Source organism: Gorilla gorilla, chromosome 6 (genome assembly GCF_029281585.2).
Source record: "Gorilla gorilla gorilla isolate KB3781 chromosome 6, NHGRI_mGorGor1-v2.1_pri, whole genome shotgun sequence".
Classification (NCBI taxonomy): Eukaryota; Metazoa; Chordata; class Mammalia; order Primates; family Hominidae; genus Gorilla; species Gorilla gorilla.
The window spans coordinates 142258998-143412430 of NC_073230.2; the positions used below are offsets into that span (position 1 = coordinate 142258998).

At 38.9% G+C, this 1153433-nt stretch overlaps 3 protein-coding genes, 3 long non-coding RNA genes and 1 pseudogene across 14 annotated transcripts; 3 read left to right on the forward strand and 4 right to left on the reverse strand.

The window, feature by feature from the left end:
• Positions 1-1340: 1340 nt before the first annotated feature.
• On the reverse strand, positions 1341-2472 carry LOC101138965 (hsc70-interacting protein-like; annotated as a pseudogene).
• Positions 2473-30464: 27992 nt separating this feature from the next.
• On the forward strand, positions 30465-56552 carry LOC129523801 (uncharacterized). The gene is made up of 3 exons (XR_008667425.2): positions 30465-30510; positions 49018-49069; positions 56467-56552. It is a non-coding gene; the product is annotated as an uncharacterized lncRNA (long non-coding RNA).
• Positions 56553-78814: 22262 nt separating this feature from the next.
• Positions 78815-883529, forward strand: EXOC4 (exocyst complex component 4). 2 transcript variants are annotated; one of them, XM_019031456.4, is made up of 18 exons: positions 78815-78955; positions 100765-100954; positions 113661-113855; positions 130629-130813; positions 142049-142155; positions 180501-180744; positions 199003-199177; positions 298905-299050; positions 303616-303704; positions 453248-453344; positions 640579-640798; positions 712544-712680; positions 734891-735046; positions 755185-755363; positions 815213-815354; positions 822642-822820; positions 825413-825572; positions 882054-883529. In XM_019031456.4, the coding sequence occupies exons 1-18, from the start codon at positions 78870-78872 to the stop codon at positions 882289-882291; spliced, it is 2925 nt and encodes a 974-aa protein (XP_018887001.1). In that variant the 5' UTR covers positions 78815-78869; the 3' UTR covers positions 882292-883529. The 2 variants fall into 2 exon arrangements, with proteins under 2 accessions (XP_018887001.1, XP_063564843.1); XM_063708773.1 differs by lacking the exons at positions 734891-735046; positions 755185-755363; positions 815213-815354; ... (1 more) ...; positions 825413-825572; positions 882054-883529 and adding an exon at positions 718885-719809 and having other exon boundaries at positions 78835-78955.
• LOC109027805 (uncharacterized) lies at positions 623702-648065 on the reverse strand. The gene is made up of 4 exons (XR_002006881.3): positions 647662-648065; positions 646723-646916; positions 645423-645644; positions 623702-624271 (listed from the first exon to the last, which is right to left on the reverse strand). It is a non-coding gene; the product is annotated as an uncharacterized lncRNA (long non-coding RNA).
• A 6296-nt stretch (positions 883530-889825) lies between the features above and the next one.
• On the reverse strand, positions 889826-893701 carry LOC129523706 (uncharacterized). Of its 3 annotated transcripts, XR_010134766.1 has the most exons (4): positions 893576-893701; positions 893205-893258; positions 890144-890295; positions 889826-890047 (listed from the first exon to the last, which is right to left on the reverse strand). It is a non-coding gene; the product is annotated as an uncharacterized lncRNA (long non-coding RNA). The 3 variants fall into 3 exon arrangements; XR_010134765.1 differs by lacking the exon at positions 893205-893258; XR_008667281.2 differs by lacking the exon at positions 889826-890047 and having other exon boundaries at positions 890070-890295.
• Positions 893702-936689: 42988 nt separating this feature from the next.
• On the forward strand, positions 936690-1074118 carry LRGUK (leucine rich repeats and guanylate kinase domain containing). 2 transcript variants are annotated; one of them, XM_031013095.3, is made up of 20 exons: positions 936701-937270; positions 946692-946799; positions 949104-949185; positions 952722-952822; positions 957900-957981; positions 967680-967804; positions 972971-973114; positions 984120-984200; positions 986546-986632; positions 988074-988180; positions 993293-993412; positions 1001219-1001315; positions 1006551-1006664; positions 1008815-1009016; positions 1011044-1011139; positions 1031372-1031511; positions 1057055-1057143; positions 1058443-1058568; positions 1067759-1067907; positions 1073369-1074118. In XM_031013095.3, exons 1-20 carry the CDS (start codon positions 936974-936976, stop codon positions 1073497-1073499), a joined length of 2478 nt encoding a protein of 825 aa, XP_030868955.2. In that variant the 5' UTR covers positions 936701-936973; the 3' UTR covers positions 1073500-1074118. The 2 variants fall into 2 exon arrangements, with proteins under 2 accessions (XP_030868953.2, XP_030868955.2); XM_031013093.3 differs by lacking the exons at positions 1031372-1031511; positions 1057055-1057143; positions 1058443-1058568; positions 1067759-1067907; positions 1073369-1074118 and adding an exon at positions 1018282-1023397 and having other exon boundaries at positions 936690-937270.
• A 24662-nt stretch (positions 1074119-1098780) lies between these two features.
• SLC35B4 (solute carrier family 35 member B4) lies at positions 1098781-1126619 on the reverse strand. Of its 5 annotated transcripts, none has more exons than XR_008667282.2 (11): positions 1126192-1126592; positions 1118867-1118980; positions 1116178-1116280; positions 1114270-1114319; positions 1111485-1111566; positions 1111217-1111277; positions 1109605-1109714; positions 1108976-1109051; positions 1105717-1105915; positions 1104528-1104949; positions 1098781-1104409 (listed from the first exon to the last, which is right to left on the reverse strand). XR_008667282.2 is itself a non-coding variant. In XM_055347152.2 (10 exons), exons 1-9 carry the CDS (start codon positions 1126266-1126268, stop codon positions 1105761-1105763), a joined length of 828 nt encoding a protein of 275 aa, XP_055203127.1. In that variant the 5' UTR covers positions 1126269-1126592; the 3' UTR covers positions 1098781-1104949; positions 1105717-1105760. The 5 variants fall into 5 exon arrangements, 3 of the variants coding, with proteins under 3 accessions (XP_055203127.1, XP_018887166.1, XP_055203128.1); XR_008667283.2 differs by having other exon boundaries at positions 1104528-1104678; positions 1126192-1126569; XM_055347152.2 differs by having other exon boundaries at positions 1098781-1104949.
• Between the last annotated feature and the right edge of the window lie 26814 nt (positions 1126620-1153433).

Here is a 1153433-nt window from a genome sequence, read left to right on the forward strand (position 1 = left end):
AAAGCAAGCAGAGGTGGGGATATGGTTACACTATTTAAGAGCTGAATACAAAGACAATGAGTCTTTCATAGTCTCAACAACTCCACAATGAATAACTGTGGATTATCTCATTTAAAATTTACATTGGATAAAAAAAATTGGTTCCCTTCTGTGTGTATCAATTTAATTCAAACCTTATCTTCAGAATACAAAGATGAATACTACAAGATAAACTAACTGCAATAGGTATTTTCTAAGTAGAAGAGCAAACACCAAAGGGAATCCCTCTTTCCAATGTCTTCTGATATGGCAAGATTTTGCCAGAATGGAAGTCTAACACTTAAATAAGCATTCTCTTGGCCAAGTAAGAAACTACAGTTGTTGTGGGTATTACCCTACAATTACCGTATGTATTACATATTAAATTAAACTCAGCATTAAATATGCTTGTATAATTATGTTGTTAATGATGATAGCAGTGATGATGCTGGTGGAAAAAGCCTGTCTTTCGCCCATGAAAAGTAAGGGAGAAAAATGTAACAAGCAGAAAGCAAACACAGAGTTGGGCAATTTTTGATTAGGAAAGAGAATTTTAAGCATAGAAATATAAAAAGAAAAGTACTCCCTTATTTCCCTTACATGGAAATAATATGAAACACTTATTAGATATACTGGACAACAAGAGAACTAAGTACTCCAACTCTACTGCAGCATTACAAAAAATATCATCCCTTCACCACAGTGTAAGATTTAAGGGCAACCTGCCCAAGGATGCATGTTATATCAAACACAGCAAGATTGCTGCTGCCCTGCCAAGTACTCCCAATCCCTACCCAGGTCCTACTGAAATATGGGTGGTCCCAGTTAGTTTTACTGAAATAAATCTTTAAAGAAAAAGATAAAGCATTTAAAAAGACAAGTCAAAATGCATCAGGAACCACATATCCAACACAAACTTTATCCTCAAATGAGTTATGTTTGCCTCGCACTAATAACTTTTATTTCACTCAAATTAGAGCAGTAATCTTCCATACGTAAGTATATTCCCTGCCCAATAATTCAAAGAAAAAAAATCCAAAATGATTAGTAAGGAAAAATATAAGAATTAACAGACCCTTTAAATTTGTTTTAAATATTTTGAAGTTTTAAAAAGTGTTTAAAGTTTGTAATTCCTAGTAGGAAAACATTATCTGAATGAATACCATAATGGCAAACCACTATAAAATGCTTCAGCTGCATTTGGGGGAGAGGGGTAGGGATTATCTTCAAAGCACCCCAGCTCTCGATGAGAAGGTCGGAGGTACACTGGTTTGTATTATTGCGACATCCATAAGGTGATCTAGGTTGCTTTTCCTTCAGCAAGGGCTTTATTTATCAAAAGGGCATGACGCTTGACCTCCAAATTTGGCTGACAATTTACTGATGAGATTCATAACCTTTGGGTTGCTCTAGTATTTTGACATATTTGCTGGGTTCTGAGCCACATCCTGGAAGGCCACCATAACTTCTGGATCCTGCATGGCTGCAAGAACCTCTGGATCACTAAGAATTTCATTGAGTCCAGGCATTCCGGCCATTCCAGGCATGCCCCCTCCCATTCCAGGCATTCCTCTGGGAAAATTACCAGGCACTCCCCCAGGAAAGCCACCTGGAAAAGAGCCACACTGAGCTCCTGACTGTCATCTGGCTTCTTCCTCCCTCTGGGCTCTCTCATGCTCTTCTCGAGCCTTCTTAACTCGTTCTATTCTTTCTTTGATCTCTCACTCTTCACATTTTCGCTCATACTTTCTCCGATGTTCTGCAATTTTCTATGCCCTATGTCGAACTTCTTTCAGCATTGCACTAGCATCTTCATCATAATCCAATTTACAGGCAAGGGCAAGATCATGGGCTGCTTCTTCCCAGTGGCCTAGAAGTCTGTGTGCTTTCCCCTGCCACTTGTGAGGCTGAGCTGAATCAGGATTTATTTCAATGGCTCTGTCACAGTCTCGGATGGCAGCATTTGGCTTCTGTAATTTGACGAAGACACTGGCCCTCTAGGCATACAAAATGGCCAAGCGAGGATTCAGCTTGATGGCATCTGTGAATAATTCAATGGCTTTCTGGAGTTCACCATCATTTAGGTCTCCAATAGCAGCCACTTTTTATCATTTGCCTGATCCATCATCTCCTCCGTTATCTCCGCATTTTCATCTCCCATTTCTTGAGGAGCATCAGTGTCTGGTTCAATCACACCTTCTTTATCAATTTCTAGATCACTTTCCTCACTTGATGTTTCGTATGGCTTTAAGTCTTCCTCCACCTTCTTATTATCAGGTTTTTCTTCTTTGGTATTTTCTTCTGATTTAGCTTTCTGAGTAGCAGGTGGTACTTTACCTCCCATGTTGTCCACCCACTCCCTCAGAAGCACATTTCCTCGGTGTGCAGAACGCTTGGATCCTGCTTACACATCTTCACAAAGGCCTGAAGCTCGTTCACTTTGCAGGGGTCCATGGTTGGGAGGTGGTGGGCAAAGCTGGGGAGCTGCGGCCTGGTTCCAGGCCCAGGCGCTGGCTCGGTGTGACTGCGCAGAAGGGGCTGAAATTTTTTTTTAAATGAGACAATTGGCCAGGCACAGTGGCTCATGCCCGTAATCCCAGCACTTTGGGAGGCCGAGGTGGGTGGATCACCTGAGGTCAGGAGTTCGAGACCAGCCTGGCCACCATGGTGAAACCCCATCTCTACTAAAAATACAAAAAAGTAGCTGGGTGTGGTGGCAGGCCCCTGTAATCTCAGCTACTCAGGAGGCTGAGGCAGGGGAATCTCTTGAACCCGGGAGGTGGAGGTTGCAGTGAGCTGAGATCACGCCACTGCACTCCAGCCTGGGCGACAAGAGCTAAACTCAGTCTCAAAAAAAAAAAGAGAGAGAGAGAGAGACAATCTTACAGGTATGGACATAGAAATATCTTTAAGACATATTAAGTGAAAAAAAAAGTGACAGAAGAATAGGCTCAGTATAACCCCATTTATGAAAACAACATTAAACAAAATAAAACTACACATTTTATATAAACTCTTATGAACACATAGGCCCTTCAGACTCTAGTCCTACACTTTTCCCTTGCCTCACCCCCTCCGATATTCCCACCTCGATGTTGCACTTCAGGTCAGCAACTACATTATGCACTTGCTGAATTAGAGTAGGTGCTCAATGCTTGTGGGATAAATGAATGAATTACAATTTTCAGACATGTCCTTTACTTTCAAGACTCCCTGTTCGTGTTTGTCCCTACTGTTCCAACAGCTTAAAATGCTGTTAACCCTTCCCTCAGCAATTGTGATTTAGTTAGTAGTCCTCTAGCATCCACTAAATTCCACTTTATTTGCAAAGTCTTCCCAAACCACTTAAACTAGAATTTTCTGGCCCTCTTCTGCTTTTCTAGAGCAATTTATAACTTCACCTGAGCACTCAGAACACCTTGCTTTGCAATCAAATCCAGTTTCCCCTATAAGATTCTAAGATCCTGGGGGAGCTTTGGCAATTTTGTATTCCCCATACTCAGCATAATATCTCACACACAGTAGTCACTCGGTGTGTTACCTTTAATTAAATCTAATTGACTGTTAGGGTCCCAGGGGCCAGGTACACCAGACCAGGTAGAGTAGAATACGTACAATGCCTATTGTAGGTTATTAATTGAATGTCTCCAAACAAAGTAAATTGATTAATTTAATCATGATTGCATGCCATCCTACTTTAAATAATTTACTCTAAAACTTCAGGCAATTTAAATCTAAGATGGAAAGCAGGTGGAGAGTATAAGAGCCTATATAAGACAAATTTTTCTTTGTTGGGTATCAAAGGGCCTCAAGGAATGATCTGGCCTGCCAATGTGGGAATGGGCAAGAGAGAAGTACATAGCTGAACAACCTTCTCTCTCTTCTCTTCCGAGGAACAAGCATATTTTCCCGTCAACTTTAGTAGCAGTTGCCCCCTGTGGATTTCCCAATGAATCAGAAGCTGCCTCCGCACAGACTCCTAATCCACAACTTGTATTTCTCAAATCTAATTTATTAAAAACTCATTTATTTTCGACAACACCAGATTTCTGATTAACTCCCAGCACCATGGGTTATTTAATGCAGTGGGTTTCACTGTCATTTCTGATTTCCCTAAGTGCTTGATTGATAGAAGCTATCATGGGCTTAGTCTGTCAGTGTATTGTTCCTTTGTCAAGTGACAACAAAAAACTTTATTAATGAAATTGCTGGTGTCTCCTAAATAAGCTAGAAACCCAGTATGGCATTGGAGACCCACAGGTGTTAGCTTTCACTAGGGCAACTAAAAATCATGCCTGGAAGCTTCACTGAGATACAAGGCAGATATCCCTACCTATGCTCCACCTGGAAAAGTCTGGCAGAGTCCAGAGTTGTGTTTTCTCATTTGGTGTCAAGGAAGAAAGAGGTGTATTTTCATTTTGCCTTTTGATAAGGGTGATGAAATGCACTGAAGTAGGTTCAGAATGATAAATCAACTTTAAATGCGAACAGCCTTATCTTTTGTTTGTTTTTATAATTTTTCAGACCCATTTAAATCTTTGAGGAGAGTAACCCTTAGAATACAAGATAGAGTTGTTAAGCTTCTAAAATAAAATATGATGGGGAGCGGTGGCTCATGCCTGCAATCCCAGCACTTTGGGAGGCTGAGATGGGAGGATCTCTTGAGCCCAAGAGTTCGGGACCAACCTGGGCAATATAATGAGACTTCATCTCTAAAACAATAATAATAAAATAAAATAAAGTAAAACAAAAGCAAGAGCTGTTGCCATGCTGTTTGTGTAGCTAATCCCTTAACCTGTCTTCTGGACTGAGATTGCTTCCTCAACCCAACGATAGCCTTGAGCTACCCACAGATGTGAATTAGGTGGAAAAGCTGCCGCAAAAATGTCGGTAACGGGGAAAGAAGCAGGAGCAGGTCTGCCATATATTAGCAAAATGTCTTCACAATTTAGTGTTCTCAGTTTGCTGAAATATAGCAGATTTCCCTTATAAACCTTCCACTGGTGTCTTTGGTGCTTTATCTTCCTAGCTAGACAAGGACCCTGGATGGAGGAGAATTGGTCATTCAGTGGAAAGTCCAATCGCCTCTCATTTCTCAAACATGAGAACAGATAACTTCCTAATCAGTTCTTCCCTTATGAATATCTCCTTCCACAACCCTCTGTGACTGTAGCCCAGAGATTTGGATTAATTTTTCCCTTTAGCGTTGCGTCTGACAGCTGAGATGTTGTGATGTTTATGAACTGTTCAGTCAAAGAGATTATATAGCACCTTGAACAGCTTAGAGGACACATACTGTGTAAATCTAAGCACTAAGAAGTCAGGAACCTGAGAAGAAAGCATAATTCAGGATAAGTCTCCCAATACCTTCCCATCACCTCTACTTGTCTCCCTGGGTGAAAACTCCAAGAGGGCAAACTAGAGAATAAGGCACAGAATCCAAAGTTCTTGAGATTTCACTTCCCTGGGCCATTTTGTTGAATATGAACAAGCCCACTCATGGGCAATCTCTTACATATAAATACTACTATTCTGACACTGTAAGAAAGGTGAGCCCTTTGAGATATTTCCCAAGAGGTATCTACAGTAATTTATCTACTAACATTTGTATGCAAAGACGTGTATTTACTGAACGACTACATTTAGGATTAATGGGATCTTAGCACCGTTTACAAAAGCTGTACTTAAAATTATGCTACCCCCATTTTTCCCTAAGATTGATGAAATTTAAAAGCTAATAATTAAGATGGTTAAGACATGGGGAGTGCATGCCTTTTTACATTGTTATACATAAGTTGGTGCAAACTCTATGGAGGGCAGTATGAGAACATTTGTCAAAATTAAGATGTGCAAGCTGGGCACAGTGGCTCAGGCCTGTAATCCTAGAACTTTGGGAAGCCAAGCTGGGGGGATCACCTGAGGTCAGGAATTCAAGACCAGCCTGGCTAACATGGTGAAATCCTGTCTCTACTAAAAATATAAAAATCAGCCAGGTTTTGTGGTGGGTGCCTGTAATCCTAGCTGCTTAGAAGGCTGAGGTAGGATAATCGCTTGAATCTGGGAGGCAGTGGTTGCAGTAAGCAAAGATCATGCCGCTGCACTCCAGCCTGGGTGACAGAGTGAGACTCCATCTCTAAAATAAAATAAAATAATAAAATATAAAATAAAATAAAATAATAAAATAAAATAAAATAAAATGTGCAATCAGAGATTTTTCCATTTTAAGATGGTAGTGAAAAGATTTTTTTCTGCCCCTGCTCCTTTTAGGAAATTACCCCAAACCAACAAGGATGATGAGAGAAAACCTGCAAATTTCATAATCCATGAAATTAGGAAATATTTATATGAAAATAAATAAAAGAGTTTAAAAAATGATGTAGCAGAGTGGAGGTAGCTTGTATTGTTAATTACTGACAGGATTTTTCTTTTTCTTTTTTTTTGAGACAGAGTCTCATTCTGTCACCCAGGCTGGATTGCAGTGGCACAATCACAGCTCACTGCAGCCTTGACCTCCCAGGCTCAGGTGATCCTCCCACTTCTGTCTCCCAGGAGGCTGGGACTACAGGCACATGCCACCATGCCTGGCTAATTTTTGTATTTTTTTGTAGAGACAGGGTTACACCGAGTTGCCCAGGCTGGGCTTAGACTCCTGGGCTCAAGTGATCCACCTGCATCAGCCTGCCAAAGTACTGGAATTATAAGCATGAGCTACTGCATCCAACCAATGACAGGATTTGGGGGTTTTTTTTGAGACGGAATCTTGCTCTTTTCCCCAGGCTGGAGTGCAGTAGCACAATTTCGGCTCACTGCCACCTCTACCTCCCAGATTCAAGCAATTCTTCTACCTCAGCCTCCCAAGTAGCTGGGATTACAGGTGCACGCCACCATGCCCGGCTGATTTTTGTGTTTTTAGAAGAGACAGGGTTTTACCATGTTGCCCAGGCTAGTCTTGAACTCCTGAACTCAGGTGATCCGCCTGGCTCAGCCTCCCAAAGTGCTGGGATTACAGGCATAAGCCACTGTGCCCGGCCAATGACAGGATTTTTAAGACACTAAATGCCACAGGAAGTGAGGGTTAAGAAAAGGGCTAAAAGTTGAGAGATTTATTAGAAGTCTATATGAGGAGCAGAGAATACCCAACCCTCTCCTGAGCGGCCAGGTGACTACCCCTCACATAATCCATACCAAGAAGAATTAAACCAGTGTAGCTCCAGACTCGGGAACCCCAACCCAGTGAAAGGCAGGTAATAGGCACAAGGCTAAAAAAGATCAAGTGTAAAGTGAATAGTGAGACCCTCCCTGCATGCTCAGCTTCCAGAACACTGGGAACCAGCCTTATCACCATGGCCACCTCCTTTTCCCACCACCCTCTACCCAAAGAGAGCAAATTGTAGAATTCTTCTCCAGAATAACTGAATATCCAAGAGAAATACCTAGAGATACAGATAGTTGTGAACTCTACCAATAAAAATCAAGCAGCCTGCTACTCCACTCATCTACAATGAAACCAACAAGCTCAACCGTACAAATGGAATTTTCAATCAGCTCTTTGATGGCTCCTTTTTAAATATGAACTGACAACCAGGGATCACTTGACATTTAAGAAAAAATTTTCCAATATAAAAGACTCTAAAACACACACAAATGTGTGCATATGTATGCACACACAGAAAAAAAGGAACTAGGAAGAAACAAAGACAAGGTAGGTAGCAAAAAAAATTTTCAAAAATTAAATCTAATTGATACTCTTAGAAATAATGAAAATATTAGCTCAATAGGAAAAGATCGGGAACTATATAAAGAATAATAAGAGAAATGGAGCTCTTAAAAATTACAGATATGGGTGCGGTGGCTCACAACTGTAATCCCAACACTTTGGGAGGTTGAGGCAGGAGGATTGCTGGAGCCCAGGAGTTCAAGACCAGCCTGGGCAACATAGGGACACCTTATCTCTACAAAAATTTTTTAAAAGTTAGCTGGGTATGGTGGTGCATGTCTCTGGTTCCAGGTTCTTGGGAGGCTGAGGCAGGAGGATTGCTTGAGCCCAGGAGGTCAAGACTGCAGTGATCTGTGATTGTACCACTGCACTCCAGCCTGGGCAGCAGAACGAGACCCTGTCTCAAAAAAATTTTTTAAATATTAAAACAAAAACTTTTAAATGTTTTTTCAATGAAGGGGTAGAAGAAAGAGTTTAGGAAATCTCCCACACTGGCTGGGTCCAAGATCCTGTAATACATGGCTCATGCCTATAATCCCAGCTCTTTAGGAGGCCAAGGCAGGGGGATCCCTAGAGCTCAGGAGTTCAAGACTAGCCTGGGCAACATGGTGAGACCCCATCTCTACTTAAAAAAAAAAAAAAAAAAAAAAGCCTGGCATGGTGGTGTGCACCTGTGGTCCCAGCTACCCTGGAGACTGAGACGGGAGTATCACTTGATCCCAGGAAGCAGAGGTTGCAGTGAGATGAGATCACGCCACTGCACTCCAGCCTAGGTGACTGACAGAGCGAGACCCTGTCTCCAAAAAAAAAAAAAAAAAGAAAGAAAGAAAGAAAAGAAAAGAAATCTCCCACAGAGTATAACAAAGAAACAAGGAGATAAACCTTAGGAGAAACTTAGAGGTTCGAACCAAGAGATTCAACATCTGATTAATGAATATTCCAGAGAGAACAAGGAAAGTAAGTCATGGAGGGGAAATTATCAAAGAAATAATTCAAGAAAAGTGTAGAACATGAGTCTCCAGATTAAAAGAGCCCTAAAATGTTGGTACAAAGAATAAAAAGCACCCCCACCAACGGACATCATTGTAACATTCCAGTACATCAGAAAGAAAGACCTTGTGCAGCTCTCCCTCTCCCTCTCCCTCTCCCTCTCTCTCCCCACGGTCTCCCTCTCCCTCTCTTTCCACGGTCTCCCTCTGATGCTGAGCCAAAGCTGGACTGTGCTGCTGCCATCTCGGCTCACTGCAACCTCCCTGCCTGATTCTCCTGCCTCAGCCTGCCCAGTGCCTGCGATTGCAGGCACGCGCCGCCACGCCTGACTAGTTTTCGTATTTTTTTGGTGGAGACGGGGTTTCACTGTGTTGGCCGGGCTGGTCTCCAGCTCCTAACCACGAGTGATCCGCCAGCCTCGGCCTCCCGAGGTGCCGGGATTGCAGACGGAGTCTCGTTCACTCAGGGCTCAATGGTGCCCAGGCTGGAGTGCAGTGGCGTGATCTCGGCTCGCTACAACCTCCACCTCCCAGCCGCCTGCCTTGGCCCCCCGAAGTGCCGAGATTGCAGCCTCTGCCCGGCGGCCACCCCGTCTGGGAAGTGAGGAGCGTCTCTGCCTGGCCGCCCATCGTCTGGGACGTGAGGAGCCCCTCTGCCTGGCTGCCCAGTCTGGAAAGTGAGGAGCGTCTCTGCCCGGCCGCCATCCCATCTAGGAAGTGAGGAGCACCTCTTCCCGGCCGCCATCCCATCTAGGAAGTGAGGAGCGTCTCTGCCCGGCAGCCCATCGTCTGAGATGTGGGGAGCACCTCTGCCCAGCCGCGACCCCATCTGGGAGGTGAGGAGCGTCTCTGCCCGGCCGCCCAGTCTGAGAAGTGAGGAGCCCCTCCGCCCGGCAGCAGCCCCGTCTGAGAAGTGAGGAGCCCCTCCGCCTGGCAGCCACCCCGTCTGGGAAGTGAGGAGCATCTCCGCCCGGCAGCCGCCCCGTCCGGGAGGGAGGTGGGGGGGTCAGCCCCCCACCCGGCCAGCCGCCCCATCCGGGAGGGAGGTGGGGGGGTCAGCCCCCCGCCCGGCCAGCCGCCCCTTCCGGGAGGGAGGTGGGGGGGGTCAGCCTCCCACCCGGCCAGCCGCCCCATCCGGGAGGGAGGTTGGGGGTCAGCCCCCCGCCTGGCCAGCCGCCCCATCCGGGAGGTGAGGGGCGCCTCTGCCCGGCCGCCCCTACTGGGAAGTGAGGAGCCCCTCTGCCCGGCCACCACCCCGTCTGGGAGGTGTACCCAACAGCTCATTGAGAATGGGCCATGATGACAATGGTGGTTTTGTGGGATAGAAAAGGGGGAAAGGTGGGGAAAAGATTGAGAAATCAGACGGTTGCTATGTCTGTGTAGAAAGAAGTAGACATGGGAGACCTTTCATTTTGTTCTGTACTAAGAAAAATTCTTCTGCCTTGGGATCCTGTTGATCTATGACCTTACCCCCAACCCTGTGCTCTCTGAAACATGTGCTGTGTCCACTCAGGGTTAAATGGATTAAGGGCGGTGCAAGATGTGCTTTGTTAAACAGATGCTTGAAGGCAGCATGCCGTTAAGAGTCATCACCACTCCCTAATCTCAAGTACCCAGGGACACAAACACTGCCGAAGGCTGCAGGGTCCTCTGCCTAGGAAAACCAGAGACCTTTGTTCACTTGTTTATCTGCTGACCTTCCCTCCACTATTGTCCTATGACCCTGCCAAATCCGCCTCTGCGAGAAACACCCAAGAATGATCAATAAAAAAAAATAAAATAAAATCATAAATAAATAAATAATTTAAAAAAAATAAATAAATAAAAAGAAAGACCTTGTGCAGATCAGAATGGCATCAGTGGTCAGAATGGAACTGGACTTCTTAAAAGCATTATTGGAAATTAAAAGATAGGTGGGAAAATGTCTTTACAATTCTAAGGAAAACCATAATCTACCTATATCAAGCCAAACTACCAACGATGAGAGTAAAATAAAGACATTTGCCTGTAGAAAAGAACCTACACATATTACTCCTCATTACCATTTTCAGGAAGCTACTATAAAATGTACTCCACAGAAAGGATTAAAACAAGAACAAAAAAAAAGATAGGGAACAGGAAATTGGGGGTCAAACAGAGGAGAGAGAGAGATAAAGAGAATTATTAGAATGATGGCAAAGGCCAGGTAGCCCAGAGAGCAGCAAGTCCAGACAGCAACTGTCAAGTTGGAGCAAGAGAATGGGAGGTTCAAGGGGAAAGAATAAACTGATTGATTATCTGATGAGTGTTATGGCATGAAAAACAGCATAGAAAACTGGATTGAAAGGTTGTTGGAAGAAAAATTGGATATTTAGCCCCCCCCCCACCAAAAAAAATAAAAACAGAAAATGAAAAATATAAGGCAATCATTAACACCAGGGGAATAAAATGTCCAAGAAAGGAAACAACCATAGTATACTACTTGGCAGATGAATGAACAAACTTTGCACAGTCATAATAATGTAATGTAAATACAAATGTACATTCAACCTTAAACTGTGGTTCAACCATACTGGGAGTCTGGAGGGAGGGGGAAGAGGTATGTAAGAAACCTAGATATTTTCACATAATATGAAATCAATAGAAAATATCAGAATGGATAAACTGAACATTAACGGTAGGAGCACATGATGTAGAAATGTGGAAACCAGAAGAAACAAATAAAAGGGTTGAAAGTGAAGGAGCTGGCATGTGGGAAATCAAGAAATAGTGGGACAGGGGACTGTGTTTTTTAGTTATAAGGTTTATAGCCCTGTTTGATTTTTAAAAATTGTCTACCTGTGATAATTTGATGAAAGCACTCATTTAAAAATAATAACGGGATTATATGATATGATCTTTAAATATTTTTCTTAGCTATAAAAGACACTATTGGCTGGGTGCAGTGTCTCACACCTACAATCCTAGCACTTTGGGAGGCTGAGGCAAGAGGATGACTTGAGTTCAGGAGCTTGAGAACAACCTGGGCAACATGGCGAGACCCCATTTCTACTAAAAATACGAAGAAAAATTAGCTGAACATGGTGGTGCACACCTGTGGTCCCAGCTACTCAGGAGGCTGAAGTGGGAGGATTGCTTGAGCCCAGGAGGTGGAGGTTGCAGTGAGCCAAGATCACACTACTGCACTGCAGCCTGAGTGACACAGCAAGACCCTGTCTCCTATAAAAAATAAAAACTTTGTTCTAAAAAAAAAGGGCACTATTGAAAATTTCAAAGGAAAGAAACCTCTTGAAATAGGGAAGTATGAAAAGTAACTAACAGGTTAAAGAAATAAATGCTTTTTTCTGCATATGCTTCTTTTCTTCTGCTCTTATGCTAATTCCATAAGCTTTGGACTAGAGAAGGAAATGTGTGTACAGTAGCTGTAGACTGGAAAAGAAAATGTTTGTGTGATTAGAACCTACATCTGAACTTGGCCTAGGTTAACTTCCTGAAGAGTCATTTGAAAGAACACAAACAGAAGAACTACTCGGCAATAAAAGGGAACACATTTCTGATACCTGCCACAACATGGATGAATCTTCAATGAATTAGGCTAAGGGAAAGAAGCCAGCTCCATAAGCCTGTATAATGCGTGATTCTATTTATATGACATTCTAGAAAAGGCAAAACTATAGGGATAGGAAACAGATCAGTGGTTGCCAGGGACTGGAGGTAGAGTATGGGGTTGACTCTGAAGGGGCTCTGGAAACATTTTTTGAGGTGATGGAATAAGTCTATTTCTCAGTTGTGCTGGGGGTGGAACAACTATACATTTGTCAACCTATGGAACTGTATGCTAAAAGGGATGAATTTTATTTTATGTACATTTATCTCTCAGAGAGAGAGAGAAAGGAAGGATATGGTTTCCAAAGTAGTTTTAGCTTTACAGATTGTCAAATGAAACTAAAAAATATCCCACATCCTTGGGCCTCTTCTCACTGTACTGGGTGTATCATGAAGACCCCATAAGACCTTCTTTACCAGATGTACCAGTTAGGATAGGAAGCCCCAAAGTGTTGTACACTAGTCTATATTAGCTTCATGATCAACACAGTTTTTCTCAGAATTTTCTAAAAGCCAAATGTTAAACAATAAAAAATCTCTATGGTAGATTTTGAAAACAGCTGTAATCATTCCTCTCCTTGAACCCACATTACTTTGCAGTATGCTTTTGCAGCTCCTTCCCTCAAGAGGAAGAGTCTAGCTCTCCACCCCTTGACTTCAGACTGACTTTGTGAATTGTATTACCAGCCAAATATGGTGGAGGTAACTTTGGGCCAGTTCTGAGCATAGGCCTCGAGAGACCTTGTGGGCTTTCATGAGTTCACTTAGAGCCCAGACTAGCTACCATGTGAAAGATCCCAAGCTGGTCTCTATGAGAGAAGTCTGGCCCAGTCACCCTTGTCACCACAGCTAATAGCTTGCCAACTTCTAGACATGTGAGTGAAGCCATCCTACACCAGGAACCTCCAGCAAATCCACTGGCTGACCACGGACACATTAGCACCCAGTCAAGTTCAGCCAAGCTTGAGCCAGATGAGCTGAGTTATCCAGCTGATCCATAGAAACAGAAACAATAATAAATGGTTGTTGTTTTAAGTCACTAAGTTTTGAAGTACTTTGTCATGCAGCAGAATCTAAGTGATACAACATAAAAAAGAACACACTTTTGTAAAAACATAAAAGGGGGGGCGGGAAACAGCTCACCTAGGTGTCTTTCTACTACTAGATATTTTTGACCAGGGATAAGTCATAAAATAATGACTTCTTAAAGTTGCATAAAATAGCATATTGCATTGTGAAAAAATATCAATTTTGCTTGCAGGAATTTACTCTGTAGGTATACTCACATCGGTGTGCATATTATTAACTAAGTGAGCCCTGATCAGCCTAAATAAAGTTTTATTGGAACACAGCCTCAGCTATTCATGTACATATTCTCTACAACTGCTTTCACACTACCATGGTAGACTTTAATAATCTTGACAGAGTATGTGTGGTGTGCAACGCCTAAAAGAGTTACTATCTGGTCCTTTACAGAAAAAGTTTGCTGAGCCCCTCGTCTCAGCCAGTGGATCTGGAACTTTAGCGTGCATCAGAACTACTTGAAGGACCTGTTAAGACACAGATTGCTGCCATCTACCTTCAGGGTTTCTGATTCAGTTGGTCTGGATAGGGTTGAAAATTATGCTTTTCTACTTCGGTCTCATGACCCTCAAATTGCCCTGTGGAGGCAACTGCCTGTTCTATGACCTCTGTAAGCTGGTTACACAGGCTCCTCAATCCACACCTAAGTGCAATTTAGAGAACAGTTCAAAACAGCATTGCTGTGCCTTCCATGCCCTGAGCATTCTGCTGAGCTGTAGGGTTGAGCTCACAGCTCCCACTTTGTCTTTTAAGTGAGACATTTCATCTTTCCTCCCAGGCATTTGGAGGGAGAGCCACAGAACCTGGAAAAGAATGTTAAGAACTGGATTCAAGTTTCTACTGCACTGTGTGCTTGTGTAAGTCAGTTTACCCCTGATACTATGAAGATAATGAAATACCCTTCCAGGCCAGGCACGGTGGCTCACGCCTGTAATCCCAGCACTTTGGGAGGCCGAGCTGGGCGGATCACCTGAGGTCGGGCGTTCGAGACCAGCCTGACCAACATGGTGAAACCTCGTCTCTACTAAAAATACAAAATTAGCCGGGCGTGGTGGCACATGCCTGTAATCCCAGCTACTCAGGAGGCTGAGGCAGGAGAATCACTTGAACCGGGGAGGCAGAGGTTGTGGTGAGCTGAGATCGTGCCACTGCACTCCAGCCTGGGCAACAAGAACGAAACTCTGTCTCAAAAAAAAAAAAAAACTCTTCTCTACTTTCCATGGCTATTGTGAGAATTAAATAGGAAATTTTATGCAAACTACTTCATCTGTGTTAACATTTCATAAAGTTAAATTATGTATTATCATTAGTAGTCTATTGTATTGTTGTAACATTGCTATTATCGGTAACCCCAGTAGTTCCAAGTGGAAGTTGCTATCAGCAGAGAAAAAGGCTTTGCCCAGAAAGAATAAACATTAATGAAATCCATCCCTGATTAAAAGGAAGGCCTTTCACACATTATGTAGCTTCAGACATTATTCTGCATTCAAAGGTAAATATTTATCTTCATCCTTGGCAGAAGAGAAGAGTGTTCAGGACATGTGGGTGGTGTTGATGGATCCGAGTTGTCCGTCCTGGGAGCTCAAAGCACACCCTTCCTGTATCCCCGTCCAGAGCATCTCCTCAATCTTTGGGTTCCATTTTCAGCCTCCAAAGCCATGCCAGCCTCCGAGCACCTCCAGGTGCTCCAGTGATGTCTGCTGAATTGCCCCAAGAGGACTCAAGGCACCAACGCCTGCCCACACAGTAATGCTCAGGAAATGCCTGCCAGCCAGCTCCAGGCTACAAAAAGTCATTAGCCGCTCGTGACCCCTGGCATGGCTGCCACAGGCTGGATTGAAAGTTGATGCAGATTGTAGCAACCCGGCATTACGGTCCCCGCTAGCCGCCCAGCTCCCCAGACATGCCTGAGCTGACGTTTGCTGGCTGGCTGATCTCCTGAATGTCTTTGCTGCAACCTCAGCTCCGTGCTTCTCGGGGAGGTTAGTCAGAGGTGGAGGCCTGCCTATTTGCTTCATGTTTGCTCTTTAGCTGTTATTTCAAGGTCATCTTAACTCACTGGCAGCCAGGTCCCAGATTACCCATCAGCCTGGCGTATGCATCTGGTGTCCTGATTTGAAGCATAGTGCCTATAACTGCTTTCCCTTGCCACACTCCCCAATTTACTAATTCCAGTGTTTGTGGCCTCCCAGCAATTCCTTATGCCCAGCTCACTCAGAACTCAGGTGAACCTCCATGAGAGCTCTGGGCTGGTGCCAAGAAATTCAAATCCCAACAACACATGGCAAGAAGGCTCAGAGCCCACCAGCGCTGTTAGGTAGCCTTAGGGGAACAGCTGTTGTCTAGTCCACAGGGAGGTGGAGGCTCCTGATCCAGCCTTCTTAGGAAGTTCTGTGCCTCCAGAAGTTAGACTGCAAATGGCTTCACCCTTAGAGGCACTAACAAGTTTGTACTGATGATGCCAGAGCACTCAGTCAGCTTCTGATTGATAGTGTGTGATCTTCCCTTGGAATGAGGGAGTCAGAGGGCTGGATCTGGTCTTTCTTCTGCCACCAGTTTACTCTGGGGTCTCCCATAAGTCACATCACCTCTCTCTAGATCTTGGTTGCTTTCTCTAAAAAAAATGAAGGAGGAATTTGCATTAAGATTTCTAAGACTTCTTTGAGTACCAAGCTTTTATGTTTCCCTTGAACTCTAGGGATGCCATTTCTACCCCCTCCCCCAAATATATACACACTCATAAAGAATGCAAACAATTTTTAATATGAATACAAGCAAAATGTAATAAAGAAGGCAAATTTGCTGCCCCAAATTTGCATAATGTATTCTCAAGCCAAGCAGAAATGGCATTTGAGTTGTGTGCTGTTTTGAATTATCTGCACCACTGCACCCCTGCATTTGTGCAGATAATTGGAAGGTGGCTATATATGGGGCAGATATACAGTTTTCCCATATGGGTCACATCACAATAGCATTTCTCAGAGTTGGGGTTAATGTGATTAACTCAGTTGGTGGAGTCCAAGGAAGACCATGAGTCAGATCTCTGCGGTTTTATATACAGAAAATTCTCTTTTCAGATGTCCATAAATATACCCCTGATTATAAAAGGAATAAAGAGGGTAAGAAAACGCATGTGTTAACTAAATTCTGAATCAGTAGACTCTTGCATCCGTAAATTTTGGTTTGTGATCAAAGTAACTCCAAAGGCAGGTAACATAATTTGTCACTTTATTGAGGCATGAGCTTGAATCACCTGTGGTAGGTGACAGGTGACAAGAAAAAGAGTTACAGATGGTGATGACACCAACCCAGTTTCAAGATAGTCATGCAGCAACTCAGCCTTGTCCTCATAGACAGCAACACATGCAAACACTGTAAAGAAGTGTTTCACTTGGACACTTTAATAAAGCTTAAAACGCTATAAGCTTGTCTATGAAGATATGCAAAGGAAATACGTGATTTGGAATGCAACTCTGAAGAAAGCTTGGACTCTGTACAAATGCTCCCATCCACTTGAATTCAGAAATGTGAACAGTTTCTCGTGGTGAAGGTCTCAGGGACTACAGAGGTAGACAAAATAAGCTGTCTTAGGAGCTTGAAAGGGGTGGTTTTAGGACAAATACAACAAATTACTACTCGACAAAGCAGGTAGTAAAGAAATGAAACATGTTGCCCCTGCAGGCAATACAGGCTGAAAATAGAAATAGGTTCAAAAATTGCTTTGGATAAATTCAAGACCTATAAATCTACAACAGAGGTTTCCTTTGTAATAGGAAAGCTAGGTCTATTTGACACTTGACAGAATAGCTGTGCTTGATACAAATCGTCCTTTTTGCCACTCTCAGAACCATGGCTGCTACTACTGCCCTTTGCTTTTTGAGTGCAACGGACTTCCTAAGAACTGTACGTGCATTCTCTTGTTTAATCCTCACAGGTACACTGTATCAGATATGATGGTTCCCATTTCAGAAAAGAAGAATTTGAGTATTGCACAAAGCTCCTGGGTTGACTGCTCAGCTCTCACAGTCTCTCCCCCATGCCACCACATCTGGATCTTGTGATCCTGCTCTCCTCCCCCCATTGCCAACTGATACATGGACAAACCCCTGACCCAACCCAAGGTGAGTCAGTCACATTCTGTCTCCAAGAAATGTGAAGTGAGAGTGCACAGATGTGGGGCTGTGCCCACTGATGGCAGAAATCCAGATGAAGAACATGTCCCTGGAGAAACTGTAACCCTCGTACCTTGATGGTGGGAATGGGAAATGGTGCAGCCACTGTGGCAAACAATTTGCTGGTTCTTGAAAAAGCTAAACACAGAACTACCACATGACCCAGCCATTCCACTACTATGTATGCACCCAAAATAACGGAAAAGAAGGACTTAGACACTTACACACTAACGTTCATGACAGCATTATTTACAATAGCCCAAAGCTGGAAACAAGCCAAGTATCCACCAACAGATGAATACATGAATAAATGTGGCCTATCTAGACAATGGAATATTATTTAGCTATGAAAAGGAATGAAATTCTGACACATGCTACAACATGGATGAACCTTTAAAACATTATACTAAGTGAAATCAGCTAGACACAAAAAGATAGGTAATGTATGATTCCACTTATGTGAAATATCTAGAATAGGCAAATTCATAGAGACAGAAAGTAGGTTAGAAATTACCAGGGAGTGGGAGAAAAGAAGGAATATGGGAAATTATTGCTTAATGGTGACAGAGTTTCTGTTTAGGATGATTTTTAAAGTTTTAGGGAAAGATGGTGGTGATGGTTACACAACATTGTAAATGTAATTCATGCCACTGAATTGTACACTTACAAGTGGTTACATTGGCAACATTTTATGTTATGTTTACCCCATTAAAAATGTAAACAAAGACAAAGCGTTCTACTGCTAGCTCCCCAGTGCAGCCCTGCCTGCCTAGGCTCTTCACTTGGCTGTTTAATTGAAATGACTCAGTATTATGAGAATAAGTTTCCTTCTGTTATTTAACTAGCCAGACTCAGTGATGTTACTGGTGACCACTAAACTGAAATCATATATGAAGGTTTCAGGTTTCAGAAGGAACTTGCCTAAAGTCTCACAGCTTCAGAGTATCAGAACTGGGATATAAGCCCACAAGCCCGTAAATGTCTGGCCTCAGACAGATCTCAGAGCCATGACTTTAACCACAGTGTCACTGCACAGTGTCAGAAAACTGATGTTGGACTGTGTAGGATCTGCAAGCATTCACTCATGCCATCTTCATCTTCCAGAATGCAAATATCCCAAGAGCATGAAAAATGAATTCATTCATTCATCCATCAAGCCAGTTTCCCAGACAACCAGTCAATGGCTAAGTATTTGCTGGGTATTTAACAGTGCACAGAATATTCAAAGAGAGAGAGAGAAGGAGGAGGAGGAGGAGGAGAGGAAGATGAAGAGGAAGAGTGAGAAGAAGGAGGAGGAGGAAAAAGGAAGGAAGGAAAAGAAAGGGAACCCCACACTCTATAACCTTGTGATCCATTTGGGGGCCAAGTGCCACATGGGTTAAATACCTAAACAATTAGGCCATGTGATCAAGCCTCGCACTTCAAAGCCTCTGAGGGGAAGGAGATTGAATAAAAAGAAAAGAAAAATCTGTATGTTGTGAATTGGCTTCAGCAATAAAAGAAGTTCTTCTGGTGGACAGTCTGGGCCTGACAGAGATAATGATTTCCAATTGGTTTAGCAACTCAACAACCTTAATTACAGTCCCCAAATCCACTACCAAGATTTAACCCCTAGGCTGGGCACAGTGACTCACGACTATAATCCCAGCACTTTGGGAGGATGAGGTGGGCAGATCACTTAAGGCCAGGAGTTTGAGACCAGCGTGGCCAATGTGGTGAAACCCAATCTCTACTTTAAAAATACAAAAATTAGCCAGGCATGGTGGTGCACCTCTGTAGTCCCAGCTACTCGGGAGGCTGAGACATAAGAATCTCTTGAACCCAGGAGGCGGACGTTGCGGTGAGCTGGGATCACGCCATTGCACTCCAGCCTGGGCAACAGAGCAGACTCTGTCTCCAAAAAAAAAAAAAATTTCACCATTTAACCCTTTATGTTATTCCTCAAAAGCCACCAGACACTCCTCTGTTTCATCGTTTTTGATGTTACTCCTCATGTCACTGGTTCACTAGATTTTATTGTGAAATGTTTGCCCAGTTAGGATTTGGGGGAGGGGTGTTCAGTGTTCAAATCAAGAATAGGCCTGCCTTTACTTAGGCACAAACTTCTTTTATAGTCAGAAATCTGACTAGTCACAAATGTTTTTAAGAAGAGTAGTCCTGCATTTCATTGTTCATTTAATCAAAGGAAAATCTCACAAAATTCCTATCACTGTGAACCACCTTCAAACCCAGTCTCCTCTCTGACTTAACACTTTGGCTGAGCCTGATTTATCAGGTCAGGCAGTGTAGCAATTAGCCATGTTAATCACAAAAGCGTGTCTTAAATTTAATCTGATATGTTCTACCCATGAATACACACAAGGAAACACCCTTATATATGGATCTAGGAAGAAGTAACAACAATTACACCTGACTTGCTAATGTATCTCCTTTGGCCTGTGTGGCAGACACTATTGATAGATTATGCAGACACCTTTCTCAAACATCTCTTCCTTGACCCCTCCCACTATACAGGGCCCTCTTGCAACTAAGAGGGGCCTCATGATCCAGTCTGGGTCTTTGAGATGTAAATGAAAGACTGTTGGGTTAGGGTGAGGGGAAATTCTAAAAAAGAGCTTGCTTTCCTGATAAAAAGGGACACGGCCCCTTCCTCATGCCATGAAGGTGAACATGATTGGGAGTATGGTCATAGCCACATGCAGTGAAAGGCTTAAGGATGAAAGCCAATAACCGAAGGTTGTAGAACACAGATATTTAAAGAACTGGGACCTGAGTCAATACCAGATCCATTGCTTTTGGACTTCTTCCTCTTCCTTTTAAATATTTTTACTGAACTAAAATATGCATGCAGAAAAGACGCCTACCATAAATGCACAGCTCAATGAAATCTCACAAACTGCACACACCAAGGTAAGCAGAACTCAGATCAAGAAAGAGAATATGGCCAACACCCCAGTGTCCCCCTAATGTGGTCTCTTGCAGTCTTTACCTCCACAAGGACAGCCCCTTCCTGCTTCTAAAATCATTGATGAGTTTGGCCTGATTTTTGTGCTTTATATAAGTGGAAGTGTAGGGTGTGTATTTTTGTGTGTCTGGCTTTATTTGCTCAATACAATGCTTGTGAGATTCTTCCATACTGGTGTAGATAGTTGTGGTTTATTCATTGTCTTTACTTTATCCCATATGTAACCCATGTGTGTATATATCACAATTTGCTTATCCATTCTACCTGTGATGAGCATTTGTGTGTTATCCAGTTTTTGGTTATCAATAGACATTCTTTTTTTTTTTTTTTTTTTGAGATGGAGTCTTGCTCTGTCACCCAGGCTGGAGTGCAGTGGCGTGATCTCTGCTCACCTCAAGCTCCGCCTCCCAGGTTTATGCCATTCTCCTGCCTCAGCCTCCCGAGTAGCTGAGACTACAGGCACCCGCCACCATGCCCAGCTTTTTTTTGTATTTTCAGTAGAGACAGTGTTTCACCATGTTAGCCAGGATGGTCTTGATCTCCTGACCTCGTGATCTGCCCACCTCGGCCTCCCAAAGTGCTGGTATTACAAGCATGAGCCACTGTGCCCGGCCCAATAGACATTCTTAAACAGTCTGATGATAAACACATGTGCACTTTTCTGTTGAGTATATACCTAGGAGTGGGATTACTGGGTCATACGATATGCACTGCCAAGCAGTTTTCCAAAGTGGTTATGTCAGAAATCTCTTTATGCAAAAAATATTTAAAAAAATATATATTATATATATTTGTTTAAGCCACTGTAAGGTAGGTTTTCAATAACTTGAAGCTGAATGCATTCCTAACCAATATACCCTTCTTGGTGATTTAATTTTTTTTTTCAATTAGCTCAAACACATACAATCAGGGAACTTAACATGAAAAAGTGCATTTCTAGCTTATCCTGAAATATTAGAAGAGCTTACAAGATAGCACACATTCCTGGATGAAAACAATTGTCTGAATTTAGAAATAATAATTGCCAGCATTTATACCATTCCTACCATGTGCCAGAAACCATTCTGGATGTTTTATATATATTGACCCATTTAGTACTCACAATAACCTTAGAAGGCAGGTGCTAGTGATGAGCCCATTTTACAGATGGGAGGCCGAGGTGCAAAGAGATCACATATTTAGACCATGATCACACAGTGAGAAATAGCAGAAGCAGGATTTGAACTCATTCTGTCTGGTTCCAGGATCTGTGCTGTTAGCCACTGCACACCACCAGTAGCAGGGCCATGCATGCTCCTGTTCACCACAGTCTCCATCAATCTCCATCGTCTGCCACCTAGTGCTGTCCTCATTTATGTCAACCCGCTAGGTTTCTGTAGTCATCCAAATTTGCAACCTCAGCATTACATATTTAATGAGGGAAAGAAAGCCCAGCATATAAATTTAGGATTTTTGCCATAATCTCCCAGGATACTTTTCATGCCACCAAATTGCTGACCCCTGGAACTCAAAGCAAATTCCATACATTTATCCATGTGCAAGAATTTTGTAATTCTTACTATCACCCATCACAGTAAATTTCCCACCTCCCAACTTCCTGTGGATTTTTTAAAAAACTGTTTATTTGACGGCAGTAGTTTCACAAGTAATTTGTGTTTTCATATGTTGAAGTCAGCAATGTTTTGCAGGTTAGAGGCCCTGTAGGCCTGTTAGCTCAAAGATGCTTGTAGAATAGTGCAAAGGGAAGCATTAAGAGACATGGGAGGCCAGGTGAGGTTGCTCACACCTGTAATCCCAGCACTTTGGGAGGCCAAGGTGGAAGGATCACTTGAGCCCAGGAGTTCGAGATTAGCCTGGGCAATATAGTGAGACCCTGTCTCTACATAATAATAAATTTAAAAATTATCTGGGTGTGGTTATGTACACCCGAGGTCCTAGCTACTTGAAGGAATACTGAGGTGCAAGGATTCTTCAGTCCTGGAGGTCCGAGGCTACAGTGAGCCATGTTCATGCCGCTGTACTTCAGCCTGGGCAACAGTGCAAGATCCTATCTCAAAAGAAGAGAGAGAGATACAGGAATGGGCAGCAGAATGGTGCAGAATGCTGTGATGTAAGTGAAGGAAAGTAGAAGTAACCAGAATCTGAGAAAATGAACTGAGCAGACCCCAGAAGCATCTTGAAAGCAGGAAACCAATGTTGAAGGGAATATTTTCACTTAGGTCAGAAGCTCTGAGCAGAGAAAGGAGGGCAGGGAATGAGGAGCACACCATTTAGATTGACAAGCAACTGAGAAACTCATTTTCCAATTGAAACTGTAGGTAAGAGAAGTTGTTCCTGAAAAGCAGAGACAAGGGCCTTAAGTTTCTAGGGATGCAGAGAAAGGAAAAAAAAAAAAAAAAAAAAAGAGGAGAAAGGCTATGTGGTGGACATTGATTGCTTTTGCTTACCCAGGACTTATTTCCCCGTCTTGGTTATAACACTACTCCCAGTCAGTGTTATTCTGAGAGAACTGACCCCACCCATGGCTCCAGAAATTGGTATGTGGCCCAAGCATGGCCAGTCAGAAGATTCCATTCTGCTGGCTACACTGATTGGTTGGGAGTGCGATCTAAGCCAGGTGATATAATTCAGTCCTGTGATTTGCACTGGAATTACTAGGACAGGTAAACTCTTGCAGATATTTCTAGCTATTAATAAAAGAATGGTAGATGCTTGAAGCTGCTGGGAGCTCCTATAAGGAGAACAACTTGAAAATGACGCTAATACAGATGAGAGAGAAGAAAATGGAATTCTATTTATTTGACATGGTTCAAGCCTCTGGACCCAGCCATACCCAAAACTCTGGACTTTTCCATCGTGAGAACCAATAGGTTTCTTTTTGTGCTAAACTCAGTTTGAGTTAGAGTTCTGTTGCTTGCAACAACAAAAAATATCTTTATTTGTTCATTTATACTTAGATTGTAATCTAAAACTGTAAGGCTAAGCCATGATAAAATATAAGCTCTTAAAAATTAAGAGAGAAAGAAAAAGAGAGAGACATAGCTAGTACAGAAAAAAAAGGAGAGAGGGCATGTCTAAGTATGTGTACCCCAGAACTGTCCAGAGAAAAGTGGAATTGGGAAAGAAAACTAGAAGGGCTGCTGGTACCTTGTTGGTATGTGAAAGCAGGTTGGGCTAGATGAGCCATGGTGTTTGCACCCTGCTCATGTCCCCATACTGGAGGGCCGAGTCTGTGTGATTTGGAAAATGTGTCTGAGAAAGAGCACCAGGGAGAGTGAATGCAAATGGCTCTGGACGTAAGATCTCATGCTTTAGACACAAGAGCTTTGCATCTCTGGAAGATAGTGAACACATTTCTGTTGGTTTCAGGCCAGCAATCTTCTGGATTTGGGGAGGTGGCGGATGGGGATTGGGCCTTCCATGGCTGCCAGAAGTCACAGGTGGACTCCAAGTTGAGCTGATTTACCAGTTGCTGCTAGTAGAAGTCCAGTCAGTGGGAGAATGCTGGGGCTGGGGCTCAGTTATGCAATCAATTAGCTGGCATAACAGAAACTTTATTCCCATTGAACAACTTCCCATTTCCACATTCCCCCAGCCCCAGGCAATCATAATTCTACTCTCCGTTTCCATGTGTTTGATTATTTTAGATATGTTATGTAAGTGGAATCACATGGTAAATGCCCTTCTGTGACTGGCTTATTTCACTTAGTATAACGTCCTCCAGATGTATCCATGTTGTCACATACGGCAGGATTTCCTTCTTTTTTATGCTCGGGCCCATTTAGCCAATGACTTTTCTTCGGATTTCTTTTACTTTTCTATCATTTTTCTCTTCTCACCTTCTCCTTCCTTTGAGCTGAATTTCTTCCTACTCCATTTTTCTTTTTACATTTTTTCAATCTTCTCTTCCTTGAGAGTTCAAAATAACTTCAGATTGTCATTAATCATTTGTTATTTAATTGGGTTTTCACTAATATCTGTGGATTAAGCCCACATCCCTCTCTTGGAATTTCTGGTAGAGTAGTGAAAGTGTATGTAATTCTACTGTTTCCATGTGTTTGATTATTTTAGACATGTTGTCACAGGATCCTTGGGGAATCACTTGGCCAGCTGGAAACCTCTGTTGCTGGTGGCACCTTTGCCCAAGTTTTGCTTGGGCAATTCTAACCTGAGCCCCAAACTAAAATTCTGTGGACTAGGACAGATTACCTGTCAACATTTTGTTAATGTCCAGCTCCTAAATCATAAGATAAGTTTCTCAAGTGTTACAGATAGTGTTAATTTCATCACCAGGGCTATCCTTAAGTGGGCACTGATTTCCACGACTGAATCATTTTTTTTTAATTGTGATAAAAACACTAAACATGAGATTTACTATCTTAAATTTTTAAGACAGTATAGCACCGGTTTTAAACTATAGGCAAAATGTTATACAGCAGATCTCTTAGAACTTAATCAGTTTGCATAACTGAAACTATTCCCATTGAACGACTCCCCATCTTCCCATCGCCCCAGCATCTGGCAACCACAATTCTACTGTTTCCATGTGTTTGATTATTTTAGACATGTTCTCACAGGATCCTTGGGGAATCACTTGGCCAGCTGGAAACCTCTGTGGCTGGTGGCACCTTTGCCCAAGTTTTGCTTGGGCCCACTGGGCTTGTTCTGCCCAGTAGGCCTAGCAGGCAGCTCTCAGCTTGCACTACCAGCCTGGATCTCATACCTGCCAAGGGTGAGCCAGGGGCAGAGTGGCGAGGAGTGTGTGAGCAAGCAAGCACAGGGTCCAGCCACTGTGCACAACAAGGCACACCTGCTGCCACTGGGTGGACAGCTCCAGGTGCCAGCATGGGTGATGGCTCCCTGCAAGGCTGCTGCTGGACCAGGTATACTGCAAGCAGCTTCCACTGCAGGCATTCCAGAAGCTTGGAGATGCCAGGAACTACAGAGCCCCAAAGAGGGTGTCACAGCCCTGGCTCATGGAGCTCCTACATCTGGACTCCCTGAAGAGCCACAGCTCTTCTTGCTTTCTGTCTTCTCTCTTCTCTCTTTCTCATCACTCACAACATGGTGAGTCAGGGGGCATGTTTCAGTCATGTTTATGTTACAGCCCTTTCAGTCCTGCCATTTGGTAGTTCTCAAGTTCTTGTCCTGTGTCCAGGAAGAATGAAGTATGAATGGGTCTTCCTGGACAACTGGAGGGTGAGCAAGGTGAAGAGGTGCTTTACTGAGAGACAGTACAGCTCTCAGGAGACCCGAAGTGCATAGCTCCTTTCCACAGGCAGGTTGTCCCAGTGAGTGCAGCTCTCAGGGGAGAGAAGACCAGGAATTGGTAACTTCTATCCACAGGCAGGTCATCCTGTCATCTGAACCCTCAGAAGAGAGGTGACCCAGAGTGGGTAGCTCTTATCTGCAGGCAAGTTGTCCCATTGTCTGCCCAAGTCTGGCTGAGTCTGGGGGTTTTATGGGTTTTGGAGTGGAGGAAGTGCCTGCTGACTGTTCTGTGGGCAGCCAAGGGCGGGCCAAGAAAAAGCACTGTAAGTTCTCACTGCAGTCTGTGGAACTAGCAGCCCAGCCCCCATGCTTCAGTCCATCCTGGCTTGAAGGTGGAGTTTCACCAGGGACTGCTCCTTGCCACCCAGGAGCCTGTCTGCCTCCTGCCACCAACAACCTGCCATCCATGGTGCCCACAGCGCCCAGGCTGTTTGTGCCAAGGGATGCCTGCAGGCTTGTGCCAACCTACCCTCAGCACCCCCTCGGGGTCCCTCCCATGCTTGTCAGCACCCAAACTCCAGAGGAGGCCAAGGTGGCAGGGAGCTGGCATGTTAGCACCGCCCTGAGTCGGTGCACAGCCAGCCGTGTTGCAGCAGCACCCAGGCTCTGCCACAACTTTGCTCCAAAGTTGGGGTGGGTGCTGGAAGTGGGGAGAGGCCAGGCAGTAGGAGCAGACACTTCTGAGCCTGTTGGGGGAGAGGAAGTTCCCGGGTTCCCAAAAACCCAGGAATGCCTGGGCCACAGCCACAGCTGGGTGGCTGCAGCTGCACCTGGGAGGGTGGGGCAGGAGCCCTGCCAACTCAAAAGAGGGAAGGGCTCCCACCTGTTCCTGGCTCCTGCAGGCTTTATGGAGCCACAGCCCTGGCTGGGCCTCCCCTGCTGCAGCCAGTATTTTCACAGTGGCTGCTCCAGTTGGGTCACTGCTGCCATCAATGTCATGTAAGTGGAATCGCATGGTCATTACCTTTCTGTGACCAGCTTATTTCTCTTAGCATAATGTCCTCAGGTTTATCCATGTTGTTGCATATGGCAGGATTTTCTTCTTTTTTATGGCTGAATAATATTCCATTGTGTGTATGTGATGGTTAATATTAAGTGTTAACTTGACTGGATTGAGGGATGCCTAGGTGGCTGGTAAAGTATTGTTTCTGGGCATGAGGGTATTGCCAGAGGAGATTGAGATTTGAATCAGTGAACTGGAAGAGGAAGACTCATCCTCAATGTGTGTGCACCATCCAATTGGCTGCCAGTGCAGCTGAAACGAAGCCAGTAACGGAAAGGGGAATAGGCTTGCTCACTGAGTCTTCTATCTCTCTCTTTTTTCCCATGCCAGATGCTTGCTTCTTCTCCTCCTGCCCTTGGACACCAGACTACAAGTATTTTGGCCTTTGAACTCTGGGACTTAAACCAGCAGCTTCTCAAGGGCTCTTAGGCCTTCAGCAGCAGACTGACAGCCGCATTGTAGCTTTCATCTGCTGCATCGTAGCTTCCCTGGTTTAAGTTTTGGAACTTGGACTACTGGCTTCTCTCTCTCTCCAGCTTGCAGATGGCCTATCTGTGCGAGCCAATTCTCTGTAATAAACTCTCTTTCATATACACATATATCCTACTGGTTCTGTCCCTCTGGAGAACGCTGACTAATACATTATGTATACCACATTTTCTTTATCGGTTCATCTGTCAATGGACATTTAGGTTGTTTCCACATCTAGCTGTTGTGACTAGTGCTGCAATGGACATGGAGGTGCAAATATCCTTTGAGATCCTTTCAGATATGTGTGTATATATATGTGTGTGTATATATATATATATATATACACACACACACACACATACATATAAAAAGAGGTTGAGAATATGGGGTGCCATTTTTTTCTCATTTTAATCCAAAAGTTTCAGGAGAACACTTTTCCTTGTATGCTTTTTCTTTACCTGACTCAGGTAAACCTTATTAATTCCATTTTTGATTGGTGCTCATTATCACAACTGAAGGCAATATTAGGAGACTCCTTCTACTCTAGTAAAACATTTAAGGATCCTCTTGATAGTTATATGTCAGTGTAACTATTGACACACCAAAAGTGTTTGGAAGCAATTAAAAGATGTTTCCAACATATACACATTAAGTTATCTATTCTCCATTTTCACTGGCTTCCTCAAAAATCATAGCTAAATTTGAGTCAGCTATTTCTTTTGAGGTCTCTTCCTCCTCCCTCCCTCCCTCATTCTCTTAGCCTCTCTCTTTCTTTTTCTTTCAACATTTATTGAAGGTGCATTGTGTGTCAGTATTGTCGATTCTGAAGTGACACTAAAATGTCCCTTACAGTTAAGTTACAGCCACTCTTGTTCCCTTTTAATTTAATACACTGAGAGAATAGTTTTTAATTTCATTGCTGGAAATTTCCTTAGCTTCTGATTTCCCCAGGGGATTGGTGTTAAGCAAGAAAAAAAAAATTACTCCTTTTTTCCTTCATCTTAGTGAGTTTGAGGGCTGATATACATCATTGAAGTTTGCTATTAACATTAAGTTAGTTAATTATGGCAAGCACATACTCAACATGCTGTGATGATGGAAGAGAAACAGAATAGTCCATCAGTCAGAGGAGCCTCTAAACGATTTTGCCATAATCTAGGGATATTGAAATTGATAGGTCTGAGCCCATCAACCAACCAAATATAGAACCCAGCTCTTATTGAGGGACAGGATCTGGAGTTTTAGGCATGTTAAAATCCACAGGCTCCATCAACCAACGAAACATAGAACACAGCTCTTATTGAGGGACAGGATCTGGAATTTTAGGCATGTTAAAATCCACAGGCTCCATCAACCAACGAAATATAGAACCCAGCTCTTACCGAGGGACAGGGTCTGGAGTTTTAGGCATGTTAAAATCCATAGGCTCTGGGGTTGGTTGCCACATGTCACACTTGAACACAGAATTATTTCCATATCCCTCTCTTGTACCTCCCATGCATGTCATGGAACAAACTTCCCCATATTCACTACACCAGTGGTCCCCAACCTTTTTGGCACCAGGGACCAGTTTCATGGAAGACAACTTTTCCACAGACTTGGGGGGGATGGTTTCGGGATGATTCAAGCACGTTACATTTATTGCGCACTTTATTTCTATTATTATTATATTGTCATATATAATGAAATAATTATACAACTCACCATAATGTAGAATCAGTGGGAAACCTGAGCTTGTTTTCCTGCAACTAGACAGCCCCATCTGGGGTAATGGGAAACAGTGACAGGTCATCAAGCGTCATCAAGTGACAGGTCATTCTCATAAGAAGCGTGCAACCTAGATCCTCGCATGCGCAGTTCACAATAGGGTTCACACTCCTATGAGAATCTAATGCCGCTGCTGATCTGACAGGGGGCAGAGCTCAGGCCGTAATGAGCCTTGGGGAGTGGCTGTAAAAACACCACCTGCTGTGCAGCCTCGTTCCTTATAGAGCACGAACAGGTTGGGGACCCCTGCACTACATGGCCTATTCTTGTGTCTTCTGTCTTTTCTGACTATTCCCTTGTTAAGAGACACATCTGGCTTTGTCCCTGAAACTTGTGACTTTGCCACCTGAGTTATGAGTGGTCCTGATTGGGTATGTGCCAGTGTTCCAGTCTTTGCCTCCACCCACAAGCCACAAGATGAACCCACCCGTTATAAATCTTGAGACAACAGAAAATGTAAGAGTAGGGACTCCTGCTGTCCCTGCTGCGAGCCACGTCACTCTCCTATGGGTAGAACACACCCACTTTTCCTGGTAACTGGGAACCGGGGCAGAACTTGACAACTGAGATCCGGAGCTGCTTTGAATTGTTAATCATGGCTATCAGCAAACAGTTGGAAGACATTTTAGAAGCTGATGAAAAACCCACTCCTATAGGCCTTCTCAATCACCAGTTCCCTTCTTCTCCCCTCTTTCTCCTGTTACTTCTTTCTCCTTGATTCATGCAAATGAGTATGTATGGAACTTCCTTAATTGCACAGGGAGTCCTGGACTAAACTCAATGCTGCTGGGAAGAGAGATTTATAACCCCATCACGTCTGCAGGTCAGCACGATGGAAGCCTCATAATGGTCATTTTCCAAACAGAAAAGGTTTTTAGAGTCTCTATACCAACCTTCTCTAAGCATTCCCCTCCACCTCGAAGCACGTCTCTGTCTTCATCTGCATACACTTTTTCTCCTTAATAAGAACTTCAGCAGCCTTGAGCAGTTCATTTTTCCAGCCTGACCTCTTCTAGCAATAGCTCTCCCTTAAAATTACTATGTATCATTTTCTCTGATGAAGCTGAATATTAAAGAAGAACACAGAGAGAGGCTTTAGACCACACAGGATGACAGTATTTCATCCTCAGAGACAGAGGGTGTTAAAATGTTCTACAGTTGTGCACTGAGGAAATTTCTTTACCCTCACACCTCCGTGAAGCCCAGAGCTGTGTCTAACAGACTTTCAGGGCCACATTTAGCACATATTTAAATTCTCACAGCTCCTAGATGGGCATCTAATCTCGTTTCTAAGCAAAGTCAGCTGGATTGGACCACCTTATCAGTCTGAACCTATTAAATCTTATTTATTTCCCAGCTGCTAGAGATTCAGGTAATGGTTATTTATGTAGGAATTTGGCAAATGTCAGACAAACCCAGTGATGCTTGTCTAGAGTCCTGTTTGCAAAGGATGGCAGCCAATGGGTTATGTGAGTATTTCATAACCTTTTCTCCTAAGACTACTCCCCATTTGAGGTTTTAGACAACAAGGCCATGCAAAGTCTAATCAGGAATGAGATGGTGAGAGTGACTGTCTTATTGAATGCTGAATGCTTCCAGAAGTAGAACATGATTTATATCAATAGTATAAACTGTTTATTACACAAACTCATGGTGCAAATATGTTCACCATTCTTTTGCTTTTCTCATTATTGTTTGCCTTACAGCAAAACTTTCCCAAGCACCTATTGGCAGAAAGCCCAGGATTTCTCTGCTGAGGTCCACCCCAATACCTTGAATTGTTACTAGATGCTAAAGGCTTAATTTCTAGGGAGGGTGTATTGGGGATGGTGGTGATGGTTCTTCCAGAGAGCCAGTTTACCAGCCCACCATTACCCAGGAGTGAGGTCTGATGGTGTTTCCAGTCTTTCATTGTGTTAGAGCCAGTCCTTCTTCCACAGTCCTTTCTGTTCCTCCTCTACCCTTTCCTAGGTGTTTCCCTTTTAGGGCAGTCTTGTGTCTCTGTCAGTTGGTCCGCCCTTTCCTCAGAGACCAGCATTTATTTATTTATTTGTTTATTTATGACACAGAGTTTCACTCTGTCACCCAGGCTGGAGTGCAGTGGTGCGATCTCAGCTCACTGCAACCCCCACCTCCCAGGTTCAAGTGATTCTCCTGCCTCAGCTTCCTGAGTAGCTGGAATTACAGGCATGCACCACTATGGCCAACTAATTTTTGTATTTTTAGTAGAGACAGGGTTTTGCCATATTGGCCAGGCTGGTCTCGAACTCCTGACCTCAGGTGATCCACCTGCTTGGGCCTCCCAATGTGTTGGGATTACAGGTGTGAGCCACTGCACTCTGCTGAGACCAGCATTTATACTAAAATGTACTGACAGTGAGTGGCCTTGCACACTGCCTCACAGCTACAGGTGGCCCCTTTCTTACATTTGCAGGTGGTCAGCTCAAGTGACTCTTCCTTGATAAGACAAGGATAGTCTCCCAGGGAAAGGTGTCATTTGAAGCACCACTGTCAATGGACACTCTCTAATCTCTATCTTGCTAGGCACACTGTTCCCAGAACATCCCTTATACATGGCCATCTTTGTTTTGTTTTTTAATATTTTCAAGACAGGGCCTTGCTCTGTCACCCAGGCTGGAGTGCAGTGGCACCGTCATGGTTCACTGAAGCCTCAGCCTCCTGGGCTCAAGTGATCTTCCTGCTTTGGCCTCCTGGGTAGCTGGGGCTACAGGTGCACACCACCATGCCCTGCTAATTTGTGTGTGTGTGGAGATGGGGTCTCACTGTATTTCCCAGATTGGTCTCGAACTCCTGGCCTCAAGAGATTCTTCTGCCTCGGCCTCTTAAAGCACTGGGATTATATGTATGAGCCAACTCGCCTCGCCACGTGGTCATTTCTTTGTTCTTGAAGCAAACGGAGGACTGAAAAGCTCCCTAAAGTAATCTAGATATCCATAGCCCGCAAGCTTATGGCAAAAACCAAGGCGTTCACATTACCCCAGATTACCATCCCCTTGACCCCCACTCACCAGAACTCCTCAAGTTCTCCCTGGTTCCTCCTGGGAGTCCCCTTCACTGCTTGCCAGCTGCCCCCAGCAGGAGAGAGACAACTCAGATGTCCTTGAGGCCAGCCAGCCACCCTGCAGCAATGAGATCTGCTGGGCCTCCTGCTGGCCTGGAGTCCCCACCCCAAGCCTCTGCCATCAGTCCAAATGGAATGTCAGGCAGTGGCAGTCAGCCACACAACTGCCTGGTCTCAGAGGGGTACAGCTCTTTGAGTTGACAGCCATTTTTACCATGGAGGTCTCACAGCGCTGGCAAGGCTGAGTGAGAAGTTTTAATCCATGGGCTGTGTCCCAAACCAGCAGTTGTTTTCTGACAGCCAAGCTGCTCAGGCTAAGTCCAGGCCACCAGCCCAGATTTTGTCCTCTTTTGTGGTGGTCTCTTCTCCGGGACCTGTATGTTCTGTTCTGCAATCTGGCCTTAGGCTGGAGTGCTGGTCTATCATAATACTTGTATGTCTTTCACACTCAGAGGAAAAGGGATAGGGTCTAATATATGTTCCCTAGGTGGCCCTTCTGCCTCTTATTTCCGAGTGCAAATTGATGAAGACTGAAGTGGGAAATTACCTTTCTACCTGGAAATAGCCAAGACCCACACCTACTCCTCCCACCCCCACAACAGCTCAGCCTTGATTCTTGCCAAGCCAAGCCTAAAATGGTCTTTTTTATTTCTGTTTTTATTTTTTTGAGACAGAGTTTCGCTCTTGTCACCCAGGCTAGAGCGCAATGGCGCGATCTCAGCTCACTGCAACCTCCGCCTCCCGGGTTCAAGCAATTATCCTGCTTCAGCCTCCCGAGTAGCTGGGATATCAGGCATGTGCCACCACACCCAGCTAATTTTTTGTATCTTCAGTAGAGACCAGGTTTCACCATGTTGGCCAGGCCGGTCTCAAACTCCTGACCTCAGGTGATCCATCCACCTCGGCCTCCCCAAGGGCCAAGATTACATGTGTGAGCCACTGCTCCCAGCCCTAAAATGGTCTTTTATAGCCACATATGATGATAGTGATAGATCTCATTTACATGGCCCTTTGTATTAGTTTCACATTGCTGTTGTAATAAATTACCACCACCAAGAACTTAGAACTTAGAACAAGAACTTAGGATTTATTATCTTATAGTTCTGTAGGCCAGCAGTCCAAAGTCTCACTGGGCTAAAGCCAACATGTCTACAGAGCTGGTTGCTTCTGGAGACTGTGAGGGGTGAAGTTTCCTTATCTTTTTCAGCTTCTAGAGGCTTCCTGTACCCTTTGTCTCATGATGTCCTCTTCACATCACTCTAACCTCTTGTCCCCATCACCACATCTCCAACTAATCACTGCAATCTCATGCCTCCAGAGCTCTTAAAAAGACACTTGTAGCCAGACATGGTGGCTCATGCCTGTAATCCCAGCACTTTGGGAGGCCGAGGCAGGTGCATCATGAGGTCAGGAGTTCGAGACCAGTCTGGCCAACATAGTGAAACCCGGTCTCTACTAAAAATACAAATATTAGCCAGGCATGATGGTGTGCACCTGTAATCCCAGCTACTCAGGAGGCTGAGGCAGGAGAATTGTGTGAACCTGAGAGGCAGGGGTTGCAGTGAGCAGAGATCGTGCCATTGCACTCCAGCCCAGGTGATTGTGCAAAACTCCATCTCACAAAAAAAAAAAAAAAAAAGACACTTGTGATTACATCAGGCCCACTCAGATAATCCAAAATAATCTCCCTATCTCAAGATCCTGAGCTTCATCACATCTTCAAAGGCCCCTTTACCATTTAAGGTAACATATGTGCAGGCTGCAGGAATTCGGATGCAGACATCTGAGTGGGGAGAGTCATCTATTGTTCAGCCTACCTCACCCATTATGCTTTTCAACAATGTTTTTAGATAAATTATCCCATGTAATATTTCAGACAACCTTGGGAGGCAGGTTATGGCAATTTCTATTTTACTGCATAGGAAATTACATAGGCTAAAGCTATGCCGTCCAATATAGTAGCCACTAGCCACACATGGCTTTTATCACTTGAAGTGTGGCTAGTTCAGGTTGAATTATGCAGTAAGTTTAAAATTCACAATGGATTTTAATGATTTCTTACAAAAGGAATGTAAAATATCTCATTAATAATTTTTAAAATATAGATTACATGTTGAGACAATATTTTGCATATATCAGAGTAAATAATTTTAACTGTTTCTCTAAAAATGTGACTACTAGAAAATTTTAAATTACACATGCAGCCCACATTCTATTTTTATTGTGCAACGCTGAGCTAAGATCGTACATTTAGTAATGGCCAGCCTGTCTTCTAACCCCGCTGTTAGTGTCCTGTGTCCTACAGCCCACAGAATAGTAGGAAAATGATGGGCTTTGGATTCTAAGAGACCTGGCTTTGAATTCTGACCCTCTCACTTAAGGTAAATGTTTATTAATATTTCTGAGCTTCAATTTTAGAATCTGAAAAAGAGGCTAATAAGACCCACATTATAGGATTGTTTTAAATATTCAGTGGATGACCTACATAGAAGATCTAGCATAGAAACTGGAATTGGTGAGAAATTATAGTTACTCTCCCCATCCTGTCTCTTCTCTATAAAACAGCCACCATATGCAAACAGACAGATAATAATTTTAAAGGTCATCAATTACAGGAAAATATCACAAGTATAAAAAACTTTTTCTCATCTACATTAAACCAGAGAAATCTAGTTTTTATAACAAATTTTTTATAATTTTAACTCCGGGTACCTATTGTATGGTAGCTGTCTACAATGCCTGCATCTCCACCAGCAGAGTAGTTTCTTCCATAGATGCAGAAGGAACAGGGCCTGTAGACATCAAGAAAGAAGCCAGACCCTTCTGGGACCAATTGTACCAATAAGAAAAAAAAAATTAACTGGTGTGCACTTATCTTAATTTGTCAGAAGTTTGCCTTGAGTGAAGTATGGCAAACTCATGAAGATAAAGTCCTTTGCCCATGGATTCTCCATTCGTAACATAAGCATAAAGCTGTTACGTAGTACTCTGCATAGAAACATGGGCAGCATTTCATTTATTGCTCTGTTTACCAAAGTGAGTTTAGTAGGAAATTAATAAATGTCACATGAAAAGAATACCCTGGTGAAACAAGTTCAGAAAACTAGGTTGAACAAAATATGCTGTTCTGCCTATGCTAATGTACATCGTGACTCACCAGGAATCAGGAGGCAGTATGTAGATTCCCAAACTTATTTGACTAAGGAAACCCCTTTTTCTTTTTGCTAAATATGGAACTGCTAGGGAACTAGTATGGAGTTCATATTCTGGGGAAATAATTCAGGGAATGTTGATCTATTTAAATGGAATTTTTGTTTTCTCTCTGTGTGTGTGTGTGTGTGTGTGTGTGTGTGTGTGTGTATGTGTTTGTGTGTGTATGTGTCTCAAAATCAGTTCTCAAGTTATGACCCAGACATGTTGTTGTTGCTGTTGTTGTTGCTGTTGTTTATTTGAACCTCAGGTCCAAGTAATTTTATTATCATACTTCTCTGTTCATGGCACACTGTCAACATCAGTTAGATTTGTTTTCCAAATCTTAAAACTCAAGAGTGGGTGCAGTGGCTCAGGCCTGTAATCCTAGCACTTCGGGAGGCCAAGAGTTTGAGAGCAGCCTGTGAAATATAGTGAGATCTCACCTGTACAAAAAGAAAATTTTTTTTTTTAATTAGCTGGGGAAGGTGGCTCTAGTCTTAGCTACTTGAGAGACTGAGGTGGGAGGATCATTTGAGCCCAGGAGTTGGAGGCTTCAGTGAGCTATGATTGCACCACTGCACTACAGCCTGGCCAACAGAGCAAGACTCTTTCTCTATAACGAAAAAGAAAAAAACCTCAAAAAAGTGCTTTCATTACTTTATTCTTCTTAGGACATCCTTTTATTTATCGATTTACAAGACAGTCAAATTACCAGAGGAGAAATAACTCCCAAAGGAGTTCTTTTAAAGACTAACTCTTTAAGGATAAGGTACTTGAGTGGACTTTGAATGTAAAGGAAATCATTTTACTTTAATAATATGGAAAACTGTAATGCAAATTTCCTCTTGCTTTAACAACTATGCTGACATTATCAATCTTTTGCTTCTCGTAGCTTGTACCATGTCCCCTTTTGTCCTTACTGAAATGAATAATGTAAATCTGATCCTACTCTAACTTCATCAGCCCACTTAAATGAAAGTCCTGAGGAGCAGAAATCAGAGATCCTGTGTGCTCTTTGTAGCAACTTTGTAACTTCCTCACCATTGCCTGGAACTCATACCAAATATATTGGTACAACTTTTAGATAAGCTGGATGCATTCTGTCTTTCCAGACAAACAAATAGATAAGCGTTCTTTTCTTTAATGATGGCATAGTCTTATCTTTTTTTTTTTTTTTTTTTTGAGACAGTCTCTCTCCATTGCCCAGGCTGGAGTGCAGCAGCCCACGATCTTGGCTCACTGCAACCTCCGCCTCCTGGGTTCAAACGATTCTCCTGCCTCAGCCTCCCGAGTAGCTGGGATTACAGTTGTGTGCCACCATGCCCAGCTAATTTTTGTATTTTTAGTAGAGATGGGGTTTTACCACGTTGGCCAGGCTGGTCTTGAATTCCTGACCTCAAGTGATCCACCTGCCTCGGCCTCCCAAAGTGCTAGGACTACAGGCAGGAGCCACTGCACCTGACCATAGTCTGACTTTCATTAGCAATCATTCTAAAAAGCAAATAATCTCATTGACAAACACCCATCAAAAAGGAAAGCCTGGCTGGGCGTGGTCGCTCATGCCTATAATCTCAGCATTTTGGGAGGCCAAGGCGCCTCCCAAACCTCCAGGGCTCAAGAGATCCTCCCACCTCAGCCTCGTGAGTAGCTGGGACTACAGGCCTGTGCCAACACACCCAGCTAACTTTTGTATTTTTTGTAGAGATGGGGTTTCGCCATGTTGCCCAGGCTGGTATGAAACTTCTGGGCTCAAGCCATCCGCCCCTCTTGGCTTCCCAAAGTGCTGGGATTACAGGTGTGAGCGACAGCGCCTGGCTAGCACATGAATTTCCTATCAACAATGTGGAAGATCTATGCTCTAGGTCTCAAATTACCTGCTATTTATTTTCTGTTAATTACTCACCTGAGACCACTGATTAAGAATTTTTTAAAAAGCATGGCCAAAATTCTCCTCTAGCCAAAGTTCTATCCTCATGCCAAGTCATAAAAACTAGCAAATAACACACCTGTGATAGACTTCTTTAAGCTACCTATGAGAAAACCTCAACAAATCATGGCTTAACCGTCTTCCTTTGGCACTTTTCAAGGCTATATTTGAGAAATTTTCATATAAAAGTGTTCCGATATCTCGAAATTAAATATAATAAATCTACTATATTAGTTGAATATCTATGACAGATAAATTCAGTTTAGAATTTAATAATAGGAAAGGCATTTTTAAAGTCGGTATATTTAATTTCACAGGTAATAAAGCCTAGCTCAGTTATTATATTTTCTCTTTTTTATCCTGGCTTCCAGGGTACTCAGGACTATGTTTTGGGATCAGTTGCAGTAGTTTTGCTAAACCTAAGTTTTATGACACAGCTATAATCCACCTATTGGTTGGCTCATATTCTTTTGCTATCTTTTAGTGGTTATCCAGCATTTTAGTCTTTATTGTAAGTCATTTCAAATCCCCTTAAGCTGTAGATAAAATCAAAATAAGGCTGGGCACGGTGGCTCATGCCTGTAATCCCAGCACTTTGGGAGGCCAAGGTGGGTGGATCACCTGAGGTCAGGAATTCGAGACCAGCCTGGCCAACATGGTGAAACCCCATCTCTACTAAAATTACAAAAATTAGCTGGGTGTGGTGGCAGGTGCCTACAATCCCAGCTACTTGGGAGGCTGAGGCAGGAAAATCACCTGAACCTGGGAGGTAGAGGTTGCAGTGAGCTGAGATCGTGCCACTGCACACCCCAGCCTGGGTGACAGTGTGAAACTCTGTCTCAAAAAAAAAAAAGGAAATAATCACATGTACTTTTTATACCATTATTCTAGGAACCTGGTAGAGTGTAGTTAGTGGTGGTGAGAAAATGAACTGCCACAGAAAAGGGGAAAGCACAGATAGAGAGTAAAGGAAACTTCTGTTTTAGAGGAAAAGTGGGAAGAACTAATCTGACCTATGCAGCCCACTTATTTCCTGAAATGGATTCGGGTTTGTACCCTCTCTGGATACTGAGCAGATCTACTGCCCCTTTGGACAAACTGTTAGTAACCTTTCAACAGAAAGAGAGGGAGATAAGATGTGATTCATTTTAATTTAAGAAGAATAAAAAATTAAGGCTACCTCTGTACATGAAACTTTTTTTTTTTTTTGAGAAAGGGTTTTACTCTGTCACCCAAGCTGGAATGCAGTGGCATGATCATGGCTTACTGCAGCCTCAACCTCCCCGGGCTCAGGTGATCCTCCCGCCTCAGCCTCCCAAGTAGCTGGGACTGCAGGCACGCACCACAATGCCCGGCTAATTTTCGTAGACATGGGCCTTTGCCAGTTGCCTAGGCTGGTCTCAAACTCCTGGGCTCAAGTGATTCACGTCCCTCGGCCTCCCAAAGTGCTGGGATTACAGGCATGAGCTACCATGCCTGGCCTGTACACGAAACTTTTAATGGTGTATGTTTGTTGCTTGCCTGCTTCTTTGGGGGAAATGTTTTTCTTTTCTCTTTCTTCCTTTCATTCCATGGTTTGTTCCTAGGCTTGTCATTTCCAAGTACTCTAGAGATCACGAGCTCAGATGTGTTCAGCAGAGACCCCCCTCATCAACCCATCAGTCCCCTGCACTTCCTTCTGTGCTAAAACTCCTCTCTCTGTCTTATGATTCCCAGGTCAGAGTGAATTGGCTGGGTGGCAAGTGTCTCTGATGTCCCTTCAACAACTTCAGCTGCAGGGCTGGGCTCTTGCCAGTCAACAAACAGGGTGTCAGGGTCAGCTGTTTAAGCTGAAGAGATTGATCCTGTTTAAATAAAATCTGATGGGGTGACTAGCACAAGACTTTCAGGTGCTCTGACAGGGAAGGGTCACACCAGGAGAGAAAAATCAGATCACAGTCTGAAGGGAAAGTTATATGCTGGCAGCTTTAGACCTCACTGACTACAGAAAGGGATCTCAAACACAAGTTTAGGGGCTGGGCACAGTGGCTCACACCTATAATCCCAGCACTTTGGGAGGCCGAGGTGGGCAGATCACTTGAGGTCAGGAGTTTGAGATCAGCCTGGCCGATATGGTGAAACCCCGTCTCTACTAAAAGTACAAAAAATTAACCCAGCATGGTTGCGCACTCCTGTAGTTCCAGCTACTCCAGAGGCTGAGGCATGAGAATTGGTTGAACCTAGGAGACAGAGGCTGCAGTGAGCCAAGATCGTGCCGTTGCACTCCAGCCTCAGCGACAGAGCAAGAATGTATCTCAAAAACAAAACAAAAACAAAAAAAAAAACCACACACATACAAGTTTAAGGGAAATATTACAACAAAAATTTTTAAAATTTTGGCTAACAAACCAGCTTTGTAGTATGATCATAATATCATATAACTGTAAAGATACCCACAGTAATCAAATTCAGGTTATATTAAGTGACAGTTAATGAAACTTTTAAAAACTGAATGCAACATTGCATGGGTATGTGCAAATGTTCATCCTCCTGGAAAATGGAGTTATATTTTCATCATCACATTTTCAGAGGTCAACAATCTAAAAATGGTCCAGAACCTCTCACTGATTTGATCCAATGCCCTAATTTCCTAGCGACCATCCAATCAAAACTAACTCAAGCAGAGCTGCCAGGTGAGGGATTAGGAAAGATCAATTGCAGGAAAGAAACTTTTCTAATGAGGTTTTTGTTTGTTTGTTTGTTTTTTAAGTTCTATAGCTTGCAAGGCTAAAAGCATTGTATAAGGACAGAGAAGGCCTCAAGTCTCCACTCTTCAACCTCACCACTGCCCCCTACATTTCAACAGATGACGTTATCTCTTACTCTACAAAGAAAATAAAGGTCATCAGACTGAACATTTAGCAACTTCCTGCATCTGCACTGAGTTTTCCTCCTTCCATTCTGGTTCAGTTGGTTGAAAGTAAAGCTTGGAGTCACAAAGAAAACGAGCACACAAACAAAAGATTTCTTAGCAAGGCAAATTTACTTCTGTGGAAGGGTGCTTCTCACAGGACTGGTTCCCATGAGAGCATGCCAAACAAAAGAGGGAAAGGGTTTTTTTTTATTCCTAATGCATCTTGTCCCTACGACTGTGTCCTGTCTCTGTTGGCTGGAGTTGGACTGCATAATCTAAACTGAACCCGACTGGCTAACTTGAAAGACAGTTTTGGCAGGAAGAGCTGTCACAGTGGGAGGGGTAAATTACAGAGTGAGTAGCAGATGTGGGCTCTATAGAAAAGGACCAGTGGGAGAGTTGTTTACTGGAACTAGGAGCAGGGAGGCACAAAGGATAAGGAAGTTGGACCTTGAAAGTAGAGAGCAAAGAAACTTAACAAACTAAACCTTTGAAGAGGAACTTCTCTTGGATCTGACAAGCTGAAAAGAGGCTTCTCCTTTGTGCGAGGCTACTTTCTCCTTCTTTCTTCTGGGTCTCATTCCCTCCAGCATCCTTGGGGAACCTCACTCCAATTACTATTCTTTCTCTTCCAGCAGCGTCAATCTCTCCTGCTCTACTTACTCCTTAACACAATTCTCTAATCTTTGAGAAAATTCTCTACTTCAGACTTGGCAGTAATCATCTTAACCAAGTGGTCAAGCTTGGCATCCCCCAAAGTGGGATGGCCTGATATGATGTGCCTCCTAGGGTAATATAATTGGAGAAACATAGGCTCACTTTTGTGGAGTTCTTACAAGACATACGTGACCCAAAATTTATGGCAAGGAAACAGATAAACACAGATTGTGGGATATTCCATTGAACAACTAGTCTAGACCCTTCAAAGGATTCAATGAGATGAAAAATAGAGGGAGCATTGGTGAAAACTAAAGAGGCATAACTGCCAAATGCAAGGTGTGAATCTTGATTGGATTCTGGATAAAAAATAAATACTAGGCCAGGTGCATGTCTCAATAGTTAACTCCTTTATGTTGCTGAGTAGTGTGCCATTGTATAGATACACTACAATGTGTCTAATTACTCATCTGTTGACGAACATTTGGGTTGTTTCCAGCTTGAGACTGTGACAAATAAGTCTGCTATCTACATGTATCTACAAGTATTTGGATCAACATACATTTCCATTTTTTAAAAATAAATAATTAGCAACCAATGGCTGGGTCACATGATAGATGAATTTAACTTTTGTAAAAACTGCCAAACTGTCTTCCAAGGGAGTTGTACCATTTTACATTCCCACCAGTAGTGTATGTAATATATGAAAGTGCCAGTTACTTCACATGCTCTCCAACATGTGGGATGATTAGTCTCTTAATTTTAGCCATTATAATAGGAGTGCAGTGGCATCTCACTCTTGTTTTAACCTGCATTTCCCTAATGACTGATAATAAGCATTTTTATGTAATTATTTGCCATGTAAATATTTTCTTTGGTGAAGAGACTTCTCAAATCTCTTTTTCCTGTTTTTAAATACAATTGTTAATTTTCTTATTGACTTTTGAGAATTTTTTATATATTGTATATTTAAATTCTTTACCAGATAAGTGATTTTAAAATATTTTTTCCCAGTCTGTGGTTTGTCTTTTAAGTTTCTTAACAACGTCTAAGTTCTTAATTTTGATGAAATCCAATGTATTCATTTTATCTAGTTATGCTTTGTGTTTTGGGTATTTTTCATAGGAAATCTTTATGTAAAGTCACACATGTTTTCTTCTATGCTTACTTCTAGAAGTTTTACAGTTAGGTCTAAAATCCATTTTGAGTTAGTTTTTCATATGGTATAAGGTATGGATCAAAGTTTATTTTTTTGCATATTGTTGTCCAATTTTTTCAATATTTTGTTGAAAAGACTATCTCTATTCCATTGAATTGCTTTTTACCTTGGTGGAAAATCAATTGGCCACATATGTGTGCATATATTTCTGGACTCTCTAATCTGTTTCATTGATCTATTTTTCTATTTTTATTGCCAATATCACACTGTCTTGATTACTGTATCTTTATAGTAAGTCTTGAAATTAGGTGCGGTATAAGTTCAAAAGTGAACATATTATCTTTTTAGTCTTATTCCTGTCTTTATCTCAATGAATGGTGGTGCCATTCATTCATGCCAGAAGCCCAGCATCATCTTGAACTTCTTCACCTCCTACATTTCATCAATAACCAGTACTTACTTTTCTCCACCCTTATTGTAACTACTCTGAGCTACTTTTTTATTACACATTCAATCTCTCTCTCTCTCTCTTTCTCTCTCTCTCTCCCTCACCAAGCTTTCATGGGGCTCAATAAATGTTGGTTGAGTGAACTAGTTAATTAGTTAACTTATCACCTGGATTTCTGCCACATGTACAAGTAAGTCTTTTAACTGGTTTTCTCCAGTCTTGGATAATCCAGTACATTCTCCACAATACAGCTGGAATAATTTTTCTAAGCAAATCTGACCAAATGCATTTCCTTTTAAAACCCCTTCAATGTGGTTGCAATTCTGGTCTCTGATAAAACATACTTTAAACCAACAAAGAGACAAAGAAGGCCATTACATATTGGTAAAGGGATCAATTCAACAAGAAGAGCTAACTATCCTAAACATATATGCACCCAATACAGGAGCACCCAGATTCATAAAGCAAGTTCTTAGAGATCTACAAAGGGACTTAGACTCCCACACAATAACAATGGGAGACTTTAACACCCCACTGTCAATATTAGACAGATCAACGAGACAGAAAATTAACAAGGATATCCAGGACTTGAACTCCGCTCTGGACCAAGCAGACCTAATAGATATTCACAGAACTCTCCACCACAAATCAACAGAATATACATTCTTCTCAGCACCACATCGCACTTGCTCTGAAATCAACCATGTAATTGGAAGTAAAACACTCCTCAGCAAATGTAAAAGAACAGAAATCACAACAAACTGTCTCTCGGACCACAGTGCGATCAAATTAGAACTCAGGATTAAGAATCTCACTCAAAACTGCCCAACTACATGGAAACTGAACAAACGGCTCCTGAATGACAACTGGGTAAATAACAAAATGAAGGCGGAAATAAAGATGTTCTTTGAAACCAATGAGAACAAAGATATGACGTACCAGAATCTCTGGGACACATTTAAAGCAGTGTGTAGAGGGAAATTTATAGCACTAAATGCCAAAAGAGAAAGCAGGAGAGATCTAAAATCGACACCCTAACATCACAATTAAAAGAACTAGAGAAGCAAGAGCAAACACATTCAAAAGCTAGCAGAAGACAAGAAATAACTAAGATCAGAGCAGAACTGAAGGAAATAGAGACATAAAAAATCCTTCAAAAAATCAATGAATCCAGGAGCTTGTTTTTGGAAAAGATCAACAGAATAGATAGACCACTAGCCATACTAATAAAGAAGAAAAGGAGAAGAATCAAATAGACACAATAAAAAGTGATAAAGGGGATATCACCACCGATCCCACAGAAATACAAACTACCATCAGAGAATACTATAAACACCTCTATGCAAATAAACTAGAAAATCTAGAAGAAATGGACAAATTCTTGGACACATACACCCTCCCAAGACTAAACCAGGAAGAAGCTGAATCTCTGAATAGACCAATAAAAGGTTCTGAAATTGAGGCAATAAATAATAGCCTACCAACCAAAAAAAGTTCAGGACCAGATGGATTCACAGCCAAATTCTACCAGAGGTACAAAGAGGAGCTGGTGCCATTCCTTCTGAAACTATTCCAATCAATAGAAAAAGAGGGGATCCTCCCTAACTCATTTTATGAGGCCAGCATCATCCTGATGCCAAAGCCTGGCAGAGACACAACACAAAAAAGAGAATTTTAGGCCAATATCTCTGATGAACATCGATGCGAAAATCCTCAATAAAATACTGGCAAACCAAATCCAGCAGCACATCAAAAAGCTTATCCACCACCATCAAGTCAGTTTCATCCCTGGGATGCAAGGCTGGTTCAACATATGCAAATCAATAAACGTAATCCATCACACAAACAGAACCAACGACAAAAACCACATGATTATCTCAATAGATGCAGAAAAGGCCATCGACAAAATTCGACAACACTTCATGCTAAAAACTCTCAATAAACTAGGTATCAATGGAATGTATCTCAACATAATAAGAGTTATTTATGACAAATCCACAGCCAATATCATACTGAATGGGCAAAAACTGGAAGCATTCCCTTTGAAAACCAGCACAAGAAAACGATGCCCTCTCTCACCACTCCTATTCAACATACTATTGGAAGTTCTGGCCAGGGCACTTAGGCAAGATAAAGTAATACAGGATACTCAAATAGGAAGAGAGGAAGTCAAATTGTCTCTGTTTGCAGATGACATGAATGTATATTTAGAAAACCCCATCGTCTCAGCCCCAAATCACCGTTAAGCTGATAAGCAACTTTAGCAAAGTCTTAGGATACAAAATCAATGTGCAAAAATCACAGGCATTCCTATACACCAATAACAGACAGAGAGACAAATCATGAGGGAACTCCCATTCACAATTGCTTCAAAGAGAATAAAATACTTAGGAATACAACTTACAAAGGATGTGAAGGACCTCTTCAAGGAGAACTACAGACCACTCCTCAAGGAAAGAAGAGAGGACACAAACAAACAGAAAAACATTCCATGCTCATGGATAGGAAGAATCAATATCGTGAAAATGGCCATACTGCCCAAAGTAATTTACAGATTCAATGCTATCCCCGTCAAGCTACCATTGACTTTCTTCACAGAATTGGAAAAAAACTACTTTAAATTTCATATGGAACCAAAAAAGAGCCTGCATAGCTAAGACAATCCTAAGCAAAAAGAACAAAGCTGGAGGCATCACACTACCTGACTTCAAATTATACTACAAGGCTACAGTAACCAAAACAACATGGTACTGGTAACAAAACAGATATACAGAAGAACGGAACAGAACAGAAGCCTCAGAAATAACACCACACATCTACAACCATCTGATCTTTCACAAATCTGACAAAAACAAGAAATGGGGAAAGGATTCCTTATTTAATAAATGGTGTTGGGAATACTGGCTAGCCATATGCAGAAAACTGAAACTGGACCCCTTCCTTACACCTTATACAAAAATCAACTCAAGATGGATCAAAGACTTAAATGTAAGACCTAGGACCATAAAAATCCTAAAAGAAAACCTGGGCAATACCATTCAGGACATAGGCATGGGCAAAGACTTCATCACTAAAACACCAAAAGCAATGGCAACAAAAGCCAAAATTGACAAATGGGATCTAATGAAACTAAAGAGCTTCTGCACAGCAAAATAAACTAGCAGCAGAGTGAACGGGCAGCCTACAGAATGGGAGAAAATTTTTACAATCTATCCATCTGACAAAGGGCTAATATCCAGAATCTACAAATAACTTATACAAATTTACAAGAAAAAAGCAAACAACCCCATCAAAAAATGGGCAAAGGACATGAGCAGATACTTCTCAAAAGAAGACATTTATGCAGCCAACAGACAAATGAAAAAATGCTCATCATCACTGGTCATTAGAGAAATGCAAATCAAAACCACAATGAGATACCATCTCATGCCAGTTAGAATGGCAATCATTAAAAAGTCATGCAAAAAAAGATGCTGGAGAGGTTGTGGAAAAATAGGAACACTTTTACATTGTTGGTAGGAATGTAAATTTGTTCAACCATTGTGGAATACAGTGTGGTGATTCCTCAAGGATCTAGCACTAGAAATACCATTTGACCCAGCAATCCCATTAATGGGTATATACCCAAAGGATTATAAATCATTCTATGATAAAGACACACGCACATGTATGTTTATTGTGGCACTATTCACAATAGCAAAGACTTGGAACCAACCCAAATGTCCATCAATGATAGACTGGATTAAGAAAATATGGCACATATACACCATGGAATACTATGCAGCCATGAAAAAGGATGAGTTCATGTCCTTTGCAGGGACATGGATGAAGCTGGAAACCATCATTCTCAGCAAACTATCACAAGATCAGAAAACCAAACACCACATGTTCTCACTCATAAGTGGGAGTTGAACAGTGAGAACACATGGACACATGGAGGGGATCATCACACACCGGGGCCTGTGGGGGGGTCGGGGGCTAGGGAAGGGATAACATTAGGAGAAGTAGGCCAGGCACGGTGGCTCACACCTGTAATCCTAGCACTTTGGGAGGCCAAGGCGGGCAGATCATGAGGTCAGGAGATCAAGACCATCCTGGCTAACATGGTGAAACCCCGTCTCTACTAAACATACAAAAAATTAGCCGGGCGTGGTAGCGGGCGCCTGTAGTCCCAGCCACTCGGGAGGCTGAGGCAGGAGAATAGCATGAACCTGGGAGGTGGAGCTTGCAGTGAGCCGAGATTGCACCACTGCACTCCAGCCTGGGTGACAGAGCGAGACTCCGTCTCAAAAAAAAAAAACATTAGGAGAAATACCTAATGTAGGTGATGGGTTGATGGGTGCAGCAAACCACCATGGCACGTGTATACCTATGTAACAAACCTGCACGTTCTGCACATGTAACCCAGAACTTAAAGTATAATTAAAAAAAAAAGAAAACCTTAAAATTTAAAAATAAATAAATAGATAGATAAAATAAAACCCCTTCTATGGCTCCTCATGACCCTGAAGATAGTATCCAAATTTCTTAGATTGATTTTCACCGCTCTTTTGACCTGGCCCATACTTAGTTCCTTAGCCCCAATTTTCATCACATCCATCTTTAACCTGACGTTCCATATCCTCTTTCACCTTTTGATCTTCGCTCATAGTGTTTGCTTACTTGTACCAATGTTTTACTCTACCTATCTCCTCTTCCTTTCCATCAAGTTAATGCCTACTCATCCTCATGTTTCAGCTGAGATGTCTTCCCTGAATTCACTACACCTGTGTTAAATGTTTTTCACAGTCGTGCTCAGAGAGCCAGGTATTTCCACCTATCACAACATATTATAGGTATCCATATCCATAGAGGGCTCTGTAGCAGCGGGGAATGCTACTATCTTGATCCTTGTATCTACAGCAGTTCCTGGCACCTAGTGGGGTGGGTGCTTAACAAATATCTGTTGAATAAATTTTGCATACTCTGACCCTCATGATTCCAACTATGTATATATTTGAAGGATTCACATTATTTCAAATGTATTTTTCAGTATTAACAGATTTACAACTCTTGAACTGTCCAACTTAAGGCCTTTGAAAATGGTTTTTGTTGTTGTTGTTGTTTTGGGTTTTTTTTTTTTGAGACAGAGTTTCGATCTTGTTGCCCAGGCTGGAGTGCAACGGTGTGGTCTCAGCTCAATGAAACCTCCGCCTCTGGGGTTCAAGCGATTCCCCTGCCTCAGCCTCCCAAGTAGCTGGGATTACAAGTACCCACCACCATGCCTAGCTAATTTTTGTATTTTATTTAGTAGAGATGGGGTTTCACCATTTGGCCAGGCTAGTCTCCAACTCCCGACCTCAGGTAATCCACCCGCCTCGGCCTTCCAAAGTGATGGATTACAGGCATGAGCCACCACACCTGGCCGAAAATGTTTAATTTTGATATACATGAAGTACTTTTAAGGAAATCAAAATCAAAGCCAGTACTTCTTACATTTTGGTGTGCACAGAATCACATGGAGAACTTCTGAGAATTCCAGATTCCTGGATGCTGTTCCTGGAGTTTCTGCTTCAGCCTGCCTGGGAATGGGGCAAGAAGCCTACACTTTTAGTAAGCATTGTATTAATCAAGTTGTCCTGGTTGCCATAACAACACTGGTCCCCCTAACCTCAGATGGTGAACACAATAAAAGTTTCATTTCTTGCTTATATCCCAATCCAAATGGATTGGCAGCCTTCCATGCAGAAGTTCAGGGACCTAGGCTTCTCACATTTTAAGGTTATGTCATTTTCTCGGGACTTGAAGTACTACATGGAAAAACTCTGTCTCCAACCAAAAAATGAAGGAAGATTGAGAATGTGATGTATATGCTATGTGAGAGGCTTGAGAGTTCTTTTGTTTTGTTTTGCTTTTTTGGTTTTGTTTTGTTTTGTTTTGTTTTTTGTTGAGACACAGTCTCACTCTGTCACCCAGGCGGCTGGAGTGCAGTGGCGTGAACTCGGCTCACTGCAACCTCCGCCTCCCAGGTTCAAGCGATTCTCCTGCCTCAGTCTCCCGAGTAGCTGGGACTACAGGCGCGTGCCACCACGACTGGCTAATTTTTTGTATTTTTAGTAGAGACAGGGTTTCACTGAGAGGTTTTATAGGCTATCATGGTAGTGGCCATATTATGTCCAGAGCTGAACTCCATCAGGAGATCACATCTAGGTATACATTGAGAAGGGGAATATAATCTCATGATATGTTCAGGTAGAACAGAAAAGGCTTGGACATTGGTGAGCACTGCATTCCATGTCTCTTGTGTCCTTTATTTCAGATGCACTAATCCATTGTCAATAGTTGGAAAACATCCTGGTATGTGGTAAACCACAGTTCATTTCTTACAAATTCTGAACATTATCATTCATAGCGTGATATATCTTCCCAAGACGTGATTCAAAAATGTCTTTGTAATTTCTCTTTAAGTCTTATTTTAAAGTCAGATAACACGTCAGATGGGCTCTGTAGTCTGCCTTGGGGTGAAAAGTTGTTTTCGTAGCTTCCATCAACTATTGGCTATTGCTTTAACTTAAAGAATCGTTTCAGTGACTCCCTTTCTTCACAGCTTCTGCTGAAGTAGTTTCTCTTAAGTTTCAGGTCTGATCATCGATTCTTCCCACACAGCAGGAAAGGAGGCGATTATGACCAGGTAAGGCATTTCAGCCCTTCAGCAGAAACCTCTTGGTAATTAATTCTATTTCTAGGTCCCTCTTCACTTGAGTGCTTTTACATCTTTGCGTTTTATTTTTCTTTTATGTGAGAGCTCACTCCAAGTTATAACCATTTGATCAATATTTTATTTTGCACATAAATGATTTTCCTCAGTAACATCTCAGCAACTTACAACTTTTATAAACTGCCTTCTTAAGTAAACTGCTTTCTGAGAAAGATTACATAAGAAAATAGTTTGTAAAGATTATAAGTTGTAAAAGAGTGCTAATAAAAATTATTATGAGCAAATTGTGTTTTTGCTTGCAGAATTCATATTTGGAATAGCATTTTAGCACCAAAACAAACCTGTTTAAAGGAGATTTTAAATGTTTTTCAGGATTCAATGGCTGCAGTAATTATATGAATTATTTGGATGATTGGAAGTGGGGGTGTAGGGGAGAGAAAGTGTTTCTTCAGCTTTAAACATGCAGAGTCCATCTTCACCTCCATTTTCTGCATTGGGGAAAGAGAGTTATAGGTGAAACCTAGGAGATCATTATTCTGAGATGCTGAAGAATCACTGAGGGGAAGAAGGGGAAAACAATTTGGAAGCCTCTGGCTGAGTTTCTAATCAATTCATTATGCCATCATGAGTTTTCAAATTGCTCTTCTTACAATCTTGAATATCTTTGATTCCGTCACTCCCCTACTTCCTGCCTCAGTTTTGCCACTTTATGGGCCAAAATGTCCTGCACTAATCTACGAACTTAGAGAATCATAGATCAGAGAAATTATGCCAGATCTGAACGTCTCCTTGAATTCTGTTTTTTAAAATAGTAAAATGAAAGATTGATAAAAATATTGTTGGCGAGACGAGGCTCTGTCTCCATTTACTAAAGGCATCATTCTCACTCCTAGACCTTTCTCAAATGGCCAGGGAGAAGGGTCGAGAAGAGACTCAGCCTCCTTCCAAATAAGTAAATGTTAGCTCTTCTAATGCAATCTAAAGTTCAAAGGATAAGCAAGGAGAACACATCTGGGACACAGTGGCAAGGGCTCTGTACACATTTCCAGGAATGAAATTCCCTTAAGCCTTGAGAGAGGCAGAGCCTGATGAGCAGTGGCCTTTCTCTCTCACTGCCCGGCTTCTCTCTCACTGCCATTCTAAACACTGGCAGATGCAAGTTTTGATAATGTTTCAGTTTAATATTTCCCAAGCTCTGACTCTGTGGACCTCACTGGGACTGGGTGACACGGTCTCAGTATTTTGATCCTGGCTATGTGAATTCTGGAAGGAGCTTAGTTAGGATGGTGGAAATAGCCCTAATCTAAAAAGTTCTACATCATCCTGCATCACTGATCCTAAGTTCTAGGAGCTTAACTTCCTTCTGCCTCTACTTTCACATTGAAAAACTTAGGGCTGGGCACGGTGGTTCACGCCTGTAATCCCAGCACTTTGGGAAGCTGAGGTGGGTGGATCACGAGGTCAAGAGATCAAAACCATCCTGGCCAACATGGTGAAATCCCATCTCTACTAAAAATACAGAAAATTAGCCGAGTGTGGTGGTGCGCGCCTGTAGTCCCAGCTACTCAGGAGGCTGAGGCAGGAGAATCGCTTGAACCTGGCAGGCGAAGTTTACAGTGAGCCGAGATCGCACCACTGCACTCCAGCCTGGTGACAGGGCGAGACTCCATCTCAAAAAACAAAAAAAAAAAGAAAAAAGAAAAACTTAGATGGTGCTGTCTGCACTAAGGTTGTGTCAAAAGATGACAAGAGGACAAGAAGCTTTGAGTATCTTATAGGAAGAATTTCCTATGGCTTATATGCCATGCCAGACATATCACGAAGTTTAGATTACTTTTTTAAAAAGATAATTTCAACTTTTATTTTAGATTTGGGGGTATATGAGCAGGTTTGTTACATGGGAATAGTGCATGACGCTGAGGTTTGAAGTACGATTCATGCCATCACCCAGGTAGTGAGCATAGTACCCAGTAGTTAGATTTTTCAAACTTTGCCCCACTTCCTCCCTCCTCCCTCTAGTAGTTCCTAGCGTCTATTGTTCCCATCTTTATGTCTCTGAGTAGCCAATGTTTAGCTCTCACTTATAAGTGAGAACATGCGGTATTTGGTTTTCTGTTCCTACATTAATTCACGTAGGATAATGGCCTCCAGCTGCAATCCATGTTGCTGCAAATTACATAATTTTATTCTTTTTTATGGCTGCACTTAGATTACACATCTAATACAGATCTGTATTAGATCAAATACAGAAAGTAGCTAATATTAATGCTATATCTCATATAAACTTCAGGGGTTAATTAACTGTGGCAAATACTGTATCTTTCATTAGAATTAGCATAATTACAGTCCCTCTTAAAATGTGTTTAATTGAATTTTTTAAAAATACCCTTTTCAATAATTTTTCTTTTCTTTCTTTTTTTTTTTTTTGCTTTAAGACAATACCAGTTTATTATCTTTCAGTTCTGGGGGTTGGAAGTCCAAAGTGGGTCTTACTGGGCTACAGTCCTATGCTCCTTCTGGAGGCTCTAGGGGAGAATCTGTTGCCCTGTCTTATCCAGCTTCTAGAGGCCACCATATTTGTGGGCTCAGGCCCCTTTTCTTCATCTCCAAAGTCAGCAATGTCAAGCCAAATCCTTCTGACACTGCCATCTCTCTTGTTCTCTCTTCTGCCTCCCTCTTCCACTTACAAAGACCTTTCAAGGTTTGAATGTTTGCCTCCTCCAAAACTCATGTTGGAACTTGATCTTCTATGTACAGTATTATAACATGGGGCCTCTAGGAAGCAATTGGATCATGAGGGCTCTTTCTTCATGAATGGATTAGTCCATTCACGAATTAATGGATTCATTGGTTATCATAGGTGTGGATTAGTTAGTTATAAGAGTGAGTCTATTATGAAAAATAGCTTGGTTCTCGGTGCACACCCTCACTTTGTGACGCCTTCTGCCATGTTATGACAGAGCACAAGGCTCTTACTAAAAGGTGATGAGATTCAACTGCCCAGTCTTGGACTTTCCAGTCTCCAGAACTGTCAGACATGAACCTCTTTTCTTTATAAATTACCCAGTCTCAGGTATTCTAATGCAGCAACAGAATATGGACTAAGACAGGACCCTTGCAATTACATTGGGCCCACCCAGATAATCCATCTATCTTTTTTAAATTAAAAACTTAAAAAATTGTGGTAAAATACACATAACATAAAATTCAGCATCTTTCTTAAGCTACGGGTGGTGACATGTGCCTGCAGTCCCGGTTACTTGAGAGTCTGAGGTGGGAGGATTGCTTCAGCACAGGAATTTGAGACCAGCCTGGGCAACACAGCCAGAACCTGTCTCTAAAACAAAACAAAAATCTTAACCATTTTTAAGTGTACAGTTTAGTAGTGTTAAGTACATTGTTATGCCTTTTAGATAATTATTGATAATTATTGAAATGGATATTACCTCATAAAAGGATCCCAATTCTTATCCTTACAGTCACTATCCTGCTTACTTTGAATATCCATTTCAATCTGTTTCAATCTGTTTTAGTACTAACTGATGAATGTAGACTTGTTTAATCATAAATATGACACTCAAAATTCAATTAATAAGTGCTTATTCAGGGCCCACCATCTTCCACAAACTGGGCTGGGCTCCTGGGAATACAGGCTGGAGTAGATGAGATTTGAGTGGGGACACAGCCAAACCATATCAGTTGTGTTTAATAGGTAGATTTTAAAAATTCCTGAAAATTTAATAGTCAGTGCTCATAAGCCTGTAGGGGCACGTTCTAGCACAGCACTGACTCTCATCTAGTGGTTGTCTAACTTTTTTATTTGCATACACCTATCAGTAACAATTGCTTGAGCATATAATTGCAAAAGATTTGTGGTTAGCTTTATATTATATACACACACTACTCTAGTAATATGGTTATAATATTTTTGAGGGGAAAATAAACTATATATATATATATATTTTTTTTTTTTTTTTTTTTTTTAATAGATGGAGTCTCGCTCTGTCGCCCAGGCTGGAGTGCAGCAGCACAATCTTGGCTCACTGCAAGCTCCGCCTCCCGGGTTCACGTCATTCTCCTGCCTCAGCCTCCCGAGTAGCTGGGACTACAGGCGCCCGCCACCACGCCCAGCTAATTTTTGTATTTTTAGTAGAGACAGGGTTTCATCATGTTAGCCAGGATGGTCTCGATCTCCTGACCTTGTGATCCACCTGCCTCGGCCTGCCAAAGTGCTGGAATTACTGGTGTCAGCCACTGCACCCGGCCCAATAAACAATATTTTAAAATACATTTTATTTCATTTATTTGTGATATAAACCTTTTCATTTTTAATGGGAACGAACTTTTCATAAGCAAGAGAAATGTGTCAGCTCTATTACTTCACCACTGTTTTCACCTGTAATGTGCCTGAATGAGAGCTCATGCCAGAAGGAGAAAAAGTTATCAGCTCTGCCAATTTCTTGTTGTTTCCTTTTGCTTGTGTTATTAAAACTCAATTCAATTCATGCTCTCTCTGCAGGAATATTTTAAAACTAAATAACCTAATCTGTAAAACCATGTAACTTTTTACATGCAAACAGCAATATTTCACAATTCTAGGAAATAGAATGAATGAGAATGGGGGAGTCTGTGTTGCCACAAAGGAGTATCTGAGGCTGGCTAATTTATAAAGAAAAGAGGTTTGCTTGGCTCACAGTTCTGCAGGCTGTACAAGAAACATGGCCCCAGCATCTGCTTGGCTTCTGGTGAGGTCCTCATGCTGCTTCCACAAACAGGGAAAGTCAAGGGGAACCCGTGTGTGCAGAGATCAGATGGTGAGAGCAAATCAAGAGAGCCAGATGGGGGAGGTACCAGGCTCTTTTTAATAAGCAGTTCTCGGCTGGGCGTGGTGGCTCGCACCTGTAATCCCAGCACTTTGGGAGGCCGAGGTGGGCGAATCATGAGGTCAAGAGATTGAGACCAACCTAGCGAACATGGTGAAACCCCATCTCTACTAAAAATGCAAAAATTAGCTGGGTGTGGTGATGCACACCTGTAGTCCCAGCTACTCAGGAGGCTGAGGTGGGAGAATCGCTTGAACCCAGGAGGCGGAGGTTGCCATGAGCCGAGATTGTGCCACTGCACTCCAGCCTGGAGACAGAGCAAAACTCCATCTGAAAAAATAAAAATAAAATAAAAAATAACTAGTTCTCCTGGGAACGAAAAGTGAGAATTCACTTACTGCACCTACTCACCCTACAGGGAGGGCATTAATCTCTTCATGAGGGATCCACTCCCATGACCCAAACACTTCCCATTAAGCCCCAACTCCAACATTAGGAGCAAATCACAACATGAGATTTGGAGGAGTCAAACATCCAAATTATAGCAGGGGTCATTGTCAATCCCAACTCACTATGGAATTCTCACTCTTCCTAGGACACTTGGCATGCCAGTGAGGTTGTCTTTGTGTATCCATACAGTAAATATTAAAGTTGAACTCCTTTCACTTTTAAGAGAAACAGATAACTGTTTTATTATTTTTTCCTCATACACCAGTAGATCATTTTACCCAAACCCTGGAACATCACATTCAGGAATGAGGAGGAATATCTCACCCCCACCTCCCCCTTTAGAGACCTGTGGTCTAATCCTTTGCCGGAAACTATTGCTGACAAATGGTGTTAAATGACCACATAAGACCTCCCATAAGGGCTCCTGAAAGGTACATCCCCTTTGGTAAGTGGTAGGGAATCACTGTACCTTGGGTTTACAAAACTGGATTGAATGCAGGGGATGTAAGTACACAAGGGAAATAAGTTTGGAAATGCTTAGCTATCTCTGGAGCTGGAAAGACGAGAGCACAAGAAGAATGCGTAAAAAACAAACAAACAAAAAATAGCAGCAGACACCTAACATGGGTGATAAATATAACAGTCAGAGCTACGGTGTTTTGTTGAAAGCAAAAGTCTAGAAAAGCAAGTAAGATAAACTCATCACAAGCATCTTTTGAGTCCCTAAAGTTTCCTTTCCTGGGAAGATTTAATAGAAGAATATGGCAGTCACCCATCCTCTGGCATAACATCTATAAATGTGTTATTCCTCCATCCCCCACCCAAAACTCTTTCAAGGTGATCATTCAAATGCACACTTTTCTGCATATTATAAAGTAATTTTTCACTTCTTTTGTGTTTTGATAGATGTTTCCTGGTATTTAGCTTCAGAATGTTTCCTTTTATGCATCTGAAACATTGTCATTTCTTGGAGACTCTAATGTGGCTTTAAAAAGAGAGGATCACTCTGTCCCCAACTGTTACCTGCTCTCCAAGGGAGAGCTCAACCCCAGGAAATTGGAAAGTACTGATTATTTAGCCTACCTTAGTTCAGCTTCGTTATCACTGTTATAACACCTTTGACTAGTTGCTGGGGTTGGAGTGATGGCAAAGAATATATATTGACAATATTTCTTTTTAAGAGATCAAAGCCTGTATTAGTTATAGTATTCCAAAAGGAAAAAACACATAATAAATTAATTGTTATAACCATAGCCTTTAACATCTTACAAAGTACTTGTACATCCTTTTCTCATTGAAGCCTACCTGCAGTTCTAGGTTGAGATTATTTTTATTTACCATTGAAAAAAACTGTGGTCATGTGGCTTACCCAATTTACACAAACCTTGTTTCTAAGGTAAATATCACAGACACAGCAGGTCTCCTGTTCTGTGACATATGACAAAAAGAGACAAATAAAACATGTTTTTCCTTCCTTTTACTTCATGTTTTCACTACCTCCCTAACTCCATCTGGTCCAGGTTGAAGTAAGCTGACAGTCTTCATTTACTTTCTGTTTGTTTTGAGAAGACTCTTGAACAAAATTAAACCTCAGGGGCAGGATAAGAAAATTGGGAGAAGGAGACAGGTTCATTGGAAGACATAAACCATGAAGATGATTGCCAATATGGGGACAGACAAGGTTAACTAGAAATCTGTTTGGCTATAAAGCAGGAAAGATAGAGCCAGTATAGGAAGATCAGAAAAAAGACAGGAATCAGGAAAACTCCCTAATTTTCAGACCACAATTTCACCTTTTCATAGCATATTAGGATGAAATGAACAGAAATCCTGTTTCAGTATGTTAGACTGTGTAAACTAGATGAGCCACATGTATTCTCTGGGACTGTTTCTCTCTCTCCTAAACACACACACAATTTAGGATGGCCAAATAAAATACCAGATACCCAGTTAAATATGGATATCATACTAAAAGATAAATGCTTTTTTAACCTAAGTATGCCCAAGTTTCGTATGAAGTATATGAAATCTACTAAAAAATTGGTTTCTTTATCTGAAATTCAAATTAATTTGGTGCCCTGTATTTTTATTTACTAGATCTGGCAACCGAAACCTAATGAAACTTGAGATCAACTTGCTGCCACTGAATAGAACCCTATGGAGCTGAGGAAATCACTACTGCCCCCTGTTGGACTCGGTTGGATCAGTCATTTTCTTGTTTTGAGACGTGCATATTAGTTGCAAATAATTCTTAGTTTCTGTCTGTAGTTACTCAAAGTTTGTGCTTTAAGTGCAGTTTCCACTCTGCACTCTGTTGATGCTGAAACAAGTTTTTCAAGCAGATCTGGTTTGGAATTTGTTCTCTCCTTCCCCAAGTTCCAGTGATGCTCAACCCCTTCCACTATCACCAAGATAACTTCCTTTGCCAAACTAGCAAACATGTCCAGTTAAATCATAAATTGAACTTAACGTCAACCTCCCATGGACGCATTACACGTTACACATTACAGATGCCATTAATGTGCACATATTACACATTACTTCCTTTGCCAAACTAGCAAACACGTCCAGTTAATGATAAATTGAACTTAATGTTGACCTCCCACGGACACATTGCAAAGACGTAATAATCAATGTCACAATTTTCCCTACAAATCCTACTCGTTGGGTGTGAGATCTATCACAAAAAGTTTGTAGAACCTCCCTTCCTGGGAGTTGGTTAATTTGAGAGAGATCATCTCAAATGGATCAAATTCAGGTGTATCAAATGGCAGGGAGGAAGAAATAGACGACTCCTCAGACTCCATCAATTACATTTTTATTTGTTATATCTCATTCTCTACTTTGCCAGGGAGAACATATGAAATTGGACTTGCAAAGACGGCGAACCATCTCTTCCAAAGAGTGTAGAGCGATACTCCCATCCCTGCATCTGACCATGAACCTGACCCTTTTTATAGCCCCCACAGTAAAAGCCAAAATAAAGTAAGATTGCTTTGTGTGCCCTTGAGGTGGTTTTGGTGCACAGAAAAAAACCATTCAGCAGTCTAAATATTCCTATTGAATGTATTAAATGTTAACTATGAAAATATAAATCTCATCTTAAGTCTTTTCTTGAAGTGAAATTCACTTAAGATTAGGCATTTTAAAGTGGACAATGTAGTGGCATTTAGTCCCAAACATTTCCATTGCTCCAAAGTAAAACTCCCTTCCCGTTAAACAGTCATTCCTCATTCCCACCTTCCCCCTCAACCTTGGCAATCACTAAGCTGCTTGCTATCTCTATAAATTTGCCTATTCAGATATTTCACATAAATTGAATCATATACTATGTGGCCTCTTGTGGCTGGCTTCTTTCATGTAGCATAATATTTTGGAGGTTCATCCACGTTGTAGCATGTATCAGTACTTCATTTCTTTTATGGCTGAATGACATTTTCCTTAAGTTTTTTAGTTCAGCTTACAAAACATTATTCTATTTCATGGAATTAGCAAATTTTGAATGATAGCTTTTAAACTGACTGATTAATATTTAGTCCATTGACATAGTTAATTAAAACCCTTTAAAATTTCAAATAGTATATATACATTTAACATGTTCAATTTTCTTTAATAGACTTTTTAATTGAAGTATAACAGACATATAGAAAAGTACACAATTCCTCAGTGTGCAGTTGCATGCATTTTCACAAAATGAACATGCCTGTGTAGCTGCCAACCAGACTAAGCGGAAGAACATGACCAGCATTGCGGAGAGTCCCCCTGCCCCTTTGCCTTTTCCTGTGAAAGAACCATCTTTAAGTCCTGAATCCGTATGCTTTTTTGTGGAAGAAATACTTAACAAATTATTTGCTAGCCGCTTGTCTACCTTAACAGAAATGGCTGCAGGCTGCCAAAGACACGATTCAGAAAGAAGCTCCCTGTTGGTCTTGTGGCTTTTGGCATCCCCTAACCCCCCCTCAGAACCCTCTGCCTGCAGATCCATCCCTTTGTGCTGAGTAGGTGGCACACATTGCCCTTTAGTGTGAAGGAATTGGAAATAGAAGAGAATGACACTATCTCAATTATAACTGGGTTTATGCTGAAGATCCACTGCTAGCTGCTGTATATACATTTCCTACAGTTTTATGGGCAATTATTCCTTGTTTTTTTTTTTTTTTTTTTTTTTGAGACGGAGTTTCACTCTTGTTGCCCAAGCTTGAGTGCAATGGCGCGATCTCAGCTCACCGCAACCTCCGCCACCCCAGGTTCAAGCGATTCTCCTGCCTCAGCCTCCCAAATAGCTGGGATTACAGGGATATGCCACCACACCTTGCTAATTTTGTATTTTTAGTAGAGACAGGGTTTCTCCATGTTGATCAGGCTGGTCTCAAACTCCCAACCTCAGGTGATACACCTGCCTTGGCTTCTCAGAGAATCCTTTTTTTTTTTTTATTTAAAAAAAAATTTTTTTTGAGACGGAGTTTTGCCCTTGTTGCCCAGGCTGGAGTGCAATGGTGCGATCTTGGCTCACTGCAACCTCCGCCTCCCAGGTTCAAGTGATCCTCCTGCCTCAGCTGCCCGAGTAGCTGGAATTACAGGCGCCTGCCACCACACCCGGCTAATTTTTTGTATTTTTAGTAGAGATGGGGTTTCGCCATGTTGGCCAGCCTGTTCTTGAACTCCTGGCCTCAGGTGATCCACCCTCCTTGATCTCCCAAAGTGCTGGGGTTACAGCCGTGAGCCACCTCGCTCTGCCTAATTAATCCTTTTGTTATGAAAACCCTTTAGGTATTTCCAGATGTAGACAGGGAAACTCAACGGACTTTAATGGCACATGCTCTCAAGGGTTCCCGTGGCCAGACCAGGTAAATAGCCCACTCTTAGAAAAGACGCCTTGAGAAGAATTATTTCTAGCCAGAACAGACTTTAATAGCATCAGCTAGATGAACAGAAAGCCCAGAGCTAAGGTAAATGCAGAAAGTAGTTAAGAGTTCTGGTGAGGAAAATAGTCTGGGGCCATACAGTACAGAGCTTCAAAAGCTAGGGCAGGAATGTGTTGTGAGGCAATCAGGAATCACTGGAGGTTTGTGAAGGGAAACCCATCACGGTCGAATCACCCTCCTCTCCTATATCATTTTTATGTTCAGAGGGGCCTTCTGACATAAAGAGTAGGACTGATGAGTGAGTTTTCACACCTGTGACTTCTTGGGAGCGATGAATCTGTTCACAGAGACCTTTTATCCGCCTTTGTCCTCACCATGGAGTTGACCACCTACCTGGCCTTGTACTTCTTGAGTGATGATGGGCATGTGATCCATAGCAACCATAATAATAGGTAACAGTATTTATAATGTGTCTGTCACTGTTCTAAGTAGTTTTTAATCTTTTTTATCTTCACAGCAACCCTCAAAGTCAGTATTATCATTATCCCGATTTTACAAATGAAGAAACTGAAGCATAGAGAGGTCAAGCAGTTCACCCAACGTCACCACTAGCCAGTAAGTGGCAGAAAAAGGATTCACAGCTAAGTGGCCTGACTCTAGAGCCTATATTCTTACCTTAATCTACTCTAGACTACTCTCAACCTTAAGATATTTTATCTACATCAAAGCTGCATTTAATGCTCAATTGTTTTTGCACATCTGTAGGCTGCTGTTGCAAATGTGGGATGAGGTTTTGTTTTTTTTCTGTCCCTTCTCATCTGGGACCTGGGCAATTGCTTAGAGGTAGAGCTGGTAGCGTTGTCTTCTGCTGCTCCTCACCTGTGCTCCAGAGGACAAAAATAGGGCAGCCTGCATCATTTCTTGCCCAGTTATTCAACACTTATTGATTGCCCGTCTCAGGCAAAGCACTGAAAGGATTGAAGCTACACATGACATAACCCTTGGCCTGGAGGCTCTTACACCTCATCTGGATCCAGGGGCATTTACAGGAGAAGAAGATGGACAGGCCAGGAGACCATTAAAAACAGGAATACTCGACCAGGCATGGTGGCTCACGTCTGTAATCTCAGCACTTTGGGAAGCCAAGGTGAGTGGATCACCTGAGGTCAGGAGTTCGAGACCAGTCTGACCAACATGAAGAAACCCCATCTCTACTAAAAATACAAAAAATTAGCCAGGCGTGGTGGCACATGCCTGTAATCCCAGCTACTCTGGAGGCTGAGGCAGGAGAATCGCTTGAACCCGGGAGGCGGAGGTTGCGGTGAGCTGAGATCGCACCATTGCACTCCAGCCTGAGCAACAAGAGCGAAACTCCATCTCAAAAACAAAACAACAACAACAACAACAAAACAAAACAAAAACAGGAATACTCACCTCCAGCCCTGTTTGGCTACATGCTTCATTTCTCTTACTCTATCCCTGAATCACTGGAGTGCTAGGAAAAGTGACCACCTTCATGCATCTCCTTTTCTACCTAAAAAATGTAGCTTCCTTGATTTTTTTGGGGGGGGAGGGGGGATTGTTTGTTAGCGTGAAAGTGGTTTAAGATCTAAGGCAAAATAACAAAGTGTTATTATCTGAGTACACAGCACACACTGCCCTTTCAAAACTATTGCCTGTAGACTTACTGCACAGAGCAAAGCCCTCTGGGAACAAGCACTTACAATGAAAAATGGTTTATTATCATAATGGAGTATTCAATTACTTCCTCTGATGAGAGGTGGAGGGGTTTCTAAATTCATTGTATTAATTTAGACTTTGGGGGAGGGAAATAATTAAAAATGTAGGCCACCTATGGGTGCTACATAATGTGGATGATATAGTGTTGTTATAATGGGAATGTGATACATTTTATTTATACAGTCTCTAGCTACAAAGAGTGTATTAGGTATTTTGCAGTGGGGCTTGGAAGCCTAAAACAAACAAGATTAAAATCAGCAATAAAGCAGATCGGGAGAAGCCAGTGAAATTCAGCAATAAATTTGATGCAAAGCCAATGTGATATGCCAAAGGCCTTTTAGAATTTGCTGCGGGCTGATGATTATGTTTTCTTAGTTCAGTGATATGGGAGGATATAGAAGGTAGGGTTGATGACTGTGAAGGAGAGGTCAGCCAGGGAGCACTTCCTATTGCAGGAAGAACAATTCCAACTTTGTGGAGGAGAATAGAATGTTCATGGCCTAAAGGTTTTTGTGAAAACTGTGTGTGTGTGTGTGTGTGTGTGTTTAACTCGCCACAGTCACTCATTCCTGTGTGATTCATAAGTCTTATAGTTAGGAAATCCTTTCTCCATAACCCCATATCATTTTGTGGGGTTTCCCACTCATGTTCTCTTTTATTTCTTCCAGTCCCATGCTCAGCCTTCAATCTTTTAAAACCTCCAGACTCCTGTAACAATTACTCCTGGTATTCCTCATGTTAATATAGCAGAGCATACTAGACAGAAATAAGGCCCAGGAGAGGAGAATGCAGACTTAACAGTCATATGGGGTTCACTGGGTCCAATCTCAGTGTAATAACACTTAGCAAAATTTCTCGGAATTCTATGAAAATGGCAGCAAAGATTTGCTGAGAAAGGCTGCATGTACTGTCTATTTTTCTCCATGCACTTACATTAAACATACCCTAAAGCATATGTTCTAATGCCCTGGCAAAAACCCTTAACCCATGTGTTGACGAGAACGGTTCTGGTCTAGCTTGTGCCCCCCTTTATGTGTCCCATGTTGTTCTTGCTGCAAATGTAGATGCATTTGTCTGTCAAAGCATCAGTTCAAAGGACTGAATATTATGTATTTTCTTTTTCTTTCCTTTTCTTTTTTTTTTAGAGACAGAGTCTTGCTCTGTTGCCCAGGCTGGAGTGCAGTGGCACCATCTCAGCTCCTTGCAGCTTCCACCTCCCAGGTTCATGCAGTGAACCTCAGACTCCCGAGTAGCTGGGACTACAGGCACATGCTACCATGCCCGGCTAACTTTTGTACTTTTAGTAGAGATGGAGTTTCACCATGTTGGCCAGGCTGGTCTCGGACTCCTGACCTCAAGTGATCTGTCCGCCTTGGCTTCCCAAAGTGCTGGGATTATAGGTGTGAGACACCACGCCCAGCCATATTATGTATTTTCTGTGGGAGATTTGCCTATGTGCTATGGATTCTAAGAATTAGTTGCTAGTTGCCTGCTCTACTTGTTAACATGAATGGGTACATTGTGAGAAAGAAAGCTCCCCTCTCAGGGTCCTCAGAGCACACTGCGTCCTTGGTCTCTTTAGCCTCTGTTCTTGCTCTGGCACAATTCGTGTTCTCTGTGTAGTGCAATCCCAGGGCTGGTTAATCCTCTTTAGTGGGAAGTATTGCTCCCTGCCTGGCAGCTACACTAAAAGGTTGTACGTTGAGCTACACCATTGCAATTTCTGGGTAACAGCATTAAGTATTCTCTTCCCCTCTATGCCAGTGACTCTAGGTGTTATTATTTAAACGCTTCATTTCTAAAACTGCATAGTAACATCAGACTATAATCATGTACAATGCAGTTATTTGTTCCCATCTTGCTGGTGTGTTTCTACAGGGTGGACACTACTTTCACATTTTCTTAATTTTTCTCCATGTCTCCATATATATATATATATATATATATATATATGGCAATGAACCACATATATATATATATATGGCAATGAACCACATATATATTGTCATATATATGTATATGTGTGTATATATATACACACATATATAGAGAGAGAGAGGGAGAGAGAGAGAGCAATGAGCCAGACATGGAGAAAAAAGTATATTTATTGAATAGCTTATATAAATAATATATATATAAAGAGAATATTTATTGGGCATTTTCTATATATATATATACACCATTTATATTTTTTCATTTTCTCATGTTTTCAGAAAGTTTTGAGACATAATTGTACATCTTTATGGGGTTACAGAGTGTTATTTCGCTACATGTATACAATGTGTAATGTTATTTCGATATATGTATACAGAGTGTTATTTTGATACATGTATACAATGTGTAATGATCAGATTAGGGTAACTAGCATATCTATCACATCGAGCAGTGATCATTTCTTTGTGTTTGGAACATTCAAAATTCCCTCCTTTAGCTATTTGAAAATATACAATAGGCCAGGTTCAGTGGCTAACACTTGAAATCCCAGAATTTTGGGAGGTCGAGGTGGGAAGATCACTTGAAGCTGGAATTGAAGACCAACCTGGGCAACATAGCAAGACCCCATCTCTACAAAAATTAGAAAACATTAGCCAGGTGTGGTGGCATGTGGCTGTAGACCCAACTACTCAGGAGGCTGAGGTGGGAGAATTGCTTGAACCCTGGAGGTTAAGGCTGCAGTGAGCCATGATTGTGCCACTGTACTCCAGCCTGGGTGACAGCTGGGTGACAGAGCAAGACCCTGTCTCAAAAAAAAAAAAAAAAAATTAGCCAGGCATGGTGGCACATGCCTGTAGTCCCAGCTACTCAGGAGGCTGAGGTGGAAGAATTGCTTGAGCCCAGGAGTTCCAAGCTTCAGAGAACTATGATCATATCACTGCACTCCAGCCTGTACAACAGAGTGAGACTCTATGTCTCTTAAAAAAATTAACAAAAACTAAACAATAAATTAATAACTATAATCACTCTGCAGTGCTATAGAACACTGCAAGTCATTCGTCCTATCTAGCTTTAATTATGTATCTGTTAACCAACCTTTCCCTATCCACCTCTCCCCACTCCCCTTCCCAGACTGTAGTAACCACAGTTCTACTCTCTACTTCTATGAGCTCAACTTTCTTAGCTTCCACATATGAGTGAGAACATGGGGTATTTGTCTTTCTGTGCCTGACTTATTTCATTCACTTAACATAATGTCCTGCAGGTTAATCCATCAACATCTTATTATGAAAATGCTCAAAGCTACTTACAGAAAAGTTGGAAGAGTAGAACAGAGAAAAGTGGTATATGTTTACCTAGACGTAGCAGTTGTTAATATTTGGCCACATTTGCTTTGTCTGTTCATATATACCTTAGTTTTTTTCTAAAATATTTGAAAATAAGCTGCAGAAAACATGACATTTCATTTGTAAATATTGCAACACATATTTCCTAAAGATAAAACAAAAAATATATATAACCACAATATTGTAATGACACCTAAGAAAAAAATATAGTTCATATTTTAAATTCCATAATAACTAAGGAGGCTGGTAAGAGGATTGCTTCAGGGCTGGGCATGGCAGCTCACGCCTGTAATCCCAGCACTTTGGGAGGTCGAGGTGGGGGATCACGAGGTCAGGAGATCGAGACCATCCTGGCTAACACAGTGAAACGCCGTCTCCACTAAATATACAAAAAATTAGCCGGGCAAGGTGGTGAGCACCTGTAGTCCCAGCTACTTGGGAGGCTGAGGCAGGAGAATGGCATGAACCCAGGAGGCACAGCTTGCAGTGAGCTGAGGTCACGCCACTGCACTCCAGCGTGGGCGACAGAGCGAGACTCCGTCCTCCCCGCCCCCCCCCCCCCCACAAAAAAAGAGGATTGCTTCAGGCCAGGAGTTTGAGACTAGCCTGGGCAACGTAGTGAGACCTTGTCTCAAAATAAATAAATAAATAAAAATTCCATAGTCATCTCAAACATTTTAAAGAAATAGTTGTTGGTATTATCGCTTTTATAAAAATATAGGACTTTATAAATATTCATGAATTGCATGCTGGCAATTATTATTTCTAAATTCAGACAATTGTTTTCATCCAGGAATGTGTGCTATCTTGTAAGATCTTCTAATATTTCAGGATAAGCTAGAAGTGCAGTTTTTCATGTTAAGTAACTTTGAACAAATGTGGAAGAGTCATTCATTTACTGTTTCTGTCCCACAGTTCTTCTTGGTAGAATCTGTGATGATTATTGCTACCTACAAAGATGAGAGAGGGACTAGAGATAACAAGAATAGAACATATAGAACAGGATGTAGTCAACATATCAGACACTTGTTACTGGGAATAGCTAGGATTAGAACAAGGCTGACATTCTGGTGATATGCACTCATATAATTGCATGATTGTTAATATCAAAATCCTATGTACTCTTGGCACACTATGGCATCAAAGCCTTAATTCCTGGCACCCCAGATGACCTCCAGGACCACGACTGAGATGTCTGTTCTAATTGGTCAGTATCTGTGTCATATTCTTAATTTTTTAATTTTAAAAATATCCCTCCTGGATGAAAAAAAATGAAAACCTTGAATAGACACATTCAAGAGTACTCTGCCTGTTTCAGTTCTCCTGTCTATTAACAGGGATTGTGGTTTTTAAAAATGGTTTTAGAATTTATATTTTACCAAGTCACTCATAGATTTAGGATTAAACAGTTTTTATTATTTAAGGTGTTAGGTCTTTCTGTTACTCATAATTTTCTGCATTTTCCACATTTTCCTTTTCATTATACTCATATGAATCTATCATATATAAAAATTTCAGACATATCTATGTATAAATGTCACATTTCCCCAAGGTAGAGCACATTTTCTACATGTTTACTCCAGCCAAAGAACCCAGCATTCGGTGTTCAAATAAAAACCATATTTATTATTTTATAAATGTTGGCACTGAACAGATAACAGGTGGTAGTGACTGTTTCTTAAGAATTGTGTGCATATCTGAGCATTTATTAACTTAATATTTTTGAAATTAAGCATAAAAATTTCATAAACCTGTAAAGCTAAACAAATGTCATCTATTTTGCATTTACTCAGTACATACAAGTGTTTACAGAAGCGGTGTTTCTGAGCAGTTATTTACATAATCAAAGAATTTGATGAGATTTGGAGCAATAATTTCATTAAAGTTTAAAAAGTTTTAGAATGTGTAAAAGTGACTGAATGGTTAGGTATGAATTCTGGGAACCTGCATCAGAAATGCCAGTGAGACACTGGAAGAGTTTTCTCTTTTTTTTTTTTTTTTTGAAACTGACATGGGACATAGAATGCTGAAGAAAGAGAATGACTGGAAACGAAAAGAGAGGTTAACAAGCTGTCATCACCTTAGAACACAAATGTGAGCCCTGTGCAATTCAGGATATTAAGTGCCAAAAGGAAAACACCTTAAGTAAAGCAAGAATATTGAAACTATTAGGTTCTGTCAGAACAATGCACGTTATACTACATAAATCTTGCTGTAATAACGTATTTATTATTTTTTGAGCAAATGCTAATTTATATGTTTCAAAATGTAAGAAAATGCACCCCTGGCCGGGCGGGGTGGCTCATGCCTGTAATCCCAGCACTTTGGGAGGCCAAGGCTGGCGGATCACCTGAGGTCGAGAGGTCGAGACCAGCCTGACCAACGGGGAGAAACCCCATCTCTACTAAAAATGCAAAATTTTAGGGTGTGGTGGCACATGCCTGTAGTCCCAGCTACTTGGGAGGCTGAGGCAAGAGAATCCCTTGAAGCCTGGAGGCGGAGGTTGCAGTGAGCCGAGATTGCGCCATTGCACTCAAGCCTGGGCAACAAGAGTGAAACTCCATCTCAAAAAAAAAAAAAGAAAATGCACCCCTATCCCTCAGCCATGTGTTTTTTCCCAAGAGGCGAAAAAGATTATCATCTTATCTATTTCTTATATTCTTACAAGAATATATAAATCATATAATGTATATACCTGTAATACATCTAATACATAATATATTCGGTGTATATATTCACATTCAGAAAAGTGAACAATATATTTGGCAATATATTGTTGTCAACTACAGAAAAGTTAGCAAAATAAAATATGACCCCCACAAAGCACAAAATATAAAACACAAAAATAAATAAAGCAAAGTTAATATCTATGTAACCAGCACCTAATCAAGAAAGAGAACATTACCAGCACTCCCCAGTTTTTACCCTGTCTCTCCTACCTGGAAAGTAACCATTATGTTGATATATAACAATATATTTTGCCTGTTTTTTTAATTTTATATAGATGAAATTGTACAGTACACATGCTTTTGTGTATTTGTTCATTCCATTTTATTTTATTTTGTTTTGTTTATTTCATTTTTGAGACACTGACTTGCTGTGTCACCCAGGCTGGAGTGCTATAGTGTGAACACAGCTCACTGCAGCCTCAACCTTCTGGGCTCAAGCTATCCTCCCACCTCAGCCTCCCAAGTAGCTGGGACCACAGGCATATGCCACCACACCTGACTAATTTTTTTAAAAATGTTTTTGTAGAGACAAGGTCTTGCCATGTTGCCCAGGCTGGTCTCAAACTCCTGGGCTCAAGCAATCCTTCCGCCTCAACCTCCCTAAGTGTTGGGATTATAGGTGTGAGCCACCATACCCGACCTCATTTTATATTTTTGAGATTCATTCATGTTGTTTTCTGCAACAAAAGTTGGTTTCTTGTTCATTGCTCTAGTATTTTCTATTGTATGACTGTGGTACTGTTTATACATCCTACTGTTTTGGGGCATTTCTCTTGCAATACCCAGCAATACTGCAAATATCTTTTTTTTTTTTTTTTTGAGATGGAATCTCACTCTGTTGCCCAGGCTGGTGTGCAGTGGCACTGTCTCAGCTCACTGCAGCCTCCACCTCCTGGGTTCAAGTGATTCTTGTGCCTCAGCCTCCCAAGTAGTTGGGATTACAGTGATGGGTCACCATGCCTGGCTAAGGTTTGTATTTTTAGTAGAGACGGGTTTTCGCCATGTTACCCAGGCTGATATCGAACTCCTGCCCTTAAGTGATCTGCCTGCCTCAGCCTCCCAAAGTCCTGGGATTACAGGTGTGCACCATGGTGCCCTGCCACAAATGTCTTTTTTATGTTCCTTTGTGTACATGTACCCATATATCTAGAGAAGAAGCATGCACACACACACACATACATATGTGTGTAAAATGTAAACAAGTTTTAATGTGTTATCACTCCCTCCACACACAATGGCTTTTCTTCACAAGGGCTTTTATTTTGTGAAGGACTAATAGAGGCAAATTGGTTTTGGGGAGCTCATTAAATTTTGGGGTAGCTGTTTTTCAACTATATGGATAGCTGTTTTTCAACTATAAGCTAAACCAACTCACCTTCATAATCTCTGTTCAATGGATGTTCATTTTAGTACTCTTCACACGATTTTTAAAAAGCACAAAATACTAAAATGTCCAAAAGTAGGAGGTTGGTAAAATAATGACATACCTGTTCAAAGCTATATTATTCAGCTATTTAAAAAAACACAATTAGTAGTAGATTATGTAATGATACAGAAAGCTGTTTACTGCTTAAAATAAAGCAAGTAACAAGATAATACGTATTGGCATATACATAAATGAAATCTTAGAATACAAAAAAATGTTAATAGTGGTTATGTCTGAGTAACAGGTAGTAGAATTATATGGGGTTATTTCATTCATTTTGTTGCTCCATGTTATATTTTTTCTATAATGAGCATTACTTTCATATTATTTTAAAAGTTACTCAGAAAAATGGAGGCAGAGGCTCAATGATTTGTTGACTTGGACAGTGATGAATATCTGGGGAATTCGTGGTGCTATACCCCTTGCTGCCATGAGTATCTTTAATTTTCCCTCTCTGTATGACTCTCTAATGACTTTCTGGAATCTCACTTGATTTTTCTTTAATATCCTCCCATGTTCTCTCTCTCTCTCTCTCTCTCTCTCCCCCCCCCCCCCCCCTTCGTTCCTTGTCTGTCCTGGGTACTAAGGGAGCTAGGCGACTTTGCTGAGCAGCCATTGCTACAGGAGATATTCTGCATATCATGAGTCCACCAATTGATCCACCAATCCATGCAGAGCAGTTGAAATCATCTGCTAACTGGATTTCCCCTGTGATACCTCCCTAACCTCTGGATATCTACGACATTTGTTATAATAAATAAACTGATCTCTGTGGATGGCTGAAAATCCTCTCAGAGGAGTTAAATAGAAATGGTGGTCATGCTGTTGAAGCTAGTACACGTTGCAATGTGAACTGTGATTTTAGCATAATTGAACTTCTTGATGTCTGGTACAACCTTGTTGGGTTTTTTGTTTTGTTTTGTTTTGGTATCACTGATGAGTCAATTAAGGACGAAAATAGGCATCAAATAAGTATTAAGAGGCAGGCAGATCATGAGGTCAGGAGTTTGAGACCAGCTTGGCCAACATGGTGAAACCCCTGTCTCTACTAAAAATATAAAAATTAACCAGGCATGGTGGCATGTGCCTATAATCCCAATTACTCAGGAGGCTGAAGCAGGAAAATTGCTTGAATCTCGGAAGCAGAGGTTGCAGTGAGCCTAAATCATGCCACTGCCCTCTAGCCTGGGTAGCAGAGCAAGACTCCGTCTCCAAAAATAAAAATAAATAAACAAAAATAAATAAATTTCAAAAGCTTTTGTATTTTGGATAGTGTTTCATTCCACACTAAGTGTCTATAAGTATTTTTACAGAATAAGTATATGGATTTTTGTATCATCTACAGTTTTATTCATATGTGGGAAAAACGTAAACATAACAGATGATTTTACTCCAGAGAGTATGAGAAATTTTGGATATGAAATTATGTTGCTGATTCTGTTTTAATATTCCTCCCAGTTTTATGTATTAAAATAAGTTATGATCTATGAATCAGTCAAAAATGATTTCTATTTTTGTTATTGTTCCCAAAAGACAGCTTAAGTTTGCATTCATTCATCTAAACAGTGAAGTTTTTAAAAAATGTGTAAAGGAAATACTGTGTTTAAGTCACTTACCATTAGTTTGACAACTGTGGTGACTTTTACCAGCCTCTGCGGTGTAATTTTCCTTAAAATGAAATGTTCCTTTTTGTTTTTTGTTTTTTTTTTGAGACTGTCTCGCTCTGTCACCCAGGCTAGAGTGCAGTGGCGCAGAGTCAGCTCACTGCAACATCTGTCTCCTGGGTTCAAGTGATTCTCCTGCCTCAGCCTCCTGAGTGGCTGGGACCATAGGCACCCACCGCCACCCCTGGCTAATTTTTGTATTTTTAGTAGAAATGGGGTTTCACCCTATTGGCCAGGCTGGTCTTAAACTCCTAACCTTCTAATCTGCCCGCCTTGGCCCCCCAAGTGCTGGGATTACAGGCATGAGCCACCGTGCCTGGCCTAAAATGAAGTATTTTTGAAAGGTTCAGTCTTGGCCCCATTAGATATTAAAGTAGGATAGAAGATGTTACAATTCGACAAACACTGACAGCCCTGCTCCATTGAAAGTATTGAGAGTATGAAAATGAATACAACAATGATTTTGTGTTCAAGTTTACAAATGAACTCGACTAAAGGGAACAAACACATCCTCTATAACAGTCATAACTATCTTTTTTTTTTTTTTTAAATAGACTGAGTGTCTCTCTGTTGCACAAGCTGGAGTGCAGTGGCACGATCTTGGCTCACCGCAACCTCCACCTCCCGGGTTCAAGTGATTCTCATGCCTCAGGCACTCCATTAGCTGGGATTACAGGTGTGTGCCACCACCCCTGGCTAATTTTTGTATTTTTAGTTGCGCCTGAGTTTTGCTATGTTGACCAGGCTGGTCTCGAACTCCTGATCTCAGATGATCCACTTGCCCTGGCCTCCCACAATGCTGGGATTGCAGGCGTGAGCCACTGCATCCAGCCAACAGTCATATTATGTTGTCATACCAGTACTAATCAAGAATTAAAAGAGTTGTGGTGTGTAAATGTGTGTGACTGCTTAGGTGAGCTACTGAAATTTGGCCTTGAAGAATAAACAAAATTTTAACTGGATGAATTGAAAGAAACTTTTCTTAAAAATGAACCCAATGCTGAGTATCCTATGTACATATCTTATTTTCTCCAAGTCTGTCAACAACGCTGAAGATAGGTAGCCACATTTTAACAGATGCATAATCCGGGGCTCAGAGACATTTTAGGTTGAGCAAAAGTATGTAGGAAGAAGGGAAATATAAGAATCCTGGCCCACTTGGCACATGTTTTAGAGACTGGGGTACAATGGCAGAGTAATCAATAAAGAAGCTGAAAAGGTAGTTTGGAGCTGGTTCTCTAGTGAACAGTTTGTGAAACAATTATATGGGAAGTGGAGTCCTTGGAATTTTTTAAAGCTGGGCTAGAAGGATCAGATTCATGCTTCACTATATTCAGGAAGAAGTGTGGTGGGTAGATTGGAATGAGAACCAATCTCTTTTTTATATAAGAAAAAGGGGTAACAACTGAGAAACCATTGCAACAGTTGATGGAAGAGAAGATGAGGCCTAGTCAAGGCAATAGGAGTGGGAATGTGGAGAAGAAGATGAATTTAAGAACCACTGGCTAGGTGCAGTGGCTTATGCCTATAATCCCAGCACTTTGGGAGGCCGAGGCGGGTAGATCACCTGATGTCAGGAGTTCGAGACCAGCCTGGCCAACATGGTGAAACCCCATCTCTACTAAAAATACAAAATTAGTTGGGCGTGATTGTCAGCACCTGTAATCCCAGCTACTCGGGAGGCTGGGGCAGGAGAATTGCTTGAACCCAGGAGGCGGAGGTTGCAGTGAGCCGAGATCACACCACTGTACTCCAGCCTGGGCAACAAAAGCAAAACTCCGTCTCAAAAAAAAAAAAAAACCACTGTAAAAGTCAAACTGATGGAACTTGGTGACCAATTGAAAGATGACTTAATGGCCAGGCGCGGTGGCTCACGCCTGTAATCCCAGCACTTTGGGAGGCTGAGGCGGGCAAATCATGAGGTCAGGAGATTGAGACCATCCTGGCTAACATGGTGAAACCCCACCTCTACTAAAAATACAAAAACATTAGCCGGGCGTGGTGGCGGGCTCCTGTAGTCCCAGCTACTCAGGAGGCTGAGGCAGGAGAATGGCGTGAACCCGGGAGGTGGAGCTTGCAGTGAGCCGAGATCGCGCCACTGCACTCCAGCCTGGGCGACAGAGCGAGACTCCGTCTCAAAAAAAAAAAAAAAAAAAAAAAAAAGATGACTTAATGGATCCTATCTTGGGGACTCAAAAGATTTTTCTTTTTAGGTAGACTTTATAACATGAAAGAAACCATTTGAAAATATACAATTTGGTGACATTTAATACATTCACAATGGTATGCAACCATCAACTCTATTTAGTTCCAGAACATTTTCATCTTGTGCACTCTATGCATTCAGTGTTTACTGAATGACGGAATTTGGGAGAGAAACTGGGGGGCCATTGCAGCCTGAGCTCAACAGCAATCAGGCTTGCATCCCACAGAAATAAAAAACATTCCTCTTTCAATGAAGCTATCCTTTATTATGGAAAATAATATCCTTGACCAATTTCCTAAAACACTCAGAAACTCAAATGCAACATGAAAATTACATCACAATTCCCCCATTAGACAACATAGGCTGAACCAGGTATTGGGAATATGGACAAGAAAATTAACAGCCTATTGTAATCTACTTATAACATTTTCCTCCAAATAGAATATACTATGTGTATATGTTTAACTAAGCTTATATTTATTTAATTCAATGTAATTGAAAAAGCGAACTAAAATTTAATTCCTGAATAAAATAAAACAGTTGCTTTTTCTATGATGACAGAGTCATTGACTTTTCCCTTCAGTTTATAATCTGTATCCTATACCTTGATTTACTCAGACTTGGCTAAAGCACATTTTTAATATCTTAGCTGAGCTGACTTGTAAGCAGGCAATATTGATGGGGTCAGGGAAATAGCCCCTTTCCAGGGTTCTGGCCACATGGCTGATATTATGAGACACTTCATATTTTTTGTTTGTTTGTTTTCAAATCTCCTATGTCTGTGTTGGGTGTTTTATAGACACCCAAACCTGGGCAGTTTTTATGAATCTCAGGGAGCCACTCTGCTGCTGAGCTAGCCTCATTCACACATTTCATTTATCCACAATAATAAGAATATCAATACCTTGGATTTATATAGAGCCATTCATCCAAAGAGGTCAAAGCATTTTAATTTAATTGGATGCTCCCGTGGCTTTAAGAGCCCCTAGGTATATTTACAAATGTAGTATTAGGAAACGGTCTGCCCTGGTTTAGAAAACATAAAACAAGACCTGCATATATACTGGTTTTAGCCAGGCATGGTGGCATGTGCCTGTAATTGCAGCTACTCAGGAGGCTGAGGCAGGAGAATCACTCGAACTTGGGAGGTGAAGGTTGCAGTGAGTCGAGATCGCGTCACTCCAGCCTGGGCAACAAGAGCAGAACTCCGTCTGAAAAAAATAAAATAAAATAAATTAATTAATTTGGGTGTGCTAATTTATTTATCACTTAATTGTATTTCCATTTTGTGATGAAAGTAGGCCATTGTTTCTGACACTTATCCAATTCTCCTTTAAAGGAAGTACTTTTGTGTATTTCTGCTTATAAAAAGCAACACCTGGAAACTTTTTTTTTTTTTTTTTAGATGGAGTCTCCTTCTGTCACCCAGGCTGGAGTGCAGTGGCACAATCTTGGCTGACTGCAACCTCCGCCTCCCTGGTTCAAGCAATTCTCCTGCCTCAGCCCCCAGAGCAGCTGGGATTACAGGAGCTTGCCAACACGCCCCGCTAGTTTTTATGTTTTTAGTAGAGACGGGGTTTTGCCATGTTGGCCAGGCTGGTCTCGAACTCCTAACCTCAGGTGATCCACCTGCCTCGGCCTCCCAAAGTGCTGGGATTACAGGCATGAGCCACTGTGCCCATCCTGGAAACTTTGTAACACACAGAAAAGTGTAAAAAAAAAAAAAAAAATTACCCATGTTATTGACGCTCAAAACAACTTTGCAATAACCCCAGAGATGTATTTTCAACAAAATTAGTACCATACTTTAGTAATAATAGCTGATATTTACCAAGTGCTGATAATGTATATCTCACATATTCTTACAATAACTCTCTATGTGAAGTACAATGATCACCTGCTTTACAGATAAAGAAACTGAGGCAGAGTAAAGTTAAGTAACTTGTCCTAGGTAATCTAGCCAGGAAGTGGAAAGCTGGGATTGAATCTAGGCCATCCTGCTACACAAACTGCATTTTTTTTTAAGGTGTGGTGAAAAACACATAACATAAAATTTATGACTTTTGACTACTTTAAAGTTTATAATTTACTGACCTTTAATACATTCACAAGCTATGCAACCATTGACTGTAGTTCCAGAACATTTCATCACTCCAAAATGAAACTCTGTATCCATTGAGCAGTCATTCCTCATTTCTTCCTGCCCTGCAGCCCTTGGCAACCACTGATCTGCTTTCTGTCTCTATGAATTTGCCTGTTCTGGATATTTCAGATAAATGAGGTTATACACAATATGGCCTTTTGTGTCTGGCTTTTTTCTGTTAGCATGATTTCAAGATTTATCAATATTGTAGCATATATCAGTACTTTTTTCATTTTTATGTGTGAATAATATTACATTGTATGGATATAGCACATTTTGTTTATACCACACTGATACAGTCATATTGTTGCAGTTCATTGATTGTTAAACATTTGGACTGCTTCCACCTTTAGGCTATTTTGAATGGTGCTTTTATGAATGTTTGTGTACAAGTTATTTTCCGAACACTTGTTTTCAATTCTCTTGTGCATATACCTATGAGCGGAATTGCTGGGTCATATGGTAACTTTATGTTTAGTTTTTTAAGGAACCACCAAATTGTTTTCTGCAATGGCTGATCCATTTCACATTCCCAAAATAAATGTACGAGGGTTCCAGTTTCTCCACATACTTGCCAACATTTATTTTCCATTAAAAAAATTGTAACCAACCTAGTGGGTGTGAAGTGGTATCTCATTATGGTTTTGCATTTTCCTATAATGATTAATGATGTCGAGTGTCTTTTTATGTGCTTTTTGGCCATTTGTGTATCTTCTTTGGAGAAATGTCTATTCACATCCATTGCCTAGGTTTTAATTTTTATTTCCTTTTGTGTTGAGTTGTAAGAGTTCTTCACATAGTCTAGATACAGAACTCTTACCAGATACTGTATGTGATTTGCTTTTATTCTCTCCCATCCTGTGCCTGTCTTTTCACTTTCTTGAAAAGTGTACTTTGATGTATGAGGGTTTTTAATTTTAATAAAGCCCAATATACCTATTTTTTCTTTTGTTGCTTATGCTTTTGATGTCATAGCTAAGAATCATGAAAATTTACCCTTGTGTTTTGTTCTAAGAGTTTTATCTCATATTTAGGTCTTTGATCCACTTTTAGTTAATTTTTGCATATTGTATGAGGTAGGGTCCATCTTCACTTTTTTGCTTATGCTTATCCAGTTTTCAACACCATCTATTGAGGAGACTATTCTTTCCTTATTGAATGGTACTGTCAGCTTTGTTGAAAATCAATTGACTGTTTGGGTGCGGTGGGTCATGCCTGTAATCCCAGCACTTTGGGAGGCTGAGGTGGGCAGATCACCTGAGGTCAGGAGTTCAAGAACAGCCTGGCCAACATGGCAAAACCCCGTGTCTACTACTTGGAAGGCTGAGGCACAAGAATTGCTTGAACCTGGGAGTCAGAGGTTACAGTGAGCTGAGATTGAGCCACTGCACTCCAGCCTGGGTGACAGAAAGAGACTTCTTCTAAAAAAAAAAAAAAAAAAGAAAATCAATTGATCATAGATGAATAGGCTTATTTCTGTATGGCTTATTCTACTATATTTATCTATGTGTTTATTTTTATGCAAGTACCATGCTATTTTGATTACTGCAGATTTTTAGTAAGTTTTGAAATCAGGAAGTGTGAGACCTCCACATTGATTTTTTTTTTTTTTTTCCAAGATTGCTTTGGCTATTTGGGGCTCTTTTAATTTCCATATGAATTTCAGGATCAGTTTTTCTGTTTCTGCACAAAAAGCCTAGTGAATTTTTATCGGAATTACATTGAATTTGTAGATAGCTTTGGGAGTTTGGCCATCTTAACAATATTGAGTTTTCCAACCCATGAACATGGATGTCTTTCCATTTATTTGAGTCTTCTTGTATTTCTTGCAGCAATGTTTTGTAGCTTTCAGTGTAGCAGTCTTTCACTCTCATGGCTAAGTTTATTCGTAGGCATTTTATTCTTTTTGCTGCTATTGGAAATGGAATTGTTGTGTAAATTTCCTTTTTGGATAGTTTATTGCCAGTTTACAGAAATACCACTGATTTTCTGTTGCTATTGATTTTGTATTCTGCAACTTTGCTTAATATTTTATTAGCTCTAATAGTTTTTTGTGTGTATTCTCTAGGATATTCTATATATAAGATCATATCATCCAAAAATAGATATTGTTTTATTTCTTCCTTTCCAATCTGGATGACTTATTCATGTTCTTGCCTCATTGCTCTGGCTATAACTTGCAGTACTTTGTTGAACAGAAGTGGCAAAAAAATGGTTATCCTTTTTTTGTGTCTAATATTAGTGGGAAGGCTTTCAGTTTTTCATCGACTATGATGATTGCTGTGGGTTGTTCATAAGTACCCTTTATAGCCTATAAGAAGTTCCCTTTTATCCCTAGTTTTCTGAGTGTTTTTATTGTGAGAGTGTTTTGGATTTTGACAAAGCTTTTTTCTGCAACAGTTGAGATGATCACACTTTTTATCCTATGTCCTGCATTTTTTTTTTTTTTTTTTTTTTTTTTTTTTTTTGAGACAGAGTCTTGCTCTGTCGCCCAGGCTGGAGTGCAGTGGCGCGATCTCGACTCACTGCAAGCTCCACCTCCCGGGTTCACGCCATTCTCCTGACTCAGGCTCCCGAGTAGCTGGGACTACAGGCGCCCGCCAGCACGCCCGGCTAATTTTTTGTATTTTTTTTTAGTAGATACAGGGTTTCACCGTGTTAGCCAGGATGGTCTTGATCTCCTGACCTCGTGATCCGCCCGCCTCGGCCTCCCAAAGTGCTGGGATTACAGGCATGAGCCACCCGGCGCCCGGCCTGTCCTGCATTCTTAACCACTAGACCCAACTGCCTCTCCCTTTCTCTATGAATTACTTAATTTTATAGCCCAGTTTTTGTACTTATACCATAAAAATCTTTTTTTTTTTTTTTGAGACAGAGTTTCCCTCTGTTGCCCAGGCTGGCGTGCAGTGTGCAGTGGAACGATCTTGGCTCACTGCAACCTCCGCCTTCTAGGTTCAAGCAATTCTCATGCCTCAGCCTCCCAAGCAGCTGGGATTACAGGCACACACCACCACGGTCCGGCTAACTTTTGCATTTTTAGTAGAGACGGAATTTCACCATATTGGCCAGGCTTGTCTTAAACTCCTGGCCTCAAGTGGTCTGCTCGGCTCTGCCTCTCAAAGTGTTGGGATTACAGGTGTAAGCCATCACACTTGGCCCAAAAATCTTATTTTCTTTAAAAGCCATTAAAATTATGATTTCCAGAAGCTATATGTTATTTCCTCATTTGAATGTTACATAATTTATTTAATTCTCTGTGTTATTTAAAAAATGTCAATACTCTATATTTCTTTAGGAACAAAGTCCCTAGAACTGGAATTATTGGGCCAAAGGTTATGAATACTTTTAAGTTATCGTGTGTGTGTGTGTTATCTTCAACTAATTTTTAAAAATGTGAACTTCTACCAGCTCGATGTCTATTTAATAAAAGTAGTTGATGTGTTCTGAGCTTGCTGCTCCACAACTCCATGACCTCTGAGTTAGTTTGCCTTCTATTCCTTTAAGTTCTTCAATCTTTATTGCTACTGAGCAGGCCACCTCCTTCCTTACTTTTAAATTATTATTATTCTTGTTCCTCAGTCTAACCACTTTCCACGCACATTCTGGTCTTGTTTGTTTTGTTTTGTTCGTTTGGTCTTATGAATTAATGACTAAGCCAACGGAACCAAATGCAGGAAATACTAAAAACTTACCGGTAAAAGTATTAACACAAATGTGCATTACTACTAAGTATTTCATTTAGCTTGAAAAAAAAAAAAGGAATCTGCAGTGTGGTCTGTTTGTTTTTCGCTTATACTGTCTTTTCTTCATCAATATTCATTTATTCCTGTGCGTGTGGTTTTAGAACTATCTGGAAATATAGGAACATTGGGAAAAATTGAACTCCACATAAACCTAATGTAGAAACATTAGTTTTACAGAATACTAAAGAAAAGAATTTCTTCTTATATTCATTTTCGTATTTTATTGGATTTTTTAAAAAATCACTTGCACTTAAGGCAAAAACTTCGCACGTAGACATCCGGCGAGAACCCCTCTTTCATTTAAATACAAACCCTAACACATTTTGGCATCATCAGATAAATTTGATTTAAAGCCTGACAAAATTCTAAAAGCAAGGAAACCGAAAAAAGCTGGAAGTCAGAATAAAAGATAAATGAAGACACTCATTACAAGGCTTATGAAGTTGCAGCTGGTTTAGCTTTCCTGCGCGCCCAGGAGACAGAGAAAGAAAACTACGACTCCCAGAGTGCTTAGAGAGAACACGAGCGTCGTGGCCTCAAAACTTGCTCCCTTAGTCCCGCCTCCCCACTTCAGTGATTGGATTTTCCACTTCCGCGCCTCTGGAATTCTCTTCACCCATTGGTGGAGACTCCTGCTGGGTCAAATACAGAATTTACGCACCCTTGGCTTCCTTGGAGCCTAGCGGCTCTCCCCGCGTCCAAGATGGCGGCAGAAGCAGCTGGTGGGAAATACAGAAGCACAGTCAGCAAAAGCAAAGACCCCTCGGGGCTGCTCATCTCTGTGATCAGGTGAGGGAGGCAGGAGGCAGGGTCTGGGGACTGGGGGCAGCGGCTCGACCTCCGCTTTGGAAGGGAGAAGGGTTAGCTGGGTCCCACCCTGCTCTCCCTTCCCTTTCCTCCTTGCCTCCCGCAGCCCCTCCCCAGGGCTCTAACCCCTCCCCAGGGCCCCAGCAATTTCCCCCCCACCTTTTTTTTTTCTGGGGTTAGCTATAGAGAGAGGAGCCCCGCCTCAGTCTTTTCTTTAGGGGCAGCACCTTCTATTACAGTCCCGGGACCCCAAAGCACGCTATTTGGGTTTGGTAGAGAAAACCAGGTGTAAAGGTGTGTTTATTGATTCCTAAAATGCTTATTTATTGTTTGCCTGTAGCAGCACTCACTGAGAAAGGCGTCTTGTTTCCTGGACTTTGGGGTGTAAGGCCTTGGAGTCCGGAGATTCCTGTCACGAGTTGCAGATTTGTGTTTTCACACTCTGGATACTTTCAACCACCTGTGCGTGGCCACAGCCACAAATACAAGAATCTGCAGTGAGCTGTTAGGAGGACTGGGTTTGAAGGCACGCATCGGTTTTCAATTTTTTGCTCTGCCTCCGCATTCTGGTCCATTCCTTAAAAAACAGAACCAAACCAATTTCAAATTATCCTCCATGTACTGCCCCTCTGCACCTCCCAGAAGATTAGGGTGGGGGTGGAGTGGGAGTGGTGGATCTTTTAGGAGTTTTTTTTTTTTTAAAAGCGAAATATATTGAGGATGGGGGAACCCTTTCAATAATCTTGGATATGATGCAGGTACTGACTAAAACCAATCTAAATAAAATTTATTATGGCACGTTTTTTACGTTGTTGGCATTTGAATTTCAACTCGTTTATTTTTCATAAACAAACACTCTTTATTTTTCCCCACCTATGCTAAACTTTTGTTTGAGTTCTTGCAAGGCTCCTGGAATGTGTTGATCATCTTTTCAAAACCCAGGGCCCAACATTATCTGGTAGGTACTAAGCACTTCAATGAATGCATGTATCAAACCATTAGAACAGCGTACCACTCACTGACAAAGACACATCTTATGGGTCTTATTTAGGAGGCTTTAAGATTATGGCCTATTAAATCATTAATTTTCTTTTGGGCTTAAGAGAAAAACATCTCTGTGTGGAAATGCTTAATATACTTGGTAGGCCATACAGAGGAAGTGCTGTTGTACTGTGAATCTATAGGCCCACATTCTCGCTGTGACAATACGCAGGTAGTGTAGATGTATCTCATGATACTAAAATTCCAATAAGAATGTTTGTTGTTTCCCATCTGAATTTCCTGTGGAATTAGAATACCAGGACATTATTTGGATCCTTTTTTGAACTTGTTTGTTTTTTCTACCTTATAGTCAACATTTATTTAAACAATAGGTATTTAGTGCCAGTTGACAGTATGGCGTCTGGCACGTAGTACATATTTAATAATATTTGTTGACTGAATGAGTAAATGCCCTGAGTTTTGCAAAGATGAAGCAGGCACGGTGCTACCCTTGAGGAGAGTATAGTTTACTTGGGGGATAAAACATGTCAGTAAAAATGATGACATAAGACTACGAGAGAGACATGAAATGTTACGGAAATCCAGGAGGAGTGGCTGTTTCTAATGAAAGTGAAATGTGTCATCTCATCTGTGTACTTTTGATTCTCCAGGCTGTTCCCATTTCTTTTATGCTATTTGTATTTTCCTCAGGGCCAGTTGAATTTACTCTAAATGTCATATTTTTGAAAACAGCATGAGAGCCAACCTAAAGCTTTTTTTACTAATGCTAATTCAGAACATACATTGCCTTTGCTTGACCATTCCTTAATATTCTCCAGGAGGAACCCCCTACTGCTTGATGGCTAAGATTTTGTGGTTATCCATCCATCTCTTATGCCAGTTTATTAATATATGACCTTCATTTTATCACTGTAATTTAGGCCTAGGCATTTTTTACTTTGATCTCTGTTGTGCATTATATTGCTTTTCTTTTCTTTTCTTTTCTTTTTTTTTTTTTTGAGACAGAGTCTTGCTCTGTCCCCAGGCTGGAGTGCACTGGCGCGATCTCGGCTCACTGCAACCTCCGCCTCCCAGGTTCAAGCGATTCTTCTGCTTCAGCTTCCCGCATAGCTGGGATTATAGACGTGTGCCACCACACCCACCTAATTTTTGTATTTTTGGTAGATACAGGGTTTCACCATATTGGCCAGGATGGTCTCGATCGCTTGACCTTGTTGTCTGCCTGCCTTGGCCTCCTAAAGTGCTGGGATTACAGGCATGAACCACCGTGCCCAGCCCTCATTTTTCTGCTTTATCCTTGACCACCTCAGATCACTGAATAACACTTTTGTGATATAGTTTTTACAAGCATGGTGTAAGGGAATGTCTAGACCTAGTATCCTGGGCAAGTTTAGTAAGGCTTGGGATGCATTGTTATATATGACCTTAAGACCGAATGGTGTTGGTGTTTGTATTTCAACATTTCTTTGAGTCACAGGGAGATTTTGGTGTTGGAGTGAGGATGTTGGTAGCTATAACTTCCTGTTATTTCCTTCCTAATATGCTTTTGAACATACCCAGTGGTTTAAATTTTATAAACAGTGGTAGTGAATGAGAGGACAATGGAAGTATTACTTTGGTGTTTGGGATGGGGAATGGGGGGAGAGAGTCCTGCGGGTAAGAGAACCAGGAATGTATGTTCCTTGTTAGTAAATTGTGCTGTCACTTGGAAGTTGCTTCTTGTATTTCTGTTCAATTTATGTCCTTTGTGTTTCCCTTCTTGCAACATTGTATTCATTATTCCTTTTTTTTTTTTTTTGAGACGTAGTCTTGGAGTCTCTCTCTGTCGCCCAGGCTGGAGTGCAGTGGCGCAATCTCGGCTCACTGCAAGCTCTGCCTTCCGGGTTCACGCCATTCTCCTGCCTCAACCTCCCGAGTAGCTGGGACTACAGGCATGCGCCATGATACCCGACTAATGTTTTGTATTTTTAGTAGAGGCAGGGTTTCACCATGTTATCCAGGATGGTTTTGATCTCCTGACCTCGTGATCCGCCTGCCTCGGCTTCCCAAAGTGCTGGGATTACAGGCGTGAGCCACCGCGCCCGGTCTGCATTCATTTTTCTTAATTCCTCATACAAAACTTTGATTATCTCCTCCTATCTTTAACGTTGCTTTCAAATTCTCTCCCAAAGACTGTAGTTTTCCTGGTTGCTTTGGCAACAGCCACAAAAAGGAAAACCCATGTTAGGCTCGTGTTTATAAGGTCTGAGCATTCCTAACATGTACCGGGTACCTGCTAGCTCCTTTCATGTTTCCATGGACTTATTCTGTCACAAAATAAATTACCGACAGTTAGAGAGTCTACTGTCTTTTGAAAAGTTTGATCAGTTTAGCTTTTTAAAAAATATCTTTTTGTATCACTGAGTGGTAGTTTTTCTTTTTTGAATAGTGAATGTTAAAAATGCTTCTTTAATTCTCTTGCTCACATGTGTAAAAATGTCATTTCTGTACTACATTATGTATCATAAAATTTTGTATTTTTTCAATGCTTTTCCTAACAGTTGGGGTAGCATTTATTGTTAGTCATTTTTAATATTGTATTCAAAAAACTACAGGTGGATAAGGGTTTGACTTAAGGACAGAGTAGGTGTAGACATGGGGAATATCCAAATCTCATCGCTATTTCCAGCCCTTGTACTAAATAGTTAAATAATGACTCTATTTTGCTGGTATAAAGTATTTAAACTTTAAAGCATTTAAAAGCCAAAAATAAAGATGAAGTATAGTGTAATTGTAATGCAAGTATTATATGATTTTTTAAGTGCTTTGAGACTCAAATAAAAATGCTTAATTCTTTAAAAATTATCGAATAAAAATATTTCAGGGCAGTCAGATGTTTCAAAGGGTGGACTTCCAGGGCTTTACAGAAGAGGCCCTTAGGCCTGTGAGGTGGGGTTTAGGTGAGGGGACAGATAGTGGTTGGGATTGTTTGTCGGAGGCTACTGCCCACTGCAGCTTTTGGTTTTAAGTCTTGCCACTGGCCCTTTAAAATGGAACTAACTGGGGGGACAGAATCCTGATTACGTGCTGATGTGTGATGTATGATTTGGACAGTTTTACACACACACGTCTGTTTTACACACACACACCTACTTTTCTGTTGACCTGCTGATGTACGATTTGGATGTTTTACACACACACACGCGCACACACGTGCACACACACGTGCACACACACATACAATTTTTCTACTTTTCTGTTGATTTCCTTTGCCAACCTTTTGTTTGGTGGGAAGTCAGAGGAGGCAGCCTCTCTAGATGGGAAATAAGAAAGATGGCATTTTGGAGATATTTTATTTCTGTGAGTTCTTGCCAGATTTTTAATTGGGAAATGTGTCTGCCACTTACTGTTAGGTGATTTGCTTTCCAATTAAATGTTGTGTCGCTTTATAACTTGGCCTGTAATAACCAGTTTAATTGGGAAGACAAACTTTGGTTGTGACTTCAGGAGACCTTATTGAAACCTTGGAGCAGAGCTTTTGAAGACACACTCTGGTTACAGATGTCAAGAAGGTTTGAAGGCAGTGGAAGGCTCACATTTTCATCAACTTTTATGTCTTCACAGAAGTTGAAATTTCAAAAACTTAGAAAATCCTTCATTGTAGACACCTGTTAAATTCCCTTCCTCCTTGGAGAGTATTTTGGTCAGCCCTGTGTTTAATTCAAAGTAAACTTTGTTGAAGGGGTCCAGGCTTTGACCAGGGCTTTGAACAAACAGCTTTGAGGTTCGTGACACAGTTTGTGGCAGGAAAGGAAAGTAGTCACTCTGTTCTGAGCCGAGTCTTGGAAGTTGGGTGAGGTGTTAATGTTCTTTCCATCACCATCTCTTCTTTTCATTTGAGCCCATCGCATAATGGTGTTTGGTTTCTAGCTCTCTTTGTACCCTGGGACATCTTGGCCCTACTGATGCTGTGTTGTTTGACAATTACTACTAGAATACCCAGAAACAGTGCTTTCAGGAAGTCCTGGGATGTCTGGCAGCATATGTGAATGTAAGGGGCAACACAGTTACCATACTCTGGCTCAGAATTAGTGTCGTGGACCCATGTCTTGGTGTACCTCGTGTAACTGTTAACATTGGGATTTCCTGAAGGCTTTGAGGCCTGTAGTATTGATGGTGGTGGTATGGTCAGGTGTTTTCAAGCCATTGTTTGTACATAGATGTGGTCACAGCCTGTGGTGAGAATTGCTGTGGTTGTGTGTTGTAGTTGAAACTTGCTGTATTACCTGTGTAACCTTGGAACAGTTACTTAAAACCACCGCGTCTTAGTTTCCTCATTTGGAAAGTGGGCTAATACAATCTGTGTTTTTCTGGAACATCACATGAGATGAGAGTATATAAAAGTGCCTAGCACAGTTTGGCACACGGTAGGCACTCATATGTTCATTTCCTCCTTTCTAGGATCTGTAGCCTCTTTTGTTAAGAAGATTCTTTTGATATTAATAAATTTGCCAGATAGCAACCAGGCTATAATGTTAATTTTCCACCAGAAATAACCTTGACGCGTTGACTAGAGTGATTCCATTTGTCAGGATGTTGTCTTTGTAACCAGGAAATCTTGTACAGCTGAATTAAGATAGTAATTATTTGGTAATTTGAGAGTCAGCTGAAGAAGCTAGATTTAAATGTATGTATCGTTATGTGTGTATGTAAAACATGTAAAATATAAACACACATAAAATATAAAACATTTATTAGATTAAAAGACTGAAAAGACTATAAACAAGCAAATCAAGGGGCCCAATACTCTGTTGAGATAATTCTTGTTGTCCTTTATAAAAAGGACAACAATGTTGTGTATTGTACAGATTTGTAAAGACGAGTCATAGGAACATTGTCCAGCAATCTCATTTCCCAAAATATTACCTGTTTTTCAGGTTTTCGTATGGATCTTGTCCATGTATATACATTTTTTAAAATATTGCTATACAGTCTTCATAGTTATATACGTTTTTTAAGTGGAGGAATTAAACATATACAGAACAGTAGGGAAGAAAAAATCACCCATAGTTTAATTTCTTTTTTTTTTTTTTTTGAGGCAGAGTCTTGCTTTGTCACCTAGGCTGGAGTGCAGTGGCGCCATCTCAGCTCTCTGCAGCCTCCGCCTCCTGAGTTCAAGCGATTCTCCTGCCTCAGCCTCCTGAGTAGCTGGGATTACAGGCACCATGCCCAGCTAATTGAATGTATTTTTAGTAGAGACAGGGTTTCACCATGTTGGCCAGGCTGGTCTCAAAATCCTGACCTCAGGTGATTGGCCTGCCTCGGCCTCCCAAAGTGTTGGGATTACAGACGTGAGCCACCGTCCCCGGCCCACTTGTATTTTCTTCACCAGCATTATCCACTATTAATACTTTTGCTTCCAGTTTAAGAAAAAAAAATCACTCTATTGTTTTAAAAATAGTACTCTCATGATAAATAATTCAAACAATTAAAATGCAGAAAACCGTGAAGATGAAAGTAAGAAAAATTATTTCAGATTTTATCCTCTAAAAGTTATTATCATTGATATGAGATGAACCTAATTCCAGACCCCTCCCTTTTCTATGTGAATGTATGTGTGTATATGAAATGTTGATGGCAAGAAATAATTTTTTATTAAATATGGGATCTTACTCTATATACTAATTTTATTTGTCCTCCTTTTTGAGGTATACATGTATATGCTAGAGTGCACAAATCTTAAGTATATGGCTTGATGAATTTTTACCTGTGTAACCACTGTCCAGCTGGAGATACAGAACACTTCCAGTATCCCAGCTGGAGATACAGAACACTTCCAGCATCCTAGAATGATCCTTCTCTACCAGTTTTTTCCAGTACTTTTTTTGTGTGTGTGTAAGGATATCCATTTCCAACACCACTTGTTAAAAAGACTATCCTTTCTGTATTTGCTTTCTTTTGCAACTTTGTCAAAAACCAATTTACTTTGTATGTGTGGGTTTATTTCTTGACTTTCTAGTCTGTTCCATTCATGTTTATATTGATAACAATACTGCACTGTCTTGATTACTGCTTTTTAAAGTTATGAAGACATAGTGTAAGCCCTTTAACTGTTTTTTTGTTTGTTTGTTTTTTTCTTTTTTTTGAGACAGTCTTGCTCTGTCGCCCAGGCTGGAGTGCAATGGCACAATCTCGGCTCACTGCAACCTCTGACTCCCGGGTTCAAACGATTCTCCTGCTTCAGCCTCCTGAGTAGCTGGGATTATAAGCGTGTGCCACCACACCCGGCTAATTTTTGTATTTTTGGTAGAGACAGGAGTTCACCATGTTGGTCAGGCTGGTCTTGAACTCCTGACCTCAAGTGACCCCCTTGCCTTGGCCTCCCAAAGTGCAGGGATTACAGGTGTGAGGCACTGCACCTGGCCCCTTTAACTTTATTCTACTTTTTCAAAGTAGTTTTGGGTCTTCTAGGTTGTTTGCATTTTCTTACAAATTTTAGAATAAGCTAGTCAGTTTCTGCAATAAAACCTGCTGGGATTTTGATTGGGATTAATATATATGGAATTGACATCTTAATATTGAGTCTTCTGATCCATGGATGGAGGGTATGTGTCTCCATTTAATTCTTCTTCAATTTATCTCAGCAATTGTGTGTGTGTGTGTGTGTATAGATTTTAGTGTCTAGGTTTATATGTCTTTGGTCAGATTTCTATTTTAGGCCACTTCAAGTTGTGCTACAGTTCATGGAATGTTGATGTTCATTAAAAAATGCATTCTTTTTCTCTTGGTGTTTTGTTTTATGTAGTTTGTGTTGCTATGCTGGTTCACTAGTCTTTTCTGCTATTCCTAATCTCTTGTTAATCCTATCTAATATTATTTTTATCTTAGATTATACTTTTCAATCTAAGATACAGAAGCTTATCTTCTTTATCTGGAAGTTTGCTTTGGGTCTTTTTCATGTCTCTGCTTACATGTTTTAACTTTTCCTGTAGCTTTGTGAACAGATGGAATATAGGTATTATAACAGTTTTAATGTCCTTGTGTACTAATTTTATCATCTGTGTCATTTCTGGGTTTCCATTGATTAATTTTTTTTCCCTCTTCCTTTACATGCCTTGTAGTTTTTTTTTTTTTTCTTTTTGAGACAGAGTCTAGCTCTCTTGCCCAGGCTGGAGCACAGCAGTGTGATCTCTGCTCACTGCAACCTCCGCCTCCCAGGCTCAGGTGATCCTCCTGGCTTAGCCTCCCAAGTAGCTGAGACTATAGTTGTGTGCCACTGCGCCCAGCTAATTTTCATATATATTTTTAGGTTTTGCTATGTTGCTCAGGCTGGTCTTGAATTCCTGGCCTCAAGCAATCCGCAGGCCTCAGCCTGTGAGCCACCACACCCGGGCACCTTGTAGTTTTTGAGTTGATGCTAGACATTGTCACTTTTATCTTGATAGTGGTTGGTTTTGGATATTTTTGTATTCCACTATTCTTGAGCTTTGTTCTGAGATGTGGTTAAGTTACTTGGAAGCAATTTGGTCTTCTCAGGCCTTGTTTTATGTTTTGCTAGTTAGGAGCAGAGCAACATTTAGTCTAGGGCTAAGTTTGTCTCACTACTGTGACAAAATTCTTTTGAGTATTCCACTCAGTACCCTAAGAATTATGAAATTTTTTCACTCTGGCCTGGGGGATGGGCACTATTTCCAGCCCTGTGTGAGTTCAGATCATTATTTCCTCTAATCCTTTCAGGTTGTTATTTTCCTGGCCTTGGGTAGTTACCTGTCACACGTGTGCTGATCAATACCCAGCTGATGACCCTCTACAGATCTGCAGACTTCCGTGTGCTGCAGCTCTTTGCCATCTCCATTACTGCCCTGCAGATTCTAACCACCTTAATATGCAGTGTTTTGAAACCGGGTTTGTTTATTTGTTTGTTCGTTACTTTGTTAGTCCCTGTTGTTTCTTCTGGGCCTAAAGTAGAAGTCCATCAGTACTTCTTATTTTAAAAAAAATCTATAAAGGTACTGTTTTGGATTGCATCTTCTCAGAGAGGAAGAATAAGATATTCAAATGTGCTGTTTAAAGCGATGGCAGCTGGGTGCAGTGATATGTGCCTGTAGTCCCAACTACTCTAGAGGCTGAGGTGGGAGGATTGCTTGAGCTCAGGAGTTCAAGTCCCATTGGGGCAGCATAGTAAGCCATGAAATAAGTTATGACCTTGGTCCTTATAGTGGCCAGTTTTGTTTTTTTTTTACGTGCTAGGGGTTTAGCTTTGAAAAACATAGGTGTGTACAGTTTAACAGGAAGTAATAAGGGAAAATTCTTGTATTACATTTGACACTGTTGGTAAGAAAATATTTCAAGATTCTTAGGAGACCCTTTTCTGACTTTTATTTATTCTTTTAAAAGTATAAAGTCTTTGTCAAAATAAAATAGAATATAATTAAAAAGTGTTTTTTCATTTAAAACCTATTCATTGTGCTGAATATTATGGGAGAATTATACTAAAAATATCACTTGAGAGCTTGTTAGAAATGCAGAATCTCAGGTCCTACCTGACCTACCTGAGCTGAATCTGCATTTAAACAAGATTCCCAGGTGATTTGAAAGCACAATAAAGTTGAGGTAGCCCTTAGAACAAGAAACCCCAGGCTTGAAATGTTCTCAACATATAGAAATGATAAATGTTAGTGACGATGAATGTCCTGAATACCCTGATGGTTTGGCTGTGTCCTCACCCAAATCTCATCTTGAATTGTAGCTCCCATAATTCCCATGTGTCATGGGAGGGACCTGGTGGGAGGTAATTTAATCATGGGGGCAGGTCTTTCCTGTGCTGTTCTCATGATAGTGAATAAGTCTCATGAGATCTGATGGTTTTATAAATGAGAGTTCCCCTGCACAAGCTCTCTCTTGCCTGCTGCCATGTAAATGTGACTTTGCTCCTCATTCGCCTTCTGCCATGATTGTGAGGCCTTCTCAGCCATGCTGAACTGTAAGTCAGTTAAACCTCTTCCCTTTATAAATTACCTAGTCTCAGGTATGTCTTTATTGGCATCTTGAGAACAGACTAATACACCTGACTTGATCATTACACAGTCTGTGAATATTACAAAATCACATGTGTGCCATGAATATGTACAAATATTTTGCATTAATTAAAAGAGATACAAGAAGCCAATTGCAACTGTTAAAATTTTTTTTTCTGAGATAAACATTATATAGATATGTTTTTTAAAAAACCATTCTTTTTTTTTTTTTTTGAGACAGGGTCTCACTCTGTCACCCAAGCTGGAGTGCAGTGGTGTGATCTCAGCTCACTTCATCCTCTGCCTCCCAAGCTCAAGCAATTCTTGTGCCTCAGCCTCCTGAGTAGCGGGGACTACAGGTGTGTGCCACCATGCCCAGCTAGTTTTTGTATTTTTTGTAGACAGGGAGTTTCACCATGTTGGCCAGGCTGGTCTCAAACTCCTGGCCTCAAGCAATCTGCCTGCCTTGGCCTCCCAAAGTGCTGGGATTACATGAGCCACTGTGCCTGGCCTATTTGACAGATCTTTTAATTTTTGTACGTGGTTGAAAATAACATAAAAATTTATATGTGTGTGTGTGTTTACATATGTATATGTTGGGGGGAGGGAAGATGGTGGGAAACAAGGTTGATTGATTGATGTTTTAATAGATTAGTATATTACAGAAGCGCTATATATTCTTTATATCCTCTTCCCTCTCCCCTAGACACTTTAACAATAACATATTAAAGTGTCCCTGATTTCTGCATTTAAGAAATCTGCTTCAATTTATATAACCCAGAATTTCCAAAATTTGACCGCATAACACCTCTTAATTTTTTGTAAAACATTGTTTCTGAGGAACTCACCAGAAAAGAAGATCACTGTGGACAATGCTTGGAGAAGGATGTGGGGCTGCAATAGAAGTAGAAAAAGAGGTAGAGTTGGGTGAAGTAAGAGTAGGGGGTAGATTTTAAGTTGACTTTGTCAACCTTGGGCTCAGTTTTATGCCTTAGTGGGGTGATTTTACTTAATATTAGATAATGACCTTTGTTGCCTAAGAGATTTATAGCTTTTGGTCCCCAGAAGTGTTCTATAACTGAGTTAATTGAACTATTGAAAAACTGTATGTGTTGGGTGTAGTAATTGGCCGTAAGTGCTGTCTGAAGCAAGACACCAATGAATTTTCAATTGACTTTAAAGCAAAAATTGTTTACTGTCACTTGATACTAAATACATCTCTGTATTGTTAGGGGGTGTTGTTTTTATGCATCAGAAAACTTTTTCAGAGGGACTTGTCATTGTGAATTGCTATCAATTGGGATGGGATTATCTTGTAGTTTGTGTGCTCTAATAAGACATAATTAAGAAATAAGCAATCACAATGTATAATTGAATATAATAAAATCCGATTTAAAAGTGTAATGTAGGTTTGGTTATGCTTTGAGGGAAGCCATATCTTATGTGATTATATAGTGATACACATCTTGGACATTTCTTTAATGTGTAATTTTTTACACATTAAACTCATAATTCTGAGTAACTCAGAATTATGAGGGTCTCTTCTTTTCATAATTCACTGGAAGCATTTATAGACTATTTGTCATATACAAAATGTTCTGCTTAGAATAATAGGCTTGGAAAACTTATTTCTTAACTTGTTTCTTTTGTGTTTATATTCTTAACTATCTCTTTTCCTCTTCAGTTTGTGCTTTCACTCTATTCATACTTAGGACAGGCTTTTGTTTCCCTGATGACATAATAGGTATATGATACTGTCAGCCATTTCTCAGATTGGCCCTTTAGTATTTTAAAGGCAAAGAGAAACTGACTGTCCTACTGTGAAATTAGGGCTGAATAGATATAATAACTTAATCTAATGTCTTCTGGTTAAAAGCAGTTTGGGAAAGAAAACAGGATTTATGTTGTAAAGAATCACATCAGCTCTAGACTCTTTTTTTCTTGCATTGGGATCAGTAGCAACAGGAATATTATGTTCTGGAAAGATCAGTAAGCTAATAATTACCTTTTTTTCCATCTCGGAGTGAGGTTCTGAAACTAGTGAACTCTTCAGCATTTGTTGAGAGTTTATGCTTAGTTTTTGCCTTATGATAATGTGTTTGAATATTTTGTAACTAAATCAGGATAACTCCTTCTCTATCTAGTACTCTTTCCATTATGCAGTTTAAGAAATTTCATTGGGGCCAAGATCGCGCCACTGCACTCCAGCCTGAGTGACAGAGCTAGACTCTGTCTAAAAAAAAAAAAAAATTTCACTGGAATTGTCCCAACAAGAGAGAAGGTAGCACTGATTGGGTGGTTTAGGTGCTTGATGAGTAGAAAAGGCAGGGATTCGGTGACATAGTTTATCCACTTAGGGGCCCATTTTGAGTACTTTTAAGAGGGGTCACTGAGATTTGATTCTTATTGTAGATTGTACTCTGTAGAGCTGTTGCTTCCTGATAAGTGATTTTTGGATATGTGAAGCTCTACTTGTAATTAGTTTTTCTGAGTTGCTTGAAGGGATTTCCATTCATTGTTTTGTTCATCTTTATTATTCCTGGAGGAGAAGTCACTGGATGCCAACGAGGAATGTCTTTAGAAAATTATTAAGCCGATTAACTGTTTTCAGAAAGCATGACTTAATGCTAACTATTCTGCAGGTGTCGCCAAAATTCAGGTGTATTACATTAAATATTTCTTATAGTCAGTTAATTAGTTTAGTTATCTGGGGCTGTATTAGGCAGCTAATTCTTGTGGATTTGCCAAGAATGTGTGTTGCTTCTGACTAAGGAGAGTGACTGATAACATCTATCTTGAAAAATTAACCAACCAAAATGACACTGCCTGTGTTTTAAAGTGTGGTGTATTAGTCTGCTTGGGCTGCCATAACAAAACACCAAAGACTAGGTGGCTAAAGCAATAGAAATGTATTTTCTCACAGTTCTGGAGGCTACAAGTTCAAGATCAACCCACCAGGGCTGGTTTCTAGAGAAGCCTCTCACTCTGCTTGTAAATGGCTCCCTTGCTCTGCTGTCACATGGCCTTTGCTGTGTAAATGTGTGGAGAGGGCCGCTCCTTCCTTTTCCTTTCTTCTAAGCACATCAGTCCTTTTGGATTAAGGCCCACCCTTATAACCTCACTTAACCTTTATTACCTTCTTTGTAGGCTGTGTATCCAAATACAGTAACAGTGAGAGTCAGAGATTCAACATTTGAATTTGGGAGGGACACAGTTCAATTTGTAATAGGTGGTACCCTGGGCACTCTTATTATTTTGATAAAAATATCCTAAACTGCTTCTAGAGTGACAATTTCTCATCACCTACAGATAGTCTTGAGGCTCGGGCAAGAGCCCTGGTCAAGCTGTTAATTTTTCACAATTGTTTGTCAATCTTACTGCATGCTTTTCTGGCTTATATTAAAATTAATAAAACATAATTTGATCTATTTAGTCCTGTAAGTTCCTGAAATTCTAGACTTAAATTAAGATGAATTGTTGGAAAACTTTGTACCTGGGCTATATTCAGATCTTTCAAAATCTCTAGGCCTGAATTGAGTTTTAATGTTATGTTCTTGAAGGAACTTACAAGAAATGGCCATGTAAGATTTGTGACTTTGTCTGTTTTCAGAAGATTGTTAAGGACATCTTTTACTATATTAGGTCTTCCATGTTTTTTAAGTGAAAGATTTCTTTTATAATTTAGGACTAGTTCAAAATTTGCTTCCTTAAAGGAACTGAAGTCCATATTTTTTGAGAATGAGAATTATATCATGTGATGTGTCTCCTTTTGCCTGGGCTGCTAGGAAGCTCAGATTTAGTTTGGGGGCTCACTTCATATTAACTTTGCTTGCCCATGTGATCTGCATAGTTGTCTTTTACATTTATTTGGTGGTGTTTAGCCCTGCATCTCTTTAGTCCCACTTTCTCATTTGTATTTTACTTTTTATTGTTTATATTCTTGCGCAAGCCATCTCACATCTTTTTTGGGAAGAGGCGGGATATAATTAAAATGAAACTTGAATGTAGATATTGTTACTCAGTTTCACCATTAAATACTGGTTGAAAGGTTATCAGGCTTTGGCTGGGTGCTCTTCCCCGAGTAGTTTCATAGAACACTCAGAGTAAAAGCTCACACACTTGGGCCTGGTCTGGCTCCCAGTTTTCTCCTTGATTCATTTCCTGTCACTGTCACTCTTTCTCAAGTCTCTAAAGCCACATTGACCTCCTTGCCACTCCATGTTCCTTAAGCAGGCTAAACACACCCTGTTTCAGGGTCTGTTCTCTCTGGAATCAGCTTCCCAGATAGTGCCCTTTCTCTCTCACTTTCTAGTAAGCTGTATTCAAATGCCATCTTTATCCGAGAGGCCCTCCCTGGGCTCCTTATATGAAGTAGCGTCCTTCCTCCTTGCCTGTCTTGGCTTTTGCGTAGCTGTTACCTCCCAGCTCCCCTCACTAGAACATAAGCTTCATGAGGGAGGGATTGGTTTTGTTCATTGCGGTATGTATCTCTAGGCCCTTAGAACTGTGCCTGGTAAGTAATAGATACTTAGTGAATATTTGTTGAATGAATAAGTGAATTAAATAGGGTCACGAGCAACTATTTGTTCTTTTCTACAGATTTTTGAGCATGCATTTCATGTGAGACAGTTTAGTTGCAATTGTTTCTTAAGGCTGGGAACTGTCCTCCATGACCTCTCTAGATCCTGCATCGCACTGCTGCTCATTACTTAGCTTTTACTAAGCACTTAATGTACCAGGCACTGTAAGAATATAGAGAAAAGGTCTGATCTCAGTTCAGAAATAGATATCCTCAGGAACTTTAGAAAGGGATAGGCTTTAGGGGATTTGGGCTAACAATGTTGTGATTCATAGATTATTTATTTTGCTCCCAATAATATATCAGCCAACACTTCTGTCACACTTTATATTTTCAAAGCACATTCACACATTTCTCCAGTCCTAACAATATCCTGGCAAGGCAGGTATTCTTATTGTCTTACCTGTTTTACAAAGAAAAAAACAGACCCGGAAAAGTTAAGTCACTTACCGAAGGTCAAGCAACTTGAAAGTTGCAGAGCTGCGTTTGAATCTGGGTGTTTTAAAATTCCAGAGCCTGTGTTCCTTTAATGTGTATGTGGATGGCTCTTGTTTGATAGAGTTGATGAGGTGGTAAGAGACTTTCTTGGTGTATTCCTAATGGTAGTATTCTAGATTTGGGTTTTTCTTTTTGCATCCTTTTATTCCACTTGAGTGATGAATCACTTTTGGTGACTGACCTTATTTTCACAGGTGTGCTTTTTCCTTTATTTGATCTTTCTTTTGTCTTTAAGAACAATACTGACTTTTATGTATTTTCTCCTGTCTGGACTTCATTACTCTATTAAGACCAAAGTGAAAGCAAAATTGCTCCACAGAAGGAACCAGTGATGGTGACTGGTTATTTTCCTTTCAAAACATTTGATCGGCTACACTGAAATACAGAGGCTAGTATGAAAATGGGAAACAGACAAATTCAGTTTTAGATCTCCAGTTATTTACCCTGGGTTTTAATGCTTGTTTATGGGACTCACTTGGAGCTCATGGTTGTGAATCCACACATATTTGTTCCTACTAGATGTTGTTAACAGTAGCTTTACATGTGTACCGTGGTCCTTTTAGCCCTTTAGGTAAATAAATTCCTTCCTGGGGATTAATTAGTCATGGTTAAGATGTAATTCATCATGCAAAATATCAGAGCTGTCTTAATGAAAAATTCTTAATGATCCAGAAATGTCTTTGTGTCCAGCTTAACTGGAATCTAGTTTATTCTTTTATGTTCCTCCATGAACTTGACAATAATTTATAAGTCATAATCGTTTTGAGAATAGGAATGGAAAAAAAAAATCTAGAGTGATTCAATAACTTGAATACATCTTGGGTTGGCAACTTTATGCCATTTGTCCTTTGATCATGTCTTTTATTTAGCTCATGCTTTTAAATCTTGCCCAGATTCAAGACTGTTATTACTAAAAAAGCTGCTTGGTGCTCTCTTTCCATCCCTAACTGTCTGCTGTTCTCTTTACATATGAACTGTGGCTTGATGAGAGTGTGTGTCCTGCAGCTCAGGAGTTGAAGGCAGGAAAGATAGGATTTTGTAACATGTATAGTAGAAAGAGCATGGATTTTGGAGTCAAATATACTTAGCTTTAATTTCAACTCTGATATTAACTATGTGCATGTGTATATTTTACTTTACCTCTGTGAGCCTCTGATTCCTTATCTGTAAAAAGGCTGGTGATAATATTTTATTATACTAGACTGCTTTGAGGATTGTCTTAGATTAGGTATGCAAAATAACCACTGTATTGCCTGGTGTGTTATAGATGCTCAGTAGTTTGTATCCTGTGTCTCACTTTCACTTTCCTTTCCAAACATGTAGAACACAGGGATGCATGTAAATTTCTGCATTTAGTTTTAAAATTTCACAAGTGGAGGATGAGTGAGAGTTGACTTGTCAGCACTTACTGTCAAAGGGATCTTGGATAATTTTTGGACTATATTTTTAAAAATGGAATGTAGTTTTAGGCTATATTGTTAGAAATATAGTGTTCATGTTGTGGGATATAAAACCTCTTTCCGTTTAGAATTATGTTGTGTTCACTTCTCAGCACATCTGAGAGGCAGGTTAGTGAAGCCATTAAGAGCCATATGGCCCAGGTTTGAGGTCAGACTCTGCTCCTTAAAGACTGTGCCTTGAATAAAAAACTCCATCTCTTTATCTCTACAAAGAGGGATAAGTATGGTACTGATATGGTTTGGCTGTGTCCCCATCCACATCTCATCTTGAATTTTAACTCCCACAATTCCCACGTGTCGTGGGAGCAACTCAGTAGGAGGTGATTGAATTATGGGGGTGGGTCTCTCCTGCGCTGCACTGTTCTCGTGATAGTGAATGAGTTTCACCAGATCTGATGGTTTTAGACAGGGTAGTCCCTGCACAAGCTCTATTTTCTTGTCTGCTGCCACGTGAGATGTGCCTTTCACCTTCTGCCATGATTATGAGGCCTCCCCAGCCACGTGGAATTGTAAGTCCAGTAAACCTCTTTCTTTTGTAAATTGCCCAGTCTTGGGTATGTTTTTATTGGCAGCATGAAAATGGATTAATACAGGTACCTACCTCATAAGGATGTTTTTGCAATAAATTAATTATTATATGTAAGCCACTTAGATTAATGCCTGGCACATAGTAAGTTCTATGTGAGTGTTACCTGTTTTTGAGGGGACTTCAGATGAAAGCAAAAAGGATGGTGGGCTGCTGGAAGTCATGGTGTGGAAGAAACAGTTGAAGAAACTGGAGGTGTTTAACCCAAGAAAGAACTATTGAAAGTCCTTTACCATTTAAAAGGAAATTTTATGGAAGAAGGAATAGACATTTTTTTGTGTTACAGAAAAAGATGAGACTAGGATCAATGGGTAGAAATTATAAAGAGGCTGATTTTATTTTATTTTAATGGAAGGCTTTATAATAAGTAAAGCTGTTCAAAATTGCAGTGAATTGCTTTGTCAGCTGGTAGAGCTCTGCATTGCACAGAGGCTTAGAAGGCTGAAGAGAGGTTCATGACCTGGCTGGTGGGGTGAGCTCAATGACAAGTGTTCTCTTCTGCACTGCTATTTGTTCAGGTTAAGGGACTAGTGATAATCCCACACTGAAATTTGCTGGGATTTGCTAGCGTGCATGAGAACTTTCTCCCTGGAATTAGTCAGCTCTTTCATGCTTTGCTTTTTTTTTTTTTTTTTTGAGATGGAGTCTCTGTCTGTTGCCCAGGCTGAAGTGCAGTGGCACGATCTCGGCTCACTGCAACCTCTGCCTCCTGGGTTCAAGTGATTCTCCTGCCTCAGCCTCCCGAATAACTGGGACAACAGGCATGCGCCATTGCGCATGGCTAATTTTTTATATTTTTAGTAGAGACAGGGTTTCACCATATTGGCCAGGCTGGTCTCGAACTCCTGACCTTGTGATCTGCCCACCCCGGCCTCCCAAAATGCTGGGATTACAGGTATGAACCACTGCGCCTGGCCTCTTTCATGCTTTTATGGTCTATCATTTATTAATTTTTATCAAATATTTATCTCAGACAAATATTTATTGTCTGAGACATTGTATTTCTGGTCTCATATTGCAGAAAAGAAAACAGAGCTTGGAAATAAATGTTCACCGCCTACTATTGCTTGGCATCATGCATTCAATCCTTGAAGGAACCCAGTGACTTAGATTTTATTATTGTTGGGAGACCATTCTCCTCAGGGCTCTTGTGTTTCTGAAGTTCTTGTGAGCCAAGCACTGATTGCCCTAAGTTTTAGATTATTTTGCCAAGGATGTTTGTTTAGCAAACAGCGTTGGAAGATAGAGATGGTCTCTCACTCCAGAGCAAGGGGCAGATGTGTTTCCAGTCCAGTCTCTGAGCTTAGATTCGGTTTTCGGAGCTCGGAGTTCTTCTCCAGGAGCTGCCTATGTGGGCAGGCTTCTCTTTGGGCCCATCTGCCTAACCCTTGTGGGACCTGGGGGCAAGGGGAACTGATGTGAACATGCTGCACTTATGCCGCTTGCTGTGCTGTGAGTGTGATCAAGTCTTTTGGACTTGAGGAGCTCTAGGAGTTTTGTGTCTTCTGCCAGCACCTGTGAAACTGTGGCTAACCTCTTAGCTTTCGAGTAGAATAAAATCTCAGCCTTCACCATTCTTGACATTAAGGAGGAATAAAGTGACAATCAGAGAGTTTAAACCTAATGCCCAGAGTTAAGTGATCTAGTATTTGGGGGCGGTGGGATTTTAACTTTTGTCTTCAGAGGGTGTACTTTTTATTATGTTATGGAAAAACGCTACTGCCTTTGCTGCTGCCATTACTACTGTTATTACTAGAACAATAATAGCTAACGACAACAACCAACATTTGTTGAGTGCTAATGACATACCAGGCCTTGTTTGATCTCATTTAATTCTCACTAACAACCCTATGTGGAAGGTATGTTAGTATTTTCACTTTATAGATGAGCAAAATGAGATGCCATTACTAAGGTCATGAGTAGTCAGTAGGGTGGAGCCACAATTCTAACCCAGGCAGCTTTACTCTGCCTGAAGAGACCCCACTCTGTAGCTGTTAGGAGTGCAATCTGAAAGCAGACCAATCTGAGTTTTAAATCCCCGTACTATTCCTAACCTTCATTGTGTGAGGTGGTGTAAATTAATTCAACATCTTTAAATCTCAGCTGTTTCATCTGTAAAAAGAGGGGAGGGAATAATAATAGGACCTACTCCAAAGGCCTGTTATGAGGATTAAACATACATTCTATAAAATGTGCAACACAGCTGGCTCCTGGCAGCTAGTAAGCCTCTCTAAATATTAGGGGCTATTATTATTTTTATTATCCTTGCTGCCTTCCTTTTCTTTAATTAAAAAAAAAAGCTTTAATGGTTTTGCACTGAGTTCTATAATGTAAATATTTTTCACTAAAGACAAAATATTCATCCTAGTTTACATCAAGAGGATACATTTTAAATATGGGGCAAAGCTGGCACAGGGTATTTCTTACATAAATATTTTCTTGAAAAAGGAAAATAGGAGGCAGAACCCCCAGTAGGCCCAATTTACTCTCTAATCTTCATTTTAGTAACCCTTTCTATTCCCTAAATAACTCCTAATGATCCAGTAATGTGTTAACAGTGACAGCTGATGCCAGAAAAGGTGTTCTCTCTGGGCCTGACATTTTCCTTAATGGTAATTCTAACTAGTTAAGGTAAACAATGTGAAATGTTTGGCATATTTTTTCCACAAATGGTAGTGGAGCGGAAATCATGAAAAGCCTTGTAAAGATGGCAAACCGATCTAGTGTAGCTTTGACAATTCTGTGAACTGCTGTTACAAGGGGAAATAATAGAGTTAAACATGTAGGAACCCTTACCTTTGGGACAGTTGATAACTTGAAGGCATTTTCTGATTGTGCTTTGCTTTAGATTAACAGCCTGGAAGTTTTCAGATTTAAAGAGCAAAGTTGTGTATCATTAAAACAAGAAGAAGACATGATACATGCTAAGCTGCTCTGTACCCAAATATTGCAAGTAATCTCGGTAGCTCTATCTTTGAAGCCCAGTTTCGTTTACATTCTCCACTCTGATTTACTTTAATAGTCAAACAAATGGGTGGTATTCTCTACCTGCAAGAAACCTTGGAAGTAGTCTGGTTTAGGGTCACCAGTTTACAGATGAGGAAACAGGATCTCTCATGTAAAGGCTTTAAATCAAGTCTTGTGGTTCCCAGTAGTGTTCCTTTCCTGAGCATCCCACGCTGTCCTGAGTGGCTTTTGCCCTTCACTTCATTGCCTTTGTTCCTGCCATCCCCCTACCCGTATTCATGATATAGCTGATCTTTTGGCATTCCTAACACCTAACAAAAAGAATTGTAAAATTCTTTTTGGAGGTTATATTGAAGTCAAAGACTGGCCTGAATTTGCCTATAAATTGGAAAAGAAGTTTTATATATTGTGTGGCTCATGAATTAAGATCCTTTGCTCTAAATGACAGTTCAGAGCAGACTATTGTACAGTATTTTGCTTGCAAATATCTAGAAGTGGATATGTGATTAATTTGCTGACAGACCATCTCTGAAAGCAGTTCTAATGATGGACTTATAATTGATGGCATCCATCATTGAGAACCTCAAATATCCCCCTCCCTAAATTAAAAAAGATAAATAAACTAGGCTGAATGTATAAGCTGACAAATCTGAGGGAATTTAATGAAACTCTAAATTACCACAGCCAACAGATAAGAGGAAAAGGTTCCTTTGTTACTGATTATAATACTAAATTAAAAAAAATTATCCGAGAAAGATAGTAGGGGAAACAAAGATCTGTGGTCCATGTATCAAACGAAGTTATTGAAATATTTTTAATAAGTATATCTATCTCATTCCCTGGTTATTGTTGATTCATATCAATCTTGTTAGTGCTGTTCGAAGACTAGTAAATGTGGGAACCGTCCTGTAGGATAGCTTAGATGACTGCTGTTGTAAGAGATTTTAGAATTAATATGACCTTATTTCCAGACTGCTGGGGGCTCCATTCCAAATTCAGGTCATTCAAATGAGCTTTTCGGAAGGTGGTTCCTCAGTGTATAAGTAATTGTATCAGTTACTGTGCTTTCAGCTATGTATGAAAAAGACCAACTGAAAGTGACTTAAACAATGGATATTTATTATCTCCCCTAACAAGAAGTCCTGAAGTAAGGCAGCTGCAGGGCTGGCTGCTTTGGTGGCCAAGGACATAGTGGTAGCTTGGCATTCCTCCTTGTTTTTCCTTCCATGGAAGGAAACATGGCTGAAGTGTCTAAGTATCTTATCTTTGTACAGTGATACCTAGGGTTGGGAAAGGCACCTTTTCTTATTATTCTTGCAGAAAATTGTTCCTAGTACTTCCTTAGTTTTGTCTCATTGACCAGACTTGTCACTGATAAGGAGAATGGAACAGTTCACTCAAATCAAGAGTTACCCAGTCTCTTGAACAGTTCATGCCTGCCTGCTATCTGATTAAAATCAGTTCTAATGCCAATGACAGAAGAGAAGGGCCCCTTGGATAGGCAACTACAAATCCACTTAGATGGGCTATTGAAATTTACTGTGAAGGAAGTTTTGTGTTTTCTGTTTGTAACTTATTTCATTTCCTAGTTAATAAGATGAATGTGCTTCACTTTCCTTTTGCATTTTACTTTCTGCTTCACCTTTCTTTTGCATTTTACTTTCAAGTTTTACTCAGCTTGATATACTCTCTGCCTTCACCAGGACTCTGTCTACTAGTGACGATGTCGAAGACAGGGAAAATGAAAAGGGTCGCCTTGAAGAAGCCTACGAGAAATGTGACCGTGACCTGGATGAATTGATTGTACAGCACTACACAGAATTGACGACAGCCATTCGCACATACCAGAGCATCACAGAGCGCATCACTAACTCCCGAAATAAAATAAAACAGGTATTCCTCCCTTCTGGTCTGATGGTGGCAGCACTTCCCGTCAGTATAGGTGTTGCAGCTTGGAGAGGAGCCATGGTAGTGGCTAATGGTCCTTAACAAAGTGATTCAAAATGCCACTTTTCAGGAGTTCTGCAGGTGTCTGGAAAGGCTGGCTGGGAAAGATCACAGAAGGCATCCTTGGCTGATTTCTCCCCTCCCCTGTGTCTTATCCTTGGTTCTGCCATTATTTCTCACTGCAGTGTGGAATGAGACAAGCAAGATGGCCTCCATTTGCTTGTGTCTTACGATCCATCCCTAACAAACCAGAAGGCATACTGGCCCTTGTATTCTCCATTCTCATTCTAGCAGTTATTCTTGTATTTCACACATCTAAACAATAAAGCCTAATATTCTGACTGTTGATTCAATGCCTATTCTGAATCTCAGTGGCTGACCTATTTACACTTACATGAATTGGAGGGCAGCCAGTCGAATACCCTTTTATCTGAATCCAAACCACAGAAGAGAGAATGTCTCCTACATTGAAGTTGGTTGTGACTTGCCTGCATTTATTGTGCATTCTTGGTATTTTTTGTGAAGTGAAGAAAATTTAACCTACAAATTATTTAAACATAAAATGAAATGTTTATGAAAACAATTTTTTTCTTTTTTTTTTTTTTTTTAGAGTTGGAGCCTTGCTCTGTTGCCTAGGCTAGAATGCAGTGGTGCATCACTGAAACCTTGAATTCCTGGGCTCAAGCAATCCTCCTGCCTGAGTCTCCCAAAGTGCTGGGATTATAGGTGTGACCCACCATGCCTGGCAAAAAACCAAAATTCTTGAATATCATGCTTTAATTGTGACTAATGTGTATTAATTTTTATTTTGTAGTTTTCCTTTCATGTTTTGAACAGTTTTTCTTTTATTTGTTATTTTTCTCCCTTTTTCTCTTCCTTCCTTTCTTCCTTCCCCCACGTTCTTTCTCCCTGTCTCTCTCTTCTCCTACCCCTCCTTTCTCCCCTACTTTCTTCCTTTTGCTGTAGGTCCTTGAGAAAACTCTTGGTTCTTGGGTCTGTGCCTTTAGTACCTAAAGGATAAAATGGGTTTGTAAGGAGTGTTTTCATAATTGGCCAAAGGATGAACTGATCAAATAAGGGTTATGTAGTATAACATTATAGTTAAGGGTCAAAGCTCTTTTCAAAAGAGCCTTTAATAATTGATTAATGGGAAAATAAAAGTGTTGGGGGAGAATGAAAATGAATTTGTTTTTGACAATTTTGTACCATGACAGTCCATTTCTTGTCACCAAGGAAACACTGATGTTTTCTCACTAATCTTTTCCTGTCATTTTTGGCTTTTTTTTTTTTTTTTTTTTTGAGACGGAGTCTCGCTCTGTCACCCAGCCTGGAGTGCAGTGGCGCGATCTCCGCTCACTGCAAGCTCCGCCTCCCGGGTTCACGCCATTCTCCTGCCTCAGCCTCCCGAGTAGCTGGGACTGCAGGCGCCCGCCACCACGCCCGGCTAATGTTTTTGTATTTTTAGCAGAGACGGGGTTTCACCATGTTAGCCAGGACGGTCTCGATCTCCTGACCTCGTGATCTGCCCGCCTCGGCCTCCCAAAGTGCTGGGATTACAGGCGTGAGCCACCGCGCCCGGCCTCATTTTTGGCTTTTAATTGCACTTTGGATTATATATGAAATATAGGTGTGTATTTTTTTAAAGTGAAAACATGGATGATTCAGTAATGATTAGGCTATGTTATCTCAGAGCCAAGCAAAATGTTGAGAATGTGTAGATCTGAGTTGAAATTTTCTTTCTGTTCTCTGCCAAAAGAATAAGGATTCATGCAGCAAGTATCTGTTGAGTGCCCGCTATGTTGCTGATTGTGTTTTAGGTGCTAGGGCTGCACAAATGGGAAACACCAGTTCCTGTCCTCATGGAGCTTATGTGCAAATGAGAGGATAGAAAACTAACAAATAGATAACGTTGAACAACATTTATGTAGTCTCTATGTATCGAGTGTCTGCTTTGTGCTGAGGATTGTTCTAGATTTTCAGGTGTAGAAGTGAAGAAAACATAAAACGTTTCTGTCCTTGTGGAGTTAAATTCTAATCAGGGGAGACAGACTACAGACTATAAGTGAATATATAAGTAAAGTGTGGTATAGCAGATGGTAAGAAGTGCCACACACACTCCCACCCACTCACCAAGGAGGGGAGACTAGGGACTTGCTGTTTTAGCTGGGCTGGCCAGAAAGGGCTTCACTGAGGGCCTATATGAGCCAACACCTGAAGGAGGTTAGGAAGAGTGTCAGGAAGAGCATTCCAGGAAGAAAGGAAGCAGGTGCCCAGATCCTAAGTCAGGGGCATGATTGGCGGTTTGGAGCAGCAGCAAGGTGGTTGGTGAGGCTAAAGCAAAATGAGGCATCGGGAGAGTGGCAGGAGAGAGATGAGAGAGCTAGGGCATGTGGTGTGGTGGGTGGGTGTAGGGAAGTCACATAGGGTCTTGTAGGTCACTGGAAAGACATTGATTTTAACTATCAGTATAATGGGAGAAATGATTGTAATGCTTTGAGCACAGGAATAACATGATGTGGCTAACATCTTTTTTTTTTTTACTATTATTATACTTTAAGTTTTAAGGTACATGTGCACAACGTGCAGGTTTGTTACATATGTATACATGTGCCATGTTGGCGTGCTGCACCCATTAACTCGTCATTTAGCATTAGGTATATCTCCTAATGCTATCCCTCCCGGCTCCCCCAACCCCACAACAGTCCCCAGTGTGTGATGTTCCCCTTCCTGTGTCCATGTGTTCTCATTGTTCAATTCCCACCTATGAGTGAGAACATGTGGTGTTTTGTTTTTTGTCCTTGCGATAGTTTGCTGAGAATGATGGTTTCCAGCTTCATCCATGTCCCTACAAAGGACATGAACTCATCATTTTTTATGGCTGCATAGTATTCCCTGGTATATATGTGCCACATTTTCTTAATCCAGTCTATCATTGTTGGACATTTGGGTTGGTTCCAAGTCTTTGCTATTGTGAATAGTGCCGCAATAAACATACGTGTGCATGTGTCTTTATAGCAGCATGATTTATAATCCTTTGGGTATATACCCAGTAATGGGATGGCTGGTGGGTCAAATGGTATTTCTAGTTCTAGATCCCTGAGGAATCATGATGTGGCTAACATCTTAAAAGGCCCACTCTAGCTGCTGTGCTGGGAATAGATTTCATTGGAGACCAAGGCAGATGAAGATGTTCATATTTGTGCATTGTCACCTTTTAAAGCTTGAGACCACAGAACTGTTTATGCTTCCCATTTGAGAGAGGGTCTCTCTCCATCACCCGGGCTGGAGTGCAGTAGCACTATCATGAATCGCCATAGCCTTGACCTCCCACACTCAGGTGATCCTCTTGCCTCAGCCTCCTGAGTAGTTGGGACCATAGGTACATTCCACCATGCCTGGCTAATATTTGATTTTTTTGCAGAGACTGGGTCTCCCTATGTTGCCCAGGATGGTCTCAAACTCCTGGCCTCAAGTGATCCTCCTGCCTTGGTCTCCTAAAGTGCTGGGATTATAGGTGTGAGCCGCTGTGCCTGGCCTACATGTCTCATTTTTTGACATTACTTTCATATATTGATTTACATTATACTGGTAGATTCTATGTTTTTGAGGATAAAAGTGAGCTGACAGATGGATTTAACTTTCTTCCCTGATGGTCCAAGCTTTTTTTAAAAAAATTAATTATTGATTTATTTTAGAGATAGGGTTTCACTCTGTTGTCCAGGCTGGAGTGCAGTGGTGCCATCATAGCTCACTGCAGCCTCAAACTCCTGGGCTCAAGGGATCCTCCTGCCTCAGCCTCTTGAGTAGGTGGTATTACAGGCACTCACAACCATGCCTAGCTAATTTTAAAAATTTTTTTGTAGAGACGAGGTCTCAACAGAAGGCTCATAGGCTCAGCCTTGATACCATGTACAATTGATCAGGTCAAGTAATGTGGACAATAAGCAAAATAACTGGGCAGTTCTATTACTTTTGAATGCATTGTACAATTGCTCAAAATGAGATGTTATTGCATTGGTAAACCTCCAATTCCATAGGTTCTGCCAGTGTCTCTCGTAATAACAACTGATGGGCTTATTGTAGCAGCAGCACCAAAAGAAATGGATACGAGTTGATACAAATTGGGCAGTTGGGCCAAATGAATTGGTATGTTTCTCTGTGGTGTACTAGGTGAATGAGATGACCTCAGATTTCTTTAAAGTTACAAAGTAGTCTAATGCTTATCACTGGAGCAGGGTAGGTTGAAGGGAGATACTTGGCTTTGTTGAGATGTGCACACAAACACTTAACATTTCATCCCAATTTTGACCACCCTATTGGTGCTAGATCAAGCTCTGAATCTCATTTTTCTTGCCTATAATGAGAAATAACTGTACACTATTATTCAAGTGAAGTTGTTAGGGCTTAATCATTGAGTAATGAAACATTCGTTATTTGGTAGATACCTAAAATAATTCTGGCTTTTAAATGCGGTTATACCTTGAAAGGTAGAATTAGAACGAGGAATAACCTTAATATAAAAAAATGTCCTAGTAGAACAACATGGTTTGCTAGGAAGTTATTTACAGCCCAAATATAAGATGCTGCTTGTATGAGAAAGGGAAGAAGGCCTTTGGTTTCTAGAAATGGACATGCTAAACAGTGGGTAATAATGAGATATAATTTTAAATGCGTGCAGCACTCTAGAGCACATTAATGCAGTTGCTGGAACCATGAGGTGATCTTTCCATTAAGTTCAGGTGTGTGTGTATTTGTGTAAAGGAAGGTATTGGAAAGCATTGAGGGGAGCCTCTCAGAATTTCAGAACTTAGAGTGGCAGCTGAAAAAACCCGGGGAAAGAAAGCACAGACAGTACAAGTTTGAAGGTAATTTAAAGATGATCTGTAGTTCTAAAAGGCTTTTAAACAGAACAATGAGTGGTATTTCCGAGGTTCGTTCTTTCCAGGTGCTTTCTAACTAACCTGCACAATGTGCACATGTACCCTAAAACTTAAAGTATAATAATAAAAAAAATAAATAAATAAAAAGAAAATTCAATAAAATACATAATAAACATGTATCATTAAAAGTCCAGAAAAAAAAAAAAAGACTCCATGGAAAAAATTGGGTTGGTCTCTTACGGCAGGAGAAAACCTATGATAGTACTTATATGTAGATTTACTTTTGTCAACAAAATTCAACAAAAACAAGACATCTCAGTATTTTATACTTTTAAAATTAAGAATAATGTCAACACATTAATTTTCATTTACTATCCTTGACTCATAGATAACTTTTTAGGATATTTCTAGTCTGTAGTTTCAATGAGTTGTTTGCACATTGTTGTATTTTATTAAAGATAATATGCATACTCAGAGGCATTCCCTCCCTTCTTTATCTTTTCCTTGATCCAAATTCAGTACTTTTCTTTTCTATTTTTTTTTTTTTTTGGAAAGAGTCTCGCTCTGTTGCCCAAGCTGGAGGGCAATGATATGATCTCGGCTTACTGCAACCTCCACCTCCCAGGTTCAAGTGATTCTCCTGCCTCACCCTCCCAAGTAGCTAGGATTATAGGCACCCACCACCACACCTGGCTAATATTTCTATTTTTTAGTAGAGATGGGGTTTCACCATGTTGGCCAGGCTAGTCTTGAACTCCTGACTTCAGGTAATCTGCCCAACTTGGCCTCCCAAAGTTCTGGGATTACAGGCGAGAGTGATCACGCCCAGACAAATTCAGTACTTTTCTGATTTTATGACTTAAAAGTTATGGTCTTCCCCAGGCCTGTGTCCATAAGCCCCTCTCACTATATAGATCTCTGGTCTTCCTCTCGCAAATGCTAAGGCAGTTTTATTCAAAGCCCCACTTAGCTTTTCTCACCCCTTTATCTTTTCCAAAAGAGGGCTGCAAAAATCTCAACTTCTCTGCCGTCTGTATCATCTCACATTTCTATTCACAATAGCCTCTTGGGCCCTGTTTTCCTTCTTTTCTCTTTTTCTAATAGCCTCTAGTTAGGGTGACTTGCAGATTTTGTGAAATTGTAGCTATTGCTGAATAGGTGATTATGAGCAACTGTGCAGTTACTAAAACTCTGAGAAAGCAAAGGAAATTTGTCTCTGACTTGATATCGTGGTTTGAACAACCTTTTCACCCATTTGTTTTAGGAAGAAACAGAGTAACATAAATTTTCGATCTTAATTATACTTATAAATTAAATAGAATGAAATGAAAATATTGTCATCACATTTATAAAAGTAGAACAGAGTTTTGAGAAATAAATGTTTCAGTGTAATTTGGTACTTTTCTAACATTTGAATGTTATTCATTGATGGGTATAGCCCTGTTCCTATTAAAAAACCTTTTTTTTTAATTTTTAAAAATTGACAAATAAAAATTACATATATTTGTAGTAGAGAGCATGATGTTTTGAAATATGTATACACTGTGGAATGAATAAACCAAGCTAATTAACATATACTTCACCTCACATGCTTATCAGTTATTTTTGGTGAGAATACTTAGAATCTACCTTTTCATCAATTTTCAGGCATACAATACATTGTTATTAACTGTAGTCACCATGTTGTACAATGGGTTTCTTGAACTTACTTCTCTTGTCTAGCTGAAGTATTGTATCCTTTGACCAACATCTTCTCAACCCGTCCTTTCACCCCGAGCCCCTGGTAACTACTGCTCTACTTTATGCTTCTGTGAGTTTGACTTTCTTAGATTCTACATGTAAGGAAGATGATGCCAATATTCATCTTTCTGTGTCTGGCTGATTTCACTTAACATAATGTCCTCCAGGTTCATATGTGTTGTTGCAAATGACAAGAGTTCTTTTGTTTTTGAGACAGGGTCGCACTCTGTTGTCCAGGCTGGAGTAAATGGTGCAATCTCAGCTCACTGTAGCCTCAACTTACTGAGCTCAGGTGATCCTCCCACCTCAGTCCCTCTGCTATCTGGGACCACAGTCCTTGTGCTATCTGGGACCACAGATACTTTTTTGTGGAGATGGGTTTTCACCAGGTTGCCCAGGCTGGTTTCAAACCCCTGGGCTCAAGTGATCTCCCCACCTCAGGCTCCCAAAGTGGTGGGATTACAGGTGTGAGCCACCATGCCGAAACAGATTTTCTTCTTTTTAAATGCTGAATGGTATTCCATTGTGCTTATACCACATTTTCTTTATCCATTCGTCTGTTGATGGACACTTACGCTGCAGTCATCATGGGAGTGCAGATATCTTTTTGACATACTGACTTCAATTCCTTTTGATATAGACCCTGTAGTGAGATTGTTGGATCATATGGTAGTTCTGTTTTTTAATTTTTTGAGGAAACTCCATACTATTTTCCACAGTGGCTGTATTTTCCATCTTTATTGAGGTATAGTTTACGTACAGTAAAATGCCATATTTTCAGAGTGCAGTGCAATGAGTTTTGGCAAAGGTATATATCACTGAATGTGTTACCATCACCCCAGATCTCTCTCCTGCCTTTTTGCGGTCAGTTCTCTCTCACATCCTGCTCCAAGCAACTACTGATTTGAATTCTGGCACTACTGATTAGTTTTGCCTATTCCGGAACTTCGTACATTATTCCCTCTTTTGTGTCTAGCTTTTTTTGCTTGGCATGTTTTTGAGATTCTTCATTGTTTCTTCCTTTTTGTGGCTGACTGACCCCATCCCCCAAGTTCTAAAAGAACATTTTTCATGACTGTGACTTTCTAATCATAAAGCAGAAGGCTCAGGGCAATTTAGTATTAAAAGTTCCTGTAGTTTCTTTGGTCTGTAGCTTTGTTACCTCGGTTTAGAGAATTTTGGCGTGGTCATTTTCTACACAGCCTGATGCTAATTTTTTATCTGCCACAAATTCTATTTCACTTTTCCTTCCATGTAGTAAGCAAAAGTGAGAAGTGAGCTGATTACATTGCACATATCCTAGTGTGAAGTGACACAATTGTCTTTTTCCAATCAGGTAGGAGTTTGCCAAGCTTTACTGACACCCTGTAAGTTTGTCCCTGACTCTTGATCAGGAGCCTAGTTGGGTGTTGTATAACATAAGATTTATTTTTAACTGTTTCCATAGTAACCGTTACACATAGAGGAAAAAGCTGAGAACTGTAGTAGCAAGGTGATATAAGTAGGATATCAGAAATCAGATTCTAACAGATTTGAACTAAGATTTAAAATGGAATGATTTAATAGCTGGAGTCCTTAACTCAGAGACTAAGAACTCCAGTGGAATTTAGGAATGGCTTTGAGAGATATGTTTTATTTTACTTTATATTTTTTTGTGAGATGGAGTCTCGCTCTGTCGCCCAGGCTGGAGTGCAGTGGTGCGATCTTGGCTCACTGCAAGCTCCGCCTCCTGGATTCATGCCATTCTCCTGCCTCAGCCTCCCAAGTAGCTGGGACTACAGGTGCCTGCCACCATGCCTGGCTAATTTTATTTTTGTATTTTTAGTAGAGACGGGGTTTCACTGTGTTAGCCAGGATGGTCTTGATCTCCTGACCTCGTGTTCTGCCCGCCTTGGCCTCCCGAGGTGCTGGGATTACAGGCGTGAGCCACCGTGCCTGGCCTGAGAGATATGTTTAAAAGTCAAATAAAGCCACAAATGATGATAAAAGACTGGACTCTCCTACCTCATCCTACCCCAGTCCCAGTTCCAACATCTCAGAGATGCTGACTTTTGCTCTTCTAGTTTTTCTTTTTTAGGTATTTCTATTTCTAATAGTATGCTTGTGCTGTGTTTTTTATTTTAAATGTTATATATTAACTTCCAACTATGGAAGATGAGGACTTAGCCCCCTTCCCAATCTCTCCCCATCCCACTACATCCTCTTCCTTCATCCTCTCTATATAGTTGTATTCTAGTTTTGGTTAAATAGATGATCAGTGCTTACCTTTTTATAACTACACTAATATGTACATCTAAGCCATACAGCATACTGTGATTATGTTTTGTGCCATTGCGTTGTTGTTTTCCTGGAGTTACTGATTGGATAGTCCTGTTGCCTTTCTTCTGTATTGTATTTCCTGGATCCCTTGTTTCTTCTCTTCTGTTTTCTCTTGTAGTGGTGGAACACATTCTTCAGTAGTTTGCTGAGATATGGTGCATATAAAATTGAGTTTTTGAGAGCTTGCAAACCTGAAAATGTCTTTATCCTTTCCTCATACTTGATTGATAGTTCTTCTGGGAAATACTTCTCTCTTAAAATTTTGAAGGTATATCATTCCTTTGTCTTGTAGCTTTTAATGTTGCTGCTGAGAGAAATCCGATGTCATTCTGATTCACAAGCCTTTGTATAGGTCCTGTTTTTTCCTTTTTTTCTTTGACAGCTTTTATGATTGTCTCTTTATCCCTTGTGTTCTTACATGTCAGAATAGTGTGTCTTGGCTTGGGTCTTTTTGACTTCCATTTTCTTGAGCACTTGGTGTGCTTTTTCAATCTGAAAACTCATGTTTTGGCATGTTCTGGCCTTTTTTTTCTTTCTTCTTCTTTTTTGTTTCTTTTTCAAAAGAGCTGGAGTCTTGCTTTTGTTGTCCAGGCTGGATGCAGTGGCACGATCATGCCTTTCTGCAGTCTCAACCTCCTGGGCTCCAGTGATCCTACTGACTCAGCTTCTTGAATAGCTGGGACTACAGGCATGTGCCACTATACCTGGCTGATTTTTTAATTTATGGTGGAGACAGCGTCTCCCTGTGTTGCCAAGGTTGGTCTTGAACTCCTGAGCTCCAGCAGCCCTCCACCTTGGCCGCCCAAAGTACTAGGATTATAGTAAGACACTGCACTGAGCAGGCAGTTTTTTAAAAAAATTATTTAATTATTTTTTAACTATTTTTCTCTACTCCATTTGTTTCACTTTTCCTTCCTTGGAACTCCTATCTGGTAAGTAGTGTTGGACCTTTTGGATCAATCCTCTTGTTTTGTTTTACCTCCTATCTCATTTTTTGGTGTTTTCCTGTTTGGAGATTTCCTCAAGGATACCTTCTAACCTTTCTATTGGAGTTTTAAAATTTCTATTTTAATTTCTAATAGTTGTTTTTCATTTCTTGAAAATGTTTATATCGTCCTGTCCTTGGTTAATTGATGTAATAGCTTCTGTTATTTTTCCTAAGGATGTTAATTATAGTTTAACAAAATTCTGTTTCCTGCATAGTTTCTGTTCCCTCGTGTCCTGCTTCAGTAATTTTCTCTGTTTTGATGCCTGCCATTCCATTCTGCAGGCTTTCTGTGCATGTCTGATGATCCTTGGCTAACCATTTGTGTGTAAGAGGCAGGCACTACAAACCTGATTGGAAGCTCAGCACATGTTATGGAGCTTGTCCATAATGATTGGGTAGGGACTCAGCAGTTTCTTCAGTGAAACCTCAAATGTCACTATCTGTGTAGGTCTTCACTTGGACCAGTTCACTTTCCCAAGGGAGAAGCCATATGTCTCCTGTGTTGGGGTGAAAAGTCAAGCTGTCAGTGTTTTGGAGCCTAACTATTGACGGAGACCGAGGGTCCATGGGGGCTGAGGATCATACTGTTTAATATGTCCCACTTTGACTTCATCCTCCTGTTTTCTGTGCAGTGTCTGATGCCTCCCTCTCAACCATGCCTGGCATTTCCTTGTCTAGATCCTGTCCAATTCAGTTGCTCCCAATTTGGCCAATGCTGTGGGGGAGGAAATTACCCATGTGTGTGGCTTGATGGGGATTTGGGGCTCAAAATACTCCTATAGAAACTTTTAACTCAGTACCCCTGCCATTAGTATACTTGGTGCCTCCTTTTTGGTGTTAGTAAATCCTACTCCAGGCTAAGGTTTTCAGATTTCTCTGGCCTGCTAATTTAGTTGCCTACTGTCCGTCTTCTTGTTAGCTTCCACAGTTTTGTTACCATCCCTTATTTGCTGTTCTTCCTCTCCGTTCTCTCTTTATGCTTCAAAAAATTTCTTTGGTATTACCTTGGTGGGATTGCAGGAAGGAGTAGAAATAATTGGAATCATCTTCATCAGATTTACAAAGAGGTCTATGACCCCCCAAATTAATAATCAGTCTATTATACTTTTTTTTTTTTTTTTTTTGAGATGGAGTCTTGCTCTGTGGCCCAGGCTGGAGTGCAGTGGCGCGATCTCAGCTCACTGCAAGCTCTGCTTCCCAGGTTCATGCCATTCCTCTGCCTTAGCCTCCCAAGTAGCTGGGACTACAGGCACCCGCCACCATGCCCAGCTAATTTTCTGTGTTTTATTTAGTAGAGACAGGGTTTCACTGTGTTAGCCAGAATGGTCTCTATCTCCTGACCTCGTGATCCACCTGCCTTGGCCTCCCAAAGTGCTGGGATTACAGGCATGAGCCACTGCGCCTGGCCTACTATACTTATTAAGAGAGGTTACAAGGTCTTCTTATTAAAGACTTTTTTTTTTTTTTAACATGGGAGAGTTTCATAGAAGCATGATTTAGGTGTTGTCATGAAGTCGTAGGAAGGGATTAGATGCTTTCTCAAGAAACCTTTTAATCTTAGCATTTTGTCCTCATATTTTCCGTACTTGTTGGATGAATGTTGAAATTTAGTTTTGTAATCACCGGAGGCATAGTGTCAGTGAATATTTTCATCACCACACCAAGTCTTGTAGAAGAACGATACAGATTTTCAGTTACCAAAAATATGGTAGACTCTTTGCACTGATGGACATGTCCCATGTATTGATGAAGGTTTGGATTATACAGGTGTGCGCATTTGCCAAAACTTACCACGTGGTACACTTGAGATGCATTCATGGGTAAATTTTACCTCAAACAGAAGCCAGAAACAAAACTGTAAAGAAATATTAAACTCAAATTTAAATAAAAATACATGTGAGGACTATCAAAAATATATGAAAGTAGTTCTGTGAATTTTGAAAGATCATGGTTTTTAAAATTTTTCCATGTTGAAAAAATGGAAAATTTTCAATTAGGGGAGCAAATAAAAACTTATTCCTATCACGTGCATCACAGCTACCTCCTCCATTCCTCTCCTCTCCCTTTTATTTTGTCATGTTTTGCCTATGCTAGTCACTATACTATGCAGATCTACAGGTGGTGGAGATTGTCTTATTTAATATCTAATATTCAGAATGCAAGGCAAAAAAAAGCCTTGGTATATCCTTTTATTTTCAGATTATCTCTGGATGTGCCTACTTTCTTTTGGAAGCTGGGGTTACTTTTATTTTAGTTAGGTTGAGCACCCTGTTTCTTGGTTTTAAACTTTAGCTGGAGTTCTAGAGCTAGAAGCTTGGACCAAGTGACCTATCAGCTGGATAGGAAATTTGCAAGCATTGGGGAAGGTATAATAGCATGGACTCTCACATTGATCATTCTCCTTTTAGATATATTAATATTTATGAGGTACTTCATATTTTCAGAGTGCTTTCTCTTTAGTAATGTTTTCTAGATTCACTCAAAGGTAGGTTGGGAGTAGTTTTCTCATTTCATGGGAGTGAAATTAGAGAGAGGTGGAGATGTGCCCAAGTGAGTCTATGTCAGAACCAGGATTAGAATTTTGGAGGCAGACCAAGGAGAATAAGTGGCAGTGGGAATTAGGAACTGCTGCATACAGTAGTACCAGTGAAGACTACTAACCAGATTATAGGTTTAGACTGGCAAGACTTTGGACTGACCCAAGACTGAATCTGTTTTATTGTAGGTAAAAGAGAACCTACTTTCATGCAAGATGCTGCTGCACTGCAAACGGGATGAGCTTCGGAAACTATGGATTGAAGGAATTGAGCATAAGCATGTCCTGAACTTGTTGGATGAAATTGAGAATATCAAGCAAGTGCCTCAAAAGCTGGAACAGTGCATGGCCAGCAAGCACTATCTCAGTGCCACTGACATGCTGGTAAGAGAACAGCCTGTGCTAAGGGTCATTTTTGTTAAGATGTAAAAGCACTCTCTTTTATTCTCTCCGAATCCTGTAATGCATGTAGCACATTACAAACTGCCCTCTTGGGATTCATGAGCCCTTGAAGGTGAAGCCTGGCTATTTCTCTAATTCCAGTGTTTGAAATGGTAGGTGATTATTATTTATGTATTATCTGTCTTTGTAACAATGGCAAGAAATATAATAGTAAGAAACCAGTACTTAAATCAGGTTAGAATGGTAATGAGAGGTGTTTTTTAGCTTCAGAGGAAGACAGTTAATGAATCCCATTTTAAACAATGAAATCTACATGAGACAGAACTTCTGAAGATTTATAGACTAGTGTTCCACACATTTTTTGAAGGAATTTTTACATTAGGGCTTTGTTCTTTTCCTTGAAATTGATAAGAAATAAAATTTTGGGAGACTAATACTGGAAGCAACTTTATTGACCAAGAGTCCTCCACAATCTAGCCTTTAGCCTCCATCGTAGTCCATTGTGTATGCTCCTTTTTGAATTGCTGAAAGTTCCCAGAAGGATGCAATTGGTGGTTCATGTGGCTGAGCGTCAAGATGAATAAAAAGTAGAAATACAGAGTTTGCTCCCTAATAATCCTAACTTTCCCAAGGCCTGTGGCTCTTAGAGAGGGCTGCTCTTTCTCCCTTCCCTTTTACCCAACCAGTCCCACTTCCATCTCATTCGGAGTTGGTTAAGGAAGCTCTCTATAGGAGCTCTCAGCAGCAGATGGGCTGTATTTGAATTGTTGTTTTTTCCTTCCCCACAGTAGGTGAAAGTCCTTTACCTTTGTTTCACCAAATTAGATTGGCTTTAACACTGGAAAAAACACTGAGGGGAATTGGTAGGGACACAGATTAAATGCTCTAAGTGGTTCTAATTCATTCAGACTTCCAAGAAGAATTTTGCTAAAAGTCCTTCATAAGAAGCTTTTTAAAGGAAATTTGGTAACCAAGGAGTGAGAAGTGCCATGATATTCTATCAGATATTAAAACCTGGTTATGTGATAAGACTGAATGGTCAATTTCCACAGTGGAAGGAGATTAATAATGGTTGGCCCTTGGCTGGGAGTTTAAGGCTGCAGTGAGTCATGATCATGTCACTGTACTCCAGCCTGGGCGATAGAGCAAGACTCTGTCTCAAAAAGAACCCCAATAAACAACAAAAAAAGATTGACTCTTGGGAATGACAAAAGAATTGGTTATTTTCAGCATCTTATTCAAAGTGGCAGCTTCTTTAATAATAATGACTGTAGGGTGTCTGATAGAAAAAAATTACTTTTCACCTTTAGTGTTGATTTATGTATTATGAATGCATACTTGTCCTATATTCTCAAGATTCAGCAATCAGAATAGATAAGCAAGTATACATTTGTGTAGCAAATATACATCTATTTGAATCACGATTTTTTGGAGTGGGCTTGCTTTTAAGTAAGTGCCACAGATTAAAATAGGTTGTTAGAATTTATTTCTGTGTTAATTATGTTCATATTAGGATTTCAGATTTTTGTGTTATGGTCTTTGTTCTTAAGGGCTAATTTATTTACTTAAGGGCTAATGAGTAATGAATACTGTCCCTTTTCTTCTGACATATTTTCCTCAAGACTCATTAAATAACTTCTTTAAATTCTTGGTTGTAAGTTACAGAAATTCAACTCTAGCTAGCTTAAGTAAAAATAATTGTTTGACTCATGTAACCAGTCTGCCAAAGGAATAGGCATGTATGTGGAATGTCACCTGTGTGTTTTCTCTGCATGCCCTCTTCATTGTTCTGCTGAAGACTGGTCTCTTCATGTGTGAGGGAGGAGGTTGGGTATTGAGGGAAAACAGGGGGCATAGGCTATGTCAACATCTTTCCACCTTTACAGAAGAAAATAATCTTTTTTTTTTTCATAATTCAGAAATCTAGGGTTAGGAGCTAGATTGAGCCAGGTTGGGTATGATAATCATCAATAAAACTATCTGGTTGGGGCAGGGGGCGTGGTGTAGGGAGGAAGAACAGTCATGTCCAGAAAAGAGTGAGTTTGTAAGACACATTTTCCGGAGGTTTTGTTTCGTTTTCTGTTTGGTTGTTTATATATTCTAGATATTAATTCTTCTTGTCTGTTAGATATCTTCTCCCAATTGGGGATTTGTCTTTTTCCTTTGTTTATAGTGTCTTTGTTATAAAGAAATTAAAAAATTGTAATGCAAAACAATTTCTCAATTTCTCAGTATTTTTTGTTATGTGATTTTTTTTTTTTTTTTTTTTTTTGAGACAGTCTCACTCTGTTGTCCAGGCTGGAGTGCAGTGGTGTGATCTCAGCTCACCACAACCTTTGCCTCCTAGGTTCAAGTGAGTCTCCTGCCTCAGCCTCCCAAGTACCTGGGATTACAGGTGTGTGCCACCACACCTGGCTAATTTTTGCATTTTTAGTAGAGATGGGTTTTCACCATGTTGGGTCAGTCAGGCTGGTCTGGAATTCCTGACCTCAAGTGATCTGCCTGCCTTGGCCTCCCAAAGTGCTGGGATTACAGCCGTGAGCCACTCTGCCTGGCCTGTTATGTGATTTTTGATGCAAGAAAATTTTTTTCCATCCCAGTGTTCTAAGAGAATCTCCTATGTTTTCTTCTTTAACCCATCGAAAGTCCATTTTTATATATGGTATCAACTGAGGATCTAATTTTATCTTCTATATAGTCAGTTGGCTCAGGCTGTTTATTGAATCCTTTTTCTACTGATTCATTATGCTATTTTGGTCACACAGCAACTTATCACATATGCATGGATCTGTTTCTGAGCTCTTTATTTTGTTTAATGGTGTTATTTGTACCTGCACCCAAACCATGCTGTTTTAACTCCTGTAACTTTATAATACATCTTGATAGGAGGTGAAGAGACTCTCTCATCTTGCTATTCAAAATTGTCTTTGTGGCCAGGCATGGTGGCCCACGCCTGTAATCCCAGCACTTTGGGAGGCTGAGGTGGGCAGATCACGTGAGGTCAGGAGATTGACACCATCCTGGCCAACATGGTGAAACTCCATCTCTACTAAAAATACAAAATTAGATGGGTGTGGTGGTACATGCCTGTAATCCCAGCTAGCTCGGAGGCTGAGGCTGGAGAATCACTTGAACCTTCAATAGCTAATTGATTGAATTTAAGAGAATTATCTTTGCAATGTTGTGTTCTTATCTGTGAACCTAATATTCCTTTCATTTATTAAAATCTTCATTTGTGTCCTTTGATAATGCTTAGCAATATATATAGTCCTTAGAGGTATCATATGTATTTTGTTAGATTTATTTCTGGGTATTTCATTTTTTTGTTGTTGTCTTTTAAAACAGTAGCTATTTATTTATTAAGGTTTCTAGTTACTGGTTGCTGGTGCATAAGGATGTGATGTATTTTTCTTTTTTAATTGACCTTGTATTTCCCTGAACTGATTCCCAATACTGTCTGCCTGGAAAGTGATGACTTCTTTTTTAAGACCTGGCTCAAATTTCATCAACTCTCTGAATGTCCCAGATATTCAGATAGCTAAGTGCTTTTCTTTATGTTTCCATAAGCTCATATGTTTCATTTTAATATAATTCCTTTTGTTTGTGTGGTAGGTCATTGAGGATAGTGGTTGTGTCTTACCTATTTTTGTCTGCCCTGTTCCCAGCATAGTGTAGCTCATACAGTCAGAGTTCACAAATCATTAGCTAAATGGGTGACTATGTGGAAGACTGTAATACCACTACAGAGAGAAAAAGGTATTTCTTTTGTGGGAGCTTTGTTCTGTTTTTTCTTCTCTGGTTATTTATTTGTTTATTTATTTCTTAATGGCAAGGTTCTCTAGTGTCTAACCTTCCCTTTTCATAGTAATTAAATGAATGACAATGATAACAATAGCTAATATGTATTGAGCACTTACTATGTCCTGGTACTATTTGAAATATGTTACATTTGTTAGCTTATTTCTTTCAACAACTCCACTTCTGATATTACCATTTTATAACTTTGCATGTTCTGAGGAGTTGGCATATCCCAATAAACAATGATTTTTATATCCCAATGTGCAAAAATTTCGTGGAGGTAGGATTTAAAGTGCACTTAAAAGGTTGGAGATATCTTCAACTTGGTCTTTTGTATATAAGATTGAGTAGTAAGCTCTATAATTGCTCTTTCATTGGACTTCACATGAAAAACAATCACATTTTCTTTCTCCATGGTTATGTACTGTTAGAAGTAAAATCTACTTAAGGCATCTGAAGGGTGCAAATCGAAATCTTTGCTAAAAGACATCAGAGGAAAGTGAAGACAAAACAATCTAGTCCTTCAAAACCCCCTGATTTCCTTGGATTTGTTTGTCAGAAGATTTTGCATTTCTATTTTAAGGCAGATGCAGATGCTTAGTAATTTAATCCCTACCAGAATAGATTAATAAATCCAGAGTAAATAACTCTATGGTGACCCATTGCTCTTGGCAGCTCCTGCTATTCCTACTGCACCATCAGACTGGTCTGGTAGCTATAGGCTTGGCTTTTAGGTGAGATATTTGTTTCTTCTTTTGATATGATAACCGAGTATTGCATAAAATAATTAAATTGTCATGACAGGGAATGTCTGCAAATAGGTCTGGCCTTTTGTTTCTTTCTTCAAGGTAAACAGCTGCTGTTGGCTTATGAAAAGCTAAAAGTGATCCAACAAGAAGCCTGTATCCATCACATTGAAATCAGAGACTTGATTAATATTGTAGCCTGTAGCTTTGTGATATGTACGGTTTAAATTAGACCTTTGCAGTCATTGTGCTGGGTTGATGCAAGCACATTAATGACATAATTTCTGGTTGCAGCATCACATTTCTGCAGTCTGTCCTTTGTATTCCACTCACATTAATTGAAGTAATTTTGCCAGTGAAGCGTGTTTCAAACCTCTGCATTTAAATTGAAATTTTAATTCCCTTATTGTCTTGAAAAGACGACTGAAGATGCCTTGTTACAGGTTTCATTATCACTCAAAACACTCCAGCTGCTGGTTCTAATGTACAAAGAGTGATTAATTCTGGGAAGAATTATTAATATAAGAATAGCAGCTTCTTCCCAGTGGCATGAGCCAACCAGGAAGGTATTTCATGATAGTTAATATTTTCATAAACTTTTTTTAAGGGAAAATGTGTGTAGAAGTCTGCATCAAACTAAAATTGCACAGATGAGCTTTGAAAACCACTTACACAAGTTCTGATTTATCATCCCATAGAAGTCAATTCATAATTGCATTCAATCAGTGGAAACCAAGCCAGTGCGAATAGTTTTGAAGCACTTTAGCTGACAGTCACAAGGCTTGTGACTAAAATAATTTTTTCATTTCTAAGCCTTCCTGAGATTGTAGAGATTTTGAATGTCTCTTAATCATTTTGTCTGTCTTTATTTATATGTCTTTTAAAAAGAATCCATAGCTGTATAGTCAGATAAGGATTATTATGATAATTATAATAACAACTTATATTTACATATCTGCCTTCTTCCCAGAGGATCCCAGAGTGCTTTGCTGAGAGAATGGTGTAATGGAATTATTTCACTTACACTGTGTAAATGTGGCCATATCTGGGATAAAGAGATTAGGGCAGCTATTTAATTGAATAGTTTTCTAAGATCTTATGTAATAAAATAAATATATTTGTAGTATTTTTAGTTAACAAGATCCTTTGGAATTGGATAACATGGTGGGTTGTGAATGTCAGCATGGGTCTTAATTTGGGTTAGGTCGTCTGATGCTTGAATCCCAGCTTTGACTCTTAGTAGCTGGATAACTTATGGTTAGTAATTTATCTTTGCTGAAAGCTGGAGTTAAGAATAATATGTATCTCCAAGGGTTGTCGAATGGATTAAGTGAGATATTAAACTGTGTACATAAAGTATATGCAGTATAAAGTTTTTGAAATGTTATTTATAATCGATAAATTTTACTGATATTGTAGGAAATGATATGATGATTGCTTCCATGTTATAATCTCAAAAACTGCCTTCGAGGTGGACTTCTTTTGAGCTAGTAAAAGTTGAAGTAGGGTTGGATTAAGCAGTTTTGATTCCTTTTCTTCTTGGCCTAACATGGATGTACCTAAATGAAAAACCAGCCCACCTTTTTTAAAGGTAAAGGAACTCTTGTGGGCGGATAGGGTTTTTCTCAGAAAGCAATTCTAGTCTTCTCTGACAATTCTGTGTTACATTTCTAGGATTTGGCATGGACAAATTTCACATTCTGTGTTATCAATTACTTACTCGGCTTACATTAAAAATATGTTCATAGGGTACCCATTGATTGTATAATTCTGAGCAATGTAATTTGTTAGTAAAGTATCCAAGATGAGCTTGTAAAATCTACTTTTAGGTAAGTAAATATGTTAATCCACTGGGTATCATCACTAGATAAAAGCCAGGTCAGTACTGGAAGGTGTTTGTCATCAGAACATTTTAGTGTTAGAAGAGTTGGTGTTAAGCTGTTGTTTCTGTGAGTGCTTAGATAGCAGGACCAGTGGACCAGTGAGGTTGCTTCTATTTGTGTCAGTAAAACTGTGTCATTAGCAAATAGACTGATCTTATTTTCTCTTCTTTATGCGCAAGGAATGGGTGATCATGCATCCACTGCGAAATGATTAATGTGCAAGCAAGAAAAAAGGGAGCCAAAACATACATACATCCCTTTTATCTGGCTTGAAAGTTTCTGAGATCTCACAGAACTGTTTTTTCTTATTACTCTGGGAAAAGTATTGATGTGAAAGCTCTGTAGATAACAGGAGCTGGAATATTCTAGTGAGCTTATTGGACTAAACCTGAAAGTGGTTTGGTGACTGTAAAACAATGTTCCAGTATTCCGTATGGATTTTCCACAACATGATAAAAATATATCAGTGATCAATAATGAAATCGCCATTACTAAAGCCCATCTGTTCCTAGTGTAGAAGAGCAGCTTGAAAGACTGAGGCCAATATTCTATGCTAATAATTTATCAGGAAAGAATCTGGCACATATTTTGATAAAGAGACAAATGATTGGGTCTTTAACATGTGGTAATGCCATTGTTGATAACTTCTGTTGTTTGTATGTGTATGTGTGAAGGTGGCCTTAACCTTGGAAGATATTACTTGCTAGTGGGAAGAGACAGATGGTGAACAAATAGTGTCTCTCATATTATGTTAAGTACTATGGAGAAAAATACAATAAGACAGGGAGACTGCGAGTATTGGGATTTGGGGTAGGATAGTGTGGTTTGCTATTTAAATAGGGGTGGTCAGCTGTAGCTGCTTTTAGCCGCATTTGGGACCCCCCTTCATTCTTCTCTTGCCTTCAAAAAGATTTAGGAAAAGCTGAAAACAAAATGAGTAATTTTGTTTTTTTATATCTACAATTAAGTGAGTAGGTTTGTGACAGCTTTATTTTTCTCTTATAGAGTAGAAGTGCAGGGCTTTGTGGTAGCTGTTTTTCATGCTGCTCAAGGCCCTTTTTATTTATATTTGTTTTTGAAGGCTGGGGTTTTTAGAAACTAGATTGTTTGATAGGCACCTGGTTATTGTATTAGTTTTCCTTTTTTTTCAAATTTTGCTTTTTTATCTGCTATTCATTTGCCTCTTTTATTTTAAAGCCAATGGAAATTCTGTTTTATTGCACTAAAGCCTACGAGGTTCAGCAATTTCCATTTGGCTTGCTTGGCTATGGGGCAGTGATTCCCACACTGCACATTAGGGGATCTTGCAAGAATTCTAAATTCAGGTCACATCCCAGACCAGTTAAATAAAAGTCTCTAGGGGTGGGCCACTGACTTCAGTTATTGACATTCTCCAGGTAATGCCAATATGCAGGCGAAATTGGAACTATTGGTGTAGGGTATAGCTTGTTCTGTGGAATTCAGCAAAACTTATTGTCCTTGTCTTCATTTAGCAACAGTTGTAAGTAGTTGGAAACCAAGTATTTATGTAAGACACACATCACATGGTGATACTCACATTTATGTAGAAGTTTATTGTTTGAAGTTGCTTTGTTGCCATACTTTATTGTAGTTTTGGGATAGAGCTAATGAGTATTTGGCTTTTATTCTGATTTTATAGTCTGATTATTTGGTCAAATCGGTTTAGTAGTTAAATGAGATGATTTAGTAGTTAACTCACTTAGTTTTTAAATGAGATGATTCTCCATGTTTGGACTGACTTGCAGTCTTTAGAACTGTCATTTTGATGCTCTGATTTGTGCATCTTTGCTGTGGGTCCTGATATGACCTACTGCAGGGATTTAATGGGTTGAAATTAGAGAATATGTTTATTAATTTACAAGTGGTGACTATGTATAGTGTGTCATAGTGGAAACAAAGTGGATTTAAAAGCAAGAAGTTCTTAATTCTAGTCCTGATTCAACAACTTACCAGTTCCTTGAGCTTAGATAAATAAATTACATTATCTCTCTGTTTTAGTATCCTTATCTGTAGAACAGATAAACAGATACTTACCTGTCTACTTTATAGAATGGTTATGAGAATAAAAGTGAAATATATTACAGGAAAAGTGCTTTGTAGAATATAAAGCAGTATAAAAATTTAAAATGGTGTAGGTATCATCGTCGTCATTTCGCCATGCCAGGTAAAAAGAAAATGCAGGAGTCTGGGCTTGTTTACACTGAGCAGCATTTCTATTCTGGTGCTACCATCATTAATGCATACCTGTTTTAATCAGATAAACCAAGTGTGACTGTGTTTGCACACTTGAGTCTACAGGAAGAATGCTCTAAGTCAAGAATAATACCTAAGTCGTTTGCTGCCATCCTCCATCATATTTCTGGTTTCAGCCTCACATACGACCTTTCTTGAACAGATTTTTGATTGGGCAGTCTGTGGCCAGATGGGAACTAGATATTTGTGTAAATTGCAGCTGATGACAACCCATGTTGTTGATAGGGGACTTCAGTCTCAACTTGATGATGGTGTGAGAATGCTAATCAGTAGCTTTTGCTTGGCTTGACAAGATAGGAGGAGCTTGTTAAAGAAGTCTATTTTCTCTGAGATTCATCCCAATACTAATTACTTGTGGTTGCCTAGCTCTTGAAATGAAAAAAGCCATATTCCTCTATCATTCCTTTGTGGGATTTTAATAGTTCACGTTAGTAAAGAGCTGTGTAAGTGCTGAGCATTTCTAATGGATTTGGGGCTCTTGCAGAGTGTGGGTGAAATTGTCTTGATTGAAGTGCGAGCCTGAAGTGATTCTGAGACCTCCTTTGCCAACTCTTAAAAAGAGAGTTGTTCTGTAACTTTTTCTTGTCCCAGAGTAACAAATAACATGACATGGTGAGTGACTTTAGGACGCTTGTTAAAAGAGAATGGCTTTTCTAGTGGTCTCTTGTATTGGATTTTGTAGTAGAAACCTAGGTTTTAATGCTCTCTTACAGAGCACTGATGAGAACTGGGAATTGAAGGGACCATGAGGTTAGGAACAAAAGAGGTTTTTTTTCTAAGCTTTCCTATGAGCAGTTTACAATTATCTTTCTCTTACCGTGTTAAGTATAGTTTAATTTCATCAGGAAGGTAATTGTGAACAGATCTGTTACAAGGCCTTTTAGAAGAAATAAGGCTCTCAATGTGGAATTATGCATCAGAACCCCTAGAACTATACATAGCTTAGGACTTGAGATCTACTTCTAGAATTTTATTTTAAAGAAAGAATTAAGAATTATAACTGTTTTGTGTTACAAATATGTATACAAGGATACTTATCACAGTAAGATCTATGAAAGTAAAAAGATTAGCAATGACTTAAATATGGGGAATTGGTTTAAGTCATTGTATAGTCATACTCATGGACTAGTATGAAAATACTAAATATAATGTTTAGGGATAGGCACATGCTCCCAGTGTATTGCCAAATGGAAAAAACATGTTTAAAAACAAGTATTTTTGCAAACACTTTGCATGGAAAAATGATTGGAAAGAACTAGGTTAAAATATTATATATTATTGCATCAGATGAGTGACAATATGATGATCTTTTTCTTTTGTAATTTTCTGTGTTTTTCAAGTTTTCTTGGTTGAGTAGGTATTATTTTTGTAATTTGGGAGAAATGCCAAGCTTAAGAAAAAAATACCATTCTAGGCCTGACTTTTTTTTAATCTGTGAAATTAGGGTGGGACCCCAGTCTTGAAAACCTTTAAAGGTCTCTTTCAATAGAAAGTTCTTAGTTTTCATCTCTCAGATACTGCCGTTCTGTGAGGCTCAGGCTCATAGGGTATGTTAGAAGACTTGGCTGTCGCTACTTTAGGAGGGGAAAAAAAAGATTACTTTCGCTTTAATAAAATATGGGAATTATCTGTGGCAGAATGCCCTGATGTTTAAGGGGGAAAAACAAAAAACCAACAACAAAACAGGGAACCCCGAAGAATGCTTAAGAATAGCTTAATAAAATGGTATGCTTTTAGAACAAGTCCGCATTTCATGGTAGTAATAGGGTGAGATCTTTCATGAAGGAAGAAGTCACATTTGATCCTGTTTTCAAGTTTTGTTTTCCGAGATAGATCTGAAGATACTTTAAAGGATAAATTCACAAGTAAAGGGCCTTTTCTTTGACAGCACTTTATCTTGCAGGCCCCCCTCCCTTCATTCACTTATCAATAACTTCATCTAATTTGCCTTATCCTGTAAATTCCATTATCTCCCTGGCAGTCTATTGCATTAAGCCCTTAGTACCTAATATCGCCTCATTTACATTGACATATGCTTGACCTCAGTCCTTCTCCTCTTTGTTAATGCACCAACAAGCACTGATATCTCTCTGGAGCATTATCATTTGCTGTTAGCTCAACTAATAACAACCCTTCATTTGAGCTGATGAAGGTTTATTAAATAAAAACATGCAGTAACCCTGGCAGTAATGAAGGGAGAAGGGAGGTAGACAACATCCTTTTTTTAATGGTGAGAGTACACCAAGTCTGCTTTATAGGTATTGGGTTTCCTAAGGGAGATAGGGCACCTGAATGGGTCTGATCGATATTATTTTATCAGGGTGATTTAAGAATGGGCATTTTTGATTGTCTTACTTGATCACTGTTGATTAGCATATAGGCTGAGGAGTTAGGAGAAAAAAGTATTCTTGCTCCAGGCACTTGGCCTTGCTCCTGATGCAGCTGTCTTTGGAACTCTGTCTTCAGTACCAGACTGTCAATAACCCTGCGGCTTTCAGGCAGTGGCAAAGCTTGGCCAGAGGGAGTCAGACACATCACCTTAGTCTTCTCCAGTGAAACTGAAATCAGAGGTTGTTTTTCCCATAGATCCCGCAAGAGTCCCTGAAATCTTCACGATAGCCCTGACCCTTGAATGAATGCCCTTTATTTTCCCTTTCATGTCCCACACTCTTATTCCCCCTGACCACCATTTGTACATGAAGTCCGGTCTACTGGTGTCATGCTGTAAACAAAAGTTACGTGGATGCTGTTATCAGGTTTGTATTAACAGTTGGGAATTTTGGGTTCACTTGCTTGCACATTTATGTCACATACATATATATTGTGGTATATTCTACTAGTAAAATTGTTCCTAGTTTATCTGATGCAGTTAAATACATAGAGTTCTATAAAGGCTACAATGTACTGCAAAGAGTGCTGTGATGTCCCAGATCTATCAAAGCTTTCGGACTTGCTGCTATAGCTGTTAGGTTGGACCATAGGAAATAACCAATATTTGATCATTTTTAACTTGTAAAAACAGTATTTTCTTATGGTTCAAGTTAATAATGTGATAGATACCATGTTTTTTTTTTTTTTTCCTAAGCTTCATTGTTTGTTTTACTAGTTTCTGTCTGATAAAGATAAAAATTTCCGACTTGGGAAAAATAAGATGTAGCAATGTAGAAATAGTTGGTGAGTGAATGATCTGGGATTCTTGGCTCCTGTGTGATAAATATCTTCGCTGCTTGCTCAGACGTGAGTCGGAATCATTCCACATTCACTGGGAGACCTGGAGGCTTCTTGTGCCCACCCAGGACTCCCTGATCCTGAAGGTGGACACTTGAGGGTGGAGGGCCCTCTAGGGGAGCAGGCCCTAAAACCACTGGAGTTTGCCTTCCAGCAGTGCAGGGGCAGGCAGCGGCAGGTGGGTGACCTGGGCACTAAGTAAATCTAGGCTTCAGGGCATGTTTCTTTTGTTCATACAGAGATTTTGTGATGTTCTTATTTATTGAATAGTTGAGACTGCTCAAAAAGTTTGTTTAACTGTGTCTTATGTATATGTAGGAAGGGGGAAGGTATCAATTCTCTGGAGTAGCCTAATTTCATATCTTTTTACTGCAACTCCAAGGTAGACCATGGCAACATTTTCAGAATGGTTATGTTGTCTTGCTAGAAAAATGCTTCCTTAAGGGAGATTTACTGACCTAGTGAAAAGTGATAAAACATTTTAGAACCATATAATTTTCAGAGTCCTCAAAGAAGTATTTGTTTTGGATTCAACAATGGCAATACATTTGCTTTCCTTAGGGAACAGTGTTGCCAAAATAAGCATTTTCATTAGCTACCAGATGGTTTAGTTATCAGTTTTGTTTTTTGTTTATACACCAGTTTTTCTTATTTTTTTGGCTTGAACCTTATTTCTATTCACAAACAGTTACTGATGTCGTTTATCTTTGTGTGTCTTACTCACCTCAACTAGAAAAATAAAAAGATCAATAGTTTCTTTTACAACATTTCTTCAACAAGGCAGCTGCTGAGAATGGCGAAGTTTAGTGTTCCTCCAAAATATTTACAGTGGTTCATGTCAGAACACAAAACTAGATCTTTTTACGTGATAAGCGTGATTAAGATTAGCTAAAGACAAGCATTAACTAGGAAATAATTGTTCGTATTTTACACTAAAATGAAGTTGAGAAATAGACATTGGGAAAGAAAATTTAAGGGTATGGTGGTTCCTAATTGCAAAGATTTTCCTTTGTTGTAGACTTATATCTCAACTCAGGCAAATTTTTTTGAATTCTTGATTATATATATTTTAACTGTGTGTTTGAGCTATTCTTTTAGTTATAGAAACATTTTTTAGAATTTTTGTTTTCTTACATGGATAGGTTTCTAATAGCAAAACATGCTTTCCTGTTCAATATCATGTGATAAAACATTTGGAAAATGTTTGCTTATCTTCATAATCCTAAAGGAAATATTTATTTTCAATTCTAAAACAGATTTCTATTGTCTATCTGAGCAGTTTCCAACCATGTTGACTAGAACATTAATATTCTATTAGATGGTAATAGGTGTTCTGTGAAAAAATTCACTGGTAGTGATATCTTTTTTCCTCCAAAATGCATTTAAAAATACTTATATCTATCTATATATATGAAGAATTCTAAATACATTTAGGTGACTCATTATTATATCGTAATCTAACTTAAAGAAACTGTGAGATATACCTGATAATTCTAGGAGGTCATATTAGAGATCATTTGGCACATGAATGCATGGTGTTTGATTTGTGAATAGGGGAATAGACAGCATTTACCAATTCACTGTACCGTGGATGTTGTCTGTTTAGTCTTTCGTCTGCTATGTTTTATCCTGTAATTTTAATATATATTTGTGACATTATTCAGTGTTGCGTGTCACACTTATGAACCTGTTTTTTTTTATAATTTCTTATAGCAGCTACCTACCCTGTGAGACTGTCTTGTTGCTGTCTACATTAATCCAACTGTGTCTCTTTAATTTCTGTTAATCTTTCATCAGTGTGTTATTTAAAAGGTACTCTGTAGTCATTACATTTGGAAAAGTGCAGTAATTTATACAATGACCACTTCCCATACATTAAAACAATCTTTTTATCATTAATTATGCACATTCCTAAATATAGATGATTATTTTATTATTTCTAGTAAATCTCAAATCTTAGTAAATACCTGGAAACCGCACCTCCCCAGTACAACAGAATTGACAGTCAGTGGTAGTCTGTTGGGTTGACTGCTGCCTCACTAACTTTTCCTTTGTGTGTAAACTTTATGTTTCAAACTCCTTAAAACCAGATAAGATTAATGTTAGGGCTGGGCGCAGTGGCTCGTGCCTGTAATCCCAGCACTTTGAGAGGCCAAGGTGGGTGGATCACAAGGTCAGGAGTTGGAGACCAGCCTGGCCAACATGGTGAAACTCTGTCTTTACTAAAGATACAAAAAATTAGCTGGGCATGGGGGCAGGCATCTGTAATCCCAGCTCCTCAGGAGGCTGAGGCAGGAGAATCGCTTGAACTTAGGAGATGGAGGTTGCAGTGAGCCATGATTGTGCCATTGCACTGTAGCCTGGGCAACACGGCAAGACTCCATCTCAAAAAAACAAAAAAAAGATAAATGTTAGGTTTCTAAACATATATTCTAGAGAGCAAATGTTGCATTGACAACTATTTTCTTTAAATTTGTTTGAGTACCACTTAGTATGGTTAGAGTAAGGGAAGACAGTGGCCTTGTTCAGCTTCCATAATTATAGCTTTATAAATAGACTATTAATAAGTGAAGGCCAGAAAATAAAACACAGTGTTTTCTTATAGAAATAAGAGACTATTCTCTTTTCTCTTTTGTGGTAAGATTTTCAAATTCTTGAAGTTCTGAGACTACCTTTGATAATATATGTTATTATGTTATCTTGTATTTTGGGTCAAGGAAATATATTCAAAGTTTTCATTTAAACAGTTACAATGGCTCAAAGAAGGAAGGAACACTTACTGAAATTGCTTCACTAAAACATGTTGGGAATACTCTCTGAGGTTTCTTTACTCATGGAATAAATAGGTACTGTTAAAAATAATTTCAGTGAGCACTCAGGAGCTGCCAGGCACTGCGCTAAGTGTTTTACCTGAATTTTTACTTTTAATTTAATTAGGTGACTTTGAAAGTTGACACTTGTCATAAAATTCTGTATTTGGAACATGTACTGTTTGGGTTAAAAATCTTCATGTACATTCCTACAAACAAATCAAGTGTGGATGTGCAGTGGGTGGTTTTTAAGCTTAAATATCTCAGCTGGATTTAATTACCTTAAGGGATAAGGCTACGTGATGGGCCAGTGGTTTACCAAATTATTTTTCATTTTCTGGATCTCAGTGTCACTGAAAGTTAATGCATCCTCTTTCTCTGCTAGAGACCCGAGTTAAAATCCATTTTAGGGCATAAGTATAAATGAATTTGTTGTTGTTTTTTCCTCCTTGGGGACACTGTGGTCATTTTGTGAGGCTGCCTTTCCATTTGGAATTGCTGGCAGCTTGCTCTGGGCCCAGGGGCTCTTATAGCAGGGGCAATTGCAAGTCAGCGTGAAAATGAACTGGTAGGCTTCAGAGGGCAGAGCTGGCCCAGGGCTTGTCACTCTCCCATTCCTTGATTCTTTCTTGGTTAACTTAAGGAAACTTATTTGCTACTGACATTTGATTATAGCACATCACAAAACAAGTGATGTGGTTGTGGATAAGCCATCACATTTTCTTTACCATTTCAGGCTGGTTTATATTTGGCAGCTACAAAGGTTTCTCTGTTCACTGTCCACAGACTCCTAGATGACTCCTTAGACTGCTGTAGTTGTGTCATCAACATTTTTGATCACCAATGTGTTTCATGGCTTTAATTACCTATTGTTTTAGTGTAAATGGTTCATTCTTTAGGAGCGTGTTTGTATCCATAATTACATTTAAGGGTTTTACCCTGAAGTATTATTAGTTATTTCCTTTATCTGTACCTATTAGGAATATTTAGTATAACCTAAGCAGGGAATAATACACATAGCATTTCATCCCTGAGGGAGCTCACTTGTGTTCTTTCCCTCTAAGCTCATCCTGTCATTTCTATTTTCTCTCAAAGAATAGCACCTACAGTATGCTCTTTTTCTTTGAAAAGATACAAGATCTTTATACATAAAAACAAACATAATTTTGTGTACATGAATAAATGGGATCATATCATGCATGCTGTCTTTTTTTTTTTTTTCCCTTTGCAGATGTCACTTTGAGTTTCAAAGTGAGTTGGTTGCTCCAGGTTCCCTGAATCCTTCATGTTCTCCATTTATTGTAGGCATTCCTATACCAGTTTGATTTATCCAGTCCTTTTGTCTTGAAAATCTCCCAAACCACTTTGCACCGGGAGTATCTTCCTCTTCATGTTTTGTCTTCCAGTCACCATTCATATCCCGTTTCTTCTATCAAACTGAATCAGGACAAGGAGAGGTGATGACTACTATTGTCCATTTGTAGCATTCATGTAAAAAAATGTATTTACCTCTGTGTGATGTGTATTTGAAAAAGAGTGAGAGAGAGCCCGACTCTTGGTAAGCACAAAGAGTCATGATTGCTGTGAGAACAAGTTCTTTTTAAAACATTTAAATAGTGTGCTTTTTTTTAAAGCCTTAGTTTAAAAAAGCTAACTTTGAGTAAAAGTTGATTAAACCATTAGTACATGGGATTCTTGTGAGAATGTGAATGATAGTATCATTTAAATAGGGAGGTCTTTTTACACGTGTCCATTGACAGACGTGTGTGGGCATAAATAGTTTGCTATGGTGGTGTGTATGCTTTCACGTTTATCTTTGTCTAGATTGTTTTATCATTACCTAAGGTGAGAAAAACTCTCCCCTAGCCACATTATACTCTACAAAGTCTTTTATATGCTGATAAAGTTCTTGTAAGCTCCCTTTTGTTAGTATCTTTTTAAGACGTCTTTCTTATTTATAATATTGCCAGGTTATTAAGTTGTACTTAATTGTCTTTCGTTTTTTTCTCTTTTCAGGTGTCAGCAGTTGAGTCTTTGGAGGGCCCCCTGCTCCAGGTGGAAGGACTGAGTGACCTTCGACTAGAGCTTCACAGCAAGAAGATGAACCTCCACTTGGTTCTCATAGATGAACTACACCGGCACCTGTACATCAAATCGACTAGCCGAGTTGTGCAGCGTAACAAGGAAAAAGGGAAAATCAGGTTAAAGAGGCTCTTTGCTATAAGTGTCTTGTGGCAGTGCAGGATTGGAAGGAATATTTTTTGTTTCCCAGAATGTTGTTGTAGTTTATTTTACTTTTCCTTTAATGGACTGTCTCTGAAACTTGAATATGGTTTTATAATAGCAAATACTCCGTGTTCTGAGAGGCTGACATTTGAAGTTTGTTCATTCATTCATTCTACATTTATTATGGTCCTTTTCTGTAAGGATATATAAGAAGCATTTACTGTGGGTCTCATATTCTGGATCAGAGACATTGGTACATCTCAGAAGGAAGTAGAAAAATTCTTAATTTGGACTGTGAAGTCAGCCTAATTAAGAAATGTAGATATATTGGCTGGGTGCAGTGGCTTATGCTTGTAATCCCAGCACTATGAGAGGCTGAGGTGGAAGGATTGCATGAGCCCAAGAGTTCAAGACCAGCATGGACAACAGAGCAAGACTCTGTCTCTACAAAAAAAGGGCCAAAATTAGCTGGGTATAGTGGTGTGCACCTGTAATCTCAACTACTCCAGAGGCTGAGATGACAGGATGGCTTGAGCCCAGGAGTTTGAGCTTCAGTGAGCTATGATTTCTCCACTGTACTCTAGCCTGAGCAACAGCGAGGAGACCTGGTCTCTTAAAAAAAAAAAGACAAAAAGAAATATAGATGTATTGACTGAATGATAAGATTCTTTATTACTTAGAGTTATGTTCAGCTTTAGGTTGTCCTTTTTCTGGAATAGTTTAGGAAAGGTTCAGAGAGAACACTTTTATTCCTTGGTTGGTTGTAGCATAGCCCTATATTTAATGGCCTGGGTAGTCTCAAGAAATTCATTAGGTTAGTAGAGGCCTGGTAGGGAATAAGACTAGATCTTAAGATGGTAGAATATTGGAATTTTAACATATGTTAGATAGCTGTGCATAGTACATGTCCTTCCAATATTCCTTTAGAATAGACAGATCTTTTCAGAGGGTATTTCAGCACTATCTACTGAAATATACATGTTCATGCTTCTTCATTCAGATATAGACAAGAAGAGCACTGGAAGCAGTGCACGCTGGGAATGAAGTCTTTCAAGTCTCATCCTGTTTGAACAAAAAATGCCAAATTTGCTTGTGATGCTTCAGTTTAATCAGAGATCCTGACAGAGAAAGAGACGTTTCTACCTCTTTTCAGCAGATGGGCACTAGAAAAACTTCTGCCAGGCACACAGATTTGATATGTACCTGAGACATAACTTCAAGACTAGCTCTGAATAGGGTATCTGTCAGTACCTCAGCAGAGAGTGAAGTGGTGAATAGGGGAAGTGCTAAGGAATTCTTTCGACAATGCCTGGTGATAAATAGCAGATCTGAAGAGATTTCTTCCCATACAAGGTTAAGTAATAAAATCACTATGGTCCTGTGAAAATATTCTGTATTATAAGGGAAAATGAGCATTACTTTGAGGTCTCAGAGGAAGAACATTTATTTTAAAAAAATTTATGTAAAGCAAGCAAGAAACATTTAAGAGACTTAAGCTCAAGGTTTCTCAAAAAATACAAGAAACACGATGTAGTAGATTATTCAGAATAATCACTCATTTCCCCTCTACTTTTGTGGGAGAGGAGTATTTCCTACCCTTTTTGTTGGGGCCTTGGCTTTTGCCATCATTAGGGTACATGACACAAGCAGGGGCTTCAAACGTGCTTATGCTGTTGAGTGTGGCCTTTCGTGCCACTGCCATTGCCTTGCTGTCGGTCCCAGGAGAAGGGTAAGAGACACATGGAACTGACTGAAGATCAGCAGACCTGCCTAGCCTGCATCAACCAACCACCAAAATGTATGCTTATTGTTGAACATTATTGAGATTTTGTGGTTGTATGCAGTAAGCGCATAGCTTCTATGAAAACAGTGACCGGGAGCTACAAGAACAGAGTGAGGAGAGATGCTAACAGAGCTAACTAAAACATGAATAAAATGTAAGGAAACCAAAATGAAGTAGGGAAATTTAAGTCTTTAAAGCTTCAGAGAGAAGATCTGAATCACTGATGTGGAGGGAAAAACTTTTCTTGATGAAGAGGAAAAAGACAAAATGCCAAAAGGAAGAGGATAAATATGAAAGATGAACAGTGGTCAATCCAGTGATTTTAGGGTTTCCAGAGAATCACACTAAAATGATAGTGTTTGGGGCTGAATTATGTTCCCCCTAAAATTCATATATTGAAACCCTAATCCCCAGTACCTCAGAATATGACTGTATTTGGAAATAGGGTCTTTTAGAAAGTAACTAAGTTGAAATGAGGTCATTTGTGTGGGCTCTAATCCAGTAGGACTGATGTCCTTATAAAAAGGAAATTTGACACACTTGGAGGGAAGACCATGTGAAGACACAGGGAGAAGATGGTCACCTACAAGCGAAGGAGAGAGGCCTCAGAAGAAACCAACTACACCCACACCTTGATCACAGACTTCCAGCCTGCAGAACTGTGAGAAAGTAAATTTCTGTTGTCTAAGCTATCCAGTCTGTGTTACTTTATTATGGCAGTGGGAGGGAACTCAGACAGAGGGGATCAGAAGCAATAATTAGAGTATAAATAAGAAAACCTACTTAAAGAGGAAAACAAGACCTTGGTCTGCAAGTTGAAAGAATTTAAGGTAAAATTAATAAAAAAAGTTACTCTTAGATATAATCTGGAAATTTTTATGATTTTCAAAAATAAATTTTATAAATACCAGGAAGAAATATTATGTGATCTGAAGTGATAGAGATAATTATTTGCCCACCCAATATCCATTCTTCTCTTCATTTTTAATGACAATCTTTATTTCGTTCCTGGTGGCTATAGGCCCAGCTAAAAGGCTGCATTTTCCATCTTCCCATATAGCTAGAGGGTGTTTAGTGGGACTTCATTTTGCAAGCTGTTGAATGGGGAGGTCATTAATTTTTCAAAGATACCAATTAAACTGGTATGCTCACTCTTTTACCCTTCATTTGCCTTTCTTTACTTTCTATATGGGACATAGATTGGTGCCATCAAGCCATCCTAGACACAAGGTGACCTTGAGGATAGAAGCCACATCTGAAACTCCATGATCACCTTGAACTACTTTTCTAGCCCTGGGTGGGGTGCCTCTTTAATATGATAGGAAGTCTTTGTTTTACTCGGACCACTATTATTTGGTCTTCTTTTTATACACTTAAAACCAGTTCAGTTACACAGAAAGGGGCAAAAATCAGGCTCACCAGGATTTGCTGAATACTAAATGCCAGAAGACAATAGAACAAAATCTATAAAGTTGAATGGAGAAGAGTTGGGACCAAAGACTTTTCTAGCCAGCCAAGGGGACATTGATATGCATAGGTGGCCAAGAGATAGTCTCAGATATGAATTTATAATAAAAAAAATTAGTATTCTTTTTCCGAGCAAAATTCTCAGAGATAAACTGTAAGACATACAACCAGAGAACAATAAAGTTGTAGGTAGTTTGAAACAACTTTGAGGGCCACATACCATTAAATAGGTACATGTATATATATGTAAGTAACTGACAAATATGTTTTTACAAGATTGAGAATATCAACTAAAAATCATTGTGGAAAAAAAGGTCAGCTGGGCGTGGAGGCTCACGCCTGTAATCCCAGCACTTTGGGAAGCCGAGGCGGGAGGATCATTTGAGGTCAGGAGTTTGAGACCAGCCTGGTCAACATGGTAAAACCCCATCTCTACTGAAAGTGTAAAAGTTAGCCAGGCATGGTGGTACGTGCCTGTAGTCCCAGCTACTCAGGAGGCTGTGGCAGGACTCACTTGAACCCAGGAAGTGGAAGTTGCAGTGAGCCGAGATCACACCACTGCATTCCAGCCTGGGTGACAGAACAAGACTCCATCTCAAAAAACAAACAAACAAAAAAAGTCTATGTAGTCAAGGAGTACTCTCTAACAGTAAACGGAATTTATATCCCTTTTTACTCAGTTAATAGTGACTAGGAAATTTGGATAGGTAGGAGAAAGGAATGCTGAATTCTTGCTTAAGATGAGTGTGAAGTTTTGTTTTCGACTTTAATAATTAGAGAAAATGTTTAATTTTGTTTTTACTAATCTAGATATGTATATTTAAAGATTTTTATATTTAAAAATCAATAGAGAAGACAAAAATATTCTCTATTACAAAGGATATTGTACTGCAGCCCTCCTTTGTCAGCAGGGGATATGTTCCAAGACCCACAGTAGGTACCTGAAACTGCAGATAGTGCTGAACCCTGAATCTACCTGCACAGTAAATCCTCACTTAATGCCCTCAATAGGCACTTGGAAACTGTGACTTTAAGTGAAATGAAGCTGTAACTTTAAGTGAAATGACGTACAGAAGGTCCTAGAATAACATTGTGTCCTTCAAGGTCCTCTGCTGATGAGAGAAAAAAAAAATCGTTTCATTATATGCCAAGATTCTTGATTGCAAATAGAGGAAATCAGTCTGGGTAACTAAAACAGGAAAAGAATTTATTGGAAAGTTATCAGGTTGTTAACAGAATCTATGGGAAGTCTGTATAATCAGGCTCTAAAGCCCAGTAGGAACCAACGGAGATTAAGCAGCTGAGCACACACAGTCTTAGACAAGCCACAGGAAGGGTCTGTTTGGGTTGCTATTTTTGCTGGCACCATGCCCACAATAGCTGGATTTTAAACTCCTCTGTAAATGATCTCTAAATGTCCCTGCATCTTTCCTTTATCTCTTCAAGATTCAAACTTCTGGACTCAGGCATCCAGTTTGCTGAGCCTGGGTAATGCCTGGACTCCTTCAGCTTCCATAGTAGGAAGTGGGGCCTTCTTTTTGCTTTGATGCAGTCAGTGGGGATGGACTGTTCAGATGTTTGGTACCCAAGACAAACACCCAACAAATTTCTACTGCAAGAGAAAACAAAGGAAATCACATGAAGGCACTTACGTATAAAGAAGACCAGATGTTTTTGAAGTAGAAGATAGGCAGTAGAATTGACAAATGAAAGAAAGGTACATGCTCACATACAAAAAATAATAAAAATTTTATTTGGAGGAAATGAAACAAATAAATGGTGAGACTGTCCTTGTTCTTAGCTCATGAAGATGTCAGTTCCAGCTGAAAATTTTGAAACTGTCAAATGAAATCTAAAGTTCACATGGATGAATACATGCGTAAGAATTGTTTAAAAGAATTGTGAAGGGAGGTTATGAGGGGGGCATTTCTTATGTGATATCAAAGCATATTGTAAAGCTGTTTTAGTCAAAACAGTACAGACATGCAAAAATAATTTTTTTAAAGAAAACAGCGCAGACATGAAGTAGAAAATCAGATGGGTGAGACAAAATAGAGTTGAGAAATAGACCCCAGGATCTATAGACTTTAGTATTTTGAACAATAGTTCAGTTGGGGGGTAATGAAGGCTATTTAATATATAGTGTTCAGACAATTGACTGTTGATTTGAAGAAAATAAATTTAGGTGTCTACCTCTTACGTACAAATGATTCAGCCAGATTTAAAAATCACATAGCACTGTATTAGCATTAGGAAAACGTGTAGGAGGATATGTGTGGAGGAGCCTTTTTCAAGCATATCAGAAGACATAAAGAAATATATTAAATGGTTTAACCATTAAACAACCCAAAACTTATCTTCAGTAAAACGGAGTCAAAGGAGAAACTATACTCTGAGGAAATATATGTATGTCATATAACGCTTTAATATCTAAAGCATGCAGATATTTGTAAGCTTAGTAAAGCGGGATATAGACTGTTCATAGATTAAAAATACAAATGGCTAATAAATATAAGATTGTTCAATATCATGAGTAGTCAGAGAAATACACATTTGAAAAATTAAATGCAGTTTTTTGTTCATAAGATGATCAAAATCAAAGACATTGATAGCATGTTATGATGGCAAAGATGGCGGAAATGCGTAGCTTTCTCTTGATGGTGGAATAACCAATATGCCTTTTTGGAAAATAAATTTGCATATTCTTTGTCCAGAGAATTTTGTTTCTAGGTCTACATCCTACAAAAACAGTACCAGTTCATAAAAATATATGTAACAAGATATTCATTGTGACATTGTTGGTAAGAAGAACAAAAATATGCAGCTTAAATGTTCATCAAGAGGAGTATGGTATATTGGTACCATGTAATTACAGAATTTCAGTGATAATGATCTCTATGTGCTGATATGGATAGGTTTCTAAGGTGCATTTTTGGGTCCCAAAAGCAAGTTGAAAAATAGCATAGATAGTATAAACCTATTTGTGAAAGATTGAAAGGATAGAAACTTAAATATGTATACTTTATATATTGGTATAAATATTTGTATGTGTATAGAAAATGTCAGACAGATAATGTCAAAACACTGATAAAAGGAATTACTTGTGAGAAATGGAAATGTGAGGTGGGGAATAGGGAGGTAGAAATTCTTTTATTTCCTGTGTACATCATGAGCATGTTTTTTAAAAATAATAATACAATTACTGATGATCCTTTTGAAGATTTTTAAAAATGAAATGGCAAAATGTTTAGATTATACCCTTGAAGGGAAAAACTAGAATTCAGATCTATGCAGGATGATCAAAGAATGTTGAAAAAGGAGCATGTGTGCCATTTTTGTGGTGTGTGACGTGGGGGGGGTGGATGGACAGACACTCATTTTTAAATTTTTTTTTCAAGCAGTCCTTGTACCTCAGCCTCCTAAGTAACTGGCATACCACTGTGCTTGGCCTTGATGCTCCTTTCTGTAAGATGTTTTGGAAGGCAGTATACCAAAATGATGTGAATGGATTATTTTTTTAAAAAATATTTTCAAGAAAGAATTTACACCTTTATAATCGGATAAAATTAGTAAAAAGTTGTTTAAAAATAATTCTTTTATTTATTGCATGATCCTGGATAATACTCGGTTTAACCTTGCTTCCTCAGCCATCCTGGGACATCGTCTAGCTCATGGAAGAGAAAATTTGGTGTCCATATTTGTCTCTGGGCATGTAAAGAATGTTCTTCACTGCATTGTATTCATTCCCTAACTATTTTGTCTTTTAAAGATTTTTTTTCTGTTTACATATGTTGGTTTTCTTTTTATCTTTCAGTTCTTGTTTTTTTCTTTTTTCCCTCTTTGCTTAGATTTTAAATTTTTAGCCTCACTTTATTTTCTGTTACCATGTCTTCACCCTTGGTCTGTCATTTGAAACGATGGCTCTTTTTTACTTTTATACCCTTTAAATCATTCTTATTCTTTCTGAGTGTTCCAACAGATCTTAGAACTATTGAGAATTACTATGCCAGCCATTCCTGTTTCATTATTTGGTGAAATCTTACTAAGGGCACATTATCTTTGACAGATATTTCTTAGCTCAGTTTGATTTAGCAAAATTTTATGAGCACTTGCTCTTTGACAAGTACTGTGCCAGCTGTTCTGGCTATATAAGTGACTATATCAGTTATTCGATTTACAACTTAAAGTTCAACTCACCTCTGTCAGTTTTTAGTTTCACAAAATCAGCCAAATGAGTTGCAGTTGTAAATTTTGGACATAGTTGAACCCATTTATTGTGAAGTGAAGGAACAGAAATATGTTATAATTAAAAAGTAGATGTTTAATAAGCTGTCAGCACTTCTAACCCCTCTTAAAAAACTGTTTTCGTATCATGAAATCTTGAAATCTAACATTTAGAAGCAGAGCTTTACTAGTTGGATGTTGGTTAATGGCCAGGAAGTCCTTGAGGTTACAGTGGCAGTGGTTGTTGCTTGTTTTGGGTTTAATTTGTTGTATACTTTTACTGTCCTCTACCATGTTGCTATTAATTGGCAAAATGCATTCAGTCACAATATATAATTGGTAATTTTGGGGGGACCGTTTTATACTAGCAGGGATTACTGTACATCAGCTGTCTTTTGATCTCAGCTATGAATGATTCTGAATGGATTTAAAATAAAAATTTGTAATCATGTATTTAAAATGAAAAATAACTGTCAGTATTTCCAAAATAACATTATAATTTTTATTTTATTTTTTGTTTTCAAAAAATGCTTTCTCTGAGGGATTAAAAATCTGTTGAAGGTATTAATTAATTAATCCCTTCTCAGCTTTATCTCTGATATGTGGTGAGAAGAGGTCTTTTTTTCCGTTGTGAAATGGAAACTGAGGTCCATACTACTTAATGTGATATTCTACAATAGCACCTACCTTATGCTGAGCTTCATTCATGTCTGTAGTCACAAAGTGAGTGGGTGTGCCCCCTTTCTCTGCAACTTTTGAGACTAAGTCCTTTCATAAAACAGCAGGAGAAAAACTAAAGTCATTTCCAGAGTTACTTGCCTTTGGGTTAGTGCTCACAAAGGAGAAAATTGAAGCTTAAGGGAAAATTTTAGAGAGAGAGATGAGTGTATGAAAATAGTTTTGCAGTAAATTGACTTTCTAAAAGTTTATTGATGGAGTTTGAGGGCCCTTCTGGCTCTGATAATATAATCAGCAGGTTATGTTTTTCAGAGTTGAAATGGCAAGCTGTTTATCACCCTAAATTTAACTGAAATATGTTTTTAGGTTAAAACTGAGAAAATAATTGTAGGATTTAATCTAGAGTGATGTGCATGTACATCTGTGTTCATAGAAGTATGTACTATGATAAATACACATATAAAAATATCAGTGTGCACACACATAGTAACAACTGTTTCATCATTAGGTGTGGCAGGCAGTATTCCAGCTATATAATTGAATTTTCCTGCTGATTGATACCTTAATTTATCTGTACTTTAAAAGTAATTCCTCCACTTTGTTCTAGAAATATTTAAATATTTAGACAATGTATTATATTTTTCCTGTCATTTAAAGTTGAAGTTTTTTTTACTCTGTAGCAGTACCATAAACCTGTCTTTTTTTATAATTAAAACATTTTTATTTTACTTTATTCATTTGTCCATTGAAGCATTTTATTTGTAAATATGTATTACGTCCATAGATGAAGAACCCCAGGATTTTTCTGTCCTGTGTGTTTTTGTGTTGCTTCTTCATGGTCCATGATGTGAGCTGAGTCAGTACAATGAAACCAAACTGGTGGGATGGGAGCAGATTAGTCTGTGATTTTTCTAGATTTTTCTAGATCTTTGAGTTGGACATCAAATCTGGGGCTGATCACACTTGCTCACAACAACTTGTTCACACTGTGAGGTTCCCAATAATTTTCCCAGCTCTGTGATCATCAGTGATTTCAAATTCGCTCATGTGCCCATGCTTTGTCATCACAGTTGATGAAGACACCAGACAGTGACTTTGGAGCAAGGTCTAATAAGAACCAGGTGTTTGCCTCTCTTTTCGGTATTGTCGATGCTCTGGAAAGCAGCAAACAGGACATTTATGCACACCATTAGGGTGGCACAGAAAGATGGTGGAAAGAGCTCTTTGTGTCTTTGGGCATCTGTATCCAGGGCCTAGGGGGACCTGTAAAGTGTTTTGTAATTGTGAGTAAAATGCAGGTGGAAGAGGATGATGTCATTGAGAGGAAAAAAATGAGAAGACAAAAGAAGTCATAAAACATGAAACAATGGACAAATCTATTATCTAATTTATTTTATAAATAGATAAACCATTATGAAAAGTTATTGGATTTGAGGACTGTTGGATTTTCTTAAGATAGTTTAGGCTAGGAACTTACAGGTTTATATTGGTGGAAAAGAGTTGTTGGGAGGATGCCAGTTCAATTCCTGGTAAATGCTTTCTGTTACTTTAATATCTTATACTCCACTTTTCACATTAGCCTGTGAGTGATTTTAGCAATTGGAAATTTGCTGTTTGGTTTAGTTCATATCTTAGTCATACTCACATTCTCAGCACTGAGCACAGTGCCAAGCACATAATGGATGCTGAAGAATTGTTCGAGTAATGATTCCCTGTTTCCCTGTAACAAGTCAAAAGGGAGAAGTTAATGACTGTCATAGTGATCCTCAAGGCCTAGGACAGTGGCTCCTACATTATTTGTATTCAGTGAAAAGAATAAAACCTTAAGTGATAATTTCACTCTTTAACACAGTGCGAAATTATCACTTGAACCCGAATTATCACTTAACAAACTTTATTTTTCAAAGATCTCTGAAAAAACATGTTTGTTTTTCATTGGATTATAAATACACACATACCTAGCACATTTGTTCCAAAAGGAGTGTGTGAAGGAGATGGGGATATATTGCTGTGGTGGGGGCAGATGTTGTTCCCAATTGCACACATCCTTCCTTCCTTCCATTTGAAGAAATCTTTCCTATGGGCGTGGTCTCTTCCCTGCTTCCCCTTTGCCTGCTCTAGCCACTGCTACTGATGATGTATTTCAGTACTAAAAAGTGAGAATTATGGCTTCCACTTCCCTACCCTTGGATTTGGCTTCGAGGGGCTCTTCTGTTGTAGATAGTGTGCGAGATGATTCCATTTCTTGAGAGCGGGGCATAGGGTTTAGTTGGCTTGGCATAGCCTGCATTCTTTCACTTAACAGGTATTTTGAGATGGGAATTAATTGGAAATTTTGTTTTTTATAGTTTTCGTGATTTAAAATTAATGTGTTTATTTTGAAGGAAGTTGATTTATGCGTTTATTTAAAGTTTATTAGTTTATTTAAAGTTAATCATTAAGATGAGGGGCTTGGCCTTCTTAGGAAAGGTGAAATGGGTAAATACTGAATTAACCCGTTTGAGATCCTTAAATCATTTTAATTGTTGTGATTGTCCACGTCATGAAATTTATGAGTCTCTTTTAAAGAAAACTGAATGTGGTAAACTTCCGGCATATGTCAAAAACTATAGCCTGAAAAACACAAGTAAACACTAGTTAAACCTTTATTCAGTATCATGGCGTGTTGTCATTTGATCTTTCTTTGTTGATAAATTAATATTTAATACAGATACAAAGGAGGACAGTGAAATTGCCTGGCATAGTGTTATTACAAGGTGGTTATCCAGTTGATCCAGAATACGCTACACTAATTTTTTAAACAGCATTGAATGAAATGACAAAATAAAAATTTAAGTACTTGGAACCCTTACAATACATTTTTATACCCCTGTCTGTGACAGTCACGTCTTTATTGGAAATATACTGGGGAGATCCAGTATAGTATATACTGGGGAGATCCAGTTCCAGTGTAAAGAGGGCTCATGACAAAAACAAAAGTGGTAAGGGTGGGGCTGTAGTGGGAGGACTTTAGTTGGTTTTGAAGAAAGTGGTAACTAGTGCTTCTTTTCCCGTTCAGCTCCCTTGTGAAAGATGCTTCTGTTCCTCTGATTGATGTTACAAACCTCCCTACTCCTCGAAAATTCCTTGATACCTCTCGCTATTCTACTGCTGGAAGCTCAAGTGGTAAGTATTTAATTCTTCAGCCACTAAGCTTTTTAGTATGCCTTAGTTCCTAGGTAGAGATCTGGAGGAGCTTTTTGGGGGCTGAGCTAGGTTGGGCTGGGCTAGTTGGGCCTGAGCTAAGTGTGTTGGAACCTGTGATGAGCCCTTTGCAACCTTCAGAGCAAATAAGATGTACAGTGATTTGTTGGGCTGTTGAATTATCAGGGTTGAAAAGTGGCAGCTGAACCTGGCCTGCCTGCTGAATCCAGCTGCATCTGTGTTTTGTTTGACCAGCACTGTTTTTCTTTCTTTCTTTCTTTTTTTTTTTTTGAGATGGAGTCTCGCTCTGTTGCCCAGGCTGGAGTGTAGTGGCACGATTTTGGCTCTCTGCAACCTCTGCCTCCTGGGTTCAAGGGATTCTCCTGCCTTGGCCTCAAGAGAAGCTGGGATTACAGGTGCCTGCCACCATGCCCAGCTAATTTTTGTATTTTTAGTAGAGACAGGGGTTCACCATGTTGGCCAGGCTGGTCTCAAACTCCTGACCTCCCGAAGTGCTGGCATTACAGGCATGAGCCACCACACCTGGGCGACCAGCACTGTTTTTCTAAAGTTGAGTTTGGATGCTTTTTGATAGAGCATATGCTTTCCGTTGTGCTATAATCTTTACTACTCCTAGTAGCTTTTACTCATTTATCTCATGTATTACATTCAATGTCTGGTCCTGGGAGCTTTTGAGTGTGTGGTCTCTGTCCTATGCCCTCTCCACTCCTAAATGTGCATGCATCCACGTGTGCACTCATAGTCATACCTGTAACACACTTTGAGGAAATATCTACAAACTTATCTTTTCTTCTTTGGAGATATCCAATATTCTATTGAATAAGACAAAGCCATTTTGGGGTTATGTTTAAGGTTGAGGGCAGGAGGGTATACTTTGGATGCAAAGATTTAGGGGAATCTTGTGGATTGCCTTAGGCTTGCCTTTGCAGAGGGTTCAGCTCAACTGGGCTTGGAGAGCTTCTGGGCCTCTGCAGAGAGTTTCTCTGCTATTGTAACTGGGTTGGGGAAGAAGACTGGATGTCTTTTGTGGGATGCCTCGCAGGTGCCTTCTTGTGGCAGCCAAAATCTTCATTGCCTTTTAACGAAATTGTAATGTTTATTATCATTGTCTTTTCAGATAAAAATTAGTTCTTATAGTTCTTATTAGTGCTGTAGAGCTTGAAATGAAAAGGTAGAAAAAATAGAAAAACAATTTGGATTCAATCAGTACATTTTGTGTAACTAATTGGAAATGTTTCTGTTGAGAGCTTAATATATTGTTGGGGCATATTTTGTTACCTTAAAATGCCACTTAAAATTGTTTTAGGATTATTTAGGCTTGGAATCTTCAAGTTTATTATTTTAACTACAGGAAAGTATAGAATTTGATAATATATTTTCCTTTGTTTAATTAGTAGCCAAGTTTTAAAAAATTGCAATCATTTATTTTTATTATGATACTTTACAATAGTTTGTACTCCAGCCTCTTCTTGGAGCTAGAAAGGTTTTGTTTTCTCCCTCTTTCTGATGTAATGTTGCTTTTGAGTTTTAACACTGCTCTGAGGGGTTGTGGACTGTGGAATTATGAAACAAAATATATTTGTACCTTTGATATGTATTTTATCTCTGCCTTTTATGGAAATTACCAGTTGTTACATCTTTGCTTTTTTGTAATGTGAATCATTACTGCTTAGCCTGGTTATATTAATTTATGTAAATGTTGCCAAGTCAGTGGCCAAGTGAAATAAAAAATTTAATTATTTATGAAGAAATGACAGGGCAGGCTTTGCAAGTGTTGTATAAATATAAAATAAGCTGAAATATGCCAGTTATGGCAAATTTCAGTGGAAGCTAATTTTGCTACATCTATTATTCTTACTAGGATAGGCCTTACTTTTTGATAGGCACTTTATCTGTCAGCTTCTGGAGTTTGCATTCATTACTTAGTGGAGTTCATGGTGACACTCTGATTTTGGTATTATTAGGAATTACTGTTGAAGAACTGCTTGGTAGTTGACTGGGGCTAGGAGCATTATGGAGACTGCTTGTAGAGATATGTATAAACCTTTTATTTATTTATTTATTTGAGACGGTGTTTCACTCTTGTGGCCCGAGCTGGAGTGCAGTGGTGCGATCTCGGCCCACTGCAACCTCCTCCTTCTGGGCTCATGCGATTCTCCTGCCTCAGCCTCCCAAGTAGCTGGGATTACAGGCATGCACCACCACACCCAGCTAATTTTTGTAGAAACAGGGTTTCACTATGTCAGCCGGGCTGGTCTCAAACTCCTGACCTCAGGTAATTGTCCGCCGTGGCCTCCCAAAGTGTTTGGATTACAGTCATGAGCTACTGTGCCTGGCCAGACGTTTCTTTTTAGATGGGTTCATTTCCTTGACTATTTTGAAGACTCGATCGTGTGCTTTTTTTTTTTTTCTGTGCGTGACCAAAAAAGAAGGTAAAAATATTATTGATTAAAGTCAATAATAGCAGAGGTTAATATGTGTTTAGTGCCTACCATATATATGGTAAAGCAATGTCTTAAGTGCTTTACATGAATTAACTCATTTAGTCCTTCAACAATTTTATAACAATTTATTATCAGTCCCATTTTGCAGATGAGAAAACTGAGGCACAGGGAGGTTAATAATTGATAAAAGTTTACACAGTTGACAAGTGGTTGTGATTTCAGCTCAGAGCCAGGTTCGACTATGCTCTTCTAACCAGTTTGTTTTGCTGAAAACAAGCTAGGTGTCCTCTTTGTGTTAATTTTCTACTCACACAAACTTAGTGGCTTAAACAACATAAATTTATTATCTTACAGTTTTGTAGGTGAGAAGTCTAACACAAATCTGATCGCAGTAAAATCAAGGTGTTGGCAGGGCTGTGTTCCTTTTTGGAGGCTCTAGGGGAAAATCTGTTTTCTTGCCTTTCTGGCTCCTGGAGGCCACCATATTCCTTGGTTCATTCATGGTTTCCTTCCTCCATCTTCAAAACCAGCAATGGTGGGTCACATTCTTCTCACGTTGCCTCTCTCTGACCCACTGTTCTGTGCCTCTTTCCTCTTTTTAAGGACTCATGTGATTAGATTGATTCCACCTGGATAATTCTGGCTAATCTTCCTATCTCAAGGTCCTTAACTTTAATTACATCTGCAGTCTCCTTTGCCATGTGACTAATCACAGGTTCTAGGGATTAGGACATGAATATCTTTGGGCAACCGTAATTCTGCTTACCACACTCTATGCTGCCCATTTTGTGACTTAAGTTATCTTTAGGAGCAAGTGTAAAAAATTTGACTTTCTTCAAATTATGTAGCGAAATCTTTTTAAGTCATTGCAGTGTAGTCTTTAGGACTCTATTAATCTGGATCACATTATTAAAGGGAATTGTATAAATGAGGAAGATGGACTCTATTAATCTGGATCACATTATTAAAGGGAATTGTATAAATGAGGAAGATGTAAATTATGTAGAGAACTGCACAAAATGTTACTAAGTACATATAAAAGTATGGGGCTGATGAAATATACTATAATAAAAAGCGGGAATTTTGTCTTATTCTTAATAATAAACTGGAAGTCCTAAGAGTCTATTTCTGAAGTGCTCTGCAAGTCAGCCTAGAAAGTAATAGTCATTTTCAGCTGGGAATTTAACATAGGCTCTTAAAGCTTCTCTCTCATTTTGTGAAACAGTAAGATTGAGGGTGTAATCCATTAGAATTGACACTTTTATAGAGGAAGTTCCAGTAGGGAATCCCTGGGTATCCCATTGGGATACCATAAATTAAGATTGGAGGTGATTCCTGAGAACTTTCAGGTTATTATTAATTAAATAAGAATTTTGATTGCTTTTAAACAAGTTGTTTTTCACATGTCCTATTTTGAGGTAGAGTTGTGGGTGACTTTTTTTTTTTAAATTATACTTTAAGTTCTGTGGTACATGTGCAGAATGTATAGTTTTGTTACATAGGTATACACGTGCCATGCTGGTTTGCTGCACCCATAAACGCATCATCTATATTAGGTATTTATCCTAATGCTATCCCTCCCCTAGCCCCGCCCCGACCGAAAGGCCTGGGTGTGTGATGTTCCTCTCCTGTGTCCATATGTTCTCATTGTTCAACTCCCACTTATGAGTGAGAACATGAGGTGTTTGGTTTTCTGTTCATGTGTTAGAGGACGTGAACTCATCCTTTTTTATGGCTGCATAGTATTCCATGGTGTATATGTGCCGCATTTTCTTTATCCAGTCTATCATTGATGGACATTTGGGTTGGTTCCAAGTCTTTGCTATTGTGTATAGTGCCATAATAAACATACGTGTGCATGTGCTTTATAGTAAAATGATTTGTAATCTTTGGGTATATACCCGGTAATGGGATTGCAGGGTCAAACAGTATTTTTGGTCCCAGATCCTTGAGGAATTGCCACACTGTCTTCCACAATGGTTGAACTAATTTACACTCCCACCAACAGTGTAAAAGGATTCCTATTTCTCCACATCCTCTCCAGCATCTGTCGTTTCCTGACTTTTTAATGATCACCATTCTAACTGGTGTGAGATGGTATCTCATTGTGGTTTTGATTTGCATTTCTCTGATGACCAGTGATGATGAGCATTTTCATTATGTTGGCTGCATAAATGTCTTCTTTTGAGAAGTGTCTGTTCATATCCTTCACCCACTTTTTGATGGGGTTGTTTGTTTTTTTCTTGTACATTTGTTTAAGTTCTTTGTAGATTCTGGATATTAGCCCTTTGTCAGATGGATAGATTGCAAAAATTGTCTCCCATTCTGTAGGTTGCATGTTCACTCTGTTGATAGTTTCTTTTGCTGTGCAGAAGCTCTTTAGTTTCATTAGATCCCATTTGTCAATTTTGGCTTTTGTTGCCATTGCTTTTGGTGTTTTAGACAAAGTCTTTGCCCATTCCTATGTCCTGAATGGTATTACCCAGGTTTTCTTCTAGGGTTTTTATGGTTTTAGGTCTTATGTTTAAGTCTTTAATCCACCTTGAGTTAATTTTTATATAAGGTGTAAGGAAGGGGTCCAGTTTCAGTTTTCTGCATATGGCTAGCGAGTTTTCCCAACACCATTTATTAAATAGGGAATCCTTTCCCCATTGCTTGTTTTTGTCAGATCTGTGAAAGGTCAGATGGTTGTAGATATGTGGTGTTATTTCTGAGGCTTCTGTTCTGTTCCGTTCTTCTGTATATCTGTTTTGTTACCAATACCATGCTGTTTTGGTTACTGTAGCCTTCTAGTATAGTTTGAAGTCAGGTAGTGTGATGCCTCCAGCTTTGTTCTTTTTGCTTAGGATTATCTTGGCTCTGCAGGCTCTTTTTTGGTTCCATATGAAATTTAAAGCAGTTTTTTTCCAATTCTGTGAAGAAAGTCAATGGTAGCTTGATGGGGATAGCATCGAATCTGTAAATTACTTTGGGCAGTATGGCCATTTTCACGATATTGATTCTTCCTATCCATGAGCATGGAATGTTTTTCCGTTTGTGTCCTCTCTTATTTCCTTGAGCAGTGGTCTGTAGTTCTCCTTGAAGAGGTCCTTCACATCCTTTGTAAGTTGTATCCCTAAGTATTTTATTCTCTTTGTAGCAATTGTGAATGGGAGTTCACTCATGATTTGGCTCTCTGTCTGTTATTGGTGTATAGGAATGCTTGTGATTTTTGCACATTGATTTTGTATCCTGAGACTTTGCTGAAGTTGCTTATCAGCTTAAGGAAATCTTGGGCTGAGACAGTGGGGTTTTCTAAATATACAATCATGTCATCTGCAAACAGAGACAATTTGACTTCCTCTTTTCCTAATTGAATACCCTTTATTTCCTTCTCTTGCCTGATTGCCCTGGCCAGAACTTCCAATAGTATGTTGAATAGGAGTGATGAGAGAGTACATCCTTGTCTTGTGCTGGTTTTCAAAGGGAATGCTTCCAGTTTTTGCCCATTCAGTATGATATTGGCTGTGGGTTTGTCATAAATAGCTCTTACTATTTTGAGATATGTTCCATCAATACCTAGTTTATTGAGAGTTTTTAGCGAAAAGGGGTGTTGAATTTTGTCAAAGGCCTTTCTGCATCTATTGAGATAATCATGTGGTTTTTGTCTTTGGTTCTGTTTATATGCTGGATTATGTTTATTGATTTGTGTATGTTGAACCAGCCTTGCATCCCAGGGATGAAGCCCACTTGATTATGGTGGATAAGCTTTTTGATGTGCTGCTGGATTTGGTTTGCCAATATTTTATTGAGGATTTTTGCATCAAGTTCATCAGGGATATTGGTCTAAAATTCTCTTTTTTTGTTGTGCCTCTGTCAGGCTTTGGTATCAGGATGATGCTGGCCTCATAAAATGAGTTAGGGAGGATTCCCTCTTTTTCTGTTGATTGGAATAGTTTCAGAAGGAATGGTACCAGCTCCTCCTTGTACCTCTGGTAGAATTCGGCTGTGAATCCATTTGATCCTGGACTTTTTTTTCGTTGGTAAACTATTAATTATTGCCTCAATTTCAGAGCCTGTTATTAGTCTATTCAGAGATTCAACTTCTTCCTGGTTTAGTCTTGGGATGGTGTATGTGTCAAGGAATTTATCCATTTCTTCTAGATTTTCTAGTTTATTTGCATAGAGGTGTTTATAGTATTCTCTGGTGGTAGTTTGTATTTCTGTGGGATCAGTGGTGATATCCCCTTTGTCATTTTTTATTGCGTCTGTTTGATTCTTCTCTCTTTTTTTCTTTATTAGTCTTGCTAGTGGTCTATCAATTTTGTTGGTCTTTTCAAAAAACCAGCTCCTGGATTCATTGATTTTTGAAGGGTTTTTTGTGTCTCTGTTTCCTTCAGTTCTGCTCTGATCTTAGTTATTTCTTGCCTTCTGCTAGCTTTTGAATGTGTTTGTTCTTGCTTCTCTAGTTCTTTTAATTGTGATGTTAGGGTGTCAATTTTAGATCTTTCCTGCTTTCTCTTGTGGGCATTTAGTGCTATAAATTTCCCTCTACACACTGCTTTAAATGTGTCCCAGATATTCTGGTATGTTGTGTCTTTGTTCTCATTGGTTTTGAAGAACATCTTTATTTCTGCCTTCATTTTGTTATGTACCCAGTAGTATTCAGGAGCAGGTTGTTCAGTTTCCATGTAGTTGTGTGATTTTGAGTGAGTTTCTTAATCCTGAGTTCTAATTTGATTGCACTGTTGTCTGAGAGACAGTTTGTTGTGATTTCTGTTCTTTTAGAATTGCTGAGGAGTGCTTTACTTCCAACTATGTGGTCAATTTTGGAAGAAGTGTGATGTGGTGCTGAGAAGAATGTATATTCTGTTGATTTGTGGTGGAGAGTTCTGTAGATGTCTATTAGGTCTGCTTGGTGCAGAGCTGAGTTCAATTCCTGTATATCCTTGTTAACTTTGTGTCTTGTTGATCTGTCTAATGTTGACAGTGGGGTGTTAAAGTCTCCCATTATTATTGTGTGGGAGTCTAAGCCTCTTTGTAGGTCTCTAAGGACTTGCTTTATGAATCTGGGTGCTCCTGTATTGGGTGCCTATATGTTTAGGATAGTTAGCTCTTCTTGTTGAATTGATCCCTTTACCATTATGTAATGGCCTTCTTTGTCTCTTTTGGTCTTTGTTGGTTTAAAGTCTGTTTTATCAGAGACTAGGATTGCAACCCCTGCCTTTTTTTGTTTTCCATTTGCTTGGTAGATCTTCCTCCATGCCTTTATTTTGAGCCTATGTGTGTCTCTGCACATGAGATGGGTCTCCTGAATACAGCACACTGATGGGTCTTGACTCTTCATCCAATTTGTCAGTCTGTGTCTTTTAATTGGAGCATTTAGCCTATTTACATTCAAGGGTGATATTGTTATGTGTGAATTTGATCCTGTCATTATGATGTTAGCTGGTTATTTTGCTTGTTAGTTGATGCAGTTGCTTCCTAGCATTGATGGTCTTTACAGTTTGGCATGTTTTTGCAGCAGCTGGTACTGGTTGTTCCTTTCCATGTTTAGTGCTTCCTTCAGGAGCTCTTGTAAGGCAGGCCTGGTGGTGACAGAATCTCTCAGCATTTGCTTGTCTGTAAAGGATTTTATTTCTCCTTCACTTTTGAAGCTTAGTTTGGCTGGATATGAAATTCTGGGCTGAAAATTCTTTTCTTTAAGAATGTTGTATATTGGCCCCCACTCTCTTCTGGCTTGTAGAGTTTCTGCAGAGAGATCCGCTGTTAGTCTGATGGGCTTCCCTTTGTGGGTAACCCGACCTTTCTCTCTGGCTGCCCTTAATATTTTTTCCCTTCATTTCAACTTTGGTGAATCTGACAATTATGTGCCTTGGAGTGGCTCTTCTTGAGGATTATCTTTGTGGCATTCTCTGTATTTCCTGAATTTGAATGTTGGCCTGCCTTGCTAGGTTGGGGAAGTTCTCCTGTATAATATCCTGCAGAGTGTTTTCCAACTTGGTTCCATTCTCCCTGTCACTTTCAGGTACACCAATCAGACATAGATTTGGTCTTTTCACATAGTGCCATATTTCTTGGAGGCTTTGTTCATTTCTTTTTACTCTTTTTTCTCTAAACTTCTATTCTCACTTCATTTCATTCATTTGATCTTCAATCACTGATACCCCTTCTTCCTGTTGATCAAATCGGCTACTGAAGCTTGTGCATTCGTCACGTAGTTCTCATGCCATGTTTTTCAGCTCCATCAGGTCATTTAAGGACTTCTCTACATTGGTTATTCTAGTTAGCCATTTGTCTAATCTTTTTTTAAGGTTTTTAACTTCTTTGCGATGGGTTCGAACTTCCTCCTTTAGCTCAGAGAAGTTTGATCGTCTGAAGCCTTCTCTAAACTTGTCAAAGTCATTCTGCATCCAGCTTTGTTCCGTTGCTGGTGAGGAGCTGCGTTCCTTTGGAGTGGGAGAGGCGCTCTGATTTTTAGTATTTTCAGCTTTTCTGCTCTGTTTTTTCCCCATCTCTGTGGTTTTATCTGCCTTTGGTCTTTGATGATGGTGACATACAGATGGGGTTTTGGTGTGGATGTCTTTTCTGTTTGTTAGTTTTCCTTCTAAGAGTCAGGACCCTGAGCTGCAGGTCTGTTGGAGTTTGCCGGAGGTCTACTCCAGACCCTGTTTGCCTGGGTATCAGCAGCAGAGGGTGCAGAACAGCGAATATTGCTGAACAGCAAATGTTGCTGCCTTATCGTTCCTCTGGAAGCTTCGTCTCAGAGGGGTAGCCGGCTGTGTGAGGTGTCATTCTGCCCCTACTGGATGGTGCCTCCCAGTTAGGCTACTCGGGGGTCAGGAACCCACTTGAGGTGGCAGTCTGTCCGTTCTCAGATCTCAAACTCTGTGCTGGGAGAACCACTACAAACTTCAAAGCTGTCAGACAGGGACATTTAAGTCTGCAGAGGTTTCTGCTGCCTTTCGTTCGGCTATGCCCTGCCCCCAGAGGTGGAGTCTACAAAGGCAGGCAGGCCTCCTTGAGCTGTGGTGGGCTCCACCCAGTTCGAGCTTCCTGGCCCCTTTGTTTACCTACTCAAGGCTCAGCAATGGCAGGCGCCCCTTCCCCAGCCTTGCTGCCGCCTTGCAGGTCAATGTCAGACTGCTGTGCTAGCAATGAGTGAGGCTCCATGGGCGTGGGACTCTCCAAGCCAGGCATGGGATATAATCTCCCGGTGTGCCGTTTGCTAAGATTGTTGGAAAAGTGCAGTATTAGGGTGGGAGTGTCCTGATTTTCCAGGTGCCATCCATCACTGCTTCCCTTGGCTAGGAAAGGGAATTCTCTGACCCCTTGTGCTTCCCGAGTGAGGCGATGCTTCGCCCTGCTTCAGCTCATGCTCAGTGGGCTGCGCACCCACTGTCCTGCCCCCACTGTCCGACAAGCCCCAGTGAGATGAACCCAGTACCTCAGTTGGAAATGCAGAAATCACCCGTCTTCTGCGTCACTCATGCTGTGGGCTGTAGACTGGAGCTGTTCTTATTCGGCCATCTTGGAACCACCCCTATTTTGTTAAACTTTTCCAAAAACCAGCTCCTGGATTCATTGATTTTTTTGAAGGGTTTTTTGTGCCTGTATCTCCTTCATTTCTGCTCTGATCTTAGTTATTTCTTGTCTTCTGCTAGCTTTTGAATTTGTTTGCTCTTGCTTCTCTTGTTCTTTCAATTGTGATGTTAGAGTGTCAGTTTTAGATCTTTCCTGCTTTCTCTTGTGGGCATTTAGTGCTATAAATTTCCCTCCAAACACTGCTTTAAATGTGTCCCAGAGATTCTGTTGCATTGTGTCTTTGTTCTCATTGGTTTCAAGGAACATCTTTATTTCTGCCTTCATTTTGTTATTTACCCAATAGTTATTCAGGAGCAGGTTGTTCAGTTTCCATGTAGTTGTGTGATTTTGAGTGAGTTTCTTAATCCTGAGTTCTAATTTGATTGCACTGTGGTCTGAGATACTGTTTGTTATGATTTCCGTTCTTTTGCATTTGCTGAGGAGTGTTTACTTCCAATTGTGTGGTCACTTTTAGAATAAGTGCTATGAGGTGCTGAGAAGAATGTATATTCTGTTGATTTGTGGTGGAGAGTTCTGTAGAGGTCTATTAGGTCTGCTTGTTCCAGAGCTGAGTTCAAGTCCTGAATATCCTTGTTAATTTTCTGTCTCGTTGATCTGTCTAATTTTTACAGTGGGGTGTTAAAAAGTCTCCAACTATTATTGTGTGGGAGTCTAAGTCTCTTCGTAAGAACTTGCTTTATGAATCTGAGTGCTTCTGTATTGGGTCCGTATATATTTAGGATAGTTAGCTCTTCTTGTTGAGTTGATCCCTTTACCAATATGTACTGGCCTTGTCTCTTTTCATCTTTGTTGGTTTAAAGTCTGTTTTATCTGAGACTAGGATTGCAACCCCTGTTTTTTTTGCTTTCCATTTGCTTGATAAATATTCCTGCATCCTTTTATTTGAGCCTATGTGTGTCTTTGCACGTGAGATGGGTTTCCTGAATACAGCACACTGCTGGGTCTTGACTTTTTATCCAATTTGCCAGTTTGTGCCTTTTAATTGGGGCATTTAGCCTGTTTAAATTTAAGGTTAATATTGTTATGTGTAAATTTGATCCTGTCATTAGTATGCTAGTTGGTTATTTTGCCTGTTGATGCAGTTTCTTCATAGTGTCGATGGTCTTTATAGTTTGGTATGTTTTTGCAGTGGTTGGTACTGGTTATTCCTTTCCATTTTAGTGCTTCCTCTGGACTTTTTGTAAGGCAGGCCTGGTGGTGACAGAATCTCTCAGCATTTGCTTGTGTGTAAAGGATTTTATTTCTCCTTCGTTTATGAAACTTAGTTTGGCTGGATATGAAATCCTAGGTTGAAAATTCTTTTCTTTAAGAATGTTGAATATTGGCCCTCACTGTCTTCTTGCTTATAGGGTTTTGCAGAGATCTGCTGTTAGTTTGATGGGCTTCCCATTGTGGGTAACCCAGCCTTTCTTTCAGGCTGCCCATAACATTTTTTCTTTAATTTCAGCCTTGGTGAATCTGACGGTTATATGTCTTGGGGTTGCTCTTCTTGAGGAGTATTTTTGTGGTGTTCTTTGTATTTCCTGAATTTGAATGTTGGCCTGTCTTGCTAGGTTGGGGAAGTTCTCCTGGATAATATCCTGAAGAATGTTTTCTAACTTGGTTCCATTCTCCCTGTCACTTTCAGGTACGCCAATCAAATGTAGATTTGGTCTTTTCACATGGTTCCATATTTCTTGGAGGCTTTGTTCATTTCTTTTCACTCTTTTTCCTCCAATCTTGTCTTCTTGCTTTATTTCATTAATTTGATCTTCAATCACTGATATCCTTTCTTCCACTTGATCGAATCAGCTATTGAAGCTTGTGTATGCTTCACGAAGTTCTTGTACTGTGGTTTTCAGCTCCATCAGGTCATTTAAGCTCTTCTCTATACTGGTTCTTCTAGTTAGCCATTTGTCTAACCCTTTTTCAAGGCTTTTAGCTTCCTTGTGATGGGTTAGAACATGTTCCTTTAACTTGGAGAAGTTTGTTATTACCGACCTTCTGAAGCCTACTTTTGTCAACTCATTCATCAAACTCATTTTCCATCCAGTTTTGTTCCCTTGCTGCTGAGGAGTTGTGATCCTTAGGAGAAGAGGCATTCTAGTTTTTGGAATTTTCAGCCATTTTGCACTGGTTTCACCCCATCTTCGTGGATTTATCTACCTTTTGTCTTTGAAGTCGGTGACCTTCAGATGGGGTCTCTGAGTGGCCATCCTTTTTGTTGATGTTGATACTATTTCTTTCTATGTGTTAGTTTTCCTTCTAACAGTCAGGACCCTCTGCTGTAGGTCTGCTGGAGTTTGCTGGAGGTCCACTCCAGATTCTGTTTGCCTGGGTATCACCAGCAGAGGCTACAGAACAGCAAAGATTGCTGCCTGTTCCTTCCTCTGGAAGCTTCATCTCAGAGGGGCACCAGCCAGATGCCAGCCAGAGCTCTCCTGTATGAGGTGTCTGTCGGCCCCTACTGGGAGGTGTCTCCTAGTCAGGAGGCATGGGGGTCAGGGACCCACTTGAGGAGGCAATCTGACCCTTAGCAGAGCTCAAATGCTGTGCTGGGAGATCTGTTGCTCTCTTCAGAGCCGTCAGACAGGGACGTTTAAGTCTGCTGAAGCTGTGCCCACAGCTGCCCCTTCCCCTAGGTGCTCTGTTACAGGGAGGTGGGGGTTTCATCTGTAAGCCCCTGACTGGGGCTGCTGCCTTTTTTCAGAGATGCCCTGCCCAGAGAGGAGGAATCTAGAGAGGCAATCTGGCCACAGCGGCCTTGCTGAGCTGTGGTGCACTCTGCCCAGTTGGAACTTTGCAGTGGCATTGTTTACTCTGTGAGGGTAAAACCTCCTACTCAAGCCTCAGCAATGGCGGACGCCCCTCCCCCCACCAAGCTCAAGTGTCCCAGGTCAATCTCAGACTGCTGCTATGCTGGCACCGAGAATTTCAAACCACTAGATCTTAAGTTACCTATGCTCCGTGGGGGTGGGACCCACTGAGCCAGACCACTTCGCTCCCTGGCTTCAGCACCCCTTTCCAGGGGAGTGAACGGTTCTGTCTTGCTGGTGTTCCAAGCATCCCTGGGGTTTGGAAATAAAAACTGCAGCTAGCTCAGTGTCTGCCCAAATGGTTGCCCAGTTTTGTGCTTGAAATCCAGGGCCCTGGTGGTGTAGGCACTGGAGGGAATCTCCTGGTCTGTGGGTTGCAAAGACTGTGAGAAAAGTTCAGTATCTAGTCCGGAGTGCACTGTTCCTCACGGCACGGCACAGTCCCTCACAGTCCCTCACAGCTACTCTTGGGTAGGGGGAGAGAATTCCTTGTGCTTCCTGGGTGAGGCAACATCCCATCTTGCTTTGGCTTGCCCTCGGTGGGCTGCACCCACTCTCCAACAAGTCCCAGTGAGATGAACCGGGTACCTCAGTTGGAAATGCAGAAATCCCCCTTCTTCTGCGTCGATCTCACTGGGAGCTGCAAACCGGAGCTGTTTCTATTCGGCCATCTTGCCAGCAATCTGTGGGTGACTTTTCTGTGGGAGGTTTTTTTTTTTTTTAAATAATAGTTTATAAGTTATTGTTTGCAAAATATATCATTTAAATGATGCAACAGGCCTATGACGTAGTTAGGGCAGGTACTATGTGATTACTATTACAATTATTATATTTAGATCATTAAATTTAAGTGTGCGATCAGATATAAAACATTTACTTATAAAATGCAAAGTCAAGGCACAGGTTGGCAAAAGCAAGAATCCATTAAAAGAAAAATTATTAGCATCCGCTTAGCTTTCCTACGTATTAATGAAGAAAAGAAATGACATAATAAAGAACTGAGCAAATAATTTGCAATTCACAGACAAGTCCCTGTCCATGGAAAAATTGGCATTTATCTGATGGAGATTAAGTATCTAGAATATGTAAAGAATCTCTATAAATCAATAAAACAAGCTAATAGAGTAATAGGCAAAATTATGAACAGTTTGCATAAGGGGAATCCAATGCTAAGAAATATATGAAAAACTACTTATATTCTAGTTAATCAGGTATTATCTTTACAATCACTTTACAGATACGGAAGCTGAATGCAGGAAGGTTGAGTGGTTGGTCCAGGTTCAACCAAGATGATAATTGTTGGAGCCTGGCCTCGTGCTGTTCCCAGTCTAAATATGTAGGGCATGTATTTTGCAAGCGTTTCTCTTATTCTCCTCAGTCACAGTATTTTGTAATGCACAGAGAAACTAATGTCTAATTTAGATGTAGTAGTTCAACTATAACTTAGGTAGAAGGATGGGAGAAGTGTGGAGAAAAGCCAATAATTGTAGTAAAATGTTGGTTTAAGCTTTTGGACTCCCAGTATGTCTTTTCATTTGGCAAACTGCCTTTGGAACATTTTGACTGAGTAGTTACTCCCAGGGAACACAGGCATTTCATTTGTGGCCTCTTTATTCATTTTGTTCATGCTTCTGCTGGGATTTTGTGAATATGACTATAATGAAACTGGACTTCTTAGTTCTTTTCTTTTGGGTACAAGCATAGGTTAAGCAATAAAAACCTAAAGAGAACACAAATTAAATGATTTTTATGCTGCTATTTTCTTGATGTGCATTTTATTCCATAAAGTGTTGCTCTGAGACTTTATATATATCTTAAGAATTTGGAGGCCGGGCACAGTGGCTCATGCCTGTAATCCCAGCACTTTGAGAGGCCAAGGTGGGCAGATCACGAGGTCAGGAGATTGAGACCATCCTGGCCAACGTGGTGACCAAAATACAAAAATTAGCTGGGCATGGTGGTGCGTGCCTGTAATTCCTGCTACTCAGGAGGCTGAGGCAGGAGAATCCCTTGAACCTGGGAGGCAGAGGTTGCAGTGAGGTGAGATCTTGTATCTACCAATTTTGTTGCATTATTTTCAAAATTCTAATAGAATATTTGAAAAGATATATTTGTATATTTTCCTTGATTTTGTATGTAAACAGTCAGTGTCTGCAGTTAAGGCAGTGTTGTCTCCTTTTTGTAAAGATTCAACAGTTATTTGCCCTCTTTTCGTTTATTTGTTTTTAATTTTTGCATAGCTGGGAACCTATCATATAACTTGAATGGTAGAGGCAATAGTGTGAGTCTTTCCCTTAATGGAAATGGTTCTAAAATGTCATCAAGTATGATATTTCCTTTTCATTTTTGACTGGTTATTTACCCTTCTGGGTGGGAAGCTATAGATTATATTTTTGTTCTTTTAGATTTTAACCTTAATTTTTAGCACCTACTTTGCTACAGAGCTATTTTATCAATGTTATCAAATGTCTATTTTTCTTTAATATTTCAAGTGCAGTACACATTCCAAGGTATGATTATTATTCTTGCCTATAGCAATTATCAGGTGTTGGCCAAATCATGATTTTCTTTTTCTGTCATTCTTTTTTCATTTACTAATAGAATTCTACTGTGATGAAGAGCTATGTCTTCTTCATGTATTTCTATATTCATTAATTGTTTAAATTAGTAAAAATTTATGGATATTTACTTTGTTCTATGACTTGTAATCAGGTACTGTCATTATTTATCTTATTGCTCAAATTGTCCCAAATTTGGCCACTGGTAGCTCCTTCAGGTTAGTTCCTAGGTTGTTTCAACATGCCCCCATCCATTGTTGAAAACTTCCTTACATTCTGGTACCACAAGACATTTCAGACTCATCTTGTACTTCCCCTCCCTTTGCCTTGGAATTAACCATTTCTCTAAGGAGATCTGGTTTTTTTTATTGGAGAGTGATATTTTGAAACCTAGATTTGTATTCTAGTTGAACACATTGCTGCTGGTGTAACGTTGCTGTAGTCCCTCTTAGCTAACAGAGCTAGGAGATATGTATGTGCATGCTTATGTATATTACATGTGTATATGTGTGTACACCATACACATGTATAGACAGAAACATATACATCTGTATGTATCTATTTCTGTATGTATTTCTACATAGATCTGTATCTATTTATTTCTGTATCTGTTTATTTCTAACCATGTGTATATATGAGTAAAACATGAGTTCAACTCCAAATCCATGTCAACCACTGCAGTTCAACTGAGCCTTCTTTCCTTATTTCTAGCTCTTTTCAATAGTGAGAAACCTGGTTCTTGTAACAAGCAACTCATTTTTGTAATCCTAGTATACACATGAAATCATTTTACAATTGCTAACCAATGAAAAACAATTCACAGCAGTGAAAAACAAATCTATAAACTTGAGTACAATGTTTGCATGCAGTTCAATTTGCATATTTGAAGGCTTATAATATTTAGTCAAAATAGTCAAAATCCAGTTACTTAGGTTAGTTCTTTTCGACCCCAACCCACTCACTTATGGTTATGTTATTTATTTGCAATACATTTAGGTTCATTTGTTACTGTTTTTATTTCATTTGAGTTCTCCTAGATCTCAGTTGATTTTAATTATTTATTGTGGGGGTACATCGGAAGCATTATCATGTTGTAAGCATCTGAACTATAACACAAAGCACTCAGGCAGTGTCACTTTTCCATCCCTATCTTTTATCCTATTCCCAGTTTCCTTCCTATTTTTTCCATCTATCCCTATAGGTCATCAATCACATTCATTTCTGCTTTATCCTTCCTGTAATTCTTTTTGCAAAAGCAAGGAGTTAAATGTATCTTTTCTTAAATCCTTTCTCTCTTCCATGAAGGGTAAGGATACTATAGATACTCCTTTATACTTTGCTGTTTCACTCTACAATATATCCTGGAAATCATTCTGTATTAGTTCATAGAGATTCTGCTTATTCTTCAATGTTCTTTTTATATCTGCATAGTACTCTGTTGGGTTGATTTATCATAGGTCAACCACTCTCTGTTGTTGCTCTTTTTTATACTTTAAGTTCAGGGATACATGTGCAGGTTTGTTACATAGGTAAATGTGTGTCATGGGGGTTTGTTGTATAGATTATTTCATTACTCAGGTATTGAGCCTAGTACCCACTAGTTATTTTTTCTGATTCTCTCCCTCCTCCCACCCTCCACCCTCCACCCTCCAATGGGCCCCAGTGTGCATTGTTCCCCTCTATGTGTCCATGTGTTCTCATCATTTAGTTCCTACTCATTAGGTGAGAACATGCGTTATTTGATTTTCTGTTCCTGCGTTAGTTTGCTATGGATAATGGCCTCCAGCTCCATCCATGTCCCTGCAAAAGGACATGATCTCGTTCTTTTTCAGTGATGTAGTATTCATGTTATACATGTACTACATTTTCTTTATCTGGTCTGTCATCGTTGGGAATTTAGGTTGATTTCATGTCTTTGCTATTGTAACCACTCTCTTTTGTGTGAGTATTTAGATTGTTTTCAGTATTTTGCCATCAAGCAATGGTGGAATAAATAACATGCACGTGCATTTTCATGTTGTTGGAGGTGTATCATTAAATTTCTAGAAGAGGGATAGCTCAATCAAAAGGTAAGCCCATATGTATGGGATCTTTTTGTTTATAGCTTAAAAATTTTTTTTAATGTTTTAAAAAATCTCATAAAATTTACTGTGTCAACCATTTCTAAGTAGACAGTTCAGTGGTGTTAAGTATATTCACATTGTTGTGCAGCCAATCTCCAGAAATACCTCATCTTGCAAAGCTGGAACTGTGTGCCCATTAAACAACTCCTCTTTGTCCACCTCCACCAACCCCTGGCGGCCCCCATTCTACTTTCTGTTTCTATTAATTTGACTACTGTGGATACCTCATATAAGTGGAATCATATAGTATTTGTCTTTTGTGACTAGTTATTTCACTTAGCGTAATATTTTCAGCATTCGTCCATGTTGTACCCTATATCAGAATTTCCTTCCTTTTCAAGGCTGAATAATACTCCATTGTATATATACTATATTTTGTTTATCCATTCATGTGTCGATGGACATTTGGCTATTGTGATAGTGGTGCTGTGAACATGAGTGTGCCGATATTTCCTTGAGATCCTGCTTTCAATTCTTCTTAATATATACCTAGAATTGAAATTGCTAGATCATATGGTAATTCTATATTTAATTTTCTGGGGATCTGCCATGCTGTTTTCACAGCAGGTATACCATTTTATATTCTCACCAACAGTGTGTAAGGGTTCTACTTCTCTATATCCTCATCAACACTTGCCATTTTCTGTATTTTTTTTCTTTTGATAGTAGCTATCCTAATGGGTATGAGGATATATCTGATTATTGTTTTGATTTGCATTTCTGTAATGATTAGTGATGCTGGACATCTTTTCATGTGCTTGTTGCTCATTTTTAGGTCATCTTTGGAGAAATACCTACTCAAGTCCTTTGCCCATTTCAAAATTGGATTATTTGTTTTTGTTTCCGTTGAGTGGCAGAGGCTCTTTATATATTCTGTATATTAACACATTTTCAGATGTGTGATTTTCAAATATTTTCTTCCATTTCATAGGTTGCCTTTTAGCTCTGTTGACTATGTCCATTGATACACAGACGTTTTGAATTTTCGTGTAGTCTAGTTTTACTTTTGTTGTCTGTGCTTTTTATGTCATATCCTGGAAATCCTTGGCAAATCCAATGTTATGAGGCCTACCCCTCTGTGTTTTCTTCTGAGAGTTTTATAGTTTTAGGCCTTATGTTTAGGTCTTGATCCATTTTGGGTTACTTTTTGTGTATGGTATAAGGTCAGGGTCTATGCTCATATATAGTTTTATTACATCTTGCCAAATTCTCCCCCCAAAGAGAAAGTAGTACCAGTCTGCATTCCCACCACCAGTACATCACAGTGCCTGTTTCCCCACAGCCTTCCCAACAGAATGTGTTTTCATTTTACAATTCTTGCCAATCTGAGAAGTAAAAAATGTTATCAGTGTTGTTTAATTTTCATTTCTATAATTATTTATAAAATTTGAACAATTTCTTGTATGTTTAAGGTTTATTTTTAGTTATTTTGGTGAATTATGTATTTTTTTCAATTTTTCTGTTTTGTTCATTTTTATTTTATTTTATTTAATTTTATTTTATTTTATTTTATTTTATTTTATTTTATTTATTTTATTTTATTTTACTTAGAGATGGAGTCTTGCTCTGTTGCCAGGCTGGAGTGCAGTGGCACCATCTTGGCTCACTGCAACCTCCGCCTCCTGGGTTCAAGCGATTCTCCAGCCTCAGCCTCCAGAGTAGCTGGGACTACAGGCACACGCCAGCATGCCTAGCTAATTTTTGTATTTTTTAGTAGAGACAGGGTTTCACTATGTTGGCCAGGATTGTCTTGATCTCCTGACCTCGTGATCCACCCTCCTCAGCCTCCCAAAGTGTTGGGATTACAGGTGTGAGCCACCACTCCTGGCCATGTTTTATTTTTAAATGTATCAATATGCTATATTAATAGATTTCTTAGTATTTAGACAATTTTTCACTCTTGAAATAAATCTCTCTTGACTGTGTTGTATTGTTTTGTCAATGTTGTGTTGAATTCTATTTGTTAATATTTTATTTAGTATTTTTGCATTGATGTTTACAAGTGATATTATATGAATGATATTGTGTAGTCTAAACCTTACCACATTTTGGTTTCAGTGTAATAATTTGCTTTATAAAAGCAAGTAGAAAGTTTCCTTCATTTTCAAGACTTGGAACAATTTATGGAGCATTGGGACTATTTGGAGTCTGGGAATTTTTCTGTGAAACCATTTGTGTTTGGTACTGTTCAACATTTTCACTTTTTTTCTTATAATTTTTTCTGTGTTTTTTCCTATACAAAATTGGTCTTTTTAAGCATTTTTGTCTCTAGTGAGATGTAATTAACATCTGTATTTCCTTAGGAAATTACTCATTCCATCTAATTTTTCAATTTTATTTATATAGAGATCTACAAAGCATTTTCTTATGGCTTTAAAATTTTTCTTGTATTTCCTTTTTGTTATTTCTTATTTTATTTTCCTTCCTTCCTTCCCCCCCTTTTTTTTTTTCTGGAGTCTTGCTCTGTCGCCCAGGCTGGAGTACAGTGGCGCGATCTTGGCTCACTGCAGTCTCAACCTTCCAGGCTTAGTTGATCCTCCCACCTCAGCCTCCCAAGTAGCTGGGACTAGGTATGTGCCATCATGCTTGGCTAATTTTTGCATTTTTTATAGAAACAGGGTCTCGTTATATTTCCTAGGCTGGTCTCAAACTCCTGGATTCAAGTAATCCACCTGCCTTGGCTTCCCAAAGTGCTGGGTTTACAGCATTGAGCCACCATGCTGAGCCCATTTCTTATTTTCTATGTTTGTATTATCTCTCTTTGTGAAAGTAGCTAGCAGTTTGTCTATTTTGTTAGGTTTTCTCTTTTTTTTTTTTTAAGGAAATAACTAGGATTTTGATTTATTGATTAGTTCTACTAGTTTTGTGTTCTCTGTCTCATTACTTTCTGCTTTTATCATTATTTCCGTCTTTATGCTTTCTTTTGGTTTGTTACTCTTAAAAAATTTCGAGCTAGATATTTAAATCATGTATTTAATTCTTTCATTTTACTGGTAAAAATGTTTAGTGATACAAAGTTTTCATTCATCACTGCTTTGAATATACCTCATACACACTAATATGTAGTTTTCATTATCATTTTATTTTTATTTTTTTCTTTTTTAAAATTTTTTATTTCATTAGTTTTTGGGGAACAGGTGGTGTTTGATTACATGTATAAATTTTTTAGTGGTGATTTCTGAGATTTTGGTGCACCCACAGGAGCAGTATACATGGTACCCAATGGTGTAGTCTTTTTTTTTTTTTTTTTTTTTTTCAGACAGAGTTTTGCTCTCGTTGCCCAGGCTGGAGTGCAATGGGGCGATCTCAGCTCACTGCAACCTCTGCTTCCCGGTTCAAGTGATTCTCCTGCCTCAGCCTCCTGAGTATCTGGGATTACAGGCATGCACTACCATGCCTGGCTAATTTTGTATTTTTATTAGGGACTGGGTTTCTCCATGTTGGTCAGGCTGGTCTCGAACTCCAGACCTCAGGTCATCCGCCCGCCTTGCCCTCCCAAAGTGCTGGGATTACAGGCATGAGCCACTGTGCCCAGCCCATTATATCATTCTTATGCTTTTACATCTTTATAGCTTAGCTCCCACTTATAAGTGAGAACATATGATGTTTGGTTTTCCATTCTTGTGTTACTTCACTTAGAATAATGGATCCCAACTCCATCCAGGTTGCTGTGAATGCCATTATTTTGTTCCTTTTTATGGCTGATTAGTATTCCATGGTTTTGTGTGTGTGTGTGTTGTTGAATAGGGTGTCCTTTCTCTGCTTTATGTTTTTGTTTGCTTTGTCAAATATCAGTTGGTTGTAAGTATTTGGGTTTATTTCTGGGTTCTCTAGTCTGTTCCATTGGTCAATGTGCCTGTTTTTATATCAGTACCATGCTGTTTTGGTGACTATGGCTTTACAGTATAGTTTGAAATCAGGTAATGTAATGCCTCCAGATTTGTTCTTTTTGTATAGTATTGCTTTGGCTATGTGGGTTCCATTTTTGGTGCCACATGAATTTTAAGATTGTTTTTTCTAGTTCTGTGAAGAACGATGGTGGTATTTTGATGGGAATTGCATTGAATTTGTAGATCACTTTTGCCATATGGTCATTTTCACAATATTGATTCTGCTTATCCATGAGCGTGGGATGTGTTTCCATTTGTTTGTGTTGCCTATGACTTCTTTCAGCAGTGTTTTGTAGTTTTCCTTGTAGAGGTCTTTCACCTCCTTGGTTAGGTATATTTCTAAGCATTTTATTTTATTTTTGCAGTTATTGTAAAACAGGTTGAGTTCTTGATTTGATTGTCAGCTTGGTCACAGTTGGCATATAGCAGTGCTACTGATTTGTGTACGTTGATTTTGTACCCTGAAACTTCACTGAATTTATCAGATATAGGAGCTTTTTGGATGAATCTTTGGGGTTTTCTAGGTATGTGATCATCATATCATTGGTGAACATGGACAGTTTGACTTCCTCTTTACTAATTTGGATGCCCTTTATTTCTTTTTCTTGTCTAATTGCTCTGGCTAGGACTTCCAGGAGTATGTTGAACAGAAGAGGTGAAACTGGATATCCTTGTCTTGTTCCAGTTCTCAGGGGGAGTGCTTTCAACTTTTTCCCATTCAGAATTATGTTGGCTGTGGGTTTGTCATAGATGGCTTTTATTACATTAAGGCATTTCCTTTGTATGCTGATTTTGCAGAGAGTTTTAATCATAAAGTGATGCTGGATTTCGTCCAATGTTTTTTCTGCATCTATTGAAATGATCCTGTGATTTTTGTTTTTAATTCTGTTCATGTGGTGTATCACATTTATTGTCTTTTGGATGTTAAACTATCCAAGCATCCCTTCTGTGAAGCCCACTTGATCACGCTGGATTATCTTTTTGATATGCTGTTGGAATTCAGTTAGCTAGTATTTTTCTTTTCTTTTTTTTTTTTTTTTTTGAGGATTTTTGTATCTGTGTTCATTGGGGATATTGGTATGTACTTTTCTTTTTCTGTTAGGCCCTTTCCTGGTTTTGGTAATAGGGTGATACTGGCTTCATAGAATGATTTAGGGAGGATTCTCTCTTTTTCTATCTTGTGGATTAGTGTCAATAGGATTGGTACCAATTCTTCTTTGAATGTCTGATAGAATTCAGCTGTGAATCTGTCTAGTCCTGGACTTTTTTTTGTTGGCAATTTTTAAATTACCATTTCAGTCTCACTGCTTGTTATTGGTTTGTTGTGAGTTTTCATTTCTTTCTGGTTTAATCTAGGAGGGTTGTATATTTCCAGGAACTTATCCATCTCCTGTAGGTTTTCTAGTTAATGCTCATAAAGGTGTTCATAGCCTTGAATGATCTTTTGTATTTCTTTGGTATTGGTTGTAATATCTCCCATTTCGTGTCTAATTCAGTTTATTTGGATCTTCTTTTCTTGATTAATCTTGCTAATGTTCTATAAATTTTATCTATCTTTTCAAATAACCAGCTTTTTGTTTTATTAATTTTTTTGTATTTTATTTATTTTTGTTGTTGTTTGTTTCAATTTTATTTAGTTCTGCACTGATCTTGGTTGTTTTCTGCGGCTGGGTTTGGGTTTGGTTTGTTCTTGATTCACTGGTTCCTTAAGGTGTGACCTTAGATTGTCTATTTGTGCTCTTTCAGACTTTTCGATGTAGGTGTTCAACGCTATGAACTTTGCTCTTAGCACCACTTTTGCTATATCGCAGAAGTTTTGATAGGTTGTATCACTGTCACTGTTCAGTTCAAAGAATTTTCGGATTTCCATCTTGATTTCCTTGTTGATGCAAAGACCATTCAGGAGCAGGTTATTTAATTTCCATGTATTTGTAGTGTTTTGAGGGTTCCTTTTGGAGTTGATTTCCAGTTTTATTCCACTGTGGTCTGAGAGAGTACTTGATATAATTTCGATTTTCTTAAACTTGTTGAGGCTTGTTTTGTGGCCTATCATAAGGTCTGTCTTGGAGAATTTTCCACGTACCGGTGAATAGAATGTATATTCTACAGTTGTTGGATAGAATGAGGACATAAATATCTGTTATGTCCGTTTGTTCTATGGTATGGTTAAGTCCATTGTTTCTTTGTTGAGTTTCTGTCTTGATGACCTGTCTAGTGCTGTCAGTGGAGTATTGAAGTCCACCACTACTATCATGTTGCTGTCTATCTCATTTCTTAAGTCTGGAAGTAAATATTTTATAAATTTGGGAGCTCCAGGGTTAGGTACATATAATTTAGGATTGTGGTATTTTCCTGTTGGATTAGTCCTTTTATCATTATCTAATGTCCCTCTTTGTCTGTTTTAGCTGCTGTTGCTTTAAAGTTTGTTTTGTCTGATATAAAAATAGCTATTCTTGCTCACATTTCCTGTCCACATGCATGGAATATTTTTTTCTACCCCTTTACCTTAGGTTTATGTGAGTTCTTAGGTGAGTCTCTTGAAGACGACAGATACTTGGTTGATGAGTTCTTACCCATTCTGCCATTCTGTATCTTTTACTTGGAGCGTTTAGGCCATTTACATTCAACATTAGTATTGAGATGTGAAGTACTGTTCTATTCATCATGCTATTTGTTGCCTGAATACCTTGGTTTTTTTTTTTCATTGTGTTATTGTTTTATAGGCCCTGTGAAATTTATGATTTAAGGAGGTTCTGTTTTGTTGTATTTTCAGTATTTGTTTCAAGATTGAGAGCTCCTTTTAGCAGTTCTTGTGGTGGCTTAGTAGTGGCGAATTCTCTTAGGATTTGTTTGTCTGAAAAAGACTGTATCTTTCCTTCATTTATGAAGCTTAGTTTTGCTGGATACGAAATTGTTGGCTGATAATTGTTTTGTTTAAGGAGGCTAAATATAGTACCTCAATCCCTTCTAGCTTGTAGGTTTCTGTTTAGAAATCTCCTGTTAATCTGATAGGTTACCTGATGCTTTTGCCTCACAGCTGTTAAGATTCTTTCCTTCGTCTTGACTTTAGATAACCTAATGACTATATGCCCAAGTGGTGATCTCTTTGCTATGAGTTTACTGTGTGTTCTTTGAGCTTCTTTTATTTGGATGTCTAGATCTCTAGCAAGGCCAGGGAAGTTTTCCTTGATTATTCCCTCAAGTAAGTTTTCCAAACTTTTAGATTTTTCTTCTTCCTCAGGAACACCAATTAATTTTAGGTTTGGTTGTTTAACGTAATTCCAAATCTCTTGGAAGCTTTGTTCATTTTTTTTTGATTCTTTGTCTTTGTCAGATTGGGTTAATTTGAAAGCCTTGTCTTTGAGCTCTGAAGTTCTTTCTTCTACTTGTTTATTTCTATTGTTGAAACTTTCCAGTGTATTTTGCATATCTCTGAGTGTGTCTTTTATTTCCAGAGGTTGTGATTGATTGATTTTTATTTGTGGTATCTATTTCTCTCAAGATTTTTCCATCCATAGCTTGTATTAATTTTTAAATTTAAGTTGTTTTTCACCTTTCGCTGGTGCCTCCTTGAGTAGCTTAATAATTGACCTTCTGTATTCTTTTTCTGTCAATTCAGTGATTTCTGCTTGGTTTGGATCCATTGCTAGTGAGCTACTGTGATCTTTTGGGGTGTTACAGAACCTTGTTTTGTCATATTACCAGAATTGTTTTTCTGGTTTCTTCTCATTTGGATAGACTATGTCAGAGAAAGGATCTGGGACTCAAGGGCTGCTGTTTAGATTTTTTCTGGCCCCCAGCATGATCCCTTGATGTGGTGCTCTCCCCATTCCCCTATGGTTGGGGCTTCCTGAGAGCTGGACTGCTGTGATTGTTATTGCTCTTCTGGGTCTGGCCACCCAGCAGAGCTACTAGGCTATGGGCTGGTACTTGGGGGTGTCTGCAAAGAGTCTTGGGATGTGATCTGTCTTCAGGTCTCTCAGCTGGTCTCTCAGCCAGCACTTGCTCCAGTTACCACCACCACACCTGGCTAATTTTTGTATTTTTTGTAGAAATGGGGTCTCCCTATGTTGCCTAAGCTGAATTTGACCTCCTGGGCTCAAGCGATCATCCCACCTCAGCCTCCCAATGTGACGGGATTACAGACATGAGCCACGCACTCGACTTAATCTTGTCTTTTACTTCCGTTTTTTTTTTTTCTGAGTTTCATCACTTTCTTCTCACTCGTTCATGTTTTTTGTCCGTGTCTTTTCTTAGTTTTGGAATTTCTGGCTCAAGGTGGCTTTTCACATCCCTCATCCTGCCTATTTCTTTATCTGTATTTTATTCTGTATTTTGGTGTCTTGTATTTCCTCAGTGCTTCCTATGAACTATTCATTTGAGCCCCTCTCTTGGGCATTTAATAATTTATTATTTATCTTTGAGATTTTTTTTTTTTTTTTTTTTTTTTTTTTTGGTTACCCAGGCTGGAGAGCAGTGGTGCAATCATACCTCTCTGCAGCCTTGAACCCTAGGCTCAAAGGGATCCTGCTGCCTCAGCCTCCCAGATAGCACTACAGACGTGAGCAACCACATTCGGCCAACTTTTTTATTTTTGTTTTTTTGTAGAGATGGGGTCTCACTATGTTGCCCAGAATGGTCTCAAACTCCTGGCTTCAAGAAGTTCTCCTATTTTGGCCTCCCGATATACTGGGATTACAGGCATGAGCCAGAGCACCTGGCCTAATTTTGTCATTTTCTTCCATTTCTTTTCTGAGGGTCATCATTTTCTCTTCACACTTTCCTGTTTTTTGTCCATATCTTTTCTTAGTTTTTGAATTTCTGGCTCAAGGTAGCTTTTCCTATCCCAAATTCTTGTTTGAGTATATTGGTTCCATCTGGAATGTTGCCTTCTAGTTTTCTTGTGCTTCATGGTTGTTTTGTTGAAGGGAATTTACCTCTGTTGCTGTGTGTTGGATATTCTGTCTTTTTAAAATAATACTTCAGTATGAGTCTGTTCATCATTTTTTTGTTTGTTTTTATGATATTGGGGTGTTTTATAGGATTTTTAGCTCATTGGCTCCCTCTTCTGTCACTACAGATCTTTGTTTTGGTAGCATCGGAAGGTTTGTGGTCTCTGAATTTTAGCTCTCTTGTCATCGGGTAGGATTCCAAATTTTCCCTTTTTTCCTGTTTCTCTTTTAGCCATCCAATAGCCAAAGGGCATTTCTCTCTACTTTTTGTTTTCTTATTTATTTCCCAGAAGGTACGTGTTTCAAAAACTGGTCGTTAAGATTGTGTCTGCTTTTACATCCCATCCCTATAGTCAGCTCTCTGATCTGTCTGGATACCTTTTTAGTATTTTGAAACTTAGGGTTGACTTTGTCTTTCCTCTGATGGTTTTAGATCAACCTTAAGTTCATCACTAATTCCCTTCTCTCTTTGTTATAGTTTTTCACATTCTACCTTTGTTTGCAATAAAGCCTTCTGGCAGATCAGGGACAGAGGGAGGAGCATGAGATATCACTTGCTGGGATTAGGTGTTTTTTTCTTATTTTTATTTACAGTTGTTTTGGATTTTGGTAAGTTCTGTTTTCAAGTGATCCCGAGGACATGGTTTTTGTGTAGTTTTGCTGCTTATTTTTCTTGTTCTCTATTGCTTCTGGGGGAAATATTGAAAGATGGAGACATAAGCGACCACCTTTGTCAGCCTGGGAGTTTCCAAAGCTGAATGTTTTAAAAGTGCATTTTTAACTATTTTTCTTCATTTTGAGTTTTGATGTTACATTTTGTCACATTATCTCATTAAATTTGCACACCTCTGAGCTACACATACTATCTCCATTTCATGAATGAAGAAATCAAGGTCCAGCAAGGGAGATCACACAACCAGAAACTGATAGAGATTCTAATCAACTCTAAAATTGTATGATGCCAAGCTCTTGTTCTTTCCACTACATCTTGCCATCTCCCTGAGTAACTGAACTTAGAAAGCCCATGCATTAATTAAATACTGCAACCTAAAACATTTTAGTGATTATAAATGTAAACTGTCAGTTTATTCATCTGTTCCTTGTCCCTCCTGTTATCTTGCAGTCCTGTTATATTTTTAGTAGCCTCTTCTCCACTGGCTTCTACTCCTTGACCTTCTAAGGTACATTTTCTTTCCTGTAAATGAGATCATGTACATTAAGTGCTGTCTCTTGAAAAAAATGATTCAACAGATGTCAATTTTGTTTATTTATTTCTTTTCCTAATAGAGGTTTTTACTCTATCTCCCCTTAAAGCAGACCTACCATCATTTCCCTCTTGGCCCACTTTCACGTACGGGAGGACCCGTGCACACTCACCTTGCTTTCAAAACTCATTGCCCTCCCTGTGCAAACTCCTCACTTCATGGAAATGATAGCCCCAAGTAGCAGTTGGCAACAGCTTTTGGCTCCTCCTTTCTGGAGTGGGTGTTTTATTGTCTGTAGTTTTCTTTAAAGTAATTTAATCTGCACCTTAGGGGTGCTTAGTTAACATTTTTGAAGTACCTTAATCATGAATCTACACTCCAGGGGTAGTTAGTTAACATTTGAAAGACCCTAATCAAAATTCTATACTCCAGAGGCAACCAGTGCCTCAGATATTGCTCTCAACCTGTACCAGTGGGTGCATTAATTAGAATAAAAGATGTAAGAAGTAATTTTTCACGGTGAAGGGAATGCTATTTAAGATATGTAGTTGGCCAGTTTCCTACACAGAGATAAGACATGAGTGGAGGCTGAGGATACAGATTTGGCAAGGGCAACAGTCTTCCAACCTAGGTAGGCCCTTGATTTGGTCCTGTGCTTGCTGCTTTTGATGGAGGATTTGGTTTGGTTGGCTCACCTGGCCTGTGGAGCGCATTAAGTGTCTATTACCCCGCATGGGCCAAATCCAGCCTGCTTCTGTCTGCTTCTCCATCCAGTGCTCATTGAAACTGTACTCCGGCTCCTCTCCATGTTTGCATTTCTTGTCCACAGAGATGTTATTCTCAATCTTGAGTCAGATGATTTCTTTTTAATTTCTTAATTTACATTTTTAAATTTAATTATATTTTGAGCATATTGGATATGTTAAGAGTGTGAATTTATAGTGCCATTTTGATCAGAAGCACTCACATTATTTTTAAATGGTAACTTTCTTACTATTTTCTACTTGAGAATATTGTCAGTATTCTCAGGCCAGGTTCCCATCTGTGGGGCTTCTAGATAAGTAACTTGTTTGATATTCTAGTGGTCTAATTAGGCTGGGTGATGTTTTTGAACATTCCTTTTTATATTTAATTCTATTCAATAGTGACAGTTCTCACGTGATAGAGGGATAATATTCTTGAATACATGTGATTTAAGTTACGTAGATTGAAATCATATACGTGATTTTTGTGTAATTTGTGTATCATGCGTAGTATAAGGAATGACATCTACCAAGAGTTTCTATAGTAAACATTACTGTTGTCCTATATCTTAGTTAACATGTACAAATATAAATGAAATAATGCAGTTTATGAAGTAAAACATTGAAGTATATCACCAGGGCCCTTATTTTCTGGGGTTTGGTGACGTGTATGTGTGGTATGGCATATATTACTGATCTTGTCCCATCAAATATACTGAGCAAAGGAAGCAGTCATGATGAACTGGTGGTCTAGATTGCTTTCTGTACTCACTAGGACACGAAGTAATTTTTTAAATAAAATATTTAACTGTACAAATAGTCTATTTAGCTTTTTTATATGTTATTTTTTAAGTGAGCCATCTATAATATAGGTATACATGTAAGTAGCTGTAGGCTATGTAACCAAGGATATATAGATGTAAACTATACTTTTTTTTTTTTTTTTTTTTTTTTTTTGAGGCAGAGTTTTGCTGTCTTGCCCAGGCTAGAGTGTAGTGGTGCGATCTTGGCTCACTGCAACCTCCACCTCCTGGGTTCGAGCAATTCTCCTGCCTCAACCTCCCGAGTAGCTGGGACTACAGGCGTGTGCCACCACACCCAGCTAATTTTTGTATTTTTAGTAGAGAAGGGGTTTTACCATGTTGGCCAGGATGGTCTCGATCTCTTGACCTCTTGATCCGCCTGCCTCAGCCTCCGAAAGTGCTGGGATTACAGGCGTGAGCCACCACACCCAGCCTGTAAACTATACTTAGTGGAATCATGGAATTGTAGCGAATGAAAGGACCATATATATTATCTAGTCAATCTTTTCATGAGTCCCAGAGAGTTTTAGCTAAGCCCTCCTTTCATGATTCCATTCTTAGCTTCAATCACAGAGATGATTTATAGCCATTTAGACATACATACCAATATATCCATATCTATACATACAATGTGTGTGTGTGTGTAGGGGGCTGTGATCACAAGCACTTGGGGCCAATAGAATTTTAGTAGAAATAATTGGTTAAAGGGCATTAAAATCTTTTAATATTTAGCATTATCAGTCTGTGAAAGTCTTCGAAACTAGGTTTGAGAAATCTGTACTCATTAAGACCCTCAGAGCAGAAAAATCAAGGGTAAGAGAACTGGGAAAGGAAGTTAAGTATTTCTAATTTTAAAGTGTTCTAAAACCTACACGTTGAGTACATATTGTAGCAATATAGATACTAGGGAATGATTTGGAGTTCAGTAGTTTGGAAATACGTATATTTTGTTATAATTCTGGTGTGAGACTTTACTGAATTCCTGTTAAATTATTTTTGTGCAGGGCTTTTTTCATAAAGCACCAATAATTCTACCTGACCTCACAGGGTTTTGTGATATTAGACTAGTCATGGTTGATTATATTATCCTTTTAAATTGCCTTTTAATTTTCAGCTGATGTAAGTGAAATAGATAATATGAATTAATTAATATTGGATCTGTTCAGTGTTTATGCTCTAGGAGATTTCAGGAGACAAACAGAAAGAGAAGGTTCTAAACAAGTGCCATTTGGGGCTGTGTCATTTTATTATTCATACCTTGCTTATTTGTTGTTTTTTAATGGGCTATCTATCATATTAGTGTGTATGTAAGTGGCTACATGTGACATAATCTCAAGTCTTATTGATTTAAACTGCATTTACCTCATCACTAATCACTCTTGTGGCAGGTAGCTGCAGTGTTCAGGGGGCACTTTGTATGTGTCACGTTTGTGACTCATACGTGCTCTTTTGTGAAGAGCATTTTGTCTCACCTAAATTCCTATTACTTTTTGGTCCTACCTGAAGCTCTGCTTACAGTTTTGCGTATTTCTACCCGCAATCCCCAAACATGCTGAATTTAGTTGGCTTGTTGGCCGCTAAATACTTTTCTCTCCTTGCTGTGGGGTTGGTTTTGCTGGATGAAGTACTTCTCTTTCCTGAAGTATCTAGCTTCTTCATGTGTAAAACAAAACCAGTAACTGAAATGTCAAATTTGGAAATATCAATGACTTTTTTTGATCTGCCTTCAGAGTTGCATTGTCATCTTTATAAGCTTAAGACTTCCTGGTTTTATTCCAAGTTTTACTAATATTCAAAAAGTTTATTTGTTAAATCCCATATCATCAAGTGCACTCCACATTGCAAGTAAAACCAAATGAATCTGATCATTATACCTCTTTCTCCTCATGGATTTCAGGGATCTAATGAGCTTAGTAAGATTTGCATCATGGATAAATAGAGGACTTATTCTTATAAGAATAAAACTTGTGTAAGTGATTATATCATGTATGTAATTAAAATGGTTTTGATTCAGATTTAAATTTTTTTTTTATTGTGGTAACGTCACATACCATAAAGCCTACCATTTTAACCAGTTTGGAATGTACAGTCCTGCAGTGTTAAATACATTGATAGTGTTGTGCAACCATCACCACCATCTATTTCCATTACTCTTTTCATTCTTGTAAAACTGAAACTCTGTACTCATTAAAGACCAATTCCCCATACCCCTCTTCTCCCAGCTCTTGGCAACCACCATTCTACTTTCTGTTTCTATGAATTTGACTAAGTACGGCATATAAGTAGAAACATACAGTATTTGTCTTTTTTTTGACTGAGTTATTTCATTTAGCATAATGTACTCAAGGTTCATCCATGTTGTAGCATGTGTCAGAATTTCCTTCCTTTTTAAAGCTGAATAATATTCCATTGTATGTATATATCACATTTTGCTTATCCATTCATGCGTTGATGGACACTTGAGTTGCTTCCACATTTTAGTGATTGTGAATAATGCTGCTATGAAAATGAGTGTACTCTTCAAGACCCTGCCTGCAATTCTTTAAGTGTATACTCAATTAGAATTGCTGGATATATAGTAATTTCATTTTTAATTTTTTGAGGAACCGCAATATGGGTTTTCATAGTGGCTGTACTATTTTACATTCCCAGCAACAGTGCACAAGCATTCCAATTTCTCCACATCCTTGCCAACTCTTGCTATTTCCTGTTTTTTTTTTTGGGGGGGGGGTGATATTAATAGTAGCCATCCCAATGAGTGTAGGGTGGCATCTCATTTTAGCTTTGATTTGCATTTTCCTAATGATTAGTGATGTTAGGCATCATTTCAAGTGCATATTGGCCATTTGTATATCTTCTTTGGAAAAATGTCTATTCAAGTCCCTTGCACATATTCAAGTTGACTTTTTTGTTGAATTTAGGACTTCTCTATATATTTTGTATATTAATACCTTATCCGATATGTGATTTTGAATTTTTTGTCCTATTCTGTTGGTTGCCTTTTTACTTTGTTCTTAGTGTCTTTTGGTGCACAAAAATTTTAAAATTTTCATGCAGTCCAATTTGATTATTTTTTCTTTTATTGCTTGTGTTTTTGGTATCATATCCAAAAAATCATTACCAAATCCAATGTCATAAAGCTTTTGCCCTGTGTTTTCTTCTGAGAGTTTTATTGTTTTAGGTCTTACATTTAGGACTGTGATCTATTTTGAGTTAATTTTTGTATGTGGTGTTAGATAAGGATCCAACTTCATTTTTTGTATGTAGATATTGTTTCCCTGTACAGCATTTGTTGAAAGGCCGTCCTTTCCCCATTGAATGGTCTTGGTATTCTCGCCAAAAATCATTTGACTGTGTATGTGAGGTTTTTTTCCCTAGGGTCTCTTTTCTATTCCATTGGTCTATATATTTGTCTTTGTGCCAGCACCACAGTGTTTTGATTACTGTAGCTTCTAAGTAAGTTTGAAATTAGGAAGTAAGTTTTGAAATGAAGTATGAGTCTTCTAGATTTGTTCTTCTTTTTCAAGATGGTATTGGCTATTCTGGATCCCTTGAGATTCTGTATGAATTTCAGGATGGTCTCTCTCTGCAAAAAATGTCATTGGGATTTTGATGGGGCAGTTGCATTGACTTTGTAGATTGCTTTAGGTATAATAGTATTGGCATCTTAACAGTAGTAAGTCTTCCAGTCCATGCACATGGGATGCGTTTCCATTCATTTATTTGTTTCCATTAATTATAATTTTTTAATTTAGCAACAATTTTATGGCTTTCATTATATAGCTTATATATATATATTATAGCTTTCATTATATAAAGCTTTCATTATATAAGTTTTTCACCTTTTTCGTTAATTCCTGATTATTCTTTTTAATGTAAACTGAATTATTTTTATAATTTCCTTTTGAGATTGTTCACTGTTAGTGTATAGAAATGCAATGGACTTGATCATAGTGTATAGTCCTATAAGTATGCTGCTGAATTCAGTTTGTTAGTGTTTTGTTGAGGATTTTTACATCAGTGTTCATAAGTGATATTGGTTTGTAGTTTTATTATACTGCTTTTGTCTGGCTTTGGTATCAGGGCAATGCTGGCCTCATAGAATAACTTAGGAAGTTTTCTTCCTTCCTCTAGAATTTTTTGGAAAAGTTTGGTTTTCTTTAAATGTTTGGTAGAATTGACCAGTGAAGCCATCAGGTCTAGTGCTTTTCTTTGTTGGAAGATTTTAGACTACTTGTTTAATCTCCTTACTAGTTATAGATCTATTTGGATTTTCTATTTCTTTGTGATTTAGTGTTGATAGGTTTTATGTTTCCAGGAAATTGTACATTTCATCTATGTTATATAACTTGGTGTTGTACAATTATTCACAGTACTCTGTTTAATTTATTTCTCTAGAATCAATGGTAATGTAACTTCCATTTCTGAATTTAGTCATTTGAGTCGTCTCTATTTTTTTCTTAGTTCACCTGGCTAAAGATTTGTTATTTTTGATGATGTTTTCAAAGAACCAACTTTCATTTCATCAGTTTTTGGTATTGTTTTTCTATTCTCTATTTTATCTCTGCTCTAATCTTTATATTTACTTTTTTCTGCTAGCTTTGGTTAGTTTGTTCTGTTTTCAGATTCCTTAAGCTGTAAAATTAAGCTGTTGTTTTGAGATCTTTTTTGTTTTTTACCGTAAGCATTTATAACTATAAATTTCTCCTTTTTTGCTGTTTTTCCTGCATCCTGTAAATTGTATTTCATATGTTGTGTTTTCATTTTCATTAATCTCTAAGTAATTTTCTAATTTCCTTTGAGGTTTCTTCTTTGATACATTGGTTTTTAAAGAGTGTGTTAATTGACATAAGTTTGTGAATTTTCCCTTTTTAACTTTGTTATTGATTTCTAACTTTATCCCTATTTAGTTAGAGAAGATACTTTGTGTGATACTTTCTACCTAAATCTATTGAGACTTAATTGGCAGCCTAATATACGGTTTGTCCTGGAAAATGTCCCATGTGTACTTGAGAAGAGTGTGTGTGTTGCTGTTTTGGGGTAGAGTGTTCTGTATGTGTCTGTTAGATCTAGTTGGTTGATTGTGTTAAGTCTTCTATTTCTTTATTTCTGTCTGGTTGTTCTATCAATTATCTAGAGTAGGATATTGAAGTCTTCAACTGTTGTAGAACTGCGTATTTCTGCCTTCAATTCTGTCAGTTTTTGCTTCATATATTTTGATAGTCATTAGGTGTATAAATGTTTATAATGGTTATATCTTCTTACTGTGTTGAGCCTTTTATTAATATATAATGTCCTTCTTTGTCTCTTGTAATCTTTTTTTGATTTAAAGTCTATTTTTTCTGCTCTTGTTTTGCTGCTGTTTTCATGGAATATCTTTTTCCAGCCTTTTACTTTCAGTCTATTTGTGCCTTTGAATCGATTTGTGCCTTTGTAGACAGCATATAATTGGATCATGAATTTTTATTCATTTTACCAGTCTCTGTCTTTTGGTTGGACAGTTTAACGCATTTACATTTAAAATAATTACTGATAAGGAATGACTTATTTCATACATTTTGCTATTTTTTTCTATATGCATTATTTTTTTACCCCTCATGTTCTACATTACTGTATTATTTTGTGTTTAGTTGACTTTTTATAGTGAAATGTTTAAATTCCTTTCTCATTTCCCGATGGTATACATTCTGTAGCATTTTTCTTTGTGCTTACCATAGGAATTACATTTAACATTCTAAAGTTATAACTCTCTAACTTGAATTTATACCAGTTTAACTTCAATAAAATACAAAATCTCCACTCCTTTAATGGCTCTGTCCCTACCACTTTTGGTTGTTGATGTCACAGAATTATATCTTTATACATTGTGTGCTCAAAAACATAAACTAATAATTCTTTTAAATGCATTAATCTCTTAAATGATGTAAAAAACAAAATGTGGATTTATAAACCAAAGTTAACAGTAATACTAGCTTTTAGACTAATAATTGTGTTTTAAAAATCTTTTAATATTTTAAATTATGTAGAAAACAGTAGTTAGAAATAATTGTCTTGTTGTAACACTACTAATTTTTATAATTGCCTAGACGTTTATCTTTATTGAGATATTTATTTCTTCATATGCCTTCTAGTTACTGTCTAATGTCCTTTCATTTTAACGTGCAGGACTTTATAAAGCATTTCTTGCATGGCGGTCCTGATGGTACTGAAATCCTGTAGCTTTTGTTTACTTGGCAATGTCTTAATTTTTCCCAATCACTTTTGAAGGACAGTTTTGTGAGATACAGAATTCTTGGTTGACAGTTTTTTTATTTGTTTGTTTGTTTCTTTTGGCACTTTGAACTAATCCACTGCCTTCTGGCCTCGGAAGTTTCTGATGAGAAATCTGTGGATAATCTTATTGGGGATCCTGTATGTGATGAGTAACTTCGCTCACTACTTTCAAGATTATCTCTTTGTATTTTGAAAATTTGATTTTAATGTGTCATGGTGTAGGTCTCTTTGAGTTCCTCTCACTTGGAGTTTTTTGAGCTTCTTGGATGTTTATATTCATGTATTTCATCAAATTTGAGATGCTTTCTGCTATTATTTCTTTAAATATTCTCTGCTCTTTTCTCTCTTTCTTCTCCTTTCAGAGCTCCCACAATGTCTAAATTGTATCCTGTGGGCTGTCTTCACTTCTCTTCAATCTTTTTTCATTCTGTTCTTCAGATGATAATTTCCATTGTCCTATCTTGACGTTTGCTGATTTTTTTTCTTCTCCCTGCTCACATCTACCTTTGAATCCCTCTAGTGCATTTTTCATTCCACGTATACTTTTCAGCTCAAGAATTTCTTATTCTTTTTATTTTTTTAGTTCTTATATCTCTTTACTGATATTGCCAGTTTGTTTATACATTATTTTCTTGACTTTCTCTTTATTTTTTGTTATTTGAGCATCTTTAAAACAGTTAAAACTTTAAAAAAAACTTTTCAAAAGTTTTTTTTCTTAATATATCTACCATTAAGTCTTTTTCAGGGACAGTTTCTGTTGATTTATTTTTTTTCCTTTGAATGGGCCATATTTTCCTCTGTATTTCTATGCTTTGTGATTTTTTGTTGTTGTTGAAAACTGGGCATTTGAGTTTAATGATGTGGTGACTCCAGAAATCACATTCTCCCTCTTTTCCCGGGTTTGCTGGGTTTTGATGTTGTTATTGTTTTGTTTTATAAATTATTGTAGCCAGTGTCTATCCTAAGGATCAGCCTGGGTGTTAATTTAAGATCTCCTCAAATAAAGCTTTTCTAAGCCTGCACCTTTACATGGGCATGCACAGTCACCTTATAATTTTTTCAATACATGCATTTGTTTTTGAATGTCCTAGTCCTAATGTTTGGCTTTAAAAAGGGGAGCAAGAGAAAAATAAAGGCAGTGGGGGAAGGCTGCTGGCTCTTTAAATTCCCTGGAATTTACTTCAGCAAGAGTAGGAGGGGCTTGAAAAATTGGAGGAGGTGCAACAACAATTGTCACGTGCCTCTTTGTACCTCTGTGATTAGAGGAAGCAATCAGCGATCAGAGCATAGATTCTTGATACTTGGCGGGCAGGGTTCTTTTTGCCCACCCTGTCTTCCCACCAGGTGTGTGCAAGGTACTCCAGGAACAGGTACAGGGATGTCTGCCACAGTGCTGGGTAGCTACTTTGGTAAGAGCTGTAATTGAAGTCGACCACAATTTACCATCCAAGTGTTCCCTTGGAAGTTGCAAGCCTTCCATAGACTCCAGAGTTACAAAATAGTTATATCAGACAGATTCTGCCAGTACAGTCGTGTAGGTGGGGAGATTCCTGGTGCCTCCTACTCTGCAGTCTTCCCAGAATCCTCCTTAAGAGCGTTTTATAAGCTGGGAACCCCCAAAATAGGGACTGAGGAGAATGCCCTACAGTGGATTTCACATCATCTGAAGTAGGGGTTTTATGGACTTTGTGTAGCAGTTACAAGAACTCATTCCATATACTGGGATGTTTTCTTTCTTCCCTAGTAGATTTCAGTACCATTCTAGTAGTGCTGAATAACTTAGAATGGCTTGTAGTCTGAGTTTGAATCTACTAAGGAAGAATGTATTCATTATTTCAGGATATTGCAGATTTTTAAAATCTTGCATTTGTTTTGAGAGATGGAGGACAGAGGTGGATGGGGAAAACTTTTGACTATTAGGCTCCATCTTCAGCTCTGTACTCACTTTTGCTTTTGTATATCTTAATCCAGCCATTTGTAAAATGAGGCAGTTACTTTTAAGTCAGAGATTTGTAATGTCCTATTTTTTTGGCAGTTGCGAAACCCGGAATTCCTATGTGAAGTTTTGCATATGTATATTCATACTTTGGAGAGCAAGGCCTATGGCTTTCAGTAGATAACAGAGATCTCCTATCAGCAGTTCTCCCCTCTCTCCAACTTGCCACAGGGGTTAAAAACTAAAGTTTTGGTTATTTCTTCCATTTCAGTGCCAAATTGTTTGAATGAATGCTGTATTCTAAAGATCTACAGAGGCTTTTGACATATAACATTACTTCTCAGAAGCCTTTCATGGATTATTAGCAAGATCTGTCTCCTATAGATAATTATGTTGTAGCAGACATATGTTTAAAGAAAAATAGGTTGTTCTTTTGTATTTATGAAATACCTCTTCGTTACCCTATTTGCTCAAAGTCTTGTCTCACTTGTATGTATTGTTTTCCCTTAATCTTTTTAAAAAATTTATTATAATTTTAATTTATTTATCACTCTTCCCCCTGTGTGTGTTCATGATGTCTTTTTCTCCAGCGACTTACCACTTTTAACTAACAAATACAAACCTGAGGCTAGGATCCAGCTCTTCAGAATTCTCTTGCAGCACCACATATGGCATTTTATAAACAGCGAGTGCCTAATAAATGTCATGAGCCAGTGGACTCATGGCAGAAGTAGTAGTCTGTGGAAAACTTCCCATGGTGATTTGTTTACTAATTTTTATTGCATCTGCCTCTTATTACTAACTGATGGGTATGATTTGAGGAATATAAATGTTATTTTGTGACTTTTGGATGGTTACTGTGCAAATATAATTTAATTGAAAAATCCTCTTTAATTCTTTAAGAGAGTAATCAAGGCAGTGATTTCGTTTATTAGACTGCTCTGTTTTGGGGTTTTTGAGTGGAGTCTGTATCTATTATTGTTATTATTTAATTTTTCAGTGAGGGAGATAAATCTGCAGGACATCAAGGAAGATTTAGAATTGGATCCAGAGGAAAACAGCACCCTGTTTATGGGTATCCTCATTAAGGGCTTGGCGAAACTGAAGAAGATCCCAGAGACAGTTAAGGCAATCATAGAGCGCTTGGAGCAGGAGTTGAAGCAAATTGTGAAGAGGTCTACAACCCAGGTGGCAGACAGTGGCTATCAGCGGGGGGAGAACGTTACTGTGGAGAACCAACCAAGGTAGGTGGGAGTGTATTTTGTATTTTTGACAACTCTATTTATTGCACATTTTCTAGGGTGGGGCGTAAGTAACTTACCTTCTGTTGATGTTGTTTTCTTGAACTTAGGATACTATAGCCCATACAGGCCAGGCACAGTGGCTGACGCCTGTTATCCCAGCACTTTGGGAGGCTGAGGCAGGCGGATCACTTGAGGTCAGAAGTTTGAGACCAGCCTGTACTGGTAGTGAAACCCCGTCTCTACTAAAAATACAGAAATTAGCTGGGCATGGTAGTGCATGCCTGTAATCCCAGCTGTTCTGGAGGCTGAGGCAGGAGAATTGCTTGAACGCAGGAGGCGGAGGTTGCAGTGAGCCGAGATTGCACCGTTGCTCTCCAGCCTAGGTGACAGAGCGAGACTCCGTCTTAAAAAATAAAAAGGATACTATAGCCCATACAAACTTTGATTGGTAAAACAGCTTGACTAGGCATAATTCAGCTGTCTGTTTTTTAATGTTGTTGAAAAATTCAAAGCATATTGTCACTCAATGAAAAATATGGACATATTTATAGTAAAGATTGTCGATATTTAAACATTTAAAGAATAAATAAATTGAATCAAATAATGTAGCAGCTATTGTACACATACTAAGTACTCAGCAATGTTCAAGGCAATTTATGTATATTATCTCACTTAATTATCACTACAACTGTATGAGCTAGTTATTAGTATCCACATATTGCAGTTAGGAGAACTGGAGCTCAGAGATTGAATAATTAGCAAGCTCTTAGAAAAAGTCTTGGTGTTGACTACTAGTCCATTTGATTCTAAAATCCATGGTCTTTCCTGTGTCTCATGCTTTCTTCTTTAATGTGTAATGATATTTCCAATAGACAAATCAGTCTCAGGAATTTTTAAAACAATAAGATTTGAATTTCATAATTCTTATTTCATATGGAGAGTATGGAAATTGAATTCAGATTCTAACTTTGTGACTATCATATACCAGGAGATCATGTGTGACAAACAAGAAGAAATCATAATCTTGTAGATACGTTGTTAAGGAGATATCTACTGTTTATACCTAGGGCTCAAAATTTTTTTAAAAGAAGATAAAATTAAGGAGAAATAATAACTCATTTAGTATAGAGTTCTCTATAGACTTATTTAAATTTTTTGGAAAAATTAATACTGTATTTCTGTGTTCTTTTGCATATGTAAATAACATTGATTTCAATTATACTTTAACATTTCAAAAATTAATTTCCTTGTAAACTTGATTCAAAAGTACTATGTTTGGTGAATGGAACTACCCTTTATCCTTCTCCTGCCACAGAATGTTTCAAAGTAAATATTTGGCCAGGCACAGTGGCTCATGCCTATAATCCCAGCACTTTGGGAGGCTGAGGTGGGCGGATTGCTTGAGGTCAGGAGTTCGAGAGCAGCCTGGCCAACATAGTGAAACGCCAACTCTACTAAAAATACAAAAATTAGCTGGGCATGGTGGTGCATGCCTGTAGTCCCAGCTACTTGGGAGTCTGAGGCACAAGAATTGCTTGAACCGGGGAGGCGAAGGTTGCAGTGAGCCGAGCACACTACTGCACTCCAGCCTGGTTGACAGAGTGAAACTTCATCTCAAACAAACAAACAAACACCCCAAAAAGCCAAAACCAAACAAACAAAAACACCAAAAGTAAATATTTGATGGGTTTTGGAGAACAGACCTGACTTTGTATCCCCATTTTGTGATTTGCAAAAATTAACCTGTCTTACAGAGTTGCTTGCTTTAGATGAGGTTATATGGTTGTGGTGCTTAGTGGAATAGCACCAGTAAGTACTATAACATGCATGCATGCTTGTATAAAATGCGTGTGTATATGAATATATGTTTATTATCGGCGCCTTCCCCAAATTCCATGTTCTATGATCACTTACATCATGATCCAGAGAAGCTGGAGAATGGTTCTTTGAACTTTTGCCTTTCTTCTTTCTTTGCCTGGTACCTGGATTTTCGTGAAGACCTTTTGACTCCTTACTGATGAATACTCTGAAATTCTGGTTTGCTCTTTGCCTGTTGCTGCAAGTTCCTAGATGAATACAGTGAACTTTCCTAGGGAAATAACATTACTATAGTATATGTTGGAAATAAAAGGGCATGGATTAATAACTTTTCTGCAGATCTCATTATAGTACCTTTAAAAGCACTGTGTCTTTCATAGGAGTTTCATCTTTTTTTTTCCCCTTGCCTAAACCCCTTCCAGAATTCACGAGTGGAAATTATAGCACTAGAAGTATAATAGAAATTCAGCACACTGCCCTGGGAAATACTAAATGTTTCTCTATGAGAAATGAGTCAGCAGCAGGATTTTTTTTCCCTGTTAAGTGTCTTTTGTTTGTCAGTATTTTAGAAAGCTTTTGTAGGCAGGATATATTGGACACTAACAAGTGAATGAGCTGTTTGCCTTGGCTGTATGTGTAAACATAATCCCATTTTATAAAACATACAAATTCAAGATTTGGGACCCAAACTGTTTATTATGAGACAAAATAGTACAGAGAAAGCAAATATTTAGAGTAAACCACTTTGTTAGAAGATCAAAGATTAAATTTTGGGTCTGGGATTCCAAAGGACTGATAATTTTGAGCTAGTCTCTAGTGGTTATGTGCTGTCAAATGCTTTAAAACTTTTCAGGAATTAATTCTCTTGAATTAAGCACAGTCATTCAAAAATGATCAGCATTGTTGCTTCTAGAGGATTGGAATTTTAGAAGCAATATTGTCAAATTATCCCTTGAAGCTTGTGGTGCTTTTGTGCATTGAATTTTACTTAGGAAGGTATTAGTGGCATTTATTTCAGAGAGAAGTAAAATCACAATACTTGGCATTATTTATTATTGTTTACCATTCAAGGAATTTTATGGCTAAAGATATATGAATTTATTTTTTTAAAGAAAGTTGGAACAGAGACCAAAAAATCCATGAATCCTGTTTCCCAACATGCATATTTTCTCCCCCACCCTCCAATGAAATATCCTGTTCCAAAACATTAGCTATTCTGAGACAAGATACCCATACTGTAATTTTCCCTAAAAGTTTCATCATCTTATTAAATATATTCTGGTTGTGATGCATTGCAGGCTTGTTTTCATTTGTCTTTATGTAAAGAGAATTAATATTGTGTGCTATTTTGCTAGAAATGTAGAAGGAAACAAAACTAGTGAATTCTTTCTTGCTTTTAATTTCCTACAGAGCCAGGATACTTTCCCAGCCAGTTTTTTAAAAAATCACTTTGGTGACCTACTTCTTATTTTATTTTATTTTGTTTTTGATCTCCCAAACTATCTGTTGTCTATTTATAGAAGAAATATTTTGTCTTTTCTGTTCATTCATAATCTATCAGTGTCTTTAAGCCTCCACTTACTATTAAAGGAAAATATTCAACCACAGTTATTGCCAACTTGATAAACATTAGGGTAACATGTGCCTTGCTAATTTACCAGAACCACCTGCTACCCATTATTTCTCTAGAAAGACAGGCAGCGTCTTCAACTTCAGATGGTGACTGTGGCCTGAAGCCTCTGCATTTCAGAATCAATTTCTTCAACTCCTGCTGCCTAATTGTTGATTCTTTCCCAAAATCTGATTCATGAGTATTTTTATATTATTTTTATTTGAAAGAAGCTGGAAGGGGTTCTATACTTAACAAATAAGAAAAGCATAAGGAAGAGATGGAAGAAAAACTTCTCAAAGATGTGGTATCTTGTCAAGAATATGGAAGAAAAGAATGTGGGAAAAGAGAATGGTTGGTATGTGTGAGGGAAATGGACCTGTTTAAATGCGAAGGCAAAAATTCATTGCAGGAAGGGATGGTGGAGGTCAGCTTCACTTAGGTAGAGCTGTAGGTCCTCGAGAGTGCAGAAGGCGTTGAGTGAGTTGGAGCCGTTGCTTCCAGGGAGACCTTTCTCTCTTTTGGAAGGAAACCATTTTAAAAGGTTCATTGACTTCTGTTATGAAGAAAAAGATTAAATGTCAGATGTGAAAAGCAGAGAACTTTGTGGGTTTTGGGCTTGTTGTAATATTGAAGAAAGCTTCATGGAAAACATGGGAAAGAAATATACTTTAATGCTAAAAGTAGTTGTGTTTGGTTAGTAGGGTTGTAGTCTTTGCTTTTTCATCTCTGTTTTTCACCTCAAGTTATAGTGAAAATAATTCACTGTCAAAAAATTAAATTATTACTCAGGTTATTTTAATCACAAGAAATTATTAGAAATAAAAATGCCTGTGGGGGTATGAATGTTCATAAAACTAAATTTTAATATTGAAAAATATAATACCTGTTTTTAAACCAACTTGACATCATTCATTAATTTTATTATATATGTGTATCTTTATATATATTTGGTTATTTATTGGCTGCCTCTAGAATGGAAGAGAAGAGAGCACTAGTTTGTCTTGTTCAGCACTGGTGTATCTCCAGAATCTAGCACAGTGCCCACCTGACCCATAATAAATATTTGTTGATTGCAAGAATAAATTCCACATTTATGAAATATCTGCCATGGACCAGACATTGGGTAAAATGCCCAACAAATTATATGTGGTCCCTGTCCTCATGGAGTTTAAAGCAGGAAGGAAGGCGTTACTCAAAGAACGCTAAGAACGTGAGAATGAAAGCAGCCAGATTCTTGATATGCCATTTTCACTGTTTTTGCTTACCTCTGTATTGATTAATTTTTTTTTTTTTTTTTGGAGACGGAGTCTTGCTCTGTTGCCCAGGCTGAAGTGCAGTGGCGTGATCTTGGCTCACTGCATGCTCCGCCTCCTGGGTTCACACCATTCTCCTGCCTCAGCCTCCCAAGTAACTGGGACTACAGGCGCCTGCCACCACGCCCGGCTAATTTTTCTTATTTTTTGTAGAGACGGGGTTTCACCGTGTTAGCCAGGATGGTCTCCATCTCCTGACCTCGTGATCTGCCTGCCTCAGCCTCCCGAGTGTTGATTAAATTTTAACTGTTGCCAACTGTGCTTTGCTTAGAGATGATACCAATTTTTCATGTCATGGATAATGTTTGAGAGTTCCTGTATCCCCTTGCCAACAGATTGTATTATCAAATACTTTTATCCTTGCCAATCTGAGAGGTGAAAAATGGTATTTTTGGATTTGCATTTTTATTGTAAGGTTACACTTCTTTTCGTTTGTATAAAAGTAACTTGTCATGATATCTGGGTTATATATGGATGTATTACTTCAAAATAAAATGAGTTGCAAATGAGTGAAGATATAGATACAATAAGCCATGAAATGATACTGAAGCAGGGTGATAGGTACAAGGTGGTTCATTATCCTATTATCTTCACTTTTTTAATGTTTGAAATTTTCAACAGTACAATATTTAAAGTGTTTATTTCCTTTTCAATGAATTATTTTTCTAACATGTTTGTCTCATTGATTTGTAGGAACTCTTTACATATATAGGAAATTTGTTCTTTGGGATTTATTTTGTAATTTTCTGCCAGTTTCTTTCTCTTTTGACTTCATGATGTTTCTGGGCATGTAGACATTTGTTTTAATTTTTTATGAGGCTATATTTATCAGGTTTTATAGCTTCTGGGTTTTGTGTCATACTTAGAGCTTCCCTACTCTTAGATTATAATAAAATTTTCAACACTTTTCTAGTACTTATATAGTCTCATTCTTAATATTTATATCTTTGATAACATCTGGGATCTGAAGGAGTGACCAAACGACTTTTGAGCACACCTGACACATACTATACTGTATTGTAAGGGGTTGTACACCCTTTTCTTTTCTGTCATCCATGTATCTGTCATGTAATTGTCCATGTTAGCTGCATAATTGCTGAATAATTCTAACGCTGAGTCGTTTATCATATGGTGATGGTTCTTCTCAAGGTTGGTATTTGCCACATTTTCTAAAACTCTTTTTTTCCTCCTGGTTTCTCAGTCTGTGAAGACTATAGATTTTCAGAAATATGTTGAATTATTGCTCTAAAATTGGAAAAATATACTTTTGAAATATTTTTTATAATTTGGAGGCCAGAATTCAGAATGAGGGCATACTGCTGTAATAGAACATTCTTATAAAATGGTTTTATCTGTGAGGAAGACTAAAGGCTCAGGCCTCAAGGATATTTTTATAGTATGAATACAATGTTTATGGAAGGAGAAATAAATGAAATATTGCTCATGATTTTTTTTAGACCTGTGGCTAGATTCAGGCATGAGTTTCTATTTCACATAAATAGCATTTCGTTTTATCTCTTCTTTCTATATTAGTTACCCTTCTTCTAAGTATCCGAAATGCAGGACATGGTGGAATTGGTCATTTTATTTTACAGAAAAGTCATTTAAGAGCAGCTTTGAAGCAAGGTCAGGCATTTTCCTTGTGGCTTCTTGTAGCCATTCCCAAGCACCGCATGTAGCACCTGGACATGCTTGGAATCAGGAAGGGCCTCCGTGTAATTTAGATGAGTAGTTAATTCGAATCAAAGCAAGCGGGAAGCAAGTAAATTTAACTTCAGTGATTGTGATTCCATTTGATTAAATCTCTACTTTTGATTACACATATCATGAGAACATGCTTTAAATATACTCAACTATTAAATATTGAAGGGGATGAATAGGATGAACCAGGGACATATAGAAGAAATTCCACTATTCTTCAACTAGGATATGTCCCCTGCAGCTTAACTGAAATATTTTTAGAACAAATGAAAGGAATTAATTTTTTTTACATATGGGACTTGTTACTCCAATTGTTAACTAAAATATATAACTCATTACCATGAAAGGTCCCAAGTCTATATACTTTCTAGTAAGACTTAAATAAATTAATGGATAATAGCTCCATCCCATATACAGTGTCTGAGAAATGTCGATAATGTTCATAGTTCTTTTGTAAACATGAGTTTGGACAGCTATCATTCTGGTTGTGTATTGTCCTTTGGTTATAGTCATTAGAGAAAGGCTTCTTGGCTGAATAGGCCAGAGATGTTACTCAGTATTACATTTCTTAAACCTTTGTGTTTTATGTGGCAAAGTTAAAAAAAAAAACAACAACCTACTCTCGATTTCTCTTGTTTTACATATTATAGCAGGTTCAAATTAAAGATCTGACCAGTCAAAGAAATAGAGACAATCTGTTTCATGGACTGTCATAACTTTATTTAGATGTCAGCCATCATGCTGTATCAAGGCCACTTCTCTGTTTGTTAGAGTGGGAGCTGCCTTAGGTTTTGTCATTTTTGTGCACTTGCTATTGTTATAATAGGAAAGGCACTCCAAGCTAAAAATAATACTGGATCTTTTCATTGCCAAAATGAACTAACAAACCTACGTCAAAAGAAATTCTTCCGTTGATGATGTGTAGGGGTGGTGTCATATATGATTAAAGCACCTTCATGTGTCTCTCAGGCTGTATTTCAAATTGTCTGGGTCTTCTAGCTCCTGCCCCATCCTCTTGCTGTAGTCTCTAATCAGATTGGACTGTGAGTTTATAAGGGGAGGTAACTTTGTGTTTGCAGCCTGATTTAGGGCTGGGCACATACGAAATGCCTACAAGTTTATTTTTATGGAGATGTGGTCTCACTCTGTCGCTGAGGCTGGAATGTAGAGGCCCAATCATCATGGCTCACTGTAGCCTTGACCCCCCCTGGGCTCAAGAGATCCTCCTGCTTTAGCCTCCTGAGTAGTTGGGACTACAGGTATATGACACGATGCCTAGCTATTTAAAGTTTTTTTTTTTTTTTTTTTTTAAGAGATAGTGTCTCACACTGATTGCCCAGGCTGGCCTTGAACTCCTGGTCTCAAGAGTCTTTCCACTTTAGCCTCCCAAAATACTGGGATTACAGGTGTGAGCCACCATGCCTGGCCAGTTTTAATGAATGAATGAATAAGAAAAAGATGCAAATAAGGTCATTTAGTGGAAGATATTATTATTATTTTCAGCACTACTCACAGTGGGTCTATGGACCCACATCACCAGTGTCACTAGAGAGTAGGAAATGCAAATTTCCCCAAGAAGCAGTGGTTATTAAATTGGAATGTTTGGATGCAGGGCCCACAGGACTCTATGCCTTAGTTGATTCTTATGCACACTGAAGTTTGAGAACACTCTTTAGATAACATCACAAACATCATAGAATTTTGCAGTTTTGTAGTATTCACGCTTTGCAAAGCCATCTGCCATCTGGTATCTCACCTGAGTGAGCCTCACCACTTGCCTCCTCACAGGCAGGGGCAATATGATTAATCCCAGATTTACCCAGAGAAATGTGAAAGCTGAAATAATTTAACAGCTCACAAAGCTTGTTCGTGGTGCAATTAAGATTAGAAGTAGTCTTTTTCCACCATGTAAGTTTGCTTTCTGGCTTATATAAACATGATGTTTCCAACCCATGTCGTGGGCCTGATTTTGTTTGTCCTCAGAAGGACGATATCTGTACTAAATATCCATTTTCCTGCCCATACCTCACATTGTGGTCAGTGACAGGCCTCAGAGATAGCTGGACATGTTGAGAAGCATGAAAAGCAGCCACAGAGTGCCTGGATTTTAATTAGGTCACTTGAGAATCAAATTTTATTATCTAAACAATTCCTCTAGGGGCATTCTTGTACTAAGAACAATATAGTACTAAGAACAACAAAGCACTTGTACTAAGAACAACAAAGCACTAAGAATATGCACCTAAAATCTTAACTTTTGTTATCCCTGGGAAGTGGATTTATGGATCATTTTTCTAATATTCCACTATGATGAAATGTTATTTTTGGAATGGGGGAAAGGATTTCAAAAGAATGATACTGATACTTTAATTCAAAGAAATAGGGCCTGGGTTTATTTTCTAATTTTAGCCACAAATTTGGCATACATCAGGATTAGACGTTTGAGGTCATCTCTCCAGAACTCAGAAACCTGACTTGACAAGGAGGGAGTAACACAGGAAGGAAGTGATTAGTGCCAGGCCCCACTTCAGTATTCTTGTTATTTTTACTGTGTTTCATTCTATATTACTACTAATTTTTTCTTGCTCTTTTCATAGAGCAGATGGAGAATTAGTCAGCACTCTTTAAATAGTAACCCCTTTTTACATGAAGACTTATTAATAAGTGGTAAAATGTATTTCTATCCCTTAGAAGTAGGTATTAGATAACCTTGAAGATTAAATGGGCTCCATGTCCTATTTGAAATGAAAAATAGTAGCTCAGCCAGGCTTATTAAGGAAATGTGTATGAGAGATATGGGCAGGTAAAACAAAGACCGTTTTTATCTAATTATACGTTTCTTTTTATAAAATTATAAAGTTTTTATATAAAGTCTACGCTCTGAGTTCACTACTTTCTTACCTTTTAGAGCATAATCGTAGGGAAATAAACATTCTATGGTTATTGCTTTTGTCAGTGGGGAAAAGCATAACCCTGATATTAAAGTCTCAGTAGACAAGTAATAGAACAGAACTAATTCTTCTATCTTGTGTGTGTCTTTGCTTCGTGACCAAGTAAGGCAGCTTCTTGGCTGCAAACGTGGGTTTTCCAGCCAAATGACTAATTCAAGGTTCCCTGGATGTTAGATTTAGATTCAGATAGTCTTATCTCACCTTAAATATTGAGCATTTTTCACAGCTTGATGATGTAGCTTTACACTGTTGATGCTTTTTGCCTTCTGCAACTGTGACTGTTCCTTAACATGTGCCTCTTCTTAGCCTTCTGCCTTTTTTCATGGTAGCACTTGAAGATGAGATACCTAAGGATCACTTGGGGCTGGAAGTTAATAGATGATCTGGGAGAATAAGTAACATTTTACTTCTCTAGGAAGTCTGGTTTTAAAACCTGCTGGATAATTGGAAGTGTGTTTAAAGAATAAACACTTTCTTCATCCTGTTACTTTTCTGTTTTTTAAATATAAAATAGATTTTATTGCCATATTATTAAAGTTGGCTCTTAAAGTTTGTATCTTTCAGCTCGTAACTCTACTTCATGTTCTCATGTTTAGCTTGGTAAGGTTACCTTTTTGAGAGCATGGTTTTGTGTGAAATATTTTTTATTGTGGGCTTCTAAAATCAGGAGGTTATAATCTATAACACTTACTTTCTTACCACCTCTTATCTGTAATCAGGCCTCTCTCCCATTCTGCTGGAGCCCACTTTTTCATTCCTTTATCAACAAATATTTATTGCCTATCATATGCTATTTTGCCAATCAGTGTCATGCCAAATATTGGAATACAGTAATAAATCAGAAACTCATACCCACAGTGAGCTTACAGTAGAGGGGAAGAGGAAAGGACTGGAGGGAAGGAGAGACTAGTTTGAAGACAGTTTTAATAATCCCGGCAAAAGGCAACATGGCCGGCATGAGCAAGGTAACCGTGGCAATGGAGTGAAGGAGGCCTATTTGAGAGAGAGTAAAGAGGTAGCAGTAAAGAGACTTGGTGATGGCTTGGGTATGAGGGAAGAGGGGAGGTAAGGATTTTTTGCTGGGGCAAGCATTACCATTTACTGATGTGGAGAACATGAAGAAGTAGGTTTGGGGAAGAATATGATGAGTTCCATTTAAGTTATATTAAGTTAGCGGTCTACAGCTCAGGGGAGTAATCTGGCCAAGGGATATGTGTATGAGTTGATAGCAGGTAGATAATTGAAGATTAGGGGCAAATGAGCTCAGCTAGAGAGAATATGAGGGGGTTGAGAAGAGTTTACCGCATTTAAGGAACAGGCTGAGGATGAGGTTCCTGAGAAGGAATAACTGGAGAGGTGGCAGGAAAGCAGAAGAGTGGAGGGTTGTGGAGCCAGTGGAAGACAGTGTTTCAAGGAGGCACGAGTGGGCAGTAGAAACAAGTGCTGCGGCTATTTGATTAGAGGCCAAAGTGGGTTTCTTGGATGGAGCAAAATAATTATTTGGGACTTTTAGCAACAGCTGTTTTAGTAGAGTCCCAGGGGTGAAAACCTGTTTGCAGTGAGAAGGAAGAGGCAGTACAGACAGTTCTGTTGGCTCTCTTTCTAGCCTTGGCTTCCCTAGAATTATAGAGTACTAATAGCATTTTGGCCTCTCTTCTAAAATACTTTCCCTGTTTTCTAACGCCCCTAAAAAGGGACAGTCTCCAGAACTGTGTCCTTTGTTCTCTTATCTTTGAACTTCAGTTTCCTTGTCTATAAAATGGGGATAAAGTAGTACCTTCCTTATAGGGCTGTCCTAAGGATGAAATGAGATAATCCAAGTAAAGTACTTAACACAGTGCTCGGCATGTTGTGAGTAATTAGGAAAGAGTGGCTGTTATGAGCATAGTTCTCCTTTTTGTTGCTGTCATGATTTCATTGTCATTGTCACTGATACTTCATTTCAGTCTTACTTTCTTAGGGATCTCCTCCATTATGACAGGTAGCTAACTACCTGCCCCTTGTAGAAGAAGGACCCCAGATCATCATCTTTCATCCCAGACTTCTGCTTATATTGCCATCCTGCATTGCTCATTCTTTTACTCGTGAACTCGTTTGCCCTCAAAATTTGACTGTTTTCTCCATTCTGGACATTGGTCCATGTGATGTAGGAGAGATGTGTTTACAAAGAACCATAAAATAGGGATTCTGCCTACACTTTCTGGCCCAGGAGGCCATGCATACCTGTTTTGTCACTTCTCTCAGTTCATTGTAATAGTTTGTTTGGAGGGACTGTAGAATCACAGAGGAAAGAGAGAATTGGTTCTTACTCTGTGGATTAGGCCTCTTTTAAGTATAAGTGCCAGGAATTGAAATCACCTAACTTAATCAAAGAGGGGCTTTTTATTAGAATGATACAGAATTATTATGGAATATAAGCAGGACTTTACTAATTAAGCTGTAAGAAGGAGAGAGATGCAGCTGGGCCTTAGGAACATCCAGAGTATCTATTATCTCCTTTCCTTCCCTCTAGATGGTAAATGTTAAAGATACAGGAATTAATTCATTGTTACTTTTAATTTGCTTTTTTTAAGTGTTACATTCATATATATTTTTGTATGTAGCTCTCACAGTCAATTTCTGAGGAACCTGAAATTTGGAGAAGCCTATGATGTCTTGAAAGTCCCATGTCTATTTAGTAGAGAGCTGGTATTCAAGTCCAGGTTTCTAACTGGCATTTATACCACATTGCCATCCAGGATTAATATTTTCTTTCACTAACTGTGATGCTGCATTGAGTATTACTACATACTGTTTTGTGGCTTTAGAAATAACTTGTGAGAGAGGGGTATGTGTGTTATTTTTTTCTGAAGGGTAGAAATTGCAATTAATTGAAATTAAAATCTCTAAAGTTCTTGGGCCTTTACTAATTCAATTCAGCTTAAGGAATCATGAGGTAATTTAATGATCTTGCCTGCTCTTTTGTCTTTTTTAGATCAGTGGTGAAAACCTTGATCCTAGCAGGATGTAAGCAGCTGAGCTAGCTGCAACATAATGTTTTATTTATTTTATTTAATATTTTCTGGTGGGAGTTGGGCAGGGAATGATTTCAATGGGGCATTGTGTTTTCATCCTTAGTGTGTCTGTAGCTAAAGGCAAACAACTCTTTCTCAATCTTGTGTTGTGGGCAGTCAGAGAGTGTATATAAATATTAACAACATATTTCAGTTTATTTCTGGTAGCTTTAAATTGGGACAGGCTAGTGCAGATTTACATCCTGTTTATGTGAATGATTCCTAATCTCTTTTATTCTTTGCTGCATCAGAGGAGCGTCGTCTTCCTTTCTCCTTTTCTTTTTAAAGGAGTGTACGTGCTGGTGAGGGACAACATATGATTGACTTTGGTTTCTTTTTCCTTATTAGTCATTCACTGCTTATCCCACTACTGAATTCCACTCAATGATCCACTGAAACCCTTCTTGTCAAGGTCACTGGGGACCTTAAGTTGTAAATTTCTCTCTCTTAGCCTTACCATAGCCTTTGACTCTGCTGGTATTCTCTTCTCTTTGGTCCTCTGCAATGTTCCCTGGCTTCCTTCTTCCTCTCTAGTTACTTTCTAACCGTCTTTTTAATGATACTCTTTCCTGGAGTGTTGGTCCTGGACCTCACTTGCTTTTCTTATTCTGCATATTATCCCTGAGTGATCTCATCTCCTCAAATATTTATCACTTTTAAAATTTCCAGTATCATTCTCTCTCCTGAGCTCCAGACTTGCATATCTGACTCCCTAAGGATATAACACCTTAAACTTAACATATCCAGATAAAAACCCAGCATCTCTCCTTCTACTAGGTTTCCTTTTTTTTTTTTTTTTTGAGGCGGAGTTTCGCTCTTATTGCCCAGGCTGGAGTGCAGTGGCGCAATTTGGCTCACCCAACCTTCGCCTGCCGGGTTCAAGCGATTCTTCTGCCTCAGCCTTCCGAGTAGCTGGGATTACAGGCATGCGCCACGACGCCCAGCTAATTTTGTACTTTCAGTAGAGACGGGGTTTTTCCATGTTGGTCAGGCTCCCGACCTCAGGTGATCCGCCACCTCGGCCTCCCAAAGTGCTGGGATTACAGGCGTGAGCCACCATGCCTGGCCTCCTTCCAGATTTCTAATTTCACTTTAATTCTCTCTCCCCCTCGCCCACCCTCCCCCCCAAAAGCATAAACCAAAGAGTATCTGAGACAGGTCTCAATCAGTTTAGGAAGTTTATTTTGCCAAGGTTAAGGACGCAGCCATGACATAGTCTCAGGTCCTTACGAAATGTGCCCAAGGTGGTCAGGGCACAGCTAGTTTTTTAATTTTAATTTTAATTTTTATATTTTTATTTTATACATTTTATGGAGGCATGAGACATCAACCAGTATGTGTAAAATATACACTGGTTTCGTCCGGAAAGGTGGGGCAAGTCAAGCGAGGAGGGGCTTCTGGGTCATAGATAGATAGAGACAAACAGTTGCATTCTTTTGAGTTTCTGATTAGCCTTTCCAAAGGAAGCAATCAGATACAAATTAATCTCAGTGACCAGAGAGATGACGTTGAGTTCTGTCTGTTCTTTGTCCATGAGGAATTTCCGTGTGGACAAAATGTGAGGGAGGTATGTAGCTTTTTAAAAAAATCTTGGTAGCTATTTTTTTAAGGACTAGAACGGGAGGCAGGTTTGCACTAAGCAGTTCCCAGCTTGACTTTTCCCTTTGGCTTAGTGATTTTGGGGTCGCAAGATTTATTTTCCTTTCACACAGGAAAGGTAACCATTCTCCTCAGTGTTGCTCAAGCCAGAAATTTAGACAAAGGAAACTTGAACCTTTCCCTGTCTTTAGAATTGTGCCATTACCTCAGCTAGTTCTGTGCATTTTCTAATTCGATTTTTCCAGCAGTGTTGTGAGTCTCTTAGAACAGTTATTAATTAATACTTTCACTTTGCAGACGGGGACACTTGGAGAAGTTGGGAGAATTTTTTTCATAACGAAAGATGTAGGAAGTGTCAGTGCTGGGAAAGAATGGACATCTATTGTTTCTTACATGTTACTTAAGAAGGAGAAAGAAATAAAAAACCAAGTGAACTAAAAGAGAAAAGTTGATGTCCTCCTGGTAGTAAGAATGTAAAGGAATCAGCTTTCACAACACCTCGCTTTTTGAGACGCCAGGTTTCATTTTTCACTGTTTTATGTATTTCCTCTTCAGTGCTAGAGAGGTGTTGGATCTTCACTCTCCCCACTCAGAGCCATAGCTGCTGTTCTTTTAACAGCTATATTGAGGTATAATTCACTGCTGCACGATTCACCTATTGAAAGTATACAATTCATTGGTTTTTAGTAAATTCATAGAGTTTTGCAGCCGTCACCACTATCTGGTTCTAGCACGTTTATGTCCTCCCTAAAACAAATCCCGTATACTTATCAGTCAGTTCCCACCCACCCCCAGCCTAAGTAACCACTTATATATATTGTGTCTCTATAAATTTGCCTATCCTGAATATTTTATATAACTATAATCATATAGTATATGGTCTTCTGTGACCTTTTTTCACTTACCATAGTAATTTCAAGGTTAATTCCAATTGTACCATGTATCAGTACTTCATTCCTTTTTGTGGCCAAATAATATTCTATTGTATGAATATACCGCATTTTATCCATTTATCAGTTGATGGATATTTGGATTGTTTCCACCTTTGGGTTGTTGCGCATAACACTGCTAAGGACATTTGTGTACAAGTTTTTGTGTGCATGTATGTTTTCATTTCTCTTGGGCATATAGCTAGGAATGGAATCACTGGCTCCATATGGTAACTATGTTTAATGTCTTGAGGAACTGCCAAACTTGTTTTCCAAAGCGGCTGCACCATTTTACATTCCCACTGGCACTGTTTGAGATTTCCAATTTCTCTGCATCCTTACTGATACTTTTTATTGCTTTTCTTTTTTATTGTAACCATCCTAGTGGACCGAAATTCTAGCTCATTGTGATTTTGATCTGCATATCTCTGATGGCTAAAGATGTTAAGCATCTTTTTGTTTGCTTATTGGCCATTCATATATTTTCTTTGGAGCAATGGATATTTAAATCCTTTGTCCATTTTTAAGTTCAGTTGTCTTTTTATTATGAGTGTAAGATTTTAGATTTGTCTTTTATCAGATTAATGATTTACAAATATTTTCTCTCATTTTGTGTATTGCCTTTTTACTTTCTTGATGATATCATTTGAAGCACAAACATTTTAAATTTTGGTGTCAGAGCTGTGGGTTTTGTTAAATAATATGACACCGTTGTGCTTCGGTAAGGTGGAAGAGAGCTTTCCTCTAGTTAAAATGGCGGGAGGTCTCAAAAAAGGTAGAGCTGCAAGTTCCTAGCTACTATTACACCTCCTTTCCTTCCTCCCTCTGTAGCCTGTCCTGTGGCTATGATGGCCACACTATAGGAACAGGCCTGTTTTGGCTTTGAGCCTCCAGGAGTGGCAGAAACTGGAACTGTGTCAGCATTTTATTAAGAGATTGCTATTTCCAAGATGTTAATAGATACTGTGAATCTCATCTTACACCTCTATTCTCTACTGGGTTTTTTTTTTTTCTCTAAACGTAGCGCTGTTCCTGGCTGCTGAGCAGCTCTTGTGCTTGACGGACAGGCAAGGTATGCAGTTGTGGCACTCATTGGCCCTGGAGATAACCAGATAACAGCACCCCTAACAAGAGGAGCCACTTTTCTGTTAAAACTTTGCTGCTGGTTCACAATCCTGTATCTAGAACTTCATGCCATTGGGACATTAGACACCAGTGTGCCTCAGGCATCTGAATGTCATGGATCAATATGGTTTCAAACAATATTTTGAATACCCCAATATTTACCTTAACATACATTAAGTTTTAATTTTCTCCGGTAAGGACATTTGGCAACATGACTGCCATTCATGGCAGAAAATAACTAAGATTTTCCTATCAAGAGAGTACAAAAGATATAATGTTAAATAAATTTACCTTTGTGAAGAGTCAATATATTATTCATACTTGCTATCCACCACTCAAAAACATATTACAGTCTATAGATTCATATTTGAGAACTACAGTGTTACATACCTAGGAGAAATCTTTGTTGGGAAAGGAGAACCTTCACTTAATCAGGTATTTTACTGATTAAGTTACTGATCTGTATGATGCCAGATACCAGTTTTATACCGATTATTTCCCTGCACCACATTAAGTGTTTCAGTTGGTATGTTTAGACACGTTTTTGTATTTTGTATGTATCTTTGCTAATATTTGAGTAGTTCTTCAGTAACACAGATGAGAAAGACGAATTATTTTAGATATATGTGAGTATAAATATGAATTTGACCCTTAAGGATTAAAAAGAATCATCAATCAAAAGGTAGAATGGCTTCTATTTATAAATACAATGTGTAACTACTGGATTATATATGTATAGTCTAGGCTGGGAGTACTACATAAATTCTATTGATTTTGTCTCATCTGAATTACAATGTCAAATAGATACTAGGGTTTTACCATAAGATAGTTATGGGCTGTCTCATTGTCACATTAATTACAATAATTAGGCAGTAAAGAAGCCATAGGAATAGATAATATGTTGTACGTTTGGATGAGATTGTAGTTATAACCCCTTATTTATGGTAATAAAACCTTGTTAATTGACACTGCTGACAAGCTCTTTTGCTTTCCTTTTCAACTTTCCAAGTTGGTTTATCAGTCTATTTAGGAATTACAAGCTGAGAGCCACAAAATATACAATAAAGCTCACATTGCAAGATTTTCTGTACTTGTTCATGCTATACACATTAAATTCATTCACCAGTATTTGCTAACTATTATTCTAAGTGCTCTTAAGTATTCAGAGATGTATAAAGCAGTGCCTACTCTGAAAGATTAATAATGGAGAAGTGAGGTAAAGTATCTATATATAAAGAAATATGACTGACATTTATTGAGCAACATATGTGAGGCTCATGTGATAAGTTCCTTAAAAGCAGACGAAAGAGTATACAAGTTCAGAGGAAGAAAAGATGATTCCAGGCCTGTGTGATCATTGAAACTATAAGTCTCAGTGGTAGAGGAATTACTTTGCATCTATGCCATAAATCTTTGAGCTATCTATTCTAGAGCTGTAGTGAAAGGTAGGTGGCTAAATGTACTGACATGGAAATCAACTTTTGTTCTAGGCTTAGCTGCACTGCAACCTTATTTTGTGTCCTTGAGTATATAAAATTGATGTAATAATATGTGTCCAGCATATCTCACTGTGATGAATGAGATAATGTGGATGCCTGAGCTTCTCCCTGTGGTGAAAGTCAGATTGCTTGGCAGGTGTATGTTTTTTTTTTTCAGGCAACTCAGGCCGTACATTTGGATGGTAGTAAGCATAGCTTTCCATGACTAAATGGATTAATATCCTTATCAAAGTGCCTAATTTATTGCTAGGGAATAGCATATTCTGTGTAACATCTGAGCTGTTGTCTGAAAAAATTACATGAATTCCTTGGAGCAGCTGCCTGTATGAATACATAGTAGTAGTATTGTAATCTGTGAACTATGTTAAAAAGGCAACATGTTTATTGAGATGCTATTGCTGGTTTAGGGGCTTTACAATTGGTTTTAAAATTCTTACATCATTTACATTTTATAGCAGAGGAAACTGAGGCTTAGATAAGTTTTTAAAAGTTGCTTAGATAATACGGTTGTTTGAATTCACATCTGCTGAAATCTAACGTTAATGCTGTTTACATTGTAGAATGCTACTTTAGTTTGATGTTTTACTTGCAGGTCACTGTAAGCCATTTATCTGCATGTATGTATGTGTAAATGTTATTTATTTGTTTATGCCACTAGGTTGCTTCTAGAACTGCTGGAGTTACTGTTTGACAAGTTTAATGCTGTAGCCACTGCACACTCTGTGGTCCTGGGATACCTGCAGGACACTGTAGTGACTCCACTGACTCAGCAGGAAGATATCAAACTGTATGATATGGCAGATGTATGGGTAAAGATCCAAGATGTTCTACAGGTAAGAGCCTTTTACAAAGGGTGTCATCTTGATTCAGAGTAACAGTTTAGAATAACAACAACAACAGCAACAACAAGCCACCTAAAACATTATCTTAAGAGTCATAAACAGGGTGAGAAAGTAATGCTTGCATTTGAATGTGATGTTGCTGATGGCATTAACTTCTACCATCTTCAAAAAACTTTTTAACAGGCTGTGTGCAGTGGCTCATTCCTGTAATCCCAGTACTTTGGGAGGCCAAGGCGGGTGGATCACCTGAGGTCAGGAGTCTGAGACCAGTCTGGCCAACATGGTGAAACCTTGTCTCTACTAAAAATACAAAAATTAGCTGGGCGTGGTGGCGGGCGCCTGTAATCTCAGTTACTCGGGAGGCTGAGGCAGGAGAGTTGCTTGAACTCGGGAGGCAGAGTTTGCAGTGAGCCATTGTACCACTGCACTCCAGCCTGGGTAACAGAGTGAGACTCCGTCTAAACAAAAAAAACCTTTTAACAGACTTCTTTTTTTTTTGGCAGACTTTAAAAATAGAAGCATATTCTCAATATGTATAGTATCTGGCTTTCTGTTGTAGTATACTTTACTTGACTGGAATTAGTCATATATTAAGGTAAAAAACATTAAAATATTCTTAAGCATTATTTTATAAACATGTACATAGCTTAATTTTGTTGACTATTTCCTTACAGTCAACTTTTGCATATATTGGGTTACATGACAGAACAAGAGCTTATTTTGAGAGATGAGAATAGATCTGTGAGGTATAAATGTATCACTTTGCTTGATTTGTTGAAGATTAGAGGAATAATATTATTCTTTGGTATGATGCTGCTGAAATGATATTTAGAAATTGTATTATACTTTTTCTCCATATGTGAGCAAAATATATTTGATTTAGCCAGATGGAAATTAGAAATATAATTAAGAGTTAGCTGAAGCAAGCTTTGACATAACTAAATAGAAGTAACTTAGTTAGATAGTTTCTGCTAATATGAAAAAAATTAAGTATATGTGGGGAATTGGAAAATGGAACTGTGTAGGAATGAAATTACTTGCATGGCAAATAAGAGTCTTTGCAGAAAAAAGTAAATCATGAATGTAAATTATAGTCATTTTTTAGAATGTAGACATGCTCTTGGTGGATTGAATGATTGATTCCTGGTTTTTCATTCATTAGACAACTTTTGGTACAGTGTATATGCTTTACTGGTGGTTCAGTAGAAATAATATTGGTTGAAACTTTTTACTGCTTTGTCAATTGCCATGCCTGTAGTACGTGCTTGGTGAATATTTTTGTATTGAATAAAATATCTTTATGGGTTGGAGGCTGGTTATTTAACATTTTGCATGTTGATATGTTTATCCGTCTTATGTAAATAATGTGTGCCTTTCGTATCCATGTTTAAGTATGAAATAATAGATTCTAAAGCTAGATAAAAAATAATTAGAAATAGGGACTTCTGTTTCTCATCTTGATGAAGTTACCTTTTGCTGTAAGCAACTTAGGTAGTCAGCACAGTCAACTGAGAAAAAAGAACACACTAGGTGAGCTTTACCCTGCATCTTCCTCGTGAATACTTTCCAAACTATTAGCCCTTTGGTCAGATATGAAGCTGTGTACACCACAAGGCTTGGCAGAAAACAACTACTGTGGGACTGTGAGCTGAATGAAGATTTCAGAAGTTGGAAACTTCTCAGCAGTGTTGGAGCTCAGACCAGCCAGTGTGGGGAAAGCTTGCTGAACATACTGTGCTTTCAGCTGTGACCTCAGAAAGGTCACACCTTATGAGTAGGGCTATTCTAGGAGTAGAGTACTATAGACCTCATACAGCAAAGCCCCAAACCAAGCCTCTATTTTATCATGTTGATCCACCTGTAAATTTATTGTCTGATAGAACAAAACTCTCTCTAAAGTAAGACAACATAATTCAGTTTCTGAATAACAAAGCACCCGCAATGTCTAGCATAGAATTATTATGCTTGTTAAAAAGCAGGAAAATGTGACTCTTAACCAGAATGAAAAAGTTGATAGAAATAAATATCTAAAATGAAAAATCCACCAGGGAGTGGTGGCTCACGCCTGTAATCTCAGCACTTTGGGAGGCTGAGGTAGGTGGATCATTTGAGGGCAGGAGTTCAAGACCAGCCTGACCAAAATGGTGAAACCCTGTCTCTACTGAAAATACAAAAAAATTAGCTGGGCGTGGTGGCAGGCGCCTGTAATCCCAGCTACTCAGGAAGCTGAGGCAGCAGAATTGCTTGAACCCAGGAGGTGGAGGTTGCAGTGAGCCGAGATTGTGCCTCTGCACTGCAGCCTGGGTGACAGTGTGAGACTCAATCTCAAATAAATAAATAAATAAATAAATAAAATGAAAAATTCACCAGATGGATTTAGCTGCAGATAACATACTGTAGAAGAAAGGATCAGTGAATTTGAGGATAGATCAATGTAAACCATCCAAATTAAAGCACAGAGAAAAAATAGACAAAAGGAAAATGAACAAAGCTATAATATCTTCAAGGATATTATGCAGCTTAACAATTATGTGGTTTACAGGTACAGAAGGAGAGAGGACAGAGAGATTGGGGTAGAAAAATATCAGGAGAAATGGTGACCAAATGTTTTGAAATTTGTTGAGAAACATAAACCCACAGATGCAAGAAACGTAACAAATCCCAAGCAAGATAAACACAAAGAAAATCAACACATACGCACATTATGAAAACCAAAGAAAAAATTCTTAAAAATAGCCAGAGGAAGAAAGACACATTGCCTACAAAGCAAACAGTGATAAAAATTATCAGTGACATCTCATCAGAAACAATGCAAGCCAGAAGTCAATGTATGTCAATCTAAGAATGTTGAAAAGAAACAAAAATTGTCAATCTAGAATTTTGTATTACTGAAAATATTCTTTAAAATGAAGCTGAAATAGAGACATTTTCAAATGAACTAAAACTTAAAGAATTTGTCACCACTAGACTTTCACTTAAGGAAATGTTATAGAAAGTTTTTCAGCCACGCGCGATGGCTCGTGCCTGTAATCCCAGCACTTTGGGAACCCGAGGCGGGTGGATCACGAGGTCAGGAGTTCAAGACCAGCCTGGCCAAGATGGTGAAACCCTGTCTCTATGAAAAATACAAAAAAATTAACTGAGTGTGGTGTCTGGCGCCTGTAATCCCAGCTACTCCGGAAGCTGAGGCAGAGAATTGCTTGAACTGGGGAGGTGGAGGTTGTAGTGAGCTGCGATCGCGCCACTGCACTCCAGCCTGGGCGGCAGAGTGAGACTCCATCTCAAAAAAAAAAAAGAGTTTTTCAGGCTGAAGGAAAATAATACCAGATGGTAACTTAGATCTACAGAAAAAAGTAAATAGGGCCAGAAATGGTGAATATGTGGACAAAAAAAAAAAATGCTTTTCCCCCCCGCATTTCTTGATTTATTTTTATTTAAAGAATTTTTTAAATTTCTAAGTCAAAAACAATCATAGTGTATGTGGGTATTATAATATATTTTGGAAGGCAATATATGACAATAATTACACAAAAGTTGGGAGTAGGGTAAATGATACTATGCTGTTGTGAATTTCTTATATAATTCATGAAGAGGTATAATGTTTAGGGTAGCCTATGATAAGTTAAGGATGCATATTTCAATCCCTAGGGCAAACATTAAAATTCTAAGATAGATACATAGCTAAGAAGCCAGTTGAGGGGATAAAACTGAACAGTGAATAAATATTTGATTAATCCAGAAGAAAGGAAAGGAGGAAAAAGAACAAGGAAGAAAGAAACGATAAAAAACAAAGATAGGATGAATAGAACCCAAAAGCAAGATGATAGACTTAGCACCAACCATATCAATAATTACATTAGACATAAATCGACCAGATACTCCAGTTGAAAGACAGAGATCATACTGGATTTAAAAAAAACCAAGACCCAACCATGCTGTTTCAAGAGATGCATTTTATGATATTTTATTACTTTAAAAATTTTTAAATAATTTTAAAATTGTAGAAAAGTTGTGACAATAAGAATAGTACAAAGAGCCATATACCTCTTTATTTGGATTCAGCTGTTCTTAACGTTTTACCACTTTTTTCCTGTTTTCTCTGTGTATATATGGACACACACATGCATTTTTCTTTGAAAAATGGACAGCAAGTTATCTACTCTGCTGTCTATATTCTTGTTTTGTTAACTGACCCAGTAATGTTCTGTATAGCAGTATTTTTGCCCCTCCAGTAGAGAAACCAGTTTAGAATCAGGTGTTTCATTTAGTTGTCTTTAAACTTGAACATTTATAGTCTTTTTTTTTTCTCTTTTCTGACAGTGGCACTTTTGAAAAATATGTCTCTCTCCCCTTTTAATACAAGTATGTCATTTTGGGTTTAAAAGATCCACTTTAAACATAAAATTAAACGTATGAGAATGGAAAGAGATAACCATGAAATACTAATAAAAATAGCTAGTATTACACAAATACATCAGACATTTTTAGAATATATAAATGTAATTATTTGTATTATACTACTATGACATTTAGAGCTTGAATACATCAAGGCCTAGATAGTATGTTATGGACTATGTAATTTTACTTATGGCAAGGTCATAAAATACTTTGTGAATAAGTTTTTATGACCCCCCCATCTTTGGCTTTTACTTATGTTCTGAACTGAAAACAATTATTAAATCTGTTAGGATCCTATTTAGAATACTACCATGAGGAATTAGTTATGATAATAAACAAAGTAAGATATCATGTCTTCCCTAACTCTGCTTACTTTGTAATTGTCAGATGTATATAATTCCTGTACGGCTGAAAACGAAACCCATTATTTCATAGTAAAGATGATTGTAATGAACTAAGCAACTTTAAATTCCATCAGTTATTAACAGGTGAAATTTACAGATTAAAAATAGGTTTTTCTGGCTTATTAAATGAGTTATACGTTTCATACATGTAGTTTCAAATGAGTGATTTGGCCACATGTTCTCACTCATAGGTGGGAATTGAACAATGAGAACACTTCTTTACAGGAAGGGGAACATCACACACCAGAGCCTGTCGTGGGGTGGGGGGAGGGGGGAGGGATAGCATTAGGAGATATACCTAATGTAAATGACGAGTTAATGGGTGCAGCACACCAACATGTCACATGTATACATATGTAACAAACCTGCACGTTGTGCACATGTACCCTAGAACTTAAAGTATAATAAAAATAAAATAAAATAAAATAAAATGAGTGATTTGGGGATTCTGTCTTTAAGTTACGGAATGAGTTGTTTAAACAGCTTTATTGAAATATAATTTACATGCTATAAAGTTTACCTATTTAAAGTATAGATTTCAGTGGTTTTTTAATTATATTTATGGAGTTGTACAACCATCACAATCATATCATTTTAGAACATTTTCATCTATGCCAAAAGAAACCTTGTATCTATTAGCAGTCACTCCTCATATCCCACCCCCTTTACCTCTAGGCCTAGCCTGTTAGGTACTGATCTACTTTTTGGAAATGACTTATTTTTATCATAGATCTATGATCTTTATTTTTTTATTTTTCTAAAATATGGGTCCTTGGAAATTTTATAGTTTAAGAGAAAGTAGACAAGATGAATTTAAGACACTAAAAGAGGTATCAATTATGTGTTATATCTGTCAGAAACTTGTAGTCTCCAAATTATACACTTGGCAGTGCTGTTGCTGTTCCGCGTTAATGCATACATGTACCAATGGCATAAGCTATTTGACAGAGAAAGAACATAGAACTGAAACCATTCTAATGAAAAGTGAGAGATCTGACATAGAAATAACATTTTATTTCATGTATTTTGTTTAATTGCTCTGAGGCCAAGATATGGCAGTGTTCTTTGCATTTTTGCTTGCTTTCTCTTTCCACATTTTTCTTCGCCTCTTAACTATGTACTTTTCTGCCCTTATCTTTTTTCTTAAGCATGTTGTGGAAGAATGGCCTTAGTCATGACTTGAGTTAATCTGTTGATTGTTTCTTAACTATCTATTCTACTCATCTTTATTATTGCCCTATAAATTTGAGCATAGAGCATTTTTGAATAAGAGGTTCATATAAATATTTTATTTTGTAATTGCTATGCAATAAAAATTGTTATTTAACTTTTAAATTATTTTTAGATTTCCATGTTTTCTAGTTCTCTCAGAATTCTTTCAGGTTATACAGTACTGAGTAATATTAAGCTGTATACCCATCAATAAACTAGATGGCTAATGGCACAGACACACAGACAGACTAATGTTGCTGAATGTAAGAAGAGTAGTAGATGTAATATGTAATGTTATTATTCTGAGACATGTTGAATGGCCCAAGAAAGGTTTTGGAGATTGATGATGAGTTGATCCTTGGAGGATTTGTAGAGGTAGAGGAGATGGGAAATGGCACTCCAGGCAGGTGGAAAGGCTCATGAGATAGTATTTGCAAGTGGCAAAAAAGGAATGAATAGACAAGGATATTCAGGGATAGGTAAGAAGAAGAGTTTAGCATAACTGAAGGTTTATTTTGTGGATCTGATGAAAAGCTTGGATAGGTAGATTTGGGTGCAGGTTGTGAAAACCAGTTCGGGTTATCTAAGTGGTTTGTGATTTATCTTTACAGTAATAGTTTCTGAACCTGGTTACACATTTGACTTATCTAGGGATTGATTCTTAGCTCCATCCTACACCTTATGAATGACAGTCACTGTGGATAAGGACTACATTCTGTTTTTCAGCTACTAAGGTGATTCTGATATATTTGTTTAGGATCTTGTATTTGGAAGTCTTTGTGTTGGGTAAGTGGTTCTCAATGTATACCTCTTGGACCATCATCAGCATTATATGGGAACATATTAAAAAATTCAGATTTGTATCCGCACCTTTGATTGACTGAAACAAGAACTCTGGGGGCGGGACCTTCAGGTGATTCTTATGCACACTGAAGTTTGAGGACCTTTGCTGTAGGTAATATGGCAACTTTGGAGATTTATATTAGAGTGTGATGAGGTGAAGGAAGATTAATGTGGTAGCAATGAAAAGGACTGAGTAGAGAGGGTAGAGACTAAGACAGGCAAACTATTTTGTAGGCTAGTGGAGAGTCTATGCATATATTACTTGAGATATTGTTTAGTAGTGAAGTAAACAAGATAGGCTTTGGTGTATGCTAAAGGAATACAAAGAAGGGAGAAGAAGATTTCTAAACCTTTTCAGAGTCTTTTATAAAATCTGTAAGATGATATGGTCCATCTGCCAGCCTAGTTTCCAGTATGACAGATATTTTAATGATGGTTTAGTGTTAAATTATTGGGACCAACTATGTGCTGAGTACTGGGGAATAGAAAAAAATACATGAACACCAGAGACCCCCGGCTGGGAAATATTTAATGTTCACTTATATGGAGGGTTTAGGACGAAGATTTTTGGTTAAGTTTCTATGTACAGTTTTACACATGGGGCTGATTTAGTTTTCATGTACTTGTTGGAGGAGTGTTCTTTAGGTTAGAAATCATTCCTGGATAACAAAATAATTGAACAGAATACTAGAAGCCTTTAGTTAAGTATGTAACAGCATGAATGAAGATGATGGGATATTATGATGAATAGAGTTATAAGTGTTTAGAATTCAAATTTCTGTATTTCTTTGAATGGAAAACATTTCCTGCTGAAAAGTTGAAATGTTCCTTGTATATTAAATTCTTTGTATAGTAAATTAATTCTTGGAAGAGAGAATACTTTTTGATCTTTTAATGACTTCAGCAGTTTTTTTCCACTGCAACTTGGGCTTCCCCTGGCAGCCAGAACCCATCCTTTAGTTGGAAGGCTCATTTGTCTCAGCGTGTTTTTGTCTGGAGACAGACAGTGAGGAGACAAGGCTATAGCTATCATAGTAACGGGGTGTCATAGTTTTTCCCTGGTGTCAGCCCTGTGACCACACACCATTGCACTCCTTTTTCAGTTTTCACTCTTTTGGAAACTGTGATAATAGAAATACATGTTTTTGCCCTTTTGAGCAGCGGCAGTACCTTCCAAAATGACACCTACTTGGTGACAAATGTGTCATATTGTTGCCTGTGTGTTTTCAAGTGTATAAAAGACTGAGGTACACTAGAAACACAAAATATTCAATCTTGTTGAATTCTGCATAGCAAAGGAAGAGGATCACTTTGAACAAACCCATCCTCCAGACGTTATGATTCTGTAAAAAATCTAAAGTTTTTTCACATCTCATTTCAAAACACAACTGTCGATTTAGCCATTGTTGACTTAAATGTGTAACTCCTTGGCATGCTAAGCAGTGTCTACAGATGGGGACAGTGGGTTCTGATTATACTGTTTACCACTAGCAGTGACACCTAGAACAAGTCACTTTACTTTTTTTAGTGCCTTGATTTCTTTTTTCTGGAGATTAATGGAGACAGAATGTAAAATCGTTTTACTTTTGTTAACTGCCATATAAATGTTTAGTGATAAAATTAACCTCTTGCAGAGAGAGCTTGAAGTTTGCTGTCAGGTAAGAGAATCCACAAAATTATTAGTACTGATCCTTGACCTGGAGGGGATTTTCAAGGAGACAGATGTAATTTCTATTTTGAATTCAGGTCTGAAACTAGGTTATTCTTAGGTTCTGTCGACTTTGATATTTTGGTTAGCTGAGGATTCTATACCTTAAAGTAAAACAAACCTATTTTAATATTTCAGGCCAGAAAACGTATGAGAGTATTCTCACAGAAATAGTTTTTTGTCATTTCTCAGCCTATAAAACTTTTTGATAACCTCTATTTTGCGTGGCATCGTGAAGTCATGTTGTTGGCCAGGCCATTGAATCTCCACAAAAGTGCTTGCTCCTAGAATGTTTCTTCTGTCTCGTCAGTGGATAATATGCTGCCAAATGAACAGAATATAATTAACATTTACAAGTTAAATTAAAAATCTTCTAAATTCGAGTTTGTTTCTGTAGCACCAGGACTCTCCCTGTGTTGTTTTATGTTCACTACTAATTCTTCAAGCAGGAACTGATGAGCAGCCAGGGAGATTCCTCTGGCTTCTAGTACAGACATAGCAAATGCCCAAATCAGAGTGCTAGGGTGTCTAATGCGTAGTGAAGTGTGATGTCAGTGTCATGGACATCTGAATACATTGCGGCAAACTTTAGAAAATAGTAGCTTGGCAGGGGATACCCCAGAATAGGTTGATCTGGTAGGAAGGCTGTTCTCCTTAAATTTTCACATACCTGGGATGGGCCTGCTCGGGCCTCATTACGTCTTGGTCTAGAGAACACAGGTGTAGAAATGGCAGGTCTTCCTTCTCCCTCACTGCCTCCAAAGCTTATCTCTGTCTGGTTTTGTCTGATATTTTAGAGGGTGAACTGTTAAAAGCCAAGTGTCCGTCAGACTCATGCTCCTTTAAGTGTGCTCATCAAGATTTGGTGCACCTGGGCCAAGGCAAGAATGTTGCTAGGAACCAAGAGGCCATAATAAGTTGTGGTGATTAATAGCATGAAGTGAAATAGTGTGATGTAGAAAGTGTCATTCTGTGATTTGAGTGAAATTAAAGCTACTGGCATGACCTTCACTGACATATTGCTCTTGCCTACTTGAGAAGGTTTTAGAGCAAAGGTAATTACATTTTCCTGAATTGGTCTTTTTTTTTTTTTTTTAAGCGTATTTAAAAAAAAACGTTTTCTGATTGTGGAAGCAATGAGTATGTCTGAATCCTTGAGTATAGCGATAGTTCTTCTAATTTTTTTTTTTTTCTGTATACCAAATTCTTCAGAAACTTGGTGGCTTAAGACATCAACCATTTTATTTCTCATAGTTTTGTGAGTCAGGAATTCATGAAGGCTCCAATGCACAGTGCTTCTACTTGACATGGCATTGGCTGAGAACATTCACTTGGCCGCGCATCTGCAGCATGGACTGGTTAGAAGGTCCAAGAAGACTTTATTATGTATCTGGCACCATCACGCTTCTCCACGTGGCTTCTGTTTCATCATGTGACCTTGCAGCAGCGTTGTCTCAGGGTAGTTGGACTTCATACATGATTGCTAGCTTTAACTAGAGAGCATTCTAAAGGGTGAAGGCTGCAGGTCTTTTAAGGCCTGGCCTTGGGGCATTACTTGGTATCACGTCTACTGTGTTCTTTTGGTCAATTGGGTAGCTCAGATTTAAATGGAGGGAAAATAGAATTTATTTAGTGTGAAGAGTGGCAAGGAATTTCCAGCTATTTTTTTCTGCCACTTCGTTGTGGACTTTGTAAGTTTGCCTTTATAGACCCACCAGTCAGACATTGGCATGAGGTCGTTGTCTTTGGGTTTGTGTCACAAGATAGAGGCCGGTATTTCATTGTCTACTGCTCTTAATTTGTTAGAGAATATTTACGTGATTACCGGATTCAGCAACATTTCACCAGTTTGATCACATTAAAGACCATTCAAGATACATTTAGCAAAATACAAGTCTTTCACAGAACTCTTTTGTTCAAGTGAGTTAATTCTTGGAGTAGTTACACTTTGTCACTTTACACTCAAGTACTGAAATGATTTTTTATATGTTATTAATCCCTTTGATCTTTCTGTTGTTACAGTTTGTCGTATTGCGCCCCATTTTAGAGATGGAGAAACTGTGATGGGTTTTAAATCATGTTTTTTAGCACCAAAGAGTCAAATACGGAAGTCGGCTTGCCCTAGCTTTCTTTTGCAATTTTTAAGTCATTGATTTAAAAGCCTACTTTGTCTTATACTTTGGCATCTTGACATTTTACTTAAGAGAATCCGTGATAACTTTCAACTGATTCATTTAATTGAAATTATTTCAGTTCACATATTTTTAAAATCAAGGCTTTGTGTTGAGAAATATGGCCAACCAGGGATTTGTTTGTATATATAGAAGTGTGTTTACCACTATACATGTGTACATGTATTCATGTATGATTGTTTTCTAATTGTGAATATTCAGGATTTCAAGTTTATTTTTTTTATATTGACAGATATAATTGTACATATTTACTGTGTGGATTTCAAGTTTAAAAGAATAGCCATCTCTGCATAGAGATTTGTCTTTTCCTGTTTTAAAATACCAGATATTTTGATAAAGGCACTGAGATTGGTTTAAGCCTTTGCGTTACCCTATACAGTCAAGAAAGGTAAGGCTATGTCTTTTTTGTTTTTGGCAGTGGCTTCAGATTAGATCAACTGAATGTTCTGAATATTTTGCTAATTACGGCTATTCCAGTGGTCACTGGGCCTCCCACCATTCCTCTCCAGAGCCAATGGTAATTGCAATAGCTGTGACTTCCTCTCTCCCTGTTTTTAGAAGGTGTTGCTTTCTCTTGTGTATCTTGCTTTTATGAAGTGGCTGTCAGCAGGGAGCACAAAGAGCTCTCTGGCAGTTGCTGTTCCTTCGAGAGCATGCTTCTTTTGCCTGTTTGTCACTCCACTGAGTACTGCATTCTGGTAGTGAAGAGAGCAATCCTTCGCCACTTTAGTTTGTGCTGCTTATACTCTTGTTCAGGGTTGAAGGCTGGAATATAGAATGGAGGGATATTACTGGTACGTGTACCATAACGTGTATGCAAAGCTTAATTTAAAAACTGAGTGGAAGTGAAATTGTAGGATATTAGTATTTTATGCCCTTGACTTTAAACCTTCTGTGGTAAAAGGTGACGTAGAAACTGTTATTGCACCATTTCTTCTAATCTTGGCTTGTAAGATCTCCATTAGTTGGAATTCTGCAAATGAAAGACATAATGAAAGGAGAGTTTTTTTTTTTTTTGTGAATCTTTGCTGTACTGGGCAAGACTCAGTTGTTCTGGTAAAGAGGTGGCAATAAACACCAATGCAGAAGTCAAACAGTGCACTATAATGTATTGAACCCCATTATTTGGTCTATTTTAAATGTATGTATAATCTGGTTGATGAAGTCTTCTGGATTCTGTTATCCTATTCATGGTCAGTCTTAATTTTGTTATCTTTATTATCTTAAAGCAGCAAATCTCTGTTGGGATGCACAATTAGAATGGCCTGTGGACCCCACATCTCTAGAGCATGCTTCAGTAGGATTCTAACTGATTCTAATGCACACTCCTGGTTAAGAGGCAGGATTAGTTAGTGATACAGGATTGGTCATACTAAAATCAAATCCATTAAAGTCTTAAGGGGTTGAAGAGGTTTACAGAAGGCAAATTTTGATTCATTTTGAAAGATATGTCACGTTTAGGAGAGTGTTTGTGTTCTGCAACATATAGTAAAAGAAGATAGAGTTATGAAACTTCATAAATATGGGAAAGTGCTTTAATGTACATTACTATAAAGGGAAAAGAAAAACTAGACATCTGTGCTCTAACTGATCTCCATTTACAGATTTTGGTCAGTTTTATTTAGAGTAGCAGCCCAAAGTTGGCAAACATAGATAATTCCTATTTCTGACTTGAACAGTTGAGAATGTTGACAAATGCATTATTTCATCCAATAATTTCTTGGACTGGAAACAATTATATCATCATGTTAATTGTCTGTTATTAAGAAGGGGGTTTTCTAGGTTGCTTCCCCCCCCCATTTATTACTTGTATGAATTTTTAAGGCTTATATTGATGAGATTTTTATGTAATGGAGGGGAGTAATTTTTTCCTTTTTAACATGTTCATGTAAAAGGAATTTAGGAAATTATTTTAATCTTGCTGGGAGCTAAGACAAAACACAAAACAAAAACACTGCAGAACAGTTTATGGTCCCATGGACAAATGTTCAGTCTGAACACAAGTGCTAGAGAAGACCTTGGAAGGCTGAGGTCAGAATGGGTTAAAGTAGTTGAGTTCATGGGCAAAGGGGGACTTGGCATGTTTTCACACAGTTAAGTATAAATGTATAATATGAACAGCACTATAAAGAGCTGGGGGAGATGGGCTTTGGGGGTTTTGTTTGTTTTCTTAGAACATGTTACCAAAAACAAAAAAAAAAGATGGAATACTTTTGGATGATAGGGAGACCTTTGAAGAAGAGATTGAGCGGCTTGGACTTTGCCTTTTAAGCCACGGGCTGCGATTATATTTTTGTTTTGTTTTTACTGTGGAAAATTTCAAACATGTTCAGAAATTGAACCAGTAGAATGGTTCCCCATGTATTCATTATCCAGTTTGATCAGTTTCAGCATTATCAATTTATGACTGATACTGTTTTCTATCCCTCCGTATTTCCCTCTCCTTTATTATTTTGAAACAATCCTAGAAATCATACTGTTTTATCTATATTTTAATATGTCTCTCTAAAAAATAAGAACTCTCTTTTTAAAATTATACCTAAAAATTGGCCGGGTATGGTGGCTCACGTCTGTAATCCCAGCACTTTGGGAGGCCGGGGTGGGCAGATCACTTGAGGTCAGGAGTTCGAGACCATCCTGGCCAATGTGGTGAAACCCTGTTTCTACTAAAAGTACAAAAATTAGCCAGGAATGGTGGCCTGTGTCTGTAGTCTCAGCTACTTTGGAGGCTGAGGCAGGAGAATCGCTTGAACCAGGGAGGTGGAGGCTGCAGTGAGCCGAGATTGTGCCACTGCACTCTAGCATGGGTGACAGAGTGAGACTCTGTCTCAAAAATAAAATAATACCTAAAAACTTAATTTCTTTATCATCAAATATCCAGTCAGTGTTCACATTTCCAGTTGTCTGAAATATTATAATTATTTTTTTTTACATTTTGTTTGAATCAGGATCCAAATAAGGTTTAAATATTGCAATTTGATTGATACATTAAGATTCTTTTAATCTATAAGTTCCTGCTCCATCTGTCATTTTATTTTTATCCCTTGAAATTTATTTATTGAAGAAACTATATCATTTGGTTTGTAAAATTTTCCACAGTGTGGCTGGCTTTGGCTGATTGCTAGCGTCATTTGCTATTTATTTTTGTCCTGTATCTTGGATCTGGCTCCTTGATCAGATTTAAGTTGATTTTTGGGGACATAATTACTTCATAGGTATTATGCATTTTTGGATAGAGGAGTAAAGTAGTGAAAGTAATGTTTTTAGGATGGTTTGTCTGGCAGCAGTGTGCAAAATGAATTGGTAGAGGAGGAATGGAGAGCTTCCAATTAGAAGGCAGGTTCAATCATTGCAGGAGGGAAAGGCTATAGTAAGGCAGGGGCAGGGAAAAGAAAGGCAACAGAGATGAGAGAGATTTTGAAAGAAGGAATTTTCAATACCTTTTAGGTTTAACTATAAGAAATGGAGAGTCGGCTGGGCATGGTGGCTCATGCCTGTAATCCCAGCAGTTTGGAAGGCCAAGGCCAGTGGATCACCTGAGTTCAGGAGTTCGAGACCAACCTGGCCAACATGGTGAAACCCTGTCTCTACTAAAAATACAAAAAAACTAGCCGGGTGTGGTGGCGGGTGCCTGTAATCCCAGCTACTTGGGAGGCTGAGGCAGGAGAATCGCTTGAACCCAGGAGGCGGAGCTTGCAGTGAGCTGAGATTGCACCATTGCACTCTAGTCTGGGCAACAAGAGTGAAACTCCTCCAAAAAAAAAAAAAAAAAAATGGAGGGTCTTAAGTCAGGTTGAAGTTGTGAACCTGAGTGATTGGGAATTAGGGTCAGGAAGATGGTGCTTTGTGCATGTTGAATTGAAGGTCTGTGTATTGGTAGACTATCCTTGCAGAATTGTGTTATAGGAAGTGTATTAGTCTGTTTTCACACTGCTGATAAAGACATACTCCAAACTGGGCAATTTACGAAGAAAGAGGTTTAATTGGAATCACAGTTCCATGTGGCTGGGCAGCCTCACAATCATGGCAGAACGCAAGGAGGAGTAAGTCACATCTTACATGGATGGCAGCAGGCAAAAAAAAAAAGCATGTGCAGAGAAATTCCCATTTTTAAAACCATCAGGTCTCATGAGACTTATCACTATCACGAGAACAGCACAGGAAAGACCCACTCCTATGATTTAGTCACCTCCCACTGGGTCCTTCCCACAACACGTGGGAATTCAAGATGAGATCTGGATGGGGACACAGCCAAGCCATATCAGGCAGCTAGATTGATCATGGGGGACCAGGGGAGAGGTAAGGGCAGGAGATAGAAATTTAGGGATTCTCTGTCTGCCTGGGAATAGCTGAAGCCATACAAATGGACCAGCTCAGAAACTTGTGAGTGAACTGAGGAGCACTTTCCTTAAGTAGTTCGTCAGCTTAATCAGCTTTCTGTAGTTGTCACAGCAAAGTATTACACTGTCTTTAGAGACTGGAGTTTCTCATGATGATGCCACATTTTGCCTTTCTTTGCTTCTGTGGTTTTTCATCATTTATAGGTGATATGGCAGCAGATTTTTGAGCAGAATCCAGCTGCTGTTCAGGTCAGGAGTGTTAGCTTTCCGAAGCTGGCGATTCCACTGGGGATGTAGACAGCTTGGGAGGAAATAAAAGCCGAGTCCATAAGTGAGCCTGGTTGGAGTGAAGAAGCAGAGCAAGCAGGACAGAAAGTGGGTGGGGCCAGCTATAGGGAAAGACCTTGGGGTTGAAGGGATTTGATAGACTTGCCTTAGTGTCTTTTAGTTCCTTCAGAGGCCCAGCCTGACCTCCATCATGAGAGAACTGGTTAGTGAGGGTGGGGCACCAACAGTTCCCTTGTGTCCTCTCCTGCTGTTTCTCTCTTATATCCAGAGGCTACAGAGAATGTGGTTAATGGGAAACTACAAAACTTATATGTAATCATTTCAAAAGTCCTCCCTAGCTGAAAGGATTTTAAGAAAATGTGCTATTCAGAAATATCCCTTAACCTGTTTAACAGCATCTTATTTACTCATCTGTGTTTTATGAATACTTTTCCCTAGTTGCAGAAGGATGGCAAAATAAATGTTTGCTATCAAATCTATACCTGTAATTCAGTGAAGCATTGAACACAGGTGATGTACCCTTCTTCACAGGGGAATTGTGTTCAAAATCATTTTAATTTTTTATCCTCAGTAAGATTATATAGAAAATCTTATAGCTCTCAAAGGTGCAGATTATATTTTTCTGTAATAGTTCTGGGCTTCCCAGAAATTTTTGTTGGTGTTGCCAAAGAGTTGTGTCACATAAGTGAGTGGCACAAACATTTTTTGACTAGCCACCTGAAAGTTGTGAAGGGTTTTGAAAATATAAAGTAAAATATAAAGTGAACACCACCACTGTCAACAAAATCCACTGCTTTGGATATGATTTCACAGGAAGATGACGGCTGTCACCAATTGAACTACAGCAAATGACGAAAGCTCAGCACGAATTAGCCAGTCTCATTGGGGTGATAAACGACAGCACATTAAATATGTGTTAGCAACGTGATATGGCAATGAAAAAAGCCAACACTATTTTTGGCTGTGCTGCACAAAACAGCATCTCATCACCGAGCTGGGCTGATCATTCCTTTCTACCCAGTACTTGTGAGGCAGCATCTGGGATGCTGTCTTGAGTGTAGGACACGTGCGTACTGGAAGGATAGACAAACGGGTAGGAGTCCCAAGCAGAGCATCTGCTGTGACTAAGGACTTTAGATGAGACAAGTTTTAGAAGTGGCATGTTTAGGAATGAGCATGGAAGTAAAGAGATGTTAACCTTTTCAGAGATAGGATGATGTTGAGGAAATACATCATAGACTCCTCATTAGTTGGCATTAGTTTAGTACAGTGCACTTTAGAGGAATTACCCAAATACTTTCACAGACAGCATATCAGCAAAAAGGGGCTCTAAAGCAAAATTAAGCAAGGACTTATTTATAGTCAACTATGTTTTAATCAAGAGATTAACATTGGCAGTGCTTGCTATAATGTGAGAAGGAATAGAAAATAATAGATTACATAAGTCAGGTGCTTTTGATTGGAAATTCAAATGCAAATATTAAACCTGGGAACAATGGGGGTGAGACTTTATAGTTATCTTTAGAAATTCAAGTAACAAATAAAGGAATTACTTACTTTCCACAGTAGTATAGGCAAGCACAACAGAAAGAAATAATTTAAGAAATACATAGTATAAACTGAATGTCAGGGAACACTTCTGCAGTGAGAACTATCGGACCATAGGATATTCCCCTAGGAAAATTGGGTTGAATTTCATTGGACATTTGATCCTGACAGAATTGAATGTGTATCAGTAGGGAAATAGACTGAATATCCCTGTAGGCATTTTTCATTTCTCTCTTCTCTGATTCTGGGCCCTGTTGATGATCTGTTCACCTGCTGTGATTAGGAAGAAATTTTATCTCTTGTTTTTCTACACCCAGGCACATTTTAGATGCTTTCCTGATTGACATAGGCTAAAAATGGAGCTTCATTGCCCTGAGGTTGACCTGGTACCATCCCTCCTGGTGTTGTAGAAATTTCTGCTTTCTGTTTGGGAGGCAGTGTTAGGGTCCTTTACCTAAGGTGAATACATGTAATATAAAATGGGCCCATGTGTATAGGGTCAGTGTCTTCTTCAGATATATCTAGTAACCTAACAGGGCTGCAAGCTGGCCTCTTTGGGAGTGAATGATGGTTTTATTTTCCCCTCTTCCCCCAGGACTTGACTTTGAAGAAAAAGGATATTTAGCAGACTAGGAGACCACAGACTTTTACTGTGTCCTGTAGAAATGTGAAAAATTTCAGGTTCGTGGATGGGAAAGGGCTACTGGAGAAGAGCTTGACTCCTTATGCTGTGACAGTGGTGTGTATGCCAGTCTTTCCCTATAGTAGTATCATTGTATAATCAAAGAAGTAAACTGAAAATGCAAATTTAATTTCAGGTTCATTACAAATGGTCTGTATTTCCTTGTTATAAACTAGTCTATTGGATAAGATTGTTAGATAGATTGTTATCCAATCTTAGTCTATTGGATAAGATTGTTTTCTTAGCTTGGTATTCAAATACCTGTACAATTCGGACAAAGTCTCTGCTTTTCCAGGCTTAGTTTACCCTTTTCTATAGTAATGCTGTATTCCAGTTAAATCAGCCTTTCTTTCTGTCCTCTAAATATGACTCTGTCCTTTCCTACGGTAGTAGTTTTGTTTATTCCATACAACTTTCCTACTGTCCTTGCCCTCATCTCTGAATACCTTCTCTGATATGCTCCAGTCCTCTGTCTTATCTATGAAGCATCCACTGATCATTTCCCTTCAAGAACTCATTGCATTTCTTGTTTTTACCACTCATTTGACATATCTAATAGTTATATTTTTCTTCCTCTACTGAATCCATATCTTTCCTTTTTAATCAGATTAAAAAGGCTCTCTTGAGGACCATTTCTTACATGTCTTTAAATTTCTCGCAACTAGTCTTTAAGCCTTTGGAGAGAAGGAACTATGGCTTATTTATGGTGCCTGTCTCTTCCCCTAAACTCACAGAATTTGGCAGTATGCACTTAATAAATATGTTTTGAACAAATGAGTAGTAGGTACTCTATACATATCTATTGATTGATTTAAGATTTGCTATAGACTGAATGTTTATGTCCCCCCCACCCCCATATTCATATGTTGAAAGCCAATCCCCAATGTGATGGTATTTGGAGATGGAGGCTTTGGGAAGTAATTAAGTCATGATAGCAGAGCCCTCATGAATGGAATTAGTGCCCTTGTAAAAGAGGCCCCAGAGAGCTCCCTCGACAGTTCTGCCACGTGGGGTTACAGCAAGAATATGGCCATCTGTGAAACAGGACAGGAGTCCTCACCAGACATTAAATTTGCTGATGCCTTTATCTTGGACTTCCCAGCATCTGGAAATGTGAGGAATACATTTCTCTTGTTTATAAGCTACTCAATCTGTGGCATTTTGTTGTAGTGGTTTGAACTAAGACAAGGTTGAATTTTAAATGCTTTGTAAATGTGTTGAACTTTGTAGATTTAAAAATCATGTAGCAGAAGACTCATAAAGCTATGAAGGTTTGCTATATTCCCAGGAGACCAGTTCCTCCTGCTTTCTCCTAGACCAGCCTGCAATTAAATCATCTCTATATGAAGAGTTTCTGTTGGCCAGGCAGATTGTTAGCTCAGGTTTCCAGATATGAAATGATGTCATGAAATAATGGGCATGAAATAATGTTGGCAAGAGAAACCATTAATAATTGGGACTGTCATAGTATTACTATTATATAGCCAATGCTCGTGCATAGATAATATCATTTCTATCATGGGTGTGACAATAATAGATTTGGAAGAATGGTGAAAAATTTGATAATAGGTTAAGTGAAATTAAACTATACAAACTTGTCCTTTATTCTTTGAAAACGATTTAAATTTTTGATTTTTCATTTTAATTTTCTTACTCGTATTTAAAAATTTTTCCTTCATGTCTTGCTATAAGTGAAATGTACTTGCTGCAAATTAAATCCATTTCTTTCAGTGATAGCTTTGGTTTGTAATTACCTTCTTTAAGTGTTAAGTCTGTCCTTAGAATCATCAGAGCTTCTATTATGTAATTCTTTGGAGTAAACCCTAGTTAATCAGAGCATGTATTTCACTGGAGGGGCAGCTTCCAGTGAGTGATGTGAAGGTGTTTCCTCTGAGAAACAGAAACAGTTATGAAGTGTTTTGTGGTCCTCTGGGAGTTGAGGTGCTATAGAAATGTAAGGCTTTTATTACAACTCCTGACCTACTATACAGAACCATGCTAACATCATTGATGATTCTTTTGCATAATCAAAGAATTAAACATAAAAGTCATATTAATTTTCAGCTTCATTAGAGATGCAAGAATCAAAAGAGATGTTTGCCAAATGGGAAGGCACTAAACTGGTAGGAGAAAGAATTTTAATTTCAAGCTTCAAGTGAATGTTACAAATAACCTAGCATAAAAAAGACACTACCAAAAGTGCCTGACAATGTCCTTTTTAAAGATCAGCAACATTAAAAATGGGAAAATGTAAAAAAGAAAAAAAAAAGGGAAAAAAGAAACTATAAAAATATGAAATTAAAATTGCTGTATTTGAGTCAGTTTATGGTAGTAAATTACTTCTGAGAGCCTCAATTTGAAGATCACCAGGTAGTCTATGGTAATTAGTATAATTTGCTCTGGTCACCAAATCTTTATATTATTTTTGCTGGTCAAACAGCAATACTTTTGCCTTTTTTTTTTTTTTTTTTAACTTGGTCGCAGTTGAAGATGATGAAAAATCCATTTACTCGTGAAAGGGTAAATGCAACTTCCTGATGTGAAATAGGGGCATTTAAAGCACTCACATTAGGAAAGTTTGCATTTTAAATATAAAGTAGTATTAAAACTTTTCTCTACCCACATATAAACACCATTCCAATATGTGTGAAGAGCTGTTGTTCATCTTGTAGGATCACTAATCACAGGATTAAAGCGATGAGGAAGTATATACAGTGAAGAATGATGCCCTTTTCTTTAAAATAAAAATCTGGAGGCAGCCAGAAGAGCTTGGGAAAATTCTTGTATTTTATATCTATTATGCTCTTGATTTTATATCTACTGTATCTCCCTGATCTGTGGCCAGCTGGGATGCAAATACGGCACAAGAAGTTCACAGTATCAAAGGAGCAAGTGAATAGGACCCCAGAATGTGATTGTTATGAAAGTATTGAGATTATTACATTTAGGCCCTATGTGATTCTGGAGGAAGTGAGTTTTACTGCTCAGTAGAAAATTATATATATATATACACTGTATATATAAAACACACACACAGACACACACACTGTATTTAGAAAGAAAAAGACCATCTGTTCATTCTGTCTGTATTTCTGTGGGGATTTAATCTGACAGTGAATCACTTGGGGTTTGTACAGAATAAACTTGTGCTAACATTTTTATGAAAAAGGGTAGGGAAGACAACCAAAGTTTTCTCTTTAGGGATTGTTTAGCTCTGCTTTTTTTGTTTTTTTTCTTTACAGCATACGAACATGGCAATATGATGATTGATGTTTTTTTTTAAATTTTTTTTATGTTAGCCTTTTCTGATTCTACAGGAGAGGTTCATTCCTTTGTCTTAGCATGAAAATTTCTCAGGATAGACAGTAACATCAGGAATGATCTTTAATAGACTAGTGGTTTTCAAAGAGTGGTTCCCAGACCAGCAGCATCAGCATCACTTAGGAACTAGTTAGAAATGCAGATTCTAGTGCTGTATCCCAGATCTCCTGATTGAGAAACTTGGAGGATGGAGCTCTGCAGTCTGTGTTTAGTAAGCCCTCCTGGTTATTCTGATATGCAGGAGAACCATGGAATTAGACACAGACTGTAATAATGAAATGCTAGTGTTATTTCAAGAAACTTCAACACTCAGACTCACTTATGCTGATAAATATGACCTGGGCCAAACCTTAAATATCTTATTTCCTTCCACCCTCATAACACTTCAGAGAGCCTGCCATCATTATTCTTCCGTTCAGATGATGACACTCTGTTCATGCTCATTTGATTGGTAAGCAGTGAACCAGGCTTTGAATCTTGGTCTGGTTTCAAAATTTATTTTCTTAACTGCTGTAGAATAGGAAGATTTAAAAAGGAATGATTTTTAAGTGGCTATTCTTGTGACTTTTTACAACTAAGTATGTCATCAATTAGGAAAGTACCTGAGGGGTTGAGTGGCAAGTTGGGTGCCAAGAGCAAACCAGAGTATAATCTAGAACTCAGTTCTAGTCCTGACTCTGCCTTTACTCTCTCTCATTCATTTAGTTGGCCTAATGTCCTCTGAACAGGCTTCCTCCTGGGACACTTGATTCCTTAGATGACTATACTTTTCCTGTGAAGTGTGCCTATTTTACAGAGAAGCTTTCCACTTCGAACTGGAGAAAATAAGCATAGTGGAGTGACTTTTTCAAGGTCATTATCCCCTTTCAATGGGAGAGCTATGGTTTGCTTCTATTCAGTACCATCCTGTTGTAATGGAAAAAGAAATACAAACCAACCAAGATGCTGAAGTTTGCTTTTACCTGCATTTTATTTAGGGGTTCATTTGCAAACCTGAAGTATTTCATTGACTTGTACCTTTGCTGTTTGTCACAACAATAATCATGATTCTTTCATCTCAAGCCTTGATTTGAAACAGCCTGGATCTGGTCCAGACAAAGCCCATCTAGTCATTGTATCTAGGCCTGTCGATATCCTCTTGTTTATTTTTGTTTCATTTGGTTTTCTTTTCTTTTTTTTTTTTTTTTTTGAGACGGAATTTCACTCTTGTTGCCCAGGCTGGAGTGCAATGGCGTGATCTTCGGCTCACCGCAACCTCCACCTTCTGGGTTCAAGCAGTTCTCCTGCTTCAGCCTCCTGAGCAGCTGGATTACAGGCCACCACACCCAGCCAAATTTTTTTTTTGTAGTTTTAGTAGAGAAGGGGTTTCTCCATGTTGGTCAGGGTGGTCTCGAACTCCCAACCTCAGGTGGTCTGCCTGCGTCGGCCTCCCAAAGTGCTGGGATTACAGGTGTGAGCCACTGCGCCTGGCTGATTTGGTTTTCTTACCTGTCACCTAAAGTTGCAGTCTCCTTAACTGAATTATTAGTTCTTAGGCATTAAGGACAGCTTCTTTGCTTTTTGTCTGTAAACTATTGCTGTGTCATTTTCACAGTACATGCTCAATAATATCATAAAGAATTAATATTTTGCCTCTTCCTTATTTTATTGTCCTTTCCTATTATTTTCCAGCCTATCTTCTGTATATTATTCCATTTATCTTTTCTGTTCGTGATTTTTTTCCTCTGTTCCCTCTGAGCATTTGTACTTGCCATTCCTGTACTGCAGATACACCATTGTTTTCTTCTCTCTCCATTTATTCTCTCCATTAATAACAAAATTAAAAAATTACAGCTAACATTTGATAAGCATTTACCACATACCACTGTGCTTAGTACTTTATATGTATTATCTCATTTAACCCCCACATTTATAATGCCATTATTATTCTTAGTTTGTAGGTGACAAAAATGAAATTTGGAGAGGTTAAGTGCCTTGCCTCGGCTATTAAGTGGTGAGACTGAGATTCAAATTCAGCTGTATCTTAATTCCAGTTAAACTTTTAATTATAGTATTTTGCCTCCATTGTTTTCAAAAGACATAAAAAAACCTTTATGGCTTTGTCTGCTTTGCTTTGGTATGACGTCTTATTCATGTATTAGGCTTAACCTGCTTATTGTAATCTGGAAAAAAAATATGCAGAGACCTCTAGGCTGACAGGCATCTACACCTAGAATAAGGATTTTCTGCTAGAGGGAACTGAATGTCATATGGGGCTGTGATGGGCTACAGACTCCCAGGTTAAGACTTATTTCACATGGATCAAGCTATCTCCTCACTCCAGCAATGACACAGTTAGTATATATGTTCATAACTAAGCTTAAATGCCATTTTTAATAAATATTAATACCAGTATAAGGTAAGGACAAGGATGCACATACAGTCCTATTATGAAATAGGGCTGTAGCAGCATTTTTCTAGTTTAGTTACTTCCTTCCAGTATTTCAATTCCTTTCAATCCAGGATCTTAGTGATTTTGCATGTAAACCTTTTTCCTATTTCATGCTCTCTCTTTGCATTTGCTTTATTCAGTTGTATTGAATTTCTAATGTGGATTAGAGCACACAGTAGGGCTGGATCTTCATTTTAATAACTTTCCTTTCCAGGCACTTCTCAGTAATCCTTTCTTTTTTTAAGCCAGGTTTAGAGAGGGAGCTAAAAGCAGAACAAGACATTTGAGTTTGTATTGTTCTGCTTTATTTTCATAAGTTCCACATTCTCAACTGAATTTCTAGGGACGAAAGAGAACCCGATTACTTTTAGTTCCTTTCAGTGCCACTCTAACTTAGTGACTTGACTTCCATTTCTCTAAGTGGAAATATTTACATGTATTTCAAAGGATGCTCTCTGGCTTAGTTAGTATCTCTACACTGATTAGAGAATGTAAAGCGATGTTTAAGTGCTTATTATTTTTTAATTACATTTATAAAGGTTAAAATATAGATAACTCAACCATTATTATTATCCTCATTTAGAATTTGTAAACCATTTACATTTCCAGAGTGCTTTGTTCATGTAAATTAGTTGGTCCTCCTGCCATTCCTGTAAATTATGTCAGTATTATCCTCTGAAATGTTGCCATTTTCAGTTTATAGTTATTATTTTTATTTCAGACAACTACACCTTGTTCAAAGGGTGAAAGTGATTAAGAGCTTTAAAACCACTAAAGGTAAACATTCTTAAATACCCTTGAAGTTAAGTAGATGCCGGAATTGCTGAGATGGCTGCCAAGCCAATGTTGGAGAATTCATTTTTTTGTACAGATTATATATATATATCTTTGATTTTCTTCTTCTCCTCTCTGTTTATTTTGTATTTTTTAATTCATATAGGAATGTGCACACATTGTATATTTTTCACAAATTTTCATGAACTAAACCTACCCACTAAACACTTGTGTCAGGGAACAACACACTACCAGCATCACTCGTTTATTGAATCTCGATTTGAGTGCGCGATTCTGTCTTACAGACTGAATCTGTCTAAACATCAGCATAGCTGGAATTATGGACACAATGAGTTTTCATGCTCAGATGTTGCTTCCATTATAAAACTAATTTCTGTATATTCCAAAAGTGTTATCTTACTGGGTTAAAGTAACACTGAGTAGTCACAGTAAGAGATGCACATAAGATGTGCCTCATGAGTGGTGTAGACAAGATATACTGTTGGACATCACAGGAGCAAAGTTGTACCTTTTCAGAAATGCTTCACATGGAGGTGAAATTAGAGCTGGACTGCCCACTAGGGATAGAGGGCTTAGACATAAGTGTAGGCTTTGGTAAGAGAAACAAAGAAGAGGGAGTAGTGGTGGCATGTGTCCCAAGCAGGGAAGATAGCTATGTCTTGCATATGACATGTTTTGATGCAGGGAGATTTCCAGTTTGTTTGGAGTAAGGGTTCATGTATGGGTTTAGTCACTATTCAAATTTGAGAGTTAAGTAGAGGTCAGATCTCTAAGGACTTTGAGTGCTAGCTAAGGACTCATAGTGAACTAAACACTTACTGAATACCATCTATGTGTTAGGCACAATGCTCAGCACTTTTATATGCATTTTGAATTTATGCTCAAGACACTTGGATCTGCGGGGGCAGGAGTTAGTGGCACTGAGATATATGAGCAGCCTGGGTAAAAATGGAGAGACCAGAGATAGAAATCGCAGAAGGCTATTAGGGTTGATGACACCTCGGATTACGGTTGGTCCTAAAATTTATAATTTCAGCTACTTAAGACCTTGTTCTAGAGGACTGAAACTTCATATTTTCTTGGTTATTCTACATATAATCTAATGCAATAAGAACCTGAATGATGAGTACTTAGTTGGCGGATATTTATCAGTCGCCTACTCTATATACATCTCTTTGTTAGATTTGATGGGCTGCTCACTTTGTCCCTCTGCCCACCTGATGTTAGTTAATCTGGGGGACAACCATGTAATAAGTTACTTCCTAGTATCTATAGTGACCAGTTATTTGGGAGTCACCTGATTGACCAAAGACTGTGTTTTTACGGTGTTGTCTCCTTTATTTTTTTCTTTGGATTCTTTTTGCTTTTCTTTTTTACAACAGCCTACTGTGTCGCATCACTGAATCTAGTTTATAGTTTTTCGTTTCTCTATATTCCATCATTTTAGAAACAAAAGCCACATGTCTTTGAAGAAGTACTTTTGACTTTTTCTCCCAATTTTAGCACTTGTCCATAACAACTATGTAAGGTTTGTTTTGGGCCCTCCTTTCCTTCTATCACTGCTTTGAGAGGCTCTTGTGCCCTGTTTTGTGTTACGTGGTAGGTTAATAAACGAGGTAATGAGGGGATGAATGTAGAGATAGGTGGAACATATAGATTGGTAGATTAGTGGATATTTTGGAAAATGAATTGTGTAAGAGAAGACAGAATTTGAAAACAGAAAGACAGAGAAAATGAAAAGGTATGAGACCTCAGAGTGGGGGCACGAGGAGCTGTTTGTAGCCAGAGGTTTCTGGTTGAACTCAGGTTCCTAAACTCTGAGTTGTACAGGAAGTAGTAAAAGTTATTCAAATGTCTTTCTAGTTCTCTTTTAACCAACTAGAAGAGTTGCCAGGATTTTTAATTTCCACTGTGGGGTGTGCCTAAGAATCTTAGTTACCATTACCATTTGTATACAATATTATTCCTTGAGAATAATTCCAGAGCCCACTTTTTTTTTTTTTTAAACTTGGCAGTCTGAAGAGATTTGGCCTCTTTGTAGTGGTTTTTGTGCTAATATTGATCCAAATTTAGTTTCAGTGCCTGTTTTCTTCTCTTTCCTATTCAGTCAAGTATTTAACCTCTCAGTGATTTTAGTTGTCCTGAAATTTGGTCTTTCTTAGCAAGGACAGTTTGTTTTATGTTCTTTAATAGTTAGAGGATGACTGGGTTCATGCCCGTAACACCGGAACTTTGGGAGGCTTGAGATAGGAGGATCATGAGCTCAGGAATTCAAGACCAGCCTGTGCAACATAGTGAGACCCCCTTCTCTACAAAAAATACAAACATTAGCTGGGTGTGGTTGCATGGGCCTGTAGTCCCAGCTACTTGGGAGTATAAAGTGGAAGGATTGCTTGAACACAGGAGGTTAAGGCTGCAGTGAACTATGTTGCTGCCACTGCACTCCAGCCTGGGTGACCCTGTCTTAAAAAAAAAAAAGATAAATCATCACTCTGAATCTTTTCATTGAGAATTTTTTTAATAGCCTAAGATGCTAAGAAGTAGTCTATACAGTGATTTCTGCATGATTTTCCTTGTTTTTTTTTTTTTGTCTAAATCTTGACATAAGTTTACCTTCTTCAACCTTTTAATCTATTCCTGAATGCATTATTTTAATAGATGTGCTATTTATTATTTTGGAACTAGAATATTAATTACTCCTTTTAAGGCAAATCACTATCCAAAACACATTAACTGTGCCTTCACTAAGAACACATTTGCACCTGACAAAAGGGAGTGGGCAGAAAATTAGCTAATGAAATAGTTGTTCTGGAGTACTATGTAATTAAGGGCTGTGCAGAGAGCCCTTGGGGAAGCTGGAAGACTGGGAATGAGTTAAATGTATATGAGTTTTCTAGTGCTGTAGTAAATAAATGTGTGGTAGAAATGAAAATTTTCCTGCGGAAAGTATTTAAAACAAGGACAAACTGTAGTTATATTAGTTTGCCTAAGTATTCTGGTGTATAGGAAATTCTGAAGATACTTTTTGATGGCTAATTGCCATTAAGTACCCACGTGTACTGCTTTGTAAGTGGTAAAATTTGAAGGCTGCTGTTGAGTAACTGTTTCAAACAGGTATGAAGTCAGCAGTGCTTATGTTTTCATTTTATCTATAGGGAATAAGTTGTGGACAAGTCTCCTAATTCGGTGCTTCTCAAGCTTTAACAAGCATATGAATCACAATCACTGGGGGATCTTCTTAAAATGTAGACTTTAATTCAGGATTTCTTGGGTGGGACTAGAGAATTTGCATTTCATTCATTCATTTATTTATTTTTTGAGACTGAGTCTTGCTCTGTTGCCCAGGCTGGAGTGCAGTGGCACCATCTTGGCTCACTGCAACCTCCGCTTTCCAGGTTCAAGCAGTTCTCGTGCCTTAGCCTCCCAAATAGCTGGGATTATAGGCATGCGCTACCACACCCAGCTAATTTTGTTTTTGTATTTTTACCAGAGATGGGGTTTCACCTTGTTGGCCAGGCTGGTCTTGAACTCGTGACCTCAAGCGATCCACCTGCCTTGGTCTCCCAAAGTGCTGATTACAGGCGTGAGCCACCGTGCCCGGTGGAGAATTTGGATTTCTAAAAAGCTATCAGATGATACCAGTGGTTCATAGACCACACTTTGAGTAGCAAGAGCCTAATATTTCTTCTTTTTTTTTTTTTTTTTTTTTTTTTTTTTGAGACGGAGTCTCGCTCTGTCGCCAGGCTAGAGAGCAGTGGAACGATCTTGGCTCACTGCAACCTCTGACTCCCTGGTTCAAGCGATTATCCTGCCTCAGCCTCCCGAGTAGCTGGGATTATAGGCACGCACCACCATGCCCAGCTAATTTTTTTATTTGTACTAGAGACGGGGTTTCACCATATTGGCTAGGATGGTCTTGATCTCCTGCCCTCGTGATCCACCCGCCTCGGCCTCCCAAAGTGCTGGGATTGCAGGCGTGAGCCATCGCGCCCGGCTGCAAGATCGTAATATTTCTTAGAAGGAGAGAAATCCTTTACTCACAGGAACTGTACACACATGTTCACACATATGCGCAAGCATGCCTGCTATCCATAAGCATTTGTCATCTTTCAGATGATGGAAGCTGTTTGAGACCCTTAAGGGACTGTAGTCATGACTCCTGTCTTTTCAGTATCCCTTTCCCCTTATCACTGTGATCCTACTGCATTTATGGAAAAACTGCTGGCGGGCCATCATGTTTGACCCAGAGCTGAAGTTCAGAACTTCCTTGTTGATTGTCAGTGTTAGTAGGAATGAATTTAGCCCATTATAGTGATTGGCAATTAGAATGGTACCAACATTATCAGTTAAATCCTGTCTGTTTGCTTAACTCAGTTTTGGGTGCTAAGGCAGCTGTGTTCTCCATTTCAGTAACTTCTGAATATTACCATTCAGGTGCTCTGCATCAAAAAGCCCCACATTGGCTGGGTTTTGTGGCTCATATCTGTAATCCCAGCACTTTGGGAGGCCAAGGCAGGAGGATTGCTTGAGCCTAGGAGTTCAAGATCTACCTGGGCAATATAGCAAGATCCCATCTCTAAAAATTTTTTTTTTAAATTAGCCAGGTATGATGGTGCACACCTGTAGTCCTTGCTGCTTGGGAGGCTGAGGTAGGAAGGTAGCTTGAGCCCAGGAGTTTGCCGTCAGAAAAGTCCCACATCAGTTACTAAAGTCTAACAGTTCTACCTCTCTCTGTCTCTAAAATCCTCTTAAGTCTCTCTGTCTCTCTCTAAGACCACAGCTTTAGTTCAGGGCATTGGTCTCTCTCCCTGGCTCACCATACCATCCTATTAACTGATCTTCTGGCCCTATTCTGATATATTCTCCATAGTGCAGCTGGGATCAGCTTTCTAAATGACAAATCCCTCCTTAACTGTTTTTTGTTTGTTTGTTTGATACAGAGTCTTCTCTGTTGCTCAGGCTGGAGTGCAGAGGCACAATCTTGGCTCACTGCAAGCTCCGCTTCCCGGTTTCACACCATTCTTCTGCCTCAGCCTCCCGAGTAGCTGGGACTACAGGCACCCGCCACTACACCCGGCTAATTTTTTTTTTGTATTTTTAGTAGAGATGGGGTTTCACTGTGTTAGCCAGGATGGTCTTGATCTCCTGACCTTGTGATCCACCCGCCTCGGCCTCCCAAAGTGCTGGGATTACAGGCGTGAGCCACCGCGCCCAGCCCCTTAACATTTAAACTCTGAAAGTTAAGTCCAAATTTCTTGACATGGCACACAAGGCCTTCCTTGAGTCTGGCCGTGGAAGCTGTGCATCTCACATTAGTTTCTTGGTGGGGTCCTTTTCTTTCTTGCCTCCAATCTTTTGCACATATTGTACCCTTTGTTGTAGAATTCCCTAAAGTGCTGTGCACATTTCTTTCTCGCAGTTTTCATCTTATGTTGTCATTGCCTTTTCTTGGCTCAACTGGGAACTTTCTTGGGGCCATGACTCTGACCTGTGCACAGCTGTCTTACTGCCTGGCACATTAGAAATATTTATTGAATAAGAGGTGAAATGAAAAGAAAAGGCTGCGTGCAGTGGCTCATGCCTGTAATCCCAGCACTTTGGGAGGCTGGGGTGGGAGGATTGCTTGAAGGCCAGGAATTCAAGACCAGCCTGGGCAACATAGTGAGACTGCGCCTCCACCCCCTGCGCCCCCCCCTCAACACACACACACACACACACAAAATTAGTTGGGTGTGATAACCTACACCTGTGGTCCTAGCTGCTTGTGTTGCTGAAGAGGGAGGATCCCTTGAGCTCATGAGTTCAAGGCTGCAATGAGTTATGATCATGCTACTCTACTCCAGCTTGAGTGACAGGGCAAGACCCTGTCTCTAAAAAACATTTTTAAAAAGAGAAAATTAAAACTTAGGTAAGTACTGTTTCTTTATTTTGTCTGAGGTGGAATTTAAAATGTTGAGGCTATGGAAAGTTTATATTAAAATCATACAACACTGATTTAGTAATAAAGCTTTAATGATGTATGTAGAGCAAATATCAATAAAACAAAATTTGTAATTTTATATTAGTATGTAGGCAATGATTCACATTAAATATGGAAGAGGAGGGAAAAGACCTGGAATAATAATCATAAAACCAATAATAAATATTTGAGTAAAGATAGAGATGTTGTAGAAATTGTAAAACGTTAAATTTTTCCCTTTTTGTGCTTTCTCTATTTAGATCATGGTAAATGGATATAAGTATTATAAAAAAATATTGATATAATTTTTTATTTTCTGAATATGATTTTTATTTGTCTTTGGTAGCAAATGTACCACATTAAGGTGGTATTTGGATTATAATTTAGGGCTAGTAAACAGGAAGGAATTGCCTTAATCCAAATATACAGTAGTCTTCCCTTATTTGTGGGGATAATTTCCAGGCTCCTCAGTGGAAGCCAGAAACTGCAGATTGTACCAAACCTTATATACACCATATTTTTTCCTATACATAACTATGATAAACTTTAACTTATAAATTAGGCACAGTAAGAGATTAACAACAATAATAAAAAAGAACAATGATAGTAGTATGCTATAATAAAAGTTATGTGAATGTGCGCTTGGGAACTCTTTCACGCACACACTGTCTTGCTCTCTCTCAAAATATTGTACTATATTGAAGGTATGTACTATACCGTGGGTAACTGAAAACATGGAAATTGAAACTGTGGGTAAGGGGGGACTATCCATTTACCTCACTTAGTAAATATTTGAGTGCCTACTGTGAGCCAGACACTGTGTTAGGTGCTGGGATTATAAGCAAGATATACATGATCCGAAAGATAAACTATGTCCATTATTTGCAAAAACAAGTTACATGTGAGTGTTCTTTGCTGTCTGTAGATAACAAATATGTGTATAGTGATTTACTGCTCATAGAGCTCTTTCGTGCGTCTTATTGCCTTTAATTCCACGTAACAAGCTGAGGGAAACAGAGACTGAGAGTAATTTGTAGAAAGTGACATTGCTATGTGATAGAGAAAGCAAACTTGAACCCAGGATAGGCTCCAATTCCAAATCCCATGCCATTTTCTTACACCACACTGCACTACATCCATGGGCGACTGTGGAATATCTTACAGAATCATATCAAGTTTTTAAGAACATGGTTTGAAAATCACTTTTTTTTGTATTTATGACACAAATGCTTAATAATTTTTGAGCATTGGGGATGAGCACAACCTAACTTATATCCATTATATTACTATTGCGCCTCTGACACTTTTAAAACATTAAAAACCTGGTTTTACCCTTGATGTTTTCTGGAATTGTATTTTTTTAAATTAGCAGTAAAGGGAAGGTATGTATTTTTTGAAATTTCTTTGGATTCTTTCTGCCTTTTGCAATTTCCTTGCTATCTTGATGAAATACAAAGGGTGAAATTCTTATAGCTAGAAGGACCTTTAGAGAAAGAAATCTTTTATTGGAATTACAGCACATAAATAAAATACAGTTCTCATAGTTCACCTCAGTTTAAATTATTCTTTGTATCTGCTTCTGCAGAATGTTTTCATTTAGGCAACAGTCATTTATATTGACAGTATCAGTTGATAAAAATGAATGTAACTGTGGTTTATTAAATGCAATGAGATGTATGAATGTAAGGTGGTATTATTATAGTCCTCCACTTGGACAGAGAGTGAGAGGGGACAGTCCATTGCCACTGGTATTGATGTCCTAAAGTGTGTGCCATGAACCTTATGCTCTTTATTAGGAAGGCTACTCTGGCTTGCATCCAGGGCTTGTTTATTCTTGGATTTGACAAAGACTGCTTCCTTGACAAAACTTCAGTTAGGTTCCTCTGAGCCCTCTTCTCAACTTGGGGTCAACCTTGAGTTTCTGTGTTTGTCCTTGCTAAGTCCAGCTTTAGCAAGAATCCTGCTGTGTCGGTTTAATGAGAATCCACCCTCCCCTTTATACCTGATCACCCTTGGATCTGATCAAGTTCCACATCCCCCACCTTTGATCTGTAAGTCCTTGACCTGCCTTTAGAAACAATCCTGTTAGGTTAGTTTAATAAGAATCCCCCTACTCTTAATGTGTTTCCTCTTAGTACTTTTCCATCCACCATCCTCTTACTTTGCTTCTTGGCTATAAATCCCAAATGTCTTAGCTTAATATGAAGTTGAGCCCAGCTTCTCTACCCTATTGGAATATCTCCATTGTTGTGGTCTTGAATAAAATCTTCCTTACCATTTTTAACATGTTTTGAGAGTGACTTTTTTTCTTTAACAGATTCTCAGCAGCAAAAGCAATTCAAGTAATCAAGTCTACGATTGGGTATAGAGGTTAAGGTCTCTATGGCCTAAAGGTAAAAGAAGGGGATATCAGCCATATTCAAATATGTAATGTTTAAATAAGCTATGAAGGATAGCAACCTCGGGTAAGATAAGATGGGTGTAAGATGTAGTCCCCAGCAAACTGAAAAGGGTGGCCATAAATTCTAGGAGTAAGATTAATTTAAATAAAATGCTGATAATAAATACCAATATTACCAACCTATGGACCATTTCTCCTTGAAGGAGGATGCAAAAACATTTAAAATCAAGCTGGAATAAGCAAAATAAGAATTTAGGTAAGAATGGGGTTCTTGTTGAGCTCCTAGATTTCTAGATGCACACCTGGTGACACTTTTTTTTGTCCTCTCAATAATTATGGAAAACCAGGACCATTAATTATTTTTCACTTTTAGATGATAAACCTGTGGTTAAAAATGGTCAAATAATTTATTTGAAGTCAACTAGAACTTAAACCTGACTCCCAAACTTGTAAAATAATGGTAGTGGTAATGATGAAGGAGAAGGGGAACTGGGGGGAAGTTAGTGGTGATGTTGGAGGTGTTGATGGTGTAATAGATGATGATGGTGGTGGCGATGGTAGCCATGGTAGAGATGTTGGTGGTGATAATGGAGGTGGTGGTGCTGGTAGTGGAGGAGGTGGTACTGATGATGGAGGTCATGTTAGGGTGATGGTGATGATAGAGGTATTGGTGGTGATGATGGAGGTGGGGAGGGAATAGTGTTGGTGGGGTGGGACTGGTGATGGTGGGGGTCATGGTAGGGTGGTAGTGATGATGGAGGTATTGGTGGGGATGATGGAGCTGGGGATGGGGTGGTGATGGTGGGGTGGGACTGGTGATGGTGGAGGTGATGGTGGTTATGATGGAGAGATTGGTAGTGATGATGGAGGTGGAGAGAGGTTGGTGATGGTGGAGTGGGATTGGTGATGGTAGAGGTGATGGTGATGATGATGATGGAGGTCACAGTAGGGTGGTAAGGATGATGGAGGGATTGGTAGTGATGATGGAGTTGAGGAGGGGGCGGTGATGGTGAAGATGCTGATGGTAATGATGGAGGTGATGGTGTTATGGTGGTGGCAGCTGCCACTTACTTAGGATTTCTTTTGTCCTAACCTCTGGGATGATCTAATTTCACCTACACCTCTGCATTCATAATTTACTACATGCCTATTAAGTGGCAGAGCTTGGATTTGAACCTAAGTTTGTCTGACACCAAAGTCCACATACTTCACAGGAATGTTGCGTTGCTTCTCACGTTATTTCCAGTCCACCATATGTGAATTCTGTGTATTTTCACAGAATAATGACACCTGTATTCTGGTACTGTGGGACTAGTATAAGATGGTCAAACTGCTGTCAATGATTCTATTCTCTTACCTTTGCATATTTCAGTATCCACCAATTTATTTATAAGACCAAAAGACCTTTCTGAACTATCATAGGTAGCCTGTGTTAGGACCATCTTATATAAACAATTTTCTCTTCCTGGAACTATCTGGAGTGACTGCATAAAAAAAGAAGTATAATCAAAATCGGATAAACCTCCCAGTAGGTTAGTCAATAGATAAATCACCATTGTTCTTACTTATAGGCTGTACCTCTGTGTTGTTCATAAGGGATTGTACAGTAACTAGCAAATCTGTAAATGTTTAGCTAAAATTCAATAACAGAATGATCAAGTTTTATTGCCACTTTATTGAGGCTTTGTTTTCCGTTAGAAAGCTACCATTTGATAGTCTACTAAAAATGCCAGAATTTAGCTGTATTAGGTTTACTCTTAATTCATTGCCATTATGGAATGTTCCTATAGCACAAGTGACAGGAGAAATCCATGTATAAATGTCTGTGCTACATGCTACAAGCACAGTGATTCCCACCTCCACCCTCCATCTTCTCAAAGCAATCATGTGAAGTATCACCAGCTATGAGAGACAGAATATGCTGAAGGCTGAATTTCTTTATCTTTAAAATGTTTCCAAAAATGGCCAGAGGAGTTGATTTGCTTTTGTTTCCATGAGTATTTTCACTATTACCTTTAGAGATCACTAACTCAGAGCAGTTCATACGACTTTCTGCTGTCATCATCCTGACCCCTGCCTAAACTTTTCTTACTGTGGAAAATATTAACAATTGACCTTATTCAGACATTTGGCAGGCTGTGGTCATTCAATTAATTCCTTCTTCCTTTTCTACATATTTTAATTGCCCTCGGGATCTGGTATTCTGAAGAATGTTACTATTGGCCAGCTTGATAAGTTTGGGAAATACTCTCCTCTTCATAGCTCTGAGTTAGTTAGCCTTATAGGACTAGGAATGAGAGTTGAATGAAATAACTAGAAATTACTAGATCTTTCTTATAAGGGAAACCTCTTCTTAGCTAACATTTTAAAATAATTTTGCATTTTTTTGTTTTTCAATAGTTAGGCTATCTGTATGATGTTCTTAAGAGAATATTCAGAATTGTTAGCTTGATTTTACCAATAAAGATTAGAGACTGAGTATACAGATTTGCTGGGAGTCTCTTTTTCATGCTAAGAAATGAAGTTATATTTTACCCAGGCCTCCCTGCTTATCATCTTTTCATTTTTTCCCTTCCTCCAGACAGCCCATCCTGCTGAGCCAATACACAGTGAATGTACTTTTGAAATGGTTTTATGTCTATGAGCACCACATGGTTAGTCTGCAGGAATCATAATAATGTCTTGGACATGTGTTTCAAGATAGCTCAGCCTTCTTATCAAGACTTATATCTCACAGGATATCAGAGGAGGGAGGGAATAAAGCATTATATTAGGGAAAAAAGCATTACATTAGGGAAATTAAGAGTTTTGTGCAGGGTTATCAAATGAACGTTAATATTGAGGAATGTATATCTGTGTGTGTGATTTTTTTTCTCCACCTGTAGCTCTGCTACATGCATTCACATTGTGTATGCGTGGGCATCTATCTGTTGCCTTATTTTATCTTATTTATTTATTACAACACAATCATTTAATTTGACTCACCTGAGGGGTTATTTCATTATCAGCATATTGTCCACTTCTATGTTAGGTCTATTTTGATTGAAACCTTGGGTTTTTCCCTTCAGGATTGTGTGTTGGGGTGGGGGCATACTGGGGAAGACAGAGGGAGAAAGAAAGATTTTTATTTTTCCTTCTAATAAATGTTCATTGAGAAAGTTATAGAATATGGAGAAAATGAAATTTACTCTATAACTCTCCTGTGCAGAAATACTGTTAGCTGTGAGTTTCTTTTCTATATATGCTTATATAGTTGAGATTATGCACGTATACAGTTCTGCATCTTAGCTTTAAAAATAATGTCACATCTTGATAATTTCCCAGTCATTAAAATTATTTGAAGATATAATTGATGTATCACCTTATTTTATATTCTATTTGAATAATACATCCAAGGTCACCAAAAGATGACAGTGAAATGTATTGTTTGTAATCTACATTAGCATCAGTAAATATGGACCATTTAAATTGTGCTAAGTCAACCTCTCTGATCTTATTTTATTAAAGTTTAGGATAGGCACTACATTGGATGGGACTGTGATCTTAAGGGTCTCTTAAGAGGCTACAGTTACAGAGGCTAACTATCTTTGGTTTACTTAACTTTGGCCGCTTTTTTAATCCATATACTATACCCCAAATTATGGCCAGCCATCTTAAAAGTATCCATCTTTTGTATCAAAAGGAATTTAGCAAAAAGATGTATGTAGATTAGTGCAAACTCATTCTCACTTTTGTAAAAAATAGTTAAACTTGATGTCTTACATCTGTAGACTCATTTTTGGATACAAAGTCTTAAATAGTTTGTGTTAGCCAAATATAAAGAAGTTGAAGCATCTTTGTATATTCTGTAGATCATAGATCCTCACTGAATCATTTTACTATAGTGTAGTCTTTAATAGTTTGTAATGTCATTAGAAGTAAACTCAATAATTCTTATTATTACTATAGAATAAACATGCTATTAATAAGAATAGAAATATTGTTAGTCATTTATGCGTTGAAAAGACATTTCCATTTCCTGTGCTTTTCCTGACCTCAGCCAGTACATTAGCACATTCGTACACTGGCAGAATTCTAACTAGATGTTATCACAGATTATGTGTCTGTAGATTTAATCTTTTCAGGACTTAGCATCAGCAAAAGTAGGACAGTTTTTTTTTAGTCTTTGTATTCCATCTAAACATGTATTGACATTCTCAAGAAAGTCATTTGAACAAAAATCCCAACATCAAATACTCCAGAGAAGGCATCTCCAGGTGCAAATTATGATCAGATTATGGGAGATTTGTCTTCAAGGTCACAGAAGTATGCTGGCTTTGGGGGAAGCTGTGTCATAGTGTCAAGTGGAACATGCTTGTTTATTTGGTACTCACGCGGTGTTGTTTATACTGAAATACTTGAATGTATGTGCTCACCTGCTGTTTTTCTTCTGCCTTTTAAAAGTCTTGGAGTACATCATTATAACAAAGCAATTTTTTTTTGATTTTGCATTGCAAGTTTTTATTTCTCTCTAATAATGCAGTTTACTTCTAAGTGTGGCTTTGATAGGAAGATGTCAGACCTTCAAGTGGATCACTAAATAATAATCACTTGTCTATCAGTGAGCTTGTTATAAGGTGTGTTGCTTTTGATGGGCTATTACCTGACTGCTGGGTCAAAGTTAGTCTTGCTCTGTATTGGGCAATCTAAATTTAAGCCTTGAAGAGTGTCCAGATTGTACAGAATTTCTGATTTGTATCTGGTCAATACTGTCAGAATTCAGTTTTTTTTTTGCCAGTATTTGGTTGATGGGCATTAGTTAGCTGATAAAAGTGGTATGTTGTGGTGGGGCATTGTGGGAGATTAGACATACTTTTATTGGAATATATTTGGGTATTTTAATATTCCCATCTTTATTTGGGATAATGTCCAATTATTGTTTTCACTTTCAGGTATAAAGTGTTGTGTTTTTCTTCAGCATTTGTCTAATGGTAGCCCAGCTCTGCAACCACACAATTAATCCCAAACCGCCATGAAAAATCAAATATTCTTTTTAGCTGTGGTCCCAATTATGCTGGAGACTGAGGCAGGAGAATTGCTTGAGTCTAGTTGAGTCCAGCCTGGGCAACATAGTGAGACTCTATCTCTAAAAAAATCGGAACAAAACAAAAGAACAGGACCGGGTCATAAGCCTAATTCATATGACACCATCGAGCATCAGAAAAAAGTAGTAATCATGGAGAAGTTTTTCATAAATAAATTCTGAATCATATTAAAATTTAATGGGAGAAATGAAGTTTGAGGTTTTCTTTTTTTTCCCATGAAAATAAAATTCAGAAGATGTTTACAATTACTCTGCTATCTTTCTCAAAATAGTGGTTTAATGGCAAACCTCTCGGAAGGACTCTGTATCTTTCTTAGAGGTGCTGAGGGCGTTGCTGGTGCTCAGTTCATGTTTAATAATAATGTTATTCTGGATTGAAGTGTGGCTACTATACCAGGGTTAATGCTGGTGCTTTAAGGAGAAGGGTGATTGGCGTTTTAATTAGTGGAAATGTTCAGAACCTTTGTCTGAACGATTGTATTTCCAGCTGTTCAGATTTCTCAGTTCTGGTTCAGTACCAATTCAAAGCGGAGAGCTCCACCTACTGAAGACCTATTTCGGAATGATTTCTTCTGTTGAGTTCAGTGATTTTCTGTTTGCACAGGTCATTGAATTTTTTTCTGATTTATGAGCTCCAATGAAGGTTATGATGAAGCTGGCAATTTGGTCATTTCAAAACCAAATTCCTTGTCATTTTGCTTAGTGCCTAAATCCAAAGGACTTACCAGGGGGCATTCTTAATTAACTGTATTTAATAGTCAGGTTTTATTGGGACCAATGTAGATAGTAAGACTGCTCTTAAGAAAATGTTGCTGTAGATGGTCTTTCTTTAGTCTTCCGTAGCTGAATCCCCTTTCATAGACTCACATTGGGATTTTATTGACGATGTCATAGAACTGCAGTGACTTTGGTGTCAGATTTAGGCTTGACTTTCAGTCTTGCTACTTTGGATGGCTCAAGTGATGGAAGTGCAAGTGACTCAATTTTTATAAACCTCAGATTCCTTTTGGGGACTTATAGCCACGTTTAATCAGTTTGGACTTTGCTGGAAGCGCAGAAGAATCTTCGAAGGGTTTTAGATAGGAGATCTTTCATATTTGCACTATAGGTCAAACCAGAGATTTTTGGTACCCAGAACTTTAGCTGTCACTTCATTTAGAGATTACCAAAGCTGCTGAGAGCTATGTTGTCCAAGATCATATACTTTCCTGGTTTGGCCCATAGTGACTGATCAGTGAAGGGGGTATAAAGGCCAGGCCATCTCAGACAGACTCTGAATAACTTTAAAGGGACATACTTTCATGACAGTGTAATAGAGAAGACACTTGAAGCAGATATAAAAATCACAAGCCCTAAAAGACTGACTTAAAAAATACATTAACTTAAAAATCTTAAGTATAACAAAAGACATTAAAACAAAACAAAATGATAGACCATAGACTGGTTGTATGTATTTGTAACTCTTCTAAGTGGTCAAAGAGAAGTATCCAGGATTTGAAAGAAGTCATACCATTCAATAAGAAAAAAATAAACAACTCAATGGAAAATGGATAAAGAATATGACTAGGCAATTCACATAGGTGAATGCTTGAATGACCAATTATAAAAGATGCTTAACTTCGCTAATAGGGAAATGAAAAGTAAAACCCTGGTGAGATTCCATTTTACACCTATTGACTGACAATACCTAATAAGCTTGATAACACCAAGTGTTGGCAAGGATGAGAAGAAACAGGAACTCTTGTATATTACTGATGAGAATAAATTACTACAATCTTTTAAGCAAGCAATCTAGAAATATCTGGTAAAGTTGAAGATGTCCGTATTCTGCAATTCAGCCATTGTGCCTTTATGTGTTAGCCTAGGAAACTGTCACACATAGAAATAAAAGAGACATGTACAAGGGTGTTCATTGTAGCACTGTCTACTTCAAATAGAAAGAAAGCAGAGGAATGCATAAATGTAGGGTGATGTTTCCTCCATACAGTAGAGCAGTTAAAATAAACTAGTTGCACATGTATCCACATGGATACATTTCAGAAACATACTAAGGGTAATGTAAACTGTAAAAGAGTATATAATATATGTAATATAACTATTATATATGTGATGTAGTGATTGTCTATATTCTGTATTATAGATAAACCTTTTTTGAGATATAAGTTTGATACCATACAGTTTACCAATTCAAAGTATACAATTCAATGGCTTTAAACATGTTCACAGGGTTGTGTATCTATCACTGCAGTCAATTTTAGAAAATTATCATTACTCCACAAAGAAACTCCGTTCTCTTAGCCATCAGCCCCCTACCCCCAACCACTGCCAGCCTCTCATATTCTCCAGCCCTAGGCAACCACAAATCTACTCTCTGTCTCTATATATTTGCCTATTGACATTTCATATAAGTGAAATCATATAATATGTGGTCTTTAATGACAGGCTTCTTTCAGTTAGATAATGTTTTTGAGGTTCATCAGTGTTGTAGCATGTATCGGTACTTCATTTTTTCATTGCTGGATAATATTTCATTGTATAGATATACCACATTCTGTGTATCCATTCATTAGTTGAACATTTGGGTTGTTTTCACTTTGTAGCTACTATGAATAATGTTGCTATGAGCATTTATGTTTAAGTTTTTGTGTAGACATGTGTTTTCATTTCTCTTGGGTATATACCTAGGAGTGGAATTACTGGATTCCTGGTAACCCTATGTTGGAATAGCCAAATTGTTTTCTAAAGTGGCTGCATGCTTTTACATTCCCACCAGCAGCATCTGAGGGCTCCAGTTTCTCCATATCCTTGTTGATACTTGTTACTGTTCATCTTTGATTATAAACATTTTAGTGGGTGTGAGGTAGTATCTCATTGTAGTTTTGATTTGCATTTCTCTGGTGGCTAATGATGTTGATCATCTTTTTCATGTGCACATTGACTGTATATAGATTTGTAAAGCATGTAAAACATTGGCATGTATTGTTTCTCGATACACACATGTATGATCAAAGTATAAAAAATGGGAAGAGATGGTGAGTAGAGCTTTAGCTATATTTGTGTCATTTTATTTCTTAAATAACAAAGGGCATTCAGCAAATAAGGCAAAATATTAGCATTTGTTAAAATTGTGGTGCTATATACATAGCTGTTATTTTTTAAAATATAGATATGTATAGTTGTAGTCAACAACCTCAAAATAATAGTTGTTGTAATGAGAGTAGAAAATTTTGCCAAGGAACAATTAAAACATAATACAAGTTGCAGAAATGCTTTGGTGCATGCTTACATTTTGTTGAGATCTGACAAACAGGAAGTAAAATTTGGTCATAAAAATCTAAGTTGGAGAATCATTTATTAGTACAGATACTAAGGAAAGGTTGTCAACAATGTCAGATCATACAGAGAGGGAGCAAATGTAGTTAAATAAAAAACAACAAAACTTTATATTTGGCAATTCTTATTAATATCCTTCTAGGATGCAGTTTTCATTTTAGGAGCAAGGTTCAAAATCAAATTATAGGGAGTATACAGTATATGCTCTATGAGAAAAAAAGACTGTGGTGTAAAACACATTAAAAAGGTTGTCAGTGAATTGAAGGAGAGAAATAGGGCTTGAAAGGAAGATGGAGCTAAGAAGTTTGCCTTGTGCATCAGATTTGGTGTAGTACTTGACCATCACCCATGTGAACAGTTTGAAATTTCAAAGTGGTACCACAGCAACATAGTTCTGATTTAGATACCTAGAGTGACAAGTTTTTTATTCATACCTTCTCTCTTTCCTCTCTTTTAAAAACATGTAATTTGCGTATAGGGTTGTTTCTCTTTCTAGCACTCAAAGATCCTTTGAGTAAGGAATAATGGTTTCTATAATAGCACTGCCAACCACAGAATATAGTCAGATGCATAAGTAAATATATCTTGAAAAAGAACTTTATCCAGCATGGAGAGACTTTGTATGTGGGAAAGCTGTGAAAAACATGGGAAGATGAGACAATGTGTACAAAGTGCCATCAACACTACCTCACTCATGATCGGTCAATCTTAGTATTCCCTCATGTCTCCTCCACTATCAGATATTTGAGAAGAAATAATTGAGGAAAACAGTTTCAGAACACTCTGAAAGGAATGGAGAGAAAGGGCAACAGTACATTTTTTAAAGAAGGATGGATGAATGACTCTCTGCTTGCAGGGAGGGAAGCTAAGCCGATGTTGGAGTAGAGGAGGAGCTGAAGGAATGCACGGTGAGTGCCCTCCTGTTGGTAGGAAGAGGGCCTGGTGGTGATGAAGGTAGCAATGTGGGGTATTACAGGGAAGAAACAACATTTGGAGCATCTTTGGATGAGTGAAGAAATGAAAGACAGATGTCTAAATGCATTGTCTAACAACATTGAGGATTCACATGGATTTAGATAGTATGCATGATGAGGTCTATATGATTATGTGATTTTTATACTTTGGAAGCTGGGAATGAAGAATAGCATACAGGGTGTGTAATAGAAGGGATTTGCAGGGCTGCAAGGAAAGATTTGGTGGCGACATGACAATTTCCCTTAAATGTTTGAACAGTTCTTTTATGGTTAAGTAATTCTTTTAATTCTGTTTTATCATAGGACAGAACTTAGGCACTAAAGAGTCTAAGAAAGGCAGGTTCCTGCCCAGTCAAAAGAAATCACCAGTAATTAGAGCTATCTAATCATAGAATACACTGTCTTTAGAGGTAGGGAGTTTCATAACAAGGGAAGGATTCAGAGAGAGGCCAGGATGTGAAGATGGAAGGTCTGACTGTGTGTCAACTGAAACCTTTTTTACACTTAAGGTGTTAAATGGTTTTGTACTCAGAACATTGATGGGGTAAAAAAATCTCATTGATAATTAACAGCAGAATAAATGTAGTGACTATAAGAAACCAGGCTAGGTTAGAATACATGTAGTGACTATAAGAATCAAGGTTAGGTTCTACTTGTACACAGAATGGAGCCAAGGATCTAAGACAATTGGGGAACATCTATGCCATAGTTTACGTCCTTTTTTCTGCCTCTGTACTAGTGACATCAAGGACTGATCATATGAGTAATATCCCCTCTTGCTTGCTGTGATCCTTGACCAGTCTACCTCATCAGTACCTTTAGGCACCATGTTTTTTTTACCCTCATTTAAAATTTCATTTGAAACAAGTCATTATAATTGGCTTCTTTAAAATAAAAAACCAAGGAGTGTTAAATTTATTTGTAGACTGTGCATGTGAAACATTAGAATTCTTTATAGATTTCCAGTTTTTGCATGATTTTTAACCCTTGGCATCAATCAGTAGATGGATTTTTGATTTTAAGTGAAAGCCATACTATTAATAACTAAATGTCTCTTCCATGTTTTACTAAAAAAGTAATTCCTTTCTACCCTTTCTTCCCACTTTCATCTCCACTTGGTAATAGAAAGAACATAGCAGATTTATTAGTTTCACTCATCTCATAAAGATAATGTCATCAAACATGTTACGAACATAGTTCAGGACAAGAGACAACTATATGTATTGATTCATTTCTTGGTTCAGTGCTTTACATATTTAGACTATAGGCTGCAATCTTGGAGAATCCCAGACTCGACACTTTTTTTGTTGCTGTGGCACATTAGTGCCCAGAAATTTAGTGTTGATTACTGTAGTTTCTCTTGCCTCATCTGAATGTGAAAGGAATGGCAAAGTGGCTTCGTTCATAATGTTGGCCAGTTAGATCTTTTTGCTTACTGAGGTTGTACATTGGTTTTGGAGAATACGGAATAATCAGGCTCAGAGTTACTTTCACATTGTACTGCTAAGATACTGTTGAATTAAAGTCACAGTGTTCATGGAAAATAATGTGTCAGAAATTACTAAGAAGAATGTCTGAAATGTGCACAGGTTGTGAAGTGCTGGAGAGAAAAAAATGGGTCAGTGCATTGATTCTCTTGGGGTAAGGGTGAGGACCACATTCTTTAAGGGGTGATAACAGGAGCTCTAGTTAAAACGTTTCTAAATATACATGACCCACCTCCTGAGGTTCTGCTGTAGCTGTCACCCCTAGGGTTTGTTGTTTTCCTTTATTCTGCATGCATCACTCTGTGTACTCACTACTAGTAGTTACTTTTAGGGTTATTGTGAATATTGTTAGATATAAGATGAATTGGTGCATATCCTCTGATGCTGGGAGACCATTGTAATTGATTGGTCAGGTATTTTATAGCCAACTCCTATGCAGGATATAGGATTAGATAAAGCCTTCCTATATGGTAAGCTTTCAGAATTTAAATTAAAAATGAAAAAGTAAATGGAGATTTATGGGAATATATTGTAAGGATGACAGATAATTTCAGTGGTGAGAAAAGGTCATCTCTGACTATGTTTCAAAGTCATAAAGTGGTTCAATATGATATTCCTGGTGTAAGTGAATTCAAGGAGTGTTGTACAGCAGAGGAAATAGGGGAGACATCCTCTGAATAACTGTTATTTCAAGAGGCTGGGTGTGTAGGCAGAATTAAAGAAGGTAGAAGTGGAGAGATGGTTTCAAGAAAATAACAAGGTGGTTTCAATTTGAGAGACATTAGATGAATCATGTAATGAGGATTTTGGGTGGTTACGGACTTGTAGCACCACCAGCAGCATATGAGCTGATGTATGGTTAGTAGGACTGAACAAATGTCAAGGAAGAGGAGGAAAGGAGACTCATGGTATGGAACAGATTAAGGACTTATTTACAGATGCAGTGAAGGAAGACGTTTGAAATGCTCCAATTCTTCAAGTTGGTATTCATGATTAAAAGAATTAAGAAGTCAGTTTTGAGAACTAACAGTAAAGGAATTGACCACCTGACTGGTGTTTTGATGTGAAGCAGATTTAAAGGGATAAAATCTGTATGATGGGAGATCAGGAAGGCAACAGTGGTGCATTCATACACAGCCAACACTCAAGTATTTATTTGAGTATTGTTCTGGGGAGCCATGGAGGATATGGTTTTTGTGTTTTAAGGGGATCATAGTCTGATTGGCACAGGGATAACATCAAAGGCCAACCCAAATAGAAGACAGCAAATGTTGGTGTGTCAAATGAATGTTAGTGCTGTTTGAAGTGTGAATCCCAGATCCCAGGCCCCAGTCCAACCGACTCTTATTATTTTCCTATGGCTGCCTACAAATTACCACAAACTTAATGATTTAAAATAGCACACACTTATTATCTCACAGTTTCTGTGGGTCAGGAGTCTGGGACGCTGAGATGGTTCCTCTGCTTCAGGGTCTCTCACCATGCTGCAGTCAAGGTGTAAGCCAGCTCTGGGTTCACCTGAGAGGCTCAACTGGGGAAGAGTCTGCTTCTAAGCTCCAGTTGTTGGCCAAGTTCTTTTTCTTGCTGCTCCAGGATTCACGACAACTTGCTTCTTCAAAGCCAGCAGTGGGGTTGGTGGGAGGGGTTCTGCTAGCTTCAGAGTCTTGTATAGTGTCATGTGACAGCCTATCATCTTTGTCATATTCTGTTGGTTAAAAGCAAGTCACAGTTCCCTCCCACGCGGAAGGGGAGGGAAACACACAAAAGCGTGGATAGTAGGAGGTGGGGATCATGGGGCCAATGTAAAGTCTTGTCTGTGACACCTACTGGATCAGAATCTACATTTCAGTGACATTCCTTAGACGATTACATTTTAAGAAACTGTTACAGATGGTAGGTGCCAAAGAAGGTTGATTTAGAGGGAGAAGAAAGTTCTTTGGGCTTGACCTGGCCAGGTGAATTGTTTTATGGTCAGCAAAATAATTTGTTGTGTAAAAGCTTATTCACATCAGGGAATTTTTGGTATTCTTTCTCCCTGCCACTTCTGCTTGAATATAGTGTTTTTCACTTTTGTAGTGCTGTTGTACTCTCTGAGAGAGTTTGTAATTTCCTAACTTGGGCTTAAGAAAAAAAAATTGTTCCTTTCCCTTTTACTATTCCATTTTGATGATAGGGGTTGGTGTAAACTAATGAACATGCTCTGCCCTAATAGCAGAACAATCTTGGGGAAGACATTGAACTATCCTTTGCATCAATTCTTTTATATGTTAAGTTCTGTCATTCTTCTCTTACAGGGCTGTTGTGTGTGAATTGAATGAGTTAAAGAAGTAAAAGTTCTTGGTAAAGTGTAAAGCATTATATAATGTTGTGGTGGACTTGTTTTGTTGTAATGCCTTATTCACAGAGCTGCCCCCTTCCTACCAATAGTAGTGTGTATCCAAAAGTCATGATTGTTCCTTGATTGTGTCTAACCACAGTCCTTCAGAGAAGGCATGGATGGCTGATCCAAACTGGGTCACACAGATTCTCCATCTTGGGAATTTGGATTTGGGACCAAATGATGACAGTTTAGTCCTTGCTGATCTAACCTAAAGAGATTAGAATCCAAGGAAATTGTGGTACAGCTGACTTCTACTGTACGAGTAGCAGAGAATGTTCCTTGCAGAGGACAGAGGGAACTCAGATCTGAAGAGAGAAGGAAAGTTACGGAGAAAGAGGGCCCACTGCTGGGGGCCTGTCTGCTTTTGATTTCCTGCTTGCTTTTCTGGGTCCTTGCAGCATTTTTGCCTTTAAGTTGTATAACACATAATTCTAAATCTGTATATTAGTAATAATTTTCCCTCTTTTGTTCAAGCTATTTTGTTTTCTGTTACTTTCAACTAGAGAGCTGAAATGGGAGCCAATAAGTGTGTACTTAAAAATTTTTAAAAATCTCCTACTCATTCATTTTTCCCCCAGTGCGTACATAATTTGTTTTTAAAGGCCAATTATATTGCTTCATTCATTGAATAGTCATTGAGCATTTTTTCAGGATACTTTAGAAATACCAAAATGAAGAATATGATCCTTGCCCTGAAGCAATTTTTTAATTTACTAAGAGAAATGGACATTTAAATGACTACCTATAATACTAGGCAGAAGAAAGAAATAAGAACTATGTGCAATTCATTTGAGGTAATTTTTATGTTATGCCCAGTAACCTGATTGAAGGTGATTAAAATTTTCATTTTTTTGCAAAGAACTGAGCCCCTTTTGTCCCTGATTGATGATAAGGTCCTGACATGCTTTTGGGCCCATCATTTTTGCTTATGTCTCCGAACATTGCAAGTAGGCTGGGCAGTCTGGCCATATATACCTTTCTTCATTAAGTAGGCAGAGGACAATACAATGAGATAGGCAAAACTGAAAACAAAACAGAAGTTTAAGTCGGAGATTTTTAAAAAACTTGCTTAGTGAAGTGATTTGATTTCTTGATTAAGTCATCCTTTAGCTCTGGGTGTTTTCCATGTTTAAGCTTGGTTTTAGAGGTTTTGTCTTCCTTATAGCTTGTATCATGTATAAAAAGGGTACTTATATACCTTATATTATACAATAAAGAGGGTATTGATATTGCTTGCATTGCATAATAAAAAGGGTGCCTAACATAAGAGTTCTGTGTTTCCTATAGTTTGCATTACATAATAAAATCAGTGCTTAAATTAGATGGGAGCCAGTGAAATTATAGTCAAACTGCATGAAGCTGATTTTAGAACCACATTTTCTTAAAATGGAGGTTATGTAGGTTACATGTTTTACTGGCTCATGGAGCTCTTCAAAATGACCCAGTTCAGAATGACATTCAACTTAGAGCTGATTGAAATGGGCATTGGTGGAAAATCCCTTGGGGATTTGTGGAGCAATTAAAAATAACCTAGGAATCTAATTCTTTTTAATAATAGAAAAAAAATCTGTAGTTAGAATTTTAGAGAAGTATGTGAAAGTTTTATCTTACTACAGAAATTGTGGGAAATGCTTACTTTTTAAAAGGAGAAAGGGAAGGAATCTCATGTTGAAAATTGTCATTAGGTAAAGTAATAGAATTAACGGAGCAATCCAAAATGAGCTAAATAAGTTTCTTTGTGAGAATTCTTCTAGAGATTAATTCTAGAATTCTTCTAGAGACTTCATAATATACGGTAAAACTAATATTGCTGCTTAGATATTCTGTGTCGTCTTTTGTCCTCACTTTAGGTAAGCAATATGTAAGCCATAGCACTCTCTATCTTACTTTACATCACTTTGCTCATTTGGTGATTGTGTAGGTGTGAGTATGTGCATGTGTGTAGACTTTTGTCAGTTTCCTTCCTGCTAAATTTGAAGCTCATTGAAAGTAAGAACCATGTGATTAGCTTATTATTATTATGTACCCTGTACCTAGTGCTGTTCTGGGACATAATAGTGAGAGGTGACAACGTGCTAGCAGCCCTCGGTCGCTCTCTGTGCCTCCTCGGCCTTGGCATCCGCTCTGGGCCCCTCTTTGGGGCTGGCAGAGGCTGAAGCCGGCTTCCTCTGCTCACGGGGAGGTGTGGAGGGAGAGGCGCGGGTAGGGGCCGGCGCTGCGCGCAGGCCTTGTGGCCGGCACGGGATCTGGGTGGGCACGAGTTCGGAGGGCCGGCACTTGGCACAGCCAGCTGGCGCCTGCTGGACTTGATTGGGGGATGAGCTCCCTCTGGGCTGCGGAGTGCCTGGGCTAGGTGCTGCAAAGTCCTGTGGCGAGTGCTAGTGAGAGGTGAAGCCGGCTGGGCTTCTGGGACAGGTGGGGACTTGGAGAACTTTTCTGTCTAGCTAAAGGATTGTAAATGCACCAATCAGCACTCTGTCAAAATGGACCAGTCAGCTCTCTGTAAAATGGACCAATCAGTTCTCTGTAAAATTGACCAGTCAGCTCTCTGTAAAATGGACCAATCAGCTCTCTGTAAAATGGACCAATCAGTAGGATGTGGGTGGGGCCAGATTAGGGAATAAAAGCAGGCCACCCCTGAGCCAACAGCAACCTGCTGGGGTCACCTTCCACGCTGTGGTAGCTTTCTCTTCCTAATAAATTTTGCTGCTGCTCACTCTTTGGGTGCCTGCCGCCTTTATGAGCTGTAACACTCTTATGAGCTGTAACACTCACTGTGAAGTTTTGCACCTTCACTCCTGAGGCCAGCGAGACCACGAACCCACCAGAAGGAATGAACAACTCCAGACGCGCCGCCTTTAAGAGCTGTAACACTCACCGCGAAGGTCTGCAGCCTCACTCTGAAGTCAGCGAGACCACGAACCCACCAAGAAACTCCGGACACATCTGAACATCTGAAGCAACAAACTCCAGACACACCATCTTTAAGAGCTGTAACACTCACCGTGAGGGTCCGTGGCTTCATTCTTGAAGTCAGCAAGACCAGGAACCCACCAATTCCAACACAATAGGTGTTTAGTAACTACTCAGTGAATAAATGAATATTTCTCATAACCTTGTACCCTACAAGCGTTACTCATTAAAAGATATGCCGGGAATATTTAGGGGTAACATTATTTTTATTGTCAGAATATTGTATATTTGATGTGAGGTTTAGCACTATGAATAGAGTCAGTTAATAATCCATAAAAATGTGATCAGCTTGACTCTTGTTTCTTATATTCTCTCAGAGAGAAACTAAACTTAAGAGAGAGGGAGATCAATAGATGGGACATTTAAAATCTTTAGCCTGTGACTTGGTAAATGACTACCAAAATTCTCTGGAGGCAAAGCCTGTATAAACTAGGTTGGCTAGCACACAGAAAATGTTAGGGGAGTTCCCAAAGCTTCAGACTAAGTTAGTGATGGCAACGAGTTCAGTGAGGAAACAACAGTATTTTCCTAGGGCCAGAGCTCAGGATGGGGAGACACTGCCATGGTACCCTATGGGGGAAGGCATGGACTCCATGAACTGCAGTTACTGTGGGCAGGGACAGGAACTTCAAAGACAGTGAGCTGAGCAGCCATGGAAGCTTCAGGGGGTAGGGAGATGTTGGTAGCGAGTTGCTTTTTCAAGGGAGGACAGAATTTAGAAGTCGGTAGTCTGGGGAATGTAAACCAAAAATAAAATTCTAAGGCCCCCAAGTCATTTGAATGGACTTCCTCCTCAGCCAAGACACTTTTTTTGTTCGTTTGTTTTGAGATGGAGTCTCGCTCTGTCACCTAGGCTGGAGTGCAATGGCGCAATCTTGGCTCACTGCAACCTCTGCCTACCGGTTCAAGCGATTCTGCTGTCTCAGTCTCCTGAGTAGCTGGGATTACAAGTGCACACTGCCACGTCTGGCTAATTTTTTGTGTTTTAGTAGAGACGGGGTATCACCATGTTGCCCAGGCTGGTCTCAAACTCCTAAGCTCAGGCAATCCACCCGCCTCAGCCTCCCAGAGTGCTGGGATTACAGGCGTGAGCCACCACGGCTGGCTCAAGACACTCTTATCATTTAATCTGAAAGACTGGCTCAGGTCATGACGGGAACATGGGGAGTTGGACATGCCCCATTATACCTCTCCAGCATTAACATCAACACAGACTTTAAGTCTGAGGAGAAACATTTTACAGCCTATTCTCTCTCAAGCCTGCAACCTGAAGGCTTCCTCTGCAAATAGGAACTTTGATCTCCACAGTTCTTTCTTCTAACCCCACCATTCATTTCTATTGATCCCAGGTCTTTAGATAAACTCAACCAATTGTCAACCAGAAAAAATTTAAATCTACCTATAATTGGAAGACCCTGCTTTGAGGTGTCCCACCTTTCTGGACCAAACCGTTATATTTCCTAAATGTATTTGATTGACGTCTGATGCCTCCCTGAAATGTATAAAACCAAACTGCACCTCGACCACCTTGGGCACGTGTTCTCAGGATCTCATGAGGGTTGTGCCATTGGCCATGGTCACTAATATTTGGCTCAGAATATATCTCTTCAACTATTTTACAGAGTTTGACTCTTTTTGTCTACAGGAAGGAGATGATCAGCATCCACTTCCCGTAGATGTTTTCTGTTTCTGGTAATGATGTTTTTGGTGTTAGGGAATTCAGCCTTGGCTATTCTATGTTCATTTTAAGGTTGGTAACATCATGCCCCAGTTAGGGGTTATGTGTCTGTAATTGCCACAGGAGCAGCCCTGTGTGTTATGCCTGCAGCTGGCTCTGAATCTGTTAAGGAAAGAGCAAGTAAATATTTTCTTATAAATATAAAAGGAAGAGTTAAACACTTATTGTTTGGAAACCAAGCTGATGAGCATATTATATTGTCTGAGGCCCCAGAAATAAGCAAATTAATTACATGCAAATAACTTGCTCATGAAGTGTGGGATAATAATAGTATCTGTTTGGATGTTTATGGCAAATTTATTTACATGGCTCAATTTTCTGCTAATTTTCCTGTGGAAAATAATAAATATTGGTTCCTTTTGCCTTTCTTTTAGAAACACATCATTGAAATTATGAAAGCTGTTACCATGTCTTGCTATCTTTGCTTTGCCAAGGGCAATTTTAAAGACAGAATTTGTAAATACATGGTGAAGAAAGAACTATTAATGTGTGTAGGTTCTTTCTGCTGTGAACAGATGGTTGTCATCACCAACATCATTAAATAATACAGAGGTTATTATTGAATATTAACATTCAGTAGTTCAGTTGACTTCCTGTTGATCTTTTTCATGAACATCTTTTGATGTCAGCTTCTTGCTGAGCTTCAGACATTTCCTCTCTTAAGGTATAACAGGGAATTGAGCAGTTTATATTGACAGTGTGATCCATGGTCTCTGTCTTTTTCATTAATGAGTAATTGGATTCACATTGAAAAGATGGCTCTAAACTCTGCCTAGTGCTCCATACACTCTAAAGGAACCTTAGCATCCACTGTGACTCTCTTGATGCTCCCATATGTGTGGTTTTTTTTTTTTTTGAGGTATATCAAAGGTGATTCGATGAGTTGTTTTATTTTTTTCAAGATAATCATTTTTTTGCAGTTCATCAACTTGGATTGTATGTCAGGCGCCTCATAAGCTAGGGGATGAGTGTGGGAATGAGTCTTTAGTTGGGATGAGGAGTATTTGTTTTTGTATCCAACTTTATAGGCTGTGCTGCTCCACTCCCAGCCTTTCTCAGTAGGGTTATCCACAGCTCTACTAGGTTACTATTTTATTTGTTTGCTGTCTGTATGTTAAGGCTTAGGCATTGACATCACCTCTATACGTTTTCATCAACAACTCTGACATTTTGACATGACAACCTTGAAACTATTATCTTATGGAATGCCAGACACATGGTCTGTTGTTCATAAAACAGTAAGTAGAATGGAAATGGATTTTTGTTTTAATTTTTGGTAGAGCAGGAATTTTAACCTCCAGTCAGAAAGGAAAACAGAGCAGTTTGTATCTTGGATTAGCTTTTATCAGCTACTCTGCACCCTCATTTTTGCCATCTACAAGTGCGTTGGGGTGCAGGGAGATGTGGGGTTGGCACAGGAAGGTTGAACCACCCAACTCTGTACTCTATAAATTAATATCTTGCTTTTGCATGAACTCTCTTTGCCGGTTTTCTCCGTCAATTGCCGTGGTAGAGATGAGGCTGTTGGCCAAATATTTTCTTCTTGTATTTCCAGTGGGTAAGGGGGTGGTACCACACACACTTTGGGTATTCCATTGTTCTTCCTTTCAGTTTGAGGTTCCCATGTAGAAAAATTACACTGTGTTTGGTAATCTGATTAACAGAAGGGGAAAAATCAATTGGTAGATTTTGAAGAGAGAATCAATTTCCTTATTACAGAAAAAGATGAGAGACATAACTACCTTGTGTTTGCAAATTATTTGCTTCAGTCTGTGATGCTTTCAAGAGTTTGAGAAATAGGATATTTAACTTCTCAACTTATGACTGATAGGATCACGGTAAAAGTGCTCCAGCCTAATGGAAGCTTAAAAATGCAGCTCTTAGAATTGCTGGATCACACTTGACAGTGATTTGTATGTCTATGGCTTATTAAACCTCAGCATAGAGAATGTCCTGATTTAAAATTTTTCAATTTTATTCACTTGGTCTGATGTGAGGAGCAGCCATCCTTCCTGTTGTCTTGTGTAGTCGAATGTAAATTTCTCAGCCACAGTTAAATTTGTGGTCAAGGCCAACCACACTGAGCGTTAAGGAGTTCTTTCTCCCTTGGACTTCTCAATCAGAGAATTGCTAACATTTCACCTTTGACTTTGTTCTCTATTGACATCTAAATGCCATTTGTTATTCCAGTAGCCATAAGCATTTGCCATCAAGCAGAGCACATGCCTTAGAGTGATCAGGAAGAAGCAATGTCAGAACAAATGGTAATCACTCTGTGCTAATATTCTATTCTGTTCTATTCTGTTCTGTTCTGCTCTATTCTATTCTTATTTTATTATAATCCTTGGAGCATATCCAGCTTTGGCTAGTTATGCACAGACTCAATGCTTAGAAATTTGCTGTTGTAGAATTTGTAAATCAGGAAACGGATTCAATAGTTGTGGCTTGAAGACTTGTTTAGTATAATATTCGGGTTCCTTCAGTTATATTCTACATCAGTGTGTTTTCTAGTATGCCACTTGCTTTCTTTTATGCCACAAACATCTGTTGCTGCTTATTGTAGATATTAAATTTTGAGCCAGGGTATACCAGGACTTACTAAAGTTAATTTTGGTAAAATTGCCTGCAGTAAGTATCATCATTTTTCTTAAATTTTTTTTTGTGTTTTGTTTTTCCCTTTTTCTCTGATCAGAAGTTACCTTATGAATGTTATACATATGTGTAGATTAGAAAATTCTTATAATGAGTCAGAAGTTGACTATAGGAGGATTGTGGAAATATTGATGCTTTGGAAAGGCTGAAGTTGCAGGGAAAGTATTAAGCAAGAGAGGCGTGGTTTGAGAATAGGGATTGAGGTGATTGACAGCACGGGTTGGAAGAACAATGATGAAGGAAAAGTAGTGAGGATATTGATTTAGTAAGTGAAAGGGCACTGAAAGAACGAAGTCTTAGAATATTAGAGAAAGAGTTGATGGAAACATGACTTTTAATTTTTTTTGAATCAATCTTAATGATGTTTATTTTGGATCTAAAATAAGGAACCAAGTATAAGACTGCTTTGAAATCATAATCTGAACGTTATTTTAAACATTTCACTAGCAAATCATCTGCTTTCTGTTTTACTGTGGTGTTTTCTAACTTTGTTAAGATAATTGATTCTGTTATGTATTAGGACCTAAATTTTTTCCATAATTTTTAATTTTTTAAAATTAAAAGCATTGCGATATAATTCACATATAAGTCACCATTTTAAAGAATATAACTCAGTAGGTTTTAGTATATTCACAGGGTTTTGCAGCTATCACCACTGTCTAATTCCAGAACATGTTCGTCACTCCAGAAAGAAAACTGGCCTTTAGCAATCACTCACCATTACCAGTCACTCCCATTCCTGCTTCTCTTCAGCCTTTGGCAGTCACCAGTCTGCTTTCTGCCTCTGTAGATTTGTCTATTCTGGACATTTCATGTAAATAGAATCATATAGTATGTGGCCTTTCTGACTAGCTTCTTTCATTTAGCATAACGTTTTCAAGGTTCATCCATGTTATAGCATGGCAGTACCTAATTTCTTTTTATTGCTTAATCATGAGACAGGAGAATTCCCTTGACCCCTCATGGGACTTGTGATGGGGGTGTGGCCCACTTACTGGGCTGCTGCTGAGCTCACACCTCTTGTGGAATGGGGAACACACAGGCAAATGGGTGCCAGGGCTGGGACAAACGCTTTTGGGCTCCACCCCCGTGTCTAGGGGTGTGTTAAAATTAATGCTCTTTTAGCAGTTGCCATCTGTGGACAGCTAAGTGTTAACCAGCTCACTGGAGAGTCAGGGTGACAGCCTCTTACACCCTGCCCTCTTGGTACCTGAGTTCTTGTCTAGCATCCAGGAAGAATCAGGTCACATGGACTTGAAGGATGTGGAGATTTTATTGAGTGATGGAAGTGGCTGTCAGTGAGATGGGGAGCTGGAAAGGAGATGGAGTGGAAAGAGGATCTTCCCTCATCTCCAACCGTCCCCAGCTGAACTCCTTTCGACATTCAGATGCTTCTTCTCTTTTCTCCTTCTCTGCTGCAATGCTCTGTTCCTCTGCCAATGGAGTTTGGGGTTTTTGTGGGTACAAGTTGTGGGGCATGGTGGGCCAGGGTGGTTTTGGAAAAAGCAACATTTGAGCGGGAAAACGGGATAACTCTTCTCATTTAGGGCTGTGGTTTCCAGGCTTGCGGGTGGGGCCTTTGCTGGGGAACTGCCCTCTTCTGTCTAATATTTCCCTGCTTCCGGCCCATATCAATAATATTCCATTATATGGACATTTTGTTTATTCATTCATCAGTTGGTGGACATCTGGGTTGATTCCATATTTTGGTTCTTATTAATAATGCTGCTATAAAAATTTGTATGCAAGTCTTTCTGTGAATATTTGTTTACAATTTTACTATACCTAGGAATGGAATTGTTGGATCATATAGTAACTTTGTGTTTAACTTTTTGAGGAACTGCCAAACTGTTTTCCAAATTAGCTGTACCATTTTATATTCCACCACACATATTGGGCATATTATTTGAAATGTAACTGATTTACTAAGAAAAAATAGTTTTACCCTTTCTATCTTGCCTTTTGGACATCATCTATACTGGAATGAGTTACTGTCTGATACTTTGAAAGGCCATAAAATTGTAGAGCTTGAGAGGTTCTAATGAATCCATCTTTCTACTGGAATGGAAAATCCCTGAGGTTTAGGCACCTTGTCCATTTTGTTCACTTCTGTATCCACTCCACCTGTGTCAGCACTGTAAATACTAGGTGCTTAGCAAATTTTACTGAATAATGAATCTAATCAAACCCGTTTGTTTCGTAATGAGAAAAGTGATGCCCAGAGATGTCAGGTAACTTTCTAAAGGTCACTAAGGGATTTAATGGTAGAACAAGGACTAGAATTCTGGTCCTGATTTCCTTGCCAAATTCTTGCCATCATAATCATCTTGAATTCACTATTCTTCCTGAACTTCGTGGTCCATTGCTGACCTGATACAGAATTTTCTGACAGTTTTATAGCTGTGCTTTGGGGGTTTATTGACATTTAATAAGTGTTTTTGTTCTTGTGAAGTCATTTACATGTTTACTGCTGAGGCTAGCATTCATAACAAGAAAAAAACATTTAAATAACTGCATTTTACCCAGGGAAGATAAATTACAGTTGCCTATCAATAAGTAGATAACTTTTATTGCTGCCAAGATTATTAGATTGTGGAAGGCAATAAATTTGTACCCTCCCTTGTGAGTCACTTGCCTTAAAAAATTCACAACTAATTATCTGAAAGTGAGACAGGTTAGTACAGGTTTGCTATCTACTAGTATTCCTTTCTTTCCTAATCACTCTTGCAGACGGAGGAATCCATTTTATCAGCCTTTCCTCCTTATTCTGCTCTTCCAGAGTAATATATGTGTAAATTAAATGTAGCATAGCTTAAGTAAGCATAGATTACCCTGTATCTGAGGCGTTGTTTTTAGAGCCACATTTGCATGTTAAGTGGAGTTGTGTGCCATGAGGGATAGGTTTATAGACTGGACCCGTAATGAAGTTGAGAATCGTTGTGCAAAAGCTGCAGACTACAGGTAGACATCGAGAGCCTTTGAATGCAGAGAGCATATATTTCACTTCCTTTTGACAAAGACTGTATTTTATAAGGCTTTATGGGAAACAGTGTGTTCAATTACCTCAGTTAAAACTCATTCCAGGGAGCAGACTATTAAAATACTACTTGAAAGTACTGAGATTTCACCCTTTTTGTAACTTTTGATCAACTGATTGATACCTGGTATTTAAAATAACATGTTTAAAAGATTCCTGAGTTTTGTTGTATCTGTGAGAGATACCCTAGGGAGGATCATAAGTCTACTGTGATCATAATTGTGTTCCTGGTCTAGTCTATCCCTTTAGTGTTGGGAGTTGAGAATGGGAGAATATAAAAGAATTCTTTTGGTTCAGGTAAAAAAGGCATTTTTAGAAAGTTAGCATGGGATAGTCAGGAAAAAAAAACAAAACAGGCTTTTATTTAGAAGATTTGTGTTCAAATTCTGGCTCTACATCTAATTAGTTATATAACTTTATTAACTTTACCAAGGCTCACTTTACTCATTTGTAAAATGTGGATAATAATAATAAATTCCTACCTTACAACACAGCTTTGTATTTGGTGAGCTAATGTATGGGACATATAGTAGGCGTTTAATAGCTGATAGTGAAATCTGAACCTGGGGTTCATTGGACCTTCTTAAGAAAATTTTGGTAGCTAGATATATAAATATAAGTATCATGTTTATGTAATATATGTATTCCTCTCCCCCCTTTATATCTGCATCCCATGTCTTGTTTCCAGTAGGATTTAACTGGTATGTGGTTGACAAGTTAACTTTTAACTGTATGTAATAGCCAGAGCCTTTTAAAGTTATCTTAAAATGTTCACTGTAAAGCTTCGTTAATAGCTGCTCTAAATCTGTTTGTCAAGTGCTTTCCACTCTCTTCCAGTTTCTGCTAATGCTACTACTATTGCTTACTACATTATCCAAGTTGGAAACCTTGGTATGATCTTTCCTGCTTTCTCTTTTCTTTGTAATTCTGCTGTCTAGCAGGCTATTTCTATGCAAATCTAATACTGCATAAAATATTGTCGATGCCGATGTAAGGTAGACAGCTTAGCAAGTACATGGACTTGAAACACCAGAGTATGCTAAGCAGCACTCTATAGCTGTAATGTATTACCCTTTGTCAACAGATTTCTGAGACATCAATGAAACTCCTAATCATGTCCGTTTATATGATATAATACCAATTTTACAGTTTTTTTCTGCTTAATTCTTATTCTTATTTTCTAATGGTAGTATAAATGGCAGACTTCTGTAAAACTAGGACTGACATACTTAGATGATGAGATCTTGTTATTCTATAAGCGGTAGGATACCAGATGTGGTAAACAAATAACCTCTAGCAGCCTGAATGGAAGGATGTGGTAGGTTGCATTATTGTTCAGCAAATATTCATTCCCTAACCCACCCCACTCCCAATAGCCCCCCACCCAACCTATGAGAGCAGTCTGTTTCGTCATCCAATTGCTATTGGACTTGGTCGTGTGACTCGATATAACCAATGGAATGTTAGCAAATATGCCACTAGCAAAGGCTTGAAATATGCTTGTGCAGTTGGACTTGGTCTTTGCACTTCTATTGTTTGCTGTGAGAAGAACATGCTTCTAGTAGCTGCTAATTCAAGAAGGATGAAAAGCACTGGCTCTGGACCTGATCTGCAGCTTGGTACCAAGCCCAGTGTAGTCCAGCCTACAGCCAAGTCCCAGATAATGAGCATATATGTGAGCAAGGAAGATATACTTGTTGTATGCTGCTGAATTTTGAGGTGGTTTGTTACTCAGTATTGTGGCGGTAGCTGACAAATACAGAAGGATACTCATTTCTTTTAAAGACCTTCTTTAGGCACTGTTTTGGAAGCTGCAGCTTTCCATGTAGCATCAAGAACTTTATTGTTCAATGGCACCTATTTTAATGCCAATTTTGTCTCTGGTTACTGGCAAAACTGTTCAGGATTGAAAGCTCAGTTTAAAGAAATGCTTACAATTCAGATGGGAAGAAGAGTGCTGGTTGACCCTGGCTATCTCCACAAACCTGTCTGTACTTGGAAGTTGTTTCTAGGAAAATATAATGGCCAGTGGCTCTTTTTTTTGTTGTTGGATCAGCTAGTTGTATGTCCTTAGTGGTACAAAGGGCAGTGAATACACAAAGATAGTATCTTTAATTATGAAAGGAGCCTATTAAAATTCCATTTTATCTTAAGAAGTAAACATGTAAAGGAATCTGGAGGAGGCCAAACGCCTCTTTAAAATAATGATTGTCTTGGGCTAATTCCTTTACTGTGCCTTCAGCATCGTTAGATGCCAATCCTACTGTGTAGGTTCATTTGCAAACAAAACTCATTAGAGACTGGAGGCTGTGTGCATGAGACCTCCCTAAAGCAGAGGTTTCCGAAACCTGCACATTGTTTAAACTGGTTACCCTCAGCACTACTGTTATTTATTTTCTCTCTACATGGGGGGAAGAAAGAAGGTTGTTTATTTCAAAGGGTATTAGAACCCATTCTTCAAAAGAGAATACCGAAAAAGAGAAAAAAAGATATTGTGTGAAAGCTCAGAAGGTTTTCAGAATTTCCCTTTTTTGCCCATTGTAAACATGATCTTTCCCTTTGCTCTGAGCTCCCCCCTCTGGCATTCATGGTATATTTCTCTTTCTGTTACTACAAACTTCAAAGCTCCCCTCCAAGTCATTTTGCAAACTGTAAAGTAATGGTGGGGGCTGCTTTTATTTCCCAGAGTTTGTGGTGGGGGTGGACTGAGAAATGTAGAGGAACTGTTGGCAACATTTATTAACTTTTAATTTGGTGCAGAAAAAAATCGGAAACCAAGTACCATACACCATTGATGTTGCTTCAAAGATACTTTGAGCTTGTTTAACCATTTTTTTAAAGCTTGTGTGCCGGACTGAAATGAGGTGCCTTTTACACAGACCTCAGGATTGTGCTGTCATAATAGATAAATCCATATGTCTCTTTGTTTTTGTAATTAAAGCTTTATCCTTCCTCTTTTTTGTCTTCAATGGCTATCTTTGTTCTGATAGAGACCGATTGCTTTATTGTAAGTAAACTCCTAACTATTGTGTGATATTCTCTTTGAAAAGAAGACTGGTGATGCCCAATTTATTTAGCACCATCTAGGAATCTGATTTTCAGTGTGGCTTAATTTTCCAGAAAATAGTCTCTCCCCTTTTAGCATTAAAGATTGTATTTTAACATCTTTAATGGAAATTTTATAAAATACATTTCTCAGATTTGGTCCTTTTGTCACAATATACTGAGCACATTCAGACTTTTTCTGGTGACTGAAGGGCTGTCATTTTGAACTTGGTTAATCGATGCTTTGGTTGCACTTTTGCACACTACCCTTTATGGAATGTATTGTGATACGTCAGAGGTCATCTTGTCACATGTGAAGGCACGGACAACGTTCCATCGTGCTGAACCAGTCCCAGACTTCCATTAAAAAAAAAAATCATACTTGTTCACTCTTCATACCCTCTGTCTTTTTTTTCCTTGCTTTTTGGGGGTAGGTTATCATGTCTAGCTATTGATCGTGTCTGTTTCAGACAAGCTCCTCTTGCTAAGTTGCTCAACTATTGTGGTATAAGCTGCAAAGGCAGAGAACCAAGGTGGTTAGAATTGTGTGTAGAATAAGCGACCAGAAAGCACTCTGTGGCATCATGCACATGAATTCTCAGCTATGGGTTGTATAACATAAGGACATTTTGCCCCTGGAAATGTCCCTTTTTTCTTAATTTTCTCTTCCTTAGTTTCTGCTATTCTTAGTGGTCCAGGCTGCCAGGTAAATTAGGTATTATTCTGTTAACAATGGCAGTCAAATGATACCTAAAACACCTTTATTGTAGAGTTCTCTATCCTAGTCCCATCCATCTGTATTTGTGTTACTTAAGTTTTAGCTATTCCATGAAGATCCATTTCTGGGAAAAATGCTCCATTATCTAGTGATCTGTTAATTTCTAGAAGTATCTAGGTTGAGGGTAAAGTTTTTGCCATTTATTTTGCCACCTGGATTGTGCTGAATGGATAAGTGAATGAATAAATATGTTTCTTTTGATACTGAAGCAAGTGGGTTTTTTCTTTTATTTTTTGTGATTAAATATTTGGTTAGTTTCTTTTTTCCTCTTAATTTGTTCCTACTTGTCCTTTATTCCTTAGAGCCACATAAGGAAGGGCAGGGGGAAAGAATTTGAATTATCTCAGTGTTTTTTTTTTTGTTTTGTTTTTTTAAAGGAGATAGAATTTGCTCTTGCTATTCATTTCAAGAAATTGGTGATCTTGCATCAGCCGGCTTGTTTTTGAAAGATGTTTTTCTTGGCATCCATGCAAACTAACAATATGAACTGTATCAAACCCAGAGTGGCGTGGGCCTTCCTTGTACTGCCTTCTGACTTCTTCAGCTGCTATGTCTGTACTTGCCCTCCTATGTGCCCTGAGCTCTGCCCTCTGACTGAGAAGATCTAGAATTTGACTGTCCTCTTTAGGCCAGAGCTATCATTACTCATATAAATGATATTCTTTTTGAGATAGCTTTCTCCTTTCCTCTTCATTTGGCATCAAAACTAATAAATGATGAAACTAACTTCCTTTCCAGTAATTAGAACCTTTCTCTTTTTCTCTTTTTTGTCTCTCTTTTCCTGAGTGAAGGCAGTGTGGTGTTAAAAAAAAAAACCCTAATATTATCCATATCTTATGGGATATTCTACTGGCATAATACTTCTTTACTAAAGCCTAGAACCATAGACTTCAGTTTTGGGGACCTGATCAAAGAAATAAGACAGACCTATGAAATAATCAGCCTCTTTAAGTATCATCACATACCCTTCGTGTGTATGAGCCAGTGGCTTTCAATTTGATTTAATCAGTGTATGGTTATTAATGTGCACTATATGGAATGCACTGTGTTCTATGCAAAAAACCTCCAAAAATGAAATCTTCATACCCTCCCCCTTTATTTTAGCTTGTAGGAAATGCATTTCTTCTATTTTGCTTGTGTGGATAATTACTTTAGAGTAACTTATGATCTTTTCCCATGAACTTAGTGTCAATTTCCTGGAGGCATGTAATTTTATATAAATTTCCCTGTTTGCCCTGTCTATAAATTGAGGATGAACTGATAAAAAAAAAATACATCTGAGTGACTATGGATGGGTTTGTGTGGGAGTGTGTGAGGATGGGAGAAACTTCCATGATTCATTAAGATATATTATGGTCATAGTAAAGGCTCATTTTAAAATTTTTTGATTTCTTTTTAAATTTTGCATGTTATCCGAACATGTTAGAGGATTTCATTTTAAAGAAAGTACTGAAAATATTTGCCCAAATTAATATTTGTGTTCTACTTTTTTTCTCTTATAGTTTCTCAAATTTACTATATTTGTGTTACTAGAGTTTTTAGATTTTTATTCTGATTATGGCTTATGATTATCCACCAGATGTTTAAGTATTTTACCTTTTGCTATTATTTATGAGAGAAAAAAATGGACTGTAAGCTCCCTGTGATACAATTTTCTGTTCAGAAGAAATGGAAAAGTTTGGTGGCATTCATTTTCTAGCTCATGGTCTTTTCCCATTTTTGATTATCTGGTGATCACTTACTATTTGCTGTAAACTCCAGACTAATGCTGGACAATGAAGAAGAATGCCTCTGACCTCATGGAGCTCACATCTGGATGGGAAAACAGTGCTATTGGTTTCACCACTAAAATTTTCCATAATATTTCTTTGTTACCATTTTAAGATCGATAGGATATTTTATTATCTAATCTTTTTTCCACTTCACATCTTTTATTTCCCCGTTTTTCTGTGATGTTTCCGTAATGATTGTAAATGACTCCACAAGTGTGTGCGTGAATTCCCTTAAGCTCCTCTGCTTCCCATCATCCAGGCCTGCTGATTGGTATGAGTTCAGTATTGTCAAGTGTTCCCCATCTGCTTTTTGTCAGTCGCTATTTTTGCAAAGTCTTCCTTCTCTCTAATTATACAAATATGTCTTTTTCATTTTTCTTGTCAAAGACAAATTAAAAAGAATTAGTTCAGTTTCTTAGCTAGTTTAGTCTTCATTAATTCCAAGCCCCACTCCATTTTTAGCACCATTTTTCTTTTCCTAGTCTTTGTCCCGCTTTTTGGTAATTTTAAAAGCTCCTCTTCTCATGTCTGACTTATTTAAGTAGCATGAATTAATTTGCTACCTCTGACTCTTTTCTATAAGTTTTAGCTAACTGTAACAAGATACTTTTTCACTGTTCTCCATATTTAGTTCAGATCTGTCTTTGTCTGTAGATCTTTGAGGAGTCATTTGTGAAACTACATTAGGTGTTTCTTGTTCATTATCATTTTCCCCAAGAGGAATTTTAATCTTATGTGTGTTAATTATTTAATTATCCTAATGATGTCTCATACGGTACCCCTGGCCTCTTGCACACTGATGGAATTAATCCCTTATCCCAGGGCTCCTCAGAGTTCCTGATTCTTTAATGTTTGTACATTTATATTTAAATAGTTCTTATATTAGTTTTTAAGTAACTTTCTCCTGGTTTTTCCTTGCCATCTTGATTTTGTCTCTTATTTCTCTAATGCCCTATGTTCTTTCGATTTAAATATTATGACATTAGTTTCTTCCTTTCTGTTGCCTCCAATGGGGGTTGTTATTATCTAATATACTCTGGTTTCAAGCTTTAATAGCCATGAGAATCTCCTGGAATGCTGGTTAAAAGTCCAGATTTCTGAGTCTTAGCCCCAGAAATTCTAATTCATTTGGTTTGTGAAGAGCCTAGATATGAAGAGCCAAACATCCCAAGTTTTAATGAGGTGGTCTACTGAGGCAGTCCACTACGGCTACCACCTGCTAACTGCCATCCTTTATCTTAAACGCAGCAGCCAGATTTTTCATCTCAGAACATTTATAAAATGCCTGCTCTCTGTAAGGCACTGTGTTGGGCACTCAGAATATCACAGTGAGCAAACTTGACATTGTTCCTGATCTTGCAGTGCTTATAGTATGTTGAATTGTTTTCCTCATCTCAAAAACTTGATTACCTGTTGCTTACAGATGACAGTAGGTCAGTTCATTAGTATTTTGCTGAGGTGCTGATAGAACATAAGAACAATGACTGGGAATCAGGAAATTTGACTTACAGGTTTGGTTTTACTTCTGCCTCTGTACACGTGTGTGTTTGCCTATGTATATGTATGTGTGTGTTTCACTTGTAAAATGAAGGAGATTGGGTTGGATTACCACTGTTCCTTTCAGTCAGTATTTGAACCTCGGTTTTGGTTTTCATCTTGAGGATGTTATAGTTGTTTAAAGGAAATGTACCATATTTCATCAGTTCTTTTTTTTTTTTTTTTTTGAGATGGAGTCTCGCTGTCTCGCCAGGCTGGAGTGCAGTGGGGCGATCTCGGCTTACTGCAACCTCTACCTCCTGGGTTCAAGTAATTCTCCTGCCTCAGCCTCCCAAGTAGCTGGGATTACAGGCCCCCGCCACCACGCCCAGCTAATTTTTGTATTTTTAGTAGAGACGGGGTTTCATCGTGTTGGCCAGGATGGTCTGGATCTCTTGACTTCATGATCTGCCTGTCTCAGCCTCCCAAAGTGCTGGGGTTACAGGTGTGAGCCACCGCACCCAGCCCATATTTCATCAGTTCTAATGTATCATCACTTATCAGACCCCTCCCAACTTCAGAGATGTTAAAATGTGAAATAATATGTATCATATATCCATGAAGTATAGTGTATGTATTTGTGTGTGAGTGTGTTTGTATTTGTGAGGATAATGATACCACACAAAGTTACCTTCTGACTACTGACACATGGTTACTTCGGACCAAAAAAGCTGTATCACTGGTCTGACACTCCTGAAAGACTCAGAATTTATTAAGAAACATAAAGCCTGTAACACAAAAGAAGCAAAGATATAGGAGGAGATTATCAGTCTCTCAGCCCAGATGACCCTTCCCATGTTTTCCCTGGACCTGCCTCACTGTTGAATTGTGTAATGCGTAAAGATTCCTAACAATGAAGCCATCAGGGGGACTATAACTCATTGGGTAACTCTTCCATCTATCACTCAGCTCTGACATCTCCAAGAAACCAAACTCAGATGAGCACATTGCTTATTGTGAGTTATATCTTCTTTATTTTTTACTTTTTAATTCAATATATGCATTTAAAAGCATTAAAAAAATAAATTTAGTGATTACATTGAATAATCACTTACTGGCAACCCTCTCCCACCCCCACAGGGACACACAGTTTAACCATTTCTGAGTCAAGGCCTTGCATAGGTAACATTAGCTGCTGTTTACACTCTTCAGGAAGTTGTCATAGTTATTGAACACTACAATGGCTTTCTTATTTCTCTTCATGTTTTCACTGGATCTGAGTCTTCCTGGGAGGGACAGTGACTTATTCAGGGATTCAGAGGAAAGTAAGGTACTGGAATCAATTCTGCATTTTTGTAAAAGCTCTCATTCTGTCATTTTTCCCACCTTTATCTCCACCCCCCATTACCTATTCAATTCTGTCTTCCTTCCAAGTACTTTTAGCCTTAGAATTAACTTCTCATGCTACAGTTGGTCATCAGTGTTCATAATGTGACTGGAAATGTCAGAGACACTTGAACCAGAGCAACTCCATCTTGGGTAAGGGCTGGGTAAAATAAGGCTCAGACTTACTGGGCTGCATTTCCAGATGGTTTTAAGTCACAGGATGTGATCGGAGGTCAGCACAAGATACAGGTCATAAAGACCTTGTTGATAAAATAGGTTGCGGTAAACAAGCTGGGCAAACCCACTAAAACCAAGATGGCAATGGGAGTGACCTCTGGTGGTCCTCACTGCTACACTCCCACCAGCAATGTGACAGTTTACAAATGCCGTGACAATGCATTCTAACTTCCATAGAGGAAGTTACCCTGTGTGGAAGTTACCCTAAAAAGGGGAGAGATGAATAATCTACCCGTTGTTTAGCATATAATCAAGAAATAACCATGGAAGTGGGTAGCTATCAGCCCTTGGGGCTGCTCTGTGGAGTAGCCATTCTTTGTATTCCTTTACTTTCTTAATAAAACTTGCTTTCACTTTACTCTGTGGACTCACCCTGAATTGTTTCTTGTGTGAGATCCAAGAACCCTCTCTTGGGGTCTGGATCAGGACCCCTTTCTGGTAACAGAAATATTTTAGTACTATTGGGAGATTTTGGCTGAGGTCTTCTATTTCAGAAGTTGTAACATCAATAGCCAGTGGCAAATGCTAAATAAATGATACAGACTGTAAGTACCAGGGGAGTTACAGGAAAGTAGAGATCACTGAGTTGTTGGGAAATGCTTCAAGACGGGAGAGATATTTACAGCAAGTAAGATATGGAGAAGTAGTACCAGAAAGAGAGTTAGGAAAGTACATGGAATATGTGGAGGGAAGGAATGTAATGAAGGAACTAGCAAAAGGTATGCATGTAAGATGTGTGAAAGAAAATCCTGTTCAGGTAGGTTGGGACTGGCTCATAGAGGGCCTAGAAATTCCACCTGAAGATTTTCAGTTGCATATTTTATGGAGCAAGGGTTTCTAATTGTCTTTTTGCCTTGTTTTTGAGACAGTCTCACTCTATCACCCAGTCTGGAGAGCAGTGGTGCAATCTCGGCTTACTGCAGTCTCCGTCTCCCAGGTTCAAGTGATTCTCATGCCTCAGCCTCCCAAGTACCTGGGATTACAGATGTGTGCCACCATGCCTGGCTAATTTTTGTATTTTTTTCTGTAGAGATGTGGTTTCACCATGTGGCCAGGCTGGTCTTGAGCTCCTGGCGTCAAGCAATTCACAAACCTCGGCCTCCCAAAGTGCTGGGATTACAGGCATGAGCCAATGTGTGCCACCGTGCTCCGCCTCTAGTTATCTTGAAGAGGCATTTGTCACTTCCTCTAAGGTTCCAGTCATCTTCTAAGATATATGGCTTGCAAATGATACAGTGGGGCTAATTTTGACTCACACTGTTAAGCCTGTGTGTTTGTGTGTGGGGTGTGTGTGTGTGTGTATGTGTGCATGCGCATACACGCATGCATACCTATGTAAATACAACATCCCTGCTGGTGCTTATTCCTGAGATGGGATTCCTTGAGCAGAGTGGGGGACAGTGCATTGCTGCTGGCTGGGTTCTCCTCCAGTGAATAATCCTGGAAGACTGTGAAATGAAATTCTGACCACTTGGTCATTCAGATCTACCGGTAACTAATGATTGACCCACTTACAAGTCTTGCCATAAGCAATGGCAAACCATTAGAGGTTTTTTGGTTAGCTTATTTTTTTTGTGTGTTATGTTTGTTTTCATGTATGTTTTTTAATACCTGCAACTGATGGTTTGAAATTGTTGTTTTAGAAAGGATATACTGGACATAGCTGGTGAATTGGAGGTGATAAAAACTTAAGTCAAATTAAAAAGACCCTTTTGAAAGCCTAGCGTGAAATGAGGGGAACAGAATAAGGACAATGAGAATAGAAAGAGGTGGTTATTAGACAGTAGAAAGGATGAATTACAGAATGATTAGAGGGAGAATTTATTCATTTATTAAACATTTATTGAAATTTATTACACTGTGGAGATTTAAAGCTGAAAAAGTTGGACTCCACTCCAGAGAGCCCCCAATAGCAGGCAGTCTGACAAGTTAAGTAGTGATGGTATGCTGTGCTTAAGGTTGAAGCAGGCTGAAACACCCTCGAGGCATGAAGTGATGTCTCAGGCTAGTAGGGATGGGGAATGGACAAGAGAAGAGCTTGTGGGGTGGTATTTGAGCCTATTTATAAGCAAAAAGAAAGAACCTAGTAGAGAAAAAGATTTACATATGATCTGGGAGAGAGAAGGAATGATTAATAAAGTGAGTTATGGAGGAGGTGGGAGTAGATGGATTTTGACCACAAGGAGAAGGGATTTGAAGGAATCGAAGATTTGCTGGATACTGAAGAAAGGAATGAATCAAAGATGACCAAGGAATCAGTTTTGTGTGTTTTGTGTGACTGAAAGAATGGTGGTCCCATTTGTAATAAAGAGAAGATGAATCTGTTTTTAAATACATTTGAGTTTGAGATGATGGGAGTCCAATAGGAGGCTTGTACTGAAGGTTGATAAGGTTGACCTGTGAAAGATGAGGGTGAACACCATTGATTACAGAGGAGTGTAATGACAATGTAATCTACAATACAAAGTGCCTCTCTGCAGGACTTGGGTGTTTGTGAAGTAGTGGAGTGAGAAGCCCCAGTTGCTGTGACGGGAGCCAGGGAGTGAGATTTACAACAGTTTATTTCCCTGTAGGGGTGGTGTTATAGCTGCTTTTTCTTCACATCTTCTTCCGTAGTCGCATTTGTCCAGGATCTCAGGCACAGGCGTGGTTGTGGAGGCTAGACCTCACATGGGTAATAGAAGCACTATCAGACACAGAAATGTCCTTTTCAAGGCTGGGGTTGGGTTCCGAGGAGACCCTAGCAGGAGAGGCCCAGGGCAAGGGGAAAGATGAACAGTTGACACACCTGCCTCTTGGTAAAGTCTCTTGCGCAGTACAGAATGTGGGCCCATCTCTGCTTTCTCCACCAGAGAGCAGCTGGATAGCCTTGGATGGAGTCAGAAATCAGCCTGTAGATCTGTGAAATGCCTAATAGTTGTCCCTGAGTCTATTGTCACTTCAGTCTGGTGGTAGAAACTCAAATACCAAAAACTCCTCAGTGACCTTCCCCATGGTCAAGCACCAGGGTGTAGAATCCAGCAGATGCTTTGGGTGAGTGTTTGTCTCTGCAGCTCTACAGATTCACTTCCATGCAGGTTGTCTTGACCTCCTGGGGGCATCAGTGGGTGGTGTGAGTGGCCTTTAGCAAAGGTTCTCCCATTTTCCTGGCTGTGATGAGGAGTCAGAACTAGTTACAGTATCTAAGGACCCCAGAGCTCCATCTTTCTCTCTCAAAGTTGTATTCCCAGAAAGGTCATTTGGGAAACACCCCCTCTCAAAGGGGCATGTAGTGCTTAAGTGTTGCCTTCTATACACAAAAAGCTCAAACTGTATAAGAAGTACCTGTATTGGAAGATGATGCCCAGATGAGGAAAACTTGGAGTGTGGCCTTTATTTTGGCCATTGTGCCAGGCAGGACCAGGGACAAATGACAGACCCCAGGAACTATGTAGTTCAGGGAATTAGGAGCATTTCCGATTCTCTTGGGTCAGGAGACCTGGGTGTACTGATATCCTGGCCCAAAAGGTACGCTGAAAACCAGGTCCTCATAAGAGTGGAGTGTAGCTTACTTTCTGATTGTGCATAGCCATGGGTTCAGTCTGAGTGTTTCTTCAGGAGAAGCCAAATTATAAAGTCAGCCTAGCTGACCAGAGGAATTTCAGTCCAAAGGGGCAAGAGAGATTCTGAATGAGAGCCAGCAGAATGGACCAAGGAGACCAGCAAATGAAGAATCAGAGCAGAGGGTAGCAAATGGGGCTTGGCGTTTTCTCCAGGCTCTTTATTCTTCCTGAATCTCCCTCCTTCCATATGCTTCAATTTGGACATATACTTAGCTAGGTGGAGACTAACATTTATTGAGGATTGCCTTTGTAACGGGTAACGTTTTGTGTGTTGGGGCCACAGCAATGAACAAGATAGAACAAGACAGACAGTCTTACAACCCCCTGCTTCCTGCCCCGTGGAGCTTATGTCTTAGTGGGCATGTGGAGACGGTAAACTCCTACACACATAGGGTAATTCCTTACTGATGACTTCCTATGAAAAAGATACAATTAGAGAAACAGCACTGTAGGGTGTGATTTGTTCTGGAGGTGTTAAAGCTAGGGTGGTCAGCAAGCCTTCTTTGAAGAGATGGCATTTGGGTTGAGTCCTGAGTGAGGAGAAGAAGAGTGCCACATTAAGATTGAGGGAACGGAGAAGAAAATTCGGTCTTGTATTTTGGCAATGTTAAATGTGGGGTGCTTGTGGGACATGAGATCATGAACAGGTTGGTCGGTGGTGTCAGCTTGTCGGTGTTCAGGTCAGAGCTGTGGGATGACAGATTGCAGGGCCTTACCAGATAGATTGTATTTTGAAGTCACAGGACTGGATGAGATGGAGTTTTCACACTTTTTTGGAGCTCTTTTTAATCATGTATATTTGCTTAGAGATTAACAACACGTAAGATTCTTATTTTAAATAGAACAGATTTTTTGTTGAATGAGGCAGAATTTTGGGGGCATGAATATGATTTTGTGTGTGTATGTTTTTTTCATGTTTCTGGACCGTATGTGTACTGATTGACAAGTTCCTCCTGTCATGTACTTGATGGCTAAAAGACAGCAATTCTCAAAGTTTTCAGCTTATATCCTGACAAATTGAAAATTTTCTGAACTCATTATAGAATCTACTCAAGTGTACATATGCAGTCATAGGTTTCTGATCTTCAGATTTATTAAGAGTCCCTGAAATCTTTCTTAGTAAATATTGTATTTGAAAGAGATGGCTGGAACGTGTGTCAAGTGCTTTATAGTTAACACACATCTGAGGTTCCAAAACCTGTGTGAGGTAGGAAGATGTTGTACTCTTTCCTTTGCAGTTGTGTAGGGTAGGACTTTGGAATATAAAATGACTCTGACGGGAAAACACAACTCAAAATTGTTAGGACCAATCTTAGAATCCAAGACTTTAATTCATATGCCAGTGTCTTTCCACTACTTCAGTGGTTCTCAGCCTTGGCCCCATGTTAGATTCGTCTTGGGAAGTTACAAAATAAAATAAAACAAAAAGCCCAGCAATTGTGCTTCCACCTCAGAGGCCTGGACAGTTACCACAAACAAACAAACAAACAAACAAACAAACAAACAAACAAATCAACCTCTCCTGGTGATTCTAATGTGCAGCAGTAGCTGTGAGTCTCTGCCCTATTCCACACTGCCTTACCAGGAGCTGCGTTATCTGGTGTGTTGTTACCCTGTAATCCCAGCAGTTTGGAAGGCTGAGGTGGGAGGATTGCTTGAGCCCAGGAGTTTAAGAACAGCCTGGGCAACATAGCAAGACCCCATCTCTACAAAAAATACACAGAAAAATTAGCCAGGCATGGTGGCGCATGCCTGCAGTCCCAGCTACTCAAAAGTCTGAGGTGGGAGAATCAACTGAGCCCAGGAGGTCGAGATTGTAGTGAGCCGAGATTATAATACTGCACTTCAGCCTGAGTGACAGAACGGAACCCTGTCTTTAAAAAAAAAAAAAAAAAAATGACTGAGCCAACCAGGATACTTCTAATGACCTTGTTAAGGAAGATCTCTTTTATTTCTTTAAGTCTCAAGCAGAGTCCTTCCTCTTTCTTGTGACTGTTTCTCTTTCTGGTTGTGAGTTTGCAGGTATCACACATTCTTTCTCTGGTATCAGTATTCTCTGTGCTTGTACATGAGACCAGTGAAGCTGGACTAACCCCTTTATTTCCACAGCCTAATTTAATTACAACCAAAACCTGTCAATAAAACTGTTTTCTTATTTACGAGGGAGACTTTATTCCATTTTTTGGATTGAGAGAGATACTTTTTATTTTTCGCCCTACTCTGTGCTGTAAAATTATCTCTGGAGATTTAATTGTGTTTTTGAATGGTTATTCCTAGTTTTTAACGCAGGGCTGCCTGTAAAATGAAGATAGCTTCTTCTCTAGTTTGCTCACTGTTAGCTAGTGAAAACATGCCAGCTTATAACTTGGCAAGATTACTCTGAGCTACTCAGGGCACGGTCCTCAGTCCAGCGACCTGTCTGCTCACTATTACCCGTCCTTGATGAAATAAGTACAGAAATTGAGATGAAGCCATTAGAAACTCCTAGTGATTTGGAAAACATAACTTTAGATTTTGTTCATCTTTGTCTTTTTAAAAAATATACTTTTAATGTTTTATAAAGTATCAAAAACTGATAATCCTCATAGGTAATTTCAGAAGCCATGGACTGGATCTCTGAATCCAGTAGTCACTGAGAGAACTAATAACCACCACTGCTTTTTTCACGAGTAGAAATAATATTCTTGATTTGCAACTATTTTGAGGATGTAGGGTAACACAGTGTAAGTGGTAAATTTCAAGTTCTGGCACTGGGCATTAGCCTAGAGCTTAGCTTTAATCTACAATATGCATTTCTCAACCTGCTTCTGATACTTTGCCACCTGTCCTCTCTAGGCTGCAGTTTACATTTACAGATGTTTCTATAACCCTTTGAAGACTCAGGAACATTTTGGTTGGTTTTTAACCATAAGTGAAATAATAAAGGGGATAGATTTCAGTTTGCTTTGGCAGCTTTAGTTTTCAGTTTTGAGTGATTCTGACCAAGTCAACTCCACAGTTCATCATTTTATATAGTCACTTGTATTTTGGCTGTACACTAGTATGTTCTATAAAATACATCATTTTCTAAAGTACATTGAGGCATGAAAACATCAGTGTTAATCCTTTTCTGTTACACATTGTTTTAGGCAATCAAAGACTTCTGCTTGCTTTTTCCTAACTAGGATATATAGATCTTCTTACATATGAGAAATGAACATTGCTTCACTCTCTCGTCTTCTGTAGAGTCTACCAGGCAAGTGCTCCACTCCGTTTTTGTATATTATTATTCTTACTGTAAGAATAATGCATGCTTATTATAGAAAATTTGGAAAATACAGAAAAATGAAAGAGGAGAGTTAACTTTTTTATATTCCTAGTACTTAGAGAGTTCACATTTTTATGTATTTCCTTCTTCAAATTTTGCTTCATTAAAAATTATAAAATTTTCAACATATTGGGAGTACAAAATTCTATGTGCTTATTTAAATAAGCTTTTTTCTGTTTATCAATAAATGTAGATAGGTATATTATAAAAATATTAAGAAAATAGAGAAAACTTATAAAGATTTAAAAATCACCCAGAATCCTTTATCCCAGGGATAATTTTTAACCTTCACTTATATTTACTTACTTTTTTTATTGGATTCATATCATAATTATTTTTAAGTGTACCTAATACAGGCATTGTCACAGGTTATGAATGAGAGAAGAGTTAATAAAAAAACTAATGACTCAGGTCATTCAGTTTGAGTTTCAAAGATGTGAAAAATTATTTCTGAAGTTCCTAAGCAAAAAATGTCTATTTTGTTGTGATATGTAATTCTTCCCTTTAGAGAGAAAGATGTACTTTTTATTTAGTAGTTGTCATGGAATATTGTCCCAAATGTGTTTAAAATAGTTGAGCCACTATTAACTATTAGTAAATGCTAGAAAGAACAACACTGCTGTTGTCTTAAGTGTTCAACTAAAATATTGTGACTGTGGGTTAAAAAGTGGCTCTAGGTGAGGGACAGAGCAGGAAAAAGCACAGTTCAGTGAAGCATTTCTGGGTCTCCTTTTGCCCTTGGGCTGTGGAGTGTGCCCCACTGCACTCAGTCTAGTTAGATAACTAATACTGGAGCTGGGAAACCCCACCAGTCCTATATATTGTGACTTCCTTATGCTTTGAATTCTAATTTTTACTCATTCTTCATATGTCTTTTTTTTTTTTGAGACATGGTCTTGCTCTGTCACCCAGACTGGAATACAGTGGTGCGATCATGGCTTACTGCAGCCTTGACCTCCTGGGCTTAAGCAATCCTCTCACCTCAGCTACCTTAGCAGCTAGGACCACAGACACACACCACCATGCCTGTCTAATTTTTAATTAATTTATTTATTTTTGTAGAGACAGGGTCTCACTGTGTTGCCCAGGCTGGTCTCAAACTCCTGGCCTCAGGTGATCTTGCCACTTCACCCATCCCCAAGTGCTGGGGTTATAGGCATGAGGCACCATGCCCAACCTAGAGCAGGTCTTAAGCCTCTTTCCTCCGCTTATGGTGGATAGAATTGTATCACCCCAAAAGTTATGTTCAAATCCTGGCGTCTGGTATATGTGAATGTGACCTCATTTAGAGATAGGGTCTTTGCAGATGCAGTCAAATTAAGGTGAGGTCATACTGAATTAAATTGGGTCCCAATCTAATGATTAGTGACCTTATAGGAAGATGGAAATTTAGGCCAGGCGTGGTGGCTCACATCTGTAATCCCAGCTCTTTGGGAGGCCGAGGTGGGTGGATCACTTGAGGTCAAGAGTTCGAGACCAGCCTGGCCAACATGGTGAAACCCCATCTCTACTAAAAATACAAAAATTATCTGGGTGTGGTGGCACATGCCTGTAATCCCACCTATTCAGTAGGAGGCTGAGGCATTAGAATCGCTTGAATCTGGGAGGTGGAGTTTGCAGTGAGCTGAGATCATACCACTGCACTCCAGCCTGGGTGACAGTGAGACTCTGTCTCAAAAATAAATAAATAAATAAAAAGAATATGGGAATTTGGTTACAGAGAAGACACACAAGGAATGCCATGTAATGATGGAGGCAGAGATTAGAGTAAAACTTGTACATGCCATAGAACGCCAAGGATTGCTGGCTACCACCAGAAGCTAGGAAAAGGCAAGGAAGACTCCTCCCCTAGAGACCCCAGAGGGAGGATGACTCTGCCAACACCTTGATTTAAGATCTGCAGCTTCTAGAACTGCAAGAGAATACATTTCTATTGTTTTAAGCCACCCAGTATGTGGTCATTTGTTACTGTAGCCCTGGGAAACTAACACACCTCTCAAGAACACCTATGTTCTGAACTGTCTCAAGTTTTTTTCTGAGCTTTCTTAAATGCAAGGATAATTTCTTTTAATACACTGTTTTTTCTTTAAAAATCTATCAACATTGCTCCTTAGTCTTCTCACATTTAGTGTTACAGGAAGTATATAGCTATCATGATTTTTGTTCTTTTTATAAGTTCCTTATTCTATCTGTATCTAGATAAGTGTTATTTCATTGTTTTCCCTGGAAAATGCGGTAAACTCTTTTGTCTTAGTCATGGTGTTTTTTTCTGTAAAGCAAGAAAATACATTTGTGTGTGTGTGTGTGTGTGTGTGTACATCTCTTTTTACAAACATTATTTCTGTAATTCTTGGATTGAATCCCTGTTCTGAAATTTTTATGTCTATCATCTCTCCTCAACCTTTTCAATCTTTATTATTGCCGTTTTTCCCATCTATATTTGGGAGTATTTCTCAATTTGTTTTTTGCATCTCTGATTTTATTTTATGGAATATCAATTGTTAGTATCCTAGTTCCTTTATTATGGCTTTCTCTTCTAAAGTTATAGCATTTTAACCTTCCTTACAATTCTTCTCTTTCCCTTGTCCCCTCTTTAAAAAAAATCTTATCCTGGTATCTTTTCCTTCCAGCCTGTTTTCTCTTTAAAGATTTCTTTTACTGTTGCAAGAAGCTATGTGTTCTTGTGTGCTACTGAGGATGCCAAGATTTACTGAAAATTTTTTGTTTCTAGTTTTTGGGTTATTATTATTATTATTTTTTTTTGAGACAGAGTCTTGCCCTGTTGCCCAGGCTGGAGCACAGTGCAGCTCACTGCAGTCTCAAACTCTTCGGCTCAAGCGATCCTCCTGCCTCAGTCTCCTGAGTAGTTGGGACTACAGGGGTGTGTCACCACACCCATTTAATTTTTATTTTTTGTAGAGATGGGGTTTTGCTTTCTTGCCCAGGCTGATCTTGAACTCCTGTCCTCAAGTGATCCTCCTGTTTTGGCTTCCCAAAGTACTGGGATTACAGGCATGAGCCACCGTGCCAGGCCTCTAATTTCTTGAAATGTATCTTTTCCTCACTTTTTCTTTTCCCTGTTTACTCATTCTCAAATGAGAGGAAATCTACCTAGACCTTGTGTCTGCTGACTGTTGGAATATGAAGACTGCCTTTTAGCCTATTATTTAAACATATGTGCTAATGAAATCATTTTCTGAGTTTTACTGCTAGTAATCTATTTCATGTACACATATGCCAGCTCAACTCCTTGTTACCATATAATGCAAATCTGTTTTTCTGAGATGGAACTTCAACCTGTATCACTATCTGACTTCCTGAAACACAGAAAATAATAAATGAATTACTAAGGTAAACATAAATCGTTTTCCATGATTATTTTTGTATTTACAGTATTTTACAAAAGATGATTCTCTTTGTCAGAACTCCATTGTTAGTCCTCTCCACTTCTTAGTAGATTGTGTAATTTTAAGTACTATTTCTAATGGATGCAGGACAAGAAGTGTTCAGGTGGGATGGTGAGTGGGAAGGCTAGCTGCCTCTCAGGCCAGCAACTATGTGGTCGTGAACGGTTGCTCACTTTGGTTTGGAGAATACAGACAGTGCAAGAGTGGGAAAGGCTTTTTGTACCTACTTCCAAGTAAGCAGATTACTTTCCTTCCACTGATGCAACACAAACCATTCAGTGTACGTGTTAACTCTCTTCCGTTGACCTTGTATTTAGTGGAGATTGTTTAAAGATTCTGGCTGTATTGTGTGTGGGTCCAGATTTTTTTTTTTGGCATTGTGAAGCTTTTTTTTTTACAATCTTTTGCATTCATAGATATTTGAGTGGGTACGTGGGAGAGATCATGTTGGGTATTACCAGCCAAATATCATTTTAATTTGGAAGTCTGACATTTGTTCCTCATTTCTACTTGTAGGTTTCCTGTTGACTTGTAATTTAGGGCAATATCCTCTTTTGATCTTATTTTCTTTAGCTCTAAATGGGATTTCAAATTTAAATGTGCTTTGGTTAGCAGATTAACATAAACGTTTATTAATTCAGGTAATTTACTAATATTTTATTTGTTAATATAAGAGAAAATTATTTCTCTTGTATTCCTGAATGAATTTTTTTCTTTCATTTGTTTGATGGACTCAGTACTTAAAATTTTTTACTTTCTCTTTTATTTGTATATTTTCCTCTCTCATCCCCAGGCATATTTTATTTAAAAACCTTGAGTCAGAGAAAGAGTTACACAGACTTATTTGGGGATTTGAGCTGATAGCCACCCATAGTTCGAACACCCAGCTGAACTGCCTCCCTAGGAACATGATGAAATGGATTCTCAATTCTGATGTTTCTTCACTAAGGTCTCCAGCATGATACTAGTTTCCAGTGTGTTGGTAGGGTAGACCTGCTCAGCCCATAGCTAATTGATATGATGGAAAGAGGTCAATGATTTTGAGTTGGAAACACAGCTGTATGTCAGGATAATTACAGAGAAACCTGTTGCCTTGCTATTACCTTTTTTAAAAAAATATTTTAATTGTAGTAAAAAACATAAAATTTACCATCTTAACCATTTTTAATTGTACGGTTCAGTAGTGTTAACTATATTCACATTAGTGTTACCTTTTATTGCCTTTACCTTTGAAAGCTTTTTGTCCTACTCAGAAGAGCTGAGGCTTTGATAATTAGCCTGATGCACTGTGAATTGTTAACAGTCCAACTTTTCTCATGGAAGGAACCGAAGACAAAATGAGACAATAAAAGCAGAGAGGAGGGAAGAGGAATACAGCTTAGATTAGAAATGGTCCCTACAGCAGCATTATTAGTAAATATCTCATTTTCTTGATTCCAAGACCCTAAGAAGTATAAGATTAGGAAAAAAAAGTAAAACTACCTTAAGTGTATACATCTATCATAACTGTTGATTTTTGGATATGTGAAAAAATGTGAGCAAATGTGTACCTTAGAGTCTGAGAAATACCAGGAAGTCTCCCACATGGTGATGAGAAGCAGCAAATGTTGTGTCTGAGGAGGAAGTTGGTGACCAGAGTAGAACAGTGCCACAGCGCAGGCATCAAGAAGGGTCACAAGCCATCTACCCCCAATAGCCTCTGCCATCCTCATGCTGCAGTCAACCTTTAGCTCTCTGTGCATCTCGTATGTCCAGAATAGCTAATGCTCATCCATTCTAGATAGCAGTTTTATTTTTTCTATAAATGTTATTTTTAACTAAGTTGTTTGATTCTCTACCATTATGGATTGTTGAGAGCCCCTGACAGCCTGACAAATGTACCCTGTGGAAAATGTGCTTAGCAGTGTTGACAGAATAGCCAACAGAATGTTACATATGTAAACTACTCAGCTTTGTGTTCACTCTGGGCAAATGAACAACATATGGACATTTGAAATATATGTGTGTTCAAAATTCTGTCATGTGAGGTTAGTTGTGGAATTCGATAGTCCATTTTGTATTTGTTCCATGTGAAAAGGGCCTTATAATGGCATCACCAGTTGTTCATTAATCTCCTTTCCCTTATGTAAAGTCTCCTTTTGTCCTCCCTCTGCCAGTCTGTAAGTTTATCATGACATTTATACATGGAATGGATTGTTAACCTTTTCTGGGAGGAGAATAAACCATAAATATGAACGAGGCATTGAAAGAGCTTAACATAAATCACTAAGAAAAATCTGTAGACTGTGAGAATATAAAAATCGCTGTATTATAAATAATACAGTGAGGTTATAGAAATCATTTTATGTAAAGGCAGACATATATTTCTACTTCTCACAGTAAGACCCAGTGATTTTAATATCATTGGTTGGCCAGCGTCTATAGTAGGAATATAGGCGTGGAATATAGTAGAAAGTTCCATAGTGAAAATTCTGGGAGATCATTGGTAGCATGGGACAGTGATACTTACTTTCTGTTGGAGATTGCATTTGCTTTGTATTGTTATCAAAGTATCAAAAGAAATCTTACATTTTCTCTCTATATTTGCTCTTGGATAATAGCATGCAGATCTGTAATCATTTAAAGAATGAAAATCTGTATTGAAAAATTTAAACGTTTTGTTTTAACTTAATTAAACTGTCATTTCTCTTTAATTAGTAATTAACTTTCAGACTACTTTTCTATAAAGTATCCAGAGAATCTCCTTGTTTTTTTCCTATTGTATCTACTTTAACAATATTTTCTAGAGAAAATTAATCATAAACATATAAGTTTATGTAAGTTTGCATAAGCTTATGCATACCTTATAAGCATGTATTAAAGAGAGTATTCTTTTTACTAAAGGTATCGTCTCTTGGTTAATTACTTCTGTTTTAATAAACAGATTATTCTTTGCTGAAGACAGTTTTCTTTATAATATGTAACTCTTACACAGTTCAGAATTATATGTTATATGTTAAGTGCATAACTTTATTGTGACAGCTAGATGATTTTCTTTGTATATAAAAAATGCTTCATTCATGTCACTGGAATTAAGTCACCTCTATACATAATACAAGAGATAAAGAAGAAGTGTAAGACACAATGTTGTTCTTAGATTGCTTCCTAGTTGAGATCAAACTAATATAATTTTAACAGCACTGGCATTTCAAGACAATTTATGATTAAGTTTTAAATTCTGTGATTCAGATTGCTTTTAAATGTCAATCTTAAAGAAAATTAAAGACATGCTACTATTACAGTTTCACCCCTACTCACACATAACTAGACTGAAAACATTATAAATATTCAGTTTCCAGTAGATAAGGAAATCTTTTCCTTAATTCATTTCTGAAAGGACATCTTTTTCATACTAAAAGAACCTTTTGTTTTGTATTATATTTTAAATAATTTCTCCAACACTGCTTTCATTTATTTTATTTATTTTATTTTATTGAGACAGAGTCTTACTGTGTTGCCCAGGTTGGGGTGCAATGGTGTGATCTTGGCTCACTGCAGCCATTGCCTCCTGGCGAAGCAATTCTTGTGCCTCAGCCTCCCAAGTAGCTGGGATTACAGTTGTGCGCCACCATGCCTGGCTGGTTTTTGTATTTTTAGTAGAGATGGGGTTTCGCCATGTTGTCCCTGCAGGTCTCATACTCCTGGCCTCAAGTGATCTGCCCTCCTTGGCTTCCCAAAGTGCTGGGATTATAGGCGTGAGCCACCACGCCTGACCACTGCCTTCATTTCTTCTGAGGAGTAGCTTTGTTTCTTGTTAGGCCAAAGTTTATGAAACAAAATTTCTTCCTTGCTAATAATAATAGAACTTATTTCTAAGATGGCAATATGTGATTACAGTAGTCCTCCCTTATCCATGTGGGATATGTGCCAGGACCCCCAGTGGAGGCCTGAAACTAAAGATAGTACAAAACCACTCTATATACTATGATAAAGTTTAAGTTATAGGCCAGGCACAGTGGCACCTGTCTGTAATCCCAGCACTTTGGGATGCCGAGGCAGGTGGATCACTTGAGCTCTGGAGTTCAAGACAAGCCTGAACAATGTGGTGAAAACCTATCTCTACAAAAAAATATAAAAATTAGCCATGCATGGTGGTCCCAGCTACTTGGGAGGCTGAGGCGGGAGGATTGCTTGAGCTGGGGAGGTTGAGGCTGCAGTGAGTCAAGATTTTGCCATTGCACTCCAGCTGGGCAACAGAGTGAAACCCTGTCTCCAAAAAATATATATAAAATAAATAAAAAGTTTAAGTTATAAATTAGAGTGAGAAATTAACAACAATAACTAATAATAGAACAATGATAGCAATATACTGTAGTAAAAGTTATGTGAGTTATACTCTTTCTTAAGATATTTGAGGAAGGGGTGAAGTGGGCCAGTACAAGATTTCATCACATTACTCAGAGCAGCATGCAATTAAAAACTTATTAATTATTTCTGGAATTTTTCATTTAATTTTTTTGAACTGTGGTTGACTATGGGTAACTAAAACCATGGAAAGCAAAACCATGGGCCCAGGGGTTAGGGGAGGTGGGGATGGGACTGCTGTATTATTTAGTGGTATTATTTTCTTATCAAATTTTATCTGACAGTTTAGGAATACCACCATCTAGATTTTAATCGTAGATTTTCAGTTAAAATGTCATGGTTGATATATGAGACAAAATAAGTTTATTTTCTAAATTTGTTACTTGTAGAACCTGTTTATTATAGAGAGTTCTAGGCTTCTTTGAAAGCTGTTCTAGAGTTGATAAATCTGAAAATTCAAGTGGTAGGGTGAACCAATATCATGGATAAAGCTGAGCTAATGGTTGTCCAATGAATAAGTGCTGACTAGAGCTTTAAAACTGCATATATAATATGCATAATTGGCAGTCCATAGCTTTATGGGTTTTAAGTTACTGCTATTTTGACTTAAAGATTGAACGATCTATCTGTAGTGATAGTGATGTTTCAAACATCAAAAGTAACAGAACTTCTTGCAACATAAGCAGTGCAACTCTTGCCGTGTCTATTGTATCCCAAATCATACACCTTTATTATTTATTAACTGAGAATTATTGCAATAGGTTTACCCTCTGAGAAAATAAATTATAAGGAATAGATTATGTGAGCCGTTTGTCTCCTTCCACCTTGGAATAAGCTAGAATGTCTTTGGTTGATATGCTTTATTCTGTAATCAATATACATGTATTCTGCTTTTATTCATGGAGGCTATTTTGTAAAGATAAGTACATTTTTATCAGTTCAAGGTAAATGCAAAGGAGGCGAAAGCACCTCTATTCCAGCCATTATTATTATCCATTATCATTAATGATCCTAATTTCTTCTTGCAAGTTACTGTGACTGAATCCTAGAATCACTGTATTTATAGGGATCACCAGATTCTAGAGAGGTCACCATGTGGCTGGAAAATATTTGGGTTTTAGTTTTATGTGCCCAGAAGAAAGAATGGCTGCACCAAGGTCAACAAAATGGGCAATAATTATATCTCCACTGTGTGAAAGTGCCACAGTATCAGGAATCGTAAACTTTGTTGCCTTTATGGAGCACACTACCATAATTCACATTCATGCGATCATATAATTGAATTGGCTTAGGAGGGAGAAAACTTGAGATGGAACTCCCCTGGTATTTTGGTAAATAACAGTAAACCACATTCTGTACTATCTAATCAATGTCTGATATGAGAAAACTTAGGAAACATCATGAATTGAACTCTGCAAACTCCCCTGAATGGTGTGGATAATCATCTTGAACTTGAAGGCAGGTGTACGTTCCCAAGTTCTCTGAGCTCATTTTTGGGCTGCAGCTCCTGCCAGTATGGAATCAGGTATCACAGAGCCCAGGATGAAGGACATGATAGGTGGTTTGGAGAATTGAGTCACTCCACAGATCACCTAGGTGACGAAGATACTTGTGGTGTGTAGCACACAGAAAGCACTCATAAATGCTGTTTAAGCTAATAAAGGAAATTACAGGAATAGGCCATAGAATTTGAAGAACATAGATAACACTTCAGGATAATTTTATTTGCAGGATTATTTGTATAAGCCAGCAGAGAAACTAAATGTAGTTCAATGGAATGGAAGACCACTGAAGAACACTGAGAGCTCCTTCAGAGCATAAACTGTCTTAATCATCTTTTTGTGGGCAATACCTAACATAGTGCCCTGCATTCAATAAATGCTCGTCGAATGAACAGAAACTTCAGTGAAAGGTTAATATTTGTGTTGGGCCTTGAAAGGTGGTTGAATTTGATTTAGTGAAGGGAAATGACATGGCTTTTCAGAATAGTAGGACTCAATGAATAAAGGCACAGATGTTGGAATGAGCTTACTTAATTTTGTGAGACACAGGAGAGGTCAGTCTGATGAGAGGCCCGTGGTGTATATTGTGGTGGTAATGGTTGATAAGAGGTTGTTATTGATTGAACACACACAAAAAGACTCAGTGCAAGCTTCTTTGGGGAAATACAAAGGGATGAGACATTTTTCTACTGAGAAATTCTGTCTCACAGACTAGTCTCATAACTCCTGATCACTAGCCTTACTATAGGCTGTTGATCTTGAAAGGGCACCAGCAAGAAGCAAGTGCAGTATATAGCTCAGCACACCCATCTTCCTCAGGTAGCTCGCCATATTGAGTGGAATCATTTTCTCAATTATGTTGTGTATCAAAATTTAATACTTGTTGGATTGAATCAAATTTAAAACTCTGAAATGCTATTCTCAGGAAGAGGGAACCTTTCTCCTTAGAGCTGGTGTATCCCATTATCCTTGAGAGGCAACCAGGGACTCTGCCGGAAGGACTTCACAATCTGGCAGAGACATTTTCTGAAAATAATGATTTAAAAATTCTTCCCTTCTCTGCTTCCTCTTCTTTTTTCACCTTTAATTGAATAACCATTATATTGTATTACTTTTTCACTTATGGATTTCTTTAAACCTTAGGTATTTTGGTTAGTTCTGTGGCCAAATTTAATCATAATAGTACAGTAATAGGTATAGCTTCAGTAATAATGCTAACAATCTATGCTTTTCTTCTAAAGTGTGCTGTTGGTACTTGAATTTAGCAGACACCGAATTTTTCTCAGACTTTTAGAAGAAATAAAAGAAGGAAGAATTAGAAGTATAATCAGAGACCAATAGTGGGGTTGACAGAAGGGGTGTTTTTCTTAATAAATGTATACCTAAAGAAAAATTATTTTTAATGGCTAGATATCACACTACAAATATTTTCTGACCTTGAGTTCTGTAGTTATTTTGTCTAGAGCACTACACAGCTATTCATCTCATTCATTATTGCACTTATTGGTTGTTTTACCTAGCTCCTCTGAAGCTGGAGAATCTGAGATTAAGTATTAGAGCTGGAATAAGGACCTGACTCTGGGGGTTGGGATTGTCATTTATCCTATTGCAGGATGCAAGCCCTCGCAAATTTTGTGAAGTGCACTCCAAAGACATGGTTTTGCTTTCAACTGTGATGACACTATAATTGATCAAGTATATTCTTTCAAAGAATCATAAATTCTTATTGGAGTTTGAGGAGATGTCATATTCATTTGTCAACATGTCACTCCAGGGACACAGGTGCAGCAAATTTATGGAGGAAGCACCTTGTGTTTCTCCTGAGTCACATAAATATGAAGCAGAATTGATTGAAAATGTGTGGTTTTAGATTACTCCTCAGGTGGAGAGCAATTAAGATCTCTCTGTAAAGGCATTTCACTCTGCTTCTCAGGTTTTCTTGTAGCATAGGCAGAGATCAGGTCTGAGGGGACACCAGAAAAGTTTTTGAAGACCTGATGGTGTCTTCTTAGAAAAGAATACTAAGACATTTCTCTGGCAGAGAGAATATTGCACATTTTTAGTCAAGTGCATGATTAACTTTGACATTTGGAAATGGAACTTCACGTAAAAATAAGCATGGTACTTCTGCATGTTTAATTAAGATGTTTAGTTCTTGTCAAGGCTGATAGCCCTCCCCCCACCCCCACACTCCCGCCCTGTGAAGGGCAATATATTCTCAACTTCTGAAATTTCAGAAACCTGTACTTAACCTTTAATTGTCACTCCATTTACATGGAAATCTGATTAACAACTTTTAAAGTTCATGAGCTCCTGGTAAATGCAATTAAGACCTTTTTGGAGTTTGTTATTAAGAGCTGGTATTTAAAGAAGACCAGGCCCTGGCTACTGTTGCTGTCTTCTCTGTAGCAGGATGTCTTAAGCGATTAGCAGAGAACATGAGGTACATGAATTGTATGGTATTGCTTCTGCGTTAACATGGTTGGTATTTAAATAGCATGCTGTCTTTTTTCTTTTCTGTGGCTTGCTTTATGGTATGAGCTTGTTACTGAATGGTAGGGTAGAGCTGAGAATAATTAGGTAGAGCTGTGGTGGTGTTCATAAGTACTGAGTTAGGCACAGTTCCTCATCCCATTGGATGTTCTCTAGTTATGTTTACAAATACTCACTCTCATGTCATATGGAGTCAAGGCTAATCATCCTACTGTGATGAATTTATTGTATGCATCTCCTGGCTGTGGTTGTCTTTTTGAGAGTTAAAATTAAAAGATGTAGTTATTGCAGAGAAATGATCCAGGTATACAATTAATTTCTAATATCAGGCATGTGAGCTGTTCAGCCATTGCCCTTGCCTCATGGGGGCAGAAGCGGGGGTGAAGTTTGTTGGGGCAGACATGCGTAGTATAATTTACAAACTGAGATGTGCTGTGATAAATGGAAAATGGGGAGTAAATAGTTGAAAGACAGGATCTTATTGGATCATATGCTGCCAATCATACAGTGTGTTTTTCATTTACTGATAGAATTGGGCTGTTTGATGGATGTATATAATGCATTTCTTTGGTACTTTATGTATGCAAGACACTGTGCTTATTAGAAATTGAGGGATGATGAGAAAAATAATGAAATGATAAATCAACAAAGACATATCATTTAAATACATTGCATATGATTGTGCTATTAAAGAATACTTGAATCTACATATTTCTGTCCTCTTTGAAATTTTTATGAGTGTATATTGCTTTTAAATAAAAGCTCAAAATAAAGAATTATTTGGGAAAAAAGAAATAGGAAAGCCAATGCAAAGGAATTAAATTGGATGCCAGAAATACCAGTGAAATAGTTCTCCATTTTTGTACACTAGAGCAGTGGTCCCCAACCTTTTTTGACATCAGGGACCAGTTTCATGGAAGAGAGTTTTTCCATGTATGGAGGGTGGCTGGTGATGGTTTTGGAATGAAACTGTTCCACCTCACATCATCAGATATTAGTTAGATTCTCGTAAGGAGCACACGACCTAGATCCCTCGCATGTGCAGTTCACAATAGGGTTCACACTCCTGTGAAAATCTAATGCTGCTGACGGGAGGCGGAGCTCAGGTGATAATGCTTGCTCCCCTGCTGCTCACCTGCTGTGTGGCCTGGTTCCTAACAGGCCATGGGCTGGTGCTGGTAACAGGCCACAGACCAGTAACTCTAGTGCACAGGAACCCTTGCGCTAGAGTTTTCATATTTACTGTAAACTTACTTAAACCAGCAGTGCAGTTCGTTTGATTAACCTTTTAAATTTTAGGCTATCCTCAAGTGTAGTGCGTAAATAAAATAGTTTAATTCCATGTTTTGAATTAACACATAACATTCAGTATAAGTAATGTATAATAATCAAATACCTATTGTACATGTGGAAATTTTTTTTTGGCAACAAAACTGATAAAATAGTATTACTTTTTGTTTAACCAAGCTGTCGACAGGTATTTTTCATTAGTTTAGTAGCTTGCTCAAGGGACACACACACCCACCCACACACACACCATCACCTTCAGACAGAAGAATTTTGCTTATTTCATAGAAAGAATCTTTCTTGTAGATGCAAGAGTTGGCGAAGTCAAGAAATTGGTGATATTAAGTTGTTCTTGCAGTCATAAAGCATTTTAATAAGATACTTCAGTGGAAATATCATTAGACATGAATTTTGTCTAATACATGCTGGTGTTAGATAAAATGCCTTCTGCTCAAGTCGTGTTGGGAGGTGAAGAGAGAAATACAGGAAAAGTTAAATATCCAGCAGTGTATGATTAATTGCCAAGTCCAAATAATCATCTGTGGGTCCTCTAGGAATTTAAAAGATAACTTTAGATAGATTGGTCAGAGAAGGTTTTGCGCATGGGTTAGAAGTTGAACTGGTCCTTGAAAGAAGGCTAGAATTTAGGTATTTTGGAAAGATCATTTTAGATAGGGATAATATGCATATATTCAGAACAGTGAGCACCTTACTGAATTTAACCACATTCTGAGGAGGCTGCGATGAATTCGGTTGAGATGTTCTTTGTGGACTCCTTAAAGAACAGAACCACTTTATTTGTCTCTGCATTCTGGTGCCTTGTACTCTCAGTGCTTCCAAACCCCCTTATCTCCTGGTCTTTACAATGTTCCCCTTAAATTCCAATGAGAAGGTACTTAACACAGTTCCTGGCACTTAGTAATTACAAAGTAAATGCTGGTTGAATCTGAATTTGCAATTGTTATCTCTAAAAATTCTATTTTGAATGAACTATAGGCAAATTTTTTTTATAAGTGTGACAATATTTACATATTACAGATAAACAATATAAAATCATCTTTAGTAACTGAACTGCTAATTGGAAATGCTGGGTCTTAGCCACTTAATTGAATAAACTGTCTCCAGAGAGTAATTTGGGTCTTTTCCAAGATGCATTAACTCTTTCAGGTCATTAGGGTGGCACCTATCTCATTGGAGCAGAAATGTAATAAATGGTATTCCTATAATGTAAGTAAATTAATGTACCTCAAAAAGCCTGAAGTTTCACCATGGGTGTTGTAGTTGTACTCCAAGGAGCTCATCTGTGAATGTGAAACAGCAATAAGTAGCTGCTGTTTGGAGCATCTTACTTTCAATTTAGGTAACTTAAGACATTGTGCCTAGATGTTGACAGAGATACAAAGAAAAGACCTGGCTGACAGGCAGCAGGGAAGGCAAATAACTGCAAAATGAAATCCTTGAGAGATACAAACTGCTGTATGGGTTTTAATTAGAGTGAGATATCATAGTTGACAGTCGAGATAGATGGTAATCTCCCAGAAGACAGGCATCATGGCTTTTTTACACAATATGCTTATTCATGTTTATTCTCAGTATATAGACATGTATAAGTATAAATATTAATATGAACAAATATATTTGTAAATATGAGTTGAATAAATTGTAAACATATTTTACAATTTTCATATGTGTGCTTTTTTTCCTTGTGAGAATATGAAATATTAATGTCTGGCATTGATCTAAAGTGACTATAGTAAGTAGGTGGAAACCAGAAAAAACACACAGCATCTTTTAGAGATATACGCTACTCACAGGTTCCCTGTAACCTCAACTTGAGTGTCAGCCTACTGGTGGGGGATATTGACCTTTAGCTAGAAAAGAATATAAGAATGATTTATTCTACCCACCAGCATGTTACGGATTTACATCTGATGGGAAGATAGAGGCACATAGTTGTCATCATAAGACCAAGGGGAAGTGACATAAAAAGACCAATGCAAAAAGAACTTTCAAAAGAAGAAGGTAGAGATAACAACTCCATGAGAAGATAAAACTTCAAAGCTATAAGCCCCTCCCTCTGTTTCCTCATGCATGCGGTTGGCTTCATCTCCATGCATGTAACTCTGATTAGTAACATCTGAATGGAGGAAAAGTAGTTTGTTAAGATCCATTAAAGTCTACTTAGATTCACTTTCTTCATCTCATACCCCAAGCTTTAAAAAAATTTTTTTTATTTTTCCCTGATACCCGATGTACAGCTAACATTCCCCATACTTGATAAATGGAAGAGTAGTTAATGGCAGGAAAAAAGATTAGATAAATTTAGACATGATGGAAAGCCTTTGGGAGTTATTTAAGAAACAGGAAATAAAACTTTAGTTTAATCAACTGGTAATGATGTAAAAAGAACCAATAGGAACTCATCCTATAGAGGTTGATTGGGGCTGTGTTCTGAGAGGCGCTGAATAATAATAAGATAGAGGTTTATTTATTTTGAAGGCATGGAGGAAGCCATTGAAGGACTTGTCAGAGGAATGAAAACATTGGGTTTAATCTGGTAGCAGGTTGTGGGATAGACTGTCATGAGATTCATAAGGCAGGATATGGCCAGTGGGAGACTGTTTTAATAACCTGCATGAAAGATAATGACCTGATTTAGAAAGATGAGTATGGGAATGAAAATAGAAGAGGGACTGGACATGAAGTGTGTAGTATTAAATCTATAGGATTTGGCAGGTGATTTGGAGAACAAGACTGAGAAGAGCCACAACTAACTACACATTTTGATCCCAGGTGATCAGAAGAATGATGACATTAAGGAGCTCCCCCCCTTTGGTGCCCTTCTTCCCTTTGAGGAGAGGTGGTAGTAGAGAGTTTACCTGGTCAGTCTGAGCTTGTTGGACCCGTGTTTAAGCATTTCCTAAACATCTGCTGCATTGTTTTGACCTGCTTACTGTGATATGGATGTGAGAACCCAGACATTCTTGCAAGCAATGGCAGTGTATCTTTGGAGCTTGAGAGAAAGTATGATGTAAGAGGGATAATTGGGATCATTCAAAATGTAGAAATAATAAAAATGGAAGAGAGCAGGAGCAAGGGTTAGGATATTTTACTTCCTAATTGCATTTTACAGCCTAACTACTAATACTCAAGTAATAGTCTTAAGTATTAGTGTTAGTTCTTACAGCCTAACTACTAATACTCAAGTAGTTAGGTTGTAAAATACAGTAATCAAGCTCATTGAAGTGAAAGAAAACATTCCAAAAGTTTAGAGAATGAGTATTAGCAGAAGCCTGGATTTAGTAATTGAGATCTTTATTGTAGCGCAAAGGGGAAGAAGGAAGAAGGAGAAGAATGATAACTTTGAGGAGATGATGAAGATATACAGATAATTTCATTTACCCATTCATTCACTCATTTACACTTATAAAGTGATTGCTGTGCTTCAGGCAGTGTTCTAAGTGGAATACTCATTTGACCCTGATGATAGTACTAGGAAATAGATAATATTATTTCTGTTTTACAGATGAAGAAACTGAGGTTCTGAGGCACAGAGAGGTAATATCATAGATATATAGTTACTGGAATTTATTAGAAAAGAAACAGATTTCTGAGCCTTATCCTGAAAGATAATAATAGTCTGTTATGTACTAAGCATTTTATATGCGTTATTTAAAAAATTCTCATTTAATTCTATGAAGTAGTTCTTTTTCTGTTTCCAACTTTTAAGTTTAAGAGTACATTTGCAGGATGTGCAGGTTTGTTACATAGGTAAACGTGTGCTTCTATGAAGTAGTTCTATTATTATCTTTTATTATTATTTTTATTTCACAGATGAGGGAAGTGAGGCTTAGAAAGATTAAGTAACTTGACCAAAGTCACATAACTAATAAGTAGTAGAGTTGATTTCAAGCACAGACTTTCTGCGTTTTTATATGACTCTCTCATTTTGTAGTTCTAAGGCAGGCACATGAATTTCTATTTTAAAGGAGTTCTTCAAGTGATTCCTATGTGCAGACCAGTCTTCCCAGAATCTTAGCACAAACTGAGAAGGAAGAGGTCTGTATTTTTTTGGAGGAGATAAAACATTGTGGACAGAGAGAACTCAGAGTTGGTGACCTTATAGATGGAGTATTTCCTAAGGACACAGAATCCTAAAGAATAGTAGAGTGGAGGTTATCCGAATCAAGGAGACTGAGAAAGACTCTGTGATGATAGAAGGAGTCAATATATTATGATGAAACATACTAGTCTTAAAACAGAGTAAAATTGTGTTAATTAATTAGTTAATTACAGAATTAATTAACACAACCAGTAGCTGAAGTTTTTTTTTGTTTGTTTGTTTGGTTTGTTTTTTTTTTTTTTGGAGTTAGGGTCTCACTCTGTCACCCAGACTGGAGTGCAGTAGTGCAGTCATAGCTCACTGTAGTCTCGAACTCCTGGGCTCAAGGGATCTTCTTAGGTCAGCCTCCCAAGAGGCTGGGACTACAGGCACATGTGTGCCTGGCTAATTTTTAATTTTTTTTGGTAGAGACAGGGCCTCACTGCTGTTACCCAGGCTTGTCTTGAATTCCTGGCCTCAAGCAATCCTCCCGCCTTGGCCTCACAAAGTGTTAGGATTATAGGCATGTGCCACTACACCCAGCTTGAAGTTTTTGTAATGGTGTAAGATAATTCTAGAGTTTGGTAGTCAAAGTTGAAGAGAAAAGGGGAGAAAGCAATGTAAATAGGTAGAATGAACTTTGAAATATGTTTAAATGAAATGGACAGAGAATATATTGAAGCTATAGTTAGGAATATACCTTTGGATGTTGAGACCATTTTTGTGCCATCCCCTAGCATTGTCTCTCTTATTTGTCTTTGTTTTTTAAGAGTGAAAGTAGAAATAACAAACTATCAGAATACCATGAGATCCAAAATACATGGAGGAAAAATTGACTGAAAGGAGTAGTGGAAAATTCAGTGATTATGGTTGGTGATTTTTTAAATAATGAATACCCTTTTTTGATAATTAATAGAACAACTAGAAGAAAATACAGAGAAGACTTGAGCAACACTATTAACCACCCTGATTTAAACCGACATGTATGGTACACTCAACACCATCAGAATTCAGATGATCTCAAGGTCATATAGAATATTCTCCATGTGAGTCTATATGCTAGATCATCAAGTAAGTCTCAGTACATTTAAAAGAATTGAAATCACACAAAGTATATCCTCTGACCGCAACAGAATTAAACAAAAAAAGGGAAGAAATTTGGAGGTCCCCAAATATTTGGAAATAAGACAACAAACTTCTGAATATACCATGGGTAACAGAAGAAAGACCTAAATAATCATATGTTTTCATCCCAAGAGCTAGAAAAAGGAGAAAACTCAGCCGGGGGCAGTGGCTCACACCTGTAATCCCAGCACTTTGGGAGGCTGAGGTGGGTGGATCACCAGAGGTCAGGAGTTGAAGATCAGCCTGGCCACCATGGTGAAACCCTGTCCCTACTAAAAATACAAAAAATTAGCTGGGCTTGGTGGTGGGCGTCTGTAATCCCAACTACTCAGGAGGTTGAGGCAGGAGAATCACTTGAACCCAGGAAGTGGAGGTTGCAGTGAGCTGAGATCATGCCATTGTACTCCAGCCTGGGCAACAAGAGTGAAATTCTGTCTAAAAAAAAAAAAAAAATGGAGAAAACTCAAAGCCAAAGCAAGCAGAGGTTAGGAAATAATAAAGCTAAAGTGATAATCAATGAAATAAAAATCAGGATAACTGTAGGAAAAAAAAGTGGAACCAAACAGAGGTCTTTTGAAAAGATCAAAAATTGATATATCTTTAGGTAGACCAACCAATTAAAAAAGAGAAGTCTAAAGAATACCAAAAGAGAGAAGTCTAAAGAATACCAAAATCAGGAAATGAAAGAGGAGATATAACTACAGACTCTACAGAAATTAAAAGGATTCTGAGACTACTATGATATGCCAGTCAGACGATGTAGATGAAACAGACCAATTTCTACAAAGACACAGAGTACCAAAACTGACTCAAGAGGAAATAGAAAATCTGAATTGTCCTATAACAAATAAATTAGTAATTAAAAATTTTCCTGCACATACATAATTCACACAAATATTCTGTCAAACATTTAAAGATGAAATAATACCAATCCTTTGCAAACTCTTTCAGAAAATAGAGAAACAGTTTCCAATGCATCCTACTAGGCCAGTATTACCCTAATAACAAAGCCAAAGTATTATAGAAAACTGTAGAGCAGCCTTACAAACTTAAGTGTAATAATGTTGAACAAAATATTAGCAAATTGAATGTATCAACATATAAACTGTATTATACCATGATTCATTGGGATTTATTTTAAAAGTCAATGTATTACCATAAAATAAAGAACCAAAGTCACATAATCATCTCAATAGATATAGAAAAGCACTTGACCTCCACTGATTATTTATTAAAAAAGGAAACATACTCAACCTAATAAAAGTCACTTGTGAGAAACCTGCAACTAGCATCATCAAGGAACTTTTTGACCTAATGCAAATTTATTAATTTATAGATCATGGAAATACCATCAATCTTAACCTATTCACATTATGTATTTCAAGTTCACGGGCGTATATTCCAAACAAAATTTATTGTCGCCATGTGCTATGAAACCCATTTTTCATGCATTCTTAATTATTGTTTATAGAACCATAATTTTTAAAATCCCTCAAATGAGCAATCTTTTAGCCATTGCTTTTATTTCTCCTTTTTTTTTTTTGCAGAATGACTGATTAAATTTTGTTCATTTTATTTTCTCTGCATTGACTCTTAAATTTGTCCTAATTGTATAATCTTATTGCCACTGCTTTAGTTTAAAACCTTTTAATTTTTTAAATTGAGCTGTCTTGGTAGGTTGTCTCTTCTTGCTCTCCTTCCTTTATAGGATTTTCCTGATCATTCATTTTTGCCCCTAATCCCATTTCCTTCCAGTCAATAATTTTGTATACTGTCAGGTCAATTTACATACAGCATATTTATCACCATTTCATTTGCCTGTTTAAAACTCTTTTTTTCATTGCCTCATTTTGTATTTGGCTTCAGTTCGTAATTTGTCACTACAGATTCTTTTTTTTTTTTTTTTTTTAAGATTCTTGGAAGTTTGTCAGTGTACTCCCTTTCCAGGCTTACCTCTTGTTGGTCATTTTAATGTCACCTGAAATATTCGTTATTTACTGAAGATGCCCTAAATTTTCCCATCACTATGTATTTGCTTGTTCTGTTCTGTGCCTTCATTTTTTGTTTGTTTGTTTGTTTTCACACATTCTAAGATTCAATTTATGTCCTTCTATAGTTCCATGATCTTGAAGGCTTTTTTTGTTGCCCTAGTTAGGAGCCATCTTGTCCTCCTATAAATGCTTTTAGCCATATTTTTGTCCTGATGTTTTACCACTTTCTCCTTTGTATTGTACTCATTCATGTGTGTCTCAATTAATAGATAAATACACTGAGGGAAGGACTTATTTTTGAGTCCTGGTTTTATATCTAGCACAATACTTTGCATATTTTCTGTGTTAAATAAATATATAATTTAAAATGAATGAAAACATTTGGAAGCTGTTAAACTGGGCTTTCTTTGCTAAGAGCTATTCTCTTGAGAAAAAGAAAAAAACAAATCATGAGTAGTTCGATCAGATGTTTGATACAGGACCAAAAATACATGTGTACTCTTGGAAGTTTTTGATTTGTTTCATTCTGAACAATAATGAACCATTCACAAGACCATAGCATTAGTGGTTTAATTGTGCAACTGCCATTGACAATGAGTATAATTGAGCAGGCATCTGCTTTATTTTCAAAATGAAGAATTTTTCCTTTGCTTTCCTTACTGCAGAATATTTTAGACTTTATACAATGGGGAAATTAGACTGCTCTATTGAAAAAAATAACTTTTTCTGTTATTTTTTCTGTTATTAACATTCTATTCATAGTAGCTCTATGAGGAAAACTCGATAAGTTTTGGCAATTTAAAACGGACATTCTAATTTAAAAATATTATTATATTATTTCAGTCTCTTGGCTGTAATGTTTTCAGGAATCAAGGTTATAATTTGGTGGGTATATTACCCTGATTTTGTCTCTTGCGCTTTTCAAATTCCTTTGAGACATCCTCCATCGGGTAAGACTATACTTTGTGCTTGGGCTCTTCCCTTGCACCATGAAAACCGGGAGACGCCTTCTGGGAGAAAGCCAGAGGAATTCGCCTACTGTGCTCCGTTGTTTCTTCCAGGGATCATAGCTGTCAGTTTCTGCCGAATTTGATTCCCCTCTAGGGTCTTCAAATTCTTATTTTTTAGTATTTTTTTTTTGGCTTTTTCAGTTATCAGCATAAGGACCAGTTAAATGAGAACTGATTTGCTGTACCCAGAATACAAACTCTTGGGCACTTGCATTTTAAAAGAGCAAGTTATTGAAAATTCCATTATTTAATATAGGCACATTTAAAATATTGCCCAAGAGAAGTTGAGTCTTAGTTCATGTTAAGAGCTTGAGACGATTTTTTCATGTTACTATTTCTCATGTCATGAGAAGCAGTCTATTATCAGACTCATCAAGGAGGACCAATATACTATGGCTTAATGTAAATCACTGAATATGTGAAGTTAGTAGTCAAGAAAATTGGGGCAGGACGCAGTGGCTCACGCCTGTAATCCCAGCAGTTTGGGAGGCTGAGGCAGGTGGATCACGAGGTCAGGAGATCGAGACCATCCTGGCTAACACAGTGAAACCCCATCTCTTCTAAAAATACAAAAATTAGCCTGGTGTGGTGGCATGCACCTGTAATCCCTGCCCCTCGGGAGAGTGAGGCAGGAGAATCGCTTGAACCTGGGAGGTGGCGGATGCAGTGAGCCGAGATCGTGCCACTGCACTCCAGCCTGGATGACAGAGTGAGACTCCATCTTAAAAATAAATAAATAAATGAAAGAAAGAAAAAAAAAAAGGAAAATTGGGTTCATAGTTGTACAGATTGAAATTTGTGCAAACCACTACTCCTGTTTTTATGAGATGCCAGTATTTTGCAAAGACAGTAATTTTGGTATAAATGTCAATAGATTCATACTAGTATATACTCATCAATCCATAGGTATCTTAGTGAAGGAACAAATACTCATTTAAGCTATTATAAGGAAGATATATTAGATACTATAAAGACATATTGCAAACTCATAGGGTAGAAAATCTTTGACCTTATCAGCAACTGGATGTGAGACCTATAACACTATGGAAAACATTTAAAGTTTGCAATGTTCAAGTCTGTCTCCTCTGGGTTTCCTATTTCTCTCTCTGGCCAGCTAGTTCATTCTTTATTCTCCCTCTGCAGATTGACTTCTTTGATTTTTCTATCTGTAAAAGGTGGTTGCCCCAAAGAATTTACATCTCCTCCTTTACATGGCCAGTAGAGAATGTATTCCCCAACACATTCCTGAGAAGGATAATTAACTGGCTAATTAGGGGTTGGTTGTCTCCCTGGTGAACATTTTGGCTGTGGCTGAGAGGGTGGAATCACAGGTTATAAGCATGGCTACCAGAGTCCACTATGTGGTTGGGGAATAGTTCTTAGATGAGGAGAGGGTTTTGTAAGCTGAAAAGTTGCCTGAAATGGATCTACCACATCAAATACCTCAGAGATCTGAGTGTTTAATTGAGTAGCTGGGATAAATGGAGAAGCTAAAGACAGAAGATGTGTTAATTCTAAGCCTATGAATCTCATATTTATTTAAAAAAAACCTCTGCATGTATAACCACAAACAGTTATAGGCAAAAGGTTAAAGGAGATTAAATGGTAAATGAGGAATTAATTCAGAATGATGTTACCAATGTTAGCAAGTTATAAATCTCAGAATTTTTGTCCTGCTTTAATACCATGAGATTGCTAAGTAACATCTTAGGAACTACTAATCAAATATAGCAGAAGAGATGCCTAACCAACCTTGTTTATATATTCTTTAAAACACTCTGTATCTTTATTTTGACCACAGAGCCATTCAACGTAATAGGTTCTCAGAAAAAAACAGTGAATCATGATATCACTGGAATATGTAGACTTTCAAGTGCTTTCCAACTGTTTTGTTGTTGTTGTTGTTGTTGTTTCTTGCCTTTAGTTTTTACAGATTATGCCTTTTAAGTTGACACACCCATCAGTTTTGACTATTATTTTTGGGGCTCTTGATGAACAACAAATACAAATTCATGGTACTTAAAAATAGTAAAGAGATTAGTATCTAAGATATGAAGGAATTGAGAGCCAACAAGAATGTGGGATCCTGCACATTTTCTGTAGACAGAATGTATTTGATATTGTAAGTAATGCTGTTTGTTCCAGAATTTCAATCTTGGGTGATTTTCTTCATGCAAATGTTAATCAGAATAGCTTGTTTACTTTTATGAAAATTAAAATTTGAACCCATAGGTGTGTGCTTAGAATATATACAATTTGGAAGGTGCAGTACATTATCCACCATGATGTGGAATCATCAATAAATTATATAGTTATATTTTAATACTAGGCATCTGATGTTTGTGTCAAGACTGTGTAGTAGAAGATTTAGACCAATTCAAATAAATTTCAGGTATCCTAGAAATAAGGGCTTTTTTGTTCTTTGAGATACTAAAAAATTCTGGCCGGGCGTGCTGGCTCACACCTGTAATTCTAGCACATTGGGAGGCCGAGGCAGGCAGATAACCTGAGATCAGGAGTTCAAGACCAGCCTGGCCAACATGGTGAAACCCAGTCTCTACTAAAAATACAAAAATTAGCTGGGCATGGTGGCAGGTGCCTGTAATCCCTGCTACTTGGGAGGCTGAGGCAGGAGAATCGCTTGAACCTGGGAGGTGGAGGTTGCAGTGAGCCGAGATCATGCCATTGCACTCCAGCCTGGGGTACAAGAGCGAGACTTTGTCTCAAAAAAAAAAAAAAATCCCTTTACTAATTTGAATATCAAAATAAAACTTTACCTAAATTTAAAATAGTATTTTCCAGCTGGTGATGAATGGTATTAGACAAGAGAGGCAAACAATGAAGCAAACAAACACAAATTGCAAGCATTTAGCCTGTGGTTAAAAATTACGCCCATCCTTTTTCTTTTAAATTTTATTTGTATTGTAGATTTTTGTACTTAGGATTTATTTACAGAGTTCACTCTAGTTTGAAGACTTTTTAATTTGCATATAACAACATATTCATTAAAGCTTCTTTATACTTTTTTTAAAAAGTTCAGCAATTTGTTGTATTTTTTTGATTTGCTGGTCTGTTGCATGGCCCTATGGTGGAAGTAAAGAAATGTAATGCTTTAAGGAACATACAAATTGAGGGTAGTAAGGTGTCTTTTTTATTAAATAAGGACTAATAATATCAGGCAGTTTTTGATGAATACTTATTGAATGATGTAGAAAATGGGTGTTTTAGGAGTTCAGGAAAGGGTATAGCCAACTAGAGTGGCCTGGGAAGGGCTCCTTGAAGAAAAAACACTGGAATTATTCTTGGAAGTATTTGTTGGTATTTATTTAGGAGAGAAAGTAATCTAGGTTAGGCCTTCTAGAAATGAGAATGCCCACATATATTCAGGGAAGAGTTAAGTAATTTTGATTGCAGTGTTGGGTTTACGTTTGAGAGAATAAGATACGCTTGGAAATATGTACTAAAGTCAGAATGTTGTAGATGATGAAAGGAGTAGCCTTCTGATGATAGCAGCAGTGTTTTAGGACTGTCAGTCTGTTGATATTACGTGAGAAGGACTGGAAGGGAAAGAGATGAGAGGCAGAAAATTAAATGAAAACTACATGAATTGAACTAAGTTGGTGGCTGTCAAAATGGACAGGAGTGGGCAAACTAATAGGGAGTTGAGGAACAGTCATTAATGATCTTGAGGACTAATTCCCTTATGGACACAAAGGATGTGGGAATGTATCAAAAGATGGTTCTGAAGTTTTAAACCTGGAAAGTAGTGAAAATAAGAAACTACCAACAAACAAAAAGGAGACAGAAGGAATTAATGTTTTTATGGGAAGATGATTTAGGTTTCAGAGGAGTTGGTTTTCTTAGTGAAATATGTGAATATATATCAAGCATGCAGTCACAGATGTGGGACTGGAGCTCAGGAGAGAAATGAGGAATAAATCACATTGTGATAAAGGGAACAGTAGATGTAAAGGCTACTTTTTAAAGTTTGGGACTCAAAGACAGAAGGAAAATAAGATTACAGATAAAGCATAAGGACCAATGCAAGATTTTTGTTGAGAAAGTAGGAAAAGTGTGTGTTTGCAGATTGAAAGGAGAAGTGGGTGGATAGGAATAGACTAACAATGCTGAGAGGTAACAATTAAGGGGACTTTACTGATGATAAGGGGACTTTACTGATGATGAGAAAAAGAAAAATGATCTTAAAATACCTGTGTTTTGAGGTCAGTGTTTTATTATACAAGGCCTCAGTCATTGGATTCTAGAACAGCAAGTGCCTCAAAAGAGTTACTTGGATTAGTGTATTTTCATGCTTTGGTAGAAACATCACTCTGTCATGTTGATGTTAACCATCTGAAATATGAGTGAAACAATGCATTTATATACATCTTTCTGTGTTATATTAATTTGAAATTCTTTTCTGGTTTACCGGTCTTTTTTTGATCACAAATTGCTGAAAATCTTATTAGCAGCAGTGCCAAATATACAGTATAATTTAGTCCCTGAGTTGAGTTGTTACTAGAGACCCAACTGAACATTCTCCCTGATCATTGGGTAGTTTGGGTGATGTATTAACAGAGCTAGTACTTATCATTATATTATTTCATCCACATACCGAATAATACTCTAGTGGCTTCATAAATAAATAAAAAATATTTACCAGTCTGTTGACATGTTTTGTATTTTCCAAGTGCAATCCTTATTGGACAGAAAATTAAATAAAGTACATTTACTGCCACCTTTAGACCTGTGCTTATTTGGGTGCTCTGGTGTCAGGTGCATATATATTTATTATTGTTGTATTCTCTTGCAGTATTGACCCCTTTATTAATGACCTTTTTTGTCTTTTTGTACAGTTTTTGACTTAAAGTCTATTTTGTCTGGTTTGACTTAAAGTCTATTTTGTCTGGTATCGGTATAGCAAATCCTACTCTGTTGTGTTTTCCATCTGTATGGAATATCTTTTTCCATATCTTTACTTTTAGTCAGTGTGTCTTTATAGGCGAAGTGAGTTTCTTGAATGCACCAATATTACTGGGTCTTGTTTTTTTTTTTTTTTTTTTTTTTAAACGGAGCCTCACTCTGTCGCCCAGGCTGGAGTGCAGTGGCGCGATCTCTGCTCACTGCAAGCTCCGCCTCCTGGGTTCACACCATCCTCCTGCCTCAGCCTCCTGAGTAGCTGGGACTACAGGCGCCAACCACCATGCCCGGCTAATTTTTTGTATTTTTAGTAGAGACAGGGTTTCACTGTGTTAGCCAGGATGCTCTCGATCTCCTGACCTCGTGATCTGCCTGCCTTGGCCTCCTAAAGTCCCAAAGTGCTGGGATTACAGGTGTGAGCCACTGCGTCCGGCCTGGGTCTTGTTTTTTAATTCATTCAGCTACTGTGTGTGTTTAATCAGGGAATTTAGTTCACTTACATTGTGTTATTATTGATAGGTAAGGACTTACTGCTGGCATTTTGTTACTTGTTTTCTAGTTGTTTTATAACTCTTCCTTCTTATTATCTTTCTTTGTGGTTACATGATCTTTCTGGTAGCATGTTTTAATTTGCTGCCTTTTGTTTTTAGTGTATCTATTATGGGTTTTTGCCTTGTGATAATTCTTAGATTTTAAATTGGATTGATTTTATAAGTAGAACCTATTGGCAGTAGTAGATTTTTTAACTTTTTAATTTTTTTGAGATGGAGTCTCACCCTGTTGCCCAGGCTGGAGTGCGGTGGCATGATCTCGGCTCACTGCAGCCTCTGGTTCAAGTGATTCTTGTGCCTCAGCCTCTCAAGTAGCTGGGACTACAGGTTTGCACCATCATGCCCAGCCAATTTTTTTTTTTTTTTTAAAGTAGAGATGAGCTTTCGCTATGTTGGTCAGGCTGGTCTTGAACTTCTGGCCTCAAGTGATCCTCCTACCTCAGCCTCCCAAAGTGCTGGGATTACAGGCATGAGCCACTGTGCCTAGCTAGTAGTTGATTTTTTAAAAAGCAGCTGCTTTTCTTGTGTTGAAGCTCTCAATATGAGTAGTGGCTATGGAAATTCTTTGCAGGTCAAGACTTCTTAGCTTCCTGTGGCCTTTCTGTATCTCTTTTTGCAGGTTTGTTGTAGTATTTATCCACTATGTGTAATAGTGAGTGGTAACAGCATGCACTCCCTAGTACACTAGGGATCACTTTACAGGTCTTGAACCTCTGTAAGCCCCATTTCTTTATCTATAATCTGTGAATTTATCTGATAAAATTTTGTGCTTTAAAAGAGATAATACATTTTACATGGATTAGCATGTTGCCTGCATCATAGTAAGCCCTCAGTAAATGTTATGGCATTGCTGCTAATGCTGCTGTAGTTTGGAATATGAGGATTAAATTGTGATTAAAGAGGAATGTTGATTAACTCACTCAGCACAATGTCTAGCACATAGTAGATACCCAATAAAAATGTTCCTTTTACTCCCATGTTCAAATGCCCACCACACCTCTTCCCCATGAATAGGAACAAGTAGATGACTTACTAGCTATAATGAATCTTTTCTTAGATCCCCAACTAGGAAAATGAATGACCAGGTTAATATACTCCTGAATGTTGGTTTTAGAATTAGATTTGCATGGTTTTAAAATAGTTTTTCTTAATTGCACATTAAAAATGTGTATATTAACATTAACTGATTTATCTGGTTGTACAGATGCTGTTAACTGAGTACTTGGATATGAAAAATACTCGTACGGCCTCTGAACCATCAGCTCAACTAAGCTATGCCAGCACTGGACGAGAGTTTGCAGCCTTTTTTGCCAAGAAGAAACCTCAAAGGCCAAAAAATTCTCTTTTCAAGTAAGTATTGTTCTGCTGTCAATAGATTTTAAGAATTGTTAGACTGAAGTAAGATGACTTCCTACTTTATTAATAGCCATAACTTTGTCTAGCTTAAGTGGATCGAAGTAATTTAGAGGAAGTGAATATATGTTGAGTTTTATTTATTTTTGTTTTCTGTCAGGTGAAGTGGCTGTTTTGGGTACAGTTACTGGACTACCTAGAACTCCTAATAAAAATTTCTGGAACTTGTTTCAGGGGAGTTTTATTTAAAATTAAGAGAAATGAAACTCCCCAATTGTTTCTGGGGAATTTTATATGAAATGAAAGGAAATGAAATATGTTAGCCTTGAAAAGGCCCCAAGAGCCAAGAAACAACCTTTGTTAATAAAGTTATGCAAATGTTTCTAGCTAAGCAGTATTGGGCCTTATGTGGTTACTTGTTTAATAAAAGAACAATCTGGGTTTTTTTTTTTCTAATTATAACCTTAGTTAACTCCATGAACCCATGTGCCCAAAGTGTATATCTCTTGGCAACAGCTAATAGTTAATAATATTGATAATAACTTCAATAGTAACAACAGGTACCACTGATTGTTTCCTATGTATCAGGCACTGTACTGGGCGAGTTTCCCAAAATAATCTCAGTTAAACATACTTTAAATTGGAGTATACTAAATTTCAGCAGCAGCAGTAGTAGCTAATGTTTATTGAGTTCTTACTAAGTGCTAATCAAGGCATTAAATTATTCTCATAGCTTATTTTATTTACTAATTACAACAACCTTATAGGCAAGGGTTGTATTTTTAATACTTTTGTACATATAAAAAATAGAGACATGAAACATTAAGTAATTTACAGAAGGTCTCATAGCTAGCATGTGGTAGAAGGAGGATTTAAATCCTGGCAGTCTTACTTTAGATCTGTTTTCTTTTGAGGATTTAGTAGATATTTAAGAAGTTGTGTCTGTAAATATAAGCATGTAAAGTGACCACCACAGAAGTATCCCAGTATATTGAATTTATTCTTTTTCAGCAGTTGGAGATCTAATACCTTCTGTTGATTCACATTTGAGGCTTGTTTTTATCTTAGATTTTTAGTGTTTTTAATAATTAAAGCTTCAACAGTTTATTTTTTTTGTGATCTAGCAGAGAGGAGATTTATTTAGTATATCCCTGCCAGAAATGAAATCTATTCTGTTTATTGAATGCATTCCTTTTTAAACAGTTTTATTCAGAGAGTGGATGCAATATCAGTTACAATGCTTTAGGCTGCAAGTAACATAAAACTTTAAATACAATAGATTGAACTATAGGAAAGTTACTATCTCACATAACAAGGATGAATGTGGAGGTTTCCTTACTTCAACTGTACAATATCATAAAGGACTCAGCCCTTTCCATCTCTCTGCATTGCCATCCTCAACACATTAGTAATGTTTTCTATTGCGATCACGAGGTGTATCCATCAGTTCCAGTCCAGTAAAGACAGTGTGGGCAAGAAAATTGCATGTGATTCTCCCTGTGAATCTCTCTCTTTAAAAAACATATAGACTTTATTTTTTAGAACAGTTTTAGGTTTATAGAAAAGTAGAGCAGGAAGTACAGAGAGTTCCTTTATATTCCCCTCTTCTCTGCATTTTACCCTATTTAACATCTTGTATTAGCGTCTGTTTGTTAGAATTGATGAACCAGTATTGAGATGTCATTATTAACTAAATTCCATAGTTTACATTAGAGTTCACTCTTTGTGTTGTACAGTTCTAATGGGTTTTGACAAGGCATAAGTTCCCACTATTACAGTGTCATACAGAACAGTTTCACTGCTCTAAACATCTTCCATTCACCACATATTCATCCCTCCACCCTCCCTAACCCCTGGCAACCTCTGATCTTTTGACTATCTCCATAAGTTTTGCTTTTTCCAGAATGTTGTATAGTCAGAATCAGTGTGTAGCCTTTTCAGAATGGCTTCTTTCACTTAGCAATATGCATTTATCTTTCTTCCACATCTTTTTGTGGCTTGATAAGTGTCTCTTTGTATTGCTGAGTAACATTCCTTTGTGTGGATATGCCATAGCTTGCTTATTTACCTATTGAAGGACATCTTGCTTGCTTCCAACTTCTGGCAATCACGAATAAAGCTGCTTTAAACACATATGCAGGTTTTGGTGTGGACATAAATTTTCAACTCATTTTTGTAAATACCTGGGAGCAACATTACTGGATCATTCAGTGATACTATGTTTAGCTTCATAAGACACTGTCAAACTGTCTTCTAAAGTGGCTGCACCATTTTAAATCTTTTTAAATTAGTACTTACGAATTATCAATTTATTAATCATTTCTGCTAATGACAAAACACTTCAGCAAGTTCCTATTAAGCTCTAGGATTGGGTCGTAAGCCCATTCCTAAACTAGTCACTGGCAAGGGGAAGCAGATCTCAGTGGTTGTCTTAAACTAGGCAGGTTTCTCTCTGGTGCTAGGTTTCCAGCTGGAGAGGAAGCCACTTTTTCTGAGCACATGGCTGAGTAAAGAGCAAGGAAGCAGAATGCCCAGATGGAGTCAGGGCTATGCCAGCAAGCACAAAGATAGTAGAAGGAAAAGGTAGTTGGTAGAGGCAACTGACACTGTCTCAGATGCGCCTAACCAGGCCCTTTTCTTATCTTTTTTTTTTCTTTTCTCTATTTCTAGCTCAATTTAACCTTCTAAATATGGAATCATTGCAGAAAGCAGGCTTTAGGGTTTAAAGTTCATGCTCTCAACCATCACCGCTGACTTTCAACCTCAGTCAGACCACATACACATTTTCAAACATTGAGCCAGTGCTTCTGAAGTTGTGGTATTGGAAAAAAAAAAAAAAAGAAATTGTTGGAAATGAACAAATTGGCTTAAATAATTATTACACATTTTTTATTATTGGGCAGTAATGAAACTTATCACAGACACAGAATTAGGCCGTTATTACAGATTTGTCTGTTTCCAGTCTTGGTTCTATCATTGAGCCCATGTGTGTCTGAGCAGGTCTCAGTGTCTCTGGATATAAACTAAGGAGGTGAGACTCAATCTCTAGTGCCTCTTTTACTGCAAAATTATATCAATCTGTGACTTGTTGCAGACATAAAAAGAATTCCTGAGTAGCAAAAATACATCAAGTCATAAAGGATTAAGATTTTGACTGTTTTTATCACATCTGTGAAGGACTTTATTACCCTCTTTAATTGCCCTTAGCTAAGGTTAATTAAGTCTGTTTAAGTCCTGCCTTATTGTGGTATGTGTGCCTCTCTATTCTTTGCTTAAGAGTTTATTTATTTTTTTTCTTTGCCGTATCTGATCAATAGCTGTCAGCATGCTTTTTGGAGGTCAGTGGCTTCTTTTCTGCACTTGACTGGCAGGTGGCATGTTTGAAGTACTGCACACTTTGCCTTCTTTCCGGCTGTTAGTACCCTCTTAGTTCTTGGCAGGGTGCAGAGAGGGGATCAAGTAACCCAAGTGTTTCCCTCACAGACTGACATTCATCTCGGTATTCATCTTCCTTGTCAAGGAAAGGATAAAGAAGGCATAATTAAGAAAATGATGGTGTGCCTGCCTTGTTGCCAGAAACCTATCCCATTAGCACTGTTGCTCGTACTATGTTGCTGCTTTTACCCCTTAGTGGCAGTCATTCTTAGAAGGATTCCTCCGTCTGGCAGGTTGTTACCTGCCTTTGAAATCTCAGTTTGAAATGGGATCCCTTTTCACATCAAAGGATTTACTGTTTGATATGTCATAATTTTATCTGTTTTTTTCTTACTTGCACGTTTATCTTAAGACTGATTTGTTTTTGTTATTTCTTTTTGTAGTTATTATTTTAGGTTTTAGAAACCTGTTCTTTATCATGAGTCTCTCCCTCCTTCTCCCTCCTTCACCAGTGTTTCTAACCTCTGAAATAGTTCCTGGGTAGTTGTGAACAAATATTGCGTAGCTTGGTATTTTTGAGAGTATTTTATATTGTAGGCAGCATGTCAAAAAACTAGCAGCCATTTAGAAAAGAAACTGTTTTTTAGGTCATTTAGGGAGAGATTACAGCTGCCTTGCTTTTCTGGTGCTGTTATTCAGCCACATTTCTAGTATGTCCTTTGTCTAGTCCTCTACCTGTGGAAGTTAGGCGTGAGTTCTGCTCTGAGGAGCCAGTGTGTCTGTGTTGGTAGCTGGCAGTCACTGGTGACTTCTGAGCTGGATGGTAACGTAATTGGAATGACTTCATAGGATGCTTTCGTTGCTGCATGTATAAGGATCCTGGCTAAAGGCTGATGGGGGTCTGAAAGCAAAAAGAAGTTGGGACAGATCAGAGTTGTACCAGTTGAAATGGAGAATAAGCAAAAGATCCAAATACGGTTGTAAAGGAGCCTTAGCCAGGAATATCGCTCATAAATCAAGGTCTGCAGCAGCTGGCCCTGGCCCTGTCATGGTATAGCCAAAGTGTCTTCATCACGGAACATCGGGGAGCACCACACAGACCAGAGTAGAATAATGTGGAATACAGAGCTGGTCAGCACTTAATTGGTTTACACCTGCTTGTCTGTTTCCCCTGTGTTTCTCTGCAGGTTCGAATCGTCCTCGCATGCCATCAGTATGAGCGCCTATCTGCGAGAACAGAGAAGGGAGCTCTATAGTCGGAGTGGAGAACTGCAAGGTGAGTGATTGAGCTTCTCTGGAAAAATTAATTTTCTGGAGGAATATTTCCTTTATTACACATGAGTTTGTGTCCTGCATTCACAGGATCCTTTCAAGATAACAAACACTTAGTGACTTAATAATTTGTTTCTTCTGTAATTTCCCAGCATCTGCTGCCAAGCAGGTAAAACTATTACTGTGGCCATAGGACTTGTAGACCTGCTACTGTTCAAGTGGGAATTCAAAGCCAAAAGAGATGAGGCCAGGCTTGTCTTGCTTAAACAGAAGACCTGAGTCCAGTCACAATCTAGGAGAATGTTGGTCTTCTGCGACTGCCACTGTTACTTCTAATTGTTGTTTTTGACACCTTCTAGAATATGACAGGAGTACCTGAGATTTGGGAAAGGGAAAATGCAACCACTGTCATTATTTAAAGGGAAAAAGATGCCTCTAAATAGTATGTTATAATCAATATAACTGTGATACACAGGCTATTTGATACTCATGTATGGTTACCAAAGAGTTGTAAGCTGAAGAAGAAAATATTTAGAAAATAAATTAAATATAAATAAATATATTAGACTGATAACATTTCCTTCTGTGCCAAAAAGATGCTGATCGTGTAAATGTAATGAGTTAAGAAAGGTTTGGAGGTCAGGTGTGGTGACTAACACCTGTAATCTCAGCACTTTGGGAGACTGAGGCAGGCAGATCACTTGAGTCCAGGAGTTCAAGACCAGCCTGGGCAACATGGTGAAGCCCTGTCTCTATAAAAAAATACAAAAATTAGTTGGACATGGTGGCACGTGCATATTCCCAGCTACTCAGGAGGCTGAGGTGAGATTGCTTGAGCCTGAGAGGCAGAGGTTGCAGTGAGCTGAGATCATGCCACTGCACTTCAGCCTGTGTGACAAAGTGAGACCATGTCTCAAAAAAAGAAAAAAAAAAAACAACAAAACCACATTGGTGAGGGCCTGCTAAGTGTAAGACATCTTAGGTGTTGGAAGTAATGGAAGTTGGGTACAAAGAAATATAAAGCTTAAAGATCTAGTTATGAAAGTAAAGTATACATATGTGTGTGTGCATATATACATACACACACAGAGATACACACACACACACGTCAATAACAATATCAGGAAGTAAATACTAAAAACTGAGTGGGTGGTATGGATAAATTGCTAGAGAAATTACAAGAAAGGAGTGATTACATAAATTGTTTTGGAACTCTGGGCTTTTCTCCATGAGGGATGGGAACGAATACTTTTACTGTCTTTGATGCGTTGGGATCACTTAGCATTTTGCAGTGACTGGCCTGTGTAATTAAATATTTAGTCTTTAAGACTCATAATTCTGTACCAAAACACTATGAAGTAACCACTCAACCTTTCTTGATTTAAAGACTATTGCCTTGTCATTCCTAACTTCACCTTTGTTATTAATAGAATAACCTGTAAGTTTTTCCAAAGATGCTGCTGTACTCTCTCATATTTATATCACAGTAATAGTTCTACAGCCCATATATGTGGTCACCAGAAGTAAAAGCCTAGAAGTATGTTTAGGGTATTAGGAAGAGGAGATTAGCCTACCAACATTTTATTTAATATGAAAGGGTTGTCATGCATTCTGGAAGACATGCAATGTGCATGTCGAGAGTCTTGATGTAGAGGAGTACAGACAGTCATTAGACCTGGAACAAGTGAAAGGACAGAAAGGAGTGAAGGAGGAGGGTGACTCATGCTCTAGGGCTTTCTCTGCCTCCCAGGAGAAGAGGCTAGGCTGCCAAGAGTGACAGGAAATGATGATAACAGAACATACATTATTGCAGGAGGTAGGATTGTGCTCGAACTGCCCTTAGCAGGCTATCTAAGGCTAGTGTATCTTCCACACTCACGGTATCCTAATTTTAATTTCTCTTCAGATTTGCCTTAAGGAATAGTTTAAATTTGCCTCCATATTTTCTCTACACCTGTCTTCTTATACACATAAATTTATTTAATGGTGACAAAGCATCTCCTTTCTTCTTTTTAGGTTGAGTCCTAATTATTTTCTTTCTTAAAAATTAATAAACATTATCTGTTAGAGCAGTTATAAGGTCCCAGCTAAATTGAGTGGAAAGAACAGAGTTCCTGTGTGCTCTTGTCCCCACACATGCCCACCTTCCTCCAGTGTCGACATCCGTCAGCACAGTGCAGCCTTCCATTTGACCCTTCCAGTGAACAGGCAGAGCATGTCCCTATGGTTACATAGGGACTGAGGACCTCTCATCGCTCACTCACACTCAAGCATAAATAGTCAACAAGGGCACAGGACTAGTGGCAGATTCTTTATGCTTGTATGAGTGAGAATGGAGAGCACTCTGCAGCAGCCGTGGGAAGGCTTTTCAGTCCTGCCCCAGTGGTCCACGCTCTCTTGAGAGACAGTATAGGGTGGCAGTGCAGAGTAGGTGGCTCTGGGCCCAGGTCGCCTCCATTTAGATACCTAGCTCCCCAGCACTTGCTTTGTAACCTCTGGCAAATTCCATGGTCTCTGTGCCCCTTTTTCCTTTTCTCTAAATGGGAATAAAAGTAACACTCCCTACTCCATGAGGTGGTTATGAAAATTAGGTGAGTTAAGCTAGGAAATGTTTCAAAAAGTGTCTGACATATACTGAATGCCATGCCTTTCTTCTTCTCCTCTATTTCTAGTACTGTGGTGTGACTTCAGAGTATTCACACACATTCTGTTTGTCCTTTCTGTCATCTTTATGTGGCTAAGCCCTCCTGAGCTTTCCAAGTTAAATTTAGGTATCGCTCGTTTGGGTGGGCTTCCCTGTTGGTCCCTCCTCTCTCAGCCTGTCACAAATACACACACATTCTGGGGTTGTGGCCCCTGCTGTGTGTTACTGCCACGTCTTTATTGATGTTCTTCTGAGTACTTTCCATACTGCATTGTGGAACAATGCTCTCTTGTTTGAGTTTGCCACAAAACTATAAGCTGCAAGAGCAAAATACTATTTTATTTCCTGTGCTTCTTACAGCACCTGGTACAAGAAATGTTTGATAAATACCGGTTGACTTAGTGACAGAATGAATGAGGACAGTTAGGATCTAAAATAGGATAGAGAGCACCATGGAGAGGCAGGAAGGGCCTGAAAGGAGCCACTTTCAGCTTTATAGTTTTCCATTAGTCTTTAAGTTGAAGGCAAAGTAGAGGGTATACATATATGGTTTTGTCCTCTGCAGTTATAAGCTTTATTAAGTAGAAATATTGCCTTTGAGCTCCCTGGCCCAGGACAAAACTACTGTATGTAATTGAAAAACATTTTAAAATCTAAGTGACAGAGGAATTTTACTCTGTGAGGATGGTTAATGGAGAAATCACTACAATCTAACTAGGAATTTTCCCATCCTTCAAAAAGTTAATTGAAATATGGGCTTTCAAGCACAAGTCGATTGAACTTACCAGTTTTCAGCAAGGAATATTTCTGGTTACAACAGAAGAAAAGTAATAGTTAGCAACCACATTATGTTCCTAATAATCGTTAAAAATACTTTAGGTGAGCTGACATATTACACACTTGGTGAGAGAATAAATCAGTGGACCAGTTTTTGTAAAAGTCTGATGGTGTTTCATTCAGGAGGAAAAGTTTCTGTGATGAATGCTTTTAACATTTCAACAGGAAAAAAGAGAAGAAAATCATACCTGTCTTCCATTAAAAACGGCTGTCCTTTTTCAGTTATTCCATTAATGACTGGTCCAAGGACCACAATGAGATCTGCATTTCAGCTTGTCCCTGAAAAGGCATAATTGAATAGTTCAGTCAAACCGTAAGAGACTAAGGGAAGATTTTTGTTTCTTCTGTTAACACCATATAGCGGCAGGCTTTGCTTCCCAGTAATTTCGGTTCATAGGTCAACTTTTCCTTCCGTTGCAGGGTAGCGGCGAAGAAATCCACCAGAAAGACAATCAAAGTAACATTAAAAAGCTCAAATTTTACAAAAGTTAAGTTCCTGCCAACATTTTCAATTTATCATTCAATTAGAAATGTTACTCAGTCTAACAACACCCAAGGGGATAAAAGGATTAAAAAAATGAGATTTCTTTGGTGTTATCAATGCATCTCAATAGGCTCTAACTGTTATGGTACAGATGGTTCATTATATAGCCTGCTGTTGGCAGTTGGGCTGCGGAGATGTGGGTGCTGCTTCAAAATGTGTGAGATACCAGGTGGAAATCTAACTTGTGGGTGTGTCAGTGTTAATCATAGGCTTCCTGTGGTGTTAGTCTCTGCCGCTTCATTGTACTTAGCAGTGTTGGGAGTGAAGAAAGATACAAGTTTTAATGAACATTTTATTTGAATATAGCTTCTCAGGTTTAATGTATAATTCTTCAGGGGAATAGATAATTGATGAACACATTATCTGGTGAGGGTTAAAAACAAAAACAAAAACAAAAAACAATCTAAAGACTACCACTCATGACCAAAATAAGCTCACAGGTTTATCAATGACATTCTGCCTCAGATTTCTCATAGGAAAAAATTAGAACTGTTTTCAGTCCTGACTACTTTAGGGGAATGTTGTGACTATTAACTTAAATGTTAAATTATTAGTATTAGAAATTTCTAAATTAGAAACATTAGATTAGCAATGTTGATTTAAATGATAAAGTGGTGTTTTAAAAAATCATTTTGGGCCAGACACAGTGGCTTATGCCTGTAATCCCGGCACTTTGGGAGGCCTGAGGTGCACAGATCACTTGAGGTCAGGAGTTTGAGACCAGCCTGGCCAATATGGTGAAACCCCGTCTCTACTAAAAATACAAAAATTAGCCTGGCGTGGTGGCGGACACCTGTAATCCCAGCTACTTGGGAGGCTGAGGCAGGAGAATCGCTTGAACCTGGAAGGTGGAGGTTGCAGTGAGCCGAGATTGCGCCACTACACTCCAGCCTGGGTGACAGAGTGACTCCATCTCAAAATAAGTAATTTAATAAATAAGTCAGTAAATAAATAAATAAAAATAAAAAAAGTGTCATCATGGAGTTAGGGGTGCTGCATCTACTTCGTTACTTCCCATTTTCTCTTCAACTCCAGTCCACTGAGTTAGCTCTCCTCCAAGTCACCAGTGACCTCTGCTTGGCAGACTTAATATTAGCTTTTTCTGACATTCATTTCACTTGATCTTTCCGCTGTTTTTCTTTTCTTATCCTCATGTTCTTTCTGAGTCTTGTCAAAAGCCTGTTGGAGTATCTCATGATTTGGTCCTGGGATTTCTTCTGTGCTGACTTTGTAGACTCTCCCCAGATGATCTCAGCCAAGACCAAGCTTCACTCAGCGCCCGAGCACAGCTGACCTCCATGTCTGTGTCTCCTGCCCTTTTCTCATTGTTTTCTAACCTTTTCTAGCATCCCGTCTCCCTACAATATAATTCTTTATCACAATATTTAAAAAAATTTTCTCATTGTACTTTTCTTAATATGTACATGTCTTATTAATTTCTTAACTTCCTTCACTTCCCTTGACCCAGAGTGCAAGCCTTATTCACGGGTACATTTCAGTACCTAGGATAATGCTTGGCTTGAATTAGGCGCTTAAAGACATATATGATGAACACATATGATTCTATCTTTAATATCTCCTTATTTGTAGGTACAAGCCTACTTATTTGAGAAACCCTAGTGGTTGTTTAAATAAACAGACTGGGAGTCCTGTGATTTGTCTTTTCTCATTTTTAAGGATAATAAAACTCATGAATGAGTAAGAGTATATTAATTGCTATTGATTCAAATAGAAATGTATACTCAATTTCCATTATGTTTTCTTTTCTATCTCGGGGCTACTTAATACTTTTGTTTTTATTCAATGATATTACCTTTAGAGTGCCATTTTTATTTCCATTAGTTTAATGAGTGGCCTTTCTATAGCCCTGACATTAAAATGTTCTGTAAATCTCCAACCACTTGAGACCTCACTTCTTTAAGATGATTTGCATTACATAGTAAATATGGACATACTGGCATAGGTGAAAAAAAGCTCTTATACTGGCCTAACCTGAATTTTCTGAGTTTTTCTCTCTAATGGGTTGTCAGTGACTGGGATTGTGAATACTTGTATGTAATTAATCTCTTCGGGGGTGTCTTGCCTTAAGAAAAGACAGTATTTGAGATAGATTCACTCTGAGTTGATTATCCATTTTTACTAAAAGGATTTATAATAGGAGTCTCTTATATAGCAAGCTGTTCTATAATGGAGCATTTAAGGCAATATTTCACTTTTGCACACATTTTCAGGGTCACTTTGATTGAAGTGAGGTGCTTTATTTTGTATAGCAATATTATGCTCATGACATATATTTGTTCTGCAGCCTTAAATATAAGAAGCACTTTCAAAACTTTATACCCTGAAGTTTGATTAGAAAACTCTTTGTTGCCTTCTAGAATTTGCTTAATGACTTCATTAATAACTATGCAACAATATGCAGGGAACATGAAAAAAAGTACATTTTTCTTCTGAAAATTGCATATAATTATTTCAAAATAACTTTTAATCTTTCATAGTTATCTTTTCTGTTTTAGCCTCTAAAATAGTGTTTAAAAATTGATTCCCCTTTTCTTCATGGATTTATATTCTTGCTTTTTTAAAAGAATGACCTTAACTTACTTATATGTAAGATTTGTCTTATAATAAAGTTATAATAGAATTTTTACAAATGCTCATTTCTTTGTCTATCCCTAAGATGTTGTAACTAATAAATATGCTTTCCTCAAGTCATGAACAGATTGCATTATTTCAAATCATTTAGGAAATAAAAATATTCTTATGCCAAGATTGTTATCAAGTGTACTACTTTTTAGCCTTAATTGATGTAGACATTTATTTAAAAATATTCTTTAGTTATGGATTTACTTTATATAAGTTGGATTTGTTTTCTGAATAAATCTGATCCATGCAGTATTTTATCTAGCCAGTAGACAAACCATGCGTAGCTGAACCATATGGAAGAGCCTGGAATTTATGGTAAAATGGATCTTGAGAATACAAAATAACCATCACAAAGCCCATTACTTAGTAAAGCCTAAGAACCTCGCTCTTGAGGTATGATACTTGGTCATCACACAGAACCAGTTGATGACATCTAACCTTATTTCTAAAAATATTCTATTCATTCATACAGATGTGAGAAAAGAAGGAATGCTGGTAAATGAAATGTAATGTATTTGAGTTTTAAAAGTTGAACAAATGGATTTCTCTTTATTTATATTATACGGTTTTTTAAAAAAGCCAGATTTATGGCTGGGCGTGGTGGCTCACTCCTATAATCCCCTCTCTTTGGGAGGCCAAGGTGGGTGGATCACCTGAGGTCAGTAGTTCGTGACCAGGCTGACCAATATGGTGAAACTCTGTCTCTACTAAAAATACAAAAATTAGCTGGGCGTGGTGGTATGTACCTGTAGTCCTAGCTAGTCGGGAGGCTGAGACAGGAGAATTGCTTGAACGTAGGAGGTTGAGGTTGCAGTGAGTCAAGATCGTACCACTGTGCTCCAGCCTGGGTGACAGAGTGAGACTCCATCTCAAAAAACAAACAAACAAATAAAAAAACCGAAATTTGTGTAAAAAGTTTTTGTTTTCAGAACAAAAACTTCTGAAATGATGCAACAGGGAAATTTAAAAGTTAACTTATATCTCATATTTTCAATTATTTGGTTCACATTGGTTTTTTAATAAGGTAAAAATAACAGCTTTGCTCATCTTATTAGACATTTTTTAGGCCCACAAGAAAGTATATTTTTGGCTATTCTAATAGTTTATATAATACCACTCATTATGAGTTAAGCCTTGTTAAAGTACGGAGAAGACCACAGACATTTATGGCATATGGTAAAGAAAGTAATTATTAGAAACAGATGAAAATACTAAATAATTAATTTATTATTGTCCCAATAAACACAATTCATAAGATAATTTTATATTTGAAAATGAAGTTTGGATCCTTTTAGGAATACTAATAGTATCAATAGAAATTTTCCTTTATGAAGGGAGCTATTAATTAACAAAATTCAGAAGAAATTTATGTAAACATGCAGGTAATGTGATATCTGGAAAATAAAACAATAGATTTTAGTGCTAGAAAGTGCTTTAGAACTCATAGTCTAGTGCTTTTTAAATTCATTTTTAGTTATAGAACTCTTCTTCTGTTTAATCTTATTTCACAGTTCAAGGTAGACAACAGGTAAAAGTGGAGATAGTTTAACAAAGTGGGGGTGAGGATCAACCTCACTTCATCTTTTTCTTTTTCCTTCCTCTGTGTGGGCACCCAGGGTATTATTTAAAACACTAAAGACTCAGAGGCAGACATATGGAAATATTATATGAGGGAGAAATGACTTTACAAAGTTTAGGAAGAGGACAGACCAGTCAATAAAGAACGGTGAGACAATTGATCATGCATATAGGAAAAGAAAAAAAGAAATTGGATTTGTACCTCATATCATTTAGGGAAATAAATTTCCAATAGGTTGATAACTCAAATGTGAAAGGCAAACCTATTCCGAATGTTCATAGCAAGATTGTTTTAGTAGCAAAAACCGAGAAACAGCTCAAATGCCCATAGAAAGAAGGATGGATATGTAAGTTGTTGTAGAGTCACAAAGTAGAATACTATGTAGCAATGAAAATGAATGAACTATGCTATACATTGAGTTGTTTGAATCTCAAAAGTAGTCATATAAGAAAATATTAGATAATATATTAGAAATTACATTATATATAGAAATATGTAAACATTTATAATGTAATATATACAAAATCTCTATATAAAGTCTAATATAAATCTAATATCTTACACATGTAAACTTAATATGTAATATATATGAATCTAATATATAATATCTAATATATTTAATATATATAAAATCTAATGTCATTTGTATGAAGGTCAGAAGCAGGCAGAACTGAATAGCCTATTTCATAGGAATATATCCTGTGTGATAAAAAAATGAAGAAGGTAAGGGCATAAATATAAAACTCAAGGAAAAGATCACCTCTGGAGAGGATGGAGGAGGGTTGTAACCAAAGAGAGGAGCTCGTGGGGATTCAAAGATCCTAGTAATATTCTGTTTCTTAAGCTGTTACAGAAATACTGTTGTTTTATTCTTTTAAAAACTGTACAAATGTCATATGCACTCATACATTTCATAAAATGTACTGATATAAACAATTTTTTAAGAAGCCTCTTAAAGCTTTAGAGACAAAACCATGTATGTAGTTTAATGTTCCCGTTTAGAAATCGAGAACAAGTGTGGAGTTTTCTGGACAGCAGCACTTTTGTTGCAACTCCTGGTACGTGCCAAAGCTGTGAACTACCCCTGAACTAGTACTGTACCTTAAGTCGTCCATGAGAAGGCATCTTTGTGGTTAGAAGAGTTTCCTCCCAACTTACCTGCTCCCTCCATCATCCTCCATCTGGGGTGTCAGACACCTAACATTAATTGGAGTCAGCAGCGATTATACTTTTGTTTCCTGTGTTAAGGGACTTTCTCTTTATTTATTAATCCTGTACAGATTTATTGTATGTTTACTTGTGCTGGATACTTCACTAGGCCCTCAGGATAAAATAATGAACAGGACTGCCTTTGAAGGCCAAAAGAAAAGAAAGAGACCATAAATGTGTCACTTATATGGTCACCTGCCTCCCAGCATTTGTTCTCCCTTTCCTCCAAATTCATGGAGTCCCTGATATTTCGCTAGTCACAGGGCCACCCAAAATAGGAACATTTCTAAGTTGCCTTGCAGCCAACATGGACATGTAATTTAATTCTGGCTAATAGGATGTGATTGAAAGTAATGTGTGTAACTTTGGGTCATTCTCTTATTGGGAAGAAAGGGGCTGTCTTTCTCTCCCAGCCCAGCCTGTGTGTGAAGGTGTGCATATGAATGGAATGTGGTAAGTCCTCCCAGACCATGCAGGTGAGGCAGCACTGAAGGAAAGCTACAACAACAAGACAGAGGGGGCCTGGGTTTCTGATACTGTGTAGTGCTATACCTCAGTAACTTCCTGGACCAGAGTCACCGCATCATCCCAGACTTCTGCATGAGAGATGAGTAAACTCTGACTTGTTAATTCACTAGTGTTTTGATTCATGTTACATGCAGCCCTACTTATATCCCAGTTAATTCAGCAGGAACACAAGTGATCACAGCTCTGTGATACACACTATCACGGAGTTGTGTATATATATATAGACAACTGGGATGCATATACAAGTTCTGGGAAAGGCAGGGAGGCATCTATAAGTATTTAAAGCTTAAACTCAGTTATAACAGATGAAGAGAAGTTTTCCAGGTAAAGAAATTGAGGCAAGCATTTCAGGCATCAGGCACAGTACGGGTAAATGTATGAAAGTATGAGAGTATAGGCTCTTCTCTCATCAGAGTTTCACAACATGAATCGGATATTTTTCTACTAATTAAGGAACTCAGTTTATATATACAGATTTTTACTGATTATAATTTGTTACTTTCAGGAGTCAGATGAAAGTACATCAAAGCTATTATGAATGGCTTTGGCCATTGTTCATCGTAGTAAGAGATTAAGAATTGATAAGAACCAATGGTGTACTGGTGATATGGGAAAATAAAGGTCATTATTATACCTGAGCAAAGAATAAATGTAATCACATACAGGATTTTCCGAGTGTTGTTCAAGTGTTGTAGCTATGCAGCTTTATTATTAAAAATTCTATAGGAAAAATAACTTTGTTTTAAATGCACTTATTATAGCATATTATATTAGACTGTGCATGGTAGCTGAGGCTGGAAATATTGGTAGGGCCCACGGCACAACCTATTTCTAAAGTACCTTGCGTTAAAAATAGAATGTTCAGCTTGAACTGCAAGTGATCATGATGGCAGCCTGGTTCTATATGGAGATTGCAGAGCTCTGTGTGCTCACATCTGATTTCCAGCTTGTAATTTTGGTGTGGATGAAAATATGCATTAAGTTACTTTTGGCTTCTCCACAATTTTAAACTGGAAAAGCCCATATTACAGTAATATATGATAGTATGTATGAATGCGACATGAATATTGTAATAGTCATAATATAGGATGTTCATTCCTAGAATTGTGATGACATCTACTGAATTGCAGCCAGTAATTTGCATATTCATGCCCACTTAGCTCAAATAAGTCCCTGTTTGTTTGCACATTAATGTCTGATTTCAGCACCAGCTAACTCATTTACATATCCTGTTCAGTTGGTTAGTGATGTTCATATGTGGAATATTGGTGCAGCTCTGTTTGGGCTTTGAGTAGCTTGGGGTTTAGTAGAAGGATCACCTGTTACTTATCCTAGCTTTTCTAGGCAAGGCACTTTACTTTTCTGAGCTCTAGGTTATTCATCTGTGTAATGAAGTTAATGCTGGTTAGTTCTTAGGGCTGTCATATCAGTTGACACACTGGAGGTTATGGTGTACAGTCAACATTTCTAGGCCAACTATATTCTGGGGCCTGTTCCTGGAACATTTTCTGCATGCAGAGGGGTTCTAGATGCTGTAGAAGATAAGACATGCAAACAGTCACAGTTTCAGTGAATATTAGAAGTACTTTGGGGAGTACAGAAGAGAAAACACTTAACATTTTCAAGGGAAGTCATAGGAGGTATTACAAAGGTGGAATTCTTACGCCGAACTGGTAAGATGAGTTGACCACACTGAACAAAGGAAGGGAACTCGCAGCAAGTAGGGAGAAGATGTGGATGAACACACAGATGTTTGAGAATCTCATGGAACTGGAAATATTTTATTGTGGTTAAGCATAAAGTGTATGGGGAAGATTGAACATAGACATGGAAGACTGGTAGGCAGATCTCAAAAGACCTGGTATGCCGTAGCAAGAAGGTTCGGTTTTTGTCCTGTGGGTGATAAGGAGTCCTCCAAAGGTTTAAAGTAGGAGAGTCGCATAATGAAATGTGCATTTTAGAAAATGTTTTCTGATGACTGTGTGGAGAATGAATTGAGTGGAATGAGAGTGTAGACAAAGAGGCAAGTTTTGTTATTTCAGGTGAGAGCTCATAGAAGAATTCTTAGGTGAGGTGGGAAGTGACCCAGAACCTATTTTGGAGGTAGAATCAGTTGGACATGGTGACTCATTCTGTGTGGTGTTTCAGCGAGAAGAGATGTATTTTGGTGTCTTGGGTAGGTAATGATGTCATTTGTTAAGATAGGAAATATAAAAAGAGGAGTAGTTTTTATGGAGTGTTAGATAGGGGTAAAGATAGCATTTCATTATGTATGCTTTTATGGTTCTCTTTTAGTTCTGTTTAGATCTGTCTAATCTAATCTAGCCCAATATAATTTTACTACATAGTCTAATCTTTTATCTTTCCCTCAAGTATAAGGCTTTCAGCAGTTTGTGATTACTCATAACCATTCCTCTTCTCAAGTTCAGAGTAATGGAGTTACGGTTTTCTTCCATCCCTTTTCCTCTTTTTATTTTTTAATTGCAAATACTACTTTCTTTTTTTTCTAGGCTTTCGTTGATGTATTAGTTTTAGTGCCCACTTTAGTCTCTTAAGAATATGAATTCTTTAATTTTTATTCCTTGATGTACCCTGTATTTTTATTATTAAAATCAAACTATTAGCGATGTCTCTTGATAACTTGCTCTGACTTTGTGCAAGTCACTTAACCAGTTTTCTCAGTTGTAAAGGGAAGAAGGTAAATGATTTTTTTTTTTTTTTGAATCTCATTTATCTCCAAAGCTCTAGGTTCTTGGATTCTCAGTCACTTGCCCACTATATGTTCCTCACAGCAGAGTCTGGGGACTAGTTAGAGGTTCAGAGTGTGGTCTCTGGAATTTGGCTTACTACCTAGGTGACTTTGGGCACAGTAACTCCTTCTATGTGTCACATTCATTTTCTTAAACTGTGAATATAATATACCTAACCTCATAGGGCCATAGTGATGACGAAATGAGTTAACATATGTGAAATGTTTAAAACTGTGCCTTGGGCCTGGCACGGTGACTCATGCCTGTAATCCCAGCACTTTGGGAGGCCGAGGTGGGTGGATCACCTGAGGTCAGCAGTTTGAGACCAACCTGGCCAACATGGTGAAGTCCTGTCTCTACTAAAAATACTGTACTCTACTAAAAAATTAGCTGGACATGGTGGCACACGCCTCTAGTCCCAGCTACTCAGGAGGCTGAGGCAGGAGAATTACGTGAACCCAGGAGGCAGAGGTTTCAGTGAGCCAAGATTGCACCACTGCACTCCGGCCTGGGCGACAAAGCGGCACTCTGTCTCAAAGCAAAACAAAACAAAAAACTGTGCCTGGCACATGTTAAGTACAGATAAATGTTAACAACTATTATTTTACCCGTAACCTGTAGCACCTGGCATCATTCGTCACACATAGGAGGCACTCAGTAAATGTTTTTTTAAATTAATGAACCAATAAGCCTGTTAATGAACAAGTAAGTTCTAGTAGTATCTCTTAGAATGGTCCCTAGAAACTCCTCCCCCCACCCCCATTTTTCCTGTTTTCTTCTCTGACAGAAGTCTGTCTAGACTGTTGAGAAAATGTGTTTACCTCAGAGATTGTCCCAATCTTGTAATGTTAAGTGACATCCATTTTGAGAATGTAGGTGTGATTCACATATACCTCTAACTAAGAGGGCCACACTTGCTGATCTTTAGTGAATTTGTCTTTGTGGCCTATATTCACCCCAGAGATACATATTAATGGCCATGATGAACGTGGCCATTTTTCTTCAAAACCATTTGATCTGCAGTGGCACGAACTCTAAATTTTACTACACAAACAATTTAGGATGGTTGGAATATGGCTAGTAAAGAGGTTAAAATGGAAAGGACAGCCCTTCTATTTATGAATTAATGGCAGCTGAAAATTTGGCGTTGTTTTATGTACATTATTGTTTTGCCTTCCTCTTGCCTCCAGTTTGACATCACTTTCTTGCTGCTTGTGAAAACAAAAATAAAAATGCAGTTGTAATCCTTTAACGGATTGGGTAATACGTTGGTGAGGGAGAGCTTCTTTCTTCAAGTCTATCTACAGATTGGAAAGCTGACCTCTTCAGAAGTACCCTTATAGACACACTCAGAAATAATGCTTTACTAGCTCTGTGAGCGTTCCTAGCACAGTCAAGTTGACATATAAAGGTAACCATCACAGAAACAAAGTTTGAAAAAAAAAGTTTACAGCTGATCTGAAAGGGAAATTTTTGACTTGGCTTGGAAAGCAAGCAATACATTGTTTATGGATATCATTCCCTACAGCATGTCTGCTGAAAGAGGACTGATAAAAGCAAGGCAATTGATGGGATGAATCATTCACTCATTTATGATTATCTACCATTTCTAGATTATAGGAATGTTATTGAGGACCATTAACTCCATATCCACTTAAATATGTCATGAATCATTTTTTAAAATTTCTCAAGACAAGAACTTTTTCCATAAGAATTCTTTAACATGTAAATTGAGTGGTTGACTATCATTTCTAAATTATGGTATTTACCCTAACACAATAGATGTAGTTGCCCTAAAATAGATACAGAATTTGGTCTAACTTATTCTAACCAGTTGAAATCCTTTGTCATCCCCAAATTATAATCAGTATGATCTTCTTTTTACTATCACTTCCAGGACATTTCTTAAGCAAGTATAATGCCCAAGAGGAATAATTAGCTCTTTTTAAGTAACTTCTACTTTTCTATCTGTTTTAGATGGTTTCTGTTTAGTTATTAGCCATATTTGTTACATTTTACACTTTGAAATTTGTAGTTCCTATAATGCTTTTAGAAGTAATAATAATATACATTATATTAAAAAAATTGGGTGTGGCATGGTGGCTCACACCTGTAATCCCAGCACATTGGGAGGCTGAGGTGGGCAGATCACGTGAGATCAGGAGTTCGAGACCAACCTGGCCAACATGGTGAATATAAGATTAGTTGAGTATAGTGGCACATACCTGTAATCCCAGCTACTAGGGAGGCTGAGGCAGGAGAATCGCTTGAGGCTGGGAAACGGAGATTGCAGTGAGCTGAGATCACGCCATTGCACTCCAGCCTGGGTGACAAGAGCGAAACTGTCTCCAATTAAAAAAAAAAAAAATTGTGCGTAACATTGGAGTTTTAGATGCCTGTACACTGAATCTTTTCTGTTCTTTCTCCCTTTTTTTAACCTTAGTTAATTTATTAATATTATTATTACACTTTAATCAGATTTCACTTATTATTGAAGTGAATGTACCTGCAGTGAAGTGTGTAATGTGCACTCATCTTAAATGTACAGCTAAATTCTTGCACATATGTATTCCCATATAACTACCACCCAGAAGATTTCCCATGCTTCTTAACACTCCCTGAGGGTCAGCACTATTCTGATTTCTAACTCTATCTCTTAGTTTTACGTGTTCTTTAAATAAATAGAATCATACTCTGTTTTGTGTGTCTGGCTTCTGTAACTCAACAAAATGTCTGGCACATTCATTCTTGTGGATTAGCATATCAGTTTTTATTATTGCATAGTATTTTATTCTATGACTATAGGACAATTCATTCATTCACCTTTTAATGGACTTTCATCGTTTCCACTTTGGGGCTACTATAGATAATTCTCCTATGAACAGTTGTATTACAAATGCACTAATTTCTCATGGAAATATACCTAGGAATGGAATTGTTGGTTCATGACATAGGCATGTGTTTGGCTTTAGGAGATACAAGGATTTTACCATTATGGAAATTGATAAGAAATTGTATGACAATATCAGTTGCTTTACATTCTCACTAATATATTTTTATGGGCTCAAATTTTTACCATTCTCTTGAGTGTGTAGTATACCTTCTTTTTTTTTTAAAGAAAAAGAAAAAGAGTCTAAGCTTTCCTTACTTCTGCTACTCTTCCCCTGCCCCCATACTGGCAGGAATTTCTGGATATGATTATTTGCTATACAGACTATCTGCCAATTTACTGATTTACAGTACAGCATTTTTTTTTGTTGTTGTTGGTTTTTTTTGAGATGCGGTCTTGCTCTATCCCCCAGGCTGGAGTGCAGTGCACCGGTGTGATCATGACTCACTGCAGCCTTGATCTCCTGGACATCAGGTGATCCTCCTGCCTTAGCCTCCCAAGTAGCTAGGAACACAGGTGTGCACCACCGCATGCACCATCACACTTGGCCAATTTTTTAACTTTTTTATTGAGACAAGGTCTCACTTTTTTGCTGAGGCTGGTCTCAAGCTCCTGGCCTCAAACAGTCCTCCTGCCTCAGCTTCCCAAAGCACTGGGGTTATAGGCTTGAGCCACTACACCCAGCTAATATAGTTTTTCATAGTTCAGTGATCTTGTATTCTTTCTAGAAGAAGTCCTGATTGTGTTCATACAGTTTCGACCCAGAATTCTTTAGCAGCTTTTCTTACTAGAAATCACCTACCATATTTATTCGCACCTTCGAGGTGGAAGATAAAGGTATCTCCTCTCTTTCAACTTTTTGTAACTTTTTGGCCAATGGTTTTCTATTTTGAATGATCTTTTTATTGCATGTTTCTTACTGATATTCCCACTGGTAGTAGGCAGAATTCTAGAATGACCCCAATGACCAGACCCATGCCCATGTATTTATAATTTTTCCCCTTTGGGTGGTATCCATGATTCTGACAGACTGTCACTCTCAGGGTTAGTTTTTTCTATGGCAACACTGAATGGATTTTGCAAGTGTGATTAAAATCCCTAATAATTTAAATTTGAGTCAATCAAAAGGGAGATTACCCTGGTTGGGCCTCACATGATCATTTGAACCCTTAAAAGAGACAAAAAGCAGCAGAAGGTGCTCTTCTGTTAGCCTCAAAGTAGTAATTCTTGTGAATAGATTAGGCCATGTTGTAAGGACCTGGGGTCATCTCTGTCTAACAGCCAACAGAAAAATAGGACCTCCATCCTACAACCAAAAGGAACAGAATTCTCCCAACAGTCAGAATGAGCTAGGAGCAGGGCCCTATGCCTTAGATAAGATTGTGACCTTGCCTGACACCTTGATTTCAGCGTAGTAAAACCCTAAACATAGGACTCAGCTAATCCGTGTCTGGACTTATGACCTACAGAAATTGTGAGATCATCAATTTTTGTTTTTCTGAGCTGCTAAATTTGTGAAATTATCCCTTTGAGACTCCCATGTAGTTCCTAAGACTGATGGATGGAAGTTGCCAGGCTAGCTCTCTTGTTGTAAGAAAGGCAAACAACTCTTTTCCCTACCTTAAATTTATTCCAACTCTCTGTCAGTGTTTTTTTTTTTTTTTTTTTTTGAGACGGAGTCTCGCTGTGTCGCCCAAGCTGGAGTGCGGTGGCATGATTGCGGCTCACTCACTACAACCTCCACCTCCCGGGTTCAAGCAATTCTTCTGCCTCAGCCTCCTGAGTAGCTGGGACTGCAGGCACCTGCCAACAAGCCCAGCTAACTTTTGTATTTTTAGTAGAGATGGTGTTTCACCATGCTGGCCAGGCTGGTCTCAAACCCCTGACCTCGTGATCCACCCACCTCAGCCTCCCAAAGTGTTGGGATTACAGGGGTGAGCCACCACGCCCTGGCCAAAGTAACACTTTGCCTCCTTGTCTGAGAATCGAACCCTGGTCTCCCGCGTGACAGGCAGGGATACCACTATACTAATGAGGAAGACATGTCTGTTAGTCTTAAAATATCTTCTTGCCCCTCCAGTTCTCTATGGCTTTTATTTAATTTGGAAGCTGAAAGGGGCTTTGGGAAAGAATGGAGGTCTAATAGGTTTTCTGTGTTACTGTGGGCTTTATGGTATGAGATACCCGTTTTGAAAATGTTTGTAGTTATAGGTATAGTAAAGACATCGTTGTGATGATAGCCCCCTGAGGAAAGCAGCACAGATTATCATGTTACCTTTCTGGGCTGTCTCATGAGAACCCAGCACTGAACATGCCCAAATCAGACTCATGATTCCTCCTCCCTACCACTCCCAAGCCCGCTTTTCTTTCGGTGCACCTGATTTTGTTAAATGGCACTGTTGATAAACCTGAAAGGCATCCTTGACTCTTCCTTCTTTGCCATAGACAATCTGTCACCAGATCCTACTGATGCTGCCTCCTAAGTGCCTTACAAACCCACTTACTGTTTCTTTTTAAAATGTCCCTTGCGGCTGGGCACGGTGGCTCACGCCTGTAATCCCAGCACTTTGGGAGGCTGAGATGGGCGGATCACGAGGTGAGGAGATTGAGACCATCCTGGCTAACACGGTGAAACCCCGTCTCTACTAAAAATACAAAAAATTAGCTGGGTGTGGTGGCAGGCGCCTATAGTCCCAGCTACTCGGGAGGCTGAGGCAGGAGAGTGGCATGAATCTGGGAGGTGGAGCTTGCAGTGAGCCGAGATCATGCCAGTGCACTCCAGCCTAGGCGACAGAGTGAGACTCCGTCTCAAAAACAAACAAACAAACAAACAAAAATAAAATGTCCCTTGCTTCTACCCAGGTTCTAACTGCCATCATCTCTTGGTTGTTCCTGCCTCTATCTCTAATCCCTCCAAACCATTCTTTATACCAGAACTAGAGTGAGTTAAAGGTATTTAATAATTTCGTATGTACTTAGTACTAAACCCCATGTCCTCAATATACCTAATAAAGTTCTGCATGATTTAGCCACCACTACATGCAGCAGCTTCTTGACCTCTTTTGAAAATCATAACCTTGTGGGCTTCTCAGAACATGCTGTGCTTGTTCAGGCCTTGGAGGCTCCTTGCATGCTGCTGTCTATACATGGAATTGGCTTCCTTCCATATTCTTGGTAATTAATGCCATCTTTAAGATAATGTTCTCTGTATAATAAGAATTTTATATCGTGCTTATTAAGTACTTACCATGTGTCAATCAGTATTCTAAAACATTTTACCGGTAGTATGTCTTCTTCTTTTATTCTCTTAACCATTATTTCTTTGGGGAAGCTTTTTGAAAAAAAAAAAAAATTACCCCAGACCAGGTCAACTTCCTTCTTTGTAGCACATGGCATACTTACAATTATTCAATTGGCATACTTAGTAATTTAATTATTTGTTGTTGTTTAAAATGTGTATTTATCATTCATTTTAAGTTCCTTGCAGTCAGGGACCAAGTCAGTATATACCAATCACTGGTATAGTAAGCACGTAATAAATAATCATGCTTATTAAAAGTAAAAGAAGTTCAATATTATTAAACAAATGCCTGATTTAGACAGTAGCTTAGGTATTTTCCCTTCAAGTTTAGAGCTTTTTTCCATAAGCGGATAATATTTCGGGATATTTAGGAATGTATCATAGATTAAATTATATTAAGAAGGAAGCTAAGAGAAACTAATGTTACTTGAGAGAAGAGGATGCAGTGACTGAGATGGAATTATTTAGGGTATATATATAATTATTTTGTTTTCATAATCATTTTGTCAAGTAGGCCTTATGATATGGTTTAGATATGTGTCCCTGCCCAAATCTCATGTCAAATTGTCATCTCCAGTGTGGGAGGTGGGGCCTGATGGGGGTGATTGGATCACGGGGCGGAGTTCTCGTGTAAGGTTTAGCACCATCCCCTCCTTGCTGCTCTTGCGATAGGGTTCTCCTGAGATTTTTCTCTTGCTCATGCCCTGTAAGAAGCGCCTGCCTCCTCTTTACCCTCTGCCATAATTATACATTTCGTGGGGCCTTCCCAGAAGCAGAAGCCGCTATGCTTCCTGTACAGCCTCCAGAACTGTGAGCCAGTTAAACCTCTTTTCTTTGTAAATTACCCAGTCTCGGGTATTTCTTGATAGCAGTGTGAGAACAGACTAATACGCCTTATTATTTCATTTGTGTTATAGCTAAGGAAAAAAAAAACATGGCTCATGGAGATTAAGTAACTTGATTATAGTCACAAAACCAATAAAGGACAAAGTTGTTACATAATAGTTTTATTATATAGGGTTTGCAAAATAACTTGCATTTGAAATGGCTTGTGTATTTTCCACTTTATTGAGATAATTTCTATATAATCTACATTTATTTAAAATGAACAATTTGATGAGTTTTCGAGGATATATACATCTGTGAAAATAATGTCACTATTAAGATACAGAACATTTTCATTACCTAGAAGTTTCTTTGTGTCCTTTTCAGTCTGTTTCTCCCTCAATTTCAAGCCCTTGGTCACTGGTAAAATGCTTTATGTCATAATAGATGAGCTTACAACTTCTATAATTTGATATAACTGGAATCATACAATAGACAATTTTGTGATCAGCTTCTTTCACTCCACATAATGATGTTGACATTCATCCGCAGTGTCGCATTCTTCAGTAGTTGTTCCTTTCACTGCTGAGTAGGACTCTGTTGTATGGAGATACTGCTTATTGCTTATCCCTGCAGTTGTTGATACACATTTGGGTTGTTTCCAGTTTTTAGTTATTGTGAATAATGCTGCCGTGAACATTTGTGTGCAGGTCTCTGTGTGGGACAGTATTCCCTGAGGAACACATAAGAGTGGGATTCTTAGGTTATATGGTTAGTATATGTTTAACTTTTAAAGAAATTCCCAGTTTTGTAAAATAAATGTATTATTTTATATTCCCAGCAACAATGTGTGTCAGCACTTGGTATTGTTAGTTCTTTTAATTTTAGACATTACGCTGGGTGTGTAGTGGTATTTCATTATGGTGGTTTATATTTAATATAACATCTTATTGATGTAGGAGGCCACACAAATGTGGATTCAGGCCTTGGAAGTTAGAATCAACCTCAAATCCTTTTTCTCTTGTGAGAATTCATCTAGACCTCTTATTATATGTCATGTCTTTTAGAATATCTTGTGTCTACCTCCATGAAGTTTTTAAATACAGAGAAAATACATGTAACTATTTTACAAGTCAACTGGAAAGCCATACATGTATGTATATGTTTGTGTGTGTATGGCATATATGTATATATAATTATACATTAAAAATAATGCTTACTAAAACTACACATACTCATTATTGTATATATCTATATTTCCAGCATCTTCTGAAAGTTTGTAAGTTTTGAATAAGTCCTGCTTTGAAGCTAAAAATTCTAAATTGTTGCTTTATTAGTAATCACAGGACTAGTGCAAAGCTCTGATAATTAAGACTTTATGTTTTTCTTTGAGTGCCACCATGGCAGCAAATGGTATCTTAAACTGACAGACTGTAGATTAAAACTTTCAGAATGTAAGGCCTAGTCTAGGGAAAATGAAGTTATGTATAGGTGACTTGTTCCATTTGAATTAATCAAAGGGCTGCTGGTGTAGACCAGCTGTGTTCTCTGATGACAAAAACGAATCTTGACATTTTAGATAATGAAATTCAGTTCAGCACCTCTTAGAGATATGTGTGATAATATATGTCAGTCAGAAACAGAGAGAAGGGGAGAAGCACAAACCTTGTCTTATTAAAATAGACATTGTGACAAGTGGACATTGCTGAATCTCTGGTTTCTAGGGGAAAAAATGTCAAGGGAAACTTCTTTAAAAAAATGATGGGAATGGCTGTTTTATGGAAGCTGGGTGAAAAGATTTGACTTCTGATGCATGACCTCTTTGACAGTTGCCTTTGTTCATGATTCCTAGTTTCCTGGTTTATTTTATTGGGGTACAGGGTGAGGTCTGGAAGACCTGGAAAGGAAACTCACTTTTTTGGTTTGACAGTATTAATGCAATCATCTAGTTCATACCTTGTAAGCCCACTTCTTATTTCCTCTGCGTGTGTTTTTTCTGGTTTAGCGGATTAGCTGCACTGTCTCTTCAAAGGCTATCCAATCAAGGAGGGGTTATTAAAACCAGGGCGATTTATGACTGAGAATTAATTAGAGAAGCATTTTCATGCAAAACATCCAATTTTTTGATTAGCAATGGAGCAGGGCCGCAATTAACACTCGAGGAAGCTTAAATTTCCAGCTTTTTGATTCTCAGGAAATGAGATTATCAAACCAGGGTCAGACACTTGACAGCAAAGTGGGAGTGGGGGAGTGTGAAATTATATGTAAAAAAAAGAAAAAAGAGTCTTTTGATTTTGATTCTGAGATTGCTATTAAGGCAATGGGAAATTCAGAGGAGGGAAAGAACAAAAAATCTGAAATGGAAGAACCTGAAAGGACTGATTCTTTAGTGGCCTATTTGCTATGCACAATATCTGTTGTAAATGTTTGCTGGAAGTATGTTTTAGAAGCACAGCAATATTGCTTTGTTCCTTCATTATTACTTACTATTCAGTTTTTCTCTCATAAATTTTTCTTGGATATTCAGTGGCTGAACAAATATTTAAAATGTTTATATATGTTGGAGAGAGGCCAAAATTTTTCTTGTTAGAAAAGAGAGCTTCTTTTCTAAATGCTAATTTGCTTTTTTGTGTGTGGGAGGAGTCTGCTTCTTTTCATTGGTGTTTTTAATTTTTTCAAGTCACTCAAGACACAGTTTAGGTAGTGAGTTATGTCAAGCCATAGATGACCACTTATTGATAAGTGGCCTTGTCAAGCTTAGGTGCCTGAGATAAGAAGTAAGGCAACCGCAGGTTTGCTGTAAAACAAAGTGTATTCTGTCATCAGTGTAATTGGTGCTCCCCAAGGAATGCAACATAATGAAAATTCATTTGTTCTGGAAAATATTTTTCATCTTGTCTTCTCTTAATTTGGACATCTAATTTTCACGGAGAAATAGAGGAGCAGCAAATCTTTTAATTCATTCTGCCAAGTTAAAACTCATATGCATCTCTTCTTTATTCAGTAGATTCTAAGATTTTTAAGAGACCTTGTCAGTATTTTTGAATCATCCAACCCTCTCTTCATAGCCCTGTTTTCATATTTGCATGTATGATGAATTGCCTATCTATAAATAGTGTAAGAATAGTACAATCTAAATATTAAAATAGTAATATGTACTATTTATAGATTGCTTGCCTATTGGTCTTAGGGAAGTTGTTGGCATCCAGTTCTAAGAGGAAACACAAGTGATCAATGTGTCTTTGGCCCAGGGTGGGAGTGGGACTGAGAATTGGTTGATAGTCTTGTGTGAATCTGGTTTCTCTCATATTCTCCTAGCATTGGTTTCTCTATTTAAATAAGGGTGGGACTTTTTGTTACAATCTGGGGAGTTATTTTAAAAACATCTTCATAAGCAGATTCCAGAATACACCAAAAATGAATGGAAGAGACCATACGTCATTTATATAATCAGAGATTTTTGCTATGGCATTTTTCTCTCTAAAGCCCCTCTGGTTTAGGAACATGATCCATTGATCTAGCCTATCATTCTTGCAATCCTACTATGGATTCTCAGCTTTATTTGTCAGTCTTGCTTAATCCTCCTTCCTTTGTTGATGAAGAGTATCTATCACTGGCTGGATGAAAATTGGCTGCAGTTTAATCTTGGGGAAAAAGGAAGAAAACTGCCAGTCAGAGGCTGAAGAGTTGATCTTGTCAGATTTGTAGTCATCAGTTATCAGTGCTGATCTTCATGTTCTTAGATGTTGATGATTACATGCGTTTCAGCATCCAATAAACATTTGCGGAAATAATTTATAGTTATATTTATGGATATTTCCTTTGTTGGGAAATGTTCCTGCATTTCCAGGTCCATAACAAAGGGAGCCTAAGCATATGAATTAGGGATTCTTAACCTATGTGTGTTATGTGTTGGGTGGTTTGGGGGAGGGTACGTGGGTAGCCTTCAAGGAATATTACACCCAGCAGTGTCTTCAGATTAGAGGGGTGGGGAGCAGGAAGAAGCTACCAAGTTTTCATTAGGTTTACAAAATGCTATTGTTACATGTGTGTGTGTATACATATACACATGTATGTATATGTGTATGTATATATATGTATACATACACACACGTATACACACACACACACGCTCACAAATACGTGTACAAATACAGTTCCCAACTTGGAGAGCCTTATTATCAAAACAGGAAAACAATGTAACAACTTTAGTAAAAGCACATGAAATGATATCCTTTTGTAATAAATGTGAATGAAATACATCTAACCTATATTTAAATGCTTAGTAACATTTAATATTAATTATATTAACATCACAGGTAGGCAGAAAAATTGAATTTATAAAAATTGAGAAAATTAATCAAGAGAGGCATAGTAATTAAGTGTGAATCATTTTAAAGAAAGCAAGGATTATTTAGTGGAGTAGAAAAGCAGAAAAGCAAAGCTATTCTAGGTTGGTTGGTTTGTTTTTTCTCCTTTAATGTGAAGTTTTTAAAAAGTACAGTTTGATATAGCTCAATTGATCATTTAATTAAGGAACTTGATTTGCTTTAAGAGGCTCACAATTGATAATAATCATATTATCATGTTGAATTCCCAGTGGTGAGGTGAGGGTGTCAGCTGTTCTACTGGCGCATTTTTGCTTTGCTTGATCTGCTATATGCTCAGTTTATATCGTGGTAGATGACGGATGTGCAAGAAAGCTATTTAAAAATCATTGCTGGTGATGGGTGGAAAAGAATGCCTTTAGTTTTTAGTATGATATAATTAATCTTTAATAGTGATCAACTAATGTATGTTTATATGATTATATCTGAATAGATATTTATTAAATATATATTATTGATATTTCTGCTGGGGTAACTGTGTTATTATTGAGTCTCTGGGACTCTTTTCCACTTCCCATCTAAATACTTGCTTTAATAAGAATATCCTACTCTAGCAGAAGTAGGGTAGGTACAAAGAACCCCGTTTTCTTAGGATAGTGGTCAATCTATGAAATTAGATTTTTGTGAGCATGAAAGTAGAGTGTAGCCCAGTGAAATGAAATATGGAAACCTCAGGGTTCAAAGCAATGGGTTGGCAGAGTCAGGTCGGAGATTGAAATGTTGTGAGTCATCTATGAGATAGATGGAAACGCTGGAGTTGTTGAGCTTTTAAAACAGTAATAGATGGAAAGAAAAACTCTAGCCTCTGCATAAGGAAAAGGCTGCTAGTTTGTTGAAGAAGAGTAGCTTGTGAGACTCGAGGAGTGTCTTGAATAAGTTAGGGGAAGGGCAGGCAAATGGACACTTAAGGTTTATAGTGTGAATATCTTCTATCTGCTTTTTGAAAAACACATTTAAATGAGTTCTTAATGATTCCCAGGAACCACAGTCCGATTTTGGCTTTTGTTTCCTGTGCCCTCCTGTCAGTTTCGATAACTGTACCTTTGTCTCTGAGCCCAATTTTTTCAAAATTATGGGTTCATTTTAATTGTTTAATAGTCTGCTCTTGTCTGTAATTTCCAGAGTTTGAATTGTATGATTTTTGCAGCCCCTATGAAAATGGTCAGTGAAAAAGAATTTTTGGTTAACTATGACATCCTGTATTTAATGGAAATATTTTGTTTTAATGACATGAAACCATAGCCATGAAAATTTTTCTAATGTAACATCAAGAACTTCTCTTTGTATATTATATGAACCTTCTGTGAGGTCCAGCTAATTGCAAGACGTCCTAAGTTAGATATCTCATGCCCATTCTGATTCTTCTAAGAATTTACTACTATTTTAGATCACATTAAGGTTTTCAGACTTTTCTCTAATTGCTTGATAATGTAACACAAGCTTAATAGTGTAATAACAAAAGCTTGATGTTCTGTAGTTAGATTCTTTTAAATAATGTAAAAAAAAGTTATAAATGATTTGTAGCTTGGATGACTTTTTACATTTCTCTCTGGGAGTTTCAGTTGCTATGATTTTGTGGTTGTGTTCAGCTTAATTGCCATTAGCTACTGCTGAAGTCTCCTCCTTACTCACCGTGCAGGCAGTGTCCAGCAGCAGCGTTTAGTACAGGATGAATGAACGATTCCTTTTTGTTATGTTCAATGGAATATGTAAATACTTTCAAATGGCCTTCTTCAACTAGAGTTTTTTAAAAATGAGAGATATGCTGGAAAAATACTTTGAAAAATATTCATATTCTATAGTGGTTGGCTTATTTGTTAGTTGTATTATATTTGGCAGTTGGATGACAGGATATGTTTTAGAATACCTGAATAAATTAGGGAGGATATATTTCTTTAATATGATTGTTTTAAGTTGTAGATGGCACTCATGGTAATGTTTTAGTAATCTAAATGTACTCATGTATGTAATTAAAGTTTGGATAATCATTAGTGATATTAAACCCCTCAAAAAATTACATTCTTCCCTGGGTCTAGGAAGCATCTTCTGAGTTAATCTACTCTAGCAGTTTTAAAACTGTGTATGTTCCCTAGAACAGTTAGAGGTCTGGAAAGGTATAAGAAATTGGGTGATCAGAATTCTCAGTTCCCTCTTGAAAGCTTCATCCAGGGATGCTTAATTTTTTTGGTTTTGTATATTGGGATTTCACACAGACATATTTTCTAAATTTTACTATTTCAAAAAATGTTGCAGTACAGACTTTTATGAACATCTGTGATACTCCTTTAATATAGAAGATGAATCATTGGGTAAAAAGATAGTCTTATCTAAAATTTGATAGACTACCAAATTACTTTCCGAACAGTGTTTCCTAGTTTACACTTCTTTCAAAATCTATGGAAACATCATTTCTTTTCATCCTTGACATCATTTAATATTACCATTTTTTAAATTTAAATTTTAGATCTTAAAAATTTGAAAATTTACCAACTTGATTAGAGTGTGTACCTGATTACTAGCCAGGTTTAGCATATTTTTTGCATTTATTTGACATTTGTATTTTTTCACTGAATTATTATCGAGTCTAAAAATAATCCCTAACACCTCTTTCCTATTTTTATTGGACTTTTTTTTATTACTGATTTTTAGATACTCTATATATTCTAGATACAAATGTGTTCTAAATACTTTTCCTCCTAGTCAGACATTTAGATAAGATTTAATTTGGGGACAAAGATGATTTTTCTAAAAATAATTTCAAAGCTATTAGAGTAGTATTTTTTGATACTATGATTTCTTTCAGATGGATGTTTTTAAAAGACCATAAAGTAAGTAGATATTACAGTTTTCCTTGGGTAATCTGTTCTAGTGTCTCACAGTCCTTATTAGCTTTCTCAACTTAAAAAAAATGTGTTAATTAACATCCTACATTAGTCGATATACCTATCTAGCTTCTTTGGTACTCTAAAAAAATTTCCTATTAACATGAAGTTACAAGATTTCATTAAGTTTTTAAATTAAATCTCAAATCTTTTGTTACTAAGTAGCAACATGACTGCTTTTCTTCTTAAAATTCATCTGTTTTATAAACTGTCAGCATCATAGTATCCTTCTGGATAATTTGTGAGTGGGCAGCATCTGTACTTTTCAGAAGGGAAGAATAGATATTTAATAATTTACTCAAGGTTGTACCGTTGCAGAATCAGAAATTAGAATCTCAGTCTGTTGAGATGTGCTCTCAAGATAAAATACATGTGCCGTACAAATAGGGCATAGCTTTCTTGTCTAGCAATGGTTGGCCCAGTATGTGGCCCAACATGTATTTCCTGTAGAAGGAATGAGAATCACTCCTATGTTGATGACCATAGCTGAACATGACTGGAAGAATTTTAGCATGACCAGTTGACTTTTTTTCCTGTCACCACTGGCTAGTTCTGAAGTGTAAAGTGTTAAGTTATAAACTGCTGCGTTATAATTCCTCTTCTAGTAAAATGAAAAATCAGTACTGTAATCCCAGCACTTTGGGAGGCCGAGGCAGGTGGACCACCTAAGGTCAGGAGTTCAAAACCAGCTGTGCCAGCATGGTGAAACCTTGTGTCTACTAAAAATACAAAATTAACTGGGCATGGTAGTGCATGCCTGTAATCCAGCTACTCAGGAGGCCAAGGCAGGAGAACCACTTGAACCTGGAAGGCAGAGGTTGCAGTGAACCAAGATCGCGCCATTGCACTAAACAGCCTGGGCAACAAGAGCAAAACTCCGTCTCAAAAAAAAGAAAAGAAAAGAAAAATCAGTAACAAATACACAGATTTTTTTTTTATCCATGACTACAAAGGTACCTAACTGAATAATACGTCATGACATTTCTTATATCATTGTCCTTGAGAACTTAAGTCTTTTCAATGAAAGAAATGAAATATGAAGTATTTCCTGAGACAGTGTTCTCTAACTTTGGGGTGCATCAAATGCCTGGAGGTCTTGTGAACACAGCTTGCAGGACCCCATTACTTGAATTTCTGACTCAGTAGGTCTGAGATGGGGTCTGAAAATTTGCATTTCTAACAAGTCCTTTTATGATGCTGATGGAGGGAACACACTTTGAGAACCCCTACTCTAAACCTTGTGATAAAAATGATGAAACGTGATGCTAATCAGGATAGCCTTGTTGCCTGTGACCAACTACTTCTGTTTCCTCTTTAACACTGTAGCACTTAGGAATTATCTTATTTCCCCTGGAGAAGATCAAACCTAATAGAATTATGCATGCGCTGTAAGAGATCATCAACCTTACACCTTTTCCCTTGGGCCTAGAGCAATTTGAAAAGAGACATTTCCATCAAAGGACATAAAACCTGTAGCTACAGTCACAAATTAACAATTATCAGGGTGTTTGTACCTGTCTCCTCCATTTGGGTTTTATGCATGAATTATAAAACTAGAGATGGGAAAGTAGGAAGAGGATGAAGGAGTAGCTTCCAAACTGTTATTCCAATAGAGATTTCATACTAATTTTGAATTGAAAATGATTAGTCAGTTTAGATGCTTATAAGGCATACCACACTATTGAAAAATAATAAAATGCTATAGAGAGATATTATCATTGTGCTACATGTTTTGTTGTACGTTACTGTTGAGTTTTTATTCCAGACTTTCTTTTGATTATTTTTGGTCCTGAGCAATTTTAAAAGGCACATAGTAGAAACTGCTGGTTGCTTAGTATCCAATTACCCACCCTTTTCTCCTCCTTTTTTACCCCTTCTGATTGTATTTAAGGTGGCAATGTTTCCAGTGATACATTTCTCAGTGTTTTTTGCAGTTGGGTGCAACCATTGAAATATAAGCAGAGGGGCCGGGCACGGTGGCTCACGCCTGTAATCCCAGCACTTTGGGAGGCCAAGGTGGGAGGATCATGAGGTCAGGAGATCGAGACCATCCTGGCTAACATGGTGAAACCCCATCTCTACTAAAAATACAAAAAATTAGCCGGGCGTGGTGGCGGGCGCCTGTAGTCCCAGCTACTCAGGAGGCTGAGGCAGGAGAATGGCTTGAACCCAGGAGGTGGAGCTTGCAGTGAGCCGAGATCACACCACTGCACTCCAGCCTGGGCAACAGAGCAAGACTCCGTCTAAAAAAAAAAAAGAAATATAAGCAGAGGTAGTTGGGTAGGGCTTCTGATAAAATTCCTTAAAGAAGGCTCAGCTAGAAGGTTCTCTTTTATAACCCTTCCTCTTCCTCTCTCCCTGGCATTTGGATGTTTTAGTGGCCATCCCGGACTCTAAGGCCACTTTGAAATTGGAAGCCAAGCACTAGTAGAGCAGGAAGGAGCCTTGATGCCAAATGACCACAGACCAACATTTCCAGCCCTGGACTATGTACTGTCAAATTGGAGAGAGAAATAAATGTCTCTCTTGTTTAACCAGTTTATTTGGATTTTCTGTTATTCGTAAGGAAACCTTGCCATTTATGTTGAAGATGGCGTTGTCTGTCTTTGTTAATGAAGGGTGTCTCTTTAAAACCTATGAGGTGTTTTCACAGATGACTTTGTAAGTTCATTGTAAATTATTCCACATGTATCACTGGATCCCCGTCATCTTACATCTTTTCTTTCTTCTTCTTTTCACCTAGTGAAATAGTGTGTCTTTTGGAGTCAGATACACCTGTTTTATTTTTAACAAGTTTATTGAGGCGTAATTACAGAACATAAAATTCACTGGTTTTAAATTTACATTTCAGTAATATTAGTGAATTTACTGGTTTACAAACATTACCACAATTCAGTTTTAGAACATGTCAACCCATTTACATTATCGCTTATGCCTGTATGCAGTAAATCCCCACCTCAGCCTCAGAAGACCACCAATCTAATTTCTGTCTCTATATATTTACCTTTTGGGACATTTCTTATAAATAGAATCGTGATGTGGTCTTTTGTATGACCTTGTTTTAGTGAGCATAATGTTTTGAGCTTTATTTATAATTTAGCATACATCCATAGTTCATTCCTTTTTATTATTGAACAGTATTTTATTGAATGAGTATACTGTATTTTGTTTATCCATTCATCAGTTAATGGACATTGGGTTGCATCCACTTTTCAGCTATTGTGAATATGCTGCTGTGAACATTCCTCTTCAAGTCCTTCACACACCTGGCTTTGAATCTTAGCTCTGCTCAATAGGCTGGTGACCTTTGGCAAATTGCCTAACTACTGGTCTCTAAAACCTGTGATTTTCTTATATCTGAAAGGTGATAATACAGACTTCCTCATGGAGTTGTTGTGAGGATTAAATGAAATACCTTACGAGATCCTTTGTTTAGCAATCTAAACACTGGAAACATACGAGCAATAGAATTGTCTCAAAAGCATGTATTAAAATAACCCTGACTGTTATAGTGATTTTCAGTAATGCACTGTGGGTGGTGATAGTGGGACCCACAGGGCCTCAAATAACTACTTAGTATTGTCTTGATAGTTTATTCATTCACTAAGGACAGAGTGGTACATATCACACCAGAAGCTGTAGTGACTGTATTGTGATAGTCCTGGTGTTGCACAAGTTGTGACTTTTTCATTGCTCATATGGTTTGGCAAGTAAGAACCATCTTAAAGTTCAGAATTGTAGTGTGCCAGTACATAATCTTAATATGCTCTTATAACTTATTTATAAAAGAAGGAAAAGCCGAAAGAGTATATCCACAAGATCTGCATCATTTTTTTTTTCTCTTTTCTTTACTGGTAGGTAAAATACCTAAAGTTTGGACATATTATTAATCCAGAACATTTAGGCTCCAGGCATCCTGGCTGCAGAATTTTCTATTATACCCTCTTAGGTGTGTGCCTGAGGTCTGTGAATTAAACAATAAAAAAGACAAATTAACAAGATTAAAAAAGAAGAAGCACACCAGTTTTATTTTAAATTTTACATGTGTGGAATCAGAAAGGAAGTGAAATCTCAAGTAGTTAGATTGGGGGGCTTATATACAATTTTAACAAAGGGTACTAAATTGTTGAGAATTGACTAGACAAAGAGGGTTTGGGTTTCTAGGGGCAAAAAAAATATTGTGGGAAGATTACATATATGGGGGAAACTAATAACAGGTAAGGGTTATTTCGTAAGGGTTGATTATGCAAACTCATTTCAGTGTTCTCTCTGTCTCTGGTGATAAGGATTGTTCTTCATTTCCTGGCATGGGAGTAGGAGCGGGCCTTCACAAGAGAGAATTAATGCCCGCTTTTAGGCAGATGGGGGAGGGCAGAGAGCTATTCCTGTTTCTGTTTTTTCTCAGTTGCCTTCAGCTCAAAAATCATCCTTATTCCAATGTGGCATATTTTGGGGTGACATATTCTGGTTCCCTTAAGTATAATCATTGTAGAGCAAATGCAGACACAGTACCTGTGATGTAAATATTTAGTGAATGAATTTAGTCCTGTGTGAAATCCTCCCTCCCTCCCTTCCCATTCCTTCCCACCACTTCATGCTTAACCACAGCGCAGCATTCTTACTTTTTGGGGTGACATATTTTGGTTCCCTTAAGTATAATCATTGTAGAGCAAATGCAGGCATAGTACCTGTGATGTCAATATTTAGTGAATGTTAGTCCTGTGCGAAATGCTCCTCTCCCCGCCCTTCTCATTCCTTCCCACCGCTTCACGCTTAGCCACAGCACAGCATTCTTACTTTTCTCCTCCTGCTCAGCTTGGAGAGTTCAGATATCGATGAGACAAAATGGATCCTACTCTCCTGGAGATTACAGTCTAGCAGGGGAAGTGTATATTAAGCAAATATCACACAAATAGTTGTTAAGTTGTGATAACTGCTGTGAAAGGAAGGTATAGAGTGCTTTGAAAATACCCTGGCATGGTTGGCTCACGCCTGTAATCCCAGCACTTTGGGAGGCTGTGGCAGGTGGATCACCTGAGGGCAGGAGTTCGAGACCAGCCTGGCCAACATGGGGAAACCCCGTCTCTACAGAGAATACAAAAATTAGCCAGGCGTGGTGGCGCGTACTTACAATCCCAGCTACTCGGGAACTGAGGCAGTAGAATCGCTAGAACCCAGGAGGCGGAGGTTGCAGTGAGCCGAGATTGCGCCACTGCACTCCAGCCTGGGCGATAGAGTGAGACTCCATCTTTAAAAAAAAAAAGAAAAGAAAATACGTAGTACAGGATCTAGCCTAGTCTACAGAGTCAGAAATCTTCTCTGGGGACGATCTCTGAAGGATCCTAGCATCAGGGAGATGGAGCAGAGGCAAGAAAGGGCATGCCAAACATAGGGAAGATAGTTGTGAAGGCTCCCAGTGAAGAAGAAGATCAATGCGCACAAGAAATTGAAAGAAGGTAGTGTAGTGAGGGAGAGCTTAGCTCAAAACCAAACCAAACCAAACAAAAACAAACTGGAGAGTTAACTGAGCTTAGGTCATGCTGCGCTGTGGTTAAGCATGGTGTTAGTCATCTGATTTTTGGCAAGTTACTCCTTCTACGCCTCAGTCTGTTACATTAAGGTTGATCATTCTCATCTTCAGGGAGGCAGTTAAAATGGAAAATAAATCATATGAAACTGGCCAGGTGCGGTGGCTCACGCCTGCGGGCAGATCACTTGAGGCCAGAAGTTCGAGACCAGTCTGGCCAATGTGGCAGAACCCCATCTCTACTAAAATACAAAAACTAGCCGGGCCTGGTGGCACACACCTGTAGTTTCAGCTACTTGGGAGACTGAGGCAGGAGAATCACTTGAACCTGGGAGATGGAGGCTGCAGTGAGCCGAGATCGCGCCACTGCCCTCCATCTTGGGCGACAGAGCAAGACTTCATCTCAAAAAAATATATAAATAGATAAAGTATATGAAACTTTTAACTGTATGTCTGGTATTTTTAAAAATTTTTATTTTTAAATTTTTATGTATTTACTTATTTTTGAGACTTAACTGGGTTATGAGACTGGCTAATTTTTGTATTTTTGGTAGAAACAGGGTTTCACCACGTTGCCCAGGCTGGTCTCAAACTCCTGAGCTCAAGCGATCCATCGCCTTGGCCTCCCACAGTGCTGGGATTACAGGCACAAGCCACCACACCCGGCTTGATATTATTTTTATCATTAAAAGTTTTACCTGTTTTCTAGGAAAAGCATTCTAAGATATTTTACATATTTTTCTGTCTTTTTGAACATAATATTTTAAACATGATACACCTTTTTATTGATAACTTCAGGTTGTCATTATCAGCTTCAAACAGCATACTATACTAAAGTTTAGGTCTGATTGTCCTTTATTTAAATGATCCAGCATCCTGTCTTTTTGTGTGCTTGGTCTGATTTGTATTTAATTTGTTATTTGTTTGTTTCCTTATTGTCAGGCATTTTCTTCCTGCTCATAGCTTACTGTCTTCTAGTAGTCTTTGTTTCCTTCTTTCTTTTGGAGTTAGAAATTGGATATAAGAATGTGTTGCTCTTTGTAAAGTTAAAGTAAATAGACCTGAGGTGAGTAATAAGGCTTGTGAAATTTTAACATGTCTTGTCCCTTGAGAGGCCATTTTTGTTTACTTTCAGTTCTTGGTTATTATGAAGATTCATGAAATTGCTGGATATGTGAGCTTATCTGCTCTCCAATTTGTCGGACAGTAATTGGACAGAGGAGAAAATTGGCTGTTCCATTGGGTAGTGTTTTCCTAGCACATTGTGGCTGGCTGGCTCAGGGCGCTATATCATCCTTATTAATTAATGTATGTAATGTGATACTTAACATTTATTGTTTGTTATACCCAGACATTGTTCTAGGTGCTTTACATGTATTAATGGTATTGATAATATTTTGTTTCTATTTGTAATCAATTTGATTAATTTAGTTCTAATATCCGTCTTATTGGAACATCGTTTTTTGTTTTTTTTTTTCTTTTGAGACAGGAGTCTCGCTCTGTCGCCCAGGCTGGAGTGCATTGGCACGATCTCGGCTCACTGCAGCCTCCACCTCCCCGGTTTAAGCGATTCTCTTCCCTCAGCCTCCTGAGTAGCTGGGACTACAGGCGCATGCCACCGCGCCCAGCTAATTTTATATTTTTAGTAGAGACGGAGTTTCACCGTGTTAGCCAGCATTGTCTCAATCTCCTGACCTCATGATCCACCTTTCTCAGCCTTCCAAAGTGCTGGGATTACAGGCGTGAGCCACTGCACACGGCCTGGAACATCTTTATACTTAAAACAAGTAATTTTCTTTTTTTCCATGTAATTTCTGATAAATCCACTCCTGGAATGAATGTTTTAGAAAATTTGACCAAGAGGTGCTTTTGAGCAGCATTAGATAACCCCTTCAGTATCTAAATGATTGATGAGAGACTCCTTAATCTAGATTTAGAGACTTTCCATACTGGCAGCAAGATGTACCAGAGTTCTTAAAAGGAGACTAATGAAAATATAAACATTTGTACAGAAGAATAGGTTAACATTTTTTGAGTTGATTATATAGCAAGGAAAACTTGAGGTTTTATACTTAGGAGTGCTAGGAACTAGGCATTGTAATGAGAAAAATCTGGGCCCTGCAGGAGAATGTGAATTATTTTTGATCCAGTACTTTATGCTCATTGTACTATGATAAATGATATCATTTCATATAAGGGCATTTTAATCTGATGCATTAGACTAAGGATAGTCTGAACTTTTTTGTTGCTACCACCACTTCAGTCTTTATCATTAGTGAGAAGCTCAGATTGATAAAGTAATATTAAACTATTATTCTTAATATATTAATGTCAAAATAACAATTTTTTAGAGCACTTTTTTGTATACATCTCTACAAGATAGTTTATTTTGTTTACTAGCTGCTCAGCCTTTTTATATGTGGAATATGGATTTACTTGATTGTTTTAGATTATTATACTGAGAGAGGGATAAAGAACTGGACCAGTATTGTTTGTGCAATTAGTTAATGCTGATGCACAGTGCAGTATATTGCAGGAACTTCAGGACATACTTTTTTAGGTGGGTTTGTAAAACCTGTATATCTTCCAACCATGGAGATTACTCCAATCAGTAGCCCAAGTGTGCATACACACACACACACACACACACACACACACACACACACGTATACATATATGTGTAATTATATATAAATATATGCACATATATACATATACACACATGTGTATATATGTACACACATTTATACGTGTGTATTTTACATATACATATACATATAGAGAGAGAGAAAGAGAGAGAGAGACTGTTTCATTCTGTTGCCTTGGCTGGATTACAGTGACAAGGTCATAGATTACTGCAGGGTAGAACTCCTGGGCTCAAGTGATCCTCCCACCTCAGCCTCCCCATTAGCTGCGTCTGTAGGCAAGAGCCAACATGTCTGGCTAATTTTCAAATTTTTTGTAGTGACAAGGTCTTGCTACATTGCCCAGGCTGGTCTCAAACTCCTGGCCTCAAGCGATTCTCCCGCCTTGGCCTCCCAAAGTGCTGGGATTCCAGGGGTGAGCCAGAGTTCCTGACCGGCACTTATTTTTTAATCAAATCAAGTTTTTACAGAAGTAAAAACAGATGCTTCACTACAGCCAGTTTCTAAAGAATTCACCAACAACATCTCTTCTTATATAGTCATTCTTTATATATATATAGTCATTCTTTATAGTCATTATCAAAATCGTGTACAAATGTATTGAAGAGCTTTATTGTAATTGTGGTTTCATCAATCTGAATAGAAAATTTGTCACCTAATTGCTCTTCAGTGTTAATTGACTTATTATCTATGTATCTGCGAATTGAACCATTGCTCAGTGGCAGTGCTTTAAAATACTGGAAGACTATCGATGCATCACTATTGAAATTACAGTCTCTAAGGTGGATAATATGACAGTCTTAGCAACTATGTCACCACTACAAGGTTTTGGGGACTTTTTTGTTATTTTGTTTTTACGTTTTAAAAAGCAGCTGTATGGAAATACAATTCACATACCATACTGTTCACCCATTTCATATGTATAATTTAGTGGTTTTTAGGGTGTTCACAAAGTATATAACCACACCACAGTCAATTTAAGGACATTTTCGTCATCCTCAAGAGAATTTCTGTACCTGTCAACAGTCACTCCCTCTGCTTTCTTTTCTCCTCTAATCTTAGGCAGACAAAATTATTCTGTCTCTAAAAAATTGTCTTTTCTGGATATTTCATGTAATGGAATCTTATAAGATGTGGTCTTTCGTGACTGGCTTTTTTCACTTAGGTCTTCAAGTTCATGCATGTTGTAGCATTGGTCTCTATTTCATTGCTGACTAATATTCTGTTGTATGGACGTTTTATATATCTCTTCATGAACTGTTGATGGGCGTTTGTGTTTTTTCCAACTTTTGGGTACTATGAATAACATTCATGTGCAGGATTTTATATGCACATGTTTTCATTCGGCTTGGGTAAACACCTAGAAGTAGAAAGTCTGGATCATATGGTCATTCGGGGTTTATTCTTTTGAGAAGCTGCCAAACTAGCTGCTCAATTTTTTTTTTTTTTTTTTTTTTTACAGAATTTATACCACTTATTTACGGTAGAAAACATTTAGTTAAGATATTTTTGCTTTAGGCCATTGTCTTCAAGGTGAGTTGTTTATTCTTACCCCTTTGATGTGTGAACTTGTCCATTTGTGATGTAGATTAGTCATCACATCACAAATAGTAAATGTAAATATACCATTTATACACATCCACCTAAATCTATTCTTTCTAAAATGCATATATCTATTTAAGTATCTTTCTGATGAACCAAGGGACATAAGTATGCCATAACCATAATGAGATTGATACTAATTTGGACAATGAGAGTAAATGAGTCCTTCACAGAGCAAAAGGAATTCTGTACATTTATTTAAAAGACAAATATTTGATTTGTAAAAATAATATCAAGACAGTTGGAAGACATGTTTGAAACTGCATGGGAGGGAGTGTGATTAATAGAAAGTGTAGGGTTGGGAAGGAGGATTAGTTATGGCAGTTCCACAATGAGTCTGGAGAGAGGGTTTAATAAAGGAAGTGTGCAGGGAATAACAGAAAAATCAAGGAAAAGGTAGTACCTGCTACTATCAATTGTCTGTTGAGATGGGAAAATGAAACCTACAAATCTATTAATCATTTGAAGATATTAACAAAGATAATATATAATTTTTGTTCTCTTGAGTTCCTTCCCCCGCTCCATGTGTATTAGCTCATTTTCATGCTGCTGATAAAGACATACCTGTGACTGGGCAATTTACAAAACAAAGAGGTTTAATGGAATCATAGTTCCACTTGGCTGGGGAGGCCTCACAATCATGGCCGAAGGTGAAAGGCACATCTCACATGGCCACAGATGAGAGAAGAGAGCTTGTGTAGGGAAACTACCCTTTATAAAACCATCAGATCTTGCGAGACTTATTCACTATCATAAGAATAGCATGGGGAAGACCCGCCTCCATGATTCAATTACCTCCCACTGGATTCCTCCCACAACACGTGGTAATTGTGGGAGCTACAAGTCAAGGTGAGATTTGGATGGTGACACAGCCAAACCATATCACCGTGTAAGAGTTTTGAATCTTGTCTCTAACTTATTTTGGACTAAAATTAGAAATTAGTCTTTCACTGGGCATATGCATGTATCAGTTAGCTTTTACTACGTGATGAATCACCCCATACTTAGTGGATTAAAACAGACATTTTAATTGTTCATTGGTCTGGGACTCGACTATGCAGTTCTTATGATTTGGACTGGCTCGTTAGGGTTGGATGATCTAGGATGGTGCCAGATGGGATGCTTAGGGGCTGAGGTCTTCTTCTCTGCATTGGTTTTCATCCTTGAAGAGGTCAGCTGGGGCTTATTCACATGGGAACAAGCCTGCTGTGCTCAAGCAGTCTTCAAGTTTGGGCTTGCATCATATTTGCTAGTATCCTGTAGTTTAACCCAGATTTGATGGGTGGAGAAATCGGCCGTATTTTTTGATGGGAGGTCCTGCAAAGTCAAAGTGCAGAAGCGGTGTGCACGCAGAGATGGTAAGAAATTTTGCCCCCCACCCCCTTTTTTTTTCGTTGCAGTCTTCTATACTGTCTAAAGAATTAAGATTATTCATTCATGCCCTCTCCTGTTTTTTTTTTCATTCTCCTAAGGTAGTTTTATGTTGAGATTATTCATTCATGGCCTCTCCTGTTTTTTTTTTCTTTCTTCTAAGGTAGCTTTAGGTTTCTTTCCTAAGGAAATTGTGTGAGATATAGAAGAAATAACTTAAAAGAATTGAAAACAGGGACTCAAACAGATATTTTATACCCATGTTCATAGCAGCATCATTCACATTAGTTAAAAGACAGAAGCAACCCAAATATCCATCAGTGGATAAATGGAAAAATAAAATGTAATGTATACATAGCATAGAATGTTACTCAGCCTTTAAAAGGGTGGACATTCTAACACGTGCTACAACATGGATGAACCTTGGGGACATTATAATAATAAAGTCACGAAAGGACAAATATTGTATGACTCCACTTATAGATGGTATCTAAAGTAGTCACATTCATAGAAACCAGAAAGAATGATGGTTGTAAGGGGTGGGAGGGAGGGGAATAAGGGAATGGAGAGTTATTTAATGGGTAGTTTCAGCTTGGGAAGATGAAAAAAGTTCTGGAAATGGATGATGGTGATGATTGCACAACACCATGAATGTACTTAATACTACTGAACTGTATACTTAAAAATAGTAAAAATGGTAATTTTTATGTTATGTATATTTTTCCTCAATTAAAAAAGTATATTCACTGCAACAGTGAAAAATTGGCAACTTCTAAATGTCTAACAAGAGAGAAAAGGTAGCTAAGTAAATATTTAAGTTTTAGTAAGTATTGGTTATTAATTTAGGTTGGGTGTGATGGCTCATGCTTGTAATCCCAGCAATTTGGGAGGCTGAGGTGGGTCGATTGCTTGATTCCAGGAGTTTGAGACCAGCCTAGGCAACATAGCAAACCCTTGTCTCTATAAAAAATACAAAAATTAGCTTAGTGTGGTGGCACACACCTGAAGTTCCTACTCAGGAGCTACTCAGGTGGCTGAGGTGGGATAATCGCTTGAGCCCAGGAGGTCGAGGCTGCAGTAAGCTGAGATTATGCCAGTGCGCTCCAGCCCGGGCAACAGAGTGAGACCCTATCTTAAAAAAAAGGAAGTATTAGTTACTCATTTAAATGTTTGTGAAGACTATTTAATAAGAGAAAATACATCATAAATAAAATCAAGGCATAAATTTAAACACTACAGCCTCAAACATGTAAATAAAATGCATAAAAACAGGTATGTACTGCCTTTCAAACCATGAGATACAGTTATTTAAAAATAGGAGAAAAAAAGCCAAAGAGGAGTCAATCCATAGCCTTTTTAATAGAAAAGAAAAATATGATAGAAGTTGAGTACAACCTAATTAGCCTCCAAATGAGAATTCAAAATAGTTTAGAGAAGTTGAGCATTTGTTGGAAGTCAAGTTGTCCAGCCAGTACCGTTAGGAAGTTTTCAGATGAACTTCCCAGTGTAAAGCAGACCGTCAGATCAATGGAAATGAATACACATCTCAGTTTCTATAAGAACAGTAGGTTCTTACTGGAAAGGATGTAGTCAGTAAATGGTGCTACAGAAATTTGGAAAAATCTCACGGATAATGTGTGGTTTAATTCACCTCACATTATCTGATAAAATTAATTACAGATAGCTAAGTAGTAAAATATAACAAATGAAACAAAAAATTAGAAGGTAAAAGTAAATATTTATTAAATGCTTGGATATACAAATACTTCTTGTGTAATGAAAGAACTCTAAGAGGAAATGATAGCTTAATATTACCACAAAAAATGTAAAACTTTTAATAATCCAAACATATAAAATTAAAAGCCAAAAAATTTAATTGAATAATGTTGCCAGAAAGGCTAAAGTTCTTACCAGATAAAATCCTCTTTTGGGTGAAAACCTGAGCATGTATCTTATTCCTGTTCTTGCCACAATATTTTATAATTACTGTTTTTGTATCAGTCTCACTTGGGATGGGGTGTGTGTGTGTGTACCTTTTAGATCTTGGTATTTTCAGGGACAAACACAAAGTCTAGTCCAAAAGGCATTTTGTAAATGTCTGAGTATGAACAAATTGGATTCTGGGGCTATTATTTTACTGAGGTCTGAAATGCTGACAAATGCATTTGTCAATCGATGAAGCAGATTTGAGAAGGGGATAGAAAAATGTTCAGTTAAGTTACTGTGCAAATGCAGCATACATTAACTTTCTTGGTGCAAAATATTTTAAAAGATGAAATATATATTCCAATAAAATATTTGGTGGCTATTGAAGTCACATTACAAAATGCAACTACCACACATTGTTAGTTTATATGAATCAATTACAGGGGAGATCTTTCTGGTGCCATTTTTAGTTTTTCCTCCTTCCAGTTGCTGAAGCCCTAGCTTCATTCATCTTGTCTTAATTTTCCTGCTCCCTTCTCTTTACCTCCTTTTTTCTCTATTATCCCTTCCTTTCTTTTCCTTTCTCTATCGCCTTCTCCACAACAGCTCAGTAAAAGAGTGAAGTTTTTGAGTTTCATTTATGCCTTTCCCTGTTTTGCCATAAAAATCAACCAAGGATGCTTTCAGATAGCACCAGTATGATGAGGGAAATAAGCTTTCATTGCAGGATGATTACTGTTGGTGATGATGTATAAAATAAAGGGAGGGATGTTATGTGGAATGTTGACCCTTCAGGGCTTGTAAATGCACATTACGTGGTCTGGATGGTAAACTGAGTGAATTTAATATTAGCTACTGGAAATGACAGTGTTTATAAATTTTCAAAATGACGTTTGTATCTGTCAGGCTTTAGCTTTTATTGTATCGAATACACTTACTATATTTTAATATTTTTCTAGAGCTGCTTTATGCTATGGGAAACACTAGTTGGAAATTGAAAACCCTAGACATTAGATGATTTTTATTTAACATTATCTTTTGTATTAGTTGTAATTATAATTTTCTGTTTGTAAGTCACTCTCCCAAAGCACAGGAGAAAAAAACAGATTTTTCTTCCATGATTTTCTCACTGAGAATAATTCGTCTTATCTACTTAAAAATACCTTCTTTTAAACAATAAAAGTGGCTCTATCTAAGGCTGTTACTTTATAAAATCGGAAAGTATTTATTTGTTAACACTTATTTATTTCTGTAGTCTTTGAAATTTGTATTCTTCCCCAATGTATTTTAGCAAAATGGGAGAAATGAAGGATAACCTAGAATTACATTCCCAGAGCAAAATATACTGTATTTATTATTTGTGATTCATTTCAGTTCCGTGTTTTTTTTTTGTTCGTTTGTTTGCTTGTTTTTTGAGATGGGGTCTCAACTCTGTCAGCAGGCTGGAGTGCAGTGGTGCAATCTTGGCTCACTGCAACCTCTGCCTCCTGGGCTCAAGCGATTCTCCTGCCTCAGCCTCCCTAGTAGCTGGGACTACAGGCACATGCCACCACGCCTGGCTAATTTTTTGTATTTTTAGTAGAGACGTGATTTCACCATGTTAGCCAGGATGGTCTCGATCTGCTGACCTCGTGATCTGCCTGCCTCGGTCTCCCAAAGTGCTGGGATTACAGGTGTGAGCCACCATGCCCGGCCCCATTTCAGTTCTGTTTTATATATGTTTGTAACTTTAACAATATAATAATAATGGTGTGCATTCAGTTTTTTTTTTTTTAAAAACTGGATTTGAGTAGTTTATGACTCCTGTTTATTAAATCAAAATCAGCAAAAGTATTTCATCAATATTTGTCCTCTTCAAACATTTTAGTAAATTTTAGGAAGTTAAAGTGGAGTTGAATACCAGTCGGAAAGCTAGTAATACCTCTTCCAAAACAAACATACAAACAAACCCCTAAACTACAGTTGTGGACCTTCATTATCTTTCTGAGTGTTGTGCCTTAATGTGTTTGAGTCTCTCCGAGATGCATAATACGTGTTATTTGTTTGAGTTTCAGCCATAACTTAGTAGTGATTTTTCTCCATTATAGACTTTGCACATAATGAATTTCAGGAAATACACAACAACAGCTTCTTCCGCTTGTAGATAAAGACAGTAATATGATGGAGTGATCAAATACAAATGCTCCTTTAATTTATTTTACCAAGACATTTATCCATGTTTTATTTATAAGGCAATTGAAGTCATTCATTTTGTATGGAACTCTTCCTCTTCTGAATAACAAATAATATATTATCATATATGGCGCATTGGGGGAGGGAGTGATGAAAGCCAAACTTGAAAATAAAAGTTTAATATTTTGGGCTCATTGGGCACAATTATAGTGTTACTATCTTTGTTTTCAACTGAATCATAATTGTGTGTGCAGATTTTGAAAAAACCAGGATGGCATACGGCACAGAGTAGTATGGAAAAGAGAAAATTCTTTGTTCGAAGAGAGGGTTTTTTTTCCCTCCAGTTGAAGAGCATTTTAAATGCACAAAATCTGTCTCAGAAATATCCCTTTGAAAGATCTTTGCATACACAAGATTTAAAATGCTTTCATTCTGTGGGTGACTAGAATGAAATGGGAGCCTACATTCCCAAGAATCTCTGATATGACCATATAAAAACCATGACCAACTGGTTTGTTTTTAACTCTTACCATGTACGAGCCCATTTGAAGGGCATGGGCAATACTTCGTTTCTGAACCAAGTCAAGTTGACCGCTGGCATTTAACTCACCACCTTTTGTTTGCTGTTGCCTGATGCCAGTAAGAAATACATCAAAAGCTGTAATATAATGATAACCATTATTTGCCCTCAGTTAAAAATCTAGCTAATGGGTCTGATGTGCCCACAGCTTCATATTGCTTGAGACTACCCCCTTCTAGGATATTTTAGAATAAAAGATCAGACCAGAAAGAAAAGTTTAAAGCTCAGGATATCATAGAATAAATGGAAGATAACCAGCTAGTTCTGTTAAAGCAGACTCTATATTTTAAATTCAGTAAGGATTTAAGTATATTAATGGTTACTAGTTCCCTATAAATTAGTTTGGGGAGGTCCATGTAACATTGAAGTCATAGTTCACTGCCATGTTTTTCCAAAGTATGTTCACAGGTGTTTGGAATACGTATGATCTAATCTGAAAATTAAGAGTATATATACCTTTCAGTTCTTTTTTTTTATTATTATACTTTAAGTTTTAGGGTACATGTGCACATTGTGCAGGTTAGTTACATACGTATACATGTGCCATGCTGGTGCGCTGTACCCACTAACTTGTCATCTAGCATTAGGTATATCTCCCAATGCTATCCCTCCCCCCTCCCCCCACCCCACCACAGTCCCCAGAGTGTGATGTTCCCCTTCCTGTGTCCATGTGATCTCATTGTTCAGTTCCCACCTGTGAGTGAGAATATGCGGTGTTTGGTTTTTTGTTCTTGCAATAGTTTACTGAGAATGATGATTGCCGATTTCATCCATGTCCCTACAAAGGACATGAACTCATCATTTTTTATGGCTGCATAGTATTCCATGGCGTATATGTGCCACATTTTCTTAATCCAGTCTATCATTGTTGGACATTTGGGTTGGTTCCAAGTCTTTGCTATTGTGAATAGTGCCGCAGTAAACATACGTGTGCATGTGTCTTTATAGCAGCATGATTTATAGTCCTTTGGGTATATACCCAGTAATGGGATGGCTGGGTCAAATGGTATTTCTAGTTCTAGATCCCTGAGGAATCGCCACACTGACTTCCACAATGGTTGAACTAGTTTACAGTCCCACCAACAGTGTAAAAGTGTTCCTATTTCTCCACATCCTCGCCAGCACCTGTTGTTTCCTGACTTTTTAATGATTGCCATTTTAACTGGTGTGAGATGGTGTCTCATTGTGGTTTTGATTTGCATTTCTCTGATGGCCAGTGATGATGAGCATTTTTTCATGTGTTTTTTGGCTGCATAAATGTCTTCTTTTGAGAAGTGTCTGTTCATGTCCTTTGCCCACTTTTTGATGGGGTTGTTTGTTTTTTTCTTGTAAATTTGTTTGAGTTCATTGTAGATTCTGGATATTAGCCCTTTGTCAGATGAGTAGGTGGCGAAAATTTTCTCCCATTCTGTAGGTTGCCTGTTCACTCTGATGGTAGTTTCTTTTGCTGTGCAGAAGCTCTTTAGTTTAATGAGATCCCATTTGTCAATTTTGTCTTTTGTTGCCATTGCTTTTGGTGTTTTAGACATGAAGTCCTTGCCCATGCCTATGTCCTGAATGGTATTGTCTAGGTTTTCTTCTAGGGTTTTTATGGTTTTAGGTCTAACGTTTAAGTCTTTAATCCATCTTGAATTGATTTTTGTATAAGGTGTAAGGAAGGGATCCAGTTTCAGCTTTCTACATATGGCTAGCCAGTTTTCCCAGCACCATTTATTAAATAGGGAATCCTTTCCCCATTGCTTGTTTTTCTCAGGTTTGTCAAAGATCAGATAGTTGTAGATATGTGGTGTTATTTCTGAGGGCTCTGTTCTGTTCGATTGATCTATATCTCTGTTTTGGTACCAGTACCATACCTTTCAGTTCTTACTATATCTTTCAACAGTGAGCTCTTCCTTAGTACTTTGAGTGTATCTGGCTTATAAACTACTATTTCAAGAACATTTCTTATATAGAGATCCAAGCATACCTGATTATTATAAAGACACTAGGTTGTGATTGTTTTAATATCATTTGTCTTTCACAAAGTTACTCTATTGTCAGTGCATTTGAAATCCTTTCTTTACAAAGAGTCTGTGACATCTTGTAAGTGTAACATATAGCTTTCTTGAATTGTCTACCATACTGTAAGAGCTATGGTTCTTGGAGTGCTTCATAGTGTCCCTTCTGGGGTACGTTAGGATGGAGGACGCAGGATTTTGGATGGAGGAAAATGTGACTCCTGATATTGTGTTTGCTGAATTATTAATATCACTGAGCTGCCTTTTTCTTTAGAATAGCCACTGCTGGTAGGCTAATATTTCTAAGGTCAAACTGATTGCTAGAAATTATTCCTGTTGAGATCAGCTAGGCCATTTCAACCTTTACTTAGGTTTTATTGTAATTTTCAAGTGAGAATAATAAGCTAGTGTTGCTTCCTAACTTTTCTGTGTGTGTATTTCAGAACAGAACAATTGCATATGTTTCTTGGCAGATTCTTTTTCATGATGTGGTTTATGCTGGAGTTGGTGAGACTGCTTCAGAGCGTTTCCTTTTCCCCATCTTATGCCTTTCTGAAATAGAGTTTTTAATACTTTTTAAGTCATGGACCCCTTTTGACCTGTCAGAATAATGCTGTTTACTGTGTTAATGAATGCAAAGAGTACAAAAGGAAACCCACTATATTGAAATACAGGTACAATAAATAAGAAGATCTAGTGTCAAGTCTAATAATACTATAATTTCAAAGTGGTTATGAGTATAGGTGTAATTTTGAGATACCTGCAACACCTGTAATATAGTATGAAAGTATTTGTTATTTCTGTTGGTGACAGAATTGCAGGTATGTTAATACTGTTGTAGTTGTCTGTAATCATAGTTGAAGGAAATGCTAAATTTCAGTAGAGGTTAGTGAAATAAAAGATACGCGTTTTCCCCCTCTAAGGTCATGCCCTTTTTGAATTCTATCCATGGATTCCAGATTAAGAAGTATTTTTCTAATGGGATTCCTGCTTATCTGACTACTATTTCTCCTGAGCCAATATTCCAGAGAGAGAGACTGCGATTTGCCTTTCTTTCCTAAAGGGCTGAGTTCCCCAAACATTAGTGACAAGGCCTATAGTGCTGCTGAGGCTCCAGAATCTTTCACTTATTCTGCCAGAAGAGACACATGGTTGGTACATTATTTTCTTTTTCCCAGATAATTGGCTCTTTCTTTTTTGAGAGACCAATACAATATTATTACCGGGCTGTTGAGAAATTCTTATTTCTTTGGAATGGTATAAACCAAAGGATAAATCAGTTTTTCAGAAATCCCTAGTGTTTTTCTTTCTAATATGCTCAAATGTTAATCTTATTTATAAATCTTGATGACTCTTTCTTTATTCAAGTTGATATCAGGTTAGGAATTTGCGATATGGGATTGCTAATTTAAAATACACCAGTTATTCACTGGACTAAGAAGAAAGATCAAATTGGCTTGCAGAGAATTCTTTAAAAACAACAACGAAAATAAGAACAAACAAAGATTTTATAAAATTTTATCCATTGATCCTACATTCTGTTGCTCAAGAGAGAAGCTTACCAGGATGTGACTTTCTGAAGCCAGTGAATTTATCATGACTACCTGGTTTAGCACATAGATTCGCAAAGGCATTTCATGTCCCTGGGCCCAGTAGAGAGAATCAGCAGTAAGAATACAATTACTTTAATTTTACTGTAGAAACGTAATCAAAAGTAGATATAGCCGGGCGTAGTGGCTTTCGCCTATAGTCCCAGCACTTTGGGAGGCTGAGATGGGCAGATCACGAGGTCAAGAGATCGAGACCATCCTGGCCAACATGGTGAAACCTCGCCTCCACTAAAAATACAAAAAAATTAGCTGGGCATGATGGCATGTGTCTGTAGTCCCAGCCACTCGGGAGGCTGAGGCAGGAGAATCACTTGAACCCAGGAGGTGGAGGTTGCAGTGAGCCGAGATTGCGCTACTGCACTCCAGCCTGGCAACAGAGCGAGACTCCGTCTCAAAAACAAAAACAAAAACAAAAACAAGAAGTAGATATGGATGATAATGGAAAAGGGGGCAAAGTTACAAAGGGACAATAACCATAATACCACCCCTGTTAACTGGATTTTTCTTACGTCAAACTATAGTTGTTTTAAAATAATATGTATTTAGCTGGGCCCAGTGGTTCAAGCCTGCAATCCCAGCACTTTGGGAGGCTGAGGTGGGTTGATCACCTGAGGTCAGGAGTTCGAGTCCAGCCTGGCCAACATAGTGAAACCCTGTCTCTACTAAAAATACAAAAATTAGCCGAGCATGGTGATGGGTGCCTGTAATCCCAGCTACTTGGGAGGCTGAGGCAGGAGAATCGCATGAACCCGGGAGGTGGAGGTTGCAGTGAGCTGAGATTGTGCCCCTGTACTCTAGCCTGGGCTACAGGAATGAAATTCCATCTCCAAAAAAAAAAAAATAAAGTAAATAAAAATATGTATTTCAGTCATCCAGTTGATGGTCCCTCTATGTTGGTTAACTAAAGACTAGAGCATACAGTTAGAAACTTTTATCTGATTTATCCAAACATGGGATCTTCCTATGGTAAGTCTGCTGTTACTACACTCTGAGCAATAGGTAAAGGAATAATAATTTAAAAATTTTGGTTAAAAACTAGTTAGAATAAATTTCAAGTTGTGTAGAAGAGAAAAATTGTGTTTAGTTATAACAGTAGGTTTCAGTTCATTTTGTGATGCATAGAAAATGTGAATTATGTTAAAAAAAAAATGGCTGTAGTTGAAAGAGTTCTGTTCAGTAGGCCACTTTATGAAGCCCTACAAAACAGTCATCAGTATTCCCAAATAAAATACAACACTGATAATCAAGAATCATTCTTGTTTTTAGCCAAAACAGTTTGTGTGTGAGAGTGTGATATAGTAGGGAGATATTTACTGTTCATGCTTACTTCCTTTTTGTACTTGATCAGACATCTTTGAATGTATCAGTCATTCTCGAACTTTATTTGCATCAGAATCACCTGTAGGGCTTGTTAAAACACAGACTATTGGGTACCATCCTCAGATTTCTGATTCATTAGGTCAAGAGTTGGACCCAATAATTTGCATTTCTAATTACCACACTTTGATAACCACTATATTGTCCATTTAATTTTTCCTAGCAGTAGTGAAGACTCACCTGATAATCTTTGGCTTAATGACAGGTGGTATCTATGTGACATGATAGAACACCTCATTGTATTAAAAACAAGAGGGAGCAGTTTCACAGTTGAAAGAAGCTGTATAATAAACCTAAATGGAGCTCTGAGCCTTGATCTCAGGAACATTCAAAGTCCTTTAGATTGGAGAGAAATTTCCTTGTAGTCTTAGGAAATATGGGGGTCAATGAGATGTTAATATTTTTCATTGTGAAAGTTCTGATTTTACAAATAAACTTAAGTGCGACATCAGTGATTGTGATTTTTGAATTTGGAATTAGTGATTCCTTGATAGGAGCTATAGAGATCTACAGCTATATATATATTTTTCTGGTGGCTGATCATTGTATTCTCTTCAGATTGTTGTCACTGTCAGTTGGTTTTCGGGAAGAGGCTTTCAAATTATCTTCTATGGCCTTTTATATGTTGATTCATTCAAATACCGAGTGACCATATAATATTTCAAGTCAACCAGGACATGTGAAAGTGCTCAGAGTGAGAGAATATATGAGTACTCCGTGTATCACCAGCTTAATTTTCTATAAACCTAAAACTGCTCTAAAATTTTAAGTCAATTAAAAAAAAAGTACTCAGAGCCAACACATTTGTCTGAACAAAAGGAGAAGAGGTGAGAAAATGTACGTAAGTTTGGAGAAGAAAGATCCTGAATGTGCAAGGGTTTTTTTCTTCTTCTTAAATCTCTGTTCATTTATACATCCCAACATCAACAGATGTATGATTTAGCATTTGCCCTGCACCTCTGGCTCTAGGGACCCTGGAGTTTTGTATATGGATACCCTGCTGCAGTGAACTCTGTCATTGTTCTGAACAGCTGGGAATGGAATATAGCTCATTAAGACAGGAGATGTTATCCAAGCCTCCCCTGGCATCCTGAAGAGTAGTGAATATGTTTTGCTTCCTGAGATCTAAAGTATCCATTTCGTTACCACCTAGTGTTCTCTTCCTTTTATTGAAAAACTCTATTGGCCCCATTGCCGCTTTGAATGATGTGCACAGTTTATGCCAGCTGTTCCTTTTCTTAATCCTTTCTCCTTCTTCTTTGCCTTTTTATTATGTTTATGGTGTGTGCTGTGCCTTGTATTTAAAAAATAAAACCCTAGTGTAATTAGTACATATCACTTGGTTATGTAATTAAAAGAATATTAAGGACAGATTTTCACAATAAACCCCTATCATTCAGACATCCCTGCTCCCTTTGGTATAAAAAGCAACTTTGCTGGAGAGAGGGTTGCAAGTTTAAGTTTCTCATACTTTTCAGGCAAGGGAACTTATATTTGAGTTTTTATTTTATATCAGATGCTTAGTCCTATTACTCCATTTGATTGTAGCAATAAATCTGTGAGACATAAAGATATAAGAATTATTATCTCATTTTGTAGATGGGGCCCTAAGCATCAGAAAGATCTAAAACCCAATTAGTAAATTGTGAAGCAGGTATTCATATCTTTGTCTTTCTGGCTCCGTCATCTCTCTGTACTATTTATGCAACCTGTTGCTGAGTTATATATAAATTTAGATGTCTGTATTCATTTTTTATGTGGCATCATTGTCTGCTTATGTGGCATGATTATTTAGGACAAAAAGAAAGATAAGAGGAACCATGTTAAAAATATCACTTTTATCTGGAGATTCAGATTTATATCTAGGTCATCATTTTTCTATTTGGAGAGTTATTCAGGCTTTGCAAATGAAATAGGCAGGGATGTTCAGAAATAGCAACCAGGTGCTTTCTTTCCAACTGGAGAGAAGAAAATACCAACCTCTCCACTAATGTATATTGGGAGTTTACTATGTGTCAGCCACATACATGCGTTATTTTATTTAATCCTCTAGGTGGTGTGAGAGTAGATGTGGAAAATGAGGTCCAATGCATTTAAATAATATGCCCAAAGTCACATAGCCTGCAAGTGTACAGCTGGGGCTAGAGCTGCCATCTGATTCCAGAGCTCAGGCTCTCAATCACTACGCTACACTGCCAAGGAATGGCAGTTTAAGAGGTGGAAGTGGTGTGACATAGTAACCTAGAAAAAGAGAGGTAAGTTATTTGAACACCTGGACATTTTCTTTTTCCATCAACCAGGAAGAAATATTGAGATAATGGATATACAATCATGCATCACTTAATGATGGAGACACACTCCCAGAAGTGTGTTGCTAGTTGATTTCATAGTTGTGCAAACATCATAGAGTGCACTTACACAAACCCAGATGGCATAGCCTACTACACACCTAGGCTACATGGTTTGGCCTTTTGCTCCTAGAGCACACACCTGTACAGCATGTTATTGTACTGAATAGGGTATTTGTAACATAGTGATATTTGTGTATATAAACATAGAAAAGGCATAGTAAAAATACCATAGTATAATCCCATGGAACCATCACTGTATGTACAGTGTGATGTTGATGGAAATGTTGTTATGCCGCACACAACTATACATTTATCCATCCTCAAATGCTAATCTCCTAAAGAGAAATGAAAGCACATGTAGAGTTACTTGGTAACTTTTTATTAATCCAAGAAAGTTAGTTACATGATTTCTAAATCACTCCTGTTGGGTACAAGTGGAACCTAGGGGTTTTGAGAGTAAAAAAAGGAAAGTTAAAGCAGTGGCAGAGAAAGGCTAAATGGGTTTGGCACGTATTCAACTTTGTCAAAGGGAATGTGAAGGATTGCAGTTCACTTTTCATGCCAAGGCATCTGTGATGATGGAGAGAGTGATGTCATATGGTTTGGCAAATTAACTGCATAACCTTGAATGTAGTCAAGGGGCTTATCCTACTCTTTTTTTCTAGTTAAAGTGTCTCTAAGGTTGGCCTTTCTGACATCGTGGCCAGACTCATAGAGGCAGGACTTAATGGAGGCTAAAATCATTAGTATACATATACGTACAAATACTTCTTCAGATATGTATTTTCTGTAAGGAATCCAAACTGTAGGAAAAGGATAAAATAAAGTTTTTAGCAAGGAATATATTTTAATGGAAATAATAATATAGTACCCATTAGTATTCATTTCCTTTAAAATATAGATGATATTATCTTTATAAGACATGGTATCTTTATTTTATTGACTGTAAATGTACTAGTGAAATGTTTCCTGAGTTAACTCTTGAAACACAGATTCTAACACTGGTATTGTACAGAACCCAACCATCCATGTTGGAGAGTGTCTGTGCTGCTTTAATTAGTTCTGATGTAATAAACCGTTCCATGTTTAGCATTTTAGATTTATAATATGATCTAGTTGGCTTCTGACTACAGATCATTGACTGAATTTATATCCAATTTTAAAATTTTGACAAGTAGGTGAAAACTGGAGGAACGACAAAGGAACATTTTGGTAAAACCAAGAAAGACTTGTCTTTAGTCATGGACTGTGGCACTACCACTTATTTGAGACCCAGGCAAGACTTGCAAGCAGATTTACCAAAGTCAGGGTCCAAAGTTAGGAAGAAAAAAAGACATGAGAAAAGTTCTTCTTATGTGAAAAGTATAGTAGTCCTTAGGTACATGCATCCTCCTTGGATTTGTGATTGAGAATTCAGTTGTACTGCTTCTTTGCAGTGAACCTTACTTTTAATAATGTGATAGCTTTTTTATTTTCAAAAAATCTTCCTTTTGAATTGTTTTTAGAAATTAGTTTTGGGGACTAGAGGCCTGGTAGACCTACAAGCACAGATTGAATATCCCATATCCAAAATGCTTTGGACCAGAAGCGTTTGGGATTTTGGACTTTTTCAAGTTCTGGAATATTTGCACATACATAATGAGGTATCTTGGGAGTGGAACCCAAGTCTAAACACGAAATTCATTTGTTTTTTATATACATAGCCTGAAGAAATTTTTATACAATGTTTTAAATAATTTTATACATGAAACGAGGTTTATGTTAAGTACTTGTGTAGAATTCTCTACTTGTAGTGTCGTAACGATGCTCAAAAAGTTTTGGATTTTGGAGCACTTTAGATTTTGAATTTTTAGATAAGGAATGCTCAGTCTGTACCCAATACTTACTATTTCTAATGTTGGGGAAGCCAGTAATTCCAAAAATATTCTAAACTTTTTCTTTCTTCATTAGCTTGAACTTAACTCTTATATTGTCATTCATCAATATATGACCCATCATTTAGTAATATTTTAGAAACGTAAAAGGAGGGATGGGCTCAAAAAGACAAGATTTATGATAAATTTCTTCAGTGAAACTCCTCTTAGGAAATGAGTATTAGTTCCACTCTCCCACTGTAAACAGGAGCAGAATAACCACACTGATCAAGAGTTGGTGCTTAGTTTTATAGGTAATTTATTTTCCTGGGTGCCAAGTGCTTTTTATATATGGAGCTATGGTCATAACTTAATGGCAAAAAATGAAGCATAATGCTAAAAGAAAACAGTTCTAGGAGAAAGCTTGCTTTTAATACTTGTTTCTTCTAGAAGTGAATAGGACTTTGGTGTGGGCAGTTTAAAAGTTGGCCACATCAGGTTTTAAGCTTGGAAGCCATGTTTGATTTTGAATCTTAGCCCAAGAAAAATAAATAAATTATTTATTCCAATATAAAGATGTTTGGAGGTGTCAGTAATTGACTTATTTAGTAGCAATAAAGCAATTCAGATAATTTTAGAAAATTTACTTTTGAGGAGGAATTCTAATAAAGGATAATTTAAACAATTATGTGTGAGAAATAACTATTTACTGAACAGGAAATAGGGTTGCTATAGGTGGTTCGAGTTTAAAACTAGAGATTTGCTTTGAATGTAGTTTTTTCTTTGAGATTTCAGGGTGAAAATTGCATGGTTGGAGCATGACCCAGAAACAGCCCTGCCATTGATTGCCACTGGGAATACAGTAATTGAAGATTTGCCTGTGTTGATTGACTTTCAGTATCTGATTACAGAAGCTCTGAGCAATGTATCTTGGTCTTCTATCTCCTTTGTTGCCTCCTTTCAGAAATGCTTCTAAAATGTGTCTGGTTTATGTATAGATTTTTGGATTCTTAGAAGGCCACTTAACCATTTCTGTTTAGTATTTACCAGTTCAATCAATATGAATAGTAACAAAGAAAACCTGAATTAAAATGTACTAGGATTCTGAGACTGTTATGTCTGGTATATAATATACTTCTCTAATTTATTCTCTGTAGAACCTCATCTCTATAAATGTTTGTGTTGAAATGCTTTTTGGTCTTAAGTGATGGAATGACAGCCTGTGCCAGGACATTGTAGCTTGTGGATGCTTACTCTTTTCAAGTGACTCATCGGTACAGGTTAATATTTTGAGTAAATCTTTAGGAATTAAATTCAGTACTGTCAACAATGAGAATCTGGCTAGTTTATGTAGAGCTTAACAGAGGCAGAATATATTAATGGACTTTAGTGTTTTTAAAAAAGGGACATTGGTATTGTACGCTATTCTATACCTAGCTCTAGGGGTAGCATGTACAGTATGGATTATTTATGGTCCACTCCTTGCCAGAGGTCTTCTGTGTTACCTTTAAAAAGCTAGGGTAGTGCCACGGCTGACTGTGCCATCTCTGTATGGATTTTCTGTTTATTTGTTTTATAATTTTGTTTTATAGAAACTATAGTATGATGTCAGAAACATTGGTGGCTGGATTAAGTACAGTATGTTGGAAAAGAGAAATGTGTTACCTGCTTAACGGGAGTACAGTTTGACTCTTCTGTTTCCCTGATGTGTTAATCTAATGATTTGTCCTTGATGGTATGGGAGTAGCTGGTGAGAAAAAGGAAGGGAAGGAAGATGAGGAAATTGTCCTGAATTGTCCTTGGATAAAGGATCTGACTTCAAGTCTTTGCAAATGACAAAATGAGAAAAGTCCACATGGCATTTGAGAATACCTCTTCTGAATAACTCAGTTTAGGTCAGAGAATTTTATTTCAGCTCACGTAAGAACTTCATTTGTTTCCAGTGTTCCCTGTATTTTCATAATCAAACCGTAGCCTCTGCCTTTTGATGTTTTGTTTTGGTCAGCACTTTGGTTCTGTGTATTCATGTTTTTGTTGCCATTTTTGATTTAGTGTAGGATTTGATTAATGACTGCATACATTTTAAACGATGTCACATTGAAGTGTACATTTGCACAAATTTATGTATAATCAGTAAACATATGTTTTTGTTCTGTTTCCAAGATGCCTGTTTGGTTGTAGTTGTTTCCATTTTGTCCTAGGTTAAAGAACCTTAGCTAATTTCAATCAGCCCTGAGCTGTCATTCCTGTTCATCACTGTCACATTAACATCATTCCTCTTCATCAATGTCACATTAGCAGCAAATCTGAACTTGCTGATTAGTAGAGTGGATGGAAATCACAGCTCTGTATGTGTCCAAATAGCTACTCATCAGCAAAGCTTGTGATGGGGCCTGATGGTTTAATGCAGGCCTTAATCAAGGGCTAGGAAATGTTTTCTCTGCAGTTTAACCTAGTAGTATTGAATTACATTAACATGTATATACACTCGCATACACATACACAGTAGTGTTACATCAATGTTCAAAGTCAATCGGGCCAAATCAAACAAAAGAGGGAAGTAAATCTTGAAGATGACTTTTCTTGTGATTTTAGTCAGCAAACATAAACAGCACATTTTCCTTTGGTCTCATTGATTTCCTCATATCCAGCTGAAGAACTGCTTGATTAAAAGTATACTGTCTTTGGTGACGTGGACTGAAAAAGTATGGGGTAAGCGGGGTGAATTTTATGTTTGGAGCTGTTATTATCCCATGTGGTATCTGTTGCTTACTTGTCAGTGGTACTTGTATAGATGTGTCAACAGATTTGATGTTTTGTGCCTATGAGGCAGAATACTTAAAAGGGCATGAGAGTCATTACTTGGAGACGAGATGGGCCCTCATTTGTGCTCACAATATCTCTGTGTGAGCACGTGGAACAACCATATTTTATTTTTTGAAAACAATCTTTTTGAGTGTCAAATGCTTATCTGTTGAGAGCCCACTGTAAAACTGAATGTCTTTGTGGTACTTGACATTTGAGATGATGTTTTTATAATGCCTCATTGTGGGAGGTTAAGTGTCATTATCCTGATTTTACTCATGAAGTTCTGAGCAGGTAAGTGACTTGTCCAAAGTTACCCTCCCGGTAAGTAAAAGCCAGACCTTGAATGCAGGCCTTCTGACTTCAGCTACAGTAATTTTGTCTTTCAGCCATGTAACAGCTGCCTTGTTTATGTGGCTAACATGATGCTAGATAATTATGAGAAGAATTTCATTTAAAAGAATTCCTCATACCTGGAAGTTTACAATCATATCTGAATGACCACAGCTGTGTGAATCCTAACTTCAGTCAAGATAAGCAGTAATACTGGAAACACTGTAGAAAGCAAGGATGGCATCACAGTGTCTACCAGCATTCTGTGGGAGGATTAGAGGATTTGCATGCAGACCAAGAGCAGCCTGGGTAATCAGGACTCTGGTACTGTTTTATGGAAAGCAATTTAATGCATATTTTTAAAGCAATATCAACTCTTTTATATGATTAAAAATGATTTCTACCTTACACGTTTTAATTTTCTTTTATAGATTTCAGCCCTGGAATCATACATATCTATCCTCCACACATGTCATTTTCTTCCTCTCAAGGCTAGTGGTACACGTTTAAATATTTCCAGCATACATTTTGTTGCTGTTAGAAACTATGAATAAGCATCATCATTTTCTTCCAAGATTTCTGTCACTATCAACATCATCTCTTTCTTTTCTGATGGCTCACATTAATGCGGGCAGTGCTAACACATTTGTTTCTTTTGTCTTTTATGACAGTCTGAGTTTTAAAACTTTGCTTCTATTCTGAGTTTAGTAGTTTTTGTTCAGAAATGAAACTTTGAGGCAGCAGCATCAGGTAATGGGAAGAGTGTAGGCTTTTGAGACAAAGACCTGAATTTGGATTCTTGCTGCTCCACTTACTAGCTTTATTGAGTTACTCAAATACTCCTAGTCACACTGTCCTGTTCGTAAAATAGGGGTTGGTTGTGCTATTGTGAGGATTTGATAGGGCAACCTAAGAGAAATGCCTGCCATGGTCCCTTACTCAGAATAAATGTTCAACAAATTACAATTCTCCTTTATTTGCAGTACTGTTTCTCATGCTTTTTAATTAGATATTTTACTCCCTCTGTTTGCCCCTCCCTCCTCCTCTTTTTCTCCTTCTCTCTCTGTTTATAGCCCCGAAGTCCTAGTAATTCTTGAGATCATGCACATCCACTTTGAAGTTTACTTTGACCATGCTCTGATCATACAAATAGTATGTTTCCAGCCAGCCTTCTTCAAAATGTTGCTGGTAGCAATTTTTATCACACTACTTTTTGCAGTCATACTCATTGTCTACTCCTTTACCTATTTTATCTGTTCTTGTTTCTTTCTTTCTTGTCAGTCCATTTTAACGGCCTCCTTATCTAGTTGACAGGCTTCCTTTATCCTGGCTATGGGAGTACGTTTGGCTGTGAATAACAGAGACTCAGCATAATAGTGATGTAACAAGACAGAATTTTATTTCTCACATAGAAGTGTGGGAGTCAAGTGCTGGTGTGGGGACTTTGATCTGTCTTAATGCTTCGTCACATGTGTGCTCCATTCCTAAGGTCCCCCTCCTGGTCCAAGGTGGGTACTTGAACTATTACTATTGTATCTTCATATTAGGCAGCAGGAAGTAGATGGGGCAGGCAGCAGGAAGTAGACGGGGCAAAAGTAAGACATATGCTTCTCTTTGGAAGTTGCCCACACTGACTAACTCTTAGATTTGATTTGCCAGAACTGTATTACATGACTATGTCTAGATACAGTGAAGACTCAGAAATGTATCCTGTTTCAATTATCTACATGCCTAAAAGGAGAGAATGGCTATTTGAGGACAACTGGTATCGTCTGCCTTGTTGGTAATATGTGAGATGTGCTATATCCTTAGCCAAGGTTTCAGGAAACCAAATCCTTTAATTTCACACTATTTATATATCTTGATTTTTTTTTTCTTTGAGATGGAGTCTCACTGTCGCCCAAGCTGGAGTTCAGTGGCGTGATCCCGACTCACTGCAGCCTCCGCCTCCCAGGTTCAAGTGATTCTTGTGCCTCAGCCTCCTGGGTAGTTGGGATTACAGGCACCCCCCCACCACACCTGACTAATTTTTTTGTATTTTTAGTAGACATGGGGTTTCCCCATATTGGCCAACCTGGTCTTGAACTCCTGACCTCAAGTCATCTGCCTGCCTCGGCCTCCCAAATTGCTGGGATTACAGGCATGAGCCATCACGCCCGGCCTAATTTCATACTATATAGTTATCTATTGTTGTCCCATACTTTATCTTTCTAAGTCCACACTCTCTATGGACATAGAATACCACTTGTACTCTATTTTGTTCATTTTCTTGCCAAGAGAAAAGTGTTTCTTCTAGTCAGATTCTTTGTTTTCTCCTGAACTACCCACCATGGTCAATGACTGTAGTCTTAAGACTGCAGGCAAATCTAGCAGAATGCCATATTGGATTTTTTTCCCCCACATTCCTCTGAAAGTAGTCCAACATGGATTTTACTGTTGTTTTAAACCAAAATAATGGTAGTATAACACTCTTTCATTTATTTTTATCAAAGCGTCTGTGGAAATATATTCCATTTTTCAAATATATCAGTGCTCAAGTGTCATCATGAAAGAACATCTAACCAAACTGTATTGAAGATGGGGTTGTAAAAACTTTTACATGTTGATCACAATAATACATATTTTTGGTTCATTTTGTTTTCTTTTATCAATAAATGTTTCCTTTCTTTAGTAGGAACAACTACAAGAGCTTTCCCTGTTTTTTTTTTTTTTTTTGGTATACTTTCTTGTGACTGACAGGTATCTGAGGCCATAAGAGTATTTTTATTTTAAAGGTGAGGCAATTGAGTTCAGAGGTTGGATAACTTGCCCAAGACCCTATAACAGGCAAGCAGCAGATCCCAGAATCAAACCCAGGCCGTTTGAATTCAAATTCACTTCCTTTTTCACTATGGTACAAGAATTGGAAAATAAGAGCATTCTTTTGCATATTAGAGACTGAATTCTCGAAATTCTTTATTGCTGTTCTTTCAGAATGGATGGGTCATCCTTCATGGGAGAAACCTCATCTCTATACAGTATGATTCAGCTGGGATAGAATTGTTTCCCTTTATTTGCTGTTAAATGGTTTCCTTTCCATCCGTAGCTTGACAAACATCTCCTTTCTGGTTCTTAAAATCTTTTACTCTTAGACCTTTTCCCCTTTCTTCTCTGATTGAATGCATAATATTTTTTAACAGTTGTATATATGCTCTCAAGGAACTTTAAATCTCTTCAGGGACACATAATACATGTATGAAAAAGGATTGGTAGGAAAGGAGTGGCAGCTCATGCCTGTAATCTCAGTACTATGGGAGGCTGAGGCTGGAGCATCACTTGAGGCTGGGAATTTGAGACCAGCCTGGGCAACAAAGTAAGACCTTTGTTTCTACAAAAAATAAAAATAAAAAAATAAAAAACTCAGTCAGGTGAGGTAGCATGTGACTGTACCCCTAGATAGCCGGGAGGCTGAGGGAGGAGAATTATTTGACCCCAGGAGTTAGAGGCTGCAGTGAGCTATGATCCTGCCACTGCACTGCAGCTTGGGCTACAGAGCAAGACCCTGTGTCTTGAAAGAAAAAGAAAGAAAGAGAGAGAGAGAGAGAGAGGGAGGGAGGGAGGGAGGGAGGGAAGGAGGAAGGGAGGGAAGGAGGGAAGGAGGAAGGAAGGAAGGAAGGAGGGAAGGAAGGAAGGATTACACTTATCTCTGTGAAATTGCTGGGGTTTTTTTTTTTCTTAGTCTTCTTTATTGGTACATTTTTAATATAAACTGCTGTTGATCTGTCATTCTCTATTCTGGAAATGTTTACTTCATTGTCTGTCTTTATCTTTTACCCAGGTGTCTTGTACCTGTGGTATGCTTAAGCCTCTGCTCTACCTCATTACTTCTAGAAAGAACAATTTTATACCTAGACACACACATACATGTCTTATATTACAGAGAGTGAGACAGAGGGCAGTGACAGAGTGTCCTGCCCTCCCTGGGAGTGGACAGAGCAGCATTTTTTCTGTCCTACTTAAGCAATGTGATGCTTCAATTTGGTATGAGACTTTTTTTTTCTTGTATTGTCTTCTTTTTATTGTTTTATTATTTTATGGTCTGACAAAAATGGCCATCTCTCCTGTATCTCTTTTTACCCTTAACCTTTTCTGCTGGGTTGTATTTTTTTCCTATTGCATAACTGCAATGTCTGAACCTTAAATTCAACTCAAATTATTAACTCTGAAATGAACTTCCTTTGGCAAGACTGGTTGTTAACAGAGTTCTAGATCTCAGTTGCATTCTCTTCCATGTTGATTTAAGTAAAGACAGGCTTAGTACCTGTTAATCAAGAATAGGAAAGTCTGTGGGGTAGGGGGGTATATATATTCTCTCTAAAAGCTAACTATAAAATCAATGTAGTAGCTTGCATGATTTAATAACTTCGAGGTTTTTTTCCTTTTTTTGTGTGACTTAGCAGTTTTTAAGTATAGGAAAGGAAATTATAATATGGTTTTATAAAAATGAAACCTGTTTGAAGATCCCATCATTGATGGGGCCTGAATTTTTTAGTTGGTCTTTGTGAAGGAGATCATTGCTCTGTGAAGTTTATGAATCCCTAGACCTGAGAATTTCTACCATTATCTTACTAAGGAAATGTCTAGATGCTCTCCCAGAAGATTCTAAGGAGGCATGCCCTAGGGGCACACGTGCTGTAGAGGTAATGAGTTCACTGGAGGAAATCTCACAATCCCTTCTTGCTTGATGATTTTTTGATAATTCTATAATTCAGGTGTGAAAAAAAAATCACCACCAGCAACCTCTAAAACCTGGGAGGAGCAGTTCGCTATTTGCTGGTAGTAGTTTTGAGGACTTTAGAAGGAAGGCACTAGATAAACATAAGGCATTTTTTGTTATTACTATTGCCATTACTTGTTATCATGTATGTAGCCCCTGCTTCACTAATGCAATTGCTTACAGGAGCTGCAATTTTACTCCTGATGGCTACTTTCTGTCATTATGTAATCTGTGGTAAACCACATACCATCTAAATGTTGCCACTGGATTTCTTTTTTCTTCAAACTCCAGCCCTGGAATACTGTTGCTGTCCTATTTGTCAACGAACCACTAATAGAAATTTCTTAGGAACATACTGTACTAGATGCCTAGGAAAAGAAAATATATTAAAAACCAGTGTAACTCCAACTGATTACCCCATCATAGTTCTTATTACTTCAGAAAACTATTAAAAGAACACTAATAAGTTTTCCATGCATGGGTTCATTTTTATAACCAATTGCTAAATTGATAAGTTGCCTTTTTATTCACTTTCAAATTTACAAACAATTTCCAAGTCTGTGCTTTCATTTACTAATGCAAAGCTCTTTGCATATGTATATGTATGTGTGTGTGTCCTGGTAAATTGTTATGCCTTCCTTATTCAATAGCTTCGGGTCTCTTATTCTGAAAAATTCCTGCCAGCAGTTATCAATTTGCATGTTATGGAACAATGTATTGACCTGATAGACTTTGCCAGTTTTACTTGAAAAGCTAATAGCTTCCCATTATATAGTAGAGAAAGGCTTTGTTACATAGACACATTTATTAATTCTCTATTTACTGCTCATCAGAAAACTAAAAAAAAATTTGTTTTGAAATTTGGAATCTTGATGTTTGGAATATTTTTACACAATGAATCGAAGCACTTGCTATTTCCCCTTTTTTGACGTTATTAACAATTTTGTTTTTTTTAATTCTAGGAAAAGGAAAGGTTTTACATTAAGATATGCAATAATAAGGAAAACCGTGGCACATCTGAATATTTATGCCTACATGAAATGATTTTTGAGAAAATACATTTTTGAGTTATTTGTAATATAGTGTCCTTAGGTTTAATTAAGCTAATTATAGTCATTATTTACCTTTTTCATATTGAAAATGGCTCTCCATATTTTTTCAAACAATTTGAGAAATTGTGCACTATGCAGGAAGTATCAGCTAGAAGTATAGTTAGGAAGTATCAGTTGCCGTTTCTGAGAACCTATGCCCAAATGGCCTTCAGCTTAATTTTTCACGTTTGAATATTGGTCATTGTTACCTCTCCATTCTGGGGCACTGCGGTTAGAATCTCCCTGATAGCTTTAGAAACTGTTGGCTGTAAACACTTGGGAATAATGATGCATGATTTCTCATTAAATAGTTGCCTCATAAATAACTACTTTAAGGCATGAATCATCCACCAAGGTATATTTGTTTTTATGTTATGTTACGTTACATTACGTTATTTATTTTTTGAGAGAGCATCTCAGTTTGTTGCCCAGGCTGGAGTACAGTGGTGTGATCATGGCTCACTGCATCCTCAAACTCCTGGGCACAAATGATCCTCCCATCTCAGCCTCACAAGTAGCTGAGACTACAGGCAGGCATCACCATGTGTGGCTAATTTTTTGTATTTTTTTTTTTTGTAGACATGAGGGTCTTAATATGTTGCCTAGACTGGTCTTGAACTCCTGGGCTCAAGTATATTTGCATATTAAAGGAAAATTCTTAGTAGATGTTGGCCTCTATTTGGTGAATGAATAAGCAGAATGATAGATTTAAAAATTCTGGGTAATATTGGGACTAATTTTTTGGGAAAGAAGTTTTCCCCAGGCACTGTATCCTGTGTCATGAGTGAGGGGTGGGTGTCCAGTGAGGAATTCCAGCAGAGGCTGAAGTCCCATTTGTGGTGGTCATACACTTTTGCTTTCCGGTAGATTCAAGGTTCCAGGACTCTTGTTAGGAATCTTTTTTTAGGACACAGTGTGAGTGCATTTTAAGAACTTATTTTAAAAAATATTTTGAAGCAATGTGTGTACAGGCCAAGACCCTTGGCCTTCTGAAGATTCACTGAAAATTCAACTGGCAAAAGGCAGATTAATTGGAGAAAAGGCAGACAAATTTTATCTTGTGTGTGTGTGTGTGCCTTCAGAATGAAGACCCAAAGAAATGGAGGAAATTGTCCATTTTTATGTTTAGGTTCAACAAAGTATAGACAATCATGTATAATTATGATTGGACAAAAGAGTATGATCCTAATTCTCATAGAAGGAGTGGGGAAATCCAGCAAGGCCTGTGTGTCTAGATTCTTCCTATCCTCTCTGAGCATGCATGCCTTCCTTCTGGGTGTAGGGCAGGACACCTTCTGGAATTGGGCAGGGGAAGGTTTTATGACCTATAGTGAAACAAGATTGGTCAGATAAGTTACTTTTGGCCAGTTTTTACACAGAAATGTGGAGAGAAAGTTAGGGTAATATTTTTAGGTTTTATGACTGGCCTTGGGGTAAAGGTTCTGGCTTCTGTGACCAGCCTTGGGCAAGAGGGATTCTAGTTTCTGTGGGTAGCCTTGGGGGAGAATAGGACTGAGGAGGGGAGAAGATCAGAGAAAAAGCAGCTTCTGAGGCCACTTCTGAACCCTTCATTTTGGGGGTATTGTCTTCTGAGCCCTAATATATGTCACTTGGAGAGGGCCCACTTAAAGGTGTTCAGAAAATGATTTGAAATGGTATGAAACTGATCTAATGAATGGCATTTAATTCTGTGTTTGATTGTCAGTACCATTTTAGTTTTTCTTCTATGTATTCAGAAAAATTTTATTTTATTTTTTGAATTGTTGGATTCAGAATAAAAATTTACAGTTTATAAATATTAATAATATTAAGTGTGTTTAGACTAGAAATATGCTAATTGACTGCCTGAAGATGACCATAGCTATCAAAAGAATGTTTTGCTTATTTTCAGTTATCCCACAAACATAACAGCTTGAATATATTGAGAAACTTGAGCTTTTTAGATTTGTCCTTGAACTCTTGATTGGCTTTGCAATTTGTTTTCTGGATGGTGTGGTAAAGGATTTAATACCCTTTGGTATTGATTTTAAAAGGTAATGAGAATTTTTTTTGATATAATCCTCACAAAATATACTTTGTGTATAAATTGAGTGTCCTGACATAATCTCAATAGCCTAAGGTTTTCCCCTAAGGCAAATTTTTAGGTTTCTGTTCAATATTTATTTGAGCTAATTCAAGCATCGATGATATAATTTAATTAATTCTGTTTATTCCACCCAAGCTCTTATCAGTTGATATTCCCTAGTGTTGAGTCTCAGAGGAGTATTTTTATATTTTCATCTCTATATTTTATATTTATACTGTGGGCATTTTTTCCCCTCATTTTACCTGGTCTCTTAATTCCATTTCTCCTGAGTTGCTGCCCCCTTGAACAGCCTCATCCATCCTTCATACAATAAGCTTTCATATATTTAATAACTATTATTAGGTTATCCTTATGCTGTCATTTCTTCAGCCACAATAATCCCAGTTCCTTTAAGCTTTATTTTTATCCTGCTTTTATCTAGCCTTTAATATTTTAGCGACTTCTTCTAGATCTTCTTTAGAAAAAAGTAGTATGAGATTATAAAACGAACCTGCTGCTAGAAGTGTGCTTGTCACTTCTCCTCTATAGCCGTCAAATTCTTTGAGATCCTCAAACTGAAGCATCCATGGGAACATTTATTATTTGTTCAAATATGGCCATAAAAATTGACTTTGCAATCATATTGAGTCGTCTTGACAGTGCTGTGAGTGACAGAAACTAATCTTATCTGCTGGCTAGCATTTTAAAAATGATAAATGGACCCTCAGTCTTTAGTTTGCCTGTAAATGAAATTAGTTTTATCTTATTTCTCCCAGAAATAGCATTACTTAGAAAATTTTGAATTATTTCTTTCTGAACAAAGTTAAATGGCCAAGGCTAGGGGCTAAATTTTGATTATTATTACATACATATATTTTTTTGCCTTTTATCAGCAAATAATGGTGCATTGGGAAAATTCAAGTATTAAGAAATCAGCATATATTTTCTAAACAGAACAAAGATTCCTCACCATCTGTACTTGCAGCCTGAGAAATATATGTTCAAAGTAAATTTTACTGAATATTTGTTCTTTGAATTTTTTTTTCAGATCAAAATAAAGTTCCAAATCTTGATAATCACAGCACGTTTAGGACTAATGTCTTCGTTGTTTTATCTGTCTTCCTTTTAGTTGCCTAATCATTTAAAGATCAAATTAAATTGAAATCTAATATAATTCCTGCTGGTAAAGTGACTTTTATAGTAACTTCCACCATTTATTTGTTTTCTCAGTAGGAAACTGATTTACCTTACTTCTACATGTGTTTTTGGTATCTTTATTCTGAAATTGTCTTTTCTTTGTCAGTCAGGATCTAGGACTTCAGAACCCATTTGTATCAACTCCTATAAGAAACTAAATTGGGTCACCTAACAGTGTCAAATGCCTTTTTCTTCTGCGTTTTCACTGACATTTTAGAACTCCAATACTGTCATACTGTCATTTTTTTCTTTCCTCTATTCTTAATCTCTAGGACCATGTTAGTAAGTTTGTTAGATATTTTGTCAAATGTGATTTTTAACCAAGTCGAGGGAATTAAAGCAATAACCTTTTTATGTTCTGTTTCTAAAGCAAGAGGACATTGCTGTGTGGGGTTGATTTTTTGAAAAACCTTGTTGTCTTCCACTTGTAGGTTTCCTTCCCTTTTTTTTTTCCCCCCCGGTCACTGCTTTTCAGGGATCTTTGTATCTTGTACATGAAATAATATGAAAAGAAGATTGCAATGAATGGGAGGATAACTCTTCACTTTTTGTCTTGATTATTATGTTTTTAAATTTCATTTCACTTTGGGCCTTTAAAAGCATATGTGTGTGTACGTATGTATGTGTGTATGTATTTATGTGTTTAGTATTTGGAAATTTGTGAGGGATGAAAAAGTTACTTCAACAATTCCCTTGTCTATGTGGTCGCTATTTCTCTGCCAAATACTCATAAATGAGTTATTCTTTTCCTCCCCCACTCTTGCATTATAGAAGAAAAAAGTATAGTAATGCCTCATTTGTTAGTATCATTAAGAAATGAAATGTCTCTCAAAAGTTAATTTTCCAGATAACTAAATCCTACCTCTGGGAATCATACTAGCTCCTCCATTTTTAGATGTTGAACAAGTTATAAATTTCACTGAACCTCCATTTCTTCTTTTCTAAAGATGTGCATGTAATACCTATTTTAATGATTTGTTCAGGGGATTAAATAAGTGTAAAATGCCTAGAACCACAAAAAACTTAGTATTTTTGAGATATCAAGAAAACTGGATACCTTATAACCGATCAATAAATACTAGGTTCTTTCCCTTTTCCCATTAAATGCCATATCTTGATTTAAATTATCTTTTTCTTATTTCTTCCTACACTCATAGTCATAAAATCAGTTAGATTTTACATTCAAATTTTAAAAAATTTTCCTTTCTGTATTTATTATAGATTCTCCAGTTCACATTCTCTTTATCATTCACTTGAACCATTTTCAATATTAAAGAGTCTTAGAAGCAATCTAGTTTGACTACTGTCCCAATAGTTGAATTCTGTCTGCATCCTTTCTTCAAGTTACTTTGCAGTCTATATCTATTGCTTAAATGTGCTGGTGCTAGTTTGACCCTATATAACCACAAAGAATGTCAGATCTCAGTTTCATGTGGCACCCTTCCAATACATGAGGATGGTTGGCATGTTCTCACTGAGCCTCCCTTTTTCCAAATGAAAATTCCTGATTACCAATTTATATTTTGGGGTTTCCAGTGCCTTGACATTCGGGTTGCTATTTCCTGCTGCTTCAGTTGGTTTAACTTGCTCTTGGATTGGAATGGATTCTAGTCTAGATATGATTTAACCAATCCAGAGGAGAGTGAGATGATTACTTCTCTTCTAGATACTTCTGTTAATGTAGCCTGATATCACTCTAGATAATGTTTTATAGCCAGTCACTCTGTTGATTCATAGTAACTTTTAAGAATTCTTTCTTATGGGTACTGTTTTTAAACTATATCTATTTTATTTTTTAAGATCAGATTTATTGAGATATAGTTTACATACAGCAAAATTTCACCCTTTTTATAATAGCTGGAAAACTTTTTTTTTTTTTTTTTTTTTCCGAGATGGAGTCTTGCTCTGTCACCCAGGCTGGAGTGCAGTGGCACGATCTTGGTCACTGCAGCCTCTGCCTCCTGGGTTCAAGTGATTCTCCTGCCTCAGCCCCCCGAGTAGCTGGGATTACAGGCATGTGCCACCATACCCAGCTAATTTTTGTATTTTTTGTTTGAGATGAGGTTTACCATGTTGGCCAGGCTGGTCTCAAACTTCTCACCTCAAGCGATCTGCCTGCCTCAGCCTCCCAGTGTGCTGGGATTGCAGGAGTGAGCCACTTTACCCGGCCTTAGCTGGAAAACTTGAAGAGTTTTGACAAATATATACAGTCATATAACTATCACCACAATTGAGATATAAATTGTTTCCTTCCTTTTCAAAAGTTCCCTAGTATCCCTTTGCAGCCGGTCCATTTCCCCACCCCCAGCCTCTGGCAACCTGATTCCTGTCCATATAATTTTGTGTTTTGTAGATACCATTCTATTCTTATATGGTTGGCTTCTCTGCTCTGGTATAAAACTTTATTTATTTAAAATTTCTACATCTTAGTTTGGATACATAGCTCTAGACCGTCATGATATTTTTAATCTCAATTCTGTTTTTATTTTCTTCCCTATCTCATAACATGCATAAATTTGATATGCATTTTAGCTGATCCTCCATGTTATTGGGGATAAAAGGCCAAAGATAAGAGCCAAGGGGGAAAAACCCACAAAAATTACTTATTTGACACTAGACAGCATTATCGAAGGTGACATTTATTCATTAATCATTCTCTTTTGATATTGTGCTTTAATCCACTAAACTTTATTATTGTTCAATTCATACTTATATAGGCATATGTTGGAGGTATTCCAGGTTCAGTTCCAGACCACCAGAATAAAGTGAAAATCACTATATAGCAAGCCACATGAATTTTTTAGTTTCTCAGTGCATATAAAAGTTATGTTTACACTATAGTATAGTTTGTAAAGTGTGTGATAGCATTATGTCTGAAAAACAAAATATATCTTAATTTATTGATAAGCTTTATTGATAAAAAATGCTGATGATCATCTAAGCCTTCAGCAAATTGTCATCTTTTTGCTGGTGGCGGGTCTTGCCTTGATGTTTGTGGCTGCTAACTGATCGGGATGGTGGTTGTTGAATGTTGGGGTAACTGTGCCAATTTCTGGAAATAAGGTAACAATGAAGCTTGCCCTATGGATTGACTCTTCCTCTTATGAAAAATTTCTCTGTAGCATGCAATGCTGTTTGATAGCATTTTACTCCCGGTAGAACGTCTTTCAACATTGGAGTCAATCCCCTCAAACGCTGTCACTGCTTTATCAATTAAGTTTGTATAATTCTAAATCCTTTGTTGTCATTTCAACAGTGTCCACAGCATCTTCAAGAGTAGATTACATCTCAAGAAATCACTTTCTTTGCTTGATTATAAGAACTCCTTGTTTGTTCAAGTTTTATCATGAGATTGTAGCAATTTCATCTTTAGGCTCCACTTCTAATTCGCTTGCTGTTTCTACCATATTTGCAATTACTTCCACCACTGGAGTCTTGAACCCCTCTGAATCATCGATGAGGTTTGGAACCAACTTCCAAACTCCTGTTAATGTTGATATTTTGACCTCTTCCCATAAACCAGAAATGTTTGTAATGGCATCTAGCATGGTGAATCCTTTCCAAAAGGTTTTCAATTTACTTTGCCCGGATCCATCAGAAGAATCACTATTTATAGCAGCTATAGTCTTATGAAATGTGTTTTTTAAATAATAGGACTTAAGAATCCAAATGACTCCTTGATGCACGGGTTGTAGAACAGATGCTGTATTAGCAGACATGAAAACAATCTCCTTGTTTTTATGTCAACAGTGTTGACATTTCACTAGTGTTTACAGCATCTTCACCAGAGTAGATTCCATCTCAAGAAACCACTTTCCTTGCTCGACTATAAGGACTCTTTGTCCGTTCAAATTTTGTCATGAGATTGCAGCAATTTAGTCCATCTTTCGGCTCCACTTCTATTTATAGAGAACAAGCAGAGTAGATTTAGCATAATTCTTGGGGGCCCTAGGATTTTTAGAATGGTAAATGAGCATTAGCTTCAACTTTAAGTCACCAGCTGCATTAGCCTCTAACAAGAGAATCAGCCTGTCCTTTGAAGCTCTGATGCCAGCCATTGACTTCTCCTCTCTAGCTCTGAAAAGTTCTAGATAGCATCTTCTTCCAATAGAAGGCTGTTTCATCTACACTGAAAATCTGTTATGTAGTGTAGCCACCATCAATGATCTTGGCTAGATCTTCTGAATAACTTGCTGTAGCTTCTACATTAGCACTTGCTGCTTCACTTTGCCCTTTTATGTTATATAGATGGCTTCTTTCCTTAAACCTAATGAACCAGCCTCTGTTAGCTTCAAGCTTTTCTTCTGCAGCTTTCTCACCTCTCTCAGCCTTCATAGAACTGAAGAGAGTAGAGCCTTGTTCTGGATTAGGCGTTTGCTTAAGAGAATGTTTTGGTTGGTTTGATCTTCTATCCAGACCACTAAAACTTTTGCCATGTAAGAAATGAGGCTGTTTTACTTTCTTATCCTTTTTTCTTGGTTCACTAGAGTAGCACTTGTAATTTCCTTCAAGAACTTTTCTTTGCATTCGCAATGTGGCTGTTTGGTGCAAGAGGCCTGTCTTGGCTTTCTACGTGCCTTCCCCACTAAGCTTAGTTATTTCTAGCTTTTCATTAGTTAATTAATTAATATATTTTCTTGAGACAGAGTCTTGCTTTGTCACCCAGGCCAGAGTGCAGTGGCACGATCTTGGCTCACCATAACCTCCACCTCCCAGGTTCAATTGATTCTCATGCCTCAGCCTCCTGAGTAGCTGAGATTACAGGCATGCATCAGCAGTTTGGTTTTTTTAGTAGAGACGGATTTCACTGTGTTGTTAGGCTGGTCTTGAACTCCTGCCCTCAAGAGATCTGCCCGCCTTGGCCTCCCAAAGTGCTGGGATTACAGGCATGAGCAACCACGCCCGTCCTCTAGCTTTTACAGTGAGAGACGTGTGACTTTTCCTTTCACTTGAACACTTAGAGGCCATTGTAGGGTTATTAATTGGTATGTTTTCAAAATTGTTATGTCTCTGTGAATTGGGAAGCTGGAGGAGAGAGAGAGAGATGAGGGAATGATGGCCAGTGAGTGGGGCAGTCAGAACGCACACATGCATTGATTAAGTTTGCAGTCTTATATGAGTGTGGTTCGTGGTGCCCCAAACCATTACAATAGTAACATCAAAGATCACCAGGATAGATATAATAATAATGAAAAAGTTTGAAATGTTGCAGGAATTGTCAAAATGTGATACAGAGACATAAAGTGAACACAGGCTGTTGGAAAAATGGCACCTATAAACGTTCTGGGTACAGGGTTGCCACAAACCTTCAATTTGTAAAAAATGCAATAAAGCAAAGCATCCTTCAAAAAACGTGTGCTGGTACATGTATTTTAACCAAGGACAGCACAAGAAATCTTGGCAGATGTCATGTTGAAATCTGGAACATGACTTTAAGCCTAGATTTCCATTACATAAAAGTCTAGTAACCTTTTCTGCCTACTAATGTGACTTTGAAAGTATCATCTGGCACACTGTTTATTGAAATTCACATTTTTCTTTATCATTTTTGTTCTTTCACATTTTTAAGTTTGAAATTTATGTGCCTGATAACTTTCCATAACCATAAGTTGTACAAAACCAGTGGATTTTGTTTCTCAGTTGGCTATTTCTTATGAATGAAATCTTCTCTAAAGTATATTTTTGTATTTGAATTGAAGCCATGCTTTTTGTTACAAAGCCCTTGTTGCCTTCATTAGGTATTAAACAGCCCTACACTGGCAGGGAGAGGTGTTATGTAGTAAATCATTTATATTAATCATTTATATTTACTAAATGAGCCCTCTGAGAGCAGGCACCATGTCTCCTTTGTGTACTAATGTGACCCCAGAATCAAGCACAATGCCAAGTACATAGTAGGTACCCTCAAATCAGAATCTCTGACTCTAGCCTAAACCTCTTTCATAGCCGAATGTACTGTATTCTGTTGTATTAAATATCAGGCCCTGTTTAGACTTGTTTTATTATACATTTGTGGCTATTACTCACAATAGCAGAGTTATTCTTCCTGCAGGAATTTAAATAATAAAGATTTTCTTGAAAAATGTAACTCTAAGTTTGAGACTATAAAATCTATATCTCAGAGCAAATCTAGCATTTAATGACATCTAGCTTTTGCTCAAAAGTAATGGCCTTACTGTGTTTTATTACCACCAACAGTATTATAAGTATAAGGCTTTTTATACTTTCCTTTATCACTCATTTTTATTAATATCAGAAAATAAGAGATAAGCGTAAGCACCAACCTTAACTGAGATGCAGTTGCAAGAATACTGTCCAGAGTTCCCTAACTTCACAAATGAGGGCATGTTCCTAGCTTCCACATTAGAACCTGTAATGGCCTTTTTGATTTAACATTGCTGGACTACCACCCCCATTTATTCAGCAAAACACTAAAGTGCTGCTGCAAAGGTATTTTGTAGATATGATTAAAGTCCATAATCAGTTGACTTCATGTATGGGAGATTATACTAGATACTCTAGGTGGGCCCAATTTAGTCAGCAAAAAGTTCTTACACGAAGAGTTGTGGCTTTCCCTGAAAAAGAAATTTCATTTGTGGACAGCATCTTCAGCTGATTTCCGAGACTTAGGCCCCACCTTCCTGACAGCCTGTCCTAGTGATTTCGTACTTGCCTACAAAGCTCCTACACTATTCTAAGCCAGTACCCTGCCGTGTATTTCTTAATCTGTATCTCCATTGGTTCTCCTCCTCTAGTTGAACCCTGACTGATATATTACCCAATCAGAATGATGGCTCCTGATAATTTTATAAGAAATAGTGTGATGCTAAGCATGATTCCTAGTTAATCATTCTATTCCTATGCAACATATCAAAAAAGACCCTTGTTGCATGCTAAATTCTTGGACTAAACATACTTTTTAGTTGCACAGCTGCCACAAACCATACTATTGTATACTTGCTGATTTTGTCATTTGATTTTTTTTTAATTTCTAGGTTTTTCTTTCTAAGGATAGATTCATCATGTTATTTTTCTTGTCTAGAGTACAGAGAAATAATATTTTGATTATTTTAGTTGTTTCAAAATTGCTCTCTTTTTTTGGAAGGAGAAACGTAACTGCCGTGCATTTTACTGTAGTCAGTAGTTAAATGTATAACATGTTAGCTCAAAGATTAAAATGTGAATATTCTAGAGCATGAGTATAGAGAGTTGATACAAAGGGGGATGTCAGTTGCTCTGAAGTTAAATTCCAGGATTCTGTCACATGCTGATATAGTGCCAAAGCATATGGATCTCCATATGGTGCTGCTTTTGGGGTTTATACCACCTGTAATCTAGCTGATTTTCATTCACTTAAATTTGTCCAAGAGGTAAGCAAACTAAATAAGGAAATGAAAATAATATGCCTGTGTTAAAATGCCGAAGTTTGGGATGAGTTACTGTTATTACAGTGATTACCAAGAAAAAAAAAGATTGATTAGAGGAGTGCATTAGTAATATAGCAGTAGTGTTTCTGTCACCTCATTAACAGCAGGGAACAGTGTATCCATTTCTGACTCGTGGAGAGGGAAATTAATTTTTTTATTTTATTCAGTCTTCATGAGAAGATGGAGTTAGATCATTTTGGACATTTTTAAAAGTAATAGTAATGAATATAAATATGTTTTCATGGTTCAGGAATAATGATATTGTGAATGGCACTTGGCATTTTGATTGAATATAAAAAGTAATAAAACTGGTTGCATTCTGACTACATGATATTGCAGTTGTTTTATATCATTAAGAACCTTTGATTTCAGAAACAGAGAAAAAAAAACATGGCTCAGTTGAACCATGGTATTCAGACCTCATAAAAATGCTTCTCTAAGCATGAGGCAGAGTTATTGGTTTATGTGTCAGCTAGCATTGTTTTACATTGCATCTTAAATATTTTAGGCTCTCTTCAAAGCAGCTGTTTTAATAGACAGGGCAGAAATCATTGAAGATGTCTTTGTGTTACTGCTGTCACGCAAAAACAAAAAGGTGCTACTTGTCTACGGTCTAGCAGACATTTGAGATTTTTAACTGCAGGTGTTTTATTAATATCCAACATGTGAGAGAAATTGAGCCATAATTATTGATATTTGAAATTACTTCAAAAGCCATCTATATTAGGCATTACCTCCTTTCAACCACAGCCACCTCTAGGGAGAGATGGCAGATTGGACTGTTTCTGCAGACTCTGTTTGCTGAAACTCAGTGGTGACTTAGAATGGGAGTAATGAGGAGGGATAGTTTCCTTAACTAGTGACAGAAATGATCATTCATGTATGATCAACACAGTCCAGCTACATAGAAGTATCTGCCACTGTATTCATAGCATCTGGCACAGTATCTGGTGCAAAGTACAAAACACTGTATTTTCCTGATAATAACAAATCATATTTTTTCTCACTTAAATGTTTGCCATTAAGGTGTATTTTACCCATTAATGTGTATATTTACTGTTGTTTTTGGCCTCCTCTTAAATTTTTATTAAATATTTGAATAAAATGAGTTTGGTGCATTAATAAAGGAAGGAGGAGAACTTACCTTTGTAAGGTCTGATCCATTTGCTTTTGGTATAATTGAAGGATCATTGACTGGGTTAACATGCACTGAGCTCCAGTACTATCCTTGCCATTTACTAGTGGGTGTGTGACACTGGGCAACTTACAATATCTCAGGCACTGATTGATTCTTTATTGATAAGGTAGGGGTAGTATTATATATCCCACTTTATAGGATGATTATGAGAATCAAATAAGATAATGGATATGAAGTGTTTTATAAAGTGTGATATACATATAAAGGGTATTACTAATCACAGTGTGTCTGTAATTTACATCTTATTTTATTCTGACTGCCCCAACTAATTCAGGCCTTTTGCCATCTCACACTTGGATTGTTCTTATCTTCTGCTAAATCAATTCCGTCTCTTGCTTTTATAGGATGTGTTGAGTAGCCCTGAAATAATGTTCTAAATATGTTACTTTCCTTTTCAAGGCTTTTTGCTGTACCACCTGTCTACTCTTCTAGCCGTTATCTTCTCTTTATACTCCTTCCTCCCATTTCATTCCCTGAACTCCTTGCTATTCCCGAGCTCTTTATGCTTGCCACCTACGTGCCTGTGCATGTGCTGTTATTTCTACCTAAAATCCTTTCTCCCTTCTAACCTCATAATGTTTCTACTCAACAAAATCTGATTTGTCTCTCAAGACTCATCTCAGATATGATTTTGTCCCTTAATTTTTTTTCCTCTTTTGCCAGGCCCGATATTTCTTTTATAGAAATGGAATAGATAATGGTAGGAATGAGGATGGCAGCCAGGGGAGAGAAAGTATTACCGAATTTGATTTTCTGTTGTTCCCAACAAAGTGAGAGGTGATCCTAGGTTTTATTTTGCTGTTGGAGAATTTAAAATTGTGTTAGGTTTTTATCGCTCACGTAACATGTCACCAGTTTCTCCCGCCTCCACCCGTGTCTATTCTTTGGTGCTTACATTTGTTCTTTACCGATAAGCGGATTTTATGTAGATCTATAAGCATTCTTATTTTATGTAATATAGATAATAAATTTTTAATACATCGTATAATGTAAATTCCATAGGAAATAGCTGTTTAGGGGAATGAAGGAGGTGAGCTATCTAGAAAGCAAAGAACCAGTTTTTACATTGAAAAACCTCACAGTTTATCTGTTATGTAGACTCCTTTATATTAGCTTTTCTTAAGTCGTGCTTTATCTCAGGTGGATCTTTAGGAAAATAGTAACTTTACAGCCCAGGCCTATTCCTGAGACTATTAAAATCTTTGTAGACTGTACTACTATAGGTTGATGAAATGTTTTATTTTATGTCTCAGTAATTTAATACTATTCCCTAGAAATCATTCTTAATATTATTTGAGTATCAAAAATCATGTAAATGTCAACAGAACAGCCATATACGTTTAAATTCTAAGTTCCTAAGCTCTTTACACTAAAAATAGAATTGTTGTTATACATTTTCTCAATTTAAAAATAAATTGAGGTCTGGAAGAGTTGTTTATTGCTCTGCTCGCCAACCTTAATCTAGTGCTGGGGCAGTATCTGTACCTATCTGCCTGATCTGTGTTTCAAAATGCTACTAAATTGATGCCTTTTCTTTGACAAAATCACCATGAATCAGAATGGCAATCACAGGGCCCCCTTGAGTTTTAGGTTTTGTGGCCATTGTCATTTCCTTCTCATTATTTGAAACCTGTCCTTTCCTAGGCCTGCTGCTTCAGGCATCTTGTAGCCTCCTGCACGTCACTTTTCATCCATGGAGCCCCACCTGACCTTTCCTATCCCAGTAGCTCCTTAGATGTAACAATTGGCACATTGTATTATAATTTCGCATTTATACATTTATGTCTCCAACTAGACTGTGAGATCCTTATGGGTAAGGGATTATGATTTATTAATTTTCTTTAATCCTATGCCTTGCACATTACATGTAGTAAATGTTTGTGGAATTAAAAGATGGATTAACGATTGTAAGATACCTCATCTTGTTGTTTCCCTTAGGAATAGCAGCATGTCATGATTTCTATGGATAGAAAATATTGGGGAAAGCAGTGAATTAGAAATGATTGGAAAAATTGAATCTAGCCTGTGGGGTGTGGATTAATTCCTGTGACAGAGAATGGCCTGGGCAAGTTATTTATCTAAATAATAGTGAACAAATATTGAGTCCCCCTCAGCCTAAGGGACTGTGCAAGACTTGACTATTCTTTGTATAGACCAAGACATCTAAATAGATGGAAAAACTAGTAATATTAAAATACCTTTTTTTCTTGGTCACTGAGCATGTAATGGTTAAGAAGATGGTAATATGTTAGCGATGTGTTAACTATTTTCACAGGCAAGACATTTTATGTTTCAACTTCAAAGATTACCTATAACTTTATTCTTGTTAGCTATATTTTTCTTTATAGTAGTTTTTGAGTAATATGTATATGTTCCTGTTTTTATTTCTTTAATAAAATTGAAAGTCATTTAAGTTATTCCTCTAAGAACCTAGGTTTATATTCAGAAGCCCTAGGGACTATTTGAAAGACACACAGACAGAAAGAGCACAGACTTGATAATCAAATTGCATGGGTTTAAATTTTGGCTTTGCTACTCCAGCTATATGATTTTAGAAATACTTACTTTAGCATCTTTTTGCTATTTTGGCATCTACAAAATAATGGCAGTAGAGGTACTCACCTCATTCTGGGGTAATTCTGAGGGTTAAATGAGATAATGCCCATAAGATTGTTAGCTATTATAACATATGCTCGATAGACAAGTATTTTTAAAATAAAAATTCCAGTTTGGCATACTCCTACATAGCATGCCAAATGCAATTTTGAATTTTCAAAATTTTGAATTTTTGTACCTTGTATATATGTAAGGTAGTTCTGCTTTTGTGAGAAGATTGGCCAGATACATTAGGTTGTTTCTGATAGAAATAGGATGTGTGCATCACTTAGAAAATTATAACCACTTGACGTGATTTTTCATAAACTTCATTTTACCTGTTACTTGTTGCCTTTAGTTAAGTTGTTGCAGTGCAGCTTGGTACCTGCACCCTTTAACTTGTCACCAGCTATGTTCTTCGTGGATTGTTTGTTGTAACTTTAATGAAATCTAGTCTTGCTGAATCACTAAACCTGTTCTCTCCTAGAAGGCTCTTTATTGGGACCTGACAGATCACCTCTCCAGAGCCTTCAGACGTCCTAGCTCTCTAATTCTTCTCCATAATGAGTTTTCTGCTGCATGATAAAATATTCATGTTCAAATAGGTTCTAAACTAATTATCTGTGGCCAGCAGTTGCCACTGCAGTCATTTGCTGTTAGCTTGGCTCAAGTTAATGGCTTGTATTTCAGTACGAATAGTCCCTTCTGGCTGTTTCCTGTCCTGATTCTTATCCTAAATGGAATTTCCATACATATCTAGAGTTAAGTCTTCTTCTTTTGAAAGGAGATTTTTTGCCCTACCTTTTTTCATCTCATTTTATTAAGATTAGCTTATTTAAGTGTTCAGTTTCTTATTGTTTCTTATCCATCTTCAAATCCTACATCCCTGCCAAATTCATGACTCCCACACTGTCCAAAAAGAAATAGTAAAGCACCAACTTTAATCAAATATACCATGTCAGATTTTGGAAGAAACAAAAATGGGGTGCCACGGTAAGGTCGGGATCTAGTTTCAGTGTGTATGATAAACATTTCTGCTTAATTGCTGGAGACCTACACAGGGAGTGTTACGATAGGAATTAACCACTTTGGGAAGAATTATGGGGCTGGACATGAGGGAGATAAGGCACTAATGGAATATTTTTCTGTGGGTGTTGTTGAAAATGATGGATGACTTGCTGAAGGAGTGGGAGAGTTCAATATCAGAGGACTAAGGGCTTGATCTTCGGGGAATCTGTACTTAGATGTAGGTATGAAAAGAGCTGGAGCCCAGCTAGCAAGGAGACCTTCCTGATACCCTGGGACATGTCCGTGCCTGGGGCCTTCTTGGATCCTTTCTGCGTCCCTCTGTTTCAGTGAGTGGGTGAGTGACTGGATATGAAAGGATAAGTCAGAGAAAGAAGATGTTATTAGGCAGATAGAGGGTGGACCGCCTTTAGAAATTCTAAGTGCCTCTCACCTCAGCATCATTGTGGTCACTGAGCTCTTCAGAAAACAGCAGCTAACCTAAAGTGCTTAACTGGAATGTTGGACCAAGGAGACAGGTACCCTTTTCTTTAACTAGCTATTAGAGCTTTTGTTCCACCTGACTTTTTCAGAATGTTATAGTCATTAAACTCTCAAATACCACCCTGGTTTCTCCTCCCTCCCCCACAACCCCTCCCTTCCTACCTTTCCCTTCAAATAAACCAAACACAAAAGTCTTAGGTTGCATTTTTTTTCATTCACTATACTCTATATTTCAGTTTTATTTTGTATTTAATTGACATATAATTGACACATAATAATTGTTAAGTTGCGTATTGATTCTCTGCCAGTTAAATGGTATATGCCATATGCATTCTGTTAATGGCCTAGGGATTTCATGGTCCCAAGGTTAGTGCTTTGATTTTGAAATCAAAACGTTCAATTTCTCATGAACTTCAAATTATTTTATTTTGAATAAATAGAGTCAATAGATTCATAGTGTTAGTTTAGGGCTTGTCAGCATGCTGGAATCACAGATGTGTAGTGAATAAAACATAAATGATTTTTATGGCATTCTGAATAGTAAAAGTCTTTCTGATCCTAAATGCACAAATCCAACATTTTATTCTCTGTTGTACTTAAAACAGCACAAATGGCCGGGTGCGGTGGCTCACACCTGTAATCCCAGCACTTTGGGAGGCCTAGACAGACAGATCACTTGAGGTCAGGAGTTCAAGACCAGCCTAACCAACATGGCGAAATCCCATCTCTACTTAAAATACAAAAATTGGCCAGGCATGATGGCAGGCGCCTGTAATCGCAGCTACTCAAGAGGCTGAGGCAGGAGAATCATTTGAACCCGGGAGGCGGAGGTTGCAGTGAGCCAAGATCAGCACTGCACTCCAGCCTGGGTAACAGAGCAAGACTTCTTCTCAAAAACAAAAACAAAAACACCCAGCAAATATGGGAAATTAGTATGATAAGTGTTTTCCCCTCATGCATTGTTTCTGACCTGTGTCATATGTGTCTTAATTTATCTGCTTTTTTATTCCTTGATCAAAGAAACATGCCTATTAAAACACCCACGGTGAAATACTTCCTGAAAGGAAATGCTAGCTGGTATTTTGGTTCCTTTTCTTCTCTTTTCTTTTCTTTTCTTTTCAAATAAAAGCACTTTTTGCCCTGTAATCTGTTATAAATGTAAATCCTGTGAAATAAGTAAGAGGGAAATCTAATAAAGTATCAGAATTATGGCTTCTTTGAATTCAGCTATAACTTGGAATTTAAAGAGTTACATATGTTGCTTTATATTCATTCTGTATGTATAACACCACAATAATCGATTTCTTTAATTAAATGCACAAATAATAGTTTAAGTTCATGAAGTACCTGAGGCACCGGGGAGAGGGGTGTGTTAAACATTGAGTAATTTAATGAGAAACGTGTTTAATCTACTCCCTCCTTTAATGTAGAACAATAATTTTGGAAATTACAAACAAATGTACGTATTCTTCAAATGTCTTTTTATTTTTTTTAATTTTAAACATATAGATTTTATTTTTCTTTTGTTAGTTTTTTTCCATAGGCTGTGACTATGCTTACTGAAAGGATATGAGATAGATATAAACTGTTTTCCATGGAATCCCGATCATCTTAAGATATCAGAGTTAGCACTTCAAATCATTTAATACACTTTCATTTGCTCAGAAGAGAAATGCTACTGATGACTGCTTTCAAGAGAAGCCTAAGGGGCAGAAGGAGGAAACCCTGTGCCCACCTATCCTCCAGGTTAATCATATGACCAACCATATTAGCCTGCCTTCCTTTTAAGACATAGGAGGAGAAATTTCCTGCCTTTTAAGGCATAGGAGGAGAAATTCTTGATAATATATGGGGGCTATGTAAAATGCTTCTCAGGTTTATGATTTTAAGCCGTTAAACCAAATACTCCAAACTTTGAACTTCCACTTTGGTGTGCATTTGGTGTTTGTTTTTATCTTTCCAAATTACCTGTTCTTATCCCTTTACCATATCTCCATACTTCTTATTGATTTGTGTATATTTGTGTATATTATGGGTATCCTTTTCCAAGTGTGACAAATCATTTTCTCCCAGTTTGTTGCTTATATTTTAAACTTTTATGTTATCTGTTACTATGCAAATGTATAATGTTTGTGTCGTGAATTCTTTTTTCTTTATAGCTTCTTGGTTTTTAAATTTTTTTGGTTAAGCTTTCTCTACACTAATACTGAAAACACACGTTTTTCTAGACTTCATTGTTTAATTTTTCTGTATTACATCTAGGCCTTTAATCCATATAGAATTTATTTCTTTGTAAGATATTGATTTAATTTTTCCTGATGTAAAAAAAAGGGTCTCAGTATCTTTTGTTGGTCAGTTCTGTCCATTCCCAGTGATTTGAAATGCACTGTGTTTCCCAATTCCAAATGCGTAATTAGAATTTCTTGATTTCAGTTGTAAAGGACTCAGCTTAATGAGCATAAACAAAGTTGGGTAATTTTTAAGGAGAGTAGGCTTTTCCTCAGGACCACAGAGCAGGTGGCTGTGCCTTGGGAACAACTATTTACAGGAACTCAAATACCATCAGGTTTCATTCTCTTTCTTTTTCCCTTGGTCTTCATTTCTCATTTCTTTTTCATATATCGGCTTCATTGTTCTTTCTCACTGTACACTTTTTCTGAGTGGTTCCTGAGTGTTTCATCTACTCAGAAATCACTTTTTTGGTTATCAGTTGAAAAATCTCAGATTTGTGTCAGTTGACCTTCACTGTGTTCTGGAAATGAAGTCATTAAAAACATAGCCAGCCCTGACCATAACCATGTGGATGAAAGGCTAATTCTTCTTTAGAAAAATTAGATAGCTTAGGTACATACATCTCATTCTGGACTCTCTAGAAGTTATATCTGTTTATCCATGCCTATTTCAGTTCAGTGCTGTGTCAATTACGTCAATTACTATAGTTTTATGTTTGGCTTAGAAAACTGTAGGACAAGTACTTTCTCATTTTTTTTAACTTTCAAAATATTACTGGCTGGTATTTATTCTTCACAATGAAATGTAGAATCAGCATGTCACGTTCTAGTATACATCCCATGTTTTTTGATGGGAATATATTGAATTTATAGCTTTCTAAGTGGAAATTTGCCTTCTTATTTTGAGATTTTATTTTATTTTATTTATTTATTTATTTAGACAGAGTCTCCGTCTGTGGCCCAGGCTAGAGTGCAGTGGCACAACCTTGGCTCACTGCAACCTCCACCTCCTGGATTCAAGTGATTCTCATGCTTCAGCCACTTGAGTAGCTGGGATTACGGGTGTGTGCCACCATGCCCAGCTAATTTTTATATTTTTAGTAGAGATGGGGTTTCATCGTGTTGGCTAGGCTGGTTGGAATTCCTGGCCTCAAGAGATTCTCCCACTTTGGCCTCCCAAAGTGATGGGATTACAGGCGTCAGCCACTGTGCTGGGCCAAGATTTTTTTTCCGGAAGCATGGTGTGCCTTTCCATTTAAAAAAATCTTTCTTTTATGGTAAAGTGGGCTGGTGTGGCTGTATTTCTGTCAAATGAATTCCTGTTACTAATCTCTGCTTAATTAAATAAAACTTCATTGAAAAATAATAATTTAGAAAGCAAAGATGAGTGAAAGAAGAAAAAGTTTTCTTATAATCTTGTCATTTAAGGATAACTGTGTATACATTTAGGCATATCATGGTGCTATATCTTCCACAGAGGTTAAATGTTTAGGATACAATAAATTGGCATTTGTATCAGGAATGCATTCCCATTTAAGTAAAAAGAAACCTGCTAAGAGTATGATTTTATTATTCATAATCAAAGAGATTTAAAGATACTAGATCAGTGACTCAGTAAAGTCAAAGATGATTCTGTACAGTTCTTTTGGCCTTGCTCTGGTAGTCACAAGATGACTGCTACTAGGACAGTCATTATGTACCTGGTTGAGGCAAGAGGGTGACAGATGTTTGATGTCAGTTTGTTCCCTTGTTGTCAGTAAAACGAAAGCTGTTTTAGGGTACCTCTGTTTCTGCCTGGTCACATGAACTCTTCTCCATGCAGGTAAGGTTGACAAGCAAGCACATGGCTTTTTAATCTCTGTTGTGGGAAGTGGGATTGGATTGGCCTTTAGGTAGCCAGTCAACACCATCTGCCTTTGCAAATAAGGCCAGAATTACTCTTGATCTTAAATTTTACAAGCCAAGTTTTTAGACAGTGGATAAGTTCTTCCACGTCTTCTCAAACCAGTGTTTCTCTAAGCCCCTTAATTTATTCATTTCTTTCCCTCAGTGATTTCCAATTTGCCTGGCACTTATACAGTGCGGAAAAGGTCCTGAAAACCCGAAAAATCATTTATAGTGTGTTTGCCTTCATTTTTAAATGCGATTTCTTGATTGCCTAAGACTGAATTGCCTTGGGCATTCCTCACTGAGCTGGAATGCTGACTCTACAGCCGGTTCTTGAATAACATTGCTTTGCTATAACGTTGACGAGAAAAAGAAATTGATTCCTGGAGGGCCCCACTGTCTGTGTGAAGTTAGCACATTCTCCCCATGTCTGTGAATTTTCTCCAGATACTCCAGTTTCCTCCCACATCCCAAAGCTGTGCATGTTCTTTGAATTGTCATGTCTAAATTATCCCAGTCTGAGTGAGTGTGGGTGCGTGTGCGTGCCCCAAGATGGAATCGTGTCCTGTTCAGGGCTAGTGCCCGCTTTGCGCCCTGAACTGCCGAAATAGGCTCCTGCCACCCGCCACCCTGAACTGGATTAAGCAGGTAAATATCTTACTTGTTGTCATTTATCTCAAATGTATGCATAGCTCACATTTATTTCAGTATTTAATATTAGTGTTTTTGTCTTCGTTTAGAGGTTTGGTGATGTTTTTGCAACCAGAAATATGCCATAACAGCTCAACTCTTGTTTATGTCAGTTAGCCAATGGGGAAATTGGTTTTGTGGTACATCATTTTGCTTAAAGTTGAAGTTTCTAAGAACCTATAGAGGACGTTAAATGAAGAACTTGTTGCATTTCTGCTTATTTATTTGCTTTTACTGTGAAGAAATAGCTGAACTTCTGTGAAGGGTGCACTTGCTTTTAGTCCACTGTGTGCTGCTCTAGGCTATCCAAGCCCAGGGGTTGGTTTCTGCTCCTATGATATGAAGGCAGTATGAGAATTCTCACAGGGCCCTAGCCTGATCTCTGGATTAGGTTCTCATGGTGTTGCTCTGGTTCCTGGTTTCTGCAATGCTAGGTTCCCCGGCTTGCCTGACCTTGCCGCCTTGTGCTTCCGGTTAATGTGGTTCTCTCAATCCCATTCATCTGATACTTCCAGACTTGTCATTTTTATTAGGTCTCATTGCTTCAGCAGTTATGCCATTCTCCTGACAAATAGAGTTCTTTCTTACCTAGGAAAAATATTAGCTTTACTTTAACTAGAGCTGTTTTCACAAGTGTGTGAAGAGCTGGAAAATTGCAATTAGTTTCAGATAAGCACAGCTGAAATATTCTTGTTTTGTACTAAGGCAACAAATTGAAAGAAAGATTGAGGGCACTGAGTCATTGTAGTTTCTAACGATACAACGAATACATTATTGGGTTCGTGTATCATACTGGGACCTTGTTACTTACAAAATATAAAATAAAAGGATCTTAATGTGTCTTTAGTAATCCTCATGCCTCTTAATAAGAGCTTTTAATTTTTAGTCCCTGAGTCATCACATTTTGGTATTGCTAGCCCTGCTGTGGCCAAACTGAATACTATCCTAATTAATTTTAATAATAGAAAGACTCATTAGGAATGCACTGGTCTGCTGGGATGACTGTGGTGATGCATGAAGTCACGAAAGGAGGATGAAATCATTTTGGGCATTTCAGTGACATTTTTTATTTAAAATGGATATTTCAGGCCAAGGAGCACTATTGTGGTCAGCATTTGGGAGGCTGAGTGTTATATTTTAAACTGTTAGATTTCATTTGTTTTATTTGTACTAGTGAATTGTCACACTCTGGCATTAGTGGTCATTTTTTAATGGCCATTTCTAATGGCATATGAAATTGAAAGAGACTGAAGTGTTGGAAAGAAGGAAAGTTAGTTTTTTTTTTTAATTATTAAAGTATCCCAAATAAAAATGGAATTTTAAAGAATGTCTCAAGAAATGTATGCGTTAAAAAAGTCAATCAAAATTGGGCAAATGAGCTTCTGCTCATGAACATCTGTAAAGCATTGACTTTAATTGCCCTGCAGCTGCTGTTGGCTGTGCGGTTTCTAGTTTTACTCGTTTCTCCTCCATGTTACATGTCACTTTATTTCCTCTTTCCAATGTTGCCTGGGTCACATGCATTTGCTTGTGTCGAAAAAGTAAGATGATTTGGTTATTTTTAAGATCCCAAAGACAAGGATGCTTATCTGTTAAAGCCTTTTCCTCCAAGCACCTGTTAAGAGTTGAATTTAATCTACACCAGCTGTAGCCTAGTTATGTGTAGCTCGAGTAGGAGGTGTCTGATACATTGTCTTCTCTTTTCATTGAAATGGATTGGTAAAACTAGGCGGCATAAGTTAGTGGGGAAAATTTAGATATATCTTAGATTAGATGAAGACCTTTCAAAATAGGGCTTTAAAACATACAATTCAAGTATACGTGCTTATACTTTTACGTGAATTACAAATTGGGTAAAGATAGAAATTTGTTTCTACAGAACTGCCAGGAATTATATTACACATTGAGACCACTGACTTTTGACACTGGCCACTTTGTCCATTTGAATTTTGCTGCTGAGTTACTCTTTTGGGCATAATTCTGCAGAGTGGAAGTCTTTAAAGATAAAGGAAGGGCTGAGAATGTTTTATTCTTGTTGACATATGAGTATGATTCAAATTGAGTTTTATGGCAAGATCACTCACTTCATAGAAATTTTTTTATTTTACCTACTCAGTAGCAGGTTGTATTAGTCCGTTCTCACATTGTTGTAAAGTAATACCTGAGACTGTGTGATTTATAAAGAAAAAGAGATTTAATTGGCTCACGGTTCTGCAGGCTGTATGGGAAGCATAGCAGCTTCTGCTTCTGGGAAGGCCTCAGGAAACCTTCAATCATGGCAGAAGGCGAAAGGAAAGCAGGCCTATCTTACATGGCCGGGGTAGAAGCAAGAGAGAGAAGGGGAAGGTGCCACACACTTTCAAACAACCAAATCTCATGAGAACTCACTCACTATCATGAGAACAGCACCACAGGAGAAATCCACCCCTATGATCCAGTCATCTCCTACCAGGCTGTACCTCCAATATTGGGGAGTAAAATTTTTCTACATGAGAACTGGACGGGAACACAGATCCAAACCATATCACAGGTCAAATTCAAGCTCCTATTTTTTTTGTTCTCCTTCTCCACTTATTTTAAATTGGAAATTAAAAGATGGAATATAAGATGTTTTAGTCATTATGAAATACTTTTACCAAACCAACTACACCATACCTTAAACCTAAGTAAACCTCTTTTAGTGATCAATTTTGAAGGTAAGGCCCAGTCAAATGCTGAATTTTGATGACCAGTAGGAGGCAGACTAAGATTTTTCACTGTTCCCTTAATATTTTTTAAGATTTGTAATGTATGAAGCTTTTGATATGTAATGTGAGAGACAAAAAGGAGACATCTTAATTCTACTCTTAATGAGTGGAAATATTTTCTAACCTGGGAGTTACTGCAAATTGTCCTGGAACTGAACCTTGAGGCCTGTGAACAAAGGTTGCTAAGGTCAAGGTCAGTAGTCTGAATCACAGTGTTCCAGGGGTTCCAGGAACTCAAACCTAACCCAGCCAAGTACAGACAACCTCGGGGTCTAACATGTGAGAGTGGAATTGCGATAGAAATCGAATTTGGTAAATAGTGGTGTTGGGATGTCGAGTTTTAGTTAGAGTTAGAATTAGAATCCCAATTAGTGGCCTTGGTAAATACTTCTCCCATTTTCAGAACCATGGCAAAATGGATTGAGGTTCAGGGGAACTGTAACCTAATTAGGAGCCAAGAGAGGAGCTAATTCCCAAGGATTGGACATGTGTGGTGGGCTCGATAGGGAAGACCATAGGCTTAGTTTGCTCTCCGAAGCATGCTGAATCCTGAGCTTAACCTCCTCCACTCTTAGTTTTCTCATCTGTGAAATGACAGTAGTCAATAATTATAGTCTCCTCATGGGGTTATGATCATTAAAAAGAAAATCCATAAGTAGCACGTAAAATACTGCCTTGACATAGTGAGTGTTCAGTAAATATGTTGGCAATTACAGATACTACCTACTCAAAGGTATGGGTTTTTACCTGAGGCCCCGGAGTTGTTTAGAGATCACCTTGAGGACTCGTTAAAACACAGATTGTTGGAACTGACCTTCAGAGTTTTCCTGATTCAGTAGCCCTAGGGTAGAGTTGCCAGATAAAATACAAGATGCCCAATTAAGTTTGAATTTCAGATATACAGTAACCAATCTTTTAAATATGTCCCATGCAATATTTGGAACATACTTATACTAAAATAATTCACTGTTTATCTGAAAGTTTAATTTAACTGTGGTAAGTTCATTGTTTATCTGAAGTTTGAATCTTCTGGGTTTTTGTTTTTGTTTGACTAAATCTGGAAAACTGAGTCTAGAGTGGGGCAGTTTGAATTGGCATGTCAAATGTGTTCCTTCCCAGGTGATCCTACTGGTGGTTCAGGACAACACTTTGAGAACCTCTGGATACCTGCAGCTGGATGGATCTGAGGAGTATGTTGACAGTCATTTACAAATGGCTGTAGCAGAAGTTGTCACATTCCCTGGGAGTTCAAAATATACCCAAGATACAAGGCAACAATGTTAGTGTCTAAATAGTTGCACTTTATTGGGGTTATTATATATTTGTGGTTAAGTCTTTAAAATAAGGAACATGAGTTTGAGATCATTTATAAAGGTATGTAACTAAATGTATTGGCCTATATGAAAATATAGATTCCATCTTTTTGTCATGATTTTAATTGAGCTACACCTTCATGAATTTCAAATTTATAGCTTTTTAATGCCAGGAATTATTTTTGGGGTTAGGAATGAGAGAGCCCAGGGTGAAACCTTAAACTCATCTGTGCTTTATCTATAATCTGTATAAGTCAGAAGCCAGTAATTAGAGTCATACAGGAGGCAGTGTAGAGAGTGATTATTTCATGGGCTTTAGAGTTATTTCTCATTTGTGTAGTGAAAATAATAATGGTACCTATCTCATAGGATTGTTGTGAGCATGATGTGCAAGAGTACACATAAAACATGGTTTAGCATACAGTGAGCACTTAAATGCAGACTAAAATAGGATTAGGATTAATAAAACTCAAATCCTCAATTTAGTAGGTAAATTGTTAAGACATTGTTAACAAATCCTCTGAGCCAAGTTTCTGTTTGTTTGTTTTGTTTTGTTTTTGTGACTAAGAAACATCACTCATTCATGGTAGACCGGAAGGTACATATTAGAACTTGGTTACTTGGTCTACTATACACTGCAGTATTAGCTCCACAGTAGCAGAGACTATTCTTGCTTTGTTGTTTGTTTTATCCTTAATGTCTAAAACAGTACCTTTCATAGAATAGATACTCAATAAATATTTGTGGAAAAAACAAAAAGTGACTACCACTGGTAAATGCTTTCAATAAACTGTTTTTAGATGATTTTATGGTTATGTGTAGACAAAGTTGTTGTATCAGAAGATTATGTTCCCATGGATACAACAATAGACTAAAGGTTCAGAATATCTCAAACAATGAACCTGGACACATAAACAGAATCATACAGAATGTCAAGAAAAGTGGAAATGTTTTAAATGTCTGATTAAGAACAGTCACTTGGTTTTTCTTCTCCTTTTTTAACCTTTTGATATACTATGCTGGCTTAAGAAAACCAGCTTTATTATTCTTAAAAGTAAATTTAAATAGGCAATACATTCCCATGCTTCAGAATTTAAAAGTATAAAAGTATACATGTTAAACATCTCCTTAAAACTCCTGTCCAATAGATACCCTGTTACCTTTCCCACAGGTTAATTTATATCATTAGTTTCTTATATATCATTCTAGAAATTTTTTGGCATATATAAGCAAATATATATATATATATATATATTCTTTTTTTTCCTGTTTTACACAGATGGTAACATTATGAACACTGTTCTGAACATCAATTTTTTTTCATTTTGTATATCATGAAGTTTTATTTCTTCATTCTTTGTTATGGCAAGAGTATTACGTTGTATTGTTACACCATAATTTATATAACCAGTCCTGTGTTGATATGCATTCATGTTGTTTCTAGTCGTTTGCTATCACAAGCAATGCCACAGTATAACCATCCTTGCATGCATGTGCTAATATGTCTGTAAGATAAATTTCTGGCAGTGGCGTTTGCAGGCCAAACCCTTATGTTCCAGGGTTTGTGCGTTTGTAGTTTTGATGGATACTGCCTTAGTTCATTTTTTGCTGCTATAACAGAATATCATAGACTGGATAATTTATAAAGAACAAAAGCATATTTGGCTCATGCTTCTAGAGACTGGAAAGTCCCAGAGCATGGCACTGGCATCTGGTGAGGGTCATTCCGTAGCAGAAGGGCAAAAGGCAGAAATGAACACAGGAGACAGAAATATGGGCCTGAATTTATTCTTTTATTCTGAGCTCACTCCTGTGATAACTAATTCATTCCCATGATAAGAATACTAGTTCATGCATGAGGACTCTGCCTCTTGAAGGTTCTACCTGTCAACCCTCTTACAATGGCAATTAAATTTCAACATGAGTTATGGTGCAGATGTTCAAGCCGTAGCATTGCCATACTGCCCACCATAGTGTACCATTTTACACTTTTACCAAGTAATGTTCTTCATTCTTTACATTCTTATCAATACATTGTGTTAACAAATTCTTGACTCATTCCCATTCTTATATGTAAAAATGTTTTAGTTTGAATTTATATTTCTCTTGTGAGATTGCACGTTTTCATATATTGAAGAACTTTTTATATTTCCTTTTCTGCGACCTGTCTCCTCATATTATTTTGAATAATTTTCAGTTGCCTCTTTTTTCCCCCTTACTGATTTCTAGGATTTTTTTTTTTTTTAATCTGGGAATACAGCAATTTGAGATATGAGCTTCCAATTTTTTTCCCATTTATACTTTGGCTTTCCTTAGCATAATTTTTGCCATGCAGAAATATTTAATCTTTATTTTATTTAGTATAACAAACTTTTCTTCGATGGATTCTACATTTGTGACACAGTTATAAAAGACTTCCACCAGCTGAGGTTATAAATAAGGAATTTTATCATAATTTTAAAATAACTTTTATAGTTTGTTTTACATTTAAATTTTCAATTTGTTTGGCAATTATCTAGGTATAGGTTATGAGGAAATCATTCGACTTCTGCCTTGAGTTTGTTTTATTTATGACTTCACTATTTCAACCAGTTTTCATTGAGTATCATTTATGTACCAGGAAATTTGGTGGGTGTCCCTCATAGAGCATATTAAAGCTTAGTTGGATGACTAGGATTTCCAAAACAAATAATGAATGAAAAAGCATAAGAAGTGTTATGGTAGAGATGTTTGGGAATGCATAGACAGGAGTGATTCATTCTTTCTTTGTATAGGAAAGAACAGGACGCAGAATAAGGAAATATTTATACCACACTCATTTTTGAAATCAGGAATATCTTAAAACAGTTTAGTTTTATGAAACTGAAGGATTTATTTAGAAGAACAGATACAGTCTGAATTAGAATGTTGATGTACCTTGTGAATAGATCAACTGATATGATTCACGTTTGTTAAGACTGGCAGCTTTCTACTGATATTTTTTAGCAAAGGAAAAATAAGTAAGCAAATAAACAGGACTAAGAAAACTAATTTGAGAGAGTCAGTTTTCAAGATGTTGGAGAGGGTAGTAATATGAGAACACAAACTTCCCAACTGTGTGATTTTGGAACTCCCTTTGAGAAAGAAAAGAATAATTAATAAAGATTTTTTTTAAAAGGCCAGATTAATAATTAAACAAGAAAAGCCTCAGATAACTTGAAAGGTGAGAGAATAAATTGCCAGGTGATAACAATAAAGAAATTTAATCATGTCCACGAATGTATAATACTTTGTACAGCCAATAAAAGCAAGTAAGAATTTTCAGTCCTATAGAGTACTTTAATGCAAGGGACAACAAATACATTAGATATGCCCAAAGGACATGACTAGTAAGAGAAGAGCTTCAGTTTTGAAAGTAAGATAAAATGTATAAGTTGACATAATCTTTAGGAAAGTGAATACAGTTCCCATGTTAGGTACAAGCAGGCAGTTATTTTCAACTAGAAAGATATGAAAGTCTTTTAAAAACCAAGTGTAGATATGTAACTTTATTATTAAACATGCATTCATTCAGTGTTATTAAGAGAGTAAAGAATTAGGAAGATAATATTGAGGAAAGGTGTGGATTATATTTCAAATGTATATACGTAGGTGTGTGTGTGTAAGACACACACACATAATGGTGGAGTGTTGGGTTTTGTTTCCAGAGAACCAAAAGTAGTATAAAATGTTTAACTATCCTTCAAATTTTGAGAGTCTTTTGCCTTTCATTCATGAAGATGAATATTATTCTTTTCCTTCGTAATCAAATGCCCAGGTTTCCAGGCTGCTTCCAGTGAATGTGTGGCTTCTGCTAGAGATTCTGTATTTTACAGATTCTATATTTTACATCTCTGTCACCGTTGGAATATGTTTATGAGATCTGGGCTTATCACCAGTGTACATACTTGTCTTTCTGTTCGCCACTAATTTTTGTAAGATAATGGTGGAACGCAATAAAATATCACATAGTTGCCTAGCCGCTTCTATACCAAGATGTCAGTGCTGCTGAAATTGAATTGTGAGTTGGCAGGAGAGGCTGCTGTGGATTAGCAGGAAATATTTGACAGTTCAAATTTGGTATACAGAAGTTAGCAGTGTCAATATATAATGTATAATAGTTGGCACAGTGTCAATATATAATGTATAATAGATGACCTCATGCATTTAGAGCCTCTGTACACTTTTAATATTGTCAGGAAGAGGGGCTGCCGGGGCTTTTTAGACTGAAGATTGGGAATTGGAGGTCTTACAGTCTCACCAGTTAGTGATCATCCAGTTTAGTCACATTATTTTATAGTAGGAGAGTGAAACCTAAAGAAGTAATTTTTCTTTGTGTACAAAGCAAATTTGGTGGCAGAGATTAACAGGCAGGTTTTCTGTCTTGTTTCATTGCTTTTCTTTCAGCACATGTTGTGCTCTTTCACCACCGTGGTTTTCAGCTCTCAGTGTACCATGTGTGATTCTTGGGAAAAGTGCAGATACCTGATCTCCAACCTCAGAGATTTTGATTTAGCTGGTCTGGGATATGAGCCCAAGAATCTCAGATGCAGATGGCTCTTGTGGCAGGCACACTTTGAGAAGGCTAGACCATGTCATGCGTGAAACTGAAATACATAGAAGTTAAATATCCAAGGTCACACATGTAGGAAATGGGGAAACCAGGACTCTTATCCACTCCTCAATATTTTTTTTTGATGTATGGTTTTTCGCGTTCTAGAAGTTGAAGTGACTCACTCTACCTAGAGGTTTGGAACAAGATTTAAGAAGCATCTAAAATCAACATGATGCCAGTTCTTAGGCTGATGTGTGCTTATTAATAAGAAGTAAAATTGTCCAGCATGAGCCAGCTTTAATTAGGCATGTTAAAGAAGTAAGACTGTGCTACCTAATATTTGAAAATTGATTTAATTTAGAACTGATTATCAATGGTAATTTAAGTATTGGTATCCCATCTTTACTCCTGTTGAGCAACCTGGGTGGCCTTATCTTCCGTGACAGTGGAATTTACAATTATTTCAAACTCTGCCTTTAAATAACTTAGAATCTTCTAGAAGATACAACTTATAAACAGATTTAAAGAACGATATTTTTTAAAGTGATTATTAAATGATTACTTATGTAGCTCTAGATCATGTAATGGTTTAGAGGAGGAGAGACAAGTTTCAGAACTGTGTTGCAATAAGCCCCTTTGATGGGGCTTAACCTGAAAGGGAGCCCTTGTCTGATCAAATGTCATCAGACAGAAGGGAGCCAGTGAGTGTGGAAATTACTAATAAAAATGAAGAAACGTGTCTTCACCCTTTTGTGCCAATTTCTCAAAATACCACAGATTGAGTAATTTATAAAAAAGAGAAATTTAGGCCAGGCCCAGTGGCTTATGCCTGTAATCCCAGCGTTTTGAGAGTCTGAGGCAGGCGGATCACCTGAGGTCAGGAGTTTGAGACCATCCTGGCCAACATAGTGAATCTCTACTAAACATACAAAAACTTAGCCAGGCATGGTGTCATGCGCCTGTAGTCCTAGGTACTTGGGAGGCTGAGGCCAGGCATGAGAATCACTTGAACCCAGGAGTCAGCGGTTGCAGTGAGCCAAGATTGCACCACTGCATGCCAGCATGGGTGACAGAGTGAGACTTTGCCTCAAAGCAAAACAAAACAAAACAAAAAAAAGATTAATTTTCTCACTGTTCCAGAGGCTGGAAAGTCTGAGACCAAGGTGCTGGCAGGTTTGGCTCTTTGGCTGTCTGGTAAGAGCTGCATTCTCCAGTGAGGAGGACACTCAGGGGTCCTGACGTGGTGAAAGGCAGAAGAGTAAGAGAGCTGGAAGCTGCAAGAATTCTGTTTTTCTAAGTAACATAATCTCATTCATAAGGGAGGACCCTCATGGCCTAATCACTTCTGAAAGGCACTAGGTCTTAATATCATCACATTGGCAACACCGGAATTTTAAAAGGGATGCTTGGAAACCATAGCAGAAGGTTAATGAAAAATTAGTATTTGCTGGGAAGGTAGGCACAGGGATTTTCTTTGTTAGTGAGTTACTGGGTGAAAATATACAGTGGTGTATACAAAATATACAATGACTGTAATGAAAGTGTGGTAGTGTTTGTGAATAAAGAATTTAAGTGTCAATAGGTATCAAAGAAAGGAGGCAATTATTTGGATGGTCGTACTTGTGCTTAGAGGTTCTTTACTGCACCACCCCAGTCTGTTTTCTTTTGTTTCTACATTGTTACAGCTTATTGGAATAACTCAGATTCTTGTCTGAAATGCTTTGTAAATTCCTCCAAATTTGCACCAAGGCAAACAGTAAATCTGAATCATAGTAGTGAATAATTGAACAGGCTAAAACATGAACTGGAAAAGATGACTGGAACTGAAAAATCAATAAGCTTAGGGAAAAAAACTTGTAAAAGCTTATTCAATATAAAAAAAATCAAGAATAATAAATATCCAAGTTGCTTCTATAATCGTTTTACTTTGAACAATATACATTTTTTTTAAAATTGATAGTCTTCCTGTGTGTACAGGAAAGATTTCTAGCATTTGAAAGGTTACAGCGGAATAAAGGAAGTACAAGCAAAAAAATACATAAAAATAATTCCTTCCAGCATAACAAAAATCGCTTTAGTGAAATGGTAAACTTTAGTGTAGATATATTATTGAATTGAAGAGCTGTTGGCATTCCAGGGAAGCTTTTGGGGTCCTTAAATGTCATTCCACTGAAACAGCATGATTGTGATTGCTGATTAATAGCCCAAGAATAGTGATATCTGAATATGGTCTATAGTGATTTAAAAAGGCTTATGACCAGCTTCTCATTTGAAACTTCTAGACAGTTTTCAATTTAATAATCTTAGTTTCCCACTATGAAAATGAGGATTGCTTGGAGAAAAGAGTCTATTATTTTTGAATTTTTGAGTTAAACGTCTTCCATTCACCAGAAAGCACTATCCAGATTCTAAGATTATGTTTCAGGATATAACCATATGGCAAAGCACTTACTATATATAGGTAATTTGAAACTATACCAGTTCTAAAACAAACAAATAAAAGGATGTGGTCATATATAGCAGTGGTAATACATGAATAGTTAGATCTTGTGTATAGTTAATATGTTTCTGTGGAGTTGTCTGATTAATACAAACAAAAAAATACTAGTCTGTGATATATAGGATACTTACCACTTTATGTATATTGTTAGAGATGGAAGGAACCCCATTTTTACAGAATGACAAAACTTAGTTCTGGAGAGGTGAATTGACTAGCTACTGACAGAGATAAATAGGCACCAGATCTTTTGGGCACCAGTGCAGATAAACCATGATGCTACTTAGAAGAATAGAGGAAGAACCAGTTTCAGCGCCAGATAGTATGCTTAGGATAGCTTTTCAGTCACCTCATTGCCTTCTCTGATAAGTCATCATCTCTGGTCCTCTACTTAGGCCCATTTAGTTGAGGTATCACCAGAGGCAGCTTCTGTAATTGGGAGTCAGGTACCTGGAAAGCTGTGATAATACGCCCCAAAGTATACAGTCCTGTGGAACTTGGTGCACTTACAGTCACGTCTTCTTTCTTTCCTCCTTTCCTTCCTTCCCCTCTCTCCCCTCCCCTCCTCTCTTTTCTTCTTTTGAGACAAGGTTTCTCTCTGTTGTCCATGCTCTGTTGTGCAGTGGCATGGTCATAGCTCACTCACTACAACCTTCCATCCCCGGCCTCTAGTGATCCTCCCACCTTGGCCTCACAAAGTGCTGGAATTAGAGGCATGAGCCATTGCACCTTGCCAAGCCAGGTCTTTAACTGCCAGCCTACGGTTTGATTCATTGCTGTCAGCATTGTAGGTTCCTGTGTTAAGTACAAATTAACAATGTTGGGGACTTCATGTATTTCTACTGTGTAGAGAGATTCTTCAGCTTTGTGAAATCTTAAAATACCTTTGGTTACATGTTATTTTTTCCAGTTATTATTTAGTATATCTAAAACATTTTGTATTCTCACAGTGCTTCTTAATATCATGAGTTATTAAGTAAGACTGCTAATAAGTTGCTGTGCTTATTAATAGTTTGTAATTATAAATTATTTATGACAGATAGCTGATGTAAGTAGAAAGTGTGTAATATATATAAGAAGTAGCTCTGGCTCTTGAAAAGAGAGTGTGTGTGTATGTTTGTGCACATGTATGTGTGTACATGCATGTATATGTATACCTGCATAATCATATACTCATGTATAATTATATATGATTTATATAAATATGAACTCTATATACATACATGTTTACACATACACCAAAATGCACACACTTACTTGCTTTCTTAGATATTTAGGGAATGAATTAGATTGAATCTAGATTATAAGCTTCTTCACTAAGGGGTTTGCTTCTTGAGGGTAGACATTTTCTCTTGTTCTTTTTACTTAATAGACACTGAATAAAACATTTGTTGCTTGCCCTGATTTTGGGACTGGGTAAATTGTTATATTTCTCTAAAGGATAATTCAGGTCAGGGTACTTTGTGTGTGTATAGGCCAGTCACTTTGTCTAGAGGATTGCTGAGCTGCAACCACTGATAGCTGCCTTGACCCTGAAGTATCTGTTCTTTACACGAATGAAGAATGAAGCTCGTGGTCAGCATGACCATTGCTTCTCAGAAAAGTAAATTTTCTCACTCTTGTGAATATCATACTTACACCTCATGCTGGCTACTCTCCTCTTCTTCTCTTCATTTTTTTTCTCATTATAACTTTGTCCGTTGCACCCAGATATATCCGAAAAGTCGTCACCTGCAGAGATGCTATTTGGTGAAGATTTGAAACCTCTTAACAGTTAAGAATGTCCTTTATCTTCAGCATTGATGACAAACCTGTTAGAAACAAATTTTTGGACGGGATATTGTAATACAAATGAAACTGTTTGTGAAACAGATGACCTGATTGTTTCATATGCGTTTATATTATCTGTATTGGTGATGTGCTCCACAGGATCAGATAATTATGATAATACACATGTGTTGAAAAGAGATGCATTCAATTCACAGCTATGGAAGTTTTAAATTGATTTTTTTTTCCCCAAACGAAGTCAGAATGTATTCATTTTTTCTCGTCATTTCCTTCTTAGCTTACAGTTACCCCTTGTGGCTTCCTAATTTCATTGCTACCACATTGTCCGAGTCTTCATCACCTCAAACCTGAGTTACTGTACACTTAATGCTTGTCTCTCCTGTTTCTGGTTCATTCTGTATACTGTATACTTCAGCACACATTTATTTACCATGGTGGTGATAGTGGTGATAAGATTTTAGTTCTAGACTAGAAGGCATAATCCATCAAAAAGTGCACAAGAGAGGTATTGGTTTGTAATTTTTAGAACACTAACTTTAAAATAGTCCCCTACCCAGTTAAAAAATAATTGTGGACCTATAACATATACAATACTGCTTTAGATGGTGAAAACATTTAACATATTTATTGAATTGAAATAGTTGGTTGATTTAAAAATTCTGCTATGATGGTAGGATAGGGTAATGGGACAATTCTAGAGAGGAGCACATCTGGTATGTGGCATGTTCATTGTCTGAAGAGAACCAGTTCTGGTAATGAGTAGAGCATTTCTTGAAATTAACATTGTAATAAGCACAGCGAAGCAAAGAGGGTTTAGATCATAGTGGTGCCTCTCTCCTCCCTGGCTTCCCTGATGCCCAGTGGTATACAATTCAAAAATATCTGATGAGTGGTTAGAACATTTCTCTGATTTTCCCCTTTCTTTTCTTCATCACCAGGTTCATCTTAAATGAACCTCTCCTTGGTCCCATAAGGCCAGTCTGTGTTTGCATTCCTCAGTTCTGATTTCTTTTGGCAGGAGGACTACATGTGGTTGACAGATTATATCTGAAAAGGGCTTTGGTAATTGCTCGTTCTCTTCAGTGACTGTGTTGCTGACAGATGGGCACAGTGAATATTGAAAGTGTTCTGGACCTCCGCTTACTCCTTCAGCTCATGAGTGCTGAGCACTGCCAGCACTTTTCTTATTATCTATTAGCAAATTTAAAAAGAATTGCTTGGATCTTTACATCTTTTTGGACCTATAACTAAATCACATGTATGGCTAGGTTCTTTCCCACCTCTTGTACCCCCAACCCCCGTTATGTATTTTTTGGAATAGAGAAAATTCTCAAGATGTTAGTGCAGGCTGGCATGAATGGGTGCCAATAGTTCTTACAGACTTGTTAAAAGATTTATTTTTTGCCTGAGAATTACACATATGGCCTAGAATGATAATATTAGGATCTGTGTTGGTTGAGATAATTGGCAGATCACACCTTAAGAAAAGTGATTGGTTGGCTTGTTTCTTTCATTTTAATCTGTTGTCTCCGTCACAGTCAAATTAGCATTATGTAGTATATTACTACACTTAAAAAATTATTTAACCCATTTATAGAGGGCATCTGTCAGTTGCATTTGAATTATTTAAAACGTTTTCTTACATGGCCAATTTAGTAACAGCAAGCAAAACCAAAATGAGCAAAGGAGAGGATCCCAATAATCCCAGAGCTATAAAGCGGATTTCTCAAGGGGGTAGAGATAACCACCTAGCTATTGCTAAATGTGATCTCACTCAGTTGAAAAAGAAACAATCAGAAGTGAGCAATGGGAGCCGTGAAACCATCTCAATGAAGACTTGTTGCCAACATGGAGATAGAGGATATTGGTCTACAGGGTACTATTGGAGAGGTAACTGTGAGGCTTTTACACCCAGACAGCCCTTCTGTGCATGGCAAGTCTTTACTGAACTCCTCGAGATTTAGGGCCAATTAATTCATCTGTTTTAAGATGAATTCATTGGGTAATCTGTTTTAAGATTAAATTAACTTGTTTGTTCTTGCGTTCCAGATCTCTTATTCACTGCATGTGTGTATGTGGGTATGTGAGTGAGAGTGAGAAAGATAATATGCCCGGGGTTGGATATCTGTTTTCATTTATTATTAAGTAGAAGAAGATGCTCACATACTTGTAGGTACAGAAGCTTCAACATAGCAGTCTTTCACAGTGTGAGTTATGATAGACGCGATCTAAGAGTAAATTATAAAAGTGATAGGGCCCGGAACAGACTTTTATTAAATTTTGGGTAATATTGTAGATTAGAAAAGTAAAATGTGTTACCTCTACTTATCTTTAAACATTCACTCTAATGTATTCATCAGACCTCAGGAAGCTTGCAAGTATATTCTGAAGTTACAAATTTGTATTTTCTTTGTAAGTAATATTTAGTAATATTTTCCTTTATGAAAAACTTTTAAAGTCTAAAAATGCCACTGTGTGTCAATGTCCTGTATCACCTCTCTCTCAATTTTCGTTCTCTTTCTTCTAATAACTATTTCTAAGAAAACTATTTTTACAAATTATTCCAATGATTACTATCAAATTAGAAGATCTCTTAAATAGCATCTAATGTGATTTATAGCAGAGATAACTAAGGTCCCCAAAAGTTAAGTTACATGTTTAAGATTACACAACAAGTTAAGTCAGAGTATGGAGAGGAACCTAGATCCTCTCATCCTTGTTCAGTCCTTTTGGCTCTAATGTTGCCTCCTATCACATTCTCAGTCTGGATGAGTTGGCTGTAAAATATCAAGGGTATGCTGTTTGCAGTCTAATTTAGCAATTATGATCAATGTTGTCATCCATGTTTTAATAACAGAATTGTAGAGATAAAATTTGTTTTCCATAGGTCATATATGTAAAAAATGCTCAATACATATTTATTAACTGAGTGAATGAAACTGGTAGTTTTGTTTGACATATGCACTTTTTCTGACTTTCAAAAAAAAAGTTAAAATCAGAAAAGAAACCAAAATGGATCCATCTGGCTTATTTGGAAGGACATTATTGCGTAATGAAATACCAACACAGTCACATTATATAAGTCAGTGTTCATTATCACAGACAAATCAGCATGGTAAAGATGATAGATTTTCAGAATAGCATAGGGATTCTTTTAATAACCCCCTAATAAATAGATGCAAATAGTTTTCCAATTGAACATACCTTTGAATTATTACCCATATTATTGTCTTAATTTGTTGAAATTGTTGTATTTTTGTAATGTGATTGCAACATTGCTTTTCAGGAAGAGGAGATTATGATTCTGTATCCCCTTTTGGTCCTATTTATCCCTTTTAAATCAGTTTCACCTCTCATCTTAGACTTATTGGGATTTTTATGAATGTACCTGACTATCCTTGGTACATAAAAAGAAGACTCTTTTCACTTTACTTAATGCTACAAAATTTTGAGTGTAGTTCCCAGATGGCTAATTATTTATTTGGTGACTAAAAACCTAGCTTCTTGTTCTCCAGTCACATATGTGATTTTTGGATCTTAAGATATATTTTTATATCTCATATGAGTGATCGTAGAATTTCCAGCCATTATATTTCTTATCACTATGGCTAACTTGAATATAATAACATGATTTTAAAATATATATAACCCTGACATGGTGAGGTACTTTTGAAAGCTCCTTGTATTAGCAGGTTATTTGTACAGCTGTATCAAAAAGACTTGCCTCACTTCAGAGGATTATCGATTAATTTGCATAAATGTATTTATGCTTGAGAGTTAAAGTAATGCACTATTAGTTTTATAAAACAGTTGGCATAGCTGTCAAAGTTCTTAATGTTCTTTGCAGTGTTACAGCTAGAATTTCCCAGGGCATTGAAAGAAAAAGCAAAGAAACAAATCTTTAATAGTGTTACATTCTGCTTGTTCTCCTGGGCTTGTATTGAAGCACAGGTGTTAAGGTGGTGTTGAAATTAGTCTGGAATCATGAAAAAATAAAATACAACTCTTTGAGGTAGCTAGGGCAAAATGACTTTGTAGTGCCACGACTGCTCTGCCCCATCTGAGAAAATGCTTCTTGTGCTTAGCAGCTCTTGTTAACCTGAAAAACTCTAGAATTACATAAATAATGAATGGATGCAAAAATTCATTGGTTTTTGTAATGTAGATGAAGGTAAGATGTCCTGTCAGAACTGAAATTTGCATAGTAGAAAAATTTAGTTATCCTATCTTGTTCTTTAAAGCAATAAATGACTATGAATATTCATAGTCAATTAAAATATTAATGGTATACTGATACTTTAGTTTTAGGTCTCTAGCCATCCGTAAAGAGTTTCATTTAAACTTGACTAACAGTGAAGGGATACTTTAGCATAGTGTATAATATATTGGCATTTTGTCTCTGAAATGAAAATATAGTACCTGACATGAGTAAATAATTTGCTTACTCTTATAATTCATCATTTCTTTTGATAAGAAAATATTCTCTTCTTGTATAGACTAAAACAGGGACACAGTATGTCTATCTTTTGGTGTTGAAGTACTCTAATGTTTTTAAGCACTAGTATTTATCTTTATCATGTAGTTAGAGTTTCATTTAGTTGCTTCAATTGACTTTTAGACTTAAAAAAATTTTTAAGTGTAAAGTATACAGTACAGTGTTACTAACTCCATCCATATTGTTGTTCAACCATCACCACCATCTGTCTCCAGAACTTTTTCATCTTACAAAACTGAAGCCATATCCATTAAACAATAATTCCCCATTTTCCCCTTCCTCAAGTCCCTAATACCCTAATAATCACAATTTTATTTTTTTTTTTTTAATTTTTTTTGAGATGGAGTCTCACTCTGTCGCCAGGCTGGAGTACAGTGGCATGATCTCAGCTCTCTGCAACCTCCGCCTCCCGGGTTCAAGTGATCCTCCTGCTTCAGCCTCCTGAGTAGCTGGGACTACAGGCACGTGCCACCACGCCCAGCTAATTTTTTGTATTTTTAGTTGAGATGGGGTTTCACCATGTTGGCCAGGATGGTCTTGATCTCTTGACCTTGTGATCTGCCCGCCTTGGCCTTCCAAAGTGCTGAGATTACAGGCGTGAGCCACTGCGCCTGGCCCACAATGTTACTTTCTGTGAACTGGACTCCATTGATTCATATAAGTGAAATAATACAGTGTTTGCCTTTTCATGACTGGCTTATTTCGCTTAGCGTAATGTTCTCAAAGTTTATCCATGTGACACTATGTGTCAGAATTCCCTTACTTTTTAAGGCTGTGTAATATTCCAAAGTATGTATACATCGCATTTTGTTTATTCATTCTTCTATTGATGGACATATACCTTAAATGTGTGACTTACATGGCATGTACATTATTTGGGTTGCTTTCAGCTTTTGGCTTTTGTGAATAATGCTGCTCCACGAACATGGGTATACAAATATTTTTTTGAGACCCTGCTTTTAATTCTTTTGGATATCTACTCAGAAGTGGAATTGTTGGATCATATGGTAATTTTTACTTTTATTTTTTTTGAGGGATCTCCCCACTGTTTTCCATACGACTACAGCATTTGACTTTTCCACAGTAGTGCCCATAGGTTCCAGTTTCTCCACAGCGTCGCCAACGCTCCTACATTTCTGTTTAATATATTGATTTTTAAGTTACAAAAGTTGCATATTGTAGAGATTCAAACGATTCAGAGAGGTGTAAAGTAAACTTGAAAATTCTTCTTTATTTTCCCTTTGACTCTTAAAACATTGATTAACACTGATTGAATCAGATCCAAGATGAGGTTTCAAATTCCTCTAAAAATCTTCCCAAGAAAGCTTTTTAACACCTCCCGCACATATGTGTAGATAATTATCCTTTCTTTTGAGCTTCTCTTTTAAGGTACTGCATCTTAGTGTAGTGACTTCCATTTAGTGAATGCTACTGAATGTGGATTCGTGTCAGACACTGTACTATCCATGTTTTTCAACCTTATAGCACCAGCAGTGCCTAAGTCATTGTGCCTGGCAAGTCATAGGTGTTCAATCTAGGTATGATACATGAATACACATGTCCAGTCTGGGAGGAACTTTTCAGGAAGTAACTAACATAGGCCTCTTTCCTTCCGAGTGCTGTATAAGCAGTCTCATGCTGGTGTTGCTTTGAGCGTGCATTTTCCGTGTTGTATAATATATTGCTTTAGGGCACACACTGGGCCTGTGAAGACTGGGCCTATGTTTTCTGCTGCTTTTGATACAGGATCAGAAAATGTTTGGACCCCTCAACTGTTCTCTGATTTATTAACACTGGCTCAGAATTATGGAAGTTTGAAGTTGGCTGGAAGCTATGAGATGATTTGCTGAGAACCTTATTTGATAGCTGAAGAGACTGACATAGTCAAAGACTTCTACTGTTGTTAGGAACAGCACTTGTTTTAAACCTTTGTTTTAGGTCGCGGGTACATGTGCAGGTTTGCTAGATAGGTAAATTGCTTGCCACAGGTGTACAGATAATTTCATCACTCAGATGATAAGCATAGTACCCACAGGTACTTTTTCATCCTCACCCTCTGTATTAGTTTGTTTTCACAGTGCTATAAAGAATGACCTGAGACTGGGTAATTTATAAAGGAAAAAGGTTTAATTGACTCACAGTTCTGCATGGCTGGAGAGGACTCAGGAAACTGAGGCCCCATGGCAGAAGGCGAAGGGCCAAGAAGGCACGTCTTTTCATGGCAGCAGGAGAGAAGGAGAGCAGGGGAAACTGCCACTTTTAAACAAACCATCAGGTCTCGTGAGAACTCCGTCACTATCATGAGAACAGCATGGGGAAATCTGCCCCCATGATTTAATCACCCCCCACCAGGCCCCTCCCCTGACATGTGGGGATTGCAGTTTGAGATGAGATATGTGTGGGGACACAGAGTCAAACCATATTACCTTCCTCCCTCCCTCTACCCTCAAGTAGGCCCCAGTGTCTCTTGTGCCCTTCTTTTTGTCCACATGTACTCAGTGTTTAGCTCCCACTGATAAGCAAGAACATAATGTGGTATTTGGTTTTCTGTTCCTATGTTAGTTCCACCTAGGGTAATGGCCTCCAGTTCTATCCATGTTGCTGCAGAGGACATGATCTTGTTCTTTCTTATGGCTGTGTAGTATTCAAAGGTGGATATGACCACATTTTCTTTATCCAGTCTACTGAAGAACAGCACTTTTAAACAATGCTCTTTATTTTTCAAAGCCTAATTGTTAAAGTGTCCTTATAGATGTTACTGAAACCTCCATATCCAAGATAAAAGAGACCGCTTTGCAGGGTTGTTAAAATCAGGTTTTTCAAACATAATTAATCAAATAAAATTTACCTAATGACATTTCAGTAGTCCTTATGGGGTCACAATTGCTCTATTTTTTTTTATTTTAAATAAGGTGAAGTGTAAAAGTTTTTCGTAATGTTGTTTACATGTGCAAAATGATTAGATACCTTGCCATTTTAGTATAAATATGAATAATGATCATGGGGCTAATGATTAAAAATAAAAAAATTAAGAAAAAGACATTTTAAATGGCAACAGAAACAAATCACAAGGACCAGAATTGCCCTGTTTCTCAAGCAATCAGAAATTTTCCAAACAATAATTAACATGTTAACAGAAAAAACAAATGGAGTCTAAAGAAATACAAAAGAGTTCATGGGGGTTTTGAAAAGTTTTGTTCTTTGCAGATGAATTGCATCGTTTGGGAAATAACAGTATATGTAGAAGTTAAGAAACATCAGTATTACGTATTCTTTAGTGTTGTTTAACAGCTTTTTGAGAAATAATTCACATGCCATGTAAGCTTCACATTTAAAGTATACTATTTAGTGGTTTTAGTATATTCACTGAGTTGTACAGCCACTGCTCCATTCTAATTTTACAATATTTTTCTTTTAGAGTGTGTTTTTTTCTTTGTTTCTTCATATTCTCACCAACAGCCTCTCTTCTTCTTTATTTACATTTTATTTCTTTGAGATCTTGCCTACTTTTTTTGGCTGTTTCAACTGTTAACTTGGATTTTAAACACTCATCCTACACTCTAGCTTGTTCTTCTCACTTCCTTAATATTACTCTGATAATCTCTTATGCGGCCTGCTATTTTATGCATTCATTCAGCATTTACTGAGAGCCTGTTGTGTGCTGGGCACTAAAGAATGTTGGTCTAGCTGGAGGACAGTTACGTAAACAAGTAATGGTGGCACCCCAGGGACTGAAATGCTGTTCAGGATGCTCTGGGAACATAGAAGGGCACTTGAGAGGTGCAGGCAAGATTTTGCAGGAGAAAGAACTCTTGAGCTGAATCTCAAAGAGTAGTGGGTAAGAGTTAGCCAGATGTACTAGATAGAGAATGCCAAGCAAATGGATTATCATATATGAAGCTTCTAAAATTTGAAAGAACCAGTTATATTTAGAGGAAAGCGACCAGTTCATTCAGTGGCATGTCTAGGAGGAAAAAAGTGAGAGGTGCAGCTGAAGGGAGAGATGGGGAAAGGCCTGATTTTTGAAAGGCCTTGAATGCCATACTAAGGAATGTCACCATTATCCTGAAGGCAGAGATAGACTTTGAAAGATTTTAAGTGGAGGAAGAAATGATAAAGCTGATGATGGATTTTAAGCAGAGGATTGGTATGATGAGATGTTAGGAGGTCTGAAGGTAAATTTGGTAAGCCAAGGCAAGGAGACAGGGTGTCTATGAGGTGATTGTGGTTGCTTTAGTTAGAGATAATGAACTGTGGCTGTGTCTGGAGGATAGTGACTGTGTGGGTCGGGGAAGAAGACGGGTTATAAAGGACAAGGAGGAGTGCGAGATGACTATGGCTCAGAAAATTGCATGCTGGAGGGTTTAACTTTGGTGGAAGAAGGGCAGGCTGTAGGGAACAAGAGCTCAGATTTGGATTTGAACTTGTTGAATTTGGGATATATGGGCTGTTTAGGTGAAATCTGGAGTTTGGGAGAGAGGTCTGGGCCACACATGGCTTTGAGTATCATTAGCATTCAGGTTTTCATTGAGTTGATATCATGATTGTGTATTTGATCAGAGATACAGTAAGAATAGCAAAGACTTGAGAACAGAATCTTGGGGACCCCTGCAGGTGAGGGAATTTGAAGGTGGAGGAGATAGTCATCATTATCTGCCCAAAACCCTTTTCTTACTAAATTGTCTTATTCACTCAAGATTGCATCATTCTCAATGTAGTTGGAAGCCAGAGTTGGGAGTCTTCTCTGACAATTAACTTTGTGTCATCTCTCATCAAATTATTTTGCTTTTTTCCTGTGCAGTACCTTTTAGATCTGCCCTTTCTTATTTTTTCCCACTTGTATCACTATTTTTCGGGCCTTCGTTTTTTACGTATTTCAGTTTTTTTTTTTTTTTTTGAGACAGAGTCTCGCTCTGTTGCCCAGGCTGGAGTGCAGTGGTGTGATCTTAGCTTACCGAAGCCTCTGCCTCCTGGGTTCAAGTGACTCTCCTGCCTCAGCCTCCAGAGTGGCTGGGATTACAGATGCACTCTACCACACCTGGCTAATTTTTGTATTTCTAGTAGAGATGGGGTTTTGCCATGTTGGCCAGGCTGGTCTCGAACTTCTGACCTCAGGCGATCTGCCCGTCTTGGCCTCCCGTGCTGGGATTACAGGCGTGAGCCACTGTGCCTGGTCCAGACTTTTATCTCTGTAATATATCAGAGTTCCATATAAGATTTCCACTGACAAAGAAGAGTTCTGTGAAAAAAAAAGTTTGAAAGTATTCGTTTATAAAAATACAGATCCTGGCATTCAAGGCTCTTTGGAGTCTCTCCCTATCTAATTTATTTTTTCGAATGTAAATCTCAGCATAAATCTTAGGCTTCTGTCATTCTGTGATATTCAGTTTTCCTGAATTTTTATGTCTGCCTTTTAAAATGCTGTTTCCATTACTTTCTTTACTCCTCACACATGCAAAGGTCAAATTCAATAATTCAAGTCTCATTTCCTCTTCGAAGAGGAAGCAGTGTGGTATTTTATAAAGCTTTCTGCAAATCCTTGTGTTATCTGTGTAACTTCAAATGACGGACTTTCCTAAACTTTAGGTTTCTCATGTGTAAACTAGACCATGTGTAGGTTAAATTAATAAAATGAAGTGTATAGCACATGGTTACTTTTTCTGATCTCGGTCCCTTTTGTGCACTCTCATTCATTTATTTATTCATTTAAGAATTATTTACTTTGGCATTACTCTGGGCAGTGGTGATAACAGCAGTGAACAAAATGAACAAGAATCACTGTCATTGGCCAGGGGTGGTGGTGCACACCTGTGGTCCCAGTTACTCGGGAGGCTGGTTGGAAGGATCACTTGAGCCTGGAAGATTGACACTGCAGTGAGCTGTGACCACACCACTGTACACCAGCCTAGGTGACAGAGTGAGACCCTGTCTTAAAAAAAAAAAAAAAGTAGCTGTCAGTTTGGAGCTTATGTTCTAGAAGAGGAGATAAATGATAAGAAATACATGCTTTTCTTTTTTTGAGACAGATTTTTGTTCTGTCACCCAGGCTGGAGTGCAGTGGTGCGATCTCAGCTCACTGTAACCTCTGCCTCCCAGGTTCAAGTGATTCTTCTGCCTCTGCCTCCCTTTTAGCTGGGACTACAGGCATGCACCACCACACCCAGCTAATTTTTTGTATTTTTATTAGAGACAGTGTTTCACCATGTTGGCCAGGCTGGTCTCGAACTCCTGACCTCAAGTAATCTGCCTGCCTCAGCCTCCCAGAGTGCTGGGATTACACGTGTGAACCACCACAGCTGGTCTAGAAATAGATACAGTTTTAATAATGGTAAGTGCTAAGGAGAAAAAGGAGGAAAGGCAGGCATGAAGTATCAAGAGGGATGGTTGAAATTTTATTTTTTTTAATTTTAGATTCAGGGGTACATATACAGGTTTGTTAGATAGGTAAATTGTGTGTCATGGGTGTTTCATGTGCAGATTATTTCTCCACCTAGGTAATAAATATAGTACCTGATAGGTAGTTTTATGATCTTTGCCTTCCTCCTTTCCTCCACCCTCAAGTAGGCCCTGGTGTGTGTTGTTCCCTTCCTTGTCTCCATGTGTGCTTAGTGTTTAGCTCCCATTTACAAGTGAGGTCATGCAGTGTTCGGTTTTCTGTTAGTTTACTTAGGATAATGTCCTGCATTACTAGGATAATGACTTCCAGCTCCATCCATGTTGCTACAAAGGATGTGATCTTACTTTTTTATTTTTAATGGCTGCATAGTATTCCATGGTCGTGTATATGTACCACATCTTCTTTATCCAGTCTACCATTGATGGACATTTAGGTTGATTCCAGGAATGTCTTTGCTTTTGTGAATAGTGCTGTGATGACCATACATGTGCATGTATCTTTATGGTGGAATGATTTATATTCTTTTGGGTATATACCCAATAATGGGATTGCTGGGTTGAATAGACAGATTGAATGGGAAAGGCCTCTCAGAAGTTTTCTCTTCAGAAATTGGGAAACACATGACATACTCATAGTACACAGTCTTTGACATGCTGTTGTTTATCTAGATATACTCATTCTGTCAGCTGTGCCCTCACTTCTGTTATGGGCTCTTTGTATTCCTTATCCCATTTTTTTTGTTTGTTTTTTGAGGCAGAGTCTCACTCCGTCACCCAGGCTGGAGTGTAATGGTGCGATCTCGGCTCACTGCAACCTCTGCCTCCCGGGTTCAAGTGATTCTCCTGCCTCAGCCTCCTGAATAGCTGGGATTACAAGTGCACGCCACCATGCCTGGCTAATTTTTTTTGTATTTTTAGTAGAGACAGGATTTCATCATATTGGCCAGGCTGGTCTCAAACTTCTGACCTCGAGTGGTCCACCTGCCTCGGCCTCCAAAAGTGCTGGGATTACAGCAGTGAGCCACCATGCCTGGCCCTGATCCCATTTTTATTGCAGTAGAAGTGTAGTGACAAGGAATTGGTAACGTATCAAAATAGAACAGGAAATAATGGAAGAGGCAAGACCTTCACATCTAGGAAGAGACTGGTGGAATTCAATGAAAGTTAAATATTTAATACTTGTTTTGTCCAATTTTTATTAGTCCAGACACTTGCAAAATGAAAACGAGAAGAATAAAGACTACCTGCCTCTACCAGGCATTATTAATTGCCCTTTGGAGATTTTGAATGAGGATGTTAGTGTCTTTGAGTTTCATAATGAAAACTGGAACTATGGGGAGAAATTGCTTGATCTCAGAACTAACTGAAGCTCCAGTGCTCAGAGTCAAACTAAACTAGACGGGCCTTGGACAGGTGGGGAGTTAGCAGCCAATTTTATTCACATCATTTGTCTTTTATAAAAGGTGTTTGCATGTCAGATTGAGCAAAAATCAAGGAAAATGCCCAAGTTTTAACATCATTGTTTGAACCTATCAGCAAAATCAGATGGCTGGAATATGTAATTAACAGTTAAATTTGTCCTCCAGATTTGTTTTAGCTTCTAGCATACCAGGCAGGAAATTGGAATTAGAAAGAAGAACTCAGGATGTGAAACTCTCATTTCTGGTTCAGTTTTTTTCCAAAGAAGTTATCCAGAGAAGAGTTAAATTTCCTGCCAATGATGACATGAAAGCTATGTTGTTGCTATTGCTTTTGTTTTGAACTTTGCAAAAAGAAAAAAAATTCACCAAACACTACACTTCGATTAGTTCTAGCAGGTTTTTTTTTCCCCCTTAGGGGAGACTGTAGACTGTAATTTCATCACAAAAAACATGGTGCCTGAGCTCTAAGCAAAGTTTGAGTTTGTTTTTCCCTTGAGGATTTGACATTTTCTGTTTCCTGACATTTTTACTATTGTTAGACATACTTCTTTGTATTCTTGCCCTATATTCATCCCCTAAGGGAAATTGTGTATTTTATCTACTGGAAGGCAGGAATGCCTTCTGTTTTGGACAAGCCATTTAATTGTTCAAATAAATTCAACTATGGTGTAATAGACCAATCATTAGGAACTGGGTCATGTCGCAGCATTTAGATTCATGAGACCCAGATTCTCAGTTCATTCCAAAAAAGAAATTAAATACCATGGACACAAAATGAATGATTTTCTTCCCTCCCTTCTTTCTCCCCAGGGTTTCCCATTTCACCCTTTAAAAATATTAAATGATATCCTAAATACAAACCAAATGCTTTTTGTTTCAGTATTTATGGTTTGCTTATTTGTGATTTTCTGTTTAGTGGTTAATAATTTGCCTACCATTAAGAAAAATATTAGCAGATTTTTTTTGCCACTATTCTGTATTTGCTCTATAAAAATGTGATGTCCAAATAAAAGGGAAATGAAGACTTACCACTTTTTGGCCTTCTTTTCAGCTTTTTGGGTGTAATTCTGTTTTAACTAATAATTAAATATATGGCCGGGTGCGGTGGCTCATGCCTGTAATTGCAGCACTTTGGGAGGTGGTGGCGGGCAGATTACCTGAGGTCAGGAGTTCAAGACCAGCCTGGCCAACATGGTGAAACCCTGTCTCTACTAAAAATACAGAAATTAGCTGGGCATGGTGATTCCTACTCAGGAGGCTGAAGCCTGAGAATCGCTTGAACCCAGGAGCTGGAGGTTGTAGTGAGCCAAGATCCCACCGTTGCGTGCCAGACTGGGCGACAAGAGTGAAACTCAGTCTCAAAAAAGTGTGTGTGTGTGTGTATATATGTATGTGTATATATATGTTTGTGTGTGTGTGTGTATGTATATGTGTGTGTGCACATATATGTGTGTGTGTGTGTGTGTATGTGTATACACACACAAAGGGGACTTCAAAAGGTCATGGATAGAAGGAATTAAAAGATACAAAATAAAAATATAAACTTTATTTCTCAACATAAGCTCCATCAAGGTCAGGACACTTTTATAAGTGATGGTATCAGCCATTTAGTCCTTTCCTAAATAACTGAGGGTACTGGGAACCTAACCGTGTCAGTGCCATCTTTTTTACATTACTAACTGAAGAAAAATGGGTGGCCTTTAAAGATTTTTCAAGATTACCTGGACATTTTTCTGCTAAAAGTTTGGCTAACTTTCTCAAAACTCTGTCGTAATAAGCAGATGGTATCATTCTTTGGCCCTCTAGAAAGCTGATGAGGAGAATGCCCTGAGCATCTCAAAAAACTGTTGCTATGACCTGTGCTCTTCACCTGTCCATTTTTGCTTTTACTGAACCCCTTCCACCTCTTGGGAGGCATTGCTTTGTGCTTTGTCTTCAGGATCACACTGGTAAAGCCATGTCCTGTCTCCTGCTACAGTTCTTCAGAGAAGTGCTTCAGGATCTTGATTATTCTTGTTTAAAATTTCCATTGAAAGCTCTGCTCTTGTCTGCAGCAGATCGGAGCACAACAGTTTTGCCATGCAGAGTAGAAAGTTTGCTCAACTTTAATTTTCCAGTCAGGAGTGTAGGTAAGCTGAACCAGATGGGATGTCTACGATGTTGGCTATTGTGTGTGCTGTTCATTGTCGGCCCTCTTTAATTAGGGCATGAACAAGATTGAGTTTTTCCTCACAAATGGATGGGGATGGTCTGCTGCTGTAGGCATCATCCTCAAGATTGTCTTTTCCCTTCTGAAAACAAGTCATCTATTTATAAACTGCTGATTTCTTTGGGACATTATCTCCATCATCTTTACATAAAGAATCAATAATTTTGATGCAGGATTTTTTATTCCTTAGTTCAGCTAAAATCCAAGTTATTGTCTCACGACCAGAAAAAATTAGGCATGCGAACACATTTAAAGGTGAGGAGAGCGGAATTTATTAAAAGCAATCTGTCAGCAGAAAAGAGGGGGTTCCTGCTAATAGGCTCCCACCTCACAGATTGAATACCAGGCCACCACACACAAGCTGAAGACCCCTGACTCCTCTCCTTGTCTAAGTCTCGAATTTCCGATGTCTCCACCCTATATTCCCAGTGCACATGCAGGCCCCTGGTCCGTTGTGGGCATGCTCAGGCAAGATCTTGTGCAGGTTCCTTTCTCTGCCTCCTGTATCTATCAATTTCACCACTCTTCCACCCAAGCTTCACTATTTTTTTTCTATTTTTTAAATTAATTACTATTTTTATTTTAGAGGTAGGGTCTCACCTTGACACCTAGGATGGAGTGCAGTGTAACAATCATAGCTCCTTTTGATATGGACAGGAGGCAGGGAAATACTGGGTAGAAAACGGCAGGGTCCCTGGCAAGGGCTCCACCCTCAAGCCTGAACCTGCAGCCCAAAGTGAGACATACATTCCTGTTTTCTCATCCAAATGCTGCCCTTTCTAATATCACCCTAGCCTGCTCTGCCCCATCCTGTACCCATAAAAACCCCAGGCTCCACTGGCAGAGGAGCGGGGCAGAGTGGCAGAGAAGGAGAAAAGAGAAGAAGCAACCGTATGTCGGGGAGAAGCAGCTTGACTTCAGAGGGACAGCTTGATGGTGGGACTTCGGGGAAGAGTTTGGCTGGGGATGGCCGAACCTCTGGGGAAGACCACCTTTCCACTGCATCCTCTTTCCAGCTCTCCATCCCTCTGAGAGCCACTTTCGTCAGTAATAAAATCCCTTGCATCTACCATCTTCAATTCATTCCTGTGACTTGATTCTTCCTGGATGCCGAACGAGACCTTGGGATACAGAGGGCTGTCACACTGAGCTGTTAAACACTTAGCCATCGATGGACAGCAAAGCTAAGAGGGCACAGTATAACATTCCCTCTGGGGCATCGCGGATCATGGGCAGGGCACCTCCCTAGACACTGCTACATGGCTGATACAGGGCACAGCCCTGCTGGTGCCCAAAGGCACTTGCCCCAGCCCCTGCACCTGCTGACCTGTGTGCTCCCCTTCCTGTGAGGGGTTGAGGGCTGTGGGCTGAGTAAAGAAGCCATCCTCTTCGGGAGTCCCACAAAAGGGCCAAGGGAACTATCCTATTTCAATTGCAGGATCTCCCAAGTTGCTGAGAGTATAGGCATGTACCACCACACCTGGCTAATTTTTAAAATTTTTTTTGAAGATGGAATCTCACTATTTTCCCCATGCTGGCCTCAAACTCCCGGACTCAAACTGTCTTCCCACTTCAGCCTCCCAAAGTGCTGCTGATTACAGGGTGAGCCTTGGCACCCCAGCCTTCACCATAATTTTGATGTTCGTTCTTGCCTCAATTTTAACAGAATTCGTGTTGCCCTGTTAGAGGCTCTTTTCAAACTGATGTTTTATCCTTTTTAGTGCCTCAAACTAGATCCTGTTCAAGCATGCTATAGCAAGCTTATTTTGCTACAAAAAATGTTTGAAACCCATGCATAGTTTTTTCATATGCATTTTCTGTGAACTTTTTAAAGATCTGGTGTGTGTGTGTATGTGTGTGTGTGTGTGTATTTTCTAGCAACACTGTCTCTTTTCTTTCATTTTGCACTCTGTATATTTTTTGTAAAGAATACATCTTTGGATCTAAGTGGCTGATATGAATTTGTTGAGACTAACAGTTTTTCTGCAGAAGTGAGTTTCCTCAGGTCTGTGCACTGCTGGTCAGAATGGACCGCTCTGTAAAAGGTGACACTTGGGTTTGTGGAATGAATGCATATAGGTTGGGGAATCAATTAAAAACACTTTCATTTTCTCTGTGCTGTGGCGACAAGGTGGATACAGGTAGATACACATGGAGCATTGATGTGTGCTGTGATCCTGAGAGTGCCCTTTGAATCTGCTGAGCTAAACAGTTTTTGAATTTTTTTCCACTCAGTACTCTAAAATTCACCTCCTGGGATTATTCTTTGGCTAAAGAAAAGTATGCCAACATGTGACAAAATCTGCACTTGAGTTCTTTGCAGGCATTTCTTTTCTTTTTTCTTGTTTTTTTGAGACAGAGTCTTTGCTCTCTTGCCCAGACTGGAGTGCAGTGACATGATCAGAGCTTACTGTAGCTTCAAACTCCTGTGCTCAAGTGATCTTCCTGGTTCGGCCCCATGGGAAGTTGGGACTACAGGTGTGTGCTGCCACATACAGTGAATTTTTTAAAAAAATTTCTGTATAGATGGGGTCTAGCCATGTTGCCTAGGCTGGTCTTGAATTCCTGGGCTCAAGCAATCCTCCTGCCTTGGCCTCCCACAATATGGAAAACATTTCCATTTGGCTACTTTAGTGCATAGAGAAATGTTTATACCTGGGAATATCTGGAGAGTCCTAGAAAGATCTACCCAGCAACTAAATTGGTAGTTATTAATTTTTTAAAATTTTATTTTTGAGACAAATTTCACTCTGTCACCCAGGCTGGACTGCAGTGGTGCAATCTCGGCTCACTGCCACCTCTGCCTCCTGGGTTCAAGTGATTCAAGTGCCTCAGCCTCTTGAGTAGCAGGAATTACAGGCGTGTGCCACCATACCCGGCTATTTTTTTTTTTTTTTTGACATGGAGTCTCACTCTGTCGCTAGGCTGGAGTGTAGTGGCATGATCTCAGCTCACTGCAACCTCCGACTTCTGGGTTCAAGCGATTCTCCTGCCTTAGCCTCCCGATTGGCTGGGATTACAGGCATGCACCACCATGCCCAGCTAATTTTTGTATTTTTATTAGAGACGGGGTTTCACCATGTTAGCCAGGATGATCTCGATCTCCTGACCTCGTGATCCACCCGCTTTGGCCTCCCAAAGTGCTGGGATTACAGGCGTGAGCCACTGCGCTTGGCCCATGCCCAGCTATTTTTTGTATTTTTAGTAGAAACTGGGTTTCACCATGTTGGCCAGGCTGATCTCAAACTCCTGACCTCAAGTTATCTGCCCACCTTGGCCTCCCAACATCCTGGGATTACAGGCATGAGCCACCGTGCCTGGCCTAAATTGGTAGATATTAAAGCTTATACTTTGAAAATTAGGCAAGTCTTTTGTTTTGGTGTCAGTATTTCTTGTCATTCTTGATTTTTTTGTGAAAGATTGGAGAGCAAAAGTGGTATGAACAGTTGTCAATTCTGTACCATAGTAAGCACTGTGATGCTATTTCATTTTGTTTTTACAAGTGAAACAGGAGAATGAATCACATATCAGCAAGAAGAGGTTTGTTAAGGCAAGATTGGAGATGCTGCTTCCTTGTTTTGGTTGTGGAGTCTGACGTTTCTTCATTAGTTCTTGGTATCTCTTGTTCACTATCTGAAATTAACTCCAGTAATCCTTACCCAGCAGGCATAACCTTCAGAGTCTAGCAGAATCCAGCTAGAAATCTTTAAGCCACAGGCCATCTTGCTCCCTGAATCACTAATGTGTAATTATAATGTGTGCGATTATAAAATGGGAATCAATGTGTTTTGGGGAGTCTGGATTGAGAAGAATAACTGATGAAGTTCAGTTGTCAGATCTATATGGTGAATTATCATAGGGGATGTTTATGGATGAAAGCACTTGAATTATAGAACTCTCTCCTGATTCTAGATTCCTTTTCAGTTCTGTTTCCCACACATCAAAAGGCTTTCAAAGATAATCCTTTCCTCCACTTGTCACAACTCCTGCACCTCGCTTTTCTAAATTTTTGGAAGAGTGTTTCTATAATAGATGAGCAAGCATATTTTGAGCAAATATAGTAAAATAGATAACATTCTTAAGAATAATATGCAAAATTATTAAGCAAACAGAAGTAGACCAGTTTTGTGTTTTACTCTGATTAAATATTAAAACAAGAATTTTGTATTGGAACACACATTTTATGTAGTTATGTGACAATGTGGAAAGTTTAATTATTTTTAAAGAATGAATTTATCAAAAAAATGCCTGTGCCTAGCTGTAGATTAAAGTAATGTTCTTCTAACAAGTAGAATTGAAGCAATTAAAGAGACTATCCTCAAACTGAGATAGTCATATTGACCATTCTGAGTGTTATTGAGGCAAAACTGTGTTAAGATGAACTGAGACAGTAATCTTAGAATCTAAGAATTGTCAGAACCCTTAAATGTGAACCACTTTGATGCAAAGTATCTGTTGCTTCCCATTAACCAAAAAGAGAGTTGATGTGTGAGTCTTTGTATATTAGAGAGACAGTGGCTAAAAAGTAACTGGAAGAAAATAAAATCAGATAATGAGAGATAGAGTAAAAAAAGAATGAATAATATTTTCATTTGAAGACCTTTCTCTCTTCTTTTCCTTTGGCAAATATTATTGAGATCCTACCATGTGCTAAACAGTGTTTTGGGCAAGGGCTATAGGCCCTGAATAAAACACAGAAGGTCTCTGCTTTCATGGAGGTTACATTTGTTATGGAGAGTCGATGAGACAAGAAATAAATAAGCTTGAGTCTTTTTTTTTTTTTTTTTGAGACGGAGTCTTGCTCTTTCAGCAGGCTGGAGTGCGATGGCGTGATCTTGGCTCACTGCAACCTCCGCCTCCTGGTTCAAGCGATTCTCCTGCCTCAGCCTCCCAAGTAGCTGGGACTACAGGTGCATGCCACCACGCCCAGCTAATTTTTGTATTTTTAGTAGAGATGGGGTTTCACCATGTTGGCAAGGATGGTCTCAATCTCTTGACCTTGTGATCCACCTGCCTCGGCCTCCCAAAGTGCTGGGATTACAGGCATGTACCAGTGCTCCCGGCCAAGTTTGAGTCTTTTTAAGCCTACTCTGGCTCAAGAGCCTGCCGGAATAAAAAAATAAAAAATAAATTAATAAGCAGATCTGATCATGGGAAGTATAATGATAAAAATGAAGCAGTTGAGGGGACAGAGTAATGATGGGAGTAGGTGTCAGTTGCTATTTCAGATCCAATGGTCAGGGAATGCTTCCCTGATAAGGTGAGGTTTGAGCAGGAACTGAAGGAAGTCAAAGAACCATGCAGATATAGAGGCAGCGGTGGAGGAAGTTGTTGAGGACTAGCAAGGAAACCAGTGTGGATGGAGGAGTGTAGGTAATGGGGAGAGCAGGTGGATGAGATCAGAGAGAACTTTTTTCCCCATCGAGGAAAGGAAGAGAGGGAGGATGGAACCCAGAAGACTGTGCAGGAACATGTAGGAGAATCAGAGCAAGTGGTATCCTGGAGGCCAAGAGAAGAAGGGAGGTGATCAATAGTATGTGTCAAATGCTGATGATACTCCCAGAAGTAGTGAACAAAGTTCTTGGTCCTACAACCTAGAAAGTCTGTCTCTACCTTTCCCCTGTCTTTTGTCCTTTGCTATGAGGTCTTTAGTTTCTATAAATAATTTGCTTTTATTGCATATGCTATTCTTAAGACTTTTCCCACAAATGTCTATTTTGCATACTTCATTAGATTAGCATCTGCTTTTATGGGGTGAATTATTTCTGATGTGCTTATTTTGTTTTGTGTGTTTGTATGTCAGAAAAACATTTTTTAGTTCTTTCTATGTGTCAGGCATTGTGCTGAGCACTTTATGTGCATGATCTCATTTAATCCTTGTTATAGCCTTATGAGCTATAACTCCCCTTATCCCTATTTTACTGATACGGAAAATAGTGATCAGAGAGGTTTAGAAATCAGTGCAAGGTCACATAATTATTCAGTGGCAGAATTATTTTTTTAAACTTCAGTCTTTCTCATTCTAAAATTTTCACTCCTAGCAACAAGAAGTTCCTTCCTATACCTCGCACTGTCTTCTCACCAAATATCTCTACTCTTAGAAGTTTTCAAAAAGCTGATGGAAAGGCTCAGATTCTAGTATCTCCGCCTGTACCTACCCACCGTGCCTCTGTCTTCTCTGGATTCTCCTACAGAGCCAAAGCCCAGATTCTGGCACCCCTGTCTGCCTGTCTTTGTCCTGGCTAAGTGTAGCTCCCAACCAGCCCCACCTTTTCCCCACACTCCCATTTGCTTTGCTCCAACATGCTATCTTTGTATGATGCTATTCACATGTCTTCTGCTTCCGCCCTTGTCTTCATATGCCTTTCATCTGTGTAATTTCTTTCTCTCATCTCACAGCCTAAATGGTGCATTTCTTTGGTGTCTCAATCCTTGACCTAATCTAGATTTCTTTCTTGCTATTTAGTGAAAACTCTATTTGGTTATTTTATTTCACATTGGAAAAAGAAAATGTTCCATGGATTTTTGAGAATTTGTGTGATTTCTGGCTGTTTCTTTATGTTTCATAATGTGCTGCCTCATTTTGGAGAAAAGACAAAAATAGGCTAACTTTGTTTTACAACTAGGGAAAATGTGCATAGAATTGTTCATATTTGCAAAATGAATTAATAGAACTACTTAAAATTAGATTTTCCTGCTTTAAACTCCCATTCTTTATCCTCTGTTTCCATAACTCAGCTATGTATTTTTGTTTGTTTATAATCGTTTGTTTGTTGTGTTTGGAGCTTGGTAAAAGAATGAAATGTTTTGTAGAGAAATTCACGCTTCCCCCCAATAATGTGGCTCCCCCAGAAGTGCAACAAGATGTCTCTCAAATAGGGTGAGCTTTAGTTACATCACAGGTGGTGGGTTCCAGCTTCATTTCCCTGCCAGTATCATGGTTTTTCCCTTTTCCAAGTACAAACTTCATCTTCAGCTTGGTTCCAGGATGGGCACTAGTGTGCCCAGCATCATAGCTCTCATAGCTATAAAATCCACTCAAGACGTTCAGAGCCAGCAAAGGCTCATCTCTTTCTCACTCTCCTTTATAAAGCAAGTGAGCTTTTACGGGAAGACCCTACGTCTCATTAGCCTGAATTGTAGACCTTGCTTGTATCTATTTATGGCCAAGGACTTCGGGTCAGCCTCCCATGAAGCATCCAGCTATCCAGAAGAATAGAATCAGGGTTGTTTTTAGAGGAAGCAATCAGGGAGGATATGAATCTAGGTTGACAGCCAAATTTTTAGTTTGTCGTCTTCAGTATATGTGGAATATCCCCTCAGCCAGCCAGATTGTCCAGATCAAGTTTGGTGAATAGTGCAGAGATAATTCATGTCACTGGAGCAGCCCCCCTCCTCACCTTTATTGGTGTGTATTAGATTCTGCTGCAAGTAGCAAAGACCTAAACAACGGCCTCTACAGATGGACCTTTCCCCTTCTTACTTACAAGTCAGGTGTAGTTCAGGGCTGATATGACAGCCTTCTTGCATAGAATCCTTGGAGGCTGGGCGTGGTGTCTCACGCCTGTAATCCCAGCACTTTGGGAGGCCCAGGCGGGTGAATCACCTAAGATTGGGAGTTCCAGACCAGCCTGAACCAACATGGAGAAACCCCATCTCTACTAAAAATACAAAATAAGCCAGGCATGGTGGCACATGCCTTTAATCCCAGCTGCTCGGCAGGCTGAGGCAGGAGAATCGCTTGAACCCAGGAGGCGGAGATTGCGGTGAGCTGAGATCTCACCGTGAGCTGAGATCTCACCATTGCACTCCAGCCTGGGCAAGAAGAGCGAAACTCTGTTTCAAAAACAAACAAACAAACAAAACAAAACAAAACAAAACAAAAAAAACCCTGAATCCTTGGAAAGTTAGGCTTCTTCTAGCTCATTCCTTGGCTAAACAGTGGTCCAAAATGGTGGCCGTTGCAGCTACTGAATGGAGAAAGGAACAGAGTATTTAGGTTAGTGCAAAACTAATTGCGGTTCTTGCCATTAAAAGTGATGTCATCACACCTGTAATCCCAGCACTTTGGAAGGCTGAGGTGGGCAGATCATCTGAGGCCAGGAGTTCGAGATCAGTCTGGCCAACATGATGAAACCCCATCTCTACTAAAAATACAAAAAATTAGCCAGGCATGTTGGCGGCAGGCACCTGTAATCAATCCCAGCTACTCTGGAGGCTGAGGCAGGAGAATTGCTTGAACCTGGGAGGCTTCCGCCTCCCAGGATCTGAGATGGCGCCATTACTCTTCAGCCTGGGCAATAAGAGCAACACTCTGTCTCAAAAAAAAAAAAAAAAAGTGATGACGAAAACCTCAATTACTTTTTGCACCACCCTAATAGAGACAAAAGGCTTATACCAGCTATCATTTCAGGAATATTCTAAGAAGCTACCACGTAACACTTCTGCTTATGTCTCACAGGACAAAAGCCTTACCTAACTGCAAGGGAGGGCCAGAAGTATAGTCTTAATTCTGAGAAAAAATCAGGGGAGAATAATTATTGGCCACAGCTAACAGTTTCTGCTGCACCCTCATCTAATCACCTGAGTTAATTATGTTAGTGAACAGATGATCAATTACTTAGTATTTGGACTTTGTTTATCTCCATTTGTCCTTTTGAAAGCTGTGCCAATATCAGCAGAATGATGTCTGATGTTCTAGAGAGTGCAGAACTTATTGTATGTGGCTGTCCTGTCTGGCATAGCAGCCACAAGTCACCTGAAGCTATTGAGTTCTTAAAATGTGGCTAATGCAACTGAGGAACCAAATTTTAATTTTAATTTAAATTAAAAACTGACACTTGATTCAATTTTTGGAAACTTTTAATTGTGTCTAGAACAACTAGGGTATGTGAGTCTACTTTTGCAACTGTACATTTTATAAAATCTAAATATAGATCAGGTATTTCCGATGAACATTTAACATCTGAATTGAGTTGTACTCTAAGTGTAAAATGCAAACTGGGCCGGGTGTGGTGGGTCATACCTGTAATCCCAGCACTCTGGGAGGCTGAAGCGGGTGGATTACCTGGGGTCAGGAGTTTGTGACCAGCCTGGCCAACATGATGAAACCTTGTCTCTACTAAAAAATACAAAAAATTAGCTGGGCGTGGTGGCAGGCACCTGTAGTCCCAGCTACTCTGGAGGCTGAGGCAGGATAATTGCTTGAACCCACTAGGCACGGGTTGCAGTGAGCCAAGATCACACCACTGCATTCCAGCCTGGGCGACAGAGTGAGACTCCATCTCCAATAACTAAATTAATTAATTAATTAATTAAAATAAAATAAAATGCAAACTGGATTTCAAAGACTTTAGTATGAATAAAATATCTCAATTTTAATATGTGACTACCTGTTTGCATGATATTTCGGCTATATTAGGTTAAATGAAAATATTAATGCAACTAATTTCACTTGTTTCATCTTACCTTTTTAATGTGGCTACTGGAAAATAAAGAATTACATATGTGACCCACGTTATAGTTCCATTGGTTGGCACTGTTATAAAGCCTCATCTCTTAATAGAGGACATGACTCTGTGTACAAATGAAAAGGCTTCTTAGTATCTCCTGATTTCAGAAGAAGCAAATTTCCAAGATGAATACAGCTGGGCCTTATCTTTTTGTCATAATGTCCTTGCTGAATGCTAGTGTCTTCTTCTTTCTTTATATTCCTGTATTTCTCTACTTCTTTCACTTTATCATCCTTTTCTCAGCCTTCCCCTTAACCCTGCCTCTGCCAGAAATAGGACTTCTCTAATGGCTGTTTAACAGAAGATGACCATACTGTGTAATCATGTGACATACTTTGCTGAATATGATGTATCATTGCCTCTTTGATGACAGTTACCAAATTAGCCTTTCAGACAATAATTTGCATAGCTAGATGGACCTTTTCTGGACATTCGTCATTTCTGAGATGATAAATGAGCCAGAGACCAAACCTTTTATTTTTTGAAATTGTGTGGAGTATATTGTGTCCAGAGCATACCTTTTATTTACTATTTCATTTCTTTTGATATCTCTGGTGGGTAAAGTGGTGTGATTCTTATTCTATAAAGTACAAACTCATGTCCACCTTGACATTATTACTCCAAAATATCACACTACATGTTAACTATGGAGCAAGTATTAGAAATTGAACAGATCTCTGATTTTTTTTTTTTTTTTTTTTTTTTTGGAGACAGGGTCTCACTCCTGTCGTCCAGGCTGGAGTACAGTGGTACAGTCATGGCTCACTGCATCCTAAACCTCCTTGGCTCAGGTAATCCTCCCACCTCAGGCTCCCAGGTAGCTGAGACTACAGGTGGGTGCCACTGTGCCTGTGTAATTTTTTGTATTTTTAGTAGAGACAGGGTTTCACCATGTTGCCCAGGAGATTCTTGAACTCCTGGCCTCAAGCAGTCTGTTGGCCTTGGCCTCCCAAAGTGCTGGGATAAGTCAGGCATAAGCCACTCTCCCGTGACTTTTGAGGTCTTTGAATGTTGCTTGCATTGCCTAGCACTTTTATTTATTTTCAACCACCAACCATCTGTGAGGATCTTGGGCAAGATGCTTCACCTTTTGGTATCTTGGTTTTCTCATTGGTTGCTTCAGTAATATTTGCTTTACCTCATAATACTTTGAGACTCAGAGGAGAATATAATTGCAAAGGCAATTTGGACACTTAGTAGCTACATTATTATAAGCTATTATTTACATAGACCTATTTTCTTCTTCAGTGAAATAAGAGTGGTGTAGTTTTCTACTTCCCCAGTCACCTAGGTGCAGTGTACCCTCTATTACTTGCACTAATGGAGAGAATCGATGTTGCAAATTTTCCAGAAAGCCAAATAATTAGAAAATCATTCAGAAAATAATTCAGCATTTACATTTACATATGGGTCTCTCTTGTGTTCCAAGAATTCATAATTCAGAAAACAAAAGCAAAATAAATAAATAAATAAATAAAGTCTGACTCAGAAGAAAATAAGCTTTACAACTTGCCATCTTTGCCCTTTATTCCCAGCAGCCTTTTGTGGGACAGATATGTATCTATGTCTCTAACCGATGCAGAGTTCTAGCTTACAGCATTGTTGGCTTATTTTTATTTTTATTTTTTAACATTTCAAACCTTTAGTCAGACAGGAACTGACTTGTGTGAAGTGTCTATCTTGTTTTCTCAGCTTCTATAGCAGTATCAACTACGTATAGATTATGCTAAGAAAGTATGTAATTAAATACTGTCAATGTACATTTGAAAGCAAGTTTGCAGTGAATCACCTATCCAGGGAATAATCCTGGGTTGTCCTGTAAGAGTACTTAGAAATGCAACAGATGTACACTGCGTTGCCCAGCCTCCCCTTTGTTTATATGCTGCTTTTTAAAAAATTGAGGAATAGGTTGTTTGGCATATTCTTTTCATAGACCTCTTTGTGATCGGGTTTTTTTCAGGGGTAAAAATCTGATTGCTTTTTTAATTCATTGAAATGCTGGATTTTGTTGTTTTATTGGTGTCCTTTGGCTTGGCATACTTACTGATAGTCCTGTTATTTTTATTTGGAGACATAGCTTTCTGTTTATTAGTGGAAATATATAGTGAAAATCTTTGGAGGCCTGTATGTATGTATGTATGTGTGTGTACATGTATGTGTATATATTTATATATATATTTTTGGAGGGAGATACATATTTTTCAAAAATTAAGGATTAGTTCATTCCCTTCAATTCTAATAGGCCATAAATCACTCTGAATTGTTATGTATCTATCCCACCATTATATTCACATTTCCTGGTGGACATGATCTTTATAAATAAATAAAACATTTCAGTCCAGCCTCTCCCTCCCCATCTTCGTGTTCCTTTCCCACTGCTACTTTCCCTACTTCTCTCATAGTTGGAAAAAGAGAAATCCCCTAGAAGTGGGAGTGGAGCAGACAGGATGGGCTAGCAACTTCTGCCTTCCTTCACTTTCCTCCATCATGACAGAGAACAGCTCCCCTGTGCTCTCACCAGCCACAGTAGCAGTGGTGGCACCTGCTGTATCTTAAGGTGTGATTGTGGCCTTTGCCATTTCACCAGGATGTTGCCTAAAAATAGAGCTACTGGTGGAGTTAAGTCAAGCCACATGGCTTCCTGAACATCGGGGATGTGTGTCTGTTGCCAGCTTGGCACTGAAAATGCTCTATCCCAAATTTCTGTTTTGAAGAAGGCCTCCAGAACATCTCTGGGGCATGGAGGCAATCCAATCCAGATCCTGCACCTGCCCACCCAGCTGGTCACCAATTTTACAGGTTCGTATTTTTCAGTACTTTCGTTAACTATATAACCTCAGTTGGGTGACTGCATGCCTAAATGGCAGTGTATGTGTGTGTATGTTTGTAAAAATATGCAACTCCAAATAGAGAGGTTGTATGTTATATCATAAACAAATTTGTATCTATAGAAGGTGCATATATGTAAAAGGGTTTTTGAATTTTGCTAAATTGAGTCCAGCATGATACTGACACACTGGCTTTTATGAAATTGGTTTTTATTAAAATCTGCAGGTAGTTCTTGTACTGGCAATGGCTTTGATTAAGCAGTGTAGTAGGGTCATATCCTAGAATAACAGCATTTTCAAATCCCTGGCTGTTTTTGAAAGAATTGTAATTAAAGTTCTGGCTCTTTTCCCATGATTACTAATGTCTGCTGAGGGTTGAGTTTCCCAGGTTGTTATTGGCGATTGAGTTGTGTGGCAGCCCCTTGTGCTTTCTTGTCAATATCAGTGGCATTCTCCAGGGGGAAGTGATTTCACATTGAAATGCGAGAACTAAAACCTGTAACAAAATTAACATGGGGTCTAGGGTTTCTGATGTGACAACAAAACTAGAATGGGAATGTTTCCTAAAGCCTAATTCATCTGTGATTGAATTTCAGACTAAACAAAGCTGCCATGATGAGAAGGTAGAGAAACCCTTCTAAAAGAGATTATGGATGAACAGATTGAGGAACATGATATGGCAGGGCAAAGTCTAGACAATCATATATTTCAGCTTCAGCTGGGCCTTTCTTCTTGACAGGTGTGTTCTGTGCCTTGGCATGAGCAGCTCAGGCAGCAGCTCACTTGGGAAAGCCCGTGCTGTTAGGAATGATCTCTTTGCATGCCAATGGGAAATGGAAAATGAACTCCATTCTTACATAATATGTAGGAAAAAATAAGTGTTGTGTGTGTTGGGTGGCAGGCGTGGCTCCCTAGGTTTTAAGATGTATTGTGGAATTATGGTTGTCTGAAAACAATTATTTAATGTCTACTACTACCCCAGTTAATGATATGCTCTTTTCCACATTGAAAAAATATGCAGGGTTTTAGAAATCAAGAATATATTAGGTTTTTTTTTTTTTTTAGTTGCTACCAAATTTAAATTTTACATAATTTTACTCTTTCATCTGCTGGTCTTTTACCTTGGAAATTCTAGAACTTAGGTGTCGATTCTCTGCCTCCGTAGGTTATGAAGTGCTTGAGGTAGAGCACTGTATTTTAGACTCTTGGTTTTCTCTCTAGGTGCCATACTCAAAATAGTTTTGTAATGCCTGCCTGGATTGATTTAGAGCTGCTTGTTTGTGCTCTACAAAAAATAATTTTTAAACTCAAATGCATCTTCATGCAGATACCTAAATACAGTCATTTCTCACTCAAAGATGGGGGTATCTTTTGAGAAATGCATCGTTAGGTGATTTCATCATTTTGTGCACATCATAGAGTGTACTTCCACAAACATGGATGGTATAGCCTACCATACACCTAGGTTATATGGTATAGCCTGTCGCTCCTGGTATAGTTTATGATATGCCTGCTGCTTTATAAACCTGTACAACATGTTACTGTACTACATGCACAACGTGTAGGCACTTGTAACAAAACGGGTATTTGTGTATCTAAACATATGTAAACATAGAAAAGCTACAGTAAAAATACAGTTTAAAGGTAAAAATGGTCCATCTGTATGGGGCCTTTACCCTTTGAATAGAGCTGGCAAGACTGGAAGTTCTCGAGTGAGTGATGAGTGAATGTGAAGGCCTAGGGCATTACTATATTCTACTGTAGATGTTATGAATATCGTGCACTTAGGCTACACTTAATTTATAGAAAATAATTTATTAATAAACTTAGCTTACTGTAACTTTTTTCCTTTATAAATTTTTATTTTTCAACTTTTTTACTCTTGTAATAACACAGCTTAAAACACAAACACAGTGTACAGCTGTACAAAAATATTTTCATTATATCCTTATTCTGTAAGCTTTTTTCTAATTTCAGAATTGTTTTTTTTTTTTATCTTTTTAAACTTTTTTGTTAAAAACTAGGATATAAACACACACATGAGCCCAGGCCTACACAGGGTCAGGATCATCAGTATCACTGTCTTCTACCGCCACATCTTGTCCCACTGGAAGATCTTCAGGGACAATATCATGCATGGAGCTGTCAGCTCTTATGATAACAGTGCCTTCTTCTGGAATACCTCCTAAAGGACCTGCCTGAGGCTGCATTACAGTTATCTTTTTTTTATAAGTGAAAGGAGTACACACCAAAATAATGATAAAAGTGTAGTATAGTAAATACATAAACCATATCATAGTCATTTATTATCATTAGTAAGTAATGTATAATGTTTGTAATTGTATGTGCTATACTTTTATATGACTGGTGGTTCAGTAGGTTTGTTTTTACCAGCCTCACTACAATATGTAAGTATTGCATTGCATTGTGAGATGTTAGAACAGCTATGCCATCACTAGGTGACAGGAATTTTTCTGCTCCATTAGAATGTTACAGGACCATCATGGTATATGCTGTCCATCATTGTCTGAAACATCACTGTATGTATGGAACATGACTGTAATTAAAATGATCTTTTCTCTGAGTTCTGAACTTGACACACTTGGTACTGCTCCTTCAGCTCTGGTTTCATCTTTGCTTTAACTTATAGCACTGATTTCTTTTTCTTTTCTTTCTTTCTTTTTTTTTTTTTTTTTTGAGACAGAGTCTCTCTCTGTTGCCCAGGCTGGAGTGCAGTGGTGCAATCTTGGCTCACTGCAACCCCCACCTCCCGGATTTAAGTGATTCTCCTGCCTCAGCCTCCTGAGTAGCTGGGATTGCAAGCATGTGCCACCACACCCAGCTAATATTTTTTATTTTTCGTGGAGATGAGATTTCACCATGCTGTCCAGGCTGGTCAAGAACTCCTGACCTCAGGTGATCCACCCACCTCGGCCTCCCAAAGTGCTGGGATTACAGGCATGAGCCACCACACCCAGCCTCTAGCTCTGATTTCAAGATGAAACAATGGACTTCTGGCCTAACCTCTTCTTGTCTTTCATAGGTTGTTAGGTATTCATGTAGGAATGAAAGAGAGCAGCGAAATAGTAGGTGTGTCTGTGTATGAACATTAGAGACTAATTCATCAATTCTTCAACAAATGTTTTCTTAGTACACACTATTGTCAGACTCTGCTTTAGGTGCTTGAGATACAAGAGCAAACAAAACAAAGTTCCTGCAATCTTTTAATTTTTTTGAATATTTTATTGAGATAAAATTTATAATATAATATTTTATAGAATTGTACAATTATCACTACTATCTAATTCTATCATTTTTATCACCCCTATAGGAAACCGCTATTCATTAATAGTCACTCTGCATCCCTCTTTCCCACAGCCGCTGGCAACCACTAATCTATTTTCTGTCTCTATGGATTTGCCTGTTTTGGACACTAAGTATAATGGAACCATGAAATGTGTGGCCTTTATTCTGGTTTCCACCACTTAGCATAATGTTTTTAAGGCTCATCCATGGTATAGCATGAGTCAGTACTTTGTTTTTCCTGAAGTAAGGATGACTATTGAAGGAGCAAGCTGGGGATTGCAGGTGGGTCAGAGTTTTTTTTTGGACATACTAAGTTAGAGTCATGCTTAATGGAATTCTAGTGAAGATGTTGAGAAGCTAGTTGAAAACAGAAGTCTGGAGTTCAGGAGAGAGGTCTGGGCTGGAGATATGAGTTGAGGAGTCATTAGCATATAGATGGTACTTAAAGCCACCAGGTTAAATGAAATCTGCTAGGGAGTATAGGTAGAGCAGAGAGAGGTTCGGGAGTTGAGCCTGGGGGCACTCAAATGCTAAAAGGTCAGAAAAATGAGGTGGAATTAGCCAGGAAACCCCAGAAGGACTAGCTAGTGTGTCAGGAGAATCAAGACAGTATAGTGTCCTGGAAGCTAAGTGAGAAGGTGTTTCTAGAAAGGAATGGTTAATTGTGTGAAGTGATGCTGCTAGATCCAATAAGAAAATAAGAAAGATAAGGACAGGGAATTGTTCATTGACTAAGACCATTTTAAGAAGGTAGTTTCCACACTAACATTGGCAAGAGTGAAAGCGAGGGCCTGAGAGCTGTGCATATTCCTGACCATTCCCATGCTCCTAATCTCCTACAAGTCTTCTGTCCTCACCTTTACAGTCTGTTCCATCTCATCATGCCCTTTACCTCATTCCTGTCAGCTACCACAGAGAGTCCAGGGTTCACTAGTTATCTGCCATTTTCTGGCCCCTTATCCCCAATATTGCTCTATACATCTCTGTTTCCTTCCAGTGTGCATTACTTGACCTTCCCTGTTTCATCATTGCAAATCCCTTATATCCTGAATATCTTCACTGAATACTCCTTTAACTTACTTCCTAGAGCAGTTAGAATTAAACACAATCTCCCTCTTGAGAAACTGCTTCCTTTGCTGCTGTTTATTATTAGTAGTATTATTATTTTTTGAGGTGGAGTCTCACTCTCTTGCCCAGGCTGGAGTGCAGTGGTGCATTCTCAGCTCACTGAAATCTCTGCCTCCCAGGTTCAAGCAATTCTCCTTCCTCAGCCTCCTGAGTAGCTAGGATTATAGGTGTGCACCATCACGCCTGGCTAATTTTTTGTATTTTTAGTAGGGGCTGGGTTTTACCATTTTGGCCAGGCTGGTCTCGAACTCCCGACCTCAGGTGATCTGCCCACCTTAGCCTCCCAAAGTGCTAGGATTACAGGTGTAAGCCACTGCGCCTGGCCCTTTGCTACTGTTTTAAATGGTGGCTCGTCTCCGGCACATTAGTGTGATAGGTGTCTTCCTTGTCTCTCACAGATCGCTTTCTTTCTCTTCTCCCTAAAAATTCCCATACTTTCGGATTATTCCATCTGTTATTATTTCTTGTACTCATTTATAGACCCTAGGATTGTCCCTAGCTGTAGATCCTTTTTCTAGCTGTAGATCCTACAATGCGTATTTGCGAATAGTAATTTATTTTCTGAGTTTTGGCAAGCATCATTGTCACAGCCTGGCTTCTATGTGGTTTACAATAGTGAGGATATGTTTCTAGAGCAGTTTTTCTGAGACACTAGTAAATATGGAAGATGACAAATGCATTAATCAGGCTCCTGCCATACGGCCCTGATTTTTAAAAAATGCATGAATTTTAAATGGTTTGTATAGTTGAAAGGAGAACTTAACACCTGTGTCTGACAAGCTGATCAAATGATAAAGTGAAGGAAAATTGAGCCTCAACCTTTTGGGCAGCCAGTGAAAGTAAAGGCACATTGCAGTTTTCCGAGGCAGATGGAATGTGAATAACTAATAAATCAGGTTTTGAAACATTGAAGAACAACTTATTTCAATGCATATGGTGTTGGATCTCAGACAAGATAGTATTGGAAATAAAAATAGATTCAGCAGCATCAAAAGGACATTGTACCTAAGCATTATCTGCATAACAATATTTAAATGCATTTCCCAGCATCAAGCTCCAATATGTAGTAAATAAATAATTATAGGGCAACAAAAAGAGCCTTCAAGATCTCTACAGAGTTGTACATAAAAGAGATCAGAGTGAATTGGCACTATCACAAGCATTCTGTGATCATTCTAATTTCTCCATCTCTCTTGTGCTTTAAGAAGATCAGAAGACTGTAAATCGATTTATAGACTTCTCATAAGAAATACTAAAAGTAGAAGTGCGGGTTATTATAATGGAGAAATTTGCATTAGTGCCTGCTATATGCTATGTGATATAAAATGGACCATTGCATAAAACTACATACCCCTTAAGTATAAAAACAGATTTCAGAAAAGCAAAGAAGCACGGCTCTGAAATTTGAATTTCATCTTCACCAAGTGAAGGGGTAGTGGGGGGAGCAAGCCAAAATTGCTATCAGTAAGTCATTTTTAAGTCATCCTTTATTGACTTTTTCAGTTGTAAATGGAGTTAGAAAATTTTCTTTTGGAATTTTGTTTTGAAATCCGGCATTTGTTAGTAGAATATACTTCAACTCAAAGTTGTTCAGAATTTCATAATAGAATTTTCCTGGGGGTTTATTTTTAAGCTAGATTCTGGGATATTGGTTTAATATAGAACAATTTAATCTGAGTTTGGGACTTATTTTTTGTTAGGTAAATCGAAAACAGCAATGGAAATACATTTTCCCTTGAAAAAACAGGATGAGGAGTAAAGTGAATATTTTCCCTTATATTCCTTTAAGATATTTAGGTTAACAGTTTGTTTGATTACCCCATTTGAATTTGTGGTAATTTCTTTCTGCCTTCTCAGAATAGATCTATATTTGTTATGATCATCAACTACTGAACACTATTAGAGATTTAGGCGTTATACTGAAATAGGATTAAAAAAAGAATGTAGTATTCAAACTTGCTGCAACAGTGTTTAGGAGTACATTGTACTAAAGACCCTAGTGGATGTGGGGAAAATTAATAAATGGTTGTCATCTGTAGTAAATATGCTGTATTTCTTTTTTTTTTTTTTTTTTTTGGAGATGGAATCTTGCTCTGTTGCCAGGCAAGAGTGCAGTGGCAATCTTGGCTTACTGCAACCTCTTACTCCCTGGTTCAAGCAATTCTCCTGCCCCAGCTCCCGAGTAGCTGGGATTACAGGCACGTGCCACCACGCCCAGCTAATTTTTCTATTTTTAGTAGAGACAGGGTTTTACCATGTTGGCCAGGATGGTCTCGATCTCCTGACCTCATGATCTGCCTGCCTCGGCCTCTCAAACTGCTGGGATTACAGGCATGAGCCATCACCCCCAACCTTAACCGGTGTATTTCTGGTAGTTTTATTTACTTATTTTGGAAGAATTTCAAATAAACACAAAATTTGGGAAAATAGTATAAATATAACTTATATGTTCATTTCTCACATTTAAGTGTCGTATTGTTATCAAGATTTTACCATATTGGGTTCATCTATTTTATTTTATTTCTTTTCTTTTTGGAAGTATTTTAAGGCAACTTCCAGACATTTTGTCATTTTACCCCTGCTTGCCTGAATTCACATCTTTAAAACCTAAGAGCACCTTCTTAGATAGCCACAAATCCATCAATTGGGATATCTAAGTGTGGGGAACTGTAATTATACATTTTGCCTCCATTTAGGGTTTACTGATTTAAAGGAGGTAATAAAAAAGGAATAATTTTTGTTGTGTGGAATCCAGTATGACAGTACAGAACTTCTTCCTATTATTTTATGTGTGGACTGTTTCCATACTTAAATTGAACTTGTAGCTGTTCCAGGTCTTGATTCAGATGTTTATGCCAAATGATTTTTTGGCTATTGTGAATATAGCATATTCCAATTACATGTATATTGTGACTGCAGTGAGTTGGAAAATAATAATTTTCTGATATTACTAATTCATAATAGCTATGTGGCAATTGCCCTCTTCTCTCGATTGTGTGATAAGCACAGGGAATACGTAGAAGTCAGCTGAGAAGGAGGAATATTTTCCATCAACTGCAACTCTCATATTGACACATAAGTAAACATTTATATGTGTAAAGCATAGTTATAACTAAACTGGGAAAAATCTGTATTTAAACATCATTGCCTTACATGTGATTTTATCCTGGGGATGTGGGAGTGATAAAATTATAAGAATCATGAGAATAGTGATAGACACGGTGGGCCAGGTGGGGTCGAGCTGACTCGCCGGAGCCAATGGTGCACATCTCTTCCCACTGAACATTCTGCTTTCAGTGACATCATGTTGGTAGCTTAGAATTGGCCATGATGGGTGTAGTTACACAACAGAAATCAGCAAATGCTACAACAGGACTCTAGCCTCTCTCACAGAGCTGGTTATTAAACATTGACCAAGACATCAGTAATTAAAGTCCATGAACAACTTTTTACCCATAGGATGAGAGGCTCGAATGCTGCTTTATTGTTCTGTAATCTTAGTCTTCTTAAACACTATTCTCATTGTTTCATAATCACCTGTTCCTTAATGTGTGCAATATTCCTTTTTGTTCTTGATAGACATAACTAGATGTAATTAAACTTGTTATAAATTTAATTTCCTTTCCATGATCCTCCATGACTGTGACAGAGAATTCTTTAGGGAAGTTGACACCTGCTGCAGAAGCTTTGGTAATGGTTCCTGACTTAATATTTATGGATGTAATCCCAGGGTATTTTGATGAATTCCCAGAATCTCACTGTTGGAATTGATTCTTAACAGTCTAATCAATGCTTTAAATCTCCTTTATGAGACCACAACAAGTGGACTTTCAGCTTTTCTTAGGAAAAACAAACAAAAGACTGAAGTTGCAGGGAAGAAACTGTCTCGTAAGAAAGTCATTACTTTTTCATGCCCTTCTTAGTAAGTTTTTGCTTTTATAAAGTCAGATCTGCCTTTTTGAAAGTTCCAACCTGTTTATTTTAATACTGTCTTCTAGGACCACGGAATATAATTTTAACTCCTTTTTCATCATGTAGCTTTTCACATGTCACAAGATACTAATCATATTCCTCCCCACACCTCCATTTCTCTCACCTAAACATTCCCCATTTCTTCCACTTTTTTTTATATTCTTGAATAGAGCTCTAAATCTTAAACCTGCTTTCCTCTGAGGATTCAACTCTTGTGATTGCCTCACAGCAAGGATTAGCAAAACACACAAGTGTTTCCATGTTACAGTAACTAGCATTTATAATGTCCTTTATAAAAATTTTACTAAGAACTTAACACAAATATATTTGTTCTTTTTTACTTTTTTTTTTTTTTTTTAAGACAGGATCTCACTCTGTCACCCAGGTTGCCGCACAGTGACGCGATTAGGGCTCACTGCAGCTGTGACCTCCTGGGCTCAAGCAGTCCTCCCACCTCAGCCTCCCAAGGAGCTGGGATCACAGGCATGCACCACTATTCCTGGCTGTTTTCTCTATTTTTTTTTTTTTTTTTTTTTTTTTGTAGAGATGGAGTTTCACCTGAACTCCCGGGCTCAAATGATCTGCCTGCCTCAGCCTCCCAAAGGCTGGGATTACAGGCATGAGCCATCATGCCTGGCCTTTATTTGTTCGTTTAATGAGAGAATTGTGAGAGAGATTATAGACTGGTAATGGTTAGATTGTTACTCCCCAAGAAAATAAGCCAGTGAAATAGGAATGAGAAGTGTGATGGGCTTTGGTGTAGAGGCAGAGGTTTTGTCACTTTAGCGTGGTTGATGATGGTCTCAGAAGGTATAGACCGTGTGCTGCTTGGCAGGGAGAATAGGAGACATTTCAGATAACTTTGCTTTGGAGCAGATAGGAAAAGCATTTTGAAGCTAGACTTTATATCAGGGTAAAAATTAAGGAAAAGATTGTGTCAGAGGTTACTCTGAATTTTTAAGGACATGATCTTCTGACATTTTCATTGTGTCACTCGCCTGCTCTAAATCTTTAATAGCTTTTCATTGTACTTCGGATAAAAAATGTCTTTTCCTTCATAGGACCTACCACACCCTGTTGATCTGGTCTACCTACCTCCCTTCTTCATTTATTCTCCTTCATCCCTAGTCTTCTACACTCAACTTTTTTCACTGCCTCGAATGTGTCCAGGGCCTTCACACATGCTCTTCCTCTGCCCAGAACACACCTTCCTCTATTCTTTACAGACTAACTCCTACCTATTCTTCAGGTCTGTGTGTGTCATTTCCATGAAATGAAGCCTGAAAGGGGTTTCCCTGGCCTTGATGTAAATTAGCCCCTAATAGATATTTTAGAGATTATTGTTAAATACTACAGAGATATTAGGGTCTCTCCTGCCATTCTCTTCTAATCTTTCATAACACAGAAGACAATTTGTAATTACATATTTATTTGCACTATTGCTGAATATCATTTACTACATGAAAATAATCTCATTTACAATATGATCAACTCCATGAGGGCCGGGACCATGTCACACCTACCATAGTGCCTGGTATGCAGCAAGCTGTTTAATAACAACTGTTGAAGGGTGAATGTTTGGTGCTTCCCTACAGTGTTTGTAATCTTTAGTATTCGTGTTCTTAAGAATATTTAATGACATGGGAAAACACTTAGGATAGATTATTAGGAGGAAAAGGCTGACTCAGACATTTATATATATGGTTTCAATTTTTATGTGAGTTGTGAGCTTGTGCAAATGTTTCCTTTTAGTGGGCATTTAGTGGGCATTCCCTGGTAATCTCTCTCACAATCATATCTTCATGGGCAGATTTCTGGAACTTACTCTTACTTGCTGGTATATAGTAGTATACATTTTCTGCTGACTAGATTTAATATTTAAATGAACTTATTTATATTGGATTTTACTCTCTTTATATGCCAAGGAAGGGCTTACTGAGAAGGAGGTAGTTACGTAAAGACCTGAGAAGGTAGGGGAGTGAGGTCTGCAATTCTGGGGAAACAGTGTTGACAGCAGAGGGAACAAGATGAACACAGGTCTTACAGGTCATTTTAAGGAGTTTGGCTTTTACTTCAAATGAGATGTGAAGCCTTTGGAGCATTCTGGAGAGAAGAGTAACTGGGTTAGGCATGTATTTTAACAGTATCACTCTGGCATGTATGACAGTCCACCTACAGGGGACAAGGATGGATGAAGAGAGACCAATTAGGAGGCCAGTAATGCAGGAGACAGATGGTGGTGGCTTGGAAGGTAGTAGCAGTGAGGGTGGTGAGAGGTACTGGGATTCTTTATGTTTTGATGACAAAATGGAAAGGATTTACTGATAGATTGGATGAGAGGTAGACAAAATACAAGAGTGAAGATGACTCCAAAGTTTTAGACATGACAACTAAAGGTGGTTGTTCTTACCATCACCAGGACCTTGTACTGTACCTGTACATGGCTGGTACTTCATAAATACTTTTTGGATGTGTAGTTGGCCCAGAACAACATGGGTTTGAACTGTGTAGGTCCATTTATGTGTGGATTTTAAAAAATAAATATATTGAACAAATGTTTGGAGATTACCTGTAGTTTGAAAAAACTCAAGAGACAAAGTGTGTAGTCTAGAAATATCAGAAAAATTAAGAAAAAGTTAGATACGTCATGAATGCATAAACTATATGTTGATATTAGTCTATTTTTATCATTTATTAGAAAATATATGACTCTATTGTAAAATTTAAAATATATCAGAACTTTTACACAAATGCAGACCATACATGGTGCCATTCACAGTAGAAAGAAATGTAAAGAAACATGAAGATGCAGTGTTAAATCATAACTGCATAAAATTAACTACAGTGCATACTGTACTATTGCAGTAATTTCGTAGTCACCTCCTGTTGCTGATACCGTGAGCTCAAGCGTTGAAAGTATTTGCTTAAACTGCTGTGTGATACTAATCATCTCCCTGTGAGCAGTCCATCTCTCCAGTAAATTTCATGCGGCAGTGAGAAGTGATCTTTGGCAGTTCTCATGTATTTTCCATGGTGTTTAGTGCAATACTGTAAGCTTTGAATAACTCCATGGAACCCATACAAAGCACCATTGGTCACAGTGGAAGTGCTCCCAAGAAGCAGGGGAAAGTCATGACATTACCAAAAAAAAAAAAAAAAAAAAGATGTTGAATTGCTTGATAGGTACTATAGATTGAGGTCTGCAGCTGTGGTTTCTTGCCATATCAAGATAAATGAATTCAGTGTAAGGGCTATTGTAAAAGAAAAGGAAATTTGTGGAGCTGTCACTGAAGCTGCATCAGTAGGCATGAAAACCTTGTTCTTTTCATGAAATACCTTTTTATCTGGTATTGAAAATGCAGGTTTTATGTGGGTGTAGGACTGCTATAAGAAAGGCGTACCTATAGACTCTAATATGATTCCAGATATAGGAAAGTCATTATATGGTAACTTAAGGCAAAAAGAAGGTGAAGGATGTAAAGCTGGAGAATTTAATGCAAATTAAAAGGATGCAAAGGATGGTTTGATAATTTTAGAAAGAAGTTTGGCCTAAAAAATGTCAAGTTAATAGGAGAAGCAGCTTCTGCCAACCAAGAGACAGCAGATGAGTTCCCAAACATCATTAAGAAACCCATTGAGGAAAAAGGATGTCGGCCTGAACAGGTTTTTAATGCAGATGAAAGTGCCCTACACTGGGGGAAAAAATGCCACAAAGGATGTTTATTAGGAGGAGAAGCAAACACCAGGATTTAAGGCAGGAAGAGATAGGCTAACTCTACTCTTTTGTGCAAATGCAGTGAGATTTATGATTGGGACTGCCCTTATCTGTAACCACCGAGTCTGGAAAGGAAAAGATGAACAGCAGTTGCCAGTCTTTTGTTTGTACAGTAAGAAGTCTTGAATAACAAGAACCTTTTTCTGGGGTGGTTCCATTGATGCTTTGTCCCTGAAGTCAGGAATCAGTAAGGGACTGCCTTTTAATTGTGCAATACTCCTGGCCACTCAGAACTCCGTAAGTTCAACACTGAAGGAGAAATATTCTACTTGCCCCCAAACAGAATGTCTCTAATCAGGGAATCATAAAGACCTTTAAGGCTCATTGCACATGGTACTCTATGAAAAGGATCATCAGCATTATGTAAGAGAATCCTGACAAGGAGAACATCATGAAAGTCTGAAAGGATTACACCATTGAAGATGCACTGTTATAGAAAATGCCATGAAAACCACCAAACCCAAAGTGAATTCTTGTTGGAGAAAACTGTGTTCAGATATTGTGCATGGCTTTTGAGGATTTACAAGAGATCCGATCAAACAAGTCATGAAAGAATTGTACATACGGCAAAAGAAAAAAAAAAGATGGTGGTTGTGAAGGGTTTCAAGATACAGATCTTGGAGAAATTCAAGGGCTAGCAGACAACATACCAGAGAAAGTAACAAAAGACAACTTGATGGTGTTGAGTCCTTTCAAAACAGTGCCAGATGATGAGGAAGAAGATCTAGAAGAAGCACTGCCAGAAAACAAATTGACATTAGATAATCTGGCAGAAGGGTTCAGATTATCCAAGACTGCATTTGACTTCTTTTATGACATGGACCCTTCTATGATATCGTCACTGAAACTAAAGCAAACAGTTGTAAAAGGATTGGTACCATGTAGAAACATTGTTAGAGAAATGAAAAAGCATCTGTAAAGTTGCACTGAGTATGCCTGACTCTCCTGCCTCCCCTTCTACTTTCTCCACCTCCTCCACCTCTTCTGTCTCTTCCACTCCTGAGACAGCAAGACCAACCCCTCCTCTTCTCCCTCCTCCTCCTCCCCCCTCATCTACTCAAAATGAAGAAAACGAGGGTGATTTATTTTTATAATGATTGACTTTTAGCGAATAGTAAAATTTTCTCTTCCTTATGATTTCCTTATCTGTAGCTTTATTATAACAATACAGTATAACACACATACAAAATATGTGTTTATTTTTCTATTTATGTTATCAGTAAGGCTGCTGGTCAACAGTAGGCTATTAACAGTTAAGTTTTTAGGAAGTGAAAAGTTACATAGAGATTTTTGACTGGAATGGGAGAAGCAACCCTATCCTGCTTTGTTCAAGGATTAGCTATATTTGAATTTAATCTGTCTGCAGTCTTTTTGTTTTAATTTCTGCGTTCTCTGTTGGTGGAGTGGTGCTTGGCGATTGAGATAAAAAGTGTTTATGCTGAAGTTGTGCTCCATGGCCCATTAGTTTTTAGGCTTAAGTTGCTTTGTCTAGTATTATCAGAGCCTTTTCGTTGGTAACCTCTACCTGTCTCTGTTCTCTCCTCAGCTAAATTGACAAGTACATTTTAATAAAAGCTTTATCTGTATTTCAGACTTTTGAAAAACAACATTTAAAAAGCAGAATCACCAATCTTTAAAGAAATACAAAGAAAAAGTGTTTTTCCAGGAAGAGATTGTAGCAGTAATTTTATGTGATGTGTTTAGAAACTGTTGATAAGTAGCTTCTTTGTTCTGTGATTGAGTCACTGTTTTTGATCAGTCAAATGTAGTATGTATTGAATACCAATATTAGGAGTTCTGTATTATGTGTTACCATTGCCAGTCTGTTTACCTATCTTATTAATATTGGCCTATTTTGTAGAGGAACAGTGTCCTGTTTTCTCTACCAAACAATGGTAACTTATGTTTGTCCCTGGATTTTATTATGCATATATAAGTTGGTTTCCAAACTCAAGAACAATCATTTTGTCTTGTTGGAAGGCTTTTTTATTCCTTTGGTTTATCTTGTAATAGCTTTGCTTGTAATTTTGTGTGTGCTCTTTTTTATACCCTTTTTATACATCATAATGTGAACTTCATGAGGTCATGGATAATGGCTATTGCTTATGTTTATTTCACCATGAACCCACTGCTAGTCACAAAGATGCTGATTATAGATTACTAAGTATGGGTTATTGAATGAAATGAAATAATTGTGTTTCCCTATTAAAGAAATTCTGAAGGAAATATATTTTTGAAAACCATTGATTATAGTGATTTGCTTAAAGTTCAGATACTTGTTTTGAGGTAAATAATTGAGAAAATTTTGAGACTAAAATTGCACAGACCTGTCATGAATTTTGCCCATTTTTTTCCTTTGCATTGGGTAATTTTTGTGACAATGATGGCAGGATCTAAGATGCTTCTTAGAAAACAAGGAGAGTATCAAATAATCATAACTAGATCATGTAAAACTGTCAGCTGCAAATGATACCAGCTATTTATTCCTAAAGCTTTACTAATATACCAAAGCAAAACATACAGTTCATTCTCATTTAGAATCTGCTAGAATTATCATCGATATCAACGATTATAATTGGACTATCTACCTGAAAAAGGTGCTACTATGCCATTTTAGGCAGTATCGGAAAAATGTAAATAAAACCATTGGACAGAATATATTGTAAAGGAAATTTTATAATCTAAGAAATCAAAATTCATAGATTGGAGGCTTCTCATGAGCACATCTGGTTGCCTTATTTTATTGACAAGAAATAGAAGTCCCAGATAGGTTAATAGCTTACTTAACACCCTATACTTTATGTCAAAGTTAGACAGAGAACTTTGTTTTCCTAATATCTGATTTTGTTATTTATAAATTGCATTGTATTATATATCATTATATTTCACTGTATCAAGTTAACTGATAACATTTAAGGCAAAAGCTGTATTCTGCTCTATATTAATTATTTTTGGATTATTTATAGTGATTGCCTTAGTTAGGATTACAAGAAAATGGACTAAAACCATAAAAACAGTAATAGTATATCTGAGTAGAATCCAAAGACACTTGCACTGGAAAAACTGAGTGGTGAGGTGAAGTTATTTGTAGACTGTTCCATAAAGAGAGGGTTGCGTGAAGACTTCTCTGTCCAGCATAACTAGTATTTTCATTGATCATTTCATGAAAAAACTAAAAATGCCAGATAAAACATTCAAAAATGTGTTAAATTGCTTTTATGAAAGATAGGATTCACATAAGCAAAATAACACAAACGAACTGCAGAGAGATATTAGACAAAGTACTGCTAAAGCCAGTTTTCACCCTAAGGGTATTTACCAAACCCAAGTGAACTAGCATGGCACAGGAGAACAGGAACAAAGCCCAGGACCTGTGAAACCTGGGGAGTCTGACAGAAGCATCCCCATCTTCTACATAAAGCATATGGATCATCTAAAAATATCATCTCTTTCCCATAATACCCCACCTCCTATAAGAGACTAAAAGGAAGTTGGTCACCTTGACACAGGCTGAGGGGAGAAAAAAATCCCTAAAGAATTCTTAACTAGATATCTTGTCAAAATATACATCCTCTGGGTAGTGTGAGGAAAGTTTAAAGTGAGAATTGAGTTCAAAATGAGTTCCAGGTTGGTAGAGCCCTTAAGTGGACTAGCAGAACTGTTGCTAATGTTTGGGATAGGACCTACTTTCAAACCGGGCCTTAAAGAATTGCTGTAGATAAAGATCTAAGGAATATGAGAGTATAAAACATGCAAACATACACACACATGATACACAGGATAAAGTTAATCAGGATTCAGTACAGGTGAAAGGAGAAGAACCAGATCAGCAAAGACTTCCAATAATGTAATTATCAGACACATGATACAGGCTTATTTTGTAATATGATTTTAATTAATAAACTTTCACCTTAATGACTCCTGCCTTCTATACCTTTTTCTTGCTTTATTGCAGTGTTTATTTTTAATGGCTGCATAATATTCTAGTTATATATATATATATGTGTGTGTACATCTATATTTATGTTTATTTAATCTAGTTTCTGTTTTGCATTTTGAGAGTTTTTTTTTTTTAAAGTTCAATATACCATTCTGTGAGGAACATCTTTGTTGCCAAATCTTAATCTCACCCATGCTATTATTTTTTAATGAGGTTGGGAGTAAATTCCTAGAACTGAAATTTTGAGATCAAATAGTATTCAAAATGTTAATTAACACTTTGTGCATGTGCTTTATAACAATCAAGACTGATCAAATGGAAAATAAAAATTTTGGGTTTACATGTAAGTGTGCTAGACAAATGTGGAGCAAATAAGATTGGAAAAATTCACTACTTTTTGCTTTGGTGGGTGGTGGACATTGAATTTACTGAATTCAGTGAAGGACGAAGGTCAGTACTTCAAACATAGTACACTTACCTTTTTTCTATTGGTTGGTGTCCTTATTTTGATTGTAGATATGTAGGAGTGCTGTATTTCCTTTTGTTATCAATACAGTACTCCATCAGAGCAAAAATTTAAAGTGTATTCTACCTTGGAGATCTGGGAAATAGTCTGAGTCTGGATAGACTATAAAATGATGATTATTTTTGTCAATTATTTATTGAACATAGTAAATGTACAACAAGTAATATTATATATCATAATATGTAACATTCTCTATGTGAAAACAGGAAAAATGCCTCTAGCAATTGTAATTTTGAGTATTGATCTTGTCATGGCTCATATTTTGCTGGCTTGGAAGACTGATTTTGATTTTGTTAGAATATTACAAAAATTGCTTCCTAGAGTGTTTGGAAAGTTGACTGTTGCCAGTTAAGCCTAAACAGCAACTATAGGTTTGCTGGTAAAGTTATTTAAAGCCACCTGTGCCTCAGTAATCCAGATGCTTCTAATGAGTCATGAAATAATGCTGTTTCTGTTTAGATGCCAGCTCTGATTATCTTTATCAGTAAGCTAAATGGCACCATGTTTTGCAACCTGTATTTTGACTCTGATTTTGTATTTACAGAGCACTCGATCTCTCCGGCTTCTCTTAGTCATTTTGAGTTATGCTTGTTATGCCAATCCGTTCAAAATAATTTCTTTCCAAATTTGGGAGTACTTAGATTTAAGCACACCTCTGTGCGTGAAGACAATGACAGCATTTAAACAACACTGTTTCTTCTATATGAACTAGTACTAATCATTTCCAGTGGCCTAAGCTCTTTTGTGGACCCTTTCACAGACAAAACAAGATTGATAGGCTCAACATGTTTTCAGTTTGAGGCTTATTCACATCAGAAATCTACTGCCCATCTGGCAAGCCATCATCAGAGGATTCTCAGCTAGCCAACCATACGCTTTAGGTCAGCAATGAGATGGGCTCACCTGATTAGAGAACATGGCATTCTGTTGTCCTTCATATCACTCTTGCTGTTACAGGAATTACAGAGCAAACAGTAAAGTCTTCTGCAATCTGAAACTTGAGTGAGAAGAGAAACCTTATTGTCTGTTTTAATTGTGAGGGATAAAACAGAATAGACACTTAGTACAAAGAATGCAGATAGTGCAGATAGTTTCCTAGTTGGCCCAGTTCCCCAGTGCTTCTGCTGTAGCCATTATCTGTTATGTCTGGTAATGCCTTCTCAATGATTCTTTGACATACACAAGACCACCCCTACAAGAGCCAGGTGAGAGAGCCTAGAGAAGAAAATATTAATACTTTCTTTCTCTGCATGCTGCCTACCTTCTCTGTCTCCCTGTTTTCTCTCTGTGTGTGTGTGTGTGTGTTTGTTTGTTTGTTTTTGTTGTTGTTAGTTTGTTTTGAGATAGAGTCTCCCTCTGTTACCCAGGCTGGAGTGCAGTGGCCTAATCTTGGTTTACTGCAACTTCCACTTCCCAAGTTCAAGCAATTCTCGTGCCTCAGCCTCCCACGTAGCTGGGACCACAAGCATGCATCACCACACCTGGCTAATTTTTTTGTATTTTTAATAGAGACCAGGTTTCACTATCTTGGCCAGGCTGGTTTCAAACTCCTGACCTTAAGTGATCCACCCGCCTCAGCCTCCCAAAGTGCTGGAATTACAGGTGTGAGCCACCAGGCCCAGCCATTTTCTGTTAACCAACTAGTTACTTAAAAACAAAAAACCTAGCATTAGGTTCCAGCCTCTTTGAAAAGCAATCTGGCAGTTTCTGAAGATGTTTAACACAGAGTTACCATATGACTTAGCAATTTCAGTTCTAGATATACTGAGGAGAATTGAAACATACATCCACACAAAACTTGTACCTGGATGTTTCTAGCAGCATTATTTAATCCAAACAGTAGAGATGCCCAAATGTTCATCTGCTGATAAATGGATAAATTAAATGTGGTGTATACATCCATTGGAATATTATTCTTCCATAAAAGGAAATGAAGTACTGATTCCTGCTACACCACTGATGAACCTTGAAAACATTATGCTTAGTGAAAAAAAAAATGTAATTAGAAGTAGGGTTCCCCAGCTCACACACATGAGAATCTCTGAGCTAGATATACTCAAATAGCCACTAAAACATATTTAATAGATTCAAGATAATTAAATCTGGAGAATCAGTTAAAGAGTGGAAAGAGAAGAATTACCGCAGTCTTCCAAAGTAACCTTAAAATAAAGTGAGTTGTAGGATAATGTCACAAAGGTAGGAATGCTCCTCAGTGGTTGTCAATTAAAACTCCCTTGTGCCTTGTTGATCAACCATTTAAAAATATGCATGGAGTCACTGTGTATCCTTTGGTAATTGGCTCATATCTTACATTTTGCTCTTCCTAGAACATGCCATTTTCAGACTCCATTATAGAAACATTCGGCACTGCTGCTAATGGATCCTCCTTTGACTTATGCTCATGGAAGAGCTCCAGGTGAACACATTTTACTGATGGCTCAGGATGAGCTATTATTAACCTTCAAATTTGTTGCTTCATTTTTGTTTCTTCCCTTGTTATCTTGTCCTTCCACTCGTCTTTTAATTTATTGTAAGGAGATAATTGAGAAAGCTACTTTTTTTTCTCTTGTTTTGTTTTCTAAACCAAGAGACTACCTCAAAATAAATAGTAGATTATTGTAGAATTCATTGTTATTTAGAAGCTAGAATGTACTCAGTTGTTGAACTACAAAAAAAATATGATTTTTATTTCTTTATGAGAATTATTTTATGGTCATTAGCCAAAAATCTAGGAGAGAGTCTTACTTGAAGCAAAACTCCGATTAGTTATTTCCATTCTAGCAGTCTACTGACATGGACGTTTCCAACACACGTAAGGTACTGCACATACACATGACATGCTGTTCTTTTTACTTCAAAACATATGAGAGATGTCCTTCTCACAATAATCCATCATTAGGTACTCCTAAATTTAGATTCTCTGTCTTGACATTTTGCCTATACCTGTGAGTGACTCTAGGGAGGACCAAAAGGATCTTTCCTTTCTCCTCTGGGTTGAGATCCTTGGAATTTCCCTTATTTCCTTCATTTCTCTGGAGCCTTATGGCCACCTTTTTAAGGCCCTACCTCTTAATACTGTTGCATGGCAATCAATGTGAGTTTTGAAGGGGACATTCAAACCATAGCTTTTTTCGGTGTTGTGAGGAAACTGCAAGACATTGTTTGGGTCTTGGATGATTAGAAATGTGGAAATGATCTGTGGTAACAGTAACAGAAGCAAGAAAGGTCTGTTGACTATTTTCTTTTGTCTGTCTGTCTGTCTGTCTATCCATCCATCCAATAAAGATAGGGTCTCATTCTGTTGCCCAGGCTGGGGAGCAGTGGTGCAATCATGGTTCACTGCAACCTTGCACTCCTGGACTCAAGCTATCTTCCTGCCTCAGCCTCCCAAGTACCTGGAGCTACAGTTGCACCTCACCATGCTGGGCTAATTTTTTAATTTTGTGTAGAGATAGGGTCTTGTTACATTGCCCAGGCTGGTCTGTAACTCCTGGCCTCAAGTGATCCTCCCATCTCGGCCTCCCATAGCACTGGAATTAAGGGCATGAGCCATCACACCTGGCCGATTTTTTTTTTTTTCTTCTTTTGAAGGAGAAACAGAATAGGTGGATTTCTGTCAGTGTTTCTGGGATGACAGGCAAACTCTTCACAGTTCTTTTCTTGAAGGTTGCAAACCTTTGTTTTTTGTTCCTCCCTTCATGTTTTTGACATCCAGGGAGCTCTCACCAGCAATTTGAAGGTGAGGATGGGATAAGTATCATCATAGCCGCTACTAGTCAGGAGAGACAGGAAAACGTAGAGTTCTAGTTCTTGCTGCTGGAACTGTATTAGAGAGGAGAGTATTTCTAGCTTCAGTTGGACCACTAAATGTGTTTTCCCCCCAAACGTTGCATACAGGATCATTATATTTATATATATAGGACATAACCTATATATTGTTTCTCTTAAGCTTCACCTACATTTATAGTGAGGCTTTTTGTGTTTTGTCTTGAATAACCAGCTGCTTTATTTAGAGTTGATTCCATGGAAAATATTTTGTGTGTCAAACTCCATCACAATATCAGGGTTCAGTACTCCCTGTTTTAGACTTTTCCTGCACTACTGTGATCTGGATCCTTTTATTCAAGCTGCGAATTCCTTGGAAACATAAAATGATATTAAGCACATTGTAGGACATATAGTTGAAGAAACTGTTCTTGGAGAAACAGACTGAAGTTTGAATAATGAACCTACTCTATGTGTGACCTTGAGCAAGACACTTCATGCCCCTTAATCCCCTGCCATGAGCCTCCATTTTTTCATCTCTGTGGTAGATAATAATATGATAGAAATATTATTAGGATGAAGTGAGTATTTTTATGTAAAGGATTCAGCACAGTGCCAGTTTCCTAGCAGATGTTTGGTAAATCAGAATCAGCCCCTTTCCCTTCTTTTCCTTTTTTTCTACATATCCAGGATAATAACTTGGCACCTGTCTTAACCTAAAGTATAACCCGAGAGCTACACAAGAATAAAATATAATTGAGCACAATATTGGCAAGACGTTTACTTGTCTTATGATGAGAATAATGAATTTATTTCTATTTGGGAGATTATCTTTTATAAATAATACTGTAATCAATATACTTTTTCAGCCCTTTCTTGAAACATGGATTTCTCGCTGAGCAAACTTTATGTAAAAACATAATTACTATTTGCTCCTAGTTGGTTCGTAGGTAGAATTCATTTGGTCTAAAAAGACATTGTTTCTCGTTTTTTGTTTGTGCATATGTACTGTGTGCTTATTCCCCGGTAGAAACTATCTTAGGCACAAAGAATACAATTATGAACAAAATAGTATGGTTGTTATTAATAATAATGACACACTACCTAAGAGTTGAGTGCAAAAGGTAATTCTTTCCTTGAAGGGGCTTGTTGCCTGGATTTTCTTCCTGTGTCCAGCAGCAGCTCACCCTTGGGTAATACAGTACCATCACTAATTCTGATTTACTTGACTTTGCTGTGATAGTAAATCATTTGAGGGCAATGATAAGTATTTTACCTTTGTTTTCTTCTTGATATAGCAACAAACCCAAGGTCACGTACTTGTAACAAGGTTACCTTTGTGACAAGTTTCGTGGTGGTGGTAGGAGCAGCAACAGCATTAAGCCATAATGATCGCATGTGCTTTAAGAATAAGCACTTACTAAGGAATGTAATCTAAAAGAACCCCTCTGGCAGGGTGACAGCTGTGAATTCAGGGAACTCTTGAACCATTCAGCTGGCTCTTAGAGCCAATTAAAGACCCCATTTATTGATGCAGTCAGGAGTTCCATATTTATTATACTGTATACTATTTCATAATCCTTAGAAAGTAGTTATGAAGCAAAATATTTGCTATAAAAGAATTCACCTTCACTGTGGTTCTTTTCTATGTGGAAAGGCCAATTTAAAAATCAGGACACATTAAAAATGTCAGATGGGGCATGCCGCTTCCTATGGCTCAAAAAGTCATGATCAATTTTATGCTATTTTCATTGGAGCACTTGGTACAAGATGGTTATAATTTCAACATCTATACATTTAATATTGATTATTCTTAATTGAAAAATGAAGAGTAGGGCTGGGTACTCCCTACTACTTTGGGAGGCCAAGGTGGGAGGATTGCTTGATTTAGGAGTTCAAGACCATCCTGGGCAACATATTGAGACCCTGTTTCTACAAAAAATAAAAGATGAACCAGGTATGGTGGTGCGCACCTCTAGTCTTAGCTACTCAGGAGCTTGAGGTAGGAGGATCCCTTGAGCCTGGAAGGTTGAGGCTGCAGTGAGCTGTGATCACACCACTGCACTCCAGCCTAGGCAACAGAGCGAGACTGCATCTCTCTCTCTTTTTTTTCTTTTCTTTTTGAGGCAGAGTCTCGCTCTGTTGGCCAGGCTGGAATGCAGTGGCATGATCTCGGCTCACTGCAACCTCTGCCTCCCGGGCTCAAGCAATTCTCCTGCCTCAGCCTCCCGAGTAGCTGGGATTACAGGTATGTACCAACACGCCTGGCTAATTTTTGTATTTTTAGTACAGACGGGGTTTCACCATGTTGTTCAGGCTGGTCTTGAACTCCTGACCTCAGGTAATCTGCCCGCCTCAGCCTCCCAAAGTGCTGGGATTACAGGTGTGAGCCACCGCGCCCAGCCTGACCTCATCTCTTAAGAAAAAAAAAAGAGTAGAGGGAGTGATGGCTAACACTATCTAATGTTTTTATAAATTAAAAAAAAAGTAAAAATTAAGACCAGAGAAAGTTCTTTCTGTCCTGGTAAGTGTTCCCAGCATATTTCTAAATCTTTCACTTACAGTAATATTTCCACAAAAATAAGGCAAGCATGTTTTACACATTTGTTGTAAAGTTGGTCTCATTAATGATATCGACTAGTATTGTGTTGCCTAAAGTAACAAGAACAACATTTTTTGAATTTGGGCTTCCTTTCTCCCTAGTTTGTGAAATCAGTTAGATCCTTCTGTGTTTGGCAATTCTAATGGAAAAGGAGAAGAGCATACTAGGCGCAGAACACTGTACTGAATGCCCTTATCTACGTTACTTCCCTTAAACATCACCACAAGTCTTTGAAATAGTTTATTGCAATCCTTATTTTATAAATGGGAATGCTGACGCTCAGAGAATTTAAATAATTTTATCACACTTATGCTAATAATGAATAGTGGTCTGATGTTTGACACAAGATCATTTTGATTCTTCCCTCTCTTCCGTAGTCACTTCAGTGAGAATCCTGTTTCTATTTCTTTCTGAGGCTTTGGTTTCTGTTTGTGTTTTATTAATATGACAATATTTATTACAAATCACATTAAACTCTAGTTGGGTAGAATCAAGGAATAAATAAATGTGGAATCTTATTACTTAAAAGTAAATGAATTCTAAAAGAAGGGACCAGCCTATGAACACTAAGATGTTGTCATTCCAGCAGTTATCAGGTGGCCTTGGTGCCTGTTGCCAGCTGTCTGGGACAGCGTGTCAAATCATCATCCTTGTAATACTATTGTCAGTTTCCCTTGCATTCCAGCCATCCATCATCATTCGACATTTTCTCTGGTGCCTATCACCTGGCCTCTCACAGCTGCAATTAGACTGTAAATATAATGAAGGGAAGGAGTGCTCTGACCTGTCCAGTGCTCTAACCAGGATTGAACAACATGTTCCTTAAGAAGGCTCCTGGCCAGCCACGGTGGCTCACAGCTGTAATTCCAGCACTTTGAGGGGCTGAGGCAGGTGGATCACTTGAGGTCAGGAGTTTGAGACTAGCCTGGCCAACATGGTGAAACCCTGTCTCTACTAAAAATACAAAAATTAGCTAAGCATGTTGATGCATGCCTGTAATCCCAGCTACTCAGGAGGCTGAGACAGGAGAATCGCTTGAACCTGGGAGGCGGAGGTTGCAGTGAACTGAGATCTCACCAGTGTACACCAGCCTGGGGAACAGAGCAAGACTCCATCTCCAAAAAAAAAAGGTTCCTGACAGTAGGTCCCAGGTTATTTGGTCATGAGAAGGCACATGAGGAAAAGTGAGTTTTGTTTCTCACCCAGAATACTGAAATGCTGAAGTAGATTTCCGGGGGTCAGGACTCAGACCTTATGATTTTTGGCCATGACCTTTACTTTTGTTTCTGACAGCTTGATTTTCAAGAATATTTTCATTGGGTTGGCTCTATTTATTCGTAATGTAGTAAGAAACATTTGACTTCTCATCTTCAAAAGGAAATCGTGACAAATGCAGTATAGATGGCACTTGGTAATGAAACTGGAAGAGTATATGAGGTTCCTGTAGGTGGAATTCTGGTTAGGTGTTGGGGTAGGGAGGAGAGTCTCTTTTTTCATATTTCTGCCCGAACTTTACTTTTTATTTAGCTTAACTGCACTATGTGAATCAGTAGTCATCCTTCTGTAGCTAGCAGGGGTTTAGAACTAATGAAAGTATTATTTAGTATCTAATCTCATACCCTGTCATTGTGCGTATATTTTCACAGCCAAATCTTCCTCTCACTGACATTTCTAGTGACTCTGATGCTTTATTTTTGGTATTGTAGCTTATCTTTTGCTGTTTTTGTTCTCTGTAATATGGTCATCAACAAACGTTTATTAAGCACACCTACTCCCTATACAGCTTTGATGATACAGGGAGATTTGCTTACCTGTATTAGTTTTTGACAGTTGCTTACATTGATTCGGGTTTTGACAGTTTACATTTGTTAGGCTTTCACACATACTGTCTCATCTAATTGCTATAACATTTTAGCAAGTTAGGTCTTTTTTCCTTTCATTCAGCAAATGTATTCTTGTATAATCACTTTCCAGGAAGTTACATTCCTGGTGGGAAAAAGTGACATAAGGAAGAAAACACATAGTAACAGAAGTGACTTGTGTTAAGGTTCATAATGGGTTATTTTATACATAGTCACTGTTAATGAAATTGTGGACTTTGAGACAGGGGCATTTGACAGTTTGGGGATAGATGTGGGACCTAAATAAATGGTACGAGGGGAGAGGGACCTCCAGATGGTAGGGCAGTGTGGCTAAGGCATAGAGGTGCACATGCATAGAGCGCATTTACTATACACGAAGGTTTTCATTTGACTGGAGCCAGTTTAGTCAGGTCTGAATTTAATTAATGAGTACCTAATATTGTAGCACTTAAGAATATTTAGAAACCATTGGAAATCATCTAGTCTATCTCGTAAAGGTTATCAAAAGACATGTTCATATTGAGTCGATTATTACATTATTTTTATGTAGACTTATTTATCTGTTCCTGAAGTGTGGAATATATCCTAGTTTCTTCTATACACATCTCCTTCGTGAATCAATTCTGACTAGATTTTATAATCTTAAAAGGAAATACGTTGTTAAAGAAGTTATATTTATTTATCATTTTTTTAACCGTACCATATGACCTTTCAAGGAGGATTTTATTAAAAGTGTAGTGTTTGTGTCAGTCTTCATGCTTTCCTTAACTCAGCAAAACTTAGCAGCACGTTCGTATCTCTGATGCAAATATTGTACAAGATGGATTTTTTTTAAATGAGAAAAAACAGTCCATGATTTTTAATTAAGGGTTGAGTATGCCATTGTATTTTTTGTTATTCTTAAGAAAAAGTATGCTCTGATTAGTTGGTAGAAACAACTGATCCAAATGTCTAGACTCTGATGCCTCTGGGAAGTCCTGATGATCCAGGGTATGGATTTCTGAAGCTTCACATGTTTTATCCAAGATGCCCAGAGACCGTTAAGATAGATAATAAATCAAGGGAGATTTAGCTGTGCTTGGTAACATACAAAGAACTATACTCAGAAAGAAAATGTTTAATTTAGAAGAAGGAAACCAAATGTTGCGAGTGTAGATTGCTAGGGTTTTGAGGAAGCCCACTAAATAGTAGCCATCTTTCCTGCTGGGGTTTTGAAACTATTGAGAAATAATTAAGGTAGATAGTAAGTGAAATGTCACTTTTATATTGATTTATGCTAGATTGAAGGATATAACCCAGTTTGAGAATCAAACAAAGCTTGCTAACTGAACATCACAATTAAACAGATTTACTCACCCATTTAGAAAAGATGTTGGCCCACTTCAAGCCTTCTCTGACAAAGCGGGGCCTTTATAGCTAAACTTACACCAGACACCACTGAACTATCTTCAGGCATTCTAGTTTCTAAAGTGGAATATGGGAGTTGCTAAGCCATGCATGCCCAGCCTTTTCTTTTCAATTTTTATCAGTCAGGCGTTATATCACTTCCCCTGGAGTGGGTAAAAGGTGGAGAGAGGTCAGAGATTACATTAGTTGAACTTCATTATAGTGGCAAGAAACATAAGTGGGGGTAGAGTGTTTTTCCCAACATCCAAAGTGATACATCTTTTCACATTCTAAACTCTCTGAAATTAGGATGTATCTGAAATCAGTGGCTGCCTACTGGAAACCAGTCATGGTGAATTGTCACCCACGCAGTGTGTGTGAGCTTGGGTTACTCCTTGCACCATGGCCCTTCATTGTTTCCGTTAATGAAGCAATTAAGGACCATTTGAGGAAAGAGTATGAGTCCTGGTCGGGATAGGAAAGCCTTCTGTTTAAACCTTCTGATAGCATCAAGAAAGCATCAACTTTAAACTTTGCAGGATGGATATCAGCAGCGTGGAATGAAATATAGGATGCAGCATGGAGCACTGCTTTATGAAACACATGCTGTTGGTGACACTGGATGACAATGTTTAGAAAACAAGGACATTGAAAACTCTTGAGTCAGAGTGATTCGGAAGAGCTAGACTTCAAATATTATTTAGTGTTAAGAATACCATAACAAAGTTATTTTTCTTATATTTCCTTATTGAATGTGCCTGAGAGGTTTATGGTAACCATTTGTTTATGTAAAAAGCCAAAGGAGCTATTCAATAAGGAAAAGGAAACATTCCAAGAAAGCATTATATAGTTTAAATAGCAGGACTTTTTTTTTCTTAGTGATACATAAAATAATAGTGTGTCTTATAATCATTGGGGTCTTAGATTTGATAAAGTGTGATCAGTTAGGCTTATATGAATCTCTGCTCCAATCTTTACACATGCAGCAACTTTGAATGGCAGGCACTTCATCCTTTCTCTGAAAGCTTTATGTGCCATACTATCCAAGATGGACACTGGTCATTAGAGACCAAAATTTTTACCTTAACTGAATTGTAGCCTTGCACTATTCCTTTAAATGTCGCATTTATTCTTACTGTGAGTCCATGTTCTTACTCAGAGTAAAAGTGCTGTTTTTTGTTTTGTTTTGTTTGTTTATTTGTTTTGAGACAGAGTCTCGCTCTGTCGCCCAGGCTTTAGTGCAGTGGTGCAATCTTGGTTCACTGCAGCCTCCACCTCCCAGGTTCAAGCAATTCTTCTGCCTCAACCTCCCAAGTAGCTGGGACTACAGGCACATGCGACCATGCCCGGCTAATTTTTATTTTTTTTTGATAGAGATGGGGTTTCACCGTATTGACCAGGCTGGTCTCGAACTGCTGGCCTCAAGTGATCCACCCTCCTCAGCCTCCCAAAGTGGTGGGACCACAGCTGTGAGCCACCGTGCCCGGCTAGAGTGAAAATTCTAATCTATTGTTTATTCAAGTGAGGAAGGCCAGATGAAGTCATTCAAAATAATTTTGTACATACTGAAGGTTACTGTTTGCAAAGATAGTCCTAATTATGACAGTATAGGACTCATCTAGATATGCTTGGTTTGTTTATTTATAAAAGTTTCAATGAGCTAAGTCTGTTTTTTTTCTTTCTTCTGAAAGGGGGTCCTGATGACAACTTAATTGAAGGTGGAGGAACAAAATTTGTCTGCAAACCTGGAGCCAGAAACATTACCGTCATATTCCACCCATTACTAAGGTAAGTCAAGTGCTATGATATACTTACTGAAGATCAATATTTTCATTATTTATGCTGCTCTACTGAATACTAGTTGTTGAGTCAGCACTGAAACAAGTCATAAAAGAAACTTATTCCATTTTTAGGGCCTCACTATTAAAGTTAGTCAGTTTAGCAGATAATCTCAATCCCACTGAGTAGCTACTTATTTTCAGGAGTAAATACTTTTATTTGATTTTCTTTTTTTCACACTCGCTACCTCTGTCCCTCTCCTGCCCTCTTCCCTTTCCTCCCTCCCTCTCTCTGTTTTATCTGTCTCAGGAGTTGGAAACTATGCTTACTGGAGAAATCTACTCTGCACATGTATTTGTAAATACATTTTTATTGACACACAGACATGCTTATTTGTTTATGTATTGCCCATAGCTGCTTTTGTGCTACAAGTGCAGACTTTTAATTGCAACAGGACTCATATGGCCCACAAAGCCTGAAATACTTATTTTCTGGCCCTTTATAGGAAAAAATTGCAAACCCATAATCTGTCCCTCTCATTTACACCAATGTCTGAGATATCCTTTGAGAATTGGCAGGTCTCTGAAATATGATTTATAAAAAATGAAAGACATATACATCAAGCGTATGTTTTTATATATTGAATGATAACATGATATGACTAGAGTGAAATCTATTCTAATGCTCAGTTCGTTGTGATAACATGATTATAGGAAAGTAAGAATCCACGGTGCCTCCATTAAAGAAAAAAATATAAATCCTAAATACTTTTAAAAAGGTACTTTATGAGAGTGGAAAAAAGGGGCAATTGTTGAGTAGATAAAACGTTTCAGTTTATGATAAAAAAGTTCTAGAGAGCTGTTACATAACCATGTGCGCATAGTTAACACTACTGTATGGTACATTTAAAAAAGGTTGATGGTAAATTTAATGTTATGTATTTTTTTACCACAATTTTTAAAATGCACCTTTTGGGATCCAGATATCTAATATAATATCAATTGTGTGTTTTCTCTGTAAAGAACCAGAGTATATATTTGTGGCATTTTCGCATAATAGAGCAGAAACTCCTGGATTTACTAAATGTTAGGTACTTCAGAATATCACCTTACCTTTCTCACATCACTTCTATAATATTTGAGGCATTTAGAATAACAGTTAAACAAATGCTGTTGAATTGGCCAGATATAATATTATGTATATTTTCTCCAAGCATAAACAGTTTATTACTACAATTATCCTACCTTCTCATTAACCGAGACTTACTAAATTGATACCGTTAGAACTAATTACATTCTAATCTCTTATATAGATAACCAGTGTTCTAAATCATAGTGGATTAGTTTCCTCAATTGATTTTAAATACAAAAACATAAATACGTAAATTAAATAACAAAAACCTGACTTTCACACAATAAAAAGTTTTTAAAGACATTTTATTGCCTTTAAGAAGTCTGTTTTAGCAGAGATTTGTAGCAGGTAGATTCATTTAGGAACCATGGGATTAAGAAAATTAAGACTATTAAGAGGTTAAGAGAATTAAAACTATTTCTCTGTAGGTTTAGTTGATAAGTACTATATGTATATAATAAGTAAATTATAACATACAGAATTTATAGATTAAATAACATTGATTATTTTTATTTGACTTTGGTAATTTGTTTAGTTTTCACTGTCTTCTTCAATTACAATTGATTTCTACTTAGTTAATGTTGCTAATTGTTAGAAATTGGAAAATACCTTAATCATGATAGGCATCTTCTAACCTAGATTTAATGCCATAATTTACTGCTAAGTTGGAACTCTTGTGCTTACATTTATTCCCAAGTAGAAAAGAAACCCTTTAGAAGCTATTAACTGTGTTGTCAGTAACCACTTTTCAAGAGATTTTTTCCTCTAAGTTTTTTTTCTTTTTAAATGTGAAGTTAGAATGAAATATATATACACACACATATATGTAAATATATATGTTAGTACTTATTTTACACTTAATAAAATGCATTTTTTTGTAGAAGACTCTGGTGGAACTTAATGTATTACAGTTCTTGACAGCTACTTGTTAAGTCTTTATAAATGCTGCTTTGCTAGATAGTTGTTTCAAGGCTTGGTAATACTCCCAGTGGTTTTACTCACTTACTTGGTTTCTACTTTCATTCAGAATTTTAACTTATTATTGATTAAAACTGGAAAAAGTTTGTTGCCTGATATAGTTTATCATTCATTCTTTCTCTGTGTATCTCTTAATGGAAATCCCCAAAATATTATGTGGTCTGAAAGGTAAGTTCATTCTTTGATAAACAGATGACTATGATGGAGTTTAAATTAGCCCTTGGCCCAAATTGCAACCTTGTCAAAAACTCCTGATTGGCTTGTGGAACTTGAAATGACTAAGATCTTTTAGTGGTTTTTTACCTTTTTTATTTGAGTTTTCACACTTCAGCATTTCCTGAGTGTTGGATTTATTATTTCTTCTAAAGTTCAGAAGTTTAGTTTTTGTAATGAAACGAACCAGTGTTCATTATCATACTTGTGTATTTTATTAGTACTATTATAATTCAAAATTTTTCTTTTATATTCAACAAATATTTATTGAATATTTATGATGCATATTTTCCTATCTCCAAGTTAGATGAGGTCTCTTGTTCAGATGTAGTTACTCTTATTTTTATGAGACTATGTAAACAAAATTGTGTAGATATGTTTTCTATCCTTTAGAATGGTCATTGCTTTTATTCTATGCTAGTTTAAGTGAGTATGAGTTAGCATTCTATTATTTGAAAGATAGTGTAGCCTAATGGGAGAGGCAGTGCAGAAGAATGAAAGGTGGAAAAATGTACAGGATTGCAAATTTCAAATGAAAAACATGACAAATGATCTTGGTTCAGGACTAGGCTCCTTCACTTTAGTTTTACTCAATGCTTGTTACTAGATTCTGATTATGCCATGTCCTGGGGAAAGAAAAATATAAGATCATATCCTTACCTGCAAGCTCCTCTCTTGGTAGCTGCATGGGTTGCAAAAATGAAGAAGCCTGAAAACACCACATATTGGCGAGGACATGGATCAGTGGGATGTCCTATACCTTGTGGGAGGATATAAATTGGTTCAGCCTCTCTCAAAACTGGTTTGACATGATTGAGAAATCACATTTCCTGTTACTCAGCAGTTCCCTCTCCTAATGCTCTTGAATGTGTTTCTACTTGTTATCAACTGACTCGTATTATTTTTCTGTCCCAATTTGCCAAACTCTTTTTCTAATTGATTACAATAATTATTCTATATTTATAACTTAGCTCATATTAAAAAGTAAGTTTGGCTGGGCACGGTGGCTCACATCTGTAATCCCAGCACCTTGGGAAGCCGAGGTGGGTGGATCACCTGAGGTCAGGAGTTTGAGACCAGCCTGGACAACATGGTGAAACCCTGTCTCTACTAAAAATACAAAAATTAACCAGGCATGGTGGCATGTGCCTGTAATCCCAGCTACTTGGGAGGCTGAGGCAGGAGAATCACTTGAACCCGGAGGCGGAGGTTGCAGTGAGCTGAGATCGTGCCACTGCACTCAAGCCTGGGCAACAAGAGCGAAACTCCATCTCAAAAATAAAATAAGCTCTAGAGGAACTTATTACAAGTTGACTTTTATCAAAAGTCAGGACCTATTTAAACATTGTATCATTTTTTTTTCTTACGTGGTCTCTTGGCAAACTCAGATTTGTTTTCAGTGGAGGGAGAATCCCTTTCAAGTGTGTAGGTCCTTCGCTTTCCTTTGCTACTTTTCACCTATGTCTGGTGTCACTGGTACTCTGTTTTCCTGAAACTTTGCATGACTGTTCTATGCACTTCATTTATTAAAATCATTCAGTTCATAATTTTCATTCAGCTAGCAGTGCGTTCTTTGCAGCCTAGAGGGTTTCTATATTGACAATTCCAACCACCTTTCTAAGAATACCACAGAGCAGTTTCCCGTTATGCTGGTTTATATATTCTCAGCAGTCGTTTTTACTCTCCTTTCATAAAATTATTATACCGGGTCCTCAATTCTGGTAATCTTGCTAACTTATTTTTATACTGTTCTCATAGCTACTGCAGTTCCATCACTAGGAAATCTCACAGGATGTTAGCGTCAAATATACTGACTTCTAATTTGTTCATTCCCCATTAAGTCCACTTATCCCTTTACTTGTTTATTTAATGCTTTCCTTATTGTTTTTTCTTTACAGTCAGGCATGTCTCTTAGAGAGTAAATTTCTAGAAAGAAATGGGCTTTAGTATTATCTTCCTTGCTTTACTCTTAGCCTACCAAGACATTGTCTGTAATTAAACCTTTAATGAATGTTTTTAATGATAGTTTTTTTTTGTTTGTTTTTGTTTTTTGTTTTTTAAATAGATGGAGTCTCACTCTGTCGCCCAGGCTGGAGTGCAATGGTGCAATCTCGGCTCACTGCAAACTCTGCCTCCTGGGTTTAAGCAATTCTCGTGCCTCAGCCTCCCAGATAGCTGGGATTACAGGCATGTGCCACCATGCCCGGCTAATATGTTTTAGTAGAGACAGGGATTCGCCATGTTGGCCAGGCTGGTCTAGAACTCCTAACAGGTGATCCGCCCGCCTCGGCCTCCCAATATGCTGAGGTTACAGATGTGAGCCACTATGCTCAGCCAATAATGGGTCATCTAATCAGTGTTTCTGCCTGTGGGTCTAAATGAACAAAACCATGTTAAAACAAAGGTTTCTAGCCATGCCCGGATAGATTCTGAAATACTTTCCCTAAAATACAGACTCTGAAAACGATATAACTGATGCCTTTTTTTCTTCCATTGACATGTTTCCTGTCTTTCAGCTCTCTCTAGAAGGCTTTAAGACAAATGAATGAATTCATTCTTATAAATGGAATTTATGTTATGGGCCTTGATTTTGGGGAACAGAAGGAAGATATGTTAATGTTGGAATTTGAGTGACATTATTTCTCTTCTTTTGTGTAGTTCTGACATGCATTTAGGTTTATTTCAAAAATAATTATTTTTGAATAATTACATCATGGTAATTATTAACCATGATCTGCATATAAAGAAACCTTTGGCAATGAAGTACATTTTATTGCAGTATCAACCACAATTTAAATCAGAGTGACACTTTTTGTTACAATTAATATATAATGTAGTCTTTTCAGGAAATTTGAAAGTACTTTGTAGCTGTTATTTGTGGGATTTGTGGGGAGAAGGAGTGAGAATTTATTTTTCTCTTTGTGTTTTCATTCATTTCTTATTCTTTATTCTCTCCAAGTCTAAAAACAGATAATTTATTGTGCCTTAGATTTGTTAGTACAGTTCTTTCATGTAGCAAACACAGGTGAGAACACAAGTTATTTCTTAGAAAATCTAAGTGCTTGCACCTAACCAGAAGTATCATTTAGAAAATACTCTAATGCCTTTTTTTCTTCCTGGACCAATAAGGTATATTGGTAGGAGCATTGCTAAATCGAAACAAAGTCATGCCTTTGACAGGTGCACTTAGCACCTCATAACCACAGAGTCCCAGTTAAACAGGTGGAATTGTCAAAGAAGGATGGCAGCACTTAATGCAGCCCATCACTGCTTTAGAAACAGGGTTTAGCTAGGACATGACTCAGGAACAAGTACACCCTGCCCCAAGGAAACCTTCCGAGTCCTCACATGGCCTCTTCCCTGTACACTGGGACAGAGCTCCCTGGAGTCCCTTCCTCTTACAAGAATATCAGCTCTATGGGATCAGGGCCCTGCCATTGTGACCTCATTTGACCTTAATTACCTCCTTTAGAGAATATATATTAAAATTCACTGTCAGAACAGACTATTAATTAAAGTGGTATTTAATCGTCCTTTTAGCATTGGAGCCCTATTTCAACTGGAAAGGAGTTTTGTGCATTGTATGAGAGAGAGAGAAACTAGACCACTAAAAGTGAAGTGTTGGGGCTGGGTAGAAATGAATGCATTCTAAGTTTTGATGTCTGCCAAATCACTGTGAGCCTTCGTTTCCCTTATCTGTAAAGGAAGGAAAAACATTCATTAAGTGTTTGATGACAGTGTCTTCTTGGTAGGTAAAGAGTAAAGCAAGCAAGATAATACTATACCTCATTTCTTTCCAGAAATTTACTCTTTAGGAGACAACGCTTAACCAGAAAGAGAAAACAGCAAGGAAAAGCATTAAATAAATGAGTTGGTTGGTTTGGATGTTGCTTTCTACATGTTAAGTTTTGTGATTCTGTGACTGGGCAGTGCTTTTATAATATTTAGGGAATCTGAAGGCCTGGCATTTTGAAATTTAAAAGTTTATGCAAAAAGTGAGTTTTATACTATGTTGGAGAATTGTTGCTTATTTGCTTCAACTGGCTTTTAAAAGGCATTTGGCTTTTTAGGATAATGAACACTTGGCATGCATGAAGTAATATGTTTCTTATGGGAGAACCAAAGAACAGTTGTTTGCAGTCTTGTAGTGACATGGCAGAGGCAGGAGGCTGGGGACATGGGGATGATGATGCCATTCAAATTGCAAAGTGTTACTGATGCTGGTTCTGTTGAACACTGCTGGAATATTGAATATCTGGGCTATGAGCATTTTTCGCTAGTAATTATTCACACCTCATTAAGATCAGACGTCAGTTAATGTCTTTCTAGGTAGAGCAAAAAGTGAAATATTTATTGGTCAGTGAGTAAAGTCCTGGCATCTAGGTCAGTTAAGAAGATGAACCTCTCTTGGCAACTTGGGCTTTTGGTGATAGACAGTATGGTTGGCTGTGTAACATTCTTAAGACTAGTAACAGTCAGAACAAGTAGTTGTAGTCATATCATCTAATGTATAGAGAATAATTTCTAAAAATTACTCTTAGATGTATATGTTACACGTAGAAATCGCCATATTGCAGCAGTACAGGGTACTGTTTCATGGCCTGTTTGTGAAATAGCTTTGAAATGCCTATGATTAAGAGATGCTTAAAGTTAGGAGGACAGGAAGTAACTAAATCCAAACCTGGAGGAGTGAAAGTCTCCAAAGGTGATTATGCTATTAACCAGTAATTTCTGTTTCCAAAAGTGACATTTCAAAGTAAAAGACAGTTGTGATTAACATTTTTATTTTATACTTTTTGTTTTAATAATTATAGTACTTATAATATCACATATTGCCAATATTTCCAGATCAAAGGCATATATAATTTGCTGTTATAATTAAGCACATTTTCCCTAATATTTTTATCTTTGAAAAATGCAGTGACATTGTTCTACCCATGTCAGTTTGATGTGTACATTGATACTTATTTAGCAGAATATTATTCTCAGTGTTCACAGGTATGTGATATTTTTATACAGATGCATGTTTGTTGTTAATGAGCTAAAGCTTATGTAGACATTTTGAAAGATGTTAGCGATTAGACAGCCTAGCAAATAATGTTGTAGATCATATATTATTCATGCATGGGAGGAAATATAGACACCTTGTTGCATTTTTATGAAACAAAGCCATTTTTCCCCTATGCTCAGAATTATGAAAAAATATTGCTAGTTTTCAGTCTGCCTGACCTGTAAGGTCTGTGAAGTGCTGAGTGGTTGGTATACATAGATTTCAAACCCTGTATTTGAGTAACTTCTTTTGAATTAATATTATAAATGTTAAATGCTATAAACCTTCAAACCACCTAACTTTTGGAGATTAAAAAATTTCATTCTAAACTTTTTTTACTTTTATATTTTCAAAATGTATGACATATGGCTAAACGCCGATTGCAACTAACTGGGCAGTTTTATACTAGTGAATGAAATGGAGAGCCAGTCAGGGTTTCAACCCATGTATCTATGCACATTTCAGCAGTTTCTAAAGAGGTGAGGCATCCCAATCTAGTTAGCACAAAAGAATAGGCCGTTTCTCATGAGAAACAGTAGGGAAAATGGGAAATGTTAGTGAAAAACAGAGGAGAAACAGAAGATTTTTTATCTATTTACATATATAAAGAGATCACTTTATATAGAAATCACTTAAAGAGATAGTTATTTTGTTATTTGTTGCTTCATAAGTATGGATTATAACTAGTTGGTTGTATGTTTAGAGAGATTCTACTCTACACAATGAGAATTTTCAAATGAATAAGGCAGCAGAAATAGGAAAGCTTTTCTTGGGAGATAATATTTTTCATGGAAATGCTTAACCAGAAGTTGAAGTTATGATGCAGTTAACTGGTTGTTGAATTTCCAGGTCTACATTCTTTAAATCTCTGATTGTAAGCCTTCCTAATATACTGTGCAACTTCAGAGCTCTGGGTAGATATGTTTCTTCCAATCTTGCTCATTTGAGTTACTTTTTTATACTTCAGCTTAATGCTGATGATTATCATTGGCAGGGTCAAGGAGTATAGTTGACTTCTGTGTCGCTTCAGCATTGACTTTCTTCTTTGGAACACAAGGAGACTCATGGAGGGGTTGTTAGACGAACGCCACCCCTCCCTACCATATAGTTCCTTCTGTCCTCTTTCTTTTTTTCTTCTCTGCTTTTGTTTTTTTCTTTTTCTTTTTCCTTTTCATGTCCAGTAACTGGTACGTACGAGTATAACTTAACTCTTCCAGTGACTGTTAAAGGAAAAAGAAAACTAGCTTTCTTCTGTTGTAAAAGCTAATGTGGGACCAACGCTGTATTTCCAAATAAACCTAAAATCAGCATGACTTTGCTGCTGTGATTTTGACCTAGATTTAAGTTGATATTTTAGATGCAGGTTTTCATCTCTTTATCAATTATTTTTTTTATTATCAATTAACCTTATTAGCAGCTTATATATAAAAGACAGTAGAAAAGACTATTCAGAACAAAATGCTTGCATAATTTGTATGCTGCTTTTTATGTATTCTGAACATGTGTTCATCTTTTGGACTGCAGTACCCAAAATGTGCTTATTCAGCATTTGATGAAATATGTTTATGTCCAGCCACAGGGCCATTTACATCTGATTTTGAAATCTGAATTGATAATGTAATTTGGTGTTAAAAATAACATAGGCATACCTAGGGGGAAAATACAGTCTCTCCCTTTAATAACGTATATTCCTTTGAGTGTTGGCTATGCATTGTTTCCTTGTATGATTTGGAAAATTATTTTATAATTCCCCTTGCTCCTCAGAAAACAGAAAGACACACACACCCCCTCTTTCCGATTTGTTCTGTTTCTGTTTTGCATTGTTTGTTACTGGGTCTGCTATATAATACCAAAGACTCTTCTTTGGTCATAATTGTCATTTGAACATTTGATCATTAATGTTGCCTACTGTGTTTTTAAAAAATGTGTCATACTGCCTGTGAAGTATTTTTCATTTCATGGTCATGAAATCTTTTTTATTTTCCTTTTGTAGTTAAACAAAAATAGGCCCCAAAATAAGCAATGCTATTTTCTCAGGACTTTATTATTTAATAACTGAGAAAGGAAACTTCTTTGATTCAGCAAGATAAGTGAGAACAGCCAGCTAGAAAGGAGAAAGTGGAAGCATCATAAAGGAAGTTTTAGTTTTTAATTACCTTAATTTCATTTTTTGGTAAGAGTAGTGGTTATGAACCTGGGAAGTGCTGGGTCTGACTTTCTTGTTGCACTTGAAATAATTGCTGGAATGTTTGATGTTTTTATGTTGTTTTTATTGTGAAAGAATAGTAATTTTGACAATTACTATTTTTAAACTCGGTGAGCATTCTTCAAAGTCCATTTCTGTAAAATACCACATTGTAAATACATGAGAAAGTATTCGATAATGTCAAGAAGAAAAAAAAACTAACGCTAACAAGTTTCTAGGGTATCACTCTTTAGTGAAGGAATATGGAAGTATGTTACTTAATTGGACTCTGTAAATTCAGAATCTCTAAATTTTAAAAATCTTTTAAAATTTTTATTGAGCTATACATATATACATTCAAATGTATAAATCTGTACACATATTTTTAAATATTTGTATATTTGTATGAATTTTTACATGTGTATACGTAAGTGTAACCATGACCCAAATCAAGATATAAGACATTGACACAGATCATTTTCAGTACCCTAGAAGACTTGCTTATATTGACAGTCAATCCCTTTCCCTGAGAGATAACAGTTATTGTGAATTCTATCCCTACAGATAGATTGGTTTTGCCTATGGTTTAACTTCATATAAATGGAATCATATAGTATGTCCTCTTTGGTGCCTGACATTTGTGTGACATGATGTCTATGTTGGTCATCCATAGACTAACATTGATTTCTTTATGTTAGTCATTGTGTCAGTATACTACTGAAATGAGCAATTATAAAATATAATATTCAATCATTAATTTGGAATAAAAGAACTTTTAGAATCCTGTGGTCCTAAAAACTGTTCACAATTTAAACTTCTTCTAAACAGCTTTCCAAGAAATCTTTTGATTTCCTATCTTGTGGGGCCAAGGAGGTTCTCAGGGCAGTAAGAGATCTTGCGGTGGGGCAGTGTCCAGCAGAGCAGTGAGCCAGCGTAGCTGGAAGCCACATTCTCTCCATGATGAATGTAGACTGTTTCCTACAGCTTTGGTAGTAAAAGCTAGCGAAGCAAAAATTAGTTGACATGTTTCCTAGACTTTGGGTTTTCTGATCAGTCAGTGAAAAGATAATTGGCAATTAACATGAGTTGCTACTTTTATTAAAGAAAAGGGATTTTTCTTAGAATTAAGATCCATCCTTTTTAAGGAAAGATAATTGGCAACTTAAAATCGACATTCTCTCTCTTTTTTTTTTTTAAGAGAGAGGATCTTGCTGTGTTGCCCAGGCTGGAGTGCAGTGGCTGTTCAGAGGTGCAGTAATAGCACACTGCAGAATGCCTGGGCTCAAGCGATCCTCCCACCTTAGCCTCCATACCTGGCGTAAGTCAGTGTTCTTAAGCCAACATTAATATGTAGGCTAGTTTTTGGAGACAATAAATTCAGTCAAGGAGGGAGGAGAGAAGCTTGACATGAGTGATTAGCCAAGAACCAGATGCAGAATTATCACAGGAAGCCATGAGCAGGTATGGACCCAATTGAGAGACCCTAACATAGTTGTAGTGAGTTGGGAATTTACTTTTATTGATTGTAAATCACATCCTTCTGGTCCCTAACAGGCAGTCACTAAAAATGTTTTGAGTAAATGAGCAAATGAATTGAAGGTAAAAGTGGTGGGGGCAGTTTTAAATGTATAAGGCAAACTGGATGGATATTGAATATTCTTTCAGTATGTATACAGTACCTTTCATTGGTAATTCTTGAATATTAAAAGATACTTTTTAAATCTCTACACTGTCCTGAGCACACATATATATATACATACACACACATACATATACGTACATACAAACACACACACTCATTGCCTTCACTTTAGCTAGTTGATTATTAGAATATATTCTGTACAGTCACATTTGTTCCAGCCACTTTGTTTTTGAAGTTTTAGTACATCTGCAGCCTCTCCTGGTGGCTGCCAGTATCACTGTCACCTGCAATGCTTTGCCAACCACCTGAAGCTCTCTTACTCTGTCCAGTGTGCTGAAGGTGCTGGCATCCATCAATATCTTTTTTGCATATTCTATTTAGTTTTGCTTTTTGCATCTGTGAAAAATAGTAGAACATCTTCTCAATGTAAGAGTGGAAATAAGAATAGTAAAGAAAATTGTACAAAAATAGGCCACTAAATTCATTCTTTAGCATGAAATTAGAAATGCTGAACAGGTTCGATAGAGCATCAATACTCAGAAATGCATCTAAGTGAATCTACAGCTCTTTCTTACTTTGAAGCTTTTAAGAAAATTGATATGAGGATTTCACTGAAGATTAAAAAGAAACCAACATCCTTCTCTGAACGTTGGAGGTCTGTCTGCTTTATAAGCCTCAACTCATTATATTTTCTTTTTTACGTGTTTTTGATTGACATGTTGATTTTAAAAATGCAACTTCAACATTCAGTGGGAGTTGACAGTATTTAAACTGAATTTTGGGGCAAAATTCTTCAATATAGTCATATTTTTCTGTTATTTTTAATTCATTCTTTTTTTTCCAGCAAATACTCACTGAGTGCTTACTATATACCAGACACTGTCCTTGGCTTTGTGGAAGCTGTGTTCCTAATGAGGGTATTGTGGTAATTTGAGAATAAGAGAAAATCTATGATAAAGGAGTCCCTCATTCCACTAATGCTAAATTTCTTCCAGTTTCCTTTTTTACACTTAGAAGATTATCTGTTGTAGAGGCACAGCTCTTTTCATGCCATTTCTTTTTCAGAGGCAGCTTCACCTCTGATCTTCATCCTAGTTCCCTCCATCCCCTTTGGGATCCAGACCAAAAAATCTTGAAGTCCTACTTAGAAGACCCTTGTCCCTCTTACCCCACACATCTAGTGTTGCTGATTTCTGCCAGTCCTACTTTATAAATATGTCTCAAATTTATCCATTCCCTGCTTTTGATACTTGTTGCCATTGCTTTAGTCGCTCAGTTTCCTAATTGGTTTCTGCTACTCCAAACCTAAACTTCTTTAATCCATCTTCTACACTTCTTCCAGAGTGATCATGTCACTCCCCTCCTTCTTTGTGATTTCTTATCCTCAGCCCTTGAAGCGGAATTCCTTGTTGTAGAATAGGAGGCCTGACTTTCTGACTTTATGCACACTGCTCTCAGGCCCCCTTGTACACTTCAAAGCCACGAATCCTTTCTTTTTCCAGGTCTGTCATACTATTTTCAAAATTTTTTTCTTTCTACCAAAAATGCATCTACCAACACTGACCTTTGACCTCCTTCATTATCTGAAACACATTTTATCCTTCAAGAATCAGCGCATGTATCCCCTTTTCTTCCAACTTTTTCCTGTGCCTACTCTTACTCACCCTTACATAATGTAAGTGGATTGCTGTCTGCTTTTAAAAAATTATTGTGATTTTGCCATATTTTTATTATAGCACCTGGCACATTGTCTGGAGATGACTCAAGAGAGAACACAGGTGTTATTTGATGTATTAGTCAGGATTCTCTAGAACCTCACACGATCACAAGGTCCCACAATAGGCTGAGGGACCCACAATAGCCTGCAGGCTGAGGAGCAAGAAGAGCCAGTCCAAGTTCCAAAACTGAAGAGCTTAGAGTCCAACGTTTGAGGGCAGGAAGTATCTAGCATGGGAGAAGATGTAGGCTGGAAGGCTAGGTCAGTCTCTCTTTTCACATTTTTCTGCCTGCTTTATTCTAGCCGCACTAGCAGCTGATTAGAATGTGCCCACCCAAATTAAGGGTGGGTCTGCCTTTCCCAGCCCACTGACTCAAATGTTAATCTTTGGTAACACCCTCACAGACACACGCACAATCAGTACTTTGTATCTTTCAATCCAGTCAAGTTGACACTCAGTATTAACCATCCCAAGTCCACCGCTTGTCAACTTGAACCCATACACATCTCCTGAGATCATACATAATCTTAAAATAAAGACAATAATAAGGTCAAAATTATGCCTAACATAATACAACTATCCTTTGTACAACCAGAAACACACCAATCCTCAGCCCAAATGCTGCTACATAAAGTTAACAATACTTAAATGCTGATATGAAGTCAATAAATCTTATGTCACATGATGAAGGAAAAAGGAAATAAAATGAAACTTTCTTAATGCAAGTGCATACATACACAAACATGTTTTTAACAAAAGAAGGAGGAAATACTCATGATAATTACAGTCCTCATTTCTGTAACTGGCCACGTGGTCATGGCTGGTATTGATGACTACTTCCTCTACTGATCATTTTCCTTTCCCCAATGTACAGTTACCGTGGTAAAAGGCCAGAGGTCTCCCTGGGGAAGGATGGGAGAAAGATTCACTGCATAAATTGTCAGTAACGCGGTAGGCTTCTTCCTCAAGGGGACCCGGCCTCCCGTTCATTCAAGGAGTTCTGGGTCTGTAAACTGGCTCAAGTCTGAAAATTGATTGAGGGGCTTTGATTCTCTGTTTTTATAATTCAAATTAGTCTTTTGTCCATTTGACCTAGAAGTTTTCTGCTTATGTAAATTAAGTAGGTATGCAGTAGGCTTCCTATCAATTTCACTTTTAGGAACACTGTGATTAATTAGCCAATGCCAGAGCTCTACAGGAGTCAGACTATTCTGATTGCTGCTCTGCCCTTGCTGTCCATTACGGTAGCTATGCCTACTTTGCGTTTGATGTTTGAGTGCCATCACTTGACCCGTGCCATCTTGGGATGCAGTTATTCCCATTGTATTTAAATTTTGTAGTTGAATGACTGTGGTTCCCATGGTTAGATCTGTTATAACTTTATTACTATGATTATGATGTTTACTTGAATATGTAAAGTATATAATAGCATTAATAGCTAACATTTAAATACAGTTTGCAAAATATGTGAAAATACATTGTCTTTTTTGGTCCTCATACCAACCCTAAGAAATAGTTTGAAGGAGTCATATTATTTCTGTTTTATAGTTGAGGCTTGGACAGTTTCTTGTTTAAAGTGACATGGTATTAGAGGCAAAACTTAAAACCCATGAATCTGATTCTAAATCCTGTGTTTTCTGCACTTTGTTGGATCTGGTGCCTCGGCATGAAGAGGGCCATTCCCAGGTACTCCATGGGATATACCACAAGGTGATTCAGGGATCCAGGCCACCTCCATTTGGTGGCCCCCCTCACGCCTAGGCCCTCAGAGTGTTTTCATTTAGTAAGTGCATGAGAAAGATGGGATTGTAGAACTCTCTTATAAGCATCATTTCCTTCATTTTTCTGTATTCTTCCTGTGGTGCAAACTATTTAAAGTTTTGTGAGCCACAGTGCTCAGCCATAGCTGTATCCCCTTTGCATCTTTGTATGTGTTTTCTTTCTCTCTACTCGATGCCCTTTTCCTCCTCCTTCACCTGGTGAATTTCTGCTCATCCCTCAGCAACATCTTTTCTGGGGAGCCTTCTGCCACCTTTTTTTTTTTTTTTTTTCTTTGAGATGGAATCTTGCTCTGTCGCCCAGGCTCGAGTGCAGTGGCATGATCTCGGCTCACTGCAACCTCTGCCTCCTGGGTTCAAGTGATTCTCCTGCCTCAGCCTCCCAAGTAGCTGGGACTACAGGCGTGTGCCACCACACCTGGCTAATTTTTTGTATTTTTAGTAGAGCTGGGGTTTTCACTGTGTTAGCCAGGATGGTCTCTATCTCCTGACCTCGTGATCAACCTGCCTCGACCTCCCAGAGTGCTAGGATTACAGACATGAGCCACCACGCCTGGCCCTCTATCACCTCTCTTATTCCTCCTCTTCTCTCAGTGGTCCCTTTTCTTTTCCTCTGTGCCCTTGTGGGACCTAGCAGGTTATTTCCTGAGTATTTGTTCTCCCTCATAAAGAAGATGCTAGGGACCATTTTTTGATTGGCTTTGCATAACTAGAACTTGAATGATTTTTAGCACACACTAGATTCTCAGTAAATATTTGGTGATTTTTATTTGGTAATGTGATTTTTTCATGGAAATTAAGGTCATATAGTTCTCTGTCGGAACCAGGATATCAAGAACAGGGTTGTTAGGAATTCACACACAGTTCATGGTTCAGGTTTTGTGCTCCTGTGTACCTTTGGACCATTGCCCCCTAAAATAGATTTTCATCCAATGTTTCTTCTTGGAATTGCTTTTGATATCCAAATAGACAAATTACAAATATGCACTTCCAAATGTATTTTGTGGTGATGTTATGTAAAGAGGACTAGTTTTTATTTAGGTCATTGTAAAGATGAGGATGAAGCAGATAAAGAAGGTCTTTTGTTTTGCAATCTTTATTGCTTTATGTTAGCTGGCAGGCTGCCTGTGTTTGATTAAAAATGATAGTCTGTAAACTCCTTAAGTTAGACCATTAATTTCCCATGACAGCACATGAAGCTTCTCCTCTCCTCCTCTCCCCAAACCCAAGCACACATATCAGAGGATCCTCCTATGTGAGACATTTGTTTAACGTTGCCTGTCAGAAAAGGTGCTACAACAAGTCAGTCAGGTTTGGAGTTTGCAAACATACTTCCACCTTACTGAACATCACAAAGGCTGTCAAAAATTTCATGTCCTTATATTTTTTCTTCTCTCCAGAAGAAAAACCATTGCAGATGTAAATGTTAGAGAAATTTTGTCATACATTTTGGACCTTCTGCAAGAAGTATTTTTCATAGCTTGGAAAAGAGGAAGGAGGCCTCTGCTGACACATTTGCAGTCTTTCCAGTAGTTTGTGTGAACTTTATAGTTTACTGCCCTACAAGAGGCTAGATATTTTTTCTTCTAAATACTACTTATATCTCATTTTCTTTTTTTTTCTTGCTTTCTCTGAAAATGAAAGTGTAAGCTTTTTCAAATGGCCTTGATATTTCTAAAATTTCTGTTTATTTTTCCTTTTACTTTCTTCTCAGTCTTCTAGATGCTTTCCACCAAACCCACTTCTGGGAATTATCCACATGTGTACTTACTTGGGAGTTTGATGAAATATATGTATGTGTGGTATGCATATTTCTGATATTATTTTATTTGATGGATGTTGAATAACTACTAAGAGAGAAACCAGTTGCTCTTCAAAATATAATTAGCAACACCAGCCCTGGAGAAGTTTACATTTGGTTGTGACAAAGTTAGTAGTATGCCCTCTGCAAAGAAGAGAAGGGGAAGATGGATGCATTTCTAATGCAATCAGGAAACCCCTCTATAATTTAAATATATTAGCATATCCTAAGAAACCCAGGTATTTGAATGTTCCTAAGACAGCTCGAAGCCTTTCCTAAACAAGCATGATTAAATTATTTGGAACACATTGAAACAGCACACATGGCCCTTAATGGATCAGCATTATCAATATGCATTTTCACGGCCAACTCCAGGAAAGCCATCACTAAAGCCATAAGGAGTCAAATTACCGATGCAATCCTAATGATTTTGCTTGCATTGCTCACATCCAGTTTGCCACTAAATGTTTGACGGCATGCAAACACTGAATTTCGCAAACATTAGTGTCATTTCCTACTTGTCCCTAGAAATAGTAATGAGCATACATCTTGAATCCTCTTATTTTGGATTATATACAAGAAAGTAAAAGTTTTCAAATATTCTGAAGTCTGGGCATGTTAGGATAATATAACATGGAACTAATTAAGGGTACATTCTGGGTCATTTGAAATTTGCATATGTATTGCAAAGGTCACAATCAACTCAAATAAATAATAATAAGGGCTAAAATGATTGAGCCCTAGTGATGAGCTCAGCTATGTTATCAACACTTTGCATGTAGTATCTAATTTAGTATTCCTAGCAACTCTGTGTGGTAGGAAATAGTATCACCCCCGTTTTATAGCTAAGGAACCTGAGGCATGGAGAGATGAAGTAGCTTGACAAAGACCAGGCTATTGTAAATGGGGGGCTAGGATCAAACCTAGACAGAAGGACCCTAGAGCCCCAACTCTTACCTCCAACTCTATGCCTCAGGTGTGTGCCTCCATTTAAAACCCTTACCAGAGGAGGCTCAAAGGCTCGAGGACTCTTCCATAGTGGCTCTCATTAGGCTGTTTGACTCTGATAATCCAGTCAAACACTTTATCCATAGTCAAACAGAGAGTAGATAATCCACTCTGATAATCCACAGTCAAACAGATAATCCAGTTTGACTCTGGATTATCAAACAGCCTAATTAGAGCCATCACGGAAGATGTCTGGTTCATAAACAGTTCTCCTGTTAGGTTAAAATATGTGATATTTCTGTTAAAAAAAAAAAAAACTAAGATGAAGAGATAAAATAAGACCAGCCCTGCATTCCAGATAGTTCCCAGGCCAGGTCAAGATGAGCTCCTCAGAACACTTTGTTATGTTGCTCCAGCCCAGTCACTGTGCCCTTCTATTAGTTTTGCTTCTAAAAGATAAGAATCTAGAAATAGTTGGGCCAATTTAGAAGAAAACATTATGTATTTAATGGGCTAATATAGGTCTAATTACTCGTATAACTTAAGGACTTTTATTAAATACATTTACCCAAGGTAAATTTTCAAGCCCATTTAAAATATAATTTAATTTATTTAAAAGAAAATTGATCTGCACAGATTAGGGTTGCCTCTATTGCCGAAGAGGAGCACTTAAATATTTTTAGAAGTGAACATTGTGATTCCCCTGTTAGCATAGGTCTTGGTCTGAAGTGAAAAGAAAAGTTTTAGCAACCTCGCATGCTGCCTACAGGACTGTGTCCTTTATAAACATTCTCTGTTGGCGCTGTCTTCTGGAGAGCATACACTTCCCTACATTTCGTGGCATTACATTATTTCTCAAATGACTTCTGCCTTTGTAGAATCATCATCTTTTTTCCATGAGATATGTGCAATATAATATTGTTCTCAAATATTTTAGTCTTCATGACACTATTGTGAATTGGCTTTAAACACATATATCCCCCAATGTACGATATATTCCTTAGTCCTTATTTTACAGTAGGATGATATAGTGGGTGCCATAAAAGGGGAGGAAGACAATTCTGACTTAAAAGACTGTTAGTGCCGCCTTTGAACCTTAGTCTTACGTGAGGAGGAGTAGATACATTTATATATCTGTTTGGAAAAGGTCGAATAAAGGATTTGCAATTTGATTCAGAAACGTCATTAATTTTTAAAATTTATTTACTTGCTTATCCTTTTCTGAAAAGACTGTGAAACAGTTGCCTGAATATTTCGTTTGAGGGGCAGTTAAAAACAGAAGTTGTGGAAAAGCAATGTTGGCAACAATTTATGAAAGGAAAGCATTGGACATATTTAATTTTTCTTACCCATTTCTCTTGAAATACCTGTGCTTTCCCATTTAGTGCCTTTAATATCACAAAGAGAGATGAAAGGGATTAATTTTGTCGATGGTGGATTGCACTGAAGCTTGAGTAGACTTTTTTGGTAGTTTTACAAGCCTCAGTATACCACTCATACAGGGAAAAGTCACCTTGGCTTTTAAATTTAGTTGAGCATTTTCTTGAGCTATTATTTTAAAATAATAGTGCCCCCTCCTCTTTTAAAAATTACTGGCATTGCAAACCCTTTTTTATAATTTCTTCCCAATGTTTGCAAAATCCCCCTGAGGATACTTATGGTTCTATGGAATTCCTCTTCTCCAGATATTGACAGAATCGTTAAACATGCCTGAAGCTTCATGATTACTTTTCCAGCACCACTTTCTTTGCTCTTTATCGTTGCATTTAGTTATGTTTCAGCTAGTTTTCAATACACATGATAGGGTTCATAGCCCAGCCAAATGGAATGAATTTGATAGCTAAGCATTTCACAGGCTGGCTCTGTAACATATTCTGCCAGACCCTACCATGTGTGAAGCATTACTACTTTTTTTTTCTTTCTTTCTTTTTTTTTTTTTTTACCAGTAAAGATTATTTATGACTTTGATTTCTTTCATGCTCATTTGTGTTCCTGAAGAAGGGAGGGAATGGTGTACCCCATCAGAGTGTTTCTCTTGGCTTTCCTGTATGTAAACCTCACTAATACTTTCAGTCACCACCTTCTGTGTCGTTCCTTTTAAGCAAAAGGAGAAGAAGTGGAATTGGGTTCAAGGCCATGCTTTGCTTTTCACAAGAGAGTGCTCTCAGAAGCGCTGGTGTAGTTCCAACACCTTACTCCTACTGCTGCCTGATAGTGGCTTGAAGTGGTTATTTAGAGGGAGAGGGTGGCTTGGTAGGAATGTACTTCATTCAGTATTTTTGTTGATGCTGTTATTGGAATGAACCTCAGTAAATGATTTTAAGAGCATAGTTCTTAGAAGTTATGATGATAAATGACTGAATAAGAACCTATTTAATATTATATCACTACTTTGGGGAAAAATAATTTTAGCTAAGTATTTCAGGAGTAAGAGAAAGTTTATATTCCTAAGATTTAGTTATTTTCTAGGTTTTTATCCTTTTATAAATATACAAAACTACTCAAAACAGACTTGGTTAATACCCTGAACCAGCTTGGAATACATTCTTTTATTTGATCATTTTTCCTCTATTTTTCAGTTTGGTAATTTAATTTTACGGTCATATGTATGTTCCCTGGTCTGGAGAGTTCTCTCACGTGGCATGATTAGCAATTGTGTGTGAAATGATTATGTGGCAACATTACTAGTGAATTACAGCTAGTCTAAATACTGTGTGTTTTCACTTGAGAACATTGGCTCTGGAATGTATATCTGGCACCGAGAAGGAAAAAAAAAAAAAGGCTTGATGATAAAATGCAGCCAGAGTGTAAATTGTGAAATGGAGCTCTAGGCTCAATTGTTCCTCCCACTGGTAGCAACTTGAGATTGTGCATTTCCTTTCTAGAATGAAAATTATGCCCTTTTAAGAATACTTAGTCAATTTTTAATCTTCAAATTGGTGGTTTTTTTTAAATAAAAAAAGCCAGAAGTTTACATGGTGTGTGTTTATGTCTGTATATTATTATACAAAGGATCTAAATTATAAGCCCTAATTCATGCCACTTCAAACTAATGGAGTAGCTGTTTCAAGGTCCCTAACTATAGTATTTACTCCTTGGAATGAGGAAGTGAATCTTATATTAAGACTTTACACTAATAATCCTGGCCGAGTTCGTATTGAAGCCGAAATCTGGAGGAGTGGTCTCATCATAACATGTAATCAGCAACCTACCCTGCTGGATATTCACTGTTTGGATACTAACTGTACAATAACTGCAGTGGAAGAAATACAAAGCAGAAGTAAAGCCAGGAGACATATTCCTATTTTCTAGGTTATTTATCCCATAATAGAGAGAAGCTGTTCATTTAGGGTTATAAATAAAGCTTTCTTAGTACATACTGAGATTGGTCAGTTTTTTTTTTTTTTGGAATGGGCATTTATTGTGTGTCCTCAAAGAAAGAAAGCAGGAGGGAGTTTCCTTGGTGATTTAATTATTGTGATTGTGCAAGTTTCTTTGAATATGTTCAAAGTACTCCCCATATGAGAAGGAAGAAAAGTCATACACCACATATCCCCCAGTTTCTGTCGAAATAAGACCTCAGTGTTCTGTAATAAAACGTCCCTTTCTACTTACTCCCAGCATTTGATGTAAATGATTGGCAGCATGTGTAGCGCCTTCTGTTCTTTAGGGTCTAGGTCAAGGAAGACATCATAGCTAAGAAAATAGAAACTCAGAACTGAAGCAGGAACTTTTCATTCAAACTTGAATAAATCTAAAGGAAAAGGATGTTATATCTTCAAAAAATTAAAAACCAAAACAAAATGAGAAAAAAAAACAACACCTATAGTATCCTTAGCACTACAGATTCTGTATTTGTTTTGAATTGAACATTTTCTGAAAAACATCATGATTCATTAGTATGAAAAATTATCACATTATCATAAGAAAAGGATTGTTGACTATAATGGAAATAGGCTTTGGATCACTTATGATACGGATAAGTGCTTAGCCTCATAGCATTAAACCAGGATTCCAAGATACAGATTGCTTGTTTATTGCATAGGAAGATTTAAAAAATTACTTTGAGGACTTCTATCTGATATTAGAGTTGCCCAGAAGGACCACACCTTGTAACTCAAACTGTATTTTTTTAATATATTTTTTGAGATGGAGTCTTGCTCTGTCGCCCAAGCTAGAGTGCAGTGGCATGATCTTGACTCACTGCAACCTCTGCCTCCCAGGTTCAAGGGATTCTCACGCCTCAGCCTCCCAAATAACTGGGATTACAGGCATGCACCACCACACCTGGCTAATTTTTGTATTTTTAGTAGAGATGGGGTTTTACCATGTTGGCCAGGCTGGTCTTGCTGACCTCAGGTGATCTGCCTGCCTCAGCCTCCCAAAGTGCTGGGATTACAGGTGTGAGCCACCACGCCCTGCCATAACTCAAACTCTAGAAGGCAGGTGCGACTTGGTAGATTGATTTTCATTATTGGCTTAGAAATAAACGGGAAACCTGGTTGATTTTCTTTTCCAAGTAATTCGGCTGTGATGTTGATGGTTTATAACTGCCTTTCTCCCCGTGACACTGACAGTAAATATTTTCCATGTAGATGAAAAGCTACCAGTGTAAGTATTAATACTTATAATAGAAGAATGCACATTTAAAAAGATTTACATGTGAAAAAATATGAATTGTTATTACTTTCACATGCAGCCTAGACATATAGTATCTTTGAATGTAAGTGGGAGTTGGAGGAGAGATTTTAATTTGAAAGCGAAATACTGGTAAAATACAGTTTGTTGTTGTTATTGTTCTTAAAGAAATATAAGCTATTTAATTGTCTTTAGCATAATGTAGAGATTATAGTGCTTTATTTACTAAACACAGCAATATGTTTTTTTTTTTTAAACAACTAAACCTCAGTTCCATAAAAGCCATTTAGCAGAGGGAAGGAGTAAAGAGTGGAGTTTCCCCCTTGCCCAGTGGCAAAGGGAAGCCATAGAAAGAAGAAAGACAAAGACAGACCAGGGTACAAAGAGGAGTAGTGGGGAAGGGGCAAGAGGGAGTCCTGGTTCAAGAAGGAGACTTAGAGAAAAATGGAGATTGCAGGGTGGCTGGGAAGAGAGAAGCAGCCACAGGTCAAAGGCCTTAGGTGGTCCCCTTGGCCTTTCCGCCTCCGAGCAAGCAGCTGTTTTTGCTGTTTTAATGAATTTCAACTGTTTCTACATTCCAAACTCTCATCATCATCATCAGTTTTACTTACAAATAGAGAAATGAAAATAGCTTTAATGCTTTTGTGGCAATATCCTAAAAGTTTACAGACCATGTGCTATATTAAAGTAGACCCCTTTTGGACTTAAAATATCAGCCTGCTTTTTCTTGTTTGAAAGAGTAAAAATCTTTAGGACATAGGAATTGTAGGAATTTAAAACTATCAGTGACCTATTTTGGCAATGCTTACAATTTTTTAAATTAGGTTAACTCCTAGGCAGAGAACAACATTGGTAAATAACTGAGATTGGGGCCTTGAAGAATTTTGAAACCTGAGGTTATATGTTTGCATCTGTAATAGAACAGTTGTATGTAATGTTTTTTACATACTACATGGTGGGCCTGGGGGTGTCTTCTAATGAAACTTCAGAGAGGAAGAAGATCATTATTAATATTAATATGTTATATTAGTAAGTAGATGCTATATTTTCAGATTCTCTATTACTTTGAATTGGTTTGGAATCCATAGCCATAACTTAGCTTTCACTAGCTTTTTCGCCCTAAAGACCAATTGCCATGATAAAATGCTCTCAACATATCTACCTATAACTGTTGAGAATACTCACTGTACTAAGCTGCCCCTATACTTGTAAAACTGTGTATCAAGAGTAATTTGTTAAAGTGTACAGGACCTCTCTGTACTATTTTTGCACTATTTTGTGTTTGCACACAAATGCAGCAGTACATTTATCTCTCAGAAATTTCAATTCTCTCTGGCAAGTTGATAGGGTAAATACCCTCTCTAATCTTTTTTTCTCTGGGTCTTCAGCTCTGCAAATATCCCCTCATTCCTTGTAGACTGTCCAAAGCTCAGCAAATACCTTTCCCTATATAGCTGAATATTCTTTCCCATGTAGCTCCATTTTCCTCCCTTTTGACAGATAAGAAAAGGTAAGCCTGACTTTATGAACCTTTTTCTGAGTTGTCACTCTCTAAACAACTTTCCTATTTCTGAACTGCCCAGCAGAATTTGGAGTGAGCAAATTAGAGATATTGAGAATGGTGTACTCTCTGTCCACAGCTACCTTTTATGAGTACGAGAACAGGAAAAGGGCAAGAGAGTGCCCAGGGCAGCAGAGAATTCAGGGCTAGAGAAATTCTGTTTCTGTTGGCCAAGGTGAATAGGACACAAGAAAGTCTAACTACAATTAAGAAACCTAGTCGGGAAAGGTAGGGATAGTCATGGAAGAAGTGAGTTTCCTCTAGAAATTTTTCCCCCTTTGGGACTCATAAAATAGGGTTTCTAATAGATGGAGTTTCGCCTTAATAAGAAATCGAGCAGTGCACTGGGTGGTCTCTGTCATTACAGCACCAGTTCTATGCATGTGTGAATAAGGGCTTATCGAAATCAATCCTGCATGAAAGAATATATCTTAGTAGGAATTTAAAGGAGGGCCTTAAATTCATTAGTATTCCGAGAGCTGTGAGTGAAACTGTTTAGCCCTGAAAGCAGCAATATAGTTGAGGTTCAGGTTTTAGAGTCAAACTAATCTAAGTTCCATTCTTGTTTTAGTCACTGAACTTCCCTAAGCCTCAGTTCCTTCATCTGTAAAATGGGAATAATATTATTAAGTTTTATGGGATTATTAGGAGAAGATGAGGCGTTATACCTAAATTAATTAGAATTGTACTTGAAGCACAAGTGTTGTTAAATGATATTTGTACAGGTGGTGGTTGTAGAAGCTGAAAATGGATGGTTAAATGGATTAACACTTTTAGAGGATCTGAGGGGCCTTAGCATTTGGGAGTGTTGGTTATGGATAGAGCAAACTGAAGGGTATGGTTGTATTATCTGCTCCTTCCCTCTTATCTCAGTACTGGGCGCAGCAGTTCTCTTTCTTTCTTTTCCCTATTGCTCAGGCGTCATTCATAATAAAATATAGTCACACATCACTTAACCATGGGGATGTGTTCTGAGAAATGCGCCATTAGGTGATTTCATCATTATGCAAACACTAGATGTTATAACCTACTACACACCTAGGCTATATGGTATAGCCCATTGCTCCTAGGCTACAAACCTGAACAGCAGCTTACCGTTCTGAACATTATAGGCAATTGCAACACAATGGTAAGTACTTGTGTGTTTAAACATCTACATATAGAAAAGGCAGAGCAAAAATACCATACAAAATGTAAAAAATAATGCAGCTGTATAGGTCCTTTACCCTATGAATGTTGCTTGCAGGACTAAAGTTGCTCTGGGTGAGTCAGTGAGTGGTACGTGAATGTGAAGGTCTAGGATATTACTGAACAGTATTGTAACTTTGTAAACACTGTACACTTGAGTTACACTAAATTTATTTAAAAATATTTTTCTTTCTTCAATAATACATTAACCTTAGCTTACTGTAATTTTTTCAACTTTATTTAAAATAAACTTTATTTTAAAAATTTTGTTTATAGTTGACATATTGTACACATTGGGGTACAGTGTGATGTTTCAATACATGTATATATTTTATAATGATTAAATTAGGGTAGTTAGCATATCTATCACCCCAAACCTTTGTCATTTCTATGTGGTGGTTACTGTTGTCTTTTCTAAGCTATATTGAAATATACCATACATTGTTATTAGCTATAGTTGCCCTGCTGTATAATAGAACACCTGAACATATTCCTCTTAACTTTCTGATTCTTTCATAATAACATTTAGCTTAAAACACAAACACATTGTACGGTGGTACAAAAATATTTTCTTTTTTATATCCTTATAGACGTTTTTCTGTTTTGGAAATTTTTTATTTTTTTTCTTTTTAAAATTTTTGTTAAAAACTAAGACACAAACCCACACTTTAGCGTAGGCTTACACAGGGTCAGTGTCATCAATATCACTATCTTCCACCGCCACATCTTGTCCCACCGGAAGGTCTTCAGGGGCAGTAACACACATGGAGCTGCCATCTCCTAGGATAACAATACTTTCTTCTGGAATACCTGTTGAAGGACCTGCCTGAGGCAGCTTTACTGTTAACTTTTTTGTTTATTTTAATAAGGAGGAATACACTCTCAAATAATGATAAAAGCCGAGTATGGTAAATACGTAAACCAGTGACATTGTCGTTTGTTATTCGTATCTGGTATTATCAACTTTACATAATTGTATATACTGTACTTCTGTAAGACTGGCAGTACAGTAGGTTTGTTGACACCAGCATCAGCACAATACATGAGTAATGCATTGTGCTGTGACCTTAGCATGGCTATGATATCACTAGGAGATAGGAGTTTCTCAGTTCCATTGGAATCATATCGGACCACCATGGTATATATAAGCAGTCCATCCTTGACCGAAACATCATCCTGTGGAGCGTGACTGTAATAGGATATATTGCCTCAGCACAGTATTTGTAGTATAGAAGGATTTGGAGAAAGATCACTTGCACTTAAATTATTAAGGTTTAAATTTGAAGCTTTAGTGGCAAAGATGTCAGTTGGCAAGGGGGAATTCATAAAACACATAGAATATACTGCTTTCTTTTCAGCCTGTGAAAATAAATTAACGAGTTTGAATATTGGAAGAAATAGAAAATGAATTTGATCTTATAAAGCATCCAGAGTATGTATGTATGTATATCTGTGTGTGTGTATATATATAACTGGAACAGTGAGAATCACTATTTTTGAATTCTGAAAATATTAAGAAGGTAATAACCCCCTCAAATACAGAAAAAGTGCTAGTAAAATGGTGAGTGATCCTATTAAGGTAATAATGCAAATGAGACAACAGCCAACTACTAATGAAATGACCCATCACAGACACATATGTGTTAAATTAATTGTGAAGACTTCAGTGAATCCTTACAGAACAAAAACACAAGTGCCTACCTATTTTTTTTTATTTTTTATTTTTTATTTTATTTTATTTTTTATTTATTTATTTATTTATTTATTTATTTATTTATTATACTTTAAGTTTTAGGGTACATGTGCACATTGTGCAGATTAGTTACATATGTATACATGTGCCATGCTGGTGCGCTGCACCCACTAACTCGTCATCTAGCATTAGGTATATCTCCCAATGCTATCCCTCCCCCCTCCCCCCACCCCACCACAGTCCCCAGAGTGTGATATTCCCCTTCCTGTGTCCATGTGATCTCATTGTTCAATTCCCACCTATGAGTGAGAATATGCGGTGTTTGGTTTTTTGTTCTTGCGATAGTTCACTGAGAATGATGATTTCCAATTTCATCCATGTCCCTACAAAGGACATGAACTCATCATTTTAAATTGTTTCCATCTTAAGCAGAAAATATTTCCAGAAATAGTAGAATTGCAGTTATTTGTACTAAATGAATCAGGTCTGACTTACTACATATGATTTGTGCCAGTACACTAACATAAATTTGAATGTTGTGAAATGATATAGTATAGCTTTGTAGTGATTTGTGTGAAGTTGTATATACTTGTCTGAATTTTACTTTTGATGGTTTAGGAATTAAGTTATGATTTTGGGACTTGAGAGTAATTCAGAAGAGCATTTCAAATAACAAATGGCACTTAGGGGAACAAAAGCTCATTTATCTAATTTAACATATTCTATGAAGATGTGGAGACAGCCAAGGAGAATATCAGAAGTGGCACGTATTATCTCTTGTCTTTTTGTTCTTAGTCTGGAAAGGTAAAATGGCATTTCCTCTAGGAATTGAGGCATGACTAAGAAAAACAAGTTTTGCTAAATGCATGGTGGCAGTTGCTGGTCCCTTCAGGTTTCATATTAAATTAATGATATGAATGAAGTTCAGCAAATGAGAAGCATGGACATCAGTTTCTTTCCATTCCTAGTTAATATTCAACCCAAGAAGGGATGGTCATTCACAGCTACTATTAAGAAAGCTTTAGAGTTTTGTTACTGCGCATAGAGAAATAAAATTTTAAATATCAAAATTTTACTTCCGAGCATTTTTTTTTAGCATGGATGTTAAACACCATCAACAGTTCTGTATTAGTTCTATCCCAACTCCCTTGATAGATACAATTAAATTTTACTGATGTTGGTATTTTACTAAAGAGGGTCATTATACTTTTAGTATAAACTGTAATTCTAAGCAGAAATGATCTTCAGTTTCCCAAGGACAGCATTTTGTAAGTGGTGTGCGTGCTTTTTGAGTTTCTTCTCATCTAACCAGAGTTGTACTGTTATGTTAGAAATCAGTGTGGATCCTACCTTGGTTGAGTGTGGGCTCAGCATTGGGAGATAATTGAGTTGGTTACGAAGGCTGTGTGGAGAAACTTGGAACTGGGAGATACAGGTTCTCTGTGCATCTTGTAATGGTATGCATGGTTTTTGCTCTTTGACACTTTATACTCGACGCTTGAAATAAATCTTATAGAATTGGCTCTGCCATGAACCTACTGTGGGTCCTTGGACTTTGTCAAGGCTTAGTTTGCTTGCTTATTTGTTCGTTGGTTTATTCATTGATTCATTCAGCAATCATTTACTGAACACCCATTGTGTGGTTGGCTCTGTACTAGCCAATAGGAATAAAATAGACATGAGTCATTCCAACCCTCATGGTGCTCACAGGTTAGTGCGGGATATAGGCAATCTTACAGAAAGCAGTTAGGTACCAAAAGGATGGGAGAGTATAGTAGAGTAATCTAACTCTACCTTTAGGGCAGGGAAATCCTCCTAAAATAGGAGATGTCTAAACTGAGACCCTAGAGGATGAGTAATATTCAGTTAGGGATATGGAGAAGACCTTTTCTGTCAGAAAGTACAGCATGTGCCAAGGCGGTAAGAAAAGAGAGAGAGCGAGAGAGATCCCAATACATACGTGAGGACTGTTTGAGTCTAAGATCTACCGGATTATGCCAGTATGAACTTGTTTGTCCATTAGCTCTTGCACTTTCTCACCTATGGTTTGAAAATGCAACCAGGTGATTATAGGCCACACGACCCTTCTGCCAGTATGTTTTAGGGCCTTTAAGGATCCCAGCAGGTTAAAATCTACTTATCTACTTATATCTGCCCTGTGCCCAAATAAGGAGGTCCACATCTGTTAGTGTGTCTGTCCCTGCCGAATATCCTCTGTATGGCCAGGCTGCTATGGGGCTCATGTTGCCCATGCCCCAAAAGTACATGATTGCACCTAGCCTGTGGGCTGCTGTCTGTTCACAGCCTGTGCTAACTGAGATCATGAGATTGGCTATGTCTTTGGGCTAACTCTGCAGTTTACAGTCACCTCTTCTACAGATTTATTATGAAAGTGAAGTAAGTTGTAAGCACAACGGAAAATTCCGACAGGAAAGGATGTGTGGGGTGGATGTGTGATCAACTGGAGAGGTTTCCTAGGAAGGTAGAAATCAAATGAGATCTTGAGTAAAGGTAATGGAAAGGAATACTGTTGCAATAAGGAGTAAAGATGTGGTGTTTAATAATCCTGTTTAATCTCAATGCATAGTTTATGGAGAGACTAGTGTACCTGGAACAGTGGCTGCATGTTGATATTGTTGCAAATGATATTGCATAGGAAAGAAATGATCTTTTGGTTTAGTTTCAGGTAAAACAAAAACAAAAGAAGTAACCTTAGCCAATCATTGATTTGGTGAAGACTTCAGAGAAGCTTTTTTTTTTTTTTTTTTTTTTTTTTTTTGTGGTTCATATAAATGGGAAAAGGGGCTGGTTTCTCCAAGACAGAAGTAGCTGTGGTATCTCCTCTCGGGTAAAATGCCCTCAAAGCATTAGTCATTGACCATCCATAGGTAATAGAGACATAGACTGTGATGTGAGGGCAGTTTAGTTCCATGATTTCTTGGCTGTATGATATAGGGTTGGTTGTTTAATCTATCTTCATCTTTCTAATGTGGATAGTAGTAGTGGCAGCACCACCAGCAGCTATTTCATAGAGTTGCTGAAGATTATTTAAGTATCCGATAAGTGGTAACTATGGTGACAGTTGTCTGCCTGTGTTTGCTAATGATGAACGTATTCATTCCCTCACTCATTGATTCACTAAGCAAATATATACTAAGGATGCTCTAAGGGCCTTGTCCCATGCCTGCGTTCTGGGGAAAAATTACTGGTTTTATATTGTTATTTGCATTTCTTCCCTTTTTTTGGCAAAAGCAAATGTTTGCTTATTTTGGTTTCATTTATACTTTTGCAGTGTTTGTCAAAGTGTGTTCTAAAAACTGCCTGCATCAAAATCAGCAGGGGTTCTTATTGTAAGTGTGGATTCCTGGTCCTTACGTTGGACCTACTGAATCAGAACCTCTGGGCAGGGCATGGAGAATCAGCATTTTGAGCAGGCTCTTAGGTGATTTCTATACATATTGAAGTTTACAACCTGTTAGGGTCACATTGTCTCCCCGATTTCCCATTTGGTGCTACACTTAAGGAAAGGCTAACAGTCACTTTCCTCTTCTTTCCATTACATATTCAGATTTTCTACAACTGTGAATCCTGACAAACCCTCTTTGCTTTACTTTGGGTGGAGAAACTGAGCAATTTGCTTCTTAAGCAGGCTTCATTTACGTGGATAATTCCCAGAGATCAGTGAGATACGACTGAACACACTTCCTTTCTAGTTAAGTCTTCTCTTACTAGCATCCGTTTCTCTGAAACCAGAAGCAGAGGCTGACACCATCAGCCACCATCCTGCAGTGTCATGGAGTTACCAATACCCTTTCCCTTTCCCCATCCTGGGGTTTGTTATTGCCCTGGAGCAGTACATTTAGGATTCACAACCTGAATATTAATGACAAGCTAAAAACGGACTAGAACTTCTATGTGTTTTCATTAATTTTTTTTTGCAGCCTTGAATTGATTGCTTCCCTTTCTCCAAGCATACCTTCTGAGACTGATTTAGTGTGGCTTGATCAATAGACTGCAGAATGATTAATTTGTTTCCACGCATTTCTTTACTGAGTATTTTCCAAGCAAAGGTGAGTTAGGAAACCGTGAACTAGAGTAAGGGGAATTGTTGAGGCATAAATAGCTGTCTGCCTGTGTTTGCTGCAGGAGTTTTTAAACAGAATAAGCAGGAGAAAAGAATGGTGGTGAAGGTGCCTACCCCTCTAAGGTATTACTTCGGCCACATTGTGTGGAAGACTTCTTGATAACAGGAGTATAGCACAACGTGTCTTGTTTTTGTTTTGAGCTGATCTCTATAAGCCATGGAAAAGAATTTATTCCATACTGAATTGTCTTAGTGGAACTCTGCAAAGTTTAAAAGCATCCAGTCAGAAGAATATTAAACCTTTGAGTGAAATTTACGGCTTTCCTTATCTTTTTAAAAAAATTATTCTTCACTTTTTTGCCTCCGATTACTTGTTAGGGAGACCCAATGGTAGTTTTATTCCTTGGGGATACATAGTAAATACTTCATTAAAGTTGAGTACAGACTTTGATGAAAAGTGTGGATGTGTGGGATGTACTGCCGCCTTCAGAAGTCCACACACTGCCTGGAGGGAGAGAACTGCTGTTTATTCACTGATTAAGCACTTGCTGTGTACCAACTACTTTTCATGTCTTATCTTAATTCTCATAACAGTCATTTGATATTTTTAAAAAACCCTAGAAATCTGAGAAAGAGATAAAGTGGTTTGCTCAAGGTTATAGAACATACTACCATGTGTTGTATTTCAGATTTTAATTCATGTTTGTCTGATTTTAAGTTTTGTTCGCTTGCCAGGGTACCCCACAAAAATGCCAGGCAGGGCATTTTCATGATGCACTTGAGATACCTGAAATGACAGGGTAGAATCACGCCTGAGAGGGGTAAAGGATGGGAACCTACCTTCCATGCCCGCTGCTTGGCAGTCTCTTGCTGCATGCTAGCAGAGCCACTGTATATGTGCCGAGGCTCTGAGAATTAACTGCTTAAAGAGCTGCCTTCTGGAGGGAGAAGAGCACAAGATCACAATTAACCATATACACATCTTACTGTGCGAGGTCATTGAGCAATACAGGAGGGATTTTATATGTTTTAGCAACTATCTTCAAAACCTGAGCTATAGTTGTATTCTGCCCCCTTCCTCTGGGCAAAAGTGTAAAAGTTTGCTGCTACAAAGAATACAGAAAACTCAGAAAGAAATGCTAACATACACATTTAGCTGGCCCTATGGATATATCATATTAACTGCTTATCATTAGGGGCTGTATATTTGTAAAATAAAAGAATTTTGGGGGTTCCATCTCTCGGCTTTGGAGCCCCCCTCCTTTTGTCTCTGTATGGGGGAGCTTCGTCCTTCTGCCTTCTTCTTTGCCTGTTAAATTCTCCACTCCTTAAAACTAAAAAAAAAAAAACAAAACAAGAATTTTGATCACAGTCAATCTCTATATTTTAAAATACGTTGTAACTAGTGAGCTGGGTGTCCAGCAGGAGTTTGATATGACACCATGCTTTATAGGACTATATTGGTAGTCCTATAAAGCATATATAGTCCTATAAAGTATGGTATCACATCAAACTCCTTAGTACTTAGAGAGTAGTAAGAAATTAAACATGAAATTAAGAAAGACTGGAGCTAGGAATTTGTATTTGGGAGCCATAATAATAGCCAACATTTTTAATATGCTTAATATGTGCCAATCTCTGTGTTGAGCCTTTTATGTGGATGAGCTCATTAAATCTTCACAAAAACTCCACGAAGGTAGTATTAAAATCCACATTTTACAGATGAGGAGTCTGGCGCAGAAAAGGTTTTTGTAATCTTTCTCGGTTCACACAACTGCAATTGTTAGGGCGAGATTCAAAGGCAAACATTTGTGATGTTTAAATCTGAACTCTTCATTCCTGTGGTAGTCTGCGTAGAGGTGATTTTGGAACCTTAAATATAGTTGAAAGCAGGGCTCCATTTAATCTTAGAACATACCCGTATTAAGGGTGAGGGAAGTGTTGAGGTAGCACATGATGAGATAGCAAAGGACACAGAAAGAAAGCCAGTTTCGGGAAACCACGCAAGGGTATTTAGAGAAGAAGAGAGTTATTAAAAACTACAAAGAACTCAAGGAGAATGGGAGGGAAATTATCAGATATAGAGATTATGTGTCTTTAGGGACTTTGACAAGAACAGTTTTGAGTAGAGCATTTAGTCATATCTCAATATGCCATTCATTTTGAAGCTTTGGATTAGTTTATTCCGTGATTATCCTCACCTATCACGTATGGCTAGTTTAAGAGCGTTATTTAATCTAGGGTAACAGTTCTGAATGTTTTTTAACAACAACAACAACAAAATAGCGCATGTGACACTTCCTTTACTTCTTTGTCCCATTCCTCCTCTTTTCTAAAATAAATAAATATGTGTATAAAACAAGAAAAAAAAGTGTGGGATAGTATCTGCTTTACTGAGAACAGCAGAAGTAGCTATTTTTCTCTATTTTGCCTGGGAAGTATTTTGCTAGGAAGAAGTAGATAGAAGATGGCAGTAGGTAACAGGGTAAATGTGTTAGTGGACTCTATTGAAAGTGGGATTTCCTATACTTTTTACTAAGGTACTCAAAACATCTCACAGACTTGCTTCGTTTTTATAAATATGTATTGTGCAAATGATATGGCTGTTAATTTTCTTTGTTTTCCCTTTTGCAGTGGAGAAATTGAAACAGAAAGGAGTGGTGTGGGACAAATGCAACCCCCAGTTTTCCTTTTCTGTGCAGTGTCTCCTAGTCTGCATTTTTCCTGCTGATCAGAACAAAGTGTTACCACCATTGTGACCAGCTATTCTGACTTGTTGCTAAATCCATCTATAGTATTTGATGTGGCTCACTGGTATATCCTCTTTGAAAGACTCCCTTCACTTAGCTGCCAGGATACGCGCTCTTCTAATTTTTCTCCTGCCTCATTGTCTCCTCCCAGCTCTGTCCCCTCCATCTCCCTGACCTCTTACTAGCCTGTAGCACCCAGGGGTTAGTCATTGGCCACCTTTTCTTCTTTCATGTACACTCACTTCCCTGGTAATCTGATCCATTCCTAAGGCTTTTAATACCGTCTCAAGCTGATCACTTCCAAATTTATATCTCCAGCCTGGACCACTTCACTGAACCCCAGCCTTAAATGCCTTTTGCTTAACAGTCCACTTCCTTGTTATATTGGAACCTCAAATTTAAAATATCCAAAACTGAGATACCAATATTCCACACTCTATGTTCAACACCTTCTTTCCCGTAGTCTTTGCATTTCAATGAGTGGGATGCCATCCTTCCAGTTGCCCAGACCAGAATCCCAGGAGTATCCCTTTTCTCACACACCTTAGAAGCAACCCATCAGCATGTCCTGTTGGCTTTTCAAAAAATATCCAGAATCTAACCATTGGCTCACCACCTTCATAACTACTGCCCTGGTCTAAGCTGTCAACATCTCTTGCCTGGATTAGGCTTCCGAATGGTCTTATACTTTATCTCTTGCTCCTCTCCCTTTTAACCATAATGATGCTTTTAAAATGTAAGTCACATTACAAGAACATTTTGGCACAGAACTTTTTAACAGCAATTCATGCAGAGTAAAAGCCAGAATTATTTTCAGTGTTTTACAGGGCCCTAAATAATCTGCCCCTACTGGTTGATGCTGAATGCATTTTCTACAATCTTCTCTGTGGATCACACCCCTCCAGCCACACTGGCCTCTCAGCTGTTCCTTGAACCTTAAACATTTGCACTACTTTTCTTCCACCAAACGTCCAAGAAACTTGCTCCCTTAATACCTTTACGGCTTTTCTCAAACGTTACCTTCCTAGTGAAGCCTACCTAGGCCATCCTGTTGAAAACTGTGATATCTTCTTCCAGCATGCCCTACTTTTTAATTTTTTTCTGTTGCCCTTATTACCATGTACATATTTTATCTGTTACCTGGAACTAGAATATAAGTTCCAAATGGGCAGGGATTTTTGTCTGTTTTGTTCACTGTAGTTTTCGTACCGCTTAGAATGGTTCCTGACATACAGTAGGCCCTCAATTAATGTTTGTTGAATGAATGAATGAAGTTTCAGAGCCTAAAATAGAGTGGTTGAGTCAGGGTATGTCAGTGTATGTTGGTCTGCGAGTACGATTTTTCTACTGATCTCCAAACTACAGTCTCAAGACAACAGTTTTCCACCTCTGAACAGAGGTGCCTCTGAATACCCAGATCTTTATGTCTGTGAACAAGCACTGCCTGTTAGAGCCAAACAAGAGAAACACATACTACCATCTCCAATTCTTTAGAATCCTTTTGGCCAAGAATGACTTCAAAATGCTACCCCATAAAGGCAAACAAATCCAGAGATCTTTGTAGTTTCCCTTAGCCTCTGCTGCATTAGCTGAAGATAAATCTATGCAGAATTCACTAAAGGGAACAGACAACTACATTAAGCTGTGTAATGATGAACATTAATGGCGTGTGACAAAATGGGTCTCTGTAGGCTGAGCAACCATGCAAGGTGGGGATTTTTCCCTGTTTTTGGTAAGGTAATGAAGAAGGAAAAAAAAAAAATCTCATCCAAAGATGCAAAGAAACAATCTGCTGGCCCAGGTCATTTTCATGGTATCTTTTTGTTTCTCCTTTCTTTGTTTTGTAAGTACATGCATTTTGGCTGAAAAAGATACAAGCACCATTTTACAGTGGTGGGGGAATCTCTACTTTATTAAAGAAAAATGCAATGCTCTTTATTTCCAACCTGGTATAGTTCATTCATTCCTTTTCCTGTAGTATTCACATGTCTTGCAAATTGTTATGTTGAATTTTTTAGTTCCTTGTTATTTTTACTTGTAGACACTTACACCATGGTCACAGGAATCTATACTGATTTCTTTCACTTTCCATGCATTTGTTTCCATTATTAATTTAGGTGAGAAGCATGTGTGTCATTCCCCTTCCCATTTGACTTTTACATGGTTAACTGGTGGTCTCAAGTTGATCAGTTAACTTTTCCTATTGTGCATGATTGTTGTGGGGATCAAATGTGTACAAATATGCTTCATAAATTGCTGTAAACATTTAAGTTAATGGTGCTTATGTGGATATTAGACCAGCTGATTTGTGGACTTGAATCATTCTAAGACTTCTGAAAGTAATCCTTCTGGCAAATTCTATAAATTAAGGTAATTGGGATATATATACATATATACATAAAATTTGGGGTGTCTACAAGTTGACCATGAACTATTTAATGATCTGAAGTGGCCTAGGATTTTTTTATAATCTATTCAGAATGTCACTATGACACACATACTATATTTTCAGTATTTGCTTCTCAGATATTCAGAGCACTTTTTACCCTGCAGCAGAATTATTTGACAACACATTTCCTTCCTGCCCTCTGAATCTCCCTGGATGATCTACAAAAATATAGCATCTCCATTTGTGACAATATAAAACCCTGGTATGACTCTTTTCTATAAATCCAGTTTTATTGCCTTCTTCCAAAGTAATTTCTGTTAATCCAGCCAGAACCTTCATTTTTGTTTTGTCATTTTCAAGCTAGATTCTGAAGTAACAGAACTTACTACAATTTTAGCCTGAGAACAAAAGAGTTTCAAGGCCTATTTCAAGACCCTAGTTTTGCTACCTCATCTACTAAATTTATACATTCTAGGAATCCATTTACTTTTTAAAACATTTCTTTTCTTATTTTCAGTACCAATTTGTTTCCTTCAGCTTTCCCACATGCATGACTTTTATAGCATGGCATAAAGTAGAGTGCTCTGCCATATTGATTTAATGGTATGTTTCAATAAATTTCCCCTGTTACAGTTCTTGCTCCATACCAGGCATCCAAGAGGGAAATAGACGGATGTGCTGGTTAACTAATTTTAAAAGCGAAAAAATTCCATTTTCTCCATCCTTTAATGTCATAGCTGTCCTGCCAATGACCTGATACTGAGATATATTAGGTTCCTCTGACATATGTTATAGGAAGTAGTGACCTGACCTTTTAAAAATTTTATTAACATTTATAAATTTGTTTTAGTGTATTATGTTGGAAGCAGTGATTTTTCTCCAGAATGGGTTGGGGTGACTGGTGTACAGATTGATAGCCATGTCATATATTAAGGTGGTGGACATTTTGTAGAGTATAGAGATGCTGTCTTTTTTTCCCCTCCCTCTTCTCTCCTGCCTTTAAGGGTTATGCTAATGCGGATGGAAACATTCAAAATCTTACTTTAATGCAGTTTATAAGCAACTAGAACCATTACTGCCAGCTTTTTGGTAGCTGGTTGGCTTTGACTATTGCTTGATAAAACATTGAGACATGGACATTCATCCATTTATTCACTCAACCTTTGCTCAGTGCTTAATGTATTCCAGACACTATGCCATTCACTAGGCATGTAAGAGTGATTGCCACAATACCTGCTTCCAAGTAATTTATAGACTGATGGATTAGGACCCAGTAGTATACAATCAAGATCCTAATCAAAGATTTTTTCCTTCTTCAACTCTGTTCAAAGCCCAGATAAGTATCATCTCTCTGTCTCTTTTTTTAAATTTTTGTTTATTTAGGGGGTACAAGTACAGATTCTTACATGCATATATTGCATAGTGGTGAAGTCTGGACTTTTCCAGATGGGTGTCTTCTTTTTCCCTCCTTTCCCTGTTTCTCTTTCCTTTTCTTCCATTCTCTCTTAGCACTTCCTAGGAAATAATTTATATATATATATATTTTGTAGGCACAAATACTTGTCATACATTAAGGGAAATCTTTATTGATGTAAAGCATTGGAACTTAGCTATATCCAGTTTTATTGCCTTAGCAATTCTCATCTTTCCTCCATACCCTAAGTAATCGAGGAGAGTGTGGCTTTAGACAAAGGACACCTCTCCTGTGACAGAAAACACAGGAGCCAGGAGAGTTGGCATGCTGGCTTTCTAAGCTGCTTGCTGCAAGAGCAGTTGTGAGCAGTGATGATGACTGACACTCACATCCATCATTTGCCTTCTTCCAAATGCTTCTGAAACTGAAATGAAGCCTCCCAACCCCTCAGTGAGTATAGATGGCTGTTTTATTTTATAGTAAGTATTTGTTTATTTTCTAGACAGGGAAATTGAGGCATTGAGAACATAAGTGGATAGATAAATAAGTTATGGACACTGCTGGGAAGCATTAGCTAATGTTTATTGAGCCCGTGTGGAGTGTAATACTTTCCTAAGCCCTGTGCAGTGTATCTTGTTTCTAGTTTTCCACTTTGTACTTGAGGGAAGTATTCCATGGATCTTCTTGGTTTGAATTTACTCTTTTGTCTTCATAGAAGGTTATTGTTTTGTTGTTGCACATTTCACAATTACATTTGCATTTTCTTCAAACATTTTGTTTTTTATCTTTGCTATGGAAGACTTAATAACAGGAATTTTCGCTGTATTTCCAGGCTCACTCACTCAGTTTTGGAACTTTAAATTGTTCCAACAGTCACTCAGTTGTTGGAACTCCAACAACTAGTGCATTTGGTAAGAATTCTTACATAAATAGCCTTTACAATCAAATAGACAAAAAATAGACTGTACAACCAAAAACTTTTTGCTGTTTTCCCACAAAATTATCTGAATTTGTTTGACTTGAGATTTTTCTTTGTAATTTTCTCATCTGCTGCCTATCCTAAGATTTAGGATGTTTTTACCTTAATAGCCATATCATGTTTTAGGCCTTAGTGGGCCTCTCTCCTTCATGCTCTGCAGACAAATATAAAGTGACTCAGTGTTAAAATCTGATACACTACAGAAGCACTATATGGTTTATATTCGGAATGGTTTTTTATGTCAAAGGAAGTGCAATGAATATAGGCAAGGAATTAAAGCCATTAAATGTATGAATGGAAAATAATTTTATAGAAGGTCTTATTTTTCTCATAAATGTGTTCCAGAAATGTAAGTCCAATAAAAATGTATACATACAGAATATTCAGTGGTCATCTTTCGGTCGTGTTCACAGTCATTTGCCTAATCGCCTGTTTTCTGAAGCTTTTCTATAAGCAGGGCACCCCATTATAATCGTAACAATATAGTTTTTTTCTTGTAAATAGATTACAGTTCATACATCTGATTCACTTGTTAGTCAGTTGTTTGGAATTCAGAATGCATTTTCTCATAGACATCCTCTTATATTATCTTGATTGGTGCAACCCTCTGCAACACAGGTTTATCCATAATGTATTTCTAGTATCATACTGTGGCTTTCTGAAATTTAACTGAAGTGTTAAGCATGTGTCCTGGGAATGGATTTAGAGTTTGACTTGAGATTCTAGGAGCACATTTCTTCCTACTGAATGCTGTGTGTGGGATCAGAAGCTCATGCAATGTTAGAACATGGTCAACAGAGGGGATGTTAAAGCTTATTTAGTCCACCTTCCTTTGTTTTGAGAATGAGAACATCACCTCCAGCATTCCCGAGTTATGGTTCCAAGGGCCTGGGCCAGAGGTGCCTTTTTGGAGAGAGCCAGGTGGTGAGGGGCAGCCTCCAGGGGTCACTGGTATAAGAGGCAGGATGTGGCCTGGGTCAGATGACAGCTTTGGGGTGAGGCATGGGAAGGGGAGGAGGTGATGGGGGTCTGAGGATAGGAGTGAATATGTGGGTCCCTTTTGTTATGCACAATAGAATTGTTCTCCCAATTTTTTTTTTTTTTTTTTGCCTGTCACTTCATACTCTATTCTATTTACTTCCCTTTCTAGTTAGTAAGGCACGTTGGGTGAACTCCCCTTTTTTGGCAAAAAGGCATTTACCTTTCTCTTCCCCATTACCACTACCAGCACACCAATACAGATTTTCCCCCTCGCTCAGGGAGGCCATGACTGGAGGGAGGGGTAAGGAGACAAATCGAGCTGTCTCTGGTGGATGCAGCCTTTACGGTGAGAGGAGGAGCAGCGGGATGTAAGGAAAAGGAGCTCCTATGGCCTGGCTGGCATGTGCAGCGGATGAGGCTGCCTCAATGCAGGGCGAGATCCACACATCACATGGTGGGGGAAGCCATTGCTGAGGTGGGGAGGGTAAACAATGCTAGCTTTTTGGCCAGGCCAGGGCACCTGTGTGGGTGTGGGGAGGACGGTTGAAGAGTGCTCAGTGCTGTTCTTTGGAATCAGAATTTCTGATTTAGTGACAAATCATGGAAAGTTTGGAATGGAAACTTTTTAATTTTAGAAACCAATTAAATAATATTCAAACACAGCAGTGAATAAAGAACTATGTTCACTAAATGCCTGACTGTGTTTAACATGTGAGAAGATATGTCCCTTGACCCTGAATCTTCTAAATATGTACAGTTTTAAAAGATAGAAATTTATAGTAAAATGCATTTGCGTATATTTGGGGTAAGAGATGGTGTTCAGAAAGAGAGGGAAGCTAGATGGGCTGAAACATGAAATACATTCCTTCAGAGTCCCTTCCACTCACGTAAAGCTCCTTGAAGGGCGTCAGGAGACAACATTCCCGTTTCTGAGGAACACATACAAGGACTCTAAGGAATGTTGTTTCCCTTATTATATTTTTATATCAAAACATTTTATTTCCACGGTTATTTTCTTTACCTAATCTGGCATTGTAGCTGTGATTTGGTGGGGGATGGGGTGTTAGGAAGTGCATTTTCTTTTCAAAATTGAAGTTTTTAATGAACTTGGTAGATTTCCTGAAGGTTAGTTCTTTCAACTTTTGGTATTACAAAGTCATGATTAGTTTTAATGGTGAACATTAAGATTGCAAATAACTGCTGTGGCGAGGGTGTTTCTTTGTGAATTTGAAGTGTCTCGTTTAAAGATTGGTGCCTACATTGCTAAGGTGCATACCACCCTCAGTAGCTATATTAACTTATCTCAGGTTGCAGAGTCTTTGGGGTTGTGCTTGGGTTAAAATTCTAGCCATGCAGCTTTGTGACTTAGGGAAAGTTCTTTAATCATTTGAACTTGTTTCCTCACCTGTACGATGGAGCAAATACTACCTAGCTCACCGTGTTGTTCAAGTGTCAACTCAAATGATATTACGTGAAAGATTCTGGCATTTCCTAGCTGCCTAGCCAGTGTATGGTTTGTTTCAATTTGATTCCATGTGTGACTGCATGCTCTTGGCCTATTGCTAACGAGCAGGTAGAGAAACAGCAGCAGTACAGTCTGGCTGGAGGGCGTCTGTTGAGCCTCCAAACATTGAAGGGTAGTCTAGAAGACGACTTTGCCTCTTTGTCAGGGGCATGAGCCTCCAGAAACTCTTTCCTAGATGCCCTAATTGTGTTTCTTCTTCCTCACTGTGTAACATGTTATACTGGGAATCTCTCCTGAATGTTTGTTTGTGTCTCTATCTCTATATTTTCTGTGACAGTGTTTGCCTGACTGAGGTAATCCCAACTGGAGGGCTGAGGTGACAGATTTGGAGAACATTCTTACAACATGCTGTTCAAGCATTTACCACCATGATGTAATAAGTGTTTGTATGTAACAGTATTTATTTAGTTCCTGTTATGTATCAAGTAATGAAAAAAAACCTGCTTTCATGGAGTGGACATTCTAATGGGAGGGGCAGAGAATAAGCAAATGTCAAATGCCTCAGGTGTGTTAAGTACTGTGAAGAAAAATAAAGCAGGCTAAGGAGGAGTCAGATAGGATGCTGCTTGCCATAGGGTGCTCAGGGTGCGTGGTCAAGCAAAGACTTGAATGAATTCAGGGAACAAACCATGAGATACCTGGGAGAGGTGCATTCCTGGTAGAGGACAACAGCCCTGAGACCCGTATACCTGAAGAGAAGTGAGCAAGGAAGGGAGTGTGTCAAAGATGACATCAGAGAGATGCCAGGGCAAGATTATGAAAGGTCATTTAGATAGTAATAAGGACTTTGAATTTTATCCACAGTGAGATGGGGAGCTATTGGAGAGTTTTGACTAGAGGGCTGTCATAATCTGCTTTCACCTTTTTAAAGGACAGATTTGGGCCAGGCACGGTGGCTCATGTCTGTAATCACAGCACTTTGAGAGGCCGAGGCAGGCGGATCACTTGAGGTCAGGAGTTCAAGACCAGCCTGGCCAACATGGCGAAACCCCATCTCTACTAAAAAATACAAAAATTAGCTGGGCGTGTGTTGGTGGGTGCCTGTAATCCCAGTTACTCAGGAGACTGAGGCAGGAGAATCACTTGAACGGGGGAGTCAGAGGTTGCAGTGAGCCAAGTTCACGCCACTGCACTCCAGCCTGGGCGATAGAGCAAGACTCCATCTTAAATAAATAAATAAGTAAATAAATAGGATGGATTTGGCTGCCATATGAAGAATGTGCTGTAGGGGAGTAATAGTAGTGGCAGAGAGCAGAAAGCCATTGTAATAATTAATGGTAAGAGATGGTAACAGTGGAGGGGAGAAGTGGTCACATTCTGGATGAAGTGTGAAGATTTGCCAGTGGGTTTAACGTGCATGTAAGAAAAAGAGGAGTCAAGCGTATCGCAAAGGTTTTTCACTTAAGTAACAGCACAATGGAAATGTAATTTCAGAAGACCATAGGAAGACTACAGGAAGAAGCTAGCTGGAGAGTAAGATCGTGAGTTTGGTTTGGGACATGCTAAATTTGACATCTGTATTAGATAGTCAAGTGTATATGTTGAGCAGCTAGTTGAAGTACATGACACTAAAATTCGTAAATGGGAATTAGACTAGCACTGTCCAAAAGAACTTTCTTCCATGATGGAAATGTTTTATATCTTCACTGTTCAATATAATAGCCACTAGTCATGTGTGGATATTGAGCACTTAAAATGTACCTAGTACAGGCCGGGCGTGGTGGCTCATGCCTGTAATCCCAGCACTTTGGGAGGCCGAGGCGGGCAGATCACGAGGTCAAGAGATTGAGACCATCCTGGCTAACATGGTGAAACCCCGTCTGTACTAAAAATACAAAAAATTAGCCGGGCGTGGTGACAGGCGCCTGTAGTCCCAGCTACTCGGGAGGCTGAGGCAGGAGAATGGCGTGAACCCGGGAGGCGAAGCTTGCAGTGAGCCAAGATCGCACCACTGCACTCCAGCCTGGGCAACAGAGTGAGACTCCGTTAAAGAAAAAAAAAAAAGTACCTAGAACAACTGAGATATCGATTGTTTATCTTATTTAATCTTAATTAACATTTAAATAGTCATATGTGTGTAGTGGTTACTTATTGCTTGGCATGGAAGACTATGGATATAAACTTGAAAGCCATCAACATTCCAGTGTTTTGTAAGGTCGTGAGACTGGATAAGTCCACCCGGGGGAAGCACAGGTAATGAAGAAAAGACATCTGAGGCCTGAGACCTCCAGTGTAGAGGTTAGGAAAATGGAAAGCTACCAGCAAAGGGTATTCCAAAAGCAACAGATGGTGAGGAAGGGGAAGACCAAAAGAAATCAGTTTCCAGGACACCAAGTGAAGAAAGTGTTTTAATGAGAATGATGAAATGTATAAATGCTGTTGATCTGTTCATCACCTTCATTATAGAGCAAGTCACGTAAGGATTTATCTCTTTGAAACCCAGTCTTATCCCAGGCCCTAGCAAATAGTTATTGCTTTATAATCACTTTTAAAATGAACAATGCTGAACAAATTAATGGGTTACTCGATTAGCCTTTAAAATTTTTTTTCAGGAAATATGCTCTCTTCTTTGAGGTCCAAGTACTGCCATCTTATAGCTGCTACCTGTTGGAAATCCCAGATTCTGTTCATGACTGACCTCTTACTCATCAGCCACCCACCATCACCCCTCCCCAGTTCTTCCAGGGCTTATTTTAGAGGAGCTGCATTGGAGATAGCCTCAGTATTTCTTATTTCAGCAGTTGAGGTTAAAGAGCCAAACATCTGCTTAGTGCTGGACTTTCTCTTTCTCCCTTACTTTGCTCTTCTTTGGTTCCTTAAAGGAGTACTTAAAGGGAGTTAGTTTCTAGATGGGGAAGCTAGCATCTGTATGTACACTTGGAGTGTGGTAACTGGTAGGAAGTTATTGTGTATGGTTAAAAAGTAAATTTTACCCCAAACCTCTGGTAGCTAGATCTGATTATTTTTCCATTATTTTTCTCATCTTTTAATTCTTCTGGACTTCAAGTGTTGAGAGTTAACCTTGCATCTCCTGTCTTTCTCTTTTCCCCTTGAATGAAGTTCCATTCATTGTTCCGGTGTATGCCCTGATTCAGGGTCTTTCTTGGTCTCACCACACACACCCTTGCTTTGTCTTGAAGTACTCTAACATGCCTGCATTTGGAATTTCTCCTGCATGTCCCAACCTCTGGTTGTATTCTTTGCACCTGGCTCTGCCTTACCTTCCATTCTGTATTTGATATACTGTTTCCTGTGCTCTCTGAGCTATTACGTTAGCATAGAGATAAATCTGAAAAACAAGAAGACAACACACATGCTTTTTTTCCTTGCCATTTTTAAGATGTTGATTATAGGTCTTGTGGGAATTCTGTTAAGTATGTTTTTCAGTAATTACTATGGCATTCTGTTACTACTCATTTTTCTTGTTCCTTATATCTGTATTGTACCAGCTCATAATACTAAAAAAAATTGTAATTGACACAGAACATGCATCCTCATTCCTATTGTTAAAGCCACTCACAGTCCTGTAGGAAGTGTTGGTACAGCACTGTGTGAGGAAGAGCAGATGCTAGGGTTGTATGGTGCCCTATTCTTAAGACCTACTGTGACTTTCTATAGTGGAGTTCAAGGAAGGCAAGGAATTTGCGTCACTCTCAAACTCTCCAGATTTTAAACCTGCCAAGGAAAAAATGCAGAGCTGGAGCTTGCCTTGAATGATTAAAAGTCACATGAGGAATGGGGAAAGAAAATCCCAAAGGATTGATGGCTAGAAAGTATTTTATAGTCAAAAGCTATACCAAAAGCAATTGCTCGAAACCCTAGAAACCACAAATGGAAATGAGAGTGGATTATATATAGTACAAAAGACAAATACACACACATTCCCCACCCAGTGGGCTTTACTATAAAACAAGCCAATTAAGACAAAATGCACAGTAATTAGGAACATCTTAGGTGGGGTCAGGGTTGCTGGATTTTTTTATACATTCATACATTTAATTTATTTTAAATTCTATCACGATAATTACATTGTTTTAAGGTTTGAATTTTTACAATTCAGGTATATAAAAATGATAGATTACTAAATGAGTTTGGTGTGTTTAACCTCATGATTCACTTATATGCCAATAATGTGCCTTGCCTAGAATGTTTGCTTTCTAATGTTTCTGTGTTACTCCAGCTGCCTCCCTTTATTGCTGTCATATTACAATGAATGTTTTCTGCATATTTATGAAGAGCCTATTAGCAGCATAGACTTGATTTAAAGAACTTCTCCAGTTTATGAATACAGTTCATCTCTTGTGAATGAATTTAGCACTTTAATGCTATTTATTTACTCCACACCATAAAATGTACTATAATAAATAATAGGTCCCTTGGGCCTATGGTAAAACTCACTGATCATCCTCTCAGCAGGAAGATGAACACAACTTGAGTGGAGAAGTAACCGTCAAAATTCACCATGCTCACTGGGATGTCATTTATATACCTGAATCTAATAAAGACAGAAGTACAGTGCTTAACATTGTGCTCACTACTAGCATCTGAATTCAGTGAGACTCAGGGAGGGAAAAGACTCAGTCACATTAGCAACATCTTAGAAGGTGATACAAAGTCTAAATTGGCAATTCAAATACGAAAGTGTTCTTTAAAAGCATATAATGCTTAATTTCTTATGCTAAATACACAGTAAGTTAGTGTTTTCCATTTTCTTCACCCATGGAAAACCCTTAGTTTTGGAGGGTTGTGTTTTTGGTGGGGGTTGGGAGGGGGCAGGGGATTGCTTCCAAATCTCTTCTCTATCAATTCCATTTGGAGTTTTCAAGGCGACCCCAGCTGTCAGCTATCCATAAATGCAATATCTACAAGCCAGAACATCTGTGTGGCGTTTGGTTAGTAGGGCCATTCTGTTTTATGGTTGAAGTCCAGAAAGAGTCAATATATGAGTGTTCAAAACTCTTTCTAGATGAATGTATGCCTGATTATATTCTAAGATTATTTGGGTTATTTTTGTATTATCTTTGTTTTTATTTGATATGATTTGCTTTTCTAGATATTTGTTCCTTTAAATAAATGGTCACAAATTTGAATGCCTAAAATTTGAAATCAGGCAGTGTATTATAGAAACAGTATAGGCCATAGTTCTGTATCAGGGAAGAGTTGACTTTATTCTGGAAGATTTTGAGGTCTGATTTACTAGTTGTCTACTTCTGTGTGGACAAATCATTCTACTTTGTAGATTATTTGATTTAGAGCAGACTACATTTCTGATGGCTCTGCCAAGATGAATTAGCCCCTCACTACATCTCCAGATAACGGCATAGGAGTGAGGAACTGTATACCGTATCCCTCTAAAGAGAGGCTTCAAAAAGCACAATCTTGATTTGGGTAGTTGAGAATTGTTCCTTTGTTGGACAGCTTTAATTATTAAATTGAGATGAAATATGCCAGCTTATAATTTTTAATACTAATTTATTCAACCTCATAATTCCCAGTGCACCATTTGGTTCTCTTCTCAGGCAAATTGTTAGTTTCTGCCTTGTGTATTATTTATGCTTGTACCATGAATAAAGGATGTCTCATCTCTATGTGGCAATGTCATCTGCTTCATGAGCTGACAGTTTTGAAGAGGAACATGAGACAGTCAGATCTGTTCGTGCAACTCAGTCAAGCAGGTGGTCGCAAAATTCGTGGCGTGAGAGTTGCAGTCATTCATTCATTCATTCAAAAAATATTTATTGAGTGCCCGTTATGTACCAGGCACTGTTCTAGATACCAGATGGTACTCATCCTCTATATCTTCCTTTTGTTTCTAGACCATGTACTCTATGAGAACAAGGTTGTTGTCTGATCGCCTTTTATCTTCTACTTCACCCGACAAAGTACATTACATTTAGAATGGGTGCAAAATTTTATTTTAAACAAGTAGCATACCAAGTATGCCTCTTTTGTTTTAGCTGCAACTGCTGGAATGGGACCGAGTATGCCTATTTTGAAGAGCAACATAGAGTACTTCTAATCACTTTATGACACCCGTTAAATATCTCAATCACATTAGCCTCAAGTCTAGACTGAATAGCACCAGTTCTTCTTCTAAATAGTTTGGCTGCCCTTCTGGGAGTCTTTTCTAGTTGACTCTTGTCTCTTTTCATGTGTAGGAACCAGGACTGAAGACAGTAATTGTGAGAGGATCTAGCATATACAAAGTGGAAGGGAGGGTGTTATGTTTCTGTGATTTATTACTTTCCCAAAAGATGTTTTATCAGCTACCACCCTATCCTTTTTTCCCCAAGGCATTCTTTTCTCTCTCTAATTAAGTAAATAAATTAATTAATAGGATATCTATGTGGTATCTAACTGTGTATACCCTTGAGCTATTTATTTTCCTGTTTTTCTGGTCATTTTCATTAGTTAAAAGTCTGTTCTTAAGATCTCTTATTTACAGTAGGAGGTTCTTATGTATACTATAGAAAGCTATTCAAAAAGTTATATTCATTTAATCAAAAAATAAATTATTGGGGGGTATGCAGTAAACTCCGTGTGTGTGTGTGTGTGTGTTGAGAACAAAGTGATGAATCACCAAGGCTTCAGAGTTCTTGTCTCCTTTATTCTGACAGTCATTCTTATTTATGCTGATAACATCTGTCTTATCCTTATAAGATATTATTCTGTTTTATTTGAGCTCCCTGTTTCATATACATGAGAAAAAACTTAGTGGTTTAATAATTCTTAGTGTCTCCCTTGTCTCTAATGTTTTGAGTTTTAGGAAAAAAGAACAGAAGATTCTTGTTAACATCTTTGTTACCGTTAAGATGTATTGTTGTTTCTAGGAACAAATGACAAATCCCATGTCTTTGTCATTCCATAAGGCTTCTACCAAATCCATGGGTCAAAGTGCCGTATGCAGGTGATTTACTGTGCTTGATTTGTTCCATGATTTCATCTTTAGACACTTCCATCTTTGTCAAGGCCATGCTAATCTCACCACAGAGAATGTATACTAGAATTTCTCAAATGTCAAATATATTGTGTACACTTAAAAAAAAGATTGTCATCTAAGTTTATCAATCATAAAAATAAAATTCCATAGTTTCAGTTTGCAATTACAAGCTTGTGTCTTAAAGTTTGTTTTGCTCCGATTTTTAATTTGGCTTTTTCTTTCTTTATACGTTTCAGCTTCCTTCTTTCTCTAGTTTAATTTCGCAAATATTTCTTAAATGTTGGCTATGTGCAAAGAATTGTTTTAAGCACCTTAATAGCTACAAAGATAAGTAAAAGCTCATCTCTACTTTCTCCTACCCCAAGGCCACCCAAACCTGCTAATCAATCTTAAATCCTTCTCTTTCTGCTAAATATCATTAGAAGGCATCACTTTGAGGGCTTTTTTTTTGTATTAGTTGTAACTGAGGGATTTTTAAAATATTTTAATTGGTTATTATTGGTAGATATATTTGAGAGACCTTACATCACATAGTGAATTAGGATGTTTATTGAATGTCCTATAATGTGTTCAACAGTGTACTGTTGTTAAAAAGCATCATTATAATTGTACTCTAAAACTTGCAATTTTTAATGTCTTCATTGCCTCCTGCATTTGTTGAAATCAATAATAACCTTTTAAAAAGTATGAACTTTATGATATGTAAATTATATCTCAGTAAAGCTGCTATATAAAAAAGAATAACCTAAAGTATCTAAATTATATTGTTGGGTGTTAAAACACAAATAGCCTTCTCTTGTTAGATTTAATCCCACATGTAACAAATTTGCTGGGCCATTTTGCAGCACCATAGATTGACTGCTTTATTCCACTTACTACAGTTCTAAAACATGAGGAAATCTTAGTTAACTAATTGAAACACTCATTTGGATAAGAACTTGAGCATGGTTCAATAATTCTCAATTTCCCACTTTGCTTGTAAAACACAATGTAAGTATGGAATTACCCTCTTCACAGCTTATTGCACTATGTGTTCACTCACAGAGAAATAATTTAAAGCAGTTTACTTCCAACTGTTTCCCTCATGCTGACCCCTTTCTTAAAGTAACGAATTTCTCAAGGTTATGTTTATTTTGAAATTATAAATTTAGTCACACACCTGGTTGGTTTCATTCTCCTTTTGTTGTTTTCCCCTTTGAAATTTCCACACTGTGTCACCAAGCAAGCTCTTGATTGCTCCCACCCTCTTTTTTTTTTCTTCTTCTTTGTTGAGACAGGTTCTTGCTGTGTTGCCCAGGCTGGAGTACAGTGGTATGAACACAACTCACTGTATCCTCAACCTCCTGGGCTCAAATGATCCTCCTGCCTCAGGCTCCCAGGTGGCTGGGACCACAGGCGCATGCCTCCACACCTGGGTAGTGTTTTTTGTTTTATTTCTTTTTGTAGAGCTGGGGTCTTGCCATGTTGCCTAGGCTGGTCTCAAACTCCTGGGCTCAAGCATTCTCCCCGCCTTGACCTCCCAAAGTGCTGGAATTACAGGCATGAGCCACCACACCTGGCCAGCTTCCACTGTCTTTATGGCTCCTCGTCCTGCCTGGTTAATCTCATACTTCTTTCAATTAAATACTTTATTTTATTTTTTATTTTTGTGTTTATTCTTTATGCATTGAAACCGATGTCATAACTTCTGTTTTGTTAAAATCTTTAAGGCCCATCACATATTTATAATTTAGGTCCTTGCCTTGGTGTGTTTTCCTCAGTGCTCCCAACCATAGAAAAGCAGGACAAGTTTACAGTTGCTATTCGTCTAAGTCTGATGCTTCTTTCCCATAAGTTGTTTTGGGAATTAAGCATCTTGCTGAAAGTGAATGTGCCATTTTGAAAATCTTAGCAAATTATATTTTCAGAATTTTATAAGGCCTTTTTTCCCCTTTCGCTACCTTTGTTCCAAATCATGCTTTTGAAACAGTCTTTCTCCCAAAGCATTTCTATTAATAATACTTTTCAGTTCTCCCTCTTATAACTCATTGTGATAAATTACCTCCTCCCTCCATGATGTTAATGTTCTGGAGGCCTCTGAGAGTTCTCCTCATGGTGGAAGTCCACTACGGAGCTGCTGAGAGCAGAGCCTTTAGCCTGATGTTCCAGGAGCTCTTGCTACTGCCCCATCTGTCCGTCCGTCCATCCATCCATCCATCCATCCATGAATGATTGCTGCTCTGTCATGCCTCATAGCTGGCCCTGGGGAGTGGTTTTAGCTACACTTGAATTCCACCTTTTCCTCATAGAGTGGTATGGATATCATATTAACTATAACACTATTATAATCAGTTGACATTGCCAGTCATTATTTGAGACAGGTGTTTGTTCTTCTAGAATTTGCATTTTCTCACTACAGAACACTGTAGAATGTTAAAGCTAAAAGATTGCTCATAAATGGCCATATGTGAGAACATGCAAGTACATTAACTTGCTCATTTGTTTATGATTTAATTATGAGAGTAAGTGGAAAAGAAGATTTAGACTGGCTAACAAATGATACTGTCTCAATATTAAATAGTGGGGGCTTTGTTGTTGTTTTTATAAATTGGGTGAAAGTCCTTCATGCTTTTAATTTTTTTTATTTAAGTAATTTGTATGTTTTCTCCCTTCCAAGGAGTGAATTTTATTCTTCATCATAATCCCTGCGAATTAGAGGCTAAAAATCTTTGTTTTACATCTGGAGAGCAAATGGATGTTCCTGCTTCATTCTCAGACAAGCAAGTGATTGATAGCTTTGATATCAGATTCTGAAATGAAATAAATTTTGTCTCAATTTGAGAGAAAATAGTGATAATACAGGTCCTTTCTGCCAACCAACTCAGGCATATGGGCCTTTTATTTTTTTGATCTTTTTTCATTCACTACAATTCTAAATTGAAAAATCTCACATTTTCTTCTAAAGTTGATTTACCAATATAGTTAACACTTAAAAATATCTAAAATAAAGAATATAACACATTCTACTGAAATAGGCAGCCAGCAGTTTATACATGTTTGGTCTAATACATTCCTCACCTTACATAAATCTCCAGAAAAGCTATAGGAAGGAAACACATTCCCCTGACACGACAGGATGTAAAATGGATATAAACCAATTACTTTTTGCAGTTCCCAGAGTCTCAGGAATACTGACCCTTCTGACTTCATTTTCAAGCAAGAACTCTCCACCCCCATCTTGTAAGGAAAAATAATTGAGCTGAATTTCTAGCAAGAAGCGAATCAAGATTTTCAAAGAATAATTTTGCTAGGACCTATGGAGCAAATCACCTTTCAAACATGCCAAAGGTAGTTGTTTGAATACATTTAAGCCCCTAATCACAGAAGTCTTTTGATGAACTTTTCCCACTTTAAATACATCAAACGAAGCAAAGAGAGTAGAGAAAGCCATTAGAAAATCATTATAATAAATACCAACATTGATCTACTTCTTCCCTCTCTTTTGGAACCTCCCCTTTCCTTGTTTTTAAGCCTTTTAGTTGGGCTTTATATAGCAAAGTAATCAAACTTTCACAGGCCATTATAAAAGAAATTTAAATGATTTTTACGAAAACCATTTTCCTTGTTTAAGATTTCAGGGAACCTGGTCAGTACTGTGAGGGCTCAGTTTTTGGCTGTGACTTTCAAGTTGAACCTTTTTGATGGTAAATAGCCTCCTGCTTATGCCTGTGTGTTTTGGCTTAAAAAAAATCAATCTCTGAGAAAATGGGCTTCCATATTCCTTTCAGCCCCGTCTCCTTTGATGATTGATGTTAATTCAGTAAGCTGCTGACCCAAGAAAAAAAGAATTGTTTGTGCTGTTGTTTTGAATAAATAAACTTACAAAGAATCAATGGCTGTAACTTAGAGAAATTAGGTAGTAGAGAGCATAAAGTCTCTTTCTGTTGTGTTTCTCATGTAAATAAAGCAAAGTAAAGGGGATTTCTGCACCAGATATCTTTTTGAATGATGAAAACTTGCTTCAAGGGCAATTTTTTTTTTTTAAATAAATGTTCTCTCTGTATCTATAGTGAGAAAGGTCTGTAGTTGTGACAAAAATAGGACACCTTCTACTTATTCACGTAATAATTCGAATAAGTAGCGAAGCAAAGCAAATTCCTTAGTCACTGGGCCCAGCTTACATTCAATGTTGTTAGTATGTGGACTTCAGTCTTCCTACCATACTTTAGAGAAAACTTTTTGAAGGACTTTGTAACACCATGATTCAATTACCTCTCCCTGGGTCCCCCCTACAACATGTGGGAATTCTGGGAGATACAATTCAAGTTCAGATTTGGGTGGGCACACAGCCAAACCATATCATGGAGCAAAATGATTAGCTTGCATATTGTATGAATTTGGCCTTTACTTCTCGGTGTTTCAGTTATCTCACTATGAGATAAGGAAGTGCCTCCTTCATCGGTTGTACGTTTTAGTTGTAAGGATTAAATAAATTAATACATATGAAATGCTTAAAACAGCACTAGATTTATAATATTCCATAATTGGTAGCCATTATTATTATTATTATTATTATTATTAGAGACAGTATCACACTCTGTAGCCCAGGATGGAGTGCAGTGGCATGATCATAGTTCACTGCAGCCTCAAACTCCCAGGGTCCATCAATCCTCCGGCCTTAGCCTCCCGAGCTGGGACCACAGGCACGTATAACCATGCCCAGCTATTTTTTCTTTTTTAAGAGATGGGATCTTGCCCTGTTGCCCAGGCTTGTCTCAAACTCTTGGACTCAACTGATCCTGGCACCTTGTCCTCCCAAAGTGCTGCGATTACAGGAGTAATCCACCATGCTCAGGCAGCTATTATCTTTATTACCTAAATAGATTTACTTGATTTTATGACTTTTATATTATCATTTACCAAAGTTGTAAATTTTTGTATTTTTAAAAAGTTTCCATTCTCAACCATTTTGGTATAAAATTCTTCACCCATAGTAATTTGAAAAGTATATGTTATGTGCTATTCTCGTGATAGTGAATAAGTCTCACGAGATCTGATGGGTTTATCAGGGGTTTCTGCTTTTGCTCCTTTCTCCCTTTTATCTTGCTGCCGCCATTATCACCTCCCACCATGATTCTGAGGCCTCCCCAGCCATGTGGAACTGCAAATCCAATTAAACCTCTTTTTGTTCCCAGTTTGGGGTATGTCTTTATCAGCAGCATCAAAACAAACTAATACACCCCATATCTGGAATTCTCATACCAGGTTTATACCATTAAGTTTGTTGGAGTAACACTCAGATAAGCGTGGACGGCATTGTGGAGGAAGGGCAAACCCTGAGCACTTTCTTAAGCCACCTTTCTCATGCACACATTGTTATTCCCCTGCCTGCTAGTCATCTACCACATGTGAAGTAGTGGTAAACATCAGACGCTTTTACCACCACATAGAGTTTGAGGCTCTCAGTCAAAATGACTCAAATGCCGCACCTGCTCGGTCCCAGAGCACATTGTTATTTTCTCAAGTATCGATACATGCTTTTGAAGGAAAGGAGGTGGTGCAGACATGGCAAAGGGATGTATGGATTTACCCTCTTGTGCTGAACACCATGAAATGCTTTTCTTTAAACAAGTTGGTTTTCTGATCTTACAGAGATGTTGTCATTCTGTGAAAGGGGGAAAACTGTGAAGGCTCATTTAAAAGTCCTCCCTTCTCACCTTGATTTTCTGAGCACTATGACTCTTTTGAATGTCGTCTCTCCTCCTGGTCTTTTACCCCTGTCTTTCTTTGTGGGACCTGACTTCTCCTTCCCCTTGTGTTTATATTGCATAGCTCATTCTAGCTGACACATTTTGTTAGTGTTATCAGAGAGATTAGAAGGAGTAAAGTCACTGAGAGTGTTGTTTCTCATTCTTCCAGGTCAACAGGCTTACTTTCAAAGATAGCACTCCTTGTTTGCTCTGCTTGGGGCATATTGAGCAGTATCAAGTTTGAAGTTTATTCTACGTCTGACTTGTTAATTTAAATCACAGTGTACTGATTTTATATGCAGCATTGGTTCATATCTTGGGGCTCAGTATCTAACATATATATTAAACTGTCAAGACGCTGGCAGTAGGAGAATGAATGCTTTATAATTTGATCATCTGAGCCATTTTAACTAATATCTGTATCTTTTGAATCAAATGAAAATATACTATGATAATTATTCTTTCACTGAATGTTAATTAAGTGTTGTTTTAAGGTTAGAATTATGAAAATAATTTCTAGTAAAGCCCCCGTTTAAAAGCCCTACCCCTAAAAATAAAACAAAACAAGAAAAGCAAGGAAAAAGAAAAAATTCCTACCCCACGTAGCACATTGTCTCTTTTTTCCAATTTTGGGGCACTCATATGAGATTGTAGGCGTTCTTCAACCACGAAGCAACTTTACCAACTCTGTTAAAATTGCCACTTTTAACAGGGGGAAAAACAAGATAATATTTATTAACATCAAAATATAACAAGCTGGTAAATATCTTTACTATAGATCTAAATGCACAAAATATAAGGCTGCAAAATAAAAGACCTAGAAAATATAATTTTTTCTTTTTTCAAAATTAAACATAGCATATTGAGCAAATGATCACAATGTACATCCAAGTTAGTTTATACATGTTTAGCAATCTGTCCTATATGATTTAGAAAGCTACAGGATCACATTTGCTGTTTTAAATATTTATTGTTCTGCCATAGCATACACTGTTTATCCAAATTATTTAGATACCTCTACTTTAACGAACTATAACTCGTAGATCCTACTTAGCATAGATATGAGGAACTTGAGTGAGAACTGGTCATATTGCTCAGAAAAGATGTCTCAGGATGTCATATCATTCTTGCTTTACAAATCGAAGCGTTCATCCTTCATGATAAAAAGGTTATTTAAAATATCAGAATACTTTATTCTTTGAGTTGTGTAATACACTCATAACTTTGTAAAAGATTCAAAATTGATGGTTTAAATATTATGTGTAAACTTGATATGCTTCTAAAGACAATTATAGTACAAATTACCATATTTTGGATTGGTAATTTGAAAAATACTAAATTACTTTGACTTTTTAATAATTTGGTTTGATAAGGTAGAAGGCTTTTCCATGATATCTGATAGATTTGTGGGTTCTATGTCTAAGAAAATGCAAGAAAGAAAAAATGGTGAAGAAAATATATTAGAAAGGACCCCATAAAAAGAAAATGAAAGGACTTTGATTCCTGGCAAGGTTGAGTGCTAAAATATGTGGTAAATTTCCAGTAGAAAGGAGTTAGAAATGTTGGGTAAAATACAATAAACTTCTTTTTAAAAAAGTATTGTTGACCTTCTTTAGAGAGTAAGAGGTCTCCTGGGGATGCAAATAAAGAGAAAACTAAAAACCAGAGCAGTAAATGGACACTGATATTGCAGCTGCCTTGGGGCATTTGTCAGCCTCAGGAACCTAGAGGTCCAAGTTTTAACAGCTGGATCACTACTGAAGACAGGGCCTTGGGCCTGTACAAGAGGGGATGGAGAATTGAAACCTTTTTATAAAGCATGTAATTTTTGAAGGGTTACCTCGTCAATTAAAGGGTAGAATAGAAAAAAATCCAATCAGCAAAGGGAGATGGCAAGGAAATTTGTCTTGGCAAAAGCAAGCAGTTCTTCTCTTGAGGAATTTGCCTTCAATTTAGGCCTTTGTTCTTCCCATGGGTAAAGTCTTCTAAAACATGAGTTCACAACCCCCAATCATGGAAATATACCAGGAATATGTAACCATAAGCTGAAGTCAGCAGAAACAATAAGCAGTTGGTATGGTCAGGCTTTGCGTCCCCACCCAAATCTCATTTTGAATTGTAATCTCCATAATCCCCACGTGTTAAGGGAGAGACCAGGTGGAGGTCATTTAATCATGGAGTGGTTTCCCCCATGCTGTTCTTGTGGTAGTGAGTTCTCATGAGATCTGATGGTTTTCTAAAGGGCTCTTCCCCCTTTGCTCGGCACTTATCCTTCCTGATGCCTTGTGAAGAAGGTGCCTTGCTTCCCCGTCACCTTCTGCCATGATTGTAAGTTTCCTGAGACCTCCCCAGCCATGTTGAACTGTGAATCAATTAAACCTCTTTCCTTTATAAATTACCCAATCTTGGGCAGTTTTTTATAGTAGTATGAAAATGGACTAATACAGCAGTTCAGTTAGTTCCCAATAACTTTAGAAATGAGATTTCTGATTACAGAATATCAAATGTCTATGTTTTAAACATTTAAGAAATAGAAATTGAATAAAAACATAGTAAAAATAGTAAAAGATTAAGATGCTGCCAGAGAAGACTAGGCCGACTTGAGAAAGAACAAGTATACCTCTAAAAACGAAAATGTTAAATATTTAAAAATTTCTATAAATTTAAGGTGTACAAGTGCATTTTTGTTACATAGACATATTGCGTAGTGGTGCAGTCTGGTCTTTTAGTATAGTGATCACCCGAATAACGTACATCATACCTATTAATTTCTCATCCCTCACCTGCCTCTCACCTTTCCAAGTCTCCAGTTTCTATTATTGCTCACTCCATGTCCATGCGTACACACTATTTAGCTTCCACTTGTAAGTGAAAACATGAGTATTTGTCTTTCTTGTTTCATTTAAGATAACCGCCTCTAATTCTATGTATGTTGTTGCAATGGACATGATTTTATTCTTTTTCATGGATCAATGGGTTATCATGAGAGTGGGACTGGTGGCTGTGTAACCAGAGGAAGAGAGACCTGAGCTAGTACAGTCAGCCCCCTGCTCATGTGATGCTCAGCACCACCTCATGACTCTGCAGAAAGTCCTCACCAGATGTAGCCACTTGACCTTGGACCTCCCAGCCTTCATAACTGTAAGAATAAATTTCTTTTCTTTGTAAATTACCCAGTTTTAGGTATTATAAGCAACAGAAAATGGATCGAAACATATTTTGAGTTCAGAATTTCTGTATTGGCATTTCCTTCCTCTCATTGCCTCTTAGCATTTTTTTCCCACACCATAGGACTCTACTGTTAATGAAAACCCAATAGTCCTATAGACAGTTGTTTTTGGATAAACACAGCAATTGATGCTTCTGGCCCTAAAGTTTGAAACTTAACATTTGTTTTATCTGACTTCCTTCCTCAGGAATGGACTTTCAGGCCTCCCAAAAAAGTATCTAAGAATCAAAAAGTAGGCTAAGGACATGGACAGTTCTCAAAAGAATATATACAAATTGCCAATAAACATATGAAAAAATGCTCAACATCACTAATGATCAGGAAAATGCAAATCAAAACCATAATGCGATACCACCTTACATCTGCAAGAATGGCCATAATAGAAAAATAATAGATGTGGGTGTGGATGTGGTGAAAAGGGAACTTCTACACTGCTGGTGGGAATGTAAACTAGTACAACCACCATGGAAAACAGCGTAGAGATTCCTTAAAGAACTAAAAGTAGAAGTACCTTTTGATCCAGCAATCCCACTACTGGGTATCTGCCCAGAGGAAAAAAAGTCATTATACGAAAAAGATACTTGCACATGCATGTTTGTAGCAGCACAATTCGCAATTGCAAAAATACAGAACCAGCCCAAATACCTATCAATCAATGAGGGGATAAAGAATTGTGTATGTGTGTGTGTTTGTCTGTGTGTGTGTGTGTGATGGAATACTACTCAGCCATAAGAAGGAACGAATTAATGGCATTTGCAGCAACCTTCATGAAACTTGAGACTATTATTGTAAGTGAAGTAACTCAGGAATGGAAAACCAAACATTGTGTGAAGTTCTTACTCAAAAATGGGAGCTAAACTGTGAGGATGCAGAGGCATAAGAATGATACAGTGGACTTTAGGCACTCGGGAAAGGGTGGGAGGGGAGTGAGGGATGAAAGACTACAAATTGGGTTTAGTGTATACTACTCAGGTGATGGGTGCACCAAAATCTCCCAAATCACCATCAGAGAACTTACCCATGTAACCAAATACCACCTGTTCCCTAAAAACCTATGGAAATAACAAATTAAAATATTATATTTAAAATTAAAGAAAAAAACCTGAAACTCACCAGATCACTAAATCCAGACAATAAGGTGCTGGACCCCTCATTCACCATAATTGCTTCCTTGCCCATCCCTAGTTCCCGTTTTCTTTACAGATTCTTTCATTTCTTTGCTGCTATATAAACCCTTAGTTTTGGTCAGTCAGGGATATTGATTTGAGACTGAGTTCCTGCCTCCTTGGCTGTAGCACCTAACTGAAGCCTTCTTCCTTTGCAGTAATCACCATCTCAGTGACTGGCTTTCTGCACAGTGAGCGGCAGGACCTAGACTGAACTTCTGGTGTTTCTGTAACATTAATACAAGTGCTAATTTTTCTAACTAGTTATATTCTTCAGTCTGTCCTTAAAAAATAATTCAAACAATTGGTCATTATTTTAGCTTAACTAGCTTTTAAATCAGTTACCATGAAATGTGACTTGAAAAAAAAAAAACCCGTGAGATAAAGATATTTATTTAACATAAATATTTTCATTGCATCTTAAAATACTAGTGTATAGCTCTAACAAACTGTGTGTATACAGGCATGTGTGAAATTTACTTTTTTTTAGGATTAGAGAACATCTATATTTGCCTTCAAGCTCCCTTAAAATAGTTAGTTTAGAGAACCATTTAGCATCACTTTCCATGCCATTGAACTCAGAGTTAAAATCGTGATTGGGATACCTATAATGCAAATAGAAATGTCCTGAGGTCATTGTGTAATTTTATAGGGGTCTTCACCAAAGCAAGGAAGAAGGCAGTAAGTTTTATAGCGTGATAGGTGGCCTTTATGTGAAGTGGGTTGAAATGTTGCTCTCTGTGTAGGCACACAGTGCATGGAATAGGCATTTCATTATGTTCATATCTACCTGTATTTTTCCTTTGATCAATGCATATGTTTGATTAAACAGAATGAAAATCTACAAAAGTGAAAATACGTATTGAAAAAAGTAACAGCGGTAAAGCAGTATCTTGCAGCTTTTTACTTTGAGTCCCAATGGATTAGCGATTTTACTTTACTTTAGAAATGACAGTATAGTGATGATTATTGTTCTTTTGGGACTGATAAGAAAAGAAATGGTGCCCAATTATATTAGTCATTAGTATTCTTTGTTATAAGTATTATGGGAAGCTTGTGGAGCTAGAAGAACGTGGCCTGAATATATTTTTAAACAAGTAAATTATCTTTCAGTATTGGCAAAAAATGTAGTTTGTCTGCCTTAGAAAAATAAAACGTTCATACATAATTTAGCTTGTCTGTCATTTTAAACAATTCAGAAGGCATAGCCCTGTCGTCTAGGCCCATTTTTTTTTTGTCAAGAGATGCTTCATTGGTTCCTGTGTGAAAGTGTTGACATTTATATTACACTCTGAATACTTAAGAAACCAGAGGATTCCAGTTCTTTTGGAATTAACCAATGGTATCTCATCTACCAGTCAGGCATTCACAACATTGTGTGCACATGCTGAATTTGTGCTAATGCCTTCTTTCCATAGGTATATTTTGGGAATGTGACTATTTATATAGTTTCTTTCATATATGGCCCAGTCCTCATTCCCTTGTAGCCACCCTCCTTCCCCAAATGTGTTGCTTTATGTTGAATAGTTTGGAAAAGAAACACAATCTGGAAACTATGTTTTGGTCTCTTAGGTAGAATAACCAACACACCCAGCAATTTCTCAGTGAATGGCTGTCATAGTAGAGGTGATTATTCATGTTCATGATGAAATACTTTCCCTGTCCAGTTTAAGCTTCCTCCTTTAGTGTTTTCATAGTTCCTCTTACATCTGTTTACTCTAACACATATAAAATACAGAAAGCTGAGCAGTCTCATGGCCTAATTGAACAAACCAGTCCAACAGTGAGGGCTATGAAGGAATTGTTAAAGAAAAAAAAGTCAATTAATTCATGATACATGTTAAAGATAGAATTTATTCAAGGGGGGCTACTACAATGGGGTTTTGTAGTGGGGTAGAAAGATCAGTTTCAACTGCGAATATGTCAAGGAGAAGTAGAGATTTATAGCCAAGGATATGGATGTGGCTCACCGTATGGAAAATTACTAAGAAGAAACATCAAGGGTAACAGTGTTCTGGCTAAAACAACTTGATAGGATTATTGTTGAAGGCAGGCCAAGGTGGTAAAACACGGAAGGCAGGGATTAAAGAATTTGACTAGATATCAAAGGTAGTCAGATATCAAGGGTGGGGAGGAGGAATTTGATCAGATATTCAGGGTGAGGGACTTTTCCTCAACTAACCCAGTAGGATTGTTGCTAAAACTGGACTGAAGGAGCCAAGGGCAGAACCCAAGGTCAGGGACCTTCTCAGAAAGAGGGCTCAGAGGAGCCAGACTCAGGTTTGGTCAGGGGGAAGAATTGTCAGAAGACAAAATTACAACAAATTTAGCTTAAAGATCTTAATTGACCTTTATTTGCAATTTTAGAATCAAGCAATGCCTCATTCTATAAAGTAGAATGAGTGTTTTGATGAGCTGAGCAGATGAGGTTGGCTTTACAGACTAAAAATGGCTGTGGAAAACAAAAACAGACTGCAAAAATTGGATTGGTCGTTTCAAAGCTCTTTTTTAAATGAAAGTTAAAGCACAGGGAACTTCTTTATCATGCCAGCTAAAACTGGCCTGTTTGGAGATTTGGCTATCATCTCTCTCCTGGTTCCCCAGAAGGTCAGATAAATAACTTGCTTTCAACTTGGTGGCTTGGTACTTCAGCATGAGTTACTCCATTTTGGTTTGGTCTCTTGGGCGTAGTGCCGGAGCTCCGTCCAAACCAATAGCCTCCTGTAAATTTTATTTGACAGAGTCTTTGTCAGAATAAAAATATTTACTCTTAATTTTCTTGAAGAGGAGAAAGTCACTTTTTAAGATTCACCTCACAGCAAAACTTTGTAAAAGCCCTCTTGAGATACCTCCTCCTCAGCCCAAAGTTTGCAGTCGTGGCAGCAGCTAAAAATGTGCCCACAGGCCGCATGCCACCATGCCATCTCCCTGTTACCATTACCTTCTTCTTTCTCTCCTTCCTGCTGATGCAGCAGTGCCTCCTTGGATACAGGATCATTCCTGCTCTAGGCTTTTTCCTGAGAGGGGCAGCTCTCCTGGGATTCTGGCGAATCAAATGCTTCATCTCAACAATCAGATTTGTTTATATTCGCCCCTTTTCCATGTGGTGGGAGGAAAAGCTTTTTCACTACTTTCTTTAATTCAATGGTTGGGGACTGCTGAATTAGAATAACAGAAGACAGATTAACAGGATAAAAGTTACACAGTTTTTATTAATATTTACATACATGGGAGTTCACAGAAGAGAAAATCAAAAAAGTAGTTAGTCTCAGGGTCTTGTATCATTCAAACATAGGACAGGGCGGATTGGGCTTCAAGGGGTCATAAATTGTGGGGAAGTGACTAGGAATATGGGGGAAACTAATGGAAGATAGGATTATTTTAGTAAGGGTTGCTAATTCAGTCTCATCCAGGTGCCGACTCCTCATCTTGTGATAACTTGTGATAAGAGTTGCTCTCCTTTCTCTGGTCCGGAAGTAGGGAGCACCCTCACAAGGGAAATTTCTGCCCTGCTTTTAAGCAGATAAGGGAGGGCAGAGAACTCTTCTGCATCTGTTCATTCTCACTTGCCTTCAGCTCAAAATAATCCTTGTGTTTGAGCAGCATATTTTAGGGTAGTATATCCTCATCTCCTTCATCCACAAAAGATTTAAGGTGGTTTTTACAGATGCAATTAAGTAAGCTAAACTTAATGATATATGAGAAATATGAAACTAATGAAATGATGGCTCAAAAAGTCAGAAGCAGCCATTGATGTTAGTGGTTGGAGATGGACTGTGAATATGTCTTGAGCTTTCCAGCAGTCAGCACAGAGATGCACATAGATATACCTCATTTGATTCCTTGGGTGTATCATATAAAATAAACCATTTGCTCAGAAGAATTATCTGTTCCTGGAAATTGGGTAGCTTCTAGAGATTCTCTTGAAGATAATACTTTGTAATGTAATGCGTATATTTTTAACAATGAAGTAAATGCAGTACAACAGAGTAAATAAAATATTAATAATACATATTTACTGAGTATATTCTGTATGCCAGAAACACATTAGGTATGCTGGATATGTAATAGTGAACCAGACAGACATGACCTGTGTCTTCAAGGAGCTTATAAATATAATGGGGAGAGACAGATAATAAACAAGAAGTAAGCGAGCAAAAATATCAGATACTTATGAAATCCAATAAGTGGCAGGTAGGAAATCACCAGGGAGTAATACAATAAAGAATAAAATTAGGTGGCCACTTTGAGAAGGTTCAGCCAAAGTTGCTTCCTGGGGAGATGTATTCAAGTTGAGAATGAAAGGTTCTGAGGTGAGGAAGAGCTTAGCACATTTCAGAAATTGAAAAGCAGCCAGTGTGCTTAGAATAAAGCTATGCTTAAAATCACAGGAAGCCTTCACATGGAAAAGATGCTACCCTTTGACCATCTCCACTGTGTGCGTCATAATCTCATGGCTGATGTTTCAATCTGCTGTTGGAGAGACCATCTCATCTCTGATGGGAGGAAAAATAATATAGAGGAAATAATGATAAGGCTGGGTCAAGAGTGTCTTTGGAAGACGTTCACTTCTCACCTATGCATAAATAATGAGGCTATGGAGTATGTCTGTGGTAGTTTTAACCTGAAAAATTTATGAAGTAGTAGTAACAAAAAAACTACCTTAGCGCCAATAAACCTAAGTAGAAAAGACAATCAAGCCAAAAGTAATCCTCAAGAGAGTATTTCTAGAGTCCAGCTATGAGCAGTAGAATTTCCTGGCATACTCTCCAAATGTGATTGCAAAATGTACACATTATTAGTTGTGAAAAAAATAGTTTTTACTAAAGTCTTTTCTCTACCAATCTAGGAATTACTCATTGTGTGTTTTTCTTTTTATGGCATCGCAGGCTTTATTATTTGTGTCTCCCCTAACTGAGCTCAGATCAATGGTGTACAACTCTTTAACACCACCTCCTGCCCTGGGACACTAACAGGGTCTTTGGACCTTTTATGGGAAATCTCAGGAAATTATTGTTGTGTGAATGGGAAGATGGAACAAATCCCAGATACTTGTTAAACACTTCCATCTTATCCATATTTGAGTGATTCCACTTCCATAATCTCCCCTTCCAATGAATCAGAATCCCTCTGGATTGCCAGTTGTGAGAAAAGAAAATATTTTAAAAGTCAATAGAGTTCTTAGTCCTTTTTAAACTTAGTACTCAGTCTGTGTCCAGTAGCAATATGTATCAGTCTCTGTGTAAAAATCAGTGTATGTTCATGTACGTTTTTATTCAAGAGTTTTCCAACAGCACCTTAACCTTTCTCCTCCTCCTTAGAATTAGTATTTCTTAATAATATTGTCAGTGAAATAGAAATTAATTATTTGCCACATGTTCGGTACTGTGCTAAGCGCTTCACATGTTATTTTATTCCATTTGTACCTTGGTCCTATGAAGTATGTCCTGTTGATATCCTCCTCCTTGTTTTGGATAGGGAAACTGAGGTCCAGAGAATTTAAGTACCATGCCCCTTGTATTAGGGTTCTCTAGAGGGACAGAACTGATAGGATAGATGTATATATGAAGGGGAGTTTAGTAAGAAGTACTGAGTCACACGATCATAAAGTGAAGTTCCACAATAAGCTGTCTGCAAGCTGAGGAGCAAGGAAGCCAGTCCGACTCCCAAAACCTCAAAAGTAGGGAAGCCAACAGTGCGCCCTTCAGTCTGTGGCCAAAGGTCCGATAGCCCCTGGCAAACCACTGGTGTGAGTCCAAGAGTCCAAAAGCTGCAGAACTTGGAATCTGATGTTAGAGAGCAGGAAGCATCCAGCATGGGAGAGGGATGTAGGCTGGAAGACTCAGCAAGTCAAAATTCTTCCACCTTCCTCTGCCTGCTTTATTCTAGCCCTGCTGGCAGCTGATTAGATGGTGCCCACCCTGCTTGAGGGTGGATCTGCCTCTCCCAGTTCACTGACTCAAATGTTAATCTCCTTTGGCGACACCTTCACAGACACACCCAGGAACAATACTTTGCATCCTTCAATCCAATCCGGTTGACACCCAATATTAACCCATCACACTCCTAACTACACAGTTAGAAAGTCATGTAGCCACGATTCAAACAAACCCAGGCAATCTGATTCCAGGGCCCACTCTCTTGATAATCACATGGATTTAAATCAATTAAAAAAATATAAAATGCTGTCTATATTCTAGGCATGGGTGATAGAAAAATAGCCGTGTAGATAAACCTAGCCTCAGTAGTCCCTGGCAGAGAAAGGCTGTAAGGAAAGTGTCTTTTCTATAAGAGGAAGGGGAAGCAGGATAGGAAGACACCACTAAGATCTCAGATGAGGCTTCAGAAAAGAGATTATTTATGACGTAAGCTTCAGTGGGTATGGCCAGGTTGTGTAGGGGTGTTCAAGGCTGAAGAGATAATGCTTACCAGGGAGTCTCACAGAGTAACCCCTGGATGAACATCTCTTAAGATTGTTAGAAATGCTGGCTGGGTGTGGTGGCTCATGCCTGTAATCCCAGCACTTTGGGAGGCCAAGGTGGGCAGATCACGAGGTCAAGAGATTGAGACCATCCTGGCCCACATGGTGAAACCCTGTCTCTACTACAAATACAAAAATTAGCTGGGCGTTGTGTGTGCCCGTAGTCCCAGCTACTTGGGAGGCTGAGGCAGGAGAATTGCTTGAACCCGGGAGGCAGAGATTGCAGTGAGCCGAGATCACGCTGATGTACTCCAGCCTGGCAACAGAGTGAGATTCCTTCTCAAAAAAAAAAAAAAAAAAAAAAAAAAAAATTGTTAGAAATGCTAAGTCTCAGACCTATGGAAGCAGAAACACTGAATGTTGGGCCCTGAAATCTGCATTTTTAAAGCCTTTACAGGTCATCCTTAGGTATGCTCAAACTTGAGAACCGCTATAAATGCTCAGAAGATGAGAGAATGTGACTTATTTCAAGAATTACAATATTATTTCCATTCCTCTCCCTTGCAACCTAAAAGAAACAGAGTTGTTTATCATACTGAAATTGTCTACCTTTGGTCTAACAGTATGTGTAAAGTAAAGCAATTGAAGATATATTCTCATTTCATTTATTTTTATTTTTTAAATTGTTACATAATAGTTGTGCATATTTTGGGGGTTCTTCTGAAATTTTGATACGTGCTTACAATGTGTAATGATCAAGTCAAGGTAATTGGGATATCTGTCACTGTAAACATTTTTCTTTATGTTGGGAACATTCAAATTCTTCTAGCTATTTTGAAATATGCAGTAAATTATTAACTGTAGTCACCCTATTGCACCATCATACTCTAGATCTTATTCCTTTTAACTGCATTTTTGTACCTATTAATCAACCTTTCATCATCTTCCCTTCCCACTACCTTTTGTTTGTGCAATGGCGCAATCTCAGCTCACCGCAACCTCTGCCTCCTGGGTTCAAGCGATTCTCCTTCCTCAGCCTCCTGAGTAGCTGGGATTACAGGCATGCACCACCATGCCTGGCTAATTTTGTATTTTTAGTAGAGATGGAGTTTCTCTATGTTGGTCAGGCTGGTCTGGAACTCCTGACCTCAGGTAATCGGCCCACCTCGGCCTCCCAAAGTGCTGGAGTTACAGGTGTGAGCCACTGCGCCCAGCCCCCACTACCCTTTCTAACTATGGTAATCAACAATCTACTCCCTATCTCCATGAGATTCATTTTTTTTTTTTTTACCTTACCACATATGTGTGAGAACATGCAACATGTCTTTCTGTGCCTGGGTTTTTTCATTTAACATAAGGACTTGCAGTTCTATCTATGTTGTTGCAAATGACAGCTTCCCATTCTTTTTAATGGCTGAGTGATATTTCAATGTGTGCGTGTATTGTAGTTTCTTTATCCATTTATCTGTTGACAGACTCTTAGGTTGATTCCATATCGTGGTTATTACGAATAGTGTTGCGATAAATATGAACATATAGGTATCTTTGATATATTGATTTTTTTTGATTATGTGTCTAGCATGTTTTTTAATAAGAAAGTAGACTTTGTGGATAGCAGGTTTCCACATTTCACCTTCACTTTTCACCTCTTTCTCAATAGTTGAATCCCTTCCCAACTAGCCTCTTACTCTTAAGAGACTTCATATTATTTAATAATGTTATAATTAACTAATGACTTATTATTTAAGTATTGGGGTAAAACCAAACCATCATCACCTTAAATAAGTCTGTATTGATAATTGTTGCAGTGATATAGAGATAGCACCTTTTCTATTCCATTATCATTGATGTTCATTGAGTTGTCTCAGCATTTTACAAATTTGAAATGGAATTCCAGAGGCATCTGAATTATGCTTATCCTAACAATTATGTTGTATGAATCAAATGCTATTACAGTAAAAGCCAAGGGACCATCCAAATTCATTTGTTATACTGAAACACAACTGTATGTGGGGATTGCTTGAAATAGTGTTTTATTATATGAAGATTAACATATAAATATGGTTCAAATGTTTTTCATGTTTTAGAGGTTATTTGTACTGCTTCTTAGGTCATTAAAAAATAAAACATTTTACTGATCAAGGGGCATTTAAAGCATGACAGTGTTAAAGTATGCCCCCGGCTGGCAAAGCGGACTTCCTGTGGCTAACTGAGGTGCTCGTTAAACAGATCAGGTGGCCGTGGCTGGGTGAGGGAGCAGTCATGTACTCTGTGTTTTGCAGAGATGCTGTTAAAGTGTCACAGGACCTCCCTTTCTACGATCATGCCAAACCAGTTTCTGTTGTCAATGCAGAGATAGGCTGTAGCTGGAAGTCCCCCAGCTGACCACCAACAGACCACCTGACACCAACTAACTGACCACTGAACCAGCCAATTAAGAAAGACTGGTGATTTAGGGCTTAAAGGTCATCCAATCAATACTATTCCTCACTCCCCTGACTCTCCTCCTCTGTCCTGCAGTTTTTGCCTTCATAATCTCTGACTCTTCAACCCATCCTCAGAGCCAGCACATTTTCAGTTTGCACTGTAGGCTTCTGGTCCCCAGTCTGCATATTGCTTATAGAAAATATAGCTCCTCTTTTTTTCCCCCATGTACCTTATGGTCTTATATTAACATTATTTTAAATGCAAAACAAACGAATGTTTCCACTCAAATTCTGGTCTCTTTTTCTGTATAATCTTTGTTGTTGTTGTTGATATTGACAAGATAATAACATAATTATTGATTTCTTATAGCTGCTTTAGAGCAGTGCATTAATCCCACTTTCCTCTTTACTCTGTTTCTGTTGTTGCATTTACCACAATTTTATTTAATTTCTTTGTTTACACATCAGCCTCTCCCTTACTAAGTCATGAGGGCAAAATGTCTTATTTGTCACTATATCTCTTGTCCCTGGGAACATTATTAGTGTAGTTTTTCTTTCTGATGATTTTACAAATGGCTCAATTAGTCAATCATGTGCAATAATTCATTTAATAAACATTTTTTGAGCACAGACTTTGTGTTAGTACTGTTACCTGTTGTAGGAAATTTGTTCTAAGTCCTGGCTGCATCATGTTACTTAGGGAACTTTGAAAGAGGCTCTTTACTCCTACACTCCATCCCTGGTGATTCTCATACTATAGGGTAAGGCTTGGGACCTGGGAAGTGTTTGTTTGTTTGTTTGTTTTAAAAAAGCTGTCATAGTAATACTAGTGTTCCATCATGCTTCAAGATAAAGAGATTGTCCTTTCAGTAGACTGGATATATCATATTCTTCCTTTTCTTTGATTAATATCTTTATCTCTGTTTTTTTAAATTTTTTTTCTATTCACAAGAAAAAAATAGAAATTGGGAGACTTGAGTAGCTTATTTTCAAGTTTAAGGAATAGGAAGGCACTTCAATATAGATTATCTTATTTCACTCAATAATTTTGTAAAGTAAATGTTATTATTTCCCTTTTTTCCATTGAGCATTGAAGGTTTTTAAAACTTACAGAAAGCCACAAAACTAGTTAATGTTAGAATATGGCTTGGAATCCAGAGGTGTGTAACTCCAGAGCTCATATTCTTTTCCCTTAATTAAAAGCAATGTTAAAGAAAAAAATTATTCTTGGCACTTGTTAAAGATGGTGAGGGAGGCTTTATTCAAGGGGCCTTGGCCATAGGTATGGGGACCACTGCGATGGGGCCTCACAGTGTGGGAGAGAGATTGGGCTCTACCCTGACTCCAACGAGGACAAGTGGGGATTTATAACCAAAGAGCATGTGGTGCAGGATTGGGTGGAAAGTCCCTAAGTGGAAGCATCACCTGCAGGGGGTTTCTGGCTAACCGGACTTGATAGGACCGCTGTTGAAGGCAGGCCAGATGATAAGTTATCCACGGTGGTCAGATACCAAAGGTGGGTGATTTTCCCTAAACTGACTTAGGATTCTTGCTCTAATTGGATTCTACAAGAGCAGAGAGGGAAACCCAATGTCTGCTTACTCAGAAAGGACTCAGAGGAGGCTGGCTCAAGTTTTGGTCAATGAAGAGAGTCTATCACCAGCTCTACTGTAAAACCAAAGTTAGCTGTTTTATAAATGTGTTGTACTGACTGCATATGTGTTCTGTTTTAAAAACAGAAGAAAATGAATGAGTTATTTCGTTAAAAAATTTAAATAATTTATGAAAAAAAATTATGTTGATTTATGTGTGTGACCTTGGTTGTGTTGTGTTTTGTTTACCCCTGCTCTCTGTATCAGTGCCTTTCCGTGGGGGGGTGGGGGGGGAGTCCTAGGCTATTGTTTTTTTAAAAAACATTGTGTATAGTTTAAGTAGTGCCTTCACTTCTGTGTTGAGACTGTTATTCTTAAAGAACATGCAGGCCAGTTGTGGTGACTCATGCCTATAATCCCAGCACTTTGGGAGGCTGAGGCAGGATGATCGCTTGAGCCCAGGAGTTGAAGACCAGCCTGTGTCTCTACAAAAGACACAAAAATTAGCTGGGTGTAGTGGCGCCCGCCTTTAGTCCCAGCTACTTGGGAGGCTGAGGTGGGAGATGCACCTGTGTGTATGAGGTTGAGGTTGTAGTGAGCCAAAATCACGCCACTGCACTCCAGCACAGACACCAGAGTGGTGTCAAAAAAAAAAAAAAACAAAAACCAAAAAACAAAAAATAGAAGATGCGATGCATATAGATATACAACTATTTTTTCACACTACAGACTAGACTATATAACTATTTCTTAAACTTACAAAAACAGCAACCTATATTCAGTGTGCACATTACTTTAACACACTCTGTGCCTTGTTTTTTTCTTATGGCAAGTATGTTGGCTATTGTTTTTCTGTCTTGGTGGCTTTGAGGCCATGTACTGTGATTTTGCATAGCATGTTAAGGTTTAGCAGTTGATGGTTAATTTATTTGTGTATGATGTGTGTCTGCAATATGGAAATTAAAAGCTGACTGTAACAATAAATTATGAAAATGAAAAAGTAGGCAATAAAATAGGCATGTGCTTTGCAAGTTCTATAGTATTATATTGTATTTCTTGTAAAACTGTGCACTACCTTGAGGTTGCTTTCTAGAAGTAATGTTATTGTTTAGTATCAGCATTCACTTTTTTTAGAATCACATTGATATATAAATATTTGCACAGGTGAAATTAAAATACACAGTAAAGAGGATAGTTCGAAATCTTGAGAGAGGGATATATTTAATTTAGAGTGTTTAAAATGCATGTTCTTACACTCTTCTCTCTGTTTGGAATTCTCTTTCCCTTTTTTGCTCCTGGAGCAAATTGGTATGCAGCCCCTCAGGTCCATTCCTCAAAAGAGCCTTCTCCGCCTGACACTTTCCTAGACTGAGTCAGTGTTTTTTCCCCCAGTCTGTACCTGCAATGGTTTTTTTAAGTGTATGTCTTATCAACCTAAAATAAGCAACAGAAAGACCAACTCGCCAAAGAGTTTATTCAGGAATAGCAGGGGAGCAATCCAGAATATGCCTGCTATGATGGATCATAGGCGCTTCCAGAGAGGCAAGGGAAGGTAAGAGTCTGTAAAGGCAAAATGAGGGAGGTTACAGTAGTTGTTTAGCATCAGTTCGTTAGTGGAACAGACAGTTGCTGGGCTGGTCTCCTCGTAGAACTAATCTGTATGTAGGGTTGTGGTGGCCTTTATGTAATGTTGTGGTTTTGGCAGTCTCTTATGATAATTCCTTTTGTCAAGCAAACATGCATGAGGGCCTGTCTTTCATCGCATCCTGGCTCCATTTTGTTGGGGTTTGAATAAGTGACTCTCTTTTGACATGGACAACTTTCACAGTCTTCTCAAGTACATGTGAGCTCCTTCATGTAAGGACCATCTGTGGGATGTCCCATAGAGTCTGAAACATTGAACATTCACTAAATGTTTGATTTTGATTTAATGAATAAAATGTATTGTTTGCAATAGAAAATGTAACAGAACAACTAATTTCACATTATATAATTGTGACATATGTTATGATTCTTATTTTTAGAAAAACCGAGATCTGAGGTAGCTAAATAGCTTTCTGAAGTCATACAGATTGTCCCTTAGATTTAGTCTGACATTATGTTCATGTGTTATTCAATCCTATATGCTTTTCAAAAAAACCTGCATTTGCCCAGCTACAATCCACATGACACTATTGCTTCCAAGAAATGTAACTGGAATCATGGCCAGTGGAGGGGAAGATGGATTTTGGAAAAAACTATTAAGTAAAAGTTAATAGTATTTTTTACTTTTGACTCCAGGACTTTTCTCAGCTATAATGTGCTGAAGTGCATACTACCAAAGAGATTGATTTAACACGCAATATTTTACAGTTATATGTTAACAGAATCCCTCTTCAAAATTACTTATTTTCTCTTGAGGGACTATTTTTTTTTAAGGATGTAATTTGGAGGAGCTACACTAATCTATTCTGTAAGATGTTGATTCAAGTTCTTTATATCAAAGTCATCTCAACTTTGTATGTTAACAAAAGAAATTGAAAATATATTGGTTGTGGGCTCTTTTCCTATATTCGACTCTGATATGCTCTATGAGTTTTGACAGATTCCAAAATTGCAGGAAATTGTTTCCATTTATTCATTAGCAAGGGGGCTATCTGAGGAGACACATGGTCAAATACTCAGCTTTTGGATTTGTGAATTTCAGCTTGTAGTCATTGTTTTGCTAATAGGTCTTAGTTAAGATGTATATGTCAGATCATACTATAATAAATAATGGACAATCCAAATTCATTTACTTTACTGGATTTGTGTTTTTATTAGCTGAAGGAGGTTGGCTTGGTAATTGTTTTTTATATGGAGACTTAAGTATCAAATATAGTCTAAGGAACATTACAGGGACCCCTCTCTGTGGCCATTATTTTTAGTTAGTAAAGGGGAAAAAGAGGCCTTCTCTGATAGTCAGTATTAACTTAGTTTAGTACTGTCTGTTGTAAGATAATTTAACTTGATCAAATTCAAATATTAGGCTTAGAATGAGCTCAGGAGTTCAAGGTCAGCCAGAGTAACATAGCGAGACCCTGTCCGTACCAAGAAAAAAAATATATAATGTATTCTTACCTGGTGTAATAAATAGAAAAGACCAGGTAAGCAGTATGAGAATAAAAATAAAGATACGTATGTTAATGAAAATAAACATTACTTTGAACTTGCAAGTGGTATTCCACCAAAGTTAAAAACATCTATGAAGTCTTACTTTTCCAACTTGAATTTATCCATAGATAATTAAAAGTAAAATGTCCTAGACTTGAGAAATTTTTTATTATCCAAATAGCTCTTACATGCCCCCAAAAGATCTCCACAGAGTGCAAGAGACTTCATAATTCAGCATTAATCTGAATTGGAACTGAGTTGAAGCATAATATTACCTTAAATATTTTAATGAAGGAGAATATTAACCTGATTAAACAAGATCAACAAGCTCAAAATGGAAACATTTGCCTGTTTAATCAACAGTGTTTTAGACACTGTTAAGGATTTTGTATACACTGGGGCCTTGTTATGCTGGTTGTTGGTTAGAGTGATTCCCCCATTATCCATGGGGAAGACATTCCAGGACCTCCAATGGATACCTGAATCCATAGATAGTGCCAAGCCCTATATACACTGTGTTTTTTCCTATATGTACATACCTGTGATAAGATTTAATTTATAAATCAGGCACAGTCAGAGATTAACAACAATAACTAATAATAAAATGCAGGTTGAATATCCCTTATCTGAAATGCTTGGGACCAGAAATGTTTTGTATTTCTGATTTTTTTCAGATTTTGGAATATTTGCATGTATATAAAATGAGATATCTTAAGGTTGGACCCCAGTCTAAATACAAAATTCATTTATTTTCATATACACCTTATACACATACCCTGAAGGTAACTTTGTATAATATTTGTGATAATTTTGTGCATATAACAAAGTTTGTGTACATTAAAGCATCAGAAAACAAAGGTGTCACTATCTCAGCCACCCATGGGGACAATCTGTGGTTGTTTGGAATCACTGTCATTTTTCTTTTTCTTTTTCCTTTTCTTTCTTTCCTTTTTCTTTTTTTCTTTCTTTCTTTTTTTTTTTTTTTTTTTTTGAGACAGTATCTCCCTGTGTCGCCCAGGCTGGAGTACAGTGTGGTGATCTTGGCTCACTGCAGCCTTGACCTCCCACACTCAAGCGATCATCATTTCTGACTCTGAATGTATAAGCTACTGATAAGCAATCATTTTCTTATGCTTATTCACACACAAATACTTAATAGCAAAATGTATAACATACCATTAAAATAGTGAAAAAATAATGTGTTCAGGGTATCTAAGCAGCACAGCAGCATCACCAGAACACCCGCATCAGCTGCTGAACCACAGCCGGCTTTGTCGCCACCAACGATGCTGGTTTGTTCGTTCTCTTCTCTTCCCTTCCCCTTCCCCTTCCCCTTCCCTCCCCTTCCCTTCTCTTTCTGTCTTGACAAGGTCTCACGCTGTTGTCCAAGCTGCAGTGCACTGATGTGATCACATCTCACTACAACCTTGAAATCATGGGCTCAAACAATTCTCTCACCTCAGCCTCTTGAGAAGCCTGGATTGCAAGTGGGGCATCATGACTTCCAGCCAATTTTTTTTTTTTTTAAATTGCTATGTTGCCGAGGCCAGTCTAAAACTCCTGGGTTCAGGTGATCCTCCTGCCTTGGCCTCCCAACTTGCTGGGATTACAGATGTGAGCCACTGCACCCAGCCTGTATTTTATTTATTTAGGTGAGAAGAAACATCAGAAGCAGTTGAGGGACCAAGAAGTGGATCACCTAGGGATGAGGAAGCATTGTGCTGGGTGGCTTTTAAAAATGCTTCCAGCAGAGTCATCCATGGCTCCATAACAATTTTTGTCTTAGAAGTCTTTCTTCAATTTTATAAACTGCCATGTTCTGTTATGAATGTGCACTGCTCTAGTCCTTCAATAAGCTCATCACATATTTGCACCATGTTGTCTGTAGATAGTAATTTTGCAGTGTTAACAATGCCATCTTTATTGTCACTATTATCACAGTCACCTTGATTCAGAACCATTTTGGTTATTTTGCCATCAGTCAATGAATAAAATAACTGAAGCCTCATTATCAATGTTAAATTTCTTTAACATCCACTTCTTCCAGCATACTGATGAATTCTGAAGATACATCTTTTGCATATGTAAGGAGATCAGAGTTTTTTTTCTCACTTGACATGTGAAATCCTTCAAAGTCAGCATTTTGTTCATCATTATCACTGAACATAGTCACAGGTTAGAAGCTGTGCCAGGCACGCACCACTGTGTCTTTAGTCAGTGTTCTAGGTGTTGGCAACAGCATATGTAGCATTATTTATGCTAAACTCCTTTTGAATATCTTCCACAACCACACCAGTGTTCATTGCTACATTGCTGCTAGCATGTTGTTCAAGAATACATTTTTATATTCACTCTACATTGATGTAAGGATACCTTCGTCACATGGATGAATTAATAAATTCACATTTAGGGGGAGTATATGTGGCATGAACATGATTTTTGATGAGAATTTCTGCTGGAGGATGAGCAGAACGGTGGTCAAGGAATAATAAAGTCGTGCATTTGTCATCCCAGCCAGCTTCCTTTCAGTGAGCACAAGTCACTGGTACAAAATGTTTGTGAAACCAATCAGAAGAGATGTCCCTGGTGATAAATGCCTTTTTGTTCATATAATAATAGCCTAGTAAGAAATTCACTCCTTGAAAACAGTGATATCATAGCCTTTTCCTATCATAACAAATTTACGCTTATGCATGCCTACTGTATTAGAACATCCCAACACAGCTGTTCTGTCTTTGGCATCCTTAATTCCTGTAGGAGCTGTCTCATCAGCTGTGGCCAGTGCCGTTCTGGGACTATACACCAAAACAGTGATGTTTTAACAGCATTATAGACTTGTTCTGGCATCAGATTTCCATCAGTGATGACCTTGGCAAATTCATCAGTGAATTGCTCTGCTCCTTCATGGTCAGCAGATGCTTTCTCACTGTATAAATCTTTAAAACAAATTGAATTCCATGTTTAAGTTTCTATAAGTAGCCTGTTGAATATTTACAGTTCCCTTCAATTTTTAGTTCATCTTGATAGAGCTTTGCTTGTTTCATCATCAGCAATACCATTAAGAGGCATGTGTTCACTGTGACACTGATCAATCCACTCTTTCAACACCTAAGATTTTAAAATGAATAAATTAATTTTTCAATAGTGAAGAGAACTCGCCATGTTGCCCAGGCTGGTCTTGACCTCCTGCAGTTAGGTGATCCTCCCGTCTTCTCCCAAAGTGCTGGAATTACAGGTGTGAGCCACCATGGTCATCCCTAAGATCTTTATTTTTAGCTTTATGCAGTGTTTTTGTATTTTCTTTAACTTTGTTTATCACTTTCAGCATGGAACTTCAACAGTTTATCCTTGTTTCTTCAGGTCATATATGGTGGTCATTGTAACACCATAGTCTTCTGTGACATGTTGCATACTTACACTGCTATTCAGTTTCTCCAACAGCCTGACTTTCAGTGCTATAGAGAAACATAAATGCTTTCCCTTTTTCCTATCACTGTTATTCATAGCCTTCTTGACATTTTCAACAATATCTTTCACCACAGAGCAGAGAATAAGCACAAAAATACAGTGAGTAATGCACGTAGGTCTTAGCCCCATCCTGGGGAACCTGTCCTTGCTGCATCTGGCCTGTACATGTGGCATTGTATTACACTTTGTGAGTGTGCTTTTATGGGGGGGATCCAGGTGTGTGTGGAAAAGATACATTGCAGCTGAAGGGAAGAAAAAAATCTGTCCTGGGAGGGTAATTTGTTCCTTGGGAGTGCTGAATAAACTGTGTTGTGCACCTGAAGTTGAACTGTGACTTGTCACGTGAGGTCACATGTGGAATTTTCCACTTGTGGCATCATGTGATGCTCAGAATGTTTCAGATTTTGGAGCATTTCAGATTTCAGACTTTTGGATTAGGGTTGCTCAACATGTTGAACAATTATGACAATAGGCTGTTCATAATGTCACAGATAGAAAATTTGTTCTCACCTTAGATCTTAGTAACCTCAGCATATGATTTTATTTTCTTTCCGTAAGTTAAGAACTTTTACCTTTTCACTTAGCAGAAAACCAGGTAGATACTATACTTTTTAAAAATTAAGAGAGAGGCAGGCACGGTGGCTCACGCCTGTAGTCCAAGCACTTTGGGAGGCTGAGGCCAGTGGATCACTTGAGGTCAGGAGTTCTCAAGACCAGCCTGGCCAACATGGTGAAACTCCGTCTCTTACTAAAAATAGAAAAATTAGCCAGGTGTGGTAGTGTGTGCCTGTAATCCCAGCAATTCAGGAGTCTGAGGCAGGAGAATCACTTGAACCTGGGAGACAGAGGTTGCAGCGAGCTGAGATCATGCTGCTGCACTCCAGCCTCAGTGTCAGAGGAAGACTCCATCTCAAAAAATAAGAAGAAGAATAATTAAGAGAGATTATTTCTAAAATTATAAATGTACTGGAACTGCTAGTTAAATTCTGTCTGCTTCTAGTAGAAACTATAGTTACTAAACAAATAAAAATATAGTAGTTCCTCCTTATCCACAATTTTGCTATCTGTGACTTCAGTTACCCATAGTCAATTGTGGTCCAAAAATATTAAATATTAAGAAAGCATTTTATGGCTTATTTTTGGTATATCCAAATTGCCAGCATCACTACTTTTGGACTCTGGGGCCATTATTAAGTAAAATAAGGGTTACTTGAACAGAAGCACTGCAATACCCGTCTGAGAGTTGACTTCATAATCGAGATGGCTACGAAGTGACTAATGGACAGGTAGCATAAAACGCATGGATACACTAGACAAAGGAATGATTCATATCCTGGATGAGACAGAGTGGGACAGCATGAGATGTCATCACACTACTCAGAATGGTGTGCAATTTAAAATGCATGAGTTGTTTATTTCTGAAATTTTTCATTTTATGTTTTTGGAACACAATAGACTGCAGATAACTGAAGCCACAGAAAGCAAAACTGTAGATAAGGAGGAATTACTGTATTTTAATTTGTTTATTAAACTTAGTTTCTACTAGAAGCAGACAGCATTTAACTAGCAGTTCCAGTGCAGTTATAACTTTAGAAATAATCTCTCTTAATTTTTAAAAAAAGTATAGTATCCACCTGCCTTTTCTGTCAGGTTGTGTATAAACTTCCCTCCCAACGAGTTGGAATTAATGTCATTTTGATGACCACCATGTGTATGTGCAATTCTGTATCTGTGTGTGTGAAAAATTGTGTATGAATCCTTTTATTAGTTCCATTAGCCTCAATATAATTAAATTATTGTACTAAAAATATCCAGAAAAGTAATTTCCAGCATACTACTATGATTTTACTTTATAAGAATTTACAAAATAGGCTTATCAATTACAAAAGGATACAGCAAAGGAGATGTGCACAAACATATTAGTATTTGTACTTATATTTACATTTATACACACATACATGGAAACCCACAAGTCATCATTAGACATGGCTTTTGGTTGACTAAGAGCCCTCTCTGATAGGAGAAATATAATGCAAGCCACAAATGTAATTTTATTTCCAATAGAAATAACATGAGCCACATTTAAAAAGTGTAAAGAAATAGATGAAATACATTTTAATAATACATTTTATTGCACTCAGTACATCCAAAATATTATCTCTTCAATCTGTAATCAATATAAACATTTTTAACGAGATATTTTACATTCTTTTTTTCATATTAGGTCTTAGAAACCCAGTGTGTGTTTTATACTTAGAGCACACCTCCATTTGGACTAGACACATTTGAAGTGCTTAATATCCCTGCATGGCTTATGAGTGGAGCAAGGGGAAAAGGTGGGGAGGGAAGAGTACCTGTCTCTCTTCTTCTTTGCATAAGGGCACTAATCCCATCATGAGGCCCCACCCTTATGACCCCATTCTGAATCTAAGCACCTCCCAAAGGCCCCACCTCCTAATACTGTCACACTGGGGATTAGGGCTTCAGCCTGTGAATTTGGGGAAACACAGACATTCAGACCATAGCGTTTATAACCTCAAGCTTTCACTGTCTCTATCCCAGTAAACCAGAGCTCTTGTAAGACGTGTGTGTACACATTAAGTGGCCTTTTTTTTTTTTTTTTTTTTGCCTGTTCTTCTTTAAGAAAACCAATATAAAATTGAAGCTAAGAGACTAATTTAGGACATAATTAATTGTTGAGGTGCTTTGAAGGATCCGTATTGAAGCATTTACTGGCAAAAGTATAGAATTTAACATAGATCCATGATTAGCCAAGAAAATGACAGAAAATGTGGTGGTGCATGTCTATAATCCCAGCTACTCTGGAGGCTGAGGCACAAGATCACTGGAACCCAGGAGGTGGAAGTTGCAGTGAGCCGAGATCATGCCACTGCACTCCAGCCTGGGTGACAGAGCGAGGCTCTGTATTGACATATCAAAAGAAAATAAAAGATGATAGAAAAGCCATTGTTGGTTTTTTTTTTCCCTCCACAAGAGTCTACTCAAAAAAAGTCATTGTTAAAGAGAAACAAAGAAAAAGTTAAAAATGAAATACCAGTTAATTAAGTTTTCTATTTTAGCGTAGATTTTAGGAATCTGCCCAATTTTTGCTCACCTCCCAGGTGCTTATTTCTGAACAATATTTGCCCTTTTTTTTTTGAGATGGAGCCTCACTCCATCGCCCAGGTTGGAGTGCAGTGACACAATCTCAGCTCACTGCAACTTCCACCTCCTGGGTTCAAACGATTCTCTTGCCTCAGCCTCCTGAGTAGCTGGGACTACAGGCGCACGCCACCACGCCTGGCTAATTTTTGTATTTTTAGTAGAGACGGAGTTTTGCCATGTTGGGCAGGCTGGTCTTGAACTCCTGACCTCAACTGATCCACCCGCCTTAACCTCCCAAAATGCTGGGATTACGGGCATGAGTCACTGTGCCTGGCCTCATTTTTGTTTTTGATGGAGTGGAATTCCTGGATTTTGAAATTCTGAAACTCTGGTTATCATGAGTGACAGTGAACAATTACTTAGATAATGGAATGATAAAAATACCAGAAATTTTTAAGGTGCTCTGTGGTTCATATTATTTATAATGTGCTTTTTTGAAATCTTCAAGATAGAATCTAATAAAAACTTTCAGACTCAGAAGTTGAAAGTAGGAGTACTGACTTCTTAGTATAAGGTGAAGCAGAAGTATATGACTCCCTGTTACAAGGAGAAAAAGACACAAAAAAGAAGAATATGTGGTCAATACAGAAAAATAGGAATTCTTCATATGTGACTTGATAAACTAAAATAAATGAAGAATTTGAGGCATTTATTATCATAATCTCTTGTTGAGTTTGTGACGCTGAGTTTGGGAAAGAACAAACATTTTAGTTGGCTAGATGGGGAACATTGATATGAAAGAATTCAGTGGGTTACCTAGTCCTAATAAAAGAATTCCATTCCACAGCATGGAGAAAGAGAGATCAACATTAATTGACATTGAATGGATTGGAAGAAGACAATCAACACATTTATTCATTTATTTATTCAATAAATATTTATTGGACGTTTATTATTTGCTGCAGAACAGACAAGATTCCCTGCCGTTGTAGAGGTTAAATTCTGATGAGAGAGAGAGAAGTGTCCATTTTGTTGTGCGCACTGTGCTGGGTTCTTCCCGTTCATTCTCTCATTTAAGTCCTGTAGCAACTTATGGCATTATCATTATTTCCCATTTAAAGATGACCAAACTGAGTCTCAGTAAGTTGCTGAAGATTACACAGCTTGTAAGTAACTGGAAAGGTAATTGATGTATACTTATTTACAGATTCATCAAGTTACATGCATTAAATATGTACAGCATCTTGTTTGTCTGTCAGTCATATCCTAATAAAGTGGTTTCAAAAAACAAAAATCTCAGTTGGTCTGACCCCATGGATCCATAGCTCCACTACTGTACTGTCTCCTTCCATGGTCACACTTTTTATAAGAATCCCTTACCAAATGTCCACATTTAATAATTTTAGAACATGTGAGTTTGCTCATCATTCAGTTGCATTTTTTCAGAGCAGTTATTTTGGAGTATTAGGCTTGGTTATGTCTTCAAAGAAATGACATCTGATGTGGCTGTTCTGATCTGGTTGCACAAATGGCTACTTCTCTTCAGTAGCAGCAGGAAGATTTGTAATGGGCACTGTGTTCAGAAAGGTTCTGATAAGCAGCTTCCTCTTTACTAGTGTAGTCTGTGTAATTGCAAAGGACAACAAGTTATCACCAGGCAGTGTCTGCCAAGGTGGACATTGATGGAGGTGCTGTAGAAACATATAGATTTTGTGGAGGAATAGGACGTAGGAGATGACATCAAGGAGGAAGAAAAGATAAAAAGGAAGCAAGACAGTTCCAGGCACAGACCAGTCAGCTACAGTGAAGCATCCTGCAAACTGGCAAACTGATTATCAGCAGTGGCTGTCACCAGGCTCTGCCCCAGCAGGTGAGAGTTGCTATCTGCCAATTTGTTTAGACACCTTGTTTGTTATTAGATTAAGGTTTTGATTACATCTGATCCAAGAGAATGGGGCATAATCATATTTAATGTGGATTTGGCCAGACCTCAGACTACATAGCTGGAAGATTATGTCTATTCATTGCCTAAGTGAGTTTAGCATTGTTTTAAAACATTCTCTGATGGACTCATCACTATCATAATCTGTTTTCTTTCTTTTTTTTTTTTTTCAAAGTGGTATGCGGTTTCAGTGTCGTGGTGAAGACTCTGTGGCTTTTTAGCCAAATCATCTTAATGCCAATCTCTTACTGCTTGTGAAACCTTGGATAAATGACTTAATCTCCTGTCTCAGTTTCCTCCTCTATAAAATGGGGATAGCAATAGAACCTACTTGATAGCATTTTTGTGAGTAAAGCACTTTGAAGAGTGCTTGGCACATGGTAAATGCTGTAGGCATTAGCTAGACTGCTATTATTGTGATTGTTGTTATTGCTGTAGTTATTATTACACATATGTTATTACACCAAACTTAAATTGGTCACCATTATCCTCTTAGCATCAAATGGCAGATGAACAAGAGCATTTACTTTTAGATTCCTGGCACTTTTCCTGTGAGTGTTGTCATTTTTATCAGCCATAAAATAACTTATGAGTTTAATGAAATATCGTATGCCATAGTAGCCAGGCATTTAGAGAAGAATACTTGGGAGGAAGTGCAGCACAAGCAGCAATGGTGATAGTCTGGGCTCCTATCACAGGGTAGGACAGACCTTGGAGATATGCTGTCTCCTCTGTACTTGATCTTTCATGTGCCATCCGGAGTCTTCCCTCTTGCTCAAAGGCCTGGGTCAGTGCATCTTTAGTGGCTCAGCTTGAATGGGGATTTCACTCAGTGATGAGATGATTTGGACACAGAAACTAGTTGTGATAAAAGTTGGTAGTTGCAGATACAAAATGCTACTGCATGAGATCTGTCCAGTAGCCTCAACTATTTTTAGTATGCAGTCAGAGAGACAGAAATGTATTTCAGGGCAGCTGCTACCAATTTCTTTTTTTTGTTTTGTTTTGACATGATACTTTTTTGCCAGATACTGTTCTTTTCTGTAGAGTAATCCTAAATCAGAAAACCATGTCATGATATCAGGCTTAATTTTAACAGCCAGAAAAAAAAAATCGCCACCAAGATATAAAACATTTTACAAAATGAATGAAGGAAGAGATTTTGAGCACAGTATTGGTAAAGTAGAGTTCAAGGGGTGAGAGATGTGACACACCACACCGTCCCCAAGGAAAAACAGCAATACAAAATGAACTGTATCATTTTTTACTGACTTGTTCTGTTGGTGATTGAGGCATTTCAGTGCACAACCAGGAAAATAATAGGTTACTTTCACAATGGTAGAAGTTTAACAAATGCTCAATTATTCACCCTACATCATCGCTGTCATTGGTGAGAGTTTTACTGTATGATATTGATGCCTGGCTTCTTTCTTATTGCTGTATTCTTTTCAGATTCCATCTGTCTGCAATGGGCCACTAAACATTTCAATTTGCTACCTCTGGAGCTGGATTGCAATGCTCAGACTGAAATGAGAAAAATGGATTTAGTGAAACTCAAAATAGAGAGAGTTTCATGGATTTTTATGGAAGGATGCACAAACTGAAACCCACTGATAAAAATACACATGATCACTTTTGAATGTCTCATAAAAGTACATGGTATTAAGCAATTCATGGATGTTTTTAGGGAAAATAGACTCAGTGAGATGGAGACTGACAAGACTGCCGACACTTAGGGGAACTCAGACTCTGTCAATCTGGGGTGTAGTTGTGTATAGTCAGTGCCATTATCATAGCCCTTGAATACAGTATTTGTAAAGCCGTACTTGTTTAGGTGTACTTAAGAGAGCTGAGCTAGCAAAGAACAGGATAAAGTCCAAATTATTTTCTGGCCAACCCTAGCATTTAGTCTTTTCCTAGCAGGAATCATTTAGGAGATTTCCTGGTTGGGAGAGAGGGTTCATTTCATATGGGTGCCTCTTATTATTGTCATTTCCTGACTGTTGCCCATAGTTCTTGACTGACTGTAGTACTCACTGTCTTACCATGCCTTCCTGTTTATTTATTTATTTATGCCCATTTTGGATTTATTTTTCTCTTTGACTATCAAGATGCTCTAAAAGTTTCCCCACATTGCCTAAATTTGAGCTCCATGAAATAAAGTGGATTTGACAAACATCAAGAACATTCAGAAGTACTCGATAGAAAATGCAAGTATTAAGAATTAGAGCCTTAAAAAAGACTGAAGTACCACAGTAAGGTGTTACTTCAAGCCCACTAGGATGGCTGTAACATAAGAATGCAAAATAACAAGTCTTGCCAGGACATTAAAAAATTGGAGCCCTCTGGCCGGACGCAGTGGCTCACGCCTGTAATCCCAGCACTCTGGGAGGCCGAGGTGGGCAAATCACCTGATGTTGGGAGTTCAAGAGTAGCCTGACCAACATGGAGAAACTCCATCTCTACTAAAAATACAAAATTAGCTGAGCATGGTGGTACATGCCTGTAATCCCAGCTACTCGGGAGGCTGAGGCGGGAGAATCACTTGAACCCAGGAGGCAGAGGTTGCAGTGAGCCGAGATTGCGCCATTGCACTCCAGCCTGGGCAACAAGAATGAAACTCTGTCTCAAAAAAAAAAAAAAAAAAAAAAAAAAAAATCGAGCCCTCCTACACTGCTGGTAGGAATACAAAAGGGTTCCACCATGATGGCAGGTTTGGCCGTGCCTCAAAAAGTTAAACATAGAATTAGCATATAATTTCACTATTCACTCCTAGATATATATACCAAAAAAAAATTTAAAAAGGGGACTCAAACAAGTACATATACACACACATTAATAAAGCTCTATTCACAGTAGCTGAAAGATAGAAATAGCCCAAATAGCTGTCAGCAAATATATGGATAAACAAATTAATGGTATATCCATACAGTGGAGTATTATTCAGTGATAAAAAGGAATGAACTACCAATACATGCTACAACACGGATACACCTCCAAAACATTATACTAAGTGAAAAACGCCAGGCCCCAAAGGCCATATATTATATGGTTCAATCTATATGAATATCCAGAATAGATAATTTTATAGAAACAGAATGCAGATTGATGGTTGCCAGGGGCTAGGGAAAGGGGACAATTGGGAGGAAGTGCTTACTGGGTAAGGGCTCTTACTTTGGAGTGATGGAAATGTTTTGGAAATAGAGAGAGGTGGTGATAGCAAAATATTTATTGTACTAGGTGCCCCTGAACTGTTCATTTTAATATGGCTAATTTTGTATTATATGAAATTCACCTTAATAAGTTATTCCTGAGGAAAAAAAAATAGCTAAGAATTCTTATGTGGGAAGAGAAAGTAAAGGGTTAATAAAGACAAGTCCTCATATGCAGTAGGTTTTATAAGAATAACCAACTCATCTCCTCTTCTACAGAGTTGCCTAAGTAAGAAAAGATAATTTATAGTGGAAGGAATATGGACCATGTTCATTCCTACCAACTAGATTGTGACCTCCCTCAGAATGGGGATTATTCTTTGACTTACCAATTATTTTTTTTTCACAAAATTACATAACAGTCATTAATTTCATCATTCTGAAATATTCATAAGAGCTTGCTGTGCTATAGGCGTTACGTTAGTCTTGGGGATATAAATGTGAGTAAGATAGATATCATCTAGAATTAAGGTTCTGTTTGAATAGAAAGACCAAATAATAAGTAAACAAACACAAGAAAGGTATTTGATATGGTTAGGCTTTGTGTCCCTACCCACATCTCCTCTTGGATTGTAATCCTCATAATCACCGTGTGTCAAGGGAGAGACCAGGTAGAGGTAATTGAATCATGGGGGTGGTTTCCCCTATGCTGTTCTTGTGATAGTGAATGAGTTCTCACGAGATCTGATGGTTTTATAAGGGGCTCTTTCCCCATTGCTTGGCACTTCTCCTTCTTGCCTCCTTGTGAAGAAGGTGCCTTGCTTCCCCTTCACCTTCTGCCGTGACTGTAAGTTTTCTGAGCCTCCCCCGCCCCAAACATGCTGAACTGTGAGTCAATTAAACCTCTTTCCTTTATAAATTACCCAATTTCAGGCAGTTCTTTATAGCAGTATGAAAATGGACTAGTACAGTATCATAGAACATAAGAGCTATAATGGAAACCAATAGGAAGCTGAGACATAGAAATATGGTGGGGACTTTGGTCTATACTGCTTGATAGGACACACAGAGCCTTGGATGTGGGCACAACGACTGTCAGGCCCACCCTCACACCAGCATCAGTACTAGGTAGAAGCTTTCTAGAGTTGGGAGAGAGTTTTTTTCTGCAAAAGACTCTTTTGCAGTTTAAAGGGAAGTTAACCTGAGGACAGGCTGACCATGGACTAGGCAAGAGCCAAGGGAGTGACAGACAGCTGGAGCCACAGTTCACCGTCCTGGAACCCTCCCCACCTTCTGACTAACTGTTGCATCCTCTTGCTGCTGAAAGCGTACTGATGGAGAGGTCACCTTGGATGTTTCTTCCATAGTCTGTATTGTATGTTCAGGAATTTTAGGAACCAATTGTGTTAGCAAGTCATCCCCATTTTACCAGAGTGAGAACAAAGCCTCTAGTGCTGTAGTGACTTGCCTAAGACTCAGCCAGGATTCAAGTCCTGATCTTTAGAACTCAAATCTAGCTGTCTTTTCCATTCATATTATAATCATTGTCATAATATAATAAAAGTAATAAAATTGGCCCCCCATATTCCTGGGTTTTGCATCCAGTTCAACTGAGTGTAAATCAAAAGATCATTGCATCTGTATTGAGCATGTACAGACTTTTTTTGCACAACTGTTTACATAGTATTTACATTGTATTAGGTATTGTAAGTAACCTAGCGATGATTTAAAGTATGTGGGAGGATGTGCGTAGGTTACATGCCAATACTACATCATTTTATATCAGGTACTTGAGCATCCATGGGCAGTGGGCTGGGTTGGTCCTGGAACCAGTCCCCATACAGATACCAGGAATGACTGCACTAGACTACAAAAGAGCAAATAGATTTGGACTTTAGCCTCTACTCTGCTACTGTGTGACCTTGAGAAAGACATCACATCTCTGGGCTTCGTTTTTCTCTGTGGTATGATGGGGTAGGTTATATCTGTTGATCTCCAGCTTTTCTTATGGTTCTAATACCTGATTCCATTAATATTTCTTCCTCTGTTTTTTCTTTACTCCTCAAAATCATCATGATCATCACAAAAGAGCAGCAGTTTTTTCCTGGGTTGTATAAATAAAGGAGGCTAGGCAGCGGAGAATGGAAACTGTGGGCAACCTTGTACTGGGTATTCCAGTATCTCTAATTCCAAACTAGTGTATGTTTTTAAAAAATTTCTTTTAGAGACAGGGTCTTGCTATGTTGCCCAGGCTGGCCTCAAACTCCTGGGCTAAAGTAGTTCCCCTGCTTTAGCCTCCTGAGTAGCTGGGACTACAGTTGTGCCCAAATCAGTTATTTTCAAGACTTCAGTGTTCTCATTATCCTTTCATTTCTTGTGGCTACCACTGAACACTTTAGCTAGAAAAGGTGAAACCTGACTGCAGACTACAAAAACGGATCCGGTCTCTTAGCTCCTTTCTCTGCCACCCTCAAAGTAGCCATTAAATCTTTCACATTTTCTAATGACTTTTTTTTTTTTTTGGAAGGGGGAGAAATTGGGAATGCAAGCAATGGGAGAGATAACAAGTTATAGTAATATAAAAAGTTATAGTAATTCAGTCATACAGTATAAAAACCCTTATATTTTGTGTGAATATAGGAAATTTTCTTTTCTTTTTTTTTTGAGGGCCTTATCTCTGCTCTTGTCTGCTGAATTCAAAGCTGACCACTTTCTACCTCTTCTGCATTTTGTGTGTTGTTTCAGCAGACATTGTTCGTTGTTTTCTTTTCACTGTTAGAGGCTTTCAGAGAGAAAGGAAGGGAAGAGAAGGGAGGATGCTAGGGTACCAGTGCCCTTTCACTCCTAAATTCTCATGAGTCTGTACTATAGACCCATGAGGGTGAGCAGTTTACTTCCCATGTTAACTCAAATTCTTAGTCTAGAAAGCGTATTTTTTTCATTGGAATGTTACTGTCAAATTGCTATATTATTCCTGTTCAAATGGGGAGAACCATTTATAGGTGATGCAGAATCATTAAAGCAGTTAACTCTGCCAGAGAAGGTGGAAGGCACATGGTATCTCAATTGAGAAATTCTTTTCCTGCTTCTTTAAATTATTAAAGTCAAATACTTAAAGACTATATGCTACAACACTACATTCAAAAAGGTTTATTCTAGCATGATACTTAAGTATTCTTTTTCTAGATGCATTTCATTCATTTAGGCATCCATTCATCAAATGTTTATTGAATACTTACAATGTGCAGGGCACTACAGAGTGCTGGGCATGTAGCAATGAAAAGTTGACATGGGACTCTGTCTTTAAGTGGCTTTCACTGTGTTGGAGAAAACAAATTGAAAAATGTAAGGGCTTGTTATAGAGCTGAAATACTTGTATATGGGAGCGAGTCTTGGGTGAATGCAACCTATGTATACAGATAAGGATTTAGAAAAATGTAAGAGCAAAAATATTGCTTTAGAAGGATCTGTAAGAGACATGCTGCTTATTCACAGAATAGTGTATACTTTCCACATCTAAATTGCCTGATAGACTTGAAAACATAAAATGGTTTTTGATATAGATTATGGTATGGTCTCCTGTCATGACATATAGAAATGAAAATGCCCCCAAAACAGAGCTTACTTCTAGAATATGTTTGTAATTATAGGATTTATTTGTTTTACACTACTTAGAAAATATTCTTTGGCCGGGCGCTGTGGCTCATGCCTGTAATCCCAGCACTTTGGGAGGACAAGGCAGCAGATCAAAAGGTCAGGAGATTGAGACCATCCTGGCCAATATGGTGAAACCTCGTCTTTACTAAAATACAAAAATTAGCGAGGCGTGGTGGTGCGCACCTGTATTCCAAGCTACTCGGGAGTCTGAGGCAGGGAAATCACTAGAACCTGGGAGGCAGAGATTGCAGTGAGCCCAGATCACACCCCTGCACTCCGGCCTGGCTACAGAGCAAGACTCCATCTTAACAAAAAGAAAAAAAATAAAATATTCTTTAAAAGTACATTTCTTCAATTGGCCGTAATTCATACCAGTTCTATGTTCCTTGAGCTCAACTATAAATTAAGAAGCAAGAAATTTAGTTTTTCTTTCATAGTTACATTTTTTTTTAAAATTGGTATCCTGAATAGATTCCAATAAAAAAAATTCCAAAGATGAACTGTAAAAACTTCTGAAAGGTTCACTATTTTTCTTATCCTTTAAGGTGGCTACTGCCAAAGAATGAAATCAGTGAAATTGCCTTTTGTGTGTAATTCAAGGTTAATAACTTGTGGGAGAACTTTTGATCATTAAGTGAGCTTTATAATTTTATCAATGATAGGAACAATCTTCTATTAGGTTAGTATTATTCATTTAATAGCTAAAGAGTTGGTGTATTTCTCATTCAGTTGTAAGTGTTTTCTCCCTTTTAATCTGATCCATTAGAGCACTACTAGAATGTAGCTGTTCTGGCTGTGCACATACTTGCCGCCCCCAACCCGTGAGGTCCTCCATGATGTGCTCTCCACACTACCCCATGGTTCTGCATAAATTTTTTGAATATATTGTTTATATATTCATCTTACTGCTAGATTGGGAGCTTCTTGTGCCAAGACAGTATCTTTGTGAACCCAGTGCCCAGCACGGTACTTGGTGTATTAGATGTGCATATGTAAATAATGAGTAGATGAAGTGTGGTCATGTGAAGGATAGAATATACTTACACACATACACACACAACAAGCAAATATACATTAAATGCCTATTTTTTACGTGTTTATATCTGGGCCTGTTGAAGTTACTAAATATAAGGCTCTTATCTTATCCTTGGGGAGCTTACAGTTTCATTGGAACCAAAATTAACATTTGTGAAAAAGTTGCCTTAACTAAAGATGGTGTATATCTCAAAGCCTTGCTTTATTCACAGGCTAAAGGATCACCTGTCTTATAAACGGAGGCTAAAGAACTCCTTTTAATAAGGAGAATCAGGGACTTCTTCACAGAGGGAATGGGACTTTAGCTCAGCCTTAAAAGAGTGAGTGAGACACATGCCAAAAGGCACTGTCATATAGGTGGTGATGGTGGTTTCATTCACTAGATTCCATCTAAGTCTCCATTCATCATGCACCAGAGTTCAACACTGATTGCCCGCCTCACCCAGCGTGGGTTAAGGAATAGGTTTTACTGGTGAAAGGGAAAACTTACAAGGCTAAGTCAGCAAGAGAAAAGAGGGCATACTAGGTATACTCGGTTTGGATTCTGCTGAACCTACTCTGTGGGTTTGAGTTCCCCTGGTATTCCGCCTTACCACAGGGCAAGAATGAGGAAGCATCCTTATTGGTGGGGAATACAGAGGCTACTTAGGACCAAGCAGTTCAGTTTAGGGCCCCAGCTGCCTAGAGAAGTTGTCTGAGAATGTCAGCTGCTTTCCTAGTACTTAGATGCCTTTAGACCGATGTGAATTGGCAGTTTTCTCTTTTTAGGGAAGCCACCAGTGCTGAGGAGAACTGATTTGGGAGGAAAGTGTTCACCTACCCAAGCCAGCCCATTGTCCAGGCAACACTGGGTCAGCTCTGGGGTCACTATCAGATAATCCTGCTTCTTGCACTACCGTGGTTAAGAATTTGCACCCTAGAAGACTTCAATTCAAATCCCTGCTTCCCCACTCACTGGCTATGTAACCTGAGGCCCTTAATGTCTCTAGGCCTCAGTATTGTAAAATATGAAGTTGGGATAGTAATAGTTCATTTTTCCTGGGATTGTAGTGAGGATTAAATAAAATAGCCATGTAACACATGGTGAATGTTTAGTAAACATTAGCTGAAAAGGAAGGATCCTCTGAGGAAGCGAGTGGTGAGAACATTTTTATGGGCATAGCCATGCTCAGGGATAGTGGGTGGACCCACTTTCCCAGTCTTGTTAGGGAAAGGGCTCATTCTAGGGAGAATAGACTGGATTTGTGGAGGGCCCTTAATGTAAGACCAAAGAGTCATCTTCCAGTCCATTTGGAGCCATTCGTGATTTTCACGTTGAACCATGTGAGATGGTTTGGCTGTGTCCCCACCCAAATCTCATCTTGAATTGTAACTCCCACAATTCCTATGTTTTGTGGGAGGGACCTAGTAGGAGGTAATTGAATCATGGGGGCAGGTCTTTCTCGTGCTGTTCTCTCAGTAGTGAATAAGTGTCACAAGATCCGATGGTTTTAAAAAGAGCAGTTTCCCTGCACAAACTCTCTCTCTTTGCCTTCTGCCATCCACGTAAGATGTGACTTGCTCCTCCTTGCCTTCCACCATGGTTGTGAGACCTCCCCAGCCGTGAGAAACTGTAAGTCCATTAAGCCTCTTTTGTAAATTGCCCAGTCTTGGTTATGTCTTTATTAGCATCATGAAAACGAACTAATACACTATGACACATAGAAGAATTTTTAGGAGAAGTAGTGTGGTGGTAGGCATTCCACATAGATTAGAAAGTAAACAAATTAAAAGCAGGAAGACCTTTTAGGCTAGAAGTAATTTATTTTCCAGGAAGCCGTGGATTTGAGTTTTTTGAACTTCGACTTCCATCTAGTCTGCCATCAGCCTTCATTCCTTTCATTAAGCCCTTAGTTGCAGTGTGCCTCAGACCTTTGTCTGTCTGCTGCTCTTCATCATTGTGTGCATGGTTTGAGGCTTAGCATTGCAAAAAAGAGTTAAGAAGTGATCAAGATTATTTTAATAAGGCATAGTGACAAAAACAACATAAATGGCATTTCTCTGAAGTGAGTTTTGGTGATTTCTCATTAAATTGAATTGGCAGAAACTCAGAAACAATACTTTCTCATTTCAAGAAATAGTAATTGTTTTTAATGTAGCGAGCCAGAGTTCTATAAAAGATTGCAGTGTCTTGTTCAACATTCTGTTTTCTAACCCCGTCTAGCATAATGCTTGTAAGAAACTAACTTCTCAGGAAAGGATGGATGGATGGATGGATGGATGGATGGATGGATGAATTGAAGGTATGCAAAGGAGTTCAGATTCATTGGACCTTATCCCACTGATTGTGATTGATTGTATATGATTGTCTCATATGTCCTCGCCATCGCCACATTTGGCTGTGGACCTCTTGGGGCAAGGTCTGTGTCTGTTTTTCTCACTGTATTACCAGTTCCTATCTCGTTAACTAGAATAGTCTTTCATTAAGTGGGTAAGTGAATCTACCCCCGAAATAATGCTAAGCGTGGGGTTCTGGGAGAGTATATCACCAATAAAGGATTATGTTCTGGCCTTGGGCCTTAAGCCACTCACTTAAGATCTCTGAGCCTTGATTTCCTTATCTGAAAAAATGTGTATAGTACCTATTTTGCCAATACATAATAGGTTAAAATATAATAATACCTTAGAGTAATACTAATTAAATCTGCTATATGTGCAAATAATCAAGAGACTTATTTAATGAGTGTTGCGTATAAACATTCATAATTATGAGATTGCAAGGCATAACCACCGGTAAGGAAATAACCTCTTTACCCAAGGAAACCATAATGCACAAAACAGTCGACCACAGGATCTTATTTTGGGGGTATTTTATTTTCTATTCCTGTTAAGGAGAATAAAATAGTCCCTTTTGGAATATATCAAGTTATACAACTAGAAATTTCTGATAGTTTGGTGGATTTTGCATGCCTGCCTCAGTTGTTTTCTGTTAAAATACCAAAGAAAAATAAATTTCAAGAGACTCAGGACAATATCTTGCTTAACTTGTTGATGATGCTTAACGGCAACCTGCTATTGTATTTAGGCAAACAATAATATTTCCATGGTAGATAAAGAGAAGATAGACTATTTGGAGATGTAGAAAATGAATATTCCAGCAAGAGGATAGATAACTTCAAACTGACCTGACTGCTATCCTAAGCATGCCACCACAAAAACAGCTAATAGTTATTTAGGACTTAAATTTATCTGATAATTTTGAGAATAAAATCTTTTGAGCTAGATTATAATATAGGAGCCTTCGATTTTCCTACAGTAAATGTGTAGCTTAGTGGTATTTGATGTTGAAATGGTAATTTTGCTCTATTCCTTTTGCTTCTGGTAGACTTGCTCTTGAATTTACTACCTGTATCCAGTTAAGGGAAAATAGAGAACTTGAAATTCAGAGAACTCATTCTTCCCATCACTAAATTAATGGGCTGGCCTTGGTTTTGGGTGAAGATGAGAAAATATGGAACTTAATTTTCATTTTTTTCATTAAGATTATGAAAAAAATCTGTATTTTGCACATTTATCAGCAATGGCATTACCTTGCAATTTACTATTTCCCATACTCATAGGAACTTATTATAAAGAAAAATACCTCAAAACATTATCAGACATACCTTTTGAGTGTTACCTGTTTGAGGTTCATATAGTATCCTTAGGGAAAGAGCTGTGAATCAAAACTGGTAATTGCAACCATTAATAAGATAGAGATTCTCATAATTTGAAGCCAGGGTGGTGTGTCAGAAAAACGATATGTTTGGAAGTCAAGGAGTCTCATTCCTGTTCCTAATGTTGTCAGAGGCCAGATTTTATCACATTAGACATAGGCCAGTTTAAGATTTAGAAAAAGAAAAATCCAGATAAAATATGATGCTTGGTGTATGACACAGTAAGTTTTTGAATCTTTATGGTCAACCAGAAGCACCAGTTCTTTTTCATGACTTCCTAATAAATCAGGTGTCTCTTTTCATGTAATCATGGGTTAGGTTTACATGGTAAGAAGGAATTTGTTGGGAGACAATGCTCCATGGATCGCTTGTGTCCATGTGTCATGAACAGAGGCACAGTGACACCCTTTTGGTTGTGACCTGAAGGATGGTTGGTTAGTGAACAGCCTTGGAAGAAGGAGATAATGCCTCCCACTAAATGATGATACTCTGGCTACTATTTTTATGGGGAGTAATAAAATATCCTTGTCCCTGACCCAGGAGTTTTTGTTTGTTTGTTTGTTTTTAATTTCTACCAGCATCTGTGAAATGATGGCAGGCTAACTTGTTAGCTTGCAAGTAGGGTAAAACCTGAGATTCTTCACAGTTTCTGGCAGAATTGAGTTTGAACATACTGAATTTAAAGTAAGGGACAGAGATGAAGTTATATATCTGATGCAATTTGCAGCTGCATATAAATTCTGGCACGCAAACAGGAGGTCAGAACTAAAGACATAAAAATGTGGCTTTATGATTTCTTGCTAAATAGGCTTTGCCCCATATCCCATTTGGGACTTGGACGCCTGAAAACTGTTCTTTCATTGCAATGAAATGTTGGAAATCTATTGATAATGCACTTTGATTTTGAGAGTGTTAAGACATAAAACCAGAGAAAACTGGTATCTCTGGCCACACATACTCAGCTACTTTACCTGAGTTCATTACATTCCTGTTACCTTTGCATTTATCTAGAGTACAGTCTCTTTAAATGGAGAAAATAGTTAATGTCTTTCTCCTTTAGAAATCAAGATTCTACAGAATGAGGAATGCTAAGGAAGCAATATTTTTTTTTCCACAGGGAAAGGGAAACTGGCTATTGTTAAACCCTGCCTTTGGCAATTGCATGTCTCTATCAGTAGCCAATTTGGAAATATTGAAACCCTGTCTTTGGTGTAATACAACTGGTGTAGTAAGCAGAGGTGATAACTGTTACGTACTTCACCCTGAATTTTAGGCATTTTAAAGGTCATTGGGGAAGGGAAAATAATCCATTAATTTTTAGTAGAGTGTTCATGTAAGTGTCTTCTGCTGTGAAAATCAATGTAAAATTTCACTGCCATTCAAAATGCAAAGTGGTGTATAATATCACTACTCCAAACTGCCCTAAATTGTTGCATTTTTAAACAAGCAGGTTTTGAGTTATGCCCTTACCTTGTAAATTCAGCTTCACATATTGGATTATTGCCATGTGGATGTAGTAGCAGGAAAAATAAATTTGTGTCAGTCTGAATTCTACTTGTGCATTTATTAAACTACTCAACCTTTTCTTAGGTCAGTGATCATCACACAGATTTGCTTTTATATGCCTTAGAGAAAAATTCCTCTATGAGTATTATTTATGAGTTAAGTGTTACTTATCCATTTACATTAGTAATCTTAAATTATTTACCTGCTTTGGAATTCATATGTTACAAATTTGCCAGATGAAAGCTGCCAGATGAGTGAATATATTTGTGCTACATGTCTGTTGCTCATTAAAATAGCTGGTTTGGGATTCACAGCAAAAATAAAATTGTTATAAGGGGTAGAAAAGAGGGGAGAAGAGGTCAGGCAGTTTATAACAAAGTCTGCTGTGCTGCAGCTGGCACTAGCTGGCGCCTTTGGGCAGTTTCTGCTAAACCTCGAGCAATTGCTTTCATTCTTCCACCTCCCATGTTGTTTCATTCATTCAATCTTAGATGGAATTGGTTAGAGAGGAGAAATAGAACACTATTTAAAACAAGAGAAATGGTATATCCCCCTCTGGCAGAGAACACAGGTAAGACATTACCTCTTGTACTTGATGGGAGAACATCTTTTTTTTTTCTTTTTTGTTTGTTTGTTTGTTTGGGACAGAGTCTCACTCTGTTGCCCAGGCTGGAGTGCAATGGCGTGATCTTGCCTCACTGCAACCTCTGCCTTCTGGGTTCAGCGATTCTTGTGCCTCAGCCTCCCAAGTAGCTGGGATTACAGGCATGTGTCATCATGCTCAGCTAATTTTTTGTATTTTTAGTAGAAACGGGGTTTCACTATGTTGGTTGGTCTGTACTTAGACTCCTGGCCTCAGGTAAGGTACATGCCTTAGCCTCCCAAAGTGCTGGGACTACAGGCGTGAGTCACCATGCCCAACTTATTAATTTTTTTCTTTTTAATGAGACAGGGCCTCACTATGTTGCCTAGTCTGGTCTTGAACTCCTGGGCTCCAACAGTCCTCCCACCTGCCTCCTAAGTAGTTGAGATTATAGATGTGCCACCATGCCCAACTGAGAATATTATCTTGATCTAAATAAATAGATTTTATTTCCATAATGACTTATTTAGAATTAAAAGCGAAGCCCTGAGTTATATATATATTAAAAAAACTTACATGCATTTGCTAGTCAGGCCAGTTTAACTTATGTGAGAGCCAAAAATCTTACATAATTATTAACAGTTTAATGATGATAGATTATTGATTATAATTAAACCTAGGCTGTCAGACTAATCAATGGTAAGTTTAGTCTGAGGCCTTGAGTTGCTAGGTCAGATCTGGTTTTCCCAGGCTGATATTTCAAAAGTTTTACAGTCTTCTTTTGTTGAGAATCCTTCACTTTTCCAGTTACTCCAAAGGAGACGTCAGTCAGACCAAAGTTTGAAGGAGGTCAAGTTAAAATTTAAACCATATCTGGAAGCAAGGTCAGTGCAGCAAAGGCACATTCTAAAGCATTACCTCATATACCTTAATTCTTCCGGAAACTCGTTTGCTGGGTGTTTCATTCATAAGTTCATTTACTCAGCACTCATTCAACAAATATTTTTTATTTTTTTCAACAAATATTTATTGAGCATCTACTGTGTACATGATATTGTTCTAGGCTCTGGAGTTATATTAGTGACAAAACAAAAAAATTCTGTTCTTTTGGAACTTGTAGGGAAATACAGATATTAATAATATCATATCTATTATTTTATTAATGAATCATAAGATACAGATAATAGATCATTTGGTGACAAGCACCATGAAGGTAAAGTGGACTGAAGGGCTCATTAAGAAAGGGATCTCTGAAGGTGATATTTGAGCAGAGGCCAAAAGAAATATGGGAACGGTTCATGCAGTTATTTGGAGACAGATGTTCTAGCAAGAGGGAACAGCAAGTACAAAGTACCTGAAAGAAGCATGTGCTTGGCATTTTGAGGAACTGTGAGGGGACTGGTAGGATTAGAACACAATGAGTGAGAAGTGAAGGGAGATGAGGTCAGAGAAGTGGTGTGGAATTGGGGATGAAGGGTGATCACATCATAGGCCATAGCAAAGATGTTTACACTGAATTAAAAAGCTATTGGAAGGTTTAGCGAAGTAGAGGAAAATGATGTGACTTTGGTTTTAAAGCGGTCCTGAACAATAGCACTTTCTGTGATGATGGAAGTAGTCTAAAATCTGCAGTGCCCTCTAACCCTTTGTGGTTATTGAACACTTGAAGTGTTGCCAATGCACCTGAGGAACTGAATTTTTAAATTTAATAGAATTTTAATTTAAGCAGTAACATATGGCTAGCGTATTGGTCAGAAAAATTTTATACATTTTCACAGGTTGCTTTATGGAGAATAGTATGTGGAAGCAAAGAGGCAAAAGCAGGGAGAAGCCTTAGGAATGCAGATCAAGGCTTAGCAAAAATTTTTTTTCTTATAAAGGGCTAGCTAGTAACTATATTAGGGTTTACATTTCCTTTTTCTTGTTTGTTTGTTTTGAGATGGAGTTTCACTCTTATCACCCAGGCTGGAGTGCAATGGCGCGATCTCAGCTCACTGAAACCTCCGCCTCCTGGGTTCAAGTGATTCTCCTGCCTCAGCCTCCTGAGTAGCTGGGACTACAAGCCCCCACCACCACATCCAGCTAATTTTTGTATTTTTAGTAGAGACAGAGTTTCATCATGTTGGCCAGACTGGTGTCGAACTCCAGACCTCAGGTTATCCACCCACCTCGGCCATCCAAAGTGCTGGAATTACAGGCGTGAACCACTGTGTCTGGCCAGGGTTGACATTTCATATGGACTCTATGACAACTACTGAAGTATACTATTGACAGTATGTAAATGAACTAGCATGGTTGTGTTTCAATGAAAGTTTATTCATTTATTGGTCAGATTTGGCCCATAGGTTGTTGTTTACCAACCCCTGGTGTGAATGAGAGGTGTGATGACCAGGCTTATTTCAAAGGTAGACTTGACAGGATTTATTGGTGGATTGCATGTGTGGTGTAAAAGACAGAGGAAATTCAAACAAATAACTTAAAGGTGTTTGGCCTCCACATTTGACAAAAGGGAGTTGCTATTCACTGTGGTGGGAAAGACTTGGATAGAAGCAGATTGGGAGAAACTGTTAAATTTGGCTTGAAGTTTAAGATGTCTGTCAGTTATCCAAGGGGAGTTTGGAGGTGAGGACTGAGATCTAGACTGCAGCTATATACACTTGATAGTTATAAAAAATGGTATTAAAACCATGGGTAGGAATAAGATCTCCTAGAGAGAGAATTTGACAAAGAAGAGAAAAAGGTCTGAGGACTAATCCTTGGCATACTTCAGTATGTGGTAAAACACATACGGAAAACTGAGAAAAGAAGACTGCAGAAGGGTGAAAGAAACCAGAAAGTGATGTTTTAGCAGCCAAGTACAAGTGTGTCAAGGAAGACTTCATCAGTACTTATCAAATGCTGCCTGGTACATAATAGGCACACGTATGTGTGCTGAGTCAGTGAATAACTGGGTACGCACTATTCTATACTGACTTCTGTTGAGTTCTAATGTACAACACCCCATTACCCCATTCAGAGGCCTTTAATGGCTCCCCATTGCCAACTCCTTGACCCGGAATTTGTATTTTAATATATGACTGAGTTGAACTGCACCACCTCTTCATAGGCCTCCAATAGGCTCTGCAATTTTGCATTTCTTTATTTACTCATTCTATGCAAATTCCTTCATGTGTGAAATGCCATTCTGTCCTTCTTTGCCTGTTGAAATCTTATCCCTTTACTAGGAGCCCTTTCAAATGCCCTCTCCTAAATGAGTACTTCCCCTTCCCTCCACTTCTCTTCTAACCTGTCCTTAAACCCTTGTCATGGCTCTACTGACATGCATCCCACTTTCCATTTGGTTCCAGTTGTTCATTTTGTTTTGCACATGATATTTTAGGATCCCTGTGAGCAGGTGCATGACACCATAGTGGAATGATTGTGAACATGGAGAATGGTATAAACAGACCTGTTTTCAAATACTTGTTTTTTATTTACGAGCCTGTGACTTTCCTAAGTAACCTAAACTCCTGAAGGCTCCATTTCTTCACTTGTAAATGAAGACAAATAAGGTGTCATGGAATTAGCTGAGATAGTTCCATTAAATTTATTCAAATATTGCACTTATTGCATGTCAGATTCAAGCTAAATTTTTTCAATTTAAATAATTTATTTTTAATAGATTGTCAATCTGTTTTTGTTATTGATCTAAGCACTATACAGTGGTTATATACTTTAAGTAAGTGGATGTCAAGCTAGTGTTAACAGATAGCTATTGCCAGCATAAGAATATTCCCTGCCTACCCAAAAATATTGGAAAGAAATAAGACCAGCCACTTATAAGAGAAGGTGCCAATGCAATGGCTAATCTTTATGAGAAAGAAGAAACTTTACAGCACATTTTGAGTAACTCAGTGCATGGGCTCAGTGGGCCACCTGCTGGGACACCACCTTCTAATGGGTTCCACAATTAAGGCATTGCTGGGTCTTGCCTTTGCGCAGACAAAACCAGATGATGATGCTGTTGTCCTCTTCACAGACACAGCCCCCTATTTGCTTGTTGGTGATGGATAGGACTAAATTAGGCTCCTTCTTGGTTCCTGAGGCTGCCTTTGGGGTTAGTATGTTGTAGGGTCCAGTCCCTTCAGTGCAGCCATCATAACCTCCCTCTCCAACCCAGTCACCTGCTCACTATCACTAGGAGCACAACCTCCAGATGCCATGGAGCGCACTGCGGTCGCCCCACTGGGACTGCGGGCCTGCGTAGTCAATGCTGCAGCTCCGGAAAGTAACCTCGAAGTCGTCACACCCACAACAAGCAGCAGTACCTCCGGGTAAATAATTTAATAAACAAGTGTGTGCAAGGAAAAGTTATAACAAGATTACTCCCATTTTTATTCATGTTTTTATATTTTTATAGTGTTTACCACTTTCCCTTGTGAACACATGCTTATTCTTAAATTATTTACATTGAAAGGATTAAGCATTAACTTTTATGTTTTAAGTTAATTACAGTTGAATTTCTTTTTTATTTTTCATTTTACACTCCTTGTTAAAATTCTTTTAAATCATTGCCGACTTGGCAGTTTATTGCCTTGATAACAGCAAATGAGTATCTGATTCTTCCTTTACCCCAAATTGCCACTTTTCTTGTTGATCAGCAGCATCACTGAGTGAAAACCAGCAACAGCCGAAGTCAATATTTATAACTTTATCATTAGATCTTAAAATCTTATGTTAGAAATTTATGGTAGTGCATCAGGTGGAGAGAGAAAGTTCCATGGGAAGCTAAACCTCTGCTTAAAGGCTCTGTGAAACTTGGCTAGTAAGAAACATAGTTGCTGTTTCATGAAAGTAACTATTTGCTAGGGAGCCATCTTGAAAGGATTATTTCTGTGACACTATGTACTGGAGAAATTTTTATTGAGACTTTGTATTGATGTTGTCACATAATGTTTACTGTAGACAGTTTTTTATTTCAGAACTGTAGATAACATTGAGAGTTATAGAGTGTCTCAAGCTTTTCTGACCATATCGAATGAATCAAAGAGTGTCTTTCCTTGTTAGATTTAAGTTGGATTTTCTGTCCTTTCCTTGGAAAATGGTTGTATTTGCTGGTAATTTGTCTTCATATTTAGTGTAAACTTCCCTTACTTAATTGCCATCTAGCTATTTGTAATTTACAGTATGTGCCACTATAACATGATGTAAAATTCATCTATTCTGTAAACTTCTTTTGGGCTCTTACCCCATTTCATTATTAGTTGGCCAATAGCATTAGCAAGAAGGACTTCTATGTACAAGTCATTATACTGAGACCTTGAAGGTTTTCTAGCCCAGACACTCCAACACATGATCTTTTCTCTAGCATCCCTTCATCTTGAATTTTGTCCACCCTAACAGTTAGACTGTTAGTAATACAGAACTCTCCACCTTTTGAGGAAACCCATTCCATCTCTCAATGAAATCACCTATTAGAAAGCCTTCCTTTAATGCAAAACACAGTCTCCTCCCAGGAGGATTATTTCTGTGACAGTATATACTGGGGGAAATTTCCTGTGCACTTCTAGCCTTTGGGTTTCTATGGAAATAGTCTAATCTCTCTTCCACAAAACAGTTCTTCAAATATTTGAATGACAGATCCATAGTTCTATTCTGTAGACTCTGTTGGTTCTCAGATAATGTTGGTTATTGATGAATTTTCTTCCATTATATTTCCTTAGAATTAGTTTCAAGAAGACCTAAAAAGAACAAATACAAAAATTTAGTTGCAAACTAAAAACTTGAGGCAAGTTGTGAGAAGAAATGTGGGAATGATTGACAGCTGGCTTGGTTGCCTTCTATTGAGTAAATATATAATTATGCCATTTTTAAAAAATGTTATTTTTTTGAGAAGACAGTAATTGCACTAGTCTATTGTATAATTGTTAAAGCAATGCTATTTGCTTATTTGTCTTTAATCAGTGGGTTTGGACTCACATTGACCTAATATACAAATCTTGCAAACTGCTTTTTGAGGGCACTGGGGAAGGGAGAAATACATAAAAGATACTGCCAGGTAAATATATATTTAACCAGAAAGAGTCAGCACTGTCAGCTCAGTTCACTGCATATTAGGGAGCAATGAAAAGGCCTCATTGTGCCTCCTGTGATTGAAATGATATTATCTGGCATGACTGGAAGGGAGTGCTTACTTACAGAATAACTTCTTTGGTCTTTTCAAAGATGGTAAGACTTCTCAAGCTTTCTTGTTGTTTTATTTTTAGTTAGTTATAGATTTTTCTTTTAGAGTATTTTTCAAACTTCCTTATTTTGATGGTAACTTTTTAAAAAGTATTGAAATAGTCATAATCAGCTTTTATATTTCTCCTTTTCTAAATGCTTCCATGTATTCAAAAGATAGATTCTCTCCTCACTACAGAAGGCTAAGAAAACTTCCTTTTCTATGTCTACAGTAGTCCAGTCTCTTGGTCAAAGGTATACGATACATTAAATCTTTATCTGGAAACCTCTCAGACGAAGATAAAGTAATCGACCTTTAGAAATTAAATGTTATAGCATTCGGATAAATAATCATTGGCTATTGTTATTACTTTTCTTGGATTTAGGTGAAGGAAATAAAAGATGCGGGCTTTTGACCAAATTAGAGCATGGCTTTAATTTCCTGTTATTCCAGCATTGCTACTCTTTCTAATAACCACAAATCAAGGATGACAAACAAACAAAACCGCACACTAGATCCCAAAGGCAGCTGAAACAGCTTCTTAGTGACCTTCTTTCTGACCTACATTGTACAAATGAGATGATTGGAAACAGGATAATAATTGATTGCAACAATATGACAATCTTGTTAAATGGGCTTAAAATTACATTCTCTACCTGGATAGGGACCTTATAGGGGAGATCTTAGAGGTAACAGGATCCTCATGTATGGAGCGTTAGGATTAATTGTTTATGATGGCACTTTACTGAAATGTTCTAAATTTTCATTATTTCTTTCTAACAGATTATAGATTAGTAAGATGGTATTAATGGTCCTGCCCTATCTGCTGAGCACAGTTCTTAAAAAAAAACAGGTTTCTGATATAACGAAAATCAACTTGGTGAGCTACCAGCTGTTTTAGATTTGGCAGATTTCACATTCGCTTTGGGATGCCTGTTTGGGTATGTTTATAAAGTCATTAATCTTCTGTCTCTCCTCTCTTCCTGCCTTCCTTCCTCTATTACTTGCTGAATTCTGGACATACAGCAAAGTGTAAGATGAATCTCTGTCCTCATGGAGCTTACAATCCAAAGCATATTGAAAGAAGAGTTCAAAAATACCAACATTGAATATCAAACTATTTGAAATTATGTGCTATATTGGTTTTATTTTTCAATTTTGTATGGATTAACTCGCAATAACAGATAAACACAAGTATGGTGCACTTCGGTAATTTTTTGGTGAATGCTGTGGAAGACAGGCCTTTAGTAAGGTTAAATATTCTACTTTCCTCTATTAGATCTCATTTGACTTCACAAGATTCACTTGATAATAGTTACAAAGTGAATCCAGTTCTTCAAATGGAAGATAGGATTTAGGTATTTTTTACTTTAGATTTTACTTAAAACTATAGATTACATTTAAATAAAAAAGCAGCATGTTTCACAGAGATTTTCAAAAATATTAGATTTCACCCTAATTTATGTTTTGCACAATATTTCAATGAAAATTTGATGTGGTTGTTAATGTTTTATTCCTTTTGATCATTGCAATAAAATAATAAAATGTAACATCAGATTTACTGTTTTAACCATTTAAGTGTATGATTCAGTGACATTAAATACATTCACATAGTTAAACAACCATGAACACCATCTATCTCTAGGATCTCTTCATCTCCCCAAACTGAAATGCTACCCGTTAACCAATAACTTCTTATTTCCCTTTTATTGCTTGCTTTCTTTTATGTGAGACATGCATAAATGAATATCCCATATCTTTGGCTTTTTTTTAAGTAATAGGTACTAACTGAAGACTCTCCATTTGTTACTGGGATATGAAAAAAAAATAGTAACTTGTAGAACTACTAGACTTCTAGAACTACTACTGTGATCTTGCAAAACAGCAGAGAAAAAAATAAAGAGATAAATAAAATAGTAACATGTCTAGCCAAATAAAATATTCACTAATACAGTGGAGTAGCATGGAATTTGGCATGAGACCTCAGTTTGAATCCTGACTCTACCATTTAGCTTAAATGGTTGCTTCTAGGCAAGTTGCTAACCTCTCTTAGTTGCCTCAGCTATAGAATGGGTATAATAAAAGCTTGTTTTTTCAGCCTCACGTGGATGTTGTGAGGACCAAAAATTTAATTATATCAAAGTATTCTGAAAATTAGAACTCACATTTCAAAAAAGAATTTAAACAAATCAGACTATGGGAATATAAATTAGTTCAACCATTATGGAAGACAGTGTGACGACTCCTCAAAGACCTAGAACAAGAAATACCATTTGACCCAGCAATTCCATTATGAGGTATATACCCAAAGGAATGTAAATCATTCTGTTATAAAGATGCATGCATACATATGTTCACTGAAGCACCATCCACAATAGCAAAGACATGGAATCAACCCTAATGCCCATCAATGCCCATCAGTGGTAGACTGGACAAAGACAATGTGGTACATATACACCATGGAATACTGTGCAGTCATAAAAAGGAACAAGATCCTGTCCTTTGCAGGGACATGGATAGAGCTGGAAGCCATTATCCTCAGCAAACTAACACAGGAACAGAAAACCAAACATCACATTTTCACTTACAAGTGGGAGTTAAACAATGAGAACACATGGACCCAGAGAAAGGAACAACACACACTGGGGCCTGTCAGGGGTATGGAGGGAGGGAGAGCATCAGGATAAATAGCTAAGCATGCGGGGCTTAATACCTAGGTGATGGGTGTATAGGTGCAGTAAACTGATGGGTTGATAGGTGCAGCAAACCACCATGGCACACATTTACCTATGTAACAAACCTGCACATTCTCCACATGAATCCCAGAACTTAAAATTAAACAACAACAAAAAAAGGCTGAATTTTAAACAGATTCCTGAACTAGTGGTTCACACCCATCAGCTCATTCAACTTCAGCAACTGTCTTGTCTCTAGTAGCTTTTCCAGAACCACTACCTTCACCATGAAGCCCCATGCCCTTTCCCAATTCAAACTTAGGCTTAGCATTTTTGCTTTTCTAACCAAGACATCATGGAAAGGATAAATAGATTGGCAAGCTGTTTTAATATATTTTGCAATGCTGTCCGAAGTCAATTTACTGGCCACTTCTTTCAAGTCATTTGTCTTGCAGTTTTTGGGTCATGGTTTTTATCATTATCTCCTGTATTTGGCAGACCTGTTGGTGCTGAGCATAAGAAGTCTTTTGTATCTGATTGTTGTACTTTTTAGTAAAACCAACACAGAAAAGATGAAGCAAATAACCATCAGTAGTCTTGACATCAACATGAACTTCAGTAATGGTCTGCCATTTTTTGACCGTGGAACATATTTTGTCACTGGTAGGACCCATGCCATGAAAGTTAGGCAGTTTTTACCTTGTTCGTCTTCAGTAATCAGCTTGAATTTTCTAAATGCAACTTGACTGCCGATCAGCAAGGCTCACTTCAAACACACAAACCCTTGAGGCCATCTGATGCAATTTTGGTTCCTTGAGTCCTGGTGACTAGTGTCTTTCCAATACTTCTTATATTGAACATAGATGCTTTCACATCACACTAGTCGGTCTTAGAAAATGGATCTACCGGCTGGGCATGGTGGCTTTTGTCTGTAACCCCAACACTTCGGGAAGCCGAGGCAGGCAGATCACGAGGTCAGGAGATCAAGACCATCCTGGCCAACATGGTGAAACCCCGTCTCTACTAAAAATACAAAATTAACTGGGCATGGTGGCGCATGCCTGTAATCCCAGCTACTCAGGAGGCTGAGGCAGGAGAATTGCTTGAACCCAGGAGGCGGAGGCTGCAGTGAGCCAGGATCACACTACTGTACTCCAGCCTGGGTGACAGAGAGAGACTCTGTCTCAAAGAAAGAAAAAAATAAAGATAAAAAAAGGAAAATGGATTAACCACTTTCTTGGCTTCCTTTTTGCCACTTTTTATAAGGCACTTGTTCTTGGCAGCTGCCGTGCTGCTATTGAAAGAGCCAAAAGGAAAGAAAGTGCCTCAAATGTCAATGTATAAGGCATTTGGCATATACAGATATATGGCATAAATGTTTTCCTCTTATTGCCTTCCCATGCCAATTCTTAACTACTAGTTTTGTCATTACACTTGACACATCTAGGTGTCACTCTTTAATTTTCATTCTCCCTGTACTTTAATTTTTACAAGTCTATGGTAACTTTCTCTTCAGTATTTGTAACCTACCACATTTCTATAGAAATCTTAGGGTGATCTATTGAGATTCTTCACCCTTCATTTCTAATTCTTCATGATACTATGCAAGTGACAAAAAGGTGGCTTGTGACAGAGAAATATGATATTTAAATAAAATCCTTAGAATCAAAAAAGTGCCTAAGTTAACAACTTTTTAAAAGGGCTATTTTACCAACTCCATAATTGACATTCTGTCACTGCTCAGACTTTATTTCATTCCTGCTCAACTCAATATATGGATTTTTATACAAACCATTTACCAACCACTAGACAATAGCGCCTCTGGCAGATCAAATTTGTACAGGTAAGTTGTTTGTTATCCACAGGAGAGCTTCATTGTATCCTTGGGACAGCTTCCGTTAGCAGCCCAGAGTGAGAGTTGGTGACACTCAAAAGCTCAAATTATTGATGAGAACATCCCAAGTACTAGGAAGAATTTAAAATTAAACCTTTTAAGCCTGTGCAGTCATTATCACATTAAGCAGGGAGATGGTGATGGGTTATAAATTGGTTTTCCATTTTACTTAAACAGGACCTGGCAGAATGTAAATGGAATCTTTGAAGTTCACTTATCTCATGATAATTCTTCACTTTTTTTTTTTTCGAGATGGTTATGAGGTTAAAACTTTAGATCTCTAATTGTTTCTGTTAGATTCCATTTATTGGAAAAATTATATTTCGAGGATTTTTCCTCCGGTTTCTGTATGCCTTCCAGAAACCCAGGGACTTCTTGAAATTCTAGTTTTCCTGTACAGGTTGAATCTCCCTGATTTTGAATTAGAAAATTCAAAATCTGAAATGCTCCAAGTTTGACACTTTTTGAGCACCAACATGACATTCAAAGGAAATGCTCATTTGGAGTATTTTGGATCTTGGATTTCTGGATTAGATATGCTGAACTTGTAAGAATATGTGATACAAATATTTTAAAACCTGAAAAAAATCCAAAATCCAAAACACTTCTGATCCCAAGCGTTTTGGATAAGAGATACTCAACCTGTATCGGTTTCATGCAACTTTTTGAAATATTAGAGATTTAACAAGTCATGACTCACTTCATTGTCTGTATATCGTAAATGTTAAAGGCCAGGCACGGTGGTTCACGCCTGTAATCCCAGCACTTTGGGAGGCTGAGGCGGGTGGATCACAGGGTCAGGAGTTTGAGACAAGCCTGTCCAACATGGTGAAACCCCGTCTCTGCTAAAAAAAAAAACAAAAACAAAAATTAGCCGGGCATGACGGTGTGTGCCTGTAATCCCAGCTACTCGGGAGGCTGAGGCAGGAGAATTGCTTGAACCTTGGAGGTGGAGGTTGCAGTGAGCCAAGCCACTGCACACCAGCCTGGGTGACAGAGCAAGACTCTGTCTCAAAAAAAAAAAAAAAAAAAAAAAAAAGTTAAAGTACGGTTTGGTGTTTGTCTTTCTTTAGACTTAATGTACATGTTGAAACATCAGTTTAAGCAGCGCTTTTTCTTTTTTATAAAGCAGCTGGGATCTGACTTTTCATCTTAGCATATTGTTTATAAACCTCTACTAGATGACTTACAAGTTTATCTGAGTCATCGCCATGCACACCACTCATCTTCCTGATCTTTTCTTATAAGGAAATCTGATTAGTTGCTTTAGAAGATTATGTACCTGCCTCAGTTAAATGGGATCTTAGATTCTTTATTTTTGGAGATATTATAGTCCTCCACTTTTTGCCATTTGAGACCCTCTGAAGAGTCTTCTTCTAGCATGACCCTATTCTACTCAAAAATCTCTTTTTATCTTTCTCTTCTCTTCTTTTTTCACTTTTTCTGAGGAACGAGTTGTCTTCTGCTATATCAAGCGAAGCTCCCCATTTGTGTTTTTGATTATAAATTCTCCAAATTTTCTAGAATCTTGCTCCATCATCCCCCACCTAACCCAATCCAGCCCTCTATTACCATAAGATACTTATTTACTTCCCGGGCGTGGTGGATTATCCCTGTAATCTCAGCACCTTGGGAGGCCAAGGCAGGCAGATCACTTGAGGTTAGTTCGAAACCAGCCTGGGCAACAGGGCGAAATTCCATCTCTACAAATAATAATAATATAAAAATTAGCCTGGTGTGGTGGTGCATGCCTATAGTCTCAGCTACTTGAGAGACTGAGGTGGAGGATTGCTGGAGCCAGGGTGGCGGAGATTGCAGTGAGCCTGCATCGCACCACTACACTCCAGCCTGGGTGACAGAGGGAGACCCTGTCTCAAAAAAAAAAAAAAAAAAAAAGATATTTATTTTCTCTATGTCCGCTGATTTCTTTCTTTCTACTTATCTACTTACAAGCATGCTCATTCTCTCCTTATCCTAAAGAAACCTTCCCCTTACCTGAGATCCTCTCAAGATACTCTTCTACCCCAAGTTTATCCAAACAGTAGGTTGTGTTCCTTTTCTCTGCTTTAACCACCCACTGACTCTAATCTTTCTCTTTTGAATATTTTTTGCCTCATCATTCTGTGTAGAACAGTGTTTTCAGCCCTGGTTGTAATATAATCATCTGGGTTGCTTTTAGAAACTTCTAGTCCTTTGGTTCCATCCTGAAAAATTCTGATTTAATTGGTCAGTGATAAGTCTTCCCACTGATAACTTAAAAAATTTCCCCAGAAGACTCTAATATGCTTTGGGTTGAGGACCATTGCTCTAACTCATCAGTATAATACCTCCTAAAGGTTACATCAACAGATTTCCTTCCCAATATTTACCCTTCTAGGTTTATTCTTTCGAAGCAGGAGAAAACATTCCCTATGCCCATAAATATTCACGGTTGAAATAGTGCACCATATTTATCCTCCCACCTATCTGACTGCTCATTGTCTTTGTCCTCTTTTGACTGGTCTTCCCCTTTCCTGTTCCAAAAATACTGCTTCTGCCCCAATTATTAACCTGGGTAGTTGTTCTAATCTATATAGTCTAGAGTAATGATCTTATTTCCTTGCTTTTCCATTATGTTTGTGTAATATCACCCTATTCTTTCCCCAAACCCAGAATCCTCAAAACAAACTGCCTTCTGGACACCTTTTTACATATATCATTGGCATTCTTGTCCAAAGAAGAACCTATTGTCCTGCTGGAATTTTTTTCTTTCTTTCTAGCTCCTGTTTCTTCAGCCACCTATGCCATAAACATCATATTTAAATTTTATCTTTCTTTTTGTCACTAACAGTTATTATCTAAAACCTATAGATTCCGTCCTATACACTGCTTCTTAATTTGCTATTCTTTTAGTATTCCTCTAGTCATTAATCATATTCTGGCTGCACATGTACAATTATAATAACCTAGTAGCTGGTCTTTACTATGTACCACACACTGCTGTCATATTTTCAGGCACAGCCCCAATCTTTTCACTGTCTTTTAATATGTTCTATGGCTCCTTATTGACTGTAATTGAATCCAAACAATTAGGATGAAATTCTAGGCACTTGGTAATAGTTCTCTGCCAGCATTTTCAATCCATCTCCATCACTCTTCTGCAGACACTCTATGCTGCAGCTAAACTGGGCTGCTTGCTGTTCCCTAGCCTTTAAACTTTTTTTTTTTTGACATTTCTTTTCTAGTATAAATGTTCTTTTTTCTTATGAAGCTTATTAATTTTTTTTCTGACCCCCTTAGGCAGGGAAATTTTTGCCTTGTTCTAGGCTATATAGATCTACCTCATGTTATTAGACTTCCAAATTCAGTATAGAACTGGTAGCTTACCATTTCTAGTTGTTTGGATCTCATTTAACTAGGATGTGTTTGTACATTAGAAGATGGCTTGTGGCTGATCGTGATGTATGTGACATCCTGCGACCTTTGTGTAGCAGATTGTTTTTTCCTTCAAACTATACATGACAAAGAAGAGGTTTTTCAGGTTTGTTTTGTTTTTTAATTACCATGTTTTTGTAGGCCAGAGGCTATCTTCACAGCCTCCATGATTTATGGAATATGCCATTCAGACTTTGAGTTAAATGACAAAATAAATACCCTAGAAAGTTGGACCCATACACTTTTAGATTCTTTTAACTTTGCCCACTTTTTTGTGCCTCTTGATTTTTCTTTCTTTTTTTTTTTTTTTTGAGTCGGGGTCTTGCTCTGTTGCTTAGGTTGGAGTGCAGTGGTGCAATCTCATTTCACTGCAGCCTCTGCCTCCTGGGTTCAAGCAATTCTGCTGCCTCAGCCTCCCAAGTAGCTGGGATTGTAGGTGCACCCCATCATGCTAGCTAGTTTTTGTATTTCTAGTAGAGACGGGATTTCACCACGTGGGCCAGACTGGTCTCGGACCCCTGACCTCAAGTGACCCTCCTGCTTCGGCCTCCCAAAGCACTGGGATTACAGGCGTGAGCCACCAGTGCCGAGCCCTGCTTGATTATTAAATCCAAATTGTCCTACTGCTATCTTGAAAGAAATGAAATTTCTCAGTAGTAGCAAACAATGTCAATCTATTTGAGACCATTAATGACTCATTTATAATGTCAACAGTCACATGAAGGCTAGAAAAATTAAATGTGTAGCCTCATTACCTTTGTGGTTAGCATTGCTTAGAAATAGCATGGTGCTTACTTAGTGCAACATTGTAAAAGACAAGAAGAATTCCTTTGGAGAAGAACTTTATAGTTGAGAATGTGGATAATGGAATAACAAAATGATAACTTCTTACTCTTTGAGCTGCATTCTACGAGACATTCTTTGTGATTAACTATCAGACTCTGCATGTATGAAGAAGCTCAGTTGTTCCAGTCATTGTGACCTGTTTTTCATAGATAATTTTGACATGTATTTTTGGAGTTTTGAAAACATCATTTTTAGGGAATATGATTTAAAATATTTTTAAAGTAGTAATTATTAGAAATTATCTAAACTATTAGCTTCTTCTAATTTGAAGATAATGTTACATCTCCAAGGATACTGCAAAAAGGAGCTTGGGTACCATGTGAACCAGCATGCCGTAAGTTTCCTATCAACTCCAAGTTGTGTTGGTACTTCCATTCTGTTCAAATTGTTATCAGCACCTGAAATGAATATGCTCTAGATTAGTCTTCCTTTTTATATATAGAATACACTTATAAAATAGATGGATTATTTTAACAGTTTGTAGCTGTGGAAGAGAGCAAACCCAACCTGCACAATGGAGACTGAAACATAACTTGAGACCCAAAGTGTACTCTTAGCTATAAAATGTAATATAAATGTAAATTATTTGTTGTGGTTCAAGACCTTATACTGTTACTTCTGGTGCCTTTTATGAATTCGTACCATGGTATAGGACTATACTTTTTCTAATAGAACAACAAAAGACATTTTATGAAAGGATGGCATTGAACTTTATCATGACATCTACCTACCTTACAGAAGCACATGTAGAGGGGTGTGTGTGTGTGTGTGTGTGTGTGTGTATAAAAAGAGATTTGTTTCAGGAACTTGACCTCATTTAATTGTGGGATCTGGCTAAACAGTCTCTGTAAGATTTTTGCCTTCTCAACTCATGCTGGAGCTTGAAGTTCACAAGGCAGGCCATCAGAAGACAGAGAGGGATCATAAAGTCAGGGAGAGCAGTGACAAGCTGGAACTGCTAGAATGGGCTGGAATTCATGTCAGTTGTCCCTGTCTCCAGTCCTAATGATGTGGATGTCCTGTAGGAGAAGCATCATGGAGCTAGAGAAACACTTGGCTTACACATCAGTGAAGCAGAAGGGGGATCCAGGAAAGTTGGAGCAGCTGCCTCAGGAAAAGTTGCTAAGCAGCAACATTAAGGCTGCAGCTGCTGAGTGTCTAAAACAGACTGGCTACAGCTTTACTTCCACCCTTCACTGCTCTAGCAAAAATGTCTCTTTTAGCCCACCCTAGCCCTAAACACACAGGGAAGAGAATTCTGGGAAATGCAGTTCAGCCTGGCCAAGTTGCACATTAGAAAGCCACCATAACAAATAAGCCTTCTGCATAACTTCTCTAATATTTCAAAAGGGTAGTATTCTGCAACCAGGGCTTTTTCCAACCTTCTCATAATACCTGGATGATGAAATTTGAGGCATAACCAGTGTATTTCCTTGCATCATTATTGTTACTGTGGGGCTGAGAGTCCTATAGCATGGCTCATTGTTTTTAAGGGTAAAGGATTCTAATGTAGCAAAATTAAGAGTAAAGAAATGAAGATATTAGAGGAAATTTCTTTGAAAATTTCATCATCAACTTATGGCATCCAGTTTTGTCATATTTCGTATTATAATGTAGTTTGATTCGATGAGTTAACTTTAGCAAGCAGAAAGATACTACAAGCATGATAATAGTAATACTTGCTACCCTCATAGAACTATATGAAATAAAATTCTACTGGGTGTAAAAAAATAATGTTAGAACTTGACAGGAAGACTTGATATGCATTAGCTTGTGCACTGGAAGCAACAAGTAAGCATATGACCCTTTGAAAACTGTAGGACCATAAAATTTCCAATTTTTCACACATTTTATATATGAGTCTGCATGAACGTTAGCATGTACATTAATACTAAGACCTGTCCCTTAAACTTCAGGTTCTTGATCTTTTATTACCTGCTGGGATGGCAGAATTGCTTCATAAATGTAGTCCATCTTCATTTACATAGTGACACTTCTCAGGAGAGTCTCTGTTAAAAAAATTATCTGCAAACACTCCAACACTGTTGGGCAGTTTCATAGTTTGCTGGTTGTCTTTCATTAGATGTAATCTAACCTTCTTTCCCACGATGACAATATAAAATGCTTCAGAAACACACATCTCAGCAAATTGCTTTTCCTCATGACAATTATTTGTCCTTCTAATTAACACTATTCAGAATGAGATATTTTCTGAGAAACAAATTCCCCTTTCTCACTCCCACTTATAATAATAATTGCATCTACTTGTATACAGAGAGTTTACATATGTCATTTAATGTGATCCTCTAGGAATGATGGCCCCATTAGATAGTAGGCATAGGTTCTCATGGGAATGATGACCCTGTTCGATGAGTAGGCAGATATTAACATCCTCACGTTAGAATTCAGGAAAGGAAGACACTGAGATTTGGAGGTATAATAGCTAGAGTGGTTTCTGTCTGTTACAGTGAGACCCTATTTGCCACTTTTAGTCAGTTTCCTGTTACTTGCAGCTCAATTAACACTGGTGGAAACAGTCACATACAGGGTAAATACTGGAGCTAGAACTTAAATCCAGCCCATCTAACAATAAATTCAAAGCTCTTTCAATTATCACATGCGTAGAAAGTTGGTAAGAACTAGAGTTCAGTTTCTGGAAGATGACTGTCTACTTTTTTATTTCATCTTTCTTTACTCTTCACTTTATCTCCTAAAGTAGCTCCCCAGCAGGTATCTTCATCTCTCTTCCCGTTCTTGCCTCTAAACACAGGTCTGTTCTTATTCATACCGGCTTGTCTCTCCCCACCAGGCCTGAGCTGACCTGAGCATGCCAGGGCCTCTTTCTACCCACTGTTCCAGCCCTGCTGCTCTCCTGCTGATTATTTGAATTATGTTTCAAGATATAGCTTAAACGTAACCTAAAAAATATGAAACCTCCCGTTTTCTTTCTTTAGTTAACACCTTGCTCCTGTCATAATTATTGTTCCTATCACATGGTATCATAATTATTAGAGTGTTTCTCTCCACTAGGCAAAGACCTTTCTAGAGAGAAAGCGTAGGTCATATCTGGCCCTGTATTCTACCATCTGGGACATAGTTGGCACTCAGAAAATGTTTCCTGAACTTCTGAAACATTGAGTGCCCTAATTGAACTATGTGCACAGTACGGTATTACTTTTCAGAATTAGGTCATTCAAAATCCTAAAGATATTTTTCAGCTTTCATTTCTGAACCTTAAATTTAAGGTACCTGAACTAACATTTCACTAAGGCATGTTTGAAACCCATATTATGGATGAGTATCTATGACTTTATCTGATGCTTTTTATACTGTTGTACAGATTGTAGTATGACTTTGTTTCTCAGTACCTTCCAGTGATTTGTTTGCCATTTGCTGATCTGGATTGGTGATGTAGTTATTCCAGAGACTAGCTGATTACAGTGTCCTCAGGGACTGATAAAGTTATTTTAATAGAAATCCATTTGCCCTTTTATGAAATGAATGCCCCCAAAGTCTATAGAATTGTCACGCTGTAGTGAACGTGCTGTTGTTGTTATTATAATACACTTTGTAGGTACTAAACTACTTCTGCGGCTGCTTCTACTGCTCATCGCACCATCTGTGTTGAATACCAGTCATTATCCCTCTTTTTCAGTCTAATGGTTTTTTAAATTCATTTTTCCTTTGAATCCATTGGATTCCTTCTCCTGTCACTTTCCCCATGCTTCTTGGATTAGACAACACTAACACCATTTTTAGGGCTGTTGCTAGCTAGCCCTTGAGAAAGTCCCGTTTTTAGAGATTTCTGGTTACCTTTAGCATTGAGAACTGCTCCTGCTTCATTTATTTCTTCTTAGAGTTTTGTTTTAAAAGATACAGTAAAACAATGCAACATGATACCCTGGTTTACCAAGGTCTTCTTGGCTCCTAGAGAAAGGATTTGCGACAACTTTACTGAATTATGTTTGCTTAAAGTGAGCTACACCTTGATAGCAATTTAAGATTCTCAACATGTAAGATGTTATTCGTGTTCCATAAAACTTGGATTTATGAGAAACCAAAAAGTTTAAAGTATTTTAGACGTATTTTTAAAGCTAGTTTCATATCCTGCAGCAAGAAAACCATAAATTTCTCTCTGACAAAGGAGTCAGAATCTGTTAAAAGCATTTGTCAGTGATACATTAATATTCACGATAGCTCGTGCAATATTGCTTAGTTTTTGGTTTGTTTTTCCCCCCAAGTTGAGACTTTGAATACAACAGCATTTAAAAGGGAACACATGTAGCTCGAAAGGATGTCACCTTCATTCCTGGGTTGTGCATCCCCCTGGAGTTGTTGACCTGGAAGTTCTAATAGAATATGTGTTAAAAATACGGGAAACATATTATTTTAACATCAAAAGAGGAACAAAGAAAAAGGGATTGTTTTTGCTTTTCCCAACTGCCCTCTGGTGGCAAAGGCACAACAGACAGCAAAGACGTTTAACAAAGATTCTTGCTGTGTAGGTGCTGCTGGTGGTTCTTACGAGGCTCTTAGACCAAAGTCTGTACTGTACATGTGTGCTTCTGGAAAAGAAGAACAGAATATTGGGTCTCGTAATTACATTTTACTTCCCAGCGGCATCTGTTCTTATCATAGTAGCACCAGGCTCTACTAGCTCAGTCAATACTTGTATATTAACAAGAGACAATCGATAGAAAAATTAAAAAGAAAAGTCAAGGTAATTAGGCTAAAGCTGCTGCTTATGAGTTTTCAATAATTACTTTAGCTTCCTCTTGTTTTCCCATCTCCAGAAAAATAGGGCCTGATTGAAGGCCCTGATTGAAGGGCCTGGGTCGTGTTTGACTGAGGACATGTCAAAATTATACAAAGCCAAGCAGGAAATAAAATTAAGCTGTATTTGTTTTAGAGCAGTAAAAGGGGCTTTGCATGATGGCATGGGAAGAATAGATGTTGATTTAAATGTACCCCTTAGCAGCTGTGCCATTGTTAGTACCTGTTTCATGTCATCAGTTTCTGTACTACTGGCAGTAGCCCACTCAAAAGCACTATGACATGTCATGTATTAAAGCTCCAGAGGAAGATAGCGAATGGATTTCTCCCCAAAACATCAGGATATGTTTGGAAACTAGATGCCATCCTTTATGAAACCATGAAATAAGTCAAAACCCCCCATGGTTGCCATTGTGGGCCATACTTGGGCCATTGTTCTTTATGGACATAATTGCTAGAGATCACTGTCCATTTAGTGAGGCTTAATCAACAAGCCACACACATTATGTGAAGGAGTCTAATCTTTGGTTTTGAGCTACTTGGGTGTTTTCGTGCCCTGATGCTGTGAAATCTTCTAAATGCATCAAAGCCACCCTGCTTCTCACTGCTGCTTAGTAGGTTGGTGTGTCTGCCTCCTAGGGGAAGGAGAAAACCAGAGGAATTCCTAGTTTTGGAGAGAGAACTCTGAGGAGGAAGGATAGGCTACTGAGAGAGATATTTCATTTTTTATGTTCATTTACAGTCTTCATTTGCACTATTTCTGTCAGCTCAAAGCACTTTATAAACTTTACAACCAAATTATGTACCAACATCATTTCATTCATTGCTGATATATAGCTGTTAAACATCTGCCAGGTACACATTTCCTGGAGGCAAAAAAAAAAAAAAAAAGTGGAAGAGAATTAGATCTTGTTAAATGTTCAGAGAAAATGTAGATATGGGGCATATTATATGAAGATATTTATTGAGCACCTATGTACAAGGCATTATAGAAGACATCTTAGGTACAGGAAATATAGCAAACTCTTAACTCTGCCCCTCATCACTGCTGCCCCCTTAAACCTCCCCCCCTTCCCTCCTAAGTTTGTTAATCAAAAGTGAGTGATAGAGCCAGGATTTGAATCCAGGAGAGTCTGATTTAAAAGCACAAACCTTTCATTATGATTTTTACTTGATGTTTAAAAGAAAGCCTCTCTAGGGGAAGAAGAAATGTACGAAGCTGGTATTAACTCAGTGAACCCAAAATCTAACTGATGATAGAGATGTTGGTTTGGGAGAGTGAGATAGAAGAGTATTGAATTAAATGTACATGCCCAAAGGCATTGAAAAGTTAAGATGAGGAAGCACAGATAGTACTAGAGCTTTGATGAGAACTGTTGTTAATTATTTTTAATGCTACAAATGGCTTTATATTATTCCACCACTGGTTAAGCTTGCATGTGTGAATCCCTGCTGTCTGTAAAACCTCCAGCAAGTAAAACCTTTGCTGATTGGTGACTTGGCTCTGTCATTTTTATAAGACTGTACCGAGGCTCACAGAAAATGCTTGATTCTATACACCCTTTAGCTAAGGCCAATGAATTGCACATGCAGCCAAACCTGGACAAAACTGATCGCTACATTTTTGCTGCTTTTTGCTCATGATCCCAAGCGTATAGAAGGTTCTAGCTGATGATTTCATGGTGAAACTAGTACATAATAAGCATTTGTTTTTTTACTTAAAATAAAGTTATTCCAAATGCATAATCACTTCTGGATCAGCAATGTCTAGAAATTTGCCAAGGAGATAATTTTTGAAAGTTCACTTTTTCTCCCCTTTCTTGATCCTTTTTATTTAATCATTCCCAGGAAAGGTTCTTTCTACTGCTCTGCATTTTTTCTTTTATATTTGTTGCTTCCATTGTCACTCCATATTTTTGTCTTTACTGTTTTGATTTTCACCCTATAGAAAGTTTGTGTGCCAAATACCAAATAAGAATGATGGAATATTATGCAAGCACTAAGGCAGTAGAGTGTAATTATGTAATAAGAGCTTACACTCGAGTACAACTGCCTGGTTTGAATCTCAACTGTTCTTTTAATTAATTATATAATCTTTAGTAAGTTCTTTAAACTTACTGTCTAATTTTATCTATAAAATGAAAATTATAGAAGTATCTATCTTCTAGCATTGTTATCAATATTAAATGACTAACATATAGGAAGTATTTTGTATACAGTGTTCTATAAATAAATGTTGACCTATTTAATAACAAAAACTTATTAAATTATGTCTGTAAAGTATGTGTAATGATACAGAAAATGTTCATGAGAGAACTTTAAGAAACAGGATATAAAGTGACATGATCACAGCTATTAAAACAAGCATTTAAACATTTTTGAAAAGACTGGAATAAAATAGAACAAAATATTAATTATGGTTTATTTTAGAACTATTGCCTCCTGTTACTCTTTTTTTTTTTTTTTTCCTGTTTGGGTTACTTATCACAATCCACAGTTATAGTATTGGTCTATTTAGTTGGTTTTGATTGTCTCTCCTTCTAACATGTATGTTTTAAATGAGAAAGGACTCAAGTCAGTCTTTTTCTACCATTATATATTGTGTCTAATGCCAAGTGTCTGGCACAGGACTTCTCTTCAATAAGTACGTGTTAAGTGAATATGTTTACTTCTTACTCTTCTATGTTTTTCAGTCATATTAACAGAAAATCCCTAACTGTTACAACATTTTTTAAAAAGGCTATTTTTAAAACATTAGCTCAGCTTTGTTAAAGGCTTAAAATAGGTAACCTTAAAAGTATTACCCTATAGTTCATGGTAAAGTATCAAAGAAGAAGAAAAAATTTCTCATATTACATGTTCACTTGTTTTGTTTTGTTTTTAGAAGTGGCCATTCCAACTCACAGCCTTTATTTATTTTAACTTTTTGATGTTTTTCTTGTTAACTTTTAATCAGTCTGAGAAAATCCTAGGTATATTTAATTTTCCCCTATTCTGTTTTACACAAACTAAAGCTCTTCCTTTTTGATTAGGATAGTTAGTTTCAAGTGACATAAAGAACTTTCGTTACTTTGCTAGTTAAATGTTACCTTAAAGCCTTATTGTAGGTGAGGAAATATCCCTGTTTTTAATTTCAAAAATTGTAGCATGATTAATGAACTCACAGATTCCTTTAGTGGTTTACTCTGTATTAATTATCCCAGTGCCAGAGTTTCTACCTAGTATGCTTTGACTCACTGGGCCACGGTGCATTTCTGCCTAAGGCTGGGTTACATGTAACTTACCTGCAGATATGCCAGTGAGAGGAATACATGTTTCTTTGCCAGAGACTTTGCTTTCCAGTAAAACTTGGCCTTGGCATTCATTGTTGAGGTTCATAAGGTTTTCTGGTAGCTCTGTAATTCAGTGCTCATTTTTAAAGATGAAACTTCAGTGAAATAGGATTGTAACGATACACACAGGTTCATAGAGAGAAAATTCAAACAGAATGCAGAAACCTTCTCATCTGTTACTGAAAAATTTCAAAGCCAGAGATGCAGCCCATCTTTCTCGTGATTCCTCATTCAACTGCCAGACTGACAGCAGGAAATTCTACCATGATCCTTATGAGTCAGGGCAGAGTTTTCTCTTTTCTTTTTTTTTTTTTTTTTTTTTTTTTTGTCATGTCTTTTTTTTTATTTTTATTTATTTATTTATTTATTTATTTATTATACTTTAAGTTTTAGGGTACATGTGCTCATTGTGCAGGTTAGTTACATATGTATACATGTGCCATGCTGGTGCGCTGCACCCACTAACTCGTCATCTAGCATTAGGTATATCTCCCAATGCTATCCCTCCCCCCTCCCCCCACCCCACCACAGTCCCCAGAGTGTGATATTCCCCTTCCTGTGTCCATGTGATCTCATTGTTCAATTCCCACCTATGAGTGAGAATATGCGGTGTTTGGTTTTTTGTTCTTGCGATAGTTTACTGAGAATGATGGTTTGAGTTTTCTCTTTTCTAAAGAGGGTCTCACTGAAGGACTTTAGAGAAAGCAAAAACAGGAGATGAGAGAAAGAGAAAAGGAAATAACTTGAGGAAAGTCGGAGGTTCAGACTGGTATTTATTGACTGGGTAATACTAGTAGTACAACTACACCTGGGGAATGTTAGGAATTAGGTCCAGACAAAAGGTATGTTGTTTGAAGCAGCACTTAGAAAAACATCCACTTCTCTGAATCTTTGGTTGAAGTGACATAATTAGATGTGCATAATGAATCTTCCAGTAGCATTTTGTTACTCTGAAGGTCTGAGACTTTTCTGAGCCCTTAACTCCAAGTTGGTAGTATCTTCAGTTTTCTGAAATACCATGCTATTATTGCTCTATATTAAGATCTGTTGTTTAATATAATATTGGAAAGTATTGCAGTGAACACACCTAAAAGTAATTACTATTGAAAGTAATGTAGTCCAGAATAAAGACAACTGTACGCTGAGTAGAAGGAATAAATGGTACAGGTTGAATTTTTCTTATGGCAGTGGTAGTACTGTTGGGAATGGTGGTCACTATCACTGTTATTTTATTTTTCTTACAGGGAATAAACTTGGCATGTTTAACTTGTGGTTAGAACGCCAAGAAGACTAATATTACAGTATATAGTAACATTTATTTAAAATCACACTAGAAATAGTCATAGAAATTGATATACTGTATCAAATGAAATAATTTGTGAATTGATTTTGAAATGCATGTACATTGAAGTGTATGTTGGTAAAATGATGATGGTGATGTACCTTTCTGACCTTGGTGTATTCATTTACCCTTGTCAAAAAATAAAGGTGATTTGAGCTGTTTTGCCCCTCAGAGGATCCAACTGACCATATAACCTGACTTCCTAGCCGCTCTGTTGCTCCCCGCTCCTTCATCCCCACGCCAACATAACTGCTCCTATTCTGAGACAGTGTTTGAAATCTGTATTATTCAGCAAGAAAAACACAACAGTCAGGGAGAGTATCAATTATTTTCTTGCCTATCAGGACCATCACATAATTGCAACATCTACATCCTGATCGAAGATTTGGTCTTTCAGATTCAGAATGTCTCATTAGCTTTTTGCTCCCTGTCTCATACTGAAAAAGGAGAATCTAAACAGTCACAAAGACTAGCAGACCAGTAGATTTTCTCTTCCCGTGGGCATATATCTAAATCTTTGTGCTAGACCAGCCCTATTTGCAGATCTGAGAGCTGCTGGGGTATTATGACCAGAGACACTGCAAAGCCTGTATTGCCCCCAGATTTTTGTTTTCATTGATCAATTATTGACCTATCATCTTTCTACCTGGCCTTAGATTTCTACCATCATAGTTAATACTTTGGCTTAGACAATGAACCTGAGGATTTTTTTTTTCAAGAATGATACAGTTTTGAAGAAAGACCTTAGATCTTAGAACTCTACAGTGACCCTTCTTCACTAACACACTGTATCAGTAATCTAGGAGAGTATGAGCTAGGCAGGTTTCAACATGGGGAAAGTGAAGCCTATCAATCAATGAGCCACAGGGATGAGAGGAACCACAAGAAGGCCCAGATTGGCTAGGCATTGCAGAGTTGCACTGGGGTCCCCAAAATTACTCCCAGGTTTGGAGATTCACTAGAAGGACTTACGGAGCCTTAGCATGTAATTTTATTTATGGCTATGATTTATTACAGTGAGGTAGTAAGGTTACTCAACTGGATAACAAGGGGAAAAAGCACAGGTGTTGAGGTCTAGAGAAATCCATATACAGGCTTCCTATGCTGTCTCCCTTCCCTGAGAGGGTCATATAGAGCAGTCTTCCCCAAGAGACAAAAATGCAGCATTTGTGAGAGATTCAGTGCCTAAGATAAGGTTGTCACCTGGTCACGTCAGCAACTCTCTCACTAGCATAAACCAAAATTTCAGACTTCCAGAAGGAAATCAGGTATTTGGCATAAACCATGTTATTTGCACAGTCTAGCACGGAAACTACCCTTATCAGTTAGGGAAAGGTAAGCTCACTTCCAAAACCCTGGTTCCCAAATGCTACTCCAAGGCCAACCTTGCAGACAGGCCCTTCTTAAGATAGCAGCCTCAGACTGCACAAAGATAAGTACTTGGCTTCAAGGATTTTAGTGGATAGGCAACATGTAAAAATAGGCTCAGGAGCCTGGACATTTGCTGCCTGTTTTCATACATGAGAGATAAATACTTTTATGCTTGCATTCATACATATAACTCACTATTAGTAATCTAAGGGAACTTCATTACTTGGAAATTAAATTCAGGAGATTCTGGTGCCCTGCTCTTTTGTTTGAGAATTACTGCCCTCTGTGATAGGCTTTTCACTGGAGCCTGAAGGGATGATGGAAAGGAGAGATATTCCCCCAGATGGCCTGCTTTACAATTTTATCCATATCTCTGGGTCCTGATGGATGGTGGCCCATATTTAAAAGCTTTCCGCATAATCAGAATGAAGAACTCTAAAAATGTGACTTAATTGTTTTGAGTCTTTTTTTTTTGAGCCAGAGTCTCACTGTGTCTCCCAGTCTGGAGTGCAGCGGCATGATCTCGGCTCATTGCAACCTCTACCTCCCAGGTTCAAGTGATTCTCATATCTCAGCCTCCTGAATAGCTGAGACTACAGGGGCGCACCACCACACTCAGATAATTTTTTGTATTTTTAATAGAGATGGGGTTTCGCCATGTTGGCCAGGCTGGTCTTCAACTCCTGACCTCAGGTGATCCACCCACTTTGGCCTCCTAAAGTGCTGGGATTACAGGCATGAGCCACCAGGCCTGGCCTGTTTTGAGCTTGTTCAATCTATGTCATAAGTAAACCTAATCTTGTTAAACTTCAAAGGGATAATATTGTGTCTAAAATTTCAATTCAAGCACTGAGCATGATATGAACTAGTATCTTAACATCAAACCAATGGTCAATTATTTTTCTAAGCTAAATTGCTTCTCCTTTTACAGTACCTTGAGGTTCAGTAGAAGATGAACCCTAACACTTGTTTAAGATATTCTGCTCTCCCTTATTGGGCTTCCTAAAGGTGGTTGGCAGTTTTTTTTTTTTTTTTTTTTTTTAAACCAGTGGATTTTGGTGCCATGAACTCTAAGCAGATAAGCCACTGAGACCAAAATGGGATTGCTGGAAATTTATCAGAAGTGAAGGAATGGTACAAGGCCTAATGTGTTTTTCTTGGGTCATAAGCAGAGAAGGGAGGTTGTATATTAGAATTATCTGAGGACTCAGATTACATGGGCTTCTGTTTCTCCACTACATCCGCTTCCCATTGTCTCCTTTCCCCAAAGACTCTGGATTCTATGTGTCCTTAACAGTGAGCCATTGTCATGATCATGGATGGAAATGTGCTTGATATTTCAAGCATATTTAGATCTCGATGTGTTTAAGGATCATTGACCTGAAACACTTTTCAGGGTATCCATTGAACTCCATTTCCTTAATAGGTCTTACACTCTTTTGGTTTTATATGGTGTTCCCTAATCGGAGATTCAGAGCACCATTGGTAGCTCACTTTCTTCTGTAATGAATATATATGTAAAGCAGAATGCCTGTGGTGCTTCATGCTGTGAGGAATCCAGCTTTAAAACTATGGTCTAGGTAGTGTGCTGCTAGAGAACGTGAGTAACTGTTGTGTGAGGGGATTATGGACTTGTTTTTAACCTTTTTTTTTTCTTTTTTTTTCTTTTTTTTTTTTTTTAAATAGGGCCTCATTCTGTCTCCCAGGCTGGAGCACAGTGGCACAATCATGGCTCACTGCAGCCCAAATCTCCTGGTTCGAGTGACCCTCCCACCTCAGCCTCCCAAGTAGCTGGAACCACAGGCACACACCACCATGCCCAAATAATACAGTTTATTTTCTATAGATAGAGGATCCCCCTATGTTGCCCAAGCTGGTCTCAAACTCTTGGGCTCAAGCTGTCTTCCTACCTTGTCCTCCCAAAGTGTTGGGGCTTACAGGTATGAGCCACTGTGCCCAGCCTTGAACTTTTTTGGTGGGAAAACTTACAAAGGCCCATTTATGGAGAGGATAAAGTTTCCTGAAATACAAGAATCACACCACTTGGACAGACGTTGTTTGTATTTCACGCCCACACAAGTGTGTTAGTGTGGAGAAGGACCATTTTGGAAGAAAGTACTTTTTCCTCTGAACTGGTTTCCTGAATCCTTTTGAGTTTCATGTTTTATGGAAGACCATCAAAATATTTGGAAGGCCAGCTTATTTCATGGTCACAAAGGCAGCTTTAATTGCTTGCATAAAGTTGGAGCTTGTCTTTCTCCTTTTCCAACAAAGTGACATTTATTAGCAATTCTCTGGTAGTTATTTGTAATTGCACTAGTGTTCACCATTCCCAAATGTTACAATTAAATCATTTGAGAGCCTAGTCACATATCTAAGCAGATGTACCAAATTACAGCTCAAGACTTCTGCTTGAAATCTACAGATCCAATTAGTAAAATTTTGGGGCTGGGAAGGGTTAGCCAGGGAAAGACCTGAGAAAACACAAAGCCCAAAATAGTTTGAAATTTCCTTGCTTTGCCTCCACCCAAAGTTGATTTGTCAGAATGTAAGGGGGTGTTACATCTTCTCAGAAACTGCTTGGTTTTCTTTTCATTCAAGTTTAATTGGTTTTCATGGACTGAATTGAAGCAGGAAGGCATAAGTTAGGTAGATGATGTAAGTGAGCAAATCTCCATATATAGCAGCATCTTGATTTGGGTGTTTGTTCTTTGTTGTTCTTTTATTTCTGTCAAAACCACAGCTTCATATATAGCTCTTTTTGTCACATGAGTTTTTACGTTGTCTTAAAACTGTGAAACAGTTACATCTAGTTTTCCTTTTTATCTTGATTCAAGAGCTCTTGAAACTATCCTTTTACATACTATTTTTTTTCACTTGGAACGGCTACTCTATTATATTCTCTGAATTTTCTAATTTATTTTCTTCAAGACCAGCATTAGCCAGGTGCTGTGGCCCATACTTATAATTTCAGAACTTTGGGAGGCCAAGGTGGGAGAATCGCTAGAGGCCAGGAGTTTGAGACCAGCCTGCGCAACATAGTGAGACTATCTCTCTACCAAATAAATAAATAAATAAATAAATAAATAAATAATCTAGGCACTGTGGTATGCCTATAGTCCTAGCTACTTGGGAGAAAAAGGCAGGAGGATCTCAGGAGCCCAGGAGTTTGCAGGTACAGTGAGCTATGATCGTGCCACTGCACTCCAGCCTGGACAACAGAGTGAGACCCTTTCTCTTAAACAAACAAACAAAAAGACCATTATCTAAAATTTCTTCCTCTAGTAAGTCTTCCTTTTCTGGAGGACTCATTTATGTTTCCTCAGCACTTAAGAATTTAATTTTACTTGCTTTAAAAAGGGAACTCTGTGATAAAGAGGAAAAAGCGAAAAAAGCATGGGTGGCAGAGTCCTCAAGTTTTTGGACTCGCAACTGCCTTTGCTGCTTTCTGTCTCTGTGAATTTGGTCAGGTCAGTTAATTTCCCAGTCCACAATATTCTCATCATAAAATGGGACTAATGGTACCCACCTTTCTGGGATGATGTTTTCTCGTTTGCTCATTTGTTCTTTCATTGATTCAGGATATGCATTGAGCATTTACCCTGTTTGAAGCCCTGTGCCAACACCAGAATGTCAGGAAGGACATAGTCTATGCTCTCATAAAACCCACCATCTATTAGGGAAAATGAACATTAAAAAAGTGGTTATAAGTGTGATCACTGTTTAAAAACAAAAAACAAAAAAGAGTGAGTACAGGATGCCATGGGAACATTAAACAGAAGCAGCAAGTAGAAACCATCAGTCTTTCTTTTTTGGTGGGGTATGGAGAGAAGGCACAAGCAACTTGACTCAATGTGTAAATGTTAACTTAATGAATGTCTTCATGAAGGATGAGGAAAAATAGGCCTTGTTTTGCTGCCCTTAGCAAAGCTTGCAGGTGTTTCACCAGTCTCAGTTTCCCAGTTCTTCTCAACCTTTGACCGCTCCACTGGCTCTGTCAGACATCATCCCACACAGATGCCCACCTCCAATGCCATGTTTTGCTAATGCCATCCTGCTTAGGCAAAGCTGGTTCATTTGTCTTCCTTTCTCTGTTATTTGATCACTTCCACTTCTGCAACACCGTTCTTTTTATCCTTATCCCGAGGAATATTCTTGATATTTTTCTTCGTCATATTGACCAACTCTTTTAAAGATCAAAGAACTCAATCTTTTAAAAATGTGCTTTATGTATAAATTATGTTCTGTGCCTTTTCAGCTTAAATGTATAAATATAGAAAACTTGATCCATTAGGAATAGGAATGGGAAGAAGCTGAGGTAACTGTTCTTTCCAAAGACCAACTTTGTAGTCCTCATTGTAACTGTTTATTTTCTGAATCTGCTACCTTATTGTGGTCTCAGCGAGGCAGGATGAGAATTTATTCACCTTTGTATTACTAGCATTGACATCCAAGAATGATAGACACTTGATAAAATGTTATCTAAGCAAAGGAATATATTAACAAACATTTAGGGTTGAGCTTAGATTATATCTAAACAACAACCCAAAACTCTAGAAATCAGCTATGTAAATATCTAATAGGTACTGCAAGATATAATTACTACTACAGAGATACACTGAAGACATTAAATCGCCCTACCAGGGGAGGTACAGAAGAGCTCGATGAATGTTATACTATTTATGTTAAAGGCTGACAAGAATTTCTCCAGGTGAACAAGGAAGGAAGCACATTCCTGCCTGAGGAGTCAACCTGCAGAAAGCATAGAATTGGAAAGAATCTCACATTTTTGCACAGCTACAAGTTTCTCACTGTACCTAGCATGCTGAGTGTATTTAGTGGCGTGAACTTGAGGCTGGAAGGGTGGGGCGAGGCTGGAGCCTAACGGCCTGTTTTATAGAGGACTCAGAACTTTAGACTTTATGGGTTGCGGAATGTTGAAGGAGTGTAAGTCAAAATGATTTGATCAGATTGGAACTTTTAGCAGGTGGAAAAAAGGGAAGAGAAGGTGATTATAATTCTTCTAATGTGCCAAAAATTCACGTTCTTTATATATACTAACTCATTTAATCTTCACATCTTTGATGCCCACAATAATGTGTCAGTCACGTAGAGGATGTTTTGAATGGGGGCAAAACCAAAGGCAATGAAAGTAGTTTATTATAATACCCTGGTTGAGAAATGATGGGTCCTTGAAATCAGATTGTTTCAGTAAGGCTGAGATGAGGGGTTTTGTCACAAGAATTAACAGATCTTGGGAGAAGTCCATGGTGATCCCCCAATTTTGCCCTCGGCAGCTGGCAATGGCAGTGCCTTTCTCTGAGCTAGAGACTGAGAGCAGAAGCAGCTTTCTGGAGAAAGATGTTAAGTTAGGTTCGAATTTGTGGCATTTGAGGTCCCAAACAAAAACTGAGAAGGAATACGTTCGTTAGTTAGGAATGCCTCTCAAGAGCTCAAAGTGCTATCAGTAAAAGGTTTATGGGAGTTGTTGGTACTTGGGTGCTAGCTGGAACCATGTCAGTAGTGGAACTATGGAGGTTGTTAAATAAGAAGAGAACTGGGTGACACTTTAGGGAACATAACCATTTAATGAATGGTCAGAGGATGGGGACTGAAGGGAAGATTCTACTACTATATACTGTTAACATTACTGTGATAAAATCATTAGCCATCATAAATGTACAGTATTGATTGATTATATGAGATGCTCTGATGTACTATGAGCTATGCATATGTACTATTTTAAAGTCCAACTTGATTTTACTTTAAGTTTAATGCTAACAAATAAGACAAACATCACATATTTAGTTAATAATAATTTTCTTTCTGTCTTAGAATTTAGAAGGGCTAAGAAGTATTATTTCTAAGATGTGGTCTAAAGCTCTTCAAAGGGACTAAATTGATGCTTTCTTTTTCTCTACGTATTTGCCCTTGCTCTTTACGAGGAGGGATTGTTTGCATTTTCCCACAGATCTGTAAACATAGTTTTATAGTTGCTGGTCAGTGAATGCGTATTGATGATGTTCTTTTCCCTACTTAAAACAAAAATCTTGCCAGAAATGTTGACCCTACATTTTTTCCAACATACCTTTCTCTATCAACTTAGTCTATTTAAAATATAATGAAAAGCTGAGAAACAGGCTAAAGACCAACAGAAAATAAGTGCTAACAAATCCTTCATTTACCAGTTTTATTTCCGCAAGACTTACTTGAAGTTATATAAATTCTTCACACTATGAAACAGTAAACCATTTGTTTATATATATATATATATATCTATCTTTTTTTTTTTGGCGGGAGGACAGAGTCTCACCCTGTCACCAGGCTGGAGTGCAGTGGTGCCATCTCAGCCACTGCAACCTCCGCCTCCTGGGTTCAAGCAATTCTCCTGCCTCAGCCTCCCAAGTAGTTGGGACTACAGGTGCATGCCAGCACGCCCAGTTAATTTTTGTATTTTTAGTACAGACGGGGTTTCACCATGTTGGCCAGGATGTTCTCGATATCCTGACCTCGTGATCCGCCCGCCTCAGCATCCCAAAGTGCTGGGATTACAGGCATGAGCCACTGCGCCCGGCCTCGTTTATAATTTTTAAAAGGTCTGTAGAATAATAACAGTACCACCTAATTCCATCTGCTGAATGCCTAGCACACTAGGTTCTGTGCGCATAGGTATAGTACATGTCTCCTCTCATCCACAGAACTATGTGCTCAACCACCCTGAGCCTCTTAAACCATTTCCAAGATATTCCTGTTTTTAATTTCTTCGTGTCTAGTGTCAAGGTGTAATCTTTGATCTAAATAGCTTGCTTTTCCTTCTCTCTGTTAACCTCTTCATCCTCCCTGACTTAGCTTGTATTACCAGAGTCTGCATGGTGGCTGTATTCTCAGTAAGATCATTGGGAAAATAGTCTGATACTAATGAAATATTTGAATGAAGAAAAAACATCATGTTCTATCCCAACATAACTTCTTTTAGTTCCATACCCTCCAGCTCTTTTCCTCATGCATGTGTATTCTTATAAAACCACTTGTACTATTTTGTATTCTGCTTTTCTCTTACACAGCATATTTTTTCATATTTCTATATAATTTTCATAATTATCATTTTCATCATAAAAGCAATGTTAACCCATTACAGAAAATAAATCAACCATAATTACTATCTTGATGACACTTAACTGCTTTTTTTCCCTTAAGTACTCGTGTTACAATTTAAGGTAAAGGGTGGGGGTATTTAGCTGAGGAAGCCTAGACTGTCACTTTTAATTTTGATAATGTTACTTTTTCCCAAGAGTTCCTTCAGATTCACTTACCCTCTCTGATCTTTCATTATCTCACCTGTAGAAAAGTGTTGAGCTTGATCATCTGTAAGATTATCTCAAAAGTCCTGTTAAGCTGTAACTAGTCTGTGACTCTATGATACTCTGAATGTTATAATCCTCTATAATGTTGGTAATTCTTCACCTTTTTTGTGTCATATACCCCACTGAGAATGCGGTGAAAGTTTTGAATCCTCCTCCATTTAAAATTGCCACTCTGCACAAACATATATAATGTTTCATGCAATACCATCTGGGGATCAAGAATCTTTTGCCCTAAGCACAGGAAAGAAAAATTTATGGAAATGACATAGAATTCAGAAAGTATTCCCCACCTAACAGGTGGGAGAAATTATGTGGCTTATTTTACTCTAATATTATGCAACCAAGAAAGTAGAAAATTGGAAGATATTCTGAAAAGCATGTATAAAACACATTGCAAGGTTACATAAAATAGTGACAAAAATGAGTTCAATATATCTGGATCTGATCTGATTATTTAGTTTAGGAGAATCGCTGTTGTCAAAGATGGTGACTCTGGAAATACTAAACTCAGGCTTCTAGAATGAGAAGGGGAAAATGGGCAAGGTCACGATGGTCTAGCTGCTTTTTAAAAATATGTATTAAGGGATTGAATATGTTTCCTAGCTTCACTGTATATTATTAGAAAATCTATCTGTGAAATTGGTTGTTCGAGATTTCGTTTTCTGTGTGTAAGTGGCTGTTCAGATGCTTACATGTAGCTGTCTTAATACCGAAGATGCCACCCTTTTTTCCAGGGCCCTCTTCTTACATGGGAAGATAGTGGATCCTACTTTAAAATGCGATTATAGTGGGGAAATGATATAATGTTGAATGTGAGCCATTGAACACAAATTGCATTTTATGGCTATGGTTAAATGGCTCAGGATTGTTCTGCTGAGTTAAGGGAGGTGGGAGGAAGTAGTTTTAGGAAAAAAATATGAAGCATCTTATTTTTTTAAAAATGCAGATTGTGTTTGCTTTGTGATTTTGATGTTTAAAGGAGTGTCATGAGTATGCTTCAGCTTTGGAAGTGTCCAGGTTGAGATGAGAGAGAAGAATGTTAGACAGCCCTTTTCCTGAGGGATTCTGAAGTCAAAACTACTTGGTGGATTCTTCTGAGAGAGGCCTATGCCATGGAATCCCAAGTTGGATTAAATTATGGTGAAAAAAGGACAATAATCCCACAGTGGGATATCTTCCATTGTCCGTGCAAAACCCTTTTATATTAACATTCTTGGAATACTGCAGGGCTGGATAAAGACAAGGTATTCGTATATCTGGATTCACCTAAATATGTGTTTGTTCAGTGACCCCATTGGCTCCTCGTCAGCCCTGAGTGCTATTCATATGACAAATACTGTGTGGGTGCTTCTGTGTTTATAAACTCATTTAATCCCTTTAACACGCCTATGAGATAGTTACCTTACTATTATTATCCCTCATTTTTAAACAGATAAGGAGACTATCTTAAAATTTTTACACAATTTGCTTAAGTTGACACAAGTAAATGGGAAAACGGAGCTTTGAACTCAGGATGTCGAGCTGCAGAACCTGCTTTCTTATCCAGAGGGGTTGAAGAAGGATCACATTAATGGTTGCTTTTATTTTTTGTTCAGTTGGGGGAATTTTGAATTGCTAGACTATTTAGGAAAACATCTTTAATGGGATTATTAGTAACTGTGATCCAGGCAGAAAGTCATGAAGCTAATATGAAATAATGAAATCAGTGCATAGTTTATTTATTTTTATTTTTGTTTTTGAGATGGAGTCTCTCTCTGTTGCCCAGGCTGGAGTGCAGTGGCATGTCTCGGCTCACTGCAACATCTGCCTCCCGAGTTCAAGCGATTCTCCTGCCTCAGCTTCCTGAGTAGTTAGAGGCACGCGCCACCATGCCCGGCTAATTTTTGTATTTTTAATAGAGATGGAGTTTCACCATGTTGGCCAGAGTGGTGTCGAATTCCAGACCACAAGTGATTCTCCCACCTCTGCTTCCCAAAGTGCTGGGATTACAGGCATGAGCCACCGTGCCCGGCCCATAGTTTATTCGTTGAATTGAATGGTTACTTATTGAATGCTTATGATATCCCAGGCCCTAGGGACAGAAAGATGATTAAAGGCTAGGTCTCAATCCCCGAGGAGCTCTCTGTCTGGGAGAAGCAGATATACAAATCAACAGGTACACAGAGTCACATATACAGATACCATGAGGGCACTGGGGATGAACACGTGTTCTTTGTTTCACTCGTATTTTGAGAATGCATGTATATTTTTGATAAGTAAAATAGACACATGCTATATAGTTATACACTGAAAGTGTGTATATGTACATCATAGTTTCATTAATTTTTCTTGCCAGACAACCAGATGATTCTTTATTAATCTTTGAAGTTTAATAACCTTACTAAGATATAGCTCTTCCCCCTGCCCCCCAGAGATACAGCATGCCTTTTTAGTCTGTAGACTACAGAGGACAAAGATCATATTATTCATAAGGGGAAATCAAGAATTCAAGTGCTTTGGCAGTTTCAAGTGCTTAAGGAAAAAAATGCTGAAATTTTGAGGTGTCTCTAGAGGGTAAAGAGGAATAAGGAGAGGGACCACTATCATGTGGACCGAGTAGACAGTTTTAAATGTGATGAATTTTTTTGGATTTAGGGATTGCTCCCCATGCCAAAAAACCCCTACGGGCACACCTCCTAGCCCAGCTAATTTAAAACAAACAAACAAACCAACAAAAGAATTTTTTTTTTTTTTTTGGTTAGAGATGGTATCTCACTTTGTTGCCCAGACTGGTCTTGAACTACTGGCTTCAAGCAGTCCTCCTGCCTTATCTCCCAAAGTTTTGGGATTACAAGGATGAGCCACTGCACCTGTCCAGAATCCTTTTTCTCATGGAATATTAAACTAAGATATTATTTCTCTGAGCAGTCATCTTTTAAAACTCAAGTGGATCTGGGAGAGGCTACTAAATGATGATGAGATGATGATGGTAACATTATGATGTTTTAAAATAGTACATAGCTGCACTGTGTCTCAGGCACAGATCTACAGTGGCTTTCCATGTACAAGTATTATCTCACTTAAAAACAACTGTCCTATGAGTGTCCTCATTTTGCAAATGAAGAGATTTTGGCTTAATAGATTTACATAACTTTTTCATGGTTACATGACTAGTAAATGGCAGAGCCAGGATTCAAACCCTGATAGTATGACTCTTACCCCCACTGCATATAAAGTTGTCATTAGATACTTGCCACCTGGAATCATGAATTGACTCCTTTCCTGTATCCTCTATGACAGCAAACTGAGAGAAGGTCCCTGCTTAGTTGGAATTCTGATGGAGGTTGAGGGAAAGGAAGAAGGAGAAAGGTTATCAGTCCTTGGATGTTGGGGGCGTGGGGGTGGTCAGAGTTTAGGAAGGAGTACAGTAGAAGAAAAGTAAGATGGGAAGGCATTGGCCTACTCACCTGCTTTCCAGTTTGGGCTAGAAGCAGTCTCAGGTGTGAGAAAAGAACATGAAAGGGCTACAGAAAAGAACTGAGAAGGAACAGTGTGCAGGTGAGAATTCAGTTTTGACTCTCCACGTCAGCACGAGTTTGGCCAATGATGAAATGGCGTAATGAGTGAAAATCCCTTACTGGCAAAATCACCAGAAAGTAAATTCTGTTTTTAGGGGTGCTGTTGTGCTGCTCAGTTCCGTGTAATCAGGCTACTCTCTTGGGATAGCCATTGTAAACACTGCCTTCCTGATAGGGATATAGCAAGTTGTATAGAGTCAAAGCCAATTTGTTTAACAGCCATTCAGAAGACCCTGTCCATTTTTTCTTTTAATGAATAAGGTAACGTTTTGAATGTAGTGTTTATGTATAGTGACTATATTGGAATATAATGTGTAATGCTTTCAATAAACCCAGAAACTTTTCCAAAATATTGTCTTGGTTCATAGGATGTGATATGGAAGGATAGACACCGTCTTAATATTTTCCCCTAACAGAATGTCAATTCTTAGAGTAGGGGTGGGGCAGGGAAAGTGGGCTATAAAATCACTGGCTATAAAATCAACTTTTCCCCTTTGAATCTCAGAATTCACTGTCTTCTAGGGCAGATCTCTACTCATCATCTCTACCTGATATGACCGCACACGTGAGTGCCTGGCACCTGCTCTTTCTCTTGCTCTGATGACCACTTCCTTTCTGCCCATCTGTTTTGACCTCGCACCATTCTGGAGCTTTTAGGAAAGGCATTTGTAACAAAGGCAGGACCCAGGTCTCCTGGTTTTCATCTCCGTATTGTTTTCACTATATTATAAAACCTTCTTTACTTAAAAAAAAAAAAAGTTTAAATGTAGCCTAGTATGCTTAATGTCCTATCAGGTTGATTTAAAAGGGGCCTTTTATCTGGACAACAGAAAGTTCTGTGTAACAAAAGTATTTCCAAGGCCTAGGAAATGCTCTTATTTCAAGCAATATTTGATACAACAACATTCTAAGCAAATAAACAGATACATATCACCTTTTGTATTTCTGTTTATCATTATTTGACCCATAACACCCAGTTTTACATCTTGATGGCAAAAAAACAAGATGGCAAATTCACAACCCTGCAGCAAAATTATCATGTGTTCAGCCTATTGATGATAAGTGAGAGGGCAAACAAACCGATAAATTAAGAATTTAGTATTAACAATAAATCTACTGGGGCTTCAGCCTTCCCTAATTAAGAAGTCTTAGAGGGAGATTAGCATTCTCTGTTGATGTTTACCTTTGAAATTTTGAACAAAGCATTGTAAGCAGAAGATGCCCTAAGGAGCATTTTTGGAAAAATCCCAACAAGTGCATAGAGCGACACAGATGAGATGATTGAATTAGCTTGGATAACACTATTTCTTCTAAAGTATCTGAAACAGACTCATGAAACTCATAAAAAGCCTTGCATTTTCTACCATATGTGGGAGTTTAAGGGTGCTTAAGAGCCTGCTTTGAAAGGTTTGCTGAGTCTCTCGGTAAAAATTATTGCTGGATTATATGGAAAAGAGTCAATCTATAGTATTCTCCAATTGTCAGTGTCATCATGGAATTTAGAACTGGAAAGAGACTTTAGAACTCTTCATATCTGACTCTTTACAAAACGGTGAACTGTTGCGTTGGCTGTTGACTCAGTGAAGGTCCCACAGCTGGCTTTGGCAACAGACCTAGGGCTAGACTATGTTGCCTGGAAGATAAAGAAGCATTCACTGCTCTTCCCATCCCACCATATTGCCTGACTAGTGTTTGATCAGCTTTTCAATGTGCGGTCAAGTTGTTGATTGAGCTAGTAACTTATAAGTGAATTATCTTTATGATTGTGTTCATTTCTAACCATGTCCCTGTGCAGTTTACGAACAATACTAATCATAAGAAAAACTTTCACCTGGGCCCAATGATTTTTACCTGTATTGACCAAGTGAACAACTTAGGCTGGCTTATGCCAGTGAAGTGGTGCTTCTCCCTCCTGACATGAGACTTCACTGAAGTGACTTGCCAAGAAGAAATGAGAAGATGGCACGTGGAGAGTCATGTGGATGCTCTTCTCTGCCTCAAGCTCAGCTCTCACGTGCTTGATCTGTTCTGTCTGTGTCCTTTAATATAAATGTTTAAATGTTTAAATGTCATTGGGTACTTGGTTATAGGAGGAGGCAGAGCTCTGAGTGGAATCCATGATGGTCCTGAGACCAGACATATGTATTTTTTTCTTTTCATGTATGTATGTCTTATATCCCCAATTGAGAATTCTATCACTGTGAGTGATACAGCTTCAGAATCCTGAAGGCTAAGCTATTAGGTTTGAACAATATGAAATTGCTGGTTTGCAACTATATTATATCTACAAAAGGGCAAGTTCATATAGCTTAACCTAAAAAGTAAAAATCAAATGACATCAGGTATGTGCAAAAATGTCACAAATGGCTGGTGAATATATAAGAAGTTCAACATTACTAGGAGCCAAAAATTGAAAATTAAAAAAAGAAACCTTTTTTTTACTTCATCAAATAGTAAACCAACAATTAGTCCTATACTTTCCTGGTTTGAGCATTGATTAATACAACCAGTAAGTATGCAAATATTTAAACTCAGTGTTTTTCACTGATAGATATTTATATCAAGGTGCTAGATTGATATGCATATAAATATTTTTGCACAAATATGTTCACAATTTGTTTATAACAGCAGAAAATGGAAAACTAAATAGCAGTAGGGAAGGTAAGTTAATCATGCTGTATCCATATTATGTAATGTTATATAATTAAAATTACATAATTTGTTATTAAAATTATATTTACCAAGTGTTTTTAATGACACTGGAAAACATGTAGAATATAAGAAGTGAATAATTTCTGAATAGTATATACAATATGATAATTGTGTAAAAAGCTGTAAACATAGAAAAGAACAAGAAAATACACCGAGACATTGATAATGTTTTGACTTTTAAGAAATATTTTTTCTTTGCTGTTTTAATTTTGTTATGCAATTAACATCTATTTTTATATCATGTATATATTAATAATTACATACTTACAAGTGTTGTATACCGATTTATAAAGTCAATATGCTCCCTGGCCAAAAGGTTAGCATGTTCACATGAAAACATGCACATAATGCGTTTCTAACAAGTTCCCAAATAGTGTTGATGCTGTTAAGTCTGGGGACCACACTTTGAGAATTACTAATGTAGAGAATCACCATATGGGGATATATATCCCAGTGAGTAAAACAAGTTCCTGGTGTCAACATGTAGCCATTGCTACTCCCCCTGCCACAGCCTCTGCTTCCAGGGTCAGAAACTCTTACCAATGGTCGTTGGATTTCTTTAAAACAGGGCTGAGTACCAGGGATAAATGCTGTCTCGAAGTCACCAGGCTGTAACAAATTAAAATTCCTGTCTGTATCCCTTTCACCTAGCACAGTCCATGACTTAGGAAAAAAATGTTCAGTTGTGTTGGTTGGTTTATGGAATGGATTAAGTGGTAAAGAGTACAGTTTTGAAATCATAAAAAATGAATTGGAATCTTGGCTCCATATACTTACCCTGATGTGATGTTGGCCAGATTATGTAACCTCTTGCTCCCCCAGTTTGCTCATCTGTAAAATAACTTCATGAGGTTGTTGGGAGAAGTAAATAAGTTAATACACAAGTTTTTGAATAGCACTTAGTAAATGTTAGCAGCTGTTGTTACTGTCATATAGGATTGCTTGCATTTTTAATCTTTTTCAAAAAAGAAGAGTTATTTGAACACCTAGCCAAAAAAAAAAAAAAAGATTGCAACAGCAAACACTCTCAAGAGGGGGAAATTATAGGTTTTTTTTTGTTTTGTTTTTGTTTTTTTAATTTACTAGGGAAACTTGCGGAAAGGACTACAGAGAAAATAGAATTCTCTGAAAGTAATATGGCAGGTTTTACTGGACATTTCTGCTTTTAGTGGCTCTAACAGTCCCAGGATTTACCAACTAGGAGACCTCTCAAAAGCATATGAAAGTGTCTTAGTCTTGTTTTGATTTTTGTAGCCATAAAAAATAAACCACAAAGAAGCATGAAAGTTTTCTCTTTGGCCTCAGTGGAATTCTTTAACCTTGTGACTTTGTCCTTGTCTCTTTGTGAATGGTGACAATACTCACTCCCTTATAGGTTAGTTGTGAAGATGAGGTGAGGAATTAGCAAGGTGCCAGGCACACAGCTGATTCAGTTTCAGTGTTAATTCATTTTATTTTTCCTCCCCACTTTGCCTTCTGCTCATCCTGCAGACCACATTCCCGTCATTTTCAAATGTACAGAAGTGAAAATTGTGTTGTCACTAGGATTGGCAAACTTTTTCAAGAACTGCTGTAAAAGTTCACAGTCTAATAATTTTTCTGATACTCCCACCATTAAAAAAACCTATGCTTTAAGAGTTAATCCAAATCGTCAAAATATGAAGTCCTCCTTTCTCTTCCAGGACGAGAAGGCTTCATGAATATTTTATGATGGCGTCTCTGTTTAGGGATGAATCCATTCCCCCTCCTAGGAGAGTTCCAGCATGCTGTGGGCTGCCAGGACTTAGCCCAGGAGTGTGGTGTTTTACTGAGGCAAAGGTGACACTGGAAATTGTTTGGTTTGAGGCGTTCAGTTCAAAAACTTTCTAATCCCGGAAGAGTGAATTAATTTCCTGTGAGGATTAGGAAACAAACTTTATATCTCATATATGCACAGTTGCCATTTAATTTTCTTTTTAGGTAATATTTGAAATACTGAGAAAGTTTGTAGTTTTAAGTATATTGGGTAACATTTCTAGATAAGTTGTTTTGCCATCAGCTAACCAAGCTGGGAGGTGCTTAAGATTGATCAAGCTTTTGCTCATCTGGAAAATGATGATGTCTGTTATACATATGTACAGGTCTTTGTTCTCTTTGACATCTGGAAGGTGGTGGGAAGGAGCAAATTCAAAATACAAAGACTGGTTTTAAGCCCCAGTTGTGCCACTTATTAGTTAGGTGATCCCAAACAAGATACTTAACCTCTGCAATCTCAATTACCACATCATTAAATACAGATATGAATCGCTAGGTAACTACAGTTGTGACCATCAGCTAAGTTAAAATGTGAGAAAATTTCTACAACCAATGAAGTCCTACATAGAGGTAGATGGGACCTCTAGTCCTCTATAGAGGTAGGCTGTTGCTGCTATCTTTATGTTATACTGTTTATGAAAATAAGTTTTCTTTTCTGTAAAGTAAGCATACCTTTATTCCTTAGGGAGGGTTTACACTTTCATTGAACTGGATATTGCATCTAATGAGGATTGCTGTTTTTTTCTCCTTGATTTCAGGATTTAACATTTAAATGAAAGTGATCCCTGCCTGCCTTTGGATTGAATTTATCACTGGTTTAGAATAACATGTATGACACAAAATTTAAAAAGCTGAATAGCTGATTCTTTTTGAATGCAGAGTAGATCATATTTTCAAATGGCTTGTTCTCATTTAAAAAACCCAAGGCGGATAGAATACCTATAAGGATGGTAGGCTTGGGAATTGAAAGCTCTATGTGCGTCTCCAGATGTGCCCTATTAACATGGACAGATCGTTTATTTCTTGATCACTAAAACCATCATAGTTTTTGTGTGTTTAGGATAAAAATAAAAAGGGAGTGTGGTATTTTAAGATCTTTGTGCAGCATAGCATTGTGATGTTAAAGTTTATACTTGGGCTCATTTTAGAAATGACCTAATTAAGTCTTCCTTTTTTCTGCATTAATCGCCTTCCTTTGTATTATGATCTTTCCTATAAGGAAGCTAGCAGACTGACCCATCATTTTTCTTTCCTCAGTGTTAAATAAGAATACGTATTTTAAACTTTACCTGTGAATCATATTCCTGTCTCTTTGGTAATTTATTTCCCTACTCTCTCTTTTGATACTCAAAGTAGTATATGACTTCTAGATGACTTGCTTTCCTTTCGAAGGACAGATTACTTACTACTAGGAGCTCATGTAAAATCAGTCTTTTAAAAATACGACTTTGTCCCTCCTAGCTTAGAGATACAGCTCCATAAAACGAAAGTGAGGATGATATCTGGTAAAGTTCAGATGGAGCTAAAGAATCAAAATCAACTGAACTTTTACCAGGAGTCCTTAGTGAAGTAATTGATTGCATTCTCCAACGCCCCTCCTTCAATAAGATTTCTGTTATTTGTTTTCTTTTACTTGAATATGGCTTTTAGGAGGCTTGTATTTAGAGTTTCTGTGCTTATGAAAAAAGAGATAGCTTTATAATTACTATGTAAGAACTATGAAGTGGGAAAGAATACATTGGCAAGACATATTACAATTACTTTGTCATGCATCTAGTTATGTTGGCATATTTGTTTAATTAAATTCCCTGCTAATTATAACTGTATGTGCTTGTGTTAATTATTATTTACCTAACACTGGTAACAGTGTAATTCTTTAAAGGAAAGCAACTCGCTTTCTATTTAAATTAAACTTCAATTTAATATGCTTCCTAAAATAATAATAGTGATATTTCATTAGAATGGTAGTTGAAAAATCTTTATCTACCTCAGTGGAATTTGGACTGGCTAAAATTTAACAGAGTTGTTTTAATATCAGATTGTAATTAGGGATCTTAAAGTTAGAGTAAAATGGTTAACATGGCCAAACCACCAGCTGATGCTGCACATGGTTCATCTGCTGAAGGAAACATTTTCATCCTTTAAGGAAAACCTTGCCTGCCCTTCCAAACTTCCTGATCGCCTACTATAGAAGAGAGAGGGAGGAAATTATACTTGACAATGATTCTCAAAGACCTAATTGGAACTGGGTCTAACATATTCTCTGAAGCATTTGTTTAAAAGTCAAATTGCCCAGGTCACTTGGTTATGATCACTCACCCAGATACTTAGTATATGTGTAAGCTTTTTCAGGGTTGCAAACCTATTCGAGTTAAAATTGAACTCCCAGTGGAGTTGAGTCTTTCCCATTTCATTCACTTCATCCTCTCTGTTTCAAAATTCTTCTACCTCTACAGATGTCTTCTTCCTCTCACCCTCTGTCAGACACTAGATATTTTTAAATTTCCCCTACTTATCCTAGTGATAAGCGGGGAACTCTGATTTCCATAGCTGCTCCCTCTTTTTGCATGCGTACTTGCATCTTTTCAGAGAGTTTGACTCTTACCTGGTTTTTTTCCTTCAATTTAAAACTACTTCCTCTCTCTGAAATGCCAATTTAAAAAAATTTGCAATTTCTTCTACCTAGTCACTCTCCCTAATTTACATCAAAAACTTTCTTTTCTATCACAAGAGCTGGATCTTTGGCTCCAGACAGAAACGAGTTTAAAACATGCCTCTTCAGGTAAGTTGCTAATTTTCTGAGCCTCAGAGTCCTTATTTATAAAATGGGGTGCTCAATGATGACAGCCATCTAGGGCTAGACAGAAGGTGAAATGACGTAACATATGTAAAGCATCTAATTCATAGTAGGCTCCAATTAAACAGTGGCCTTTTATACACACACACACACACACACACACACACATACACACACCCCTTATATATGTGATGTTTTATATGTACCATGTACACACCACTGAGTTCCTTTTGTCATATTCTCACACTCTTATTTCAAGAGACAAAATATACCAACAAATGAGACAGAACCTACTAAAAGTGCTTTTCAAGCTTTCTTAGCAGTGAAAAGTCTTTTCAACTGCAATCTTACATGAAACCATACGAAAATTATGTGAAACAGAGAAAGGGGTAACTGCTGTCCATGAAATACAAGGTCCTTTTGTGTTCTAAGTCAGACCCTGCAAAATCAGATAGTTCTGAGGTATATACTTTAAAAGCTACTGAACCATTATTTTGAATCCACTCACATTAATGAGTGCCCACTACATGGTAGGCACTGTGCTAGGACTAGACACAAAGACAAATTAAGGCATAGTCCTTCCCGTGAAGGAGTTCATAGTCTGATAGACAACCTCTTTGAACTCTTAGATTCAGCAATTCTAGATTCGGTTAAAGTAGTTTTAAGGCAATATGCATGGCATAAATGGAATGTGTAAGTACCTAGGGGATAGAAAGTTGTGCTTATCCATGAACTCATCTGAGAAGGCTTTCTTTGGTGATGATTTGAACAGTTTGAGCCTTGATTGTCAGGAGCGGAAATGAATCCTCGTGTAAACAAAAACCTCTGCAAGACTATCAAGGACTAAGACAGAAGACTAAGAAACCCTGGTAGGAAGCAACAAACATATTGCTTATCACATTTATCCTCTTAAATGGGAAAGACCGAACTAAGAAGCTGGAAATGAGGTAGAAGGAAAGAGAAGGGACCAGTTGTTTGATGATTTGAAATAAACATTTTTTATTATGAGGAATATAGATTTTTTTAATTAAGAAAAAGTGCAGTTCAGAAAGAATGCTATTGTCCATCTTGAAGTCTTTATTGTCTCCCCGACAACTCTTCCCCAGTGTCAACTGCCAATGGGCAATCAGGCTGCTGTCTAGGAGAGCGAGGCCCTAGGGTATGTAAAATACTGCAGAGAAATCTACTGTGTCTACAACAGCAACTGGTTCTCTAGGAACCTAAAAATAGTCAAAACTTCTTTTCAAGTTCAAACTGTCACCAAGGTTAGTTAACGAACCTTAATTGGCAAAATGAAAATGCTGCGTTATTTTTTGAGAAGGATTCTCAGTTATCATATGAAATTTGTATCTGGTTCATAGTAAAGTGTTATTTATTAGCCACACTTTAATGAATTCCCTAAAATTTGTTGCTGAATTTAGGAGAGATGTTCAGTTCAATTCAACACTCTTTGAGATTGACTATCGTGTATCAGGCACTGTATTAAGTGCAAGAGTAAAAAGGCATGGTCCTTCTTCTCAGAGAGCCCATGGTCTAGTGAAGGAGTCAGATGAGTAAGTAGATAATTATGAAATACTGTGGTAAGTGCTATGGAAGAAATCTAAAGAACAGGTTATAGAAAAGAGGATGTCACATCAGAGGCCACGACACTTATGAGTCTTTCAGAATGAATGAGAAATTAGGCAGATGAAGACACAGGGAAGGATGTCCTATGTGCCGTTAACGTGCAAATCACATACGCTTGGATGTCTGATACTTGGGCCAGTTAACTTCTCTGAACATGACTTTCCACATCTTCATTTAGTGTTTACCACAAAACATTGTGAGAATTGCATGTGCGAATGCAGGTAAAGAGGCTACTCAAGCCTGGTGCATAGTCATTTAGAAATAAGTTGGTTTCCACCATGGCACACGTATGCCTGTGTAACAAACCCACACATTCTGTACTTGTATCCGGAACTTAAAGTAAAATAAAAAATAAAAATAATTAGTTTGGTTTTTTTTAAGTGTTGAAAGCTGGGCTTTCATTGCCAAAGAAGGCAAATGTTGGTGTTTCATAGCAGCTGAATTTGCCAACCACCTACCCAGTGGTTAGGCTACTAAAGTGGAAAGTTTCATTCCCAATTAATGCACCATTTTTCTCAGAGACTTTGAACAGACATGTGTTTGATCCATCAAATCTTTCTGTCCTGGGGTTGTGTTTGGTTTTTATTCCAATTCTAAGGTCTGTCTGAACACGCTGTGCCTTGAGCCATGTAGCACACGGAAGGACAAATGATTTCTTCTTCTTATTCTTTTTATTAACAACTGAAGGGAATAGTTAACATTTATTTAAGAAAAAAAAAGACTGACTTGAGAGAAACTTTTGGTTATTTTCTAGTGAGGGAAAAAAAGCTCTAAATGCAGTATGTCAATCTTGTTTCCTAGATAACAAAGCAAATCTAAAACAGTTTTGAACTTTTTTCCTTATTCCCTTTATCATGAGTGTTTAATATCCAAAGGAGCCAATTTTTGTTGAGAATTAGCTTCCAGGTTTGGAGGCTATTAGCAATCACCACAGGGAGCCTCACACTCCAGTTCTATTTCCCATCCTTTTTCCTGAATCAGAATCATTTTCTGTGTAGTTACAGCAAGTGCCTCGGTTTTGCTAGCCTCATCTGCTGTTTTTAAATGTCAGCCTCTGCCAAGCTGAAACATCATGAAAGTAATCAAATTATGTATTAGGAAAGAGTAGATCATTGCTTCAATAAACTTGCCAAAATCAACATGTGTAGCCATCTATACATGTGGAATGTCACTTTGATCCCCCTATAGCTATCATTTTATCACTTAACTCGTGCTAAGCATTTAGCTTGTATTACCCACTTTACCTGTACAATAGTTCTCTCAGGTAGATGCTAGAGTGTTATCCAGGTTATTGTGAGGAAGCTAAGGCACAAGAAATTAAGCAACTTGTCCATTATCCTACAGCTAACAGTGCTGGATTCATACCCAGGCCTGTATGATTCCAGAGCCCATGCTCTTAAATGCTAGGCTATACCTCATTCTTCTAATCCTTCTGTGATTGTTAAAAAAGACATGACAGTTGTTGCTGTAAACCATAATTTGATGTCTTATGATAACACTAGCTTATTGGTAGTTTTGTTTGTAAACATTGAAAGTAAGCTTTAGCCAATGCACACTTAATCAGATTTGTATTCAGCAAGTGTGCTTTTGCTAATAGTAAGCCAGACATTGTATCAGGCATCAGGGTAAACATACATATACATATGTATATGTCCTGACCTTGAGGAGGTCATATCTAGCTGGGGAAACTTACTAATTGTACATAATCCATTATCCACAATTCTAAATTCCAAAATGCTCTGAGAAATGAAATTTTTAAAATGTGTAGACTCATTTAGCACTAATGCCTGAATTCATATGAGGCCACATTATATATAGCCTTTGTTTGTACCTCTTAATACAATTTTTCATACGTGTGTTTGATTATGAGGTGCTACCCTAAGCTCTCCTGGCATTGTTGCATAATACGTAGTAAATGCCCTGAAAACCTTTCTAAAATCTGAACTTTTTGAATTCTGAAATATATCTGGTCCTAAGAGTTTAGCAGAAGGGATTGTGGCCATGCATGAATGGACATGTTGTAGCCCAGCAAAAGGAATGATTTACTTCCCATGGTTGAGTTAAAGATTCACAGAAGAGGCTGCAGGCAGTGAAACTGGAATTTACCAAAGTTGTTTTGGCAACCTAGGCAGAACTGAAGTCACAGCCAAAGACATAGACTTTTAGAGAATCTGGGGAGGGTCTACATGGAAGACAGGACTAGAAAGGCAAGTTGGCACCAGATTATGGAAGGCCTCCCATGTCACAGGAGAATGCATTCTTTTTCTATCAACTGACAGGCTCTTTTCTGATTTCCTTCAGCCTCAGTTGCTGATGGACCTTGCTGTGTTGCGGTGTGTCATGGATCCATGTGGAGAAGCTGATGAGTCATCTCATGAATGAAAAAATGAATTGAAGGACATTGCTTACTTTCCATGTTGATTCAGGCCTCATTTCATCTTAACCCCCTAGTTAGAGGACATCAGTAATGATTCAGTCTCTGCAACTCATTCCTAAATAAAATTAATTGGAAAGTAGATAGCTCCCTAATAACCATGCTTGTTTTTGCATAATAGAAGGAGAAAAGGATTAAATTCTTTGTTCTAATTAATAGGAATGAAAATAGAATTGCAATCCGTGGTATGGCAAAATGAGAGAAAATAAGGCTTGTAAGTAATTTTCATGGTTGTTTAGGAATAATTGTTTCATTATTGAGTTAATAGTTTTTACAAACAGCTTCCATTTCCATATTATATTGCTACAGTTGCTCTTTATTGAGATTGCCTCGGCAGAAGATGACAAGAAGTTGTTTTAAATCCATCACTTGTCTAAAATATGAGTTCCAAAGTAGTTAGGGGAGGGTATGCAGCAGGAAAGAATGAGGTATGGGAGGGAAACGGGGTCAGATTGAAATCAGTTGATTAATAAGACAACAAAATTCATTCACCAGTTTGTTTCAAAGGAGACTCTTATTATTCTGGAAAGAAATTAGACATCCGATCCCTCATAGGCCCCAGGCTCTGACATGTGTTTTATAATGACAGTTAATTAGATACTGTCTGCAGCAATCATAGGCTGTCATTTCTAATACATTTCTGGGAAGTTGAAGGACAGGAGAAGTCACCCCCTCCTCATATTCCCCCTTCCCGTAACTGAAATCGGTTGCCAAAATTAACTGTGAATATGTGAGGCACGAGTTCAACAATTATACAGCCGTTCTGCACATTTATGTTTCCTACTTAGTATGTACTCTGCATTCCAGGCTGGGCTGGGCATGCATTTTGCAGACAGAGATGTTACTGCAGCCCTGGTAATATTTAGGAACATCTCACACAGCAGTCTAACACCTGGTCTTAAGTGGAAGATGCCACTTGTCATTGCAACTTATGCATTAGAACACAAAGAATCTTTCACACCATTAAATTCAAACTAGCAGGTTTCCCTCTTTTCTAAAACAGAACTTGCAATGCATTAACTAAAGTAATCTATTCTCACATGTGTAAAAACCTTAAATTTGAATAATTCCTGCAGTAGTACTTCACCTAAATTTTTCATGCTTCCTTTTACCAAACATCATTGTAACATGACCATAAAGTATAATATTTCTTAAAAACTAAGCCATGAGGTAGAAACCATGTTGAAATCATAGATGTTAACATTTTAAGCATTCTCAGAAATTCTCTAGTCCAATCATTTTGGTCTGCAAACAAGGACATTTGAGTCTCAGAATGCTAAAGTAATTTGCCAAGATTGTGCAGTTTCTGGGCAAGCCTGACTTGCAATTCCATTCTCCTGAGTTCTAGGCTGTTACTCTTTCCCCTTAAGAGCACTACCTAGTGACATTACCTGAGTAACTTTGGGCTAAGCCCTGGATGTTTCTGAGCTTGAGAGTCCTAGTCTGTAAAAGGGACATAGGAATAATATGTACCTCATAGAATTACAGTGAGCGCCAGTGGGGAAGCCACTCCAAAGCCTTCAGTAAGACTCCAAGCAACCTTATGTTGCCTTCTGATTGCTTTTATCCTTAGGTGTCCCTAGGTCATTGCTTTCATCCCAGAGCATGCCTGGAGCTTGTAAGTGCCTCCTAAGGGACATAAGAAGGCTCTCAGTGCCTTTGTGATTGAAAACCATACTCTTTTATGGGCCACCCAGCACATTTGTTTCTTATTTTAGAGACATGCCCACTCAAGCCATGTGCTGAAATTCAAGCTTTTTCAACCCAAGTTATCATAACTGGTGTCTCTAGGACAGTGCTTCCCAAACATGCTCCCCAAACATGCCAGAGGAAGAATTACCTGGAGAATGTTTTAAAAGTACAGATTCTCACTCCCTGACCCACTTAATGCCCTTCTGTCAATTCCCCTTGAAAGAAAACCTTTAGTACAAGAAGTTTGGAGAAGAGTCTGTTAATCTATGTATTTACTAGGTTTTCTTTTATTATTATTATTATTATTATTATTATTTTTCTTTTTGAGCTCCCTGGACAATTGTGAAGAACAGCCAGGTTTTAGAGTGCCTGGCTCTATCAGAGCAGATCATATGATACCCAAAATATGCTAGCTTTAACAGCTGCTAAAATATCTGGGTACTTTTTGTGGGTTCTAATTAACTTTCACATGTTGGGGGTTGAAATATCATCAGTGAACTGATAATATAAATTTTTGGATGCACTGGCACTTCTTTCCTTGCACTTATGTACTCATTCGTGCACAAAGCTATCCAGCACCCACTATCACCACTTGGGCTACAACCCTTCTAATCTAAATGGATTATATAGTAGATAGCTGCTGTTGTCTGTGAAGATAAGCCTGCTGTCTGCTACCAGTGGAAGACATGTTTGAGATTTGTTTCGTTGTATTTTATGGTGGTAGTGGTTTTAATCCCCTCATACCCACCATCCGAATAATATGGCTGGTTTTGTATTAGGCCGTTCTTTCTTACATCTGGTTTCCTCATAATCAAAGATACAGATTTTCAAAACACGTAGCTGGGATTAAGGATATGGTGTGTGGTACTGGTTATTCTCTGTGCAAAACAAACTGGGATCAGAAAGCATATTAAGCCATAAAACAAGGCCTGACCTTGTATGATTCTCTACCCAATGAACTAACCAGCCAGGGCAGAGTTGGGAAGGCTACAGGATTGTAGGCCATTAACATCCCCGAAGAGCCAGGCTGATCTCTTGTATTATTCTCAGGCATGAGCAGAGAGTGTATGCAATAGCCAGTTCCATATGTTACTATAATGGTTCACTTGCTTTCTAAATGAATTCAGCCTCCTTACCAGCTGTGGACTCTTAGTGTTTGTAAAGGTTTAAAGATGCCCCAGTAGGAAGTAGAATGACATTGAATAAAGATGTTGAAAAAAAGAATGCAACCAAAGATGATGAGATAATATATATTAAAGTTAGTTTAGCCAGAGCCCAGCACATAATAAGCTTTCAATAAATGTTAACTCCAGTTGAGGTTATTACTATTATTCTATGTGCCATCGTCGTTTAACTCAAATTATTACTGATAATCAGTGGCATATTGACTATGGATGTGAAGCATAGAAAGTTCAAGACATTTAACTTGATTTTCTAGAAAACAGCAGTTTAAACAATCTACTTTTTTCAAGCCTAACTTCTTACCCTATTTGTGCATATTATAGTATATGGTCCTTAACTTATGGACATTAGTTCTGAATTCATATTTCCATTGGGTTTAGTGCATTGGATGTTTTAGGTGAACTAAATGGGCTGTATGAAGCTCATCTCTGGAATAATTTCAAGAATCACTGAGGCTTATGGAGAATTCACATTGTCAATTCAAAGTTTATGATTATTTTTCCCTAAAGACTCTTAATCCTCCACCCAGCTTGCTCCCCCGCCCCTCCCCCACCACTTTATTAGTTGAATAAATAAGGATGAAAACATGGCTAACCTGACGAAAGTCTATTCTCTCTAGCAGTGGCCCAGATGTAGGGCAGTGGAATAGAGCACTGTCTTTACCCCTGGGACTCCAGGTCTGCAGATTTTAAAAAGAGTTAACTCTATGGAGCTATAATTATGGCAGTTTTTCAAAAAGGTAGAGAGCATTTTACATGATTTTTTTGTTCTTAGTTTGTCTTGTCAGAAGTGAGGAATTGCATTTCCCTCCTAAACTCTTTACTAGGTTGTGCCATGTGCCAGGATTTCTTAATGTCTTTAATCTGTAATGTGCCTAATCTTTGGGGGAAAAGGAATAGAAATCAACATGCATGAAATGCACAGCCTTCATGTGTTAGGCTTTGTCTCAGTTAGACGAGTGTATGTGGATCATTTGTAGCTTGTAGCATGGAGAAATGACCTCAAGCCACCTGTGAAGCCATTCATTTAAGCAGTCAGTTTGACAGTCTCACAGGGTGATCTGCAAACACATGACCTTCTTAATCTGGGTACACAATGTAGCTCTGTTTATATATTCTTGTCTTTTAGTTTATTGTCTTTAATAAAGTTAGCAAGAGGATAAATTAGTTTTATCTGCCAAATATGTAACAGGTGCATCAGCAGGCATGTCTATAACTATACTAAGGCTATCTGGGATGTATTCTCCCTATAGTTTTTCTTTGTATTAAGTACAGAGGGAGAACTGTGGCACAGTTAAAGCATCAAAATGTCTAAGAAAATGTACAAGATTTTTTCCCTATCCATGTCTCCTGTGGGGCATCCGTAAGCCTTTCATTCGCTTTTCTATTGCACATCCTAAGAGACAGTAGGACTGATTTCGCACTTGCAGTGAAGAAAGTCATGGCTTATAGACCATGTGGGATGTTCTTCTGTCTACGTTAGAAGAATTGAACTTTGATGTTCTCTACTTTTCTTCACTTCAGGAAAGGATTTCTAGGAGATATAAGATTAGGCTCGATGCTAGAAGGAAACCACATCATCAGTTATCTAGAAGGAATTGCATCTATCTTCTTTTTACTTATAGTCTTAATAGACTTAAGATTTATTGGACATTATTGGGCATTTTGTAGATAAAAAGCACTCTTAAAGAAATAAAGCAAAATAAGTTGGATATCTATTTCTAGCTGGGCTAGAAAGCTAAAGCAAGTGGGGACTTCAAGTTGCAAGCATGATTTTAAAGAATAGGTTAGCAACTTAAAGATACTGAGTTTTTCAGTTTCTTTTTCCACCATCTCTTTATTGTCATGAGTCTATTTTCTAATTTCACCCGTCGGTTCTATGAATACAAATGGTGTTGTCTTTATGTTGTTGCAAAATAAAGCAACAATGCAGCATCCTCCTTAAAGGCTACTCTCTCTCCTTTTCTGATCCTGCCAACTGAAATGACATGGTTTGTATGTTAGTTTCGGTTCTATATTAATTTATTCAGTCATTTTTCAGGAGTTAATTGAACATCTTGTCTCTTGTTCCAGACATTTGGCACATGTTGCCCCGAGCCCAATTCCTTTATGTGGAAAAAGGGACTGCCAAAGAAGGCTAATTTACCTTCTTGTGAATGAAGGACTCCAGAATGTGAATGATGGATTGGGATCCATTGTCAGTGTGGACATGAGTCATTTACTCTTCTGTCTAATTTTTTAGATCATGGGTAATTTATGAAAAATTCAATTCATGTTTGATTTGTACCCTCTTAAATCATCAACATATTATTTTTTAAGAGTTATCAAGTGTTCAAGAGCTAACATTTGGCTTAGAGTAAGCCTATTCATATGCCAAATAATTTGGATGAAGTACAGAAACCTATTGCTTTGGGTCTTCAAATGGATGATCTTAACAACGTATGATTCTCTGTGTTTCTTTATTGCATGTTATGGGCCATGAATTTGTTCCCTGCTTTACTGATGTCCTCCTAATTGCTTGATATCTAAGAATACTTATCTGTAATTCACTGCCATATTAAAAATACGAAACAAAGCTGTCCTGTAACAAGAAGGTCCATTTAGCCTTCTGAAAAGTAACAAAAATGAAAACAAAAAGGAGCAGGAGCTTTAAATTTGTTCTAAATACAGGACCATTTGAGGGCCAAGAGAATTAATTTATATTTTTAAACATTATTTTATAAATATATTTTGTTGTTGATTTTTTGTATTTAGTCTGCTAAGATTATAGATTTAAAACGGTGAGTTTTACCAGGATCTTTAATGATTCTTGTTGCCTGTCAAGCAGAATTCTTTGAGCACAGTATTTATCAGAACTTCTCCTGAGATTGAAGATCTTGTATACTTTCTTCTAGGCCTGTGCTTAGTCTGAGAGAGAGAGAAAGAGAGAGAGAGAGAGAGAATATATATATATCAATTAAATGTGATTGTACTAGACATTTTCAGAAGAAATTATCAAGAAACGTTGTTACTGAATTCTGTATCCAGGTCTGATTCAGACAATCTGAGGATCACCTTTTGGACCACAATGTATAGAAAAATACTTCCTGCAGAGGGTTATGTGACAAGTTGCTACTCTAGAGCTGAAAAGGGCTTTCACATTCTTAGGGCATTTATTCTAAGAAACAGGACAGTGTTATGATTATTGGTGGAATGAGGATGCACTGATTTGGAATTGTGGAAAGTGGATGAGTAACATAGATGCGAGATGGCAGCACATAGTTGGGAATGCAGACTGTCTGGGTTCAAATTCTGACCCAGTCACTAATTAGCTTTGTGACCTTGAGCAAGTCGCTAAACCTCTCTGTACTTTGGTTTCCTCATGTGATATATGGGGATGATAATGATCAGTACCACATTTTATAAGGTTGTTGTAAGGATTAAGCTTGTTAATACATGTAAAGTTATTAGAAAATCCTCTGGCATATAGCTAGTATATATGAATGACTATTATCATGAGTCATTATGAAGTTTGTCTTGGTGCATACTTTACCCAGGTAATAGTCTGTGCTTTCTGGAATTACATCATCTCTGCATCTCTGTGCTAATTAAAGCCTAGATGTCTAATAACATTCATTCTCCGTCTTCCATTTTTTAAAAAAATGTCTCTGAAAGGTTTATAAAAATATACTTGATTGAGAATTACAGGCATTCTCCCAAGAATATTTACATTTTAACCAGGACTGTGCCATGATTAAGACAAAGGAAAGGTCCAAAGTATTACGAGTTTTGACCCAAGTTGCCATCCATCCTACTCCATCTCTTGATGCTTATCTTAGGGGGGGTAATTAGTGAGAAAAGAAAAATGTAAACCAAGTTCCTCATGAATCCCTTATTAACTTTGAACAGGACTCAGTCTGAGATATTATCTCATTTAAGACTTCTCGGGTCAGGCATGGTGGGTCACACCTATAATCCAAGACCAGGAGAGAGACAGGAGGATCACTTGAGCCCAGGAGTTCGAGACCAGCCTACACAACATACGGAGACTCTCTCTACAAATAATAAAAAATTAGCCGGGCTTGGCATGTGCCTGCAGTCTCAGCTACTGGGAAGGTTGAGGCGGGAGGATGGCTTGGGCCCAGGAGGTGGAGGTTGCAGTGAGCCATGATCACACCACTGCACTCCAGCCTGGGCAAGAGAGTGAGACTCTGTCTCAAAAAACAAAGACTTCTCTACTATTCTAAGATGCAGATAGGTCAGAAGGTTGTGACCACTGACTGTGTCCCACGATTACTCATTCAGAAAGTTAGCATCGTCTAACCAAAGTTTCAGAGCTGCATCCTCTTCATTCTATCACACAGAAGAAACAATGCTCAAGCAATAATGGCTTTATCGAATCCCTTATTAGTCTATAATATGGTCTCTGTTATGTCATCGTTTTCTTTTAATTTAGTTCTACTAAAATGCTAACATTGTTTTCCTTCTGATTTAGCCTCACATGGGCTGCATCAGAGATTTTTAAATAAATTGTTACAGTGTTAATTAGGATTTCATGGTCAGGCTCCATTCCTTTAATAGATATGATATGATTTGGCCTTCTCTGTATCTTCAAATAAGCAGTCCTCAAACATCCTTATGATCTCTCCTGCTGTCTTAGAAGATTTGAGATAATGGAGGGATGATGAAGCAATCATACAAAATCTATTGATTCACCTTGGTGAGTATCATTTATACATCAGTGAGTACCTTGGTTGCAAAATTACCTTTGGAGTTTAAATGTCATTGCAAAGTTGTATTGGAAAGGTAATTTTGTTTTGGTAGGCCACAGGGTTTTGCTTTCTGATACTGTAAAATTTATATCTACTTGCCATTTTCATTGTATAAGTGAGAGGTTTAAATGCTATGTATTTAATGCCCCTGTCTATAAAAATGAGGGGTTTTTTTAATGGCTTTCTCAATACTACTAACTCTTACTTTTGCCACGGTGTTGAGAAGTACGGATTTATGATACTATAAAACGCAAAGAATAGGGTGGAAAGAAGGAACACTTCAAATATCACAGAAGCTCTGTTCCTTGAAACTTTTCTTCAAGTAGGCCTTTGGATCATTTTGGACATTTCAATTATTGAGTTGTTGATATTTAGGTCAGAGGACTTATCCTTGAGAGGTGGGACTTGCTGGGTCAGTGAGGACTTGGAGAAATTTTCTGTAGCTAGCTAGAGGTTTGTAAAATGCACCAATCAGTGCTCTGTAAAAACGCACCAATCGGTGCTCTGTAGCTAGCTAGAGATTTGTAAAATGGACCAATCAGCAGCCTGTAAAATGGACCAATCAGCACACTGTAAAATGGACCAATCAGCAGGACATGGGCGGGACAAATAAGGGAATAAACCTGGCCACCCCAGCCAGCAGCCGCAACATTTATTGTGAAGAGGGAATGCTGCTGCTCAATCTTTGGGTCCCTGCCGTCTTTAAGAGCTGTAACACTAACCACGAAGGTTGGCAGCTCCATTCTTGAAGTCAGCGAGACCGTGTACCCACCGGAAGGAATAAACTCGGGACACACCCTGATAGTGTGCTGGAGATAAAAGCAGTGTGTTCTGGGGAGTTGGAAGAGCAGGGGTTAGATGCTGGAGGGATTTTGCTTGACAAGTCATATTATCAAAAAACTAGTGGTCACTAATAGTTTTTTACAACTAGCTATGTTTTTATTTCTAGTCATGAAGCAGTGCCACAATGCTTTAGTAAGCATAGTTAATATGCTTTCCAAAAAAACTTCATTTTCTTTGTATTTGAAATAATTTTCTGCCTGTAATTGCTTTTGAAGAATCTAAAAAAAAAAAAGCCATACTTTTAGCGTTTTTTGAAAGTATTACCAAGTTAATATGAGGCTTTTTGTTTTTGTAAATCCAGAAAATTAATGATATTAGCAGCTTCAGAGATGTGTTAGATTTGGGAGCTCAAAAACTGTGTTAAGAGCTTGTCATTAAACAGCCTGATTCTTGCACTATTTTTTTTAAGTGCCTTTTTATATTGATAGAGACGGGATCTTGTTTGGACTTAATAACTTTCCCAAATTCACTAGGAGTCTACAGGAATTATTGTTTGTACAAATGATTCCTGGGAGAGATGTGTTTTTTTCATTCTAGAGCATTACAGTGTCATAAAGAATCCCACATTGGGCAGGAGTGGGCCAGTTCAGGTTGGCCTGTCATGCTTAATCACTGGCTAGGAGCAACCTGGGGAAAGGGCAGGAACTCCATGAGGATCCAAACAGGTGGCGCCTGTAGACCAACCAACAGCTCTGCTCCCCAAAGCGGATTCTCTTGAAGGGAGATCTAAAGGGGGCACCTCCATGGCTGCCACACCCCTGTTAGCATGTTGGTATTTTTCGAATGAAGAACTGTGAATTTTTATCTCCTGAAATGCTAAGTGAGTATTTGACCCTCTAAGGATCCCTTTTGTGATATGTTGTGCTTCATGGTGACTCCACTATGACATCACAAAACTGGGTAGATAACCTTTTATTAGCCTTTGGAAGCAAGAGGCACTGGCCAGTGAGTCAGCAACCCCAACAGGAGTAGAATATGCTGTCTGTGTTCCTGCCAACACTTTGGTTCTGAAAGAAAATGCTGACTCTTGGATATTATGTCTTTCTATATAATGGAAATAAAAAGTATCAAGAAACAAAATTCCGTTCTAAGTGTTGAATTCAAAACCATTTGTGAAGAAGGCTTTTGGAAGCAGAAAACTTTTGAAGGCCATTCTGGGTTTTCTCGTCCATTTCTTCACACCCTAGGGTGGCCATGAAACTCAAGATCAGACCAGATCTCTTGGGGTTCCTGGAGTCACCATAAAAAATAAATTGGCTTTCTGTAGGCTATAAAATCTAAAGATGGTTTGTCCACACTGAGGTGCCATTAAAAGAACAGTGGGCCTGGATTTTGTAGACCTGAGTTTGGAATCTGGCTCCGCCACTTACTAGTTGTGTTTCCTTGAAGATATCAGTTAGTCTCTGGGTTTGTTTCTTCGTTTGCAGAGTGCAAGAATTGGAATGGCAGTGAATGCACAGGCCCTGTACAATCCTAAAACTTAGTAATTCTGTCAGTGTCAGGGCTAAGTAATTCTAGATGATTGCAGTCCTCGAAGCCCAGCTGCCCACGTACTTAAAGCTCGTGGGAGAGATTGATATGTCTCCAGAGAGTCTGCCTTGCACTGGGCCTTCTTCACCTCTTTGAGTCTCCCATGCGAGGCTCAGCAGTGACTCATCATGATCACTGGAGTGGTAGGGGGCTCAGAGCCTCAACTCCCAATTGTGTTCTGGACTTACAACTCTTAATGCCTTTGGCCAAGTTGTCTAACTTATCTTTAGTTTCACCAGCTGTGAAACACAAATAATGTGTACTTCCAGACCTGCCGCATAATCAGTGATAACACAAAAAAAGCTTTTATTATGTCAGAACCAATCTCTTCTAATTTTAATTATTACTTTGTGGCTTCTAATTTTAATAATCATTTCTTTGTAATCCTAGCCTATATGAATCGTTTTGTGAGATGAATACAACCAAGTGGGGTCAGTGTCAAAAGGCTGCCAAGTGTCACTGCTGCTTGGGTTGCAGTATTGTCTGCAACTAGTATCTTTGAAGCTTTTGTTAAGACCATATTGGCTTCCTTAGCTCAGAGGAAGTAAAAAAATCCAGACATTGGTAGTTATTTATCGAAGTGCTACATTAGGAAATGTTGTATTTATCCATATCCATAGGTTTACTAAAATAAATGTAACCTCTGAGGGCATGCAGTCATTCAGGGATCCAAAGTAGCTAGATACTTTGGTCTCTAGGCTTACAAATAAGCAAGTATCCCTTCTTGGTTTTATAAAGTTCTTGGATTATTTCAAATCACACAAATGTACCCATCCTTGGGGCCTTGAGGGCATTAACATTAATCAAAGTGAGGCAAAATTCAATTAGAAATTATCTGATGCTCGCTGCATGTTGATTTTACTAGGCAAGGAGTCTCTTTTGCAATAATCTGCTTGAACAGATGAAACTCAGATCAGGCAGGCTGAAAGCTGTCAAAGGATAAGTTTCAAATAAGGGCAGAAAAATTAACCCGACATGGGAGCCTTCTTCACAGTCATTCATAGTAGGAGTGAAGCCTGGAGCAAATCACACTCTAACAGGTCCCCTGAAACACATCCTTTTGTAGATAAAATCTGGTTAAATGAATGCCAGGAATGACTGTCACCTTAGATTAAATGTTCCTCGGACCTGGGTACATAACTACAATTATGCTGTGCATGTGGAGAGAGGGGCACAATAGCAAAGGCAAATGGTATTGTGAGGCATGTATAGAAAGACAAAATTAGTCTCCATAGACCTTCCCTCTGGCTTCAACATCACCCACTGGTGGATTCTGTATGGTCACTCGCCCAGGCCATTGGAAAGCAGGGTGTCAGAGTGGGAAGACCCAAATGTCAAGACAGACTAGGGTCTGAATCTCAGCTATGCCATATATTTGCCTAGTGATTGTGGACAAGTTACTTAACATCGCTGTGCCTCATCTTTAAAATGGGGAAAATGGGAGCATTTTGAAGATTGGTAATATAATGTATATAGCAATTCATATAATGCCTGATGTATGGTAGCATTAATACGTTATTTTTTAAGGAACCGTTTACAACTTATATCTGCTACTGTGAATATAAGCCTTTGCATCCCTTGAAAACTTTACTTTTTTAGTCCCTTCCCTGTCACAGGAGACCTAAGTATATGAAGATGTCTTCATAGCATCCTTAAGTTTCATTGTTGCCTGTGTTGCCAAGGCCAGCTCTAGTTGGACATGTCCTGGGATCAGGGGTTGGTTGTTGAAAGAGTAGATCATAATCTCATACCCATATGGACTTTGATGCTTACATATGAAGCACTGCTGTGTGTGACATCATGATATCAAGTCATGGCCCAGCCATCATCCTATTTGTGGTTCCCTTAGGACATAACTGCTTTTATGAACAATGAATTTAATATGATTCCTAGTGGCAGAGGGCCAGAATGTTCATATCCCTTGCCATGCAGAATTACTCATCCATCTATATTTTCTTGAACTCTGTTACATTTAGGTAGTGTAAGAAAGTGTGTATTCGGTGAACTGTGTGGAGAGTTAGTGTATGGGATCATTGCTTGTTGGTAGTTTTAAAAACTGTAGGTGATTTGGAAAGGAAGAAGGTTTAGACTTTGACAGACTCACAAAGATAGATCAGTTCTTTCTTACTTTATGTACAATATTCCAGAGATACATGTTCTTAGTAACAGGAGGTAGTACAGATTTGGGGCTGTGATGCTTTCAAACTTTGCCAGACTCTTTCATACAATTTAATTGCACAGGCCCTTAGTTGATGGCATGAAGAAAAAGTTTTATACAGTAGATGAAATGCATGTTTATTTTTGATGTGGTTTGGTTTCCTTTCTTGGGACAACTTATGCGTGTAATATATTATATTCCTCATACCCCCATCCTTCTGCTGTTAAAGAATAGGAATCATTAGTTTAAAAACGTCTGTTTTAACTATCTTTCCATTTTCAATGATAATATTACTAATTATGTTAATAATTCTAATCAATAAAAAAAGCCACTTAATTTTTTAAAAGAGCTTTATCATCTGATTAACGTATAGGCTTCTCTTTGCTCATTTTTTTTTTCTTTATCATCATCTCTTTCTTACTAGGCAACAGCGAAGTAGAAATGCTTGTAATAGTGCATAGCAGTTATTGAACTGTTGTGGTTAAGACTTCAAGAGTTCATTAAGAGGACAGAAAAATGCACCTTTGATATCTTAATCTGATCACTCTAATTGAGAAAATACACCTTAATAATTATTCAGTAGGTATATTGACCTGATCATTCATTTGCCTTCTAATTTGGACCCTTGGTCTTGGCCCTTCTAAGTTTATCTCCATTTAGCTAGGTGATATATGGAGCACCCTGGACATCAGTATTCAGGGGATGGAGCACAGGCCTTTCTTCCTCTCTGGGGTCCGTTCTTCTTGTGTGTGGCGTTGCTGGTGAGCTCCATCAGGGAGCTGACAGTCCAGGCTAGTCATAATGATGCTTTCAGATTTCTTCAGAGTCTGTAATTAAATGACATCACTGAGTCTTAAATGCATCTGCTGTGAAAGTCAGAAGGCTAAATTATCCCATTAAAGAGAGAAAAGTGTTACTTGGTGTTACAGAATCCCAAGTTTAGTATGCTGAGGAGTTGCTTCGGGAAGGCTATTGAAAGCCAGTTGAGCATAGAACATAGTGGGAAGATTGGGAGGCTGGAAGGCCATGTGGTTCAGAACAGGCTGTTCAAGAATCACAGCTGCACTCAGGCTAAAGTTTAAAAAAAGAAGCCATTAAAAAATGTCTTTTGCTTTCCCAAATGCAATTAACTGCTTGGCTGCTGGTTTTTACTCCTAACAGCTGTGCTGTTTCGGGCCCTCCAGAAGATATCTGCAGCTACATGACCACAGAATAGTGTACTGTAGTTAATTAGAGCATGGTTTGCATGAGACCAAGGCCATGAGTTTAGTTTCCATAGGGCTAATTTCTCTAAGTTAAATCACCAGTTAATATATCCCCAGCCTTACTTACCCGTCTTCCAGATTACTGCCTCATAGCAAAAGGCGTCTGGAAAAAGGAACTTCTATTTATCAGCCCAAGTGCCCCTGCCATTGGAATAATACCTGACAATTATGTTCTTCGGGTCTGTTTGCCTACATGGGTAAGTTCTAGAATTAAAGCACTATTAATTTTTCAGTTGCCAGTTGTGATGCCCCCTTTTAAATATAAAAAAAATTGGTATTTGATCAAATCTGAGTATTTTCAATACTCATTTTCTTTGACACTTCCATAGAATTCAGAAATTTTTTTAATTGATTTTTTCTTCCCATGTGTGTCTCATTTACTGTACTGTATCATAACTTAGGAGTTTTATCTTTTGATGATTTTGTAATATAGGGATAGAGTGAAAAGACAAGGAGGAAGTGAGGTGACTTGGACAAAAACTACCACATATTCCCTCCTTTTTCACTAAGCACATACTTACTTTCTCTAAATTGCCTGGCTTCTTTCATCATCAGCCCCCAAGAATGCCATTATTTCCAGTCACCAAACTGAGGCCAGAGGAAGAGATGGAAGACAGAAATGGGCACATGTTTTGTTTTTGTTTTTTTTTTTGAGACGGAGTCTCGTTCTGTTGCCCAGGCTGGAGTGCAGTGGCGCTATCTCAGCTCACTGCAAGCTCTGCTTCCTGGGTTCATGCCATTCTCCTGCCTCAGCCTCCCGAGTAGCTGGGACTACAGGTGCCCGCCACCACGCCCGGCTAATTTTTTGTATTTTTAGTAGAGATGGGGTTTCACCATAGCCAGGATGGTCTTGATCTCCTGACCTCATGATCCGCCTGCCTTGGCCTCCCAAAGTGCTGGGATCACAGGCGTGAGCCACTGCGTCCGGCCAGAAATGGACACGTTTTATTTCCTTGGTTTTACTTTAGAAACTTTAAAAAATATTCTTACTTCATACTTCAACTTCTTTCCAATATACCAAATATATCCGTAAAGGGTTCTATTTGGTAAATAAAATAAACCAATACCAAAAAGCAGAACTTTTAAGCAAAAGAGGTACATTTTGGAGGACACTAGAATGTCTCGTAGAATCTAACCCTTTGGAAGGACAAAAACCAGGGCAGCACTGGGGGCCTCAGCAGGAGTCATCTACAAATCTGCTCTCTGGGTCATTACGTAGACCCAGTCATTACAAGACCCAGTTATCGCTAACTCTGAAGCCCCAGGTCTCTCACTTTGGCCAGGGGTCTGCTGATACTGTGCACATCACCTAGAGCAAAGGCAAGGCCATGAGACAGAAAACATGGTTTCAGAGTCCACCCTGCTGGGTGCTGTGGATCCTTCTCTGAGAAAGGAGACTAGATAGGCCACCCAAAAACTATCCATGTTGGTGGATCCAGGGTTAAGGCAGGGCCCAGAACGTAATTTAGAATATCACAAAACAGGTTTCAAAGAGTTTTCCAGACCAGCATCTGTTCCAGAAATGTGAGGAAAGCTCTCAAAGCATGTTCAGTACCTGAGAAGTTTGGAACTCCAGATCAAGAGAAGCATTTTTCCTCAGGCTTAAGGCCACATAGAAGGTCTGCACTTTGTGTCACTTTACATTTTACTGATCTTTATTCAACTGTTTGCCTCTTCTCCTCCATCTAACAGAAGGCCATGTAAGATCCAACAGTGATGATTTCACCATCCTGGCTATTAGAAGACTTACGGTTTAAGTATCTCATATTAAATGTTTCCTCCTAATCATCCAGGCAAACAAAGTCAGAATGTATTAGTCCACTAATGTATGTTCAGCATCTGCTGTGCTCAGAGTATTGTGCTAGAATTGTAGAAGACATAAGGAAGTTGAACCAGTTTCTGAATTCAAATCACTTATACTTTAGTTATCAATATAAGATATAAACAGAGAAGTAGTTGCAACTATTCTTCAAGGTTTTAAGTAAATTCCACATGATCAGTCTGTAGATGCAAAGTGCTTTAGGCATAAAAGATTCATGAATAACAACAATAATGATAAGCAACATTTATTGAGCATTTTCTGTAAGGTACTTTTTTTTCTTTTTTTTTCTTTTCTTTTTTTTTTTTGAGTCAGTGTCTTGCCCTGTTGCCAAGGATGGAGTGCAGTGGCAGGATCATAGCTCACTACAGCCTCTAACTCCTGGGCTGAAGTGATCCTCCCACCTCAGCCTCCCAAGTAGCTGGCACCACAAGCGTGCACCACCACAATAGGCTAATTTGTGTGTGTGTGTGTGTGTGTGTGTGTGAGAGAGAGAGATGAGGTCTCCCTATATTGCCCAGGCTGTGTCAAGTGTCAAAGCACTTTTTATGGGTTGAATCATTTAATCCCTCAACATATAGGTGGTAGTGCTTTATAGTTAGAGACAGGCTTACTGTCTTAGTCACTTTGACCTGCTATAATAAAATACTGTAGATTGGGTGGCTTAAACAACAGACAGTTCTGGAGGCTGGATGTCCAAGATCAGGATGTCAGTGTGGTCAAGTTCTGGCAGAGGCTCTTGCTGGCTTACAGACGGCCTCCTCCTTGCTGTGTCTTCACATAGGGTGCAGGAAGAGAGCAAGAGCAAGTTCCCTGCTGTTTGTTCTCATAAGGGCACTCATCCTGTTATGAGGGCTCCATCCTCATGATCTTATATAAACCTAATTAACTCCCAGATACCCCACCTCCATATACTCTCACACTGGGGGTTTGAGTTTCAACATACGAATTTGTGAGGATGGGGAGACCCAGTTCAATCCACAACACTTGTAAAGGTTAAATAACTTATTCAAGGTCACACAGGTAGCAACCTAGATACTTCTTCCCTGTGCTTATATATATATATATATATATATATATATATATATATATATAGGGAGTTTTCTAGAGGAAAGGGAGCTTGAATAAGGTTCATATAGCTTCTAAACACTGCACTTGCTGGGTTCTTGGTTGGTTCTTCTGCTTTACATGCTGTTGCTTTTCCTTTGCTGGCCCCTACTCATCTTCTCTACCTCTTAATTGGAGTATCTCAGGGCTCAGTTTTAGACCTCTCCTTTCCTCTGTTCCGTCAGATCCACTCCCTAGTCTTACAGCTTTAAATAACAGCTGTACAAGAATAGCATCTAAACTTTTATTGCAGTGCCAGTCTCTCCTCTCAACTCTCAGTTCATATATCTACTGCCCATTTCATGTCTCCACTTAGATGTCTAATCAGCATCTTAAACTCCACTTTCCAAAACAAAACTCATCAAATTTTTTTTCCCAAAACGACTCCTCCTATTGTCTTGGTCATCTCAGTAAATGCTTCACCCTCCTGTTTGCTCTGACAAAAGCTCTTTATGTCATGCTCAAAACTTCTCTCTTTTTTTTTTGAGACAGAGTATTGGTCTGTCACCCAGGCTGGAGAGTACAGTGGTGTGATCTTGGCTCATTGCAACCTCCACCTCCCGGGTTCAAGCAATTCTCCTGCCTCAGCCTCCCTAGTGGCTGGGATTACAGGTGCCCGCCACCACGCCTGGCTAATTTTTATGTTTTTAGTAGAAACGGGGTTTCACCAAGTTGGCCAGGCTGGTCTCGAACTCCTGACCTCAGGTGATCCACCTGCCTCGGCCTCCCAAAGTGCTGGGATTATGGGCGTGAGCCACCACACCCAGAAACACTTCTCTTTCTTTTATACCCCACATGCAATAGGCCCTCAACAAACCTTGTGTGCTCTACCTTCAGGCTGTATGGAGAATCTGACTTTTTCTAGATGGCAAGATCTTCAGCTCGTTCACCATATAATACATGAAATACATGTATTCTCATAAAACAAACTTGATACCCTACACTATCTCTACTGCTGCCCCTCTGAATCAGGCCACCATAATGTCTCATCTCCATTATTTTGCAATGTCTCCTATCGGACACTTTTTACTACTTTTCTTGCCATATAGTCTGGTTTTCACATGGCAGCCAGAGTGATCCTGTTAAAACACAGGGTAGATTATGGCACTTCGTCAGGGTAAAGTTCCAATTCTTCACCATGCCCTATAAAGCAAGAAAGGAAGGAGGAAAGGAAAACTAGGGGCCAGAGCATTTTCTGGACCAGCATCTATTCCGGAAATGTGATGAAAGCCTTAGTTTATTCTTTATCTAAAAAATTCTAGAACACAAGTCTCCAGAAAATACTTGAGGAAAAGATTACAGCCACACAGAAGCTCTCCATTTAGTGCGACTTTGCATTTTGCTGATGTTTCTTGAGTTCTATGCCACTACTCTCTCTCCTCCCCCAGGACCAAAGGGCATATATTTTGCTTTCGATGACTTGTGCAGTTGTTGATTTCCAGCAAGCTTCTGACTGTAGTTTCACACTAATGATATAGGATTACCATTTGATGGTAGAATAAAAGCAGTATGATGTATTGGAAAGAAGACTGGGTGAGGATTTGAAAGCTGTGGATTCTAGGCCCGTTGCTGATCCTAGGTATATTTTTGGTCTACTTCGATGACTGTATATCTACCTCAGTGACTGTATTTGGTTATAAGGTTGTGTTACTGTTATAATAATTGCAGGTTTACTAATCAACCTGTCTATCCATTTCAAAGGGAAATTGTTATTTTGGTGTCAATTGCAGGGTATGATGGGAAAAGACTTTCTCTGTTCAATTTCAGTTCCTAAGAATACACTGTTGTTAAAAGTAGTGATAAACTTTATATACAAGGTGTGCATTTTAACCATCACAGCCGTATTATACTGACTTACTTTCTAACTCTCCATCTTAGATGTAGTCAACATATTGATCATATGTTTTAAAGTATCCAAGGACTTGCCCCTCTTTCTGGATAGGGAGATCTTCAACCTGTTGACCACATAATTAGATGAAATATATATTCTCATGTAACAAACCTGACGCCAGTAGTGTTAGGCAGCTCCTAAGGGAGTCAGAAGCTGCTTCCAGCCTCGTAAATAATGAGCACATAACTAACAGAACCTGATCTTCCCAGCAGAAATCAGTCAGCCTACTTCACAGTATGCAATATGGTCAATGAATCAGTGGTTGCTGAGTGAACTGCACTTCCCCCAGCTGGAGGAGAAACAAGCTTTTTTAGGAGCGATAGAGCATACAATAGGATGTAGATGGGAAAGGAATCTGATGAATTGATTTTCACTGGAAAAGTCTCAGAGATTCTTCACCTGAGATTGCTTAACAGTCCTAAAGCTTTAAGCTGCTAATGAGTCTCTGTCCAACCCATTGGGGGCACTTACATGTTGCTAAGCACTGAGTAGGCTGAAACAAATCATGGAAAATCATGCTTCCATTTCCTGGAGCTGTGGGGGTGATGACCATAACACCTCAAGTTGCATCAAAGTGATAGAACTTAGACAACTGGCTGGAAATATGTGGAAGTAATTTGCTGCTATCACAAGTTCACATGTTAACATTATTTCACCCAATTTGTATTTTGTGGGTGACCACATGCATTTCATTTGAAATAATTAGGCAAATTCTTCATATAATTCATCTCCTGTTACTAGATCTAGGTTGTCCTTCTATTTAAGATTTACAACTAGCCAGTACCTGAAGGCAACATATGACTGAAATATTCTTCAGTTCCATGAAACAAACCTTTCCAGATTGAGATTTGCAGGTAGAGTTTCATGCTGCATGCAGCTGGGGGCTCTCTGGAACCTGCTTGTCAAATAAACAGAGAACATTCGTTCTCAGGCATGTGGTCCCAATAGCTTTCACAAGCATTAAACTCACTTAGAAAATAACTAGTAATCAAAAAAAGGCATTTAAACTCAACTCTCTGAAGCATGGAAGGAGTTGTACATTACATCGATTGAATTGTCATTACAAATATCTACTTTAGTTGTAGACGTAATTAGGTTTTAGTGAAAGAAGACATTTATGTAGATTGGGGGGATGTGGAAGGTTTTAATCACTGGAATACCATTTTTATTACAGCTGGATATTAGGGACTGATATTGAACAATGGATCCACTCTTTTCCACTGAGAATGGTGGAATCTTCACATTTTAGAACTAAGAAGAAGCTGGCAGCTGATCTCATTCAGCAGCTGCCTATTTAGGCTACCCAACCCCTAGAAGTCTGAGAAATTGGTGATAGGGTTTACGAGTTATTTTTAGTGTATTTATGAATATGAATGCATGCATGATATGGCCACAAAACTATGAATCAATTTATTTAGGTTGGAGTTATATCAACTCAAAGTGTAGCATGTATTGTATGCTCCATAGAAATAGGGGCTGGATCTGCCTAATTTAGTTCTGTGTCCATAGCGCTCATGAATAGGACTTCACACATGATAGGAACTTTAATATTTGTTGGTTGGATGGTTGAACAAATGAGTGGAAGAAGAACCAATCAGAAGTTATTTTGGCAGTTATAGAAACTTGGATTAATTTTCTTAAAGAAGAAATCAATTACTGTTTAATAAGCATAGTTTGGTTAGTAAAAATATTTAAAAACAAAATGTCCGTGAGAGCAAATTAGTAATATAAGTTCTTGGTGTGAAAACGACTTTGCACACTTGTAAACTAGGGCCCCGAAAACTTAAGTGTCTTGCTCCAAGTTGAGCAGGGGGCGGTGATGGCAAAACCAGGATTAGAATCCAGAGCTATTGGCCCATGGTCTTCCCACCACAAACTATGTTATTGAAAACAGATCAAGTTCCTTTAGATGTTTAATAACCTTTATGAGTGAAAATGCTGCCTAATATTTGGAAATCAAACATTTATAGCTCTAAATAAAACTTACCTCTATAGTTACTTCTCACTTTTATTCTTACGTCTAAAGGGTGTGGAAACATCATTGAACATTGTTTTTCACATGCAGATGAGACTCTGTTGAAGGGAGTTTTGTGGTTTAGGGTTTAGGGGGTTACAGGTATCTTTGAGAATCTGATGACAGCTGTGGACCATGGACAAACACATGTATGCCCAGACCCAGCAGTTTTACTCGTGGCATCGGGCAGTTCACAGACCCCATCATGAGGATCCTGATTTGGGGGCTCTGCCACCATTCTGTTTGGCCCTCTTTTGGTTTGGATGTACCTTTCAGAATTGATGAGCTTTCACATTTGCTTCTACTCCGATTAAACAGCTCATATTGTTTCATCATTTAAAATGCCTTAAAATGAGATGGCTCACACCTGTAATCTCAGCACTTCGGGAGGCCAAGGTGAGAGGATCGCTTGAGCCCAGGAGTTCGATATCAGCCTGAGCAATGTAGTGAGACCTTGTCTCTACCAAAAGTTGAAAAATTAGTCGAGTGGTGTGGCACGCACCTGTAGACCCAGCTACTCAGAAAGCTGAAGTGGGAGGATTGCTTGAGCCCGGAAGGTTGAGACTGCAGTGAGCTGAGATCACACGACTGCACTCCAGCCTGGGTAACAGAGTGAGACCCTGTCTCCAAAAAAAAAAAAACAACAACAAAAAAAACCTAAAAGCTACCTTTTACATTGTCCGTAGAAGGTGACTACAACTAAGGCATTTTCATTTTTGAAAAATATGGAATATAAAAAAACCTGTTGTAGAAGAAAATTGTTCACAATGAACAAAAATCTAAATCACTATGCTATGTTGAAGCCTTAAGTGGAGCTATTGTAAAATATGCATTTTTATCCCAAAATGGAAATGGCACTGTAAAAATGGAGACAATTTTAGTGTTCTGAAAAAGTGTATAAAAATAGCATGCATTTATCGTTCTTCAAGAAAAGGTACCAAATAATAGAATAGTCAATGGCAGGTTGTCTATTCTAGGTGGATTTGGAGGCTCATTAGTATAGAGAGAACCAAATGGTGAGTCATCCTCCAGGCTGCTCTCCTTACCTTCAGAACATCAGCAAGACCCTAGTGAGGAAAGGAAGATGCACGTGGACAATCACCTTGGCTTTTTTTGCCATTCTCCTCATAACCCCGCCCATTTTCGTTACCTGTGAAAATAAGCCAATTACTAGAAAAGCAAGCTCAATGTATACAATTAGCAAATGAAGACATTTAGTAAAAATGAAGCCTCAGAATCTTGAAAGGGCAGAGTGAACAGGGAGCACTTTCAACTCCTTTTATCTTCATCAATACTTTTAATTCTGGTGATTTGAAGAGATATTAATAGAGGCAATAGTACTCTGTTAATCTTGACTATATTAATACGAGATTAGGGAAGTTTAGGGGGCTACAGCTACGTTTGAGAATCTGATGACAGCTGTGGACTGTGGACTAACACTTGCATGCCCAGACCCAGGCAGTTTACTCATGGCATCGGGCAGTTCACAGACCCCACGGTGAGGATCTTGATTTGGGGGATCTGCCACCATTCTGTTTGGCTCTTTTGGTTTGTATGTTCCTTTCAGACTTGATGAGCTTTCACATTTGTTTCAACTCAGATTAAACAGCTCACACTGTTTCATCATTTTAAATGCTGTAAAACAAGGCCAGGTGCGGTGGCTCACACCTGTAACCCTAACATTTTGGGAGGCCAAGGCGGACGGATCACCTGAGGTCAGGAATTCTAGACCAGCCTGGCCAACATGGTGAAACCCCATCTCTGCTAAAAATACAAAAATTAGCGGGGTGTGGTGGCACAGGCCTGTAATCCCAGCTACCCAGGAGGCTGAGGCAGGAGAGTCTCTGGTACCAGGAAGCAGAGGCTGCAGTGAGCCAAAGTCGCGCCTCTGCACTCCAACCTGGGGACAGAGGGAGACTCTGTCACAAAAATAAATAAATAAATAAATAAAAATAAATAAAATGCTCTAAAACAGCTGGATAAAGTTTATCTTGACTGTATTTATCAGGTACCTCATATAACTTTTGAACTGTGGGTCTCAAATGTACAACTCCAAGAGGACTTTCAGCCTTACATTACCCTTCTAAGAACAATAAAAATGTCCCCCTTACATTTGGTAGGTCTTTCCCTCCATATGCAGTCCTGATACAGTGAGAACTGATTGAAGAGGTAGGTTCAAGGACCTTGAGCTTCTCCTCATATGTCTAGTTCATTTTTTTGCTACTAAGTGGTTTGGGCTTTTTTGGTACACTTTCCAGTTACTATAATCAGCTTTGAATCCTCTGTGATGCTTCTCGTGTTCTTTATCCCTAGTTGGAAAAATAACTCTTTGAAGATACTTTTTCATGTACATTCGGGAGACATCAGTAATTTGGGTGATATTTTCATCTTTACGGTCTAGATGAGTCATAGAGTAAGTGTCTCTCTCCTGGTTTAAGTGGTGAATTCCTTCAGAAAGCCATTGGCCGACTAGCCCCTTGGTGACTGTCCCAGTAACATGGAAGCTACCTGGCCTCCTTAGTGAGCCCAGGAGAAGAACCTTATTCTTCTATTTGGAGTTCTTACTTTATTTTCAGCATTTGCGAAATCTCAAAATTAAGTTACCTGTTTTCCTGATTTTGAACTTTAGTTACTAGGCTATTCCATCTTTTCTCTTAGCACCTAAGAGGCACTACCCTCAGTTCAATTTATTCAGGTTTCAATTTCTTCAGCCTAGGTGTTCCTTCTGTCATTGCATTAGTTCCCTTGGAAGCTATCCAGGCTGCTGATAATAGCTTGAGTGTGTCACAACCCACTGGCACTTACCACTTTCTCTTCAGTAGCAGAACTCTTGCCCTATTGAGTGAGCATCTCCCAATCAAATCACAATGGATAGTTGTCTTTTTTTTTTAATTATACTTTAAGTTTTAGGGTACATATGCACAACGTGCAGGTTTGTTACATATGTATGCATGTGCCATATTGGTGTGCTGCACCCATTAACTCTTCATTAAACATTAGGTATATCTCCTAATGCTATCCCTCCCCCTTCGCCCCACCCCACAACAGGCCCCGGTGTGTGATGTTCCCCTTCCTGTGTCCACACAATGGATAGTTTTCAAAGCAACTACCCATTATGCATGTTTTCTTAAATGGTACGTTGAAGAGACTATTCAAAGAACTTTTTTTAAAAAATCAAGTATTATGCAGCCAGCTCATATATAACCATTGTTGAATAGAACTATTACCCTCAATAAATAAGAAATGATGACACTTGGAAAAGAGAGAACAATAGTTAATGGGTCTGCTTTTCCCTCTAACCACAACCATGAAAATATAATCCTCATTAAAGGGCTATAAAGTTGTCTGCTTTCACGGTTCAGCACACTAATGTCTCCTTGCTTTTAGTGCTGTTTTAGTATGTTGACCCTCTGTTCCCTGCAGCTGGGAGTTTATTAGTCTTTGTGGCCTTTGGGAATGAATATTCATAATGAGATAGCAGTGATGTTTCAGATCCTTTTTAAGGCCCCAAGAGTATTACTCTCAGCCACTAGGAAAACTGAGAAAAAGGCAAATCATGCCAGCATCCCATACTGAATCATGGAACACGGGGCTGTATGCAAAGGACCTGGTGAGGAAACTGAAGCCTAGGGCTACCCAGTTATGAATAGCACAGCCAGGCCAGAATCCAGGTCTTTCAATTCGCAGTCCAGATTCTTTCTGTGACATCATATTATCTCCATATGAATTTGCCTTTTCCATTCCTGAGGTTCTAACCCATGAAAAAGATAAAATGCCAAGTATCTAAAATTAGAATTTGACCATGATGGTGGAACTTATGTGACAAAGTTATTCAGGGAGGGCAGAGGAGTAGAAAAGCATCTCTATCAACCGTGTAGTTTCTTAGAAGTAAACTCTAGTTATATTTGGGGGTATTAATTTCACCAACTATATCACATTTTTCTTTTTAAAAATTACCATTATTATTCACGTTTTAAAAACATCCTTAAGCTTATTCAGAGAGTCTATGAAACACCTGTTAAATCATATTTACCCTTCTTAGAACAATAAAAATTGATCACTATGGTAGATACAGTTGAGAATAAGGAAGATGTATGATGATGCTTCCTTTTACTTCTTTTTTCCTAATTGTATTATAAACATCTTATGAAGTCAAGGTAATTTCATTAAAATTCTTATGATTGGGTCTTAATTTCCTATAGACATTCAAGCCTTAAAAGTTTTCAGTTAAATTCTACGTAACTTTCTCCATAGGCAACTTCTTTTAGTCAGTGTGGTACTTCTTTAAATTCCTAATAAGCTCAGATCAGATGAAAGAACTGTTTTTCTTTCCCAAGGTGACATCATTTGGATCCCAGACTGAGGTTGCCTTTTTCCTTGAGTGAATACCAATCAGATATACAGATTGTGGGGGAAAGGCTCTGGTGGAAATATGGCCAGAGAACCACTCCTCCTGATCAAGGCTGCCCAGAAAGATTCCTCAGTTCAGAAGGATGAACTGGATAGCTTTGCCTATTACAGGCATGGCATTGATGTAATATTGAGTTAACAATATTATTTTGGCCAGGCGCGGTGGTGGCTTACCCCTGTAATCCCAGCATTTTGGGAGGCCGAGGTGGGCGGATCACAAGGTCAAGAGATCGAGACCATCCTGGCCAACATGGTGAAACCCCGTCCTACAAAAAATATAAAAATTAGCTGGGCATGGTGGCATGCACCTGTAGTCCCAGATACTCTGGAGGCTGAGGCAGGAGAATCGCTTGAACCTGAGAGGCGGAGGTTGCAGTGAGCTGAGATCGCGCCACTGCATTCCAGCCTAGTGACAGAGCAAGACTCCATTTCAAAATAAAAAAGATTATTCATAGTAATCTATGTCTTTGGGTTTATTTAGAAGACACCTGACTTCATCGAAGGCTCCTTCCCCAGTTACGTGCCTGGGAAGCTAATTATTCAGTCGGAGGGTAATGAAAGACCCTGCCATCTGTCTGCCGACTTAATGGAGTGTCAGCATATCCCAAATAGGAAGTAATTGGATTGACAGACACAAAGCCAGTTATTAGACTGTTATTATCTGATTGGAAAAAAGCAGCCAGAGAAGCATACAACTATAGCAAAAACTAATCTGATGATGTCTGTTGTTCTGGGAATGCAGAAACCACCACACAGAATGCATGGGCTTTGAAACCCCTGACCAGCTTAGGAACGTTTGGAGTTCCTTCTCAGAATTCATCTCTGTATTCTTATTACAAATCATTATAATGCAATCGAATAAAACACAGTTTGCATAAAGATGGGGCCCATTTATAAAACTGTCACCACAGCCACTCTATTAATAGAACCATTTTAAAGATTTATTGTGAGCATATGTTACTTTTTACAGGGGGCCAGATTGAGAGCTGCAGGATTTGAACATGGAAGAGTGTGCTACTGATGATAATTCAAAAAAAAAAATTAAAGCTATTCTGCCCAAGTAGTATCATTAGACTGGTACTCTTCCCTTTTCAGGTGTGATTATCAAAGATCAATCTTAATGAGGCATTAAGGACAGGTGACAAGGTCTAGAGCAGTGCTACATAACTACTTTTTTAAATTCACAGATTCTAGTTTTACTTCCTGGGACCGCTAGAGGTCAGGGAACACAATGCATGGGCTAAATATAAGGGTTTGGAAGCAGAACTGGGTTATGAGCTTTATTGTCCTTTGGAAAACGGTGGCTGCATGTATCTGGTGCGGAAGAAGTAGTAAAGACATCATCTCTATTCATTCACTATTGATTCAGTGAGAGTCACAGCCCTCCTCCATAGGATTCCTGAAGTCTCTAGTCCCTGGAGTTTATGCAAAGAGCTAGACAGTTCCACAAGCTTACATTTATTCAGCAAGTACCTAAATAGCACTTGCAATGTGCTAGGCACTTTCCTAGGTTCTAGGTATACAGCTATGAAGCCATCTAAGACCCTGCCCTCGTGGGGCCTGCTTTCCAGTAAGGCACATGAAAAGTAAACAAAGTCAATGCTTGTGGTATCAGATTATAAGTGCTGTAAAGAAAAAAAGAGGCGGTGAAGGGAGACGGAGAATGATCTTAAGAAGGTGATGTATGTGCTGGCACCCTACTGAAGTCAGCAAGTGAGTTGTGTAACTGTCTGGAGGAAGAGCAGCCCAGGCAGAGGGACCAGGACTTTCAGAGGCCCAAGCAAATTATGAGTATTTTTGCCAGTCCTACCACCAAGAAACCAGCTGCTTTCAGATTCCTTTGCCTGATAATATTAGAGTTAGTCCTCAACATTTCTTATTTGTAAGTTAGGGAATACTGAAAATATGCATGCAAAGGTACTGTAATCTATAAAGAATACATAAACATAGGATATTGTTAGTAAGCTCCAAATAAGCTTTAGAGATCTCCATCATTATAATCTGAGTCATTTAAAAGCTTTGAGGGAATTCCCACTTAAAGAGACCAAGTCTGTGGTGATATCACTTTTATCACACAAACCTTTAGCAGTAATTTTCTTGGCATATTTACGAAGAAATAAACAGAGGAATTACTTGTTAGTAATATTACCTGCCACATAATGAGTGCTACCGTATTTCAGACACTGTTTATAGACATGAGGTGAATTTAAGGTACTACTGCAATACATACATCACTGCCAACCTTATAATAACCCTGCAAGGCAGATATTATTTCCTCATTTTACAGATTAGGAGCCTGAGTGGTCAGAAAAGTGCCACAGTTAAATATCTGGGAAAGCTGAAATTCCAACCCAGGCCTGTCTGACCTCAGACCCTGTGGCCTCTCCTGTGTATTATGTTGCTCAAAAGATCATACCATTGAGTTCTTAATATGAGTGGCACACTGTGTTAGGAACCATGAGAAAGACAAAAAAAATAAAAGCACAATCCCTCTACTCAGAGACATGAAAATATAGTTGGGGAGAGATAATTTTATGAGAAATAACAGAGGACAGTAAAAGATGAGGTGTAAACACATCATTGTGTTCCTTGGACTATGAAAGCTAGGGAACAGAGAGAGATTAATGTAGACTACAGACAATAAGCCTGAAGCTGCGATTTTGAGAGACAGGTAAAATTCAGGTGATCTCTGTCATAGAGTTCCAGTCATATATGGATGTTAGAATCTACTTCTGTACCTAGGGTGAAAATCAGATATCATCATGATTACCTATGAAAATTGCTTAGCAAGTTAGAGATGAACTGCTGTCTCTCAACATGGTAAATATAACCCAGCTACATTTTCCTCCAATTTTATACCCCTTTGGTTAAACTCCAAAAGAGGTATTCCCCCTGTGAATAATTATGTCACATAAAAAAATACACATTTTAAGTACTAGATCACACAGTCACACTCAGAGTGACTAGAGTCTGATACCATGAAAGACATCCAGGAGCTGAGTCTGATTGAGGGGCCTGGATTGGTGCCTCCCTGTCCTGCATACCGTGGGACACATTCTCATCGAGTGGAATGGCAGGCCAAATACCTTGTTGTGTTTGCATTGCCCCTGTCCCTCTCAGCCCATACACCACTGATTTCATGTATATTAAATATGGGTATTCTAAAACCTCAATGAAGTGGAGTATGTTCTAAATAAGCAGAAAAACATAAGCAAAAGGACAAGGACAGAAATAATTTTGGATTCTCATGAAATCATCAAATGGCCATTATGCAGAGATATGGGAATGTAACGCAGCCTGATCCTAAGAGGACCATGAAAACCAGAGAGAAAATTAGAGATTCATGAGATGGAAGTAAAAGCCATTGAAAGTTTTTGAGAAATGAAATATACTGTGAAAGCTTGATGCAGATTAGTCTAGTGGTGAAATATAGGGTGGGTAGTGAAGTAGGAATGGAAAAGACCAGACCAGAGACAGTTATAATCCAGAAGAAAGTATGGACTAGAGTTAGATCATTTCTAGAGATGGGACTTGTTTGGAGATTACTTTTCACCTTACTTAATCTCATTAATGTAATTTAAAGGAAATAATGCACACTCAAAGGAGCAGGTTAAATACCAAGAACTTAGTGAGTCAGGTAGCTGTAGCTTTATAGAAGGCACTTTTTCATCCATCCTTCCATCCATCCATCCATCCATCCACCCACCCACCCATCATATTTTCTTTCCTCCCTCTCTACATTTATACTTATAGTCAAACATGTCACTTCCCCAGATGAGAGTCTCAGCTTAGCACTCTAAAATGCTGGTGGCATTAAGTTAGGTAATGAATGTGAAAGTGACTAAAAAGTTCTGAAAACAAATTTCAAATGTTATTATCCAGTTGTCATTCTTTTGGATTCTCTTAAAGTCACATTTAAAGTAGGTAGATTTATATATTACTTGTACTTTTGAAAATAAATATATCCTTCAATCATTCTAATAGTTTTTAACTATTCTGATTCCTTCTGTGTTTTTATGATACCGTCTTCTTCTAGAGAATTAGTTGACCAAAAATAAAGAGAGTCGTTCTATTTCTTAAGACCTAAAATAATCACTTTGGTTCCTTTATGATGCTCTGAATGAAAAATTCACAACTTTAGGAATAAAAGTTTTCCAGTTTTGTTTTAATAACATTCCTTTTTTTGTCCTCATAAAGTAGTATTAAGTAATAATCACATTATTAAGTAATTCTGCACTGAATTTTCAGTCCTCTGATGATAGGATTTTTCTTTCTTTTGTTTCAAAAGTTGAAGCAATCTTAAGAACAATAGTCAAAAAGAATTCATTTAGGGAAACATTTCACAAAGATCCCCTGGTCATTGCTTTCAAAGTTTAGATGACCCAAGTAACAGTGTTGACGTCTAGTCATAACTTCAGTGTGGGTAGGCAGGCATCTTCTGTTCTCCAATAACGATACTACAAAGTGTCAAGCATACATAAATTCTCAAATCTGAGCATGAGATGCAAAATTTTTAAGATAATCTCATGCTTTTGTTCCATTCCAATGTTTTAACTTACATAAATTATCTTAGGGAATACAGTGGCTCAAGCTTGTGGTTGAAGTTGATCAAGCCCTTCTTTTGATGAGTAAGTGAATAAAGGGATACCCATGTCTGCTCAGAACCATCTTTGGTCCGACCTTATGAATAGCACAGATATGTCCTCTATAATCGTGGCCTAAAGAAATAAGAAAAAAAATTGTTAGTATCTCATTCTGTCACCTCCACTGAGATGCCTAGTACAGGATAATGAATTATATATTATCGGGAAATGAGCCATGTAGTCTAAGGGTAGGCAAAACATCTACAACCCTCAACTTTTAATTCATTTTCTCTCACTAATGGTCTCTTTTTATTCAGCATGCTATTGAGGATTTTCCTGATACCATGACAGAAGGAATGAAATCTACCTTCAATTATTTATGGTTTAAATGAATGCAAATAAGACTTTCTGGCTTGCTGTGCTGATACTCATTAATAAATATTTCACTTGGTATTAGGAAGATTCAGATTGACTAAATGAGGCTCTTCTTCAATAGAAACGAAAGCCCTTGTGTTTTTCGCTACTGTGCAGGCCTAATTCTCGTGTCTGGCCTTCATTAAGGCAAATGAATGTTAGATGGGTGCATCAACACAGGGATGGATCCTGTGGGAACCTGAGTCGGCAGGGGGCTCTGCAGTGAAATAATCCTCTAGTTAAACCAAATTTAATCTCATTAGCAGGGTAATTGTGCTGTTAGGGGAAATGGCCAACCAGGTTACAGAGAAACCCACATAGTCTAATTATTCTTCGACTTCTGTCATTGGAGAACTCAGAGGCAAAAGATGCTCAGCCTACTATTGTGGTTAAGTCTTAGAAAAATCTCAGACCTTTCACAGTTGCCAGAACCTGTGTATGGCATTGATCGTGTCCTACCCATTGTGGGATCCTTCCCTGTATAAATTAACACACCAGTAATACAAGCTCCTGTCATGTTGCTCCTTTTTATGTACGCATTTTGCCCACCCACTTTTCCAACAAGGTTGGACTTTGCTAGTGTTTTAAAACTGTTCAGGATATAGTATTGCATCAGAAAGTTCTAAAACTACCAAAATATATAAAACTTAGTTATAAAAAATAAGCCTTCCCGTATTTCTGCTCCTTGGGAAATTTTCTAGAATCTTTGAACCTGTGGACCATGTATTTTACATTCCTCTGGATTTACAGGCATTGTGGGCTTTGCCATTTTTAGGATGTGGTATAGAAGAAAGCATGGTGGACTAATTAGGAACCAGATCTGGCTTCAAGATACAGTCTGAAAGCTTGAGAGCAGTGTGACCTTCAGCAAATTACTTACCTTTTCTGAACTGTAATTTCCTCGCATGTAAAATGGAAATAATTGTCAGTGTCAAAACAGCCCCCAAAGCAGAATGAGGTTCAAGTATGTGAAAGTCTTTTGTAAGTACTAACATGCACTATAGATATGAGCAATAATCATGCATCCACTTGACTTATAAGACTTGGCACTCCTAGCTTCTAGGGCACAGCTTACATATGGTCAGTAAATGTTAATTGAATTAATTACTTAGATATTTGGTAGGCTTACTGTCATGTTTCAGGTTGTTGCTGGAATCTTACATGAATAACTATTGCTGAGAATTTGTCAAAACCAAACAGTAAAATGGATGCTGCTCCATATTTTTTAAAAACAGAAAATAGGCCAGGCACAGTGGCTCACACCTGTAATTTTAGCACTTTGGGAGGCTGAGGCAGGCGGATCACCCGAGGTCAGGAGTTCAAGAGCAGCCTGCCCAACATGGCTACTAAAAATACAAAAAATTAGCCAGATGTGGTGGTAGACGCCTGTAATCCCAGCTACTTGTGAGGCTGAGGCAGGAGTATTGCTTGGATCCGGGAGGCAGAGGTTGCAGTGAGCCAAGATCATGCCACTGCACTCCAGCCTGGGCGACAAGAGCAAAACTCTGTCTCCACAAAAAAAAAAAAAAAAAGGAGAGAGAGAGAAAATACAGTGAATACCTCCTGTCCAAGAAGAGCTTATTATATTGCTTCCAAAACAAGATATGCATGTGGGAAATGACAGAAAAAAAAAAAACACTTCTAAAGACATTAATAAGTGTGAATGCATTGAAGTAATGAACTGAATACATAAATGGTAAATGCAAAACTAACTTTTGTGCTTGTGGTTATCATTCCTGTTGCCATAATTTTTTATTGTCAGCCTTATGACAATGAATAATTTTATGAATACTATCATATTTAAAATAAACTGTGTTAGAACTGGCTGCCAACATGATGGCTGGAAATTTTTTCACAAGTTTTATCTGAGCCAAAGTAGTTTTCTGAAATAATTTTTTCCATTAAGATGTATTTTGTATTTGTGTTATGATAAAGCATATATTTCTTGAATTTTTCCATTACTTTGAAAACAGGAAACATTTCTCAGATGAAACCAGGGCTTATACTGGAGTTTTGTTGTTTTATTTTTTTAAATGTACAAACCATTTCTACAGGCTTTTTCTGTGTCTTGCTTGCATATTCAAGCTGAGTATAACATACTGGGCAGAGTCACCTGATTGCAGACATTGACTCTTGCTTGGACAGCTGTTTTATCTTCTGTGAGTTTTAGGAATTTGTCATCAACATAATCGAAAAGAATATCAGTTCTGCAGGAACTGATAATATTGTAATCGAAATTCTTCTACAGAGTCTAGTTTTTCTTAGAAAATGATGCATATTCTATCATTTTAATATCTATACAATTGATAGATATTCACTTGCAAGTAATCAGACAGGAAGATACCTTTTCTTTATTATCCTGTGTACAAATGTAATAATCTATACTTTTCTATATCTCAGATTTGTGAGCAGAATTTTTAACTCTGATTTAGCCTTACAGGGGATATGAAAACATAAATAAAATAGAAAGGTGGAAATACTAAAAGTCTTTAATTCCTATGTAATAAGTGGACCTATTTATGAAATTATAAAGAAGAATTTAACACAGATGCCTCTTGAAGGAACAAAGAACTGTAAGAATGGAATGGTAGCTCAGATGGCTTAAAATATTTAGCTTGGTTTACTGTTAGTTCACTTTTGATGTGAATTCGATGTTACTCCAACCCATTTTGTTATGTCGAAATCCTGATAATGTGATATATCAATAGATGACCCAAAGTGAGACTCTGAAAGGCAATACTGTCTTCCAAGTAGGAAACGGCTCCAGAGGAGGTAACTTTGAGAACTTTGAACCACCGTAGAAAAATAACTTTGTGAATACCGTTGCAAGATAATTGTAGATACTGTTCAGGCAAAGTGTAGATGTGTGAACAGAGAAAGAAACCACCAGTGATATGAGATTATCCTGGTTTACCTGAATTAATGATCAAGTGTGTGAATACAGGAAAACAAAAATAGAAAAGTTTAAGCAACAAGACTAATATCATAACTGTCTTTGCCTGTCTGTGACTCATATCATTAGTGACTACTTTTTTCTTAGGGCACTGTGCATTCAGAACACTTTGCCAGTTAATCAAGTGATAGTAAACTTAAGAGTGTGATAAGAAATAATCATAAACTAAGTTCAGCAATAAGGGTGGTTGCCAGATAGGCCCATTAGAGATCATTCAAACTGAGTTTTCCAAAGTATTCATTTATTAAATGTAATGAAATCCATCCTGTTGAAAAAGAGTGGAATAACCATGGAGCCAGTTTGTTTCTTCCAGACAATATATACTATAATTTTATTTCAGCAGGTACATAAGCCAGTCACATTTTTGACATATGAAATACTTCCAGTCTTTGACTTCTGTTATTCATGCCTGAGTAATGTTCAGCTTAGGCCAGCTTCACTAAATTTCACGTTTGAGAAAAGGACTAGGTTTTGATTTGCTGTTGGTTTGCCTTAAAAATTCCTCATTGATATGTTTAACATAGTACATGCATCCTTAACTTCACAACTTTCTTTTTTTCTTTCACCATCTCTATTCCTTATCTTGCTTAGCCAGCCGTGTTTCTTTCCTAAAACATAGCCTTAAAATAATCTGTATATTGTATCCCCTTTAAGAAGGACTAGCCTTTAAAGACCAGCCTAAACAAGCTGTAAAAATAACTTAATATTATTTATTAAAACATTTATTAACTGTGTCCACTGTACTTGATGTAGTGTTAGGTGTTTCAGGTATAAATCAAAGATGTACAAAACACAGTTGCTGCTCAGAAGGAACTTAATTCTAAAAGAGAAAAACAGGTAGAAAAAAAGACTAATGCTATGAAGTAAAATAGTTCAAATACATAAAGCGGTTTTAAAGGCATCAGGGAAAACTTTGTGAGTGACTTAGTTTTGAAGTGGTCCTTGAAGAAAGGCTATTGTGAAAATGATAAATTTTCAAAACTCCTCTTTAGCTGATTTGCCACAATTTAGAAAATGCAAGGGAACAGTAGAAGTAGACCACATGATCATTATAAGAAAAGGCATGAACTTAAAAAAATACAGAGAGTACATGGAACTCAAAGTTTGCTAATGAGTAGAAGTAGAAATAATGTTAGACTTATTTCTTGAGTTTCTTACCTACTGGATACCAAACATTGTCTACATGAAAAAGACATGTTCCCTCTTTTCAAGATATTTTAAAACTAGTAGGGAAGACAGATACCTCCATAGCAGAATTCTGTGGACTTAGGGTGGTGTGGTGACATAGTAAAAGGGCATTCAACATACACGTAAGGGAGAAGGGCCTCTGGAGGAAGTGACATCTAAGCTGGTGGCCACAGGACAAGTGACAGTCAGGAAGGAGATACGGGGACAGTGTTCTAAATAAACGAACCAGCTTGTACAGAGACTATGCTGGAGGCAAGAGAGAGCAAGGCATGTTTTATGAAACTGCAAGGAGTTCTAGATTCTTTGCTTTAATGAGATTAACCAAATAGTCATATATTATATAAGTTGAAGGAAGAAGGGATGGAAGAAGGAAAAACCAGTTAGGAGATTATTTTAGGGAGGCCTGGGAAAAAGTTTTGCCCTATTTTAATTCTGTCTATTCACCTGCGTCATCTCATTTTGTAAGAACCTGACTTAGTATGTGAGTGTTACAAATGGAGGCACAGGAATGTCTGTCTGAGTTCAAACATTAAACTACTTGAACACTATTCATAGCATGTGCTAAGTGGGTGATAGCTCCTGGGGCATAATTCTTTCACTGGGGGTGCCTTAGACCTAGACCACTAACATAGTGCCTACCTTTCAGCATAAGGAGTAATAAATAAGTGAAGGGGTAAACAAGTAGATAAATGTATGAACTTAAGATTTAATATAAAGAGAATGTCTATACATCTAGAAGCTTCTTGCATGAGTAGCAAGGCTGAAGAAAAAGTGAAAGATGATTTTTAAGCTTGAGCTTAGGTAAGTGGAATGATGATGACACAAAAATAGAGAACACAGGAGGAGAGAATTGAAATGATAATGGGAGTACAGCAGCGAAGAGCTCCATGTTGGACATAGTTTGAGTTATCAGGAGGACATCATTTGAAAGTATCTATCAAGTGATTGGAAATGCAGGTCAGGAGCAAGAAGTCAGGGCTGGAGATAATATTTGTTGTATTTTAAGAGAAATAATTCGGTCTTTGATATATTCAAATGCTTATATTTAGTAATATTATGGTCCTCTCCATCCACACAAGGTCCCAGTACCTCAGCACACACTTTAGGGTTTTCAGCATGGACTTAAGTCTATTGATTGTCATCCCCTTACCTCCCCACCTCTGGAGTTCTAACCTTACGGGTGAACCTTTGAGAGGCTTTGATATTAAAGTATGTTGGATAGAGTGATGAAGTCTGGCATGGTCTCTGGAGTCAAACTGTCCAAGGTCAAATTTTGGCCCCATCCCTTGCTAGCTGTATGACCTTGGGAAAGTAACTTTGCCTTTCTGTGCCTTCGTGTCTGCTTCCAAATGGCAATTATAAAAGTACCTAACTTCATAGTGTTATAAGGAATATGTGAAGCAAAGCATGGTGATTACTTAAAACAATGCTGGCCTATACAGTTGGCCCTCAGACAACACTGATTTGAAATGTGCAGGTCCACTTCTATGCTGATTTTCTTAAATAAATACGGTCGGCCCTCATATCGCAGGGTTCTGCATCCACAACCAAATGCAGATCGAAAACACAGCATTCACAGCATGTGAAATCGGAAGATACGGTGGGCCGACTTTTCTTATACGCAGGTTCTGCAGGGCCGACTGCCGGACTGGAGTGTGCACAGACCCAGATGGTCTTGGAACCAGTCCCCCAGGGATACTGAAAGATGACTACAATAAGAACAATAAGAACTGTCAGCTGTTAATGTTACTGCCATTTTTTCAGCTGCTCAGTTTTATCACATGTAAAATGGAGATAGTAAAAGCACAGTCCTCATAGAGTGTCTGTGAAAGTCACATAAAAAAGAATCCATATAAAGCTCTTTGATCAGGACATGGTAAGCGCTCCATGGGTGTAAGCAATTATTAATACAGCTCCTACTGGAATAGCAACAGGTAGAAAATTTGCCAGATTCTCCCGTGTCTTGCATTAGAGTCTCTGAAGGTCAAACTGATATGGGGCACCTAAAACAGAGTATATTTAATACGTGACACATAAGTTTCCAGGTGTATGATAGATATTTTGAATAAATTGCAGTTTTTCTTGGAAATTTTTCTGACAGCTTTATCTTCTGAAAAAATAAATAAATAAATAAAGAAGAGGGTATTTACCGTAAGATAAATTGAAAGGATAAACCAAAATTCCAGACCTCTTGGGAAAGCAGTATTATTATTTTGTTCTCTGAGTTTTATGTCAGCATCCCTTATTTATTTATGCAATCTTTGGTTTAAAAAGATTGTTTGATATTAAGGGTTAGAGTTTAAGTCACTTCAATTTCCAAATTATATGCTTAAAAAATTTAACAGCTGTCGTTTTTAGAGAGGCTTACTTCATTTTACCTAAAGTGCTTTTCAGTCCAGAGGGAACACTTAACTGTAGTCACAAATCACTTGCAATATACTCATGGTAAGATTTTTTTAAGTTAAATTTGTTTATAAGCCTGCAGAGTCCAAATTTTGTAGATAATATTCTTTCTCCCTTTATTTAATGATTTTTACCTCTTTTCTTCTCTACTTCCAGACATGAATTTCACACATTACAAATAAGAGCACCCAAATCCCTTTTTATTTGATTAGTTCAGCAAATTGTCTCCTACGGGTATGGGCTGAGGACATGATTGGGCTCTGCAGTGATGAGCTTATTTTGCACTTTTACACAGAAAATCTTTATATACAAAAGGCACAGATAGTAGTTACACTCAGCATGAACAATTACAGCTTGTTGGGGGAGAGCCTCTTCCTGATGTGCCAATGGCTTACTCCCATGAATTAAGAGGCAAACGTGCTCCAAAGTGCATTAACCTTTATGGATTTTTTTTCGGTTTTCATGTTCCACTGATTTATGGTCTTAAATATGCCTGTTGCTGCTGTTTCTGAATGAGTCCCTTGTAAATCATTTCTAAATGATCTTTTTCGACTCAGATAATACTAGTGAGTTGAATATATCTCAAATCAATTCCTCTGAGGCTTCTTTCCTTCTTTGCCTAAGTTGTTTTCCAGTTTGCTCTGTGTCTTAAAAGTCATACCTGAGAGCAGTTGAGAAAGTAAGAAATATATCTTAAAGGAGCCCTGTTTGCTGGGGGCGCCTTCTTTCTGCAGACTGAGTTGTTTCCAGCCTTTTGCATGGCCTCACTTGGGTTTGATTCCCAAAGCCCATTTATCATCTGAGTATAGCTAACTGGTCACAGTTCTTTGTACAAGGATGGGCCCATGTCTGGGGGTGGATTTTATTATGAGTTGTAGGTTGATTTTTTTTTTTACATATAAATCTACCATGGTAGGGACTTTGAATATACTGTGTTCTCATAAATAGTCCATGATTTCCCTTAGAGTGGTGTGCAGAAAGTGTCATCAGAATGCAGGACTCTGTTATTAGTGCTGTTTGCCATCTTTGTACATGGGCCCATATCTCTCCTGAAAAGTTCTGCATTTGACAGTTAGTGTTTCATTCTCATTCTGGGTCCAAAGATTATTTCAGTTTGCTGGATTTAGGGTGTTTCATTCTCATTCTGGGTCCAAAGATTATTTCAGTTTGCTGGATTTAGGGTGTTTCATTCTCATTCTGGGTCCAAAGATTATTTCAGTTTGCTGGATTTAGGGGGAATGTGCATTTTATTTTCTCTTTGTAACTCATGTATCATTCATGCTACAGGCTTGTTTTTACTGTTGTTTGCATTCTTTACATAAAACCAAAACTCAAAATCAAAGGTACAGAATTCTGATGCAGATCTGTGGCTTTTGTAGCACACGTAATTCATTCATGATGGTGTCACAAACAGTATGTCACCGTTTATTGCTAATTAAAATTTTAATGCATGCTTTTATACACAATCTGTGTCATATAACAATATTAAATGTGACAGTAGAGGACTGGCACAATGAGGACGGGACCGTGTGGACTTACTTTTGATCATGCAAAGCTTCCGCAGACCTGCAAATGTCATGCAACTTTTCACATAGAAATCTTGGACTAAAATGGAGATGAAAGAGTTCAGATTCATTTTTTTAGTCTTTATTAATAGGAGAGATTCAGAGCTTCTCAGTAAGGATGGTACATCTCTGCAGAGTCAAGACTAGATTAGAAAACATGTAAGAGGAAATGATATGTTGAGAGATCCTGCAAAATGCAGAAGTCATAAAGGATAAATCATGCGTTTCTATTGGTTGTGATACATGCAATCAGCAGAAAAATTCCAAGACCTCCCAAATATCTATATTAATGTGTACGTTATTCATCCTAAACTACCAAATTATATGTAATGATATACAGCAAATTCAGGAAATAGCAAAGTGAAAAGTTTATGTTGTATGATACAGAGCATATATAAATGTACACATTAAAAGACATAATTAGCAATAAACATTGATTCACTGTTTGTGACAGAGTCATGCATGAATTACTTGTGTTCTAAAACCAGAATCCTGAATTTGAATATTCTGAAATTTGTACCTTTGATTTTGTATTTTGGTTTCATGAAAAATGATGTGCTCTCATGATGTAGACTCAAGTTGCGCATTTTTAGCAAGAGTAACAGAAAACAATACTGTGTTCTTCTTTATATCATATCAGAAGGCACATGATGTCCATTTTGTCCCATTATTAGTGATGTTGGCCGTCGAATTTTAAAAGCTTTTTAGGATATGAATGTAAGGAATACTTATTTAATAAGCAATTATTTTTATTCAAATAAATAAAACATCACTGCTGTCATTGCAGCTTCTACAATACGATATAGGACCTCTCTGTTAAAGGATATTTCCAGCTGGTAGCAGCCACAATTCTTGGCCGAGATGAAATGGAAGAAATGGAGCTGTACAGTGAAACAGAATTTGTGATAAGGCTGGGCTAAGTGAGGGATGCTTGAGTGAAATTTTAATTAGTTTATAATTTCCCTTGATAGCAATCAAATCAAGATTAAAATTTTGAAAATATTGGGTGAAATGTTCATAGTGTGTCATCATGTGTGCATTCCAAAGGACACATAACTTGCTGCAAGAAAGTAAATTCAACAACACAGGTATTGCATATGTACATACATTTAGAGGGCCTTTAGTTGAGAATCTGAAAAGGAAAGCTTCAATTAAATATTTATAAATATTAGAATTTAGATGATAAGATCCATGCTTTATTTTATTTTATTTTATTTTTTAGATGGAGTCTTGCTGTGTTGCCCAGGCTGGAGTGCAGTGGCACGATCTTGGCTCACTGCAACCTCTGCCTCCCAGGTTCAAGCAATTCTCCTGCTTGTTTCCCGAGTAGCTGGGTCTACAGGCACCAGCCACCACGCCCTGCGACTAATTTTTTGTGTTTTTCGTGGAGACGGGGTTTCACCATGTTAGCCAGGATGGTCTCGATCTCCTGACCTCGTGATCTGCCTGCCTTGGCCTCTCAAAGTGCTGGGATTACAGGTGTGAGCCACCGCGCCCGGCCAGATCCATGCTTTAAACATTTGAAAGCAATGAGAGTCAGTTGCATACTCGCATTTTTTGTTTTTTTGTTTCTCCTACTTTACAACCTTAAGTTTAGGAGGCTGATCTGAATAAGGGTCCTCAAAATCCTGTGATGAGACGCTCCCCATACAGCCTTATGTATACCCTTTTCTTTACTCTCATAGTCTCTTTTTCCATACACACAGATATACCTGTATGTTGTGTTTGCCTGCTCATCATTTACAGGGGATAGGAAACTCCTGGTGTAAAAGTACTTCACGAGATTAAATAGTACTCTTTTGACAGGGCTCCATCTGTGTTCTAACTTAACTTTGAAGTGAAGTATTTTCTTCTCTAATGAGATTCTTTTCACTGTTAAAAATTCAATGTTTTCATACTTCCATAGAGCTAATGAGGAGCATTGTTGGGAAAATTGGGCTTTTTGATTATTCTCTTCTATACCCTTGACTCTCACTCCTGTCTCCCATTCAACAGATCATTTTTAAACACTTACTAGGTAAAAGGATCCATCCAGTACACTGGTAAATTGGGGAAAATAAAATAAAGACTTGCCAAAAATGGTGAAGAGCTGCTTGCAATATTTTAATTTGTGCAAATAATTCAACAGAAGCAAAATGAAGATGTTCCCTAGTAGCTGTTTGGTTAATAGAACTGTGTTCATTAGCTTGATAGAATGAGTCTGTAATACTCTGTGAAAGAACAGAATACAAAGTAGTGTGAACAGCCATATTGCACAAAATATAAAACAGTGTGGGATGTGGTTAAGAATGAGAGAATCCTCTGTCAATAAGAATTACTGGTTTACATTTGAATGGTGGAGATATGTGATGATTTTTTAAAAATTTTATATTGAAATCTGTAGTCCAAACTCTTAGGAGAAGGGCATTACATGCCAGATAGATGATGTCCTAGTTTCAGGAACTATGGGTTATGATCAAAGGACCTTTTAATTATTTTATCCAATATTTTATTCAATAAATATTTCCTACAAGTCTACTGTGTGCCAGCCATAGAGTAGCACTACTAGGCATGAAGGATTCAGCAGTTAGCAATTTACACTTTGCGCCTGGCCACGTGGGGTTTTTTGCTCATTCCTACATCCATTTATTAGTGAAATATTCCAAGTATTAGCCTAATGGTCTGAATTGTCAACTAGGGATGATTAGATATGAAAACAAGGGAGCAAAGTGAAAAGTGAAAAAAAAAATCATACAGTATTTCACACTTTCCTCTAATCTCCAGCCTCATCAGGGTTTATGTAAGATAGTAATTCTAAAAACCGCAGCAGCACCATTTACTAAGCAGTTACTGTGTGCCGGTCTCCGTTTTGAGTGCTTAATTTTTATTTCCTCATTAAATCATCAGAACAATCTTGTGAGGTAGGTAGTGTTATTGTAGCCATTTTACAGAAGACACAAGTAAAGCCAAGAGAGGCTAAGTAACCTGCTCGAGACTGTGCATTCCAGGTCCAAACTCTGGAAGCCCTACTGTAAGTGTTCCTCTCTTGACCACTCTCCTTCTCTAAGTCACTCCCCTCTGCAGAGTGACACTGAGTGAGGTTCATCTCCTGGATGGCTAGGAAGGCTCATTTTCTGTGTCCTTCCTGCCCATGAAGGGTAGGTTGCCCATTTAATGTAACTACTTTTTTTCATTTTTCATTTTTATTTATTTTTAATTGAAAAATAGAAATTATATTCATTTATGATATACATGTTTTGAAATATATATACATTGTGGGATGGCTACATTGAGCTAAGTAACATGTATTACTTCACATATTTATTTTTTGTGATGAGAACACATAAACTCTGCACTCTTAGTGATTTCTAGTATCCACACATTGTTACTAACTATAGTCACCATGCCGTGTATTAGATCTCTTGATCTCTTGAATTTACCCCTCCCGGAAATTTTGTATCCTTTGACCAACATCTCCTCCCCTCCCCCATCCCTTAGCCCCCATTCTATCCATTTTTCACTAAGGTAAAGAAGGGACTGGCGAAACAGCCTTAATTTTTCTCTTTCATTCTCACCCACATGTTTTGTGCTTCTGTACAGGGAGGTCCCTTGCAGCTCTGAAAGCAGATTTGGAAACATGTTGAATGAGTCCCCTCCAGTTAGGGCTGACAACGTCAACCTGTATGTGTCATGTGAGATGGATGTGTATGCTTTAGGGAAAAAATGATTTGAATTTGAAAGAAATCACTCAGCCAAAAGCGATGGGGGCCCCTTTGTCTGTGCTGCTCAGCACAGTTCATATTTTAGGGACACGAAAGGCAAATATGAGACTAGAAAGAAAGAAAATGAGGCTAATTTAGAGTCTTCTGCCCATCTGTTTATGAGCAGATTGACTAGTAAAAGTTTTGTTCTGATAAATGTTAAATATTTTGAAAATGTCAGAAGTATACTCAGAAAACTCTTTTCCAAAGTCCCTTTGAAGAAAACAGAGATTCTGATGATTAATTCTCATAATATTAAAAAATAATAAAAAGAGTTTCGGTGTATTTACTCATTAGCAAATTAATAACAGTGGTTTTCTTTTGGAAGGCAACCAAGTAGACTAGGATGTACCTGGGTAGAGTATCTTTTTGGGGGTTAGATGAGAACAGAAGGGGTCATCGCAGCAGGATGTGGTATTTGGAGATCTTCAAATTGTGGCCATGCTTAACCATCTACTTTTATTTCTTCATTTTTCCCTGCCTTCTTTCACTCACCCTCTCTTTAAAGATCCATTATATTTTGGTTTTGGTCGTATTTTATTTTTCTTTCACATTGATAACATCAGTTAAGAAGCCTCAATGCTCTTTCTTGTGCCTTCTCAATTTCATCTTTCTTTGAAGGAAAGCTACTTTTTTCATTGTGATAACCCTATATATACACCATCTTCATCCTCCCACCACACATACACCCCAGGGGTTAATAGAGCGTTTAACTGGTAATATGTAAGATTAACTTCAATGTATTGGTTTAGTAAGTAAAGAAAACTCTTTACTAGGTTAAACAGCTAAACTTAAGGAACTATTATATACCACACTTTAAATGTGTCCTAATTTGACAGCAATTTATTAAATATAGTCTTTGATATGTGTAGGCAATTTTTAAATTTTCTAATTTAATGTTATTTGAGTAGCTAATACATTAACAGTTTTTAACAATCAAATGATTATTAAAAGTTATAATTCAAAAGTCTAATTTCTACTCCTCTCCCAGACCTGACCCCCACCCCTGCCTCCTATGGGTACTTAGTCGTTTTTTTGAGACTTCCCAGGATGTCTTTATGCTAAAATAAACAAATGGGTATATAATTGTTATATAGAGGTTAGTGTAGTAAATACTGCTAACCGTAGATTGATCTGAGCTTGCTTTTTTTCCTTGTAACAATATATCCTGGAGGTCTTTTCACATTAGTACATCAAAAGTTTCCACATTTGGGGGTAGAGGGAGCTGTACAGTATTCCAAAATGTAAATATCCCACAGTTTATTTATTCCCTAATTGATGAACTTTTAGGTTGTTCCCAGTCTTTTGCCTAAAAACAATGCTGTAATGATCTATATACTCTGTATGTAGATGATCGCATCCATATTTAGATATAGCTCTCAGAAGAACTTCCCAGGAGTGAGATTTCTGGGCGATAAAGAAATTCATCTGGATTTTTGAATAATAGTGCCAACCTGCCTTCCATAAGGGTTGTACCATTTTTCACTCATGTCAGTAATATTTGAGAATGCCTCTTTCTTCACACTTATAGCAACAGAGTGTGTTTTCAAACTTTTGGAACTTGGCCAATTGCATTGTTGTAAAAATTGGTATCTCAGTATAGTTTACTTTGCATTTTTCTTATGAATGAAAAATTTCTTCTAATGTTTAATGGTCATTGTATTGACTAGAAATAGTCTTTTCATGTGTTTTGATAATTTTTTTTACTAAGTTATTTGGTTTTTTTTCTTGTTGAGTTCTAGCCATCATCTGTGATATAAATTGTAAATATGTCTTCCCAGTTGGTTATTCATTTTATGTTTTCACTGATATTCTTCTCCTCTTTTTTGAGAAGAAATTGAAGTACAATACAGCTCTTCCTTTCCATAGCATTGTGGAACTGTAAAAATGACCATGCAAGCTGAAACCATGCAAAGCAATCTTAATCAATGAGGATAGTCACAATTGTTTCATGACTTTAAAATTTTTTATCAAAACATTAAAAACTTTTGGGAGGCCGAAGCGGGCAGATCACATGAGGCCAGCAGTTCAAGACCAGCCTGGCCAACATGGCAAAACTCCATCTCTACTAAAAATAGAAAAAAATTAGCCGGGTGTGGTGGTGCACACCTGTAATCCCAGATACTAGGGAGGCTGAGGCAGGAGAATCACTTGAACCCAGGAGGTGGAGGTGAGCCAAGATCGTACCACTGCACTCCATCCTGGGCGACGGAGTAAGACTGCTTCAAAAAAAAAAAACAAAAACAAAAACCTCTATTCCTGGCATTTATAAATATATACAGAAATGAAAAATAAGAAAACTGATATGTATGTAGTACACTGTAACATTAGAAACATTGACAATTAAAGTGTTTTATTTTTTGTTAAAATCTTATCAAGAGTAGTATAGCAGTGCTTGCCGCTGTCTTATATGCTTTGCAATATACAGCAAGCATCTTTTCTGGGTGAACTATCATACACTTCTGAGTTTGGCTCGGTTGCCAGCATTTTATCCTTTATTTTTTCTGTGTTGTGAAATATCTCCAAGAGTTTTTTTAAGTGTGAAATTTGTTGCCAACATCACTTCCTCTGGCTTCTCATCTCTCTTCATCCTCTGCATCCCTTTGGTCACAACCACTTTCCTCATTTGTGCTGGCCTTCAGTCTGGCTATGCCTCTCCAATGGCAGCAGTGTCAACATTCCCAGGGTCAGCTCTTTCTCCTGTAACTCCATTTACATTCAATTCAAATTTCACTTCCAGTGTTATCACTTTGCGGTACTTTTATCTTTGTTGGCCAATTCCCTCTTTCAATGATCCATTTTTATAAAATGCCACATGGATTTATCAGTGGGGGACAGGGAGGCACCACAGCTGCTTGCTTTGCTCCCTGTCCATGAAGTGAATAACAAATGCACAGTGACCAGTTGCTAATAGGCATTGGAAGAAGGGATGTGATTGGTCACTAATCATGATGAACACACATCAGTTATTTACACAGGGATTTCAGAGGAGCTACCAACAAAGTTTATACTTTAGTTACTTAAGTTTAATGTACTGTGGTGACTACACTGTGGTATTGAGGTATTTAAACTATGTAATTGATGGACTGATGTTATTTAACTAAAAAACAGTAGTAACTTCAATTTGTTCATATTAAACCACACAAAGCAGGGCTGCCTGTATAGAAAATTAAAAAGAATTTAATAATAAATTTATTTTGTTATTAAAATAAGAATTTTAATAAATCTATACTCATCTCTGAGACTTGACAATCATTAACATTCTGTTATGTATTCTTTAAGGGTTTTTAATAGAGGAAATAGATCATTGCAAGTAAGGTTGAAGTTCTCCTTTGTCCTCCAACTCCCATCCCATTCCCTTTCTTAACCTCTGAACTCACATATCATCATGAATTTTAGAGTATCCTTCATTCTCTCTCTGTTTCTCTCTTTTTGACATTTATATCTATACATGTAAAGCAGCAATCCCCAACCTTTTTTGGCACAAGCACTGGCTTCATGGAAGACAATGTTTCCACGGACAAGGGTTGGGGGAAAGATGGTTTCGGAATGAAATTTCCACCACAGGTCAGATATTAGACTCTCATAAGGAACATGCAACCTAGATCCCTCACATGCACAGCTCACGGTAGGGTTCATGCTTCTATGACAATCTAATGTGATTGCTGATCTGACAGGAGGCGGAGCTCAGGTGGTAATGCTCACCCAGCTGGCTGCTCACCACCTGCTGTGCGGTCTGGTTCCTAACAGGCCACAGACCCGTACTGGTTCATCGCCCGGTGTGGGGGTAGGGGGACCCCTGATGTAAAGGTTTCGGTGGGAAATATGTACTCTTCGGGGATGTGCTTTTTAATTTGCACAATAATTTGTGTTTTTTTGTTTTTCACGTTTTCCCATTGTTTCTTGTAGTCTTATCTCCTTCTGGAATTAAAAATAGTTTTTGTCTTCTCCTTTTCACCCCATTTTTAGAAGTCATGTTTTCTGTTTCATCCTATTTCTATTCAATTAGTGGAATAATTTATATTTTTACAAGATTAAAAATTATATAGAGATGAGTATTATTGATGACCTGCCCTCTTCACGGAAATAGCCAACACTAGATATACTCATGTCCTCATGTCGTATTTATATAACATTTTCCTCATAAATTTAATAACCTTCTTACTGTTTGTCTTCCAGATTTATTCAGGAGATTGAGCATGCTCTGGGTCTTGCCCCAGCCAAACAGTGTCCTCTTCGAGAGTTTCTCACCGTGTACATCAAAAACATCTTTCTCAATCAAGTCTTGGCTGAGATCAACAAGGAGATTGAAGGAGTCACTAAAACATCTGACCCTTTGAAGATTCTGGCCAACGCAGACACCATGAAGGTGCTGGGAGTGCAGCGGCCTCTCCTACAGGTAATAATACACTTTGAACTTACTATTTTTATCAGCAATTTTCATTGACTTGGCAAGCGTCATAAATTTAAAAAAGAAGAATTACCATCTGTTTCCATATTCATCAGGGACAAAACAAAAGAAAATAAATAGGCACTAGGGAAATTTAGATTTAATGTAGTTGGATAATGGAAGTTCCTTAAGATCTTTAAGAAAAATTAAAAAAAAAATGGTTAGCTTTGGATATGAGAGATGGTGAATCTCATTAACATGCAGGCAGTTCCTCGTTATTATGTCTGGAATTTGTCCTTGAAAGGAACTATTTTTCCATTGGTGAATGCATCCCTGAGTATGAAGGATTAACAGGAAGGAAGCTGTGATGCCCAACTTCAATTACCAGCAGGAAACCCTCTATACCTTTTAGGGGCAGACTTACCTTTCAATGACTTGGCTACCTCACAGGGAATTTGAACCAGTAAACTGGCCTTTAAAAGTCAAATCACTGAATTCACATGATGATCTTGTTAGTACTGAAAATTTTACTTTATATAAAAAAATGGTTTCTTAGCATCAGAAAAAATAAAATAATCTGTCAGTAGATATTTTTGATTAATAGGCTTGAGGCATATATTTTATATACATTTTAGCTGGTGACTTGGAGGTAAATATAAAACTAAAAGAAAATTAGTAGGAGTTTAAATTATAGGTATACATTAACTATTATTACGTTGGAATTGAATCCTTGTTGTGTTTCTTCATTTAAGAGTAGGATGGGCACAGTCTCACACTTTTACCTAAATTGTACAATATGAGACTATTCAATGTGTGGAAGGCTTGAGCTTTTCAAAGAGAAGTTGTATATATGGAAGGGAGTTTTACTTGTTCCAGTTGTCTGCCCTTACCTGCCTTTACATATGTTTCCCTTGATTTTTCTTTGTATGTTAGAATTTACAGAAGTGCTGGACCTTTCTTAGAGAAGCGTCCTAGTTATGAGCATTCTTTTTTATGAGCAAGCTCTTTTATGATATTGATAAAATAGAATAGGAAGATGTTCATTTGGATGGTCTGGGTCTCTGTTAGCCATGTGCCTGGTGAGGAATCTGTACTGAGTGTTGGGTGCAGAGAAGGGGGAATGCCAAAGGAACGTGCTTGTTCTTCCTTCTGCTGGATATCTCTTCCAGCTCTTTGCGTGGCTGGGGTCTTCTCCTCTCTGGGTGTCACTTAAAATGTCATGTCCACTGGAAGGCTTTTCCTGACTGTCCTACCTAATTAGGTCCCCTTTCCTGGTTATTCTCCATTCTCCCATTTTTCCTTACCACCAGCCCCATCCATTATCAATACTGAGGCCAAACCCTATGGACTGTGTCTGTGGACTGTGTCATGGAGGCCCCCTTGCCAGGTAGCTTCTGATCAGGTTCTGCCGATAGGCAGCACAAGTAGAAGATTGGAAAGTGGGAGGAGAAAGAGGGTGGGTGATTTCTTCTCCCCTTCCTCTTCACTTTGGATCATGGCCCTGGCTGTGGGTGCCTCCTTCCATAACAGGAGATCCTGCCAGGTGACACATCCTCCATAGCTCCAGCTCTCACTGGACTCTGGCAATGTCACTTCTTCTTGCCTCTTGATTTCAGCTTTCTGCTGTTACAAGCCTCTGGATGCCTCAGTATCCCTTGTTGCTGCTTTCAACCCTGCCCATACCTCTGTAAGTTATTTCTTCATTCATATTTCTTTATTTGAATCATCTGAATGGAATACTTTTTTTTTTTTTTGTCAAGATCCCAGATAGATCTCCCCAGTTAATCGGTATTTTAACACTTTGGTTTTTTCTTCCTAACACTTACCACAACCCTAATTATTAATTAATTTCGCTAACTTGTATATTTTCTATCTTTTCCCACTAGAAGGTAAGTTCCAAACACATATTATAATGCCAGGCAGAAGGAAGGTGCTCAGTGAATAACTTACTGGATGAATGCATGTTGCATGGATGGATGGATGGATGGATGGATGGATGGATGGATGGATACAGTGAATAAGTTTTGAGAGTCATAAGTACCCACAGAGTCAGAATGAGGAGATGAGAAATAGAGAGTGACAAAAATATGTTTACTTTTATGTGTTGTCTGACCATATCATTAGCCTCATTTCCATCAGAAAACCTTTCAGTATTTGTTTCTCTGAAGTGTCACGCTATATGCCATACAGAGCAACTTGAACATGTTTAGTGCACTGAATTTAAAAGGAAAACAAAAAGGCATCAGTACATTACAGAGTGAGTCTGTGAACCAATAATACTAGCTTATTAAATGTGATAATTTGCAGCTTCAGTAGCAAAGATGCATTAAAACTCATAATTCGTTGATCTGGGCCATGTCAAGGCCATATGCTACCAGCAAAATGACATATCTGGGCAGTCTGTCCATGTGCCTGTCAGATCACTCCCAACCTCATCACCGCCATTTTGTAGATGTTACTGTGCCTCTTGTCCTTTAAGTCACCGTGAGGCTAGGTAAGAACTCCAGCTTTACCTGTTCTTTCTTTGACCTTGTCAACATATAATTATATATAAGTGAATAAGTCTTGAGGCTAAGACCATTCAAGCTATTAACCTGCAAATTTTTTTTCCAGAGTTAACACACCTGCTTCATTTTTTTTTTTTTTTTTTTTTTGGTGATTATGTTGCTCTCCTTTTTTTCATTAAAAAAATTTATTTTATGAAAATGCAAATTATTTAAACCATATCACTAAGTTTGTTTAATATTCTCAGAGAGAGTTATGCAGTTTAAAAAGCAAACAAGGAGATGGTTATTTTTTTTCCTATCTTTGGTATTTTCCTGCCCTATAGTGATTGTAAATTGTTTTCTAATAATTCCCCATACTCAAGCTTCATTGTTTTTTTGTCTTCCTCTACAAGCACAGGGTGAATTTTATTCTTGAATGTGTTTCTATGTTTCCTTAATATTTTATTCCCAGCTAATTGTAGGTGGCTAATCTGAAAAAAGAGTAAGAAATAATTCTCAAAAATTTTAGCTGAGAAGCCAAAACAAATGTTAAGAAGGAGCTTGGAGAAATATGTGTATGCGTGAAAGATGCATGTGGGTTAAATATTCGATTACAGGAAGTATAAAAATGTCCTTTACAATTCTTCCCTTTGCTAAACTGTTGTTTGGTCACAGAGTAGAAGAGAGGACGTGCCTTTCCCTGAGGCAACACCCAGTGTCACACAGCATCAGCCCAGCTGGATTCTCCAGGGAGGGTGGGAGGACAGCTGTCTCAGTGATGCCTCCAGTTGTTTGATAACGGACAGACACGGTGCCTAGGAGCCCTGTGAAGAGAACCCCAGGACACTTTGTCCTTGTCCCTCTGAAGTGGCATCTGGGCAGTACAGACACTTGGATTATTAGAGGCATTTCCATGGGTGCCAACATGTGTTCTCAGTGATTTCACTTTCTAGTCACAGGTTCCATAGGAAGGAAGGAAGGAAGTCAGTAGGAAGGAAGAGATGACAAGCAGCATTTTATACCTAAAACAACTGTGCAAGTGTTAGCCCAAGCTGATACAGCAGAGTAACACTAGTGGTAATAATAGAAGAAGTAAAAACAGTGATGATAGCAGTTATAATAGTAGATAGTAGTAATGATAGCAGCTAACACTTTAGTAGCATTTACTGTGGGTCAGACACTATTCTGGGTGCTTTGTCTGTATTGATTGCAAGTGTTTAAAATGTATGGCAACTCTGAGTGGTATTCTTTTTATGAGGAAGAAACTGAGAAACAATGAAATTAAACAACTTGCCCACAGTCACATAGCTGCCAAGTAGTAGAACTGTAATGCAAACCCAGGCAATGTAACCCTGGAGTCTGTGCTCCCAGCCAGTTCTACCCAAAGTGGATTCTGAGGATTATGCTTGTCTGCAAGCTGTTTGTCACCAGTCTGCTATGAGACGTAGAGAATTTAGGAGTGAGCATTTAGACAATTGTTTTTAGCGTTTTGACATTGTCTGTTGAATCCAGTAATAAAAAATTGGGCCTCATGTTTTGTATATCTTTGTGGGTTTTAAAATTTCTTTTTTCTAGCAATTCATTTTTATGTTTTATAAAAGTATCAATGTGCAACTGATTGGGGATAAAAACTGGGCTCTCCATAGTTAGAGAAGAACTGTCTAAATCCCTTACTTTTCGGTACTGCCTCAGAGAGGTAAAGCACAGAACCATCACTTTTACCCCAGTGCCTAAAGCATTTTTCAATAGATAGATAGAAAAGTGCAGATATGTGTTGCAGTTGGGTCTCTCCTAAATCCCCAGCTCCTAGAATAGTGTCTGCCATAGAGGAAACACTCAATATTTAATAAATGGATGAATGAATGAGTGAATGAAAATGAATGAATGAATGATGACTTCCTTAGTACCAGGACATGGCTGTGTTTTCTGCTCATGGTATAAAACTCATGGTCTTGGGTTTAAGATAGTTAATGGTGCTAAAATTAAAATGTCACAGTTCTTATGCCTCTAATGCTCCCAGGATGACAGCAGGATTGGATACATCTCATGGTCTTACCATTTGAGATCCCTCTGTTGCCATCACTATTTCTGCAGAATGGCCTCCACCTGTTGCAAGGAAAGCATGTTGATTCAAACTAAGGAAATACCTGAAGAGAAATTATTCATTTCTCCTGAGTCAGATTCTGAACACGGAGTTCTGGAAACAGTCCATTGAAGTGGATACCATCTCATGCTTTATATATCTCCCAGAGTACAAATTATTCATTCCTTAAACATGAGGAGACAGACTGAACTGATTCAGTTCATTTCCCTGGTTTACCATTGATTTGGAGATGCCATTTAATTTATTTCTTCTTTGGTGTCTCCATCTGAAAAAAAGAGCGAGGGGACTAATGCTTAAGGTTTTTGACCCCTTACCTATCAAATTGCTGAATAGGCAACTATCTATGTGAACAAATGGTACAAGCAAACTTTCTTCCTCTATCACCAATGGAATATGCCATACCCTTGCTACTTAGAGAGTGTTCTGTGGCCAAGAGCATCAACCTCTGATGAGTCTGCATTTGTATAGAATCTCCAGATGATTTGTATATACATTAGAGTTTGAGCAGCATTGCCTTATACCAGTGCAAAAGCAAGTGTGGCCCATGGACCGGGAGCATCAGTGTGACCTGGGAGCTTATGAGAAATGCGGATTCCTGAACCTCATTCCACTCTGGAAATCTCTGTTCAAACCAGCCCTCTAAGTGATTTTGGTACTCGCTAAAGTTTAAGAAGCATACTCTTAACATAATGTCGTCATGATACCCAGCGTGAAGTTAGGAAACGGGATCTAATGTTGTGGGGTTTTAGCTTTGTGGTGAACAACAGTAGTCATTTTTTAAAAAGTATTCAGCTTTGTTTCATGCAGGCCCAGGAATTGTAAAAACAATATTTGCTGCAGCAGCAGAAGCTGCTTCCTAGTCTAGCACATTGATTTTGCAAAGTTGTTTCCAAGTACAGGATGAGCCTACATTTTCTGGCTCATTCAGGGCAATGTGAGACAGAGGCAGCTTTTCTAATGCTCAGGCTTAAACTCCCACATCACTGGAGGAACAAACATAAGCTGTGCAAGTACAAATTCTGGGCAATCTTGAAATGTTTAGAGCATATTTTCATTTTCCTCTCTGCCCCAGTATTTGTCAGAGTAACTTTTGAGAAGTGAAATGGCTAGAATCCGCCTGCAAACACCACACTGTCATCTCTTCCTCTGCCAGCTGCACTTTCCACTTATATCTGCAGACTTAGAGCAGTGATTCTCACCAACGCTACCCATTAGAATCACCCAGGAACTTCCTAAAAATATCACTTCCCAGGTCCCATTGGTTGGTCAGGGGTGGGGCGTGCTTGGGCATCAGTGTTTGGTATGATGCCCAGATGATCCCAACATGCAGCCAGAATTTGTACCTCTGGCCTTGATCTTTCTACTCCATCGTATCAGTTATTGCTGGCAGAGAGAGTACCTCAAAAATTATTGTTGAAGGCTGGGCATGGTGGCTCACACCTGTAATCCCATCACTTTGGGAGGCCGAGGCGGATGGATCACTTGAGGTCAGCAGTTCAAGACCAGCCTGGCCAACATGGCGAAACCCTGTCTATAACTAAAAATACAAAAATTAGCCGGGTGTGGTGGTAAGTACCTGTAGTCTCAGCTACTTGAGAGACTGAGGCAGGAGAATGGCTTGAACCCGGGAGCTGGAGGTTGTAGTGAGCCAAGATAGCACCATTGCACTCTAGCCTGGGCAGTAAAGCAAGACTGTCTCAAAAATACATACATATATATATAAATTGTATATATATTATATATATAGTTGAGGCTTTATTTAATGCAGCCAGGTTTGTAAAAGACTGCTGTGTTGGATACTTTGAACCAAGCCTTGTACATAAGCCTTGGAATCAGACACAAATGGATTTAAATCTCAGCCATTTCATTTGATAGCTTTGTGGCTGTCACCAAATTGCTTAACTTCTCTGTACCTGTTTCTTCCCCTATAAAATGGGAATCATAAAATCTGTGTCACAGCAACACTCCAGTGATTAAATGGAGTAACGGGTGTAAAACATACCCTATCCTCCCTACCCCGGGTCACCTGCGAGCAGGTCTCTGCGTTGACTGCTTTGATGTGTTACCTGCCTGGCCCTTAACGCCTGCCTTCCTTCCTGAACTCTACTGACTGCGCCCCAACCCCTGCCCTCTCTGCCCACATTTTCGACCTGCATCTTCTTCTCATCACCAGCTTGCTGTTTACGCACCTTCTGTTCTTTCTACTCTAGCACCCAGCTGGTAACTTCCCTTTCCTGCCTTCTACTACCCTGGTGTGACAGCAAGAGATGATATTGTTTCACCTGCTTTCTCCTTTTCCTGGAGTTTGTCAGCTGGCCATTTATTAGCAGCAGAAGCAGCATGCAGTATCTTTGTCCATTAAAGCTAGGGGATTAGTTTCCTAGGGCTGCCATGACAAATTACCATAAACTTAGTGCCTTAAAACAACACAAATGTACTCTTGCATAGTTTTGGAGGCCAGGAGCCACATTCCCTCCAAAGCTCTGGAGGACGATCCTTCCTTGACTCTTTCAGCTTCTGGTGGCTCCTGTGGATTTTTGGCTCTGGCAGCGTAACTGCAATCTCTGTCTCTATCGTAACGTGGCGTTCTCCCCTGTGTCTCCATGTTTTCTTTTCTGGCTCTTGTAAGGATACTTTCATTGGATTTAGGGTTTGTCTTAATCCAGGACGATCTCGTCTCAATCCTTACCTTAATTACATCTAAAAAGATTTCCAAGTTAAGTCACATTCTGAAGTTCCGTGTAGAATTTTGGAGGGAGACACTATTCAGTCCACTACAACTCATAATTAGAATGCAATCGATTCAATTTGCTATGTTTTCCTTGACGACTCTCTGGCAGGAAGCAGTGTGGAAGTATTGCCATTGGCCAGTCTGGGTGGTACACACCTGTAATCTCAATACTGTGGGAGGCCAAGGTGGGGGTATTGCTTGAGGCCAGGAATTCGAGACCAGCCTAGGCAACATAGCAAGCAACTGTCTCTAAAAAAAAAAAAAAGAAAGAAAGAAAAAAAGAAAAAAAGCCAGGTTTCATGATGTATGCCTGTAGTCCCAGCTACTCGGGAGGCTGAGGCAGGAGGGTTGGATCACTTAAGCTCAGGAGTTTCAGGTTGCAGTGAGCAATGATCATGCCACTGCACTCCAGCCTGAATGACAGAGTGAGACTCTGTCTCTAAAAATAAATAAATAAATAAATAAATAAATAAATAAATAAATAGGTATTCTGTTAAGGCAGTAGGCCCAGGATGGTCTAAATTCTAGATGTCAACAAGGTTCAAAGTGAAAGTTTTTGGTAGGCTGAGTGATTGCTGGAGCTCTTACTGAAAGTTGGTGGACACAGCTGCTTACAGTATAATAATTTGCTAGAGATAATTATACTGCTGCCCAAACCTATTATCTCCCCAGCCAAGCTAAGGCACTGCCAGTAACTTCTGGTTTCCCGAGGAAGTGTGGCCAGCAGCAGTAGCGTATTGTTTTCATCATATCACATTATGTTCATATGAAGAATGTTGCATTTGAGTGGCGTTTGCATCACAGCCAGTTGTTGCCCTTCCAGTCTGGTAGAGAATAGATTCAGCTTTTATTAGTGTAAATAGATTAGTCCCATTTAAGGTCTGCTGGAAGTCATTATGAAAATCATTAGGTTGAAAAGAGAACTGATCAATTGATTTTTTTTCCCCCTGTAAGCTCTGAGAGATGGTGCTAACGGTCTCACTGTGCTAAAATAAGTCTTAGAACCAAGATGCCTTGGGGTCTAATCTGATTCTTCAGTATTTATCGATACCTAAAGAAACACTAACTTACCACTCACAGTTTTGATTTTCTTTGCATTTTACTCTTGTTATTTTATTTATTCACTAACAGTATTATTTTGTCTCTTCATGTCAAGAATAATGACTTGTGGCTACCTAAGACTTTATTGAGGAAGATGGAGTGGAAGATGCCTGTGTTCTTGTCTTTGTTTAGATTGTCCAACACTCACCTGTTCACTTCCAAGATACCAGAGCAAATTAAATGTTTTATTGCTAATAGAGACTTTTGGGATCTGATAACATTCATCCATGTTTTCAGATCATTTTTATCAAGTTGTGTTACTTATGTAAATTCTATTACTTATTTAGTACATTTTAATTTTGTAGTTTTGTTGCGATTCTTCATAGCCATCTTTGAAAGTGCTTACTGCTACATTTCGTCATGGTGAGGTGGGAAATGCATATAAAACATAGATTTGGTCTCCATAATCATCAGCTCAGTGACCTTAGACAAGTCCAAGCTACTTGCCTTGTCTGAGCTTCCCCTCTCTCATGTATAAAATGAGAATGACACTTGCCCAGACTTCCTCCAAAGACTAGGATGAGAAGTACTATGGTATCATGGATTCAGTAGGGCTTTATGAAGTCTTCTACATATTGATCTGTTTCATAATTATTATTAGTGGTCCACATACCCACATGATTGCTCCATTCAGAAAAAAAATCCACTAGTGTTAAAGGGAGTGGTGCTAAGAAAACACCTATATGAATAAAAATATTTTCTACTAAGTAGAAAGCTTCACTAATATTTACTGGTTTGTTTCATACATGATTAGACAACCAGTATAAGAACCTGGCAATATTTTTTCCCCAGTTTATCACAAAGATGTTTTAAATATACAAAAAAATCAAGAAAAAAATGTCCAGTGAACACCCACATACTCACCACCCAGATTCTAACATTAACATTCTTCTATATTTGTTTTATAGCATAACGAAACCTGGTCATTTTGATTCCTCTTCAGCCTTCACAGAAATGAATTCCGCATCATTCCCTGAGTACCTTACCATGGTGCTGTTCCCAGTATTTTAATCTTAGAAAATCTGAACATACAAAGAGATACATTAGGTAAGAAAATAGTTGCTTCAAAAGAGTATTTATTTTCTAAAAGTACTCATCCACACATTTCCTTCACATAGTGTCATGGAATAGGAAATTGACCAGCTCATTCTTATGATTAATCTATAAGTAGTGCCTTTATTGATATAATATTACAAAGGAACTTGTCCTCATAACTGTTGATGAAGAAGGCTGTGAGTTGAGCCACTGAGAGATGATTTTTTAATATACCGGCAGAACAGGCCCATTATATGATCAAATTGAATTTCCATAAATATCATTAACTTATTGTCTTACCTTTGAATGAAAAAGAAACAGGATCTCATCTGACTGGCTGGTTTTCTTAGAGAAGTTCCTAGTTAACTAGACTTCTATAAGTAACTTTCTGCAAAGCAATGACAGAAAAAAATTATTTAACTATATTTAAACTAGCTTCTATATAATATAGCCAGCTAGGGTTTCGGAATAATAACAGAGGGACTAGAGATAAACATTATTTTCATTTGTCTTCAGAAAATCATCTGCCACCAACCTTACACATTTTATAAGGATCCTTAATGATCTCAGCATTTTTTATTTTTGAGGTCAACCATTATTCTGAATGTTTTCTTCAACAATCTATCATCTCTCGTAATGTATTTGGAACAGATTTTAGTTTAGATGCAACTTTTAAAGAATTCATCTACTACATCTGGGTTACGAGGTCAGTTTAAAAAGAATGAACTGGAGGACTTTATCTCCTTGGGTAGAGGAGTCATGAGGGACTACTGAATGAGAAAGTAATTATAGTCAGTGACACTTGTTTACCAGTTTTGCTTGGTGCCAAGAAACTTATCTGAGCACAAGGCTGTTTCAGAATGACATCAATGTAGGGATAACCCCTGGGTTTTAAAGGAAGACTCTGAGATTACTTTCTATCATGAGTAAAGGAGCCCCACTGGTGGTCGTCTTAGTTGTCACCTAGACTGTTCTATGAAACAGGGCTTATTTGGGGTAAGCATTTTGAGGTTTTGATTGGCTACTGTCCATTTTGATCTTGTCTCAGCCCACTCCTTGGTGGATAAGCAGGAGAGAAGGTAATGCCTTATGACAGATCTGCTGACAGGAACTGAAATACATTAACACTCTGTCACTCAGATCTTTAGAGGGCTGCCTTTGCCTGAAATATATTTGACTTTACTTGCTAACAAAGGCATCTTCAGATTTATTTCTTTTCCTTAAATGTTAGAGAAGAGGAAGAGCATCCCATTGAAAGATACTGGGAAGAGAAAAGCCTGGCTCAACAGCCCAAGCAAATGATAGTTATCATTCTTGGGAGCAGCAGAATTGCTGATCGTGCGAGATTACTAGTAGGAGCCGGATGAGTGTAGACAGAGAACTGCTGTACTTAGGAAATTTTTGAGGTTCTTATCCTAAGCAGTTTTTGCCTTATGTGGATGTTGCAGCTCTGGCTTAGGATGTTCCAGTGAGAAAATGAAGAGAGAGAAACAAGACTATCTCAGCTTCAAAGTTTAATGGCCCTTTAAGATTAACATTTCAAGTAATGCAGCTGCTTTTCTTCATGCTTTTCAAGGATCCTGCCCTACTCAAAAACTTCTGTGTACTTAATCTTAGCATAGACAATCTCAGATGGGCTAGTGAAACCTGATACATCTCTTATAACAAGAGTGACATGACACAGTGAAAGAATTTCCACCATTGAAATTTTAATAAAATGAAATGATTAATATTTATTCGACACCTGCTTTGTGCTATTGCTAGACAAGGTGATGTGGGGATACAGAATAAACTTAAAGCAAGACTCCTTCTTCTCAGGAATTTAGTAGGGATCAATTAATTAGGAAACCGGAATTCCTCACACCTACAAATCCAAGAACAGTAAAGGACACTTTATAATTGAGTACTGAATGTGATGATTTAGAAGATTTTCACTATAAGAGCTGAGGAGAGAGACACAGAAGGCTGGAGGATTCAAGAGAGACCTTAGGCAAGAAGTGGGCCCTGAGTCATTGTAGGATATGTAGAAACGAAGAAGGCAGAGGAGAAAAGTGACCTGAACAGCGGTCACAATGTAAGCAAAGACACAAAAGGTAAAACTGGCCATCACGTGTTCATGAGACAGTGAGAGTCTAAATGAGTGAAGGAATGAAAGGAGAATGAGAAATAAGGTTAACGGGGGCACAAAACTCTACCAGGGAGGTCTCAAACTGAACACACCAGTTTACTTTTGAAGTGGAAATGATACAGAATGGTGAAAGTTTTTAGAGAAGGTGCATGTTCAAATGGATGCACTTTTAAGGAGCACTGGGCCTTGGCAGTTCAGACAGGATTAGGAGGCAGAGAGCCTGGGGTCCCAGAGGCAGCTATGGCAGGGATCCACTAGTTCCGCTCTGAAGGGGAGACAGAAAGTTTTATGTGTTTCTCTCCAGACCAAAGTTTTGGGTGATGACATCATGGCTGCCTGAGATTCAGTGAGCCACAACGGTGTGCTGAGCTTAGCATTTGTCATCAGTCTTTTGAATTATTGTCCTAGTTGACCACACTACCCCAACAGTCTGACTTTCTGGGGTAAATATTGCACTTCTGAATCTCTGTGAGGGTGTTCCCTGCTGAGCCCTCAAAGGCATGACCAAATGGGGTTCATCCTCACCTCTGTGTCCACAGGAGCAGCCATCTTGGCTTTAGCACACTCACGTTTGTTTAAAGATGAAGCTGTACATTTCTCATTCATTGCTTTTTTAGACACACAGAGCTCCTGTGTGTCCTGCTTTGGGGAAAAGGCAGCATGCAGCCAGTTCATTAACAGGTTATCTATGTCATTATGTCCTTTTTGGATTGTGCATATTGGAAATACAGTCTTTTGAGGAGGAAAAAAAAAAGCCATCTAGGCTTCTAGTTTCCCTTTCTTTTTCTTCTTCATTTTTATCTCCTTTTTTCCCCTTTATAGTTACAGCTATTCCCCTGATGGATGGTCATATCTGTGGAGTCCAGAATACCCTGAGTATTCACTTGCAAATAGCTACAAAGTCAAATACAGATAACTACACTTAAATGAGAGCTATTCTCTACCTCTCCTCACTGCACACACACTACTTCTCTTTGCCCCATTTCAACCATAGGAGCTTAATTGCTTCTTCCTTTTTATTCCACAAACATTTCGGAATTTGTTGTCCCCTTGGTCATTTCAAGGTCAAGGCTGCCTATCAGGCACTCGCAGAAGTGCTCCGGTGACCTTGCTTGCTGTGTTTGCCCATGGCTTCTGACGCTTTACCAGAGTGAGCAGCCTGCCCGAGCAGAGAGTAGGCTGGCCTGCCAGTTAATTTCTTGCCTCTTGAAGAGGAGGAGTACACTTTTCTTCCAGCCTTTCAAAATGTTGCTTTAGAGCCAAAAGAAATCTTCAACACATAGTAGGCACTTACTTGCTAACTGAATAAAATGAAAATTGCCAACAGCCATGTTAAAGTGTGGCCTCTAGCTTACGTGTTTAGGGGTAGGGTACGTAAAAGCAAACCTCTGTTGTTCGCCAAGGAAAGGAGTATCAAATATTTGTCTTTGTAAAAAATAAACTTTATTTCAGAGAAGTTATAGACTTATCAAAGTTGCAAAGACAGTACAAAGAGTTCCCATATACCCCCACTTTCCCTATTATATTAATATCTTACACCTGTATTACTATGGTGCATTTGTTACAATTAATGAGCCAATATTGACACATTATCATTAACTAAAACCTATACCTTATTCATACTGCCTTGTTTTGCGTATATGTGTGTGTGTATTTTTTAAACTTAATGCCCTCTTGCTGTTCGGGATACCACAATACATTTTGTTGTTATGGCTTCTTAGGCTCTCTTAAATGTGATAGTTTTCTCACTTTCCTTTCTTCTGATGACCTTGACAGTTTTTTTGTTTGTTTGTTTGTTTTGAGACAGAGTCTCGCTCTATCGCCCAGGCTGGAGTGCAGTGGCGTGATCTCGGCTCACTGCAACCTCCGCCTCCCAGGTTCAAGCAATTCTCCTGCCTCAGCCTCCTGAGTAGCTGGGATTACAGGCACCCGCCACCACGCCTAGCTAATTTTTGTATTTTTAGTAGAGACGGGGTTTCACCATGTTGGTCAGGCTGGTCTCGAACCCCTGACCTCGTGATCCACCTGCCTTGGCCTCCCAAAGTGCTGGGATTACAGGTGTGAGCCACCACGCCTGGCCGACCTTGACAGTTTTGAGGAGTGCTGGTTAGGTGTGTAGTAGAATGTCCTGCAATATGTGTCTGTCTGCTATTTTTCTCATGATTTCACTGGGACTACATGTTTCTGGGAGAAAGACCACAGGCGTAAAGTACCATTTTCATCACATCATATCAGCGTATACACTATCCATATGACTTAGCACTGTTGATGTTAACCTTGATTACTTGCCTGAGGCAATACTTGTCAGGTGTTTTCACTACAGAGTTACTTTTACCCCCTTTCCACAGTGTATTGTTTGGAAGGAAGCCACTTTGCCCAGCCCACACACTTAAAGTGCAGGGAGTTATGCTCTACTTCCTTAACGATGGAGTATCAGTATAAATGATTTAGAATGCTTCTACATGAGAGAGCTGGTTGTTCTCCTTCATTTTTGTAATTATTTGGTTATTTATTTGTCAGTATAGACTTATAGATTTGTATTTTATACTTGGAGTTATAATCCACTTTATTTTGCTGCTGAAATCATTCCAGCTTTGGACATCAGTAACTTCTTTGACTGGCTTTTGTTATTTCCTAAGTCCCCATCTTTGTGATTTTTTTTTTTTTTTTTAAGCATCTCCTTACTTTCTGGCACTACAAGGTGCTCCTGGCTCATCTTGTATATTGCCTTCCCCAGCCCTAGAATCAGCCATTTTTCTAGGAATCCTAGTTCCTTTTATTAGAGACTAGCATTGGAAAACAAGATCTGGAGTTTTAGAATGTTTCTTGTAACTTGAGTATCATTATTTCTAGGCCCACTCAGTTGACATTGAAAGGAAACATATATGTGTATATACTAACCCTTGAATATATTCATATCTGTATATATTTCTATATGTAACCATTTACGTCTGTATTAAGCTAAAAACAAGTTCATACTGATGTCTCCAACACTAATCTATAACTACATGGAGCGTTCTAGCCTCCTCTCAGTTAGGTGTGACCTACCTCTCCCTCAGTGAGAAACCTGGCTCCCACCATCTCCCATTAGTTTACTTAACTGTATACATGGAGTCTAGTATACATGTGTAGCAATAACACAGTCATGCAATTACAGTATATACGTATAGCAGTGTCAGAATTGTTAACCCATACCCTTGTGGGAAACAACTTTATCAGCTAGTATACAGTGCTTTTATAGTTTATTTTGCCTTTAGTCTTATGGACTATACTCATTTCTAGTGTTACTTGGGTCAGTACCTTTTCTCCCTACCCCCTTCAAAGACATTGTTTTACACATTTGTAATAGTTAGATGGTTTTGTCACATTCTGCACTAAATCCTAGGATTCCATGATATCCCAAATGATGTTTTTAATTTGCATACGTTAATGTTCATTCTTTGTGCTTTAAAGTTCTGTGAGTTTTGACAATGCAAAATGTCATGTATCTACCATGATGATATAACACAGAATGGTTTTTACTACCCTAAAAAATTCCCATGCTTCACCTATTCAACATTTCTCTCTTTTTAAGACTCTGGCTGTCACTGATTTTTTAACTGTCTCTATAGTTTTACCTTTTCCAGAATTTGTATCATTGGAATCATACAAGAAGTAGCTTTTTCAGACTGGCTTCTTACACTCAGCAGTATGCTTAAGATTCATTCATGGCTTTTCACGACTTGATAACTCATTTCTTCTTATCATTGAATAATATTCCATTGTATTGATAAACCACAGTTTCTAAAATACGTTCACGTATTGAAGGACATCTTGGTTGCTTCCATTTAGAGTTATTATGAATAAAGCTGTTATAAACACTTATGTTTAGTTTTGTGAGGATATAAGCTTTCAAATCAGTTGGATTTTTTTATGTATTGAAATTGTAGGGGTCAGTGGGCTTGTGGTGGTGGTAGGGGCAGATTTACAAGTAAACAAGTATATCACAGTGGTAAGTGCTTTCATAAAACTATAAATATAACATGTAAACTGTTGAATCTACATTAAGAAAAAGGCGAAAGTAAAAATACTTAAATCATTCTTAGGCTCTCCTATAGAAAATATAATATTTAGCAATTCTTTCCAGGAAAAACACTCCCTTAACACACACATATGCACACACATGCACACACACATACACACCCCAAACCAACCTAACTTGCTGTAGACACACTGTTAAAGCTCTAGCAAAGACCACAAGGCAGGTGGTAGACTCTTGCAAAACTTAACACAATGATTTTTCTTCTTCCAACTCAAATAATAGGAGAGAAATTTCACGTAAAGGTGAATAATCAGTCCCTGAGAAGGAAAAAAAAAAAAAGGCCTAGGGATGTTTAGGTATCTGGAAACCTGGAATTGATTAATAAGACAAAAGAACAAATATAGTTATTTTACCAAGTCATTTAGAGATAGCAACAAGTCACTTTTTTCTGGGATTTGGGGTTCCTCCCAGATATTTCTTATAGAGGGAGCTAAACCCGAAGGAGTGTACCAAATAGTAAATGAAATCTTCCTTTGTCAAGAGCTAACTAGGAGTTGTTTTTGTTAAGCTTCTGGGAAGAGATGGCTTTGACCAGGTGGCCTTTTAGAGGCCTCTTGCTTCCAGCTTGCACACCTTTGTTTGGTTGGTTGGTTTGTTTTTGAAACAGGGTCTCACTCTGTCACCCAGGCTGGAGAGCAGTAGTACAGTCATGGCTCACTGCAGCCTTGATCTTCTGGAATCAGATGATCCTCCCAACTCAGCCTCCCAGGTAGCTGGGACCACAGGCATGAGCTACCACACCCACCTAATTTTTTTGTATTTTTTGTAGAGACGGGGTTTTGCCATGTTGGCCATGCTGGTCTCAAACTCCTGGGCTCAAGCGATCAGCTTGCTTCGGCCTCCCAACGTGCTCGATTTATAGATGCAAGTCACCGTACCTGGCCCTTGCACAGCTTTCAATATTAGGTGGCTGATTCAGCTGGGCCAGTTAGAACCTCACTTATATACCAGTTATTGGTGAAGAAGGTAGAATAGAGAAAGAGAAGTATGTTTACCGCCTAGCAGATGGAACACACAGGAAGGGGTACCAAGCACACCCCCCTTGAATGCACAGTGACCCCTGCATATTAGTAAGATATAATATAATCTCAGAGGCTTGACCAGATTAAAAAGCTCTCCTTATTTGAAGCAGAATTGTGGGATATGATGAGGTTTCTCTTCAAATAATCTGATCAATCTTTTATTCTTTAATTCATAATACTCTCCACCCCTTTTCCCTTTTTCTCCTTTTTTTCCTTTTTGCCTTTGTTAGATACCCAGGCATGCCACAGTACCAGACATTATCAGTACCGGCTCACATTCCTTACCTTATTTGGAAAGAGGACTAATTTTCTAGCTCATTACAGACACCCCTTCCCCTTCCTCTCCACTTTCTTTAAAGTGCCCACCTTATCTTAAAAAAATCAAATGTTTAGCCAACCGGGATTAGTTTAGATTGTACAACCCAACCCTGGCCAATGAGGAAAGAGTATGGGGCAGGACTTGCATCAGGAATAAAGAGTCTCGTACCCCTTTGTTCAGGTGTGCTCTCTTGGCAACTGGCCAAGGAGGCACCCCTCTGCGCAGAAGTAAAATTGTTTTTCTAAGAATCCTTTGTTCCAGTGTTCAATTTTGTTAGGATTTTGAGCGTTATTCCTAACAAGAATTAATAGGGTGGAAGGAGTATGAGCAGAGGCGCCAAAGTATAAGTGCAGAAAGAACTTTCTCCAACAGCCAGCATGACAAGAAATTTGTAAACAGCAAGTGGTCAGAAGTGTTTTGATACATAGAACATAAATAATAGAAAATTTAAGATTTCTCTTTAAGTGAATGATATAGTTTGGCCATGTCCCCACCCAAATCTCATCTTGAATTGTAACTCCCACAATTCCCACCTGTTGTGGGAGGAAACCAGTGGGAGGTGATTGAATTATGGGTTAGGGGGTCTTTCCTGCACTGTACTCATTATAGTGAATGAGTCTCACGAGATCTGATGGTTTTAGAAATGGGAATTTCCCTGCACAAGCTCTCTTTTTTTGCCTGCTGCCATCCATGTAAGATGTGACTTGCTCCTCCTTGCCTTCTGCCATGATTGTGAGGCCTCCCCAGCCATGTGGAACTGTAAATCCATTAAACCTCTTTCCTGTATGAATTTCCCAGTCTTGGGTATGCCTTTATCAGCAGTGTGAAAATGAACTAATACAGTGAAAAATAAAAAAGTCAGAGATAAGTTATAATTTATGTTATAGTCATGAAGCCCAAATATCTGAGACAGGTCTCAGTAAATCTAGGAAGTTTATTTTGCCAAAGTTAAGGATGTGTGCCCATGACTCAGCCTCAGGAGGTTCTGACAACATGTGCCCAAGGTGGTTGGGTGCAGCCTTGTTTTATACATTAAGGACACATGCGACATCAATACATGTAAGATGTACATTGGTTTGGTCCAGAAAGGTGGGACAGTTCGAAGCGGGACAGGGCTTCGTGTTCATAGGTAGATAAGAGACAAAGGGTTGCATTCTTTTGAGTTTCTGATTAGCCTTTCCAAAGGAGGCAGTCAGATATGCATCTATCTCAGTGAGCAGAGGGATGACTTTGAATAGAATGGGAGGCAGGTTTGCCCTGAGCAGTTTCCAGCTTCGCTTTCTCCCTTTAGATTAGTGAATTGGGGGTCCCAAGATTTATTTTCCTTTCACATAGTTTAGTTGGTGAATGTTTTTAATTAGTCCCTGGGTAAGTATATTTTTAAAAATCATGTTATAGTTCATATATTTGTCTAAAGTGCATTAGTTAAATATTTATGTGATTATATATTTATAATGTCGGCTTTTTATGGAGTCATTTTATAGAAATCATCATAAATGAATGGAATGGAAGCTATCTTTACTCTTTCTCAACCAGCTTTATCTAGGGAAAACCAAGCTAACTGGCTCATGAAACTATTGACCAGATTAACTTCATGATTACTAACCCAATTATAGACCTTGTGCCTGGGTAGAAATAATTAATTGCCTTAGTGCTAGCTTAGCAAATGCAAATACCTCAATTAGTAGCAAAAATTCTGTGCTTATTTCAATTCTGTTTCCTTATTTCTTTCAGGTTCTGGACATGTAGGCACAGGCTAGTTTACTTACATGATGGAAATATAATATAGCAGACAGGCAATGTTTTAACCAAACTCATACACATGGGATAATTATTCTAAGTCATAAATCTTTTTAATAAAAGCCTGATTGTGTATAGTTAGCCTACATTATTAATTTTCCCCAGCTAGCATTGGTATTCTCTATCATATAAAGGCTAGACTTCAATAGAATGTTAAGGCTGGAAGGTATACCTTGGAAATTAATTTCTTCGCTGGAGTCAAGTTCAACACATTAAGTGCTTTGTCTAAGTTGACATATCTGGTAAATAGCAGATCCAATAGTAGAATCTAGGTCCTTCTCCTTCTGGCCAATTCTATTTTTGTTCTACCTGTTAACCTTTCATGTGCTGGATGGTTTATTTATATTGGATTTTAACAGCACCGACACTTGTACTGTAAAATAAATATTTTGTTCTGCTGAAGTTCCCGAAAGTAACATCTTAAACCACCTCCTACTTAGGGTGACTTTGCCTTTCCTTTTGCACCTCTCTCTAAAGGCAGAACACGTTTCGCTCCAAAACCAAATAACGCACATTTCTCTCCTAATTTATGGTTTTCAAAATTTCAGAGTGTTTTTTTTTCCCCCTTGCTGTCCAGAATGCTGTCTGAAAAGTCACAATGATTTAAATAATTGATGGCTACTTTATGAAATTGTCAGCCTGGATCCATCCTCCTGCCTCCCTCAACCGCAAGTCCTTGAGCAGCTAATCCTTTTATGTTGGATGCTTTATTTTTCCCTTCCTGGTTTCATTTAGATAATTATATTATTCACCCTGGAATATAATTGCCGTTATACTGTGGGGGATGTGGGAGTGAAGTAGGGTGGGAGCTGCCTGCTGCTGGCATCTGCAGGTTGTAAAATGTCTGTTACACTCTAGCCTCTAATTTTTTTGCCATCCCACCTTTTAAAGATTTAATTATACCTGTGTAAAAGCATAATTTGAAATCTGACTTATTATTCTTTTGGAAGATAAAAAAGATTAATCCATTGTTAAACACGAATAAGCATGGTACAATGGAAAAAACTTTGGCCTGGAATTCAGTTGAACTAACAATTTTTGAATGCCTACTATGTGCCAGGGACAGTACTAAAAATTAGGAAGTGCAAAAATTTAAAGAAAAGGACTGTCCTCTAGGAGGGTTCATCCTGGTGATCTCCTACTAACTTGTGGCATGTCTTTGCACAGTACACTTAATCTGTCTGGGCCTCAATTTTCTCATCTCTAAGCAGAGGGTATTGGACCTCTTCTGAATTTTCTCCTAGCTGTAACATTTGGCAGTGCTCCAAAAAAGACCATAAAATAGCAGCCACATTGCTTCTTTGTCAGATTTAATTGAAAGAATAGGGAGTGGTAAAAGGTTTAAATTTTCTGTGGCAGAAGTCATTTTGTCATCTCTGATTTCAGCTCTTGGACAAATGATTCCTTTATATTGAATGCATTTTCTTCCTGCTAAGTCCTCCATGCCCAAAACAGGGTGTCTTTGGAGGCAGAAGGTAACATCTCTGAGTAACTGAAAGTTATCAAAGCAGCAAAGCTTTCTCTTTCAGATTATTGCCTGACATCTTCTTAGCTCGTGAAGATGTTTTTCCAGTGAGGATTCTAATTCTAACGTGGTTTTCACAAGCCTAAGTTTCACTGTTTATTGGTTAGAAGAGAAAGTCACAGAATGGGTTTTGTTCTTCTTTATATGTTATGCTTTTCTCTTTGGAGGTGTCTAAGTTGGATAAGGTAAAACTTCCTAACTCAAAAACTTAGAAAACTTAAGGATCTTGAATGTAAATACAGTAGAGCAGGCTTTGCAACTTTAAGAGGAAATGCTGTTCATCTCTGTCAGACCCTTACAGTGCTGGATAAAGTAAACCCCAAATGACAGCATATAGCCTGTTACAAATGGAACACAAATAACACATGATAAAATAGAGATTTAGAGTGGATTTTATAACATGTTTATTTTCAGGGAGCAAATCATAACCCATTTGCCTTATTGGAAAAACAATTTTCCTGTTACACAGGGAGAATGGAGTATTTAAAAAGGAAATGAATATGACAACCAAATGGACTTGATTGAAATCAGCAAATTTGTTTCTTATTTACTCGTTGTTTTTGTACTAGAGAGAATGATATGGGGCCCAGACCATCTCTCAGCAGTAATGGTTCTTTTATGAAAGAAAGAAAACAAAATACCTAGCCATCTGAGTTAAAGTAGTTTTCACATGTCCTGTAGTCTCTAGGGGTATAAATTGATGCTGTTTAATAGAAATCCCTCCCCTTCATCTGCAATATTAATGTGTTCCCTAATTTGTAATCCACCTCCTTTTCTCTCATCTTTATAAAAATCTTTGCAAGCAGCCCTCTTCTCTGCTGCCTAATAATAAAATATTGTGAGTCTAGTAATAATCCCACCCCCTTTTTGGTGAGTTTATTTCTCTTTATACCAGTGCTTCTAAAGTTTTAATATTCACTTTCATCACCAGGCACATCTTAAAATGCACATTCTGATCCAGTCAGTCTGGTTGCAGCCTCATGTTTTGCATTTTGAACAAGCACTGAGGTAATAGCTACGCTGCAAGTCCACGGTACTACTTTACGTAGCAAGGCTGTAGACCAGGAGTCAGCAAAGTTTTTCTGAATAGAGCCAGAAAGTTAATATTTTCAGCCTTGTGGTTTATATCATCTCTGTTTGATTGTGCCATCATAGTATAAGAGCAATCGTAGATAATATGTAAATGAATGAGCATGGCTGCATTTCAGTACAATTTTATTTACAAAACAATGTGGCAGCTGGATTTGGCTTGCAGGCTGTAGTTTGCCAACCCCTGCTTAGGCAATGTATTTGAAGTGATTTGTTGTTATTTTTAATGTAAAGGTTGTCATCCATATGTCTACATGGGATTGTTTTATAATGATGTTAGGCATACATACAATGAGTAGAGTTTCATTCATGGTATACCTAGGTATTATGCAAGAAAAATTTTAAGTCAATTAACAAGATATCTTTTTTCCTCTAGAGAACTTAGAATAAGGTGAGAGGCATAATGGCTTAGCTCTATTGTGGCATAATAGTGCCAGCGTTTTGAAAAATCACTTCTTTGGCAAACAGTCGTTTATACTTGTATATTGCTGTGTGCCTGCCTTTCTCCGAACTCTGACTTTTTCCTGCGTATGTGCATTTCTTTTATCCCATCCCTTGCCATATCATTTGGCTCTGATCCTATTTGGATAATGAGATAGTTTGTTGTGCCTGCAATGAAGAAAATGATTTTAAATGTTTTTTAATAAGTTAACAGGAGCAAGTCTTGAAATTACTGTAATGAGATAATGACAGTGTAGCATATTGCTTTGAAGATTGTGCTCTGGTGAAAAATGTATGCTCTTAATAAATTCATTTTCACTGTATTTTCCTCAACAAAGTTGTTTAGCATTTGCCTATTTGCCTACCAGTAATAGGGAAATGGTCATAGGCGTGGGTAGTCAATAAAGAATGAAAACTAAAGTTGATACTCAAGTAAGAATTCTTTTGAGCTTTAAGATATCAGCCATGGAGGACTTGTACCAAGACCGGAATCCTATAGTGACAGGTGCTTTATAGGAATATTAAAATCCAGAACCTCAGACCACTATATTAGTTTCATCTTTTTAATTTGTTCATTACTGCAGATCACATGTATTTCCTTTCTTTGAAGTTCTAAGTGTTACACTTGAAGGTTTCTAACAGTTCATGCACTTATTTAGCCAACATGTATCATGTGTATATATTCAATCCATAGCACAGTCTCAGACACTGGGGCAACAGAGGTGAAGGAGACCTGAGTCCTGCCCTCAAGTTTATTAGAGAAGGGCAGATATACTAATAAATCAATGTTATATCTGCCATGATCTACACATGCATATGACACATTGGGAGTTCAGGAGACAGTGGTCAGTTCTACCTTGAAGGTCATTTTAAAAAGATTCCATAAAGAAGATGATGCTTAAGCTGAATCTAGAACGGTAGATAGATTCCAAATAAAGGACAAAGTATTAACAAAGATATAGTGGCATACCTTATTGAGGGGAATAGATACATTGTCATATATACCTATAATCGAATCTGATACAGCAGTGAGAGTGAATGGATGTACTGCATGTTATACATAGCTTGCATGAATCTAACAGTGTTGAAAGAAGCAAGACACAAAAGAATATGTAAAATTTGATTCTATTTGTAACAGGCAAAATTAAGCTATATAGTGTAGGGATGCATATCTAAGTGGTAAAATCATAAAGGATAGCAACAACAACAAAAATCTATTACAAAGGTTACCTCATATAGGAAGGGAGAAGATTTTGATTGGGCAGGAGAGCACTTGGGATAATGGAAAGTTTTATTTATTATTTTTTATTGTATTTATTTATTTATTTATTTATTTATTTATTTATTTATTTTGAGATGGAGTCTCGCTCTGTCCCCCAGGCTGGAGTGCAGTGGCGCAATCTCAGCTCACTGCACGATTCTCCTGCCTCAGCCTCTTGAGTAGCTGGGACTACAGGCACGCTCCACCACACCTGGCTATTTTTTGTATTTTTAGTAGAGACGGAGTTTCACCATGTTGGACAGGATGGTCTCCATCTCCTGGCCTTGTGATCCACCTGCCTTAGCCTCCCAAAGTGCTGGGATTACAGGCGTGAGCCACTACGCCTGGCTGGAAACTTTCATTTCTTTACCAAGTTTGTGGTTCCATTGGGTGTTACCTTTATGATTATTAAGATGTGCATTATTACTATAAACTTTGTCTTAAATGTGTTATGTTGTATTTCACAATAGAAGAGATTTTTTAAAAGACAATGAGGGCCTGAATAAGGCAGTAGGAAATGGAAGAATGGGTATTGTCATAGGCCATTCGGGCTGCCGTAACAAAATACCACAAAATGGGTAGCTCATAAACAACAGAAACTTAATTCTCACTGTTCTGGAGGTGGGGAAGTCCAAGATCAAAGTGCTGGCAGATTTGGTGTCTGGTGAGGGCCTATATTCTCATTCATAGTTGGCTGCCTTTTCTCTGGAACCTCACAGGGCGGAAGGGGTGAGGCATCTCTCTGAGGGCACTAATCCCATTTCATAAGGGCACTAATCCCATTCACAAGGGCTCTGCTTTTATAACCTAATCACCTCCCAAAGTCCCCACCTCCTCATACTGTCACCTTGGGGGTTAGGATTTCAACATATGAATTTGGGAAGTGGTTCGTAAACATTCAGTACACTGAAGATGTGAAGGGTGGTAAGCATTAGAATCACCTGACCACTGATAGGAGCTGAGAAGCCAGGGTCTACCATGGTTCCCAGGTTTTTTAATTTGTTGACTAGGAAGATGGCATGTGCTGAGATGGGGAATATAGTATCCACAATGGGCAAGGCTTTTTCTGCTGCAGCTTTTTTTTCCTTTTAGGTCCATTCTTATTCTACAAAAAGGTTATTTTTCCTGCCTCCTTCCTGAGATAGGTATAAATCAGTACCATTTCCACCACAGTCCTGCCAAGAAAACTACTCAATTCCCCATCTTTATGTATTTATTTCCAGAAAGTTCTTTTTAAACTGTTATTTTAGGTTCAGGGGTACATGTGCAGGTTTGTTATATAGGTAAATTGCATGTTGCAGGGGTTTGGTATACAGATTATTTCATCACCCACGTAATAAGCATAGTACCCAATAGGTAGTTTCTCAGTCCTCACCCTCTTCCCACCCACCACCCTCAAGTAGGTCTCGGTGTCTGTTTTTCCCTTGTTTGTGTTCATATGTGCTCCATGTTTAGCTCTCACTTGTAAGTGAGAACATGCAGTTTTGATTTTCTGTTTCTGCATGAGGTTGCTTAGGATGATGGCCTCTGGCTCCATCCATGTTGCTGCAAAGAACATGAGTTCATTCTTTTTTAGTATTCCACGGTGTATATGTACCACATTTTCTTTATCCAGTTTACCATTGATGGACATTTAGGTTGATTCCATGTCTTTGCTATTGTGAACAGTGCTGCAGTGAACATATGTTTGCATGTGTCTTTATGTTAGAATGATTTATATTCCTTTGGGTATATACTCAGTAACGGGACTGCTGGGTCAAATGGTAATTCTGTTTTAAGTTCTTTGAGAAATCCTCAAACTGTTTTCCATAATGGAAGAACTATTTTACATTTTCATCAGCAGTGTGTAAGTTTTACCTTTTCTCCACAACCTCACCAGCATCTGTTATTGACTTTTTAGTAGTAGCCATTCTGACTGGTGTGAAATAGTATCTCACTGTGATTTTGATTTGCTTTTCTTTAATGATCAGTTGTGCTTAGCATTTTTTCATATGCTTCTTGGCCACATGTATGTGTTCTTTCAAAAAGTATCTGTTCATGTCCTTTGCCCACTTCTTAATGGGGTTGATTATTGCTTGTAAATTTGTTTCAGTTCCTAATAGATGCTAGATATTAGACCTTTGTTGAATGCATAGTTTGCAAATATTTTTCCCATAATGTAGGTTGTCTGTTTACTCTGTTGATAGTTTCTTTTGCTATGCAGAAGCTCTTTAGTTTAATTAGGTTCCATTTATTGATTTTTGTTTTCATCGCAATTGCTTCGTTATGAAATCTTTTCCAGGTCCTATGTCCAGAATGGTATTTCCTAGGTTATTTTCCAGGGTTTTTATAGTTTTAGGTTTTATATTTAAGTCTTTAATCCATCTTGAGTTGATTTTTGTGTATGGTATAAACAAAAAAGGGGTCCAGTTTCAGTCTAATGCACATGGCTAGCCAGTTATCCCAGCACCATTTATCAAATAGGGAGTCCATTCAATAAATGAACAAATTTCTCCATTGCTCATTTTTGTGGATTTTGTCAGTCAGATGGTTGTAGATGTGCAGCATTATTTCTGCTCTCTAATACGACTCTCTATTCTGTTCCATTGATCTGTGTGTCTGTTTTGGTACCAGTACCATGCTGTTTTGGTTACCATAGTCTTGTAGTATAGTTTGAAGTTGGGTATTGTGATGCCTCCAGCTTCGTTCCTTTTGCTTAGGATTGCCTTGACTATTTGGGCTCTTTTTTGGTTTCATATGAATTTTTAAATAGTTTTTTTTTTCTAATTCTGTGGAAAACGTCATTGGTAGTTTGATAGGAATAGCACTGAATCTGTAAATTGCTTTGAGCAGTATGGCCATTTCAACAATATTGTTTTTTCCTATCCATGAGCATGGAATGTTTTTCTATTTGTTTATGTCATCTCTGATTTCTTTGTGCAGTGTTTTGTGACTTTCATCGTAGAGATCCTTTACCTCCCTGGTTAGCTGTATTCCTAGTATTGTATTCTTTTTGTGGCTATTGTGAATGGAATTGCATTCTTGATTTGGCTGTCACCTTGGATGTTGTTGGTGTATAGGAATACTACTGATTTTTGTACATTGATTTTGTATCCTGAAACTTTGCCAAAGTTGCTTATCAGATCAAGGAGCTTTTGGGCAGAGACTGGAATTTTCTAGGAATGGAATCATAACATCTGAAAACAGGAATAGTTTGACTTCCTCTCTTCCTATTTGGATGCCTTTTCTTTTTTTTGTCTGGTTGCTGTATCCAGGACTTCCAGTAATATGTTGAATTGGAGTGGTGAGAGAAGGCATTCTTTTCTTGCTCCAGTTTTCAAGGGGAAGGCTTCCAGCTTTGCTCATTCAGTATGATGTTGGCTGTGGGTTTGTCATAGATGGTTCATATTATTTTGAGTTATGTTCCTTCAGTACCTACTTTCTTGAGGGTTTTTAACCTGAAGAGATGTTGAATTTTATGGACAGCCTTTTCTGCATCCATTGAGCTAATCATGTGGTTTTTGTTTTTAGTTCTGTTTATGTGATGAACTCACATTTATTTATTTGTGTATGTTGAACCAATCTTGCATCCCAGGGATAAAGCCTGCTTGATCATGGTGGAGTAGCTTTTTGATGTGCTGCTGGATTCAGTTTGCTAGTATTTTGTTGAGGACCTTGGCATCTATATTTTATTAAGGATATTGGCCTTAAGTTTTTTTGTTGTTGTGTCTCTGCCAGGTTTTGGTATCAGAATGATTCTAGCCTCACAGAATGAGTTAGGGAGGAGTCCCTCCTTCTCAATTTTTTGGAATAGAATGGTACCAGCTCTTCTTTATACATCTGGTAGAATTCAGCTCTGTCAATTTCTGTCAATTGCCTGTGTTGAAATCCAATGACTACCTCATACTATTTCTAATCTCTTTTACATTTTTACCCAACCAATTTAATTTCTTGGATTTCCACACATTCCTTTTTTTTTTTTTTTTTTTTTTTTGAGATGGAGTCTTGCTCTGTCGCCAGACTGGAGTACAGTGGCGCGATCTTGGCTCACAGAAACCTCTGCTTCCCAGATTCAAGGGATTCTCTTGCCTCAGCCTCCCAAGTAGCTGGGACTACAGGCATGCACCACCACACCCAGCTAATTTTTGTATGTTTAGTAGAGACGTGGTTTCACCGTGTTGGCCAGGATGGTCTCGATCTCTTGATCTTGTGATCTGCCTGCCTCGGCCTCACGAAGCTCTGGGATTACAAGCCACACATTCTATTCTTACCAGCTTGACAAATGGAGTACCTACTGCTCATTATTCTTCTCATTGGCCATACCTCCCTACCATGCTTCTATACGTAGAACAGCATCAAAGTATCATATGCCTCAAACTCAACTCAGGTGTTTGTAACCAAGCTTAGAATCCCCTTCACTGGCCCATTTCTGACTAAAAAGGAGGTCATTTCAGGCACTCTCTGAAACATGACCTAAAAACACCCATGTCCACATTAAAACCACACTAGATTTTCTACTTTATAGCAAATTTCATTGTATCAAATATGAATTTTATTTGAAAGGGCCTTTGATTAACTCGAGCCTGAAAATCCAAAGTTGTATCTTAACATTGAAATTTGTATGTATAAGTAGACTGTACATCCTGGAAACTTTGGGTTGTATTGCTTATGTGTTTTCTCTTTGTATGAAATAGAGTGAATAAACTATTGCCTATTTAGAAAGATGATATGGAGGCCTACTCTGACTAGGTAGACATGTGCTTTATGTTGCTTTTCTAGTGCAAGAGCTGCAGTTTCATGATGCATGCACATCCTGTTGCCTGTTTTGTTTTACTACAAATGGCCCACTGGGAATATTCCCTTCAGTTAAGATGTACTGAGCACCCAGCATGGGCCAACTAGCATGATAGGCAGGTTAGGAGTGTGTGTGTGTGTGTGTGTGTGTGTGTGTGTGTGTGTGTGTGTGTGTGTGTAAAATACAGTATTATATATAACATACATATTATACTATATTTTATATATATCTTATATATACTAGATATATAAGATATATATAAAAGAAATACAACGTTTGCCCATTATACTAACTGAAGATACTTGTAAGTTAGGCTCATCCCAAACTGTCCAGTATTTGCTTCTCTTAGAAAGTCCAAAAGCTTTTCATGTAACTTGGTGGGCTTTCTCCCTGACAGAAGCATTTCACATATGCCTACTCTCTAGCATGTCATTCCTGCCACATATCTCAGCCATGGGCATCTCACTCTCAGCTAGTGCAGCCTATCTTGATACCTGCTCAGAACTTGGTATAAACAAAACTCTATATACTTCATGTTGCATGCAGTGAGCTAAAGGAAGCTTTGCTTACTTTCACAGATTACAGGTTTATTTTATAATCATGCCATGAACACAAGTCAGAGTAATCTGATTCTTTGCTGCAGTGGCATTAGAGCACTGATAGCACACTCTCCTTTTTCAGGGAGAATGTTGTGTGTCTGGTTGACTGGATAAACTCTTCAGTCTTATAGGATTTGAAAGAACATAAAAGGCAGGCATTTATTTATTATAATAAAACAATAGACTTTGCAATGAATTCTGTAATAACTGCCTTTTACTCCTCACTACCCCCCCCACACACACACACGAGAACTTTATACCAAAAAAAAAAAGTTAAACGTCACACTTACTTTATTTTATATCTCTGAAGTTGGTCTTCAATCAAGCAAAAAAATAAGGGATAAAGTGAAAGGAAATTTGAGAAAAGATCCTGCAAGAAGCAAGCTGAGACTAGAATTTCATAAAATCCATTTCTAGCCCTGTCAGCTGCCTGCCTCATTACCTTAGACTTTCATATAATCTTTTAAGTCTTTAGTTCAATCTTTCTACTCAGTTATTTTTCTTCAGTTTCTTGTAACCTTCAAAAATGCTAACAATAGAAATCACAGGCCAACCTGAAGTTAATCCAGTACCTTGTAACCACAGCCTTTTACCACCCTTAACTGAGCTGTGTGTGGGTGGCATGCATCCCACGGTTGGTACTCTGGGCTTAGAGAGTCCTTGCAAGCTATGTGGGTGGCGTTCATCCTGTAGTGTTCCTATGGGTTTAGGGAGTCCCTTTCCAGTACCCAATCAGATATAGATTGTTCTTTATATGCTGGGCTGAAAGATTCCATACTTTTGTTTCTAGGAATTCAGGACCATTCAACTAAGATAATACGGTATAATGCAGGGACCAACAATCTTTTTCTTTTTGGGCTATGCGGTCTGTGTTGCAGCTATGCGGCTCTGCCTTTGTGGTGGGGAAGTAGCCATAGACAACATATATATAAGTGAATGCATGTGGCTGTGTTCCAGTAAACTGTATTTACAGAAGTGGGTGGCAGGCCACATTTGGCCCTCAGGCCGTACTTTGCTGACTCCTGGTATCTGGACAAGATTGCTGGGTTTCGAGCTGAGGTTTCACATGGGGCTTGAGACCCATATAATCACAGAGTGGTCTCAAATGGGTCTCATACTTTTGTATGTATTTGTAAAGTTCACGGTAATAGCACTTGCCATGCCTTCCTTAGAAAGTTACATGGGATAATTTAATTTTTAATTTTTGTTAACATTCTATAGACTTAAAAAAGTTTTTATTTAACACATTATACATATTGATGGAGTGCAATTTGATACTTAGCTACATGTGTTTGCTACATAATGATTAAGGTAGTTAGCATACCCATCACCTCACATATTTATCACTTCTCTGTGGTGAGAATATTCAAAAGCTTCTCTTCTGGCTATTTTGCCATATATAATACCTTACTGTTAACCATAGTCACCCTACTGTGCAATAGAATAAAGAGCATAATTTAGATAAATAAGATGTGTTCACTATGATATATTATGTAAACATAGCCTTTTTCCCTAATAAGTATTATTAGCAGCAGCAAGGGCAATTTTTCTAGAGGGGGAGAGGATTAGGATTCACTTCTTTTATTTTTTTAATTTTTGTTTTTTTGAGACTGAGTCTCGCTCTGCCCCCAAACTGGAGTGCAGTGGCGCGGTCTCTGCTCACTGCAACTTCCACCTCCTGGGTTCAAGCGATTGTCCTGCCTCTCAAGTAGCTGAGATTACAGGCCTGTGCCACTACACCAGCTATTTTTTTTTTTTTTAATTTTTAGTAAAGATGGAGTTTCACCATGTTAGCCAGGCTGGTCTCAAACTCCTGACCTCAGGTTATCAGCCCACCTCGGGCTCCCAAAGTGTTGGGATTACAGGTGTGAGTCACTGTGCCCGGCCCGGTTAGGATTCTTTCTTTATTTGTGGTGGGGAGAGGGTGGGGGACGGAGTCTCACTCTTGTTGCCCAGGCTGAAGTGCAATGGCATGATCTCAGCTCACTGCAACCTTCTCCTCCCAGGTTCAAGCAATTCTCCTGCCTCAGCCTCCTGAGTAGCTGGGATTACAGGCATCCGCCACCATGCCCAGCTAATTTTTTTTTTTTTTTTTGTATTTTTAGTAGAGACACGGTTTCACCATGTTGGCCAGGCTGGTCTCAAACTCCTGACCTCAGGTGATCTACCCGCCTCGGCCTCTCAAAGTGCTGGGATTACAGGCATGAGCCACCGCGCCTGGCCCAGGAGTCACTTCTAATTCCCCACAGCTATCCCAGAATGTCTTTGAACACAGGATTTAGTGACAGAACCACAACAAGCCGTATGAGAGCCCCACACTGGGCGGTACACTGCACCTGGAAATGTGCGTGTGAATGTGATTCTAATCTGAAACCCCAGCAACAGATCACCTAGCAAAGGGAACAAATGTGAAAGGAGCCTTTTTGCCTGCGTGTACAGCTTCAGGAAGAATGCAGAGGAGAAGAGGAGGATGCCCCCAGGGTCTGTGATATTTTTATATCAACTCCGGCAGTCAATGAGGTGATGGGTATTATAGGTATTATAGCTGGTTTCCCTCCCATCTAAGTGTTCCCATGTGAAAATGTTCAACTTGCCAAGATTTGATACACTCAAGGGACATCATATTATGACTTTCCCAGCCTCTGAATCTTTAACACTAATGAAGCTAGCAGGCAAACATGTCTAAAAGGACAACTGTGGAAGGTAATTGTATCTTAGATAGAATGGTATATTCTGTATAACACAGACCTTCTCATTGGTCTAGTTATTGTCCCTGAATGCATACATGGCATTTTCTTGACCCCTTATTATTCCACGACTTTCCCCCTCTACCTGAAATATCTTTCATACTTTCCTTCAGCTGTCAGATCTTATCCATAAATACACCTCATCCCTTCTCTGGGATCTAAAATGTTCTCATTTTCTAAATTTTAATATCAGTTTGTCTGGACCATCATTTAAAAGTTACAGTTTACTCATTTTATTATTGTCTTTTCACATCTTCTCAATGAGATTAGAAATTTGGGAGCATCAGGACATTTCTAGTTCAGTTCTGCAGCTCTCTCAGAACCTCGCATGTGGTAGATTGTTCAGTACATATTTATTGAGTAAAAATATGTTTAAGTAAAAATAAATACAGTTTTGTTATAGGAGAGCCCTTCTTAATCAAAAATACCAGAATACAAAAATCTTGTTTGATAGCTTTTACATGTTAATGGAGGCCTCATCTGTTTTAACCTGAAGCCTTGAGACTCTGGAAGAAATGTACAGTAGCACACCATTATACAGAATTTTCATCATACGGATATAACAGATGCAGATAACCCCAAGAGCATAGAGACCAGGTGCAGTGAGTCACCTCTGTAATCCCAGTGCAATGGGAGGTGGTAGGATTGCTTGAGGGCAGGACTTTGAGACCAGCCTGGGCAGCATAGCAAGACCTCCATTTCTGCAAAGAAATTCAATTAGCTGGGCATGGTGGCACATGCCTATAGTCTGAGCTACTTGGGAGGTTGAGGTGGGAGGATTGTTTGAGCCCAGGAGTTTGAGATTACAGTGAGCTGTGATTGTGCCATTGTGCTCCAGCCTGGTGATAGATCAAGATCCTGTCTCTTAAATTAAAAAATAAAAAAAGAGCTTAAGGAGTAGTAAAATATATAATAAGATAACTGGGAAGTGAAACATTTTGAGTATTACCATTGTTTTTAATAAATTTTATTTAATTGTACGTTTACATAGTTTTTAATGATGGCTGTGTTTAATAACTGACTCGTGAAAGTCCTAAAAATTTAAGTCCACGCTTATGAGCCAAAAGAGCCAGCTCCAGCACATCACTATTCTTATCACAATTTATTATAGTGGCTGATTTCATTTTCTCTCTCTTTCCCTAAATAATGAACTTCCTGAAAGAAGCGATAAGGTCTGTTTGCTCACCATTGTATCTCTAATGCCTAACACGTAGTAGGTACTCAAGTATTAGCTGACTGAATGAATCAATCCAATCTTCTGCATTCTTACCAAATTAGTACAACTTAAAACAAAGGAAAAAGGTCTCCTGTCTAAAAATCACATTTCATTTTCTTTCTTTTGGTCAGCTTTAACAATATGCTATAAACGTTCATCACTAAGCACTTCAGCATATGAAATATTACTGTTTTCAATATCATCTAAGTAAGTGTATCTGAGTTATTCATGGCCATAATGTTCACAGAAACAACTCTCAATGTAAATATGTTCAGGAACTATTTTTCAGTAGAATGTCAGTTTCTTTGAGCTGCGTGTGTTCTTCTAAACCAACAAAACACTGCCAATTCCTGTGATATGTAGATTATTTGTCTTTATAAAATTGCAGAAAATTGAAAATTTTTCTCTGGGTACTGTATCTTTTCCACATTTTTAGCCTAGAGCTTTGGCACTGACCAGAATGTAGATTAGGAATTCTAGTATTTTTGCATTTTAGAGCATTCTAAGGAGAAAAGAATTCTCTCCCTCTAGTATAGGCTACCATTTCCCAAAATATATTCCTTGGGATCCAGCTCTGTGGGATGTTAATAGGTGCTGTATGAAAACTGATTCATTTCCAAGTAGGTTTGGAAAAAATTGGTTCAGTATTAAATAAGTTTGTTTTTTGTTTTTTCTTTTTTTTTAGTGGTAGCACATCACCAAACAGGATATAGTATATAGTATTTCCCAAATGATTTTTTTTTTCCACGAGAATGTCACAGGGACCTAATATTCCATTTCTCTTTGGGAAATGCCGTATTTATGTATGAACCATACGTTCAGACATGAGAGGGCTTAAAGGTTATCTAGGTTACCCCCCCCCCCCCACACACACACCCATGTCAAAATCCATTTTATATCACTCCAACAGATGGTCATCCGGCCTCTGCTGAATACAGACCTTAGCAGGAAACTTCCCATTCCAAAAGTCATTCCACTCCATGACTGGCCTCCTTTCCTTTTTTAACAAAGATTTTCCTTATAATTGAACCAAAAATCTGTTTCCCTGTAATTTACTCATTCCTTCTAGTTTTACCATCTGGAATATTGGCAAAACAAGTTTGCCTTCTTTTCTGCAAGATGACTATCATGTTTCCTGTTCACCTTCTCTTCTTTAGATTGACTATTCCTAGCTTATTCAACTCTTCCTCATATGAGGAAGTTTCTAGAATTCTCAACATCCTGGTTACTTTCCCCTGGAAAACGTCCAGTGTCCCTCTCAAAATAAGATAACTAGAATTAAACACAGTCAGCTGTGATCTGTCAAGCACACATGTTTAACTTTTTATTCAACAAATACTTCTGGAGCCACTGTTCTCCTTTGGGCACTATTCTGGAGGCTGGGGATACAGCAGACAAGAAGACAGGCAAGGTCGGATATTTCATGGAGCTTCTAGTCTTGTAGTGGAAAAATCAAGTAAACCAGGAAACACAGAAATAAGCAAGATGGTCTCTAGTAGTCAAAAATGTTACAAAGAAAATAAGATCAGATAATATGATAGAAAATATCTGCAGAGAGGTGGTATGTTTTTTATTTTGTTTATAAATAGAGACAGGGCCTTGCTGTGTTACCCCAGCTGGTCTCGAACTCCTGAGCTCAACCCATCTTCCTGTCTTGGCCTCCCAAAGTGCTGGGACTACAGATGTGAGCCACTGGCCCTGCCAGGGTGGCATGTTTTGATCAGTGATGGGGAAAGCATCTCAGAAGGTGCCATTTGAGCTGTTCCTGAATAATACAGAGGAGCCAGGGAGTGAATGAAGATCTGTGGGCAGCACATTCCAGCCAGAGGGAGTGGTGCATGGCAGGCTCTATGGTGAACGTGAGTCTTGTCAAAAGAAAGAGAGGTCGTGTGGAAAGTAGAGCAAGAGAAGAGGAGAGTCACTTCAGCAATATCAGAGAGGAAGGCAGCAGCCAGCGTATTTAAGGCATCATAGCTGTGTTACCATGGCTCAGGTAAGTATAGTTTGTAAGCATAGTAGGTGGCCATTGGAAGATTTTAAGCAGGAGAGTGTCACAAACTTCAACAGTTCATTCCAGTTGATTTGATCTTCCCACGAGTCATCATACTACGTTATACTGCTGTTAGTCCAGCCCAGGATTTTTGGTTGTCGCCATTGTTTTTCTAAGAACCTAGTCAAACTTCTCATACAAACTTATTTTTGGCGAATTAAAATACCCAGATCTTTTAAAATTTTCTTATAATCTTGACAAAACCAGTAATTTGGAATCTCAGTGAAAAACATTTGTTGCTCTTAAATTTTATAATTTTGTTCTCAAGCCTTATTAGAATAATGTTGAATCCTGACTTTGTCATTAGTAATACTAAAGCAGTCTCAGCTTTTGGGTTTTAAGTTTAATAAATAAATTTTTTATTCAAAGTTGGCAATAAAGTCATTGTATAGAGCATTTTTTTTTTTTTTTTGAGACGGAGTCTCGCTCTGTCACCCAGGCTGGAATGCAGTGGTGCAATCTCTGCTCACCTCAACCTCTGCCTCCCGGCTTCAAGCCATTCTCCTGCCTCAGCCTCCCGAGTAGCTGGGATTAGATATATAGGTCATTTCTAAGGACTATAGTCTGTTACAAGTATCCCTTTAGTTGAAAGAATCCATTAAGCGACCTTTTCTCAGGATAGCTTTTCAACCACCTGCTAATATTTGACTACATGAATTTTCATTTCCTCATATTTTTACTGCAAGGATAGCCCATGAGATAATTCAACACATATAGATCTCTTAGTCTGCTAATCCTATAGGAAAAGAAAAGAAAATTAGCATAATATCTAGATGAATGTATAATGGCTCTTAGTTAACATTTCTTTGTCTAAATATTCATAACCCAAGGGATGATTGAAGTTTAATCAATAGTTTCTAAAATCCTTTCCCCCGCTTTTAAAAAAATAAGCATAGCATTTTCCTGACTCCTGTCCTTGGGGTGGAGATTGGGGAACAAGTAAAAGCTTATAGAGTCTTGTTTGATAAAAAACATTTTTTTCTAAGGGAAAGGAATAGCAACATTTGCTGCCACTTAAAATCCATCCTTAAAATCACACAAAGCACATTTATTGAGTACTTTCATAATGATCTAGGGACCAAAGAGTAACAAAAAACAAAACAATAAATAAATACACAATCGGGCGTCTCTGCTCTCAAGTATTCCTTGAAGGCCTGGCAGAATCTGACATGGAGTAAGTTACTGGAAGCTGGATTTAGTCAATTACCTGTGTTTTTGCTCCTAATGTTCAGAATCCAGTAAATGGCTGTAGCCTACGGTAGAGAAGTACCAGTTAAGTGCATTTTGACTGTGGTTTAAGCAATCGAGGTCGTCTCCAGCTTCTTTGGAACAATGCCATTCTTTAGCATGACATGGAGGGTAACTATGTGCTTATTCACTAGATGGAACACCTGCTTCATGTAGTTGGCTGGGCTCTGTTACCATCTGTTTCTTTCTTTGTTTCTTTCTGTCTGTCTGTCCCTCGCCCTCTCTTTCTCTCTCCCTCTCTTTCTGTCTCTCTCTCTCTTTAACACACACACACACACACACACACACACACACACACACACACACACACTTTTTAGAGCCATGAAGAGAGGGTCTCATTATGTTGCCCAGGCTGGTCTTGAACTTGTAGGCTCAAGCAATCCTCCCACCTCAACCTCTTGAGTAGCTGAGACTACAGGCATGCACCATGCACCACTGCACCTGGTTTCAATATTCGTATTGTCAATATCTCATCAGTTTTTGACTATCGCCACCTCTATCTATTTTATAGGGAAAGAAAATCTTTCTTTGCCCTAATATCTAAGTAGCTTAGGCACACCTGAGAACTGGGAAACCGTTACCAACAATTGCCAGTGGGGAGACATCCTGCTTCAGTGTGATACAGTTAGCCAGTGTTTATTGAGCCCTTCCCCATGCTCATGTTTGTATTCATCTCTGAGGAGTGTCTCTATAGTGATCCTATTCTAGAGACATTTCCCCCCTCTTCTGGACAGATTAAACCCAAGAAGAACTTGCTGGTTCCTGTGAGCTGAGCAGCCTGTTTGTGCTGTGCCCTCATTCTAGGTGCATTCTTTGGCTGGCATATTTGTGGGCACAGAGTATTCATGAACAAGGTTTCAGCAGTTTATAATCCCTAGGGGGCGGGGTGAGTCAAAAACATTGACTGTTTCCATTTGCCCTCTGGAGGCAGTGTTTAACCTCCAAGTGGATGTGGTGCCCAGAGGAAACAACCTCAACCAGGAACTGGCAGGCACCTGCCTCATCAGGACATCAGTGTGCACAGGGAGAGAGGGAGTGTGTCAAAAGGTCCAGCCCATTTGGCTGTGGGGAGAGGCCTTATAATAACACATCAGTAGCATCACTTTACACCTGCCTCTGCAGACACGAGCTGTCCAGCTCCCTGTTCCTCAGGGTGAGGCTGAGGTAGAGCTGGGAATGACGGACTCTGGGGACTGATGGAGGGCCATACCTTTGAGACCGAGGATGATGTTCTCTTGCACGTGCTTGCCACCTCTTATTGGTCCTCTGATTCCTAGGGAATTTTCTTTAGCATTCTTCTCAACTGGGCTCAGCTGTTGAAAGAGCACACACACACACACACACACACACACACACACATTTTAATCCTGTGCTTCACATGCTGTGAAGCTAAAGAAGAGTGCAAGAGGAAAGCAGCTTACATCAGATCTGACAGTCTTACTGATCGTTGCTGATAAAAACTGGCAAAGGGAAAAGTAATCGGAGCCTCGGGAATTCAATTCACTCCTTTAATCCACTCAGCAGATATTTTATTTTTAAAACACAAGCACAGCCATCAGCAAAATTGAGAGGCTGTGTGGGACCCCAAGGCACTTTAAACTTTTGAGCCCTCCTAACTCCCACTCCAGCCCTACCTTCAAATAGTCCCTCTTAGCCATTTCATCTGCTTGGGTGTATCCTCCTCACCATCCCTTTTCCTTATTCCCTAGAAACCAATAAAAAAAAAAAACTTGCCTGTTGGCATTAATTAGAAAAAGGAAGACACTTTATGATCTAGATCATCAGCTAGAGACTTGTGCAGTATATTGTCCCTACTTTTTATGATTCTCATATTCATGTCTTTCTCATTTGCAGCAAGTAGATGACACAGTGCTGCCCTCTAGCTGATTATTGGATTATAATGGCTTCTCTATTCCTAAGGCTATATATATATATAAATATAAATATATATATATATATATATATTTTTTATCAGCAAAGAGAAGTGGACAGTTGTTTTTCATATACGGCTTACCCCAGACAATCAGTAGAGCACCTCTGCTGCTTTATACTCTCTCAGTCCTCCTGAACCAACCTTCCTGGAATAATCTACTAATCTAAACCAGAAAACGAACTTAGTTCCACAGCAGATTTCAACTGTACCTCTACATTACAGCAGGTACCCTGTCAGATTTCTTCTATCGAGAAATGAAAAGATGTACACACGCCCATGTCTGTATGTCTTCCATTTATCAGGCAGGGAGAATTGATTATCTCAATTCTAAAGATATCAGCACATTTGGAGATACGTGGCTTTTATTCTAGGACCCTGGGATTCACATTTTAGCCTATAACCTTCAAATCTCCAGATTCATTTTTCTCCACCCTAAGTGCCTGTGTAGTGATATAATAGCACTGTTAACCATAATAGAATGATCAATGATTTTGAAAAACATAGTGTGTACCTTTCTCTTTGGGAGGAGGGTAAAAGCAACTACTGATAAGAAAGTAAGCCTTAGCCAGCTCCCCACGATCCATCTGCCAGTCAAAGCAGTTAATCTTATATACCCCTTCCCACTCAAGAAAGTTAGTGAACAGTTATTACATGGCTGCAATAATTATCTGTAAGCGTTATATCTACAGATGTAGACTGCGTCTGTCTACAGAGAAGGCGCTGATTTTAAGCCTGCTTTGGCACCTAGTTTTAAGCCTTTGGCTTTATCAACCATGTACATAGGTTGTCACCCATATAAATAGGTCCTATCCCTCACCATCCTGAGCCTTGATTTTCTTACCTGTCATTTGAGATAGTTACCTCACAGAATTGCCAGGAAGGTTAAAAGATCTGGAACACATAAAAGTACTTTGTCAAACCCTACATGCTTATTAATTTTAAGAAACTGCCCTGTGTCATTAAAAGAGCATGGGCTTTGGAATGAGACATGGGATCAGATTCCAGACCTGCTTCTCACTAGCTATGTGGCCTTTCACAGGAAGCCTAACTTCCTCGAGCCTTAGCTATAAAACGGAAGTAATACCAATCTACAGCACCTATATGGGGATTCAATCAGTAATGTGTTTAAAAGAAGGTCAGTGCTACATAGATTTAGGTTATTGGTGCCATTGTAAGTGGGAAAATAATGTGTGTGATGCTTTAGTGAGTTGTGAGAGAGCATCCAAATGGCTAAGCACCTGGAGCACACTCCCTGGGCCTGATCCCTGACACTGCCATTTACTAACATTGTGGTGTCACATTTTTTGTAATTGCTTGTTTACTTCTCTCACTCACAAGTCTGAATTCCTTGAGTATAGAGAGATTGTCTTCTCACTGTGTGTGCAGCTCCTAGTGGAGTATCCAACATGTAGTAGAGAGAGAAAGTGTGTTGAATGAATAAATGTGTGATTTTTATCATCTTCCATACATTTTATACTATGGTACCTCTTAGATATCATTTACATTTATAAAAATAACTATGAATTGGAATGGGTAGGGCAGTGGCCAATTAATGTAGCTCATAGGAGATCCAGATGCTTCATTCTGCATCTCTAGGCTTCTTGATGCCTCTTGGGCCCTGCTTGATAGGTTCTTATCTAAAGCCATAAATGCAATAGAGAAACAGAACACTTTAAAAAATATTACCTCCACTAAAGGCCGGGTGTGTTAGCTCAGCACTTTGGGAGGCCAAGGCGGGTGAATCACGAGGTCAGGAAATCGAGACCATCCTGGCTAACACGGTGAAACCCCGTCTCTACTAAAAATACAAAAAAATTAGGCCTGGTGGCACATGCCTGTAGTCCCAGCTACTTGGGAGTCTGAGGCAGGAGAATCGCTCGAGCCCAGGAGGCAGAGGTTGCAGTGAGCCGAGATCACGCCACTGCACTCCAGCCTGGGCAACAGAGAGAGACTCCGTCTTAATATATATATATATAAAACCTCTACTTAACCTCCCTGGATGATTGTCTTAGTATCACAGGATCCTTCGGGTGTCACTTCACCAGCCAGAACCCTCTGTGGCTGGCGGCGCCTCTGCTTGAGTTTCACTCATGCCCGTTGGGCTTGTTCTGTCCCCTTGGGATGCCAGGCTGTGCTGCTCGGCTCATGCTACAGACCAGACCCATGCCCACTGAGGGCAAGCCAGGCATGGAGCAGCGAGGGGTGTGTGCGCCACTAAGCATGGGGTCCAGCCAGTGCACACAGCCAGACACCCCAGCTGCTGCGGCAGGGCAGGCAGCTCCAGGCTCCGTGCAAGCCTACAGCTGGACTAGGCATACCACAAGCAGCTTCTCTTGTGGGTGCCAGCATCTGGATGAGGGGAATGTGGTGACATCTGAAAACTCGGAGATGCCAGCAACCACAGAGCCCCAAGGGGTGGGTGTGGAGGCACTCTGCAGCTCTCTCGTTTCCACCACCCACAGCTCGGCGGATCAGGCGTGGGGGGAGGCATGTTTTTGCCTCATTCAGTCCCGCCGCCTCACTCTGGCGTACAGCTCCCAGGCTGCCCTGGCCCCATTGCTGCTTCCCGTCACATGGGGTAGCCGCCCAACACCAGCGGAGGGCAGGAGGGCTATAGTGCTACAGCTCTGGCTTGGGGAATCCTGAGGTCTGGGCCCACAGAAGCGTCGCCAGTGTTCACTGCCACAGTCTGATGAACAGGAGCATGTCATCGCCGCAGCTCAAGGAGCTGGCCAGGAAAGTGTTACAGCCATTTTCGCACCCACCATTCGGTGTGTTCTGAATTCTTGTCCAGCATCCAGGAAGAATGAGTTTCCACAAACAACTGGAGGGTAAGCAAGGCAGGGAAGAGTTTTATTGAGCCACACAACAGCTTTCAGCAGAGAGGAGACCCAAAGTGGGTAGCTACTACCTGCAGACGGGCAGTCCTACCATGTGGTTGAGTCTGGGGGTTTTTATGGACCCAAAATGGAGGAAGTGTGTGCTGATTGGTTCATGGTTGGGAGGAAGTGTGTGCTGATTGGTCCATGGGTGGACCTGGAAAAAGCACCATTTGACTGACCCAAAGGCATTAAGGAAGTTCTCACTGTGGGTAGTGGATTCTCCCGGAGACTGGCAGCCTGGTTTTCAGGCTTCCTGCTGTATTTGGCTTGAAGGTCAGGTATCACCAGGGAGCTGCCTCTTCTTGCCTAGGAATTTGCCTCCTGCTGCTATCATTAATAACCTGCGACTAAACAGACATACTTTTATTGGAAACTTCTTGAGGATGGAGACCTGGTATGCGCAGGTGCTCATCAAATGTTGATTCCGTAATGGAATGGTGTTCTGTTCAGTTCACAAACATCAGAGTCTTCCTGTACTTTTACCCCATGGCGGTTAATCCAAACCCTATAGAATTAAATTATTTTCAAATTAGCCAAATCAGTGTTACAGTCTTAGGTACCTCTATGCTTCATCTGTTCTGAACAGCAAGTGGCATCTTGTTGCAGCTTGCTATCCAGTCCCAAGATGCATTTCAAATTCCAGGCGCCTGTTCTGTGACAGCCTTCCACCCTGGCAGGTCTCTTTGTTGCCATCTTTTGTAGCATCCTCTGGGTATTTGACTCTTCTCCCCTGCCTCAAAACTTTGCAGAACCCCACCCAGTGGCACCAATTTGTTCTTCAAAAACCTTATTCTACTTGTCTCATTGTTTCTCTTTTCGGTTGAGTTAAATCTACAGCCACTGCTTGTGCATCTTCGTTTTTCCAAGCAGCCATTAGAGGCAAATGGCACCACAGCTCCTGCTACATTTCAAGCTTATGTCCCAGAGGTGGCAAGACAGAACATCAATCTTCAGTGCCACCTGGCTCCCTGATAAGCTTTTGTTTCATGTGTGGCTATGTTGTCAGGAGCTTCACGCCCTCTCTTCCCACTACCTCACCCAGAGAGCTTTTCTGAATATGACAACCATCTAAAGACGAATTATCTCCTTGCAAAGTTAATTTCTGTTTCTCAGCAGGGAGCCACTGGTTCCCGCTGGGCTTGAAAGTACTGCTGTTTGTTAATGGATGAGTGTCTCTTGGATCCTGGTACCCACACTGGAACTGCTGCAGCGCCTGGCTTTCCATTTGCTTTAATTTCCTACTTGCAGCTGGTGTTAGGAGACCTAAATGGGTTTATCCACGGAATAGTGGTTTACAGTCATTAGCACTGGGAGGAAATCATATTGAAGACAAGGACTAGAGAGCTGCTTTCATGCCATCCTTGAACACTTAGGACAGTTTGGTTGGTTGGTTGATTGGTTTTGGCTTTTTTAGAGAGCAAATTCACAAAATCCTTCTAGAGATAGAACAAAAGGCCTAACATAAAAGGTTTATTTCTGACTTTTAAGAGTTAGAAAAAAACAGTATTTTTTTTAATGTCTTCAATGTACAGAATGGTGAAGATAAAATAAGATGCTGGTTGAAAATTGCTCTGAGCACTTTTAAGTGTAATAGTCGATGTTGCTATTGTTTGGTATGCCAGCGCTCTTTAAAGTGCAGGAAATTTCGTTACAAAGATTTGTGCTGTCTTCTATAAAGCAGAGCCAGCTGTAGACTAGAAAACTCCAACCCGTAGAACATCTGGAATGTTTGTTTCTATTCATTATGAAATTGCCACTTTTGTAGGTCAAACAAGGTCAAATGTTGGCAATTTCCTACTATTCAACCTATGCAGTTTTGTTTTTAGATAGAATTCTGAAGGCCAAGAGAGCACCATAGGTATGTTTCCTGCCTCTGAAAAAAATCCAAAGCCTGTAGGCCAATGCCTGTTTGTCCTTGAGAGGAGCCCAATTCTAAGCTGTTAACTGTGTGAATCTGAAATGTGCCTCAGAATTGCTATGCTAGGAGAACATCTGGTCACACAGACTGGCTAATGTCGGACAGCTCGCTCTCCCTTTCTCCGCCTCGTTTTCCACAGCATTTCTACATATTACACTGTCAAGCTAACAGAGCATGAGAGAACATCAAACTAAAAGTTCTGAGCAAGAAAGTACAAGTGCAAGCAATTCCTCATGCCTAAAAAGTGCCACTGACAATGAAAAACTTTACTACTGGTGACTCCAGAGATGGCAGTGTGTGAAAGGGAAGAAAGGACTATGGAAAAGAAAAAGAAATCAACCCTTACAGCTGCTGTGTGACTTTGGGCAAATATTTTCATATCTACTAGTTTTTATTTATTTTAGAGAAATGTTGTTGAATTGAAGAGAATCAAATAGCTAAATATCCCGTATAGAGCCAACACACACAAAACTGCTTAATAGATGTTACTTCTTTTTCCTCTTTACTTTGTTTTCAAACATGGGATTTAAATGCTTTAATTTAAACCTATGAACTAATAATAATAATAATACCCTTTGCAAAGCCCTCTAAAACTTTAAAAGCAATTCCACATACATGCATGATGTCATGATCTACCTAAATCCATTAATATGTATGATCTCAACATGTATGTGTTTGTTTCTCTATGTATGACTAGAAATAATCCAAGCACTTAAGCCAAACCCAGCTGCTTCCTTTCCCCTCACATTCTGAGAGAATTCTTGCTTTTACTTTGTTACCCTTCACTTTTCTTTATTAAGAATGCCCTTGCACCCATCCAAAGATATCCAAATACTACTGACTCAGCTGCTACCTCCTTAACAAAACAACCTCATCAGCTGAAAGTAACTAAACTGTCCTCAAGTCAAAAAGGGAAGAGAGGCATGTGAAGAGAAGATTCCTTCAATGCTGACCTGTGCTTTCACAGTCAGCACTAAGTCATAGAAGAGAACCCCAAAGGGTTTTCAGGAAATGAGAAGCTACAATAGGGCCAGAAACAATGGTTCTTAAATTTGGGTGCATGAGAATTGCCTGCGGACCTTGTTTAAAAATGGAAAAACTACCTGTTAGGTACTATGCTAGTTACCTGGGTGGCAAAATAATCTGTACACCAAACCCCTGTGACATGCGGTTTATCTACATGACAAACCTGCACATGTGCCCCTGAACCTGGAATAAACGTTTAAGAAATAAATACAATTTAAAAATAAAAACAAAAACGGAAACTCCTGGGCACCACCCCACAGATTCTGATTCTCTGCATCTGGAGAGGGGATCAGGAAGCCACTGTTTTTTTTTTTGTTGTTGTTGTTGTTGTTGTTGTTGTTGTTGTTGTTTGCGACAGAGTCTCCCTCTTTCATCCAGGCTGGAGTGCAGTGGCGTGATCTCGGCTCACTGCAACCTCTGCCTTCCGGGTGCAAGTGATTCTCCTGCCTCAGCCTCCCAAGTAGCTGGGGTTACAGGAGCCCGCCACCATGCCTGGCTAATTTTTGTATTTTTAGTAGAGATGGGGTTTCACCATGCTGGTCAGGCTGGTCTCGAACTCCTGAACTCAAGTGATTCACCTGTCTGGGCCTCGCAGAATGCTGGGATTATAGGCGTGAGCCACCTCGTCTGGCAAGGAATCCCCAATTTTAACAAGCACCCAGGGTGATTCTGTTGAAGGTGTTTCCTGGACCTGCTTTGAGAAACACTGGTTTAGAGGATGGGTACCTTTCATATCAAGGTAAGGCATGATACAGAAGGTAAAGTTGGGAATGTCAAAGGGATGCTTTCAGTTTCATGTGAGATCAAGCTGATTTTTCTCTGATGATTACACATAAAAGTCATGAGACAACCTACTTGGTCGGCAGTTGCTGTGTACCTAGCTTTGGAAGCATTCCCATAGAGCCGTAAGATTTATATCAGCACTGGCTCATATGGTTCATGTCTTTAGTTTTCTTTCTTTCTTTTTTTTTTTTTTTTTAATTTTATGTGCTTCATTAAGAAGAGCTTTATTCTAGGTCGGGCGTGGTGGTTCACGCCTGTAATCCTAGCACTTTGGGAGGCTGAGGCAGGCGGATCACACCAGGAGTTCAAGACTAGCCTGGCCAACATGGTGAAATCCCATCTCTACTAAAAATACAAAAAAATTAGCCAAGGTGGTGGCGCATGCCTGTAATCCCAGCTACTCAGGAGGCTGAGGCAGGAGAATCGCTTGAACCCAGGAGGCAGAGGTTGCAGTGAGCTGAGATCACACCGTTGCACTCCAGCCTCAGCAACAGAGCAAGACTTTGTCTCAGGGGGCGGGGAAAAAAAAGAGCCTCATTCCCAGAGGCTTCATTAATTAAGGCATTTATTTTTGGGTTTGATTGATTGATTGACTGACTAAAGTACTAGTTACAACAGAAAGGATGGCCTTTAGTTAAACAAAATCATTGCTTTCCTGCTGTGAAACTGATGGCTGTTGCTAAGGTTTTTAGGATGTCTACAAGAAGTCAAATTTGCTCTTTAAGCTATAGATACATATATACTATATACATATACATGCATACATACATATTTCTTTTTAAAAACCGAGGTAGTTATTATGTAGGGAAAACATTTTTCTAAAATTTTTTTGTTATGTTTACATTTGGCAATGTGACAGATTTATGTCAACAGTGAGAAATTATACCAGAGCAAATATATGTGAGTAAAACTATTTGAAAATTAACATCTAAAGCATAGTTATCAGTGTGAGAATCTCTGAGTTATCACACAGATCCATTAATCAGAATTATTAGGGTTCATATGTAAGTGTACTATTTGTTTTCATGGGTAAAAGCTATAATGATAACTATAAAATAATAATAAACATTGCTGAAGTTATAATATCTTTGGGTAATTAAATATATTCTTTATCAATGAATATTGAACATACAGGTGCCATCATGGGGAGATCTGCACAATTTTTTTCTTTAAAAAGAAATCAGTGGAGCATAATAGAAAATCAAAACCAGACCAACCTCTGGCTATCAACACTGCCATTGCAGGGCTATGGGGGAAGGGTAGTCCTTCCATACTGGTGCTGGATCACCTAGATATCCAAATGAATTTTAAAAATTTGGAAAGATAAAATAGGAGAATATCTTTATGACTTGCAGTTAGGCAAAGATACAATGGAATATTATAACAATGAAAAATAATACACTCTGACTAAATGCCACAGTGTGGAAAAATCTCCTAGATATAATAATAAACCAAAAAATATCGAGACACAGTAACCATATACTGTGGTATTTCATTATATAAAGTTCAAAAACAGGTCAAAGGAATCACAGGGATAGAAGTCAGAGCAGGGATTACCTTTGGACAGGGATAGTGACTGGCAGAGTCCAGCAAGAGAGGCTTCTGGAGTGCTGGCAGTGTTCTCTATCTTGATTTAGGTGGTGGTTATATGGGTGATTTCACTTTGTAAAAGTTTATTGTGCTCTATACTTACAATTTATGCACTTTGCACTTTTCTGTTTATATATTTTCTTTCACTTAAACATATTGCCAAGAAAATCAAGGCTGTATTAGAGGATGCTATCTAGTTTGGAATGGCTTTCTTGCTTAGAAAAACTTCCTGCTTTGCAGCTCTGCACTGGTGACTGACAGTTGTGACATTCAGCAGTTCTATTACAATCTACTGACCAAACAGAGCTTTGAGCAAACAGATTTCACAAAAGGCAGTGGGTGGCCATTGAGTTGTTTGTTTTCTGCTTGTATCTGCTTAGGGTGGTATTAGCAGCAGTAATAAGTATATCTTCTGATGTTGATTCTGGAATTTGTTATTTGTTGACTTATTCTCATCATCATCATCAGTTCTTCTTTTGTTGATTGCTGACCATGTCTCTGCTGTAATCTCTGATGGCTAATTTGCATAAATAACCGTGCTAAAATAAAATAGTACAGAGCTTTGTGTGTCCACTGTAGTTTTTGTCTACAGGTTCTGAAACTTGATTTGACTAGGCCCACTTGTTTGTATGTGGAAATTGATGTTAATGAATGTCTGGATAGCATTTTACTTAATGCCTTTGTGTGTATCATGTGTACAACAACTCTGTGAGATAGGTTATTTCTTCTATTTGGTAGAGAGGGAAATTATATGACTTAGTTAATACAGCACAGCTAGCAAGTGGTAGCCCAGGATCTAATATCCAGATCTTGACTAACTCTGATTTTGTGTTCTTCTCTCTCTACTACACCTCCTCTTTTGGATCAGGAAGGCTTTCAGGGAGTCTCATTAATTTACAAAAAGCTGGTAGAAATTATTAGATGTTTTCACTAGCCCTCAAACTTTTCCTATATCTATTAGTATTTAATAACTTACAAATTATCATTCCATGGCATATTGGTAAGCAGTAAATTGCCAAATCCTTTCCTTCTGACTTTTACAACATTTACATTCAGATTAGGGAAAGCAGGGAGATTTGGTGACTATAGATAATTATGGAACAAGAGTTAGATCTTCTGTCACTAAAACTTTGGATTTTGTGAGTGTATGTGCCAGAAAGGGAAACAAGCATTGTCATGTGCGGTTCATCTGGATTTAGCAGTCTTTAATGGTAAGAAGTGAAAAAAATGCAGTAGTGAGGCCAGATATCAGATTCCTCAGAGCAGGAGTCTGAGGGCTGAAACTCCAGGCATGGACACCTTTGTCCCCATGAGCCCTGATAACACTTGATAAATTTCATGGGATAGGGATGTTATCTTAACTAATTTTATTTGCCCAATCAGATTTAAGGTGGTTTCTAAGATTTTTAGTTTTACTGATTTTCTTACTTACTAAACTACCTGTTAGGAATTGGGATTTTATTTAGGAAATCCTTGTCTGAAAAATGAAAAGTGAAGGATTATTATACATGTAATTTAAAAGATATTTACTGTTTTATATTACTTTTTTCTTTTTCTTAAATAAATTTCATGGGACAGGGATGTTATCTTTCTCTAATTTTATCAGATTTAAGGTGGATTCTAAGATTTTTATTTTACTGATTTTCTTTTCATTTGCTTAAAAAAAAGCCACTGTGTATCAGTAGAAATGAAGAATAAGAAATTCATTGGCAGTGCATTGAAACAAACAGATGAATACATAAATATAGTTTGTTTATAATGAAAGCCTCCAGGGTCCTCTCATGTATTTTACCTAGAAATGACATATAAATTCAGCATATGCCAACAGTTCTTTTAAATCATGGTAATATTCTGAACATACAATTATACTACATTATTTTCCCATCTCTAGAATTTTCGTGTTTATTTTTATTTATTCCTCCGTAGAAACACTTGTATCTTAGTTGCTCTTTTAAGATATCTCTACTAATGATCAGTTGTGTTAGTCTGTTCTCACACTGCTATAAAGGACTACCTAAGTCTAGATAATTTGTGAAGAAATGAGGTTTAATTGACTCACAGTTCCATAGGCTGTACAGGAAGCATGGCTGGGAGGCCTCAGGAAACTTACAACCATGACAGAAAGCGAAGGGGAAGCAGGCACATCTTACCGTTGCAGAGCAGGAGAGAGAGAGCAAAGGGGGAAGTGCTACCACTTTTAAACAACCAGATCTTGTGAGAACTCACTGTCACGAGAACATCAAGGGGGAAATCCACCTGCATGATCCAATCACCTCTCACCAAGCCCCTCTTCCAACACTGAAGATCGTAATTCAATATGAAATTTGAGTAGGGACACAGAGCCAAATCATATCATCAATCATTGTGAACTTGGAGACATCTGTTTTGCTATGCATATTTTCTTAATAAAGATTATAGTCATTTATCAATATTTTCTCAGAGAAATTACCTTCTTTCAACTAATACTTATGAAGGGGGACATATAATAACTCTGGGACTGACAGCTAACATTTATGATGGGAAACTATTAATAACTAACAATTACTAATAGTAGGCACATTACTATTGAGTAACATGCTTTTCATATATATATAATCTCATTTAATCTTTGCAACAGTACTATACTACAAATACTTTAAATATGAGATTAAGGGAAATCAAGCGACTTCTCAAGTCACAGAATGAGTCACTGACAGGTGGAGGTGCATCCCAGCTCTTCTGTCCCTACTACACACTGCGTGGCTCAGCTACGTGGCTTACTCGGTACCAGACATTGACTAGATGCTCAGTATGCCCTGGGCCTTGTGTGTCTCAAGGCCTAGTTGGTATGAGATGTTTGGGGGCAGGGAACTAAGGAATAGGGGCACAGGTGTGCTCTTCACTACAGCTGTGGAATATGGGGGAGGTAGCAAGAGATAATGTAGCTAGAGAGGCTCTACTGGTGAGGCTGCTGTCCTGTTTTGGATAAGGGGTAGCTAGTCATGTAGGCTGGGCAATGGGATTGGTTAATTTGAGACATTGCCACTTTCTTCTTCCACTAAATCTCAGCTCTAACAAGTAGCTTTTAATTTATTTATCTACTTTCCTTCTTCCAAAGTAAACTTATTTTGATTCATCGCTGGATCCGAGAGCCTATATGCTCTAAAGCTTTGAGTTTTAAAAAAAAGTGCCAGCTTTACTGAGATAATAAAAATAAAAATTATTTATATATAAGGTGTACAATGTGCTGACTTGATCTATGCCTCCATTGTGAAGTGATGCTGACAATCAAGCTAACTAACACATCCCATTTAAAACCTTTTTTGGAGAGCTTTATAAGAGTTGTGCAACTTTCTCTCCTGAAGAGAGAAATGCGCATGCCCTCTCTCCTGAAATGGATTCTGTCCATCGTCGTCTTTGCTGAGGGGATCACTTGCAAGTCCCTTCAGGAGATTTGAAAACTTTTGGCTCTGCTGTGCCCTGTGATCTCTCCACTCATGCCAGTCAAACTCAACCACTGGAGCCTGAATGGAAACTAGTGCTCCTCGGTCCAGGCATTCCCAGGCCAAGGATCTACTATGAGTAAATGAGCCAGTGGGCTCTGCAGCCAGATTGCCAGGGTTCAAGCCCTGGCCCTCCTATTCACTAGCTGTATGGCATTAGGCACATTATTTATCTTCCCTGTGCCTCAGTTTTCTCTTTTGCAAAATGGCAGTAATAGTACCTTCTTCACAGGATTGTTGCAAGGATTAAATAAATTAGTATGTAAATTTGTAACTTGCATATTACTATGAACACTTTTAAACACAGTAGTCAGTACTCAGTAAATGTTCAAGTTTGTTCTCATTACCATTATGGCATCAATCCTTACGAAGTGTATAAAACCTCTTACCCCTTCCCATTGAGGGCAGTCTCAGCTTCCTCTCTCAAACACCTGGCTGGTGGATTTTTAGGGGGGCATTTCTTGGAGCAAAGGAAGCTGTTAATCCTTTCCTGGGGAACCATTCTTTTCAAGTGAGGGCAGAGAAGGAGAAAAATACCTTGGGGGTGTTTCTCTCCCCACCCCCAACCCCGTCCAGTTTCCTGCAGCAGTTAGAACAGAAATTAGTCTCTCAGAAGATTATCCTGCCACATTCACTTAAATGTGATGCATAGTATGACCTATAGGATAACAGTGGAAAACCCTAATCAGTTACTTAAACCTGCCACAGACTAATTTTTAGAAGTCTCAGAGGTGGGTGTGCATATTAAAAGAGACCAGGTCCTTTCCGTAGAACCCTGAGCAAATGTGCATTGATTAACTTAATTAAAGGAAGATTATGACTTGTGCACTGCACTGTGTGTTATCTTACTGTATGGTTTAAGGGATCTTTAAAGCATATGTGCTAATGGCCTTCTCTTTTAAACCAGCGTGAATCTGAGGTTATTTCATTAATGTGGTAAGCAAATGATTGCCAAGAACACAGAAGGTAAAAAGCATTTTCTTCTGTAAATAAATTAAAATACTTCAAGCTGTTTTTTAGTAATAGTTTTATATGGAGTTTGGTTCAAAGAGATCCTTTTTATTTTTCAAATATTAAGGAAAGGAGTTCTTTACCTTTTATTTATTCTTCTCATCTTACCTCTTGGCTTGAGCTAGGGTCATAGAACCATGAAGATTTGTCTGGGCCATTTATTTGCAAAACCTCCAATGTCAGTATGTTTAGGTCTTTTGTCTTAGACCAGACTCCACAGAGAATGATTCTCTAATCTGCCTTCTGGAGATTGAAGGTCTGGCTGTCAGTGTGCAGGAAGCCAAATGAGAAGAGGGTAGAAGAGAGGTGGGAATTTTTGGCATCCAGTATATGTGAATTCACTTAATATTTCTGTTTTCTTCCACCCTTGATCATTCATGCAGTCTGCCAGTCCAGAGACCCTCTGTTTTATTCCCTCCAGAAAATAAACCTTCAGGTTTTTGCTAGGGTGAAGAGACAGTTGTCCAGTGAGGGCCTGAGGGATCTAGGGATCTGACTACTTCTTAAGTAGACTTTCAAGTAATTCTTTTATGAACCACTCCCTCCCTTTTGCCCCCACGTCCGGATGTACCTGGGGCTGTCGGGAATTCAAAATAGAGGTTAGGTTGTTTCTCAGCCTTCCCTCCTATTCACACAGGATTCCATTTTCTTGAGTCTATTAGAGGAACTGACCTCTCTAATCTGACTTCCAGCTTCCAAAATTACATTGCTTTTGTTTTCTCCCTTCTGTTCTCCTTACCCTTGTAGGTTGATGTCTTGGGAAAAAATAATCTCTTTATCATCATTTCAATGGGGTTTCAAGAGGGAGGGAGAATAAATGTGTATTTTGTACCTGCTTTCTTTAGCTAGAAGTAATTTCTCCCCTCGATAACATCTCTCCTTCCTGCTCCCTGTGCCCTTACTTAGAAGACCCTGCCCTGCCTCTCCCAGCAGGCACCTGGAGGAATATGGAACACCCGCCCCCCTTCTTTTCTTCATATGCATGCACTGCACGTCCAGCCTTTCTAGTTACCCTCCCTGAAGGCCCAACTGAGATTGTAACTTGTCTAGAAAGCCATTCTAGAGCACTCAGGGTCATGATGAACAGCACTCATATATACCTCCTGTGGGCAGCTGAGTTCCCGTGTATGCATCTTTTCTATCCTCTTCAAGAAGACTCAAACTAGATCAACTAGATTGCATTTGCTCTCATGCCAACGCCTTGCCTGATAATTCTTGAAATACATTGCAATGTGGTATAATAGAAAGAGCAGGCCTTGGGGTAGGACCAGCCTGGGGGCAGCTCTGGGCTCCTCCACTTACTAGTTGTGTTCTCTTGGGCAAAGAACTTAACCTTTCTGTAGCTCCCTGTCTTCATCTGTAAAATGAGGCATGTGAAGACTAAATGAGATGAAGTCTCGTCCCTGCTTAGCATAATCCCTGGCATGGAGGAGGTATTTAATAAAAATTAGTCTCCTGCCCTTTCTATCCACACATCTCCATAGCATAGTGCATTCCTTGTAGTAGGTGCTCAAGAAATATTCACTAAATGATTGTTCTGGAAAAAGAATTTGGTAGAAGTTCTTCATTAGACTTACTCTATTTGTATCCAGCTGTACCACATCAACTATGGCAGGAAAGTAGAATCCCTTCTCTAAACTAGAATCATGTGGCAGGAAGTTCTTATCACTTAAGGGGCACGAGGGAACAGAAACACAGTGTTCAATAAAACTGAAAGGGCCTCAGTCTCAGTGTTGGCTTCACCAAAGCTAACCTGAGGCTTTCAGCTGTGGCTTCTCTTTCCAATTATAAGTGAGTACTGTGTTAGCTAACTTCCAGTTCAATCCACAGCTTGCCACTTGGGATCTGGAAGCTAGCTGATTTTTTGACCCAAGGTGCTCTGCTAGGTAGGGTTGCCAGTTGTAATTATATGTTCAAATGTCAATTAGCAGAACAGCCTATTATTTGGCAGTTTGGAGTAATGAGTTGGATCTTGCGCTAATCTTTCAATTCAGCAAGCGTTTGATAAGTACTTTATAAGTAAAATTCTATACTGTGCTGTATCTAGTGAAGGGTGCAGGAAGAGCTGGAGGTAAAAGATTGTTAAGTGTGCATCCCTTTATGAGCTCATGAATTTTCAAATATCTTAAGCAATAAAGAAAAAGGCAGCAGGTTTTCCATTAAAAACATTTTTTTCTCACACACATCTCCCTACCTCCATTTGTACTCAAGTGACAAAAATTTTTAAAATAGTTACCTCATGGAACAGATATCATGGAAATCCATTTAGTGGAAAATTCTTCCTGAGTATGATTTTACTAGACTCCGTGCTTGATTCTGGGGAAAACTTGAGTGAGACAGATTGTTGCCCTCCAAAGATTTCTAGTTGCCTTTGATGTTTGACTTTTTCTTCTCTACCAGAGCTGTCTGTGCAAATTTTTCTCAGTGCTACCTCCAGCTTTTTGCATAATTGGTTTTCATTAAACTCTTGCGTTGTATTTTCTTTTTACACAGTTGATTATTGTGGCTCATCTAAAGAGGGTCATTTTATGAAATGTCTCTACTCCTTCTTGACCTCTGTTTCCTGTGAGTACAAATCTCAGTAGAACAGAGAAAGAAGACACAAGACCTCGCTTAGAGAGTTGAGGGTGGGTGGCAAGGTTGTTTTGTTTACCACTCATGGCCTATAGCCTGGTAGAGAACACAGACTCAGCCCTTCTCTAGACTTGCCTTCTCAAACTCTTTCACACTTGACCTCTTTCGCCATTCTTCAAGTTAGAGTGGGTATTCGGTTTTTCATAAGCTCTGTCATTTTTGTTTTCCCTCTTTCTGCATTTATTTCCTAGCTATGGTAAATTTGGGATGTTGTGAAGATCAAGTCTCAGTTCACTCTCCATCCACTTACTTGAGAATAGAGGTACTCGGTAGTCATACTCACATTCGCTGTGCTCCAGGGAGCTAGTTGTCAAATTTTCTGAAATTTTGTGAGCTGGTTGTTAAATACAGCCATTATTAAAAAGGAAATTCTGTAATATGACAAAGGTAATAAATACCAAGACTCATCACTTCTTAATTATTTTTTAACATTTCAGGATTTTCTATGTTCTTCAGGGTATCTACATGCATCTATTGTTGCTGATAGCAGAGTTATTATACCTTATTACTGTTTGTGTTGCTTTTCATCTCTTCCCAACTCTGAGTTCAGCAACATTTTTAAGTTCAGTGACATCTCGGTGGTAGCTTGAAACCAGCCATGGTGGGACTATTTACACCGCAAAAACCACCAAACACCACAAACCAGGACTCCTCCATTTCCCTGGAGAGCTGCTTGTCAAAACATTTACCAGCACACCGCTAGTCATGCTCTTCTTCTGTTCCTGCCAGTCATGAGTGATTGTGAGCCACACCAATTACCATTCATCTTAAAGATGGCAAAAGTCTTCCTCCAAGGTGGTTACACCAACCTTACACATTTTCCCCCCACAGCCTTATGAACACCCAGCCCAGATTTTTACTCTGGATCCATGGTTACTCCTAGGCTGCCTCTCCCTCCATCTTTCTCATCCCCAATGATTCAGTCATTAATTTCTCTCTTTCTCCCTCTGTTTCCACTTCCCATCCTCTTCTCCTTCCTCCTGCTTCACATTCTTCCTCTACCAGTGGTTAAGAGCAAGGGCTCTGGAGACAGACTGACTGGCTTTGAATCTGGGCTTCATGATCTGCTGGTTATGTTACCTTGGGGTTGTTACTGAACTTTTTGTGCCTCAGTTTTATCATCTGTAAAGTGGAGATAATAACAGTATCCACCTAGCATAGTTATTATGAGGACCAAATGAGTTAATAATTTTAAAAGCACCTAGAATAATGGGTGGCTTATAGTAAGCAATATGTACATATTCACTTAATAAAATAAACACTTATATTTGTCATCCAACCCTTCCTTATGTGCTAATGTTCAAGGCCAGAAGGAGAACAGCAACAGAACACATGAGAATAAAAGAAGAGGCAAAATGGCCTGGGGTTGTATCACAGCAATGGTGTGACAGTTCTCGGGAACTAGGAAAAGAGTCAATGAAAGGAACTGGAGGAAAGGTGGGAATCAGGAAGGGAGACAAATAAGAAAATTACATTTCAAAATAGTCTGCAAAGATTAAAATATATATAATATTAGCTTTTAGTATTTTATTTCAAATATAAACCCCAGGAAAATAAAGGGACATTTTTTATAAATGCATAGAAAGTTCCCATTTTGATGTTAGCAGTTAATTCAATTTTGGTCTTCATCCAAGGCAGAAATGTGGTAGCTACATATTTAAGGTACTTAGGCTAAATCAACTGTGTATTGAACAAGAGCCATGGGGACAGAGTGAGAGATGTGTGTCCGTATCTATCAAAAACGCAAGCCGGGAGCTGAAGTACTCATTTGTCTGACCATCTGGAAATCTCTAGTGGTCTAGGCACTTAATTTTACCCTCATTGCTAGAACAAAAGGGAAACAATAAAAGAAGAAAATGGGCAGCAGGGACATTTTACTTTTCATTTAAAAAAAATCTTAGTGATAAAAGGAGCAGAGAGTTTAAAAGAAAAAAATGAGAAACCATTAAAATGATTTGAATGCTCTGTCTATATTTTGCAGTGAGCTCTATTGTTTTCAGTTACATGGGAACTGTGGTAATTTTATGAATCATTAGAATGTTTTTCCAAATTATAACTGCATGTTCTTAAAATCCCTCCTAAGTAACCCACAGTAAGAGGCTGTTGAACAATTTCATTTAACACGTTTGAATTTCATATTAATTTTATATTTTAAGAAATGCATACTTAATAGCCTAAAGATAAAATCATGATAACCGAGTCTTTGTATGTTTTCTTTCCTCTGCTTTTTAAAACATATGACCCTATCTCTGTTCTCCTCCGCAGTCTAGTGACAGACTTGAGAAAATACAAAGCCTGGTTTGGTAGAATGACTTCTCAGTTAAAAGCAAAAGCTCAGTTGGGCACAGTGGCTCACGCCTATGATCCCAGCATTTTGGAGGGCCCAGGTATGAGGATTATTTGAGGCAGGAGTTTGAGATCAGCCTGGGCAACATAGTGAGACCCCATCTCTACAAAAAAATTTAGCCAGTTGTGGTGGTGTGCACCTGATTGTACTACTGCACTCCGGCCTAGGTGGCAGAGCCAGACCCTGTCTCTAAAAGTAAATAAATACAAATAAAAGCAAAAGTTCCTCTGCCTCACCCAAAGTTGAAAACAATCACAACGGTCAAACGTTGTTTTTCGGCATATGTCTCATCAGGCATAGTCATCTGTGAAATGTATACTCTGTTAATGATACCTCACACCTCCCTCCTAGAGGATGGTTCACAAAAGCCTGTTCACTTACCTGGGGCAGCCAGTCCAGCATGTGATCCTCAGAAAATGGGGAAAGTGACGTCAAAGTAGTGGGTAGTGTGGACGTGTGTGAGGCAGGGTAAGTGCGAAGATGTTAAGTTTATTTTCTTAGAAGAGGCTGTCCTTTTTGCTGATGTTATTTTCCTCCTGTTTTTGGTGTTAAAACGTTGCCATTATTTTATGAAAACAGTGGTAATATAGATAATCTCCCTTTGCTTTGTTCTGTTTTAAACATTCTAACTTGATAAAATGAAAAATTGGAGCTATATTCGTCCATATTTTTTTCCTGGTTGGTGAAATCTGAAAGTTTGAAAACTATTGTACATTCTAAGTGTCGGTTGTCTCCTTCCCAGGGTGTAGGTGTTCCTGTGTGAAGAGATTGTCTCAAAGGGAAACTTAGCAAAGCTTTGATATTCTGATTTTTAACCACTAACTGTTCTTGGACTTGGGAGAAAAGCTGCTTCCCTGGGCAGTACGTAGGTGGTACTGTTACTGTTCCTTTCATATAAACTTGGGCAGGATGCCACTGAGTTTAGTTAATCAGAATGCATTCTAGTGATTTCCAATATCATATTGGCCTATCTCTTGACAAATTATGTGCTTTGATAACTAAAATCTAGGAAATATGACTCATCTCCTAAACTCAGGGAGACAGTTATGTTAAAGCCTAAGGTTACTTTATGGTGGGAAGGCTGGAGATATCACCATGGTTCATAAAGAATATCATAACCCTTGCAAATGAAGAAAAGGAGAGCAACTTGTTCAATATCTCAAAGTCAATGTTAAAATTATGTTTGGAGCCCAGGTCTCCTGTTGGCTAGCTATTTGATTTTTGCCCAGTGGTGCATTTTGTTTTGCTCTGCATGGAAAAGTCATATAAAGCAGTTAAATTTATTTTTGGAATGAGCTAGAATGCTGGGTTCGCAACAACCAGTTTTGTTAAAAACAAGAACTGCTTTGAAAGTTCATTAGTTCTTCTCAAGTGTTATTGTCCCTCCCAGTCGGAGGCATATCCAAGTTGAATCTCCACTCCTGAACAAATTTTCCCTTGTGTGTGTACACTGGCACTCTTGCTTGCACACTCTCTCCCTCAAACAGTTCCATATGTTCTATTTTACTGGAAGCCAAGCTCCCTGCCATTCTCCCCCTTAGAGGGCTCCAGATCTCACCTCTGAGGTGCACGCATAACTGAGGCTGAAACAATTTGTAGGGAAACTTGTCAGCAAAATTGATTATTATGTGGTGTGAACCACCAAAGACAGGTGAGCCTGCACATAGCGGAACAAATGTATATGTAGTATGCATCTCCCACTGCATCTAACCAGACTTCCTCCTCTGACATGTTGATTGATATGTTTGTATCTCTTTCCTAATGAATCATGCCCCATTGTGGGTTATTGGAGTCTCCTGCTGAATAGACCTCACCTTTGCTAGCAAAAGGAATAGTAAAGGTTCTCCTCTGTGAATTTTGGGGGTTGTTTATTGGCTCTAAAGGAGTGGCTGAGGACATGTAATCTTTAAAAGGACAAAATAATCACATAAAATGTCTAAATAACATTGCTACATCAAGAGGAGCTTCTGTAACTACAGATGCTTTGCGACATGACAAACTAGTTGGTGTGGAATGCGAATCTGAGATACATGAAGAAATGAAAGCATTTCAGACCACCTCTGGTGGCAGCTTGATATTCTGGAGTTCTTTGAAAACTTCTTTCTAGTGTTATATACTTGTTCCTTGAAATGGCTTTAAGTGTGAGACTTGTGATAAAATAGAGATGATAATGACTGCTCTACTTTCTCACAGTCTGGGTATTGATTGAGATATTTGCAAGTACTCTGAGTTCTGAGGAAGAAGGGTGTTAGGAAATGCTATGGTGTTGTTTTTAGCAGGCGTGGAAACCTATGCTAAAATGATTTCAGAAAGATAAGTTTGAAGACAGGTTGGATTATTGGCCTGTACCTGTATGACAATCATATGTCCTTCTGGTCTATCCTTTTGTCTTAGGTATCAGTTCTGAGTGAATTTAGAGGTCAGGGTTTGAGGAATGTGGAAAGAGAGAAGAGATCTCGCTGGCCTAAAACTGCCCACGAACTGTCTCTTGGCTGCTGGCATTGGAGTGGCCTGTGCTTCCTGAGGCTGGTCACATAGAATGGTCTACTGATGATCAAGAGGGTCCAGTCTTCACTTCCTGTCCTGACGCCATCCTATCCACTTGCTGAGTTACTTCACACCTTTTTTTCACTGAAGAATGTCTCCAATGACAGTCTTTCTTCCTGTACCACACACTACCTTTACAGCTTCCTGTAAACCTAGTTTTGGCCTCACCAATCCCACCATTGAAACTGTCATCTGAGGAAGGTCACAATAACCTTCTTCCACAAGCAGTCTTCATTCATGTCTACCATGATACACCTGGCATCATGGACTACCTGAAAAGATTGAAGTTACTGCTTTTTGTTTTTACTGGAAACAACAAAAAATAGTGGTTAAGATACGGGCTCTGGATTCAGTCTGCCTGAGTTTCAGTCATAACAGTATAAACTGTTTTGCTGTTGTATTCGAGAGCATAGCATAGTAGCAGTGCCTGGCACATAGTAGGTGATCAATAAATATTGGATGGATTCATAGATAGGTAGGTAGGCATATCTGTTTGCTATAAGCTCATCTATATTTGTAGCTTTTCATGTCTTTTAACTTTTATATGGCTTCTTGCTATTAATATTTTTCCTTTAGTAAGTTACATTCAAAAAAATAACTCATATTGCTTAGGTTAAGGAAAAGAATGAAGAGGTGTGTGTGTGTGTGTGTGTGTGTGTGTGTGTGTGTGTAGACTGTAGAGCAGGGAATCATATTGGGCCCTTTGAGCAGGAAAATAATATTTGGAAATATACAACTGGGAAATAAAATTTCAGGGGACATCATTACCTCGAGTGAGTCTTCCCAGGTTGTTCTTTCTTCATTGGAGGATGTGAGTAGGTGGTTTCTTTCTTAAAGGCCAAATGTCCATACATGATCCAAGGAACTCTTATTTTTCTTAGCTTAGCTTTTATCACACTGAGTCATCGTCTTCTTCTTCTTCCTTCATTTTTCTTCTTCTTTCTTTTTTTGATCTATGTTCTACTTCTTTTTTTCTCTGTTGGATCTTCTTTTTTCTCATGGTACCACAGTGCAAGCCACCCTAGACTACCGCCAGGGCTTTAGTCAGATGCCTTACTGTGAACTCTTACTTCTCCAGGCCACCCCAGTGTGTCTGCCAAGTCTTCATCGAATACCATTTTCCCGGGGAGGGGGCACAGTATAGGGTGGTAAAGAGAAAATCAAATTGGGACTCAAAAGGCCTAGATTCTTCTTTTTCCTTTCAAATTTCATTTCTTTCTTTCTTTTTTGTTTTGTTTTGTTTTGTTTTTCTGGCTGTTTTTAAGATTTTTCTACTTATCGATGATTTTCAGCAATTCGATTATTTGTGACTTTCTATAGTTTTTGTTGTCTTCCATCTGAGATTTATTGAGCTGCTTGAATCTGTGGGCTTATACTTCAAATCAAATTTGGAAAATTTCCAGCCACTATATCTTTTCATATTTTCTCTGCACCCCCCACCCCCAGTTGCATGTATATTAAGCTGCCTGATATTGTTTCGCAGTTCGCTGACTCTCCTATTTTTTTTTAATCATTTTTTCTGTCTGTGTTTTATTTGGGATAGTTTCTATTGCTGTGTCTTCCATTTCTGTTTCTGCCATGTTTATATTTTCCATTCTGTTTTTAGACATAGGACCCTATTCCTAATAGCTGTTTTAACCTCCTTGTCTGTTATCTGTGTCATCCCTGGGTCTGTTTCTCTTAACTGATTTTACTTCTCCTCATATATTTTCCAACTTATTTCCATATGCCTGGTAATGTTTTTATTGGATGCTAGACATGTGAGGTTTTTTTTACATTGTTAAGTGCTGGATTTTGTTATAGTTCTTTAAATATTGTTGAACTTTGGGAACACATTTAAGCTATTTAGAATTATTTTCATCATGTCAACCTTGCTTCTAGGCTTTATCAGACAGGTCCAGGGTAGCTTTTACTCTAAGGCTAATTTGGCCCCGCTACTGAGACAATATTGTTTTGAACACTACCTGACACCCTATCTATTAGGAGGTTCTTCCACTCTAGCTAGTGGGAACATGGACCATTCATTGCCCTGTGTGAACTCTGGGATTATTCTGCCTGCTCCATTGAGGTAGTCCTCTCTGGCCTCAGTAGTGTCCTTCACACAGACCAGTACTTAGCCGAAGATTCTACACGGAAGATCTACACAGATCTTGTGCTCACACATGCTCCCGTTTGCACACATGTGCTCTCTTTCTCTCCCCACCCTCCTCTCTCTTTGTGAAGCTCCCCACTCTTCAGTATTTTGCCACAGCAGACTGTAGCTGCCTTGGTCTTCCAAAACTCCAAATTCTGTCTCCTCAATCTAACAAGACTGCCAGGCTCTGTCCAGGTCCCTTCCTCCTGCATCATGGCCCAGAAACTCTTCAGCTGGGGCACTCAGAGGGCTCACGTCATTTGTTTTTCATCTCTGGTGTCTGAAACTACTGTTTCCCATATTTTGTCTGGTTTTCTAATTGCTTAAGGCACGATTTCAAGCTATTTTATACTGAAATACTTTAATTTTACTTCCCTGCAGAGCAAGAGCATTTTCTTCATTATCATTAATGCATTATCAAGATAGCATTATCACTATCACAATTAGAAAAAGTTTCTAATATCTCCATATTTCTAATATGTAGTCAATTTTGCATTTTCCCAGATGCATTGTCCCAGAAATGTCCTTTTCAGTTGGTTTGTTCAAACTAGGATTCCATCTAGGACCATAATTGTTATGTGGCTTAAGTCTCTTTAATCCCTAACAGTCACATTTTTCATGACAGTGATACAGTGAACGGAACCAGCCAGCCATGCTGTGGCATGTTCCATCTTCTGTATTTATCTGATTGCTTCCTCTATTTCCTGTTACTAGAAGTTAGATCTGAAAGCTTGATTAGATTGAAGTTAAATGTTTTTAGTGAGAATATATCATAGATGATGTTATATTCATATTCTATCTCATCCATAGACCTGTAAGAGCTGGCTTCCTTACATTAATTAGGCCAAGCTCGACCCCTGGATGAGGCTTGTGACCTTCTAATCCCTCCATTGTGTAGTTTGATTTTTGTTGTGGGGAAGTAATTGATGTTCTATAACGTTGACCCTATGTGGATGTTCATTTCTGCAATTTCCTGGTCGACTTTCATTTTGTTTTTTTGTGTTTGTTTGTTTGTTTTTGAGACGGAGTCTCGCTGTGTCACCCAATCTGGAGTGCAGTGGCGCGATCTTGGCTCACTGCAGCCTCCACCTCCCAGGTTCAAGTGATTCTCCTGCCTCAGTCTCCTGAGTAGCTGGGGACTACAGGTGTGCTCCACCATGCCTGGCTAATTTTTGTATTTTTAGTAGAGATGGGGTTTCATCATGTTGTCCAGGCTGGTCTCAAACTCCTGACCTCAGGTCATCCACCTGCCTTGGCCTCCCAAAGTGCTGGGATTACAGGGGTGAGCCACTGCGCCTGGCCTCAGTTTTCATTTTGTCTTAGTACCAATGGATAACCTTTACTTGAATCAGTTGTTTTATTAGGGGCCACAAAATGGTTATTTTTTTTTTATTTTTTATTTATTTTTTTGAGACAGAGTGTCGCTCTGTCGCCAGGCTTGAGTAGTGGTGCAATCGTAGCTTACCTGGGACACCTGGACTCAAGCGGTTCTCCCACATCAGCCTCCAGAGTAGCAGGGGTTACAGGTACACACGACCACATCCAGCTAATTTTTCTGTTTTTTGTAGAGACAGGGTCTTGCCGCGTTGCCTAGGCTGGTCTCAAACTCCTGGGCTCAAGCAACTCTCCGTGTCGGCCTCCCTAAGTGCTGGGATTACGGGTATGAGCCACCACATCCTGCCTTATTTTGTAATTATGCTATTTTTTCTACATTTATTAGCTGGTATTCTTCCTTAAAATAGGACTTTTTGAATTTGGTAATGCTGAAATATAGTTCCTACTTGAAAGATAGCACAAATGCATAATTTTTTATTTACCAAATTTCAAAGAAAATTTTGTTTTAATAGCCACCTTAAATGGTGACAAATGAGTTTTGTCTGACTTTCTCTCTTCATTGATTTTTCATATTTTTCATTACATGTAATTACCTGTAATAATTTATTCTTTCTGATGTGCTAATCATCAGCTTTGGCCAGAGGGACTACAGAGCTGGATTCTAGATTTTGAAGTATCATAGACTATCTATATATTTAATATCTTTGACACGCCCTTTAATATTTGTTATGGTTCTTTTTTAAGCCAGAGAGTTAGACTAGATAATAAGGTTTGCTTTCAGCTCTAGAATTAGGATCCTGAGCTCTGCTACCAAATACACTGCCCTGCTTCTGTCCAGCTGCAGAAAACCCTCAGCCTGTCTTGTCTTTCAGGCCTTCCACAAGCTGGCACCCCCATCCATTCAACCCTTTCTCGATTCCTTGACAGAAATTCCCTCCTCCAGCCACACTTGTCTCCTAACTGCTACACATGACCAGCTCATCCTTCATCCCCAGCCTTCACTTACACCTTTTCCCTTGCCTGAATACCTTGCCTCTGCCTCTCTAAGTATCCAAACCTCCCCGTCCTCCAGATCCCAGTTCAGGCTCCCCCACCTTTTTATTCCTGTTCCCTTACCTTGTCTTTTATACTCATTTCCCTCTTCTCTTGGACTGTCACTGTTTCCTGTTCTAACTGATGTTTTCCCAAGTAGATTACCATCACCCCTGAAAAGAAAAGCCCATGCTTTTTACCAAGAACATTGCTAGGCCCAATAGAAGTACAGTATCTGCTAATGTCATTGTTATATTTCTATATCTTTTGTAACATGTAGCACCTTCTATTTAGCTGAATAACAGCCTTAAGGTGCTTTTGAAGTGTGCATGGGTATGTGTTGGGAAAGGAGGGTGTTGGGGATATTTCTTATAAATGCTAATGCTTTCCTATTCATTGATCTATTTCTACCCATATGTAATGAGTTCCATTACATATGAAGAGGTATTGACAACTTAGCTGTAGAGTTGCATTGATTCAAAATACATAAGTCAACAATTACTGCCTTATTATGTAATATTAGGTAGGGAAGAAAGATGGCCCCTGGGATCATATGGTCTAATTAAGCACAACTGTTGTAGACTTTTTCTCCCTTTCCTGCTGTTATGTTTTGTTTTGTTTTGTTGTGGATATGAAATCACAAACCCCCAAATAAGCCTCATAAAGAGACATCTGTGCTTATAAGATTATGTTCGTCACAGATTTTATTCAACCATAAATTATTTCTACCCAAAATGTTAAAAATATATATTATTGATAATTTACATCATATACATTTTCCATGTTTTTATTGGCAAATAAATTTAACAGTAGCTTATGTGAATTCTAAAGGCATATAGTTTTTTTGATTGTCTAAAATTTGACCTCATATTTTTTCTTTAAGCCTGTTTGTAAATTCTGCCTAACTCTTTAGCCTGACAAACAGAGCTTCAGAGTTTGTTTGTTATATAAGTATATTCATCTTTTCTGAACAGTGAAACTTTTTGAAATTATCTTCTGTACTTGAAGTGGATCATCTAGTGATTAGTGACATCAGATTGAATTAATTATTTATATTTTCTTGCTGGAAATGAGTGATATTCCAAATGTTCAGGTACTCTGTGTGTGTATGTATGTATGTCATAAAAGGACATTCATGACTTGGCTTCTGACTGCCTCACTGAGCCCTCCCACCTGATCACGCATACATAGCCCCCCAACCCCCACTCCCCCACATACCCCCTTCACCCCAGCCATGAACAACCACTCACAGTTCCCTGAATCCCATGCTGTTTCATGTTCATAATGCTCCATCTACTTGAAATGCTCTTTTTCCATCTTTGTTCTTTCTACAAATTGCAATTATTTATCTTGCAGGACTCAATTCGGTTGTACATTCTTCCTTCTCACCTCTGTCTCTCTGCCTTTCACCCCAGTCCAATTAACTCTTTCTTCTTCTGTGCCTCTACTGTACGATATGCAGATGCCCATCATAGCACCTAGGACATTTTATTGTCCTTATTCGTGAACTTATTTTCTTATCCTGCTAGTATCTAAGATTGTTGGAGGGCAAGAATCTTATCTGGCTTTGTATCTCCTGCAGTTAGGCTAGTGTTTGGCATAGAGAAGGTACTTACTTATTTATCTATTTAATCAATTAGCTAAGTTCCCTGCTGTTTCCCCAAACAACTTCCTATCCTCTCCAGAACAGTTTTCATCTGGTAGTCAGTAGTAGTATTGCCAACAATACTGCTATGTCTTCACATTTTAAAACTATATCACAAGTAAAAACCATTGTATTAGAACAGCAGTACACCTAAGGATTGTATTCTCAAAGGTTTTCGAAGAGGTGCCTATTTGTAACAATGGTTGGAAATAAATTGTTTAAAATTGAGGCTTAACCTGCATTCATGTAACCACCAACCAGATGCCTTTCCCAGTCAATATCCTCCCCACACTGCTCTAAAAAAAAAAAACCACTATTCTGATTTGTCTCACCGTGTATTAGCTGTGCCTGATCTTGACCTTCACATAAGTGAGACCAAACAGTATATATCTTTTTGTGACTGGCTACTTTCATTCGGCATTATGTCTGTGATATTTTTCCATGTGAATTATTGTGTTAACTGCTAGTTTGCTCTTTTTCATTGCTCTGTAGTATCTCATTGTATGAATATGTCACAGTTTTATTTATCTGCTCTACTGTTGATGGACATTTGGGTTATTTCTAGACTTGGCCTTGAACATAAAGTTTTGTTTGAGAACCAAACTACAGAGCGTAGCATTAGACCTGCTTTTTGTCCTTTCTCTGCCTTCTAATAGGTGATGAATTGATCTTAATATAGGATGTACTTAACTTTACTCACTCAGTTAAGAAATATTTATTGAGTACCTGTTATGTTCCAGGTCCTGAATAATTTGTCCCTCCCTTCTGGAATCTCACAGACCACTGGGGAAGGCAGACCCTAAACAAGCAATTATAAGTATGCTAAATGTTGTAACAAAGAAATAAAAGATGTTCTAGGTGTTTATAACAGGAAGACCTAATCTGGTACGAGGGTTAGGGAGAATCTTCCCACAGAAAGGATATGCTAGCTAAGACCCGAAAGAGAAACAAAAGTACTGTTGGAAAGGAAGACAAGGAACACCATTGCAGGAAGGTACAAGGTCCTGAAATGGTAATGAAGATTGAAAGAAGCCCCAGGTAGCTGAATCATAGAGAGGGAAGTAGAAAATGGTAGGAGATGGGGCTGGAAGGGTAGACAGAAGCCATGTCATTAAGGGCCTTATGAGTTATCTGAGCAATGTGAGTCCCCATCCATTAAAGAGTTTTAATCCCACAAACGGACATAACTTTAAATTTTTTTCTTTTGATGTTAACCTTGCAAATTCTGAAGTGCATAAATCTTAAGCACAAAGAATTTTTCCATACATTTTTACTAACACAGCAGCTATTCCATCAGTAAAATTCCAGCACCTAGAATGTCCTCTCCTTCCCAATCAATACCCTCTCTAAGGGTAGCCACTATTCTGACTTCTATCACCAGAGGTTACTTTTCCCTGATTTTGAACTACAATAATAACAAAATTATCCAGTTGTGCACCTTTGGGTCAGACTACTTTGACTCAGCCTAAGAGCTGCACAGTTCATCCACGTGTTGCATGTAGCAGTAGCTTGTCTTTTTTATTACTCTGCAGTCTTCCATTGTATGAGTATACCACAATTTCTTTGCCCACTTTATTGATTGACATGAGAATTGCTTTTTTTTTTTTTTTGGCTGTTGTAAATAAAATGATTAGGCCAGGCACAGTGGCTCATGTCTGTAATACCAGCATTTTGGGAGGCTGGGGTGGGAGGATCATTGGAGGCCAGGAGTTTTAAGACCAGGCTGGGCAACATAGCAAGACTCCATGTCTACCAAAAAAAAAAAAATTAGCCTGGTATGGTGGCCTCTGTCTATAGTCTCAGCTACTGGAGAGTCTGAGGTGGGAGGATCGCCTGAGCCCAGGAGTTTGAGATTGCAATGAGCTATGATCACACTACTGCACTCCAGTCTGACCCCATCTCAGGGGGAAAAAAAAAATTAAGCTAGAGCTGCAATAAATAAATAAAACTGTTGTGAAGATTTGTGTTCATGTCTTTTGATTGACATGAACACTCATTTCTTTGGGAGGTAGAATTTTCAAAAAGATTACTCTGCGTTCAGGGTGGAGGCTGATTTGGAAGAGAGCAGAGGTGGCAGTTCCTCAGGCACCAGCTCTTGGATGTGTAGCCTTTTGCAAGTCATCTTAGTAAAGACAGGACACATTCACAACAGTTTAAACATCGCACAAATCAAAGCGTAGATTAAAAAATGGAAAGCATATTTCCTTTTGGCTTCTATCATTACTGTCGTTTTCATAGTTATTATCATTGTTTACAGCCAGCTACAGCTTAGAGCTGATAGTAACTGGAGAGACAATATGATATGACAAGTTTTACTGACTTGTCATTGAATATGCCCCAATTAACAAAACCATTATTGTCATGAAACATTTGTGAAGCCCCATTTTCACGATTGCTTCTTGTTGTGCCAAACCCTTGTTAACCTCAATAGGAAAGGCACCAGGTTCAAGAGGTCAAAGAAGAGACCCAGAGCCAGCAGATGAGACATGACGTTTTATTATGGGCTTACATACAGGGGAGAGAGTCCAGTGGGGGCGGGCTGGGCAGGAAAACCGCAACCACCTACAAACATGCAGTTTATAGAGCATTTCCACTTACCACCCTTGCACCAACGACCTCCACCTGGCAACCTTAATGTAACCCAAAACTCGGGGCCCCAATCCCCCATATGGCTGGTGTTCCATGAAATCAGCCAAGGGCCTGAGATGTTTATCCTAGATAAGGAAGGAATCTCCAGGTTAGCCACTCCCAAATTACGTAGCTCAGAACACACGTTCAGGTGCATCAGCCACACAGGATCATTCTAAGGAGATGCTTAAATTATTGCTCTCAGGTGTGCTTGCCCTACGCTCTGTGTGTGTGTGTGTGTGGTGGTGCTGGAGTTGTGTGTCTGAAGTCATAGACATATTTCTCTGACCGTATAGAACCTTAGATTCTTAGAAGCATCTCTGAACTGTCCTCTCAGGAGCTAAAACAGTACAGATACAGAGACTCCATTTGGCAAACTAAATTTGTTTTGCTTTTGGTTTTGTTTCTGAATTGTGAATTTATTTATGTCTTAAAACTTTAAAATCAGCACATTTTGAATTGAGAATTTATGTCTTAAAACATTAAAATGAGCACATTCAGTTATATATATATATATATATATATATATATATAATGAATTGCCATTATAGTAAATAATACAATCAGGTGAAGTTAAGAGTACTATTGTAGAAATACCCAAGACTTTCAGCCACAATAAATGTTCAGTCCTTAGAACCATGGGAATTAAGATACAGCGTAGTGGCCAGGTGCAGTGGCTCACGCCTATAATCCCAGCACTTTGGGAGGCCGAGGCAGGCGGATCATGAGGTCAGGAGATCGAGACCAGCCTGACTAACACGGTGAAACCCCGTCTCTACTAAAAATACAAAAATTAGCCAGGTGTGGTGGCATGTGCCTGTAGTCCCAGCTACTCGGGAGGCTGAGGCAGGAAAATCACTTGAACCCGGGAGACGGAGGTTGCAGCGAGCCAAGATCACGCTACTGCACTCCAGCCTGGCGACAGAGTGAGACCCCATCTCAAAAAAAAAAAAAAAAAAAAAAAAAAGATACAGTGTAGTAATAAGGAGTTAGTGGTCTGATTTCACCTTACCAGATCAGGCTCTTATCCACTACTCCAATTATACTCTCCCTCTTTTCACCCTATTCTGAATGTGCTGTGCATGTGCATTAAATTAATAAATATTTATTGAGCACCTGCAATATGCCAGATACCTTGCAAGGTGTTAGAGATAGGAAGGCACAGTCACTGATCAACAGGAATTAGCAACCTAGTGGAAGAGATAGCCAATTGAACCAGTGATTACCACACTCCAGTGAGAGCGTGGGCCAAAATGCCAGGGTCCTCTGGTGGCACAGAAGGAACATTTAAATCTGAGCAGGTAACCCTTGAGCTGATTCTTCAAAGATGAGAGTCATGAGCTAGGAATAGTATTCCAGACACTAAGATGAGGAGGCACAAAGGCACAGTGGCAGAAATTAGCCTGGTGCAGGCAAGGAGTCACTCGTAATTTAGTGTGGTTGGAGCAAGAGATGGGCATGTTCAGAGGAACTGGAGAGAAGCATAGAGGAAAATAACAATAATAATAACTTTAATAGAGAAAAAAACTTTTAAAAAGAGAGAGAGAAGCCTAGAGGGGTAGGCAGGAGGCAGAACTGAAGAGGCTTGGTGTTCAGGAAGGGGCTAAGAAGGAAGGATCGAGAAGTAAGAGGCCTGTTCAAGCTCACCTTGTTCAGAGTGGTACTCCTCATGTGTCCTTAAGCATGTCATTGGGCCTCATTAGCATAACCAGAGAACTAGGGAAAGTTCCCAAACCATGAAACACTGTCCAGTAGATGTGAAAAGATGGGCTATGAACAATGGTTTCATTACTTTGATAGTTAAGGGAAGACTGAATACTGCGTTGGCCTCTTTAAGACTCATCAAGACTCCAGCATATTAAAGGTTTCTGAAGTCCTCTAGTAAAAACACCACTTCAGTTTTCTTTGATTCAGTATTTTCCAAATTATGTGGACCGGGAGGCAATTTTCTGTAACAGAATATTAGTATCATGAGGCAGAGCCCCATTCTGGCAAACAGTGGACTAGTTCTCAGAGGTACAATCATCCTTATTCATTCACTGATTAAATTTTTTTAAGTGCAGAACCAAACAACTGGTTCACTTTATACTTTAGATTAACAGCGTATCCCTGTAATAAACTTTAGGTATTTATTTTCCACAGCAATATTTTTTTTTATTACATCAACTGTCCTGGGATTTATTTTTTCTTTTCTCATTTTTCATGTCATGCACAGACTTTATTACCTGGTAATAAGTTGCAACAAATGTGAATTGAGTTGTTTCTAAGCAAATATCAATCATTTATGATTTGTTTAATAGAAATTATAATGAAGAAAATCAGGGTTTTGCTTATTATAAAGTCATTATAGTCAACATTAGCAAATCTCAAAATTAATAATGTGTCAGTAAATTATTTGCATTGCTAAAGAGATCAAATAAATAAAACCAGGATTGACCTTGTTAGAAATTTGATATTTTCAACATTTGTCTGTCAGAGCCACTGATTTGGAAATTGTTATAAATTCTTGAAAAATGGAAACTTTTTTCCCTGTAAAAATACCCATCATTTGGCAAACTACAGTGTCATTTTTCTTGAAGAGAATGTAGTGATTGATTATCCAGAGTGCTACCGTGACAAGGTAAACCAACCAAATAGCTGGAAAATTGTATGTAATCATATAGCATCACAGAGGCTCTGTGTTGAGCACAACCATTAGAATTAAACCATGGCATTCTAATCATTCCCTGCTGGTACTTCCTGTTCATCCCCAAAACCTTGACCTCCAGTGGGTATGCAGAGGTGTTCGCAGTCATCCCTTCCCCTCCAAATGCTATCAGCACAATTCTCGTCAGCTGAAAGCTCTGCAATAAATACAAACCAAACCCAAACCACCCAAGGAGATTTCAAAATGCAAGGTGTCTGTGTCTAAAATCCCTCATATATATGACATTCTGAGATTTATTCTGTGTATTAACATTATTAATCTAGTTTCTTTTATTAATAGTATTGTCCTGAAAATCCTGAGAGATTATAAACAACTGAGGGAAGGGAAGGATGGGAGATGGACAAAAAGAAAAGAGGAATGCTGATCCCTCTTGAGAGGCTGATAATCTATTCAGAAAGACGAAATACACCTGAGATGACTTGAGAGCAGTTACACAGTATTCGCCCAGTGTGAAAGTACCAGTACACAAATTTAATGCATGAGTCATGGGGGCCAACAGAGTAAAGGAGCAATCCAATTATCCTTGTTTATTAGAGAACTAAATTGAGTCATAAGAAAGGAAGGGGCTACCCAAACCTACCCCAGAGATGGTTATCAATAGCATACTTGGGAATAGAACAAGGCTCTTTCTCCCAATAATCAGAGGAATCTCCTCATGCTCATCTTCCCTGCAATGTTTTAGATTTTAAACAGGCTTTGTTAGGATGGCTGAACTCCAGTCTCCTTAGCACAGGGACGTGTAGCCAGGCAGAATCAATTCCTGTCACTCACACACAAATACAGAGGAATGGGATTATGGATCAGGGTGAAGCTGCAGTGCTTTAATCTTAAAATCAATACAGAAAAGGAAGTTGAACTTGTGGGGATTCTATAGAGACTGTAATTTGGCTTCCTATGAGGTTTGCCTTATAGAATATAGCTGCTCCTTCCTTTTCACCTTCTGATTATTTTACTGGGGTGGGAAAAATGAGGGGAAGGGGAAAGATGACAAGAAACTTCTACCACCAAATCTTCTTGAATAAGCATGCAAGTGTAACTCGTAATTCAAGCTAATCCCCCATTGTGTTGAGAAGAGCTATACACCTTTGTTTATTCTTTTAGAAAATAATTAGCCAAAACCCTGTACCCCATAATCTGTATTTAAGCATAATAAAAATGCCTTTGATTTCTTCATAGTTCACTGTCAAGACTGGAAAAGTATTTTTTAAGCATACTTTTATGGCTAAGCTTACCATAGCCTATGTAATTTTCTATAAATACAAAATCAACAAACCAGTTATTGACCGAAGGATTCCAAGCTGCTCAGCCTGTGATTAATATTTACCCCAGTGTAATTCTGCTTCTTTTGAAAGAGGCATAAACTAATGGTTTAAACAACTCAGTCTTTTCTTAATAAAAAATTTAGAATTTGTTGACTATGCGTCTTTTTCAGATATAACACTGATTTGCTGCACAGTGCTGTCGGCATCTAGCTTTAAGATGGGCTTATTTTTCCTTTCAGATAGTTTTTTTAATTCAGTTTTAAAATATGTCTGAGTGTGTTTGGACCCTGTGCCTACAGTGGTGACAGCAATATGAAACACTGTAATCTCATGAGAAAATGCACTGTGGGCAGCAGAACTCCGGTCTGGCTCTGAGGCAGAATGGTATAGTTAGAAGAGCAAAGCCTGGAGCTCCTTCTTTGTTTATTTCATCTTTCTAAGCTTGTTTCCTCATCTTTAAACTGGGGGTGATTATAGGATACACCTGATAGGGGTGTTGAGAGGATTAAACAAAATAAAATATCCAAAGTGCTTATCATTGTACTTTGCACTTGTAAGAACCCTTTAAATGTTCATGATTATCATGATTATTATGTGAGTCTCAAGTGAGATAACATATGCTGTGTATGTGAAAACATTCTACAAGCTGTAAAACACAATACAAATGTTAGTTGTTATTCTGAATAGATTGATGGTTTTGAAACTTTTAAAATAAATCATGGAAGGTTTTTTCTTTGTGCTGCCTGTCATAGGTCCCTGATCTCAAAAAGCCTTGGAGTGATAAATCAGGCTCCAACTGAATATGCATTTTCTGTCTTAAAAGCCAGAGTTATCTTGTGAGTGTCAAGAATTCCATGATAGCGACTTGAAAATCCCTATTCTGTGTCCTTCCAGAGAAAACACTTGCTCAGGTCTTGGGAAGACCAGCGCTGTGTAAGATACTTATTTGGTTGTTGTTTTGAGTTCATATTTCAAAATGTCACATTCTTCCAGGAGAGCTCAGGTACCTTAAATTGTGACATACTTGGAGTTGTCCTTCCTTGTCCTACACATTACTTGACTACAGAAATCTCATATCCTCTCTTTGTTGTTCATTTCCAGAGCACAATCATTGTGGAGAAGACAGTTCAAGACCTCCTGAACCTGATGCATGACTTGAGTGCATATTCGGATCAATTCCTCAACATGGTGTGCGTGAAGCTCCAGGAGTACAAGGACACCTGCACTGCAGCTTACAGGTAGAGCTTCTGTTAGGGGCTAAGCAAAGTAACGTTTGAGCCTGATGGTGGTTCCAATTGGTGAAATTGCTTTAATAGCCTAATTTCCAAAAGGATCATCTCTGAGTTTGTCAAGAGATGAGAACATGCATCATGGAAATAGTCTCCTAGACCTTTGTGTAGTCAGACCAACAGAGAGAATGAAAGTGATGAAGGGACGCAGCCACTAGGACTACCAATGAGTGGCTCAGATTATGTGTCAGCCTTGATGTTCATGAAAACCTAGAATGATAAGATCATGTTCCTCAAGGGAATTCCAGATCTTGGTTAGTCTATCTTGTGGTTAAAAAGATCCTTAAAGTAGAGCAATTTGAAACTCTTAATAATCTTTAATAGTGTTTCTTTTTAATTAAAAATATATTATTCCTGATATTTAATTTCTAGCATTCCTACTGTCACAAAAGAACAGTTACCCCTGTTTTCAGCATCAGTAGCAATGAAAGACCATTGTTATGAACTTGAAAACCATTAGTTATCCCTCTGATTTCCTTCCTTAGGTTCAAAAAAATCTCTCTGGGCTTGTGGAAAAGATCATAGCAATTCTCTAAGAAAGCTAATAATGGGAACAAATTATGATCTGGTTCACAAGACATGAAACAATTAGGGAAGAAAAGAATGTATAATAAAATACTAAATTATATGTGATGTATAATGAAGGATAGATAGGTAAAGTGCGGTACATAATCAGGTGCTACTTGTACAGTATAGACTGTGAGGGCAGAAGGAACAAAAAACAAGAAAGAGAAAGGGTTGTAGTCGGGAATGGTTTTGCAGGTGAGGTATGTGCTGGACTGATGAAATTTACAGAGGTGGAGAGAAACATAAAGGCAGGGATGGAGGAAGCAATAAGACAGTCGCCCCCTATTTTATTTTATTTATTTTATTTATTTATTTATTCATTTCTTTTTTGAGAAGGAGTCTCGCTCTGTTGCCAGGCTGGAGTGCAATGGCGCAATCTTGGCTCACTGCAACCTCCGCCTCCCAGGTTCAAGCGATTCTCCTGCCTCATCCCCCTGAGTAGCTGGGACTACAGGCGCGCACCACCATGTCTGGCTATTTTTGTATTTTTAGTAGAGATGGAGTTTCACCATGTTGGCCAGGCTGGTCGCGAATTCCTAACCTCATGATCCGCCCACCTCCCAAAGTGCTGGGATTACAGGCGTGAGCCACCACACCCGGCCCAGTTGCCCACTATTTAAAGGGGACAATGAGGAGATAGTTTGACTGGAACAGAGTTCCTATTAGAATCTAGTAGGAGATAATGTTGAATAGGAAGATTAGGACCAACTAAAAAGGGGTCATAAAAAAATAAGATTCTGAAAATGTAGATGTTGGATAGCAGATATGGAATCATTGTAAGTGAGCAAGGAAGCAGTGTTTACGGAAGATGAATTTGGCAGAGGAATACAACATAGATTAATGCTTATCCTTCCTCATTCCAGCAACAAGAATGATCCACAGTTACACGGACAAATTAAACAACAACCATCTCATTGAGATGCAGTCCCAATAACCTTTTATGTTCAATAATTATTTATCAAAACTTATATTTAGGTTAAAATCATACATATACTTAACAATTATGTCAATTGGTTGTGTACTAAATAATAATTATAATGGCAATTCAAACAAAAGAAAGTTAAAATTTAGCCTTGTGGTAACAGAAAATTTAAAGTTTTTGGATTTTAATTTATACAGATAGTCTTTTGTAAAAAGCTACAATGGAATAATAAAATAATTTCAAGCATAAAAATATATTTCATTAGGGTAAATTCCAGTGAGGAAATGAAATAGAAATAATAATTCAAAGAGATAAAGGAAAAGCAAAAAATATCCAGCTGTTAAAGAAGAGCTTGTTCATATGTATTTTAAATGTATGATGGAGGATATCAAATCCCTATGGCATTGAGATTCTATTGGATACTTTTTTAAAATGTTTAATTGACAAATAATAATTATATAATGAGCACAATTGGATGTTCTGATATATGAATACATTATGAAATGATTACATTCAATCTGATTCACATATCCATTACCTCTCATACTTCTTTTTGTGTGTCTTTGTGCTGCAGACATTTAAAATCTACTCTCAGCATTTTGAAATATATATTACATTATTATTAATTATAGTGACCATGATGTTCAATCAGTCTCAAAATGGCATTCCTTCTAACTGAAACTTTGTATGGTTTGAGCAACATCTCCCCACCTCACCCCACACCCACCCCAATCCCCCAGCCCCCAGCCTCCAGCAACCGCTGTTCTACCCTCTACTTCTATAAGTTCAACATTTTTAGAGTCCCCATATAAGTGAAATCATGCAATATTTGTCTTTCTGTGCCCGGCCATTGGATACATTTAAAATAGTGATTTTTAACAGTGTCAGTCTTTACGGTATGCCAAAATTTATATCTTTTGCATCTATTTAAACGCATGCTAAAAAAATTAAATGTCCACTTAAAAAGGGAAGGAGAATATAGTTTTTCAAAATTATTTTAAAGGATACACCAATAACAATTGTGAAAGCCACTATTCTAGGTTAATTGCCTGAGATTGGAATTTCTGGGCCATAGAGTCTTGGATTTTCAGTTTTACAAAACCAGACTCCAAAGTGGTAGTACCAACGTCTCATCTACCAAAAGAGAATGGAATAAAATATTTTAACTATTAAAACTTAGGCCCGATGCAGTGGCTCACGCCTGTAATCTCAGCACTTTGAGAGGCCGAGGCGGGCGGATCACGAGGTCAGGAGATCGAGACCGTCCTGGTTAACACGGTGAAACCCCGTCTCTACTAAAAATACAACAAAAATTAGCCGGGCGTGGTGGCAGCGCCTGTAGTCCCAGCTACTCGGGAGGCTGAGGCAGGAGAATGGCATGAACCCGGGAGGCGGAGCTTGCAGTGAGCCGAGATCGCGCCACTGCACTCCAGCCTGGGCTACAGAGCAAGACTCTGTCTCAAAAAAAAAAAAAAAAAAAAAAAATAGTTCGAGACCAGCCTGGCCAACATGGTGAAAGCCCATCTCTACCAAAAGTACAAAAAATTAGCCAGGTGTGGTGGTGCACGCCTATAATCCCAGCTACTCGGGAGGCTGAGGCAGGAGAATTGCATGAACCTGGGAGGTAGAGGTTGCAGTGAGTTGAGATTGCACCCCTGCACTCCAGACTGGATGACAGAGTGAGGCTCCATCTCAAAAAATAAAAAATAAAAATAAAATTAAATATTAAAAAGTTTAAAATTTTTAAAATAATTGCATTTTAATAATATTACATTTTAAATTTATGTTTAACCTCCATTAAATTTAAAGCTTTTTTTTTTTAAGTAGGGCATGCCCTCTTTTTCTAGTAAGTTATCTGATTATGGGCACCCAATAACTTTCTCACAAATAATAATGTTGATAAATAGTAATTATAGTGGAGATGTTGCATAACCTGACCATGATAAGGTCAAGTTGTCTCTAGAATGTAAATCCCACTGATGGCCGTTTATATTGTATTATTGATGTTGTTGTCTTGAAAGACATGTTTTAAGTTCTTGTAGCTTTGCACCATATTCATCATGGGTGATTTTTTTTCCAATCATTTATGTTCCTGCCTCTCAAGATGTCAAGTGGCTGGAAGCCACTGCATCTGCAAAGCAGACTGATCATTGTTGAATAGTTTTCATATGGAAGTTTTCTCTTAGTTTGAAGTGATACTCTCCTGTCCATTGGACACAGTTCTTTTCTCTGAGTGATAACAAATCAGTTTAATCCTTTTATGAATGCCCTTGAAATATATGAAGATAGCTATCATAGTCCATTTAGTCTTGTTTTCCCTCCTTAAACTGAACATTCCCAGTTTCTGGTATGCCCTGGTCTGTGAACTATCTCAGTCATCTTTCTCCATTACCCATTAGCTTGGCAGTGTCCATCTTAAAAAGGAGTGCCCCAGAGTATACCCAGTGTTCCAGATGTACTCTTTTTTTTTTTTTTTTTTTTTTTTGAGACAGAGTCTTTTGCCAGAGCTGGAGTGCAGTGGCGCAATCTTGGCTCACTGCAGCCTCTGCCTCCCAGGTTCAAGTGATTCTCTTGCCTCAGCCTCCTGAGTAGCTGGGACTACAGGCACAAGCCACCATGCCCAACTATCTATTTACTTATTTAGTAGAGATGGAGTTTCACCATGTTGGCCAGGCTGGTCTCGATCGAATTCCTGGCCTCAAGCGATTCTCCCACCTCCTCGGCCTCACCAAGTGCCCAGATCCACTCTGGGTGTTGAGCAGCACCATCACTTTCCTTGTTCAGGACCCAGTGCTGGACACAATGCTTCTTAGTGTGTCCTATCATTGCATTTGTCAGGTATTTACTGAGCATTTACCAAGATGCTGTGAGGGTGTGTGGGGATAAAGAAATTAATCAGTCAAGATTCTACCTTTCATGTGCTCATATTCTTGGTGAAGAATAGAAAGGGAAATATGGGACAAAGAAATAGAAAGCGTGTATCCACAGCATTAATTCATGACAGAAAATATGGCAAGATAGGTAAAAACGCCTTGCTGTGGGAGGAAGAAATTACGAAGGAGGACAGGGAAGGCTTAGTGAAGGATATGAACTAGGCTTTGTGAAGAGTGAAGAGGAATTAGACAGAGGTTTGAAGAAGAGCACGAACAAGTGATAAATGTCTAGGATGTGGAAAGGAAAGCTTGGGTCAGACTGGAGGATCGCGAATGTCAGACTCAAGGAACTTTGCCTTTTTATATTAGGTAGCAAGGAGCCACTGAGTGGGTGTTAAGCATGGAGTGCCACGGGGACACCTGTGCTTTAGGGAAATTTTTCTGAGTTTTGTGTAAGATGGATTTGAAAAGCAAGAGTATAGAGATAGAGGGGAGAGAGACATTAAGTGCCTGAATTAGGGGACAGGGAAGGAAAATGGAGAGGAAGGAACAGATTAAGAGAGAGTAAAGAGGTAAACTTGATAAGACTTGGCCACTGATTGGCTATAGAAGAAGAAATACTGATTGAAATTAGTATTATCTTTTCTATGCTGTATTTGTGGTGATTTTTGTAAAACACAAATTCAGGATCTCACGTTTACCCATTAAATTTAATGTTATTTATTTATTTAGAGAGATTCTTGCTCTGTTGCCCAGGCTGGAGTGCAGTGGCACGATCTCAGCTCACTGCAGCCTCCGCCTCCCAGATTCACATGATTCTCCTGCCTCAGCCTCCCGAATAGCTGGGATTACAGGTGCCCACCAACACACCTGGCTAATTTTTGTAGTTTTAGTAGAGGCGGGGTTTCACCATGTTGGCCAGGCTGGTCTCAAACTCCTGACCTCAGGTGATCCACCCACCTCGGTCTCCCAAAGTCCTGGGATTACAGGCATAAGCCACCATGCCTGGCCAAATTTAATGTTATTTTTAAGTCACCATTTCAGCCTATTGAGATATTTTTGAATCTTCATTCTGTTATCAAAAAATCTTAGCTATTCCTGTAAGTTCCTTGTCTTCCTTGATTACATAAGCAATCTTTTTTTTATGCATGTCATTGAAAAAATGTCCCACAGCATAGGACTAAGTTGAGAATTGGGGAGCTGTACCTCCTGACACTTCCTTGTATGTTGACATCTGTATATTACTTAGTGCCTCAGGAGTTCATATGTTTTCCTAACTAGGAACCTGGGCTTTAGCTTAAGAGCAGGCCCTACAGCTTAAGTTTAAATGCCAGCTTTTCTACCTACTACTTATATGACACTGAAAAGCCCCTCAGCCTCTCTGCCTTGATTTCCTCATCTGCAAAAAGGTAATAATAGTCCTTTCCTCAAAGGGTTGTCTCAAAAAATGTCAGTCTTTTATAACTGGTTTTAGCAAAGTGATATGCTCCCCCAAAAATGATTTGCTGCTATTTTGATAATGATAATAATGGTAATGACAGTGATTGCCTTTACCAGTTCCCATGACAGTATTCCACATATTTCATAATCTGCCCTATAAAAGATTGATCGGGTTTCTTGCCGGTGTCTTCCCAGCCTGATTCTTTTAATGCAGCCAACCCTTCCTCATGTTGGCATGCAGGCCTGTTATGGACAATACTAGATATTTGTTCAAGAATCCTCCCATCCCTTTACTGTTAGGACCCACTTCTCCCAACTGAACGATTCCTTAAGAACTCTCTTCTTGGGCAGCTTTCAAATTACCTTTGGAAACAAGATCAAGATAACCAAGAGCCAAATTTACCACCGCCCCAGTCAGTTAGGAAAGGATCATGTGGCCTATTCTTCGTGAGATCCTCCTAGCTTCTAGTGAGTACCACTTTCTAATTATTCATGAACTATGTTTTAATTATCTGTTCAGAATTTTGCCTACAATTCCAAATTCACCTCATTTCTGTAATTTACATTGCTTTTCTTTTATGAACATCAGGGATTTGCTCCCAGGCATTTTCTCCTGTGTGTCAGGATACCTTCAAAATGATCAGCAGTGGTTCTGTGATTCCATGCTTTGAATTATTTCGGCATCACAAGATCCTTCCCTAAATTTGTTAAACCTCTCAGGAGTTTCTTTGATCTCAATAACCATTAACAAACACAGTGGATCACTGCATCTTTAAAACAATTTATTCACTTGGTTTCTAGAATTCCATTTATTCAACAAATGTTTATTGAGTGCTAGTACAAGAGTTTGTAGATATAACAGTGAACTAAGCAGATTAAATATCTGCTTTCATGGGGTTTATGTTCTGTTGTGAATGGGAGAGGGGAGATAGACAATAAATGAATGTAATACATAAACATAAAGAATTTCAGGGCCGGGCACAGTGGCTCACACCTGTAGTTCCAGCACTTTGGGAGGCCGAGGGCAGGCAGATCACCAGGTCAACAGATTGAGACCATCGTGGCCAACATGGTGAAACCCCGTCTCTGAAAACGCAAAAAAATTAGCCAGGTGTGTTGGCAGGTGCCTGTAGTCCCAACTACTCAGGAGGCTGAGGCAGGAGAATCGCTTGAACCCGGGAGGCAGAGGTTGCAGTGAGCCGAGATTGCGCCACTGCACTCCAGCCTGGCGACAGAATGAGACTCTGTCTCAAAAAAACAAAACAAAACAAAACAAAAAAAGAATTTTCGAAGATAGTAAGTACTGTGGAGAAAAGAAATGGAGTAAAGTAGATAGACTCAGGAGTGTGAGAGGAGCAGGTTGTAGTTTTAAATAGGATGCCCCAGGGAGGCTCTGTTGAGTTGAGCTTAGAGGAAAGGCTCCAAGGAGTTGAAAGAGTTTGACCAGCCATCTGGGAAGAGTGCACTGACACAGGGCAAAGGCCAGGAGGCAGGACGCTCTGGGACACTTCTAAGGAACAGCAAGGAAGCCAGCATGGTTGGAGTAAAGTGAGCGAGAGGAGGAAGGGTATTGAAGGATCACCAAGAGGGAATGGAGGTCTTGGTAAGCCACTCTAGGGATGCTGAGTACTACTCTGAGTGAAATGGGAAGCCATTACAAGGATTGTGCGTAGGAGCAGCATGATCTTACATATATTTTAAATTTTAAGGATTGAAAATAGGCTTTAGAGAGTCAAGGATGGAAGCAGTGAGACCACCTAAAGGCCAGAGTGGTAACCCAGGTGAGAAATGAAGACTCTTCGCACTGTTGGTAGCAGCAGAGATGGAGGGAACTGGGTGAACTCTGAATGTATTTGAAGGACCAACCAGCTGAATTCCCTGCCAGATTGAAGATAGGGTATGAGAGAAAGAAAGGTGTCAAAAATAACTCTCGGGATTTTATATTTGAACAGTGAAAAGATGGATGGAGTTGCCAGCTATTGTGACGGAGGATGCTGCAGGTCTAGGCAAGCAGATCAGTGCTTAAATTTGGAGTGTCTCTTAGCCATGTGGGGGAGGGAGTTGGACATATGCATCAAAACAGGAGAGGTCTGGCCTGGAGATAGATATTTGGCAGCCATCAACATATAAATAGTATAGCTAAATGGAATTTAAAACTATGGGACTAGATGAAATCTTCACAGGAGGGAGTATACTCATGGCAAAGAAGAGGACCGTGGACTTTATGAAGTTTGCAAGATGACGAGAAACCATCAAAGGACATTGACAAGCAGCAGCCAGTGAAGGAGGAGGAAAATCTAGAAAATGTAGTGTTGTAGTGTTGCCAGCATTAGAACTCAGCACGGACTGAGTGATAAATGTAAATGTTTTTGTGGAGTAGTAGGGATGAAAACTGGGCTGGTGTGGCCTTATAAAAGAGACTGGGAGTAGAGGAGGGGTAAATAGAGGCCAAACTTTTGCACTGAGTTTTGCGGCAAAGGCGAACAGAGAAATGGCATAGTGGCTGGAGAAATGAGGTCACAGGAAAGTTTTTTTGTTTTATGTGTTTTTTAAATCGAAGAAATAAGTACATATTTGTATTTGAAGAAAAGGACTTGGGAAGAATGAAAATTTGGTGATGTAAGAAAGAAAGGGGAAAATCCCTGAAATTATGTTTTTGGCCAGGGAAGTAGCGGTGGAGGAGGGGTGTGCAACTGGAGTGATTGGTTTAGGCGGGAACATGGATAGTTTTGCCTGCGCTGTCTGTCCGTTCTATAGGAATTGTGTTATTTCTCTGTCATTCATATTTTACCGCTTTGTCCAAACAGCAAACTCTATCTCCCTTGGACTACTACTCTGGAACACGGCCATTGCTTTGGTTTTTGACATATTCTGGTCATCAGGAGCATTTTGATTCCTTCCCGTAAGAAACTCTACTGCTGTGGCATCTCTGCTAGCCACAGTCTCTGAAATGGTGTCCACCTGTTGGTGCCCACTGTCACATCTCAGGGGATTATCTGGGAGGGATCTACCATAGTTGCTGAATGATGGACCTCGGTTAAATTTTTCTCAGGATTGGGAAAAGTATTCTTTGAGGCTTTGAAAGGGAATAAATAGAAAATCATCTTTCTGGTTGTTATACAACAATGCACACTCAAAGGCACAACACATGCCCCCACGGTGCTGTTGCTGCTGGTTAATCAGCGTATTCAGGTTTCTGGAGAAAGTGTTTTCTTATTGTATGACTCTGAAGATGCAAAGTGTCCTTACTTCCTCTCTTCCCATTTATTGCCCTCCCCCAGATTGGCACCTGCTGAGGACTAATTAGGGCAGTCCTAATTTGGACGGCCAAATCCTGATTACAGTGAGGGGAAAAACAGGAAATGTTCTAGTTTTGCTGCCAGCAAATGACTGACTTAAATAGAAAGCCATATACAATTCAAATGATCCAAAATGGTATAACACTGGGGAAGGAGGAAGGGAGCAGGAAGACATTGCACTCTGATTTTCTCCCATGTGATCCTCAGCAGATATCCTTCAGAGAAATCATCAAATCTAGAAACTCACAATGCCCTCTGCTGAGGGTTGGCTTGTTTTCCAAGCTTCCCATGAAAACCTGGGCAGCTCCTGGGAGCTTAGAGATCTCAGGAAAGGTGAAAAACATATCACCTTTCTATGAGTACCTCACTCTAGAGACAGACTGTGCCTCAGGTAATGTCAGGTTACATGCTTTGGATAAAGAGGGGTTTCCTAAAAAAGGGAAATGAGGGCTAGAAGTCTTTTCCCTAATTATCCACACCCCTTGGGGCTTAAAGGGAAACTCAGCCGTGAATTCTGTACTGCTCCTCATTAGGAATCAGGCACTTGGCCCATGAGTTGCCTACTTCCAAGCAGAGTGCTTCCCTCCCCTTGCCTGTCCTCTGTCCTGAGATCCAACCAGCAGCTCATGTGTCCCAAAATAATAATTTAAATATCGGAAATCGCAGTTTTGGGAAGTTTCTCTCTGTTCCGATTTACTATCAGTTCATTAATCAATTTTTTTTTCTTGGAGGTGGGGGATAAGGAGGCTCTCTGCCTTGTGTTGGGCCTGGCAGAGAATACAAATAAAACCTCTCCCCTAGTGTTAGAGGCTCAGTTGGTTTGAGTTGATTTAAGACATAAGCATGTTACCTTTAGCACACCCCTTTCACAACTTCAGAGAGGAGCTAGAACTCATGCTGGACATGAAGAAAGAGTGAGAGGAGGAGAAGCCTGCACTCGCTGATGGCAGACATCAGAGCTGGCACTGGGCTAGGCAGCTTGTTGACCCTTGGTATGCTCATTGAGGAAATTTCTACCAGACTGAACAGGACGAGCAAGCAGTGGAGCAGCATGGATGACCATGGTGCGTGGGAGAAAGGTTGAGAAATCACAGTGACTAGAGTGGACAGTGTGGTTGGGTAGAAACGGGCAGGAAAGGAGAAATTTCTTGTATTAGGTAAAAGAGTGCTTTCATAGGTCTTGGTAAGAAGGAGGACATGATCAAAGTGGTGTTTTATGATCTCACTGGCCCCATTGTGCTAAATAGCACAGACTAGACACTAGGGGATCTGGTGGCTTCTGAAGCCCTTCAGGTTTCCTGTGTAGCCAGAGGCCAGGGTCCTATAGGAATGAGACTCTCCTTGAGCTGGCCTTGGAGCTTTTGCCAACCTAACTTAACTTTGAACCTCAGAGTGAGAGACAGGACTAGCTGGATTTCTTGGCCGACTAAGAATCCCTAAGCCTTGCTGGGAAGGTGACTGCATCCACCTTTAAACATGGGGGCTTGCAACTTAGCTCACACCCGACCAATCAGGTAGTAAAGAGAGCTCACTAAAATGCTAATTAGGCAAAAACAGGAGGTAAAGAAATAGCCAATCATCTATTGCCTGAGAGCACAGCAGGAGGGACAATGATCAGGATATAAACCCAGGCATTCGAGCCGGCAACGGCTACCCTCTTTGGGTCCCCTCCCTTTGTATGGGAGCTCTGTTTTCACTCTATTAAATCTTGCAACTGCACTGTTCTGCTCTGTGTTTGTTACGGCTCGAGCTGAGCTTTCGCTTGCTGTCCATTACCGCTGTTTGCTGCCATCGCAGACCCGCCGCTGACTTCCATCCCTCCAGATCCGGCAGGGTGTCCACTGTGCTCCTGATTCACCAAGGTGCCCATTGCCACCCCCGATCAAGCTAAAGGCTTGCCATTGCTCCTGCACAGATAAGTGTCTGGGTTCGTCCTAATCAAGCTGAACACTAGTCACTGGGTTCCACGGTTCTCTTCTGTGACCCATGGCTTCTAATAGAACTATTACACTCACCGCACAGCCCAAGATTCCATTCCTTGGAATCTGTGAGGCCAAGAACCCCAGGTCAGAGAACACGAGGTTTGCCACCATCTTGGAAGTGGCCAGCCACCATCTTGGGAGCTCTGGGAGCAAGGACCCCTTGGTAACAAGAACGGCCAAGGGCGTATACCAGGGAAACCGTCTGCAAGCTCCAGCTTGTGATCTGTCTCTTGAAGCTATGTTATCTCCTAACACTGATATGTATTCATTTCTATTAAACATTAAATAAGTACCAAAAACATTATAAAATATACACAATATCTGTTTCATAGAGGGCATTCAGCAAGTGAGCTTTTATTGTGTGCTCCTATAATTTATTATGTGTAACTTTATGCTGGTATTTATTCCATTGTACTGTAATTTAGACTTTTAAAATATATTATTTCATTAGTTATTGGTTTAACTGTCTTTCTTTAAAAAAAAAATATTGTTTTTCAATTGTAGCTTCGCATCAAGGTTATTTGGGGAAACTTCAAAACATACATCCTGGGTTTTCCATACTAGTTCCACTGAGAGTTGGGCCCGGGCAAGTTTAGTTTAAAAATATCCTCAGTGATTCTCATGTGTTACTGGTTAGAAATCACTGGCCTGGGCCAGACAGGCAGGGTGGCTCACGCCTGTAATCTCAGCACTTTGGGTGGCCTAGGTGGGTGGATCACCTGAGGTCAGGAGTTCGAGACCAGCCTGGCCAACATGGTAAAACCCCGTCACTACTAAATATACAAAAATTAGCTGGGCATGGTGGCAGGTTCCTGTAATCCCATCTACTCAGGAGGCTGAGGCAGGAGAATCGCTTGAACCTGGGAGGCAGAGGTTGCAGTGAGGACTCGATCTGGAAAGAAAGAGAGAGAGAAGAAGGAGGAGGAGGAGGAAGAGGAGGAGGAAGAGGAAGAGAAGGAGAGAGAAAGAAGGAGGGGAAGGAGGGAGGGAGGGAGAAATCACTGCTCTGAACTCTTAGCTTCCAGAAGTTATTATCTCATTTTCCACACACCTGTCTGCAGTATCTTGCATGGTGTCTCTGTATAGGCCTTGCACTCTTGTTTTTTGATCAAGTGAATCCCTTCACTCAGCCTTTCCAGTACATATCAGTTGCCCTTCTGGCCAAATACAGATGCTGCCCACCTAACCAGTTGTCCTACAAATTCTGTAGCAAGCAGCCAGTCCTCATTTCTCCTACCCAACTCACTCTACCATAATCAGATAGGAGTCTGTTGCAGTGACCTTGACACAAAGTAACAAGGACCTAGACTGGAAAGAAAATACTCAGTAAAGTATTAATACATAGTCTCTGTGCAAGGGACTTTATAGTCACAGCTCATCTAGTCAGTCGCAACAATTCTGTTGAATTAGATTCTTTGCCTTTCAGATGAAGAAACAGAGGTTCAGAAAAGTTAATAACGTGGCAGAGGCCACAGAGCATAAAGTGGTAGTGCACATGTGAAAAGCACTAGCTCTGTCTCAGTCTTCAGCCCAAAGGAGAGGCAATGGAATTAAAGAGGAAATAGGAAACCTGAAAAATGCTTCACATGCTTTAGAGAGACAGTGTAATAACTAGGAAAATAGACTGCAGAACAGCGGGTCTGGGTTCATTTCAGGTTCTACCTTGCTAGTTGGCTGACCACCATCAAGTTCCCAGCCTTCTGTGCCTCTGTATTTCGCCTATCAAATGGAAGTAATAATAGTACCTACCACACAGGGTGATTGTGAGGATTAAAAGTTAATATATGCCAAATGCTCAGAAGAATGCATAGCTCATGGAAAAGGCTAAATTGTCAGCCAATACAATTATTTATTGTTGCTGCAATTGGTGTTTTGTATTATTGACTTTTAAATTAATTCATTGATGATATTATTGATATTCAATAATAAGACAGTACAAGAAAGTTTTTTAAATTTTTTTATTATCATACTTTAAGTTCTGGGCTACATGTTCAGAACATGCAAGTTTGTTACATCAGTATACACGTGCCATGGTGGTTTGCTGCACCCATCATCCTGTCATCTACATTAGGTATTTCTCCTAATGCTATCCTTCCCCTAGCCCCCTAACCCCCGACGGGCACCAGTGTGTCATGTTCCCCTCCGTGTGTCCATGTGTTCTCATTGTTCAACTCCCACTTATGAGTGAGAACATGCGGTGTGTGGTTCAGAAAGATATTTTTATGTTGTTTGTTATTTTCCTGGCGTTTTGTGCTTCAGTTATATCATTCATTCCTTCAATCTGTTACTCATTCAAAAATCAGTTATTAAGCACTTCTAGGAGCCAGCGTTATTCTAGGGCTAAAGGTGAAGAAGTGAATTGACTAGGTAAGGTCCTTGCTTTCATGGATTTTACACCTTAATGGAGGGAGCTAGATAATAATCAAGTGGAAATAAACAATAAATTTCTCATTAATAAGGATGATGTGATTAAAAAAAACAACAGGTTCAAGTGAGGAGAGTAGGTTCAGGGACGACGTCGCAGAGGATGTGGCATTTGAGCTCAGTTCTAAAGGATGAGAAGGAGCCACGTGGAAATGTGGGAAAGAGCACTCCAGGTGGAGAAAGGAGCAAGTCCGAAGATGGGAACTAGCTTGAATTCAGGTTAGTGAGCAAAGAGAATGAATACTGAGTGACATTAGACAGGTAGAGGGGTCGGATCATTTGGGTCATTTCTGGCTGCACATGAGAATCACATGGGAGCTTAAAACATAGCCAGACTGAGCCCCACTTCAGACTGTGAAACTGATGTATTTTTAAAATGCTTCCCAGGTGTTTTCATGTGCAGTCAGGATTAAGAACCATTGATAAAGGATCTTGAGGCTAGAGAATTTGAATTTTATTCTCAGTTCAATGGGAAGACATGCAAGGTTTAAATAGGGAGTCATCCGATCTGAGATCTGCTTATAAAGATCTTAATGATATTCAAACACAGACTATATTTAAATTTGCTTTATTATAAGAAAAATCTGAACACTGACGGTTGAGACAGATTTTTTTTTTTTTTTTTTTTTTTTTTTTTGAGGAGTTTTGCTCTTGTTGCCCAGGCTGGAATGCAGCGGCGTGACCTTGGCTCTCTGCAACCTCTGCCTCCCAGGTTCAAGCAATTCTCCTGCCTCAACCTCCCAAGTAACTGGGATCACAGGCATGTGCCACCACACTCAGCTAATTTTGTATTTTTAGTAGAGACAGGGTTTCGCCATGTTGGCCAGGCTGGTCTCAAACTCCTGACCTCAGGTGATCCACCCATCTCGACCTCCCAAAGTGCTGGGATTACAGGCGTCAACCACTGCGCCCAGCTGAGACAGATTTTATATGAATTCTTGGTCCACTTCCTGTGTTACAGTATAATTTTTTTCTTCTTGATCTTTTAAGTGTCAAACAGTTATGATCCTTCATATGAGAACTTGTCTATTTAAAGGTTGTTACTAAATTATCCCCAAGAGTTACCTTCTGTAAACTGTCATTCCAAAGCCTTTTTCCCTTGGTCCTCTTGGATGGTTTCTGTTTTCCATGGGCCTTCTCCAGAGTTATCAGAAGTTGTCATTCTCAGGTAGACATATACACTACCATAAAGCTCTCTGACCAGCATTGAGTATGGTGTCAAAGATGTTCTGATGTTTCTTTCCTCTTTTCCTATGTATCTTGCTCCATCTTAACTGACTTTTTGGTTTTGTTTTTGTGTTTGTTTTGTTTTATTTGGCAGCATAATACTATTATCTTTGCATCCCTAACTGTCATTATCACTTGTGTTGCTGGACATTTCACTGTGGTTTCGTCTGCTGCAGGTCCAGTCCTTCACAGTCTAAATTGGACGATGGCACTTTAATTTGGACCAGTCTTGTCCAAGGTTCATTTGTTGAGCTTGGCTCCTAGGTATTGAAGTATCTTGAAAGATTCAGTCTGGGAAAGTACACATCATGCCCTGGCTGTCACCAAACAATTGAATCCAGTTAGCCCCACCTGCACCTGGTTGTTTACCTAATGAAAGACTCAGCACCCCAGCTGTGTCCAGGGACCATGCACACTCGCACTTCCCAACTGTTCCAGAGAGGAAGCGGTACACATCAGAGCCAGGCGACACCAGCAGATGTTTTCTGAATGAAATTCACTCAGCTGTATCTCGAGGGTGGACCTTTCTCTTGGCAGCCTCATCACCTGTACCAAAAGGTACACCTATTTTCCTCTTCCTCTTGGGAACAGATACAAATAGTTACACAGTTGGCTCTGTCTGTGGCTCATTGAGCTGTGAATTAATGAGTACATTATGGTTCTGGTAGGGATGATTAACCTTGCTTCTCCTATGGAATAATTTTTGGACATGTAGCTCTCCTTTTTTGAGGCTATTTGGATATGTCCTGGAATTCTGTAACCCACATGATCTGGTTTATCAGAAAATCAAAAACAAATAAATGCAATTAGTCAGGGTGGACTTGCCACTTGAGTAAAAAATTTTCTTTAGGGTAATTGTTTATTGCTGATCAATGCCAGTATTTCAAATTAGAATATTTGGAATTACTTTTGGGATTGGTGTTCATTCCAAATGTACTAACATATTTATTGTTGAGGGCAGTATGTTAGTAGCCTTTTCATTCATTTGGATGACTGTTTTTTAATAAAATGGGATCGATGCATATTAGAGATAATGTAATCTTGAATTACTGAATTAATCCAGTCCTTTAAAAATATGTAAGTAAATAATGTGGGTACCTTTAATGTCATCCAACCTAACCTAATTTTTTTATTTCAGCTAATGCTAAAATGGAAAATTCTAGCCCTTCAGAATGTACGATACCATCTCACACCTACAAATCCAACTATTTCCTGAACCTGAGGGCAGATATGGGCCAGCATGGATGGGCTCAAAGACGTAGATGCTGACAAAATGAGTTGGGCTTGGGCTTCTCGCTCTGTGGAACAGAATTTGACCTGTAGTGTGGGTCTAAGAGGAATTGAACCACACAGCCAAGATTCTTTCTAGATATGAATGGTGAAATCTCCCACAGCCAAGATTCTTTCTAGATATGAATGGTGAAATCTCCCACAGCCAAGATTCTTTCTAGATATGAATGGTGAAATCTCCCACAGCCAAGATTCTTTCTAGATATGAATGGTGAAATCTCCCACAGCCAAGATTCTTTCTAGATATGAATGGTGAAATCTCCCACAGCCAAGATTCTTTCTAGATATGAATGGTGAAATCTCCCACAGCCAAGATTCTTTCTAGATATGAATGGTGAAATCTCCCACAGCCAAGATTCTTTCTAGATATGAATGGTGAAATCTCCCACAGCCAAGATTCTTTCTAGATATGAATGGTGAAATCTCCCACAGCCAAGATTCTTTCTAGATATGAATGGTGAAATCTCCCACAGCCAAGATTCTTTCTAGATATGAATGGTGAAATCTCCCACAGCCAAGATTCTTTCTAGATATGAATGGTGAAATTGAAATTTTGTATAATTTCCACATGTCACAAAATATTGTTCTTTTAGTTTTTTAAAAACCATTTTAAAATGTCAACACCATTGTTAGCTTACAGGACATACAAAGACAGCTGATGGGTAGGTTTGGCCCACAGGTCATGGTTTGCCCACCCCATTGTATTAGACAGAGTGCTAATTGGGAAGTTATGGATAAGTGCAAAAGGAGGGGTTTTGTTTGTTTTGTTTCCAAAGGGAGAGATCATTGTAGGCTGACGTAGTCAACAAATTCTTCACAGAGAAAGTGAGTTTTTGAGGAGACTTTCCAATAATAGGCCACCTAGGAATAAGCAGCGTAGAAGGGAAAGGCTTGTCAATAATCTCTCTTTGGTTCATTTGTTTTATGAGTCAGGACTATTTTACGTTGGGGTTTTTCAAAGAGGGACACACCTGTATTCATTACCTGATTTGTCTTGAATCCAGAGAGGCATGGTGAAGGGCATGGCACAGAGTGATCTTTGATTTGGTTAAATACCAAATGACTTGACAGCTCATCAAAGTTGTTTAGAGCAGAGAATAAAACGGAAACCATTAAGATGCTTTTAGTGTAATAAGTTATCTAGACTTTTGAAATTGAAGAGGGCTTCTTTTTATCTCTACTTCAGTTCTTATATGCCTTCCAAATACCAGGTATTGTGCTAGGCACTAGGGACACAAAAACTAAGAAGAAATCAGCTCTGTCCTCGTAGAACTCATCATCCAGTATGAGATTCCAGCTTGCAAAAAAGTGTAGTAGGACCAGTTAAAATAGAGGTTGGCAAACGCAAAGGTTGTGGCCCTTGAGTGCACATTTAAATCACATGGGAAACTCCAAAAATTTCTGTTGCTTGGGTCCCACAGCCCAGAGATTGTGATTTACTTGGTCTTGGGTATGGCTTGGGCATCTGGTTTTTTAAATAGCTTCCCCAAGTGATTCTAATCTTTAGTCAAGGTTGAAAACCTCTGGTATAGGGGTGATGAGGCACAAAAAAAGAGGACTCAGATGTACCAAGGGAGGAGCTGGGGCAATGCTTGACAAGTAGAGGCAAACAAGGAGGATGAGAAAAAGGCTTTCTAGGCCGAGATGACACACAGAAGCAGGAAATAATAGATCCCATTTGGAAAACTTTGGAATACTCATCATGGGTAGTGTGTTCAACCAGCATGGGCAAGAGATTGGCTAGGAATCGTGAACAGACACAAAGGAGGAAAAGAATAGCAGGAGATAAAGCTGAAAAGATAGATGTTCATGCCTTGCTAAGTCTAGCCTTGGTCTTACCTGGAATTAGAAGTCACTGAAGACTTGTAGGAAGGGTTATAACATGATTGGATTTGTAGTTTAGACAAATGACTCTTCTGACTGATGTGGTGAGTTGAACTGATGGTCTTGTAGCTGCAGGCGAGAAGCCCAGTTACAAGGTTACTGCCGAGTCCAGGTGAAAAAAGATGAGGGTTTAAATATAGGTTAATAGCAGTGAACCTGGACAGGAAATGACAGATTTATTAAGATATTAAGGAGGTAGAATTGGCAGGATGTGGTGACTGGGTAATTAGGATGACTCTGCATTCCTGAGTTGAATAACAGGATGGCTTGAATAGGGAACATTAGATGCTCAGTGGTAGAGAGAGAGAGAGAGAAGTAGTTAGTAAATTGAGTTCCTCTTGACTCATTTTAACTTGAAATGCAGATGGAACTTTCAAGTAGAGTTCTACAGTAAGCCTTTGGATATGCAGACTGGAAACTTAGAAGAGAGGGCTGCCCTAGAGATAATAATTTCAGAGTCATCAGAATATAGATGGTTCAAGTTGGGCAAGAAGATGAGACTGCCCAAGTCAGCAATGCAGAATTCTGTGGAACACAGCATTTAAAGTATGGATGGAGAAAAAGAGCCATCAGTTTGGCTAAGAAAAGTTAGGATGGTAGGTAAAGAATGTGATGCGGAAAGCAAAAGAATAGTATTTCAAGAAGAGAGTAATCAAAAGTGTTGGATGCTTTAGAATAGTCAAAGAGTGCGAAGAATGAAATAAAAAGTGCTCTTGGGTTGGTGGAGCAATTTCAGTGGAGTAATCGTTCTAGAACCCTGACTGCAGTTGATTTAAGACTGTATTTTGATTTCCTGTCAAAAGTTTGGTGCGAATAGATTTAAAAAGCCCTTTTCTTGTTTCTAACTTGTAGAAATTCTGGATAAAAAAATTATAACTTTAAAAGTATTTTAAATATGTAACCAAACTCAAAAGGATGAAAGAGAATTTTCCAGATGCCATGAATGAAAGAGGAATTAAAAGCCAGAAACAGACAAATGTGGAAGTTGAGTGGGCTACAGAGGTTTCAGGACCACATATAGAGGTCAAATAGAGGCTAGCATCTTGACATCTTCCAGGCAGGGAGGGAGCTTTATCTGTGCAGAAGTTATGCAAAGAACTGTTTCATTCATATTTCTTAGTTCATTCATGAATGGAACCAAGAAAACTTGGGACTTAAGAAGGAGCTACCCAACCTGGAGTAGAAAAGTAGCCCCTAAAAGAAATCAGAATCCCACACCTCATGTGATATATGCAAGTAAGAACTCAATTTGTACTCCCTGCATAGGGAGAAAAAGCCTTAAGCCAAAAATAAAAAATAAAAAAAAAAAGGAAAAAAAATTACAAACCTATTTGGAACCAGTGAAACTCATAGAACCCAGAAGAGGCAAATGCAGAGTACGTAACAGTGATACCTTGAAAGTTCTGGGCAAATGCAAGATTCCTACAGAGGATAAGTCCCATTGAAGTAGAGCTTCCAGAACAAAGTAGCAGACCACATGAGGAAATGCACCATCATGAGAAAAGAAGGCAAATGCAACAAACAGGACACTTGACATCTACAAGAACTACCAAGGAATATAAAGCCACTTCATAAAAGGAACTTAAAAATTGTGGATTTCTAAAACATTCAAGGAGATAAAGAAAAGAACAGATTCCATGATACAAGAGCAGGACAGTTTGGGAGGGAAAAGCCAGTAGATTTGTAAAAGAGGCAAATAGAAAATCTAGAAATGAAAAATATAATAACTGCAAATTTTTCAAAAAGCATTAGATGGGTTAAATCGTAAAGTAGACCTTGGAGAGAGATTTCATGAATGAGAGGTGAGACAGTGAAGTCAATTAATGCAGGTTGCTCCTTTGATGATTGCCTTTGAAGGAGAGGGAGCAGCTTTGTTAGACAGGAATGCAGGGAAGAGATTCATTCATTCATTCATTCATTCATTCATTCATTTTTAAAATAACAGAGGATTAGGGAATATATAGTGGAAAGAGTAAAAATACAGGAAAAAGGGGAGATAGGTCGGGGAGAAAAGATCCCCAAGAGCCTAACTAGAGGAATTACTGGAAATTAATGAGGATGAAACAGATTTGAACATATTTCTGTTGGGGGTAGGAGGACAAATATTTGAAAGTATGTAATTAGATCCCTTCCTTCTCTGTCAGATAAGAAGGATATGGGGGGTAAGCAATGAGGAGATACAGAAAGGGCAAATGTTTTTTAAAGAAATAGCTACTAAGATAAATGGGGAGATGAGCCTGATCAGAGACAGGTATAAAGAATGTCAGAGAACATTGAGGGGTACACCTGCAACAGAGTCTCTTATCTGAGGTGGTACCATGCTATAAGATTGCACCTAGCAATGCAAGTATAAGATTGTAAAAGTTAAATTGTTGGATTAGTCCATAAATACTGCAGAAAAGATGCAAGGAAATAACAAAAGAGGGAATAGAAAATAGTCATAAGAAAGTAATATGAGAGACTGGAGGGAAGAAGTTTCTGTAATCCAATTTTTGTGTCTCTGACCATGGTTACTATGAGAAAACATTTGCTTATAGTGAATTAGAAGAATTCTAGAATCTGTTTTCCTCCTGCCTCACCTTATTTCCCATGCAAGTGTGCCTTGAGCTCAAAACTTTAGAAGAATAAGAGAGCAAATAAATAGCTCTCTTATTTATTCTAGTTTATTTTAAAAGAACCAGGGTAATATTGTTCCCTACAACAGTGGTCCCCAACCTTTTTGGCACCAGGGACTGTGGTGATGTTTGGGGTGAGAAAAAGGGGATGGGATGGTTTCAGGATGTAACTGTTCCACCTCAGATCATAAGACATTAGTTAGTTTCTCGTAAGGAGCATGTGATCTAGATCCCTCGCGTGCGCGGTTCACAATAGAATTTGCGCTCCTGTGAGACTCTAATGCTACCGCTGATCTGGCAGGAGGTAGAGCTCAGGTAGTAACGCTCACTGGCCCGCTGCTCACCTCCTGCTGTGCCGCCCAGTTCCTAACAGGCCATGGACCAGGACCAGTCCGTGGCCCAGGGGTTGGGGACCCCTGCCCTACAACATGAAACTATGTTACCTTAAGTCAGTCTGTCATGAATCAAGGTTTGTAGGCTTCAACTTTTTGTTTTTGTTTTGTAGAGAAGGTCAATCTGTGTTGCCCAGGCCGGTCTTGAACTCCTGGCCTCAAGCAATCCTCCTGCCTCAGTCTGCCAAAGTGCTGCAGTCATAGATGTGAACCACTGCATCTGGCCTAGGCTTCACCTTCTTTTGTCTACAAACATGAATTGTCTGTTGGGTCAAGGAGGTATCATACATACATGCCATATATATTGTTTATCTGCAAGTGCATAATGCCCCCCCCAGAGTGACCCCTGTACCAAAAGAGATTCCTGCCTATGATGGGGGCAATCTCTTGGAGTCTTGGTCAGCCCCAGAGGAGAAGCCAGCTAATTGGCACTCCTTTCATAAATAAATGTCATTTCTGTCACCTAGTATTGCTGACGAGGATATTTAGATCGTTGAAATTAGTTATAGTGACACATGTTGAACCGAAAGAAAAGCTTTTTAATTAAGTCGAAATTGAACATTTAAGATGAATTTACAGGTACCATTCTGGTAAGAGCAGTGTTAATAGCTAACCCATGGGCCCTATTAAAAGACTTGAAGCCTGTCAGCTCTAGGTCACTAGTCAGAGCCCACTGGAGATGGCAGTAATCAAAGGCTTTTTCTGCCTGACAACTGGGGCTGAGGGTTTCTTAATGATGGTATATTGGCTGTGAAGAGAGGGGTGTCCATAATTCAAGCAATACCCTCAACTAGAACTAATTGATAGTTTAAACCAAGAAGTCCAGAGTACAACCTTTTGTAACACTTCCGTCACCTTTCAGGTACTAGTTATGTTGTCACTTAATAGCATTCTTTTACATGGTTATCCCACTTTTTATTCAACATTTTCTTAAAAGGTCCCCCCCAAAACATACCATATGCTTTTATTTATCCTAAGGGATCAAATATGGTAAGAGGAGCTAATTAGTTTTTTCAACTGTCACGATTACTCAACAACTAAGAAACTAAGAATGAAATCTAGAAATGTTGTTTCCCAGTAATGTGACCTATTAATGGGTATCATGGACTCCAACTTAGATAATGGATTAGGTTCAAAGCAGAGATGAGTGTGATTTCTTTTTTCCTGCAGCAAAGGTAGATGAAAATGCTAACTGAATACCAGGCATCATGCTACAGTGTCTCTTTTCTATTGGCTGTGTTTAGGGGTATTGTCCAGTCAGAAGAAAAACTTGTCATCAGTGCATCCTGGGCAAAAGATGATGATATCAGCAGACTCTTGAAATCTCTACCAAACTGGATGAATATGGCTCAACCCAAACAGCTGAGGCCAAAAAGAGAGGAGGAAGAAGATTTCATAAGGTAAAAGGTCCATTTTCTAAGTTGTCCTAAACATAGGGAGGAAGCACATCTGTTTAGCTAATATTTTCTTACATGAAATTTAGGCCAATTCTAAACATCAAGCAGCAATTACTTGAACTTAGTAAAATATGTTTTCCTCCTGTCTCACCTCATTTCCCATGCACGTGTGCCTTGAGCTCAAAACTTCAGAAGGAAAAAAATTAATGTGAGTCAAATTTGGAACATTGCTAAATTGGATTAAAATATCTTTTTTTTTTTTTTTGAGACAGAGTCTCACTCTGTCTCCCAGGCTGGAGTACAGTGGCGCAATCTTGGCTCACTGCAAACTCCACCTCCTGGGTTCACGCCATTCTCCTGCCTTAGCCTCCCAAGTAGCTGGGACTACAGGTGCCCACCACCACGCCCGGCTAATTTTTTGTAGTTTTAGTAGAGACGGGGTTTCACCGTGTTAGCCAGGATGGTCTCGATCTCCTGACCTCATGATCCACCTGCCTCGGCCTCCCAAAGTGCTGGGATTACAGGCATGAGCCACCACGCCCAGCCTAAAATATCTTTTAATTTATAGGTTCTTCTTTCCTCTTAGAGGAAAAATAGAATTCATTGATTCATTCACTCAGCAAAGTTGTTTGTAGCCCCCATATGGGCCATACCCTTTCAAACATGAGAGTAAGATAAATTTCTGTCCATACAGAATATGTTTCTGTCCATACAGAATATGTTATGATTGTTCTTAACATGTTCTCCAGTCCATAGAACTGTCAGTTGGACTTTGTGGAAAATACAAATGTGCTTCCTGTGTGTGTGTTCACATACATTGTATTATCCGTGATTGTTTTCTATGTCTTAACAAAAGTAGAGTCTTTCTTTTAACTTTATCACTCAACATTTGCCTTTGTTCAATTTAAATTATTTACTTAGCCATGAAAGTGTGGCCTAATTTGATGAAGCTACTCATTTCCATATGGCTGGCTTGCCACAGTGAAACATTTTCACCTCTGTCACTTTAGAGCTGTGTAAAGTAGAAAAACAATGGTGGTAATACTTTGTCACATCAAAGTTAGGATTAATATTATCTTCTTTTGCGTAAGTGAATGAATAAGTGGTAAAAATAAAATAAAAGCATTTTAAAGAAACAAAGACTAGAAGAGGAATAAAAGGAATAAGGGCCCATGTTTTCATTCATCACAGAACTGTGTTCTTATCTCTCTCAAATTGTGCAACTGTAGACAAATCTTTACTGCTCACAAAGTTAACCTATAATCATACACTACAGTGCCATATTTTTATGAACTTTTTATTATGAAAATTTTCTGTAGCATCATGTTAAACTTTCTCAAAACCATGATTCTTGAAAGTGCATGTGTAATTTAACCTAAATTCTTCCTGTTTATGTTTTTCTTCCTTATTATTCACAGTATCTGAAAGAAACTTGTTAGCTAGTTAATTATATAAGAAAACTGTCTCTCTCCCCACCTTTATTTTTTGAAGGAGCAATTTTAGGTTTACAGAAAAACTTGAACAAAAAGTACAGAGTTGCCATAGATCCCCTTACACCTCCCCCAACCATTTCCTCTGTTTTTAACATCTTGCATTCATGTGGTGTATTTGTTATAATTGATGAGCTAATACTGATACAATATTAATGACTAAAGTCTGTAGTTTACATTAAGGATCACTCTTCATATTCTAAATATATGGGTTTTGACACATGTATAAGGAATATATCCACCATTATAGTATTATGCAGAATAATAATTTTGCTGCCCTAAAAACTTCCTGTGTTCCTCCTATTCATCCCTCACTCCCTCAACAGCCTGAACCCCTGGCAACCACTGATCTTTTTATTGTCTCCATAGTTTCGTCTTTTGCAGAATGTTATATAGTTGAAATCATACAGTATGTTTCCTCTTGAGAATGACTTATTTTGCTTAGCAATGTGCATTTAAGTTTCCTCCATGGTTTTTTTTTGTGGTATTATTGCTCATTTCTTTTTATCTCTGAATTATGTTCCATTTCATAGGTGTACCACTCTATTCACTCATCTATTGAAGGATATCTTAGTTGCTTTCAAGTTTTGGCAGTTATGAACAAAGGTGCTGTAAATAATTTGTGTGCTGGTTTTTATGTGGATGCAGGTTTTTAACTCATTTGAGTAAATACCAAAGAATGTGATTGCTGGATCATAAGGGCAAAATATGTTTAGTTGTATAAGAAACTGCCAAAATGTATTCCAAAGTGGTTGTATCATTTCACATTCCTACCAGCAAGGAACAAGAGCTCCTGTTTCTCCACATTCTTGCCAACATTTGATACTGTCAGTGTTTTGGATTTTAGCCATTCTTATGAATGTGTAGTGATATCTCATTGTATTAATTTGCAATTTCCTAACGACATGTGATGTTGAACATCTTTTCATATGCTATTTGCTGTCTCTGTATCTTTGGTGAAGTGTTTATTCAAATCTTTTGCCTACATTTTAATTGGGTTATGGGTGTTCTTGTTCAATTTTAAGAGTTATTTGTATATTTTGGGTAGCAGTCCTTCATCTGATAAGTATTTTGCAAAGATTTTCTCCCAGCCTGTAGTTTGCCTTTTCATTCTCTTCACGATGTCTTTTGCAGAGAAGTTTTAATTAAGTTCATCATATTTTTGTGCTTTTCTGTCTTCTCTTGTTTTAATTATTTTGTATGGTTCCATTTTTTCTTGTCTTTTACCATATTAGTTATACTTCTTTTTTTACACCATGCATTCATAGTATACATTTATAACTAATCCAAGTCTGCTTTCAATGACACTATACCACTACACAGGCAGTGTAAGTACCTTATAACAGAGTATTCCCAATTCCTCCTCCCTATCCTTTGTGACATTGCTGTCATTGATTTCATTTATCCATAAGCTAGAATCATTGACTACAATGTTATTGTTATTATTTTGAACAAACTGTTGGATCAAGTAAGAATTAGAAAAGGTTTATTTTTACCTTCGTTTATTCCTTCCCTAATGCTCTTCCTTTCTCAATGTAGATCCACGTTTCTGATCTGTATCATTTTTCTTCTCTCTGAAGAACTTCTTTTGACACGTCTTGCAAGACAGATCTACTGGCAGCAAATTCCTTCAGTTCTTATTTGTCTGAGAAAGTGTTTATTTTTTCTTCACTTAAAGGATAATTTTACTAGGTACAGAAATCTAGACTGATGGATTAGTCAAGGTTTTGCAGAGAAACAGACCTAATAGGATGGAGGGAGGGATAGACAGATAGATTAATTGACTGATTATAGGAATTGGCTCATTAAATTATGAGGCCAAGAACATCCACCATCCACCATTTGCAAGCTGCAGAACAAGGAAAGTCAGTGGTGTAATTTATTCCAAGTCCAAAGACCTGAGAACAGGGTTAGAGGGTGGGGCTAGTGTAAGTCATGGAGTCTGAAGGCCTGAGAACCAGGAGCTTCAGTGTCTGAGGACAAGAGAAAATGGATGTCCTGCTCTAGCATACAGAGAATGAATTCACCCATCTCTGCCTTTCTGTTCTATTCAGGCCCTCAGTGGATGGGATGATACCCATCCATGTTGGTGAGGGAAGATTTCTTTACTAAGTCTACTGATTAAAATGCTAATCTCTTCTAGAAACACCCTCACAAACACACCAGAAATGTTATACCAGTTATCTGAGCATCTCTTAGCCCAGTCAAGCTGACATATAAAATTAAACATCACAACTGAGGATTGTTTTTTTTTTCTTTTAACAACTAAATATTTTACTCCACTCTCTTCTTGTCTGCATGATTTCTGAAGAGAAATCTGATATAATTCTTATCCTTGTTCCTCTATAGGATTTTTTTTCCTCTGGTTTCTTTAAAGTTTTTTTTTTGTCTTTGATTTTGTATACTTTGAATATGATATGCCTAGGTGTAGAATTTATGGTGTGTATCCTGCTTGGTGTTTTCTGAGCCTCCCAGATCTGTAGTTAGGTATCTCTAATTGATTTGGAGTAATTTTCAGTTACTATTGCTTCAAATATTTATTCTGTTGCTTTTTCTCTTTCTTCTCCTTCTGATATTCCCATTATGCATATGTTATACCTTCTTAAACTGTCTTATAGTTCTTGGATTGTATGTTTTTTAACTATCTCAGAGTTCTTAGATATTCTGTTGTTTTATTCTTCCTTTCTCTTTCTGGTTCAGTTTTGAAAGTTTCTAATGACATTTCTTCAGTGTCTCCAGTTCTTTCCATGGCCATATCCAGTCTATTGCTGAGCCCATCAGAGGCATTCTTCATTTTTGTTACAGTGTTTTTTATTTCTAACATTTGCTCTTGATTCTTTCTTAGAGTTTTCATCTCTTCTTACATTACCTGTAGTTTGCTTTTTATTGGATATCTATTTATTATATATACATACTTTTAATGAAGCATAATAAATGTATGAGAATGTGCACATATCAAAGTCACAACTGTGCCAATTTTTACACTGTTCACTTTTGTAACCAATACTTAGATCAAGAAACAGAACATTAGCAATAAGAAATAGAACATAGCAACAAAGTGCCTTCTCATCCTCCTTCTTTCTAGTTACTGCCTGCCTCAAAAGTTAGCCTTGCTGACTTGTAACTACTAGACTAGTTTAATCTATTTTTGGACGTTATATAAATGGAATCATGCAATTATATATATATATTTATTTTTATGACTGGCTTCTTATTTTCCACATTATGTGAGCAAGATTCATCCATATTGTTGTATATAGGTTCTCACTACTCCGTAATCTATATTGTATTTCATTATGTTACTACAACAAGGTTTTTAAGAAATTTATACATGGCCGGGCGTGGTGGCTCACGTCTGTAATCCCAGCACTTTGGGAGGCTGAGACGGGTGGATCACGAGGTCAGGAGATCAAGACCATCCTGGCTAACACTGTGAAACCCCGTCTCTACTAACAATACAAAAAAATTAGCCGGGCGTGGTGGCAGGTGCCTGTAGTCCCAGCTATTCAGGAGGCTGAGGCAGGAGAATGGTGTGAACCCAAGAGGCGGAGCTTGCAGTGAGCCGAGATCGCGCCACTGCACTCAAGCCTGGGCGACAGAGCGAGACTCTGCCTCAAAAAAAAAAAAATTATACATGTGTGTTTCTATGTGTGTGTGTGTATGTGTGTACATGTAATTGTGTATTCATACATTCATCATTCTGATGGGCACTTGGAACTATTTCACATAGTGCTATTGTGAATATCCTGGGTTTTTTTTTGATAACCATATATGTGCATTTTGGTTGGGTATATCCTAGGAGTAGAATTTCTGGGTAGTAGAGTATGCATATGTTGAGTGTTAGTATACACTGCCAAATAATTTTCCAAAGTGGTGGTAAGAGTTTACACTTTTTTTTTTTTTTTTGGGACAGAGTTTCGCCCTTCGCCCAGGCTGTAACGTAGTGGTGCAATCTCAGCCCATTGCAACTGCCGCCTTCTGGTTTCAAGAGATTCTCCTGCCTCAGCCTCCCAAGTAGCTGGGATTACAGGCACCCACCACAACGCCTGGCTGATTTTTGTATTTTTAGTAGAGACAGGGTTTCACCATATTGGCCAGGCTAGTCTCGAACCTTGTGATCCGCCCACCTCGGCCTCCCTTATAGTGTTGTATGAGAGTTCTAGTTGCACCATATCTCACCAGCACTTATTTTTTTATTTTAGCCAGCCCAGTAGGTTTGTAAGGGTATCTCTTTGTCATTTAATATGCATTTATCTCTTGAACAATGAACTTGAACACTTTTTTATGCACACTTACGTATTTATTGGCCATTTGAATATCCTCTTTTGTAACATATTTGTTCAAATCTATTGCCCATTTTAATTAGCTTGTCTGTCTTTAGCGATTTTTAAGAGTTCTTTGCATATCTGGATGTAACATCTTTGAGATAGACAGATAGACCAACAGATCTTCTCCCGCTGTACAGGCCACCTTTTTTACTGTCTTAATGGTGTCTTTTACTGAACAGACTTTTTAAAGTTTTAATAAGTTTAATTTGTTATTATTTATGGACAAGACATTTTGAATCCTATTTAAGAAATCTATGATTTACCAAAGTCACAGAGATGTTTTCTTCTAAAACCTTTATTGTGCTGAATATATTTTCCCCCTGCATCTGATATAAATGATAAACTTTTACATTTTTTTTTCCTCTACCTGTTCTCTTCCCTTCATTTGCATCATGTTGTCATGACTATAGTGTAGAGAGTAACTTGAGGGTTTTTTTTTTTCTATCAAGACAGGTAAAGAATGATTGAGAGATCGATTGGTTAGAGCCCTGAGTAGAAATAATTAAACTGACCTTAGGATAAAGGTCAGGCCACAAAGCTCCACTCTTTCACAGTATTACCATAATATTTTCCCACTGCCAGATTTTGAAGATGCCTGGGTGAACATGTCCCCACTCGTTCTCCGTAGGCATACTCATCTAACTACAGCTGTCAACCTTAATAGTTGCGCTACAAGCAGTTTCTGGAAGAAAAATTATTTTTTCCCAACTTTACAGATTATTTTAAATGACTAAATATCTTTTTCTTCTTGTTCCTCAGCTTATTTTTGTGTAACTCCTTAATTGTATTTTATGCTTGACAATGGGATTTTCCATCAGTCTTATTAGGTATCTTCAATAGCTTAAATTGAAGGGAATGCTTTCTAGCCTCGTTCCAGAAAAGAGAATACTGATCCAAAGAAATGAATTTTTACCCTTCATGCTTCTGATTTTAAAAAGCTAGAATCAAGGTCCTGGCTTTCTTTATTCTTATTTTGCTCACTGAGTTGTATCACTTTCTATCTTAAATTTGAAGGCAAAACAAATTAAATGTATATTTCTTAATACATGAAGCAAAGTGCAATCTTAAGTGTACAACTAAATGTAATGTTATATCTCATTATATACCATCCCAGATCAAAATATACAATTTTTCTAGTATCCCAAAAAGTCCTGCTCTCAAAGTAACCACTATTCTGACTTTCATCCCATAGTTTAGATTTACTTGTCTTTGAATTTTATATAAATTTAATCATAGCATCCAATTTATTTTGTTCAACATTATGCCTAAAGGATTTATCCATGTTTTTGCATGTGGAGATGGCTTGAAAAACAAACTATATTTGCCTTAACAAAAGAAAAGTAACTTTTAGGTCTATTTGGTATATGACTGACTCTTTCCTTTTAACCTGTCACATTCTCTATCCCAATTAGAAGTTGAAAGCAAAGTTAAGTAGAAGAGGACACTCTTCATTGATATTCCAATGTGGTAGACTTGACAGAGTGCCTTGATTTAGCACTTTAGAGTACCATAGAATATGGCATGAGCCAAAAAGACTGAAAAGTCACAATCTCCCCCTATAATTAGTTTTTAAAGCTCAGAGGGCTGCTTGGCACATAGATGAATATAGAATCCATTGCCCTTTGCATTGAATAAAGGTTATGTTCCCTTCATTACTAAATGAGGCTCTTTTCTATTCTTGTTTTTTAACTAAAAAATAAAATGTATTATTTCCAGGCTTAACTTTGAATGGAGAGAGGAAAAATAGGTCAAGCAAGGGCTTTCATAGAAAAAAGAAAAATAGCAAATATCCTTTTATTCCCAAAGAAGCTGAAAGCAGGCTTTCTAGCCCATTGTCTTTGCACCTGCCATATATATGTATATATTTATCCTTTTGAGATCAATGATTATCTGCTGATAAAAGGCATTCCTGCTTTCTGGAGATGTAATTAACAGAAGGGATAAGGTGTTGGGGAAGCAAAGAGGACAGGGAAGGAGCTAGGGAGGCCATGTGTATTAGAAAAACAGCCCCCACCCCGAATGGTTACCCTCATTTCATTCATACCCTGAATGAAAAAAGAAGAATCAGTTCTCTAGAGCCGGGTTTGAAAATTCTTAAGTGGATAGGTGTGATTGGTAGGACCTGGGGCAGAATTTTCAGGTGATAAAGGTCAAGCAATATATACAACCTACAGATTAGTCTTGAAAGATGCACAATAAAGAATTAAGATTGAGCCTGTAATCCCAGCACTTTGGGAAGCCAAGGCGAGTGGATCACAAGGTCAGGAGTTCGAGACCAGCCTGACCAACATGGTGAAACCCTGTCTCTACTAAAATAGAAAAAAAAATTAGCCGGGCATGGTGATGTGTGCCTGTAATCCCAGCTACTCAGGAGGCTGAGGCAGAAGAATTGCTTGAACCCAGGAGGCGGAAGTTGCAGTGAGCCGAGATTGTGCCACTGCACACCTGCCTAGGCAACAGAGCAAGACTCCGTCTCAAAAAAAAAAAAAAAGAAGAAAAGAACTAAGATCATGCAGTTTATTCCAGCAGTCACAGCAATAAGAGTGGTCAGTGCCTGGCACAGTACAGCAGCAGTACGAATTTTCAGGAATTATTATTCCTACTCAATATATGAGGAAACTGAGGTGCAGAGGAAGTAAATGACTTCCCCAAGTTCACACAGCCACTAAGTGACAGGGCTAGAATTTGACTCTAGGTAATTGACTCTGACCTCCAGAGCCATCACACTATGACTGACCAGCCTAAAAATGGATCAGGAATTTGTGGATTTTGACATTTGAATTATTCCTTCATTTTCATTGATCATCATAATCTTGACTGATATTTGAGTTATTTTATGCTAATGTCACAGACATTTATCATATAAGCATTTTGACTCTAGATTTTATCATTGGTATTCACTATATTATACCCAATGTATTATATTGTTATAGGTTCTCTCCTTTCCAATAACAGGTTGTTAAACAGAATATCGAGCTATACTTGGAGGAAAAATAATCTATTGAATATAGGTGCTTTAAAACTGCTTGTCTTATTTTCCTCTGATTTATATGTTTGACTAATCAATGCAAAGAAAAAATAATAATCGTTGTTGAAAAGAAGATGGGGGAATGAAACATAAAAATGATATAAAATAAATTACATAGATTTTGGGTAGAGGGTGATGCAGTCCTGAATCGGGAAGAGAGACTAAAGGACATTTTGTAGCTATTTTTACTTATTGAGTTATTTAGAAAATAACTTTTTTATTTTATCTGGAGAATCAAATGAGTGGTATGTTTACTATGACTACCTTTTGTGGTTTTATGAAATTAGGAAGTCAACATGATTAACAGCAAAATATTCATTTCCAGCAAGCAAGATGGTTGATCTTAAGTTATTATTTGGCACGAGTCATATATTAAATGTTCAGTGAAAAAGGAATAAAAGCAGAAAGCAGGTTTGCACTTTTACTTTTCTTCTGTGGAATCCTCTTAGTATGCTAAGAGGTCCTCATACCATAGGTCCTCAGTAAATGTTGAATGAATGAGAAGGATCAGCCACTCCTCAAATGAAAGGAATAAAATGTAAAAAAAAAAAAAAAAAAAAATGAGGAGGCCTCAGCCTTCAGTGAACTCTCTGAAAGTTACATGCATAGTAAGAAATTCCCTTTGGAAAGCCACTGGCCTACATTCTGGTCCTCAGCACCATCATTAACTAGTTTGTTTTGTTTTTGTCCTTAGTAGGTCTTTATACCTCTTCAATTTTTTCATCCAATTCAGATTAAACAATTCTAAGAGATGCAGAAATCTAGCAGAGCTAGGAATGTGTTTAGTTGTGGAAATTATATGAATAAAGTAGAGCATAAATGATTTTCAGAACAGTTCCTGTTGGAAATTTGAAAGGTTCTCAACGTAATATAAGCAACAGCTGTTAAAAGTTTCCAGATAACTATAGCTATTGAATCTTCAGATAAGTTTGAAGGAGTAAATGAAAGGGGCGAAGCAGGAAAAAAAGACTTTAGCTATCTTGAACAAAGTGTTCATATTTATGTTCATAAATTGGAGACATTTATTTCATTATCTCTGGATGCTTAATATAACTTTTAGAATATAATTATAAAAGGAAAGGTAAATCAGAAAACATGAATATATTAAATAAGTGCAAGAGTAAAAAATGCTTTACTAAAATATTTTCTTTGCTGCAGTTAAATGAGATGAAGGTCATAGATGGATATAGAACGCTGCCAGGCACGTCTGGATGAGAAGCTGACTTAAATCTCAAAACTAAACAAAAAAGACAGGTCATTAACTGGAGACTCAGCTGCAAACATATCAATTAATGTTCAAGATGATTGAATTAGGCATTTTGTTATTATATGAAAATGATACCATTCTTGTTAGCATAAGAGTGGCAGTAAATGGAAGAAAACAAAATTTAAAATCTCCCCTACACATCACATTAATGCTAGTGTATTTGGACAATTATTTGAGAATTATAATTATCTGTTAGTATCATTAAAGTGTCACTAATTTGTTTTCTAAATTTCATGTTTTATTTAATTTTAGATATAATTATTTATTTTTTTCCATTAAGGTGGACATTTAATACCATTCCTCTTTCATTTGAGGCTTAATAAAAGAAAAAAATGCAATTCTTCCAAGGTAGTCCCACTTAGCCCTTGAGAAAGTCAGGCTGGCAGTGGTCACCTGTGCCATTGTGGTGGTGGGCAGGATGCCTGTGATCAAGCCTGGGTAGGTTGCAGGCAGAAGTGTTCCTGAGACAAGGGCAAGCAGTGAGATGCTCTAGTAGCACTGCCGAAAGCCCGTGCCTGCTGTAATCTTGGCCCCACTCTGTCTCTGCTGATGCCTGTTCTCTGCTGATGCCTGTTCTCTGCTGCAAGCTGAAATTCCCTGCCAGGGGGTGAAGGACCATTTGCCTCCTCACATCTGTCTTTCTCTCCCTGTTGAATTGTTTCCGCTTCCTAGTCCACCATCCTCTTTCATACTCACCTTTGCCATCAAGATTCAGCTTAGGTATCAACTCCTCCAGCATCTCCTCCCAGAAACCCTCCTCCCGCTCCACACTCCACCCTGCTCCCCTCACTCACAGTCTGTGGGTGAGTCAAACCAGTAAGCAGACCCTTAATAGTGTGGTGAGTGCTACTGCTGGAGGGAAAAATATGGATAAACCTACACAGAAGAGGCCAGAGAACTAAAAAGCATTAGAAAAAGGAAGGGGATGGAATTGGAGCTCAGAGGAGGGGGTCCTCACCCATCCATCAAGCAAGAGGTCAGAAGACAATGTCTACAATTAACATCAACAAGTAGCTGTTTCAACAGATTCTTTAGAGAGATGGTGAAAAATTACTGGAAGAATTTAGAAACAGTAGTACCTTTTTTTTTTTTGAGACAGAGTCTCCATCTGTCGCCCAGGCTGGAGTGCAGTGGCACCATCTCAGCTCACTGCAACCTCCGCCTCCCGGGTTCAAGCGATTCTTCTGCCTCAGTCTCCCAAGTAGCTGGGACTACAGGCGCGCACCGCCACACCCGGCTGTTTTTTGTATTTTTAGTAGAGATGGGGTTTCACCGTATTGGCCAGGCTGGTCTTGAACTCCTGACCTCGTGATCCATCCGCCTTGGCCTCCCAACGTGCTGGTATTATAGGCATGAGCCACCACGCCCGGTTACAGTAGTACTTTTTTAGACAGTTATATGTGGTTGTTTCTGGGGCACAAGACTGAGACTGGGGAGTGGTAGGACAGTGGGGTCACTACTGATTAGTGTAGGTTATTTAACCATGGGTAATTATTCCTTTGGTTTAGAATTGTTATTTGCTTTAAAAACAATTCTCCACACATCCTCAAACCCTGTGACTGCTCTGATAGTTACCTACTGCTCCCAAATACACTGTCATTCTAACACTTCTATCCCAGAAAAAAAATGGATCATCTTAAGCCATTTTCACTTTTTTGCCAATTTTACACAAAGCATTTACTCTTCTTTATAGTATCTCTGTTTTTTTACTTTCCGACTTTTATTTCAGATTCAGGGGTGTGTATGCAGGTTTGTTACATGGGTGAATTTCATGTCATGGGGATTTAGCCTACAGAATATTTTGTCACCCAGTTAAGAAACATAGTGCCCGATGGGTAGTGTTTTGATTCTAACCCTCCTCCTATCCTTCACCCTCAAGTAGTCCCATGTCTACTGCTCCCTTCTTTGCGTCAATGTGTATCTCATTTTACCCCTGCCAAGGTTCACATCTCTCTCTTCCTTCCTCCTAAAACCGCCTACCCTGCTCATTCCTCATCCCTTCTCTTCTCTATTCCAAGAGAAGAGAAACCTTACCTGATACCTCCTTGCTTTTGCCTGAGGTCAATTGTTTAATGTCTCTGCTCTGAACAGATTTCGATTCTTCAAGAGGAAATCATATGGCAAGTTGAGAAATAACCAGGATAATCAATAAGCTGGTATACTCAGGGAAAGGAGTTCAATGCTATATAAAGTATGGCTTTTAAACCTATACTCAGTAGTGGAAAAACCAGAGTATAATGTGTTCAACTTATAATAAGTGATTATTGGTTATTTTACTCCTATCACCTGGTAATCTATTTTGAAGTTCAGGAATTCTTTATGGAAAGTTATTGTTATAATTATGCACTGTATGATGCATATTATACAGTGACTCCTGGCAGAAAAACTGCATACCTACAGAAGTCCTAGCACCTAAAGAAAAAACATGAACCTAATTGTTTATACCTAGTGTTGCTTGACAATATCTATGAAGCAAAGTTAGTGGCCAAGCTTATTTGAGTGTCTTAGCTAAAGAAAGATGCATTCTTTTTCCAAACTCATAGAGCATTTCCATGCAATTGTGTTCCAAGTCTACATATCATAACTCTGAGCTGGTGCTGTCAGCATCAAAGTAACATGCTGCTTTGCAGTTAGCTTTTTGCTTAGTTTCTAGTATCAATTTTCATGGAATTTTTTCATTGTTTTTACCCACTGATACATCAGTGTACTCTTCTGCTTGGTACCAAAAACGGGGATAGAAAATGTGGAGAAACCCTGAGACTGAGCCTTGGGTTCCTGCCCTCTGTGCCACTAACTCCCCGTGTATCCCCTCCTCCTCTGCACCTCCAGCTCTTCCTCTGTAAACGACAACCTGTGAGTCTCCAACTTATTGACTGTTTTTTTCTTAAGTGATGTGTGTGTGTGTGTGTGTATGTGTTTATGTGTATTTATTTGTTTTAACTAGCCTATTAGGTCTTATTTAACATCCAGTAAAGCTGTGTTTTTAAGCCAGATATTTATGCTTCAGAGTAGGTTGGAACCCCTTGTGTAATCACCTAGTATATTTCTACCCATTTTGTGGAACTTTAAATATAATTGTACTATTTTTAGTTACTACTTCAGGTTCTAGTTTACATTTATGGCATTTTTTTTTCAAGCATTCGTCATTTATTTGATGTCTCAGAAACACAACCTTCAATTGTAAAGCTGTTTTAAAAGAAAATTTGGTCAATTATTTGATAATTACTATTTTCCAGTGAGGTTTCCAGAAAAACATTGTCATACAACCAAAAGCTGCCTGTAATTGCTTTTGAAAGGATCAAGTTCTTAGATAAACTCAGGATTCAACACTGATATCAAAGGCGTAAGGTTAATGACCAGGGTGCCTAGCCGGTTTTATTGTTCTAGAATTTAAGTGTTTAATGACAGACATCAAATGAGTCACCCAATAGTGGCTCAATAAATACTTGTTGAATGAATGTATGTCTGTATTCATGTCCTACTTGATATATAAGTAATGGATTCAAATAAGAGAAAGGATAGTGTAGGAGGAATCTCAGAATATGGAGTACAAAGACTTAATTGTTTGCCCAAATTCTGAGCTGCAGTTTTATATTGGCAGTTGAAAATTACTCAGAAATAAAAAAGTTAACTATTTAATATATAGAATGTATTGTTAATAATATAGGCAAAAGAACAAAAGTGATGCTGCTAGGAAAGAAAAACTAACTTAAACTAAAAGTATAATTATAGAAAAATTTTAAAGAATTTCTTCTCGTACACATTATATAGAGCTGAGTCAAATAGGAACAGGTGTTTTTAAAACATAATAAATCTCTCATACTAATGCATTTGAACTTATCACACACCTTGACCTGTGATTAAGATCTTGGCCTCTAATTGGAGAAGCTGTTTGAATCCTGGTGTTTTGCTACCAACCCAGCCTCCATAAGGATAATGTGTTTGTGTCTTTCTTTTAGACTGGGAGCCCGAATGGTGGCAAAGCTGCCTTAGCAGAATGGTGTCTGCAATTTACTCTCTAGACCTTTGCCTTTGCCATAGCCTTGGTAACTCTAACCTTGCTTCTTCTAGAAGAGGCTAAAGTATGCATAATAGTTTTTCTGTGCTCAGCCTTAAGAACACAACACATAAACCACTCCAAAATACTTACACAAGGACACAAAGATAGACTGACAGAAGAAACTATGCATTTATGCGTTCCTGGATTGAACATGTCAAAACGTAACTGACTGTCATTCTAAATTTTCTCTCTCCAGATCTGAAATTAAAATGGCAGAGACAGTTTGCAGGGATTCTGATTGCCTTCGTAATATTGCTTAAGTTTGTAATTGGTGCATTAACTTCTCGTCATATATGTTATATTTTGTATAAAACCTTCATTTCCAGAAATGGCACGCTGGGAAGAAACTTAAAGAGCACTGTCAAGGGATCTATGTGGAAGTGATTCCCAGGAGCTCACCATCTTAGGAACTATTTTGGACAGGAGTAGGAGAGATACTGATTTTGAAAAGCCCAACAAAAAATTCTTTTTCTCACTTCTTATTTCTTCCCTGAGCTTAACTCTTTGTTGTTATTTTAGAAATTTGAAAAATAGTAAGCCCACAGAAAAGTTAACAGTGCAGTGAATGCATATGTACCATATACTGACTGAGATTTCCTGACCACTGACATCTTGCTATACTCACTCTATGCTCTCTCCAAATATATACACACACTTCCTTGCCAAACCATTCAAAAGTAGGCCACAGACATAATGGCCTCTATTCTTAAACTCTTTAGCATGCATTTCCCAAGAAGAAAGACATTCTCTTATGTACCCATATCATTACCATATGTATTAGTTTTATGTTGTGGCCTTGTAACCAATTACCACTGTTGTCAATAGTCTTGGCCATTTGAGTCTGTCCTGACCTTTCCCCTGCTCTGTTCTTTATCACAAGGGAACTGACTTTGCAGGCAGCATTTCCTAGGTTCTTAGGGCAGTTACCTCAGGTCTGGGCTCAGCAATAGGAAGTGGTGATGAAAGATTTGGGGAAAAGGGCCAGGAGAGAGAGAGAGAGAGAGAGAGAGAGAGAGTGAGAGAGTGAGTGTGTGTGTGTTTAAATAAAATGTGATCAGATACAGCAAAGGTCTGCAGACCAATCCCTGAAACCATTTGTGATGTTTCGTTCATAATTGCATGAGGTCTGCTGAAAGCGCAGATTTTTTTTTTTCTTTTTTGCTTTCCTTTTAGTAGCTAACAGAATTCTTTAAAGACTAAATGGAGACAATTTTGAGCATCTTTGGCAAAATTTCCTTAAATGAATTCTTGTCAGATAGACCTTTTTAAAGATTGTAATTGTGTGGTAAAATTAAGTTAAATAGGTTTAACACTCCTGGCAAAATTACCTTAAATGAATTCTTGTCAGATAGAGCTCTTTAAAGATTATAAATAATTGTGTGGTAAAAATTAGGCTTAACAGGTTTAACATTCTTCTTTAGTTTCATAGGCTTCTATGTGAGCCTGTTGGCCAACTGATTTGGAAGGCAAGTCCTCAGATGGGATCCAGTACCCAAAACACTCAGTTTTGAGTTCTGATTTCTGCTCCTGGGTGTGTCAGATCATCTTTGAGCAATTGCCGAGTGCCTGTTACCTCTGAGTTTCTGTTACTTCACCTTCTGAAGACAATGTTAATTTACTGCCTGTTTCACTCAAAAATACATAGTGTCTTCATTAAATAATGTGTTATCATAATAAGCAGAAGATGAAGGGTACATAAAAATTCAGGCCTAGAAAGCGGAAATAATACTGTCCAGTTGCCAGGCAGCAGCCATTCAGGCTGCGAGGTCTTCTGCAGGGGACAAGTGACTGTGTCTTCCGCAAGCCTGAAGCCACCAGTCCAGACCAGCTTCAGGCCAGTGCGCCCATTGCCTCCCACCTTGGCACAAGTAACTAATACCCATGTCCTCCACTTTTATGTGCTGGGATTCCTGGCATGCCCATTTGAAAGTTCTCTCGTATGTGGTGAGATGTTCCGTTTTTCTCTTCACTAAAACGTGAAGTTGTTTTTTGGAGAACGTATGGACAGTATAGAAAAGCACAAAGCATGATACATTTCTGCAGTTGACATTTTGGCATATAGATATCCAACCTTTTTTCGGCTCATATATTTATTTATTTTCTTAATATCATACAGTACCTATAGTTGTATAAGTTTATTTTACACAACTGCATATCATAATGAAAAATAAGCTACACCAAACATTTTTCTATGTTACCAAGTTTTTTATATACATAATTCCTAATGACTTCATGGTTTTCCATAGTACAGATAGATCATAATTTAATAAATCAGAGGGATTGGAAAAAAATCTGTAGTCAAACAGCTAAAGCCATCCCTTTAAGGTTATTCTAACACATAAAAACCTTCCACCAAGCTCTTTGACACGCACAAATCCTCGAAGGAATGATTTTTTGTGTGAAATGGTTATAGCTGTCAATCACTTATTCTCTGTGTCATGGTTTCTGTGCTCTTTTCAGGTTGTTAGGGGGTGATTATGGATTCCTGTCAAATGAGATGTCTGCTGTGTATTCAACATGAAGCAGTTTGTATTTTTCTCAGTCTATTGCCCTCCTGTCTGAGGAGGTTAAGCAAATCCCAGTGAGCCAGAGGGAAATGGGATAGGCATCAAGCGCTGGCAGCACAAGGCAGACATGCCCAGGGCCCAAGATCCCCACTCAAGCAGATTAGACTTCTTACATAAATACATTTGTCTTAATTGTCACAGTCCACCTAGAGCTTCACCTAATATGCATAAAAATGGCTCCAAGCGTGGTTTTCAAAGCCATTTGCCCCCCACTGTTGCTTTTTCACCACCCAGCTCAGAGGCATTTTTTGTGTTATATCTATCACAGATGATTAAGGGGCTGGAAGAGTTGATATATAAGGGCAGATTAAGAAAACTAAATATTTGCAACCTGACTGAGTGACAGCCAAGGGAAATACTATAAATGTCTTCTGGGCTCAAATCACGGAGGAGACATTGTTTTGCTTTTCCTAGTAAGTGGATTTTAGAGCTATCCAAATTCAGAGAAAGTTTTCTTGGGATGACATCTCGTATGCTAATTAGATAAATGAGTCAGCTAGAAATTGCATTTAGCAGCTACTAACAGAAACTTGAAATAGCAGTGGCTTAAACAAGTAGGGTTTCATTTTTCTCTGCTATGACATGAAGCTCAAAAGCATTTTTATTGTCTGGGACTGCACTATTGCTCCATGATGGCATCAGTGCACCATTGCCCCACCATCTTTGGGCTCCATTATGCTTAGCACTGGCTTCCATACTCAAGGTCACCCGATGTTTGAGAAGAGCTACTGTAGCCCCGGTTGCCGTGGCTTCATTCCATTAAGAAAGAAGGCAAAAGAGTCTCTGCCAACTAAGATTGCTTAAGAGAGCTTCCTTGATGCCCATCTACTGATTTCAGTTTACATCTCACTGGCCACCACATCTGCAAGGGCAGGAAAACTTGGTGGGGTTTTTTGTTTTGTTTCATCTTAAGTTGGGCACATTGCTGACCCCAACAACATCAGGGTACTTTTACCAAGAACGCATGGGATAATGGATACTGGGTAGGCAGCTAATGGTTTCTGTCACAATAATTAACATCTTGAAAATTCTGATGAAAGTCTGGGCTGTAAGACGCTGTGGTTGGTATTTGTAAAACTAGCCCTTGATATGTAACATATTTCCTCCTGCTCACTCTTACCTAAATTCATTCATCATCCCACTAAATAAACTAGCCATCTCAACAGACCTAAGAATAATAACAACAATAGTTTTTACCAAGTGAAAACTGTTTGCACTGTGTTATGCACTTAAAAGCATCCCCTGAATGATTTGCCTTAAAATATTCTAAAGTGGTGATGGGGAGGCATAAATAAGGATAAATGGAATAAGACTTCCATGAGTTGCTAATAGTTGAAGCTGGAAGACAGTTACATGGGGGTTTGTTATACTCTTCTTTCTACTTTCATAATTACTGAAATTTTCCCAATGAAAAGCTTTAAAAATCACATTTAATCCTTACATTACTTCATATCAGGTCAGTTCTTTTACCTCTAGATAATAATGCTTGGAGTTAAGCAGTGTCACACAACAAACAAGTGGCAGATTCAGTATTCAAACCTGGGTTTATCTCACTCTGAAGTCTGTGTCCCACCCTTGCCACTCAAGGAAAACACTTTTCAGACAAGCAGCCTGGGCATCACCTGGAAATCAGTTAGAAATGCAGAATTCAGGGCCCCACCCCAAGACCTTTTCCAAGCCCCTCAGATCAGATTGGTTCACACCCACATTCCATGCGCTCGGTTCACTGCTCTTCATTGCCTCAACATCAACTGTGACGTTTCCTTTAAAAAAGATAACCCTCGGCTAAAATAAGGAGGCTAGTCGTGACTCATTACTTGGTAGGATAAACATTTTAGATAACGATTTGATTCACAGCAGTTGTTTCTTTCAACATTGGGCATCTGCTGTAGTGCTGGGCACTAAACACCTATGTGTCAATTAAGCATCTTTCTGACTATGTGTCAACAATTTTTATTAATCACTGCATGCTTGAAACTTAATTTGGCTTGTTCTAGTTAAATTAAGCCCTTGCTTCTTCTCACGTAAGGTGTGTGAGATTTTAAAAGCCTTGGGTCTTACAGAAAACTCTCCAGGTGCCTATTTCAACCTCCTCCAGCATCAGCTCTGCTTACCCACCTGTGAGTAACTTTCTTGATTTTTTTTCACCTAACATTCTCAGTCATCTTTTTTGTTTTGTTTTGTTTTTTTGGAGACAGAGTCTCATGCTCTGTTGCCCAGGCTGGAGTGCAGTGGCACGATCTCGGCTCACTGCAACCTCCGCCTCCCGGGTTCAAGTGATTCTCCTGCCTCAGCCTCCCGAGTAGCTGGGGCTGCAGGTGCATGCCGGCACGCCCGGCTAATTTTTTGTATTTTAGTAGAGACGGGGTTTCACTGTTGTTGCCCAGGCTGGTCTTGAACTCCTGAGCTCAGGCAATCTGCCTGCCTCAGCCTCCCAAAGTGCTAAGATTACAGGCTTGAGCCACCGCGCCCGGCCCTCAGTCATCTTTTCTAATTTTAGCCCTCTTCCTTTTTAAAAGGAAAGAGAGCTGTGGAAATTAGGAAGCCTGAGTCCTAGCTTTGCCACTCATGTGTCAGGTAGGCGGAACAGTTAACTGTTGGAGCCTCCAGTTCTTCATCTCCACAGTGGCTGAGCTATATGATCTCAGGTCCCTTCCAGCTTCATCCTTTGTAACCCCCTGTAACTTGATTTTTCAACCCCGCCCTGCCCCCTGCAAAACATTTTGAAGATATTGGGCTCTGCGTGAAACCCACTAGATTATATTTTTCCAGTCAGTAAAAGGATCCCAGCATTGATTTTTTTAACTGGTTTCTTTTTCCAAATGCCAAATGCCTTAATACTTTACTTTATGTGTGTTGGATCCTTTTTAGAACAACTAAGTAAATGAATAAATGAAGCCTGTCTTCCATCTCAGTTGTAACCTCCTCTTTTAAAGAGGCTGGATCTTCTTTGCTTTTGAACATTATTCAATATTTTCTAGGTGCCAGATTAACTTGGTTATTTTATTTTCACTACAATAAACTGTAAACCATGTACATATTTAACACCCTAAGCTGTTTATCAACTTCTATAGCATAAGAGGCAAGGAAAACACCTACAGGAGAGCAGTATAGACGCCATCCCCAGGAACCGTCACTGTATAAATCAGGCCCATACTGGTCCCTGTTGAAGGCACAATCATTGGAGTCACTTATTTCTTCTTCCAAGAACTTTTTCCCCTATCAGAATCATGTTAAGCAGGCATGTGATAGTTGTCTCACAAAGTTAAACCTAGGAAAAAGAGCACGCTGTAAAATAGTGCTCATGTCAGTCCTTGTGCTAGGTGTGCCTAAAACAGTGTTGCCTGGTCCTACCTTTTCCATGCTGTATATATGAAGTGTGTTTCCGATTTGCTTTTCAGGGCAGCTTTTGGCAAGGAGTCTGAAGTTCTTATTGGGAACCTGGGTGATAAATTAATCCCTCCACAAGACATCCTTCGTGACGTCAGTGACCTCAAAGCCTTGGCCAACATGCATGAAAGCCTGGAATGGTTGGCAAGTCGAACAAAGTCAGCTTTCTCCAATCTTTCTACATCCCAGAGTAAGTATCTAGTAGGAAGCTGTTGTGGGGACAATTGAGGAACTAGACTGAATGCGTTCATTGAAAGATGAGAGTGTACACTGGTCACCGTATGGGGGCGTGTCCCAAGTTGTCAGAAGATCCTGGTTAGAATTCTGCTTGTGTTGCACCTCTTGCACTTTGTGATTCTGGGAAAGGAACTAATCTTGGTTTCCCTGTGTGGAATGTGGGAATCCAGGAAAGGCCCATGTTAGTGTGGCTTGATATTAACATAGCCTTAGAAACATAAATTCATCTAGGATTGAGCCATTATGTCTCAAGAATAGAAAGCAATACCTTTTTTCCTCCTTACAACAACTTCTCAAGGGCAGAAACTGTCTCGGAGCTCAGGGCTGTATGCACGGCTGACATTCTCATTTTACTTGACATGAAGCTAATCTTTTTATTAGTCATAGAAGTGATTAAGGTGCTACAAAATAGAGTCAGTGAAGACAACAATTATTCTGGAAAAAAGATGGCTAAGAGATAGCAATTACAGATGTCAAAGAAATTAAGGAACAGAACATGAAATTAGGGGGAACCTCTTTTTCTATGAAGGACCAATGACTTAGAGAAAAATAATTTGAAAACTTTAGGGCACATAAACTTTAATAACTATAAAATTATATTTAAAGCATTACTTCAGCAGTATGTATAACACAGTTAAAATAGAGACAAAGAAAACATGATATGAAGAAGGCATAAAGGAAAAGGCAGATTTATTCTTTATTTGTTGAGACAGTCTCACTCTGTTGCCCAGGCTGGAGTGCAGTGGCACAATCTCAGCTCACAGCAACCTCTGCCTCCTGGGTTAAAGCGATTCTCATGCTTCAGCCTCCCGAGTAGCTGGGATTACAAGTGTGCACCACCACACCTGGTCTCAAACTCCTGGGCTCAAGCGATCCACCTGCCTCAGCCTCCCAAAGTGCTGGGATTACAGGCGTGAGCAACCACGTCCAGACCAAAAGACAGATTTAGATGTGTGAATGGAGAGATAGAAACAGGATAGAAAAAGCAAAAGAAACAGCAGGAAGGATAAGGAAGCAAAATCACCTGTGAATTTAATATTAGGGCTATTAGACAGTTATTAGAAAGAAAACACATTATTTGGACTGTACATGTCAGAGTGAGCTTTTTTTTAATCACTGTCATTTGAGAAGGTATTATTACTTGATTAACCATGTTTCCAGCCTAGAGATGGAAAGGTGTGGATTAAATTCACAGAGTAAATTATTCGCTTATCCTCTAAGAGTCTAAGGAACCCCTTGAGTGATCACTACTTGTATGGCCTCATGCTGATTCTCTGCCTATCCCAAGGGCCATTGCAGGGTGGGAAGAAGGGACTGAAGCAGTGGGCTTCAGAGGGAGATCATAGAATCTGCACCAGAAATCTCCTTGAAATATTACTGCATATTTATACTTTTATTCTTATGTCTTTTATTGAAAATACTACTTATTTTTGAGACAGTCTTGCTGTATTACCCAGGCTAGTCTTGAACTTCTGGCTTTAGGTGGTCCTCCCATTTCAGCCTCCCAAGTAGCTGGGACTACAAGCATGCACCACCATGCCCAACTCTAAAAGACTGCTTTTTATCTGATGATGAAATTATACAAGTTTATTCTCAGAAATCTATAAGAATAGAAAATGTGTCTACCAATTAAGGATAGTTTGGGCACAGTATTACTTTTGAGCAGATTTTACATAAGGAGTTATCCGTAAAGGCCCCTTTAACTTTATAATCCCATAATATCAGGCAGTTCTATTACAAGCAGCAGTTTAAATTATCCATTTTGTCTCCCAAACCCACTCTGCTCCCTTCTCCCCTCTAGAAAAAAGTCAGAAAGAACTAATTTTTTCTTTGCTAATTGCAAAATGAGCAGCTCTAAAAAAGGGGCCACTTGCCTCTTTTCCTAGTTTTCTTTGACTTGCAAATGCAGAGCTGCTTAGTTAGTTTATTTAGTAATGTTTGGAAGGGGTGCTCTCATTTAGTATGCCATTAGCATCTAATATTTAATGCTACAATCTCTTATTTCTAATGACATACCATTCTAGATTTCTATTCTGCCCATTCTAAAAGGGCTTCACAAAGCGAGATAGTACATAACCTCTGTAGCAAGCCACTGAGTGATTCACACAGGCTAACCTGGCATCAACTGTTTTCAAAAGGAGAAAGATGCATTCTGAGTTATGCTTAACTTTGTAATTGCACAATTTAGCTGTTGTGTTCATGTCACTGAAAGTACCCAGTAAAGTTGATGTCTAATTCATGCCTATAATCATCTCTGTTATTCTGACAAAGATCTCATCTACCACGCCTGTTAATCCTTTGCCTCATGTGCTCAGTTCCATTTTATAATATAAGTTGTACCCTCTCAGTTCCTTGCAGGGTGATTATTCCACCCAGTGAGTGATTTAAGTAACTGTCAGCATTTTGAGGATCAGTGCAAAACCCAAGTGAACTGTAATCACTACTTATGGTGTCTGCTAAAACAAAGCATCAAGCAAGCCTGGTTTATCCTACTAACAGCAAGCCTGGCTCACCCCCACTTATGTGCTCTTTGAATTCCCAGGAGAGATGCCCATTGATGTTTATAATTTGAACAAAGCAGGGGATTCTCTGATAATGGCTTACTTTGATTGCCCTATGTCAATGTGACTCTAGAAGGGGAACAAGGGGACAGCTTTTTATTATTATTTTTTTTTTGAAAAGTGAACCAAATGATTACTGCAACAAAAGTGTTTCCAAGTCTGGAGACTAGAGAACATGAGGAAAATGCTCAGCAGGATGGGAAGAACTCAAGATAAGAAGGTCTTCAGTTTATTTCTTGTTCCACATTCTGTTAACTATTTGGTATGGTAAAGGCCATGTTTTATTAAGCTTAAGAAGCTATTGCTGTGATAGGGTGGAAAAAGTTTGCAGAACATTATTTTCTTTCTTTTTTTCTTTTTTTTTTTTTGAGATGGATTCATGCAGTGGCGCGATCTCGGCTCACTGCAACCTCTGCTTCCCGGGTTCAAGCGATTCTCCTGCCTCAGCCTCCCTAGTAGCTAGGATTATAGGCGCCCACCACCACGCCTGGCTAATTTTTTGTATTTTTAGTAGAGGCAGGTTTCACTACATTGGCCAGGCTGGTCTCGAACTCCTGATCTCGTGATCCGCCCGCCTCGGCCTCCCAAAGTGCTGGGATTACAGGCATGAGCCACCGCGCCTGGCCGAAAATTATTTTCATAGTAGAATATCTCTTCAGATAGGACAGTAGGAGTCTCATCCACCTGAACATTTCATGTCAGGTATTACATTTAGAAGAAAGTAGAGAAAAAAGTTCTACGTTTTAGTGGCAGAGCATGGCTGGCTATACATTGTTCAGGAGGTTAAAACTGATTATTTTTTTCCTAAGGTAATTTTTTCATCTCTTTTAGTGTTTGCCTAAATGTTTCTCTATCTCCTTTAGACATAAAAGGGTCTCCTGGTTGTATCTAGCTCCTGACCACACCAAAGGTACCGCTCTTGCATTTGCCCTACCACACAGTACACAGTTCCCTGTTCCTTCTCCTCTGGTATTCTCCCCTCAGTCTTCCTGACACTGTTTCTACTTAAGATTCTTTCAGTTGAAAGTCACAGACTTAACTGAAGGAAAAAGAATGCATTGACTCATATAGCTGATAAATCAAAGGACTTCAAGAGTGGCTGGATCCAGAAGTTCCCAAAATATCGTCAGGTCCCAGGCGTGCTTACACACCTGCTCGCTCGCTCTCTCTCTCTCTCTCTCTCTCTCTCTCTCTCTCTCTCTCTCTCTTTCCCCCACACCCCACCCCGGTCTCAGCCTCCCATCCCTATCCCTAGAAGACCCTTACATTCAGGACCTGCTTTAACAGATGTGCTTTCAGTGCAAGGAAGGTGAGCAGGAGCATATTTAGCCTTGGGCATTCAGGATCTAAGTTTCTACATGTTTTCCTGCATTAATCACAATTTCAACCTTGTAATAAAGGCACAAATAATGCTGGCTCTTTGTAATGCCTGCTGTTTGTAAGATCCCTAAATAAACACTCCAAAATTGTTATCATTAAGAAAATTCTCAGAACAAAATATGACCTACATAAAAGTTGTTAAGACTATTTTTCAGTTTAACAGTAGTGATTTTGTTTTGCATCTTATCCTTTTGTTTTGAAGATGGATTGTTTTTAAAAATAGGCTACACAGAATTTGAAGGAGGCTCAAGGGCTTATTTTGTCTCCATGGCTTCCTTAGGGAGGCCCTTCTCTCTATCTTGGATTCTGTAAAAATCTCTGGGATTAGAGATTCTACAACCTCCTTGATTATATATTCTACTCCATACCATCTAGGAAGTCATTTTTTTTTAAGTGAAGCCCCTGTGCTTCAGTCTAAACCTCATTCTTCTTTTGTACTCTCTTCACAAATTAAATAATTACTATTAATGGCTATTTTCTCTATAAAATACTGTAATGCATCCAAAAATATTTCCGTGGCCTTGTACTTCCCTATCTCTGGATTTTAAAGATTTTTGGGCCTGTGACAATTCCAGTCTGTGAGTCAAGGACACACAAACCTTGTAGGATTAGGAGCCCCTATCAGGCATAAGTTCACTCTCTTGGACGATGATTTGGCTGTTGGCTTTTGTGAATGTGGGGCTTAGGGTAGGATCTTTGACACCAGGCTTACCCACTCCAGCTCTCTGAGTTCCCGTTGCTGAAGTTCTTGCTAAGTCCACATACATGAATAATAAGAGTAAGAAAAACCATGCCCTAGTCTTTTTCAGTCTGAGCAACCACAGAGTTAAACATTCTTCTAATTTTTTGGGGAAATAAATCTCATAATTTTGGTTGCCAAAATTGGTTTGTGAATTGCAGTATTAGTTATATAATTATTTATATACTTATTTCTTACAGGTAAATTGTTGTTAGGCATCTTAGAAATCATCTGGTCTAACTCAGTCATTTTGCATATGAGGAAATTAAGGTCTCAGGGTGGTTATATCACCTGTCTGTGCCAAACTGAGATGGAGCAGGTCTTCAGATTCCCAGTTTAATTTTCTTTCTACTACGTCAGTTAGAGCCACTAATTGGACCGTTCATGCCGTATTCCTATTAAACCATTCCAGCAGGGTGGGCATATTTCATTTTAATGGAAGCACTTTAATGCTTACAAGCAAGTCGTGGTCATTTCTGATCATTTTCTTGTGCCTAAACAGAATTTCTACACCTAAATATATGGAATTATTGTACAAACCCCTCTTGAATTTCATCTTACTTGCAATAAAACATTTCTGTAATTTGCCACTATTTTTGTTTTGCAAGTATTTTCTAAGTTAGAAACTCCATCTGTCTTGTTATCATGCCGTGTAATATATTCTAGATATTGCATTGCCCTATACATTAGCCACTAGCCCTGTGTGGCTATTTAAATTTAAATTAATTAAAGTTAAAAATGTAGTTCCTCTGTCATACTAGCCATGTCTCAAATGCTCAGTGGCTGTTATATTGGACAGTATAGGTATAGAACACTTTCATCATCACAGAAAGTTCTGTTGGCCAGTGCTGTAGATCATCACTGAGGTCATTGATAAAGGTTAAAAATAATGCCAGTCCATATACTTAGCCTTTGAAAGATACTTGAAATGCCTACCTAGTTCTATCAAAACATGGTGAACTACTTTAATTGTCCAGCCTCAGATCACATGTACCCTCCTGATGAAGGTTGATGTTTTTGGCTCTGCATTATCAAAATTTCTCCTATTGATGTTAACTAATGCTAAAGGGAAAAGGTTTCATGATCAAATAGACTTGGAAAATATTAAAGCACATTAAATATAATTCAATACCAGAAAACCTCTAAAATCTTTACTATATTAACCAGATAATTACAGCAGTGGAATGTTTCTTAAACTTACTTTTCAGTGAAATTCTGTTGTCCCAGCGTATCTCACAGGGCTTTTTATCCATGAAACAACTTCTGGGTGACACTGCCCGATGCTATATTTATGTAATTTGTTTAGAATATTTTATTTCTCCCGGCACCATCAGTCTCAGGGCAGATGTTCCACTATTGCGGGAACTTAATTTCATATTATTGGCAAATTTGCATACCATCAGATGACTTATTTTGCAATTTGGTTATTTGATTATTTGATTCATTTAGTGATTTTTAGAAATGTTCAAGTCAACCCATATAAAATAACCATGGTTTCCCTTTCCACCTGTTTCAGGCTTGGCTACTACTATAGTGACCCTTTTCCAGTCATTGTGCTTTTCTCACAATTCTCAAAGATTCTAGCTGCAATTTTATAACACACCCCAATTCATGCAATAATGTCAATATATCCATGGTGGGGGTCCTGGGATTGATTTATGATAAAAATTTTGTTGTATAATATTTTTAGATTTAGTGTAAAGTTGCAAAGATATTACAGATAATCTCCTTAGCTCTCTCATCCAGTTCCCCTATTGTTAATATATTAGTATGATACATATGTTACAAGTAATGAATCAATATTGATACATTATTATTAATGAAAGTCTATACTTAGTTCAGATTTTCTTAGTTTCTCCCTGATCATCTTTTTCTGTTCTAGGATCTCATCCAGGATATATCACATTTATACCACAGTTTTCCCATATCACAGTTATCACATATATCACATAGTGATGTCTCCTTAGGCTCATTTAGACTGTGACAGTTTCCTAGACTTTCCTTGTTTTTTGTGACCTTGAGAGTTATAGGAATTCTGGTTGGGTATTTGTAGAATCTTCTTCAATCTGGGTTTATCTGGTGTCTTTTCCTGATTAGAGTGGGCTTGTGGGTTTTCAAAAGGAAAACTATGGAGGGGAAGTACCATTCTCATGAAATCACATCAAGAGTGCATATCATCATTGTAACTGATTACTGATGATGTCTGGGATTGATTTTGTGCCTCCAATTTGTGTAGTCCTCTCTAGGCAGTTCCTTCCAAATTTTGGATTGACTCTCCACTTTCCGACTACAAATTGCTTATCTTTCTAGTGGCTATTTTTTTAACATGATAGAAGCATCTTATTATAAGCCCAATGTTTGGATGAGTTGAATACTTGCTAAGAAAAGTGGTTGTCTACCTTAAACAATTATGCAGTTGATAATGGATTATAATCTTGTGGGTCTGAAAGACTCTGTGGGAGGAGCTGTTTTTTAATACCTTGAGCCACTTGACTAAGGCCTGTAGCTACCTTTTGGTTGCTACATGTGCTAAACATCCCTTAATAAATGTATACAGCCATATTAATTTCAAACAAAACCATGCTGACATTAAAAGAGTTTAACTAAATTTCTTCACTAAAAATAAAGTCTTATTTTAACCCATTTTAATTAAACTGTAATGTGCAATGTTGACTCAAAACCCATTCACAAGTGGAACTCGCTTCCTGAGATAAGTCCTTTTAGAGTAGAATACCTCATAATACCGAGCTGCACATCAGTTATAATCAGTTAGAGAGCTGTAAAAATACTGATGCAGAGATTTTGATGTAATTGTTCCTAGGTATGACATGGGCAACAGGCTACACCCCAGACCAATCAAATCAGAGGCAGAGAAACCTATGTTGTAAAGGAATGGTTTTCAGCCTCATCGCATTAGAAATGCCTGTGCTTTTTAACATATCCCCAGGCAATTTTAACAAACAACCAAGGTTGAGAACCACTGATTTAGAGCTCCTAAAAATTTCTTCTTTAATTTCTGTCACTCTCTATATTTGGGAAATGCTTTGTAATTATTTTGCCAGTTCTTCTATCCTCTGGAGCTTGAGATTAACGTGATTTCCCATTTTACAGAGAAGAACTGTAGGCATGGAGATACGGTACTTCGTGTCCATGCCAGTCGGGACCACAACCTTGCTTAGCAGTTGTTAGCTAAACTGTCACCCAAATCTGATTAACAACAAAAACGTTCCTCTTACACTTTTCAAGCCGGCTAAATGAGAAGGGCACAAGGAATCTGTGTCTCTCAACACAAAAGGCTGCAATTGCCAAACCGATGGAATGAATGTAGATATGTCATTGAAAATAAATGGAAAAGTCCGAGGTGTCGGTCCACCCCCATCCCCCAACTGCACAGTTGCGCAATATTCCAGCATGTTTTTTATGCATTCCCGATGGTGACTTAATATTTTCTATGAGATGGAATGTGAATATTCTCATGCTAGAACTCACTATCATGGACTCTTTGTGCCTTAATAGTAAATGAAAAATAAAATGCAAATCCCCCAGCTGTGTTTTTCTGCCTTGGCACAAATGAAAATAAAAATTTCCCTACCCAAGATCTCGTGGGAATCTGTCATGTTTCAGGTTTGCTTTTGTCAGACCATTAAGCCGGAGTTTTCCTTGTCATAATTTCATCTGATTCTTTTTAATTAGAACTCTATGTGTGGTAATTCCTCTCCCGCTTCAGTATTTACAAGTTTCAAATATTTGTTGACTGTTATCAGACAGTTCCTCCTCAGCCTACCTTACATGTTTAGTTTCTCTAATCACCTTTCTGTGGTTAGACTTTCCATGACCTTCATCGTTTTTCATTCTTAGTAGTTGTCATTTTCCTAAGCTGACTCTCATATTGTGGCTTCATTTCTGTCGTTCTTCTTTTATTGATGATACCTTCCAAATTCATTGCCATTGGTTGATTTCATGATCATGCTATTGACTAAGAAAATTAATTTACCATTGGTATTGTATTTTGTTCATGAGCTTCCCACCCCCTGCCTGACTCTAAATATATTTTGGCCTTATCTGATTAACATTACTTGTACTTCTGTTGAGCCTTTCTCTCTTTTAAAAATAATGTCCAAATATATTTCCATGTTGTGCTCAATGTCTCAACTAATGTTTTGTAGGAACAAAAGCACCAACTGATAATTGTATGATGATCCAGTTTTGTTCATTTTCAGTCTTAAATGTACTCTGCTTATATTTACAAACTTGTTGAAACTTATCATAATGAAGAAAGAATTGTGTGGAAAGCCGCTGTGCTTAGCGTGTTCACCTGATTATTCTTAGCTGTCTTCTGAAATCTACGTTATTGCTAGGAATGGAGATGCTGCTTATTCTTTTATTTTCTAAGTAATACCATCTAGACCTCTCTGTCTCCTTCTGTTTATCGTGCAAGCTTCAGACTGACCCCAGTGGGGTTCCCCGTGTTCCCTGGTTTTGAGCACATTTGAAATTGCTGATAACACAAGAGTTACCCCTTTTTTAAAACATATCTACTCTCGTTTTCCCTTTCCTGTCATTGAGTGTCCTCCCTTGGCTCCCCAATCATGGTTACTTTTGACTCTCCTCACATAGCCTTGTCTTCCTATTAATTCATAGAATCTTTGTCATTCTTCTTCCTTAGTCTAGGAGACATATAGCACATATTTGACTTTGAAGTCTGACAAACTTAAGGACAAATCAGGCAAGTTAGGGTATAACCAGGGTGAAACTATTTGGCCTGTCCAAGCTAAATAGGTCTTCTCACCTGTTAAATACAAATAATGATGCGTACTCATTGGGTTGCTCTAACTATTAAATGATCTGATGAACTTGAAGTTCTTAGCAGTGTGTGATACACAGTGGGGCTCACTATGGGGTTTCTGGGCTTCCTACCATGAATCTTATCCCTGGAGCTCTCATTCATTGTACTGGGTCTTCCTCTTCCTCCTGCCCCTTCAGGCTTCTCTTTTATCTCAAGTTGTGTGGTTGCTTTCAAAACTGTTAATATGTGTGTTCCTAAATCATTTCCAGTAAATCATGGCTCTCACTCACCAGAGCTCCCAAAATGTTTCTGAGGTCATGGAAGTGTGTCTGAGAATGGGCCTGCATTGGAGGGCCTACAGGTGCTCATCTGAGAAGCCAGGGTTGAATTTGAAAAAGGCACCTTTTGTTCTTCAAAACTACGAAAACAAGGCTCAGCTATTATTGAAAAACATGCCAAATCCAACCACAATTCCCTCTGTCAATCAGCTAGTCGTTAGTAGAGTTCATTGTCCTGTGCTGATTAGAAAGCAGTACCCCACCCCCCTCCGTAAGGAGGTGATTATCAACTCTGGAGCTACAGAAGGCTAGTGCTGTGGGCATTTCAATGTAATTATGGAGTTCTAAGTACTTGCCCATAAAAACTTATGTGGCTGTTTCTTTGGAAATGCCAACATTTGTACCCATAAGGGAAATATTTTATTAAAATATGATAATATCATGGATGCTTAAGTGTGGTGGCTGGAAGCTGCCAGCTGAATGATTTTATCTTCAAGCAAAACTATAAAATGGGAACAAGAAGAAGAAACATAAATGAAAAAATCTCTGGGAAAGAGGAGAGACAGAAGGAGTTAGAAAGCAAGAGAAGGCTCTAAAATGGCATGCTGAAATTGCAAAGCCAGACAGAGAAGATGGTGGAAATACAGAATCACCAGAGCCTGAGCCGATACCCAGCACAGCAGAGAGGAGGAGCGGCTGCTGCAGCAGAGTGACTTGAACAAGACATCTGAGTGGACTGATTTGGTTGCCACACAGAACCACGAGTTCCAATGAGGAGCAGTGGAAGACTGTACCTGAAGGCGCTGATTGTGCTATTCAATCTGGCCTCTTATCTAGAAAAACCCTTAGACACTTGGGTGCTTTAAAACCTGGGATTAGCCCAGGAACCAGTGTGAAATCATGACTTAATGAACTCCTCACCAGAGAAAGAGTGTGTCTTTCCATTCTTCACCCTTGAAACTAAGTTTAGATCTACAAAATGCAGTGGGTAAGGGAGACAAATCCTGACAGGGAAATCCAAAAGAAGATGGAGGGCTGGCCGAAGTGACATGGAAGGACTCTCCATTACTTGGTGGGATTGATTTTAGAAAAATGTTCTAAGTATAAACTGGATGTGCTTTTTTTCAAACAGCTTCCTTATTAATCAATAGTGCATAAAGACTTCTTCCAGACAGCCCAGGAAAATGTAGCAAAGGGGCGAGATGTGCGAATCGTATGTGTGTAACAGCCCCAAAGGATACAACGGTAATGATAATAGACTCAACATTCAGATTACATTTCAGACTTTCAAGAACCTTTATAACCACTCATTCTTAATCTCTTATCCCTGCCTCAAGCCGTAGTTGACAGACCAGCCTTTATATTCTCAGTTTTACAAGGCATGATCGTGAAATGCAAAAGTTTGGCAGTTTCCCAAGGTCAAAATCAGTCAATGACAAAAATCCAGACCACATCTGTCTGTTCTCAGAGTGCAGACCAGAGTGTCTGGAAAAACAACATAATCACCTATTACGAGTTACGAGTGACAGAGTTACAAGCACACCAAACCAGCGTGCCTTTGTTTCCCCACGGAGGCAATGCTGTCGTTCAGCCATCTCCCAAAGCTACAGCAGCAAGGCGAATGCAATGCTGTGTGCCTAATATAAATGGTATTGAATAATACACTTTAAAAGGAGGAGTGGGGAAAAGTGAGCTTAACATTATTTTACTCTCTTTCAGAAGCTGAGATTTAAAAGCTGCACCTCTTACCCCCAAAGGACCTATTTTGGAACCAAATTTGGTAGTCATGCATTCAGGGAGAGGTTCTCTTATTATCTTAAATTCAATACTGTGATTTATATTAAATATTGTAAATTATACAATAAAAGATTTCCTTCTTCATATGGGTACAGAGATAGATCAGGTATGGGTCTCTAAGGCACAGTGTTCCTTATTAATGGTAGTTAATTCTGTGTACTAACATCTTTGAGCTCTGGTCGTTGAATCCTAGGTGGATTTGACTAGAGTTCTTAACCAACATTTTAATCCAATTTTTATGAAAGGAAGAGTAATGAGGACTTTTCTGTAAGACTGATGAAAAACCTAAGTATCTTTACAGAAGCCAAGAATATCTGATCAGATTCTTCAAGGAAGCAAAAATCCTGTAAATGTCAGAAAGATGTTACGTGCTGGAAAACCCCTTTGGTCAAATTCATCTAAAGAAGGTACTATTTGTAGGTGACTTTTCAGCAAGTCTGTCAAAAGCTTCTTGCTACAGATAAAAATTCAATAACCTTTCACTGTGGATGTGCCACAATTATCACTAATTTAAAAACAGTCCCTCTAATAGAGTATTTTATCATGCTGGACAGTCTCTGCATTGTTCATTATTTAGTGTTTGCTAAGCTGATGGCACTTCCACCACACTTTTCTTATCTCTACTTCTTCAGAATTGGATTTTATATTTCCAAACCAGCCAGATATGACAGTCATTTTCTTCTCTCTTGTCTTTTAAGAAATGCAAACTTGATTTTTTTTTTAACAATCACCACTTAAAAGATTAAAGTTGTTGGAAATGTCTGTATTAACTAGCATTGGGATGTGCAGTAAGGCCTATTGCATTTTAATTGCAACTGGGGTCTTCCCTTCTTCTTTTTTGTTCTTTCTCTTTTCCAATACATGTGTTTTCTCTATCTCTTTGGAACTCCCCATTCTGCTAAAACACACAGTGTATGGCAAAGATGAGGTATTATGAAGCCTGATGTAGTTAGAAGACAAGGCAAGGAGAGTATTATCAGAATTATTATATTATAGAACCTCCAAAAGGTGGTGATAAATGGTATAAGTAGATCTTTCAGTAAATATAGACTGTCTTTATATGAGAAACTTCCTGAAAGGAAAATGATAAAGTCATTATCCTGACACCCGAGGGATACATGCCACTTCAAACAACATCTCTTTCTATCTATAGCTCATTATTGAAATTTTTAACTATTTTAAGACTGAAAAGATTCTACTAGCTGTGATTCTGAAAGATTTTAAAAGATCTGTATACTTTACCCAAGCTTTGGACCACGATAAGACAGCCACACATCTTCTGTCATTGGGAACTCTCTCCTTAAGCCTCAGGGCATCTTCTGTCATTGGGAACTCTCTCCTTAGGCCTCAGGGTCTGCTCCTCTGTCCAAGAGAGTCTCTCCCAATTTTCAGGGAAGTATAGAACTTCGTTCAAGAAGTTTGATGATAAGATTTTGACCTTTTAGGGGTACAGTCTTTCAATAGTGATATCAGAATGCTGAAAAAGATTGTGTTAGAAAATCTCACCAAAATATTCATTTTAAGATTTATGGATTATTGTTGTAAGCATCAAACAGAAATAGCGTTGTAGCCAGTCTTCATACATTAATAATAAGGGCTGCCCTTTAGGATTGGCTTTACAAAGAAAAATATTTGCTCAAACTTTACCCAGAGACAGGAGATGCCTGTCACGTCTGCTTCTAAAAGAGGGAGTGTGACTAAAAATCCACCATCTTATTACTTGTTTAATGGTACCACAAGTCCAATTAACGCGTTTGTTCAAGCCAACAGCCTTTTAGCTTTTCACAGAAATCTTGGAAGTGTGCTAGAGAAACACCCCCACAAAAAGGTTTTGCATATGCTGCTGTATCTGCCTCTCTCCAGGAAGCAGAGCATGGGTCACTGACAGACAGATGGCTGCCACAAGCGCCACCAGCGGCCGGAAACTCCTCCCACCAGCTCCCATTCCCGCAAAACAAATGAGGAGGGGTGCTTTTCTTGAATGCTGTGGCTGGACTTTCTCTCCCTTGACCCAGCCCTACCCATGGAATACCAAGGCAACCTCAACATCTGTCACACTCCTGCCTTAATTCTATTCCTCAGCACCAGCATAACTCAATAGAGGAGTATGGGCTTGTCCTTGGACAAGGTACTTGACATTGCTGATGATGTCGTCTGTATTATAAATCCCTCATAGGTTATTTGGAGGCTAAGGTCAACTAACGTATACACAACACCTGGTACAATGCCTGCAAACAGTGATCACGTGATAAATAGTAGTTTCTTCTGCTCCTTCTTTTTTAAGCTCTTTTCCTCATTCTTAGTCTTCCTGAGACTATTTTATTTCTTGCTTTCTCATTTAGCTACCAATATTTGCCCATAGTGGTACTCAACATGAAATGCCCAAATCAGCCCTCTGTTTATTTCCCCCTGCTCCTGTCCTTCTTGTTGATAGCTGGGTCATTCTGCCCATTCTGCCTGATACTTTAACTTCATCTCAAAAGATCTTTGCTGTATTGCATTTGAAATTAGATTTTGAGCTCTTAAGTTTAACAGCCTTCCAAAATCCACGTGGCTTGGGAACACAGGCATAGGGTAAGGTCGTATTTATTCAGGGCCACAATGAGTGAAACTTAAGGTTAACCTCCAGATCTCATTAAATGACTTCCTCTGTGAACTTGTATGTCAGCATATCGAGAAATATGGCAATGAAGAAGCTGCTGAATTGGCCAGGTGCAGTGGCTCATGCCTGAATCCTACCACTTTAGGAGGCCAAGGCAGGTGGATCACCTGATGTCAGGAGTTACTAGCCTGGCCAACATGGTGAAACTCCATCTCTACTAAAAATACAAAAATTAGCCAAGCATGGTGGCAGGCACCTGTAATCTCAACTACTCAGGAGGCTGAGGCAGGAGAATTGCTGGAACCCAGGAGGTGGAGGTTGCAGTGAGCCAAGATTGTGCCATTGCACTCCAGCCTGAGCCGACAACAGTGAGACTCTGTCTCAGAAAAAAAAAAAAAAAAGAAGCTGTTGAATTGTGGCTTTAGTAAAAACTATAACAAAAATGGCAGACCAGCTAATTTCAGAGCCCACAGTAGCTCTGGGACTCAGACCTTTTAACATCAAGGGAATGATTCTGTCTGTATTGAAGTGGGCTTTGGAATAGCTGTAGTTAAGATCTACCCAAGCTTCAGCTGGGCATCCTCCACAGGGGTGACAATGATCTGGTTAGCTGCTTACCCCTTCTGTGCTGCCTAATAACACACTTACAGGAATTCTGGGAGTCTCAGTTCTGCTAGGATCTTAGGAGTGTTAGCTAGGAATGGAAATTTGTGTTCTTTTTTATCATTTCAGCCATTTTTTAATGTCGAGTTTGGTGGCATTCAGTACATTCACATTATTGAGTAGCCATCACCATCATCCATCTGCAGAACTTTTTTCATCTTCTCAAACTAAAACTCCATATTCCTTAAACAATAATCCCTCATTTCTCCTTCCCTCCAGCCCGTGGCAACCTCCCTTCTACTTCCTATCTCTATGAATTTGACTACTCTAGGTGGCCCGTATAAGTGGAATCATGTAGTATTTGTTGTTTTGTGACTGACTTGTTTTGTTTAGCATGATGTCTTCAAGGTCCATCCGTGTTGAAGCATGTGTTAGCACTCCCTTCTTTTTTGAAAGCTGCATGATATTCTATTGAATGGCTGTACCACACTTTATTTCTCCATTCATCCATCAGTGGATGCTTAGGGTGCTTCCATCTTTTGCCTATTGTGAGTAATGCTGCTGTAACATGGGTGGACAAATATCTGTTCAAGTCCTGGTTTTCAGATCATTTGGGTATATACCCAGAGGTGAAATTGTGGAAATTAGTCATTTGAGATTAGATGTACTGCACGTCTTTCTACTTCTTCTCAACTCTCTGATTGCTTATATAAGTGACGTCTTCTGAAGGAAAGTTCAGCATTTTTTCTCAGATATGATAATAATATATGCTAAGATCTTGGCCAGGCACGGTGGCTCACACCTGTAATCCCAGCACTTTGGGAAGCCAAGATGGGCGGATCACTTGAGGTCAAGAGTTTGCTGCCTTCAAATCAATCATTACTTCTTACCACCTCTTGAAATAGAAAATAAAAAATTTGTCCAGGCGGTGGCCAGGCACAGTGGCTCATGCCTGTAATCTCAGCACTTTGGGAGGCTGAGGTGGGAAGATCTCTTGAGCCCAGGAGTTTGAGACCAGACTGGGCAACACAGGGAGACCTCATCTCTACAAAAAAAAAAAAAAAAAAAAATTAATTAGCCAGGTGTGGCCCCATTTCTACAAAAAAAAATTTTTTTTTAATTAGCTGGGCATGGTCATGTACACATGTGGTCCCAGCTACTAGGGAGGCTAAGGTGGAAGGATCGCTTGAGCCTGGGATGTCAAGGCTGCGGTGAGGTGTGATTGCACCACTGCACTCCAGCCCGGCAACAGAGAAAGACCCTGTCTCAAAAAGGAAAAGAAAAGAAAAAAATGTAAAAGCCCTAGATAGTACCCTCCTTTCACTCCTAGAGAATGCAAAATTTACAATGGAAATTTAAGCTTACTGTCTTGTTCTCTAGATCAGCTGTTTACAATGTTGGCTATGTGCCCCCCAATAATTGTGTAAAACAATACATTGAAGCATGGGAAGGAAACATGAGACCATTTATGTATGCTTTTTAAAAGTAAAACATCCAGAAACATTGCAAGTTTTACTAATATTTAACATAAGAGATGACATGATAGCCCTCATTTGAGCCATATGTGAAGTACTATATGGGAGGAATCCTGCAGGAACCTCAAGGATTCCTCAGCAGAGAGGCTCAATCTTCTGCCATTTTTTTAAATTTTCAACATTTTATAATATGTTCCAGGTGAAGTAGATTTATGGATTACATTTTCTAGTTTTTACTAAACTTACCTTCCCCAAATGGATAAGTGACTTAAAAGGGAAACTGTGGGTTGACACTATAAGCAAAAATGAACATGAGAAAATGGCAGAACTGGCACTGTCATTGTTCCTGGTGGGGATCTTCATCAGTCACATTATAATTATCTAAGCAGTAATAATCTAATCAGATGACTGGAAACTGGCAAAAGAACTTGTCAAGGATATTATTTGGAATACGGATTTACATCTACAATTATTAACATGAACCTTGCTCTAAGTGTATGTGTGCCTTGAAATATTAGCTAATACATATTGAAGCTGTAATCATTAGGAAGACATTTAAGAATATCACTTGTTTCATCTTTAGCTTACTTTTTATTGATTTCTTTTCTGGTTATATTTTTAAACTTATATAATATATTAGTACCAGTATATAAAAATAACTAAATGTACATTTACTATTAATCTGGACACAAATATTTTTCACTGTTGGAATATATAATCAAAGAGGTTTGGAAATTGTTGTGTTACTGGATCCTTGGGGTGTCCCTTCACCAGCAGGAAGTCTCTGTGGCCACTGGTGCCTTTGCCCGAGTTTTGCTCAGGACCACTGGGCTCACTTGACCTGGCAGGCTGTGCTTGGCTTGGCTTGGCTTGTGCTACCGGCCTGGATCCCGTGCCTGTCAAGGGCAAGTGGAGCAGCAAAGGGGGTTTGAGCAAGTGAGCACGGGCTCCAGCCACTGCTCACAGCCAGATACACTGGCTGCAGTGGGATGGACAACTCCAGGCGCCAGCATGGGTACCAGCTGCCTGTGAGGCTGCAGCTAAACCAGGCATACCACAAGCAGCTTCCACAGCTGGCACCGGGCAACACGGTGGCACACGGAAGCTTGGAGACACCAGGAACTGCAGAGCCCCAAAGGGGATGTCACAGCCCTGGCTCGGGGAGCTCCTACATCTGGGCTTCCCAAGGGGCCGCAGCTCTTCTCTCCTCTCTTCTGTCCTTGTTGCTTGCAACTTGGTGAGCAAGGGGAGTGTCTCAGCCCTGTTTATGTTATACCTCTTTTAGCCCTGCCATTCGGCAGGTCCTGATTTCTTGTCCTGCATCCAGGAAGAATGAGTTACATGTTCAAGTGTTGGGTGAGCAGAGTGAAGAGGAGCTTTATTGAGCAACAAAACAGCTCAGTGGAGACCTGCAGTGGGTAACTCCTTTCTGTAGCAAAGGCATCCCAATGAGTGTTTAGCTCTCAGCATAGAGGAGACCCTGTGGTGGGTAGCTCCTCTCTGCAGCTGGTTGTCCCGTCAAGTGTTCAGCTCTCAGCAGAGAGGAGACCCTGGAGTGGGTAGCTCCTCTCTGCAGGCAGGTCATCCTGTCGAGTGCTTAAGTCTGGCTGAGTCTGGGGCTTTTCTGGGCTTCAGAGGGGAGGAAGTATGTGTTGATTGGTCCATGGGTGAGCCTGGAAAAAGTAACATAAGTTCCCACTCTGGTCCATGGGACTGGCAGCCTGGCCCCCAGGCTTCAGACCTTTCTTTACTTAAAGGTGGGGCTTCACCGGGGACCTGGCCCTGTCTGCCCTGGAGCTTGTCTGCCTCCTGCTGCTGTTCATGGTGCCCAGGCTGTTTGTGCCAAGGGGCACCTACAGGCCTGCACCATGCTGCCCTCAGCACCCCATCTGCCTCCCTCCTGACAAGCCAGCACCCAAAGGCCAGAAGGGGCTGGCGTGTCAGCACTTCCCTGAGTGTGTGCATACGTGACCAGGTTGCAACAGTGCCCAGGCTTAGCCTCAACTTTGCTCTGAGATCAGAGTGGGCACTGGGAGCAGGGAGAAGCCAGGCAGTGAGAGTAGGCACTTCCAAGCCTTCAGGGGCAGTTGGGGGGCTTCCCAGGCCCCTGAGAGTCCAGAGATGCCCAGGTCCACAGCTCCAGTTTGGGTGGCAGCAGCTGCACCTGGGAGGGCAGGGCTCCTGCCTGCTCCTGGCCACCAAGAGCACAGGGAGGCCTGGGTCCACAGCTGCAACTGGGGGCCATCAATTGCTTTAGACACTATTGTCTCCAAATGAAGTTGTAATGAGACCACAGGGACAGTAGTACCATTGCTTTTTATGTTCTTTTTTTTTTCTTTGTTTTGTTTTTAGATGAACACTGTGAATTGTAGCTGATAATGTGACATAATTAGGAGTTTAGCAGTCTCCAGATTCTTTCCATAAAACTTAAAGTAAGTGTTAAAAGATAGAGGCAGCTCAAATAGGATGGGATTTTCTGACAGACAAGCAGACTAACAACAGTTCTTCCTCCCTGGAAGCTCTTTTGTCTGTTTTAATCATTGCAAAGTGAAGCATATAATGGCCAATGCTGGAGTGTGCAGAAACTTGGCCTTTCAGTTATCTGTACCTAGTATTAGAACAAACCAGCCCAGATACTTCTCGCAATTCAGTGAGTTGACTGAGCAGCTTTTCTAGCCAGAGCTCCTCAAGTAGCTGTGCTCAGCTGGCAGCTCAGTGGGGGCTGCATCATGTGGGGGAACTGGGGGCCTCTCTCCATGTGGTCCTTTCATCTGGGTTGCTTCAATGCACACAGGTCTCAGGGCAGCTCCAAGAAGGCAAAGACTGAAGCTAGAATAACTAAGGCCCAGATTCTGAAACTCACATAACAGAACTTCAGCCATATCCTATCAGTCGGTGTAAGCTATAAAGCCAATCAAGATTTAAGAGGTGAGGAAAAGACTCTATTTCTTAATGGGAAAAGCTGCAAAGAATTGTGATCATACTTATTCCACCACACTGGTAAATTAAGAAGAAACAATACCAAAAAAGATATTTATAATTAATCACTTTGGCCTGTACAGAGAGCATGTTTTCTATGCATTTCCTTATAAAAAGTGTATTTTCCAAGTGATAATACCGTCGATTTTTTTTTTGTCAATGTGAGAACTATATAGAGAGGCTAAAATGTACAATTGAAATGATGTGTCTTTTCAGTGTTCCTCAGTGGCATACTCAAAATGATCTTTATATTCATGGCTTAAAATTAACTAAATTAAGTTTTCAATGCAATTGTTCCCTAAAGTCAAAGCTTTTCTTCGTTTCTTCGTTAGAGATTAATTTGTAGCATGTCTCATTGAATGGATTGTTCACAGTGATTGTTTTTCAGTTAGACTTCTCAGAAATAGTTTTGTTTTAGAAAGGCAGAATAATTATAGACTGTTAAATGTCTAAGTGACCCTGAATAGTTCTAGGAAGGTGTACAGAATACTGATACTTCCTTAATGCCATATATGCTGGAAATTTTAGAGTAAATATACATGAATTAAAATATCTACCACAACTTTCAAGCACTTACTTTTGAATAACTATAGTCTTTAGTCTTCAGTAAAATCCTGATGCAAAGTACAACTTAGTCTAAATTAGGATTTTCCTGATAGAGTCTAAGGAGTACAAGCCACTCTGGTCTTTGGAAAGTCAAGATTCTTAAATGTTAATGTGGCATTTCCTGTGTTGACCATTTGGATAATGGATTACTCCATCATTTCTTTTGTATACCCACCCTTTATAAGGATTATTTCTTAAGGTTTCACATACATCATGAAACAACAAAAGGCTTCATTATCAGGAGCTTCTATTCGCTTCAGCAGAACCATTTGAAACATCTAAACAGTTGAGAAATGCATCCCAGTAATATACTCAGAAGGCCTAGGAAACAAGAATAGTGAAAATAGCTATTAGCTCAAATTCATTAGGGGTTAATTAGCCATGTTGCAGTCTACTTAATTTTCTACTTTCCACACTGAATTAGTCATGCGTATTACTTAACCCAGCCACTATTGCCAGATCAGTTAGCACTATGATTCCTTTTCCTCAGCAATGCTTCATATTGTGACTTAGATCATAAACCAGAGCACCAGGTAGAAATCACAGCCAATCTGTGTGTGCTGCATGGGGCCTTGTGATACTTCCTGTTAATTTAGATGTTGACAGGGCCAGTATCAGTAATGAAATTAGTTCAGGGCATAACTCCTTGAACATAGCAGGCACTTAGTAAATGTTTTATCAAATTGAATTAAATTAAAAAAATGCTTCCAGTGAGAGCCTGAAATCCTCTACCTTGCTTTTATTTGCCAAATTGGCTACTTAATCAAATGAATCAACCATTTTTCTTATTTTTGCAAGTACTATCATTTCTTTTCCTTTTTTTTTCTCCCTCACATTTCAAAAACTGATGGTAACAATTATTAATGTCTTATAGTACTGGGACGTTCCTCTCTAGTCATCCATTTATCTCTGCTAAGAATTTCTCTTAGGATTAAATAGTACGATTACTATTTCCACATATTTCCACAGTATTTTGGTCATTAATGTACATATTTAAAGCAATATATTTAATTATATGCCTATTTTATCCCTTGCTAAATGTGGATTTTATTTACTGAAACTGTTCTCTCTGACCTTCTACTTTGACTTCTCTTTCTTTTTCTTAAACAATCTTTCCTATAGTACCTACTCTGGCACAAATATCACTCAGTGAATAATATATGTGTTATATTCCAGAAGTTCTTTTTTAACCCAAAAGGTAGAGAATTGGCATAGCTACTGACATTGAAAGAGGAAATGAAGATAAGGCTAAAAACAGGAGGACTTGTTAAAAGTCTGTTTAGGAGATATTTACCCTCAGATTTTTCTCTCTTACTTCATATACCTGTGCCACTGCTTCTGTCAGAATTGCAGCTGAGCACTGGAGGTTTAGTTTCTGAAAATGGTAAAATAGAGATTCCTTGGACTGAGGGACGTAAGTCATAGCTGAGTGTGAGGGCTGTTATTCTGAAATCAGGCAAAGTTTACATTAATGACTGCTGACACTTCTGTTCTTTTTCCTATTGGCTGGCATCCAGGAATATAACTTCAGACAAAGGACTAGAAAGTCTTTTCTGAAAAATCTGATAAGCACCAGGATGGTGCAGGTGGAGGCGGGAGATAGACACTAACATCAGTGGTTCTGCAATAAAAGAGAACAGCCAGATCACCTACAAAGACGACTACAATGCATCAGCCTTACCTCCAGACACAAAACTCCAGTCAGCCCCACTTAAATATGAGCAGACAGCCAAGAAGAGTAATGTTTGAGGAAACCTTATAATAGGAAACAGAGACCAAAACAAACAGGAAAAGCAACTTAGAGGAAACAGGGATTATCCAAAATTAAGAAAAACTTAAAAAATGAAAGTTAATATCCCTAGAAGAAATAAGAGAAGATATTGTATTCATGAAACAAGAATAGTATACTATATGAAAGGAACTTTCAGAAAACAAGAACTCTTAGAAATAAAAAATAAAGTGAAATAAAAATCTCAGAAGATAGAACTGAAGAAATATCCATGAAGGTGGAAAAAAAAGAAAAAGGACCCTATGAAGCAGCAGGATATTCCATAACTGAATTATAGGTCTACAGAGAAAAAAAGGAGAGAAAATAGAGAGGGCCATAAAAAAAATTAAGAAAAATTCCCAAAATGGAAAACAGGAATTCTCAAAATGAAAGGACCCAGTGGATGAAAACAGACCTACATCCTCACCAAGGCAGTCATCACAAAATTGCAGAACCCTCAAGTTAGAAAGAAAACCCTACAACTGTCAGAAGAAAAAAAAAATAAAAGTTTTTCTAGAAAGTACATCTAGAAAAGAAGCAGAAAAACAATGATTTGTCAAAAGTGGCAGAGGAAGTTAGGTGACAAAAAGAAAAAAAACTATCAGATTCTAAGAAAATTGATTTTCAACCTAGAATTGTGTATCTAACCTCACTACCAGTTCCATGTAAGGGAAGAATACGGACGTTTTCAGACATACAAGTTCTCAGAAAACTTATCTTCCATGCAGTCTTCCATAGAATCTACCAAACCGAAGGAGTTTACATAAAAATAGGAGAACATGGGCTACAAGAAATGGGGATTCTAGAGTAGTTACGGAAAGAGAAAGATCTCCAGAGTGATCATGACAGGATATGCCAAGATAACAGCTCTGCCACAGGCCTAGGAAGCAGCTAGCCCAGAGAGGAATAGCTGATCTCTCAGGAGAGTTTTGTGGAGGAGCAGGATGTTGATTAGAATACCTAATGTGTTAGGATTTATTGAAAAAAAAAAAATTGTCCATCATAAGAGAGTTTGGAGTTGAGTACTTTAAACAATGAATAAAACTGTTATAAGGAATTTAGCATCTATGTTCATCAAGGATATTGGTCTGTAGTTTTCTTTTTTGGTTATGTCCTTTCCTGGTTTTGGTATTAGGGTGATAGATACTGGCTTCATAGAATGATTTAGGGAGGGTTCCCTCTTTCTCTATCTTGTGGAATAGTGTCAGTAGGATTAGTACCAGTTCTTTGAATGTCTGGCAGAATTTTGTGAATCCATCTGGTCTTGGACTTTTTTTTGTTGGTAATTTTTAAATTACCATTTCAGTCTCACTGCTTGTTATTTAACATACACAAGTCAATAAATGTGATACACCACATAAACAGAATTAAAAACCAAAATCACATGATCATCTCAATAAATGCAGAAAAAGCATTTGACAAAATCCAGCATCCCTTTATGCATCCCTGGTATGAAACCCACTTGATCATGGCGGGTTATCTTTCTGATATGTTATTGGATTCGGTTAGCTAGTATTTTGTTAAGTATTTTAGCATCTATATTCATCAGGGATATTGCTGTACGATTGATTATAAGATCACAGAACTTGCAGGTTTGACAGAACCTCAGCCAGTAGTCAGCTGCAATGACAAGCACTGCCATTTATTGAGAATTTATGATACACAAGATGCTATACTGCAGATTTTAGGATATCATCTCTAATCTTCACAATCCTGTGTAAGTTTGATAGGCAGAACATATGGCTCCCCAACGATGTCCCAGAACCTACAAAAATGTGAGGCAAATGACAATTAAGGTTCTCGGCTCACCTGAGAATAGGGAGATTATCTTGGGTTATGCAGGTGAGCCCAGTGTAATTTAAGGGCTCTTAAAAGTGGAATAGGGAGATAGAAAAGTAGATTAGAGTAATGCAATGTGAGAAAGACTCAACCCTCATTGCTGGCTTTGAAGATGAGGAAGGAGCCAGGCAGCCTCCCAAAGCTGGAAAAGGCAAGTAAGTGGATTCACCCCTAGAGCCTCTGACACTTATTTAAACCATTGAGACTCATGTCAAACTTTTTTTTTTTTGAGATGGAGTGTTGCTCTGTTGCCCAGGCTGGAGCGCAGTGGCATGATTTCGGCTCACTGCAACCTCTGCCTCCCAGTTTCAAGCAATTCTCATGCCTCAGCCTCCCGAGAAGCTGAGACTACAGGCGCACGCCACTGCATCTGGCCAATTTTTGTATTTTTAGTAAAGACGCGGTTTTGCCATGTTGGCCAGGCTGGTCTTGAACTCCTGACCTCAGGTGATCCACCGCCTGCCTTGGTCTCCCAAAGTGCTGGGATAACAGGCATGAGCCCCCGTGCCCAGCCTCATATCCAACTTCTAATCTCCAGAATTGTAAGATAATAAATGGATGTTGTTTTAAGCCATAAGGTACATGGTAATGTTACAGCAGCACTGGGAAGCTAACACAGTAAGTATTAATGCCTCCATTTTTCTGATGACAAAACTAAGTTTCAAAGATTGAGTAACTTTACAAAAACCATGACTAAGTAACTGGCACAGGCAGGACTGGAACCTAGGCCAGTGTAACTCTCAGACCAGACTCTTTCAACAGCAGTAATAGTTGGCATTTGTAGAACACCAACCAGGTAGGAAGCAGGCTGTGATCTGTGCACTCTAATGTGGTACCTCATCTAGTCCTTACAGCAGCCTATCGGGGAAGGTGGTGGCTGCCCTCATTTCTCAGAGGAGGAAATTGAGGCCAAGCTTGGTGGAAACAGGATTTAAAGCTGTACAGTCAGACTCAGTGCCCACACACTTAATCTCAACACCTCTTTGCTATCTCCTAGCAGTTTATGAATGAGAAAACCGAGCCAGGATGTCTGACTCTCTCCTGAGGTCACACATCAAGGTGCTGCCACAGCCAGATCTAGAACCCAGGTTAACTCTTGTCTCATCTAGGGCCTTGTCTTCTTGAAGAACATACTTACTGTGGAAATACAGGTGAAAATTCCGCATCAAACAGAGATACCAAATAACAGCTCTAAATAGACAATGATGCATTTGCTCTCTCCTTCTTGTTAGTGTAGTTTGATTTCCTGAGAAGCTTTACACATAACCCCTGAGCTTTTCTGTCAGAGCTAATTGTGCAACTTCCAAGTAGTTGTCCTGCCTATGTTTGTTAGTTGGGCTCATTAACATACCCTTTACCGTAGATGACACTCTCATTAGGTTAAATTAATTAAAAGATGATCATTGGGGCTACATAGCTTCAGCCCGGGCAGAGATGTGCCACCTTCGACCCTCTGGTTCCCTTCGACAGCCTCTGTGGAGATGTACCCCCAAGACATTTAAAAGGCTGTGCTCTTATTTTCTGTCACTCTTTATATACTATCTATATCTTACCACACAAACAACATTTAGCATGCAAGTTAAACAGATTTAAATTTAAGCAAAATTGAGTGTCACCACATGTGCTTATGCCAGATCTGTATAATTCTTTTGAGGTTTTTGGAAACATGAACCAAGCCATTTACGCTTCATAGGAACAGATTATGTCATTTGAAATCCTCAATAAAAATGCAGTCTCATATTCTACAGATGGGTGTCATTTAATTAAAATATGTATTTAAAATGCAAAGGGCTACGTTAATTCCACACTGTGGCTGAGATTTTAATTGCACTCAAGTTAGGAAATTCGGAGTTAATGTTCCCCTGGCATCTCTCATTCAGCCTCTTAGAACAGATGTATTGTGATCCAAAGAGGATTTCAATATGTTTTCACATGCTGCACATGTAGGAAGGGCTTTGAGATACAGGGTGGCAGCATGATAAAAACAGGAGTTGATCCCGAGCAAAGGAAGGGAGGACCGCAGCCTGTGGCTGCCTTCCCTGTCCCCGCACTTCACCAGGTAGCCCTTGCTAATCACTCACTGCGGTTGTGCCTCGTCCCACTTCCCTGGATCAGGTATCACAGAAAGGTTGTTGGGGTGCTCCTATTTTTGTTTTGGTGGGGCAGAGGGGAGGCATCTGTAGTACTCAGAACTGTAAAAATGCTCATAAATTAAAAACTCAGTGAATGCTTTTTAGTTGTAGAGTACATTTTAGGGTATACATTAAGGGTTTAGGGTACACATCAGCCTCGCATAAGTACTGTTGTAATGTAATACACTAGAAAATCTATTCCACAGTGCAACACACACATTTTGAACCCTCAGGAATTTCTCTTTAGACCAAAGGCAGCCTGGAGGCAAAAGAAATGCCAGCACCTGAGGGTGTTTCTGACAAGGCAAGGAGTGAAAGGAAAGTGACAAATAGATGTTGTGGGCCTCAGAAGCCCATGAAATAACTGCAGTGTGAAGGATTTGGGGGAAAGACTGGTTTTACGCTTAAATTATTAGAGAGTTATCCATGATATTAAAGTGTCAAAAAGGAAAGAATTGAGAATTCCCATGAAAGCAGAGAAGAACGTGAAATTGGCACTGAGCAAGAAAGTATATTGTTTTTTCATTCATTCTGTTACTTCAATCCTTTAAGCCTGCTCTGTGCCCAGGACTGTGTTAGGCATGGGGCATTCAGCACCGACCATTAGATATGGTGTCACTTTGGGGATTACAACCTAATGGGGCCATTATCTACATAAGACATGAGTTAAATTAATGCAGAGGCTTCTGTTTTATTTTTAACATGGTTACCTAGGAAATACAGACAATTATGGAGAAAAGAAGAAAGGAGTAGTTCATCTTGAAAGGATGACTGTTAAGAATGTTAAGTACGGAAATAGGGACTTGTCTTATATATTTTATGAGAATGTTTTTATTATGTATGTATGCCCCTGTGAAATCTTTTTAATTAAAATCTGCAAAGCTAGTATGAGGTAATATATGAGAAAGAACTTCAAGTTCTTAGAAAAATAGGCAGTGTGTAAGTCTTTGGGGAAGAAAGTAAACCCCAAACCTCCTTAGAAAAATCAGCAAAAGAACCAGTCATAGAATTCAGACCTCCTGGCTCCTTGTCCAGTTCGTTATGTCAGAGTCACAATTTTTTATATTGCAAAACAAAGCCAGCTAAGTTGAAGAACCAACCATATTTTTCTCTTGAGTTTTTTTTTTTTCTTCTTCTTTCTATATACTTTAAGTTCTGGGATACATGTGCAGAATGTGCAGGTTTGTTACCTAGGTATACACGGGCCATGGTGGTTTGCTGCACCCATCAACCGGTCATCTACATTAGGTATTTCTCCTAATGCTCTCCCTCCCCTAGCCCCCGACCTCCCGACAGGCCCCAGTGTGTGATGATCCCCTCCCTGTGTCCATGTGTTCTCATTGTTCAACTCCCACTTATGAGTGAGAACATGCGGTGTTTGGTTTTCTGTTCCTGTGTTAGTTTGCTGAGAGTGATGGTTTCCAGCTTCATCCATGTCCCTGCAAAGGACATGAACACATCCTTTTTTATGTCTGTATAGTATTCCATGGTGTATATGTGCCACATTTTTCTTTATCTAGTCTATCATTGATGGGCATTTGGGTTGGTTCCAAGCCTTTGCTATTGTGAACAGTGCTGTCATAAACATACATGTGCATGTATCTTTATAGTAGAATGAGTTATAATCCTTTGGATATCTACCCAGTAATGGAATTGCTGGGTCAAATGGTATTTCTGGTTCTAGATCTGTGAGGAATCGCCACACTGTCTTCCACAATGGTTGAACTAATTTACACTCCCACCAACAGTGTAAAAGCATTCCTATTTCTCCACATCCCCTCCAGCATCTGTTGTCTCCTGACTTTTTAATGATTGCCATTGTAACTGGCGTGAGATGGTATCTCATTGTGATTTTGATTTGCATTTCTCTAATGACCAGTGATGATGAGCTTTTTTTCATCTGTTTGTTGGCCGCATGAATGTCTTCTTTTGAGAAGTGTCTATTCATATCCTTCACCCACAGTTTGTTGGGATTGTTTGTTTTTTCTTGTAAATTTTTTTAAGTTCTTTGTAGATTCTGGATATTAGCCCTTTGTCAGATGGATAGATTGCAAAAATTGTCTCCCATTCTGTAGGTTGCCTGTTCACTCTGATGATAGTTTCTTTAGCTGTGCAGAAGCTCTTTAGTTTAATTAGATCCCATTTGTCAATTTTGGCTTTTGTTGCCATTGCTTTTGGTGTTTTAGTCTGAAGTCTTTGCCAATGCCTATGTCCTGAATGGTATTGCCTAGGTTTCTTCTAGGGTTTTTATGCTTTTAGGTCTTACGTTTAAGTCTTTAATCCATCTTGACTTAATTTTTGTATAAGGTGTAAGGAAGAGGTCCAGTTTCAGTTTTCTGCATATGGCTGCCAGTTTTCCCAACATTTATTAAATAGGGAATCCTTTCCCCATTGCTTGTTTTTGTCAGGTTGGTCAAAGATCAGATGGTTGTAGATGTGTGGTGTTATTTCTGAGTCCTCTGTTCTGTTCCATTGGTCTATATCTCTGTTTTGGTATCGGTACCATGCTGTTTTGGTTACTGTAGCCTTGTAGTATAGTTTGAAGTCAGGTAGCATGATGCCTCCAGCTTTGTTCTTTTTGCTTAGGATTGTCTTGGCTATACGGGCTCTTTTTTGGTTGCATATGAAATTTAAAGTGTTTTTTACTAATTCCATGAAGAAAGCCAATGGTATTTTGATGAGGATAGCATTGAATCTATGAATTACTTTGGGCAGTATGGCCATTTTCACAGTATTGATTCTTCCTATCCATAAGCATGGAATGTTTTTCCATTTGTTTGTGTCCTCTCTTATTTCCTTGAGCAGTGGTTTGTAGTTCTCTTTGAAGAGGTCCTTCACATCCCTTGTAAGTTTGATTCCTAGGTATTTTATTCTCTTTGCAGCAATTGTGAATGGAAGTTGACTCATGATTTGGCTCTCTGTTTGTCATTAATGGTGTATAGGAATGCTTGTGATTTTTGCAGATTGATTTTTGTATCCTGAGACTTTGCTGAAGTTGCTTATCAGCTTAAGGAAATTCTGGGCTTGAGATTATGGGGTTTTCTAAATATACAATCATGTCATCTGCAAACAGAGATAATTTAACTTCCTCTCTTCCTATTTGAATATGCTTTATTTCTTTCTTTTGCCTGATTGCCCTGGCCAGAACTTCCAATACTATGTTGAATAGGAGTGGTGAGAGAGGGCATCCTTGTCTTGTGCCATTTTCAGAGGGAATGCTTCCAGCTTTTGCCTATTCAATATGATACTGGCTGTGAGTTTATCATAAATAGCTCTTACTATTTTGAGGTACGTTCCATCAATACCTAGTTTATTGAGAGTTTTTAGCATGAAGAGATGTTGAATTTTATCGAAGGCTTTCCTGCATCTATTGAGATAATCATGTGGTTTTGGTCATTGGTTCTGTTTATGTGATGGATTATGTTTATTGATTTGCGTATGTTGAACCAGCCTTGCATCCCAGGGATGAAGCCAACTTGATCATGGTGGATAAGCCTTTTGATGTGCTGCTGGATTCAGTTTGCCAGTATTTTATTGAGGATTTTCACATCAGTGTTCATCAGGGATATTGCCCTGAAATTTTGTTGTTGTTGTTGTGTCTCTGTCAGGTTTGTGTATCAGGATGATGCTGGCCTCATAAAATGAGTTAGGGAGGAGTCCCTCTTTTTCTATTGTTTGGAATAGTTTCATAAGGAATGGCACCAGCTCCTTTTTGTACCTCTGGTAGAATTCGGCTGTGAATTCATCTGGTCCTTGCTTTTTTTGGTGGTAGGCTATTAATTACTGCCTCAATTTCAGAACTTGTTATAGGTCTATTCAGGGATTTGACTTCTTCCTGGTTTAGTCTTGGGAGGGTGTATGCGTCCAGGAATTTATTCATTTCTTCTAGATTTTCTAGTTTATTCGCATAGAGGTGTTTATAGTATTCTTTGATGGTAATTTGTATTTCAGTGCTAATCTCCCCTTTATCATTTTTTATTGCATCTATTTGATTCTTCTCTCTTTTCTTTATTAGTCTGGCTCGCAGTCTATCTATTTTGTTAATCTTCTTAAAAAACCAGCTCCTGGATTCACTGATTTTTTTTTTTTTGAAGTGTTTTTCATGTCTCTGTCTCTTTCAATTCTGCTCTGCTCTGATCTGAGTTATTTCTTCTCTTCTGCTAGCTTTTGAATTTGCTTACTCTTGCTTCTCTAGTTCTTTTAATTGTGATGTTAGGGTCTCAATTTTAGATCTTTCCCGCTTTCTCCTGTGGACATGTAGTGCTACAAATTTCCCTCTAAACACTGCTTTAGCTGTGTCTGAGAGATTCTGGTATGTTGTGTCTTTGTTCTCATTGGTTTCAAAGAACGTATTTATTTCTGCCTTCATTTTGTTATTTACCCAGTTGTCATTCAGGAGCAGGTTGTTTAGTTTCCATGAAGTTGTGCAGTTTTGAGTGTGTTTCTTAATCCTGAGTTCTAATTTGATTGCACTGTGGTCCCAGAGACGGTTTGTTATGATTTCCGTTCTTTTGCATTTGCTGAGGCATGTTTTACTTCCAATTATGTGGTCAGTTTTTAGAATAAGTGCAGTGTGGTGCTGAGAATAATGTATATTCTGTTGACTTGGGATGGAGAGTTCTGTAGATGTCTATTAGGTCCACTTGGTCCAGAGCTGAGTTCAAGTCCTGGATATCCTTGTTAATTTTCTGTCTCATTGATCTGTCTGATATTGATAGTGGGGTGTTAAAGTCTCCCACTATTATTGTGTGGGAGTCTAAGTCCCTTTGTAGGTCTCTAAGAACTTGCTTTATGAAATCTGGGTGCTTCTGTATTGGGTGCATATATATTTAGGATAGTTAGCTCTTCTTGTTGCATTGATCCCTTTAACCATTATGTAATGTCCTTCTTTGTCTTTCTTGAATTTTGTTGGTTTAAAGTCTGTTTTATCTGAGACTATGATTGCAACCACTGCTTTTTTTCTCTTTTTTTGCTTTCCATTTGCTTGGTAAATATTCCTCCATCCCTCTATTTTGAGCCTGTGTGTGTCTTTGCATGTGAGATGGGTCTCCTGAATACAGCACACCAATGGGTCTTGACTCTTTATCCAATTTGCCAGTCTGTGTCTTTTAACTGGGGCATTTAGCCCAGTTACATTTAAAGTTAACATTGTTATTTGTGAATTTGATCCTGTCATTATGATGCTAGCTGGTTATTTTGCCCATTAGTTGATGCAGTTTCTTCATAGTGTCAATGGTCTTTACAATTTGGTATGTTTTTGCAGTGGCTGGTACCAGCTTTTCTTTTCCATATTTAGTACTTCCTTCAGGAACTCTTGTAAGGCAGGCCTGGTGGTGACAAAATCTCTCAACATTTGCTTGTCTGTAAAGGATTTTATTTCTCCTTCATTTATGAAGCTTAGTTTGGCTGGATATGAAATTCTGGGTTGAATTTTTTTTTTCTTTAAGAATGTTGAATATTGGCCCCCACTCTCTTCTGGCTTGTTGGGTTGCTGCGGAGAGATCGACTGTTAATCTGATGGGCTTCCCTTTGTGGGTAACCCTACCTTTCTTTCTGGCTACCCTTAACATTTTTCCTTCATTTCAACCTTGGTGAATCTGACGATTATGTGTCTTGGGGTTGCTCTTCTCGAGGAGTATCTTTGTGGTGCTCTCTGTATTTCCTGAATTTGAATGTTGGCCTCTCTTGCTAGGCTGGGGAAGTTCTCCTGGATAATATCCTGCAGACTGTTTTCCAACTTGGTTCCATTCTCCTTGTCACTTTCAGGTACACCAGTCAAACTTAGGTTAGGAGTTTTCACATAGTGCCATATTTCTTAGAGGCTTTGATCGTTCCTTTTCATTTTTTTTCTCTAATCTTGGCTTCACGCTTTATTTCATTAAGTTGATCTTCAGTCTCTGATATCCTTTCTTCCACTTGATTGATTTGGCTATTGATACTTGTGTATTATTCACGAAGCTGTCATGCTGTGTTTTTCAGCTCCATCAGGTCATTTCTGTTCTTCTCTAAACTGGTTATTCTAGTTAGCAATTCCTCTAACCTTTTTCAAGGTTCTTAGCTTCCTTGCATTGGGTTAGAACATGCTACTTTACCTTGGAGGAGTTTGTTATTACCCACCTTCTGAAGCCTACTTCTGTCAATTCGTCAAACTCATTCTCCATCCAGTTTTGTTCCCTTGCTGATGATGAGTTGTGATCCTTTGGAAGAGAAGAGGCATTCTTATTTTTGGAATTTTTAGCCTTTTTGTGCTGGTTTTTCCTCATCTTCGTGGATTTATCTACCTTGTTCTTGGATATTGGTGACCTTCTGGTGGGGTTTCTGTGTGGACGTCCTTTTTATTGATGTTGATGCTATTCTTTTCTGTTTGTTAGTTTCCCTTCTAACAGGCCGCTCTGCTGTAGGTCTGCTGGAGTTTGCTGGAAGTCCACTCCAGACCCTGTTTGCCTGGGTATCACCAGTGGAGGCTGCAGAACAGCAAAGATTGCTGCCTGTTCCTTCCTCTGGAAGTTTTGTCCCAGGGGGGCACCTGCCAGATGCCAGCTGGAGCTCTCCTGTATGAGGTGTCTGTCGACCCCTGCTGGGAGGTGTCTCCCAGTCAGGAGACAACGGGGGGTCAGGGACTCACTTGAGGAGGTAGTCTGACCCTTAGCAGAGCTTGAGTGCTGTGCTGGGAGATCTGCTGCTCTCTTCAGAGCTGGCAAGCAGGAACATTTAAGTCTGCTGAACTTACAATTTTCCCACAGCTGCCCCTTCCCCCAGGTGCCCTGTCCCAGGGAGATGGGAGTTTTATCCATAAGCCCCTGACTGGGGCTGCTGCCTTTCTTTCAGAGATGCCCTGCCCAGGGAGGAGGAATCTAGAGAGGCAGTCTAGCTACAGAGGCTTTGGGGCGCTGTGGTGGTCTCCGTCTCGTTCAAACTTCCCAGTGGCTTTGTTTACACTGTGAGGGGAAAACTGCCTACTCAAGCCTCAGAAATGGCAGACACCCCTCCCCACACCAAGCTCAAGTGTCCCAGGTCGACTTCAGACTGCTATGCTGGCAGCGAGAATTTCAAGCTAGTGGATCTTAGCTTGCTGGGCTCCGTGGGGGTGGGATCCGCTGAGCTAGACCACTTGGCTCCCTGGCTTCAGCCCCCTTTCCAGGGGGTGAATGGTTCTGTCTCTCTGGCATTCCAGGCACCACTGGGGTATGAAAAAAAAAAATCCTGTAGCTAGCTCAGTGTCTGCCCAAATGGCTGCCCAGTTTTCTGCTTGAAACCCAGGGCCCTGGTGGTGTAGGCACCAGAGGGAATCTCCTGGTCTACAGGTTGCAAAGACTGTGGAAAAAGCATAGTATCTGGGCCAGAATTCACCATACCTCACAGCACAGTCCCTCATGGCTTCCCTTGGCTAGGGGAGGGAGTTCCCCGACTCCTTGCGCTTCCTGGGTGAGGTGATGTCCCACCCTGCTTCTGCTCACCCTCCGTGGGCTGCATCCACTGTCTAACCAGTCCCAATGAGATGAGGTGGTTACCTCAGTTGGAAATGCAGAAATCACCCACCTTCTGCGTTGATCTCGCTGGGAGCTACCGACCCGAGCTGTTCCTATTCAGCCATCTTGCCAGCCACCGTTCTCTTGGGTTTTTAAACTTCACTGCTTCAAGATGGTGAGCTATAGAGTCACTAGGAAACTGCGGGTTCCAAATGGTTTCCCCCGACCTGCCTTCTTTTTCTTCATCTACTGACTTCTCAGCCCTGAAAAAGGATTCCCAAATTGCTTCTAAGTCTTTGAGAAATGTCTTCTCAGTTAAAAACCCCCAGAGAAGCTGGTTAAAGACTGAAGAGAGAACCTCAGCCCTAACTGTAGTGCCTTCATGAGATACAGAGGTTATAAACTCCAGAGAAATGAAATACCATTATGTGCATCAGAGGCCCGGGCTTGACTTTCTGATTCTGCAAGGGTACAGAAGGTTTAGAGAACCTTGGCAAATGGAGGAAAACCTAATCATCAGGGTTAATGTGCAGGACTTGACGAGTAAGAGATTGATTTCTCTTTGTTACGAAGACCAGTAGGGCTTCAGAGTTGTTGGTTTTTTAAAAAAATATTCCCAGCTCCTTGAACCTTGGCTCTTATAAGAAATGTGGGGAAAATGTATATATATATATTTATATATATATATAGAGAGAGAGAATATGTATTCTATGTAAGAATATGTATTGTGTATTCTTATGAGAATATGTGAATATATATACACATATATACATAAATATATTTTTTCTTGTAGAAGATTGTCTTACCTCTTATTTTTTATTAAATAGATTTTTCTATCAAGAGGTGAATTTTCTTAAGGCAGGATGTTTGCAGAAACTAATGGAAAACAAACCTTTTTTAAAGGAGTAATTGCCTCCTTAAAAGTGCTGATTTCCATGTGAAATTTATGCCTTCTTCCAGAGGCAGTGAGGAGTACCCCAGGCAGTTCAAAGGAGACAATTCATTACTGGTTAGTGTACACACACCAAGAAGGACATTAATTCACAAAATGAAAAACTAATAGAGTGTTTAGCTGACTCTTTATCACCAGTGGCAGTCTGCACTGTCTCCATCATTAGTGTTTACTGAGCTGATGGAGACCGCAGTCAGGCCTGCTTATCACAGCTCATCTTAGATGACTTTACATCACTTTCAGAGCTACATTGGGCATCCCTCCTCACTTCTTTGAAATGAGGAATCCAGGGGTCTCAAGGAAGCTATGAAGTTATTGTGTCCATTTTTAAATTTTCTTCCCATTCTCTTTGACTTTCTGATACGTCCCAAGCAAAAACTCTAGCCCTGTACATTGGTACCTTACGCTGTAGTCATCCCACAGCCACTTTCTGAGCTAATTAGAAAACTACCATCTTTACTCCCATTTTACAGATGTAAAAACTGAAGTATAAAAGGTATGAACTATCTTTAGCCAATGAGAGAGCTGGGATATTAACCCGAGAGCTACATTACTTTTTATTAAACTAACAAGAAATTTTACCCTGCTTCTTTTTCTCCTTCTTACATTCATTATTTTCCGTTTTTTCAATACCCCTCATGTAAATGATTAGTCTGTCCACTATATTTATGATTTCTACTTTCTCATGTGACAGAAAAATTTTTACCAATCCGTCATCTGAAGTACAAAGCATAGGTGTCTTTTCTTCTGAAAATGTGTTTCAGTGATTCTTGGACATACTTTAACTTTCTGGATTGGGGAGTTCTTTACTTATCTTCCTTATCTTTTAAGTTGTTTTCTTAACTAATACAAATAGGTATAATGACATTTTAACAAACTTAAAATATCAGAATTGCTTTATTAAGTTCAAAGTAAATTTGAAAATATAGTGTGGTAGGAATATGCAAAGAGAGGATCATTTACATATCTTTATATTGAAATAAAGCAATGCTTAGATAAATATTGCAAATACAAAACCCCAGAAATTTTCACTGTCTGCATTAGAGAATTTTTTGGTAATTTTGTGTGTTGTGGGTTTTTTGAGTTATAGAGCATGAGGAAGTGCTGAAAGTGGTCTCACTTGGAAAAGGAAATTTGGCTTCCCTGTTTTTGCCTTTGATCTCTGACTTCGTATTATATTCCCTGGGTCTGTCCCGTGTGTCACTCTCCATCTTCTCCAGTAGGCATCCCCTGCTGAGGGAACAGACAGATACATAGTCAATCAGCTGGGTAGCCACAACTGTTACACACATAGACAGGGATTCATACATCATGTGTTCTGGGGAATTTTTCCAACAGAAATTAAATCAGTGGTGCACTATCTTATGAGGACATTAGAGAAGATATTCATTTATTCAGGAAGTATTTGTGGATAGTTCAGTTTAACAAATAACACAGTACCAGCTATGTCCCTAGGCTACAGGGACATGGACAAACAAGACCCAGCCTCTGCCTACAGGGAGTTTAAAAGTCATGGAAAATACAGACATGAAAGTAATCACCCCATAATATGATTCGGCGACTATGGAAAAAGCACAACATATAATTGGAATATATGATGTATACATCTTAAGGGGAATGTAAGTATCAAGGAAGGCTTTCTGGAGAAGATGGCACCTGATCTGTGTCTTGAAGGGTAAATAGTAATAAGCCAGACAAAGAGGGGTTATTTATTATGTTAAATTGTTATTACATTATAGAAGTCATATTATGGAGGGTAAACTAAGTGAAAGGAAAGAAAAGGCTATGAAGTGGAAGAAAATATGGTGAGTTCAGAGTAATTCACATATTCAGTAGGGCTACATTGCAGGGCTTACTATAGGGGAGCAGCAAGAAGTAACGAAGCTAGAGAGGTAGGCAAGGTCAGTTGAGATTTTATGTGGAGGACAATGTCAAGCTATTGAAAGATTTTAGACTAAAAGAGACATGATCAGATGGTGTTTTGGAATTATTTCTCCAGTAAGAATACAGGGTAATGAATTGGAAAAGAATAATTCTTAAGGTAAGAGATTATTTAGAAACCTGATGCATTAACATGGATGATAGATGGCAAAAGATTTGTCTTAGTCTGTTTTGTGCTGCTATAACACAATACCTGAGGCTGGCTAGTTTATAAAGAACAGAGATTTATTTCTTATAGTTCTGGAGGATGGGAAGTCCCAAACTGAGGGGCCTGCATCTGGCAAGTGCATTCCTATTGCATCACTCCGTGGTGGAAGGGGGAAGGCAGAAGATGAAAAGGCAAGAGAAAAAGGGACGGGGCCGCAAACTCAGCCTTTTCATAACTAACCCACTCCTGCTATGATGGCCTTAATCCATTCATGAGGGTAGAACCCTCAGGCCTAGTCACCTCTTTAAGGTCCCACCTCTTAACATTGTTGCATTGGGGATTAAGTTTTCAGCCCATGCTTTTTGAGGGACACATTTAAACCATAGCAGACTATACCAAGGCAGAGATAGTGGGGTTGGATTCAAGAGATACTAAGAAAGAATGATATAGGGAGTACAGGAAACGGGCATCAAAAGTGTTTCCAAGTTCTTTTTCTGTACAACTAGTCACACTGTGGCTATATTAAGCACTGTGCTAGGATGCAGAATCATCTATGCCAAATAGAACCATATGTTAAAATGACATTTATTAAAATGAAACTTGACCTGCACATCACAGATGTGTATTACAGCTTAATTCTAAATACAAACAACTAAAGAAAACTATCCAAATTATTTAGTTGAACTAGAACTTTATACAGTTTTCCTTAGGATATACTGTTGATTCATAGAAATCTCTTCCAGTATAAAGATATTTGTAGTAATATTATTTGATCTGTAGTACACAAATCTAATCTTAGATATTATTCTCCAGACATACCTACTAGAAGCAGCAACATGGACTCACTTGAATGACATTTTGTTCGTGCCCTGTATTTGTCCCATTCGGGAGATAGAGTGAAACAAGAGTTCTGTTTTGGGGTTAACAGGCAGAATTATAAGCAGCTAAACAACCTAAAATAGTTCAAAACACAAAGGCAAGGAAGGTAATTCTCACGCTAAGCAATAAGCTTTTGAATGTCCCTAAAGTAACTCAGCTCGTTAGTAGTCATTGTGAATGGTTTAATGAAAGTAAAAGTTGATGGTACTAACTGAAATAAAATTATGGAATTCTGTGTAAGTTTCGCTGAGAATTGAATCTATTGATTTTGCAAGTAGTTATCAACATCTTTGCTCTGTGTATAATGCTTTCACCCCAAATTATGGCAAAGTACCAGATGGACCATTTGCAGCAACTAAGTAAATTCAAGCACTGTATAAATTCCTATATCTTTTTTTTTTGAGTTCTGTATCGCATAGGGAGGAAAGCACAAATATTTATTCACCATCCTTGTTTATAAGTACAGTGTGGGAAATATTTTGTGGAAATTCACCTCTCTGAGAAGTTAGAAAAAATATTCAAATGAAGATTAAAATAAGTGAAGAAGGAAGAAGCAAGTGATATTTTCGTAAAAGTATACTATTCACTCAGATAGAGGGTCTGGATCATGCTTTCTTGACATAAATGATGACACTGATATGGGGATAGTAGGGACGGTTTCAATTAGCTTGACATTTCCAGAAGTCAAATTCAGCCAAACTAGAATACTAGATAAGTTCTTGACTCATCTTTTGGGTGATTTTTCTTCTCCAGAGAGAAACACTTGGAGACCCAACTTTTTGTGCATAATTCTGACCAAAAGGAAGAATTCATGGGAAAGTAAAAATTGATAATCTTTAAAGAATGTTATCGTATCATACTGGAATTTACACAGCAAAGAAAGTAAACACTAGGCATAGCTAGATGTTTAGCTTTCAGAAAGTTAAATTTTTAGACATTTGGAGAAAATGTAGGTATGATCTCATGAATAGAAACCTATCAAAGGGAATGTAATTTATGATGGGGGTGGGAGATTATACAATATAACATTTGAACTATAAAATGCTAAGTAATTTTAACAAAAAATAATAGCAAACATTCAATGACAAGGTATATTCTAAAATGTGCGTATGCACACACACATACACACACTATTCACTTTCACCATAACCCAAGAAGTAGATATCATAATCTTCATTTTTACAAATTGGGAAACTGAGTCACAGATAGAGTAAAATAACTCAAACAAGGGCACACAGCTATTAAATGGTGAAGCCAAAATTTGAACCTATTTAGTATGCCTTCAGAGCCTGTGCTTTTAACCACCACACTATTGTGTAGCGTTCAGAGAACTCTCTGATGAGGTCACGTAGAAGATGTATTTTAAAAATGAAAGAAGAGCCCTGCAGTCAATCACAGATGAGTGCATATAGCAAGCACACAAAATGTCTGGGGGGCCTGCAGGTACAGTGTTGGGGACACTAAAGCCCAGAATGACTTCATGGTCATCAGAGATGTTAAGGACCACAAAATGCAGTGTGTGGCTATGTTTAGGCACAAAGAGAACATGAAACAGATAGGTCCACAGATTGGTGAAGTAGTGAATATAATGTTAAGAAAAAGCAGAACCACTCTAACCTCTCTTTTGTTTCTGTCTTATTTAGAAAGGGGCCTGCTCTTCAAATGTAAGGATAAGACAAGTTGTGATAAGAAACAGCTGTGAGGAAAGTGTCAGATGGCATCTGGCTTCTTTAGAGTAGAACTTAAATAGATCAAATCCAAGGGTGTTAAGAAAATTTGCTGAATTTGAGAAATTGTGGAGCATGTGAAAGGTGACAGAATACCCCGATTACAGCAGATATTCCTATTCTCAAAACAGAGTGAAGAAGAAATTCTAGAAACTACAGATTAATGTTAGATAATGAACCAATATGATAGTTAGCACATGGAAAAGAATATGATGAGTGCCAGGAGCCCACATGGTTCACAAGAGGGAGAAAAACTATCATAGGTGCCCAAGGACTACTGAAAGAAAATGAACAGGCCTTACCATGGAAGAAACAGGGGCACTATGCATATGTCCTTGTAGTTACCAATCAGAGACCAAGTCTTGCCACAGTCTCAAATACCTTTGTTTGGTTTACAAATTGGTATGAATATATATTTTTTAACTTAGCTCTTATGTCCTAACAAATCAAGGTTTACCAGTATCAGCCCACTGTTTCTCTGAAAATCAAATTTGACTTAATCCAGCAAGGGAACATGCAAAACTTTAAGTTTCACTTTTTAAAAGTGAATGTTCTGATGAATGAGCCTTAGAACAAAGAGAGCTAAGCTTTTCTGCCTTGATAGGTGGTTCCTTCTCAATTTCATACCTTTAACCTAATTGCCAAAGGCTTGCTTGAGGCTTGGTGGTCTAACCTGTGGAGCCCAGAAGTTGTAACACACTGAGTGTGCTCATGGGCATGGACTTTGTTTGGAAGATACATTCAGTCTTAAGCTGAAGCTTTTACAGAATAATTGAAGGCAGCTCCAAATTGAGTGAACTTGCTAAGAAGTCTGTTTTGATGGGGTCTACATCTTTAACCTGGGATTCTAGAAAATAGTAGAGAAACCCATGGCATACTTTTCTAAAAAGTTAAAAAGTAAAATAGTCCTGTGAAACATTTTCTGAAAGGAAGGTTGAATCTTCTTTGCAAGGGCGTCTTGTGTGTGTTACTGAGAATAAGAGCAATTCATAATGTGTTCAGTATTCACTAAATCCAAAAAAAAAGATACTAGAGTTTATATAGCAAAAATAATGAAGAGAAAGGAGAAAGCAAATCACTTGCTTCCAAATAAATATTATTTATATAGATTTTCCTCCCACTCGTCCTCAGCCTATAGGAACGGTGCCATAATTTGAATGTTTGACTTCTATCCCTGCCTTGGCTCACAGCTAGAGAGTGGAGTGCAGTAGGAACTTGTTTGCTGTGACCAAATCTTTCCTTTTCAAAGATAGTGGTTTGCGAGCAGCTGGTTTTTTGTTTGCTTTGGGTTGGTTTGTTTTGTTGTTGTTGTTTGTTTGTTTGTTTTTGTGTGTGTGGTTTTTTGTTTGCTTTGGGTTGGTTTTGTTGTTTGTATTTGTGTGTGTGTGTGTGTGTTTTAGCAGCAGAACCCTTTCTTCCAGCAGAATTTTACTGTAAAATCTGAATTGGGTAACAAATCAAAGTGGAGCCTCTCTGACTAAGGAAGCAGGGAAGGCAAGATGGAGAGAATGGAGACTGAAAAATGTTAAATTGAATTAAGTTTGGCCCAAAGCTGCCTCTGTACATGTTTTAAGTTTGACCTAAAGGTTTCTTTGTACATAGTGAACTGTAACCTAACTTGATGTGCAAACAGACTAGAACTTACTCTTGTAACAGGTAGCTGAGTCTCAGCCAGTCACAGCAGCCAAGCTTCAGTCAGTGATAGGCAGCCAGCTCTTCAACCCAGGTTCAAATGAGGCAAACACTGAGCTTTAACCAAGTATGTGTCCTTTGTACATCCCTTCCGTTACATGTCACTTCCTTTTCTCTGGCTATAAATATAATCTACACATGTGGTAGAGCAGAGCATTCTGAACCATTTTTGGTCTGGGCTGCTGCACTATTCTAGAATCACAAATAAAAGCCAGTTGAGATCTACGTTTATTGTAATTTGGTCTTTTAACAGAGATTAGGAACTCTGCAGGGCACTTTCCAAAAATCCTTGCCTTAGAGGTTGCAGCATTGCATTAAAGGTAGCCCAGAGATCCTTGGTAACCCTTCCTCTCACTACTTCCTGCTCCAGTCTTCTCTGAGATTTAAAGCGCCATAGTTCAAAAATGTCTCAGGAGTAGAACGTTACATTCATTCATCAAGGCTCAGTGGGGAGAACAGAAACCATTTTAGGTATTTCAAGCAAGAAGGAATTTAATGTAGGGAATAAGATGTTTTAGAAATTGCTGAAAGGGCTTAGACAGCCGTTGGAAGGATACAAAAAGCAAGGAATCTAGCTGCTGCCTTTCAGGATAATCAGGAAATGCAGCCGGGGATTTCACCTTCCTGCTGCGAGGAAGCAGCTGTCTGCAGGAGCTCTTCTGGAAGCTGCTGCAAGCTTCTGACTTGCCAGCTGCCTGAGCATCTTTCTGCCACTGTAAGAAGAGAATCCTGCCTTCCCTTTCTTTTTGCCTTACACAGCTTTTGGGAGTGCATCTCAATGGCAGAATCCAAACCCAAAACCCCTACTGGCAAGAAGTTGTAAATGTTCCTATGCTTCCAGGAAAGTGGCTAGAGGTGACACTGAGTTGACAACAGACAAAGCACAAGGGTATTTTCCCATTTCACTCTGTACAGTAAATTTAGTCTAGAGTAATAGGAAGGTGAACGTATTTCCAAGAAAGCAGATAAAATAACAAGTCTCCTGTGGTAGTAAATATAAAAAGAATCTTTCCAAAATAATCCTGATTCAGCTGTTTTAAGCCTTAGTGGAAAATCTGATTTGTCAGTGTTTTTATGTATATATTAAAATAATTTATAATCCAATTTCTGTCTCTTCAGGTGAATATAACACAATTTCTATCATTTCAGGTCAATACTTCATAGGTATCATAATGGCTGTTTAGATTCAGAATCATTACTATCTTACCTTTACCACCACGTAAAGGTAATCACACTCGAGTGTGATTACACTCAAGTAATCTTCTTCCCTTCTCATAGTGCCTCTTTGGCAGAAAGGAAATAAACGGTGGTCAGGAAATAAATGCTGATTCCAGGCCCTGTTTGAGTAAGGCAGACATGATCTCTCAATCACATGAACAATTTCCAGGCTTTGGTGAATATTCTTTGAATTCCTAAAATAACCCCTAAGTTGCGGCTGGGTGCGGTGGCTCACGCCTGTAATCCCAGCACTTTGGGAGGCCCAGGCAGGTGGATCATGAGGTCAGGAGATCGAGATCATCCTGGCTAACATGGCGAAACCCTGTCTCTACCAAAAATACAAAAAAAATTAGCCGGGCGTGGTGGCAGGCGCCTGTAGTCCCAGCTACTTGGGAGGCTGAGGCAGGAGAATGGTGTGAACCTGGGAGGCGGAGCTTGCAGTGAGCCAAGATCGCACCACTGCACTCCAGCCTGGGCGACAGAGCGAGACTCTGTCTCAAAAAAAAAAAAAAAGAACCTAGCTTGGCAGACATCCTTTCCTTGGAAAGGGAGATGCTTGTCATTCCTCAAAATAATGTTAAAAACACTGATTTATCTCCTCCCGCGCTGCTCCTCAACATCATTCCTGGCTTTCCTACCAATCTACCACCTACCTCATGCCTGAAGGCCATCTCTACCACTGAACTGGCGACTGGAGAAAGGCATTCTCCCCTTTTTATGTATGAAAAGATAAAATTTGAACCTGCCCTCTGCCTTAATCCCTTTTCTCTCCTGCGTGTTTTCACTGATTTAAACGTTGCCAGAATCCTGTGCTGTTCTCATACTTCTATGATTCCTTATTTTAAGTTCAAAATGTCATGATCTTACCCAGTGTGTATGTTTAATGGATTAATGTATCATTTTCTTTCTGGCCATTAGCCACATGAACAACTAGGCCCACAGCTGTGAGATTTCTTGCAAGGTTTTTCAAGGAGTGAGAGGATGAGTCTAGGAATCTCACTCTTCCAGGATCCTCACCAGGGGGTTCAATAAAGATCACTTCAATGTGCTGAGCACTTACTATGTGCCAAAGGTTGTTCTAAATGCTTTATGTGTTTTATATCATTGAATCCTTACAATGACCCTTTGAGGCTGAAAATGTAGTCACTTCAATAAACAGGTTTAACGATTTCCCCAAGGTTATCCAGTTAGTAAGTGGTTGAATCATAATGTAACTACTACTTTCTGGGCCAATCAAAAAGAAATGGTTGTCAATCCAAAAGAAGTGTTGTACGTAGGAATTTGGTTCTTAGTTAATAGGAGAATACTCATATCCTTTTACTTAGCGAAAAATATTTAGATTTTGAGGCAATATCCTGAAATTGTATAGTCAACTGATAGAGATGATTGCTTCTCCATGTAGCTTACTCTCAACTGGCATAAACACAGATTGATTATTAATCTTTTACCTTTTTAAAAATTGATTCTGGAAGCATCTATATGAACTGTTAATTATTCTAGGGATTATATGGCAAAACTGGAATGGATGTGTGAATAGTATTCACGTGTTACTAACGTATAAAGACAGAAATATAGTCATATATTATTAACCTTCACAAAGCATTAGTCAATATGTGTATCACGCCACCTCATCAATCAGCCTGCACAGGGACTGTCTGACACCAGAGAGATTAAAGGGGAGGTACTTAACTATTATCTTCACCACATGCTGAGAGGTGGCCACACTTGTCCTCACTGAGTAGAAATTGTCTTAGCAAGATTTACACCTGCAAAGTCTGTACCATGTGTCAACGAGTTAATTATCTATTTTTTACTTCTAACATGCTTCAGAGGAGCCCCCACCAATTACACAGCTACTCATGGTGATGATCTGTGTACTTGGTGGCAGGGTCAGCTTCTTCTTCCAGATAAATCAGTTGTCCAGATGTTATCCACATGGCAGTCAGAGTGGCCATGGCTTCTAAGATTCTGCCTATTTTCCTCTGCAGTCTCGATGGCTCTCAGATTTTGCGATCAAATGTATAAAGCTAGTGTCATTGTTTCAGTGCCCACATAAAACTGTAGATGGAGTGAAAAATACTGGGTTTTTAATTTACAAGAAAATACAACTCCATAAAAAAGTGGGCAAAGGACATGAACAGATATTTTTTTAAAGAAGACAGACATGCAGGCAACAAGAAAAAAAAGCTAAATATCACTGATCTTTAGAGCAATGCAAATGAAAACCACAATGAGATACCATCTCACACCAGTCAGAATAACTATTATTAAAAAGTCAGAAAAATAACAAATGCTGGCAAGGTTGTGGAAAAAAGGGAACACTTATACACTCTTGGTGGGAGTGTAAATTAGTTCAACCATTGTGGAAAGCAGGGTGGCGATTCCTCAAAGGGCTAAAAACAGAACTACCGTTCTACCCAGCAATCCCATTACTGGGTATATGCCCAAAGGAATATAAATAGTTCTACTATAAAGACATATATATGTATGCAAATGTTGACTGCAGCACTGTTCACAATAGCAAAGACATGGAATCAACCTAAATGCCCATCAATGGCAGATTGGATAAAGAAAATGTGGTACATATATACCATGGTAGACCATGCAGCCATAAAGAAGAACAAGATCATGTCTTTTGATGGAACATGGATGGATCTGGAGGCCATTATCTTTAGCAAAGTAATTCAGGAACAGAAAACCAAATACCACACGTTCTTACTTATGAGTGGGAGCTAAATGATGAGACCTCATGGACACAGAAGGGAACAACAGACTCTGGGCCCTACTTGACGGTGAGAGGAGGGAGAGGATCAGAAAAAATAACTATTGGGTATTAGGCCTATGCCTGGGTGACAAGACAATCTGTACAACAAACCCCCGTGACGCAAATTTACCTATATAACAAACTTGCACATGTACCCCTCAGCCTAAAATAAAGGTTTAAATTAAAAAGATACGGGCCGGGTGTGGTGGCTCACGCCTGTAATCCCAGCACTTTGGGAGGCTGAGGCGGACGGATCACGAGGTCAGGAGATCGAGACCATCCTGGCTAACACGGTGAAACCACGTCTCTACTAAAAATACAAAAAATTAGCCGGGTGTGGTGGCGGGTGCCTGTAGTCCCAGCTACTTGGGAGGCTGAGGCAGGAGAATGCTGTGAACCCGGGAGGTGGAGCTTGCAGTGAGCCGAGATCATGCCACTGCACTCCAGCTTGGGCGACAGAGTGAGACTCTGTCTCCAAAAAAAACAAAACAAAAAAAGATACTGGGTTTTTGTTACTTATTCAACACCTTTATTGAGGAGGAGGAGGAATTGCCATGTATTAGCAATTGTGTGTCAAACGCTGTTCTAAGCCTTTATATAGTTTCTCATTTAATCATCAGAATCCTATGGGTCAGATAGGATGATCCTCCTTTCACAAGTGGCAAATCTGTTACAGAGAACTTCTTCCAAATAGTATAATATATGAGAAAGTCGGAAATATGAACTCAGGTCAGTCCGCCTCCAAAGGACCACCTTCCTGTTCACTATACTTGGTACTTACCTGCCGGTTTCAGAAAACACGTTATGTGTTAGGGATACAAAGATAAAAGCGAGGTTGTACCTGCTATTGCTTAAGAGGTATGATAGTCTGTTCTTGCACTACTATAAAGAAATACCTGAGACTGAGTAATTTGTAAGAAAACAGATTTAATTGGCTCATGTTTCTGCAGGCTATACAGAAAGGACAGTGCTAGCATCTGCTTCTGGGGAGGCCTCAGGAAGCTTCCAGTCATGGCAGAAGGAAAAGGGGAGCAGGTATCTCACATGGCAGGAGCAAGAGGCTGGATATTCACACGCTTTAAACAACCAGATCTTGCAAGAACTCATTCACTATTATAAGGATGGCACCAAGCCCTAAGGGATCCTCCGCCATGACCCAAACACCTCCCACTAGGCCCCACCTCCAACATTGGGAATTACATTTCAACATGAGGTTGAGAGAGGACACATTTCCAAAGTATATCAAGAAGGTAATGAGTATTTCAACTTAGATCCAAATTTATGAGTGATGCAGCTGCCTCAGAAAGAAACCCATGCAATAAAGCAACTGGAAAAAGTTAAGTTGAAGAGGAACTCCATATGGGACTTCCAATTCAACTGCTTTAGTTCTATTTCCGCTTACTTGCTGTATCATATTGGGAAGTGTGCTTTATTTCTGTTTGGTTCAGTTTCACCATTTGTAAATGGTCCTAATGTTTCCAATTTACCCAGTGAATAAGCCATTCCCTAAGGCTCTTTGGAAGATTTACATATACTTAAGCTAGAAGGATCCTGTTTGAACACAGAGACAAATGTTACCTCTCTGCCATGTAATATTTTTGCCTCTAAAATTCTGCTAAGCTTAAATCTGTGTCCCTTATTCATCCAAAATACCTGGTTAAGTATTGGTTAACACTTTTAGATGCTCTTTGATGCAGGGTTTTACAGAAATACAAAAGGCTTACAAAAGTCCATGGAAATCTGATACAGCACCACAATACTGCTTTTCAACAGAACAGGAGCTGTTCATTAGCCCCCACTCCCCTACCCACCCTGTTTCTCTTTCATATCCGGCAGGAGCTGAATTGGCCACACCATACGCTTTTTTAGCAAATGATGAGTTTTTTTACCAAGCCTTAGGGAGGGTTATTTGGAATAAGGGAAAAATCAATCTTAATGTTTCTCCCCAGGACTGAAAGACACTGAAGTCTGTACTATCAATCACAAGGTATAAAAAACATGTGTCTAGGCTGGTTTGCACTGTATGCAGATAGGACCCCAAAGCTAAACATCCTTGGGGACCTAGGGCTTGCTCAGACTTGTTACCATCAAGCACTGTTTCCTGAGTAACCAGATGCAATTTTCTCTCTGCAGAGCTGTGCAGTGTGTAGTGTGTACTCTTGGCTCAGAACTGGCCTCTTATCCTGTGGTAGCCTAAGGGAACGACTATCCATTTCTACTTTGGCTGTTATTTTTGTTTTGCTCATCAGAATGGGCCTTGCATGAATCTCCTTTGTTCTTTCTATATAGTTTGATATTTGGAATAATTCTTCCATTTCAGACGCTCATATCCTTCCTGGAGCTTTAGTTTCTTACCCTGAAACAGAATAATGTTCCAGGTGAATGAACTATTTGGAAGACATTAAGTTAAAGGCATTGTGAAAATATAATGAAAAAAATGGTTATAAAACTCTTTGATTTGTCCTTAACTTGAAGATAAAATTCAACAAACATTATCAGCAGTCTGCTGAGAGTAAGGAAGAGCTATACACTGAGAGATGCCAGGAAGAAGTAGTTATTGTTTTTGTTATCACAGATCTCACAATCTACTAGGAATGCTGTGGGCAAATACAGTGCAAGATGAAATGTGCTAAGTCCATAGGAGAGAGGCAGAGTGTTACCAGGGCTTGAAGGATGGCCCTTAGCTTTGTTGCAGGCACAGTGCAAGGTGCCACATCTCCCATTTGGTCCTCACAACAACTCCCTAAGTTGTGTATTTGAGGAAAACGAGACTTAGAGTTGTTAAGAAATTTGTTCTAGAGGTAATAAAAAGTGGAAGAATAAATTATATTCCTCGGGGAAGCAGCAGGAAAAAGTATGGTTTCATAGAGATGAAAACGTCTCTTAAGCAGCAGAGTTTGGTTTTTACTCTTTTTTGGGAGGCTCATAATAGTATATTCTCAAACGAATGTTGAGACATCTAAGACATTAAGCTGGGCAGTGAATGGAACAGGTATATCTTTTCTTCCCCCAAGAGTTAATGTTTGTAGTTAGGGTAATATAAGATATTTCAGAGGAAGCATTCTAAGAAACACTAAAAAGTTATATTGTCCATAGTCTTATGACCAGTGGTTGGGGGAAGGTGTAACACATGATCATTTAAATAACAAATGGTACCACATAAAAGAAAGTAGGTCTCTGCCTCCTATACCCAAATATAAAACATCCCCTCTGTGAAAGTTCATTATACAAATTGGGTCATTCTTGTCATCCCCAACTAAATCAAACTCAAGAGGCCACAGGTAAAATCACTCTGTGTACATTACACCTGCTCCAAGAATTGAATGTTCCACAAGCCCAGCTGCTGAAATGGCCTGCTGTAACTCTAAGGCCAGTTTTACCTAGAAGCTGCTTAAACAACCTGCTGTGACTCTAAGATTGCTTTTATCTACCGCCATCACTCCCAGTCAGAGCTTGACAGCTACCAGAAGCTCCTCTAGGGCCAATGAGCTTTCTTTTAAAACAATATGTAATGTTTGTCTTTCTCGTAAGACTCTTAACCTTCTCTTTGTTCTTTGGACATGTCACAAACCACCCATTCTCTGTGTATGCCCCAAATTGCAATTCTTACTTTCCAAATAAAATATTTTAAATTTAGACATTCATCTCTATATTTTGTCTGACTTCAACACCTCCGTATTCAGGAAGCATTTTTTAAATATAAATATATTACCAATTATGTGACTAGACCATAGAACAGCACATATAATTAAGACACCTTCTCCCGATCCTCCAGTTCCCTCATTCTTATCCTTTTTTCCTTCCTGATAATTTCTTCCACTTTTCTCCATCCCAGTTCTTAATAAATCCCTTTCATCTGCTCTTCTTCTTCTGTAAAAGTGGGCAAAAGAGAGAGAGCAGTGAAAAGGCAGGGAATGATTGCTCCGTTATTGAGATGTAAAAGGATTCATTGGTTGGATGTTGTGCCTCAGAGCATAGGCTTTATTTCCACATCTGGCTATACACATGTGTATGCATGCATAGGACCTAATCTGACTAATGTGCATTATGTCCCCATCCTTTGGAATCAGAATATCAGTGAGCATGGTGGTTTTCAAAATCAATTGATTTTGCTATTAATAGTTCAAACCTAAAATTTCTGGGATCTGTGAAAAGAGGTAGTTATTACTTGGAGGCAGAAGAACTATTGCTTCTGAAATAGGAAGCAAAATGAAGAGAGCTTTCCAAACGTGTTTCTTAGATAAGGCCCATCCTTATGTAGAAACATAGCAAAAGAACTTAAAACTAGATTATAGATGGTTTGGAAGATGGGAAAGAACAAGTAAATACATGAATTGCTAGTAGTGGCAGAAGCCAAGTACTGTTGGGAAAAGAGTAGTAGCTTTGGAAAAAGGGACTCAGGAAAAGAGTGATCAAAAATAGTTACCATGAAATTTTAGTTTGGCGTAATGACTTAGTTCAAGAAGAAAGGACATCTCTATTCCAAGAAAGTTCAAATCAAATGTTAATAAGCTGCTACGTACTTTAGCATGTGAAGATCACCCCTCTGTTCCAAAAACCGGTAGGCTTCATAAATAAATAATTTATTTCTTAAACATGTATTCAGTGCCTACAGTGTACAAAGCACTGGGGTAAGGAAAGATTAGTTTGTACAGGTTTGCAAATAATTCAAGGCAATAAATAAAATGTAGGGACAGTAGTACAGAGAAATTATGAAGACTGGGGGTAGAATTAGCTGGCATTAAAGCTCCAGCTTGGAACTGGAGTATTATGGTGTCTGACACTCAAATGTGACCCCAGTGTTAGGCTTGATAGCAGCATATCCCTTAGGCATTTAAGGAGAGGAAAGAAGTTAGATGGAGGGGCTCCTGTCACTGTCCCCATTGACTTTGTAGGCCTCGTGAATCCTTAATATCACAGGCCTAATGAGCATTCCTATTTTTGTTTTTTTTTTTAAGTATTTAGTTTTGTCCAGGCAACAACATCAAAGGATTTCAGAGTTGTCTTAAGACCTAGTAACATATTGCTATAGAAGTTAGGAAGGTACTACTAATAGTTTTCTGAATAGGAAAACTGAAGATTAAAAATTAAATATTTTGGGGCTGGGCAAGGTTCCTCACGCCTGTAATCCCAGCACTTTGGGAAGCTGAGGTGAGAAAATCATTTGACCCCAAGAGTTTGAGACCAGCGTAGGCAACATAGCGAGACCCTTTCTGTACAAAAGAATTAAAAAATTAGCCAGGCATGGTGGTGCTCACCTGTAATCCCAGCTACTTGGGAGATGAGGTGGGAGGATTGCTGTCTTAGAAAGAAAGAAAAAGAGAGAGAAAGAAAAGAAGGAAGGGAGGAAGGGAGAAAAGAGATGGAAGGAGGGAAGGAATGAAGGAAGGAGAGAAAGGAGGGAAGCGGGGAGGGAGAGAGGAAGGAAGAAGAAAGGAAAGAACTTATTTTATCCCAAGTTAGAGTAGAAAACTGTGTGGTGTCTTTCACCTCTGTACAAATAGGAAGAGGATTTGGAAATCATTATTATACCAAAATTTGATCTTCTAAAATGTTTTCAATGAGAAAATCTCATGGGATCATTCTTCACTGTCTTTTTCTATCTTCTAGAAAGTTTGAATTCACAGTGTTAACCTTTCCTTTCCTGCCGAGATAACCATCTTTCCCTTTTCAATTTCTCACTTGCCTGACAGCTGATACCAGTCTAAGCTAATGTTGTAACAATTTTAGATAATATTGCAGATGCACAAGGACATCCTCATATGAATCAATTAAAGAAGTCACAGTAAGTTGCCATTGAAAGTGTGGCAGCTGCATCCTTGAAAGCAGATGCTCTTCTGGGTCTGAATGAGTCCAATTTTAACTAATTTTAAGACCTAAACAGATTTCAGTCTGGTTAATATTAGGATGTGGAACCACTTGAGACATCCTAATGTCCTAGTCTGATTAATTCTCCATGACAGTTTGTGTGTTGACTTTCCTTGAGAGATGCTGGGTACTTAATGCCAGGCATTTTTATGTCAGTCGTAAAGAGAGACCCCAAGTCGTGGCTGCAGCAACGCACACTGACAACTCGTGAAATTGAAGTGGCTTCTAACAGCAGCATACTTGGGGTATAGGGATTCACCAGAATTGCTTTAAACTGCATTTCTGTTAGATTCCTGAATCCCCAGAAACAGGCTATAATGAACTACTTCCCCATCCCTATTCTCTCTCTAGATTATACTCAGAAAACTAAGGAGAAAGTTAGAGTTGTAAATGGCAAGTTCCTCCTTCTTTTTTCTGATTTTTCTTTAACAATCTGTTATTACGTTCTTTGTCATATTGCATTGGTCAGTTTAATTAAAAAGGCATTGATTGAGCTTCTGTAATGCCTCTAGTTATTCTGCCGGCCTTGAATGGGGGAAAATATATATAATACATAATTCTTTCACTGAAGTAATTAATGATCCGGAAGGGAGACATAGTTAATGGAATATACCTTCTATTCTAGAATTGAGAGGGGTAGGGGAACATCCAGAAGAGCCATTGACCCTTCCTGGGGAATCAGAAAAGACTTTCTGAGCCAGAGAAGGCATGAATAGTTTTGAAAGAGGAGTAAGAGCCATCAAAGGTGTAGAATCATGAGACAGCATGATACGTTTAGGAAATTTGCTTTAAACAGGTGGTAAATCAAAGGGCCCAGGGTTGGAGAGGGGATACGCTGAAGACAAAAAAGAAAGTGGTAAGAGATGGAGAAAATCTGGAGGGTTGGACAGAAATAAAAAATCTTGGAAAGCTTTGCTAAGGAGCTTAGACTTGATCATATAAGCCTTGGGAAACACTGATGTTATTTATACAAGAAATTAACATAGTCAAATTTGTGTTTTGGGTAAATAACTTATCTGACTCATATTTAATTAGATAAAAGGGGGCCAGGTAAGAAGCAGAGACACCAGTCAGGTAACTATTGCAGTAGTCCATGGAAGAGATGGGGTCCAAACCAAGAAAGTGGCAGTAGATAACTGAAAAGAAAAAATAAATATTAAGAAAATATTTGTAAATAAAATTGGTACAAATTATTCTTTGCTAGAGAGAGTCAAAAATTACACTCATGTTTGCAGCGTGGATTCCCAGATTGATATATCACCTATAAAAAGAGAATTCAGGATAGAGAACAGATGCTAAAGAAAGATAATGAGTTTAGTTTTGAACACATTGCATTTGAGTTGCCTATGGGATATACAGGTAGCAGTATCTTGCAAATCATTAATCAAAATAAGGTTTAGGAGCCATCATTTCATGGATAATAGTGTAAACAATGAAAAGGGATGAGCTCACTCAGAACATATTGGCAAGTAAGGAAAACCACTAGAGGAAAAAGTCCCAGAAACACCGGCATTATGGATGGACTAAAGGAAGGGGATTCAGTGAAGGTAACTATGGAAGAAATGCCAGAGAGAGAAAACAACACCCGGAAGAGTATGCCATATAAGCCAAAAGAAGATGATTTCAAGAAGTAAAGGGCCAATGAATTCAGAGATAGCAGAGAGCCTGCATGAGATGAGGACTGAAGAGCAGCCAGTAGATTTGGCAATTACAGTATCGTTGATGGCTATTACCAGAAAAGTTTTGAATAAAAAGGTGAGGGCAGAGTCAGATTGTGGCACACTGAAGAGTTAATAGGAGGTGGGACTGGAGAAAGTCAGTGTTGAGATTCTTTTGAAGTCTTTGTTGAGGACTAATAGGGAGCAGGTAGGACAAAGGGCCTGAGGAGAACAGCGTGAGTTTGGAAAAATTGCTGAGAAAGGGAAGGAGCTAGCCAAGCACCAGGGAAACGATTAACAAGTGGTACCACAAGCTATTTTTGAAATTAAAATCCAGAACGTTTTAGTGGCAACAATCTATACATTTTTGTCTTTTTAAATTAATATATTATAGCTGTATGTATTTCGGGGGTACATGTGATATTTTGATAAATGTATACAATGTATAATGATCAAATCAGGGTAACTGGGATATCCATCACCTGAAACATTTATCTTTTCTTTATGTTGAGAACATCACAATTCTCTTCCATCTATTGTGAAGTATACAATAAATTATTGTGAAGTATAATTACCGTATGGTACTGTCAAATACTAGAACTTATTTCTTCTAAGTGTATTTTTGTGCCCATTAACTAACTTTCCCCTCCCCCCCCCCACCCCCTTTTATTTCTCAGCCTCTGGTAATCACCATTCAGCCTCCATGAAATTCCCTGTTCAGGTGCCACATTTGAGTGAGAATGTGTGATATTTGTCTTTCTGTGCTAGCTTATTTCACTTAACATGATGACCTTCAGTTCCATCCATGTTGCTCGAATGACAGGATTTTATTCTTTTTGTTTGTTTGTTTTTGAGATGGAGTCTTACTCTGTAGCCCAGGCTGGAGTGCAGTGGCGCAATCTCGGCTCACTGCAACCTCCACCTCCCGGGTCCCTGTTCAAGCAATTCTCCTGCCTTAGCCTCCTGAGTAGCTAGGATTACAGGCACGTGCCACCATGCCCAGCTAATTTTTGTATTTTTAGTAGAGATAGGGTTTCAGCATGTTGGCCAGGCTGGTCTTGAACTCCTGACATCGTGATCCACCCGCCTCGGCCTCCCGAAGTGCTGGGATTACAGGCATGAGCCACCGTGCCCCACCAGGATTTTTTTTTAATGGGTGAATAACATTCCATTGTATATATCTACCACATTTTCTTCCACCATTCATGAATTGGTGGATATTTAGGCTGGTTCCCTATTTTGGCTATGGTGAATAGTGCTGCAACAAACATGGGAGTGCAGATGTCTCTTTGATATACCGATTTCCTCTCTCTTGGATATACCCAGCAGTGAGATTGCTGGCTCATATAGTAGTACTATTTTTAGTTTTTGAGGAAACTGCATGCTGTTTTCCATAATGGTTATACTAATTTACATTCCCACCAACAATGTATGAGCATTCTTCCTTCTCCACATCCTCACCAGCATTTGTCTTTTTTATAATAGTCATTCTCACTGGTGTGAGATGATGCCCCCTTGTGGTTTTTATTTGCAGTTCCGTAATGATTAGTGATGTTAAGCATTTTTTTAATATACCTGTTGGCCATTTGTATGTCTTCTTTTGAGAAATGCCTATTCAGGTCTTTTGCCCATTTTTATAGTCAGATTATTTGTTGGTTTTTTTTTGTTTTCGTTTTTTGTTTTTTGTTTTTGCTATTGAGTTGTTTGAGTCCCTTACATATTCTGGTTATTAATCCCTTGCCAGGTATATAGTTTGAAAATAATTTGTTTCATTATATATGTTGTCTCTTCACTTTGTTGATTGTTTCCTTTGCTTTGTAGCAGCTTTTTTGGCTTGGCGTAATCCCATTTGTTTATTTTTGCTTTTGTTGCCTGTGCTTTTGAGGTCTTACCCAAAAATCTTTGCCCGTATCAATGTCCTGTAGCATTTCCCCAATGCTTTTTTCTAGTAATTTCATAGTTTTTAGGTCTTATGTTTAAATCTTTAATCCATTTTCAGTTGACTTTTTTAATAAGTTAAAAAATGAGCATCTAGTTTCATTCTTTGGCATACAGATAGCCAGTTTTCCCAGTGCCATTTATTAAAGAAACTGCCCTTTCCCCAGTGTGTGTTCTTGGTGCCTTTGTCAAAATGAATTGGCTGTTAAGTGTGTGAGTTTATTTCTGGGTCCTCTATTCTGTTCCATTGGTCTATGTGTCTGTTTTTTATGCCAATACCATGCTGTTTGGGTTACCATAGCTTTGTAGTACAATTTGAAATCAAAGTAGTGTGATGCCTTCAGCGTTCTTGTTTTTGCTCAGGATTGCTTTAACTATTCTGGGTCGTTTGTGGTTCCATTTGAATTTTAGGATTCTTTTTTCTATTTCTGTGAAGAATGTCATTCCATTTGAATTTTAGGATTCTTTTTTCTATTTCTGTGAAGAATGTCATTGGTATTTTGATAGGGATTGCATTGAATCTGTAGGTTGCTTTTGGTACTATAGACATTTCAATAATATTAATTATTATTTCAATCCAGGAGTGTGCATATCTTTCCATTTTGTGTGTGTGTCTTCAATTTCTTTCATCAGTGTTTTATAATTTTCCTTGTAGATGTCTTTTACTTTGATTAAATTTATTGCTAGGTTTTTCTTATTGTAAATTGGATTTTTTTTCTTGATTTCTTTGGTGGATTGATTGCTGTTAGCATCTAGAAATGCTACTGGATTTTTGTTTTGTTTTGTTTTGTTTTTTTGATACAGGGTCTGACGCTGTTGCCTAGGCTGGAATGCAGTGATGCAATCTCAGCTCACTGCAACCTCTGCCTCCCAGGCTCAAGGGATCCTCCCGCCTCAGCCTCCTGAGTAGCTGAGATTATAGGCACCCACCACCAAGCCCGGATAATTTTTGTATTTTTATTAAAGACAGGGTTTCACTATGTTGGCCAGGTTGGTCTCTAACGCCTGGTCTCAAGTGATCTGCCCGCCTTAGGCTCCCAAAGTGCTGGGATTACAGGCATGGGCCACCGCACCTGGCCTGATTTTTGTATGTGGATTTTGTATCCTGCAACTGTACTAAATTCATTTACCAGTCCTAAGAGTTTTAGGGTGGAGTCTTTAGGATTTTCTAAATATAAGATCATGTCATCTGCAAACAAGGATAATTTGATTTCTTCCTTTCTAGCTTGGATGCCGTTTCTTTCTTTAATCTTACCTAATTGCTCTGGCTAGGATTCCAGTACTGTGTTGAATAAAAGTGGTGAAAGTGGGCATCCTTATCTTATTCCAGAACTTAGTGTAGGGCTTTCAATTTTTCCCCATTCAGTATATTAGCTGTGGGCCTGTCATAGATGGCCTTTATCATGTTGAGTTATGTTCCTTCTATACCCAGTTTCTTGAGAGTTTTGATCATGAAGGGATGTTGAATTTTATCAAGAACTTTTTCTGGCATCTGTTGAAATGATCATATGATTTTTGTCCTTTATTCTGTTGATGTGATGTATCACATTTATTGATTTGCATATGTTGAACCATCTTTTCATCCCTGGGATGAATCCCACTTGATCCCAGTGAATGATATTTTTAATGTGTTGTCAAATTCTATTTGCTAGCACTTTGTTGAGGATTTTTGCATTTATATTCATCAGGGATATTGGCCTGTAGTTTTCTTTTTTATTGTTACGCTTTGTCTAGTTTTGGTATCAGCGAACAATATGTTCTTTTGTTTTCCTGTCAAATGATGAGTTGTAGAATTGACTCAATGTTACATGATTTTTAGGACAATTATAGTGAAAGAAAAGTATTCAAGGGAGTTGAGGTTTATGGTCAAAGAGTAGCTCAGGGAATCAACCATGCAATCCATGCTGAGGGTCCTAAGAGGGACTTTTTCTACCAGGAGAAAATGAAGGGATTACAGCATTAAAGTTATAATGGAAATGAGGGTGGGAGAGAGTTGAAAGAAGAAAAGTTTTTGATCTGAGAATATGATACTAGAATTTACAATTTCAGAGGTTGAAAACAGGATTTAACTTGGCAGCAAGTTATTAATATATATTTTTAATTTGCAGTGATTTAAAGAGGTGTTTGTTTTTCTAATATAGCAAAAAGTCTGAAGTCGAGCAGTTGCTTCTTTTGGCCAATGCTCCAACAATACTTAGTCCAGCACCTCTCTGATTCTTGGTCTTTTCCTCTTAATAGCAAGATGATGCAACTTCAGATATCTCAATCAAATCAGAAAAGCGAGGAAAGTGGGAGCAAGTGGTGGCCACAGCCTCAATCCTCCTTTTATCAGGAAAAACAAAAGACTTCCCAAAAGCCACAAAAGACTCTACTTAGGGGGTCAGTGGACAGACTATGACACACGACCACCTCTAGCAACAAATAGGGCTGAGAATACAAATATTTAGCTTTCCAGAGTCTGTAGTGGAGTGAGCAAGGGAGAGAATGGAACTGGAAGTAACTGTCGGTTCGCCAAAAAGGCAGTGTCTGCTCCAAAGACCAATGTTCAGCTTCCTTTCATGGAACAATGTTTATGTAGTACAGAAAGCCACAATCATCCTGCCACAAACAGCTAACTAGGTGACTTAAAGATGCATGCTTTATGATGTTCCCCTCCCTGTGCCCATGTGTTCTCATTGTTCAACTCCCACTTATGAGTGAGAACATGCAGTGTTTGGTTTTATGTTGCTGTGTTAGTTTGCTGAGGATGATGGTTTCCAGCTTCATTGATGTCCCTGCAAAGGACATAAACTCATTCTTTTTTATGGCTGCATAGTATTCCGTGGCATATATGCACCATGCGTATCGGGGGGAGGAGGGCAAGGGGAGGGAGAGCATTAAGACAAGTACCTAATGCTTGCGAGGCTTAAAATCTAGATGATGGGCTGATAGGTGCAGCAAACCACAATGGCGCCTGAATAACTATGAAACAAACCTGCACATTCAGCACATGTATCCCAGAACTTAAAGTAAGCTAAAATAAAGATAAAAGATGGCATGCTTTATGCAGTGGTCACAGGAGGAACAGACATACTAAGAATGATCTGATGTCATCCATCCCTAGTATTAGGAAAACAGCTCAAAGTGCATGTCTTCATAAAGCGATCAAGCACTTACATATTTAAAGCCCAATACGCGTGGGCTCTGCTGATATGAAGGGTAATACTATAGATAAATATATAACAATGTAGCCTTTAAAGGGTATGTACAAGGTTTTGTGTGTGTGTGTGTGTGTGTGTGTGTGTGTGTGTGTGTGTGTGTGTGTGTGTTTCTAGTAATCTCATACCTTAACTGTAACCTCCCAAGCAGATTGTGTTAGCATTGCTTTTTTATAGATTTTCATTTGACATTGAAGAGCTAGTTAATTGCTTTTGTGGTGTCTTAGAATGCCATGCTTAGTATTTCTTTGCTCAGTATATTCTTTCTTGTTAAGAAAACTTTGTAAGTTTCAGTAAGCCCTGTGGAGTTCACAAGCCAACCTTCTAGTAGAGCTCTGGGCATAATTTTTCATGTTGCTTTAATAAAATGTTATCTTTTTGCCATAGATTATGGTCAGGTGAAATGTACAGTGTGCTATTACCTGAAACTACTTTTTACCTCACTCATTCTAAGTTTTACCTCAGCAGCTAATCTTGCCATAGACTTACTCAACTTAGATTTTTTTTTTATTTGTAATTTGACAGTGGTCAATTGCCACATGAGAAAATAGTGTATTTACAAAATAAGAAATGCGAATTTTTTAAGTTTCTTGGTGGGATTTGTCCAGAATGCCTTTGATGGAATTTGGTCTATTAGTATAGCTTTGGGCCTCAGACTAGGAGTGAGACTTCAAAGTCCAATTTCTGCCTCTTCTCATTGATACGTAGATAACTCTCCATGCTACAGTCACTATCACCCAATAGAGGAATTGAAGGGCTGAAAAGCCCTAAAATGTTTTGAAATATTATAGTTGTATAGTTGCTTTCCTCTAGCCTGTTCCATGAAAATATTGCAAAAGCAGTGATCTTGTCTTGGCGATCAAACAACATGATTAATGCTAACGTTAGAGAGGAGATGCAATGTCATACATCTAGGCTCCAGCAGATCAAGTTAGTAAACATCTAGGATGATACCAAGGCTAGCAATAATTTAAAATCTACATTGCTACATTCCCTTCCTCCTCACCCATCAGTTCCCTTGAACAACATTCTTTTTTTTTATGTTTGCCATGTTATTTGAATTTATTAGAGTCTGGTTCCACAGAGGAGAACTTAGCCTTACATGTTAGAAGCCTGGATTGTCTATCCAAGCCCTTTTCTGGACTTAGCAAAGTTTAAGAATGGATATAGTGCTGAAAGGTCATAAGTGTAGACACTACACACTACAGCAAGATGTTGGCTCTCTACCCTATAAGGTGAATGACCTTCTGAGTTAGTGATGCCTCACCAATTCCCATGTTCCCTAAGTCCAGAGAGCCTCTTTCTTCCAAAGGACTTTTTGAAAAAGAGAAGGATGTTCATACAGAAAAGCAAAACATATCAGAAATTGAATAAAGATTGATGGAATTATTTTGTAAGTATATGGTTGCTGTAATTAAGCTTAAGACCTAACCTGGACAAATCACTTGCTAAAGAATAATAATAATTGCTTATGTTTCTTGCTTATATTAAGTTTTATATGTTGTTATTCTAAGTGTTTTGCCTACATTAATTCATTTAACCCCATGATATAGATACTATTACCCTCACTTTACAAAATAAAATAATAAGGCAGAGAAAATTTAAATAATTAGCTCTTGGTCACGTAAAGTAAATGTTGGAGCCAGGACTTAAAGCCAAACTTTGAGGCTCTAGAGAGCTAAGAAAACTTTTGAATGAGATCACCAAATTATTGTTGGTTGGTAATCTTTGAGAAATTGTGAGGACATGGGGATACAATAGAAGTTTAGAGATAAACAAATGTAGTTTTTTGTTTTTGTTCAGCTTTTTTTTGAAGAAAATGTCTAAGTGGTGCTAAATATTCTAATAAATCGTTTTGGAAATATATAGAAGGTAGCTTTATCAAATTTTCCAGAAAGACCTTCTTAGGGCTTTTAGTTGGCCATAAGCTATATATGAGTTGAAGTGGAATACAGCACACTACCACTTCCACCTCCCAGAATTTAGGGAGGTGTAAAGCGTCATGGCATCTAGAAAAAGGGAATTGATCATTCTCTCTAGACTGGTCAGCCCCTTCTGTAGTATTTATTCTGTTTTGTCCTGAGTTCTACATTTCAAGGGAAATAGAGAAAAATTGGAATGTTTTGGTAGGTAAATTTTGAGAATTATAATTTAATTCAATCATTAGAAGAATGGGTGAAGAACTGTGGACATTCTGCCTAGAAAAGGGAAGACTTCAAGGAAGCCAAAAGAGGTATCTTCAATACTTGTAGTACTGACTCATGTGTGAAGATTACAAAGTTAGGTAAAATTAGAGCCAGTGATTAGAAGTTAATGAAGACAGATATTGGCTTGATGTAAGATGGTCAATTCTTTCGGAGATGGAACAGGCTGCCTTGAAAGGTATTGAGTTTCCTTTCGCCAGCATTTGTGTAAGTGTGCAGCCAGAATGTGGACAGCCACTTGACGGTGCACAGAAGATGGAGGCACAGACCAGATGGTTGGGCCACATGACAGTGAAGGCCTCTTCCAACTCTGAGTTTCTGTTTCTGTAGGTTGGTGCAAAAGTAATTATGGTTTTTGCCATTGAAAGTAATACTTTCGCACCAACCTAAATATTATTATATGAATTGATTCAAGATAAGCCACTGCACTTCTATGTGTAATCAAATATAGAAATTGTCTATTATGTCTTGGACTTCTAATGCTGCCAACACTAGTGTTAACCAAGCTAGTAAAAACAAGATGAACAGCAAAATAATATGTCATTTCAGAAAAATCTGTAGGCATCTAATGAAATGATTGGTGTTTTATCCTTACCTTTCAGTGCTTTCTCCTGCTCAAGACAGCCACACGAACACAGATCTCCCCCCAGTGTCAGAGCAGATCATGCAGACTCTCAGTGAACTTGCCAAATCGTTCCAGGATATGGCTGACCGCTGCTTGCTGGTCTTACATCTGGAAGTGAGGTATGATACAGACAAGCCCAGGACCTTGCAATTTGAATGCACTGCGGTTCATAAATCACTTGCTTATTTCCAGGCAGTATCACCGTAATTTCTGGCTCATATTTTTGACATTATCCCTTTTTACACTGAAAGTGATTTTTAGCTGTATTCAGTGATTATTTGAGCGCACAGTGTATTGTGAGTGTGGTGATTCAGAGCTGGCATGATCTATGAAATCAGGTCATCTCGATTGGAATGTCACTATCAACTGGCTAGGTGATCTTAGGTCAGTTAATTAACTTTACAAACCACAGTTTCCTTATTTTAAAAATGGAAATGGTAGTTTCTAACTTATAGAGATTTTATAAATGAAATAATAATTAGCACAATGTCAGCCACAAAGTAAGTGCTCAAAATATGGTAGCTTTGCTATTGTGGTGACTTTATTGTGATTGATATTTTTACTAAAGTGCTCTGCTAGTCAAGAAGGGAGTCACATTTGAAAAAGTAGAGGGAAACAGGTAAAAGAATTATACTAATATATTTTAGTTAACCCAGTATATCCAAAACAGCATTTCAGTAGGCAATCAACAGAAGTGATTGAGGTATTCAGCATTTTCTTTTGCACTAAGCTTTTGAAATCTGCACATTTTATACTTACAGCACATCACAATTTGGACTGGCCACATTTTAAGTGCTTGGTAGCTACATGTGCCCAGTACTAGCATAGTGGGCAGTTGCCAAGAGTGGCTGGGGCTGACTAGGAATGGGATTCTTTTCTTTAAGATAAAATGGTCAGAAGAAATGTGACAAAGTAACAAGAATGATCAGTCTGTACAAAGACCTAGAGGAAGAGAGTTTCAGACAGAAGGAGGCACACTCACAAAGGTCCTGAGACAAAATCAAGCTTGGCGGTTTTAAGAGCAGAGAGGAGGCTGATATGCTTGTAGGCTGATGAACAAGCTGGGTGGGGAGGACTGAAAGAATAAGGCACAGGAGACAGGCTGGAGCCCAATCCTGTGGAGTCATGAAGCCTGACACATTACAGGGTCTTACAGACCAAGTGAATCATTCAGATGTCATAGAAGCCATGGAAGAGTTTTAAGAAAGGGAGAGATATCAATTAATTAACATTTTTTAAAGGTCACTCTGGCTGTTGTATGGAAAAGGGATTGCAGGGAAAAATACAAATGGAAGCAGGGTGACCAGTTGAAAACAACTCTGAGCATCAAGGTGATAGAGGTAGAGATATGAGAAGCATAGGATTTGGGACATATGCTGAAGGTAGAGCTAATGAAGTTTGTTGATAGATTGTATTGGACACAGGGGCTGGTGCAATAAGAGGAAAGACTCAAGGAAAACCACTAGTTTGGGGCCAGAGCAACTGTGTGCCATTAACTGAGGGGAGAAACACTGAGGGAGGAGAAGGGTGGAAATCAAGTATGCCATTGAGAGATGTTCAGTTTGGGATGCTTATTAAACAACTAGGTAGCAAGTCAAAACATCAGGATCAGAAAGTGCATGGTGTGGTAATACATTCTATTCTGTATTGCTTTGGAACATGATTAACATTGATAGAATATTTTTCTTTTCATTTGAAGTCTTTACTAGATTTAGATTTTAAAAATGTAAATAGGACTTTGTTTGATAGGTGACCCTTGGGAATATGTTTGGACTCCAGTTAGAACTTGGATTCCTTTCCAGGGTGACTCCTTGTGTGTGCTACTTGCTTTTTATCCTTCATTACCATTGCCCAGTGAGTTACTTCCTTATTGCTTGTGAGAGCCTTGTGAGTGGAACAAGAGAAGTAACATTGCAGTTTTAGAATCTGTGTTACGTGGCATTATTCCTGATGTTATTTCTCACATTAAGCTGTCCAGAAATAAAGCTCTTTCTGTATATTTTCTGCTTTGTTTTACAATAATTTTCATATTTGGTATCTCTTTATTTACAAGTGGACAGAGAAATAAATCAGGTGTTTTCTATGAATAAATATTTGCAATAGATGGAAGGAAATGAAAAATACCAAGTAATATTCTAATGCCGCTGTTACCTGAGTTACAAAGGAAAACAAGGGAATACCAAATTAGTTACTATCACAACTCCTGGAATTTATACTATTGATCGTGTGCTTATACATATTCTACATTCAGAATTGTTTACTTATGTGTAGTTAATTCCAAGTGGGATATTTGCAACACATTTGAATAAGATCTTTTAAATCCTTAACCCCTATTCTGCCCTTTTGATACATCTTGGCAATACTCTTCTTAATACTGAACATGCTTTAGTCATTAATTTACAAGAAACTATACAGTGCTGTAGCACTGTTTGCTATATCTTCTTCAACATTAGTCTAAAAACAGAAAAATGTCATTTTTAAGAATGAATATCAAAAAAGACTGAATTTTAGAGCCCTGGATGTAGAATTATCTTCCTTGAATTTAACTCAGAACACGAAACATGGGATTTTTTTTTAATTAAATTTCCTCACTTCCTCATGTAACATGGTTCCAACACTCAGGTTGCTTTCTAATGAGTATGCTCCATTTTGTCTTTGTTCCTTTTAAAGTAAGGTAGATACAACTAGCAGAATATACCACATAAGGCTCGGATAGTGAATGTAGACGCATTTACTCTATCCTGGTCACGTTAACAATTTTTTTGCAGTTTGCACAGTGATGATACAAAATGAAAAAGACAGATTTCATGCCACTCTAGTATAATAACGCTAGAATAGAGGTGCCTGCTAAGTGCTCTGGGGGCGTGACTGTGGAAGAGACCATCGAGCAGCTCTTCCAGGTGTGGCTTGTTCATTGTGATGGCTGGCCCTGAAACCTAATATCCTGCTGTATATAAGGTGCTCAGTAAAAATGTGATTAAGAATTAGTTGGTTTGAAACCAAACCCAGATAAAGTAAGTGCTACTTTACAAAACAAAACCTGTTGTCTTTAAAGAAAATGAATTGGTTTGCAGTTTCTGTTTTTACACAGCAGTCCACTTGTAAGTCCACTGCATTATCTTAAGAGGTACAGAGGCTGTGTGGCCAACATCATTCTCATCAGCTAATGTTTGTTTTGTTCCCATCCTGCTGTAAAAAAAGAATTAGAACGTAGGCCCAGTTGTCCAGGAGCTGGTGTGTTGAAAAAGTGGCTGGTTAGCTCCTGTCTCTGGCACTTTTAGCCAAGAAACCACTGTAATAGTACAGATAGAAGAAAACAATTCATGGAAAAAAGTAATGGGATATGCTAGCAAAAAGTCCAGAACAACTTCAGATGCCAAAAATTGGTCTTGTTCCCCCAAATATCTTTATATCCATAGCCCGTATTTTTCTTTGACATTGTTAAAATTCAAACCAAAAACTGTTTTCCAATCCAGCGCAGTCTGTGTTGAAGGATCCATCTAAGGAGTGTTTGGCATTTTACCTGTGTCATTGTAGGTCACATTTTAACCACCAAGCAGCCCCTTTCCACAGTTTGAAGCATAAAGCAAATGATACCCCCAAGAGATGAAAGACATGGTGAGCCCATTAAAAACTATTGAGGTTTGTTTTTTCTATTTGAACTTTAGAAGAAGAAAATTAAGTTGCCATTTGAGTCCAAGATGCCAAGAATGTCACCTTTATCAGCTGATTTTTCTCACCATCAGGAGGGCTCTAAGTAGGTTCAACAGCAACTGCCTATCACTGTTGGGATCCTAAGTGTGCACTCTCTGAAAATCATCCACCCCACTGTGTAATCAGCAGTGTTTGCAGAATACGTTAATGTCAAAGTCATAGTAAGGTCAGCAACAACAGGCCAGAATTTAAATTTAAAAAAATACTTTATTTGAATTTGGCATTCGCTGATGACTATTTTAATTTCTTTTTTTTTTAATCTCTAATCACTTGGGAAGAAGATAATACCTTAAAGAAAGGTTATATGTCTTCTCCCCCAGTAGCTTGAAGATCTCATAAGCTCTCACCTCCAGTTCATAAGAATTTCCTAACTAGTCACTCTACTTCCAGTTGCTTCCATTCTCTGCTATTAATCCACTTGTATACTGTGCCAGAGTGACCTTGCCAAAGCTCAGGTCTGATTATATTATTCACTTCTTAAAATCCCCCTAAGGATCCCTGTGGCTTCTAGGATAAAGGCTTGATTCCCTACATGGCCTTCAGAGGCTGTACTGACCTGGCCTGTGCCCATCTCCCCAAGCTCGTGGCGTGCCTGTAATGTGGGATCTGTGTGCAGCAGAAAAGAACTGCTCACCAGTCCTCAGAACATCCTGCATTTATAGTCTCATGCTATTTTACATGGTCTTCTCATTGCCTGGAGTCATAATGTCTGTCATTTACTTTAAAAATACTTTAGCATAGATGCTTTAATTTTATTTTCAACAAAGTGCTACTTCATTTAAATTTCAGCCACAGTAGCAATCAGTGTGCTAGTCATGAATCCCATTCCAGAGTTGGTCAACTTTCATTCTGTCAGAAAGCTCACATTCCAGAGGAGGCTACAACCAGTGCTATTACTGGTATTCTTATCAAAATTATACATTTGTGCCAATTAGTACTTGAATATCAGAATGAGTTTTTATTGGTGAAATTACTCATTAGTTAATTAGCAACTGTTAAGATGAACATCTATCAGTAAAAATGAGTAGTAGTCAAGATATTTGGATTCTCTTGGATGAACTGCTTATAAGAATATGACACATCCCATATAAAACTTAGCTTAACATGGATCATTCAACTAAATGTAAAATCTAAAACTCTAAAACTTCTAGAAGAAAACATAGGAAAAAATTTTTATGATCTTTTTTAGGCAAAGACTTCTGAAATGTGACACTAAAAGTACCATCCAAAAATAAAAAAGTTATAAATTGAACTTCAAAATTAAAACCATTTTTGATAGACATTGTCAAGGTTAAAATACAAGCCAAAGACCAGGAGAAAATATTTGCAAAATGCATATCTGATAAAGGACTTGTATCCAGAATATATAATGAACTCTCAAAACTTAATAATAAGAAAACGAAAAACCCAATTTTTAAAACTGGGCAAACGATTTGAACAGATATTTCATCAAAGATATACGTGCAGAAAATAAGCACATGAGAATATGCTCAACATCATTAGTCATTAGGAAAATGCAAATTAAAACCACAGTGAGATGCTGCTCTACATCTATTAGGATGACCAAAAATTTTTATTTAAAACTGACAACACCAAGTACTGATGAGGATGTGGAACAACTGGAACTTTTGTATACTGCCAGTAAGAAAGCAAAATGGTACAGCTCCTTTGGAAAGCAATTTGGTAATTTCTTAGAAAAGTAAACATACACTTACCATAAGTGAGATCTAGCAATCTCACTTCTAGGTATTTATCCAAGAGAAATAAATGCAAAGTTATATGCACACAAAAATGTGTACATGAAGTAGCTTTATCCACAACCACCTAAACCTGGAAAGAATCTAAATATCAATGGGCGAATAGATAATCTGTGGGACATCCAATTCAGTGGAAGGCTACCCAGCAATAAAAAGTAATGAACAACATAGGTGAATCTCAAATGCTTTGTGCTAAGTGAAAAAGCCAAACTCAAAAGGCTACATACTGTATGATTCCATTTATATGGCATCCTGGAAAAGACAACTGTAGGGGCAGAAAAATAGATCAGTGGTTGCCAAAGGTTTGGGAGTTGAGTAGGGATTGACTGCAGAGGGACACAGGGAATTTTGGAGGAGATGTTTGTGTTCTGTAATTTGGTTCTGGTGGTGGTTATATGATTGTACATGTTTGTTAAAACTAATAGAACTGTACACTAAAAGGGGGGAGTTATACTGTTTATAAATTATTTCTCAATAAACCTGACTATAAGTAAAGAAAGATGACAGGCAAAGCGTGGTCGCATCATTAGAGATAATAATGCCCAAGGCTTTTGCAGCCATTAATTTGGGAATATTTCTTATTACTTGATGCCAACTGGAAAGGTAACAGAACGTAGACCCTGGATTATGTCATCATTTCTTACCTCCGGTGAACCTTCCATGCAAGGTCAGACAGAGCACCTAAAACGACAGAGTTAGGACTAGACTGGGCTTACGGAACAGCCTGTTTGAACTCTGCCTGCCAAGGGATACTATTGGTTTGGGATTTTTTTTTTTTTTCTGCTACAGTGGGGGATTCAAAACAAATACCTGCATGTAGGGCAGAATTTGGACTGAAACACTTTGATTACAACTTTAAAAGGCTGTGGCAGTGCAGCCAATCCATACCCACCTCAGACTTCCTCAGCAGCTACTAATATCTGCCAAAAAGCACCTGAGAATTGTGTGTGACCAGACTGACACAGGCCATTTTCACACAGAAATGCCCTCCTTCCTCAAGCTGTCAGATATGTTCTGTGAGACTCAAGCATCACCTTCTGTCAGGACCCTTTCCTGATACCCCGTGGCACATTTCCATGGCACGTGGATGGATGTGCTTAGAGTGAGATGCTGTTCTCTTTTAGTCATTTTTTTCTTAATCTACCCCACTAGGTTATGGGTCTTTAGGGATACAAACTGTCTTATATTTCCAGGGCCTAGCACAATTTCTTACAAATTCATAGAGGTTCCATACATGATTTCGTTAACTAATAAATTATTGTTAATAAATATAAGACTAGTGATGACAGCCAGTACTTACTATGCACGCCATTTGTGCCAGACACTGCTATACTTAACACTTTATATGTAGTAGTTACTCGCAGCACCTTATGAGACAGGTGTTGTTTTCACCCACATTTCATGGATAAGGAACTGAGGGGTAGAGAGATAAAGTAACTTGCCTAAAGTCATACAGCTGGTGATTGAAGCCAAAGTAGTCTCCTTACACTTTTAAGATCTATAAACTCGGCCTCTCATCTTCATTGCAACAATGTCTGTTGAAAATTACAATGCTTTTCACAGTATGCCTACAACCCTGGCATTGAAGAGAATTTTAGAACTCCTTCCCAACACTGTATAGATTAAACAAGCAATGATCATAGCAGCCAGCTTGCCCCAGATCACTCAGTTGTTCTATAGAATAACTAAGATGGCTTTCTGGTTAAAAGAGGGGAGGCTGTTTACATTAAAATATACAAGGCCACAGCTGCTTCATATTAAGTGTAGAGCATAGTGTCTGGCACAAATAGGGTACACAGTAAGTGTTGGCTATCATGGCTAGTCTTACATTTATTAATGATAATTTATTAGTTATTTTGGTGCTCTGTCCCAAGATCATTGCCCTCCCTGGAAGGATTTATTAGTAACTGCTCTCCCCATCTCTCTCTTTTTCAGGGTTCACTGTTTCCACTATCTTATCCCTCTTGCAAAGGAGGGGAACTATGCCATTGTGGCTAATGTGGAAAGTATGGATTATGACCCCCTGGTGGTCAAGCTCAACAAAGATATCAGCGCCATTGAAGAGGCCATGAGCGCCAGCCTTCAGCAGCACAAGTTCCAGTATATCTTCGAAGGTCAGACCCTGCTTCTGTCTCTGGGAGTTTGGGAGGAAGAAAGGATGAAAGTTTTCCTGATTTTCTGTATTACTGAAGTTCAAGACTTGTAGAAAAGAGTTGTTTGTTTGCTTGCTTGCTTGTTTGAACTAAATCTGCAATACCTAGCCTCTTTGTGTATGACTAGGTAGACAACAATATGGCCGCCATCTGCTCCTGGTTGATAAGGAGATTTAATCCAAGATAAGGCAGATGGCTGCCTCCCTGACATGCCACTCATGAGATTTGAGAGAATGTGCAGACTGGGCCACAAATTAACTCAAGAGGAGCTTATAAAAGAAAAAGAAAACACACATACACAATGAGGAGAGAATCCTGAAAGATCACTCATTGGCTAAAATTATCACTGGAACGGGAAGTTTTCTCACAGAATGTTATAATCATCTGGAAAGAACAGAAGCCTCTGATTAGCAGCAATTTTTAGGAAGGACGTGTCCATAAATGCCTCCAAGGGGCAGGCAAGGAAGGGTGTGAGAGACAGGAAATGCCATCTAAAGACGTTATCCTTCACAATTTTGAAAAAATGTGATGGCACCCAAATAATTTTTCATGGTGAATTTCACCCAGAGGATCCCTGTTAGGACTCCACATTATGTTCCCTTTGTCCATGTTTTGGTTCGTTTGTATGAAAACTTGTATCTGTGTTCTCTCACAGAATTAAACTAGTATTATTTAAAACAACTAAGAAGGTACATTGTCCAAAGGATTGTGGCAAACTGACAATACATGGCCAATGTTTGCTTTATGAAAGTTATATTCCAGCAAATTTGGGCCCCCCAAAATCCAATCCTTAAATGTATATGGAGTTATAAAGAGATGTGTTCTGTTGGGGTATATCTCTCAAAGACTTTAGCCAAAAAGTGTAAGTAATTGAAGGGTTAGCTGGCAGTTAACCCCATGGCACTGTGAGTTTGGTGGCATCTATAATATTCTGCAGCTTTAAGCTGCAGTGCCTACCTGAGAATTCACTTTTCTGTTATTATACCGAGTTTCCTCTGTGCTCTTGACTGTGGCTCTTCCCAGCCCCTGCATATCAACATTTGTTTTATTCCTATTACAAAATGCATTTAATATATTTATTATAATATATTATTATTTCTTATTCTCTACAAACAGCATACCCCTTCATTGTCCAGTCTTGCAGACCAAGTTATATTGTGGCAGCAAAAAAAAAAACAACAACAACAACAACAAAAAACTGTACCTAAAGTTACAGACTTGAGAGAATGACACCAAAATTTGGCCTACAGAGATTTTTCATATAAATAAGTCATCTAGTTTTAAATGTAGAATCTGCAGTTGTGTTTTTCTTTGAATAAAAACTTTTCTTCACATTCAAATAGTAACACATACAAGTTTGTGGTCTTGAAGCAATGTTGTTTGAGTATAGCTGAAGCAAGACCTGAATGCATCTCCTCCCTCATTTCTACTTTCACCTTAATCAAGGGAAAACTCATTTTGAAGACATGGGGAGCCATGGACCTAAAGATAAGCCCTGCACTCTGATCTAAACCTCAGAGTCTCGGGGAAGGGACTAGACTTCAGAACAGGAAAACAACCAATAGCAAATGGCTTGCAACTAGTCAGACCAGTTTACAGTTCCAAGGAAAATGTCCTGCTAGCATCCAAGAATAAGAAAGAAGGAAGAAACGTTTACTGAATTCCATTTAGAATTAAAATCCAGCTTTTAAAAATAGTAACCCATATGTGCCTCACGTTGTTCTCAACCAGCGTCTCTCAACTTAATTACATGGGATATCCTGAGGAGGACTTGTTAGTTTGCTGATGTCCTGAGCTGCCCTTTGCTAAATTTTGCAGACCATAAGACAACCCTCCAGACCTAAGAGCAAACTACTTGGCGGGGGGGGCCCAAAATGTCCACAGGTGTCTCACGGGAAGTCGACAGTTAATGTATGATCTGCTTTTCCTTCACCCTTTTTTCTAATTGTGTTTTATACACCCATTGCCATTGTTAAGGTATATTAGCATTATTGCCAATAACCCAATTTCTTATTGATTTATTTTTTACTTGACAATGTTGAAATATATTAACATTATTGCCAATGCCCAGTGTCATATTGATTTTATTTATGTAGCTTCCCAATCAACTTTTGAGCCCAAAGTGTCCTTCTCTACTTTTTAGGAGGAAGGAGAGGCAAAAGGGTCATTGTATATGCCTGTGGTCTTCTCTGCTTCCCAATTGTGTATAAAGAAAAGCAGGATTTCCTGTGTACTTCAACAGTTTATAATAACCTGGCCTCTTCTCTAAGGCCTTGGCATGGTGGCAGTAGGTGTACATGGCAATGCTGGTGATGTGGCTATTACCAGGCTTTGCCACCAACATGAAGTCCACTCATTTGTAACTACTAGGACAATGTAGAAATACCCTAAAATTATTGTCAGATCAGCAGATGCAACCATCAGAGGTAGATTTTCTTTGGTCGTTTAAATGTATAGAGGATTAGAAGACAGCAATTCTGTGTGCAAGCTTCTGCAGGAATGCCTCTAATCTGTCTTCCGTTTTCTTTGCCCCGCACTGTGCTGACCCCTCAGGCCTGGGCCACCTGATCTCCTGCATCCTCATTAATGGTGCCCAGTACTTCAGGCGCATCAGTGAGTCTGGCATCAAGAAAATGTGTAGGAACATTTTTGTTCTTCAGCAGAATTTGACCAACATCACCATGTCGCGGGAGGCAGACCTGGACTTTGCAAGGTAGGAGGGAAAACTGGGTTTAGTTTCTTATGCCAAAGCTAAGACCTCGTTGCCTGTGAAGTCATTTTTAAAAATAGACTCTTGGTGCAGAAAAAGCTTAGTTTAAAAAAAGAAAGAAGCACAGATAGATGTTTTTAGGTCCTATAGAGAAAATAATTCCACAGAATTCTGTTGAATTTTGTTACTTTGGCAGGTAGTTTTTCGTGATGTCTAACCCAAGTTCTTCTTAACTACAATACTTGAATAACTCTTTTTTTCTGCATGTGAAAGTATACATGCTCATTGCATAAAATATATAAGATAAAATACAAAGAAGAATATAAACCTTTGATCTAGAGGCTAAGATATTTGGTATATTTTCTCCTGGCTTTTTTGCACGTGCTGTGTTGTTTATGTGACTTTTCACACATATTCAAGCATGTGATTGCCCTTTTTCCAAAACTGGAACTGTGTTAATGCAATTTTATATTAATTTAATTTTGTTTTCCGATATCAATAACGTTGTTTGAAAACATAATTTTTCCACGTTCGTTAATACTCCTTGAAAACATTACTTTTAATGATGCCTGAACAAATATTTCATGGTATAAATGAGCCATATTTATTTTTTCATCACTTGCAAATTTTTGAACATTTGAATTTTTCCCTTTTTTTCTCTCAACGTGAATAACGTGTATGTACTGTATTTTTACAGGAACCTACTTCTCATTTCTTCCATCTTGTTCCAACTGAAACCCATCTCTTCTTCTCACTGGGAGGAAAGTGAGAACTCATCACTATCCTTTCTCCTCTCTAAGTTTTCTGATCTTAATTTTTTTTTTAAGTGACAGGGTATTGCTCTGTTACCTAGGCTGGGGTGCAGTGGTGTGAACATTGGCTCACTGTAGCCTTGAATTCCTAGGCTCAAGGGATCCTCCGAGGAGCTGGGACTAAAGGCGAACACCACCACGCCTGGCTAATTTTTATGTTTTTTTATAGAGACAGGGTCTCACTATGTTGCCTAGGCTGGTCTTGAACTCTTGGCTTCACGCAATCCTCCTTCCTCAGCCTCCAAAAGCACTGGAATTATAGGCATGAGTCACTGCACCTGGCCTTGATCTCGATTTTTAATGTTTTTGTACAATACAGTTTTTCAAGATTTGAGAGTTAATTTTTTTCTCTCTTCATTTATCTTAACCACATCTAAACCTTAATTAGAATATCAAACCTTTGGTGCTTTAATAAAAGCTTAAGCAATTTGAAGATGATAGATGATAAATATGTTATCTTCATGCTCTATTGCCGTTTATACCTGAGTGGATTATTCCGTAAACTCCCTTATTTTCCAAAGCCTTTATGGCTAGGAAGTCCTTTGTTTTTAATAATGCCCAATGTTTCTGCCTGAGATTTAGTATTTCTGTGTCTTTTCACTTGATTTTTTTGATTCATTGAGAAGTGCAGGAAAATTTGAAACAATTTATGGAGATGATGAAATATTATATTACTTTAACAATTGTAAAGACAAATATGCTGTGATCTTTGTTTTGGGTATGAACCATATGTGTTCATCTTTAACCTTTCTTCCTCAATCTGTTACTCCATTTGTTCCACTGCTACCCTGTTCCTCTGCTTTTCTGTCCTTCTCCTTCCCTGTCTCTTTCTTTCTATTTGTGGGAAAGTGACAGAGAGAGAAAGTGAGTGAGTGAGTGTGTGTGTTTTCATTAAATTCCCTGTTTTAGGCTAAATTTGGTGGAAAGCCTTCCTTGCTCAGATTAGGGAAACCAGGTGTGATTGAATGCTGCATTTATTTGGTCGCTCTTATGGGGAATGATCTCATTATTGAATTAGTCTAGTCATAATAACATTGACAAGGAGAAGTTAAGAACACAGAGGCCTGAGGGATACAGAAACCCATTACTAATGCTCTAAGGAATATAATTCCTAAATTCAATCATCCTATTTTAAATGGTTTTTTTTATTTAGCTGAAATAAGTAAATTAACACAGTTTTTGGCAGACAGTCTGGGGCCTGAAAAACCTGGCATCTGAATAATGCAATGCTGACTGGGCAGGATTGAAGTTGGCATCAGCAGGTCATGTGCCGATGAAGCATTTCTTCAGGAACTGAGTCCCAACCACGCCTTGCCTTTCACAGTTGGATTGGTGAATTGTGTCCCAGGAAGTACGTACAAGTGGCATGTGACCACTTGGGACATGTACTGCTACTATTATTCTTTATTCTGACATGGATTTTTGACAGGAAATAGGCTAGCATAAACATACAGCACTGGATGAATCTGTTCTCTGATTCTGCTTTAAAAGACATCTCCTTACTAAGACTAAGCTCCAAGAGGCCGAGACTCTTTTCTTAGTGCCTGTACCAAAGTAAGTGTTAATTGTATGTACTGAATGAATGAAAAGATATCAAATCAAGGCTAATTTTGGTGTGGATGAAGACCTTGGATATTGACAGGTCAGTTTATGTTTAATTCCCTGAAGGTTTAAACTAGCCAGCATGGGTCAGTTTTCTTATAAGCTTGTAAGAAAAAGCGTATCTTCCTTGCAGTTCGTTCTTTGTAAAACAGAAACCATATTGTAGCCCTACTATTCATAGTCTCTTTCCCTCTCATTTTTTCTTGCTTTCATACAGACACACTTTATAGCCTTATTTCCCCCCCCCTTCTTGTTTTTGGTAGGGACAGGTTTTGTGAAAGGGGCTCCATCAATTCTGCCATATTTGAAGCTATGTAAAATACATAAAACAGCAATACCAAAATAGCAGAAATAATAGACTGCAGCAGTGTACCTCAGCATTCCTTAAGCAATGTTTAATCAAGCATGGACAGCATCTGTATTTCCAGCAAATCTCTATAGGAATGTTATCTTCTAACACAGTAATTAATCACTAGTTGCCGTGTGTCAGAAAACTTATTTAACAAGAAGTTGCAAAGTGCTTGTAGTTTTCTTACCTTCTCAGCCTTCCTGGCCAGTGGAAAATATAACACCTTTCTGTAATAAAGAAATGAGGGATCTGGAGGGATTCCATTGATGTTGATTCTTCTACTCATAGTATTGTTATCTTGTCTCTCTCTTTTCATACACACCTTTCCTCTAACTGATCTCTAATACGAGGGTAGATCTTGGGTGAGCAAAGGAACCAGACAACCTGTAACATTACCAGAAGTACAGAGAGCCTCTGTCCTCTATGGTCATGATCATTTAAGCTCTCTTATGGTTTTAACCCCCCTGTTAATTTTCAGAGTCAAAAAGATACTTTATCCAGGAAAATCAGTGTAGATGAGTTAGAAGGTGGAAGGGCTTTATGAGTGTGCTTTTTTAGTTCCTTTCATCACAGATCATCTTAACTTGAGCTGTCATGCGCCTTTCCACATGTGAATCACAGAAGCCACCTAGGAATCCAGATGGTGGCAGCATAACAAGAGAGGTCCGAACGAACGGTGATTGGAGTCCCCAAGGTATATCTGACAACCTTTCTAGCTTGAGTGACGCCATTGTTCAAAAAGAATATCCCAGAGTTTTCTTCCCAGTTCTCCCCTCTTTACCCCATTTTGTCTCTTTCTCTGCCTCTTCAGCTGTCTCTTTTTTCTCCTTTATTTCTCCAATAGCTCTACTTCCTGCTCTCCTCCTTCAAGGTTTCATTGCTCCTCAGTTTTCCCCCTGATTTTGGTTTTTTTTGGACTGGTATCTTTCATTCTTAAACCTGCGCAAGATAAGGAAACAAAAGCTACGATTCGGGAAGCGGTAGGGCGAAAAATTGTAACACCCAAGACAGATTCCTCACCTGGTTATTCCTTCATTTCTTCATTCCTTCATTTCTTCATTCCTTCATCAAATATTTATTCAGCGTATGTTCTCTGTAGGTCCTGGCCTCATGAAACTTGCATTACTGTGGGGCAAGATGCAAAGTAATAAATAAGTAAAATATATATAAAGTATTTCAGATGATAATATATGCTATAGTTAAAAAAAAAAAAAAAAAAGAGTAGGCATGGGGAGGGGACCAGAGGGTGCCAGAGTCTAATGGAGGTAATCCGAAACTTTAGAGTGTTAATGGAAGTCCTTAATGAGATGGTAACATTTGAGGAAAAACCTAGAGGAAGAGTAGGAGCAAGCCATGCAGCTATGTAGGGAAAGAGCGTACCAGGAAAGAACGTCTAAGGGTGAAGAGCCAGAGGGAGGCATACACTTAACATCTGAAGACCAGAGCAGAAAGGCCAGCATGGTTGAAGTGAGTGAGCAGGGGAAGAGTAAGAGATGAAGTCTGAGGTTTGATCTAAGGAGCTGAGATCTGGAAAGTCATTGTAACGACACTGAGTTTTACTTTGCGTGAGGTAGGAAGCTATTAGAAGGTTTGGAGCAGAAGAGTGCTACATAATGTGAATCAGTCTGGCCGTGATGTTGAAACTAATATCACAGTTGTTAGTTGGGGAGGGGAGGTTGTAGGCAAAGGCAGAAGCAGGAAGCTCTGTTAGAAAACTGTGGCAATAATCTTCTAGGTAAAAGGTAGAGGTGATTCAAAGCAAGATGGTAGCATTGGAGAGGATGAGATATGGTCAGATGAGGATATATTTTAAAAGTTGAGCTAACAGGATTTGCTGAGGAATCAGAAGTGAACCAAAGACTCCAAAGTTTTTGATCTGAACAATTCAAAGCATGAAGTTTTTATTTACTGTAATGCAAGTGAACCAGACCATAGGAGAGGCTATTGAAGTGTGTGGAGGGCGGAGAGGGGGTTCAGATAGAGAGGGGATAACAAGAAATGTTTGAGATGCCTGTTAGGCACCAGAATAGACATAAAAAGGGAGCCGGCTATACAACCTGGAGTTGAGGAGATGAGAGTTTTGGAGTCGTCAGCATATAGGTGGGATTTAAAGTCATGAGAAAGGCTGAGAGGTGAGATCTCAATGGGAGCACAAGTAGATGAAAAAGAGAAGCTGTCCAAGAATTGGACCTTGGGTACCCCACTGTTGAGACGCTAGAGTGCTAGCGAAGAACCAGCAGAGGAAGTTGAGGAGGCAGCCAACAGAATAGGAAGGTAACTAAGAAAGGGTGTTGTCCCAGAAGTCAAGGGAAGTGTTTTAAGAGAAGTGTGTCTTCGTCTGTGTCAAATGCTGTTGATAGGTTAAATTAGCTCAAGACAGAGAACTGGCTGCTGGTGGGCTTGACAAGAGGCCTGAAATGCTTTGGTTTGCATTCCTTTATCTTTCGTACACAACTTACCTAAAGTAGGAATACGCTTCAAATGTATATATTTGGGAATAAGTTCCTCACTCCTCAAGTCTACGGTAGGGTTTGATGTCATCAGGGCAAAACAAAAATGCAATTAGAGTATTTTTAGTGTGCTATATGAAAGACCAAATTGGCAGCCTCTCTTTTCTCAAGGTCAGTATCAACATGCATAAATCATGTTGACAGAATGTCTATGTGCCCTTGACATGATATGATGAAAATGGCACATTACCAAAACCTATTACCTCAATCTAATCATGAGAAAGACATCAGAAAGATTCCATTAGAGATACATTCTGTGAAATACCTGATCAGTACTCATCCAAACTGTCAAAGCCATCAAAAACAAGGAAAGTCTGAAAAACTATCACAGCCAACAGGAGCCTAGGAGACATGATGACTAAAATGTACTTTGACCTCCTGGATGGGGTCCTGGAACAAAAACAACATTAGGTAAAAACAAGAGGCCCTGAATGAACTATAGATTTTAGTTAAAATAATGTGTTAATATTGGTTCATTCATTGTAACAAATGTATCATACTAATGTAAGATGTTAATAATAGGAAAACTGGGTACAAATTATATGTGAACTCTGTACTATCTTCTCAATTTTTCTGTGAATCCAAAACTATTCTAAAAATAAAGTCTATTAATAAAAATATTAGGCAAAGTATTTCAGAGAACATTTATCCAATGAAAATATACAGGTGGCTAATTCATATTAAGCATGAAAAATGCTCAAATTCATTTGTTATTAGGGAAATGCAAATTAAAACCACAATGAAACATCAGTCTGTGCCCACCAGGATTGCTGTAACAATAAAAAAAAAAAAAAAAAAAGACAATGAAAATGTTGGCAAGGTTATGGAGAAACTAGAACCCTCATTTGCCGCTGGTAGAAATGTAAAATGGTGCAGCTGCATCAGTTCCTCAAAAAGTTAAACATAGAGTTATGGTATGACCTAGGAATTTCACTCCTAGGTATATACACAGATAAATGAAAACATACATGCGTACAAAAATATGCACACAAATGTTCATAGCAAGTATTATCTATAATAGCCAAAAAGTATAAACAGGCTGGGTGCGGTGGCTCACACCTATAATCCCAGTACTTTGGGAGGCCAAGGCAGGCAGATCACGAGGTCAGGAGATCAAGACCATCCTGGCTAACACGATAAAACCCTGTCTCTACTAAAAATACAAAAAAAATTAGCCGGGCATGGTGGCAGACGCTTGTAGTCCCAGCTACTCGGGAGGCTGAGGCAGGAGAATGCTTGAACCTGGGAGGCGGAGCTTGCAGTGAGCCGAGATCGTGCCACTGCACTCCAGCCTGGGCGACAGAGCGAGACTCCGTCTCAAAAAAAAAAGTACAAACAACCAGATATCCATCAACGTATGGATGAATAGAACGTGGTACATTCATACAATGGAGTTTATTTGGCCACAGAAAGACATGATGTGCTGAATCTTGAAACATTATGTTAAATTTAAGAAGCTAGTAACAAAAAGCTATTTTGTATGACACTATTCATATGAAATGTCCAAAATAGGCAAATTTATAGAGATAGATTAGTAGGGGTCAAAAGGAAATGGGGAAATAGATAGAGGAGTCTTTGGGGGGTGATGAAAATGCACTAAACTAGATTGTGCTGATGGTTGTACAGCCCTGTGACTATTCTAAAAGTCCTTGAGTTGTACCCTGTAAATCTGAAAATTATATGGTATATGAATTATATCTCGATGAAGCAGTTTAAAAAAAAAGAGGTTGAGTTTTAAGACTTGAAAAATTAAATGATTCATCATAGGAAATGAGGAACCCAAGTTTTATCCTCTCATTAGTGGGGAAACTTTTAAAAGGAAATATTTGGCTCATTTTTTAGTTTCCCTAATCCATCCTGAGAGGTAGAAGATAAAGGAAGAATTTTTGGAGAAGGAGGTGATACTTCATATTAGTCTTGATAGGAATTATCCAGAATAGGGAGAAAGTCATTTGGAAGAGAAAGGGTAGTTCCGGGGACTGGAGAAGATGTTCAAGGAAGGAGGTGGTGAAAGAAGAGACCTGAGTCATCATCAGGCCTGAAGTCAGGGCTGGCTTTGGGTAAGCCACAAATGCCACCTTATTAAGGCCTTCTCTCCTGCACTTTCAAAACATGCCTTCCTCCCCCACCAGCACTCCCTATTGTCCTTACCATGATTTTAAAAAGCGTATATCTGACATATTTCGTATTTACTTATTTGTTCCTCACCTGTCTACCCTGAATAGAATGTAAGCTCCATAAGCAGGGACCCTTTTTTGTTCACTGCTGTAGCCCCAGGACCTAAACCAGTACCTGGCATGTAGTAGACATTCAGTAAATACTTGTGGGGTATTAAAGTTATTTGGACTTTGTCCTGTAAGTAACTGAAGGATTTTAAGCAGAGGAGTGAGATGGTCAGATTTATATTCTAAGTACATCATTTCAGCAGCAGTATAGGACTTGGATTTGAGGAAGATAAAACTGGAGGCCTTGCCAATCAACTGGAAGGTGATTGCTAAGAAAGTGGTAGGGGGCTAGGCACGGTGGCTCACACCTGTAATCCCAGCACTTTGGGAGGCCGAGGCAGGTGGATCACGAGGTCAGGAGATCGAGACCATCTTGGCCAACATGGTGAAATCCCGTCTCTACTAAAATACAAAAAATTAGCCAGGTGTGGTGGCACGTGCCATAATCCCAGCTACTTGGGAGGCTGAGGCAGGGGAATCACTTGAACCTGGGAGGCGGAGGTTGGAGTGAGCTGAGATCACGCCACTGCACTCCAGCCTAGCGACAGAGCAAGACTCCGTCTCAAAAAAAAAAAGTGATGTGTAGGGCTTCAACAATGTATCAGTGCTTGGTGGTGGGGGGAGTGGGGATGGAGGAGACATATTTGAGAAGTGTGAAGGAGCTAAAATTGGCAGGTCTTGGAGAGTGATTGAATAGTGAGGGTAAAGGGAAGGAGTCAAGGATGACTCTCCAATTTCTAACATGAGTGTCTAGCCAGATCACACCACAATCAAGTAAGATAAGGATACAGGAGGAGAGAGGAGTAGGTCTGATGGAGGGAAGATCATCAGTGGTTGTGTTGAGTATAAGATGGATGTGGGACTTCGAAGTGGAGACATCTAACATGCAACTGGATATGTAAACTGGAAGCTTGAGGGAAAGGCCGGGAGTGAACAAACAGATATGGGGAATCATCAGCATGGAGCTATTTAAAACCATTAACGGAGATCAAGGCTGTAGGTAGATGGAGAGGAATCCCCTGGGGAAGACCCAAAAGGGCATGAGAAGGAAGAGAAGCCCCTGAAGAAGATAGGGAAGGAATGGTCTCATAGCACAAGGACAGAACACAGCTCATGAAGACCAAAGAGAGTGCATGATCACATAGCTGCCTGCACAGAAATGCTACTTTCACCATAAATTGATAGAGCATCCTTCTTCCCAATAAATGGAAGCATTTTCTCACGTTAACTTCTCCAACTCTTTTAATTAAACTGTCCAGATACTTTCCTCAAGTGACAGAGTGATAAAGCCAGCCTAGCAACTAAACATACAGATTCAGACCCCTGCTTTATCCTTGACCTTGTACCTTCACTAAGGCCAGGAATGATCTCTGGCATAGCTGAGAATGTTAAATTCCTCCCAGGGGAGCTGTTTACATAAATTTATTTCCTACAAACCTATTGCACCAGGAACATTACTTTTGTTTTCTGCAGGAAAGGTTATGAGTTTTCCTATTTGGAATGACCAAAGTGTAGTTTGATAGAAGGGGATTAGCAATGACATGCTGCCACCTACTGGAACTGCCCACAGCCAGCCAGACTGAGAATGTCTGTGGTCTCCTAAATCTCCCCTCACTCTTCTGAATCAAGAGTGGGTATTGCCCCTGAAGCGGACTTCAAAGGTGACTTGGCTTGAAAATATGAAATGCCCCACCTATCAAATAAAAATTTATCTGACTGCTTTGCTAGAAGAACAATTTTGTTTCTGAGAAAGAAGCACAATATTTGTCACATCCTTTTCTCTGTTTGCGTTTTCCAGCTTTATTCTGCCATTGGTCTTGTTTGCCTTCCCAATTCTAGGGGCACCTATCCTTTTCCCAAGATTTTCCTTTAATACCCCAGATTTTTGACTCAAGATTATTAGCCGTGTAGATTTGGGATTAATTTTGTAGAAGAGACTAGTCTGCTGCCAAAAAAATTCTTTTTTTAATGATGATGCCCCTTAAAATGCTGTTAAATCTCTTAAATTTAATAGTGATAAAAAGCTAGCCCTGATTTTCCTAGGGGCCAGAGTAAATTGGGAAATGCAATGGTTTACATGGCTTCCACTGCCAGATAGAAAGAAATATACCAGTTGATAAAATTCAGTAATAAAACCAAATCTTGTACTGCCTGATCTGATGGACTTTTTAAAGATCTTTATATAAATAGATTTAAATAATATTACATCTCTCCAATTAAACCTTCATTTGACCTTGCTGTCCCGTTTCTGACCATGCCGCTTTTTTCTGATCTCCCTTTTTTTACATTTACATTAGGTCCCGTGCATTGTAAGAATGAATTGATCTCTAATTAATCATTTAATTAGGACTCCTTGAATGCGGGTGAGCATGCCTTACTGGTCTGCATATCCTTCACAGAGCACTTCAGAGCAATAAATACTTCTAAGCCTCTCAAAAAAATCTCTCAGTAACTGACGTTTGATTCCCCATAAACATATCTCATGTGTGAGGCTTTGATTAAGTAAGATTTCTTTTGATTATGCTCAATTAGTGTCACCATATTTTGTATATATATATTGTCAATGTATAATTTAGGGTTCCTCGAGATTACTGGCAGACAGTGACACTCTTCCCTTTGTAGCACATGTGCTGGAATTGGAATGATTCAGAGATTAGCATAGATAGCGAGTATTATTATTATCCAATAAAGATCCCAAGGAACAGAAATAAGAAGTGACTTGTCCAGAATCTGTCATCGAATCCTGCTGTTTATATATTCTGCAGTACCTTTGTATTCATCATAGTTAGTTAATTAACCCACCCAGGGAGGCTATTTTTCTGCCAGGGAAGGGTTGCATTGTACTGAAAAGATATTAAGCTTGTTCTGTGACTAAAGCCCAAGAATGATCATTTACCGACTCTATTAGAATTCTCACTGAAAAATTTGAGGCTGGAAGCTGACCTTTCTTGTTTTCTAAATAAAGATGTAGTGTTTAAATTTTGATGCTTGAAAGTAGGAAACTGGCACAATCACTGTCGTAAAAGCAGAGCTACAGCCCCTGCAAACCACATCATGCCAGACTTCCCATCCTGCCCCTCCCTTTACCTGCTTTATCATATACAGGAAGAAAGCCCTTCTCTTCATTCCCACCTCCTGCTTTACTGAACACCCTTTGCTGATCCAAAGAGAAAAAGATCAGAGTACTGAAGGAAGGTCACATGGCCACAGTGAATTCTGTGGCCAGCACTCAGCTCAAGGACCTTTTGTTCTCTGAAACCTTCTCCAATGTGCCTGGCCCATATCACTTGCTCTTTTTATAATCCTTTTTTTTAATTTTCTGTACTCTAAAATTAATACCTCATTATGTGCTATATTGTTCTTCATTTGTTCCCATCTTTTAATATTTTATTCATCTGATTTTTATTAACATGTTCTCTCTCTACTGAATTATAAAGTTCTTGTGACTAGTTACCATGATTGTATTTTATTTATTTGGTTTCTGGGTGGTTTTCCCCCTTTTACTTCTCTGTAATAGACTACCTGTCAGCAATCTGAAGTATTTATGAAAATAATATGGGTTTTAAAATATGTTTGATATGTATTACTTTCGATGTATATTTGTTTTTGTTTTTTGTTTGTTTGTTTTTTTGAGACTGACTCTTGCTCTGTCACCCAGGCTGGAGTGCAGTGGCCTGATCTTGCCTCATGCAACCTCCGCCTCCCAGGTTCAAGCAATTCTCCTGCCTCAGCCTCCTGAGTAGCTGGGATTAAAGGCACGCGCCACTACACCCGGCTAATTTTTGTATTTTTAGTAGAGATGGGGTTTCACCATGTTAGCCAGGATGGTCTCGATCTCCTGACCTCAAGTGATCCACCTGCCTCAGCCTCCCAAAGTGCTGGGATTACAGGCATGAGGCACAGCGCCCAGCCACGATGTATGTTTTAGAGAGCATCCGTAGCTAAATACAAATAGGTTACCAAGAAATAGTTTTTGTACCTAGCTTTACAGACCTTTAACTTTAAACTACTTTCTCTAAAACAAGGAAAACTCCTGCAAGACATGTGATTTTTTTTACAAACCATCCTAGAGGCCTATATTGGTGACTTTCGATGATGATGATGATGATGATGATGATGATGATGATGATGATGACATATTCCAATTATAATATGAGTAATTATAATTACTGTTATATAATGATCTCAGCACATGACATGAACTTTAGTAAATGCTTTACCTACATTGGTTCACTGAGTGTCCCTGAAACTCTATATTTAGCTATTGCTGCAAAGAGATGAGAATACTAAAGCTTAACAAAGTTGAGTAAATTCCTAGTTTACATAAGAAGAGAGGCCAGATTCAAACTTAGGTCAATCCAACCCCAAAGTCTATGTATGCTCTTAACTACGTGAAGTAAGGCTACCATTTTGGTCAATGTTGGGTCTCTCTTTTGCTTATATTAAAATATGATTTTATTTTTCAGTTATTCTCTTAGCTATCAAACATTTCTTTTTTCCTTTATTTTCTCTGGTTGGGTGTCTTTCCCCCTTGATTTCCACTGAGCTCTGATTGCTAACTGTTTTAATCAGCTTTAATGGGCAGTTTGACGGCAGAGCGGTCTGCAGACTCTTCCTACCTTGGTAGGTGTTATGGGGTTGGTTTTGCTCAGCTGTCAGGTGTTCATGCTGCTTGTGGGTCTTCTGCTGGCCTTCCAAACAACTGTCCTTGGGGAGCAACACTTAGACCCGAGACCACTCTCTCAGAGTCTCACCGCAAATTAGCACATCATCCACAGCACTGAGCAGCCCCATCATTAATCCAAATGCATACACCTGTGCTTTTAAGACAATAAGCAGCTAAACCAAGTGCTTCCCAAAGACTAGAAGGTATAAGAATTTCCCGATCAGCTACAGGGTCTCTTGCAGGGAAATTGTTTTAAGTGGAAACTCTTTGACTCCATCCCTAAAGTTCTGATTTAGAAGGCTGAGGGTAGGGCTTGGGCATCTGCGGCTTAACAAGTGCTCAGGAGATTATCATGCTGAAATACTGGCCCTGACCTCGTTTTCTTTGAGATTCATGCAATATCCAGGCCGTCGTCTTTCAACCTCGTGTTTCTCCTTTAGTCCCCTTTACTCTTATCTCCTACTGCAGGCAGTGAAAGTAAAAATAACTTGAAAGTACTTTTCTAGGTTATTTTAAATTATTAAAATGACACACAAGGTGGTCACCATTATTACTCTCAGTTAACATGTGTAGACATTGAGGCAGAGTCGGGTTGTATTCTTGGAAATTTGGGAGTAGACTAAATAGCATTTCATTCACCTAGTAGTTGGCTAATAAATCAACCTTAAATTGTTGCATGAATTTGAGTAAGTCACTTCAGCTCTCTTGGCTGAAGTTTCCTCATCTATAAAATAAAGGGTTTGTGCCTGAAATGGCAGCACTTTGGGAGGCTGAGGCAGGTGGATCACTTGAGGTCAGGAGTCTGAGACCAGCCTGGCCAACATGGTGAAACCCCATCTCTTCTAAAACTACAAAAATTAACCAGGCATGGTGGCAGGTGCCTGTAGTCCCAGCTACTTGGGAGGCTGAAGCAGGAGAATGGCGTGAACCCAGGAGGCAGAGCTTGCAGTGAGCCGAGATTGCGCCACTGCACTCCAGCCTGGGCGACAGAGCAAGACTGTCTCAAAAAAAAAAAAAAAAAAATGAAGGGTTTGATTAGAAGATCAACTATAGGGTCTCTTGCAGATTGGACTTGCCTAGAGTTCCATGACATAAAGCCAGAGAGCAGTTTGAGAGATCTAGAGCCCTGCCTCAACTCCTAGCTCTCAAAAGAGACTATCACAGGAAAGCTATCTAAGAGGAAGGAAATTAGCTCCCATCCAATTCCATAAAGATACTGTAAACATTTCTGAGATATGCAGTATATAACAGGCATTTTAATATTTGTTGATTGGACAAACTAATGCGTGTGTGTATGGATGAATTAATGAGGAAGTACTGTAGGCCTGTTTTTTTTCATAGTCAAGATCGTGCTTAAAGCATTTGCTCACCACACGTACAGGAGAGTAAAACAGATCTAGACGCTGGCTACTGCTTTTGCATGACCTATAAAGGTCTTATAAGGCTCTGAACAGTAATTCAAAACATAAACGTGTAGGTACTCAAAAACATAAATGTCACATCTGCTTTAGCTCTTCATCTCCATTGCTGTGCTGTAGTTTTCCAATTGATGGAAAGGTTTTATTCAGATCAGCCATTTCTCTTTTTCCTGGAGGCATTCTTAATCTCCGTGTTCTAACCTTTAACAATATAGACTTCAGTTGCCATGTAATGATTTCCATTGCCTGGAATCTACATGTTTAAATTCTTCCAAAGAATTGTGCACCTTCTGTTTTTCTCAGCTGCAGATGGAGTCAAACCAGAGAAAAAAAAAAAAAACAAGTGGAGTAGGAGAGGCCAGCTCTTGATTGACTTCTTTCTCTTGACACACACGGTCAGGGGAAGGAATGGATCAATGGCCTCAACTTTTCAGCAGGCATTAACACTGCATCTCATTCTCCTTCAGGCAGTCTGTTTCGCAGAGACACTGGTTAAACATTTTGGGGTATTGGGGACAGAGGGAGGGAGAGGTTGGGGATTTTTAGTGGCTAGAGCCTTTTATTGACAACATTAAAGGCTTCATGATATATTTGACCAGAAATTAATTACAGCCCAGTTCCCCATTTCTCCCTTAGGTGACAGTCTTCTGTTGATGTGTGCTGCTGTGAAAGTAATAATAGGTTTCAAATGTTTGTGAAAAACATAAAGTAATTGCTTGCTGTGGTAAATCAGTCATTTGAAGCTTCAGCTTTTCTCTGTTCTGTGTGTGTGGCAGTCTGTCTGTTTCTTTTGTTAACTTTAATTATACAACATATGAGAATTTGTATTTTTCAGTTTTCAGAAGTTTTGCTTTTTTCATTTCTTGGTGTATAGTTCTCCAGGGATATAGGTATTGAAATGATAATGACACATAACCAGCATTTGAACAAGGGAAGCACATGTGTGTGAGGAAGCTGATTGCTTTAGTTAAGTTTCGTAGCTATTGGCTATCAGCTATTTGCCAGTTCTCTAATGGGTCTTAAATATTTACTGTCTGTTGTACAGAGGGGAAGAATTGGCTTTCAGGCATTTTAAGGCTCCTTCCACCAATAGCACATGTTTACATTATGGGCCCTCAAGCCAAAGAGTCTGTAATAGCTCTTTCTCCCTTTTTCAAATTAAAAAAAAAAAAATCTGTTTTTTTCTATTAAAAGCTGCAGCTCCTTGCCTGGGGTTCTTGCCTTCCAGTAAGATCTGTAAAGATCTGCTTGGATAATACCAACCTCTATGTTGACTCACCTGGACAAAGAGAGAGAAATTTCCTTTTGGCAGCTGTTTTAACAGGGAGCCTTGCCCAGACAGAATAGTGAGGCCTGTATACTGGCCAGCATGGCATATTATCACACATCAATTTCCTTCTGTCTGCACTAAGGCTAGCTCACTCCTCAAAATAGGAATTGTTCACATGTATTTTCAACTCAAATAATTCATGTTAATCTTGTTTCTCTATTTTGTCTAATCTCTCTTGTTCATTCCTGATCAGTGAAGTATCCTTAGTCTGCATTTCAAAGGTTTGCTTAATTTCCCATACCAAGCTGCCCCTCTTAAAACAATGTTTTCCCCATTGGATGTTAACCTCTTTCTTTGAACTATTATTTATATTTAGAACCAAATATAAGAACAGTAAGAACTGGTTATTAGTAATTCCTCTGTATGGAAAATTGTGCTAAACTAGGACTCTGTGCTTTTACATTGCAATGATAATTGGGATTCATGATGTTTGCCCGAGTCTAGAATATCCCATCCATTACCAAAGAAGAATACTACTACAATTTAGTATAGTTAGCATTATATATATTTTGCTGTATTCTGTCTTTAAAAAATCAGTGACTCAATATGATATATTTGAGAATAAGCAAGAATATCTGATTAAAAATACCCCTCATGTTCTTTTCATACTGCATTGTAGAGTATTTATAGCTCTATAATTGTCATAGCATTTCATTTCTTCCATAAGACTAGGTAGTAATGACAAACTGCTTAAAATAATTTTATATTACTTTATTATTTTTAATATTAATAACTACTATGAATTGAGTATTTATTTTGTATAACTTATGTGATTTACACACATTGTCTTATGTAATCCTTATACTAACCTAGTATGTTTACGAATTAACTTTTTCATTTTGCAAATGGGAAAACTCAATCTCTGAAGGATTAAGTAACCCAGGTTCTATGCTGTAGTAAATGACAAGACCATGATTCAAAGTCAGGTCTATCTGCAGTTTAGCCATTGCGCTATACAGCTTATGACAATGTAATACATTAGTATTTCAAGAAAATGTACCACAGCCTCAATGTTCTTATTGACTGTATTGCACAGTATTCCTAGTCAAAAGAACTTAAAGGAGGGATGGCAGTGTTTTATCTTCCCAGAGAGGAACTGAAAGGAGATGTTGTATAGTCGACCTGCAGGGAAAAACAAAAGAAGACCCAAGAAGATGATGAGGGAGGATTTTAGCACAGTCCCTAAGGCCTGTCTAGGAATGACCACAGTCATTGATGGACCCAACACAGGCATGAAGTGGTGTAAGACCTCAGAGAGACCTGGCATGGCAGCAGTGTTAGGGGTGCCCAAATCCAGGAGGAAGGCTGGACCACACCTTATAAGGAGAATGAGTCCACCAAGTACAAACCTCAATTCCCACAGTATCAGTAGAGCTCCTACCTAGGGTGGTACCACAGTGACTCATGAAAGTGTCTTAAAATAGCTCTTAAAAAGTTAGTGGCCAGACACGGTGGCTCTTGCCTGTAATCCCAGCACTTTGGGAGGCCGAGGCAGACGGATCACGAGGTCAGGAGATCGTGACCATCCTGGCTAACGCGGTGAAACCCCGTCTCTACTAAAAAATACAAAAAATTAGCTGGGTGTGGTTGCAGGCGCCTGTAGTTTCAGCTACTCAGGAGGCTGAGGCAGGAGAATGGTGTGAACCCGGGAGGTGAAGCTTCCAGTGAGCTGAGATCGCGCCACTGCACTCCAGCCTGGGTTACAGAGTGAGACTCCATCTCAAAAAAAAAAAAAGAAGTTAGTATGTTTTTAATTAATTTAAAATATTCACAAAGGAGGAGAAATCAAGAAGCTCTGTCTTTTGTTATTTCAATAGAAAATCCAGTCATTTTAAAAGAAAAAGTAGTGATATATTATTGACACTTGTCCATTTTTGGCTACCCCTCCTCTAAAATCTATGTTTAAGGAATTCCCCACAACCTGCTCTTGGAGTGAAACAAAGTGCATCTTCCATCATAAACACACAAAAGCCCAAGCTTGCTTACTGTGTGGGGGACAACCTCAGCTTCACCCATCAGATGCATGCACTCTGAACTCTGATCGGGGAGCTACAGACTCCAAGCACAAGGGTGACAGAGCGCCACAGAAGGCTCCCTCAGTAGCAGTGGTAACTTCTGGTTACCTAAGGTGGCGGCAGTAGTAGTGGCAGTGGTATGGCCAACATCCACTTCTGCTGGCAGCAGAGCAAGACCTGGTGTTCTGTGTTTAGCAGCAGCTGTGGTGGTATCTTCACAAAACTATCTTTGAAGAGTGATTCTGGAGAGATTTTGGCCACAATCCCAGCTGCTGTCTAGCTTTGTTTATTCCTGCTCCCTTTCCAAGTCTCATTCTCCAGCCTTCCTGGCTCATCTTGGAGTTGCCCAGTACCCTTTCAATAATTCCTTCTCTGCAACTTTGAACCCTGATTGTTACATACATATATTTGTGTAAAATCTAGTAATAAGTGTTAATCTTAGCTTTTAATTCTGGCAGTCCACAGTGAAGTTTGGAGTCTTACTTTATTATTATTACTATTGAAGTTTCAACCCACATTGTATCACTTATCTTGGTCAATTATATAACAAACTTAACTGTCTACCAAGAGTTTTTATTTTTTAAAGAAAAAGCAAAATTGACTGGATTGCATGCCCTGAAGCAAGGCTACCCAGATCTGGGAAAAGCTAGTTATTGGATCTACACATTTGTTTCCCATAAATCATCCCAAAGCGCAGTACCTAAAACAACAACCATTATATGAGTTCTCTTAGTTGAGCAGATTGACTGGGTCCCAGCTGTAAGGTTCTTCTCTGGACTGCCTTGGGTTCTCTCCTGTGGCTGCAGTGGGATGGCAGCTAGGGCTGGAGCATCCGGAATGGCTTGCCTCATCTGTCTGGTGATTTGGTGGGGACAACTGGAAGCCTGGACTCAGCTGGGAGATGGGCATGGCTCAGTTCCTCTCTCTGTTTCTGTGTAGTCTCAGAGATTCCCCCTCTCCATGTAGATTTTCCATGTGGTTTCTTCATCAGGGTAGGCATACCTCTTACATGGTTACTTGGGGCTCCCAAAAGCATGAAAGTAGAAGCTGTCAAGCCTTTTTAAGGCCTAGACCCAGGACGAGCATAGTATCACTTCTGTCACTTTCTTAAAGCAAGTCACAGGGCTAGCCCAGATTTAATGTAGGAGAGGACTAAATAGAGGCATGAATGACGGGAGGCATGTTTCATTAGGAGTTATCTTTGGAATTTAGTCACCACTATACTTAAACTTCAGCCTCCAGTTATGTGCACCCAACGCAGTGCCTCATACAGTAGACATTCCATCTATTTGTCAGAATGCTTTCAGTGCAAGGAGCAGAAACTTAATTCAAATGATTTAAGCCAATAAAGGAAATTTCTTGAATCATGAAGCTAAGACTTTCAAGGGCTGGTTGGCTTTAGGCTTGCTTTAACCAAGGATTCAGACCATATCAGCAAGATCGCTTCTTTTCTTCCTCCAACTCCTGCTTCTATTTGCATCTGCTTGTCTTTATAACTACATAGCCTGTCTCCCCACGATGGCAAAGTAGTAGCCCAGACATATACTCATAGCTGGAAATCTTAGGGAAAGGGAAATCTCTCTTCCAGAATCCGTGGAAGCACTCTTAATGGGCTCTGTCTATTTCTGAGCCAATTCCTGTGGCCCAGAGGAATGCAGCATTCTGATTTGACAATGTCAAACCACCCACCTGCACCTGTGGTGAAAAGTTGCTCAGTGTAATCTGGATCTAGAAGAACATTTTCTAGAGAAAAGGAAGGTTTGGTTACCAAAAGAAGAGGGATAGATACTAGATAAACAAAAACGAGATAATCCCTAAGCCCAATAGCAGTTTGCTGAATGAATAAAATGTAGCTTGTAAATGAGTGGTGCAGACACTACCATACTGAGTTTATTAGGTGTCAAAGAAGGTAGACATTTAAAAACAATGCTGTTATGGAAAGACATTTTTATGGAAAGAGGTAGAAGTGCTGCTGGAACATTATTCAAAATGGGTTGAAATCATTAGAGAAAATGTTGTAGAAGCAGTTTTTGAGCTGTACTTTGAAAAAGGTAAGATTTAGAAGGAAGGAGGATTTTATAGGCAGAGCAAACGTTGCTTTCTTAAAAAACAAATGGTGTTAATAAAAGAGAAGGTTACAGAGTATAATTTTAGGATGTTTCTGATCCTCTGAAACTATACATGTAAGAAAATCAAGAGTTTGGTTGTTATAGTATGTTGAACTATATAGTTACAGATTTAGTTGGTTCCAAAAAGATTTTTTTTAACCTGTATATGACAAATGGGTGTTTTAGTGATTAAGGGGGGGGATTCACACAAAAATAAAACTATCAACGTGATTGCTATCAAGGAAAAGAGAACTCCTTTAAAAATATGTAGTATATTCATTTTTGTTGTCCTTTGTCACTTTAACAGTAGATGCTGAAATTACCAGAAATAACAGTAATCTGTATTTATAGTCCTCCTGTGAATCTGAAGGTTTCCATAAATGTAAATTAATTTGGTTCCACTCTCATGAACTCAGGAGGAAACAGAAGCGAAATATTCCCAACTACCCCACCCGCACTTCTGTCTGAGAAAGACAGTGAAAGAAGGACTGAGAATATGAGGAAAAAAGCAGCAAAAACTGAATTGGCTGGCCGGGCACCGTGGCTCATGCCTGTAACCCCAGCACTTTGGGAGGCCGAGGCGAGCAGATCGCAAGGTCAGGAGATCAAGAACATCCTGGCCAACATGGTGGAACCCTGTCTCTACTGAAAATACAAAAATTAGCTGGGTGTGGTGGTGCATGCCTGGAATCCCAGCTACTCAGGAGGCTGAGGCACGAGAATCGCTTGAACCCAGGAGGTGGAGGTTGCAGTGAGCCGAGATCACACCACTGCACTCCAGCCTGGTGACAGAGAGAGACTCCATCTCAAAAAAAAAAAAAAAAAAAGGAATTGGCTGAGCTGACTTTATAGTTCTCATGGGGTTAGTGAAGGAGAAAGAAGCAGGGCTCAGAGACAGGATTTGAATTTGGTAAGAATAGAGTCCTGGTTGGCTCAGATCACTAGATCGTACTGTCAGAAGCTCAGAAAGTCTTAATTGAGTAGGACCTTAGAGATAGTATCTTCTAGCCCCTTCGTTTATCAGGCTGGAGACTTGCTCTGAGAGGTGGAGTAACTGGCCACAAATGATCCAGATAGGGCTAGAACCCAGATTTCTGACCTCCTTGTTCTGGGCTCCCTCCTGGAGCTCTCAGCACCCCTTACAGACTCATATCAGGAGCTCTCAGCCTTATTCACATTCTCCCCAGGAAGAGTGATGCCTAGGGCAACGACAGGCAACCCAGGAAGATGATTACTAGAATCCTCTGGAGGAGGAGGGTCATCTTGTGATGTGTTTCTGATACAATCCTAAGAGTATCATGTTAACCCCATTAACCATAATATCCACCTTCTCTAATACTAGAGTAACATTGCTGTGGACACATCTTTACAAACAAAAATTACTATGTGATGATAATTATGACTTCTGTTCACATACGCAAGTCCTTGTTACTAAGTAAATGCAGAAAGATTGTTAGTTTTATTAGCCTTTGATATTGAAATTGTCATGTTCTCTCTTAGCTATGAAGACCTGCTCTGCCCACATCAACTTGGTTATTTTTTCATAAGGAAATTAAAGTAGAAATTATAACACAATTACTATCAAAATTCTACTAAACTATAAGTTGAAACAAAATATAAGAACCGCAATTATGTGAGAATAACATGTGGGAAACTGTTCCTGCTGCTGAGATGCGTAAAGTGAAGTCTTTGGAAGAAGGCATGGAGTTACTAGGTAGCTGCAGTGTGGAGGGTGGCTGGACTTCTCTGTCGCTAGCAATGGGCATGGTGCCATTGCCCATGCTTGGAAGATGAGTGTCTTCACCTAACTTGTTAAGTGCCAACTAGTCTTCTGCCTCCAATGAAGATTTCTCCTTAGGGTGCACAGGTTCTTCTACTGAGCCCCAGGAGTTTAGGGTCATCATGTGCCCTTAAAGTGTGGAGTGATGAGAGAGAATCTCTATACCTCTGACCAATTTGGAGGAAAGCAGAGATTTAGTCTTGGGGCCACTTACACGAACCTTCTTTTTCTCAGTTTTTCGCTGAGAGGAATGTGGTCTAATCTAGACACCTACTGGCTGCCTTGAAAGAGTATTCTCAGCTACACTGGCAGATCTAGCAAAGAGATGTGAAAGGATCCTCAGGTGGCCCCTTCAGGGGTCTTTCTGAGGAGTTAGGAGGAACCAGCCATTGTGACAATAAGACACCCACCCAGGTGGTTTTCTCTTAGTGTGATAAAGGAAGCTGACCCTGTCGAGGCCAAGGTATTCATCCAGTGGGTTGTCCTTCTTATGCGGAGGGATGACGTACCCTCAGTATCCAGAACATTCTAATGTCTTCATTGTCTGTTTACATTATGCCTCCTCCTCACTGCAGGAGTTCCAAGAAGTTTTGCGTCTTTCCCTATAACTTTTATAACTTTTGCCACCACCCTGACTGACCTCCTACAACATACAACATGGGTAAACCTCAAAAACATTGTGCTAAATGAAAGAAGCCAGTCAAAAGAAGCACTTTATAATTTCATTCATATGAAGGTCCAGAATAGGGAAATCTATAGAGACAGAAGTAGATTAGTGTTCACTTTAGGGCTGGATGGAGAATAGCGGGAAAGGGGATGAGCACTAAAGGATACAGGGTTTCTTTTTGGTGGTCTATTGATTGATTGATTGATTGGTTTTATTTTATTTATTACTTCATGAATGACAAGGTTTTACTCTGTCGCCCAGGCTGGAGTGCAGTAGTGTGATCACGGCTTACTGCAACCTCAACCTCCTGGGCTCAAGTGATCCTCCCACTTCAGCCTCCTGAGTACCTGGGACCACAGGCACACACAATCACTCTCAGCTAATTTTTAAAAATTTTTGAAGAGACAGGGTCTCACCATGTTGCCCAGGCTGGTCTTAAACTCCTATTCTCAAGCAGTCCTCCAGTGTCAGCCTCCCAAAGGGTTGGGATTACAGGCATGAGCCACCATGCCTGGCTGGTGGCCCTTTTAAAGTAGCCTTTTCTTAGGCTCTTACATATCTTTGGAACCATCCACTATTGGGAGCTTCTCTCCACTGCTTTCTAAAATGAGAATAGCCATGTACAAGCATATGATTTAAACTGTTTGAATATCTGGAACGTTTCCTAAAGAAGTCACTTGCTTGAGGTTATAACAGATTGGCAAGGGGTCAGTCATTCCATTCATACATCAAATATTTATTGAATAAATGTGAGAGCTAGTCATTCCTGGAGCTACAAAGATAAAAATATCTTTGTACTATACTATACTATTTTTACACAGTATAGCACAGTAGACCTCAGTAATGGGAGCAGAACTTTGTGATAAGAATTAAGAGAGGGAGAGGATTAAGGTAAGAAAGGAGGTTAAAACCTCGTAAGATGCCCTCCTAGGTATATACCCAAGAGAAATGAAAAGCATGTGTCCACACAGAGACTTACATACAAATGTTTATAGCAGTAGTATTCATAATAGCCAAAAGGTAGAAACAACTCATATGTCCATCAATGATGAGTGGATAAACAAAATGTGGTATATCCATGCAGCAGAATATTATGTGGCCATAGTGGACTTGAAGTACTGATACGTGCTACATGCTGTCAAGTCTGTCCCGCAGACTCTGGCCAAGCGACAGATGGAAGAAGTTCACTGACACAGGTATTTTGCCTAACAACGTGGCTAGAGGACCCCACAGCTTAGCACCGCTGATGAGAGTGCAGTGCAGCCACAGCAGCCCCCATAAGCTGGAGACACTTGCATTTATTTCATACAGATTTAATGACAAAGGCTTGGAGCAAATACAATTTGTGGGTAATAAACCTTGTTGACCTCCCCCCGCGCCCCCCCCCCCCCCCCCCCCCCCGAGTAGAGAGCAGTCCTGCACACGACTGATCAAAGGTTGGTTTCTGGAGAGAGGAGTAAACAAATTTATCTAGATAAGTCCCTTTACAGTCCCTTGTTATCGACCCTTTGCTGTCAGGCTCCCAATAAGAGAATTTGGCTGCCTTCAGCCAAATTTTCTTTTGAAGCTTTTGCAAAACCTCCCAGCCTTCCAAGAAGTTTTGCATCTTTCCCTATAACTTTTATAACTTTTGCCACCACCCTGACTGATCTCCTACAACATACAACATGGGTAAACCTCAAAAACATTGTGCTAAATGAAAGCCAGTCAAAAGAAACCACGCACTTTACAATTTCATTCATATGAAGGACCAGAATAGGGCAATCTATAGAGACAAAAGTAGATTAGTGTTCACTTTAGGGCTTGATGGAGAATAGCGGGGAAGGGGATAATAGCTAAAGGATACAGGTTTTCTTTTTGAGGTGAAGAAATGTTCTGAAATTCATTATGGTCCTGGTTGCATACATCTGTAAATAGATCAAAAGGCATTGAATTGTACACTTTAAATTGGTGATTTGTATGGTATGTGAATTATATCTCAATAAAGCTGTTTTTTGAAGAAAAATATAAGAGCAAAAACTGAGAGCAGTTGTAGGGAATAGCAGAGAGTTTTTGGTTTTGTTTTGTTTTTGTTGTCTCTCTTTCTCTAAAAGGGAAAACATTTTTGTGGGTTATGGAAAGACAGACACAAGGTTTATAACCCTGCCTGGAAGTAAGGAAATGGTTTTGGTAGTCTTGGTGATTTTAGTGTCATTACTATCATCACTGTTGTTATTAAGAGTTGATTGTGGAGCTAACTAGGACTAAGGAGCTTCCAGGTAGAGGAGGAGTAGATTACACTTGGGAGGGTAGAGACAAGTATTACTAGTTCAGAATCTGACACCTCCATCCAGCTGGAAGAAGACTTGCTTATGCTAGAAAAGGAACTATGCTGCCATAAGCTACTGAAGAAATAGCAATTCCAAAGTTAGAATGGATGCATCCAAAGAAGAGAAGGAAACTTCTATGCAAGTGAATCTAAGACTCCATTATACACCCATGAAGTTAAGAAGAGCTAAAGAAGCATACAGAATTATTTTGTTTTCAACAAAGATTTTTTTTTGTAAGTTTTCATTTGTTGCTGAATCTCTCTCAGTTGTGGTTATTTTAATAAGCAGTGAGTTTGTAAAGTCCTGATTTAAAATACTAAATGTCTGATCTCCCTATTAACCCCAAGCATCTGAGATTGTAAATCATGACTCTTTGTTGCCACCTGATGACAACAAAGAGTACAGCCCTTCTGGAAATACTAGCCTTTCTAGAAACAAATTAATTTCTTGAAAGCTGAAATTAGCAATCAGTGATTCAGAGATGTTGACAAAGGCTTTTTATAAGTTCCTTGACCTTGATATGAGAAAGAGGCCTCTTGTCATAGGCATCTTAACGCATACTGAAGTTTTTTCTTATAACTTCATTACCTAGAAAGCAACATCCTCCATATTGAAAGTGATTTTCAATATATTACACTAAAGCATTCAGTGTGTATTGCCCTAAGTCTGTCACCAGTTTCTCCTGCAGTTGTCGCTGATGTCACTGTCCAGTGGCTGCTCCTCTCATGTCTGAACAGCTGCCAGCCTGTTCTTACTGTTGCTGCTGTCATCACCATCACACACAAGCTGTTGCCCCTGCCACCATCTTCTGCTGCTAATGGGACTGATTGGCACCTCTCCACACCACATCAAGGTGCAGGAGCTATTTCCCCTGCCAGGCTCAGAGCCATCTGACACCTCTTACTGCTACCATTCATTATCACCCTCACAGCAGTGAAGCCAACAGGAACTAGCTCAGTCCTGAGCTGGGGGGCCTCACTGGTGAAGGGAGTGCGGTGGCCACCTTTCTGCCTGCAGAAGCAGCTGGGCCTCTCAGACTGGACCTGGGGACTCAAAGAATTCTGTACTTTTAGGGGTCAGCACATTAGAGCCCCAGCATGTCTCTTCTGTACTGGTTACTGGAGATGAAAGCAATTAGAAAATTATTCTGTTTAGGAGAGTGGGCAGCACCAACAGCTTCCTCCTCACCATGTGCCTGCATAGGTAACAGAAATAAGCAATATTCTGCCCCTCCCTGACCACTGGGCAAAGATTAATGCCATGCATTGAAAGTTATTTTTAAATGTCCTCCATTAGCTCTAATATTTTTAACAAAGCTTGTAAGATTTAGGTAATGTGTAGGGTATAAGATGGCAGACTCATTACTGTACTTTCACAGAGAAACAAAAAAGGAATAAATCCACAACTGAGAAAGAATAGGAGGATTTACCAATAAATAAATGACAGCAACTTTCTGGATGATAGAAAGAAGATGGAACATTGTTAATGGATAAAGTAGTTGGGGAAAAGGAAACCCTCAGTCTGGAATGTGCAACGAGGACCTCGGAGAAGTTCCATGTTCATAATCAGCAGTTCAAAAAAAAAATGTAGGAGTGCCAAGAGAAACCGAAAATAGAGACTAATGAAAATTTTCTAGACATAAAAATATATATCCTACAGGACTATTTTCTTCACCCCTCCAAAATGTTGGTATCCAGAAGTTGTTCTTGAAAGAACCATCCTAGGAAATATTTAGGGAAAGTCAAGACTTCTGGTGTGGATGTCAGAGAACCAGAATAAAACCTTCTTCATTTTAGCATTGGAGGGAGAGGTCCCAGCCTGACAGTTGGCATCCCACCTGCTCATCCTAAAGAGAAACCCACCTGTTAGCACCTTCTGCACCACCCCACATAACACTCTCAGGAACTCCCTCCCTCTAAGAACCTTTTTAGAAACATGATCTTGCCTATACTTAGAGGCCCAGGATCCAATTGGAGTCCAAGGAAAAGAGAACAGAAAATGAAGGGGAGGGGAAATTACTGAAGAACTAGTAAAAATGCTTTTCTAGAACTCAGGAAGGGCCCAAGTCTTCATATTAAGAGCCTGTTGGGTGCCCAGTTCAGTGAATGAAGAAATAGCCTCACCTAAAACACAGCCTCATGAATTTTCGGAATGCCAAAAGTAAACTTATAAAAGCTCCAGAGAGAGGGGCATAAAAAAAAGTCAGCTGGTATCAGACTTATCATCAATAGCACTAAGTGCTAAGAAATAATGAAGCAATTCTCAGCTCCAAGGTAGAATGATTTCAACCTAGAATTAGACATCCAAACAGTGTATCAGCCAATTTTGAGGGCGCAATAAGGGCATCTTCAGATTTATAAAGACTTGGAAAGTTGACTTTTCATGCTCTTCTTTCTAGGGAACTTTTTGAGAATGCATTTAAGCAAAGCGAGTAAATAAACCACAAAAATCAGAAAATGTCGTGTCTAAAAAAGACTTGATCCAGCTCAGAACAGTGAAAAAGTAACCATGAAGCAGGCTTAGAGAGGAACCAGTCCAAATTGGGATAATGAGATACAGCTGTTCTGGGGAAAGTTCTCTGGGTGGGAAAAGACTCAAGAAAATAGGTAGTATGATGGAGAGGTTGAAAAAGAACCTAAGATGTGAAAAACTCAAGTAGTACAAGAGAAAGGAAATGCAATTGGAAATTTTTAGGAAAAAAAGCAACTGTACAGGAAATGTGTGGCCTGCATGCAAAGTGAACTTCTAGAAGCACCCTCTTTGAGAGGCCTCAGGGCTGTGATATAGTTAGGCTTTGTGTCCCCACCCAAATCTCATCTTGAATTGTAATCCCCATAATCTGTACGTGTCAAGGGAGAGACCAGGTGGAGGTAATTGGATCATGAGGGCAGTTTCCCCCATGTTTTTCTCGTGATAGTGAGTTCTTATGAAATCTGATGGTTTTATAAGGAGCTCTTCCCCCTTCGCTCAGCACTTCTCCTTCCTGCAGCTTTGTGAACAGGGTGCCTTGCTTACCCTTCACTTTCTGCCATGATTGTAAGTTTCCTGAGGCCTCCCCAGACATGTTGAACTGTGAGTCAGTGAAACCTGTTTCCTTTATAAATTATTCCGCCTTGGACAGTTCCTTATAGCAGTATGAAAACGGACTAATACAGGTTGTAAGTGACTGATAGAGAAGGAAATATAATCCTTAGCATCACTGGCCAAGCACTATTTGTGTATACGTGATGGCGTAAATGCTTTTTATTGTTTTTCATGAATCATCATGCAAACAAAGCATGAAAGACTCCATTGTGTTTGCAGGATAGTATGTAAATGTTTATCTTCACCCAGCAAAAGTAAGAATGTAGCTGAGAGAAAATAGAAGGTGAGAGACAGAAATATGGTTTGGGGGAAAGAAGGAGGAAAAAACGGTTTTTTTCTTTTTTCTTTTCTTTACTTTTTTTTTTTTTTGAGACAGAGTCTCACTCTGTTGGCCAGGCTGGAGTGCGGTGGCATGATCTGGGCTCACTGCAGCCTCCACCTCCCGGGTTCAAGCCATTCTCCTGCCTCAGCCTCTGGAGTAGCTGGGATTACAGGCATGCGCCACCATGCCCGGCTAATTTTGTATTTTTAGTAGAGACAGGGTTTCTCCCTGTTGGTCAGGCTGGTCTCGAACTCCCGACCTCAGGTGATCCACCTGCCTCAGCCTCCCAAAGTGCTGGGCTTACAGGCGCGAGCCACTGCGCCTGGCCAAAAAGGTTTTTTAAAAGGGTCATTAATAGTGTCATCGTAAAAGTGGGAGTAGGCAGGAGATTTGTTGAAGCAAAAATAGTGGTTTAGGTAGTTAATTTAAATTACAAAGAACAGCATTTTCACACAAAAATGCTAAAATATAACCATAAAATATTAGAAGAAGGAGAGCAGTATTACAGATGAGCCATATCTTTGTCTTCCACATCAGGAGATTTATCTTTTAGGATACTTTTAACTGCGTGTAACAGAAAACACTGACTTAAGTGACTTTAAACTTTTTTTTTTAAGTTTTCTCTCATCTAATGTGAAGTCCCAAGGTAGGGTGGCTTGTGGGTGGGCTAATTCAGTAGCCCATTGATGTCATGAAGAACCCACGTTCTTGCCATCTCTCTGCTCTTCCTTCCTTAAGGTGTGTTGGCTTCATCCTCTGAAGCTGCTCCTGTGGTACAGGGTTGCCTGCTGAGTTTCCAGGCATCACAGAGACACATTGGAAGAAGAGTGTTTCCTTCTGGGCTTTATCTTCATCAGCAGGGAAACATTTCCTAGCAGTTCCTCAGCTGACTTCCTCCCATGTCCTGTTGGCCAGAACTTGATCACACATTCCCCCTAAACTAGTAACTGGCAACGGAAATGGAGAGCTGCTTTCTTACGGCCAGTCTTCAGCAGATTTGATTTGGTGGAAGTCCCTGGAAATAGCAATTTGTATCTCAGCATGAACCTAATACTTAAACGTGACAACGGTTAATCTCACCTTTCCCTTAATTGATAAGTGTCCATACCAGTAGACCTATTACAGACAAGTTGTCTGTGCTGCGCCTGTATGAGTTTAATGACAAACGTAATTCAGAAAAAAAAGGCCATGGTGACTTTCTAGTTTCCTTGATCAGTAATTTTCCCTTGAGATATAGAAAGAGAGCATCCTTCTCTCCAGCTTATGTATCATACCAAAATCCTCAGAGCTGCCCGGGTGCAATGGCTCAAGCCTGTAATCCCAGCACTTAGGGAGGCCGAGATGGATGGATCATTTGAGCTCAGGAGTTCAAGACCAGCCCAGCAAACATGAGGAAACCCCGTCTCTATCAAAAATACAAAAATTATCTGGGTGTGGTGGTGCATGCCTGTTGTCCCAGCTACTCAGGAGGCTGAGGTGGGAGGATCCCTTGAGCCTGGGAGGTTGAGGCTGCAGTGAGCCATGTTCATGCCACTGAACTCTAGCCTGGGAGAGACAGCAGGACCCTGTCTCAAAAGAAAAAAAAGAGAGAGAATCCTCAGAACTGCTGAATGAATTTTTTCTTGGATTAAACAGCTTTATATAATTCATAGATTCTAGAAGTTTCTTCATCTCTGTAAATCTATAGATTTTACATTTACATATGTAGATATTCTGTAGAGACAGAAGGTTTCTGTGTCACTTCTCAAAGTTTCCTTGTTTTGCTTGGTGAGGTGGAAACAAAATGCAAACTAGAGCTTGAATCCCACATTTTACTAGTAGCTGCTTAGCCTCCAGTAGTTTTTAACCTTTTAATACTTCGGTTACCGTATCTATAAAATGGAGATGATTTCTTTACACTTTAGGGTGGTTGTAGATTAAATGAAACTGCAAGTAAAATACCCAGTACAAATAGAAGGGGGAGATTAGTGATTATTTATTCATTCTTATTCTTCCTATTGTAATGTGTAAGAGGATTCTAGCACTTAGTTTCCCAGTTTTTATATTTTTGATAGTAGCTTCATGTTATTGAAAAGTGAGTCAAATGAGGGGGTAAGGCAGAGGAATTTAATTCTCATTTTAAACAGCAATATAGTAACAAGAGGAGAGATGAAAGGCAGCAAGGATAAAGACCGAAGGGACAAGATATCAGTGGTTTTGACGAAGTTTTCTCAATCAAAGACTGCAAGCTGCTCCCACATTGCCCAGATCCGGATCCTACAGAGCTCCATTGAAGGGGATTTCAGTGGAATGGTTTCCTCACAGAAGGAGACCAGGGTGACTTTATTTCTTCACTGAAACGCTTTGATTATAAAAAGAAATCAGATGATCAAAAAGCATGAGATGATGGGTGAAATATGTTATATGATTATAATTCAATAATAATTGAATTTCTCTAGCATTTTTCCCTTGTGGGAGGCTCAGAGAAGTTCAGATGTATTATCTGAATTCGTTTCGGCATACATCGGTGGAGAGGGGCCCTGTGTTAGGCTTTCCATTCTTCACACCCTACCCAGGCCATGAGACTGGAGCAATGTTCCTGTAGCTTTGGTACCCGTGGCTTTATAAACATGAACGTGAACATTTTAGGCACAATTTAGAAGTGGATTATCTGCATCCCTCCTCAGGGAGAGTCCTTGAGTAGAAGTGTCATGTTTCCAGTTCCTTCTGAATCCCCTTCGAGCAATTGCTCTAGGTTCAAATAGTTCATGAAACAGAATGCCACAATGAAACTGAAGACTTCCTATGAGTTTTTACAAGTTCTTATTTCCCAGTGATGTCCCAGGAGTTCTTGATAAAAAGGACCTTTTTTCTTTCTAGTATTCCAATTATAAGATAGCGATCCTCAGCATCTTGCTACTCACCAACTCAGGTGTTCTCTGATTCTGATCCCGGGGAGTTCTTTTCAAAATGCCTAGAACTGTGAATAACAAGGTGCAAACATAGATAACTTATCTTCCACTGTTTACCTTTAAAAGGTCAAGACCCAGTGCAGTCTAGGCCCCCTATACCTACTGTGGACCACTCAGTAGAACAGACATCACATTTCCTGAGGCTAGTCTGAGAAGCATGGGCTAAGGAGTCGCAGTATCGATTGTATAAGGATTAGCATATCTGGCAGATGGGAACTGTCTGAACTCATTCAACTGAGAGGCATCTGCATCAGGCGGATTGGCATTGCTGAACTTTCACACAGCAAATTGAGGATTTTAACATGCAGCCCGACTTCTCCTGTGGAGATCCAGTGAACACATAAAAAGGTTTCAGTCTTTATGAATTCCTGGATATATTAGGCATTACAAAATAAAAATATTTTCCCAAGTGCTGTATTGATACTCTAGGCACCTATACTTACATTTATGTTCTTCGGGAACCACTCCATGTAGTCAGATATTCAGGGATTGTTGGACTCTCGTTTGTTTTATATATCCTTTAATTGCCTTAGACTGCTGAGCTTCATTATGTGGGTCAATTAGTATTTTTTGAGAAATCACTTGTAACACACTAATTTTATTCTCTATTGCTTCCTTCTGATTCCTCATCTCTTTCCCAGTCTCCACCCTCTAACTCATTCTCATTTTTATTTTACTTCTCCTGTTTATTACCTTATGTTCCTTCGCTATCCTCCACGGCCCCATGCCCTCATCTTCCCAGAGAGTGCTTGAGGCCTAGACCAAGCAGAGCAGCCACACCACAGGCTGCTCCCAGTCTGTGTCACTTACCATTGGCAGTAACTAGGGGCTCTTGGAGCATCCCTGAGCTATCAGTTGGAAACAAGATCTTCCTAGGTCTTGACTAGGTCTAGGTCAGGATGCTGAGAATCAAGATGAATGGACATTTGCTTACCTAGCAGTCTCAAAGCACTCCAAATGCACATGTAAAGAGATACCCATGTGTGTCTACATGGTAAATCCCATAACCTGCGTTTCCACTTCTGGAGATCCTGAGGTTTCTGCCTCCATTTTCCTTGGGGGAACATGGAAAGGTCCACTCACCTTTACTTTGTTCCCCTCTCCTGCTTCTGTGTATGGTCTGAGTTGACATCTTGCTTAATCAGAAATAGAAATGGGTGAAAGATTGCTATATGAGGCCATAATGATCAATAGATATAGATAATAGATAAATGTATATGTACTCACGTAGGTATGGTATATACCTACGTAAGGAGTATAGGAGTATAAACTATGTACTCCTAACTTGGAGTGCATGATAAAGCTTCAGGGAGTGCATGATAAAGCTTGGAGTGCATGATAAAGCTTCAGGGAGTCCATAAACCCCCAAAATTATATGCAAAATCTGTGTTTTTGTAGATGTGAATTTTTTCTGGCAAGATAGTCCATGATTTTACCAAATTTTCAAAAGGTGCTGTGAGATTCTAAATCCATTCTCTTTGGCTGGCTGTATTTACTTTCTTGTTCTTAGAATTCTGAACAAAACATTAGGGATCAGAACAGGCAATCATACTAACGCTGAAATAAAATCATATTTCCAGGTGTGCTAGTGTTGTCTCCTTCACCACTGCCCTCCATCATAGTCCTCCATTCAGAGCTGACCTCTACCCCCAGCTGGTCATATTGCTTTTCCTTGCTGCCCCAGTACAATGAGCAACCATGGGAATACAGTCTCAGGATACCCAGGTTTTCACTATACTGAAGAGTTTACATGCAAAGCTCATCATCTTCTCTCATACAGCAGGTCCCCATTTCTAACTTTGATAGCATTCTCATTCAGGAGGGAAGTCTTGGATGGTTGTTCACTCCTGATTCTTTTTCCTCATCTGTATCTGGTCCTAGCAACTCTACTTCCAAGTTTTCAGATATTAGTAACAGACTAACAGCTTCATTAACTTGGATTTTGGTTCTCTGTGAAAGTAGCCTCAAGATCTGCCAAATCTGAATCTTAGTTCCAAATTCCATCCCTTAACCTTAGATTTCACATTACACAAATTGCCAACACCTATCTATGGCTCACCCATCTGTCCTGTCAGCCCTTTATATCCTGTTAAACACATAGACTTGTTGACTCTTTCTTCCTCCAAATCTGGAATAAAGCGACAGTCCCACAGCTGATGTTCATGTCTCTTGGTCTCTTCCCTTAAGCCATCCTTTGTGATGTAGATAGACTAATCATCCCAAGATACTGCTTCTCTTAATTTTTTGCCCAATCCTTAGAGTGACTTTTTTATAAATACACTATTTGGCCCAAATTTGTCAGAGTTAAAGAAAAACTTGCCTGATAACTGTTCTTTCTTAATTGGCCAGCATCTTCTCTCATTATTTAACCTTATGTTCCCACTGATTTGACAGTCTTCTTTACATGTGACTCACGGTGCAACCTCCATGCCTTTATTCTGGCTGTTCTGATTCATTCTTCAACTCCCAGCCTTCAAAACACATCGCACTCCCACCCCTCCTCTGGAATAATTGACTGCTCCAGTTGACCCTCATTTTTCAGTTTTCCGAAGTCATTGCCATGTTACTTGAAACCTCCATAATGAAGCACATGGCGTAAAACAGATATTTAATAAATATTTGATCATTTCAAAGATAGTTTTCCAACCAATGGAATTGAAGAGCAATAAAGGCATGTCTTGGGGAAAGCAGGTAGTGATAATGGCAAAGTAATCAGTGCACAAATTTTTAGCAATATGTAGCTAATTCTGAGGTAACTAAAGCTCAATTAACAATATTTGTAATATTGCATGTCAGCAAAGAAAAATATGTAAGCAAAGCATGTTTCAGGATGATACTTCTAAAGGATAGTCAATCACCTGTGGTACTATCATCAATGGTACTAGTATTGGTCAACATATGTGGTATAGGTGGTCAGGCCTTCTCTTTAACTAATCAGATGAATATTTAATATAGCTTCCCAAGCCTAATCCTTGGCTGAACTGTGACACATGATCAGCTGGTGTGTACCTCTACCCTCTAATAAAGCCGAACCATGCATTTTCCTTCCCCTCCCCAAACTGATGGTAAAACCCACCAAATTTGCATATAGCCTCCTCTCCCCATGATTATGGCATCAGATGTTTATAGGTGGTTCTGTTTGAGTTGATCCTAAATAAGGGAGACTTTTACCGTTGTAACCGCTTTTCCCAAAGGGTAACATAAACTGCTTTAGTCAGCAAAATATATATATCATCTTTGCCTTGGTAGATATTGAATTGCTGACTCTCTCTTCTTTAGACCCAGTAGTCATTTCTTTACCTCCTTAATTTATGCATGAAGCCAAAAGAAAAATTACTTCATATTCTTAATAAAAACGGCATAAGGTTTAGATAATTTTTTACTATATGCAGTAAAAATGCAAATGTGTGTGGCTTATTTGCAAATGTAGACATTAATAACTGATATTTAAACAGTCCAGATTAGCAATTTTACTGATATATTTAAGAGATTTTTCCAATAATTTGCACACTCAAAATCAATTTGAATACAACATGTAAATTGAATTTAATTTTTTATATAAAATTGTGGTTATCAGCTTGAACCATTAAATTTACTATTTAATATATGCTTTCCAGATCACTTGGTTAGAATTTCATTGCACCTTATCTATATAAATTTAATTAGGCTTGATATCATCAGTATATTATAGAACTAATTAAAGATTTAGATAAGTGCTGAGGGGGCTTATTGAAAACTCCATAAAGTTCCATTTGGAAAATGAGATATTCTTCCTTCAGTTCATTGTGAGAGAAGGAAACAGCAAGAATGCTTCTTGCAGTGTTTCTGAAAAATTATTTAACTGGATTTAATGGGCTTATTCCATTCTTTGAAGAGCTTTTTAATTACTCTCTATCTTTGTGCAGTCCAACAACAGTTACAATCTTTATTTAAAGCCTTTAAAAATCCTCATTTCCCTCTTCTCCCACTGAGCCAGCTGTGTTACATTCTGCTGGGCATATGTGCAGGTAGGTAGTACAGGGTTTGTATAACCTGATTGCGATCATATAATATGTAGCAGCATTTGTGGGGAAGTCTATCTGGTCCTTCCAAGCAGAATAAACATTGAGAAAGCTCAGCGAGAGCCTGCCACAAACGTCTTAGGAAAAGAGAAAAGAAAGAAACCCTAGCCCAGGAGGATACCTGGGAAAAACTGAGGCTTCCACTCAAAAGATACAGCGACTTTAAGTAATCATTTTGCAGAAATCACTTTTGAATTCCCTTGTATCTGCATCTCTGCTATAGAGTATAAAGCATATTAGTTTAAAAGACTATTATTTCAACTAAGTGCTTTGTGTCTTCATTACAAAGCACAATAAAGCTTTTTAATACAATAAAGCCTCTATTACTTTCAATTGAATATGCCTGGAAATAAAGCTGCATCAACCACATTTGCCAGTGTGCTCAATGCTCTTGTCAAAAGCACTTTTTCTTCATTGCAGATTGAGTGACACAGTGCATGCTAGGAAAAAAAAAAAAAGGAAAGTGAAAGGACACATGACAAATGTGGGCCATCTACGACTGGGCACACTGTCGATTACTACAGAGGCCCGAGGAAGCCAGGGAACCGGATAAATTGTCAAGAGCCTGTGTGGTGTAATAGAAAGGTTACAGGCTTTGGGCTCAGGAGATGCAGATTTAAGTCAGAGCCCTGCTGCTGATTAGCTGTGTGACCTGGACCTCATCTTTCCACACCTAAATCTTGTTTCCTGGAAAATGGAAATAATATTAAGAATGCTGCCCTGGCCAGGCACGGTGGCTCACACCTATAATCCCAGCACTTTGGGAGACTGAGGTGGTAGATCACCTGAGGTCAGGAGTTCGAGACCAGCCTGGCCAACATGGCAAAACCCCGTGTGTAGTAAACATGCAAAAATTAGCTGGCCGTGGTGGCACATGCCTGTAATCTCAGCTACTGGTGTCGGGGGCTGAGGCAGGAGAATTGCTTGAGCCCGGGAGGTGGAGGTTGCAGTTAGCCGAGATTGTGCCACTACACTCCAGCCTGGGTGACAGATCAAGACTCCGTCTCAATCCGTCAATCAATCAATATAATGCTGCCCCTTCCCCCACTGCAGTCTCCCTCATGGGTTCGGATGGTTTTTAAATGTCATATATTCTAGTCTACTCCATTTTTTTTTCCAGATATGGAAACTGAAGTACAGTGGGATTGTGTGGCATGATCATAATCACTAGTTAGCTAGTGCTGGGGCAAGGACTGGAATAGATGCCTCAGAGATGTCATGTTATGTCTGTGCTGTCACACAGCACATAAAGGAGCAGATAATTATTTTCTTAATGACACCCTGGCTGCATTTGGTAGGGGTGGGATTTTTCCTCCCAAGCAGCTATTACTGAAACACATCACTGCTGTTTTCCTGCTCAAATGGTTTGTAAACATTTACACCCCCCAGCCTGAGAAAACATTTGCAGAAACATTTGGGTCACAAACCAATGTTTGCTTCACCACCACATTTGAAATATTTCTCTTTGAAAACATTAGAAATGTTTGTCAGTAAAACAGATTCTCAACAGAAGTATAAATCTGGAAAGGGAGGGACACCCACAGCCACCTGGTTTGGGGCATTCAGGGTCCTCCAGGGATAGCAGTTTCTTCCTGGTCCCTAGGAATGTGTGACACCTCCCAGCATCACCGTAGACTCTGACATTTCTTGGGTGTAAACTATTAGGGGTACATTGAGGAGTGCAGTGGTTTCGGGGGAGGTTTGGAGGTGGCAAGTTTGTTCTCTCATACAGCTGTGAATGTAGGGTAGTTGTTGAGAAGGAAGTGTAAAGAGAGGAGGTAGGAGATTGGCCAGGGCAGTCTCTCTGTAGAGAAGGACAGGCTGAGGCTTACTTGATTCTTCCTCATCTTTTCCCTCATTCCCCAACACAGCCTCTGCAGTTCCAACACAGTTGTGCTAATTGGAAGTGGGGCCTTTAAAATAACCTTGGTTTGTAGCCCTGGCCTGATCGGTGATGGAGCATGGTCTAGGAACTGGATCAGCAGTTTGGAGTCCAGGCAGAGTGGGTTGAACCCGAACTCTATTTCTGACTCATGGATAATCTCAACTAATCCACCTTGCCACTGGTGAAGCCTAGTGGAGAAGAGCTCAAAGGAGCCTGTGTAGAGTTTGCTCAAGAGAGTCCTTGTCACCACCTTCCTCCCATTTTGTTTTCTCCACCAATATCCAGGTCATGAGAGCAGCCCTTCCTCTGAGCCACAGGGAAGTAATCAATAAGGCCACATCCCGCTCACTGACATCCCCACTGAAACAGGTGAAGCACCTGTGGAAGGTCATGAGATTTTTTGAAAGCACTGGAAATTACGAGACTAATTCTGAAGGTAGCAAGTGTGAGGGAAATGGAACCTCTGCTGCGTCCTGCCTACCACCGTCTTCTGCAGGATTTGTAAAAAACTAGGTTCAGGTTTCCAGGCTATTTTTGCTGCTGTTTGAACAGTGTCTACTTTTTCTACTAGGGATCAGCATGTATTTTCTTTGACATCTGTATCTGCTGAGATCACAGGCCATCCTGGTCACCACCTTGCTATCTAGAACAGCGTCAACTCAACTAAACAGTCATCCATTACCACGCATAAAGATCTGAAGGTCCACGCTGTGAAAGAGCAGACAATTGCAAGGCATCTCCTCCTTCGCTTTAGTGTAGCACACGTTAGCACAACGTGCACACTTGGAGCAGTCATCTGCACCTCGGTTTCCAGCTCCCCCGATCCAATGCTGTTAATATGTTCTTGCCAGACACTTATATTCACATAGCACTTTACAATCGACATAGGGCTTTCACAAATATGATTTCAGTGAGTCTCTTGATGAGTCAACATTTTTGTCTCCCCAAGCATTTTCTGATTTGAACTATTTTCTCACAGCCTAACTCAGCAGTTTTCCTGGAATGATGTGTGGGAGGTAGGGTATGATAGTGTATTGCTATGTAGTCAAACTTTAACCCTGAAAGTATAAAAGAATTCAATACTGGTGTTATTGTTAACTAGCCAGGTGACCTTAGGCAGGTGTTTTGCCTTTGGAGCCTCAGGTTGTGAGGACTAAATCAGGTGTATGTGAAAGGACCTGGTATATAGTAAGTGTTAAATGCTAATTGTTCCATATAATTATGGTCCTCCTTAATAATAAACATTGATAGAATCATTAGTGAATCTTTGGCTGAATTATATTTCTATCATACGTAGAGTTGTTCCCAATTCTAACCTGTATTTCTCGTAAGGGTTACTCATTACTAGTTGTTATCAATGTTTCTTGAGAACAGTATGTAGGGATGGAGAAAGTTCAAAGGCATTTAGTACAAAGATGCTGGGGGTCAGTTAACTTACAAAAGCGTAGAGCCCTGAGACATGACTTTAATACATTTCTGGGGCACTTAGTGAAAATGTGAGCTGGTGAAGATGTTGCCATATCTGTCAGCTTACAGAATCTTCTCTGCATTTATCACAGGAGAACATGGAACTGCAGCAAACATCTCAATTAATGGATCAATCCTCACAACAGTATTGGCTGTGGACAGATGTCCTCTGTATAGTTAAGTCAGGATTCCAGTTTATAGGATTTGCATTTTTATAACAGCTTTATCAAGATATAATTTACATACCATAAACATTAACCCTTTTAACGTATGCAATTCATTGGTTCTTAGTATAGTCACAAAGTTGTACAGCCATCATCACCAGCTAGTTTTGGAACATTTTCATCACCCCCAAAGGAAACCCCATATCCATTAGCAGTCACTCCTCATTTCCCCCAAACACTACACCTGGCAACCATACATCTACTTTCTGTCTCTGTGTGTCTCTGTGGGTTTGCCTCTTCTGGATAGATCATAGAAGTGAAATTACACAATACTTAGTCTTTTGCGGCTAGCTTGTTTCAATTAGCGTAATATTTTCAAGATTTATAAAATTAGCACTTGTCTTAATAACAGGGTATGAGACAGTTAAAAATATACTCAGGTATGCATCCCAATACCTGGCCTACAGCCTGCTCTCTTTTTCATTTCCTTTTTCTGTAGGGGTGGGGAGAAGGAAGCTAAGGTGTTTATATCGAAGTATGGCATACACACAGTAAACTGCACAGATCTTAAGTACACAGCTTGATTCCTCTTGACAAAGAGAATACACCCTTATAACCATCACTCCTATAAAAATACAGAATGTTAAAACCACCTCAGGGCCAGGCACAATGGCTCATGCCTATAATCCCACCACATTGGGAGGTTGAGGCAGGCGGATCGCTTGAGGCCAGGAGTTCGACACCAGCCTGGCCAACATGGTGAAACCCCGTCTCTAATAAAAATAAAAAAATTAGTCAGGCGTGGGTAGTCCCAGCTACCTGGGAAGCTGAGGCAGGAGAATCGCTTGAACCTGGGAGGCAGAGGTTGCAGTAAGCCAAGATCGTAACACTGCATTCTAGCCAGGACGACAGAGTAAGACTATGTCTTAAAAAACAACAACAACAACAAAAAAAAAAAAACGGCTCAGATTGTCCCCTCCTAAGTCATTGCCCTCACCACAGGCATTTCCTAATTTTATTTGATTTTTTTTTTTTTTTCTGAGTTGTTTCCTTGTGTATCTATTAATACAGGTAGTAAGTACGTGGTCCTCCGAGCCCGGGAGACCTTTCCCCAGTACTCCAGGCCTCAGTTACCTGCGTTCGTTAATGTTGGTTCCCAGGGAAAACAAAGCAGCACCAAGCACTCAGGACCCATGGCCTCTTCTTCTGAACCCAGGGACTCCCATGCCTTTGCATTTTCTCCTCGCTTTTGTCCCCAGCTATCCTTCTAAACACCAGCAAGCTCTCAGCACAGGTCATTACAAAAAACAGTTCAGGGGAGTGGGGCGGGCTGTAGGGGGAGCATTAACCCCCATCAGGGACAACTGGGGGCAAATGTTGCACTCCAAAGGCAGATGTTTTGAGGAGGACTCCTAATTGTGACAAAGGCAGTCCCTGCACACTGGATGCTGGCCAGCCTCTGCCATTAACTCGCCTACCTCCTCACTGGTGTGATCAAATTGGTACTGCTCTTATGAAATTATGTGTGTTAGCTGGCTCTTCAGAAATAAAATATCTTTTCTTAAAGAAATTAAGGTTTCATTTTAAATTCACTTTATGGCCTTTGAAAAACTTTAGTTTTTGTGTGGTCCAGAGCTATAGGTTAGCATTAGCATTTAAATAGAGGCATTAAACTTGCCTGAAGACCTTCCTCTCATAATGTAGCCCTTTCTGAGAGGTTTTTTCAAATCAGATACTTTTTCGTCCTAAAAAATGAATGCAAATGCTCTCTGTATTTTTCCCCTCAAAGGCCTTTTTTCTTTATATGTAGACTTAGGAGAGCCACATTGTGGAGCAGCCTCAGTATTAGTCTTTTTGTATGGAAAGGGCCACGTAAAAAAAAAATTGCTATTCTCTCCTACAATGCCTGATTTTCTCTGCTGACTCTCAGGATGTATTTTCCTATGGTTAATTTTATCCTCTTGTATGTCATTCCACTCCAGACACCCCCCAAAGGCACAAATCCCGATTCTACAACTAAGAATCTAATGTAAACTGCTGTGTAACAGTGACTCTAGGAGTTCCCAGTGTCCCCAGCAAATCCCCATCACTTTAGTAGAATCAGAGCTTGAGCTTTTGAATTGGATGAACTAGAGTTTGAGTCGTGTCCATCACAAGGAGGTTTTGTGACCTTCTTCTCTGACCCTTTATTTATCTGCCAAATTAAGGTTATCAAGCCTTTCTTGTATGTTTGTCAAGAGTTTAAATGAGATCATATTTGTACTCCTAATTTATACTCTGTGCTCTTAGGTCCTGTAACCTAACCAGACAGGTTCTTCCTGCCTGCTGCACAAATAAAGACCATGGCCTTGCGGTAAAGAAAGTTTAATTGATGCGAGGCTGGCCATGCCACACAGTAGATGGAGTTGTTACTCAAATCAATCTCCCCAGAAATTCAGGGATCAGGGTTTTTAAACATAATTTGGTGGGCAAGGGATCAGAAAGTGGGGAGTGCTGATTGGTTGAGTCAGAGATGAAATCATAGGGAGTTGAAGCTGTTCTCTTGCACTGAGTCATTTCCCAGGTGGGGGCCACAAGACCAGATGAGCCAGTTTATTAATTTGGGTGGTGCCAGCAGATCCACTGAGTGCAGGGTCTGCAAAATATCTTAAGCACTGATCTTAGGTTTAACAATAGTGATGTTATCCCCAGGAGCAATTTGGGGAGGTTCAGAATTTTGCAGCCTCCAGCTGCATGACTCCTAAGCCATAATTTTGAATCTTGTAGGTAATTTTTCAGTCCTGCAAAGACAGTCTAGTCCCCAGGCAGGAAGGGGTTTGTTTTGAGAAAGTGCTGTTGTCATCAAAGTTTAACTATAAGCTAAGTTTCTCTCAAAGTTAGTTCAGCATATGCCCAGGAATGAGCAAGGACACCTTGGAGGTTAGAGGCAAGATGGAGTCTGTTAGGTCAGGTTCTCTTTCACTGTAATAACTTTCTCAGTTACAATTTTTGCAAAGGCAGTTTCAGTCCCCCTCCCTCACATTTCAGCCAGACCAGCTGAGGAGTAGGTTAGGAGGAACCTTTGAGTAAAAGGTGTCCTCTTATTTCTTATGTTCTCACTGCTAGCCTTCTCTTTCCTTTTAGCCACTGGCCTCATCTCAGTACAGTTGTGTGTATTTTAATGGCCCCAGGTCACAGTTGACCTGAAGGAGACATGCTAGAGGTGAGAGAGCCTGATGTGTTGTTCTTTACTGAGGTGCTGCCATCCTTCTCTCTTTGAGGTTGATTTTGTTTAGCTACAAGCTTGGGGATGTGGAGTTGTGAGGAAACCTTCTAGAAGATTGGCGTGGTCTGATACTAGAAAAAAAAAATAGCCAAGTTGCTCAACAGTCTGAAGGCTTTCTTACCCTCAGGTCCATCCTCCATGTTGCAGCTGGAAAGGTCTTTCTAAAACACAGTTGTCATCATGTGTGACTTCTTTCTAAAATCGTCTATTTCCAGATTCCTCCCTGTCATTGGTTCCAGATTCCAGGGTGTATGTAAACTGAAACTGATTGTCCTCGTCTATAGCAAAATTAGAAAAATAATGACTGTACTTTGTGAGTTTCTCATAAATAATGACTAAAAGTTTCTGAGTTTCCCACACAATAAAACATTTAACCTTTTTGTTCTGAGATTATTTTCTTTCCACTTAAGGAGTGTTAAAATACCTTCTTTTATCAAATCTTGGTAATAATAAATGGTAATTGTTTTGTTTGACTAATCTAGGCAAAATAAAGCTTAATTCACCTTCATCCTTCCACTCACCCATGAAAGTCCAAAATCTTAGCATGGCCCACAGGTCTGTTAGGCTCTAGGCCCAGCTTGCCTTGCCCACCTTTCCCCTTCCTTGCTCTTCCCCACACCCCATGCACTCCAGTGAGGAATAAACCACTTGTCGTTTTCCCCAAATACCGTATTCTTCCTACTGTCCCACCCAGTTCACACATTCTGTTTCCTTTGCTCGTGGAGGACTTTATTTCCTTCATATTTGCCTCATTGTTGACAACTTCTCCTTCTCTGTTAAGCCTTCCCTGGCTGCTCTCAGAAACCTACAGCCCTTCCTGCCTGTGATCTTAGAGAATCTCCTCCAGACCTTTATTATGGCCGCTGTCACATTGCTATAAGTACATACAGTGCCTGGCTACTTTCACACCAGACTCTGCATCGCCAGAGAACAAGGACTATGTTTTACTTACCTCTGCATCCACAGTATCTACTGTATACTACCTGGTGTGTCATTGATGCTGAAATATTTGTTGAGCAAGTAAACAAATTTAAAAAGGACTTCAAAAGGCACTATATAAGCAGTGAGGATGATACAAAGAGTCATAAGACACAGTCTTTGACATCAAGCAGCCTACAGTCTAGGTGAGGTTAATAAATACGTATAATGGTACATCCACACAATTGAGTACTCTGCCACCATTAAGAAGAATGAGGCAGGTTGATATGAACTGAAATGGAACCTTCTCCAAGCTCTATTGTTAAGTAGAAAAAGTAAGGTGCAGAACAGTATGTAAACACCATTTATCCTTAAATATATTTGTGTGTTTATATACACACACACACTCAAGAAAGACTGCTTCTATATGTATAAAATATATTTGGAAGGATACCCTGGAAACTAGTAACAGTAATTGTCTCTAGGAAAGGAAATGGTGGGAGAGAGGCTTTATGCTATATGCTTATTTTGTACCATTATCTTTTTACGTAACAAAAATATTATGTGCCAGGCGCTGTTCTAAGCACTTTATAAATATTAACTTGCTTAGTCTTCTTAACAATTCTATGAGCTAGGTGCTATCAATATCCTCGTTTTACAGATAAGGAAACTGAAGGCTTATAGGTTAAATAACTTTCCCAAGTTCACAAAACTAGTAAGTAAATACCCTAGTAACCTTTTTTATTGTATCATCAGCTCAAAAAGAATATTAAGAGTTTTTTTTTTTAAAAAAAAGATATGATTCTACAGGATAAATGTTAAGTGGGTTACCCATGCAGTAAGTGACAGAGAAGAAATAAATTGCCCAGGATAGCTTCATAGAGGGTAGAGGATTTAGCGATTTTGAACATGAGGTAGGCTCTAGATACTTAGAGCCAAAAAGTACTAAGTATTATTCAGGGGACATTGAGTAGCTCAATTTGGTTTGAATGGCAGGTTGAAGCAGGGAAGAACTGTGGAATACAGGTCAAGTCTTTAAAAGGCCTTGGATGTCAATGTTGGAAGTTTGGACTTGATTCTGTTGGCACTAGTGAACACACAAGGTTTTTTATTATTATTATTAAATACAGAATAGTGATATGATCCAACTAAGAACTGGGGGTTAGTCTAGGAGGAGTGAGTGAGTGAGGTGGCCAGTTAAGAGGCAACTGTAACAATCCAATGAGAAGAGTGTAGGATCTGTGATAGTGAGATTGGAAAGAAGAAATGAATATGAAAGATGTTGCATTGATAGACCTGGTGACAACTGGACAAAAAAAATGAAGGAGAGCAAAGATTCCAGGTGACACTGAGATTTTGAGGTTTTGCAAGCTAGTTCCGTTAAGCAAAATTCAGTGGCTAGGGAGGCCACCTGACAAGGGCAGCTGATAGAAATGTCTGCAGACAAGTGAAAATGACGTTTTGATCTATTGAGAAACCAGATCTTGAGAGAGACATCTGAGCATTATATGCACAGATAAGACTTTCAGAAGCAGAGAGAGAAGAATGGAGGGCCCCCACCTGACTGGCAGGAACACCTGCAGCAGGCAGACACAGAGCCAATAGCAGAATCAGAGAAGAAACTCAGAGGGAGCTGGGAGAAGTGCCTTAAAAATGTGGCTCCCTGGGGCCAGGCACTGTGGCTCATGCCTGTAATCCTAGCACTTCGGGAGGCCGAGGCAGGTGGATCACGAGGTCAGGAGTTCAAGACCAGCCTGGCCAAGATGGTGAAACCCTGTCTCTACTAAAAATACAAAAAATTAGCTGGGTGTGGTGGCACACGCCTGTAATCCCAGCTACTCCGGAGGCTGAGGCAGAGAACTGCTTAAAACTGGAGGGGCAGAGGTTGCAGTGAGCCGAGATCGCGCCGCTGCACTCCAGCCTGGGAGACAGAGCGAGACTCCGTCTCAAAAAAAACAAAAAAACATGTGGCTCCCTGGGCCAATGCAGAGGCTCACGCCTGTAATCCCAGCACTTTGGAAGGCCAAGGCGGGTGGATCATGAGGTCAGGAGATCGAGACCATCCTGGCTAACACAGTGAAACCCTGTCTCTACTAAAAATACAAAAAAATTAGCTGGGCATGGTGGTGGGCGCCTGTAGTCCCAGCTACTCAGGAGGCTGAGGCAGGAGAATGGCATGAACCTGGGAGGCAGAGCTTGCAGTGAGCCGAGATCACGCCACTGCACTCCAGCCTGGGCAATAGAGCGAGACTCCATCTCAATAAAAAAGAAAGAAAAACAAATGTGGCTCCGTGACAGTTGGGTTGAGAATGGAAAACTGTCAAGGGAAAGAGGACTTAGGAAAAGCTGCTGTGCGTGTCCATGAGGACGTCATTGATGACCCTTTTCATAGATACATTGGAGGCATAGAAAGGACAGGTAGTGAATACAAATGATTTGTTCAAGAAATTCAACAATGAAAAGGAGAAAAGACACGAGGGGAGAGATGGAGTGGACACGGGATCACATAAAGGGTTTAGGGTTTGTTTCTTGATTTGTTTTTCCAAAATGTGAGAAGGAGAAGGATGTTTGAAGCAGACATGAAAGAACCAGTGAAAAGGGAAGATACTGGATACAAGAGTTAAAAATAAAACAAAAACCCAGCAGAGTCTTGAAAGCATTGAGAGGGGTGAGGATCAAAGGCATAGGGTTAATCTTACAAAAAGAAAAAAAGAAAAGAAGCCCCTCTTCTTCGGAGTCAAGAGGGAAGGATTGATTTTTTTTTTAATGTATGTCAGCATGGAGGATGTGATACCTCATACAATTGTGAGACCCATAGAGATAATATATACATGAACAATGGCCAATACAGACTACAGAGGAGTATGCAAACAAAGTTAGCAGTTATTTTTATCATTTGTATTATATCACATAGCAGGTGTTCTATCATATCATTTGATTAATCTTCAAACCTAATGTGATGTAATATTATTTATCCCATGCCTAAATGAAAAAACTGAAGTTGAGACAGGTTCAGAAATTTCCAGTCATGCATCTTAGGTAAAAGATGTGGGATTCATGCCTAAATCTGCCAGAGAATGAAAAGCTGAGAAGGATTACAGATCACTAGTGAAAACACGGATCTCTATTGTCTCCCCCTTTTCCATTAGCGACCATTATCCTGACCATCTCCCCCCGGAGTTACATCAGAATAACCCTTTGTGTTTTATACAGATCAATTATTTCATTCATAGTTCCTCTCTTCCCAGTGTCAGAGAATCATAGACTGCTTTTTAGATTGTATGCCATACTTAATGACATGTATAGACTATCAGCTGTCTCATTCATTCATTCTTTTTCATTTACTCAGCACTCACTAGTTACCGTCTTCTTAGGTCAAGGGGTAAGAGCAAGTTGAATATAGAATTCAGCCCTGCTCTAGAGAATGGCGTGAACCCGGGAGGCGGAGCTTGCAGTGAGCAGAGATTGCACCACTGCACTCCAGCCTGGACGACAGAGCGAAACTCCGTCTCAAAAAAAAAAAAAAAAAAGAAGAAGAATTCAGCCCTGCTCCAATAGAACCTGCATTGGAGGAGGGGGAAGCAGATACTTGTTTATGTACTAAATGCTTCTACATTCTTACTCTGTCTAGCCACTGTTCTTAATCATTTAAGCCTTGGAACAACCCTATGTTACTATTTCCTTTTCTCAGATGAAGAGAATAAGGCACAGAGAGATTAATAACTTGACCAAAGTTGTACAAATAGGAAGAGGCAGAATTGGGTTTAAATCCCAGGCAACTGGCTCCCGAGTCCATGATCTTAACCATTGTATATGCTGATGAAAGTATATCTGATTTTATATATGTATATTTAAATATATAATTTTAAATATATTTTGGAAATATATTTTTTAGTTGGAGATGAATGCTGAAAAGAAAATTAAAGCTCATTTAAAGGACAAAGCTTGATGAGGATGGAGCAAGTGACATTTAAAATAAGGTGGTCAGGGAAAACCTCACTTACTGATAAGCAGACATTTGAGCAAAAATTGACCTGAATCTCTTTTAATCTTCTATTTTCCTCCAACCTCCTGTCCCTTTAATCCCATCTGATCCTCTTTTCTGATTTTCTTTCAGTTGGCTTACAGTATAAAGCAAAAGAAGAACTATGAAGTACAACAAAGACAAATTAATGTCACTTCCTTGCTCTATAGCTGGTACTTTTTATTTTACTTTATTTTATTTTTTAATTATTTTTTCTAAGATGGAGTCTTGCTCTGTCACCCAGGCTGGAGTGCAATGGCATGATCTTGGCTCACTGCAACCTCCACCTCCCAGGTTCAAGCAATTCTCCTGCCTCTGCCTCCCAAGTAGCTGAGACTACAGGTGCGCACTACCACGCCCAGCCAATTTTTTATATTTTTGGTAAAGACGGAGTTTTGCCATGTTGGCCAGGCTGGCCTTGAACTCCTGACCTCAGGTGATCCACCTGTCTTGGCCTCCCAAAGTGCTGGGATTACAGAACTGGTACTTGTTAAAATAGGAAATAAGAAATGCTCTGGTTCCATGGCCCTTACCACCCACCCCAACACACCCACCTCCTCCTCCCCATCCAGTGACCATTCACCCACCTGTTCTAAGGTTTCTCCCAACTATTGAATGAATATAGGAGGTTAGAATTTCTCCTAGACAAATTCACTTGGGTTTTTCTAAGATGACTCCCCTTTCATTACTTGCTTCCCATAATTCCAGATTTCGTGGAGTCCTTGATGTGATTTTTCCTTTCTTGTTGCCATTCACAGCCCCTCCCCGTTCACTAACATTGGCCCCTTTCACCACTCTGTATCTTCCTGTGCATTAATGAAGGTATTAAGTGAGATCAGTTCTAAAGCCAGCATCCTTAGAATTCACTAGATGCTTCTCTTCTGCATTTATTGACTTGCCGTTATCATTACCCTCTGTTTGTTTTTCAGCCTGTGTCCTATCGAGGGTAGCCATTCAGAATAAATTCATTTTGCTAGTTATATTTTTCTAGAGGCATTGCCTCAAATGGTTCACTGACATTCAAATACGTATCAGCCATAGTAGTCTTTTCATCCACCAAATTCACATTGTTATCCAAAGCTATCCATCACGTTTGTCAGAGTATTTGGGTCTTTAATTAAACCTGTTGGATATTGTTCATATTTCCATTAGCTCCTTTCTAGTTAGTCTATTATTTTTCTAATTGACATCTGTTCTGAGTCACATGTCCTTGAATTTCAGGTGGCCCATTTTGTAGCTTTGGTTTATTTAGGTTTTCTCTCTTTCATAAATTACCTAAGGATTTAGTTAATACACCCTCAAGTGTTTGCCACTGGGACCTGCTGATTTACATATGTTTATGCTTCTCAAATAATCCAGAGTTTTTTGGTTCTTCTACGAAATCATTTTCCTTTGTGGCCCTTCAGTCCTATAAGAAGTGGTCTTGTGTCTCAGCAAGGCAGAGAGATCTCCTGCAATTTCAAGAACTGTACTAGAGTCACTAACCAGGACCAGAAGGTCAGGAATCAGGGTTTGAGTGACTCAACCAAGTGATGGCTGAATAGCAGTCCTTGCGTCTTAAGACTCCCAGAAGCTGTAGTGGGTTGCAGTGAACTCTCCATTCAGCCTCCCCCAGCCCTGTCTTAACATCATTGTGAGGTAGCTGGCTAGGGGCAGAGTCAATGGCCAAAAAATAGAACGAATTGGCACCTGCCAGAATCAACCATTACCTTGGCCTCATTGGCATCATGCTCATCATGCTCTCGTTGATGGGAGCGTATGTTCCTGTCAAAGCCATGAAGTCCATTCCTGTTCCCACTGACTGTTCTCCTCACACACCCACAGGTAGGGCAAGATCCATTATTATAAATACAGAAAGCCCATTACCCATTCACTTCACCATCTCATTTCCAACCCTGGTCGTCATTTGGAGCAGAAGCATTGTTTTTATCCCTTGTCGAGGGCACTCCAACTCTTTGTGCCTTTCTTATGTACCAGGAGACAAGGGCAGGCAGGGAGACTGCCAAGCCCTAGTTTTGCTTTACTTTAAATTAAAACATTTGCTTCATGCCTTGGGTATTTTTGGTCTGAGCCTGGATTAGATTTTAAAAATAAATAAAAAAATAAAGCTTCTTGAAGCCAAGGACTATACCTTTCTATATCATATTAACATTTAAAATGTTATTGGACTTTCCTAAGCATTAGTAATAACATTAGGTTTTGCTTTGAAGAAATCCTTTGCATTATTTATTGAAAAATTAATAATGTGATTTTATTACTAAAAATTGAAAAAGCCATAGGGCCTCTCAGCAGTTGTTTCCCAGATTGCTAATCTGAAAAATATAAATAATATACACTACAAGAGTCTTGTGCTAATTGGGTTAAATGATATGTAGCTTTGTGGTCACTAAAGTATATAATACAATGTCCTTTTTATCAACCTATGATGTTAGATAAATTGTCTTTAAAAATCAGAAAGACTCTCTAAAGTGATATTTGATGAACTATTTTCTTAAATTGAGAAGACTCTAAAGTGATATTCAGCTCAGAATAGCACTCCTTAACCTGGACTCACCTTTTGATAATCAAAAGAACATTTACAGAAGTATGAGACAAACACAATTATGAAAGTAAAATGAAGGCCCTAAGTAAAAAAATCACAGAACAAGAGGGTAATTCTATTCACTCTTTCATATTTCATTATTTGATAACATCAGAAGATGAATCCATCAGAATTGCCTTGGCAAGTGCAAACAGAAATGTGCCTGATCAATATTTATAAAAACCTTCAAAATGGGAGAAGGAGTTGAGCAGACTTCTTAATGGACTGAATAATTATTCATACAAATGGGGTTTGACCAAAGGCAGTGCCAGACCAAAGAGACACAGTTTTAATTGTACTGAATTTAAAATGCAGATCTTCCTCCAGCCCTGTTGTAGAAAACTTAATTTAAAAAATTATCTGATGTAGCAGAGAGTGACATATGAATCCTTAAGTTGTTGAAGAGGACATTTCAACCATAGATATTCATAAATTTAGAACGTGTTCCAAAGGTGGGGAGCAAAGTTGCTAGCTAAGGGAACAAAAAGAAATTTTCTCCCCATTTCAATGACTGTAACTGAGCCAAGGAGTGTGTCATCATCTCAACGGTGATGGGAATGTCCTGGAGGAGTTTCTTTGTTTCAAGTGGTTTTATTATCTGAAGAGAAATAAAGCAAGGCTCTGGCTGCTGCTGTCTATCAAAAATGTCAGGATACGTTCCTGAGAGGAGTGAAACAGCTGATTTTAACTTTCAGCGTCTCCCCAGGAGAACCCCCACCCCCGCAGTACTGCTGAGGCGTGATGGTTATCAGGACAAGGCCAAGAGGTAACTGGTAACTGCCATTTAAGGATAGTGCCATTGACAAAGGGTAGGTGCGCGCATGTGTCACTATATATAAAAAACAGGTAGGTAGATGACCGATCAAAGAAGCCCGAGCAAGCCTTAAAGCAACAGACTCCCAGGCTATCTTTACCTCTTGAATGATTTTCTGCTGCCACCAGCTGAGGGAATATAAGCAATATGTTTTCTAAAGACCATTCTTCACTTCTAGCGTGTCCTGATCAGAACAAAAACCTATACAATCCGTTGTGAGAAGTGTAAAAACAAAAAACAAAAAACTATCCTGATATAGAATATACACCTAATTGTGCCACTAACTGTCTGAAAATTATTTAGCTTTTCTCCACCTTAGTTTTCTCATTCCTAAAATGGAAATAACTGCAGCTCATTTTAAATTAGAATTTTCAATCATGTTTGTAATAAACTTTAAGCTCTTCGAAGGGGAATACAAATAAGAGCAATTAGATTACACTTTTTAATAAACTAATTTATTCTTCTGACACACAGGATTACCATCCATTTTATTATTGGTCAGAAAGTCCATTTGAGCTGAGGTTACACTTGTTCAGAGTGTTTTCAAGTCAATTGCTACTGCGTCTTGTCTACCATTGCTTGAAGAAAAACAGCATCAGCTAATTTTGATGGGAGCCCCATGATTTCAAAGGACCAAGCGGGGGACGCTGTAAAGGTTTAAAATCCAAAAATGCCAGTGCTTTTATATAGCATCTGCTGTAACCTTTCTGTTTTGGACTTGAGAAATAGATCCAGAGAGCTGGTGGTATTTGCCCAAGGTCACATGGCTAGTTAGTAGCGAAGAATGAAAGACTTAACCAGAATCTGAGTTTAGTTAATCTCTTAAATATTTACCTCACTAAGTTGTTCTGCTATAACCACAACCTCTCAATTATTTATGGGATGATTATCTGGTTTATGGGTTATTCTTTTTTCTCTTGTCATTTCCCTGTTATTGTCATAGATACCATTGAGTGGCTGGAGAAAACAGGAGTTCACTGCTTCACTTGACAACTTAGTGACCCATCTACCATTGGGTTTTTATTGAAGTGCTCAAAATGCTGTAGATATTGGCTAAAAATAATGTTGGGAGCTACAGTCAATACTAAGTTTTATTCAGCTCAATTTTTCTCCCTCTCAAATTTGTATTTCAGAAGTCAGATTCAGCACATAATTCACTTGTTGACATTAATACTAGAGCTTTATCTTGGGAAGGCCTACAAGAGAAAGTCTTTACAATGAAAATAATTATCTCCCTTCCCCAAAAAAGTACTGAATCAGAGGGACAGTCAACTTTTGGAAAGAAAGGTTACTTCATCCATTACCAACTTGAAGGGGCAAAAAGGGAAGAAATAAAAAGAGGTGACAAAATGAAAAAGCCAAAAACTCTTTCTTGTAAACTCCCAAATTAAGTGTTAAATTTACAACATGACTGCATTACTTGGTTTAGAGCACTGAATTCCCAGATCAAATCCAGTGTTGTTCAGATATAACTGCAAAGTTTGTACAAACGAATTTGAATCGCCACAATACTGGCTCATTGCATTACAATGAAAGACAGAGCTGAGTATGGGAATTTTATTTAATTCATATTTGCGTACTCAAGACTCAAATGAGTCAGCAATAAAAATATTCTTTTCAGTTAGTTCTTTTGCTTTTTATAGTTTCAAATATTTTTGTATTAAGGTGGTTTTAGAGTAAATACAGGGCTCAAAGTCTTTCATTTTGAGGCCTTAGACAAATCACTAATACTCTGTAGATCTCAGTTTTCTCATATGTATAACGTAGATAATTGTGGTACCTATTTAAAAGGATTGAAATGCACCTAAAAGCTAGACATTATTATTAATATTCTACAATCAAGACAGATTCCAAAACCCAGCATGAGATGTAGCTGTATATTTTAAAACACAGTTTCCATTCTGGGATCTAGGACTCTGAATTCTACCAAGTAAAGGAAGGCAAAAGGCAAAGCTTTCCTCAGAGACCTTGGACAGTTCCCCAGTCAGGGCCTTGCTGTCACCCCTACAGGCAAAGTTTATGGAACGCCTACAAGTACAGGAACAAGAGTTGCCATGGGCGGGAATAGTTTATGTTAGTGAGTATTTCTTCCCTCAATTTGCAAAGAAGGGAACTGAAACTGTTTCTAATCACTTTCAGAGATGCAGTACTAATTTTTGCACTGAGTATGCCAACTTGGGAGGTAGAACCAGGGATGAGAAAACTCCCTGGCCTGTTGTCTATGAAAATTTATGAAAAGCTCTTAAAGAGAAGTCAGAAAAGCACTAATACTCAAAGATAAAAAGATACCAACAATCATTTATACATACATGCATACCTACATACATTAAAAACAAATAAGTAGATGAAAAATTGTTCCACCTCATGCAAATCAAAATAATGTGAGTTAGATGCTGCCCATATGTTGTTGATAGGAGGATAAATTGATAGAGCTTTTTTAGAAAGCAACTTGGCAGCATTGTCAAGTGTCCTAAATAACATACTTATCTTTTAACTAATTCTGTTTTTAGAAATCTATCCATGAGAAAGTAAGTCTTTATAATTGGAAACAATTGAAGTATCCAATTGTGTTTCAACCTAAATATTTCAACTATAAGAAAGAAATTGGCTAGAACACTACATGTGGTTGGGGGCGAACTACAAGAAAATATGCCAAACTGTGGTTTATCTTTATGATGAAATTGTGAGAAATCTTTCTCTATGGCCCATATATTCTATATGGCATATGTATTAACTTTCCAATCAGAGGAAGATAAAATTTTATTTTAAAACTTTAAAAAGATCTGCCCACCTTTCCAAAATACCCTGTATTTCCTTCCTGGTAGAAATGTTTTCAGACAGAATGTATGGGGGAGAAAGAGTCGCAGTGCAATACCGTTAAAATAAAGCACAAAAGAAAAAGCCACAGAGAACAGTCTGTTGATAAAGCAAACATGAGGAAGATAAGAGAAAATGATCTGCTTGCACCAGAACAAAGCATAAACATTGTCATGTTCTAGACTCTGCACGAGACCAGTCTGTGAAGTCACACCTCCTCTTCTCTGTCACTCTACTCCCTCACCTCTCTGCTTATAATACTTCGGGAACTGCTGCAAAAAGGCACACAGCAAAGGGTAGGAGAAGCCACAGCAAGGTACACATCTCCTTCCAGAATGTTCCATCCACCAGGGTGACTTGAAACTCTTTGGTCTCCAGAATAAGATATTTGGTGTACATCTAGCAATTGGCTGCTGAATATTGTAGGCTATGAAGAGTCTGTGAAGGGCTACAAACCATGAGCCAGAAAATGTCTCAATCAAATGTGCATTCACTGATCCCATCCAGGCAGCCCCAGCAAAGTGTCATCAAACGGAAAATGTGTTGCCCTGGAAGCCACGGCTGCTATTTTAATGCTCGATGATGAAGACCAAGCTTTCAATTTCCTGGGGCCTCAATAAGTGCTGATAAATTATTTATCCCTATTGGGTGACATGATTTCATTTCAGTCTGACAGTGTTTATCATGGAAGCTCATTCTAATGGTATAGTTTGGGGCATTTTTCTATTTTCTCTTTAGGACACCTGGTAGCACCCTTTCCCCACCTCCAGGTGAAACTGTTGCTGTGTCAGTTTAGTCATCTTTGCTCCTGGGTACCATTCTGAAAGATGAATGAATTTCCTTCTGTCTTTAAATATTTATGATTCTTTATGATCTAATATATCAGCATGGTTATGGAGGAATTTTTTCTCTCTAACTATAGAAAATACACCATCAGTTACCTGTCAATTTTGTTGAATAACTCAGCTTTGCAATTCAGGGGCACTGTTCATATGAAGCTCTTGAGGAGTCTTTTAGTCTCTCAGTCCACTTCAGACTGTCATTCTGGGATTTATAAAGGTCTTCATTGCACAGAGGATATTGAAACATTAAGGACTTAAGTGGCATGCCCTTTATCACTCATCACACTGTGGAAGATCCAAGAGTTGAAATGCAGGCATCTTTGTTTTGTTGTTTGCTCCCAGCGTGGAACAATGGCCTCTGTAGAAAACCAGCCAGTATCCCTGGAAACAATTCATCAGATTTTTCAAAAGAAATCCAATTTCATCTGGCATGATGGGCTCAGTGTTGCTTCTTAAGATAAATGATAAAAATATCAACATCCTAATACAAAGAAATCCAGTTCTTTTGGTTTAATCTCAGTGAAAAGCATCACAAACCTTTTATTGCTTCTGTAGCCTTCTCTGATGCGTTTAGGTCCTTGGTTGGAGGAGACAGTGGTTCTGTAACTGTTGGTCTGCCAAAGAGACTCTGACTGAGTCGTGGCTGGTTCAGAACCTTTAAGAAGCACATATCTTGGGATGGGGCCTCAGGAATCTGCACTTTTCATAGGCGCTCCAAGGTAATTCTTAGGTACCCTAAAGTTCAAGAACTGCGAGTCTAGAAATCGCAGCTTTCAAGTTCCTTCTAGCTTTGAAAGAATCGTGAGCCCCAGATTCACTCTCATTTCATTTGGTAAACCTCGATGCATGCATGAGCTCTTCTTGGGCAATTTAAAAAATGTATATTCTTAGGAAGTTCCATTAATAGACAACTCCCTCCATCACCTGTGCATCTACAGGAAACAGAATTAGATGACATAGGGCATCATTTCCCAAAATAGGGGCCAATATCAGTGAGAGCCAGGGGACATGCAGAGCTGTAGGATAAATATTAATATGATGCTTCTTCCTGCAGCATCAAGTTTTTCTTAGAAACAGTGTGTTTAAGTTACAGCAGATACATTAAGGAGTAGAATGCAAAGTTCACGTGAATTTTATGCTAAACATGAAACTTCAAAAGATTTACTGATCTGGCACTGGGGTCTCACACCCCTGGAAGTGGAGTTTTATCTCCCCTTCTACCAAGTATTTCTGTCTATGTTCAGGGTCACCCTGGACCAGTGATTGCTATGTGTCTGGTTCTGTGATGCCAAAATGAACACTCGTTTAAAACCACTATAGAAAATTAGCCCCCTGTACACAAGGATGCTGACCGATTTGCTTGCAGGAGAGCTTCATTAACTTACCAGTCTACAAAGAACACTTACCATTTCTGCCACTATTTAGAGTCTATTCACAAAAGATTATTCTCTCCCCTATTTTTAAAAGAGTGTGTTAGTTAGAAAAGGAGGCTTAGCAGGAGGAAAAGAAGCTAACCGTGTGAAAAGACACCACAACTCTTCCTGACCACATTCCCCTTGTACCAGCAATTCAATAAAACAGGCCTGAAATTATGGCGCTCCTAGAATGTATTTCTTACCACAAAGATAGCTTCATTTCCCCATAGGAGGTTCTTTTTTTCAAAATGTTCCTCATGAGAAAGAAACAAATTCACGGCCCTGAGTCTAATAATACAGGATTTCTGAGCCACTCATCCTGCTAGGTCTGGAATATTTCTTCATCTCCAAGAGTTGCCTTGAGTGCACTGCCTGGTTCTGTCCCCTCGATCTTGGCAAAGTTACCTTTCACGTCAGAGAGAAGTGAGTAACAACACTCTTCATTTTGCTGACAAGCTGTGATAAGCCTTGCTGGCTCAGAGTCTGTGTTGAACTTGACCTCCTGGGTAATTTGGAGTGACCATGCAAGTCACAGCTTCAGAGTCCAGTAGACTGAGAGATAGCAGTGGCATAGTATTGGTTTAAAGAATGGTGAGCGGTCATCTTCTGCCCTTCCTGACTCCCACCTTCATCTTCCTGCTGCATTGAAGAATCCCTATAATGCATATTTCTATTACAGGCACAAGTCTTCCTCCACCAAAGGACAGAGCCAGGCCAATGGCCTTGCCGTTAAGTGGCTCTCAAGTCTCCTCTTTCTGCTAGAACTGTAACCAATGCCCTGCCAGATCATTCTGCGTTTGATTGTCACATTAATCTTCCAGAAGCACAATTTTGAATGGCACCTCTGCTCTCTGGAAGAAGGAAGTCCTTTATTGGCTTAACTAGGTCTAAAATCATAGCCTGATGTTCAGAGGCTCTACCCTGTGGCTTCAAATGCCTCATCCCAGCACTCTCTGCTATTGCTCTGCACTCCCCAGTCTAACCAGATTATTCTTCCATGCCTTTGCTCATGCTCTTCCCTCCAACTAGAATTTCCTTCCTGGAAGCCCTGCCTGACAGAATCTTACCCCACAGGAAGTCTTCCTCAGCCCCACACCATCCCCTCAGCATGGTGCGATTTCTCCTCCTCTGCTATTAATGCACGGTACTAGGACCTCACTTATGGCACACAGAATATTCTGGTGAGTTGTCAAGTGTCCGTGAAAAAACAGTCTTGAACTTACAGTCAGAAACCTGGGGTCAGATCCTGGCATAGTCAGTCCCTTCTTTGTGACATGGGCAAGCCCTCTAACCTCTCTGTGCTTTCGTCTTTGTATCTAGGAAAAGGGAGGTGTAGCCCCTGGGTGGAGTGAGGGGTAAGTGGCACAGTGCTCGGGAATGAACTTGGTCAACAGCACTGGAATCCTTATGTCTCTGCTTTTCAGGACCTTTCCTCCTTGTCTCTGAGCTACTTGAGGAAAGGGGCTGTGTCTTGCCCATCCTTATATACTACTATTAATTTTATTACATTACTATCACATATTAGCATCATTATAGTTCTAATAATAATAATCTTTATGAAGCACCACCATTCTGAGTGCTTTATACGTATTAATTAATTCAACTATTTCAATAACCCCAAGAGGTAGGTACTATTATTAACCCACTTTATGGGGCAGAAAACCATGTACAGTATTTTACAAAACCTCCAATGAATAATGAATGAATGAGGGATTGAATGAGACAAAACCTGTTAACAATGCCTTCTCTCCTTCTTCAGGCTATACCCCTACTTTTCTTTCCTTTCTCCCAAGGTAAATGCAAAATTAGCAAAAAAATGTAGAATGAGCTGAGCCACTGAAAGGTATGCGGCCTCCCTGGGTCCTCACTTAGACTTCTCCTGAAGAGAGCTCCCATGAGCTCCAAAGGACAGAGCTTGTGGTTGTCCTGTTCTTTATTCTGTTGGTGGGGCCTAGAACACTGCCTGCCGATCAATTGTTATGAAGTAAGTAGAGGAATCAATGTATAGACAGCTATTTGTCCCCTTGAGATGGATGTTACCAATGGTGGAACCAGCGAGCAGTGTTCTCTCTTGCTTTCTCAGGCAGTACTACGAGATGCTTTACAACACAGCTGACGAGCTCCTGAACCTGGTGGTGGACCAGGGTGTGAAGTACACGGAGCTGGAGTACATCCACGCCCTGACCCTGCTGCACCGCAGCCAGACTGGGGTGGGGGAACTGACCACCCAGAACATGAGGCTGCAGAGGCTCAAAGAGATCATCTGCGAGCAGGCTGCCATCAAGCAAGCCACCAAGGACAAGAAGATAACTACCGTTTAGCAGGGCGTACTGCGGTTGGTGACGGGGGTCCCCTCAGTCACACTCACTTCTTTCCTTGGTATGTTATTGAGTATATTCTGAGCTTAGTTTTCTCTACGGTGATACTTTAGTGGAGAGGAGGTGTAAGGATTCTTTCTCTCTGGTTTTGGCTTTTCATATAAATGCTAAAGGAAGGCGACAGTACAGAGTGTTTTGGTTGAACAACTACTTTAATGCAGTCAAATCTAACGGGACTAGGGTGGGATAGGGAGGAAGGTGGTATCAAATTGTTGGACTCTGAAAAACAAGTGGATGGATTACTAATATTTGATTTATTACTCAATATATATATAATTCCAGCCTTGGAAAGTAGGAAAGTAGGCTGCTACCTAACTTTTAGTCCCTTCCAAAACCATTTAGTAGGGTTCTATTACATAAACAGTAGAGTTTTTCCTCTCCTGACCTTATCCGTTTACAGTTCAATGAAATAAGTGTATGTGCATTGCTGTCTGTCTCTATTGCCAAAATCAAATAAATGGCTTCTCAGCTGCTGTTTACCACAAACTTCCCTAACCAAAACAGAACCTCTAATTTAGGGCTAGGAATAGAAGTCTTTTGATCCCAGTCCCTGGGACAGTTTTGTATGCTGTATCTTGTTCACAGGTTGTAGGTTGGTTTATTGCCATTTTGTTTTATTTCTGCTATATAAAAACCAAGAGCCAGACAATTAGACAAATATGGAGGAATGAAAGGCAATTCAAACATCTGCTTGATTCCCACCCCGCCCCGCCCCCCCTAATTTCTGAGAGAATAATGGTTAGAGAACATTGCATCTCACTTGAAACATCCTTTGGGGGTAAATGATTCTTAGGTGCTCACTTGGTCTGAGCTCAGCTGAATGCAGGGAAGATGGGACAGAGTGACATTTCTCCTCTGTGCGGCCTCCAGCTGAGCCTGTCTCTGAATTGTTCCCTCCCCCGCAATGTGGGCACTTACCATGTTCCTGGCACACTGGACCTCACCAGGTCCCCCGGTCACCAGTCCTCTTGCTGCCCATGGTTCATAGGTCATAGAAGGCAGCAATGCACTGACTGGGCCACATCTTGAAAACTCGTGGAAAGGGAAAGGGGAGGAGATGGGACTTGGACCACACACAGTGATGCTTCACACCCTGAAGGTGGGGGATTTTGTACCTGTTTGTACAACTTTGGTCTTGATGGGAAAAATGGAGAATTAAAAAGTGTTTTGAGAAGCTTAAATGTTTCATGTTATTTTTCTTGTGTTCTTTATTCAGCAAATATTCCCCAGAAGCCTAATATGTGCTCCATGCTACCACACACAAGGGCAAATGGATAGATGAAGAGGACACCCTTATTATCTAACAGTGTGGGAACTGGACTGGAGCCAAAAATCCCAACAGCTCAAACTCAGGGCTGGGTCAGAATCAGGTCAGGCAGTGGGGCTGCCGGGAACGGGATTCAGTGGGCAGCTGGAGGTTCCAGGGGATTCTGGTGGGAAGGAATGTAGTCAATCTGTCCGGCTCCAAGGGCCTGACTGGGAAGAAGTTGAATCTCTGTAGGAGACAACTGTGGAAAAACATACTGCCCTAAACGATATCATGAGAAATAGTCTACCCTAGAAGCAGGAGTGGAAGAAGGGGGGATGAGAGGAGATTAGGGTTGCCTAAGCTGCTGCTTCATGGCCGTGACCCCCAGCATTGATTCTGTACCTTTCCTTTTTCTTCCTGTCCACTCCAGGCGGAGAACCCGGAGTGTTGACAGTGATGGCAGCAGAGCCAGGGTGAGACTGAGAGTGCTCAGACTAATTTTCTTGGAAGTAGTGGAAAGTTCTGCTAAAAAAGAAACGTGGGTTTGGATTGAGCAGAATGTCAAGAGCCCTGAGAACCAACCAAAAAATGGCAGATGAGCTGTTTCAGGGGCAACATTTAGGAAAGTGAAATCTCTGCTTTGCTTGCAATGACGGGACTGAAAATGGCAATTCTGCACAGGAAAGGGACTGTGGGACTCTTCCAAGACATTTAGGACATCCAAGTTTCTTTGAAGGTTGGCACATCAGTCTTTATTCTTCCACAGGTAAAGAACAGCCAGTGACACACTCAGTGGAGGGTCAATGGCTACCTCACAACCTATATGCATTTGGGACACAGTGAAGATTTCCACATTTTGGTCCTACTTAGGAGTATTTTGTGAGACTGTTGTGCTGTTTACAGCCTTGACCAACCAGAAAGTGCTAGAGAGAGCCAGGGTCTGCCAAGGACAGGGCCCACGAAACACATACACAGTTACGTAATGTTCTTGCGTGAAGACCTCTCCCTAAGTGTGCTATTGCAGATAAGAAGGCCAACAAAGGTCAGGCATGGTGGCTCACACCTGTAATCCCAGCACTTTGGGAGGCTGAGGCAGGCAGATCAGGAGGTCAGGAGTTCGAGACCAGCCTGGCCAACATAGTGAAACCCCATCTCTACTAAAAAAACAAAAATTAGCTGGTGTGGTGATGCACACTGTAATCCCAGCTACTCAGGAGGCTGAGGCAGGAGAATCGCTTGAACCTGGGAGGTGGAGGTTGCAGTGAGCCAAGATCACACCATTGCACTCCAGCCTAGGCGACAGAGTGACACTCTGTCTCAAAAAAAAAAAAAAAAAAAAAAAAAGGCCAACGAAATATACCTTACCAGAAGGGGTGCTGGAAGCAAAGCAAACCATTTTCTCATTCTTATACAGAGGTACAAATGGGAGGGACATGTGGACTGCTGCCTGCATCACTAGTCACTGTGCCATGGAGTAGGCCCACGGGAGTAGGAGGGGTCCTGAGATGGGAAATCAACATGACCATGAAGAAGGAAGGCTTTGGAGTGATGTCATCCAACTTGGTTCTCAGAACAGCAGCTCCCAGAGAGCACTTCCTTCTAACACTGTTGTCTACTCTCTGGTACTTAGCATGTGTTCCCATTTAGTCCTCACAGCAACCCTTATCATAAATATTACTTTCCTCTCTTCCATACCCAAGGGCCCAGAAACTACTGAAAGAATCTCTTTCAAGTTAGCCTTCGTTGGAATAAATTCCTTGAAAAAGAGGTAGTTTATCAGCTAGGACCCAACTCTTTTATATATATTTTATATATATATATATATATACACACACACACACACACACACACACACAGGCAAATTGTGTTCTTGGAAGTGCTGGTGGTGGTTTCTTCTATATTTGTGGTTACTTTTAGCTATCATATTATTGCCTGTCAGTATACCTTCCAATTTATAGATGAAACTACTCTTTGGGTGATATTGTGCCCCTTACCCCACAGGCACTTCTTTCTACCTGCTCTATTAATACAGGTTCTTTCAGGGTCTCTCATCCTAGGCAGTGTTTTTATTCCTACCTCACAGTAGGGCTTTGAAATCTTACTGCCCAACTAGAACATTTTCGCCCTCCACACTGATTTCATCCCAATAATTAGACAAGGATTGGTTCCTCAGGTTGACCTTGCTAGTTAAGGACAAGTCCTGCTTCCAAGCTCTGAAAGACAAGTTTATTTTTTAGTATGTCCAGATCAGCTCAAGTTTAGTGGTAAGACCAGGCCTGAGCTGCTACAGCCCATACTCTTGAAACCCATACTCTTGAAACTCTTGACACCATACTGGAAACCTCGCGAAAAGCCTCTGCTTTTCATGACCTTTCCTCCTTGTTTCTGACCTACTTGAGGATAGGAGCTGATACAGTTTGGCTGTGTCCCCACCCAAATATCATCTTGAATTGCAGCTCCCATAATCCCACGTGTCAGGGGAGGGACCTGGTAGGAGGTTAATGAATCATGGGGGTGAGTTTTTCCAGTGCTGTTCACATGATAGTGAATTAGTCTCACAGGATCCAATGGTTTTATAAAGGGCAGTTCTCCCACACACTTCTCCTTGCCTACTGCCATGTAAGACGTGACTTTGCTCCTCCTTCACCTTTCGCCATGATTGTGAGGCCTCCCCAGCCATGTGGAACTGTGAGTCCATTAAACCTCTTTTTCATTATAAATTACCCAGTCTCAGGTATTTCTTCATAGCAGTATGAAAATGGACTAATATAGGGGCTGTATCTTGCCCATCCTTAGGTACTATTACTTCTGTTACATTACTACTAATCTGGTGGGATCCTCTTCCAGCAGTTACTGCCTTCTGCAGAGTAACCCCATTCCAAGAAGCCCCACCCTCTCTCCAAGACTTTATTCTTGTCTGAATGTTTTCTGAGCCTGACGGTCCTTATTTATGTTTCAAATAGCTTGGGAGGAAAAACTCCAATACAGACAACTTGAATTGGCAACCAAACCCTGATGCTACTTACTGTCAAGTCATATCCGTGAATTTCGTAGCACTAATGCATTCATTCAGTCAGTCAAATAGAATTGCCTGTTACAGCTCAGGTTGATATGGGAGTCGGGCAATGACAGGCAAAAGAAACAGCCCCTTGTGACACAAAGCTTATACTTCCACTGGCTTCTTACAACTCCTCTCTGATCTACCCTTCCCAGAGTCCATATTTCCCCTCTCGATTCTCTGTGACCACCCTTTCATTTAGGAAGACAGCTCAAATTTCAGCCTGACTCTGTGCACTCTCTTCTGAGCTTTGCTTCTCTGGAAGCTTAGGACTCTCACGATCCACTGTGCCCCACTAGCTAGCACAACTAGCAGTTCCCCTTTACCAGTTCTTCTTCTTCTTCTCCTTCTCCTTCTTCTTCTCCTTATTCTCCTTCTTCCTCCCTCCTCTTCTCCTCCTCCTTCTCCCCCTCCTTCTCCTCCTCCTCCTTCTCCTCTTCCTTCTCCCCCTCATTCTCCTCCTCCTTCTCTTCCTTCTCCCCCTCCTTCTCCTCCTCCTTCTCCTTCTTCCTCCTCCCTCCTCTTCTCCCCCTACTGCTCCTTCCTCCTCCCTCCTCTTCTCCTCCTCCTTCTCCTGCTCCTTCTCCTTCCTCCTCCATCCTCTTCTCCTCCTCCTTCTTCTCCTTTCTTCTTTCTTCTTCTTCGAGACAAGGTCTCACTCTGTTGCCCCGGCTGGAGTGCATTGGCACTATTTCAGCTCACTGCAACCTCTGCCTCCTGGGTTCAAGCGATTCTCACACCTCAGCCTCTCAAGTAGCTGGAACTACAGACCATGCCCAGATAATTTTTGTATTTTTAGTACAGACGGGATTTCACCATGTTGGCCAGGCTGGTCTCAAACCCCTGGGGCTCAGCCTCCCAAAGCGCTGGGACTACAGGCATGAGCCACCACACCTGGCCCCTTTACCATTTCTTGATGGAACTAATGGATTCCCACTCCACAGCCTTTATGAATGGACTGAGGCCATTGAATTCAGGATTCTTACTTTGGTGCGTTGCTGTGGCTGCCTCCCTAGGACCAGGGCACAGAAATTTCACAGTAACCAATGAGAGAGACCAGGGGCCAGCTCCAAGCCAGAGTCATTTCATTCAGGGCAGATGTGATCAGAAGACCAGCCAAGGGGCTGTCCCTCTAGCAGGATGTGAAAACAAGGAGAGTCCTGGTCAACACAATTTTGCTTGGAAAGCAAAGTGGGTGCTGAAATACATACACCTGAGAGTGATTGTCTTAATGTGGCAGGAATGTAAAACAAATTGGACATAATTTGGAGGGAGGGTAATGAGGTACCACGAACAAGAAAACATAAAGAATCACTAGGCTCGGCAAGGTGTCAACCCTGTCCTAATTAGGCACAGTTGTTATAAGAAGTACATAATTAATAAGCGTGTGACCGGATGTGAAATACAGCAGAGGTTTTTCCTGAAATGGAGGGTGTAATGAACTGTGCGCAGCTGGAAGTAGTTGTCCTAATTTGGCGCAGGCGGAAGGCCTGCCTGGAATTTTGAAGAGGTGTAGTAAGATGCACACCACAGGTTTACACCTGAAAACAACCAATCCTATTCCAACTGGGCTGGGGTGTAATGAGATAGAGCTAATTATCAAGAGTGTAATGAGATGCAAAAGCCATTGGAACTGAGCTGGAAATTTCTTTAAAAGTGAACTAAGACACAAACACCAGGAAAGAATTTCTGCTAATGGAGGTAGGTGTGAGTGTGATGAAACGTACACCGTGTGAGGAGGGGCTGCTTTAACATGTCTGGGCCAAAGACGCGTCTGTAATTAAAAATATTGCCAGGACATTTACACACCTGGAGCAAGAGTCCCTGGGAACCTAAGAACGCAATGACTTGTAAAAGCCACATGCATACTATTAAGATGTATGTGACCGCTTATGTGTGTACAAATAACTGGAAAAAAAATAAGGAAGTTAGGTGTTTTCGGGTGAGTGCAGTTCCCATTTTCCTTGATCCCATTTAGAAAGGTGACCTCAGATTCCTGCTGACTTTGCAATAGATACTCTGGCAGGAACCTGATTCCAAACAGAAAACCCAGCAATCTCCTCATCCCAAACTGATTTAATTATCACCAGCTCAAGTTTTCTTTCACACAAGGATTTATTTACTGTGTGAGAGAGATCAGGAAACCATTAGTAGCTGGTTTTTGTGGTTGTTTTTATTTTATGATTGCTACTACGTTATTCTAGACACCATTTATGGAACACTTCATGTGTATCAGGTGCTGTGCTAAATGCGTTACCACATTATTTCATTTAATCCTCACAATAATCCTACAAGATGTATATTATTATCATCCCTACCTTACAGAGGAAACTAAGGCTCGGATTAAGGGCTTTGCACCAGATCTGGTAAGTGAGCCAGCTCTGCCCAACACCAGAGTTCATGCTTGGAACCGTAGCCAAATCCAAAGCTCATACCACTCGTCTCACAACAGCCAATAAGACAAGACATACTCAACTATTTTTTCCAAATAAAGGAAAGTGACTTTATTTCAGGAAGCCAGCAGACTGAGAAGATGGCAGACTGGTGTCCTAAAGAATCATCTTCAAAGGTATGAATCTCAAGCTTCTTTTTATACTGGGTAAAGGGAACAAGGAGGGGGTTAAGGTCAGGAGGTGACAGGTGACCACAGACATCTGGGTGTCAGCAAGAGTCTGAGGGAGTTTCATAACTTCTTTTTCTTTGTTCATGTCACAGCACTCCTACAAGTCTTTAGCATAACATTGTTCTTGGGTGTATGCCCTTCTTATCTCCTCAGGGGTTAGTTTGGGGAAGGCCCTATTATCATCCTTGCTTTAAAGTTAAGCTATACACTAAATTCCTCCCATAGTTAGCTGGGCCTACATGCAGGAATGAGCAAAGGCAGTTTGCTTGGGGGTTAGAAGCAAGATGGAGTCAACTATGCTAGATTTCTCTCACTGCTACAGAACCCCCCTCTGCTCTATTTTGAGCCAAACCCCCTTGTCTAGTGTGGCAAAGGCAGGGACTCTCACATGCTATATTTGAGCCCCAAGTGATACTGGTAGTCTGACTCATCCATTCACCCTGTCCTCTCCTGTAACCTCCAGCAGGAACCATTTCTGGACCACATTTGGGGCCACCATTGCCCACTCTCCTCTCTGCTTCTCCTCCACCCACAGCTGCCTGAGCCCATCCCTGTGACCAGTACATTGACAGAAATCTTGGAAACACAAACCTTTGGTTCAGGGGCTGACCCCCACCAGTTGGAGGCTGGAGATAACCCCAAGAGGTTGAAGCTAAATGCTCAGGTTCTAGAATCTGGTGTATCTTGGCTCAACATGTTGCCTTAGCCTTTGTAGGGGAGGCAACTTATCTTTTCCTTCTATCTATCTTAGGTTCATTGTCTGGAACCCCTGTAACAAAAGACAGATTAAGAAGAAGAAAGCATACTAATTTATTTAATATAAGTTATACATGAAAAAAATGAAGACCTGAAGAAGTAATTAAACCTGGGTGGGGTTTTGCTGTTGTTTGTGGTGGTGGTGGTGACGGTGTTTTCGAGGCAGGGTCTCGCTGTATCGCCCAGCCTGCTCTCACACAGGAGGGTCTTAGGCCTGCTTCAGGGGAAGGTCAGAAAAGTCTTCCTAGGTTTTAGGACCTGCTGCAGAGGGGAAAGAAGAGGGATGGTCAGGGGAGGTCAGAGAAACCTTCCTGAACGTGCTGTTTCTCAAATTCCTTCTGCTTAAACTGTTCGCTATGCTAAGGTGCCAGATTTGGGAGTAGCGTGTCCTGAAGACCATCAACTTTGCAGGTGGTTTGATGTGGTTACAAGTGCTTAAAAATGCCCTCAGTTGCCTCATCTTTGAAATGGGATAACAGTGATACTAATAGCTCCTGTCCAACAGAGGCATTCAGTGCCTGGCATGTCATAAGTATTATATATACATAACAAATAATATTATCCTGTCTGTTTCTTTGAGGAGTTTCAGACACACTATCAAGAAAGCCTGCTGTGTTGAAGTGTAAGAGTGCAGCCTCGCTTACCGCGCTTCTTGGTTAGAAAGGCCCAGGCTAGGCTGGGCATGGTAGCTCATGCCTGTAATCCCGGCACTTTGGGAGGCCGAGGCAGGTGGATCACTTGAGGTCGGGAGTTTGAGACCAGCCTGGCCAACATGGTGAAACCCCGTCTCTACTAAAAATACAAAAAGTTAGCCGGGCATAGTGGCGGGTGCCTATAATCCCAGCTACTCAGGAGGCTGAGACAGGAGAATCACTTGAACCTGGGAGACGGAGGTTGCAGTGAGCCAAGACCGTGCCATTGCACTCCAGCCTGGGCGACAGAGAGAGACTTCCTCTCAAAAAAAAAAAAAAACAACAACAAAGGAAGGCCCAGGCTGTGGCAGCGTGGACCCAAGACTGTTACTTGCTGTATGTGGACACCTAAAGGCCCCCAGAACCGTCCATCCTCATCACAGAAACTGGATGTTCTGATCTTACACGATTGTTTCAGCCCCCCTCCCCACACATGCCGACTGCCCTCAGTGTCTGTCTGGTTCCTTAAGCCTGCTTCCATTTTAGCTATTAGCGAGGGTTTTGCATCTCATTGCCTGCCAGCATATTATGTGCATCTCATTAACTCTGAAGGCTCCACTACCCTTTAGGGACCAGACCTTCACAGACGTAATGGCCTTCTGCCTGGGGTTTGAGTTTGCTGTTACTCTTTCTACCTCGGCTGAGGAATGTCAGCCCATGGATTTCTAATAAGTTCACAAATTGCTCTATGAAATTGAGGTGAGAAAAATGTCACATTCTTTTTTTTTTTAATTTTTAAAAATCAAATCTGGCTTGGAGCCCCCACTTAACCATTCTCAGCAGAAGTCCGACTCCAGTCATTGTGATTTACTCACAGGCAGGGGATGGGGGTTTTGGGGAGAGGCTTCCCCTCCTTCAGGTTGCACCAACACCCTGCTGCTGAAGCAGGTCAGGAGAGCGGGGTGAGCACTACATCATCAGGGCATCCTGATCACTCTTTCCCCGGGCTCCTTCTGCGACACAGTGAAGACTCTAAACACTGTCTGGTGCTGTCGTCAGGCCCTGCCCTCCACAGGCAGAGTCTTTTCTAGTGTGCCCAGGCTTTGTTCCGGGGACCTCCAGGCCTCAGTGTCCATCCACCACAGGCATCCCTCACAGTTGCCTGACACGAGGTCCTGCCCCCTGTGGGCACTGTGAGCTGGATGTCGTGGAGCTACCGTGCATGCTACAGCCCTCGTCTCTTCTCAGCTTTGGGGGACCCAACACTCCAGGTTGGGCAGTTCTCTCCTCTTTCCTCCTGACGCCAGAGTCTCTTTCCTTTCTGCCACTGGGAGAGCAAACCCTCCTTCCCTGGGCCTAGACCTTTCAAAACAATAGGCTGCTGGAGGGAGTATCTGAGTGAAGATAAGTTTTCTCTCTCTCCTCCCCTCCCTTCTTCTCCCCTTTCTTTTCTTTTGCGCTGAAACAAGAAGTTTGTTAACCAGATTTCTGAGGATAAAGAGAGCCTGGACTCAAGAGCAATCCCCAGGTAACCCTATAGGGTGGCAGTGGGAATCTTTTATCCTAATTTTGGGTGAGGGGTTGGCATCAATTACTTTCTCAATAACACCTGTTGTGGATTCACAGAAATGGATAGAACCTGAGAGAGCTTCCGTCCCAACCATCTCATTTTTCAAAGGAGCCAGAGGAGCAAAGGGAGGAGGCCCAAGAGGAGAGTGGGGATGCCTAGTTCATGTCTGAGCCAGGACCAGCATCCAGGTCTCGACTGCCACTCCCAGGATCCTGCATTTGGGAGCCCCCAGGTGAATCATGCTGTTAGACTGCCAAGTGGAGGGATAGAGGCAAGGTCCTGCCTTCAAAGACATGAATGTCACATGGAAAGAACAGGGCAACACACACGAATCCACTATGGAGTATTGTAAGCCAGTGTACCACTGAAGACTCACTGAGCATTTCTGAGGAACTCAGTAAAACGAATAATGATTGTAGACTATCGTTAGTCAAATACAACTTAACTGGGAAAATGGAACTGGACCATGGTCTTGAAAAACAAGTGGAGCTAGAGAATCAGTGTGAGGGCTGAGATGAAGGTATGCATTTTGTCAACCTCCACAGTATAAAAAAAAAGTAAGCAAAGAAAGTGAAGCAAAAGAAAACTCAGGAGTATGGGGAGGATGAGCACAGTGCAGTCATGAAAACTAGCCAAGGCAAACCTGCCTAGTAGGAGGCCTGGCACATTTTGGATGTTCTTGACTTCTTTTTTCTTACCTTGCTGGCAGTCAGCAGATACATGGGATCTTTGAACCCTCTAGAATTACATGTATACAGCATGGGTAATTTGGGGTGATGGTGTATAAGTGCATTATATGAAATCAGGTCTGAGGTTTTCATTAGGTTCTCAATATATCTTGCTCTCCCTCTTCCAGGAATATAGTAGGATTGCATTTCTGAGCCTGTATTAGTCCGTTTTTACACAGCTGATAAAGACATACCCAAGACTGAGTAGTTTATAAGGAAAAAGAGGTTTAATGGACTCACAGTTCCGCGTGGCTGGGGAGGCCTCACAATCATGGTGGAAGGCGAAAGGCTTGTCTTAGATGGCAGCAGGTAAGACAGAATGAGAGCCAAGTGAAAGGGGAAACCCCTTATAAAACCATCAGATCTCATGAGACTTATTCACTACTGCAGAACATTATGGGGGAAACTGCCCCCATGATTCAGTCATCTCCTACTGGGTCCCTCCCACCACACGTGGGGATTATGGGGGCTACAACTCAAGATGAGATTTGGGGGGGGACACAGCCAAACCATATCAGGGCTCTTCTGTGTTTGGGTGGTACCATGGGATTAGGTGGCCAATAAGTTATGAGTAGAAGGGTGTCACTTCCCAACCAAAGCCATTTAATTACCTGTGTGAAACCCTCCAGAGCTCAGTGCCCCCTCTGTCACAATGGCCAGCAATGTTCCAGATAGTGACCACTCACTCAGCTAGGGTTCCAGAGGGAGAAAGATGCAGAGCAGAGCCCCAGCTGACCTGCAGTGGACACATGAGGTAAGTAAGAAATACATCTTTGTTGTTTAAAGCCATTGACATTTTGAGATTGTTTGTTACTGCAGCATAACCCTCCCTATCCTGACTGATACACACAACGAAGAGGCCGATCACAGTGAGGAGAGCAGAAAGAGCAAGGGAATTTCAATGAGGGATGAAATTTTGACTTTAAAGAGAACTAGTTGAGTGGAGGATTGAGAATAAGAGCCAAATTTAGAGGCTGAAGGATGAGAAAAGATAGTGATTTCCCAACAAGTCCTCAGTCAGTACATGTCTGTCCTAAAGACAGAAGCAACAAGGCTGGGCGCAGTGGCTCAAGCCTGTAATCCCAGCACTTTGGGAGGCCGGGGCAGGTGGATGACGAGGTCAGGAGATCAAGACCATCCTGGCTAACACTGTGAAACCCCGTCTCTACTAAAAATACAAAAAAATTAGCAAGACATGGTGGCGGGCACCTGTAGTCCCAGCTACTCGGGATGCTGAGGCAGGAGAATGGTGTGAACGTAGGAGGCGGAGCTTGCAGTGAGCCGAGATCACGCCACTTCACTCCAGCCTGGGGAACAGAGCGAGACTCTCTCTCTCAAAAAAAAAGACAGAAGCAACAAGTATGTGTTGTTCACTCAAGGAGTGTATTAGCCAGGGTTTTCCAGAGAAATAGAACCAATAGCATATATATATATATATCTTTAAGATATATGTATATATCCAACATATAAACAAAATATATAAATATATATCTAACATATAAACAGAAAAAACTATCATCTATAATTGTGTATATATATATATGTATATCTCAATAAATGAACAACAAATATTCTTCACTTTTTTGTGCTATCCTTGTTAGAACTCAGCAGATACATGGAATCTTTGCACCCCTAGAATTACATATACAGATGATCAATGACTTACAATGGTTGGACGTAAAATTTTTTGGCTTTACAATGGTTCAAAAGCAATATTCATTCAGTAACACTCCATGACTTACATCCTGATAAACCCATCATAAGTTGAGGATCTGCATATGTGTGTGTGTGTGTATAATAGAGAGAACAGAGCAAGACAGAGAGAGAGATGAGGAGACAGAATTATTATGGGAGTTGGCTCACATGATTATGGAGACTGAGAAGTTCCATAATCTGCCATCTGCAAGCTGGAGAATCAGGAAAGCTGGTGAGGTAATTCAGCCCAGGTCTGGAGGCCTGAAAACGAGTAGAGCCAGTGGTGTAACTTTCAGTGGGGGAGTTGAAGGTGGGGGACTGGTCTAAGTCTCAGAATACAAAGGCTCAAGAACCAAGAGCTCCAATGTTTACAGACAGAAGAATATGGATATCCCAACTCAAAGAAAGAGGAAAGACTTGTCCTTCCTCCACCTTTTTATTCTATCAGGGCCTTCAACAAATTGGATGATGCTTACCCACATTGGTGAGGACAGATCTTTACACAGCCTACTGCTTCAAATGCTAAGCCCTTCCAGAAACACCCTCACAGACAAACCCAGAAATAATGTCTTACCAGCTATCTGGGCATCCCTTAGCTTAGTCAAGTTGACATATAAAACTAACCACCGTTGCGGGATTCAGGAGGACGAGAGAGACCTCAGGTTGAAACAGGAGAATCTTTATTGAGTGCACTCAGGCCCAGCTGACTCACCTCCAAAAAACTGGGCCCAGAACAAAGACCGCACCTGAATTTTATACACACTTCACAAAAGGGGGTGGGCTAGCTTAAAGCAAGCTTACAGTGGCATGAAAGCAGGGATACAGAGGGAGGACAAAGACAGGATTGCACATGACTGTTGCCAAGCAACCCAGATGTCTGTTATCTAGGTTTGTCTGAGCACAGGCTTATCCTGTAACCTTCACTATGGTGCCCAGGCAGCTGTAGTTCAGGCCTACTCAGGCTCCTCATGACCTTCATTGTACTTCTTAGATAAAACAGAATACTTGAAGTCACTAGTTACAGAGAACAGGAATCTATAAACTCATTCCATAAAACAAAGGAAAATTTGTTTTTCTTCTCCTTATGTTGAGGGAGTGCTGGGAGAGTCTCCAGAGCACATAAGATAATATTATCAAGACTTTTCCTGGATCTGGCTGTGCCTGTTGCTGCCTCTGGGACAAGTCAGCCTAATACAGGAAAACTTATTTTGCTTTCTTTTTAATTTGATTTTTCTTTAATTTCCTGCATCAACCATCACAGTGAGCAATCCTGGATCCCCCCAGTTTATTTATGTCTTTTGCTTTACCCCCCTTTTTCATTTATTTGAACTCCTGTAGTATTAGTGAGCTCAGATACATACATAGGTCTTAATTCAGTGTCTCTGAGTACTCACAGGAAAGCTTCTATGTAAATCCAACACATAAACAGAAAAAAAACTATAATAGTTAACTATATATAATATTATATCTATAATATTATAGAGATTATAAATCTGCTGTCTATAATAATTAACTGTTATTAAAGCTTAAAACCCCCTACAAGATGCCACACATCCCTGCTCCAAAATCCTGATGTCTAATTATCTCACTGGACCAGCCCCTTTTTCCTTAGGAACTTTCTATTTCAGTACCATTTATTACCCATCCTCAGCAGTAAGTGTTTACCCTCTAACAACATAGGCCCAATCACCAAAACATGAAAAATATTAGGGAAAAGAATATATTTTTCTACCCTCCTCCCCAACAGCTTAGAGTTCCTTGTATTTCTCTGATGTCCCAGTGGATGTAAATGTTAATGGTTTTGAATGAGATTTGAAGTTGCAATCTTAAAATGAGGAAACATAACACTTAAATGCTGTTAATTCAGCCAGCTTTAAGAGACTAATAAAGCACAAGGTACTAGGCCTCTTGGCAGTTAAAGAGCAATTCACTCATCTATGATAACAGCAAGCATTAAAGTATTTTCATAGGGGATATAGAACTTCTTGCATCTTGCAGTTGTATTAACTGTTATCATTTTCTTAGATTTTCATTTCCATGTTTTCTGGATGCCCCTGAGATGCTTACACACTGTTCCAGACCTACAGAGTTCAGAAGGGAAGTAAGAGTAGCTACATCATTCGCCCCACATCCCACCCTCCATCGAGGACTGATCTAGGGCAATTTGACATTCCTGCTATCCAAATTCCTTTAGTAAACATCAGTAGCCTTCTGCCATAAGCAGAGATGGAAGCAATGTGAGTCCTCCCCTCAACTTTGCTAGCAGGAAGTGTGCTACAAAGTAAGCAGTCCACAGACAACATTCATTAGCAAGAGAACATAAACATCCTCTTCCAACCTGCTCAGGAAGCACTCTCTGTCCCTTTTCTCTGTCCAGCACCTTATTGGAAAGTTTCCTCTGAGGCAAGCACAACTATGTTCTGTCAGCAGGATCAGACCCACCTTCTAGTTTGATCTAGAGACAGAGTTCTGCATGCATTCTGGGTGCTTGAGGACCCAGAGTGCTGTTTCATAGCTGTCAAATACTAGGTTTACTTATTTTTTTTTAATTCATTTGCAAAAAGTTACTAAAGACCATAAAGTCTTACCAGCCCACCACGTGTCTTGAACAATTTCAGCATTCATTTCTTACCCCTTTTATGCTGATTAACCAACCCTCCAGTACTATTCCTGTTTAGATGGCAGCCCTTGAAAGCTTTGCCACAGCCACCTCTGGAGAGTGTGTTCTGGAAGGAGGCGCCTGAGTCTGGTCTTTAAGGATGTCATTTCTCAGGGAGCTGCCCGGTTGGGCTATCCTGTCCCTCATTAATAAATGTCCTGCCCTTCAGATGCAGTGTCAGTTCCTCTGGTCCTCCACAATAGGACGTCTACTAACCATCACTTTCCTAGTTGTGGGCATGAGTTTGCACTGAGCCATCCACATGTACTTGGAAACTTCAATGCAAATTCGCAAGGCAGGACCCAGGTGCAGTCCCAGCCTGCCTCAGAGCACAAGGATGCTAAGCACATTCACCAGAAACACCCTCTTGCCCACAAAACCTAACCCCGGATGCTAGTCCAAACAGGCTCCCTCTCCAAGGATACAGAGCCTTGGACTCTGATCACACCAAGATCTGGAGTCCATCCAGCTTATGCTATTAATAGCTGGGGCCATGCTACCAGCCCATAGCTTATTAATAACGTATAGCTGCAGCCCCTGACTTAGTTCAGCTATAAACATTCCTCATCTGTATGATTAGCTCTTAACTTACTGATTAGAAAGTTTCATCCTGCCACAAAACCTACCCTTTCTGAATGAATGGCTCTTTTAAAGGCAGCCAAGTTCTCTAAAATGTATCTCAAACCCAAATAAAAAATAGTCTACAACAAAAACAAAATTCTACTATTTTCTTTATGGAATGAGAAAAAAAGGAGCTTAAGAAGGTTTTTAAAAGTTCAGCTCCATGCTTACTGAAGGGACTAAAAGTAGTTGTGAGTACAACTGGGGACTTGGGGAGATAAGGCTGGAGAATAATTCAGTGGCAAGTAGGAGATATTAATAAGTTTTTGTTGTTGTTGTTGTTGTTGTTGTTGTTGTTGTTTTTACCTTGAGGGATCTGGTGTAACCACTAAGGAGTTTTAAGCAAGTAAGTAGTATTGGGTTTTGACTTTACAAATATCACCCTGGAAGATGGATAGTGGATTGGAAGGCAGATGGCAGGAAGACTAGTCAGTGGTCAAGGAGAATGACGGTAGTGGCTTCAACTAGGGTGGTAGTAATATAGATGGAGGGAGGTGGACAGATTCAGGAAATACTTAAAAGCACAATGGCCAGGTGCAGTGTCTCATGCCCATGATCCCATTCTTTTGGGAGGCCGAGACAGGATTGCTTGAGCCCAGGAGTTCAAGACCAGCCCAGGCAACATAGCAAGACCCCATCTTAAAAAAAAATATATATATATATAAAAATTAGCCAGGCATGGTAGTACCCACCTGTAGTCTCAGCTACTTGGGAAGCTGAGACAGAAGGACTGCTTGAGCCCAGAAGTTCGAGGTTGAATTGAGCTATGATCGTGCTACTGCAGAGGGCAACAGAAATGAGACCCTGTCTCTAAAAAAATTGTAAACACATAAATAAAAGCATGATTGCTCCCTCACCTCCTTTAGGTCTCTGCTTTAATTTTTCCTTCTAAATGATGTGTTTCTTGACCACCTATTTAAAACAGCAGCCCTGGCCAGGCATGGTGGCTCATGCCTGTAATCCTAGCACTTTGGGAGGCTGAGGCAGGTGAATCACCTGAGCTCAGGGGTTTGAGACCAGCCTGGCCAACGTGGCAAAACCCCATCTCTACTAAAAATACAAAAATTAGCTGGGCTTATTGGCACATGCCTGTAATCCCAGCTACTCAGGAGGCTGAGGCAGGAGAATCACTTGAGCCCAGTGGGTGGAAGTTGCCGTGAGCTGAGATTGCGCCACTGCACTCCAGCCTGGGTGACAGGTGACAGAGCAAGACTCCGCCTAAAAAAATTAAATAAATAAATAAATAAATAAAACAGCAGCCCCTTCCCCACACCCTATACTTTCTCTGCTTAATTTTTCTCCATAGTTTTTATTGCCATTTGACATTCTGTATAACTCAATCATTAATTTGATTATTGTTTGTCTTCCCCAACTAAAGTATACACTCTTTGAGGGCAGAGGTTTTTATATCTTTTGTTCTCTGCAGCCCCAATACTTAGAACAATCCCTGGCACATAATAGATGGTCAATAAATATTTTTAGAATGAATGAATAGGTGAAAGATGACAGAATTGACAGGACGTGATCATTGGTTGAATGGGAGGGCGTAAGAGGAAGTGGTAAAGCAGCAAAGGTAGGTTCCCAGGTTTCTAGCTAGGTTAACTGAGGGGATGGCCTGCTATTCAGTGAGATAAGGAACACAAGGCAGGATGGGGAGAAACAGGTTTGGAGGTGAAGGGTTGGAGGTGAAGGAGGTGATGATAAACTTGAGGCACTTGTGGGCTGTGTACAGAAAAATGTAGAGGTGACGGGACTTTGAGCTGAAAGAATAAATTGTACAACCTTTAGAGTCCTTATACATTCAAAAAATATTTGTTGTGAACCCTCTTTGTTCCAGACCCTACACCAAGCATGTTCAATACACAGATGAGTAAACTGAGGTTGTTACCAGAAAGTGGTCCTGATCCAGACCCCAAGAGAGGGTTCTTGGATCTCACACAAGAAAGAATTCAGGGGGGTCCATAAAGTAAAGTGAAAGCAAGTTTATTAGGAAAGTAAAGGAATAAAATAATGGCTACTCCATAGGCAGAGCAGCCCTGGGGGCTGCTGGTTGCCCATTTTTTTGGTTATTTCTTAATTATATGCTAAACAACGGGTAGATTATTCACGAGTTTTCTTGGAAAGGATGGGCAATTCTGGGAACTGAGGGTTACTCCCCTTTTTATATAGGGTAACTTCCTGGTGTTGGCATGGCATTTGTAAACTGTCATGGCACTGATAGGAGTGTAGCAGTGAGGATGACCTGAGGTCACTCACATGGCCATCTTGGTTTTGGTTGGTTTTAGCCAGCTTCTTTACTGCAACCTAGTTTTTATAGTTGTTGTTGTTGTTGTTGGATACTGAGTCTCGCTCTGTCACCAGGCTGGAGTGCAGTGGCATGATCTCTGCTCACTGCAACCTCCACCTCCCAGGTTCAAGCAATTCTCCTGCCTCAGCCTCCAGAGTAGCTGGGACTACAGGCACATGCCACCACACCCACCTAATTTTTGTATTTTTAGTAGAGACGGGGTTTCACCATGTTGGCCAGGATGGTCTCAATCTTCTGACCTCGTGATCCACCTGCCTTGGCCTCCCAAAATGCTGGGATTACAGGCATGACCCACCGTACCCGGCCTACTACAACCTGTTTTATCAGCAAGCTCTTTATGCCTTGTATCTTGTGCTGACCTCCTATCTCATCCTGTGACTTAGAATGCCTTAACCATCTGGGAATGCAGCCCAGTAGGTCTCAGCCTCATTTTATCCAGCTCCTATTCAAGATGGAGTTGCTCTGGTAAAGGCCTCTGACAAGGTCATGCAAATGGATGACATTACATATAAAATCACAGTTGCCACACAGTTGATAACAGCCAGTGTTACTGAGGGGACAGGGAGTAAGCACTCTCATAGACTTTGGAAGGAACTGGAAAAGGGTGGAATCTTTCTGGAATACAATTTGACAGTATGTATCAAAAAGTTTATAAATTTACATATCCGTGACTCAGTAATTTCCCTCCTAGATACATATTTGCTGGTCATAAGCACAAGATTTGCTATTCACCAAGAGGACAAGGGAGGTTCCTACTTGGGTATGATCAGCTTGTGTACTAAGCAGGCACCTAGGAGCCCCATCAAGTGATGCACCAGCAAGACACCCTAAGAGGGGTTATATGGGCCCCATCTAGATGCAGCTGCAGAAAAGTCAGGGTCTACCTCTGGTCCCTTGCTCATGTCTAAGGCAGACTCTCACAGAAGGGCAACTGGCTCCCTGTTCTGGTTATTTGTCTCTGCATAACAAACTAATCCAAGACTTAGTAGCTTAAAACAGTTATTCTATCTCATGATACCATGGGTCAGGAATTTGAGGGGCGATCAGCTGGGTGATTCTTCTGTTCCATATGGCACCAACTAGAGTCACCTGATGGTACTAAGCTGCTACCTGGGCCAGTCTGGAACATCCAAGATGGCTTCAGTCACAAGCCTGACACCTTGGTGGGAACAGCTCTCAGGCTGTAGTCTCAGAGCCCCTCCATGTGATCTCTTCAGCAGGGTAGTCGGACTTCTTAAATGGTGACTCAGGGCTCTAAAAAAAACCAAAGCAGATGTGACCAGTCCTTTTAAATGGTAGTCTTAAAACTAGCATAGCATCACTTTGACCATACTCTAAAGGTCAAAATGTAATAGGCCAGTCATAGATCCAACCTCTCAACAGGAGGAATATCAATGAATTTGCAGTCATCTGTAATCTGCCACACTCTCTGGTTCAGGATTTTCAAGGGGGCAAGGTCTGATGCATACATCCAAGTTGTTCTCCTTCTGCTCCTCTACTGTGTGGGCCAATTTTTCTCTAGAAGTGTCTTGCAAAGTCAAAATCTCTCCACTTCTTTCTTTATAGGAAGTGAGGCTTATTATAGCAAACAGAAAGGATCCCTTATGCTATCACTCTAATACCAAGGCTGTCTGGCTCCAGTGAGATGCTAAGCTGGCTCTCCTGAGAAGGCCGTTTGCTGTGAAAGAGATGTAATCAGCCTGGAAACATGACTCATCCAAGGGTGTGGAGTTTCTACTGATCAGTTATCACACTGGTCACCAGCAATAACTGGCCATTCTGAAGGCAGTTGCTTCTAAGCCAGACTTGCAGACCTTAGTTATAATTCCTGAATATTCTCGTGAAAGTCATTGAGACTTCCTTATTTTTCAATAGTGAAGAGATATAGCTCTTGCCAGTGTTACATACAGTTTAAAATCTCTTAGGGCATCATGAACTACACAAAAAGTGCCTGAGGAGTGGCCAAAAGTGAGAAGATAGCTACCAATTGGTGGGGCACCATCAAGGCAAGGAGAAGAGTGACTAGTGGCACTGGGAAACCTCGCTGAGAAAGCTGATCAGAGAGAAGGTCCCAAGAGGCTGGAAGATCCTCTCATCTCAGGCTGACATCGGGGACTCCCCTTGGATTATCTTTATATCAGGAGGGCCTCAGAAGGTTTCTCTGAATGTAGATGCCTTTCTACCTTGCAAGGCTGGCAGCTGGTTACAAAGGGCACAGGCTTTCCAAGTGCTAAAAGAGAGGACAAAAACTTCCGGAAAAGCATTTGGTGCAGCTGTTAAAGAAAAAAAAAAAAAAAATTCACCAAAAGGACAGCCTCCCCACCCCCTTAATTCCATTGCTAAGCCCCTGTTAAAAGAAAAACTTCAGCCAAATTAAATTTAAAGGGTTTAATTGAGCAATGAATGATTCACAAGCTGGGCAGCCTTCAGAATCACAGCAGATTCAGAGAGACTACAGTGATGCCTAGTGGTCAGAACAAATTTATAGACAAAAAAAGGGAAGTGACATACAGAAATCGGAAGTAAGGCATAAAAACAGCTGGGTTGGTTACAGCTGGGCATTTGCCTTTTTTGAAAACAGTTTGAACACTCAGCTGTATATGAGTGGTTGAAGTATGACTGCTGGGATTGGCCAAGACTCAGCTATTGTTACAGGTGCATACTCCTAAATTAGGTTTTTAATCTTGTCCACCTATCAAGTTAGGTTGCAGTTCATCCACAAGGACTCAAATATGGAAGTACGGACTCCTTCTCAGGCCATGTTTAGTTCACTTTAATACATCATAACTGTTAATTGCAGCTCTAGGTCAGGCTGAGAGGTTGGAGACTTTCAGAATGGTGAAGTAATAACCTTCCAAAAATCCACTCTTAAGAATATGTTGCCAAAAAAAAAAAACAACTTTTTTTAAACTCTGGAAATTAACCAAAGGCTTGCAAAAAATCCAAGGAGCATTTATGCAAGAAAAACTGCTGAATCTTGGTAAGAATAGCAAAATGTTGTAACATTTTAACTTGCACTGTTCCTGTACTCCTCACTCCCACTCTGCAGAAACCTTGAAAACAGCAGCTCTGCAATTATGGAAGCTGTGAAAATGAGCAGCCTTACAGCCACTGGAGGTATAACCTGGATTTAGAGCTCCCCCAAAAGCACGTCTCCTTAGAATTGTCACATTTTACCTGTCTTTCAGCTCCCTGGAAAAGCTCCATTCACAGGATGTTGTTGTCATTATTTGATCTGATTCACAACTCATTGCTTGGGATCTGGGGTGTAAAACTTATCCCTAGGGTGTTTGTCAAAAACAACCAATAGCAATGATTTAACATGTGGCTGCCTGAGGCTGCAATACCAGTTGGGGCAAATGGGAGCCTGGCAAAATATTTAAAAGGAAGATCTTGGGAATGGGATATTCACAGGGGGCTTTGAAAAAGCTCCAACATATCACAAGGGATCTGGAAGGCCATACACATGGCAGAGCTGTGTGTGCTCAGGAAAGACCTAAGTGGAACCTAACTTCTCACCTCTGGCTGACCTTGCAACCAGGAAGTCGTACGGGAGCATTGAAAGTGTGCCCCAACACACAGCTAACAGTACCCCTTGGCTAAGGCTAGAGACTTATTAGTTCCAAGAACTTAAGAAAATCTCTGTTCAGTCATTAGCTGACCACTAAGTTAACTGAGTAGGACTTCAGTCATAAAAGGAAATACTTATTTACAGAATTTGTCCAGGAAAGTTACTAAACAAACAGTAAAAACAACAAAACAGCAATAACAAACCCTGGATACACAGGGTACAGGTTGAGCATCCATAATATAAAAATCTGAAACTTGAAATGTTCCAAAATTTGAAAGTTGAGCACTGGCATGATGCCATGAGTGGAAAATTCCACAGTTGACCTCATGTGACGGGTCTCAATCAGAACTTTGTTTCATGCACAAAATTATTCAAAGTATTGTAAACAATTACTTTCAGGCTCTGTGCATAAAGTGTGTAGGGGAGCAAACATAATTTCTTTTCCTTTCTTTTTTAAGTTCTTAACTGAGACACCCTCCTGAAAACAAAAGTAAGATTAACAGAAGAAAAACAAGTAGAAGTTTAGTAATGCATGCTGTACCCATCACAGGGAAAGGCCTCAGTTCAAAAATATTTCCCTCTCAAGGCAGTGGTTCTGGGGCCTTGCTTAAATAGTATTGTTACAGGAGAAGGGTCCTGATCCAGACCCCAAGAGAGGGTTCTTGGGTCTTGGGCAAGAAAAAATTCAGGGTGAGTCCACAGTACAAAGCAAAAGAAGTTTATTAAGAAAGTAGAGGAATAAAAGAATGGCTACTCCATAGACAGAGCAGCCACAAGGGCTGCCATTTTTATGGTTATTTCTTGATGATATGCTAAACAAGGAGTAGATTATTCATGCCTCCCCTTTTTAGACCATATAGGGGAACTTCCTGTCATTGCCATGGCATTTGTAAACTGTCATGGTACTGGTGGGAGTATAGCAGTGAGGACGACCAGAAGTCACTCTTCATGGCCATCTTGGTTTTGGTGGATTTTGGCCAGCTTCTTTACTGCAAACTGTTTTATCAGCAAGGTCTTTATGACCTGTATCTTGTGCTGACCTCCTGTTTCATCCTGTGACTTAGAATGCCTTAACTGTCTGGAAATGCAGCCCAGTAGGTCTCAGCCTCATTTTACCCCACCCTTATTCAAGATGGATTTGCTCTGGTTCAAATGCCTCTGACATTTCCCCCTTCCCTTTTAAAAGACAACCCTAACTTCAAGGTTTGCAGAGGGATGAAGATCTATCTTCTGTAACTACTTCAGGCAGAATAGGGTTGATGATGTTCCTGCCTAACTATTAGAGTCTCTTGTATTTGGGGTATAAAACAGCTCAGTCAGAAAGCATTGGTATGGTGAGGGACATTCATAACTTTTGAGTTCCAACAAAAGATAGTATCTGGAAGATTAATAAGTGTTCAATTTAAGAAAACATTGAGTAACCTCATCCTCATTCCTACACAAAGAGTACAACAGCAATATATTACACAATAGTAAGGCAAAATAAGTAAAATTATCCAAAGTAAGCTAAATTAGAAGGCTTTCCATGAACTGGGCAGCTGTTGGAAACAAGCTGATATGGGGTTGCTAGATGATTTCAATATGTGCCCAGAATATTGATCCAGATTTTTACATTACCCATGCCTCTTGTTTCTTCTGAGCAGCAGTCAGAGATCACTAGTTGGTTCACAGGGATAAGCAGGATTAGTCTTAATTGCAGGAAATAAACTCATAAACAACTGATGAGACTAGAATTTAATAACAAGTGTACCATAGTTCTTGAAACATAATTTTTCTCTTTCCAGTTTCCCATTTTTATTAAGACAAATCATGGTAAGACTGATTTGTTTCATTTTACTTGGCCTGATTATTTGTATAAAGTGCAGCAAGAATAATTATTTTTCACATAAGCTCTCTTTAAATTGGCATTGATGTAACTCTGTTCCATAGAAGGAATCTTAGACAAGACTTTTTTAGAGCTGAGCCCTGCCATGGGTTTGTACCCTCAAATACCTATAAGTTGAATAAATTCCTCTCCTCTTGAGGTTCCAAGATAACTTAGCTCTCCTAGGCCTGATAGAAAGTGACATTCTTTACTTATGACATGTCAGGAACCCTGTGCAGGGACTGTGTAGACAAGGTATGAGGCCAGTTTTCCCAAGGGGCTTTTATTGGCTCTATAAGTCAAGTTTAATTCCTTAAAGGAAAACACACCATTCCAGTCAAAGCCTTGGTAAAATAACCAGTTTTTCCAATTATGTCCTGTTACAAAAGAAAACAGATTCTTATTGCACTTATGCAAATAACTATATTGCCATAAATTAAGAATACTCACAAGTAGTTTCCAAATTCTGGAGAAACTAGGTAAACAAATATGCTCCAAATTATGTTCATAGGAGTATACTTTACCTAATTGTTAAAAGCTGTAAATAGCTTAAAAGAATTGTTTTCTTGTCTTTGAAAAACAAAACAGAGAATCAGCAACATTTTAACCTAAAAGTTAAAAAGATTACTTTAGATATCTACTAGTTTACTCCATGCAGTTAACTTCTCTCCTGTTTGATATTCATGAACATTTCAGTTCTCCATGAGAGTTCTGAAAGTTGTTTCATCTATTCTAATGTCACAATTTCCAAAGTTATCAGAAAACTGCATTTAAGAACACCTGTTAGAGTTCTACAGCTGACTGACTATAAACCACTTTTTGAAGAGGATTGAAACAAGAAAACAATTGTTTGTGGATGACAAAAGTTTTAGGACAGCCACAGCCAAAAACATGATTGACAAATTTGGTTACCTCTGTGGCATACAGTGATTTTATGTAACAATTATAATTATTAATAACCTACAATAAGTTTTATTATATTTGTCAGTGCTTCTTGTATGATTTTACTATACCAAATAAGGCAAATTTTACCTTTGTGTTAGTGTACTATTACCATTAAACCCAATTCTTAATAAAACCTTATAAATAAATCTGTCCAATCTTAAACCATTTGACCATAAGATAAGATTTTCATAAATCTTGTATAACCCTTTACAAATTTTTATTAAAGAGCAGATTATAAGCAGGTTTTTGCTTTAAGAAAAACCTGTTGTCCTTTTATTCCAATGTTCAATTTACAGAAAAACTGAATAATACCCCTTTAACTTCAGCCAATATGTTCACACACAGAATCTCTTTCACAATTAATTTTTCACAAACCTTCCACAACTTGCTGAAATCTTCAGCTTTACCTTATCTAACTTAAAACAATCCTTTAACACTTTAGTCATAAAAAATCCACATTCCTATGACTTCTTATAATCTTTTACCAAAAACACATTTAACTTTCTTTACACACCTTGCACGTAAAACTGTTTTTTAATAGTCTCAAATACATGTTACACTGTTAACTCTTAGCAACTCTTACTTCTGTTTAAAAGCCTGGTTAGTAAGCTATTTTAATTATGTACTAGTGTGGAGCCTAGGATCCACAGAAGTGCAGATAAGTCCTGACTCTTTCCAACATCTAACTTCATGTGTCCCAAGCTTTACCTAGCTGTAAAGCAGGCAAGTTGTATGGTTAAGCGTCATAGTGGTATTCTATGAAGCATTTAGGAGGCCTAATCACCTTTAAATTATACATTTCTTGCATAAATTCCCTGCTATGGGAATTGCGTGACCTACACAGACTATCTACGACATACTTTGACTTTGTGACTAGTCCTAAACATCCCTTTTTTTAAACAACCAGTTATTTTACTTTAGGACAAGAATTTACCATATAAGATCCTTTCTTACATAAAGTCTCTTTTCTTTACAAACTTCTTTGCATAGCTATGGGGTATAGCTAATTCCACATGTCCCCAGGCCTTATCTAGAATCTAATGCTTCAAAGTAGGTAAACTGAACAATTTTTAAAAGTCAAAGAAGCAGTTTATGACCTTAAAGCATTTAGTAAACTTAATATCTGACCTGCATAATTTAGAAGAAATGTTTACAATTTGGAAGATATTTTGATTTTACCGATAATTTTAAAAACTGTCTCTATTTCCCAAAGATTACTAAAGTCACATAATGTAAAAGGCATTACACTTTTTACTTTTCTGACAACATATTTGATTTAAGCACTTATTTTTAAGCCAATTAATCAAAGCTCTTTCATATATAATCACACACACAACATATATAAATACACTGACAGACAGAAGATAAAGGACTCATTCTCTAAGCCAGGAATTGGACCCTGAACCCAGGCCACCATTGTGAAAAGAGAAAGCACAGCCACATAGTTACAAGGTCAAGCTCCCAAGGACATACTTGGAAACCTCATCCAGTTTTTTTCAGGGACCTGCAGCAAAGTTTGTAACTGACCAGTTTGTTGGGCCATCTTGAAAAGCCCCTGCTGTATCCTAAGGTACCCCTCTTTATGACAGAACAATACAGAAAAATGCACAAAGCACACCAGATTTGCTACAGCTTAACACTAGCCTCTCAAATCCTTTTTCCATTAATCAGAACTTTACAGAGGAGATAAAAAGTTATTTTTACCATTAATTCAACTGGTTAGCATAGAGAAAGACAGAGAGAAAGCATTTCCTGAGGCAGGGTGGGGAAGGCGAAGAGCTCAGGGAGACCAGAGAAAGATCCCCCTGTTGCTCAAACATTCAGGCAGCCACTTGTTGATCATGAAGGGATCTTTTCCAGCAGTTTCATCAGCTCTTAGGTTTTCCCTTTTAGGGAAGAAGACACTCCCCATGTCCCGTGATCCTGTACATGCCTAATCCTGTCACCCACAGCTGTCAGCAAAGAGTACAAGACAGATTAATCCAAAGAGAATAGCAGTTAGCATCCCATAGTGCCAAACCCATCCTTAGCCAAAAGGGACTTTACCGAGAGGGGCCTCTAACCCACTCTGTCTTAGGAGAGACTCTAACTCCTGTAAGTTGAGCCTCTAACCCAATCCCATTCTTTACCCAGGTATATGCACCCCACTTACCCAAAGTCAGCCAAAATTGGTGCAAGCAGATGATTTTCAGTTGAGATTAGGGGGTCTCTTCAGTATCATCCCTTTGTGGTTGCCAGAAAGATGTTACAGGAAAGGGGTCCTGATCCAGACCCCAAGAGAGGGTTCTTGGATCTTGGGCAAGAAAAAATTCAGGGCGAGTCCACAGTGCAAAGCAAAAGCAAGTTTGTTAAGAAAGTAGAGGAATAAAAGAATGGCTACTCCATAGACAGAGCAGCCACAAGGGCTGCTGGTTACCCATTTTTATGGTTATTTCTTGATGATATGCTAAACAAGGGGTGGATTATTCATGCCTCCCCTTTTTAGACCATATAGGGAAACTTCCTGTCATTGCCATGGCATTTGTAAACTGTCTTGGCACTGGTGAGAGTGTAGCAGTGAGAATGACCAAAGGTCACTCTTCATGGCCATCTTGGTTTTGGTAGGTTTTAGTCGGCTTCTTTACTGCAACCTGTTTTATCAACAAGGTCTTTATGCCCTGTATCTTGTGCAGATCTCCTATTTCATCTTGTGACTTAGAATGCCTTAATCGTCTGGGAATGCAGCCCAGTAGGTCTCAGCCTCATTTTACGCAGCCCTTATTCAAGATGGAGTTGCTCTGGTTCAATGCCTCTGGCAGTATTTTCACAAAGACCCATAAATCTTATATACTGACAAGACAAAGAAGGCTTCCAAAAGGCAGGAAAATGTGGAAAGTAAATTTATGAGCAGAGTAAAGTCTGCTCTAGATCTTCTAGTAGCACTGTTTCTGAGCTCTGTTTCTCAGTTGATAAGCAAGCATTATACAGGGGCCTATCTTTAGGTGGGAAAGGCAGAGAGCAGGGGCAGAGTGTACCCCTGTGTTTAAACCTTTTAAAAGACTTTAACTAAAATCCCCAGTACTTTATAGAGGAATATTTTTGTTTCCTTCAGCTGTATATGAAACATAAATGAATTTCATATTTAGACTTGGGTCCCATCCCCAATATATCTCTTTATATATATGCAAATATTCCAAAATCCAAAACAAATACAAAATCTGAAACACCTTTGTTCTTAAGTATTTTGGATAAGGGATATGTGACTTTGTCTGATTTCCAGAGTTACTACATTACATTATTTTAAATGTCCAGTTTTGAATTACTAGGTGTGGGGTTTCTTTTTGGGTTGATGAAAGTGTTCTGGAATTAGTGGTGATGCATCCAGAACCTCCTGAATGTACTAAAATCCATTGAATTATATGTACACTTTAAAAGGGTGAATATTATGTATGAGACATATTTCAATTAAAAAAATTTAAAGAAAAAAAGTCCAATTTTTAACAAAAAAACTTATGAGATGCACAGAGAAACCGGAAAGTATGGGCCATCCACAGGAAAAGACAAGTCAATAGAAATTGAGGAAGTCCAGATACTGGACTTATTGTACAGATAGTTTTAATCAGCCAATGTGAATATTTTCAAAGAAAGGAACTCATGTCTAAAGAGTTAAAGGACAGCATAAGAATAATATCTACTCAGCAGAAACCTTATAAGCCAGAGGAGACTTGGGGCCTATTTTCAGCATTCTCAAAGAAAAGAAATTCCAACCAAGAATTTCATATCCCACCAAAGTAAGCTTCATAAGCAAAGGAGAAATAAAATCTTTTCCAGACAAGAAAGTGCTAAGGGAATTCGTTACCACTATACTAGCCTTACAAGAGATCATGAAGGGAGTTATATACATTGAAACCACCTGGCCAACATGGTGAAATGCCATCTCTACTAAAAATACAAAAATTAGCCAGGTGTGGTGGTACAAGCCTGTAATCCCAGCTACTTGAGAGGCTGAGGCAGGAGAATTGCTCGAACCCAGGAGGCAGACATTGCAGTGAGCCAAGATCACGCCATTTTACTCCAGCCTGGGCGACAGAGTGAGACTCCATCTCAAAAAAAAAAGAGGAAACCAAAGAATGATACCTACTGCCAGAAACACATACTTAAGTACATAGCCTGCAGACCCTATGACCATATGGAGCAAAAACACAATAGAAATTACAAAGCAAAAAGCTAACAATTTCACCATTGGATCAAAACCTCGCACGTAAATATTAACCTTGAATGTAAATGGTCTAAATGCCCCACTTAAAAGGCATAGAGTGGCAAGTTGGATTAAAAAAAACAAGACCCTTCCTTCCATGTGCTGTGTTTAAGAGACCCATCTCACACAATGGTGCCCAAAGGCTCAAAGTAAAGGGTTGGGGAAAGATCTGCCATGCAAAACAAAACAAAACAAAAAGCAGGGGTCACTCTTCTTATATCAGATAAAACAGAGTTAAGACCAACAACAGGAATAAAGGACAAAGAAGGGCATTACATAATGATAAATAATCCAATTCAACAAGAAGACTTAATTATTCTAAATACATATGCACCCAACATTGAAGCACCCAGATTATTCAAACAAGTACTTATAGATCTACAAAAAGATTTTAGACTGCCACGCAATAATAGAGGGGGGCTTCAACAACCCACTAACAGCATTACACAGGTCATCGAGGCAGAAAACTAACAAAGAAATCCTGGACTTAAACTCAACACTTCACCAATTGGACCTATTCCATATATGCAGAATACTCCACTCATTAACCACAGAATATACATTTTTCTCATCTGTATATGGAACATCCTCCAAGATTGATCACATGCTCATTCATAAACCAAGTATCAATAAATTTTTAAAACTCAAAATTATACCAACCATACTCTCAGACTACAGTGGAATAAAAATAGAAATAAATACCAAGAAGATTCTTCAAAACCACATAATTACATGGAAATTAAACAACTTGCTCCTGAATGACTTTTGGGTAAACAACAAAATCAAGACAGAAATAAAATTATTTGAAATAACTGAAAACAGAGATGTGACATATCAAAATCTCTGGCATGCAGCAAAAGCAGTGTTAAGAGGAAAGTTTATAACACTAAATGTCTACCTCAAAAAGTTATAAAGATCTCAAATTAGCAATCTAACATCACACCCAGAGGAACTAGAAAAACAAGAGCAAATGAACCCTGGAGCTAGCAGAAGAAAATAAATAACTAAAATCAGAGCATAATTGAAAAAAATTGAGTCCCAAAAATCCATACAAAGAATCAACAAAACCAAAAGTTGGTTATGTGAAAGGATGAACAAGATTAATAATCTGCTAGCTAGGTTAATGAAGAAAAGATCCAAATAAGCACAATCAGAAATGACAAAGATGACATTATAACTGATCCCCCAGAAATACAAAAGATCCTAAGAGACTATTATGAACACCTCTACACACACAGACTAGAAAATCTGAAGGAAATGGATAAATTCCTGGAAACACACAATCTCCTAAAACTGAATCAGGAAGAAATTGAAACACTGAACAGACCAATATCGAGTTCTGAAATTGAATCAGTAATTTAAAAACCTACAAACCAAAAAATGTCCCAGACAGGGTGGATTCATAGGCGAATTCTACCAGACATACAAACAAGAGCTGGTACCAATTCTGCTGACACTATTTTAAAAAATCGAAGAGGAGAGACTCCTCCCTAACTCATTCTGTGAAGCCAGCATCAGTATTGATAACAAAACCTGGCGAAGACACAACGAAAAAAGGAAAACTACAGGCCAAGATCCATGATGAATATAGATGCAAAAATCCTCAAACACCAATCATTAAATGCAAATCAACAAATGTGATTCACCACATAAGCAGAATTGAAAACAAAAACCATATGATCATCTCAATAAATACAGAAAAAGATTTCAATAAAATCCAACATCCATTCATAATAAAAACCCCAACAAACTAGGCATCAAAGGAACATATCTATGACAAACTCACAGCAAACATCATACTGAATGGGCAAAAGCTAAAACCATTTCTCTTGAGAAGTGGAACAAGGATGCCTACTCTCACTACTCCTATTCAACATAGTACTAGAAGTCCAAGCCACAGCAATCAAGCAAGAGAAAGAAATAAAAGGCATCCCAATAGGAAAAGTCAAACTATCTCTCTTTGTGGATGATAGGATTCTATACCCTGAAAACCCTAAAAACTCCACTGAAAGGCTCCTGGAACTAATACATGACTTCAGCAAAGTTTCAGGCTACAAAACCAATGTATAAAAATCAATTACATAATTTCTACACACCAACAATATTCAAGCTGAGAGCCAAATCAGAACACAATCCCATTTATAATAGCCACACCAAAAACAAAACACCAACATAAAAAATCCTAGGAATACGTATAACCAAGAAGATGAAAGATCTCTACAAGGAGAACTACAAAACACTGCAAAAAAGAAATCGTAGATGGCACAAACAAATGGGAAAATATTCCGTGCTCATGGATTAGAAGAATCAATGTTATTAAAATGGCCATACTTTCCAAAGCAATCTACAGATTCAATGTTATTCCTATCAAACTGTCAACTTCATTTTTCACAGAATTAGAAAAAACTATTCTAAAATTCATATGGAACCATAAAAGAGCCCAAGTAGCCAAAACAATCCTAAGCAAAAAGAACAAAGCCAGAAACATTACATTACCCAACTTCAAATTATACTATAAGGCTACGGTCACAAAAACTACATGATGCTGGCTCAAAAACAAACACATACACCAATGAAACAGAGAACCCAGAAATAAAGCTGCACACCTACAGCCATCTAATCTTCTACAAAGTTGACAAAAATAAGCAATGGGGAAAAGACTTCCTATTCAATAAATCTTGCTGGGATAACTGGATAGCCATACGTAGAAAAATGAAATTGGACCCCTACATTTCACCTTATAAAAAATTAACTCAAGATGCATTAAAGTAAATGTAAGACCCCAAACTTTAAGAATCCTAGAAGAAAACCTAGGAAACACCATTTTGGACATGGGCTCTGGGAAATAATTTATGACTAAGTCTTCAAAAGCAATTCCAATAAAAACAAAAAGTGACAAGTGTGACCTAATTAAAGAGTTTCTTCATAGCAAAAGAAACTATCAATAGAGTGAACAGACAACCCACAGAATGGGAGAAAATATTTGCAAACTATGCATCTAACAAAGGTCTAATTTTCAGAATCTATAAGGAACTTAAATAATTGAACAAACAAAACACATTAGAAAGTGGGCAAAAGACATGAACAGACACTTCTCAAAAGGAGGCATACAACAAATTTATGAAAAAATGTTCAACATCACTAATCATCAGAGAGGTGCAAATCAAAAGCACAATGAGTTTTAATGAAAGGAAGAACTTTACATAGGAAGAGTAGCCCACAATGGAATAAGTCACATTTTAAAGTGGTGTGCTGCTTTTCACTTAAAGACTTCAATCAAAGATAGAGGGCCATTTATCACAATGTTGAATGTGATTTTCTTCTCTATTGGGTAGAGGATTTTTTAGAAGACCTTTTGTATTAGTCAGCGTTCTCTAAAGGGACAGAACTAATAGGATATAGGTATATATATGAAGGGGAGTTTATTAAGGAGTATTGACTCATATGATCACAAGGTGTAAGTCCCACAATAGGCCATCTGCAAGCTGAGGAGCAGGGAAGCCAGTCCATTCCAAAACCTCAGAAGTCAGGAAGCTGACAGTGCGGCCTTCAGTCTGTGGCCAAAGGCCCAAGAGCCCCTGACAAACCACTGGTTAAGTCCAAGAGTCCAAAAGCTGAAGAATTTAGAGTCTGATGTTCAAGGGCAGGAAGCATTCAGCAGGGGGGAAAGATGTAGGCTGGAAGACTCAGCAAATCAAGTGCTCCCACGTTCTTCTGCCTGCTTTATTCTAGCCTCACTGGCAGCTGATCAGATGGTGCCCACCCAGACTGAGGGTGTGTCTGCCTCTCCCATCCACTGACTCAAATGTTAATCTCCTTTTGTAACACCCTCACAGACACAACCAGGAACAATACTTTTCATTCTTCAATCCAATCAAGTTGACACTCAATATTAACCATCACAACTCTGTTTTCAAGTTGACTTATAACTTGACATCTGCCACCACCACCATTTTTTTACAGAAAAAAATATGAAGTAGTATGGAATTATGATATATACACATTAAAAAGATACAGATTTTAAAAAAATAGAGATCAGAAACCACATGGAAGACTTAGGAGAGTAGCAACAATTAAAATTAAAAATTTGAGCTCATGGAAGTTCAAAGAAAATCCAGCTCCCAACCATTGGAGATGTTGATTTAGTACATCTGAGTGGAACCGGGTAATATATTCTTTTTTTAAGCCTCTTATCTAATTCTGGTTAGAGATCGACTGTCTCAGACTGTCTCTCCCAGCTCTTGGTCATCTCCTCCATGATTTTGTCAGGGGCTAAACATTACCCAATTTAAGGTAAGCTAAAGAGTATTCCTGTTACAGATAGAAAAAAAAAAGTTCATGGGCAGCAGTTCCCAGAAGGTGGGTATGAAAAGCCTAGCTCTCTCCGTAATGGAGAAAAGCAAATCTCACCATCCATTATTCACAGAGACTTTTTGTAGTTCCCTGAAGCAAGGCTGTTTTATCCTGCCCAACTTGGGAAGCATTCTCCTTGGTTCACGCTAATGGAAAATGGAGGAGAAAATGGTTTATAGACTATTCTTGCTGAGACAACCGTCTGGGTGACCCAAAACAAAAATCAACTAATCAATCCCAATGCTTCCTACACATTGACTGGAAATGTACCCCCACAACTTGATGTGGGAGGGAAACACCCAAGTTCCCAGAAAATCCCATTTATCCATAAGACCCTTCTCCTCGTTATTTCAGCCTCCCTAGGGATAGACACTAAGGAGTTACAGCTCTGGTCCATTGCATGAAGAGTTATCCAGGGCCTGGAAGATGTTCATGGTGGCATCAACTGGCCACCTTAGTCATAAATGGTCCTGGAAATCCGACTTGGATCAGTACTGCCTTCTGATCAAAACTTAGATGATCAGTGATATCCAAGGTCCCTAATAACTACTGGATTCTCAGATTCCAGTGTGTGAGCATGAGACAATGAAGGCAAATGGGTAGGACCTGGCACACACACATCCCAAGCACTGTCACGAAAGGAAGATTCACACATATCAACATAAAGTCTGAGACCGAAGCAAAGAAATAGCACTTGATGTTCTTTTCAACCAAGATCCCTGCTTAATTCCAAACATATTCTTCAGGCTGGATGTTGGGCAGCTGAAGGGTGATCAGTCTTCTGCTGGAATTAAAGCCTGCTGTGATGTTAATGAAGAACCGCCAGTGGGTTTGCTGGAAGATAATTTAGATATACATAATTATGACTTAATCCCTCACCCGGTGACATCAGAAAGGTCCATACCCAAGTGCAAGCTGCGTGATATCATGCCACAGAGAGTACAGCTGTGTGACTCCTGTTCCCTTTTGTGAGTAGTGCTCACATCAGTCATGATAGCTTTATTAAATGGTGTAACCCAACCCAATTCTTGCACACAGAGTGCTATTTCCTAATCAAAACTGCAAAATGTGGCTGAGCAGGCTGTGAAAAGAAAGCTAGGTCTGCATCTCAAATAGCAGATTAACTGCTCTGCATGGGAAGGTTGCTGGGGTGGAGGGGTGGGGACAGCTGAGAACATCAGTACTTCAGGGGTAGCAGTTGGAGGTACTGCCTCTCTAGCAGTTGGAAGTGAAGAAATCCTCACAGCTATCTTCAGAACTCTACCTCTGGTTCTGGGGACAACTGTCTTGGCAGGGACACATCACATTCAGCCAGTTCCCAGGGCCAACAAGAGCTCTCACTGAAGTATTTATGCTTCTTGTCCTCCATCTTCCAAGGGAGATGAGACATGGGTGTGAGAAAGAGAAAATCTTTAGAAAATAGCTTGGAGCCACGTCCAACATAGTGCCTGACTCAGATGAAAAGCCAGTGTTTTGTGCCATCAAGTATGGTAAAGATGTAAGAGTTTCTTAGGCCAGAGGCATTCAAGGAGGGATAGAGTTTATGTCAAGCTTGGGGTAGGGAGGTGGGGAAAGGGTCAAGGGTGTTTCCAGAAGGAGATGGCCTGTGGGCTTGGCCTAAAGGATGGTGTTATGAGTTGAACTGTGTCCTCCGCCAAAATGCGTATTTTAAGTCTTAACCCCCAGTACCTCAGAATGTGACCTTATTTGGAATTAGGGTTATTGTAGATGTAATTAGTAAAGATGAGGTCATACTGGAGTAAGGTGAGCCTCTAATCCCATAAATGGTGTCGTTGTAAAAAGGGTGATGGGACTCAGGACATGCTACCAACATTGTGGCACTTTGGCATTTGAGAAAACAGCAGAAGCAGGAAGGTCATTTTCACCATCCCCCTCACCCTTTGTACCTGAAGCAGGCCATAAAACCTAGAAAGGCCACTCTCTGACCTCCCTCTCTTCTCTCCTGAAGACCGTCATGTGACAGCTGTCCTGTCTTATACCTAGAGGGAAGGAAAGTCACACAGGGACACCAAGAAGGAGCTGAACAAACAGGCCTTCTAGTTCCCCCCAGTGTGTTACCATTAGACGGTTCCCTTTGCTCCTCCCATCACACTTACTTTTTTTTTTTTTTTTTTTTGAGACAGTCTAGCTGTCGCCCAGGCTGGAGTGCAATGGCACGATCTCGGCTCACTGCAGGCTCCGCCCCCTGGGGTTCATGCCATTCTTCTGCCTCAGCCTCCCGCGTAGCTGGGACTACAGGCACCCGCCACCTCGCCAGGCTAATTTTTTGTATTTTTAGTAGAGACGGGGTTTCACTGTTTTGCTCTTGTCACCCAGTCTGGAGTGCAATGGCGAAATCTCAGTTCACTGCAACCGCCACCTCCTGGGTTCAAGTGATTCTCCTGCCTCAGTCTCCCAAGTAGCTGGGATTACAGGTGCCCACCACAACACCCAGCTAATTTTTGTATTTTTAGTAGATACAGGGTTTCGCCATGTTGGCCAGGCTGGTCTCGAACTGCTGACCGTAGGTGACCCGCCCGCCTCAGCCTCCCAAAGTGCTGGGATTACAGGCATGAGCCACTGCACCTGGCCCTCCCATCACACTTCTGCACAGGTTTCCCTGGTTCTTTGGGTCTTCATTTCTAAAGGCTACCATGTCACATAAAACTTAAAAAAAATATGCATTTTTCTTGCTGATATGTCTCTTTGTTATAGTGGTCTCAGCCATGAACCTTGTTAATGGGTGAGGAAAATACCTTTTTCTCTCCTACAGGGGGAAATTTGGAGACAGACACATACACGAGGAGATGCCGTGTGAAGACTTGAGTTCTGCTGCCACAAGCCTAGGAACCATTAGAAGCCAGGAAAGAGGCCTGGAACAGCTCCTTCCCCAGCACCTTCAGAGGGAGCAAGGCTCTACCAACAACCTGATTTTGAACTCCTCGCCTCCAGAACTGCGAGACAATATATTTCTGTTGTTTTAAGCCACCCAGCATGTGGTACTTGGTTACAGCAGCCCTGGCAAACAAATGCAGGTTTGTAGGACTGTATTTTTAGAGATGAAAAGGAGAACCTCAAGTGGAAGGAAGAGCATGAGCTTACTGGGGTAAGAATATGTATTTATATATTGAGTGCATTCAGCAGTTCGGTTCTACTGGACCCACGGTCTGTAAAGGAGCCATGGGAAGGTTATTGTGGCCAAGTAACAGAGGCTTTGAATGCTGGAAAAGACATCTAAATTTTGGAGCCAGGCACGGTGGCTCACGCATGTAATCCCAGCACTTTGAGAGACCGAAGCAGGTAGATCACGAGGTCAAGAGATAGAGAGTATCCTGGCCAACATGGTGAAACCCCATCTCTACTAAAAATACAAAAACTAGCTGGGCGTGGTGGCATGCACCTGTAGTCCCAGCTACTTGGGAGGCTGAGGCAGGAGAATCGCTTGAGCCTGGGAGGTGGAGGTTGCAGTGAGCCGAGATTGCAGCACTGCACTCCAGCCTGGTGACAGAGCAAGACTCCATCTAAAAAAAAAAAAAGACATCTACATTTTTATCTGGCAGAGTTTGCTTGTTTTGTGTTAATATTTATTTCTATCTATCTTGGCCTAAAATGATTTGAGGTGGCTGACCTTAGCATGTAGATCATGGGGAACCAGGTTGTGTGCCAGGAAGTGACTTGATCAGCACCTGCACAGGAAGATGATCTCGGATGCAACTCCTTGGAGAAACAGAGTCAAGCAGCAGCCTAGGTGAGAAGCTGTGGCCATCATCTGAAAACTATGCAAAGCAGGTCTGAACTAGGAAAAGGGCAGCAGGTCAGAGAAGAGGGGATAAAGACAAGAGGTGAAATGATAGGTTGACCTGGCAAATGCTTGCATGAGACAGGAAGAGAGAGAAAGGAATTGAATGGAACGTAGTCAACATTTGAGCCTGGTGACTGTGAGGACAGTGGTGCCATTTGCAGATTTAGGAGGAAGCATCACGTTGGGGAGGTGGAGGAGTTGGTTTTGTGCACATTGACTCTGAGGTGGTGGAGGGGTCCAGCAGGCAGTTGGACTTATGAGAAAATGCACCATTATTCATCCAAACAAGATAATTGAATTTTTGAAGGCAGCTAAAAAATAATGGTTCTACTCTACAAGAAATGAAGTGAAATGGTAAAAAAACAACAACAACAAAAAAAACATACACACAAAAAAGCAAAAAACAAAATAACCCACCCAATTAATCCATTTGGAGGTTGTTCTCATCTAGTGAAATGTGTGTGTGTGTGTGTGTGTGGGTGTGTGTGCACTTAAGTACTGTTAACAAAGAAAAGGTCTGGTCAGTGGCAAAAACTACTGGAATGCTGCTTTTAGCAAAGTCATCCCTCTCTTCAGAAGGATGAAGTACTCTTGTTTGTCAAGGAAGGTCCCTCTCAACTAGAAAAACAGCTGCAGGAACTCCAGCCCAAGGTCCCCACAGCCCACAGGGGTGATCTCTTGCTTTGCTCTCCTGGCTGTCTCAGGAAGCAGAAGTGGAAACATTTGAGATGACAGCAGCTCTCTAACTGTTGTTCTTTGAGAGGGAGTTCTTGTTCCTCTATTCTAGTAGAGCGGCTCCAAGTTTATGGAATCAGCTTTCTTTGATTTGCTGTTGTTCCTCCAGAAGTTGTGTGCTTACCAGAGTTGCTTTAAGAAGAATGTTTGATTTTCTAGTAATAGTCTTGAGTTGAGCAGTGGTGGCTTCATCCTTGTTTTGCATTTCTACATATTCCTCATGCGGTGATACTTCTTCACCTTAGACACTTTGGTCTTTGAGTGGTTGAGCTCAGAATTGTAGCTTTGACAGTCTACAGCCTAAATTCTACAGTTTGTCACATAATTAAAATGCCTGTGCTCTTTTGCCCTCAATTAATACATCAACGGGCCTGCTTAACAATGAAATGTATCTAGCTTCTGTGTTTATTATCTGAAATCATGAACAAGGTAGGTGGGTAGCCCTGGTGATCCTAATAGTAGACCAGCATTTGTTTTGGGAAGGGAAGGCAGGCTAGGGTGGGAAGGGATAATCAGCCTGCAAACCCAAGTCCTATGCCCTATAGGAGAGGAAATTGTCTGCTTCTATCCATCTTAGGTGCATCTCAGGGGCCCCAAAAGACAGACAAACTTATTTAATATAAGTTTTATGTGATACAGGAGCCTTCATAAGGAAGACCTGAAGAAGTGGTTAAACCTGAGTATTTTCTTTTTTTTTTTTTTTTTTTTTTTGGAGACGGAGTCTCGCTCTGTCACCCAGGCTGGAGTGCAGTGGCACAGCCTCGGCTCACAGCAACCTCCACCTCCTGGGTTCAAGCAATTCTCCTGCCTCAACCTCCTGAGTAGCTGGGACTACAGACGCATGCCACCACACCCAGCTAATTTTTTTTTTTTTTTTTTTTTGGATTTTAGTAGAGACGAGGTTTCACTGTGTTGCCCAGGCTGGTTTCAAACTCCCGAGCTTAGGCAATCCACCCGCCTTGGCCTCCCAAACTGTTGGGAATACAGGCGTGAGCCACCGCACCCAGCCCTGAGTATTTTTTAATAGTAGGTTTGATGAAGAGCAGAAAATTGTGGAGAAATATGATAGGGCAAAAAGGGAATGATCTAACGGTAATAAACTGAGGGAAACTTAGCAAGGCCTGTTCAGATTCTTCTTGCCATCTCTGTGTCTTCAAAGATAAGAATGTTATTTCTTCCACATGCAGGTGGGCACCTCCCACATTAGAGTCTTTTGACCTGCTTCAGGGGAAGGTCAGCAAATCCTTTTTAGGTTTTATGACCTGCTACAGGAGGTTGGGGAGGGTGGGTGGCAGTCAGAGTGACCTTTCTGCTTCTGTAGTTTTCTCAAATTCTTTCGGTGTAAAATATTCAGTACACCAAGGTGATATTTTTGGGGTAGCATTTCTCACACTCCATCATCCCCAGGTAAGTTCTGGGCACCAACTAATATCTCAACAATGGAAGTTTGCTAAAGGCTTAAAGCCAATAGCCACACTGTTACTTGAAGGTAAGTGGACTTGTCTTTGATCCTGAATGACATGACCTTCCCTGTTAAAGCACCTGATCCTTTTCTGGACAATGTCTGGCCCGTGCGTACGTTGGTGTCCAGCGCTCTCTTCCCCTGGGTTGAGGTGCTTGCCTCTGCTCTTTCTTCTTGCCCTCCCTCATTTGTTTCCTTACCCCTGGAAACAGTATTGCTGCTTCCCATCTGAGTTTGCTTATGCAATCAAGACTCGGCATAGACCATGGTGTATTCTTTTCTCTCCCTATCTTTCCCCTCTGTTAATCTATTTCTTTCTAAGCAATTCAAATGACAACCTCTTCCTACAATGGCAGCCTGTCTGGTAGATACTGTTGTAAAACAATACAGATCTTTTTCTTCTTTACTCAGAAAAACTAATGTCTTTTGTGGTCAAAAGAAAATGAGTAGCAGCTAAAAGTGGAATTTTAATGACAAAACAACCTAATTGTTATTCAGCTTTAACTTTCAATCCTACCTCCTGTTCCACAAATTCGTATTAATTCATCAGCTAAATAATGTGGCTTCTACTAAAGATTCTGACATCTAATTCTCTGCCTGTGCAGGTTTATTGCCAGGGTGAAAAATACTTTGTCTTTATATTTTCATTTTTAAAAACAAGCATAATGAAAATATAAAATATCATTTAGGATTTATCTAAGAAGATTTGGCAGCTTCTTTGAGAAATGGTTAGATAAAGAAATATGGATCAAATTTAGAAATCGTCTCTCCTAGCCTTAAGTCATTATTTCAATACGTATGAACTGATTAGATGGGGAGAAGATCTCTCTATCTATAGTTTTAACTATGATCCATGTCCACTTATTTATTTTAAAAAGTTTAACATAAAGAGTAATTTTTGAGACAACAAAGGATTAGGAAGTAGCCATGTAACTGTAAATTGTGATGGTTATTATCCTTGAAATAGGTTGGGTTTACAACGCTCATGCCTGGCTGTCTACCTACTGTAACAAGAGGATACAATCTCTTTGAAAGAGGACTAAAAGAGCAAGAGCAAGAGAAATAGAACACTTGGGTAGTCCCAGATTGGTGTCATAGCTCTCATTCACTTCTGATATGATAAATTTTGCTTCATGTAATCCAGTCCTGCGTTCACTTGTTATGTCCAAATTATAAATATATTTCTGTGGCTGAGTGATACATAAACAATGCTTAACATCTTGTCTGGGTTTAGGGAGACTGGAGAAACCCTCCTGGATCCTTTAAGCTGCTGGTAGTGTAAAATCCTATTACTTGTCTGCATATAATAATTATATTAATCACTGCTCAGTAAGAGATGTTGGTCTTTTACATCAAGTTTTCCCTTTGGAATCTTAGCCTTTAAAACACACACACACACACACCCCTCAGAATTTCCCTTCCCTTTCTTTCCCCCACAGTTCCCCTCCCCATACCAAAAAAAAAAAAAAAAAGAAGAAAGAAAGAAAAGAAAAAAGAAAAAAAAGCACAGGAGACATGACTCCTGGGTCTCTCTCTCACTTAACCGTCAACTTCCAAACAGGATGTAAGTACCATGGTGAATATCTCTCTAGACTGATTCGTTTTGTTGGCTCCTTTCAAATGGTTGTCTTTCTGTTCACGTACCATTCTTATTGGGCAGGAGCCCAGCAGGAAATATTTGGCCCACTCAAAATTCTGAAGAGAATTTAATAAAGGGTCTATTTACAGAGGTATGGGCAAGGTTAAGGAAACCAACAAAGGATGCTGAGGTCCCCGGGGCCTAGCCACGGCAGGAAGCTGAAGGATCAAGAGAAGCAAACAATATTTTTTTAAAAAGCAGTAGGGTCTTTTCAACAGATGATGTTGGGACTACTGGATATCCACATGCAGAAGAATGAAATTGCACCCTTATCTCACACCATATATAAAAATCAACTCAAAATGGATTAAAACTTGGCCAGGCATGGTGGCTCATGCCTGTAATCCCAGCACTTTGCGGGGCCAGGGCAGGTGGATCACCTGGGGTCAGGCGTTCGGGCCCAGCCTGGCCAACATGGTGAAACCCCATCTCTACTAAAAATACAAAAATTATCTGGGTGCAGTGGCACATGCCCATAGTCCCAGCTACTCAGGAGGCTGAGGCAGGAGGATCGCTTGAACCTGGGAGGTGGAGGTTGCAGTGAACCCAGATCACACCACTGCACTCCAGCCTGGGTGACAGAGCAAGACTCCATCTCAAAAAAAAAAAAGCGATTAAAAACTTAAACATAAGACTTCAAACTGTAAAACTACCAGAAGAAAGCGTAGGAAAAAAACGATTCTTAATGTTGGTCTTGGTGTAAGCCAAAAATAAAACTCTAAGCTTTCCCCCTGACCCCCAACTGACTGAATGGACTACTCTCTCAGCCAAGGACATTCCAAAGTAAACCTGAAAAACTAGTTCAGGCCATGATGGGAAGAGGGGGTCAGACATTATACCCTCCTCTCTTTGGAATACAAACACAACTGACCAGCATTAACATTAAAACAGAGATCTTAAGACTGACAAAACAGACTCTTGTCAGTAGCAATAAGATACCGAATTCCAACCTGACTCTAGTGTAGCATCACATGACAGATAGCAGGCCCTGAAAGAAATCAAAGTGTTTTACCCCCAAATATATTTCTTTGACATATTTTGAAATGGCGCTGCAAAACTGTTTCTTGCAGGGAAAATTTACATTCTGTAGAGAATCCCCTTCCATTTCCAGGTCATTTCTTGATCCAGGAGAGAACTAACTAAGAGTTTGGCACCATTTTAGGTCTGATAAGAGACATTTACCATCTATTCTCTCTGAAGCCTGCTACCTGGAGGCTTCATCTACATAATAAAAACTATGGTCCCCACAACCCCTTATCTTAACCCAGACATTCCTTTCTATTTATTGATTCTAGGTCTTTAGATAATTACTTAACTCTTTCAACCAATTGCCAATCAGAAAATCTCTGAATCCACTTATGATCTTGAAGCCTGCACTTTGAGTTGTTCCAACTTTTCAGACCGAAGCAATGCACATCTTACGTGTATTGATTGATGTCTGATTGAAGCTTCTGTCCCCCTAAAATATATAAAATCAAGCTGTAACCAACCACCTTGGGTACGTGTTCTCAGACCCTCCTGGGGAATGTGTCTTGGGCCTTGGTCACTTATATTTGGCTCAGAATAAACCTTTTTAAATATTTTACAGTTTGACTTTTTGTTGATGTCAGTCTTGGCAACAATTTTTTGGATATGATGAAAAGCATAGGCAACAAAAGCAAGGATAAACAAGTGGCATTGCATCAAAATGAGAAGCTTCTGCACAACAAAGGAAACAATCAACAGAGTGAATGAGAGAAAATGTTTGCAAACCACATATCTAATAAGGTGATAACATCCAAAATATATAAGGAACTCATATAACTCAATAGCAAAGAACACAAATAACCTACTTAAAAAATAAGCAAAGGACCTGGGTAGATATTTTTTTCAAAGAGGACATACAAATGGCCATAGGCATATGAAAAGATGCTCAACATCACTAATTATCAAGGGAAACAGGTGTTGGTGAGTGATAAGGTTCGGCTCCATTTCCCCACCAAAATCTCATGTTGAATTGTGATCCACAATGTTGAAGGTGGAGCCTAGTGGGAGGTGATTTGATCATGGGGGTGGTTTCTAATGATTTGGCACCATCTCCCTAGTGCTGCCTCATGATAGAGTTCTTGTGAGATCTGGTTGTTTACAAGTGTGTAGTACCTCCCCCTTTGCTCTCTCTCCTGCCAGCCACGTGCTTGCTTCCCCTTCACCCTCCACCATGATTATAAGTTTCCTGAGGCCTCCCCAGAAGCAGAAGCCTGTACAACCCACAGAACCGGGAGCCAATTAAGCCTCTTTTCTTTATAAGTTACCCAGTCTCAGGTATGTCTTTATAGCATTGTGAGAATGGATTAATACAGTGAGGATGTGGAGAAAATTGAACCCATGTACACTGTTGGTAGGAATGTAAATTGATACAGCCATTATGAAAAACAGTATAGGATTTTCTTAAATTAAAAATAGAGCTCTCCTGTGATCTGGCAACTCCACTTGTGGGCATATAGCTAAAGGAAATGAAATCAGGATTTTGAAGGGATAGCTACATTCCTGTGTTCATTGTAACATTATTCACAATAACCAAGATATGAAAACAACTTAAATGCCCATTGGCAGTTGAATGTGTAAAGAAAATGTCCGATACATATATATATGTATATATATATATATATATATGTATATATGTGTGTATATATATGTGTATATATGTATATATGTATATATATGTGTATATATATGTGTATATATATGTGTATATATATGTATATATATATGTATGTGTGTGTGTGTGTGTATGTGTATGTATATAACATTGTGTGTGTGTGTGTGTGTGCGTGTGTGTGTTTTGAGATGGAGTCTTGCTCTGTCACCCAGGCTGGAGTGCAGTGACATGATCTTGGCTCACTGCAACCTCCACCTTCTGGGTTCAAGCAATTCTCCTGCCTCAGCCTCCTGAGTAGCTGGGACTACAGGTGTGCACCATCACGCCCGGCTAATTGTTGTATTTTTTTTTTTTTTTTTTTTTTGAGACGGAGTCTCACTCTGTTGCCCAGGCTGGAGTGCCGTGGTGGTATCTCGACTCACTGCAAGCTGCACCTCCTGGGTTCATGCCATTCTCCTGCCTCAGCCTCCTAAGTAGCTGGGACTATGGGCGCCCATCACCACACCCAGCTAATTTTTTTGTATTTTTTAGTAGAGACGGGGTTTCACCGTGTTAGCCAGGATGGTCTCCATCTCCTGACCTCGTGATCTGCCCGCCTCGGCCTCCCAAAGTGCTGGGATTACAGACATGATAATTGTGTATTTTATGTACAGATGGGATTATGCCATGTTGGCCAGGCTGGCCTCAAATTCCTGACGTCAGGTGATCCGCCTGCCTTGGCCTCCCGAAGTGCTGGGATTACAGGAATGAGCCACCATGCCTAACAAGTATAAAATATTGTTGATTGTGATGTTTCATGCACGTAAGTTTTCAATTTTGATGTAATCTTGCTACTTGTCATCTTTGCTTTTGTTTCCTGTACTTTTGTGTCATATCCAATCATATGTATTATATCTATATATGCACATACACACACACATATATATATATACAACACAGATATATATAAAATGAAATATTATTCAGTCTTAAAAGGGAAAGAAATCCTGTCATTTGCAACAACATGGATGAACCTGGAAGACATTATGCTAAGTGAAATAAGCCAAACACTGAAAGGCAAATAGTGCATGATCTCATTTATATGTAGAATCTTAAAAAAGTGAAACTCATAGTAACAGAAAGTAGATTGGTGGTTCCCAGGGGCCCGAGAGAGGATGTAATAAGGAGATTTTGGTAAAGGGTACAAAGTTTCAGTTATGCAAAATGACTAAGTTCTGGAGATCTAGTGTAGAGCATAGTGACTATAATGAACAATACAGTATTGTATACTAAAATTTGCTAATAGAGTAGATCTTAAATGTTCACACACACACACTCACACACGAAAGAAAATTATAACAGTATGAAGCAATGATATGTTAATCAGCTTGATTGTAGTGATCATTTTACAATGTGTACTTATATCAAAACATCAGGTTGTATACCTTAAATATATATGATTTTTATTTGTCAATTATACCTCAGTGAAGCTGAAGAAAAAGAGGGGAAAGGCTTAATGATATTGGATTTGGCAATGACTTTTTGGACATGACAGTAAAAGCATAGGCAACAAAAGTAAAAATAGATAAATTGGACTACATCAAAATTAAAAACTTCTTTGCGTCAGAAGTCACAATCAACAAAGTGAAAACACAAGCCACAGAATGGGAGAAAAAACTGCTTGCCAACCATAGATCTGATAAGAGGTTAATATCCAAAATATATAAAGAACTCCTGACCAGGTGCGGTGGCTCATGCCTGTAATCCCAGCACTTTGGGAGGCTGAGGTGGGTAGATCACAAGGTCAGGAGTTCAAGACCAGCCTGACCAACATGGTGAAACCCCATCTCTACTAAAAATACAAAAATTAGCTGGGCATGGTGGCGCATGCCTGTAATCCCAGCTACTCAGGAGGCTGAGGCAGGAGAATTGCTTGAACCCAGGAGGTAGAGGTTGCAGTGAGCCGAGATCTTGCCATTGTACTCCAGCCTGGGTGACAGAGCAAGACTCTGTCTCAAAAAAAAAAAAAAAAAAAAAACAACTCCAACTCAATAACAACAAAACAAATAACCCAATTTAAAAATGGGCAAAGGACTTGAATAGACATTACACCAAAGAAGATATACAAATAAGCACATGAAAGATGAAAAGATGCTCAACATCATTAATAATTGGGAAATATAAATGGAAACCACAATGAGAAATAATCTTGCACCCATTAGGATGGCTGCTATAAAAAACAGAAAATAAGTGTTGATGAGAATGTAGCAAAATTGAAACCCTTGTGCAGTGTTGGTAAGAATGTAAAATGGTGCAACCACTGTGAAAAGCTATATGAAATTTTCTAAAGCTAGTGTATTGCCATATGATCTAGCAGCTCGACTTATGGGTATATACCTCAAATAATTGAAAGAAGGATCTTGAAGGGATATTTGGACACCCATGTTTATAGCAATATTATTCATAATAGCCAAAAGGAGGAAGTAACCTAAGTGTCCATTGACAGAAGAGTGGACAAGCAAAATGTGGTCTATCCATACAATGAAATATTATTCAGCCTTAAAAAGGAAGGAAATTCAGACAGAGGCTACAACATAGATGAACCTTAATGGCGTTATGCAAAGTGAAATAAGCCGTTAACAAAAAGGCACATACCGTGTGATTCCACTTATATGAGATATTTAGACTAGTCAAATTCATAGAGGCAGAAAGTAGAATGGTGTTTGCCAGGGAACAGGGGAGAAAGGAATAGGGAATTATCATTTAGTAGTAATGGACTTTCAATTTTGGAAGATGAAAAGAGATCTGGAGACAGGTGGATTGCACTGCAATGTGAATGTATTTAATGCCAGTGGACTATATACTTAGACATAGTTAAAAGGTAAATTTTATGTTGTATGTATTTTACCACAATGTTTTTAAAGGCTGTAGTATTAAGAGCAACTCAATACCTAAAGAGTTAAAATCAAATTTCTCTAAAATGGTTTTTCTTCAAAAGAATTTTGTAAAAGCCCATAAATCACTTTCTGAATGAGTTTCCAGTCAAGACGGACTCTTTAGTAGCTTGATTTGCTCAGGAATGAAAATCACAACGTGACAAAGTGAGAACTTCTTGAGGATGCCTCAATAGTGAATGACTTTGAAAAATGCCCTACGTCTCAATTTATTTATAATGGAAATACCAAGCCTTCTCAAAGCTGTTTGTGTCTGCAAGACTGTATATGTACCAGTAAATAATTCAAACACAAAATCCCTCACTTTGATATCTAAAGGCAATGAGGGGCAAAGATCAGGCTTCTGTCTTATTTTCACATGGCAATGGATTTTTGTCCTCCAGAAATGTTGCTGATGTCCTGTGTCTCACCAGAAGGCCCTGTGTGAAATGACTCAGGGTGTGATTCTCTCTTTATCATACTCTTTCCATTTTAAACATTTAATGTTTGATTTGAAGGGGAAAGAATTTCAAAGCCACTCCTTGTCTACTTGTACTTTTTCATGATTATCATATTATTTCTATGTACACCCTAGACTTTGTAGTATTCTTAATGGTTTGCATCATCACAAACCTTAAGGAAGGCTGGAACACTTTCCAGACAGTGGTGCACGAAACGGCGGAGGATGTTGAAGCAGAGCATCCATGAGGCCTGCTTGGCTGGATGGGAAGGCTGGTACAGCAACACTCAGAGATGTAAGGTTTGTTCTTTCTCTTTAAGAGATTCCAAAGGACTTTCTGTTTGCTGTGGTTTAAACATCTCCTCCAAAACACATGTTGAAACTCGGTTGCCATTGTGGGGTGTCAAGAGGTGGGGCCTTTGGGAGGTGGTTGGGCCATAAGGACTCTGTCCTCATGAATGGATGATGTTTTTATAATGGGAGTGGGTTAGTTATTTTGGGATTTTGGCCCCCTTTTCATCTCTTGTCTTGTGCCCTCTGACTCTCTCTTGCCCTTCTGCCTTCTGCCCTTTTACTGTGAGATTACCCTTGCCAGATGTGGCACCATGCTCTTGAACTTCCCAGCCTCCAGCACGGTAAGAAATAAAATTATTTTCCTTATAAATTACTGTCTTTGGTATTCTGTTATAGCAACAGAAAAAAGACTAAGACACTGTTCTTTACTTAGAAACTTCCCTAAGTGTTACACGCTGTGATAATTTTGTCAATTTGAGTGAGACATGGGGTGCCTAGATATTAGGTCAAGTTTTATTCTGGGTGTGTCTGTGAGGGTGTTTCTAGATGAGATTAACATACAAGTGGGTAGACTGAGGAAAGCAGATTGCCCTTCCTAATGTGGTGTGCTTCATGCAATTAATTAAAGACCTGAATAGAACAAAAAAGCTGAGTAAGAGGAAACTTTGTCTGCCTGGCTTCTTGAGCTAAGACTATGGTCTTCCCCTGCCTTCAGACTGGCACCTACACCATCAGCTCTTCTGCTTCTCAGGCACTTGGACTTGTACTGGAATTGTACTACCTGCTCTCCTGAGTCTCCAGCTTGCCAACTGAAGATCATGGAATTCTTAATCTTCATAATTGCATGAGCCAATATCTTGTAATATGTATGTATGGATCTATAGCCTATCGTATTCATTCTGTTTCTCTGAAGAAACATCTTCCATCCTAGTAGTTCTGTTTCTCTGGAGAACCCTGACTACAAATACACTTGCATTGTGGGAAAGATTTGCAGCTTCTTTTTTGGCCTTTATAGCAGCAAAGATTTGTTTATTATGGAAGATAGTACTCACAGTAGCAAAGACTAATATGAAACTAATCACTTCAGTGAGAGTCAGAAAATAAAGTCTTTTACTAACCATTGAGTGAGACTGTAGGCATCTCACATCCTATAGACATCCAGATACCATATGTATAAGTTAACTTTTACTGCCTTTCAAACTATCCCAAACATTAGTGGCTTAAAATAGCCATTGATTTGGCTTATGATTCTTGGGGTTGCCTGAGCAGTTCTTCTGGCCTGAGTCATCTCAACTGATTTTTACTGTGCTCCCTCATAAATCAGTTGGCAAGGCAGCTGGTACTAAATAATCCGGGCTGGCTTCATTCTCATGTCTGGCAATGGGATGTGGTTAGCCAGGCCCATAAGGGAAACTGGTCCCAGCATCTCTTGTTATCCCGCAGGCTAGCCTAAGCTTCTTCACAGGGCGGTCACAGCATTCCCAAGAGAAACAAGAACGAGCAGCCAATGGCCAAGCATTTGTACCACATTCGCTACTGTTCTTTTGGCCAAAGCAAGTTTCACGGTCAAGCCCAGATTCAAGGGGTAGAGAAATAAGACTCCACCTCTTAACTTGGAGGAGCTACAAAAGTCACCTTGCAAGGGTTGTGCATGCAGGGATGGGAAGAATTGGTAGCTGTGTTTGCAATCTAGCACACTGAATCACCCAATTTTACACTCATCTCCTTTAACTTTTCCTGTAACCTTGGAAGGTAGGCATTCGGGCTGGTTTGGATTAGATCTCAGGTCTGACTCTAAATGAGTCCTGTTAGCCCCTCTGAATGCTAGTTTGTGTCTTTTTAATTCTTTGGAGGCTTCAGAGTCTCGGCACTCCTCTCTGAGACAAGCATCCTGATCATTTCATTCCAAGCACTTATCTGCACAGATGTCATTTCACTTAGGAGGAACCAAGTAGCAGATGCATTTGGCATAATCACCATAAAGATAACTTTGTGAGCAGTCATCCATGTTTATAAAGCACACCACTATGTGCAGGAGACTTTTGGCAAGAAAGAGGGATATCCTTGTGGGAGAAAAGTAACTGAGGAAGTTTGGATACAAGGTATAAATAAAAGTTCTATAAGGTGCCTAAAAGGTACAGTAGATCACAGAAAACAGAACCTCCTATTAACCTCATGGGAGAGCATCATCTGTGTGTAATAGACGTCAGGTAAGACCAGGAGTTATAAGGCTCCTGCCTTCCGCTCACTGTTGTCAGGACCTCTAGCTGTGCCCATCTTTTCTTCCTTTGTTTTAACTCTCATCTCTAGATTTTGCTTAGACATTTGACACAATTTCCTCCTTTTCCTCACTCATGTCCCTTTTCTTACAGGAAGGCAATACCCTCCTCCTTCTTCCGACTTGCTGTGAACAGAGTTTATTTCTATATTATTAATATAGAAATACCAAGCCTACTCAAAACTGTTTGTGTTTGCAAACTAGGACAGACTTCTCAGAGACTTCCTACAGCACAGCCCAGCCAGCCTCCTCCCCTTTATCTCTACCACTTCACCTTCCCAGAATGCCCACTTCCTTCTCCTCTTTCAGGGTCTCACTCAAGTCTTATCTCTTCCCTAAAGCTCCTTAGCAACTCTCTCGGGACAGATTTGACCCCAACTGAGATTTTTCTCTTAACTCCCCTGGACTGGCTCGAGCATTGCATTATCTAAGTCCAGGATTTGAGCCCCGTCTGCCAACAGTGGTAAGGGGAAAGTGATGCCACTGCTGCCTCCAATTCAGTTCCTCCCTGAAGACCTGTAACACAACTCCAGACCAATCAGGCAGAACCTACCTCCTCTTGTATACTTTTAACTTAATATGTTTGATGTAGGTGTCCTGCTGCTCCAACCATAATGCAAATCCCTTGAATAAAGAGACTACAACTTTAACTTTTACTGTATCCCCAGTGCCTGAAACAGCCCTCTCTGTGTAGTAGGGCCTTATAGGTTGTATAACCAGTTGCTGATAATGATGACTTTGGTGTTACCTGTGCCTATCAGAGCCTGCATGACTTGCTTTTCCATAAAGCAGCACTGTTTCACACTTGTTCTTAACTAGATGAATTGTGTTGCTATTTTTGAAGTGTATGCGCTGTGGCAGGATTTCTTGAACCTTTCATGTAACTGTCTTCTATTTGCTCTTCTTCCTGTTTTTATTATTCAGTGCCACTGGGACCCTTTAGTTATTAAAACTTGTGTCTCTCAAGCACTTGTACCTTTTACCACCTCCTGTGATGATTTCTTCCTGAATTTCTCCTCATCTTCTTTGATCTCCTGACTGTCCTAGTGTAACATTCTCAAGTCCTCATATCTTCATCCCCAAAAGATTTCACACAGTCCCTTCTGGTCATCATTTTAATCATTTTGATCTTAAGTCTTTGTGACTTCCCTGATGATATCCAGTTTTCTGTCTGCTAAGATAATCTGAGCTAGAAATTCTCAGTAATCCTTATCTAGTCCTGTGTTCAGATTTTATTCACAACATGATGCTTGCAATTCCTTTGCAACAATTCTTCATTGGCTTAACTTTTTTTGCCTTAGTCTCTGAGCTTTTAAGATTATCTTTTCCTGGACTGCAATTTTTATCTTTGATCTCAACACCAGTATCTGATCTGGGTTATCTATTAGTGGGGCAACCTACAAAGCACCTTTGATATCTGCTAGGATGGATATTATTTGGCTCAGTCAACTTCTGCCTAGACTTTATCGGATCTTATTAGCCCAATTACTTATGACAATTATAATCTGAATGTAGCTGATTCCTGCAAAGGTAACACATGCATTCCTCATCTGTTGTTGGCTTTTCCCAACTTTATAATCATGAGGCTCAAAGTGTTTGTCTAACATTTTAAAGGGCCCCTCTCCATGGTACTGGGTCAGGGCTACAGGTGAAATTCTCATGGCTCCTAGGTTTTCCCTCCTTAGCCCGTATGACAAATAAAACGACATGATTATTAGTGTAATTGTTTGTTTAATGTCTATATACCCATTAGGCTTTTATGAGATAATAAGCTTTCTTTTCTTCTTCCTAGACAGGGATAAGAAACCATCAAAGGATAATAAGTTAATTCATCAAATTATCTCAAATTTAAGGTTCTCCTCCATAAAGTTTTACTGAAGCAGTTGAGTAGAAGCACAGTGTTTTGATTAAGGATGTAGGCTGGGAAACCAGACTTTGTATCTGAGTCCTAGCTTTGTCACTGTTTGACACAGTGGATTGAAGGGTTACATGACCTCTCTATGCCTATCCTTCCTCATCCATAATATGGGAATAATAATATTAATCTCTAACTTGTAGGGTACCTATAGGGATTGAGTTTATATATGTAAAGCACTTAGTTGTCTGGCACTTGGCAATTACTCATAAATATTAATATGGTTGTGTTTTAATTGTTATTATTATGTTAATACTAATGGTGCCTTCTATTGTCTATCTTCTCTCTTCATTTCAAGGTGTTCTGTAAAAATTACAGTGTTCCATAAAAAATCACCATGAGTTTGAAGTGCTGCCATCTCAACTTGTCTGAGAAGCACTGTTTGTCCTTGCACAAAAGGGGTGTAAGTATGTACAGGGGAAGGGGACACACATTCTTTGCCTTGCCCAAGGTCCACACTCCTGGAAAGGCATTCTTTCCAAACATAGGCAACAGAAGGTGCACCTGGCCTCTTCTTTCCATTCTGAATGAGGTTAGGTGCTGGCTCCAGACTGGGAGAACAACTCAGTTGCACACAGAAGAGTTTGAGGTAAGTAAGAGTTAATAATAACACCAACACAAAGATACCATGAAGCTGAAGCTGGAGTCAGCACCCTCTTTCCGACTTAAGCTCTTTACCCCTTTGGTTCTCCCTCCAGGACAGCCTATCCTGGATGCCCTCTCAAAAAAGGCACTCTGAGAGTATCATCATGTCACTCCTCTACTTTCTCCTTCCTCTCGCCCAAGGTGGCAAGGATCCAGGGCTATCACAAAAAGACCCTGCTCTCCGGAGTGATCATATCCCACTGTCTTTGCCCACCTCACTTCATTCCCTGGTCCCAGAAATCTGAGGTCTTCCTGCCTGCACCAACACATACACACACACGCACATGCACACACACCCCATTCTCACTCACTCACTCTCTCCTATTTTTAATATCTCACCAGGGTCAGGTTCTCTATGCCTTGTGATAAGTTCCTGAGAAACTAATTCATACTTTTGGAGAAAGAAGACTATTAATAGTTAATTCCAGGGGCTTTGGAGCCAGGAAGACCGGAGTTGTAATGCCACTTTAGATACAAATTTTGTAACTGGGCAATTGCTTACCATCTTTGGGCCTCTTTCTTCTCCTTTGAAAATAGGGATGTCAATCCTCTTTCAGAGGGCCGTTGGAATAATTAAACGAGATATGTGTATAGCCCTTAGAACAGGCCTGGTTTACAGTAAGCAGTGAATAAATGGAAGTGATTATTGATGTTTTTGTACTAATGAGAAGAGTTTAGAATAAATATTTCCTCCCCTCACCTCCTCTCCGTCTGTCTAATTCTGTCTTCTCTGCCTGATAAAATAACTTGTTTTATGGATACAACGCCTTGCACTTTGATGCCCAGAATCCCAAAGTAGGGATTCTATTAGTAAAAGTCCAGCCTAGTGAGCAGTTTGGTGAACTAGCAAGAGTAAAAATTGAGCAACAAGAGGTCTAGACACTAGTTCCTGCTCTGCTGCTAACAAGCCAGGCAATTTGGGGCAAGTCATTAGCCCCTGAAGGCTATAATTTCTTCTATAAAAAGAATTGGGATAAGATGGACTTGTAGGTTCCTTCTGTTTTTTATATTTTATGGTTCTATATGAAAAGGTTTTTCTCCAAATGAATTCTTTTATTGATAATTAGAAAACCTTGGCTGATGTATTTTTTCTTCTGAGACCTTTTATTGTGTAGCTTTATCTTGCCTCATTTTTTTTTCACACGCAAAAGGGGTAGTTGAAGGTGAACTGTGGAGTTGGTCATTCTAGGTTTGGATTTCAGTACCACCACTTGGCTTTTGGCCAGTTATTTAACCTCTCTGAGGCTCAGTGGTCTCATCTGTCTAATGAGGATGGACAGAGGGTAGATGTGAAGATGAAAGGAGGCAGAATTCTTAGACTAACCTCAAAGGCTATAGTTTGATTGTCCTGTAGGACATTAACCAGTTTTGTCTATAACTTGGCAAACTTATTTCAGAATGTCTTTTCTCATGGACTCTGAATACCTGATTACTATCTTCCTGATTTCTTCATTAATTAGTGAGTCTAATAGAATCTTTCACATGTGCTTCATTCTATTTTTTATATAAGAATCCTGTTTTTAACTTTTTGAAAATTATTCTTTGACTGCCTTCAGACACTCTCCTCGACAGACTGACATAGGCGAAACTCACTAGAAATGCTGATTAAGTTACTGAAAAAAAGAAAAACGATCGAGATTTGCATTTGTACACTTTCTGCCTGATTCTTCCCTATGTCACTTAGCCGAAGCCAGGCCCTACGAGGGTAAGGGTGGGGAAAATTCTCTTGGAGGAATCTCTACTTATTGGAAAAAGAAATAAGGAAAAAGCAAGATGAGCCTGGCAGAAAGAGATATTTTGCTTGTGGCCTTTACATTTATGACTAGCAAGATAATGAAGGAAGGTAATTCTGAAAGCTTTATGTCAGTTTCAACGGTCCCTCAAGCACTGAGAAAGATAATTGTCAATGGATGGTGTCCATAAGGATTTTTTCTCCTTCTCCCCTGACAGCCATTGACAGGATCATTTTGTATTTGCAACTGCTGTCATTGAAGCGTGCAGAAAAGGCCCTGTAAGGCCAGAAGGATGAGGGCTACTTCCCTGCAAGGATCTCTATTGTCATCACTATGGCAATAATAGTTACTATAATTTTCATTCTGCTTTTCTATAGAGTGTCGACTTTGTGGAGCTTAAGGCTATGGGATTTGGGTCACATAAAATCACACTAGCATAAAATCATGCTTTGTTATCTTGAAAGAGTATTTTTTTTTTTAACTGCAAAGAGAGCCTATGCAACAAGATTAAAATAATTGCCAATGCAGGTCACTTGACTAATATAATTATTTATGGGATGCTAATAGCTTTTCAGACGCTTTCAGATACAGTGTCAATTTGACAGCAGTTTTTTCTCTCTCTGTTTGGATTGTTAGGCCACTGCCAGTTTTTCTCCCCAAGGACAAGGCTTATCATTGGGGGGTGGGGGTGGGGAATGTAAATTAATTGGAAATCAGCTCTCAGGCGTCGTCTGGTAGTTTCTCTTTATTATCTGCAATTAAATCATAAGGACAGGAACCATGCCTTCTATTTCACTTATATGCACCCTCATCTCCTAGCGTCGCGCTCTGCATAAATTTCAGTGGTACTAGCTTTCCTACAGACAGCTTTAGAGACATTAGACACTTCTAAAGTACGACTCTGCGGAAAGAGCCCTTTGGGAATGAAGCGGCAACGGTGGCGCACCTGCGATCCTATCGTGGGATGACAAAGCTCTAAGAGGGGTCTCAGCGTAGGGAGGAAACAGCTGGAGACAAAGAAAGGGGGTGTAGCGAAAACAGGTGAAAACAAGAAAGATAAGCGAACAGAACAGACCAAAGAGAGAAAAATAACAGAAGAGGCTGAGAAAAAGAAAAGTCAAGTGGAGCGCCCACTGCCCCCGCCTGTAGAAGGCGAGTACGCGCGGAGGAGACTACAGGCCCCAGAATCCCCCGCGGTTCCCCTTGCCTGGGGTCAGTCTCCTAGGCAACCCTGCTAAACAAGATGGCGACCTCCGAGAGGGCTCTCCTGAGGACCAGAGCTGCCTCTCTCCTGAGAGGCTTGGGCAGATCCCGAACTGGAGCCCGATCGTTACAGTTTCGCGCAGAAAAAGAGCGTCAGCCTTGCTGGTCTTTTCCCATGGGGCAGAAGACGAAAGGCAGCTCTAACATAGCCTCCTCCTACCTGCTCCAGCAGCTCATGCACCGCTATCAGGAGCTGGACTCGGACGGAGACGAGGACCAGGGCGAGGGCGAGGCGGGATCCGAAGAGTCCTCAGAGTCCGAAATGCTGAATTTGGAGGTGTGTCTTCCCCCCCACCGCGTACTCCCTGGCTCCCTCGTCCAGCCCTGTTACTTCAGCGGCAGCTCCCCGATGCACCCCCACGAGCCCGAAGCTTCCCACACCTTCTCAGGCTCTCTCGCCTCCAGGAACGCCTCTTCCCCCTCTTTTCTTCCCCTGTCTTACCCCGTTTTCTCACCCCCTGCCTGAAATAGCTCTAAATATTTCCTTTCTTTTTTCATTAACACATTTGATTTCTTATGAGTCAAGTTAACACAGCGTCACTTTGTAAGAGTGTCTAGATAATTGTCTGGGAATTATGGCTTTAGCTTTTTCAAAATTATACTTTGACAGTATTGTGAATAGGCAGAGTTCATCTCTGACATTGCCAGCACCTGTTGCCCATGGCTATGACATACTTCCACACTCTTCCTCAGTTCTAGTCCCGTCAGCCTCCCTCCAGGAAAAAAAAAAAAAAAAAATCCGCTTTTGAAAGTGCTTCTTCAAAGACTAAGTGACTTCAAAGTTGAATACATTACTTCTGTCGGGGGCATATGCCTTATACAAGCAACATGCACACACACCAGAAAAGAGCCTTAGAATGTTCGAACAGCCAGCTCATTGTGGGAGTATTTTAGGATGTGGGGAATGCTCCCATCATCCCACCCATATTGACTGGGATGGCGGCTTCACGTTTCACATGGCTGCGATTCCCTCCTTTCTACAATACCTCTTCTGACCACCCAATTCCTCTTCTTTCTTATGCTTATTATCGTCCTTTTCCTTTCTTAGTCCATTGCTGTCTTCTTGTCCTTTTCCACTTCTCATCACATCACTTCTTTTCTCTTGGCTTCTAATAAATTGCTTTCTTTCAAAAGCGTAATTTAATTTGCTTCCTTTCTATTTTGTTAATCTTTTTGAGATGGAGTCTGGCTTTGTCACCAGGCGGGAGTGCAGTGGCGCTGTCTCCGCTCATTGCAAGCTCCACCTCCTGGGTTCAAGCTATTGTCCTGCATCAGCCTCCCGAGTAGCTGGGACTACAGGTGTGTGCCACCATGCCCAGCTAATTTTTTATATTTTTAGTAGAGACGAGGTTTCACCGTGTTAGCCAGGATGGTCTTCGATCTCCTGACCTCGCCATCCGCCCACCTCTGCCTCCCAGAGTGCTGGGATTACAGGCGTGAGCCACCGCACCCGGCCTAATTTGCTTCCTTTCAATACACTGTTAGGTTCTTCTCTTTGTCTTGGCTGCCAGGAAACTTAGATTCAGTAGTTTTTCTTAATTTCAAAGTTTTCTTTAGGTTTTTTTCTCCCCTTTCCTTTTCCTTGGCAGTATAAATTGCATGAAATTCTTTTCAGAAGTAAATATAATATAGAGAAGTAGAATATTTTCTTTTCTTTTTTCTCTCTCTCTTTCTTTCTTTCTCCTTCCTTCCCCTCCCTCCCTCCCTTCCTCTTTCTTTCTTTCTTTCTCCTTCCTTCCTTCCTCCCTCACTTCCTTCCTGCCTTCCCCTCCCTCCCTCTTTCCCTCCCTCGCTCCCTTCCTTCCTCTTTCTTTCTTTCGTTTTTTCTTCCTTCCTCCCTCCCTTCCTTCCTGCCTTCCCCTCTCTCCCTTCCTTCCTTTCCCTCCCTCCCTCTCTCTCTCCCTCCCTCCCTTCCTCCCTCCCTCCACTCTCTCTCTTTCTTTCTTTCCTTCTTTCTTTCTTCCCTCCCTCCCTTCCTCCCTCCCTCCCCTCTACTCTCTCCTTCCTGCCTTCCTTCCCCCCTTTCTCCCCTCCCCTCCCCTTCCCTCCCTCCCCTCCCCACCCCTCCTTCCCTCCCTCCCCTCCCCTCCTCTCCTCTTCTCTCCTCTTCTCTTTCTTTCACAGGGTCTTACTCTGTCACCCAGACTGGAATACAGTGGTACAGTCATGACTCACTGCAGTCTCGACCTCCTAGTCTCAAGTAATCCTCCTGCCTCAGCCTCCTGAGTAGCAGGGACTACAGGTGTACACCAAAGCACCTGGCTAATTCTTGTAATTTTTGTAAGAGACGGGGGCCTTGCCATATTGCTTAGGCTGGTCTTGATCTCCTGGGCTCAAGAAATCAGGCCACCTCAACCTCCCTAAGTGCTGGTGTTACAGGCATGAGCCACTGTGCCCAGCCTAGGATATTTTCAGTGCTCTCATTCTGTGATATTCTTCTGGTTTCCCCTCTTTGCATCTTTGCATCTATTCACAGTCACCTTTTCTCTTTGAGGCCAAACATATTTCTGTGTTATGCCTGTTCCCTTTCACAAACTCCTTTCCTCATTTGTCCTATTTCTTCTTATTCTCCCCTCTCTAACCTGTGGTGTCTTCTGTTACTCTGATTCTTCTATTAACCACTTGGGTTCCCCTTCCTTTGTAATGTCCTTCTGTTCACTTTCAACATTTGGCCTGTTTCTTTTTTCCCTTCCTCATACCCCATTTTGTCTTTCCTCTTTTTTTACTTCCTTCTACATGAGCTAGTTCCCATTAGTTTTGCTTAAAGTTGACCATAGAAAGCTATTAATTATTCTATTCGTTATTACTTCTTTTGTCTTTTGTTGATTTACTTTGCTATCTTTAACAGTGACTGTTGAAAAACTATAGCAGTGTTTTTGCAACTTTGAGATGTTTGTATGGTTTCCACCAGCTTCCCCCCCAGAGGAATTCACAAATGAACCACCAGTATACTTTGTTATTCTAATTAAGACATAGCTCTTTGGCTATGGGGTTCATTAGCACCATTGTTAATCTGTCTTCAGTATGCCATTAACAAACCATAGAAGGGGTTGACATGAACTAGCTATTCCTTTTTGGCTTGTAAGACACATGTGGAACAGGTTCATTATTTCTTCCATTTACATTCTAAATATTAATTTTGTGTTTTTATTCTATTTTGGCTTTTCGTAGTATTGCACACATATTAATATGCTAAATAAACTGAAACAAAGTTTTAAAAAGAAAAATTTGGAAATTCATGTTCAGTGGTTTATTATTCCCGTCTTAGCCTGTTATTCTCAGTTTATTATTCCCAGCTTAGCACCTTTGCAATGCTATCATGGTCACAATGATTACTGAGTGCCTTTAATGCAATTTACCTTAAACCTCGGAAGCCCTTATGAAGTGAGGGAGGCAGTATGGACCACCTGTTCAAAACACTGCCGTTGGAATCAAAGATTTGTGTTTGAGGCTTGATTTAGCCTTTTGTTAGTTGTGAGATGTTGAGCAAATTACTTAATCTCTCTCATTCTTCATGTGGGAATTATAATAATACTTAAAGAATTGTGAGAATTAAATGAGATCCTATATGTTAAATGCTTATCATAATATATTGTGATACAGTTAATAATACAAATAGTAACTTACATGTTTTCGTCTGCTAACTACAGCCCATTAAGTGATTTGATTAATTTAGCCTTCATTGAACAAGCATTTACTGAATGATTGCTATGCAGAAAGCACTCATTGACTGTGCAGAGCAGAAGTTTCTGGGCCCAAAAATTGATGCATGAAAAACACTTCAGTCCCTTAATATGGGTAATAATACCTACTCCTGTGATAGTTATGAACATGAAATTTAATAAGAAACTCTATATTTAAAGTTCTTACTATAGTGTCTGATACAGAATAGACTTTCAAAAAGTATAGCTGCAATAAATAATAACAGTAATGGTAGAAAAAGATGAGAACATGATTGAAGACATACATGGTCCCTGCTCTCAAAGTGAGATAAGAATGTGAGTAAATCATAGCAATTCAGCATACATGTAGTATGTCTTACAGAGATGAGTACAGCTGACAGCTGGATTGCAGGGACATGGAAGACTTCAGGGGAAGGAGACTCTTGCCTGAGTGGAGAGGTGGTGTGTGGGCAGGCAGGTGGCAGCTTTTCCTACCGATGAGTTACAGGTGAGAACAGAAGAAGCCTCCTAGGTAGGGGTGAGATTGTGGAGGGCACTGTGATGTTGTAGGAATATGGACTTGGTTCTCTACACAGTGGGGAACTGCTCTGTTGGCCAGGTGGTATTAGATTGGAGGATGGTAATACTGGAGGCAAGGAGATCAGTGAGAAGATTCTAGCAAAATCCAGGGGGAGTGAGAAGAGCTGTTATCTATCATAGGAATCAGGGACAGATGGAGCTATGCATTAAGGAGTTGGATATATGAACAATATGACTGGAAATCAGGGGAGAGATCTCAGAGTAGGAGACATGGGAATCATCACCACTAGATTCTGGGAAATCATCCAGGAAGAGATGGGAGGGAAATGGCCACGAATAGAACCATAAAGGTACAGATACCAAGGGTATTTAAGTGGTAGGCAGATGAAGAAGCAGGGAAGAAAACTGGGAAGGACTGGTAAGAGAAGTATAAGGAGAAAGAAGACCTATATGATAGGGAAGCCAAGAGTCTCAAGAACATGATGACGGGGTGCAGTGGCTCACGCCTGAAATCCTGACACTTTGGGAGCCAGAGGCAGGAAGATGGCTTGAGGCCAGAGTTTGAGACCAGTCTAGGTAACATAATAAGACCCTGTCTCTATAAAAGAATTTTTAAAAAATTAGCCGACCAGTCATAGTGGTATGCACCTGTAGTCCCAGCTACTTGGGAGGCTGAGGCAAAAGGATCACTCGAGTCCAGGAGTTCAAGCCTGCAGTGAGCTATGATCATGCCACTGCACTCCAACCTGAGTGACAGATAAAGACCTTGTCTCAAAAAAAAGAAGATGGGAATGGGTTACGCTACAAATAGGGTAAGTGGGAAGGGGCCTAAAAAGTGCTCATTCATTTTGCCTGTTTGAGGGTCATTGGAGACATTGGCCCACGTGGTTTTTATGAGGTGGTGAAGTCAGGAGGCTAAGTGAAGTTGAAGAGTAGTTGGGAGGCGAGGAAAGGAGAACTAAGGCATAAAAAGCAAACAACTCTAGAGTAGATTGGTTATTAAAGGAAACTCTAGTTTATAGCTAAAGGAACCTGCAGGACTGAAGAAAGCCTCTGTAGGACAGAAGAGTCTAACACACTTGTATAGCTGGAGTGGGAACCACAGAGAGTGGTGGGTTCAAAACACAGACAAAAGGGGGCAAAAATGGTCCCTGAGGAAAGAGAAGGGTGTAGGACCCTGAGTAGAGAGAAGACACAGTCTTCCTCTAAGACCTGAGTGAGAAACATTAGGACAGGTGCTCCTAGGAAGCTGAGAGGGTTAACATCTGAGAGCTTCCGTTTTGCCTCAGAAGTAGAAGAGAAGGGCATTAGTGGAGAAGACGGCAAAGGAGTTGAGGCACTGCACAGCTTGAGAGTTATGGAGAGATGGGCTAGTCAAGAAGAGGAGTTGAAAAGGGGCTGATGAAGAACGGGAGATCGTTCATAGCAAAGAGGCCCAGCTGAAAGTCAGCTTTACAGGGACTCCAGGATGCAGAGTTGTGGGGTCTTCTCTAGCCCACTCAGCAGCTAGGGGGCAGATGAGGTGCATTCATTCATTCAATCCATGTTTGAGCACTCACCACATGCGAGGCACTGTTTGCCTCCTTCACACTTAGGCTTCAGCCATCCTGAACCTTCATCGTTCTCTCAATGGGCCATGCTTGCTTTTGCTTTTGGGATTTTGTACATGCTGCCCCTTTTGCCTGTAATACTATTTCTTGGCTTGCTTTTCAGCCTTATCTTCCCTTTTGCCAGAGTCACTCACAATTTGGGTCTTAATTGAATTGCTGTCTCTCCTAGGAAGATTTTGCTAACCTCTTACTCCACCCTGGTACTGACATACAATGGGGGCCCTGCTCATAGTTAGCAGACACTGCCTATCTCTATTATAATCTTTATCAAATCCAAAATTTGCTTGCGTACTTCTCTGTCTCCCAGACTGAACTGTAAATCCCTTATGGACAGGCACCATATCTGTTCACTGATTCACCATGTCTTATCCATTGAGCCAAGCATAGTGGCTGGCATGTGCTAGGTATTCTATAGAGATTTTTTTTCCCCCGATGAATGATGAACATGACACAGTCCTGCCTCAATGCAGCAGTTGATTGTGAACTTGATTCTGATTTGTATATGGATGGGGTAGTTGCAACCAGGGAACAAGGATCAGAGACTTGAAGATAGAGAGAAATTGAAACTGCGTATGGGGCCAGGTGCGGTGGCTCATGCCTGTAGTCCCAGCACTTTGGGAGGCGGAAGTGGGCGGGTCACTTGAGCCCAGGAGTTTGGGATCAGCCTGGGCAACATGGTGAAACCCTGCATCTATAAAAAAATTATAAAAGTTAGCCAGGCATGGTGGCACATGCCTGTAGACCCAGCTATTTTGGAGGCTGAGGTGGGAGGATGACTTGAGCCCGGGAGGTTGAGGCTGCAGTGAGCTGAGATCACAACACTACATTTCAGCCCAGGTGACAGAGCGAGACCATGTCTAAAAAAAAAAGAAAAAGAAAAAAAGAAATTGCCCATAGGCTACCCAGTAGGGAAGGGAGTATAGTCAGAAGGGAACAGATAGACTCTGAGAAAGGTGTCTATCTGTGAACAGACTGGAGATTTTGTTGTGGTCAGTGAACAAGTTCAACAGGTGCTAGGTAGGTTGAAGGATAAGCAGTTGTGGGATTAGAGAGGAACACTGGGGTCTGAGGTTTCCAGGGTGGAGCAGTTTAGCATGATGACTAGGTCCAGGGCATGGCCGTGAAAGTAAGCTGTCTGGAGCTGAGGCAGTAAAGAATTGTGCATGTGTGCATGTGCTGGCAATAGGGTGTTGGATGGCCACCCATAGGGATTCTGAGGCCACTCAAGATAACAACGGGAGCTTGAAAACGACCAAAGATCGGAAGGAGAGACATGATACTGCCAAATGTCAGGAACATCAGGAGGTGTGAGGAGGTTATTGTGCAGAGTGCTGCCTTCCCCAAGGAAAAATGGTGACAGCGTGGCTCATCTCCATGTCAATGGCTAAGTTGAAAAATAAGCATCCACCTGCTCTAAGTGAGTAAGTGAGGATGCAGTGTCTTCATATTTCCAGGAAATGGAGGGGGCCAGATGAACTTTAAAGGGCTAGGTGGAAAGTTTGGAGGGAAGGTAACATTCCTTCCGAGGCCTTGTATAATAAATTAGAACTTTATTTAGAAAAGTAAATGTGTTTTGCCTATTTTGTGAACAGCCTGATTGGCATGGGTGAGTGAAACATTACGATGTGGAATTTCTGACTTCATCAATTAGTAGTAACAGAAATCGTCATCTATTGGGAACACTATGTTGCACATACTGTGCTGTGAGTTTTATGTCCATTTTTTTTTCTTTCTCCAAAATATTAAAAGAAGGTGTTGGGAAGGAATGACTTTCCCTCTACTCTCCTAGCTTTTATAGCTGGGTCTATAAAATAAACAGACAACAGGTGGATTAACAGGAGAAAAGGTATTATACATGTATTAATTTTGAATAAATTTGTAATGTTTGTGGGGGACATTGCAGGAAAAAACAGAAGTGAATAATCAAAAAAGCAGTGAGATTTGAGATGTTATGTACCATCTCAATAGGGGAAGGGGAGAAGGGATGCAGGCCACTTAGGGGAAAGTAAATGCTTTTTAGGGAATGAATAGTCCCTTAGAAAAACAGATGTGGGGTATGAGAGTTTGTGACAAAGTCTGTCTTAGTGTGACATTGACTTCTGGTCTCCTCCCCTGGGTGGGTAAAAGTCATTCTTCCGTGTTTGATGAAACCACTGGAGGGGGGCAAATTTAGGACAACTGAGTTTCTTTTGGAGGATCTGCCTTGAGGCAGATAAAGGGAGTTCAGAAAGAGCCTTTCCCTGCGTTTGCTGTTTTTCAAGTGCCTTCAGCTCAAAATAATCAATATACCAACATGGCATATTTTACAGCGACATGACCTGAACTTCTTCAAAAGTAATAACATTTCCTATTTATAGCTGAAAACTACCAGATTCAGTGAAAACTTTACCTCCCCAAAGTCACACATCCAAAATGGCAGGGCTGGGGTTCAAGCCATGCCTGCCCAATTCTGAAGCCATGTGCTGCCTCCATGCAGGTGGTATTTACTTCCCTGAACCAGTGGAAACTTGCCGGGAAAGAAACTTTTTTTTTTTTTTTGAGATGGAGTCTCGCTCTGTCGCCCAGGCTGGAGTGTGGTGGCACAGTCTTGGCTCACTGCAAGCTCTGCCTCCTGGGTTCACGCCATTCTCCTGCCTCAGCCTCCTGAGTAGCTGGGACTCCAGGCGCCCGCCACCACATCCGGCTAATTTTTTTGTATTTTTAGTAGAGACGGGGTTTCACCGTGTTAGCCAGGATGGTCTCGATCTCCTGACCTTGCGAACTGCCCACCTTGGCCTCCCAAAGTGCTGGGATTACAGGCGTGAGCCACCGTGCCCGGCAAGAAGCTCTTTATAATAGCACAAGCCTACATGCGTATGTCATCAGTACCTACAGCCGGAGCTGCATTGTTGGTTCCTGAATTCATATAGAGGACTTAGAAAAAGGGTATTTTGCCATGGTTATCTGTATGCTAGTCATGGCTAGTTATGTCGGTGTGACTGATGTGATCACTATGTTTTGTGTTCTCATGTTGATGTCAGTGTTAATGTGTTGGTCATTATGGAGTTGAAGGCAGCACAAACATAATACTGACCCACCTGTTATCTCTTTTGTCTGTCATTGTTGGAGGAAGGGCTTGTCAGGGTGCCCTTGGTTCTTGTGATGTCTATAGACCAAGGGCCAACCTCCTTATGGAAATGATCATCACCTTTTTAAAAATCTTGTACATTTTATAAATCTAGCAACATTGACTAATAGGAAGTGAACTGAAGGACCTGTTTTCTCTACCAATCTGGCAAGAATACCAGATTTAGAGAGATAATTGCCTTAATTTGATGTAACCATCCTTTGGGGTGTGGGCAAGCAGTCAAATGCAGTGGTTAGGGCAGTTTGGGAGAATTGTCCTGGGACTGGACAGATTGGGATTTTCATTCCAGCTCTGTCACATACTGTCTGTTTGGTTTCAGGCAAGTTAACCTCCAAACCTTAATTCTTTTGCCTGTAAAGTGGAGATAAGAGTAACTATCTCAATGTTGTCCAAAGGATTCAATGAGTTCATCCATTGAGAGCTGTTAGCACAGTGTCTGGAATAGAGAACCCCTCACTCAATACCACCACTGATACTGCTGCTTCTACTGCTACAATGTTCACTCAACTTTGAATGCCTAACGCAAGTGACCACCTGAAAAAAACAGTGGCAATGAAAACATTGATTTGGAAGATAGTTATTTAATTATATGTAATATGTATATGTTATCAACACAGAATTTTTTGGGGGGTTGGTAAATTTTGGAGAGCTCAGCTCCTGAGTATAAAATATACTAAATAAGTGCTGGATATGACAAGATAGATTGTTTCTTTTCTAATGAGAGTCTTTTCTTTGTCTACCTTTCTGGGTTTTTTACAGGAGGAATTTGATGGGGTCCTGAGAGAGGAGGCTGTGGCCAAAGCACTCCATCACTTGGGGCGCTCAGGCTCTGGGACTGAGCAAGTCTACCTCAATCTAACTTTATCAGTGAGTATGACAAAATCTCCATTGGCTGGCTACAGCTTGACACTGGCTAGACCATATTCATTTTCTTCAGTACTCTTAGCTTTTGTGGTGGCAGCAAATCTTGGAGCCTCGCATTTGATGGAGACTGGTGACAAGAGATATTTATGTAAATATTAGACTTCAAAGAGCCCTGACCAATCCAGTAATCAGCCCCCCAAATTTCTTAGTTTTCATTCTCTTCACACTCTATTTCTTTCATCTTAAGTAGTCTATATTATAGTAATCAATGCTTTCTTTCCAGGAGGTTGAATTTGATTCTGTAAAACCAATCAAAGACTCTTTAAGAATTTTCTCTCTGATCAGTGGAAGAAACACTAAACTTTATATCTGAATCCAAGGGAACAAAGTATTTTGATATTAACTTTCCCCACTAAGTATGTCAAGAAATAAGAGGCTTTGAGCTATACCTTACTTTCCAAAAGACACCTATCATTAAAGAAAAAAAAATCTATTATTATTCATCAGTTTTTAAGATTTTAGTACTCATCATAGAGTAGCACAAAACCTTGGCTTCAATTTTATCAAAAGAGAGGCTGTAAGACAAACTACTGGGAATACTTGCTTCTTTCCTCATTTTGTCTCTCTGTAGTCCTAGAAAAACAATTTAAGTCATTTTGCCTCCTTATATTGTAAACCATTAAATATTCATTGGAGATCCACAGAGTAAATTTAGGTACATATGAGAAAAAAAAAACGCACATTGAAATTTTACCATGGCACCATGATTTGGCGAAAGGGTATGTAATTCACTATAAGCCTGTTCTATCTTGGATTTGAATGAGTAAGCTAAGCAAGAAATGTTAAACTTTTTTCACCTTTGCTAGTTCCATGGGCATGTCTTTCAAGGTCAGCATATTAAAACAGTAATCTTTTTCTATTTTCACTTTGTAACATTTTATGGATGACTCAGCCAGTCAGGCAATAACATACAGGGAGCACCCTGTATGCATTGCACTGTGTTTGACGCTAGAATATGGTATATAATTCCAGCAGCCAATGCATCCCCACACAAGCCCCTTTCAATCAATATTCTACTTCTGTAGGTAGTGCTATGCCTTAAATTGATCTACCCCAAAAAGCAATCCTTTAAATCTTATTTCAGCTGGATGGACTGAAGCTTAATTTATTTTGCCACTGACCTCCTTACATTTGAGATATTACACGTTGAATTACTTTGACTTAATAACTTGTCTTACTGAATACACTTTCTTAGAGTTGCCTAGTTTGGTGATTTTTTTTTTCCTTTATGTCTTACTTATGTTACATGTTATTTTTTTTACTTTCTCTTATTACTTGTGTACATATCTTCTCTCCTACCAAAGTCATAAGTTTCTTAAGGGCACAATATAGCTCTCTTCCATCATTGCATTTCTCATCATGCCAAGCGCAATGCCTTGTAAATAGTAAATATTCAGTAAGTGTTTATTTATTATTACTGTTCTAGCGGCCTTCATTAAACAATCACCATTATTCTATATGAGAACGTGCTTATAATGACTCTTCATTGGTTTGCTTTTTTTCTGACTCCGCCATCACGACATAAAACAATCATAGAAGTCTTTGTTCCACTCAACCAAATTCCCCTCGACCTCATCTGAAGTTGACTAGAATCAAGATATCCTGGAAAGAATTTTGGACAAGGATTCAAGAGACTTAGATACTGCTTCTCTATAACTAACTTGCTGTGTGATTTCAGGCTATTAACATACCTCTCTGTACCTCACATCCCTCATCTCTAAATTGGGAATAAGCTGCCCTACAGATTTCACAGGTGTGTTTGATCAGATGAGATTATTGTGAAAGAACTTTGAAAATGAACCTGGTGAAAGTGTAGGTAGTATTGTTATTAATGATCTCCTGATGAGGTGTGAATTCTCTTTAAAACTTCATTTAAATTCTAGACATTTTTTTCTTCTACTAGGTAAAGGCCTTGTCTTTATTGCTATTGTGTGATTTATTAAAAGAAAAAAAAGACTCTGTTCTAACGGTCTCCATGAACACTGCTTTAAATTGGCCTTTCATGTTGTATTTGTTTTTGCTAACAACACTAACGTTATTAAGCTATTATTTTCTTCAAAGGAAGGGCTTTTTTTTATGGCATCTGTTTTGAGATCCTATTAGTAGCAGGCTTCAGATTTTGTTCTCTCTCTTCTTCTATACTTGTGAAAGAAATTCTGGATTTCTTTCCATCAACAGTTATTGCAAGAAGGCTGAGTAGTAACCTGATAAAGCAACATTAAAGTCTTTTACCTTTTGTTTTCTCAGGGTTGTAATTTAATTGATGTTAGCATTCTCTGTGGATATGTTCATCTACAGAAGTTGGATCTTTCAGCGAATAAAATTGAAGGTATGTAATTGTCATTCTAGATTGATCACTGAATTATCTGAAAACTTAAACGTTGCAGTATGTAATATGGTTTAATAATGCCAGACTTGATATCACTAATTTGTGTATCAATTTACATATTGATCCTTTGCTTTCCATGCAAAAAAGGCACTGATAACTGCTGAGAGAGAAAAAGGCACAGATCTGCAATATGATGATGTGGCTGAGATGCAGTCAATGATATTTAAGACTAGGAGATGGAATGTTGGCTTTATTTTTTCCTTTTAAGAGATCGATCATTACTTCTTCAATACTCCCTGAATATTTAATGATTTCTTTTCTTTTCCTCTGTTACTCAGTGCAGATGAATTAGTCTTTTTTTTCTTTAACAGATTCTTTTCTTTATTTTGCTTTTGCATTTATATTTTATTACACTCTTTATTTTGCATTTTTAAAATCTTATTTTTAAAATTAAAAAAACATTTTTTTTGAGATGGAGTCTCACTCTGTTGCCCAGGCTGGAGTGCAGTGGCATGATCACAACTCACTGCAACCTCTGCCTCCTGGGTTCAAGTGATTATCCTGCCTCAGCCTCTGGAGTAGCTGGGACTACAGGCACGCACCACCAAGACTGGCTAATTTTTTGTATTTCTAGTAGAGATAGGGTTTCGTCATGTTGGTCAGGATGGTCTGGAACTCCTGACCTCAAGTGATCTGCCCGCATCAGCCTCCCAAAGTGCTGGGATTACAGGTGTAAGCCACTGTGCCCGGGCCTACATTTTGCATTTTAAATCTGTTAGCTCTTTTACCCTTACACCAGGGATTCACAAATACATATTTTTCATTCTTTTTTGCTGTCTTTATTTAGTTGATTCTTTCAACTCTAACTCCACAATTTGTAGTTTTATATAAGGTATTTGTTATGACACCTTGTTCACATTTAATGAGATTAGTCCTACCATTGTCAAATTTTCTTCAAAGCTTGATCCTTGTTTATAATTTTCTGATCTTATTTGAAGTTGACAGTGTATAATGTTTTTCTTTAGATTTCTAGGGAAGTGAGCAAATCATTACTTCTGACCTGCTTTCTTCACTGATAATCTTTCTGCTTGCTTCTTTTGCCTGCCTTTTTTATGACAAATAAATGTTGCTGATATGTCTTCTCTGTTTGATTCTGGGGTTTTTTTCCCCTTCTAGGACCCTAATAAAGTCCACTTTTTAATGATTAAGAAATATTCTAGCCCATTTTCATTCTTAAAATACTACTGTTTTTGAAAGACTTTCAATTAACTTTTTTCTAGTTTTCTAAAGCTTTATTATGGAAAATTACAAAGCACAAATAGAATATTGGAATGAATATTTGGGTTCAACAGTGATCAGCCCATCTGTATACCTCCCTGCCCAGCTTCCCCAGGGTTATTTTAAAGCAAATCTTAGATGGTCATCTCATCAGAAGGCCTTTTCTAGTGTTTCTGGCAGGAGCACTTGGCCTACTCCATACCTCCGCGGTTGTTTCCATTTGCTGGGTAGGAAATCGCGGAGTGGTGGGGGCCTTGCCAATGCTCACTGCTGACAACAGGAGCAGAGAGCCCACAGTTACGCTCCAAGCCTTTCTCTTCAGCCCGATCAGTCCTCACTAACCTTGGATGGCACATTTCATTAGTTCGTCAACTGTTTGAAAGCCTCCTGTGTGTAAAGTACCGCATATGTTTCTTTTTGTGATGACAGTCTCACTGGTCTCCTGGTGTAGGCCAAACTTCAGACTGCATCCGAATCACCTGGAAGCCCTGATAACACAGATTTCTGGGCCCCACTCTCAGGGTTTCTGATTCGGTAGGTTTGGGGCGGGGCCTGGGAATTTGCATTTCGAATAAGCTCCTGGATGAGGCTGATGCTGCTGGTCCGGGACCACATGCCGAAAACCATTGATGGAGACACGAGGAGCTCCTGCCCTCTGGTGGGCAAGGAGGTCACTGCACTGATAGGGACAACAGGCCAGCTCAAGTTCAATGTCCAGCAACCCAGACCAAGGACTTTTTTCTGTCTTGATATGAAAACACTGGCTATCTACAGTGTGTGAAATGCACTCACCATCTCTTTGTCTCTAGCTAAGTACTAGCTGCTGCTTCTGCTTCAAGAAGGATCTCCATTTACCTGCCCACAGAAAGATCATCTTTCAGGAGAGTCTGGGGGTCCCGTGAAGTTAGTAGAGTTGAGACCACTGCTGACAGACATGTACCTGAGCTCAGCATGGACAAATCGATACCACTTAGAAAGCAATTACAGTTTCTCCTTAGGTTTCCTCGAAGAGTTCTTCCTTGATTTGCTGATTCATTTCCAACAAAGTGTTAATGTCTCAAAGTACTGTCTCTCCTAGAACTATTTACATTTAGTAAGGAAGGGCATGGTTTCGTCCAGAAAAATAACATAGAAATTGGGGGGAATTTTCTGGCTTCAGTGACTATTGAGAAAGGAAGATACCAGGAGGCCCCTTACATAGCATGTCCTACCCACCTCAGGGCAGGGCCCCAACTACTCCAGGCTGGCTTCCTTCCCCAGGTCTGCATGTGTCTGTGCCACCTGGAGAAAGGTAGAAGCACTTTGCTTGGCTTTGGGTGAGGAGGCTCCATTCTCCCACTAGAGGCCATCCCCAGGAGGTTGTAATAGCGCATACTATGATCTAGAATCTAGAACGAGGAGAGAGAGGGAAATGCTAGCATTGTTGCCATTTTCAGGCAGAGAAAGGACTTACTGGTAGAGACAGGGCCATAACCCTTACTGTGTGACCCTTCCTGATTCCTTCCCTAATTCATTCCCCTACCTGTGTGTCTGCTGTAAAGTCATAGAGAAAGGTAAAACAATAGTTCATATCTTTTATCTTTTATATGTAATTTCATTAGCACTATCCTTTATTAGCACAGTAGTTCTTTAGTTAGTATTCAAGATTCAAAGTGTGTGCTTGGGATAAAATGCAAAACTCAGATGTACATTTGATCCAATCTGGAGTCAAAAATCAAATAACAGCAATGAGTTAAATCACTTCAAATAGTTAATGCGATCTAGTGCTAAGTCCAACTGAAACAAAATTTAATTTACAACAAAGAGAGTTTCCTAATTGTGGCATTTCCACTCTTTATGAAAAGATCTAATTTAGTTATTTAGGGGCTAATTATCAAGAGGATTATCTAAGGCTTTTGCTTCTCATCCTTTTTTCAAAGGCTGGCAAGTTTTGTAGCATTTCATTGTTAGTGGCAGAGTGAGTGGGCATGCGGAAGAGGCCGCAGGGATTGGTTACTTGGCTGCCCCCGAAATAGGGCATACGAGGATTGGCCATCCCTGGGGAAGAGGATTAAATTATTGACTCCGAGAGTTTTCTACCTTTTTTTTGTATATTTCACATACTCCTGATTTTATTCCTTTCACTCATATGGAATAATTAAGATGTCTTTGCAACTGTTATAATTTTAAAATATTCTGAGGTCATGTACACTGTTTTTAATGCCTTTGTCTTGTTATTTTATTGGCTTACCTTATTCTGTATCTGTTTCCCTCCGTAGATTTATCTTGTGTGAGTTGTATGCCTTATCTCCTAGAACTTAATGCTTCTCAAAATAATTTGACTACGTTCTTCAATTTCAAGCCACCCAAAAACCTCAAGGTAGACTTTATGAATACATTAATTACATGTTAAGGGGTTTGCAAATGTGCATTAAATAAGCAAAATAGCACTCAAATAGAGAATTCAGAGAGAATAAGATACAGAGGTAAGCAATGTAAGTGTCTGAAATGAAATAAAAAAGACGGCTTTGTGTATCCTTTATTTTGGAAAAGGGAGCTGGTCTGTCAGTGGATAGGCTTTCTGGAAGCTTTGTTCAAACCTAGTGTTCAAAGCAACGAACTTCCCTCTGGTCTCCTCTTTCCCTCATTTGAATAGTAGTTATTATTGCCCTTTTTTTGTTGTTATAGCGGAACAATTTTTAAAAAATATTACTTGGTACATTTTATTTATTTAAAGAAATGAATTTTATTGTGTATATTTCAGATGTACAGCTTGATGTTATGGGACATATAGTGGAATAACTTATCTGAAAAATTTTATATCTGAATAATCTGTAAAAATGTCCTAGGCTCAATCTTTGCCCTTTTATTTATCTAACTTTACTTTTTAAGAAAATAATGCTTTCAGATCTCCATTCTTGCTTCTCCGCACTTGCTTTTGCATTTCTGAAGCAGAAATAAACTACCTGTGAACAGTGGTGGGTGGAATAGTTTGCTATGCCCTAGAGCAGTGAGTCTGTTGCTTAAATGCATACCCAAATCACCTGTGGTTCTTTTGAAAACGGAATTCTGACCCATTAGGTCTGGGGTGGGGCCTGAGCCTGTGATTGCTAAACACCTTCCTGATGATGTCATGCCACTGGTCCATCGGTCATACTTAAGTAGCAAGGTCAGCAAGAAGTGGTTCCCACACTCTTCTGCACATTGGAATCACCTGAGGGAGTTTTCAGACCTACTGATACCCAAATCCCACTGCAAGAGATTCTGATTTAAGTGGTCCAAGGTAAGGTGTGGGCTTTGGGCTTTTTATTTTCGGAGACAAGTTGGAGTGCAGTTGCACAATCTTGTCTCACCACAACTTCAGCCTCCTGGGCTCAAGTGATCCTGTCGCCCAGGCTAGAGTGCAGTGGCGCAATCTTGTCTCACTCTCACCGCAACCTCGGACTCCTGGGCTCAAGTGGTCCTCTCACCTCAGCCTGAGTAGCTGGGACTACAGGCACGTGCCAAAATACCTGGCTAACTTGTTTGGTATTTTTTGTAGAGGCGGGGTTTCACCATGTAGCCCGGGCTGGTCTTGAACTCCTGGACTCAAATGATCCACCTGCCTCAGCCTCTCAAAGTGCTAGGATTACAGGTGTGAGCCACCACGCCTGGCCTGGACTTTTAAAGAGACCATCAGGTGGCTCTAATGTGCTGACAAATCTGGAAACGATCACCCTGGGTTTTGTGATTAGTGTTGTTGTATTGGACTCAAATATTTAATTAAAAAGTCATTTTAAGGAATGGACATCAACTATTGCCTTTTATTATCTATTAGTTTTATTTTATTTACAAACCAAATTAACTTAAATCCAAAATATTCTATGGAGAGTTGCACAAATATGAAAATCTGTTTGAAATCAAGAAACAGACATTCCCTTATACTGATGAGAGACCTTAATTTTCAATTTTTCTTCGATTTTATATCATTCCATTATCAATAGTGCATTTTTTCCCTTTGAAATTATAGTTTTTGCCAGGATGACATTCCTTTGTGCAAATAAGCCGCACTAGGTGCCTATCTGTACTCGGTGTGGGGCCGCATGGTCTTGAGGTTATCAGGAATTGAATTTGCAGAGCTGTTTTGATTCACCTTTTGCTGTTCCATTCTCCTTGCCTAAAGCCACAGGGCAGTCATTCATGGTAACAGCATGACCCCTACCCCAGGAAAAACTTTGGAGTTTCTCCCTTTCACACCCCTTCCTTGCACTCTCCCAGAAAGACCCTACAAATGAACAAAAACAGATCGTGGACCCCATCTTTAAGGTTCTGAGCTCCTGGAGAATTACAAGCAAATATATTGGTCGTTTTAGAGAAGTGTGTACCAAGTGCCAGGCTGTACCCTGAGGTGCTGCAAGCCACTGTGAGCTCTGTGTAGACTTGGGAAGGAATGATGGTGGCCTCCTAGTGTTTGTTTTCTTTTCTTTTCTTTTCTTTTCTTTTTTTTTAGATGGAGTCTCATGCTTGTTGCCCAGGCTGGAGTGCAATAGCAAGATCTCGGCTCACCGCACCCTCTGCCGCCCAGGTTCAAGCAATTCTCCTGCCTCAGCCTCCCGAGTAGCTGGGATTATAGGCATAAGCCACTACACCTGGCTAATTTTGTACTTTTAGTAGAGACGGGGTTTCACCATGTTGACCAGGCTGGTCTGAAACTCCTGACCTCAGGTGATCTGCCCGCCTTGGCCTCCCAAAGTGCTGGGATTACAGGTGTGAGCTGCTGCACCTGGCCTCAGGTGTTTTCAATGTATTATTTAATCCTCCCAATAAAGCTGTGGGGCTGTCCTGATACTGTCCTGATACTGAAGCATGAAAGGTTAGGTAACTAACTTCACCTTTGCTGGGAGGCAGCGGAACTGGGATTGAACCCACTGTCTGAGACCCCATGGCCCACATCTTTCCAGTAAGTCAGGCTCATGTACTATGCTCCGCCATCTTGAGAAGCTCCACTTCCTTTTCATTTAATATCTATGAGCCTTGTACCACCAACCAGAGAGAACATGCATTTCCTAGAGCAGGGACTTGTATGTGCACTCTTTTTGTATTTATTAGAATGCTTTTGCTCTTACTAGGTGAAAAATGTTAATTTGACTTGATGGCTACTTTTTCCAAGCTCTAGGTTCCAATGGGAGTCCAAACAGTGGCACAAACCCCTTTAAGGTCTTTCAAGAAACCTGGCTGGGCACAGTGGCTCAGGCCTGTAATCCCAGCACTTTGGGAGGCTGACACGGGTGGATCACTTGAGGTCAGGGGTTCAAGACCAGCCATGGTCAACATGGTGAAACCCTGCCTCTACTAGAAATACAAAATTTAGCCTGGCATGGTGGTGGGAGCCTATAGTCCCAGCTACTTGGGAGGCTGAGGCAGGAGAATCGCTTGAACTGGGAGGCAGAGGTTGCAGTGGGCCAAGACTGAGCCACTGCACTCCAGCCTGGGCGACAGAGTGAGACTCCATCTAAAAAAAAAAAGAAACCTAATACCATAGCTACATAGAGAGCATAGTATTAGCGTTTGCCCTGACTGAGGTGTAGTTATACAGATGTCATACTATGGCACCAGAATGAAAGATGTTGATGAAAAAGTGTCAATGATAAGTAAGCCCTATCATGATAAGTTTATTCCTAGTTTATTATTATTCTATAGAAGAAAAAAATGAATGTTAAACTCCATTTACATCATGCCAAACTGACTTATTTCATAGTATGCATTTTCCATAGCTCCCATTTGTATATGCATACATTTGGTGTTCTGATTTTTTTAATAACACTTTTATTTGTACATTTCTATTTCTTCATATAGTTTGCTAACTTGTATTTTACTAAGTAGTCCTGTTGCTTGCTGTATTGCAATTGACTTCATCAGTTTTCTACTCTTGCCATTGGAGTTGTTTCTAAATTAGTTTTTAGTATTTACTATATAAAGTTTTTGGTACTTAAAGGGTTTAGTATTTAATGTGTTGCTAAAATCTCCATAAATTTGGGGGGGTGAAATCACTATTTTAAAGGGCATGGAAAAATAAGAATAGTGCTTATTATGTAATTGCTTGATGGTTTTCCAGAAAATGATTATAATGTACCCAGCAAATTATGAATGCAGTGGTTCCAAAACTTGAGTTTTTCTTTCCTTAAAAAACTTTTTTTGTTTATCTTTTGCCAGCAGGTGAATAATAAAAGTTATTTAATATTGTTTTTTAGTCTTACATGTTTGACTAGGAACAACAGAAGTTGCTGAAAAAGCTTTCCTACAGTAGTCAATTTTGAGAAAGAATGTAAAGTTGAAGAGGCATTGCCTGGAGATAAATAAGTAAGACTAGGCCGGGTGCGGTGGCTCACACCTATAATCCCAACACTTTGGGAGGCCGAGACGGGTGGATCAGGAGGTTGGTCAGGAGATCGAGACCATCCTGGCTAACACAGTGAAACCCTGTCTCTACTAAAAATACAAACAACAACAACAACAACAACAAAAAACCCGGGTGTGGCGGCACACGTCTATAGTCCCAGCTGCTCAGAAGGCTGAGGCAGGAGAATTGCTTGAACCTGTGAGGCAGAGGTTGCAGTGAGCTGAGATCGTGCCACAGCACTTCAGCCTGAGTGACAGCGCGAGACTCCACCTCAAAAAAAAAAAAAAAAGAATATTCTGGCATTTAGAGAGTAGCATGGGACAATATATGGAAATAGGAATAGAAAGGTAAAGGAACAGGAAACAAGATATGCACAGAAATGAAGTGAATACAGGTTACTGGGCAGTAGAGAAAATGAAATGGTTGTGGGTAAGGATGAAATTGAGGTAAATCCTGAAGGAAGACCAAGGAAATTTAAAATAAATGCTAAAAGTGGAGAGCGTGGCTGCAGGAATTGAAAGCATTTAGGTTATTGGGAGGTTCCTGTGCACCATGGGGAAGAGGCCTTCTTACTATCCCTCAAAGTGGACAGAAAAGGATCCCAGTTAGAAAATGATTAAATGGTCGGCCGTGGTGGCTCATGCCTGTAATCCCAGCACTTTGGGAGGCGGAGGCGGGTGGATCATGAGGTCAGGAGATCGAGACCATCCTGGCTAACACAGTGAAACCCCATCTCTACTAAAAATACAAAAAAATTAGCCAGTTGCGGTGATGGGCACCTATAATCCCAGCCACTCGGGAGGCTGAGGCAGGAGAATCACTTGAATCCGGGAGGTGGAGGTTGCAGTGAGCTGAGATCACACCACTGCACTCCAGCCTGGATGACAGAGCAAGACTCCTTTTCAAAAAAAAAAAAAAAAAGATTAAAGACAGATGATCCTTTTAGCCTTAGTGTGTACTTTCAGTAATGAATTCTAACTCTACATTCAAAAATACCTTCTTCTTGCACAGTTAATTATTGTGGCAAACATGAAAAATGAAATATTAATATAACATCTTGTTCTCTTTCTCTTGCCAGAAGGCGGATTTTTCCCACAACCAAATTTCTGAAATTTGTGATTTGTCAGCGTATCATGCTCTCACTAAACTAATTTTGGATGGTATCCTTTGAATAAGTAAAGGGGAAAATTTTAAAAACAATATAAAAATTAAAGACTACATATTCAAGAATTGTATTAGATTACATGGACTAGTACCAGATAAGCAATTTAATAGAGATGTGACTTATTTAAATGACTAGGAATTGGTATTCACAAAATGAGGATAAATATTTTATTTACCAAGAAATGAAACTGTGAGTCAAAGCTTGTCAAGAGTATCTTACCCTTGAAAAGCCAAGTAAGATAGTCATTTTTCCGATAAATGTAGGCTTATTCTTATTCTAGAACCAGAGAAGAAGTTCTGTTGTAATTAACTCCTTTCTCAGTCGGGTGCGTTGGCTCACACCTGTAATCCTAGCACTTTCGGAGGCCAAGGCAGGTGGATCACCTGAGGTCAGAGTTCAAGACCATCCTGGCCAACATGGCGGAAACCCTGCCTCTACTAAAAATACAAAAATTAGCCAGGTGTGATGGGATGCGCCTGTAATCCCAGACTGAGGCACGAGAATTGCTTGAACCAGGGAAGTGGAGGTTGTAGTGAGCCAAGATTGTGCCACTGCACTCCAGCCTGGGTAACAGAGTGAGACTCTGTCTCAAAAAAAAAAAAAAAAAAAAAATTAACTCCTTTCTTCAAATTTGCTGAAACTTGTGTCCTATTTTATATGAATTCAGTATTTGAAAATCTAGATATGGTCATAAGGAAAATTAGTGATTCTTTATTTTATAAAAGAGTTCATGATAAGTTCTTTTTAAATAGTAAGCTTTTCTAGTGTATTTTAAATATGCTTTCTTTTTTCTTTTTAAAAAAAACAACTTTTGATTTGATTTGCAACATAGCTATTTCATGAGCCAGGCTCCCATGCAAGCAGAGCACCTCCTTTAAAGACAGCGAGCTCCAACTTCTAGAGCCTAAAGGGCTAATTGGAGATCTGTGAGTTTAATGAGCTTGAGTCTCTTCTTCACACCAGAGACTGATGTTTTCTGGGTGGCAGGGGAGCCAGTACCTTCTCTTTCTCAGTAAGTATCTTTCTAGTCACCTGAGGATTTTGGGAGACAGAATGGAGAATGAATTGATTGCCTTGGGTGCCTCATTCAGGGATGTGACAGCAGCTAGTACACACTGCATTTGTGATAAGGCTGATACGAGGGACAACAGAGGGTACGTTTTCTTGAAGATGTATCTTGTAAAAGAAAAAAATCCTTTATTTATATATGATGGAAAGCTTGGAACATAGCACCACTCCCTTTAGAACTTGTGTGTGAAAATGAGCAATTAGTGGACATTTAGATGGTGCTTAAATGAGCAAGTTTTCCTGATTATAGCCTAACAGAGAAATCAGAAAGTGACCAATATAACATGTTTTGTTGACAAACTAAAAGCATACACATTAGCAGCATATCTCTGTAGAACCTTCACTTCATGCTTGACTATCATGTATTTTGAGTTTGCAAAGAGATAGCTGGACAGTCCAGAAGCTATCTGGCTCAGACATCCATTTATCTCAGGCTGTGTAGAGTGCTACACAGGAAGACCACAGCAGCAGCATCACCTGGAACTTCATAGAAATGCAGATTCTTGGGCTCCATTGCAGACCTAAGAAATCAGAATCTGCATTTTAATAAGACCCCCCCAAAGCAATTGGAGTGCACATTAAAGCTTAAGAAACACTGGTTGGTCTAGGCCGGGCGTGGTGGCTTACACCTGTGATCCCAGCACTTTGGGAGGCCAAGGCGGGCAGATCACGAGGTCAAGAGATTGAGACCATCCTGGCTAACATGGTGAAACCCCATCTCTACTAAAAATACAAAAAATTAGCCAGGCGTGGTGGCGGGCACCTGTAGTCCCAGCTACATGGGAGGCTGAGGCAGGAGAATGACATGAACCCGGGAGGCGGAGCTTGCAGTGAGCCCAGATGGCACCACTGCACTCCAGCCTGGGCTACAGAGCCCGAGACTCTGTCTCAAAAAAAAAGAAAAAAAAAAAAATTAGCTGGGCCTGATGGCACGTGTCTGTAGTCCCAGCTACTCAGGAGACTGAGGCAAGAGAATTGCTTGAACCTGGGAGGTGGAGGTTGCAGTGAGCCGAGATTGCACCACTGCATTCTAGCCTGGTGACAGAGCAAGACTTCGTCTCAAAACAAAAACAAGCAAACAAAAAAAAAAAAGAAAAAGAAACAACACTGGTTTGTCTAGAAGTCAGCAGCCCCTAAACTCTTGCTAGCCAGAAAGAATTCAGCAATTAGGGTTCCCTGAATGCTGATGATGCCATGGCAGTCTGGAGTTTGTTATGGAGATCTCTTGTCCCCCAGAAAAACATTCTATGTTCTGGCATGAAATTGCCAAAGAAAACAACTCCACAGTATTTTGGACTCAAAACACAGTTGAAAACACTTCTATCAAGAGAGTCTTAATTTCTATATACATTTAGCTTTCCATGCAAAAACTAAAGTATCATGACTTTGTAAATGTCAGATATAATGAAAAAAGGATTTAGGGTTTTTTTTTCTTGACATTAGATGTAGCAATTGAGTCTTATCACTAAAGCATAAAAAGCTGTAATTATTACATCAAAACCAATAGAAGTTTGGAACATGGGTATATAATTAGAGTGTAACATGGCACCATTTCTCACCTGTGTTTTAAAAAATGCAAAAACAATCATTCAACTATTAATGAAATAAACTTCTTAGATCTCTTGCAGTTTTGAAAAGATAGTAGGCTAGTTTTGAAACAGCATGAAATATACTTCTTTCTCTCCTGTTCTGTTTAAGCATATCATATTGTGCATGATACAGGTGGTGAAGTTTTACAAGCTTTTCTGGACAACAGAAAGCAAAAATATATCTAGATTATAAATTAATCTCTTGAGGAGAAGAAAAGCCACAAGGTTAGAGTGTTTTTGAAAATATTAAAACAGTTTGATTAAAAAGAGAATTTTAAAACAACTTTTATGCCAGTACAGTTGAAAACTTGGATGAAATACAAAAATTCCTAGAAAAATATTACACATCAGTTTGGAAATAGAAACCCTGAGTAGTCCTATAACTATAAAATTAATTTACTATAAATTAAAATAAGCTAAATTAAAAAATTAAAAATCTTTCTACCAAAAAAGCCTAGACCCCAAATTTTCAAAACAGACCTTCCAATAGTGAACAAATTCTTTCAAACACTAAAAACAGAAGGCATATTCACAATTCATTTTAATTAGGTTACTTTGATATCTAAGCCAGCCAAGGAGCACTAAGATAAAGGAAAGCAACAGGCTTGTCTCACTCATGATGTAGCTGTAAAAGTCCTAAACAAAATATTAGCAACAGAATCTGACAGTGTATTAAAAAGACCATGTATTACCACCAAATTGGGTTTTTCTCAGGAATGTATGGAGAGTTTAATATTAGAAAATCTATAAACATAATTAACTACATTAATAGATTAAAGGGAATAAACCTTGTGATCCGGAGATATAGAAACTCAACAGATATAGACAATTTAATAAAATCCAGCTCTCATTCACAATAAAAACTCTCAGTAAACTAGTAATAGGGAATTTCCACAAATTCATAGAGGATGTCTACAAAAATATTTGAAACACACTTTATCCTAATTGGGTACATGTTCTAAGCTTTCTCCTTTAAAATTGGGAACAAGTTAGGATGTCTGCCGTTGCCACTTCAACCCATCATTATTTTGGAGGTCTTAGCCAACACCATAAAACAAGAGAAAGAAATTAAAGGTGTAAAGATTAGTAAGGAGAACATAAAAGTCATTCTTTGCAAATGACATGTTTATCTATAGAGAATATTAAAAATTTGCTATAAACTACTATAAATAATAGTTTTGAGAGTTCAACATGACTAGATACGACTTCAATAAACGGAAATCTGTTGCATTTCTATATGCCAGAAACAAGCAATTAGAAAACAACTTTAAAAAGAAACACCATTTATAAAAACAGCAAAAACAAATTTTATTAAAGATGAATAAGACTTGTGGGGATAGGGGGACTAACAAAACTCTATTTAAGGGTGTTGAAGACCTAACTAAAGAGAAATATATCCCATGTCCCTGGATAAGAAGATGGGCAAAATAAAAGATGAGAAAAAGAATTTTATGGAAAATAAATCAGAGAAGGCAAATAAACATACGAAGAGATACCAGCCTCATTTGTATTCCAAGAAATGCAACTTAAGACCACATGAGATATTGTATTATATCCATTCAATTGACAAAATTTAAGAAATCTAAACATACCAAGTGTTGGAGAACTTGTAGATCCAGAAGATCTTTTTACCTTGTTTGTGGGTATGAAATTAGTTCAACCACCGTGGAAAACAATTTTATATTGTCATATAAAGTTGAGCATCCAAGTTCACCATGACCTAGTACTTTTATTCCTATATGTGGAAAGTTTAGTATATGTGTACCTGGAGCCTTGTACAAGAATGTTCATAGCAGTATTGCTTGTACTAGTAAAAAATTGAAACAGCCCAAACACACATTCATAAAAGAAAGCATAAGTTATGGTATAGTCACACAATAGCATATTGTACAGTAGAGAAAATGAATGGAATATATCTACATGCATGTAAATATAATTTAGGCATAAAACTAAGGGAGGAAGGGAAGAGGAAAGAGACAACTGAGCATAGTTACTGTCTCTGGGAAGGAGACACAGGGTAGATTTAAGTTGTTAATTTTCTGCTGATTGGGCTGTGGGGGCACTAGTTTCAAGCATGCTCATTATATTTTTTAAAATAAATAAAATCAGTCAAGCATAGGTCAATGGTGAATCAAGTATTAAACTTAACCCAGCTCTATGTAAAAATTTAAAAACCTGAAAATTCTAAATTAATTTCTTTGAAAATAATTATTTAAAATAAAAACAAATCAGTTGAGCTAGTAATACTGACAGTGTAATTGTAGTAGATTATATCAATATCTCAGAATGAATTGTTAACTATAAGATACCAATTTTTTTATTTTATTATGCTATTTTTTCTTTCCATATGTGGATAATTGATGATTAATTGATAATTATCCTAAATTGCAATACAATAAGCTTTGCCAAGTTTATGTAAATATATTTATTCTTAAGAAAGAGTACAGTTTATTCTTTACCTGTAAACATTGACTAGTTGTTTATTAGAATTTATGATGATAGAATAATGGAATTGAAAAATTCATAGAAATTTAATTTCAGACAGAATTTTAGAGACCATCTAGTGCTAATCACTATTTTATTTTGTGGAAGAGGAACCTGAGACTCCAGAGGGGTCAACAACTTGCCCCAGATTATTTGGTAAATGGTTGAACTGAGACTTCTGAATTCCACTGTTTTTCCCATGTTGCAATTCATTGAGTAATTACAACTTTTGTCACAGAGGCATTTAAACTATGTGTGTTTCTTTTCTTGGAGAGATTTTCTCCTATAGTGAAGAGCATTTTTCACTGGTAAGGTGATATAGATCTTTCAGGATTGGTTTTGATTAAAGCCATCATTGCAACTCTCTCCACTAAGAGAACTGTGATGGATTTCCTACTATTTCTCAGTAACTGTTTGCTATACACTCAAACCATATTTTATGATTGTAGACAAACGAATAAGAGCAAATACTGAACTAGTGAGTAATTCATGTCAAGTATTGTGAACTACTGTCAGCATCGTCAAAATGTAAAAATATGTTGTTGGGCTTTACCCCAGTTGTAAAGTTATGCTTAAGTGCCACAGGGTTCCTTCATTCAGTTTCCCCAAGAATCTACAACTTCATTTTAAAAGATTTATTCACAGAATCATAAAAGTTTAGAGCTGGAATGCGGTATGATGATTTTGAGTTCTTTTGAGTTTCTTTCTCCTGATAGTGGTCTTTTAAAATTAAAATATACGTAAGAGGATTAACCCAGTCAGCTAATTCATTGTAATGTGTAGTGATTTATCAGATTATGTTTCTTCTTATCAGGAAGTCCCAAGACCTGTGAAAGAACACGAATAATGTTAGGAGGAAGGGCAAGTAACATTTTGTGAAGGTCCTTAAGAGAATGAGAGATTGGGGAGATAAAGATATTGAAGACCATCTATAAACTCAAAGCTCTCTATGGCCCAGGCCTGCATATTGACTGTTGGCAGTGCCACCAGGCCCACATGAGGTGACTGTGGGAGCAAGTAGAGGAAAAAGCTGTTGTATCACTGTAGAAAGTTCTCTTTACTCAGGAGCCTGATTAATTTAGAGTGTCTGAAATTCCTTGATATTTGAAGGAGAGTGAAAAGCTGAGAAATAGGAGGAAATAATTTTTCTGGAATGAGCATATTTCTCAACGGAGATGTTCAGGCAACTCCTGCTCCTTTGCCCCAGTGCTGTTAGTAACCGCAATGGTACCTGCAGAAACCATAGCTATGATTGCAGTGAGCATCTGAATTCCTCCTCCTTTCTGTCCTTGCAGTGCTAATTTCAGAACACGTGACTAGCTGTGGGATTCCAAGCTAGAGAGTAAGCTGGATGTGCCAAGGGAACTGTGGTTAGCCTCTAATGTCTTAGAAAATTACTGTAGACACAATAAACAAGCTTTCCTTTTTGATTCCTGATATCTCTTGATAATTTCAGGATTCCTGTTTTCTAGTTTTCTGATCCCTGCCTGCTTCCCATGAGAATACTTCCTGAGGCAGATACCCACAAGCAGTGGTTTTATTCTGCCATGATTCAGAGTATCTTCATCTTCGTTGGGGTAGAGCTACCAGGACACTTTAGTACTCCTAAAATAGGACTTAAACTTGATTTCTGTCTCTGCTAAACTGAGACAGATGGCCATTCGAAGTTTTCCTTGCATAGTTTTTGTTGCCAAAGATTGCCTGCTCCAAGGGTGTTTTATTTCATCCATACCTGAGTGAGATAGTTTAATCTCCTATTTCTTATGTTTCATATTCATCTTTTGTTACAATCTGTATCTACAAAGATCTGGTCTTTGTTCTAGTTCCAGAACAATTATTTAAGCAGCCCAAAGAAAGTAGAACCAGAAAGGATAGTATTAGTGAGCATAAACATCTGTTTGTAGGGCTATTCTGGCAGGAAGCTTTATGAAAACAGATTTGAAAATGCATATTGACCACAAACAGAGCTATACTTCAGTCTAAGGGTTGAAACTGAAACCATTGAGGAAAACCCAAGAATTTCTGGTACATTTTACATTTTTGTCTAGTTTCCTTATTTACCTCTTTCTCTGGCCTAGGTATTTTCAGGCTTAATCCCAGCCTTGAATTTTCCATTTCTGTGCTATTGACCAAGAGGTAGAGGACGTGCTTCCTTGGCCTCATGTAATATAATTTGGTAATGGTATCAATGCTTTATAATTGTGAGGTGATTTATGGTTTGTTGCTCATTCATACCCATTTTCTAATTTTTTTCCCATGACCTAACTTTTGGCCTTAATGGCCACCTGATATTATCCCCACTTTAAATGAAAAATCTACTAAGTAGTAAAGTTGGGATAATTACAAATAATTATGGAGGCAAAATGTTTTTGTGATATTTATGACTTCTTCCTTCTTGCTTAAAAAATTATTTGTTTCTCTGATTAACGGAAGGAGATAGCTGGAGATTAGAAGATGACCAGGAGAGGCTTTGAGGAAGAAATGGTTTGTCTAGAATACATACTAAGAAATGGAATGGCTGTGACATATTTACAGTTATGATAGACATTGCAAAATTGCCTCTAAAGTGGCTATATCATAATGAACTCTCTCAGTAGTATAAAAGTATCTGTTATTCAAAACCTTTTACTTTAAAGTGTTTGCCAAGCTGATGGGTAAAGAATGGCAGCTTATCTTAATTTGCATTCTCCTGACTACAGGTGAGACAGAACGTCTTTTCATGTGTTTATTAGCCACTTGGATTCACTCTTTCGGAAATTGCCGGGGCATATTCGTTGTCCGGTTTTTATTGGGTTGTTTTTTTTTCTATTGATTTATTGTCATTTTTAATGTATTCTAGGTAGAATCTTTTGTCTGCTAGTGTATATTATGAATATGGTCTCCTAGCCTATCATTTTCACTTATTTGTGTATTTAAAAAGTAATAGTAAGAAAATAAGTGTTATATGTCAAAAAGAAATACTTAAGATATTGATTTAATGTGAGTGTTAAAAAAATAAGAAAAAAAGTGGGATTTGGAGTTGTCTTGAAGAATGCGTATGGTTTAGAAAGGAGCAGGAAAAAGAAAGTTCTTGGTACATTCCAGAACTATTGTGAAATTGACCTGGCAGAAATAGGGAATTCTCATTGGATGATAATGTGGATGAAACTGGATAAATAAGTTTTGCTTATAGTGAAGGGCCTTAGATGGCAGAATGAGGAATCTGGAATTCTATGAGAATTTTTTAATTGAAACATGATATTCAATCAATATTTTAAAAAAATTAATCTGCCTACAGTGCGTAGAGTGACTTTAGGGCAGGAAGTAATGGATATTTGTGTAACTATTGATGTTAAAGGTGAGTTAAGTTGGCAGAGGAATGAATAAAAAGGAAAGAAATCATTAAAGAGATATTTTAAGGCAAAAAAATGGCAGGTCTTGGTGATTGGATGCCTCACAGATTATGAGTGGCTGAGAAATGGAGATGTCATGGGTTACTTGAGAGGAAAAACTGAGCTTTGATGGGGAAATGACATTAAATCCTGGAAACTGGTCAAAGAGATTGAGAACAGAGAGAGCTGAACAGAATTATGACTTTGAAATTGTAGTGTTAGGTGACTACAAGATGGAACACAGAAGGTAAGCTAAAATTTTCACAATAAATGGAACTTAACGGATGAAGAAAGTAAGGCAGAGTTTAAGCCTCATTGATTTTATGATTGAATGATTTTATGACCTCATTGATTGAATGGAGGTCAATGCAGACGGAAAGAAAGGGCTGTTCCTTTCTCTAACAGGGTATTGGTCTTTGGACCACCCATCTGCTGCAGATGACATCTCCCAGGCTCTTAGCCCAGTTATGAGGATGATAATGCATGGTGCATATTGCCCCTGCAGGGCGATCTGGTAGTCAGAAGTTCTGCCTGTGGGAACACACATGAGTTTCTCATGGAGACTTAACTGATCGAGGGAAAACACACTGCCAACGAGGCAGCTATGAGCCACGGTGATTTTTCTTTCCGTACTGATTAAATGAGTGAGATACAATCCAGCACACTCAAAAGCTATGCTTTTTTTTTTGAGACGGAGTCTTGCTCTGTCACCCAGGCTGGAGTGCAGTGGCGCGATCTCCGCTCATTGCAAGCTCCGCCTCCCGGGTTCACGCCGTTCTCCTGCCTCAGCCTCCCGAGTAGCTGGGACTACAGGCACCCGCCACCACGCCCTGCTAATTTTTTGTATTTTTAGTAGAGACGGGGTTTCACCGTGTTAGCCAGGATGGTCTCGATCTCCTGACCTCATGATGTGCCCACCTTGGCCTCCCAAAGTGCTGAGATTACAGGCATGAGCCACCGCGCCTGGCCACTATGCCTTTTTAAAATAAAAATTGTATAAAATATGACATGTTCTGTATGAAAAAATATATTTCAGGATTAATACTCATCCTATATTGGGCATATAATCGTTCTTTATTCAAGCTGTGGTCTGCTTTGTCTAGTGATGATTTAACACTGATTCTTTTTTTCTTCCAAATGCTTTTAATAACATTTTCCTTAAACGTAGTCATGGTGTATAGGCAATGAGATAGAAGAAATCAGTGGACTAGAGATGTGCAACAACCTAATTCACCTTAGTTTGGCCAACAATAAGATCACGACAATTAATGGCTTAAACAAGTTACCAATCAAAATACTTTGTCTGGTGAGTCTAACAAAATGCTGTTCTTTATAGAAGTAGTAGTTAATGCTTTTAATAACTACATGAATTATGACTACTTAGGATTCAAATATATAAAGAGCAAATTCCTTCATGAAATGTTATTGTCTTCAGTTTTGTTTGCTCCTTTCTTTACCTTTTGTGTGTGTGTGTGTGTGTGTGTGTGTGTGTGGTTGTGAGAGAGAGAGAGAAAGAAAGCAATATTTCATGCTAAAGTAAAATGATTTGCTAATTTGTTATCCAAATTCAATATTTTAAATGATCAGCTTTTTTATACTGGGAAAGAAAGGTATACTTTTAGTATGTATTTAAAAATATTTTTTTATAGTATCTTATTGGTGAAAATAACATTTAAGGATACTTAAGCATAATATTTATTGCTGTTAACACTTTAACTGCTTTCAAATGAACCACAAGATGTTTTCTGGGCACTGAATTTTGACAGTCCTTTTATTTTAACATGTGTTAGTCAGTCTTCCACTATAGAAAATCAAAAATAGTGCTAAGAATAAATGAACAATTCCAATCAGAAAGTTTAAATTTGATTATTTTTTCCCACAGAGAGCACTCTTTCAAAGCTGTGTGACCTGCTGTGTGACTATGACTCAATTTACAGAAATTCAGCAGGATTCTAATAGTCCCAAAGATATACACAGTATTTTTGAAATAACAGGATAGCTCCCTAATTTGGGGGTCTACAGTATTGTCTGTGAAATATCTAGGATTCTTTCTTCTCCTTTCTCCTACTTCTTACCCTCTTGGATGGTTTTGCTGTTCTTCATTACATCTATCATGGGGTCAGCAGGCGGGATTTCAAGCCATGAGGCTTGTAGCTTGTAAATTTCTTACAAGAACTATCCCACAGGGGGTTGTTGAAACTGTTGCTTGAAATGACATCTTGGGCCATGCACTGCAACTCATGCCTGTAATCGCAGCACTTTGGGAGGCTGAGGTGGGAGGATCACTTGAGTCTGGGAGTTCGAGACCAGCCTGGGCAAATAGCCAGACACTGTCTCTACAAAAAATAAAAAATTTGCTGGGCATGGTGGCACAAGCCTGTAGTCCCAGCTACTTAGGAGGGCTGAAGTGGGAGAATCACTTGAGCCCAGGAGGTCAAGGCTACAGTGAGTCACGATCATATCACTGCACTGCAGCCTGGGCAACAGAGTAAGACCCTGCCTCAAAAAAAAAAAAAAAAAAAAAGGAAAGAAATGACATCTTGGATTATCTGCTGATTTTTGACATATACAATATACTATTTCTGTCTTATTTAACCATAGATCACTGAAGATTGGCTATGTATTAGTTTTTCTTTCCCTTAGCTTAGAGCTCGAAGTGCTTTCTTAAAACTCTTCCAGGCTGGGCATGGTGGCTTGCGCCTGTAATCCCAGCACTTTGGGAGGCTAAGGCGGGTGGATCATGAGGTCAGGAGTTCAAGACCAGCCTGGCCAAGATGGTGAAACTCCGTCTCTACTAAAAATACAAAAATTAGCTAGGCACGGTGGTGGTCCCCTGTCATCCCAGCTACTCGGGAGGCTGAGGCAGGAGAATTGCTTAAACTCAGGAGGCGGAGGTTGCAGTGAGCCGAGATCGTGCCACTGAACTCCAGTCTGGGTGACAGAGCAAGACTCCGTCTCAAAAAAACAAAACAAACAAAAAAACACAAACCAAACCTCTTCCATTTCCTGCAGTGAGTTAGGTCAGGATAAAGTATTGGCATCCCAGTACTGAGGATGAACCTGAGGGTTTGATAATTTTCCTGATCTTTCATGTTTTCCGCCCATGAAGGCATGTGAGCAAAACATAAATGAAAATGCATTTGATAAATTAGATTGAAAATGTTTAAGTTAGAAAAGAAAGTCAAATTTTAAAATTTACGACAATCTGAAGGATTTTTAGCAGCATGTGTGCTTCATTTTGTGGTCTGTTAGAATCTTGTTCTTTTCTTTACATATCTTCTCTGTATTGATGTTCCCATTCATTTAAAGTGGAGCATGGTAAACAGACAAAGATATAGGGGTGTGCTTAAGGGAATGAGAATGAACTCATTATTAAGAATTATAATACGTAGCATTTTCATCCTAAGAGTGTGTTTCAATTACAAAATAAATAATCCATGTCGATAGTTCTGTCTCAAGTAGCTTTTAGAAAAAGGATAGAATACTTCTATTTTCTTAGATTTGGTGGATTGTTCCCAGTCTCTGCCCTCGTCACCCAAGATCAACTTGAATACACAGAATATACTGTCATTCATTTTTCTTAATTTTTTGAGAATAGAAAGGTTTTCTTTTCCAAAGTTTAATAAAATCTATAAAATTTGTTTCAATAGTTTTTAATGCTTTTATTTTTAATTCGTGGAATCAAGAAACCAGTAACTTTAGTTACTATTGAAAATAATTTACATTACAATTTAGAGAAAGAAGAACAATTCACCATACAAACCAACTGTTAATTCTCAAACATCAACTTTTATGATAAATATAAAGGGAAAATGTGGTTCACTAATGGGCTGTTCTGTCATCCAGCTTCTTAGCAAGTAATGACAATGCATTCCAAACTTTAAAATTCATTTCGTCACAGTAAATGCTGCTTGTTTTTTTCTTCCAAAATTGGTTGGTTAAGAATGTTTCTAATTTCATTTATTCAAGAAAGTGGCTTTATTCTAAAAGTCTTTTCCCAACTAATCATTATGAAACAAGCAGGAAGAAGCTTGTTTGTTTCAGAAGCTGGATGTCCACTTTTAGGAGAGATACACTGGTTTTTCAGCATTGGATGAAGAGTTTAACTAGATAGCTTTCAATTGAGAAATTCTGTGATTCTAAATTTTTTTTCAGTTCTGGTTTCTTTTATGACCGTAGGCTATCTAATTAAACTTGTCTATGCCTCACTCTTCTCATGTCATCTACCACTTTGAAAGCCATTAGAGATACTGTCGGAAGAATTACAGTCTATCTACCACATCTAAAGCATTTCAGAGTTCTTTAGAAAGAAATATATTGTATATAAATTTGATATGGCTATTGGGGTCTTATTGCAGTATGTTAAATTAATATGGATATGACATTAAGTTTGGTGTAGTTTTTTTCTTTCCCTTTTCTATTATGCTTTATATAACTTTTTTGAACTCTGGACAGAAGGAAATTTGACTTTACTTCAGCAAATGGATTATGGGTATTTTTTTCTATTTATTATGATATTTTTCAAACCTATATAAAAATAAAAAGAATACTATGATAAACCCTTGTGTGCTATCACTTAGCTTTGTAGATTATCGGCATTCTATTAACATGTTTTTAAAAGCCATATAATTATATTAATGAACACAAATCTTGCTCATTATTGAAATGAAATTTTATTTTAAAAATAGGAAGAAAATGAGCTCTTGCTATCAAATGTACCAGGAAACGTGTACCAGGGAAAATATAGAGGGAAGAAAATTATTGTTATTCTTTTTTTTTTTTTTTTTTTTTCTGAGACGGAATCTCGCTCTGTGGCCCAGGCTGGAGTGCAGTGGCACGATCTGGGCTCACTACAAGCTCCGCCTCCCGGGTTCACGCCATTCTCCTGCCTCAGCATCCCAAGTAGCTGGGACTACAGGCACCCGCCACCACGCCTGGCTGATTTTTTATATTTTTTAGTAGAGACGGAGTTTCACCGTGTTAGCCAGGATGGTCTCGATCTCCTGACCTCCTGATCCGCCTGCCACGGCCTCCCAAAGTGCTGGGATTACAGGCCCGGCCAAGAACAATTGTTATTCTTATTTGTTGTTATGGGTATATGGAGATTGAGGAAGAAGACAACATTTAAGTCTTAAATCTTCGTTTTATTCTCATTATTGAGGAAGATGCTTTTGTGTGAATTATTGAAAAACTTGGTTTGGTTATCTACTGTTGCATAACAAGCCACCCCAGTTGTAGTGACTTGGAGAAATAACCATCGTATTAACTAACAATTCTGCAATCTGAGCCAGGCTCAGCTGGGAGGTTCTTCCACTGGGCTCGCTGCATTTAGCCGGCATCTTAGTTGGGGGCTTGGCTCAGTTGAGAGGCTGGGATGGCTAGGTTTTTCTCTCTATTTAGTGTCAGGGTGTCTCCCCATGTGACATTTCCTTTTCCATATAACCTTTCCACAAGTTCTCTCCAACACAGTAGCTGCAGTTCTTATGTGGTAGCTCAGTACTTCTGAGACACAAAAGCAGAAGCTGTCAGGCCTTCTTAAGTCTTAGGCTTGGAACTGGCACACTTCTACCATATTCTTTGGTGAAGCTAAGTCATAGGTCCAGCCTAGGTTTAAGAGGAGGGGACCACGGCTAGGTGCAGTGGCTCACGCCTGTGATCCCAGCACTTTGGGAGGCCGAGGTGGGTGGATCACTTGAGGTTAGGAGTTTAAGACCAACCTGGCCAACATGGTGAAACCCCATCTCTACTAAAAATACAAAAATTAGCCAGGCATGGTGGTGCATGCCTGTAGTCCCAGCTACTCGGGAGGCTGAGGCAGGAGAATCACTTGAACCCCAGAGGTGGAGGTTGCAGTGAGCCGAGGTCATGCCACTGCACTCCAGCCTGGGCTACAAAGCCAGACTCCTTCTCAAAAAAAAAAAAAAAAAGAGTGGACGGAACTGCACAAGGGCAGGAATAACTGGGGGCATGGCTCATTGAAGAATGCTAATATAACAGACTACTAGCACCCTCACCACATGAGTGATTATATTTAGGGTGTTTCTGAAAACAAAATGTATGTGGGGATTATAATAGTCAAGTGGCTTCTTGTGATGATGATGAAAGAGTTACATTAAATTTATGTTTCTAGTGATATATCTGGAGTTATGCTGTCATTACACTTCAGGTGTGCAATGTTAAAAACTTATATTACCTGCCTTTTTCTTTCTTACTGATTTGAATACTCATCTTGCTTTAACTTTAATGAAAATATTATATTCTGAATTTTCCAGCTGAAAAACTGGAACTTCTTTCTGGGGTATGTGTAGGTGTTTAGAGAGGTGAATGATGGAAATGGGATGGAGGGAAGGACAAGAATGCCTTCTTGATTTTTTTTGGAGAGATTTGGGTCAGTATCCCAAATGAAAACTTGCCATTACAACTTTTCCTTGAGAGGTCTTTGAGACATTAAATATATTTTTTTCTGTTTTAGAGCAATAACCAGATTGAGATGATCACAGGTTTGGAGGATCTGAAAGCCCTGCAGAACCTGAATCTGTCCCACAATCAGATAAGCAGCCTCCAAGGCTTAGAGAATCATGACCTCCTGGAAGTGATCAACCTGGAGGATAATAAGGTAGTGTTGTACTTCACATGTCTTGGTTTCAGTGTTGACATAAGAGGACATATTAGAGACTTAGCACAGACCCTTCATTTTTGGTTTCTTAAGGGCGGACACATTAAATGTCAGCTTAGAAATATTGTTCTAGCAAAATTCCTGGAGTAGTTGCAGAAGGGTTGTTTTTAAAAATACTTACAATCTTAATTATTGAAAATGTGATGATTCCTAATTACATTGTTTTTAAGGTTTAAACTGCAACCACATGTGGATGATTTTCTAAAGTATACATGTTCATTCAAAATTTTGTGTAGAAAGTTGGCAGTAGGAATGTCTGAAATATCAGAGTACGGAGATTGGAGATATAAGAATAGCCATTGGCTGGTGTTGCTCCATATCTGCCATTTAAAGAAAAGTCTAGGGCCATGATGGGGGGAGTGTTGGGAAGACGCTGGTCAAAGGATACAACATTTTGGTTACATAAGGAGTTTGTTTCAGAGATCGATTGTATAACATGGCGATTATCGTTAATAAAAATATATTGTGTTTTTCCATGCTGAGAGAGTAGATTTTAAACATTTTTACCATAAAAATGATTACTTTGTGATGTAACACATTTCTTAAATAGCTAGATTTAGCCATCCTACAATGTAGCATGATGATTTGATGAATTTCAAGTCATCATGTTGTACACAGTAAGTACATATAATTTTGTCTGTCAATTTAAAAATATTAAAAAGTTTTAAAAATGCAAATACCCTAGGAAAGGCTTAAACCCTCAAAAATAAAATAAAGAGAAGAGGCACAGGAAGGGAGTTCTTATATACCAATCTGCATGGTGGGTTGGGGACTGGGTTTATTCAAATTTTCAGGTCTGGCTTAATAATGCACACTTTACTTCAAAAATCACAGAAACTGGCTTTCGCTTTTAATTACATTTTATTTTTAATAAAGCATTTGTGTTCCTAATCATGGTATATTAAGTTGGTAACTTTAGCAAACTTCTTATGCTGTAAGGTCTACAACGTTATTTTATTTATATCGAATACTTTATCACATTTTTGGGAGAATGCTTTCATAAGGAAGTTGAATGTTTATTTCTTCTTGAAAATGAAAAACTGGGCTGAGCCTGAAAGGGACAGTTGGTGCCAGCTCAAGTGAGCTGGGGTGTTGTGGGGATCTTGCTGTGTTCTGCTGTGGTGGTGCTTGTCGGTTTTGTGTGATGAGCCTTTTTTCCAACAGACTTCCCTCATCTGCTAGGTTGCTAAGAATCAAGAAAAGTCAGTTATTAGTCCTGGGAACAGATGAGTTTTCAATCACAGACAAAACTGTTCATCTTCATTCTCTTTGACTTGTATATTAAGTTGTTTTGGCAACTTCTCCAGTTAATTCTGGTGGACAACCTTTGTTCACTGTACCACGTGTCTTAGGAAGTTCACACAATCTCCATCTCATGTGGTTTTAGTGTCCTGTTCATGCATTTGCTATTGAAGACTGATTTTTAGAAAATTTCTTACTTAAAATGATTCTCACATATATACAGAGGCTGGTGAAAGGGTGGAAAGCTCTCATTAAATCTCAACTCGATGCATCTCAGGATTTAGGAAAAGGAGTAACAATAATAATAATAATAACAATTCAGGTCATAAAATAATCTAGAGATATTTGTTGAGTACTTATGTACCAGGCACTTTCCTAAGTACTTTATCTCATTTAATCCTCATTATAAAATAACCCTATTATTATTGTCATTTATGAAGAAACAGGGGCAGAAAGAGGTTAAGTAACTTGCCCAAAGTCATATATCCAGCAAATAGCAGAGCCAGCCTGCAAATAGAGAATGGTTTGCCTCCGGTTTCAATGTTCTTAACCTCTGCAGGGTGATATAGTGCATAAAATGCTAATGGGCCTCCCTTCTGAAAGGGCCTGTTGTAATGCCCCAATACAGTGCTTTCTCAGCGAAACGTCACGTGAGCCACAGATGTCATGTAAAATTCTCCAGTAGCCACAGTAAAAAGGTGCAAAGAAACAGGTGACATTAATTTTAATAATGCATTTTACTTAACCCAGTAGATCCAAAATGTTGTCGTTTCAACATGTAATCTACATACAGACTTATTGATGAGATATTTAACCTTCTGTTGTTTCATACTAAGTTTCTGACATCCAGTGTGTATTTTGCACTTAAAGTATGTCTCAATTCATCCTGGCCATATTTTAAGGGCTGGGCAGCTGCATGTGGCTAGTAATTACCATATGGGACAGCACAGATCTAGAAATACCTCATAAATAGTATGTTGTTCTCTTCCATTTCAAGAGGCTTTTCAAATTGTATTTGACAAACTTTAAAGAAAAAAGAGGAGTATCATCACGTGAAGAAAGGAGTTTATAATTTTCAAATGTTAAAGAGGCTCCATTCAAAAAAAGTGGCCACGTGTCCCAAAGGGGGATCCTTTGGCACCCATGAGCTCTGTAACAATCACCTAATTCCCCGACTCCCCCCGGGCGGGTTGAGGAGCAACCCGCAGTACTTTGAAATATTCTTTGAGCCTTCGGGAGAGTTCCTCAGAGAACTCTACAGGACTACCGAGAATACTGTGTATCTCGGTGGAAAATTTATCATTTAGCAGAAACATAACCTAGCTTCTGCTTCTCATATGATTAATCTGACGTTAAGAATATTGTTTTATTGGTAGCACTTCATCAGTATTATGTCCTTGGTTTTAGCGATTGAAACATTGTAGCACCCACATGTGATCATTTGAACATCTTCTTAAGGCCACTTGAGAATGTTTACCATCAGCTGGGGATTTGGGGACCTTAGTTACCCTCTACTCTGTAGTCTTGTTAGATTTTATATCATTTCCAGCATTTAAAACATATCCCAAGCTGTTAGCTCCATTATAACCTCAGTCCTTTCTTCTAGAAGCAAGATATCAGTCTGGGAGTGACTTCGAAAAACGCTGTCTTACTTCTCTAAGTCTCAGTGTCGTTATGTCACACTGTTGGTTCCCAATTACTTTTCTGAATTTTTGTGAGGATTCACAAGGTAAAACTCATAAAGCAATGGCAGCATGAAGAGAACTTGAATCCTGAGTAATAACAGTGCTCCTCCCAGAGCTCCCCGTCTCTCCATTCTTTGCAGTGCTCTGGCTTTCCTTCTAAATCATTCTCTTGAGTGCTGACGGGGACAATGGCAGCTGAAGACCATTATTCCACTCAGTGTTTGTGCTGCTTTGTATAGGTGGAACATTCTTTGCCGAGGACTCCTTGCTTCTTGTTATTCAAAGACAGATGCCATTTAATGTCCCCGGCAAGCAATGTGCATTACCCCCCTCTTCACTGAACCTTGGCTCACACTTCTCTTCACATACGTGAGCAAAAGGAACTTTGGGGGCATTAAACCCAATCAGGCTTCTAAGTGAATTTTATTTCTCTCTGGATTTAAGTTTGTTAGATTAGGCCTGTAATGAGAAGGGTTGGACTGGGTGAGTCCTTGGGGCCTCCAGGGGCTGACAACATTGATGCAGAGGCATGCCATTGATGCTCGCGTGATCAGATCTCCTGCTAAAGTCAATCTCCATTCCACCTGGCCAACATACTCCTGCCCTGGGACGCAAACAGGAAGGAGGCCCCCTTGGAGGTCTTTGGCCTCCTTACACCCAAAGGTGATGCCCAAGGCAGGATACCCTGATCTGCTCAGCATCTGCTCTCTGGATAGTCTTGGCTCTCTGCAGAGAGTGCTGATGGGTGCACACTTTAAGTCCAGGTTTTGATGCTGCTTCATCACTTTTACAATTTTTGAACTCTCAGACCAAGGTGAATGTGACTTTCCCCTTTGCCCCTGACCCCTTTCTTAATGCCTATATCACAGTGATGGACTTGGCCTGCTTCCTGGTGCCCTGGCTCCATGATGATGGGGTCAGCAGGGATAGTTACCCTTTGCCTGCTTTAGCACTGGCTCACTGAGTAGAGTGCCGGCCGTTGAACAGGAGACCGCAGGTTCCACGCCATCTGACTTGGTTAGGCCAGCTACGCAGGACTGGCTGTCAGTGGCCAGTTTATGTGACTGAGGATAGAGACCAGCACTCTTAGGGGCAGCTGATGGGGTGCAGTGCTCCCTTGCAGAAGGGGCGGGAATGTGAAGTCAGCCGTTTTCTTCTGATCCTCATGCAGATCCAGCGTATTTGCACCTCTGGAGCTTCATGACAGCTGGTGTCTCTGCTGGAAGCTTTTCCCCACATCTTCAAATAAATTCACTTCATTTCATTTAAGCCTCTGGCAAACTCTCATGAAAAAAGGCCTCTGACCCCCTCTGGCCTCTCCAGTACCCCCTCCCTGTTTTCTTTATCCCTTTACACTGTTTAATTTATCATTAGTACTTACTGTTACCTGGGGTTATGTCATATTGCATATTCTAGTTTCACATCTGTTAGAGTTCACTGGCTTTCCAAATAGAATGTTAACTTCCTGAGCTCAGGGACTTTATCTTGTTCACTTTTGAGCAATGCCTGGCTCAGAGGTGTCATTGAAGAATATTTGTTTTCTTGGCCAGGCATGGTGACTCACATCTGTAATCCTGGAGCTTTGGGAGGCCAAGGTAGGCTGATCACTTGAGGCCAGGAGTTTGAGACCAGCCTGGGCAACATAGCAAGACTCCCATCTCTTCCAAAAATAATAATAATAAAAAAACTGGGCATGGTGACGTGTGCCTGTAGTCCCAGCTACTTGGGAGGTTGAGGCAGGAGGATGGCCTGAGTCTAGGAGTTTGAGGCTGCAGTAAGCTATTATCACACCACTGCACTATAGCCTGGGCAACATCACGACACCCCCATCTCTTATAAAAAAACAAAGAATATTTGTTGACTGAATGCAGGACCCTCAGGAGCTCTGAGGAATGCCCAGATTTGCCTCCCTTCTATCAAGTGCTTGGTTGATGTTTGAGCTGCATGGGATGAGATTCTGGAATGATTGTGTATAAGAAGTGAGGCTTGAGTGTCTTCCTACAGGGCAGAGAAGGGAGATGGTGAATGGAGATCAGAGGAATGGCTTGAGCTGAGAGGACAAGGGCCTTCAATCAGGTAGCAGTAGTAAGGAAGGGAAGGAAGGCTGGGGTCTAGAGTTATTTCTGAGGAAGAATTACTAGGGCAGATTGGAGGTGGTGGATGAGGAAGAAGATGTTGCTGAGGATGACTCCCGGGTTTGCAGTTCAGGTGACTCAGGTGACTGGGTGACAGTGCTGCCATCCAGCCTCCTTACTGTCATCAAGAACCCCTGGTGCATGGTTCTTTATCTTATCCTAAACCTTAGAGGCAGAGTGTCCCATTCCAACAGCAGGGTGGGGACATGCTGTGCCAGCTCTCTATGACACAAGGCAAGCCCTGGCCATGGAGCCACTTCTCTTGGAAGCTAATCCTTTCTAAGTATAGCGGGTGGAATTGTGTGCCCCTCCCCTCCAAAAAGCCTACCCCCAGGAAACTGAATGTCCCCTCATGTGGAAAGGGGTGTTTGCAGATGTAATCAAGTTCAGGATCTAAAGAGAAGAACATCTTGGATGTAGGGTGACCCTAAACCCAGTGTCCTGATAAGAGGCTGAAGGGAAGAAGACACACACACACACACACACACACACACAGAAGGCCATGAGAAGACCTAGGTGAAGATGGGGCAGAGATTAGAGTTATGTTGCTGCAAGCCAAGCAAGGTCTGGAGTTACTGGAAGCTGGAGAAGGTAGGGAAGGGTTCTCCTCTAGAACCTTCTGAGAGAGCACAGGACTGCTGACACCTTGATTTCAGACTGCTGGTCTCCAGAACTGTGGAAGGAAGAAATTTCTGTTGTTTTAGACCTCCAGGTTTGTGGTAGTTTGTTATGGAAACCCTAGAAAACTTATATATCAAGTGAAACTGTATGTCTGGGGAATAGAGGATGAGGTCTGAAAGTTATTCTTCACTATGATCTTTTGTAATTTCTGCTTTTTATGTTTTGTTGAAGAAATTTCTCTATATCCTAAGGTTTTAAATATTCTTATAGGTTTTCTTATAATTTCAAGTTTTGTTTTTCCATATTTAGTCTTTAATTCAATTGGGATTTACTTTTGTGGGTAGTGTGAAGTGGGCATCTAGTTCCCAGGTAGGAAACAAATTGTCCCAACATTTCAGAATTCTGATTAATACTTGTAAAATATTCTATTGAATGGATAAGTCAGGATTTATTGAGACATTTCCTTATTGAAATTTATGTTTAAAATTTGTCATAGTATATATTCTTATTTATAAATCTTTAAGTGTATTTTAAATTATTTACTTAGGATAGATTCTTGGAAATACCATTACTGGATATAGGCATTTTTAAGACTCTTACTATATTTCATAAAGATTCATACTAATTAATGTTCTACCAGCAGTATATGAAGTTAGAATACTATATTATAAGCACATCTTACTACATCTTTGTGAGCAAATATCTTTTAAAAATTATGTCACTCTGGTAGAGAAAAACAGTATTTTGCATTATTTTATATAAAAATTTTTGATTACCCATGAGGTTAAACATTTTTTTGACCTATTTGTTAGACACTTAGTTTTTTTTTTAGAAATTGTCTATTCATGCCCTTAACTATCATTTATTTTATTATTGTTCTTCTGCTTTTCGTTGTACTCATTGTACTTTTGAAACACATTTGAAAGTAATTTATGAAGTCTATCAATATTTTTCTTTGTGTCTCCCTTTATTATTTTTAAAATTTTTATGAAGTCTTTCTCTGTTCTGAAATCTGTTAGGTGTTCACCTAAACTTTTTTCCCCTGGTTTCTTTCATTACCTTTCAACTCTTAATCCATAATTTATTTTATGGTACAATTGAAACAAAAATTTTAATTTATAGAAGGAATAAGATCTAGTGTTCAATAGCACAATGAGGTGACTATAGTTAATAATATTTTACTGTATATTTCAGAATAACTAAAAGAGTAGAATTGTCACATTTCTAACACAAAGAAATAATAAATGCTTGAGGTGATGGATACCCCAGTTACCCTGATTTGATCATTACACATTGTATGCCTGTATCAAAATATCACATTTACCCCATAAATATGTACAACTCTTCTGTATCCACAATAACTAAAAATGTAAAAAATTAGTTTACTTTTTCCAATATCTAATAGTAATATAATGATAACAGCTATCATTTATTGAGAACTCATTATATCCTCAGCCTTGTGCTAACCAATTCCCATTCATTAACTCATTTAAAAAATAGTTTCATTGAATAATACTAATTTTCTCACTGATACAGAAATACTTTCTGAAGTATGCATTCTGTTCCATTGATCTGTCTGTTGATTCTTATTCCAGTAATGCACTCACCATTATCATCAACTAGTTGATAGATCCTCACAGTTTGAAAAATATTTGTGGTTCATCTTTTAAATATACACCATTCTTATTTCTCTTAAGATTCTACTAAGATACAGAAAACTTAAATAAAACTATTTGTCTTTAGTTTAGTGGAGAATTCAGGCCTGCTGCAACCCAAGTTCTAACCCTGGCCAAATTCAGGAAGTCAAGCAATCTTTTTTTTTTTTTCTTTTTCCCCCTTCTTAAAATTGTAAGACAAAACCAATACTGAGAACATCTGTTTCTGAAGTATTTATTCTGTTCCATTGATCCGTCTGTTGATTCTTATTCCAGTACTACACTTACCATCATCATCAACTAGTTGATGGGTTCCCCGCAGTTTGAAAAATATTTTTCTGCACAGATTTATGTTTAAATGTGGCAGCGAAAAAAATTTTAATGGTTGTACCCAATTGTTTTCTAAGACGACAAATATATATATGTGTGTATATATAACATATATTTATATGTACTTATATATTTTTATATATTCACATGTAGAAATGTATACTCACATATATAAATTATATATGTATATATAAATTTTTTTTTAAAGAAAAGACTTTAGTAGTTCCCTTTAGATCTGGATGGTGATGCTTAGAGATTATGGCCTTGAGGGAAATGGTAGAAGAAGAAAAGAAGAGGAAGTCAACGTGCTTTGGGGATGGGGGTGTGGACTATCGTCAGTAGGGGCAAAGGAGGTGAGAGAATGCGCTGGACTGGAGTCTGGGGATCAACTGTGCTGAGATGACATTCTTGGCAGCAGATGGCTGAACTTCCCATAGGAATATAACCTTTCTGGTGGTATTTCACTGCAAGCTATTTGGGGTGCTGTTGTCTCTACTCCTGCTCTAAAATTCTGTTATGCACACAGCCCTGGGTTTGTGGCCTTTGCAGAGAAAAGATGTGAGGGTGGAGTCCTCGGGGTAGGTTGTGCAGGAGAGTGAGGGCGCATGCAGGGCAAGCAGTATCTGTGGCACTTTGCTAATTCAGTAGACCTGGGGAGGTGAAGCCAGGCCACTCCATACCTTCTCCCATCTTACCTCATCCTACCCATGGAAGGCCAGGAAGGGAAGATGGGTCCCTTTCATTTGATTCTCAAAAAACCAACTGATCTCAGCTGACATCTTGTGGTAATATAATTTTGTATGTTCCATGATCACTCTGTTCATGGTGTTTGTAACATATTAAGGAGATCTTTCCATGTCAATCATTGTAAATATCACTATCTTCTAAAATGAGCATGTAGTGTTCCTACTATAGGACTGTACTGTTACCCATTTAATTACAGGATCATGGTGTTCTTAGAAATTCATACTTTTTTTACTTTTACTGATAATGTTAGACTGAATATTCTTGTATCTAATTTTTTTACAAAAAATTAGAATATAGAATATTTCACATATAGAAATTACATATTATATATAAATTTTTTTAAAGAAAAAACTTTAGTAGTTCCCTTTAGATCCAGATGGTGATGCTTAGAGACTATGGCCTTGAGGGAAATCTAATTTTTTACAAAAAAATTAGATACAAGACGATCTCTTTAGCATAAACCCCTTGAAGTGGGAGAACTGGTTCATAGCTTATGAAACACATGAAATACATCAGATTGCCCTATAGAAAGAATGCACCAGTTTCCACTCTCACCAGCAATGTGTGCAAGTGCACATGGCCACAACTTGTTGGTGAGACGTGATAAATGAAGGAACACATCTCCTCTTAACATTAGTGTTAGGTCCAAAAACAAGAGCAGGCCAGTGTGGTGGCTCACGGCTGTAATCCTAGCACTTGGGAATGGGAAGTCGAGATGGGTGGATTGCTTGAGCCCAGGAGTTCAAGAACAGCCTGAGCAACATGGCAAAACCCTGTCTCCTAAAAAATACAAAAATTAGCTAGGCTTGGCAGTGCACACTTGTAGTCCCAGCTACTCGGGGGTCGGGGGCTGAGGTAGGAGGGTTCCTTGAGCTAGGGAGGTTGAGGCTGCAGTGAGCCATGATCATACTACTGCACCCCAGCATGGGTGACAGAGCAAGAACCCATCTCAAAAAATAAATAAATAAATAAATAAAAAAGAATAAGAGCAGTTGGAATGCTAGAAGGAAATTAATCTGTTGTTCACAAGTTTACTTTTCCACTTTCCTGAATAATACAATAGAAAACAATTGATCCCTTTAAAAAAAAAATAATCCAAATGGCAGACTGATGGACAGTTTAGTCATCTTACGGAAAAAGATGTGTATAATAGTATAATGTTGCTCTAACAAGATTAATGTGTTCAGGTTGTAGATTGCAACTCTGGTGTTCACCTTTCATATTATATCTTTGAAAATGGCATCCTTTGAACATGGTGCATATGTTTGTCCTCTGACTTGGCTTTGGGTCTAGTTTGCATTTTAGCTGTGTATTGTGGTTGGATAACTCAGGAGTTTTTGGTGACCCTTCTGTAGGAGTGCTTTCCAATGCATGCAGAAATTATTGGAGAAAAATAGAAATGAAAAAGTGATGATTAACTTTTTGCAAAAGTGTAATATCTACACTTGAGATAAAATTGTAATTATGCTAATTACAGAATATTTAAGTAAACCTATTTGCCTTTAATTTAGTAGAGAATTCAGGCCTGCCGCAATCCAAGTTCCGTTTCTGGTCAAATTAAGGAACTGTCAAGCAATCTTTTTTTTTTTCTTTCTGTTCTCCTACTTTTTAAAATTGTGAAACACAACCTATACAGAAAAGTATATAAAACATAAGTGTACAACTTAGCTAAAGAGTTCAAGGTGAACAGTACACACCCATCAAGAAATAATGTCATACAATTTTTAGTTTTTTACCTTGAAATAATTCTCTGTTGGAAAAAGTGATAAAGCCATATATGTACATGCAGTAAGAAGGCTTTGGCCGGGTGGCTCATGCCTGTAATCCCAGAACTTTGGGAGGCTGTGGCAGGCAGATCACAAGGTCAGGAGATCAAGACCATCCTGGCCAGCATGGTGAAACCCCGTCTGTACTAAAAATGCAAAAATTATTTAGGCATGGTGGTGTGTGCCTGTAATCTCAGCTACTCAGGAGGCTGAGGCAGGAGAATCACTTGAACCAGAGAGTCGGAGGTTGCAGTGAGCCGAGATCACACCACTGCACTCCAGCCTGGTGACAGAGCGAGACTCCATCTCAAAAAAAAAAAAAAAAAAAAAAGGCTTTAACCAGTCATAAATGACCAGGGTAACAGAAGCAGGATTGGGGAAGGAAGTTGGGGGGCTGGAGGGCTAGGAATGGGGGTGGGGTGGGTAACCAGGTCATCCTTGGGTGCATTTTTGTACTGTTTTTCTGACTTTGAATGCTATTTTATTTCTGCCTTAAAGTGAACATGGATAAGAGGAGGAAACTTACTGTTCCCTAGCTAGAGAAGAAAAAAGAAAACGTGGTTGTGTGCATGCACAGTTATAGAAGGGGTATGCAATAATTCCCTTGTTCTGTGCAGTTCTGTGGAATTCTCATTAAAAAGCTAGACAGAGCAATTTTTAAAATAAGTTGAATTTAAAGGATCCAAACTGGCTTCTATTGTATTATGTTTTCTATTGTCTTTGTGCATTTAGTCTGTTGATAATTTTTTTCTTTGATTGAACAGATTGCTGAGCTGAGAGAAATAGAATACATTAAAAATTTACCCATCCTTCGAGTTCTCAATCTTCTAAAAAATCCAGTTCAGGTGAGACATTATTTATATCAGGGAGGGAGAGAGAGAAGAAAGTGGGATGGTGGAGGGAAACTATCTAGGAATTCTTCAAGAAGTACTTTTGATAAAAGAATATCAGGAATGTGAATAGAGTTTGTCTATCTTCCTTCTTTCTAAGGAAGGGTTTAGTAGTACCTAAAGTGACAATTTTTTTTTTTAAGACATAAGATCTTCTCTCATGACTAACAAGCTGTCACATGACTGTCAGCGAAGGAAAGCCTGAAACTGAATATCATTTAGTTGCTCTGCTGGTCATTTGTGACTCATCCCTGGTGGTAAAGTTTACAGGAAGGAGGTAATAAGATTGCAGAACAATGTTCTCTGACATTAGACAATGCAAGACACCAGAGGTGGAGATAGAATGTGGTTCCTATTCTATAACAGGGGAAAGAAAATCTAAGATTAGCTACCTTATTTACCTGGATATAGCCATGAAATTGATGTATATGTGAAATAATTATAGAACAGAATAATACATTTCCCAGGAGTTCTTCACACCTCTGGGACTGAAGGATCAGGGAGTGTTTCAAGTCCTTCTCTTTCTCTCCATTGATAGATGCTTTCTCCCGGTCTCCTCCCCTCTCTCCTTGTCTGTTTGTCCTTCATTCCATTCTTCTACCTGTATCCTTCACTTAGTTTCCACAGGCTCTTGACTTTGCATGTAGCTCTTAGTAACTTTCTTTTTGTTTGTATCTTGATGAACACGTCTAGATAGGTGAAAAACAGAAAATACAAGAAAGATTTATAAATTAAAAGCTGCCCTTGGGACAGGAACAGTGGGAGGCAATTTAAAAGCATTTCTGGAAAAGTAAGAGACAGGGCTTAAAGTGGCCAGCACACCTCAGTTTCAAATCCCTGAAGGGTGTTTGTGCATATGCATGAATAAGCATCACAAGCCGTTTGACACATGTTAACTGATTTATATACAAAACCTCTCCCCAACATTTACACCTAAGCTTTGTACATTCACCTCATATACGGTCTCATCTATTGGACTGGCGCAAAAGTAATTGTGGTTTTTTCATTCTTTTAATGACAAAGACCACAATTACTTTTGCACCAACCTAATATATAACGGATCATCCGCTAATATCTAATGTCTTTCCCCTCAAAGAGGCATGGCTTCTTACTACAAAAACTCTAATTATATTTCCAAAAGGTAGATAATCCTGATGGTAGGGAGTAATAAGGAGTTTGTTTTATAAATGAATATCATTTTATTATTACAAACAAATTCATAATAAACAATACAAATTAATACGAAATATTGCATATAAATAATAACAAAATAATATGAAATATTAAAGTTTCATTATTTGCAGAATTGAGACTTGTTGGAGTTAGAAGACAGGGTTTGAGTCACTGGCCACGGGATCTTAGATGAGACGCTTCACTTTTCTGAGGCTTGGTAGCCTTTAGAAATGAGGATAATCTGGAAGCCATTATCCTCAGCAACCTACCACAGGAACAGGAAACCAAACACCACATGTTCTCACTTATAACTGGGAGCTGAACAATGAGAACACATGGACACAGGGAGGAGAACAACGTACCCTGGGGCCTGTCGGGGGCGGGAGGAGGGAGAGTATCAGGATAAATAGCTAATGCATGCGGGGCTTAATACCTAGGTGATGGGTTGATGGGTGCAGCAAACCATCGTGGCACACCCTTACCTATGTAAGAAACCTGCACGTCCTGCACATGTATCCCAGAACTTAAAATTAAATTAATTTTTTTTTTCGACAGAGTCTCGCTCTGTCAACCAGGCTGGAGTGCAGTGGCGCGATCTCGGCTCACTGCAAGCTCCGCCTCCTGGGTTCATGCCATTCTGCTGCCTCAGCCTCCTGAGTAGCTGGGACTACGGGCACCTGCCACCATGCCCGGCTAATTTTTTTGTATTTTTAGTAGAGACAAGGTTACACCGTGTTAGCCAGGATGGTCTCGATCTCCTGATCTCGTGATCTGCCCGCCTTGGCCTCGCAAAGTGCTGGGATTACAGGTGTGAGCCACCTTGCCCAGCCAATTAAATTAAATTTTAAAAAAAGAAATGAGGATAATCCACCTGTCCTGTTAATCTCTAATCTCACAGGAAGATTAACAAGAGTATACACTTGAAGACCTTTATAAGTTACAAGGCACAGTCTGCATTGAGTTAATGTAAGGGGACTGGGAAGTGTGAAATGCATAGTCCTGTGAGGGTGTGTGTGGGAATGATGACGTAGCAGGTGAAAGGCCCAAGCTCATGAAAACCCAATGCTGGTGCTTGTTGATTTGGGAAAAGGAAGGCAACTGAACAGTCCTCTTGATATTTTAAATAGGAAAAGTCTGAATATTGGTTCTTCGTAATTTTTATGCTTCTGCGATTAACAGAATTAGATCAGAAGAAGATTAAAGTGGAAGAAAAGGTATGTAATCATGTCATACCATTACCATTGTGTTATTGGGTTAATATGCTCAAAAGCTCATGTTGCCTGCTGTGGAAGCAATATAATCAATAAATAAGACACATAACAATATGTACATTAATTCATTTAGGGAATGTTTCCTTGCCTTAGGATCTGTTCATTTAACCCTCTGCAAAGGTGAGTATCAACATAAATGCAGTGAAAGGCCTGATGGCTTGCTGTTAGTACAGTGAAGAGGTTGGCTGTGGGGAACAGAAGCAACACTCCACTTATATAGGTCACAGCTTTATGGCAGACTATCAGTTTGAAAAACTATCCTGTTTGGAAGGTGTATGATTCTATCTGTGTTACCTGAAAAATTCATTTAACAATAAAATGTATTACAATGTCACTCTACCATATAATCAAAAGGTACTCAAATAAATCACTACTCTGATATTTTAAATCCTTAATTCTGCTCTTTAAAAAAATGATTCATCTAGTCACAAAATTCCAGAATAACCAGACCTTGAATGCTAGCACCTGCCTCCCTGCTTTTCATACTCATGGTCACTGCTTTGTCTTGCTTTAGTAGCTGGTGACAGCCAAAACCTCTACTAAGGAGGGATTTCTTACACTGGATGCAAATTTGAGACGGGAATGAAAACAGGTATAAATATGTAGAGAGGCACGTATTCCATCTCATAAATGCCTTTCTGAAATCTTGGTTAAAAGCAGTTACAGATGCCAGTCTGTCATTATTCTCACACTCAAAGGTACTTATTAGATTCCTCTTTTCCTTTAACATTTTGCAAAAGGATTACAATTTAAAACCATGTATTAAGTAAAGATACGGCATATGATAGATGAGGATAATGTATTTAGAAGAATGGGAAAGACAAGGGGATGAAGAACTGTACATTATGAAGAAAAGACCCATATCCTTGAATGAACAAAGTTATGCTAAATGAGGAGGAAGTTTTGGTAGAATTTGAGATTGTGGGAATCGTTCTTGGTGAAATGGTGTGAGGAAAACATTCCGCATGCATCAAAACCTGGAATCTACAGCTATAAGTTTTATTCCTTTTTCACATATTAAAAGTTGGAATGTTTACTATATTCAAAGTAATCATGGGCTTTAGAGGGGCTGTGGGTTTTTGTTTGGTGGTTTTTTTGTTTGTTTGTTTTTGTTTTTTGCCATTTTCCCTCCCAAACCAGGCAGAATAAAGAAGAAGGAGATCAAAAGACTCCACTCAATATTTTTAAATAATTATCATTTCTTAAATTTTAGGAAAATTAGAGTAGACATGAAGACTGAATACTAATGTTAATGGGTGTGTGTTAAATTATTTTGTGTACCTGGCTGCACGTGTACAACATTTCATTAAGGGAAAATCCAAGCTTTGTCTTCTTTTTAGAAACCAAACTTTTTTTCCCTTTTACATCTCTAATTCTGGAAAAGGTTTCAGCAGTGAATAAATATGATCCTCCCCCTGAAGTGGTTGCAGCTCAAGACCACCTGACCCATGTTGTCAACGGCGTGATGCAGCCGCAGAGGATCTTTGACAGGTACTTATTAGAAATCCAAAGGCCGGAATTCAGGGTGAGCAAGCAAAAGACAGCCTCATCGTTTCCCCAACCCCTATTTTGTGACCCCTTTATTTCCAATAAAGGCTGCTTTTTCCCTTTCTCTGAGGGAAGGGGCCAAGTCTTTATTTGATAGACAATATTGTCTCCATTATGATATATTATTAATATCATGTACTTGAGTGTGTTGCTTTCTTGCTGGTATTTTCCCAAGCATGGTGATGAGTTGATTCACCTTCACTAGTTTTTCTGGCCGCTTGTATGGTGGCCAGCCTGTGCCATACAACAGTGAAATCTCAAAAAAAAAAAAAAACAAAAAACAAAAAATAAAAACAGGACCGATTTTTCTGCCTTAGGAGAGAAACACAGACCTTAACCTTAACAGAAAATTGTGATAATTTATATCCATTGTAAATTTTCCCTCAGCTGTGAGTGAATGCTAAATACCCTTGCCAAAGACTGTTCCATGAATTCACATTATTAGGGAGTCCCTTAGAAGGAAGCCCAGCTAGCCTAAGGAAAACCTGAAACAGTCTTTGCACTAAGCTGCGATAAACTCAGCAGGGAGGAGTTGCCCAGCTCGGTGGAACACATGAACAGAGTCTCTCACCTCTGAATTCGAAGACAGATTTACCATGCTTTCTTCATTTCTTTTTAAAACAATCTGTTGGAGCAGATGGCCATTTATGCTATAAGTATAATGCAGAAATTCTATCAATACCCAAAGGCATTTTAAAAATACTCGTAAAATCTCTTGGATATAAATGGCTTCTCTTCTTCGTGTGGTATTTGCTCCTGTACTTCACATGGCTGGTTTCCCACAGAGAGCAAAATGTTTTATTTTGCAACCCAGGACATGATTTTTACATATAATTTAATAATGTAGACATTGACAGTTTTACATGTTTATGGTGGCCCTCTAGGTGAAATGAATTATCATTTATTACATACATCTGGAAAAGCACATTTGATTCAAAAGAGGGGCATTTATCTCCTCATTGTATTTCTATTCTAGTTTATGGTATTGCTAGTTGTTTCATGCTTTAGGGTACGTTTAAATAAAAACATATATCAAAGAAATTTGCAGCAGTGTTTGATAAATACATATGTCTTGATCATTTCTGGCTGTTGGGAAAACAAGAATAAAGGCCAAGTAGGCCCAGATGTTCCAGGACGGAGTGGCATTCATTGTGGAAACTCATGGACAAAGGACCAGTAGCTAGTGTGCAGGCCTGCAATGCCCTTCCTACTCTGTCTAGGCCAGTACACAACTCTCTGTCAGCACCAGAAGTCAGGATCCAGGAGAGGAACCCCAACCCTTGGCTTTGGGACTTGTATGCTGCCATTACTGGGGAATCACTGTCCCCTCTCCTGGTATAATTGGGGTGAGGATACAGTATTAAAATGACATGGCCAAACCTTGACTCTGGTCTGGTAGTCATTGATAGCTTCTTACCTTCTGATATGACAAAGTTCTCCAGACTCATCTGGTACATGTCCTGTCCCAAATCTGGAATCAGCCTTTTCTGCAAGAAGCCCCAGTTTTAGTGAAAAATAGTATTTCCCAATTCCAGTCTGGGGGTTAAGATACTCATTGCTACCAGGTTGGTCATTTATTTAGAGGCCTTTTAGTGGAAACAGCTAAGAATGTAACTCTTTTCATCAATTCATCTGTCCATCCATCCATCCATCCATCCATCCATCCAATCTATTTGTACCTACCTATATCTGTTCTATCTATATCTATCTGTCTGTTTGGGTAGACCTATCTGTGTCTGTCTATAGATAGATGGATTAAATACCTCCTGAATTCTTGATATTTACAATTTTGATTCCAAAACTACAGTTAAGCTTTTACTCAACCTCCTCACTATTGTATGGGTATTTCCTTTTTTCCCACACCAATAAATCTGGTTCTAAGGGACACAGAGGAAGATGAAATTACCAAATCCCATAATTACTCATTTGAAAAAATCCTAGATTGTACCACAGTGGCATTAGAATACCAGTACTAATACTACCACCAAAATGATTCCTGAAAACATTAAAAATATTTTTTGCCTACAATTTACCCATTTCCTCCCATGTTTTTTATTGTGGTAAAATATATGTAACAAAATTTGCCACTTTAACAATTTTAAAGTGGACAGTTGAGTGGCATCAAGTACATTCATAATGTTATGTAACCATCACCACCATCTATTTCCAAAACATTTTCATTACCCCAAACAGAAACTCTGTACCCATTAAGCAATAACTCCTGGTTCTTCTCTGCTCCCAGCCTCTGATAAGCTCTAATCTACTTTTGTCTCTATGAATTTGCCTATTCTATATATTTCATATAAGTGTCAACCACCCCTTTTAGAAAATAGTGTTGTGCTATATTTATATTGTCAAAACATACAGCCATCACATACCGTGCTTTCTCCTTCTTTGCTCTTATTTAGTCTTAATTCTCTGGCTAACTACATAGTTGTTGCTCACTACCAGTCGTTATATTGATGTCCCTTGAGTCACTTTGGTTGTATGAAGCTTGTTTTCTAGTATTTTCCTTAGGAAGGGATATGGCATCAGTATCCTCTGAATTCTTGCATGTTATAATAATGTGTGCCCTTTATACTTGAAAGTCATTTTTGCTAAATATAAAATTCATGACCCACACCTTTTTCCTTGAATATATTAAAAATATTACTCCATTGTCTTTTGGCATAAAACAAAATCTGATGATAATTTAATTTTCTTTCCCTTATACATAATGTGCTTTTTTTTTTCTAACTGGAAGTTTTTTTCTTTTTCTTTAAAGCCAAGTAATTTTACTAGACTATGTCCTGGTTTAGTTCTGAGCTGATATTTCAGGTATAATGTGTGCCCTTTCAATGCGTAGTGTTTTTTGTTTGTTTGTTTTAATTTCAGGGAAGGTTTTTTTGAAGTATAGCCTCTGTTTTCTGTTCCTTTGGTTTTCATCTTCAGGAAGAAGCTCTCTTTTGCTTATTTTCAATATTTGTCACTTTCTTTTTCTTAGTTTTTTTTTGAAAAAATATATTTTGAGGTAATTGTAGATTCACGTGAAGTTGTAAGAAATAATACAGAGAAATTCCATATACCAGTCATCCAGTTTTCCTCAATGTTGATATCTTGCATAGCTGTAGCAGAACATTAAAACAAGGAAATTGACCAGGAAATCCACCAACCTTATCGGATTTCACCAGTTTTGCATGTACTCTTTTGTCTTTAGTTCTATTTACCTCTGTGCAATTTTATCACGTGTAGATTCATCTTAGCACCACTACAGTCAAGATATAGAGCAGTTTTATCACAAGGATCCCTTGTAATACTCTATAATAGCCACAGCACCTCCCTCCCTCTCATCTTCCCTAACCCCTGGAAACCACTAATCTGTCCCTGTCTCTATCTATAATGCTGTTATTTCAAACATGTAATATAAATAGAATCATACAGTATATAGCCTCTTGGGATTGGCTTTCTTTTTTTCACTCAGACTAATTCCCTGGAAATGCATTCGAGTTGTTGCATGAATCAATAGTTCATTCTTTCTTACTGCCACGTAGCATTCCATGGCATGGAAGTATCACAGTTACTTGAACTGCTTACTTGTTGAAAGACATCTGGACTGATTCCAGTTTTGGGTGATTGCAAATAGAGCTGTCATGAACATTCATGTCCAGGCTTTTGCACATGTACAGCTTCAGGCTGCCTGCTCTTGGCAGGTACCCAGTGGCTGTTTTGGGGTTCACTTGCTCTCAGATCTGTCAGATGCTGCCCATTGCTTCCCTCTTCTTCCTCCTGCATTGACTGTAGTACCACACGGTTTTGTGGGTCCATGGCTGTTGGCGATACTGTTTCATATACTTATATGTGTTTCCCGTAGGCTTTTGCTCTCAAGTTTTTCTGTGGGAATTCAGAGAGATTGAAAAACTATGCTGTTTCATTGTTTCCACAGACTGTTCTCAGAATCTACACCTTCATCTTCATAGAATCCACACCTCAGCCATGTTGTTTTTTAAAATTTTATATTTTATTCTAGCTTGCCACAATTTGTGTCATGAGTAGAGTTTAAACACATTGTTCAGTGTGTTGCAGGAGATTTTATTATGATGATGATGATGATGATTATTTTTTTGAGACAGTTTCACTCTTGTTGCCCAGACTGGAGTACAATGGCGCCATCTCGGCTCACTGCAACCTCCATCTCCTGGATTCAAGAGATTCTCCTGCCTCTGCCTCCCGAGTAACTGGGATTACGGGTGTGCACCACCATGCCTGCTAATTCTGTATTTTCAGTAGAGACAGAGTTTCTTCATGTTGGTCAGGCTGGTCTCGAACTCCTCACCTCAGGTGATCTGCCTCAGCCTCCCAAAGTGCTGGGATTACAGGCGTGAGCCATTGTGCCCGGCTGCAGGAGATTTTATTAATCAATTCATTCTTTAGTCCAGTCTTCAGGCTTGGCAGCCAAACCTACATTTGTATATCAGCTCTCCCTTATTAACTATCACTTTGAGCAAGTTAATTAACCTCATTGTACTTCAGTTTCTTCATACGTTAAAAGGGGATAATGACAGAAACATCTTCATTAGCTTCTTGTGATAATTAAATGAGGTAATGGATGTATGACTCTTAGAATGCTTCCTGGCACATAGTAATTGCTCAGGTAAATTTTAGCTATTACCGTTAAGTTGGCTTTGCATACCTGCATTCTAATTCAGTAGTTATAAATATTTATCTTAACTTTACAGTCTTATTTAACTTTAACAGTCTTATTTCTTTCATTGATCAGTTTTGGGGAGGAATATTTCACTCTAGCCATCAAGAACCAATAAATGTTATATTTTTCCTTTAAAAGTCATGTTAAAGTAAATTTACATAAGTTCATATTTTACCTTATTTGTTATCTATGCTTTGAATATTATTTTTGACATATAATCAATCTGTTTCTGGAAAGGACAACTATTCTTCTACGCAGTGTCTTATATAGCAAGTGCTCATTTAGCCGGGTTAATGGTGGCCTAATGGATGTAGTTAATGTGCTGTCTCCCAGACTGCAATAGGAGAACTGACTCTGGTCCTGTGTTGTAGCACTCTTCCCAGCCTGGATGCCCCTTATCCCATGCTGATACTAGCTGGCCCTGAAGCTTGTGGGAAACGAGAGCTTGCCCATCGCCTCTGCAGACAGTTTAGCACTTACTTCAGATATGGGTAAGTTTGTTTATTGGCTTGTTAAGACTTGGAAATTCATCCGAATTATTGGAGGTATCAATAGTTGTAGTAAAATCTCCGATATTGCTAATGTTGGCTATTAATTTTAAGCAAGTTCAGAAATGTACAAAACAACTTAATATTTAAGTTACACTTTATAGCAAAGCCAAAAGTGGTAAGTAAATTGAATGTTCAATAGATATTAACTCTTGGTAAGGACAGAGCACCATGTGAGTGTTAATCCTTGATGGTAAATTATTGATAAAATTGGATCAATGTGATTACCTGGTTCTGGAACGATACAATCTTGATTCTTGTGCCATTCTAATCGATATGGTAAAGATGATTGCTAAAGTGTACTTCTAGCAATAGAAGAACTTACCATATAGCAGGAAGAAACAAAATAATTTTTCTTTTTTTTTTTTTGATACGGAGTCTGGCTCTGTTACCCAGACTGGAGTGCAGTGGTGCGATCTCGGCTCACTGCAAGCTCCACCTCTCGGGTTCATACCATTCTCCTGCCTCAGCCTCCCAAGTAGCTGGGACTACAGGCGGCCGCCACCATGCCTGGCTAATTTTTTGTATTACTAGTAGAGAAGGGTTTCACCATGTTAGTCAGGATAGTCTCGATTTCCTGACCTCATGATCCTCCCACCTTGGCCTCCCAAAGTGCTGGGATTACAGGTGTGAGCCACCGCGCCTGACCGAAACAAAATAATTTTTCTTTTGTCAAGCAGACAGTAAACATACAGCAATGACTCCCCTGCTCCCTGCTTCCCCCCGCCCACCACAAAATAAGCAAGCAAACCAGCATGGCTCATTCATGCTGTTCCCCACCTTTTCCATAAAAGGCTTATCGGCTTCTTTGCCACTTATTATACTGTGATATACACTGTATTTTTTTTAACTTTAATTTTCCAAATGCTTAACTTAATTCAGTCTCAGCCCAAATCACCCTCCAGGGTTTGAAAATCAACATCTTTTTCATTAAGCATAAATGGCATTTGAAGGCAGGCTTCTCCTGTTGCCTTGCAGTATGATAGCATGAATCACCGTGTTGTGATGTGTGATGGGCATATCTGTGCTCAGGGACAGCCTCTCCTGTCTGAGCTTGGAACATGTGCCAACAGCACTTGAGCGTCTTTGTCTCTGACAGGTCTTCCTCTTTTGGTATTTCAGGAGGAAGGAAGGAGAAGGGGCAGCAAGTTTTTCTTTTTCTTTCCTTCAGGTTAGCATTCAATACACTTCAAGTTTTCTGGAGCTAATATTTTGCTTAGTGATGTCTTAATGACCCAGTTAAAATAGAGGAACATATCCGAAAAACTAGAACCATCCAAAAAAAACAAAAAACAAAAAACAAACAAACAAAAAAACCACACACACACAAAACTCCAACTGAGTTTAAAGAGTTTTTTAGAGGCTGAGCGTAGTGGCTAACGCTTCTAATCCCAGCACTTTGGGAGGCTGAGGTGGGCGGATCACTTGAAGCCAGGAGTTCGAGACCAGCCCAGTCAACATGGCAAAATCTCTTCTCTACTAAAAGTATAAAAATTAGCTGGGTGTGTTGGCGCACACCTGTAATCCCAGCTGCTCGGGAGGCTGAGACATGAGAATCCAAGATTGTGCCATTGCATTCCAGCCTGGGCAACAGAGCGAGACTCTGTCTCAAAAAAAAAAAAAAAAAGAGATTTTTTTTTTAGAGGTTTTGGTGAATCAAATTTAGAATTGTCCGTCATCTCTTAAACTGGTTTCCTCTTGTACTTTTTGTGTATGGCAAAGAAATTACTTTTAGATTAGTGGTGCCTGTCAGTGAGCTGAGGATGTGGCTACAAAGATATATAGGAAAGCCAGAAAAATAAGTGCAAATTATTTCCTAATGCTATTACAAAAAAACTTCCTTCCCTGAAGCTACACATGTTCAAACAATGTAAACACTATTTCAAACAGGTCCATTTATTTAGATATTTAAAATTACATCCTTTATTTGAACAACTCTAGGCCACAAACACTATGGAAAAATTTATTAATACATTTTAAACACCCTGAAGTAACAAAAATAAATTAAAAGTTAATGTTAGAATAAAAATATAGAGTACATTATGTTTCTGTGGATGTACTGAACCTGTTTTAAAAGATAAGCTGAACACAATGAATGGAAGGACAAACTAGGGCAAAAGGGTATATGCTATTTTGCTAATGTGTAAATTTGGAACTTTTTAGCAAACCAAAGTGACCTATGAGGAACCAAGTTTCTCCAGTTCCTTTCACATCTCTGATACCAGTTATGTTGCAAATGGTTGGTAGCCCAGTCCTGTTTATTTCTCTGTGATATGCTACTGCTAAGACATACTTTGTTGGATATGTTTTTAGAGATGTTTATTGACTCATCATCAAGATTTGGAGCCAATCTGCCCTTACATTCTTATCTGGTGAGGCCTCCCAATTACTCATTTTCATTGAATCTTTTATTTCCCTAATTAGAATGCTTATCCATCATGCTTGTGATTAGTTGATTTAATGTCTGCTTTCCCTGCTTGTCTGTAGCCCATTGAGGGCAGGGCGCATGTCAGCCTTGTTCACCATTGAGTTCTCAATGTCCAGTATATGGCCAGACACTTAAAATGTGTGTGATAAATATTTGTTAAATAACTGACTGACTGACTGATTGAGTAAATGGTTGGCTGAATTAATGGCATGGTGTGTAACAGATCATATAAATGACTGTAATAAGAAGCATGGGTGATCTTCCCCAACCTCCACTGATGGAGCTATGCAGAGATGAATGGATTCATCCACTTGTTCATTCTTTCAATACATATTTATTGAATTCCTCTCTTGTGCTAGTCCCTGAGGGTAGAGCAGGAACAAGACTGGTGAGGTCCTTGCCTTAATGAAATTTGTAATCTAATGGGGGACTCAGACCTTAGATAATCAGTGCTATGTGAAATTTAGGTGGAGGCACAAGATGGCAAAACAGAATCCTAAAATTAGCTTCATGCTCCTGTACTGTTACCTCTGCCACTGCTATTTTTCTCTTCTGGCTGGAATTAGTGGTGAGTAGAAAGACACTCCTAACTGCCCCCCTCCCAACTACAAACTCATTCATCCACCTCCCTCAGAGTTTCAGAAGCACCATCCAACTGTTCACTGTCATCCTCATGAAGGCAGAGGTCAAGGTTTGTTCAGTGGCAAATTATTCTAAGAATTTCATCAAGGCACGGATAAAAGAGTATGCATCAGATGGAAAAGGATATTAGATAGCTAGTTACTTTATCCATTGAGAAAGTAAGCTGCTGCTACCATTATATGCAGCAACTTTCTAGTTAAAATTAAAAAAAAAAAACCAAAGCACATTCGCACATTCTCAAGGACAAGTCATTGCTCTTGTTTAGATTTTCTTTTCTATTATTCTTTATCCAACATAAGTTTTATTGATTTTTAATTATGTGAAAAGAAAAAAGGCATGCATTGAGTCTCATGGTGAAACATAAAAGCATTTACAAAGGCACTTTCTCCACCATTTGCTTGAATCATTTATTTCCTTCCTCCTCATTTAATTTTTTCCTGGCATTTTACTTCCTTTCTAAATTGCATTGACCCAAGATCAAGACATTCAATGAAATTTTCACATGCTAAGTTGCATATCCAGATATATAAATATTGAAAACATAACTCAGTCACATAACAAATATTGGTGCGGCTGAGAGATTTTGCTGTAGTTAGGTTTTGATTTTACTATTTGTTCTTGGTTTTAGAAATATGTTGAATATTCTTTCTTTACCAGTATTAGTTATGGATGACCTGGAGATATGCATTTACTTTCTTCAAAGTCTCTGTATTGATTTCCAGCTGAGCACCCCACAAATCAGTGACTTCCTGGAAAAGTGCCAGATAATGAAGGCAACCCAAAACAATATCAGCATGCCTGTTTATCTTCTAGATTTAAGGCCGTGAAAGTGATCTGAATGGCCCCGAAAGAAAAACTTTATTCTTTCTTAGATCTCTATCTTATAGCCATCTCTATTTTCATAAGCTTCTCATGATGTTGACTACTAAATATATTTTATTTTTAGCATTATAATAGAGTAAAATAAAAGACCACAGCTATTTAGTTACATGAGGTGATATGAGCTGTAGCAACCTAAATGCAGTCTCAGCTAAGGTGTCTGTTTATGCACATGTGACAAATTTGTAGAATGGTTCATTTATTCACTCAATATTTATCGAGCACTGTGCAAATGCTATATGCTGGTGATGAAACTGTGAAATGAACAGGCATGGTTCTTCTCCTCCTGGCAGCTTACAAAGTAGTATGAGATTTAAACAGGTAAATACTAACAAGATAGTTTGATGGGTGCTATGATGAGGGAGGTAAAGAGCCTCTGAGATAGAAATAAAAGAGAAGTAGGAAGTGGGGCTTGAGTTGGGGGTGTATTCTAGGCAGAGAGGACAGCATATGGCTCAGCTTGAACTATCAAGGGAGATGGCAGAAGATAAGACTGGAAGGACAGACAGGGGTCTGGTCATAAAGGATTTCTAAACAGGGAGGGGAATGGCGTGATCACATTTGCATTTTAGAAAGCGTATCCTGTTGGCAATTTGGGAAAGGGCTTAGGGAAGGAAGTCTGGAGACAAGCAGACCAGGTAGAATGTAGTGACGGGTGATGATAGCATGAGTCAGAAAATGGTGTGTAGTTACTGAAAAGTGGGCAGAGTAGTGGCTTCATGGAGTTTGATACTTAGATACAGTATGTGCTGGAATCTTTTGTGTGGAGGATCACTTAAATTGTGTCCAGCAAGCTATTGACATATATTTGCATTGGGTGTTCAGACCAATTTCATTTACCTCCCAGATTCCTCTAGGAATACCTGGGCTTTTGTGGCTACCCATTGATAGAGCTCACTTACTAACAATGTGAGGTGCTGTAATGTGCTTGAATTCAGATGTGCTCAGAGCCAAGCCTCTGCCTAAATATTTGCAATAACAAGTTCATTATTTCCTGAGGCAATCTGGTTCAGAATTAAGATTCTAAATCTGCATGCTTCTGAATGACACAGAAAAAAAATACTACTTCCTCATCCACCTGCTAGCTCTTCTTAGATATCTTTTCTTCCTGTTACATTTCCCTGGATATTTTGGGATTCCATTATTTAGCCTGGCTTTCCAATTCCTTTTCCTCTTGATCATCTCCTTTCTGTGAACTTGGTTTGGTAGCAGCTTCAGTGACACCTGGCCATGAATTGGCACCCTTAGACTTTTAGGACCAGAGTTGGAGTCTGGGGTTCATCTCTAACTTAGTCCTTTTCTGTGTTAAGTGAAATCACAGGGATTATGGTTCCCATTACAAACCATAATTTAACTAGCAAATTAATTAGTAAATGATGAATATGTGGAAAGATTTAGACAAGGGAAAAGAAGAATTTTGAAAGTCCTGGCTCGAGCAAATTTCTTTGTCTAGAATTTGGTATCATTTTTCTTACGTAAGTTTAGTGAAATGTTGCCTTCACTATGAAGCATTTTCTTTTTGAGATGTTCATATTTGGGCAGCATATAACACGGTGAACATTTCTATATGTGAAAATTGGATGATGAATTTAAAAAAAAACACAGATCATCTTAGGTTCTTCTTAATAGGAAGTCTGCAGTGGCTGCAGGTTCTGTCATCAGCATTCTGCACATCAGTGGAGCCATCTCTTTATTTACCTGCCTAGAAGCTTCAAATTGCTCCTTTGTTTTGTCTTTCTTTGAGATATTCAGAAGAAATTCTTGCCACTCAATTCCTTTGTTGAGAAATGTAAGTTCAGCATAATGTGTAAAAGCTATGCTAAGGGTTTTTTGCAAGGGTGCCAAGCTATTGATTTATCTTCCCTGACTGTCAAGGACACCAATAGACAGAGGGTGTCAGGTCTCTGCTAAGGCATGTGAAGAAATGCCAATGTATTCAAACAACAAAACAAATGCCACAGTGTTTTGACAGCCTTCTCATAGAATGTACTCTCTTTCGTGAATATATAATTTAAATATGATGTTAAGACCTTAAAATGTATTAGTACAGTTAATTCTTAAGTATAATGGAAAGGGAGCAGTGGTATGAATTATAAACATTTATTTGTCTTTGACTTTGCAATGAAGAGCCTTTCGAGGTTGCAACTTTACTCTCTGAATTAGTATGATATTAACAAGAATTGACTTTTGAGTCATCTTGGCGTTGCTACTTAGTAACATTACTTAATTGCTGTGCCTCCAGTTTCATTATTTGTAAAATAAAAATAAGAAATAATACCTAGCTTATGGTTTTTGTAAGAAATAAATGAAATAACATGTCAAGTGTCCAGCTAGTCTCATCTCTTATTTTATTTTATTATTTATTTATTGAAACAGGGTGTTGCTCTGTTGCCTCGGCTGGAATGCAATGGGGCAATTATGGCTTGCTGCAGCCTCAAACTCCTGGGCTCAAGTGAGCCTCACACCTCAACCTCCTGAGTAGCTGAGACCACAGGCACATGCCACCACACCTGGCTAATTTTTAAATTTTTTTTAGAGACAGGATCTCACTATGTTGCCCAGGCTGGTCCTGAACTCCTGGGCTCAAGCAATCCTCCTGCCTTGGCCTCCCAAAGTACAGGGATTGCAGAATAAGCTACTGTGCCTGGCTCTCATCTCCTATTTTAAAACTACAGTAAAATCTAAAAATCAGTTTGCATTTCTGCACTTAACAGTGGAAGGCAGAATTATATGAACTCAAGAGTCCTGGTGGTTGGGACCACCATATTCTTGTTGTAGGACCAACACTGGCCTGCTGTGTGACCTTAGAGGAGTTATTTTTGTAGTCATCTATAAAATGGAGTTCTTAGCAGCTGTTATCCACTTCTCCTGTTTCATTTTGCATTCATATTACAAAAATTTATCAAATGCCTACTATGTGCCAAGCATTGGGAATGCAGTGGCGAATAAGACATGGTCCTCCCCTTTAGGATTCATATGTTCTGCTGGGAAAGATAGGAAAAAAACAGATAAATATATAAAAGAAAGCAGTTCTGGGGATAGACAGTAGTTGAGCGGTAAGCAGTTCTGGGGATAGACAGTAGTTGAGCGGTGTGGTGGGATGGGGAGGCTATTTCAGACAGTGGAGAGAAAAGGCCTCTTTGGCTGAGCTGAGACTTCCATTCGGCATTGGCACCATGGATTGCCACAGGAGGTTTATACACAGTGTTGATATGGACCAAGCACAGGGCACATGAGATAGATTTGCCCTCAGGTGGTAGAGGGGATGGGCCCTGAACATACAATTGGAATGCAATTGGCAAAGACACTAAGGCTGTGGAAATATAAAGAGATGAATAATCCAGCCATAGAGGTCAGGGAAGGATTTTTGGAGGGGTGACATTTAAACTGAGTTCTGAGAAACAAGTAGGCCAGCCAAGTGGAAGGAGAGAAGGACAGCCTGTGGAAAAGGCTCATAGAGTAAACATGAAAGCAGGTGGGTGGAAAATACTTGAGTGATAAGTATTGATTTACTTCTTAAAGTATTATTACATGATGGCAGAGGAAGTGGTTCAGAAGGTGATAAGTAATAATGAGTAAAAATTTGGTATGGATAATCCAAATTTTGTATAATCCTTATAGATGATAGCAACTGAATATAATCTAGCACTTCGAAACCAACATATTCTTACAACTGTATTACTTTATGATTTATGATTTGTGGATTAACTTCATTTTTTAAAACATAATTTATATTGAAACCTTTTCCATTTTGAATTTCAAGTTAGAAATAGACTAGGTGATCTGTTTTATGATTTCAGGGCCTGTCATACCACAAGACCACCTTACTTTGGAGAAGGGGATCGAGTTGATTATCATTTTATCTCTCAAGACGTTTTTGATGAAATGTTAAACATGGTAAGAATGTTTGCCTTTGTTTTTATTGCACAAGAAATACACGTTCTCTGGCAAAAATGTTAGGAAATAGTTATAAATAAAAAAAGGAAGAATTAAATTTTGTGCTTGTTATGAGAGGTGAGTTTTTACTGGGTTGTTTTTTTCTTAAAGTGCTTAATACATCATTCTTCACATGCTTTTTTATTTTATGGTCTTGGAGAAAATATTGTAAATTTCCAATAAAAATGAATGAGTAGGCATTTTAAGGAAATAGAACTAAAGCAGTATGAAAAATTCTTGTGATCTGTGCTTATCAGTTGCTGCTACTGTTATTAGTCAGATTTACTCAAGAAAAACAGTTCTTACATAACCGATGGCACACAAATCTTGTAAATTAAGTATGTCTGGGGATTTGGGTATTCTGTCCAGAGGGTAGTCTTTCTGTGTATTGTCTGTGGTGCTTTATAATTGTTACAACCCTAAGCACCATTTCAGTATGGTGTGTCCCATTTAGTTGGCTTGTTCTGGACATGTTACCATGGTCATGTTCCTGTTTGAGAAGTTCTCAGTCCTGGAGGCCAAGCAGTTCACTAATGCAGATGGCAGCCCTTGCTAGAAGATGGGAGATTATCCCTAACTTCTTTGCGGACTATGTTTTTACAAGGTCAAGGTAATTACCGTGCATTAGTCCATTTCACAGGCACTCAGAACAATCTTGTTTAAGTTTTGGGTTTTTGCATTTGTTTGTTTTTTACTGAAACCCTGACAATCTGGTTATTGATAGTAACTCAAAACACTCTTGTCTTTGAATTCATTTTCTTCAAAACAATTTATATGTTCCTTCTTGGCCTTCACATACAAAGGGAACCCTCATAATCCTCGCATGTTTTATCTGTTGAAAGTGTATGCTAATGTAAATATGTATCTGCCCATGACTTCAGCTAAACTGAAGGAGTAGCTCATATTTTCATCACGACCAATGAATCTGTAAACCTTTTGTTTTTACTTCACCATGGCCCTTATTTTTGTTTATATCTTCATTGTTTCTATCACCAAGTAAATCCTACACCACTTTCTTTTCTTTTCTGAAGTCCACTGAACTATCAGATGAGGGACTCATCTGTGTTTCTGCTTTTGAAAGATTACCATCCAACTGGTGATTCCCTTATAGCTACATATCCTCTTTCCTCTTTCCCCTTCTTTTTCCTTCTTCCTTCCTCTGTTCCCGCCCCCCAAATAATGGACCTGGCTTATTCTTCATTGTACAAAATCATGGAACATTTCAGCATAGGCTTTGCAGTTTCTATGAGTTTAATTTTGAATGGCCAACTCTATACATGGTGCCTGTTTTCTGGACTTCTCTTGTGTTTGTGGAGATATACAAGTGAGAAAATCCTATGATCCCTAGGCAATTTTTCCTCTAACTTTGTCAAAAGAACATCTTGGAAATTCTTTATAATTTTCTCTCCTAGGCCTATATTTTGGCAGTTCAGTTTAATTGACTAAGAGTACTCTGGGACTTTATGTTTCTAAAAGCCTCAATAGAGATTTGAGAAGTTATCTTGATATTACTAAGAAGCATTCTCTTAGGACTTTTTAAGTTGAAAGACAACTAATTCCCAAAATTAATGTTAATTTATCTTGTTAGAGTATGAGGCACTTTTTTTCTCACGTCAGTTCATCTGTTCTCAGTACCCCATCTGCTCTCTGGTGTTTCATACCTTATCAGATCTGTAATCTAGTCTGGTTCAATTCCTAGTCTAAAAAGTCACTACACTTCTATACTATATTTAGTCTTAGAATTTTAGTACCTCTACAGAAATCCTCCTGTGTTTGAGAAGTACTTATTTTTACTGCTTCTGATAACATATATATACATTTCAGGATAATGTAATTTTCTTGAACTTGAATTGTGCCTCTGATCTCTTTTCCTTTAATGTAAGCTTGAGACTGTTTGATGAAGAGAGACAAACTTAGAGATGACAAACTTATGACACATTGTCAGCTTTGCCAATCACCCACAGACACTCAGCCTTCTGTTCACAGAACCCCCCTCTACACAGCAGCCACCCAGACAGCCTGCCCGCCATCCTCCATTACAGCAGGCCCACTGACGGACAGCCTTGGCACACCCTTACTGTGGACAGTCACACCTTTCTGCTCTGACAGGTACAACACATAGACCTGCACACCTTCCCCCACACAGGGGCCTCCTCTATCCCATCAGACACTTCCCCCACAACACACAATCATCCCCCTAACATGCCCACAGATATGAGAACCCTTTTTATGGACACATACACAGTCCCCACAGAAACTCTCCCTCTCCTGTAGAAATAAAACCACAGACCCTGAGGTTTCTGGAGTATGACTATTGCTATTTATTAGGAAATCCATATGCAGCAAGAAACCAAAGTAGCATCACCAGCCAGAATGGGGTGGAGGGAAACCACTTAATCCCAATTCTTAACAAACTTGTAATGGGGTCTCTTTTATACCTATGTACTATGCAAGATTCCTCCCAACTCTACATCTCTACATCTTTCTAGAAAATGTTTTTTTTTTATTATCCACAGTGGAAGGTCCTTGTACATAAACAATAAACAAACTTACAGTATATATCTGAAAAGGAATTCAAGTATACATTTTGAAAACAGCGAGTCACAGAGTGTTAGGGTTCTCCAGAGAAACAGAATCAATAGGATGTGTATATGTATAGAAAGAGATTTAGGGTTGGGCTCGCACCTATAATCCCAGCACTTTGGGAGGCTGAGGTGGGAGGATTGCTTGAACCTAGGAGTTTGAGACCAGCCTGGGCAACAAAATGAGACCCTGTCTCTTCAAAAAATAAAAAATTAGCCTGGTGTAGGGGTTCATGCCTGTAGTCCCAGCAACTCAGGAGGCTGAGGCAGAAGGATTGCTTGAGCCCAGGAGGTCAAGGCTGCAGTGAGTTATGATTGCCCCTCTGCACTCCAGCCTGTGTAACACAGCAAGACTCCATCTCTTAAAAGAAAGAGATTTAGTATAAGAAATTGGCACACATGGGTTATAGGGACTGGCAAATCCAAATCTGCAGTGTGAGCCGGGCAGCCAGGAAATCCTAATGAGTTCACCTTGCCTGCTGCCTAGACAGAGCCGATTTTTCAAGACGAGAATTGCAATAGAGAAAGAATAATTCACACAGGGCCAGCTGTGCAGGAGACCACATTTTATCATTACTCAAATCAATCACCCTGAGCATTTGGGGATCACAGTTTTTAAGGACAACTTAGCGGGTGGGGGGAAGCCAGTGAGCCGGGTGTGCTGATTGGTCAGAGATGAAATCACAGAGAGTCAAGCTGTCTTCTTGTACTGAATCAGTTCCTGGGTAGGGGCCACAAGATCAGATGAGCCAGTTTATCGATCTGGGTGGTGCCAGCTGATTCATCAAGTGCAGGGTCTACAAAATATCTCAAGCACTGATCTTAGGACCAGTTTAGGGAGGGTCAGAATCTTGTAGCCTCCAGCTGCATGACTCCTAAACCACAATTTCTAATCTTGTGGCTAATTTTTTAGTCCTACAAAGGCAGTCTAGTCCCCAGGCAAGAAGGGAGTTTGTTTTGGGAAAGGGCTGTTATCATCTTTGTTTTAAAGTGTAAACTAAGTTCCTCCCAAAGTTAGTTCAGCCTGTGCCCAAGAATGAACAAGAACAGTTTGGAGGTTAGAAGCAAGATGGAGTCAGTTAGGTTAGATCTCTTTCATTGTCTCAGTCATAATTTTGCAATGGAGGTTTCAGTGGTGCAGATGAAATCCAAAGGCTGATCTTTTTGTTCTATTGAGGCCTTCAACTGATTGGATAAAGTCCACCTATATTATGGGTGGCAGTCTGCTTCCTTGAAGTTCACCAGTTTAAATGTTCATCTCACCCCAAACATCTTCCAAGTTGACACATAATACTAACCAGCAGATGCAATAAACAAGATAAAGTGTCTATCTGAAAGGAGAGCCAGACATATATATATATAGAAAAGGAGTCACAGTATTTGTTCCAAATAACAAAGAAAGTATGACATTGAAGGAGTAAAATAGTAAGGATATTTATTGTTCAGTTTTTAACTTTTGGAATATATAACATAAACTTCTTTTGATTATGGGGGATGTGGATCTTCCTCATCACCTGCAGCAGACACATTGGCCAGAGACCCATCCTCCAACCTCAAAAGACACCCTACGCCTTATGGTCTCTGACCTGTCTTCCCTGACAGACAGCCCATCCCCGTACCCTCACATCTCCAGAACATCTGGGGCCAAGACGCAGGGTAGCAATAGACCCAACTGCTGCTGTTCTTAATGCTGCCACTGCCATTTGATGGGATTCAATGCAGCCCTGGAAGTTTTCACTTCATTGTTTATTTCAAAAATCACGTATGTGAGAAGTCACACTTGCCAAGATCATCCACGTTTTTATTCCTTCTGTTGTCATCAGTTACCCAGTTTAGATTTGACCTAGTGGTTTAATGAATATAGTATTGCCAAAGAAAAAAATCACAGACAATTTTAAGAGATGTCTTTTTACTTGCCCCACCCCTCCTTTTTTTTTTCCTAAGGGAATACATTTTTTGGAAGAACTGAGCTTCCAGAATACAGACAGAGGCATCATTTATAGTTCAAATGGCTATAGGGCAGACACCAATTCTGTTGGATGATATTTGGGGCAGTTTCAGTAGAAAGCTATCTTTATGAGGAAAAACAGGATGGGTCTGCTTTTTCAAAGCTTTTAGGATGTCCCTGTAATTCATGGCCTCCCAGAATTATCTGTAATTCATGGCTTATCTTGGTAATGCAAGGCTTTTGGAAATGGAAGGCTTTTCTGGGTCGCCTGGTGTGCTGGCACAGCTGAAATGGCGGCGGTAAAGGGCAGGCCATTAGTTTTGTTCTCTCAGTAATGAAGGTTTTGGTGCGGGTTTGGCAGGAAGTGGGTAAGTAAACAAAATAGTCTATTTTACCATATGCTGCAGTGCCTTAACACTCCTCAACATTTTGTCAGCAAATTATTTCTAAAAACCTATTTTTTTTTTTGTCAGCTGAGAATTCTGAATAAATTTCTCTGTCACAGTTTGAAATTAAGTTTCATTTACCCCATTGTCGTCCTTATACAGTTGCTAAAATTTGTAAGGTTTTTGAAATTATTTAGAATAAGACATCAAATGATTTTAGTTATGTAAATTCCATGATGGCTGCTGTTATATGAAAATCTTTGTTCTTCTCGAATTCCAGGGGAAATTCATTCTAACATTTAGTTATGGTAATCACAAGTATGGATTAAATAGGGACACCGTAGAAGGTATCGCAAGAGATGGTTTGGCAAGCTGTATTCATATGGAAATAGAAGTAAGTGTTTTCATTCAACCAATTAATGTGTGTGTAGTTTGTGTGAGTGTGGTGTGTGTGTATGTGTGTGTGTGTGTATATATATATGTATAAATTTTTTACTGATACATAATTGAGGTACATATTTGGGGTACATGCGATAATGTATATATATATTTGAGGTTGGGGAGGGGGATACAATGCACAGGCAACACATTGCCAGGCACAAGATAAGATATTCCATTTATAATTACTATGGGGGGCAAGACACATGAAACATTAAGTGACAGGAGTTCGGTTACAATACAAGAAATTGCACAGATATTGTGAGTGAAACTGCCACTCGAGCTTTATTTTCTGTTATTTCCTCACTAAATGCTCTTTTTTCTTTTTAGAGCATGGCCTCTGTTTACATAAAAGGGTGTAGATAAAGCCTGATTCTTAGTGTGGAACTGGTTCCCCGTCCCCTCAGGACAATGGCAGCCCCATGTGGTCAACTTTGTTCCTTCCTTCTGCATGAGATGTGTGGGCTGTGCTGCCATTTAACTGCAGTTGCTCACTGGGTGTAATATTTTCATACTTCTGGCAATTTGGACCTGTAGATGTCAGGAGATTTTTCTCTCTGCCCTGATACCCTGTCTTCCCCCAACAATGATCTATAATTAGAGTATATAGAAGCTTCTCCAAAATCAAGATCCAGAGTAAAACTATGAATTTCCCACTCATTTATTTTTTAAAAATATAGCTTTATTACATACTTGGAACCTTCAAAAATAGTTGATTGTTTTTTCAAGATCCTTTAACTGAGCAGTATGACACTTTGGAATTAAAAAAAAAAAAGCAATTATAAAACTAATTCAATTAGACCAAACATACAGAAAACAAAACCTAGGCAAATCGGCTACATAATCCTTCTATGTCAACTCTGAATCTTTCTTTTTTCCTTTGTGACTTCACACAGTAGGAGACTGCAATTTCCTTTTGGCTCTTTCTGTTGGTATAAGTGTTTCCTAGCTTACACATTTCTTCCAGCTCTTTAACTTTCCTGACTTAGAATATTTCTAATCTTACTTCTCTGTGATTAATTGGTTTTGTATCTTTAAGGAAGGTTTTCTTTGTTTCTATAATAACTAGCAAAAATAAAAGGTCTTTTCTAAAAAATTTCTTCATTTGACAAGGCAGAAACAAAAATTAATGCATTTGTGAGTCCAGAAACTCTCCCTCTTTTGTGTGTTTCTCCAGTCCAACAGTTATCTAAGCAATGGCTCCTGTTTCACTGTTTTTCTCCCTGGGAGTTCACTCTTCCTCATTTCCAGGAGGTTGAGTCTATAATCCATGCTTGATTCCCCTGATTCTCCCCAGCTGAAGTATTTTTCCAGACTGCCCTGGTCATTGACTGTTTCAGAAATTGTTTTGGAAATAGCCTGTTTTCTTCCAACTGAATTTTTTAAAACAAAGACTTTGAACATTGAGTGAAACTGATTGAGATGGAAGGGGCTTTAGAGTCCATTTGGAATGGCTCTTTCATTTCACCCGTGAGGAAACTGATAGCCAGAGAACTTGAAGGATTTGTGCAACGTCTACAGGAGCCGGAGAGCTGCAGTCGTGACTAAGCCCTCCAGACTCTCAGACCAGTCAGTTCCTTACACAGTTCCACACTGTGATCTCCTGGTCTGCAGGTTATGAGGAGCTTGGCCTTCCCAACCAGGGTGCTGATTTAGGTGCAGAAAGGGTCCCAAGATGATGACAAAGGGGTCACAGAAGAGCCTTTTCTCCCTGGTAAGATCTCTATCTCCTGGTGCTCCACAGAAGCCTTTTGAAATATAGAATTGAAATTACCTTTCTGTAATAAAGTTGCAATATTGCTGTGAATGTACCTATTTTATATCCAGCAATTTTCTAACAGCCATATTCATTAGAATGATTAATTAAAGGAAAGCCAGGTGGAGTAAATTGTAATATTTCCAATGACAATTTAAAACTTGATGAAGAGAGAAATGTAATCCAATCTTGAGATATTTATAGAAAAATAGTAGCTAACTATACACATGAAATAAATTCTTCAATATATTAATAATACTACTTCTTATACCCATGTTGTCAGATGGCTCCAAAATGATTTCTAAATCATATATCTGTTTCCAATTTATTATCTTCCTTTTAACGCACAGGGTGTAAGAAGTTTGAAATATTCCTATTTTGAGCCTCGTTATATCCTGGTGGTGCCCATGAACAAGGAAAAATATGAGGGATATTTGCGGAGAAAAGGATTATTCAGTCGTGCAGAAATTGAATTTGCTGTCTCCAGAGTGGACCTTTATATTAAAATTAATCAGAATTTTCCGGGATATTTTGATGAGGTAATCAATGCAGGTTGGTAATTTTCAGCAAAGTTTTGTTTTTGAAATGTAAGGTTACTGAATTAAAAGTTTGTTTCATGGGGATAAAATTCTTGGGTAAAAGCTATTTTCCTTGTAACAGTGAATCACAAAGAGCTGCAAAAAGGGGTAAGAATCCAAGAGGTCTAATCTTCCACTGTTTTAATGAGAGCATTGTCTCAATTATTTCTTAAGATTGTAGCTAATAAGATTTGGTGTAAAATGAGCCTGAACTAAGTTCATTTTTTAGGGGACATTGTGAGAACAAAGTTAAATTATATATAATTTGAAATACACATTTAAATTTCTAGAAAGGCATATGAAACTCAGGTAATTTGATTATAATCTACACGTAGGTTAAAAACCCAACTACTCAAAATATTATAACTTAAAAATGTATGTGTAAAACAAATATTTTCAGAAACTAGCTTAGAAATGACCATTTAATTTAAAGCAATAGTTCATGGGAGAATTTGTCAAAATATGAAAATTTCTATATATATATGTATACATATTTTTATACATATAAAATTTCTATAGATATATTCTAGAAACTTTTTTATATATATATATATATATATATAATTTTTTTTTTTTTGAGAGAGAGAGTCTCGCTCTGTCACCCAGGCTGGAGTGCAATGGCATGATCTTGGTTCACTGCAACCTCTTCTTCCGCCTCCCAGGTTCAAGCAATACATCTGCCTCAACCTCCCGTATAGCTGGGATTACAGGTGCCCACCACCATGCCCAGCTAATTTTTGCATTTTTAGTAGAGACGGGGTTTTACCATGTTGTCCAGGCTGGTCTCAAACTCTTGACCTCAAGCAATCCACCCTCCTCAGCCTCCCAAAGTGCTGGGATTACAGGCGTGAGCCACCGCACCTGGCAAATTTATATTTTTTAAGTGCACTATGTTACACAGTCATAAAAAGGAATGAGAAAATTCTCTGTGTCTAGATAGGAAAATATCTTCAAGTCATACGGTTACTAAAAAAGACAGGTTTACAATATAGTATGCCATAATTTATGTAAAAAAATTATGCAATTGTATTTTCTTGTGCTACATAAAAAAGTTCTCTGGCAGAATCCTCAAAAAACTAATAACACTGATTACCTCTTAGGGGGAAGGGAAACTAGATGAACTAGATGGACAGGGGACACTAGTTGAGTCATATGAAATTGTTGATATTCAACTATTTTGACCTATGAAAACAGCAATTTCATATGGTTCAAATTATTAATAATAGTTTTTGGTCTCTGAAACATGTTAATGTATTACACAGTTGAATTTGTTTTCTATTTCTGCATAGAAATTATCACACTTAGTGTCTTAAAGCAACACTCATTTATTAATTCACAGTTTCATAGATCAGAAGTCTGGTACAGCATAGGTGGATTTTCTGCTCAGGGTATCAGGAAGCTGAGGGCTCATCTGAAGGCTCTAGGGATAAGCCCCCAAAGCTCATTCTTGTTGGCAGGATGGAGTTTCTTTTGGTTGTAGAACTGAGGTCCCAGTTTCCCTGTGGGCTCTCTGCCAAGAATTATCCTCAGTTTCTGGAGGTGGCTCTCAGGTCTCATCCACGTGGCCCCACCATCTTCAAGCCAGCACCAGCACATCGAATCCTCCTTGTGATCTGAGTCTCTGACTTCTTTTTCTGCCAACAGCTGGAGAAAACTCTCCTTTTATGTGGCTCATGTGATTAGGGTGGGCCTACCTGGATAATCTCCCTTTTGATAAAGGCAAAGTCAACCCGTTAATAACCTTAACCACATCTGCAAAAATCCCTTTTGCTGAATGTCACACAGTCGTGGAGGTGGTATCTCATTGCCTTCACAGGTTCTGCCCACACTTAAGGGGAGAAGATACAAAGGTGATGTGTCCTTAGGGTCATCCTAGAATTCTGCCTACCATAATATATATCTAAAATTAAATGCAGTAAACAAATCATTACCACCGATAGTTGAACATCAACTGTATTGGATGTGATCCTGTTGTTTTAAAATGTACTCTCTTTGCTGCAGATGATCTGGATGTTGCCTACCAAAAACTGAGTCAGCTCATTAGAGAATACCTTGGATTGACTGAGGAACCTGCCAAGAGTTTGGCTACAACAGGAGGTACTATTCTATCATTTTTGTGCCAGGATTTTTTTTTTTTTTCATGGAAAGGAAAACAAATCTGAGTTGCTATTTGGGTACTCATCACTTGGGCTAAAGCTGGTTCTCTTTTATTCCTGTACTTCTTCTGGGGCAATTGTCCCCAAAACAAGCAGCATGAGTCAGCTTTCTGGACCTGTAACTCTGCTTATCTCCATGGTCATGATGGACCTCCAGGTACTGCCCTTCAGGAACAGGCTAGGCAGTGCCTTGGCGGAGGTAATAGATAAGGGTTAACCTCATGGTTCAGAACTCAGCCTTCCAGAGGTTTCATTCCTTAGAGAGCTGAGATGTTGTTCTACTTGTCGAGTTTGTATTTAGTCTGAGAGTTTTCTTTACCCTTTTCTTTGCGTTACCCCAGTCCTCAAAATACTGTGCTGCGGAATATAGTGGCAAGAGCCCTAGTCATAGGATCAATGTTCCTGGTCCTAGCCCTGTGCTCTCCTGGGTGAGCTCCTTCGCTGTTCGGAGCTTCAGTTTACTGTCCTGCTCCATGGACCTAATGCTCCTTATCTAATGCTCCTCATCACCACATGGATGATGAGCAGCACATGATGTAGTATATGTAAGAGTGCATTCCCTTGGAATCCAGGAACTCTAAAGCCCTAAGTTAGAATTTTGGTACATGAATTTTGAGATGTATTTAGAAGTCTCCCTTGAATCCACCTCACAACTATTAGGATGGCTACTATAAAAACAAAATTAAAAAAAAACCAAATTAACAGGTGTTGGCAAGGATGTGGAGAAATTGGAACCCTTGTGTGCTGTTGGCGGGAGTGTAAAATGGTATTGCTCTTGTGGAAAACGGTATGGAGCTTCCTCGAAAAATTAGCAATAGAACTGTCCTATCATCCAGCAATCCCACTTCTGATCTACCTCCAAAAGAATTGAAGGCAGGCTCTCAAAAAGAGAGCTGCACACCCATGTTTTTAGCAGCACTATTCACAATAGCCAAAAGGTGGAAGGAACCCATAAAATAGAATTTTATTTGACCTTAAAAAAGGAAGGAAGTGCTGGCACATGCTACGCATAGATGAACCTTGAAGACATTGTGCCAAATGAAATGAGCCAGTCACAAAAGGACAGCTATTGTATGATTCCACTACATGAGGTATCTAGAGTAGTCAATTCATAGAGCCAGAAAGTAGAACGGTAGTTGCCAGAGGCTAGGGAATGGGAGTGGTTTAATGGGTACAGGGTCAGTTTGAGAAGATGAAAAGAGTTCTGAGGATAGATGATAGTGACGGTGGCACAGTGTGAATATACTTCATGCCACTGAACTGTGTACTTAAAAATGGTTAAGATGGCCGGGCGTGGTGGCTCATGCCTCTAATCCCAGCACTTTGGGAGGCTGAGGTGGGCAGATCACGAGGTCAGGAGATAGAGATCATCCTGGCCAACGTGGTGAAACCCTGTCTCTACTAAAAATACAAAAATTAGCCAGGCGTGGTGGCATGTGCCTGTAATCCCAGCTACTCAGGAGGCTGAGGCAGGAGAATTGCTTGAATCGGAGAGTAGGAGGTTGCAGCAAACCAAGATTGCACCACTGCACTCTAGCCTAGTGTCAGAGCGAAACTCCATCTCAAAAAAAAAAATGGTTAAGATTGCCAATGTTGTGTTATGTGTATTTTGCCACCATAGTAAGTTTTAAAACTTTCCCTTGATGGACTGAACCGCATTCACACACTGCATATTGTGAAATGTTAACCTGAGACCCTGGCTGCTTTGCAAGTATGTTCCAGCTTTGTGTTTTAGCGGTTGTGACTTTTTGCCCAAATAGGATTTTGTTTACCAGGTTGCATCCTGGCAGATTGAGGCAGGGCAGGTCATGATTTTGCCAGACTTCAAACCAATGCTGTTTTGTAATTTTGCACACTTTCCCCAGGTTGAGGGCCCCTGGTATTTTGGAATGAGGTCAACGTGAAACTGGTAAAAATCAATAGATAATGGCTGAGAACTTCCTTCTCCATATGTCTTATAGGAGATGAAGTGAGACCAGGTTATGACCTGCTGACTGGAATGTTCCTGGAGAAAGTTTGACCTGTCTTAAAATAGGCAGGAATGGAGGACTGGAGGACTGTGCTCAGTCTACAAAGTGGGGATTGGGGAACATTAGATTAGGAGCGTGTCAGTGTATGTATCCAGCCCTGCTCGGAATCTCTGCACTGGGCGTCGGTTCTTCAGAAAGCCATCTCTATGGAGAAGGGCTGTGAGTGTATCTAATGAGGCTTCTGTAGCTCAGTAGAAGTTTCTCTTGAGAAAATCTGGCTCCCCTTGCCTTAATTCTTTGCTACCCAAGCAACCTTCTGATCTTTAATTTGGTCCCGTCAGGTGGACCTGCTCCTAGGGGGCTGTACCCTATGTTACCCACCCTGCCCTGATCCCTGAGCCAGGCTTGTCTCCATTGTAAATTAATTAATTGGTGTACTGGCTTTTAAATCAGCCTCTTGTGGGTTTGGATAAACATGAATCAGTCCCCTGAGCCTGACCAGCTCTGAGTAACTGAGAACAGTGTGTTTCTCAATCTGAGGTTGCCACTGACTGGTGGGGCTTGAACAAGACTTTGCCTCAACAGCCAGTGAGAGTCCATCTCTGTATCTTTTCTTATTCTACAACTATCAGGAACACTGGCTATTGGGTGCAGTTGCCATGTGGTAAATTAATAGACCAGATAATGTGTGCATAGAAAAATAGACTTTGATTCTAACGGGTATAATACAATTTTATTTATTTGGACTAATGAGGTTAGGCTTGGCTGATTTAATGAAAAGCGTGAATTACTGAATTTGTAAAAATGTTTTAGCTTTCAGTTACATTTTATAACTGAAACTGAGCCATCTAGTTACTGACTAATAGAATTCCAACTGTAAAAGGTAGGTAGGCAGATTTGTAATTAATGTATCAAATCACTAGCCTCAAGGCCCCTTTGTTTTTTTGGCATGTTTAATATTTTGAAAAACAATGTGTTTTCTGAAGCCAACCACTTTATCTTATCTAGACAATTAATTTGCTGAGGAAGTTACTTTTTCTACTTGTGGGTTTAAGAATAAACTTGCACATTGTAGAGGCCAGACATTATTCAAGTGAGTATCTAAAAAGTTCTAAGGAACATGGTCCTTATTAACACACATTTAATGGTGTCTCTAGTGGGACAAGAAGTAGAGCCAGTGTTCTTCCTGAGTCTCAGGGCTGTGAAGAAGGTGCCAAGGAATGGGGACCAGATGTTTACAGGTTCAGTGCACAAGAGTGGAGCCAACCATAGTTACCTTAAAACAAGTGTCAGTGTGTCCAGAGTTGGTTCCTGCCAGGGGGTTCGTGGTCTTGCTGACTTCAAGAATGGAGCCGTGGATCTTTGTGGTGAGTGTTACAGCCCTTAAAGATGGCAAGGACCCAAAGAGTAAGTGGTAGCAAGGTTTAGTGTTAACAGCGAAAGGACAAAGTGTCCAGAGCATGGAAGGGGACCTGAGTGGGTTGCTGCTGCTGGCGGGGGTCGCCAGCGTTTATTCCCTTATTTGTCCCCGCCCATGTTCCATTTCTGTCCTATCAGAGTGCCCTTTTTTCAATCCTCCCTGAGATTGGCTACTTTTAGAATCCTGCTGATTGGTGCGTTTTACAGAGCGCTGATTGGTGCATTTTACAAACTTCTTGTAAGACAGGAAAGTTCCTGATTGGTGCATTTTACAATCCTCTTGTAAGATGGGAAAGTTCCCCAAGTCCCCACTCGACCCAGGAAGTCCAGCTGGGCTCACCTCTCATCAGCACTCCCCAGGAAGGGACCCAGAGTCCCAGCAGAGTCACCATCATGTGCCCAGCTGGTGCTTCACCTCATTGCTCCTGCTCTGAGCTGGGTCACTCTGATTTTAAGTTCTATAATTTAGATATATGTGTATAAACACATTACTCACATAAATGGGACCTCTAGAAATAAAAAACAATAGTTTTAGTATAATGAATTTTTTAAAAAATAATTGAGCTGTCAAAAGGAAGAAATTGAAATAAAAAATATTTATGATTCTGTGAAAGACAGCTTTGTCTGAGCAATTAGAAAACTGGACTGGAAATATGAAGCCTTGGTTTTCTATTCTAAATCTAACCAATAACCATTAACTTGATTCGAGAAATAATTTTGAGCTCCCATTTCTTAAAATAAAAACCTATACATAATGTCATGGTGCACTATTAGAATCCGGCTGTCTAGAGCTGAGGTTTTTCCCAATTGGATTAGGCATCAGTACAAACAGAAATCTTATGACCAACAGCATTGTTTTTCTTAAAGTGGTAATCCTGTCTCAATGCAAACAGAAAATTATTCCCAGATATCTGAAGTAGTAATACATAACTTGATCTTTTGTAATTTTATGTTGCTAATTTATAACTAAGAATACAAGCTGAATTTCCACTCTTAACAATGAGAGTGGAACAGAGTGATAAAAGGAAGCGCAAGGTTTATCAGTTCTGAGTACAGCATCTTTCAGCCTGGACCCAGAAATATAAACTTTCACTAATGGATGGATTAATTGAATTTTCACTTAATGCATGTATAAAATAGTAACTTTAGGTACACAGTGATTATAAACCCTGAAATCTTCAGATATCCCCTTAATTTAAAATATATATCAGCCAGGTGCGGTGGCTTACGCCTGTAATCCCAGCACTTTGGAAGGCCGAGGAGGGCAGATCACGAGGTCAGGAGGTCAAGACCATCCTGGCCAACATGGAGAAATCCCGTCTCTACTAAAAATACAAAAATTAGCTGGGCATGGTGGTGCGTGCCTGTAATCCCGGCTACTTGGGAGGCTGAGGCAGGAGAATCGCTTGAACCAGGGAGTCAGAAGTTGCAATGAGCTAATATTGTAGCACTGCACTCCAGCCTGGTGACAGAGTGAGACTCCATCTCAAAAAATAAATAAATAAATATATATATATATATATATATAATATATGTATGTGTATATATATATGTGTGTGTGTGTATATATATATATACATATATATATAGAATTGTCTTATTTTCCCTATTGTAATGTGGATAACATTTATTTCTAATACCCGAAGGCTTAAAAAGCACAAGTAAACAAAATAGTTTCTACAAAATAAGGAAAAAACTATATTCACAACTCAGTATTAAGGGATGTCTTTCCTTCCATGTGTCTCTAAACAACCTACTTCTGGGATAGTCAATGCTTCCAGTAAAGCTTTTAGAAAGCTGGACCAACTATCACCCTGAGTTCTTGCTATATAGATCATAAAATAAAATTGTATTTGCAAATCATTAATCTGACTAATGGTAGAAAGAAATGATGATGGTTATGATAAGTCAGATAGAGGAGAACTGAGCAGTTGACTAGTCCATAAAGTTTTCCTTTATCTTTAATAAAAGGCCTGGTATGATTTGCCAAGTTATGTCAATTATTAAATTGTAAAAGTGGGGAACACATCCTTATATATCTGATTACAGAAAACCAAGAGAGATTAAGGAGCAAAAGAAGCTTTAGCACAGGATTTCATTGTTCTTATATTTTTCCATCTTTTTAAATTAATTTTATATTTTGGTTAAAAAGCATACCTTAACATAAAACTTGCCGTTTTAACCATTTTAAGTATACAATTCAATGGTACTAATTACATTCACAATGTTGTATAACCATCATCACTACCTATTTCCAAAATTTGTCATTACCCCAAACAGAAACTCTATACCCGTTAATCTATTACTCCCCTCAACTCCTGGTAACCTCGAATCTACTTTCTTTTCTCTATGAGTTTGCCTACTCTCGATATTTTCACAGTTTTATTTTTCAATTTAACCTTGTTTCTTGTCTAAGCTAGTATTTCAGTTTATAACAGTTATAAACTAGGGAGTTCCAAATGATGAACAGGACATCCCCTCAGAAACTGCACCAAGAGGGAAGCCTTTCTTTGTTCCCACCTGTCCCGCCCTCTCCCTAGAGAACACTGGTTTGTTGGGATGCAAAGGGTGCATGTCCAGACCAGGGGCTCAGTGAGAACCCAGCGGTGCAAGCTCATCCTGCGTCAGTGGAGGGGATCGGGGGCTGGGAGCCTGGTTTGCCTCTGGGGAATGGATCACTCCAAGGTCACCTCAGAGGTCTCATTTGGGTTGGAGTCTCTGAGTATCAGATCTCTCCCAAAGTGAGCTGAGACTAGCTTCTTCAAGGCTGTTCCAGTCTGGTGTGCCACCTCTGACTGCTCCACATTTCAGAGCTATGTCCTTAGGACTGGGGTAAGATGGTATTTGGGCCCCCAGAATCCATCTAGTGAACAAGCGCTCACTGAACAAGTGCCTGCTGGATGATGGCGTCTGTGAGACTGTCCCAGAGATCAGTCACTCTGAGAACTTGGCATCAACACCAAGTTGACACCTCTCTGTAACACCAGCATTGCTAGTGGCCTCTGAGAGCCATTTTTGAAGGCAAGGTAGATGTGGAAGTCCAAGAGGAGGCCTGGGGATGTGAGTGCGGGAATAGCAGCCTGGATGGGGGTCCTCAGGAGCAGCTGTTCTGAGCCATGGTGCCTTGTGATTCTGTCCGGCCGATTCTTTCCTTCCTTCTTACATTCATCACCCATTTCCTCAGTTCCTGCCCCTTTGCCAGGTATTGGTGAACAGACATAACTCTTCACAGAGCTCATGGCTTATATAAGAGGGCTGCCGTTAAACAAGGAAACAAACAAATGGGATTTCATCTGGCTTGGATGTCCATCCTCTAGTTTCTACCATCAAAAGCAGCATTGATCTCTTAAGTTGGTAAAAATTTAAAATCTCATTCACTTGGAAAATATCTCACCACCCACAAATCTGGATGTAAATTTTGGTTCTATGAATAAGAACCAGACATAAACCTCTTATGTTTATTCATTGAAGTTTATGTTTTCAGTTGACTAAAATTGTTCTAAGTTCCACTAAATGAGAGAATTATAGACACTTAGTGTCTCCAAGGAGAAGGGAAGGTTAAGTTCTCCTATATGTGTAATTTTATTCCTTTCAAGGGCCTATGTGCATCTAACAGGGGAAAGATGTTTTTCTTATTAATTTCTAAGCAGTTAGTTAACTTCTGTTTATAGTTAATTTCTTTTTTGTATTAAAGCAGGAGCTCCCGCTAGCAAGAAGACTGTCTCTGGGGTACCAGCACACCTGGTTCCATCTCCCAGGCGCTTGGCGAAACTGCAAGCAGATGGCCAGATGACAGAGCATCTCTCTGGAATGCAAATTCATGCCAAGGACCTAGAAAATCAGAGCGTAACTCCTGCCCAGAACCAAGAGCTGGCTCAGGATGGAGAAACCCATCAAAAAGAGCTTTCTCCTGACAGCCATCTCAATCCTGAGCTCCCTCAACACCTCAGTTCATCAGCACTGGGTCTTCCTCAGCAGGCCCAGGACCTATCCCTAAACCCAACGGAAGAGGATGTCCAACAATCAGATCTTCCCCTAAAACAAATAGCCACTGAGACAGATGTCCCTGAGGTGGAAGCCAGTGAGGTTGGGCAGTCTCCCATCACCCCGACCCTGGTGCCTCCTGCGCACCCTTCCCCTCCCTCGTCCCGCGGCCCTCAGCCAGGCCAGGACAAGGAGTCAGGGGAGGCCCAGGTAACCCCCACTGGCCCTCCTCTGTCTGAACCTCCACAGGGACCTGGCCCCACTCCCCTCAGCCCTCAGAGAATTCAGGACGAGGAAATTGAGTCAGACAAACTTCCACCCAGCAGTTCCCACCATGATCCTCCAAAAGATTCTTCCCACACTGACTTGGTGCAGAAACTCGCTGGAGATTCTCAGCAAGCTCTGAAGGAGGAAACCTCCAAACTGGAAGCCATCCGGGTCAGTATCCCTCACCCAGAACTGCCACATCCCCAAGACTTAGCAACAGATACCAAGCAGCCCCAGGCCAGGGGAGCCCCGGGGACCTTGCTTCCTAGAAGCCGGCTGGCTCCCACTCGGCTGCCCCAGCCTCAGGTGCTGGCTCCCCTCCAGAGCAGGAGGCCCACACCCAAACTCCTATCGCCCAGCAGGGAAGAGGCTTTAGGAACAACCTCCCATCAAACCATGACGGTCTCTCCCAGGCTTCCACCAACCCGGGAAGCAGACACCAGTAAACTTCCTCCCATCAGCCCTCCGCACTCAAAACCACCACCAAATCTGAGCCCCCAGGCAGCCCACAGTCTTCAGCAAGTCCAGGAAGAGAAGGTCAGTGAGGTGAAACTCCCTCTTATCAGTCCCCCCAGCCAGGAGCAAGCAGCACCTCGCATCCTCAGTCCCTCCCAGGAGGAGGCGGCTCAGAAAGTGAGGCTCCCTCGCATTCCTGCTCCTCTTCCGGAGCCAGGGCTGCCCCAGAACTCGGGGACTCAGCCTGATCCAAGGCCTGCAAAGGAAAGGAAAGCTCCCCAAGCAGGCGGCTCCTCCAGGAGGAGGATTCCAGACATGCGGGCCTCATCCCACAACCAGGGGCCACTTCAGCAGACAGGGGCTAGGGAAAAAAAACTCCCCAACCAGAAAGGGACGGCTAGAGGACTGGCACCTCTGGAAGAGGCACTGCCTGGGAACCACCAGCCAGCCTTGCAGCTAGAACCCCACGATCAGCCAGCTCCCACCATGGTGCCCGACCATCCCAACCCCAGCCCTCCTCTTGTTTCTTGTCTAAGCTAGTATTTCAGTGTGTAACTGTTACAAACTAGGCCATCTGAGCAACCAGAGAAGCAAAGTCCGTACACCAGAAATTCCTGAGCTGCCCCACGCCGAGCCATCACCTAAGACCCCCAATTACAAGAAGATTAAAAAAAAGACATAATTCCAGGAAAAGGACCCATACCAACCTCCCCACAAATGACCTGGCTTGGAATGTAGATGTGTCCAAACAAGGGCCATCTTGTAAGAGAGAGATTTTTGGAGGGTTATCTCAAGAAAATAAAACTCCCGTCAATGGTGATCAGCCAGCTCAGGAGGGCCAGCCCTCACCCGGGAGACCCCTCCAGAGGGAAAGGGCCCCTGCGGAGTCGCTACAGGATAGCTCGGCTCCTGTGGAGCATCCAGGGAGAAAGGGACAGGTTCATCGAAAGGGCAGGTCTCAGAGGAGAGAGATTGCTTCGCAATCCCCAGAGCAGGACAGTGAGCCCCCAACCCAGCAGCCTGTCAAAGACACACCAGCCCATCAGGGGAGAGGTCAGGCCAGAGAGAGCTCTGTCCAAAGGCACAATGCACTTGCTTCCAAGCAGCAAACCAAAGAGAAGCGAACCTGAAAACATGGGACAGTGCCGCAGGACAAAAGCCCCACCACTCCCCAGAACCAGGTGTCTGCTGTGGAGCAGGGCAGCTGGAAGGGAAGACTGCGCCCCAGGAGCAGTCAGAGCACCAAGGTTTAAGCCATCCCTGGAGCCACCAGCTCATTAAGGTCTGGGAACCCCGAGGCAGCACTGTCACAGAACGACCAGCTATGGCTGGGTGCTGTGAGTCTCCACACTGGCTTCCTCCTGAACCCATGGTCAGCGTAGGTGGAGGGGCTGTTCAGCACTGTCCAAACCTTGGATTCCTAGAAGGCAGCCAATCTGCACTCCTGTGCCTCTTCTGCTGTTGCCGTCACAGCCAGGAAGAGCAGCTGTTGCAGAGGGATGCAGCTCTATCAGCTGCTGCCACCAAATTGAGCCATTCTGGAAGGCTGGTGTCAGCAAGTAGCCTTTGTGTCCAGACACGAATCCAACCTGAGTTCCAACTCTGGCTGAAGCAGGGCCATATTGCCATTAAGTTTTGTTCTCTTCATAAGGAAAATTCGCTTCTAGACTTCTAGAAAATTCTCTCACCCCTCTTGCATTATTGAGGAGTTCCAAAGCAAAAAGAACTTTTGAGACAGGAAGACTTTGCTGTTCCTGGAGGTTCCAAACCTACAGTTAACTTGTGGGAATCTTCTGTAGGGAAGAAGACATATTTTGCATGCATGACTCTGTGATCAAATGCTTCAGATTTGTCTTGGCAATATGTTGCCTGAAACTTACTTTTGCTTGAAATGTATTTCAAAATGAATACCTTCCTTCTTTCTCTGAATAGAAATCTCATGTAAATTAGCTCATGCCTTTATTATGCCAAACCATCTGGTTGAATCAATTAAAAGAATTAATGGGGAGAACATTTAAGTGAATCAGTTGTTCGTTTATCTATTCATACCATCAGGATTCTTTCTCTGGCAAATGATAGGAGTCCACTCTAAGCTGGCTTGTGTGACTCTATTAGAAGGGAGTAGAAGATTTCATATGAACAAACTATGGGAAGGGCAGGGCTACAGCAAGTCTCAGAGAGACTGGGGGCCAGTTGTGGAACATAACCAGGACTCTAGTCATCTCCTGGACTCTGGTCTAGGACTCTCACCACTTCTCTTCTCTGTTTCTTTCTCCATGTTGGCTTCATTCTTTGGACTACAGATGACTCTATCAGTTTCTGCACATGGTGGGAAACATGGCTACCAGCAGCTCTCAAGCCCACATCTGATTTTACCTCTGGAAGCTCCCACTACTGTAAAGGGATTAATTTGAATGAATGTTCATTAATCCTAATCCAAAGAAAGTCTTGTTGGCCTAGCTTGGTTTAGGCACTTGTTCTTAAACCAATCTACTCTGGCAAGGACCAGGGTTACCTTTAGACATACCTATTGAACCTACCCCTATGTATGGACACTATACTCCACCCAAAAAGAGGATAATTGTGACTGAAACGGACAACTCAAGATGTGACTCTTAAAAAGCTACAAGATATCTATTGAGCACTTACTGTGTACACAGCAGCATGCTAAACTGTATTTGGTATCTCATATTTAAAAATGTAACTGATGACTAAATGCCTGTGTAAATGTCTCTTACACAAGAGGGAGGTGTCTATGAAACTATGAATTTCAAATGTTATTTCAAGGGCAGTAGAGGAAACTGATATTTTAGAAATCCAGGATATAGAAATCCTCTTGCAAAATGAAGAGCTTATATAATGCCAGTAATTGCCCTCTGATTTATCTGATTTGTCCATGATGAAAGTAATACAGTAATTGTAGAAAATATATCATTTATTTATTTTTACTAAAAGTGTATTTATTTTTACTAAAAGTTCATTCATCCAACAAGCATTTATTGAGCACATCCTATGTGCCAGCCAGTGATGGTTGCTAGATAAGGGGAAGTGATGAGGATACTTCAAGAAGCTTTGTCTTTTATCAAGGAAGACAGATAAGAGAGTTCATTATATTAATAATGCCATGTGATTAAGGCAGCTGAAGGCCCCACAGCGTGTTAGGCTACATTTTGCATCCTACAGACAGGAAAATCCATTTGTTAACTTTTCCAGATGTCATAAGAATACCAAGGAAGGACACTGAATTCGGCCTGGGATACAAACATTGGATCAGGAAACACTCCTAAGAGAAGGTCAGCCTTCAGCTTAGTCTTCGCGGTTGCAGAATAGTCAGCAGACTGATGGGGAGGGGAAGTTTTCTTAGAAGAAGGAACCACGTACGCCTAAGCAGAGGCACGCGCAGGCATAGCATCTTCTAAGGACCCAAATGCCAGGAGAGATGCAGGTCTGTATAGATCCAAAGTGCTTTTTGTGCTACACCGAAGAGCTTGGAAACTTGATCTTTAACAATGGGGAGCTGCTGAATTTGTATCTGAGAGGCATCTGTCTGGAGGGGATATAGAGGATGAATTTGAGGAGAGCAATACAGGAAGTAGGAGGAGTGGCAGGGAAGTTATTGCTGTAGTCCAGGAAAGAAGGTTAGGCCTGAAATAAGGCTGTGGGGGCAGGAATTGTCAAATTAGGTAAATATTTAGATTGCATGTGGGAGAGGGTAGATTGTGCAAGACAGGAAGAAAATTAAGATCATTACCCATTTTCTGTGAGGTGGGTGTGGGGCACTTTAGAGTTGTCCATGTCTCATTTAGGTGAAGAGTTTTCGAAATTTAAAATTGCTTTTAGAAATGTATAATTTTCCTCTTCGGGCGCCTGTTTCTGAGGCTCCTGAAGGCATTTGGGGTTGCATTTCCATTAGGGTACAAAAGGGAAGCAATAAGCCAAATTTTTTTTTATCACTTGTTTGTGTTTCTGTTATTGCTTTGGTAGTATATGTTCCTAATGTCTCAGATTCAGTGGAACTGGACAATATTTTGTTTGTGGTCGGAGGAAAGGAGTGGAAAAGAGTATCAACAGGAGATTTTTAGTGCTATTATTGATTTTCTTGGTATAAGGGAAACCTCTGATTTTTACACATAGAATAACAATGTTTAAAAATTGCCATTTTCCATCTATATTTACAAGGTTCCTATCATTCCCATTTGATATGTTGCTCAGCAAGGTGATCTTTATAGGAACAAAAAAACATTGTGGCTTATAGTTACTACATTAGTAATACCATCTTTAGCTCCTTTAAAGAAAACTGGCACCTAATATTCAAATCAATGGAGATAATATTGCCACTTGGCATGAAAGCCTTCCTCAAATATTTAAAGAGCTAAATCGGTTATTTCCAAAACTTCAAAAGATAATTGAACAAAGGGTATGATTGGGAAATTCACAGAAGAGGAAATAAAAATGGCCAATAGATATGTCAAAAAGTATTTAACCTCATTATAAGTTAAAACAGGATAGACTTTTTTTTTTTTGTACTGAATTGGCAGATGAAAAACAACTTAATGCCTATTGTTGGCGAGGCTGTGGGTAAATGCACTTTCTATGTCTCAGGGGAGAAAGTAAATTGGCACAATTTTTCTGGGGCACAGTTTTACAATTTTCTGTCAAAGCCTTAACATTTTGTATATCTTCAGCCTAGTAATTCGAATCTGAGGATTATCATAAGGAACTCACTTATGTGCAAGGATGTTCGTATCAGTGTTTTTTATGATAAAATCTAGAAATCTAGCTATCTAATGGGATTTTAGAAATAAGTTATGGTATAGCTATATGCTGGAATATTATGTTGTCATTATAATCATGTCATAGAAGAATATTTAATTAGAGGAAACTATTGCATAGTAAGTAGAAAGCAGGTTAAGGAGGTAGAGCCAGTATGGCTCTAGTTATTAGCTCTGGATTATGGATTATGCATAATTTTTATTTTCCCATCTATGCTTTTTAGTATTTTTTAAATTTTCTACAATAACCTATGTTTATTCAGAAAAAGTTATATAGAATTAAATTTAAACACACACACACACACACACACACACACACACTTTGAAGAGCTGTCATGAGAAAGCAACAGCCTTACATTCTATTTTGATTTGACATCATGAACTTTCTAAGAGTTAGAGGTGATTTGCAGAGGAACAGACTGGCTTGCTCCAGAAGTTAGATGCTGTGTTATGGGAATCTTACAGAAGGTCTTCATATGTTGGGTGATTAGTTGGACTGGCTAAAATGTAAGGTTCATTTTATGATCTAAGATCCACTTACTGCAGCTGACTCCATTTGCTTGTTATGAGGAATCCTGTTTTATTAAATGTAGTGCTTAGAAAATTATATGTACTTAGTACTCCTTAGATATGTGGCTTTCAAAGTTTTATTGACCAAGATCCATAATTAGAAGTATACATGTTACAATATCATGACCCAGTAAACACATAAACACCTGGCAAAAAAAAGGTGTCATAAAACACCTTTACTATGGTGATAGACAACTCTGATATTTCCTATGGCGCTGCATTTCAATTTTTAAAATTCTGGTTGTGGCCTCCTAAATTGATTTCACAATTTTGTTTGCAACCTGCAGTTGGAAAACCCTGCACTGAGTGCCCTAGAGCTTTGCTTTGATGCTGTCCTTACTTGGAGGCCTGTTACCAGACTTCCCCCCAGCTCTGGTTGCCTTCAAGTGAGGTTGGATGGGTTGACATCATTTATGCTGAATTCTTCTCTGGGACAAGGATCTGATGTATTGGCAGTTATGTTCTTTGTCAATGTTGGGGCTCAGGATAAGATACATCCAAAATCTACATGCATACGTTTTATATAAAGCTTTTTTAAAAAAAGGCACTTGAGAACAATCTTGATCAGCTTACTTCCTTGCCTTTTGCTCCATGACAAGCCCGAAAATCATCTTATTACCATAAAAAGATCCACGAAGTTCCACTTCAGATAATTGCGCTATTTATATACTATGTAGCACAGTATGTCTGTAAATGAATTTAATTGCGTAGTCCAATTTGAAAGACATAATTCTAGAAATCACTTTTCTGTATTGACCAGGCATTCAGAGAAGAGGATAAGAAGGGCCTAACCATTTCTTTGTGTTGATGACAGATAAATGGTGTTAGAAGATCAAACCTCTAATCTTAAAACTGATTATGAGAGTGCAGTCATGATTTGCAAAAGCTGAAGACTTTTTATTACAGATTGTAACCTTAGAAATTCATGATTGCAAACAACACTAAAATTCAAAATAATCCTTGAAAATTCCATTTGCATTACAATCTAGCCATGTGACCTTGGGCAGGTTACAGAGTTCTAATGTATAAAATGGAGGTAATAATAGTACCTACCTCAGTATTTTTATAGGGATTAAATGAGTTAATATACTGAAAACCACCCAGAACAATATCTAACACACAGTAAATGCTTCTATGAGTAGTGTTTGTTCGTATTAACATGAAAGCAGCAAAAAAAATTTGCATTTTCCTGTTCATTGAAAGAGGATGATACTGTTCAAACTGGGTGGAAATATTTGGTAAATGAGATAGTCTTCGTGAAAATCCTTTTTTAAAAATTTGACAACCTTGATTTAATTAAGGAACTTAAAATTAGAATAATATTGGAAAGAAATTGCAGTTGAGCAAAATATTATGAAAATCAAGAGGTTCTTCAATGGGCATTCATAGGAGGCATTGCAGTTTGGAGAAGTGAGTAGGGAAACATCAATTCTGAGATTATTATGAATTTCCATGTGATACACACATAAAAGACCTGTAGTAACACCTGGCACATAGTACATGCTCAATAAATGCTATCTGTTATTTTTACTATGATTTCATTATTGATAAAATCAAGATCATTTATATTCTAGGTTTCAGACTGGTTAGATAGGAAATGCTGTCAAGTCACTTGTCCAGATAGTAGATATTTTATTTTCTCTTTGTGGCTCAGTTGAGACAAAGACCAGCTTCTACAATTACCAGATCTATATACCCTCAGTGTCCTAGGATAAAAATAGAAAAGCAAAGTGAAGAAAGACAGAGAATGTTTTTGCTGGAGAAAGTGACCAATGAAGTAACATCTTTGAAAAGGTTATTCTTGAAGGATAAGCCCTTAGCAAGCAAAGATCATGCTTAGGGTGTGGGATTGGGTGGCAATCCCATCAGAAATACAGTTATTTGAACATGTTAGTTGAAGGAAAGGAAATCTTTAGCGTGTATTGAAGCTTCCTGCCAATCATTGCTACCCTTTTCTCTTTTCTTTCCCAAAATCTGCTATATTAATACAGATCATATATAGCAAGTTTCCACTCTTGAAATTTACCTGTTCTATGTGTTTTATCTTCTTTAAAGTGTCAAGTAACTACTTCATTAAATACTTATCCTTTTTTTTTTTTTTCGGAATTCTGGGCCTTATTGCTCTATGTTTTAATTGGAACATTCTTGATGCAAGGCCCAAATATTGACCCATTAGTTCACCTCCACTGAAGACATTACAATGTATGAAGTTTACTGGAAAAGAAAGTTTTTGTACTTTATTTGCTCTTATGAATGTAAATGCATATGTTTTCCTTTTTCTTGATATAGAAATTGTTTTTGTTTCAATAACTAATTATTCCTTTGATTAGACACTCAAGAATATAGCACTTCACTGTTAGTATAGTTTAATAAATGTATTCACTTTCCCATATATAACATGACTATTTATAACATTATTACTGTATTTCCTTGGACTTATGTGATAAGTTTCTACTCTGAAAGTTTATTTTGCTATGGAAATTATCATGGATACTATGCACAATTATTATTTTTCTAGTTGATATTATTCTTTTCTTAGAAGCACAGATAGACAAGACTTTTAAGATGTAATTCTGTCCTGGAAAAATAGCTTATTTTGCCACCTTTAGTTTTGAGATAGCACTTCTTAATGAACTAAACTTTTGTCTTAATTTTCCACTACAAATAATCTATCATATTAAAAATATTTAAAATTCAATAGCAGATTATTGTGTTTTCTTTTAAGCTCTTTTTTGTGACTACATATTTCAGTATCAAGACTTATAGAGATTTTAATTTTACAGGTATTTACCTCATGTGTATATATGCATTTAATCATTGGAGGTATGAATTATTCTTGTTATTTTTTCCTTTGTTTAAAAAAAAACCCCTCACTATATGGTTTTGTTGTTGTTGTTGTTGTTTTTAGATGGAGTCTTACTCTGTCTCCCAGGCTGGAATCTAGAGTGCGGTGGCACAATCTCAGCTCACTGCAGCCTCCGCCTCCCAGGTTCAAGTGATTCTCCTGCCTCAGCCTCCCGAGTAGCTGGGATTACAGGTGCATGCCACCATGCTCAGCTAATTTTTACATTTTTAGTAGAGATGGGGTTTTGCCAGTGTTGGCCAGGCTGGTCTAGAACTCCTGACCTCAAGTGAACTCCTGCCTCGGCCTCCCAAAGTGCTAGGATTACAAAGCCCCATTTGAGTGGGGAAAAAATAAGTGATTCTGAAGTCATCTGTGCACCTGAGGACTTTTATTTAAAAATTAAAGTCTGTTTCTAAGTCATCCATTTCTAAGTGCTTTCAAAGAGAGATCAACTCTAGTGCTGATACATTTTTTTTGCAAGGTTTTATTTAAATGTCAAAAGCTCATTTTGAAAAGTAATCAGTCATATTTTTGGACAGGAGAATGACTAAATTGCCTTGCTATATAAGAAATCTTATTAATGTAGAAACACTTGTCATTAAAATAGAGATTTTTGTTTTTCAAAATATTTATAACTTGACCCCCAAATGGTAAGTTCATCACTAATTATTGACCTGGCTACATGCCTGTGATACCAGATCATCAACATCTTCTATTTTTAACTTTCCTTTTTGCAGTAAATGGCCCTATTTAGTCTGTTTGATGATACGATGTGAAATATACATACAAATCTTTTATTCTTAGGTACATGGCCTCTACTGCTTTTGTTGTTTAGGTTGGATTTTATGCTTATTCTTTTAAAATGTTTTATACAAATATTGTTTTAATTTGTTTGATTTCAAATGAGTATGTCTAACATAAAAGATCTAAGCCATTTAGAAGTAATTTGAAACATGGTTCCAGTTGTTCCAGATACTTCATTTATGTTTTCCTGCATTTGTAATGATACTAATCCATAAAATAACTTTAAAAATCTGCCTGGGATCATTAAATTCATTTATGCTTCATTGCAGGTATTTAAATAAATTTAACTAGCCTATATACTGAAGAACTTGGTTCTTTTTGTGGACTGTAAGGTAGTTTATACATATTTAAAATGTTGCCTCAAGGTTGACTTTAATTTAGATAGCTTGAATAAAATCACATTAAGAAAATTTGTCACATGGTGTTATAACATTGGTAATTATGGTTTTTTCCTTAAATTGGGAAGTAAGCTGTTTTGTCCATTGATGTACTAAGACATTAGGCAATATATTAAGAACTCTATGAAAGTCTTTATTATAGGAGTTCAAGTCGTTAAAGTGGCAGTATTACAATGTAGTTTAATAGTAATCTAAACACATTATCTTCACCCAAAACGTTTTGTTCCCAAGAAATCATTAAGACACTATTTTGGAATTACAGCTGCATTGTGTCATCAGATGGAACTTGACTTGTTTACACCACAGTACAGGCAACTTATATCTTAGAAAACTGGAAAAAGGAACCCGGACACAAAAACTATATTTTGAATAAACTTTTATATATTATGTAGGATCTATTCTATGGAAATTATTTCAGTGAATATAGCTTTTATTTCTTTAAATTTTATCTTATTTATATGGTTCCAGTTCATCTAGTCTTTTTCCTAATGCGCTGTACTTAGAGTGACATCAACAGGACAAGGGATTTTTCCAAAAGATAAATTAGCACAGGATGCACCTCCTTCGTCTCTCTCTCTCTCTCTCTCTGTCTCTCTCTCTCTCTCTCTCTCTCTCTGTCTCTCTCTCTCTGTTTCTGCCTCAGCCACACTGAATCCTTTACTGTGATGAAGTTATATTAAGGATACATCTATGTTCTTACACCAGCCACTTTTCCTGTCTGATCTAGTTTCCCCCAGATGTTTGAATGCTGTTCTTCTTTATGCCTTTTAATATTTGTTCAGATGTCACCACCTTAGGTGGACTTCCTCTGACCACCATGCCATCTCTCATGCTGTCCCCTCATCCGGCTTCCTGTTTCTTCATCACACTTGTCATTACTTGATATTATTTAATGTGTTATTTGTCCGACTCCAATATTAGAATGTAATCCCCACAGGTCAAGAACTTTTTATTTACTGCTGTATCCCCAGCATCTAGAGCACCAGTCGGCACATAGCAGGTGCTCAATAAATATGGGTCAAGTGACTTTTATCACGGAGATTCAACAGAGAATGTTTCTGCGTACAGTTGTCTCATTTTGTCACTTTGTGATTAAACACAGTTTCTTTAATATTCCTTTCTATATTGTTCTATTACCTGAACTTCTTTGGATATAGTCCTCGCCCATTTGTTGCATCTGTTCAAGCTCCCTTTCTCAAGACAGGGGCTAGGTGGAACTTTAGACTTCCTTACCATGATTAAATAGTTTTACTTGTCTGCAACAACTTTGACCTTGTGTTATTGGTTTGGGATTGCCACACAGTTTGGGAGGAGTTCAAGTTCAGATTCCAAACCAAAGTAGAGTCTGATTTCCCACAGGTGTTTCTATCGTTTGTTTAGGTAAGAATCTGTCCCCAGGCAAAGTCCCTACATCTGTGGACTGACATTTCCAGATACCCCTTTTCCAACTTTTCAACTTATCAAACAGTCCAGGTCTTCTTCTTCTTTTTTTTTTTTTTTTTTTCCTTGTTGTTTTCAGGCAGGGTCTCACTCTGTCACCCAGGCTGGAGTGCAGCCTCTACCTCCTGATCTCAAGTGATCCTCCCACCTTAGCCTCCCAATTAGTTAGGATTACAGGCACACACCACCACATCAGGCTAATTTTTGTATTTTTTTGTAGAGATGAGGTTTCACCATGTTGGCCAGGCTGGTCTCAAACTCCTGGGCTCAAGTGTTCTGCCAACCTCAGCCTCCCAAAGTGCTGAGATTACAGATGTGAGCCATTGCACCTGGCCAAGTCAGGTCTTGTGTGCCAAGCATGCAGGGGCTGTGGCTTCCCCCCCTCATACCATGTATTCAAACCTCAGCCCCTGATGCCCTCTGACCTCTTAGCATCAATTCCCTCTCCTCTGACTTCGAGTCTTCACTACACTTGTAGTGCCTAGAAAATTTTCTTTCTTAGTTTCCGCCTTACTACGTATTAAAAACAAAACAAATTTATGTTATATATTAGTATTTTTTTCATCTTTGGGTGGGGGTAGCTTTCCACTTCTGCTCAGTCCATCATATTGACTGAAGGTACATGTGGATATCATTTATTTTAGCATTTTAAAAGCAATACTCCTGAAAGTGTTGATGCTCCCACATAGCCAAAGCTATTTACTCCTAGCCCTCTGTGAATGAGCAGTAATAAAAATTTATACAGTATTCTTATATTCTAGGTCTCCGAACATTCTAACATCTTAAAGGAAATATTAGATATTATTTATGAATAAATTCTGTTAAACAGTGGCCTCATCATTCCATTCTATTTCAAAGCCTCTTAGCATTGCATAGTTTATTTTCCTTTTAGCCTTTTGGACTTTCATCAAATGAAAAGTCATTATAAGGGTAATTTTTCAATTAAATATCTAGAAGCCACTGTTTTCGACATGTCTTACTTCTTTTGATTCTATTTATAAGCCTGAATTGATTAAGTACTGGGTATATTCGGAGGATATATCTATTAGGTATTATAGGCTGATTTTATTATTATGAGTTATTTTATTCTAAGATATATTTTTATTTTATTTTAAAGTTGAAATGCGCAGACTTTAAGTATCCAGCTTGTTATGTTTGGGCAAATAAAAATATAAAACATTTCTATCACTTCAGAAATTTCCTTTATATTATGACTTTTATTTTAAACTTTTTTTTTTTTCCTACCAGATGTTAAGACATCCCACCTGAAACCTGAAGCGCATCCTACAAAGTATATTTCTTCGAATATGGGTGATTTCCTGCATTCTACAGACAGAAACTACCTCGTTAAATTATGGGCCAAACTTTCAGCCAAAAAAACACCAGCGGTAAGAGAGGAATAGAAGGGGTGAAGCAACAACTGAGCTCTATACAATGTCAGACAAAGAGGGGATTTAATATTTTGAGACTAATAAGTTTCCCCAAAATTATTCTCTCACTAGTGTCAGCTGAAGACAGGATTTTGACTCTTTGTACATCCCTGAGAATAGACACTGGTTCTAAAAGTAGAATATTCAATATCAGATTCTGTGAGTACCTTTCTCCCGGGCTCCCAGTGAAAATTCTGACATTCAAATCTTCTGTTTTGTAAGAACAGAAAAGCACTACAAGAAAATTAATGCAGTGAAAGATGTATTTCAAAGGAAAACTTGCTTTGTTGCTAGGGTATAAATTTGAGTATTCTTGGGCTGAGCCTGAAAAGTGAGTCCACTCAAAGAGTCCGTGTTTTATAACTTAGCACTTCTTAAACCAGTCGCAGCACTTAGTCCCAACTTATTTCTCTGAAAGTTTTGAGAAAGCAGCATGCACAGGAGTGTTGAATGCAAAATTGGCACTGCATTCAGATTAGGTTGTACTTGTTTTCCATCTGTAATCATTTTTATGTGATGAACTGGGAATACAAAGAGACTTAATTGCAATTGCAGTTTGCTGCAGAAGCAACAGAACTTTTTGTTTTGGTTGTCAATTCTTTGTGATTCCTTAAGGCTAGCCTGTTTTTTTTTTTTTTCTTTTGAGACAGAGTTCTGCTCTCGTTGCCAGGCTGGAGTGCAATGGTGTGATATCCGCTCATCGCAACCTCCGCCTCCCAGGTTCAAGCGATTCTCCTGCCTCAGCCTCCCGAGTAGCTGGGATTACAGGCATGCACCACCACGCCTAGCTAATTTTGTATTTTCAGTAGAGATGGGGTTTCTCTTGTTGGTGAGGTTCTCCCAACCTCAGGTGATCTGCTTGCCTTGGCCTCCCAAAGTGCTGGGATTACAGGTGTGAGCCACCATGCCCCACCAAGGATAGCCTGTTCTAAACAAATAGGTGCATCAAGTCAGAACCATTGGCAGTGTTCAGTGGTCAAAAGAATCAGACTGATTACTGATTACTTCAGGCAAAAAGTCTTAGGCTGGGGCATATACAGATATAGTATGCTATATACATTTTACTCTTACTGAGTCACAATAGTTGTTGGGTGTTCTAGGTGCAAGAAACAGTATCTCCCTGCTTCTGTTTCCTGCATGTGGTAGCCCTCCCTCTCCTGGCTGGCCTCTTCCATTCACCCACAGGCTTTGCTCCCACTAGCTTGAGCACTACTCTCATGCGCCATCCAGCCCCGATTGTCCTAGGCCTCTTGGCTCTGTGCTCATTCTTCCCGGCAACTTCCTTCCATCTCTTTAATTCAAGTTGCTGAAGGCAGGAGAATCTACCCAGCCCAACTTGACTTTTCAAGCCATGCTGTGGCGGTCATATTAGCCTGCCTGTGTGGTCACCTGTGGCAGGGCAGAAGGCATGACCTGTGGCTCAGGCTGTGGCTTCTCAGAGGCAGCAGGAGGTAGGTGGGTGCCCACTAAATATCTATAAATAAGATGAATTTGTTCCATGATACTGAGTGTAGGAAAGTCATATTTATCCAAAATCAATGAAATCTGGAATTGTTCCCATCCCACCAGGATTTGTGGGAAATCAAATGTCGTTAGAAATGGGGATCACTTCCCATATTTGGATTAAGTTCAAGAATCCCGAGAGTTACACAATCCTGGGAAATTGCAGCAGGGCCTCTAGCCTCATAACCACCATGGTTGCCATGGAGATGCTTCTTATCTAAGGCACTGAATCCCATTCTGAGCCAGTGGCCCTGGTATTCTCCATATCCTACTTTTTCCTACTATTAGTAGCTTTTTTCTTTTACTTTTTTCTTTTGTAGAGACAGGTTCTTGACATGTTGCATAGGCTGGCCTTGAACGCCTGGCCCCAAGTGATCCTCTCACCTCAGCCTCCCAAAGTGCTGGAATTACAGGCATGAGTCAATGAGCCCAGCTAACTAGTAGGTTTTTTTCTTATACCTACCCCTGAGATCTTGCTATACCTGGGGTAATGGGTAGAAGTCAACAGGTAAGGCTCCCTCTACATGAGGAACCTATCACTCTTTGTCCTTCTGGTCCTGGGAAATCCAGCTCTTTCCAGATCAGCCCACAGCTTTCTCTCCTGCCCTTGGTATTCCATCCTTCTTGGATGGTGTGGCTTGATGCTTCTTGGACTTTCAAATGCAGCATCAGTTCTTTAATGTCCCCTTGGGACATGGAAATCCAGAGTGCAAACCTTCAGACCACTAAATCCTGTCCATCTTTATTCCTTAGTGATAAGCCTGCACCCTGACAATCAGAGGCAGCCCATTTCCCAGGTGGGCTGTCCTGAGGCACAGCTGGATTCACACTGATAGGCAGAAGCACACGCCATTGACTTGCACCCCTCTTCCACTTAATGGGTATTCATGGTTTATTTAAACGTGTTCAGGGATCATGTCCTTTGCAGGAACATGGAGGCCATTATCCTTAGTAAACTGATGCAGGATCAGAAAACCAAGTACCACATGTTCTTACTTATAAATGATGAGGACACATGGACACATAGAAGGGAACAACACACACTGCGGTCTATCAGAGGGTGAAGGGTGGGAGGAGGGAGAGGATCAGGAAAAATAACTAATGGGTACTAGGCTTAATAACTGAATGATGAAATAGTCTGTACAACAAACCCCCATGACACAAGTTCACCTAAGAAACCTGCACATATACCCCTGAACTTAAAATAAAAGCTTAAAAAAAAAAATGTCCAATCTAAATATCACCTGTTAGAAAATGCTGGGGCCTAATTAAAGAGAGTGCTGGTTGGCTGGGCGCGGTGGCTCACACCTGTAATCCCAGCACTTTGGGAGGCTGAGATGGGCAGATCACGAGGTCAAGAGATTGAGACCATCCTGGCCAACGTGGTGAAACCCCGTCTCTACTAAAAATACAAAACATTAGTCGGGTGTGGTGGCGTGCGCTTGTGGTCCCAGCTACTCGGGAAGCTGAAGCAGGAGAATCACTTGAACCAGGGAGGCAGAGGTTGCAGTGAGCAGAGATCTCGCCACTGCACTCCAGCCCAGGCAACAAGAGTGAAACTCCATCTCAAAAAAAAAAAAAAAAAAGTGTTGGTCAAGGGCAATAAGGTACTAAGGGCTGGGTACAGGGGAACAGAACTGGAAAAAAAAAAACAACAACCCACTCTGTGCTCTTAACTGTGATTCAGCCGTAATATTTTAATATAAAATGAAGACAGTATGGGGAAACTGGAGAGGGGAGAGGATAAAAAGGCAGTGTGAGAGTGGAAGGGGCCACCCTGGTGATGATTGATGGGGGAAAGGACCCAATATCCCAGGCCACCTGTTACTGGAAAGAGTTTCATGAACTTTTACACCAGATTGCTCCTTGCCTGCAGTGCCCCTCCCTGAGAAACTGAGCAGCCCCCATAATCCACAGCATCTGGAACCCAGTGTGGAGCATGTGTTGTGTCCAGTGTCAGCACTGTGGCATTTACTGATCCCTGATGGTGGTAATTTGCAGAGCCCTGAGGTTCTGATGCCTTTGCCTCTCAGTGCTAGTAGTTTAGGTGGAAATACAAATGTAACAAGGTAGTTTCATAGAAAAGCAAATCAAACTCCCTCAGAACTAACAGATTCACTCTTAAGAAATTAGGGCAAATATAATACTGAATTGCTCTTGTCATATATGTGGGTGAATTCACCTAAGATTATGTTTGGTGCCTCATTTTTCTTTTAAAGATTATGAATTCAGTGCTCTTGGAATTTGCAAGTATTTATCACATTTTAGGAGATCTCACAGGCTGTTAACCTTTTGCACAGCTGGTATAATGCTGCAAAACAAGCAACATACCTTTTTGAGACCATCACAACAGAAGATTCCGTGAGACATTATGATGTGTGTTAGAGAACACACATTGCCTTTATGCAGCATTTATAATTTAGAAAGAGCTTTTGTGTAGGTTATTTCACATACCCCTCACTGCAACCCTAAGAAGAAGTTGTTGTTTTTTCTCATCTTACCTTCCCAAGGTAAATTTCCATGTCTTTTTGGAACTTTTTAGTGGATGGAAGAAAGTAATTGCAGCTGTCTCTGTCAAAAACCTTTATCTTAAATTATCCAAAAGAAAAAAGGCATTTTTGTGCTTTTTGGTGTCTTAAGTGTACATTTAATGTGTTTATATTTTCTTTTGCAAACTATTATGAGGGCTTTGACAGTGATGGACAAGGTAGAAATTCCCATCTCCAATGTGTGTGTGTGTGTGTGTGTGTGTGTGTGTGTGTGTGTGTGTGTGTGTGTTTGTGTGTGTGTTTCTGGTTCTGTTTCTCTGAAGCACCATTCCCACTTAGGTTAAAGATTGCATTCTTTCTCTCCCGCTCAAATCCACCTCAAAACTCACTGTGTACATGAGGCCTTCTCTATACCACCTCTGTAATCTAATATTCTCCTCTTCCCTTGGCCATCGCATGCAATGACATGTGTGTGAGTTGTGATTACAAAATAACGAGGCTGGTTTTGTGTGTGTCTTAAGGAAACCAGTCTTATTTCTTGGTAGTCACATATGGCACATGTCATAACTAGCTGGGTAAGTACATGTTTATGTGTGTATTTCATCTATGTTCATTTCTATTTCCATTTAACTATTGGCTTCTTGACCCAAGAGGAAAAATGCGCTAACTTTTGAATAACGTGACAGCCTTGCCATCTACTGGGTAATCTTACAAAAGCCACTTACCTGCTATGAGATGCCATTTCCTCTTCTGTAAAGTACATACAGAGAAATAATAATACCTATCTTACAATGTCATTGTGTCAGATGCACATGAAACTTCTTTGTAAATGATTGACTACAGAACAAATGTTGTCGCTATGGCGGTGATGGTAGGCAGGGAGTGAGGAAGGACTCAGGCCCTCAGCTGTACTTCTTTATATTCAAGAACAGCAGCTCTCCTTTGGGGGATCATCAGCATCCCTGTATCACCAAGAACTTTCAGATACCTGAAAAGTGGTTAATTGGACTTCTGCTTCCACTAAAGGCAGACCTGGTAATTTGGAGTAACCTTCCTGCTGAGAACAACTAGAAAATCTGGATTAAAAAAATATCTACTTGAAGGGATCAGAGAATAAACAGAAGAGTGAAAGTTTATCTGGCCAGGAATTAGGGGAGGATGATCCTGAGAGGTGAACCTGGTACCAGAGGCCACTTATTCCTATGGATTTTTGCTAATTGAGGTAGACATGGTTGAGGGCTGAATTGACACTTTGAGAGTCTTGTGGAACTAGGACAATAACATCAAAGTATGAGGTCCATCAGGGAAGTAAACTTAGCGAACGATGCTTTCTTTAGGTTGGTAACTGAAAGCCTGCAACCTTGGAGTAAAGGTGAACAAAAAGAAGTCAGGACTTCATAGGAGCCACAGTTAAAGTACTCTTATTTCTGAAATTATATTCAAAAGATCCCAGATGTCCCTAGGTCCATGGCAGAAAAAATTTATATAAATAATGTTGTAAATACACTGTCTAATGCATAATGAAAAATAACCAGGCACATAAGGACATGGGAAAACATGAACTAAAAATAACAGAATCCCCAGATGATAGGAAACAGGCCTACAAGAGCCTTCAGATTTTGGCAGCATTAAATACATATTTTGAAGCCTCCAAGCATTGATGTTATCAAAGCAAGACTTTAATGTGACTGCATTTATAATGGCCAAGATATAAGACAAAAATGTAAATTTCAGCAAAAGTGGAGACAATAAAAAATAACTAAATTGAAATTATAAAACCTGGGGGGAAACAGTAACTGAAATTGATACCCAATTAGACACAGCTAAAGAGAGAATTAATAGACTGAAAAGTTAATAAGAAAAATAAATCTTAGAAACATAACAAGATGGGAAATATAGTGGAAGAGTGAATAAGAGACATAAAGCAAACATGAGAAGTTCTAACATATGTTATTGAATCCTAAAAGGAGAGAAGAAGTGGAAGAGAAACAAGATTTGAAGAAATAATGGTTGAAACTTTATGGTCCTGATAAAAGTCATCAAGCCATAGATTAAATAAATCTTAAAAACCCAACTTAGACACATATTTGTTTTGAAATCATATTGTACTAAAATTAAAAACAAAGGAAAATACCTAAAGAGCAGTCATAGGGGATAAAATTACTTTCAAAAAAAGTAATAACAATTAGGTTGACAGCGACTTTCCAAAAGAACTCTTGAAAGCCAGAAGACAAAGAATATCTTTAAGGTGATAACTTATTGCCAACCTAGAATTTTGGACCCAGTGAAGATATCATTCAAAAATGAAGGTGAATTAAAGGTATTTCTAGACAAAGAAACAGAATTTGTCACAGGAAGCCTACATGAAAGGAAACAGTAGAGAATTTTCTTTTAGCAGAATGAAAATGATTTCAGATAGAGAGTGTCATAGATAGAGAAAAAAATGAAGAACAAGACAAAGGGTAATACATGAGTAAATCTGAATACATGAGTAAATCTAAAGAGTTGCTGACTATATAAAACAGCAATGGCTTTAACAATACATGGAATTAAAATGTATAAAATTAAAATACGGGGAATGAAGGGAAAAAATATAAATGTATTTAACACCATTAACTGTACATCTATAAATGGTAAAGATGGTAAATTATATGTGTATATTTTACCTCAATAAAAAATGTTTAATTAAAATATAGAAATTAAAAATGAAACTAAATTTATGACAACAATTATAATAAGTCAAGAAGGGTATAAATGGAGATGAAATGTTCTAGAATCCTTGCATTTGAAGTCTAGGAAGAGGGTAAATGTAATAATATCAGATTATCAGATTTTGATGAGTCAAGAAAACATATTTTAATCTCTAGGATGATACTAAAAGAAGATTAGGAAATGTATTATTTTTAATCTAATTGGGGGAAGGAGTAGAATAATAAATAAGTAATTCAACATGGTGTCAGAGGTCATAGCCAGTGCAATAAAGCATAAACAAGAAATAAATAGTGTAAAGCTTGAAAATAGTTAATAAATGCATTTGACAAGATTATTAGAAACATAAAACATATAAAAATAAATTTATACTTAATAGCAACAATTTTAAATATATTTAGTTTTTTAAAAATATATTTTCAGGCCAAGTGTGGTGGCCTACGTCTGTAATCCCAGTGCTTTGGGAGGCTGAGATGAGAGGATCACTTGATGTCAGGAGTTTGAAACCAGCCTGGCTAACATATCTACTAAAAATACAAAAATTAGCCAGGCGTAGTGGCACACGTCTGCAGTCCCAGCTACATGGGAGGCTGAGGCATGAGAATCGCTTGAACCTGGGAGACTGGAGTTGCAGTGAGCTGAGATCGCGCCACTGCGCTCCAGCCTGGGTGACAGAGGGAGACTCCATCTCAAAAAAAAAAAAAAAAAAAAAAATCTATCTATCTATCTATCTATCTATCTATCTTTCTATCTATCTATCTATCTATCTATCTATCTATCTATCTATCTATCTATGTTCGGTAACATCCAAAGTGTCAAATATTTAAAAACAAATTAATAAAAGGTGTATAATGCCTCTATTCAGAAAAATGTAAAACATGTTTTCTAGAAAAATTAAAGACCTAAAAAGTGGAGAGATAGACCATGTTTATGGATTGCATGGCTCCATATTCCATATTATACAAATGTCTGTTTTCTTCAAATAGGTCTATACGCTCAAAGCAATCCAGTCAAAAACATTCTCACATTTTTGTGGAAATTAATAATCTGATTTTAATATGTATCTGAAAATGCTGGTATCACCACTAAAATAGACAAGTAAAATAAATAACAGCCCAGAAATAGATCCATGCACACATGGAAAGTTGATTTATGAAAAAAGTGACACTGCTGAGCAGCAGGAAAGTGATGCCTTTTGTATAGCATTAATTAGATATAAATAGGAACAAAATTAGATTTAACCCTGATCTCACACCATATATAAAAATTAAGGTAGATTATCTATAAAATATGAAAAGCAAAATAATAATAGTTCAAAAAATAATGTAAGATAATATTTTTATGATCATGGGGTCAAGATTTCTTAAATGTAACACAAAAACATTCATTATGAAGGAAAAATCTGGAATATTACAGTACATTAAAACTAAGACCTCCTGTTAACTGAAAACACAGCATTAAGGAGGAAAAAAAAGACAGACTACAGAGAGTGGGGAGATATTTGCCGTAGCTATAACCAACAAAGTGTATCCGAAATATATAAAGAACTCCTACAAATTATTAAGAAAAAAATAGGTAACCCATAGGGAAATCCCTTCACAAAATAATACCCAGATAGCCCATATTCTTATGAAGAGATACCCAGCCTTATTACTAATCAGGGAAATGCAAAATATAATCGCAATGAGATACTACTATGCATAAACTAAAAGTACTAAAATTATAAAGACTATCAATATGTGGGGCAATGGAAACTCTTATAAGAGAACTGATGGGAAATGAAATTGGTATACCTTGGAAAATAGTTGAGCATTATTTACTAAAGTTGAACGTGCAGATACCCTACACCTCAACCGTGGTATTCTTGTGTATATACCCAATAGAAATGACTGGTTATGTGTACCAAAAGATATGTGCAAAAATGTTTATAGTAGCATTGTTCATAATAGTCCTAAACTAGAAATTCACATGTCCATCAGCAGTAGAACAGCTATGTAAATTTTTGAATAGTCATATAATAAAATACGTACAGTAATGTAAACCAACAAACTTAACTTCTTGGTTGTATTTCACAAACATACAGTTGAACTAAAGAATTCTAACTAAAAAGAATACGCGCTATACATGCAATCTGATTCCATTAATATACAATTTAAAACAGGCAATACTAAACCACAGTGTTTAGGGAAGCACATTTAGGTGATAAAACTATAAAGAAGAAGTGGTTACTGTAAAAGTCAGGAGAGTGCTTATCTCCAGAGGGGGAAAATGGTGGTAATAGTTGAAAAGGGTCTTAAGGGACCTGGAGATGCTGGCAATTGTTTGTGAGGTTTACGAGGCCACCTGGTGAACTGGAATGCTATTTGTTCTGTTCATTAGCCGGACAAGCCGCAGTGAGTTAGCATAACCCACACTGGGATTGGGTAGGATTTTCTGAGGGCTGTAGTTTGAAAAATTAAGAGCAATCTATAAGGTGAGGATCCAAGGGTGATGCTGAAGCCCAAATCAGCCAGAGTCCAACTTGATGATCCATCTGAAGGATTTGAAGAGAGTGAGGATCATGGCAGTAGCCCACATTAGGGGGAGATCCAGCTTACTACCCCACTGAACATAAATCTGAGAAAAGTGAAATAATGAGTCAAAGGAGGTGTGGCCATGTAAGAAAGTAGTGTCTGTGGTCTGTGATAGTTTATTGGCAGATGAGTTCATTCTGTCATTGCTATTGATCAAGCTTAGAAAGAGCCTTTGCTCTCATAGCCATCGTCTCCATTCCCACATTCAAAAGGACCTTCCTTTTTTTCCTTCCTCCCTTCCTTTCTTCTTTCCTTTCTCCCTTCTTTCCTTTCTTCCTTCCTTCTTTGTTTCCTCCCTCCATTCCTTCCTTCCTTCCTTCCTCCCTCCATTCCTTCCTTCCTTCGTTCCTTCCTTCCTCCCTTCCTCCCTCCGTCCCTCCCTTCCTCCCTTCCTTCCTCCCGTTCTCCCTCTCTTCCTCCCTTCTTTACTTCTTATCTTCTTTTCCCTGCCTTCTTTACTTTCTCTCTCCCTTCCTTCCTTTCATTTTTCTCTTCCTTCCTTCCTCTCTTCCTCCCTGCTTCCTTCCCTTCCTCCCTTCCCATCCCTTCTTCTCTTCTTTTGCCTTCTTCCCATTTCCTCACTTATTTATTTATCTACCCATCCTATATTTGTTGAATTCTTATCATGTATGTAGGATATTGATTTGATTTTTCAATATCAGCAGACATTTCCTGACCAGACCCTGCTGCAGACACTAGAACAATATGGGCCTGGTCCCTGTCCTTATAGAATTAATATTCTAGTAGTGAGATCTTCTGGTCTACTTGTACTGATGGGATAAGGTCAGTGTATCCCTAGCCCTCTTACTACTACCTTCTTTCTTTGAGTAGAAAATGGGCTAATGGAATGTGGAAATCCTCAGTATTACTGACTTCCAATATACTGACAGTTGTTTTTAATTTATTTTTTTTTTTGAGACAGGGTCTCACCCTGTCATCCAGGCTGGAGTGCAATGGCACGATCTCGGCTCACTGCAACCTCTGCCTCCTGGGTTCAAGTGATTCTCTGGCCTCAGCCTCCTGAGTAGCTGGGATTACAGGCACGTGCCACCACACTTGGCTAATTTTTTGTATCTTTAGTAAAGATGGGGTTTCACCATGTTGGCCAGGCTGGCCTCGAACTCCTGACCTCGTGATCTGCCCACCTTGGCCTCCCAAAGTGCTGGGATTACAAGCATAAGCCACCGCACCAGGCCCTTTATTTCCTATTCTTAAGGTCACTGGAGGTTTCCTCTAGAACCTAAATAATTTGTCTTTGTTAGGAAGAAATGCCCAAGAATATTATTTTTTACTCTTCAATCTGAACAAAATCTGCTAACATCACATTTCTTGATTGCTACTCCAATCATTTATAAATATACAATTCTTTCTATAAATGTGATCATAATTTAATATGAATTTAGATAATTTAATAAAATATCCAATTTACTCATTTTCTCATTCCTTGCTTATACAATTCTTTGTTGCTTTATTTCTTCTCTCTTCCTATCTTAAATGGTACTTTTCTGAATGACTCCCAAAGCACATTAATTTGAACATCTCTAAGAGAATCTTAGAGAACTGTGAATGTAATTTTAATCAGCCTTACTTCATAAACACTTAAACATTTTTCTTTGCAGGTTTGAGTTAAAAAAAAGTGCACAGCTCTTTTCTTACTGTTGCAAAAAATATTTAACCAACCCTATCAGTGAGAGGTTTTTATTTTTGCAACACTCATGTATAGGTTACAGATGTCTAAGTGTCTAAGTTCTTTTGCGTTACTTGCCAGATATTGTTATACTTCAGTCTCCCTCCCTGATAGTAACCCAATGCTCTTTGCATGGTTGGCTCCCTGGAAAGCATACATGAAGGCTATGCTGACTTAGTTAAGGCTTCTTGCTCTGGATTTGCTATTGTGACTAGGTTTTTCCTTCTAGAAGAAGCTTGACTTCCTTTACCTCCATCATATCTGTTTCTGCAACCAGCTCCTCCAACACCTTTACCCCTGAAGCAGTCCAAGTCACTGAGAGCCAATTCTCCAGAAAGAAAAATTGCTGAATGACCAATTCATTGAGAGACAATTTAGCAAATATATGTGTACAGCAGACAAGGCCAGTACAATCCTGTAAGTACCAACTGTATGAAGGGGAAATGAGAAAGTGGACCTGTGGTGACAAAGTATTAGGAACTTGCATCCACCAAGCACCATTTCCTTTCAATACTCTCAGGACCCAGGTCAGCTCAGGGAAGAGGCTGCTTGTCCAAGTATCACACAGCTTAGGAATGTCTATTTTGATTTCAGAAGAAAAATGCCTTCTTTTACTCAGGTGCATTTTTCAGTATTAACACGTCAATGTGAATCTTTTTTATTTTATTTTATTTTATTTTATTATTTTTTTTTTTTGAGCCGGAGTCTTGCTCTGTCACCGAGGGATCAATGTGAATCTTGAGAGAAGACATTTGATTTCCAGTATCTTTGCCCTCTGCTCTTTGTGTCTAATTTGAACTCAGGATCCTCACGGCTCTAAACAAAGATTGTCCAACCCACAGCCTGCCGGCCACATGTGGTTGAGGACAGCTTTGAATGCAGCACAATACAAATTCATAAACTTTCTTAAAACATTATGAGATTTTTTTTGCAATGTATTTTTTTTGCAATGTATTTTTTTAGCTCATCAGCTATTGTTAATGTTCGTGTATTTTATGTGTGGCCCAAGACAATTATTCTTCTTCCAGTGTGGCCCAGGAAAGCCAAAATATTGGACACCCCTGCTCTAAACTGTTTCATTTTCAATATGTCTTTTGTCATAAAAAAGCTTCAGTTAGGTTCATAGGGGCACAGATCAGCATCTCAAAGCTGTTTTTCTGCTCTTCATGAGGCCAATTCCCAATATCCCTTTTTCTAAGCATTATATGACCCTCAGATACCACAGTCTGCTGCAGTTTCCCAGTCTCTTGGCGATGTCACACACTGGTCTTCCTGAGATGAGATACTCCGCTTTGTTCATAGATGGTTTCCCAACATCTAGTTTGGTTGTCTGACCCCCTGCATGGCTTCAATAAATTGTGCTGAACCTATGAATGAGTAAAAGTGAATGGACAAAGGAATGATTTGTGATGTACTAGAACCCTTCCTCCAAAGTTTTCCTTTGATTCCTTTCTTCATTGTTGTTTCCAACTGGTAGGTGGGCAGGGAATAGATTATATAATGACTATCTTAACTGTATCTCTAGTCCTCCTAAAATTAGCATCATATTCCTTCTCGTGATAAATTTGTTCTTCAAGAATAGATTTATTGTCTGAGCCATTTAATTAAATCTTTGTTTTCCCCCTGCTTCTCTTGTTCCTTTTCAGTCTCCTTTCTGTTTTTCTTTCCAATTTCATGATATTGGAGGATCTGAGGGCTCAGTTCTTTGTCCTTCCCTTTCTTTCTTTTCCCTTCCCTTCTCTCCTTTTTCCTTTTCTTCCTTTCCCTTCCATTATTTCCCTATCTACACTCACTTCTTCCAAAACTGAAATACTGATTGTTGCCCTAAATCTTACTCTTATTTGATGCCAACTCTGTATCTGCAGTTATCAGGCCAAAAACTTTGTACTCTTTTCTCTCCCAACCCAATATCCAATCTGTCAAAAACTTCTACTGGCCCTACCTTCAAATTATTCTGAAATCCAGAATCTGCCCACTATCCTGGTCTACTCTTCCATTATTTGTCACCTAGATCACGGCAGCCACCTCTTAAGCAGTCTCTTTGGTTCTACCCCTGCCCCTATAGGCTATTTGCAAACACAGAAGACAGAATGATCAATTGCAAACCTAAGTCAGATCATGAGCCCCCTCTGCTCAGACACCTGCAATTGCTTCCATGTTGCTCAGTGTCTTTCAGTTTCCTGCAAAGTCCTCCATGATCTTGTTCCTTTGGTGTCTCTGATCTCATTCCTACTACTCCTCTTCCTACCTCAGCTCCGCTGACACTGGCAAGTGATTGCACCTCTAACCCACCAGCACTCCTGCCTTAGAGCCATTGCACTAACTGTTTCTTCTTTCTGGAACACTCTTTCCCCAGATAGCCACATGGCTGACTCCCTTTCCTCCTTCAACTATTAGCTCACATTTTACCACCTCTATGCTGTCTGCCCTGAAACCCTAATTTATACTGCAACCTGTATCCCCTACTCTGTGTCCTTCCTTGGCCCTCCCTAGCCCCTTTTCCCTGCTCTGCTTTTTCTTTTTTGAAAAATTCGTATCACCCTCTAATGCATTAGGCTATTTGCTTATCTATTATGCTTGTTGTTGGTCTCCCCCTGTTAGACTATAAATCCTCCAAAGGCAGAAATCATTGCTACTCCCTGATGTATTCATTATTTTATACAATGCTAGGCACATAGTAGTGCTCAGTTAATACTTGTTGAATGAATGAAGGAATGGGGGAAGTATAGTTTAGAGCACTGTCATGTGGGCAAGTCACATGTCTTCTCTGAGTCTTAGTTTTCTTATCTGTAGAGATAATAGTAATCAAGTCCTAGGTTATTGAAAAGATTAAAGGGGTTAGTTGACATCAATTTCCTGGAATATATTAAGTGCTCAGTAAGTGTCAATATTATATTTTTATTTGCTAAATCAAGACAATGCTAGAAGAAATGTTATCCGCATAAGATATCACATTTTTAGTAAGATATTAATAGGTAAGAAGCACAGTGACATTTTAATTTTTCCTCAAGTCCCAATCTTCTACCTCATATTTAAGTTCTATGTTATCAAAATACAGTATATTTTCTTACCCTTTCTTAAATTATAAAATTAAAAAACAAGGAAAATAAATGTATAGATTATTATAAGGCAAACCTCCTTGTCACCACTCCCCAAGCTGGGACATGGAACTTTTCCAGTCACTCCAGAAGCCCTTCCATGAGCCCCATCCTACTCTCCCTCCCTCCAAAGGTAACCATCATTCTGACTCTGTAGTAACCAATTCCTTATATTCCTTTTTGGTTTTATTGCACAAGTGTGCATCCTTAGATTCTAGTTTAGTCTTATCTATTTTAAAATAAATAATATATATTTACAATATCTTTTAATCTACAGGTTCTCCACCCAGCCTTTTCTTTCTTTACAAGTTCCTGTTAAAGGACTCTGTTTAGACTGTAGCATCTCCCACAATTTGGGTTTTGCCAGTTGCATGCTTATGGTGCCATTCATCATGTTCTTCTGTCCCTGAATTTCCTGCAATTGGCAGTTGGATCCAGAAGTTTGTTCAGATTCAGGGTCTGTTCCTTTAGCAAGGCAGTAAGTAGTGGTATTTATTTTTCATTAAAAGGTAGATAACATCTGTTTTTCTCTTTTTGTGATGTTCTTCTAGCAGAAGTTTCCTACACCCATAGGTGCCTATAGGGCCATACAGATATCCAGCTCTGAAAAGTAAAAACAAGCTTCTTTTCTGAACAGTTTATCAGGTACTGTGTCCTTTCAGTGACTGGAAGGTTTTAACGCTAAGGGGATTTGTAGGCAGAAATTTAAAAGAAGCTAGCAGAAGAAATTTCTTACACCTACTGTTATTATATTAGCTGTTGTTCAATACCTAGTTCAATTAATATGCTGGGGATTGAAAACTGATGATTTTGTAATTCTATCATTTCATTTTCTTTTATTAGCTGGAATAATACTATAAAGAGATGCTTCTTTCATCTCTCATCAGTTCTTACAGGATCAGCAGGCTAAATGCTTTTTTCTTTCCTTTTTTTTTTTTTTGAGACAGTCTCTTACTCTGTCACCTAGGCTGGAGTGCAGTGGCATGATCTCGGCTCACTGCAACCTCCACCTCCTGGGTTCAAGTGATTTTCCTCCCTCAGCTTCCTGAGTAGCTGGGACTACAGGTGCCTGCCACCACGCCCAGCTAATTTTTGTATTTTTAGTAAAGACACGGTTTCACCATATTGGCCAAGCTGGTCTCAAACTCTTGACCTTGCGACGCGCCTGCCTCGGCCTCCCAAAGTGCTGGGATTACAGGGGTGAGCCACCACATCCAGCTAATGCTTTTTTCAAGATAATGAATTGGCTCCCTTTTATTCTCTGAAGGTGACCAATTAATTTTAAATTATCATTTATGGTCATTATGATCTTCATTTAAGCATATTTGAAGGACACCACCCACTGCATTTTTTTATCCTTATTGAAATTCATATTATCTTACCTTTGGCTAATGGAAGCCTTTTCAAGTTGGCATCTGTGTCCTTTAACATGACCTGTGGAGTCTTTCATAGCTGTCTTTCTGTCTGTTATGACAAGATAATCCATGATTTCTTGTGCTTTCCCTATCCCAGACCTGGAATCAGTCTTCAAGAAATCTTGGTTTCTCTAAGTGAGAAATGGTAGTGCAAGAACACATTGTTGTTACCAGGGATGTTCATTACTATTGGGGTGGTTGTCATTTCTAGGTCTTTTATGTGGATAGATAAAATAGTTCATGAATTCAGTTAGTATTTCCAATTCAAATTCAGGACTTTCCAGATTTTTACTTAAGTTTTTTTCTATTATGTATTTCTCTTTCTTCCACACTGAGAACCCTGATTCTGAAAGACACAGGAGATGATACAATCTCCCATTAAATTACTCCGTTGATTTATCCCACCTTACACACAGAACAGTCTCAGAATAACAATACTAATACCACCAGCACCCATAATGAAAACCAAAAAATAGTTAAAAACATTTTTTACAAATGTTCTCCCCCCCATTATTTATGGATTCATAGCTACACTATCAAAGCATAGTCATTGAATACTCTCCTTTTGTCTTAGTTCTCAAGTATGTACATACTTAATACTCATCATTAGACCATAGGTCAACGCTGCTCTAGTTTTTTGTTGTCTAAGCTTATTCTTTACTAGATACAAGAGGGATTATGGGAACAATATTTCCTGAGTTCTTGTATGTGGATAACAGTGTGTGATACACTTGTACTTTATACTGGAATTGTAGTTTTTATCATTACCCTGTTTCCTTGTTTTGTTTATTTTGTCAAGGATGCCTGTTGTTTGTATGTTGAGTCTTCTTTATCTTAAATATTCATCATTTTCTCTTGAGTCCTTTTTTACCTGTATTCATTTCTTTTTTATTTAAAATTTTTTAGCCTGCTTACATTCTATTTTTCTTAAACCATTGTTTGTTATGTTTATTCACTCTTGTATTTCTTCTAGTTTAGTTTTCGTTTCTGAGGTGGGTTTTTTTCTTTATTTCTAATTCTTTCCTGAGTTCTGCCACCTAGTTCATGAGTTTTTAAAATTGTAATTTATCTGTTCCTTGATGTTTTGTGTCATTTTCTTAATGTTTCGTTTATTCTGAAATAGTAGATTGCAGATTTTTTTTTCTGGTTTTATATGAAAGCTTTCATTGTCTGTTTCATTGTCTGTTAGAATGTTACTCTCCTCCTTTTTCTCTCACAATAACTTTGGGATTCCACTAGATACTTTCTGTTGCTCATTTTTATGTGAAATTAGTTTTCTCAGACTTTTAGAAGGGAGCACAATCCCTTCAAATAGTATCAAAATACATGACAGCTTTTTTCCTGGGATTTCCTGGCTCTGTTCTCCTCTGATCCCACCCCTTTGGTCTAGGCCTTCTCTTTCTTTTGTTTCTGTTTGATCCATTCTAATACATTTTTATTCCACTCCCATCACCTTCTCTGAGTGCGGAGCCTGTCTTAGCAAGGGGCCCCAGGGGGTCAGTTTCAAGAATTCACAGTTGACCCAGCTACTTTAGAAGTTCCTATGACTTCTGGAGGTTCCAGGATGGCTGAATAGGAACAGCTCCAGTCTGCAGCTCCCAGCATGAGCGACACAGAAGATGGGTGATTTCTGCATTTCCAACTGAGGTACCAGGTTCATCTTGCTGGGGCTTGTCAGACAGTGGGTGCAGCCCACAGAGCAGAGCGGGGCATTGCCTCACCTGGGAAGCGCAAGGGGTTGGGGAATTCCCTTTCCTAGCAAAGGGAAGCCATGACAGATGGTACCTGGAAAATTGGGACACTCCCACACTAATACTGCACTTTTCCAATGGCCTTAGCAAATGGCACACCAGGAGATTATATCCTGTGCCTGGCTTGGAGGGTCCCACACCCATGCAGCCTCGCTGACTGCTAGCACAGCAGTCTGAGATCGACCTGCAAGGTGGCAGCAAGGCTGGGGGAGGGGCGTCCGCCATTGCTGAGGCTTGAGTAGGTAAACAAAGAGGCTGGGAAGCTCGAACTGGGTGGAGCCCACCACAGCTCAAGGAGGCCTGCCTGCCTCTGTAGACTCCACCTCTGGGAGCAGGACATAGCTGAACAAAAGGCAGCAGAAACTTCTGCAGACTTAAATGTCCCTGTCTGACAGCTTTGAAGAGAGTAGTGGTTTTCCCAGCACAGAGTCTGAGATCTGAGAACAGACAGACTGCCTCCTCAAGTGGGTCCCTGACCCCCGAGTAGCCTAACTGGGAGGCACCTCCCAGTAGGGGCCAACTGACACCTCATACAGCCGGGTGCCCCTCTGAGACGAAGCTTCCAGAGGAAGGATCAGGCAGCAACATCTGCTGTTCAGCAATATTTGCTGTTCTGCAGCCTCCACTGGTGATACCCAGGCAAACACGGTCTGGAGTGAACCTCCAGCAAACTCCAACAGACCTGCAGTGGAGGGTTCTGACTATTAGAAGGAAAACTAACAAACAGAAAGGACATCCACACCAAAACCCCATCTGTATGTCACCATCATCAAAGACCAAAGGTAGATAAAACCAAAGATGGGGAGAAACCAGAGCAGAAAAGCTGAAAATTCTAAAAATCAGAGCACCTTTTCTCCTCCAAAGGAACGCAGCTCCTTGCCAGCAATGGAACAAAGCTGGTCGGAGAATGACTTTGACGAGAGAAGAAGGCTTCAGATGATCGGTAATAACAAACTTCTCCGAGCTAAAGGAGGATGCTGGAACCCATTGCAAAGAAGCTAAAAACCTTGATGAAAGATTAGACGAATGGCTAACTAGAATAAACAGTGTAGAGAAGTTCTTAAATGACCTGATGGAGCTGAAAACCATGGCACAAGAACTACGTTATGCATGCACAAGCTTCAGTAGCCAATTTGATCAACTGGAAGAAAGGGTATCAGTGATTGAAGATCACATGAATGAAATGAAGCGAGAAGAGAAGTTTGGAGAAAAAAGAGTAAAAAGAAACGAACAAAGCCTCCAAAAAATATGGGACTATGTGAAAAGACCAAATCTACGTCTGACTGGTGTACCTGAAAGTGACTGGGAGAATGGAACCAAGTTGGAAAACAGTCTGCAGGATATTATCCAGGAGAACTTCCCCAACCTAGCGAGGCAGGCCAACATTCAAATTCAGGAAATACAGAGGATGCCACAAAGATACTCCTCTAGAAGAGCAACTCCAAGACACATAATTGTCAGATTCACCAAATTTGAAATGAAGGAAAAAATGGTAAGGGCAGCCAGAGAGAAAGGTCGGGTTACCCACAAAGGGAAGCCCATCAGAATAACAGCAGATATCTCAGCAGAAACTCTACAAGCCAGAAGAGAGTGGGGGCCAATATTCAACATTCTTAAAGAAAAGAATTTTCAACCCAGAATTTCATATCCAGCCAAACTAAGCTTCATAAGTGAAGGAGAAATAAAATCCTTTACAGACAAACAAATGCTAAGAGATTTTGTCACCACCAGGCCTGCCTTACAAGAGCTCCTGAAGGAAGCACTAAAATGGAAAGGAACAACCAGTACCAGCCACTGCAAAAACATGCCAAATTGTAAAGACCATCGATGCTAGGAAGAAACTGCATCAACTAATGAGCAAAATAACCAGCTAACATCATAATTACAGGATCAAATTCACACATAACAATATTAACCTTAAATGTAAATGGGCTAAATGCTCCAATTAAAAGACACAGACTGGCAAATTGGATAAAGAGTCAAGACCCATCAGTGTGCTGTATTCAGGAGACCCATCTCACGTGCATAGACACACATGGCTCACAATAAAGGGATGGAGGAAGATCTACCAAGCAAATGGAAAACAGAAAAAAAAGCAGGGGTTGCAATCCTAGTCTCTGATAAAACAGACTTTAAACCAACAAAGATCAAAAGAGACAAAGAAGGCCATTACATAATGGTAAAAGGATCAATTCAACAAGAAGAGCTAACTATCCTAAATATATATGCAGCCAATACAGGAGCACCCAGATTCATAAAGCAAGTCCTTAGAGACCTATATAGAGACTTAGACTCCCACACAATAATAATGGGAGACTTTAACACTCTACTGTCAACATTAGACAGATCAATGAGACAGAAAGTTAACAGGGATATCCAGGAATTGAACTCAGCTCTGCACCAAGCAGACCTAAGAGACATCTACAGAACTCTCCACCCCAAATCAACAGAATATACATTCTTCTCAGCACCACATCACACTTATTCCAAAATTGACCACATAGTTGGAAGTAAAGCACTCCTCAGCAAGTGTAAAAGAACAGAAATTATAACAAACTGTCTCTCAGACAACAGTGCAATCAAACTAGAGCTCAGGATTAAGAAACTCACTCAAAACCGCTCAACTACATGGAAACTGAACAACCCGCTCCTGAATGACTACTGGGTACATAATAAAATGAAGGCAGAAATAAAGATGTTCTTTGAAACCAATGAGAACAAAGAGACAACATACCAGAATCTGGGACACATTTAAAGCAGTGTGTAGAGGGAAATTTATAGCACTAAATGCCCACAAGAGAAAGCAGGAAAGATCTAAAATTGACACCCTAACATCACAATTAAAAGAACTAGAGAAGCAAGAGCAAACACATTCAAAAGCTAGCAGAAGGCAAGACATAACTAAGATCAGAGCAGAACTGAAGGAGATAGAGATACAAAAAACCCTTCAAAAATCAATGAATCCAGGAGCTGGTTTTTTGAAAGGATCAACAAAATTGATAGACCGCTAGCAAGACTAATAAAGAAGAAAAGAGAGAAGAATCAAATAGATGCAATAAAAAATGATAAAGGGGATATCACCATGGATCTCACAGAAATACAAACTACCATCAGAGAATACTAGAAACACCTCTATGCAAATAAACTAGAAAATCTAGAAGAAATGGATAAATTCCTGGACACATACACCCTCCCAAGACTAAACCAGGAAGAAGCTGAATCCCTGAATAGACCAATAACAGATCCTGAAATTGTGGCAATAATTAATAGCCTACCAACCAAAAAAAGTCCAGGACCAGATGGATTCACACCTAAATTCTACCAGAGGTATAAAGAGGAGCTGGTACCGTTCCTTCTGAAATTATTCCAATCAATAACAAAAGAGGGAATCCTTCCTAATTCATTTTATGAAGCCAACATCATCCTGATACCAAAGCCTGGCAGAGACATAACAAAAAAAAGAGAATTTAGACCAATATCCCTGATGATCATCAATGCAAAAATCCTCAATAAAATACTGGCAAACCAAATTCAGCAGCACATCAAAAAGCTTATCCACCACAATCAAGTTGGCTTCATCCCTGGGATAAAAGGCTGGTTCAACACACGCAAATCAAGAAACGTAATCCATCATATAAACAGAACCAAAGACAAAAACCACACGATTCTCCCAATACATGCAGAAAAGGCCTTTGACAAAATTCAACAGCCCTTCATGCTAAAAACTGTCAATAAACTAGGTATTGATGGGACATATCTCAAAATAATAAGAGCTATTTATGACAAACCCACAGCCAATATCATACTGAATGGGCAAAAACTGGAAGCATTCCCTTTGAAAACTGGAATAAGACAGGGATGCCCTCTCTCACCACTCCTATTCAACATAGTGTTGGAAGTTCTGGCCAGGGCAATCAGGCAGGAGAAAGAAATAAAAGGTATTCAATTAGGAAAAGAGGAAGTCAAACTGTCCCTCTTTGCAGATGACATGATTGTATATTTAGAAAACCCGATTGTCTCAGCCCAAAATCTCCTTAAGCTGATGAGGAGCTTCAGCAAGTTCTCAGGATACAAAATCAATGTGCAAAAATCACAAGCATTCCTATACACCAATAACAGACAAACAGAGAGCCAAATCATGAGTGAACTCCCACTCGCAATTGCTTCAAAGAGAATAAAATACCTAGGAATCCAACTTACAAGGGATGTAAACGACCTCTTCAAGGAGAACTACAAACCACTGCTCAACAAAATAAAAGAGGACACAAACCAATGGAAGAACATTCCATGCTCATGGATAGGAAGAATCAATATTGTGAAAATGGCCATACTGCCCAAGGTAATTTATAGATTCAATGCCATCCCCATCAAGCTACCAATGACTTTCTTCACAGAATTGGAAAAAACTACTTTAAAGTTCATATGGAACCAAAAAAGAGCCCGCATTGCCAAGACAATCCTAAGCCAAAAGAACAAAGCTGGAGGCATCACGCTACCTGACTTCAAACTACACTACGAGGCTACAGTAACCAAAACAGCATGGTACTGGTACCAAAACAGAGATATAGACCAATGGAACAGAATAGAGCCCTTGGAATTAATACCACACATCTACAACCATCTGATCTTTGACAAACCTGACAAAAACAAGAAATGGGGAAAGGATTCCCTATTTAATAAATGGTGCTGGGAAAACTGGCTAGCCATATGTAGAAAGCTGAAACTGGATCTCTTCCTTACACCTTATACAAAAATTAATTCAAGATGGATTAAAGACTTAAATGTTAGACCGAAAACCATAAAAATCCTAGAAGAAAACCTAGGCAATACCATTCAAGACATAGGCATGGGCAAGGACTTCATGACTAAAACACCAAAAGCAATGGCAACAAAAGCCAAAATTGACAAATGGGATCTAATTAAACTAAAGAGCTTCTGCACAGCAAAAGAAACTACCATCATAGTGAACAGGCAACCTACAGAATGGGAGAAAATTTTTAAAATCTACCCATCTGACAAAGGGCTAATATCCAGAATCTACAAAGAACTTAAACAAATTTACAAGAAAAAAATCAAACAACCCCATCAAAAATTGGGCAAAGGATATGAACAGACACTTCTCAAAAGAAGACATTTATGCAGTCAACAGACACATGAAAACATGCTCATCATTACTGGCCATCAGAGAAATGCAAATCAAAACCACAGTGAGATACCATCTCATACCAGTTAGAATGGTGATCATTAAAAAGTCAGGAAACAACAGGTGCTGGAGAGGATGTGGAGAAATAGGAATGCTTTTACACTGTTGGTGGGACTGTAAACTAGTCCAAGCATTGTGGAAGACAGTGTGGTGATTCCTCAAGCATCTAGAACTAGAAATACCATTTGACCCAGCCATCCCATTACTGGGCATATACCCAAAAGATTTAAATGATGCTGCTATAAAGACACATGCACACATATGTTTATTGCAGCACTATTCACAATAGCAAAGACTTGGAACCAACCCAAATGTCCATCAATGATAGACTGGATTAAGAAAATGTGGCACATATACACCACGAATACTACGCAGCCATAAAAAAGGATGAGTTCATGTCCTTTGTAGGGACATGGATGAAGCTAGAAACCATCATTCTGAGCAAACTATCGCAAGGACAGAAAATCAAACACTGCATGTTCTCACTCACAGGTGGGAATTGAACAATGAGAACACTTGGACACAGGGTGGGGAACATCACAGGGGTGGGGGGCAGGGGGAGGGATAGCATTAGGAGATATACCTAATGTAAATGACGAGTTAATGGGTGCAGCACACCAACATGGCACATGTATATATATGTAACAAACCTGCACGTTGTGCACATGTACCCTAGAACTTAAAGTATAATAATAAAAACAAACAAAAAACAAAACAAAAATAAATAAATAAATAAATAAAAAGTTCCTATGACTTCTTATACTCAAACACTACTGGAATGGGAACAACCCCTCTTCTATTTCAGCTGTGCTTCCCAGATTGCCCTGCTTTGCTTTTCAGTGAATATTTTTCAGCTGTCTTGGCATTCCCCTGTTTCCAGGTCTTTCAGTCACCATGCTGCTTCCTTCAGCTTCCTTCTGCATAGACACTCACATCATGCAGGTGTTGTGGCTATCATCTGACTTCCTCCTGCATAGATACTGATACCATGCAGGTGTTGTGGTTATGAAAGCCCCACCTGTATTTTGGGGTTTGAGGAGATACCCAGTCACCTGGTTTTGTTGTAAGTTTTTTGACATGTTTTTGATTTCGCTATTTAGTTGCTATGTTTATTTTTATGTGGAATTCTAGAAGATCCAAAAAGTATGCTGCCACTACCACTGTCATCTTCTCAGTTATAATAAAATATAAATTAAGCATAAATAAGGGAAAAAGTAAGGGAGGTATAAAATGAAATCACAGTAGTAAATGGTGTACTACTATAAAGTGATTCCCAGCAAAATAATAAATTCATGGGAGAGTGAATAACAACAAACACAAAAAATAAAGTAAATTCACAGCAGACTTGGTTAATATATAGTTATTTTATAGTAATGTCAAGCTATTTAGATATATTCATGGAATTATTTAAACCTGTAGTTTTTAAATGGTGAAATGTAAATAGGGCTTGTTCCTTTCTTCTCTCATTACATCCTCCCCTGACTTTCCCAATACAATTTTCTCCTCATCTTGTTTACATAGAAACACAGAGCTCAGGGAAAAAGTAAAATGATTTTGGTAATCAAGTATCCACAAGAGAGTGTGTTCAGTGAGCCCACGTTAGCGCTCATGTGTCATGGTCTCTAAGGAACAATTTCAAAAGCTTGGCCTAGACTTTTTCAAGCTAGGAATAGTTGACAGCAAATTCTAATCCAGGTTATAAAAAATGGTAAACATTATTCACTCTTTATATTATCCCCCCCAAATTTATACTGTTGTGCATTAAAGTGGTTTATTGAGGTCCTGCTTTGTGCTAAAGTGTGTGTGCTGTGTGCAGGGGATACAGCAGTGACAAAAGGGATTCTGATCTCTCTGGGATATGACTTATTTCCAGCGATGTTAGATGTGTCAGTCTTGGCATCGCTACAGATCAGTTATTGTGATGCAACAATGTTTTTACAATCACATCAACTTAATTCTTAAAAATTGATTTTTAAAAACTTCCCCTAAAGACACGCAAACAAACACTTGAAACTATGCTAGCCCCCAAGGCTAAGACAGGTGATTAATCTGGAGTTGTGGTTTCACCACCTTTAACTATCGTCTATCCTTTCCCTTGCACGCTTGTTTGTTGTTATTTCTTGTGAAATTTTAAGTGAATGCCAATTTATAGTGGAGCCTGGTAATGACATAAAAATCAAAACAGCAAGGCTTATTTCAGATTAAGTTACTGGAAGCAAAATACATACAATGCAAAGATTAATGTATTTTAAGTGTACTTGCTGTTTAAATAAATACCATTATAAATCCTCCTGTCAGTAAGTCTTTTATGTAAAACAAAGAATCACTTGTTAATTTATCTTTTCTGTAAATTAAGAACTTTATGTATTAGGTTTGCTTTAAGGGAGGAAATCCAGTACCTGGACAATTGCTAAATAGGTCATACTCCATCAGGTGATCTGTGTATCAATGCATCCTCTGTTATTTATAAAACAACATGTGCCATCTGGGTTTTATTTCCTCCTTTTTTGTTGCCTTTTGCCACCAGACCATAAACCTTTTGAATGCAGAGACTATCTTGTATGTATCTGTATCCCCATTAAATGCTTACTAAACAATGATAGTGATATTTGTGAAATAATGAGAGAAAGACCGCCCCCATAAATTTTTCCTATTTCCGGATCATAATTAAACTTTGGTGGCTATGTTAATTCAATCAGTTAGCTACTATATGTGCTGAGATCTGGGAAGACTAAAAAGACCATAATAGTCTGTACCTTTGAGAAGTTTATAATCTCATTAGAAAGATAAAAATGCACACATAAAATGTGAATAAAAATTGCCATATTATTATTTAGATGTCAAATAGAGTTTATATATTATATTACAGTCTTTATAAAAATACTTTGGCTTTATTTATAAAGTTGGCTCTTTTCTTTTTCCTGAGTGAATATCAATCGTTTTTTATGCCTTTTCCCCCTTTTTCTTTCCACATATTTGTCAATCTCTACTACCAAAGAGAATTATCATAGATGTTTTAATCATCTGACATTTTTAACATCAATGCAATTTTCTAATGACATTTCTTACCTAGGAAAGAGATTCTATACACAGACAGCATGAGGCAGCCCGGCAAGCTCTAATGGGAAGGATACGCCCTGATCACACACTCCTATTTCAAAGGTAGCAATTTATCACATGAGCAACTTTAGATTGATTTCCTAGTGTTCAAATAGATCAAATGAATCCGAAATCGTGGACAGAGACCTCTGTCCTAAAATGGACCCAGTGATTCAGCAGTAAACCCAGTTCTAGAAGTTGTATTTCCTTTTCATTTGTATACATTTTTAAAAGGCACAATATGCTCATAGCTACTAGAAATTGATGATTTTTTGAAGATTGCCAAGAATATTTCTTTGCAAGAAGAAGACGGGTGATTAATCTGGAGTTGTGGCTTCACCACCTTTAACTATCGTCTATCCTTTTCCTTGCATGATTGTTTCGGTTCTTTTTATTGTTTGTAATTTTAAGTTATCTATTGAGAATCTTTCATCAATATAAATAAAATTACATTTTTGTTCACTTGTTTGCTGCCATGTCAAAACAGAGTGATTAATTTTCTTCATGTTGGTAGGCTATCTTTGGATAGTCAGATTCAAAAGACAGGCTGTGTGATATATGCAAATTTGTATGGGGGATTGGGAGGATGGTGGCCAGGAGTGAGACACTGTCCCCCAGAGCAGCTGAAGCTGAGCCTAGGTGACCACTGCCCAGCAGAATGCCAGGCCTGTTCGAACACTCTGGACAGAGAAACTATGCAATTTTAAATATGAGTTCCAAATGGGTCATCACAAAGGCAGATAGATGCTTTGAATTTGCCTGCATTTATATGCAACTGGGCTGCTTTGCACATAGCAACTCTAGCAAGTCTGAAGAACAGCAGGGTTTATTCACGAAAAATGGCTAATGATTCTTTTTCTTTCAAGTCAGTCTGAGGGAACAGACTTGCATACAGCACATATGAATAGATGAAAAAGGATATTTTATGCTAGAGTTTAGTTGAACGTATAATGGTAGAATTTTTAGAAATATTTTACTTGGATACCATTTCAAAGCATTAGATTATAAATAAAGTTGGAAAACACCTATTTTTAACTTTTATAGCAGTTGATATATTGCTAGCCCTTGCATAACAAATGGACTAGGGAATCTCCAGGAAGATAATTTGCCTATATTAGTACTTTAATGGCCATGGAATATTCACAGCAATGAATATTTACTTAACCTTCAAATTAGAATGTAATGATGCCAATGACTTAGAGAAGCTCTGATGTGCATGTTTCTGAGTGGATATATTACATTATTTCACATAGATCTCATTGGCATTTGTGTTTATCTGGGATATTTAGGTATACATGTGTGTACACTTGGTATCTTTACAAAATCCTTTTTTTTTTTTTTTTTTTTAATTTCCAATTCCAGGGGTCCAGTACCAGCACCTCTCACCAGTGGTCTACACTATTATACAACTTTAGAAGAACTCCGGAAAAGTTTTGATCTTTGTGAAGACTATTTTAAGCCTCCATTTGGACCATATCCTGAAAAGAGGTGAGTTGAGGTGTTTTGTTGGATGGAATTGGCTATTTTCTGCTGGTTAGTTAAAATTATGGTACTCATCTCTAAGCTTCAGAGAAATCCTAAAACTGGGAAGCAGGGTCCTAACTCCCGCTGTAGAATTTGAAGGGAGTAGACCCTGCCCCTCTGTGGAGGGCCCAGGCATATAACCTAGGTTCACCATTGGAAGCTTTTATCTGGGACCTTGAATCTTGAGGGAGTGATAGAAAGACACAGGGGCAGTTAGAGGCTATTCAAGTCGCCAGTAGCAGAAGAACCGAGATTTCAGAGGAAGAGCGCAGACATCCATTGTGGTAAGGCAGGCAATGATGTTCTGCTAATCTCTTCCTGTACTGTGATTCGGCTGTGTTCTTGGTTCCTAGCTTACCTTTGTTCCCGCCTCATTTTAAGGCCAGGTTCTCTAGTTTCCATTAATTTCATAAAGTACCCCGTAGCCTTCCACTAATTCCCTTTTTAATATTCACCTTGGACAAAGAGTGTCTGTATTTGCAACCAACGATTCTGATTAGTATGACGCTGTATTTCAAAATGTTTACCAATGGAAGTGCAATACATAAAAGGCCATTTCAGGGTCTCAGTGTTTAATATGTCATAGTGTGGCTCAAAAGCTGAAAATGTTTATGCTGAGGGCCCCATATAGACCACAACAGAGCCTCCATTGCTGATTGTAGCACTGTGCTTTTGAGAACATTCTACTACATTTTGTTTCTCCTTCAGTTGCTCCTGTCACTGCAGCTGACCATCTCGCTGTAGGTCTTGAAAACAAATTTTCACAAAGATCTGGCTGGTTGGGTCAATTGCCATCTACTATGGGGTGCCCCTCTTGGGTAGAGATCTCTAACCAGGGCCCTCATAGGTTGCTGGCTGGTCTATAGATTGGCTGTCCCTATGTCAGGCACCTATCCTTTAGCCAGTATTCTGTGGTCAGACCAGTGACAGCAAACCAAGTGGAAAACTCTTCAGAAGGGGGCTGTGGGTATGGCAGTCTCTGTGGAGCATCCAAACACATGGCAATGTAATGGACACACAAAGTGACTGGAAGAAAGCTCACCAAAATGTGAACAGTGGCTATTTCTCTAGAATTACCAGTTATTTTATTTTTCTTCTTTATCCTTTTTTCCTGTAACACCTAAATTATTTGCACAGGGATATATATTTTATTTCTATATCCTAAAAAACTATTAAAAATCCATAAGAATTTAATGAAATATTCAATAAATGAGAAAGTAAAAGGATTTACACTAAAATATTATGTTATTATCTTCTAGTGATAAGATTATGGCCAGTTTTTGTTTTTTTGTTCACCGCCTGTATTTTCAACAATGAGCATTTTTATAATTTTTGAAGCATTAGCATAACTTTACAAAGTTATTTTAGAAGTCTGTCACAAAAAAGGGATATTTTATGATGGTGATACATCATAATGAGAATGAAAACTTTTAAAATGAGCAATGCTTTCCTTTATTTCTGAGTTTTATTGTTCTGACACTTGGGATTTCCTTCCATAATTTTGATGATGAAAAATAGCTGTCCCCTCTAAATGGTCCCCTCTCAGTCTGCACATTTCACTAGAGATTAGAGACCCTAGCATTATAATTAGTTAATTAGCTTTCTGTAACCATGTTGAAACTGTGATCTCTGAGGATTTGTTTGAGCTCTGAATTGTTAGTACAGTGAGGTAGGCAGATGGGAATACAGCAAAAAAGAGAAAACAAAATGGCCTAATGGGCTGCAGTAGGTTTACACATCATCTCTTCCCATGGTAAAAGGGGTCAGGCCTGTGGCTCAAGTCTCACACTTCACCCGTGGTCATGCATATGTCTTTTAACTCCACCACATTCTTTCTTCAGACTTTCAATGAGTATTCATTCAATACTTTGACACAAAGGAAAAATCATTGTTGAAAGACAGAACTTGCTCTGTGATGTCTTTTTTGATGTGTGTCTTAAATGCAGACATATTCTTTCCCAAAACATATGTGTTATGGTTTGAGCTGTCCCCCATTCCCCCAATTTCATATGTTGGAGTCCTGACCCCCAGGATCTCAGAATGTGACCTTATTTGGACATAGGGTCACTGCAGATGTAATTTAAGATGAGGTCATATTGGAGTAGGGTGGGCTCCTAAGCCAGTAAGGCTGTCCTTGTAAAAAGGAGAAATTTGGACACAGGCACACACATAGGGAGAATACCTTGTGATGAAGACTCAGATTGGGGTGATGGGGCAGAAGCCAAGGAGCACCAAAGCTTGCCAGCAAACCACCGGAAGTGATGAGAGAGGCCCGGAACAATTCTCCCTCACAGACCCAAGGTGCCCTGCTGACACCTTGACTTTGGACTTTCGGCCTCCATAACTGTGAGACAATCAATTTCCATTGTTTAAGCCACTCAGTTCATGGTATCTTGTTATGGCAGCCGGAGCAAACTAATACGACCTGTATAAAAATCCAGTGAAATTTTTCTTTTCACATTCTTTCTGTGTTCCCTTTAACATGCTACATAGTTATATGTTATGTATGTATTTAATTTATATGTTATACATATAAGCTACTATCGTATGCACTATATCTTTATCACTTTGGGTTATTGCATTTTTCACTAAAAGATGGAAGAACATCTTTATGCATCTATCATTTGATAAAAAGCTCTATCCCATAAAACATAAATGCATCTACTGCTATATTTAGGGCAAAAGACTCACTCTAGGTATAAATCTAAAGAGAAGATCCCATGCATAGGTTAATAATAACACTTTCCCAATGCAGGAAGTAGAGGAGAGATTTGTCTGGTGACTGGAAGAGCCAGATGTTGGCAATATTGGTCTCAGTTTACTCTTCTCTAGCAAGTGCTTCTTGGGCAAGCTCAGTAAACTTAGGCGGGAGCAAGAGATTGGGAAACAAGGTCTCCTAGGAGACTTTGCTCTGTATAAAGGGAGCCTAGGCCTGGTGCAGTGGCTCACACCTCTAATTCCAGTACTTTGGGAAGGCAAGGTAGAAGGATTGGATCATTTGAGCCCAGGAGTTCAAGACTAGCCTCGGCAACATAATGAGACTCTGTTTCTACCAAAAAAAAAAAAAAAAAAAAAAAAAGTAGCTGGGAATGGTGGTATGTGCCTGTCGTCTCAGCTACTCAGGAGACTGAGGTGGGAGGATGGCTTGAGCACAAGAGGTTAAAGCTGCAGTGAGCCATGATTGCACCATTGCATTCCAGCCTGGGTGACAGACCCTGTCTCAAATAGATAATTAAATTAAATTAAATTAAATTAAATTAAATTAAATTAAATTAAAGGGACCTAACATTCTGGCATAGAATTCCAAAAGCTGTTGTCCAACAAAAAGAAGACAGTCCCAAGAACTCAGCCCAAGATGGTAAGATGGACCTCCTCCTTTGAGCAAGCAATTAGACTTCTCTGCCACTTGATAACAAGTAACTGACACTTCTAAGCAGAATCCTTAGGGTGCAGAGAGAGTGCCCCATCCCAGAATACCTCTATCAGGGAATGTTGGTGCCATGTAGCCTTAGCTGTAGTTGACAGACATCTGAGGTCCAAGTAGTAGGCAAGTGCCTATGCCCAGCAGCACGTGGGCTTTCCAGGAAAGCTGGGTTTGGATTCCAAAGTGCACCAGTGCTGTGGCCTCTGCTTGCCATTCAAACATAATACAGACAATGTGAGTGGTGCACATTAGCTGTGTCACCCTCAGTATGCCTATATCACCCCATTCCCTTACCTCCTGGGTCAAGGACAGGCCCAGATGATAGCTAATTGCACTATGTTTTTCAATACTAGAGCCCTGAACTCCTGGGGATATCTCATTAAGACTGGCTTCTACCCTTTTAATCTCTGCCACAGTCAATATCATCCTAGTAAACATAGATGCCTTCATTTAAATGGCAGGCTTTACCTTGTATAGACCCAATTGCATCAGCCTTTCCTATTGCCAGGTACGAATCTAAGTTAAATGTGGAGTGTGAACAAGTGGAGTTCAACTTGCACTTGATCCTAGAAATGTACTTCTTTGCTGGGATAGGGATCATAACATTGGAACTACAGAAAAGAAAGTATAATCACAGCCACCTACTAGGTTCTGCAGCAAAAAATTACCTATGAATTTTTGACGTTTTAATCAACCTTTGGCCAAATCATGAAAAGACAGAACTATGAATACAAAGCTTAATATAATCAACTTTGACAGTGAAAAGCACACCTGTAATGACAAAGTTTAGGAGGTAGAGGTGGAGGGTCAATTTTATTATGTTGTTAATGAAAGAAGAAATGTAGTTTTAAAATATGATATATGAAGATGCAGATCTGACAGATGGAAGAACTGAGAATAGTGATAGAACTATGTAGGGGGAGTGTTATAAAGTGAGTTAAGTTCTTCTGTATCATAGCAGAAATCCTATCTATTAAAAGATATGTTTAAAATTGATGTCAGGCCTGGGCGGCGTGGCTCATGCCTATAATCCCAGCACTTTGGGAGGCCCAGGAGGGTAGATCACTTGAGGTCAGGAGTTCAAGACCAGCCTGGCCAACATGGCAAAAACCCATCTCTACTAAAAATACAAAAATTAGCCAGATGTGGTGGTGCACACCTGTAGTCCCAGTTACTGAGGAGGCTGAGGCAGGAGAATCAGTGAAACCTGGGAGGCAGAGGTTGCAGTGAGCCAGGATGGTGCTACTACACTCCAGTCTGGGTGACAGAGCGTCTCTGTATAATTTGACTTAATTTTAACTATATAGAGACAGCAGGTTGATTAAAATGTTAATGATAAATTTTTGGAGAGTTGAGAAAAAGCTTGTCTAGGTCCAAATCAAATTTAAAAGAAAAACAGCAAGCTTTATACAATACAACAAAAGGGTTAATATTCAATACGTAAAGAGTTCAGACAAATTGGTAAGAAAAACGGTATGGTCCTCAACAGATAAATGAGCAAAAGACATACACAATTCACAAAAGGAGTGTGGGGAGGAGCTAATGAATAAATATAAAAAATAATGTTTAATCTTGCTTGTGATTAGAAAGCAATTTTAAATAATATGCCACTTTTTGCTTGTTGAATTACCAAAACTGATTTTTTAAAATTATTTTTTAAATGGTGCAAACAGAAAGATACTGCTGGAGAGCCCAGATTTTGTTGGAAGATAAAATTTCACAATCTTTTGGGGAGCAATTAGGAAGTTTATAGCAAAATCCTAAATAATATATTTACTATTGACCTAGTTATCCTGCTTCTGGGAATTGATACTGTCTTAGACCATTCAGGCTGCTATAATAAAATACCATAGACTGCGTAGCTGATAGACAACACACATTTATTTCTCCCAGTTCCGGATGCTGGGAGTTTAAGATGAAGTGCCTGGTCAGGGCCCACTTCCCGGTTTCCAGATGCCATCTTGTGGCATTGTGTAGATGTGTCCTCTACACAATGGAAGGGGTGAGGGAGCTCTCTGGAGTCTTAAATAAGGGCACTAATCCCACCATGAGGGCCTCACCCTCATGACCTAAGCACCTCCTGAAGGCCCCGCCTCCTAACGTCATTACCTTGGGGATGAGAATTTCAACATAGGAATTTGTGGGGGTGCAAACATTCAGACCCTAGCAGATACTAATAAATTAATATGTGGAAAATCATCATATGCAAAGATATTCATTATGACAGAAAAACTTGGAAATAACCTGAATGTCGAAAAATAACAGAATGGTCAAATAAAGCATGAAGCATATACTTGATGGACTATTATGCAGCAGTTAAAGATCAGGGTTCAGAAAACTGTTGATAACTTAAAATTGTTCACTGAAAATGTGCACAATTACATAAAACAAAAAGAGCCAAACTGTAAGAGTGGCTTTCTATGTGTGATTTTCCTTTTTCCTTCTAGTTTTCTGTATTTTCTAAATTGTCTATAATGCGTATGATTTACTTTTATAATGAGAAGCAATTAGTGAACTTTATTTTTAGGAAATTAATTCAGTGGATAAAGATAAGTCAATCCAAAACAATTGAACTGAAGTATGAATGTGTATGGGATATGAGAAGCAGAGTTACAAAGCTAGTGGATCTTGTGTAACACTCAACCACATGCCAGTTTCCGTTCTGGGAATGTGACATATGTTATCTCAACACACACACACACACACACACACACACACACACACACACACAAATTTATAACTACTACCCAGCGAGAAAAAAATGCTGTCATTTTCCTCATTTTAAAAATGTGACAACTGAGGCAAGTTAATTAGTCGGTAAAAGGACTTGAAACTATCAAGTCTCAGAGCTGAGGTCTGAACCAAAGCCAAAAGGCTCGAATCTTTGTGCTAAGCCACTTGGCTACACTGTCTACAAGACTTAGAATTTAACTGAAGGAAGAAGACATGTATAGAGAAACACCAATGACACAGGCATGTCTGTGATGAATGAAAGACAATTAGTTCAGACATATTTTTTGTCTGACTTTCATTATTTTCTACCAGAGGTTTCTTTTCTCTTCCCAAACTACCTCTTATTTGCTAAAGCTCCCCAAGATATGCCAGCATCTCCGACAGATAATTCACATTCTCTGTGGCTTTCTAAAGAAAAATTATTAAACTTTTAAAAATGGGAAGGTCCTATATTTGCATTTCAACTCTATGTCTGAGGGGTTCGCCTACATTTATACCTGTTTTTTTTTTTTTCTTTTTTGACACTTGCTGTTAACTAGAAATCTTTCTGTGTGTGCATGGGGGATGATGGGATCTTTTTGCTTGGTCTCAGCATGATTCCTTGCCGAGGTCCTACCAATGACTGAGGGCATCCAGTGATGAGACAGCTGGGGAGGTCAAGAGCACAGTCTATAAATACTTCAATCAGCCACCATCTGGTCCTGGAGTCATTGGCTGGTGAGATCCAGAAACATGGGCCAAAACAAGCCCCCTGTGGCCTGTGTCAAAAGAGACACACATCACTTGGGTTATGGCGCCCTCTTCCCAAGCCATAGTGGTATAAAACTCCAGGCCTCATGCTTCCCTGCTCCTGCCTTTTCAGTAGTTGAATTATCCTATTCCCACCCCCGAACCTTCCCTTAAAAAGTCTACTCCTGGCCAGGTGTGGTGGCACAAGCCTGTAATCCCAGCACTTTGGGAGGCCCAGGCGGGCGAATCACCTGAGGTCAGGAGTTTGAGACCAGCCCAGCCAACATGGAGAAACCCCGTCTCTACTAAAAATACAAAAAATTAGCTGGGCATGGTGGTGGGTGCCTGTAATCCCAGCTACTCGGGAGGCTGAGGCAGGAGAATGACTTGAACCGGGCAGGCGGAGGTTGCAGTGAGCTGAGATGGTGCCATTGCACTCCATCCTGGGCAACAAGAGCGAAACTCTGTCTCAAAAAAAAAAAAAAAAAAAAAAAGTCCACTCCTTGTCTTTTTCCAGTTAGTTTTCCAAGCCAGCATCTTTCTATCATTCCTGAAGTTTACTTTGACTGAGAAGCATTCCAGAACCATTAAGTTGGAGAAGAGAAGCCTGTCTCCCAGTGAGGCCCTTCAGATGTCACAATGGTCCCTCTGCTGAGAGCATTCTCCTTCCTCCCCTCCAGTTTCAACCTCCACCCCACCTTCCCCCTTTTCTAGCTAATTCATCCCTCATGTCTTAACTAAAATGGCACTTCCTCAAGGAGAGCTGTCCTGGTATGCCTAATATATCATCTTATAGCATTTGTGTTTTCCTTCATATCTCGGTTTTTGTAAAGCACGTGTGTGATTAGATACACCCCCCAGTCTGTAAGCTGAACAGGGCAGGTCCAGATCTCGTGTTCACTGCTGTATCTCCTGAACCTCCTCTGTGTTAGAATTGAGAATGACTTGATAAATGAGTGACAGAAAAGGTTAAGAGTGTAAACAATCTTTGGGGTCCCAAGGTGGGAGATGGGGACTGCACTGGTCAGGGAGAGAGGAGAGGATCGTGTCCACCTTTCTGTCAGGTGGAATCAAAGCTGCCCCCCTTGCTGAGTCAGGGACTACTCATGGCATGACTTCCATGTTTAGTGAGGAAATTTCACTCAGTAAATTTCTCCTGCCTTCTTGCTTAGGCCTGAAATCTGCCATGAGAGCTGCATTCTTTTAAGACGTTGGCCCTCATTAAAAGGCAAGATTTATCCAAAACGTAATGGCTTAAATATCAGCCATTTTCGTGTGATCAATTTCAGATTCTCCAATGACAGCAAATATGGTGGGGATGAGGCACAGTGGTAGAAGTGCCTGTAAACAAGGTTCAGCTGCTTGCCAGGGCTTTGCAGGACGAGCTCCCCTGGTAGAGCTGCCTCCCTGGAAGGCAGTGAAGAAACAGGTGAATCCCAAAGGAGAGGAACCTGGCGGTAGGAAGTGTTTGGGCTCAGAGGCAGGGATTTCAGATGCCCAATCATACCTGAACATTATCCTAAAAATGGAAATGAGTGTGGGGCATGGTGGCTTACACTTGTAATCCCAGTACTTTCGGAGGCCGAGGCCGGCGGATCACCTGAGGTCAGGAGTTCGAGACCAGCCTGGCCAACATGGCATAACCCCATCTCTACTAAAAATACAAAAATTAGCCACGCAATGGTGCATGCCTGTGGTCCCAGCTACTAGGGAGGCTGAAGCGGGGGAATCACTTGAACCCAGGAGGTGGAGGTTGCAGTGAGCCCAGATCGTGTCACTGCCCTCCAGTCTGGGCAACAGAATAAGACTCTGTCTCCAAAAAAAAAAAAAAAAGGAAACAAAATCACAATCCCCAAAACCTATGCCCAGTGTGAGGTCCAGATCAGGCCACCTACCATGGTTTTGTTTCTCTATCCTTGAAATAGCACTGATTCTAAAATCCTGGAGATTAGGATCTGTGCCTTATCTTGTTTTATACTCCAACACTTATCATGATGTCTTGCTCTTAGTAAATACTCAGCCATGTCTTGCATAATGGATGAGACATTTATGCTAATGTGTACAGTACCTATTATACTTTAAGATATGTCAGCTTCTATATAGCACCTGCTATAGACACTGTTGAAAACTAGCTCAACACAAGACATGTCCACTAACTACTGTGGACTTGATAAAGGTAACCCAGTGAAGTCATAGGCATAGATTGTGTGGCCATTAGTAGCGAATAGTTTGGATCTCAAAAAGATCTTTGGTTTTTCATTTTTTCAGTGGGAAGGATTCCTTGGTTTCCATGAAATGTTCATTGTTTCGGTTCTGTCCGTGGTCAAAAGAATTGCCTTTCCAGCCTCCGGAGGGGAGCATTTCTTCACACCTAGGATCAGGAGCCAGTGACAGTGAGACCGAAGAGACCCTGAAAGGTATGAGTTAGGCCAAGCGCGGTGGCTCATGCCTGTAATCCCAGCACTTTGGGAGGCCGAGGCGAATGGATCTCCTGACGTCAGGAGTTCAAGACCAGCCTGGCCAAAATGGTGAAACCCCATCTCTACTAAAAATACAAAAAATTGGCCAGGTGTGGTGGTGGGCACCTGTAATCCCAGCTACTCGGGAGGCTGAGGCAAGAGAATTGCTTGAACCCAGGAGGCGGAGGTTGCAGGGAGCCGAGATCACACTACTGCACTCCTGGGTAACAAGAGCAAAACTCCGTCTCAAAAAAAAAAAAGGTATGAGTTGTTTTACATATGGTACTATAAATATAAGTTATATATATTTATATTTGTTTATATATGTTTCCTACTGTCTTTTTATTGATCCTGATTTTTGAAAATTAAATGAGAGTATTGGGTCAGAATCTCCCTCTAAGGTAGAGTGTTATTTTGTTGCCCATTGTTATAGGTGAAAAACAAAGTTGAGAAAGGTGGGGAATCCACCCACGGTCACTTAGCTACTTTGAGTAGAAGCTGCTGCACTGTCCACCCGGCCACATTATCTGCAGCGGTCTGGGACAAGGACCACGTGCTCTTTAGAAGAGGCTTTGGTGAGGTAGACTCCATTCAATGAAGGTGAAGGAAAGCATGGAGGCTTTGAGTTGCAGTCCAGTCTTCACTGTGGCGGTTCAGCAGAATTCTGACAGCTTTAGGCTTGAAGGATCTGGCCCAGCCCTGCTTCACCTCCTTTTTGCCCCTAGATCCCAAACACACATGTGAACATGCATGTCCAGAAAGAGGCAGAATGGCCATTGCACTTTTCTCTCTGGGCTCCGCGGCAGTGTTCGCAAATAACACTGAGTAAAGACCTTGTGGGGGAGCGGGGGAGGCGGGAACAAAGGACTGGAGGTGAAAATGGGAATGGGAGAGAATAATCTGGGTGTCAATAGGAAAGGTGGGGTGCTGTGAGTAGCTGATAGAGGAATGAAGTGAATGGGGAGAACTCTCTAATGCATGGAGGCTAGGACAGAGCCACCATTTGTAGTCTTGAGGGGATGTTTTGCCTGAACCCTGCTTGCTCAGGTGACCGGAGGAACTAGCAAGATAATACAGACCTCTTAATTTGCCTGGCATGAGAAGACACAATAGATACTGTCTCCAAAAGGAAGGGATTACTGAAGCGGGCATCTTCTAAGCAATGTGAGGGTAGACTCCCCTTCGCTGCAGCGGTATTCAGGATAGCTGGCTGGAATAAGAGATTTTCAAGGATTTGACTCATGCAGGACACAAGCAATAAGGATGAGAGTTCTAACACCAAAGCTCCAGGAAGTAATTCCAAATTCTCTTGGCCTTCATGTCAGCTCGCAGGAAGTGGGAAATGTTCTAGGAATTCTGTAAAGGCTGGGACCTGCCACTCCAGGGCCCGAGGGAACCAGGAGTTCTAGACCAAACATAGCACCAAGGCTCATCATAGTTCTAGCTTCTCATAGGACAGTGTTCATGGACCGTCCCCATCTCATTTCCTCCCCCTGCCTGTATCCTTCCTTAAATGGGATGCTTAGGGTCAAATACCGCATTCTAAACCATCTGGCCAGAGCAAAGTGGGGCTGTTATCAGTGGTGTGGTACAGTAGAAAGACATTAGATTAGGAATCAGAAGACCTGTGTTCTGTTTCCATTTCTCTACTGGCTGGCTGCACAATATTGGGCAAAGCAGTTAACATTTGAGCCTTGGGAATAATAACATAATATCTGTCCTATAATAATATGGTATTATCATATATAACTATATATGATTGTAACATATATATGCATATTATAATATAATATATAATATTGAGCCAGATAAGATGAGTTTATGGTACAAGTAAGAAGTAAATTGCTAGATACCTGCTAGATATTGTGCTTGTAAATTTGTATACACATAGCAGAAGATTGTGTTGGTGTATTTTACGGATGCTTTCTGTAGATTCATTTCGTTCCTTTGAATGGGCCACACTTTTCTGTTTGTTTGTATGCCTTTGCTCTTTTGTTGAAAATTGGGCATTTGAAAAAACAGCTACCTCTCCAAAGCTGCAGACTAGCTCAGCGCTGCAGAGGACTAATTAGTGGCGTGTGTTCTAAGCCTAGGATCAGGCTTGCATGCAGGCTTCACATCTTTTCAGGCCTTTCCTGGGTATGCATTTTCCCTGGGCTTGTGTGTGTGCTTTTTTCCCAGTTCCCCAGTAGACACAGTTGCTTTTAAATGTTTTAATTTTCCTAGGAGTCTCACCCCTGCTGCTTGTTGGGGCTTTAGCTGTTCTATCGTATCCCTCAATTAGTAGCCCCCGTGTGGTTTTCATGAGCCATGCCCACTGCTCCTGTGGCTTCTCCTTGTTTGAGATCCCAGCTATGCCTGTTTGGGCCATTTGAACTCTGAGTTAGATGACACAGAGACCAATCAGGCAGCCGCCAAATGGGTTAGAACATTGCAAATTAGATCTGCCCTACTCTCTCTGGTTTATAGAAGGGGACTGGGGACCTGACTGCACTTGCCCCAAATCACTGCAACGTGCTGGGGTGAGGCAGGGCAAGGGCAGGTGAAAGCACCATGACATTTCCTACCGTTTGAGTGTGGCTTTTCCTGGACTGGGCATTTGTTTGGTTGCAGTAGATATTTGACTGGTTCCAGAGTTCCTATAAAGTTATTTCAGCCAGTCTCTAGTTGTTTATTTAATGTTTCCACGGGACAATAAGGGCCTGGAAGTTCTGAGTCTGCCATTTTGCTGATATACTGTGGTGGTTTTCTTAGCAACTATATCATACTGCTGGCTGTGGGTCAAACTCTCATGTCTTTTTTTACATGAACTGTCAAACTAGGTTTCCATCATCCCATATATGTGAAGTTGATTTTTTTTTAAATAAACATAACTTTTGTTTTCATCTTTTTATCATTTTGGCTTGGCCCTACATTCCAGCTCAATTTGTATCAAATTAGATCATTTCGTATCTGATTAATCTCCCATATTCTCTATTCTCCCATATTCTCTATTAATCTCCCATATTCTCTATAGATTTTTGAAATCTATAAAACCAACAAGCATGTGACCTCTGCCTATGTCATAGTCACTGTCAACAACAGGACTCAGGACTCAGCCAAGTGCAGTGTCACATGGCAAGTCTCAAGTCTCTGCAGACTTAATTTCAGGGAAAGTCCACTACTATGTGATTACTAGTCAAATCTCTGTAGTGGAACCCCATGAGAAACTTTGATAAGTGCCCTGTAGAAATCAAGATACATTGTATCAGTGGTATTTTCTAACTTACAGGTTAGCAACCTTTCTCTAAAGGACCATATAGTAAATGCTTTTGGCTTTGTGGGCCATGTGGGCTCTTGTGCAACTTCTCAACCCTACCATTGTAGCGTGAGAACAGCTATAAACAATGTGCAAATGAATGGGTACAGGATGGGTTCCAATAAAATTTTATTTACAAATTAAATAAAATTTATAAATCTTGCTGCAGGCCCGATTTGGCCTATGTGCCATAGTTTACTTGACCCCTGCCTAAATAAAAGGGAAATTAAGTTACTTTCAAGTAAATTTTATTTGCAAACCCCTTCAACACTCATCATTCACTATAGTATTTTATAAATACACAACCATTTCTTTAATAAACTGAAATTTGCTAAGATTTAAAGTCAAATGTGGTTGGGTGCATTGGCTGATGTCTGTAATCCCAGCACTTTGGGAGGCTGAGGTGGGCAGATCACTTGAGGTCAGGCATTCGAGACCAGTCTGGCCAACATGGCGAAACCCTGTCTCTACTAAAAATCCAAAAAGTAGCTGAGTGTGGTGGTGTGCGCCTGTAATCCCAGCTACTCAGGAGGCTGAGGCAGGAGAATCACTTGAACCTGGTAGGCGGTGGTTGCAGTGAGCCAAGATTGTGCCACTGCACTGCAGGCTGGGTGCCAAAGCGAGACTCTGTCTCAAAAATAAATAAAAATAAAGTCAAATATACTGGTTTGTAAACCTTTATTCCTATTTTTTTAAATGGCAATATTATTTGTCTCCAACGCTGTTCTCACTGTGGATGAATTATCTAAGGGTGGATACTCCAAAACTGCTTCCATAAGCAATTCCGGCACCCTGAGATGTAATTTAGCTGGTTGTAGGACTTGAACGGATTGAAAAAGGAGGCCTACTCCTCTACTGTCTGTTTTCTTTTCAACATGTTTGCTTTGCTCTTTCCTGTTTAAAAAATATCCCCATGGAGAAAAACAAAAACCAGCAAACAAGGAAGGGCCAGACTCAGTGGCTCATGCCTGTAATCCCAGCACTTTGGGAGGCCAAGGCGGGAGGATCATCTGAGGTCAGGAATTCAGCGTTAGCCTGGCCAACATGGTGAAACCCCATCTCTACCAAAAAATACAAAAATTACGCAGATGTGGTGGTGGCATATGCCTGTAATCCCAGCTACTTGGGAGGCTGAGGCATGAGAATCATTTGAACCTGGGAGGTGGAGGTTGCAGTGAGCTGAGATCGCACCACTGCACTCCAGCCTAGGTGACAGAGCGAGACCCGGTCTCAAAAAAAAAAAAAAAAAAAAAAAAAGGAGGAGTTTTTTTTCTTTTCTTTTGCTGATAACAATATCCTCTCAAACAATGTCTTATTTTTTTCTTTGAATATGTCCTAAAATGGTCAATGTTCCCTTTGACTTTTCATTGGTTTGATTTGGCCAATAGATCCAGTCTTCATAATCTTATCCATCATTTCTGTTTCTCTCACTCTCTATAGAATCCTCTGCTTTGCTTTCTCAATCCCTGCTACTCTGCTTCCTTACCAGTGAGAATTCTGCTTCTGCTATGGCCACCATGCCTCTACCTTTCCTCTCTATCTTCTAAACTCCTCCTGCTTCCCAAAGTCCCTGGAGAAAGCAACATCCAGATGTCTTCCTGCTTGGTGAGCAGACCAATCTTTAGAGGGCATTAAATGAAGCTTCTATAGGAAGAACTTCACTTCACTGTGTGTGTGTGTGTGTGTGTGTGTGTGTGTGTGTGTGTGCATGTGTATGATTGTGAAAGAGTACTGTGTGGAGCATTGTTACAGAAGGCATGACAGGTGGAAGAATCGCTAGTGAGTGCTTGCTGTAGCATCCTCTGGTCATTGGGCAACTCTATACAACCTAAGGCTTGTTCAACCATGTACATGCTATATTCTGACCTCATCCACTATTATTCTTCCTTGAATGTCATTTCTTTCTTTTTTTTTTTTTTGGCCTCAAGTGATCCACTCACCTTGGCCTCCCAAAGTACTGCAATTATAGGTGTAAGCCACTGCACCTGGCCTCATTTATTTCTTATAGTTTGTCATGAACGAATTCTAGAAATTGTTCTGGTGCTTATACCATGCAACACTTATTCTCTTTGTACCAAGAAACCAAGGGATTAACTATCTTTTTTTCTGAATGTTTTACAGCACTACCTATACAATCATTTTCACATGAAAAAGAGTCTCACCAACGCAGACAACACTCAGTCCCAGTCATCAGTCGCCCAGGTTCCAACGTCAAACCCACCCTCCCTCCAATCCCTCAGGGCCGCAGGTAGACTAGCACTTGATGTCTGATCCTAACATGGAAAACCTGCTCTGCTGATGTCGAATTCCTTGCCTTACCTGGCCATGGGTCCAGCTGTTTCTCACTCAACCCATTACCCATGGAAGAATGTTCTACCTGCCTTAATTCTATCAGTCAGTTTCTCTTGTGATTCTTTGGCTGGTGTCTTTTAGTTTTTAATTAAAAAATTGTTTCTTAAATGATTTTTAAAGATGTGAGTTTTTTTTAATGTGAGTTATTCTTAGCTTTTAAAAATGTCATTTCATTTTTTTTCTATAGCTATAAATAATTTTTTCCAGCTGCTCCCTGCTCAGAAATATCAGATGGGAAAATCTCCCAAGATCTCTGCACCATGATATGCAGAGTGGCTTTCTGATATATCCAACTGGGATCGTGCTCTTAAAATTTCAATATGTCCATTTACAACACTCCTGTATGCTCTAGAGGATTGATTTATTTTGCTCTGATTATGAAAGGATTGCAGAGTTCCATTTAACTTGTCGCCAACATGATATCGACTGCATCTCTCATAAGGAATTAATGTAATTTTGGGGGGTTCTTGACTTACTTTAGCAACATGAAAGAATAAAGAGCAACAGTTGATTCTTTTATTTCACCCTTCTTTGACTCTGATTAGGGACTGCTTGTGATTAGATATACTTTTAGACAACTTTCATCATCTTTGTAGTTTCACTCCTTGTCTTAAAAAGAAAAACCTCCATTGAGCAGTTATAGACAAGGCTGGTATTCCACTAGTATGTCCCAGTAGGCTATCCTGATTGTTAAAACTTTGAGATACATTCCTTTGTACTGGAAAATGGTCTTTTCTCTGAGTACTCTGTGCCTGATGACTAGTGAAAAGAGAAGCCTCCACATAGTACTATACTCATTGTTAAATATTTTGAATATCAGAATCCTCTAATGACTTTCCTTTTTAAAATATCAAAACCCCTTTTAATAATCCTCTTCCCTGTGACAAATTTGGTTGTAACACAATTTGCTGTTGGCTCTTGTCCTCCCTCAGTCCTGCTCTCAAACAGGAGCTGATTAAAGTTCTTTTCTTGGGGTTGGTGAGGGTGGAGCAGGGGGACCATGAAGGAGATGACCACGTTGGGCAGGGAAATCAGAGGAGTCTTTTCTGGAGAACTGGGGAGGAAGAGGGTATGTCTCTGTATTCCAAGAATCTTCAAGAATAGTTTAACTTTCACAAGTATTGTCTAATCTTTAAAAAAAATTATGAAATATTTTAGGGACAATAGAAAATATAAAAATAATAGTTCTGATTTAAGACAGCATGGAGGAGCTGCACATTTCCTGGTTTTTCTCACTGAATACAGCTAAAACCCTGAACATTATAGCTCAACCTCTGAGAGGTGAAAAGAAGGCAGATGGGCTATGGATCTCAGAGCCCGAGTAACAACATGGTGGTGAATCCACTGAGTTTGGTTTTCCTCATATATCCTAAACTGGGTGCTAGAGAAACTAAAATTCAAAGTCATTAATGGACACATCAACAAAAGCCCCAGCGAAAGCCCACTCTCTCCAGCCAAAGGACTAGGAAAGGGACAGTCTCACAAGATAGAAAACTTTTAGACAATAGCTGCACCATTCCAGCCAAACACCATGGATTAAACTATGCTCCCTACCCTGTCAGCAAAGGCTCTCAACCTCTTCTGGCTGTAACAAGGTTCTCCTCCTTCTCTCTGCTGGGATAGTATCAGAGAAGGTGTTGTGGACAGCCAGGACTTTAACCACTGCCCAATATTAGTGAGAATGCCCTCCCACAATGTCATTGAAAGCCACTTGGGGGCCCTGGACCTATTCCTCACCTGGTAATAATGAGGAACTTCTTCTCCTTCTCACTGGAGAGTATTAGAAAAGGTCTCATGAAGAGCCAGGACTTTCACCATCAACCCACATCCCTGCAGTGTCAGTGGAGGCCATGTGAAGAGCTGTGACAAGGTGCCTCTCCCCCTCCCAGTGAGGGTGGTTCAGTTGAGGCCTAGTGGGGACCCTAAACTTCTACCCCAAAGCATTAATGAGGCATCACTGCCCTCTTTCCCACCCTGGGTGTCAACAGAGGCCAAGTGGAGAACTTGGGCTTCTCTCTCTATCTGCCAGTCATGAGTCAGTGCCTTTCTGCCCCACTGGTATGGTGTCAGAAACGTCCTACTGAGACGACAGATTGAAATAAGATCTGAAGTCTCATTAACACACTATCCAAACTGTCTAAGATATAATTAAACCACTCACCATATCAAGAATTAGGAAAATGTCAACTTGGATAAGAAAAGACCATCAATATATGCCCACACCAAAATGACACAGATGTTGGAATTATCGGGTAAGGATTTTAAAGTAGCAATCATAAAAATGCTTCAACAAGCAATTAGGAACATGACTGAAACAAATGAAGAGATAGATAATTTCAGCAAAGAAAGAGAAAGCCATAGCAAAGAACAGAAGATATAAAGAAGAACCAAAAGGAAATTTTATGACTAAACAGTACAATCATTGAAATTTTAAAACTCATTGGATGGGCACAAGAGTGAAATAGAGAGGGCAGAGGGAAAAAACTTAATGAACCTTAAGACAGAAGAATTGAAATTACCCAATCTGACCAACAGAGAGAAAATAGACTGAAAAACAATATGAGTCCCAGGGATGTGGACTATGTGAAAAGATCTAATGTTTGTGTCATTGGAGTCTAGAAGGAGTACAAAAAGAGTGTGAAACTGAAAAACATTTTTTTAAAAAATGACCTGAAATCTCTAAATTTGGCAAAAGCCAAAAACCTACAAATCCAAGAAGCTGAGTGAATCCTAAACAGGTTAAAGCCAAAGAAATTCACAAGACACATAATAATCACACTACTGAAAACCAAAAACAACACAAAATCTTAAAGCAATGAGAGGGAAATTATATCTTAATTATAGAGGAAAAAACAAATGCTAGTGGACTTCTCATCAACAACCATGGAAGTGGTATATTTTGAAGTACTCAAAGAAAAGAACTGTCAACTTACAATTCTATCTATATTCAGTGGAAATGTCCTTCAGGTATGAAGGAGAAATCAAGACATTCTCAGATGAAAGAAAACAAAAATAATTTGTTGCCAACAAACCTATCCTAAAAGAATAGTTGAAGGAAATTATTGAAACAGAATGGAAATGATAAAAGAAGGAAACCTGAAAGATCATGAAGGAAGAAAGAAAAATGGAAAGAGTAAAAATATGGACTACTACGCAGCCGTAAAAAGAATGAAAACCTGTCCTTAGTAACTACATGGATGCAGCTGGAGGCCATTATCCTAAGTGAAATAACTCAGAAACAAAATCAAATATCACATCTTCTCACTTATAAGTGGGAGCTAAACAATGGGTACACATGGACATAAAGATGGCAACAATAGACACTGGGACTGCAAAAGGGTGAGGGGTGATATGGTTTGGCTGTGTCCCCACTATAATCTCATCTTGAATTGTAGCTCCCATAATTCCCACATGTTGTGGGAGGGACCTGGTGGGAGATAATTGAATCATGGGGCATTTTCCCCCATACTGTTCCCATGGGTAGTGAATAAGTCTCACAAGAACTGATGGTTTTATAAGGAGTTTCACCTTTTGCTTGGCTCTCATTCTGTCTTGCCTGCTGCCATGTAAGACATGCCTTTAGCTTTCTGCCATGATTGTGAGGCCTCCCCAGCCATGTGGAGTTGTGAGTCCATTAAACCTCTTTTTCTTTGTAGATTACCCAGTCTACGGTATGTCTTTATCAGCAGCGTGAAAATGGACTAATACAGGGGGCAAGATTTGAAAAACTTCCTATTGGGTACCATGTTCACTATTTGGGTGACGGGTTCACTAGAAGCCCAAACTTCCATCATGCAATATGCCAGTGTAACGAACCTGCACAAGTATCCCCAGAATCTAAAATTAAAAAAATATATGTTGAACTGAATAAAAATGAAAATATACCCTATCAAAATTTGTAGTATGCATCTAAAACAGTGCCGAAAGGGAAATTTATACCACTAAATGCCTACATTAGGCAAGAAAAGTCTTAAATCAGTAAGCTCCTACCTGACGAACCAGAACAAAAGCACAATAAACCCAGATCGAGCAGAAGAAACGAATAAACAGCAGACATTAATGAAAGTGGAAAAACAGTAGAGGAAAATCAATAAAACAAAAAGCTGATTCCTCGAAAACATAATAAAATGGACGATCTATTTAATAAAAACAGATGAAGATAATATATTTTAATACAAATTACCAATAGTATAAATGAAATAGGGGATGAAACTACAGACTCCATAAATATCAAAAAGATAATAAGGAAATACTACAAACAACTCTACATATGTAATTTGACAATTTAGATAAAACAAACTCTTTTCTTAAAAAACACAAACTCCCATAACTCATGCTGCATGGCATAGATAATTTGAATAAGCCTATAAATATATTAAGGAAATAGAAGAATTAGGTTGAATTAAAGAATTTATAATTGAATTTGAAAAAGAATCTCCAAGCCCAAATGCTTTCACTGAAGAACCAATTGCTAACAGAAGCATTCACACCAATTCTATACAATCTCTTCCAGAAAACAGAAGAGGAAGGAAAACTTCACAACTCATTTTATGAGGCCAATATTACCCTGATATCAAAATCAGACAATATAAAAAAATAAAACTACAAACCAATATCACTTATATATGCACAAAATCTTTTTTTTTTTTTTTTTTGAGACAGAGTCTCGCTCTGTTGCCCAGGCTGGAGTGCAGTAGTGCCATCTCCACTCACTGCAAGCTCTGCCTCCTGGGTTCACGCCGTTCTCCTGCCTCAGCCTCCTGAGTAGCTGGGACTACAGGCGCCTGCCACTGCGCCCAGCTAATTGTTTTTATATTTTTAGTAGAGACAGGGTTTCACCATGTTAGCCAGGATAGTCTCCATCTCCTGACTTCGTGATCCTCCTGTCTCAGCCTCCCAAAGTGCTGGGATTACAGGCATGAGCCACCACACCCGGCCGCAAAAATTCTTAACAAAATATTAGCCAAAAAAGCCCAGGACCAGACAGATTCACAGCCAAATTCTACCAGTTGTACAAAGAGCTACTACCAATCTTAACTGAAACTATTCCAGACAATCAGGAGGAGGGATTCCTTTCTTACTCAGTTCAATGAATTTTTAATTCCCTTAAGACCTCCTTGTAGATCCATGGATTATTTAGAAGTGTGTTGTTTCATTTCCAGATACTTACAGATTTTCCTGTTAACCTTTCTGTCATTAATTTCTAGTTTGATTTCATTGTGGTCAGATCCGAGAACATACTCTATATGATTTCAATTCTTTTTTTTTTTTTTTTTTTTGAGACAGGGTCTCTCTCTGTTGCCCAGGCTAGTGTGCAGCGGTGCCACCATAGCTTGCTGCAGCCTTGACCTCCTAAGCTCAAGCAACCCTCCTGCCTCAGCCTCCCAACTAGCTGGGAATACAGGTGTGTGCCAGTACGCCTGGCTAATTTTCTTTTTTGTAGAGATGAGGTCTCACCATGTTGTCCAGGTTGGTCTTAAGCTCCTGGCCTCAAGTGATCCTCCTGCCTCAGCCTCCCAAAATGCTAGGATTACAGGTGTAAGCCACTGTGCCTAGCCTCAATTCTTTTAAATTTATTGAAGTTCTTCTGTGGCTCTGGATATATTCCATCTTGGTAAATATTTCTTGAGCAAATAAAATTCAGCAATACATAAAAGATGTGTGCACTGTGACCAAGTGGGATTTAATCCAGAGATGCAAGGCTTGTGCGACAGTTGAAACCAACCAATGAAATCTATCATAATAATAGGATAAAGAGGAAAAATCAGAATATATAAATTGATGCAGAAAAAGCACTTGACAAAGTCCAACATCCATTCATAATAAAAGTCTAGGAATACAGGGGACCTTCCTCAATTTGATGAAGAACAGCTACAAAATACCTACAGTTAAAATCATACTTAGTGGTTACAGGTTAAATGGTTTCTCTCTGAGAATAACAAGGCAAAGATGACTACTCTCATCACTCATTTAACATAGGACTAGAAGTTCAAGCCAGTGCAATAAAACAGGAAAATGTAATAAAAAGAATACACATTAGAAAGAAATCCTCATCTGCAGATAATATTATGATCTACATAGAAAATTCCAAGAAATCTAGAAAACTCTTAGAATGACTAAATATGTTCATTAAGGTCTCAGGTATCAAGATTGATACAAAAATCAATTGTATTTCTGCATACTAGCAATGAGCATTTGGAAACAAATTAAACTACACTCACTCAACAAAATGAAGTTTTTAGATGCAGATCTTTTAAAAATGCACAAGACTTATATCTTACAAGTGAAAAAGAATAATATAATAAAACTCTAAGCCCATAATATACCCACTTGAAGAAACAAAACATTACTAATATATTTAAAGCCCATTTTGTATCCTTTCTATTTTCCTGATTTCCCACCCTGATGTAACCATTATTCTCAGTTTAGTTTTTTATCCTTCCCATGAATTTTTTACACTTTTGGTATATATGTGTCTATTCCTAACAATATATACTGTTGTTCTCCATGAGTCAAAACTTCATGTTATATTACATGTATTCAGCAATTAACTTTTTTCTCAACATTATGTTTGTAAGATTAATCCACATAGTTTTTATTATTGTAGTTTTGTAATTTTTATTGCTATATAATATTACACTGTAAGAATATACGGTAATTTATTCACTTTCCTGTTGGTGAACACTAAATTTGTTTCTACATGTTTGTTATTACAAAGGATGCAGCTAAAAACATTCTTGTGTAGGGGTGGAATTGCTGTGTTATAGGTATACAAATATTTAACTATCAGATATTACTATAGTGGTTGCTGTAATATGCTCTCACCAACACGTAAGAGGGTGCTCATTTTTTCACATTTTCAGCAAGTGGCATCAATAGTTTTTTTACTGCTAATCCAATAAATGTTAATGTAATCTCATTGTGGTGTTAAGTGTTTAGTTTGAATTTCTCCAGTTGTCAAGTAAAGTTGAACCTTTTAAATAAGCTTATTGGCCACCTACAGTTCTCTTCTGTGAATTGCCTGTTTATATGTTTTGCCCAATTTTAAATTGAGTTATTATCTTTTTCTTATTGGTTTGATGTATTTATATATTCTGGTTAATAATTTTTGTTAATTATGCATATTACAAAGATCTTTTTCCAGGTCGTGACTTATTTTTTCACCTTTTAAAATGTTATATTTTAATGAATACAAGTTTTTTATATGGCCAACTTTGTCAATCTTTTTCTTTTTGATTTGTACTTTTTACATCTTATGAGTTTCTTTTTTATCCTATTGTAATAAACATAATCTCAGATATTTTTCTAAATTTTTGTTAAGTTTCACTCTTCCAATTTAGGCCTATATTTTACTTGGAATGAACTTCTGTGTATGATGTGAGATAGGATTGAATTGTTTTTATTCCAATCGTCCCATTACTCTCCCCTCCTAGTTTGTGAGACCCTCTCTCTCATAGATTGTTTCCATAAATGCTTGGATTTATGTATCAAATTCTACAAATGCCCCACTTGGAGTTGGTTAGAATTACATTTAATTCAAAAATTTGAGGAGGTTTCTCTTTTTTTATGATACTTGCTCTCCCTATCTGTAAACATTCTCTATTTATGTATGTTTTCATTAATTTCTTCAATAAAATTGTATAATTTTCTCCATAAAGGACAAATGTATCTTTAGTGAGATTTATTCCTAGATGCATTTTATCTTGGTTGTTGTAAATTGAATGTTTTTAAAGGTTATATTTTCTCCATCTGGTGTATAAAATGCAATTCATTTCTACAAATAACCCTGTGTATTAATTCTGACAATGGATTATAGATTATTTCAGGATTTCTATGCAGATAGTATAATAGAAAATAACAATATTCCTTTTCTTTCCATCCGTTATTATTTTCTTTTTCCCTTTCCTTTCTTCTTTTCTAAGCTGCACTGGAGACAATCTTCAATACAATGTTGAATAGAAACAATGATAACGAGCATCCTTGTCTCACATCTGAATCTGTCTAATGCTTCACTCTTCAGTGTGAAATTTGCTATAGATTTTAGGTAGATAAACTTCTTTGGAAAAAGAAGTTTCATTTTCTTCCTAGTTTAATAAGAGTTTTACCATGAATAAGTATTGATAAGAGGGTGTTTTCTTTGTAGGGTACAAACATTTGCAGTATGTATTAATTCAATCATATTCATTGTATTATTCAAACCATTTATTTCCTTTTTCATTTTTTCCTACTTATTCATATGGATAGGTCAAAAAAATTCTCACTGTGATAGGGTTTCTGTTCCCTTCTCTTCTTTCCTTTCCCTCCTTACCTCCCTCCCTTCCTTCCTGTATTGCAGGATGGTTGTAGAAAAGTCAGTGGTACGTAAGAAATGCTTACAAAAGCATCAGAAGTAAATACCACACAAATAAAAAGCAAGGAGGGGTAGGAATATTATAATCAGACAAAGTAGAAGTCAAGATAAAAATCATTAAATGACACATAAAACACCTTTTACATTAAGTCAGGTACATCCCATTATTAAGATATAATAACAGTTATAAGCCCTTATGAGTTGAATAACATGACATCAAAGTATATAAGGCAAAAAGTATAAGAAATGAAAATTAGTTTGTCTGAATGACAGTACTATCATTTATAAAACTAACAGAATTGCTTATTAAGAGTCTTGTGATGATTAAGCTAGGTAATGCATCTGTGGTGAGTATGAATACTTCAGGCCACAAACTTTTAATTTTAAGTGCAATCCAAAGTGAAAGAATTAATCTTATTCTCAGTCAATTCAGGACAATCTCAATTAATTCACAGTTTCTCCTCTCTTGCATTTTACTTCGGATTTTATCCAACTTCAGGGGGTTGTGGGGTTTCAAGGCATCAGGGGAGACATTAGGTTCCTCCCTGCATGCATAAGAAAGTCTTGAGTATTGTCTATTTGCCAGAATGCATGCCTGGCTGTGGCTGTATCCCCATCATTCTGACCTCTCCAGGTGTGTGAACAATCTTCTTCATGGAACTTTGGTTCCCTTCATGAAAGCACATAATAAGCCAACTGCTCCCTGTGCCAAGAGTCAGGCTCAGCCCTTCTCTGCCTTGACACACACCTGGTCTTCCCCTCACTAAGGGAAGACATATTGGGATGTAGACATATTGAGAACTTGGTGAACCTGATGCCTGGTAGAGCTCTCTATGGTAGAGCCAGGCAGTGGGCATGAATGCCCTTCCTCTCAGAGTCCCACACTCAAATGAGATTTCTACGGTAACCTGGTCCCTGAGGTTATGCCTCTGAAGTAATTGTTCTCAACCTTGTCTGCATAACAGACTCTTTATAAGCTCCCAAAATACCAAAGCCCACTATCCATCCCAAGCCAATTAAATAAGAATCTATGGGCAGGGAAGCTCAGGCATTGCATTTTTTTTTTAAGTCCCCAGAGTGAGTCCAATGTGCAAATAGGTTTGAGAACCGCTGCTCCACAAGGTTGAATGGGGGCTTTCTAGAATGATTTTGACAAATTTTTTAATTTTTGGCCTTCAGCAGTTTATGAGTGATCATATTAACATACCCTCATTAGCATAAAGTATATTATACTTTTTTAGAATTACTAATTTGTTTGTTGAAAAATATGTTATTTTACTGATTAGGTTTACTATTGTTCATATGCTTATTTTTTATTAGTATTTCCTTCTGAACCACAAATTGTTGGCTCATGTCTTTGTTACATTTTTATTCTGGGATGTTAGTGTTTTCTCTTATATTTTTGTGAAAGTGATTTAATATTAATAATAGTCTATTCAATATTAACTATGTGGTTCCCATTTGTTATAAATATTCATCTTAATTTGTTATTGGTCTGCATTTATTTTAAATAGAGAAGTTTTTAACTCTATATTTTCCTATGTAGTGTTTGGTTGTGTACACACATCCTGTCTTCCACGAGCAGCACTGTCCAATAGAGCTTTCTGTGATGATGGAAATATGTAGAAATATCTACTTCGTCCACTATGGTGGCCACCAGCTCCGTGTAGTTGTTGAGCACTTGAAATGTGGCTGGTGTGACTGAGGAAATGGAACTTTTCATTTTAATTAATTGAAAGGTAGATAATCACATGTGACTAGTGACTACCACATTGGACAGTGAAATTATAAAGGGTTTATCATTATGGTTTTGTGCTTTTTGACCCAACAGTCATTTTGAGAGTTTTCTTCCTTATAAGTTCTAGTTTTGGTGAATTACAATAAAGAAATAAAAGTATGGCTTATATAGTTTATATTTCTAAATTTTATTGATGTTCTTTTTGCCTTAAGATAATGTGGTCAATTTTAGAAAATCAGTGGAATTGAAAAGAAAATATGTGATATAAAATTTTGCTATATCTACTAATTCAATTTTACTGATTATGTTATTTAAATTACCTAGATACATCCTCTTATTTTTATCAACTTGTTCTGTAATAGATGGTGTGGGATTTTAGTACCTAATTATAATTGTGTTTTAGTCTCTTTCTTCTTATATATCAAATAGTTTTTTGCTATATAAATTTTGATGTTATGTTAATCAGCTCATAAATGCACAGGATTATTATATTGCAATTACAGATTTCATCTTGTTTCAGTGGAAAAGAGTCCTTTTTGTTTCATTGTTGTATTGAATTGTTTTTGCTTTGAACTTTCCTTTGAAAATATCAGTGCCACCTGTGCTTATTTTTATTTGCCTTCTATACCTATCATTTCAATCTTTTCAATGTAATTTAAGTTTGGTCTCACTCTTGATCTTCTTTAACTCAATTCAAATCTGTCTTTCATTTCAGTTGTAGAGAAAAACTATTTTTATTTATTTTTCATACTAAATTCAGTCCTATTTCTACCATTTTGTTTTATATTTTTTATTGAGTTTGACACTGATGTTTTGCTGTTTCACTTATTGGTTTATGCTTTTTGCTATACTTTTTTTGCTCTTTTCATTTATAGTAATTTGGAAGGTATATTTTTCTCTACTCTGATGTATATCATGGTATTTAATTTTTTTCATTTCTCCCTGTCTTTCCCATTCCCACAATTATAAGTTTAATTAGAAATTACAGACTCAGTTTATAGAATCTCATCTCCATTTTTTTCAAATACATCTTTAAGAGCTATTTTGGCTTTATATTCAATATTTATGTTATTGCAGTTCTCTCTGAACTTTTTAGTAATTTAAATGTTTACTACCAATTGTTTTATATGATAACTGTCTCATGGTCAAATTCTTGATCTAAAAGCCAGAAGAGAAAGTGAGGGGAAGGGAGCATTTTGGAAAATATACAGTAATAGAAGAGTCTGCTTGATTTCTGTATTCCAGCAGGAGAGATAAGAGGTGAGAAATGACTGAATTTTTTTCTTTGCATTTATTTTGCTATTCCCAAGATATATATGTTTTTTCTGTTATGCTCAGGATACTTTGCTTAGTGGAAATACCAAGACTTTGGCATATGGACTCAACTTTAGATGTTATTTCTAGTGCCAGTTACCCTTGTTAATGTTGAAGTTTTTTCCTGGATTTTATCAAGCTGTTGTCTTTCACTCCCTTGATAAATTCATTGAATGAGAAGTTTAGGAGAGGTAGCTGCCAATATGCTACCACATTAACCAGGTTTATCTGCACTCTAATTTCTAGAGAGCACTAAGTTTTCAAAAGTTCATACAAATGTGTGTATTTATGTATTTTTATATCATCTCATTCCAAAAATATTTGAGAATATTTAGTAGTAAATTCAATTCAATTAGATAAGGCAAAAAGAAAGAAAAATGTTTAATATATCAAATGCAAGCTCTAATTGTTAGAATCACAAAATGAAGCTTCCTGGTAGCCAAAGCAAAGAAAGAAGCAAGCTCCATTCCACAGTATCAAGACTCATGGTGACCCTAAGACCTTAAGTCAAACAATTGCTCAGAAGCAGCACAGCTTTTCTTGATAATGACTTCAGAGACTTACTTTCCCAATTCTCCCAAAGAGGGCACTGTATGAAGATATGGACCACACTCTCAGTAGCTTACCGGCATTAAATACAGTCTTGAGTTTGACAAAGCCATTTCTATTTCTTGTAATGACATATAATGTCGACTATAGAATACGAAATCATAATTCTCCCCATCCCCACCAAAGGCGTGATTTGACACCTAACTGTGTAGGAAGGCACTATTATAGAATGATTCACTGTGGGAGAGTGCTATCAGAATTCCTGAGTTCAAATCCTGGTTCAGCCCTTTGCTAGGAGTCTGACTTTAGGCAATTTATTCCGCTCTGTTTCTTCATCTGTTAGGCTCAGTCACGGAAGGACCGATGGTGGTGTCATTCACAGAAGGGTGGGGGAGATGGATGGGGACATATCATGAATCAGGTTGAACAATATCAGGCAGGCCTCTAGCCTCAAGTCCTCAATTCTCTGTGGCTGCATCTTGGAAGAGAATTAATAATCAAGTGGTGGAAAATAGAAAGGAAAAAAAAGAATTCCATTGATTCTAAGAGGACATTTTTCACATTTTAATATCTCTAAACTCAGGGCACATTTAAAAATTGATGGCATGCCATGGCTGAACTGGCAGCATTGTTTTTCTTTCTTGGTGGAATAGAAAATGATGGTGTATATTACAATGCACCACATCCTAGATACAATAAATTATGGTAGCAATAATTATTGTAAGAGACCGGCCGTTCCTCAGGGGCAGCCAAGGTCTGTCTGGGGAGGTGGCATGGATCCGGCTAAAGTTCTGGCAATCCAAGAGGACCATGTCTGTCCAGTTAGGGTGCTGTCAGGTGAGAAGGTGTTCAGCAGAAGCACAGTTCTCTTATTTTAAGAGGAATCCTTCCTAAGGCTAATCCTTGCTGCCGTTCCCAGCATCCTCATAAGGATGAAAAGGAACCAAGGAGCTGCTGCATATAGCAGGAAACTCCTTTTGTTTGCCAGGGAGAAGAGTCAGCCACAAATACACATGAGCATATGCAGGTCAGAGGGAGGCAGGGAGCAAGTCGACAGCCTGCCAGGGGCCTCTCCAGTACCACTTCCCTATGGTTATATGTTTTTTTTCACCAGTCAGCCAGGACTGCGGAGAGATCATCGCCAGTGGATGCTTTCTCTAACCTTTCCTTCCTGCATGCTGTTGGGAAGACTGGCCCCAAATCCAACGGGAAGGATATCAGAGACCACCGGATTTGGGGCACAGAGAAACTCACAAAAATGTGGGAGAAGCAGAAATAGCTACACCATACCCGTTTTGGAAGAGGCTACACCTACCTTCAAGGGAAGTTTATGCCCCATTCCCCTTGAACTGTCCATGTAAAGCGCTTGTCAAATGATCGATGCTCCATATAAACATGAGCTATTTTCCTTTTATAAGTTTGTTTGCCCAGACAGGTTTGGAAGCTACGGAAGATCTATTAGGAAATCCCAGAAATGCAGCTCTGCATTTCATGGTGTGTGGGAATGCTGGGGGAGGGGAAGACCTAGAAGTGTCCCTGTAGGTTGAGAGTTCCATGCACCTTGGTCTGCCCTTGGCTGTCCCAGTTTATGTCTATTGTCCCAGCAAAATTATTAACAGAGGTCCCTGTCACCCTCAAAAGTATTCTCATGCAGACAATAATTTCATGATCACTCTACAGGTGGCTCACGTGAGTCCAACTTTCTGTTTCCTTTCATACACGTGAGAAATAATTTAAATATAGAGAGATTAAAAATGGAATCAGTAAGATATTCAAATGCTTGAGAACAAGAATTTCAAACCCAAGAAATCAGGAATAAATAAAAACACACATAAAAAATAAATGCCATAGTATAGGATATTTCTATATTAGACTTGTTAAATGTAGACACTTGAGAAGTTAAAAGATCTATCCTAAACCAACAGTTCAAACTAAGTATTTTTAAGGTATAACATTAAAACATGTAATAATAAATCTTAAAGGACAAAATAGAGAACCTAAATATTTAAATAGATAAATTGCACAATAGGATGAATATAAATAGAAAACAAAAGAATAAAAATAGAACGAGAAAAACTCATTAAAGCAATGCACAGCTGTAGGTAATACACACATATATATGTTTACATTTGTAATATATGTATAGATACATAATATTTATCTCCTTAGCAAAACAAATAAACCAAAATCTAAAAGAGAAATGGGAAAAAATGAAAATTAGGCCTTAGCTAGAAGTCTATGAATAGCAACAACTCTTAAATTCTGTGGTCAAATGGTCTTCTCACAGCGCGGTGCCCACACAATGTCTGTGGCAGGGGGAGAAGAGGTGTGAGGGCACCTGGAAAATGTACCTTTCCTTCCTCTCCCAAATCACATCAAATCCCCTAAAACAAACACTTCTCATAGCAATATTGGTGAGACATTGCACGCATATTCGTACATGTGCCATTTAGATTTCCAAATGCATAAGCATTCTATGTTATCATTTTTTACGTTTCTGAAAAAAACCTTCCCTAAAGAAGTTGATTAATGAAAATATCCCAATCCCAAACGCTATTAATAGCACAGGGTGTTGTTTAGAAAGATGATGAAATTAACACATGAAGAACAGCTACTCAGTACAAAAATCAGCCTAGCACCAGACAGGATCTATGGTATTACTCTTCTTAAAAATCATATGCAGGAAGTTTCGTCAAACAAGAACTCTAAAAAATGAGGGCAATTTGATTAACTAATTACAATGCTTCCATCAATCAAAGTGGCTCCACTAAGGTCATATACAACTTGGTTGCATTTAAGAAGGAGAAAAGTCTGCAGTTACACATTTTCTCTTGTTTACTAACGTAAAAAACTTCAGGTTTTTTATTAACCCAGGCAGTTGTTGGCATGAGAGATTAGTTTTGCAATTTGATGAGGTGCATTCCACAGCACGTTAAATTAGAATCCCAGATACTAAAGCCCCAAATCTAATTTTCACCCTGGTTTATAAGGTTCTCTTGAAAATTCTATTATCCTAATGCATGCCTCTTATTCTCTAACTCCTATAAAAGACCATGCCAATTATAAAGTCAAAAATATTCTGAATTGCCACTGTGGAATATTTAAATTTTTATATTTACTGGATCATTGAGCTTAGGTACAAAGCTCCAATCTATTTACCTAAAATTGCAGTTCTTATAAATTGCAGCAAAATTCTGGATCTAACTATGAATTCTGTCAAATAAGGATTTGATTGAGCCACTCAATTTGCCTAAATAATAACTACACTTGCTTGTTCTTGGGCAGGTCCTTAAAAAACTAATCAGTATATGGTTCAGAAAGCCAGAGGATGGAGGGAAATGGAGAAACAGGGAAGGCAAGATAATGGAAGGTGAAGGATGCTGGTTGATTTCATTGCACCAGTGTTGACAACATGACTTTCACTTATGAAACTGAGCTACGTACGGATGAGAGTGTGAGCATTTCCTGTAACTTTCCCCAGGACACTCTTTGCCCAGATCACCAAAGTGCTTGCTCCCTCATCTTCTCAGGTATTTGCTCACGCATCAATGTCTCAGGTCTTCCCTGATCATCCTATTTAAACATCTCTCTGTCAGAGCCCCCACCTACACCCCACATCTTTCTCTTTCCCTGCTTCATTTGTCTCCAGAGCACTTTTCAACATCTAACATTTATTTTAATTATGTATCTTGTTTACCATGTATTTCCTCTTATTAAAATGTAAGCCCAGAAAAGTAGAGATAAACTCGATTCTAAATTTCTAGATTGTGATTACCTTGTTTGGTTAATAGGACATGTTGCTTGATGTTGCTAATTTTTGAGCTTTATGAAAATGCTATCATTCTGTTTGTTGTCTTGTGAGCCTGGCTTTTTATGCTCAACATTATGCTTTTGAGATTCAGCTTTGTTGATGGCTGAAGCTATAGTACATTCATTACTTTTCCACTTTTCCATTCTCTTGTCAACAGCAATTTTGGTCTTTCCAGTTTTTTGCAAAGCAAGCAGTTCTATTATGAAAAACCTTACATATGTCTGCTGGTACACATGTGAAAGAGTTTCTCTATGGGTATATCCAGGAGTGGAATTTCTGGTTGCAGGGTAGACAGGTCTTCTTATTTCCCAAGTGGGCTCTACCAATTTGAGCTACACAGTAGTATATAAAAAGTTTCTGTGAGTACACTGTTTGTCCAAACTTAATATTTTCCAGCTTTCCAATTTTGGTCAATCTGATGAATGTAATGTGATATGTCACTCTGGATTTAAAAAGCATTTCTCTAATTATTAATGTAATCAAGCATCCTTTCATATTTAGTGACCATTGGGTGTTTTCTGTTCTGTGAAATTCCTATTTTTGTGAAATATTGTTCATGTCTTTTTTGCCTGTTCCTCTATTTAGTTGTCTTTTCCTTACTGATTTTAGTAGTTCTTTCTAAATGCTGTCTATTAATATTTTATCTGTTGTACGTACACAAACATGTTCTCCTAGTTTGTGGCTTAATTATTATCCTTTCATCTTTCTTCCCCCTCTCTTCCTTGTCACACTTTCCCCTGGAATATCTATGGATTTGGAACAGGAGGAGAACCCATTCATGTCAACTTGATTCGTCACATTATGCAGAAATTCCCAATAGATGCTTCCTTCCTCTTAAATTTTCCCATTCCTAGCATTTTTGGTAGCCTTTCCTAGATAACTTTTCAAAAACAAAAAAACAAATAGCTAACCCCTCTGGTGTGCAAATTATTCCATTTCATTATTAAATTGGGGAGTAAAATAATTATTTTTATTTCTTCCTTTGAGCACCATTTGGAGTTAAACCAATTTCCAATATTCCTCCATAACCTTAACTAACTGAACACAATGCATAATTTATAGGTAATTTGACAGCTGCTATAATGCTTAGCACATTTTAATGCCATTTGTTTCTTGGAATTCTTTGCATAAATGATACTCTAAGAGTCAAAGCTTTCCTTTTGTTCTTAATTTTTCCTTCCTCTAAGCTTTTAATTTTGCATGAAATTTGACCTTAAATCTATAAAGATTCTTGTTCCAAGATTAGATCTAGATTCTTGGTCAATGATAACATTTGTAAGAACAGGGACTCTGTTGATTTTGCTCAGCAATGTGCTCCTGGTACCTAGCATCTTATCTGGCACCTAATAGCTTGCCCAATATATTGACTAATGATGTAGGTAAAGTATACAGCACAAAATTGTCTTTAAGAATCTTAAATATTTATACTCTATGGACTAATATGTCTGTCTATAGAGATATATTCTAGGAAGGAAATCTGATCAATGCAGACATATTTACCTACAAAGATGTTCATGTGATTGTTATTTATAATAAAGTTTGGAAACGGTGAATGTTAAATGATCAACAATAATGAATTTGTTTAAATAATTATGGAACATCTACATAATAGACTATCATAAAGTCATTAAAACTCACGTTTTCAAAGAACATTAGAAACGTATACAAAACAGTGCTAAGTGAATAAAACAACATAGAACTGTATATTTAGTATGATACTAATTTTGGCATATGGCATATAGGTGAAGGAAAAACTGGAAAGAAAAATACTAATATTTTTCAGTAGTTGTCTTTGGTTAGTGAGAACTACCACATCACACGGGTTGGAGGCACCTTGAAATCAGTACCAAGCTGTTTCAGCTACGTATTTCTATAGGTTAGCTCAGTGCTTGCGAATTGTGGTACTCAACAATTAATGAATTAGAATAGCACACTTAAAAATAATCAGAATTCTTAATCCTGCATGGGCCTTTTCAGTAACTTGTCATTGGTCATGTATTCCAAAACTTCATGTATCAGCTCAAGTTTCTGCTTGCAAAACAGGGGGTGGGCCATGCCCTCCAAGGGCACTCTGGGGACTGGAAATGGCAGAGGCACCTCAAGGACTTTTCATTATCTTCTTCGAATGCCTGCAGACTGTGCTGACAAAGTGTGTTGTGGAATCTGTGCCTTAGCTGCTTGAATTGAACTCAACACGCAGCATCCACAGCAGAGCGTGTGTGTTTTTGTTTGATTTGAAATAGAAATATTTCCATTCACTCTTGGTGGGAGATTGTCAAACTCAAGGCACTAAACACACTGAGCGCAGCAACGCTGGCTTCCATGAATTATCTATTATACCGTGGCTACATTTTGGCTACTTAAGGATGATTTGGGGATATGTTCTCACTCTAATTTTTTTTGTATTACCCATTGGCTGCCAATATCTGATCCTGGATTGACTATGCATGACTCCAGCAGTGGTTACTGTGGGGCCTGGGCTTCCTGGGCCATTCAATTATAGGATCATGTATTAGTCTGTTTTCACTCTCCTGATAAAGACATACTTGAGACTGGGTAATTTATAAAGAAAAAGAGGTTTAATGGACTTACAGTGCCACATGGCTGGGGAGGCCTCACAATCATGGTGGAAGGTGAAAGGCACGTCTTACATTGGCGGTAGGCAAGAGAGAGAATAAGGACCAAGCACAAGGGGTTTCCCCTTATTAAACCATCTGATCTCGTGAGACTTATTCACGATCACAAGAACAGTATGGGGGAAACTGCCCCCATGGTTCAATTATCTCCCACCGGGTCCCTCCCACAACATGCAAGAATTATGGGAGCTACAATTCAAGATGAGATTCGGGTGGGGACACAGCCAAACTATATCACAAGTCCTCTGGCCTGAGAGCCCTAGAGGTCCTCTGGCAGAAATGACGCAGAGGACTTTGGGAAAGTAGGGAATGTGTTCCCGGTTCCTCAGCAGAGGGTCACTCTTATCTGTAATCACTCTCAGATAAGATCTTCTAAGATTGGCTGATATTCCTGTGGCCACCCAGGAAGGAGAGATTCTCCTTCAGCATCGCAAGTCAAGGAATGGGCATGGACGCAGCAGCAGAGACAAGGCGACCCCACAGACCACAGAGGGCACAAGCCACACCATCTCCTTGAAAGAGTTGGCGGTGGTTGTGGTGAGTCCTCTTGGAATCTAGGAAAATAATAACAGGAAGACAGAAAGCTCTAAATTAAGGAGGTGCCCCAATCCTTCCTCCACCTCAAGGCTACCCTTCCAGTGTTTCACTGTGATCTGCCTCTGCCATTCATTTTTCTTCATTAAAATCCCTTTGCCAAGCTTTAATTTCCCCACTCCAAGCCCTTTGTGGTCTCTTGCCTGAGGTAAGCCAGGGGTTTGGACCCAGGGAAATGCTCAGAGTTAAACGCCCAGGGGTAGCCAAGGCAATGTTTCCAGGGTCAGGCACTGGAGCTGCAGGGTCACCAGGCTTCAGGGACCACAAGAACCAAGAATGGGCAGAAATACAGAAGACCCCATTCATTTTTTAAACATCACATTAGACTCCTGGGTTTTTGTTTGGCACCAGGGAAGTGAGGGTGCCTTAGCAAAGGTGGAGCTTGAGAGCCCTACCAGTCTGGCAGAATGAGGGCTGGAAATGAGCTCTTGAAATCAAAGTCTTCATAACAATTTTATGCACCCATTCCTTTCACAACCCAGTTTGTGGTGCAAAATTCATACCCATTGTACTCACGCCCTCCGGGGTTGTGGGGAGTGTACCGATAACAAACTTGGGCTTCCCAAAGACTTTAGGGACAAATTCCAAATGACATCAACAAATATGGGAGTCAAAGACTCCCATAAAGCAAGAAGTTTTTTGTCTTCCAGCAGATAACAGCAAAGTGTTAATGTTAGCACTGGCGAAATACCTTCTGTCACTGTCAGCTGCCTCGGTTTTCTGTTACCCCTAAATGCCATTCGTGGTTTCATATTCTACCAAGTGTGCCTCTCTTTACATAATTAACAACTTCTGCAGTGGTTAATGGATGAGGAGAAAGCTCTCTAAGGAGGCGATCTTAATTCATCCCGCGTCTCCTACAGGAAGACACGCGCTTCTATACCAAGCGTAGACATGACATGATGGGAGATTTACACACGGCCTTTATAGAGTAATTTACTAGCAAACTTGGGTGTATATTATTGTAAACTGCTGTATACCATGTGATTACAAGATTAAGAAAGAAGGAGTGAATTGCTAATCTTGTCAGTCCAACTGTTTTCTTTCTTGATAACATTTGCGTTATTACACTTTGAGTGATGAAAGACTGTAATTGGCTGTTGACACTGATTGAAGGAAGGAGACGTGGCTTTTTCAAAAAAGAGAATTAATTAGCTTGGTGAGGGGGGTAACAATTCAATCTACAGCTCTCACAGCTGCAAAACAGAAGTGAACTGTCAAAGAGTGTTTTCATCTCTTTCTTTCCCACCTGCTTTTCTCCTTTTGATGTCATCTTTTCCTAGATTTAACACATTTAAAATGGGCTCACCAAAGAAAGAGGTGTGTGGGGTGGGGGGAGCTGAGGAGCCGTCAGAAGAAAAACAGAGAATGTAGCTTTCAGGATTCACAGCAGAAATACTGTAAATGTGAGTGTGTTCCATTTGCATGTGTTTAAGCAATGTTGAAGGAAGACGTCACAGACAGATGAAGCTCAGCTAAATCTCTTTATGCCACTCAAGTTGTTTTAAACCAGTAACGAACACCTGAGACCTCGTTGCTTGTCTGGCAGTTGGACAAGGATAATCTAGGTAAGCTGACAAATCCTGGTTTACTTGGTTGAGTCTCCATGGAGGCTGATTGTATTAATGAAAACTTGCTGTCCTACAAGATACAGCGTATGCTTGAACTGCAACCGGTTCAATATGGCACCTTTTCACCCACAAGAAACCCCAGGTCCAAGAGTTAGGAGGCAGAAGTGAATGGCTTTTCATTGTTACCCATAATAACCCCTTGCAAAATTTTTATTTCTGATCCCCACAACTTCAAGTGCTGCTGGTCTGGAAGTTTTAGTTCTCAAGGGAGGAATGCTGTCACCAAGGAGTACAACAAAGGTTTAGTTGAGGAAAGAGTTGAGACTGCCACCTGGTCACATTTGCCTTTTTATGCCCCTGAAGCAGTAGACAAGAAAGACGATGACTCAGTTGCTGGGTGAATTGATCCTGGTTATCAAGGTGAAACAGAGTTCCTGCTACATCATGCAGATAAGGAATATGTGAAACTCAAGGCATTCCTTGTGTACCTTTCTTCGTACTTACATGTCCAGTGGTAAAAGTTAATGAACACCACCACTAATGTAGGCAGGAAAGGGAATCAAGGTTTTGGTCCTTCCGCAAGGTGAAGACCCATGACCAGCAGTGGAGCTGGCAGAGGGCAAAGGGAATACAGACTGAGGAGTGGAGTATGGCCTCATGCACGATTGCTAACATAAGGATTACAACCCTGCATATCTTACTCTTTGCATTGTTACATACATATTAGTATATTGCCATTAGTGAATTGATTTTACAGAAGATGTGTGGTTAGCTTTTGATTTTTGGCTTTAGGTTCACAGGATTATCAAAGGGGAACTGCCAACTGAACTAGAAATGGATATGGAGCCTTAAGGGACTTTGAATCTCCATTTTGGGAAAGAATGATAGCATGTTCATTTGCATGAAGGATAGTCACATCATATTAGGAGCATGCTGTTGTTGCTCATTATTTTTGTCTGGAAGTTAAACATTATTGTTGAATAGTCCACCACAGGGGTGGACTGTGCTGGATTGCCAGTTGCCAAGTCAGCTGTATTTCCCCATTCATTTCTCTCCTGTACCAGAGGGGCTGGGAGTCTTGGAATCTACATTTCCCATAATCTTTGCTGGCAGGTTTCTGGGATTCCTCTAATGACAGGTACTCGAGGTTTGGAAGGCGGAAGTGAAGCAGAAGGCAGAAGTGAAGCAGAAGGCATCAGATTGTTCCTCTGGCAAGTGGGCTTTTGCAGATGTGCCATTTTACAGTGGCTTCCACTTGTTTTCCTTGACAACTTCCTTGAATGACTGACCCAGCCCCAATGTGCCTATCTCCTGTGAAAAATAACCATCAGATTGGGACTGGTTTGAGTTTCCATTACATGCAATTAAACATAATCCTGATAAAATCTGCATAAAAGAGATGACAGCTAGTTTTCATTTTCTGAGAAAATTACACATGCAAACACATCTGTAGAGACTAATGTTTTCTAGAACTAAAAACTGAGCCATAATATAGAGCATTGATCCTTTTTTGAGCGGGGGATGTTAGGCAATCCGGTGGATAATGGCTAAAGTATTAAACTCCATTTGTGTCAAAGATACTGAATCATTGAAAATGAAAACTCATGTAATGATCCTTGTATAATGGTTGAAGGTTTATTATCAAAGGATAATTCAGGGATGGCATTTATCCAGGTAGGTGAGATAATAAAATTTAAATGTTTTCTGGGACAGAACTTGGAGAAACTGAAAGACCAGTTAATATATACATTAAATATTCTGCAAATTATGCTTACTTAAGTAGCATTGATTGATGTTTTGATTCAATTACCTTTTTCTTTTCTGTATATTTATTATTGCTGATTAACCTGAAACTCATATGCTACAGATACCAGAGAAAATGGGTACATTTTGACGTGAACATTTGAGAAGCAGAATGGCTTCAGAGTCCTGTTTTGCTGCTAACTTCCTGGGTTTTGTTTTCTTCTTGCTGGTTGATATGGCTTGGCAATGTGTTCTCACCCAATCGCATGTTTAATCGTAATTCCCATATGTCAGGGGAGGGACCTGGTGGGGGGATTAGATCATGGGGGAAGATTTCCTCCTTGATGTTCTCATGACAGTGAGTTCTCGCATGATCTGATGGTTTAAAAGAGTGTGGCACTTCCCCTTCCCTCTCTTTCTCCTGCCACCATGTGAAGAAGGTGCTTGCTTCCCCTTTGCCTTCTGCCACGATTGTACGTTTCCTGAGGTCTCCCAATCCATGCTTCCCATTAGGCCTGTTAAGCCAGTGGAAGTGTGAGTCAATGAAACCTCTTTCCTTCATAAATTTACCCAGTCTCAGGTAGTTCTTTACAGCAGTGTGAAAACAGACTAATACACTTGTACTACAGAACAGATCATAAGTTCTTAGAGAGGAAACAGGACATGAATTCAGACACATGATGACATAACAGACTCAAGACTTATTGATGACATTTAGCATATAAAAATCTACACCAAGCAGGGACACACAGGGCAAAGGGAGACTGTAGTCTCATTACTGAGATTTTTGAGGTGGCATAATGCAGGGATTTAACAGTATGCATTCTGAAATCAGATTTCATGGGCTCAAATCCCGGCTCCAAAATATAAGAGTAATTGAGGCAAGTTAGGAAGCTCATCTGAGCCTCAGATCCCTTATCTGTAAAATGAGGATAATTTTCTTGTCAACAATTTTTCATCAGGACTAAATAAATATAAGCGCCTTGCACGTAGTAAATATATGTTTACTATTATTACTATGTCACTCCATTTAATTGCTGGAATGGAACCTATTATTTTAACAATGCTAAAGATTCTAGGAAATCGATATAGATTTATGGCCTTCTTGAAAGGAGTGTTTCATGCAGTAAACTTCATTCAAAGCTATTACAGGAAATAACAAAACTCCAGTAATTATAATCATAAGCTCCCTTGGCTTAAAATGCATCTGTACATCATGGAGTCACATGTAAAAATGGAGCCATAGGCTAATTCCTTGAAGTGCTGATTAAGAAACAATCAGATACCAAAATAATTTTAATGATGAGATGATTTTAATTTGCAGATAAAGAACATTACTGAAAAGCTCTATTAACAAACACTTGCATAGCCAGATGTGCTTTGTTTTTCCTTTTAAAGAGAAATTTTGACATAAACACACATTCAACTCATTGACATGTATTCTTTTCTTATAGCTGCCTGATATGGTTCGGCTGTGTCCCCAGCCAAATCTCATCTTGAATTGTAATAATCCCCACGTGTCAAGTGCGGGACCAGGTGGAAATAATTGAATCATGGTGACGGTTTCCGCCATGCTGTTCTCATGCTAGTGAGTGAGTTCTCACGAGATCTGATGGTTTTATAAGTGTCTGGTATTTCCCCTGCTTGTACTTCTCCTTCCTGCTGCCATGTGAAAAAGGATGTGTTTGCTTCCCTTCCGCCATGATTTTAAGTTTCCTGAGGCCTCCTCAGCCATGCGGAACAGTGGGTCAGTTAAACCTCTTTCCTTTATAAATTACCCAAGATTGGGTATCTCTTTATTAGCAGCATGAGAATGAATTAATGCATTGCTCGAATGCTGAATGTAAGACGGGGACAAAGAAATTGGATCTTTGCTGACACCCACCTATGTGCTTGGAGCCTTTATTAATGAGGGACATCTCAGCCTGAGATACCACTGCATTATCTGCAATTGTGTTTTGCTGCTAGCACCAGAATCACAGAGTTCTGTGTAGAAGTCTCCTCCAGTAACGAGATGATACAATTTGCTAAAGAGTTGACCTAAACCATAATTTAGTCCCCCAGAAGGTTCTTTACCTTTTTGTAGGCTTGTGGTTCGTAACATTTTAGAGTTCAACACACTCTAAGGCCTAAATGACTTGAGAGTGAAAGGGCTTCAGAAGCAGTGAGACCATTCCTGCGTGTAATGACAGGCCCAGGGCTGTTTAAGAACATCCAGCCCTGTCCTGATAAAACAGTAATGCCATTTTTAAAGAGATGAATTTTAACTATGCTATATTTAGTGCAAAATTTCTCATTTGTTTTTCTTTTTGTGTTCTGTACCTGGGGGCTACTGCATAACATGATTAAAAGTAGGCTGGGTGTGGTAAACTGCTTTGACGAGTTGCTTTCCAGCTGAGGTTTATTTAAAAGCAACATATCAAAGACAAAGAGAGCTGGTCACTGCAGCTGACGAAAGTCAGTGTATTTCTATCAAGGCAAAGAGGTTTTGAGAGATTTGCTATAGAATGTACTGCCACAAACCTCTAAAACTTCCAAAAGTAGGCTGATCCTCTGTAAACTAACTTCTGGCGCAGAAACCAGCCTGAGAAGTGGTTTATTACTGATCCAGCTGCGAGGCATTAGGAAGAGAGATTGCTGACAATCGTTTGTAGTAAAATATGCCACCACCACTATACAAGGTAAAAATTGGAGAGCTTTTGAAACTGCACACAGGCACTTCAAAGGTAATGGTGATTGGAAACACCTGCAAGAAATTTATCACTTTTATTAAGAAACAATGATGGTACAATTCAAGATAAACCCCAGATGTCTGATGAGTTGTTTCAGAAGGTAAAAAATGGCTCTCTATAAGAAATAATGGCAAAAAGACTCATTCAGTTTGGCAAAACATTTTATTCACAAAATCTCCCATTCCTCCTTAACTCTCTGCTCAAATAACTCTTAAGGCTGGAAGCCGATGTTTGATATTTACACAGCTCAAAATCTGAATACCCACTAATGTCTTGTAGCTGTTCTATGTACTCTCAGCTTTCTACTCCCTCCTCCCCCATCTTTGTTCTTAAAACCTAATGGTAATACTGTATGAAGAGCTCAGACGGGATGAATAAAATCCCCGCCGTCCCTCCCCACCACATAATTTGTTAGGAAATCCTACTTCTAAAATCATCGTCTTTTTTTGGAGAATGAGGCCATTCTCTGGAATGAGAGCAACTGGCACAGAAATGACTGGCAATCGCAAGTGATACACAAAGGCATTTTTATTGCACCGGGGAATAACCACTACTGCTCTCTTTGGTTCACAAGAGTCGTCTATGCATTTCAAAAGATATCAGTAAGTCAATGTGCCAAAGAAATTATTACAACTTCTTTCTTAGAAAGTATCAGTATTTCTGCTTTTCTTTTTTCACGTATCTCTGGCTCCCTTGCAACTTGCCTCACTTGATTAAAATTGACAAATTTTGGTAGGACGGTTACCAATTTAAGTAGGTAAGGCTCAGGGGAGGTGTCTCAGTATGATACTGAGATCAGACCGACAGACAGTGATCGCCAGCCATCAGCTTCAGCTGCTACAAGCTAACTGTACCAACTATGGAGATGTAAGGGTGGGGCTGGTCACCCCAAGCAGCCTACTTCAAAAACTTTTAAGAATCTTTAATGTTCTATTAGGGATCTTCTTGCACTTCTTCCTGAGCATCAGATATGTAAGGTGCTAACTACATAATATGCTTCCCTTCTACCACCAGGCAATCCAGAGCCAAAAGTGAGGTAGCAGGCTGCACACTGAGCAATCTCTGGTGTACCACCTCCTCCCAATAGTCGTTCTTCCTTCTCTTGCTTGGAATGTTAAGAATGTTTCCCCTTATTTGCTTTCTTGCCAACCCGCTGATGAGGAGTGGGAACAGGTATCACGAACCCTCAGGTTTTCCAGAAACTTGAGGGAAGAAGAGATCTTGGCAAGCATTCATTTATTCACGTAACATAAGCCAGACACTATGCCAGGGGCTGGCGATACAGAAATGAGTAAGACATGATCCCTGGCCCCTCCCATCCCTGGAATGTCTACTAGGAAGAAGCTGCTAGAAAAAGACAACATGCTACTTTAAAGCCAAGAGGGGCCAGTCTCCCATTCCAGCTTGGTACACACTGAACACACTTGAGGCTTATGACTGGTTCTTTTACTTACAAATATTGTTTAGACACATTTTCAAATGTCACACCAATCAATAATAATAAGGAATGGATTTTATCTACATTGACAGTTCTTTCAACCTTAAGAGTGAACTGCTACAGGTAAGATTCAATCACATTTTTCAGGAGAAAGCTACTGAGACCAATATGCTTTGGTTATCTAATAAGGGTGGAATGACTTATAATGCTATTTACTCCAGGCAAAGAGAAAATACGACAGACATAGGATCTTGATTTCAACGTAGTTCTCCTCCATGTGCATTTCTCTGTCTGTTTAGGTCAATGCCAACTGGTCCACCAGTGAACATGTCCACTGGCCCTGAGCTAACTCATTGGTTTATAATTATTCCTGACCTAAGGTGTTTTACTTCCCCTCTCCAGAGGTATCTGGCACTGTTGAGTGAAGCCAGTTAATGGGAAGGTAAAAATAGCAAAATAAGAAAAGTATTGTTTCCCAAATAGAGAAGGGAATGGTGGTAGAGATTCTCAAATAGAGAAGGGAATGGTGGTAGAGATTCTCAGCCTCCATTTTGAGCTGTAACAGAATAAACAAACATTTCTACATTAACCCTTCACATTCATTGTCATCTACAGATATGGCATTCACACATTCTGCCAGATATTCTCACTATTATAAATGTACCCCCCAATATCAATGCTTGTAAGAATGTATAACAAAATACACACTGTGCAGATATAAATACTCTGTAAAAATCCACAAAAACATCCAGGGGCCCCAAAGAAGAGAGGCATAAACAGATACAAGATGACAGGTCTTTCTTAGCAGAAAACGCTGCAAGTGAAGAAACTGGAGTGAAGAAAGTGGGGGAAGGAGTTCCGAAGTGAAACAGAGGAAAGCTGCTCAGGAGATGACTGCGGGATATTTATTAGAATCCTTGAAAAACATCACGCCATCTTTCCAGAAGAAGAGAAGAGGTTTACTCTGGGTGGCACAGACCAATTCAGCTTTCATGGTCTTCCTCTGTAGCACTGACCAAATCAAAATACTGCAGCGTTTCACTGTGGTTAACAGGACGGAAAGGAGGAAAAAACTAAAAACAAAGTATTTGGATTTGTCTAAATACTTTAGAACTTGATATAAATGTATCAAGTACATTACAGTTGTTTTAGTTGGACGAAAAAGAAAACAAAGAGTCAAAAATAAATTACTAATAAACATGAAAAAGATAACATGTTTCTAATATGACAATAGAGTTTTGGCCAAAGATATTTAGACATTAAGCTAATACAATTCAAATATCCACCATCTTCTGTTACCCTATCTGGTTACACTGTCAAGTTGTTCAGCAGGCACACAGGTGCACACACACACACTGTATTTTCTGGCTAGTGTCCTTTGCTATTTGATTTTTGCTCTAGCGTAGAGTTTTGGATGTCTTAAAAACTAAACTCTTTGTAAACAAACAGTATCTTCATCTCTGAAGCATAAAATTACATGGTCTTGACCCAGAGAAAGAGGAGAGACATTTAATAGACATTTCTCTTCCAGTTAAGTAGGAGTCTGATCTTCTACAAAATAGTTTATTTGTCCTTTTAATAAAGGTTGAAAAAATGTCCACCCTGGATTGAAAAATCAGTTAACCAAGGGGAACTTTTTTTTTTTAAAGAGTAGTTTTAAAAAGTATTAACTGGTGTCCATTAGACATATTTCCTTATATTTAGCTACTAGAGAAAAAACAGTTCCCAGGGAATTTGGGGCTTTCTGCTTCTATATGTGGTCATCTTGTGCGAGTGTTCTAATCTATTCCCTGCCCATACATAGCCTCCTATTCATAAGACTGGCTGAGGTATTCACGCTGAGATGAATACACATGCTCTAAGACCAGACGCTAAAACCTAACGGGCCCAAGTACTGTCTGCGAACATCAACACATACCCAATGATGAAAACTTGTAATGTTTTCATCAACATAAAATGGGTGACATATGTATGTGAGGCTGCATCCTATTAAGAGTTCAGAGATGCCAGATCCATAGCAATCAAGTCGCCTCTAGGGACAGGTTCTTCTATTAAGTGGTAAGAAAAAAGTAGCTTTTGTTGCTTTTAAAAGGTTATTTAACACTTGGATATTTCTAGCACCGTCAATTCTGAGGAACTCCACATATTTCAAAGCAAGTGGCTTTTGATCCTATGAATAGGTTCACTTCTAATTCAGCATCCTTCAGAAGAGCCCATTACTGGCTCTAGAAAGCTGTCAATGTCCAGAGCAACACATTATTACTCTGTAAACTCAGTGATTTAGGTGGAGAAATAATATCCACATTTTAAGTAACAAAAACTGGAGGCAGCTTAAATGACTTCTCCAAGCGACCTGGTGACTCTAGGACATTTATCTCCACTGCTGTTGCGCAAATCCATCAGAGAATAGCTCTGGACAGCGGAATAAACATACCACACCATGGAATGAGCCCAGGAGACCTGGAGAGCCACGTCTCAGTTTAAGAACACAATGTGTGCACCACACACACACATACACACACACACACACACAGTCTTTGTCTATAGGCAAACAGAGAAGTGGCCGGTGAGTTCAGCTGCTTACGGAGGAGCAAGTACTGGTATGTAAGGTTCCAGCTAAGTAAAGAAAAGGGATGTGAAAGTGCAGCCACTTCCGTGCCCTTTGATCACACACAGACTACACAAGAGCACACACAAGCTACGCATATTACAGCAACAGCGTTCCTCCTATTCAAGATTGTCCAGTGAAAGGAAAACTGGACCTCTGAAATGATTAGCAAAGAGAGGCATGTTTCCACACACAATAAAGCACATCCAACCATCCTCAGTACCCATCGAGAATGGTAAGATACCTTATAGGACAATAACAACTTTCAATTGTCGTTGAGGTTTGACCTGATTTACACATCACACACTATATATCTCCATCTATGCATTCCCTTGACTGGTCGTGACTATCAGAGTCATCGGGCAGAGGGGAATCTCCTGGTGGTGAAGCCTTATCCTCCCACTTGAGACCCACCCTTCTGCCCTGTGAGTGCCCGGCTGGGCCAACAGGGACAGCCATGGCTCTTGCGGTGCTGAGCAGGGCCATCCTGCCGTCACCACTGTGGCCTAGGCAATGGGCTTCAGGGGTGTCCAGTCCATAACAACCTTTCTTTTTTTTTTTTTTTTTTTTTGAGATAGAGTCTCACTCTGCCACCCAGGCGGGAGTGCAGTAGCACGACCTCAGCTCACTGCAACCTTCATCTCCCGGGTTCAAGTGATTCTCTTGCCTCAGCCTCCCAAGTAGCTGGGATTACAGGCACGCGCCATCACACCCAGCTAATTTTCGTATTTTTAGTAGAGATGGGGTTTCACCGTGTTGGCCAGATTGGTCTTGAACTCCTGACCTCAAGTGATACACCCACCTCAGCCTCCCAAAGGGCTGCGATTACAGGCGTGAGCCACCGTGCCCGGCACAACCTTTCTTTGTTATGAACACTGTGTCTGCTGTGAGATATGCTGCAGGGCTGCCCTAATCACAGAAAGCAATGGATAGAAGCATCTGACTTTTGCATAGAAAAAAAAAAAAAGCAAAATGTGGGAAAGAGGAGTCCCACTAGTCTTGCTCCACTGTCACTGGGAATCAGCTCAGGGGAACATCTCTTTCCTTCCCAAAACGCTGGAGGAAGTCCAGCCCTGCTGTTACTGGTGTCTCGGTTTACTTGGCCACTCCTGGTGATGGTGGTGCCTGCAGCGTCTGACTGACCGTGAGGTGCTGCTGAAGAAGGAAAAGGTGATGGGAGACAAAAGGGATAAGGCCACAGGATGACAATGACTGCTGTAGCAGAGATGCATTAGAACAGCAAGAGAAGGGACAATCTTTTCCAAGACCATGGATAGTAAGCCTTTTGTTCAGGAGACTCAGAATTCAGAAAACAAGAATAATACTGAATATGTCGGTAAACAAAACAGAAATAAATGAATGGGCTGTTCAATAGTCCAGAACTGTTCTTTTTTCTATTTTAGGGCTGAGGGGTTTCTATTTAGTCTACATGTGTCAGTCTGAGCAATGTGAGAAGCCCCCTCCTCCTGAAGATTTCCTGTTGCACAGCTGGCTCAGCACTGCGGGTAGCTCGGCATTAACAAAAGCGAAACGGTGGTCAGACCTTCACAGGGTCCCTCCCTCACGACGACACTGGTCTACGTACTCCAGGCAGGCCTCAGTTCTTCTTGCTGTCCTTCTGAGGCTCACTTTTTGTGGTCCCTAGGTTGTTCCACACCTCTGTGTACATCAAGGTCCCAATGAAGACAAACAAGGTGCCCAGCCAGTGCCACAGGGTGAAGGGGTTCTGGAAGTACAAGATGGAAAAGATGAGGCTCACAAATTTGCGTAGGGTCACGACGAGCGTGACGGTGAGGGAGGCGCATTCCGTGGTGAGGATAAACACACCCCGGATGCACACGTACCTGGAGGAGTGGAGTCAAGGTCGTTTTCTGTAGACTGTACTTGGGGGATCAGTGAGAGAACCTTCTGGCATGGTCCCTGGTTTAACTTCTCATATTCTAAGAAAACATGAAGGTCCGCTACGGCAGCTCTGAGGCTCCTCCTGGGGAGAACCTGCAGAACAACTCCTGTCCTGCCATTCCATTTATGGGTACCAATTCGAAACCGCCAAAAAACCCCCAATTATTCTTATGTTGGAGTCTTCCTATGGTTACAACGACAGGCACCTCCAAGATAATGACAGAGGGTGATGCTCTCGGTAAGGGTGATCCCATTCACCTTTATTTATCTTGCCTCCAGCCCTTCTATCCCCTCCTCCAGAAAGGGACTCTGGCAAATCTAGGAGCTGACTTCAGAGGAATGAGGTCAATCTCGATTCGTTTCACTATTTCAAAGACATAATTATTTTTATAATGAAGGTAAGGTCATTCGAAATAAACCATTTTAAAAAACGAAAACTTGATTACTTTGAAATTTCTTTTTTTTTTTGAGACAGGGTCTTGTTCTGTTACTCAAGCTAGAGTGCAGTGGAGTGATCAAGCTCACTGCAGCCTCGATCTCCTGGGCTTGAGCGATCCTCCCACCTCAGCCTCCTAAGTAGCTGGTAATTTGAAATTTCTTTCAGGACTTTGCAGCAGCTTGTGATCACTGGAAATATCTTAGGACACCAAAAAATCACAGGTACAAATCACAGATGATTTATGCTATACAGTAGTTTTTTGTTTGTTTTTTGAGATGGAGTCTCACTCTGTTGTCCAGGCTGGAGTGCAATGGCATGATCTCAGCTCACTGCAACCTCCACCTCTTGGGTTCAAGCGATTCTCCTGCCTCAGCCTATGGAGTAGCTGGGATTATAGGCACCCATCATCATGCCTGGCTTACTTTCGTATTTTTGTAGAGAGGGGGTTTCACCATGTTGGCCAGGCTGGTCTCAAACTCCTGACCTCAAGTGATCTGCCCGCCTCGGCCTCCTAAAGTGCTGGGATTACAGGCGTGAGCCACCACACCCGCCACTATCAATCAATGGACTCCTACACTTCCACTCAGAGCACTTCCTCCTGCTGCCCTGTGCCTTACTGACCTACTGCACCACTAACATCTCTTCTGCCCTCTACAAGGAGTTCCCTGAATCGGTCTCTGTCTCCAGCTTACCGCAGAATAAATCCAGCGAAAATCAGATTCAAGTCAACACACTGTTAGAAGAAAAGAATGACCATTCCTATGCCAAAAGAACCTGATGATGACATAAGGGTGACGGCACAGTCCAAAGGATACTGAGTGATGATGTTCATGAGGAGGTAGAACCACATGATGGGCAGGGTCACTCCGATGACTGGAATTTCATATAACTCTGTAGAGGTTACAAGAGGATATAGCCATATCGCTTTTTCACAGCTGAATTTTTCATATTTTGAACAGGGTAATACAGACTGAACATAATAGGAACAGCAACATTGTCTTCCTTGCAAACAGAATTGGATCACACATCACTTTACTTGCCTTGACTCCAGTCTATAGCAGCCACTAAAGTCATTAAATTGGTTTCTTAAAACAAATAATAGTTTTAATTTTTAAGGAAGTGTTTTACCATTTGCCTGAATAGTACCTCACTTTACAAAGAAAGACTGTGAAGCACAGAAAAGTTGAAAATGATAAAATGATATAGACAGCCTTAACTACTCAACACAAGAGGAAAGGCGGCTAGCAACTACTGTTTGGAAATATGTTCAATCACACTAGTAATTACAGAATTCCAAAGTAAATAAGACTGTACCATTTTATAGCTACAAAATTAGAAATTCAAAACTTATTTATTTATTTTTGAGACAGAGTCTCACTCTGTCATCCAGGCTGGAGTGCAGTGGCATGATCTCAGCTTACTGCAACCTCTGCCTCCCAGGTTCAAGTGGTTCTTGTGCCTCAGCCTCCCAAGTAGCTGGGACTACAGGCACACACCACCACACCAGGCTCATTTTTGTATTTTTAGTAGAGACGGGGTTTTGCCATGTTGGCCAGGCTGGTCTTGAACTCCTGACTTCAAGTGATTCGCCTGCCTTGGCCTCCCAAAATGCTGGGACTACAGGCTTGAGCCACTGCGCCTAGCCAGTTCAAAATGTATAAATAATATCTTAATCTGGCAAGTTGGTAATGGAACTGGCAGCCACAGGTTGCTGGCAGTATAACTTGGCGTCATTCTTTAAAAAAATCAATTTCATAATCCTTATTAAGGGTCTATAAAAGTATTCCTACCCATCCTTCAGAATTAATCCTAGTTTAATTCAAAGGAAGAAAAAGGTTCTGCACTCATTAAAGTACTATACATAATAAAGAATAACTCTGAATCAAAATCAAATGCCCAATGATGGTGCAATGGCTACATAAACAAAGGCACTTTCATTAGAGGAGGCATTGTACATTTGATAAAAACAAAAATCATAGAGATTTTATAGCCACATAAAAAAACTCAGAAAAAAAGTAAAAAACAAATATAAAATTATATCCACACAAGGATTACAGCTATGTAAGAATCTCTGTAAACAGACATGGTCTAGAAGAAAATCAATAAAAATAAAATTGGCAGATGTCTAGGTTGATGGAACTGTGAATAACTTTAAATATATTCTTACATTAGTTTTAGGCCAGGAGTAGTGGCTCACGCCTGTAATCCTAGCACTTTGGGAGGCCAAGGCAGGAGGATCCCTTGGGCCCAGGAGCTCGAGACCAATCTACCAATCTGGGCAACAGGGAGGTCCTGTCTCTATTAAAAGACACATACACACACACACTCTCACTCTTATGTTAGCTTTATATAATGACACTTGCACAGTAAATTTGTGGGAGGAAATAAAATAAGATGAAAGAGAATACAGACATAGAAATCCTTAATGGCTCAGTTTTTTTGTATTACTAAATTTTTTTCAGGTTTTGAATTATACAGCTTAATTTAAGAAATTCTGATACAATGATGCTGAGATCTGGTAAGAAATATTAATTTTCTTTCACCAATAAAATGTCTCATATATACATACACACGCATACACATAAAGACTAATTTTTGAAACTTAGTTCTGGATCAGTGGGCAATGCCAATAATCTGGTATTCTATTATCTTTGATATACTTAGCAAGTATTGAAACGAAAAGGAAGTTAACAAACGTGATTACTTTTTAATAACTTCAGAGATACACTGAATCTCTGAAGGAAGGAGACAATGAATATCACTTAAAATATTTTGACAGATATTTAGCTCTCTTGGAAAATTCATGGATCTCAGACACTTAATCTCAAGGAAAGCAAGAGAAGGAAAATGTATCTTTAACTTGGAAATGATTCTGGAGAAGTTGAAGGCAGATTCTGTAAAACATTTTATCATAAATACCTAGCCCTGTGATTTTTAGAAGCAGCATTCTAACAACTAAATCAATCACATGGAATTTGACAACATTTTTATTTCAATAGCCCTTTGCTACGTAGGACTTCTCAGAGATCTTAAAAACTGTTGTGTTAATATGAAGAAATGATTATTTGAGTAATTCAGAGCCTTACAAACTCTTACACACTACCTTCACATTTTTTGGGGGATGGGGCAAATGGGAGAGGCAACACTATAAATGCAGAGAATAGTCATAACTTCACAACTCATGCTCAGATAGCAAACAAATGTTTACTGAGCACCTACTGTCATTCTACAAAATGCACTTAAGCATTTGAGGTGTGTGCAACATAAAGCCTTGATTTTAAAAACGTTTATTTGTTCCTTGTGTGTTCAATGTGTCTATATTATACTCTGTTAGTAGATAATCAGATCATATAAGTGATCCCTTTCAAGTTAACTGACAATCTATAGCTAATTTATTAACTGGCCAGTTTAAAAAGTAACAGCTAACTTACACTAGACGCTTGAAACTAATTTTGCTTATTCATCTGCTGCCTATCTCATCTGTAACTAGGACAAAAACCTTGTCATCATTGAGCTCCCCTCTTGCTCTGCTCCATGGCAGCTTGGGCTGGATCTGTGAGCAGCTCTGCCTTTCATGGCAGAGAAGGATAAACAGCATTTGAGAGAGCTGGATGGCTGCCCAACTTCGCAGGGCTCCAGTCTTTGCAGTGTGCTATAAGTATTCATTTGCATTCTCAAAACATCAAACATTTCACATTCAAATGCAAACACACAAATTCCAAAGCAAAATGGAAAACTCGAAGATATTCTTTTACTTCATTTGTAAATAATTGAGAAACCCCTGTAAAAGCTTTTGCTGCTGCAATGACTGGAAAGTGGAATGGAGACATTTTCGAAAGGAACACATGATTTGAATAGGATTATGAAAAAGGCCGAGGTCAAGTCAAGAGTAAAACTGAGACTCTGCCTCAGAAACTGTCAGGTAATTCTACTGTCTAACACCAAACTCACCAGACTTATTGAATAGAACTGCATGGTCATAAATATCAGAAGCCAGGAAGACAAAACCCGGAAGTGGAAGGGCGTGCTATGGAAAGAAACAGGTCAGATAAATGTAAGTGCAAAAACATTATAGAATAATTAGAGTAGCTTTACAATGATTAAAAGTTGTACAGGTTGTTTGACAGCAATACAAAGAAAAGCAAGTTAGACTTAAGTTAAATGTATACAGTGCTTCTTGACCACTTCACCTTGTATGGCAGGATATTAACCCCCAAATTATGGTTCTTGCCCTTATAGGGTCTGAGGGCCATCACAGACAAAGCAAACAATGGAGCCAGCATCCTTTCCTCAACAACAGGGAATGGAGAAATTTAAACATATAGTCTTTCTGCACAAACGGATTTGCTAAATATGCAGACACAATTTAATTTGCTTTGATTGATCGTGATCATCTCATGTAGTGAACTGTGACTCGGAACCCACCAGAGCATCCCATCAAAACTGCTTCAGTCTGTGGGTCTCAAAGCCATCTACCAATAATACACCTTCAACTACATCAGAGAATGTTAATAATTCACTTGAAGTAACATTGTACAACTTAGGAATTTTCATGTTCCCAGGTTCAGGAAGTTGCTTACATTATAAAACAAAGCCTCCTTGGAGTGTTTCCCAAATCGTTTGTAGAGAGTCTCTTGGAATATCCCCATCCTTGCTGACATCAGAAGAGCAAAAGTCAATGCCCCAATACCTAAAAAACAAACATCAGGTGACAAGATGTCTGCATTTGTTCATTTCCAGATGTTTGTCTTGAAGAACATTATTGTTTAAAGTCCTGCAAATATTATGAACTAATTGTAGAACATGTACAAAACTGTAAAAAGAAATAAAAATACATAATTACCATCTAGTCCTTTACGGCTTTCTACATCTCCTTATATATTCATTTATGTAAATTTTTTTACACTAAGACAGGATCAGATTGCATATGGAATTTTATATCTTGCTTTTTTCATGAGCTTTTGCCTGGAATTTTGCTTCAAATCAGTCATTAAAATTTTTTCAAAAGAATGCTTTTAATGACTATGATATGGATGTAGCACACTTAAATGTATGAGGATGGTTATTTCCAATTATTTCATTATTAAAATCAATGTACATCCTTGTATACAAATCTTTAAACAAATGTTGATATATTTTAGGATAAACCCTCATAAGTGGAATTACTGAGTCAAAGGCTGTGGACATTTAAAAAATACAATACACAATATTTTTCCATAAATGCTGTGTCCATTTATACCCAAACTATTTTTATTATATAAAAATAGTTGTCTTACTGTACCCTCAGCAGCAATGAGATAACCATTTATCATCTTGCCAGTATTGTAGGCCAACATAAAAAGGTATTGCATTTGGGTTTCAATTTGCATTTCTCTGATTACTAGACTAGTGAGGCTGAACCTAAAATTGTTGGGTACTACTATTTCCCCCATGAACTATATGTTCATATCCTTTGCAAATTTTTCTTATGGAGTATTTTTCTAATAGCACATAAGGATCTTTCTATGTTACAAACAGCAACAAGGGATAAAGTTTCAAAGCCAAGAAGCAAGGAGAACACAGTTCTTTCACTGCTATTTCTCTTCCACTTGGTCAGTCTCAATCTGTTATTGTTATCATTGAAAGCCCTTGGAACGAGTCTCACCTCCATATCAAAAAATGTGAGAACAAAGCTCTACAGGAGCTGCCTATTTAATTCCACAGAGATCCTTGTATTTTTAAAAATTCCCCAGGAGATTCTGATGATCAGTCAGGTTTGGGAACACTGCCATATGGAACAGCTAACCTCTGAAGAAAATAAGTCTTTAGAAATGAGTCCCTCGGAAATTTAAAGAGTCAATTGCTCTAACGTGCCCTCTTGCAGAAGCTTCAACTCGGCAGACGGATCGTGAAGAGACGGATGACATTCAAAGGCTGTGATGTGCAAGTAGACACACACTTTTCTTTCTACACCAGTGGCAACCAAGAAAAACATGGATCCATGTTGTAGAACATACTGCCACGAATGTGGGGGCATTTTCTTTTTTTCATTTCTTGAATGCTAAGGTTCAGAGAAATATGATCCCAGGTGCCTCTCTTCCATGGCATAATTTGTTTAGCTGAAGCTTCTTGCCAAGAAACATTTCTCTTAGGAGAAAACTCAGCAAACACAACTGCAGAGGCAATTAGCTTTATTATAATTATTGTACTTGCCTAGTAACCACCACACAAATGCCTGGAATCCATCATTCTCACTCAAGCTGGACTGGGAAGTCTAGGAAATAAGAAAATAAACTAGGTACAGAGAGCAGAACTACGTGCAAGGTGCCGACATACAAGGGAAACATTTATGTTACCCATTTCCCTACCCTCTTCTCTTTCAAAATCTTTGTATTACATAAAAATTTGAATTGTATTAATTGCCTGGTAACTGGGCCCCAATAGCAAGTAGTGAACATAAAATAATTTGTGAGCTTCTTACCACCTGCTTTGCTGACATAAAAGTGCAAATAAATATCCCCACAGACACCAGGGCAATGGAGGTATATTTGAATATACTGTATCTGCAAAAAAAAAAAAAAAGAAGAAAAACACCTTAGGAAAGCACAGATATGAATTTCCCAGTGATATTTACAGTCAGATGGTGCATGAAAGTACAAATCACTAAAGTATGACAGACAGGATTACTTTCCAGCAGAGTCCACAGAAGTATGCATATGAATGAATCAGGATACTGACTGGTTTCTAACCAACACTTTTCCTTAGTACTGTTTAGTCTGTCTCTAACAATTTGTTGACCAATCGATTATTTCATCAGAAGACAAAAACAGAAATAGACCAGATGTGATGTTGCATTCTGCTCTCAAGAGTCCAAATGAAAGCCTGACCCAGTCCTTACTAGGATCTGTTGCTTTTCCTGTCTTTAGGGGGACCAAATCTGTGTCCTAAGACACACTGTGCGAGTGGAAAAACAGGCTATCAGGCGCAAGCAGCAGGATTCAATGCTCAGAAAATAATCCAATCATCCATTCTCTGGGGGAGGCTTGTGTTTTTTAAATCTCTGAATGACTTAACGTTGTTTTAAAATGTTGGCATAGTTGGATAAGGGGAAGGATATTCAGATTATAGAACTATGGGCTGTAATAACAGTAGCATTTCACATTAGCTAGTATCATTAGCACCCTCTCAGATTTTTGGTGATCAAGCAAAAGGCCTCAGGCAAGGATTAAAAGAAATTAAGAAGATGAACCATCCCAGGTTTTCTACTCAAATACATAGTATTGTCCTGGTCACAGTACCTCACAAAAGGCCAGCAGAACTAGCTAATGAGCAGAGAAAGGGACTAAAAGGGCCAAGAGGACCACGCTAGAGAGCGGCTGGGGAGGAAGCAGGTACGAGCGGAGGTACAGTAAAAAATAATGAACCTCTTCAGTCTGGAAAGATCACGCTGAAGAGGTTTACAACTGAGGCCAAAAATAATAATAAAGGCATGGGTAAGGTGAATATAAACTTGATATTCAAATCCTGGAATGAGGAGCACACTATGAACTTGAGGGGCTTCTACCCAAGATAAAAGGAGATAAGAAGTTACTAATTCACTCTATTGGAAAGTTAACTTATGGAAATTCCTGCTCAATGGGAAAGAGATACACACAGAAAAGAGAGTCAAAAGGCTTAGATGGATGTAAGATGACACACTCAGAACAAGTTCTTAAGGGCAACAGATGCTTGGGAAAGACCCCTAACATTCTGGGGCACTATCAGGAGAATACAATTTCTCTTATAACATGTTCTTTTGTATCCTTGTTATGAGCCAGAATCAAAGGTTGGGAAAGAGCACAGGTCTGTCCCAAGGCGAATTCCACACTATAAGAAGCATGATGATCACTTCAAATGTAATAAACCTGACCATCATATGTATATATATATGTTTAAATGCAGAGAACCAAGAATCAACTACAGTAGTACTTTTCAGGGAATTCATAAGCCTCAGGAGATAAAGGGTCCATGATATGGAGCCTAGTAGGACAGGACAATTGTTCTTTTTATGACACAGCCCTTAATACTTAAAAACTCTAGGTTCTCACATTCTGAATTTACAGCTACTTTCCAAGCATGTATAGAGAGCTTGGGGCTGGATATCAAATACATTGAAACGCTGCCATTAATTTGTATAATTTTGGTCTTAACAGTGAACTTTCCCTGATAAATTTCCCAAACTGTATGTGTTGTCTCTTGCTAACATCCTTCCTCCTTAGGAGTGAGGGGTGAAGCTCAGAATGAAGGTGACAGACAAATACTTTGAAAAAGCATCCCAGGTACTTCTGGTATTTCCTGCTCCTGTCCCCCCGCTCCTGTCCCCGCTGCCCCTGTCCCAAAGAGAGCCATTGGTGATGGTCACAAAGAACAGTACTGAACCTTTCATTCCATCTTCTTGGCTATTTGGGCCTTTTTAGGAATTTCCTTTTTAATATGTACAACCATTCCTTAGTTTGCTATGCTGTACTGACAAGCATCTTCTAGGGCAGAAGTACCCCATGGAATTTCTGAGATGTTAGAAATGTTCCACATCTGGGCTCTCCAACGTGGTCACCACCAGCCCTGTGAGTCTACTGAGCACTGAAAATGTGACTAGGAGTTTGAGACCAGCCTGGACAACATGACGAAACCCAATCTCTACCAAAAATACAAAAAAATTAGCCAGGCATGGTGGCACATGCCTTTGGTCCCAGCTACTTGGGAGGCTGAGGTGGGAGGATCACTTGAACCTGGGAGGTGGAGGCTGCAGTGAGCCGAGATCACACCACTGTATTCCAACCAGGATGACAGAGTGAGACCTCGTCTCCAAAAAAAAGAAAAAAAAAATGTACGTGACTAATGAAACTGAGACACTAAATATTTAATTTTCTTTAATTTTGAAAAATGTAAATGTAAATAGTCACACGTGGCTAGTGGTGACCATACTGCACAGTGAACCTCTCTATCATCTTTGTAAGTTGGCTTCGCAGGTTCGTATGACACTAAAATTCAGTGATGCCAAGAGCTATCCAGTTCTACACAGAGACACCACAGGTGTGGCCTCTTACCTGGTCAGCTGCTTCAGGACGTTGCATGATTGGGCCTCACTGGTAAAGAACTAAGAAAAGAGGTAGATGGCCAGAAGCAAACTTATCACCACTTTGGGACAAGGAATCCAGATGACTAGCTTATGGACAGGGGCTCAGGGTATCATTTCCATACACAAAATATAGAAGTGTATTGTTTACCTTTTCTTCAAAATGATAATTCCTAGAATCATGTTGGCAATTAGAGAACCCTGCAAAAGGAGACAACAGTAACAGAGAGGTTTAGTGCACTAGGAAAAAAACAACGTAATTCGAGAGAATAGGAACATGGGCAAGGGGAAAAACATGGAATGAAGGAAGCTAGGATGAATAATTAGTAAAGATTTAGTTGTTCTTATGATGGCAAAAGTATAAACCATAAAAATCTATTATGATGGCCGGGCGCGGTGGCTCACGCCCGTAATCCCAGCACTTTGAGAAGCCGAGGTGGGCGGATCACCTGAGGTCAGGAGCTTGAGACCAGCCTGGCCAACATGGTGAAACTCTGTCTCTACTAAAAAATACGAAACTTAGCTGGGCGTGGTGGCAGGTGCCTGTAATTCCAGCTACTTGGGAGGCTGAGGCAGGAGAATCCCTTGAACCCGGGAAGTGGAGGTTGCAGTGAGCCAAGGTCGCGCCATTGCACCTCTAGCCTGGGCAACAAGAGCGAAACTCCGTCTCCAAAAATATACGTATATATATATATATATATATATATATATATATATATATATATATATATATTTAAAAAACCTTTTAAAGATGACAATGAGAATAAGAAGGATCAATTCTCAATATACTCATTATCAGCCCTCCTTATAGGCATGTTTTGCATCCCATGAATACTGTATTTTCATATTTGTTTGAAAAAAATTCGCATATTTGTGGACCCACGTGGTTTAAACCCATGTTGTTCGAGGGTCAACTGTAATTGCTCAGTGCTGAAGCCAGGGCTAGCACGAATAAATGATACCATAGACTTATTTTTGTCAAAATTTCCATCACCTAATTTATAAGAGCTTTTAATAAGCTTCTCCCCATTACCTGCACCTCCTACCCCCAACCAGTATTTTCTTCCCTCAGATGGAGTTTTGCTCTTGTTGCCCAGGCTGGAGTGCAATGTTGCGATCTTGGCTCACCACAACCTCTGCCTCCCAGGTTCAAGCGATTCTCCTGCCTCAGCCTCCCGAGTAGCTGGGATTACAGGCATGTGCCACCACGCCCAGCTAATTTTGTATTTTTAGTAGAGATGGGGTTTCCCATGTTGATCAGGCTGGTCTCGAACTCCCAACCTCAGGTGATCCACCCACCTCAGCCTCCCAAAGTGCTGGGATTACAGGCCTGAACCACTGTGCCCAGCCCCTGACCAGTTTTAATGGAAAAAGTCATGCAAGGATCTCTCTGTTCTCTAAAAAGGTGACAATCAATCAACAGGTGTTTATTGAAAGTCCACTATGTTTTCAATGCTTTGAAGGTCACCTTATTATAATTGCTTTGGAAACTCCCTTCAGGAACAGTACAATCTCACAAAAATCTCAGACCACATGGAAATGTTATCATCACAATTATCAGCCTTTTTTGCCTGGAGTGCTTTGGGAGAAACCCTACCTTCATCAAGAATTTCCCTTTATTATCTCAAGTCTCTGCTTAAAAAAAAAAAAAAAAAAATCAGAAAAGACAAGTATCTCTTTCATGTTCTAGAAGTAAATGTACTTTTATGAAAGAAGTAGAGATAAGAAATAAGTTAAATAACATTAATAGCATGTTTGAATATAAAATCAAAGAGATGAGGGAAAATGAAGGTAAAATCTGTTTCCTAGGGAAAATTTAATTTTCTTTTTATTAATCACTCATTAGACCTCAGAAGAATAAAAGTAAACCATCCACTTTGAGATTTCTCTTTTTGCCTTACTTCTCAGATGAAAGCCACCCTTGCTCACGCATTCACAAACCTATTCTTCTACCCAAGACCACTTACTACAAGAACCTTCTAGTTCTGCCATATATTCAATCGATCTACTTAACTATACTTTTCAGAGGAACATATACACGTGATCCGGCAGCACTTACGGATCTAAATATCATATGCAGGGGCATGGCAATGTTGAGATTCAGGGCATAGTTGTTCACCACGCTCACGGTGAAGAACATGGTCACCATTATGGCATAGTACCTGAAATGCAGACAGAACAGCTCATCAAACAGAATCTAGGATTTCAAGAAAATCAAGTATAGGAAATATATATTTTTGGCTAAAAAGGCATTTTGCCTATTTCCTCTGCGTTGCAAGATTGCATCACTATTATGCCATGTCAACTACTAAGTACATATCAAAATGCTTCACAAAGCCAGACTAACATGGGAAAATCTAAGTTATAAAATACATTTAAAGAAACACTATTTAAAAATTTTCAAGTATACACAGCAACTTAAAATGATTGTATTGATTCTTTGTAAATAATTTTCATATACCTCTGAAGAACTTGAAAATGGCTGATTTTCTCAAATACCTCCTCTATACACTTGTTTATACTGTTAATTTTCACTGTTTCTAAAGAAAGTATTTGCTAAGTTAAGGATTATTTTCAGCCTAGCAGCTGCTAAAATTCTCCTGCATTCTCAACTAGTGGCCTCCAAATTAATTAGGACATGGTTTGACTTGTACAGATTTTTATTTAAAATCAGGGTCTCTGTTTTTTGAAAGTTTATAGGTCTTAAAATAATAAAAACAAAAACTAAAAAAAAAAAATCCAGTAACCCTAATAACTTAAAGGGATAAATACAAATGAATAATTATGAACAGATGAATTAAACAAATAATTTTACATTTGTATGTCATCACTGTGATTCAGAAAATACATAAGATGCCTTCTACATATATTGGGCCAAACCATATAAAATTGCCGTTTTTATAGGTCAAAAAGAGTTGAATGTCAGAAATTTCATATGACTCAACTTACTATATTGAGTAAGAGAAAAAAATAGCATTTAAAATAAATGGCTAAAGAATGCAGGGCAAAGGCAAATAAGTGGTTCCATATTCTTCAGGAAATGTTGATCTTGGAGATTCTCAACCATTTTCCACCTTTGCACATCTGAAGGATATGACAGCACTGAGTCCTAAGTGATCTTCCCTGAAAGAACCCATTCTGTGTTGCTAGTTAGGTGTGGAGCCATACATCACAACAGGCAGTCAAGCCAAGGCTGAATTAATATAGTCTGGAAAGTCTGAGGAACTTGACAATGAACACACATGCAAAATTACCAGCAACAGCTTCTTCACAGCTTCTAAATAATATACTATCACCGACTTTACAAAGTTTCTTGCCAAATTTTCTTAGTTCTATCTTGAAGAGGTGCCATTTACAGAGTTTGTCAAGGTCTTTTAGGGTAATTAATTTAACTATTCCACATTGCTTGCCTAGAAATTGTGGATGGGGATGAATGACATGAGCAAAATTTTGCTTATGGCTCCACCTACAGAAAATAAAACGGCCAACACACATAGGACATGCATGGGAATATGGTTATGAGGGCAAGATCACAGAGACCGTCAAAGGGCAGGATGGGGAGTCTGGACATCATTCAGAACATCGTGGTAACCAGAGTGGGGCGACATGATAAAATGATATTAAGTGAAATGGACGGATGAAGAGGTGGGAGGCAGGGAAGTCAGCCAGCTAGGATGCTATTATAAAAGATATGGTGACAGGGTATACTTCCTGATCTATGCTAGTGGTGGAGAGAATGGGGAGAGATAGTGGGAAGAGGCGGGAAAGGGCCAGAGGAGTCAAGAAATGTTGGGGCTTTTACTGCAATGTAAATGCTGGTCTTTAGGGGCAGAAAGTTTTATGCAGATACTAAAGCCAATGAAAAACTAAAAGTATCTGGAATATTTAGCATCGCACTGGGAACTTTAAAAGTATAATATTAACAAAATTCAGCCAGATTTTCTATAGCAGGCTACGTAAGAATGCTGCAAAAGAAAACCAACAAAGATGGGCCTTTGCCTTCATACTTGGATATATTCATACCAGAATGTCGCTCTAAATGGGAGTAAGTGACATCATCCTACTAAATACTCACAACTGGATGGATTACACTTTTATCTCAAGTCACTCTCAGCAAGAAGGCCGAGTTTTCAATACACTGTTTAACATAAGAACTGCCCTGTTTTCTATTTGGCCCCATGAGTACAATTATGCACATTTGGACTAATGTACTACAGGTCTGGCATCAACAAATTTTAACTTTGCTTGCCATTCATTTTCTTTTAATTGAGGTGAAATTCACGTAACATAAAATTAACCATTTTAAAATGAACAATTCCATGGCATTTAGTACATTCACAAAGTTATGTAACTACTACCTCTATTTATTTCCAAAAGCCATTCGTTTTTAAGAAGAAACAAGGATACTCCTCTTTTAGAATGTTTGATAACTTCACCAACACAGAAGACAGCACAAAATTTGTGGTCACACTAGGCCTTCTGACTAATCCTATACTAAATAAGAACACACACACATACACACTCTTGTCTCCATCATGGTTATTTTAAATCTTGTGGCAGAAATTTTATTTTTGAAGTAGGTACCCCGGATTTTCACAACATATTAAATTCAGAAAATGACTTATTATTCTACTGGTATCTTTGAAATAAATCTTATAAAAGAATGTCTCATCCTCCTTTTATACAGGTACCACCTCTTTACTTTCTTAAAAAATCCAAAAGCTAAAAGAGACTCTAATGTACCATACCTTATTGGGATAGCTGGTGGCTTCCTTCCCAAATCAGCTTCAAAGAGGAAGCCTTCCACAGCAATAAATAAAAATTGTGCAAATGTCACAATGTTCCCACATCCTGGATGCTTCCTGTATAGTGAATAATAAAAGAGGGGGTGAAGGCACAAAAATTGAGATACAGAACACTAAAATGCATTCTAATTAGAGGGCCAGAATAACAGCGTGGATGGATTTCAATTACCCACTGTCCTTTATCTCAATGTTCATAGCCTTTGGATCACATATACTTAGCATTGATCTCACAGAGAAGAATGTCAAGCTTTCTTATTTAACTCTTCCTTGCGTGTATCAGGCCATGAGTGAGAATTACTGTGACGACACACTTGTTCCTAGAACTACGATACAGCTTTCCTAGTAAACTGCAGGAAATTGGTCATATGTTCTTATTGGGATCTTTGCTTCACCAGAAAGGTCTTTAATCAGGATCCCAGTCAGCTTAGGTAGCAAAGCCCAGGGACAGAAATATGCTCAGGTCTCCTGGAATGTTTACATATCCCTCCTGACCAGGAATCACCAAGACTGCTGTCAAATGAAAAATGGACCCAGTGTTGATGATAGGAACATTACTTTAAATGGTGCCCAGCAACGGGGCAAAATTGGTTCTTGGGATGGGGGAGATATCTTACTCTTTTTATAATAATAAAGTACAAATATACATACAGTACCTGAACCAGTACACACTATATCTATGGCAGGGGAGGGATTAAGAAAACAACGTCTAAAAAGTATTCTGGAGGAGGCATAATGAACAAAAGACTGAAAAACACTGCCGTAGTCTACTATTCTCTACAGCCCTTAACCCAGTGTTTTGAATATATTAGGCACTCAAAAAATGTTTGTGGAATTCAATAGATTCTCTTTAGTGATCTATGAAACAGTTGGGGAAGATTCCCCACGTTCAACAGCGATTGTTAGGAACAAATTTACAAAGTTAAAAACTTCCTCCTGACATTCATCTTGAGGCACTCTGAAAACTAGTCATTTAAAATGTTCAGGTTTTCTTGAGCTTGTCTTCCATTCAGCTCTGCTCAATCGCTGGAAGAAGAACAAAGTGAGCAGTTATCTTTGCTCTCCTGAAGCTTCCAGATTTCCTATAATACCAATATTCACCCCCCTTCGTATTCTGTGTTTTCATCTTTTTTTTTTTTTTTTTTTTTGGGACAGAGTCTCGCTCTGTCGCCCAGGCTGGAGTGCAGTGGTGCCATCTCAGCTCACTGCAAGCTCCGCCTCCCGGGTTCATGCCATTCTCCTGCCTCAGCCTCCCGAGGAGCTGGGACTACAGGTGCCCGCCACCAGGCCCGGCTAATTTTTTTGTATTTTTTTAGTAGACACAGGGTTTCACTGTGTTAGCCAGGATGGTCTCCACCTCCTGACCTTGCGATCCACCTGCCTCGGCCTCCCAAAGTGCTGGGATTACAGGCTTGAGCCACCACGCCCGGCCTCTGTGTTTTCATCTTGACCAAAGGCATTTACCTGAAGCTGGTGAAAAGAGGGACGTAATTGTATTATTACATATTAATATAATGCTACTTACCAGAAATGACTCCATTCTCCATTGGTGGTATTAGTATTATACAGCAATGCCAAGATATACAAGTCCTTAAATATACCCATTAGGCACAAAAATAAGACAATGCAGGCATGAGCCATTCTTCTACAGAGCTAGGCTTACTAACTGAAGCAGAACTGTTGCTACTCTTTAAGCTCTGCTGCCTATGAAGGTTTCCTTGAAAACTGCTTTCTATTCAATTCAACAAGTTCTCTTTTAGCACTTCTTATGTTCAAAGGACAAGGCTAAATGCAGGAATCCATAAATAATCATGTAAGACATTTACCTCATTCAAGGAGCTAATTAAAACCATTAGCCTAAATATGAGTGACAGAAGGAACTTTAACTCTAGATGGTTCCTAGCACGGTGCTTTGGAACTCGGGCCAGCCTACTCTGCTCTTTAAAAACCTGTTTCCCAAATGGTCAGCATGGTGGCTGGCTCACACCTATAATCCCAGCACTTTGGGAGGCTAAGGCAGGTGGATCACCTGAGGTCAGGAGTTTGAGACCAGCTTGGCCAACATGGTGAAACCCCGTCTCTACTAAAGATACAAAAATTAGCCAGGTGTGGTGGTGCATGCCTGTAATCCCAGCTACTCGGGAGGCTGAGGCAGGAGAATCACTTGAACCTGGGAGGTGGAGGTTGCAGTGAGCCGAGATCATGCCACTGCCCTCCAGCCTGGGTGACAAAGCAAGACTCTTGTCTCAAAAACAAACAACAACAACAAAAAAACCTATTTACCCAAAGAGGCTCACTCTCCCACTTCTAATTTGATTAGTCTGGGGTAGGACCCTGGAATCTGTACTTTTAAAAGCTTCCCACTTGATTGTCACATGCAGCCAGGTTGGAGAAATACCAGTCAAGGTGCAGGGAAAGGGCTGAGTGTATGTGAGTGCATGTGTCGCTGTGTATGTGAATGCACAGGTAGTTCTCAGGTGCTGACACAAGGTTGAGAACCACTATGCTCCACTGTGCTTAAAAGTACACACCGACATGCGAGATGCTGCTCTGTCACTTGCTATGTGACAGAAGTGAATTAATTGATCTAAGTCTAGTGTTTTTATCTTTAAAATGGAAACCATATGAGTGCCTATCTCTGATTTATTGTAGAGTAAATGAGCCATCCCTGAAAAGCACTTAACACAGCGCCTGCCACAGAGTGAAAAAGGCAAATATGATGACCAGTATTTAGGATCTTGCATGCTGAAAGGTCTTCAGCCTTTAAAAGACATTCCAGTTGACTAAGTTTTCTCATCTCTAAAATGAAACTGATTTCACTGTTGTAGTGAGTATTCAGTGAGAAAATACATGTAATTGCCAAGCACAAGAGGTAATCCAAAAGAGGCTTCAAAGTTTCCTTCTATGTTCTCTTTAACAAGCTTAGGCCAAGTCAACTAAAGAACAATTATCAAGACCCAATTATGTGTAGAGTTAGGTGGCTGCTTCCAGGGAGCCCCCAACTTGAATGGGACTGGATCCCTGCCCAAGAAGATGACAGTATGGGACAGCCAGATGCGAAGAAGGAGGACGTCAGAAGCCAGTGCCTTAGCAGGGATGGTGATGGGACAGACCATGTCCCATTTACCTTTCTGCTCTCACTTTCGGGTCAGTGACCCACCTTTACTCAAGCAAGAGAATGAATGTGAGGGTTCCAATGTGATCTAGAATCTTATAATTTCTACAAAAGATAAAAAGAGATTTAAAAAATGATTCACATGACGTGTATTCGCTATAGGATTTTTAAAAAGGGCATCTTAGTACTTTTTATTTTATGGAGGTGGGTATTGATATGCCCATTTCATTCCATTTCTAAAGACGCTGAGGGTCCCATTGCACTGCGTCAGGTAAGTCTCCCAGCGGTCAACGGCAAATAAATGGCATTTGCGGTTACCCTTAGCATTATGATTATTACAATTCAGTGGGGTTTGGTATGGGTTTTTAGTTGTGCAATAATTGCCACTATCTAATGTTAGGACACTCCCAAGAGATACTCTATTCCCATTTTGAGTCACTTCCCATTTCTTCCTTTTCCCAGTCCAGCAATAACCCTAATCTACTTTTTGTTTCTATTTCTATAGAATTTAAAAATCTCCCTAATGTACTCAAATATTTAATTTTTGAAAGCTCAACTTATGAAGCCTTTTCGAAACACACTGTTGTATAGCTACCAATGGAATTATTTATTTTAACTTGAATAATTCATTTTAAAACTTCAGAGTAAAAACTTGGATCCCTTAATCTTGTTTTCTTGAGCTCTGTTCCTCAGGAATTGTAATCACTAACTACAAACAGTTTCTCTTACTTTGAATTCTCTTGGCAAAAATTCCAATTTTTATTTAAAAAAGAATGCAACTTTGAAGAGAATGAATTGGGCAGATCGTTTATGCCGTTTGCATTTCTTTTGCTGAATTTAGGAAACTAATTCAAGATCAGGCACTTGAATGAAAAATAAAATAGGAAAAAAATGTTTCAGATTGTTTTTCTGATGTAAGGCATGCAATATCTTGCCTAGTTAGTTAGCTGGTGTGTGTATATCTTGTTTCCAAGGTAGAATGTAAGCTCCCTAAGGAGGAATATCAAGGCACTCGTCCATTACTACCTATCTGCTCTGTCCACTGCATTGTGTTTTATTATTGGTCCCAATCATAGGTATAAAAATCAGAAAGAAAAGCCTAAATTTGTTTTCCAATTTGGGGAAAATGGTTAAAAATGTCCTCTTCTTCCTGCAAGTCACTTAGCATTTATATTTAGTGTTATTCTTGCTACTTATTAGGGCACCTAATCACTCCAAGTCAGCCAATATAAAAAGCACAGTTCCTAGGCTATAAAAATTTATGGGCCTTCCACTGTGATGTCCCAAGATAAAGTCACAAATTCCAAGGCCATATCTAGAAAGAACCTTAAGGCCATCTGGTTCAACTAGCTCTTATTTTATTGATCTGTAACACAAGAAGTGGAGACTTGTCTTAGGAAAAGGCTCTATTCAGTCTGGTGCACCACTGATTATTTTAATAAATGCACCTCCTCACCACTTTATGAAAACCCATTGTTTTATGCAAAAAAATGCAGATTTACAAAAAAAGATAAGAAGTGATGATTTATTTACAAATTATTCCAAATATTTTAAATAGAAGCTCCTATAATGCATGAAAATATTTTATAAAATTAGATTTGTCCATGTCTTTGCAGGACCATAAATATATAAAAAAGAAATATATCTTTCTTTTATATATTAAAGAAATATATCTGTATTGAAACCAAGTTGTTGGACAGAATGGGAAGCCCTACAAGTGTGCTTTAGGCTTTACATGTGCATCTCACTTCATCCTTCAAAACTCTGTGAAGCTGGTAGAACCATCATCACCATCACCCCCTTTTACAGTTGGGTCAGACTCAGGGAGATCAAGTAATTCAGTCAAGGGCTCACAAACTAGTAAAGAGGGGATTCAGTTGCTTGCATATTCCCATGTCATACAGCCTTTGGCAAGATTTAATTTAATGGCATATTCAACACAAATATTACCATTATTCCCTGACTTTCATTTCCATGGCTGGCCCGATGATATCACTTTTTTATATTTTCTTTTTTTATTTTTTGAGACGTAGTCTTGCACTGTTGCCCAGGCTGGAGGGCAATGGTGCTATCTCGGCTCACTGCAACCTCCGCCTCCCGGGTTCTAACGATTCTCCTGCCTCAGCCTCCTGAGTAGCTGGGATTACAGGTGTCCACCACCAGGCCCAGCCAATTTTTGTATCTTTAGTAGAGACGGGGTCTCACCATATTGGCCAGGCTGGTCTTGAACCCCTAACCTCGTGATCCACCCACCTCGGACTCCCAAAGTGCTGGGATTACAGGTGTGAGCCACCATGCCTGGCCAACTTTTTTATATTTTCAAATCAATTGTTGCCAAAGTGGCCTTCCTTTAAAAGTGTATCAGATTTACAGTTGCATACAATTTTTTTTTCATTTTTTATCCCTCATCACCTATTCCCAAGTCAAATAACAGATCTTTATCAACACTTTCTGTACAATAAAATGTCAAGCTCCGTAACAGCAAAACTTAACCCCACACAGAGTTTACCTTAAGTAAACTGGTTGCTTTGGGATGATTTAATCAATGATATCAAATAAAATAAACTTCTAGTAGGCACCACATGAAGAACTGGATGACCAAAATCTATGGGCTGCTCAAGTTCAAAACTGGCAGGGAGGTTGAAAAAGGTATTGGACTAGGAGCTTAGATATCTTGGGTCCCATTTCTGGCTCTGCCACTTACAAGTAGTGAAGGGTCACCTAACTTCTTTGGACCATTTCCACTTCAGTAAAACAGTTTATAATTCTTGACCTATCTTCTGCACAGGATTGTTCGGATGATCAACAGAGATACAAGTTGAGTATCTCTCATCTGAAAATCCGAACTCTGAAATGCTCTAAAAAATCTCAAACTTTTTGAGCACTGATATGATGCCACAAGTGAAAATTCCACACCTGACACCTTTGCTTTCTGATAGTTCAACGTATACAAACTTTAATTCATGTACAAATTATTAAAAATATTGTATACAATTACCTTCAAGCTAAGGTTATGTGTATAAGGTGTATAAGAAACACAAATGAGTTTGTGTTTAGATTTGGGTACCATCCGTAAAATATCTCATTATGTATATGCAAATACTCCCAAATCCAAAACAAACAAACAAACAAACAAAAAAAACACCAAATAACACCTGTTCCCAAGCATTTCAAATGAAGGATACTCAACTTGTAATGTATAGGTTCAGAAACACGAGCTAGAGAACACTATAGGTATTGTTTTACTGCCAGGAAAAGGAGCCCAAGAGAGGCTAAGTGACTTGAAGGGCTACACAGCCAGTGGATGACGGAGCCAAGAGTGAAATTCACAACACAGCTTTTTAGTCCTGGAGGCTTTTCCACACCACCTGTTGTCTCCTCTGTAATAGCTTCTATCCACTGAACTTTGCACATTCAAAGTGACCTCAAAGAGCCCTCTCAGGTCACTTGGACCGATCTTCTACTTGTTTTTTTTTTCTTTTTTTTCTTTTTGCAAGCCACCTCAAAAAGCACTCTCGGGTCACGTGGACTGATCTTCTACATAAAAATCTGTTCTACCGCATCATTTATGTATGTTTGGGCAAAGTACTCATAACCATTTCCAAGGCCAATAAAGCAAATGCTTTGCAGGATGCCGTAATAAAAATAAAACTTTCTTTGCAGTATGTACAAAGTCAGACTGCTTTACACGTCAAAAACCTTTGCTCAAGTCCTGCCTGTGCCATTTAACAGGACTGAAAAAAGAGCTAGAGTTGGATGGGAAGGAAGAGAGAGTGGTTTGGTGAAGGAACCTTGGTTCTGACACTAGCTCTCTGTCGACCTTGGACTGGTCATGTGAAAAACTCTTCAGACTTCAATCCCCTCCGAGTGTGGAAAAGGGGTGACGACAGCAACACCCTGAGTCTTCCCCTCGCAGGAATGCTTTGAAACTGTTAGGCGGGACTGCGGCCAGTGCGCAGTTTTGGGAAGCAGCGGACTCAGCGGGGTCCCAGGCTGCCCAGACAGGACGGATTGCTGGGGGGCTCAGGCCGTCCTGCCCCGGGCTCCGTGGGCGGCGGGGTGGGGACAGGGCGTGGGCGCGTCCCGGGGGGACCTCTCCTCCGGCTTCCTCCGCCCCGCCCCGGGAGACCGGGTGCGGCCCGAGTGGGTCACTCACCGGGCCAGGAGCTCTAGGAAGATCACGTTACTGCAGCAGCCTGCGAACACCAGGCCCACCGCCAAGGCCGGGCGCATGGCCGGTGCAGGGTTGGGGAAGCAAGCGCACAGAGTAAGCGCCCGCCTATACCGCTACCCCAGGAAGCCGGCCTCCTGCCTCTTCGCTGCGCAGCACATCGCACCGTCCTGGAAAGCCGCTCTCACTGGGGGCCGCCGCGGTCCCCTCTTCTCCCGCGGCCAACACCGACGCTGCCAAGAAGCTGTAGTTCGCAGTCAGCCTCGGTCCCATTCATCCGAGGGGGCGTCCGAGCCCCGGCCAGACTACATGTCCCAGGATGCCGTGCACCTTTACCTCAGGATGCGACGTTCCCGCTTCCGCCAGGCAGCTCCGCCAGAGAGGACAGGGGGACGAGGTGCCCGGCATGACTCGCGCGATAGGCGGCCGCGGGGCTTGCTGGGAAATGAAGTCCCAAAGCGTCAGTGTTTCTTGCGAGGCCGCCCAGAGCGCTGAAAGTAACTCGGCCGCCAGGCTCACAACAAACTTGCTGGCAGCGGCGGCACTAGAACTACAGAGCTGTGACTGCTTGTTGGAGGTGTTCTAGCATCTGAAACAACTCTGCTTCCTGAACTGATATATATATGTATCTTTGGTGACTCTATTATGCTGCCAGGATTAAGAACCACTGAGAATTCAAGTAAAGCAATGGCTCTCAACCACGTCTGTACATTGGAATCACTTGGAGAGCTTTAAAGATGACTGATAGCCAAGTCCCATCCCCAGCGATTCTGATTTAATTAGGCTGAGGTGCAGCCTTAAAGGTGATCTATTGATACTATCCCTAATCCTAGCTCTTTAAGGTACTCCCTTCCTTTACCTCCGTGGTTCTCAAACTTAGCTGCGCAGTCAAATCACCTGGGGGCTTTGAAAACTGCCAACGTCCAGGCTCTTCTACTGGCAAAAATGCCAATATCAGCAATCAGATCTTTAATGGTGAAAAAAGGCATACTTCCCTCTTCTTACAGTGGAATTCTCATAGCACTTACAATCTGAGCCATTCGACTTGACTCTTACTTACTCAATGAACAAATGTTTGTTAAGCACATATTACGTACATAAGCTAGTGCTGCACTATTCTTTATTTGTAAAATAGGTATGCACACTTTATCCACCCAGCAAGACTAGTTTTTAAGGGAAACGTGTTTACACTTCCTTTCTGCTTCCCAGTGTCTACTATAAAAGGTTAGCATCACTGCTCAGTATTTTACCAAGTCAAATATTTCCGTTGTAATTGAATCCAACAGCAATAGCAAAGTACACGGTACAAAGCTAGGTAGGATTTTGGAATGCTATATTGTTTTTGCTATTTCCTGTGAGACACGAACATTCTGAAGTCTTTCTCGAGATCTACAAAATAGTTTGGAATGCTTTTTTCCCAGTCCGTGACTGGGAGATCACATTGGAATCATCTGAGGTACTTGTTATCGAGTGCAGATTATTGGGTCTCGCTTTAGACCTACCAAGTCAAAATCCTTGTGTATGGGTTCTGGAAACTTGTATTTTTAACAAGCACTCCACGTTCTAATTCTAATGCATTCTAGAATTTGAGAACTGCTTCCTTAAAAAGGTGAGTAGGAAGAAGAACTAACATGAATAGAAAGCCTACTACCTGTGAAATTCAGTATTTAATGAGCACCCATCTTGAGTTTGCACAGTGCTGGCACATTACAACAATGAATTATATATACATATATACACGTATATATACCAGTTATATTCATATACACATATATACACACACACACATATATATATAACTGGTATATATACAGGTATATAATCGTACCAGTTCTACCTCAGACCAAGTAAAGTGGACTATCTGGGAGTGAGGCTGAAGCAATGATAATATCTCCACCTCCACTATCGATAATCCTGCCAACAGGAAGCTGGTCTGGATTTTCATCTGGATTTCATTAGAGGTGATTTCTCTTCACACAGACCTTCATTTTCCATATATGCCAATAATTTGGAAGCCCTTAAAGGATGTTCTAAACATTTCTCATTACATCTCAGATAAAAACCCAAGCATGTCTAAGTGATTGCACAAGAAAAAAATGGCCTGAGTACTGTAATATTTGCCCGAGTTCTGTATCTTTCTTCCTTCCTCCACATTTCTGTCTTGACCTACTGCAGTGAGTATTAATTTAATGTGCATGTTAATCACTTGGGGATCTTGTTAAAATGCAGATTCTGATTCACTAGGCCTGCAGCATGGCCTGAGATTCTGCATTTCTAAGTAGCTCCCAGGTGATGCTGGTGCTACTGACCTGTTGACTGCACTTGGAGAGCAGAAGCCTGTAAAATCATTAACTCTGAAGACCTCTCTATCCTCTCCTCTCATTTGCTCGGAGAACTCTTGCTAGCAAACCTGTTCTCAGACCAAAATCATGCTCAAAGAAACTAACTTATCTTTCTTCCTCCCTCATTTTACCATCAACTCTCTTTAAAGAGTAATCTACATTCGTAGTCTCTACTTGTTAAATCTCCAATCAGCTTCTTAAACTACTCTGATCAATGCCAGGGTATTAAAAGCAGTCCTGTTTAGAGCCGTAATGACTTCTTAATTGTGAAAACCGTATAACACAGTCTCACCTTACTTGATCTGGCAGTGGCTTTTTACAATGAAAACCCAATATTTCTTGACATTCTCTTGTCCCTCTGTTTATAAGACATGAGTCTCCTGTTTCTCTTTTGACTTCTCTGACTTACGCTTTCCAGTTTCCTTAATGGGCTCTCCTCCTCTGACCACTGGGTTCTCCTTTCAGAGTTCCATCATTTATTCCCTCCTCTTATTGCCCTGCACATGTTCTCTTGGCGATTTCACCTCTGGAACTTGAGTTCCATTATTCCATTGCCATATGGAATAGTGATCCTGCGTGTGTGTCTATGTACAGCCCCCATCTCCCTTGTGTCCTTAATCAAAATTTCCAGTGTCTTTGGAATGTTCACTAATATTTCCCTGTAAACCCCTCACCATTAGGGCATACACATTTCATTACCTACCCTCCCTAATAGGCCTTTATTTCTATTAAGAACATTGTACTCTACTTCTTCTCTTTGGGAAAAACCTGAAAGATTTCGGTCTTCCTCTTTTTTCCACTGCACATTTATTTGCTCTTTATATCCCATCGGTTCCACCTCACAAGTATCTCTAGATTCCAGCCTTTCTTGTCCATTCCCATTGACATCCACTTCTTCTCCCGTAAAGGCCTCCTAACATCTTGGTGCCTTCAGCCTCTGTGTTCTTCAACCCATCCTCCCTGCTGCCTCCAGGCTGATTCCAAAAACAAACCCAAAATCTTCATGTCCCATTGCTATTCTAAGATGTCTTTTCTAATTGTGTAGTACGACATAACAAACCACCCCAAACTGTAGTGATTCAAAGCAAAACAAACAAATAAAAAAACCCACACAATGTATTTCTCACTCAGGTTCTGTGTGTTGACTGTGCCCAGCACACAGCTGCTCTGTCCTCTTGGGGTTCTCATGCAGTTGCAGTCAGATGTAGGCTGGGGTTGGAGTTCCCTGAAGGCTTGAAAGGGTTGATCCCCGAGATGGCAGGAGCAAATCTCTTGACATGGTGTCTCTTAGGCTGTGCTTGCTCACAACATGGTGGATTCAGGACAGTTGGAATTCTTAAATGGTAACTTGTTTCCCCTGGAACAAGCATTCCAAGATATTAAGTCAGAAGCCGTCGTGGCCTCTGAAGTCACACAGTGCCACTTGTACCACATTCTATTGATTCCATAGGACCAAGCCTGATTCACTGTGGGAGAAAACTAACAAAATCATCAGTTGTGTCTGTGTGGGAGGGACGTCTTTGAAGTCTAGCTATATACAATGTTCTTGATTCCTTGTGTAAAAGCCACGCTTAGTAGAAGGCATATAAACATCACAATCAAGCCTTAGTTTACCTCTTTGGTTTTACCTTGTGTCATTCTCCCTAGGGTTACCTGGGCTCCACCCACATAAACTCACTCTCTTCCCTGAGTTTACAGTAACTTTCAGAATTCTTATCTGCACATACGCTGTTCTGTCTGCTTGGAATATCCTTTTCTCTTTAGCCAACTCCTGTTCATCCTTTTATGGTGGCCAGAGAGGACAGTAGAGTCAGTGGATACCTCTATATTGTGCAGGAGGAAGGTGCTGTGCTAAGATGTCACTTTTCTGTGTGTAGCTTTTCTTTCCTTTTTTTTTTTTTTTTGGAGGGGGAGTTTTGCCCTTGTTGCCCAGGCTGGAGTGCAATGGCACTATCTCGGCTCACTGCAACCTCTGCCTCCCGAGTTCAAGCGATTCCCCTGCCTTGGCCTCCTGAGTAGCTGGGATAACAGGTGCTCACCACCACACCTGGCATATATATATATATATATATATATATATATATATATATATATATATATTCTGTATTTTTAGTAGATATGGGGTTTCACCATGTTGGCCAGGCTGGTTTCGAACTCCTGACCTCAGGTGATCCACCTGCCTCAGCCTCCCAAAATGCAGGGATTGCAGGGATTACAGGGATGAGCTACTGCTCCTGGCTGCTTTTCAATGAACCATTCATGGCTCCCTTCTCTATACCTCCAGCACTCCTCCGTACCCCCACTAATCCATTAATCATGTTGCACTGTAGTTATCTGTTTTCATGTTGGTCTCCCCATCTAGACTAAGCGTTTGATGAACAGGATCCACAAATAACTAATTTATCTCTAGATCCTCAGCATCTTACATGCTGACTGGTACATAATATGTGCATATACTTTCTATTCAATGACTGAATGAATCAGCTTGAAGTAGTGAAATAATTCACACCTCATGAATATATGATATTTTTCAGCTTGACTAATTTTAAAAATGTAAGCATCAAAAATGTACTGCTCAGTGAATTTGCATGAACAGTGGTGTATAACCAATACTCAGGTTAGGAAATAAATGAGCACTAGCATTCCAGCAGCTCCTGTGCCCCATTCCAATCACTAACCCCCTCCAAGGGCAAGCACTATTCTGACTTTCTAGCATCAAAGATAAGTTTGGTCTGCTTTTGCACTTTACATAAATGGAATCATGCAGTATATTTGTTTTGTTTCTTCTTTTTTTTCTCAACATTATGTTGTCAGTTCAGCTACATTTCTTTGTGTATTTGTAGCTCATTTATTCTTACTGCTGCATAACATTTCCCTGTATGAATATATGACAACTTATTTGTTCTCTGGTGATGGACAATTTGGCTGTTATCAATACTGCTACTATGAAATATCTTGTACATATCATTTGTACATTTCTATGGGATATCAGCGTATCAATTAAGGTCCAGTCAGGAGGCAAAAATTATATAGTAATTTGAACAAAGAAAGTTTAATATAAAGAATTATTAACTAGTAGTATTAACTAGAAGATTAACTACTATAAAGGATTAAAAGAACTCCCCAAATTATAGGAATAGCAGATACAAGGAGTAGCCACTACATAAGACTGAGTCAGACTACCCAAGAAAAGAACATATTTGGAAAAGGGCCCTCTCCCCTCCTCCCCAAATGGAGATTCAGACCTCATTGAAGGGGGTAGTGCTGCAGTCCTCTGGCTAGCAGAGAAGTTCAGTGAGGTGCTGATGAAACTCACTTAAGGTCATCCTCCGGGGTCCGGATAGGGCACTGGTCAGCTCATTGAGAAGCTGCTGGTGGAAGTTTTGTACTTGCTAGGAAGCTGGGTGGAACTCTGGCAGAATTTTCTGGATACCAGCTGTGAGGATACTAGTTAATTCACCAGGGTGAATTCCCCAGGGTATCCTACATGCTGGCTGAGCACTGCATGAGCAACATGGAAGAAAGCAAACCAGAACCAGAACTCCTCCCTCAGTGTCCCTGCAGCCCCCTCTGTGACAAAGCTCCACTCTGTGCCCCCCATCAGAGGAGAAACCTCCACAGGGTCCAGCTCCAGCATCCCAAACAAGGCCATGAAGGGTGGATTTGGAGTGGAGAGGCCATAAATTGACAACTAGAACATCCAAGAGTTTTTTTAGGGGTTATGCCAACTTCAACATTTTGTTTTATCATAAAACCAAAGTTATGAAGGATAGCTATGATTTCATCTCACAGATCTTTTTTTCTTCTTTTATTACCCTGAGTTCAGAATTCTAACATTTTTGAATGAATAGCAACTTCTTAGACACCAGCTGTGCTCTACATGTTTAAACCTCTTCACAGTCCTCTTTCCTTATAAAGAAGGATCTATCACTTTGGGGATGTTCATTGTCTTTGACCTAGTGTTGTCAGTGGGAAAAGCTGTCAAGCTTGTTCTAAAAGCCATTTTTGTTTCTAGTTCTAGACACTCAGACACATTTTGAATCATTTGTAAAATTCACTTAAACAACGTGTTGACAAAAAAATTAAATAATATACCTCTGATGGAATACTGCCTGATAAGTCTCAAATTGCCAGTCCTACAGAGATCTGTCATTTGATTTTTTAAAATGTCTTTTCTATATCTATCATATGATGATTATTTTCTCATCTTTGCATTATGTAAATCTTGAGATATTTAGAGCTGTGCACTATAAATATACTTCAGATATTATTCATAGAGTCAAAATATTCTTGCTGTTTGTTTCATAGGTCAGATTCAAGCAATGCCCTGGTATATTAATAGACTTATGAATGCTAATATTTTCAAGGGCATTATTTGAAGACATATTTTTTCAGATTACTATAATTTGGGAGTATGACATTTTGGCTAGGAAGAAAACCTTCTTGATCAGAATATTAGTGGCCCAAGGACAAGGGCTTTGTCTTATTAGCCACAGTATCCTCCATATCTGGATGACATCTGGCTTATAGTAGGTGCTCAGTAAGTAACAGCTGGAGGGAAGGAGTGAAGAAGGAGAGAAAGAAAGAAATAGAAAAAGAAAGCAAGAAGGAGAGAGAGAAAGAAAGAAAGAAAGAAGAAAGAGAAAGAAAGAAAGAAAAAAAGAAAGAAAGAAAAAGCGGGGAAGGAAGGAAGAGGACCTTTCAAAAAACCAGCTACTCTTTAAGGGACTCATAAACAAAACAGGTGAGTGTTTGAAAATGGTACCTGCTATGAGAGAAAGTAAGTACGAATAATTACCTGAAGAAAATTTACAAAGAACTCAAACAACTCAACAAGAAAAAAACCATTATAAAATTGGACAAAAGACATAAACAGACATTTTTCAAAAAATGACAGGCAAGCAGCCAATAACCATGTGAAAATAAATGCTCAACATCACTAATCACATTATTACACCAGTCAGAATGACTATTAAAAGTCAACAAACAACAGATGTTGGTGAGGATGCAGAGAAAAGGAAACACTTATACACTGTTGGTGGGAATGCAAATTAGTACAACCCCTGTTGAAACAGTAGAGAGATTTCTTGAAGCAATTCCACTACTGGGTATCTACCCCAGAGAAAAGAAATAATTATATCAAAAAGATACCTGCACTAGTATGCTAATTGCAGCACTATTCACAATAGTAAAGACATGGAATCAACGTAAGTATCCATCAACAGATGATTGGATAATGAAAATGTGGTATAGATACACACACAGTGGAATACTATTCAGCCATAAAAAAGAATGAAATCAAGTCTTTTGCAGTAACATGGATGGAACTGGAAGTCATTGCCTTAATGAAATGATTCAGAAACAGAAAGTCAAATACTGAATGTTCTCTCTTGTAAGTGGGAACTAAATAATGTGTACACAGGGACACAGAGAGTGGAATAATAGATACTGGAGACTGGAAAGGGTGAGAGGGTAGGAGAAAGGTGAGGAATGAGAAATTACCTGATGGGTACCATGTATACTCTTTAGGTGATGGGTACAGCAAAAGCCCAGACTTCACCACTATGCAATATATCCATGTGACAAAACTGCAATTGTATCCCCTAAATCCATAAAAATAAAAAATTTAATTAAAAAAGAAAAAATAATAATTCCCCGAAGAAACAAACCTTAGTGCCCATGACTGTGGGTGAGCTCCTGAACAGCAGGTACCAGAGCTTGTTTATCTAAGTACCTTACCATTTTCCCCCTTATTGTTACTGAAAAGATGTTTGTTAAATTATATTATTGAACTGAGGTGGCAAATCTAACTGAGGAAATGAGACTGTTTATACCACCTTTAGGCGCAGTGGCTCATGCCTGTAATCCCAGCACTGTGGGAGGCCAAGGCAGGCAGATCACCTTAGGTCAGGAGTTCAAGACCAGACTGGCCATGGTGAAACCCCGTCTCCACTAAAAATACAGAAAATTAGCCGGGCATGGTAGCCTGTGCCTGTAATCCCAGCTACTCAGGAGGCTGAGGCAGGAGAATCGCTTGAACCTGGGAGGCGGAGGTTGCAGTGAGCCTAGATGGTGCCATTGCCCTCCAGCCTGGACAACAAGAGCGAAACTCTGTCTCAAAAAAAAAAAAAAAGAATCATGTCGAATAATCAAGTTTTCTCAGTTCTTCACTCATGTCAAGTGTGAGAAGTCTCCAAGTTTTTTTCCGCTGTGCCTCTACCCCCCTGCCTTGTATAGCTGATAATATCTTTTTTTTTTTTTTTAAGACGGAGTCTTGCTCTGTTGCCCAGGCTGGAGTGCAATGGCATGATCTTGGCTCACTGCAACCTCTGCCTCCCGGGTTCAAGCCATTCTTCTGCCTCAGCCTCCCAAGTAGCACCTGTAGTAGACTACAGGCGCACACCACCATGCCTGGCTAATTTTTGTATCTTTAGTAGAGATGGGGTTTTACCGTGTCGGCCAGGATGGTCTTGATCTCCTGACCTCGTGATCCACCTGCCTCGGCCTCCCAAAGTGATGGGATTACAGGGTGAGCCACTGTGCCTGGCCAACTGATAATATCTTAAGGGAAGAAATACCAAGCCTATGGGATCATTTAGTTTTCCTACTCTGACTGCCACCTTTCTCCTCTGATTCCGGCATTGGGTGCTTGGGAAGATGTTACTAACCCATGTACCAAGCATGTGCTTTGATCTGCTGTTCCAGGAAGTAAATGCAGCACATTTCAGTTTCTGACAGTTTCAGCTTATAAAGTGATCCCATACAGAGCTAGTCTACCCCCTACATGAATCATATGAAGCAGATAGGCATTATTAGTTCTAGGAGAAATATGATTAAATGTATTTTCCAAGGTTCACTGGTGTGAATGCATGAGGCTGGGCAGGTAAGGTAAAGTGGGTAAAACTGATTTCTAAGGTAAATGTGTGAAACTGGCCATAAATCATAGGAGTTTTGCTGGGGAATTAAAAAATGTAAGCTCTGTCTGAATACATTTGAATTTACATTTTCAACATTATTTTTCATTGTGGTAACATACACATAACATAACCATTTTGACCATCTTAACCATTTTAGAGTGTAAGGTTCTGTGGTATTAAATACACTCACACTGTTGGGCTGCCATCCCCACCATCCAGCTCCAGAACTCTTTTCATCTTTCAAAACTGAAACTCTGCACCCATTCTACAATAATTCCCCATTCCTGCCTCCCACCAGCCCCTCGAAACCTCCGTTCTACTTTCTACCTCTATGAATCTGACTCCTCTAGGTACTTCATATAAGTGAAATTATACAGTATCTGTCCTTTAGTGACTTATTTAATTTAGCATAATGTCCTCAAGATTCATCCATGCGACAGCGTACATCAGAATCTCCTTCCTTTTTAAAACTAAAATAATATTCCACTCTATGCATAGCACGCATTTTGTCTAACCATTCATCATCCACAGACCCTTGGGTTGCTTCTACCTTTTAGCTATTGTGAATAATGCTGCTATGAACACTGGGATACAAATGTCTCTTTGAAACTCTTTCAGTTATTTTGGGGATATACCTAGAAGTGAAATTCCTGGATCGTATGATAGTTCCATGTTTAATTTTTTGAGGAACCTCCACACTGTTTTCCACAGTGGCTACACCATTTTATATTTCTACCAACAGTGCACAGGGTTCCATTTTCTCTGTATCCTTGCTAGTACTCGCTATGTTCTGTTTTTTGTATGGTGGCCATTCTAGTGACTGCTTGGTGGCATCTCATTCTGGTTTTGATTTGCATTTCCCTGACGATTAGTGATGTTGAGCATCTCTCCACGTGGGTATTGGTCATTTGTATATCTTCTTTGGAGAAATGTCTATTTAAGTCCTTCAAATTCACATTGTTAAGGCATGGCATACACCAGTCTTTGAGCCAGATCTCTTCTCTAGGCTGCTGGCTTATGACCCCAATAATGTCCTAAGTGACAGAGCCAGGAAAAGGATGAGCCAGCTCTTTAACACCCTCATTTGATACCAGCTCAGTCACTCCACCAGCTTACCCCGACATATTACTTTTGGGATTGGTGACACTTTTAATTTGTAATATGTACAAAGGGTACAAAATTCAAAAGGTCTAGAGGATACTAGTGTAAAATAATTTTCCTGAGCCCCAATAACCCAATGCTCCCATTTTGAAGCAACCAGTGTCACCAGTGTTTTGTACATTCTTCCATTTTCTACAAAATATGTAGTTTTTTTCACTCACATGCTGTTTTTTTCCTTAAAAATAGATCTTAGAGAATATTTATATTAGTAGTGTGTTGTTCTTTTTAATGACTGTATAATATTCCATTTATTATTATACTATCTTTTATTTAACTGGTTCCCTGTTATTGAATCTTTAGGTTGGTTCCCATCTTTTGCTCTAACAGGCAGCACTGCATTGAATATCATGATACATATTTTTGAGTAAACTAAACACATGGACAACTGGCCCTTGCTTGGCTATGAAACTTAGGTTAACTGACTGACGTGCTTTAGATTCATAACTGTAGCATTGATAGTACAAGCTTTCAAAGAACTCCTGCAGCCAAGGATTCTTCTTTCCAAATCTCCCTATAACCAGATAGTTTAAACAAAATCTAAACCTCAAATACAAATAACACCAAAGCAGATATTTTGTTTAATACTTAAGTACAATATAAAATGTTATTATAGTATACTTTATATATTGTCTGAAAAGTACAGCCTACAGTAATTCCTCACAGACGCAGTATCATTAGGAAATAACTCATTCCAACTAACCAAGAACTTCCAGATAACATGTTGATTTTAGAACTGAAATTTTTTGTACTAAAGCAATTTTGAATGGAAATCTTCATGCAATCCCCTGCTTTATCAAGTATGATGTATTGAATGTTGGCTATCCTCGTTTGTGTACTCAACGCCATGGTTTTGAGCATCCCCTATTGCAATGTGCTGATTCTCACTGAGCCATTGGGTGAACCACGGTCTAAGAGCCCTCATACGAAATAGCCCCCATTTCCTCCAGGAAGTCGTCTGATACCTAAGACTGATCAATGCTCCTCCAGTGCCCCCTAGTGTCCTGTACTCCCCCTTGGCCTCTTAACACATTGTATTGAAATCATTTCTTGCTCGTCTGCCCCCACCACACCCTTGTGTATGAGCCAGCGTACCTCTGTGAAGGCAAGGGTATGTTCTTGTCACTTCTATGTACCCAACTCTTAAGGATAGTGCCTAGCCTACAATAGTCACCCATAAATACGCGTTGAGTGAATGAATGATTAAAGGAACAAAGGAATAAATAGATTCCTATATTCCTTCTTTGAGTCTTTCTCTCTGCTTTTTATAGCTTTTATTTTCGTCTTCTTTCACACTGTTGCTCCTTTTAAATTCAGCATGTTGCCCTTCACCAGTGTCCCCCTCTAACTCTCTGCAGCTTGAGAAACCCAACTGCGCCATTAAGATTGGGTTTAAAAATGAGTAGGGAATGGAGGCCTCTCCATGATCCAAGTTTGTAGCTTTAGTGCGTAATCTTTCTGAGAGGTGTTTTGGGAATTCCAAGACATATTTTGTTTTCCTCCTGGCTCTTGTGTTCTGAATGGAGTCGTCAGTCAACTGATTGCTAAATTTAAAGGTTACTGCTGTTTTGTAAGTCTACAAAAAATTTGTGAAGGGCCTAGTTATGTGGCCAACACGACACTAGGAAGTATGGGATTATCCATCACAGTGCTTGCACATGGTAAGAGATTACTATGTATTTATTGATAGGCAAAAGAAAAGCTCAGAGCATGTTCCCATTGCCCTCAGTAATGTCTGACGTATGGAGCAATTACACAATGCCAGGCATTTTATTCAAGTTATCTCATTTAGTCTTCACAAAAATCTAGTGAGATGGGCACTATTATAATATTCATTTCATAGATAAGGAAATTGAGGCGTAGAGAGATTAAGAGCCTTTCCAAGGTGCTATTAAGTTGGGAGTTTGGCTAACACCCAAATCTGTCTGATTCTCAAAACCATAGTCTACTCTACTTCACTCATCCTAGAGGCTTTCAGTTTCATCAGAGAGACAAGATAAACACGGATGAAACTACTAAGACTTCTCAAAATACTCCAGCTTGTGACCTGGTCCCTGGCACTTTTCTCCTACTCATCTGCCCACTCTTGCCTGTGCAACCTGCCTTCCAGCCGTGCTGAGCCCCTTGCAGCATGCTGAGCTCATTCCTGCCCCAGCGTCTCTGCCCTGGCCATTCCCTCAGCCTGGAACACTCTCTCCCAAGGTGTATTCATGGCTTTCTCCTTTCATTTAGTTCTGTACTTACATGTTACTTTCTCACAGAGAGCTTTTTTGACCACCTTATCTAAAATGGCATCCCCTGACACTATATTTTAACTTACTCTGCTTTATTTTCTTTATTTTACCATTACTTAACAGGATATTAATTATCTTTCTATATTTTCATTTTTATTGCCTGTCTCTTCCACTCAGTGGTAAACTCCGGGAAGCCAGAGACTTTGTGTGAATCTCCAGCACCTAGAACAGTGCCTGGTACATAGTAGCACTCAATATATACTCGTCAAATGAACAAACACCTTTACTATATATGTCAATGTTCTTTAAGATAACTGACATATATTGAACAGCAATCCCATGCCTGATATTTTGCCAGATGTTTTTCATTATAGTATCTCATATATTACTTTGCCACAGCCCTATGGGAGAGGTGTATTATTTTATTTTCATTTTACAGACACAGATAAGGAAATCGAGTTCAGAGAGGTTAAAGAACAGGCTCCAGGCAGCTGGCGGCTGAGCAGGATTTGGACCACAGAGTCTGACTTGGAGTCCATGCTCTTTTCCACTGTGAGTTTGTCCTGGGAGTTCATTCTTTCAGGCTTATTTTTCTTGCAGTGCTAAAGTCTACATCTCCAAAGCTTTTAGTGGCAAGTAGTTTCCCTTCCATTTTGCCCTCATGGTATTTCAACAAGTTCTAACAGGATAGAGAAGAAAACTGAATTACAGGCTTTTCAAGCTCCAGTCTAATGTCCACAACATAACCTCACAAAGGTCAGGACACAGGAAAGCTGCTTGTCCAGGATCAGATTTCTCCCGGGATTCTTCAGATCTCTTTACTTTTCAACCATGACACATGGCTTATGTGAGTGGCAATGAGGAGTGGTCGGAGGAATGCCAAAGCAAAGAAGGCTTTATGTTCCTGCCCACCCAACTGACATAAGGAAAACTTATTTCCTGGAAAGAATGTCTCCCAAAGTTTCTGATGATGTGGCAACAGGTTTTGTTCAAGTGCAGTTTGTTTTGTTTGTTTTAGACAGAGTCTCACTCTATTGCCCAGGTTGGAGTGCAATGGTACGATCTCAGCTGACTGCAACGTCTGCCTCCTGGGTTCAAGCCATTCTCCTGCCTCAGCCTCCCAAGTAGCTGGGATTACAGGTGCCTACCACCATGCCTGGCTAATTTTTGTAGAGACGGGGTTTCACCATGTTGGCCAGGCTGGTCTCGAACTCCTGACCTCAAGTAATCTGCTTGTCTCAGCCTCCCAAAGTGCTGGGATTATAGGTGTGAGCCACCGTGCCCAGCCCAAGGGCAGTGTTTGCAGCCTGCTTTCCTTATACTTCTGTGATCATTGGAAGTTACATCATGTCCTCAGAAGGTGGAGAGTCGGTCCCTAATCCCCTTCGGTAGAATAATCCTACTCAGAACGTGGAAGCTGGAAGGTACTTTGACAAACCCAACCCATTCACTTTTGCTTGTTCTTGGGAACAAGGGTGAAGGAAGGTGGTTCTTTCATGTAAACTGAAAACAACTCAGGATTAATATCAACTCTGTTTCTCACGAGGCACCAAAATGGCAGTCTGGGTTTTTGTTAAAAATAAAAGTTTTGGAGTTTCTTTATTAACAAACCTTTTGTTGTTGTTGCAGGGTCATGCCCTAAACACCCATAATTTCATGAAACAGCATTGGGGGTGCTACAGAGGAGAGTGGGGAGAGGAAGTTGAAAAAGAGGAAGTTGGAGTCATCAAGCCTATAGTGGTGACAGCTAGGAAAGGGAAGGGTCGGCATACCCGCCCCCAGGGTGCTACGTTTTTTCAAGGCAACCAGGAGAACTCTAGGGAACTAACTTTTATCCTGCAATTACTCTGCTGCAGGCAACATACTGGCCCTTACACAGATCCCCAAAGCAGGTGTCATTATCCACAATTCAGAATTTTCAAAAAAATGAAAGAGAAGCTCAGAGAAGTTGATAGTTAACCCAAGGTCACACATGTAAGATACACTTTTCTGTTTAAAAGCCTTCATGAATCTCTTATATCTTTACAGAAAAAGAAATTCCAAACTTGTTTCCAGGGCCCTTCACACCCTAACTTCCCAGCCTCATTCCACAGCCCTCCGCCTCCTGCATGTGGACATCCCTGAGCATGGCCACATGCTCCTGCTCTGATGTTTTGCGCCTGTTCTTGTCTCTATCTCCAATGCCCTCTCTGTAGGGCCACCTGACAAATGTCAGCTCATTTTTCCAAATTCTGCCCAGGTGTGTCCTCCTCCTCCAGGAAGTCTTCCAAGTTCATCTTGAGTTAGGGTTCCCTCTTATAAGCTTTGATAGCACCCTGTGCTTTGTGTATCTTCCATGATGCTGCAATTCACTACAAACCCAAATCTGACTGTCACTTCCAGACTCACACTCTTCGATGGCTTCCCATGGTCCAGAGAATCCAAGGCCAAATTCTGAATGGAAGCGCGGCATCCAATACTCAACCCTCTTGATGTGAAGTCTCCTCCCCAACCTTTTCCTCTCAAATTGCATCGTCCGGTTTGGTAGCCACTAGCCCCATCCGGCTATTTACGTTTAAAATATTTGAAAATGAAATATTTGAAAATGAAAGAAAATGAAAAATTCAATTTTTTAGTCAAATTAGCCACATTTTAAGTACTCAGTAGTCACACGTGGCTAGTGGCTACCGTATTAGTGCATTTTACTATGTAGATTTAAATTATAAAGCATGATGTTATGGGGCATATTTAGATAGTTAAAAGGTTGTGATAGTGAAGCAACTTAACATACCCATCATCTCAGATAGTTACCTGTGCTTTTTTGTTTTTGTGGCAAGAGCAGCTAAAATCTACTCATTTATCACGAATCCCACATACAGTAAATTTTATCACCTATAGTCCTCATGTTGTACATTAGATATCTAGACTTGTTCATTCTACATACGTTCTCCTTTGGCAGTGCTGATTTACAGAATGTTTCCATCATTGCAGAAAGTTTTACCAGACTGTGCTGCTCTGGAGCCGTCTTCCTCCACTTCTTGCATCACTTTTGACACTGATAGTTTAAAACTTCTTGTGCCTCTGTGCCTCTGTTTGTGCTGTTTCCTCTGCCTGGACTTCTCTTTCTACTCTTGCCCTCCTGGATCAATGTTACATATCTCCCAATATAAGTTCAGGCATTGCATCCTCCAAGAACCTTTCCATGAATCCTGACTGGGCTAGGAGACCCTCTCTGTGTTCTTACAGCTCCCTTTTCCTATCTCTCTCACAGCACATATCCTCTTGGGTATTCAGCGTATCTCAATTGGAGAGGCCATAAGGGCAAACAAGGACCCTGGGCCTTATTCATCTATTTCTTGCTCGGTTGGCTCCATATAGCCAGGGTTGAGCTATTTTTTCAGCACTGGAAACCTAGTGCCTAGAATAATATTGTCTCATAATAGATGCTCCATAGAAACTTCCTAAATGAATGAATGACTCTGCGTGGGTCAGCAGCAAGATATCCTTGGGAGAGCCTGGAGGTGCAAACATTGATATCCACTAGAACAACAGAGTGTGCTGTTAGAACATTTGGCTCTCCCCTCCCCGCCTCTCCTCCTCCTCTCCTTCTTCTTCACATTTTTGGATGTTTTCTGCTGTTTACCATAGAATAAAAGGGAAATATATAAAAATATCAAGAAAAGACATAAAAATCATCCATCATCCCAACAGTGAGAGATGATGATTTTCCAGCATTATTTTATTAGCATTATTAACTTTTATTAGCATTTTTATTAGCATTATTATTTTATTAACATTATTATTTTAACTATTAACTCTGTCAGTATTCATTGAATCAGTATTGATTGTTTAGTTTTTACATGGTTTGACATAGCTGAAAGTTGCACTCAGCAGATGGGACAAGGGACAGTTGGGCAGCTGTGCATGAGGAATCTTTCCAACAAAACTGGATAGGGAACTGTGAGGTTATTCTCTGAAAAGAGCTACTCTCTGAAGGGCTGCTACTGGTTTGTCCAGCAAATGGCCCTTCTCTAGTGTCTTGGCCCAAAAACGTGATGAAAAGAAGGTTCAGAAGAACATTGGTTAATTCATAAAAACTATTCAGCAGCTCAACAAAATAGCAATGCTTAACTTTGTCATAGAAAACTATACAGGTTGTTCTCCATTGTCCCTCCAGATTCATTTTCCACCCTCTTCTGTCCTGTTTTGAGTCCTGAGTGTCTCATCTCTATGGAACATGCCACCCAGGCTCTCTTGCTCTCTGGATTCTGATTAAGTTTGGTAAATAGAAGGTACCAGCCAGGAGATCAGAGGGCAGGAAGAGAGATAACTTAGGGTTTTTCTTCCCACTGCTACTTGTCCCCATGGGCTGTGGTTCTGGCAATGGCAGCATCTTTCTACCTAGGACCATAATTCGTGGTAGAGAAATCCTCTCCCATGAATATAACTCATGCCAGGTTCCAATAATAATGTTCCCTCTCTTTGTCCCTTCAGGCCTAGGGTTTTACTGTTGCTAGCCCCTGGAGGTTTGACTATCCTTTGTTCTTAACCCCATGCACATTTCCATAGCCAGCCCCTTCATACAACTTTGTCTAATTAATCTTTTGAATATGTCATCTGTTTCCTTTTGGGACCCTGACTGATAGAGTGGCAAATTACACACTGTCTTCTTTGGGGGTCTACCTCTCCCCCAACTTAATATAGACATTGATATTTGTGGGCAAGATGCTACAGAGCAGGGACTGGAAAACCACGGAGACGGACAGCACAAATCCACCCGCTGTCTGTTTTTGTAAATAAAGTTTTATCAGACCCCAGCCACACCCACTGATTTACATATTTTCTATGGCTGGCGTTCGTGCTGCAACAGCTGAGTTGAGAAGTTGTGAGAAAGCCTAAAATCTTTGCTATCTGGCCTTTTACGGAAGCAGTTTTCCAACCCCTGCTGTAAAACCACGCAAACCTCCTCCAGACTAAATTCATCATTGTATTGCAGTCTGTGCCCACAGACTCATGTAGAAAAGTCACACGTCCTTTGCCTGTGCTGACCCCACCCTTGACGCCAGTGCTGTGAAGTCAGCGTTTTATGGTACATCAGATCATAGGTTATGGCGCCAGACAGACCTTGGTTCAAGTCTCAGTTCTAACATTTACTAGCAGACCTTGGGCAAGTTTTTAGAATTCTCTAAACCAAACTCAAGTTCTTAATCTGTAAAAAGGACATAATACCACCTCCCTCCCTCATAGACTCATAGTGAGAAATGAATAAGATTGTGTGATGTAAAATGCTTAACCCAGGGCCTGGTGCATAATGAATGCTTTGAAATTGCTAGCCCTCTATGCACCAAGCCCTGTGCTAAGAGGTGGAAATAGAAATATGTAATATATAGGACATAGTCTTTTGCCTCAAGGAGCTCATAGACATCATAAAAGATAAAGATGGCTTCCCTATAGAGATTTTCTCATGTCCAGTTTGGGACTATAATATAGCCTGAACCCTTCCACCCACCTCCCCCTGCCCATCCCCACCCCTTTTCAAACTCCTAAGTCTGTCCTGTCTAGTCCCAGTTGGGCAAATTGCAGAACCTCATGTTTGGTGGAATGGTCTCTAATATGGTTTGGATGTTTGTCCTCTGCAAATCTCATGTCGAAATGTAACTCCCAGTGTTGGCGGTGGGGCCTGGTGGGAGCTGTTTGGGTCATGGAGTCAGATCCCTCATGAATAGCTTGGTGGTGTCCTTGTGATAATGAGTGGGTTCTCACTCTGAGTTCATGTGTGATCTTGTTGATTAAAAGAGTGTAGCACCTACCCTTCTCTTGCTGCTGCTTTCACTATGTGTATGCCTGCTCTGCCTTCACCTTCCACCATGAGTACAAGCTCCCTGAGGCCTCACCAGAAGCCAAGCAGATGCCAGCGCCATGCTTCTTATACAGCCTGCAGAACTATGAGCCAATTAAACCTCTTTTTTTGTTTTGTTTTGTTTTGTTTTGTTTTGAGACAGAGTCTCACTTTGTCACCCAGGCTAGAGTGCAGTGGCACAATCTCAGCTTACTGCAACCTCTGCCTTCTGAGTTCAAGCAATTCTCGTGCTTCAGCCTCCTCAGTAGCTGGACTTAACAGGCATACACCACCATGCCCATCTAATGTTTTATATTTTTAGTTCAGATGAAGTTTCAACATGTTGGCCAGGCTGGTCTCTAACTCCTGACCTCAAGTGATCCACCTGCCTCAGCCTACCAAAGTGCTGGGATTATAGGCGTGAGCCACTGTGCCTGGCCAGAAACCTCTTTTCTTTATAAATTACCCAGCCTTGTGTATTTCTTTATAGCAATGCAAGAATAGACTAACACAGTCTTCATTATAGCCACTGCCCCATTTTCATCCATCAGGTGGCAGTATCTCTGCTCTGTTAAAGGTGATTTGCGATCTACTTGGAGGTTATCACTTCAAGGCCACCCAATTCCATGGGTTCAGATGGAAAGATGCAGCTAGTGTGCAATGTCCTTTGCCTTTTATCTGCCTCATTGGGCTGCGATGCCATGATTCATCTGCAGTAGCGTATTCCATACTACCACATCATCAGAAAGATCTCCACTTACTTATTGGCATTCCATGGGAGCCTTAGTGACAATGCTGAGCTGATGGAAGGGTTGTATGCATCATGAATATGAATATCATTATTCAAATTACCCTGGTAGATGTTGAAGATAAAAGGCAATGTTTTATTTTGTGTTCATTAAGCACTAGAGGGTATTTTCCCGTGGCTGCCGACTCATTATGCCTGTTATGGTTAATGGGAGTTAAATTCCAGCATCACGTTAAGGGGAAGAAACGATCCCTCAAGTATTTGGAAACTCTTTCCTCCAAATTGCAGATCAAAGCTAGGTTAGGAACTTGTATGCTGTCTTGCTAATGGATTAGACAAACTGCATTATTTGAATTTTTCACTCCAAACGCTAACTTTCCCTAAGTAGAAATGATTACAGACATTTTGTAAGCATGAGTGATTGTGTGATCTACTACAGCCAGCCACCATTATGGCTTTTCCCTCCAGGGGAGAAAAATTAACATTGTCTAGGCTGGGTGCGGTGGCTCTCACACCTGTAATCTCAGCACTTTGGGAGGCCGAGGCGGGCAGATCATGAGGTCAGGAGATCAAGACCATCCTGGCCAACGTGGTGAAACCCCGTCTCTACTAAAAATACAAAATTTAGCTGGGCGTGGTGGTGCATGCCTGTAATCCCAGCTACTCAGGAGGCTGAGGCAGGAGAATTGCTTGAACCAAGGAGTCGGAGGTTACAGTGAGCCAAGATTGCGCCACTGCACTCCAGCCTGGGCAACAGAGCGAGACAGCAAGACTCCGTCTCAAAAAAAAAAAAAAAGAAAAAAAAAATAACATTATCTAAATGCGTGTTATGTATCAGGGGCTCTGCTTATGCCTTCTCACTCACAGTGGACAAAAACCCCAATGAGACATCATATATATGAAGAAACTGAGGCCCAGACGGGTTAAATTACCCACCCCAAATCACCCAGCCGATGGGAGCGCCAGACAACAAGCCCAGGGCTTTCTGGCTTAAAAACATGAGAATCTACTGTTTGGGGCCATCTCCCAAGTGTCTGTCAGATGCCTGCTCTAGGAGAATGTTATGTTCGAGGATGGAGTAGGCATACGAGAAGAGCAAAAACTGAGCTCATAAGAAAATTGCCGGAGAGGTGTGGCTGATTCATAAGAACCCATACAAGCTGTCTGCTTTTGTGGTTTTCTCCTCTTCCATAAACCTGCTTATGAGAAAATGAATTAATTCCGGGTCACTGTGGGCGAGAGCTAGGCAAGTGCCCCTTTCTGTGACTTGGGAGAGAGAAGGAGCCTGTCAGAGTGAGGGAATGTGGGCAGGAAAGAGCAAGTTGCTGGGTCGTGCCTTCAGCATCCTCCTGGAATAGGAGGTTCCACCTTGTCTGTCACCTTACTGTAGAGGAGGCTTTTTAGTGACTTCTGGAAGGAAAGAAATCCTAGAAAGCTTAGCCCCATGCAGGTTTTCAAAACATTTAAGACAAAATGTCTCTGCTGCCACATAACACCTGTTCTCTTGTTGTCACTGAAGATGGAGTAAAAAATTAATCCCTGCCCTCTTCATAGCATCTCTTCCTGTGACTGCTTTTGGGCCCTAAATAGAACATGGCCTAGCTTAGTATCTTCCTCCCAGGACCCATTTTCTGGGTCTGGGTAATGTTTGTGTTGTTCTCCTTTGTGCTCTCTTCAGCTCAGCTCTGTCTGGAGTGAAATGTGGGGCCCAGGAGGAAATGGAAATGGATCTGCTAAGCAACACTTGGAGAAACAGATGACTCTGCTGAGACCCCACCTGGAAGGCTGTGCTCAGCTCTGAGCACCTAATTACCAGCCAGGTACAGACAAATGGGGTGAGCGTGAGGGGAAACTCAACAAGAATGATGGAGAAGGACAACTTGATTTATGAAGAAAGATTAAAAGAGCTGAATAGGTAGAGCTCAGTAAATGATGATCTGGAGGAACTCTGGTACCATTCACTTACAGCTGAAGGTTGTAAACAGTCAGCAAGTAAGAATTATTTTGGTTACAGCTAAGAAATATAACAAAGAGTAATGAAAAGAAATTTATAATAATAATGGACTGTAATGTTATACCTATTTCCAACCCAAGGAACCTTAAGACGTTTTATGGCTAAGTATAATATACATACTACAACGAGGCGTACTCAGACTGTAAAGCGGCTTGTAATTTAGCTAAAGCCTTTTCAAAAAAAAATTCAGTGGGAGGGTAATGGGCACTTTGTGTGTAAAGCACAGGGCCTTGGCTTTGTTTTGCCTGCTGCCCACTCAAAGACAGTGTAGGTGGAGAATGGTGTTGCTTTGCATAAACAAGACCACTTTCAAAGTTTCCTGCTGCCATTTTCAGAGAGGCACAGAATCCAAACCCCAGTGTATAGAAAAAAGTAGAAGGATCTTCACTGTCAGAGAATTGCGAGTCTGAAAAAACAGTGGAAGTCTGCTACAGCTTAGTTCTTAACACTAGGTGACGGCGTCGGTCCATTCAGGCAACTGTAACAAAATACCATGGACTGGGTGGCTTATATACAACAGAAATTTATTTCATATGGTTCTGGAGGCTGGGAAGTCCAAGATCAAGGTGCCAGCAGATTGGGTTCATAGACGGATTCACAGATGGTGTCCTCCTGCTGTGTCCCACATGGCAGAAGAGGCATAGGAGTTCCCTGGGGCCTGATATATAAGGTTGCTAATCCCATTCATGAGGGCCTAGCCCTTGTGACCTACTTACCTCCCAAAGGCCCCACTTCCTATTACCATCACCTTGGGAGTTAGATTTCCAACATATGAATTTTGGAGACACACAAAAATCTAGAACCAGAGCACTGGTGGAGTAGGTGGGACTGTAGCCGGAACTGCAACTTTTTTTTTTTTTTTTTTTTTTTTTGCCTTGCTTCTGTCCAGACTGTGAAATGGTGTGGATTTGACCACGTCTCCCCTTCTCTGAACCTCAGCATTCTCAGCCTCTGTCTGAGGAAGCAAACCTTTGTCCCTTTTCTGATTGGAATATTGAGGGATGGGTGAGCCTTTGCATTTTGCTGCTCTCTCTGCTTGGATTGCTTCGTCCTCAAATATCCGCATCACCCACTTCCTCACTTCATTCAGATTCTGCTCAAATGAACTCATTAGGGAGACTGTACCTGGTCATCCTGCCTAAGAGAGCAGGACTTTTCCCCCTTCATCATTCTCCAGTAACTTACTCTTCTTTATTTTATTTTTATTTTTTATTTTTTGGCTTTAGCTTTCTTTCTTTTTTTTAATTGTACTTTAAGTTCTAGGGTACATGTGCACAACATGCAGGTTTGTTACATATGTATACATGTGCCATGTTGGTGTGCTGCACCCATTAACTCATCATTTACATTAGGTATATCTCCTAATGCTATCCCTCCCCGCTCCCCTCACCCCATGGCAAGCCCTGGTGTGTGATGTTCCCCACCCTGTGTCCAGGTGTTCTCATTGTTCAATTCCCACCTATGAGTGAGAACATGTAGTGTTTGGTTTTCTGTCCTTGCAATAGTTTGCTCAGAATGATGGTTTCCAACTTCATCCATATCACTACTCTTATTTTTTTTTAAGCATACTTATAACAACCTAAATAACAGAGAGGTTTTCTAAAAGAAAAGGTATTTATTTGGAAATAGGACATTGCAATGGTAAAATGTGTGCCATAGTGAACTATGTGTGTATCCAGGGAGGTAAAGGGAGACAAAAGTTTTTAAAGGAAAAATGAGGAGGATTACATAATTGTTTTGAAATAATTATCCTTGCCTACACAGATCAATAACAAGGCTGACACCAGCCCAAGGTTACACAAGCAGGTGCCGGGCAGATGTCCTTGCAAAAGTGTTTTTTTGTGTAAGGCTATGACGGCTTTTGGGCAAAGTTGTGGTTTTTGCAGTTTTATTAGTCTATTCTCACACTGCTAATAAAGACATACCTGAGACTGAGTAGTTTATAAAGGAAAGAGTTTTTTTTTTTTTTTTTTGAGGAGTTTCACTCTTGTTGCCCAGGCTGGAGTGCAATGGCACGGTCTCGGCTATCTGCAACCTCCGCCTCCTGGGTTCAAGCAATTCTCCTGCCTCAGCCTCCCCAGTAGCTGGGATTACAGGCACCTGCCACCATGCCCAGCTAATTTTTTTGTATTTTTAGTAGAGACAGGGTTTCTCCATGGTGGCCAGGCTGGTCTCGAACTCCTGACCTCAGGTGATTTGCCTGCCTCAGCCTCCCAAAGTACTAGGATTACAGGTGTGAGCTACCATGCCTGGCTGGAAAGAGGTTTAATGGACTCACAGTTCCACATGGCTGGGGAGGCCTCACAATCATGGTGAAAGGCAAAGGAGGAGAAAGGTCACATCTTACATGGCAGCAGGCAAGAGAGTTTGTGTAAGGGAACTCCCCTTTATAAAATCATCGGATCTCATGAGACTTACTCACTATTATGAGAACAACATGGTAAAGACCCACCCCCATGATTCAATTACCTCCCACCAGGTCCCTCCCATAACACGTGGGAATTTGGGGAGCTACAATTCAAGACAAGAATTAGGTAGGGACACAACCAAACCATGACAGCAGTCTTTAGTGATAGTTTTTGTTTTCATGAATACAAGTGTGAGACCTCTCTTCATGGCCTTCTTCAGCTCTATTTGTCAGATTTTTCTTTCATTTTTCTTGAACATTAGTGACCTCATTTTGATTCTGACAACTTTCTTACTTATCAACACCACAAATTATTGTATTATCCATATCATATAACTATTGTTTCCCGTCTCCCCGACTTGAATGTAAGCTCCTTAAGGACAGGGACTTTGTTCTGTCCATTGCTGCAACCAGCACCTATATTACTTTCTGGCCACTTATAGCCTATGCTCAGCATATATTAACAACGTGAATGGACTTGATGTACCTTGGGTTTCTCAGATAAAGAAACCTTATAAATTGCATGTGTAGTTTATGTCTGCAGCATGTTTTTAACCTCTTAAAATTCTCATCCTTTCAGTAGTCCTGTGGTATATGGTAGTGCTCTTCTCTCCAATTTACAGAGAGAAAAACTGAGGCAGATGTTTAAAACTTGAGACAAATTTACATGGCAGGAGCTAGATTTAAACCCAGAGCTCCCACGTCCTCAGAGTTTTCTTTGGTTCTTAGGCATCTCCTCCCAGAGTCCAAATTTTATATCTTTATGCTCCTTGCCTCCTACATTGCACGAACTTGTAGAAAAGCATAAAGGCGCCAGACGTGGTGGCTCATGTCTGTAAGCCCAACACATTGGGAAGTCAAGGTGGGTTGATCGCTTGAGCCCAGGAGTTTGAAACCAGCCTGGACAACGTGGTGAAACCCCATCTCTGAAAAAAAAATACAAAAATTAGCTGGGCGTGGTGGCATGTGCCTGTAGTCCCAGCTCTTCAGGAGGCTGAGATAGGAGGATTACTGCTTGAGCCCGGGAGGTTGAGGCTGCAGTGTGCCAAGATTGTGCACTCCAGCCACGATGCCAGAGTAAGACCCTGTCTCAGAAACAAAAACAAAAACAAAACAAACAAAAAACCCCCACATAGTTGTAAAGGGATTATAAAGAAACTCTTCATGCAGAATTGGCTAAGTGTATAAAGTAATGATCTCATTATAGGAAAATCTATAAAGCTGGGCCAACTCCCCTTGGTTGCTAATTATAAGTACCTGAAGTCTCTGGCACAGGTTGTTTGTACAATATATACTTCAGCTGGTTGTTCTATATGTGCATACACAGTGCTTTGCTGTTCCAAGTAGCTGAGAAAGTGGAAGAGGTGCTTTGCTGCTGTGCTTTTTCTGCCTTCCATCTGGCTAAGATTCTTAATGGCCATATACAGGGCTGATAATGTGTTTTCTGACCTAAGTTTCCAGTGATTGTCTTTAACTTAATATTTGCTGAGGCATCAGGAGGATTCAGAGGTTTCCCTCTCTAGTTCCTTTATTGGCTAGTATCAGCATCATTTTAATTTTTGTCATTAATACTGAGTCAACAATATGCCAGGTAGCAATATGGGGACCTGGAGGAGGTAGTCATAGTTCTTGGCTGGAGTCCTCAGGAGAGAGTTTTAGCAGGAGATTTGAGAAGCTGGATCACTCTCAATGACTATTGTTGTCCTAGGAAATGAGGTTATGATGTGCTAGTTACTGTATGAGGAGCCTTTGAAACCAGTTTTTTTTAGTAGCAGGGAGTTGGGGGTTGATTCTGTGGCCAAGGGGAATCCAGGATGAACCAGACACAAGGAAAAAAACCTCCAGAGACATCATGAGGCCAGCACGATGGAGAGAACATTTGGGGCTGACTTTTCCTCTCCCATTGTATTAGTCCATTTTCATGGTGCTAATAAAGATATACTTGAGACTGGGTAATTTATAAAGGAAAGAGGTTTAATGGACTCACAGTTCCACATGGCTGAGGAGACCTCACAATCATGGCAGAAAGCAAAGGAGAAGCAAAGTCACGTCTTACATGGAGGCAGGCAAGAGAGATTGTGTAGAGAAACTCCCATTTATAAAACCATCAGATCTCATGAGACTTATTCACTACCATGAGAACAGTATGGGGGAAACTGCACCCATGATTAGGTTATCTCCACCTGGCCCCACCCTTGATACATGGGGATTATTACAATTCAAGTTGAGATTTGGGTGGGGACACAACTAAACCATATCACCCATAAAGAACACTGCCTTGCGTATTAGAGAGTGGATGCTTTGCTTTGTTTTTGCAGGTGGCTTTACTCTGTGCAACAACAGCTCAGCAAGTAAGGCCAGCCCTCTTAATCCTACTTCTATGAATTGCAGAAGAAATGATAAAAGAACAAAGATTCTGGAGGCCATTGGCTTCCCTCAATTTGCAATAATTCCTTCTCTTTGAGACCACCCCCCTTATCTCCTTATAGATCCAGATGCCATTTGAGAAGGTCAAATTAGAAATACAAGAAGAAAAAAAGGCAGGTGCCGGTTAAGAAGTCCCTTTCTTAAAAGAAAACTCATCTATGCAGACTTCCCAGTGTAGGTGGGTAATGATTAAGTCTCCCCTCTTCTTTCTTCTTAATCAAAGATTTTTTTCTTTCTTTTTAGTCCTTCACCTGGCAGTGAGGAGAGTTCATTAACTTGGTGAACAAAGGGAACACATTTGAGCAATGTGCTTTAGAAGGGAGGGAGTAATGTTCATTTGCTGTGATTCTACATTTTGTGAAAACAGTTGTACAGATAGCTGTATTTTGGCTTCTGAAATGGTGAATGACAGCATTTGAATGCACAATCGTTCAGTATAATTTTAGGGCATTGTGCCTGCCTCAGTGAATGGTCTTAAACTGCTCTGAGCCTGTGCAGAAGTGAGACTGGGGCCACCATAGTCTCCAAAAGAGTTTCCCCCTCCATTTGCAGCAAAATTATATTTGACATGTACACCAGATGTCACAGTCATTTGTCCATTCTGAACATGCCCAAGAAATAATGCCAGAGACTGAAAATAGCAGAGTGTGTGCAGTTTTTTGAGCAAAGGGTGGATTAATGATTTTAATTAAGTTGGGTTTGCATGATTTTTTCTGTGAAAATGATTTTTTAAAATTTTATTATATTTTTAATTGACAAGAAATAATGGTATATATCATGGCTACAATGTGATGTTTTGGTATATGTTTAGATTGTGGAATGATTAAATCAAGCTAATTAACATATCTATCACCTCACATATATGTCAATTGAAAATGATTTGCGGGGTCTCTCTATTAAACCTTAATTTAGGAATGTGTAGAGTTTGTCTATAAGATACATGAGGTTTTAATTTTAATGTAAAACCCTGAAGATGGGAAAGATTATGTAGAATTATGGGAAAAGTAGATATTTTGGAATCAGATGGATCTTCTTTTAAATTCTGACTCTGCTTCTTCTTCTTAGCTGTTGAGACCTATGCAAGTTGTTTTTAAAAACTTCAGCTTCAGTTTCTTCATCCATAAAAAGAGAATAATAACACTTACTTAATTCAGCATTAGAG

Excerpts from the sequence above, each read along its gene's own strand:
- EXOC4 (XM_019031456.4), top strand. The coding sequence starts at position 78,870 with ATGGCGGCAGAAGCAGCTGGTGGGAAATACAGAAGCACAGTCAGCAAA. Across the intron at positions 78,956-100,764 it reads CTGCTCATCTCTGTGATCAG|GACTCTGTCTACTAGTGACG; the intron begins GTGAGGGAGGCA and ends TGCCTTCACCAG. Across the intron at positions 735,047-755,184 it reads GAGGAAGAAGATTTCATAAG|GGCAGCTTTTGGCAAGGAGT; the intron begins GTAAAAGGTCCA and ends TTTGCTTTTCAG.
- LRGUK (XM_031013093.3), top strand. The coding sequence starts at position 936,974 with ATGGCGACCTCCGAGAGGGCTCTCCTGAGGACCAGAGCTGCCTCTCTC. Across the intron at positions 952,823-957,899 it reads AGCCACCCAAAAACCTCAAG|AAGGCGGATTTTTCCCACAA; the intron begins GTAGACTTTATG and ends TTCTCTTGCCAG. Across the intron at positions 1,006,665-1,008,814 it reads GTATTCATATGGAAATAGAA|GGTGTAAGAAGTTTGAAATA; the intron begins GTAAGTGTTTTC and ends TTTAACGCACAG.
- SLC35B4 (XM_019031621.4), bottom strand. The coding sequence starts at position 1,126,268 with ATGCGCCCGGCCTTGGCGGTGGGCCTGGTGTTCGCAGGCTGCTGCAGT. Across the intron at positions 1,111,278-1,111,484 it reads TTATGTCAGCAAAGCAGGTG|ACTTCCCAGTCCAGCTTGAG; the intron begins GTAAGAAGCTCA and ends CTTATTTCCTAG. Across the intron at positions 1,104,528-1,105,839 it reads CTCATGAACATCATCACTCA|GTACGTGTGCATCCGGGGTG; the intron begins GTATCCTTTGGA and ends CCACTCCTCCAG.